This window comes from Leucopleurus acutus (assembly GCF_964270905.1).
Source record: "Leucopleurus acutus genome assembly, chromosome: 1".
NCBI classification, from domain to species: domain Eukaryota; kingdom Metazoa; phylum Chordata; class Mammalia; order Artiodactyla; family Delphinidae; genus Leucopleurus; species Leucopleurus acutus.
In genome coordinates this window covers 51,937,525-53,090,957 of record NC_139142.1, presented here as the reverse complement: position 1 = coordinate 53,090,957, position 1,153,433 = coordinate 51,937,525, and the positions used below count along the sequence as shown (strand labels likewise).

At 35.9% G+C, this 1,153,433-nt stretch overlaps 3 protein-coding genes and 1 pseudogene across 5 annotated transcripts; 1 reads left to right on the top strand and 3 right to left on the bottom strand.

Annotated features, from left to right (window-relative positions):
• Positions 1-41,445: 41,445 nt before the first annotated feature.
• On the top strand, positions 41,446-42,002 carry LOC309958169 (proteasome subunit beta type-6-like; annotated as a pseudogene). Its single transcript has one exon. The product of its transcript is annotated as a proteasome subunit beta type-6-like (transcript).
• Positions 42,003-153,886: 111,884 nt separating this feature from the next.
• RPL10L (ribosomal protein L10 like) lies at positions 153,887-154,612 on the bottom strand (the record flags this gene model as incomplete). Its single annotated transcript, XM_082855770.1, has 1 exon — positions 153,887-154,612. One exon carries the CDS (start codon positions 154,610-154,612, stop codon positions 153,887-153,889), a length of 726 nt encoding a protein of 241 aa, XP_082711896.1.
• Positions 154,613-316,193: 161,581 nt separating this feature from the next.
• Positions 316,194-1,148,118, bottom strand: MDGA2 (MAM domain containing glycosylphosphatidylinositol anchor 2; the record flags this gene model as incomplete). 2 transcript variants are annotated; one of them, XM_082842707.1, is made up of 17 exons in its annotated part: positions 316,194-316,282; positions 318,963-319,068; positions 330,125-330,255; positions 350,009-350,167; positions 350,636-350,791; positions 353,985-354,005; positions 357,796-357,973; positions 402,099-402,247; positions 426,693-426,962; positions 518,860-519,153; positions 551,664-551,993; positions 588,470-588,739; positions 617,714-617,846; positions 628,634-628,830; positions 704,232-704,406; positions 791,501-791,640; positions 1,147,839-1,148,118. In XM_082842707.1, 17 exons carry the CDS (start codon positions 1,148,116-1,148,118, stop codon positions 316,194-316,196), a joined length of 3,078 nt encoding a protein of 1,025 aa, XP_082698833.1. The 2 variants fall into 2 exon arrangements, with proteins under 2 accessions (XP_082698833.1, XP_082698834.1); XM_082842708.1 differs by lacking the exon at positions 353,985-354,005 and having other exon boundaries at positions 1,147,839-1,147,911.
• On the bottom strand, positions 535,866-536,384 carry LOC309960317 (adenosine 5'-monophosphoramidase HINT1-like; the record flags this gene model as incomplete). The annotated part of the gene is made up of 1 exon (XM_082837004.1): positions 535,866-536,384. One exon carries the CDS (start codon positions 536,382-536,384, stop codon positions 535,866-535,868), a length of 519 nt encoding a protein of 172 aa, XP_082693130.1.
• Positions 1,148,119-1,153,433: the final 5,315 nt, after the last annotated feature.

Sequence of the window (1,153,433 nt, the reverse complement as noted above, 5' to 3'; positions counted from 1 at the left end):
AAAAACAGTCTTGTCATTGGGGAATATGCAGAATACTTGACACTAGGCCTCTGGATTTGGAGGATTAGACACTTAAGGAGTCATCTGGAAAGGCAGTTACCTAGAATATGGCGACTGGGGAGTCATGAGATTTTGTACTATTTCTGTCATTGGAAAGAAGCCCCAGTCCCATCTGAAGTTGATTTTATATGCAGTTCCTCTCACTGAGAAGAGGGGAGTCTTTAGTCACTGTTTTCTTAATGCTTAGGCTGGCTTCATTTTCATTTTGGGGTAATTCTACTAATTGGACCAGACTGCTCCTCTGCAATCCCTTTCCCAGTAGTAGCAAGGTCTTTCTCATTCTCACAATTTATTTTACTAATCAGATAGAATATTTTATGATGTTTGAGGACATTCTAGATCTTTAAACAAACAAAAAATGTTTTTTGAGGGGATTCTTTCCCCTTAAGATTAGAAAATAATTTTTATCTATTTCTACAAAAGCATTTTAAAGGCAGAGCAATTATTTTCTGCATGCTTTGTTGTTTTAATTGGGAAAGTCTAAAATACTACCTAAGGACAGAAAATTTTCTTCTTCATATCATCTTCCTTGTATGACCAATGGGTGGTATTCTTGGGTTAAATATATTTCTAAATAATCAGTGAGTGATCTTAATTATTAAACAGCAGTTCATAGGAGAAACAAAGCAGTAAAGACATATATTAATCTTGTTTTTTCAGGGAAGATGAGATCTGAGTGATACAAAAATAGCATATATAACAATTTTTCTAAAAGAAATATATATATAAAGACAGAAAAGATATATAGCAGCAGTTTTAGCAGCAGGGTTTTTTTCCAGATAAGGGTATTACAAGTTTTATTTATCCCCCATCTCTGTATTTATGCATATATTATTTTAAAAATTGAGATGTGTGTGCATATAAACATGCACACGAGAAATTTTTTTATCTGAAGGCACTTATAATCTAGTAAGGGAGATTTAACATGTACATAGATATCCATCCATGGTAACTGAAGAAAAATAAGAGTGTCAGAGGATTACAGATGAAGTACCATGGGTGATTAACTTGGGAAGATAATATATTAGGTTTTTTTCTTGGCTTCTAGATTTTGCACGGAAAGTATTTTCTCTCCTCCAAGCAAAACACATTGCTTTCTATTTTTCAATTAGATATGTCAGCAGTAATTTTTAGACATGACAATCTCTGAATACCCCTACTAATTGTCTCATACAATTAAATTGAACGAGTTGAGTTTTAAAAAATCAGAAACCCATAATAAATAATTTCAGTTGATGAGTGTATAGAAACTCATTGAGATCACCATAAAATACCAAATAATAGTTGGTACTATAGTTTCCATTCATTTTTTAACTTTCCTTGCCATTTTAGACTGCTGATTTTATATTCCTATTTGGGGTTAGGCTATTCATCTATTAAGCATTCTTTGATATCTTCTGCATCCTGGTATAATTTCCCTTTTTCAAAGAACAAAACCACCCACTTAATTTCTTGATATACATCTTTCAATATTATAGTTACTATCCAAAGTGTGTTATCAAATTCCTCTAGCTGTATATTGAGACATGAATTCCAGAGTTAAATAAGTTTGGCAAACACTTTATAATTTATCTGCATTTGTAAATCCAAAAAAAATTTAAATCTATACTATTTGAAAAAAATCAGATCAATGTAATATGTGAAATAGTTTAGCTACAAAAATTTTTGTATTGTGCAAATTCTCAAACTGCCTTATTATGGTATAAGTTTTTTATTTTAAAAAATGGGGATTTCCATTAGTGGGTAGAATTTCTAAAATTTGAGATAAAAGAAATCTCTATTTGAGTTACACATAGTAGGCAGAAAAATCTTTGAAAATGGCCTGTGGATGGCAGTGTTTTGGTGTTCCAGAAGATAACTATCTCAAGTTGTTTTCCTTCTATGATTCATGTTTATATCTTGCCTCTGAATCATATATAAAAACAACCAGCTGAGTGTATGTTGTCAGCTGGTAAGCACTTTTTAATGAACCAGACCTCACTTTTGTTTGAACATGCATCAATGTTTATGATTTTATTTCAGAACATCACCAGAATAAGGAGCATTTTGGCCAAGAGAAAATTAAATCAGCCAGTGATGAGCACTTATGAACAAGAACAGGCATCTCTAATGGTTCTGTAGCTTATTTTATCTGTTGCTCTATTTCTCCTCTGTGTAGTGTGTTGTGAAGTGTATGATTTATTCATAGAAGATACTGTCACTGTCGAAGGATTGTAGTCTAAACCACTGAAGAGTCTTGACAAAACCCATTAAAGGAAGGGAATAATCATCAAAATATCAAGTATTTACAGACCATGTTTTATTTTTTCCCTTGAATAAATCCTACTGATCATTAAATCTGAACCATATGAAAATGCCAATGTGCAACTATTTTTAAACTACAAATATTGGGAACTTTATATGATTCAAGGTAATTTATCAGGTTTCAGTCTGGTCAGTGCTGATGGTTCTTAGTGTTTTCATTTCGGTATGAGAAACCATAATAAGAGAAATATTCTCTGAGCAGCAGTCACAAATTAATGTAACCATAAGACAAATGAGTTAGTTATAAAAGTAAAACTGAGGTTTATTTAAGGGATCTTAATAGGACATAAATCACAAAGACAACATGTCTTTTATACTACTGGGGGCAGTTGTCTAAACATGGCTAGTGTTAATCTCTTGTTGATTTACACAGAGTTTCAATTCCACAAAATATGTGAAACTAGTTTATTTTCTGAGGTTTCTGTGACAAAATACCATGTAATCTGTGGCTTTAAATAATAAAAATTTATTCTCTCACATTTCTGGAGTCTAGGAGTCTGAAATCCAGAAGGGTCAGATCTTGCTTTTTTTTCCTTGCTTTTTCCAGCTTCTGGTGGTTGACAGCTTCCCTGACTTGAGGCAAATCTCCAATCTCTGCCACTGTTTTCACATTGCCTTCTCTTCTGTGTCTGTTTTCTATGTCTCTTATAAGGACACTTGTCATTGGATTTAGGAGCCACCAGCATAATATAGGATGATATCCTCACCTCAGATCCTTACCCTAATTACATCTGCAAAGGTGCTTTTTACGAACAAGTTACCGTTAACAGGTTACTCTAGGGGATTGGGACATGGATATATGTTTTGTGGGGGCTACTATTCATTCCACTACAATAGTTTTGGATTTCTTTTGAAGAACTCAAATTATTCTTAAGGAAAAAAAAAAGATTATGGTACAGTTTTGTTTTAGTTTGCTTCTATTTAAAATTCACCATCAAGTAATTTGAGGTCTAATAAAGTTCTTTATTCACACTCACTCTCCAAGAAAAAAGTAAGAAAACTTGCAGAAGCATACTCAGACTTGGAATAAGCAAGACAATTAAAAAGATCTTTCATCTCTATGATGTGATCAGTTGGTCCATGAAGTCTTTGGTTCCCATTGGGATAAGGAGCTTGAGCCAGAATGTAAATCTTTATTAAGAAAGTCTTGCTGGAAAGAAAATGTCAGCTGAACGAAGATAGTCATCTTAGAAATATAAGTGATTTACATTCTGGTGTAAGCTCTATACCTTGTAGCAGACTGGTAATGGTTCACAGAGAGGAACAATGTGTACCATTGTTCTAGAGGGTTTTCTAATAAGGCCACCTTGTAGTTTTCCAGTTCTATAAGAGAATGTATTCTTGTTTGAGTAACAGTGATAAAGGTCTAAATCTTGTATGTAGTGCCATTTAACTTTTGAGGTTAATTTGTAAAAAACCTCTAAGCTGTGATTTTTTTTTTTTTTTTTTTTTTTACTTTTTGAAAAAGTAACTACCCTAAGGTCTTGGTTCTGTTATAAAAAGGTCATCGGTTTTATTTCTAACTTGATATTTTAAATTCAGGATTCTTTTCTCCCATCGGATTCATCAGTCCCATGTCCTTAAATGCTATCTTGTCTTTCTGCTGATTCTTAAATAATAAGTGATTAAAAATTTGACATGTGATCATGCTTTTTACAGTCCCATTAAGATGAACGCAATAATCTAAACTATCTGGAAATATGTGGATATAAGTTCCCCCTTTCCAGTTAATAGAAGTATTTTCATTATCAGATTTCTTAGGAGAGGATTAGTATTTCACATATCGGTAAGAATTACCTCATTCATTTATTCAAGAAGCATTTCTTGACATTGTGGATACTGAGCTTCATTAGGCATGTTTTACTTTTAAGGACTAACAGACTGGTAAGGGATATGAAGAAATATACTTATGGTTATAAAAATAAAATTTGATGCTGGATAATGACAAATCCCATGAGAGAACATAGGAGGAATTCCTAATTCAAGGTGAAGGATCCAAAATTTCCTAGAGGAGATGGCTCTTCAGGTAGGTATGAAAGGGCAATTAGGAATTCATCCACTGCTGAATTCTCCTTGGCCACAATCTATCACTCTAAAGCAATGGTGATTTTGTTTGATTAAAAAAAAAGTAGCTTTGACACTTTATTCTTTTCTCCCCAGATCTGGGATGGTCTTTGGAACAGACAGAACAGCCTGGTTACCTTAAGAAGCTAAAGATCTGGAAGGATGTAGCAGAAGGTATTTAAGGGTAAGTGGAAGGATGTCTATCTAGGCAAGGCTTTACTTCTTTTATAATGTATCTTGTCATATGGAGACTATTATTCCCAGAATATTTTTGAAAAAAAACTCAAGTGGTGCATTTCAGACTGACGAAAGTAGCTTATAAACCAAGGGACACCAAAACTAATTGTGATTACTGCACCTTCTTGCCTTATGCATCCCCCTCCAAGACACTGCCGAAGCCTTGTAAGGTGGTATTCTCCCTTACCACAGTAAGTAGTAAACTCTAGGCAGCTTTGTCATATTAACAGGTTGTATTGATGATATTTGGAGAGCAACCATTTGACAAGATTCAATGCCAAAGGCATGTCTGACAATCATGATTTAGCAAATTCGTAAGCAACATGGCTTGGGCCTTGATTCAGAGATAGAATAGGACTCTTTTTTTGATTTCTAAAGTCTGGATTTTTGATTCAGTGGGATGGTGGGCTTCCCTCCAGGATAAATTTTGTGAAAGTACAAAGCAAGCTGTGAAACTAGACTGAACTCTTTTTGTCATTGATGTTGTTATTGGCATAATGATTTACTGATTAAAAGGGGATTGTTGTTCAGGCAGCTGGATTGGCAACTCAGTATGTGGTTTGCTTATAAGCCTGTGAACACTGAGAAATTTCTGTTCCTACTAGTTAAGGATTTTATCTTTTCCTAATCATTAAAGACATGTTTACATTAGCATATGGAGTGAAATACAAAGGCTCCATTTTAAATAAATGAAACAATTTGTCACTGCATGTGACAAGACTTCTTCCCTGTGACAATGAATACTTGTATAGGAGAGGAAACTGGGAAGAACTGGGAATTGAAGTACAAAGAAGGAAGCTGACTCTCACCATACTAAAGACAGATGTTTTGCTTTTAAGTGTAAATCTACCATTTATTATGTTCCCTGGTGAAATAAAAGTATTGTTCATTGTTTATTAACTATGACCTTGAAAATCACAAAGGAATGTACACAAAGGAAAAAACATGAATTAGTGTTAACAACAAAAGATTTTCTTTTAAGTTATCTAAAATAAAAGGAATCATCAAGGCTTTGTAAAAATGAACTTTGACTCCTTTTCTAATTATCAAGTAGAAATTTCCATAACTAATTATTTGCCTTACAAAGTTAAGTTTCCAAATCCATATTGTACTTGAAATAAAGTTCATTAAATGACATGATTTTACTGCTGAATTACTTCTTAGACTTATGGAAAGGAAATGTTTACAATTATTTCCATACATAAATAATATAAAGTGGGAATAATCATATTCTGAAGAAATCTGGTAAAACCAGATTTGGTAAATAATGGTAGAACATCTGGTAAATCTGGTAAAAAATAGTAGAACAACTGCCTTATTTTATATTGTGCAGCACCTTACAAACCAACACTGTGTAAGACTGAAATGTTCAATTATTGTTTATAAAATAACTATCAATAGGATTTGAACAAGGAAAAAATTTACCATGAGAATTATGGATTAGGGATTAATTATGAGGATAAGACCTTACATAATTATGGAAGAGACTAGAGAAGGAAGAGTGTGAAAGGGAGATTTGGAAGATCAGGGAAAGGTCACTAATCAGCACTACTAAATAACTGACATAGGCACAAAGTCAGGAATTTCAGGGGATTCTGGGAAGCCAGTAATGTCCAGCTACCAAATGAAATGGAAACATAAGAGAAGTGAAGGAAGAAGGCTAGGGCAAATTATCCAGATTGCATAACTCCTACTTTTTAAGGTCTCCAGCCAGACATCTGATGGTGGGCTTTAATTGCGGTTGATCAGCGAGGCTTGCAGAGAGAAGACTAAAACAAGATTGAGCCTGCTTTTTTCTGTCTGTCACAGCGTCTAATCCAATGACCTTCAAAGTGTAATAGCAGCTTCTTCACTTCTGCTTTCCAATTCTCAAGCAATTTCTTATTTTTGCCAACTCTAATCTAGAACATATAGGACATGGAATTCTGAAAAACAGTTGTAGTTTAACTAAATTGACAGCGTACAAACTGCCACAGAGTTAAATATAAATTATAAATATTTTCAAGTAATGGTTAAGAAAAATAATAGTGGTAATTAAGTATGTAGAAATTCATCTTGTACTGACCACATTTCTGCTTTTGCAGTTATAGAAAGTCTAAGTTTATACATGAGAGAAATGTGCATGATGTTAATAAATTTAAATTGCAAAGCCTTTGGACTAAATTTAAAGAAAATCTATTATAGGAAAATATAGAGAAAGTTACTCTGAGGTCTAAAAGAACAAGCTCATTGATTATCTGAAACTTACTGATACAGCAAATTACAGAATTAATAGAAAATAGTTTATTTGCTATATTCTAAATTAGCAAAATTATTACAGAAATTACTCTAAAAACCATCTTAGGCAAACTAACCCACAAGGTTATTCTGCATGGCAACTAATTAGAGTAAAATGAAGACTACATTTATGCAATTCACATCTTCCTATACATGGAAAGACCTCTTATACGTGGATTCACTAGAACCCCAGAATTAGGAAAACTCTTGGATGATTTTCTTGTTATGTGAGTATCAGTGGTGGTGGGGGGGAAATTAAGCAGAAAAATAATGCGGGGAGATAAGATTTTTGAATCGTGTTTCATTTAAAATTTTCCCCAACAATTTAAAAAATTTCAGTCCTACAAAACTTTACAGTAAACACCCATACAGTCTACTTAGAATGACAAATTGTTAAAAATGGGCATATTTGGTTTGTCTATGGATAGATGGAGAGAGGGATGGATGGATGAATGGATAGATACTATTTAGATAATATAGATAAATAGATGGTATGGCGAGTTTAAAACAGTGACAGAAGTTTGCAGCTTCTCATTGCAAGAGATGAGGTTGGTCTCCCAACCCGTGAATGTGGGATGGTCTTGTGTCTTGCTTTGACCAATAGAATTCAGTATAAGTGATATCGTGTGAGTTCTGAACCTAAGCTTTGAAGTTTCCTCTCTCCCCTGGTAGAATTCTACTACCATATAAACATGCTCTAGCCATCCTTCAGAGAGGCCAAGTAGAGGAGAATCAAGGTGCTCCAGCCAACAGGCTGACAACCACCAGGCATGTGAATAAGATGATCATAGATCATCTGTTCCCAGAGGAAGTGCCAGGTGACTACATCATGAGTGAGCCCAGGGAAAATGAGCAAAGTTATCCATCTGAATCTTGTTCCAGTTGCCAATCAGAAATTTGTACGTTAATAAGTTATTGTTATATTAAGCCAAGGCATTGAGTTTGGGATGGTTTGTTCACAGAAGAGGCTAACTGATACAGATAGACAGATGGATGCTTTATTTTAAGCCATTTGGTAGTGAGTAGCAGGCCTAATAATAAATATTTCACTCTTAAATACTTCAGCATGTTAACTCTCAAGAAGAAAAATTTCTCCTATAGAATTCCAGTGTGATCATCACACTCAAGAAATTTAACTTTGAACAATATTATCTAACATACATTTTAAAGGTTTCCTAGTCCAATAATGTTCTTCACATTACCTTTCTTTTTTAATCCAGTATAATCAAGGATTAAAAAATTAATTTAGTAGTCACGCCTCATAGTCTCCTTTAGTCTAAAAGTATGCCCTTATTTGCATGACACTGACATTTTTTTTTTTCTTAAGGTATGCAGGCCTCTCAGTGTTGTGGCCTCTCCCATTGCGGAGCACAGGCTCCAGACGCGCAGGCTCAGTGGCCATGGCTCCTGGGCCCAGCCGCTCCGCGGCATGTGGGATCTTCCTGGACTGGGGCACGAACCCGTGTCCCCTACATCGGCAGGCAGACTCTCAACCACTGCGCCACCAGGGAAGTCCGACACTGACATTTTTTAAAGAGTCCTGGCCAGTTGTTTCAGTTTCTGCAGAATGTTCCTCAATATAGTTTTGTTAAATTATTTATGATTAGATTCAAGTAAAACATTTTTGATAGAATATACAGTACATAGACGACCACATCTACTTCTCTGTGTATCACATTAAAAAACATGATTTCAAAAGAAAATTTTAGTTTTTACTGAAATTACTGCAAAATTAGTTATGTTAATTTTGATCACTTGATTTAAGTGGTGTCTTATTTTATTCTTTTTTATGTACTTTTTATTAAATTAATTTTTAATTTAACCAATTGTGTCAATAAATATCTGAACAGCTATTGTATAGGAGAGAGCAACTATAGAGGATGTTTAGATATTTGATAGGAATCCCTGATATTGTTCTGATAATCTGTTTTCATTTTTATTTTTCACGGTTTTCTTGACATTTTTAGAGTTTTTTAATTTGGAATTTCAGATCAAATTTTATAATTCCAAAAAAATAGGTATTTTTCTTGGGATTACATCAAATTGTACAAATTAATTTAGGGAAAACTGGCATTTATGTTTGCATATTGAATAATTCAACCTTGCCAAAATAGAGATCTGGCCTTTACCCTTAGCGCCCAGGAGTTTCTCTAAGCTCTTGTAATGTCCTACTTGGTAAAAATATCTTTGTTTAGCTGAGGGCTTTTGGCCACACTAGATAATCTAACAATGCGATTTAGGATGGAGGCTTTGGGTTACATGATATTAGCTCAATCTCTGGCGGGGCTAGAGATTGAGGTCAGCCATGTGGACAGCCAATCAGCTCTACATGACCAAGCATCAAAAATCATTATGGAGACCAAAACTCAGGTGAATTTCCTTGGTTGGCAATACTGCATGCCTATTGTAACACATTGTTTCCAGAAGAGCTGATGTTCCTGACTTCACTGGGAGAGGACAGCTAGAAGCTCTGCATTTGGAATTTTTGTGGAGTCTGTCCCATCATCTCTTCCCTTGGCTGGTTTTCATATGTGTCCTTTCACTGTAACAAATGATAACTGTCAGTATAACAGCTGTCAGTGGTACTGTGAGTCCTGCCAGTGAATTATCAAAGCAGATAGTGGTCTTGGGGACCCCTAACCTTGCATTTGGTGTCAGAAGTGAGGATGGTTTGAGGAACCTTGATCTCTTCATTTCTTATCTGAGTGAGGGTGGTATTGTGGACTATTTCCTAAACTCAAAATACAACACATTTTATCCAAAAGATGTATTTGCAGTTGTTTGAGGCTAGTTTTGCATCACTTGGATTTTAGGTTTTCCTTGTATATGTTTTGTACAATTTTTACTAATTTTATTGTTAAGTGTTTTAATTTTTTTTGGAGTGTTGGTTGTGCCTTGAGTTAGTCTTATAATTATCATATATTTTTCAAGTACACTATTCATTATTGTAGAAATAGATTAGTTTTAATTTTTTTTCTATATCTCTAATTTTATCTCTTCTCTAATTGTGTCAGAATATTATATAGACACATATAAAGTATACATTCCAGTTTTAGAGTTTTTTAAAAATCAAAAATGAGAGTTGTATTTTGTATGTTTCTCCTTATATCAATCAAAATGATGAATTATATTTATGGATATCCTAATATTGAATTACCTTTACGCTATTGCATTCCTAGAGTAAAATCTCATATGGCCTTGCTCTATGAATTTCTCAACGTGCTTCTGCAGTCTATGTACTAATACTTGATTAAGGATTTTTGCACTGATATTTCTAAGTGAGATTGGCTAGTGGTTTTCTTTCTATTTTTCTGTTTCATTTTTGATATATTCATCAAGTGTAGGTATTAATGCTATATGTGCTTAGTTATATAAATTTGAGGTTTTTCTTCATTTTCTAAGTTCCGAAACAAATTATATGACATTGGGACTAATTGGTGTTTGAAGGTTTAGTCATGAAAACACCTAGGCTTGGTGAAGAGTGTGTATGATGTTGTTTATTCTGTTTCTCCTCTGGAAGTTTACCTTTCTAAGCTTTCTACTGGGGTCAGTTTTTAGTAAATTGTATTTCGAATCGCTTTTCTGTTTTATTTAACTTGTGCTACACTGAGTTGTGAAAATACCGAATTAAAAAAATTCTGCTTTACTTGGAGTACTTTCATTCTCATTAATGCTTTGTTCAAATATTTGTCGTTTAACATGTGAATTTTCACTTTAGAGCCTACCAGAGCTTATATGTGGGTGATGTGGGTGTTTCTGTCTAAACTCCCATCCTCATTCAATTTCTAGCATTTATCATCTGTGCTGTGCTTATTAAGACAGAAGTGCTGGAAATCTGCTGAGGTTCCATGGTAGCCTCAGACTTACACATTTTTCACTTCTGACTTGGGGATGTCCATTTCTTTCTTTACTAGTTCAGTCATGTATTTTTAAAATTTTTAAATGATATATTCTATTGGACATTTTTCAGTAAGAAGGATTTTAATATCTAAATCTGCCATTAAAAACCATAACATTTTTCCATTCAGTTTAAATAAAATCAATTAATGTTGATTGCCTTTTCCACTTTTAAATTAGTTGTTGTAGCACTAGCATGTCCACATCTGTTTTACTTATACTTTCATATTGAAAATACATCTTAAAATGTCTAAGTTCATGGAAATATTTTGAAAAATCAATCAGTACAGAGGTTTTACATCTGAAAACTTGTTCTATCTTGATGTGTATAGTTCTATTGAACATCAGAAATCACTATGTGCATACAACTTCTTCAACAAAGCCATAAAAATCATACTGTTACACAATTTCTACACTAAGTCATCTCATTTAGAACATGCTCCAGCCATAGTTCTTAACAAATACGCAATGTGTGCCTTTCCAAGTTCCTTCCATAGAACATGTATAAATATTTTATTTTCATGAAAGTCAGTAACTTTTATAGATTCTCTCTATGGTACAGAAAGTTTTAAAAAGTTTTTGATGATTCAAAAAAAAAGTAATTCCTGTCATTTTAGGTAGTACAAATGCTAAGTAACGATTCACAAATGGTAAGACCAATTCTAGTTCAAATATTGTTTGTGCTTTACATAATGAGTAGAAGGAAAATTCTGAAACCTGATTGGGGTGTTGTTTCTCATAAATATTAGTCCTTGAAAATGATACAATGCTAAAACCTTCATTTAAAAAGTAAAATATTTTATTACCTTTTCTTGAACTCTACACAGAATATTTCAATGAAAAGAGGAGGTTAACATATGATCCAGCAATTCCACTCCTGGGCATATAGCCAGACAAAACTATAATCCAAAAAGATACACACACCTCTGTGTTCATAGCAGTACTATTCACAGTAGCCAAGACATGGAAACAACCTAAATGTCCATCGACAGATGAAAGGATAGAAAAGATGTGGTACATATATACGATGGAATACTACTCAGCCATAAAAAAGAATGAAATAATGCCATTTGCATCAAGATGAATGGAACTAGAGACTATCATACTAAATGAAGTAAGTTAGAAAGAGAAAGACAAATACCATATTATACCATATATATCACTTATATGTGGAATCTAAAATATAACACAAATGAACCTATCTACAAAACAGAAACTGACTCAAGGACCTAGAGAACAGACTTGTGGTTGCCAAGGGGGAGGGAGGGTGAAGGAGGGATAGATTGGGAGTTTGGAGTTAGCAGGTGCAAACTATTATATATAGAATGGATAAACAACAAAGTCCTACTATATAGAACAGGGAACTATATTCAATATCCTGAGACAAACCATAGTGAAAAATTTTATAAAAAAGAAAGTGTATAACTAAATCAGTTTTCTGTACAGCAGAAATTAACATTGTAAATCAACTATACTTCAATTAAAAAAAATTAAGATTTTAAAAAGAGGAGGTTAATTTAATATTAGAGAAATTTAAATTACAAGTAAATCTTAGGAGAATCTTCCACTGAATGCTTATTACTTTATGTACTGACATAGGCATTTGTCTTTTGATTCTTTATAATTTAGCCACTTTACTTTCTATAAAACTTTGGGATGAGGTCTATATATATATTTTAACTCCCAAGAACCACTAATGCAATGTATTTTCACAGCAGGTTGTCTGGAAAATGGTCAGTGACAAATTTCTAAACTATGTTTATTCCAAAGATAATCTCAGTAATAGATAGTAAACTAAAGTGTTTTTGAAATGTACAGCTCTAAAATAGTTTATAAATTTAAGCATTTAGAAAAATAATGTTTATCTAAGAAATCAGAAAATAGAGAATATGAAAATTATATAAAATCCACTATAATTCTATCACCCAAGAAAGACTGAATGTTTTGCTCCAGTTGCTTTTAATTTTTAATATCTAAATGTGTAATTTTTTGTAAATTATAATCATACTGAATATATTTTTGATCTCTAAACTTTTTTCTTTTTATATTGTATTAGAATTTTCTCATAACAATAAAATTTAATTTTTAAAAACCCTGTTTTAATGACTTTTTCCAAATGGTTTACCACTCATTTATTTAACCAATAAAATTATTTTATTTTGAGAAATTTCAGTTGTCTACAATTTAGTGTTATAAAAAATGCCACAATGGATATATACGAACATTTGCCTAAATAATTAATTTTTTAAGTTGAATTACTGAATCAGAAAGGTATTTTTTAGAAAGAGTATGTGAATTTAATGTCCCACTAAAAGAATGATATCTTCCTAAGTATATAGTATTATTATTTTACATTTTTTATTCAGTAGATAAAAATGACATATTTCTTTGGTTTTCACTTGAATTTCCTTTAGTACAAAAAAAGTGAGCAATTTCATAGGCTTAGTGCAATTTATAATATTTCTTTTTAGTATCAGAGTTTTAAGAGGTTAACCTTTTTCAACAATTGAGGTAAAATTTACATAGAGATATGCACAAAATATTGAGTTTTAATAAATGCACATATTCAAATAAACACGAACACAATCAAGGTATAAAAAATTTCCCTGATGCCAGAAAATTCTCATGTCCCCTTTCCAAAGACCACTATTTTGATTTCTAGCTCAACATATTAGTTTTCCCTGTCCTTGATCTTCATATAAATGAATTCATAATATATCTATTACTTGTGTCTGGCCATTCTAACAAGTGTGAAGTAATATCTCATTGTGGTTTTTTCTTTTCTGTTTTTTTTTTTTTACGGTATGCAGGCCTCTCACTGTTGTGGCCTCTCCCATTGCGGAGCACAGGCTCCAGATGCATAGGCTCAGCGGCCATGGCTCATAGGCCCAGCCGCTCCACGGCATGTGGGATCTTCCCGGACCGGGGCACGAACCCGTGTCCCCTGCATCGGCAGGTGGACTCTCAACCACTGCGCCACCAGGGAAGCCCCTCATTGTGGTTTTGATTTGCATTTCCCTGACGATCAGTGATACTGAGCATCTTTTCATGTACCTATTTGCCATTTATATGTCTTCTTTGAAAAAATGTCTATTCAAATTCTCTGCCCATTTTAAAATTTGTTTTTCTGCTTTTGACTTTTATGAGTTCTTTATATATTTTGGATATTAACCCCTTCTCAGATATATGATTTGCACATATTCTCTCTTATTCCATATGTTGTCTTTTTAAGCCAAAAGTCTTGAAAAAGAAAAGCAAAGCTGGAGGCATCACACTTCCTGATTTCAAACTATATTATAAAGCAAATCCAAGAGTGTGATACTGGCAGAAAAACAGAAACATAGACCAATGGAACAGAATAGAGAGCACAGAAATAAAACCACATAGATACAATCAATTAATTTATGACAGTAGGGTCAAGAATATACAATGGAGAAAGGGCAATTTCTTCAATAAATGGTGTTAGGAAAACTGGACAGCCACATGTGCCTATTTAGTATTCCAGACTAATCAATTAAATTTAATATAACAGTCTCACTAGAGAGGGAAATAACATAATCAGAGCTGTAGTTTAGAAAAAGACTCACATTGAGACTGTGCAGAAGATGGACACAAGGGCAGGAGAACAGAGAAGACCAGAAAATGAAGGCAAGGATATTAGACACAAGGTTTTTTAAAAATTGTTATTATATAAAATGGTATAATGAGATTCTGAACTAGAGAAATAGAAATAAGATTAGAAAAGGGATTTCAGAGATATTTGAACAACAGAAGGAATGGGAAATACTGAAAGATAGCAAGGAAAGACTTCTAAAAGTAAAATAAGTCAAAGATGATGTTTCAAATTAGATTGATTGTTCTGATGTTAATGTTTTGACAAACACCAGGAAAACAGGAGATGATAATTTTAAAGTGGGGAGAAGAAAAATGAGATCACATTTGAACTGAAAGTTGTGTTCATATTGCCTTTGGATGTGGCTGACTGGAAGCATGAAATAGTATATTTTAATTTTGTGCAGCTATTGAAGTAATTGGCCAATCTCCAAAATTATACAATCTCAGTACAGAAATCTCCAAAATAGAAGCAAATTGGACAGCCTAAGAATTTTAAGAATAATGAAATTACATCTCACTGATGTATTCTCTGGTCATTTTCTTATTTGGGGATAAATATTTCTAATCTACTTAGTGCTGACTCCACTATTATTTTTTTCCACTAGCATCTTCTGTTTTCTGTCTTGGCCAGCCCTTTTGCTCACCCCAATTCCCCAGTGCATTCAGTGAATAAGGCTCTCAAGTTAACCTGTCAAATTCAATTAATTGCTGCAAGCTGTCCATGGTGACACTTGCTGTAATTAATTGAGAAAACCAGCATAAAGGCACACTTCAGAGTACTTTGTAATTGACTGTGAAGTCTCATGAGATCTGTTGCTCAATTCCAAGTGTATGGAGTTTTGGGTGGGATTTGGGTTGTGCCATGGAAACCATTTATGAACTTATTATAGGCTACGTCTAAAATTCTATATACCATAAGATTTGCTCTCAAGAGACATGGTTTGAGAAACCTGATAGTTTTCTGTGTCCATAGGATGTTTTAACTTCTTTCTCTCCTAATTGATCCCAACATATATTTCAGATTTTTCCTTTCTCCTTACTCCCAGCTATCTATAAAAGAAAATTATTTCAACCTTCTGTTATGACCAGAAAATTGAACAGTTTTAGTCTAGATGATAATGATATAAAGATTTAATAACAATATATTTTTTAAATACTAAAACTTGTACTGCTAGGGTCCCATGACCCAGGGACAACTTCCCCGGCAGAACACATGACGCGCCTCAGGCTGGTGCAACATCACGCCGACCTTTGCAGCCGCAGGTTCACCCCTCATCCGTACCCCCCTCCCCCTCTCCCCTGCCTGAGTGAGCCAGAGCCCCCGAATCAGCTGCTTCTTTAACCCCGTCCTGTCTGAGCAACGAACAGACGCCCTCAGGTGACCTACATGCAGAGGTGGGTCCAAATCCAAAGCAGAACCCCCGGAGCTTAGCGAATAAAGAAGAGACAGGGAAATTTCTCCCAGCAGCCTCAGGAGCAGCAGATTAAATCTCCACAATCAACATGATGTACCCAACATCTGTGGAATACCTGAATAGACAATGAATCATCCCAAATTGAGGAGGTGGACTTTGAGAGCAACGAGATATATATATATATTTTTTTTTTTTTTTGCTTTTTCTCTTTTTGTGAGTGTGTATGTGTATGCTTCTGTGTGTGATTTTGTCTCTATAGCTCTGCTTTTACCATTTGTCCTAGGGTTCTTTCTGTCCTTTGTTTTTAATTAAAAGACTTTTTTTCATAATATATTTTTAATAACTTTATTTTATTTTATCTTCTATTTTTTCTCCCTTTTATTCTGAGCTGTGTAGAGGACAGGCTCTTGGTGCTCCAACCAGGCATCAGGGCTGTGCCACTGAGGTGGGAGAGCCAAGTTCAGGACACTGGTACACAAGAGACCTCCCAACTCCACATAATATCAAATGGCGAAAATCTCCCAGAGATCTCCATCTCAATGCCAAAACCCAGTTCCACTCAACGACCAGCAAGCTACAGTGCTGGACACCATATGCCAAACAACTAGCAAGACAGGAACACAAACCCATCCATTACCACAGAGGCTGCCTAAATTAATAATAAGGCCACAGACACACCAACCAGACACACCACCAGACGTGGACCTGCCCAACAGAAAGACAACATCCAGCCTCATCCACCAGAAGACAGGCACTAGTCCCCTCCAGCAGGAAGCTGACACAACCCACTGAACCAACTTTAGCCACTGGGGACAGACACCAAAAATAACGGGAACCTGCAAAACAGGAAAAAATAACCTGCAGTCTGCGAAGAGGACACCCCAAACAGAGTAAGTTAAGAAAAATTAGAAGACAGAGAAACACACAGCAGATGAAGGAGCAAGGCAAAAACCCACAAGCCTAACAACTGAAGAGGAAATAGGCAGTCTCCCTTAAAAAGAAATCAGAATGATGATTGTAAAGATGACTCAAAATCTTGGAAATAGAATGGAAAAAATACAAGAAACGTTTAACAAGGGCCTAGAAGAAATAAAGAGCAAACAAACAGTGATGAACAACACAATAAATGAAATTTAAAATTCTCTAGAAAGGATCAATAGCAGAATAACTGAGGCAGAAGAACGGATAAGTGACCAGAAAAATAAAATGGTGGAAATAAATACTGCAGAGCAGAATACAGAAAAAACAATGAAAAGGATTGAGGACAGTATCAGAGACCTCTGGGACAACATTAAATGCACCAACATTCAAATTATAGGGGTCCCAAAAGAAGAAGAGAAAAAGAAAGGGACTGAGAAAATATTTGAAGAGATTATAGTTGAAAACTACCCTAATATGAGGAAGGAAATAGTTAATCAGGTCCAGGAAGCACAGAGAGTCCCATACAGGATAAATCCAAGGAGAAACAAACCATGACACATATTAATCAAATTATCAAAAATTAAATACAAAGAAAACATATTAAAAGCAGTAAGGGAAAAACAACACATAAGGGAATCCACATAACGTTACCAGCTGATCTTTCAGCAGAAACTCTGCAAGCCAGAAGGGAGTGGCAGCACATATTTAAAGTGATGAAGGAGAAAAACCTACCACCAAGATTACTCTACCCAGCAAGGATCTCATTCTGATTTGACAGAGAAATTAAGAACTTTACAGACAAACAAAAGCTATGAGAATTCAGCACCACCAAACCAGCTTTACAACAAATGCTAAAGGAAATTCTCTAGGCAGGAAACACAAGAGAAGGAAAAGACCTACAATAATAAACCCAAAACAATTAAGAAAATGGAAATAGGAATATACATATCGATAATTACCTTAAATGTAAATGGATTAAATGCTCCAACCAAAAGACAAAGATTGGCTGAAAAGATACAAAAACAAGACCCATATATATGCTGTCTGCAAGAGACCCACTTCAGACGTAGGGACACATACAGACTGAAAGGGAGGGGATGGAAAAAGATATTCCATGCAAATGGAAATCAAAAGAAAGCTGGAGTAGCAATTCTCATATCAGACAAAATAGACTTTAAACAAAGACTATTACAAGAGACAAAGAAGGACACTACATAATGATCAAGGGATAGATCCAAGAAGAAGATATAACAATTGTAAATATTTATGCACCCAATATAGGAGCACCTCAATACATAAGGCAAATACTAACAGCCATAAAAGGGGAAATCGACAGTAACACATTCATAGTAGGGGACTTTAACACCCTACTTTCACCAATGGACAGATCATCCAAAATGAAAATAAATAAGGAAACACAAGCTTTAAATGATACATTAAACAAGATGGACTTAATTGATATTTATAGGACATTCCATTCAAAAGCAACAGAATACACATTCTTCTCAAGTGCTTAAGGAACATTCTCCAGGATAGATCATATCTTGGGTCACAAATCAAGCCTCGGTAAATTTAAGAAAATTGAAATTGTATCAAGTATCTTTTCTGACCACAATGCTATGAGACTGGATATCAATTACAGGAAAAAATCTGTAAGAAATACAAACACATGGAGGCTAAACAACACACTACTTAATAACCAAGAGATCACCAAAGAAATAAAAGAGGAAATCAAAAAATACCTAGAAAAAATTACAATGAAAACATGACAACCCCAAACCTATAGGATGCAGCACAAGCAGTTCTAAGAGGGAAGTTTATAGCAATACAATCCTACCTTAAGAAACAAGAAACATCTCAAATAAACAACCTAAACTTATACCTAAAGCAATTAGAAAAAGAAGAACAAAAAAACTCTAATTTACTGGAAGGAAAGAAATCATAAAGATCAGATCAGAAATAAATGAAAAAGAAATGAAGGAAATGATAGCAAAGATCAATAAAACTAAAAGCCAGTTCTTTGAGAAGATAAGCAAAATTGATAAACCATTACCCAGACTTACCAAGAAAAAAAAGAAATGAAAAAGGAGAAATAACGACTGACACTGCAGAAATACAAAGGATCATGAGAGATTACTACAAGCAACTCTATGCCAATAAAATGGACAATCTGGAAGAAATGGACAAATTCTTAGAAATGCACAACCTTCCAAGACTGAACCAGGAAGAAACAGAAAATATGAACAGACCAATCACAAGCACTGAAATTGAATCTGTGATTAAAAATCTTCCAACAAACAAAAGCCCAGGACTAGATGGCGTCACAGGCAAATTCTATCAAACATTTAGAGAAGAGCTAACACCTTTCCTTCTCAAACTTTCCAAAACATAGCAGAGTGAGGAACACTCCCAAACTCATTCTACAAGGCCACCATAACTCTGATACCAAAACCAGAAAAAGATGTCACAAAGAATGAAAATTAGAGGCCGATATCACTGATGACCACAGATGCAAAAATCCTCAACAAAATACTACCAAACAGAATCCAACAGCACATTAAAATGATCATACACCATGATCAAGTGGGGTTTATCCCAGGAATGCAAGGATTCTTCAATATACACAAATCAATCAACGTGATACACCACAGTAACAAATTGAAGGAGAAAAACCATATGATCATCTCAATAGATGCAGAGAAAGCTTTCAACAAAATTCAACACCGATTTATAATAAAAACCCTCCAGAAAGTAGGCATAGAAGGAATTTACTTCAACATAATAAAGGCCATATACAAAAAACCCACAGCCAACATCATTCTCAGTGGTGAAAAACTGAAAGCATTTCCTCTAAGATCAGGAACAAGACAAGGTTGTCCACTCTCACCACTATTCAACATAGTTTTTGAAGTTTTAGCCACAGCAATCAGAGAAGAAAAAGAAATAAAAGGAATACAAATCAGAAAAGAAGAAGTAAAACTGTCACTCTTTGCAGATGACATGATACTATACACAGAGAATCCTAAAGATGCTACCAGAAAACTACTAGAGCTAATCAATGAATTTGTTAAAGTAGTAGGATACAAAATTAATACACAGAAATCTCTCTCATTCCTATTCACTAGTGATGAAAAATCTGTAAGTGAAATTAAGAAAACACTCCCATTTACCACTGCAACAAAAAGAATAAAATATCCAGGAAAAAACCTACCTAAGGAGACAAAGACCTGTATGCAGAAAATTATAAGACACTGATGAAAGAAATTAAAGATGATACAAATAGATGGAGAGATATACCATGTTCTTGGATTGGAAGAATCAACATTGTGAAAATGACTCTACTACCCAAAGCAATCTACAGATTCAATGCAATCCCTATCAAACTACCACTGGCATTTTTCACAGAGCTAGAACAAAAAATTTCACCATTTGTATGGAAACACAAAAGACCCTGAATAGCCAAAGCAATCTTGAGAAAGAAAAACGGAGCTGGAGGAATCAGCTGAATTCAGACTATACTACAAAGCTACAGTAATCAAGAAAGTATGGTACTGGCACAGAAACTAATAGAGATCAACAGAACAGGATAGAAAGCCCAGAGATAAACCCATTCACATATGGTCACCTTCTCTTTGATAAAGGAGGTAAGAATATACAATGGAGAAAAGACAGCCTCTTCAATAAGTGGTGCTAGGAAAACTGGAGAGGTACATGTAAGAGAATGAAATTAGAACACTCCCTAACACCATACACAAAAATAAACTCAAAATGGATTAAAGACCTAAATGTAAGGCCAGACACCATCAAATTCTTAGAGGAAAACATAGGCAGAACACTCTATGACATAAATCACAGCAAGATCCTTTTTGACCCACCTCGTAAAGAAATGGAAATAAAAACAAAAATAAACAAATAGGACCTAATTAAAAGCTTTTGCACAGCAACGGAAACCATATACAAGACGAAAACACAACCCTCAGAATGGGACAAAATATTTGCAAATGAAGCAACTGACAAAGGATTAATCTCCAAAATTTACTAGCAGCTCATGCAGCTCAATATCAAAAAAAAAAAAAACCCAGTCCAAAAATGGGCAGAAGAGCTAAAGAGACATTTCTCCAAAGAAGATATACAGATTGCCAACACACACATGAAAGAATGCTCAACATCATTAATCATTAGAGAAATGCAAATCAAAACTACAATAAGGTATCATCTCACACCTGTTAGAATGGCCATCATCAAAAAATCTACAAACAATAAATGCTGGAGAGGGTGTGGAGATAAGGGAACCCTCTTGCACTGTTGGTGGGAATATAAATTGATACAGCCACTGTGGAGAACAGTATGGAGGTTCCTTAAAAAACTAAAAATGGAACTACCATACAACCGAGCAATCCCACTACTGGGCATATACCTTGAGAAAACTGTAATTCAAAAAGCGTCATGTACCACAATGTTCATTGCAGCTCTAGTTACACTAGCCAGGTCGTGGAAGCATCCTAAGTGTCCATCAACAGATGAATGGATAAAGAAGATGTGGCACATATATACAATGGAATATTACTCAGCCATAAAAAGAAATGAAACTGAGTTATTTGTAGTGAGGTGGATGGACCTAGGGACTGTCATTCAGAGTGAAGTAAGTCAGAAAGAGAAAAACAAATACCATATGCTAACACAAATATATGGAATCTTAAAAAAAAAAAAGTCATGTTGAACCTAGGGGCAAGACGGGAATAAAGATGCAGACCTACTAGAGAATGGACTTGAGGATAATGGGAGGGGGAAGCATAAGCTGGGACAAAGTGAGAGAGTGGCATGGACATATATACACTACCAAATATAAAATAGATAGCTAGTGGGAAACAGCTGCATAGTACCGGGAGATCAGCTCAGTACTTTGTGACCACGTAGAGGGGTGGGATAAGAAGGGTGGGAGGGAGGGAGGGAGATGCAAGAGGGAAGCAATATGGGGACATATGTATATGTATACCTGTTTCACTTTGTTATAGAGCAGAAACTAACACAGCATTTTAAAGCAATTATACTCTAATAAAGATGTTTAAAGAAAATAAAAATAGTAAAACTTGTAAACTACTTTCTTCTGTGCCCACAATATTAGATAATCTTCTGTTTTCATAGTGCTCAGATCCATTAACTCAACCTATCAAAACAGGTTGTATTTGAATATGCAGCAGTAGGCTACAACATCATTAATATAGGATAACATGCTATTTTAAAACTATTCAGCCATCTAGTTTTTGTCCATGTTAATAAAATTCCTTAGCCTTCTTCTCTGGGTGCCAGAATAATTCCAAGGTAACTAAGGCTTAAATTAATCACCACTAGATGGTAGCCTTGTCAGGGATCAGTGATCCATATAGCGATTCCTTGGGTGGTTGTGATAAGAAAATGAGAAAATGCATGTATTATAATTACCACAAATCCAGCACAGAATGAGTGCAGAGTAAATAACAGTCATTATTTTTAATTTTAAATGAATGCCTAATGAACATTTACTGCATATTAGCCATGGCATCAGATAATCTTAAAACTGGTTTAATGGAGAGGACTGGGGTTGGCGGCGTGAACACAACCTGCAGGGGGTTACTGCACCACGGCTGGCCGGGAGGGAGTCCGGGGAAAAGTCTGGACCTGTTGAAGAGGCAAGAGGCTTTTCCTTCCCTCTTTGTTTCCTGGTGCGCGAGGATAGGGGATTAAGAACGCTGCTTGAAGGAACTCCAGAGACGAGTGCGAGCTATGGCTAAAAGCGCGGACACCAGAGACAGGCATGAGACGCTAAAGCTGCTGCTGCCGCCACCAAGAAGCCCATGTGCGAGCACAGGTCACTATCCACACCCCACTTCCGGGGAACCTGTGCAGCCCGCCACTGCCAGGGTCCCGGGATCCAGGGACAACTCCCCCGGGAGAACACACGGCACGCCTCAGGCTGCTGCAACGTCACGCTAGCCTCTGCTGCCGCAGGCTCGCCCTGCACTCCTTACCCATCCCTCCCCGCAGCCTGAGTGAGCCAGAGCCCCTGAATCAGCGGCTCCTTTAACCTCGTCCTGTCTGAGCGAAGAACAGATGCCCTCCAGCGACCTACACGCAGGGGCGGGGCCAAATCCAAAGCTGAGCCCCTGGGAGCTGTGAGAACAAAGAAGAGAAAGGGAAATCTCTCCCAGCAGCCTCAGAAGCAGCGGATTAAAGCTCCACAATCAACTTGATGTACCCTGCATCTGTGGAATACATGAATAGACAACGAATCATCCCAAATTAAGGAGGTGGACTTTGAGAGCAAGATTTATGATTTTTTCCCCTTTCCCTCTTTTTGTGAGTGTGTATGTGTATGCTTCTGTGTGAGATTTTGTCTGTATAACTTTGCTTCCACCATTTGTCCTAGGGTTCTATCCATCCGGTTTTTTTTTTCTCTTAATAATTATTTTTTATTTTAATAACTTTATTATATTTTATCTTACTTTATTTTACTTTACTTTATCTTCTTTCTTTTTTTCCTTCCTTCCCTCCTTCCTTCTTTCCTTCCTCCCTACCTCTCTCCTTTCTTTCTTTCTTTCTACATCTACTAATTCTTTCTTTCTACTTTTTCTCCCTTTTATTCTGAGCCATGTGGATGAAAGGCTCTTAGTGCTGCACTCAGGAGTCAGTGCTGTGCCTCTGAGGTGGGAGAGCCAACTTCAGGACACTGGTCCACAAGAGACCTCCCGGCTCCACATAATATCAAATGGTGAAAATCTCCCAGAGATCTCCATCTCAACACCAGCACCCAGCTTCACTCAACGACCAGCAAGCTACAGTGCTGGACATCCTATGCCAAACAACTAGCAAGACAGGAACACAACCCCACCCATTATCAGAGAGGTTGCCTAAAATAATAATAAGTCCACAGACACCCCAAAACACACCACCAGACATTGACCTGCGCACCAGAAAGACAAGATCCAGCCTCATCCACCAGAACACAGGCACTAGTCCCCTCCACCAGGAAGCCTACACAACCCACTGAACCAAACTTAGCCACTGCAGACAAACACCAAAAACAATGGGAACTATGAACCTGCAGCCTGCAAAAAGTAGACCCCCAAACACAGTAAGATAAGCAAAATAAGAAGACAGAAATAAACACAGCAGATGAAGGAGCAAGATAAAAACCCACCAGACCTAACAAATGAAGATGAAATAGGCAGTCTACCTGAAAAACAATTCAGAATAATGATAGTAAAGATGATCCAAAATCTTGGAAATAAAATAGACAAAAGGCAAGAAACATTTAACAAGGACCTAGAAGAACTAAAGATGAAACAAACAAAGATGAACAACACAATAAATGAAATGAAAAATACTCTAGAAAGGATCAATAGCAGAATAACTGAGGCAGAAGAACGGATAAGTGACCTGGAAGATAAAATAGTGGAAATTACTACTGCAGAGCAGAATAAAGAAAAAAGAATGAAAAGAACTGAGGACAGTCTCAGAGACCTCTGGGACAACATTAAATGCACCAACATTCGAATTTTAGGGGTTCCAGAAGAAGAGAAAAAGGAAGGGACTCAGAAAATATTTGAAGAGAGTATAGTTAAAAACTTCCCTAATATGGGAAAGGAAATAGTTAATCAAGTCCAGGAAGCACAGTGAGTCCCATACAGGATAAATCTAAGGAGAAATACACCAAGACACATATTAATCAAACTGTCAAAAATTAAATACAAAGAAAACATATTAAAAGCAGCAAGGGAAAAACAACAAATAACACACAAGGGAATCCCCATATGGTTGACAGCTGATCTTTCAGCAGAAACTCTGCAAGCCAGAGGGGAGTGGCAGGACATATTTAAAGTGATGAAGGAGAAAAACATGCAACCAAGATTACTCTACCCAGCAAAGATCTCATTCAGATTTGATGGAGAAATTAAAACCTTTACAGACAAGCAAAAGCTGAGAGACTTCAGCACCACCAAACCAGCTCTACAGCAACTTCTAAAGGAACTTCTCTAGGCAAGAAACACAGAGAAGGAAAAGACCTACAATAATGAACCCAAAACAATTAAGAAAATGGGAATAGGAACATACATATCGATAATTACCTTAAATGTAATGGACTAAATGCTCCCACCAAAAGACACAGATTGGCTGAATGGATACAAAAACAAGACCCATATATTTCCTGTCTACAAGAGACCCACTTCAGACCTAGACACACATACAGACTGAAAGTAAGGGGATGGAAAAAGATATTTCATGCAAATGGAAATGAAAAGAAAGCTGGAATAGGCATTCTCATATCAGACAAAATAGACTTTAAAATAAAGACTATTAGAAGAGACAAAGAAGGACACTACATAATGATCAAGGGATCGATCCAAGAAGAAGATATAACAATTGTAAATATTTATGCACCCAACATAGAAGCACCTCAATACATAAGGCAAATACTATCAGCCATAAAAGGGGAAATCGACAGTAACACATTCATAGTAGGGGACTTTAATACCCCATTTTCACCAATGGACAGGTCATCCAAAATGAAAATAAATAAGGAAACACAAGCTTTAAATGATACATTAAACAAGATGGACTTAATTGATATTTATAGGACATTCCATCCAAAAACACGATGACCCAAAATCTATGGGATGCAGCAAAAGCAGTTCTAAGAGAGAACTGTATAGCAATACAATCATACCTTATGAAACAGGAAACATCTCGAATAAACAACCTAACCTTGCACCTAAAGCAATTAGAGAAAGAAGAACAAAAAAGCCCAATATAGCAGTAGGAAAGAAATCATAAAAATCAGATAAGAAATAAATGAAAAAGAAATGAAGGAAATGATAGCAAAGATCAATAAAACTAAAAGCTGGTTCTTTGAGAAGATAAACAAAATTGATAAACCATTAACCAGACTCATCAAGAAAAAAAGGGAGAAGATGAAATCAACAGAACTAGAAATAAAAAAGAAGTAACAACTGACACTGCAAAAATACAAAAGATCATGAGAGATTACTACAAGCAACTCTATGCCAATAAAATGGACAACCTGGAAGAAATGGACAAATTCTTAGAAATGCACAACTACCAAGACTTAATCAGGAAGAAATAGAAAATATGAACAGACCAATCACAAGCACTGAAATTGAAACTGTGATTAAAAATCTTCCAACAAACAAAAGCCCAGGACCAGATGGCTTCACAGGCGAATTCTGTCAAACATTTAGAGAAGAGCTAACACCTACCCTTCTCAAACTCTTCCAACATATAGCAGAGGGAGGAACACTCCCCAACTCATTCTACGAGGCCACCATCACCCTGATAACAAAACCAGACAAGGATGTCACAAAGAAAGAAAACTACAGGCCAATATCACTGATGAACAGAGATGCAAAAATCCTCAACAAAATACTACCAAACAGAATCCAACAGCACATTAAACGGATCATACACCATAATCAAGTGGGGTTTATTCCAGGAATGCAAGGATTCTTCAATATATGCAAATCAATCAACGTGATACATCATAGTAACAAATTGAAGAATAAAAACCATATGATCATCTCAATAGATGCAGAGAAAGCGTTTGACAAAATTCAAAACCGATTTATGATAAAAACCCTGCAAAAAGTAGGCATAGAGGGAACTTTTCTCAACATAATAAAGGCCATATATGACAAACCAACAGCCAACATCATCCTCAATGGTGAAAAACTGAAAGCATTTCCAGTAAGATCAGGAACAAGACAAGGTTGCCCACTCTCACCACTCTTATTCAACATAGTTTTGGAAGTTATAGCCACAGCAATCAGAGAAGAAAAGGAACTAAAAGGAATCCAAATCGGAAAAGAAGAAGTAAAGGTGTCACTGTTTGCAGATGACATGATACTATACATAGAGAATCCTAAAGATGCTACCAGAAAACTACTAGAGCTAATCAATGAATTTGGTAAAGTAGCAGGATACAAAATTAATGCACAGAAATCTCTGGCATTCCTGTACACTAATGATGAAAAATCTGAAAGTGAAATCAAGAAAACACCCCCATTTACCATTGCAACAAAAAGAATAAAATATCTAGGAATAAACCTACCTAAGGAGACAAAAGACCTGTATGCAGAAAATTATAAGACACTGATGAAAGAAATTAAAGATGATACAAATAGATGGAGAGATATACCATGTTCTTGGATTGGAAGAATCAACATTGTGAAAATGACTCTACTACCCAAAGCAATCTACAGATTCAATGCAATCCCTATGAAACTACCACTGGCATTTTTCACAGAACTAGAACAAAAAATTTCACAATTTGTATGGAAACACAAAAGACCCCGAATAGCCAAAGCAATCTTGAGAACGAAAAACAGAGCTGGAGAAATCAGGCTCCCTGACTTCAGACTATACTACAAAGCTACAGTAATCAAGACAGTATGGTACTGGCACTAAAACAGAAAGATAGATCAATGGAACAGGATAGAAAGCCCAGAGATAAACCCACGCACATATGGTCACCTTATCTTTGATAAAGGAGGCAGGAATGTACAGTGAAGAAAGGACAGCCTCTTCAATAAATGATGCTGGAAAACTGGACAGGTACATGTAAAAGTATGAGATCAGATCACTCCCTAACACCATACACAAAAAGAAGCTCAAAATAGATTAAAGACCTAAATGTAAGGCCAGAAACTATCAAACTCTTAGAGGAAAACATAGGCAGAACACTCTATGACATAAATCACAGCAAGATCCTTTTTGACCCACCTCCTAGAGAAATGGAAATAAAAACAAAAATTAACAAATGGAACCTAATGAAACTTCAAAGCTTTTGCAGAGCAAAGGAAACAATAAAGAAGACCAAATGACAGCCCTCAGAATGGGAGAAAATATTTGCAAATGAAGCAACTGACAAAGGATTAATTCCAAAATGTATAAGCAGCTCATGCAGCTTAATAACAAATAAACAACCCAATCCAAAAATGGGCAGAAGACCTAAATAGACATTTCTCCAAAGAAGATATACAGACTGCCAACAAACACATGAAAGAATGCTCAACATCATTAATCATTAGAGAAATGCAAATCAAAACTACAATGAGATATCACCTCACACCTGTCAGAATGGCCATCATCAAAAAATCTAGAAACAATAAATGCTGGAGAAGGTGTGGAGATAAGGGAACCCTCTTGCACTGTTGGTAGGAATGTAAATTGATACAGCCACTGTGGAGAACAGTCCCTTAAAAAACTACAAATAGAACTACCATATGACCCAGCAATCCCACTACTGGGCATATACCCCGAGAATACCATAATTCAAAAAGAGTCATGTACCAAAATGTTCATTGCGGCTCTATTTACAATAGCCCAGAGATGGAAACAACCTAAGTGTCCATCATCGAATGAATGGATAAAGAAGATGTGGCACATATATACAATGGAATATTACTCAGCCATAAAAAGAAACGAAATTGAGCTATTTGTAATGAGGTGGATAGACTTAGAGTCTGTCATACAGAGTGAAGTAAGTCAGAAAGAGAGAGACAAATACCGTATGCTAACACACATATATGGAATTTAAGGAAAAAAATGTCATGAAGAACCTAGGGGTAAGATAGGAATAGAGACACAGACCTACTAGAGAATGGACATTAGGATATGGGGAGGGGGAAGGGTACACTGTGACAAAGCGAGAGAGTGCCATGGACATATATACACTACCAAACATAAGGTAGATAGCTAGTGGGAAGCAGCCGTATAGCACAGGGATATCAGCTCGGTGCTTTGTGACCGCCTGGAGGGGTGGCATAGGGAGGGTGGGAGGGAGGGAGACCCAAGAGGGAAGAGATATGGGAACATATGTATATATATAACTGATTCATTTTGTTGTAAAGCAGAAATTAACACATCATTGTAAAGCAATTATACTCCAATATATGTAAAAAATAAAACTGGTTTAATAATCAACTATTTAAAATTTTTCAATTTTGTATTTTTACTGAACTTTGATTATGTGGTCAATTATATAGCTACACATTTAATGTTATATATTTTAGAAAAAATATTTTAATAATTATTTGGTGTTAGTTATAAGCAGAGATTCTGTTAATGCAATAAATACTCCTTAAGATGTTTAAATATATTTTTAATTTTTTTTACTTTAACATCTTTCTACCATTTTCTGATTGTTAAAGCTCCACATAAAGCTTTTCTTCAGATTTACTCAGTACATCCTTTTCACACTCTCATGGTATCAGTGATCATATTCTCCTATACTGTAATGTTTCATGCAAAGTGAACCAAAAATAAGACAAAGGAAAACAAACAAAACCTCATGGAATACGAACTTCTTTCCACACTCTGCAGAGGATACAAAAATGGATGATCCTTTTCTTATACATCAAAATAAGTTTTAAGTATGTCCCTTCCATTTTAATACTCCGACCTTACGAATTCCAAATGTGTAAATGTAGATGTACATCTGTAAAGACATTAAAAATTTATGGCATCCACTAGATATGAAAGGTAAGAAATAACAATAGAATGCGAAGTATTCTGTTTCAAGTATTTTCAAATTAATACTTTATTTTTAAAAATTAAAATTATGTATCTATATTGTAAAAATATCAAACACGAAATATTATACACAATAAGAAAATTCTTCCTTGCTCATCCCATTGTATACCATAGAGGAAGCCACTCTTTTGTTCTTTGTTTCCTCTCTTAGTGTATGATCACACACACACAAAAACATATGTCTTTGAAATATTTTGATGTGAATAAATCAAATTATTTTTAATAGCTTCATAATACATATGTGCCATAATTTATTTTTTCTATTTTCTTAAAATAGATATGTATAATTTTTAATATAGCACATAAATATGTGTATATAAGTGGGTATATTTATGTATACGTCTATATATTTGTGCACATGTTCAAGTATTGATGAAATAGTAACTTTTCAGAAGTGAATTTTGCTAATGCATTTTGCTCAGGTTTTTTGGAAGGTTCTTTTTTTATTTGTTGGTAAGATATATTTATATATTGTTATTATGAATAATTTTTGTAATTGCACATTGCAAATTTTTATGCCAGTTTGCCACTAGGCTTTTTAATTCTGTCATAAGTTCTTTCTTTTTTCTTTTTTTTTTTTTTACAGTATGTGGGCCTCTCACTGTTGTGGCCTCTCCCGTTGCAGAGCACAGGCTCCGCACACGCAGGCTCAGTGGCCATGGCTCACGGGCCCAGCTGCTCCGCAGCATGTGGGATCCTCCCGGACCGGGGCACGAACCTGTGTCCCCTGCATTGGCAGGCGGACTCTCAACCACTGCACCACCAGGGAAGCCCCATAAGTTCTTTCTTAAGATGAATAATTTTACGTTATAAAATCTCATATGTATACATACATATAGTGTCTTTTTAGGAAAACTTTCCACATTCCAACATTACAAAATAAAACCATTTGTTTCCTTCTAGAATATTTATGCTCTATTATGTGTACTTCAATTCATCAGAAGCTTGCTGTTATGTAAAGTTTTGAATAGTTGTTTAGCTTTTGTTTTTTTCCAAATACATGATCAAATGTCCAAACTCTCTTTATTATTAAATAGTCCATCTTTCTCCAGCTAAACTTAAAAGCCAAATTTACGTAATAGTAAACTCATTTATATGCCTATGCATGTCTTTCTGACCCAACTTCTCTTCTATTTATTTATGCCTCTAATATTGAACCAATCAATGCTAACTCTTTTTAATAATGTTGTTTAAAATTTTTTTTACGATAGCTATTTAACAGAACAGATTTTTGGATAAAACTGAGAATCAGTTCATCAATTTTCTTAGAATTATTAATCCCTATGATAGTATAACAATTAAAATATTACATATCAGAATCTAATATTTAAATATAAAGCCAATGATCATAGGAAAATGTACAGCCTTAAACACTTAATCATATATATGTACATATTCACATATGTATAGAACAAATTAAATCTTCAAATTAAAAAACTTGGGAAAATTATAAAGAAAATATAAATAATAAAGATAAAATCAGAAATTAATGAAGAAAAGAGTAATCAAGTTAGTCAATATTTTAAAAATATACATAAATTAGACAAATGTTCAGCTCAGTTAATAAAAAAGATAAAGCATAAATATACAAAGTGTACAAAATGTATATTTGCTGCAATTTTTTAGTAGAAAAGAAATCTCATATATGCCTGGCTTACTAAGTTTTTTTAAATCAAGAAGACTTTTTGGATTTTGTAGAATAATTTTTCTGTTTATGAAGTGCATTATACTGATAGATTTATGATGGTGAATTACTTTTTAAAAAAAATAAATTTATTTATTTATATATTTTTGGCTGCATTGGGTCTTCATTGCTGTGCATGGGCCCTCTCCAGCTGTGGCGAGTGGGGACCACTACTTGCTGCGGTGCACGGGCCTCTCACTGCAGTGGCCTGTCCCGTTGCGGAACACGGGCTCTAGGTGCACAGGCTTCAGCAGTGGCGGCACGCAGGCTCAGCAGCTGTGGCCCACGGGCTCCAGAGCGCAGGCTCAGCAGTTGTAGCGCACAAGACTAGCCACTCCGCAGCATGTGGGATCTTCGCGGACCAGGGCTCAAACCTGTTTCCGTCGCATCGGCAGGCAGAATCTCAACCACTGCGCCACCAGGGAAGTCCCGTGAATTACTTTTATATTAAAAGGATAAGTACTACTTTATCCTGATATATTATTTTTGGCACTCTACTTGATTTTGTCTGAAAATATTTTATCTGGAGTTTTTAGATTTAAATTTATAAGTTAAAAAAATTACAAATTTTTTGCATACTTTTCCAATTATTGCATAAAAGTTGTACTATTCTTTAAAAACCAGTTGGACATCTTTCCCACTTTATCTTTGAAATATTTTGTGTAAGTTATGAATTAACTGTCCTTGAAGATATGATTAACATGCCAATAAAAAGTCTTTCTGGTGTCCTTTATGAAATTTTTGACAAGTTCAGCTTCTCTAATGGTTATATTTCATTTAAGTGTGCTGTACCTTTGTGAGTCAAATTTGGTAATTTAAAATTTCCTGGAAAACTATCAATTACATTTAGCTTTTCTAATTTATTGGCATACAGTTTATTCTAGTTATTGTTTTACATATATTTCCATTTTATCAGTTTTGTTTTCTTTTTCATTCTTAATTTATTTATCTGTGCTTTCTCCTTTTTAATTCCCTGTGACTATTATTGCTAGACATTTGTAATTTATTCTTCAAAGAACAAGCATAAAAATTAATTTCTTTTGTCTTTTTGCATCTGTGTTTTAATATCTGCTTTTATCAACATTATTTGCTTTTTTGAATTTTCTTTTAATCTGCTCTACAGTACTTTAAAAATTTTTGGAGTTGTTTGCTGTTTTCAAAATTCTTTTGTGATATATTTTTTGCAATATATTTACCTATAGTTTTCATGAGTTTGACGAAGTTTTTTCCTAAAAATTATTTTAATTAATTTTAATGTGGTTATACTAGATAGATTTTTATTTATATTTTCCTGACATTGCTTCTTTACAGACTTCATGGCCTATTTTTATTTATAGGAGTGTCTGTTACAAATATTAATAATTTTGTTAGTATACAGTACAATCAATAAAGTTAGTAAGGTGGAAGATGACTAGTCAAAATTGAGTGATGAACAGGGAAGGGGTAGTATTGTCTTAGTGGAGCAACCTGAGATATTTTTTTAGATACTTCATAAGTTATTGCATAAAAACCATATTTAGAGTTTGATCTTAAAAAATAAAAGACTTCTACAACAAAAAAGAATGTAAAGTCTTAGATGCTCCTGAGACTCCTTACACACTCACAGTTTTCTACGATTCTTTAAATTTTAGAAATCACAGAGTTGAAAGGTATTATGGAATCATAAAAAATTACTGGGCCACTGTCTGACCACTCTCCTAATTTTTATCAAAAGTGTTATATCAGAAGGAAGAGCACTGTGAAACATATCCAGTGGGAAAACAAAGCCAAGAAGAAAAGTATCACTATTTCCAAGAACAATATAGCTAGAACATGCAATATTCAAACACAAGAAAAAAATTGATTTAACTAAATGTCTCATTCATTGCCCAAATGTTTAGATACAGTCACTGTAAACACAGGACTAATGTGTTGCTTGATAGCATTCACCAAAGAATTTACGCATATAGCCTAAAGATTAGAGACCAGATATTCTACATTCAGAAAGAAAAAAGAGATGAGTTTTATCTGCAGTAGAAAACATTTATTACATTGTATAAAATATCCTCACTTAGATCATTTTAAGATGTTTAAATGAGTTACAGGGAGAATACATAATAGAAAATTTGAGAAAAATAAAAATTATAGTTTAATATGAAACATCACTGCTTGCATATCTCTCTTCAGGATAGAATTCAAAATGCCATGTTTATAGAAACATTCTTTTTTTTTAGTCTTACAAAAGAATTCTAAATACTCAATATAATCCTTTTTCTCAGTACGAATAAAATACAAATATTTTATGAATGAAGGCGCATAAAATTATTTCTCTTTATGCTATTAAAAATCAAGACTCAGGGGCTTCCCTGGTGGCGCAGTGGTTGAGTGTCCACCTGCTGATGCAGGGGACACAGGTTCGTGCCCGGGTCCGGGAAGATCCCACATGCCGCGGAGTCTGTATCCGTGAGCCATGGCCGCTGAGCCTGCGCGTCCGGAGCCTGTGCTCCGCAACGGGAGAGGCCACAACAGTGAGAGGCCCGCGTACCGCAAAAAAAAAAAAAAATCAAGACTCTCCCTATACAATAGTTTTTAGGTGACAAAAGTGGATTTTCTACCTTTGTATTTCTATGATGTATGCATCCATTTCACAGGACTCTTTTTTTTATAGAAGCGTTTATTGTGAGGACCGCAGGAGACCAGCACAGTTATTTACAGGGATTTTGAGTATCTATAGTTAAGCTAGTATTAGATGAAATGAACCCATTCTTGAATAAACCACTTTGTTCTTCAGTTAAGGAAAGGAGAATTTAAGAGTGAAATCTGTAATATTACAGTTCAAAGATGCTCATAAGTTGTTCTAATTTATGTTTTTGCCATGGTGCTGAACATTATTGTAACCTTATTGTTGAATGTGTTTGCATTACATGAAAGGTCATTCTTGTTAGACAGGTGGATAAGTCATTCTTGCATTGTCATTGTATCAATGTTAGTCATAAGTTTAGTCAGCAATCTGCCATCCACTCTGTCCCAAGCACAATGCTAGGTGTGTGATCATTCCTGCATTCTCTTTCTCTATCTCAAAAATGCATGTGCTTTCCAGTTTTATCATGTTCTATACCTTGTCTTGTTTTGTTGTCAGGTGCTTTGCAAGAAAATTGAAGATTTGGATAGTGTTTGGGCTTCAGATCTGGGAGAGAATCAAAATTATATGTGGAACCTAGAAAAATGGTACAGATGAACTTGTTTGGAGGGCAGAAATAGAGACAGAGGTGTAGAGAACAAACATATGGACACCAAGTGGGGAAAGTGGTGGAGGAGGGTGGTAGTGGGATGAATTGGGAGATTGGGATTGACATGTATACACTAATATGTATAAAATGGATAAGTAATAAGAACATGCTGTATAAAAAAATAAATAAAATTCAAAAAAAATTAAATGAGGTTGGGGCTTTGAGTTAAGAATATTCTGTTTGCTTGATCAAAATCAAGTACTTTCTTTGGCTTTCAATTAATTCCAACAGAAGTAACCTCAAATATCTCACAGTTGCTTTCCTGTAATCATTCTTTTTTAAAAAATTTAATTAATTTATTTATTTTTGGCTGTGTTGGGTCTTCGTTGCTGCGCGTGGGCTTTCTCTAGTCGCAGTGAGCGGGGGCTACTCTTCCTTGCGGTGCGCAGGCTTTTCATTGCAGTGGCTTCTCTTATTGCGGAGCACAGGCTCTAGGGGCGCAGGCTCAGTAGTTGTGGAGCATGGGCTTAGTTGCTCCGCGGCATGTGGAATCTTCCTGGACCAGGGCTCGAACCCATGTCTCCTGCATTGGCAGGCAGATTCTTAACCACTGTGCCACCAGGGAACCCCTGTAATCATTTTTTTTTTTTTTTTTTTGCGGTACGCGGGCCTCTCACTGTTGTGGCCTCTCCCGTTGTGGAGCACAGGCTCCGGACGCGCAGGCTCAGCGGCCATGGCTCACGAGCCCAGCCACTCTGCGACATGTGGGATCTTCCCGGACCGGGGCACGAACCCATGTCCGCTGCATCAGCAGGCGGACTCTCAACCACTGCGCCACCAGGGAAGCCCCCTGTAATCATTCTTATGTGCTCTTTATTTTTTGTATCAGTAATATTATAATTGGTGGTAAGCTACTGTGATGATTTCCCTAAACATACATCAGATAATACAAAGAATATTAGGAAGTTGACTATTTCTTTGAAGTACAAAATAATTTCATTGAATTATTCACAATAAAGGAGCTAGTCATCAAATATACATTATTCATGGCCAAGCATCGCTCTTAAATAGTAAAGGAGGGAATTAAAATATACTTAATACTTCTGCAAATACTTTTTACATTAAAACGTAAGATAGAAATGAAAATCATTTGTATGGGTATCCTCATTTAACTTCCAAATTAGTGATCAGCCCTTAGCTCTTCAAATAATTTAGGATTGAATTGCAATCGTTACAAAGCCTTTATTTCTTTATATTTTTTACTTGAATTCTACCCTATGAAAGAGTGGTCAGCAGCTTGGATTTTAAAGAAGCCAAAACCATTATGGAAAGAGCAAGCATAGATGGATACTTACTGGGTAAAGAGGGACATTTAGACATGCTGATATTGGAGAATGTAAACTGAGCAATTTACTGCTTTCAGCAGTTTTCCTTTTATATATGCCTTCACCAGCTTGAAATTTTATATAAAAACAGGATTGTTCTAGACAAGGTTAATTGTGTCTGCATTAAGAAAATAGGAACATTTTTAAATGAGAAGAGAGTGACATAAAATACTATAATAAGGATTATAAAATAGAAGGAAAAGCAAGATTTGAAATCAGGTTGACTTACAAAGCAATAACAACACATACTTATGAAGCTAGAATGATAGCAATTATTTTCAGAGAGAGAATAACCTCTGTTTCTGGAGGTGAAAATTATTATGTATTTACATATTAGTTTAGTTTGACCTCTAAGAGTCTGTTTTTATATAGCTGACTTTGTAAATTCACTCAGGTTCATGTATTCTTCATTTACCATATGTTCATAATTATGCTTAAACTTAAGTTAATTGGAACTCCAGGGTCAATACAGGGTCAGATGAAAATCGTGCTAATGAAGATGATTACTTCAGCAGAGCCCAGTTTATAAACTGTTTATTCTTTTCTGAATCAGGAGGTATTATGGCAGAGTTCCAGTCAGCGAAACGAGGGCATTGTAATAATAAAACATCTTGTATCTTACTATACATTCCAAAGTTTGCCTCTAAAGGGGCCAAATTATTTCCTCAGAAGGCAATTTCTACATGCAAGGAGGCAATATGAGTTCAAACTTCAGTCTTTGATCACATTCACCTTGCTTAGAAGAAATCTATTTAAAGGCTATGTTTCCATATGTAGTGGCATAGTAAAATATGTTGACTATTATTTGTAAACCAATCATAATTCATATGATCACATAATCATAGTTAGAAAAGAAAATGAAAGAAGAGCTAAAATAATTTTGTTCAAAAGTCTCAAAGTTTTATTTATTCAAACTCAAATCCTAATATAAGCCCAAACATATGATTATTCATCATGGTAAATTTCACCATGACCACTTCACCTCTATGATTTTTGCTGTACAACATCCAACAGCCATTGAACATAGATGTATGAGAATGTCAGAGTATTTTTGCATTGATTACTTTATCTAACCACTCCATTTTGTAGAGGATGTTTGAATACCAGAAGGACTGATTTTCCTAGTATCACACAAGTAGCTGTGAAAATGTGATTAGAATCTACATCTTTTGATTTCCAGATTAAGATTTATTCCTCTAGATCACACTGCATCTTGCTACTATTTTACTTAGTCTGTTTGTAGATGATTTAACATGTGGATTTTTCTGGAGTAATGCAAATAGGCAATTCTTAAAAAAAAAAAAAGAAAAGGAGTTCCTGGTTTTGGGGCTGCTTAAGTCTGTGACAGATAGCTGATAGCATAAAAGGCTTGTATGGGTAATATTGCTCATGATGAAACACTTGCTTGAAAGATCATTTGATTGTGTGTTGTTATTTCAGTTTAGAACTAAAAATGTTGTTTGAAAATAATTCATGATCCACAAAAAGTACACATAGTGTATAATACACCCAGGATTTATATTTAGTTATATAACTCATGTATAAACACTCACATTCCTAGAAACTTCAAAAGCAAAATTGCAAATAAATGTATAGAATTCCTCTTTGTGCCTGAAAATTTTAAAATATATATTGACCATATATCCAAAAGCTGGCCTGGTAACATTATTCAATTTTCTTTTCAATTAGAAGCACAGCAGCACCAAAAACATAGCAAAGAAAGTACATCCCCACCAAGCCAGCAGATATAACTTTTCCACTAGTTCTGTGATATTTTAGAAATACTTCTCCACATCCAGCTGAATTTTTTTCCCTGTATTTTCATACAGTTGCTATTTGTAGCTAAAATAAGGGCACAAAAGGGCAGATACTACTACTCTATTACCCCATCAAATATGAATTGCCATACTAGTCACATCAGACTAGAAAGAAATGTGAAAATAGAAAGCTGAATATAAATTATCTGGATGAATTTCTAATTTATGAATATATTTCCTTATGACTATACAAAAGGAGAAACTGCAGACAAAAAGCACAATGAAATCTGAAAATTTCCTGGGCTCAGGGATTTAAAAAAAAGCTAATATTGATTAAATTGATAGTTTTTCTTATTTGGAAAAGATCAATATATCTGCTATAGTCTGAATATTTATGTCTTATTTGGAAAAGATCAATATATCTGCTATAGTCTGAATATTTATGTCCCCCCTCAGATTCCTATGTTAACCTGATGGTCAATGTGATGGACTTTGGGAAGTGAAGCACAGAGCCCTCATATATGAGATTAGTGCCCTTATAAAAGAGGCTCCAGAGTGATCCCTAGCCTCTTCCGACTTATTAGGATATAATGAGAAGTCTGTAACTTGGAAGAGGGTCCTCACCTGACCATGCTGGCACCCTAATTTTGGACTTCCAGCCTCTAGAACTGAGAGAAATAAATGTTTGTGGTTTATAAGCCTCCCAGTCTGTGGTATTTTGTTATAGCATTAAATGGATTAAGACAGTCTCTTTAAAGTAGAGATTTCCTGCATGAAAATTGTCCCAATTCTGTTTAGTTAAATGCAGTATTCTTCAGGCCCTAGATGTGGAAAACTATTACTTTTACTACCTATAAAGTCCATTGAGTTCACAGCTCATGGTTTCCCAGGGCTTGTACTACTTCCTCACACAGTACATTTTCAACATCCTCACTCCAAGGTGATCAATCATTGCTTAAAACTTGCGAAGGTAAAAAGGGTGGTTATTATTTTACTATATTCCACTTAGATATCTGTGATTCTTGTAGGATCTATCCATATTCACAGATAGTTTGAAATTCAAAGATATCTGAACAGTGATGCCTAGAGTCAAGTCTTTTTGATAATGATAATTCTTTATAAATTATGTTATTATATATTATGTAATATTATAACATGTATTATAAAATTATATATAAAATTATATCTATTGAAAATTTAAAAGTGCAACACTATAAATCAAATGAGATAGAGCAATTGCAGTTGTTAGCAAGGAAAAACACGGTCAAGCACAAATCTATAATTGAAGATGAGCACAATGATTTGAAGCAAATCTATAAAGCATCACATAGTAATATACTGAATCTCTAGGCTAGATATTTATTCTTCCTCTTTTTAATGTCATCTCTCTTTATTCAGTTTTCTTTTTATTCTTTCCCATTCACTAGAACAAGTTCCTTATTCTGTTTCTTCAGAATTTCACATTGTGCCTTCAGAATTTCACATTGTGCCTGGTACCTGGTCATAAATCTTTGCTCATGAATAAAAATATCCAGATGAAACTGGATCTAGTGGGCATAAATGAGTAAAGTATAATGAGACAGTTCAACAAATGGCCTGGTTGGTTGTAAGACTATCTCTAATGAATATTTTTGAGAATAACTTTTCTGGATAGCAGCAGTAATAAGTTACAATGAAAAAGTACCCTGTCGATAATCCCCCCATAAAATATAAAATAGTAGGACATTAGGTAGAGCCTGAGTGAGATAAGATTTTATTAATATACAAGCATTGAATCAATGAAGAGACAAATCATGCTTGTGAATGGAAGCCCTGAGAGTATAAAGATCTTTGTTCTTCTAATATTTATTTACTTAACTTGATTTCAATAATAATCTCAAAATGTCATTTTTTCTTATTCAAAAGCTAAGGTGCTTCTAAAATTGTTCTTAAATAAGAAAGCAAAAATAGCTACAAATAGTTTGAAACAGAGGAGTAAAAATAAAATTTCCCTACCATATATTAAAACATATTTAACCAATACTGTAGTTAAAAGACAGTTGAACTATAGTATAAGAATAAACAGGAAGATTTAACACAAATAGAAAAAGATAAGCAGAAACAACATTATTATCAGCATTTTGGTGTTAGAGTAAATCATATTTCTAAGAACTTGGAAATTAGCTTACTCTCAAAGAGGTGAATTGTGAAATTAGCACATAACTGTGCATATAAAATCACCATAAAGAAGCCATACAATTGTGTATATTGTAAAGCATCAGTTGACTAATGACAAAAAAATAAATAAATAAAGCAGGTTTTTTTTTTTTTGGCTGTGCCACCGGCTTGTGAGATCTTAGTTCCCCGACCAGGTATTGAACCCAGGCCCCGGCAGTGAAAGTGCTACCACCGGGCCACCAGGAATTACCAACCCAGCCATTTTCGATTGTTATTCTGAGCTGTCTGCCTTATTGAAATAAAAGCACTGATCCTGGACACATGAGTGTGTGGTCATTGTGGCAGTTACACTTCTCGCTGTAAATGAATTCATTGACATCTGGCTTTGTGTATCAGTCTTGTGTAAGTTTGGTTTAGATGTATCACTCCTAGGAGAAAAATCTATTTTTGATGTGTTGACAAATCAGCACTTGGACTACGTCAGGCAGAAAGTCAGACCCTGGAGTACAGTAAATTCATCGTGGAATTGCCTTTCTAATAAAAGCTGTAGGAGGCAGCCTGATGGCTTCCTCTTGATGATCTCTGACTTGAATGCTGGGAGCACATGGTTTTCTTTTGGGCTTTCTCATTTGATATTTAATCAAGTTAGGAAATATCATAATTGGTGAAATTTTGTTTTATTCAATAAAATTACTGAGAAATTAGCAAGAAAGACTCATTTCTCTCGCATTCACAAAACTCAGTTCCAATTGTACAGAAGTACTGTGAAAAAAATGAACAGATTAAAAAGCTAGACAAAAATGTAGGTGAATATATGCCTTATCTCTGGATGGGAATAACATTCTGTGTATCAAAGTGATAAAATATAGCATAAAAAGCAAGATTAATAGATTTGACCTAAAACATTAAAAATTTTGTGTGAATATAAAAAATTAAAACTGCAAGTCGAAAATAAAATTATTAACTATGGTAATAAATAAAGCAATCAGATAATACCTATAGTCTATGAGGGTACTCTAAAGAAGATGTCAAAGCCCACAAATAATGGAAATGGCATATCTGGAGATAATTCACAAAAGAGGAAATACATATGATTGATAAATTCATGAAAATGTAGTCATTCTGACAGTAAAAGAAATGCAGATTAACACAGAAATGAACAAATTTTTAAACTATCAAATTAGCAATAAACAATATTAATATTTAAAGTTTTAATGAGACAGGTAAACTCTCATACTCGTTGAAAAGTAAAATAATTTAAGCTTTTTGGAAAGCAATTTGTTGATATTTATACAAGTCTACTGATTTATACTGTAAAAGGGAAAGAAAAGTAAATTCCTTGTCCTACAGGGAAGAAAACGTTTCTATCTCAGGCTATCTAGGGTACTCATTCAAGTAGATTCAAATTTTAAAGAGCAATTCTAAATAGGCAAATTGGTACTGCTTATATTTCAGTGGTATTGGGGCCTCTGAAGTTATTTCCAAGCTACTTTCAGAACAGGTTTGAAGACAAATCTTATCTCTTTTTCTTTCTCCCCCCTTCACTCCCCCCCCCCCCATAGTGGTGATGGTGAGGAAACAGAGAGATAAGAAACTAGTTCTCTAAGGTGGAACACACACACACACACACACACACACTGTAGTTTGGATTCTTTGGTCTACTGGTCCACTTTTCCTTCCTTCTCTAATGATCAGTTCATTACAGCAGGTGGCACCTTCTCATAGATAAATGTCAGACATGATTTTAAGAAGAGAAATTATTTTTAAATATTTGGAATATTAACATACAGTATTATAATTCTTCCTTGGAGACTTTTTGGAAGTGCTAGAGTTGTGGTGCTTTAAGACAGTTGCTTTGTGGCCGTACGGGAGGAGAAGATGGCGGACACTTTAGTAGCTGCTCGGGGAGCACGGCCAGCACCAGCCTAGGGGCCTGAGGCCATTACCCGCAACTGGGAAAACCGGAAAGTCTCAACAGGGACCACTCTCATGGCCGTGCAATTTGACTGGGGCGTGGTTCTAGGAGCCGACTCCAGAACAACCACTGAGTCATACATCGCCAATCGAGTGACTGACAAGCTGACCCCTATTCATGACCGTATTTTTTGCTGCCGCTCAGGCTCAGCAGCTGATAGCCAGGCAGTAGCGCTTGGTTTCCACAGCACTGAGCTGAATGAGCCTCCGCTGGTACACACGTCAGCCAGCCTCTTTAAGGAGATGAGTTACCGATACCCAGAAGACCTGACAGCAGGAATCATCATTACGGGCTGGGACCCCCAAGAAGGTGGGCAGCTCTCGCTTTGGCCATGGAGCGGGACGGCTCCAGCGGAGGGGTGATCCGCCTGGCAGCCACTGTAGAATCAGGGGTAGAGCGGAAGGTACTTTTGGGATACCAGATTCCCAAATTCACCATTGCCACTTTACCACCTCCCTGAATCCTAGGATTCTAAGATACAACAAGAGACACCCCATACTGATGGCAAAATTCAATAAACAGTTCGTCAGTGAGAAAAAAAAAAAATGCCTGTGGGGGATGTGAAAGAAGGAAGCAGATCTGACTTCAGTAATTGATGAAGTAATCAGCAGCTTTTGTGCCCCGTGAAACATGTTCATGGTTAAAACAAGCTCTCTCATATCTAGTGTTGTACTTGAGCCTCTCTGTGTGCTCTGTGGTACAGGAAGAACATACATCTGCAGAAGAAACATTCCTGCCAGAATGTGCATTCTTCATTCCTCAAGGATTTCAATGTCTCCCAAAAGATGAAATATTATATTTAAAGGATTAAGATATAATTATTGTATTCTTTTAAAAAATAAAAGATTCCTTTTGAATCTAGGTTCTACCACCTAATGAACTGTGAGCTTATGCAAATTAATTTCTCTTGCACATGTTCCTCATCTGTAAAATGATGATAATATTCCATTTGGTTGTAATGACAAGAGGTGATGTCCTATGATGTCTAATTTAGATGGTAAATAGATGTTTTATTATTACTGTTATTGTTATTATCATCATTATTACCTGTTTATGAAAGAACAGTGGGAGATTAGAAGATAGAACCCGATGCCTCCCATAAAGTAGCTAATAATCATTGGGGGACCTGATGTAGCAAGGAGCATAGACAAGCTGAGGTAACATATAACTAAGCATAGACTAAGAAATGAACTAACCAGCCTCAAGTTTCCAAATCATAACATTTTAAATAAAATCATAACATTTTAAATAAAATCATTTCCAACTGTAATATTTCTCTAGAAGGAAGCACTATTTTGTGTTCAAAGGACTATTTGAGTTTGGATTAGACTTTAAGGGTGGATTTTCCTAAAATAGGCAATACATAATATCTTTTAATATGCTTACTGTTTCTAAGTAAATGTCCATAACCGTGAACAATTATAAAACTGCGTTAGCCCATTTGGTTATATAGATTTTTTCTGATTATAAAAGCAATATATATTTTTCTTTTTTATTGAACTAGTTGCTTTACAATATTATATTAGTTTCAGGTGTACAGCATAGTGATTCAGCATTTTTGCAGGTTATACTCCATTATAGGTTATTACAAGATAATGGCTATTATTTCCTGTGCTATACAGTGTATCATTGTTTATCTATTTTAAACATAGTAGTTTGTATCTGTTAACCTCATACCCCTAATTTGTCCCTTTCCCCTTCACTCTTCCCTTTGGTAACTACAAGTTTGTTTTCTATGTCTACGAGTCTGTTTCTGTTTTGCATATACATTCATTTGTATTATTGATTTTTTTAGATTCCACATATGTGATATTATACAGTATTTGTCTTTCTCTGACTTATTTCACTAAGCATAATATTCTCTAGGTCCATCCATGTTGCTTCAAATGGCAGAATTTCAGTCTTTTTAATGGCTAAGTAATATTCTATTGTACATATATATACCACATGTTCTAATCCAATTGTCTTTTGATGGGCACTTGGGCTGCTTCTGCGTCTCGGCTATTGTAAATAAAGCTGCTATGAACATTGGTGTTTTATAGTTTTTTCCAATTAGTGTTTTAGTTTTTTCCAGATATATGCCAGGAGTGGAATTGCCAGATCATAAGCAATATGTATTTCTTGTAAACATTTTTGGAAACACCAAATAATTTCTGTTAAAAAGAATAATAAAGGGAATAAAATGTAATCCAAATTCCATCTTCCAGATATATCATTGTTAATATTTGATATGCTTTCTTCAAATATTTTTCATTAGGCACATACTACAAAAATTTTAATATATAATTACTTTGATAAATATTAGTGTCTACCTTATAATTTTAAAATCTATTGAAATGCACAGAGATATATTGGGTAGGGAGCAATATAAAGATGATGTAAAATATTATACTCATGTATACACCTTGGTAGCCATTAAGATGTAAACATATAATACATAGTTCTAAGGGACAGAAGTGAGTAGTAGAAAATAAATTTATATTGAGTTTGGGCAGATGTATCAGGGGTTAATCAACAAAAGAGAATCCACACCAGATAATTTCAAAGATGGGGAGCTAGTTACAAGGTGAAGAAAGACCTGAAAGGGTAAATAGAGGACAGTGATCCAACCCAGAAATTAGTCATGGATTAAGCCACTACTTCCCCGGACTGCAAGGAAAATGGGGTAAGCAGAGCCTAGAAATGAACATCACTGGGGAACTAGCTGTAGCAAGGCATGGGCAGCAATGAAAAATATTTTTAAGTTTATTTAATATTTAATTAGTAGTTATATCTTTGAGCTCTTACTGTGTGTCAGTTTATTCCAAGAGTTCAACATGTTTTGAATTGTTCCATCCTCGAAATAGCACAAAGATAAAGTTAAATTTATTGTCTCCATTTTAAAGCTAAGAAAATTGAGTTACCAACAGTTTTTGCTCAAATTTACACAGATCTTAAGTGGCAGAGCTGGGATTCAAATCCAAGCTATCTTGTTTAATGTATTGATTATCTACTTCATTACAATGAAGTTGTGGACATTTATCTAACTGCAGTTAATTTAGCATTTGTTTTTGACCAAAACATTTAGTAAAATTTAAACTGTCACCTAGTTGACTGTAGGAAAAACTAGTAAATCACCATTTTAAAACCTGCATAGATTCACAAAAATAACCTAATATCCTTTAGTTGCTTTATTCTGGACAATTTCTATAAGGCCAAGGGTTACCAGTGCAGAGCCTTCTTCCATGTGGGTGAATGGAAGTGTGCTCAGAGTGAATTTCTGGAATTCTTCCTCACTGAATGCTCCTCATGGTTCATGGAGGAACTGTGACCTGAAGAAAAGGAGTAACTGTGATTGCCAACCACGGATAAATCTTTCCCCTCTGTGGATGGACACAAAGCTGGACCTTGTTTGCCAGCAGATGGTGAGCTAGTAAGTTGGGTAACAAGGGGAAAGACACTTCTCCCCCCGTGAACCTCCAGTATCTCTTCTCTACAATGATGTCATTATACTTGTTCTTAAAATCCCGTCCAGTAAGAAAAAATTTAAGCACCTGTTTCTATGAATAGCCTCTGACTGAATCTCTGACTTTCCTAGTCAGAGACTTAAAACAATCCCTTTGCACTTGAAGATTATTAAATTCAATAAAATGCTTGCTATGAATTCTGAAAATGTTGTCAGTGTACTATTCACTTATTTTCAAATTTTTCTCCTGACTCAAATAGAAAATACCACCCTTCTGACTTTTGTCTTTTGCTGTGAGAGGGGGAAAAATAGTAATGGGAATGAAGAAAGAGAGATGAAACATTTTGGGATGGGGGGAGAGAGAGAGAGAGAGAAATTTGTAGCATTACCGAACAAAGGTAAAAGCTAACTATGAGAGAGCAAGGTTGAGATGGATTTCATTTTCCATCCAGATTAGGAATTTCATTTACTCAAAATGTTTTTTGAAGCAATCAGGTATTTAGTCGGGCCAAATAAAGAAAACTTATGTCTTCTTCAAAGAATGAATTAGGTTCTGATTAATGAATAGTAAAGAGCAAGATATTTTATTTTTATACTAAATTTCATGACATTGAAACTTTTTTTTTTAACATCTTTATTGGGGTATAATTGCTTTACAATGGTGTGTTAGTTTCTGCTTTATAACAAAGTGAATCAGTCATACATAAACATATCATTGAAACTCTTGATAGAAAAATCAATCATGTGAAATATCTCCTGTCTTCAGAAATAGAATGATTAAAAGTTCTTCTGAAGAGAAAAACATTAGATTTTTAATAATTGAAAACAATTTTTTAAGACAATTTGTCTTCCTTTACAATTGTTTGCTGAATAAAGGCTTAGAATAAAAATAGCATTGCATATTAAAATTATCTTTCCTGAAAAGAATCTTTTCAGGAAAGGATCAAGGGAAGGGTACAAAAGGGCAGTATATGAGGGTTTTGAAAATGGTATATTGACAAATAGCACAGTTGTTTGATAGAGAAAATGTGTAGTTACTGTTTTGTTTTTTACTCTAATTTTTTTGTTGGAAAATATGGAGAGGTAGACATGTCTGAAGTGATTGCAATACAACTTGAAGATAATTTGATAATCTTAAGGAGAAAGAGCTAAGGCAGTAAAAGTAATAGACCTGATAAAATGTATAAGAAAAATTACTGTCCCAGAAAAGGATAGATGACGGAAGATTAAAAAGGTAGGCAGGAAAGCAATTCCAGTGGTTTCAAGATCAATTGTTTTTAAATACATTCATATTTTCAGAAAAGGGAAATGACTTCATAAATCTTTCCGTAACTGTATCTTCTGATGCTTCTGTTAAATAGTAATCAAATTTCGCCATTCCTGCCTAATAGCAATAGAGTGATGCCCAACTACTAAACTGTAACACCAAACTGTAAACTTTAAAATTTCAGAGGATAGGATATTTAATTAAATTACATAACGTCAACATTTAGGGATGATCATTACAAATATTTTGTAAACAGGACCAAATTTTAATTAAAATATCAAATTATGTTTATTATGTTACTTGAATTTGTTGATTTGAAAATATTTTACCCTCTAAAATAATTTTATATCCATAATTGATTATATAATTAAATTTTATAGTTTCTAAGTTCTAAATGAGATGCAGGTTAGATGTGGCAATATACGAACTTCAGCATTTTAAGAATTTAGTACATCTTCATGAAGTTTTAATTGTGCTGGGCATCTATTCTGGAAGCATTTTCTGTGAAAAACAACATTTTATTTCTCAAAAAATGCTGTTTTAAATATATAGAAAAGACAAGATTACTCAAGTAAAATGATTTTCTTTAAATTCTTGTTGATAGTGGAAATATAAATAATAGTCTTACCCATAAAATGAGCCTAACGATATTTCCTACATCTGTAGAGACTACAAATAAAGTATCTTATATAAAGTACCTGGCATAGTACTTGTTACAGCATAATTTTGATTGGTTGATGAATATATTGATTAATATTGGTGTGAGGCTTCCCTGGTGGTGCAGTGGTTGAGAATCTGCCTGCTAATGTAGGGGACACGGGTTCGAGCCCTGGTCTGGAAGGATCCCACATGCCGCGGGGCAACTAGGCCCGTGAGCCACAACTACTGAGCCTGCGCGTCTGGAGCCTGTGCTCTGCAACAAGAGAGGCCGCGATAGTGGGAGGCCCGCGCACCGTGATGAAGAGTGGCCCCCACTTGCCACAACTAGAGAAAGCCCTCACAGAGAAATGAAGACCGAACACAGCCAAAATAAATAAATTAATTAATAAACTCCTACCCCCAACATCTCCTTTAAAAAAAAAAAAGTATTGGTGTGAGTGTATCTATATCTATCTATCCACACACAGAATTTACTTATATAATGTAAATATACAAATATGTATACATGTACACATATACGTTACTTAAATTTAAACCTGTGAAAAGGCACTGAATATTTGTGTTGCATATATGTTTTCTCTGTAGATTTTCTATGTAGAAAAATATGTAGGTTCTAAATATTATAGGCTGCACCCAAATATCAGAGGCTGCACCCATTCAACTCTTACTTTCTCTGACCCTAGTGCCTGGCATAGAGTACATGTTCTATCAGTATTTATGGATTAATTTTTTTTAATGGATGCCATGTTTGAAGAGGCATGCTTCTTTTAGCTATCTCAGTATCCTCCATATACACTTAATGCTAGAGTATCTCATTGTCTTTGCCTCTGTCTTTTCTTTGCCTCCGTTTTTCCTTTGACCCCATCAATATATGTACCATCCATTAAAATCCCACCCATCATCTTTCTGCAGGTGTGACTTCTCTTTCTGAGGTTGTGTTAAGCCTCTTTGTGGCTGTGTCTTCTTTTTCTATAAACATGGCACCTATAAGCTGCCATACTCTTTGTCATTGCTTATTGCATTAGTTCCCCTTTGAATAATTATTTAACCCCTGGCATAATTATCTCTAATTTCTAAATAGAATTTGAAGTTCTTTAAGAGAAAATACCGGGACCTGTATTTCTTTGCCCATTTATTTTAATTCTTCCAATAGATGCTCAATAAATATTTAGTGTCTTGGGAAGTTTCCTAAAAGAAAATTTTTCATCAATAATATCAATTGAGTTTGGTGAAATTTTCACTCATATATTACTTGTGAGAGGTCAGTTTCAAGAATATCCATATTTTAGTTAAGTAAATATGGTTAATAGGTAGGCCTCTCTGAAAACTGCCTCTCTTCATCCAAATATCTCTGACGAGTCTCTCCATATGTTTCTGTGGAAAAGAATACATAATCCTAGCATTTAACTGTATCCCCCTCTACTCTAAAATTTCTTTGAAAGTAAGAACAGGGGATTTTTTCTTGTTCAGCCAACCCCTCATAGCACTCACTGAATATTTGTTTAATGGACTTTAAATTATATAATTTTGATACTTAGTTTTTAAAATTTTCCTTTATTACATTAAGAACAAGAAATATTTTAAGATCATATGGCATTATTCATGGTGATTATCAAAATAAATAATTATTTTTGATAAGCAGACTATTTTGTAACCTCATTATTCCTTATTTCATGTAGTAGAAATCATCTGAATGTATATAATTATTTTTAATTTTAGGGATATATTCTACTCTAAACCCAACTTGCTATGCTTTACTATGATTAATATATGAAAGATGATGAAAATTTTCTCTTAAATAGTAGAAAGGATTTTATGCCAATGTAAAATTTGCACCCACTAAGAGAGGACAAACGGATACCTCACATGTTGCATCACTTTCTGCCAGCAGAAAGATCAATTTCAACATGTTTATCTAAAGACAGTATCTATGTAACTATTTGAGCATTTTATTGCATATATCTTTAATAAAAGTGAGCAACACTAATGATAAGTAGTACATCTCATAATCTGAATGCAAGTTAAGCAAAAATAGAAATCTGTGCTTTTCAAAATCTTTAGCCCCAGTGCTTCAAATTAAATATATGTGTTCATTCATGAAGGAAAAGAAATGAATTATAGAACATGCGAAATACTAGAAAAATATTAGCAATAATTGGGTATAAAATTAGGTTTAATTGGGAGTTTGTAATATTTTTAAGCTGTCTAGAAACTCTCTTTATAGCTTCCAAATCTGTTGTTCAATGTTAACTCATCTTTCAAGAAAAATTTGAGAATCCATTATTGTTGAAACTGACTATAAAAATTCAGAAAATTCATTATTTCTTTGTCTAGCCTAGAGTTGGGCCTCAGTAAATGTTAGTGGAATAAACAACAGAATAAATGTTTACTATGTAAATAAATTAATGAGAAAATAAAATTAACAAGTGAAAGCAAGTGAAAGGGAGCAGAGTCATTGAAAAGCTATGAGATATAGAGTCAGTATATAACCTCCCCTATGAAGCTGTCCTCAATTCTCCTAGAAAACATGAAGAGTTTACTCTTCTTCATATATAGGAACATACATGCACCCCATTTTAGCATATGTTAGCTTGAATTATAATTGTCTGCATGTCTTTTTTCCTTCGTAAGACTTGGCATATTTTGTGAAAAGAGCCAACACTGTATTCCTGCATGTATCCTTCTTACCTAAAATGGTAGCACATATTTAATAGATGTTAAAAAATTTTATTGAAATAGAGATTGAGAGAGACAGGAGTAAAAGACATAGGAAGGAAAGATTTGAGAAACTCATAAATGGTAATATTTTCACGTTTGCTGTGAAGTATGAGACAAAGGTTAGAGAACAAAAACAGCTCATATTACATCATAAAAGTATGTCCTATAAGTGTTGCTACTATTTCCTCCACCCTTGTCTGTGTAAATACTGGCTTTGTAAGTAGTTCAATGGGGGAATGCAAGAATAGCTGGTGTGCAGTCAGAATGGCCATCAGCAAAAAATCTAGAAACAATAAATGCCGGAGAGGGTGTGGAGAAAAGGGAACCCTCTTGCAGTGTTGGTAGGAATGTAAATTGATACAGCCACTGTGCAGAACAGTATGGAGGTTCCTTAAAAAACTACAAATAGAACTACCATACGACCCAGCAATCCCACTATTAGGCATATACCCTGAGAAAACCATAATTCAAAAAGAGTCATGTACCAAAATGTTCATTGCCATTCTATTTACAATAGCCCGGAGATGGAAACAACCTAAGTGTCCATCATCAGATGAATGGATAAAGAAGATGTGGCACATATATACAATGGAATATTACTCAGCCATAAAAAGAAACGAAATTGAGCTATTTGTAATGAGGTGGATAGACCTAGAGTCTGTCATACAGAGTGAGGTAAGTCAGAAAGAGACAAATACCGTATGCTAACACATATATATGGAATTTAAGAAAAAAAAATGTCATGAAGAACCTAGAGGTAAGACAGTAATAAAGACACAGGCCTACTATAGAATGGACTTGAGGATAGGGGGAGGGGGAAGGGTAAGCTGTGACAAAGCGAGAGAGAGACATGGACATATGTACACTACCAAACATAAGGTAGATAGCTAGTGGGAAGCAGCCGCATAGCACAGGGAGATCAGCTCAGTGCTTTGTGACCACCTGGAGGGGTGGGATAGGGAGGGTGGGAGGGAGGGAGACGCAAGAGGGAAGAGATATGGGAACATATGTATATGTATAACTGATTCACTTTGTTATAAAGCAGAAGCTAACACACCATTGTAAAGCAATTATACTCCAATAAAGATGTTAAAAACAAAAGAATAGCTGGTGTGGTTTGTGGGCAGAGAAAAATGTTAGGCAATTAATTTGTAGCTTTGACTGGATGAATGATGTACTCTAATCTTGGTAACTGATTATTGCAAAATAATCATTATGCTATGGTGTGCTAAAATATTTTTTTGAAACTAATTGTTGTGAACTTTTTATCTACACCCAATGAGCTTCCTATGAATTATAAAAAGGCTAAGCGGGGGAAATTGTTTAGCAAATTAATCTATACTGCATAGAATGTAAACTGCTAAAAAGCACAACCTTTCTGCTAAAGATTTTAGGTCACCACATTCCATATTTTGATCTCCATGACATTCAGATAACTGGTTGAAATGCTAAAAATTCAGTCAATGCTGAAGTTGTTTATACCTGTCTTATGCCAAACATCTAGTTTGACATTTTGGACTGAATTGTCTGAATTCATCATTTGTCTTGACATCAGGTAGATACACTGATACTGACATACACACACACACACACACACACACATACACACACCTACACACATTTAAACAGAGGCAGTTTTTATGCTTTGTAATAGTTTTTACTCATTGTAGGAAAATATAAAACTCCATGTCACTGTGAATATGACTAGTTCATGGCATGAGGTGGTCTCCTTAGGTTGCAGGCAGAAAATAATTTTTTAACTTTCTGTTAATTTCAATTCCTGGACATAGAATGAAATATTAGGTAGATTCCCTGCTTTTTCATTATTTTTAGAAATTGCCAACTCCACTAGTTGCTGTTAGTTGCAGAAACAGCTTCTTTTAGATAATCAAATCCCCATCCAGTGCATTAATGAAAATTCCAAATTCACATCTTTTGTGAAATGCCTGCTTGCCTCAGAATCTGGAGCCTCTCCTGACAAGGGGCACGGCTGCCTCTGTCTGGCTCTGACTTCTCTCCCTCCAACTTGTATTGTTTCTGACTCCTTCAGAGTCAGGGCAGAATAACAGGTGAACAGGTCAAGCTCTTAATTAGCTGGATCAATTGCAATCTGGGATCTGGTTTTCTGTGTTAACAGGTGGACAATTCCTGGCTCTATGTTTCATGGGTGCTCCTGGGATTTCTCAGAGATTATCGTCAGGCGACTAATGTGATCTCCGATGTGGACCTGCCCCCTCTCTGTGTGGCTGCTCAGCCCTCTCCTCAGCCCTTCTGGCAGTGCTCCTTTCATCGTGTTCCCTTAGTACCTAGTAGTCTTGTTGGTGATGTCCCTTATAAGGTGACTGAAGACAGACTCACTTTGACAGGGTGCACGTTTGGACCCTGGGGACCATTAGCCTTTGCCTAGTCTTCAGTGGAAGTGCAGCACTCCCTGAGGATAACACTACGCTTTTGTTCCTTACCAGACACGAGAAGCTTCAGCCATATTATCTTGCCTCTTGACTTGCAAAGTGTGTGTCAAATGGCACACACTTTATTTCTCAAATTCTAGGATCGCTCATCTGAGTGGTCCTGTTGAAGTCCCTCTCACTGGACACAATGAGAAGCCATCTCCATGTGCAGAGCTCAATAACAAGCCTCTCAAAATATTACCTCTTTCTCCCAGCCTCCTAAACACCAGCCTCTTTCATAAGCCATAGCTGGGTGATAGGCTGGATTTAGCAGAACTGGCTTTGGACCACACTCTTTGTGAATCCTGCAAAGGAAGTGCAGCAACTCTTAAGGATGCAAGGTATGTAAAAACAATTGAATTTCTCTTTTTAGAATCTGGAGTCTCTTTCAAAATGCTGAACAAAGAGGAAAACTTGCTTTTAATATCCAATTACATAAAGAATAACAAAAAATCACTGCAAATGTTACCTGTTTTTCACTTTCTCCCCATTAATAAACAATAAAATTGAGTTCATACTACAGAGTTATATATCATTAATTGTTACTTAAGAGATCATGATTATCTCCCCATGTTACTAAATATTTATCCAAAATGGAATTGTTTAAAAGTTGAAGAGTATTATTGGATTGGGTGTCTGGAGAAACAGATAACTAGTCTTTCTGTTTTATAGATTTCTGGGCTGTATGGAGCCATGTCTTAACCAGTTAAAGAGGAAACTGAGCCCTCTGGTGACTGAAAGGATCTCTGGATTGGCTCATTTGGAGAGGAAATGAGTGTTTTTTAAGTGTAGATGGATGTGAAGTAATAGAAAATAAAAATGTGTATATGCATTGGTCTCTGTCCCTAATTCCTGGCACAGAGATCCTAAGAACCTTGTAATTTCCTAAGTGATATGAACACTAGGAATATCTCTTATTCTAATATTTGTCCTTGATCCTGTTCCTGACATAGGGATCCTAAAACCCTTTTAAATTCCTAAGTGATAAGAGCACTAGGAACATCTTTGCTTCTAATGAGACAACTCTGGGTGGGCTCGTGGATGGGGGCTGGTCACCAGAAAGACCAAGCAATGATTAGAAGCTTGAAATGTTCAACCCACCACCTGTCCTCCAGAGAGGGGAGAAGGGCTGGAAATAGAGTTAATAATTGATCATGCCTACATGAGGAAGCCTCTGTAAAACCCCAATACTATGGGGTTCAGAGAGCTTCCAGGTTGGCGAACATCCACACTGGGAAAGTCATGCACCCCACCTCCATGGGGACTGAAGCTCCTATGCTCAGGACCCTCCCAGACCTTGTACTATGTACCTCTTCATCTGGCTGTTCATCTGTATTCTTTATTAAATCCTTTAATAAACTGGTAAACAAGTGTTTCCTTGAGTTCTGTGAGCAGCTCTAGCAAATTAATCAAACCCAAGAAGGAAGTCATTAGTACCTCCCAGCTATATTAGCCAGTTGGTCAGAAGCCCAGGTGATAATTGGATCTGATGCTATTTCCAGGTAGATAGTGTCAGACTTGAGTTGAATTGTAAGTTGAGTTGAGTTGTAAGACACCCAACTGGTGTCAGAAGCATGCTTGTTGGTGTGTGGAAAAACCTGGTCACACATTTGGTGACCAGAAGTGAAGTGTTTTGTGTGAGTTGTGAAGAAGACTCAGGAAGAAATGCAGAGTAGGGAAGTACTGGGTTTTTCTCTATGCAAGTGGAAAACTGGGTAGGTTTTTCCTTTATACTGCGAGAATGAAATGGAAGTGTGGACTGTTTCCCTTTTCTTCTGACAAAAACAAAGTAACATTTTCTAGCCCCTTTCTCAGGTAGTATAGCCATGGACTATACCTACCTGAGAAGGGGGTTAGAAAAGGGAGGGCAGGGTGACAGAATGTGAGCAGCCTGTCTTATAAAAACCTCCTGAACAGTGCTACTCTCCATTCCTCCATTCAGAGCCACATTGGAAGCCTTGTGTTGAAGACAGTAGAGCAGCTCTTAGCTCAGGAGTCCATTGCAGATTCCTCTTCCTGTCCCCTATTCTGGCCTTGCCTTACAACTAATTATACTGCTTGTGTGTGAGAAATAAACTTCCATTGTGCTGAGATTAGGGGCATTTCCATCCTATTCCTATTTCTATGTGCTGATATTCATGTTATCACTTCGGTCTTAGATGTTAATATTTTATAGTCGAAAATAATCCAACCCTGAATCAACAGACCTCCAAACAAAGAAAACAATACTTTCCCATCAACACTGTTTTGCATTGCTTCTTAGTAACCATTGTTTCCTTCAATTCTTATAAACAAATAGAAGTATATTAGGATATTTTCGCATTTGGGTTACCAGTCACTGCAGTTAAGAGCATATTGTAACAATATGATGCTAAAATAACTGGCCAGGTTAAAAATTTTTAATGTGGGTTTTTTTTTAATCAAAGTAACATAAATAGTGTAAGAGATTTATATGTGTTAAAAACCAAAGATTGTGTAAAATGTAATTTTGGAATAATGATTTTTTTAATTTGGATGAGACACTTAACCATATGTATGTTAGCAAGATTTGAAGATCTCAGACCAATCTCTGATGATTATTTTTGAAAGTAAATTGGTTTTTAAAACCATAAAATTCACAAAAGAAAGAGAATTTATTTTTTATGTCCAAACTATTAGAAGTTGTATTTGAATCCAAATTTAGTCCAGTAGATTGCTAGTCAATTAATTTAACAAATCCTTCTCCTGCGAGTGATGGATGAGCTCTTGGATTAACAAAGAGATTCTACACTACCTAGTGACTGACTGCACCAATTAACTTATGTCCCTTGGTAGGGGGTTAATTTTTGACATGCAGAGATTAAACAAGAAGTGAATTTATTTTTACCAGTAATTCAAAGCTAAATCAAACACCAACAATTGAGGGTTTTTTGTTTGTTTTTGCAGTACGCGGGCCTCTCACTGTTGTGGCCTCTCCCGTTGTGGAGCACAGGCTCCAGACACGCAGGCTCAGCGGCCATGGCTCACAGGCCCAGCCGCTCCGCGGCATGTGGGATCCTCCCGGACCGGGGCACGAACCCGTGTCCTCTGCATCGGCAGGCGGACTCTCAACCACTGCGTCACCAGGGAAGCCCAACAACAATTCAGTTTTTAAAAAATTATTTTTGTCTTACTGATTAAAACAAACATATCAGGACAAATTTTCCACATAAACCACAAGAATTATCTTCTGGAAGGAGCATGCAAAACACCTTTTACTATGTAATGCAAGAAAAAAAAAGTCAGATAAGGGAATTCTCCTTAGAAACTTTGTGATATCTGCCACTCCCACATCGCTTTTTGAAGGATTTCTTAAATATAAAATGCTTTTGTACTTTACACTGTGGCTTTGCCAATGCTCAATGGTCTGGGCAGCCAAATGCACAATGACAGGTGAACAAAGAGATCCTAAATTACCTAGTGACTGATTGAACTAATTAAATGGGGGCAGGGGTTAAATTTTGACCTAGAGATTTAACAGGAAGTGAATTAATGCAGACTCAAAGAAACATACACAGAAGGGGCAGAAAATCGAAGGTTTGAAACCTCAGAAACCTAGGTAAGCAAAAACCGCAAAGTGGAACAATAGAAGAGAGAGTAGAGGGGCACTGAAAGAAGGAGCAGACATAAATGCAGAAACAGAAGTAATTGAATCACTTGTCTTGGGAACTATAGAGCTCTCGGCATTGGACACCCGCTGGTGAAGTGAGGTATGTAATGCAACTTAAATAGAATTATTCAACTTCATTATACATGAAGCTATGCAGCCATTGAGACTTTCTATAGTTCTTTCTTACTTCTCTGAGTGGCTTTAAACCAATCTTCTATTAACTGAAATAACGAGAACATATCTCTTACTGGAAACAGCTGACAATCCTCGTGCAAATGGCAAAAATGTTTTTTTGAGTGGTCAGTTTTGATTTCTAAAGGAAGATTTTAATTACATTCTTCTTTAATTCTTGATGATAATAAGTCAGAATATTTTCACTGTTTATTATTATTACTACTCCATCTTGTGAAAAAATGTATTTTTCTTGCAGATGAGTTAAGAGATACAAAGGGGTAGAGTACTTTGCCCAAATCCTCATGACAATTAAGTAGAGAAGAGGGGTGCATGCACAAATATGAGGGCACAGGATTATTTACAAAAATGAGAATATATGCCACAAGTTGTTCTAAATTACTGTTTTTATCAATAATGTTATATGAGTATCCTTCAAGTGAGTACACAGATTTTCTCCTCTATCTTGTTAACTGCTGAAGAGTATTCCATATCATTAAAGCATTAGGATTTATTTAACCATTTTACTGAAGGCATGTTTATTATTTCCAGTTTTTTACTCTTGAAAATGTACTAGGATGTTGAGTGGGACTTTTCTTATTATTTTGATACAAATCTGAAGACAAAGAAGAGCTAAGTAAGTCATACTCTGTAGAAAACTACAAAAATCTGGAACCAGACTCTCTCTTAAGATAATTTAGAACCGGCTCAATCCTTCCTGAGAATGAGTACTAAAAAGAAGAATGAAAGAATCATTGGATTTGTGTGTTGTCAGCTTAAAAAAGATTACTATAGCATCTGGGAGGGACAAAATGCTGGAGTAGAAGGACCCTGAGCTCACCTCCTCTCACAAGCACACCAAAATCACAACTAACTGCTGAATAATCATTGATACAAAAGACTGCAACCTACCATAAAACATATTCTAAGTCCAAAGACACAAAGAAGAAACCACAACAAGATGGGGGGGCACTTGCAGTATAATCAAATCCCATACCACCCAGGTGGGTGACCCACAAACTGGAGAACAATTATATTGCAGATGCTCTCCCACACCAGTGGGAGTTCTGAGCCCCATGTCAGTCTCCCCAGCCTAGGGATCTGGCATCAGGAGGAGGAGCCCCCAGAGTATTTGGCTTTGAAGGCCAGTGGGGCTTGATTGCAGGAGCTCCACAGAACTGGGGGAAACAGAGACTCCACTCTTGGAGGATGCACACAAAGTCTTATGTGCACCAGGACCCAGAGCAAAAGCAGTGACTTCAGAGGAGCCTGGGCCAGACCTACCTGCTGGTCTTGGAGGGTCTCCTCAGGAGACAGGGGGCAGCTGTAGCTCACCCTGGGGATGTGGACACCAGTGGTGGTGGCAGACATATCAGAGTGTCATCTATACTCTGAACTCTCATTGAAGGCATACATCTTGCCTGCACCAAGACCTGGCCCCACCCAACAGCCTGTAGGCTCCAAACAACCAACAGGGTGGGGACACAGCCCCACCCATCAGCAGACAGGCTGCCTAAAGACTTGTTGAGCCCACAGCCACCTCTAGACAGTTCCCTTAAAACACGGTCCTGCCCCCCAGAGGGCCAAGACCCAGTTCCACCCACCAGTGGGTAGGCACTGGTCCCTCCCACCAGGAAGCCTGCACAAGCCTGCAGACCAGCCTCACCCACCAGGGGGCAGACACCAGAAGCAAGAAAACTACGATCCTGCAGCCTGGGGAACTGAGTCTGTAAACTCAGGTCAGAACCTACCCTGGGAAGAGCTGGCCCCTGGCCCTTGAGTGACAAGAGGGGAGTGCACTGCTGGGACACATAGGACATCCCCTACAGAGGGCCACTTATCCAAGGTTGAGAAATGTAACTAACCTACCACAGATGTAAAAATACAAATAAAAATTTAAACAAAATGAGGTGGCAAAGGAATATGCTCCAGATGAAGGAGCAAGATAGAACCCCCAAAGAACATCTAAGTGAGGTGGAGATAGGCAATCAACTCAAGAAAGAGTTCAGAGTAATGACTGGAAAGATGATCCAAGAGCTTGGGAAAAGAACAGATGCAGACAGTGAGAAGTTACAAGAAGTTTTTAACAGAGTTAGAAAATATAACAAACCAAACAGAGGTGACGAATACAATAACTGAAATGAAAAATACACTAGAAGGACTCAATAGCAGAATAAATGAGGCAGAAGAATAAATCAGTGAGCTAGAAAACAGAGTAGTGGAAATCACTGCCATAGAACAGAATAAAGAAAAAAGAATGAAATGAGGACAGTTTAAGAGATCTCGGGGACAACATCAAACACACCAACATTCATTTTATAGGGTCCCAGAAAGAGGAGAGAGAGAGAGAGAGAAAGGGCCTGTGGAAATATTTGAAGAGATAATAGTTGAAAACTTCCCTAACGTTGGAAAGACAGGAAACTGCCACCCAAGTCCAGGAAGTGCAGAGAGTCCCATACAGGATTAACCCAAGGAGGAACATGCTGAGACGCATAGTAATCAAACTGACAAAAATTAAAGAGAAAATATTAAAAGCAACAAGGGAAAACCAACAAATAACATACAAGGGAATACCCATAAGGCTATCAGCAGATTTTTCAGCAGAAACTCTGCAGGCCAGAAGAGAGTGGCACTTGGTATATTTAAAGTCATGAAAGGAAGAAAACCTACAACCAAGATTACTCTATCCAGCAAGGCTCTCATTCACATTTGATGAAGAAATCAAAAGCTTTACAGGTAAGCAAAAGCTAAAAGATACTACTCAGCCATAAAAAAGAATGAAATAATGCCATTTGCAGAAACATGGATGCAACTGGAGATTATCATACTAAGTGAAGTCAGACAGAAAAAAACACCATATGATATCACTTATATGTGGAATCTAAAATGTGACACAAATGAACCTATCTATGAAACAGAAACCAACTCAAGGATATAGAGTACAGACTTAAGTTATGGTTGCCAAGGGGGAGGAAGGGAAGGGGAGGGATTGACTGAGAGTTTGGAGTTAGCAGAGGTAACCTTTTATATACAGAATGGATAAACAACAAGGTCCTACCGTACAGCACAGAGAACTATATTCAATATCCTACAATAAAGCATAATGGAAAAGAATATTTAAAAAATGTATACATATGTATAACTGAATCACTTTGCTGCACAGCAGAAATAAACATAACATTGTAAATCAACTATACTTAAATAAAAAAATGATAAAATAAAAAACAATTAAAAAGTTAAAAAAAATTTTAATTAAAAAAAAGCTAAAAGAATTCAGCACCACCAAACCAGCTTTACAACAAATGCTAAAGGAACTTCTCTAGGCAGAAAAGGCCACAACTAGAAACAAAAATATTACAAAATGGGAAAGCTCACTGGTAAAGGCAAACAGTAAAGGTAGGAAATCATCCACACACAAATATGATATCAAAACCAGTAATTGTGAGAGGAGAGTACAAATGCAGGATATTTAAAATAAATTTATTTATTTTAAATTAAGAGATCAGCAACTTAAAACAATCATGTATATGTACAGACTGCTATACCAAAACCTCATGGTAACCGCAAACCAAAAATCTGTAATAGATATACACACAAAAAGAAGAAGGAATCCAAACACAACACTAACGACAGTCATCAAATCACAAGAGAACACAAAAGGAAAAAAAAAGTCCTCCAATATACCTAGCTAAGCACTTGCACTTTAAGCCTGCATGCTTCCTTCTACTCAGATCCTGAACAAGGTATTATGCTAGCTACCCAACCCTCCAACCAATCCGGTCAGAATTCAAAGAACCTGGAGCATCCCTGAGGTCCATAGGCTCATGTAAGAATATGATTCCCTCTATAATAAACATAATAGTAGCTACCAGTTAATTAAGCATCTAGTATTTGAGTCCTTTATTAGACCCTGGACATGCATTTTCATTTGCCAAGGAAGACCATCTAAGGTTAAAGTTACTCAAGGTCACAAATCCAGCTTGGATTCTAGAACCCATGTTCATTCTATGGCACTGCTTATGAATAATGTGGCAAGTTTAATGTGGCAATTTCCTCCTTTTGGGGATGTAGCCCTATCCTGAATGTAGGCAGTCTTGACTGGGGCTTTGACACTCTATATATGTCTTATTATCCCCCTCCCTGCAATGGTTGGACCTGACTTGTGGATTCAGTCACTGGCTGGAGTCCTGCTCCTTCAGGGATGGGTTTATGGCAACAAGGCCATTCGCTGGTCACTGTCCAGACCAGTACTGCTGGCCCCACCCACCACAGAAGCTCTGGGGTAGGGTTAGTTCACCCAGCCAGTTCTACTTTCAGCATCTTCTCCATAATAAATGTTGATGGAAGATGTTTGGATATCACCTACTGTGGACCAGCATTACATTAAGCACCTAAAATCTATTGTTGAACTTGAGTATACTCATCCACCCTGGGCCCTCAGGCTGCCTGTCATCCGAGGCCACATCAGATCATGGCCAAAAGCACGAAGAAATATTCCCTTGGTATGTTGACACAGTTAAAAAGACCTTGTGCAAAAGATATACCAAGAAATGACAAATGTGATACGTACATACACAGAGAGACTCTGTGTTCCTGCAGAATTGTGGGTTGTTGGTCATAGTTCAAGTCCTCAGCGGGAACTCAACCAACACGTTTGTAAAATTACATCAGAGGCGATAGGAAGTTGGAGAAAGTAGTGATGGGTTAGGTTGAGAGTCACAATTAATCTCAGGTGGGAACAATTCACTCTTTAGGCGCTATACCATACATCAGTTCTTTACAATGTGCATGAAAATCACCTGGGGCTCTTGTTATGCCATGGATTCTAACTCAGTACATCTGAGGTGGGGCCTGAGGCTCTGCACTTCTAACCACCACCCCTAACATAATGAAATCCACTGATCCTCAGACTACACTTTGCATAGCAAACCCATAGACCTCCTTGACACAGGTTTAAAAGGAAAAAATATAACTGACTTACTTGGACATAAGTCATGCATGTAGGTGGCATTAGAACCTTCCAGCCAAGGTGCATGACCTTACCAGAAAAGTAATTCATAAAGGAAAAAGACCAAGCCAGCACTGAGTCTCTGAGCGTGAGGGAGAGGCAGCCTTGGTTTGAGGGGTCTGGAAACACATATAGAAATCAAGAGAGGGAAAGAATGGGCAGCAGTCATAGAAATAGCAATAAGTTGTTCAACTGAATAAATAATCCATGTTTGAAAAGCCGAGAAGAAGGTTTCCTGGCTTATTTGAAGTCAGACCTGGGAACAGCAGACCCAGGACACTAGACTCACCGGCACAGAAAAGGCAAATTTCAAAGTCTAAACAACAAGAAATGCAAAGAAATCAGCGCAGGCAAATCAACACCACCAAGGTAAACATAGGGTCACAAATGTCCAGAAGGCAACCAGGTAGATTCCCAGATGTGGGAAGTGAACTTACATGCTCATCTCCAGCTTTGAGAAGGAACTGAAGAAGGGAAATCAAAGTGTCCTGGTCCCAGATGAAATAGCACGTCCAACAAGGAATCCAGGAAGGGATGAAGTACGGGAGCTGGAAAACTCAGCAAAGGCTCAGCTCTGCTACCCACGTCAGATCCGCCGTAAAGTTACGTCCTACTGAACCAATGAAAGGCCCGCACTCCTTCTTACCTGGTTGGGCAGAATCAACAAGCGTGAGTTAAGTGGCTCTAGCTGTAAAAATTGGCAAACAGTGTGAGGCGCAAGGCATGATGGTAAAGCTGAGTCTCAAAGTGAGGTCCCAGATCAGCAGTATCAGCATCACCTGGGAACCTGTTAGGAAATGTACATCTTCAGCCCTGCTCCAAACCTACTGATAAGAAACTCTGGGGGTGGCGCCCTGCAGCCTGTGGTCCAGCAAGCCCTCCAGGTGATTCTGATGCAGGCTCACTGCAGCAGAGTCTAGTGAAAGCATGGTGGAGAGAAAAGGCCAGGTGTGGCAAAGGACAGTCATTATAAGTAGGCTTGATAATGGCGCTTTTAAAGAGCTAGTGAAGACTAAAGCTTGTTTACAGGAAGAAGAAAACCCAGTAGAGATAAAATAATAATAAAATATGCTCAGTGATCAACAACAACAGCAACAGAACAAAGTGGATGAATGTAAATAGTAGTAAAAAATACAAGTGAAAGCTTAATAACAGGCATTAACAGTCTGCCTCATAAGCTTTTTCTTTCCCACCCACGTAAATCTGTCTACTGGTAAAGACACCATTAGGAATTTTCAATAACCCATATGTCTCTTTCAAATGTATTTCTCCAGCATGGTAAAGGAGGCCACCTTAGGCAGGTAGCTCTTTGGCCAGGGTCGTCATGTAATATAAACATATTTAACAGAGAATCCAGAAAATTTGTTAAAAATCCTGAACCTAAAACATGTCTTCAGAAAGTCACACAGTACAATAAAAATGGAGATAGCAATGTGTTTAAAAAAAAAAGGACTATAACTTTCCCTTCTGTACATACTCCCCAGCTAAATGAGAAAAAGTCTAAGAGAAGATAGATACCTGATGAAGAGGTATCAGATATCTAAAGATATCTGATGAAGAGGAACGCAGCATCTAGCTTCCAGCTGTAAATGTTCAGACCCTCGGCCAGCAGCAACTCCCCAACCCCTTGTTAACCACGGCAGTGAGAGCAGTTTGCTCTGATTAACTTAGACCTGTCAACAGTGCCTGGATTTAGAGGATGTCAGTGACCATCCAAGAAAAAAAGTAACAGACAAAGAATGGTGATTAAATCCCTAATAAAATAAAAATATTTTGTCCATTTTTCATCTTTCTCAATACCCTGCCCTGCAGAGGAGAGGAGATGCTCTTAAAATCGGATTTGAGACACTGGCATTCAGTGTAATGGTATCACCCTTCATTTAGACCAAGCCTCCCACTGATAACAACTATAAACTCTGGAAAAAATACAAAAACAACTACCTGAGTATTCAAATGAGATTGTTTAGTGGAGTCAAAACTTGGAGAAGTCACAAGAATGGAGCAAGATTCCTATTTTTCTTGTAGTCATCCCCTGCAAGCAGAACATGGAACAGGATGTAAGAGTCAGGTAAAACTCTGCTGGAAACACCACTTACTCTCTGGCTATAGCAGAAGGAAAAGGATGCTGGACAGTCATGGCCAGCTGCCAGAAAGTGAGGGGATTCTCACAGGAGAGAAAGAGAATGAGATGATTCTGTGTATGAACACCATCTCAGTTTTATCCATGACCTGTGCATGTGTGGACTAGCCTCAAAGAACTGCAGCAGGGCTTCCCTGGTGGCGCAGTGGTTGAGAGTCCACCTGCCGAGGTGGGGGGCGCGGGTTTGTTCCCCGGTCCGGGAGGGTCCCACGTGCCGCGGAGCATCCGGGCCCGTGGGCCATGGCCAATGAGCCTGTGCGTCCCGAGCCTGTGCTCCGCGACGGGAGGAGCCGCAGCAGTGAGAGGCCCACGTACAGCAAGAAAAAAAAAAAAAAAAAAAAAAAGAACTGCAGCAAAGGCTTAAATAATACAGTGATGATTTGAGCCACCACCCGAAGAGGTTGAGACCGAGCTAACAGTCTGACTCTAAAGAGAGAAAGTACTAGCTAAAATAAAAGCATCAACATAGAGGCATATAAAAGATCCCAGAGTGAACACAATGTAATAGTCACAATGCCATAATCCAAAATTATCAATATTTTAAAAAAGTAAATTGTGACCGATTCTAGACAGGAAAGAAATGAAAACATACCTCATGACAGAAATTTGAAAACAAGCATTCATAGCCACTTTTTTTTTGTAATAGCAAAAAACTGGAAATAGCTCAAACAATTATCAACAAATGAATGTATACCATAGAATGAAATACTTAAAAATACTAACTATGCCAAGTGTAGGTAAGGATGTAGAGCAACTATAAATCTCATACTACTGATAGGAATGTAAAATGGTACAGCCACCTAGGAAAACAGTTTAAAAGTTACATAAAAATTTAAACATACACTTATTCAGTCCAGCCATTCTACTCCCATTTCTACTATCCAGGAGAAATGAAAATATGTTATCTCTACAAATATTTGTAAGCAATTGTTCACAGCCACATCATTTGTAAAAGCTCAAAAAGAAAATAGCCCAAACATGAAACCACAAATAAATGAATTAAAATGTTTTCTATAGACTGAAATATTACTCATCAATTAATAGAAACAAATTACCAACACATGGGACAATGTGGATGAATCACAAAATAGTTATTTTAAATGAAATAAGCCAGGTGAAAAAAAAAGCATATTATATGATTTAATTTACATAAAATTCTAGAAAATGCACATTGATGCATGTGACAGAAAATAAATCAGTAGTTGGCTGGGGACAGGAGTGGTGGGAAGACTGGATTTAAAAGGAGAACAAGGAATGATTTGGGCATGAAGGAAATGTTAAGTATATTGATTGTGGTAATTTCACAAGTGTATTGCATATTCCACAATTTATCAAAGTGTGACTTTTAAGCATATAGTTTATTATACATAAAATATAGCTCAACAAAGTAACACAAAAATTCAAATTTGAGACCAACTTTAAACTGACATTGAGTTGGAGGCTCTGAACATGTCTTGGTTGTAATGAAAGGAACTGCTACTCAGTTGGGAAAGAAAATTCTGTACAGTGTGGTTGGAAGCAGTAGATAGAGAAAAATAATACTGTATGATGTTTATAGCCCACAAAGTTCAGACTGCTACATGCCATAAATGACTATATAGTGCATTGAAGATCATTACTTATCTTATATATTGATAAATACTGACAAACAGTCTGCCCAAACAGTTGAAATAATTTAATAATGCAGTGGAAAATGTATGAGAATGCTCATTTCCCCTTCCATGTCATCACTTGACACTAAATAGTTGTAATCTTTCTAAGGTAGTGAGGTGATCAATAAAAATCTTAAATAAGTTGAAAGGCGGGGGGCCTAAAGGGATGGAGGAATCCAAAATTTGAAAGAAAATGAAAGCAAAAAAATTTTTTTTTTTTTGCGGTACACGGGCCTCTCACTGTTGTGGCCTCTCCCGTTGCGGAGCACAGGCTCCGGATGCGCAGGCTCAGCGGCCCTGGCTCACGGGCCCAGCCGCTCTGTGGCATGTGGGATCTTCCCGGACCAGGGCACGAACCTGTGTCCCCTGTGTCCGGCAGGCGGACTCTCAACCACTGTGCCACCAGGGAAGCCCCCACCAAAAAAACTTTTTTTAAAGAAAAACCTTTCCAAAGAGGCAATGTAAAAAATGTCAGATGCTGCAAAAAGGTTGAAGTGTCTATTTTATTTAACAATGAAGTAAATTGTTAAAGTTGAAGTGAGAGCAATATCATCTTGTCATGATGAGAGTAGAAAGCCAATCTTCATGGTTGAGGGTTAAATGAAGGAAGAGTGCAGATAGTATGACTAGTTTGTGGGTTTTTTTTAATATTTATTATTTTAAAATTTTATTTTATTTATTTATTTATTTTTGGCTGCACTGGGTTTTTGTTGCTGCGCGCGAGCTTTCTCTAGTTGCAGTGAGCAGGGGTTACTCTTCATTGTGGTGTGCAGACTTCTCATTGCAGTGGTTTCTCTTGTTGTGGAGCACGGGCTCTAGGTGCATGGGCTTCAGTAGTTGTGGCACATGGGCTCAGTAGTTGGGCCTCGCAGGCTCTAGAGCACAGTCTCAGCAGTTGTGGCACATGGAGTTAGTTGCTCCATGGCATGTGGGATCTTCCCGGACCAGGGCTCGAACCCATGTCCCCTGCAGTGGCAGGTGGATTCTTAACCACTGCGCCACCAGGGAAGCCCCTAGTTTGTGTTTTTTTAGTTTTTAAGAATTTTTCTGTGAAGAGAGGGCATAGTATAAATGTTACTTTTTGTTTATTTAAGTGTTTTGAAGTTATTCTACTTAGCAAATGAGAGATACTTGAACATTATTGAGAACACCAATAGCAAGATCATTATTATTAGAGGAAATAAGGGAAATTCAATACAGTGAGATTCCAAGTGAATGAGATTTGATATTATTGTTTGTCTAATGTCATGATGGTATCCATCTGCCATTGTAATATGGGAGAAGGAGAAAAGCATGGACGTAGATGTACGAAGTATTTGTAAATCTGGAATTCTGAAGCTCCTAACTAATGAATCTTTTCTCTGAGAATTGTGAGGCCACAGCAGGAGCTGAGAGTGTGTAGAGCTATTGTGGGCTTTGAATTAAGGAAAATGAAGAATGTTGGAAAAAGCCATTGTTGAGAATGGGAGGAAAAAACTATCTGATTTGGGAAGTATGGAAATTCAGCTGGATGTTGCTAGAGGCTTCAATAATCAGATCGGATGTCCCCAGGCCAGATATCTATACAAAGAAATAACCGGAGGGTTTCTTTACTTAGCATGTTTAAGGACAGCATAGGATTTATTTAGTATGTTTGAATCAGCATTAAGAAATACAAAATGTTTAAATGTAATATAATGGCAAATTTACTACATTTATTACTCAGTGTTCATTCATCCCAAAATATTTTCTAATTTTCTATTTTTTATTAATTCTAACATATTTCTCCTTTCATCCATTGATTATTTCAGAGTGGGCTGTTTAAATTCCATATATTTGTGAATTTCCCAAATTTCCAGCTGATTTGTCTCTCTCTCCCTATTTTTCTAACATTGCTCTGGAGCATAAATTGTTTTACGATCTGACCCCAGATGGCAGTTCTTTGCTATATCATTCCCTGGTAATGGTTCTCTCTTGTAAACTAGCTGGTTACAATTGAGCTTTTTGAGCTCAAGTAGCTACCAGCCTCCTCTTAATAGCTTATCATCTCCATTGTGTGTGAGAGTGCCCTTAGGTTTTAATTTCCCCCATGCTCTTCTCTAAATAAAGTCAAATCCTCTGGGGTGAGATTCAGTGCATTCTGTTCCTATGGCATCATTCCCCTTGAGCAAAATTTCTGATTCACTGCCCCAAAGTTAGGGGCAGGACAGTGGCCTGTCTCATGAAGTGACATCCTACATCATGAGCAGGGTGCTGAGTGGGAGCAGTATCCCCTGCCTGGTCTTCCCAGCTTGCCTCTCCTGTGTGGAACCTTCACATTATGAGAAGTTGGGGTGAGGGATATTGGGACCTCATTTTTCTTGGTCTGCGGTGCCTGTGGTAGAGTCTCTGCCTTATGAATGAGCACCGGGTGGGAGAATGGAACCTGAGACATCTTGGCCAAACCCACCTGCAATTGAGCCTCTGAGAAACAGAGCATAGGAAGATGAGAAATTCTGGCAACCAGCTTTTCCTGGTGAGATACTAGTGTTTGACAGGGACCTGAGGAAAGAAGGAGACTTGTCTTCTTGTCACCTCTCCGAAAATGGAGACTCTATCATGCTGAGCTGGGGAGCAGAGGGAGAAGGTCATGGCTCAAGTCTGATGGACTGGCTGTTTTTACAGAGATTTAGTAGATTTTTGTGATTAAATGTTTTTCATTTGCTCTATTCCTTTGTGACAATTTTCAGAGATTTCTGAATGGTTGTTTCTGTTGTTTTAATTTTTAAGTAATTTTCACCAGTTAATGGTTTCTTCACTGGGAAGAAGATTTGCAAATCTATACTGCTGTCATTCTGAAGTAAACCTTTCTAGAGATATTTGTTTTGAGGGTTAAAACTAGAAAGTACTTTATTTTGTATGATTGGCTTGCCTAAGATAATTAGAATGACATCATCTTTCGTTTACATTTCTGCCATGTATGCTTGGAAATATAGTAAATTTAATGTCTAAATATAAAAATATTTCTTGTTCTTATAGTATATTTAATGTGGTTAAATTATCCTTTTATGAGTTAGATTTATTTTCTATTGCTAGTTTGACAATTACTGAAAATCGTTTTTTTTTTTAGGGCATGCATCAATTCTAGCTATCTGTGGAAGTCTCGTTGGCATGAAAGAAAATATTTTCTGGTATTAATTCCAAAAATATATATGCTTTTTTCTATGATTTAGATTTTCTTTCATGTCTCAGTTTAACAGAACTATTGTGCTAAAGCCTTTCAGAGGCATATCAAAATTATTTTTTATGTATCACATCATTCTAATTCTGAGGAAGGGAAGCTACATTTTTTGGCAGTCAGTTTCCAGAAGAATATAACTCAGTGATTTCTAGGATAAATGTTCATTACTTTATTTCTTTTTCTGTAAAATGGAGATAATTGTTCAGTGTTGTTTTGAGGATTAAGTTAACACATACAAAATACATAAGAGGAGTGGCTGGCATATAGTATGCACTCAATAAATGTCACTTTTTGCTTTGATTATTGTTGTTATTGTTACTCTTTGGAACTAAGATAACTTGGCAGTGAAACACAGGTTTTCCAATAAAACATTTTTGTCAGTAGGAATTTTGATTTTAAAACATGAGGAGAACTTCCTTTTCTTTTCACTCTAAACATTAGTAAGTTTTCTGAGAGAACAGAGATGTAAAATTAGCATTGGCTCATATTCATTCCTTCACAAAGAACAGTTTTTGATACCCTTACCCTCTGATTTAAAAGCTCACTTAAATTCAAAGGAACGTAGTTTCTTTTTGAATACCACTTCGTCCATGTTTCTAATCTGTTTTCTATACTGGTCTCTTTGAGATTAAACAATCTTAAATCAAAAGCCTTATTTATTTGAGCTTATAGAATAGGCTGAAATTATTTAAGAATTACAGGCTTCTTTTGTACTTAGCATCTGGAACAAATTTTGAGAAGAAGAACTCATGAGTACAAAGGGACAACACAAACATCAAATATGTTAGTAAATTTTACTTATACTTAACTTTGATACTGAATTCCCAACAGTTTACCTTATACAGAATATAATATTGGTATTTTTTTGTTTCTAAAGAAATGATATGAGATCAAGATAATTCATTTAAACTGTGAGTATAATCATATTGAAATTATTATTTGCATATCTGACATTAATTGAAATCTTTATTATTCTTTAGGTAGTTTAATGAGATGTTGGAAAAGAAATCTTCCACTAAAGTCAAATAAAAATAATAATCCACTTAAATTCTGATTTGTTTTTATTGTGTCACAGTACACTGTAAAGATTCTCCCTGGTCCTAATATTTAAAATCTTTTACTCTTTTCTACTTTTCCTGCCCATTCTGTCGTCCCATTCTGAGTTAAGTACAGAAATGTTTGAGTAAAAAATCACTCCTTCAACCCTGTTCTCACTTTTTATTTTTCATATCTTTTTGTTTCATTTTCTGTGGAATCAAATCAGTTTTCCATTATCCTTTTAAGAAGGTGACATTTAAATTTTTTTTTCTTGAACATCTAACTCTTTACCAAATCATTTCTGTTCCTTGTAGAATATTGAAGATGCCTGTTCTCAGTGGACTGCAATCTGATCGCTTAAGATTATGGTCTTAAGATACTAGTTTATTTTCAGGGGTAAGTTATTGCATATTTCATTGTACATTTATTATTTTTTTCCAAAAAAGAGAATATATATATTGACCTAAAAGAAATTTTGTCTAAAAGAAAACCTGCCTGTGTCCTAGATTTTAGTATTTCAGAGGAATTACCTTCCAGTTAATTTTTGTAATCCTTTTTAAATAGTAGGCCTCTTCACTAGTTTATGAACTGATTTTTACTGTTCTGGGAGGTACAGAGCTTACAACAAATGTAAATTGGTTATTTCATTAATGTTTTGGGCAGAGAGAGAGAGATTGTCTCTGAAGGATACAGTATGTATAACTCCATTCTGGAATAAGCTATCTATTTCCTCACACACTAGCACTGGTCTGCAGACCCCATTTTGAGTAGCACTGCTGTCCCTTTAAACCCATGCAATGAAGAAAAAGTTTATATTGGCAATATCTATAGAAGAACAAAATTACTCACTTTCACCAAAGAATGAAGGATGCTTACGGGAAGTTAGAGAAATCCAAGTTTCATATGCATGCATTAAATATTGGTCTATTACTTCTTTTCTCAGGCATGTTTTGGCATTCTTAAAATGATAAAATAGTTTTATTCTATCAGCTATAAATGTTTTGATTATAAACTGTGCTTTTCTTTCAAAGTAAACATGACTTCACGTTTTAGAAATTATATCAGTCAGGGTACTGCTGGGAAATTAGAAATATGCTACCTATTTCAAACAAAGGGGATATGAAACAGGAAATTGGTTACAAAGTGTCTGAAACACACTGGTATAGGGAAAGGGAGATGTGCCAGCAAAACAGAAAGGATTATATATGTTACCCTGAATTCAGAAAGCTGCTAATGTCACTGGACTAGAATCCATGACCCAGCAGGGCTGAAACTGGTAGAGATACCATAGATAGCAGAGCTGGAAACAAGAAGCAAAGTTCAACTACTGATTGGACTCATGGAATTCTCAGTCACAGTGTCTCATCTGTCCTGTAGCAACATCAGCAACTACCAGCGTCTACTGCTACTGTCTGAGTTACAAGCTTCTCCATTCTTCCAGCTTTCAAATTACCTGCCAGGGCCTTACATTGACAGAACATCAGAAAGCAAGCTGAAGGGAGTCTGGGAAATGCAGCTTGCAGACTCCCAGCTGTAACAGTTCAGAGTCAAGTATAAAAGGATGAGTGTAGAACTAGTACAATACATATAACCAGCTCAGTCCACCCCTTAGTCTACTTTTATCCATGCATATGCTTCTACACAATTTGAAATCATATAATATATAATCCATGCCTATATTTAACCTTTACATATAATACAAGAATATAAATGTCACTCTCCACCTCACAGGTTACAAACTATTCTTGGTAAAAACAAATATTCTACCTTCCCAAAAGGGAGATAAACTAAGATCCATCATTAATTTTATCCACCTCTTGGTAATCTTATTCCCTCCTACAGTTCTGTCATCAATTCACTGGGGTATTCATTAACATAAATAATAATTATACTGGGTAGTGAAACTTCACCACCACACCAGCTCTTTATAGGAAAGGAAAGGAGAGGAGAAGAGGGGAGGGGAGAGGAAAAATAGTTATATAACAATGAAGAAATCAGATATGCAGATCTATTAAAATCCTTATATCTGTAACTGGTCATAAGACTGCCTCAGTAGTTATACACAATTGTCTTCTTCCACCACCGGTCCTGCATTTATTGATTACTCAGTCTACCATTCTGGACATGGAAGTAAAAGGGTTACCCCAAAGAATCTCCTGAGTTCTCCACATACCTTTGCAATTCAATTTTTCCTGTATAGTGTTTATGAGTCACCCCAGTCAGTATAGTATTCCCAGACTTTGACTGTTAGTTTCAGTGTCAAAAGAATCTCAAATCACCAGATGTCATCTCAACTTACATTTCAGGGGAACCGTTGATTCGTCTGCTGGTGGAAGTATTCCTCTCCTAGAACTGAAATATTAAAGCAATAGAGCTCTGTACTGGAAAATGGAAATTCTGTAGGATGAAAAGCAAAAATTCTGTAAATGGATTATTATTATTGTAATAGTGAGAGGATTGACTATAAGTTTCCCTGTTGATTCTGGAACATGATATTCTGGCTATTGGAGAAATGACGATAAGTTTCCCTGTTGATTCTTGAATATGATATTCTGGCTATTGGAGAAATTGTTTGACAATTCAAAGCAAATATTGCACCTTCTAAAACTGCATCCCAACTTCACAGGGCCTTGCCTCCTAACTGGCACTTTAACTAAAGCTTCATTAGGTCATTCCATGATTTTATCATGCCAGCTGCTTCTGAGTGATGGGATGCATAGTAAGACCAGTGAATTCAGTGAGTGTGAGTTCTTGAATGGAAGCAGTGTTGTGTGGAATGGTGCTGATAAGTAGGGCATTCCTTAACTCCATGGAGAGTGGCCCTAATAGAAGGTTTGTGAGGAGAAAGTGACAAATCCATATGCAAAATACATTTCTATGAATCCATTCATAATGAAAGTGACAGTGTAACCAAGCAGCTATTGAGTGACTGACTGGTCTGTTCAGGATATAGTGCCATATCAGAGTCTCAGCATTGGCCTTTGATGTTGGCAAGATAGCACTCAGTGATTGTAGAAACAAGATGAATATTGATTAGGGGAAGTAAAGGGCTCTCCTTACACTAATGCATTGAAAAATTCATTGTTGAGAAGTAGCAGCATCCTTGAGAAGCTCTGCTATCCTCTTAGGCAGTAAAAGAAAATGGGAGACGATGCTGCCACTGAAGTTATGGATGCAGGAGTGGCAGAAGCCAAGGTGGGGCGTGGAGGTGGATCTTTACAGGAATAAGCACCAGCTTCTAAGTCAGCTGCCTCAGATGAAGTGATTCCAGGATGTGGTTCATCATTATCATAATGGTCCCAATGAAGCATGCCAACCTGTATTCATCATCTCTTGCAATGTGATGTTGCTAATGCTTCCAACAGGTTTGACAATTTTATTTTTCATCCCCTTAAAATTGGACTGGCATCATGTCTCTTTTTGACAAATATAATGCAGCATATTTGGTCTCGTGTTAGTTCTACATCCTAAGCCTTAAGAAGCCTTTCAACTCTGTTCCAGCTTTCCTGGGATACTGAGACCACCATGCTAACCCCATCTAGGATGAGAAACACATGGAGAAGAACCTCAATTCCCTAAATGGCAGCCAGTGTCAACTTCCAGACACGTGAACGAGATAATCTGGATGCTCTAGTTTCGAGTCATCAAATGCTTGCAGCTGCATGAGTGATTCCTGTCAAGACTAATACAGATTGTTATCCCACTAAATCATGACAATAAATAAATCATAGTAATTTTAAATTACTGATTTGAGGGATTGTTTGTTATGTAGCAAAAGATAACTGAAGTGCAAGGAAAATCTATTCTCAAGAGAGGCAAGAGTCTGCTTTTGCTGGCAAGAGAGTCATAGGAGGGATTTAGTATTCCAAGATACTCAGTCACCAGAATCCACCCAAATATTTATATTTCTACTTGCAGGGTTCCACTGCTTTCCAGGTAATGCACTAATTTTCACCAAAGACACCTAGCAAGAATGTGTGTTACACAAATGTTTTAATGCTGAAATCTTCAAAGTTAACTTTGGCGTTTCATTTTCCAGCTATATGTTAGCCCAATGTCTACATATGATATGAGATTAGAAGCTATTTGGTGTTTTGACTGTGCCTTGAGCTTAACATTAAAGCCCTAAGGTTGATACTTCTTTCTGTAAGATTACAATGCAAGTAAAAATGTCCAGCCCACCCCATAGTGTTAAAACCATTATTGTCCATTTGATTTTCATGTTCAGCAGACACTTGGTCTCCCAAAGCCTTGCATCTGGTGGCAACCAGATATTAGAAACCTACTAACACCTCTAGATGAGGATACAGGAACCTAAACCATCTGTAACACAGCTGGAGCCACTGCCACTGGACATGCCAGAACTGCTGAAGGACGGCAGCCTTGAGGTCACACTGTACCCCTACTGCTATGGTGAGTCTATACTACAAGAGACCAAAAGCAGAATGTGTCTTCCTTTTTCTGACCCTCTCTTCACCCAGAAGTCCTTCCCGTTGCTATTAGATAATAAGAAGCCACTTGGCAAGTCTGGAAGTCTTCCAGCCTCAGAAGTGTAGGATCAGAATGTAGAAGTGATCTGAGATAACAAATTACCAGAAGGGAAATATTTTCCACTGAAGAGATTGCTTTGAGTTTCATCAAGATGATTCTTCCTTGGGCTTCCCTGGTGGTGCAGTGGTTGAGAGTCTGCCTGCCGATACACGGGACATGGGTTCGTGCCCTGGTCCGGGAAGATCCCACGTGCCACGGAGCGGCTGGGCCCGTGAGCCATGGCCGCTGAGCCTGCGCGTCCAGAGCCTGTGCTCCGCAACGGGAGAGGCCACAAGAGTGAGAGGCCCGTGTACCGCAAAAAAAAAAAAAAAAAAAAAGTAAAAACATACAGGTGAAAATTATTTTAATAATATATTTTATTTAATTCAGTATGTCTAAAATACTATCTTTTTAACATGTAATCAATATAAATATGATTAATGGTACCTTTAACAGACCTTTGCCTACCAAGACTTCACAATCCACAGTTTTGGACTAGCCACATTTCAAATGCCCAATAGCTGCTGTAGGTAGTGGCTACCATATTGAAGAGTGCAGATCTAGATAATAGGTTTTTTCTCTAGACTAATGGAGTGATATACTTTCTTACTTTGTTTTCCATTTTCTATCTTCTTATATTATCCTTTATTGCTAATGCCTATAAAGTACTTTTTATTTGTAAAAAAGTTTTTAAGGTCTTCCTTGGTGGCGCAGTGGTTGAGAGTCTGCCTGCCGATGCAGGGGACACGGGTTCATGCCCTGGTCCGGGAAGATCCCACATGCCGCGGAGCGGCTGGGCCTGTGAGCCATGGCCACTGGGCCTGCGCGTCCGGAGCCTGTGCTCCGCAACGGGAGAGGCCACAACAGTGAGAGGCCCGCGTACCGCAAAAAAAAAAAAGAAAAAAAAGTTTTTAACTATAAAAAATACTAGCAAATAAATAGGCTACAAATAATACAAGTATTAAATGTTAAAATTATTATATTGAGAAACATAATAATTAAAAATACCAAGTTATTAAAACTGTAATAAGGATTTTTAATAAATTAAAAACATGAATTAGAAGTCAAAGCTTTCTAAAACAGTTAAAAATGATGTAGAGCAAGAATTGCAAGATCAAGTATAAGCTTTGAAATCACATACTTGAATCTTAATTTCAACACTTCTAGCTCTGTTACCTTTGAAGAGCTAACTTTTCTTCTTCTCAGATTCTTCATCTGTAATCTGGAAATAAAAGTGCCAGTTTTAACAATGTTGTTATGATGATTGATTGAAATATTGAATGCAAATCATGTAATCATTCTTTACGGAGAATTTCAATTTTTTTGAAAGAATTGAACTTTGAATTAGTAACAGAGAGTAATATATACATGGAAAAACTAAAAACTCATTTTTGCATTCTTGGTAGAGAGATGGACTGGTTAAAATATTATGATATAGAGCTAAATATATGACCCGACATAAAGATTATTGCCACAAACCATCATTTATATATATTTTAATGTATCATATATATATATATAAATGAATGGATATATATAAATATAAAGGATATATATATAAATGAATGCTTATAGCAACAATTTATATATATACATACATATATTTACATATATACACATATGCATACATTTATGTATATATTACACATACACACATGCACACACACACACACACACACACACACACCTGTAAATGTATGGCTATCTTATTGGATAGTGCACGTATATACACTCTGATGTGGAATCCTGACTTTGTCCACTTTACTTGCTCTATGCCCTTGGACAAATTATTTATGTACTTACCAGTTAAAAAAAGAAAAGACAATAGTACCTACTCCACACAGTTGTCATGAAAACTAAATGAATTATGATATTTAAGGAGCTTAGAACAGTGCCTGGCATATGTTAATCATTATATAAGAGTTTGATATTACCAGTGAATAGTTTTTAGCAGGGAAGTGATACATACCATTTTTTTGTTTTTTTGTTTGTTTGTTTTGTTTGTTTTTGCGGTACGCGGGCCTCTCACTGTTGGTGGCCTCTCCCGTTGCGGAGCACAGGCTCCGGGCACGCAGGCTCAGCAGCCATGGCTCACGGGGCTAGCCGCTCCGCGGCATGTGGGATCTTCCCGGACCGGGGCATGAACCCGTGTCCCCTGCATCGGCAGGCGGTCTCTCAACCACTGTGCCACCAGGGAAGCCCTGAGCAAGTGTTTGAGATTTCTGTGGATTGTTAAGTGGAGATGTCTTGAGAGATACGTTTTTAATCCTCTGGCATATCATCGATGATTGAAGTCTTGAGAGTTAATGAAATGACACTGGAAGGGTAAATAAAGAACTTAGAGGAACTAAGAACCCCATAAAATAATAAGATGAACTTATACTGTATAGTTTATAAAACATCTTCATATACTTTATCTCATCGAACTCTTACACTCACCTTGTAAGCACAAGGTTGGATTTCTTGTTGGATTTCTCATTGTTCAAATGAGATAAATGGGACTCAGAGCTTAGGCGTCTTGCCAGTAGCAGCTCCAAAATTTCTGCAGAGGAGTGAATTAGGAGAGGAACTCTAGTTAGAAAATGAGAATGGAAGCTGGAGCTAACGGTTATAATGATGAAAATACCAAAGATTGAGAAGTGGTAGAGATCATACAGGATATAATAAGATACCTTCACCACCATCTTCCTTTGCACAGCTACTGGCTATTTATAAATAAGTTATAAACTGAGGGGGTATTTGTTAAAAAAAGTATGATTTCATGAAACAACTTATTTCAATAAGCATTGGCATTCATGCTCCAAGCAATGTATTAAATTTTTCAAGAAGATTAACATAGTGAAGTAATGAATCACTCTGTATAGTTATGAGGAGACAATCTGAAATATATTTTATTATCCAATTATGAACTATGAAGAATGATCACATATTTATACTCATCTTTTAGAAATAAAATGAAGTCCAAACAAAACATTAAAAACTTGTTAAGGGTAGGTTCAACCCCATTTTAAGAAAACCTCAAGACTAAAATCCAACTTACCTCTTATGAAGGAAAATTACAAAAGGGTCACTTTGAATTGTAACGTATCACTAACCTTGTCATAAATTTCATGAAGCTCAACTGACAGGAACCATTACAGATTGAAGTTATTTTAGATAAGGTTGCCTGGGAAACAGCCCGTGGCAAACATATATACTAAGGTTTTAGTGGGAGGTACAGTCTAGAGCAGCGAGATCTAGGGGGAAAAGGGAAATCAAGTAGGGAAGGATGGAAAGCAAATACAAGATGGTGCTGGCCAGAGCTTCACAAAAAATGCAGCTTTTTCCATACAGGTCATATGGAAACCACTGTGCCGTAGAACAGTCCATCAGAGAAAGGAAGGAAGAAAAATATATCTGTCAGTTCCTTCTCATCTCCATATTTTACCCCAAGAGGCGTCCATCTTATCCCCCAACTACATTTGCAGTGTGTGTTACCTGGTACTTTTGGGCATCTACTGCAGAAGACAGATTTCATGCCCCATGTTGGGACAATTCATCATAACTCAGAAGTAGTAAGGGAGACCGTTGGCTTCTCTGAGTCCCTTATGGTTAGACTTGCTGCAGATGCCCAGCCATCACTTGAAGTGTGGCTGAGAGCCAGCAGTGATAGGAGCTAAGGCAGTAGGGGCAGTAACCAGCAAGTCTCAGGAAGTTGCCAAGGCCCAGGGAGCTGATGGATTCAGCAAATCTGGAGTAGGTTAACTGGGTCTGATAAATGAAATTAAACAGAAATTAATTTAAATAATTACAGATGTAGCAATTTAACAAATATCTTGCTCACTTGCTATGTGTCACATATGATGTTGGAGTCTAGCAAAATCAAAGATTAATAAACCAACTCTTGACCTCAAGACCAGCAATCCCACTACTGGGCATATACCCAGAGTAAACCACAATTCAAAAAGACACATGCACCCCAATGTTCATTGCAGCACTATTTACAATAGCCAGGTCATGGAAGCAACCTAAATGCCCATCAACAGACGAATGGATAAAGAAAATGTGGTACATATATACAATGGAACATTACTCAGCTATAAAAAGGAATTAACTGGGTCATTTGTTGAGACGTGGATGGATCTAGAGACTGTTACACAGAGTGAAGTAAGTCAGAAAGAGAAAAACAAATATCATATATTAATACATGTATGTGGAACCTAGAAAAATGGTACATATGAACCGGTTTGCAGGGCAGAAATTGAGACACAGATGTAGAGAACAAAGGTATGGACACCAACGAGGGAAAGCCACGGGGTGGTGGTGGTGGTGTGATGAATTGGGCAATTGGGATTGACATTTACACACTGATGTGTGTAAAATGGATGACTAATAAGAACCTGCTGTATAAAAACAAAAAAATAGAGAAAACCTATTTATTAGGTTTATAGACATGTGTGCAATTAAAAAAAAACACTACTGTTACCTTGAAAAAATTAAATTAAATTAAATTAAAAAACTGACAAGACTAATCTAGTAATTATATTTGAGGAGAGTTAGATAAAACCAGGGATGAATATAGGCAGAATTTCTCTGGTACAGATAGTGTTTATTCTTAGGTACTGGGTGCACAAATATGTTTGCTTTTTTAAAAATCAGTTTTACTAAATCGTTGAGCTGTACATTTTTCTTTGTGTTTCATACTCCAGTTATTTACTTTAAAAATTATTATATTTGTGTGGTAGTTAGGAATACAGTTTCTGGAATCAAATGTCCCGTTCCACATTTTACTTATAAGTTGTGTGATCTTTGGCAAATCATTTATTCTTCTCCTTTTTAGTTCCCCATATTAAGTATCACTCACTATTCAGACTTATTGAGAGAAGAAAAATGTACTTTCGTACATGTAAAATACTAAGAACCAGAAAGTACACGAATAAATTTAGATATTGTTATTATAAAATATGCTTATTGTGCAATATGTGCATATTTATATTTTTGATGAATATTATATATATGTGTATATAATCTCCTTGGCAATTTCTCCTCTTTTGTTCATCCTAATAACTTGCAGTCTTATCTTTTAGTACTTTATTTCTCTCTTGCAGTTATGTACATAAAGATATAATACTAAAATGTAGTTTATGACAGTGCTATGAGGAAGACATTGCAATAGCCCACTTTATTTCCTTTTTCAGGCATAACACTAAATTCCATGTAACAGCCTAAAGGATAATTTGTGTCATTTTTAATTCATATAACTGGAGGATTAAGCCATATCATCACTGTAAAATCCATCTTTACTACTTGTAAACAATTCACTGGATTGTTATCCTAAGGCAAACCCAAATGCTGTTAGCATATTATATATTATTTATGAGTATTGTGGAGATTGGGTCATTGGCATTAGATTAGAAGAAAATAAAATACCAGTGTCAAGCCTCAGAACAATGAATTGATCCTGGTAGTTGAGGAGCACGGCAGAGCAAAAAGAGGAGAGTGTGATGATGCATTTTCTCCAGAATCCTGGAGACTACATAATGCGCAGGAATTCAAGTTAATTTTACATAGAGTGGCCATATAATGTTTTTGACTAAACCAAGATTTTCCAGAGGATAAAGCGAGGTGTTATTAATAATTTTGCTGGAACATCCCAGAGTTAGCTAGGATTCCAGTAGGCAAACTGGAAGTAGAGTCATCTTAGTTACAAGGTTTCCTTTGAAGGGAAATTTAGTCATTAAGTGGTGCGTGTAGTGGGAAGGGGTGAGCTGGAGAGTGGATTAGTGGTTGTCTAAACAAAACTGCAAGGTCTAAGCTCTAAAGGGAGTTGAAATCTGAAGGCGCCCCCAGATAAGGCAACACAGATGTTTCCTACAGTTGCTCACTCTCTCAGTTTATACATAGTTGAGCTGCAAGTGCCATCTCACTCCATGTAGCCTTTTAATGAGTCCATGACTCTTTTTGCCTTTAAAAAGATAAAATGGAAAGTATAATTGAAGCAACAGGCTCCCATACTCAGGGTTAAGTAAATATTGCTATGACATGGAAATATTAAGGTCAGAAATTTTGGTATTGACATACAGTTCTCCTACCCAATTATCTATGACCATAACTCCCAAAGCACCCACTCCTCCCCAAAGAAGCTTTCCCTCATCCCAGGCCCAATGTAGACACTTCTCTGTTTCCCAGGGCACCCTTTGCACACTTCTCTCACAACACTTTTCACAAGCTCTCTCAGTTGTTGATTAAATTGTATGTCTCTCTGATTTTTCTTTAAGGCTTTTGATAGTACAGACCATGTCATTTTTACCTCTGTATTCAAACACCCTGTCTACTGCCCAATGGTCAATAGCCATTGAAGCTTTTTAAAATACATGACTAATGTTTGAATAAAACTTTGTATTTTACAAAACACTTTCACACCCATTTATTCTATTCAAGAATTCCTTAAACAGAGTACATGCCTAATGAACATATTCAAGTTGACATTTTTTGTTATCTAGTCATAATAATGCAAAAGCTCTGCTAAGCTTATATTTCAATAAATCTGTACTATGTATTAAAGAGAAATTGTAAAAGTTGATTTGTTTACTGGCTATTATTCTATTTTCATTAGTCAGAGGAAGAAGTCATTCAGGCTTCCACATGTCTGGTAGAATGGCCCTCTCAGCAGCAATGATTAAGAGATTTGTTCGGCATATTCAAGGAACATTGCAAAGTAACAGTGAAAGAACACCAAAATCTAGGATACTGCATTGTTGATCATAATATACATGATGTTTCAGCTTATTCCATAAACATCAAAATTCATTGCTGACCACTGATAAACACGTTTATCCTTGTCTGAGAACTTTACAAGAGCTTCTTTAATTCTATTGTCTTATTTGATGTACTCTTGCCAACATCATCCCAGTGGGAACTGTTGTCTTCATGCTTCCAGTTTTTCCTTTGGAATATTAGTTTCCCTTTGTGCACTCATTTGAAACTAGCCTTTCAAAATTTTAGATTTCTCCCTACACATATTATTCCAATGAACCATTTATGAGGATGATTAGACATACATATTTTAACTCATTTACCCTAGGAATCCTAATTTAGTTATGAAATTTCATTTTCTACTTAATTTCTAGTTTTTTATTTTTACATTACATAGGAAAATCTTAAAAGCTATAACAGAGAAGTGATTTATCCATACATAGTTTTAGGATTGTCTTCAATATATGTTGTTTGATGCTCAACTTTTCATTTATAATGTTAATTATATATGCCTCTGTTATAGCCCAGATAAAAACTGATATTTATGATCGATAATAACTGAATACATCTATTTGATTCTGCTTATACTATGACTAAAAGTAGTTGGTGGGCCAGAAACATTAAATTCAATAATTTGTGTGTCAATATAAGAAAATATAGTCAAAGCCAAGTTCTTAAAAATAAAACTTGGAAATTAATATACAATGTCATTTAATTATGGTTTTACTAAATATTGAAGATCACCTTTGAAAAATTGTTCATTGACTTTTACAATATAATTATGAAAATTTAAATGTTATTTTATATGAGCACTGGTTTGCATTCTTTCCTTAATTGTCACAATTTTGTAACATTGTACAATATATCTTCACTTTTTCATCTTACTTTTCCAATTAAAAAAACTTCTCTTCTGCAGTTGTTCATATATTATCTGGAATACATTTTTATCCACTCCTTGACTTTATGCCAGAACTTTGGTTGATCAGTTGAAGCTGAAGCTATTAAAGAATCCCACAGAGATCAGTGAGTGTGGGTGGCCAGTACATATTGCAGCTTCCCTTTCTGTACTCAAAACTAATGGTTTCTGAATCTTCTAGACATAGTCATCAAGCAATCTCGTTTTGTGCTTCCTGTTATGGCTCCAGAGCTGTAGGTTTCAGACTAACATGGAGACCTCCTCTGACTCTCCTTCCGTTGAATGGACCATCATATGAACTTCAACATGTTCAATAATATAGCCACTGGATAAAGTAGAAAGTGTTTCCTTGCAGACAAGCTTAGAGTCTAACTATGTATCTAGACCATTGATACCTTTTAATATAAAATATCTAGTGTACTCAAAGTAAATGTTATATATATAAAGCATATTGAAATTATTTCTTCAGTTTGCTTACTATTAGGCTAATTTTACATACAAGAATGAATATATTTTGTTATTTTGTTTTCTAATCAGGCATTTACACAAATATAGTTAAACATGTGGATTTTTCTCTTCAAGCTAGTGAAAACCTAGCAAGATATTTAGAGAAACAAAGCAGTGTAGCAAAAATTGACAGAAAATAGACAAGACTAATCAGGCAGCTGTACTAGATATTTTTAAAGCTCACTGAGTTAATCAGTTCCATTTTACAATATCAAGTTGCAAAAGACACACTGGTCCATTGAACTTGCCCTAACTGAAATGATACCCAGGGAGCACTTTAACAGGAATCAGCAAGAGAAACAGCCTTCGTCACTGAGCTGCTGAAGTTTCACTCTAAGGCCTCTAAGGCAAGGCTTACTTTCACAGAATTAAGATTTTTTTTTTAAGTGTGCAGAACTGTGTGAAGAGAATTAGCCTAGGCTCATATGATTCCTATTGATAGCCTTAGATCTAAATGGGATTATTCCAGTTTTAACTTCAGCTCTAAAAAGGAATTATGTTAATAATTTTTCCTGATATTTCAAGTTATGAGTCATTCAACTTTCTATTTCAGACTTGGGTCACCCAAATCCGCTGATCTTTGTCATATTTTCTTAATTTTCAGTTATAAGATCTATATCTTCCATTTTAATTTTTGCTTACAATTAATAAATATTTTTCAATGATGATTATTTTTCATGGGACTTTGTCAGACATTTTTACTTTACATTTAAATATTTCTTTAATATAAAAAACCTGAGGAAGAAAATCTTAAGTGGAAATCTACTGTCCTATGAAGGAATCTACTTAGGATGATTGTTTCTTACTAAACTTGTAGAACTAAGCAGAGAGTAAGACCAATGACCTATGTCTTTTCACATACATGTGTGGGGCATAAAGAGTAGTAGAAAACAGTTAAGTCGATGGTTAGGTTGATAAGTAAGTAGGTAGTTAGGAAGATATTCTACTAGTTATAGTATCACTTTCTGTAGCAGACTTTTTTTTCTTTTTTTATTGAGGTATAATTGACATACAACATTATATTAGTTTCAGGTGTACAACACAATGATTCGATATTTGTATATACTGTGAAACGATCACCACAATAAATCTAGTTAGCATCCATCACCACACATACTTACAGAATGTTTTTTCTGGTGAGGAGAACTTTAAGATTTACTCTGTTAGCAACTTTCAAATATGCAGAACAGCACAGGTATACCTGGGTAATATTGCAGGTTTGATTCCAGACCACCTCAATAAAGCTGATATTGCAATAAAGCGAGTCACACAAGTTTTTTCATTTCCCAGTGCATATAAAATTATGTTTGCATATACTGTAGCCTATTAAGTGGGCAATAGCATTATGTCTAAAAAATACACACTTTATGTACAAGATATTTTATTGCTAAAAAATGCTAACCATCACCTGAGACTTCAGTGAGTCATAATCTTTGCTGATGGAGGCTTTTGCCTCAATGTTGATGGCTATTACTGATTGTTCCTGAAGTTGGGGTGACGGTGGAAATTTATTAAAATAAGACAGTAACAAAGTTTGCCACATTGATTGACTCTTCCTTTCACAAATAATTTCTTTGTAGCATGCCATGCTGTTTGATAGCATTTTACCCACAAAAGAACATCTTTCAAAAGCTGTAATCAATCTTCTCAAACCCTGCCACTGTTTTATCAACTAAGTTTGTATAATATTCTAAATCCTTTATTGTCATTTCAACAATCTTCACAGCATTTCACCAGGAGTAGATTACATCTCAAGAAACCACTTTCTTTTCTTTTCTATCAGCAGCAATTTCTCATCCATTTAAGTTTTATCATGAGATTGTAGCAATTCAGTCACATCTTCAGGCTCCACTTCTAATTCTATTTCTCTTGCTATTTCCAGCATATCTGTGGTTACTAAATCCACTGAAGCCTTGAACTCCTCAAAGTTACCATGAGGGTTGGAATTAACTCTCTCCAAATTTCCATTAATGTTGATATTTTTACTTGTTCCCATGAATCATAAATGTTCTCAATGGCATCTAATAGAGTGACTCCTCTCCAGAAGGTTTTCAATTTACTTTGCCCAGATCCATCAGAGTAATCACTATCTGTGGCAACTATAGCCTTACAAAATGTATTTCATAAATAATAAGACTTGAAAGTCAGAATGACTCTTTAAACCATGGGCTGCAGAATGGATATGTTAGCAGGCATCAAAACAACATTAATCTAATACATCTCCATCAGAGCTCTTGGGTGACCAGGTACATTGCCAATGAGCAGTAATATTTTGAAAAGAATCTTTTTTTTTTTATTCTGAGCAGTAGGTCTCAAGAGTGGGCTTAAAATATTCAGAAAACCTTGTTGAAAACAAATGTGCTGTTATCCAGGATTTGTTGTTCCATTTATATAACACAGAGTAGATGTAGCGTAATTCATAAGGTTCCTAGAATTTTGGGAATGGTTAGTGAGCATGGACCTCAACTTCAAGTCACCAGCTGCATTAGACAATCAACCTGTTCTTTAAAGCTTTGAAGCCAGGCATTGACTTCTCCTCTTTAACTATATCAGCACTTGCTGCTTCACCTTGCACTTTTATGTTACGGAGGTGGTTTCTTTCCTTAAACCTCATGAGCCAACCTCTGCTAGCTTCAAATTTTTCTTATGAATCATCACCTCTCTCAGCCTTCCTGGAGTTGAAGAGAGTTAGGACCTTGCTCTGGGGTTTTGACTTAAGGTAATGCTGTGGGTGATTTGATCTTCTATCCAGACCACTAAAAGTTTCTCCATATCAGCAATAAGGCAGTTTCACTTTCTGATCATTCTGTGTTCACTGGAGTAGCACTTTTGTTTCCTGCAAGAACTTTTCCTTTGCATTCACAACTTGGCTAACTGTTTGGTGCAACAGGCTAGCTTTTGGCCTGCCTTAGCTTTCAATATGCCTTCCTCACTACGTGTAATTGTTTCTAGCTTTTGATTTAAAGTGAGAGACATGTGACTCTTCTTTTCACATGAACATTTAGAGGCCATTGTAGGCTTATTAATTGGACTAATTTCAATATTGTTGTGTCGTGTCTCAAGGAATAGGACGGCCCAAGGAAAGGGAGAAAGATGAGAGAACCACCGGTTGATAGAGCAGTCAGAACACACAAAACATTTATTGATTAAGTTCTCCATCTTATACAAGCATGGTTTGTGGTGCCCCAAAACAATTACAAAAGTAACATCAAAGTTCACGGATCACAGATCACCATAAGAAATATAATAATAATGAACAAGTTTGAAATATTACAAAAATTACCAAAATGTGACACAAAGTGAGCAAATGCTGTTGGAAAAAATGGCACCCATAGACTTGTTTGACACAGAGTTGCCACAAATCTTCAATTTGTAAAAAACACGGTATCTGCAAAGTGCAATAAAGTGCAGCACAATAAAATAAGGTATGTCTCTATTATAAACTATAGTTACCATGATGTACATTATATCCCCATGACTTATTTATTTTATGACTGGAGGTTTGTACCTTTTGACATCCTTCACCCCTTATCCCACCCTCCGCCCCCCATCTCTGGCAACTCCCAATCTGTTCTCTGTATCTATGAACTTGTTTTTTTCTTTTTCAAGATTACACATACAAGTGATATCATATGATACTTGTCTTCCTCTTTCTGACTTACTTCACTTAGCATATTGCCATCAAGGTCCATCCATTTTGTTGCAAATGGCAAAATTTTGCTCTTTTTTTTTTTTTTTTTGCGGTACGCAGGCATCTCACCGTTGTGGTCTCTCCCGTTGTGGAGCACAGGCTCTGGACGCACAGACTCAGCGGCCATGGCTCACGGTCCCAGCCACTCCACGGCATGTGGGATCTTCCCGGACCGGGACACGAACCCGTGTCCCCTGCATCGGCAGGCGGACTCTCAGCCACTGCACCACCAGGGAAGCCCTTACCTTAATGTTTTAAATAATTACAAAGTGATTAAAATAATAATAAATAATTATTATAATCTAATTTTTATAGCTCACCAAACTTCCTTGTGATATTGTTTGGATTTTTTTCCCCTTTTAGGAGGAAACTTTGTATTATTATTTACTATGAATACAAAATAACTATTAAAATAACCCCACAAATCTTATCATGGAAATATGTTTAAGAAGGATTACTACTTTACTATATCCTTCTGTTCAAAAAGAACCCATTTTAACTTCCAAGGAGAGAAAAATAGTTTAAAAAGAGAGGCTCTGTGCATCTTTTCTATACCCTTGCCCCCCCCACTTATAAAGACCCCAGAGTAAGACACAGCAGTTCAGTGCATTCCCTGTCAAAGCAAGGAATTGCTCAGGTTCTCACTCTCATTCCATTGTAGTGTAATAGTAAAGTGGATTCTAGACTTCCCACCACAATGTCAACATATACTTCTACTAAAGCTTTGTACATCATTTGTTTTGGAGTCAAAGTTTCTAATGAAATTGAGAGTTTTTGGTACTCAGCTCTTATTGCCAGTTGCATGAACGTGAAGCAAGCAGAACCTAAAAATTCCTAATTCATTTTTCCCTGCCATTAACCACCTCCACCCCTTTTATTTCAAGCTAGTTATTTCCATGTGCAATCATTGTGTTAAACTCAGCTCCATTAGACAAAGTTGTGATGTACATAGACAATGGAGTATTATTCAGCCATGAGAAAGAGGGAAATCCTGCAGTTTGCCACAACTTGAATGAAATTCGGGGGCATTTTGCTAAGTGGAGTAAGTCAGACAGAGAAAGACAAATACTGCATGATTCCACTCATATGTGGGATCTAAAAAGAACAAATTTAGAGAAACAGAGTTATTGCCAGGTGTTGAAAGGTGGGGGACATGAAGAGAGATTGGACGAAGGGTACACACTTCCAGGAATAAGATTAACAAATTTGGGGATCTATCGTACGATGTGGTCAAAACTAAGCTGGTGATATTGGATTTCCTCAGGTTACACTAAAACTAAAGGGCTGGTGAAAAGTAGGGGACAAACACTCATTCTTTTCAGTGCTAGTTCATTACAGTTTTGTCTTCATTACAATTTTGTCTGTTTTCTCTATGTGTACAAATTTGCTTATAGATTTTTTGATATGTAGCTCCTAGAGCTTTTACCAAAGAAAATTTGCACCAGACAAGTTAAAATGGCAAGGAAGACTTTATTCAACGCTGTTGTAGCAGGAGAGAGAGATTGACCTCAGTTCTGCTGAAACAAAAGGTGTTAAAATTTATTTTTAGGCACTGGGGTGAGCTGGTGGACATTAGGGGGAAGGTTGGTCAAGGCAGTGAGGCCATCTGTGTTTGTTAATTGGTGCTTGTGAGAGTTAGGCCCTTATTCTCCCACAGAAACTGGAAGATAGGAGCATTATCTTAATGGTTAAATTTCAAACCAGTGACTCCCAGGTCCATGAAAAAGACATTCCTGGGTTATAAAACTGGCAAAAGGCTATGAGAAGATTTATTTCTCAAAGGAGCAGAGAAAAAATTAAAAGTTTTCTAAAGTAAATGCTCTAAGAAAAGAGAGGTCAGGAGCCTGTAGTCAGGAAGAAGCCTGTCTAATGTTTAGTTAATCTGAGGGCAACATTAAGGCTGTCTATTGGGTACTAAAATATAAAAGTGGTATATTCAGTCTGGAATGGAGGCAATCACCAGCATGTTTTTACATGTAGTCTTGTAATTGTGAAGTCCCTAAATCCATTGGCTGTTTAGGTGACTCATATAAATCTATCAAGTTAAACAGCTTGTATAAATCTCTCATGTAAAATGACTATGGTGATTGGCTTTTAGGACACAAAGGTAAGAAATTTCCTTTGCTTCCACATTTGATCCCTTTAGCTATTTTTTGATACTTCTATTTTTGAGTAAGCTTAATGTTTAATAGTCATATATTTTATATAGTCATCCAAAACTTTGGAAAAATATTGAAATGGGTAAGGCTAAAGTGATAGTGCATAAGTTATCAATTTAGGCCACAGCTGAGTAACAACTATTTACATAATTATATTAGCATTCAGGCCATAAGTCTCCACTTGTTCATAAGTATTTCATAAATATTTTCCCAAAATCCAGATGTATAATGTTCACACTGTCTCCCAAATCCTAACAAAGAAGGGAATCAGAATGGTGTGACTAGTTTCGGAGTGTTTTCTCCTGTTGTTGATGATTAGTCCAATATTTTCTTAATTATCTTTATGCATGAAACTTAACCTTTAAAAGTTTCATGTATGTTTTCAGCATATTTTGTGAGCTCCATATGATTTTCTTCATGGTAATGTTTCCTTTATGTTACTCTTTATTTTTATAATTTCATGATTATCCATTTTTCTCTCATCTTTCCAATGAGTTTGTATAGACATTTTTTGGTCGGAATGTAATAATTCTTTTCTAAAAACAATTTTATAAGATAAAGCACTTTTGTTGTTTTATTATCACAAGATTAAATCCTCCCAAATCCTGGATGCATACATATGTCTCATATTTCTCTTGTATCATAGAGGTGGCCCTAACCCTCAGTAACTTGTAAAATAATTGATTCCTTATATGATGAATTTGCAACATTAATGTCTCTCATGAATACTTTGAAAGAATTATTTAGCTCTTCAGCAATTCTAATGCCCTTGACTTTGTAGGGTACACTTTCCAGTCCTCAGTGGGCCTTTTTCTTTTCTTTTAGAAGAAAGTTATAATATTCTGTTGAGATAATGAACTTAAGTTTTGACTTTTAATAAAAAAAGAAGTACATTTTTACCATAAGATTAATTTAATGATCACTAAATCTCGAGAATTTTTGAAGAAGTTTTTACTTATTAAAAAAAAGATATAACTATTGAGACTATGTTTGGAGATATTGTTAATGACTGTTTAGATAGATTTTTTTAGTTTTAATCTATGAAACGAAATGAAATAAAATTTAAATATGCTCCTTTTTCTACAGTTCATGAATCTAAAGTAAGTATGGAATAAATGATTGATCATGCTCTGACCCTTCTTACAAAAATTTAGAAACTTATCAGAAAGAGAAAAATTCAGTGTGAATTTTTATTATTTGTTAATAATAAAAATAGTTAAAAGGTTCTGTCATTTAACATATGAGTAATGATCATAATTATGATAAAAAACTGATTTATTTTTCATAGTTATTAAAATTCCATTGGTAGTATAGTAATTACTTAGCATAATTAGAGAACTTTCAGAACTAAAGGTACATTGAAAATCAAAGATTTAGTCCTTTGTAATTGGGAAAGTCACACAGATTCTTGAGTTATAATAAGGTTATAAGTGTATAGAAAATAATGAGTCCATGTATTTAACATCTGTGCTATGGAATAGTCATTATTAAATTAAAGTTCTAAGATGTGTGGTAAATTATATGGTTGAGGCACAAATTTGGATTTAATTGCTTTGAGCCTAATGTATTGAATCCTTCTTGTCCTTCTCATTGTGAATATGCCTAGATTACTCGTCAGTATTTGCATCTCAATATGGTTCTGATGCTCTCTGTTGAATATATGATACTCTTGTGACCGTGAAAGAAGAAATCATCTGTATCAGTTTCCTAGGGCTGTCCTAACAAATTGCCACAAACTGGGTAGCTTAAAACAGAAATTTATTCTCTCAACTCCAGAAGATAAGTTTGAAACCGAGGTTTTCTCAGGGCTGGTTCTGTCTGAAGGCTGTAGGTAAGAATATTTTCTTGTATCTTCCTAGCTTCTGGTGATTGCCAACAATCCTTGACATCCCTTAGCTCTTAGCTGTGTCTCTCCAATCTCTGCCTCCATCTTCACATGGCCGTCTTTCCTCTATGTGTGTCTGAGTCTTTGCATGGATTTGTGATAAGGAAACCTGTCATTGGATATAGGGCCCACCCTAATTCAGTTTGATCTCATCTTAATTTGATTACATCTGCAAAGACCCTATTTCCAAATAAGGTCACATTCACAGGTACTGGAGGGTTAGGACTTCAATATATCTTTTTTGTGGGGGGGTGCATAATTCAACTCACAACAGCATTAAAGTTTGTTCCTATGAAAATTAACCAGCTAAGTAATTCAACTACTGTGATGTGGCTTAAAAAAAAAGTGATGATTCTTAGCCATAAAATGGAGGCTTTGAATAGAGTGTGCAACATTAATCCATCTTTCACCAAAGGAAAGAACAGAATCTTTGTTTTCCAGAGTGCAACAGCTATAATGTCCCCTTTGTGGTCACAGGCCTAAAACTATTTTGCAACCAGACTTTGGTTGCAGTTGTATCACCCTGGTATGTGATGGCAAATATACATTTATATTTATGTGAGTTATCTGGCTTGCTTTTCTAGATAATCTCAAATTAATCAGACCATTGTGAAGTTGTCTTGTACTGACTGTCATCTCTTTAAAACTGTCACTCTGGAAATCATTCTTACATTTTTATGAATGACAAGTGATTCCAATTATTGCAAAATAGGTATGCTAAGAATTGTGCATAATCATTGTCATATTTATTATATATTTTTATACAGCATGCAGCCACTCTCAAATGAAAGATTAGATCAATTACTTTATTGTAATAGTCTTAAGGATCAGGAAGGATGGATTTTTTAATGTTTTTCTTGATACCTCCTATGAGATCTAAAAAAGGAATTATGCTGAACAGAAAAACATACTTTGCAAATAAACTACTATTTGATTAATCAGTTTATTGAAAATTCTGTATATAAACTCTGTAACCTCTAGATCAATGTTACTCAAACTGTGTTCCTCAGAACACCTCCATTGGAGTCATTTGGGGTACTTATTAAAAATTCAGATTACCAGACTATATCCCAGCTCTATATAATCAGAATCTAGATGCAATGTCCAAAATTTTTCATTTTAAATAAACTCTTCTGATGTTTTTATGTACCCTTATGTTTTAAAATAACTATTTTAATATAATTTATGCTTGTCTAGGAAGGTGATGTCAAATTTCTAAGTCATTGTTTTTTGGAAGCAGAGGTAATGGAGAAAGCCAGAGCTAATATATCTGGGTTGAAGGAATCTAACCTACCTAGAAACTAGTTCCTCAAAGATAGCCAAACAGTTCAATATAGCACTATTCAACATATACACTGTTCTACAGGCACAGTGGTTTCAGGTATAATTCAGTTCTTACATGTTTCTGTGAGAAGTCTAATCTTCAAAGTCAGACATGGCAGTGGCAGATTCAATGAAAGATGCTAACATTCTGAGTCAGCCAGGCTTACTCAGGAATGGAATGGAAGATTAATCTATTTACTGTAAGAATCATTTAGTGGTTAGGGAATGTGGGGAGCAGGATCAGATCCTTCTAGATTAAGGATTTTTTCAGAAGTGGGTAGAATCTCAGGACTCTAGGTTCTTTTCTTACTCGGGACTTAGCACACCATATTTGTAAACCATGGCAGAAGTCCTGTTGTTCAAAGTCAAGTGGAAGTCTAGGTCTTAGACATGTAATTCTGTGTTGATTAGAAGCCAGGCATGAGACAGTGAGGTGAAGAAACCTAATGTAGGTCCTGATATTAATCCACTCAGAAATCTTGGCAAGTCTGGTATTTGTGTTCATTGTAGACCAGCCAGATTTTAAAAAAAAGAGAGAGAGAAAGATGAAGCGGGGCTTGGCAACATTTTCTAAAATATCTGAAACATGATTCTTTCGAGCAAGTCTTCATTGTGGAACCTAATCCCTTCATCAGAAATTTTAATTAAATTTTGAGCCCACTTGTATGTTTCATAAGATTAAATGAGAACACCCCTGAATTCTTACGGTCCCCACACATAGGTCTATGGAGAAAACCTTTCTTACCTGATGTTCACAGTTTTTCATACATTTTCATTATGACATTTTTCAAGGGCTTTAAATCCAAAGTAAGGGGCTCTTTTGACCAGTGATATAGGAAGGAGAACTTATGTGATGTGTTTGGGGAACTCTGAATAGAATAAGGTTGCTAGGTGTATTTGACTATTTGGAGTCTTCTTTGGGTGAAAAGAGGGATGTATAGAACAAAAGATCTTCAAATTGAAGACCTTGTTTATTTGCCAATTTTACATTATTGTCTATGTTACCTCAAAGAAATCACTTAAACTTTTATTTTCCTCATCTTAATTTCCTTATCTAAATAGGAATAAATTACCTTACAGCATTATTTTTTTTCAGAGATGTCTTGCATTTGTTTATTATCTCATACTTTTCAAAGATCATTAACATATCTTATTTAATCTTAAAATATTCTTATGAAGTAATAATACTATCTGAAGTTTAGAGATTAAACAACCAAGATTTAGAGTGCTCTGTGAATAATGAAGTACTAGAGAAATGTTTGGATTCTTTTCAGCCCGTGACAGTGGGGAATAGATGTATACACCTCTCTACAGGAGCACTGCCATGGCCCATGAGCAGAGTTAATCAAGCAGAAACACGTGGTGGAAAACTGGGCATATTGGACTAGGGTGTAGAACTAGATAGAGATCTGGAAAACATCTGGACTAAAGTAGATTGTACTTTGGTAATTTAATTATAAAATAAAGATTTTGAATTAGCATTAATATGCAAGTGTAAAACACACATCGAATCATATACAACTTTTAAAATATTTGTTACATTTTTTTAAAAGCATCACATGGAGAAAAGGTGATTTTTAATATGGAATCAAAGGTAGTATCTCTGGTCTATATTTTAACCTGGCATAAGGAAAAAAACACAGACACAAAAGTGCAAAATATAGGCATTTTAATTCATAAAATGATAGGACCATCATAGTTTGTAGATTGCATTTGAGGTGAAGAGTCCTGATCATCTGTGCATTTTTGGGAAGCAGGGCATTTCAGAACAAGCTATCTGGGAAAAGAAAGGACAAAAAGAAGTAGGCAGAACATAAAGTGATGGCTGATAAACATATGGCTCTGATAGTGACTCTACACGTGAATAAATGAATTTCTGCCCACTTGACTTGTGGTCCACATAGGTTGTTTTCATTCAAAGGTGCAATAATTCATTCATTCATTTACTCACTTATTCAATTCACCTGTTGAAAGATTACCAAGTATAAGAAATTATGTTAGATGCTGAAGATAAAAGTAAATCAAGCATACCATTTATCTTCAACTTGCTTTAAATCTAGTAGAAAAATAATTTTACAATTTGTATTATTTATTTGTTAATAACAGCTGATATTTGTTGAACATTTACCAGGTTAAAGACTTTACATGAATCATTCAAAAACTCTGGGCTGAAAAATATAAAGTTTTACCTTAATTAATGTCTGCAGTTACTAAGGGCTATAAATGGCAGGAATTCAAAACTAATATTTACTTTTATATAAGTTTATGCATGTAATGAGGAAATCATTATTTCAAATCATAAGTTGAAGTAGAAAAAATGAAAACAGCTGACTTAGAATTGGAAGATTTAAAGATCCTTATTTTAAAGATAGGGAAATAGAAGCTGAGAATTAGCAAATAAGAACTTTGGGTTTAATTACAGTATTTGGGATTAAATGGTGGTTTTTACCTTGAAATTCCTTTATATTACTCTATGATTATTGTCTTTGTACACATTAGGTGGCCAGAGTAATTTTAAAACAAACAAACAAAAAAGCAAATGTTCAAAGCTCGTTTGTTTAAAATCCTTAGGTAGACTTCCGTGGTTCTTAAAAGAATACTCAGCATTTTTAATTGGCCTATACTGCCTGCAAGGCCTTGTCCCCTCTCTAATTACTGGCTTCCTGTGTCTCAGCCACGCTGGCTGCTTCTCAGTCTCCCAGAACTGTAATGCTACCTCTGTCCTTAGGGTCTCTGCACATACTGTTCCCTCTGCTTGGATTTCCCCTCAACTTGCCTTATTATCCTCAATGCCTTCTTCAAATCTCAGCTCAAGCATCATTTCCTCAGATTCCTTCCATGACCCTTTAGACTTGGTGAACTACTTCAGGAGTAATGGCCAATAGCTTTCCAAAATATTCTTTATAATCACATATTTATTTGGAGGATTAAACTCTTTACATGTGAATTCTTTCTGATTGCATAGTTATTCGGGGGGTTATTTGGTCTATTTCTCTCCTGTCTTGCCCCAGGTTCCCCCGGAGCAGAACTGAGAGAAAAGCTGTGTACAAGTATTTTAATCGGGTGTGGATCCTAGGGAGTAAGAGTGAGAGACAAAACTGAAGGAAAGAAGGAAGGCAGCCCACTAAAGATTACAGCTGTAAAGATTACACATGCTGAAGGGATCCCCATGGGGTCTCATTCCCTGGGGAGGGAATTTAGGCATGGAAAGTGGAGGCCTGGGCTAGTAGGTCCAAGATGAAGCACGTTGACACCTGTTCAAAGCTGTATCACAGTAATGGTATGTATAAGAGGTGAAGCTGAGGGGATTAGAAGTGAGGTACAGGAGTTATACCCTTCCAGGACATAAGAGCAAGATCTATGACCATCTTCCAGTCATTATGGCTTTTTATATGGATAAAACAATTGTGAGTTATTGGCCTGTTCTGTAAGAGCTGAATTTGACATGGGCAAAATTTCCAAGAGAAACTGATGTTCATATAACCTAATTGTCAGTGGTCTTCTGTCTTGGTACTATTATATGCAGTCTACAGCTTCTGATTTTTTTTCTTTTTTTTTAGAAAATACTGAGTTAGTTTTGTAAGAATCAGAAAAAGTATATTGTTTTCCAGATATAGTTTTCAGTTGCTGTGCCTTTCAGAAAACATCATCTGCTTTCTAAGAAATTTCTAGAAGAAAAGTATATTTTATTTATCTTGAATGGAGCAAAATTGAAGTATTCAAAAGGGAGCACTTTCCCAAAAAGGCCTCATCCATATCAGAAATTTCCCTTATTTTTCTTTTTCCCACAAAAAATGGGTGAAAAGGTATGATTTATGGGCTTTTAAAATAATAATCTTGTATACTCCTTATAATTTGCTTTAGAATTAATATCACAAGGTTTTTAATTTTTTTTACTAAATTTTTATTGAATTGGTAAAAGTATCTGCTTACATTATAATAGTAAGTGGAAAGTTACCTTAAGTAGAAGCCCTCCTTGCCCTGTATTGAGAAGTCGGAGTGAGCTTTAGTATGTATACCTGGAAAGCAAAGCACTAAGGAAAGTCTTTGTGAGCAGCCAGGGAACTAATTAAATAACAGTTCAAATCAGCTGTAGCCACTGAGAATATTAAACCCAACATAAAAAAAAGTAAAAAGGATATTTTAGCAAAATTAGTCTCCATTAACCAGTATTTGTTGGCATTTTCTTACATGAATACTGTGAAGTATTAGTCAACATCTACTTAGTTGGGTTTGGGATTGATTAAAAACTTCCCTTATTGTTTACTTGGATTCTTATCGTCTGCCTCAATTTTTATTGAGGATAGATTATAAGGATTTCTCTCTCTTTTTAATTTTATCATGAGTGGCACCATTTATGCATCATAAGATGGCATTTTGCAGTGCTTAACATTTTAAAAAATATCCACAGACCTTATTTCACACACACACACACACACACACACACACACACACACACACACACACATGTTTTAACCTCAAGAAGAAATTTCTAATGTAATATTTTTGAGTAATATGGTTTTAAAATATACTGGCTCTAATACATGAATTTAAAATAAAATAACTTATCATTTCAGAAAAAGTAGCTCATAGTTAACAAAAACTCACCATTTGAGATGTCTTCATAATACTTTTAACTTAGAACTAAATTATCTGAAGCTTGATAATGGTATTTTGTTTTAGATTTCATCAATAACCAGAGTTCTTATGACCAGACCTGTAAAATGAGACATATTTTCTATCTGTGATTTGTGTATGTAGGTATTTATCTGTTTATATAAGAGATGGCCAATACCCCTTGTCTATATGTGCTTAACCTGCCAAGACTGGACATTGTGCATACAAGTGTGCATACAACCCAGATAACTTCAGAATAATTCACAAGCACAACAGGACTTGATGCTCACAGACCATTTTAATTTAAAATTGTCTAGAAAATGTTTTTGTAATATATAAGGGATATGTGATATTAATTGATATCATTGGAACTGTGTAGAATTTTAAATTTGGACATGTGTTATCAATCAGGGAAGCAGAAACCACTCAAAGTCTTAAAAAATAGAAGAGTTTTAGTGAAGATAAATGGTTACACTGAAGACGGAAGAACTCAGAGGCCAAACAACTCCAAAATTACAAGCAGTAGGACCTGCTACCCTTGCCAGTGTTTGAGGGACAAAGAGAGCAGATGGTATTTCTAGAGTTCAGAACTCTGGACCATTTGACAGGGTCAAAGAAGCGATGCTAGATATGCCACAGGAAATGGTGGGATACCTTAGTCTCTCCCCTACTCCTGTCCTTCCACTTTCTACTAGAGCCTCCTACCGGTGAAGTTACTTAGAATCCACAAGGCAGTTCCTTGTGAACAGTGTAGGGTGTTGGTGGAGAACAAATCTGAAAGCAAACAGGTAGTCTATTTAGGCAATATGTACATGAAAACAAAGCTGATGCATATAGCAAAGGCGAAAAATGTAATAAAGATCATAACATTTGGCTCATATAAATCATATTATGGTATGAATTCTCTAAAGTGTTGTAGAAGCATCATAAGCATGAAAGGGATCAGTGAAGACAAGTTATATTATAAGCTGCTGCTTTTCTCTATAATTGTACTGACATTAGAAAGTAAACATTACAAAATTTCTGGGGTGGACCAAATAATCATAATTAGTCTGTAAAACGATGAAATTTCTCAAATAATGATAAATCATTATTATAACTAATTCTGATATATTCTGAGATGACCTGGCCTTACTTTCTTGAGAGTTGTGATCAAAGTAGGAAGATGTTGCTGTTCTACTAGCCTATCAAACAAACACACTTCAGAGCAATACCCAATTAGTCCAGAAAATATTACTGAGCATCTAATACATGCTTGAAACCATGTTATAATTCAATATAAAGATATGAATAAAAAACAGCTGCTTCCCTTCAGAAGTTCACTATCTAATTGGGGAGATGAATATTAAAAGTTAGTTTCAATATAACTAAATGTTACTGTAATAAAGGTAAGAGATATATAAATACAAAACCTTCCTTCACAAGGTAAGGATTTACTATATACTTCTTTGTTAAGGGCTTTTTCAACACTTACATGCAACTGATAGTAGTTATTAGTACTACCAATTAGATACTTTTGACTCAGTTTACCAGTTAAATTTATTTGCTTGAAGGATATTAAAGACATTTTTCAGTTGTTTGACCAAATCACAAATTCTCTGTGACATAAAAGAAGATAGTCAATATTAAAAAAATATCTGAATTATTATACTAGCATGAGATCTTTAGAGGTAATAAATAAATAATATATAAGTGAATAAATGCATGCTTGAATGAATGAAGACATCTATCTAAGAAAAGCGGTTTTTTCCTATGTATTAAAATGAGATGAAAGAAATGGAAGAACCGTGATAGTGTAAGAGTTGGGATTTGATTTCAGGAAGACGTGGGTGACTAAGTCCACATTCCATTTCCACCTGTAAACCTCCATGCAATCACACACTGTCAGTTTCACTACCTATAAAAAGAAGATAACATTTATAAATTCTGACAATTAATGGAACATCATTCAACTTTTCTCATAGATTCTAAAAGTTTCTGTAGGAATTTAAAGGCTTTTTACTAAACAATTCAGTTTTAATGATTCTTTCTCAGTCTTCCTCAACTGACAGTGAACATATACATGATGGCAGTGAGCATGACTGCTACGGAGATGATCAGTGGATGTGAGATAAGATCCTAGACTCACTTTTTCTCATATCTGTACATTATTGCCAGTGTTGCTCACTAACCTGAAAGCATCAGCTGGGATCAAAGAGACAAATTAATTTCCCAGTTTTAATATCTAAGCAATTGTTTAATATTTCACATTTCTTTAGTTGAAAATAAACTTAGTTTATTTTTATTATGCATTTTTCCTATTGTCTTAGCTATATTCTTGGAAAAGTGAATATTCTTGTTTAAAATATTGACATATTTGAAGTCTACATCAATAACTTAGAGACACAATTTTGATTAAGATTTATAAAATACTTTGAAGTAAAACTACAACTTTCATTTGGGTAAATTCAAGGTTTACAAAAAATTATTTATATTATCCTCTATTAGCTACCTATGTAAAAGCAGCATTTTCACTATGGAATAAATGAAATGACACATCATTCACCTAGTAATTGTAGGGGAATTTTAATGTATACAGAAAGTCCTTTTAAAAAGTCTACACCAGGCTTCCCTAGTGGCGCAGTGGTTGAGAGTCCACCTGCCGATGCAGGGGACGTGGGTTCGTGTCCCGGGCCAGGAAGATCCCACATGCCACGGAGCGGTTGGGCCCGTAAGTCAAGGCCGCTGAGCCTGCACGTCCAGAGCCTGTGCTCTGCAACGGGAGAGGCCACAACAGTGAGAGGCTCTCGTACCGCAAAAAACAAACAAACAAACAAAAAACCGAAAATGTCTACACCATGTGCACCATGCCCATAGACTCATTTCATCTCCTCTATTTATATACATGTAAGAATAGTGCTAATCAACTCTAAAAGATTTTCCAGAAATAATGTAATCTATCATTAAAGATGACTTTTAAGCCAGTTGTAATGATGCTGATTAAGTCTAAAAGAACTTCCAGGAGCAGATCAGGACCTGATTTACCTATAAACTATTGTTTGTGCTATTGTCATTTTTCTTACACTACTTACTCAGTAGTGGGAAATAATTAGCTTTTGACTGAAAACTGTTCTGGCCTCATCTAACAAATCTTAAAAGCAAGAGCCAAAAGAATGAAACTGTTACCAACTAATTGCATCATAGACTAAAGCTCAAGAATATTTATAGGAATATAAAATATCCAGAACCCAACAAGGTAAAACTTTTTATGCCTGACATTCAATCAAAAATTAACAGACATAAAAAAAAGCAGGCACATATGACCTATAAAGAGGAGGCAAAACAATCAACTGAAACTGACCCAGAACAGACATATGTTAAAATTAGCAACCAGGGTATTAAATCAGTTATTCTGTTATCAATATGTTCAAAAAATTAAGTAGAGGCATGGAAGATATAAAAAGACCCAAATTAGACTTCTATAAATGAAAACTGTAATGTCTCAGATAAAAGAAAATACACTAGATGTGATTGACAGTAAATCAGATATTGCAAAGAACTTGAAGGCATAGCAATAGCAACTATCTAAAATGGAAGACAGAGAGAAAAGAAAATCTAAAAAGATACACAGAGCATCAGTGAACTGTGGAACAACTTCAAGGGGCCTAACATGCTTATATTTGGAGTCCTTTAAGGATAGGAAAGAGATGGAGGAAGAGGGGTATAGAGAAATGTTTGAAGAAATAATGGCTGGCAATTTCCCAAATTTGATAAAAATATATATATATAAACCCACAGATACAAGAAGCTTAACAAACCCCAATTGCAATAAACATGAAGAAAACTACATTGAAGCACTAGTCAAAACCAGAGATAAAGAGTAAATCTTAAAAGCAACTAGGGATTAACAGCATGTTACATCCAGGAACAATAATAAAGAAACAGCAAAATTATTGTTACACTATATGGAAGCAAAAACACAAAATCTTTTTTAAGTACTGAAAGGAAAAAATGTCAAGGTAGAATTCTGTACCCAGTACTATGCATTGAGTTGTGCCCCTATCCCCACAAGTTAATCTGTTGAAGCCCTAACCCCCAGTGTGATGGCATTTGGAGATGGGGGCCTTTGGTAGATAATTAGGTTTCAATGAGGTCATGGGGGTGGGGTCCTCATGATGAGATTAGCACCCTTATAAGAAGAAGCACCAGGAATCTCCCCCTCTCTCTCCCTCCCTTCTCTCTGCCTCCCTCCCTCCCTTCTCTCTCTCTCTCTGTCTCTCTCTCTCGCTCAGCCATATGAAGATATAGCAAAAAGGTAGCAACCCAAGGAGAGAGGCTTCACCAGAAACCAACAATGCTATCCCCTTGGTCTTAGGTTTTCAGTCTCCAGAACTGTGAGAAAATAAATTTCTGTTGTTAAGCCACCAATCCATGTTATTTTACTATGACAGCACGCGATGACCAAGACAGCCACTGAAAATATGTTTCAAAAATAAATGCAATATAAAGATTTATTTTGATATACAAAAGTAGATAGAACCTATCACCGTCAGATTCCTACTACAAGAAATGTTAAAGGAAATCCTTCGGAGAGATTGAATAAAAAGCAAGACCCACCTGTATGAGTCTTTGGGAAATGCACTTAAAATATTTTAAAAAAAAAGATTAAAAGTAAAAGAATAATATATACACTACTATGTATAAAATAGATAACTAATGAGAACCTACTGTATAGCACAGGGAAATCTACTCGATGCTCTCTGGTGACCTAAAAGAGAAGGAAATCCAAAAAAGAGGGGATATATGTGTAAGTTTGGATGATTTACTTTGGTGTACAGCAGAAACTGACACAGCAGTGTAAAGCAACTATCCTCCAATAAAAAAAGTAAAAGGACAGCAAAGAATATACTGTGCAAATACTAAACAAAATAAAATTGGAGTGGCTATATTAATTTCAAACAAAGTAGTTTTAGGAACAAAAAACCCTAAGATAAATAATGAATTCAATTTCATAATGATAAAGGGATCACTTTAAGAAGATATAACAATCCTAAACAATGATGCACCCCAAAATGCATCAAGCAAGACTTGAGAGATCTGAAAGTAGAAATAGTGAAATCTATACATTTTAGGCAGATTTCGACATTTCTTTTTCAATAACTGACAGAATAGACAGGAAATCATTTAAGTATACCAATTTGATCTAATTGACATTTATAGAAGACTCTGCCCTAAGACAGCAGAACATACATTTCTATAGTGTACATTCCTATGTGCAAATGGGATATTTAGGATATTTACCAAGATAGACAATATTCTGAGACACTAAAAAATATGAAACCTCAACCACAAAGGGGCACAATGAAATGTGGGGGGATGAGGGATATGTTCATTACCTTGACTGTATGAGGGTATACATATGTCAACATTTATCAGATTGTTTATGTGTGGGTTATTGTCAATTTTTTTGTCAATCGTATCTCAATAAATTTGTTTTGCAAAGATGATTTTTAAATCAGTTTTTAATGATGTAAAAAAACTCTCAGGAGTAATGGCAAGACCTAGTTGTTCTACAGTGTTGTGTTACTTGTCATTTTTCTTATACTACTTATAATTTCTTGGACATTTGTTTGCACTATCATCATGCAGGAAGTGTTCTAAAGAATAATTCAAGTTAATTTAGAAAATACATAATAGCATAATTATATGGAATTAAGGTTAACACTGAAACAGAACAATATTGACTTACCATGTTCAAATACCATTCACTGTTTCTCATCCCTTATAACAGATCATATTTTTAACTTCCTTCTCAAGATTGTGATAATAGTTTCTCTCACCAATTTCAACCTTGGTATTTGTCTCTTCCTTCCCTTATCCACATGTCTTATTTGCAGCCAAGTACTATAGATTCTACAGTGGGACTGTTCATGAGACACATATCCTCCTTTTTTTTATTCTTGATGCCATGATCCTGGGAAAATATGCTCATTATTGAAATAGTCTAAGTCGTTTAGATTATTGTAAGAGTCTAAGTTGCCTCCAGGTTACTTTATTACTGAGAGTATTTCACATCATCATCTGTCTTTGTATTGTTAAACTTTACTTCTCCACTGCATCCCAATTTAAGGAAACAGTCTTTAGTCTGACATTCAAAGTCTTCCATAACTCTGCCCCCCAACCTATCTTTCAAAACCTCATTCTACTCACATGTGTCTGAGACTCCAGAATAACTGAAGTACTCACAATTTCCTATACATTTTTATATTTTTATATCTGATATTCTCTGCTCATCATTTTTGTCCCATATCTCTTTCTGTTGAGATTTTTGTCTCTAATGTGCATTTCATGTTTTCATAATTCCCTCTTCCACTAGTGATATCTCCTTCTTATGAAGGGCCATTAATTTGTCACTAGTGTATTACAGATTATGCTTGCATTATAGTTTATTGCAATTGTTTTATAGCCCTTCTTTTGCATCCTTCAGATCAAGGATTTCTTTCATGTTTATTCCTGTATTCACCAAACTAAATGGCACAGAGCAATGCACAAGAGATAGCTAAAATTATTGTTGAGTTGATTTCAAAGATTGTCATTTGAGTGATTATTAAGCACTGAAGGTATGTGTCTCCCTAAAATTCATGTGTTGAGATCCTAGCCCCCAATGTGATGGTATTAGGAGGTGGAGTTCTTTGGAAAGTAATTAGATCATGAGGGAGAACCCTTATGGAGATTAATTCCCTTATCAAAGAGACCCTAGGGAGCTCTCTCACTCTTTCCACCATGTGAGAGTACAGCAAGAAATTAGCAGTTTGCAACACGGAAGAAGGTTCCTACCAGATGTAGACTGGTAGGTAGACTGCTGGTAGACCGATCTTAGGCTTCCAGTCTCCAGAACTGTGAGAAAGAAATTTCTGTTATTTATGAGCCACTCAGTCTATGGTAATTTGTTTTAGCAGCCTGAACTAAGTCAGTGATGAATCAAAAAACGTGCTACCCCAAAATTTTGCTCACATTACCTTTTCTTTAAGTATCTCTTTTATGTAGTAATATCTCATGAATTTTGTAATCAAGCATCTGGCTTACTGTTCTGGCCCTACACTTACAGGAGGCATAATGTTGCTTAGATAAACTTGACTTCTTTCTACCTCTGTTTACAGATTATGCCTTCAAATAGCTCTGCTGAGAAATAGAAGAAAAATAAGATCTTAAGATGTAGTTAGAAGCCAAAGATGCTTGCAATACTGAGTATAGAGATTCCTGGTGTATTTATATGATTATGAGTATCCAAACCACAAAATCTCATTACTTCATGCCAGCACAATATAAAGTTTAAGCATCACACATTTTGAAGAACAGTTTCTGTGTAAATAATAGATCAGTTGATCACAGCATTTTCCAGAGGCAGTGAATCATCAGAGAGAAGTACATAATAAATTATTTTTGAAGTTGCTAATATTGTCCAGAGAATAACTAAATCCTCCAGAAAAATACCTTCAGCAAACAACTCACTAAATCAATTTGTCATACAAAGAATTGCAGCTGTATACAATATCTATGTTTGGAATCTGTAGAAGAAACCTCTTGCATTAAGTAACATCCACAAAGTCCCAGTTTTACTCTTAGAAGAATTTCCATGTAGAAGAGAGCATTTGATCAAAGAGTTCCTCTCTCTCCATGAGTTTCTCTTTTCCTTTGAAATATCTACCGTACAGGTCAAGAATGTTGAATGTTTCTTCTTTAGATTTCTTGTCCATGTGTGAGAACAGATTGTCTTCCCTTAGTATAATTAGCATAATTTAAATTTAAAAAACTGGAAACACTATACTGTTCTTAAGATTAAGAATAAAATAAAAAACACTAAAATCCTGAGAAGAAACAACAAAAAGCTATAAAAATGGCCCTTAAACATATGAGGATATTTAAAATTCAATTAAAATAAAAGTAATTCAAATGAAAACTATTCTAAGATGTCATTTTTCACATATCAGAAAACTAAAAATTCAAAATCTAGAAAACATACTCTGTTTCTTAAATTGTGGGGAAGCAAGCACCCTTTTATCATTGGACCCCCAGAAAATTCACTGTGATGAAGGACCCTGATTTTTTATTTTATCTGTGACCATCTAATTTGCCTGTGTTTCACTAAGGCACCTAAAATACTTGTTAGTTGCTTCTCATGAGACTCTATCAAAATAATGTTACCAAGGTAGTGGGCCAGCATAATTTCATATGGAGTGCCAAAACTAGTGATATCACTGTTCTACATATTTTTTTCTAGCCATCATCTAAAAATTATTACCTATTCTAACCCCTTTTTTGTGTATAATTTTGGCCTTTTGAATTCCTTTTTTATTCAATCGCCATCATTAATCTTTCTTGATCCTAGAGTGACGTTTGCTTCATACAGTCACTATTTCCATGATACCTTAGTGTTTTGTTGTGTTTGTTTTATTTGCCTTTTCAATTTCTAGTTAGCATTCTCACAGGGTTAATTTTTCTTTATATTAAATTCAAAATATTTGATGTGTTTTTTGACTCCTGTGTAGACACTGAAATAATATAGTCATGAATTATAACACATTAAATTCCTTAAAAAAATCAATCCATAAAGCCAAAGTACTCCTAAGAAAAGGAGGCCTATATATTTCAAAGAAAGTACTTAAAATTACAGGTCTTCTAAAGTAAATGCTCTAAGAGGAGTGGGGTTCAGGGATCAGTCTGTTTTCCTAATTTCAATAAGGAAAATTAAGACTCTTCTTTTTAGTTTTTATTTGTCCTTAAAATAGCTAACAGGTTTTGCTAATAGATTAGATGTAGAAAATGAGAGAAGGGAGACAGGAAAGTTTTAAGCCTGAGCAACTGAAGAAAAGATTTAATTAGATGGGGAAAACTTCAAGAGAAATAGAGTACAGGAGGGGATGTCAAGATTTGGAGTTTTGGTGTATTAAGTTGAAGATAGCTTTTGTACCTCCTAATTGATATGCTCAGCAGGCAGATAGCTATATAAGTTTGGAATTTAAAGGAGAGGTCTGGGTTAGAGGTGTAATTTTTTTGAGTCTTCACTGTACAGATGGCATTTAAAGCAATGGGACTAGAGCCAATCAACCACTTTATCTGTATTCATTAGAGATCCAAAGAGAAGAGATTCAAAGTCTGAGCCCTGAAACATGACAAAGGAAATGAATGGGGAGATAAGGAGGAATCAGTAAAGGAGTTTGTGAAGAAGTGGTCACTGAAGTAAAACAAAACCCACATGAAAGTGTGTGTTCTGTATAAGCAGTGAAGGAAATATTTCAGGGAGCAGATTGATCATCTGTGTCAAAGGCTGCTGAAGTCAAGCCAGATGAAGACCAGGAAATACCCACTGGATTTAACAATGGGGAAGACATTGAGACATCCAAAACAACATTTTCTGTGAGTTGTGAGGATGAAAGCCTGGCTGGTATAAGTTTAAGAGCAAAGGGGCAGGAAGGGAGTCCTCTATTATGAGCTCCTTCTGGAAAACCAAACGATTAATTCCAACCAGTACTGCTCCCAATTAGACCAACTGAAAGCAGCACTTGACGAAAAGCTTCCAGAATTAGTCAACAGAAAACACATGATCTTCCATCAGGATAATGCGAGACCGCATGTTTCTTTGATGACCAGGCAAAAGCTGTTACAGCCTGGCTGGGAAGTTCTGACTCATCCGCAGTATTCACCAGACATTGCACCTTCGGATTTTGCATTTATTTCGGCCTTTACAAAATTCTCTTAATGCAAAAAATTTCCCTGGAAGGCTGTAAAGGGCACCTGGAACAGTTCTCTGCTCAAAAAGATAAAAAGTTTTGGGAAGATGGAATTATGAAGTTGCCTGAAAAATAGCAGAAGGTAGTGGAACAAAAGGGTGAATACGTTGTTCAATAAAGTTCTTGGTGGAAGTGGAAAAAAAAAGAGAGAGAAGGGGCAGAAAAGTTTAAGACAGTGAATATAGACCACTCTTTCCAACGGAATTGGTATACATAAGAGCATAGATGTGAAACTGCAGTTGAATAGAAAATAGAATGAAATAGATATTTTTTTAAGATGGAAGAAATTTCAGGATATGTGTATGCTGATGGAAACAATCCATAAGAAAGAAACTGCTGAATGATGTCCTTGACTATATGAGAGGGTACAAGTAGAGGAGATGGTCTTCGATAAGGACAACAGTAGTACAGCCATGGTAAAAGAAGGAAAGGACACAGATGCTGGTTATTCAGTAATGATGATGGTGGAAATTTAGAATATCCTCCTCTGATTACCCTATATTCTCACAAAAGTTGGAAGATGATCAGAATGGAATGGGGGAAGTGTGAGTAGTTTAAAGAGCAGAAGGTGTGGGCTTCCCTGGTGGTGCAGTGGTTGAGAGTCCACCTGTCGATGCAGGGGACACAGGTTCGTGCCCCGGTCCGGGAAGATGCCACATGCCGCGGAGCAGTTAGGCCTGTGAGCCATGGCTGCTGAGCCTGCGCGTCTGGAGCCGGTGCTCCACAACGGGAGAGGCCACGACAGTGAGAGGCCCACGTACCGCAAAAAAAAAAAAAAAAAAAAAAAAACAAAAAAGTTAGTAAAGAGCAGAAGTTGTGTAGTTGTCTATGAGAATGGAAAAATATTGGACCAGCACAGTAGAGTGTATTTGCTGGGCAGCCTTAAGAACCTCTTTGAGGTTATTGCCCTTGAATTTAAAGTAAAAGCAATCAGCCTGGCTATATGTGTGTGTGTGTGTGTGTGTGTGTGTGTGTGTGTGTAGGTACAAACAAAGGCTTGAGTTTTGCCAAGTAAATGTGGCAAAGTGAGAATAAGACAAGAGACTTAAGAGTATACGTAAGAGAACTATTATAGTAATTGGCCATGGAATTTAAGATGGATTAGGAGGGTAGTGAAAAGGTGATAAAATCAATGGGTTGTAGTTATTGATGACTGTAACATCAGAGGGTGAAAATTTTAATATAACTATAGACACTTGAGAATGCTTCATTAAGGAACTCAGCAGGATAAACCACATAACTAATATATGTAGTCGGTACATGGAACACCATAGAGGGTCAAGAAATTATTCCATGAACAGTTAACATTTTAATTTTTCTAAATTTCAAGAAAAAAATCACAAAATATACTTATTACAGTTTACCAGTTCATGCTTCAGTGTTTGTAATTGAATAATGCATTCTATGGCCATTAACAGTTAAATCTAATATAATGTATATTATACTGGATAATATATATAACAGTTAATCTAAAACTTATACATGTCAACTGAGACAGTCATAGCAATATTTTATTACAGTATTTAAAATATTCATGTGAATAATTCAGAGAGCTTTTTCATGATAATCTGGTTTATATTTATGTCAATATTATTTTCTGAATCCACAGAGAGCAAAGGCCTTTAAACTTTATAACCAAAGTTACCTTCATGAATTTGAATTTGCCAAATTTGCTATAGTAACAATCTGTCAGTAAAAAGATTCCCTTCTCTCATATTAAATAAACATAGAAGGAAAAATTCCTCTTTGGAACTAAATTTCTGGCATGCCTAAGAATGGAATAATAGCATATTGGAAGACTCCTGTTATTTAGAATACTTGTTTGGGTTTGTAGATCAGAAATGAAAACGATGACTCAAAACAATAGAGATAAGCTGGTTTAAAATTCTTCATAAATCGTGGTGTACTTCTGTAAACATTAGGGAAACATGTCTCAGGGAAGTGTTGGTATTCTTGCTTAAACAAATGATAAGTCTATGTACTAGAGATTTAATGGGCTTTGACTTTGTCTTGGATATTGACTTTTTTGTTATGAAAGGAAAATAAATCTTTTTCTGAAGATAGTTAAAATTGAAATACTTAAATATGTCATTGTTTTCTGTGGAATAGGATTAATATATAGACTTGCAAGAGTGTAGTGGAACTATACCAAGAAACTAATCTGATGTGTATAATTTTCAATAACAATAACAGATGAACAACAGTAAAAAAAAAAACACTTGAAATATGGTGGCAGATTGGTGGGTGATGTCAGAGGGAGATATGGGACAGACTTGCATTGTTGTCTGGGTGCTGGCCAAATAGAGAATTGAACAGCCTATTGGAAAGCCAGGTTTGGAGTGTCCTTCAAAACCATGAAGGAGGGCTTCCCTGGTGGCGCAGTGGTTGAGAGTCTGCCTGTCAATGCAGGGGACACGGGTGCATGCCCTGGTCTGGGAAGATCCCACATGCCGCGGAGCGGCTAGGCCCGTGAGCCATGGCCGCTGAGCCTGCGCGTCTGGAGCCTGTGCTCCGCAACGGGAGAGGCCACAACAGTGAGAGGCCCGCGTACCGCAAAACAAAAACAAAAACAAAAACAAAAAACCATGAAGGAGACTACAGACGAACCCACCCAAGGGCTTTGCTCTCAGGAATAGATTCTATTGAGTGTAAAGCAGGAAGCTGTCATAACTGTAGTGTTATCACCTGACTGTGTCTTTCAAACATAGATTAAAGTTAAGATTAAAGTTCCCCAATACTTTTTTATTTTATTCAAGTAAAATAAAAAGTATTTGAGTATTCAGATAAGTGTCTAAAATAAAATAATTTGTTGGAAGTTATTTTTGTTAATTGTGTGATGGTAGAGTAATATACTTTCATTTTTCTTTTAACACCTTTATCGGAGTATAATTGCTTTACAATGTTGTGTTAATTTCTGCTATATAACAAAATGAATCAGCTATACATATACTTATATACCAATATCCCCTCCCTCTTGCATCCTCTTGCGTCTCCCTCCCAGCCTCCCTATCCCACCCCTCTAGGTGGTCACAAAACACCGAGCTGATCTCACTGTGCTATGCGGCTGCTTCCCACTAGCTATCTATTTTACATTTGATAGTGTATATATGTCAGTGCCACTTTCTCACTTCATCCCAGCTTCCCCTTCCCCTCCCCGTGTCCTCAAGTCCATTCTCTACATGTGCATCTTGATTCTTGTCCTGCCCCTCTATTCTTTTTATGGCTGAGTAATATTCCATTGTATATATGTGCCACATCTTCTTTATCCATTCGTCTGTTGATGGACACTTAGGTTGCTTCCATGTCCTGGATAATGTAAATAGAGCTGCAATGAACATGAAAAGGTACATGACTCTTTTTGAATAATGGTTTTCTCAAGGTATATGCCCAGTAGTGGGATTGCTGGGTCATATGGTAGTTCTATTTTTAGTTTTTTAAGGAACCTCCATACTGTTCTCCATAGTGGCTGTATCAATTTACATTCCCACCAACGGCGCAGGAGGGTTCCCCTTCCTCCACACCCTCTCTAGCATTTGTTGTTTGTAGATTTTCTGATGAAGACCATTCTGACTGGTGTGAGGTGGTACCTCATTGTAGTTTTGATTTGCATTTCTCTAATGATTAGTGATGTTGAGCAGCTTTTCATGTGTTTGTTGGAAATCTGTATATCTTCTTTGGAGAAATGTCTATCTAGAACTTCTGCCCATTTTTGGATTGGGTTGTTTATTTTTTTGATATTGAGCTGCATGAGCTGCTTGTAAATTTTGGAGATTAATCCTTTGTCAGTTGTTTTGTTTGCAAATATTTTCTCCCATTCTGAGGGTTGTCTTTTCATCCTGTTTATGGTTTCTTTGCTGTGCAAAAGCTTTTAAGTTTCATTAGGTCCCATTTGTTTATTTTTGTTTTTATTTCCATTTCTCTAGGAGGTGGGTCAAAAAGCATCTTGCTGTGATTTACGTCATAGAGTGTTCTGCCTATGTTTTCCTCTAAGAGTTTTATAGTATCCAGTCTTACATTTAGGTCTTTAATCCATTTTGAGTTTTTGTGTACGATGTTAGATAGTTTTCTAATTTCATTCTTTTACATGTAGATATTCAGTTTTCCCAGCACCACTTATTGAAGAGGCTGTCTTTTCTCCATCGTATATTCTTGCCTCCTTCATCAAAGATAAGGTGACCATATGTGTGTGGGTTTATCTCTAGGCTTTCTAGCCTGTTCCATTGATTTATATTTCTGCTTTTGTGCCAGTACCATACTGTCTTGATTACTGTAGCTTTGTAGTGTACTCTGAAGTCAGGGAGCCTGATTCCTCCGGCTCCGTTTTTCTTTCTCAATATTGCTTTGGCTATTCAGGGTCTTTTGTGTTTCCATACAAATGGTGAAATTTTTTGTTCTAGTTTTGTGAAAAATGCCATTGGTAGTTTGATAGAGATTGCATTGAATCTGTAGATTGCTTTGGGTAGTATAGTCATTTTCACAATGTTGATTCTTCCAATCCAAGAACATGGTATATCTCTCCATCTGTTTGTGTATCTTTAATTTCTTTCACCAGTGTCTTATAATTTTCTGCATACAGGTCTTTTGTCTCCTTAGGTAGGTTTATTCCTAGGTATTTTATTCTTTTTGTTTCAATGGTAAATGGGAGTGTTTCCTTAATTTCTCTTTCAGATTTTTCATCATTAGTGTATAGGAATGAAAGAGATTTCTATGCATGAATTTTGTATCCTGCTACTTTACTAAATTCATAGATTAGGTCTAGTAGTTTTCTGGTACAGTCTTTAGGATTCTCTATGTATAGTATCATATCATCTGCAAACAGTGACAGCTATACTTCTTCTTTTCCGACTAGGATTACTTTTATTTGTTTTTCTTTACCGATTGCTGTGGCTAAAACTTCCAAAACTATGTTGAATAATAGTGGTGAGAGGTGGCAACCTTGTCTTGTTCCTGATCTTAGTGGAAATGGTTTCAGTTTTACACCATTGACAACAATGTTGGCTGTGGGTTTGTCATATATGGCCTTTATTATTTTGAGGTAAGTTCCCTCTATGCCTACTTTCTGAAGGGTTTTCATCACAAATGGGTGTTGAATTTTATTGAAAGCTTTTTCTGCATCTATTGAGATTATCATATAGTTTTATTTTCAATTTGTTAATATGGTGTATCACATTGATTGATTTGTATATATTGAAGAATCCTTGCATTCCTGGGAGAAACTCTACTTGATCATGGTTTATGATCGTTTTAATGTGCTGTTGGATTCTGTTTGCTAGTATTTTGTTGAGGATTTTTGCCTGTATGTTCATCAGTGATATTGGTCTGTAGTTTTCTCTTTTTGTGACACCTTTTCTGGTTTTGGTATCAGGATAATGGTGGCCTCGTAGAATGAGTTTGGGAGTGTTCCTCCCTCTGCTATATTTTGGAGGAGTTTGGGAAGAACAGGTGTTAGCTCTTCTCTAAATGTTTGATAGAATTCTCCTGTGAAGCCACCTGGTCCTGGGCTTTTGTTTGTTGGAAGATTTTTAATCACAGTTTCAATATCAGTGCTTGTGATTGGTCTGGTTATATTTTCTATTGCTTCCTGGTTCAGTCTTGGAAGGTTGTGCATTTTTATGAAATTGTCCATTTCCTCTCGGTTGTCCATTTTATTGGCATATAGGTGCTTAGAGTAATCTCTCATGGTCTTTATTTTGTGCAGTGTCAGTTGTTACTTCTCTTTTTCATTTTATTTCTTTTAGTTTGAGTCCTCTCCCTTTTTTTCTTCATGAGTCTGGCCAATGGTTTATCAATTTTGTTTATTTTCTCAAAGAACCAGCTTTTAGTTTTATCGATCTTTGCTATCATTTCCTTCATTTCTTTTTCATTTATTTCTGATCTGATTTTTATGATTTCTTTCCTTCTGCTAACTTTGGGGTTTTTTTTTGTTCTTCTTTCTCTAATTGCTTTAGGTGTAAGGTTAGGTTGTTTATTTGAGATGTTTCTGGTTTCTTGAGGAAGGATTTTATTACTATAAACTTCCCTCTTAGAATTGCTTTTGCTGCATCCCATAGGATTTGGGTCATCGTGTTTTCATTGTCATTTGCTTCTAGGTAGTTTTTGATTTCCTCTTTGATTTCTTCAGTGATCTCTTGGTTATTTAACAGTGTAGTGTTTAGTTTCCATGTGTTTGTATTTTTTACAGTTTTTTTCTTGTAATTGATATCTAGTCTCATAGCACTGTTGTCAGAAAAGATACTTGATACAATTTCAATTTTCTTAAATTTACCAAGGCTTGATCTGTGACCAAAGATATGATCTATCCTGGAGAATGTTCCATGAGCACTTGAGAAGAAAGTGTTGTTTTTGGATGGAATGTCCTATAAATATCAGTTATGTCCATCTTATTTAATGTATTATTTAAAGCTTGTGTTTCCTTATTTATTTTCATTTTGGATGATCTGTCCATTTGTGAAAGTGGGGTATTAAAGTCCCCTACTATGATTGTGTTACTGTCAACTTCCCGTTTTATGGCTGTTAGCATTTGCCTTATGTATTGAAGTGCTCCTATGTTTGATCCATAAATATTTACAATTGGTATATTTTCTTCTTGGATTGATCCCTTGATCATTATGTAGTGTCCTTCTTTGTCTCTTGTAATAGTCTTTATATTAAAGTCTATTTTGTCTGATATGAGATTCCTGCTCCAGCTTTCTTTTGATTTTCAGTTGCATGGAATATCTTATTCAATCCCCTCACTTTCAGTGTGTATGTGTCCCTCGGTCTGAAGTGGGTCTCTTGTAGACAGCATATATATGGGTCTTGTTTTTGTATCCAGTCAGCCAGTCTATGTCTTTTGGTTGGAGCATTTAGTCCATTTACATTTAAGGTAATTATTGATATGTATGTTACTATTACCATTTTATTCATTGCTTTGGGTGTGTTTTTGTAGGCCTTTTCCTTCTCTTGTGTTTCCTGCCCAGAGAAGTTCCTTTAACATTTGTTGTAAAGCTGGTTTCATGGTGCTGAATTCTCTTAATTTTTGTTTCTCTGTAAAGCTTTTATTTTCTCCGTCAAATCTGAATGAGATCCTTGCTGGGTAGAGTAATCTTGGTTGTAGGCTTTTACCTTTCATCATTTTAAATATGTCCCACCACTCCCTTCTGGCTTGCAGAGTTTTTGCTGAAAGATCAGTTGTTAACCTTATGGGGATCCCCTTTTATGTTATTTGTTGCTTATCCCTTGCTGCTTTTAATATTTTTTCTTTGTATTTAAATTTTTTTTTTTTGTGGTACGTGGGCCTCTCACTGTTGTGGCCTCTCCCATTGTGGAGCACAGGCTCCAGATACGCAGGCTCAGCAGCCATGGCTCATGGGCCTAGCCGCTCCACAGCATGTGGGATCTTCCCAGACTGGGGCATGAACCCGTGTCCCCTGCATTGGCAGGTGGACTCTCAACAACTGCCCCACCAGGGAAGCCCTGTATTTAATTTTTGATAGTTTGATTAATATTTGTCTTGGTGTGTTTCTCCTTGGATTTATCCTGTATGGGACTCTCTGTGCTTCCTGGACTTTATTAACTATTTCCTTTCCCACATTAGGGAAGTTTTCAACTATAATCCTTAAAATATTTTCTCAGACCCTTTCTTTTTCTCTTCTTCTTCTGGGACTCCTATAATTCGAATGTTAATGCTTTTAATGTTGTCCCAGACATCTCTGAGACTGTCCTCAATTCTTTTCATTCTTTATTCTTTATTTTGCTCTGCAGTAGTTATTTTCACTATTTTATCTTCCAGGTCTGTTAACCATTCTTCTGCCTCTGTTATTCTGCTATTGATTCCTTCTAGAGAATTTTTCATTGCATTTATTGTGCTGTTCATCATTGTTTGTTTGCTCTTTATTTCTTCTAGGTCCTTGTTACACGTTTCTTGTAATTTCTCCATTCTATTTCCAGGATTTTGTATCATCATTACTATAATTACTCTGAAATCTTTTTCAGGTAGACTGCCTATTTCCTCTTCATTTGCTTGGTCTGGTGGGTTTTTACTTTGCTCCTTTTTCTGCTGTGTATTTTTCTGTCTTCTCATTTTGCTTTACTTACTGTGTTTGGGGTCTCCTTTTTGCAGGCTGCAGGTTCCTACTTCCCTTTGTTTTTGGTGTCTGCCCCCAGTGAGTGAGTTTGGTTCAGTGGGCTGTGTAGTCTTCCTGGTGGAGGGTACTAGTGCCTGTGTTCTGGTGGATGAGGCTGGATCTTGTCTTTCTGGTGGGTGGGACCACATCTGGTGGTGTGTTTTGGGGTGTCTGTGAAATTATTATGATTTTAGGCAGTCTCTCTGCTAGTGGGTGGGGTCATATTCCTGTCTTGCTAGTCCTTTGGCATGGGGTGTCCAGCACTGGAGCTTGCTGGTCATTGAGTGGAGCTTGCTGGTCACTGAGTGGAGCTGGGTCTTAGCATTGAGATGGAGATATCTGGGAGAGCTTTCGCCATTTGATATAACATGGGGCCAGGATGTCTCTGGTGGACCAATGTCCTGAACTTGACTCTCCCACCTCAGAGGCTCAGGCCTGACACTGGCTGGAGCACAAAGACCCTGTCAGCCACACAGCTCAAAAGACAAGGGAGAAAAAAAGAGAGAAAGAATAAATAAAATTAAAAAGTTATTAAAATAAAAAATATTAATAAAAATAATAAATAATTTAAAAAGTAATTTATAAAAGGAAGAGAGCAACCAAACCAATACAGAAATCTGCCAATGATAACAAGTGCTAAAAACTATACTAAGATAAACATAAAAATCAGAAGTTAGTCAGTCGCATACAGCAAACCCCATGTCTACAGTTGCTCACATAGTCTACCGCCTCAATTTTGTTATGATTCATGGTCTATTCAGGTATTCTACAGGTGCAGGTACATCAAGTTGATTGTGGTGCTTACTCCACTGTTCCTGAGGCTCCATGTAGAGATTTCCCTTTCTCTTCTTTGTTCACACGGCTCCTTGGGTTCAGCTTTGGATTTGGCACCACCTCTGCATGTAGGTCACCCTCTGGTGTCTGTTCTTTGCCCAGACATGAGGGGGTTAAAGGAGTGGCTGATTAGGCTCACTCATGCCGGGCGAAGGGAGGGGTACAGGATGTGGGGCAATCCTGCGGTGGCTGATTGGCAACAGCCAATCTGTTGGCTGGCAACAGCCTGACGCATGCTGTGTATTTTCCTGGGGAAGTTGTCCCTGGACCACAGGACCCTGGCAGCGTCGGGCTGCACAGGCTCCCATGAGGGGATGTGTGGATAGTGACCTGAGATTGCACACAAGATTCTTGGTGGCTGCAGCAGCAGCCTAAGCATTTCATGCCCTTCTCTGGTGTCTGCTCTGATAGCCGTGGCTTGTGCCTGTCTCTGGAGCTCATTTAGGCAGTGCTCTGAATCCCCTCTCCTCGCACACCCTGAAACAATGTTCTCTTGCCTGTTAGGCAGGTCCAGACTTTTTCCCGGACTCCCTCCCAGCTAGCTGTGGCGCACTAGCCCCCTTCAGGCTGTGTTCACGTAGCCAACCCCAGTCGTCTCCCTGGGATCTGACCTCCGAAGCCAGATCCTCAGCTCCCAGCCCCCACCTGCCCCGGTGGGTGAGCAGACAAGCCTCTCAGGCTTGTGAGTGCTGGTCGGCACCAATCCTCGGTGCGGGAATCTCTCTGCTTTGCCCTCTGCACCCCTATTGCTGTGCTGTCCTCCGTGGCTCCAAAGCTTCCCCCCTGCCACCCCCAGTCTCTGCCAATGAAAGGACCTAGTATGTGGAAACTTTTCCTCCTTCACAGCTCCCTCCCAGAGGTTCAGGTCCTGTCCCTATTCTTTTGTCTCTGTTTTTTCTTTTTTCTTTTGCCCTACCCAGGTACATGGAGAGTTTCTTGCCTTTTGGGAAGGCTGAGGTCTTCTACCAGCGTTCAGTAGGTGTTATGTAAGAGTTGTTCCACATGTTGATGTATTTGTGGGGAGGAAGGTGATCTCCATGTCTTACTCCTCTGCCATCTTGAAGGTCCTCTAGAGTAATATACTTTTAAAATGTCGTAAGTAGGCTTAAAAAAGTCATCTCTACAAAAATAAAATTAATTTTTTCTCATAAAACAAACATTTATTGTCAGTCCAATATGTATAAGGCAAGATCTGTAAGGCCCAATGATAAAATTCTCAAATCTGGCATATTCATCAAAAATATGCTTTTGTACACACCTATTACCTAAGGAGACTTTCTTAATCATAAAGAAATAAAAGGAATGTGTTAAACATTAGCATAGTGTTTATAGGAATAGGTGTCTATTCCTATGACTTTAGGTGGTGACGGTTCCCAAATTTATATCCACAGGACAGACATTGCCTATGAAACTGAGACAATCTATGTGACATTCCCACTCGAATGTCTAATTAGGATCACAGATTCAATGTTTCCAAAATAAACTGTGGTTTCATTTACCAGAACATGTTATTCTTGCCTGCCTTTATGTTTCAGTGAATGGTCCTAGGTGCTTGTTTCCTCCCTTCCCTCACTTTCTATAACCAACAGATAACCATGACCTCCTCTGACATTCATCTCTAATTCATTCAAATATTTCCCACCCTCCTGCTTCCATATGATCAAAAACATCCATCATCTTTTCTTGGACTATTGGGCATATTTTCCACTTTTTCCTCCACCCTTCAACCTTTGAAACCCCATAGGGCAGCCAGACTGACCTTAGTTAAATGTAAATCTAACCCTGTCACTCCTTGCTTAACCCTTCAGTGATCTCCAATTACACATTGAATAAAATCCAACATTTTGCTGTGGCTGCAAGTTTCTGGATTACTTGGTCTCTGCCCATTTATTTCTCTAACTTTAGCTCCTTTTACTCCCCTCTAAAGCACTGATATCCATTCTATTTATTACTAGTGAATTTTCCTTGAATATGTCACCACTTTTACAGTCTCTGAGCCTTTGCATTTGATTCCTCTAAATTCCTGACTCAGGATATATGCCCTATAATGGCCTTTCTCAGTTATTTGTTATGGAATTTACATCAATATATAATTATCTCCTCCATTTTTTCTTTATCTGTTTATTGTATGTCTCCCTTTTAGATTGCAGGATCCAAGAAGGCAGGAACTTGGCTGTCTTGTTTACTACTACTACCACCAGCAGATGGAAAATAATGTTTTTTATTAGAATAGTACAACATTCCAAATATTCCCATTACTCCTGATTCTCTCTCATTCCCTATTGACTTAACAGAAAATTCATATTTATACCAGCTACATGCTGCTTACAATATTTTTACTGATTGTATTATGTAGAATTTTTTTTATTTAACATAACATTTTATATAGTTGTTTCAGTATCAGCTTAGTTCAGTTCCATTTAACCAATGTGTTGCATACCTACCATGTATCAGACTTTGTGTTAGGTCTAGTAACACAGAGATTAATACAATAACTGAAATGTTAGTAGTGCTTATATTTTTAGAGGAATCATGAATCATTTTTCTTTTGTTCAACTTTTCTGCATTTATTCTTCATAATTTATGAGGTTTTTTCATTCTAGTTATTTCTTTTTATGATTAAAATATTCGTGTGTTTAATGATTATTAAAAATGGTACATGCTTATCACAAAAATTAAAACAATCAGATGTGTATATAAAAGAACATCAAAAGTTCTTCCATGTGTTCTGCATCAACCAGAAATAACATTATTTTGGTTTTATACCTTCAAATTCAATCATACTATGCCTACTGCTATATAATCAGTATTAAAATCAACAGTATGTCATGGATATCTTTCCATGCCTGTACATGTAGTTATAATCTGACCTTAGTAAAAGTTATGTAGTATTCTGTTAGTAATTATTTACTTCATTTACTATTTAATCTATCCACTATTGATAAAATTTTGCAAAAATAAAAAACAAAAGCAAGTTTGAACACTCATCAAATTATGTTGGATGAATTCATATCTTTGATTATCTCTTTTTAAAAATCTTTTCTTTATGTTTCTCTCTTTATGCAATATGAATCACTTTAAAAAAATATAATTTTAACCTGTGCACATTTGTTGTAATTACATATTTGTTTGGTATTATTTCATATATCATTTCCAATGTTTTGTATTTGTTTTGCTTTCTTGCTTCATATTTTCTCCTCTTCTAATTTTTTTCCTGAATTGACAATTTTTTCCTATAACTTTTTCCTATCTCTTTCAGTTTTTCTGTATTGCTCTGGCTTTGAACTATTGTACCAGAGTTTTTCACAATAGCCTGTACTGGATTACTTAAGTTAGTAACATCTTGAGCCACACAAGAATACATAAACTATTAAAATTATTTTCTGCATTCTGTATTGTCTCTCTTTCTCTGGGGACCACAACCTCTATACTAGCTAAGTTTAATTTTTCTCTTTTGAATCTCCATTTTTCTTCATGAGCCTGCTGATTTTTCATTATCTGCTTCTATTTGCAAATGATAATCTATATCAGTAGTTTTCAAAATACACTGTGCTTCATAATCATGTCCTGAGATTTTTTTTTCTAAAAATACGTATGCCTGGACACAACTGGTATATCTTAAGTAAGAATCAGAAAACCCAGAGAGGCCTGTGATCCAGTATATTTTGAGAAAGCTGCTCAGGGCATTATCATGCATACCTCTGACTAAGGAAAACTAGGTCACATTGACTTCCTGATAGCTTCTTTGGACTCTCTCAGCAATTGTATAAATCACTATCTCATTGATTTTCCTTTGTGGGTCTCAAGACTATCTCATCTATCTTCAGGGAGACTTGTTTAGTATTAAAGCTCAATTCTTTCAATGTCTTTTCCTTAAGAAGTGTAACTGGAAATAAAATGCTGCAGCCAGGCTCTCTGGTGGCCAGGTTCTGAGGAATTTCCTAATGTCATTCAGTTTTCTCTCTACTGATTACACCCCCACCTGCTTGCACCTTGTAGCCTCTGCTTTGGTTTCTTAGTGATTGCATTCAGCAAGAGATATAGTTATCAGGGGAAATAGGGCTCTACTAAAAGTGGTCACGTTAGTGACTTCACTTGTGGGTGTTTTAACAATATGAAATTAGTTAGAGGTTCTACCTCCTCTCATTTTCATACTAACAGTATCAGAATCCTGTAATATCTAATTCCTTGCTTTGTTTTTTGAGTGAATCAGCAAAATCTGAGGATGAGTAGCCCATGAGGTATATTTGCTGAGCTCACCCAATATTCTTCAGTTTGTGCTCTCCCAATTTTCACACAGCTCTCCGCCCAAAACCCTACTCTCAACAACTTCTCCCCTTAGCTTGGGATATACTGGGGAGAAATTATTTACATATTTCTCTGGGAGTCAATCCTTTTCTGACATGACATCTTTGGTATTTCAGTATTAGTGGTCTTTTCCTTCACCTTGACTCCTTCTGCTTCATATATTACAGAAATTGTACAGAACTTTCTGAAAGCCCTGGTCCTGATTTCAGAAGCAGAACAGAATTTTAAAAGAATTAAAAAAATTTTTTTCATCATTTCATGAGACTAGGGGAGCGAAGAGGGTACAAATTGCCATTTTGAATACCAAAAAAGGAACACGTATTATTTCTATGTCTCAGTTCTAGAATTTTGTATTTGGTTCTGTTGTATAATTTCTATATCTCTGCTATTTCATATGTTGTCATTCTTTGTGAGCATATCTTTCCTTGTTACAAGAACTGCTTTAAAATCCTTATCTGTTAATCCCAACATTTTGCTCCATTGATTGTTTCTCTTCAGAATAGATCATGTTTTCTAGTTCCTTTGTAATTCAAGTAATATTGGATATTATCTTGAACCTTAGTGAGTATTGTGTGTATGTGTTTTCTCTTGTAAGCAGGCAGCTAACTTGGCTGAATTCAGTCTATAAAACTCGATCTCCCCTGGGGTAGGTAGAAGCTCAAATTCCAGGGTATTTCTTTTAGTCTTAGCTAGGTGTTTGGTATGGTAGGCAGAATAATGGCTTCCCAAAATACCCATGTTTAAATCCTTGGAACCTGTGGATATGATAACTTACATTAAAAAGGAGAAGTTCAAGAGGTGAATTAATTAAGGATCTTGGGATGGGAATCGTTCGGGGGTATCCAGGTGTGCCCAGTCTAATCACCTGCAGCCTTAAAGCAGAGAATCTTTCCCAGCTGAGATCAGAGTCAGAGAGAGATGTGACTATCGAAAAATGGTCAGAGAGATGTGGTATTGCTGACTGTGAAGATGGAGAAAGAGGGCCAAAAGCCAAGGAATGTGCACAGCCTCTAGGAGGTAGAACAGGCAAGAAAGTAGATTCTCCTCCAGAACCTTGCCAACACCTTGATTTTAGCCCAGTGAGACAGACACTTTTCAAACCTGTAACATCTGTGACTGTAAGACAATGTTTGTGCTGTTTTAAACCACTCATCGTTTGGTGATTTGTATAAGAAGGACTTCGAAGCTAATAAATATGGTTAGCCAGATATTGAGGTAGAGTTTATACACAGAATTTGGTGCTCCTCTCTGGCTATCGCCTTTTGTTTTCTCCCTTACACTCAGTAGATATGTTTTTTTCAAATCCTGTCCTCTGGTTCTTTAAGCCAATAAGACCACAGGTTTTTTCATTGGAGTTTTAGATAATCCATATGGTATAGACTGAGAACTAACTTCAGAATAAAAGTTATAAAACGAGGGTACTCGGTCTTCCCTGGTGGCGCAGTGGTTGAGAGTCCGCCTGCCGATGCAGGGGACACGAGTTCGTGCCCCGTCCGGGAAGATCCCACATGCCGCGGAGCGGCTGGGCCCGTGAGCCATGGCCGCTGAGCCTGCGCGTCCGGAGCCTGTGCTCCGCAACGGGAGGGGCCACAACAGTGAGAGGCCCGCGTACCGCAAAAATAAAAATAAAAAAAATAATAATAAAAATAAAAATAGGGTACTCAATTTCTTTCATACCCTTTATCCAAGAGTAAATTCTTCTCAGTATCTACTTTTTTGGGGTTTTACTTTCTAATGTCTTCAAGTAGTTGCTTTTTAAAATTTATCCAGTGTTTATAGCTGTTATCTAAGGAAGGATTGATCTGTTAGAAGCTTACTAGGCCATTCTAGAAGTGAGCCTACCTTGTATTACCCATATAATTGAAAAAAATTAATTGCATATAAAAAATAACAAATGTATAGTCACTTCTTTTGAAGGGCTTTCATTGTTCACATGGGTATCATTTCATGTTATGTAGAATATAAATAGTTTGCTTAGCCATGTCCTATTATCGGCCATTTGAGTACTTTTTAAAAATTTACAGTGATAAATATCACTTCTAAGAATGTTTCAATAAAACAAGGGACAGAGTAGGAAAGTGGGGGATAAATTCCTTGGAGTACACTCCCCAAGTAACACTTTACTGGTGAAATACATGAGTGACTGTATAGTTCACATTACAAATAACAAATTTGCTCTTCTAAAATACTCAGGCAATTTACTATCAACATATAAGTGTATCCATTCTCTCACAACACTGAATTATATATAATTTACTTTTATTATTTTAATTGGTGAGTAATGGTGTCTGTACTTGACCTGTATTGCTTTGAGCTGTCCAGTGTACTCATTGTTCTGGTAATAGTCAGATGTTTTGCAGAATCAATCACCTACTCTAAGTACACGTGGTTTTCCCTAAACATTAAACATTGACCTAAAGACTAAAAGTGACAGCAATTGATTCATCCTGATGGATGCACACTCTGGTAAGATTGTGTTTAATTTGGACATCCAGATCCCCAGAGCAGCATTACACTCTGTCTTTCCTGAACCTGTGTCAGTAGCTTTTCCTTTGACTATACAAGTATTTCTTTGAATATACAAGTAACAATCCTTTATTTACTTAAATTTGTCAGTAGCTTTCTATTGTTTGAAAGAAAATTACCTAATTTTATACAGAGATTTATTTATCTATTTATTTATGATTGCTAATGAGGATAGCAGTTTACTTTATACTTTGAACTTACCATTTTATTTACTCAATTCAACTATTTTGTGCACCTAGTGTGACACAACATTCTGTTAATTCTTTGAGGATGAAGATACCAATATGATATAAATTCTGAGTCAGGAAGCTTACAAAATATTTGTATAATCCAGTATGCAAATATCTAACAATAACCAGTACATTCCAACTGAACATTTCTTTTTCTGATTTTTAAATATAATTTCACAATTACACTAACATATTTGGATACATTTTTTACATTTGGATAATGGCAATTCTCTGTTATGTTTGTAACATATTTTCATTTTCTTGCTTTCCTTTTAACATTTATTTCCATTATGTTTTATTGTATGTCTTTTGTACTAGAATATTATAATGTATAACCATCCTTCTTATGATTTAATAAAAATATATGTATCTTCATTTACCTGCTATAAAATTTTTTGATTAAACGTAAAAACATTTATTTATTCAATATATGACATAGGGTATGAGATCTATTCCACATTGTCTTCATTATTATGTTTAATTGTATTAATTAATCTTATTTTCACCTCACAACCATTATATTCAAAAGTTTTTAATGACTCCTCATTAATTTCTACTTTTGACTTAAGCTCCTCTGCCAAAGGACTCTCAAAACATATCTCCATACACATTTTAGGGTTATCACTTTTTGATTTCTTTGAAAATACCATTGAAATTTTTATAGTGATCACATTGAATCTATAGATGGTTTTGGGTAGTATGGACATTTTAACAATACCAGTTCTTCTCATCCATGAACATAGGGTATCTTTACATTTGCTTGTGTCTTCTTCAATTTCTTTCATCAGAGTTTGGTAGTTTTTATTGTACAGATTTTTCATTTCTTTGGTTAAATTTATGACTAATTAATTTATTATTTTTGATGCTATTGTATATAGGATCATTTTCTTTATTTCTTTTTCAGATATTTCATTATTACTGTATAGAAACACAAATGATTTCTGTATGTTGATTTCATATCCTGCAACTTCACTGAATTCATTGATTAGTTCCAACAGTTTCCTGGTTGAGTCTTTCAGATTTTCTATACATAACATCATATCCTCTGCAAATAATGACGATTTTATTTCTTCTTTTCTGACTTGGATGCATTTTATTTCTTTGTCTTGTCTAATTGCTTTAGTTATGTCTTCCAGTATTATGTTAATTAAGAGTTGTGAGAGTGAGCACTCTTGTCTTGTTCCTGATGTTAGAGAAAATGCTTTCAGCTTTTCACTGTTGAGTATAATGTTAGCCGTGGGCTTATGATATACAGCATTCATTATGTTGAGGAATGTTCCCTCTATATTCAGTTTGTTGAGAATTTTTATTATGAACTGATTTGTATTTTATCAAATGTTCTTTCTGCATCTATTGAGATGACTATATTATTTTTATGATTTATTTATTCTATTAGTTCTATTCATTCATTCTATTAATGTGGTGTATCACACTTATTGATTTGTGTATACTGAACCATCCTTGCATCCCACAGATAAATCCCACTTGGTCACAGTGTATGAACCTTTTAATATGTTCTTGAACTTATTTCTGCTCTAATCTTTGTTATTTCCTTTCTTCTGCTAACTTTGGGCTTAGTTTGTACTTATTTTTCTAGTTCTTTGTGGTATAAGCTTAGGTTGTTTATTTAAGATCTTTCTATTTTCTTAATATATGCGTGATAAGGGTACTCTTGTACACCATTGGTAGGAATGTAAGTTGGTTTACCCACTATGAAAACAATGTGGAGGTTCCTTAAAAAATTAAAAAACAATTGCCAGGGCTTCCCTGGTGGCACAGTGGTTGAGAGTCCACCTGCCGATGCAGGGGACATGGGTTCGTGCCCCGGTCCGGGAAGATCCCACATGCTGCAGAGCGGCTGGGCCCGTGAGCCATGGCTGCTGAGCCTGCACCTCCGGAGCCTATGCTCCGCAGCGGGAGGGACCACAACAGTGAGAGGCCCGCATACCGCAAAAAAAAAAAAAAAAAAAAAAAAATTGCCATACGATCCAGCAATCCCACTTCTGGGTATATATCCAAAGAAAATGAAACAGGATATTTGAAAGTTATGTGCTTTCTCGTGTTTCCTGCAGCATTATTCACAATATCCAAGATATGGAAAGACCCTAAGTGTCTGTCTAGGGATGAATAGATAAAAATGATGTGGCACATTTATACAATGGAATGTATTCTGCCATGAGAAAGAAGGAAATCCTGCCATTTGCAGCAACATAGGTGGGCCTTGAGGTCATTAGGGTTAGTGAGATAAACTAGAGAGAGAAAGACAAATGTTGTATGATATCACTTACTTATATGTGAAATCTAAAAAAGCTGAACTCGTAAAAACAAAGAGTAGAATGGTGGTTACCAGACCAGGGGAGTGGGGGAATTGGGGCGCTGTTAAAGGGCACAAACTTGCAACTGGAAGATGAAAAAGTTCTAGATATTTAATTCACAGCATAATGATTATAATCACTAATACTGTCTTACTTCAGAGTTGCCAAGAGATTAGACCTTAAATGTTCTCACCACAAGAAAGAAATGATAATTAAGTGATGCAATAGAGGTGTTAGCTAAAGCTATAGTGATAATCATACTGCAATATATAAATGTATCAAATCAACATGTTGTACACCTTAAACTTACACAGTGTTACATGTTAATTATATCTCATTAAAAATAAAACAACAACAAAAACCAATGTTTCCCAAGATTATCATTACAACATTTTCTCCTAGTGGTACTATTGCACATATTCTGAACTATGTTAAATTTTACTGATCATTACTCTTTTCTTTTCTAAGGAATTTGAACAAACGTAGTCTTGAAAGTTCCAGAACTGCTGAAATTTTTAACCAACATACAGATATTCTTCAAATATTTCTGTGGGTTGCCTTGCAGACTTTTGCTAGAGAAAGCCCTAGCACAGAAACGAAGACCCAACACAGCAAAAATAAATAAATTAATATCCTTCTTAAAAAAAAAAAATAGCCCCACCATCCCTGGAGTCTGCCCATATTGAGAAAAATGTCATGGAAATGAGCTAATACATGGAATACACAATAGCAATGGAAATATTCCCTCCCTGAGCAGGAGACTGGGGCACTTTTTAAATAAATAAACCCCAACTTATATCAACATTTCATTAGATTCACATCTAGAAGAGCCCAGATTCTCTTTAAAAATGATAAGTATTTATATATAAAGGGGTATCCTAAACAGGAATAGAGAGATTTACTTCATCTATGTTATACTTAGAACAAGTGTAATCTTCAGTCTGTAAATTCTGCAGAAATAACCTAATTTGATCCCCCCAGAATGGTAGACTATTAGTCAAGACACAGCTTCCCTTTCTCAGGTACATTTCAGTATTGCAAGAAATTGAGGAAGATAATTTTAAACATTCATCAGAAACTCCCAGTTACAAAGTCTGGGATGTATACAGACTGTAGCAAAGGCATAAGCCACTTCATTTAAACCCTGTTTCTATGCCATGTGTTAGTTGTGGTGTAGGAGCTGGGAGATCGGGTTATTGAATATACCTCCATGTTTTTCTTTCTCTGATCTAGGTTCTGAACAGTGATACGTGAAGTCTGGACATGGGCCAACTTTATTCTCACCAGAGAAGTTGGGAACAAGGGAGATATATAGGAACCTGAGTGAACAATCTCATGGAACAGAGCAGGACCTTGGTACAGGGATTCAAATACATCAGAAAACACACAGATAGAGGGATTTACAACCAGCAAACAATCACTCAAGTGAGAGAACAGATTAATCTCATTTTAGAGATATCAACTCTCAAAAAGATTTACCACACATACATCTGAGTAAGTTACTGGAAGATATGTAGCATATAATAAGAGTAAATCAAGAGAGAGAAAAGGATAGAACTTAGGAAATAGTGAATCTTTGCCAGAAATCTAGTGAATAAAAAGTCCCAGAGCTCAGTGTGATATAGAATAATTAAGATGTTCTTGATCACCATTATCATTAGCACATAATGGCAAACACTTATTGTCTACTTACTATATTAAAGACACTGTTTTATATATGTTAATTCATTAAATACACACACATTCCTGTAAAGTGAGTACTGTTGAGGGTAAGGAACTTGTCCTAAGAAAACAACTAGTAAATTGGGGAGCCAGGCTACCAACCCAGGCAGTCTGGTGCCAGAAACCTTACTCTTACCAGCTGTGCTCCAGGGCCCCTACGTCAATATCATCCAGTAGCTGGCATATTATTTAAATTCATCATAAGTCACCTGGGGTAAATAAGTACCCCCAAGTAAAAGAAATAATAAATAAAATTAACTTATCTGAATTAGGATTAAAACTGTATATAATGTAACTCTGATTTGGCTAGTCAGGGAAAAGAATAAATGGTCATTATCTTGAAATAATTTGCTTATCTAACTACACAAACAAATTATCCATGGTGGGCGGGAGGGGGCGGTGCCGGTGGGGGGCGGATTTTTTTTCTCATTGCAGGATCAAGCCTCCTTTGCCATACTTGTTTCTCCAGAATTTAAAGCTTCAATATTATGCAGTTTTCAGGTCCAGTCTGTGGGACTGCATTATAAATTTTTTGAGTTTATTTTTTACTACCCAACCACTAAATTAACTCATTTGTGTGCGTTCAAGAAGACACCTACCTTATGATCTATATAATGATAAATTTATATAATGTCTATAATAAAATATTACCTATAAATGAAACAATTATTTTTTCATAGATTCAGTATAAAGCTATAACTAATATGACATGTGAGTTTTATATTGTGGTGCTTTATTTTTAAAGTTATTATCATGAAGGAAACAGTTGATTTTTAATAATTTATTTATAATCTAAATTCTTTAGCAAATAAAGTGGCTTGTGCAAATTCTCAAAATATAAATTAGTACTAAATAAGAATGAGTAGCTAAGGAAATTGGGATAAGGGTAAAAATGAAAGTAGAAAAAAGTTTTAAGTGTAATGCATCACAGAAGTCTTTGTGTAAGAACTCTCTTAAGTGTTGATCACAGAAACACAGCTCAAGCTAAGCTGATCATAAATGAAAGTTATTATGAACACTAGAGTATGTCAGAGATTAAAGCAAACCAGCATTATGAGGCATCAGGATAAGGGCAGCTCTGAAATCCTCAGCTAACAGATCATGGGCCAAAAATACTTTAAGGACTACCTTGTCACTCATAGTTGTTTCTTTTATTATTGATATTCTTTTTCTACTGCAATAGTTTTTCTCATATGTTAGCAGAATGGCTTTAGCTGGCCAATGGTCTACATCCTCAAAAATCCACAACCAGAAAGCAAAGGAGATTTCCCTACGAGCTAAATTAAAACAAAATAGGGGGCTTCCCCGGTGGCGCAGTGGTTGAGAGTCCGCCTGCCGATGCAGGGGACACGGGTTCGTGCCCCAGTCTGGGAAGATCCCACATGCCGCGGAGCGGCTGGGCCCGTGGGCCATGGCCGCTGAGACTGCGCGTCCAGAGCCTGTGCTCCGCAAGGGGAAAGGCCACAACAGTGAGAGGCCCGCGTACCGCAAAAAAAAAAAAAAAAAAAAAAAATAGGGAAAGACTCAGATTCAAGTTGGGTCATATACCTAATCATAAAGCCATAACTGTGACTGTGCGGGTAAAATACTCATGTTGGCTACTTTGGGTCAGATGCTTTGGCAATTTCTTTCAGCCATTTCCTATGCCTGTGTCCAATTCCCTTGATTTCATCTGTGATAGCAGTAGACAGTTCCATGCAAGTTTAGACTTATTTTGGAACTATCCCTCCTTGAGTAAAATCCAGATTTTATTTTCTGCTTTCATTCTCAGGACCTTCCATGAAGTCATAGGAGCCATACACATATGCAGCCTCATAAGACAGGAGAGTTAATATCCCAGAGAACAGTCCTCCATCAACAAAGAATGCAAACTGATGAGTAAATGCTCTAGCATTTACTAAGGGAAGGGATTACGAGGGGAAGGGATATTCTGCTTTGTTTATTTCTGTAGCTGGAAGACCTCCAAGGGGGCTTGACAGGTAGAAGGGTCACAGCTTATATTTGTTGAATGAACTAAAGGAGATGGATGAAAGAAGATGACAGTTACAGTTCAGTCCGTATCATTGAATTAGTGAGCTATTAGGGAAGAGATGAGATTCTTCTAAGTGGAATCTGGAACATGAGTGAGTTGGGTAATCAATGGAAAACAATGTGAGCAGAGCAATGCCCTGTCCCCCAGTGGTGTATATTATAAACTTTTATTGTTTCTAGAATAGAGTTATAAATGTGACTAAGTTTTTCAGGGACACAGACACACACAATATACAGTGTTGATGTGAAAAAAAAAATAAGAGCCGTATGAAAAAAGCACAATTAATTTTGGCTTGAAAATGGAGAAAATGTTTTTCTGAGATCAATAAAAAGAATATTATGTAGTATAATGAAGAACAGCCTCAAAAATATAATTACAGTAAACACAGCAATATTTATTTATTTATGATTTTATGTACATCAAGAATGCAATGTTTGCAAGTGATTTAATTTTTGAAAGTTTTTTGATGAATTTTTAAAAAAATGTGTCCCTTATATTTCATCTGAATTAAAAATTGATCATTGATAGAAAGACTTCAGGGAGAAAACCCAGTGGCTAATGACAATTGAATGTACTGAAGAAACTATTACAACTTTCAAAAATTGTAATTTAAAAATAAATCTTCTTTTATAATATCTTCACATTCCCTACATCAAAATGCTACAATCAACCCATTGGATCATTATGAAAACTGGATTAAAATCCATCCATCTTTTTTATTACAATTCAGCAGTATTTCTCAAATCAAGCAAAATTTAATAAATTTTTGCAGGACTTAATAAAAGAACAGAAGATTTATACATCTAATAAAAAGTTCATTCAATTCCAGTGATTTTATTTAATTTGTCTCCATATGTCTTCTTATCACCTATTAGGTATCACTTTGTTTCTCAAAATACAAAGGATAAAAATCACTCCTAAAATAATTTTTATAGAAAAAATATACAGATTTCTCAAGTATTCCATATGTCTGTCCTTTTAAAATGTGGTGGGTTCAAGTAGTTTACACAATCAGAAAGCATCAGGCAAAGGTCTTTTTCGCTGCTGAACTTCAGATCAATTTTGTGATTTTAATAGTCTTTTCTTCAAAACTCACAAAGGGTTTTCTCTAAAAGGTTTCAGAGAATGAAGAAATGGTTAAAATTAAACATTTCAAAATGTATTTGAAATTCATTTTTGTAGCTAAACTATGGAATTCAAGCCTTAGTTCTTTCTGTTTTTAGTAGCAAAGAGGCTACTTTGCTGATGAACATTTCATAGCATGTCAGATTATGTTGTAATCCTTCTTTTCTTAGGCAGAAATAAGTGTAGTTCTCATTTGAAAGCTCTTTTGAGTATTTATAGCTCATCAATTAAGAAATCCAATTAAAAAAGAATCTGTAGGGCTTCCCTGGTGGCGCAGTGGTTGAGAGTCCGCCTGCCAAGGCAGGGGACACGGGTTCGTGCCCCGGTCTGGGAGGATCCCTCGTGCCGCGGAGCGGCTGGGCCCGTGAGCCATTGCCGCTGAGCCTGCGCGTCCGGAGCCTGTGCTCCGCAACGGGGGAGGCTGCAACAGTGAGAGGCCCGCGTACCGCAAAAAAAAAAAAAAAAAAAAAAAGAATCTGTAAGTTCAACCATTTGCAGGTATTACTGCAATGTGCCTACTCTGAATATAAGCATCTGAGGATTTGAATAATAGGGATGGCTTTGTTTCATGAAGATAATATTAGATGACAGTGGTAATATGAATTTCTCCCAACAAAGTATGCTCTTCCTTTGAGGACCAGAAGAGAGGTTTTAAAAGTGATAAGGGACACAAAATGAAAAGTCAGTACTTGCGTAAGCTTTCTTGAGTCATATGAGTATGTACTCCAGCACTTACTAAGAGCTCACTGCAACAACTACCTCAGCACCATATTGGAAAACCTTTATTCTACTCCCTTTTCCCATTTAGCTAGTTATGTGACCTTGAGCAAACTATTTGACTTTTGGGAGCCTCACTTTTCTTTCTTATAAAATACCAAGAACTTTCGCCAAGAAGATTGTTCACGTTTAATAGTATCATTTGTTTCAAAAGTATAGCTCATGTGATGTTTTCCTACCAGTACTTAATCTCTACAATATATTAAATGTACAGTATTGTTAATATGAATGCTTTCCACATATTCCATGCTCAAATTATCATAGGACAGTTGGAGCTTGTCAAAATATAAATATTTGCAATAAACCTTTGTAACTCATCAATAAAACAATTGGAACATACATACTTTAATAAATTATTGAGTATTTTCATCCTATTTGTTAATATCTACATATTATGATAATACCAACATAGCAAAAGAAAATCTAAGCAAATCTAAATACCAAGATTGCAAAAGAAAATCTAAAATAGTTGGGCCACATGATACCTTATTTCCTGATAATAATTGAGTTTCCTTTGAATTGAATGTAGCTTATTTGATTTAGATATATTTTTTCACTTGCTAGTAAAAGAATCTTTTGAGGGAATATGTAATTTCTCTAATATTTACAGCTGGCCTTTTCTAAAGACAAGTTTAAGTCAGAGTTTATATATCAACTTCACGATAACTGCTCCCTTTCTCTTATCACTGCATTATTCTTCACAGCTCATAAAGAGGGCCCAGCTCTAGGGTAAGACTGCAATATTTAGATTTGTTTATATCAGTTGCACTAATAAAATCTTCTAGCATACGTAAAAGCATTTATATCACTATATCACTGTGCTCAGATGATCAGTCACTGTAAAGAGAAAAAGTGTAAGGAATAAGCAAAAAAAAAATTACACATCTTTTAAACTCATTTTGAGATGCCAGTATGATAGGAAATAAATGAAAGTCAAAGAAACAGATGAACAAACAGATTGAAAAGAATTTTAAGAAAAATATGCCAGTAGTGTTTACTAGTCTTTACACATGTCTAGTCTTCAACCAGTGTAAATTAACCTAATTTTATCCATTAGTCTTTCTTTTTTTTGAGGAGAGGTTTGGTATCAAAACCATTCCTCCTGCAATGGAAGTGTGGAGTCTTAAACACTGGACCACCAGGGAAGTTCCCATTAGTCTTTCAACTTAATATCTTTTTATGGCCAAATTCTTTCTTTGCTTTAAGTGTTGTATCATATTAAAATGAACAGATTATATAATTACCTTAGTTCCATCCAGCAGAAATCATTTCTCTGGGATTTTTTTTTTTTTAACAGAGGTGTACAAAACAAACTCCTGCCTTTACAGAATGTACATTCTAGGTGAAAAAATAGGTAATATCAACCTGACCAAGACAGCCCTAATGTTTCCCTTAGCTTAACTAAGCTTTAGACAGGCTTCTTTCTGCCTCTAGATCCCTGATTTTGTCATTCAGACCCTTACAGAATCCAGATGACCTAATGAGGTCCCTCTCCTCCCTTTGCTTACAACATTTACTTAGAAAACTTGTAAATTCTTTCTCTTCCTTTTTGAGATGTAAATCTTTTAAAAGCCCTTTGCCAGTTTTACAACCAGGGATTTCAAGGACCTGGGAGCCAACACTTTGAAGGGTAGATCATTCCCCTATCTCCCTGTGTCAGAGAGAGTAGGAGCCTAAGTTGTAAAACTACCTCCTGTTATGAAGATACAAGAAAATTTACCTTTCCTTGGAGTAAAGTCAATTAGCAAACACATCCTTTCCAGCCCAGTCCTTAAAAACTCTCCATCCTTATGCTTCAGCAGAATTGAATTCCGACTGCGCTTTGGTCTCTCTCCCCTATTGCAATACCTTGAATTAAAGTCTTTCTTACCTATTTAACTTTGCTCAGTGGAAATTTTGCTCTGAGAAACCTAAGTATGTACTGTGGAGGGGGGGAGAAATAAAGTGGGATCTTTATTATAATAAAGGAGACTTTCAGACAGAGAAAACAGTCAATTCAAAAGCCCTTAAGTGTTGATGAGGAATTGCAAGGTGGCCAGTGAGTCATAGCGAAGTGACAAAGTTGAGGAATACAGTAAGAACTCACAGAGGCCACATAGCTAACGACATAGGGCCTTGTAGACCATTTTAAGGACTTCTGCTTTTATCCCAAGCTAGAGAAAAAGGGAGCCACTGGAAGATTTTGAGCAGGAGCAGGTAATGTTCTAACATGTCTTTAAAGATTCATTGCTATTGGAAATAAACATTCAGAGACAAGGGAAGAAGCAAAGTAAGGACAGCAGTTAGACGTTTATTGCAATCATTTAGGAAAGAGAGGGGGAGAGAGAGAGACTCTTGAACCAAAGTAGAGTGGAGGTGATGAGAAGCGGTTGGATTCTGGATGTATTGGGTTGGCCAAAAAGTTCGTTTGGGTTTTGCAGTAACATCTTATGGAAAACCCAAATGAACTTTTTGACCAACCCAATATTTTGAATATATTTTTCAGGTAGAGTTAACAGCATCTTAACGTTGGATTATGGGAATACGACAAATGTCAAGGATAGGCTGAAGTATTGTTGTTCTGTTTTGTTTTTGTGTGTTTGGTTGGTTGGTTTTGATATTTTATTTTTGTGCATTTTGTGATTACCAATTGTTTATTAAATATCCATTACTTTGACAAAAATAGAAAAGAAAACATCTAGTTGAATACTCAGTTCTTTTACCTAAGATGGGCAAAAATATTTCTCATTTTTCAACTGGGAATCCTAAGAATATATAGATACATAATTTAACTTATATAAAGTACGTTACATATCCACTGGAATATCTTTATTATTGGTAATACTACTGGACCACAATAGCATTCATGCAAGCATAATATAAGGTGATAGTCTTCAATCAGGGGACAAAGAATATAAGATTAATGTTAATTAACATTTATATATCATTTGCTTTATGACAGGTGTTCTACTAGATGTTTTGTATATTGTATCAGTTGGCATCCCATCATTCTGGTTGAAGTCATATTATCTCAATGGTAGCAACTCTCACCATTATCCACAGCCTACAGAGAACAACCACCTCAAAGCTTTTTAAGAATTCTGATGCCGTCTCATTTCCTACTGTTTTACTGAAGGAAAATTTTCTGTTTTCCCTCAGAGAATATAGTACAGAGGGAATATGCAGAATGCATATGATAAAATCCATTTCTACATTCTCATTTTCTTAAGATTTTGGATTATTTCCTTTATATTATGCCAGGGAAGTTTTGGCATGTTAACCTTTTTATATTAATATTAGACCCCTTTGACTCTGGGCTTCAGTCAAACGTTCAAGCAAACTGCTCAAACTAATACATTTAATCCAAAATTTCTGTTCATGTGTCCTTAAATCTATAAATTGGATGAATCGAATGTATGTTCATTCCTGCTTGACCTAACATTCCCACATGTATTCTTCAGGATTCTGCATATAAAAAATTACAAAGTTCTACAATTCTTCTGAAGTGTATTTCCTTCCAAATTAGACTTTGCACTTGTCTTTGCTGGAACATTCTGGGATCCAAAGCTAGTTATGCATCTAAAGGCAATGAAAGATAATGGGGATATATCTTAGGGAAAATGTCTTACCCTTGCAGGACAACTACTTTAGATTCAGTTATTATAAGGATCTTCAAGCAAAGGAAGATTGGTATCTACATTCAGGTGAGAAAGGGCTGGGATGCTTCTGTGGGAACGGGAGGGTCAGGAAGGCTTAGCAATTCAAGAGTATCAGTTTTATTCTAGTACAACTATATATTACTATTCTGGGTCTCAGGATTCCATTACTCCTAATCAATGCCCCAATATGCATAAAAGAGACTTAACATTTAATTTTTGCAAAATGTACATTAAAATATAGGTCTGACTTTTAACTATTTACTGTGGCTACAAAAAATTAGAGATTAATTTAAGGCTGTCATAGAATTCTGGTTCTCTGACATGACATTAAAAGAGTTTAAACTCCTCAGTTTCTCATTTTCTTTTTTAAAATTCTCTAGTATAGTTAGAGACATCCATCAAAACTCCCAGTCATTACCATCAGAATTCCTACCATAATAGTTGAGTTCAGGGACTACTTGCTTTTCCAAAGACTTGATTCTAATAGATATCCCAAACTAGTTGTGGTGATAATTTAATTTCTGCGATGACACTGCATATAAGAGATTACCAGAATCCTATTTTCCATTGGCAAAGAACTCAGCCAAAACTGACCTTTGTTTCAAGGTCAAAGGCATAAGCAAATCAATATTAGCCCTGGAATATTCTTGGTACCACATACTATAGTATTTAACATCCAGTTAGGAAAGCAAAGCCCACTAGGTATCTCAAAAATAGGAGATTTCATGTATAGAATTGGTTATAAAAGTGTTAGGAAGCTTTTGCTGAAAGAGCAAAAGGGATGCTGAATTCATGTAGAGTACTGCATGAAACATCTACCACCACAAGAACACAAAAGAAGCCACATGACCAGAACCTGGAACTCAGTGTGTCCTACAGGGATGGTGCTTAGCCCTCTAGGGAAAACTGCGCAGCTGATGCTCAGACATTGGAGAAGCAGATTTGACCCATCAGATGCTTGTTTTGAGGCTGTGTCAGACTCTGGGAGAAAAGGCATGAGCAATGCTGCACTCTGATTAACAAAGGGGTACGATGAAAGATAAGACTGCTATAAGCTGCCTGATGAAATGATACTGGAAGGTAGTGTCTTCCTTAGAAGTAGTGCCATCGGGATTGACATATATGCACTACTATGCATAAAATAGATAACGAATAAGAACGCACTGTATAGCACAGGGCACTCTACTTAGTGCTCTCTGGTGACCTAAATGGGAAGGAAATCCAAAAAATAGGAGATATATGTATATGTATAGCTGATTCACTTTGCTGTGCAGCAGAAACTAACACAATGCTGTAAAGCAACTATACTCCAATAAAAATTAATAAAAAATAATAAAATAAAATATCAATAAAAAGAAAAAAAGTAGTGCCATCTTTCCACTTTCCAATCTCCTTGTGAACCTTCCATTGGTAGAACCTAAGGAGTCATGTGTGTATGTTTGGTCTTCTTTTGGTGTGAAAGTTCAAGAAATGTACTTTGCAGAGTTCTTGTATCAGCGTCACAGAACAGAAGATAGAATAGTAAGCTTGGAGCAGAAAAACAATAGGTAAATTACCAGAACTCACATATTAACTCATTTTACCAACACAATATGACAGCATTCTATCATGATCTCTTTTTTATAGGTAAGGACACTAAGGCAAAGGGAAATTAAGATACCTACTCAACTGTACATAGTTGGTAAATAGTGTTGATATTTGATACCAAACATTGTATGTTGGAATGGAAATACCAAAATAATGTTAAAATGCATACAATTTTTGGCTCATGGTTGAAAAATAATTTGATCTAGTTAGATGAGTCCTCCAAACCCTAGGCGTAATACATGCTGCATCTTGGTTATAATTGCTTTAAATATTTCAATATGGCTGATAATCTGACAAACAGTTGATGATGCATTTGGCATTACCATATTAGTGCAGAGTAATACAGAAACTGATACATGCTCAAAGTCAATTTAAATGTCTGTGCCTGAGTTAATAATATTGTACCAACATCAATATCCTGGTTATAAAAATGTTACTATGGTTATGTAAGATACCACATTGGGGAAGCTGATTGGAGGGTATATGAGAACTCTGTATTATTTTTACAATTTCTTGGAAGTCTTACACTTTCAAATAAGAGGTTATGTTTTAAAAATCAATTCAAAATCTTAAACAGTGGTTAAAAATGGATTCTAGGGCTTCCCTGGTGGCGGGGTGGTTGGGAGTCCGCCTGCCGATGCAGGGAACGCAGGTTCGTGCCCCGGTCCGGGAGGATCCTGCATGCCGCGGAGCGGCTGGGCCTGTGGGCCGTGGCCGCTGGGCCTGCGCGTCCGGAGCCTGTGCTCCGCGGCGGGAAAGGCCACAGCGGTGAGAGTCCCGCATACCGCAAAAAAAAAAAACCAAAACCAAAACAAAACAACAAGAACAACAACAAAAAATGGATTCTAAAGTTACTATGTCATAGTATGAGATTATATTAAATATGTATGTATAAATGAAAAATTGTAATATTAAAATTATTTAACTATTAAACTAGGTGAAAACACAATAGTAGCTACCCTTGAACATTTAATATTCAAAACCCATTATAAGTTTTACCAAAATTTATAAATCTTACAACAATCCTGACTGTTATTGCTACCCCATTTCACTGATGAGGAAACGGGGGTTCAAAAAGTTTTCTAGCTGAAAGTGTACAGCTGGCAAATATCAAAGACAAAGCCTATTCCATTTCCATTACAAACAATTGGCTCTCATAGAATTTTAACGTCCTTTGATTGGAAAGGTCATCTTGTCTAGCTCACCACTCAGAAACATTGTCCAATGTGACTCTCTGTACTGTTTCACCTTGCTCATCTAAAAAACAAAAGTGAAATATTCCACAACATTCATCTTGTTCCTTGTAATGAATTTATGTGTTATAGTTGAGTTGCAGATTAATAACTGGAATGAACCAAAAATGAACACTTGCTTAACAAGGCTGGGATCTCAGGAGTTCTTGGAGCATGTATTTGTAGCCTATCCTCTCCCATAACTATAAATAAATAAAACCTCTAGGAGAAATATATACCTTATGCTCAGTACTATAATTTCTATGCTTAAGTATTTATCCAAATGTCCTCATAAAGAATGCCACTTTAATTGACCTGAAATCAATGATATTATTAAACTGCTCATCTGACAAATTAACTACTACTAGCATCATATGCATATTTGCTTCACAAATATATATTATCTCTCTTGTTATCTGTGTAGAGATAGAAACTTATTTATAGGTTATCTAAAAAGTCTAGTAATAATTTAATACCAAAGCAAATTATTTAGATGATAGCACTGAATTTAGGGCTTTGATCAATTTTTCAGGGGATTTTTTCAATGACTAAAAGGTTCATCCATTAAAACAAAATCAATGAATGGTTAAAGGAGATGTGGCACATATATACAATGGAATATTACTCAACCATAAAAAGAAACAAAATTGAGTTATTTGTAGTGAGGTGGATGGACCTAGACCTCTGTCATACAGAGTGAAGTAAGTCAGAAAGAGAAAAACAAATACCGTATGCTAACACATATATATAGAATCTAGGGGGGAAAAATGGTTCTGAAGAACCTAGGGGCAGGAGAGGAATAAAGATACAGACATGGAGAATGGACTTGAGGACACAGGGAGGGGGAAGGGTAAGCTGGGACGAAGTGAGAGAGTGACATGGACATATATACACTACCAAATGTAAAATAGATGGCTAGTGGGAAGCAGCCGCATAGCACAGGGAGATCAGCTCAGTGTTTTGTGACCACCTAGAGGGCTGGGATAAGGAGGGTGGGAGGGAGATGCAAGACAGAGGAGATATGGGGATATATGTATATGTATAGCTGATTCATTTTGTTATAAAGCAGAAACTAACACACCATTGTAAAGCAATTATACTCCAATAAAGATGTTAAAAAATCAAATTCCATATAAATCAGTTTCTTATCTCACATTTCCCTACTTATTATGTTTAATTTCAAAATTACAAGGCAGGAGGAAAATTCTCTAAAATTTTATTGTCACCCAATTGAAAATAATGTACTAGGTAATACCTCATGGTAGTATGCTCAGAAATGTTACATACTCACCCACCATACCCATTGCATCACTTATGTTGGATTACACTTGCATATTTGATAATATGATAACTATTACATATCTGTAATGGTTTTTGTAGTTTCCAGGAGTGATTGATATATGAGGGTACTAAGAGACTTAATATCCCTTCAGAAAATCATGATTTGAACTCACACAGCAATTCACAGTTAGAGGCAAGGAAACCGAAGCTTAGGAAAGATGAACAGTAAGTATTAAGCTAAAGAAAACAAACATTGTGAGATAGTGTGTGGGAGGTGTGTTTAAATACGAGAAATACTTGAGCTTGTTCATATGCCAAAGACAAGTTGGAGTAGAGTTTGAAGACACAGGGAGGAGGAGTGGTAAGAAATTAGACAGACCTGAATATGACTTCTATACTTACTTATCTAATTTTCCTAAGCTTTAGTTTCTTTGTCTCTAAAGTGAGAATATTAACTTCACCACCGAAATAGGATTCTTTTGAATATTAATTGAGATATTATATGTAAAGTGTTTAGCATAGTATGTATTCAACAAACTACTAATCCTTTCTATTAATTTCTTTCTTTACTGGCATAGAGGTTAAGAATATAGGCTCTGGATTCAGACTGCCTGGATCAAATTCCTGGTCTTCCATTTAGTAGCTTTATGATCTTTGGGAAAACTACTTAAATTTTCTATGCCTTAATTTCCTCATGTGTAAACAAACTACATCTCTGAGGATTAAATAAATTAAAGCATGTAAATTACTTGAAAGGGTTTGTTATATGTTAACGAATATAATAAAATTTTGTCATCTTTTTCTTCTTCCCTTACTATTACAGTAAGTCCCCTACATATGAACCTTCAAGTTGCGAACTTTCAAAGATGTGAACGTGCATTCGCATGTCCAATCACGTAAGTTAGTCCATGTGTCTGGCATACATTGTCACGTGCGTGCATCCTCTACAAGTGGTTGTGCTTTTGTGTACTTTACTGTACAGTAGTGTATAGAGTACAGTAGAACAGTATCTTTATTTCAAGCCCAGGTTGTCCGGAAGCAAGTGTAAAAGCAGTAGTGTTGTAGTTGGTATTGCTACCAGCCCCTGTATGCCAGCTGTTGTACTTTTCAAGGTACTGTACTATAAGATTAAAAATGTTTTCTTTATTTTTTGTGTTTGTTTGTTTTTCATGTATTATTTGTGTGAAACATATTATAAACCTATTAACAGTACAGTACTACCTGTATATAGCTGATTGTGTTAGTCAGGTACCTAGGCTAACTTTGTTGGACTTAGGGACAAATTGGACTTCCGAATGCCCTCTTGGAACATAACTCATTTGTATGTGGGGGATATATTTATCTCTGACTGTTCCTCCTACATTATGACATCTTAGTTCTATACTCACTTTCTTTCCTACATGCAATATTGGTATTAGTCAAAGACTCTGTTATTAGCCCTTTCTTTTTCCTCACTCTGAACATTATCACTGAGCAATCCCATCTGTGCTTGAGGCCTCACTTAACACACATAAACACTACTAGTCCACTTTTCTCTCTTTCTGGTCCCACCATAAATGTCAGAGTCTCAGAGATGCCTTTTCATATTTCCCAAATGAAGTGGGCCTCATAATTCTGCCAGAATTTTTACAACTTATAATGATTTTTTAAAATTTGTAGTCCTTTTCTCAAATTATATGGTCACTATCCTGTCTTTATCATTAGCATATAAGCTCTACAGGGTTCCAAGTCTGTTCAAATCACTGGTGTATCACAGTCTTTCAGCATTCCAGGCACACTTCTGACATTCAGTTATGTTTGTTAACTGATCGTTGAACAGAATCTTGAGTTCTATAACTGAATATCTACAACCATTTGCAAATATCAACCTGAATGTACCAGAGACCTAAAAAGCATAAATCCAGAAATCAAGTATTACATACCTTTTTTGATCTTTATATGTACCTACAGACTCATTGCTTGTGCAATTATTTGGGTGCAATAAATTTCTTCTGCAATGTCTCCAAGTAATTCTCTTGAAGGCATAGCCTAAATAATAATTTTAGAGTAAATTCCTCATTGTGCTATTGAATGTGTGATTGCTGCTGGTTATTTTTACTTTATATGTAGCTTGGTGCATTGAAATAATTTCCCTTTGCTTTGCTGTGAATAATTCCTTTATAAACATTAATATATTACTCATAGAAGGCAGGGACAGTATATATTTAGCATATTTTTGAGTGTGTACCAAGGAACTATACAAAAGGAGATTCATTTATTTTTGACAAACCTATGACAATAATAAAATTGAAATTTCTGTTTGGAGCAGCGTCATGAGCTCTTATATCTCCCTGGCTTCTCTGCTAAGATCATGGCTCATTCCCAGGTCATCTGTCTGTAAGGTAAGTCCTCGAGTCATCTATCAATGGAACTGGGGCTTCAACTTCTGAAACATTAGCTATGAGCTGAATGGCTCCCCATCTTTCTTTACAACCTCGAAATATGCCCAAAATGGAAGTTGAAGAAGAGATTCCATTGTCTCACTTGAAATATCCTTATGCTGTGTCTGCCCTTTGTTGTAGAATTTGCTTTAACATTACCTTATGGACATTTATAATTTTACTTACTCTAACTTTGTAGATTTTATTAAAGACATATCCCTTTCTAAGAGCCCATATGGCTCTTCCAAAGAGAAAATTCATTTTTATTATCATCATTGTCATCTTTGTCAAAAGGTAAAGGAGTTTCCTTTGAATGGTTCCCCGCTCTGCATTCAAAAATATGTAAAATGTATACTTCCCCTGCCATATAAGAGTAATGTGTTATTTTTAATAGAGGAGTTATTCCTAGTATAGCAAGGAATTTCAATACTCCAAGCTACATATGAGGCAAAAATCAGTAATATCAATGATTCATCAGTCACCCAACGGGAAGTTTGTTTCATTAAAATATCTATTATTTATATTGTAATCACAAGAAATTTTCTTCCACCCAAATAATTGAACAAACAAACGTCAAACTGAGGAAAAGGTGTTCAATCATGATGACAGTTACTTTTAGAAACACAAAACAGAAGGAGCATAAAATAAATAAAATCTTCATTTTTTTGGAAGATAAGTTTTTCTCAGAGTCACAAAATTCAAACAACACATTCTCAGCAAAGTGGTGTGACTCTAGAAATTAGACTGTGAGCATCATAGTAGGAAATGGCTTTGTATTATTTCCACAGTTTCACAGTTAGTCTTGGATACTTTCACTTAAAAATGTATATATTGATTTGGATGACCATATTTTATTTATTTCTTCATGGTACTCTTTGTACCCAATATTTGTCGTATCACTTCAACGTCTTTTAGTCTGACACACATTTTAATCTAAGTTAACAAGAAATTCAAGTTAATTCATTTAGTACATATTCTTTCAAATTTTGGAATTAGGAAGAGATAAGCCTTAAAGTTTTCATATTTATGTTGATTGCTTTTAAATTTTCTCACAAAAACCCAGAGCTGTGTTCCTTCACTCAGCCTGGTCTGTCTCAGGACTCTCCTTCCTGCCAAGATCAGCATGTTGTTTGGATGCTATTAGCTTGCAAAGCTAAGGCATTTGGGATTTACTGGAAAATAAAAATAGGTTTGAACTTGTTCATATTCACCTGCTGCTCTCAAGATGAAAACACCCAGGAAAGCAATTTGGAACTGCATAAGACTTTTTTTTAATTTAAGGAAATTATTATATTTAATGAAAGTATGTCAGCTCAGTTTTGCACAAGAGGAGAGAACCACTAAGCTCTAGATGATCATGTCCTGGTAGAAGCCTAAAATCTTTTTTTTTCTATTTTTCACCCACCAATCATGTACAAGTTTAATTAAAAATAAAGCAACAACATGAACAATATGTCATTTTAATTTTTATCTGTCCTGAGACTTTACAAAATGTTGGTTGATGGTTCTATCTAGGGAGTATACCCCATTTCTAGTTCTGTGAACACATATCTGCCTCAGAGTGATATGGTATGTGATGTGAGGAGATGAAAATGTATACAGCATGGTTAGAGGGACACCCCAACACAAAATGTGAAAACCAACCACCAGCAGTGTCTAAATCACTGATTATTAGAATTATTCTTAATTGACTTTTATTTTTGATTGACACTGGGAGTCCATGTAAAACATGAACCTTCTATTCAGCAAGTTCTGGGCTCAAGTCCGGGTTCTGCTTCTTCTGCACTGTGTGGCACTAGGCAAGAGACTTCTCTGACATTGGGTGTCTGAATCTGTAAAACGCAGACGATAACACTGGTTCATAGGACTACTGTGAAGATTAGCTGAGATGATTGAGATGAGAAGTATCTGACACAGAATAGGTGTAGAATAGATGTTCTTTTCTGTTGCTTTTCTCACCGATGTTTGCAGATTTTTAAAAAAATAATTTAATTATTTTTGGCTGCATTGGGTGTTCATTGCTGCACGCGGGCTTTCTCTAGCTGTGGCAAGCGGGGGCTACTCTTCATTGCGGTGTGCAGGCTTCTCATTGTGGTGGCTTCTCTTGTTGTGGAGCACAGGGTCTAGGCACGTGGGCTTCAGTAGTTGCAGCACACAGGCTCAGCGGCTGTGGCTCGCAGGCTCTAGAGCACAGGCACAGTAGTTGTGGTGCACGGACTTAGTTGCTCCGTGGCATGTGGGATCCTCCCAGACCAGGGTTCAAACCCGTGTCCCCTGCACCGGCAGGCGGATTCTTAACCACTGCGTCACCAGAGAAGCCCTGCAGATTTAAAAAAAAAAAAAAATTTTTATTTCTTTAATGTTGTATCTACCTATCTATCTATCTATTTATTTATTTATGGCATTGGGTCTTCATTGCTATGCATGGGCTTTCTCTAGTTGCGGCGAGCGGGAGCTACTCTTCGTTGCAGTGCACAGGCTTCTCATTGTGGTGGCTTCTCTTGCTGTGGAGCACGGGTTCTAGGCACATGGACTTCAATAGTTGTGGCGCAAGGGCTCAGTAGTTGTGGCTCACGGGCTCTGGAGTGCAGGCTCAGTAGTTGCGGCGCATGGGCTTAGTTGCTCTGCGGCATGTGGGATCTTCCTGGACCAGGGCTCGAACCCATGCCATGTCCCCTGCATTGGCAGGTGGATTCTTAACCACTGCGCCACCAGGGAAGCCCCTGATGTTTGAATATGCATTCAACAACTACTTTTTTTTAGAAAAGTCCCATGATTTCCTCTATTTTATATCTTAATAACAATAGTTTTTACCAAACCCAGGAAACTTTAGCAGAAAGATGGGTCTAGGGGGTAGCTATTGAGGCACTGGAGTAGTGGAATTACAGCGATTACAACAGAAACCTCATCTACTTGGTGTTTCCCTCTAGGGTTGTTTGTGTCCTCCTTGTGAAACCCTTCTCGCACATGGACTTAGAACAAATGCATGTCATCCCAAAGACTCCTTCTACGTTTCCACTCTTTCCCCTACATTTAAGATCAAACTACGAGAGTAGCTTTTCCTAGTGAATGAAATGGATAATGGGGAATATATTGTGACATTGTATGTTGTCTAAAAGTTTTATGCTTCATGTTTACAAATTTGTCTTAAATTATTAGTCAATGACACCAAATATTGGGATGGCCGAAAAGTTCGTTTGGTTTTAAGTAAAAATAAAAGACACATTCTTCATTTTCACCAAGAACTTATTCATTAACCGAACGAACTTTTTGGCCAAACCAATATTTTTCTGGCTTTATCTTTCCCTGGTACTCTGCCATATATCTGCAGAAGTACACCTTTGAGAAGAAAGAAAACAAAGCAGGCAAATGAAAAATGTAATTTTTTTTCACAAGACTGGCTTTAAACCCCATCTGTCTCTCTCTGTCTCTCTGTCCTCCCCTCCCTTCTTCCTTCTCCTTCCCTGCACGCAAATGTCTATGCCTGTGTGTGTGTTTGTGTCTGTGTGTGCTTGTGTGTGTCTCCATGTAAAAACTGAAACTGACAAAGAGGAGCTGGAAATTGTTCATGGGGTAAAAACTGACAAGATTCTGCTGCTTACTTTTGAGCAAAGAAACAAATATCGAATGCCTCAAGTATACTTTTGTAATTCTGAATATCATTTTCTACTTTCAGGAGAAAAAACTCTGCAAGTTAAAAACTTTGTCTTCTTTTGTACAAAATTGTAAACATTTAAAAAGCAAAATACAGTGCAAGGATATCAGGAATGACTCACCCCTTGAGTCTCCTTAATTGATCTCTCCAAAGAATTCACAATCTCAGTTATGTAAAATGTAGAGGTTAGAAAATATTACCTCTTTACATTTTAATATTTTGATTAGTTTTCCCAGCATTATACTGTCTAAACCAGTGCTCTCAAACAAAACAAAACAAAACAACAAGAAAAACTAGCCTCTGAAGACTTTCTTCAAACAAAATCTTTAGAGAAACCAAATACAGAAAAGGCATTAACTGGAGTTTCTCTGATTGAAAAAGGAGAGGGTTTGGTTGAGTTTCACCCCCATGCCCTTGTGCCCGCACCACCTGAAGTCATTTCTGTACACCCAGATGACCTCCAGGACTTCAAAGCACAGGCCAACATAAAGCAGACTCACTCATAAGTAGGAAGCCTACTTATTTTGATAGTTTTCCACACACAAGAGAGATTTTGTCTTAGTCCTTCTCATATGCCAATGCCAAGACTGGTTTTCAGAGTCTGTGTTCTAACATGGCCAATGATAGCACTCTAGTAAAAGTGTCTTCTGCCTACACTCAGGCTCCACTGGTTTGAAACAGCTCCAGTTCGGATTTTGTATTCCAGCCATGCATATAACACAGCTGTAACAGAGCTGTTTTTGTTGCTGGGCCTATTGATCTTTGGATCTCTAGTAATCAATATCTATCTGTTGGGAGTTATTCTATTCAAGGCGTTGCCCCCTCTTGTTCTCCCTTTCATGGCTAGATCTTGATGAGATAGATATTTTCCAAACAGTACTATCCTGCTTAACCACAAGAAAGTATTTTGCTCTATGCAGAGGACTGCATAAAAGACATGAAATTAAAATATGAGAAAATTCAACCCCAAACCTATTGCAGATGTTTCTTCTCAATCACATGCATTCCAAGCAAAAATACATGAGGTCTTTAATTTAAGTATTTCAATTTGCCACATCACTTGGCATGTACAGTTGGGTTGAGAAATGCTCAAAGATTTTTCAGATTTTCTTCTGATCTTTAAGAGAAAATCTCATATCATTTCATAATTTGAAGGGAGTTCCAACACATCTGTGATTTTCTAAGTAAACCTCTATTAAAGTTTAAAACATATTCATCTCCTTTCAAGAAAATTCCTGTACTTACTACCTTACATAAAGTTTATGTAAAGTATACACAAATTATATTAAAATACTATGCAGGGTATTCTCCCACAGGAATTTGAAATTACATTATTACTAGGAACCACACAACCATATTTATATACAGGTAACTAAAATATTAAATTGAAACAATCAATGTCTAAGAGTGAGGACTACATCTTTCAGCCATTCAAACTTGGACACGTTGAGTCGATTTCTCTTTCTCTTACTCTTCATGCATACATTCAATTCTCAATCAATTCTGCATTCTTTAAAAGTCAATTCTTTCCTTTTTAAAAATAATATTGTTCCTATTATCTTTTGAACTCTTGTATCAACTTATCATTAATCTCCTTCCACATATAATTTATCATCACCTCTATAGCTAACAATTTTTTAATGCAAAACTATGATCAGTCATACCCTGAGTCAAAAATTTTCTTAGTTTTTTATGGCCAACAGAATAAAATATGTAACACATAACAGTCTAGTCCTAATCACCTCATCTTATCATGTCTGCATAATTATAATAAACTCTTCACTAACATTTACACACCTAAGCACTGTACTTTATCCACTTAGGTCCTGACAACTTAGGTCCTGGCCATATATCTTTCATTTGGAATGCTCTTCCTTTCATCTCCAACACCAAAATTTAACCCATCCTTTAAGATCTAACTCACATTTAACTTCATGCTTTAAGATTTCCCTCTTTATCTCAGCAAGAAACAACAACAAACTATTCTCTGCACTTTATTTGAAATATAGAATTTGTCAGATTATGTCATGTATTCACTATCTTCATATATGTCTTAATTTGCCATAGTTAGCTATAAATTCCTGAAGCATAGGAAACATGCTTCATTTATGCTTGCATTTTTGCTCAGTACAGTTCCTAATAGGCACCCATGGAATGTTTGTTGAGTTGAATTATTTAATGACACATGAAATGTCCTAAATAACACAGTACCTGTAATAGTTTCTTCTCACCCATGTTAACTTCACTTAAAGGTGAGTTACCTCTCTCATTATACCTTAGAGAATCTTTCTTGGGTCTACTCTCTGTTTTCTCCCTGAACTCATTCATTCTATCTAATGAAATCTACTTCACATCCTTTACTTCAGGTACCCACCCCCAAACCTCTTTGAACTTGTTTGTATTTTCCTTTTATTCCCAAAATTTCCATGGGAGCTTCATCTGTTATTCAAAAAGCTCTCTTTGGTCCTTCTTTGCCATCCCTTTCTCATCCCTTCACACACACACACACACACACACACAAATAAAACCACACACTACTATAGGACTTGGAAGTTAAGACTAGTCCATTTTATACTTCTGTTATTGTGGTATTGTAAAGCAAAACCTCTCAGTTTTTCTCCTTCCTACATAGGGAAAAACTTGGTTCTTCCCTACTGCACATTTCGTTATCCTGTGTGTCTTCTTTATCGTCACAGAGAAGAACACTTCACTTCTGACACTTCTAGTCATCAAATGTGTGGAAATTTTCCCCCTTACCAACAAGTAATTCTTGGACACCAGTTGGGTGTGCTACAATTTAACTCAATTCTGATACCCAGAAATAGCATCAGATCCCACCAGTTGAAGGCTCAATCCCATAACACTAAGGCTGTCCTTACACCACACTCAGACACACAGACACAGACACACACACACACACACACACACACACACACACACTTCCTTCAAATGCCAGTCGCAAGCCCAAGTTATCATCTGTGTTTTTGACTAGTTGGTTGTAAATCAGAGATTCCTTCGACTTTATTCTCAGATTTGATTAACTTGTTAGAGCAGCTCACAGAACTCAAGGGAACACTTATGTTTACCAGTTTTTTAAAGGATATAATTTAGGATACAGATGAACAGCCAGATGAAGAGATACATGGAGCAAAGCCTGGGAGGGTGCTGAGGACAACAATTTCTGTCCCCATGGAGTTGGAGAGGTGTCACTGTCCTAGCATGTGGATGTGTTCAATAATCTGAAAGCCCTCTAAACCCCATTCTATTGGGATTTTGTGCAGGCTACCTCAAGTGGGCATAATCAGTTATTAATTCCATTTCCAGCCCCACTCCCTTCTTTGGAGGATGGGTGATGGACTGAAAATTCCAAGCTTTAAATCATGGCTTGGTCCTCCTGGCAATCAGCCACCATCCAGGAGCCATTAAGGAGCTGACCCAAAGTCACCTCATTAGAACAAAACATGCTCCTAGTGCTCTTATCATTTAGAAATTTACAAAGGTTTAAGAACCCTGTGTGGACTGGATCAAAGACCAAATATTAGAAAAAGAGATGCTCCACTTTTATCAATTAGGAATGTATAAATGTCCTAGGAGCTCTGTGCCAGGAAAGACTATTATCTCACAGATACTGACTATCCTATTTTCCTGGCTGGATATTTAACATATAAAACTTAGTGTTCTTAGTAGCTAGTAATAAGATTCAGGAGAAATGTGTACTGATTATTAATTTAACTTAGAAGGAAAGCAAGAAATAAAAATAAATTCCAAGAAAAACAAGCAAGTTTGAGTAGGAGAGTAGTAATCAAAAGAAAGTGTTGTTCCATATTCAATCACCGAGCATTACTCTTTTTTCCGTATTGGAATCTTTATCTATTTTGCTCACGTTTTGCCTCTGTGATCTTTAATATTTCCTTGCTTGGTTACAAGTAGACTTTACTTTTTCTCTTTCTTTTCAGGATGTGAATATTTCTCAAAAAAAAGGAAAGAAAAAACACACTTAGTCTTGTTCAAGTGAAGGTTTGAAGGATATCAACTCTGCTTAAACTGATGCTTTGCATCCTTCATAGTCTGGTTCTTTCCTAGAAAAAAGAAAAAGAGGGGACTTCCCTAGTGGTGCAGTAGTTAAGACTCTGTGCTCCCAATGCAGGGGCATGGGTTCGATCTCTGGCCAGGGAACTAGATCCCACATGCATGCCACAACTAAGGAGCCCACATGCTGCAACTAAGGAGCCCGCCTGCCGCAACTAAGTCCCAGCGCGACTAAATAAAATAAATAAATAAATGTTAAAAAAGAAAAGAAAAGAAAAAGAGGTAGAAGAAACGGTAGGGAGGTTATAAATCAAGTGTACAGCAAAGAAATCAGCAAATTGAAGAACAAATCCCAAGATTATGTACAAAGTGAGTTTCTGAACATTAGATAAAACAATCTTCAAAAGTAATTTTGATAATCTTCACACCAAGAGAAAGGACATTTTGCATTACTTGTTATTTTTATCATTCTTACTTCTACTCCTAGAGTTGACCAGATTAGTAGATGGATATCTTTATTAATGTGTAAGAGGAAATGGCCATATGGTTCCATTGAGCCATGTAAATGACTAGACGACATTTTCAGTAGTAATTATATCTTGACTGAACATTTGTGTCCTAAAGTCAAAAGTACCATCTGAACAAAAGAGGCATAAAAATTGCAGGATAAAATTAGGGTAGTAATTTGTGGAGTCTGAGGTCCGCATGTAAATGAGAAAGCAGAGAAACCAGAAGACATAACTGGTAGGAGACAAGTACAAAGGTCAAGGGGTTGAAGCAAATCATAACTGACCAAGAAACATTCAGAAAAGAGAAGAGATAGAGGTAGAGGTAGAGACAAATACATAGAAAGATCAGTGCTTAATTGAAGCCATGTTCAAAACAGAGGGTATTTAAGGTGGAATGGAGTGAAAAATCAAAGAAAAGACTAAAGCAAAGCCAGGAAGCAATAAATCAAAGCAAAATTTAATTTTATCCTTGAAGTGTGGGGAATAGGAAAAGACAAAAAAGATGGAAGCATAAAGGTGGAGTGGAAAAATGATATCCAGTGGAAGAGGAAAAAAAATACAAATGACAGATTATTTCCACTTGTAGTAAGATGGTAGAGAAAACAAATAAATATGGATTAGTTATGTATCTCACGAAATGAAGTGAGGGATATCATTTCTATTAACCACTTTTTGACATTCAGGAAAATCTGAGAAGGCAAGCAACAGGTAGTATTAGAATATTAAAGAAACAGAAAGAAAATAAACATAACTCCTGGTTAGCTTTTATTACATGGGAACAAGAGAAATAAAATGAAAACAATTCCACTCAATAAGAGAAAAGTATAACGGAAGAACAAGAAGATGACCAAACTCTGAAACCTCAAGACTAGAAACAGATATTTGGGAAATTGTTGATTTTCAAGAAATATTTGTATAATTTTGTTTTTTTATGAGATATTTAACACATATCACCACAGAGAAGCAAAGCAAAAGCAACAATATCAAGATAGGAAAGGGGATTGTTACCAAAAGAATGGGTAAAGAGGGAAAAGTCCAATGGAATAGTAAATATTTAATACAGAAAACCACCTAAAGAGGAGAATAAAGGACTTAAACAGGTGAAAGAAATAGGCTTAAAAAATGCAACAGGACACAAGTGTCTTATGTACTGATTGTGCAGTGCAAAGAAAAAGTATATATAATGTACACATAATTTGGTTACATCTGGTTTACAATGCTCCATCTCAAAAACTCCATGAATGGTAGAAGTCTGAAAATGTTCTTCCTTTGGGATATTTTAATGAGGCATAGTAAAGTAGAGACTGAGGTTTGCAATCACATCTGATTTGACCCTGCCACACAGATTTGAGCTGAGGGTGGTTGGCACAGCACACATAAATGGAAAGAAAAAAAGAGGATGTGGCAAAGAAAATTAGGTACATGTAAGCTCAGAGAGAAAGACAGAAGATAACACTTCAGTAGTCGGCAATTTTGTATCCCAGCCACTAAGTATTGGCTAGAATCTTCCACTGAAATTCGAACCTGCGTCACTTTCTTCACTGCAAGCAAAGCCATTCATCAGTTCTTTCATGCTGGTTCAATTAAATCCTATAGTGCTCGGAGGCAATGTAGCATCAGCTCTGGTGAAGAATTTCAATTTCCTAAACAGGCCTGTAAATATGCTACTGTGGATAAATTGGCCATCAGGGTGATAGAGAGTAGCAAATGAAAATGTGTGATTACAGCTAGTTATAGTGTGCTAGAAAGCTGCTGAGCCATTACTGTGAGCAAGGCAGTGTTTTTTCCTCCTCTGCTTATCTAGCGGTTTTGCTCTTTCCATATTAACTATCTCTAGGCAAATACTCTTTGTCTGATTGATATTATTGTAATTGACATTATTGTAATCAGTTAGGTGTAAGCTTAACCAGGTCTTCTATAAATAAATTTTAATTCTTTCTTATTATATGGTAACATTTATTGTACTGCAATTCTTATTCTCTTCTCAAGTGTCAAAACATAATGCTTGATTTGTTAAACATTACAAATTTTTAGGCAAATGATTTGCATTTTTGTAAATTTTGCATTTTGTAAAGGCTTTTGTTCCAGAAGAAGTGATTCTTTCTTTTTTCCTCTTTTAGTTGATTGGCATGTGATTAAATTGGATAGAATATGCAACTACTGAATTTGCTAGAGTACTGACTTACTGACAATCTCAAATATACAAGTGTGTTTATGCATATATATCCTCACACACAGAGACAGAGAGAGAGAGGTTTCCAAATCAGAACCTAGCATGAAAACTTATTGTAATTATGTATGAGTTAGTTGCATTGGTGAGGTTAAGTCCAAAATGAAAGACAATGTCTAGGCTAGCATTCTTTATGATCTTATGATTGGAGTCTATGCATTTTTATGGCTTTAATTTGTGCAGTCCATTATTACATTTTAATATACCTCTTAAAATGCATGATGATAAATAAAAAAACTTTCTCTAACTTTATCATAACTTTTCATGGTTCATTAAATCTATAATAATATACACCAATATGCTCCTGTAACTTATAAGTTGGAAATAGTAAATTTTTAAATCTTTTACACTGCTTTAAAATAATTACTTTTTAATATTCCATACAAATAATTATTTACATAATTAAAATTATATCTAAATGCTTTGGAAAATATATTAACCAGAAGTAAAAGGTTAAAATAGGGCCAAATTGCACAAGCTGCAATAGTTATTTCATAGAAATTTTATATATCTTCAGTAGAACAGCAGAATTAACCTACCAGGGAATACTGAGTATGATGGCTATCAAACATTTTCACACTTGTATTCAAATACTTCATCACTGTTGAGCTTACACAGAAAAAATAGATACAATGTATACTTTAAATATGAATTTTTAAAATAACATCAAAAGATTTTGAGATTCTGCAATTAGAAGTAGATATATTTTAGATTTCACTTCATGGCCAGAGTAATTATATTAATAAGCATAGCTAATACACAGTGAACTCCTTTAAACTTCTAATCATTTAATAATAAATAATGATAATAAGCAACATTCATTTAGGGTATACTATGTACCAGAAACTATGTTAAATGCATATTCTCATAACTGTCACAATAATCTTCATTTTAATTTTAGACAACTAACTAAGCCTCCAAAAATTTCAATAAATTGCTCAAGGTGAAAGGAAAAGTAGAAGGCAGAGCCAGAATCCAAACAAAAGGCTATGTATTCCAAAACATTTTACTTTTTCAATAGCTTCACCAAACTAATTTTCAAATTTTTCCCGATTTTAATGATCATTTCCATATCAGCTAGAGTTTGCTTAGGGTATACTAAGAGTAATATGGAATAAGAAATGTCTTTTGGGAATTAAACTTTGCAGAATAATGAGAAGAGCTGGGAAAATAATTCTGAAGAGGATAGTGGGTGATTAGATAAAAGTCACCAACCAGGGACTGTAAAGAAGCCTACTGGACGCTATTGACTCTCTCCTTGCAATGGGCCTGAAATCCTCACAAATCAGAAAGACAGGCAATTGGGGGAAAAAATATCTAAATGCAAAGTGAAGAGAAATATGGGTAACCTTGATCCCACAGGCAAATGAAGTCCATGAGTACAAACTGAACCCCACAAGGACAATCTGGAATCCAAGTGTGTCAGTGCATCAAACTCCAACAGGGTGACTAAACACAAGTCTGTGCCCTTCAGCACAGCTGCACACATGCTTGGCCTGAGTCTCAAAGAAAATAAAGGGAGAAATCTAGCAGGGGCTATAGGAACTGAATTATGATATTTAAGGAGCTTAGAACAGTGCCTGGCATATGTTAATCACTATATAAGAGTTTGATATTACTAGTGAATAGTTTTTAGCAGGGAAGTGATACATACCATTTTTTTGTTTTTTTGTTTGTTTGTTTTGGTTTTTTTTGCGGTACGCGGGCCTCTCACTGCTGTGGCCTCTCCTGTTGCGGAGCACAGGCTCCGGATGCGCAGGCTCAGTGGCCATGGCTCACGGGCCCAGCCGCTCCGCGGCATGTGGGATCTTCCTGGACCGGGGCACGAACCCGTGTCTCCTGCATCGGCAGGCTGACTCTCAACCACTACGCCAACAGGGAAGCCCCTGGTGTATATTTTTATAAAAATTAAGGATTCCAGACTAAATGCGCTTAGAATAATTCCATATTTGGGGGGGGGTAAGAAATGGTGGATTATGCAATGATGATTGGTGGAATGTGCTTTTCAAAACTAAGCTGATATGGTACATGGTCCATTTTCTAACTGATCCGTCAGTATTTTCCATAAAACCTGAAGAACTCCATCAACTAAATCAAAGAGATTTATCTGGCAATATTTGCTTGAATTTAGTTAACTGTAATTGTATTTTTATTTTGAATGAGCAGATAGTTCTGTTTCATTGCAGTAGTGCATGAAATTCTGAATACATATGTTCCCAAATTAAATTTTCCATTTAGAATAGAAATTTAGAAATAATGAAGAGCTTTGCAATATATAATTTAATTATATTTCAGTTCAACTGTCTTATCAATTTTTTAACAACTAGAATGACCAGAAAAAAGGAAAATGCTGAAAAAATGAAATCATGGCTTCAAGGACATGTTAGCAGGACTTTTGTTAAGAAAAACAAGTGAGAGTGTTCTTCTATTAACATTAAAGGAAATAAAATTTATATATAATAGTTTATAATAGAAAACTGTAGGGAAAACTCAAATAATAAACCTTGATGACAGCTTCCTATTAGTTGTTTAATGTAATAATTTTTAATCTTTCATTTCCTTTTCATCCACCTATCTATATGCATAAACAATCATAGTTACCAATCTCTTAGGGCAAGGACATTCATGGGCTTATGCTTGGCTGCCTCCCTGTATTTAGTGAGTGAGTACAGAGTTCCAAGTTTGAAGGTTAAGATGTTTGAAAAGTTTGAGACCAAAGATAAGGATGAATAACGAAGACGGAAAATATTTTCAAAGCTGCATCACAGTTGTATTAAGACATGACCAAGGAACTGTTTTGTTGTGTTTTGTTTGGCATTTTGATTTTTTTGAAGTTGAGGGTTTTTTTTTGAAAAACGGTTCGGTAAAAAGTAAACAGGATTGGACAGGAGTCAGAAGATCTGGCTCAAGTACACCCTCATTTGCAAATTGCATAGGACTTAATTTCCTAGAAAGCTTCAAGAGTTTTAGAGTATCAAGTAAAACATGTCAAAGAAAGTGCTACTGAAATTGAAAAGCCCTTTCTATACATTCATATATTATTTAGTACCTGTTATCCTTCTTGTTTAGATATAATAAATATTATTGCTTAAAACAGCAATTTAGCTTAAAATACACAAGTAGGAGGCATAGTAAGGCCCTGAAAGAAGTATCAAGTCAGATGCAAAATTTTAAGATTGACCTAGAAATTTTTTAAGTAAATGAAAATAATTTTAAAAGCATATGTTTCAATACTGTTTATTTAGTATTCCTTTTGTTCCTTATTTAATATGTTGACTCTGAAAATGAGTAGCTAAAGAAAACTGAGGGCACTGTTTGCAGGATTGAGATTTAGAAGACTAAATAACAAATAACTAAACAACTAAATAACCAGAATTTTAGAATGCAGTAGAGACCCAGAAACTTTAGCTTATGTAATTTCTAAAATAAAACAATGCATAAAAACACCTGTATGATCAACATAACTCTAATGTAGGGCAAACACCTACAACTGCAAACTCTCTCTAGGATTCTTTTAGAGGACAGACAGCAGATTTAGTGTCATTTTCTCTTTTCTGTTGGTTCTACTGGGACTCAGATCAAGAAATATGTACTTGGTTGTCAAACTATGACCTTTCTGTGATGAAGAAAAGATTGGATTGTCGTCTCTTGAGTGTAAGATAATGTAAGGCTTGTCTGGGGAAACCTTTGGCAGTGATCCCCAATTGTCCTAAGGCTGATAATTGGAGGTGACAGGTAATTCTAAAAACAATGTGCAGAAATGTATAAGGGAAACGTAAGCAACAAGTTTAAGAATAGACTTTTTAGTTTCAAAGAGATTGTAATTGAAATATGACTAATGCCTACCATTATTTTCATCCCAATTGTTTATTTTCTATAAAAAATAAGAATTTTTTCTGTAAATCTCAGATTCTTCTCTATTTTTTATTCAAGGCAATGACAGCTATATAACTTATGACTTCTCTACAAACAAAACTTTTGACATATTTTCCTAGATTCTCTAAGTTAAAAGTGTGGGTTAGAATTGCAACAGCTTTCTGTATAAATGGCATACAAATTGTTTCACTCTCACTTGAAATGAAATTATCATTTGTCATTAAAACTCTTTCTGGTAATGTTAACACAAAATATTATTTCTCTATTAGTCTATATTCTAAAAATTGGATATTTTTAAACTATAAAAAAATTAAGAAATAATTCTTTTTTTACCATAAGTAAAATTTATTGGTGAGCAAAAGTCAGACCAGCATGGTCAAAATTGCCAGTGCTGTCAAAAGACCTCACGAGTGCAGAGCTCGCCACTTATCCAGAGGGCCACGGCTGGGGATGTATTTGACTCCACAACCATCCGGGATGAGGCACTTCTTAGCCACTTTGTCTTCAAATTCATCAGCATCAAACTTGGTAAAGTCCCATTTCTTGGAGATATGAATCTTCTGGCGCCCAGGGAACTTGAACTTGGCCCTGCATAAGGCTTCAATCACATGTTCCTTGTTCTGAAGCTTGGTGCGGATGGACATGATGACTTGACCAACGTGGACTCTGGCCACTGTACCCTGGGGTTTTCCAAAGGCACCTCGCATACCTGTCTGGAGTCTGTCAGCCCCAGCACAGGACAACACCTTGTTGATGCGGATAACATGTAATGGATGGAGTCGCACTCGGATGTGAAAGCCATCTTTGCCACAACTTTTCACCATGTACTTGTTGGCACAAATTCGGGCGGCCTCCAGGGATTCAGAAGAGAGCTGCTCATACTCATCAGACACTATGTGTCCACAGAGTGGGAACTCATCCACTTTTGCCTTCTTCCGACCCAGGTCAAAGATACGGATCTTGGCATCAGGGACACCTCGGCAAAAGCGAGACTTTGGATACGGCTTATTCTTGCAATACCGGTAACAATGAGCGGGGCGTCGGCCCATGGCGACAACAGGTATCTCTGAGGCACGTCGAAGAGAAAAGAAGCGGTTGCTTCCACACCTGCGCATGCGCCTCATATACATTGCCCATCTTCCCGCGCAGGAACCATAGAGGACTTGAGGACACTCTTTCACAACGTCCCCATCATAGATGCAGTGACACTCTACGCATGCGTTTGGGGGATTTGGAACATGCGCAGGATGGAAAGGCGGTTGCGTATATTGGCCTGCGGGCATCCAAGTAGAGAATTGGACCTTGCTGCAGCATCGCAGTATCTCGTTTCCTTCCGGCTTTCCCTCTCTGGCATAGAACTTCTGCCCTAAGGTTTGTCTTAACTATAAAAGATGTATTTTCCTATAATTTGAATGAGTAATGTCTCTCCAGCTAGTCGTACTTTGTGTCTGGTTTGTCTAAATAATCCATTTGCCGGAGCTTATATCTCCTGTCAGCATTTGTGGATCAGTTGCTATTTCTCAAAGGGTATGTGGTCACCTTCCATGGGTAAAGTGGTTTCTTGGCTCACTGGTAAGGCTCAGGAAGAAATGAGAGTAGAGGGGAGACGGGGATAGAAGATATCTGTTGTACATGTTGCTTGATAATTGCTTTAGAAACATGAAACTTTGCTTGTTTTATTTATTCGGCCATATGGAATGATTTTATTGTTAAAATGGCATCCACATAATTGGAATACCAACTGAATTTTTTAACTTTAGGCTATTTGCATTTTCAAATGTTACAGCTTCTGGGAGCTGTATAAAAGAGTAACTATTGGGAATTCCCTGGCAGTCTAGTGGTTAGGACTTGGCGCTTTCACTACGGGGCCTGCCCTCTATCCCTGGTCTGGGAACTAAGATCCCACTAGCCGCGAGGTGGGGAAAAAAAAAAAAGTAACTATTTATACTTTATTAATCTTTTACACATTACTGAGAATGAGCTTAATAGTTTTTTTCTTCTGATATTAGATTTTGTGAAAATATTATGATCAGGATCAGAGTGTGAGGAAGGAGCGAAATGAAAGAGAGAAAGAGAATTTACAAATCGTATATAATCCCTACTTGGATTTTTCTAGCGTTTTTGATTCCTTGGTGCTGTTTCACAAATCCATGACATAATGGAACAAAATCCTTCCAATGTGAGTATATTCTGTTGCTAATGCTTTCTCTTAAACAGGGAAACATAAGTTGTGACAAAATAACTCCTGCTCTTAAAATGAGTGAGGTTTTATAAAATACCCATATTAGAGTAGAATATTAAAACTCCTTGCGTAGTGAACTTTACCACATTATATAGAAGCTTGCTTACTTCCCCTTCCTTCCTTCATTTCTGCCTTTCTGTTTTCCTCAAATAGTTCCTGTTTACTATATAATCTGTATATGGAGATAAAACAACAAGTAACATTATGCTGCCCTCACTGAGTTTACAAGTCTAGAGGAGAAGTTATATATTATTCAAATAACATGTCATTGTATTACAAAATACAAAATGTGGCAAAAAGGAAAAGCAAGGTGAGGTCTGAAGGCCTGGGATGAAACCCTGATCTAGACTGAGGATTGGACAGGGAAAACTTTATCAGGAAAGAGCTTTCACATAGTGACAGTGGCACATGGGGCCTGGCATATGCAAAGGCCCTGAAGCAGGCACGAAGATGGACCATTTAAGGAAGGAACCAGAGTAAGGCCAGTGTGCCTATGAGTGGCACAGGGGGTGAGTGGCATAATGTGAGTCCAGTGGGATTGGGGGCGCTTTTCATATCACAGTGGGCCGTTTTATCAAGTTAGTGGTCCTGCTCTTTTATTTGAACACACTAAAGAGATTTACATAGGTTATATCACTCGATATATACAATATGGTCAGTAGACTGGAAGGGGCCAAAAAATGGTTGCAGGGAGGTCAGAAAGGAAGGCTTTGCAACACTGAACAAGAGAAATTAGTGTAACTTGAACATGCTTTTAATATGTTTTACTTTAAAAACATGTTTGTATCTTTTTCTACTACTACATGCCCAGAATATATCATAGTTCTGGGAGAGATGAGTGTGTGAGGTAAAAGGAAGATACCCAACCACAGTTCATGTGCTATCACGCACTCACCACCACCTGTCCAGGCCATGCTTTGTGTTTCCAAAACCCTAGAAATCTCTGACCAGCAGATGTTTTGTTGCTATCTGGACCTCCTTGCATAATCCTCTTTCCTTAATCCAAAAGATGACCTATCACAGTTTGCCTGTAACTGTACCAGTTTTAGCATTGAAGTCCTGCAACCCCCAGAACCCCTCAGTCCCAGGCAAAATGAGGGGGTTGATCACCCTACCACACTTAAGCATTGGGCCCCTCACAGTTGTAGGCTAGAGTCAGAGGGTGAGAAGAGAAGGGGAGAGCCAGGCTGGGGTTCTCTGTTTATGCTCCTTTCCCTAGTCCCACAAATATTAGAGGGGAGCCTGTGGAAAATGTGTGAGCCCCACCATTCTATTTAAATGTTAAAAGAAAAGCATTCCCCTCAATTCCAAAATTTTGAGTGTTCCCCTATCTCCCAGCTCCTGCCACCCACAATGTGCTTCATGCTAAGCAAACCTTGCAACAAAGTTTAAAACTTGTCTGCTTTGAAGTAACGTGAAATATAGTCAAGAAGATCATACATGGGAAAAAATTTAGATCTTATTTACAAAATGTATTACTTTGATAATTGCAATAAAAGTTTAGCAAAGGGAGACACTAGTGTCATATAAAATAGAGATGGCTTAAGGAATGAGTAGGACATATGAAAGTGAAGGTAAGGAATAAAGTAATAAAGGGGCATGGCAACTACATAAGACTGGTAAGATGTAGGAGAACAAGAACTATGTCTCTTCAGGTCATTGGTTTTGTTCCCTGTTTTTGACCAATTGTGTAACTCATAGCACAATATTTGAATGAGTACACAACACTACTGAGGGGCAATAGTGTGTTGGTAAATGTTTAACAACCTGCTCCTTGGGCAGTGGGGTGGGGGGACTTGTTGACTTCTCTGGTGTAGATACTCCATCATCAATTTCAGCCACTAGTGTGATATTAATGAACATGAAGATGGGGCGAGATGTACACAATCAGCTCTTGTGAGCCAGTGTTAGCTGGCTCTAGCACTTTACCATTTTGCTGTGTATACCCAAGAAAAAATTTTAAAAAAAAATTTGACTAAAGCTTACAATCATAACCTAGAATAATACATTTTGGCATGGGTAGGAAGAGATCATTTTTTTGGAGCCCTTAAAAAGCAGTCAGGTGAACATGTTTAGAGTTGATGATTAAGCTTTGACTGTGAAGCACTTTCCTCTGTAGTTTCACACTCCTGTTCCACAACCCCTGTGTAAGAAGTCTGCACTATTCTGTACTGATTGATTATGTATTCATCAAGGCAGCCTTTAAATACTTAGAGTTAGCACGTATAAGAAATACAATCAAATTCCCAGTATCCTCTGCCTTCATGCAAAGCCTGGAAAAGAACAGTTCTGTGTATCAATTCAATGCAGCACTTTCTTTCCTTCTTTGATATCACATTTCAAACATTTTACAAAGAGCTAAACCTGATTTTGTTCTCAAAGAAAAATATGCACTGGAGTCTAATATATTGATTGATGTGCACCCTGGATGCTCTCTCCTGCTGCTGGGACCACCTGCATTGTTGATCACAGAGTCATTAAGTAGCATTCCGTCACTTGATGCTTGACAATATACTGTGATTCAGAGATCATGTTCCCACTTGGGCTCTCAATGAAGTGTGAAGCCTCCACTGATGATGAACAGTCATTTTCATCTGTGTTTTTTAGTAACTTCACCCTGGGAGCTGTAATCTAAATATTTTTGAGAGTCTAGATGAGCAACTTGACTATATTTTCCTAGAGGTGAGTAGTGAATGTAAAAGAGTGATGGTTATGGCTGGCCTTTTCTTTAAAGTTAGCCAATTTTGTCTATTGTCATGGCTAAGGGGTGGTCCTGCTGCCTGTCTCTCAAGCAGCTGGTTCACAATGGTCCTCTTAACTATTTGACAAATGCACATTTTCTGAATAGAAATATAGTCAGATAATTTTAACTGTTTAGTCCCAGGAGCCTAATGCATTTTATATTTTGACTGATATTTTATACATTTTGATTTTTCTCCTTTTCAGAATCTGTTTTTTATTTTGGATCTAGGAACTGAGTATATATACTTAACCTTTGTGCTTTGGTTGTATAGGATGAGTTCTCCAATGAGTGATTTTTTTTTTTTTACATTGTTCCAGAAAATTGAAAAAAAAATAGGTGAGGATTAAATCAGGAAGAAGTAGTGCCTAAATATGCTCATTAGAATTTGATTGATTTTAGTTTGCTAATTTTTACTTTACTTGTTCATGTTTCATACTTGTACAAAATTTATAAGCCATTAATCAGTTTTATGTGATAAGTAATTAATGTGTAGTTTTATAATTGTAAATAATGCTCTAACAGATATAATTTATAATTATAATAAATAATATAGATGTTATAGTAAAGCATAATAATAAAAATGTTATACTAAAGATGACTTGAATCAACACAAAGAATCTACTTATATATTTAAAAGTCCTTCTCTTTTAATGCTACCAAAGCAAAACTTGGGTCTGCTTGCCCGTGCACAGTAAAGCCAATCTACTGACACCACGTTGTGGTGAAGGAAAGTTCAGTGTTTATTGTAAGGCACCATACAAGGAGTCTGGGACTGCTAATGCTCAAAAATCCGAAACTCCCTGATGGGTTTTAGCAAAGCATTTTTAGGGCAAGGTGAGGGAGGGGAGTCCCAGGGCACTGTGATCAGCTTTTACACAGTTCTCTGATTGATTGTTGGTGAGGTAACAGGGTGGTGTCACAAGGGTTAACATTATCAATCCTTCGATTTCAGTAGGCCTAGGGACCTTGTGCTCATGGTCATCAAGTAGTTAATGTCTTTCACTTGGTGGGGGTTTTAGCATCTGTAAAACAACTCAGGAAATGTGCATCAGACACTACTATCTATGTACTTCAGAGAGGAGCTAAAGCAGAGGATATGGGGGAGGGTTCTGTCCTGGGAAGGCCCCACAGGGTCCTGCTCTGTTACATTAAAAGGCCTTAGTTCAGTCTGAAAATTTCAGAAACACTGGTCTGGGGTCAGGATGTTGTGTATGAAGCTTGTCCTCCCACATATTGAGTGCATGTCCTTTAGATCCAAGTCCCTGTTCCTTTATTTAAAAGGCAAAATGTTGAGAGCAATGTTATTTTTCCCCTGCTGCCCAAGTTGCTTGCCAATAGTATGAAGTTTTGTGTGGTTTACTAGGTTTACAGACATGCATGAAGCAAATATTTAGTTAAGTACTGAGGTTTCATAATCATTTCTATCATAACATGAGCCCAATATTATTTCAGGTTAAATGAATCTTGTATGTGTGATGGATGACCTCTTCATCCACTGAACAGAACTTTTTCTTTATGAAAGTGAAAAAGCATCCTTAGTAATTAGATGTAAGCATTCTTTAATTATAAAATAAGTATTCCAGTTGATAAAGTACTGACTTTGGAAGGCTTTTTAAAAAGCTTTGCCTCACCTGTCAAATATTTTAATCCATTCACATTTTGGGTTTTCTCTATGGAAATTGTGAAATTTTTTGTTTTAGTTCTGTGAAACATGCCATTGGTAGTTAGATAGGGATTGTATTGAATCTGTAGATTGCTTTGGGTAATATAGTCATTTTCACAATGTTGATTCTTCCAATCCAAGAACATGGTATATCTCTCCATCTGTTTGTATATCTTTAATTTCTTTCACCAGTGTCTTATACAGGTCTTTTGTCTCCTTAGGTAGGTTTATTCCTGGGTATTTTATTCTTTTTGTTGCAGTGGTGAATGGGAGTGTTTCCTTAATTTCTCTTTCAAGTTTTTCATCAATAGTGTATAGGAATGCAAGAGGTTTCTGTGCATGAATTGTTGTATCCTGCTACCTTACCAAATTCATTGATTAGCTCTAGTAGTTTTCTGGTAGCATCTTTAGGATTCTCTATTATAGTATCATGTCATCTGCAAACAGCGACAGCTTTACTTCTTTTCTGATTTGGATTCCTTTTATTTCTTTTTCTTCTCTGATTGCTGTGGGTAAAACTTTCAAAACTGTGTTGAATAATAGTGGTGAGAGGGGACAACCTTGTCTTGTTCCTGATCTTAGAGGAAATGGTTGTTGAGTGGAGCTGGGTCTTAGCGTTGAGATGGAGATCTCTGGGAGAGCTTTCGCTGTTTGATATTACGTGGAGCCGGGAGGTCTCTAATGGACCAATATCCTGAAATCGGCTTTCCTACCTCAGAGGTAGAGGTCTGATACCACACCAGAGCACCAAGACCCTGTCTGCCACACGGCTCAGTTGAAAAGGGAGAAAAGAGAGATAGAGAGAGAGAGTGAGAGAGAGACAGAGAAAGAAAGAAAGAAAGAAAGGAAGGAAGGAAGGAAGGAAGGAAGATAGGAAGGAAGTAAGGAAGGAGAGGAAGGAAGGAAGGATGAAAAAAGAAAATAAAAAGCAATGAAATTATTAAAGTAAAAAATTTTTTAATTAATAAAAATAAAAAAATTTAAAAGTAATTTAAAAAAAGAAAGAAGAGAGCACCCAAACCAAAAAACAAATCCACCAATGATAACAAGCGCTAAAAAGCATACTGAAAAGAAAAAGGACGGACAGAACCCTACAAAAAATGGTAAAAGCTAAGTTATATAGACAAAATCACAGAAAGAAGCATACGCATATACACTCACAGAAAAAGAAAAAGGAAAAAAATATATATATATATTAAGAAAAAGGAGGAAGAGAGCAACCAAATCAAGAAACAAATCTACCAATGATAATAAACTCTAAATACTAAGCTAAGATAAACATAAACCAGGAACAAATTAGATGCAGCAAACAAACCCCAAGTCTACAGTTGCTCCCAAAGTCCACCGCCTCAATTTTGGGATGATTCTTTGTCTATTCAGGTATTCCACAGATGCAGGGTACATCAAGTTGATTGTGGAGATTTAATCCGCTGCTCCTGAGGCTGCTGGGAGAGATTTCCCTTTCTCTTCTTTGTTCGCACAGCTCCAGGGGTCCAGCTTTGGATTGGCCCTGCCTTTGCATGTACGTCACCTAAGGGCATTTGTTCTTCACTCAAACAGGTTGGGGTTAAAGGAGCAGCTGATTCGGGGGCTCTGGCTCACTCAAGCTGGGGGTAGGGAGCGGTACGGAATTCGGGGAGAGCCTGCGGCAGCAGAGGTCAGCAGGACATTGCACCAGCCTGAGGTGCGCCGTGCATTCTCCCGGGGAAGTTGTCCCTGGATCACGGGACCCTGGCAGTGGCGGGCTGCACAGGCTCCTGGGAGGGGCGGTGTGGAGAGTGACCTGTGCTCGCACACAGGCTTCTTGGTGGCTGCAACAGCAGCCTTAGCGTTTCATGCCCGTCTCTGGGGTCCGCGCTGATTGCTGCGGCTCATGCCCGTCTTTGGAGCTGGTTTAGGTGGTGCTCTGAATCCCCTCTCCTCGCGCACCCCGAAACAATAGTCTCTTGCCTCTTAGTCATTTCCAGACTTTTCCCCGGACTCCCTCCCGGCTAGCTGTGGCGCACTAGCCCCCTTCAGGCTGTGTTCACGCAGCCAACCCCAGTCCTCTCCCTGGGATCTGACCTCTGAAACCCAAGCCTCAGCTCCCAGCCCCCAACCATCCCGGAGGGTGAGCCGACAAGCCTCTTGGGCTGGTGAGTGCTGGTTGGCACCGATCCTCTGTGCTGGAATCTCTCCGCTTTGCCCTCTGCACCCCTGTTGCTGCTCTCTTCTCCGTGGCTCCGAAGCTTCCCCCTCACTGTCTCTGCCGGTGAAGGGGCTTCCTAGTGTGTGGAAACTTTTCCTCCTTCACAGCTTCCTTCCCGAGGTGCAGGTCCCGTCCCTATTCTTTTGTCTCTGTTTTTTCTTTTTTCTTTTGTTCTACCCAGGTATATGTGGAGTTTCTTGCCTTTTGGGAAGTCTGAGGTCTTCTGCCAGCATTTAGGATGTGTTCTGTAGGAGTTGTTCCACATGTAGATGTATTTCTGATGTATTTGTGGGGAGGAAGGTGATCTCCGTGTCTTACTCGTCCGCCATCTTGAAGGTCTCCACATGCATTTTAATAATAAAAAACTTATGTTTTAACAAATTCATTTGAATAGGTCATTTTAACATAATTAAATTACCACGTTGTTTCTGGAGAGTTAGTAAGTTTTGAGGATCATTTTGTTGAAATTCACCATAATACCGTAACATAATTTATGTATATAAGAGTAAAGCTAGACTCAGGGATGACATTTATTTCTTTACTCTATAAAAATATTTTCGCATACATCACTTCCCCAACATAATTATTTTGGAAGGCATAGAAAAACAAGTTAACCTGATTTTCAAAATGAAGAAATGATACTCAGAAACATTAAGTACTCACCAAAAAATAAAATTTGCTAAGTAGGTAGATCTAGAAGAAAACTCAACTCATTTGTGAGCACTTTTCGTGAAATTTTTTCTTCTTTAAAATTTGCCATTGGAGGTCAGCAAAACTGTAGCAGACTATCACTTAGCATCTGAAAGTTAAGCTGGCTTTAGGATGAATTATAAATCAATTGTGGGGCACATCCAGGGTCTGTGGGGTCTGAAACTGATACAATTCTGACGGTCCTCTTTAAGAAAAAGAATGTAAATTACTAATATAAAATTAAAGATAAAGCAGAGATTTAGAATGAGAAAATTAAATTGAAAATTATATATAGCTATTAAACAAAACTTAAAGCACAACATTTTAAAAATAGTATATTTTCATTAATTGCCTGATCCACCTTTAAAACCTTTCTTCCTTATATTTTCTGGCTACGTGCTCTTTGATCTTTTCTCCATTTGACCATTGTTTTCTAACATTTTTATGAATAATAAAAACTCAATTCATTCTCCTTCAGTAGGATTGTTGACGTTTGTATTGATAACATATAAAAGTTTCTTTCAACCTCATAACTAATATCATTAATGCTATGTACAGCTTTAGAACTGTTGTCAAATTGAGAGAAACCTTTCTCTTTCACATATGAACTGTAATATTTCAAAGAACTTCAGTTTTCTTTGGGTCATGACCACTCTCAAATTTTAATGGACAAACCTGTGAACCAATTTACAGTTGATATATTCCTTGCAATACAGTGTTGGGAAGGCTGGAAACAACTAATCCCATCTCTCCTCCGAAGAGCCGATTGTGTGCATCTCCTTCCAACTTTGGGCTCAGTGATATCATATTGGTAGGTTTAATTGGCTGTGGTGGGGGTATTTACACTGTTGGCAAAAACTACAAATCAGCCCTTTTGTTTATTTTTTTTTTCCAGAGAGCTAGTTATTAAACAGGTACCAGCACACTATTGTTAATACCTTCTCCCAAGTTATATGTTTCCTTCACTGGGATTAGCACTTCATGTTAGGTCAGTTGGAAATTGAAATCTTTTTCTCATAAGTTCAGACAATTTATTATTCTCCATTGATTGCATTAGGAAACAATCCAAGGGCCTATTTGTAACTTCAATTACAATTTTTTAAAATTAATTAAAGCTATTGATCGGATCTGAAATTTGTTTTGGCAACAATTTAATTCTTGATTACAGAAATCTTTCTATTGATATTACTTATCTTTATTACATCTTTTATAGTCCATCAATTTTTACCAATTTTTGTCAGTTATTTAATAAGTAAACTTGAAAGTAATGCAAAATGAAGAGTCTATGGTTTTCACTCGTACCAAGCGAGATGTCCCAAAATGTCTTTCCAAATTGCAGCAAAAATGGTGTATTTTCAGCTGTGTCTGTTGTTTAAATAAATGCCTCTTTGACTATATGTCTTCATATCACAATGCTAGATGAGTCAGCATACAGAGTAATCAGAATACTCTTAGAAGCAATTTCAACACCAGAACCACTAACAACAACTTATCTATATGTTGATGTGACTGCCAACCACATAAATGTACCTATTAAGCCCATACTAAATGCATCCTCTAATAACTTCCTTTTAGCCAGACCCCCAGATTGCAAAAGCCATTCCAATGCTGTTTGGCCTCAGGGAAAGTGTGAAGGAAGGGAAGCGGGAATGCAGAAGAGACTGCAATTTTTTTTCTTTGGTTGTTTCAATGTATTCCTGTTAATGAGAATAGAAATATTAACCAATATTCATTTTAACATCAGGCAAAAGATATGAATGGACATTTCACCAAAGAAGATATATGGGTAGCAAATAAACACATAAAAAATACTCGAAATTATGAGTCATATGAGAAATTCAAGGTAAAAACCACAATGAGATTCTACTCCTACATGCCTATTAGAATGGCAAACGTTAAAAACACTTACCATAGCGGGCTTCCCTAGTGGCGCAGTGGTTAAGAGTCTGCCTGCACGGATTCGTGCCCCGGTCCAGGAAGATCCCACATGCTGCGGAGCAGCTGGGCCCGTGAGCCATGGCCGCTGAGCCTGCGCGTCCGGAGCCTGTGGTCCGCAGCGGGAGAGGCCACAACAGTGAGAGGCCCGCGTACTGCAAAAAAAAAAAAAAAAAAAAAAATAGCAGTTGCTGGTGAACACATGGAAGAACTCTTAACTCTTATTCACGTGGAACTTTTATTCAGTGCTGGGTGAAACGTATAGTAGAGCCACTTTAGAACACAATTTGGCAGTTTGTAAAAATTTTAAATATTCACCTTCCCTGTGACGAGGCATTGCACTCCTACATATTAACACAAGAGAAATAAAATCATAGACTGAATAGAATTCTAAGTCTGCTTCATGCCCATTGAATTCAGGTGTCTAAAGGCATTTTCATCTTGTACCATCTCTGTCTCCTTGAGTCCAATGTGGTGGTGTTTCTAGTGATATAATTCCTTTAAATATTTTTTAGGGTTCTGTGAAACCTAGGCATAGATAAAGATTTCTACCAAACATTCAAAGAAGACTTATTGTGGACTTCCCTGGTTGTCCAGTGGTTAAGACTCTGCGCTTCCATTGCAGGGGGCACAGGTTTGATCCCTGATCGGGGAACTAAGATACCACATGCCATGTGGCCAAAAAAAAAATAGTGCATTTCCCCAAAGAAGACTTAATGTCAGTTTCTTACACACTATTCCAAAAAGTAGAAGGGGTAGAAATACCAGCTCGTTTTGAGGCCAGTATTAACCTTGATACCAAAATCAGACATAGAAATCACAAGGAATGAAACCTACAGATCAATATTCATTATAAATATAGATGTAAAATCCTCAACAAAACCTTAACAAACTAAATCCAGGAAATATAACAATTATTATATGCTATAACCAAATATATTATTATATGCTATAATCAAATGAGATTTGTCCCAAGAATGCAAAATTGGTTTAATTCAATACAACATATATTAATAAAATAAAAGATAAAAACCACTTGATGGTCCCAATAAACATAGAAAAAACATTTGATGAAATCCAATGCCCTTTCATAACAAAAACATTAAACAAATGAGGAGTCAAAGGGGGACTTCCTCAACCTGAAAAAGGGTGTGTATGAAACTCTGTAGGTAACATCATACCTAACAGAGAAAGAATAAATCATTCCCCCAAAGATCAAGAACAAGACAAAGATGTTTTTCTTTCACACTTCTACTCAACATTGTGGTGGAGATTCTATCCAGAGCAATAGGCAAAAATAAAATAAAACAAAGTCACACATTGGAAAAGAAGAAGGAAAACTATCTTTATTTGCAGATGTTATCTTCTTTATAGAAAATCATCAGGAATTCAAAAGAAGAGAAAATAGTAGAACTAATACATGTATTTAGTAAGTTTGCAAGATACAAGATCAATATATAAAAATTAATTGTGTTTCTTTACACTAGCATTGAAAACCCCCAAATTAAGAAAAATATTACATTATCATTAAACATTCCATAGCAGTAAAAAGAAAAAAAAATAGGAAGATGGCGGAAGAGTAAGACGCGGAGATCACCTTCCTCCCCACAGATACACCAGAAATACATCTACACGTGGAACAGCTCCTACAGAACACCTACTGAAGGCTGGCAGAAGACCTCAGACCTCCCAAAAGGCAAGAAACTCCCCACATACCTGGGTAGGGCAAAAGAAAAAACAGAGACAAAAGAATAGGGACGGCACCTGCACCAGTGGGAGGGAGCTGTGAAGGAGGAAAAGTTTCCACACACTAGGAAGCCCCTGCGGGAGGCGGAGGGGGGAGCTTCGAAGCCGCGGAGGAGAGCACAGCGACAGGGGTGCGGAGGGCAAAGCGGGGAGATTCCCGCACAGAGGATCGGTGCCGACCGGCACTCACCAGCCCGAGAGGCTTGTCTGCTCACCCGCCGGGGCGGGCGGGGCTGCGAGCTGAGGCTCTGAGGCTCGGGTTTCGGTTTCGGACGGAGCGCAGGGAGAGGACTGGGGTTGGCGGCTTGAACATAGCCTGAAGGGGTAGTGCACCACAGCTAGCCGGGAGGGAGTCCGGGGAAAAGTCTGCACCTACCGAAGAGGCAGGAGACTTTTCCTTCCCTCTTTGTTTCCTGGGGCTTGAGGAGAGGGGTTTAAGAACGCTGCTTAAAGGAACTCCAGAGACGGGCGCGAGCCGCGGCTGAAAGCGTGGAATCCAGAGACGGGCGCGAGCCGCGGCTGAAAGCGCGGAATCCAGAGACGGGCGCAAACCGCGGCTAAAAGCGCGGACCTCAGAGGCGGGCGGGAGACGTTAAGGCTGCTGCTGCCGCCACCAAGGGGCCTGTGTGCGAGCACAGGTCACTCTCCACACTCCTCTTCCGCGGAGCCTGTGCAGCCCGCCACTGCCAGGTTCCCGGGATCCAGGGACAACTTCCCCGGGAGAACGCACAGCGCGCCTCAGGCTGGTGCAAAGTCACGCCGGCCTTTGCCACCGCAGGCCCGCCCCGCACTCCGTGCCCCTCCCTCCCCGCCGGCCTGAGTGCGCCAGAGCCCCCGAATAAGCGGCTCTTTTAACCCCATCCTGTCTGAGCAAAAAACAGACGCCCTCCAGCGACTTACACGCAGTGGCAGGGCCAAATCCAAAGCTGAGCCCTGGAAGCTGCAAGAACAAAGAAGAGAAAGGGAAATCTCTCCCAGCAGCCTCAGAAGCAGCAGATTAAAGCTCCACAATCAACTTGATATACCCTGCATCTGTGGAATACCTGAATAGACAACCAATCATCCCAAATTAAGGAAGTGGACTTTAGGAGCAAGATCTATGATTTTTTCCCTTTTCCTCTTTTTGTGAATGTGTATGTGTATGCTTCTGTGTGAGATCTTGTCTGTATAGTCTTGCTTCCACTATTTGTCCTAGGGTTCTATCTGTCCATGTTTGTTTTTTTTTAATTTTTTTTCTTAATAATTAATTTTAATAACGTTATTATACTTTACCTTCTTTCTTTCTTTCTTTCTTTCTTTCTTTCTTTCTTTCTTTCTTTCTTTCTTTCTTTCTTTCTTTCTTTCTTTCCTTCCTTCCTTCCCTCCTTTAGACAACGAATCATCCCAAATTGAGGAGGTGGTCTCTGACAGCAAGATTTAGGATTTTTCCCCATTTACCTCTTTTAGTGAGGGTGTATGTGTATGCTTCTGTGTAAGATTTTGTCAGTACAGCTTTGCTTCCAACATTTGTCCTAAGGTTCTATCCGTCCCTTTTTTCTTTTCTTTTTTTTTTCTTTTTCTAAAGAAGAATTTTTTAATTCAATAACTTTATTACACTTTATTTTATTTTTACTGTATCTTCTTTCTTTCTGTCTTTTTTCCTTCTTTCCCTCCTTCCTTCCTTCCTCCCTCCCTCCCTCCCTCCTTTCTTTCCTTCTTGCCTTCTTTCCTTCTTTGCTTCTTTCTTTCTTTCTTCCTTCCTTCCTACCCTCCTTTCCTTCTTTCTTTCCTCATACTTCTACTAATTCCCTCTGCTTTTTCTCCCTTTTATCCTGAGCCGTGTGGATGAAAAGCTCTTGGTGCTCCAGCCAGGAGGCAGTGCTCTGCCTCTGAGGTAGGAGAGCCAACTTCAGGACACTGGTCAACAAGAGACCTCCCAGCTCCACATAATATCAAACGACGAAAATCTCCCAGAGACCTCCATCTTAACACCAGCACCCAGCTTCACTCAACGACCAGCAAGCCACAGTGCTGGAAAACCTATGCCAAACAACTAGCAAAACAGGAACACAACCCCACCCATTAGCAGAGAGGCTGCCTAAAATCATAATAAGGCCACAGACACCCCAAAACACACCACCAGACGTGAACCTGCCCACTAGAGAGACAAGATCCAGCCTCATCCACCACAACACAGGCACTAGTCCCCTTCACCAGGAAGCCTACACAACCCACTGAACCAACCTTAGCCACTGGAGACAGACATCAAAAACAGGAGGAACTACGAACCTGCAGCCTGCAAAAAGGAGACCCCAAACACAGTAAGATAACCAAACTGAGAAGACAGAAAAACACACAGCAGATAAAGGAGCAAGATCAAAATGCACCAGACCTAACAAATGAAGAGGAAATAGGCAGTCTACCTGAAAAAGAATTCAGAATAATGATAGTAAGGTTGATCCGAAATCTTGGAGATAGAATGGACAATAGAATGGACAAAATGCAAGAATCAGTTAACAAAGACCTAGAAGAACTAAAGATGAAACAAGCAACGATGAACAACACAATAAATGAAATTAAAAGTACTCTAGATGGGATCAATAGCAGAATAACTGAGGCAGAAGAACGGATAAGTGACCTGGAAGATAAAATAGTGGAAATAACTACTGCAGAGCAGAATAAAGAAAAAAGAATGAAAAGAACTCAGGACAGTCTCAGAGACCTCTGGGACAACATTAAATGCACCAACATTCGAATTATAGGGGTTCCAGAAGAAGAAGAGAAAAAGAAATGGACTGAGAAAATATTTCAAGAGATTATAGTTGAAAACTTCCCTAATATGGGAAAGGAAATAGTTAATCAAGTCCAGGAAGCACAGAGAGTCCCATACAGGATAAATACAAGGAGAAATACGCCAAGACACATATTAATCAAACTGTCAAAAATTAAATACAAAGAAAGCATATTAAAAGCAGCAAGGGAAAAACAACAAATAACACATAAGGGAATCCCCATAAGGTTAACAGCTGATCTCTCAGCAGAAACCCTACAAGCCAGAAGGGAGTGGCAGGACATACTGAAAGTGATGAAGGAGAAAAACCTGCAGCCAAGACTACTCTACCCAGCAAGGATCTCATTCAGATTTGATGGAGAAATTAAAACCTTTACAGACAAGCAAAAGCTGAGAGAGTTCAGCACCACCAAACCAGCTTTACAACAAATGCTAAAGGATCTTCCCTAGGCAAGAAACACAAGAGAAGGAAAAGACCTATAATAACGAACCCAAAACAATTTAGAAAATGGGAATAGGAACATACATATCGATAATTACCTTAAATGTAAATGGACTAAATGCTCCCACCAAAAGACACAGATTAGCTGAATGGATACAAAAACAAGACCCTTATATATGCTGTCTACAAGAGACCCACTTCAGACCTAGAGACACATACAGACTGAAAGTAAGGGGATGGAAAAAGATATTCCATGCAAACGGAAACCAAAAGAAAGCTGGAGTAGCAATTCTCATATCAGACAAAATAGACTTTAAAATAAGGACTATTAAAAGAGACAAAGAAGGACACTACATAATGATCAAGGGATCGATCCAAGAAGAAGATATAACAATTGTAAATATTTATGCACCCAACATAGGAGCACCTCAATACATAAGGCAAATACTAACAGCCATAAAAGGGGAAATCGACAGTAACATATTCATAGTAGGGGACTTAAACACCCACTTTCATCCATGGACAGATCATCCAAAATGAAAATAAATAAGGAAACACAAGCTTTAAATGATACATTAAACAAGATGGACTTAATTGTTATTTATAGGACACTCCATCCAAAAACAACAGAATACACATTTTTCTCAAGTGCTCATGGAACATTCTCCAGAATAGATCATATCTTAGGTCACAAATCAAGCCTTGGTAAATTTAAGAAAATTGAAATTGTATCAAGTATCTTTTCTGACCACAACGCCATGAGACTAGATATCAATTACAGGAAAAGATCTGTAAAAAATACAAACACATGGAGGCTAAACAATACACTAGTTAATAATGAAGTGATCACTGAAGAAATCAAAGAGGAAATCAAAAAATACCTAGAAACAAATGACAGTGGAGACACAACGACCCAAAACCTGTGGGATGCAGCAAAAGCAGTTCTAAGGGGGAAGTTTATAGCAATACAAGCCCACCTTAAGAAGCAGGAAACATCTCGAATAAACAACCTAACCTTGCACCTCAAGCAATTAGAGAAAGAAGAACAAAAAAACCCCCAAAGCTAGCAGAAGGAAAGAAATCATAAAAATCAGATCAGAAATAAATGAAAAAGAAATGAAGGAAACAATAGCAAAGATCAATAAAACTAAAAGCTGGTTCTTTGAGAAGATAAACAAAATAGATAAACCACTAGCCAGACTCATCAAGAAAAAAAGGGAGAAGACTCAAACCAATAGAATTAGAAATGAAAAAGGAGAGGTAACAACTGACACTGCAGAAATAATAGAGATCATGAGAGATTACTACAAGCAACTTTATGCCAATAAAATGGACAATCTGGAAGAAATGGACAAATTCTTAGAAATGCACAACCTGCCAAGACTGAATCAGGAAGAAATAGAAAATATGAACAGACCAATCACAAGCACTGAATTTGAAACTGTGATTAAAAATCTTCCAACAAAGAAAAGCCCAGGACCAGATGGCTTCACAGGCGAATTCTATCAAACATTTAGAGAAGAGCTAACACCTATCCTTCTCAAACTCTTCCAAAATATAGCAGAGGGAGGAACACTCCCAAACTCATTCTACGAGGCCACCATCACCTTGATACCAAAACCAGACAAGGATGTCACAAAGAAAGAAAACTACAAGCCAATATCACTGATGAATATAGATGCAAAAGTCCTCAACAAAATACTAGCAAACAGAATCCAACAGCACATTAAAAGGATCATACACCATGATCAAGTGGGGTTTATTCCAGGAATGCAAGGATTCTTCAATATACGCAAATCTATCAATGTGATAAACCATATTAACAAACTGAAGGAGAAAAACCATATGATCATAGTAATAGATGCAGAGAAAGCTTTTGACAAAGTTCAACACCCATTTATGATAAAAACCCTGCAGAAAGTAGGCATAGAGGGAACTTTCCTCAACATAATAAAGGCCATATATGACAAGCCCACAGCAAACATCATCCTCAATGGTGAAAAACTGAAAGCATTTCCACTAAGATCAGGAACAAGACAAGGCTGCCCACTCTCACCACTCTTATTCAACATAGTTTTGGAAGTTTTAGCCACAGCAATCAGAGAAGAAAAAGAAATAAAAGGAATCCAAATCAGAAAAGAAGAAGTAAAGCTGTCACTGTTTGCAGATGACATGATCCTATACATAGAGAACCCTAAAGATGCTACCAGAAAACTACTAGAGCTAATCAATGAATTTGGTAAAGTGGCAGGATACAAAATTAATGCACAGAAATCTCTGGCATTCCTATATACTAATGATGAAAAATCTGAAAGTGAAATCAAGAAAACACTCCCATTTACCATTGCAACAAAAAGAATAAAATATCTAGGAATAAACCTACCTAAGGAGACAAAAGACCTGTATGCAGAAAATTATAAGACACTGATGAAAGAAATTAAAGATGATACAAATAGATGGAGAGATATACCATGTTCTTGGATTGGAAGAATCAACATTGTGAAAATGACTCTACTACCCAAAGCAATCTATAGATTCAATGCAATCCCTATCAAACTACCACTGGCATTTTTCACAGAACTAGAACAAAAATTTTTGCAATTTGTATGGAAACACAAAAGACCCCGAATAGCCAAAGCAATCTTGAGAACGAAAAACAGAGCTGGAGGAATCAGGCTCCCTGACTTCAGACTATACTACAAAGCTACAGTTATCAAGACGGTATGGTACTGGCACAAAAACAGAAAGATAGATCAATGGAACAGGATAGAAAGCCCAGAGATAAACCCATGCACATATGGACACCTTATCTTTGATAAAGGTGGCAGTAATGTACAATGGAGAAAGGACAGCCTCTTCAATAAGTGGTGCTGGGAAAACTGGACAGGTACATGTAAAAGTATGAGATTAGATCACTCCCTAACACCATACACAAAAATAAGCTCAAAATGGATTAAAGACCTAAATGTAAGGCCAGAAACTGTCAAACTCTTAGAGGAAAACATAGGCAGAACACTCTATGACATAAATCACAGCAAGATCCTTTCTGACCCCCCTCCTAGAGTAATGGAAATAAAAACAAAAATAAACAAATGGGACCTAATGAAACTTCAAAGCTTTTGCACAGCAAAGGAAACCATAAACAAGACCAAAAGACAACCCTCAGAATGGGAGAAAATATTTGCAAATGAAGCAACTGACAAAGGATTAATCTCCAAAATTTACAAGCAGCTCATGCAGCTCAATAACAAGAAAACAAACAACCCAATCCAAAAATGGGAAGAAGACCTAAATAGACATGTCTCCAAAGAAGATATACAGACTGCCAACAAACACATGAAAGAATGCTCAACATCATTAATCATTAGAGAAATGCAAATCAAAACTACAATGAGATAACATCTCACACCAGTCAGAATGGCCATCATCAAAAAATCTAGAAACAATAAATGCTGGAGAGGGTGTGGAGAAAAGGGAACACTCTTGCACTGCTGGTGGGAATGTGAATTGGTTCAGCCACTATGGAGAACAGTATGGAGGTTCCTTAAAAAACTACAAATAGAACTACCATATGACCCAGCAATCCCACTACTGGGCATATACCCTGAGAAAACCGAAATTCAAAAAGAGTCATGTACCAAAATGTTCATTGGAGCTCTATTTACAATAGCCCGGAGATGGAAACAACCTAAGTGCCCATCATCGGATGAATGGATAAAGAAATTGTGGCACATATATACAATGGAATATTACTCAGCCATAAAAAGAAATGAAATTGACCTATTTGTAATGAGGTGGATAGACCTAGAGTCTGTCATACAGAGTGAAGTAAGTCAGAAAGAAAAAGACAAATACCGTATGCTAACACATATATATGGAATTTAAGAAGAAAAAAAAATGTCATGAAGAACCTAGGGGTAAGGCAGGAATAAAGACGCAGACCTCCTAGAGAACGGACTTGAGGTTATGGGGAGGGGGAAGGGTGAGCTGTGACAGGGCGAGAGAGAGTCATGGACATATACACACTAACAAACGTAGTAAGGTAGATAGCTAGTGGGAAGCAGCCGCATGGCACAGGGATATTGGCTCGGTGCCTTGTGACAGCCTGGAGGGGTGGGATAGGGAGGGTGGGAGGGAGGGAGACGCAAGAGGGAAGAGATATGGGAACATATGTGTATGTATAACTGATTCACTTTGTTATAAAGCAGAAACTAACACACCATTGTAAAGCAATTGTACCCCAATAAAGATGTTAAAAAAAAAAAAGAAAAAAATAGGAACAAATTTAACAAAAAAAGTTGAAGGCTTGTATACTGAAAATTACAAAACATTTTTGAAAAAATTAAAGATCTAAATAAACAGGAAGACACCCATGTACTTGGATTAGAAGACTTAATATTGTTAAGATGGCAGTACTCCCCAAGTTGATCTAAAAAAACAGTGCTATTGGGCTTCCCTGGTGGTGCAGTGGTTGAGAGTCCACCTGCCGATGCAGGGGACACGGGTTCGTGCCCCGGTCCGGGAAGATCCCACATGCCGCGGAGCGGCTAGGCCCGTGAGCCATGGCCGCTGAGTCTGCGCGCCTGTGCTCTGCAACGGGAGAGGCCATAACAGTGAGAGGACCACATACTGAAAACAAACAAACAAACAAACAGCAAACAAACAAAAAACTAATGCTATTGCTAGCAAAATCCTGGCTGATTTTTTTGCAGAAAATGTTAAGCTTATCCTAAAATTCATATAGAAATGCAAGAGATTCAAACTAGCCATTACAGTCTAGAAAAAGATAAAAAGTTGTAGGACTCACATTTCCCAATTTCATAACTTACTGTAAAGCTATAGTAATCAAAATAATGTGGTATAAACATAAGGATAAACATATAGATAAATAGAATATAATTGAGAACCCCCCCCCAAAAGCCCTTATATTTATGGGCTACTGAATTATGACAGAAGTGTCAAGAAAATTTAATGAGGGCATAAACAGTCTTTTCAACAAATGGTTCTAGGACAACATGCAAAAGAATAAAGTTGGACGCCTCAAACCACATTAAAAAATTAACTCAAAATGGATTATAGATCTAAATGTGAGACCTAAAAATATAAGACACTTAGCAAAGGAGTAAAACATCAGGTTTTTTTAATGTGGTAACAAAAGCATAAGTGATAAGGAAAAACTGGATACATTGGACTTCATCCATTTTTAAAAGTTTATGCTTCAGGATATCTTCATTAAAGCGAAAAGACAACCTATAGAATAGGAGAAACTATTTTTTAACATATATCTATTCACACTGATTAGCATATGCTTGCTAATTTTATGTAATATTTAACTATAGTGTGCCCTCAAAAAAATTTTTTAATGACTTAAGCCGAATTGTAGCATAATTGGAATGTGTCAAAATGTACATTGGAACAATTCTAACAATTGCTTTTATGCAGGTTGAAATAATTTATGAGATGTACAGAGTGTCCTCATTAATAACATATTGCAATATGAGCTAGCCTGGATACTTTGCCTCTCCTTTCTGCTTTGATATATTTAATACAAATAAAATACATATATTTAAAAAAAGAAAAAAGTATTTTGAAAAACTCTGTATGATGCATATTGTGTTCAGGCTCAATTCTTCCTAGAAATAAACGCTAATAGTAAAATGTGGATCGAATTAAGTCTAAGAATAATGTTTTAGAGAAGTATAAAATATTAAGGAAATACACTATTAATGACCTATTTAGGTTAGTGTGCAGTAATACTCTTAAGCAACTCTTACTAATTTGCTAATGCAGCTCTTACTAACTTTGAAAAAAATCCAACCAAGCATTTCAGGACCTGTTTTGGGGTTTTTTTTTTGTTTTTATTTTGGTCTTTTTTTTTAGTTTTTTAGTTTTTTTTTTGGTTTTTTTTGATGTGGACCATTTTTAAATTCTTTATTGAATTTGTTACAATATTGCTTCTGTTTTACGTTTTGGTTTTTCGGCAGTGAGGCATGTGGGATCTTAACTCCCCAACCAGGGATCGAACCCTCACCCCCTACATTGGAAGGCGAAGTCCTAACCACTGGACTGCCAGGGAAGTCCCAGGACCTGTTTTGTTTTGTTTTCCACAAAACATCATTATTAGAAGATACAATTCTTGATATTCTAGATGTTGCAGCATTTAGATTTTGTACAAATTCCGTCACTGATGTAATCAACCAACATATTTAATTATTATAAAACAGTTAATTGGTTTCTTCAGATGAACAGCATAAATATTTAGAGTTAAAATCTATATGGGCATAAATATTGTAGGGTAACTTTTCATTCTCATCATTGATCCTATGTTGCAGTCCCAACTTATCTTTACTGTGTGATGGATAGTTTCACCCTCTTAAAAAATAGAATTTCACTGTCTAGCACATCAAGATTCACACATTCTCTCCTAATTATAACAGTGGCAGTACCTCACTCAAATCGGTGGCACAGTGAATCAAATTCTTTCTCTTGAATACAGCTGCATGTATCTGGAAGCCCCCAACTTGTTAAATCTCAATGCTTGGAATGGCATTTCTTTCTCTATTTCTTAAACAAAGTCTCCAATTTTAATTAAGATTTAAACTAAGGTAAAACATTGATTGTGAATTGCATGCTTTTTATCTAATTTAGTTAGCCAACAGAATAGTTCTGAAAATTTCTGAAAGAGCAGAAGACCAGTGTTACAAAATTAATACTGTAGATGTGTTCTCACAACAGAAGTATTTTCATAACATTTGTTTGCAAATACATTTTTTAAATTTCAGTTGACTTTGGATCAAATTAAAATCAGTAAAAGTTTTTTATATAGAATTAAAATGATCCAGTCGGTTAATCAGTAAAGATCTGTTGAGTGCCAAGTGTTCAGTTCTTCTCTACTCTGTGCCAGACGTGTGAGAGAACATGATGAGAATAGATGTGGGAAATCTAATTTGGAAGATAAAAAGTGTGCACATGACAGATAACTAAAAACTCAAATCACACCACGATGATTACAATATAGTTGGTACCATGTAGTATGCACAATTAGAGCTATAAAAAATTGGATGGAAGTAATAGTTTCTTAAGATTAGACGATGAAAAGTCTCTTAGAGAAGAGTTTCCTGTCACGAATCCAAATGAGTCCTCCTTTGTTTATTCAAAGAAGACACTTCTGAGTAGTATCTGACAGATAACTTATTTTTAAATCTTCTGTATTTCCAGAGTCTCCTTCCTTTTTTCTTTCCCTACCATTGGCAGTACCCTACAACCTGCTGGAATGAATGAGACCCTCTTTTATGCTAGAAGTGCTGTAGACAAAAGTCTTGATATAATCACCAGTGAGGCACAAAAATTAGATGTGCAGCATACTGAATACTGAACAATGGTTCAGGCGCACACATGTACTCATTTTTATCCATTTAGTTTTTGGAGCCTTAGGTTGGGGGCATTCAACAAGGCCCAGCTCTGATAGGAAGAAAAGTGGAAGTCAGCTTTTCTTGTAGTTTATTTGCTCTCAGAGAGCAAGTATATGTCTCTTATGACATATATTTTCTACAGTTTCTGGAACTACCTTAGCTAGATAAATATTACTTTCTTTGTTTGACAGGCATGAAGGTCTGCAGCCCATGCTAATATTTTTTCATTTCAGCACATCTCCTCTTGATGGAGGATTGTAAACTTCTTCTACTTGTTGCCCTTGGTCCTGCCCCACATAACTTACGCCTTCAAGAAGTTTGGCATTATGCTCAACTCAGGTCTTTCTGAGGGGGAATAGATTGGATAAATATCACACTAAATTATTATTATTTGTTATTTTGTCACATCAGTGTGTTATTAACAACTCATAGTGATTTTAGTGATCATTATTAATATCTGCTAAATACATCCTGTATACCCTAATCAAGCATAGAAGGAATGATTCGTGTTTTATTTAAGGCTAACAAGGTTCTCTGTGTCATTTAGGCTCATGTCACTCAGATTAGGTGAAAGGGGTAAGGGAACAAGGTTGCCTGAACTTAGTGCTGGGCAACTAAGAAATGTATCAGTAAGACGTAAAATCAAATCAGGAGAAAATTCATTTTTAACCTTGTTAGTAGGATAAGTTTTACTGACTGGGGCAATTCAATTGGGCATTTGGGAAATAGGAGAGGAGCACAAGGCTTGCAACAGGCAAGTGACAAAAGAGAGAAGCATATCAGAGTTAAGATGCTAGGTTCTCAGGTAAGTGATAAGGAAGTAGTCAAAATAAGACACAATATAGAGTAAAAGAGACCTTAATCCAGACAAAGGAGGGTGCTATGTAAAAGCAAGAGTAATATTCTGGGCTGAGGAACTTGTTTAAAATCTGTGATATAGTGTGAGTTCAAAATATATTTCATTTTTTAATACTGCTCTTAAAAAGTGTTTTTAATTAATTAGTATATTTTCCATTTAAATTAGGTACAAAAGTAGGCAAGACTAACCCATCAGTTTAGAAGTCAGGATAACAGTTACCCTTGACAGGGAAAGTTAGTGATTGACAGGCATAAGGGGTACTTCTGGAGGCTGGTAACGTTCTGTTTTCTTGATCTGTGTGTACTTACAGGGCTGTGCTTAGTTGGTGTAAATTCATTTTTATATTTACTAGATGTGTACTTTTATGTGAATATTATATTTCAATAAAAAGGTTTTTTTTTTCAAATTAAGAAATCAGTAGGTTTAAAAGGAAGGTCACCTCTGTACTGCATCTGCCTTAAGTGAATTGTCTTGTAGGCTGCTCTCAAGCCTGGAGAGATGAGCCAGTGCAGCAGGATGGTTTCTGCCTCTCGGTTCTCGAGCCCACAACTGTGCTTCATGCACCTGTTCAGCATTAAACACTAATATGGAGAAAGCATCACCATTCTGTGTTGAGGGTGAGGTAGACAAATGAGAAATACAGTAATGACTTTGATGCTTCTCCACTCATAGTACTCAGGTAGGATATCCTTAAATACTAGGTCATTTTTCTCAAAGTAGATCTGGCTAGCAGTGTATATTTGTAACCCCAAATGGACCAGAAAGTAACTGTATTTTGCTTCCAGGTTGTTATCGTTATGGCTGTTGTTTTTAATCATGGACACCCTGAGAGGTCATGTTGGGTCTCAGCAGCTACATTCTGTAACCCAGATCTGAGTTTTGTTAGTGCTCCCTCCTCCCTTTGTCCTCCCTCTGCCCCCCCAACCCCGCCCACCGTGAGCTCTTGACCTTTACATTACAGTGAAGTTGTCATAGACCCTGACTTCCACGTGCTATTATATTGAGAGTAAAGTCTTTATTTTCTGTTGGATTTTTCATTCAGGTCAGATGAGATATGGTGTGATAATTCATTTTATGTGTCAACTTGACTGGGGCACAGAGTGCCAAGATATTTGGTCAAACATTATTCTGGGTGTGTCTGTGAGGATGTTTTTGGTTGAGATTAACATTTGAATCAATAGACTGAGTAAAAGCAGGATTGCCCTCCCTAATGTGGGTGACCCTTACCCAATCAGCCGATGGCCTGAATAGAAAAAAAATAAAAGGCCAAACCTCCTAAGAATAGAAAAAAAAGAGCTCCTCCTCCCTGGTTGTGTGAGCTAGAACACCAGTCTTTCCCTGCCTTCAGAATAGACCTGAAACATTGGCTCTTCTGGTGTCTCAGGACTGCCAGCTTTTAGACTGGAACTTACATCATCAGCTCTTCTGGTTCTCGGGCCTTTGGGCTCAGACTGGAACTACACCATTAGCCATCCTGGGTCTCCAGCTTGCCAACTTCAGATCTTGGGACTTCTCAGCCTGTGTGTGATAAGTGTGATGTAGAGGGACAAGGTTATGATAGCTAAAAGAAGGCAGAACAAAATCAGAATATTATCCTAGCCAGATTGTGTTAACTAATATTGATTGTTTCTTATGCATAATACCTATTTAGAACACAATTATCTAAGCTGTTTTACAAAGGGAATATAAACAACAATATATTTAATAGAGGAAAGATCTCCCACACACAGGTTGACATTTGTGTCAAATTTATGTCTTTTATTTCAAGCCAGTTTAGATAATCATACACAGAATTTTAAGAAAAACATTATTCTCCAGTGGACATGCTAGAGAAGGAGGAGGAATGTGGTATCTCTGGCTAACGGCAGAGGGGTGATAGGTCGTCCCCATTAAAGGAAGGTAGAATGACAGGTGGAGTGGCATATTTGAGAAACTCTCCTTTTTAGTTAGAGCCAAGAGCAGGGTCAGGAAAAGGACTCTGCAGGTTATCTAGACCTTACTACTAGGCAGAGTGAGACTTTTTCTTAGTGGTGTTAGTTATCTATTTCTGATAAAGTCAAGTACTTCCACCCTGGAGTGGGCAGTATTTATTCTGTCATTCAGCTGTTGTAGAGTGAGAATGGCTTCAAAGAGTTGTTATTCAGGAGAAAGAGAAGTCAATTAAAAAAATTAACTTACATGCAGAAGCTTCAGATACTGAACTTAGAGAACTAAAATGAAAAAAAAAATTGAAAAGATAGGAGAGGCACCTATTTGAGTTAAGTTATATAATGGAACCCTGACTTTTTAATTTAGGGCTTATTTTGCACAGAAACTGTGTTAGCTGACGGAAATGGATGCATATATATATATATATATACACACACACACATATATATATATATGAAGTGGTATATTACCTTGTTGGACTGTAGAACTTTTAAACTATGTGTTAATTAACTCAGTTGATGCTTTAAGATAACTGCCTGACTATAGTACCTAACCCAGCTACAAAAGCCAGAGAAGAGCCACAAGTAGGAACTAATCTCTCTCTAAGGGCACTTAACCAGGTCTACTTAATTTTAGTGAAAGGGTTAGGGTTAGGGGTTAGGGTAAGGGTTAGGGTTACTTAATTTTAGTGATATTAAAGGTCACACCAGTTTAATAGAACTTATGACTTTTTAAATGAATAGTAATCAAGTATTTTGACAGAAAACTTCCTCATTGTCACAGGATATTTTGGATTCTGCAACCCAGATTAATAAAATAGTTCCTAGGGTGTATAGCATAGTTACTAAACATACTTCCAGCTAAGTATAGTGTTACAGTGCTGCTTCTTAATTCAGAGGCTTTCTACCTAGACTTGTCAAGAAAACAGATTCTCTTTAAACTAGCTGAATGCTCTTAAAGCTTAGGAGTATGTTAGAGTTTAAACTTTTTTAAGTGGATAACTATTATTTGGATGCTATTCACAGAAATTTCAGTGACCAGTGGCCTATTATTACACTTGGAAATTAGAAATGTTTCTGCATCATACCCATGAATAAAATCTGAAAGCAAAATTTTGATGAATGACTAGGAAAACACAAACATTCTGCATTGAGTTTTACATTTATAAAAATTTAAAAAGTGTTCTTGTTTAAAAAGCACATGACTGAAAACAACAAATGTATTTTGGGGATCATCGACCTGAGGATGACATGACATCTGTGCTTCAGCAACATGGGAAAGCCTGGGCACTTTGAACTAAAACTTTTGAAGGCACTTCAGGGTTCAGCAAGAGACACCAGCTGGCAAAACCAAACACTAATGTTTTCCTTGGAAAAGTCCATTTAGAGAAAGAATGGCAGTACCTTTTCAAATTATAGAGGAAAACACTGTGCCAGAACTACGGACTTAAGTTCTTTGAATTTTATGGAACTCATCAATGGAGACACCAGAGTTTCTTCAGGGTTTGTACAGAAGGCAAACCTCACATCTTCATAGACAATGTGGTAAAAGAATAAATGGTTGATTGGCTCTTCAACATAATGAATAGTACAGATTTATAAGGGAAAAGCAAGCAAACCTTAGAAAAGTTGATAAAGCATAGCAATGGAAAGATGTGTGTAAGCAGGCATTTTAATTGTTCTGTTGATGGGAGTTTAAAGTGGCACACCTTTTAGGATGGATAATCAGGAAATATTAGTATTTATCATGTGCAAAATCTTACTCCACTATTCTGTTCTAACTTTAAGGGTTTATTCTAAAGAAATAATAAACAAGTTGGTATATTGGTAAAATAGAAATAAAAATAGAAAATTTAAATGTCCTACAGTAAGAAATAGGAAATAAATAGTATAGTAATATACTGTTATAAAGCTGTTATAGTGAGAAGGGTTAAAGTTATGTTTAAAAGGATAAGATTGCACTGACACTAAAGCAATTGAATTAGACTATAAAATAAACAAGAAAGGTAAGAAAAATTTGGATAATTGTATAGGCATAGAATCCATGGACACTGTCCAACTGATTTCTCCAAGCACCTGAGGGATTTCTCTGGCCTCAGGAATATGCACAGCAAGCCTGAAGTGCCAGGAAGCTCACACCCTTGTGGGCAGCCCACAGCCAATAATGCCTGAGATTTTGTGAATAAATACTCTCAGTTTCTCACTCACTGGGTAGGGCAACTCCATGTCACATTCACTGCAGTTTTCCTGAGATTCCCAGCAGGATTGAGCCTCTGTCTCCCACAGGGATAACTTATCCATTAATTCCCCCCAGTGGGCTTTCTTCCAGTCTGCATATCCCTTCTCCTCTATGGGTACTCCTGGGTTTACCTCCCAAATAAAACAATTTCTTCTCCAATTTTATTCAGAGTCTGCTTATAGGAGGCCCCAACCTAAAGCAATACTTTTGTGTGTGTTGTATGGCTTGTGTGTATGTGTGTGTGTACATGTATAAGGCAATAGAAATGGACACCAAAATGTTAACAGTGCTTCTCTGCGCAGTATGGTTAGAAGTGATATTTATACTTGTCTGTGTTATATGATTTATTTTTGAGGATGTGTTATTTGTAGAAGGAAGATTTGTGGACCCAAAAGGCAGTGCACTGGGCCTCCTGGGTACACTGAGTCCTAGGCTGAGGAAAGATACACTTCAGATGGGGAAGAGAGGATGTTTGCAGTTCATATACTGCCTTCTTCCAGAAGCATTGCCCTTTCTATTCTGGAACTTGGCAGGATATAGACTGAAGGTGAATTCCTCAGTGGACCAGCAGTGAGCAACTGGAGCAGGCAAAAAATAAAGGAAATGATGGGGATCTGTTATAAAAGGAAGAGAAACCCAAGCCTCCTGGCTTTCCAATAGCATGTCAGTTTAGTCCACAATGAGAATAATTTATTCATTTCTTTTCTTGCTAGAAGACCCCTTCTGTCATCTTGACTGCTGTTTTTCATAATTGCTTTTAAACAGAACTAACCCATTTAAAATAACTGAGGTCTATTAAAATAATGTAAAAGAATATGTGTATCAATGTCTTCATACCATGGTGAAGGCATATTCATTAGAGCAGCATAAGTTCACATAAGGAATGTCAACATTGAATATATATTTTGAAAAGAATACAAATGTTAAAGAATAGAACTACAGATTACTTAGTCCCCATTAATTTTTTTTTATTTTGAAAGACTGATTTATTAACATATTATTTGCTTGTAAAATTCTCTACTTACTCCCTAATAATTAGGAGTAGTTTTTGTTATAAAAATTAGACATCTTGGGCTTCCCTGGTGGCTCAGTGGTTGAGAGTCCGCCTGCCGATGCAGGGCACACAGGTTCGTGTCCCGGTCCGGGAGGATCCCACATGCCGCAGAGTGGCTGGGCCCGTAAGCCATGGCCGCTGAGCCTTTGCGTCCGGAGCCTGTGCCCCGCAACGGGAGAGGCCACAACAGTGAGAGGCCCACGTACCCCCCCACACACACACAAAAATTAGACATCTTGCTCAAAATTTGATTTCACTCATTAAATTAATGAACTAAAAGATAAATTAAAAAACATACATTTCAACTGTGTTATTCATTAATGTCATGGATTGGTGATTTTACCTTATTAAGCATTAATATGCTGTTCACTCCATTTAATTCTAAGTTGAACAAAAATTTAGCAGGATTTTTATTTACTAAAATTGTATATAGTTCTACTATTTACTTTATTCTACTCTAAAACTAGGAAATAGCAGGAAAACACAGGTTAGTTGTAAGCCACACTTTCAAATGCATTAAATCTATACTATAAACATACTAGATCAACTAGACAGTTTTTGAACATTTTTGTAGAAAAATATAACTATACATTTTGGTATTTTGATTATGGAACAGAAGAAAAAGATTAACTGCCAAATAAAATTTATCACCTTCGCCACTGTGATACTTGCACTATATTCTATTTGGTCAAGTGATATTTAAAGTTATATCTATAGCACTACTGAATAATTGTATGGGGCAAAATTGTGTTTAAGAAACATAAGTCATAAAATAATGCTTAGGAATTCTCTGTCATGTGTAGATTCATATTATTTGCTGAAAGTCCAAATCGTTATCACAAAGATTTAGTCTAAACTTTAGCATTAAGCACAAACTGATTTTGGAGCACTTCCACTTTGTGTATCAAGAAAGTGAAAATACAAAATAGAATCAATGAATCTCCTTGTGCACAATAGAGATTAGGCAGGGTTTATTATTAAGAATAAATTATTATAGTGTAAACATGGGATTTTATGTACTGGTTTATATGTGAAATTTGATCTGGTGTTTCACTAATGGAACTAAAAGGCAAAAAGTCTGAAGCAAATATTTTAAAATATATGCTACAAGACATTTCCTATATAGGGCATTTTTATACAAAGTTTTTTCAAACTAATATTTGATAAAATTTTAAATATTTTATTTTAGCGGAACTCTCAAAGACAAATGTTCAGAGCAAAGTAAAAAATACACTATTGAATTGACCTACTCAATGTCATTTTTGTCAATAGGTACAAGTTGAAATATTCTTAAAATAAGCATATAGAGCATAAAGGTAAAGCTTAGCTTGGGGAAATATTAACTGCCAATCAAGTCCTTTTATTAAAGTATTCATTGTAGAACAATTTGTAGAATAATGTGGTAAGGTCTACTTTCCGATGTTGTGAATGGAGCTATGCATTCAATTAAAAGTTAAAATTTCCTATCTGGTACAAAAAAAATCTTCTTTAGTACAAAAATATTCTCAGGACAAAGATAATAAACTGATTTTTTGTGTGTTTTATGGATATCAGTAATATTTTAACAGTCCAGAGCCTTTTCCCTTTTGACATTTCATTATACTTACATGACTGAATTTTAATGTTAAGAGATAAATGATTAAAAATTCAATGAAAGTAGTATATTATTTTAAAACACATTTTTGCCTCATAAATGAAGCTCTAATTACTTGCATTTCCATGTCTGACTAAAATGGAACAAATAAAATAACCATCTATTTTATTGTTTGTTATTAATTGTGGTTGTTTTATTTACTTATTATTTGTTGGGTATTTTGCTAAGCACTTAACATACATTAATTCATGCAATCATCAACCATGTTAAAGAGATTAGTTTATTGTTCCAATTTAATAGATAAGATTATTGAAGCTAAGTGCTCATCTAAGTTCACACAGCTTTTAAGTGGCAAAGCTGGGATTTCCATAGGTTTAATTCAGAACCTAGGCTTGGATTACTTAGTATAACCATGAAATTCTCCTCTTGCTTCTTTGTAAAGATCATACTACTTTCTCTATTCTTATGTTCAAAACTCTTTACAAGAATTTAATATTTTATAAAAAATTTTGTATTTCTACACTTTTTTCTATATCCTTTGAAAGGCTATCATACAAAAACACCACCCAAAAACTGTCAGTAATGTACATCTTGTACTCATGCTCTCTTCCTCAATTTCTTAGATTAGGAGAGAGTAATTTTAGAATAAGGTTCTATTTTGTATGGGCAGTGATCAGGCCCATCATTGTAGAGTGGTAAAAAACATCTGTCCTGCAATTAGATTGGTGTCACATCCTTGTTCATTTACTGACCATCTGCCATTGGGAGAGTTAATTATCTGCTCTTTGCCTCTGATTCCTTTTTTTTTTTTTTTAATGAATGTATTTATTTTTAGCTGCATTATGTCTTCGTTGCTGTGCACGGGCATTCTCTAGGTGCAGAGAGCGGGGGCTACTCTTCATTGCAGTGCGAGGGCTTCTCATTGTGGTGGCATCTCATTGCGGAACATGGGCTGTAGGCACACGGGCTCAGTAGTTGTGGCTCACGGGCTCTAGAGCACAAGCTCAGTAGTTGTGGCACACAGGCTTAGTTGCTCTGTGGCATGTAGGATCTTCCTGGACCAGGGCTCGAACCCATGTCCTCTGCATTGGCAGGTGGATTCTTAACCACTGTGCCGCCAGTGAAGTCCCTCCTTATTTGTAAAATGCAGTTGTGGTGATGATTAATGTATGTACACTGTTTCAAATGGTAACTAGTAATTTTAGGTATTATAATGAAGGTAGTGATAGGTAATAAAATGTGTAAGGTGCTCATGTCCTTCCTCTATACCATGGGTCCCTATTCCTATTTATTTTTTACTTTATTTCCTCTTCCTTATAAATCTTGGTGACCTTTTTTTTGAAAGATATTTCACTTTTTATTGCATTAAATGTACAAGCTTCCTTGATACAAGGAAAAAAAAAACTTGGTAACTTGCAGCAAGTTTATATTATTTCTGTTCTTTTGGCCCAGTGCACAAAGTATAAATTCAGTTACTTTCTAATCAATCACTACAAGTATGTGGGTTTGGCCTTGCATACTGGTTGGTTAATAGCTCTAATGATGTTCCCAGTGGTAGGATGGCTTTTTTAGCGCAAGTTTCAATCTTCACTAATATTCCTGTGCAACATTTTCTTTTATCATTTTGTCATTTTCCTGATGAATTTTTGTACACTGAGGTATTTGTAAAATCTATCAACTGTCAATTTTAGTATTACATTTTCATTACAAAAGGTAAACTTTCTAAATGTTTCATTTCTAGCTTACAAATGATCACTTCTTTCCCTTTCATGAGAATCATTTCCTTCTCGTTATAAAACAGCTTATAAAATCCAAATTCATCCTAAATTTCTTCATCTGCAAAGATACACAGTAAGATATATCTCGGGTATTTTCAAGTAACTCTATATTCCTCTATTATTCCAGTGAATTAGTAATAATAAAATCATCTTTTGAGACTTAAAGGAAATGCCTTTAATGTTCCTAGAATCAAACTAAGAGGATACATCTCTAGGAAAATTCTAATTAATCTATTTCTTCCTGTAGCATCGTATTGTAAACATCTAAAATTTCAGAATTAACTTTTTGAGCAATTAATTTAAATAATTAAAGAATAATAGTAATTTTAAAATTCAGATCCATTTTCAGTAAGATATATTTTGGTAGTTTATGATTAAGTATACTCCCATAAGTAAACTTATTGTGTGTCCCATTAAATTTAATGTTTCAAAGGAGCTTGATTTTTTTCTCTATCAAGTCTAGTGACATGTTCCTAGAAAAATAAAATTGACTATTGAAGATAAAAGAGCAAGGCAAACATGTTCTGGACCCTGCTCAAAATTACTTTCTGAAGGTTATTATGGAGGACTAATAAGCTAGAGCAGGTAATAAGTAACAGGAGGAAATTACAGCCCATATATGTAGAAAACCACAAAGAATATGGAAATAGCATTTTCATTAAATGTAGACTTATCTAATAATCTAATTTGGCCTTAACGTTTTGAGGCTTCCAAAGCCTTTGAAAACCTGATGATAGCTCCCCCCAGAAAAATGTACATCCTAAAGTCTATCCAAGTAAGAACCAAAGGTAAAGAACAATCTTAGTTCTGTCAACACAACAAGTAGTGGTAAAGTTTACCCCCACTATCTTCAGTGGTACATTCCTACTTTTCTTTAGACAAATTGAGATTTTCTTAGATCTGTTACTTTTCTATTTTTTCATGTCCATATTCCAATAACCAACAGCAATCTCCTCTCAGTCCAATTTTCTCATCCCTATCAACTTATTCTAGAGGACCTAAGTCCCTTGATCCCTCCACATTTTCACATTTAGTCCCCTTTTTGAGCAAGCCCCCTTCTGCAGAGCCCAATACTATTAACCACTTAATATTCTCTCTCCACTAACTCTCAGCAAGTCTCTTCTTCTTGATTTCATCATATTTACTTGAAAACAGCTCACTTTAAATCTATCTCAGGATCTGTCTGGATTGCTTCTTCTCCAGGCTGAATAGTGTTGCTAGCAAAAATGTATCTGCAAAATAGGTAGTTTATTGTCACTACAAATTAATGATAGCACCAATTATCCTCTGAAATTCTTTTACTCGCTTTTGATCAATTCACTCTCCTACTCTTGTCACCAGTTCTTTCAAACACATGCCACTTTCCTTAAGCCTTCTAACCAACTCTTACCCTTATTGACCCATTGGCAGGTAACTCTTCTATTTCAAAGAAGAAAGGTCTATCATACTGTAACTACCTAATGATCTAAATTCCAAATTGCCACCAGAATGATCTTTCAAAGAAGGAGAAAAATACAACTGTTTCCATATTCTAAAAGATGGTGGCAGCAAGAAAATGGGGACCACTGTGGTACAATTGCAAGAAATTGAATTCTTCTAACAATTAGAATAAATGATTTAGTAAAAGATATCCAGGTTGAGATATCCAGTAGTAAGTTGGATATTTAGATTCCATAGCCTTTGGTTGTTATCCAGGTTGAAGCTCAACAGAGAAATTTTATTCAATACATAAGTCAGATTACCATAGATTAGACCTTTAGATCAGAGTTTGATGAGATTGTCAAGAGAGTGGAATATGAAAGATACTGGAGGACATTCTACTTCTAAGAGATAAAAGGAAGGACGTGGTCCATGAGAGGCACTGATGGTCAGTATCCTGGTCTAATCCATAGGAAGTGACATTATCAAAGGAAAAAGATTTTGATGGTGTACATTCAACTTACCTTCTGTCCAGTGGGGCAGACTGCAAGATACTCTTAACTCTTGTTTGATCTTTTGTTAGGGTACAGAGTTTGTTTTGACCTAAGTTATTAAAATTTTAACTGACAGCATAGTGGGTATTTGTCATGATTTTAGTTATCAGGCATCTGAACATCTTCCTTGTTTTGATTAGGTGAATATATAATTTATTATCCAAATTAGGACAATTTTAAGAGAAAAAAATATGAGCTATTGATAATTACACCAGGCCAGGACATAGTCAAATTGTATTATGCAGTAACTCTAATTTTGAGTGAATTACTATGAAAATAAATAATTTAATGTAAAACAGGTTAGACTGGGACCATTTCTCTTTAAGGTTTTTACATCCTGGAGAAGAACTTAAGATCTCGTCTCAGAAATAAAGCTTTAATGAAATCTGCCAACCGTGTCCTTTTTCATGAACTTCCAGGATTCATTTTAGAGTTTTGGCAACTTCTAACAACTCCTGGAAACACAGAGAGTGCATTCTGCCCCTCCATGTTAGGGTTTGAACTCCCACCAGCAAGAAACCTATCTCCTTACTGCAAAACAACAGCAAAACAATAGCAATCACCAAAGAGCTTGTTTAGTTTTTTCAAAGGCCTGGCTACTCTCCTAGAATAATAGTTAATCCATTTATTCCCTCCTTTGCATTCAGTCTCTTCCTCTATCTCTTCAAGTCAGCAATCATGGATAATTTTTTTCCCTACAACGGAAACAAAATAAAACATATATGAAGCCCTCAACTGTCATTGTCTCATTTCTTATAATGAATGCTTTCATCCATTGTGGCAGCCACTCTGGTTGCCCATCCAATAGGCACACCACCTGCTTATTCTTCCTCACTGGGAAGACATTAATTTCGTTTGGGTAATCTTCTGACATGCAGTCAAGGTCTCAGAAGATATGGTTATAGCCCTTACTTACCTTGAGGCCCTGGAGTGAATGATGAATGGTCTAAGCCAATCATAAAAGTCTTATTACTCCAGCTATTGATTGGTTTAAGTACAGATATGTGTCACAATCATAAGCAATGAGATGAGATAGAAATCTTACTTCTTAGAAAGTTTTTCCTTGCTAGACAAAAGACATAGATGAGAAAAGTAAATAAAAAGCCCAGTACAACATCAGATGATGTTGTTTCACATGTGATGCCTGGAATTGTGGAAATCATCATGCATTAATAAAGTGAGACATCACTGGCATCACTGGCTGAGTATGGCAAGAAAGAAAGATGAGAAAGTGCTGGGACACCGTTGAGCCCTGAATTAACTTTCCCTGGAATGACCTTTCCTCTGGACTTCATTATGTAAAAACAAAGGGCTATTATTTAACCTACTTTTACTTGGGTCTTCAGTTACGACTGAAAGAAACCTATGTGACACATGCAAATTTCTTATACAGGTAGTTTTGAAAATATATCTGTCTACTTAAAATAAATATTACAATGTTGTAAACTTATAGTAAACATTAGAATAAAACAAACCACATCCATTCATCTGATTACTATATGAAATAGGAGTCATCTGTATGTACAGCAAATTATTCAGTTGCTCATTTCCCTTACCAGAAAATCAGATTCTTCTTTGAAAATAATTATAGATTTGGTTAATAATTCAAACTATCAAAAATATTGGTCATATTTGTCTAAGTGTTTACTTTTTCAAGGAAGTTGTGACTACATTGTCAGCTACTTTCCCTGATAATTACTTTCGTTTTCTTTTATACAAAAGTTGCCTTTATTTTGGGGCTACAAGTTTTATCATACACAGAACCAGAAGGCCTCCATCATTATCATTTTCTGTTTATTTATGTCTGGAAGAATCACCTTTTTTAAAAAAATTTTGTTTTATTTAAGTAAGCATCTATCCCCTAGACAAGGATGTTATCTTAGAAACTCTCTGAGCAGTGATAGGACATCCTTCTATCTAAACACTGTTCTTATTATACATCTCAGTGCATGCTCTCATTACACATCACAGTTTTCATAAGCAAATGCCAGTGTTACATGCAGCTCAGCTGTCTGGTGAGTCACTTAACCACACAAGAGAGTTATATTCCATTCTCTTGTGAGAACTATCACCAACCCACAGTAACTTAACACTTCACTGAGAGAGTAAACGCTTACGTAGGACTGACAAAACACTACCAAAAAATTTACACTTTGAAATAGTTGAATATTTTACCCTTTGTTTGAACTGGGCATAAACTTCTTGCTGATGTAGTTATTGCTAAGGTTTTGGTGAGGATGTTATTCACTGAAATATAAAGCATTCTTTTTATAGAAAACCATGGGGATAATGTCACTTGGGTTTTGGTATCAGGAATTTTTATGCTTATCTTAAACAAATGATTCACTTTAACCTATAAAAAATTACGTGGTTCCTTCTTTGTGTAGTTTGCTAGTAACCTCAGAGGTAATAATATAGCCCAAACCTAGCAAAAGTCATGGACCATGCAATGTATGTGTAATTAATCTCACTCTGTTTCCCATTTTTATTGTTTTTTCTTGTTTTTAACCACATTTCTTTTGCTGAAATTTCCTCACTAATTTATCATGTCTCACACCTCCACCCTACTCTCATATTCAATCTGTCATTAAATTGTGAAGGTTTTTACATTTAAATCTCTCTTAAACTATTTCATTTCCAGTAAATCATCTTAGGACAGGTTCCTAGCATCTCTTTTTAAAGCTGTGAGAGTTATCCATGTTCCCTCTGGGTCCTGTCTAATCCATTCTGCTCACTGCAGGCTAATAATCTTTTCAAAATAAAAATTTAATTGTGTGCTTCTGCACCATAACTTCTGTCAAAGCAAAATGAAACACACAGAAATCTTCAAATTTTTCTTATTGCCCTGTAAAAAAACACCAAATCCTTCAGGATTACAAGGCCAAAGGGAAACTATTTCCAGCCTCTCTTCATTACTAGCTAAGATCCTGAAAGAGAAACTTCCAACCTCTTAGAAGATGAGAAGGTGGTTTCTACCCTTCCTTCAATCTCCTTCCCTGCTCTTCACCAAGGACATATTTTTCTGGTTGGGGTGATGGGAAAAGAGACTGGGAATACATATTTCATATCTTCTGCACTCTTTCTTCATCCCACAAATAAATGTAAGTCTCCCCTCAACGGGAATCTGTCGACTGAAAAAAATGAACAACCTAAAAGTTGAGAATTATGTTTTATTCGGCAGACAAAACTGAGGACATAAGCCTGGGACACAGCATCTCAGATAACTCTGAGAGGCTGCTCTGAAGAGGTAAGGGAGGAGCCAGGATATGTAGGAGTTTCTGCAACAAAGAACAGGGAGTCAGACCATCAAAAGATTACTGTCAATTGAAGAAAACCAGATATCTCAAGTTAAGGAATTTAGCACTTTTCTATGTATGGGAAGTTGCAAAAATCAGGGCTTATTGAAATCGTTCCTTTAATATACACCTCAGCTATCTGGGGACAGTAGTATCCTGTGCTTTCTCATCCTGAGTCTCCTCAGGGTGCACCATGGCGGGGGCAGGTGGCTTCAGTGGCTGACTGCTAGATGGTAGGCATTCTGCATCCATACTGTGTTCTCTCGGGGTGGCTGTCATGTGATGGCTTGATGGCTACAACATCCTTAGTTTACTGAAATGGCAGGCAACATTTATTTTTCACTGATAAATCCAAAGGTTTTGATAGGCGAGAGTAGTATATTAGTTTCTCAAGGCTGCTGTAACAAAGTACCACAATATGTGTAGCTCAAAACAACAGAAATGTATTGCCTCAAAGTTCTGGAGGTTAGAAGTCTGGAATCAAGGTGTTGGCAAAGCGATGCTCCTGTAGAGGAGAATTTTTCCTTGCTTCTTTCTAACTTCTGTTAATGGTCATTGATCCTTGGAGTTCTGTGGTTTGCAGCTACATCTTTGTCTCTATAGTCACATGATATTATCTCTGTGTCTCTGTTTCTGCATATGGCATTTTCTTCTCTGTGTCTCTGTTTTGTTTTTTTTTAATAAGGATTCCAGTCATATTGGATTAGGGCCCACCCTACTCCTGTATGACCTCATTTTAACAAACTCCATCTGCAATAATCCTATTTCCAAATAGATTCATATTCTGAGGTACCAGGGTTAGGACTTCAGCAGATCTTTTCAGATAGCACAATTTAACTTGTAACAAGTAGAAAGTTGGGTCAAATACAGAGAATACAAGCTGTATTCTCTAATTGCTCATTTAGCAACAAAGTGAAGGTTTAATATACTTGTGTGCACGTTTCTAAATTGTTTTAGCATTTTTGAATAAAGGAGTATGATGAGCATATTGGCAGGAACCTCAAAAGAATCCCAAAAGTTGTGTTTGGTGTTAGCCACTGCAGAAGGGTCCCATAAAATGGTATATCTTTCTCTCTAATCTGCCTGCAGTATTCTTTAATTCCTCAAATGCATTTTGTTTCTCCCTTGCAATCCTTCCCTCAACTCCCTACTCATCTTCTCCAGCAGCACAAGGCCTATATCAGTGATCAGGATACTGTTCCTATCTCTCTTCACCTACTTATTACTTTTTTTTTTTTTTTTTTGCGGTACACGGGCCTCTCACTGTTGTGGCCTCTCCCGTTGCGGGGCACAGGCTCCGGACGCGCAGGCTCAGCGGCCATGGCTCACAGTCCCAGCCACTCCGCGGCATGTGGGATCTTCCTGGACCGGGGCTCGAACCCGTGTCCCCTGCATCAGCAGGCAGACTCTCAACCACTGCGCCACCAGGGAAGCCCTCTCTTCACCTACTTAAATCCTACTCTTTTACAAATCTTCAGCTTAAGTATTTCTTCTGAAATAAAGTCAGTAACCTATGAGTCTGGTCAGATTCCTTTCTTACATACTCTCACACACAAGTTACCTTGCCTTAAGAACCATTATATCTATGTGATTAGATATTAATTAGAATGATTAACTTTTTTTTAAACATCTTTATTGGAGTATAATTGCTTTACAATGGTGTGTTAGTTTCTGCTTTATAACAAAGTGAGTCAACTATACATATACCTATATCCCTATATCTCCTCCCTCTTGAGTCTCCCTCCCACCCTCCCCATCCCAACCCCTCTAGGTGGTCACAAAGCACTGAGCTGATCTCCCTGTGAACACTACAGGCTAGAGAGAGAACAAAAGTTAGTTAATCTACCAAATGTAAAATAGATTAACTTTTGTTCTCTCTCTAGCCTGCAGTGTTCATAAGGAATCCATTTGATTCTGTTCACTATATTAGCCCCAATGAACTAGCAAAATACCTAGAATAAGATAGGCCCCAAATAAATATTTGTTGAGTATGTAAATTACTTCTTTTGAAATATTTTAAGTGAATTTTTTAAATCCACCTTAAACGCATTTTGGAATTAGATGGAGAAGAAACAACAAAAGAAAGAATGAAAGGGTGAGAAAATGAGCCAAAAAAAGAGAAGAAGATGAAAAGGGAAAGAAGGAAGGGAGGGAGGGAAAGAGGGAGAAAGAAAAGAAAGAAGGAAAAAAAGGAAAGAGCATTTCCAAGTTGATAGTGAGCCATGGCTCAATTGCTATTTCAAAATAATTTTTTTAAGTTGCTTATGTATGTTGTGTTTTTACACTTTAAATGTTTTTTCATGTGTTTGCTTTTATCGTCTGCATGCAGCTGTGAATTCCAGAATTAACACATAACTCTTGATATTTCTAAAGGTGTCAAATTTGTCCTTGGAAAGTGCTTTCTGAGATTTTTCAGGATGTGGGTATGTGAGTTTTTAAGTGTTCCTAAGACTCAGTATGTAATTCTGTACATGTAAGAAGAGGACAATTGTTATGGCTGGTATAATTTTAGATATGCTTATTGGATGTGAACATAATATATCAAATTAGAAAGTTACAGAGTTAGATAAATGATTCAGTATCCAAGAAGATAAATGTGAGAGTTTTATTGAACAATTTGATTTAAATACAATTCACATTAAAAGTGCATGCATGACAAATAACCACCCAATGCTTTTTGATTATTCAGTATATTTGCAAGTATTATTGTATCCTCCTTGACCACCCTTCAAGCTAAAACACACCTTGTCATTGTTTGTGATGGAGATGAAGGAAGACTGAGATGATGCATACTCTGTATTTTGCATGTAATTCTGTGGAAATATTTTCATTTTATTCTAAATGGAGTTTTATATGATTGTTACTCCTACTTTGGATTTTAAAATATTAGCCAATCATTTTATTCTCCTATACAGATTCTTCAGTGTCTTCCCATTGCATAATCAAATCGAGATTCCCTTCCTAGGGCAGCAAAGAAAGATCTGTATTATCTTGTCTTTTCCTACCTCTTCTGCTCCAACTGGAATCACTTACCCATTTAGTATGGCTTTTGTTCTGTTCCTCAAACTACCTAGCTCACTTCTGCCACAGGCCCTTGCTATTTCCTTGGATAGGTTCCTCTCCCTGGAAAGTTCTTTCACAGGCTCTTCATATAGCTTCTCTCTCTCCTCAGCTCTTCGTCATACTTAACCTTCACAGAGCAGTCTCCCCTGACTAGTTTTGTTACCGAATGCAAGTTCGTGTGCCTGACCCACGGTGAGGCCAAACAAACTGAAACATTGGAGTTTACAGCAGAGAAAGGTTTATTGCAGGGACAAGCAGAGGAGAACAGCTATTGGACAAGAAAGGGAATAACGTTTTTGCTAGAGAGGTTAATCATAAACTCTGCAGAGGAACTTGGCTTTAGGAGGACTTAGGTTCAGTCTGTTTAATACTCTTGGCTCCTAGGTCCCCAATAACATAGACTCCTATTCATTGCTTTCCCAAGACTTAAAACAATCTGAAATTATCTTGTTTATAGATTTTATTTGTTGATTTTTCACCTTACTGAAGTAGAATATGATCTCTATAAGGGCAAAGCTTTATCTGCTTTGCTCACCATTATAATTCCATGTAGTGATTAAAAATACGCCCACAAAATTGTCACATTGCTTCCAAAAGTGGAGCTAATTCCCTTTTGAGTGTGAACTGGATTTAATAACTTGGTTCTAACAATTTTTTTTAAAGTGGAAATGATTGTGTGTGACGTATTAGTTCAGATCATAAAAGGAACTGAAGCTTCCTGCTTTCTGTCTCTCTGTCTCTGACTGTCTCTCTCATTCTTTCTTTCTGTCTCTCTCATAGCCCACTTTGAGGTAATGAGTTGCCATGTCATGAGAATACTCAGTCTGCCTGTGGAGAGAGGCACAGGTGGTGAGGACCTGAGGCCTCTTGGCAAAGCCACATAGGTGAGCCATCTTGGAAATCATTTGTCCAGTCCAAACATGAGGGAGCCTGAGCCAGGATCACTCAGCTAGGCCAGTCCCACTTCCCGACCCCACAGAAACTGTGGAAGATTGAGTGTTTGTTGTTTTAAGGCAACAAGATTTTGTTTAACATTTATGCAATATATCACTAATATACTCTATAAAATATTTTGTTAACTTGACAAGCTTCATTAACATATTTGAATGAACTGATTATCAAGCATTAATGGAATAAAATATCCAACCATGAAGAATAGTTCTACAGCTAATTGATGTTTCCAACTTGAGTGAAAGATGAGTTTCTGCTCAGCAATTCTCACTTTGCCATTCATTATTCAACTGCCTCAGCTTCTACCCCTTTTACATTAAGGCAATGAATATGCCTTCTAATTAACAAAAAAGCCGTGTGTGTGACACTTTTGGTACTATTTTCTTTCTTATTTAAAATGAATGGTTACCGAATTTTTCAAGCTTGCTTTAGAGAAAGATCTTTCTCTTACAAGTTTACCCTGTGTCTACCCAGGTGACCGCATTTCCCCTCCTTTCTCTAGGGTCTAATATCATTCATTCATTCATCCATTTACACCTAGAAACTGAGTTTCTGCTATACTCAGGCTCTAACTTAGGTGCTTGAGTAATAGAGACAAGTATTACAGTGTGGGGATATACCCAAACACCAGTTACAGCATAGTGTGATAAGAGCTGTAATAAGGCTATCAAACAAGTTTTATGATGCAGCTGAAGTCGTGGAGGGTGAGGTAGCAGCACAAGAATGATTTCATAGAGGCAGGCTTTAAAATAGTAGGAGAAAAATGACAGGCAGGTTAGCTGAAGAAAGGCACATCTTGTGCAAAAATACAGAGGCCTGGAGCCAGCCATAGAGGATCTACACTTTGTCATTACAAGATCCTATTTCTTCAATCTAGCAGGCTCTGACTCTCTCCACCTGGCAAATTCCTTTACATCTATCACATCAAATGTTACCTCTTGAGTAAAGGAATCTATGATTCCTTCAGGCAGATCTTGTGCACTTTATTGTTTACTGTTCAAAAAACTTACTTCATTCTCTTGTGACTTATCTGCTAACATGTATGCCTTTTTGACTGGGAGGTAATTCTGAGCAGAGGGCATTTTTTTCCCCACTATAATAGTGCCTATTTCATCCCCTGGCACAGAGCAGGAGATCAATAATTACTTACTGAATGAGTGAACATCTACTCACAGGGAACTGTGGAATTGAAGTTCCCAGATTAAGCCTCCAAAAATGAGTCTCTGATACATGAACATAATTGAAAGAAAGTGTCAGGAAGATTTCACGTATTTGGATAATTGTATCCAAAGTTCATTTTGCATACACAGAACTATTAAGAATTTTTAAATAGAGAAATGATATTCAAAATTCAACTGTGTCCAGATACAGAAAATACATGTTTTCTAGATAAAGAAAATAGATGTTATACCCATAATTAAAGTCGATGCAGTTGGCATGAAGTTAGCAAGGAAGTATATTTATTTATTCTATCTTTAAAAATATAGGTGCCATTTGAATTAGTCTTAATGCCTCTCTTGAATAAAAGAAAAATTATAAAACCATTCATCAATATTAACAACTGAATTCTATTTGGCCCTATTTTAACTGTGTTATCATGCTACTCAAAAATTTTAGAGGCTTTTATGTTCTTCCAAAACATTAGTTAGTGCTTTTGAATGAAGATGTATTATTTTAACCATGAATTTAATGTTTTATGTTTTATCTGAACAGCAAATTACCTGGGAGATCAAGATAGTTTAACCTATTTGATTGTTCTCAGTTATTCAAGGTTCCTCAGTAATGTGGAGAAGTTATAATATTTTGATGGAATTCCCTCTACTTTCAGATCAATTCTGATCTCCTAGGGGTCTATCCAGGGAGGAAATGAAATAAGCAAGGACAAAGAGCCACAGGTTGAACAATATATGATCAAAGTTGAAAAAATAAACTTTCAGGACATAGACAACATCTCTTTTTTTATATCACATTAATTATTTAAATAAAACAGAAAGGAGACCCAGTTCACTCATTTATTTCTAACCTGGATGCTTTGTAGAGACCTCAGTCACAGACTGTACATTTGGATAGCACCAGCCATACATATTCCAATTATGTAATAGGTGCACTTTAGGCCACTTTGCAATCATTTTGTAACTAAAAACATACTCACTGGAATTTAGTCACCCATATAAAATCTAAATAATTATATTTCGTATCTAAAATATGAGTCCCTATCTGTCTTAATTTTTGTCTAACTTATCTATAAAAATTCTCCATAAACCTCACAATTTTTATCTTGAAACAAAGTCTTGCATCTCAGCCTTTTACTGCTGAGTATTTCTTTTCTAAATGTTAATTTACACACCAAACTAAAAGCAAGTTCCATATCATAATACATTTTCAGTATATTTACTTTAAAGGTACTAGAAAAAAATAATGATTGGGAATTTTAGTAACTTCTCTGGTACTTCAGCAGCAGAGAAACTATTTAACAAAATTTGAATTATGTAGGTCTTTGAAAATAATTTTCTCCTTGAAAATATAAAGACATTTATGCACATCAGAGAGTAATACGTGACTAAAGACAGAAAATTACTTTTGCAAGAAAATTCAACAACATGGGAGCATGGATTTTTATTAAGAAAATAGTTTTTTACTAAGAAATAGTATATTATATTCTGTATAATAAAACATAATCATCCTCCAAATTTTAAATCTAAAGTGGCAAATTAAATAAAAAATTGTAATTGAATAGTTAGCCCAAAAAACTCTAATTCAGACAAATTGAGTTTTTAAAGTGGAAATTAAAAGTAGAAAAATGTGTAAGGTTAGTCAGTAAACATAAATTTTGATTAAAAGTCTGAATTAAAATTGCATTTCTCGGACTTCCCTGGTGGCGCAGTGGTTAAGAATCCACCTGCCAGTGCAGGGGACATAGATTCGAGCCCTGGTCCGGGAAGATCCCACATGCCTCGGAGAAACTAAGCCCGTGGGCCACAACTACTGAGCCTGCGCTTTAGAGCCTGTGAGCCACAACTACTGAGCCTGCGTGCCACAACTACTGAAGCTTGTGCGCCTACAACCTGTGCTCTGTAACAAGAGAGGCCACCACGATGAGAAGCCCACGCACCGCGACAAAGAGTAGCCCCCGCTCACTGCAACTAGAAAAAGCCCGTGTGCAGCAATGAAGACCCAACACAGCCACATAAATAAATAAAATAAATAAATAAATTGATAAAAAAATAAAATAAAATTGCATTTCTCCATAGGAACTGTAATGAAACTCGTTGTGAGACAATGATTTTTTTTTGGATTGTTTTATAATGATCAATATAATTGTTCCCTTACAGTAAATGTAATAATAATAAAGTACTGATGACCTAGTGATATTAGAATTTTTGCTTAGAGATATTTTTCAGTTGTTGAATAATATCTTTTGTGATGTATTTTTAATATAGGGATAAAATACAAAGCAATGCAAATTATAATGAGTTTATAAGTATCCATTTATCAGAAATTTCACAGCAAAAATTTCCAAATTAAAAGGATTTCCCCCTTCTTCTGTTGATATTTTAATAAAGTAGAGGTGATGCCATCTGTGAATTGAGGGTACATAGGCATTCAGGAGAGTGATTTCCTAGCTTTTGATTCTATAGGAATTTTGATATATTCTGTACATATTTGGAACTCAATTTTTTAAAGTACCAATCATACACAGGGAATCATAGTAATAATTTATTTTGTACTGGCTTATAACTCAGTAATTTAAACAGAAAAGTAATTAAATTATAATTTTCAATATTCAAATCTATTTATAATATGATGGTCAGATATGCACCTACTCTGAAATTATAACAAGAAAAAATAAGTGCATGTTAAAGTTAAGGGACTTTTGTTAAATATAAAAAAAGGATTTTGGGGGGGGGTTTGTTGTCTTACAGCATGTCTTATTAAGGATGGGAGTAGATTATCAAATTTTAACAATCACATTTCTAAAGTTAAGTTACTACAGATAGCTACATGGATAAGATATGGTTTATTTAAATATAGATCTGTTCTAAAATTAAGGGAGTATAATTCTGCAATGACTCAGGTGATGTTATAAGTGATAGTAATGCTGATATTCATGAAAGAATTTCCATACTATATAAAAACAGTTTAGTTATATTCTGTATCAAGTTTTCTCAAATATAAAGTGCATGACTAATCAAAAAAGTTAATCCAAAAATCAGGCTGATACAGAGTTAATTTCAGAACTAGAAAGATGAGAGACCTAGTTGTTGGGAGTAGTTTATCAATGATTAGAAAAATTATCCTTCAGTATGATTTAGGATGCTTTTAACTGCAAACAACAGAGATTCATTAAAATCGGCTTAGACACAGGGATTTATTATTTTTCATAACAAGGAATCTGGAAGAAGCTCAGTTAAAGCATTCAGTAGAACAGTGATTTTTGTCAAACCAGGTGATGCCTATCATTTCATCCTACCTGCCACAGTGAATGGACTTTTCCTCTTCAATTGGCTCCTTCATAGACGGCTTCCATAATTCCAAACATCACCTTATCACAATGTCCAGAGTTAGAAAGGAATTGTCTTATATTGAATCCCTTTTAAGTGCAAGGAAAACCTACAAGAAGCTCTCTAACAGTCCTACCTTAATAGTTTGTTGGCCAGAATTATGTGACATAACATAACTAAACCAGTGATTTAACAATGGGAGTGAGACAACCAATGATTTTAAAAATGAACGTGAGATAAGCATGATTAGTGATTAATCAAGGCTCGTTTTCTAAGGCTGAAGAAGAGTTCCTTCCCTGAGCTCATGGCAGAGCAAGGAAGAATGGGCATGGGTAAAGTAACTGATAAATTTTAAAGGAATCCTTGAAAGTGCAGGAATCATGGAACAACCATAAGAACAAAAATAATTCAATGTTTGTTTTTTTTTCCTCCATACATTTCGTTTGAGATTCATAGTAATCCTCTGGGACTAGGAGAAAAAGAAAATATTATGGGCTGTCCACACAGAATAAGTGCTTACATTATAACACTCAATTGTGAACCTCTCTACATGAGCCCAAGTTTTTAAATTTTTTTGTTTCCTTTTCTATTATTCTGATGATGATCATTATTACAATTGTTGAATAATAATTAGTATTGAGGCTGCAAAGAACAACGAGCTTTATTTGAGGTCCTAGGAATTGCAATTCAGGAAACACAGATTTGGGTAAAACTGAAAGAGTGTTCCAGGGAAGAGAAACAGTCAGGGACCTACTAAGGCAAAAGCAACAAGGTTGTTAAAGTCGTTTTGCAAGAATAACAATTGACTCTGTTGCAAAAAGGAAATATTTGCCCTTGAGGGACAGGCTGTCACGATTTATTTAGTGACGAAGGCTCAGATTGCATCTGGACTGAGATGTGCATAAGTCCCACTTCCTTAATGACCTGCAGGCTTCATTTTAGCGAGCTCTCTCTTAGCAATATCGACTCCATTGTGATTTTCCTTTCACTCAATCCTAAATGTAGTCAAATAGCAATCAGATGTAATGCTCTGAGTCTTGAAAAAGCACACACAAAAAGCCTACTTAATTTTGATTTTTTTCTTGATATTTCTAAAGATATATCCTTTATCTCTTTCAGTGGTCCATTGTTTTAAATAAAGTGTAAGTATAATTTTAAAAAGCCTTATTTTAATAGTCTCAATGGAAATCCATTTTATGCTTTAGCTGATTAAACCAGAAAATTAGCTGCATTTTTTGTTTACTGTATTATACCAACATTATGTTCTCTCAAATTTAAACTCCCATAGAACATGTTTTATTTATTGTTTTATCCCCATCATCAATTTTAGAAGATACTAGTTTGCTGAATTAAAGTGAGCTATAAAAACCAGTAATGCACCATTTTCTGGTAGTAGCTATTCCAAAATCCCAATGGAGGTATGTTTGGCCAATTAAACCCCATTTGAGTGAGAGCAAATAGCACATTGTCCAACATCCTTCTAGTTCACACTTAGAAAATCCTCTTAAATGTCTGGGAAAATAGCAGTGATGTGTTTTCAAATATTCTGTATTGACTCAGTGAACAGACTGTGGTAATGTTATCAGTTGCTGCCTTGGTTATACCCAATTCAAAAGCCAGTTTTTGGGTCTGTCATGAAGCCTATATTTCATTTGAACATCAGGCTGGAATATACATGCAATAACTTGTGGGGGGGCTGTGTTTTTGGTTTTAAATGCTGCAGAGTGGAAGAGCATATTTGGGTTGATACAGAACCCATAGCTCACTATGGAACAATCACAGGTGGCTATACATGATCCAGAAACACAGGAGGTTATTCCCAAGGGAACAGGCAGCCTGGTGGACTGGATGAAAGCCATACAAAGTATGTTTATCCTGAGATGGAGAACTTCCCAAATCCCCCTATAAATGCCAAATAAAACACCCCAGATGAAGCAGCAGATATGCTTCCTATGCAAGCCAAGTGGGATTGGCTTTATGATGATCGACGACTGGATGTTCACCTGTGAAAATGCCCATTACCCAAGCGTCGGAAGGGAAAAATTTTCCTTTACCCTTCTAGGTTCTTCTGGTTAGTCTAAGAATGAAATTGATGTAAGACAAATCAATAAGAGAAAGTCAAACGAAAGTTTAATAACATGCATACATGGTAGAGACTCAGGGAAACTGAGTAATTCACCAAAATGACTAAAATCTTCACCTTAAATATCATCTTCAGCTGAAGACAAAAGAGGATGTTGAGGGTGGTGTTTGGGACTTGAAAGGAAAGGAAGGCAATTCACACAGTGATGGAAAAGGAAATGTTTGGTAATGGGTTATGAATAGGATCATGAAATTGGGAATGTTTAAGCAGATATGATGTAAAAAAGTTGCATCTCTTTTACCTGATTGTATTTTGGGAATGGACACTGTGTCTGAGTGAGGAACATGTCCCTTACCTAGTACTGTAAAACAGAAGGCATGTAAATCTGCCCTTCAAGCAATATTAATCAGACCTTCTAAATGGGAACCAGTAAGATTGCTTGAGTCTGAACAATGTACAATAGAAGCTGGACTCCTGGTAGAGACAAATACTCTGTGCAATAGCCCTGTGTGGAGCAGAGACAGGCTTATGTTAAGAGCCTGTGAGCACCTCCCAGTGACAACTACTGGTACTTTGAACCAGAGAATTTCCATTTGAGGAGTATTTACTACATTGCTATTGGATATTAATTGAAGCTCCCCCAGTGACTGAAGGGCATAAAGTGATCTTGATGTCAGAATTTCACTCTGCTGCGGATGGCAGTGCTGGAAGAGTTTCATAATAAAATGGAAATGATTTATATAGGATCCTTATGCCTGGAGAATGCAAGGAGAGTACTCACAAGCAGGGAGACTCTTTTCCACTAGGACTGACTTTGGAGCTGCCTGAGGAGCTGCTGGAACTGATTGCCATGTGAACAGTGCCCCGTGAACAGCTCCCGACTGCACATCAATGAGCTGGTTTATGGATGGCTATTCCAAAATGAGTGGACAAGATCCTCTTTGAAAGCCTGCCACTCTGATCAAAGAAGGTAAAAACAGATCAGCAGGGTGTGCTGAACTTCATTCAGTTTTCCTAGCAGTAATGAGAGTTGAACAGGGGTAAAAGCCCCTATGTTTGGGTTTTTACTGACTCATGGGAAGTAGCCAGTAGCCTGGCCATCTACCTGATCAGGCAGAAGGGCAATGGAAGCCTGACCTAATAAAGATATTCCCATATGGGGCGTGGCCCTGTGGAAATCACTACATAATCTGAGGGGTGCATTAAAGAAGGACATGTAGATACCCATCAGAAGAAATCCCTTCCAGATTTGAAAGGTGACTGGAATTGACAAGAAGATGTCCCCAGGTGCTCCTTTGAGTAAACTGGAAAATTATACATAAACTAATATTTTAATGTAAGTCTTGCTTAGGAGTTTGGATTTAAATTGTACAATGAAACTATAAAAAAACAATAAACAGTTTTATTTAGGAGAAAGGTATAATCAGATTTGTGTTTTAGAAAATCACTCATTCTCAGATGGATCATGGATGGACCAAAAACGTGAAGAACTACAGGAAAATGTATGCTGAGAGAGCAGAAAAGAGACACTAGATAACAGTCTGCAGAGTACTGGGCAACCAAGGTTAGATGAAATATATAGCTGTTATTAAAAGCAAAATCTAGCCCTAAATTTTTATTTCAGTGTATATCTCATGGCTTTCCAGTCAATACTCCATGTTATTTTAACCAATTGGCCTTTCCTATTAGCTTTGCTTACCCTGTTCATTAACCTGAACCGAGCTTCTCCCTCATTTCCATTAGTCCAAATTGTACTCATTCTTCAAGGCCTAGGTCAAAACACCACTCCTCCATGGAGCTTTTATGATTTCCTGAAGTAGAATCACTGCTCCTTTCTTGTCTATCAACTGATTAATTTATCTGTATCAAAAATGAACTTCAAGGAGAGAACAGAAAAAAAAGGTGTTAAATACCTCAGGAAAAGTAGGTGAAATGCCATGGAATTAAAGGAAGGCATAAATTTCTCCTGCCAGATAAGTTCTGGGTCACTGTGGAGACAAGGGGAAAGACAGTAGGAAGCAATAAAGATCATAGGTCTACAATCTTAAGTAGGATCTGAACATACAGCATTGGGAGAAGGCAATTTCTGGCGGCAGAGAGGGCATAAGCAAAGATGCGTGTTTAGAGAATAAAATTAGCTCAGTTGGCTGGAATATAAGTAAAGTAGACAAAGCAAACACTGAAAGGATATGAAAGACCAGGATCACAGGGAACCCTGAATACAGGCCAGGGTAAGGAGATTGGTGTTCAGTTATTGAGCAGTCAAATCTTAGAACTGTTATGTGCCTCAGACATCCTCTTCCCTGTTCATATCTAATACCACCTCAGATAACCAGCCTCCCAGATTCCCAAGTCACTGGTTCCCTTGTGTGCCACAGAACCTTAAATTTTGACACACAACCAGGCCTGCCCTTTCCTTTTAGCACCAAGCCTTCCAGAAAGACCTCAGTTTTAAATATTGCTGCCAAGATGCAAACCACGCAGTGGTGGCACAGCCTAAGTCCAGTGCCTCTGAAGCTATTTGTAAAAAGTTTTTGGACATATCAGTGTTACATTCAAATGATGGTGTATTGATCAAAGGATTTTTTATTTCCCCATCATGGCATTTCCCCCATCACATACAAATTCTGATAATACCGGATAGTTCCTGCATGTAAAAATGACAAAGTTGGTCAGCTATTTTTATTCTTTCAGTTTGATTTTAGGTTTCTCTTGTGAAAGTTATACCTGAATAAACAGAGAAACAATGGTACTCCTTAAACAAAGGCATAAATTTTAACCTATTTGCACCTGCCTTCCCAGCCTCAAGATGATTTTCCTTACTGGATGGGTACTTGTATCAATATTATTCTTAATAATAATAATAATATCAAGGACTTATTAAGCACATATGCTGTGCAAAGCTCTCTACATTATCTCACTTAGTCTTCCCAGCAGCAGTTTTCTCATTTTGTACATGAGGATATTTATAGATAAATTAATTCCTTAAAGTCACACAGTAGTAAATGAAGGAACTGGTTTTTGAACGTAGGCCCATCTGATACCAAAGCCTGAGCTCCAAACACCGAACTCAGATCGTAGGTTACTGCCTCTCACTAGACCATGTGTCCTCCATTTCTTAAAGGAGATTCTTTTTGATTTCTCATATGATTTTGAAGGAGATGTAGAACAGACATTTAGCTTCTCCAGTAAAAAATGAATAAAATAAAATGCATGCCATTGTTGTCAACATGATGATGTGTTGCCATATCCTTTTCACCTTTTATGTTTGTTTGTTTTCCTGGAAATTATTAAAATATTAGGAATAAAATTGCATGCAGAAAATGGCATTTTTCTTCTGGCTGTAAGGGATGCCATAGCTTAGGTTTTATCATTAGCATTTTTGAATAAGCAATTCCACCATATCCAAAGGGAGTTTTTACCTCTTCTAAGGGTACATATCATATGACTGAATCAAACTCTACAGGAAAAAGGAAATAATTTCTATGTTTTAAGTTTTCCTCCTTCTTACTTTAAGCAGTTGTTGTCTTTGGTTGCTTTTATAGGACTCATATAGCAGTTGCATATTAATCTTTCAAGGAATGGTAAAGTCGTAAACTCCAAATATTGGAAAATGCATGCCAGTTTGATACTTTCAAAATAATGATTGAAATTATCTCTGTCATTTTACCTTGAGCAATAAAGAAAATATAAAAATTTGTTTTATTTCTTCATTGCCATGTCATTTTAACATTTATCAGATGAAGATTATTCTGCTTTTGTTTAGTTTCCAGAAAACAACTTGTTTTTGTAAAACAATTTAGTTTCTTTAAAGAAGGTAAAATATTTACTTATATGTAAAGATTATGACACAAATATTGATTTTTCTATTCTAGGTCATTTTTATCATAATACAATTCATTATCTCAGAGGTATCATTTACTGGTACTAACACTTGGGAGAGCATTGATTATTAGAAAAATAAACTGCCTTCTGGAAAGTTATGTTCTTGTGAAGAAAGTGCACAGTGGGCGTTTATATAACAGATGCTTTTATTTGTACAATTTTTTTAAATATGTGCATTGAATTTTAGACTTCCATGTAACTTATGGACTTTTAAATCCATTAAATTCATTTTTCATATGAAAAAAGATGGACTCTTACTAGGTTGTGTTAAGGTCACTCAATTGGCTAATAGCTGAGTAGGAACCAAAAATCCTTATTAGTCTTGCATTTTTCCTGTAATGCTCTGTGTTGTCTAAAAACATTACGGATAAAACTGAAAAATATGTTTTCAAGTGAGTAAATTTTCAAGTAAACAAAAACTTAACTTTGATATTGAGATTCCCAAGGAGGCCAGGTCTAGAACTCTCACCAGCCATTTGTCTTCATTAGTACTTCACTTCTGATTCTAAGGAGCTAAATCATACTGTGCAAGTTTCTCTAGCTAAGTTGTTTCTCATTTTTTTCATCTGTGAATATGTAAGAGGTTGGATAAAGTGAACTCCATGGTATCATCTAGTTCTAAAGTAAATCAGTTCTGTGATTAATCAGCCATTCTCTTTATAGTTTGAATTCTCCACTAAATTAAACTTCATATGCCTCACATATCTCTTCTCTACAATTTTACCATGGCTACCTTAGAGTTAGCCTTTAAAAACTTTTGTATAAATTATCTTCCTGACGTTATTCTCCCTATTCCAATCCATATCTTCTGTCTTCATTGTATACCAGCTCTCTGTGATACTCTCTGTGAATCAATAACGTATTTTAAAAGGGGTGAGGATTAAAGTTTTTATAAGATTAACATTTATATTTTCCTAAAAAGGTTATTAAAAATTACTATCTATTATCATGGTCTTGTCAATAAATAATAAGGTCAGCAACTTAAAGTAGGAAACAACTCATAAACGAAGGAAGTCTAGTCTTTCACAAGACTTTTTTGTGGTGATTTTTTTTCACATTCCTCTAGAACTGGAAAGCGCCTGGACAACTGCAAATGTGGTCTTATTATTAGTAACAAATAGTGAAAATTAAATCCTACTGCAACAAAGTTTAAGGTTTTAAAAATTTTCTCCTCCTGCTTGCTGTTATGTTCCTTGGAAAGTAGACCATTATTAAGGCTTAAAAACATTTTCACCTAGATAGTTTTGGTAGAGTGTTGCTTTTTGAAATAGATTTTGACCTATAATACTTTAAAATGTTGTTAAGAAAAAAATGTGTTAATAAAGCTCTTGAAAATAGTCCTTTCAAGAAAATTATATACCCTTTTACACGTGGCATAAAATTACCTGATTTCATCTGGAAAGTGATAAGTGATACTTGAATTAATGTGAAATCCAATTGTAAAGCAAGAGTTGATTCTGGTATCTCTCCTAGTACGTAGAGAGGGTGTGTGTCTATGAATGGCATCTACTGTGTACAAATTACAGCAATGTTCCAGTACTCTGTGCTTTTCTGATGTGAAAACTTTACATGAAATCCTAGTAATAATTTTTCAACTGATCCTGTTCCTTTTCAGTATCGTATTTTTAATTCATCATGAGTTGAGAAGTAAACCTGAATATAGTCATCAGTCTTAGCAAATACATCAGTGGGTTGTTTATGCATTTATCAGGAGCAATAATTATTTACAAGCAATTATTCCTAAATTTGCATTTATAAAAATGAAGTAACTTAGTAACATTAATGCATGGACATAAGCCAACTGTCAAAACAGCATATATAATTACACTGATACAAGACTACATATGGAAATTATAGTTCACTGTCTAAAAGACCCTTCTTAACAGTGATGGAAATGCTGATATTAAGAAACTAATCCCTTAGATAAGTTCACTGATATCTAGTATATTATTGTAAATAGTAGAACTTGTATGGATTATTAGCTAATTTATACCCATTTCTTCAAATGATAAATGAGTAGCAATACTCTATAGCTATCTGAAGTAAGTATGTTCTGCTACCCACAATACTCATTTTCAATAATGGAAAATCACCTCCATTAAAATTTATTGATTAACTGAAATTAAATTTAAAACATTCAGAACTTAAAAGTCAATATTTTTTAAACGACAGTAGGGAGAATTTTACATTGTTTTTATTTTTTTGTTGTTGTTAAGAGAATTTTTTCACATGACTTAAAAATTTTAGCCTTTTTCTCAGAGGAAATTAACATTTATATGTATTTTCTAATCAGACTTAAATTTGTGATTATGAAAGATGAAACTCAGGATTCCTATGCCAGAGCCCAGTGTCACCCTATTGATCAGAAAAAAGATTTTGTAAGAACATTATTTTCACACTTAATTATCTTCTGAGACGTGTATCTGGATAAAATCTTATTTTATATTTTATTATAGTATATACCTTAAACATTAAAACTGATTTAATTTGGTTTATTATAACATAAAATATTAAATTTTATAAGAGCCAATTACCAATTAAAACTGAAATGAGAAAGATAGTTATATGAAGCATTTGTAGCAAATGAACCAACACAAATACTCCTTAAACTTAGGTATAACCATTTAACAAAGTTTCCTGGCCATCATCTCTGTCATGTCTCTGTCTATTTTTATTGGTTGGCTATAGGTCACATTATCTGTTTCTTTTAAAGAGTGTTGAACTTTGTTTTGCAGGTAGTTACTTGTGGATAAGCTTGTTTGGATGGGTCAAAATTGCTTTTACTTTAGGTCTAATTCATGCCTTCTCCTAATGCATGATATACTTGGGTTTTTACAGATTACCCGAAGTATCCAGCGTAACTCTTTTTGGTGAATATCTGAACTGTTCCTAGGCTGTAAGCTCAGACAATTGTTTAATTTATAGCTTCCTGACAATTGTTATTTTCTTGGCCTCGTGGAATTTTCCCCTATTTATGTATGGATTAGTATTTAATGGAAGACTCAAAAGGGGTCTCTTGCAAATTTCTGACGCTTTTTCTCAGTATAGTTCCCTGTCTCATACTCTGCCTTGCAAATTCTGGCTTCCTTTGCCTCCCTAAACTCTGATCTATATCTTCACCTCATCAAGACTTCCAGGCTCTTTGGATCCTCCTTCCCTACCAGAATAAGATATTTCATCTCCCTCCCTATCAGGATAAGATATTTCATCTTGGTAGTATTTCTCTTATGTGTTCCCTTCTCTCATGGATCATAGTTGTACACTGACTGTTGTCCAATATGCAAAACCTGTTTTTTCATGTTTCTTTACTTCTATAATTGTTTGCGGTGAGAGAAAAAGTATAGCCCCCCCTTGCTCCTTAATAAGTGAAAGAAGGAAACCATTTTTGTAATTGCATATAAGAAATCTAAATTTTTGTCAGGCATATTGGAGATTTGACATCTTTGTTTTGAAAATATGAAATCTTACTCGTTTTTTCCTCCACACCTAATACTGTCTGACATCCATACCAGTAAAGGTGTCCTTAATCTTTATTTCAAACACAGGATTATCCTTTCAGATACATGAACTAGTATATGAAATCAGTTGTTTGAATCCCACATTGTGGAACTTATGCGTTGGGGCTTAAGAAATTTTAAGATTTGATTTTACCAAAGTACATGTTGTTCAAAGAAGAAAATCTCTAAGACACTGTTGACTGTTTGAATTTCAATAGAAATGATATTAAAGAGCTTTCAGCATGAATTGGAAATTTTAAGAAATTTTAAGATTTGATTTTACCAAAGTACATGTTGTTCAAAGAAGAAAATCTCTAAGACGCTGTTGACTGTTTGAATTTCAATAGAAATGATATTAAAGAGCTTTCAGCATGAATTGGAACTGGATAACCACACTGTGACATTGCAGAATAAATTGATTTACTGGGTGGCAGGCACACTTTCTATTTGACGTTGGAAAATGTTAGTGTCACTGATGCCAAGGTATTCTTCCTTGCCAAAATTAGCCAACATACCAAATGTTTCATAAAGAAGTGCCTGGATCAATTTAACACAAGTTAAGCCAACAGTACAACAGTGGATACTTTTCTTCTCCTTTACTTTTATAGATTGGTATTCATTCAATTACTAGAATAACAGTAATAAATTATTTCAGAGTGAAATTTAAAACAAGGTAAGAATATGCTAAATTTTTTCTATTCCATTTGCTGGTTAGGATTTAGAATTGAAATTTTATCACTTAACAGTTTTTCTTTACACTCATAATGGCTGTCTTTTCATTCTACAGACTTAGAAAAGTTGTTTAGACTGAGAGTCCTATGCTCACAACTTATCACAGTGCCCCTTCTTGTCAGACTTTAAATAGCTTAAGTAGTTAAGAAATGCATGTTACATACACACTGTGGTGGCGGAGAATAGCTAATTGTTCATCAATCCAGTTTCTATTTTCTTTTGAACACACATATGGACAAATAGCCCAGCTTACTTTGCAGTTAGCTGTATCTAGGTGGTCTCTGAACACTGGAATGTGGGAGCAGGTAGTGTATTTCCTGGTTGACTCATGATTACCTCCCTTCTCTCTCCTCCCACCCTTATTTTGCTGGCTCTAGAGAACTCCAAAAATATAAAAGGGGACAGCTTTATAGTAGGAAAGAAGTCTCTGAGTGGAGCACTGCTCACACCCCCTCCTACTGATTAGACTTCATATGATCAAGAAATAAACTTCTGTTGTGTTAAGTCACTGAGATTTTCTAGTTATCTTGTACTACCTTGATTAATAGAGATTTATAAATTCAAGCCATAAAGAAACTGCTGTAGGGCTTCCCTGGTGGCACAGTGGTTGAGAGTCCGCTTGCCGATGCAGGGGACATGGGTTCGTGCCCTGGTCCGGGAAGATCCCACATGCCGCGGAGCGGCTGGGCCCGTGAGCCATGGCCGCTGGGCCTGTGCATCCGGAGCCTGTGCTCCGCAACGGGAGAGGCCACAACAGTGAGAGGCCCGCGTACCGCAAAAAAAAAAAAAAAAAAAAAAACTGCTGTAGATTGTAAAGAGGGAGACCCACATTAGGCAGTGCCAGACATTTAGTTGGCTAAACCTAGCATACTGACCCTGTAACTCTAGGGACAGTGGTTGGAAATACTCAAGGAGTATCATGTGTGGCTTTTACTTTCTACTTTTAGCAATACATTTCATGAAAGGGATAAGCTTAGGTAAAAATTACCTGTTTTCAGAGAACAAAGATATTAGTAAGAGTTGAGAGAACATGGGCCTTGCAGGCTTGGAGAAGCCAGCTGCCACTGGGAACCTAAGTAGTAAAAATATAAGATGAAAAAAGGTTTCAGCCGCAATGTTACAGTAAGACTTTTCAACAGAACAAAGAGATTCTGCAACAAAGCAAAGATCAGCTTACGGGTATTACATTTCCCTCAAGTACTACTCCAGATGACCTCAAATTAACTCATTAAGTTGAAAGAGAAGATGTCTAAGTAAGGAATCAAAGAAAGAAAGCAAAGACAATTATGCCAAGGAAAAAGTGGGTGAAAAATACCACAGACTAGGTAGCTTGTAAATGATAAAAATGTATTTCTCATAGTTCAGAAGCCTGGAATTCCAAGATCAGGGTACCAGCATTTTGTTGGGTGAAGGGCCTTCTGAGTTGCAGAATTCTTGTATTGTAACATGGTGGAAGGGGCTAGGGAGCTCTGTGAGGTCTCTTTTTCCCCCAAATGAACTATTACATTTTATCTTTTTTCTTTTCCATTGTGGTTTATTACAGGATATTGAATATAGTTCCCTGTGCTATGCAATAGTACCTTGTTGTTTATCCATCCTATATATAATAGTTTGCATCTGCTAATCCCAAACTCCCAATCCATCCCTCCCCTGCATTGCCTTCCCCTTGGCAACCACAAGTCTGTTCTCTATGTCTGTGAGTCTGTTTCTGTTTCATAGTTAAGTTCATTTGTGTCTTATTTTAGATTCCACATATAAGTGATATCATATGGTATTTGTCTTTCTCTTTCTGACTTTGCTTAGGATGATAATCTTTAGGTCCATCCATGTAGCTGCAAATGGCATTACTTCATTCTTTTTATGGCTGAGTAATATCCATTTTGTGTGTGTATATATATATGTACACCGTATCTTCTTTATTGCAGGGTCTCTTTTATAATAGCACTAATCCTATTCATGAGGACTCCACGCTTATGACCTAAGCACCTCCCAAAGGTTCTACCTCCTAGTATCATCACATTGGGCATTAGGACGTCAACATATTAAGTTTAGGGAGACATAATCATTTAGACCATAGTATTCTGCCCTTGGACCCTCAAAATTCATGTACTTCTCACATGCAGAATACATTCATTCCATCCCAACAACCCCAAATGTCTTAATTCATTCCACCACCAACTTAAAAGTCTTAGTCCAATGTCTCATCTAATCACCTAAATCAAATATGGGTAGATGATTCATCCTGAGGCAAATTGTTCTCCAGCTGTGAATCTGTGAAATCCAACATGTTATGTGCTTCCAAAATACAATGCATAGGATAAACACTGCCATTCCAAAGGGGAGAAATACGAAAGAAGAAAAGGGTAGGAGGTCCCAAGCAAGTCCAAAACCTTAAAACCGAGTGGGGTGGGGTATCCCACCTTCCAGACACACTGGGACAGGTATTTGTTAGAGCAGCACTCCCACTTCTCAGTACCAATTATCGATCTTAACCCATTCGGGCTGCTACAACAGAAGTCCACAGAATGGGTAGCTTATAAACAACAGAAATGTATTTCTCATGGCTCTGGAGGCTGGAAGTCTGAGATCAGGGTGAGGGCCCTATTCCAGCTTGCGGACTTCTTATTGTATCTCCACATGGCAGAAGGTGCTAGGGAGTTCTCTGGGGTTTCTTTCACAAGAGCACTAATCTCATTATTAGGACTCTACCCTCATGACTTAAGCACTTTCCAAAGGCTCTACCTCCTAATACCATCACATTGGGTATTAAGATTTCAACATATGGATTAGGAGTAACACAAACATTCGGACCATAGCACACAAACCCAGATAAGACATCTTGGATTGTTTGAAATACACTATAACTCTCAATCCCCCAAAATCATTTAAATAGGAAACCATCTGTGAATCCTGGGGTACTCTCAGGGAGCTATGTTCCCCAATACTGACTTCTTATGTGTCCATGGAAGATAATGGGCCAGGAAGAGCCTCCCGAAGATAGATTTGGAGTATAATCAAGGAACATGCACTAGTCCCAGGGAAGGGGACCTGTCAAATGCCTGCCCAGCAGAATATCAGAATTGATGGGGAACAGTGACTATTTTCCTTTTCCCCTTCATCTCCTTTCCAAGTGCAAGTTTTTATTTCAACTTTCCTATTCCTGTTCCACCATTCCATATCAGGCACTGGGGAGAGGGACAACATATCTTTTAGTTAATAAATCATTAGGCCTTAAAGAAGTACATCCAGATCTCACGGCCAGATAGAATAGCATATCTTCCAGGGATAGATCCTGGACTTTTGCTTGATACAGTGACTGGATGGGGCTTGGGATTGTTTTACTTGGGGAAGAAGTGAATTTCGTGTCTGTTTGTGTGGGAGGAGAAATGAACAGATAATTGGTGATCCCAAGGGCAGACTGTGATAGAGAACAGCTGGTCATTCAAGTTGTTCACCAAACCTGGCTCCTCTTCCTTCTGGTACAGAGGCATGCTCCTTTTCCTGTCTTCTCTGTGAATTTTGTGTCACCATAAACTAAATTATAAACATGGAAAATAGATAGAACTGACATATATCACTGCTCCAACCACTAGGCAAATAGAGAAGACTGTGAGGGTGTGTGAAAGGGCTGACTCACAAGGGGGAAGGAACCTGGGTCCTAGATGACTGTGAAGGACAGCTTTCTTCTACCACCACCCAGACTCCCCCCAGAATCTCCCCCAATACCTCCCCACACACACTCTGATTAGACTTTACGAGAGAACAAATTGAATTTTCATTGTGTTACAACTCTGAGATTTCAGGGTTAACAGATTGCAGCACTTAGTGTTACTTTAATTAATACACATTAGCATATACACATCCTTATAATCACATGCAAAGCAATATAGGGAATAGGAGCAAATATGGTGATTTAAGTGCTTTTGCCTGATATTTGATGCCTCTGATTGCAGAATAAAACTTAACCAGGTAGAGAAGTGAATTTATATACCTAATATTAACATCTAAATTTATTGAGTGTTCTATATGCTAGTCACTCATTTATTCAACACTATTAAAATGAGGATTACTATTTGTGCTGTGCTAGGCCCTGTGGTGGAGATATGAACAACATAGACAAAAGCCTGCTTTTATGAGGTCTATGTTTTATCTAGACATCATACAAGATGAAGTAGTTGTTATTACTCTGTATACTACAAATGATTAAATGATAGCCACGAGGCTAAATAATTTACCCAGACTCACACAATTACAAAATGGTTAAACCCACATCTCTTTGACTCTGAAGCTCTTGGTAATTTTAGATATCTGAACATTTCAAATTAAATTAAATACTGCTCTTTACTTATCTAAAATTTGCCTCACTTATTATTTGGATGTGATCACATGGTCCATTGTATAGTTCCAGTCTTTAACTTTACTCCACTGTAATATTTGGTACAAATATTTCTCATGTGAACTTGATCCATTTCAGTCACAAAGTATAATTCAGGCCACAGAAATCTTTTAAGAATTGAGAATATGTTTTGACTTACTAATCACCAATACAATTTTATATATTATGGATTATCCAGATAATTTCTTCATTTTCCCTTTCTGCTTAATGTATGATGAAAGTCTAGAACTGATTGCTAAGTTAAAGCACAACGAGGCATAAACATACACATTGATAATCACTGGTAAATTCTTGCCTTTCACTGTTTACATATTACATACTTTGAAATTGATTCTTTGTATTACTATAAAACTCTTTTGTGAATATTGTCTCATAGAGTAAGGAACTGGTTAAATAACATATGGCAAAAAATTCAAACTATAAATTAGAAAATAAAATCTTAATCGATTTTCCATTGTCATTCAAGTATGAATACGAGCAAATTAAAGGAATTTTATAGACTTTGGCTCCATAACAGACTGTTGGCGAATGAAGTTTCCTCTTGCCTTTCAGCTCCTTTCGGAAAGCTGTTAGATTTTGTACCCTTATGTCAGATTTGACAAATGGTGCACTGAATGAAGCACTCAGACTACAAATGAGAAATTATTACTCCAGGAGCAACTTGATGAGTTTTCAGAACATCACACAACACTTTCTGTCTGTCTCTTCAGAGAAAGTAATTAGTGAAAAGCTTGCTGGAATTATAATAATCTGTTATTGTAATTATTTTAAAGATAAAATCTTGGTGATTTTACTTTCAGTTTGATTGCAGTTATTTTTCAATTAACAGATTGGAATGATGAACCCTAGAGTTTCAGTACTACTCTTTATATTTCTTACCACAAATTGAAAATATTCCTGGTAAAATGGTCCTCTAAAAACAGAAAAGAAAATGCCACCTAAGGGGACATTTAAATAATCTTGGTTATTTTAAAAGTTTTGTTTCCAGTTTAATGTTACATAAACAAAATTACATACACAAATAACATGTGTGTATTCTAAAGGTCATCTTAATTTGTATTTTATTAACCCACAGAAGGAATATCTGCTTTCTAAAAATATTATTTTGGAACAATATTCAACTTGGTAGATTTAAGTAAATTATTTATCATCCATTCTGTTTTAGTTTCCTATTGCTATTGTAACAAATTACCACAAATTTAATACTTAAAACAACACATATTTATAATTTTATAGTTCTGGAGGTCAGAAGTCTGAAATAGGTCACAGGGCTGTGTTTCTTCAGGGGAGAAACCATTTCCTTAGCTTTTCTAGTTTCTAGAGGCTGCCTGCACTTTTTGGCTTGTGGCCCTGAGTAACTCTGGCCTCTGCTTCGATTTTCATACTGCCTTCTCTCTTTTGTCATTATACTGGGCCTGCCCAGATAATCCAGAATAATCTGTTCATTTCAAGATGCTTAACTTACTCGCATCTAAAATGTCCCTTTTGCAAAGGAAGGTAACATTTCATGAGTTCCAAGGATCAGGATGTGAACATCTTTGGGGAATGTTATGCAACCTACCATACCTTTGTTTTCTGACATCTATTAAGCATCAGTTTTTCTAAATGCACTGATGTTTTAGGTGATACAAAGTTGAAAAGGAGCTGGATTTTATATTAGGAAGTTTATGGAATAGAAAGGAGAGATAATTCAGACCTTATTAAGCATTATTACAGGTACAGGAGAAATATCATGGAAGTTCAAAAGAATTGCCTTGCACTTGTCATCTCACAACCAGAGTGTTTACACCTTAGTCCTAGGAATCACATTCAGTTATAAAGAGTAGCATATTCAGCTAAAAGAAATTAGAATTCTTATAGAAATAAAAAAAAATCAAATGAGGCAAAAATGAAAGGAACTAAGAATATTTAATTCATAAAGGGAGCTATGGTAACCATATTTAAACGTTTGAGGAAATGTCATTTGGAAGTTGCAGTAAATTGTTCTCTTTAATTTCAATGACAATTAGAACCAATACATGTAAATTATAGGAAGTCATACTGTCTTAGTCCATTTAGGCTGCTATAACAAAATACCACAGACTGGGTAGTTTATAAACAACAGAAATTTATTTCTCACAGTGCTGGAGGGTCCAGGTACCAGCATGGTTGGGTGAGGGCCCTCTTCCAGAGCACAGACTTCTTGTTGTATCCCCTCATGGTGGAAGGGAGCTCTGTGGGGTTTCTTTGATAAGAACAGTAATCCCATTCAAAAAGGCACATATATACAATGGAATATTACTCAGCCACATAAAGAAACGAAATTGAGTTATTTGTAGTGAGGTGGATGGGCCTAGAGTCTGTCATACAGAGTGAAGTAAGTCAGAAAGAGAAAGACAGATACCGTATGCTAACACATATATATGGAATCTAAGAAAAAAAAAGGTCATGAAGAACCTAGGGGCAAGATGGGAATAAAGACACAGACCTACTAGAGAATGGACTTGAGGACAGGGAGAGGGGGAAGGGTAATCTGTGAGAAAGTGAGAGAGTGGCATGGACATATATACACTACCAAACGTAAAATAGATAGCTAGTGGGAAGCAGCCGCATAGCAGAGGGAGATCAGCTCCGTGCTTTGTGACCACCTAGAGGGGTGGGATAGGGAGGGTGGGAGGGAGGGAGATGCAAGAGGGAAGAGATATGGGAACATATGTATATGTATAACTGATTCACTTTGTTATAAAGCAGAAACTAACACACCATTGTAAAGCAATTATACTCCAATAAAGATGTTAAAAAAAAAAAAAGAAAGAAAGAAAAAGGCTCCACCTTCGTGACCTAGACACCTCTCCAAAACGTCACATCCTAATACCATCAAATTGGGCATTAGGATTTCAACATATGACTTTTGGGGGGACACAAACATTCAGATCTCAGCACATACTTTAACTCAAAATAAGAAATTACTTTCTAAAACCATCCAAAAGACAAATGGACTTCTTCAAGAAGAAGGAAATTATTTTGAAAAGAAACAGGATAACTATTTGGTCATATTATCATAAGGAAGCTTTGAACGTCAGAAATTTGTTTGAACTAGATGACCCTGGGTTGTTATTTTGTAAGATCTTCAGCTGTGTGATTAAAAAAAATCTTAGAGGAAGTTAGTTGTGTGATTCATATGGAAGGACAAGTAGGATATAGAAATCTTTAACTTAGGAGAGGATACATCAAATTGAATGAAAAGCATGAGCCAAAACAGAGCCAGGAAGGTGAGTTTGCTCTATAAATTCTCCTGTCAGAGCACCCAGCTTGAGGTGAAGGTGCGTGCACTGTAGTGTTCAGGCATGTCCGAGGATGTGTGAAGAATTACTGGGCTAAGTCAGCTAAGCGTCTATTGTTTATTCACCTGAGAGACCAAGAAATCTCCTAGAGAGGGAATAAAAATATGGATTCTCTGAGGTAACTAAGACAATTAGAAAAACAGACATAAATGATTCCTTCAGCTACTCCTCTTAGGTTTGTTTCACAATAATCTAAGGGGCTCTACTGTTCCTATAGAGGTTTGAGGAGGAGAAATTTCCTTTCCCCTTGTTCTACATTTCTGTGTGAGGAACATAAATTAATGACATATTTGGCCTTTCTTTACCTTTCACCTCATCCTGTCTAGGCATTCATAGGATATAGGTGAAGGGGGTGGGGTAGGGGAGTGGAGGAGAATGAATTCTATTAGTGAAGTAGATGAACAGTTAAACAAAGAAAGGAAGCCCAGCCTCGTCTTTCCATCCCCTTCTATTTGTAATCTATCTCCTTTAAAAGTCAGATATTCAGTTCTGTCCTTCACACCAAATGTTTCACAAAGACAGTCCCTACAAGAGGAGGCCCATGGTCTACTGGCACTGCTGTTGTCAGGCTGAGTAGTTCTTAATTCTGGGGTTCAGTACTAAGAAGCTTCTTGTTTCCATGCGTCTAAAAGCCAGTTTCTTCAGTATCAGCTTTATCAGTAATAAAAATATATTTTGAGCTCCCATACGGCTTCTCAGTTGCTTCCACATTTAAGATAGGAAGAAGAGCTATTTATTAGGCCCTTTCAAATACCAGTAGTGATGAGGTTAGAGAAATATTGATTTGTAACTGTTAAATGTAATGCTTTGGGCAACTTGTAAGGTGTTAATAACACTGCTTAGATTATCTTTCTCATTTTGTTCTTATCTGAATCAAAAGGATACAGTTCTTGCTGCCTCCCTCGATGTTTTGGAATTATTGAGACTTTTAAAGTATTTTTAGAGCTTACACATAAAAAATATACACAGAATATTTTACCAAACGTTAATCCAGTAAACAACCCAATGTCTTCAACGGTAGATAAATAGCAGTGGAAAGGAACAAACCATAGTTACATTCAAATAACCTGGATGACTCTCAAAAATGTTAATGAAGCAAGGCGCTGAAAATAAACCTAGTATGATTCAGTTTATAAAAAATATATATACAAAAAGGCAAAACTAAACTATATTTTCTAGAGATGTATACAAAGATATTAAAACTACAAAGACAAGCAAGGAAATTGTAACATTCAGAATAACAATTCCAGGGGCAAATGAGGACATTGCAACTGGGGAGGGGCACATGGTGGGTATCTAGGGTTCTGGCAATGTTCTATTTCTTGACTTAGGTGGTGGTTACATGAAGGTATGTCTTCTTTCGACACTCTCCTCACAATTCAGACCCGTATATTCTTATTCTCTCCTTCACTTAACTTTTATCCTCCTTAAATTCTACCAGCTTACTATTCAGCTATACCTATTGGAAATTATAATTTTCTCCTTTCTTTTTTGAGGAAGATAAGTTCACATCCACAGCCTCTTCCCCTTTTGCCAACAAACCCCATGTCTTCTTTAGTGGTAGAGTACACATTGAGGAGCAGAAACAAAAATGTCTTAACAATTTTAGTTTTATTTTTTTCCCCACCTTTCCCTCCCCCTTTTCCATCCTTTTCTTGCTATCTATCATCCTGTGTGCCTTTCTTTCAACTCTGGTTCATTTATTCCAGGAATTTCCTCCCAGAGTCCTGAGTACCATTTAAAACTAAATCTATATATATATATATATATATATATATATTTTTTTTTTTTTTTTTTTTTTTTTGTGGTACGCGGGCCTCTCACTGCTGTGGCCTCCCCCGTTGCGGACCACAGGCTCCGGACGCGCAGGCCCAGCGGCCATGGCCCACGGGCCCAGCCGCTCCGCAGCATGCGGGATCCTCCCGGACCGGGGCACGAACCCGCGTCCCCTGCATCGGCAGGCGGACTCTCAACCACTGCGCCACCAGGGAAGCCCCTAAATCTATATTTTTTAATAATGGAAATAGCTTTTCTTAGGGTTTATGCAGTTTAACTACAAGAAAAAGATAAAATGAATTTATAAGCACATAAGACTAAAATCATATTCTCTGTAACATAAGAAGTAAACAAACCAAAAATCTCAGTACCTAGAAGACAGCTAGGAAAAGCAAAGATGAAAATAAAATCCTACAACATTTTTTTTTCTTTTTACACAGTTTTAAGAACATGTTAACATGGCATATGCATCTGATTATACTCTTTTGTATTAACATCAATATTAAATGAGTACTTATGGCAAATAGACAAGTTATACTAGTTTTTATGACTCATCTTCTGGATTTGGATGCCAAGGAGAAAGAAGCTGTAAGAGGTTTTTCTCAATGAGTCTTGACTAGGTGAGTAGGTGAGAAGTCCTAGAGAAGATTGTAAATGTGAGTGAGTGTGCGTGCATGTGTTTGGAAGAGACTGAAAATGAAGGAAGACACAGCCTTCCTTCATTTGCTGACAGTGAACAAATCTCTATATCCAGTCTAGATTTCTCTTCTTAGGTTCATATCTATGTACTCAATTACTTACTTACTGATTTTCTTCATGTGACTATCTAAGACATTCAAAACCAAAAAATTCAAAATTAAAGTTAGACCTGAAACCTGTTTCTCTTTTATGTTTCTCATCATTTCTCATATGAATGTACAGCAATATTCTCTCTGGTCTAAGTCTCTAATTTTAGTCATTCAATTCATTCCTCATCTTGCCACCAGAATGATCCTCCCTCCACCTTCTTCCTTTCTTCATAGTGAATGTGGAATTTATTACACAGCAGGACCAGATTCCTGCATATCAGCAAGAATGCTATCTTCAAAGGGTCAGATACAGTGTGGGGTCCTCCCCACATTACCTGTTTATGCAGTTTTGAGAGGCTCCACAGCATCCAGTCTGGGTTCCACACTAAGGAAGAGACCTTCTCCACTGTCACTGATGGCAAGATCAGAGGGTCTCACCAACATCAAGGTCCAATGCACTTCAGCCAGGAGCAGGTCTGACAGATCACATTTGTTTGGTTTTAGAAAATAACTTTGCAACTCGTTTTGTTAACTGTAACCTGCAAGACTTAAGAGTCACCAAACAAACTAGTTCTGGAAATATAAACCAGTAGGTCAATGTCACCATCAAGGAAATACCACACAGAATAGACTTGGGGAGTTCACCCTTGGAGGTACTGGAAAGAACAGGAACCTGAGCAATGAACTGGTATGTCATTCCTTCACACAACAACCACCTGAGTGTTCTGGCTGACAGTAACAAACATGTCTCCAAATATGGGTCCAAGAAAAACTCCACCATCATATACCACCCAAGTGGTTACATCAGGTTTCACTCCCGATTAGATTTTTATCGCAGATCCTGATGAAATTGGGCAAATCCCCAACCTGGAGAGGGTCCACACATGTTTGTAGACCCTCCGTCACAGTGAAGTCATGGACATTGAGGTATCTGGATGTGGAGTCATAAGCATTTTTCTGTAAGAGCTTGGGAAGATGACTAGCTGAAATGTGCAGAGGAACATTTTTAATCAATATCACTATCTCATAGCAATTAGAGAGAACAGTCATATCAGACAAAACCATCTCAACTGTCAACTCAGAATGTGAAATCTAGACACCCTGGTAATGCTTGAAAGTCTAATTAAATATTGGATTTTCCCTAGAAAAATTCAGCTGGCTCTGTGAAGAGAGAAAAGTTGGCTGCTTTTCCCAGGGATTGGGGAATATGAACCACATATTTAATTATTTAATTTTTCTAAATATTTGAGAAGTGACTTACTGCCTTACAAATAAATTTTATCTTTCCTAAAATGTCCAATAAATCCCTAAACATTCTCACTTATGCTTATCACTCCAGGATCATCTACCTCATCCTTCCTACCTCCACCACGCTCTAGCTATACTAACATGTAATTTGTCCAACTCTCCATGATCTCTAGCCTCCAGAATTTTAAAAGTTCCCTCCACCTCCACCTCCTTCATCTGGTCAGTTACTACTCACCCTTAAAATTTCACATGTCATGTCCTCTGAAGAGCTTTTCCTGACTCCTAAATTTAGATTAAATCAATCACTGCATTTGGTATTGTGACATTATGGACAATGTTGAAATTTACATGAACTGTATAATCACAGAATGCAGAGATGGGTGAGAAATCCCCCAGCTCTTTACATTCAGAGAAATGTCTATCTGCAAAGAATACACCCTGCCATATTCTGAGATAAGTCCTACCGCCACCCTTCTTCAATTATTTCCTTGTTTACTTGCCTCTGTTAAAACTTCACACCCTCTTCCTTTTCTTTGTTTGTCAGTCATGAACAATCTCCCTACTGCAACAGCCTCAATATAGTCATCTTACTTATCTGGTGCATCTTCAATATTAAGTACTTTCTCTGTAATATATAGGACTTGATTTTTTACTAGACCAGTATATGAAAAAAGAAACTGTATCTGTCCTTTTCTCTATCTTTTTCTCTGTAGTCTCTCTGGGACCTAGTGTAGTACACATCATGATCATCACTCTTATTTAGTATTCTATGAGCTTTACCTTTATTAACTTATTAAATCTTCACAACCATACCCTGATCTAGATACCAACATAATTCCCACTTTATAGATGGGGAAAATGAGACATGATGGAGGCAGACTGACTCCCACAAGGTCATACAAGTGATAAGTGAAGAGCACCTCTTCAACACTAAGATAACTCCTCTTTCTGAGTTACAATATAGGGTCTTGAATCTTCTCAAGTCTCCACGTTAAAAATAAATTTTAAAAGTAGCATCTAGTTAGCAAAACTAAAATAAAATTATCTTATATATAAAATAAGATAAAGCAGATAATTAATTATGGGCTATTTTAATTCTACCAAAATCTGTGTCCTTAAGAATTAGAATTCTTGGTGTGGAATAAAGGAGGTACAAATATGATGAAGAAACTAGGTAAAAACCTGTAGCCTTGGATTTGAGTTGGAAATATTAGTATGAATTCACAGGTATTTTATCTTTATACATATATGTTATTCACGCATATATTTTTACACATAACTTAAAGGTCTAGAAACATGACTGGCCCAGTATTCCAAGCACCCAGATTGCAGTCTTAAAATATAACTTCCTATAAAAGAAACAAAGGCTTCTTGGGATAATGCTAATATCTGGCCTGGAGCAGGAATTGTATAATAGGGGGTAGGAATTTTACAAGATCTGACAAACAAGATCTCAAGGAAGTTACAGAAGATCACTATGCTTATGTTAATAGGACTCTGAAGCCAACTTGAAGAGGCTCCTAATGGTCAAAGATGGGACAATTTGCAGTTCAGTTGGTATATGAAGTACAATGGATTGATATCTATCAAATATAATTTTCAGTTCATATTGATATTTAAAACCCTTAAATAGGTTAACTTCTGTGGATGACAGAAAACCAATTTACTATCTTAAAAACTGTGTAAATAAAATGAAGGAATCAACCACATTTTAAATCTTTCCTTATAAAATTATTCCAGATAATAAGTGAAAATAATATGAAAGGATTAGAATATCAAAGTCTTACAAGCCCCAGTGAATTAATGGATCTGGGCAATGAACATTAAAGACTGGTAACATTACAAAAAGAGAGAAGTCAGACATTATGTGTACAATGATAGAAAAGCATAACAGTTTATATTGTTGCAAAAGGGAATGATTATGAGTCTAATGAAGCCTCCAAATCCTGTTGCCAACTTAGGGAAAATACAGAGGACCAACAAACATGCAGAGCTACACCATGAGTATGACATCAGCAAAGCCCAGATTTTGAGAAACTCTATAGGTTAATGTCCTGGGCTCTTTAATAGGTAAAATTAAATGAAAGGGAAAGTTCGTGGGGGCCTACAAAAAGAGATTTAAAGAACATATCAAGTTAAATGGAAAACCATGGGAAAGACTAAACTATAGTGTCTAGAGATACATATTTTTGTGATAGACTATTAAAAAATTCAGAGAAGGGATTGCTGTCGAAGTTCAGAGGGAAACAAGGAGCTGTGTGTGAGACAGGGATCAAGGAGGGAGTTCTGGAGCAGCTGACAACATTCTATTTTATGTTCTCAGTGATGTTTACAAGGATGTTTACCTTATGCTACTTCACAAAGCCATGTGGTTTCTAAGCATGTTTTTTCAATTTGGCTTTATTTTAAAATACACTTTTTAAAAGTATCAAAAATAAGAGCTCCTAATGGTCAAATCAGGAACAAAATAATGGTAGTGTTGAATTATAACCCCAAATATAAAATAAATATCTGTGAGCCCATGCTGACAAAAATCAATGATTGGGCAAATTAATAAGTGAGGGAGACAGGATTATCCATTTTACAGAATTCCAAATAATGTATGTAGATACTATCCCTAATAGAAAGGGGAGCTTAATTCCCCTTTCTTTGATTTTGAGCTGGACTCAATTCTAACCAAAACTTAAGGAAAAGGAAAAGTGGTAACTTTATGTGGAGAAACCTGGCAGACACCACCTTAACCAAGTGACCAAGATTGGCATCATCAGTAATTATGTTTTGTGTTATTTACCCTTTATAGAATGCTTTGATGAGGTCACTTCATCTTTGTGGTATTCATCCCTCAAATCCATAATTTTGGTCTGGTCATTAAAAAATACATTGGACAAACCCACATGGAGGGATATTCTACAAATCACCTGACCAATAGTATTCAAAATGACAAGTTCATAAAAGACAAAAGAAAAAACAATGGTAGTGGAAACAGTAAAAATTGGAGTTGCCTAACGAAACCTATGGCTAAATGCAATGTGGTCTCCTACATTGGATCCTGGAATAAAGGACATTAGTAGGAAAACAGATGAAATCTAAATAAAGACAGAAGTTTAGTTAATAGTATTGTAACAATATTTATTCCTTAGATTTGATAAATATATAATGGTCATGTAAAATGTTAATGTAAGTGAAGCTGGGAGAAGGGTATACAGGACTCTACTATCTTTGTAATTTCTGTAAATTTAAAATTGTTCAAAATAAAATGTTAAATAATGTTTTGATAACCAAAAAAATGAATGAAAAGAGCTTTTGGTTCAAAATAAAAATTCATTAAAAAAATCTTTATCCTTCACTTATGACATCTATTAATTTATTCAGTCATTCAACGAAGTTTTAAGATTTTATTATGTACATGTCAAACATATTTCAATTCTTCCTTTTTAATTCCCCCTATGAATTTTTTCACTCAGTTCTTTAAAATCTCCATTTTGTTATTTCTCTCTGTTACTGCTTCTTAATACTTCTTATATCTATTTCAGCTCAGAAACTTTTCACCACACATTTAAACTCCTTCAGTAATGTTCTTACTTGTTTAGTCATTAACAACCTCTCCCCGCACACTGATATTATCAAGTCTCAACACTGTTGCTATAATAAATGTTTTGATGAAGTCACTCATCCAAATACACACACACACACGCACACACACATGCACACACACGTATATACACAACAAACACAACTGTTTTTAACTCAACCTTTATAGGCTAAATAAAGTATGGGCCCCTCACTGGGGCTTTAAAGACCACAAAATCTGGATCTGAAATACCTTTTAATCTTATGCACTATTATTTAGATTTCCTGGCCTGTACCCAGGGCAGTCCATTCTTCCTATCTTCTGCATATAGCTTGTGTTTTTTTAGCAACATTTCACCAACTGCTTAATATTTTTACCTTAAAAATATAAAGTTGTCCACTCTTTTGATACAAAGTTGCATGACTTTAAAAATGTGAACAGTGGAGAAAAGTTTGTAATGCTTGTAAAAGCCTAGAGAAGGAAATAAAATCAAATCAAGTTAAATACACATATGAATGTATTATATTACTGTTTGAAGTTCTTGAGGTCCCCCAAATATTCATTATTTTGGTGGTTTATTTAATGCTAAAATGCTTTGGGGTCAACAGAGTGGTTTGCAAATAAGTAGTGAGATATATAGTACTTTATAAATTAAAATTATGGAATAACTACCCAATTTGTATATTTCTCGCAATTATGGTGACTTACAGTATTTAATAACACAGCACAATATTACACATTTATTTACAAGATTTCTGTGTGGATATGCAAATTGATGTTTTAAAAAGTCACATTTAAGAGCACTTAATATTTTTTAAATGTCATTTTATAATAGCAAATATATTGATACTAAATTCAGTATAAATCATTATGAGATCAATTAGCTAAAAATATGTATAAAATGATATCAAATTGCTCCTAAAAGTTAAACAAATTTTAGTCCCAATAAGCTATAACAGTGTTCTAAATAACATATGGGGGATTTTAGTATCCCAGAGATGCAGGTTTAATATTTTATTAATGAGTTTGCAGAACACAATTTTATATTCCTAATGTGTATATACTCAAATATAGCTATTTGTTAAACCAGTAGTTTTTTTATAAGTGAAAGAATGCTGAACATACTTAAAAGTATGTTTTGTTTTGTTTTATGAAGTTTAGATAAACATTGTAAATATCTTGTACAAGGCATGGCCACAAATGTAAAACTAAATTTTTGCATTGAAAAAATAATTTTTTTAAGGTACTCGAAAGAAAAGCCATAGTGACCAAAATGATCTTGTTAAAACAAGTCAGCTTGATGCTAGAATGAGTATAACCAAAGTATCATCTAGCAATAGCAGAGGCTGACGATGAGATTAAAATTGGAAATATCAAATTTGGCCTCTTGTTTATGATGAATAGTTTTAGAAATTATGTGGAGAATAATTCATCCAAACTCTAGAGAAATTTAGGCAACATCAATTTGATGCCTCAAACAACATCTGCCATTATTTTCACTTTTTCTATTAACATGACCAGTTACTGAATATGACAGATTCCTAAAACTGGATGCCTAAGATGAGGCATAGACAATTTCCTACTTCCTGGAATAGTTAATAATATTATTTGTAGTTCACACACATGCACACTGTGTGATACAGCTTACTAAGCATAATAGTTTAGGAAGTAAATGAGAAAAAGGATACCTTGTAGTTCTTTATTTTCTAAAACCATGTATCACACATTCAATTTAAAACCTAGTAGAATATTCCTTACTTCATTTGATATAATCAGACCCTGTACCTGAAAGTCATAAATACTACTAATGCATTGTTAGTATCTGAGATATTACATAATATAAATATTTAATTTATGTATATGCTTGAGTAATACAAGAGAATAACAAATAAGAACTAATATATTTCTAAGTGTAAGATCTCAAAATTATATGAGTGGTTTAAGTTAGTTCATATTAATAAGAGAAATAGAAACAAAGCATTTATAAAAATTTATTTAGATATGAGATGATTGGTTATACAGTTAATTTTTCAGTGGCTTCTATGGCACAAAAAATTAACTGATTTATATTCTTTTGAAATAAATGGTAAGGCATGCTGAAAAGGCTATAATCTTACTAAAAGAGACCCGTTGAATATTAAATTCAAACTCTGTGCCAATGTTCCTTGAAGATGAACATCAAACACTTAGAAACATAAATTACATATTATTTATGGTTATAAACAGCATCACTAGTGCCACTTTTCCATTTCCATCTCTTAAATCATATTACTTCTTAACTGATGATTCTGCTCTCATGATTTAGCATACTCATCTATTTTATGATTCATTCTTTCATGGAGATGTAATGAGAAAAAACTTCTAAAAGATATAGATAGAAGATGGATAGATAGATATTTGATATTTTCTTTATCCATCTATCCTGTGGACACTTAGCTTGTTTCCATACCTTGGCTAATGTGAATAAAGCTGCAGTGAACATGGGGGTGCAGCTATCTCTTAGAGATACTGATTTCATTTCCTTCAAATACATACCCAGTAGTACGATTGTAGCTTCGAACGGTAGTTCTATTTTTAATTTTTTGAAGAAACACCATACTGTTTGCTACACTGTTGGCGGGAGTATAAAATGCCAATTTATCTTGAGTTAAACTGTTCATACGTATTCTGGGCTCTCTGTTTCACTGGTTTGCTTCTGCATCAAATCCAGTATTGTTTTTTCTAATGTAGTTCTTCCAATGTGCTCTCATTCTATTCATTCTATCATATTACCTACCCCCACTGCATTGTAACTTTGTATTTTCCTACTCCCTTATAATCATTTTAGATTTTAAGCTCTGTGGGGCTAGGAGCTGTGTCTATAGTGTGTACTCTGCCCATGCTTGAGGCAGATTAGTCATAAAAATGTACTCATCAAACATTGATACCTGAGAGGGAAAGACTCTTTAAGTCTTCCTTTCAAAATTTTATAAGGTATTTTGCATATTTTCCCTCAAATTTCTGAATAATTTGTTAAGCACTCCTCCCAACTCATTGCAATTTTGCCTGGGATGATATTAAATATATGGATTCATTTGAGAAGAATATATGACTTTTGATATTGATTCAATATTGAATTTATGAGTTTCCATTTATAAAAGTGGGATGCATTTTTACGAGATTTGTTTTAGGCTTCGCACTAAAATTTAGCATTTTTCTTTCTTGTGAAGTATATCATGTGCTACTTATTATTTTATAAATGAAAGAGTTTTTTGTTAAATTTCTCAACTAGTCATTGCTGGTATAATAAATTCTTATTAATTTGAACAGTTTTGTACTTTATTTTCATGGGTTTTACAGGTACATAATTGTATCTTAAGTACATTTTAAGAATTTGATCATTTTTCTGATATTGACTACTCTGATTTCTTTTTATTGTGTCACTGATAGGCTAATATTTCCAGAACCATATTAAATACCATCAGTGAGCATTATTTTCTGTTGTCTTAACTTTTACAGAAATGACTCTAAAGTTTCAACATGAAGTTTAAAGTTGACCGTTTGCTTCAGATAACTTTTTTTGTTATGCTAAAACTGTTTTTTATTGTATTCTTAGTTTACAAAGAGATTTTCCCAAATGCTGACAGTTTGAACCGAAGGACTCACTGCTTATTATAGGTATTTGAGGCTACTGTGGAAGTTGACATAGTCCTTTCAATGAAAATGTCTCTCTATCCTCCTACAGTGAGGAAGGACAAAGTGGAAAGATAGTAGAAGGTCAGTGTTGTGTCTCTTTCTTCAAGGGAAGCAATCAGTGCACTGCCAGAACACTGATGCTCTGGTACATAGTTTACAAAGTGGAGTCTATTTTTTTCTCCATTAGAGGAAAACATATATTTGTTAAATCAATCAATCAATCACTTAATGAATACTTAGTGCCTAGGATGCTTCAAAGACTAGGCAAATGTTAGCTATATACAGACTAGTTATAAAACTAGAGTCACCTCAGAAGCCTGTATTAACGTGCTAGTTTTCTTATTTGTAAAGAAATAATAATTAAATAACGCTTATTTTCTTAAAGGGACTCATTAAATGTGGCCTTTTAATGACTGTTGTTTGGGCTATAAAGTGTTCTTAAAATAAGTAAATTTCCTGTGGGATGTCCATATTATTACTTATTTATAAAAATTAGAAGACACATAGGATATATGTTCTCACATAGCAACATGTGGCTTTAGTTGCCAAAGTCCCCACCACTCCCTATTGTCCTATTCCCATTCCGTTTACCATTCATATCTTTAAAGGCATGTTATGTTGTGAGTTTTATAAGTCCTTATAAAAGTGGATTGTTTACTAAGAATTTTTGAGCCAGGGAGGATGCTACTAGTTATTTGGAGATGATTTTGCCTAGGTAGATAAATATCAATCTTCTTGTACAATGTTTTTAAAACTATAATTACTTTTAAATATACATTCTGAATTCCAGTCTTGTTCCTAATAAATGGTCAGCAAAAACAATTTTTAATATCCCTGGTAAATGACTGCTCAGAGCCAAGTAGAAAATAATTTCTTTCAATTCTACAGAGTTTTGTAGTTAAAAACCATTTTCCTGTACATCTTTCTCTAACTGAACAGACAATGTGTCTGGCCCATTTTTTAATATTTTATAATGCTTGGCATGATGCCTTACACGGAGTAGATATTCAATAAATATTTGTTACGCAGTATATAAAAGAATGACCCATTCCATGGTTTGTAGTAGCAGAAAAAATATTTTGGGGTTAGATAGTCAGCTTCAATTATTTCCAAAAGCACTTATCAACATGTGTCACTTTCTCATCATTACCAGAAGAACAAAGTAACTTTTACAAATTGTTGAAAAAAGATTGAATGTACATATATGATTCGCTGAAAAATACATATATTTTTCAATTATTGAACTGGGATTTTTCATTGTAAAAATACATTAAGGAAAAAAATACGATGCTAGAAATTGCTTGTAAAAGAGTTATGTAGGCACCTGATACTTAGGACCAATTGGCCAGTTAAGTGTTTTCAAATGTCAGCTTTCAATCACTTGTAAAGCCAATTATATCCAAAATAAAGATACCAACTCCAGGCTGATAGAACTAGATCATTTTATTGAGGGATTAAAGGCTGATTTGAGCAAAAACTTCAAGAAAAAGTGAGGGAAGGAATATTTGAATAGAAGTCCCAGAATGAATCATTTTAGCCCTATCTTTAACTTTCCTACTTAAGAATGGATTGCTATATAAATACCTTTGCTTCTTTAAGTTCTTTATTTTACTATGAATATCCCAACTGCTTGAAAGCAAATTCCATGAAAAAATAGACCAGGCAGGTGTTGTTCCTCCCTTTGGCACAGACTAATTCCTGCAAATTCAGTCAGTTATGCTAAGGTTCTCTTCCAATTGTTCTTAATCTTGGCTGTAAAGTAGAATCACCTGGGGAGATTAATTTAAAAATTACATATCTGGCTCCCATCCATGGAGATTCAGATTTGATTGATCTGAGGTGCATCCTGGGCATTTTCTTTTCCTAACTATTCCTCTTTACTTTAGCCCACAGCAGTTTGAGAACCACTTGTCTAACCGATGATTCATAATATCCCATTAACACCTCAGAATATCTTATCTTCTCTCACTTTCAGGTGAAAAAAAAAGATGTTTTCTTTGCTTCAGATTCCATGGAATAAAATATATAAAAACACAGTTTTACAGAAAGAATCGTCCAGGTAAATGTTGTTTTAAACCTAATGCAATGTCTGATTCTGTCTATATTTTCTTGACTATTTTTTTCAACCTCTTCTTGAGAGACAGAGGAAGAGAGAGAGAGAGATCTTTGCATCCTGCCATTTCCAAATACCCATGGTTATATATCCTGAATATATCTATAGTCTCCGTTCTCATATATTATTTGAAGCTATAATTTTTTTCCCACTCAAAACAACCACATCAACAAAAGGCAAATGTTCTTTTCTTTCTTGCTCTAAGCATTACACTGCTGAACTTTCAACAGCTTGTGTCACAATTGCCACTATATCTAACCTTGAATATGCTTTTTACAAGCTTCTATTGAATTGAAAAAGCACTTGAATCACTTTGAGACTATTTCTCACTGAGAAACAGGAGTCCTTGAATGATTACAGAGAATAAAAATTCTTCAATATATCAGAGACATTTTATCCTCATAACTAGTATCCCTCATGAGAGCATTGATAGCATGATAGCACCCCCATGACCAATTTTCAGAATTTGAATATGATTGAACACAATGTGAACTATACCTCTGTGTCAAGATGGCAGAGCCCTCTTTTAATTTTGAAACTCACTTTTACCAGGCAGAATGGATTCTGATAATACTATTCAAACCAAAGTGAGACATCGTTCTCTAAGTGAGACCCACAACCAGAAACATAAGCATCATCAGAGAACTTGTTAGAAGCCCAAATTCTCAGGCCCTAACACACACTTACTGAACCAGAATCTCTGGGAGCAAGCCTAGAAATCTGTGTTTTAATAAGCACCTCCCAGGTGATTCTGATACATGTTAAAATTTTATTAAGCACTATTCTAAAGGGAAGATGGCCCCCTTATACCTAGAATAAACTAACTTCAACCCATGTCAGAGTAAGGGAAGAGACAAGCAGATATTCTTTTATACTCTGATACCTTCAGGGAGTTGTGAATTCTAAAAAGGAAACATTTACCCAACTTAAAAAATAAATAAGACAGTGATTAAAGGGTCAAATCGCAGGTTGCTACAATTCAAGGGATGTTTAATGGTGTTACATAGAAAATAACATGGCATTCATGCTTCTGTACCATGGGAGGATTCTGTAGAGGTTGGACCCAATGTGGAATTTAATCTTTCTCTCAAAAGGAATTGAGATATAATGCAGCTCCGTCTGAACACACAAGAAGCTGGCCAGGGGCACAAACATGTCTCAGAGAGACAGAGAACAGAACCCCCAAATGCTAGCCTACTACACAACATTTCCAGGAAATAAGTCACTGAGAGAAGCCATTTTCAGAGTGCCTGGGAAGAGAAAGCTACCTCCTGCATGAATTCTGTGAAACTAAAGGCAACTAAAGGTTCTGTGAAACTAAACTAAAGTGAAGCTCAAGAGATGCAGTCAACAAAGGCCTTGTGTTTATACCCATTCCTCTGCCAAAAGAAAAAAAATCTCTAATGGCTCCTTTTTTGTGTCTGGTTATAGAAAAATCTTATTCTGAAATTTGAGTTTGATAAAAGGACTATTTCCCGCAAACAGGATGGAATGAGATAACATGATTAGTCATGCCTGTCCACTGAAAGGAAGGAACAGAAGACATTGTTCAACGGTGAGTGTAGATCTCCATATGTGGTAGACTACACACGTGCAGTTATTCAAAGGCTTATATGAAGAAGGCTGGTATGGATAGCAGCTGCTTCTACTACCTGGAGAGATTCAGGGCAGTTTGAGAATACAAAGTTTCCAACCTCATTCATGCCTCCAGAGCATGTTCCCAATCAAACATGTATCATAAGGCCCTGCTCTTTACTTCTAGTTCCCCTACCTTAGCTTAAAATCCTGGGAGAGTTGAGCATTTAATTAGTGCTGCAACTCTGCAACTCTCACAGTCAAGGCATGGGTGAAGTCTTCAGTCATATATGCCCTATTGCAATAGGAGATGGGTACTTCTTTAAAGCTACTTTTCAGTTTTCTGATTTTCCGTTTGTGTTCTGTGTTGGGTATTTACAACTTTTAATATCTCTTTCTCCCTCTGTATGTTCTTAGGGCCATCAGAGAAAGATATAATATGTGCAGTCATGTTTGTCACCATAGTGACTAACTGCCATAGCTACTTTACCTCTCAATACTTTTGCCTCTATCTGTATGCCATCTTATGCACCACCAGTGATAATCTGAGTAATAATGAGCTCACAAACAGACCATTACCCATCTGAAAGGAGGCTATCAATGTGCTTCTTAAAGAACCCTCCAAAATCTTCTTCTGTATCAGTCAGGGCCCTGGCAGAAATCCTGTGGACTTGATGCAGTATTCATAAATTTCAAGAACTCACTCTCCTCCTACCATTCAGTCTTCTGCTGTGCCTCCCAATTGCCAAACCCAAGTGGAAATCAGGTAGTAGAGAGCCAGTTGATGTGGTTCATCAATGCCTCCGAGACACAAAGTGGAGGATAAATCTGGAGAAGAAAGTGGAAGACATCTAGTATACCTACTATCTAAGCACTGAACACAGTATTTGACTTTCAATTTTCTTTCTTGATAAGAAAATCTACCAATATTTCTTATAAAATGTTTAATATAGATGCTGACATCTGCTTTTTCGTATTCATCCAAGTGCAGAAAACAATATAGCAAGCCTGAGACTGCTATCCTTAGAAAGGCCCGCTTGTCCGTTTGGCCCTTGGCTGTAGTCCGGAAACTTGGCTGGGAAAAATTCTCACAGTGATATAAAACTTTGCTTAATGGTAAGAGTGGTTCATCATGCCTAACCTGTATAATGAGGTTTATGCTGAGCATCTGCTTTCCTTTGAAAGTGTGGAATTTCAGTGTTTATAGTCAATCATGTGACCAACCCGAATAAAATTCCTGGACTGCTAGGGTCAAAAGAGTTTCCCTTAAAAAAAAAAAAGAGCTTCCCTTATAGACCATTTCACATGTGCTGTTACAATTGACTACTGGAGGAATTAAGCTCATCCTGTGTGACTCCACTGGAAAAAGACTCTTATAAGGTTGTGCGTGGTTTCCTCTGGACTTCACCCCATGCACCTTTTCCCTTTGAATGCTTTCACTGTGATAAATCATAGCCATGAGTACCACTCCATGCCAAGTCCTGTGAGTCCTCTGAGTGAATCACTGAACTTGGAGGTGGTCTTGCAGATCCCCAACATAATACCATACACTAGTGTTATAAAATCATAGGTAGAATTTTTACTCATTCATTCAAACATTTTTGACTGCCCTCCGTAACATAGCCATTTGGTGTGTCTAGAAAATAATCTTAAAAATTAAACAATTTTCAAAACCTATAGTTTAGCTATTATAATGAAGTTAAAAGTTATTTTCAAGTAGACATAAAACTTCCTTGTTTTATTTTGCCATTATCCTACATTGCTGTCCCAAATAAACAATGTAAAACAGAAAATTCAAGTGTTTGAATAAGATGCCACTGTCTACCAATAGCATTACTTCTCAGAATGACACAGAGCATGAGATTTGGGGCATAGCATTTATCTTTTATAGAAATTTCTCCAAGTACTGAAACAAATATTAGGAAACAAGTGTATATGCTTTAGGATCAAAGTAATAATGGTGATCTTTTTGGTGCTAAATCTAAACCTACTCAGGCTTATGATTAACAAACTTGAGAGGTAACTTTATGTGTCAATATACATAAGATCTTTGACCAAATGTATACTTACGTTTTAAAAGCTAAACTTGGGCTTCCCTGGTGGCACAGTGGTTGAGAGTCCCCCTGCTGATACTGGGGACACGGGTTTGTGCCCCGGCCCGGGAAAATCCCACATGCCGCGGAGCGGCTGGGCCCGTGAGCCATGGCCGCTGAGCCTGCGCGTCTGCGGCCTGTGCTCCGCAACAGGAGAGGCCACAACAGTGAGAGGCTCGCATACCACACACACAAAAAAAAGTTGAACTCAACTTTTTTTTCTTATTCATGATTTCCAAATGTTCTACTTAACCTTTTCTTCCTGCACCTTATTTTAAAATCTTTACGCATTAAACACTTTTAAATAACAACTTTAGGTTTTAAGGTCTATGCTTTGTTTTAATCTCAGCAACAGCTGTCTAACATAATAGAAATTTGAGAACTCCCAATGCTTTTTAATCAACATTTTCTTGCATATTTTAGAAGTCTATAATTGAGAGTTTTCTACCTCTTGTAACAACAATATGGGCAAAAGGTGTTTTTAAAGTAGGAGAATAAAAATACAAAAATGAACTAAATTAACTGAGATCTCTTAAGACTAAAAGTAGCCTTACAATTGTTTTTCTATACTATAAATCTGACCACTAAATAGTTTTATTTATAGAGCAGAGACAGATGTTTAAATACATTAAAAGCTATCTATTTTAACATGGTGTCACATTTGGGGATTGGATATATTTCTTTTGAACTGACCAAGAATGTCAGTGGTATATTGTGTTAGATCCGTTGTTGACCTTCAAGAAGATGTGAACTTTATGAAGAAAAAAAGCCCATGTAGTCATAGTAAAGCGTAGTGACTAATGGCCGTTTTCTTTATAAATAGTGATTCTAGAGATGGAAAGAAAAAAATTCGTTTAAAAATATTTGAATCACACACACACAAAAAAACCCCAAAACACCCAAACTCAGTAATGGAACCTATATGAGAGAAATGTATATATAATTTTAGAGGTGGAAAATTTTTTCCTCTACCCTTCTGGGTTCTTCTGGGTGATCTAATAATTAAATTGGCATGAGACAGATTAACAGGAGAAAAACACATTTAATTAAGTACATATGGGGGTCCCATAGAATATGAAACCCGTAGGCAGTCAGGCAATTGAGCCTTACATGTCATTCAGAGCTAAGAAGGAGATAGGGATCTAGTACTGCAAAGGAGAGGAAGATAGAAAGAAAAAATGTTTGGTAAATAAATGATTGCCATGCCATGCAGAGACAATGGAAGACCGAGAGAAATTTGAAACAGGCCCTGCTGAGCTCCCCCACGCCTCCACCTCTGCCCCTCCCCAGTTTACCACATCTAGCCCACACTCTTTGCAGTTCTCTGGCGATAACTCTCTTCCTGGACCAGGTCCTCTATCTAAATCTTTTAGGCAGTTAAGGGGGATGTAAAGGCTCTACCTGAGTCTTTTAGGCCTCAATCATCGTCAGCTCAGAATAGTCTGCATGCCAGTGTGACACATTCTGAGGAGACTTATTCTGAATCCCATCAATATATACATATTTCCACCAATAAGATTACAGAGAGAATCTTTCATCATTTATTCCTTTTATCTTTAAAAATAATACATGTTTGGAAAACAAAAACAATATTTGTGGAAGAAATTACTTTTTCACTGTGGAGTAAGAACAGTGATATTTTAAAATGAAAACATTCGGGGGAAAAAAAGGGATGTTAAGGTTATGGCAGTTTGTTCATATACAGTCTACCGTTTTTTAATGCTATCTTTTCTCCTGAAATTTCATTTAAAGCGAAATGGCAGAAACTTGCTTTTTAAAAAAATTCTATTTATTTAGTGTCAGTTAAGAAAAAAAAATCTCATATGAGAATAGTAGAGAGTTTTCATGCAGAGGATATCAATAAATATTTCACTTTCCACATGGCGAACAACCCAATGGATTAGGTCTAGCTGTGGCCACAGGACTTTTCTAGCTGGAAGCAGATGGTTAGTTGTAACCAGAACATACATAAAATAGCTGCCCTCTCTAAAACCTCAGCAGTAATCTCATTTTATTTTCAGACTAGTTTTTATAAGCAATGTGTATCTAAAATATAGAGTAACACATATATTATAAAACTAAAAGAAAAATTCCTTCCTTTTTATCTGGGAGAGAAGAGGTCATGTGTTACACTGTAGCTGTCTTTTGGTGAGAATATCACAACTTAATTTGATGATTTGGCTTATGCATTAAAATATCAAAACAAACCAACAACAACAACATAATTATTCCAACTCAAACATCTGAGGAAGTCTATTGGTAAAATTTATGCTTGAGGCATATTCTTTTGAAATCAGAATGAATATATTCATAAGAAAACAAATGCGAAACTAACTACCTTGGTATAGAAATGGCTATCTGGTTGGTTTTTGGGTAAAAACTGGAATGTATGTAACTAAATTAGGCCAAAAATTTTTTATTATAGTTTACCTAGTGAATCATTTTACTCTTAAAATAGATGCAATCAAATTTTAGATTTATCACAGCTTTTCTTGGATTACTTCTTTCGTAATGTAGAATTCAATGAGTCACTTGCTTAGGTGGAGAGAAAATCAGTACTACAAATACACTTATTTTTTTCCATAGAAATTCCCAATAGAAATTATTCTATGATCCAATACATTTCTTAGTGAAGAAATATATTCTATTAGTGAAATAGAAGTATGTACTCAATATTGCTTAGTCATTTTATCCCATAGTACTTAATTATATTGCAACCCGGTTTTAACAGTGTAAATCATTTTCTTTCCTCTTTATATAGCATAATTTTAAGTAATCATGCATTGCAATTCTTAGGTAGACTTCCAATTGGGATTAAAAATATCAAGGTATAGTTTGCTCTCTGAATCTGAAAACTATAAAAATCAACACATACAGAAGTATACTCAAGATCTGCAGCATTATTATATTCTAAGAGACAAACTTGAAATTGATTCTTAATGAGAGTGTTTTGTCACTTCTGTTGAATCTGGGGGTTTCTGAAAACATTGTAACCAATAGAACTGTTGACCACATAAATTAGGTAATTGTTATTTTCACAAAGCAAAGGACTACTAATCTTCATAAGAAAAATCTAGTTAGTTAGAGGTGTTATTATTTCTCCAGCAAAATTCGAGGTAGAAAACACCTTATCCAACTTACAAAGATTTTTATCCTTTTGGTAAATTTAACCAGAGAGATTAATAATGATGATGATGATTATTAATAATTAATTAATTATTTATTAATAATTAATTAATTAATAATAATAATAATAATTAATAATGATGATGATGATGATGATTAATAATGATCTAATTAATGATAGATAACCTATCATTAAAACCTTGGTTATAATTCTTCATGATACTCATGCTTGGCAAACAACTGTGGGTCATAACTTTATCTCCTTTATAAAGACCCATAAGAGTGAAGGAGTAATCTGACAACGTTGTTTAAAGTTTTTATACATTTGACAGTTATACTCACCAGGGTAAACTAACATATTTTTAGAATGAAAATCAGTCTTTCAGGATTTAATTTAGCATGTCTGTTGTCACAAAGCCCAGTTACTTCAAAATGAATTAATAAAATCAATATGAATGTTTAAAGACTAGATATTAGATGTGTAAGGATCACATGAAAGTACTAAAATCTTGTTATATCATGTCTGAAATACCAAAATGACTTTCTATTTGATAACTTTTGATGCATTCATTCTTTCAGCAACTATAGAGCTATGTTCCACACGGTAGTCTAGACACTAAAAACACAAAAGCAGACTAGCAGATATGAACACAACCACAGTTAGTGAAGTGTTTGATAATAGGTATTTGTTTTAATTGGGACATAGCTGACATATAACATTATGTAAGTTTACATTGTGTAAGTTTAAGGTGTATAATGTTTTGATTTGATACACTTATATATTGCAAAATGATTACCACCATAGCATTACATAACAGTTCTATCACATCACGTAATTATTGTTTCTTTTTTGTGGTGAGAACAAGTAAGATCTAGTCTCTTAGCAACTTTGTAGTTTATAATACAGTATTTTTTACTATAATCATTATGCTGTACATTAGATCTCCACGACTTATTTATCTACTAGTTGCGATTTTGTACCCTTGAATCTGTCCCCAATTTTCCCACCCACCAACCCCTGGTAGCCACCATTCTAGTCTCTGTTTCCAGAAGTTTGTTTTTTTAGACTCTACATATAAGCGATATCATACATGTCTTTTTTGTCTCATCTCACTTAGCATAATGCCATCAAGGTCATTTCATGTTGTTGCAAATGGCAGGATTTCTTTCTTTCTCATGGCTGAATAATATTCATATTTATATATCTACCACATCTTTATCCATTCATCTGTTGACAGATACTTAGGTTGTTTCCATATCTTAGCTATTTTGGATAAACATGGGAGTGCAGATATCTCTTTGACATACTTTTTTTTCATTTCCTTTGTACATATACCCAGAAGTGTGATTGCTGGATTATATGGTAGTTCTACTTTTAATTTTTTGAGGAACCTCCATGCTGTTTTCCACAGTGGCTGTACCAATTTATATTTCACCATCAATGAACAGGAGTTCCCTTTTCTACACATCCTTGCCAACACTGGTTATCTCTTGTCTTCTTGATGACAGCCATTTTAACAGGTATGAGGTGATATTATGGTTTTGATTTGCATTCTCTTGATAAGTAATTAATGACATTGAGCATCTCTTCCAGTACGTGTTGGCTATTTCTATGTCTTCTTGGCAAAAATGTCTATTTAGTTCCTCTGCCCATTTTTTAATTGGATTATTTGTATTTTGGTATTGAGTTGTATGAATTCTTTTCTATTTTGGATGTTAACCCTTTATCATATATATGGTTTGCAAATATTTTCTCCCATTCCATAGGTTATCTTTTCATTTTGTTGATGGTTTCTTTTGCTGTGCAGAAAAGCAAAGCTTTCATTTTATGTAGTCCCACTTGTTGATTTTTGCTTTTGTTGCTTGTGCTCTGTGTCACATCCAAAAAAATTATTGCCAAGACAAATCTTAAGGAGCTTCTTCCTATGTTCACTTCTAAGTGTTTTATGATATCAGGTCTTATGTTTAAGTTTTTAATTCATTTCTAGTTAATTTTTGTGAGTAGTGTAAGATAGGGATCCAATTTCATTTTGCTACCTGTGGTTATCTAGTTTTCCTAACACCATTTGTTGAAGAGGTTATCCTTTTCCCATTGCGAGTTCTTGACTCCCTTGTCAAAAAAGAATCATAAATAGTATTAACAAAAAACAGTGAAATTAAAAGAAAAAAAGTGATTCATTCTTCCTGAGAGTGAGAAGTTTAGTAGATAGGAATCAGAGAAAACTTTTTAGAAAATGTTATATTTTATCTGAGTCTTTAAAGATGAAGAAGGAATTATTGTATAAAATGACACATGTTGCATAATGTTATAATTAAATTTTGGCTAAAGCAAAAATAGGTGGCCAGAAAAGGCCATTAGGTGACTGTACCTCCATCCAAGGTATGATAAGTCAAAATTAAATGAAAGCTATGGAAGTGAATTCCAGAAAAGTGGGCTGTGAGTCTTACCCTTAACTTCCATGTCTCAAAGAAGAGTGGGTGTTTGTTTGTTTTTTTTTGACATCTCTGAAATCAAGAATTATCTTAAAATCAATAGCACATCATACTTTTTTTGCAGCCTGTCTTCATTAGCAGAATGTAAATGACTAGAGAATCTTACAGCTTCTCAGATTCAATGATATATGGTAATGCAGGACTTGTAAAGAGAACAGTTAGGCAGATCTGCCTGGTTGCAACCACCCTACCCCATTCCCTCCACTCCCAGCTACTCAGAGGAGAGTGTCAGTTTTCTTTTCACCTCTTTTGAGAGAGGGACTTTATTTATTTATTTGGCCACATGGCATGCAGGATCTTAGTTCCCTGCTTCCCGACCAGGGATTGGCCCCATACCCCCTGCAGTGGAAGCACTGTGTCTTAACCACTGGACTGCCAGGGAAGTCCTGAGAGAGGGACTTTAAAGAGACCATTGAATAGCCTGCTATGCTTTCTTTGAGCTTAGCAGACTCATAGAACGAAGGTCTGATTCCAACTTAAAGGGAGATAGGCAGACTTTATAGCTGCTTTGAGAACAAACCAAGTGTAGTCTGCATCTCCAGAGTGTTTCCTATGAACACAAATTGTGCCATATGCTAGCACTGGGTCATTTCAAGTCTCATCAAAGGGGCTGCTGGGGGTGGGCTGGGGGCATGGTGTACTCAGGGAATGACTAGTAATCTAGTGTGCCAGAGTAGAGGCCAAATGAAAGGTGGAAGGAGAAGTTAAATAGGCCGGTTGAACCTAAACTGCAAAAATCCTCAAATTTCACATTTAAGAATTGGGTATGGACTCTTCAGGCATTAGGGAACCAGCCTAGTGAGCAAGGAATAACATGATCTGATCTGTGAAAACAGAGATAGGAGAAATGTGAATTTGAAGGCAGGGAACCAAGCAATGATTGTTTAAAAACCATTTGAATATTCAAAGCAAGAAATGATGAGGATCTAGAATACAACTAATGTTATGAGAAGGATCTTATCAACCTATTGGAGGTAGAATCAGATAGGAGTTGGACTTAAGTTCATATATGTTTGGGGATTCTCAGCATACATGGTGTAGTTAAATAAACATAAGTTCATAGGATAAGGAAGAACATGTAGTGTGAGGAAAGGATGTAGGATAGGCTTTGAGAGTTGAGAATAGAAAGAATGGAATAGAATAGAATAGAATAGAGAATATTTATTGTGTTAGAGAAGAAAAGGAATCAAAAGCAACACAAGAGTGAGAAAAATTGGAGGAAATAGTAAGGAAACGAGAGAGAAGGGTTATATTAGTCCTTCTCTTTAGATCCATAATTTGTCTTATTACCCCACCAGTTATTTGTAATTAAGATAACAATAATACTTATAATCACTATACCTTTATGATAACTAGAATTGTACTCAATGAAAATACACACACACACATATATATGTACTGCAAATATGTTATTCATCAATTCTATATAGACAGTCAATTGTATTGACTTTGTATTTAGCATGATATTTCTAGCAGCCTAGGATATGTTAGACTCAGTCTATAGGTAGACTCAGTCTATTTATTTGGCAGTTTCATTCCTAAGGATCTGCACTGGAGGGCTTTTGCTGATTGTTTTCAATCCCTAAAAGTCAGTGTTTTCAATCCCTAAAAGTCAGAAGCAGATATATTTTGTAAAACGAGACAGTACTTTCCCCTTGGTTTCAGCAATCATCTGTGATTGTCTCTCACTTTTCTCCCATTCCCCTTATTTTGGAAGTACACTCTATCCACCATCCACAGGAGTGAAAAAATAACTTGTTATTCCATTCCTCTGGAGACAGCACAGGGTATTGTCAAAGAATAATCAGAATCTTATCTTGAGATACACCATGCATGTAGACATGAAAACGCATGTGTGTGTACGCATACACACAGAAAAAATGTTTTCTACGGATATTGACTAATGTTATTTAACAGCAATAATAGCAGTCATTTTCCCTGGCTAAATGAAAGAAAGAATGAGTCTAGAATCCTAGATGACCTTGTATACTTTTGCAGGTTGTGTACTTCACAACTTTATGGATGAACATTCACATCATAGCCCATGTGAACTGTATCTTCTAGAACTAGGCAGTGCACATCCTAGGGGGCCACATGGACTTGCTAATGTATCCAGGGAAGAAGAACCACAGAGACTGAAAGCAAACTAGATAATCTTGTTTCAACTGGCTCCAACTGTGCTGAAAAGTTGCTCCATCTTCGGACTTCCCAATAATATATATCTTCACATTCCTGTGTCTTATTAGCTTAAGCTAATTTGGGCTAGTGCTACAGCAATGGAAAGAGTTCCAAATCTTTGCTTCATCAGAAAAAAATTTATTCAGAACATGTATTTACCAAATATTTATTGAATAATTATTATGTGTAAGACTGTGTTCCTCATGCTGGTTATAGAGCAGTAAACAAATATTCAAAACCATTGACCTCACAGAGGTCATTTTAGTGGATGTAGTTTTCCCAATGCATCAAAACAAAGAAATAGCAAAAAAGTTTTGGGGATAGCTTCCTAACTGGAGACTAGAAGCTGGGAATTCAAACATTGTCTAGATTGATATTAAACAAATGGAAACATGGTACTGAGTCAAAATATTTTAGATATCAAGAGATAATGTAAAATTATGAAAATAAAATTCTTTGGGAAAGTTAGGAGATAATCTGTTTTAGACAAGGTTCTACCAGTATGTGCTTTCATTTAAGGTGGGGTTCTTCTTGTCAATCTTAAAATATCCATTTTAAATGGAATGGTTTTGCAAAACTCAGTGACATATATTTTTTGAACTACAATGATATCAAGAATTCTTTCATTTTCCAATTCAAATTTATACCCTTATTTTGCTACAATGCATATTCTTATCATCTTGGTGACACAGAAATATGTGTGTCTATCAGCCATAGGATATGGTTTTAAATAATGTTTCAATGATATCTGAATACCCAAATGTTTAAATTTGAAATAAATAATAAATACTCTAATGAAAAAAGTGTTTTTTTGAGACATGCAGTCCATATGCTTAACACTTGCTGAAATTTTTAACATAGCTGTCACCTTGTCAGAAATATAAAATTGCTTAAGAATGCAGCTCATTGATTATGTATCTTATTGTATAAATGTTTCCACTGTCTCCTGAGAAGTATAAGAAAATTTAACCAGTAATAAAAACAGCAATGCATCACCAAGAAAATCTGTGAGTTTTCCTGTTAATTTTCATGTGCTAATGTGCTGTTAATTTACCATTTCATATCATTTTTTAAACTTCAGATGATTTTATTAAGCAGCAAAAGTACTACTTTTTTCTTTCATTCTTTTTTTTTTTTTGGTCAGGCACAAAATTTATCATATATATGTGAATTTCTAAGAGTCATGCCCATGTCATTAGTATTTTGCTTTAATAATGATTTTAAATACATTATATTATTGTACATGCACTATAGATGAGAATATTTCTAAGTTTCATTCTCTAAGAAACATAGTCAGGTAAGTATATTTTGTATGAATGAAAGATATCTACCTAGAATTATATAATCATTGAGCTGTAAATTTATACACAGTGCATTTGAGCCACTCATTTTTACAGATGAAGCTACTGTCTTAGCTTGAAATAAACTACTGATAATCTGAACTAAAGTTCAAGTCTCATTCAACCTTAGTAACTTTTATATGACTACAGGTGAGAAATAAATTCTTATCCTAGAAGAAACTGCTATGCATTTGTAGTAGCTATGGCATTGAAGTGTAGCAGGATGAGGGAAGGAATTCTGGCAAGGGCATAATTCAAATGTGATTGATGACTGCAGAGTTGTTGCCAGTCTTATACTACATCATAATGCTTTTAGGCTAGAAATTTTATCTCTTACCATCGATATATATGAGATATTAACCTATGTTATTTATTCTATGGTCAAGGGTCACTAAGTAATGCTACAAACATTTATCTTATCCTAGAGAAACTGATCAGTTAATCTTGAAGCCTCAACTGGCAGACTTCATTCATTCATTTATTCATTCATTCAGAAACATATCAGGAAACTGGATGCCAGGTATACAGAAATGACTAAGACATGTCCTCATCTCAAGTAGCTTATTGTCTAGAAGAAAGGATAGATGTAAACAAATAACTGAAAACTAGTACATAGAGTATCATTAAGAAAATTAAGTTGGCACACCTCAAAAGGAGGAGGTCATGTATAAGGCTAGCTGCCAAGGTGACATGCTTTCTTTTATCTTGTCCAGCAGAGGGGGCTGCCAGTAGCAGCAACATTTCTTCATCCATACTGGTGGAAATGACAGCATTGCTCTTCCTGAAGATAGTGCCTTTGGGAAAAGAAAGACCTTTTCTCCTCACAGAACAAGTGGGAGTCTCTGATCTACTGCTTACTCAGTACTAGGTAATGCATTGTCACCTCAGACAATAGATCTTCAGTATATGAATTGGGGGGGACACAAACTCAGACCACAGGATTCTGCCCCTGGCCCCCCAAATTCATGTCCTTCTCATGTCATCAACTCAAAAATCTAGGTCAAGGGGGGCAGAGTCAAGATGGCAGACCAGGAGGATGCGGAGTTTGCGTCTCTGCACGACTAGGGCACCTACAAAGTACTGGCGGGGGACCACAGACACCTAAGGGGATGGAAGGAACCCCCAGCAACCGGGTAGGAAGTTGGGGGAATTGAAGGGGGAGGAAAAGTGGAGGCGGAACAGCACCAGAGCCCTGGAGGAGAGGCTGGGGGAGAGGAAGGGTTCCCACGCCCATAGCGGGGAAGGGGGGAATCGTTGGGAGGGCGGAGGACCAGAAGGGAGTGTGGCCAGCGTTTTGCCTGCCCATTTGGGCCCCAGGGAGCCTGCTGAAATCCCGGGCTTGATCCTCTGCCCACTGAGGCCCCTTCCAGCTGCATGGGTCCTGAGGGAGTGGGAGGGAGAGGAGGCAGAGCAAAAGTAAAGGCCAGACAGACAGGACAAGTGCCCCTGGGGGGCAGCTGGGGGAGGGGAGGAGTTCCCACACCCAGTGGGAGGCCTACCCACGGTTAGGGGTTCAGCAGCAACAGGGGAGATGCTTGGGAGAGTGGAGGAACAGAAGGGAGCATGGCCAGCACTTCTCCTACCAGTTGGGCACCGGGGAACCTGTTGGGCTCCCGGGCCTAATCCTCCACCCACAGAGGCTCCCTCCGGCCATGCAGAGCCTAAGCCCCATGCATACACCCGCAGCCAGGGCCCTACCTCTACACAGGGCACTCCAAAACAAGACCCCCTCTGAGACCCCCTCCAACCCCACTGGGCATAAACCCCACCCACATACCCTCACCCTGGGGCCTTATCTCCAAACTCCAGAACTCTACACTCGGAGGCTCCCCTCAGTCTGTGCTGCCTCTCCCCACCACAGGTCCTAAGCCTAGGCCCTGCCCCATGCTTAAAAGTCATCCGGACCTAGGCCCTGCCTCCAACCCTAAACCCCACCCCAGCCTAAGTTCCACCCCCACCTAACCTCCACCCCACAGAGCTAAGACCTTTTCCAGCCTTTTTTTTTCTTTTAGGTTGCAGTTCTGTTTTACCTAGTTGTTGTTAATTCATTTATGCTTTTATTTTTTCTAATAAATTTGTTATTATTTTAATTTTATTTTATTCTTTATACTTTGTTATTGTTCTGCTCCTTTTGGCTTGTTCCCTTTTTTAAATTCTTTTTTCTGTTGTGGTTCTGTTTTACCTTGTTGTAGTTGTTTCAATTATATTTTTATTTTAACTAATATATTTTTTATCTTTCTACTTGTATTTTATTTTTTATTCTTTGTTATTGTACTGCTCCTTTTTTCTTCTTTTCTTTTGCCATACCATGTGGCTTGTGGAATCTTTGTTCCCAGGCAGGGGGTTGGGCCTGAGCTCCTGTTGTGGGAGCGCCAAGTGCAAACCACTGGACTAACAGAGAACCTCAGACCCCAGGGAATGTTAATCGGAGTGAGGCCTTCTGGAGGTCCTCACCTCAGCACCAAGACCCAGAACTACCAAACTGCCTGCAAACTCCAGTGCTGGACACCTCAGGCCAAACAACCAGTAAGACAGAAATACAGTCCCACCCATCAAAAAAAATGAGATGACAAAAAAGTATGTTACAGAAGAAGGAGCAAGGTAAAAACCTGCAAGACCAAATAAATGAAGAGGAAATAGGCAACCTACCTTAAAAAGAATTCAGAGTAATGATAGTAAAGATGATCCAAAGTCTCAGAATGGAGGCACTGATAGAGAAAATACAAGAAATGTTTAACAAAGACCTAGAAGACCTAAAGAACAAACAAACAGTGATGAACCACAAATAACTGAAAAGAAAAATACACTAGTAAGAATCAATAGTAGAAAAACTGAGGCAGAAGAGTGAATAAGTGAGCTGGAAGATAGAATGGTGGAAATAACTGTCGAGGAGTAGAATGAAGAAAAAGAATGAAAAGAATTGAGGACAGTCTCAGAAACCTCTGGGACAACATTAAATGCATCAACATTCTAATTAAAGGGATCCCAGAAAAAGAAGAGAAAGAGAAAAGGTCTGAGAAAATATTTGAAGAGATTATAGTCAAAAACTTCCCTAACATGGGAAAGGAAATAGCCACCCAAGTCCAGGAAGCAGAGAGAGTCCCATACAGGATAAACCCTGGGAGAAACACACCAAGATACATATTAATCAAACTAACAAAAATGAAATTCAAAGAAAAATTATAAAAATCAGCAATGGAAAATCAACAAATAACATACAATGGAATCCCCATAAGGTTATCAGCTGATTTCTCAGCAGAAACTCTGCAAGCCAAAAGAGAGTGGCAGGATATATTTAAACTCATGAAGGGGAAAAACCTACAACCAAGATTACTCTACCCAAAAAGGATCTCATTCAGATTCAATGGAGAAATCAAAACCTTCTCAGACAAGCAAAAGCTAAGAGAATTTAGCACCACCAGACCAGCTTTACAAAAAATGCTAAAGGAACTTCTCTAAGTGGGAAACACAAGAGAAGAAAAAGACCCGCAAAAACAAACCCAAATCAATTAAGAAAGTGGTAATAGGAATATGCGTATCGATAATCACCTTGAATGTAAGTGGATTAAATGCTCCAACCAAAAGACACAGACTGGCTGAATGGATACAAAAATAAGATCCATATATATGCTGCCTACATGATACCCATTTCAGACCTAGGGACACATACAGACTGAAAGTGAGGGGATGGAAAATGATATTCCATGCAAATGGAAAACACAAGAAAGCTGGAGTAGCAATACTCATATCAGATAAAATAGACTTTAAAGACTGTTACAAGAGTTAAGGAAGGACACTACATAATGATCAAGGGATCAATCCAAGAAGAAATCATAACAATTGTAAATATTTATGCACCCAGCATAGGAGCACCTCAATACATAAGGCAGATGCAAACAGCCATAAAAGGAAAAATAGGCAGTAACACAATAAAAGTGGGGGACTTTAACACTCCACTTACACCAATAGACAGATCATCCAGATAGAAAATAAATAAGGAAACACAAGCTTTAAATGACACAATAGACCAGATAGACTTAATTGATATCTATAGGACTTTCCACCTGAAAGTGGAAGAATACACTTTCTTCTTCAGTGTACACAGAATGTTCTCCAGAACAGGTCACAAATCAAACCTTGGAAAATTTAAGGAAATTGAAATCGTATCAAGCATCTTTTCCAACCACAATGCTATGAGATTAGAAATCAATTACAGGAATAAAACTGTAAAAAAGATAAATACATGGAGGCTAAATAGTGCATTGCTAAGTAACCAAGAGATCATTGAAGATACCAAAGAATAAATTTAAAAATACCTAGAAACAAAAGACAATGAAAACACGATGATCCAAAACCTCTGGGACACAGCAAAAGCAGTTCTAAGAGGGAAGTTTATAGCAATTCAAGCTCACATCAAGAAACAAGAAAAATCTCAATCTAACCTTACACCTAAAGCAACTAGAAAAAGAAGAACAAAGAAAACCCAAAGTTAGTAGAAGGAAAGAAATCATAAAGATCAGAGCAGAAATAAATAGAAATAGAATCAAAGAAAACAATAACAAAGATCAATAAAACTAAAAGTTGGTTCTTTGAGAAGATAAACAAAATTGATAAGCCTTTAATCAGACTCATCAAGAAAAAAAGGGAGAGGACTCAAATTAATAAAATTAGAAATAAAAAAGGAGAGATTACAAATGACACCACAGAAATTCAAAGGATCATAAGAGACTACTCCAAGCAACTATATGCCAATAAAATGGACAACCTGGAAGAAATGGACAAATTCTTGGAAAGGTACAACTTTCCAAGACTGGAAAAGGAAGAATTAGAAAATATAAACAGACCAATCACAAGTAATGAAATGGAAACTATAATTAAAAATCTTCCAGCAAGTAAAAGTCCAGGATCAGATGGCCTCACAGGCGAATTCTATCAAACATTTAGCAAAGATTTAATACCTATCCTTCTCAAATTCTTCCAAAAGATTACAGAGGAAGGAACACTCCCAAACTCGTTCTACAAGGGCACCATCACACTGATACCAAAACCAGACAAAGATATCACAAAAAAAGAAAATTACAGACCAATATCACTGATGAACATAGACGCAAAAATCCTCAACAAAATACTAGCAAACAGGGCCTTCCCTGTTGGTGCAGTGGTTGAGAGTCTGCCTGACAATGCAGGGGACACAGGTTCGTGCCCCAGTCTGGAAAGATCCCACATGCTGCGGAGTGGCTGGGCCTGTGAGCCATGGCCACTGAGCCTGCATGTACGGAGCCTGTGCTCTGCAATGGGAGAGGCCACAACAGTGAGAGGCCTGCGTACCACACACACACACACACAAATACTAGCAAACAGAATCCAACAACACATTGTAAAGATCATACAATGTGATCAGGTGGGATTTATCCCAGAGATGCAAGGATTCTTCAATATACACAAATCAATCAATGTGATACACCATATTAACAAATTAAAGAATAAAAACCATACGATCATCTCAATAGATGCAGAAAGAGCTTTTGACAAAATTCAACACCGATTTAAGATAAAAACTCTTCAGAAAGTGGGCATAGAGGGAACCTACCTCAACATAATAAAGGCCATATACAACAAACCCACAGCAAACATCATTCTCAATGGTAAGAAACTGAAAGCATTTCCTGTAAGATCAGGAACAAGACAAGGATGTCCACTCTTGCCACTATTATTCAACATAGTGTTGGAAGTCCTAGCCATGGCAATCAGAGAAGAAAAAGAAATAAAAGGAATAAAATTGGAAAAGAAGAAGTAAAAGTGTCACTGTTTGCAGATGACATGATACTATACAGAGAAAATCCTAAAGATGCCACCAGAAAACTACTAAAACTAATCAATGAATTTGGTAAGGTTGCAGATATGAAATTAATGCACAGAAATCTCTTGCATTCCTATACACTAACAACACAAGAACAGGAAGAGAAATTAAGGAAACACTCCTATTTACCATCACAACAAAAAGAATAAAATACCTAGGAATTAACCTACCTAAGGAGGCAAAAGATCTGTACTCAGAAAACTATAAAACACTGATGAAAGAAATCAGAGATGACACAAACAGATGGAGAAATATACCATGCTCCTTGGAAGAATCAATATTGTGAAAATGACTATACTACCCAAAGCAATCTACAGGTTCAGTGCCACACCTATCAAATTGCCAATGTCATTTTTCACAGAATTAGAACAAAAAATTATACAATTTGTCTGTAAGCACAAAAGACTCCAGATGGCCAAAGCAATCTTGAGAAAGAAAAACAGAGCTGGAGGAATCAGGCTCCCCAACTTCAGACTATACTACAAAGCTACAGTAATCAAGACAGTATGATACTGGCACAAAAACAGAAATATAGATCAATGGTACAGGATAGAAAGGCCAGAGGTAAACCCACGTATCTGTGGTCACCTAATCTATGACAAAGGAGGTAAGAATATACAATGGGGACAAGACAGCATCTTCAATAAATGGTGCTGGGAAAACTGGACAACTACATGTAAAAGAATGAAATTAGAACACTACCTAATGCCGTACACAAAAATAAACTCAAAATGGATTAAAGACCTAAATCTAAGACCGGACACTATAAAATTCTTAGAGGAAAACATATGAAAAACACTCTATTACATAAATCACAGCAAGATCTTTTATGACCCATCTCCTAGAGTATTGAAAATAAAAACAAAATAAGAGTATAGGACCTAATTAAACTTAAAAGTTTTGCACAACAAAGAAAACCATAAACAAGATATAAAAACAACCCACAGAATGGGAGATAATATTTGCAAATGAAGTAATGAACAAAGGATTAATCTCCAAAATATGCAAACAGCTCATGTAGCTCAGTATCAAAAACCAAACAACCCAATTAAAAAATGGGCAGAAGGACTTCCCTGGTGGCGCAGTGGTTGGGAGTCCGCCTGCCGATGCAGGGGACACGGGTGCGTGCCCCGGTCCGGGAAGATCCCACATGCCGCGGAGCGGCTGGGCCCGTGAGCCATGGCCGCTGAGCCTGCGCGTCCGGAGCCTGTGCTCCGCGACGGGAGAGGCCACAGCGGTGAGAGGCCCCTGTACCGCAAAAAAAAAAAAAAAAAAAAAAAAAAAACAAAAAACGGGCAGAAGGCCTAAATAGACATTTCTCCAAAGAAGATATACAGATTGCCAACAAAAACATGAAAGGATGCTCAACATCACTAAAAAGGAGACAAGAATATACAATGGGGAAAAGACAGCCTCTTCAATAAGTGGTGCTGGGAAAACTGGACAGCTACATGTAAAAGAATGAAATTAGAACACTCCCTAACACCATACACAAAAATAAACTCAAAATGGATTAAATATAAGGTCAGACACTATCAAATTCTTAGAGGAAAACATAGGCAGAACACTCTATGACATAAATCACAGCAAGATCCTTTTTGACCCACCTCCTAAAGAAGTGGAAATAAAACCAAAAATAAACAAATGGGACCTAATGAAACTTCAAAGCTTTTGCACAGCAAAGGAAACCATAAACAAGACGAAAAGACAACCCACAGAATGAGAGAAAATATTTGCAAATGAAGCAACCGACAAAGGATTAATCTCCAAATTTACAAGCAGCTCATGCAGCTCAATATCAAAAAAACAAACAACCCAATCCAAAACTGGGCAGAAGACCTAAACAGACATTTCAGCAAGGAAGACACACAGATGGCCAAGAGGCACATGAAAAGATGATCAACAGCACTAATTATCAGAGAAATTCAAATCAAAACTACAATGAGGTATCACCTCACACTGGTCAGAACAGCCATCATCAGAAACTCTACAAACAATAAATGCTGGAGAGGGTGCGGAGAAAAGGGAACCCTCTTGCACTGTTGGTGGGAATGTAAATTGATGCAGCCACTGTGGAGAACAGTATGGAGGTTCCCTAAAAAACTAAAAATAGGACTACCATATGACCCAGCAATCACACTACAGTGCATATACCCTGAGAAAACCAGAATTCAGAGACACATGTTCCCCAATGTTCATTGCAGCACTATTTACAATAGCTAGGACATGGAAACAACCAAAATGTCCATCAACAGATGAATGGATAAAGAAGATATGGTACATATATATAATGGAATATACAACAACATTGTAAAGCAATTATACTCCAATTAAAAAAAAATCTAGGTTGAATGTCTCATCTAAATATCATCTAAATCAGATACAGATGAGACTCTAGTTGTGAACCTATGAAATAAAACATGTCATGTGCTTCCAAAACATAATGGTGGGACAGGCATAGGATAGATATTTTCATTCCAAAAGGGATAAATAGAAAAGAAAAAAGGAGTAACAGGTCCAAGGTATGTTCAACAACTTATGGGGCAAACAGCACTAAACCCCAAGGCTTGAGAACAGTCTTTATTAGCTGTATGTCCCATCTTCCAGACCCACCCATCTGCATTCACACCTTCTGGACACACTGAGGCAAGGGTTGGGCCCCCAAAGCTCTAGGTGCCCCACCTGCATGGCTTTGCTGGGCACAGCCCATGCTTCGTCTTCCCAGCTAGAATTGCATTCTGTTGCATTCAGGTGGGACTACCTGTATGGGTTGCAGGAAAGGCCCCGCTCCCACGGTTCTGCTGGATATTGCCCTGGTGAGAACTCTATGGTGGCCGCCCCTGGAGTGGTCTTCTGCCCAGGTTGCATGCCCATGGCTCCAGGTTGCCCCATCCTTAAAAATCCAGGTGGAGGCAGCTAGGCTGCTGGTGCTTTGCTGGATGCCACAGAAGCTTCCCCAGAGCCCACTGGGATGGTCCAGGAGCCCGGCACTGGAATTCGGATTGGAGCCCACAGAGTGAGGTGGCCAGGCTCTGTAGGCCCTTGCACTCTCTGCCTGTGATGGGAAGGGCAGCTCTGAAGGTCTCCAGAATGCCTTTGGGGTCATTTTTCCATTTTCTGGATGAATAGCTCCTAGCTTCTTGTTGAAATGGCTAATCCATACAAATATTCATATCAGATTTGGCCGCACTCTTCACGTTCTCTCCCAAACAAGCTTTTTCATTTCTTTCAATATGGGTAGTAGGAGAATTTTTCAAAATTTAAAGTTCTGCTTCCTTTTTAATTAATAATTCTGTCTTTATTTCTCTCTTCTCAAATCTTACTATAACATCAGGAGGAAGGAAGGAAGGAGGAAATGGCCTGCCCCTTCAACACTTTGCTTAGATATTTCCTCAGCCAAATATCCAATTTCATTGTTCAGAAGTTCTTTCTACAAAATGCTTGAACGTGAACACAGTGCAGTCAAGCTCTTTGCCACTTTATACCAAGAATCGCCTTTCCTCCCATTTCCAACAATATAATTCCCATTTCTGTCTGAGACTTCATCAGAATGGCCTTTACCCTCCATATTTCTACCAACATTCTGTTCACAACAACTTAGGTATTCTCTAAGATTAAGGCTTTCACTACAGCTCTCCTCTTCTCCTTCTGAGCCTACAACAAAATGCTTTTAATGATCTGTTCACAGCAATGTAGGCTGTTTTCTAGCATGCACCGCCAAACTCTTCCAACCTCTACCTATTACCCAGTTCCCAAACTGCTTTCACATTTTTGTTACTGCAGCACCAATTTTCTCTCTTAGTCGATTTGGGCTGCTATACCAAAATACCTCGGACTAGGTGGCTTAAAAACAGAAATTTAGGGCTTCCCTGGTGGCGCAGTGGTTGAGAGTCCGCCTGCCGATGCAGGGGACACGGGTTTGTGCCCCGGTCCGGGAGGATCCCACATGCCGCGGAGCGGCTGGGCCCGTGAGCCACAGCCGCTGAGCCTGCGCGCCCGGAGCCTGTGCTCCGCGACGGGAGAGGCCACAGCAGTGAGAGGCCCGCGTACCGCAGAAAAAAAACAAAACAAAACAAAAAAACAGAAATTTATTTCTTATAGTCTGGAGACTGGAAGTCTAAGATCCAGGTGCCAGTATGGTCAGATGACAACCCTCTTCCCAGCTGCATATTTGTTCGTATCCTCACATGGTAGAAAGGAGGAGCTAGCTCTCTGGGGTCTCTTTTATAAGGGTACAATCCCATTCATTCTGTATGAACTAATGATCTCCCATTGGCCCTACTTCCTAATGCCATCATTAGGTGTTTAGCCTTAAGTTTTCCAAATAATTGTGGGGCACACAAACATTCAGAACAGAGCAAGACTTGTCGTATCTTGCCCTTGAAGAAAATAATACAAGTTTCAAATCAGCCAAAATGGTCACAAATTGATAAAAGCAGATGGTAACATAACCTGGAACATTCTAGTATTTTTTAAAAAGTGATCTTACATAATTCAACCATTCTATATATTATTGTGCATCCACCATATACCACCAAAAGGAGGAAAAGAGTGAGTGAAAGCAGAAATGGTACCTGCCCTCACAGGTCATACAACCTGTTCTACGAATGAACCAAAGATGGTCACTGCGTTTTGGCCCTTAATTTGTTTATTTCTTCAAAGCAGGCTGAGGCCCATTAGCTCAAAAGTCCACTGACTCCAAATGCATATTTTTACACATTAAAGGAAAACTGTTTCTCTACACACACAACACATCTGGCACCAAATGTGTGTGGGTTTTTTTCATACTAACAACCAATTCTCCAAGTTTCCTGACACCAAATGGGTATCCTACAATTTAATTCTGACAGTAATTACCCAGAGTTAACACCAACCCCACAGGTTAAGGACTTAGTTGGACAAGCTTGCTCCCACTTCAGATGCAAGTTACAAGTCTCAGGTTGTCATCTGTATTTCTGACCAACCAGTTATGAATTGAGAGTTTCCATATTCCATTCCTCAGGCTCAATAATTTGTTATAACAGCTCACAGAACTCAGGGAAACACATCCCTTTTGTTTACTGGTTTATTGTAGCGGATATTATAAAGAATACAAATGAACAGCCAGGTGAAGAGGTACATAAGGCAAGGTCCAGAAGGGTCTCAATTTCTGTAGCTTCTGTCCCCATGGAGTTAGGGTATGTGCCCTCCTCATATTGTATTTCTGCTGAACATGTGTGTTAGTTTTATAAATGCGTTAAAACTTAAAAGTGCCATATTTGCATGGTATGAGAAGTTGTAGTTTAAGAAGTGTCCATGGGGATTGTACACATTTTCTCTTATCACTACAAGTTAACGCCCTATCTGGCATCTACTAAATGATTCTTATTTAGCATAGATCAAATGGAATACAGAATAGAAATTATATTTTCATTCCTTTAGGAAATAAAACCACTTTCAGTTTAAAATGTCACTCTTTTCTAGGATGTCAGCCAAAATCATCAAAAAACACTGTTAGTATTGTATTTATATCCCTTGGGATTTTATTACCATCTATCTAACCAGTGTAGAAAAGACTAATGGATTTTCTGAGATTTATATACAGAGTCAACTACTTTAAAAGCTACAGTACAATTTTAACTATTTTTATGCTACAGTGTCTCTTTTGAATATGTGTCACGTCTCTTGGGGAAAAAAAGACTTCAAATGTAAGTATTCACATAAAATAAGATTATTGATTCATTCAGCAGCCAATGTACTACCTCATAATTGCATTACATGAAAACCATTGTGTTAAATATTTTAACATGTTCATGCTGATCTAAAACTATCAGAATGCACCTTGAAAAAATGACCAATCTGGAATCAATGGCAGGAATTGAAAACTTTGTTATATTTGTAATACTTTTGGAAAGCCCTGATCATTTCAATTGCTACATGAGGATGAAGAGGTTCAATAATTATCTAAATAATTCTACACAATAAAAGTTTGCTCAGGAAAATACAGAAAATTTAGGTGGATTTAAATGTACATGATTTTCCCCTTTAAATTGGAGTTAGATCCCCCTATTTTGTGTGCAAAGAAACAAAATCATGTCAGATACATATCAGTTATTAATCTGTTAGAAACTCCCGCTTTCAGCATTCCTGCTCTTTGCAAGCCTGTATGGGCCTTTGCAATGAATGAGCTACTTTATCATTCTGATTCCCTACATTTTTAAAAACTGGTAGTAATTATGTTTAAATATAACCACTATCTCAAATATTTTCCTTCATACAACAGAAACAATTCCAGACAGCACCATGTTATTTCAAGTCCCAATGAAAAATTTCCTTCAACTTTGCTATACACCTGGGTTCCAAATCAGTTCTGAAACCAATAGATTAGACTCGGGTACAGATAAGAAAATATAGGGGACAGTGGTGATAACTTACTTACCATTGTGTTATTTCTAGATATTCTTTGGATGACATATTTTTACTAAATAACTTGATGGGTGCTAATTGATAAAACCATTAAGAATTGGAGATCTACAGGAATAAAGACACAGACCTACTGGAGAACGGACTTGAGGATATGGGGAGGGGGAAGGCTGAGCTGTGACAAAGCGAGAGAGAGGCATGGACATATATACACTACCAAACGTAAGGTAGATAGCTAGTGGGAAGCAGCCGCATAGCAGAGGGAGATAAGTACGGTGCTTTGTGACCGCCTGGAGGGGTGGGATAGGAAGAGTGGGAGGGAGGAAGATGCAAGAGGAAAGAGATATGGGAACATATGTATATGTATAACTGATTCACTTTGTTATAAAGCAGAAACTAACACATCATTGTAAAGCAATTATACCCCAATAAAGATGTTAAAAAAAAAAAGAATTGGAGATCTGTCAATGTTATCCACTAATGCATTCATAAATACACAAATAATAAATGAAACAAACATAATTTCTTTTTTAAATAGATCTTTATTGGAGTATAATTGCTTCACAATACTGTGTTAGTTTCTCTTGTACAGCAAAGTGAATCAGCCATATGCATATATATATCCCCATATTCCCTCCCTCTTGAGCCTCCCTCCCACCCTCCCTAGCCCACCTCTCTAGGTCATCGCAAAGCACTGAGCTGATCTCCCTGTGCTATGCTGCTGCTTCCCACTAGCTATTTTACATTCAGTAGTGTATATATGTTGATGCTACTCTCACTTCGCCCCAGCTTCCCCCTCCCCACTCCATGTCTTCAAGTCCATTCTCTATGTCTTTATTCCTATGCTGCCACTAGGTTCATCACTACTTTTTTTAAATTTAGATTTCATATATATGTGCTAGCATATGGTATTTGTTTTTCTCTTTCTGACTTATTTCACTCTGTATGACAGAGTCTAGGTCCATCCACTCACTACAAATAACTCAATTTTGTTTCTTTTTATGGCTAATATTCCATTATATATATGTGCCACATCTTCTTTATCCATTCACCTGTCAATGGACATTTAGGTTGGTTCCATGTCCTGGCTACTGTAAATAGTGCTGTAACGAACACTGGGGTACATATGTCTTTTTGAATTATGGTTTTCTCAGGATATATGCTGAGTAGTGGGATTGCTGGGTCATATGGTAGTTATATTTTTAGTTTTTTAAGGAACCTCCATACTGTTCTCCATAGTGGTTGTATCAGTTTGCACTCCCACCAACAGTGCAGGAGGGTTCTCTTTTCACCACACCCTTTCCAGCATTTGTTGTTTCTAGATTTTTTGATAATGGCCATTCTGACCCATGTGAGGTGATACCTCGTTGTAGTTTTGATTTGCATTTCTCTAATAATTAGTGATGTTGAGCATCTTTTCATGTGCCTCTTGGCCATCTGTATGTCTTCTTTGGTGAAATGTCTTTTTTAATTGAATTTTTGGTTTTTTGATATTGAGCTCCATGAGCTGTTTGTATATTTTGGAGTGGCAGGCTATACTTAAAGTGATGAAAGAGAAAAATCTACAACCAAGATTACTCTACACAGCAAGGATCTCATTCAGATTCAATGGAGAAATCAAAAGCTTTTCTGACAAGCAAAAGATAAGAGAACTCAGCACCACCAAACCAGCTTTACAACAAATGCTAAAGAAACTTCTCTAGGTGGGAAACACAAGAGAAGAAAAAGACCCACAAAGACAAACCCAAAACAGTTAAGAAAATGGTAATAAGAACATACATATCGATGATCACCTTGAATGTAAATGGATTAAATGCCCCAACCAAAAGACACAGACTGGCCGAATGGATACAAAAACAAAACCCAGATATCTGCTGTCCACAAGAGACCCACTTCAGACCTAGGGACACATACAGACTGGAAGTAAAGGGATGGAAGAAGATATTCCATGCAATTGGAAATCAAAAGAAAACTGGAGTAGCGATACTCGTATCAGATAAAATAGGCTTTAAAATAAAGACTGTTACAAGAGATAAGGAAGGACACTACATAATGATCAAGGGATCAATCCAAGAAGAAAACATCACAATTATAAATATTTATGCACCCAGCATAGGAGGACCTCAGTAGATAAGGCAAATGCTAACAACCATAAAAGGGGAAATTTACAGTAACACAATAATAGTAGGGGACTTTAACATCCCACTTACACTAGTGGACAGATCATCCAAACAGAAAATAAATAAGGAAACACAAGATTTAAATGACACAGTAGATCAGATAGATTTAATTGATATTTATGAAACATAATTTCTTAAAACATTTTTTCCTAACATACAAAAATTAATGAAAGAAATATGCTAATATTTTATATATGTGTTACTTATCCAAACTGAATCTACACGTTCACTTCAAAACACTTGGGGGAAAAGAAAGGTCAAGTTATCTGAAGAGTCAGTATCAAGCAACATTAAAGCCTATTTATTGGTTTGACCAGTTTTTATACTCAGAGCCAGACTTCCAAATTCTTTAAGAGTTCAAACCGATGAGAAGGTCTTTGAATCACACTGCAATAGCTTTTCAAAACAAAACACAACTAAGTAAATATAGCACCTCATCTTTTTCTCAACTCCCTTAAAAAAATATATACTTATTCAAACTCCAAAAATATTTCAGGTTCTTTGTATCAAATTCAAACAAGGCTGAAATGCATAAAAAGAAAAATGAAAAAAATGCCACTTAATTCTGCTTTCAGGTGAACCAGTATTACATTATTTGCTAGCGAACTTTTAGGACCTAATCTAAATATTCTAAATTAAGTCCATTGAGATATCTTACTGCAACCTCACAGCCCCAATTTGAGATACTTGGGAGTAGAAATATTAATGGATATTAATCAATGAGATCTGAGTTCTCATAGTAACTTTAAGATTAAAAAGTTGTAAAATATTGTACTTTAATTGTCTTAAGATACTTATGGCCTTGAACCAGGTGATCTTTAAATTCTCCTTCAAATCTAAACTATTGATTCCATAGTAATTCCACAGTAATCCTTATTTCTATAGGGATTACACTGAATCTATAAATCACTTTGGATAATACGGATATTTTAAAATATTTTTTCCAATCTCTGAACACAGAATATCTTTGATTTTTGTGTGTCTTCAATTTCTTTCATCAATATCATATAGTTTTCAGTGTACAGATTTTCCACCTCCTTGGTTAAATTTATTCCTAAGTATTTTATTCTTTTTTTTTTTTTTTTTTGCGGTACGTGGGCCTCTCACTGCTGTGGCCTCTCCCGTTGCGGAGCAACAGGCTCTGGACACACAGGCTCAGCATCCATGGCTCACGGGCCCAGCTGCTCTGCAGCATGTGGGATCCTCCCAGACCGGGGCACGAACCCATGTCCTCTGCATCGGCAGGCGGACTCCCAACCACTGCGCCACCAGGGAAGCCCTATTTTATTCTTTTTAATGATATTGTAAATGGGATTGTTCTTTTAATTTCTCTTTCTCATAGTTCATTATTAGTATATAGAAATGCAACTACATTTTCTACATTGATTTTATATCTTACAACTTTTCTGAATTTGTTGATTAGTTCTAACATTTTTTTGGTGGAGTATTGAGGGTTTTCAATATATAAGATTAGGTTTGCAAATAGAGAAAATTTTACTGCCTCCTTTCTGATATGTATGCTTTTTATTTCTTTTTCTTGCCTAATTCTTGCCTAATTTCTTGCTCCTGATCTTAGAAGAAAAGATTCAGCTTTTTGCTTTTAAGTATGATGTTAGCTGTGGGCTTGTCATATATTATCTTTATTATGTTGAGGTACATTCTCTCTATACCTAATTTTCCTAATGAAAGGATGTTGAATTTTGTCAAATGCTTTTTCTGTATTTGCTGAAATGATCATATGATTTTTATATTGATACTTTATTCTGTTAATGTTGTATATCACATTTATTGATTTGAGTATGTTGAACCATTCTTGCTTCTCAACAATAAATCCCACTTGATCATGGTTGTTAGATCCTTTTAATGTATTGAATTCAGTTTGCAAATATTGTGTTGAAATTTGCATCTATTTTCATCAAGCACATTGGTCTATAATTTTCTTTTCTTACAGATGATCATTACTTCATGAATGACACTTTGATTACAATTAGGAAGATAGAAAAGTATTGAGACATTATTCCTTCCCTCTAAGATTTTATAACCTGTAGGTAAATCAAAATATGCTATTAGTAAAATATCATTAAAAATTATGTGTTCTGATACAATATCACTTTCATAAATAACACAGAGTATTAGCTCAATTAATTCACAAAAAGCACTTGAAAAAAATCTCACACCAATTCGTGATAAAAATTCTTAGTAAACGAGCCTGCCGCAGGCTCGTCCTGCATTCTGTACCCCTCCCTCCCCCCGGCCTGAGTGAGCCAGAGCCCCCGTATCAGCTGCTACTTTAACCCTGTCTTGTCTGAGCAAAGAACAGTCACCCTCAGGTGACCTACACACAGAGTCAGGGCCAAATCCAAAGCTGAACCCCAGAAGCTGTACGAACAAAGAAGAGAAAGGAAATTTCTCCCAGCAGCCTCAGGAGCAGTGGATTAAATCTCCACAATCAACTTGATGTACCCTACATCTCTGGAATACCTGAATAGACAATGAATCATCCCAACATTGAGGCAGTGGACTTTGGGAGCAACTGTAGACTTGGGGTTTGCTTTCTGCATCTAATTTGTTTCTGGTTTTATGTTTATCTTAGTTTGGTATTTAGAGTTTATTATCATTGGTAGATTTGTTTATTGATTTGGTTGCTCTCTTTTATTTTTTTCTCTTTTGTATATATATAGATGTTTTCCTTTTTCTCTTTTTGTGAGTGTGCATGTGTATGCTTCTCTGTGAGACTTTGTCTGTATAGCTTTGCTTTTACCATTTGTCCTAGGGTTCTGTCTGCCCCCTTTTTTTTTGTTAGTATAGTTTTTAGTGCAAGTTATCATTGGTGGATATGTTTTATGGTTTGGTTGATCTTTCTTTCTTTCCTTCTTTTTTTATTATTAATTTTTTTATTTTTAATAATTAAAAAATTTATTTTAATAACTTTATTTATTTCTTTCTTTTTTTCTCCCTTTTCTTCTGAGCCATGTGTCTGACATGGTCTTGGTGCTCTGGCCGGGTGTCAGGTTTGTGCCTCTGAGGTGGGAGAGCCAAGCTCAGGACATTGGTCTACAGAGACCTCCTGGCTCCTCATAATGTCAAACGGAAAAAGTTCTCTCAGAGAGCTAGATCTCAAGGCTAAGGCACAGCTCCATTCAACAACCACCAAGCTACAGTGCTGGATACCCTAGATCAAACAACTAGCAAGACAGAAAGGCAAACCCACCCATTAGCAGAGAGGCTGCCTAAAATCATAATAAGGTCACAGACACCTAAAAACACACTGGACACGGTCCTGCCCACCAGAAAGACAAGATCCAGCCTCATCCACCAGAACAAAGGAACAAGTCCCCTCCACCAGGAAGCCGACACAACCCACTGCACCAACCTTAACCACTGGGAGCAGACACCAGAAACAATGGAAACTACGAACCTGCAATCCGCAAAAAGGGGACCCCCAAACACAGTACGTTAAGCAAAATGAGAAGACAGACAAACACACAGTGGATGAAGGAGCAAGGTAAAAACCCACCACACCAAACAAGTGAAGAGGAAATAGGCAGTCTACCTGAAAAAGAATTCAGTGTAATGATAGTAAAGGTGTTCCAAAATCTTAGAAATAGAATGAAGAAAATACAAGAAATGTTTAACAAGGGCCTAGAAGAACTAAAGAGCAAACAAACAATGATGAACATCAAAATAAATGAAATTAAAAATTCTCTAGAAGGAATCAATAGCAGAATAACTGAGGCAGAAGAACAGATAAGTGACCTGAAAGGTAAAATCATAGAAATAATTACCACAGAGCAGAATAAAGAAAAATGAATGGAAAGAATTGAGGACAGTCACAGAGATGTCTGGGACCACTTTAAACACCCCAACATTCGAATTGTAGGGGTCCCAGGAGAAGAAGAGAAAAAGAAAGGGACTGAGAAAATATTTGAAGAGATTATAGTTGAAAACTTCCTTAACATGGGAAAGGAAATAGTCAATCAAGTACAGGAAGTGCACAGAGTCCCATACAGGATAAATCCAGGGAGAAACACACCAAGTCATATTAATCAAAGTATCAAAAATTAAATACAAAGAAAACATATTAAAAGCAGAAAGGGAAAAACAACAAATGACATACAAGGGAATCCCCATAAGGTTAACAGCTGAGAAGGGAAGCCAGAAGGGAGTGGCAGGACATATTTAAAGTGATGAAAGGGAAAAACCTACAACCAAGATTACTCTACCAAGCAAGGATCTCATTCAGATTGGATGGAGAATTAAAACCTTTACAGACAAGCAAAAGCTAGGAGAACTCAGCACAACCAAGCCAGCTTTACAACAAATTCTAAAGGAACTTATCTAGGCAGGAAACACAAAAGAAGGAAAAGACCTACAATAACAAACTCAAAATAATTAAGAAAATGGTAACAGGAAAATACATATCGATAATTACCTTAAAAGTAAATGGATTAAATGCTCCAACTAAAATACATAGACAGGCTGAACGGATACAGAAAGAAGACCTGTATACAAGCTGTCTACAAGAGACCCACTTCAGACCTAGCTACACATACAGACTGAAAGTGAGGAGAGATGGAAAAAGATATTCCATGCAAATGGAAATCAAAAGAAAGCTGGAGTAGCAATTCTCATATCATACAAAATAGACTTTAAAATAAAGACTATTACAAGAGACAATGAAGGACACTACATAATGATCAAGGGATCTATCCAAGAAGAACATATAACAATTGTAAATATTTACACACCCAACGTAGGAGCACCTCAATACATAAGGCAAATGCTAACAGCCATAAAAGGGGAAATCGACGGTAACACAATCATAGTAGGGGACGTTATCACCCCACTTTCACTAATGCACAGATCATCCAAAATGAAAATAAATAAGGAAACACGAGCTTTAAATGATACATTAAACAAGATGGACTTAATTGAAATTTATAAGACACTCCATCCAAAAACAACAGAATACAATTTCTTCTCAAGTGCTCATGGAACATTCTCCAGGATAGAGCATATCTTGGGTCACAAATCAAGCCTTGCTAAATTTAAGAAAATTGAAATCATATCAAGTATCTTTTTGGACCACAACGCTATGAGACTAGATATCAATTACAAGAAAAAATCTGTAAAAAATACAAATACATGGATACTAAATAATACACTAAACAATACACTACTTAATAACCAAGAGATCACCAAAGAAATCAAAGAGGAAATCAAAAAATACGTAGAAACAAATGACAATGAAACCAGGACGACTCAAAACCTATGGGATGCAGCAAAAGCAGTTCTATATAGCAATACAATCCTACCTTAAGAAACAAGAAACTTCTCAAACAACCTAACCTGACACTTAAAGCAATTAGAGAAAGAGGTATAAAAAAACCTCTAGAGTTAGGAGAAGGAAAGAAATCATGAAGATCAGATCAGAAATAAATGAAAAACAAATGAAGGAAACAATAGCAAAGGTCAATAAAACTAAAATCTGGTTCTTTGAGAAGATAAACAAAATTGATAAACCATTCGCCAGACTCATCAAGAAAAAAGGGAGGAGACTCAATAGAATTAAAAATGAGAAAGGAGAAGTAACAACTGACATTGGAGAAACACAGGGGATCATGAGAGATTACTACAAGCAACTCTATGCCAATAAAATGGACAATCTGGAAGAAATGGACAAATTCTTAGAAAAGCACAAACTTCCAACACTGAACCAGGAAGAAATAGAAAATATTAATAGACCAATCACAAGCACTGAATTTGAAACTGTGATTAAAAATCTTCCAATAAACAAAAGCCCAGGACCAGATGGCTTCACAGGCAAATTCTATCAAACATTTAGATAAGAGTTAATGCCTATCCTTCTCAAACTCTTCCAAAATATAGCAGAAGGAGGAACACTCCCAAACTCATTCTACAAGGCCATCATCATCCTGATGCCAAAACCAGACAAAGATGTTACAAAGAACAAAAACTACAGGCCAATATCACTGATGAACATAGAGGCAAACATCCTCAACAAAATACTAGCCAACAGAATCCAACAGCACATTAAAAGGATCATACACCATGATCAAGTGGGGTTTATCCCAGGAATGCAAGGATTCCTCAATATACGCAAATAAATCAATGTGATAACCATATTAACAAATTGAAGGATAAAAACCATATGATCATCTCAATAGATGCAGAGAAAGCTTTTGACAAAATTCAACACCGATTTATGATAAAAACCCTCCAGAAAGCAGGCATAGAGGGAACTTACCTCAATATAATAAAGGCCATATATGACAAACCCACAGCCAACACTGTTCTCAGCAGTGAAAAACTGAAATTATTTCCTCTAAGATCAGGAACAAGACAAGGTTGTCCTCTCTCACCACCACTATTCAACATAGTTTTGGAAGTTTCAGCCACAGCAATCAGAGAAGAAAAAGAAATAAAAGGAATCCAAATCAGAAAAGAAGAAGTAAAGGTGTCACTGTTTGCAGATGACATGATACTATACATAGAGAATCCTAAAGACTGTTCCAGAAAACTACTAGAGCTAATCAATGAATTTGGTAAAGTAGCAGGATACAAAATTAATGCACAGAAATCTCTTGCATACCTGTACACTAATGATGAAAATTCTGAAAGAGAAATTAAGGAAACACTTCCACTTACCAATGCATCAAAAAGAATAAAATACCTAGGAATGAATGTACTTAAGGAGCAAAAGACCTGTATGCAGAAAGCTATAAGATACTTATGAAAGAAATTAAAGATGACACAAACAGATGGAGAGATATACCATGTTCTTGGATTGGAAGAATCATCATTGTGAAAATGACTATACTACACAAAGCAATGTACAGATTGAGTGCAATCCCTATCAAACTACCAATGGTTTTTTTCTCCAAACCAGAAAAAATTTCACAATTTGTATGGAAACACAAAAGATCCTGAATAGCCAAAGCAATCTTAAAGAAAAAGGGAGCTGGAGGAATCAGGCTCCTGGACTTGTACTACAAAGCTACAGTAATCAAGACAGTATGGTACTGGCACAAAAACATAATTATAAATCAATGGAACAGGATAGAAAGCCCAGAGATAAACCCACGCACATATGGTCACCTTATTTTTGATAAAAGAGGCAAGAATATACAATGGAGAAGAGATAGCCTCTTCAATAAGTGGTGCTGGGAAAACTGGACAGCTACATGTAAAAGAATGAAATTAGAACACTCCCTAACACCATACACAAGAATAAACTCAAAATGGATTAAAGACCTAAATGTAAGGCCAGACACTATCAAACTCTTAGAGGAAAACATAGGCAGAACACTCTATGACATAAATCACAGCAAGATCCTTTTTGATTCACCTCCTAGAGAAATGGAAATAAAAACAAAAATAAACAAATGGGAGCTAATGAAACTTAAAAGCTTTTGCACAACAAGGGAAACCATAAAGAAGACCAAAATACAACCCTCAGAATGGGAGAAAATATTTGCAAATGAAGCAACTGACAAAGGATTAATCTCTAAAATATACAAGCAGCTCATGAAGCTCAATATCAAAAAAACAAACAACCCAATCAAAAAATGGTCAGAAGACCTTAATAGATATTTCTCCAAAGAACATATACAGATTTCCAACAAACACATGAAAGGATGCTCAATATCACTAATCATTGGAGGAATGCAAGTCAAAACTACAATGAGGTATCATCTCACACCAATCAGAATGGCCATCATCAAAATATCTACAAATAATAAATGCTAGAGAGGGTGTGGAGAAAAAGGAACCCTCTTTTACTGTTGGTGGGAATGTAAACTGATACAGCCACTATAGAGAACAGTATGGAGGTTCCTTAAAATACCAATAATAGGACTACCATATGACCCAGCAATCCCACTACTGGGCATATACCCTGAGAAAACCATAATTCAAAAAGAGTCATGTACCACAGTGCTCATTGCAGCTCTATTTACAGTAGCCAGGACATGGAAGCCACCAAAGTGTCCATCAACAGATGAATGGATAAAGAAGATGTGGCACATATATACAATGGAATATTACTCAGCTGTATAAAGAAACGAAATTGAGTTATTTTGTAGTGAGGTGGCTTGACCTCACTATCTATCTATCATTCAGAGTGAAGTAAGTCAGAAACAGAAAATCAAATACCGTATGCTAAAACATATGTATGGAATCTACAAAAAAAAAAGGTTCTGAAAAACCTAGGGGCAGTACAGGAATAAAGATGCAGACGTAGAGAATGGACTGAGGACACAGGGAGGGGGAAGGGTACGCTGGGAGGAGGTGAGAGTGTGGCATGGACATATATACACTACCAATGTAAAATAGATAGCTAGTGTGGAGCAGCCGCATAACACAAGGAGATAAGTTCGGTGCTTTGTGACCACCTAGAGGGGTGAGATAGCGAGGGTGGGAGGGAGACGCAAGAGGGATGTAATATGGGGATATATGTATAGCTGATTCACTTTGTTAGAAAGCAGAAACTAACACACCAGTGTAAAGCAATTATACTCCAATAAAGATGTTTAAGAAAAAGAATTAAGAAATAATATATATTGTCAAAATAGCAATTCTCCCCCAATTTATCTCTACATTCTTGAAATTCCTATAAAAACTCTAGCAGAAATTAAAAATGGACAATAAGCCCTAAATGCAATAGCTAAAATATAAGATTTCCCGAAGAAAACATAGGAGGAAGTCTCCATTACTTTGGGTTTGGAAAAGAGTTCTTACATACGACAAAAAAAGCACAACCCATAAGAGAGAAAAAATTACAAATTGGACTTCACCAGTTTTCAAATTGCACTTGAAAATTTAAATTGCATTACAAAAATGCTTGAGAGAATTTTTCTGCAAATTATGTGAGGACAAACAACCATTAAAATGTAGGCAAATATCAGAAAATATATTCCACCAAAGAAGACGTGTGAATGGCTAATAAGCCTGTATAAAGATACTTAACACTAAGGAAATACAAATTAAAATCTCAATAAGATACCACTGTACATCCAGTAGAATGGTTATAATCAAAACAGCAGGAATACCAAGTGATGGCAAGAACATATAGAAACTGGAACTGTCATATGTTGCTGAGGGATGTAAAATGTTACAGCCACTTTAAAATAATTGTCAGATTCTTATGAAGTTAAGCATAAATAGAGCATACAATTCAGCAGTTCCACTCCTGGGAATGTACCTGAGAGAAATGAAAACACATTTCCATACAAAGAGATGTATGTGGATTTCATAGACACATTATTCATAATAGCCAAATGTTCACAACTGGCAAGTGGATAAAGAAAATGTGGTATGTCCATAACATGGAACATTATTCAGCGTGGTGTTTCCTTTGTTTCCCACTTCTGGAAAACCTATCATTGGATAGCTGGCCTCCTAGATGGGTCTCTAATTGCCTTTTCTTTTCAATGTTTAATTTTTTGTGGTTTTTTTTAAATTTTATTTGGAAGAAATTTTATTGACTTTCTCTTACCTTTCTATGGTCTGTTTTCTGACTTTTATGCATTTAACTCTCAAAGGCTGATTCCTAGTCTTTGAATGTTTTCTTTTCTCATAGCAAGCATTATTTTATCTCCCTAAAAATACTGATGATAGTATTGAGATTTTTGTCTGCTTCTTTCATTGTTGTTTGTCTCTTCTCATTTTCTTTAAGCTGTCTTCTGTATTGGTGCTTTCTTTTAATATCTGTATATTACTTGACTTTTATATTTAGAGTGAGATTCTGAAAAAGATCGAAATAGATGAGTGTGTGTGTGAGAGTGTCTGTGTGTGTGTGTGTGTGTGTGTGTGTGAGAGAGAGAGAGAGAGAGAGAGAGAGAGAGAGAGAGAGAGAGAGAGAGAGAGAGAGAGAGGATGTCAACATCCAGTATATATTGCCTTTCATTTGCTACACTTATTTGCAGCAAAGTACCTCAACATCTCATGCTGCTGAGTCTCAGCCTCAATTTCTCCTGTAGACGTGGGAGATTGGTGGTTTCCCTCTGCTCAGAGCTGCAGACAAACTGGAAGTTTAACTGTTTCTTATAATGTTTTAAACCATCATCCATTTTTAGGTCCATGCTCACACCCACTTACTTTCACTCCTTATGCAACAATTTCTGAGTCAAAGTTTCTATGGGATGAGGCAGCTGGCTATTCATTGGCTTCTTCTCTGTAAGAGAAGCTGGCTATTCATTGACCCTTCACTGTTCTTTTACTCTGCTGTGTCAATCGTTATGTCTTCCCGCTGCTTTCCATTTTCCAAAAAATATGTTGAAATCTCTTGTTCTTGTCTACTATTCTGTTCTCTTTGTGGTTGTAGATTAATAACTTTAAAAGAAATTATCCTTTTGCTGTTCCTGTAATGATTTTTAGAAGGAACAGAGATATGCCCGTGGATTTAAATCTACGGGCATAAGATAACTGTAACAGAAGACTGCTAGTGAGACCAATGACTAAAATTCAAGGAACATACTCCACAGCTTGTAAGAAGAATTATAATATTAGCATTATCATAAAGACACTAATCTTTCAGTGTTAAATTTGAAAAATACTGCAGCACTTTATTAACTTTAAAAATAAGAAACAAATATCTGGAAATGCAATAAAATGTCCAATGTGATGAACAAGTATCCTGTCCACCAACAGCAATCTCTGTGGTGGTTTTACATGTTCTGTTTGCATCCTTATTTTAAAAAAATAGTGAACCAACATTTGAAAATAATAATATTACAAAGAAATACATTGTTTCTGCTCTCTTGAAATATCAAAAGGTCTGGCAAATTCCTGTTAATGGTTAGCTGAGTCTGAGAATTACTTGCCCCTCTTATTTGCTCTTCCATCATAACGCATGTGTTGATACCAGCAAGCTGAAATAGAGCAACCCCAGAGCGTAGGTCAGTGAGGATATAAGGAACAATGTCTTGGCTCACAGGAACATGGTGGAAAATAATGTCCTTGCACTCATGCTTGGATAATGAGAGGGAAAGGGCAAGAAACTTTTAACTGAATATTTAATGAAAATTGACTAAATTATAAACTTCAAATTGCTGAGCTTACTTAAAGTCCAAAATTCAGTTTTCTTTCAATTGGCAGAAATAGGGCCTCATGAGCAAAGGGAGCTCAGTTATAGACAAATTAAGAAAGTTACACCTGCTCTCCTCAGATTTGTATTGTAAACTTTATACTCACTTAATTATATACAATTATAATCATATTATACTCATATTTGCTTCATTTATAAAGATTTTTCAAAGTAGCATTGTTTGCTTGCTTTCCTTTTATTTATTTCAGTCTTTATTTTTCAAATTAGTTTGCCCGTATGGGCTCAACTTCATATTCTGAAATCCTGTTTGAAAAAAAGCCAGCTTGGACAATAAGATTTCAGTAAAAATGCTTTTCCCCCATATAACAGTGAATACATTTTAGGACAAAGAGTACTGTGTTAGTGGTTTTGTATCCTAGATCTACTAGGTTACAGATAGATTAGGCAAGTTACTTTAAGTGTGTTGATGCCTCTCTGTCCCCATACATAGATTTTGTAGTGACTATTCCAACTTTTATAAATGTATAGTGATGCACACAGGTTATAATTATGTAAAGTCACTTTAAAATGATAAAGTAACATATAAGATATTATGATACGAATAATTATTGTTATTTTGAAATAATCCCCAAAAGTTTTCAACAAGACTAACTCCTTAAATTCATTCTTTCAAGATTTTGTCATTGAAGATAGTGAGGTTATTTGAAATTAGAATGCAAGATATAACTAGTGTTTATTTTCTTACTATTGAATTAGTCCATAGATATATAGATATAGACATAGATATTGCTATACATTGTTATATAAATTGGCTTGCTCAATATTCCATTCTAGAGTGGAGACCCTGTTAGCTGGATAACTAAAAAATTACATTTCCTCCATGCCCTTTTACAGTTGCGGTCCTAGCCTGAAAATTAGGTGCATCTGTGAGAGATTTTGATATAGAACTGAGTCAGATGGGGGAAAAAAGTAGATTATAGGGCAAATTTCCAAGTGAGGTGGTGATGTTCTGGAACCAGAGGCTATAGCAATGATTTCCTTTTCAGCAATTAGCTTCCCATTCATCAGCTTTTGTAACTTCCTCAATTGTGGCAGAGGCAAAGTGGTTCTTACTGCTGGTAGTGATTCTTGGGGGCTTAGTCTAGAGACTTCTCCAGGTCTTTAAACGATGGTTTAAGCACCTATTTTTCCATACTACATACTTTTTGATAAAACTAGCTAGACTGGATTTGTTGATTTTGTTGACTTGTTAAAAATTCAAAGGTCTTGTTGTATTTTGATATCTTTTTCCCATTGTTTAACTTTTCAGGATAGGCCCATGTTATCCCAAATTTCTCTCATAGGAAGATGACTTGAGGCTTTATATCAATGCACAATAGAGTGACACTTTTCATCTCACAAAAAGAAAGAAATGAAACATTGGATAGGTTATTTCAGGCCCTCCAAGGAAATTTGACTGTATTTGATGGCTATTCTCTTTTAAATACTATATATGTATTTTTATTTATTTATTTATTTATTTATTTTGCGGTATGCGGGCCTCTCACTGTTGTGGCCTCTCGCGTCGCGGAGCACAGGCTCCAGACGCGCAGGCTCAGCGGCCATGGCTCACGGGCCTAGCCGCTTTGCGGCATGTGGAATTCTCCCGGACCGGGGCACGAACCTGTGTCCCCTGCATCGGCAGGCGGACTCCCAACCACTGCGCCACCAGGGAAGCCCTGTTTTAATTTTTTTAAGACTATATGTGTTTTTAAATGCTATATGTGTTTTCCATAGAGCTTTACAACTATTTTTAGATATAGTGAATAAGAATATTAAACATCATCCTTAAAGATCTAGGATTAATACTGAGTAGTATTCTCTGAATATAACTGAGAATTCATGGTCATGATTGCAGGTAGACAAAAAATCTAAATAAAAATTATTTACTTTTAAAAATATAATAATTTTGTTGGCAAACAAGAAGCAAGTTATGTAGAAACCATCTCCACTATTAATAAATAAAATCAAAGAGAAAAAGACTAAAGAATGCTCCCCAAAACGTTTGAGTGACATATGAAAATATGAAATTATTTTAAAAATCAGTTTCACATGAAAAGTTTGGGTAACTGAATCTAATAAGCAAAAAAAAAAAAGAGTTCTATACTCTGATTATTATATAATAATAAATATTATTTTCTAAATATTACTGATTTTATAAATATTACGGATGTTCTATTTTATAAATTGTTCTATTTTATAAATATTACTGATTTGGTTAGTAGATGGCCCCCATGACCACCACCTCCTGGCATTTACACCCTAGGATAATCCTCTCCTCTTAAGTGTAGGTAGAACTCAAGTCTGACAATTTGCAAGTTACTAAAGACTGCAAATAAACACATGAATAAGGAAACAGATTCTTCTCTAGTCAAGCATCAGATGATACTGTGGCCCAGGCTGACATCTTTGACTTCAGTCTTGCAGACAAACTAACTAAACAGGGCCCAGAAATTGTGAACTAACAAGTATGTGTTGGTTTAAACCATGACATTTATGGTTATATTGTTACACATCAACAGATAACTAATCCAGTTATTTTGATATAATTATAATCATACTGTACCCATAGAACTGAACCCTTTTTTGTATTCTGTTAATAATTAGAGAATGAAACATGGCATATAAACCACATAAGTAATGAATAAAAATTGTTTTCATCCTGTAACACTTAACAGTATATTGTTGTAAACAACTGCTTCTAACCAATCCAAAATTACATTCAAAAATAATTTGTTAGAAAGTTTATTATACAATAATACTGGTTTCTAAGATGCAGTTTCCTACAGATAATCTCCCGAAGAGAAATTCCATTTGACCAATAATGTTCAATAAGTATATATTAAATATGCATTTACTCCTGAATGACTTTCGTTGTTTGTTTGTTAATGGGATATATGACACAGAGTCACAATTCTTGTGTGAGTTCATCAAATTTTAACCACATGGTGTTATTTGTTCATATGAAGCCATTAATTAATTCACATTAAAATTATTTTAAAAATTAAACATATAACAAAAATAATAACAATAAATTCCATGAACAAATCACCTAGCTTCAGCAATTAACTCATGACAGTCTGATTTATTGCATATCCTGATCTATTTCCTCAGACTTCATACCATTGCACCTGTAAATATTTTAATATGTATTTCTAAATTCTAAAAAAATGACATAATTTTAATAACTTTCTCACAGCTACCAAGGTTAATAATTTCATCAAATATCCTGCTAGTGTTCAAATTTCCAAATATCTCACAAATGTCATCTTATTTACAGTGTGCTCATTTGAATCTTGATCAATATAAAGCACACAGAATCTTTCTTTAATCTATAATTTCCCCCATCTCTTTCTTTTTTTCTTGCAAATTATTTGATAACGAAACCCAGTTTTTGTCCAGGGTTTTTTTCACAGTGTGTATTCTGTTGATTGCATCCCCTGTGGCATTATTCAATAGATTTCCCTGTCTCTATATTTTCTATAAATTGGTGTTTTGGCAAGATTACTTCACAGGCAGTGTTTGTGCTCTTCTATCAAGTAGCACATGATGTCATGTTGAATCAAATTTGTGTTTTTACTTGAATAAAGTGAAAAATGTAATTAATATTCAGTTATTTGAAAGCTTCCTAACTTTGGGGAATGGAGGATGAGTTATTTTCCACATCTTTAATTGCCTAAGAAACCTTGCAAAGGCTACCTTTTCAAAGGAATTGTCATTCCTTTAAGCACAGTAGCATGAGAAAAACAAACAGCATGTTGCATTTATGTAAACTAATTTCAATTTGTAGTTTCAAGCAAAATTACAGTCAGTAACTCTCTTTTCAAGTGTACTGAAATTATGTAGTATTTTATTTCAGAATAATCAGTGTATTATAAATGAGCCCATAGAATTTTACAGAGATGCACACGTGAGAATAGTGTTTCATTCCAACTAGAATTTTAATGCCAATTTTCATTAGCAGAACTCCAAAGGAGTAAAACTTCATGCAAAAATTTGAATGCCTCTTCAAGTTTTATTTTTAATTACCTTTAACACAGAAGGAAAAAAATGCACTATTGTTACAGAGTTTCTAAAATGCTGGACAAATAGTGGAATGTTTTTAATAATATATATTTCCTTTAAAATTACCACTTGAGCTTGCTAAGTAGTTTAATGTATGTAATGGAGTATGATGCATTTGCTAGTAGTACTCACTATTGCTTAGTTTGAAAAGGGGAATTCATAACAGATTTCTTCTTAGAATGTTACCGTGAACACATTTTAAACGAAAAACAGATTTCCACTGATATTTCCGTAACGGAGTTTCACAGAAAACAAGTTTTCACTGAAACAGGGAAAAAAATACTTGTTCTATAAATTTTGTATCTTAAAATAGATGGGAAAGTTTTGGAGTTTTTATTATAATTACACCATTTTTATAGCATATTATCCATAGTTATATATTTGTTTTGTCCATCTGTAAATCTTAGAGAATTTAAAAGGTATTGCACTGCAGAGTTTGAAAGAAAAAAACAAACTTGATAAGTGTTGTCACATCAGACAACGTTTATTAGACAGAAACACATCTGTCTCCCACTTAAACACCAAGAGATAACAAAGACCCAGACAGGTAGATTAACAAACAGAACTGCTACTCGGTAAATGTATCCTATAATGTACTTCCTTCACGTTTTGCTAGAAGATTATTCTTAGTACTTCCCTCACCTTTGCAACTTAAAATTGCAACCCTACCACCGTTCCATCTCCCATCAGAATTCTTTATTCTTCTTATTCTTTTTTTTTTTTTCTGGAGAGCTTATAACCGTATAAGCTACTATATAATTTATTTATTTAACATCTTTAATCTCCATCTTCTCCCACTAAAGTGTCAGCTCCTGTGGACAGGGAATTTTTCCTTTTTTTCCTTTTTTTTTTTTTTTTTTTTTTTTCCGGTACGCGGGCCTCTCACTGTTGTGGCCTCTCCCGTTGCGGAGCACAGGCTCCGGATGCGCAGGCCTAGCGGCCATGGCTCACGGGCCCAGCCGCTCCGCGGCATGTGGGATCCTCCCGGACCGGGACACGAACCGTGTCCCCTGCATCGGCTGGTGGACTCTGAACCACTGCGCCACCAGGGAAGCCCCAAAGAAACCTTTAAAGCCAGCATTTTCTCACCCAGATATTAATTTAAGAAATATTTTCTTTTCCTGCCTGTTTCTTGGACTATTTCGTTTCAGATAAATACATTCTATTACTCTAGATACATGTATACATGTCAAAACATAAGATAAATATACAATATTTTTCTGATGTTTCAATGAGAATCATATACAAACACTTCACAAAGTAAAGAATTTAATAGAAACAATTGCATCAACATGAATAATGCAATTCAATTAAAAAGTAACATGCCACCTTTATAATCATCTTGAATTTTTTTTAAAGAAACTGGATTTAATTTAAACTTGAAAATTTATTCACAGATATTACCATCTCTCTGAATAATAAGTGCTATGAGATTCAAAGCCCTTAGCCTGTTAATGAAATATTATTCCTGTTCTCGAAAGCTCATTCTGTATTTCAAATAATAAGAAAAAAATAACTTCTTGTTCTCAGATCATTTTTAGCAAACTGTTTCTCATTCCCTTCTAACTATGTGTATCAGACATTTTATTTTTCTACTTTTATCTGTCCTCAGAGATTTTTCACACACACACACACACAAATCTCTACATTGTTCCCAACAGGGAACCCTGGGCTTTCTAACTCCTATCCTTCCAGCCATCAGCCAGGCTGTTTTCCCCACTATCTCTTTTTTCTTCTTGCCTGATACCCACATTCTTAGCTACTTTCCATTTCTTTATACATGCAACTACCTATTTTCAACCCCTTGGGGTTTTTCTTTCATCCCCAAAAGTCTGATAAGAGGGCTTCCCTGGTGGCGCAGTGGTTGGGAGTCCGCCTGCCGATGCGGGGGACGCAGGTTCGTGCCCCGGTCGGGGACAATCCCACGTGCCGCGGAGCGGCTGGGCCCGTGGCCCGTGGCCGCTGGGCCTGCGCGTCCGGAGCCTGTGCTCCGCGGCGGGAGGGGCCACAGCACTGAGAGGCCCGCGAAAAGTCTGATAAGGATACTCAGGTTCTGAGCTTCACCCTCTGCTATTCCAGACCAACTTCATCCTTTGTTGTTGTACCCCTGCTAATGTTTCTTTTCATAAAATGCCACCTCCTGTCTTTTGCCTATCCCATTTTTGTAGATTCAATTAAGCTCTATCTTTTGCATGAAATCGTGCCTGAAAATACAAATGCTGACTATCCTCTGATTTCCAAGCTCCTTATAATTAATGCAAAAGGATAAGTCCTTATATCTTTCTATACTGTTTATGCTGAAATTTCAAAATTTCAGTTGTTCTAACGACAATCTTTGCTCCCACAGCAGTTTTCCATGATGACAGTAGAGTTACATTATGAGAACTCATATTAGAAAAAGTTAAGAGGAAGGTATTTGACCACGCTACTGTTCTCCATCTTGGTTTGGCTCACTCTTCTGGTTTGATTTTGCTGCAGAGTAGGTACAGATAAATCACCCTATGAAACTTGCTAGGTCACCAATCAGCCAACATAGCATTCACCTGCAGCCAGCAATTCTGTCAACCATAAACTTGACTAAAAAGAGCAATCACTTTTTCTTGTGAAATATTTTGAGCTTTCCCTTAATAATATTCACCTTGCTTTTATTTAGAGTTACAACCTTTGAGAAGGATGTCCCCCCTTATGTATATGAGTTGATACAGTATAATTTTCAAAAAGATAAAAGCATGACTCTAAAAATTAATGCATTTCAAATATTTTGTTTCCTTAATTATTGAGGGAACCATATGAATTCAAATTAAAATTTGACATATATATGTCCCATATATACTTATATATATATGTATTCTCTACTGGACATGATATGTCTGCATTATTATATGCAATAAGCTTTTGCATTGCCATCACTTTCCCACAACCTAAGTTGTTTTACCCCCCAGAAATGAAATACACTAGTGATAAATAATGAAAGAATATAATACTGTATGTCAATTATACTTCAATTTTAAACAGTGAAAGATTCACAGTCTTATTGTCAGATAATCACCAGAAAGGTCTGCAATACAACACCTAACACTCCATTGTCAGAAGACCAGGCCATCGCCTTTGCCCGTTTTCTGACAGAGTAAGTTGAGTCTTCAGCCTTTTAAGAGTTTCTGAGCTACTCTTTGATAGTTATTAAGCATGTATCAAGTTCTAGTAGCAACAGGTACTGAAGTTGCAAAGAGTTTTTAAAAAGAGAGAGAGAAGGAGGTAAAGTTCTGGTTCATAAGCAGCTCACAGTCAGAGTAGAATGAGACACAAGGCAGTATGACAAGTAAAAGATAAATGTGTGAGTAAGTAAAAAAAACTGTTCAACTTTTCATTGGGGGTGTTATTTTAAAACGTTAAGAAATAGATTCACTGAAGTTAAAAAAAAGAATGATTCTATTTCAAGAGAAACATCAAGCATCATGTAACAAAAGTAGGGAAGGCAGTACTCAGACAACTGAAATTTCAGAAAACCTGCAAGGAGCAAAAACAAATATGAAATCCGTGTTTCAATACACAGCAAGTGACTCTCAGACTTATGATTGCCTTCCTCAAGTCTTCCTACTTCTAGACTATAAATTCTGTGCCCATTTGAGGTCTCTGGCTTCTGCACCTGTTTTGTACCTTTTACGATCTTTCACTAGAGCATGTTTGTGGGTATCTTAAAGCCTTGGCACCATTTCTTCCTCGGTTTCTTGTGTGTTTCCTGCATCATCCCTTTTCCTTCTTTATTGTTTTTACAAAATTATTATTCTTTAATCTGTGTTTGCTTATCTGTGGGGGAAAAGGTTATGCTTATTCTAGGAATTTGCCCTAATATAAGTAAAATTCTTACATAGGTACTTTTGTTTGTTTTTTAGCTTCAAGAAGAGCAATCAAGCAATTTAAAATATTTTATCTTTTCAGGGCCCAGCATTTTCTCTAGCTTGCTTTCTTCACTTCTTCAAGTCAGAAACAAAAACAAAAGAAAAGGAGAATAGCTTCAGGTTTTATATCTTTTGCTCTGTGTAAAATTTATACAAGCCTCTAATATTACCTTTTTCTTCTGTAATATTAATTTACATTATCACAATCACTTGTAGTCATTTTTTCCAGTCTCTTACTCTGTTTTTATTTTCAATATATTTGTTATTAAAACAGGAGATTTAATTTAGAAGAGGATTATAGGAAAGAATGAAGTTTCTTTGCAAGTGCAAAGGCTTAACCTGAGCTATCTTTGATGAAAAAACATTAAGGAGATAATTTATTGGTATGCATAAGAGCATTAAGGGAAATACATCGGAGAGCATGACTTCCGATTAAAATGCATTCAGGGATCTCTCTCCAACTCTTATTTCTACATTCTCTGTATTCTGGCTTTATTCTCTCTAACTGTATTTCTCAAAATAACTTAGAAAAGCATTTACTTTTCTAACTCTAGGATTATGTACTCACAACTTTATGATCAGTGATAAAAGATCTCTTTTCTCCCAGACACCACTGAACAAAAACCATGGAAATAAGCTTCTTTCTCTGGCTTTAGTTACAAGTTTATATTCTGGACTACTTTGTTTATTCAAATGATCTTATGAATTTATTCCTTTATTCTATTAATGTGGTGAATAGAATTAATTGATTTCCAAATGTTAAACCAACATACATTCCTGGAATAAACCACATTAGGTTAGTTTTCCAGTTATCTATTGCATAGCCAACTGTCCTAAACTTAGGGTTGCTGTAATAGCAAAAATTATTTATTTGTATTTGACAGTGCAGGTGGATGTTTTTTGCTCACAGCCTTTCATAGGGTTGCAGTCGAGCTGGAGTCCCCTCAGTCTTCCTCATCAACATGTAATGTGGTTGATGCTAGCTTTAGGGTGTAACTTTACCAGAGGCTGCAAACTGGAATACCTACTGGAAATTTCTGCATATGGTCTGGGCTTCCCCACTCTAATGACTGGATTCCAAGGACACTAGTCTTGAGAGAACTGAACAGGAGCTGCTTTGCTCTTTACAACCTGGGAGACTAGAAAAATGGTACAGATGAACCTATTTGCAATGCAGAAATAGAGGCACAGAGGTAGAGAACAGAAGTATGGACACCAAGGGGGAAAGAGGGGGTGGGGTGAATTGGGAGATTGGGATTGACATATATCCACTACTATGCATAAAACAGATAACTAATGAGAACCTGCTGTATAGCACAGGGAACTCTACGCCGTGCTCTGTGGTGACCTAAATGGGAAGGAAATCCAAAAAAGAGGGGATATGTGTATACATATAGCTAATTCACTTTGATGAACAGCAGAAACTAACACAACATTGTAAAGCAACTATACCCCAAGGAAATAAAAAAAATCTGGCATAAAGCATCAACTGTACTGCCTGCCTCCTATACATTAAAAGCAAGTAACTAAGTCAGCCCATATTCAAGGGAAAAGTAAGTAGCCTTGTGAGACAGTGAAAATATTTGTGGGTATGTTTAAAAACCATCACAGTCATGATTATCCTTTTTATTGAATCTAAAACTAGAGGCAATTTGCTAATATTTTGTTTAGGATTTTTGCATCTGTGGTTGTGAAAAATACTGCTTAGTAATTTTATTTCTTGTAATTTCTTTGTGTGGGGTTGGACAGTGTTCCCTCTTCTTTTATTCTGTGCAAGAGTATGTGTCAGTTTGGTATTATTTCTTGATAATGTTTAGTAAGATTTAGCAATGAAGACTTCTGTGCTTGGGGTTTAGTTTCTGAGAAAGTTTTTAATCATAAAATCCTTTTTTTTTTTCTTTTCGGTACGCTGGCCTCTCACTGTTGTGGCCTCTCCCGTTGCGGAGCACAGGCTCCAGACGCACAGGCTCAGCGGCCATGGCTCACGGGCCCAGCCGCTCCGTGGCATGTGGGATCTTCCCGGACCGGGGCACGCACCCGTGTCCCCTGCATCGGCAGGCGGACTCTCAACCACTTCGCCACCAGGGGAGCCCCATAAAATCCTTTTTTTAAAACAAAATGCTGTTCAGATTTTTCCACCTTTTGTCTGCTTTGTTATCTTTTTCTTTCTAGATATGTTTACATCTCATATAACTTGTCAAATTTATTGACATAGACTTTCATTGACTTGTTAGTTTTCTAATGTTCATAAAATGTGCGGACGTGTCCTCTCATTTCTGATTTAGTAAGAGTGTTTTCTCTCTTTTTTCCATGATCTTAATTTTTCAATTTTATTTAACTCTTCAAAAATTCAACTTTGTTTCAGTTCTCTAGTTTCTTTTTTCTATTCCTTTGATTTATTCACACATGTATATTATTCTATTCCTTCTACTTATTTTGGGGTTTTTTTTTTCTTCTTTTTCTAGAGTCTTAGGATTTGGTTTATTAGTTATAACTATTTTTTGAAAATATTGTTTTAATAACCACAATATGTATCATTAATATCTCATAACCCCCCTTGAATTAATATAACACTTTAAATATAATGTAAGAACTTTACAGTAATATACTTCCTTTTACCCCCTCTTACACTTTGTGCTATTATTGTAACATTTTTTCTCTGTGTTATAAACTAAATAAGATATTGTTAAGATTTTGCTTTAAACCATCATTTGTAAAAATTATCAAGCAAGAAAAATCCTATTGGCTCTACCTTCAAAATAGAATCTTGAGAGATGGATGTATGGATACCTGTGTGCTTAAGCACATACGATAAAATGTTACTGATAGAATATGGATAGTAAGTATACAGGTGGTTACCGTATAATTCTTTCAATTTTGTCCCACATTTGAAAATTTTTTTAAACAATGTTTTTAAGAAAAGTCTTTTTTATTTAAATTTATTTATTTGTTTATTTTTGGTTTCGTTGGGTCTTTGTTGCTGTGTGTGGGCTTCCTCTACTTATAGTGAGCGGAGGCTACTCTTTGTTGTGGTGAGCGGGCTTCTCACTGAGGTGGTTTCTCTTGTTGCGGAGCATGGGCTCTAGGCACATGGGCTTCAGTAGTTGTGGCACATCGGCTCAATAGTTGTGAGTCGCGGGCTCTAGAGTGCAGGCTCAGTAGTTGTGGCACTCGGGCTTAGCTGCTCCGCAGCATGTGGGATCTTCCCGGACCAGGGCTCGAACCCATGTCCCCTGCATTGGCAGGTGGATTCTTAACCACTGCACCACCAGGGAAGCCCAAGAAAAGTCTTTTTAAGTAAACAAATATTGAAAGAATTTACCACAAGTAGATCTACACTATAAGAAAAGTTAAAGGAATTTTCTTGGGTGATGGATTTTGCATGGCCCTAGGATTATGAGTTTTCTGCCTCTCTTCCAGTGGCTTATATTTTGCTTCATGGGAGAGAAGGGTCTGGGAAACCATGTGGAGTCCCTCTTCTGACTCTTGCTTTGCTGCTGGTCTTTCTTAAAAACACCTGGTGATGACCAATGGAAGAGATCTTGACAGTCTATATGAAATACAGTTTCAGGGGACTCATAGTTATCTAAACTGTCTTGCTATCTTCTATTTACTCTTTAAGAATGTTTTAAAATTTTAGCTGGTTTTTTTCTTACCTGCTTTTATGATATCCACTTTTTCTTCTAGTGCTTTGTTCAAAGTAAAACAGTTCCTGTGTTTCATCTCTTCCCAGGGAAACTTGTCACTCTTTGGAATTCAGAATACTTATTGCTGTGTGACCTCATATCTCTAATGAACTTAAAATAGATAACACAATTTTGCATATTGTTCAGCTCTTTTCTCATTGTTAGTGAAATAATGACATTTTCTTGGGGTTTTCAACATCCTAAACAGAAATGGAATAATCAGCTTCACTACTGATAGATATTTTTGCTGGATACAGAATTTTATGTTGAGAGATCTTTTTGTTTTCTCTTTCAACATCTGACAGATATCTTTTCATATTTATCTGGATTTTATCATTGCTGATGATAAAAAAAATTGAGTTTTTGTCCATTTTTATTTATAATGTCTCTTCTTTGGCTGATTTAAAGATTTTTTCCTTTATTTTGATTTTCAACATTTGAGTATTAAGTATCTAGGTGTAATTTTGGGGAGGTTTATCATGTTTGAAGTTTTCTGAGATCCTTGGATTTATGAGTTAAAAGTTTTGTAAAAATTTATATCAGTATATTATTTCTTCAAATATATTTTCCACCTCAATTTTTATCTTCTTTAATGTTCTTCCCTTCCATTAAAGATCTCTTAGACTCTTTAATATAATCTCTTGTTTCCCTAAGCCTTGGTCCTATACATATTGTCAACTGAAAAAATATTGCACAACCTAAAAGTTGAGAATTATATTTTATCCAGCAGACATTCTGAGGACTTCAAGCTTGGGAGACAACCTCCCAGATAGCTCTAAGGGACTGCTCTGAAGAAGTAAGGGAGGAGCCAGGGTATGTAGGAGTTTTTGCAGCAAACATCAGGAAGAACATCAAAAGATTATTGTTAATTAAAGAAACCAGACATCTCAAGTTAACGAACTTAGCTCTTCTATGTAAGGGAAGATACAAAAATCTGGGCTCATTGAAAACATTCATTTGATATGTACCTCAGCTATCTGGGGCCAGTATCCTGTGTTTTCCCATCCTGAGTCTCCTCAGGGTGCACCATTGGGGGATGGCTGCAGTGGCTGATGGCTTGCTGGCAGGCCTCCTGCTTCCATCCTGAGTTCTCTCATGGCTCACCATTGGGGGTGGGGGTAGGAGCTGTAATGTGATGGTTTGGTGGCTGCAACATCCTTTATTTACTGATATGGCAGGCAATAGTTTTTGTTCTCATTGTATATAAGCAAACAATGAATCATGAAAAAAATAAATTAAACATGAAACCTAAGTAAGTTTAGGATAATTTAACATGACTAAGTAAATTTCTACACACAGACTCTCTCTGTTTTAATTATGATATTTTTTACTTATCTTTTCTTCTGCAGTGCCTAATCTGTTTTTAAGCACATTCAATACATTTTTCATTTCATATATAGTATTTTTCATTGAATGATTTTCATTTTCTTCTTTTTTATATTCTTTCATTTTCCATCTTTTTACTTATTATATCCATTGTTTCCTTTATATCACTGACCTCATTTACAGTTGTGGTTTTAAATTCCTTGTCGACTAATTTCAAACTATATTATAACTCTGAATCTATTCTTTTGTTTCTTTTCTTTCTGTTTTCTCTTTTTTTTTTTTTTTTTGAGGAGGGGTTGGGAGGTTCTCTTGGTTATGGGTCACATTTTCCTGTATCTTCACATTTTCTGTGATTTTTAAATTATATGCTAGACATTGTAATCCTATGTTGCTTAGGGTCTGGAATTAATTTCTTTCCTTTAAAGGATGCTAACTTTCTTTCTGGAAGGCTGTTAATAAAATGATAATTAGAATGACTGTCTCAAAACTCTGTTTCAGGCTTTCTAGGGACATTCAAGCCATTTTCCAGTGTTATAGTAGCCTTATTTCCAAAGTATAGTTTTAATTTGTAGTTACTTCAAGCTGAATCTTCTTTCAAAAACCCTTTTGTTTTTCTTTCTTTAGCTCTAACTTACTGCTAAGAGAAAAAATATTCCTTCATGTTTTGTTAAGACATGGTGTCATAGAGTCAGCAGGTTTGGTCTGTGCTGAGTTCCATTTGTCCTATTGTGCATGAATGACAATTTGGATAGAAGGATAGTGAAGAACACTAATGTAGTGCTCACTTTCATCAGCACTTTCTCATGAGCAATACAGAGAGGACCACTTTACAAACCATTATTATTTTTGGAATAGCTCCCAGTATGGAAGAGAATAATTCCATCATTTCATCTTCTGAGAAATCATTGTTTTTTTGGTCATTTTCCTCAATTTTGTATTAAAATTAAATTTTTTACTTTCATAGCATCTAAATTTATGGGCTTCCCTGGTGGCGCAGTGGTTGAGAGTCCGCCTTCCGATGCAGGGGACACGGGTTCGTGCCCCAGTCCAGGAAGATCCCACATGCCGTGGAGCAGCTGGGCCCGTGAGCCATGGCCGCTGAGCCTGTGCATCCAGAGCCTGTGCTCCACAACGGGAGAGGCCACAGCAGTGAGAGGCCCGCGTACCGCAAAAAAAAAAAAAAAAAAAAAAAAATTATGACTTCAATTTATTCAAACGTGTGAAGTCAGCTAAATAAACCAGTGCTGACAGTTTTAATTCATTTCCACAGCAATCAATATGCTCCAAAAGGAAATAATTTATAAAAACAACTCAGAAAGCAATTCATAGGGATTAGTTAGTACTACATGACTGAAAGATATTTTGAGCTTGTCCTACACAAAGATAAAATCAAATTTGCTACTTGGAATTAATAAAAGAGAAACTAGAGGCTTGATCTTATAAATATAGGGCCAGATGCATGTTTTTCTTTCTTTCCTTTTTTTTAAGTGGGGCTGGGCCTTATAGTTGATGTGTCTATAAAATATGAAAACAATTATATTTTTCTTTTAGAATGTATGTTAGCAAATTACTGCTTGATTGAATGTTTTCACTAAAAATTAAAGCTTTGTTTGGTATACTTTACTAAAAATTCCAAATAAAATTATATACATATATCTATATGAGAAGTAAAGAAATATATATCTTATTATGTGACAACAAATTATGTTAATAGGCAAACATATGTTAACCATTTTTTAAATAATTTATTTATTTTATTTATTTTTGGCTGTGTTGAGTCTTCGTTGGTGTGCGTAGGCCTTCCCTAGTTGCGGAGAGTGGGGGCTACTCTTTGTTGCAGTGTGCATGCTTATTGTGGTGGCTTCTCTTGTTGCAGAGCACGGGCTCTAGGCTCACGGGCTTCAGTAGTTGTGGCACGCAGGCTCAGTAGTCACGGCACATGGGCTTAGTTGCTCTGCGGCATGTGGGATCTTCCTGGATCAGGGCTTGAACCCATGTCTCCTGCATTGGCAGGCAGATTCTTAACTGCATCACCAGGGAAGCCCATGTTAACCATCTTTATTAGCAATAGGATTTATTTGGCTATTAAGACTGACCCATATATAATTGCTAAAACATTTACAAAATAAAATTTTGAAATTCAAGATACATTCTATGAAATAGTCTTCTGAGGATATCTACTTCTGGCCAACGATGACAGAATTTACCCTTTTTCTTCAAACGAGTGAAACATTGGCAGAATATAGGAAATAATGTTTCTCAAGACATTGGACATCAGGCAACCAAGGACAGTGATTCTTGGGAGATGGGAGTCAAATAAGCTGAACACTAGGGTAACCCTAGCTTACTACCTGTAGAAATATTTCAGGCCAAAGAGCAACTGGTGAGGCCAAGGGAAACATCAACAGACTAAATGAGTTGTCGAGATAGAGCTCTGTGTTCAGGAAGGAAAAGAAAGTAAAGTGCTTAGGGCAGAATAATAGAAAGAAGAGAGCTATTCATGGGATGAGCTCTGGTCATTTGCAGACAGTATCCCTCCAGAATTCAGCTAAGTAATAATTAGCATTTACATGTGAGGGAACTTGAGGCAAGGGAAGGAACTCTTGAAAGAATTAGAGGAACAATCCCCAGTGCTCCCACAGGGTGAGTCTAAGTGCCTATTCCCACCAGCCATCATTAGCCCAGGGTGTTGAGTAAAGTGCTCAGAAGTATCTTGTCTCAGGAGTTGTGCAAATTGTCCCCGTAATTCCATTGCTCTGGTCCCATACAATACAGGTTAAAACTTAATCTGCAAGTTTCAAAATGTTTCCAAGTGTCTTAACTAAATCCAGGCAAAGAACAGAGGAAAATTCACAATACCTGGAGTTCAATAAGACATTACTAGGCATGAAAAGAAGCAAGAAAATACTACACATAATTAAGAAAAATATTGATCAAATGTACTGATTCTGAAATGGCAAATGAATAAAATGATGATCAATTGAATAGAAAAGGACATTAGCTTAATGTCTCTCACTCTATCCCATATATTCAAGAATATAGAGGACGATTGAACATATTAAGTAGAAATATAGAGGAATCAAAAAGACAATTTAATTTCTAGAAATGAAACTACAATGTCTGAGATGAAATTACACTTGATAGGATCAATAGAAGATTAAATATTACAGAAAAAAAAGAGTAATGAATTTAAAGGTATAGCGATAGAAGCTATCCAAAATAAAACATACAGAAAAAAAATGATAGGAAAACAAATGAACAAATTATCATTTAGCTAAGGGACAATTTCAAGCGCCAAATATGTATGTAATTGAAGTAATTGAAATTCCCAAAGGAGGAGTGATTTTAAAATATGCCCATAAATTCTTTGCTATTCCTCCTATAAGAGATGTAGCCTAATCTCCATCCACTTGAACGTGGGATGGACATGCTTCTAATGGATAGAATTAAATGGCAACAATGGAATGTCTCTGGAGATCAGTTCATAAAGGTCCTGTAGCTTCCTGTTCAGTCACTCTCTCAGGGAAGTTAACTGCTGCAAGAGAACTGCTGTGGAGAGAAACTAAAGCCTTCTGCCAACAAGAATCAAGAAACTGAGGCCTCCTGTCATCAATCAGAGGAGAGAGTCATCCTTGAAGCAAATTCTTTAACCCAGCCAAGCTTTCAGGTGACAGCAGCCCTAGCCAGCAAATGACTATAATCACATGAAACATCCTGATTCAAAACAATAAGCATCGTCTGAATTCCTGTCCCACAGAAACTATAATATAATATTTATTGTTTTAAGCTACTTGATTTTAGTAGTAATATGGTATGACTAATACATATTTTGGTACCTGAAAGCGAGGAGCTAGCATAAAATAATCCTATAAGGTAGGAGTGGCTTTAAAGCTGGGCAGTGGGAAGAAACTAGGAAAATTTGAGAGTGTTTGGAAAAGCTGGAAAAGCCTAGAAGAAGTTGTTTGTAGACGTACCATTTGAGGAGGCCATGGGTAAAGGCTTAAAGGAAAGAGAAAAATTCTACCGAAAATCAGAGGAAAGTGGATACTTGTAATTTAATGGGAAAGAACAATATGCAAATGGAAAATATACCTAATGATCTAGCTAAGGATATTTCCAGCCTAAGTGATGCAGGCAGCCTGGGTGATACCGTGCTGCTTAGAGTAAAATGTGAGAAGAAAGAGGTAAAATTCTGAAAATTCTCAGACTTTCCAAAAGACAATATATATGTATATATATATTTGTTTTTTTCTCATTTGATAAATATATTCCCACAGAATGTTTTCCATTTTTTACACAGTACTTATATTAAGGCTGGAACATAGTAAATCTTCAATAAACACATTGAATAAAAATTATGATTTGCATTAATATTAATACAACTATATTTAATATAATTATATATGATTGACAATAATACAATTATAATAAAATTATTAATTTTTACATCATATTCTGTGGTGTTATGATCTGTTTTTTATCATAACACTTCTGAACCAAATATGTGGACTTCTTCCACACCTACAGCCAACTCTCCAACTCCTAGTCACCAAACTGGGTGTCCTACAATTCAGTTCAATTCTGGCACCAACTACAAGGAGTTATTGTCCAGACTCTACAAGTTTAAGGATTCAGTCCCAAAAGACTATCCATAGAATTGAGTTCCAAGGCATATACTCTTTTGTCTAATTTGGCTGCAAGTTCCCACTCACAGTCCCCAACCCTTTTAGATTTGATAATTGGATAGAATGGCTTCAGAACTCAGGGAAACACTTTACTTACTATCACTGGTTTATTATAAAGGGTACAAATGAAGAGGTACATAGAGTGATATCTGGAAGAGTCCCAAACACAGGAGCTTCTGTCTCCATGGAGTTGGGGTGCACTACCCTTCCGGTGTATGGAAGCGTTCACTACCTCTGTAGTGCTCTGAACCCCTTTGGTTAGGGACTTTTTTATGGGGATTGCATTATATAGGCATGATTGATTAAATCGATGAACACTGGTGATTGCCTCAATCTCTAGCCTTTTTCCCCCCCCTGGTGGTTGGGGATGAGACTGAACTTCCAAGCTTTTAATCAAGGCTTGATCTTTCTGATAAACAGGGTCCATCCTGAAACTGTCTAGGAGTTCCCCAGCCAAGAGTCATCTTATTAGCACACCAAAAACACTGTTGTCTTTCAAGAGATTACAGAGGTTTTGTGCCAGGGACAAAGATCAAACATGCATTTTTTATTGTACCTCAGGCATGGATAAAAAAATGTGGTTAAAGTTGTTTATTATATATGATAATTACTAGGAAAGAAGTTTTTATTATATTATAGTGTCATAAATCAGAAAAAGTTTGAATATTTTGCTTGTCTTTACAGATTGAAGTCCTATCAATTTTTGGAGGCAACAAAAAAAGAAAAAATCCAGTGTTTCCTAAAACAGAGCTGACTCAATTCCTCAAATGTGTGTTGACTATTTATTCATACATATGGAACAGGTGAACTTCCAAAATTAATCTAAAGTGGTATTTTAAAATACATATGACTTTTGTTTGCTTAGTTTAACTTTTTTTTGCTAGTTTGAGTCTTTTGGAAGAGTTTCTTTTTTTCCATTTTCCAGATAACTAATAATTAATTAGATATTTATTATTAATAATAAAATTACTATTAGTAGTGAGATAATTTACATTTGCATATTGTTGTAAAGTGATAAGTGGTACGGACTGTTGCATACTTTGTTGTGATATTTTAAAGTTGCAAATGCTAGATTGTTAAAATATTCTTACGTGTCCTGTTTTCTCATTGGAAATCTGAAATGTTGAAATGTATCAGATAATTTAAGATTAGATAGTTCTAGCTTGGGAGATGTTAAAGGGACATCAGTGTTCAAGAAAGTTGTCTCATTCTTCAGTCACTGGGGAAAAGATAACAAACAACAAAACAAAACAAAACTTAGGTTCTAACTAGGCATCTGTGAAATTCCATTCTTCTTGTCTGCTATTTCAGAGGATTGAGAAGAAAACAGACAAAAGAAATGACTTTACAAATGCCTAGTAATGATAATATTTCTTTCCAAGCAAGGTGTTGAAATGTTAATAGCTTTTAAAAGAAAGGCATATCCAATTGACCCTTGAACATGGGTCTGAACTCTGTGGGTCCACTTATAAGCAGATTTTTTTCAATAAATATACTAGAAAAATTTTTGGAGATTTGTGACAGTTTGAAAAAACTCACAAACAGTGTAGCCTAGGAATATCAAAAAATTAAGAAAAGCCTAAGGATGTCATGAATGCATAAAATATATGTAGATCCTAGTCTATTTTATCATTTCCTACCATAAAATACGCACAAATCTATTATAAAAAGTTAAAATTTATCAAAACTTATGCACACACTTATAGACCGTACATGGCACCATTCACAGCTGTGAGAAATGTAAGCAAATATAGAGATGCTGTATGAAATCATAACTGCATAAAATTAACTGTAATACAAATGTACTACTGTAATAATTTTCAGCCACCTCCTGTTGCTATTGAAGTGAGCTCAAGTGATACCTGTATCTGCTTAAAACATCATGTGATCATAATCATCTCTGTCTGAGCAGTTGGTCTAAATTGCATATTGCAGTAAAAATGATCTCTCATGGTTCTTGTGTATTTTTCATTGTGTTTAGTGCACACAAACACACATGAATAACACCAGAGGACCCGTACAAAGTGCCACTAGTGATGCTGGAAGTGCTTGCAAGAAGCCAAGTCGTGGCATTACAAGAAGAAGTTGAATTGCTTGATACGTACTGTAGATTGAGGTCTGCATAATATGATTTGAGAAAAAGCAAAGTTGTTATATAACAAATTAAAGCAAAAGGAAGGTGAAGGACCTAAAGCTAGAGAATTTAATGCCAGCAAATGATGGTTTGATAATTTTAGAAAGAGGTTTGGCTTAAAAAATGTCAAGATAACAGGAGAAGCAGCTTCTGCTGACTAAGAGGCAGCAGGTGAGTTCCCAGAGGCCATTAAGAAAATCATTGAGGAGAAAGGATATCTGCCTGAACAGGTTTTTAATGCAGATGAAAGTTCTGGAAGAAAATGCCACAAGGGAAGAGAAGCAAGCACCAGGATTTAAGGCAGGATGGAATACTAACTCTACTCTTTTGTGCAAATGCGGTTGGGTTTGTGATCAGGACTGACCTTATATAATATAAAGCTATTAACCCTTGAGACTTGAAAGAAAAAGATAGACACCCGCTGCCAGTCTTTTAGACAACAGAAATGCTTTGTCTGGATTAGTTCCATCAGTGCTTTGTCCCTGAAGTCTGGAAGTACCTTGACAGTAAGGGACTGCCTTTTCAAGTTCTTTTGATATTGATGATGCCCCTGGCCACCCAGAACCCCATAAGTTCAATCCCAAAAGCTTTGGAGGGTCTACCTGCACCCAAACACAATGTCTCTAATTCAGCCTCTAGATCAGGGGGTCATGAAGGACCTGTAAGGCCCATTACATGCAGTACTTTATTGAAAGGGTTGTCAACTCTATCGAAGAGAACCCCATTAGAAAGAATATTATGAAAGTCTGGCACCCTTGAAGAAACCATTGTTATAGAAAGCTTCATGAAGCCATCAAGCCCAAAACAATAAATTCCTGCTGGAGAAAACTGTGTTCAGATGTTGTGCATGACTTGATAGGATTTACAACAAATTTAATCCAGGAAATCATGAAAGAGATTGTGAATATTGGCAAAAAAAAAAAAAAAAGGTGGGGGGATGAAGGGTTTGAAGATATAGATCTTGGAGAAATTCAAGAGCTAATAGACATCACATCAGAGGAATGAACAGAAGATGGCTTGATGGAGATGAACACTTCCAAACCAGGGCCAGACGATGAGTAAGAAGACATAGATGAAGTAGTGCCAAAAACCGAATTGACATGCAACAGTCTAGCAGAATAGTTCCCATTATTCAGGAATGCTTTTGACTTCTTTTGCAACGTGGACACTTCTATGATATGGGCACGGAAACTAAAGCAAAAGGTGGGAGGGTTTGTACTCTATAGAAATGGTTTTACAAAAATGAAAAAGCAAAACATCAGACAGAAATTACAGTGTATTTCTATAAAGTTACATCAACTGTGCCTGCCTTCTTGCCTTCCACCTCTTCTGCCTCTGCTACCCTTAAAACATCATGGCTATCCCCCCACTTCCTCCTCCTCCTCAGCCGACTCAACATGAAGATGACGAGGGTGAAGACTTTTATGATGATCCACTTCCACTTAATGCATAGTAAATAATCATCATGTTGTACAGTTAATCAACTTATCTGTTGTGTGTGTCTTGGTGTGAAAAATCTAGTAACTATGGTAAGAACTGTATGGTATGAGACGTTTTTGTGTCATCATTATTACCTAAGCATTCATTGGGTAGAACATCGTATGCAAGACTTGTATAAGTGCATAGCCTATCATTACATAAGCATAAGGTGAGGATATTTAACATAAAATTAATGTGTTGGTTTTCTTACTGTTTTATAACACTGTTAGAAAACATTGAAGAATTACAATACCATACAGTAGGCCTCTCTCAAAATTGGAGAACTGGGGCTTCCCTGGTGGCGCAGTGGTTGAGAGTCTGCCTGCCCATGCAAGGGACACGGGTTCGTGACCCGGTCTGGGAAGATTCCACATGCTGCGGAGCGGCTGGGCCCGTGAGCCATGGCCGCTGAGCCTGTGCGTCCGGAGCCTGTGCTCCGCAATGGGAGAGGCCACAGCAGTGAGAGGCCCGTGTACCGCAAAAAATAATAATAATAATAAACAGACAATGTAAACTTATGGTATTAATACACTGCAGTACTGTAAATGCATTTTCTCTTCCTTGTGATTTTCTTAATAACATTTTCTTTTCTCCAGCTTACCTTAGTGTAAGAATATAGTACATAATAAATATAATATACAAAATATGTGTTAATTATTTATGTTATTGGTAAGGTGGTCAACAGTAGTTACATTTATTACAATTTTTAGTTACATTTTGGGGGAGTCAAAAGTTATACATGGATTTTTGACTGCACAGGGGGTTGGCACCCCTAACCCTTATGTTGTTCAAGGGTCAATTGGGGAGCAGTTTACATTTCCAGTTTTCTATTGTTTAGTACATTCTGTAGTCCTTTCTAAAGAACTTGGTTTGATAACATTATCAAATATAATTTGAGATGGTTCAGAGTAGAAGATAGATTCTACTAGGATATAGTACAGTAGTTAAACATAATTAAAGGGTGTCCCTATCATGTTTAGTGGTCTGGAGGAAACGTCACAGTCACCGCTGTGCAGATAAAAATAGACACACAGAGAACAGTCGAGCCACTGTCATGCACATCTTTGAAGGCCTGCTGCCCAGATGCTTACCAAAGCCTTGGATCCAGAAAGAATTCTAGTCCCAGCCACATAAAATTCCTCTTACATGGATGTGACATTCAGTGTCTCTCATACCCATGTGTGTCCTTAATAATAGTCTTCATTACCAGAAATATCCTGTATGGGTCTTTATTTCCTGTGATCAATTTTATTTAGCAAAAACATAAGGAAATTTCCTAGACTATGAAATGAAGTATTTATAAAATCTACTTCAAAAGAATTTTGGATCACACTTAATATATGATGAACTTATAAAACTATAACTGAGGAATATTCATGCAAGAGACTTTATTAAATATATTCATTGATATTCATAAATTATAACCACATTTCAAAATAGATTTGCATAAAATAGCTAGTTGCAAGAATCTGTATCAATAATTCTTAGGATAAACTTATTTTCAGTTAGAAAGGCAAACTCAGGGGAGATTATATGTGGTGTTCTCTTTGAAGCCTGAGTTGAAATATGATATTAAATAAACCAAGTTAATCCAAATGCTTTTAAATATTCAATGCATATACTATATACTCTTGCATTCTGTGTATCCTTACATAAGTTAACATTAGGTTTATAAGGTCAGATGTATTTTTTGCTTGTTAATTGAATGACCTTGAATGTTTAGCTCTCTATTCATGAGTGGCTTCTTTTTCTTTTTCTGTTTCTTTTGAGGAGCTTCACATTCCACTGTTTATCAATATAGTTCTACCTTGGAATCTTTATTTTTCTAAAAAGCCTGACTTCGTTGACTATAATTTGTCACATCAGACTTAATGAATTTAATATTCTAAAAATATGCCTTTTAAAATCTCTGATTTTTCAAGAAAATGCAATTCCCAAATTGCTTATGTTATATTTTTGTCTTTTTTGTTTCTCAGCGATCATTTTTAACTCCCCTAATTCTGCTCTTCTTAAATATAAAGATGATCCAAATGGAAGTAAAGTGACTGAGCGCATATCTTTGTGGGGTGCATTAGACCTTTCTGGCCACTTGAGTCTATTTAGTAAATTGCTACTCCAGTGCATTAAGTGGAACTCCAATAGCTTAAAATCATTAATGCACTTAATAATTTGGCATTGGTAATTGCCAGTGATGGTGGTACATTTGCTTTCAGATTCTCACAGTAATAATTATGACAAAAGAATTTGTGCCCAAAGTATTACATGGTTAGCTGTTAGAATTATATAGACCCTCTTAAATTTATGATAAACCCCTTTGTCATCCAATACTAAATAAAAGATATTTCACAAGATGTGGCCAAAGATTTTGTTTCTTCTCAAAATGCAAAGTTTATTTCTCCCTGCAATAAGAAAAACCACATACATATACTCTAGTACTTCAGTGCTTTACTTTCATTCTCTTCTCATATTTAACCAAATTACCATTTTAAAAACATCCTGTAGTCTCCTCCAGCAATGGCACAGTAAAGAATTTAACAATTTTGGTTGGCAAGGGGCTAATGAGTTATTATTCAATCCACAACGTCCAAGTAGGTATCAAATTTTTTAATAGAAAAACAATAGTTAGTTTTTTACCTACACTGAAGGCATAATCACATAATTCTAATTTTCTATGTTGTACTAAATGAGTGCTCTATTATCATAGGCAACCACTGGTGCCAAGTAATTAGTTTCAGTCAATAGACTGGCTTTATGGCTCATTTGAGGCCACCCATTATCTCTCAATACAGTGTGACTCACCTTTGTCAATGTAACAATCCGAGAAAAATCATCTTTAAGATACACACTACCGGGCTTCCCTGGTGGCGCAGTGGTTGAGAGTCCGCCTGCCGATGCAGGGGACACGGGTTCGTGCCCCAGTCTGGGAGAATCCCCTATGCCGCGGAGCGGCTGGGCCCGTGAGCCATGGACGCTGAGCCTGCGCGTCCGGAGCCTGTGCTCCGCAACGGGAGAGGCCACAACAGTGATAGGCCCGCGTACCGCAAAGGAAAAAAAAAATCAGTAATACAAAACAGGTGAGAAGAACAAGTTGGTAGAATCTACTGACTGATTAGATTCTGGGAATACAATGAGGCAAAGAGTTGAAATTTATCCAAAATTTTGAATGTTTTACTTGGAGATATAGATTGGAGAAAAGTTTAAATATAAAGGCAAGATATATATATTTAGAAGTCAAATAATCAAAGTTATGACCCTTCTTTCTCACATCCTTGTAACTCTGAGAGAGAGGCAAGATTTAAAAAAAAAAAAAAGAAACTGATCAAACTAAATAAATAATATGGTCTAATTTATATTTGAAGATGTCAATAAAATCTTCAAATGATGGCTTTTAAATCACAGTTCACAATCCAAATTTTAATGGAATGCTATTTCTTCTGTATAATAAAAATCAGACTCATGAGAGCAAGGGACTAAGAGAGCTGGAACTTTACACATTTAAGAGGACGCAGGTAGAAGCCTTTGTTACCTATCAAATAAAGTTGTAAGAATCTGGAATAGCCTTACCTGACTCCTCCAGCTAGGCATCTTTCAGGTATCAACAGAGAAGAGTTATACATTAAGAAATACAAAAGTCTTCAGAAGTTCACCTACGTTCCTAGGATGGACCCTATACATTTAGACCACTGTTTTTCCAGAATTATTATATGTCATTTACTTTTGTGAACCAGAACTCAGTAAAGTCAAAATCAATAAAAATGATCAGGAAGATGAACTAAGAAGGAGTCTGAGCTGGTTGTCAGGTTGTAAGTCTGTGGAAGAGAATGATGGAAAAGTGGAAATAGAGTTATGTGTTGTTGTTCTTCTATTTCTTTACTGCAGTCACACCTTTTGAAGGTAGGAAAGCCTGTCAGTAATGATGAGTCCTTGCTGATGGCTTCTTTTTGTATATGCCCTACCACAAACTAGCACCAAAAATGATATCAAAGAGAAGTAGCAAAAGAAAGTATATATTATACTAATGTCAAGCCAGTTCTAGGACTCAAGGTTCATTTCTAATTTATACAAATGAAAAGAATATATAAGACTAATTCAATACATATAGTGCTCTTTTTAATTTGTTAATTTTTTCTATCAAAATATTACATCCTTAAATCCATTCTCTTAAAGGCAATTGCACAATAATATAATAAAGGCAGAGATATCTAAAACTGATGAAGTTTCAAATAATCATTTCAAAATTTAAAAATCAAAAGTGAAAAAAATTGAAGTAAAATTACATTTTGAAATAGAGTTTTAACTTAGACAGAGATTCCTGATGATATACCCACACCTATGATTCTTTTTTTTCCTACATCTGAAGAAACTCAACTTTTCAGCCATCCAAGCTGTAATAGGTCACCTAGAATTTTGGAAAGATAGAAGATTTGAAGGTAAGAGACTTGATTTTGTGCTTTTGCTCAACTGATTTGTAGTTACACTATATTAGCTTCTTTAAGCTTTAGATCTTTACCTATGATACTACTACCATCATAGTAGTTAACAAATACTAGGTGATAAGTATGTGAACACACTGTTCTGAGAAATGTACATGTCTTAATTCATTTAATTCTCATATTAGTCTGTGAGACACATACTATAATTATCCCCATTTTACAGATGGGGGAATTGAGGCATATAGAAGAGTAAATAAATAGGATCAATAGCTAGTAAATAGTGGAGCTAAGACTCATAGCCAGGCTATTTGACCTTACTTAACATAACAAGTTTATTTTAAATAGTGCATAGTAGTAATACTTAATTCATAGTGTTATCCTGCATATCAAATAAGGTAAAGTATGCAAAATATTCATTGCTTGCAAGATGTTCCTTTAATACATGTTCTTATTTATCAAAAATATTTGTTAAATTACCCTCTGCACAAAAGATTGTCCTGAATGAAGTCTAATTTTAAACATGATTACTATATTTAAAGGTTTACACATATTTGCATACAGATTGTAAAAAGTATCACATACTTAAATATATATTTCATTTCTACCCATATGCCAAATTGTGATATGTGTCCTGCTGAGTATAGGACAGTTTAAGGTCATTAGACACCCAGCTGTCACTTGGTATACAATACGTAGTTAAGGCAAATAATTGAGATATATTTGCAGGTAACCAATGCAGGTTTGTCACGATCCAGACATTCTAAATGTAAGCTAACAATATAAATATTAAATTCAATGTTTAAACTATTTTCATAAGTAAGCAGTAATTTGATTTTTATCTTTCAGATTTTCTTCTTTCTGAATGTATTTGACACATTGGAAGCTTTAGATGGCTTAAATGTAACTCTCAATTTTCTATGGCCAAAAAGTGAGAGCTTATCTAAAAATGGCCATTTTCATCTATCCTCTAAAAAAAAAATTTGTGACATGGCAGAAGGAAGATATGTACAATAATCATGGGTGCACATATGATTTTCAATATCAAGATTTTATATTTGAAATATGAATTTTAATATCAAGATTTTATATTTTCTATTTAATAAAAATACTAGCTTTAATCATTTGAGAGCTTTTTAGTTTCTAATAAGTTCTAGATAATGTGTAGTTCTTGGTTTTCATTATTTTCTGCCTCATCTCCCCATTATGGGTAAAAGAGAAAAGATGAATTTTCAGGTAATTTTTATTGTTTGGTAATTTGATAATGAATGCTTTTTTCTCTTTAGTGCTTTATCATGAATTGTTATCAATTTACTTCCTAAATTATTCTCCAACTTATTAAGGGCAAATGATATCACAACATCATACAATTCCAACACTTCTTTCTCTCATGCTGTTTTTTTTTTTCCATAGCACTGTCACTGTTTAACACATAATGCAATTTAATTATTTTATTGTTGTTATGTTCCTTGCTGTTTGTGTTGGCAGTGGTGATGCTTGTATTTCTACTTCCACTAGAATATAAGCTCTATAAGAGTAGGTATTTTTGTTTGTTTACATTGTTGTGTTATTAGTACATGGACCAGTGTCAAGCTCATAGGAATCACTCATTTGTGTTGTTAAGTGAATGGATGGATAGATGGGTAGAGGGACAGATGCGTGCATGCATCCATCAACTTAAATATGCCTCTCACATTAGTTGTAAATAGAAACATTTTATTACAAGTTAGTAATTGATTAAATAAAAGTTAAACAACTTTGACTATAATGTCACTATGAGAGTTGTCACTCACAAAGTTACTGAATCTGACAGCAGTTTTTACAGTTTGGGGACAGAATAGAGTTGAAGTAAAATATAGGTTGTCCTCCTAATCCCATGATTTTATTTCTAGGTTACTCTTCCTTTATAGTTACAGCTTAGTTCTGAAAGGTTTGATTGCAATAGCTAATCAGATAGGTATCACTTTACTTAAGGATAAGGAAAGTCAGGCTAGTAATAGCTTCTTCAGAAACAGGCATATTTAACCGAAGACTCTTTCAATATAGCTTCTTTCTCAATTGACTGCACAGCATCATAGATTTCATTAAGCTCCTGGTAAGTATATTACTTTTTTTAAAAATGAATTTAAGTTGCAGTTCAGAGCTAACCTCACAAAAAGATAGTTTGCTTATGTTACATCTTCAGAATTTTTAATACATTTGTTTTATAAGTTTTACTAATAAATATGCAAAATATCAGGGCTAAGAGAAGAGAGGACTTTTTGAGCAAGTGACCTTCACAGAGCCTCTCAGCATCCTTTCTTTAGATTTGTGATCTGAAGATTCCTTCCTTCCACTTGTGATCACCCCATTTTGGCTACTACAACAGCTTCACATGATAAAGCATGCTGGGTTAATGAGCTAAGTCCTCTGAGACTTTCTAAGAATGATCTGTGGAAATAGTGTTACCCTATTTTCAATATGATCCTTATAAGTTTTGTCATGCAAAACAAGAGTGGAATCAACATGCAGAAACACTAAGGTGGGGTATATTTAAAGTATATTTACTGAAGATTGAATAGAGTTTCTGCAAGGCACACACATAAATCTTTTACTCAAGGTTTATTACTGTCTGTTTTCCACCCAGAAGATTGAGACTAGATTACCTTAAAAATAAAAAAGCAAAAGCCCATTTAAATTGATGATATTAACAAGAATAAGCAGTGTTTTCCATCTTATTCACAATGCATTCCTGGTTCTTAGCACCTTGCCTGGCTCATAATAGCAAGTTACATAGATCTGTTAAAATAATGCATACTTGAAGGAATGAATCCAGAAGTGAAAAGGAAGGAGAACAGTTATAAATGCAACGACATTGAGTTATAAAGCCTACACTCTACTATAGGCAATCCACCTGCCTTCCCCTCAACACTATAGAATGAATCAAATCACAATTATAAAGAAAATGAATCCAAAGGTTAAAAAAAAATTCTTAGACATTTGACAAACCAAATTGTACTATTCAAACTATTTTAAAAGACTGAAATGTTTCCCTTGTCAGCAAACAACTTCTAGAATAGAACTTTCCCTTCTAACCAAAGAGATTACATTTCATATAAAGCATTGATCTTATCCTATCAAGTTTCAAAATCAATACTTTTCTAATCTAAAAGATAGAAAATAAATTCGTTTAAAAAACTAGTTGTAGCAATATTAGGAAATCTTTTATAAAGAAGCATGACATTCTTCTTAGTCATTATAAATATAAACATTATAAACAATCTCCACTACCTCATAAAACTTACCTCTATCAATTTCAACACATAATTCACATTGTAGAAATACCTTTTGATATTTATAGCCGGATGGAAGTAGTCATAGTACTTCTCAACAAAATCTTTTTTGGAGAAATTAGAAAAATAAATTTTCTTTCCAGCTAAATCATGCCATTGCTCTGGCAACATCAGTTCACTTGTATGCATTTAAACCTTAGTCACACCAGGCTCTCAGTGTGAGTGTGTCAGAAAAAAATCTTTTGTGTACTTTTTAGTATCAGAACATTTCATGTTACCGCCAAGGCATTTTCAATTCTTCTTTTGAGCTTGCATTCAATGCTAAGGATGAATGAAGATGACTATTGAAGTTTAAACACCATATCTTCCTTGTATAATTTCCAATGTGACTCTAGGTCCAAATTGCAAAGTGTCACAAAGAATCTGAATCTGGTTTATTCATGTTCAGGCAGCTGTATACAAACAACACTAGAATAATTGAACTGGTTGCAGTTATATGAGCCTTATTTTATGCTGATATGCTACAGATAATTTCCAACTAAAATAAACATGATTATATTTTGATGAGAATGTAAATCTTTCTCCATTTGTCTCCTTTGAGGTACTATATGATATAGGGATTAATGATTTATTATTAAGAGATGAGTACAGCCTCTGAGAGAGTCACTAAAACCCTTCTTCTAAAATCACAAAAAGATTGGGAAAGATAATTATGTGACTAGAATTTTCAGTCAGATGTTATATATGTATACATGCTGATATACACATATATACACAACCAATTGTGTGTGCATGTATACATAACTGTGAATAACTGATACATTCTAATTATTGGCATTCTATTTATATTAAAGTTTTTCCAATATTCCTATCATCTTTCAGAATATCCAGCAGAATATATTCTACATATATTATAACCTTAAATAAAACAGAACTTAAACCATTACATTCCATTTATATATTAATTCACTTTACATCTGCAAACAAATCATACTGAGATTAGGAGACAGTATGTTATGGTGACAAATGTCAAAAGACCCTGATTTTAGTTCTGGCTTTGTTATCAGTCATGCTACTTTAAGTAGATTAGTTATAAAATCCCTGCGCTATGGTTTCCTTGTCTATAGACTGAGCATGCTATTATTTGTTCTATCTCACAGAACGTTTGGGAACATCACATTAATGTTTTGTTAGAAAAATTGAAGACAATTAAATCCTATAAACATAAATAATATTATTAAATTCTGTAATAAAACAAATGATACAGAAGGAACAATAAATTATTATATACATTCTGATGTACAAATTTCAGCCATTTCTTGAATATTTTCTCTCTCTCTCTCTCTCTCTCTATATATATATATATACATATATATATACATTTTTGTTAGTTTGTTTTCCTACATATTTAGTTTAATTCAACAAATATATATTAATTGAGCACTTAGTATATGCCAATTCGTGAAACTGGCATTGCAGGGAACATAAAATGAATAAAAAATAATTCCTGCTCTTAAGGAGCTTACAGTTTCTATTAAGGAAATAAGACAAGGGCCCAAAAGTTATAATATAAAGCAAAATATCTATTCCATAAAAGAGATGCCAAAAGATGTTATAAATTTCGAGAAGGGTATCAGGTAAAAAAGTAGCATTTGACATGAATGTTCAAGAATGGGTAGGACTTTCCCCTCCCCCCACCTCCCCACTCCCAACTCCCAAGACCATAAGCTAGAAGTCACTTCAGTCAAGTGGAATAGTAAGATAAAACTCAAAGAATTTAGAAAGGGTGAATATGTTCTAGGAAAGGTATGTTTTCTGGAAAAATTTCAGTGTATAGTGATCTGGCAAGATGTATCAGAAACATTTAAGAAAATTTGTGGGTATACACTTAGGCATTTGTACCTTAGTCAGTATATAAAAGGTAGACACTAAGAATTCCTGAGAAGGGGACCAATATGTTGAGACTCCACATTCTTGTAAAGCAGTGGGACTCTATTTAGGAAGACCAATTTGACACAGTTATGATGATGAATTTAGGAACAGGGGACATAAGGGCAATGACGTGAGTTAGGATGCTCTTACACTGTCTGGACAGTCATTTTTGGTGAAAAGCAGAATGGAATTTAAAAAGAGTTCAAGATGACAGAAATGAGGAAGCACTGCTGATTAAATTTAGGATACAAGGGAAATGGAGGCAAAGGTGATTCTACAGGTTTTGAGCATAGTTAAACATAGTTCACTGGAAAATGGTAGCATTTGACCACCACTGGTGGTCAAATTAATGAGACAGAGAATTCAGAAGAAGAATTTGAGAATTCAGGAGAAGAATTTGTTTTTTACGGATCAAAATGCTTTTAGGGATTACTGATTTGGACTATAGAGAGTAGAATTCAGCATAAATCTTGAATCTATACAAAAGATGCAGGCCTGGAGAGTAAGGTTAATTTGAACATCATCCATTGAAGGGTTTTTCTGGTAGTGGATGGGATGGGACCAACAAAAACAAATTTAGACCATTGGAAAATATTTACAGTTAAAGATGGAAGAAGGAATATGTGACATGCAGGCAATAGATAGTATCCAAACCAATCAGGAAAAGCCAGCAAATACTATAACATATACCAATGTTGGTAATTTTTAAAAGTTGGTTATTTCAAAAAAGTGTGGTGAACATTTATCAAAAATAATTTATCAAAAAGTAACTAAACAGAATGAATTAGGGGGTAAGTCTTTGGACTTGGCTTCTGGAAGATCAAAGTCATGGCAGGGGGGAAATATAGTCATTCATTATTGCTTTACAAAGTATTTGATATCCTATTCTGAATTTTAAAAAGGTGGTAAGCAAAATAAGCATGTTTCCTCTGGCTTCACAGAGCTCACAGTAAAGTAAGGGAATTCATAATAATACACAAATATTCAATTAAACATTTGAGAAATGTTTTAAGACAAGATAGTGGGAATATATAATAGAAGAAACTGATTTGGTCTAAACGATGAAGAAAGGATTCCCAGAAGAACTCTTGTATAAGCTGAGATGAAGAACAAACTGGGCAAAGGGGAAAGAGGGCTTAGAGTATCTGAAACATAGGAAAAGCAGGAAAAAGGCCCTGAGTATGGAAGCAGCATTGGTGAAACTGAAGAAAATCTGTGTCTACAGCAACATGAGCAAGCATGAGAATGGTAGGTTAATCATTCATTCCTTCATCTTAATTTGATGAGTGCCAGTGATAGACTGCATAATATGATCGGTACTGGGAAGCACCAGTACCCAGTTTAAGATGAGGTTAGATTGGTGAAAAGAAGCCAGATCATGCAGGCTTTCTTATGCTGCTTTAAGGAATTCAGTTTTTATTTGGCAAGAAATGGGAATCCATTCAAAGGTTTCAAGAAGGAGAGTGAACTTATATTTGTATTATATTTTAAGATGTATATATACCTAAGCTACAAGGTGAAGAATGAGTGAGGGTGCCAGTGTAAGATGCAGAAATCTACGATGAGAGGCTAATGCAGTATCCTAGCGGGAGTTCATAGTAACTTTGTCTGGGGCAGAGACAGCAGAAATGGTGGCAAGAAGACAGATTCAAAATATATTTAGGAGGCAAAATCAAGACATGCTGATGGATTGGATATAGGGATGAAGAATAAGGAGGCATCAAGGATGATTCCCAGGTTTCTGGCTCACATTACAATGACTGTTAGTGCTATACTAGGCATGAGGAATACTGGAGAAGTGGTGGCTATTAATACACCGAGAAAAAACAAGGTTTTGAAATTTTTATTCTATTGTGATAATGAAAACCATCAATTTAGCCACACAATCATAGTCCCATTTCTGACCAATAAAAAGTACTGGTTTGACTGAGACTATCAGCGAGCATCCACAGAGTTCATCTATGCACAGCTAATTAGGATGGGGTTTTTGAATATACAGGACTGGCCCCATTAGCACGTGCCCCAAACAACAGAGCTAACCAGGCCAGAAAGGTAAAAAGAAATGCACTCTTTGTGACGAATATTACTTTCATGTACAGTGTACTATTTTCCAGAACAAATAAATACAGTTGAGAGACTATAACTGAGATCAACAAATAATTAGTGTACAGGAGGGAAGCGATAAAGTAGAAAAATAGTCTTGAGGAACATGTATATTATATTCTAAAACAGGAATTTTGCATATTTCTTCTGGCATGCAAACTGTTTATTGTTATTCATAATTAATGCACATTATTGTTTTCATTGACTTACAAACAAGATTTTCACTTTTTTTCAATTAACATTTCCCAATTTAAACTTTGAATTAAGTCTGCTGCATTAAGCAGAGCATATTTTGACTCTACAATGTTACCCAATTTCCTCTGCCAGCGTGCAGCAACATTCAATGATATTTTGCCCTTGTAATTATTCTGTTTTCACTATGCCAGCACATCCCTAAGACCTCACTAGGTGGACATGGTGTTTCTCCTTATTGTCTTATGCCTCCATGTAGAATGTCTAAAGCTATATTTTCTAGGCCACCTAAATCTAGAAAAGATCCACTTTTGAACAAGGAAAATAAACCCCAAAATCTTTCCCTACACGGAGCCATTTTCTTCCTTTCCTCTCCCTAGGATTTTTTGTTATGTTTTTTGAGACTATAAAATTAACATACGTTTAATGTCCAAAAAATTAAGAATCCAGGAATGAAATAGAAAATCAAAGTTTGCTAAACAAAACCTACCAGACAGGAAGAACGTTACAAGTTTGAGGCATATGTATTTTTATAAATATATCAGACTACATGTAATGTTATGTATGTTTTTAACCCAACAATATATAGTAAACATATTTATGTGTTATATGAAGTTCAAGCCCATTTTTAAAAAGAGATGCCTGCTTCTCTCTCCTATAGATAATTGTCTTAGTTTGGTTGTCTCAGAAGCAGTCTTCAAGACAAGGTTTCAGTGCAATATTTTTTCTGGAAGATGATTCAAGGAAATTCTAATAGGGATATGAGGAAGTGATAAAGGGAAGGAAAGGCAACCAAAAAAAAATATCTCTTAATCCAAGGACCACCGTGGATAATGAACTTGGTCCCATGGGGAACTCTGGGAGTCCGTAGAATGGGCATTTTGGAGTTATTCTCCCTCAGGGCTAGAAAGCTAGGGCATTATGCTTGCGTGAGGACTGCTGGTGCTGAGTGATGGAAGGGCTGGTTGTGGTGATGTTAATTCCTGGCACTTTTGAACTATAGTGCACGTGTAGGCACTGAAGAAATCTCTCACAAAATTGGCAGTCTTCAGGCTGTACTGCTGTGTGAAAGCTGGAGTCCATATGGGAGTGCACAACCATGTTTTATTTAATCATTCCCTGACTGATGGACATTTATATTGTTTCTAGTTTTCTCACTATTATAAGTGGCCACAATACGTAATACATGATTATTTGCATGGCTGTCTGATTTTCATTACACAGTTTCTATAAGTGAAATTAAGGAAGAATTTGAAAAAAATAAAAGCAGTAATCTTTTGGTATGTTTTGAGATGAAGAGATGCAACTTTCTTCTCTTTATATGGTTGTATTATCATATCATATAACTTTAAATGTAACATTCAAAATTTTGATTTAATATCTAAAATACCTAAATTTGTTAACCTCATTTATTGCTCTGTTTAAACATCTTCCATCATTGCTATGAGAAAATATTATATATTTAAACTAAAATAAATGTACCTAACATTAAAACAGGACTTAAAATGTGTCCAGTTTTCCATCTTGGGATAAAGACACCATTGTTTTTAAAAGAACAACAGAGAGAAAATATTTAGTATCTAGGGCTAGGCAAAGAGTTCTTAGATGACACCACAAGCATAATCCAAAAAAGGAAAAAATAAATTAGACCTCATCAAAACTAAAAACTTTTGCTCTGCAAAATACCATGTGAAGAGGATGACAAGACAAGGTATAAATTGGGAGGAACTACTTAAAAACCACATTCCCCACAAATGACTTACATGTAGAATATAAAAAGAGCTCTCAAAACTCAACAATTAAAATAAAATCTAATTAGAAAAAAGACAAAGGACGTAGTTAAACATTTCACAGAAGAGGATATTCAGATGGCAAATGAAACGGTGTTCAACTTCATTAGCTGTTAAGAAAATGCAAAACCTCAATGTGATATCATGACACCCCCATCAGAATATTGAAGTAAAAAACGTGGTGACAACACCAAATTTGGTGAGAATGCATAGAAATCGGATTACTCATACATTATCAGTGGGAATGGAAAATGGTGCACCCACTCTGGAAAACAATTTGGTAATTTCTTATAAAACTAAACATACAATTACCATACCAGCCAGCAGTTGCACTCCTGAACATTTTTCTTGGGAATGGAAACTTATGTTCACAAAACAATGTGTACATGAATGTTCATAGCAGCTTTATTTGTAATAACTGAACACTGGAAACAACCCAGATGCCCTTCAATGGGTGAATGGTTACACAAACTGGTACATTCATACTATGCAATACTACTCTGCAATATAAAGGCACAAGCTAATGATACATGCCACAACATGGATAATTCTCCAGGGAATTATGCTGAATGCAAAAAGCCAATCCTCCCAATTTATATAGTGTTTGATAGCATTTATATAACATTCTTGAAAGGACAAAATTGTAGAAATGAAGAACAGATTAGTTGTTGCCATGATTATGGGATGGGTTGGAGGAGGGGAGGCAGAAGGGAAGTGGATGTGGTTATAAAATGGCAACACTACAGGGGTTCCTGTGGTGACTGAACTGTGCACCATGTATGTGGTGGTGAATACATGAACCTACAGATGTGATAAAAATACACAGAACTAGGGACTTCCCTGGTGGCGCAGTGGTTAAGAATCCGCCTGCCAATGCAGGGGACACAGGTTTGAGCCCTGATCCAGGAAGATCCTACATGCCACGGAGCAACTAAACCCGTGTGCCACAACTACTGAGCCTGAGCTCTAAGAGCCCATGAGCCACAACTACTGCAGTCCGCGTGCCTAGAGCCTGTGCTCCGCAACAAAGAGAAACCACCGCAATGAGAAGCCCGCGCACTGCAAGGAAGAGTAGCCCTCGCTCGCCGCAACTAGAGAAAGCCTGCGCACAGCAATGAAGACCCAATACAGCCAAAAAATAAATTAATTAATTAATTTAAAAAAATACACAGAACTAAATACACACACACACACCCATACACATACATGATGTTATCACTCGGGAAACATGATCTTTTACAACTACAATGAATCTATAATTATCTCAAAATAAAAGTTTATTTTAAAAATTGAGCAGCATTTCTGTCTAGAAAATCAACACATATGTAAATATCAATGGTAACTTTTGAAGAATGTGAAACTTGTTCTTATTTACTAACAATTGTCTACTTTTTCTAACAATTTTTTATATCCTAAAATAAGCATGATTATTCAAAAAACCATTTACATTATAAAGTAATGCCATAGGGCCTATGTCATTTGGAGGGCTAATATACTTCATGCCAGATAAATAAGAACATTCAAATACTATAGAAAATTTTTCCTTGTCCGTCTTCAAGATGTCCATCTTCAAGAAAACAAGGAAAAGGAAATAAGGATTAGCCATGAAAAGAAGTTTTAAAGAATTTATTTTGAAAGATCTTACTTTGTTAAGTCAATATCTAACAAAACAAAACAAAACACTTTTCTCTTTACCAAATACTTGAGATGCATTGCCTCATTTACTCATCATGGCATTGAGGCGAGTACTGTTATTACTATCCCAATTTTGCAGATGAGCAAGATATTATGTGGTGCTTGTTATAGACCAGCAATGTTCTACATGTTTTACACATATTAGCTCATTAATTAGATAACCCCACTCTATAGATAAGGGAACTGAGGGAGATTACATAATGAAGAACCTGGCAGTCTGACTCCAGACCGCTCTATGGTGTCTCCGAGAGCACTAAGGCTCAAGGCTTTTAAAACATCTGCTCAAGGTCACACAGCTATTAGTGGTAAAAATCAGGGTTTGAACTTATATTCTTTCCACTACACCAATCTTTATCAAATTGTGGCTCTTTTAATCACAAATGTCAGAATTATTTAAGTGGCTTGTTAAAAAACCCCTGTCTTCTCCCTCTAGCTCAAAACATCTGGTGCCAACACTCTGGAATCTATATTTTCAACAACCATTCTAGAAGCTTTTGATTCCCATTAAAGACAGAGTCCAACTGCATTATAATACACAAAGCAGGTTTCTGTAAGTTTCAAATGAAATATCTAGTACATTAAAAATGATGTCATATTTCATTAATCTTAAGATTCAATTTTTTCACAGTTTGACATCTCTGAAATAGGACTGCCTGTTATAACTTATGGTGTCTTACAATCACAGTAAAAATGTGGTTCTTTTTCTTCTTAGTGGTACACAAAATAATGTTGTTTTAGACTTCATATATTGTGGAGGCTCCCTGGATAATAAAAAGCAAAAGACATTGCTTATTAAACACTGTTCTTTTCAGTCCTGGGTCACTGTGAACAGGTGCCCATATACATGCTGTGAGAGGCAAGGTGATGGAAAGAGGACAGGATGACATCCATCATACCTCAATTCACACCCACCACGGGGAAGTCACCAAACATTTTGGGTTAGAACAGATGAAACAATGTGTGTGAAAACACTTGGAAAATGATAAATCATATTAATGACATGTATGTATGAATGTGTGCATATGCATGGGCTCGAAGTAAGATTACTAGAGAGAGTGAAAACAATTTGAAAATGCTCATTTTCAAACTTGGCATATGTGGAAGGTAACAGATGTCATGATTCTCAACTTTCTCTTCTTCCTTCTCTAAGAATAGCATGCATATCAGTAAAAACTGTTCACTGTGTTCTAGGAAATTAAGTGTCTTATGTAGTTTATGTCATTTGAGCCTCCTTGCAATCCTATGAAATACTATATTATTACCGATGATATTATCCCTATTTTACAGGGGAGGAAACTGAGTTGTTAGGGACATTGAATAAGTTAACTAAAACTAAAATTGTATAATGAAAAAGTGGTGCAGAAAGAGTATGAACAGAGGCAGTCTGAAACAGGAACTTGCCTGCTGAAGTACATCTCAAAGGAAAATTTACAGAGAAGTAACCTACGTACTGTGAGTCCACATAACCAGGAAGGAAAAAGTGGACAGAGAAGCCATGTTGTAACCATAGTCACTGCAAAGGAAAGAAGAAAAAGCAGGAGGAGCATGTGGTGAATATTTGTATATATATTTATACAAATAAATTTACTTTTCAAACTTACTCGATCTAAACATTTTATTTTCATTTTTTAGATTATGACCCTCAACAGAATGCATCTAGTTATGTAATTTTCCTTTTCTCTCCTTTCTACTAGTGTGAACAATCTAGTTTGATCAGTTTCATTTTTAAATGCATCATCCACATCTATTCACACTGTCCCCTCTCTGTGACTTCATTGTTTATGTTTCTGTCCTAGAAGCTCTCTCACTCTGTTCTTTGAGCCTTTGCCTGTGTCTGACAGCCTGACATTCCTCTCATTCTATCTCTATTTTATATACTGGATATGTAATCTGGACCTGTCCTCAGGAAAACTGTGAAATGAATGTAGTCTTTGAAATCCTGTACCTCTTGTCTCTGCATGCATCTCCTTCGTGTTCCTTAGCCCCTTCCAGTAGGTCCAGGGTTTACTCAGTCAATTTTGCTAGATATATGAAGACTGTGAGCTGATAAAATGTTACCTCCAAATATTAGGGACTAATATGTTTTCCTGATGGGAATATTTATAGTTTGAAAGAAGACTAAATGGAGAAAGCAACACCAGGCATGAAGGAATGGACTGCTGAGTGAGGAATCTCACTCCTGGTGTGGGATGTTGATTCAGAATGGATACCCCTCCAGTGCCCTCAGATACTCCTGCACTGTAAAGGCCTTTTGAGCACACATAAAATCCCACTTTTGTATATGATATTGTCAAAAACTAAATGAAAAATAAAAGATGCATGTTTGTTTCATTAAAAAATTATAACAGTGTACTACTTATTTTTGTAAATTAACTATTAATTATTGTCTATTTGTCACATACTAGCACTGTACCATCTTTTATTTTGGGCTCATTAGCCTGCTGAATTGTGTCAATTTTGGAAATTGAGACATATAATTCAAAGCTGAAACAAAATAAAATAATACAATTATAGTCGTCTCTGTTCAACACTGTTACCAATTTTGAAAATAAATTTCTTTCTCATTATTTTGTCCCACGTGTACAAGTCTAGTTTTTGCACTTAAAATATTACCCAGAACTAAATAAATATCTTCTTTTTTTATAATTGTGTTTTATAATTCAAATTATTATACAACCCTTTAAAATATTTGCATATTAAAATATACTTCGTTTCATGTTTAGTGGATGACTGGATCCCAAAACATATATACTACAACAAACTCTACAAAGGAGCTAAGACTGAATTTAGCTCACGTGATCTCCCTAATGTAAAATTAAGCATAATATTCTATAATTAATACATTTTGGTCAAAAGAAGAGATTTTATGTCATATTATTCTCACGTATAAGGATGGCATCTAACACAAAACAGAATGCAGAATTAGCCTCCTTTTCCTTAGTTTAACCATATAATGATTTTGTTTGCAGAAACATTAACAACGTTTGCCCTTTTATTAAGAAATACAATCATTTTCTGTTAAACTAAGAAGTGCCAGAAAATTGTGTTGGAAATGCTTAAACTGATGTTTCATTTTCCTCGACTCCTCATTTTTCTCAGCACATAGATGTTTTCTGTCCGTGAAATGTCATTGATTTTATAACTTAAAGGTGATATTACTGCTTATTTCCTACATTCATTGAATAAGTTCCATTCTAAATGCAGGTCTAAATCATGGATTAATTCAGTAATCATTAATTCAATAATCTCTATAGAACCTATGTAAGTTGGAAGCTCTTAAATTTGTGAAAAGACATAGTCCTTGCCATGGAGGAGGTTACAACTTCAGCTGGGAAGCAGATATGCAGACTACTAAATAATAATTTAATGGAATAGAAGTACTATAGGAATCAAATATGGACAAAGTCCTTAATTTGACTATTAAACAAAACAGCTTATGAAGAATAAACAGTACTTTAATATGCACTTAGGGAGCAGTTAGGGAGTTGATTTCTAAAGATGGTTACTAGGTCTGTTAATGTTAATTGCATCTGTATTTCCAAAATTTCATGGATATATTTAGAGATATAATAACAAAGATGAAGAAAAAACTAAGCTAAATAGGCAGTAGGGAAACAATAGTAAGCAAGTTTTAGGATTCCATTTATACTTTGGTTCAGTCAAATCGTTGTCAAGCAGTATTATTTATTTCCCTCAGAAGGCCCACATTTAGCCTACAGTGCCGCTGTGAAATATGTGATTAAAACTTTCATCCTGGAAAACAGCAGTACTGTTAATCTGCAGTCAGTTATTCACATACTATACAGAAGCCCACAGTTACCAAATTGAACCATCATTCTTAAATCACAGTTCATTCAGGAAGATTTTAGTGCCTACTTGTTTAACACAATCTTATAAATGATCCCTCACAAAGGATGTGAAAACCAACACATATCTTTAACGGGCTAATTGTGCTCCACTGCAGTGTTAAGTCTATAAAAGCTTTTTAATAGTGAGAGAAATGATGGCATTTTCATCTTAATTTGAAAATATAATTGCTATTCTAAATATTTTTTTGTTTCTAACTTCAGTGCTTATTGACAGCAGAAATTTCCCCAAAACGCTAACAGAGTATTTAACATTATTTCATTTATTGAAAGAAAATCCAAGGGAAAATAACATACAGCTATCTGCAGAAGGAAAATATCAAAAGGAAAAGTAAGTTAAATCTAAACTTTGAGATCTAAAATGTAACTAATATTCGATATGAATTTAACACAATGTATATTTGATTAAACGTATACATTTAAATATACTGATGTCTCAAGAAATAAAAATGATATCCTGGAAATCCAGGACAACAATTAAAAGCCATATGAAAACAAACTGAAACTAATATGCTAATCCCCATTTCATAAAATTTCCCATAATTTTATTGAAAAATAAGAATACATTTTAGCTCATCTTATGGAAAATTAGTACAATTGAAATTAAATTCACTCAGCTGTAAATATTCCTTTAAGAAAACTATTTCAGTTTCTACCCAGAGTTTAACCCCTGCCCTATTCAAATTTTGAATTCCAATTCCTTAATTCCAATATACTCAATGTAGGTTCATGGTAATGAAATCACCAATCATAATTTATTAAGCTTTATATTAATAATGTCAATAAAGTAGTCCATATACAAATATATGGAATATTTATCTCTCCCTAACTTTCACTTCTGTTTCCAAACAGACATAAACTTATGATAGATGGATTCTGAACTGGCATATTTCACATTAAAATGTCAAGTTTTTAAGTCTTACTTTTTCTATGTAATAACATATATATTTACTTATAAATATTATGGATACTCAGCAGAGAACTTTTTATACCAGATTTGAAAAGAAGTTCTGATCATTCTGTGGTAGCTTTTCTAAGTAGAAGTAGAAAATGTCAGAGACATTGCTTTTTAAAAATAAGCACTAAGAAAACTAAGTAAGCTAGTTAACCACAAAGGGAACATTGTCGGAAAGGAAATAGCTTGGGATTGAACCCTATGATTTTATTGTTTTCACAGAAAATGCAATAACTCCTCATTGACATCAACTACCCAGTTGCAAGAAGAGTATACCTTCTGCTTTGTTGAGATGCAGACGAAGCAATTAGTAAGAAGTCGTCATCACCCAAGAGGAAAATGAATTCGGAATAAAATTTTTCCAGTTTAAATGTCTGTTGAGAGGCTCTTATCTTTGAAAGGCACATTTAAAAAAAAGTTTTTTGATAAAGAACATGCATTCAATAGAATCCTTTGAAGGCATTCTATCAAACTCAGGTTATGTAGTCTATCAGTATCTCAAATCACTAATCAAAACAAACAAAAATAGATCATGAAAAACACCACAGCCAGTTTCATACAGTCTTAAGGATAGAACTAAATTAATTTTGTTCTTCAAATTACACATTTTGACAGATACGTTTATTATAAAGTCTTTAAAATAAAAATTCATGTTTGGTGAAAAGTTAGTATAGCTGTCATTCATATTTTGTCATATTTTAAAATATAAAAGTAAAGAATGGCATTATTTTTTACCATTTGTAACATGATGTAACTGACCAGCTGGTTTGTAATTCTCATTATTATAATTATCACAATTCATTGCTATGTCAAAGTTGATGCTGTGATGTAGGTGAAATGAAGTACCATTAGTTTAGCCTATTACATGACATTGTGATGCACCATGCATTTTTCAAATCTCTTAAAGAAAATTTAATGGCAGGCCAAACTTCTAACCTACTAAGTGCTATGAATCACATAAAACCAGAAAACATTTTAATCCAGGGATACATGGCATACTGTAATTCATAATAGAACTAAAAAAGAGGTAGCAGGAAAAAAAGAAAAAGAAAGCAGGGCTAGGTATGTATATAATGCATGTAAGAGAAGACTCAGATTTTTAAAAAGCACAAAATAAAAGTTATGTTATTTTTAAATAATGTGTATTCAATGAGTATTTAATATAATCCTACAAATACAAAGGGGTTATTATTACTACTGAAAAGTAATAACATTGGGCATGATTTGACACTTCTGGTAACATTGGTGAATTTCAGTACCTAAGATGCCATGTTTTTAGGATGCACTATTATTTTATATATCACTACACAGAAATGCTGCTAATTATAATTAAAATAGTCTGATTGCAGAGATGTTAAAATGTGGAGAAACAATCATCTCTGAACTGATGAAAAAAAGTAATGCTTCTAATTAATTGGGATCAACTACTGGCAGTAGGAGATTACACGATATAATCTTTCTCCCAGGAAATTAAAAGCTCCATTGCCTAATGCCTTCCTATGAAAGAACAACAACAACAAAATACTGCCATCAATTACACTTAAAATATGCTATCAAAAAGGAAAAGGAGGAATACATTGGAGATTTCAACTCATATACAAAAAAGTATTAGGAAATGGAAGGCAGTTGGTAAACATGTAAGCGCTTTAAAGTTGTCATTATTATAACTAATATTAAAGAAGGGAATACTTAATTTACATTTCACATATGCTGACCGTTAAAAAATTTTTGCATTTTTACCCATTGCCTTTCAATTACAGCAACCAAACATTTGCTCTGGAGTGAAAAACATTGATTCTAAGTTTGTTCTTTATATAAGTGATCCAGAACCCATTTAAGTTATATATTTTAACTTATTACCATATCAATAAAGTTGATTGCTTTGCAGTTCTTCTGATTTACCCCTTTGTTCTTGGTACTCATCTGCAATTTCTCAAACATTTAATCAAAATTACTTTTTGAAGTACCAGCCGGTTCTCATGAACTTCTGAAGCCTTGTGTATTCTTACTGTGTGAAAGGTTATGGAAAGACTTTAGTATTTTATGAATGTTTAGTAGTAGAACTGAATCTTTTGCTTACAGCAGTTTCTTTGTGCAGGGTTACTTAGGAGAAAAGACTTGATTATTTTCCTGGAAAGGACACATGTATATCCAAATATTCTGAATGTAGATTTTTTTTTGTTTTTTGCAAAAGCCTCACTCAAAGATCAGGGAAAGAAGGCGGCAATGAGTTAAGCCTCTCTTTTGATCTAGAACATTTTCATTGATATTATCAGAAATGAGTACGCAGAAAATCAGTTTCAAAATATGATCCGCTAATATGGGATAGTGGAGAGAAGTGGTTAGTTGCCACATAAAATGGAAGTCAAGGTGAAGGGAGATTTAGTAAATATTAAGCTAAGTGCCTTGAATATTTTTACTTTAATCTCTTTGGTTTGATAAAATAGATGGGTGACTATAATTTTGAAATTCTTTCAATATGCCTGATTTGTTCCAGTATGTTATAAAATTCATTTCTTTATTCTGCTTAATTTAAAGAACATGGCTTAGCTCAATTCTACCATTACCTGGATATTCAGACTGGTTCCCTCTTTAACTATGAAAATACACATTAAATTCCAAGTTCATATTTGTTTCATATTTTACTTTCAAAAGTTTGACTTTTTTTTACAACTATTACAAATAAGGGAGAGTGCATCAGAGATTTCCTATCAAAATTTCTTCCTGCAGACATTAAAGTATACGAAGCACTGAAGATTTATCCCATGGAGACATAACCAATAAATTGTATAACTAGTCTCATTTTGGTGATAAGTGAACATCGTTCAACAAACACACATACTGCTTTTCATACCTTACCTGGAAAGAGGCTTTATTGAACATAGCTGTAAAATTATCTTTTAAGTTGGATTACTGAATTTGCACAAACATTTCTACAGAATTATTTTTTTAAAAAAAATCAAGCTTTGTCATTTTTCCACTACATTTTGTTGTGCTTTTTATATTAATATTTGCAAATGTTATAATTTAATACTTATATCCCAATTACTTGCATAATCAGTTTTTTTTTAATCCTGGGGTGTTGAAAGAACATATAATAATAATAGTATTCTTCTTTAGACAAAAGTCTTTTTAAATGAAGTTAAAAGCTGAGATAATTTAAGGAAAAAGATCTTCAAATTTTCATAACCAACAGGTTTAAGTGAAATTTACAATGCATTGGAAAACTGGCTGGTTAAAGGTATGATTTGTCCTCAGGTAGCTCAAAATCATTTTTACAGGTTTTTGTTTTTTTGTAAAAGTGTTTTTTAATCTTGGTAAAATAATAAAATAATATTTCACAATTTTCACAGAGTCTGACTAAAGGGCAGAGGCATATTACCCTCAGTGTCTAGAATAAAGCCAGATTTTTTCAGGCCCAGTTCCACTGTAGAGTTTGTATGTACTGCAATCACAAACATTTTCTTGTTCCCTCTAAAGCTAGGGCCAATTTCATTTCAAATGGAGGTTAGAGTAAAAAATCACTCCTGTTTTACCACCTTCTGCGCTAAGTATTATCTTAACAACCTTTTGCTCTGGTTGACCCATTTAATAACCTGGAAGAAAAAAGTGTTGCTCCCATGTCTGGTCTCAATGGAAGTTATTTTCTAATGGACAATAAGCCGAAAGGCCATGGCTGTCTAGGAGGTCAAACAACAAATATCTTGTCTGCATGGGCTTACGCAGCAGCTTCGGTCCTTTCTTCTTCAGAAGCGGCTTTGTTGTCTTGCCTGTAATTTGCACATTTAGGCTCCGTAGTTTGTTTATAAAACAGTTTTACACAAACCACTCTTAGCAGTGCAAACTTCTGAGTTGAAAATTATTCAGGCTTGTTTCATTGAAGGCACTTGGTTTCCATGGCAATTTATAAAAGATGATGGTTTGGTTTCTTCGTTGGAACAGATGACTTAGTTTGGGTGTTCAAGTGGCCGCAAGCAAACTCCGATAAGCCTGTGTAATATGTAAGCCCAGGTTTACCATCCTGGATAGTAGTGCATGCAAAAAGAGACAGCATACAGTTATCTAGCTTAGCCATGGGAGGAAAACAATAATAATAAAGGTGGGATGGGGATAAGGTGGGGAGGAAGAAGAATGTTGTAAATAATTCTGAGTTCAGGTTATTTTCAAGGAATGGTAACAACCAAAGGTAAAAGGGCCTACATTTATTTAATGCTCTATGCAAAACCTTCTCAAAAGGAAAATAAATGCCAGCTCTTCACGTACCCTGTTTACAGTGAGGTTTTTGTTGGCAGGCCATTAGGTTTCCATGGTAACAAGCAAACTATTCATTTGAAACAAAACCAGCCATGACTTTGTGCTTTGACAAGGATTTCTATAGCTGTTTTTTTTTTTTTTTTTTCCCGAGTTCAACCAGATGACCAGATGACGCTGTAATCTTTTTAGCCACAAAAGCACCTGAAGGTCTCTTCTCTACTCAGGTCAAGATTTTCTTTTATTTGTAGTGTGGAATAAGTTATATTTCCATGATGTCTTTTTATCCCCAGTGCTTAAAAAATTTGTTTTTATTATTTTATTTTGAGTCAGTAGTCAGTGGAGGAATCTTTGGTAGTTTGTTTTTTCAATGTCCATTTACAAAGACTCTTTCTTCATGCCAGTGCCTGGTGAATCTTTTATAGCCTCTGCCAGGGTAAGGTCACCTTCGAGGACTTAAGATAGAGATGAGGACGATAACCGGAAAAAGCCATATATGTACTAAAATTCCAACAGCACCATCAACGGAATCTAAAGACAAGGGAAGTAAATGCCAAGAGATCATTAAAAAGGAGAGTAAGTATTCCATGTAGCTACCAATACAACTTCGGTGAACAAATAAAACAATTTTAGTATATGGAAGATATTTTTGGAAAACACTTGTTTTTTGGTTTGTTTTTTTTATTTATAAGCTTCACTTCCAAGACAAGTGAAAAGGAAAATAACTTGAATATACGGTGAGGCATTTGATAAAATTAAAATATTTTCAGATTTTAAATTGATATGCTATGCTACAAAAACCTGTTCAGAAGATATTTATGTGAGTCTATGGCTGAGTTCAACCTTAGAGTTCTGCTAGCCACATGAAGGCATGCACACATAGAAAATTCTCAAAAATCTAAAAGTTCAGCTTCATTTTTTTTTTTAAGCTTTCAGAAATGTTTAAGCTTAAAGACCACTGAAAGAAAAACTACCCTTTATGAAAACCTGGTAGGGATTGTTATGGGTAGAGAAATTAACTACTGCAAACAGTGGATTATACATATCAGGATCAGTCTATTATCTATAAATTGGGTAAATAATTTTCTCCTTAGTGTAATTTTTAAAAGTGCTATGAAGGCCATTCTAACTAAAAAATCTCTTTCACCGGTCTGCCTTGAGATTCCTACTGTAGCTGGTATTTCGAGTAAAATTCATGTACAGATGATACCTCTTAGAATGTATAGCTTACCTAGGAGGACTAACATAGGCAAATCCAATAATTCATTAACCTACCTTAAGTTACAAAATGGCTCTCACCTAGGAGTGAGCTGGGTTTTGAAAATAAAAGACAAACAATCTCAGCTTTTGAGAGTGTGGCCATAGTACTACATTTACTACCGGAGAGGGGTTGGAAGCCTGAGCAGTTTAGGAAGAGGCCTTTGGCCTCCAAGCTGGTTTGTACTTAGAATTTAACATTAATTTAATATTCCACAAACACTATTCATCAAAATGAACTTAATAAGTTATAGTTAAAGAGATACAAACGTAGCAGAGTATTTTCTCATACCAAAGAAAATATTTTTGTTCAATTAGAATTGTTTCCTCTGATTTACAGAGGCTAAATAAAAATACCTCCAATAAGTATAGATATATCTTACTTGAAATAGTCACACTTTTTCCTGGATTTAGTAGTTTAAGAGAAGAAAACTGATTATGAAAATGTTCTATTGTATAACAATAAAGTGCCTATGGGTTTTCATAGTCATTTCACTGTGGCTACATTTCTGCTTTCTCCTTTTTGGGGAGTAAATTATGTTCTCTTGCTTTCCTCATTTGGAAAGTTTAATTCTATTTATACTAATTTTCAGTGATTTAATTATCAAAATGTAAGATTTCTTTATCAGATGGTAACTATCTTCAGTTAATATAGTGTATGTTACTATCACTGATTCATGTTGTGAAATTCAAAAGAAATCCCTTTTTCCTCTGAGAAGAATGCTTGCTTTTCTGTGCATTTGACAAACCTACTTCATTTGGATATAGCTGCTGGTTTTCTAAAGAAAAATTAGCCAGACACAGGGAGAAACTTTTACTAAAATTGTTACTTGAAATGCTAAGTGTAATGACAAGAAGGTGAAAACTATGAGCAAAATGGCTCATTGTTATGTACAATCTTAGTTTTTGTCTCCTAACAATGTTTAAAAATGTCAGTTGGTATGAGCAATCACTGGGTAGTTGTACAAATTTGACTTTCAACATCCAGACTGATATAATTTCTCACTAACTATACTCAATTAACAAAGACCCTGATTTGCTATAGACTTACACAAAGTGGATTTTCATGCTCTTTTTGTAAGTGCTAAATAATTGAGTTATTTGTATGTATTTAGTTTGATTGATACCCCTTTAAATGACCACAAAATTAAAGATTCTAGGTGGCTCTATGAAAATCCTTCAACTAAGAGGAATTTTTCATAAGTATAATTTTAGATTTCTCACCTTCACATGAATAATACAATGAGGATTTTAAGAAACAGCCCAACACATAATTCTGATGCTTTTTTGCATTATTTATAATTTTTTATTTATAGCTCTTTTACTAAAAATGGATTTTGGTGAAAAACATACAATTTGAAGATATCATTATACCATAATGTTCAAACCAGAATAAAAAGTGAAACCAAATTACTAAACAAGATTGTGATGCAGGTATAAGGAGATTAATTATACCAGCAAAGAATTAGGCTGCTCCATTACTTAATATATATACTAAGGCACTTCACAATATTGAATCTGTTAAAATGGTTGGCAAAAGTTAGACCTACAAAATACATTCATAAACTCGGAGGAATAAAAACAGCCATGGCTATATAAATGTGTGCTGAGTATATAGATTAGCCAAATATTTCAATAAAAGTGAAAAAAATCCTCTGAATTAATAATATAAATTAAGAATATTTTAAAATCTTAATTAAAAACCAAAGTGTGCTTGCCTTACATAGACCTAAATCAAAATTACTTTTATTTTAGGTCAAATAACTGAGTTCAAATGCCTACCATCAGATTTAATACTTTGATTTTAAAATATAATTAAAATTTTAGGGTCTCATGCATAGGAAATTTTTAAATAAACTAAAAATAAATTAGTTTTAACAATTAGACCTCATTAGTTTAATTGTCATTACGTTACTTTAACATCACACCAACTGATCCAAGAAGAGACACTTACTCTTAGTCGTTAAGTCTTGTTTTGCACATTCTCCTTCTGCAATTGATACATCATCAATGGCAATGTCACCTTCTATGCCAGGACCTCGAATACCTTCAAAAATGAGCTACAAATATGAATAAAACAAACCTAAATGCAGGGCTTTGATTTGCAGATGAATTTTTATTGAGAAATTGAGGAGACAAACCTAAAATTGACAACAATCCTGGCATCATTTATTATTGATGGTCTTCAGAATTCTTACTTGCAAAAAACATAAACTTTCTCAACAAAACCAATAGGATTTTCCTTGTATAGCATAGTTTTCCATATGACAAGCTCTGTGTCAATTTTAAAACAAAACTAAACTTAATTGAATAACAGAATAAAAGCAGCTACTATTACAAATCGTATCACTTTTTGTTTTCAGAGGTAAAGAAAAGTTTTTCTCTGAAATATTTCTCTGAAATAGATTCCCTCCAATGTTTTCTAAACATATCCCATAACACTGGTTTTCTAGAAATATTTTATGGATGAATGAGTTCCGGGTTCACTGCGACAGTATTATGTTTAATGAAGCACAGAGCAAGGGTTTACCATCTCTGTAAAACTGTTTGATCTCTTGCAAATACAGTGAATAAATTCATCATATTCCCCATATGCTTTGTTTCTAAACCCTTGAAGATATTTATGGGTTTACTTATGTTGAGTGTTTAGCAGCAGACCTTTGAATTTCCAGTATCTAGAACAGTGGTTGGCACTGAGGTAAGACATTAGTGTTGAAAGAATAGATGAATGAAATAAGTCTCCATTTATTACTAAATTCTAGATACAAGGTCAATATAAGGACAATTAGCAAGTTGTTTTTTTTTTTTTTTAAAGAAGATGTTGGGGGTAGGAGTTTATTCATTAATTTATTTATTTTTGCTGTGTTGGGTCTTCGTTTCTGTGCGAGGGCTTTCTCCAGTTGTGGCAAGCAGGGGCCACTCTGCATCGTGGTGTGCGGGCCTCTCACTATCGCGGCCTCTCTTGTTGCAGAGCACAGGCTCCAGACGCGCAAGCTCAGTAGTTGTGGCTCACGGGCCTAGTTGCTCCGCGGCATGTGGGATCCTCCCAGACCAGGGCTCGAACCCGTGTCCCCTAAATTATCAGGCAGATTCTCAACCACTGCGCCACCAAGGAAGCCCCAATTAGCAAATTTTTATTTGATTTTTATAGATATAAGAGTCTTCTAAAATTTTGTCTTATCTCACAATTACTCCTTGCTTCCAGTAAAACTTTGTAATTCTTTTGATACTAAAAAATAACCTATGCATGTAGTGATTATATTCCCAGAAAAATTTCTACATACCAAAATGAAATACCTACTTTGTTTTTTCCGAAGAAAAATTAGCCTAATAACTGTTTTCAACATCAAACTAATGTGTGCATTTTAATACAATTTCTAGTCTATTTCATTGCAACAAATTGGAGTAAAAGTCTGTTTTTATCAATGCCAAATTTTTTGTTTTTCAAAGTATCTTAATATGACTCCTTAAAGGCAAATTTGTGATGAATTTAAGAGAACTTACACTATTTTTGTGAAGGCTACCATTGTTCTCTGATATGCTGTCATAATTTTATCAATCGAAATCTCTAAGTAGGAGAGTAGAGGCATTAGTTACCACCTTTTGTATTGAGTCCTTTCCCCCACTTAAATATGGTCTATAATTTTCATGATAGGAAAAAATTTGATAAGAGAAAAAGATTTGGGAAGTTTTTATTATTATATTATTATTATATTTAATTTGTGTAGAGAGGGTTTCCTGCTTACCTATGTTGAGATAAGTATGTTAATAAAGAGTGTCCAAAAACATTTCTTTGAAAGGCATCCAATTTGTCTTGTCACTGAAGCCAAAATAAAATGGCAAACCAGAGTTAAAACAGTTAGAACTAAATTGGCAGTATATGAATTCTCCATCCTCAGATGGAATCAGGAATGAAGCATTAATTTGGCTGCCTGGAAATGATAACTTGCATTTGACTTAGGGTGGTGTTTTGGAAGGTATCTGGGTAGTGGCTACACAGCCCTCAGAGGACTATTTAAATTGCAAGAGAGAAGATTAAAAAAAAAAAATGAATGATATAAAAATTCAAGAGCACTGAATTTGGAAAAGAAGTCATTTTAATGGCTGCAGAATAGTCCATGTCATGGATGCAACAAAATTTATTTAACCAGCATGTATTGTTATTGTTAGACATAAAATTATTTTCAGTTATTCTGAACAAGGCTGAGATGAACAAGGCTGAATTTCATATGATTATTACACACAATTATTATATGGTTCTTTAGGGTCATTATAAATTGCCCCTATCAGCAGTCTATCTGTGAGAAGACATCGCCTTTTTCCTAACCATGGGTTTTTAAGTATTTGGGTATTATTTTCCTTTTTTTGACATGTGCTGCTTACCTGGTAGAGAATCAATGTTAAGAGTAAATCAATAGTATTCCCACCCCCTTCTTAGTTTCAGTCATGTGATGCTGAGTCTTCTCCCCTGAAGATAACAACATGAATGGAATGTTATCTTGGAGAAAGTCAGAACTCAAAGATTCATGCTATAAGAGTCTGATTCCACAAAATCAAATATTTTCCACCATGCCCCCAAGACTAATACTTTACTTAATGAAAGTGGAGGGCTGTCATCACAAATTTTTCTTTTACGCAGTTCTTTTAAAGGACTGAATGGAAGAAAATGTAGATTTCTCCTTCCCAGTCAAGTTTAATTCTGGAGGGAAGCAGGAATAAGAATGTATTAGTCAGAAAAATTTGGTATGGTGAAGAGGAAACCTCTTCAAGCACCAAGAGTTTTAATTTTAAGAGGTGGAGTAGAAAGAGAAAGGGAGTAAACACTGTTTGTAGAACAGAATACAGGGTTTGTAATGTGGCCATGGCAAAGATAGAGGATTGCATTCCAGTATGATTTGTGTGCGAAGTGAGATGTTGGTGAAAAGGCTAATACGGGTAGGTTAGAATGTTCTGCACCTGCTCACACTTGAAATCTAAAGAGATGAAGCTGAAGTCATAATCCTTGCATTGGGAAGGATGCTGGAGGAACACGCTTGAGAGACATGGATTTTTCCATCTTAGGTATGTAGAGGTGAGTAGACAATAAAATTATCCACAGTTTTTCTTATTTAAAGTACACAATTATTTTCACTTAATAAGTTGCTGTTACCTGGAGATAAGTGTCAATATAAAATAATGGCATTATTTTAAAAATCAAAATTAAAATGTCTAAATCATCAAAATCATTCCTGAACTTTTCAAAGCTTCTTTCCCTGGAATGATCTTGCCATTGCTCAAAGCATTTCAAAACTTCTGTTACTGACTTTAAAGTATTAAACATTCCTACTTTTCCTATTAATTTTCTTTTTCTTTCCTTCTTTCTGCCTCGCTGTGCAGCTTGATCAAAAACCCAAGGTTGAACCTAGGCTTGTGCTAAAAACAAAAGTCTTGAAGCAGCGAGGTTGTGAAGGATGCTGCCACCCTTCTTTTGTGGTCAGATTGAGAGGGAGTGTTGGGGAGACTTTGGTGGTAAACATCAGAGAGTAGATTGACTGATGGAATTTAATATGTGTGCTGCCTGCCTACTGGCAATATGTTGACCGCAAATGTGTAGTTGGCTGAACAGCAGAAATACAAATCAACAAAAGTTGAATTGTCTTATGTACAGAGGGCTGCCTCTATCTAGAACATTCTTTTATATGAATACTTCATCCCTCAGTGATCCTGATGAAGTGTTACAGTAATAAAAGCTGACTGATTTGTAAATTTATTATTTACACTTATCTGCATAACTATAGATAATACAGTTTGTCTCTGAATAAAGCAATTTGATTACTTTCCAAGCATAGCAGTGTTTTAGTTATTGTGTGGACATAAATCAGAGAATTAGTAGTAGTAATTACTGGGATGATAAAAATAACTTTTGACAATCAAATTCTTGGCACAGTTATATAATTGGTACTTTTAATATATATTTGAAATCTTGTGATGATAGGGAATCCAATCCAATAGGCTAGAGAAATACCGTAGTCTTCCTCAGGGTCCTATTTGAACATGAAGAAAGAAAAAGGTACCGCGTAGTTGTTGGCTTGCTTCCTTTTAATTTCCACAGAAGCTTTGTTATTGGGAAGATATAGATTGTTTTTTAACTCATTTGACTCTTACAAAGAAATATTTATTGCATTGTTCTGTTTATGCTCTGAACTGCAACTAGAATTATTATAACACGATTTTATAGATTCTAATAGACTTATAAACGGCTTTGAGATGAAGACCTAGAGGGATATTTTCTCCTTATATTGTTTTTGACTATGAGATAGATAACAGAAATAAAATGCATAGGTATTAAATTTAAATAATGTACCTTGGCCAAACTTTCAAGTGCTTTTAAAAATAAATCCTTGGTGACAAACATCTTTTTTCTCAAATACAAAGATGAGAAACTATAACAGTCCATTATAATATGATGTATCTCAACTTGGAAGATGTGATCTGTATGCAATGAAAAAAGTCTGAATTACATTCACTCAGAGAAGAAATGCTCTCTAGTTTTATAGATTAAATATGTCATATTTTAATGAAGTACCGTCATGATTCTGACTACTATTACATTACAAGGATAAGACTATGTTATTTTCCTCTTCAATACTTCTGAAATGCATTTGGCTTAATTGCCTTGAAGACCGAATTAATGGCATCTAGATTCTCAGGGAGAAAATGTTGACGTTTAGGTCTCCTAAAGAGTGTTCAAATTGTGCAAAACCTGTTCTTCACACATAATCACACTGATCTTATTTAAAATGGTTTCCCTTAACTAAAACAAGTTTAAAATTGTAACGTTTTCACAGTGTGTGCCTGCAATTCAGCAAATTTAATATGCAAGAAATACTGCATGATCAGAAAATTAATTCCTGGTGAGTAAATGCAAGTGGGAGTTTAAAAAATGTATGTGAATTTCTGTATTAGAATTACACTACACAAAATTATTTCAATTCATCAATTGACAGTTTCTTACATTTATTTATAATGCTTTAAAGCATGTAGATATAGATGTCAATATATAGGGAGATACAGATGATGCTGTAAAAGTTTATGTTCAAATATAATTTCTCAGAAAGGGAGGAAGAGCTACATGTAGCACTAATGAGTAAAGGTAATTGGGGAGTCAAAGACTACAACGCACTTCTGATGATGACTCAACATTAATAGTGCCTCTGCAAATGTTTTCTTTCTGATAAGAGACATCGCTTCTGATCATTACTGCTAAGGCAAAGCCAAAGTCTTGGAATGCAGTTTGAAAACTGACAGTGTACATCACTTGGAAAAACTTTCGGATGTGAATAAATTTGAAAATAGTTATTAACATTAATAATTTTACCTTTATTTTATTACTGGTTCAGCAAATAATTAAACTATCCTTTATTTTTATTTTTATTTTTTCCCTCTTACCTGCAAAGAGCAGAACTATCCTTAACCAGTACAGAAGAGATTTGAAGAGAGGTAACATAATAAACCAGGTGAGTAGCCTAAGCTTTTTCTCTGGAGAAACTATATAAATATTAACACTGAGTTTAACTTCACAAGACTCTGCCAGTCCAACTTGCTGGATAAATGTCAGTTGGTTGTTAAAGCTTCTAATCTGAAATAATAACATGAGATTTTGACTGTTGGCAAAAACAAAAAGAACTAGATCTCATTGTGAATTGCAATTAGAAAATGTTTTCAATAGTTACTTCAGGAGCCATCATCATGTCTATAATTGCTCCGGAATTTGGCTTAGAATGTCAGATATGTATCTATGTGAGCATGTAATGTCTACTAAGGAGGATGATATTTTCTGGATTATTATTATTCATAGAAATATATAAAGGCAGCATGATATAATGAGAGCATTATAATCTCTTTTCCAATCCATATTTAATGTTAAGGATTTGTGTGATTTAAGATAAATTGTCTCAAAACATACTTTCAAATCTTTAAATGAGGATATAAGAAGATCTCCAGAATTCTTTTCGCCTATACCTAAAAAAATGTAAAGACAGTATTATAATGTCTCTATACTTTTCCCTCACAAAACATTTGGAATGTACTGTGAAAGAAGTAAAGCATTTAAAAGGATAGTTAAATATTTTCCTTGGTGTAGGATAACAAATAAAAGTGACATTCTAAGACTAACACCATATTAATTTTACTTTTTTGGAAATTTTTTCCCTAATCCTTCTGAATCCAGCTAAATATATTTTCCTCACAAGTACGATCATGCTAAATTAATTCTAGAAAAAGAGCCCCAAAAGAAATTTCAGTAGGAGAAAACTTCTATTTGCCTGAAAAAGTACTACACAATAATTTGATTTTCAGCTAAGCAAACTAATTGGACGCACTGAGACAAAGAACTTTGCAAGTGGTTGTTTTTTTAAAGGGTTTATGGATCAAACTAATTTGAAGGCATACAACTCCAAACAAAACATAAAATGTGTCAATGTAACAGAGTCTCAAAATCACTTATATTTCATTTAAAATTCTGAGAGGTAAGAGATAACCTTTCCACTTGAATTAAAGACATCCTAGAATGCCACAAATCTACATTTGAATAACGTTAAAACTTCTCACAACTTAATCTGTACAGTAATATATTCCATACTTTTCTTTGCCATGCTTTTCTGGTAGGCATCATATACCAAAGCAAGATTTTTGAAAAGTTTGATAGTTTATAACTGACTTTTTTGTTTGTTTGTTGTTTTTTTTTTTTTTTTGCGGTACGCGGGCCTCTCACTGTTGTGGCCTCTCCCGTTGCGGAGCACAGGCTCCGGACGCGCAAGCTCAGCGGCCATGGCTCACGGGCCCACCCGTTCCGCGGCATGTGGGATCCTCCTGGACCGGGGCACGAACCCGTGTCCCCTGTATCGGCAGGCGGACTCTCAACCACTGCGCCACCAGGGAAGCCCTATAAATGACTTTTGAAGAAAAATATACTTTGTCTGAAAAAAGTTGAAAACAACAATAAACTTGAAAACAAAATTAAATTTAAAAAATGGGGTAGGATGGTGCAGTTGCATTTCCTTGAACAATCAAGATTTATGAAATGAAAGTCCTTAGCCAATGGACCTAGAACTATCTCAGAGAAATAAGGACCTAGAGATCCAATATAAAAATATGGTTTTATTTATCTTCATTTCCCATTGGTAATTTAAATAGTTTAGAAATTCATTGATTCAAAATCTTCATTTTTGGATTGGCTTCCAGCCAGGATAGAGTAACAGAAACCAGATTTATCTTCCCAACTGAAACAACCAAATAACCGGACAAAGTATATGAAAGAATGGTATTCAGGACACTAGCCATCAGGTAATGAAGAACAGTGAACCCCTGAGTGATAGAAATCAAACAAGGTTTACCTTATGACTGCCCTATACAGAATTTATAGACTATGGTGAAAGCAGAACAAAGGTAGAGCCTGGTAGAAAATCTGGGTTGAGGAGATAGAGCTGAGAGTCCAAGGAATCCAAGGCGGCTAGAGTATGCAGGGTAGAATACAGGCCAAGAAAGAATTGCAGAGAAAGAGACATCTGCAGAGGGTACCCCTCAAGTTTTCAGCAAAGTCCTGATCAGGCCTTGAATGTGAGGAAACTGCCTAAGACATGGGAAAGACCCAGGGGGATGCATTTAATGTAACAGTGCCCAGCTAACACAGAACTTGGGAAACCTCCTAATTCATGAGGCATTGGGTAGAGTACTCAGAAGACTTTTGCCTCAGTATTGAGAAATAATCAGCCTGATATCAAACACTGTTCTAGTCTCATGTAACAAATCTTAAAAGCAGGAACAAAAATTATCAAGCTGTTTCCAAGTAACTAAACTACATCACAAATAAGCTCAAGAATAAAGAATCACAAAAATACCCAGCAACTATGAAGGTAAAATTTACAATGTCTGACACCCAGTCAGACTACCAGACATGTAAAGGAGCAGGAAAATAATGACTTGTAAAGATGAGAAAACATCAGTTAATCAAAACCAACCGAGAAATGGCACAGATGATATTGTTAGCAGACAATGACATTAGACAGTTATTATAATTGGATTTAATAGGTTCAAAACATTAACTTAAGACATGAAATGTATTTTTAAAAAAGACTCAAATTGAACTTACAGAGATGGAAAGTATAATGGCTGAGATGAAAAATACACTGAGTAGGACTGAAAGCACATTAGACATTGCAAAGGAAATGATTAGTGAATGTGAAGACAGTAGGTTATTCTATAAATTGTGAATAGTGAAATAATTTTAGATAAGATGGTGGTTTTCCCAATTTCCTTACTACCTTATGCAAATTTCTTAAGAGTGGGCACTCTCTGTAATGACCAGTCTACTGGACTTGACCTCCTTTCCAATTTGAGAATCACAGTCTTTAAATTCTGCGAGCACCAAACTTTCCTGGATCTCCTTCCTTATAACTCTAAAAAACACTACTTAGGATCAAGCTCCTCTTCCACAGTTCATGTTAATGATTGGTTAGTGTTCTGTGTGGTTCCACTGTCTTTAATCACTGTTCACATATGTACACTTTTCCTTGGAAATATCAACCACTCCCAGAGTTTTAGGCAGCACATACAGCCTAATGACCTACAAAAATGTTTGTCCCCAAAGCTTCAGAAAAACATATGCAATAACCTTCTGCACACCATTTTTTTTTTTTTTTTTTTTTGCGGTCCGCGGGCCTCTCACTACTGTGGCCTCTCCTGCTGTGGAGCACAGGCCCTGAACGCGCAGGCGCAGCGGCCATGGCTCGCACGCGGGATCCTCCCAGACCGGGGCACAAACCCGCGTCCCCTAAACCGGCAGGCGGACCCCCAACCACTGCGCCACCAGGGAAGCCCTACCTTCTGCACATCTTTAAGAGGATATTCCACAGGCATTTTATATTAACATGTCCAAAACAGAAGTAACCATAATCATCCCTGAAGCTTGTCTCTTTTCCTCGTTTTGTTATTTAAGGTAATGGATAAAGTAACAGACATTACTCAAGACACCCCAGTTAGAAGCTTCTTGGTCATTCATGGCTACTTCCCAAATTCCCAACATAAAAATGTTCTGCTAGTTTTTATACCTAAGTATATCTTGAAACCATCCTCTTTTCTTCATACCACTTCCCTAGTTTGTCCTTTCAATATCCTTTATGTGGATTTTACGACAGTGTTCTAACTGGTTTGCTGGCCCGATTTTATCTCCTTGAATCATCTTCCATACAACAACCTAAGTGATGCACCATGTCATCCCCTGAGTAAAATCTTTCCATAACTCCCCAGTGTCTATGCTCTTGAGGTTCCTTAACCTCATGTCACATCAGTCTTTGATTTATTTTTGTGTACCAAATTCCAGATAAATGTCTCTCTGTTTCTCTGACAAATCCTGTGATGTATGACCTCCATGTCTTGGTTTACTCTGAACTCTGCTGCAATATTAATATTAGACCTTTTTCTACTTTGCAATCCCTCTCTTCAGGTTTCACCCCATATAACAGGCTTCTCTTGACTCTCCTCCATACTCTTCTCGTTGATTAGGTGTGCTCATAGAAACTTGTGCATATTTCTATTACTGCAATTATTACAGTATGTGATGTATGTGTTTAGATGTGTATTTCCACCAATCTGAGGTAAACAATCACTATGAAATCTTCATGGCTAGCAATGTGCCTGGCACACAGTAGTAGCTCAATAAGTATTTATTGTACTGTTGTCTGTGACAATAAATGATTGTCTTGAAGGTACTCAATAAATATTTACTAAATTGATGTCTATGGCAATAAAAGATTATCCTGAAGGAAACATTAATATAACTAGTCCCTTAAATACTTACTTTATATGTATTTGATTTAATAGTTTTGTGTTGGTAAGGCAGTGACATAGGAAGCAAAAACGTCTAGAAGAACATCATTTTTTTTAGAAAGAAAGGTTCTTTGATGCCTATAGAGGTATGTACATTTTAATATTAAGGTTACTTTTATCAGTAATGCTTTGGAGTTCTGTCGTCCCAGTTTAATTTGGTTTAATGATATGTTGCTTTACATTCAACTTTTTTATTCTCTCTTCTTATTCTTTTTTATTCTCTATTCAACTTATTTTATTCATTTTTTACTCAACTATTTTATTCTTCATAGAAACAAAATAATTACTAGGATCTATGAATTGAGTTGCTTTTATGTGTTTGTAGATAATCAGCTAGGATTTACTCCATTATTCTTTACCAGAGTGAAAAACTGAGTGCATTTTTATCATCCTGGTTAGTTTTAGAAGTGTAATTTCTAAATCAGTCATTAGAATTTTTTTATAGATTAAGTTACAAGAAGACAGCATTCCACCAATTGAAAATTGGCATAATTGAAGCTCTCTGAATTTCTATACCCTTACTAAATGCCATAAAATGCAATTAAGAAATCCCCAGTAGAAAAACATACTCAGCCTGAGTATATAAAATACATATATAAAGTTACTAAAATCACTAAAACTACATATTTTCTCCACTAAAATAGTTTATGAAAAATTTTTTCTAGCCATGATGACCATTGCTATAATCATTAAAATTTTTATTGTATATTTGCAGCTAATTCTCTTAATCCTATCTAAGCCTGTCTTCTTTTCTATATAAAAACAAATAAGAGTAACTTGTTTAAAGTTCTCTAACTTTGATAATCAAAGTAATAAATTACTAAAATGACATTACCTCAAAGAGATTTTGCTAACGTATACAAAATTCCATCAAGTAAAATTCAAACAGATTATTTGAGAATTGATCATCCAGCTTCCTTTATTATAAGAATGTATGTTGTTTGTCTTCAAGGAAAAAAATACACACATATGATTTTATAGAAACAAATTACATTTTTTCCAGGCAAATCACTTGAATTCGGATAGACAATTATTCAAACATATTACTTGATAGATGTTAATTAATAAGAGAAAAGGACATTTTCTCTTTATAAAACAACTTTTAGAACTAAAGGGAAACGTAATCATGTTATTTTTGTGATGCTCATGTCAGAATTTTTGCATACTCATTCTAATTTTGCTCAAGATCTGCCTTTAACATTATGCTCAAGTGCAAAAATATATCTGCAGACATGATTGTTCTTTTCTTACCTGAAATGAAGTAATTGGATATATATTAACATGTGCCTCATTCCACCGTTGTCCTTTATTCCCACTTGAAGACCACAGTGGATTCTCTATCGTTGTCTGCCCTTTCAAACGTAGATAAACATTTAAAACACCTAAAAATAACAATGAAATTTTATTTTGTATATTTGCTTTGGCTTCATGTTTGTTTCTTCTTGACTGAACACTTGTAAATTATTAAAAATGAAATTTCACAGAACACTCCAGTGTCTCCTCTTCTCTTCCCCTCTCATTTCCAACCTTGTTCTTAGGACGCTTGGCATGTGTGGCAGGTCTCCAGAAATGATCACATCTTAATCCCTAGAACTTGTGAACGTTATCTTATATGGCAAAAGAGACTTAACAGATGTGATTAAATTAAGAATTTTGAGATGGGAAGATTATTCCAAATAACCTGAGTGGGTCCTAAATATTATGGTTATCTCTAGTATATTCCAAGGAGTGGGATTGCTGGGTCATATGGTAGTTCTATTTTTAGATTCTTAAGGAACCTCCATACTGATTTCCATAGTGGCTATATCAAGTTACATTCCCACCAACAGTGCATGAGGGTTCCCTCGGAAGACTGAGGCAAAAGTCTTCTGAGTACTCAACCCTCAGAATGGGAGAAAGTATTTGCAAATGAAGCAACTGACAAAGGATTAATCTCCAAAATTTACAAGCAGCTCATGCAGCTCAATAACAAAAAAACAAACAGCCCAATCCAAAAATGGGCAGAAGATCTCCCATTCTGAGGGTTGTCTTTTCATCTCATTTATGGTTTCCTTTGCTGTGCAAAAGCTTTTAAGTTTCATTAGGTCCCATTTGTTTATTTTTGTTTTTATTTCCATTTCTCCAGGAGGTGAGTCAAAAAGGATCTTGCTGTGATTTATGTCATAGAGCGTTCTGCCTATGTTTTCCTCTAAGAGTTTTATAGTGTTTGGCCTTACATTTAGGTCTTTAATCTATTTTGAGTTTATTTTTGTGTATGGTATTAGGGACTGTTCTAATTTCATTCTTTTACATGTAGCTGTCCAGTTTTCCCAGCACCACTTATTGAAGAGGCTGTCTTTTTGTATATTCTTGCCTCCTTTATTAAAAATAAGGTGACCATATGTGTGTGGGTTTATCTCTGGGCTTTCTATCCTGTACCATTGATCTATATTTCTGTTTTTGTGCCAATGTCATACTATCTTGATTACTGTAGCTTTGTAGTATAGTATAAAGTCAGGGAGCCTGATTCCTCAAGCTTTATTTTTCTTTCTCAAGACTGCTTTGGCTAGTTGGGGTCTTTTGTGTTTCCATATAAATTGTAAAATTTTTTGTTCTAGTTCTGTGAAAAATGCCAGTGGTAGTTTGATAGGGATTGCATTGAATCTATAGATTGCTTTGGGTAGTACAGTCATTTTCACAATATTGATTCTTCCAATCCAAGAACATGGTATATTTCTCCATTTGTTCGTGTCGTCTTTGATTTCTTTCATCAGTGTCTTATAGTTTTCCATGTACAGGTCTTTTACCTCCTCTAGGTAGGTTTATTCCTAGATATTTTATTCGTTTTGTTGCAATGGTAAATGGGACTGTTTCCTTAATTTCTTTTTCTGATCTTTCATTGTTAGTATAGGAATGAAAGAGATTTTTGTGCATTAATTTCATATCCTGCAACCTTACCAAATTCACTGATTAGTTTTAGTAGTTTTCTGGTAGCATCTTTGGGATTCTCTATGTATAGTATCATGTCATCTGCAAACAGTGACAGTTTTACTTCTTCTTTTCCAATTTGGATTCCTTTTATTTCTTTTTCTTCTCTAATTGCCATGCCTAAGACTTCCAAAACTATACTGAATAATAGTGGCGAGAGGTGACACCCTTGTCTTCTTCCTGATCTTAGAGGAAATGCTTTCTGTTTTTCACCATTGAGAATGTTTGCTGTGCATTTGTCATTTATGTTTTTGTTTATGCGAATATTGCACATAAATACTGAAAAGCAGAAAAGACAATATCAAAATCATTGATCAATGATCAATCAGAGGTAGCCTCCTTAGTATTTTGCTGTATGTTGCTTCAGTTTTTTTTAAATGTATATCTACATATGTAATATTGTATGGTGTAAAGTAGTTTATTCTTCAGATTTTTAGAGCAATTTTGTCTAATTCTTTATACATAAGACCACGTGTATTCATATTATACACAAATGTATAAATATGAATATCCAATTTTTAAACAACAAAAAAATCTGCATTCTTCACATAATAGCTGTCATTTTCTAGCTGGATGACCTTGTCTTGATCTCTTAATCTCTCTGCCTCAATTTCCTCATCAGGTAAGTGATGATGATAATAGTAACTAGCATAAGTTTTTTGGGGAAAATTAAAATGAGTTAATGTATGTAAACCATAAATTATGTCTCAAACATTATCTTCACTATATTTTATTATCTATCAAGATTCAAATAATATTTCTCTATTTCTCTCTCAGTGCAATAGATTACATTAGTACATTTCATGATGTTGAACTACGACTATATTACAGGAATAATTTTACTTGGTATAGGACTACTATTTTCTTATTATGGTTGATTTAATTTGCTAGTATTATATTTAGAAATAATGCATATATATTGTATTTAGAAATAATGCATGTATATATAACTTTATCCAGCTTTGTTTTCTTATCTTTCCACTTTGCAAGATCACTTTTTGCTTCAGAATCTATTACCATCTATCTCTTTCCCCTTCAGTGTAAGACATAAAATCAGTACCTCCTTGGTACTAATTTATTTTCCATAGTGTAGATTCTGTTCTGTTTCTAATGTCATCTTTATCCAGCTGTATTGTTTATGATGTTACATTCTTCTCTGATCTCATCAAGCTCCCCTTTATTTTAGTCTTTTATCCAGTTCCTTCTTTTCTTGGTCCACTGTTTTAACATTCTTATCCTTTTTTGTCTCATAAAGTTCATATTCCAATTTTATTGAAAATCTAAAACATATACTGTACAAATTTGCCTTCCCCTGAACTGTCAGTAATTCTTCTTCAACAATATGTGCTTCTTTTACTGTGTGCATGTTAGCCTCTTTTTATACTGTGGAATCTTTAATCGAGCCTGATTTTCTCTCTCTCTCTCTCTATTTTCTTTCTCTTTATTCATCTTAAATAGTACTTAGTAATCTTGTGGCATTTTCCCCAAAACTACTAATGGGGCTTCTTTTATATTCACAGGATGGGTGTGGATTTTGTTAGCTCCTCCTCTAAGATCTAAATCTGGAGGCCAGGTGAATGTGAGGTTTCACTACTAGATAAAGATTTAACAATCTGAGAATAGTGGAAAAGTATTTGTACCTTGAGCCTTTTAAGAGTTGAATTTTCTGGGGTTTTGCCTCTGTGCTCAGTGAGCCATTGTGGCAGGGAGTAGCTTTCTGAATCCATCTTTCTATTTTCTATTTTGGACACTCAGAGGGGCTCAGTTTTTCTTGCTTGCTGGTGTTGGTCTCTTGTACTTCAGAAAGGCAATTTTGTGCCAGAAGGAAAAGTCATCACAGCACATATTTCTGTGTGATGTCATTACATTATATTTTAAAACATTAATCCACAATAGGGAGGGGTCCCAAGGAAATCAAGCTCAAATAAAAATAAATTGTGAAGGCAGGGGGGAAGATGGCGGAAGAGTAAGACACGCAGATCACCTTCCTCCCCACAGATACATCAGAAATACATCTACACGAGGAACAACTCCTATAGAACACCCACGGAACACTGGCAGAAGACCTCAGACCTCCCAAAAGGCAAGAAACTCCCCACGTACCTGGGTAGGGCAAAAGAAAAAAGAAAAAACAGACACAAAAGAATAGGGACGGGACCTGCACCAGTGGGAGAGAGCTGTGAAGGAGGAAAGGTTTCCACACACTAGAAGCCCCTTCACGGGCAGAGACTGCTGGTGGCAGAGGGGGAAGCTTCGGAGCTGCAGAGAAGAACACAGCAACAGGGGTGCGGAGGGCAAAGCGGAGAGATTCCTGTACAGAGGATCGGTGCCGACCAGCACTCACCAGCCCGAGAGGCTTGTCTGCTCACCCGCTGGGGTAAGGGGGTGCTGTGAGCTGAGGCTCAGGCTTCTGTCGGATGGCAGGGAGAGGACTGGCAGCGTGAACACAGCCTGCAGGGGGTTAGTACACCACGGCTAGCCGGGAGGGAGTCCAGGAAAAGGTCTGGACCTGCCGAAGAGGCAAGAGACTTTTTCTTCCCTCTTGGTTTCCTGGTGTGCGAGGAGAGGGGATTAAGAGCGCTGCTTAAAGGAGCTCCAGAGACGGGCGCAAGGTGCTGCTAAAAGCGCAGACCCCAGAGCAGGGCATGAGACGCTAAGGCTGCTGCTGCCGCCACCAAGAATCCTGTGTGCGAGCACAGGTCACTATCCACATCGCCCCTCCCGGGAGCCTGTGCAGCCCGCCACTGCCAGGGTCCCGGGATACAGGGACAACTTCCCAGTGAGAACGCAAGGCGCGCTTCAGGCTGGTGCAATGCCCTGCTGGCTTCTGCCGCCACAGGCTCGCCCCGCACTCCACGCCCCTCCCTCCCCCCGGCCTGAGTGAGCCAGAGTCCCCGAAGCAGCTGCTCCTTTAACCCCGTCCTGTCTAAGCGAAGAACAGACGCCCTCCGGCCACCTACATGCAGAGGCGGGGCCAAATCCAAAGCTGAACCCCAGGAGCTGTGCGAACAAAGAAGAGAAAGGGAAATCTCTCCCCGCAGCCTCAGGAGCAGCGGATTAAATCTCCACAATCAACTTGATGTACCCTGCATAGGTGGAATACCTGAATAGACAACGAATCATCCCAAATTGAGGAGGTGGACTTTGAGAGCAAGATATATTATTTTTTCCCCTTTTCCTCTTTTTGTAAGTGTGTATGTGTATGCTTCTGTGTGAGAATTTCTCTGTATAGCTTTGCTTTCACCATTTGTCCTCAGGTTCTGTCTGTCCATTTTTTTTTCTTAATAATTACTTTTTATTTTAATAACTTTATTTTATTTTATCTTACTTTTATTTTATCTTCTTCCTTCCTTCCTCCCTCCCTTCCTTCCTTCCTCTTTTTCTCCCTTTTATTCTGAGCCCTGTGTATGAAAGGCTCTTGGTGCTGCAGCCAGGAGTCAGTGCTGTGCCTCTGACGTGGGAGAGCCAACTTCAGGACACTGGTCCACAAGAGACCTCCCAGCTCCACATAATAACAAATGGTGAAAATCTCCTAGAGATCTCCATCTGAACACCAACACCCAGCTTCACTCAACGACCTGCAAGCTACAGTGCTGGACACCCTATGGCAAACAACTAGCAAGACAGGAACAAAACCACATCCATTAGCAGAGAGGCTGCCTAAAATCACTATAAGGCCACAGACACCCCAAAACACACCACCAGACGTTGACCTGCTCACCAGAAAGACAAGATCCAACCTCATCCACCAGAACACAGGCACTAGTCCCCTCCACCAGGAAGCCTACACAAGCCACTGAACCAACTTTAGCCACTGGGGACAGACACCAAAAACAACGGAAACTATGAACCTGCAGCCTGCAAAAAGGAGACCCCAAACACAGTAAGATAAGCAAAATGAGAAGACAGAAAAACACACAGCAGATGAAGGAGCAGGATAAAAACCCACCAGACCTAACAAATGAAGAGGAAATAGGCAGTCTACCTGAAAAAGAATTCAGAAAATGATAGTAAAGATGATCCAAAATCGTGGAAATAGAATAGAGAAAAATGCAAGAAACATTTAACAAGGACCTAGAAGAACTAAAGAGGAAACAAGCAATGATGAACAACACAATAAATGAACTTAAAAATATTCTAGAAGGGATCAATAGCAGAATAACTGAGGCAGAAGAACAGATAAGTGACCTGGAAGATGAAATAGTGGAAATAAATAATGCAGAGCAGAATAAAGAAAAAAGAATGAAAAGAACTGAGGACAGTCTCAGAGACCTCTGGGACAACATTAAACATACCAACATTCGAATTATAGGGGTCCCAGAAGAAGAAGAGAAACAGAAAGGGACTGAGAAAATACTTGAAGAGATTATAGTTGAAAATTTCCCTAATATGGGAAAGGAAACACTTAATCAAGTCCAGGAAGCACAGAGAGTCCCATACAGGATAAATCCAAGGAGAAACATGCCAAAACACATATTAATCAAACTATCAAAAATTAAATACAAAGAAAACATATTAAAAGCAGCAAGGGAAAAACAACAAATAACACATAAGGGAATCCCCATAAGGTTAACAGCTGATCTTTCAGCAGAAACTCTGCAAGCCAGAAGGGAGTGGCAGGACATATTTAAAGTGATGAAGGAGAAAAACCTACAACCAAGATTAGTCTACCCAGCGAGGATCTCATTAAGATTTGATGGAGAAATTAAATCCTTTACAGACATGCAAAAGCTGAGGGAGTTCAGCACCACCAAATAAGCTTTACAACAAATGCTAAAGGAACTTCTCTAGGCAAGAAACACAAAAGAAGGAAAAGACCTACAATATCAAACCCAAAACAATTAAGAAAATGGGAATAGGAACATACATATTGATAATTACCTTAAATGTAAATGGATTAAATGCTCCCACCAAAAGACACAGATTGGCTGAATGGATACAAAAACAAGACCCATATATATGCTGTTTACAAGAGACCCACTTCAAACCTAGGGACACATACAAACTGAAAGTGAGGGGATGGAAAAAGATATTCCATGCAAATGGAAATCAAAAGAAAGCTGGCATAAAAATTCTCATATGAGACAAAATAGACTTTAAAATAAAGACTATTACAAGAGACAAAGAAGGACACTACATAATGATCAAGGGATAGATCCAAGAAGAAGATATAACAATTGTAAATATTTATGCACCCAACATAGGAGCACCTCAATACATAAGGCAAATACTAACAGCCATAAAAGGGGAAATCAACAGTAACACATTCAGAGTAGGGGACTTTAACACCCCACTTTCACCAATGGACAGATCATCCAAAATGAAAGTAAATAAGGAAACACAAGTTTTAAATGATACATTAAACAAGATGGATTTAATTGATATTTATAGGACATTCCATCCAAAAACAACAGAATACACATATTTCTCAAGTGCTCATGGAACATTCTCCAGGGTAGATCATATGTTGGGTCACAAATCAAGCCTCTGTAAATTTAAGAAAATTGAAATTGTATCAAGTATCTTTTCCGACAACAACGCTATGAGACTAGATATCAATTACAGGAAAAGAGCTGTAAAAATACAAACACATGGAGGCTAAACAATACACTACTTAATAACAAAGTGATCACTGAAGAAATCAAAGAGGAAATCAAAAAATACCTAGAAACAAATGCCAATGAAAAAACGACAACCCAAAACCTATGGGATGCAGCAAAAGCATTTCTAAGAGGGAAGTTTATAGCAATACAATCCTACCTTAAGAAACAGGAAACATCTCGAATAAACAACCTAATCTTGCACCTAAAGCAATTAGAGAAAGAAGAACAAAACCCCCCCAAAGTTAGCAGAAGGAAAGAAATCATAAAGATCAGATCAGAAATAAATGAAAAAGAAATGAAGGAAACAATAGCAAAGATCAATAAAACTAAAAGCTGGTTCTTTGAGAAGATAAACAAAATTGATAAACTATTAGCCAGACTCATCAAGAAAAAAAGGGAGAAGACTCAAATCAATAGAATGAGAAATGAAAAAGGAGAAGTAACAACTGACACTGCAGAAATACAAGAGATCATGAGAGATTACTACAAGCAACTCTATGCCAATAAAATAGACAACCTGGAAGAAATGACAAATCCTTAGAAATGCACAACCTGCCAAGGCTGAGTAAGGAAGAAATAGAAAATATGAACAGACGAATCACAAGCACTGAAATTGAAACTGTGATTAAAAATCTTCCAACAAACAAAAGCCCAGGACCAGATGGCTTCACAGGCAAATTCTATCAAACATTCTATCAAACATAGAGAAGAGCTAACACCAATACCTCTCAAACTCTTCCAAAATATAGCAGAGGGAGGAACACTCCCAAACTCATCTATGAGGCCACTAACACCCTGATACCAAAACCAGACAAAGATACTACACAAAAAGAAAATTACAGGCCAATACCACTGATGAACATAGATGCAAAAATCCTCAACAAAATACTAGCAAACAGAATCCAACAGCACATTAAAAGCGTCATACACCATGATCAAGTGGGGTTTATTCCAGGAATGCAAGGATTCTGCAATATATGCAAATCAATCAACGTGATACACCATATTAACAAATTGAAGGAGAAAAACCATATGATCATCTCAATAGATGCAGAGAAAGCTTACAACAAAATTCACCACCCATTTATGATAAAAACCCTGCAGAAAGTAGGCATAGAGGGAACTTTCCTCAACATAATAAAGGCCATATATGACAAGCCCACAGCAACATCGTCCTCAATGGTGAAAAACTGAAAGCATTTCCACTAAGATGAGGAACAAGACAAGGTTGCCCACTATCCTCACTGTTATTCAACATAGTTTTGGAAGTTTTAGGCACAGCAATCAGAAAAGAAAAGGAAATAAAAGGAATCAAAATTGGAAAAGAAGAAGTAAAGCTGTCACTGTTTGCAGATGACATGATACTATACATAGAGAATCCTAAAGATGCTACCAGAAAACTACTAGAGCTAATCAATGAATTTGGTAAAGTTGCAGGATACAAAATTAATGCACAGAAATCTCTGGCATTCCTATACACTAATGATGAAAAATCTGAAAGTGAAATTAAGAAAACGCTCCCATTTACCATTGCAATTATACTCCAATAAAGATGTAAAAAATATAAATAAATAAATAATTAAATTGCATGAAACATTAAATAAAGTGATAGTACCTTTTTGAACCTGTTGTCATTGGATGAACAAAGCATTATGTAGCATATACCTTTCAGAAATTATTTGAAGAAATAGCCTGTGTGCGAATTAATTAGGAAAGGACTGCTTGCCTATTCCATGGCCTACCTCTACTACAGCTTCTAGCTGTATCAGTGGTAACTGATTGAGTTGAGCTGTAATAATTTCTACTGATTTCTATTTAAACTGTATTGCTTTTTCAGAAAGGAAAGTAACAGTTATTTTCATTTTTATTTTACTTTATTTTTTGTATTTCTTAAATATATCCCCTTAGCTTCTTAACCTAGTAGAAGTCCTTCAATAGCTTGCACGTAAAAAAATGAAGCCTGCTCCCTCTAAGCTACCAATGCAGTTCAAGTTGTTCCATACATTAAAAAATTATCAATGGATACTTAAGTAAATGTGAGGTGCTAATGTAAACAGATGGCAGTGAATGAATTACCATTTTATATGGAAGTCTTATTTCTCTTGGGTAGCATGGCCTGTTATTTTGATTAAAGTGACAAGAATCAATCCTGTCATCAAATCAGTACATGGAAATTTCTTTTAAATGTTAATAAAATGATTATACCCTTTTTAGACTTATTCATTTTAATTAGGCTAACAAAGCAGTGTTTACTATATGTCTTTCAGAATTTACTTAAAGTAATAAATGCATACTTTTGAAATAAAACACATATTAATATATATGACTTACCATTACTATATCAATAATGATAGATTACTGTATCTATATTGAATGTATTTTATCTCAGAGAATATGCTTTGCTGTGATCATGTTTACTTTTTCTTAAATAACATTTTCTTTTTACATATATAATTTCAAAGTTGAATTATTACTATTTATATTTATTGAATGTGTACTATGTGAAAAATATTTTTCTTAGGTCTAAAGAGGCCAGGTCTAAATTATCCCAGATTTTGAATTGGTTTTTGAATAGATTATATAGCTAGATTTTACTTAAAAAGGCAAGTATTACTTTTTTTATAACAAAAATACACTAGAAATATAACTGAAATAAGTTCTTTCAAATATATTATAATTTAAGTGTCTTATTCTTATGTACATAATATTAATTATATTCCATTTTCCAAATCAATGAATAGAAATTATTGATTCACTGGTCTATTTTAGAGCTGATAACAAAAATGCTATTAACAGACAAATGATTTTGGAACATTTTTTAAAGCATGTTTACAGCTTTTAAGGTATAAAAGAGAATTCAGTACCAAAATTTACTTAAACTTATGTCCAGGTCGTCTTGGTCAACAAAATTAGAATTTGCAAAACAGAATAAAGCTATTCAAGAGAAGTTAGATTCAGCAAAGCTGATTCAGCGCATTATTATAGTATTACAGTAAGAAAATTCCAAAGAGAATATGATGGATTGTGTTAATACCCTTTAAAACTAACTTTAAATCCTCAGAGGCAGTGTATTTATGCTTTGGTAAGCACCAGATATCAATAGGTATGAATTTAATCATCCCCAAGGATTTCCAAATGTTATGTAGTGCCATGACACAAGTTTGAAGTTGGTAAGCAAAACTTAACTATCTTTTTCTTCTGGGTTTCCTAATTCTTATCTTTTGGTCACCAGTCTTTAAGAGTTAGGTGCCAGAGTTAGAGATAACTTTGTTCATCTCATGCTTAGGGATTACAGTCAGAAAGGCTAAATGAACTAAATGCCGTATTATCTCATGAGCAGTGACCTAAGGTTTGGGGTTATTCATGGTGTTATTCAATAACACACTTCTTATTTTACTATTATTTCATATAAATTGCAGTATAAAATATAAGTTGCTTAAATATTATTTATAATTACTGTTACCAAGTTCTCTTCTTTCTTTAAGTCCTTAGCATAAACTTACTTTTAATTATTTTACTATAAATATGTGTTTTATATGTTTTAGATAAATAATTTAAATATATGTCCTAAAATGTATATACTTCTTTTTTTAATAGATACTTGAAATTACCAAGTTCATATAAATTAATCTGTAATTTGCTTTACTCCAAAGCCTGGGGAATCACTTGAATATAAATCACATTTTTATTCTAATCATTAATACAGGCTCATTAATTTGAGTTTCAAGATGTGCCAAAATCACCTAGCTCCAGGGAAGAGCTGTCTATTGATAGGTAATTGGTAACATCATTTGTATTATACACACAGACAAAATGGGAAATTATAAAATCATTATTTTCTGCTTGAATAGAAACAGCTGCAGCATTCATTGTTATTATTTTTTAAAATATATAATTGCAATGATAACTTAAATAAAAAGTGTCAGTTCACTTTCTCCAGTCATTACCATGCCTTCTTGTATCCAGTTGAATCTCTACATTAGTGTCCAATAAATTTACTAAAACATAGCTTTCATCAGGCTTTCTATTTCTCTGATATATGCAGAGACCTTATATAGAGCTTGTCATTATTTGTTTCTAAAGCCAAGCAGGACCCTGTGGGGCCCTCCCAGGTACAAATCCTTTCCAAGCCCTCCATTTCTTGCTTATAGGAACAAGGCTTCAGTTTCCTAGACCTTTCAGGACTACCGAAGGGCAAATTCAAACAGTTGCTAACCAGAAAAGTGAAGGAATGCAGAAACAAAGGAGGAACAGTCAAGAAACAATAGTGCAGTGATGGGGCAGGGTCCTGGTTCCTCCTGAAGAAGTATACACAACAACATCTTCGAATTCTTCTGCACGAACTAAGGCCCCCACCTAGGTGGAGGATGGTAACATATGGCTGAGCACAAGATTCCTGGAGCACTGCCCTGTTACCTCAGCACCAACCAATCAGAAGAAAGTCTCATACCCTGCATCGCTCACCCCAAAGTTTGCTTATAAAAACGCTTCCCCAAAAACCATCAGGGAGTTTGGGCTTTGTAGCTTGACCTGTGTGTTCTCCTTGCTTGGCTTTTGCAATAAACCTTTCCCTGATACAAACTCTGACACTTGGGTTTGTTTGGCCTCACTGTGCATAGGACACACTAACTTGCATTCATCAACACTTACCTCTTTTAGAGGATGGTTTACATTTCTTTTCTTCCTTAGAAACTTTATTTTAACTCTGCTGTTCTAGGTGTTCTCTCCTTGTTCACCCATGGCATGGGCCTATCATGCATTTTTGGTGTATATTACTTTTTGGCTTTTATTCAGTAATTTATTACCCTAAATAAATTATAAACTATTTGATGGATAAGAACCTTTTATCTTAATTCTCTTTTATCCTTTATAGTTCCCTAAACACCACTAGGCATATAGCATGTGCAATTCATCCTATTGAACAGAAATGAGTGAATCTAAGACCTAAGGGTAAAAGTACTCATCATAATAAACCTACACTTCCAATGAAGTTAGTTTAAATAGGTTGGTACACTGGATAAGAAACAAAAGCATTTAACTTATTTGCTTACCATTAATTTGATTGATGAAATAATACTGTTTATTAATTACACTGAAAATGAGATGTATATTTGAAACACAAGACTTTCTCAGTCACATTATTAATTTTGTTTAAACATCCTAGCTTCTACTATACCTTGTCTGAGGCAATGTAGGGGATCAGAATTTGCCACCCTAAAATATGTCTCTTTGGCATATTAATTGTTTTAAGCTTGTTATTTTCTGAGAAACAGCAGAAGTGGGAAAGACTCTGAAAACCAAGTAGGAGTTGCCCCTTTGTAAGAAACATGTACATTTATAAGGGAAATCTCCATTTGTAAGTGTGTCTCCCTCTTATACCTGGACACATGTATACATGAGGACAACCAGGTCTCTAGAAACTCAAGAGAGAAGGCAATGACTTAAATCTGCATCACAATCACCCAGTTACTGCACTTTTCCTGGTAACCTCCCATAGCTGACTCTCCCTACCCTCAACATCCTCTTTTATCTTTAGCTGAGGAGGGTAGTCAAGGTGAGGACTTTGGCCATTTTGACGAGTTACTCAGTTTTTCTGGGTCTCTCCCATGTATACACATTACTAAACTTTGTTTGATTTTCTCCTGTTAATTTATCTCATGTCAATTTAATTCTTAGACCAGCCAGAACCCAGATAAGTAGAGGAAAACTTCTTCCTCAACAGGACCATCATCAATGAATAATTAAATAGGAAGAAAATAAATTTAGGGACAGTTGGTTGTTCATAACCAGAGACTTAAAAGGTAAATGTACTACATATTACATATGGTCTTATTAGAGAGTCTGTGACAAGGATCTGCAATAATATTTTGATTATACGTGGTAATAAATCATGGTTAAAGTCTATCTACCACCCCCTTAAAAAATACATCTTAATTTAACAAAGCAGTTTACTGAATGAATGTCTTCTTTCTATTGCATTGTTTTCACACTGATGACATTGGCATTATCAGTATTAACTACAAACAAGACTTCACTGAAAGCATTATATAATTCTTAACAGAAAGAGTGGCTTAATATCAATTATTAACTAACAGCCCACTGTAGGTAGCTATTCTCTAATATTTAAATGTAGAATACTAAATAACTTTATCTATTCTCTCAGCCACCAGGGAATTGTCTTTTACAAGGACCTTAATTCTGAGAAATTATCGAGATGTAAGTATCTCAAAATTACATATTTATTTTGCTGAGATTCTTCTACAGTCAATGTAATTAAGACTCTAAAATAATGGCACCATAATATTTTTTTTTTTCAGGCTCAAATCGACTCTCACACGGTATTTAACGCCAAGGGGAAAAATATGTGAGTAGATTTTCTGTTTTACAAATATATCTGAGATATAAGCAAAAATGTTGATTTAAAAAAATACTAATCAGAAGAAATATGATCTTTGACTAAAATAAGAATAAAAATCAGACTCCTAAAATCATGCAAAAGATTGTCACCTTTGCTTTCTCTACACCTTGTATAAAAACATTTAAGTCCCCTTTTAAAAATCTTTGAATGTCAGCACTGAGAAAGCTTTAATCCAGCTCTTGCTAAAGGATAACCTGAGATATCTTATTAAGAGAAACTTAATTGAGGTTAATTTCAGATTCATTAAATTTTATTTCTACATTTTGTTAGATCATCATAAGGTAACATGGATCATAATATTTCAGCTGAAAACCCAAATTTTATTCTTTAATGTTATTATGGCCTTTCAGTATATACAATTTTTATTTGTACATGTTTCATGTATTTTCTAAAAATACTACATGAAGATATTGCTAAGAGTATAGCAATATCTATATAGTATAGCAATATCTATATTGGTTATAGATACTGAGTACTTTTACAAAATACTAAGTACTTTCATAAAGATAAATTTCCCTTTAATTAATTAAGAAATATGTGACACTTTTGTTTTCCTCTACACTTTAGCTGCCAGATAACTTAAATTCAAATTCAAGTTAAGTCAGTGATTAACTTCTATTTTTTTTCCAACCTATCCTATAAGGTCTTGGTGAAACTACCTTCTGGTTTCAATCTAAACTCATACTTTCATTTCCCTCATGTTGTCATTCTTCTAGCACACTCAGAAACTAAAGTATCTATTTTTGGATGATTTTTTAAAAATCTATTGAGCATTTGTTTTTTCAGAGGATCAAATATAAATAAATCATGCTATTGCTCTCAAGGAGCTTACAGTCTAACAGGGGTCAGGGTGACAAACATTATGATAAAGATGTGCACCAGGTGTTAGGAGAACTGAAGGAGCAGGGAGGATGGGGAGGAATTTGAGCAGATGTCTTTGAGTTGGATTTTGAAGGAAGAATATGAGTAACCTAGATGATTAAAGAGGTGAAAAAGTACTACTTCTACCATATGTTTTAAAAAATATTCATTTACTTAACAAATATTTATGGATGGTCAAATAAACATTTACATTTGCAGGGTACCATGTGATGAGAAGAATCATTGTTTCTACTCTTCCAAAGTATACAGTTCAAGTAGGACAAAAAACAGAGTCTGTAAAGAAGCCCCAGATACAACATAGATTGATTTGGAGAACTTCAGGTATAACTGGAATAAACCATGGAGCTGCCCCAAGGAGATGCCAGAAAAGCATATATCCTTGAGGTCCTTACGCTACTAGTTTTAGAGAATGATCTTTACCCCCAGAAACTAGGGGTCAAAGAGACAGCAAGGAAGGCAGTTAGCAGACTAATTCAGTACAATACACAAGAAAGGATGGAGAGTCGAACTGAGCATTATATCCTAAAATACATTTCAAAACGCTGAGGATTGATGTCCTGAATGCCAACCTCTCCAGCTCTCTCTATATCCCTGATCAGTATCGATTTCCTTTTACCACTTTCCTAAAATGGTTTACTCTTTGAAAATGAAACCTTTGCATTTATTTTAAACAGAAAATAGAAACTGTTAAGAAGACAAATTTCACATCTGTTTGCTGTTCTTGCATCTAAGAATGAATCAAAAGCCACATTCTTAATTGTTTTCATCCCATCTCAGTAGAAGAGACATTAGTATCCTCTTCAAGGCTAATCCCCCACCAGACCTCTAAATTCTCATCTCTTCAAGAAACTTGCTTCCCTCTGATTTGTGTATCTCTAAACTTACCCTTTCTTTTAACTCTTTTTTCTCTTATTTAAGTCCTTTTACAATCCCACGTCTCTCTACTTCATCACTTCTTCCTTACCCTCAAGATTTATGACAATAGATGTCATTAATGAACTCCTTTTCCTTGCTTCCCATTTGTTCCACAGTGAAATTAGCTTTCTAGAGGCACAACTGTATTTGAACCATTGTTATCAAGTTCAATGAATGTATTCATAAGTGTCTTTTGTATTTTTATATTTAATTTCCTGGTATGTTATGATGCTTATATTTCAAATTCTTATTTCTAGAAATAAATGAAGTACCTATTTTACTGATTTTTAATAAGCTCTTGTCATATCCAGTGACCTCATATGAGGTTCAATTTCTTTGTAAGAAAATTAGAAATTTAGCTGATTAATCAATCAAAATGCCTCCTAATGGTCATAGGATTGCTGAAATAGTCTTATATTATTGTCAATAGCCAGATCACATACATTGTATTATATCATGTACATATAAATCAACAGTTAAAGGGTGACACATTAGAGCTTTCATTTATTTTTTATTAAGTCAATTTTGATGGAAACTTAACAAGAAATTGTACCACTGTGGCAGATAACCTCTAAGATGCTACCCAATGATTTCAACCTCCTCGGATTAACATTCTTGTGTCATTTCCTCCCCCTGAATGTGAGTTGGAATGATCAATCAGTTATAATAAATAGAATAAGTTATGGGATATCACTCCAGTCATCAAGTTATTAAAAATTATTGGGCATGTATTTGCTCTCTCTTCATAGATCGCTTGCTCTGGAGGAGGCCTGCTGCCATGAGACAGTCCTATAGAGACATCACATGGCAAAAAACTGAGAAAAGTCTCTGGCCAACAGCCAGCAAGAAATCAGAATCCTTAGTCCAACACCTGTGAGGGAGTGAGACCTGCCAAAAACCTAGTGAGTGGGCTTAGAAGGGTATTGTCCCCAAATGAGGTCTTCAAATTAGACAGCAGTCCTACCTGATAGCTTTTCTGCAACCTCATGAGAGACCTAGAACTACAGACACTCAGATAAGCCATACCCATACTCGTGACCCACAGAAAATATGAGATCATAAATGATTTAAAGTACAAAATGTTTTTAGTTTTAAAGTACAAAATGTGGGAGAAATTTATCATGCAGCAATAGATAAGTAATATAACATATCTGACTTTATTTCAAAGAGGAACCTCTTTTCTAAATAATGAATAACTGATCACCCTTTTTTGTATTATTAAAAAAATTGTGACTCTTCTCAGTGATATATTGTCCGTTAGTCCCAGTTAAAAGAGCAATGATTATTTATGGTTGACCAGGAAGTAATAACTGTAAGTAGGCTATTAGAAATCCAGGACAAATCATTTTTGAATCTGGATTTCCAAAAGAAGGAATAAAACTAAGACTGTAATTTGTAAAAACCAGTGACTATAAATGCACCCCAGTTTAACAGATGAATGAGTGTCTTAGAATAATATTTGCAAAGAGGAGGGGTTTTAGATACAGGCAGCAACTCTCTAATGAGGTAGTTCACCTGGCCATCACTAATTAGTCATGTCTGGAACAGATATTTTTGCCTAGATTTTAGTAAGCAGCATGATTGTGTCCTGCTGAGAGGGGACCCAAGTGACAGACCTAATACCTGCAACCTTCAACCATCTGAGGAAGCAGAGAAATGGCACAGGTATCAAAGTGGTAAATATTTGAGAACATGGAAGAAATGGAGAACTGCCTTCTCTTTGAAATAAGCAGAACAAAACTAGCAGAACAAGTAGGCATTCACTGACAATAAAGAGCATAAGAATAACAACTGTGAAGTTAAAAGTATATTGAAATTATCTTGGGATTCAGCATAAATATGCAGAAAGTTTGAGAGGGAGCTCTAAGGTAGCCAGCCTCAAAAATAAGGTAAATACATAGTTTACTCATTAAAGTAATTCAATATATTGATCTTGGAATTATTTATTTAAAAACCATTTTAAATATGCCTGTTCCAAGGTAAATCAGGAGAAAAAAAAGTCCATGAAATATATTCGAAATAGAGAGTAAGTAAAATCATACCTCATCAACTAAAGGGAAGAATTAGAGTTGAGCTAATTCTCTTTGTAATGAGAGTAATCTCATAATAAGTAAGATGGTTTGGCAATTGTGTGGAGATTTATTTCCTTCATAGTTTAGGCCGTAGTGAACCCATGACTATTCTCACAGCTTTCTAATTGCTTTTCCAGTCCATATTCTGTTTCTCAATAATTTTACCCATACTTATAAGATTTATTTTTCCAAATCATATATCGCACTATGCTTGCTGTCTGCACAAAATCCGTAATAATTCCGCCCTGACTACTAAATAGCTAAGCTTTCACAACATTGCAAAGGTCTCCCTGCAGAGTGGCGAAGCAGGCAACCTACGTGTCCAGCTTCCCAGGTTAGTATTTTGGCTTCACTACTTATCAGTTATGATATGATGGGCATGGTAATTAAAATTCTCTATATTTTAGTTTCCTTATCTATAAAAAACAGGATAACAATTTTAATGAGTGCAAATATTTATTGTGAACATTAAGAGAAATAATCCATCACGTGTTAGGAATAGTGGCCTGGTCCATTATGATTACTTCATAAATATTAGCTATTACTTTATTATTGATAATATTGCTGCTCTTTGAAATTCAAAGTAACCTAAGATTATGTGTGTCTACCATCTGATAGAAGATTTTATATATGTTATCTCATTTAACTTGAACTACATATTTCTGAATTAGAAATTATTATTCCTATTTTACAGATGAGGAGAGCAAGATCTAGACATTTTAAGTGACTTCTGTAAATTCTTACAGTGACTGACTGCTACAACCTAATTCCCACCCAGGTTTCCTAACTTCATGTTGAGGGCATTTTTTGCTGCATAAGAGTTTTCCTTTCTGGGCTTGTCACCTACTGCTCCACTGTGAAGAATATTGAGTAATAATGTTGCCTATGAATTTGAACACCAGCATAACCAGTTACTTGTAATTCATACAAACTCACTGAGGTTCAGTTTTCTCGACTGTGAAAGATGGATAATGATGCTCATTTTTATAAATTTATTAAAAGGATTACTTCACTTAAATAAGTATAGTAGCTGGTATATATCATGTGCACAATTTTGTTACTTTATATGAAAATATTTACACTTTTATTTTGTTAAATTTATCTTAAGACCATATTATCCTCATATCTTGCATTTTACTTCCTCATTACCAGTGCTTTAATCTTCCCTATGCTTATCTCTGTCTATTGAAAATGTACACTTCTTTCATAGAGAAACATTTCCCTTTGTCCCAAAGCATTGCCTTATCCTCCAAATAGACAGAGATCCACAATCCCTTGCCAATCTCTGTGGAGCTAGATATGCTTCACCATTCAGAATTTTGTCTTACTTTAGAAAGTTAAAAGAGGGTATGTCTTGTATATTATGTAACATCCCCAGGAAAGAACTGAAACAGAATCCCATAATTAAACATAGTAATATTTTTGCTGTAAATAGTACATATGTTCACACTCATTTGGATAAATAAAGACTATACATATGTTCATATCAGTTCAGGCCAGATATTCTAACACATGTAGATCAGGTTAGCATGTGTTGGCAGATAATCACGTTTAAAACAATTTTGTGTTCAGTTGTTTCGATTTTAGAATTGCACATAAAAAATTGTAGATCTGCATGAATTCCTTCCACCCACTGCCCTTACCAGGTTTGTTAGGTTCCTTCTCGAGGTTATGTGGTATTCTGTCTAGTATGATTGCGTATTTACTCATCTTAGCCTTTGTTATTCTTAAGGTCTCTAAGGGCAGGAAGTGTGTCTTCATATTTGTATGTTTTTCAGGATCAAGGATGTTCTTAAATCCTACTAGGTGTGTTAGGCATACTTTATAAACAAGAAACTATCACCAATATTCCAAAAGTGTAGATAGTGCTAAAAGCACTTGTCTTCCGAGTATGGCAATGCTTCTTTTCACTGTCATTAATATACACTGAGGCATTATTCAAGCAAATTTCTTTGGAAAGAAACAGAGTAAATTATACTGGTATTAATTTCCAAGAAGATCTCATAAAGAACTTAACCTATTGATGGTCTTCCTGAATTAAGATTCTAGAGGAGGTAGGTAATGCACCCAAATTTCAAATTTTAATATAAATTTGGGAAATTAGGACATGATGGGGGAACATTCTTAGCATCTTATTTTGCAATTTGCTGGTAAGCCGTTTAAAAGTCAATGATGATACTCTTTGACTAAAATTGATTTCATGCTATGTGTTTGTGAACCTTTTTCTTCTGAGTTACGATTTACTTTTGAATAAACATAGTAATTCTTTCCATCTCACCTATATGTTGTCCATACATGTGATAAAAGAAGCTGAGACAATATGCAGTGTTCGTGGGTCCATAAGGGTTTTTGGGAGCTATGCTGAAAACAGGGCTGAGAAGTCGAGCCTTTTCTCCTTCCAATCTGGGTCTAGATGTCTCAATGTACATATAAAAACCTTAAAAAAGACAAAATAAAATGTTTAAGCAAATTATTATTAGGCAACATGAAATTTTAAATCACTGAGAAGTTTTAGAGTTTTCATACAAAGTAAAGATTGATAGGAGAGTCTGCATCTCATTTATAAAATGTATATATACAAACATAATATAAAGAATAATCTATATAAAGATAAAATTGTTTAAAATGTATAAAAACTTGAGACAAAATTGGAATTTTAGACTTGAATTATCAAAAAAAAAATTCCTAAACTCTATATATGTCAGTGAGTTCTGAGTGAAAATTAATGATTACAGACTTTGGAAGTATCTGAATTATTTGTATGGTACATAAAAATTTCATGTTTTATTCCAAAATCTTCAAATCTATTGCTAAACATTATCTTGCATTTCATATTAACAGCATTTCTAAAAAGTCCAAGGCTGGAGTATGATTGTTATGAACACAACATTTCATACCCTCATACCTTCTTTGGAGCCACTACGATCAGCGTTAGGTCCAGTGTTTGGAGTATATTTTGTATTTCTTGTTGCAGTACTTTGCTTTGTCCAGTCAAAATTGTCTGTATCATCTTGGGTAAACAAACAAATGTTACCATCTTCAAATCCACAGTGAAATTCTCCTGTTGACAAATTTTAATTAAAATAATTAAGATAAATTAAATGAATACAAATATTGCAATATTCTTATAAGAAAAAATTAAAACATTATACAGCAATAATAATGCAAGATTGCAATAATGGCACCATAGCCAAAATAATGCACAAGATGATGACTAAACTTAAAACTATTTCAATTTTAATGAAAATGAAAAATAATCTTGATATGTAAAGCAGTCTCTTATTTAATAATTTGAACCCAAACCATTTTCCTCTGAAATATCCAGATAACTGAAATTAAAGAATACAATCCATGCTTGTATTATGGCTGAAGAATTTCCCCAACTTTCATTGTTCAAGTATAGGTACAATCCAAACAAAACTGTCAATTAGAAAAAGATCTTTATTAATTTACCCAACAGCACTTTAAAGCTGTATACCTTGAGGTTACAATTTTTCACTCCATGTCTCGAGATGCTTTCACGTATACCCATTTGCACAAATGGAAGTTTACTTAGGGGAAGATAATGGCAAATTATTTTTAAAAGTAGTTATCTTTCATGTTTTATTTGAGTATAGATTTGCCAGGTGCTTGAAATTCACTAGAAATAAAGTAATGAAGAGAACTTTATGAAGACCCTGTGGAAGGACTGGGATTTCTTGGATGCCAGCCACATGCTGAGTTAAGGCCCAACAACAAGTTCACTGAGAGCTTTCCTTAAGTGTCCCTGAAATGAGGGTGGTAGTAATATTTCTAGGTATCAAAAGGTTTTCTTACTGGGATGGACCCTGCTTGAAACAGGGGGGTAAATAATGGAGTTTATAATCTCCACCAGATACAAAATTAAAATTATCCTTAACTGAAAAAAAAACCCCACGTAGTTTATATTATTTCATTTAAACTTATAAGAACTCTATGAAAATACAGAAATGCTAACTCATGAGGCTCATGTAGGAGAAAGCTTTGGCTATTTCCAGCTAGTAAATAATGAAGTCAAAACTGAATACAGATTCCCTGCAATTCATAAAAATATAAACATCTAAATAATAAAAACTCCCATTTTTTTCCCCCTGCAATGGGTTACATTTATCAGATATTCCTGGGAGTGGAGCCCTTGAAGTTGGGATCATGCCTTTGAATTAATCTGTGTGTTTCTATACACTAACAATGAACTATCAGAAAGGGGAATTAAGAAAATGATCTCATTTTCAGTAGCATCAAAAAGAATGAAATACTTAGGAATAAACTTAGCTAAAGAGATGAAAGACTTGTACATTGAAAACTATGAAACATTGATGAAAGAAATTAAAGAAGACAAAAATAAATGGAAAGATGTCTCATGTTCTTGGATTGGAAGAATTAATATTGTTAAAATTTCTATACTACCCAAAGTGATCTATATATTCAATGCAATCCCTATGACAATGCCAGTAGCGTGTTTTTTTTTTTAATAGAAATAGAAAATATTCCTAAAATTCTTATTGAACCACAAAAGATCCCAAATTGCCAACACAATTAGGAGGAGGAAGAACAATGCTGGAAACATCACACTTACTGATTTTAAAATATATTGTAAAGCTACAGTAATCAAAAGAGTATAGTAGTTTTATACTATTGGTGGCAATGTAAATTGGTACAGCTATTATGGAAAACAGTATGAAGGTTCCTAAAAAAACCTAAATACAGAACTACCATATTATCCAGCAATACCTCTTAAGAATATATAACCAAAGGAAATGAAATGAGTACCTCAAAGAGATATGTACATTCACATGTTCACTGCAGTATTATTTGCAATATATGAGAAATAGAAACAACCTAAGTGTCCATTAATGGACTGTATTTACTTTTAATCTTCTCATGACCACTGTTTTTAAACATTTCTACTGGAAGTGCAGTCAGAGTACTTACCTTCAAAAGAATTATAATCAATATAGTAACTAATTAGCAATAGTACCCTGGGTAGAAGCCAGGGAGAACCTGATTTATGCCATTAATTCATCTTGAAACTGTCATGTATTTGTTCTTTTAGCAAATGATCATTGAAGACCTGCTAAATATGAGATGCTGTGATAGACACAAAGATAGTGAGATGTAGAGAGAAATTAGAAACAGATTTAGTTCTTAAGTATCTTACAGTCTACTGGAGGATATGAGAAAATCAAAAATAGCTTCCACATAGATGAAGATAAATTGTTATGGAAAATCAAAATGAGGGAATAATTAATGGAGGAAGAAGTATTTGTGCTAAACATTATAAGAAAAATGAACCTCAAAGAGTTGGTAATAATATCCACATTAAAGGGTCATTGTGATGACTAAATGAACTTTTATGCACTGAAACAAGATGTGAACAATAAAGATCTATAAAAATATTCAGTATTAGTATTTGGACATGCAAAAGTGGAGTAAAAGAGGATCTTTGGTAAGAAATACAGCAAGAACAGGGGTTACAGAATTTGGTCTTTGTTATATAATCAGTTAAAGGCCATTGCAGAAAAGAGAATACAGTAAAATGAGAAAAAAGATTTGGACATTTTCTTCACTAAGTATAGGAAATTGAGAATGTTGAATGGATATGTGTAAGAGTATAAAGGTGGCTATTCTCTTTTGTTAGACAAGAACAATATATTGCTAGACACAAAATAGAAGACAAAAAATCAATTCTTAATTTTAAAATGAAATATTATCAAGAGGATGGTGCTCAGATTATCTTCTTCTTCATAGAAGATTGGGATATACAATAATGATCCATGAAAATTCTTGCTTAAACCATTCAAATACTAACTTTCTAAGTAAATATAATATTTCATGAGTGGAATGTAGAAATCAAAGAATGAAAATTAAAGAAACAAATAATAGCAATACAAATAATACGCAATGCCACAAAAGAAACAACAGTTTATTATTTGTAGTTTACACAAATAACATTTGTTAACTGTGTAAACTACAGTTACACAAATAACAAATGTTAAGCATGTTGGGGAAATGGCTCCATATTTAGGAAAAGTCAATTATCAACATTAAATTATTTGTCTTTACACCCATATCTTTTGAAATTTAAAATTTACAATTATGTCAGTTTTACTGTTTCCAAGCCATTCTATTTTAAACCAAATATGAACAGTTGCTAAATAAACTTTGTATGTTTATGCATTTTCTATTTTTCTTAATTGTCAAATACAGTGCCATTTTTAAAGTGAAAATATACTTACTCAAATGAGGATTAACAGGAGCTACAAGAAAAGCAAAAAATAATGTTAGCGTGGCTTGAATGTCTTTTATAAATCAAAGTCTAATCAGTGTCTCATAGTGCCTAACCAAAACTTAATGATCTTGCCCACTGTGGCCATGGAGAATTATATCTGCAATCTATTTTGTTCTAGAGGATTGAATAGAATCTACTTTGTAGCTCAGCAGTAACAGCCTCAAAGTACCCAAAAGATCAATGCTAAATAGCTGTGGGATTTGTTCATTTTCCAAGGAATGGAGTTGCTGATCTTTTACATCTTAACCAGTGCTAAACAAAACCGAGAAATCAAAACTGAGGCTGACAACCTATAATCTAGATGTTTAACAATGAATGCAATTATCCAACAGAGATTACACTTTAGTTTTTTCTTGCTGTTATCTACTTCTGGTGAAACTAAAGCAATCCTCATACCATGTCATTATGTGTGTCCCAAAACAAATAGCTGCTATGATGCTGCTTTAATTACATTTACACACACACACACACACACACACACACACACACGCACACAACACACACAGTCTTCAAATGCTAAGCAATGCATTTGTATTTTTGTGTACCAGAATAAATACTTATCTCAAAAAACTAATTGTGTTTGCAATATAAGTGCCAATTGACTTCTACCTGAAGAGGAATGAATACTTTAAATATTACTGAAACAGCAACAAAAATATGTCTAACCTAAGAGACAAAATGGTAGCTGTATATATCGATTAGGCATTTATCACTCTGAGAGAAAATTCCATTCTGGATAAAAGAAAGCATTACTGCAGTCTCCCAAGATTACAATAGACAGTTAATCTAACCTCCAGAAGGTTGTCTACTTTGTTGTTAATTCCTAGTATTTGCCATTAACCACTTTTGTTAAACTTGGACATACTAGTAAAGTATGATAGTCAAAAATACACACACATGCATGAAATAAGTTCATATATAACTGCTAAATTTAGTACACTGAGATCAATTTTAACAAAGTGATTAGTTTCTCAATAAATTACTTTTTACTATTTCTACATTGAGAAGACAGACTATTCCCATTATTTTAGTTGTTCTAATTGTTCATTCCCCATTGTAAATTATGAAATGAATAACACAGAGAAGGGACTATACATTTATTAGTTTCACTGAAGGGGAGAAAAAAAATTCCCTTTCTTGCAAAGTATCGGTATATTTTAATTTGAAAATTAATTGTTAAAAATTAAAATTATTTCATAATTAGAATAATATGAAGTAACAATTTTTATATATTGTCTTTGAAAGAAGTAAGCATCTTTAAATTATAATTTAGTTCTAAGAAATGTCACAGCTACATGTAACCTGTGACCAGACTGAATTTTGAGATTTCTCCTACAATATTTTAGTCACCAAATTCACTATAAATATCGCAATTAACCTTGTGAAAATTTGCCATTCTAAATTTGAAATATTGCAGTGAGTCTATTTTTCTTTTTTCAAAGTAGCATGTCAAATTTCTTATAGATGCCTATATATATTATATGCTTATATACACTAAAGTATACTTTACCCAAGTCCATAGTATATAGAAGTTATTTTTAATTAAAATGTTTAAGATTTTAATAAGCATGCCTAAGATATAAAGATAATTAAAGAAAGTTGGAACTAAACATAATATCTATTTTCCAGATTTATTTTTCATTTCATTTGTTACCTCAGAGTTTTCAATAAGAACTACTGAGTTTATGAAGATTTTTTTCTATATCTCTGTAAGACAAGTTCTAATAATTTCTAAACTTAGCAAATAAGTAAAGATTTCTGTCATGGAGGAGTGAGCCCTAGTTTTAGTCAGAGTTAGTCATTTCATAGTTGTTTAACTCTACAGGACACGAACTTTCTGGGTCTTAATATCTTCATCTTTTAAAGGAATGGATAGTAATGCATGGTTTCCAATGCCCCTCCATATTACATAGTTTACAGTTTTACAACTTAGGGGCAGGGAGCATAAATACTAGTTAGGAGGAGATAATTCATATTTTATAAAAACATATGACACTAAAAATTTAGAAAAATATACTGGGATGTTATCTAGTTGTCTGCTCGATGGAATCATGAAGGTGATTACAGAATAACAATTGCTCTTCTGCAATAATAGTTATATCACTAACAAGAAAATGTACATTTTTAAAAGAATCATATTCAAGAAAATATACACAGTGATTCTAATGCTTTTACATTCCTTGATCTTGTATGAATATTCCACTATACATTATATATTTCAACTTTTTAATGAAAATTGAATATATAATGCCCAATGTGTACTCTGACTGATGAGAGTGAAGAAAAGTGACTTCACAACTCTAATGAGTTTTTAATAATTTCACTTTATTTTTTTACTTCTGACAGTATTCACTGTTACCCTCTTAAGTAGGAAAAAATACTTAATGCTAAACAGAATGGAGAACCTCAGCTGCAAAAAACCTTAACAATCAATAATAAAAAGAATAATATTACACTAAAGTAATGAAACACATATGAAATATTTTGCCAGTGACTTAATCAAACTTGAGAAATACATTGATGATTTTAGAGCTAGTCTTTGAATATTATAAATTTCAACCGAAAAGATGTACATAAATTTCAACTGATAAAATATTAATCTGTCAGGTATATGTTAAAAATATCATATCTAATCACCATGATTTCTATTTGAACTATTAGAAAGTTTCTGACCAACTTTGTTTCACAGGTTTATACTATTTTCTACTTTTAAGTAGGACATTTAAATAGTAAAGAAATATTAAATGCATATTGTTTATAAATGCAAACTATCACTAACATATACACATTAACATTAGTGATCTAAAAGAAAAAAATGACCAAAAAAAAATCAACTAAGATGTCATTCAATAGGTGAATGGATAAACGAACTGTGGTACATCTACACAATGGGATATTATTCAACAATAGAAAGAAATGAGCTACCTAGCCACAAAAAGATACGGAAAAACTTTAAATGTGTATTGCTAAGTACAATAAACCAGTTTCTAAAGATTATATGTTGTATGATTCCAAATACCCAGCGTTCTGGAAAAGGCAAAACTATAGATATAAGATCTGTGGTTGTCAGGGTTGGAGGAGGGATGGAAGGATAAATAGGTGGAGCACAGAGGAATTTTAGAGCAGTGAAAATATTCTGTATGATACTGTAATGGTGGATAAATAACATTACACAGTTGTTAAAATTCATATAAATGTACAACACAAATAATGACCCCCCAATGTAAACTACTGACTTTAATAATGTATCAATATTTGTTAATCAGTTGTAAGAAATGTGCCACATTAATGTAGGATGTTAATAATACGGGAAACTGTGACGGGGGATAAGGCATATATGGGAACACCCTGCACTTCCTACTCAATTTTCTGTAAACTTAAAACTGCTCTAAAAAATGAAAAAAACTTAAAATTCAATCACATTTCCTAATTTCTTAATGATATTAATTTTAAAATCATCAAGAATTTGAAAAAAAACGTATACATACTGCTTCATAACTATGCGATAGAAAATAAAAAGACATTGTGATATTATCAGCTAGGTTCAATGTTAATTAAACATTTTTCTATATCTCTATTTATAACCAAATATTACAATTTATGATGATTAAGTATTGTGGGATTTTTTTTTTTACTTGGCTAATGACCCGGAAAGTCAATATGTTAAGTTTTATTTTGTGGCTAAATTTGGTAGATAGTTACAACCTTCTAGAGAGTTTAGTATGCAAATAAATACTTTTAAATGAAAAGCTACTTACCACTATATTTGATGACACGAATTGTTGAATCTCCTTCTCCAAATTTGGTGAGAGGAGTCAGTCGGACTTCATAAGCCTCTGGTTTAATTAGCTCAGTCAAGTTATATGTAATTAATTCTCCCTTTTGAATATTCCCATTTATTTTAATCTCCTGTTCCCACCATCGCTGCTGTCCAGCCTGAAATTAAAAGAATTATATAATAACGTTCCTGGTATTTTTAACTGTGTGCTGGTCATGTGGCTAAAAATACTACTGCTGGGGATTCTTTGGGGCCTAGGACAAAGTTATATTCCGTTAGAGATGTACCTTTGTTTCTGATATGCTCCTAGGGGCATCAATAGTATGGTTCACTTTCACTTTGAATATGAAGCCCTTTGGTGTCACAGATTAAAGTGGAGATGATCCCTTGCTTTGGGCAGGCCTTGGGTTTTCAATCCTGTCTGCCTCACCACTGCCAAACTATAAGAAAGTTCAAGTTTGTCTGGGTTGGTTAATAGCTGAGGACAAAAGCAATTTGGGTGGGAAATCCCATTTATTACTTTGATTTTCCATTGTCCCTTAGATTTTTACCTAAGTGTGTGTGTGTGTGTGTGTGTGAGTGTGTGCGCGCCTGCACTATATATATATATATATATACATACATACATACACACACTATATATGTTAATGTGTATATATATATATACACATAGTCATATATTTATATATTTGCTTGTTTTCTGAGGGTGGGTTAATCCTAATTATATAGCTTAGCCTGCTATATTTCTGGAAATGAAAATCTCAAGTATGTGCTATTAGCACAGCATTAGACAAATGACAAATAAAATAATGAAATGGAACAGAAAGCCCATATATAGATTTGTGGGGTTGTTCACATAGAAGACATGAAAATATAAACCACTCAATTGGTTATGTATATTAAAAAAAACATAAATGTAATCCCTATCACATATCTTATAACAAAAAGAAAAAAAAAAAGAAAAGGCAGTCTCAGGAGGATCAAATACTTAAATTTAAAAGGCAAAATTTAAATCATTTAGAAAAAACACAGAAGAATGTCGTTATGACCTCAGGTAAGGTGTTACTTTCTTAGGATAGAAAAGCACAATTAGTAAAGGAAAAGATTGATAAATTAGCCAATCTTAAATTTGAAATTAATATTAAATTTAAAATTTTAGCATAAAAATTTCTTCTCATCAGTGCTCCTCATTAAACAGGTAAAATAAAGGCAGAGGCTTGAAAAAAGATATTTAGAACAAATACAGTTAATCAGAATATATTAAAAACTCCTATAACTAAATAAGAAAAAGAATTCAATAGCAAAATGAGCCTAATAGGAACAGGTATTTTGTAAATGAGCAAGCCCAAAAAACTAATTAGAGAAAAGTCTCAGCCTCACGGTGAATCAAGGAAGTGAAAATTAAAGCCACAATATTATTTCCCAGATAAAAGCTTATAAAGATAACAACATTAAGGTTTGTTGCAAATATAAAACAATGAGAATCTTTATACCTGTCAAGAACCTGGAGCAGCAGAGGGTGGATGGGTAAGATTTTAGTCTACTTACAAGCTAACAAGTTAGCCTGCAACAGTATCATGGGCACAAGCAGAAGAATCCAGACTACTGAGTCAGAGAAAAGGATTCAAGACACAGCAGACAGTACAAGCTTTACTTTCAAACTGGTTCCCTTTGCCTCCCAATTCCCACAGGGTGATGCAGAAGTGTCCAATTGGATTTTGCACATGCCTTCTGTTTGTATCACAACTGTAGGACCCTGAGCTTAAGAGACCTTACTGTTTTATAACTGACAGTACCCAAGCCTGTCTAACCATTGCCCAAGAGGGAGACATTATATTTATTATACTAGATATTAAATGGGCTTTACCTCTGTTCCAGGGGGAGGTCTCTATATTCTAAGGATGTTTGCTATGCAAATAACCTCGAAAAGATAGGCTGGAGTAAAAAAGACAGTGCCTCTGCACATATGTTATGCAAAAAAGCAAGAGACCTACAGAAAACTGTCTTCTAAAAATATAGTCTTTATGAGTATGTAAATTGGTGTAAGTATAGAGAGCACTTGGCAATAAAAACAATATTACGATGAGAACAGATAAACTCGTGTACACAGGAAACAGGAATATTCATGGCATAGAAAACACAGAAAATGATCTAAACATGAGTAAGAGATAGAATTATCAAATTGTATACTCTTCATAAAATATAATTTAAAATATAGCATAAAAAATGAACCTAAGCCAAAATACATCACCATGGATGGATTTCACAAAATATTGAGCGAAAATTAATTTTAAAGCAGACATATTATAAAATTTAAGTTCAAAATATGCATTTTGATAAGGGATGCATAGATATGTATTAAAGTATAAAGAAATGCAGAAAATAGTAAATGCTATGTTTAACATACTGGTCACATGGATTAGAAGAGCGTCAAGAGGAGAAGATGCAATTGTGAGGAGATAACAAAGGACTTAACTCTGGTGATTTTTAGTTTTTAGATTGGTAGCAGGTATATAAAAATACTTATATTATTTTTGGCTATGCCTAAAATATTTCTCTTTGTTTTTCAAAGAGAGAATTGAAGAATAAGAGACAGGCAACCGTGAGTTTTCTTAAAACTCTTTCTCCCTTGAATGTTAAGATTGCACTCTTGTATTGATTGCTTCCTCCATCTACATCTGTGGCAACTCATCTGCTTGCTGGGCTGCTTTTCCTTTTCCTGAGTTCTAAGTGTTGATAGTCTCTGGAGTTTTATATTTGGTGTTTTTAATACACTGTGTTAGTGGTTCTCACTTTTAGGCAAGAATGAAAGTCACAGGACAATCTTGTTAAAACCCAAAATTCCAAGTCTTAACCACCAGTATTTCTTCTTCAATGAAGTCTACAGATATAATTTTTCAGTGAGCTTAGAAATACATTTTTTTTTAAAAAAAAGCACCTCCTCCTTTACAGGGTAATTTGGAAGCAGGTGACCCAGGGTCTGTATTTGTTGAGGCACAGCTCAGCCTTGCTAGTTCCACAGCATTAATACTAGTGGTTTCTTCTATACCTCTACACTGATTACTCCTGCTACATCTATTAGTCCTTACTATGTGCCAGTCAGGCACCATGTTAACTGTATTATATCTACTATATTTAATCTACCACAACCCTTAGTAGGTAGGAACTAATACTAGCCCTATTATACAAACTGAGGAAACTGAGGAAGAAGCAAGTTACTGTATCTCTCCTAAGGTTGTCTAGAGAGTAGCAGCTGCAAAATTTGGTTACACCCAAAATGACTCTATCTGGCATCATTTCCTCCTTTGCTTCCCCAGAATTAATTGCTCCCTTGTTTTAAGCAGTGTCTTTATATATTTAGTTATAATACACTTAAAAGTACTTTTTTGGCACATAGATTATAAATCAGGAACAATTTCTTATTAATTTTTTTACCTATAGTGTCTGATCATTAACTAGGTAAAGATGTGACAAGATTAAATTCCAGCACACAGTGTATATTTAACTGACCCAATGAGTGCAGCAGAAAATCTAACTTAGTGATAACTGCATACAGTCACTGAATTTACAAACACTAGTGAAAATGGACCTAAAACCTAAATTGACAGAAAGTACTTTACTCATGCATAGCTGATACCAGACACTACAAAGTTTCTATCCGTTTTGGAGACTAAAAATTCTATAAAATAATATAATACAAATGTCAACTCTTTCAATGTCTTTAGATTTTTAAATTATTATATATGAACTAAAGGCAAAGTACTGTTATTTCAGAAGACAAAAGTAGTTTAAACCCACAGGAATATATACATAATAATTTGACATTATACTATTATCTAAAGACATACAAGTTTAATCAAGGTATACTTTTCTGGATGTTAAATATAAGTTTAATACCACTCAATATTTATAGTACATCCCAAGGAGAGACTGGTACTCTGTTGTTATAATGAGATGCTTTACTCAAGTAATTTTAGTTGGCATGTACATTGATGTTGTTACTTATTACAAACTCTGGAGTAGATAACTTCATATGTGTATTAAAAAAGCAATAACTTTGATTCTAAATATTTAATTTAAAGCTATAATGAAAGTATATACTTCAGTAGTTGAGGAATAAGCAATTAAACACTTCATATTGTATCTCAGTGAGCTGTGCAAATGTAAAAATGGAAAACTAAATGCAATGTTTGCAAATACACAAAAGAAAATACAATATTAGTCCACTGTTTGGAGAAAGTGGACCTAAAACATAACTACAGATGATAGTTCCAGAACATACCTGGTAAGCATGGTGATATGAAAACAATGTGTAAAGTATTTCTTATCATCTCTATTTGTAAAAAATTTCCATGTAACTTTTTCTGTTCCTAGGAGATATGTTCCTTTCATATAATTTAGAAGACTATTTTCACTATTTGAAGAAGAAATGAGCCATAATTTTTCTGAATGCTAAGATCTGTAACTTGAAACACAGTATCTGGAAATCTGACTTCTAGAAAGTGAGGCTCAGAACAGTTTTACAGCATGACATGGAGGAGGATTAGAAAGCTATATTCAATAGCAATTGGAGAAAGTATGGATTTTATAAGCACCAATGTGCTTCTCTTAAAAATCGGATATTCTTTATTCTTCTAAAACTGAATTCTACTTACCCCATTTCTGCTGATGAAATACTAATTCTTGCCAATCTAGGTTAAACTTAATACGTTTAAGATTTGAACTTGATAAAGTTAACCCAATCACTTTGTGTACTGGGTACCACCTAGGGAAGTACTTAGGTGGGGCAGGGGCAGAGGAAGCCCATTCCCCAGCCTAAGTGCTCCTGGGGATAACTGTTGCTTGGTTTATCCTGTTTCCTACTGATATTCTCTTGGATTTAGTCAACTTCATCGGGTCTTTCTTGTCCTGTACTAGCATCTTTTGCATTGTTTTTGGAACTGCCTTGGCCAATGGTCAATATTTCTATTCAATCTGCATCTTTCTCAGGCAAATCACAGGTTCTTTTGGTCTAAAAGCTCCATCTCTGCCCTTTTTTAGAGGTTTGAAGAATCCTGTTTCTCCTGTAACACAGTGAAGCAAGACTTGCCAGGCCCCAGTCCCTGAAAATCAGACTCAATCTATGATTCAAGGGCCCCCTCAGGCAGGACCCAGAGCTTCAAGGTAAGTTCTGTAGTCTTTCTGATCTACCGGTGGGGAAGTGGGCCATTTCTTTCCTACTCAAGTGGATGGTAGGTACCTTTCTCAAGGAATTTCTAGGACTTACTCTACTGTTCTTCTTTCACTTTTACTAAAATATCCCCTGATACCTGGAGACTCTGTGTATTTGCATTGGAATATCTTTCTGTATTTTTATTCTGAAACTCAAAACCTTTTCTCCCTTAACGACCTCCTGCCCACTTCTATGAACCTTTGTTTGATTTAAAGTCTAGGCTTTCAAGGCTATCGTTTGTCCTTAGGTTTTATAAAGTCTGTTCAAAGCTCATTTGTTATCTTTTTAATTCTGTACCAGTGTGTGTGGGTTTGTATTCATATTCTTGGACCATAAACCTCAGCTTCCTGTGTTGTGATTTTAAATAATGAGAAAGTAGCTGATAAAAGAGAATTACAAGGATAAAAATATGCATTTGTTAATATTTCAAATTCCCAACTGTCCTTTGTAATCAACATTTTAACTTACATAGTATATGAATGTCAATCTGCATTTAGCTTTGAATGTCTTGATTGTCATTCCCTATAGTTTTTCTAATTTATGTTCCTTATCATAATAGTTACCTGATTAAAAAACAGAGCAAAAGAATACAACAACCCTCAGGTAAAGACAGCATCGAGTGGGTCCACAGATTCAGTGAATCTCTCAGTCTTTCATGCAGTTTTGATGTTTTCCATCCCTGCCTACCTTGGTGGGCCACTGCTGTCTGGAGGGATGAAAAGTGGATATGCAGGCAGAGTCTCTGGTAAACATCACTGGTATATAAATGAAAGACCTTGCAAATACATTTCAAGGATTTAAAAAGTGAGAACTAAACATTAGGCACATAGAACAGTCTTCCGTGACAACCAAATGAAATATGCTTGCTCAGTGATCATAGAAATGGAAGAAATACAAGAAGTAGAAGAAAATTAAGAGCATAGAACTTCCTAAATATATTGTGTGCCGTGGCTTAAAGTTAAAAATGCAGTTCCAGAAAAACAAAGACAAATATTAGAACAGAACTTTGGATGAAACGAGGTCCTTTAGTACCCTAAAAAAATTAATGTTTCTGCAGTAGCTAAACATTTAGTAAAGACTAGCATTTTATATAGTCTTAAATGTTCAGTTTGTATTTTTTAATGTGACTTAACTTTACATTCCCAATGGGATTGTTTAAAATATATTGGAAGAGTTACATGAGAATATTTTAAATAGTTTTATAGTTAATGTTTATTGAGTGACTACTATTGGGTTGGCCAAAAAGTGCCTTCATTTTTTAGTAAAAATAAAAGACACATTTTTCATTTTCACCTAGAACTTTACTGAACTATGTATTCACCCTTTTGTTCCACTACCTTCCTCGATTTTTCAGGCAACTTCATAATTCCATCTTCCTAAAACTTTTTATCTTTTTGAGCAAAGAACTGTTCCAGATGCCTTTTACAGTCTTCCAGGGAATTGAAATTTTTTCCATTAAGAGAATTTTGTAAAGACTGAAATAAATGGAAAGCCGAAGGTGCAATGTCTGGTGAATACAGTGGATGAATCAGAACTTTCCAACCAAGCTGTAACAGTTTTTGCCTGGCCATCAAAGAAATGTGCGGTTTTGCGTTATCCTGATGGAAGATTATGTGTTTTCTGTTGACTAATTCTGGATACTTTTCATCAAGTGCTGCTTTCAGTTGGCCTAATTGGGCCAACTGGTTGGAATTAATCATTTGGTTTTCCAGAAGAAGCTCATAATAGAGGACTCCCTTCGAATCCCACCATATACACAGTATCACCTTCTTTGAATGAACACTGGCCTTTGGTGTGGTTGGTGGTGGTTCATTTCGCTTGCGTCACTCTCTCTTCCATTCCACATGATTGTACAGTATTCACTTTTCATCGCAGATCACAATTTGTTTTAAAAATGGAACGTTTTTGTTACATTTAAGTAGAGACTTGCAGGCGGAAATACGGTCAAGAAGGTTTTTTTCGCTTAACTTATGTGGGACCCAAACACCAAAGCAATTAACGTAACCAAGCTGGTGTGAAATGGAGCAGGACCCTGTGGTCCTTCCCCACCATGTCCTCTGCCTGCCTTTTTTTTTTTTTTTAACATCTTTATTGGAGTATAATTGCTTTACAATGATGTGTTAGTTTCTGCTTTATAACAAAGTGAATCAGTTATACATATACATATGTTCCCATATCTCTTCCCTCTTGCATCTCCCTCCCTCGCACCCTCTCTATCCCACCCATCCAGGCGGTCACAAAGCACCGAGCTGATCTCCCTGTGCTATGCGGCTGCTTCCCACTAGCTATCTACCTTACGTTTGGTAGTGTATATATGTCGATGCCTCTCTCTCACTTTCTCACAGCTTACCCTTCCCCCTCTCCCTGTCCTCAAGTCCATTCTCTAGTAGGTCTGTGTCTTTATTCCCATCTTGCCCCTAGGTTCTTCATGACCATTTTTAAAAATATATTCCATATATATGTTAGCATACAGTATTTGTTTTTCTCTTTCTGACTTACTTCACTCTGTATGACAGACTCTAGGTCCACCCACCTCACTACAAATAACTCAATTTTGTTTCTTTTTATGGCCGAGTAATATTCCATTGTATATATGTGCCACATCTTCTTTATCCATTCAGCTGTCGATGGACACTTAGGTTGCTTCCATGTCCTGGCTATTGTAAATAGAGCTGCAATGAACATTGTGGTACATGACTCTTTTTGAATTATGGTTTTCTCAGGGTATATGCCCAGTAGTGGGATTGCTGGGTCGTATGGTAGTTCTATTTTTAGTTTTTTAAGGAACCTCCATATTGTTCTCCATAGTGGCTGTATCAATTTACATTCCCACCAATGCAAGAGGGTTCCCTTTTCTCCACACTCTCTCCAGCATTTGTTTGTAGATTTTTTGATGATGGCCATTCTGACCGGTGTGAGATGATATCTCATTGTAGTTTTGATTTGCATTTCTCTAATGATTAATGACGTTGAGCATTCTTTCATGTGTTTGTTGGCAATCTGTATGTCTTCTTTGGAGAAATGTCTATTTAGGTCTTCTGCCCATTTTTGGATTGGGTCGTTTGATTTTTTGATATCAAGCTGCATGAGCTGCTTGTAAATTTTGGAGATTAATCCTTTGTCAGTTGCTTCATTTGCAAATATTTTCTCCCATTCTGAGGGTTGTATTTTCATCTCTGCCTGCTTTTTGTCTGTGGAAAAACTTTAGCCAAAGAATAAGTTTAATCAGAGAAGTGAGAATATGCAGACAAAAGGAAAACAGTCAAAGGAGACCGAATAATAATAGTTTAGTCATTAAGCATAATCAAGGACCTTTAGTTCCTCCTCAAGGACTATAGATAATATTCTGAGCCTTATCCTGTGAGCTGTCCTACAGATACTGAAACCCCCACCACGTGGAAGAAGTTAACTACATGATGACCAGACTGTAGCCATGACATAAGCTGCCACAATTCCAAGAATTGGCCTCAAGGAAATGGGAATAAACTGACCCTGGAACTGAAGATTAACTGTACTTAAAACAATCAAGATGATGCTGGTCAGACCACGGATGACCAATTTCAAGATGACTGTCAGAGCTGACTGTGCTGTTTCTGCATGTAGCACCAACCCTCTGTCTATAAAAGCTCTTGCCCACTGACTGTCAGTGGGTGGAGTCAGCCTTTGGACAGGTATCCACCCTCCCCACTGGCTGCCAGCATCCAAAATAAAACAAACTTTCCTTTCTACCACCCTGGCCTCTTTATTGGCTCTTGAACGGTGAGCAGCCGGAGCCCACTTTTGGTTGCAGGTGCAAATGATTTTCAATGCTTGATTTGGATATTTTGAGTATGTCAGCTATCTCTTGTATGTAGGTATAACAATTGATTGTTCTCAATTAATGTCTTGATTTGATCGTTATCAACTTCAAGTGGTCTTGAAGACAATGCCGTGGAGCATTGTCCAGAGAGAAATCTCCAGCACGTAACTTCGCAAACCATTTTTGACACGTTTGACCAGTCACAGCACCTTCTCCATACACTGCACAAATCTTTTTTTGCGTTTCAGTTGCGTTTTTACCTTTCTTGAAATAATAAGGCATAATATGCTGAAAATGTTGCTTTTATCTTCCATCTTCAATATTAAAATGGCTACACAAAAATTCACCAATTTTTATAAGTCTTTTTTAAAATGCACTCTGATATGACAGCTGTCACAATACAGTCTAACAAAATTGTTTCGAATGAAGTTAAAGACAACTAAGAGCTACTAGAGCCATCTTTTAGAAAAAAACTGAAGGACCTTTTTGGCCAATTCAATATATACTAGGATGTTCTAAGTATTTTAGTTATTATTTAATTTAAGCACAAACAATTCAATGTGGTAGAATAGGTGGTATTTCCACCTATTCTATTATAATGTGTACAATTGTTTCCAAAGATAAAAACATCTGATAAAAGTAAAATAATAAAAGTAAAGAGAAAAAGAGTAAATATGGTACCTCAGAAGACATACAGAACAAACTGAGTGTTCAAATGAATTTTGCTAATATTCTTTTCCTGCCCCTTGCATGAACATTTTAGATCCTTTGTAACATACATGGCATTTGAAAGGTAGCTGCTAACACTTAGCTTACAGAATGCTCCAGGAAACTCTTTTTCTTTTAACTCTGTAGAACACGTTTATCTTGTTATATAAGTATGAGATTAATTTTTTTCCTGTTTTATGAAGTTACTTAATAATAACCTTAATGGTAATTGTAGGCATAATTGTAAACTATATTGAAAAATATAGTTTAAACTCAAAATTTGGTAGAATTTAAAAGATCTAGTATTTAGCAGAGCATAAGGAAATCTTTTGATTTGATACTAAAATGATCTTTTTCTCAGTTTATAAAGAATAGTTTATTTTTGTCTAAAGGTTAGAATATAAAATTCTAATAACTACAATTCATCACCCCAAGCACTCCCTGATTATGGACATTTTTGATAACAATTCATTTCATACTATGATTATAATAAAACATTTTAAGATTTAAAAATAAAACAAGGGCTTCCCTGGTGGCGCAGTGGCTGAGAGTGTGCCTGCCGATGCAGGGGACACTGGTTCGTGCCCCGGTCTGGGAAGATCCCACATGCCGTGGAGCGGCTGGGCCCGTGAGCCATGGCCGCTGAGCCTGGGCGTCCGGAGTCTGTGCTCCGCAACGGGAGAGGCCACAACAGTGAGAGGCCCGCGTACCGGAAAAAAAAAAAATAAAAAAAAATAATAATAAATAAATAAAACAAAATTTGAACATATGAAAAAGCTCCTATCTAAACTTAAACGTGTTAATGTGTAGTAGAAGTGAATATGGGTGGTTCTAGCTCAGAAAAACTGTCATTTTGGTCATGGTCAGGCTAGCATATCTCTCTCTACCTGTGGGGATATGGTCCCATTATGAGAAACATGAATTCTAAAGATACAAATGACAACTCTGTTAAAAATGAAGTATAAGTTTCTTTTAAGGAATATAAAATAACACTCATTTTTAAATATAAAAATGTAGATAGAGTACATTCATATTTCAATGCTACATTTAAATTTCTAGGAACAAATTTGACAACTCCAGTGTTCTTTACATAGGAATTAAGAAATTAATCAAAAAGACTGAGCTTACTGAAAGATTCTCTTTAAGTATATATTCTCTTTGAGCATAAATGGTAGTAAATCAGGATCCCTTCAATCCATTGTGACAGCAGGGAACAGGCTGCATAAATGATGACTCCTGTATAGTATGCCTTTTAATTCAACCACCAGACACAAGAAAGGCTGATCCTTTAAAAGTATGTTTGGCTCATCTTCCACAGTTTATGGAACTGCAGTTTGGGATGACAGCTGGTAATACTCAACTAAATTATTTAAGTATTTTTGTCTACTAAGAGAAGTAAAAAATAATAGCTACCAACTTTCTGAGGTTGCCAAGCTTTGTACTCAGGATTTTATATACTATTTTTCATTTACTTTTTATAAAACTCCAATGAGGTTAGAATTATTATATTTATTTCTCCAGTCAAGGAACCTGAGACTTAAAGAACTGATAAACTTTTCTAGGTCCCATGGTTGATAAGAAGCAAGAGATGACATAGGAACCCAATATTGTCCAATTTCAAGGCTACCCTCTTAATCACTATTCTTTATTTCCTATTATTTATATTAAATGTGTTGCCTTCACAAGTTTTTCAAACCTATGTGCACTTTATTCACATCCCCTTAGAAAAGTGATAAAGAATTTTTACACTAGGGAAGGCCTAATTATGTGGAACTGAATTACACAGCAGTGGGTGATAGACTAAGCTAATGGATCTATCTTTTGGATGAGGGTCAGTCATACAAAAAGCTTTTGACTCTGTGAGTCCTGACAGTTTAAGAGAATTCAGATTCTGCTTTTGAAGTTTACTCTGGGACTCCAGTGAATGTATGCTCTGGTTGTGTTACGTTCTGTGCTCATAACTGTTACATAAATCATTAAATGACATGGTATTTTATATTGCCTCAGGAAAGAACTCGTCTGTGTTACTGGTATATCCCCTCAACCATGTATTTATTACTCTCATCTGTTAAAACAACAACACTGAAACCATTCAAGAGACCATGTAAAACAGTAAAAATAATCATTCTTTAGCAGGTAGTGATAAATCACTATAGAAGAAAAACTGGTTTCCTATCAAGTTTGGAAATAACAGTCTAATTATTTTCTTGCCATGCTTGGATCAGCAGGTGAAAAGACACCTCAGCCTAAAGATTAATTCATTACAGATTTCAACCTTAATAAATTGGAATTAAGCAGTTCAGGCTGCATCATTTTTCATAAGTTAGTTTTTTCAGGATGTTAAATAGATCAGTTTTTAGGGTTTTGATTTTGGCATTTCATCTTGGTATTTCTCTGATATAAAGGGGATCATAATCACATCTTTCCTTTTATGAACAACCCAGTGTACTGCTTTACATCTCTAAGATATTTTACTACAGCTATGTTCTGGATTTATTACTAATAGCTTTGTATTTTTATACTACAAATGCCACCTGACCCCTCCATGTCTCATCAATAACTTCCTCTAATCTTTTTTTTTTTGCGGTACGCGGGCCTCTCACTGTTGTGGCCTCTCCCGTTGCGGAGCACAGGCTCCGGACGCGCAGGCTCACGAGCCCAGCCGCTCCGCGGCATGTGGGATCTTCCCGGACCGGGGCACGAACCGGTGTCCCCTGCATCGGCAGGCGGACTCTCAACCACTGCGCCACCAGGGAAGCCCTCCTCTAATCTTTTAATTGAACTCTTTACTACTAGTGAATTTTCATTCCTACCCAACTTATATATTGCCACCAAAGTAAGTTAATCTTATTTTCCTGCTCCAATTACCTGAGTGTAATGCTTTTGTAGTATTATTTATAATAATAGCTAACATTACTGAACACTCACTAGGTACTTTGATGAATTATTCAGTTAAACTTAGTTGAAATCTACAATATCACCATGAATATTTTCTGTGTTTCATTAGAATATGTTGATACCACTTAAATAGTTATCCATTTGGGCAATCAATTTGACACTCATAGGGAGAAGCCTCAGGTTAATATATTTTCATAACTTTATATAATAGAAACTAATCATATAACAATTTAAATGTATTGATATACTGATACTATCAATTATTGACAATGATAAAAAGTCTTAATCATCCAACTGCTTTCAAATTATAGGCTTAGAAGAAAAAAACAACACTTATCCAACTGTGTAAATAGAGATTAGAATCTCTTACTGCATTTGGGGAAGAAAATCAACGACATTCTCTTTTCATAATAAACACTGTACAGAAACATTGACTGATATATTTATTCATTTATTAAAAAATCACCTAACTAGATTGGCATTAAAAAACAAAAAAAAGGAGAAACCATGCAGAGTAAGCTCTTTTTACATCTGCTAAACTGAAAATGGAAGGGTGAGAGAACAAGATAATGGGAAAGTTATATAAAACATATTCAAACACGTTTCAAAGATAATTTCAAACTCTGTGTACATTTTTTTACAGTCTTAGGAAATTTAGATTTAAAAGTTTCCTGAGATATAAAGCCTTTATTTTTTAGTGAGTTTACGGCCAATAAGATACAATAACTTTTCTTAGTAAATAAATAGAGCACTGCCACTAAAGCTACTGCTTCCTAACTCATTCCCAGTCCCCTTGCTCTTTAGCAAGAAAACCCAATTTTTAGCTGTGCTACATTTCTGAGTCTCCCTTTAAACAAGATGTGGTCATGTGATTTAATTCTGGTCAATGAGAGGTGAGTAGAGTTGCTGCATGGTGATTCTGGGAAGGCTGGGGCAGACAGTCTAATCAGCCAGTAAGGGTTTTTATTCGTTTTTCGTTTTTTAAGGATTTTATTTTTTTAATGCTTTGCCTTTACTTTTGATTCTGGCCTGTGATTAATTTGTGATGGCTCAAGTTCTAGCAGCTATCTTAGATCCTCAAGTAACCTGGGCATGAAAGACATGCCTACCGACAGTGAAAAAGAAAGCTATAACCTTTGGTCTCTGACGATACTATGGAGCACATGTCAACTCTGGATTGCTGATGTCTGAAGTGATTCTATGTGAAAGAGAAATAAACATCTATCTCATTTAAGCCCTTATTATTTTGCTCTTTTCAATTATATGAAACTATACACAATCTTTTTTTTTTTTTTTTTTTTTGCGGTACGTGGGCCTCTCACTGCTGTGGCCTCTCCCATTGCGGAGCATAGGCTCCGGACGCGCAGGCTCAGCGGCCATGGCTCACGGGCCTAGCCGCTCCACGGCATGTGGGATCCTCCCGGATTGGGGCATGAACCCGCGTACCCTGCATCGGCAGGCGGACTCTCAACCACTGTGGCACCAGGGAAGCCCCCCACAATCCTAATTATTATAGATACTAATAATTAGTTTCTTTTCCTATATATTTTTACAAAAAACAGACTGTTGAGTTTACTCAATGTAAAATTGTAAAATAAATTTTTCCAGACATTTTTAACATATCGGATTATGGTTGCATTAATGTTGTCTTCTATCAAAGACTCACTTTGCAAAATTGAAATATAAGATATCAAGGAAAAAATAATAGTATGCTTGTTTCATTTAGCTGTTGCATAACAATGCTGTTTTACAAATAACCAGAAAATCTTAATGGCATAAAACAATAAGCATCTGTTTCTTGCTTGTGCATCTGCAGGTTGGTTCAGTTTCGGCTTATTTAAGCTACACCTGATTCTACTTGTCACTAGTCATGGAGCAAATTCAAGTCAATTCTATGTCTCTTATTCTTCTTGGACCACGAAGCTACCATTTGTCTCATTGATGAGGTCAGATGGTCCTTGCGGGTGAGCAGAAATCATGCAAGGCCTCTTAATGCCTAGGCTTACAACTAACATTTGTCTAACATTTCTGTACATACTCCATAATGACAAAAGGAAATCACATGCCCAAGCTCAATATCTGTGGGTACAGGATACATTCTTTCCATGAAGATCAGAATTGGGGAGAAATAAATTTTAGATGAACAACAATCTAATATTCTATAATGTGGTATTAGAACTTTGAGTGTATCACACATTTCCAACAGCAAAGTTTTCTTATTAAAGGGAAAATTTTAAATATATAAGTTCTTGGAGCTTTAAGCTCCAAGATGTATCATACTGTCATATAATTGCATTTTCATAGTCATTTTCATATATGACAATTAAAAGCAATATTTTTAGAAGCTAACATTTACCTTATCTAAAAAATGTCATCAACTACAGATGCTTAGCTAGTTATAGCTCTTTTCTATAACACGAAAGTAATTCCAGTTTTAGGGAAGATGTAATTACTGAAATCATTCTACAAATTTTCATTAGTAAATACTGAAACAGTTATATATCAACAGCCTTTTGTTTAAAAAAATGATATATGTGAGCCCCTTCCCCCAAAATGGCAAAAAATAAATTGATAATTGAAGCAATCAATGTCTTATTATAGAATAACTAAATGTTTTTCAGAAAACTCATAATGTGATATCTATATATATCCATATGTGAAACCCATATTTAGGTCATTACTCTTTATTAATATATTTACATGTATTATTAAGCATATAATCTAACATCACTCTAATGAAGTATGCCTATGCTTAAATATTATTATTATTATTATTTTTTTTTTGCGGTACGCAGGGCTCTCACTGTTGTGGCCTCTCGCGTTGCGGAGCAGAGGCTCCGGGCGCACAGGCTCAGCGGCCACGGCTCACGGGCCCAGCCGCTCCGCGGCATGTGGGATCTTCCCGGACCGGGGCACGAATCCGTGTCCCCTGCATCGGCAGGCGGACTCTCAACCACTGCGCCACCAGGGAAGCCCTTAAATATTATTTTAACTTGATATTATCCTCATACCTATATCCTGTATTCCTGTCATTTTCCAGAAAAATGTCTTAATCATCCAAGTATTCTTAGAATATTGCTTTTGAAAATGATCAGAGAAGCAAGCAACGTTATGCAAAGGTATATACTACAGTCATTTGCATTTTCAATAACAAAAGTCAATTATACCTTATTTTAATGGAAAATGTTGCACAATATCATTGGTTGATTAATTCATTCAAAGCCATATACTGACAGCCTATTACTTAAACAAATTAAACAGAATCTTTGTTCTTCATAGAGCTTAAAAATCTAACCTAGTAACTGCCTCTGAGATACTGTGAGAATTAAAAGACTTAATACATGTAAAACACTCAAAACAATGTGTAACACAAAGCAAGCATTACATAAGTGTTAGCTAATATAACATTAATTACATCTGCTAGTCCTAAGACTAGTATTATTATTTCTGATAGGCAATTAGTATGTAAGTAAAAAGAGTGCAGTTAGAAAGAGATTAACTTAATTATCACTCAAAAATATATAATCATAAGCTGGGAATTATAACATGATTAACATGGGGATCTGACCTAGTTTGGGGGATTATAATCATTTTTACCCATTTTCTTTAATTAGAAAATTTAGGACTTCCTTGGTGGTTCAGTGGTTAAGAATCTGCCTGCCAATGCAGGGGACACGGGTTTGAGCCCTGGTCCGGGAAGATGCCACAGAGCGACTAAGCCTGTGTGCCATAACTACTGAGCCTGCATGCCACAACTACTGAAGCCCAAGTGTCTAGAGCCCATGCTCTGCAACAAAGAGAAGTCACCACAATGAGAAGACCACGTACTGCAATGAAGAGTAGCCCCCGCTCGCCCCAACTAGAAAAAAGCCCGTGCTCAGCAACGAAGGCCCAACGAAGTCAAAAAATAAATTTTTTAAAAAAGGAAAATTTATTGAAATAAATTACAGCTAGATTCTAATTTTAAAGTAAATAAATGAATCCATAAAATTTTTAGAAGTAAACGTTTGTGATTTTGTTTAGATCTTTGAGTGTGCTAGGCTTTTCCAAGAAGACTTAAAATTCAGAAACCGTAAGATGGAAAAATTCAATTGTATAAAAATTTTTAAAAATATGCACAATAAAAATAACATAAATGAAGGATAAGTGCATGAAAAAATATTTCCAAACTTTATGACAGAATTCTTAATATATACAGAAGAGCTTGTATAATCAAAAATAAAAATATTAGCAATTAAAAATAAACTGGATAACTATGGAAAACAATTTGAAGGAGGCAAGAGTATTCAGCATGAGGCTCCGGTAATTTCTCTGGCAAGAAATTGGATTTGGTGATGGTGGTAGAGATGGATAAATGTGAAAAGCTTTGAGGATATTCAAGAAAAAAAAATGGCAGAAATTGGTGATGAACTGGAGAGGAGGAATGAACAGAAGTGTCAAGAATTATTTCCAGTTTATGTCTGGCTTGAACAATGGGATGGATGATAGGACTATTCAGTGTCATGGGGACACTGGAGGAAGACTGGGCTTGAAATAGAATAAGTTAGCAGTTAGACATGTTTACGTTTGAGAGGCAATGAGGCATCCAAGTACAGATTTATCAAGTGGGTAGGTCTAGGGAGGTAGCACTAAAACTTTGAGGACATAATTCATGGACATGGTCTTTGGTACTTGACAAATAATGTAAGTTAATGGCAATCACATATTGTTCAGTGGCTCCTTTAAAGAAAAAGAAAATGAAAGTTTGAAAAGAAAAGTTAAAAGCAAATACTTCAGGAAGGAAATAATATATTAAGGTCAGTCAAGTAATTAAGACAAAGGGTGTCAATCACTTTAATTAGACAGATAACATCAACAAAAATATTGGAAAACAATATAAATTTTAGCACAGATTAAGTAAAGGTAGTATTTAATAGTCAGTGAAGTTCTCAATAAAAAGGAAATTAACAGGATTTTTGCTCCTCTCCAGACCTAACCCTGGAGACACCATGAAAGCAACAGGGAGATTAATGAACCTGGGGAGAGGGGTAAATTGCAACCCTAATGGGAAAAGGCCATGTCACAAAGAGGAGACAGGTTGGCACATAATTTTTTTCTCACCCGCCCCACATCATTGTTATGAGTTGCTCTTTGCTCAGGCTTTTCCTGCTGAGAAGCCAAAATTTAATCATACCAGATAAAAGGCTGGGAAGTGGATATATTAGTTGTAGGCAGATTAATAACCTGAGTATTTTCTTTCCTCCTGACTCTTCTTTCCTGGAGAAAAGTGGGAGCAAAGAAATTTTTCCTGGAGGAAATGACTACAAGACACAGCATTTCCAGCACAGGAGAAAAAGAAGTTTCCCTGAGAGGCAAATGAGTGTCTGTACAACTAGAGAATTCTCATTAAACTCTATGGAATATATGAATATCAATTTCTTGCTTTTGATAATATACTGTGTGTGGGATTTTGGCTTGGAAATGGGCTGGAGGAGGGGTTCATGGAAATTCCCTGTACAATTCTTTGTAACCTCTCATGAATCTATAATTATTTCAAAATAAAAGTTTTTAAAAAATTTTAAATGACTTCATGATGAAAAGTCATTTAAAGCACTAAAAGATATACATAATGGTGAGGAAAAGACATACACACAAACACACTTTAACTTGTTATAGTAAAATTTAAGAATATATAAAAAAGAAAATATTAGAAGCTGGAAAATCAGATTGACAATATGCTTCTCAATAGCATCAGTGCATAAAAAAAGACAATGGAGCAATATTTTCAAACTGTAAAGGAAAGAAAATCAAACCTAGTACTAATGTCCAGCTAAATTATCACACGTATACTCATTCATTTATTCAGCAAATACTTACTGCACTGCAGCTATGTGCCAAACACAATGAATAACACAATGAATTAAACAGACCCAAATATCTTATTCCATGCCTCTATGCCATTGTAGATGTTGTTTCACCAACCTGTGATTGTCTCTAGTTTTCCCAACCAGTTTGGAAAGCCATGCTTATACCTTTCCTTTCCCTACTGTCCTAGGCTCATTGCTAGAGCTTAAAAATGGTGAGCCGAGCAGGTGGCCAAGGCTGGAGCTTTCTCTGGACCATCTTGGCATGGCAATCTTAACTAAAGAACTATGGCTAACCCTGGGAGTAAACCTAAAAAGAGATAACTGTGGCTTGTGTTGGGAACTTAATCATTCACCACCATGGACAATGTTGCTTGGGCTTGTGGAGGAGTTTCAGCAGTAACTTCATAAGGCAAATATACAGATGTTACTATGGTCTAAATCCAGAGTCACTGATGAACCTTCTTCTTTCTACTTCCTCTCATTATGGGACACATAAGCACAACTTATTATTTGCTCTCACTTTTCCCTTCCTTGTTTTACAAGAAAGGGTTTTATGTAAACCATATACAAGTGTAGAAATAGTATGCTTTCAGTTAAATAAATATTTCTATTTTTTAAATTAGTTCATTTATTCAACAGTGTAACCAAGATCTCGATCTTGAAAAAGTTTTAACATTTGAATTGTTCTTACTATTTTTTGTACTTCTCATTATCCACATAAATGATAATTAGTAGATTTTTTTAATATACCATCATTAATATACTAAAAAAGATTTAATGAGTGCCTTCTATATGTCAGGCATTTAACCAGACTAAGAGATATACAGTATTCCATTATCCACATACTAGGAATTCATAGTAAAAAAAATTAACAACAATAATGATAATAATCATAATATAAGAAAAATACCCAGCTTTCTCAAAACTAGCATTTCAGTTGTGGGAAACAACACTAAACAATAATAAAAATTAAATACATAATATGTCAGAGAGTAATAAGTGTAATGAGACAAATCAGGAAGGTTGGATAATGAACAAAGGATCTCACAAAAATTATGGTGAAAAGAAAAATTCCACATTATTAAAATACAATTCCTTAGGCCCTAATCTGGATTTTGCAATATTAGAGTATACTTATGACTCCATATGAACCTTCCCAGACTTGTGGGGATATGAAGTGCTTTTTTATGGTTATTCTTCTATTTCAACTGGGACTTTATATTGTATTTGTCCTTTTATATCTTTATTTAAAAATGATAGCTATAATGTGGCTTGCGTATTACTAAAATTTTATTATAAAAACACAAGGACACTACCTAACAAGATTCATTAAACAGATTTAGAAGAGAAAAGGCATATAATTGAGTTGAAATGTCTTAAAAGCAAAAGGGTCCAGGATGATTAAGGATGGAATATGTAAGTCTGGTTACTTGGTTTTTATTTCTATTTTCATAACTATTAGCTGTTTATATTTGGGCCCATCAAGAAATCTGAGAGCTGCAGTTTCCTCAGTAGTAATATAAGGTGGTCTTTAAAATCTACTGTAGCACTGAAATTGATGAATATTTGAACATTATGTAATATCCAATTCTGCAGATGAGATGCACTATTAACACTATATCATAATCCACTATTTTTCCTTTCTACTAATAAATAATAATGAGCTGGCTGAATATTTGCTATAAGTGCTTGAAGATTATTAGACTGTGTGACCAAAAAAACTAACCATCTGAACTATGGAAGCATTTTAATTTTAAAACAATTTTTTTTTTTTTGCGGTACGTGGGTCTCTCACTGTTGTGGCCTCTCCCGTTGCGGAGCACAGGCTCTGGACGCGTAGGCTCAGCGGCCATGGCTCACGGGCCTAGCCGCTCTGCCGCATGTGGGATCTTTCACAGACTGAGGCACGAACCCGTGTCCCCTGCATCGGCAGGTGGACTCTCAACCACTGTGCAACCAGGGAAGCCCTTTAAAACAATTTTGAAGCTATGAAAAAGGTTAAAATGCAGAAACATACAGAGAATATATAAACAATTAACCATGTTGTATTTATTAATAAAATGAGCTCAATATTTTGCTTAGATGTCTTTTAAAAAGAGATAAAATTTTACAGATTAATGGAACCCCACAATCTACCTCTTTCCTGATACATTTCCTTTTCCCTCATCGCAGGGAGGGACTATACATAGGATGTGCTTTTTGATCTTTTCCTAAATATGGTTTCATACTTTTTCAACGTATATTTGAATACATAGAAGTTATGTTGCTTGAAAAAGAAAAAACTGTCTTCTTCTAAAATACCAACTTTTTTGCTATGTTAAAAATAATTTTTATACAACTGAGTTTTTTTTTTTTTCTCTAAGCAATTGCACCTAAGTGGGCCTGGCATCTTGTTGATGTAGAATGTGTATAATACAAGAATTACAACGAGAGTTTCTTCCCACTATTTGTCTATCTTTATTGCTTCATACATGGGCATAATATCCTCATGCTATCAACTAATAATGACTAAGAATCTGCTTTATGTTGAAGGTAGCATTTTAAAGTGGAGAAAACACGCATATTCTGAAGATTTATACTATTATGTATGGCAATACTTCATTTGCTGCGTTCTCTAAGGCACTGAGAATCCACAGATTTAGTTAACTACAGAGATTAATCAGTGCTTCTCTTTTCAGTATAACCTAATTTCCCATTTTTAATAGATTTCACCAGAAAATAAAATTATGTTTTTTTTTAATGTCAAGAAATATATTCATTTAATGTTAGTGTTAGGGGAGAGTTAGCCTAGTGTAGCATTTATAGATCAAATTGATGGTTCATTATGTGCTTTGACTTTTTACTATCTCAAAACAGTAAATTTTATTTTGATGCTTCAAAAGTTTTATTTTCTAATCTTGACCCAAAATGTCCAATTCTATAGTTGACTTGGGGGAACTTTATTATGTTTCCAGTCCAAGAAAGTATTTTCCTTCTTCACTTCCATTATAGAGCCACTGTGTCAGATAGCCAATATAATTTACTTACTTTCCAAGGAGATCTAGTTGAACTTATTGTTAGTTTAATATGTATGCCTGTCACGTTATTTGTACTATATGGCATAATGAAATGCTCTTCCCACTCTACCACTAAAAGTTCCTACTCTATCTTCTGTTGTGGTTTTGCTAATTAAGCATTATTTAATTATTTATTATGATAGCTCGGTTTACAAGGAACAGTTTTTTGAAGTTGAAATGATATTAAATACCTTTGTATATAGCAATTTTTTGACTACTGTTGTTTTGCATTCATCTAATTAGAACTGTCAATCTAGAACACATTATAAAATAATTTTATATTAACTAAAAATAATAAGATTTTAGACGATTTTGAGTCAATTAGAATCACTTTGTAAACAAAGGTGGTTTCAAAATATACAATTGTTAAAAAAAGAAAAACTTACAAAAAGCTTTATAAAAAGAAAAATTTATAAGAGGTTTGAAATTTTCTTTGAAATATTTTGTTACATATCACAGCATTGCTATTATTAACACTGACAATAATAAAATTGATAATTTTAAACATTATAATCCATAAAATAATATACAGACATCCAGAGCATGTCAGTGAGGCAGACTAAGTACTTTTCTGAGCCTAATACAATTCTCAGATGAGCTACCCAAAATAGAATTATTACTGAGTGTTCAAACATATTAAGAATAGTTGAGAAAATTCATACCTGAGCTATTTATTTTTATCAAATCTTTTTTGATGTCTCTAATATGCAAGTTAATATGGTTCAGTGTTCACATTAGCAAGTTTTCTTTTAAAGAATTAGGGGTCCACAAATAATGAATAGCATATATCATTCTTAAAAAATCCATAAACTCATAAGATGAAACTTGACTAAAACATGCACTCAAGTGAGTTCTCTTTCAATACATCCAACTTCAGAGTCTCAACATCATTGCTTTTTAGACAATTCACACTTCGTTCTTGGAAGTCTATATCCTAGTCTCTTAAGTGGTACTACCAGGGTAGACTATGTAGGATCACTGGAAGTAAATGTGAATTTCTGCAGCTGCGAGAAGCCATGGAGAAGTCACAGCTCTTAATGGAACATGTGGGGACAACCCTATGCAAAACAGATAATCAGAAAAAAATTTCAATCTCCCAGAAGACTCTTCTCTATGCCTAGATGATTATCTTTCATCTCATTTCATTCTCACAAGACCATTATCTATTAAGTTATTCTGCGATAAGTTGCTAACTAGATGAAAAGTCCAGGATTTCATCTTATCTGGAGTACTCACTTCACACAAGAAGACAAATAAAGATAGAAAAGATGTCAGACGTTCAAAGCAATTCCCAGTGGTGCAGTCTCAAGATTGGGAAAGCTATTTTTGAGCATGTGGGACTTCTTGAAATCTCTGTCAAAATACTAAGTAGTAACCTTTGCATGAACACATATAAAACCATGTCTCATTTTCTCACTTGGCAAAAGTACTCATTATCTTTCAAATTCCATTTTACACTTTTATTTATATTCTTTTGAGATTGCATGCAAACTATCTCATATGTAATTACTGATACCAGTTTGCGTCATTATGCATAGGCACACTAAACCACACACAAACTGGAAACAGAAGCAAATGTAAGGAAATCAAAGCAGAGGCGTGCACAATACTTCTGAAACATTACAATTTATCAAGTTATTATCTGGTTATACAAAATAGTACTAAAATATAGTAAACTACAACTACTTTATTGCCAGTTGCTTTTTTCTAATTTATTTTATCCAAGTATAGTTGATTTACAGTGTTGTGTTAATTCTGCTGTATAGCAAAGCGATTCAGTTATACATATACATGTATCTATTCTTTCTCAAATTCTTTGCCCCTTAGGTTGTTACAGAATATTGAGCAGAGTTCCCTGTGCAACACAGTAGGTGCTTGTTGGTTATCTATTTTAAATACAGCAGCGTGTACATGTCAGCCAGTTGCTTTTAACAGCAATATGACTGATCAGCTAGTGACAGACAAAAATGAAGCACTCATAAGCATGAAGTTTGATTTATTGCTAGAACTCATTGCCCTTTATAACTGTCTGACAATGGGTTAATTTATCCTCTATAATGCAGCTCCACAAAGTGAAGGAATTTTTTTTGGGGCGGGGGTCACTGTAACGTTCCCACAGTCTAGACTAGTATTTGTTGAATTGATGTATAAGCATTATTGAGTCAGTTACTCAGTAGAAAGATGTATCTTACTTTCAGGATCAGCAAGAAAGGCATTTTGCCCATCCTAACAAAATGTTGTGCCACTACTTACATTTACTGACAGAGAGCTAATAAAAAATCAAGGCCAACACCAAAATTAATTATCAACTGTCTCTCATTGAGCAATCACAATTAAAACAAAGTTTCATTCTTTGCTTGTCTTAATTTCTAGCAAATCAGCTGTGGACTGCATTTTCATCTCCCACATAATCAGTGTCCTATCAGTCCTCTCATCCTAACACTATGAAAATATCTGCTAATCACATTTCTAATTAGCAAAATGCCTTATTCTCTTCTGCTGACCTTTTTATTATTATAAAAATCAGATTCACACTAAAATTTTTTATTTGAACTTCCAATATTTCTTTCTTTTTTTCTTTAACATCTTTATTGGAGTGTAATTGCTTTACAATGGTGTGTTACTTTCTGCTTTATAACAAAGTGAATCAGATATACATATACATTTATCCCCATATCTCCTCCCTCTTGCATCTCCCTCCCACCCTCCCTATCCCACCCCCTAGGTGGTCACAAAGCACAGAGCTGATCTCCCTGCGCTATATGGCTGCTTTCCACTAGCTATCTATTTTACATTTGGTAGTATATATAAGTCCATGTCACTCTCTCACTTCATCCCAGCTTACCCTTACCCCTCCCCGTGTTCTCAGGTCCATTGTCTGCATCTGTGTCTTTATTCCTGTCCTGCTCCTAGGTTCTTCAGAACAATGTTTTTTTTTAGATTCCATATATATGTGTTAGCATACGGTATTTGTTTTTCTCTTTCTGACTTATTTCATTCTGTACCAGAGACTCTAGGTCCATCCACCTCACTACAAATAACTCAATTTCATTTCTTTTTATGGCTGAGTAATATTCCATTGTTTATATGTGCCACATCTTCTTTACCCATTCAGCTGTCAATGGACACTTATGTTGCTTCCATGTCCTGGCTATTGTAAATAGAGCTGCAATGAACATTGTGGTACATGACTCTTTTTGAATTATGGTTTTCTCAGGGTATATGCCCAGTAGTGGGATTGCTGGGTCGTATGGTAGTTCTGCTTTTAGTTTTTAAGGAACCTCCATACTGTTCTCCATAGTGGCTGTATCAATTTACATTCCCACCAACAGTGCAAGAGGGTTCCCTTTTCTCTACACCCTCCCCAGCATTTAGTGCTTGTAGATTTTTTGATGATGGCCATTCTGACTGGTATGAGGTGATACCACACTGTAGTTTTGATTTGCATTTCTCTAATGATTAGTGATGCTGAGCATTCTTTCATGTGTTTGTTGGCTATCTGTATATCTTCTTTGGAAAAATGTCTATTTAGGTCTTATGCCCATTTTTGGATTGGTTGTTTTTTTGTTATTGAGCTGCATGAGCTGCTTGTAAATTTTGGAGATTAATCCATTGTCAGTTGCTTCATTTGCACATATATTCTCCCATTCTGAGGGTTGTCTTTTGGTCTTGTTTATGGTTTCCTTTGTTGTGCAAAAGCTTTTAAGTTTCATTAGGTCCCATTTGTTTATTTTTGTTTGTATTTCCATTTCTCTAGGACATGGGTCAAAAAAGATCTTGCTGTGATTTATGTCATAGAGTGTTCTTCCTATGTTTTCCTATAAGAGTTTTATAGTGCCTGGCCTTATATTTAAGTCTTTAATCCATTTTGAGTTTATTTTTGTGTATGGTGTTAGGGAGTGTTCTAATTTCATTCTTTTACATGTAGCTGTCCAGTTCCCCAGCACCACTTATTGAAGAGGTTGTCTTTTCTCCATTGTATATTCTTGCCTCCTTTATCAAAGATTAGGTGACCATATGTCCCTGGGTTTATCTCTGGGCTTTCTATCCTGTTCCATTGATTTACATTTCTGTTTTTGTGTCAGTACCATACTGCCTGTATTATTGTAGCTTTGTAATATAGTCTGAAGTCCAAAAGCTTGATTCCTCCAGCTCCGTTTTTCTTTCTCAAGATTGCTTTGGCTATTCAGGGTCTTTTGTATTTCCATACAAATTGTGAAATTTTTTGTTCTAGTTCTGTGAAAAATGCCATTGGTACTTTGATAGGGATTGCATTAAATCTGTAGATTGCTTTGAGTAGTATAGTCATTTTCACAGTGTTGATCCTTCCAATCCAAGAACATGGTATATCACTTCATCTGTCTGTATCATCTTTAATTTCTTTCATCAGTGTCATAGTTTTCTGCATACAGGTCTTTTGTCTCCTTAAGTAGGTTTATTCCTAGGTATTTTATTCTTTTTGTTGCAATGGTAAATGGGAGTGTTTCCTTAATTTCTCTTTCATATTTTTCATCATTAGTGTATAGGAATGCCAGACATTTCTGTGCATTAATTTTGTATCCTGCAACTTTACCAAATTCATTGATTAGCTTTAGTAGTTTTCTGGTAGAGTCTTTACAATTCTCTATGTATAGTATCATGTCATCTGCAAACAGTGACAGCTTTACTTCTTCTTTTCTGATTTGGATTCCTTTTATTTCTTTTTCTTCTCTGATTGTTGGGGCTAAAACTTCCAAAATATGTTGATTAGTAGTGGTGAGAGTGGGCAACCTTGTCTTGTTCCCTATCTTAGTGTAAATGGTTTCAGTTTTTCACCATTGAGAACGATGGTGGCTGTGGCTTTGCGTATATGGCCTTTATTATGTTGAGATAAGTTCCCTCTATGCCTACCTTCTGGAGCATTTTTATCATAAATGGGTGTTGAATTTTTTTTTTTTTTTTTTTTTGTGGTACGTTGGCCTCTCACTGTTGTGGCCTTTCCCATTGTGGAGCACAGGCTCCGGATGCGCAGGCTCAGTGGCCAAGGGTCATGGGCCCAGTTGATCCACGGCATGTGGGATCCTCCCGGACCGGAGCACGAACCTGTGTCCCCTGCATTGGCAGGCGGACTCTCAACCACTGCGCCACCAGGGAAGCCCAGGTGTTGAATTTTGTCAAAAGATTTTTCTGCATCTATTGAGATGATCTTATGGTTTTTATCCTTCAGTTTGTTAATATGGTGTATCACATTGATTTATGTATATTGAAGAAACCTTGCAACCCTGGGATAAATCCCACTTGTTCATGGTGTATGATCCTTTTAATGTGCTGTTGGATTCTCTTTGCTAGTATTTTGTTGAGGATTTTTGCATCTATGTTCATCAGGGATATTGGCCTGTAGTTTTCTTTCTTTGTGACATCCTTGTCTGGTTTTGGTATCAGGGTGATGATGGCCTTGTAGAATGAGTTTGGGAGTGTTCCTCCCTCTGCTATATTTTGGAAGAGTCTGAGAAGAATCGGTGTTAGCTCTTCTCTAAAGGTTTGATAGAATTTGCCTGTAAAGCCATCTGGTTCTGGGCTTTGGTGTTTTGGAATATTTTTAATCACAGTTTCAATTTCAGTGCTTGTGATTGGTCTGTTTATATTTTCTATTTCTTCCTGGGTCAGTTTCGGAAAGCTGTGCTTTTCTAAGAATTTGTCCATTTCTTCCAGGTTGTCCATTTTATTGGCATATAGTTGCTTGTAGTAATCTTTCATGATACTTTGTGTTTCTGCAATGTCAGTTGTTACTTCTCTTTTTTCATTTCTAATTGCATTGATTTGAGTCTTCTCCTTTTCTTGATGAATCTGGCTAATGGTTTACCAATTTTTTACCAATTTTTACCAATTTTATCTTCTCAAAGATAAATCTCAATCTTCTCAAATAAATCTTCATTTTATTGATCTTTGCTGCTGTTTCCTTTCTTTCTTTTTCATTTATTTTTTATCTGGTCTTTATGATTTCTTTCCTTCTGCTAACTTTGGTTTTTTCTTTTTTCTCTAATTGCTTTAGCTATAAGGTTAGGTTGTTCGTTTGAGATGTTTCTTGTTTCTTGAGGTAGGAATGTATTGCTATAAACTTCCCTCTTAGAACTGCTTTTGCTGCATCCTATAGGTTTTGTGTCATCGTGTTTTCATTGTCATTTGTTTCTAGGTATTTTTTGACTTCCTCTTTGATTTCTTCAGTGATATCTTGGTCATTAAGTAGTGTATTGTTTAGCTTCCATGTGTTTGTATTTGTTATAGAATTTTTCCTGTAATTGATATGTAGTCTCAGAGCATTGTGGTCGGAAAAGATAAGTGATATTTCAATTTTCTTAAATTTACCAAAGCTTGATTTGTGACCCAAGATATGACCTATCCTGGAGAATGTTCCATGAGCACTTGAGAAGGAAGTGTATTCTGTTGTTTTTGGATGGAATGTCCTATAAATATCAATTAAGTCCATCTTGTTTAATGTATCATTTAAAGCTTGTGTTTCTTTATTTATGTTCATTTTGGATGATCTGTCCAATGGTGAAAGTGGGGTGTTAAAGTCCCCTACTATGATTGTGTTATTGTTGATTTTCCCTTTTATGGCTGTTAGCATTTGCCTTATGTATTGAGTCCACTATTTCTTGTAATAGAACTACTCTATTTTTCCAATAAACATTTGAATATATAATGCCTGCAAAACTAAATATAAAAAATATACAGTTTACATATGCATTTATTTTCCTCTGATATACATATGTGTTGCTTTTATCTCTATGCCCAATAATTTTCTGGCTCATATTTCTTTTTTTAAAATATTACTTAATTAATTATTTTTGGCTGAGTTGGGTCTTTGTTGTGCATGGGCTTTCTCTAGTTGCAGCAAGCAGGGGCTACTCTTCGTTTTTGTGTACGGGCTTCTAACTGAGGTGGCTCTTCTTGTTGCAGAGCACGGGCTCTAGGTGTGCAGGCTTCAGTAGGTGTGGCACACAGGCTCAGCAACTGTGGCTCGCAGGCTCTAGAGTGCAGGCTCAGTAGTTGTGGTGCATGGGCTTAGTTGCTCCACTGAATGTGGGATCTTCCCAGACCAGGGACTGAACCTGTGTCCCCTGCATTGGAAGATGGATTCTTAACCACTGCACCACCAGGGAAGCCCCTGGCTCATATTTCTTGACTTCATTCATGTTTCTACTCAACATCCACTCCTAAGACAGGTGTCCCTGACCACACTATTTCATATAGCATCAATTTCATTCTTTACTCCATGATCTTGCTACATTTTATTCCCAAAACATATTTTTACTATCCAAAATCATAATAGCTGTTTATTTGCAGACAGGATTTCTTCCTAAATCAAAAGGAAAGTTTCATAAGGTTAAGGAGTTTTTCCTGAGTATATTGTTAGGGATGTTTCTGTCTTCTCATTAGCTCAGAGTGGGAGGCACATCTCTGACCTCAGCTGTGGTCCCAATTGAAAGGCAACAGGAAGCGTTTCAGAAAACATCCTTGATATAATGTCCTACAAACAACCCCCACACATATCATCATACCACTGTTAGCAATAAAACCAGATACTAATAAAGCCACACATATCATCTAACCATTTATTGGTGATAAAACCAAAATGATCCTTAACATTTCTATTCCTGGTGCTTATTATAAAATATAAGGTAAAAATTCAGAGTACATAAACCTCATCCAGAATTTCAGAAACTAAAGATTACCAAAATATATTCCATTTGCCATGGATAGAGCTGTCTTGAAGGGGGGAATAGCTAAGATTCTAGTTCTTGATTTCTTGGTATCATGTGTGCTGCCTTCGGCAGCTCTTTCCTTCTCAATTTTATCTTTTGTCACCTGTCTCTTAGCATCTTGATAATCTAACCCTGGATCTTTTTTTTTTTTTTTTTTTTTTTTTGGTGGCGGAGCTATTTAGGCTCATTTTATACCAATTAAATAACTGTGATTTTTGGAATACCAAATACAAACTAATTATTTAAAGAAGTAAGGAAATACAGTTATGATTAAAGCATTAGGAGTCTCAACCCTTTTGAAAGTAGGACTTCTTGTCCCCACAGTAATGCCTCTTATAACCTCATTATGTTCCTCTTAGTTGTCAATTTGTTCCTATGCAGGTGATCTGTCTTGCAAATTGTCAACGGGTTTTTACACACTGACCAGTCAAAATATGTTCTCAAAATATATAGATTTAAACTGTATTACAACTCAGATTTATTCTCTTATTCCTGAACATAATTAAGGATTATGAATGTAGTCACTGAATTTTGGGGTCATTTACTTTATTTCATTTAGTTTTTAAGAATAACTAAAATGTCAACTGAATGCAGGAGAAGTTTATTATTTTTTATTTTAGCTAATGTACTTGATTATTCAAAATTTTATTCCTTCTTTCCCCCAGACTGAACTATAAGTCCACTTCTTATGAACATGGTTTGATAACTGCCTCAAAATGATGAACATGTGGAAAAAGTAGATAAGCCTCTGTTACTTCTCAAGTTTTCATGAGATTCTCTGAGCACAGAATGAATTTTAAAGATACCAGTTTTCCTTTATCTCTACTTTATGTGTTGCATAGCATTAATCATTTCTGATAATATTCTATTCATTTATTTTATTATTATTTTATCTTATTTTATTTTTATTTTTTGGTCTGCTCTCTACCAGAATACAAGGTCCATGAGATCATGGCCTCTTTCTGTCTCGTTTACTTCATATTCCATGTACATATAACAGTATGTAACATTTAATTACAAAATAAGAATTAACATTAAGGCTTTGATGAATTACTTAAAGGAGCATGTGTCAGATTTTAGTGTTCTTTTACATAGATCATATGTATACAAGGGCATTTATTTCATTCTTTATTTATTGACTCAGGCACTCAAACCACACAAGCCCCTTTGAGTTCTTTACACTTTCATTGAAATAAATGGCACAACTTCATAAATAAATCTTTACTTTTTTTTAGTATTTTTATAAGTAAACCTAAGAAGTAGATCTTTCTGAGGTTATATTTTCAGTATAAAGTCAAATGGCATTATTAATATATTCAATCAAATACTGCTGGCCAGAAAGGCAGATCTGGGTGGTAATTTGAGCTCTTCATAAATGTCTGGTTCTTTTATTCCTTGCAGTACATAAGGATAACACTTGTTTGCCCTGTTTAACCTCAGATCATGTCATAGGGCTTACTTTGTACAAGGAAATATGAACAGAAGTGACATGTGCTCCTTCCAGGAGGAGGATTTTAAAAGCTGGTGCATGTTTCAACATGGTCCCTTCCAAAAAACAATTGATATTGTAACGATTGTTTTGTATCAATATACAGTAGTACTTAACCTAGTACACCAATATTTGTGGGACACTCGGACACTTAAGGAAAGGATAATACAAAAAATATAGAGGAGACAGTGTAAAGGAAAAAAATTATATGTTAAGTGAAACTATTCTTACCAAAGATTCTTCTAGAGTTTGTTTGTTACATTTAGGACCTTTCATTGCAGCACCTTATAAAAAAATATATGTTTGAATTAGATTCCTAAGAAAAGAAGCTGCTAATTAAATATAAGAAGACTTCCTATGAATTTTTTATTGTGTCATTTTCTTAAGACATGGATCTTTGAGAATAAATTTCAGCTTAGTGTCTTTAGAACATTAAAAAATGTTGCATAGATATATTGATACATTAAAGGTACTTTACATTATAACATGAAGCTTCCTTCACATTTTATGTTTTAAAATTTCATCATTTTAGAAATACAGAAAAATGGAACAGGATAGAAAGCCCAGAGATAAACCCACGCACATATGGTCACCTTATGTTTGATAAAGAAGACAAGAATATACAGTGGAGAAAAGACAGCCTCTTCAATAAGTGGTGCTGGAAAAACTGGACAGGTACATGTAAAAGTATGAGATTAGATCACTCCCTAACACCATACACAAAAATAAGCTCAAAATGGATTAAAGACCTAAATGTAAGGCCAGAAACTATCAAACTCTTAGAGGAAAACATAGGCAGAACACTCTATGACATAAATCACAGCAAGATCCTTTTTGACCCACCTCCTAGAGAAATGGAAATAAAAACAAAAATAAACAAATGGGACCTAATGAAACTTAAAACTTTTGCACAGCAAAGGAAACCATAAACAAGACCAAAAGACAACCCTCAGAATGGGAGAAAATATTTGCAAATGAAGCAACTGACAAAAGGATTAATCTCCAAAATTTACAAGCAGCTCATGCAGCTCAATAACAAAAAAACAAACAACCCAATCCAAAAATGGGCAGAAGACCTAAATAGACATTTCTCCAAAGAAGACATACAGATTGCCAACAAACACATGAAAGAATGCTCAACATCATTAATCATTAGAGAAATGCAAGTCAAAACTACAATGAGATATCATCTCACACCTGTCAGAATGGCCATCATCAAAAAATCTAGAAACAATAAATGCTGGAGAGGGTGTGGAGAAAAGGGAACCCTCTTGCACTTTTGGTGGGAATGTAAACTGATACAGCCACTATGGAGAACAGTATGGAAGTTCCTTAAAAAACTAAAAATAAAACTACAGTATGACCCAGCAATCCCACTACTGGGCATATACCCTGAGAAAACCATAATTCAAAGAGTCATGTACCAAAATGTTCATTTCAGCTCTATTTACAATAGTCAGGACATGGAAGCAACCTAAGTGTCCATCAGCAGATGAATGGATAAAGAAGATGTGACACATATATACAATGGAATATTACTCAGCCATAAAAAGAAACAAAATTGAGTTATTTGTAGTGAGGTGGATGGACCTAGAGTCTGTCATACAGAGTGAAGTAAGTCAGAAAGAGAAAAACAAATACCGTATGCTAACACATATATATGGAATCTAAGGGGAAAAAAAAAGGTCATGAAGAACCTAGGGGTAAGACAGGAATAAAGACACAGACCTACTAGAGAATGGACTTTAGGATATGGGGAGGGGGAAGGGTAAGCTCTGAGAAAGTGAGAGAGTGGCATGGACATATATACACTACCAAACGTAAAATACATAGCTAGTGGGAAGCAGCTGCATAGCACAGGGAGATCAGCTCAGTGCTTTGTGACCACCTAGAGGGGTGGTATAGGGAGGGTGGGAGGGAGGGAGACGCAAGAGGGAAGAGATATGGGAACATATGTATATGTATAACTGATTCACTTTGTTATAAAGCAGAAACTAACACAACATTGTAAAGCAATTATACTCCAATAAAGATGTTAAAAAAAAAAAGGCTGTAACAAGCAATGAACTAAAAAAAAAAAATTTCATCATTTTACATTTCTTTGAAAACATTCCATTATATATGTGCCTAATATTCATTTCAGTAAAAATTCATTTTTCTCTCAATATAAACAATAACATTCAAGAATATTTTATTAACATATAAAAATGAGAAAGCCAATATTAACATTTTCGACATAAGATCTTGTAAAGCCAACAAGCACTTAAGCAGTGAACAGTTTCTTCATCTCTGCTTTCTTGCTCCCTTTATTCCCCAACCTACACTTAATCATCAAATCCTTTTGATTTTGCCACATAAATTTCTCTCCAATTACCAGTGTAGCAGCACTGATTCAGGTCATTATATTTCACTTGAAATAAAACAACAGCTTTTACTCTACGCTGTCCCTTATTTTGTACAACGATAGTGATTATTTGACTCCTCTGTTTTGTCTCTTTATGTGTCTTCCCACTTCTCTCAAGGTAAAGTCCAATTTCTTTGGACTAGTTCAATGGCCCTTCATGATCTCAGTCCCTCGTATCTCCACTTTGATCTCTTCCTTCTCTCCTGAACTATGATTCAAGAGAGGTCCAGATATACTGCATTATTTTCAGTTCTCCAAATGTTATCAAGCTGGCTTTGTATCCAGGCACTTGTTAATTTCATCCAAGTCCCTTGATCTGGGTAACTTCTCTTCACCCCTCTGGTATCAGTTTGCTAGCACTTCTTCCATCAGCATTCCTCACTTCCCGAAGTCATCTTAGGTTCCCCTCCAATGTTTTCCCATAATACCTTATATCCACACTTATTATAATACTTATCAAACTATATTGTAGTTTGATATTATGAAATAATTCTTTTTTCTTATTAATGACTTATTTATAAAATTGACACGAAATATAGAATACAGATTTAAGTATTGTTTTAAAATAAAGCCTAGTCCCATTTTGTCTCATCTCATTTATTTAAGGCAAAGCAAATCCCTATTCTTGTGTTGGCATTTTTAATTTATAAACTTATTTTATTTGTCTGGAGAGGGAGCAGCAAGAGGTGAGTAGACATTACAGCCCTTCATGACAGAGCCTTGTGCCGCCTATCCAATCTCATCTCCAAAATAACCCCACCTCTCTTTATATTCTAACAATTCATAGAATTACATCTAGTTTTATAGCAGTAAAGTATAAAAGTTAAGAAAGGAGCTTTTAGAATTAAACAAAAAAGGTTAATAAGCTAGCTCCCCAGTGACCTCTCTCTGTAGAGCATGGTTATACAGCTTAAATTCTGTAAGATTATTTCTGCATCTAAACAACAGTGATAATACCAATTTTACAGAATTTTTGTTATTTAATATTATACTTGAATATTTTCCTAATTTACATTTTTTTGAAACCAATTATTTTTCATTTATCATTAAAATTTTTTAAGATATTAATATCATATCATAATTGAACAATTTATAAAATTAAATTTTAAAGTTAAAAGTTTATAGAGATTTAAAATTTTAATTTTAATTTATAAAATTAAAAGTTGAGGAAAAGATATCCAGAAACAGAAAAGCCTTGTATAAAATATATACATGCATTGCTGGTGGAAAAGCAGATATATTCCCAAATATAGAAGAGATTAAAGGAATAAAAATATAATATTCAAATATGTTGACATAAGTTTATAAATATAGAAGTGTATAATTTAATTAAATTATGAATGGCAACTGAAGTTAATACAAAAAGAGACAGAAAATTTCAACAGAAAATTACTACGAGAGAAATTAGGAAAAAAGGTAGAGTCTATCAGAAGAAGGAGGAGGAGGAGGAGGGGGAGAAAGAGGAAACAGAAGAAAAATATAAAGATAAAGGCGCATGGCTCAGATGGTATTCAGCTGAATTACACTTGCCAGACTCTAAGCCAGATGACTGAGTTCAAATCCAGCTTAGTCTTTCATTTAATTCTATGATCTTGGATGAGTTACTTAACCCCATGGTTTCTTTAGCCTTAAGATAGAAATAACAATAGTATCTACCTCACTGTGTTGTTTTAAGAGTTAAACATGATGATATATGTCAAGCACCTAGAATAGTGTCAGACTTTATGGTATTGAGAGATATATATATATACACACACACACATATCAAGGACAGGTCAGCTATTAAAAATAGCTAACGCCTATGATATTCAAACTATTACCTTCAAATTTCTACTCAACTTCTTGCTTCCATCTTTTCAGAAATGGTTTCCTTAATTTGAAGTACACTAAAGCAACTTAAGCACTTTGTGATATTTTGCATTTCTTGTTTGAACTTTTTAAAACAGAATAGAAACTTGGAAAAGCCAGCAATCTATAATCAAGCTATCATACAGCACTAGTTATTGTATGTAACTTTATTAACATTTTATTGAAATCTGTTATGTTCAACATTTATTATTCAAAGGTAAATATTGTTCCAGCTAATTTAGTTAAAATATTTTAACTGCTGAAAAATAGTCAGGTTTTTGGTATAGAAATAGTGTAAAAATAAGTATGACTCCATATTTTAAAACAACTTAAGAAACTTAAAGAAATACAACTGAAAATGATAAAGCTAAACAAATAGTAATTTATATTTAGAAATGAAAAGAAGTAATAGGAAATAGTTATCAATTCAAGACAACTCTGACATTCAGTCTTGAAATCTGAGGGAATGTTCACTGAGGAGTTGTGTTTTAAGGTAGTCATGCTCCTTTGAAAAGCATTGAATTAGCCACCAGAATTACCAAAGGCCAGTTTTAGTTTACACATACCACAATTAAGTAACTTTTAATATCTCATTAATAGGTTTCTTATTAAAAAAAAGCCCTTAGAAATATATACAAATGTAAGCCTAAGGAGCTGTGTATATCTTGCCCAGAAGAACTAAAGAAAATATGTGCAGTTGGGTTATTTCTCAGTCCATGGTATAAATCTTGAAACTCAACAGTGGACTGAGAACAATATTTTAATAATCACTCGTTTTGGAAATGCATCAATCCAGGCATAACTAGAGGATGCACCTCCAGTTGGAACTTAATGGTTACCTATTATAACAGGTAAATTTCAAATCCATTCATTCCACAAATGGTATTGAGCACCATATGCCAAGCTCTGTTCTTAAATCAGTATTTATGATACTGTTTTTCATATTGAGATCATATAGGAATGTTAGTATAAGGAAAAGCCAAAAGATGAAAATGGAATCTCATCTTAGTCTCTTTATTATAGTCTGAAAATATAAAACAGTGGTTCTCAAAGTGTGGCCCCAAACCAACATCACACAGGAAGTTGTTAAAAATACAAATTCTTGGGCCACACCCCAGACCCACTATACCAGACTCTGGGGGTCGGTCACAGCAACTGTTTTAACAAGCCCTATGGATGATTCTGATGCTCACTCAAATTTGAGAACCACTGATATAAGACAAAGAAAACTGTGTTGTTTATTAACTGATACAGTACATAAATAGATTATAAATCCATATACAAATTTGTACTCAAACAAGCAACTTGCATGGTGTTAAAACCTAAAAAAAGAAAATGACTGTTAATCCCAACTCCATTTTTCATTTCAAGCTTTGATCATTTTTTTCCTGAAAAGTAGCTGAAAGAGTGACTATTTTCGGGCTTCCCTGATGATGCAGTGGTTAAGAGTCCGCCTGCCGATGCAGGGGACATGGGTTCGTGCCCCAGTCTGGGAAGATCCCACATGCCCATGAGCCATGGCCGCTGAGCCTGCGCATCCGGAGCCTGTGCTCCGCAACGGGAGAGGCCACAACAGTGAGAGGCCCGCGTACCACCAAAAAACCCCCCAAAACAAAAAACTTGGGGGACTTCCCTGGTGGTGCAGTGGTTAAGAATCTGCCTGCCAACGCAGGGGACACGGGTTCGAGCCCTGGTCTGGGAAGATCCCACATTCCATGGAGCAACTAAGCCTGTGCGCCACAACTACTGAGCCTGCGCTCTAGAGCCCGCGAGCCACAGCTACTGAAGCCTGCGCGCCTAAGGCCCGTGCTCCACATCAAGAGAAGCCACTGCAATGAGAAGCCCGTGCACCGCAACAAAGAGTAGACCCCGCTCGCCGCAACTAGAGAAAGCCCACAGCAACGAAGACCCAACGCAGCCAAAAAACAAACAAAATAAGTGACTGTTTTCCATTGAACTCTACACTCCCAGTCACTTAAGACACTGAATATATATATTGGTCTGCTGGGTAGTTTCTTTGACTGGATAAAGTCTTGGAATCCATAATACCATGTATTTATAGGTTTATAGGTTGTAAAAGAAACAATTTAGACATTTAAAAATTGTTCTTTCATCCAAGGAAATATATCAGTCAGTCTTCTCTTCTTTATAAAATATTGATTCAAGTGGACAGCCGGGATAGGCTTAGGTAAATTTAATTAAATTTGTAATCAGTTGACCTTGGAATATTAAACCTATATACAATCTTTTTTTTCTTCCTATTTCCCTCTTAAAAAAGCAACACTGATTTGTCAGTATCTGGTATTTTAAAAATTTAGGGCTTTTTAATCTTTAAAAATTTTGTTTACAAGTACAAAAACCACCACACACACACACACACACACACACACACACTCACATATTCTTGCCTTAGTTTCCATGGCATTGGCAGATTTTTCTACCTCTCAGTTCTTTCTTTTTCACTGGACCTTCTATCATTACTGTCTTCATACAGTACATTTACGTCTACATTTCTGGTAGCTTTGGTTCTCATGTCTAATCCTTCTGACCTATAAATTTACACATTCAAGGGGAAGTGTTCACTCAAATTCTAGTAACATGTTTCTAACTATGGTAACTTTTGCCTGATGTTCCTCTAGCAACTCAAATTTAACAAGACCAATTTGAAGACATGAGTATATTTGCAAACTTTGATTCAATATCTTATTTCTGGCAATAATTTAATACTTTTTCACTCCAAAAGTCTCTTTGAGGTTGCTCATTTTCCACTACATTCAGGGTCAATAAAAAGGAAAATTCTAATTAATTTTCCTTAGCAGTATTGCTACACAAAATGAAATCTGTACCAAAGGCCACAGACTCAGAAAAACTCCTCAGAAAGTACTTGGAATTTTCCAAGACAAAATACCATTATTTCACAAAGCCTTCTATATCAAAGGTCTGTAGGTCATCCAGGTTTTTAAATTTACTGTGCTTATTCCTCCTAGCAGATACATTGTGATGTTAGTATTTATAGGAATAAAGGGAATATGTGCAGTGCCCTTCACTTGGAATATTGAGACGATGTCATTTTTTACCAACTGGCTTATGGCTTATTTCTTTTTTTCTTTTTTTTTTTTTTTGCGATACGCGGGCCTCTCACTGTTGTGGCCTCTCCCGTTGCGGAGCACAGGCTCCGGACGCGCAGGCTCAGCGGCCATGGCTCACGGGCCCAGCCGCTCCGCGGTATGTGGGATCTTCCCGAACCGGGGCACGAAAACGTGTCCCCTGCATCGGCAGGCGGACTCTCAACCACTGCGCCACCAGGGAAGCCCCTGGCTTATTTCTTTTCTGGAGCCAAAAAGACCATTTACAAAATGGCTTCTCCACATTTCTCTATATCCCTTACTCTCTTCTTCATCTATATATTTGATAATTTCTTGAGCATTCACTAAAGAAATTGAAGTAAACAGCAGAGAACATAAGGTCACTATACTCTTAAAAACTGTTTCTCAAAATTAAATCAATATTCAAGTTCTGTCCATTTCAAAATTTTCTTAATTCATTTTTTCTTTCTCTCCCCCTTCACTACTCTAATTTAAATCTTATTAAAACTTACTTCAAACATGCCTAACTGTGGTCTTGCCTCTATTGTAATATCATTCAATGTACTATGTATGATATCAGATTAATATATCTATAGAAGATGTCATTTTACTCATGACTTAAGACTATAAAATCAATTCAGATGATCTGTCAATTCGCCACAGATTTCCCTGGACTTGGCATTAAATGCTCTTTGTTAAATGGTTCCACCAAACACCTCTCTCAATAAAATCTGTCCAATGGCCTTAAGTCAATTACGTACATTATTTTAATGTACCTAATTCTAATATTATTGTTATATTCTAATATTATATTATCTAATAATATAATTATTATTATTCATAATAATAGAATATTCTATTCTATTCACTTCTATCTTATTCTACCATTTTCCTTCAGCATCTCTAGACTGTGCCCTAGAAACTAATACTTCATACAAGATGCTAAAGCATAAAAAGCCATCTCTTCAAATTTTTCTGCTTCTTCGATCAATGCATTAAATTAGGTATTAGCTGTATTAATAACCATAGTTACAATGCATATGGTCATCTATGTATACAATAAATTTATAAAATTTTAATTACTATGATCTATTAAAACATTAGCCCTTTAATAAACAATAATAAGCAATGAATTATTTAATAAAATAAAAAGTATGCTTTAAATGGAAGGAGAAATAAACTCTAGCTCAATCATTATAGTAGCACGTATGAAGACCAAAATAAAATTTATAATAAATTCATCCAGTAATCAATTTTACCAAAAAGTGTATTTATGATTAGTGATTTCTTAATTAGTCATTATTAACAATAACTATTTATGAAGATAAACCTATAGAAACTAACAAGTCTCTACTTTGCTTGCTGATCATGTCACTTAACCACTCTGTCACAGTACTAACTGCTCCCATTCATGTTACTATGGAATTTTGGACATGCTCCTATTATAGCACTTTTGTTAACAGGACATGGAGGACAATACTTTTTTAAAATCCTGGTATTCACTAGATGATTAATTTACTAAAAGTTTTGTTGACTGACTGGGTAAGCATGTGGGTATGATAATTCTAAGCATTTTAATATATCAAGATTTAAGAAGACAGGAACATGGTGAATTAAAATATTTTATTCAATAAAATATCCCACTTTCCAAAGATGACAGTCAAAAAGTCACATTCATTGTGCATGTCTTAGGCGGAGTATAAAAAGGAAACTGTATAAAAGTCTAAAATCCTTTATTATCAGAACCTATAGTGTGTATGTTAAATGGAGTCAAATGATGTTTGTGTTGTTTGGTATATTCAGATAAGTTAGAAATAGTTTTGCTTGTTTCTTAATTCCTTAAATACTAAGGAAAGCAGACATTCAAATCACCTTTTTCTCTTTCCTGTTAAGCAACAAATGAAGCAAACAATTGGGAGGCTAGTAGCTGTCTAAGGAGATTAAACAATTGCTTAGCTGAGCCTAAAAAGTACAACTTAAGGACATTAAGATTTTGAGAAAACTTTTTTCCACACTAATTTTTTAACTTCACATGAAATATCTGTTCTCTTTTTAAGTTTTTTAAAGCATTGATTCCAGAATTCCAGTGCTTTTTTATAGATCGACTGCAGCAACTTTTAAGAAAAGTGTATAAGCCAATACTCAAACTCTGAGACAATTTTCCTCATTATATTTAAATAAAGACCCTACAGTTTAACCAAAAGGGTCAGCTAATTTTACCAGAAAGGTGGGGGAATGCTGGGTTCAGTTTACCAACCCCATCCAGCCAGGGATTTAATAATATACTAGTGATTTTATAATCTTACTTAATTTGAGTAAGTAATAAAGTTTCTAACAGTTTGTGGATTAAAAACAAAGTCTGGGCTTCCCTGGTGGCGCAGTGATTGAGAGTCCACCTGCTGATGCAGGGGACACGGGTTCGTGCCCCGGTCCGGGAAGATCCCACATGCCGCGGAGCGGCTGGGCCCGTGAGCCATGGCCGCTGAGCCTGCGCGTCCGGTGCCTGTGCTCCGCAACGGGAGAGGCCACAACAGTGAGAGGCCCGCGTATCACAAAAAAACCCCACAACCCCCCCCCCCCCAAAAACACAAAGTCGGACGCTTTACAACTGAATTTGCCATGAGTCTTAAAGGATCAAATTTGCTTCTCAGACTTCATCGAATCAGAAGTGTGTTGTACACTTTAGGTCATGTTTGATATTAAAAGTGGAAGTACTTTTCATTAGATAATCTAGATAATTTATGGATAGAAGAAATTAGATATATAGGCTCAAAATAAAAATATAGGGTAAAATAACGATTTTAAAATCATAGAATATGTAACATAAATGATCATCAGATCAGAATTCAAGAGTGATTATTTTAAATGCTGGTGTCTGATTATGTGTTAAAACAATGTTGATAACCAAATGTACATACCTGAGGAAGAAGTAATCTAAATTTTCTAAGATAATATAACCTTATTTTACTTAATGGCTTTGTGTCCTATTATTAAACAGGGGATATTCTTAAAGAATTATATCAATTTCATTGTATCTAAAATGCATCTGCCCTATCATCCTCAATTTTGGTATGCAAGGGGATCTTCAAAAGATATGATGTCTATTGAGGCCCTTTTGCATGTTAAGATGTTTCATGTAAGGGTTAAGTGTAGAGAATATGGGAGTGGGGAAAAGAGTAGTGTTTATACGTGGTCTTTCTGTTCCTACACCATATCTACGAACATTTCCTTTCCATTCATATTGGCAGAACAGCAGAAGGCCATTACTCTTTATTGAGACACCCACAAAAGATATATTAAAGTTTCTCTTCCATGGCAAGATGTAGTATCTTAGTAAAATTATCAATAAATAGAGTATTACAAAAAAAGCACTCCAGGAAAAAATAATACTTGTTTCTAAATATAAAAGAAAATTCTAGTAAAATAAATAATGCTAAGGCAAGTAAAGAATTAGCTTCAGAAATTGTGTAAGAGAAAGGATTGTTTTCTGGACCATGGTTTATAACACTAGAAATATGTTTTCTTCTAGTGCATAGCATGAATCTCAGAAACTTGGGAAGAATAGTGTTAGCAGCAGACATCAATCTGATCAGGAAGGCTTTAAAATAAGACTCAAAGTGGAAGAGAAAAATGTGAATCAGTAAAATGGATATTGTGGAGGACAGCAGGTTTCAAATAAAAATAAGACATAGTGAAAAAAAAGTCTAGAAATTATTTTGTGAAAATCATGGCTTGGAATAATACTTAGGCCCAGGTTATACAGTGTACTAAATAAAACTGAAATAAAAATGGTAGACATGTTAAGCTCTTAAGATGCACTTAAAAAAACTGTTACACAACCCAGGCAGATGAGTGCAAGAATTGCCACAGATGTTTGTGCAGAGTGCCTTGCACAAGGGAACCTGGCCTGTGGGATAAATGGGGGATGTATTCCATTCCACACTTTGATTGCCTGACAGTTATCATTATCTTCAACTTCCCAAGTAGGAGCCTAGGTTTGGTATGTTCAGAAACCTGTTCAAGGTTATATAGCTAAAAATGATAAGGCTAGATCGGCTAGAATCAGAAGCCAGATGTGTCAGGAATTCATGATTTTCGCAAAACACAGTAAGGGGAAATTTATACACATATATGCATGCATATATAATGTATTGTAAAGTAGCAGAGTAGGGGGAAATTACCTAACTAATTTGTTCACAAGGATGAACACAGACCGGGAAATGTGTGTCACTGCATATCAGGGAGTTATATACTAGTTTTATGATCAGGAAACATAAAGACAGGAATTTAGCGTTCATATCAGGAAAGGAAAATCTAAGAAGAGAAACTGTCATTGGAAAATAGCATAGCAATCCTAGCCAAAAAAATTATAGAAGGTAGTGTATTAATAACTAGTACAAGATATGGATGAGAAGGAAGGGCTTTAATTAGGTGGATCCCTCTTAGGAGGAAGTCTAATTCTCCTAAAATCGCTCCAGTTGAGAGGGAGGACAGGGATAGTAATCATTCTGTTAAACTTGACTCATGGAGAAGGTGACATGCATACATAATGGAGACTTTGTGAACAAAGGTTTAGAAGACTGTTAGCATAAAAGAAAGGAATGATGAGTAGGGTTGGGTAAATTAATTCCGCAGATTAAAACAGGCAGCCCTTCAGCATACAGGAAGCAAAGGGCAGTTACCCAGACACTCCAAAAAAATATAGCTGAGGAAGAAGGTGAGAAACTAAAGATGAAATTCTGACTCTATTGTTGCAAAAAAACCTATAACCAGAAAAAAGGAAAAGACACCTAAATAAAATGACTCAATTTTACAAATAGCAATTTGGTATTAGGTTCTTAGTTTTTTGAAAACATAGGGTAATAAAAGATGAATGTGAATGACCAAATCATGTAGTAAGGACTTGGAAATGAATGTGAGGTATCTAAAGTCAAGAATGTGCTAAGATGCTCCAAATATAAAAGATCTAAAAATATTAGCTGTGCTGAGAAAAGAAAAAGAAAGGGATAAGCCCATAAACTGAGGGAGACTGCTGCTCTTGCTTTTTTCTATCTTCTCTATCAAGAAAAATTATCATTGAATTAGAATGAGTACAACAAACAATTCTGATATGGATTTGGGATTTACTCAGATTTACTTAGGGACCAAAGTAAATGAGAGTAATAGAGAAAGTTTCCAAATGATCCACTCCTGTCTACCATGCCTGTGACCTGTGAATACTTAGACAAGAAGGATAAGAATGTTCAACTTACAATGTATCTTAATTTTAATGATGTATCTTACATAGTCTTTTATTATAACTTTGTTAACAAGATTTAAAAAAACATTGGTTTTATGATAGTAACACTGAGTGGATTGCTGATGGTCGACCAATCTTTCTCCAGGCAAATTCTGTCCTTTCTACTATCCAAACTCAAAATGCTATTGTGTGATTTAGTTAAGGAAGTGGAAAACACATTTTACAAATCTATGATAATACAAAGATGTGAAAGAGAGCTAATAGCCTATGTGGTAATCAAATAAATCTTCAAAAATGTTTTGTTAGGCTGAAATAGTCACTCCAGATAACCTACTGTGTAACAGGAAATAATGTAAAGACCTATATTTAAATTTCAAAAATATCATTTATACCAACGAAGGATAACTGAGTTTAACAGTGGTTCATTTGAAAAAGCTATGATATTTTTACACAATCTATAATCTTCAGCTACCTTAGGAAAACATCATATTTCATTGTTTCTTCTCATTTTACCAAAACATTTCTATTCTACAGACACATTAAATTAGCTTTTAAAAATCCTATATATAGTTTGAACCTCTTAGAATAAAAATATGTAGAATTTCTAGCTTAGGAAACAAGACAAAGAATTATGCAGTACAGGTAAGTGTGAGAACATCTTAGTTTCTTTCACAGAAATTATACCATGTAATTTCTATAGCACATGTAATGATGAAGGATTTCAGAAAGCTCACTTTAATATGTCTCCTGTCATAGTGAAAAATGCATAAATTAATTTCAAAGATTTGTAAGTAATTTGGAACAGTTCTGGGTAAGGTAATATTATCTTTGATATAGAAAAATATATTCTGGAATTCATGCAAATTGATTAAAACTTTATAGCAACACATCATAGTAACAAGGTCTTCACAAAGGATCACACACACACAAAAGAAGACAATTAAATTCCTCACCTGCCTAATACCCAACCGGTATGCAACGATCCGATCTACTGCATCAGGATTCATTTGAGTCCACTGTAGACTGTAGGAGTAAACACGGTGTCTGTTCTGCCACACAGGATTGTAGGTATCGTAATAGAATTCTGGAGCATAGGCCTTTCCTAAAAACAGAAAAAGTCCTTAAATTTAAATGACTTGTTACAGTTAAACATACTTACTTATTCTTTATGCCCTTTTATTACTTTCTACTTCGTGTTCCATAAGTAATTCTTGTATTTAAAAAGTCATGTGATTAAAATCTAATCAATTTCTGGAGAATTTGAGAAGAGATGTAAGAAGATTTCCTGGTTGGTTGTATAAGCAGTGTAAGAGGAAGAGAAGAATCAAGGATGACTGCAAGTTTTTTGGTCTAAGCAACCAGAAGAATGAAGTTTCCATCAACTGATATGTAAAGTTATGGGAGGATCAAATTTGGGGGGAGAAGATCAGGAAATTATTTTTGAACAATTTGAATGATCTAAATGGAGCCATTAAGTGGGATACACTTGACTAGAATTCAGGAGAGGCCAGGGTTGGAGACATAATCTTGCTAACTACAGGCATATAGATAAGAGTTTAAATTTAAGCCATGAGACTGATGAGATCACCAAGGGAGTGTGTGTGGATAAAGGCTAAGGTCTGACCACTGGGGCAATCCAAGGTTAAGAGATATGGGAGGAGATAACAAACCCCACAAAGGCCTGAGACAGAACAACCAGTGAACAGGAGGAAAATTAAAAATGTGGCATCCTAGAAATCAAAAGAAGTACATCAGTGAGATAGGGGTATGGGATTAAGAGACACAAACTACTATATAAAATAAGCAACAAGGATATACTGTACAGCACAGGGAAATATACCATCATTTTATACTAACTTTAAATGGAATATAATCTATAAAAATATTGAATCATTATGCTGTACACCTGAGGCTAATATAGTATTGTAAATCAACTATACTTCCAGAAAAAATAAATAAATAATAAAAAAGAAGTATGTCAGCAAGTAAATGATCAACTCTGTCAAAAAAAAATCAGTGAAGATGACAATCTGTGTTTATATTATCCATGTCTTTGGTCACTAAACTGAAATTAACCAAACAAAAACTTAACAACACAAGAACTTTGGTCAATAACAAAAAAGGCTTTTATTTAGATTTTAAGGATATGTGAGGTATACATAGTATATGTAACATACATAAACCATCTCAGTTTTTGTCTTTTAATTGCCAAATAGAAAAATTCACAGACCATGGGAATTATATGTCCAACTTTTTAAAATATTTATTTATTTATTTATTTATTTTTGGCTGCATTGGATCTTCATGGTTGCGTGCGGGCTTTCTCTAGTTGAGGTGAGCAGGGGCTACTATTCATGGTGGTGTGCGGGCTTCTCATTGTGGTGGCCTCACTTGTTGCCGATCATAGGCTCTAGGTGTGCAGGCTTCAGTAGTTGTGGTGCGTTGGCTCAGTAGTTGTGGCGCACGAGCTTAGTTGCTCCCAAGCATGTGGGATCTTCCTGGACCAGGAAATTGATCCTGTGTCCCCTGCACTGGCAGGCAGATTCTTAACCACTGTGCCACCAGGAAAGTATCCCAACTTTTTGATATTCTGAAATATAGATTTTTTTCACACTATCTACTTTTTACCAATAATACATTTATTTATTAAATCAGTATTTAGTTAGAGCCTATTGAATGCCAAGTAGTGTTCTAGGCAATGAACAAGGAGGTATGGCCTCTGTCTTCCTGGAAATTGCTTACATTTTCTCCAACTTTTCAAATAGCTTTGCAATTTTTACTGGATCATGATTTAATAAGTTGTACATTATTCAACAGATTTTTTTTTTGAAATTAGATTAAATATTAAATGTCCTCCTGGGGTTTTCCTCCTGGGTTCCTATATGCAGGAATATATCTTACCTGGTTTTTTCTTTTTCTCCATCATTAGTCATCTATCATCTAGGGATTGCAGAAGAGATGATTCATAAGAATTTATTACATATAGTTAAAGTATGAATGTTGAACACTAAGAATGAAAGTGATGGTCTCTATTTCCCTGGTGAGGTTCACCAGGAAAAAAACGTCAGATGAACTGAATTTAATTTTTGACAAATTTACTAGTAAAATTAAATACATTGAATTACATATCTGAATTTTAGTAACATTTGGAAAAGTCTCCTATATCAACACTGCATGCATTAAAAAATGTTCTACGAATATTCATTCAGTTTTATTGAAAATGGATTATCAACTCTATACAAACAATCTTGCATAGAAGGAGGTCTCTGGAAAAGAGTCATCACATTCATTTTATTTCTTCTATATGCTGTAGGATATTTTTATTATTACTAACTAAATGATAGCACAAATTCATGTTCACAACACTTAGCAAAATCTAGATGAGAGGAACACAATATACTGAATGAATGAATAAATATCCAAAACATCACTGACAACCTGTATTTGAGACCAAATTTCCCAAACTGTTATTGAGGAGGTACATTTAGTAGTAGCCTAGATAAAGAGCCAGGGGTTTTGATTAAAAATAAGCATCCAAGGGGTTTCCCTGGTGGCGCAGTGGTTGAGAGTCCGCCTGCCGATGCAGGGGACGCGGGTTCGTGTCCCGGTCCGGGAAGATCCAACATGCCGCGGAGCGGCTGGGCCCATGAGCCATGACCGCTGAGCCTGCGCGTCCAGAGCCTGTGCTCCGCAACGGGAGAGGCCACAACAGTGAGAGGCCCGCGTACCAGCATCCAAAACCTATAAATGAAGTAATGAGCTTTTTAAGTGAGAAATGTCAACTTAGAGTGTTTTCATTAGACATTAGTGTCTAGATTGAATTGAGGAGATAAAGAGTCTCAATGGTTGGTTTTTCATTTTGCTTATTGTTTTGTTTTGAGGGGCACAGGAAGAAGAGGGGCTTGCTTTTGTTTTTTAGCCAAGAGGGAAATACAAGGGGTATTAGATTTAGTTCTAAGTATCACGTTTTTCATAAAATGAATGATACATTCAAAGAGAAATGAGAAGAGAATAAAGTCTATTTAGCATGGAAAAGGAAAAAAAATCTCTCAAAAACTGGCAAATGAAGTTTTCTGAGAGTTGAAACTCCATCACAGGCTAAATTTTAACAGATCTATGAAATAAGATGAATGCCAGTGAGTGGGTATTAAAGGATACATATTTTGACTTAGAAATGTTCTAGCAATCCTCTCTGAATACGGATGATTTTCCCTTCACTAGAGGTATTTAGTCAATACCTAACTGCCATTTAGCAGGGTCGATATGGGTGAGTGACTGTCCACAAAATGGCCATTAAGGTAAGGCACAGTCTCAAATCTCTAGGGTGCTATGAAACATTTGCCTACTGTTTCTTGTATTATTTCAATTGTTTTAAGCACCCTTATTTATAAATTCCATTTAATGTTTCTGTTATCTGTATTCTAATCCTGCTTTTTGTTGACTGCCAGAAGGGTAAACTAGCTGCATGTCATAAATGCAAATTGTCATAATACTAGAACTGATTGTTTATCTAAATAAATACTTTTCAGGTTATTGAAGCAGTTTGACATTGAAGTTAAAAAAAATTCTCATGACATTGTGAAAACATCAATTTGTTTATCAAAATCTATTTTCAGGGTTGTGAAAAATTAAGCTACAATTTAACCCTCATTTGAATATTCTAAATAGATCCAATTTTACTATAAAATTCTATCTTCATCTTTATTTTTAATTAGAGATTGTTACGAAGGCTTTTCAATGTATTTTTGAAAATACTTAAGTTTATTTGCATTGACATTACGCATTACATATGAGTGACATCATATGTAATATTTTTTCATGAAATATTAGATTGGAAAAGGAAATAGAGATGACCAGTTCCAGTGTCTCATATGACAGATAAATTTTGGGACAGAATAGATATGGTGATGATATATGGATGTTGATATAGTTTTAATTTAGTTGAATAATTGTTACCACCTTAGAATTAAAGATGAGAAAAGCTTTTTTAGCTGGTGCATAAATAATATTGATTAGCAACAAATAATTACTGATAAGAAATGATTTTGTGTACTTATAGTTAAATATAAATATGCTTGCTACGTCTCAGAGCATACTTTGTACTAAACCTCTTTTGGATAAACTTTGCTTTCTGACTTTGTTTGAGAAATCTATCTTAAAAGTAAAAAAAAAAAAACCCACAAATTTGTTCTCTGGTTTCAGAGCCAATCATATTTAATATTTATACACTTGTTTTGTAAGAAGCACATAGTATACATAGTAATACAAAGGAAATGCCCTTATAATAATCTTAGGCTGTAACAACGAAACATGACATCTGCTGGTTCAACAGGGAAAGAATTCATAATTTTTCTTCTTTTTTATCCTTCAGGCATTTTTTTTGTCCTTCTAGCAAGCACACCAAAAATATTTTTCATTCTCTTTTATAGTCTACTTTTATTTTTATGCAACATTGTTCGAGTTTAAATCATTTAAAACTAACTGAGCTAGAACTATATTCATTATCTAAATTAGCAGATAATTTTTAGATATGTATGATTATCTACAGATTTTGGATTTTAAAATATTCTTAAAATATATATAGAGAAAAATTTAATTGTTCAAATTTTTAAAAATTTATATAAAAGTACATTTATTCTATTTTGCAAATAGCTTCTCAAAAGTGAGTAAATTGAGTTTTCAAAATATTATTTTATGCATAAACCTCAAAGTAAAAGATATATTAAGAATATATGACATGTCACTTTCCTAGTCTAAAAATGTTAGATTAAAGTATAACAAAAATCTTTCTTACATGCATTCCTAAGCTTGCAAGCAGAAAAGGAATTGTTTCTTAGGGGTCAAAAAACAAAGAACTGAAAATCAGACACTGAACAGGAGCTTAGGGAGAAAAGGAGTGTTGCTGGTGTTTGTATCCTTGGGAGCTGGAATTTTAAGGCAATAGGAGATGAGGTTAATGGGCCAATTAAGATGAGATGTTAGAAATGAGGTACCACATAACAGCAAGATCAGTAAAAACAGCAATCTTAGTACTGTATAAATGAGTCAGTAAACTTTTCTCTATATTGCGTTTTGCTTGCCTGAATTCTAGTGACTCAGCTTGCCAGTGACTGAAAGTTCCTAAAACTCTAGTTTTATCCTCACACATTTTGACTCCTTAAACTGAAATGCTTTCTTGGTGTAATTTCTACCTGCTTATCAATTCTTACCTTTTGGTACCCAAATCACAACTATCCTTCCTTTAATTACTCTTTCTTCAATGATAAATATTTATACTACCATACTTAACATTTAATTAGGAAAACACATTGTAATACTACACCAATATATAAGTACTCCTGAAAATATTTTCTGTATGATCATTTTTATTTTTCTAATTAGAGGCCCTTTCCCAGATTTAGACATAATGTAATTGGGGCCAATAGAGTGGACTGAACAATGTAAAGCAACTACCACCTTGTTGTTTTAGAATAATATTGATGTTTCAATTTTCACACATATACATTTTTTTAAAAAAATCAAAATTGTGGTATAATAGATAATATCTCTAAATAAAGCTAGTTTTAATTTAATTATAGCCATTAAATAAATTTACTGCTACTGACCAAGAACAAGCTTCCCTAGGCATGCCTATGTTTTTAATATTAATCCATCAATATGATATTTAGGATGATTTTTGCAAAGAGAAAATAAAATGGGATAATTACTGTAAAATTGATATAGCATTTACATGTTTTTATTTCTGATTGTAGTTTAAAAAATTATTTTGAGAGCTTTGATAATGATATGTTAACATAAATATTGATATGCCAGGGAAGAAAAAGTTAAGAAACTCTGTAATTTGCTCCCTTTCTCCTCAAGGATGCCTAAGGTAATTGTGACTCTACCAGACCACCTTCTAAACCAGGCTTCAGCAAACTTTTTGTGTAAAGGGTCAGATAGTAAGTATTCTAAGGCTTTAAATTGTGATCATAAGATATCTGTCACAACTATTCAACTATGATATTATAGATACTACTAATTCATGTAGTTCAAGATGATATAATTTGAGAGGTAATATAATACAAATTCAAAATTCTTCTACTTATCCAATGAGTTGACATGTTAATAATATTCCAAATTTTATGATTTTCAGAATTGGCCAGGTCTCTCCAATTGTACGTACTCACAGCTGAAAATCTATATCTTTCATAAGTATTCAAACAACCCAAGGAATTAAAAAAAGTGCCCCAAATGAAAAGACTTAGAAGTTCAATATTCTCACATGTAGTAGCTACCTGTTGACAAAGACTTTAATAACTTTTAAGAGAATTTAGTTTATCTCTCACAGACATTTGATTAAAACAACCAATTATAGTTTGCAGATGTATACAAGCAATACTTAAAAAAAATTCTCTAGAGCAAATTGAAATAGATTTACTATATCATTAGTGTATTCACCCCCCAAAATGGTCAACTACTATATCATAGCCTTTTGGTATTCAATGTGTTATTCTCTGATATATCAACATCATTAAACAAAAAAAAATTGTAAATAAAAATATTTAGAGATTTAATGAAGTATTTAAAACATCACAAATTTTAAAACCTTTAAAAGAAAATGTTGACTAAAATGAAGCACTCATTTCTCATGCTTAAATTATTCTATATAAGACCCTGTTTAATGACAAATAAAAAATAGGATTCAGAATTATTCATAAAATCCTTATTATTACATCTTGCATCATTTTGATACAGTGGTGGCTGTTAATATGCTGTACTAACTCCATGCACTGCCCAAATTATAATATTTGCCGCCTTTCTATGGTTATGTTAAATTATCTTTTATTTAATAGATTATAAACACTTTGATGGCAGATACCTCATTTTTTATATACTGTCCCCTCAGTTGAGGATATGAAGAAAAACAATTGAACTCAAAAAATATCTCTCCTAAAATTTTTCATGTAAATGGTCATTTGCATCTGTATTTTTTGGGGTGGAGTTCCTATTTATTTTTTTAAAACTTCAATGAAGCACTATTTCAACACAATTGAGTCACCTCTGACCCCTTTTTGGCATCAGCCTAGAACAAAATATTTATGCAAAGTAGTTACTGGCTTACGCACCAAATATATATGGTTGTCTTGGGTAATATAAAATAAATGCATGCACTTACCAGATAACATTTTAACTTAAATGAATAACCCTTTTACTCTAAAACCCTGAATGTACTTTGCCAAAAATGATGTTAAATATGAATAATATGAGGTTTTTTTTTCCAAAATAGGCTTAGATTAGGATCTGGTCCAAAAAATTTAAAAGATGATTTGGATTTGATGAAACAATTAGCTTTCACATTAGGCATGTAAATAGGAAACTGCTAAGGGTTTAGAGAAAGTTTAGAAATAAAAATTATAAATTCATTGATATTTTACTTGGAAATATCTAAGTAAGTGTTATGTGTATTAAAAACCACATGTTCTAAAGAAAAATAATCTGGAGAGCTCCTCTGGGAATAAAGATGGTTGACTTGAGAGAAAGAAGAAAAGACAGCTCTTAAATTCTGTACTTCAATTATCCCCTTGTACAAAATAGAGTTGGCCCAAGGGCCTTTGCTCACTACTATTCTGTCAAGTATTTGAGACACCTACCAGAATTGTATGTCTAGGATTGCTGTTAAAAGTTATTCTATTATAATTTACCACTACAACCATGGACTCATGAAGCAAGAAAAATCTTGAGAGATGGAAACTGTATCTCAAATTTATATAGGAATTTACAGTTAAAAAGTACTTCCACAAATATTAACTTCTTTTAGTCTTCACAGAAGTTGGAGGGGCAAAAGTGCAGAGGGATATTACTTGGCTTGAACTGCAAATCTGGAAAGTTAATGTGAATATCATAATTAATGAAATAATGCAGACTACTGTCCTTGAATGGTCTGCAGATCATCCCTCAAAAAGATCCAAATGAATATTTTGTGAGAAGGAAGAGAGGTTACACCATTTACCTAAATAGGCAAAGGAAGTTGGCTTTCAGACTGAGAGCGTCTGATCATCCCTACCTTCCTCGATGTATTTTATTTCAGGAACGTTAGGATAAAATGAAATTATTAGAAATCTCTCTTTTCAGAAATATTGCAGCACATACTCCCAAGGCAGAAGAATACAAAACTATTTTGCTTCATTTTATATTTTAGAAAAACATTTCATTAATACACGGCACAGGTCAATTGTCAGTGGGTGAGGCAAGCATACTTGGTGAGGGAAGACAAGGTTGGAGTAGCTATCTGGAGTACCACATTTGGCTATGTCACAATCATGGCTCTAGGCTGATTTTGTGATGCTCTTTTGCTATCCTTTCAAGAGTTATGCCATTTCTTTCATATATCACAACTATGCTTGTTAATGAGCCAACTCTATAATATGTATGTATGTGCTGGCATGGGAAGCACAGACAATTGAGGTTGCAGAAGAAATTCTATAGATCATTAAATTTCACAAAACAGAAGCAGATTCAGAAACAGAAAATGATTAGATATACATGGTGTCCAGTTCCTGGGCTAAGCACAAATCTATTTTGTAGCAAGTGCACTGTTTTATAAAAATAGTGAGTACATCCCTGTTCTCTGACCATTTCCCCTCGCCTGTCCTATACATCCCATGCCTAAGAAATGCTGCTAGAAAATCAAATCACTGAAGTAACTGGCAACCATTTATTCATAAACTCAATTGCTAATTCTTATATGGCCCAGAAATGCTATATGCATTCCCCTCAAATATACATGGATACTTATGAGTCAAGATATGGAATAACCAAAATCTCTGCTTATTTACTAGGGCCCACAGTTTTATAAGACTTCAAAACTTTTCCTTTCCTTTTTCTAGGAATCCTCAAAAGATGTCTCACATATAATTCAAAAGCCAGTCACTTTAGGCTTTCCTGCCCTTTCTTTCTTATTCCAGCTTCCATCAAAGGGACAGTCAGAGAAATTCTCCCTTGAGGTTGTGTACAGTGTGGGGAAATTTTATGTAAATCTGAATTATGTAACAGAAACAGTATATGAAAAACATACCAGTGTTCAAATTTGAAATAGAATATGCCCAAACAAGGGAAAAACCCCACAGACAATGCAATATTAGAGTTTCAATTTATTTTTGTTCAATTTGGATTTTTCTTTTCATATAGCATGTATATGTCTATAGATATACAACTTCTCATAAAATTCTCATGAAATGCTTTCCTCTGGGGTCTTCCTCTTTGTAAGCCTGCTTGCAGTGTTTTGCCTGTACACAGAAAATATTCTAATTGTGACATTAGGAGAAAGCTTAATCTAGGGAATAAAACAGTTCTTTTTGGTTTAAAGAAGAATTGATGCTTGATCTCTCCTAGACAAAAATAAGATTATTAAAGGCACTTATGTGGTTAATTTTTGTTATTTGCCCGGCACCATGCTAACCACTTGCATACATTGTGTTTCTTAATATTCACAATCTCCTGCAGGATGAGAATATTCTTACCATTTTCCTTTTGTGAAAGATGAAAGTGAAGATTAGCGATCTTAAACAAATTGCCCTATAGTAAGCAACTGTGGAGTAACAAAGCTGCATTCTGAATCCACATCGGAAGCCCTTTTTATTCTAACACCCAACGTCTTTGGATAGGGTCGCTCTCTACCGCGCGTGACTGGCTAAAGGGGTGAAAAGGGCTGAAATCCAGGCTCTGTTTCTGTTGCAACCACTTGTGCCCTGGTATGGGAGTTACAACTGCTTGAAGAAAGGGGCACCTTTTTCCTAATTCGCACACAAAGACTGTACAGGCTGGTGGATTTCCTGATAAGATGCTACTCCCAGTAATCTAACAAGGATCCCTACTTCCCTACTCTGCCCATTGTGAGTATGGAAACTTAAACTACAATTTACCCTTGGGACTCAACCAGATTTGCCATATTATATCCTTATCTGAAAGTATTATCAAGTCAGGAATTTATAAAGATAAGGATTGACTAAATCTCTAGAATGAGAACTACATGTACTTGTTAAGCATTTAACTCAGAAATAATGAATATATAATAAGCTGCAAATAATTCAGTCTTTCCTAAAGCTTTACGTTCCCTAAAAACTGAAAAGTTCCAAAGTGTCTAAAAGCCTTGGGTTCCTTTGAAGGACCTCTGGTTGGGGGGTGTGCATGGAGGGGGAATGGCTGGATGAACTGACCCAGCAGCGCTCAGGCCGAGAGGACTGACTGTTCAATGGTGTACTTAGGAAGCACATTAACTTCCTGGCAAGCACCGCTGCCACACATGTGGGTGGTCCACTGCTGAATATGAATGCATGGAATATCATTGAGGCAGGGAGTAAGAGGTGTTCAAGTGAGTTGGAGAGGAGCCCAGAAGGTATGCTGTTTATCTTCTAGGGACATTTATTTTCTCCAAAACATATAACTTGAATTAATAAAGTGGATTTAGATGTGAATAAAGGAAAGTCATTGAAACTGAATAACTGTGACTCTCTAAGAATAACCAAAAGATCTGTGAATATGACTCCTAGAGCAAGAAAAAGATTAAAGCACAAATAACTGTTCTTATAGTATTGCTAAGAAGCACTGGTCTGGATCTGATTGCAAAGCAAGTATCTGCCTGCAGTTAGATGCTGAGGCTACTAGCAACTGTCATTTTGATCAGTGCTTTAGAAATAGACAAAGTTCATTAGAACGATGAAAGAAAGTGATTTCTTAAGTAATGCTTACATAAGTAATGCAAAATTATAAAACTTTGGTTATATCCTCTGGTCTGAAATTCAAAAAGAATTTATAAAAAGAAAACCTCTATCAACTTTCTCAACTTACTGCTATGTCACAAAATATCCCTTGAGAAAAGACAACATATCAGGTTGTGGGCAATTATCTGTGGAATGTCTCACCTGACCATCTTAAGTCTGGTTTCTGGCATGTCTTTGGAACAAGTTTTGCACTGTTCTCATCCATTAATCATCCCTTCAGGGTGATGGACAAAGGCCAAGTGCTTAAATAGACACTTGGAGGTTTGGGATACGGCTTTGATTCCACTGAACTAAAAAGTCCTTTGATTCTTTCACAGATTGATTTTATTACCACCCAATATCTACTGAAAAAATCCAACTGTACTAAGTGCTAAACAGACTCTTAAGAAAAGAAATACTAAACATATAACATTCACATACATATGTGTGGACTTCTACATTTGGGTTTCTTTGCTTTATTCTTTTCTGATGTCAGAGAATATTATAAAAATTCTTTTCTCTCAGGAGAAACTGTGATTTCGAACCATTTCTTATCCTCTAAAAACTGGATCTAATGCTTGCCCAAAATAATATAAGGAAGCTGTGAGCAATACCGTGGAATACCGTGTCCTACCCTGTTATGCTGATATCTCTGTCTTCCCTTTATTCTACCCAGCAGTGATGGTCTTGCTTACAAAATGGTAATTCTCCAAAACCTGATTCATATCCTTCTGATTTCACTTGTATACGTGACCTTTGTTACCAATATATTGGGTCATTCAATATTCTTAATGTAACAGTCACTATCTCTTAAAGTAAGAGATACAGCTGGGCAAAGTGGTTATCTTGGGGAGGGGAACTACTGTGAAGATAACCAGTTTACTGTCTCCTCCTAAAGGAAAGTAATTCAGAGGTTAGGGGAGGAAAAAGGAACAAACGATTCTCGAGGAACAACCAAATGTTTAAAAAATTAACACAATATGGATTAGAAAAAGTATATACATGACAATAGTAAATCGAACAATGCCATTCATATTATGAAACACCTCGTATTCCCAACCCTATCTTATTTGGCAAATATCATCCACTTTTCAATAATACTTGAGGTATAATTTACATACAATAAAATGAACACATTTTAAGTGCAGATTTCACTGAGTCTAGAAAAATATATATTACTATGTAATCACCAATCAAGATATAGGAGATTTCCATCACTGCAGAAAGTTACCTGCTACTCCTTTGTAATCAATCAACTCCACCTTCAGCCCCAGCCAAAGAATATAATTTCTATTACTAAAGATTAGCTTTGCATGTTCAGGAAATTCATATAAATGGAATCATAAAGTATGTACTTTCTGTGGCTAGTTGTGTTTATTCAATATAATTGTTTTTGAAATCCATCCATTCATGTATTGTATCAGTAGTTCTCTCCACTTCTATGACTGAGTAAAATTCCACTGCATGAGTAGATTAGATCACAAGTTGTTTATTCAGCCACCTGTTGATGAATATTTGGGTTGTTTCTAGTCAGACACTATTACAAATAAAGCTGCTATTAAAGTTTGTGTATAAATCTCTGTATAGACATACACATTTTCATTTCTGTTGAATAATCATCTAGGAGTGGAATTGCTGGATCACTTGGTAAGTAAATATTTAAGTTTTTGAGAGACTTACAAGCCATTTTCAAAACAGAAATCCCATTCTACACTCCCAGCAAGAATGTGTGATAATTTCAGTGACTATATATCCTCACCTACATTTGCTGTTGTCAGCCTTTTTAACTTTTGTCATTATAATGTGTGTGTAGTTCTAACTTGTTGTGTTTTAAATTTCATTTCTCTGATAACAAATGATGACTACCAGTTTTAATACAAATACTGGTCAATTGTATGCTATTTTGTGCAATGTATATTCAAGTCTCTTGCCAATTTTATTTGGACCATTTGTCTTACTATTGAATTTTAAGAATTATATACTCTGGATACAAACACTTTGTCACAAACATGTATTTCAAATTCTTTTTCCAGCCTGTGGCTTGCTTTTTCCTTTTTCCCTTTTTTTTTTGTTTCTTTAGACCAATAATTTTTTTAAAAAAATTTTATTGGAATATAGTTGATTTACAATGTTGTATTAGTTTCAGGTGTACAGCAAAGTGAATCAGTGATACACATACATATATCCACTCTGTTTAAGATTCTTTTCCTACATAGGTCATTGAAGAGTATTGAGTAGAGTTCCCTGTGCTATACAGTAGTACATATATACAGTAGAATATTACTCAGCCATACAAAAGGACAAAATAATGCTATTTGCAGCAACATGGATGGACCTAGAGATTGTCATACTGAGTGAAGTAAGTCAGACAGAGAAAGACAAATGTCATATGATATTGCTTATATGTGGAAGCTTTTTCCTTTTTTAATGAGGTCTTTTGAGGAGCAGGAAGACTGCAGTTTTAATTATGCTTGTATTATTATTATTTGTATTAGTTTTAAATGACTGGTGATTTTGGGGGTTTACTTTCTATTCCAAATTTGCCTAGATTTTCTCCTGAGTTTTCTCCTAGAATTTTACAGTTTTAGTTTTTTATATTTACATCTACAATCAATTTTAAATTAATCTTGTGCGTAATGTGAGGTATTATTTAAGGTTTATTTTTTTAATATGAATATCCAGTTGTTCTAGCACAATTTATTCAGAAGACTATCATTTCTTAATGGATTATGCTGGTGACTTTGAAAAACTCATTTGACCATATGTGTATCATCTCTGTGACCTTAGAGGTCTATTCCTGGATCTTTTATCCTGTTTCAATGAACCATGTGTTTATATTTATACAAAAACCACACTATCTTGATTACTGTGACTTTACAGTAAGACTTGGAACAGGGTAGTGTGAGTCCTCCAACTTTGTTCTTTTTCCCCTTGCACATAGGTCTAGCTATTGTTAAGCCTTAGCTTTCCAAATAAAATCTAGAGTCAGCTCTTCAATTTCTATAGAAACAAAACCAAAAACAACCATGCTGGTATTTTGTTGGGATTGCAGTGAATCTGTAGATCAATTCGGAGACAATAAGTACGAAACCAATATTAATTCTTCCAAAATATGAACTTGGTATATTTCTCTATTTATTTCGGTTCATAACCCTCAGCAATTTTTTAATATTTTTCAGTGTATGTCTTGTGCATATTTTATTAAATTTATTTACACTTTGATCTGGAAATGGTATTTTTTACCCTTCAGTTTCAAATTTTTGTAGCTATTATACAGAAATATGATTGATTTTACATACTAATTTCATACCCTATGCTCTTGCTAAATTATCTTAATTCAAGTATATTTTCTCATAGATACTTTAGCATTGTCTTCAAAAACAACGACACAATCTGTGACTAGAAATAACTTTGTTTCTTCCTTTCTGATTTTTATGCATGTTATTTACTTTCCTTGTGTTATTGTAGTGGTAAGGACCTGCAGTACAATATTTGTGACTAATGAGAGTGGGTATTTTTGTTTTGTTCCCAATTTTAGAAGGAAAATGTTTGATCAGCATATTATCTTGGTGAGTATTCCATGTGCACATGTAACAATATGTAGTTTACAACTTTGGGTATGATAATCTACAAATATCAATTAATTTAGTTTGCTTGTAGTATGGTCCAGATCTTCTAAAACATTATGATTTTCTGGGTACATATTCTATAAATTATTCATAGATGGATGTTAAAACCTTTAGTGTAATTATGAGTAGATTATTCCTCCTGGCACTTTATTTATGAATTTTGAAGCTCTATTATTAGGCGCACACATATTTATATCTGTATAACCTTCCCTGTAAATTACTCTTTTACTATTATTAAACGTTCCTCTTTAACTCTTAAAATTTTCTGTCTTGAAGTCTATTTTGTCTAGCAATAATATAGTCACGTCAGCTTTCTTATGTGCTCTTTGCATGTTATGTATTGCTCCATCCTGTCCTTTCAGCTTCTTTGTGTCTTTGTATTTAACATCTGTTTCTTGTAGATAGCAGTGTCTATCTTGTAGATAGCTTGCTTTTTGTTGTTTTTCTAAAATTCCAGTCCAGGGCTTCCCTGGTGGCGCAGTGGTTGAGAGTCTGCCTGCCAATGCAGGGGACACGGGTTCGTGCCCCGGTCTAGGAAGAACCCACATGCAGCGGAGCGGCTAGGCCCATGAACCATGGCCGCTGAGCCTGCGCGTCCGGAGCCTGTGCTCCGCAACGGGAGAGGACCACAACAGCGAGAGGCCCGCGTACCGGGGAAAAAAAAAAAAAAAAAAAAAATCCAGTCCAGTGATTTCTGACAACTGAAGTGTTAAGTTCATTTACATTTCATGTCATTATTAATATAATTGGGTTAAAGTCTTATCATCTTGCTCATTGTTTTCATTGTCCCTTCAGTGTTTTTGTTGTTGTTGTTCACTTGTTATCTTTTCCTCTGATATTTCGAGTAAATTCAAATGTATTTTAGTTTCTTCAATGCACCACTGTTTTTTTTGATATTTATTTAAACATCTTTATTGGAGTATACTTGCTTTACAGTGGTGTGTTAGTTTCTGCTTTATAACAAAGTGAATCAGCTATACAAATATAGATATCCCCAGATCTCTTCCCTCTTGTGTCTTCCTCTCTCCCACCCTCCATATCCCACCCCTCTAGGTGGTCACAAAGCACTGAGCTGATCTCCCTGTGCTATGTGGCTGCTTCCCACTAGCTATCTATTTTACATTTGGTAGTATATATAAGTCCATGCCACTCTCTCACTTTGTCCCAGCTTACCTTTCCCTCTCCCCATGTCCTCAAGTCCATTCTCTAGTAGGTCTGTGTCATTATTCCCATCCTGCCCCTAGGTTCTTCATAACCAGTTTTTTTTTTTTAGATTCCATATACATGTGTTAGGATACGGTATTTGTTTTTCTCTTTCTGACTTACTTCACTGTGTATGACAGACTCTAGGTCCATCCACCTCACTACAAATAACTCAATTTTGTTTCTTTTTATGGCTGAGTAATATTCCATTGTATATATGTGCCACATCTTCTTTACCCATTCATCTGTCAATGGACACTTAGGTTGCTTCCATGTCCTGGCGATTGTAAATAGTGCTGCCATCATCCAAAAATCCACAAACAATAAATGCTGGAGAGGGTGTGGAGAAGAGGGAATCCTCTTGCACTGTTGGTGGGAATGTAAATTGATACAGCCACTATGGAGAACAGTATGGAGGTTCCTTAAAAAACTAAAAATAGAACTACCATACAACCCAGCAATCCCACTACTGGGCATATACCCTGAGAAAACCATAATTCAAAAAGAGTCATGTACCACAATGTTCACTGCAGCAATGCACCATTTTTTAAAAAAACTTTTTAGAAGTTTCTGTATGGCAAAAACTATGCAACTTTAACTTATTCTATTTAGAGTCAATATTGTATCACTTAATATATCACACTTCACATTTCATGCTTCTCTGAGGTCCCTATTTGCTTCTCAGTTCCTACTTCACAAATGTTATAAATTTAGAAAAATACAACTCAAATTAATCCTATCATTTGTGTTATTGCTGTAACATTTTGGTTCGTGATATGTTATAAACCCTAACTTATAATGTTATTATTTTTGCTTCAAACCAAGGATTGAGAGACTTTTCCTCAAAGGGCTAGATGTAAATATTGGGTTGGCCCAAAAGTTCGTTTGGGTTTTTCAGTAACATCTTATGGAAAAATCTGAATGAACTTTTGGGCCAACCCAATATTTTAGGTTTATGAGCCATATGGTTGCTGTTACAACTACTCACCTCTCCTGTTGTAGCATGAATGGAGCCATAGACAATACATAAGCAGGTGAAGAAAGCTATGTTGCAATTAACCTTTATCTATAAAAACTGTTGGCTGGTCCCCAAGCTGTAATTTGCTGATCATTGTTTGTACAGCTGTTTATTAGGGAAATTATAAAAAAATTTATCTTTATCCACCTATTTACTGGATCTGATCATCTTCATTCCATTTTTTCCCCATGTTTATTGAGGTATAATTGGTATACAAAAAAAGTGAATATAATTAATATAATACAATTTGGTAAATTTAGACATACGTATACCTCCTGTTACTATCACCACAATCTAGATAATAAATATATCCATCACCTCCAAAAGTTTCCTTGTGTTCATGTGTGGGTGTGTATGTTAAGAGCCCAGAAATAAACTCACTCATATATGGTCAACTGATCTTCTTCAAAGGTACCGAGAATATACAACGGAGAAAAGATAGTCTCTTTAAAAAAATGTTGAAAAAACTAGACATCCACATTTAAGACAATGAAATTCGACACGTGTCTTTTACCATACACAAAATTTAACTCATAATGGGTTAAAGATTTGAATATAAGATCTGAAAACATAAAACTCACAGAAGAAAACATAGGAGAAAAGATTCTTTATTTCTATATGTAGATCCTGGTTTCCACTGAAAACTTTTCCCTTTAATATGAAGAATATGTTTTGGCATATTTTGTAGTACAGTTTTACTGACTACTAATTCTCCAGCTTTCATTTTCCAGAAAAATATATTTGTTTGACCCTATTTTAAAGCACATTTTCACTGGAAATAAAATTATTAACTGACAGTATTTTAAAGATGTTTAAAGATTTAAAGATGTGTCATGGTCTTCTAGCTCACATTGCTTCTAATGAGAAGGTAACTGTCATGCATATCATCACAATATCATTTTTATTCTGGCTGCTTTGAAAACTTTCTGTCTTTGGTTTTCTGCAATTGGATTATGATGTGCCTAGGTGTGGTTTTATTTGTATTTTTTCTTGGTTTGTGTTCCATGATATGATTGGGTCTGTGGGTTTGAAAAACTTTTTTTTTATTTTTTGGTCCCATTCTCATTCTTTTCTAGAACGTCTGGAAATTCAATTGCAATTATTTTAGGCCATTTTTCATTATCCTCCAGGTCCTTAGGTCTCTTTTCTTTAGTCTTCAATCTTTTTTCTATCTAGCAGATTGTCTCAGCTCTTTCAATTTGTCTTCAATTTCACTGACCCTTCTACCTTTTCCAATATGTTGTTCATTCCATTTAGGTAATTTTTTCATTCCAGTTATTATACCGTTTTAGTTATAGTTATTTGCATTTGGTTACTTTTTAAAGGATTTTTTCCCGCTGCTGAAATTTCTTATGCATTTGCTCATAAATACTGCATTTATCTTTAAATCTTTGAACATATTTTCCTTTAATACTTTGAAATTATTATAATAGCTAGGCTGTGCTATATCCAACATCTGGGCCATCTCAGGGTTAGTTTCTAAAAGACCACTGTTATTCTCTCTTTTTTTTAGTTTATTTTTTTAATTTATGTTATTTATTTTTGCCTGCATTAGGTATTTTTTGCTGCACATGGGCTTTCTCTAGTTGCAGTGAGCAGGGGCTACTCTTCGTTGCGGTGCATGCGCTTCTCATTTCGGTGGCTTCTCTTGTTGCGGAACATGGGCTCTAGGCTTATGGGCTTCAGTAGTTGTGGCACACGAGCTCAGTAATTGTGGCTCTCGGGCTCTAGAGCGCATGCTCAGTAGTTGTGGCGCATGGGCTTAGCTGCTCTGCAGCACGTGGGATCTTCCCAGACCAGGGCTTGAACCCATGTCCCCTGCATTGGCAGGAGGATTCTTAACCACTGCACCACCAGGGAAGTCCCATGACCACTGTTATTCTTGACTAAGGGTAACACTTTCCTATTTTCCTTGCATGTCAGGTAATTTTTATTATTTATTGAGCATTGTTAGTAATTATCACTACATTATTACATTGTAATGTATAATACATATTATATAATATATTATAGATAACTGGACTATGCTCTCTTCCTCTAAAGAGTGTCGATGTTTATTCTAGTAGGTAATTCAGCTACCTGCTAATCACTCAAATTTTTGTATTCTGCCTTTTTACATTTTATCAGGGTGAGATGTATGGAGAACATAGAGACTTGCTCTTACAAATTGGTGGAACTCTACTTCCAAATTCTACCTCCCCATGAATCTTATCGGGGCTTGGTGTTAGCCTTTGTTTGGGAGAATCTAGAATAAGTCTTTATTTTCAAGCAAGGCCCTGACTCCTAAGGCTTAATCATTCTGATATCTCAGCAGGATGTTCGGAATTTTAAGAAGGTATATCCTACTTTGCTAAGTTGAAAATTCTAGCTTTCTCCATCACTGCTTGAACTCTACTGTCACTTTTCTGCTCTGAACCTGATATAGAAGAGTGTGCTAAGCCTCAACAGTTTCACCTTATCTATGCATCCCAATCTTCAGGTAAGGACTAGGATGGAATCAACACAAACTCCTATAAGCCTTCCTCTAATCAGCCCTTTCTGTTCCATCTCTAAAATATTGTATAAATTAGATTCAATATTAAAGTAAATATTTTGGTAAAAGTTTTGCTAAGTGATAGTATTAATTTCCTTAATTAATATTTACATTTTTATTTCTACTTTTTTAGGTTCAGCATGGACTCATCTACATTTTATCTAGCTTAATTATCCAAAAATTCCTTTAAAACCACTAATAAAAGAGTTACTGAGGTGTGTCAAAAAGAGCTTGAATTTACAGTCAGAAGATACACATTTTACTTTTGGTTTCCTTAGCCTCTATTAGCTTACCTTTCATACAAGGGTGATATTGCTTCTTTTACACACATAGCAGAATTGTTTGAATGAAAAGAATACAAGTGGAATCACTTCGTACACCATAGAATACATCAAGAGTTGTTAGGACATATATAATGCATTTTCTGCTCTATAGTTTTAACATAACTGTAATTCATAATGCTGGCTGAAACACTGGGATCCATTAGTCTACCTGTTATCATCATAAGTAAAATTCTAATAAATTTAACAGAATTTTGGCTCTGAAAAATATTTGACATTGAAATTTTTTGCCTTTTAGAGTTATCACAGGGAATTTTTTTTTTTTTTTTGCGGTACGCAGGCCTCTCACTGTTGTGGCCTCTCCCGTTGCGGAGCACAGGCTCCAGACGCGCAGGCTCAGCGGCCATAGCTCACGGGCCTAGCCACTCCGCGGCATGTGGGATCTTCCCAGACTGGGGCACGAACCCGTGTCCCCTGCATCGGCAGGCGGACTCCCAACCACTGTGCCACCAGGGAAGCCCTATCACAGGGAATTTTATTAGATATTTTTCCATTAGTTCATTTGCTCTTACTTCTGATAGTTCTAATGATTTTTCTATAGTGTTATGCTGTTCATGTTTAGACATTCATAACAAACAAGTATCCAGCTGAATAGCACAAACGTATGCATTACCAGAGAATAAAATACATTTTCTATCTGGTTACTACATAACTCAATCTGACTTTAGAAAACAAGAATAAAACATTGTGATTTGGAGTCAAATTTGACTTGGTTGTTATTTCATCCTTTTCATTCTTTAGAACTAAGTAATGCTAGAGTAATCCAACAGCCTGTCTTAGGCATATCACAGTTCTCAGTCATCCTCAATTTCTTTACATTCATTGAGTGATAGCATGTACTCCCTTTCATAAAAATGTCTCACTCTTGCTTTATTTGTTCTCTAGGATCTGTCTAATTTTGGTTATGTGTCTGATCTGCTGGTGCTGAGTATGGAGAAAAGAGTAGTTCTAAAATGTCAATCTGAATGTTGTAATATATCAAAAGAAAAGTAGAGGATGCACAATCCCAGTACAAATACTTCCAAATTAGAGGTGAAAGCAACAGTCACAGGCAAATTTTTGTTTGTAAAACCCTATTTGCCATGTTTATTGAAAGGGATTAAACTATGAGGAATTTCTTTAACTACTGCCATAGATAAAACAGTTTCATATGTAGGTTGTATTTAAAAGTACTCCTAGCAGCAGGTAATGTTGATACATGTGGCAGACTGAACCTAAGGTGACTCCAGTGATTTCTACCTCTGTTATTAATGTCTTTGTGTATAATTCTGTCTATAATTCTGTGTATAAAATGTGTATAATTAATTATTTATAAATTATTTATAAATTATTTATAAAATGTGTATAATTAATTATTAATGTCTTTGTGTATAATTCTGTGTATAAAATGTCTTTGTGTATAATTAATGTCTTTGTGTATAATTCTCTCCCATGGAGGGTGGGAAAAAACTGTGATGAGATGTTCCTTCAGTAATTAGGTTATGTTATATAAGATTCCATCTTAACAGACTAGAGCTAGAGATTCTTCCTCATGGCTTGATGAATTAAGCAGCCACGTTGGAAAAGCACATATGACAAGGAATTACAGGTGATCTCTAGGACCTGCAGAAATATTCTAAGACATGAGAGTGGCCTTCAGCCCAAAACCAGCAAAATGCTAGGGCCCTCTATCATGCAACCATAAGGACATTAAATCTTTCACTAACCTTACACGATCCAGGATAAGCTCCTTCTCTCAAAATCCTTAACTTAATCATGTATTGCCACATGGAGTGATATTCACAGGGTTTGGGGATTAGGACATGGATTTACCTTCTTGGGGGATACTATTCAGCCCACTACATATTTTCAACTTGAACTACTCTTTCACCCTCATTCTTTTCCCATTAAAAAATAATTTTCAGTAAGATTACTTCCATTTAATCATTCACTCTTGGCCATCCCTCTATCTAGTCCATCATCCCAGATTTACTGGTTTTCTTTTCTGGATCAAGCTGTGTGCTAGGATCTAACCTAGCATGTTATTCACTCATATCTGTAATGCAATAAATGTGCCTAGATGTTTTGAAGTCTTTAAAAACATTTTTTCCAAATGTTAATTTGGAGCATTTAAACCTGTGATAAAGTGAAATCCATGCCCAGTTGAGTGATCTGCTAAACAGTACAAAACTATTTATTAATATAGAAATACTTATGTCTATGTATTTATACATATATACTTGGAATTGCACATTTACAAGTGGACTTATTATAATAAATTAATATGTCACATTTATTTATAGAATTTGTAAAAATTCTCCCACAGAAAAATATGATAAATGGTGTTCGGGTTTCTGCCATAGTTCACAAAGGCTTAAAACACAAAAAAACTAGGCTTAATTTCACTATAACAATACTAGTAAATAAAATAAATGAAAATACACAGTATTTTGTAGTATTATAGCTAATATTCTCTAATATGGACAGTGCACAACAAGCTAGGTTGGTCACTCTTCCCAATACCTTTGCTTACTATCTTCTTTTCCTTTCCAGGAAAATATTCTCACAGCCCCTCTGACTTCTTGGTAAACACAACCCCAGTCTCCTACCCCTAAACACCCACACACGTTGCAAACTCATGACATAAATGAAGAAAACACGTCCGAACTTTTGAGCTTTCCCGGGAGCTAGAATACATATAGACTTGAGGGCTGCCATTGCTTTTTAGTTCAATTCTGTACGTTTTGATGTGCAATCAGATCAAGTCCACTTTCAGGACATTTAGGACAAGCAAGTGGAAGAGTTTAAATTCTTAAATTTGGTACAATAGTTATAACTTTGAAAATTTAAATGTTTCTTAGTTAATTTGGGCCTCAAGGGAAAAGAATTGTCTTCAAAGATCTGCTTTGTGGGTAAAGAACATATGCATAATAAATATATGAATCCTTGCATATATTATATTCTCTAGTTCTCTTCTGCATAGCTTTAAAGAGTTTTGAATTATGGGAAATTGATAAGGATTACTACTAATTCTGGTATGTTTTAGTAGAAAAGTAAATAGCCTTTCAAAGCTTCTTCCAGATGTCTGATTCTATGGAATCATTGATTTCCTTATATATTTTCCTGAATTATACTGTATTTGGAATTCAACCATTTCTTTTTCTCTTCTTCAAAACTTTATTAGGGGCTTCCCTGGTGGCGCAGTGGTTGAGAATCCGCCTGCCGATGCAGGGGACACGGGTTCGTGCCCCCGTCCGGGAGGATCCCACGGGCCGCGGAGCGGGTGGGCCCGTGAGCCATGGCCGCTGGGCCTGCGCGTCCGGAGCCTGTGCTCCACGACGGGAGAGGTCACAACAGTGAGAGGCCCGCGTACCACAAAAAAAAACTTTATTAGATTTTATGTGGAGATCTTGAAACAATGAGGTTGATGTGGAGATCGAAAAATGCACACTGGAAACAAATTAATGCACGGGGCTGTTTCCTCTCCCCCTATGGGGCAACCACAACAGGTTTATTCCTTCCTGCAACTACTGAAATCTACTTACTGCACCCCATGGATCTGGAATGGGAGAATGGAGCTAGTGTTTATTCTGGTCTCAGCTTGTCTTCTAGTTCAAAAAATAGGATTTGGATCATATAATAGAGAACAAATGAAAATCTTGCAGAGGCAGCATGGTCTAAACCAGTCAAAGTTAGAAAACAGTGTCACCAGAGAAAATCAGAATGTGTATAAAGCCAAAAAGATTGAAGAAAGGGGTTTAGTTAATTTTATGGAGTATTTTTATTTTGGAGGGTTAATGAAAGAAAGTAAAGTGCTCCATTTGTACCAATATGTGAAAAACAATTGCCTTTGAAGGATTCTTATTGCTTGGGATAATAACATATAAATAAGGAATGAAAGTATATCATGACATTTAAATTACCCCATAGAGTAATAGAGTACATTCTCTTACCCTTGTAAATATTCCTAGGAAGAAAAATTAAATCACCATGTAAGTAATTGTCCTAGGGATTTTTTATTTCATTTTAATAGTTCATTTTAAGTATCAAAGTAGAAAAACCTTAAGTTCAACTGAATGTTAATAAAAGGGATTGCAAAACCAAGAGGTGGCAAGATCCAGCAGAGAGGATGTCTTCATATTCTTTGGTTAGTCAGTTGTATTTTATCCACCTAATATCCCATTTCAGGAAGCAAAAATGTCTCAAGGCAACCCATATTAGAGAGTTCTCTTATGAGTAAGAACTTATTAATAAGAATTTATATTACCAATGAACAAGATTTAATTAATTCTGAAACATTTTAATCATGATTTTTATGATTGCTTTCCAGATAACATACAATGTCCAGTTTCTTCTTTTAGTAGCATAAACACTATAACCGTTTCAACTAATTTTATCTAGAACAAAATAATAATGAAAAGGAGTATATCCTTTTAATGTATGCCTAAACCCTAGCTCAAAAATTACACAGATTTACTTTAGATTACCAAAATAATTTAAATAAACATGTATAATTTAATACAGATTTAATATTTCCTTAAATACATTAAAAGATAATGATATCAAAAATGATAATTCTCTCTAATTCATTATATACCAGATACAACTATATTGATTTCCCTTTGAATATCTGTGGTCCTATGGTAAGCCAGGGACAAAATGAAGATTCACCATACATTAAGAGGTAATAAATAAATAAACAAGAAAAAGAAAGAAATCACTCTCTACTATTAAAACCAGAACAGGTATTGGATTGCAAGGGATTTTAAACTTGCAAAAGAAAACATGTATTAATATTTGCAATTTGATCTAAATAAAGCTAGTTAAGGTTTGTCACTTTATTACTGAAACACTCAGTATAACCAACCTCATCACCAACTCTATTTGAATTCACATAAACTTCTAATTTTATAGGCACATTAACTATCTTAACTACTAAAATAGACTTTCCTTGAAAATAAATGAGTAGAAGCTCTAAATATGAACAGTCAAGCTGTTCATGGTATGCTCCATGGATCTGCAAAATGCTTTCATTCTTATATTGACATAAGCCTAAACTCCCAAGATCTAAAAAAAAAAAATGCAAAATATTCAGCATCTTACCTGTAACAAGAAAGCTGCATCTCCCTGCTCCAGCTTCATTTATGATGCTACAATTATAAACCCCATAGTTTTCGTTGGAAAGACTCTTCACTGGGTACTCTGTGTATTCTTGAGAGTCAAATTGACCCGTCCGTAATAATTTGCTTCCCAAGCGCCACTCATAGGTCAGCACCCGTATTGGATAGGCTCTCAGGACCCTGCAGCTCATAGTGACACTGCGGTCTTGTCCTTGCCGGATTTCCAGAAATGCTGGTTCCACAGCAGGAGGATCTGTAGAAAAGAGATATTAAAACAGATAAAATATGTGGTTTGCAATAAGCCAGGGGCTACTCTTACTGTGAGAAGCTATTTTCAAGAATACATCTAGCAACAGGGAAGGAATATTAAGAGGTGGATGGAGAACATATTTAGACCTGGGAATTTCAGCTTGGGTAGGGAAACGTGATTCCCGAGTGTGAGCAATGAATAAGACTCATTGCTTTAAAAAAGCATTTACAGGTGAAACTAAGCAGAGTTTATTTTTTCCTTCTAGTTGCTTCCCAGAAAAAAATGTCATAAGTATGTTTGGTTTATACTGTTAGCAAGCAAATGATGTTCTGGGTATAAAAGCAGAGTATCCACACTAGCATGAAATTCTGAAGCAGACGAAGCCATTGGTTCAAGTCAGCGAATTCTAATTATCCCACATGAGGCTCAGTCCTTGGGCTTCTGGATACCAATTATTTAATAAAATGGGTAACACAAGTATATAAATTTATTTTCTAAATTATTCAGTCAGAAAGAATTTGACTGCAACTCATAATATTCATGCGTAAACCTTAAACAAACTTTGCAAATTATACCACAGGTGGATATGGATTTCAACCCACTGCAATGGCTCATTTATTTGGCTTAATTGTGAGTTTTTTTCCCATACAATCAAAACTTGCTACATTAGGTACCTAATCTTTTTGTTTTTGATGGGAAGACTTCCAAAAGGTGTTACACATTTCTCTCATTAGGGTATGCAAAATATAGGCCTTTTCTTAATGATGACTCCCAACTGTCATAATAAATAACAATTATTTCCTGGGCTCTAATGACATGGTTCATTTGATCAAGGAAATTGTGTGGGACCACTCAGAATTTTTTGTGCTCAGGATTGCTCTGGGCAACAATATCACATCCTTGACTAGATGTGTATGGCACCCTCTTGAGTTGTGCAGTATAAAAGCTGTACAACTCCACCTGGAAGCCCTTCCTTCAGGATGCTAAAAGGTTTTAGGACTACCACACCAAACGTGCCATCTGATATTCTTTACATGTCATTCCATCTACTTTTTATAATATTGCTCTCCTTTCTCATAGCCAACATATTGACTGACCCTTCTTGCTTCTTTCAACAAATATGTTTAAGCTACCATAAGAATTTTAATTTTATTCATAAATTCAATTTTTGAGCCCTCCTTATATAAGTGCTAAGAATAGAAAAAGAAATGAACAAGAAAAAAAAAATCCTATCTGCATGTAGTTTATGCTCTAATGCAATAGACAGACATTTAAATAGCTAATTTAAAAAACTGAAGTACAAAAAACAATTCTAGGGTAGAAAGTGAAGAAGTGAATAACACTATGAGGATTGACCAGGCAAGGAATGTGATACTTGAATTGTATCTCCCAGGATATATAGGAAATGGTCAGGTGGGTGAATAGTAAGAGAGGACATCCCAGGTAGAGGGGTAAGTAGGTGCAAAGGTAAGGAGGAGACAGGGAGAACAGGGTGTTTAGGGAAGTATAAGTGAATAGTATAACTGATGCATAAAAGGTGCACGAAGGCTTGGGAAGAAATAAAGATGAAAAGAAAAGCAGAGGCTCTATCAAGGATCCTTGAATGTCATGTTATGGAGTTTGAATTTTATCCTGTTGGTACTGAGGGTCTTTAAAAAATTTTTAAATAAAGCCTTTATATGATTAAACCAATCTTTTAGAAGGCATACTGTGGCAGATAGGAGGAGCATGAACCTCAAAGAGAAGAAACTCAAAGAGAAGGCCTGAACTAAGGCAATGTCATGGGACCATAAATGATGCCTTAGACAAGAGGGGGATGAGTGATGAAGACAGGGAAGAAAGGAGGGGTAGTTTGGAGTTTGGTGGACATGTTGAATTTGTGCACCCAAGTACTTCTTTATTTCCAAACATATGGTTATGTTTTATTTTTTCTTTGTTCTGATTTTGTGCTTAACTGAATCATATTCAGAGAAAACAATTCATATATATTAAATCAACTGAAATTTGTTAAAACTTGTTTTATCTCCCAGAATATGATCGATTTTTATCCTGTTTGTGCTTTCAAAGAAGGAGTAGTCTGTAGTTTGGGGATGTGATGTGGATCTATTGGGTTAAGTCTGATAACTGTGGTGTCCATATCATTTATATAGTTGTTAGGGTTTTTTTTTTTTTTTTTGCCCCATTTATTCTACTTGGATTAACGTACAAGAAAGTGTTGAACTCTTCTAAAAGGGTAGTAGCTTTTAAAAATTTTCTTCTTGTAGTCCTGTCTCCTTTTTGCTCTACATATCTTGAGGCAATGCTATTCATTACATACAAATTTAAATCGCCTTTATGTTATTGATGATTTGAAACTTTTATCTTTGTGAATTATCTCCTTTATCTCTATTTATGTTTTAATATTTAAAACTCTATTTTGTCTCATTGTAATATAGTTACCTTGGTTTTCATTTAGTTAATATTTACATGTTATGTCTTTTCCATCCTTTTATACTTTCAGTAACCTTATATTTTACTAGCACCTCTTTTAAACAGCACATTGTTCTATTGTTCTATTTTTTCAAAAAAGTCAGACAATCTTTTTCTTTTACCCAGAGTACTTAGCACTTTAATCATTTAAGTTTAATATACTGATATATTTGGGTACAAGTGTTTCCTGTTATTTTATTCTTTCTGTTTGTTTTGTGATCTTTCTTTCCTTGTTTTCTTTGTATTAATGGATTATATCATTATTCTAAGCCTTTTCCTGCTACTAGTTGGGAACTTAACTGCTCTGTTTCTATTATTTTATTGATTGTCTTAAAGCATGCAACATGCCTACTTAAGTTATCCCAAAACATCAATTAATACCTTTACCATCCTCTTAGACAAAATAATCTTAGAACACTTTGTTCCTTTTATTCCTGTTCTGACATATGTCATCGAGTCATGAACTTTAATTCCCTCATTTTTTAAAAATTTATTGGACATTATCATACTTTATACTTGCACTATTTTTTAAATTACCCAGATATATGTTAGCTTATTTGCCCTTAATTCCTTCTTTCATCACAGACCTACCAAATCTGTGAACACTTTCCTTTCACCTAAAGTATATCATATTGAATTATATTTAGTACACTTTATGATGTTGATTTTCAAAAAATATATATTTTACCTCATTCTTTTTTTTTTTAACATCTTCAGTGGAGTATAATTGCTTTACAATGGTGTGTTAGTTTCTGCTTTATAACAAAGTGAATCAGTTATACATATACATATGTCCCCATATCTCTTCCCTCTTGCGTCTCCCTCCCTCCCACCCTCCCTATCCCACCCCTCTAGGTGGGCACATAGCACCGAACTGATCTCCCTGTGCTATGTGGCTGCTTCCCACTAGCTATCTATTTTACGTTTGGTAGTGTATATATGTCCATGCCACTAACTTTGTCCCAGCTTACCCTTCCCCCTCCCCGTGTCCTCAAGTCCATTCCCTAGTAGGTCTGTGCGTTACTCCCGTCTTGCCCATAGGTTCTTCATGACCATTTTTCTTTTTTTTTAGATTCCATATATATGGGTTAGCATATGGTATTTCTTTTTCCCTTTCTGACTGACTTCACCCAGTATGACAGACTCTAGGTCCATCCACCTCACTACAAATAACTCAACTTCGTTCCTTTTTATGGCCGAGTAATATTCCATTGTATGTTATGTGCCACATCTTTATCCATTCATCTGTTGATGGACACTTCGGTTGCTTCCATGTCCTGGCTATTGTAAATAGAACTGCAATGAACATTGTGGTACATGACTCTTTTTGAATTTCGGTTTTCTCAGGGTATATGCCCAGTAGTGGGATTGCTGGGTTGTATGGTAGTTCTAATTTTAGTTTTTTAAGGAACCTCCATACTGTTCTCCATAGTGGCTGTATCAATTTACATTCCCACCAGCAGTGCAAGAGTGTTCCCTTTTCTCCACACCCTCTCCAGCATTTATTGTTTGTAGATTTTTTGATAATGGCCAATCTGACCGGTGTGAGGTGATACCTCATTGTAGTTTTGATTTGCATTTCTCTAATGATTAGTGATGTTGAACATTCTTTCATGTGTTTGTTGGCAATCTGTATGTCTTCTTTGGAGAAATGTCTATTTAGGTCTTCTGCCCATTTTTGGATTGGGTTGTTTGTTTTTTTGTTATTGAGCTGCATGAGCTGCTTGTAAATTTTGGAGATTAATCCTTTGTCAGTTCCTTCATTTGCACATATTTTCTCCCATTCTGAGGGTTCTCTTTTCGTCTTGTTTAAGGTTTCCTTTGCTGTGCAGAAGCTTTTGAGTTTAGTTAGGTCCCATTTGTTTATTTTTGTTTTTATTTCCATTCCTCTAGGAGGTGGGTCAAAAAGGATCTTGCTGTGATTTATGTCATAGAGCATTCTACCTATGTTTTCCTCTAAGAGTTTTATAGCGTATGGCCTTACATTTAGGTCTTTAATCCATTTTGAGTTTATTTTTGTGTATGGTGTTAGGGAGTGTTCTAATTTCATTCTTTTATATGTAGCTGTGAAGTTTTCCCAGCACCACTTATTGAAGAGGCTGTATTTTCTCCACTGTATATTCTTGCCTCCTTTATCAAAGACAAGGTGACCATATGTGCATGGGTTTCTCTCTGGGCTTTTAACCTCATTCTTAAAAGATATTTTCCTTGTACACAGGATTATAGGTTAGCGGTTATTTTCTCTCAGCACAACAGGATATAATTCCATTGTCTTCAGATGGCCATTATTGCTGTAAAAAAGTAAGCTCAAAGTCTCATTCTTTGAAGTGAACATCTTTTTTTCCTCCAGCTACTTTCAGAATCTTTTTGCTTTGATGTTCTACAGCTTCAATATAATGTTTCTAGGTATAGATTTCTTTTTACTTATAGTTTGGAATTTGCTGGGCTTCTTAAATCTCTTGATTAAACTTTGGTGTCTGTCATCTAGGAAATTTTTGGAAAATTCTCATCATTAGCTCTTCAAATAAACCTGTATTGTTCTCTTTCTATTCTCAATTGAGAATCCTTTTTATTCTGTTTTCCATGTCTTTTAATCTCTCTTCCAACCATTTCTTGAGGTTTTTGCATGAATAAATTCTCTGAGCTAATTCTTCTTTATCTCTGCTTAATGTGCATTGTGTTATTTACAATAATGTAGTTTTCATTTCTAAATGTGTGTAGTCCTTTGGTATACCTTTTATACCACTGTTTTAATACTTTCCCATTACCTGCAAAGGTAGTAACACTTGTCTTTAAACAAAGTAATTGTTTTATACCATCTGATATTTCCAATTATAGTATTTTGTTTTTTTTTCAGTATGTGGGCCTCTCACTCTTGTGGCCTCTCCCGTTGTGGAGCACAGGCTCCGGACGTGCAGGCTCAGCGGCCATGGCTCATGGGCCCAGCCGCTCTGCGGCACGAGGGATCTTCCTGGACCGGGCCACAAACCCGTGTCCCCTGCATTGGCAGGCGGACTCTCAACCACTGTGCCACCAGGGAAGCCCCCAATTATAGTATTGACAGGGCTTTTCTGTTGGTTTTCTCTCAGGGTACCTTGTTCCTGTGTATTCTTGGTTAATTTTAACTCTGTGCTACTCATTGTCCTTTAAAAAATATTTATGAGGATACTTCATGCCTCAGATGATGGCTTCCTCCTCTAGAGATTTGTGTACATAGGCAACTCTTCGCATCAATGTCTAGGATCACATTAATCCAAGTTCATTGCTTGAGGTTTTATTTTAATCATGTGGGTCACATGAATTTGAGTTCAAAATCCATATATATAAGAGCTGGTTTGTGATTATAACTTCAAGAATGGTTCCTATGTCATCTCCATCCTTCTCACGTTAAAGGCAAGGCTCTTTGCATTCCCTTGAGAGTAGGAATGTGTAGACTGGGTTTACTTCTGCTCTACTCTTACCCTGGGGGTACAGTCCTTTGAGTTCCAACTTCTATTGGTAGACACTTTCCCAGGGAACACCCTAGGTTTGGAGTTCTGCATCCCTTGCCCAGAGATGCCATCAAAAACTGAAGCTCAAATTTGCCCATGTCAGCAAATGCTCCTGAGGGCAAAAGTAGGCTCACTGTACTATTTTTGTATAAATTTGGCCTGGAATTTTTAAATAAATATTTTAATGCTTTCATAATATTTTAAGAATATTTTCTAGCATTTTCAGTTGTTTGCATTGAAAGGGTTTTGTGGAATATTTTATCTATTTTATGCCCAGAAATGCATGTCTCTGATTGCCAAGCAGAAATATGGATCTAAAGCTCAGAATGGAAGGCTGACTGCAGGCTATAGTTCTGTTGAGATATCTCAGAGAAAGTATAAACAAAGCCATATAAAATGTCAAATTTGAATTTACTATTGAATATAATCACTTACGGGGCTGGAGGAAAATAAAAGCTCCTAAAGGAAAATAAACATAAATTAGCAGAGAGATATGTGGATCCAGAAAGTTGTGTTACAAAAATTGAAGGAGTTGTATGCTTCAAAGAACAGGAAGTAATACAATGTGCCAAATGTTAGCAAGGCAGAAGTTAATACTTAAAATATCTACTGTTTTTGACAAGTTTAATATTATTAATGATTATAGTGAAAGCATTTTCTGTGAAGTATTTATAACCTGGGTTACAGATTTTTGGCATATGAAAGATGGTTAAATAGTAGAGATCAGTAATGAAAACTATTTGTTCAACAATATTGTCTGTGATTAGAAAAGATGGTTATTTCTATTGATTCTACCTTCAAAATATATTGGGAGTTTATACATTTCTCTCAGTCTCCACTATCACCACTATTACCTCTCACATGGACTACTACAAATGTCCTGTGATAGCCTTCTAGAAGGCCAACATGCTTCCTCTTTTGAACTTCTCTCAACCTTCTGAGACTGGCCAGACGTCCTTTTACCAGAGAATCAGCCCTTTTATTCTCCTGTTTAGAATACTTTATTGACTCACCCCTGCGTGTTAACCAGGCCTACAAGGTCCTGAAAGTTCTGGCTCTAGTCGTATATCCAACTATGCTCATCTTGAACATTATGTTTCAGAAACATAGGTTTTCTTCCAGCTTCTGCATGATAAACCCTTTCCGGACAATGGACCTCTGATTTTGTTTTGTCTTTCCTTTACTTTATCCACGGCTCTGTAACTCTCATCTTTTAGATTTTACCTTCAGAAAGCCCACCCTTGACTACCAGTAAGTGAAGTATCTCTCCTACTGTTAATAATATAATGTTAGTTACCATTGTATTTGTCTCCTGTGTAAGTTCCATTATAAAGAAACTTACAACTTCCTAGCCATTGAATCATCCTCTGTATCCATCAAGTACCTAGTATTATAATTAGTGACAAATCATTATTGATTGAATAAATGAATGCTGAAATGAATGAATGAATAATGTAAAAGAGCAAAGATGTCCATAGTATCTTCAATATTCTCTGCATCAAGACCTGGATTCTATGTTCATTTTGTTAAATATGGATGGGCTCTGTGATTACTTTGACCAATAGCATATAGCAGAAATGATGCTGTGCTGATTTCTGGGCCCAGGCCACAGAAGACAGGGAATTTCACTTCCTATTTTTTTAAATACTCACTCTGAGAGTCCTGACCCATGTAATAAGTCCAACTACTTTGCTAAAGAGATGAGGTGAAGGGGCCCTGCGATTACATAAGGGAGAGGGCAGAGTTAAGCCCAGCCTTCCAGCCATCCCCAGGTTTCAGGGGATGCGAAGCTATCTTGGACCTTCCAGACCAGACCAGCCACCCACAAAGTACCACCAAGTGATCCAGAATACCACAATCCATATGAAGCAAAAGAATAGCCTCCTCAAGTTATTGATTCACTAGAGATTAGATAACTAGATTTAGTAAGATGTGATATTTTTTGAGCTCCTAGGTAATAGAGCAGTTTTTAACACAGTAGCAGATAACTTACACGGATGCTTTTTAGCCTTGAAAATCCAGCAGTTTGATATTCTATGTGAAGACTTAACAGAATGAGGCATAAGGACAAGGGGACAGGGTAGTTGAGGAGACACAGTGTAAGCAACAGACCATGGGATCCAAACTGGCTCTGGAAAGGAATTAGCTCAGAAGGAAACTAATGGAGGAAGATAATCAATGGGTTGGATTACTAGGACAACTAGAAAACTTGAAAAGCAAATACACTGGAAACAACGGAGTCAGGAAGCAAAAACCTTGTAGTCAATAAATAGAATTTTGTCGCAATTTAATACTTCAGTGATAGAGAAATTTAGAGTGATTACAAGATCAGAGATATGGCCATTGAAACAAAATGCTAAAGTGGAGTAGAGATTAATGATACTAGAGTCAAATGAAAATAAATTAAGAGAATATACAATTACTTTCAAATTATATTTGCATTTGTCTAGCAAAACAAAGTATTTGCAACTACTTATCTTCCTTCTTATTAATTTCTTTTTGAATGGCAAAGAATATAAATGTAATTAATTATACCTAACAGGGATATATCTTAAAATACATATTTACTTTTTCTATGAATGATTTTCTATGAGAATTCTTTGAATGTATCTCACCTATTAGGTTATTTCAAGTAACGGATTTTTTAGACCCTCATTATATATGAATGTGTCATTCATCCAAACCTAGAAGATTTAGCCCTGTAAAGACATCTGACAGTGCTGGGTTAAAACTTTTCAAGCACAGTGTGTTTTCATACATTCAATAGAATCTGAATTGGAAAGCATCCCTAAATGAAGGTAATCGTTACTGCAATTTAAAATACTGCCCAAACTACTTGGATTCCAAGGTGGTTCCTTAACCTCAAAAAACCAAGAGAATGTAAAACTGAGAATATTCATTATAGTTCAATCAGGTCTGCCTATGGAAAACTTCTGTGATAATAAGGTTTACTTTAAGCTCACTGGCTATTAATGAGCTCAGCATCTCATTCTTTGGAATATCCAGTGAGGATAACCTGTGCAGTTATGATTAAATGGTGCAGTATGAAGTCTTTGAATATGATGAAAGAAAGCTTCAGGTGTCAAAAAAGTTAAAGTTCACTATTCTGACAGAACCAGTTTTTCATGGTGTAAGAGTTAATCAGTACGTTCTATTATGAAATAATCTTAAGAAACTAAAATAAATAAAATATCGTGAGAAAAATGTCCACTTAGATATGAAATGCTTAAAAGTCGGAGTGCTTAGGAGAATAAATAGGTGCCTGAGTTTTGTTCAATTAAATAAAATGATTCTAAAAATACATCATTACATTTTACTGAATGGATTCACTTACGTTAAAAATCTCTGGTTGAAAAATTTGTCAAAATATCTCCCTACAAATATACTGGAGGATGATGGCAATAAAAATAATAATTATATTTGTTGATACTGAATATTTACTAAGTGCTAGGTATTGTGTTAAAATCTTCACATAGTTTATCTTTTTTTTTTTACATCTTTATTGGAGTATAATTGCTTTACAATGGTTTAGTTTCTGCTTTATAACAAAGTGAATCAGTTATACATATACATATGTTCCCATATCTCTTCCCTCTTGTGTCTCCCTCCCTCCCACCCTCCCTATCCCACCCCTCCAGGCGGTCACAAAGCACTGAGCTGATCTCCTTGTGCTATGCGGCTGCTTCCCACTAGCTATCTACCTTATGTTTGGTAGTGTATATATGTCCATGCCACTAACTTTGTCCCAGCTTACCCTTCCCCCTCCCCGTGTCCTCAAGTCCATTCCCTAGTAGGTCTGTGCGTTACTCCCGTCTTGCCCATAGGTTCTTCATGACCATTTTTCTTTTTTTTTAGATTCCATATATATGGGTTAGCATATGGTATTTCTTTTTCCCTTTCTGACTGACTTCACCCAGTATGACAGACTCTAGGTCCATCCACCTCACTACAAATAACTCAACTTCGTTCCTTTTTATGGCCGAGTAATATTCCATTGTATGTTATGTGCCACATCTTTATCCATTCATCTGTTGATGGACACTTCGGTTGCTTCCATGTCCTGGCTATTGTAAATAGAACTGCAATGAACATTGTGGTACATGACTCTTTTTGAATTTCGGTTTTCTCAGGGTATATGCCCAGTAGTGGGATTGCTGGGTTGTATGGTAGTTCTAATTTTAGTTTTTTAAGGAACCTCCATACTGTTCTCCATAGTGGCTGTATCAATTTACATTCCCACCAGCAGTGCAAGAGTGTTCCCTTTTCTCCACACCCTCTCCAGCATTTATTGTTTGTAGATTTTTTGATAATGGCCAATCTGACCGGTGTGAGGTGATACCTCATTGTAGTTTTGATTTGCATTTCTCTAATGATTAGTGATGTTGAACATTCTTTCATGTGTTTGTTGGCAATCTGTATGTCTTCTTTGGAGAAATGTCTATTTAGGTCTTCTGCCCATTTTTGGATTGGGTTGTTTGTTTTTTTGTTATTGAGCTGCATGAGCTGCTTGTAAATTTTGGAGATTAATCCTTTGTCAGTTCCTTCATTTGCACATATTTTCTCCCATTCTGAGGGTTCTCTTTTCGTCTTGTTTAAGGTTTCCTTTGCTGTGCAGAAGCTTTTGAGTTTAGTTAGGTCCCATTTGTTTATTTTTGTTTTTATTTCCATTCCTCTAGGAGGTGGGTCAAAAAGGATCTTGCTGTGATTTATGTCATAGAGCATTCTACCTATGTTTTCCTCTAAGAGTTTTATAGCGTATGGCCTTACATTTAGGTCTTTAATCCATTTTGAGTTTATTTTTGTGTATGGTGTTAGGGAGTGTTCTAATTTCATTCTTTTATATGTAGCTGTGAAGTTTTCCCAGCACCACTTATTGAAGAGGCTGTATTTTCTCCACTGTATATTCTTGCCTCCTTTATCAAAGACAAGGTGACCATATGTGCATGGGTTTCTCTCTGGGCTTTTAACCTCATTCTTAAAAGATATTTTCCTTGTACACAGGATTATAGGTTAGCGGTTATTTTCTCTCAGCACAACAGGATATAATTCCATTGTCTTCAGATGGCCATTATTGCTGTAAAAAAGTAAGCTCAAAGTCTCATTCTTTGAAGTGAACATCTTTTTTTCCTCCAGCTACTTTCAGAATCTTTTTGCTTTGATGTTCTACAGCTTCAATATAATGTTTCTAGGTATAGATTTCTTTTTACTTATAGTTTGGAATTTGCTGGGCTTCTTAAATCTCTTGATTAAACTTTGGTGTCTGTCATCTAGGAAATTTTTGGAAAATTCTCATCATTAGCTCTTCAAATAAACCTGTATTGTTCTCTTTCTATTCTCAATTGAGAATCCTTTTTATTCTGTTTTCCATGTCTTTTAATCTCTCTTCCAACCATTTCTTGAGGTTTTTGCATGAATAAATTCTCTGAGCTAATTCTTCTTTATCTCTGCTTAATGTGCATTGTGTTATTTACAATAATGTAGTTTTCATTTCTAAATGTGTGTAGTCCTTTGGTATACCTTTTATACCACTGTTTTAATACTTTCCCATTACCTGCAAAGGTAGTAACACTTGTCTTTAAACAAAGTAATTGTTTTATACCATCTGATATTTCCAATTATAGTATTTTGTTTTTTTTTCAGTATGTGGGCCTCTCACTCTTGTGGCCTCTCCCGTTGTGGAGCACAGGCTCCGGACGTGCAGGCTCAGCGGCCATGGCTCATGGGCCCAGCCGCTCTGCGGCACGAGGGATCTTCCTGGACCGGGCCACAAACCCGTGTCCCCTGCATTGGCAGGCGGACTCTCAACCACTGTGCCACCAGGGAAGCCCCCAATTATAGTATTGACAGGGCTTTTCTGTTGGTTTTCTCTCAGGGTACCTTGTTCCTGTGTATTCTTGGTTAATTTTAACTCTGTGCTACTCATTGTCCTTTAAAAAATATTTATGAGGATACTTCATGCCTCAGATGATGGCTTCCTCCTCTAGAGATTTGTGTACATAGGCAACTCTTCGCATCAATGTCTAGGATCACATTAATCCAAGTTCATTGCTTGAGGTTTTATTTTAATCATGTGGGTCACATGAATTTGAGTTCAAAATCCATATATATAAGAGCTGGTTTGTGATTATAACTTCAAGAATGGTTCCTATGTCATCTCCATCCTTCTCACGTTAAAGGCAAGGCTCTTTGCATTCCCTTGAGAGTAGGAATGTGTAGACTGGGTTTACTTCTGCTCTACTCTTACCCTGGGGGTACAGTCCTTTGAGTTCCAACTTCTATTGGTAGACACTTTCCCAGGGAACACCCTAGGTTTGGAGTTCTGCATCCCTTGCCCAGAGATGCCATCAAAAACTGAAGCTCAAATTTGCCCATGTCAGCAAATGCTCCTGAGGGCAAAAGTAGGCTCACTGTACTATTTTTGTATAAATTTGGCCTGGAATTTTTAAATAAATATTTTAATGCTTTCATAATATTTTAAGAATATTTTCTAGCATTTTCAGTTGTTTGCATTGAAAGGGTTTTGTGGAATATTTTATCTATTTTATGCCCAGAAATGCATGTCTCTGATTGCCAAGCAGAAATATGGATCTAAAGCTCAGAATGGAAGGCTGACTGCAGGCTATAGTTCTGTTGAGATATCTCAGAGAAAGTATAAACAAAGCCATATAAAATGTCAAATTTGAATTTACTATTGAATATAATCACTTACGGGGCTGGAGGAAAATAAAAGCTCCTAAAGGAAAATAAACATAAATTAGCAGAGAGATATGTGGATCCAGAAAGTTGTGTTACAAAAATTGAAGGAGTTGTATGCTTCAAAGAACAGGAAGTAATACAATGTGCCAAATGTTAGCAAGGCAGAAGTTAATACTTAAAATATCTACTGTTTTTGACAAGTTTAATATTATTAATGATTATAGTGAAAGCATTTTCTGTGAAGTATTTATAACCTGGGTTACAGATTTTTGGCATATGAAAGATGGTTAAATAGTAGAGATCAGTAATGAAAACTATTTGTTCAACAATATTGTCTGTGATTAGAAAAGATGGTTATTTCTATTGATTCTACCTTCAAAATATATTGGGAGTTTATACATTTCTCTCAGTCTCCACTATCACCACTATTACCTCTCACATGGACTACTACAAATGTCCTGTGATAGCCTTCTAGAAGGCCAACATGCTTCCTCTTTTGAACTTCTCTCAACCTTCTGAGACTGGCCAGACGTCCTTTTACCAGAGAATCAGCCCTTTTATTCTCCTGTTTAGAATACTTTATTGACTCACCCCTGCGTGTTAACCAGGCCTACAAGGTCCTGAAAGTTCTGGCTCTAGTCGTATATCCAACTATGCTCATCTTGAACATTATGTTTCAGAAACATAGGTTTTCTTCCAGCTTCTGCATGATAAACCCTTTCCGGACAATGGACCTCTGATTTTGTTTTGTCTTTCCTTTACTTTATCCACGGCTCTGTAACTCTCATCTTTTAGATTTTACCTTCAGAAAGCCCACCCTTGACTACCAGTAAGTGAAGTATCTCTCCTACTGTTAATAATATAATGTTAGTTACCATTGTATTTGTCTCCTGTGTAAGTTCCATTATAAAGAAACTTACAACTTCCTAGCCATTGAATCATCCTCTGTATCCATCAAGTACCTAGTATTATAATTAGTGACAAATCATTATTGATTGAATAAATGAATGCTGAAATGAATGAATGAATAATGTAAAAGAGCAAAGATGTCCATAGTATCTTCAATATTCTCTGCATCAAGACCTGGATTCTATGTTCATTTTGTTAAATATGGATGGGCTCTGTGATTACTTTGACCAATAGCATATAGCAGAAATGATGCTGTGCTGATTTCTGGGCCCAGGCCACAGAAGACAGGGAATTTCACTTCCTATTTTTTTAAATACTCACTCTGAGAGTCCTGACCCATGTAATAAGTCCAACTACTTTGCTAAAGAGATGAGGTGAAGGGGCCCTGCGATTACATAAGGGAGAGGGCAGAGTTAAGCCCAGCCTTCCAGCCATCCCCAGGTTTCAGGGGATGCGAAGCTATCTTGGACCTTCCAGACCAGACCAGCCACCCACAAAGTACCACCAAGTGATCCAGAATACCACAATCCATATGAAGCAAAAGAATAGCCTCCTCAAGTTATTGATTCACTAGAGATTAGATAACTAGATTTAGTAAGATGTGATATTTTTTGAGCTCCTAGGTAATAGAGCAGTTTTTAACACAGTAGCAGATAACTTACACGGATGCTTTTTAGCCTTGAAAATCCAGCAGTTTGATATTCTATGTGAAGACTTAACAGAATGAGGCATAAGGACAAGGGGACAGGGTAGTTGAGGAGACACAGTGTAAGCAACAGACCATGGGATCCAAACTGGCTCTGGAAAGGAATTAGCTCAGAAGGAAACTAATGGAGGAAGATAATCAATGGGTTGGATTACTAGGACAACTAGAAAACTTGAAAAGCAAATACACTGGAAACAACGGAGTCAGGAAGCAAAAACCTTGTAGTCAATAAATAGAATTTTGTCGCAATTTAATACTTCAGTGATAGAGAAATTTAGAGTGATTACAAGATCAGAGATATGGCCATTGAAACAAAATGCTAAAGTGGAGTAGAGATTAATGATACTAGAGTCAAATGAAAATAAATTAAGAGAATATACAATTACTTTCAAATTATATTTGCATTTGTCTAGCAAAACAAAGTATTTGCAACTACTTATCTTCCTTCTTATTAATTTCTTTTTGAATGGCAAAGAATATAAATGTAATTAATTATACCTAACAGGGATATATCTTAAAATACATATTTACTTTTTCTATGAATGATTTTCTATGAGAATTCTTTGAATGTATCTCACCTATTAGGTTATTTCAAGTAACGGATTTTTTAGACCCTCATTATATATGAATGTGTCATTCATCCAAACCTAGAAGATTTAGCCCTGTAAAGACATCTGACAGTGCTGGGTTAAAACTTTTCAAGCACAGTGTGTTTTCATACATTCAATAGAATCTGAATTGGAAAGCATCCCTAAATGAAGGTAATCGTTACTGCAATTTAAAATACTGCCCAAACTACTTGGATTCCAAGGTGGTTCCTTAACCTCAAAAAACCAAGAGAATGTAAAACTGAGAATATTCATTATAGTTCAATCAGGTCTGCCTATGGAAAACTTCTGTGATAATAAGGTTTACTTTAAGCTCACTGGCTATTAATGAGCTCAGCATCTCATTCTTTGGAATATCCAGTGAGGATAACCTGTGCAGTTATGATTAAATGGTGCAGTATGAAGTCTTTGAATATGATGAAAGAAAGCTTCAGGTGTCAAAAAAGTTAAAGTTCACTATTCTGACAGAACCAGTTTTTCATGGTGTAAGAGTTAATCAGTACGTTCTATTATGAAATAATCTTAAGAAACTAAAATAAATAAAATATCGTGAGAAAAATGTCCACTTAGATATGAAATGCTTAAAAGTCGGAGTGCTTAGGAGAATAAATAGGTGCCTGAGTTTTGTTCAATTAAATAAAATGATTCTAAAAATACATCATTACATTTTACTGAATGGATTCACTTACGTTAAAAATCTCTGGTTGAAAAATTTGTCAAAATATCTCCCTACAAATATACTGGAGGATGATGGCAATAAAAATAATAATTATATTTGTTGATACTGAATATTTACTAAGTGCTAGGTATTGTGTTAAAATCTTCACATAGTTTATCTTTTTTTTTTTACATCTTTATTGGAGTATAATTGCTTTACAATGGTTTAGTTTCTGCTTTATAACAAAGTGAATCAGTTATACATATACATATGTTCCCATATCTCTTCCCTCTTGTGTCTCCCTCCCTCCCACCCTCCCTATCCCACCCCTCCAGGCGGTCACAAAGCACTGAGCTGATCTCCTTGTGCTATGCGGCTGCTTCCCACTAGCTATCTACCTTATGTTTGGTAGTGTATATATGTCCATGCCTCTCTCTCGCTTTGTCACAGCTTACCCTTCCCCCTCCCCATATCTTCAAGTCCATTCTCTAGTAGGTCTGTGTCTTTATTCCTGTCTTTATCTTTTTAATAATAAATTAAATAAATAAATAAATAAATAAAAGTTTATCTTTTTATAATAATAAGTCATTTTATAGAAGACACTGAGGCACAAAGCAGTTAAGGAAAGATAAACAACTAAAAAGTAGCAGAATAAGGATTCAAACAAGGTAATCTGATTCAGAATATACACTCTTAGCAACAACCTATGCTTCATTCTTTCCAATTACAAATATTACCAATGTTTCATGATTTCACTCTTTTCCTCAGAGGATTTTGAAAATTTTGCCCTATTAAAGTTATCAACTGAAGTAGATGTTGGCCTATTCACACCAGCATTTAGAATTCACAAACTTTCATGAGTCAAAATGGGAAACACGTTTTGTGGAAAGCAAAGAAGTACTGCAACAAAATTGGTATGTTAAAGAAAAATATTAACGATGGATTTCAAACCAGACTCAAATTGCAGTTTATATAGCAATGTACTTCATGTAAATGAATTTCTGTATTATCCATGTATTAATATACATGATGAGTGCCTGTAGATTAGCTATCTGGAGGCAAACGTGTAATCTTTTAAAGTTATTAAGGATTTTGATAGGAATTAAGTAAAAAGTGTACAAAATTAATTAAGATTTTAGTATTTTCTGTTCTTGTACCTACTGGTTCCAAGTGTTACGAATGGGAAATGGTTCTAATCACATACAAATGTCTAACTTATCTGGAAAGAGTAATGAATGAAAACACCAGACTATAGAGAAATGTGATTAATGTTTGTTTCTCAATAAGGGGATCAGGGGCAAGTTCATGAGTTCTTTTAACATCGTGTATGAATAAAAATTTGCCTCTATTTCTTAAAAGCAATAGCCAGATTCTAATGACAACCAGGACTGTGAGCAAATCAATACCTCTGATTTAAAATATATATATATTTGAATAAGTAAAAACCTTCCAAAGCTATCTTAAAGAATATTAATAAAACCCAGTTTTAAGTCTTTAAGGGAGTGTGAGACTATAGATGAAAAATTAGTTACAGTTTAAAAGAGGAGAATGCTCACCTGTTTGGAGAATTTCAGGATAAGAATGATCTTAATTATTGAACCCTTAGAGGGGACTGATAAACATGCACACAATAGGGTCATTTCTTTTCAAGTCAAATGCCTGCCTAATGTGACACTTGTCTGCTCTTTTTTTGTTTAAGATCTAGGAAAATTGTGCCCTTAAAAATAAAAAAAGTCTAGTACTGAGATGAGAAAGTCGAGGAGTTGGAGTGTTAAGTCAGCAAATTAAATCCTTCCTTTGTCCAATAAAAATAGTGAAATTATTACCTTTAGTGTATGACAACCTCTATCTCTGTTTCTGTGTGTGCGTGTCTTTCTCTCAGATCTTTCCATGGTCTTATAATTATATCTATCTCAGTGGTAAAGAAACTGAACTTCAAAGAGATGAGTGAGAGTAACCTGTTTATGGCCATCGAGGGACACTAAACATATTTGAACCTAGGCTAATTTATCTTCAAGATGTTAGCCATTTAGATTTGACCATGTGATATCTTGAAGCATTTTGTTACCATACAGATATAGGTTCAAAATATCCCTATTTTATTCGTATCAATCAAGCACATAAATACTCAGAAAATTCTTAGATACTGTTAGGTACACGATGATATATTAAGAGATTAAACAAAAATGAATAAAAAGGCTCCTATTAACATATCATTTACAGTATCAGTGTAAAGATAACATCTTAACAGATGTGAGTATACACAATTTAATACAAACAATATATGAATTCTTAGAAGGCAATAATTAATTAATTGCTGTAGTATGATAGGAAATACATATATATATATAAATTATATGTTATATATATATGATCTGTGTTTTTCATTCCTGGAACAGATCTCCTAAATCTCTTGGAACTTTTAGTCCCACCCCCTGACTTTCAGGGAGGAGAGAGAGGCTGGAGGTTGAAAAATGAGTTCAAACGCCAATGCCAGTGATTTAATCAATTTTGCCTATGTAATGAAACCTCCATAAAAACACCTCAGTGATGGGGTTTGGGGAGCTTCCAGGTTGGTGAACACACTGAAGTGCTGGGAGGGTGGTGCACTTGAGGAAGGTATGAAATCTTGACACGGCATCCCTCCTCCACCCCATACCTAGCCCTATGCATCTCTTTTATTTAGCTGTTTCTGAGTTGTATCCTTTATAATAAACTGGTAAACTCAAGAAAAAGTGTTTTCCTAAGTTCTATGAGTCATTTTAGCAAATTACCAAACTTGGTAGGGGAGGAACTACCAAGTCATGGGAACCCCCAACTTTATAGTTGGTTTGTTAGAAGTATAGATGGCAACTGGGAATTGTGACTGATGTCTGAAGTGGAGGTGGTCTCGTGGCACTGAGCTCTTTAACTTGTAGGATCTGCACTGACGCCAGGCAGTTACTGTCAGAAGTGAATTGAATTTTGGACATCCAGATGATGTCAGAGAATCAGAGAACTGGTGTTGGAAGACACACCACTTACTTGGTGTCAGAACGAACAATATAATTGCTAATCAAGTCTTAAAATAAGCCTAATTTATTCAATAGGGAAAGATACGAAAAAGGATGGCCTTGGAAAAAGATACTGAGAAGTTTGTAGGGTCTGGCTAATGTATCTAGAAGAGACAGGGATTGAAATAGCTAACATTTTTAGGATTAATATACTCTGTATAACTGTGCTAGCACATTTTACATATTTATTACCTCATTCAATTCTACAACAACCTTGTAAAGTGTGTATCTCCATTTTACACATAAAGAAACAAAATCTGAGAAGTTACATTCTCAAGCATCCCACACAGCCCAGGTGACAGACTTCAGACCTAAAACAACATGCCTTCAAAGTCCATGTTCTTTCCAGCACAACAGATTGAGGAAGTAGCGCCAAAAGCAAATTGTAAATTAGTCCCTAACATAATGTTAGTCTAACTTGGAAACTGGCAATTTTGGGAAATGTAGTTTAAAAATAAAATAGTCTATAGCATTTGTAAATAATTAGCAGGAAAGCAACCCCAAAGATCTGGTGATACACTTTACAAAATTAGTATTCACCTCTCTCCACAAACATTCTGAGATTGTTAATAATTGTTACTTTATATCTCTAATACTATTCTCAACAGGACAAAATTTTGGAGTTACAGTGTAGAATTATTGCTATGTGACTGAAAATATTGGTACATTTGTATTGTTCGAGTTAGGCACATGATGGATAATGTATAGAACCACTGCAATTTCTTCCTCATAACAAAAATGATAGTATTCTCAGTACTCTTAATCTGTTTATAGAAGCTTTGCTTTGTATGATTATTAGATACTATTTATTACTTAGTTATACTGTTCCTAGGTCTAAAAGAAAGTGAAGAATAAAACAACTCTAAATAATTCAAGGTGTTTATAATAAAACAATTGATTTAATTATTTAAATTTTTCTAGGCTATTAATATGAATAAAATTGTTTTAATTAGCACCTCTCCATTATAGGCAGTATCCATAGAGAGAATCTAGATGGAACTTAAAATGTTTTGCTTCTAACTCACTCAACTAGATTCTTGATATATATATAAATAGATCTAGAAACATCATTACTCACTATGATGATAAAGGTATCCTGAACCAGTACAGAAATATATTTCCATTTTGAGTTTATTTTTATGTATGGTATAAGGTCCCAGTTTCATTGTTTTGCATGGGGCTGTCCAATTTTCCCAACACCATTATTAAAAAGACTATCCTTTCTCCATTGCATATTCTTGGTGCCCTTATCAAAGATTAGTTGACCATATTAGCTTGGGTTTATTTCTGGACTCTCTATTCTGTTCCACTGGACTACTGAAACTGAGTCCCCTGCCTCTTTTTTGTAGAAAAACTTCAGTCACCTAGGCCTTTCCCAAGTTCCAAAGAGCAAATTCAATCAAAGAAGTCATATTTTAAATCAGAAAAAAAATGGTTTTTAAAAGAAAATACAGAAACAAAGGAAAGCAGTCAAGCAAGACAAAATAATAACAGTTTATCCATAAAACAAAGACATTTAGTTCCTCCTCAAGGGCTATAGATAATATCCTGAGCTGTATCTTTGAGCTGTTTTGAAGATACAAAAACCTCCACCAGGTAAAATAAGTTAACTGCATGCTGACCACCAGCAAGTAGACTGCAGACTGGTTGGAGCCAGATAACTGATACCTGAGATTCCTAAAATACCACCCTGTTACCTCACCAACAACCAATTAGAGAATTGTACATGAGCTTATCAGGAACCCAGCAACTCTCCCTCACACATGTCTTTAAAAACCCTTCCCTAAAAGCTATTGGGGAGTTCGGGTCTTTTGAGCCCTGGCTACCCACTCTCTTTGCTTGGTGCTCTGCAGTAAACACTGTACTTTCCTTCACTACAACCCAGTGTCAGTAGATTGGCTTTGACACATGTCCAGTGAGTAGTCCAGTTTGGTTTGGTAACACTATGTGTCTGTTTTTATGTCAATACCATATCTTTTTGATTACTATAGCTTTGTAATATAGTTTGAAATCAGGAAGCATAATGACCTCAGCTTTGTTCTTCTTTCTCAAGATTGCTTTGGCTATTTGGAGTCTTTTTGGTTCCATAAAATTTTAGGACTGTTTTAACTATTTCTGTAAAAAATGCCACTGAAATTTTGATCAGGATTTCATTAAATCTGTAGATTGTTTTGGGCAATACAGATAGTTTAATGATATTTGTTCTTCAGATCCATGAGCAAGAAATGTCTTTCTGTTTATTTGTGTCTTCTTTGATTTCTTTCATCAATGTCTCATAGTTTTCAGTATATACATCTTTCAACTCCTTGGATAAATTTATTCCCAAGTATTTTATTCTTTTTAATGCTATTGTAAATTGGATTGTTCTCTTAATTTCTTTTTTTTTTCTGATAGTTCATCGTTAGTGTATAGAAACACAACTATTTTTATATATTGATTTTGTGTCCCACAACTTTACTTGATAGAAGAAAAATCAACCCAAAATGGATTAAAGACTTAAACATAAGATCTGAAACCATAAAACTCTTAGAAGAAAACTTAGGGGGTAAGCTCCTTGACCTGGTTTTGGCAATGCTATTTTTGCATTTGACACAAAAGCAAAGACACCAAAAGCAACGATAAACAAGTGGAATTACATCAAACTAAAAAACTTCTGCACAGCAAAAAAACAATGAATAAAAAACCCCCAAACAAACAGAAAATACCACCAACAAACTGAAAAGGCAATCCGTGGAATGAGAGAAAATATTCGCAAACCACATATCTGATAAGAGGTTAATATTCAAAACATATGAGCTATATTATTCAGCCATGAGAAAAAAGGGAAACCCTGCCATTTTCAACAACATGGGTGGATCTTGAGGGCATTATGCTAAGGGAAATAAGTCAGAAAGAGAAAGACAAATATTGCATGGAATCACTTACAGATGGAGTATACCTATATCTATACCTGTATCTATAATTTAAAAGGTCAAACTCATAAAAACAGAGCAGAAAAGTAGTTGCCAGGGCCTGGGGTACAGAGGAAATAAGGAGAAGTTGGTAAAAGCGTACAAACTTTCAGCTATAAGATGAATAAGGTCTGAGGAACTAATATTTAACATCGTGGCTATAGTAGATGATGCTGTACTGTATAATTGAAATTTCCTAAGAAAGAACGACTTAAATGTTTTCACACACACACACACACACACACACACACACACACACACACACACACACATACACACAAAGAAGGCAAATATCTGAAATGTTGGATGTGTTAATTCTCGATGGGGAGAATCTTTTCACAAGGTATACATATATCAAATCATCATGTTACACCTTAAATATCATAACTTTATTTGTCAATGATACCCAAATAAAGTTGAAAAAATATATTTCCTGTCCTTTGTTCCTGTTCCATTCTCACTGTCTTATTTACATTTTTCTTGTTGTTTAAATGGTTATAATGGTCAACTTTGTGCAAGGTGGTGCAATTAAGTTGTTATATATTATATGCTTGGGAAAAAAGGTTGCTAATAGTTATACAATTTTTTTAAATGTATGAGCAATATGTCTTACTAACAAAAAAATGAGACATTCCAAAAACAAAAAAAAACAGTCTCTTGTAGTTATTTAGTTTACATACATGCACATGGGTATGTGTAAGAGATATTTTAGTGGAGTAGTATGACAAAATTGCAAAATATTAAACTTGTTACACTAGTGATCAAGAGTTATGATTATAATCACTGATTTGACAGGAACACCTCTGTTTTGAGCATTCATCACAGCAAATCTCTGAAGCTTTCTCCTAAAGATTCATAAATGACAAAAATTTATATCTGTTCATGAGTTTGCAGAGTTTCAGACTTGATCTTTTGTTTAAAAATCTAATGAGGGTGAAACAGTATAAATGAATACAATTCATACATAATTAAATCACCCATAGGGTCAGTAGCATCATGATTTCACATTCAGTCATCTGTCTAAAGAATTCACTAAATCTTTACTAAGTAATGACTTACAGAAACAAACTAAACAACAAAAAAAAATTGAGGAGTTGCGTTTTAAGCAGCTCATCTTGTCAAAACCTTATGTTTCTCTTCTAAATTTCCTCAATCTATAAAAACTTCTTTTTCTCTCTTCCATCAATATTTTACACATTAGCTTCTGCTACTCTATTCTCCACATTCTTCTTATTGTGACCAAATGTCCCCAAAATATAACATTTTCATTATGTATGGCTTCCCTGGGAAGCAGCATTCTTCACCCTTTCCATTGCTTTGCTCAGGAGAATCAGTGCAACTGCTTCACTGTCCCCAATACTACCTCAAGTTTTAGTTAATAAAATTCTCTTGCTTGTGTGTTCTTTCTTGAACACACAAGAAAAAAATGTTGAGTCAGAAGAGAACACTATATTGGATTGTTTACCTGATTTTTAAATTAAACATACAGCTCTTTTAGTCAAAAAGGCAAATACAAAAAAGAAAATTCTACTGTAATATCACTCTTTAAAAGTGGGCACAAGCCTAACTAGACTACAATAATGTATCCAAAGAAAGAGTCTTTGTGTTTTTTTCTAATATTAGGCAATGAAACAAGACTGAGTATTTAAAATAGCTATTTCTACTTCAAAATTATTTACATATGTGCCTACATTTGAAATGGTAGATGGTTACTTTGAAATAGTCTTACTTTTTTATTAAAAAAATTGTAACTATGTGTGGTGATGGATGTTAACTAGACTTATTATGGTGATCATCTCACAATATATACAAATATCTAATCATTATGCTGTATACCTGAAACTAATAAAATGTTATATGTCATTTATAGATCAATTAAAAAAATATATAAAATAATGCCAAGGAACTCCTGGCAACATAGATTTTGTAATAATTTCAATGTAAAAGGAATTTTTAATATAAGTAATATAATACCTATTCTTTCTGGGTAACTTTTTATGCTTTAGTTCTTTGTTAATTTTGGGGAAGTGTACATTTAACATGGACATTATAGAAATCTTCAACTAACTAGATCCTTCCTTTGTTTTATGAGAAAAAAGGGCAACACAAAAAGAAAGAAAATGTATTCACAATATTATTATTTAAGGTCAATTATCTAGTATTGCACAATTTAATGTATAGTCTAACGTCCAGGTCTGGTTCAAAAACTGTTACATGCCTGTGACAAGATAAGGAGGTTGTACCAAAATGTAAACTAATTACATCACAGCACACTATTAAAGTCAGCTGATGATCTGAATGGGAAATTTAGGAGGTTGGTAAGAGCAGTTATGCAATATATTTTTATTGATGAAATCAGCTAAAAAAATCCAGTCCCTTTAAAGCCTCTTAGAGCTTACTTGTGTGTCCATATAACTCAACAAGCTGGTATCAAAGCTAAAATAAAGGCTTAGATGAAAGCTGGAACACTGACTTGTTAGCAACAAAGTCAAACGATATCTGAGATGGAGTCTTTAGTGAAGAAGAAGAAGAACCAGAAGAAACTAAATCTTCAAAACCTCAACCTTTTCTACCCTTTGTATTCATCAATGCAAGGAATATTTCAGAATCATAAGCAGTAAGGATCATTTCAAAAAAACTGGCCTTTTACTTAACTGTAAGTCAACCAAGAAGTTCAATTAAGCAGAATAACCTTCTCAGAAAATGAAATTTCAATAGCCTGAATTTGTGCTCATGTTTGAGTTTACAACACAAGTAAATGAAAAACAACATACTAGATTTTACAGTAAATTTTGAATTTGGTCTATAGACTATGAGGTCGTGTAACTGTCCTTGAGTGTTGGAAATTGATACATGCTATAAAATTCCAGTTTAAAAATTAGTTCAATTTAAAATAAAACTGAAAATAAATAGAATTGACTCATTAACCTATCACCTTAGAATAGGTTTAGGACTTAAACTGTGGTAATCATCTAGTTCACCCTTTTATATCATGAAAGATGAATCTATAACACAGAAGAATCTGCATTTAGAAGATGCAGTAGCTTACCAATGATCATAGAACCAATTCTTGAAAATCTGGGACAAGAAATGTTACATTTTATATTGTTTTAAGTTTAGGAAGTGACAACTTAATTGTTTCATGAAAAAGGTTTCCCAAGAAAATTTAGTTTCTGATGGAATTAAAGAGGAATTGAGAGGTCTATAAAAATGTGGTTTTGACATAGAAAATTCAATTTTGAATAAGTTAAAAAAGGATTGTTGAATATTGTGGTTCCAATATGCAAATAAGATATAGGAATAAAAAACAAGAATTTATAGGTGTGACTCAGGGATTCCTCTAGCAAATACAATTCCTATTGGAGATGTTTAGAAAAAAAGATAAGACATTGGAAACAGGAATGTGAAGTAAGCAAAAGGCAAAGTAAGAGAACAAGTTTTATGAAAATGTATTTTGGCAAAGATAAAGGTAACAGGAAAATTAAGATATTCAGTAGAGTAGACATCCTGCATTTTTAAGGAAGGAAAGGTATGTGGCACAGTAAAGAGAGACTAATATTTTCCTTGAGTATGGAAAAAGGAGAATAGGGTCTATTAAGAATACCAATATACCACCACTGTGGAAATTGAACAAAGATTACATCAAAGTTTTTTTTCACCCACGAATACAGAACAGTCACTTAATTGGCTCCTCTGGAACTAATGGTTCCATTTGGTGTGTCTTTATAATTTGAATCAGAGAGTAAGAAAAGCAGCTTAACATTTAGTTAGAGGGCCAGGCAGAAGTTTGCTTTATGTATATAATCTGCAATACATGTAAACAAATTTACAAATAATCCTTTGAAAATATAAGCAAGCTTGGTCCCCAAAAGTCTCTACAATGGCAGATGCTGGCAAATAACTTCACAGTTAGGAAGTAAATATACTTTTCTTACTCATCTGCTCTTTAAGATTATATGCATCATTACTGAAGATAATGTGTAGCTAGTTCGAGATTGATTGTAATTTTAATAAATTTAGGTCTTAGAATATGCACAAACTATTGCTTTATATCTTTCAAACTTCATAATTCCCTTGGAATTTAGGATAGAAGACGAGAGAAATTCAATCCAAATTATGCTACTAAGGACAAGGGGACCAAATTCTCAATTCTGTGTTATATAAGTTATATTTAATAAAGTAGAATATTAGGATTAACATGACCACATGCCATGCTTATCATCAAGCTCAAAAAGAGTAAAAATTAACTCTAGAACTTTTATATTAGAAAAGAATGTCAATTTTCAAATTCCATCCTCAGAAATCCTTTTTATGGCTTACTTTTAGTAGTCAGCTTAGAGTCCAAGACCCTCACTTTTTTCTTTAAGGATGATGTAAAGTAGCTTTGAAAACGTTAAATGAAAATGTTTGAAATGAGAATGAGTTAAATTTTTAATACTTTCTTCCTTTCACATGGATAGACAAATATTAATAATAAAAAACAGAGAGACTGCTCATTTTCTATGTTCAAAGTAAAAAATCATAATTAGAAAATCCATTTATTTTATCTCAGCCCATACTTCTACATCAAAATATGAAATGGTTATTTGATAATAGCCCCAATTAGGTAAAACATGAAACCATGTAGATCTGCCAAAAATATATTTTAAATGTTGCATTTTATATATAGAAGCCTGTTATATATAGCAATGTTTGCTCTAAGTCAAAGGAATATATTTAAGAAAATAGATTCCTCCTTTGACAAATGAAATATTAATTCATTCATCTTTTACAAATCGTGTATCTAGATACTACGGATCACTGACACAATAGTAAACTTAGTAGGTGTAGAAGTTTTCAGAAGTAAAGAGGGGAACTCAGCAAAAGTATTATCCTTGAAAATCTCACTATGAAATTGTGAAGCCTAATCTTATGTCAATCATAGTAGATGATGTGTTGCTTTAGTCTTGGCAGCAAGCAGCTATAAAAAATGAACTCCGTCACCAAAAATATTACAAAGTAGAAGTTGTATGGTTTTTTAGTTTTTGCTCCTGGCTTATGATTTCCTTCAAAGTATTTTTTTTTTTGTATTTAGTGGATGCTTTAGTTATCTTATTTTCTTTAAAAGTTAAAGACTCTTCATGTACTATTTATTTATACATAAGATATTTTCAACAAAAACAACAAATAAAACAAAGCAAGAAAACAAAACTGAAAACCAAAACCGAAATGATTATAATAACAGTGGCTGCAAAATTGTATCATCAAATATAGTGATCACATTGTTTTATTTTACTTGTTTGACTTACAACAAAGATAAACAGTCTGATGAAGAGACTGTTAGGAACCACTCATATGGAGAAAATATTTCAATTAACATATTATGCTAATTTAGGTAACAAAAATGGCTTCTCCATTTATCATAATTTAACAAAAACATTTAGCATACATGCTAGTAGTCAAGAAGTACATTAAATACGTTTGTGTAGAAATGAGGGATGTAGGTAGTGATTTAGATAGCCATGTGTTATGCTATTTACATTAATTATAGGGCCCTATATTGGAGCTTTCAGGATATACTTCAAAACAGCCAACAACTATGAAAAAAAACCCCACCTATCATTTCATTATGTTTCACTTAGTGGTAATGACAGACGAAGCAAAGCACTTTTTAATCTGCTGTAAATTCTTGTATATCATGTAACTATAAATCTGAAATTGCAGCTTCTGGGAGTCATTGTTGGTAACAGAGGAAGAAATGCTTTCATTACCTCTGTCAAAACATAGTTGCTACATTTGCAAACATTGGGAAAATATTACAGAAGCCCTATTAAAAAGTGCTATATCTTTCCTGAAGAGTGATTCAGAGATGCAAGATGATATCTGTATCTCCATTCACACATTTTAGGATGTATTTTGGAAACTATACATTTATATTAAATATTGAGTTTGCAAATTAGGCCCTTTTCCTAGACTTTCTCTATATAGATGCATTGGCTGAAACATAAACACAGTTGGGTTAGTATTCGGCTTCATAAAAATGTCTATGTTTAAAATTTTAAAAAGTTCTGACCATCCCTGATTTTAAAGTATCTTTATTATTTTTCCTTGGAAAATAGTACACACTTAAGTCAGTAAATAAATATACTGAGATGAGGAATCATGTGAAACACCACGCAAGACATTTTTCTACCTTTAAGAAACTCTGAGTCTGAACTAGTAGATAAGAAATAAAAATTATAAGTTACATATACTTCATAATACTACCAAATGCAAATCAGTTTGTCAAGCACTGTGAGAAATCAATTATATTTCAATAAAAGTTGAAAAAACACAGAGAAGAGTTTTGACTAATTCTCTTCTTCATCCAACAAAATGAGACCTCATAATACCTACTGCGTGCTCAATGAAATTAGTTTGAATATTAATTTATTATTAATGTAGAATTAATAAATCACTAATATTAGTATAAATATGACTATAAGTATAATACTAACAATATAGATATATTATTCTAATAAGGATACACGAAAATATTTTGCATGGTTCTAATGAATGTCTTAACTTAGATCCTTGACTTCTAAACTTCCAGACATAGCTACTAGCATTTACATCCTGAGCCTTATTTCTTTTACCAAAACAACAAACTATATCCAGTACTTAATTTTCCTGGTATTTCAAAAGAGTACCTGACATGCATTTCTGATTCGTCAAACTGTAGTAGAGAAATTAATCAGGAATTGTAGTCTCTAGGGAAGTTAATGATCCTATATCCATTTTTAATGTATAAGTATTTTTTATTTTTAATGAATTTTTATAAATAATTTTATATGGTATCCTTAAGATCCTTTGCTCACCTTTATCTAACTATAATCTTCCAAAAATAACTTTGGCCTGGGTTTTGGATTATCCTACAAGGAAAGGACTCAATGAAGGTTTGTAGATGCAACATGAGATATACCTTCTACTACTTTTTCTCCCTTTTCCACATGTATTCTATTCTTTAAGAATGTTGAGTAAAAGTTTATTTATTATACAAATATGCAAAATATAATCAATAAAATCATAAAATTCCATCATAGAAAATAAATGATTCCTGCTCACACATCTATAATCAGCAGATCAGTGCCACTATGTCCAAATCAGGACAATGATTTCCAGTGGATACTTGTATCCAGTCATCTCTATCACATTTGTCAAGAATATTTACACAGTCCATCCATTCACCAGTTAAAATCTTATACAGCTGATTTACGACACTATGGTTTCTCCTTAACTATTGAACTGGACCTGCTCTGGCAGCCATATCAAAATACTGTAATAGAGAAATGGTTGCAATTGCCAACATGCAAAAGAACTAGAAGTTATTTTCATGTTCTAATTTTCTGTTAACAAAAATCCAACATGTATATACAACTGAAGTTTCTGTTTTGCTCTTTCATCTCCAATATCCAAGTCACCAGGAAAACTTTAGCAATAAACTTAGTAACAGTCATCCTAAATTATAGTTAGTACTGAAATCTCTAAGTAGGCATTTGCTGAATTTCCCTCCCCAATTTTATTTTAAATAGGAATTGTTCTTCAATATTCAGTAATGTATTTTCTTTCTTTTTTCATTCATTTTCTCCTTTAGGGCCTTCTGAAGGTTATTACAAAGAAATAAGGGAAGAATAAAGTACAAAGAGCTATAGACAAGGAGCCAGAAGTCCCTTCCTGTTACTGAAGCTGATGGTCTAGGTGACTGGGACCCAGCCACATACTTTTGATCAGATTCAATGTTCTAGTCTTTATTTTGTGAATTTTAAGTATAGACTCATCTTTGTCGATGAGTTCTCATGAAGACTGAATGAAACAGATGTGAAAGTGGTTAAAAAGAAGTAATAAAAAATAAAAGTATATACATACTCTACAGATGAGCACATATGGGAGATGCATACTCAGAAACATTTTATAGATAGAAACACTCAATGAAAAACTACAGAGATCACTGGTTGGAAGCATTAGAGCCAATATTTAGATATTTTCTGACCTTAGATATTGTTGACATAATAAATGTTCAACAAATGATGACCATTGTTACTGTGCAAAATTAGTATTTACCACATTCTCTTCCTTGTTTAGTAATAGTTATCATTCAATATTAACCCAAAAAGGCTATTATTAGTTTATCTTTAAATTGCAGGGAAACAGAGAAAGACAAATATCATATGGTATCGCTTATATGTGGAATCTAAAAATTAGGGTACAAATGAACTTATCTGCAAAACAGAAATAGGGTTACAGAAGTAGAAAATAAACTTATGGTTATCCATGGGTAAGCAGGAAGGGATAAATTGGAAGATTGGGATTGACATATACACACTACTATATATAAAACAGATAACTAATAAGGACCTACTGCATAGCACAGGGAACTCTACTCCATGCTCTGTAACGGCCTATATGAGAAAATAATCTAAAAAAGAGTGGATATATGTATATTTATAACAGATTCACTTTGCTGTGCATCTGAAACTAACACAACATTGTAAATCAACTATACTCCAATAAAACATTTTAGAAATTTAAAAAATAATAAATAAATTGCAGTGAGCATCTACCTCAGGTCCATGTGTATAGTAGTAGTTCAATAAAAGTTTAATTTTTCCTGTTAATTCAGTTGTATTATTCAAATTTAGCTGTTTTAATAAAGAATAAATTTTTATTTGAAAACTAAAAAAAATTAAAAATGTAACATAATACAGTGGCAGGCAATAATTTATTTATTAACATTATTTTCTACTAATTTATTTGATTTGTTTGAGAAAGCCAGTATAGTTTCTTGAAAACAAGTGTTTCTCCTAGAGAAAACGTTGACAAAAATTGAACTGACCCTAGAGGAGTATGCATTTATATGTAATTATACATGTAAGTATTTAGATGCCACGGGATGCTAAATTGATAAGTCAGTACCTTGCTTTATCCTATTAAAGTTCCTGCTAATGTTTCATTTCTTTGTAATTCTGGTGATTTATAGTATGGTTAGGACAGATAACGTTTTAGAGAAAGGTCAGTTTTCTTGAAGGCACACTTATCCCCTCCCTGATGTTCTGCTACTCAAAATAGCATGCACTGGCAACAACACTATGCGCTTACAAAGAAAATCAGACCACAGTGGGAAAATCCACTCTCAATGTCAAGCAGTGAAATATGGCATCTCTCCTACAACTAAGCAAACATTTATGTGAATGTTTTACCCTGGAGCTAACAAAGAGTTGGCCAACAGTGGATCTGGGGTGGTATCATAGATTGATCATGAAATAACAGAGTCAAGGAACACCTTCATAAATCCTACATTATTTCAATAATCAGGTATTCAAGTGAAAAGGGAGACATTTGACAGAAGAATCACAGATCTCATCAACTTATCCTACAGCATCAACACTGGTGTCATCCACCTTATCAAATCACCATTAGCTATCTGCAACTGAGACATTTTTCCAGGAAAAAAATAATTAAGCTTTCTCGGGTTTTACTGATTGCTCCATAAATGTGATTCACCAAAAGGTAACATTCTGAGTAATAACTTTGCCTACTTAAAAGCATCACTGTATTTTATTAGTTTGACAGCCTGAGGAACCCTTCCTGGAATATCAGGTTCCAAGTGAGTATTAGAACACTGCAGTGCTCACAAACCACTGTTTTTACCTTATGGTGCTAGCACTTGGCACAGACACAAGATAACAGATGGCACAGAGATATCAATTGTTTTCCATTCAAGAGCAGTGTCATACACAGAACTCAATTATGCACAAATGGATACAGAAGCCCTTTGTACAAAAAGTTTTATCAGCTACCTCTACATCTGTGCCTTTATTATTTGTACCAACAAAACCTCTTCAGGGATTCTTTCTGAGGTAAGCTACTCCCTTTAATTATAAAACCCTGGGGTGCTTTGCTCAACACTAATGACCACATAAAATGGAAGAACAATATTGAAGGCTGACAACCTGAGTATCTGCCAACACTGATCCCAGAATATCCCAACCACCTTCCCTGAAAATACTGATGTGAGATTTTCTTTCTGATTCTCATCTACAGGCTGATTAAATTCGGGTTTAACTTTGTGGGATACTATTGAGGAAACAGGCTATTAAGGAAATATCCAAAAGAGAAACTTCCTAAGAAAATTAAAGGTTTAACAGAAATCATCAACCCAAAAGGCACAGCTAACTGTTTACCATGCTTAGTTTTCTTACCAACACACTGGTACATTGTTTGTCCCTAAGCATCGGCAGTGAGCTATATTTGATTGCCTAGGACTGACTTAATTATTGAAGTCAGTAGAACTAACTTGTTCTACACTTCTTAGCATAGCCTGTCAAGAGTGTCTGATTTTCTATCAGAAATTACTTAGAAACATTGGTTAAGAATGCATATTGATTTTCAGGACCATTCTGGGGGAAGAACTTTATGACTCTTAAATGCAACTTCTCCCATTTACCCAAAGTGGCCTTGGTTTGATTTCAAGCTATTACAGTGATGCTTACAACTCTGTCCCAGTCTGTCTGTCATCTATCTATCTACCTACCTATGTATCTACCTATGTATCTACCTACCTATCTACCTATCTATTTATCTAGTCTGTCATCTATCTTTTAGTAATTCATGATAGTAAAACACTAAGATAACTGACAGAATCTGCATTTCCCTCAACTTATTTTAAGAAATTTATTCACAGAAACATTATCTGAACTATAATTCTCAAAATGACAGTTCTCTCAAGTAAATGATTAAAGTACTAATATGATCAAAGTGAATTGTGGATAAAAGCCTGGCTGAGCAAACAGGGCTGAACTTCTCATTGCTAATATGTTAGTCCATGTGATGAGTCACCCTCCTCATTAATACTGAGACAATGTCACAAAATATTTTTGTGATCTGCCCTGCCAAGAGAACTTGACATTAAAATGTCCAAGGAAAAAAATGTCATTATCCACCACTTATTCATAATATCCACAAGACCTATTCCTTCTCAGGAACCATGGAGCAGTTTAAGAGATTCTCTTTTCTATGCAGATGGGCATAAGGCCTATGTTCTGAGTGTTCTAGCGCACAGAAGCAACATGATACTCACCATATTGATAAATTGAGAAGAAACTTACCTTGATGAGGCGAAAACAGAAAATCACCTTAAGGAGCAACACTAGTGTATATAAAAATTTTTCTTTAATTAATCTCCTAAATATGCATAAGATTCACAAAAATACTAGAATACTGCTTTGATAATCAAGGCAAATGAATGCTAGTGACATTTACCAAGTTCCTACTACATGCTAGGTGTTTTAACCTGGATTAAATGAAGTCAAAATATAGTATAGACCATTAGGGCCACAAAAAAGGACTTCTTTACTGATAAATTATTATGTCTTATAAGGTAAGGGAAATATGTATGGAAAAGGATGCTGATATAGAATACTCTGGGGTGTGTGTGTGTGTGTGTGTGTGTGTAATAATTTACTGTAGAAGTATGCTACAGTTATTTAGGGTGGAGATTATAGTATGTGATGGTGATAGGAAATATAAATAATAGTGCTGAAATGAATATCATTAACATAATATTATTTTATATATTATTAAAAAGTCATAGAGAGTAGAATCCATCATTGAAAAAGAACAAAGTAGAGACCAGAGTAGAGAGAAACTGGAAAGTTTTAATTCTGATGTTATGTGGGAGCTGAGGGTAAGTCATGGAGATGGAGATCGATAAGAGAAGAAGCCTAAGATGAAGGTTTCCACTTTAAAAGTAGAAATCTGACTGAATCTGTTCAATAAACCATTTCATAACATTCCAATCAGCTCTCTGGAAAAGTCTATCCAAGAATACATTTCATAGCCCTTCAGAGAAAAGCAAAATATCGTCAACACAACATTATAGCCAATAAGAAGATAATTATCAAGAGTTAAAAATACAAAAGTGAAGAGGTTATGATAACCACAAAGACAAATTATATTTTTCCAAAACTAATTTTGAAAGGAAAAATAGAATATTCAAAGTTCTAAAATAGGCATTATAGCATAAATTGGCATCAAAGGGATATAAGCATTCAAAGGATGCAAGTTGAGTATCCCAATACCTCCAATCAATAAGCTCATTCATTTGAACACTCCCATTCTCCTGTCTTTGGCATCACTTACTCTAAACACTGGTTTTCTCTTTCCTCTCCCTTCCTCTGAACATAATCATGAAAACAGAAGGACAGGGAGGAATACGCAGAAGGACCATCTAAAGAGGTCGCTCTCAGTAAAAACTGTGGTCCTAAATGATATTTACTAACTCTCTTCAAGAAAGAGTACATTTCAGATTTTTAGGACATATTCTCACTACTATTATAGTGAAGATAGCTTTTTAAGATGGTACTAGTTAGCAATGACATATAGGAATAAGGGAGAAGGGTTGTCTTTTGTCCTCCTTCCATAGGGTTGATTATTGTGTCCTCAGATTCACAATGGGAGAATTGTGCTGAGTATTCCATAAATTATAAAGAATAGGAATAAAAAAGTAGGGTCAAATAAAAAAATACACAGAATAATTGAGGATTTATATATACCTTATGGAGTGTCTAGGAAGGAGGAGTTGATGGAAAAAATCAAGTAAATTAGCATAATTCTGAGTCCACAACTCAGACAGCTTCTGCCACAAAGTCAAATTTGGACATAAACAACTTAATAGAAACTGAGACACCAGGGAAGCAAAGGTTAGATTCTGACTTGTTGGCTGACAGAAAGGCTGCTGATGCTGTGTGTGGTGATAGCAGTATCTCAGCTCTCAAAAGACCCAGTGTAGCAGTTTGATACCAGGATAAGAATATTATGGACAGGAAGAAGCTAAAGAGTGGCAGAAGCACTCATAGAAAAGTAAATGCTAATAAAGAGAATGAACAGGTACAGCCTTTATATATGCTAGCAAGGATGCCATATGTAAGCTGGAAAGAGGGATGTACGGAGCAGAGCTTTAAGAAAGAAATCTCAGGAAGATCTGATTTACCTGTCTCTTCTCAGTAGAATTGAAATTCATGTTCTATGATTTTGCCAGTGGGAATGAGACGCATTGCAAAACAGATCCCTTTAGAAGAGTGATTTTCACTCTTCTAAACTGTTTCTCTACCATGACACCTGGATAATGTGTTGTCAGGCACAATACGATCCCATGTATTCTCAGATTAGGGGCAAGGATTGCTAAAACACTAAAATGATATATTCAATTCCTAGAATGCTAGCATTACTTCCACCCTTCATTTTAAAGAAAACATATCCAAGGCATAACCTGAGCTTTGCTCTAATTTCTTTTAATTTATATTTAAAAAGCAAGTCACAAATTTTAGTTCCTTATACTAATAGGGAATTACTCATCACATGCACCTATAATTCTCTGCCCAGTTCACTTTTCTTTGTATCTGTGCAGTAAATTCTCCAAATTCCAATGTCATCACAAACGTCTGTGTTATGTGTCTTCTGTGTTCTGTTTGCCCTAATTTCACTAGCAGCTCTTAGTGGTCTTTTACATCTGTATGGGTTAGAAATATTTACAGGAAAGTGATGGGGAAATGGAACTTCCCTAAAATATTGGGACAGTGAAATAAAAGCACACATGTAAAGACAATAAAATAGACATGTCTGGAGAAAATTCTTACTGGAAAATGAACTAAAGGTAAATAAAAAACAAGGTGGCAAGCTTATACTTTTTAATCTTGGCAGCTGACAGTACATGAGTAACCTTTTTCAAAATCGCCTGAATTACATAATATTAGTACTATGAGGGGAGGGACTAAATATAATATCAGCTTAAACAGCCTATTGGCAAGAGCTACACAAAACACATCCAGTTAACTCCTGAGTGACTGTACCAATGGGAGAGCAAAAGATAGAGATAATATAAATAATGGATTGCTTTTTCTTTCAAGATAGGTTCCATTTAGATTGCATTTTATCAGAGATAGAACTACATACAAGCATCTATACATGCTTTATATGATTAGCTATGTAGGACCACAACAGCTGGCAGAGGAGAAAGGTGGCAGGAATCACAAAGAGTGACTCATCACGCGGATTATGAATATTTCATAAAATCACAGAATTCTCAGCATCGGAAGAAACATTAAAAGTCAGAAGTTCAACAGCCCATTTGTGCCCGAATTCCTGCTACTGCTTTCTACCATTCAGTTTATTCATCCTATGAAACTAAAATTACAGCATCAAATTTAATATATATGACAAAATATTTGCCTTGTCATATCTTATGCAGGGCAGACTATTATAAAGGATCAGTCTTTTATATAACATAGGGTAGTTAAGAGCACTCAGGTTTGAATCCAGACTTTATCACTTGCTAGACATATGACCTTGAAATATGTGAACTAAATATCTCTTAGGCTTCAGTTTTCACATCTGTAAAATGAAAATGATAATAGTGCTTAACTTACAGGTTTGTTCTATAGATTAAATAAGATAATATATATGAAGCATTTAATGTAGTTCCTTGCTCCCAGTCTGATAGCTACTGTAAAGGCTCTGTAGTGCACTAGTACTGTGAGACTAGTTTATTAGAACATAAGCTCCATGAGAGTAGGGACTTGTTCAGGTTTGTTTACTATGGTGATTCACATAGTCATCAAACATCTCCTGAATAAATTAAAAGATACAAAGTTTTAAAGTAAAATTAGTTTGGAAAATGCTGCAGGTTCTATTCTTCTCTTGGGAATCCACGATATACTTTAACAAATAAAAGGTGTTGAGAAGTACTATAAACAGGTACAGGTAACAAAACCTGCTGACATTTATTAAGCAGTTTCCAAAAATGTTAACTACTCCTTTTATTTTTGAGTTTCTGCTAACGTTTAGAGTTGTATGCAATGTACATTGGAAAATGGTGTCTTTGAAATATTGTATTTAAAAAAAAATAAGATCAAAGATTTAAAATAATTTCTAGTAAGGATACTAGATATGGATATGTAATAAAATATAAATTTTATTTGTAAAATATATCAAATTTTACATTGTTATATATAGTAATATGCTTAATAATTTAAGTGCTAGAAAAGGTATAAAAATCAAGCTTCTAGTTATTGACTTCTCTTCATATATGGAATCAATTATGCACATGCATAAGACAGAGCCAGGAAATACAGGAGCAAGCGGTTGTTGATCACTTCCGTAAAGGATTATGGGATAATGGCTGTAAGTGTCAGAGTACACACTGAATTAGGCTTTATGTTCAGTGGCTTTTTTCTGGCTACTATCTGGCCCTTCAATATGGAATAAGTAGTGTTAATATATTTAACTTGTCTTATTGGGGTCATATAGCCAGATACTTTTTATTATAATGAATGTACTTCCTGTTCTGTGCTTTAATATTTCTATTTAAAGTTCTGTGGAAATGTCATACACATAAAAGAAACTTCAGGATACAGAATAATAAGGAAGACATCCTCTTCTTTAGAAAGGTCATTTCCTGAGGATTATTTAAATCCTTCATGAAATATAAAGAAAATCTTATAGGTTTCAGAAAGAAAAGAAACAGTATCCTCATCTCAGTACTTAGAACACAATTATTTTCTTAAGTATTGAGTTGTCCAGACTATTGATCACACAGAACACTTGTCAAACAGCAAAACTAGCCATCACTCAATAATTTACCTTAATAGTTCCTAATGCCTCCTTTCTTTTTTAATTTATGTCCTAAGATTTGAAGCAGGAAAGTTTAGTCATTGATGGCTTTAATATTTAAATTATTTGGCAATTTTATATCCACTAAATGAAAATACAATACTTTTCATGAAAAAACTAATGATGCCTGTGAGGACATTTCCAAACATATAACTTCTATCAACAGTTAATCAGTTTTTATCCTCTCAGGCTTGAATGTTTCTAAGAGAATATTTATCCACTGAAACTAAAAGGCAGTTATTTCCCACTATCACTCCAAGAAGAAAGAAATAGTTAATGCAACTCTGTTTCATAATAAATTCCTAAAATTAAAAGTAAACTTTCTAATATCTTTGTTCATTCAAAATCCTGGAACTTTGCTAGATCACGATCCATCATACCATAGAGTTTAGTATAAGACTCTCTTGGATCCCATTCAAAGGTTGAAATACAAAAAGAGCCTTGTTGTATGTTGGCTTTTTGTCATGGACTCAGAAAAACGCATAATTGTGTGATCTCAATAGGAGGAAAATAATTGCTTCAACTCTTATTCCATGATTTGGTGAGAACAGCTAGTTTTAACTATAATCTTTTTGTCAAAGAGTAGAACTAACAGTTGCTGTCAGCAGTTGAGGTATACACCTTGACAACAAAACTACTTCCAGTAACAATGATTAAGAAATTCTTGCACAGTTCAAATCCTTGGTATGGGCATAAGCAAAGAAAGGAAAGGAGAATAGTTTAATGGTAACTCTAACTTGAAATTTCATATTTGGAAGTAATTCGAGTTAAAATATCTACTGTGAAGCTAAATCCGTACTTTTATTCAAAAGAAATAGATAAATGATAGACAAATTCTACAAAAATTAAGCAATTAGCTTTGAATTTTAAATAATATTTTAAAAATCTTACAGTTGTTTTCTTCCTATGAGGGGATAACTGCTTACAATTCCATGTTTGTTATAATTAAGTGCTACAGAACAATTTACTAAAAATTTTTATACTACAGTAGCTTGTGACAAAAATTAATGCTCAAATTTATTACACACTACAAATGTTACAGTGTAGTTATTTTCATTTGTACAAGTTTTCACTCTAGAAGAGAATATTCTGGCATATCATTCTTATCATTTACTGATACATTTTTCATGGTAGCTAGACAGACACCTGAGTTTTCCAGCAATCATATACTTATTTGTACTTTGCTAAAAGCTTCTATGTAATAAGCATACCTATGTAAATTGTGCCACTTCTGATGTGTCAGAGGAATTAAATTTTGATCTCAGCTCTAAGAAATGAATTATGAGACAAAAATAGTTTCCAGAATTGTCCCGATGATTCCTGAGCCATGCATGAAGTTGATTAATGACACAGCAATATGCCTTGACTAACCTAATCACTTACATATTTAATAATGACAAGAGAAAATGAGTGATATGAAAATGTTTTCAACCAAATGTCCCAAAATTGTATACCTCTTTCCCCCCAAACTGAATTACTATACCTTGAGCTTTACTTGTCACTTTAGTTATTTAGTGTGGAAATACATATATAATATATGTATCTATCTATACATACACACACACACAATTTCTCATACACTAGAAAAGAGTCACCCCTGATGAAAAAGATGTTAACAGGTTATTAGGAAAAAATAAAAAAATTATTTTCCTGGCAATATGATGACGTGAAGCAGTTTTTAATAAAATAGCAGTTTATTAAGCATATTTTTCAAATTGTATCCCAGTTAACCATAAATTGATATAAATTATTCAAAAAAACCCTAAAAACTATTTATTCCCTCTATCAACATTTTATTTCCAGAAGGTTCCTTCACTACCTAGCTAGGTTCTCATCCTAAAATACTTCATACTGAATCATCAATTCCAAATCCTGTGCATTTAAATCACTGTTAATAAATAGTATTTATAATGAATTTCACACAATTATCACTTTTTTTCCTATGTTGTTCTTTGATACCAGGGTCCATTTGACTATCTCTATTTTACTCATTCAAGCTTTTTATCTTTCTGCTTTAAGAAGCTGTGTAGTAAAAGTAAAGAATTTAGCCTTGCCCAAAGAGTGGTCTGACTTTCACTCTCAGTTTCTGGGACATATCTATATCATAACTGACAGAGATGTCTTTGTTCAGGGCGGCAGCTGGCCACACCAGACAGTCTTGGGTTTGTCACACCAGAAAGGCCATGTAATTTAGGGTGGGAGCTTTGGATCATGCAGTATTAGGTGACCTGGAGACTGAGTTCAACCATGTGGGCAATCAATCAATCAATCATGCTTGGTACATAAAATCTGTAAACACTGAAGCTTGGATAAATTTCACTGGTTGGCAATACTCCGTGCATATTGTCACGTCAGTGCTGGGAGGGTAAAACATACTGGCTTCTTGGGGAAGTCAGAGGAAGCTTCACATTTGGAACCCTCTGTCTTCCTATTTAATCTGTCTCCTTTGCTTGTAGTAAACTGTTACTTTGAATACATAGCTTTCAATGAATTCTATGAATCCTTCTAGCAAACTATGGAATCTATGGGTGGTTTAGGAGACCACTTGAACTAATCCTTGTAGTCGGTGTCAGAAGTAAGGGCAGTCTGCCGAGAACTGTGTCCTCAAACTTTGCAGTTTGGTTAACTCCCAGGCAGAAGTGTTTAGATGACACCTTAACTAAAAGGCAAACACACACACACACACACACACACACACATCCCACTGGAAAACACCACACAGAAACTCAGTCTCAACGTAAAAATGAACATCATAACAAACTACAGATCAACAAATATATTTCAGTAACGTACTGTCAGTGCCATGTGTGTTTGATCTCAAGCCTCTTACACTATAAATAGATTTTGATAGCTAATTCAAGTGTTCATGCAAAACAATCTTAAATATAAGAGCAAAACCCTTAAATATAAAGCCTCTATAATGGAAAGTATTAAGGCATCAATTTCAAAGGAAAGGAAATAATACATAGCAGGTGTAGAAAATGCAATTAAATGTAACTCCTTATAATCTTTTCATGTTTTTAAAACACAAAGGATAGTTTCTTTAATCAGTTCTCTGAAGACATCATTTTCAGACCTTGCCTCATTACAATATTATTCTTGTAGATGCATCCACATTTGTCAACACCAACATTAAAATGAAGTATTTGTAATTCTTAATTCCAAATTTAGCTCATATAGTGCAGAATAAAACAATATTTCTGAAACCTGATCACAGTAGAATGATATTTCTCTAATCAGAAAGAGAAAGTATACCATTAAATGGTTATGAATGTCATTTTATGAAAAGTGTGAGACAGCATTAAAACAGATGAATTAAAATTGGAATTTTAAAGTAAAGTAAAACAAAAAAAATTCTATTTACTCTGTTTCCATTGATATTCTCTTGCATTATCATCTACTGCAGTGACTTTGAACAAATCAGTGTCCATTACAACCACTGGTGAGTTTTTGGTTCCCAGATCCTAACCCAAGATATTCTGAATTGGCAGATTGGGTAGGATCCCGAGTTTCTATATTTTAACAAGCTCTATAAATGATTCTCTTGAATATGAAAATTGAAGGACTACTTTACTGATCAACTAAATAAAGTTTCTTGAAGACTGGACCTAGCACATTGCTTTGCACTAAATAAATGTTTATGGAATTTAATTGTATTCTAGGAGTTAAAATTTTCAGCATTGTACCATTTAATTAACTATGATTGTTTACATAATTTTTGTGATTTTTGTCAGGTAATATATGTGTTTAAATTATTTCTATGACAATTGCTTTGTTTGACAGTATCTTTTGCTGAATTCATTATCAGAAAAAGCTCTCGCTAGTTGTTCTGAATGTTTTAAAGTTTCTTTTGACAATATTTAAATTAGAGGTTTATTCAGCAGAAACATCTTTAATATAATTGTATGAATGTGAAAATTTATTTCTTCAAATATTTTAAAATAATGCAAGGATAAGTATAACAAAACTGTCATAAAATGGTTTTAATGTAACAATGAGTTTATATTTATTTGATTAATATAAAACTATCCCTTATATTATTCATATGATAGGATAATAAGAATTTGAAATAAGAATTTGAGATTAGAACAAGTTAAAGAGCAATTTTCTTGAATTCTAACATGTTTCTTATAAAAGTAAAGTGTTTAACATGGTTGGAAAAAACTGGAAATGCCATTTCATTTTTTCACATTAAAAGACTGGTCTACAGCCAATATCTATTCACTTTTAAACCAGTGGTCAGTGTCTTAACCATATGCACCATTAGTCATAGGAGTAGGAAAATAGAATATGTGGATAATTTTGTTAAGTATTTAAGTGGTATCCTGAGAGTGAGAGAGAGTAGTAGTATTTTTATAGGTTTTAGGAAAAGCTTTTTATTCTCTAAGTTTTGCCATTACTTTCAAAAATCACCAAATTTCTGCTCATAGAAAATTATTTCATTAGTGAATTATTGTTTTAAATCTCTGTGGGCTCAACATTATTCAAATTCAAAATGCAAAGGGAATTTAAAATATTTGTTTTGCTCACAAGTATTACTTGTGGAATTCCATAATAATGGGAAGGAATTAGGGTGGAAAAGTTCTACATGTGACAAGTATCAATATCATAAAAAAATCAATCTTGCTGTGAATACTCCAAATTCAAAGATCTATGAATGCAAACATTTTGTGTATATCTCTTCTTTATCAGGAGAATGATGGTTTTGTTATTTGAAGATTATTAATAATCTATATTAAATATCATCAGAAAAAATAAGAACCAAGAGTGAGAAATTTAGACAAAGAGAAATGAACGGCAAAGAAGGAAAAGAGTTGTTTTAAAAGAGCTTTTGGGAAAAAAAGGGAAATGAAGTGAAGCATCATGAGGCTTAGAAAACAACTTCTCTGTTTCGATGAGAAGTGAGGAAACTAAGCCATTTGTAAGAAGAGTGAAACTCATGAAGCTATCTTGGGAGACCTGGGGTTATATAAACATATGTATTGGAGAAAAGTTTACAAATATATTGCTCAACAAGTTTAATAAAGCTGAGTAGGCTAAATATGGTTACTTAAACTCTGTTCAATCTTAAAACTGCAAGACCAAGCTCTTCTTCATTTCTGAACCCAATAAGACCCTAAGGTGGAAACTATTAACAGCAAGTCATAAAATGAGAAAACCTCATGAAAGATCAGATACTCATTCAAAATTCCTTTAAAAATAGGTATCCTCTGAAAAATAAAAATAATTAAAATAATTTTGCAAAGTTCCCAGAAAAGTTTGAAATTTATCAATTGTGAATAATAAATGGGCACTAATTATACGCTACCCATGACTACTAATTAAATATGTCTGTAATATCATTTATATGATTTTAACTAGTGGATTGATTTTTTATTACTTCAAGGCTTTTAAAACAGACAAAAGGTTTAATGCCTTCATTCATAACCCTGACCTCCCTTGTCCTATTTTTCCCATGCACTTTTAAGTTTGTTCAACTATAAATTGTTCTACCATGAAAAATTACAGGAATCTAACCCTCCCAGTAGGAAACAGTCTACTGTTTATTAAGTTATCTGTCAGTAAAATAATAAAGTCGAATAGAAATGCAGAATGGATTGTAGAAGATGAAAAATACTATCTCAGGCATAAGCTAATTATCATTACTCTTTTCATTCCCCAACTCAAACTCTTGAATTTTTTCTCAAATTAAAAAAATGGCAACCTGAAATATGATTTAAGTATAAATTGCAGAATCAGAGGGACAAAATCCTATTATTATCTCAGCAAAAATACATATATATATATATATAGCTGCAAAGCAGTCCAACTATTTTGCACTATAGTGCTAATAAACGTAATAGCCAATATCTTCAATATAAAAATTTTTTTGATATTTGAAATCATAAGCATTAGTGGAACACCACTACTTACCGGTAGTTATAACAAGTGGTTTGATTTAAAAAAAAATCGTTAAGGTCAAGTGTTTAAAAGTTTTTTCAGGGCTTCCCTGGTGGCACAGTGGTTGGGGGTCTGCCTGCCGATGCAGGGGACGTGGGTTCGTGCCCCAGTCCGGGAGGATCCCACGTGCCGCGGAGCGGCTGGGCCCGTGAGCCATGGCCGCTGGGCCTGCGCGTCCGCAGCCTATGCTCCGCGACGGGAGAGGCCACAGCAGTGAGAGGCCCGCGTACCGCAAAAAAATAAAATAAAATAAAATAAAATAAAATAAAAAGGTTTTTCAAAATTACATATTTGCCATAAATAGCACAAATAGGCGTAAAATTACTTGATTCTAAAGCTGGTGCAACATCTCAAAAAGTATGTTTTTTCAGTATAACTGAAGTCTAAAAAATGTGTTTTTTTGCTTTTACACTTTGTAATCTATTGATAGACATATTTACAACAAGGTAAACTTGTACTCATAAGAATGACTGAATAACAATAAATCCAACATTAAATATTTAAAATATTGACTATGTAAGAAAGGATAAGGATGTGAAGGAAATAAGGGAAACCATATATTTCCTCTTCTACCAGCTTGGAAACCACAAAAATGGCAATATCTCTCATTCTCTCTCTCCTTATTCATCTCCTCCTACTTCTGAAATTTTGAATTACCATGACGTATATTTAAACTCATGAAGACACAGCCTCGCAGGGCACAAATACCTAACAAATTAGGACATGCTAGATCATCTACACTATCTACCTGCACACATTTCTAGGTAGTTGAGTTTCATAAGGATGATACATGCTCATCAGATACAATGAATAGGATTTAATTATGGTGACATTTAAAGTGAAACACCTGGGTGGAAACTCTAGCATTGCCCTTTGTTAGCAGCACAAATTTTACAGGTCATTTATTCTCTACAACTTTTAGTTTTACTGCTTAAAAATAACTACAATTATATGTATAAGAATAGAAAATAGGGCTTCCCTGGTGGCGCAGTGGTTGAGAGTCCGCCTGCCGATGCAGGGGACATGGGTTTGTGCCCTGGTCCGGGAAGATCCCACATGCTGCGGAGCAGCTGGGCCCGTGAGCTATGGCCGCTGAGCCTGCGCGTCCAGAGCCTGTGCTCCGCAACGCGATAGGCCACAACGGTGAGAGGCCCGAACAGGGCGCCTCAGGCTGGTGCAACGTCACGCCGGCTACTGCCGCCGCAGGCTCGCCGTGCACTCCGTACCCCTCCCTCCTCCCGGCCTGAGTGATCCAGAGCCCCATAATCAGCTGCTCCTTTAACACCGTCCTGTATGAGCGAAGAACAGACGCCCTCAGGTGACCTACACGAAGAGGCGGGGCCAATACAAAGCTGAGCCCCGGGATCTGTGAGAACAAAGAAGAGAAAGGGAAATCTCTTCCAGCAGCCTCAGAAGCAGTGGCTTAAAGCTCCACAATCAACTTGAAGTACCCTGCATCTGTGGAATACATGAATAGACAACGAATCATACCAAATTAAGGAGGTGGACTTTGAGAGCAAGGTTTATGATGTTTTCCCCTTTTCCTCTTTTTGTGAGTGTGTATGTGTATGCTTCTGTGTGAGATTTTGTCTGTATAGCTTTGCTTCCACCATTTGTCCTAGGGTTCTATCCGTCCGTTTTCTTTTTTGTTTTTTTCTTTATAATTATTTTGTATTTTAATAACTTTATTTTATCTTACTTTATTTTATCTTTTTCTTTCTTTCTTTCTTTCCTTCCTTCCCTCCTTCCTTCCTCCCTCCCTCCCTTCTTCCTTCCTTCCTTTCTTTCTTTCTTTCATTCATTCATTCTACTTTTTCTCCCTTTTATTCTGAGCCGTGTGGATGAAAGGCTCTTGGTGCTGCAGCCAGGAGTCACTGTCATGCCTCTGAGGTGGGAGAGCCAACTTCAGGACACTGGTCCACAAGAGACCTCCCAGCTCCACATAATATCAAACGGTGAAAATCTCCCAGAGATCTCCATCTCAACACCAGCACCCAGCTTCACTCAACGACCAGGAAGTTACAGTGCTGGACACCCTATGCCAAAAAATTAGCAGGACAGGAACACAACCACACCCATTGGCAGAGAGGCTACCTAAAATCATAATAAGTCCACAGACACCCCAAAACACACCACCAGAAATGGAACTTCCCACCAGAAAGACAAGACCCAGCCTCATCCACCAGAACACAAGCACTAGTCCCCTCCAACAGGAAGCCTACACAACCTACTGAGCCAACTTTAGCAACTGGGGACAGACACCAAAAACACTGGGAACTACGAACCTGCAGTCTGCAAAAAGGAGACCCCAAACACAGTAAGATAAGCAAAATGAGAAGACATAAAAACACACAGCAGATGAAGGAGCAAGATAAAAACCCACCAGACCTAACAAATGAAGAGGAAATAGGCAGTCTACCTGAAAAAGAATTCAGAATAATGATAGGAAAGATGATCCAAAATCTTGGAAATAGAATAGACAAAATGCAAGAAACATTTAACAAGGACCTAGAAGAACTAAAGAGGAAACAAGCAATGATGAACAACACAATAAATGAAATTAAAAATACTCCAGATAGGATCAATAGCAGAATAACTGAGGCAGAAGAACAGATAAGTGATCTGGAAGATAAAATAGTGGAAATAACTACTGCAGAGCAGAATAAAGAAAAAGGAATGAAAAGAACTGAGGACAGTCTCAGAGACCTCTGGGACAACATTAAATGCATCAACATTCGAATTATAGGGTTTTCAGAAGAAGAAGAGAAAAAGAAATGGACTGAGAAAATATTTGAAGAGATTATAGTTGAAAACTTCCCTAATATGGGAAAGGAAATAGTTAATCAAGTCCAGGAAGCACAGAGAGTCCCATACAGGAAAAATGCAAGGAGAAATACGCCAAGACACATATTAATCAAACTGTCAAAAATTAAATACAAAGAAAACATATTAAAAGCAGCAAGGGAAAAACAACAAATAACACACAAGGAAATCCCCATAAGGTTAAAAGCTGATCTTTCAGCAGAAACTCTGCAAGCCAGAAGGGACTGGATTTAAAGTGATGAAGGAGAAAAACCTACAACCAAGATTACTCTACCCAGCAAGGATCTCATTCAGATTTGACAGAGAAATTAAAACCTTTACAGAAAAGCAAAAGCTGAGAGAGTTCAGCACCACCAAACCAGCTTTACAACAAATGCTAAAGGAACTTCTCTAGGCAAGAAAAACAAGAGAAGGAAAAGACCTACAATAACGAACCCAAAACAATTAAGAAAATGGGAATAGAAACATACATATTGATAAATAACTTAAATGTAAATGGACTAAATGCTCCCACCAAAATACACAGATTGGCTGAATGGATACAAAAACAAGACCCATGTATATACTGTCTACAAGAGACCCACTTCAGACCTAGAGACACATACAGACTGAAATTAAGGGGATGGAAAAAGATATTCCTTGCAAATGGAAACCAAAAGAAAGCTGGAGTAGCAATTCTCATATCAGACAAAATAGACTTTAAAATAAAGACTGTTAGAAGAGACAAAGAAGGACACTACATAATGATCAAGGGATCGATCCAACAAGAAGATATAACAATTGTGAATATTTATGCACCCAACATAGGAGCACCTCAATACATAAGGCATATACTAACAGCCATAAAAGGGGAAATCGACAGTAACACATTCATAGTAGGGGACTTTAACACCCCACTTTCACCAATGAACAGATCATCCAAAATGAAAATAAATAAGGAAACACAAGCTTTAAATGATAAACAAGATGGACTTAATTGATATTTATAGCACATTCCATCCTAAAACAACAGAATACACATTTCTCTCAAGTGCTCATGGAATATTATCCAGGATAGACCATATCTTGGGTCACAAATGAAGCCTTGGTAAATTTAAGAAAATTGAAATTGTATCAGGTAACTTTTCCGACCACAACACTATGAGACGAGATATCAATTACAGGAAAAGATCTGTAAAAAATACAAACACATGGAGGCTAAACAATACACTACTTAATAACGAAGTGATCACTGAAGAAATAAAAGAGGAAATAAAAAAAATACCTAGAAACAAATGACAATCGAGACATGATGACCCAAAATCTATGGGATGCAGCAAAAGCAGTTCTAAGAGGGAACTTTATAGCAATACGATCCTACCTTAAGAAACAGGAAATATCACGAATAAACAACCTAACCTTGCACCTAAAGCAATTAGAGAAAGAAGAACAGAAAAACCCCAAAGTTAGCAGAGGGAAAGAAACCATAAAAATCAGATCAGAAATAAATGAAAAAGAAATGAAGGAAACAATAGCAAAGATTAATAAAACTAATAGCTGGTTCTTTGAGAAGATAACCAAAATTGATAAACTATTAGCCAGACTCAACAGGAAAAAAAGGGAGAAGACTCAAATCAATAGAATTAGAAATGAAAAAGGAGAAATAACAACTGACACTGCAGAAATACAAAAGATCATGAGAGATTACTACAAGCAACTCTATGCCAAAAAAATGGACAACCTGGAAGAAATGGACAAATTCTTAGAAATGCACAACTGCTGAGACTGAATCGGGAAGAAATAGAAAATATAAACAGACCAATCACAAAACACTGAAATTGAAACTGTGATTAAAAATCTTCCAACAAACAAAAGCCCAGGACGAGATGGCTTCACAGGCGAATTCTATCAAACATTTAGACAAGAGCTAACACCTATCCTTCTGAAACTCTTCCAAAATATAGCAGAGGGAGGAACACTCCCAAACTCATTCTACGAGGCCACCATCACCTTGATACCAAAAATGACAAGGATGTCACAAAGAAAGAAAACTACAGGCCAATACCACTGATGAACAAAGATGCAAAACTCCTCAACAAAATACTAGCAAACAGAATCCAACAGCACATTAAAAGGATCATAGACCATAATCAAGTGGGTTTTTTTTCAGGAATGCAAGGATTCTTCAATATATGCAAATCAATCAACGTGATACACCATATTAACAAACTGAAGGAGAAAAACCATATGATCATCTCAATAGATGCAGAGAAAGCTTTTGACAAAATTCAACACCCATTCACGATAAAAACCCTGCAAAAAGTAGGCATAGAGGGAACTTTCCTCAACATAAAAAAGGCCATATATGACAAACCCACAGCCAACATCATCCTCAATGATGAAAAACTGAAAGCATTTCCACTAAGATGAGGAACAAGACAAGGTTGCCCACTCTCACCACTCTTATTCAACATAGTTTTGGAAGTTTTAGCCACGGCAATCAGAGAAGAAAAGGAAATAAAAGGAATCCAAATTGGAAAAGAAGAAGTAAAGCTGTCTCTGTTTGCAGATGACATGATATGATACATAGAGAATCCTAAAGATGCTACCAGAAAACTACTAGAGCTAATCAATGAATTTGGTAAAGTAGCAGAATACAAAATTAATGCACAGAAATGTGTGGCATTCCTATACACTAATGATGAAAAATCGGAAAGTGAAATTAAGAAAACGCTCCCATTTACCATTGCAACAAAAAGAATAAAATATCTAGGAATAAACCTACCTAAGGAGACAAAAGATCTGTATGCAGAAAATTATAAGACACTGATGAAAGAAATTAAAGATGATACAAATAGATGGAGAGATATACCATGTTTTTGGATTGGAAGAAACAACACTGTGAAAATGACTCTACTATTCCAAAGCAGTCTACAGATTCAATGCAATCCCTATCAAACTACCACTGGCATTTTACACAGAACTAGAACAAAAAATTTCACAATTTGTATGGAAACACAAAAGACACCGAATAGCTAAAGCCATCTTGAGAAAGAAAAACGGAGCTGGAGGAATCAGGCTTCCTGACTTCAGACTATACTACAAAGCTACAGTAATCAAGACAGTATGGTACTGGCACAAAAAACGAAAGACAGATCTATGGAACAGGATAGAAAGCCCAGAGATAAACCCACGCACATATGGTCACCTTATATTTGATAAAGGAGGCAGTAATGTAAATTGGAGAAAGGACATCCTCTTCAATAAGTGATGCTGGGAGAACTGGACAGGTACATGTAAAAGTATGAGATTAGATCACTCCCTAACACCATACACAAAAATAAGCTCAAAATGGATTAAAGACCTAAATGTAAGGCCAGAAACTATCAAACTCTTAGAGGAAAACGTAGGCAGAACACTCTATGACATAAATCACAGCAAGATCCTTTTTGACCCACCTCCTAGAGGAATGGAAATAAAAACAAAAATAAACAAATGGGAGCTAATGAAGCTTCAAAGCTTTTGCACAGCAAAGGAAACCATAAACAAGACCAAAAGAGAACCCTCAGAATGGGAGAAAATATTTGCAAATGAAGCAACTGACAAAGCATTAATCTCCAAAATTTATAAGCAGCTCATGCAGCTCAATAACATAAAATCAAAGAACCCAATCCAAATATGGGCAGAAGACATAAATAGACATTTCTCCAAAGAAGATATACAGACTGCCAACAAACACATGAAAGAATGCTCAACATCATTAATCATTAGAGAAATGCAAATCAAAACTACAATGAGATATTATCTCACACCAGTCAGAATGGCCATCATCAAAAAATCTAGAAACAATAAATGCTGGAGAGGGTGTGGAGAAAAGAGAACACTCTTGCACTGCTGGTGGGAATGTGAATTGGTACAGCCACTATGGTGAACAGTATGGAATTTCCTTAAAAAACTATAAATAGAACTACCATATGACCCAGGAATCCCACTACTGGGCATATACCCTGAGAAAACCATAATTCAAAAAGAGTCCTGTACCAAAATGTTCATTGCAGCTCTATTTACAATAGCCCTGAGATGGAAACAACCTAAATGTCCATCATTGGATGAATGGATAAAGAAGATGTGGCACATATATACAATGGAATATTACTCAGCCATAAAAAGAAACGAAATTGAGCTATTTGTAATGAGGTGGATGGACCGAGAGTCTTCATACAGAGTGAAGTAAGTCAGAAAGAGAAAGAGAAATACCATATGCTAACACATATATATGGAATCTAAGTAAAAAAAAAAAGGTCATGAAGAACCTAGCGGTAAGATGGGAATAAAGACACAGACCTACTAGAGAATGGACTTGAGGATATGGGGAGGGGGAAGGGTAAGCTGTGACAAAGCGAGAGAGTGGCATGGACATATATACACTACCAAACCTAAAACAGATGATAGCTAGTGGGAAGCAGCCGCATAGCACAGGGAGATCAGTACAGTTCTTTGTGACCACCTAGATGGGTGGGATAGGGAAGGTGGGAGGGAGGGAGACGCAGAGCGAAGAGATATGGGAACATATGTATATGTATAACTGATTCACTTTGTTATAAAGCAGAAACTAACACACCATTGTAAAGCAATTATACTCTAATAAAGATGTATAAAGAAAAACAAAACTAAAAATAGAACTACCATACGACCCAGCAATCCCACTACTGGGCATATACCCTGAGAAAACCATAATTCAAAAAGAGTCATGTATGAAAATGTTCATTGCAGCTCTATTTACAATAGCCAGGACATGGACACAACCTAAGTGTCCATCATCTGATGAATGGATAAAGAAGATGTGTCACATATATACAATGGAATATTACTCAGCCATAAAAAGAAATGAAATTGAGATATTTGTAGTGAGGTGCATGGACCTAGAGTCTGTCATACAATGTGAAGTAAGTCAGAAAGAGAAAAACAAATACCATATGCTAACACATATATATGGAATCTAAGGCAAAAAAAAAAAGGTCATGAAGAACCTAGGAGTAAGACGGGAATAAAGACAGAGACCTACTAGGGAATGGACTTGAGGGTATGGGGAGGCGGAAGGGTAAGCTGTGACAAAGTGAGAGAGTGCCATGGACATGTATACACTACCAAACCTAAAACAGATGATAGCTAGTGGGAAGCAGCCGCGTATCACAGGGAGATCAGCTCGGTGGTTTGTGACCACCTAGGGGGGTGGGATAGGGATGGTGGGAGGGAGGGAGATGGAAGAGGGAAGAGATATGGGAACATATGTATAACTGATTCACTTTGTTATAAAGCAGAAACTAAGACACCACTGTAAAGCAATTACACTCCAATAAAGATGTTAAAAAAATAATAAGATGCAAGGTCACTACATGAATTGTTTGACATCATGCAGTTGGTAGCTGCAGATCAGGGAAGTGAACTGAATTTCTTAGATTCCTAATTTCATGGTTCTTTAACATCCCCAAGAATGCTGCACGTTGGATATCTGACTCTTCATGGATAATCTTCCTTCAAGTATACACAGAGGGAAGAAAATAACAACATTTAAATCCTAAACAATCCTTTTATTATTAAACTAAATATGGTTTGATTCTAAACTAAGCACACTACACTTTATTTCAATGTGACATCTAAAGAAAATAAGTTAGTTTCTCAAAGTAGTTTAAGTGAGAACAAAGTATCATCTTATCAGCCCAGCTGTTCAAGGTGTGGACAGAACATAAAATACTCAGATTTCAAACACTAGCATACGGGAGGAGACAGTGGATATATACTCTAAACGTCAATCACTCTATATCAGCATAAATTGCTTATTCTGAGCTGTCAAATCCAGAACAAGATGGAAAAAATTTCAAGCCAGTTATGCAACTATAATAGGAGTACAAAATCTCAATCGAACACTTAAAAATGAAAGTAATGTGATACGTAAACATGGACAAAATTCTCAGCTGAGTAAGAAAGCATAATCTCAGGAAGAGAAAAAATTTATATGTGCTCTATGAAATAAGATTGCTTATTAAGAAATTGAATTCTGAAAAATCAGTGTTTTTAGATGAGAAGCTGAACAACAAAACAGGATGAAAAGAGAAACTGTACCTACAGACACAAAATGAGACCCAAAACAACCAGTAAAGAAATTAATAAAATCAGAAACAAGAGGGAACAAAATATATGTGGCTTAAAGTTGAGTTACTAACATAGTGGACAGAAATAACTAAGGTACATGTATATAGAAAAAGAAAGAGACTTTACAAATTAGAAAGTAAGTAATAAATAGGGAGGTCAAACACAATCCAATATAAAAATAAAGCATTCCTGAAGTAATAATCTGAACAAATGAAATTGAAGATTACCCAAACTAAAAGATTTTGTTTCTTAATGTAAAGAACCCACCATATTCCAAGAAAAAAAAAAGTTATGTAGAATGCTCAATCACCGGTACATGTCCCAGTTAGGTTATTGAACTTCAAGGATAAAGATGTAGTTCTTTAGCAAACCAGGAAGACTGAATACAGCTCCTGAGGGACATGTTGGCGGCAACAGTGCTGGTAAATATATTCCAGACATCTTCACAGTAACAATCAATGGAATAATATCTATATATGGAGAAATATATCCAGTCAAAATGTCATTAAACTATAAAAGCAAGAGTAAAAGATTCCCAAATATATATGTTTTAAATCAAGATATATAATACCTGTTATCTCTATATTGTGGGGTGGTGGCAACTGATGAGAAAATTCAGTCAACTTACGAATCAAAATGAAGACACTGGGAACAGAGAAGCTAAGGAAAAAGGATTGGTGGTGGGCACAGAGTTGATGTGATACAAACATATAAAAATAATGATTATATTTCAGAATGTAAAATACATAGACTTTCATAATGTAAAAATAATAATGCTGGGCTTCCCTGGTGGCGCAGTGGTTGAGAGTCTGCCTGCCGATGCAGGGGACATGGGTTTGTGCCCTGGTCCGGGAGGATCCCGCATGCTGTGGAGCGGCTAGGCTCGTGAGCCACGGCGCTGAGCCTGCGTGTCTGGAGCCCGTGCTCCGCAATGGGAGAGGCCACAACAGTGAGAGGCCCGCGTACCGCAAAAAAAAAAAAAAATAATAATAATAATAATGCTTATAAAAATGAGGTTAATGAAAGGAGATTTTAAATTAAGAAGGCTTAAATTCCTGAATATGTCTTAAGTTTTTATATATTGTTAAAAAATACAGGTCTCCAGCCTTTTAATTTTTCTTACCATTAATTGCACTAATTAATTTCTTTTCTTTTTTTCTTTTTTTTTTTTTGCGGTACGTGGGCCTCTCACTGCTGTGGCCTGTCCTGTTGCAGAGCACAGGCTCTGGATGCGCAGGCTCAGCGGCCGTGGCTCACGGGCCCAGCCGCTCTGCGGCACGTGGGATCTTCCCAGACCGGGGCACGAACCCGTGTCCCCTGCATCGGCAGGTGGACTCTCAACCACTGCGCCACCAGGGAAGCCCAATTTCTTTTTTTTAAACAGAGAGATCTTTTATGAGAAAAAAAATCTATTGTGGTCAAGAAAACCAATTCATTAACTTTTATTTTTACATTAAAATTTTTAATTTAATCAAATTTTAATTTAATATATTTGATGTAGCATATTTAGTAAGACCTTTTTTGAAATGAATACATGTATTATTTCAGTTAACCTATCTTACCAATTTTATTGAGGTTTAACTGATAAAATATAAGCTGCACATATTTAAAGTGTATTATTTGATATATGTTAATATATATTTTGACAAACCTGTAAAATCATCACCAGAACCACAATAGAGAACATGTCCATCACCCTATGTTTCTCCACACTGCTTGGTGATTCCTTCCTCCCAGTGCTCCTCATCCCCAGGTGATCTGCTCTCTCTCAATATATATTAGTTTGTATTTTCTAGAACTCAGTGTAAATGAAATCAAGCATCATGCATTCTTTTCTCTGTCTGGCTTCTCTCACTAAGGATAATTATTTTGACATTCAAACATGTTATTGTTAGCCTATAGTTCATTCCTTTTACGGAATACCACAGTGTTTCTCTATTCACCTATTTGTGGACATTTGCCTTGTTTCTAGTTCTGGGCTACAATAACCAAAGGTGCTGCGAATGTGTATATTAGTCTTTGAATAGACTAAAGGCTTCATTTCTCATTGGTAAACGTCTAGGAGTGGAATGATGGGATCATAATGATATGTGAATTTTAAATGCTTAAAAAATCCACCAAACTGTTAGCCACAGATGTTGTACCCTTTTACATCCCCAATAGCATAGTATGAGAGTTCCGTCTCCTATTTACATTTGCCAGCACTTGGTGTGGTCAGTCATTTTAATAGTAGCCACTGATAACAAGTGTGTAGTGGTATATCATTGTGGTTTTAATTTGTATTTCCCTGGTGAGTAATAATGTTGAGTAAACTTTCATGTGATTATTTGCCATCCATATATCTTCTCTGGTGAAGTGTCTACTCAAATCTTGCTCACATTTTATTAGGTTGTTTTCTCATTGTTGAGTTGAGAATTCTTCACACACCCTGGATTTGCAAATACTTTCTTCCAGTCTGTGGCTTGTCTTTTCATTCTCTTAACACTGTCTTTTTTTTTTTTTTTGCGGTATGCGGGCCTCTCACTGCTGTGGCCTCTCCCCCCGCGGAGCAAAGGCCCTGGAAGCACAGGCCCAGCGGCCACGGCCCATGGGTCCAGCCGCTCCGTGGCACGTGGGATCCCCCCAGACCGGGGCACGAACCCATGTCCCCCGCACCGGCAGACGGACCCCCAACCACTGTGCCACCAGGGAAGCCCCTTAACAGTGTCTTTTAAAGAAGAGAAGTGTATTTTTTTTTAAATATAATGTCCAATTTATCTTTTATTAATGGATTGTGTTTTGGTTGCTGAATCTAATAAATCATAAAACTATAAAACTTGTAGAAGAAAATCTTTGTAACCATTGATTAGGCAAAAATTTCTTAAATATAACACCCAAAACACAACTCATAAAAAAAGAAAGAATAAATAGACATTATCAAAATTTTTTTAAAAATCTGCTGAAAGACATAAAAGAATGACAAGTCAAAGACTGAGACAAAACATTTGCAAGTCATATATTTGATAAAAGATGTGTATCCAGAATATGTAAAGAATTTTCAAAACCCAATAACAAGGGCTTCCCTGGTGGCGCAGTGGTTGAGAGTCCGCCTGTTGAGGCAGGGGACATAGGTTCGTGCCCCGGTCCGGGAAGATCCCACATGCCGCAGAGCAGCTGGGCCTGTGGGCCATGGCCGCTGAGCCTGCGCTCCGCAACGGGAGAGGCCACAACAGTGAGAGGCCCGCGTACCGCAAAAACAAAACAAAACAAAAAAAACCCCCAATAATAAGAAAATGACTTAATAAGAACTTCATAAGATTTGAATAAACACTTCACCAAAAAAGATATATGCATAGCAAGCAATCATATGAAATGATACTAAACATTATTACTCATAAGGAAAATAAAAATGCAAATTCATGATAAATTTTGTGTTATTTTTTGTTTGTGGAGCAAAGGATGCATTGAAGTTCATTTCTTAGGTAATGGAAATCCACTTATTATGATACATTTTATTGAAAAAATTATTCTTTCTCCACTAAATTGCCTTTACACATTTGCCAATAATGAGTTGTCCCATATATATGTGGATTTATCTATATTCTGTTCCACTAATCTATTAGTCTATTTTTACATGAATACCTGTCGTTACAATAAGCCTTGAGATCAGGTAGTGTTAAGTCATCCAATTTTGTTCTTCCTTTTCAAAGTTGTTCTGCCTACTGTAGTTCCTTCGTATTTCCATATAAACTTTAGAATCAGCTTGTTGTTTACCAAAAATAAATCTAGAATTTCAAATGACCTTACTTGAATCTATAGATCCAATTGGTGACAACTGAAATCTTAGCAATGTTTAATCTCATAATTCATGAACACATTTCTCTTTCCATTTGTTTAGATCTTTAATTTCTCTCAGCAATATTTTATACTTTTGCTGTGTAGTTCCTTCTCTTCTTTTGTGAAATTTTCGTCTATATCATACAGTAGCATCACATTTTAAAATGCTATTGTAAATGGGATTCTTTTCTAATTTCATCTTCTGTGTATTTGTTGATCATACATAGAGTTACAATTAATTTTGTATATTGACATTTTATCCTGCAACCTTGCTAAACTCAATTATTCTAGTACAATTAGTGGACTCCGTTAGATTCTTTACATAGACAATCACATCATCTGTGAATAAAGCCGTTAGATTTCTTTCTTTCCAACATAGATGCCATTTACTTCTTTGCCTTGCCTTGTTGTATTAGCTAGAATCACCAGTATGATACTGAACAGATCTGCAAGAAAAGACATCCTTGCCTCTTTCTTAAGAAAGAAATCGCACAGTTTTTTCCAATTAATTATGACATTTTTCCCATTAAGTATGACATTAACTCAGTTTTATTTTACCAGGATTAGGAAGTTCCCTTCTATTGTTACTTTTTTTTTTTAGGAAAAGTTGTTGGATTTCAACAAATACTTTTTCTGCATTTATTGAAAGAAGCATATGATTTTTCTTCTTTAATTTGTTAAGATGGTAAATATATTGATTGATTTTTGAGTGTGAAACTAACTTTGCCTTCTCAGGATAAGCCACACATCGTCATAATGTAATATGATTTTTATATATTGCTGGATTCAATTACTAAAATTTTTTTTAGAATGTGTGTTCATGTTCACAAGGGATATCAGCCTGTAGTTTTTAATTTCTTGTACTATTATAGTCTGTTTTTTGTGGGGTTTTTTTATTTTTACATTTTTTTTCTTTTTTCCCTCAGTTTTTAATTTTTTTATTGGAGTATAATTGCTTTACAATGTTGTGTAAGTTTCAGCTGTACAATGAAGTGAAACAACTATATGTATACCTATATCCCCTTCCTCTTCGACCTCCCTCCAACCGTCCCCCTATCCCACCCATCTAGGTTGTCACAGAGCACTGAGCTGAGCTCCCCAGGTTTCTACTAGCTATCTATTTTACAGATGGTAGTGTATTTATGTTAAATCTAATCTCCCAATTCGTCCCACCCTCCTATTCCCCCACTGTGTCCACATGTCTGTTCTCTATGTCTATATCTCTATTCCTGCCCTGCAAATGAGATAGTTGATCTGTACGATTTTTCTAGATTCCACATATGTGCATTAATATATAATATGTTTTTCTCTTTCTGGCTTACTTCACTCTGTATGACAGACTCTAGGTCCATCCACATCTCTACAAATGACCCAATTTTGTTCCTTTTTATGGCTGAGTAACATTCCATTGTATATATGTACCACATCTTCTTTATCCATTCATCAGTTGTTTGACATTTAGGTTGTTTTCATGTCCTGGCTATTCTAAATAGTGTTGCAATGAACACTGGTGTACATGTGTCCTTTTGAATTATGGTTTTCTCAGGGTATATGCCCAGTAGTGGGATTGCTGGGTCATATGGTAGTTCTATTTTTAGCTTTTTAAGGAAGCTCCATACCGTTCTCCATAGTGGCTGTATCAATTTACATTCCCACCAACAGTGCAAGAGGGTTCCCTTTTCTCCACACCCTCTCCAGCAAACAAAATCTAACAACATATTAAAAGGATCATACACCATGGTCAAATGGGATTTATCCCAGGAATGCAAGAATTCTTCAATATATGCAAATAAATCAATGTGATACACCATATTAAAAAATTAAGGAATAAAAACCATAAGATCATCTCAATAGATGCAGAAAAAGCTTTTGACAAAATTCAACACTCACTTATGATAAAAACTCTCCAGAAAATGGGTATCCAGGGAACCTACCTCAACATAATAAAGGCCATATGTGGCCTTTCTCAATGGTGAAAAACATCACCACAGCAAACATCATTCTCAATGGTGAAAAACTGAAAGCGTTTTCATTAAGATCAGGAAAAAGACAAGGATGTCCACTCTCACCACTCTTATTCAACACAGTTTTGGAAGTCCTAGCCATGGCAATGAGAGAAGAAAAAGAAATAAAAGGAATCCAAACTGAAAAAGAAGATGAAAAACTGTCACTGTTTGCAGATGACATGATACAATACATAGAAAATCCTGAAGATGCTACCAGAAAACTACTAGAGCTCATCAATGAATTCAGTAAGGGTGCAGGATACAAATAAATACACTGAAATCTCTTGCATTCCTATATACTAACAACAAACAATCAGGAAGGGAAATTAAGGAAACAATCTCATTTACCACCACAATAAAAAGAATAAACTTACCTAAGGAGGCAAAAGATTTGTACTCAGAAAACTATAAAAAACTGATGAAAGAAATTAAAGATGACATAAACAGATGGAGAAATATACCATGTTCTTGGACTGGAAGAATCAATATTGTGAAAATGACTACACTACCCAAAGCAATCTACAGATTCAATGCAATCCCTATCAAACTACCAATGGCATTCTTCACAGAATCAGAACAAAATATTTCACAATTTTTATGGAAACACAAAAGACCCTGAATAGCCAAAGCAATCAAAACAGAACTGAAGGAATCAGGCTCCCTGACTTCAAACTATACTACAAAGCTACAGTAATCAAGACAGTATGGTGCTGGCACAAAAACAGAAATATAGATCAATGAGACAGGATAGAAAGCCCAGAGATAAACCCGTGCACATATGGTCACCTAATTTATGACAAAGGAGGCAAGAACATACAATGGAGAAAACACAGCCTCTTCAGTAAGTGGTGCTGGGAAAACCTGACAGCTACATGTAAAAGAATGAAATTAGAACACTACCTAACATCATACACAAAAATAAACTCAAAATGGATTAAAGATCTAAATGTAAGACCAGATACTATAAAACTCTTAGAGGAAAACAGGAAAAACACTCTTTGACATAAACCATAGCAAGATCTTTTTTGACCCACCTCCTAGAGTAATGAAAAGAAAAAGAAAAAGGCAAATGGGACCTAATGAAACTTAAAAGTTTTTGTACAGCAAAGGAAACCATAAACAAGATGAAAAGACAACCCTCAGAGTGGGAGAAAATATTTGCAAATGAAGCAATGGACAAAGGATTAATCTCAAAAAATATATAAACAGCTCATGGAGCTCAATATCAAAAACAAAAAAAAACCTAGTTAAAAATGGGCAGAAGACCTAAATAGACATTTCAAAGAAGACATACAAATAGCTAAGAGGCACATGAAAAGGTGCTCAACATCACTACTTATTAGAGAAATGCAAATCAAAACTACAGTGAGGTATCACCTCACACCGGTCAGAATGTCCATCATCAAAAAATCTACAAACAGGGGTTCCCTGGTGGCGCAGTGGTTGGGAGTCCACCTGCCGATGCAGGGGGCACGGGTTCATGCCCTGGTCCGGGAGGATCCCGTGTGCCATGGAGCGGCTGGGCCTGTGGGCCATGGCCACTGGGCCTGCGCGTCCAGAGCCTGTGCTCTGCAGCGGGTGAGGCCACACTGGTGAGAGGCCCGCGTACCGCAAAAAAAAAAAAAAATCTACAAACAATAAATATAGTCTGTTTTCTGTATCAGAGTAATACTGGTATTGTACAATGACTTGGAAATAATTCCTTTACTTTTAAGTTTTCTGAAAGAACTTGTGTATAACATGATCTAATTTTTTACTGAGGTTTAGTTGATTTACAATATTATATTAGTTTCAGATGTACAAGTTAGTGATTCAAAATTTTTATAGATTATACTCCATTTAAAGTTCTATAAAATATTGGCTATATTCCCTGTGCTGTACAATGTATCCTTGTAGCTTATTTAATTTATACATAGTAGTTTGTACCTCTTAATTATCTACCCCTATCATGCCCCTCCCCACTTCCCTCTCCCACTGATAACCACTAGTTTGTTCTCTATATCTGTTTCTGTTTTGTTATATTCATTTGTTTGTTTTATATCTTAGATTCCATATATAACTGAAAACATACAGCATTTGTCTTTCTCTGCCTTACTTATTTAACCAAGCATAATACCCTCCAGGTCTTTCCATGCTGTTGCAAATGGCAAAATTTTATCCTTTTTATGACTGAGTAGTATTCCATTGTGTATGTGTGTGTGTATATGTGTGTGTATATATACAATATATGTATGTGTGTGTATATATATATGTATATATACACACACACACACACACACACACAGACATATATACACCACATCTTCTTTATCCATTCATCAGTGGATAGATACAGGTTGCTTTCATATCTTGACAATTGTAAATAATGCTGCTATGAACACTAGGGTGTGTTTATCTTTTCTAATTAGTATTTTTGTTTTCTTTGGATATATATCCACAAGTGGACTTGCTGGACTATATGGTATTAGTTCTATTTTTAGTTTTTGAGAAACCTTCATACTGTTTTCCACAGTGGTTGCACCAATTTAGATTCCCACCAACAGTATACAAAGGTTCCTTGTTCTCCACATCCTCACCAGTATTTGTTTTTTGTGGTCTTTTTGATGATAGCCATTCTGACAGATGTGAGGTGATAGTTCATTGTGGTTTTGATCTGCATATCTCTGATGATTAGAAATACTGAGCAACTTTTCATGTGCCTGTTGGCCATCTGTATGTCTTTTTTGGAAAAATGTCTATTCAGGTCTTCTGCTCATTTTTTAATTGGGTTGTTTAAGTTATATGAGCTGTTTATATATTTTGGACATTATCCCTTATGTGTCTTACAGAAATCTGTTGCATTTCTATATACTAACAACAAATTAACAGAAAGAGAAATTAAAATAATATTTACCATCACATCAAAAATAATAAAACACCTAGGAATAAATCTAACTAAGGAAATAAAAGACCTGTACTAGGAAAACTATTAGACAGTGATGAAAGAAATTGAAAACAACACAAACAGATGGAAAGATACATCATGTTTATGGATTGGAAGAATTAATATTGTTAAAATAATCACAGTACCCAAGGCATCCCACAGATTCAATGCAATCCCTATCAAAATATCAATGGCATTTTTCACAGAACTAGAACAAATATCTCTAAAATTAGTATGGAAACACAAAAGACCCTGAATTGTCAAAGCAATCTTGAGAGAAAAGAACAAAGCTGGAGGTAACATGCTCCCTGACTTAAGAATATACTACAAAGCTAAGTAATCAAAACAGGATGGTACTGGCGCAAAAACAGACACATAGATCAATGGAACAGAATAGAGAGCCCAGAAATATACCCACACCTTATGGTCAATTAATCTATGACAAAGGAGGCAAGAATACTCAATGGGGAAAAGACAGTCTCTTCAGTAAGGGGTTCTGGGAAAACTGGAGAGCTACAGGTAAAAGAATGAAATTCTCTAAAACCATATACAAAAATAAACTCAATGTGGATTAAAAACCTAAATATAAGACCAAAACCCATAAAACTCCTAGAAGAGAACATAGGCAGAACACTGACAAATCTAGCAACATTTTTTTGGACTCGTCTCCTAAGGCAAAGGAAACAAAAGCAAAAATAAACAAGTGGGACTTAATTAAACTTAAAAGTTTTTGTGGGGTTTCCCTGGTGGCCCAGTGGTTGAGAGTCTGCCTGCCAATGCAGGGGACACGGGTTTGTGCCCTGGTCCAGGAAGATCCCACATGCCATGGAGTGGCTGGGCCTGTGAGCCATGGCGGCTGAGCCTGCGCGTCCGGAACCTGTGCTCCGCAACGGGAGAGGCCACAACAGTGAGAGGCCCACGTACTGCCAAAAAAAAAAAGTTTTTGCACAGGAAAAACCACAAAAGAAACCACTGAGAAAACAAAAAGACTACCTACTGAAAGGGAGAAAATATTTGCAAATATGATCTAATTTTGATTTAAATATTTATGAACATATATTTATCTCTTTTCATCTCTCAATACATATCAATCTAAAGATATTGATACTAATTGATGGGTATTAGGAATTCAGGTGATTTGTTTCTATTTTTCATATGTTTATGCATTGATTGTGTTTTATAAACGCTATGAGGGACTTAAAATATCTATAAAATTATATTCTGTAATTAAATAAATGGATATTGTCAGCACTTTACATTGATTACTAGGGAACCATGTTTTTCAACATGTTTTCTGAGAATCACCGAATTATTCTGAGTCCTTTAAAATGGTCATCAGTAAGTATGATTGTTTCTGGGGATTGACAGTAAATTCAAAATTTTCACTTATGTTTACCAAGTTGAAATGTAGATTAGTAACTGTTTTCAAAAAATATTATTTTATTAATAACCATTATATTCCTAAGGGTTGAGCATGCAATGCAAGGACTATTCTGGTCAGTAAACCTCAGGTTTGTTTCAGCTATCAGGAGACAATTCATTCCAAGCCAAGTTATTTTCAAGATTTTTAATAAATTTACAATAACTAAACATGAAATAATCTCTAATCCCCATTTTACAAAAAATAGAATGATAGTGTAAGAATGGTTTATTATAATATTGATATATAAAATATAATGATATATGTGCTTAAAATATAGAATATCATTAAATACACAGAGTGACCATCACTTCAGTTTGAATATAAAATGTGAATTTGTGAGTACTCAATCAACTGTTTATCATATGAGAAAATTTAAATAATATTTTCTAAAAAAAGACTTTTTCCTTTAGAAAAGGAAAATGAAATGTTTTTATTATTCCATTGTCAGGGAAGCTGATGATGTCTAATATTTTGCTCCTTCCCAGAAATGACTTGCTTGGGGTATCACCTAATGATGACCTGGGAATGGAACTTTTTATTTTCTGTTTTTTTTTTTATTTTATATTTTTGCGGTACGCGGGCCTCTCACTGTTGTGGCCTCTCCCGTTGCGGAGCACAGGCTCCAGACGCGCAGGCTCAGCGGCCATGGCTCATGGGCCTAGCCGCTCTGTGGCATGTGGGATCTTCCCGGACCGGGGAAGGAACCCGTGTCCCCTGCATCGGCAGGTGGACTCTCAACCACTGCACCACCAGGGAAGCCCTTTCTGTTATTTTTTTAAGCTAGAAGACTGCCATCTAAAATTTGCCATTTTTTTCTTTCTTTAAAAAGGGAGATGCAAACTCATCTTTAAGCAGAGTTCCTATGTCTGAAAATAATCACCTGGGTGGCTCCTTTCAGCTATGTAGATGTAAAGGAGGAAAGTATGCATTATTCTGGGAGAATAGCCTAACAGACTGTTATTTGGCCTGGAGCAGGCTGGAGACTTAGATAAGCTTTCTGGGGGGTAATTTAGGCAATGTTCTTTCTCAATGCAACCATTTTTCTTCAAATTTATATAGATACAAGAAATTTTCAGGAAGGAACATTATCTATACAAAGTTCAGCATTTTGGATAACTGATAGTTTATTAAAGAAAACAGGATGAAAAATCAGTGAGGAGTTCCTATAGGATTTGTATCATATGAAAGTAGAAATTCTGGTCTTGTGAGTGAAACTCAACTCCTGAGTCAAGACATTTATAAAGAGGATGGAGTAATGCACAGAGGTGTCTGATGATGCAGAGCAACATATATTCATCAAGCAGAATTATACACATCTAACACAGATGCCTTAGGAAAAAATTCCAGTCAAAATTATTGCTGCCCTATAATTTTTCTGATGAACTGTAATTAATTAATCAAAGGTTGAGATTTTATGTTGTATTTCTTCTATGTTATGATGTATTTGCTATAGGATTTGATGAGTCTGGTGAGTGAAGGTGAGAGAAATTAATTTGGTAGTTGGAAAGAGCTTACCATATACTTACACATAAACATAAAGGCTATTTTAGTCAACATTAGAATTACATGGTATCCTGTTAGTTGTGAGGGCACTGTGGGCCACTTACTAGAGATATTTACAGTGAACAACACAGCTACTCTGAGAATTAAGGAACTTTACATAGACTGTTCAGAATGTTACCATCTTGACGGCAGAAAGTCTGTTTCTCCTCTATGGTTAGAAAATGAAAGAAGACAAGTAGGGAAATGTAATACAGTTTAAAAGCACTGATATTTTTCAATGATCTCTAGATCTTTACTCTTGTTCCCCAATCATGCTGATTGGGTAGAACTTTTACTGATATATATATATATATATATATATATATATATGTACTAGATTGTTTTGTCTATTGTGTAAATCATGTTCATTTTCATGCTGTGGGTTGATTTCTCTGCTGGAATTAAGTTTAGGTGAAGCAAATTTTTAAAATATTCAATTATATTCATTTCCAGTTATGATTTAGGGAAATAAAATAAGCACAGGGTGAATTTTACCATGATGAAAATTATTTTGGAAAACATCCAATTTCCAAATGTGTTTTATTTGGGACCTTTATTTGTGTCTACAATTCAAATTTCAAGTTTATTTATTATAAAATGGCAAATGTGAAACAAGTACTGGATAATCACACCTTTAAATATTCCATAATGTATATATGTACTGAAGTATCATTCTATATGTACTTTATTAGGGCAGGATGTAAGTTTTGGACATATGTGCATTAGAGGAACAAAAACAATTCAGAGGTCCTCTGGATAAAAATGAAGAAGGATTATGAAAAAAACAAAAACATAAAGTTTAAATAAATATTTCAAAGCTAAAGGTAGATCAAAAGATTCCTAACAGACAGTGTTGGAGAAATTAGCTAATGTCTAATTGTTATTGTTCTTGTAGTTGGCTCATGCAAGCAGCTAAACAGTGATAACTACCATCTGTATCTGGAATGTGGAAGTAAGTCTTTGAATACAAATATTCCCTGGGCCACTTTGCTAATCAGTCTCCAATTCCTAGGACTGATCTGAGTGTACTATTTCTATCATATCCTTTGAGTTCTACAGTTAAAAAGCATGGTGTATTTTATGTTTCTGCCCAGCACAGACTTAAATACTTAAATATTTTACAGAATTTGGCAGTAATGAAGTGAAAAATAACACTGGACTACAAATTCTGGCCCCAGATCTGCCACTAATCCAGTGTATGAGTTAGTTAAGTCACTTAACCTCTTAAGTTACAATGTCATTATCTATAAAATATCTTCTCTGGAAGTAAAGATGAAATAAAATGTTTTAAAGGAGTTTTTAAACATTAAAACATTGCATAATTATAATTGTACAGCATTCTATCAGATCTCACAGTCCCTTCAATAAAGTGTCTTTATTCTTTTTGTAATAATATTCCTGTTATTTAAAAATATCTAAGATCCTTATTAAGAATTCATTCAAATGTTTATTTCTCCCTGAGCACATCTTAGCTGTTTAATCATTAAATGTTATTCAGCAAATGAAGCTAATGTCTATTTCTTTCTATTTTTAACCTAATAACATGGAACTACATGAAAATATTTCCATTACCCAACACAAAATTAAACTTCCTAGCAAATATCACCAGGTTAACTGTGTTTAATCAGGCAATACAATTTAATGCAATATTTATTTCATAGAACAATAAAATAGTAGAGTATGGCACTCAAACAGTCCTACAAATTAGTTTGCATTACCCACATTAACCAAGTTGACACATAACAATTTTTTTTACTTATGTATAAGAATATTCTTTTTCTGGAATAAGCACGGGGGAATATTGTACTATGGAAATATTCAAATACAATGATTAGATGTCCTAATGAAGCTGGCTATTTTAATGTACTGTGGTTTTTCTTAAGGTCACTATCTGAGGGAAAAAATCGTAAATACAGGTGACTTCAATTTGACTACTCTTTAAACGTGTGCCTTATGGATCAGATCACCTGACCCTTTTCTACCTCCTTTGATAATTATGGGATCTTGACATGTTAACTGGCCTCTCTGGCCCTCTGCTTCCCAATCTTTAAAACCTGATCAATATCCACTTTTCTTTAGCACATAGCAAATGTTTTAAGTTCTGTCAGAAATACACAGTTAAAGAAAAAAAAATCAGACTTACAGTGACTAGGACTTCAGAATTATTTTGCTATGATCAATGTGATATAATGAGTGAGCATTATTTGTACATTAAATTGTGATTCCATCTTTCATGGTAAGATAGTGCATTTAATTTCCCCTGTTGGACATACTTACTAAATCCTATTAAGTGTAGGTAAGAATTTTGAACTCAGTCTCTCAGGGAAAGAGGACAGCAGTAGTAAGAGACAGTCAACTCTGCAGCCAGCCACAAGAGGGAGCATACCATGACTCCATCCCCTCACACCTCTCTAGCCAAAGCTGTGCCTTTTTTTGTCTTCAATTTTCACTCTAGCAATACTGACTTCCTCTTGTCACCCATAAACAACATGCTATTTCTAGCCCTCTGAGCCTTTGTTCATGCTGGTTTCTGTGCTCCGTACACTCTTCCCAACCAACTAAGTCCTGATCATCCTTCAAATCCTAGCTTAGACATCACCGTAAGAAAGATTTCTGATTCCCCCTTCTACTAGACAACACTGAATCTCCATTTATTGATGTTCTCCATTGACTATCAAGTCCCTGAAGAATCTTTCCCTTTATGACTAGCACAGAAATGATCCATGGCTATTCTGAGTAGTCAGCCACACTGGAAATTCTTAAGGATAGGAATTAGACCTTAATAACCCTTGTACTCTCAGTACTTAGTCCAATTGCTGACATGCAGATGCTCAATATATGCTCTTTGAACTAATCTGAAAAAATAGTTTAGAGATAATCAGAGAAGCTTTTGAGATCTTCTTAAAAAGAAATGTAAATTAGATATAAAAAAAATCAAAATTTCCAGGACATTAAAGCTGAATGTATACACTTTGAGGTTGAATATCGAGGCACTTATTTGTTTAAAATAAGGGTAGAATTCACCTTTCTGACATATCTCAATAAATAAATCAATTTTTAAAATATCTGCATATTATGGAACTGATTACCTCAATTCATATCTTCAAAACCCCGTTTTGCCTCCTACAGTACTTGTAATATTAGCTGGGGATGAGCAGTCAATGATTCTAGTCATTTAATATAAAGACTGCATAGAAATGTCTTCACTTAATTCACTCAGTGCTTAGAATGTCCAACTTCCTTTTGTTAACCAACTAAATATTGTGTTAATTAAGCGTGGTGTCTTGAAATGAACATTACATGTATCTGTGGTCTGCCTTAAGAATGTACATACCACTTCTAGGGGAGTGAAATTTACCACCACAAAATCTCTCTTTTTGACATGAGGATTAATACAGGCTGATTATTTTTTTGGAAAAAGAAGGTTCAGGAAGGTTTTCTTGTTACCTCTCCCTTAACTGTTTAAAAGAATTTAGGTAAAAGGCCTGTTCTGGGAATAGAGCTATCAGATGGAAGAGATGTATAGGACAATGTATGCTATGGCGAAAGGGCAGGGAGCTGCCATGCCCCTTCCAGGTGAGCCATTCTCCCAGCACCTCCACAGATTCACCAACATGAAAGTGCTCTGAACCCCATCCTTTTGGGTTTTTCTGGAAGCTTCATTATATGGGTATGATTGATTAAATCATTGACCATTGGTGACTAAACCTCCATCTCCAGCTTCTCTCCCCTCCCCAGAGGTCTGCGGTGGGACTGAAAGTTCTAATACTGTATAACAATTATAACAACCTACATTGTGAGCTCTGAAGAAGAGCAAGGAGTATAAACATGTATATAACTCTTATTTTTGTTAAGGAAAACAAGAAAAAAATAAAACCAAACATAGATAATAACAATTACTAGTTGTTTCTTTTTTTTTTTTTGCAGTACGTGGGCCTCTCACTGTTGTGGCCTCTCCCATTGTGGAGCACAGGCTCTGGACATGCAGGCCCAGCGGCCATGGCTCACGGGCCCAGCCACTCCGCAGCATGTGGAAGGAATCTTCCCAGACCAGGGCACGAACCCGTGTCCCCTGCATCGGCAGGCGGACTCTCAACCACTGCGCCACCAGGGAAGCCCCAATTACTAGTTTTAATTATGACAATTTAATCCGGTGAGTAATTACAATTAATTATTTATAGAATCCAAAGTATATTATTAATAATACCTAAAATATTATTTTCTCAAATAATCATCATTCTATAACTTCCTTACATCTGTTAGATTTTCAAGGTTTACATAGCACACTAGGCTAGATAATTTCTCTGTTATTCAAAATTTATTCTTTACATTTCACTTTGCATAGTGAACATAGATTTATCAGTTTACATGAAATTAGAAAATAAACATACTGGAGATGTCAGTATATGTATTTCAATGACTACCCTGAATATATTTTAAAATTTCCATTGGGAAAAGGAAAAGAGCCTGAAACTCTCATTACTACTCCATTAATTTGGAATCTGCAATGATGCACCTTGGAGCTGGGAAAACTGTCTTACCAAACAAATTCATAGTGAATATAGCTAACATGAGTACTTTTTAAATGTAGCTTTATCATTATTTTTTTGTAAATATGAACGTATGAATCTAAATTTCTGATATATTTGTTAATGCATCTAGGATAAGTTCAAAATTAATAGGAAATTATTTAAATTTTACATAACTCACAGAAAAATGCTTCTAAAACACTTGCTTAAAATATTTTCATATCTCTCATTCTTCGTAGTTTTTATTATTTTCTTCCATATTCTATCCTTTTTTCTATTTTCTTTTTTTACAAAATGTTTCCATGTTGCAAAGTACCAGCATTTTATGTCTTACCACCTTTCTTATTTAGGAAAATGAGATATTATGTACCTATTTATGTCTCTATTTCTCCTGGTTTCCATTTGTGTTTATCTAGTCTGATTCACTTTTATCAAGGTACTTTATCCTTGAAATTGACTTTTCAAGCTTATCAAGGAAAACATTTTCCTGATTTCATGTTCCCTTGCTGCCCATAGAGACAGGTTTTATTTTAGACTGCATTAGGAAAACCTAGTTCCATTAAAAGCCACCACCCAAAGGGTCAAAAAGAATTAATCTAGGTTCATATAAAGAAATAAAATTCAAATCTAGTTTTTATTTTTTGCAAAGTTTTTGAGTGATAAATATAAAATACTCCATTAATCAATATTTTAAATCAAGTAGGAAAATATATAATAAGAAGTAAAATGCATTCTAATTCTATATTATGTCCAGCTGTGAAAGAGATACAAACACGAAAAGAGAGAACTGAAAAGACCAGAGAAAGAAATGTGACAGAGTCTCAGGATTTAACCAAACCCTAAATTGAGAGCTCTAGCATACATGCAATCTTCAACATTTAGGGGGAAAAAAGTGTAAAAGGATTTCAATCTAAAATGGAATCAGAGGATATGAAATGGTGAATCTTGACAAAAGAAGGGACAAGAAAACCCTAACATGATTTCTTAAGAAAATAGTTTTAAAATTCCACATAAAGCTGAAAAATATAATTATTAATTTTTTTTCTTTTATTTTCACTTATTAGAGAGACAAACCCTACTTTCATGTTCTGATATGTGGGAAATACATGTTCTCAAATTTTAAGGGAAAGATTCTACATAAATGGATTAACACTATCATCTTGTGTTCCTTTAAATTTCAATATTTATTGTTCATAATGATCTTTAAGACAAAATGCATGAAGTAGGACGTATATTCTGTCAAGCTGTTCGAGAGGACCCCCAAGCAAAATGTGGACATTTGCTTTGGTATTATTCCTTTTTGTCACTTTGTTGAATTTTCATTTCAATTCTTGTGGTATTGATTACTCTCTGTTCTTTTCCCAGTGTACACTACCTGCTCTATCTTTGATATGTGCTCTGCAGATACAGACTCACACACACACACACACACACACACACACACACACACACACGCACGCACACATATGCAAACACACCAGTACACACAGAAACATATAGTCACACACCACACAGAGAAGGAAAGTAAAAAATGTACTGCTTTAAAGCCCCAAATGACTATAACTCTGTGGAAATGTCTTTTTTTTTTTTCTGGGGTAATTGGCTCTCTTTTCTTTTTTAAAGAAATATCTTTACTAGTCTAAACAGAACAGTCTAAATAGGAGGGCACCACCATGAAAAAAACTAAATTTCTATACATTATAAGTAAGATATATATGAATTATGCCTTTTATTAGTGGCTCACAGGTAGGAAGTAAAGATGTCACCTAGGAGGGAATTAAGGAAACACCAACCAGAGAGTGACTGCTTACAGAGGGAAATGCTGATGATGATTATCTGGGAACTCTGATAATTCATTCTACTCTGTCCCCCAGTCCTGGAAAGCTTCAGTAATCTGTTCTGCCTCTCAACGTTAGATTAATACTGTTTGAGGGAAATTAGGAAGAGGGATTATGTCCAATAAATTAAATTATGTGAGGGGAAAATTATGATTTGCTAAGGGAGGGATGATGGTGAGGGGAATGCTGAGAACACAGGAGGAATTCAGAGTGAGAGATTCACAGAATTAAGAACCCCCAAAATTCTTAGAAATATTAGGGAGGCAGGCTAGGAAACATCCCATAATTAATTGTAGGGCTCAAATCATTTTATAAAGTTTATGTTGAGAGAATAAAAATGCAGTGAGAGAATTGAAATAAAACTTTTATACATTCATATTTATATCTATCAATATTGGTGAATTCAAATGTAAAAATATATACTGAACATACAGCTGTCAGGACAAAGCATAATTAGCTAAAACCACCCCCTCTTCTGTGCTCATATGGTACCTGTTATATAACTTACATTAAACGTTTTTGTCTGGTTCTACATTACATTATTATCTTAGTTGGCATACAGACTACTTTTCTTTCTTATTTGAAAACTGTCCTTAGTCTAGCACAAAAATTCATAGGTTATCAGTAAATATTTATTGACTGAATTGGATTAAAGCTTCCCCATTTGAATACTGATTAAAGTGAAAACAAGGAAAAGAGAAACAGTTTCATTACCTTGGAAAAGAATGAAGCATTTAGTAATAAACATATATAAGCCAGGGCTCAAAACAATGCCAATGTTTGAGTTTATAATGTAGGAAGAACAGTCATTGTTTTGAGCAAAACACAGGAAAAAGGAAGTATACAAAACAGTCATGGTGAGGCATAAAAGATACACTACAAGTAAATGTTCTTCTGTAATTTGGCTTTATTTTTTTTATGTCAGTTCATTGTTTGTTATTGTTATCTTTTAATTTTTGCTTTAACAATGTATAAAGGATTTGGAACAATGAATATTTTATATGGAGAAATAAAGTCAAATTATTTATTTGGCAAAAGAGATGAAACACTTCCAAAAACTAGCATCTTATCTACACTGAATTTATGTAGCATTACTATTGCTAAAAGGGAGAGAACATACACTTCTATTCCTATTAGTTTTAGTAGATTCAGGTGAATACAGAATCTTTATTTGAATTTTATAGACATATTAACCCCAACTTTTCGGGCCCACATTCAACATTAGCTGAAAATTCAAGGCACTGATATTTTGATATCAAGTATCAACAAACAGTATGCATATTCAGATAATCAAATCTATTTTTTTTTATTTAGGAGAATCTATCTAACAATCACATGAATAAACATATCAGTGTTAAGTAATTCTGTAGATGAACTAATTAAAATATGAAATATTAAATTACTGGAGCCTATAGTTGAGGGTTATAAGATCAAATATGATTCTTAAGAAACACTGGTTTATTTAGTCATCAATGTGAAAACCCAAGAATTATGGCCAAGCTACAAATTGGGACCATGTGTATTCCATAACATGGGATGGCTTGGTGCTCATCTTCAGGAGTATGAAGAAAGGAAAAGATCAAGAATTTTTCATGTAGAATTCTAGAGAAAACCAGTCTGATTATTTAAAACAGAGAGTGGCAAGATATGTTCCATCTTCAAACAAGGAGCAATAGGCTCAAATTATAATCACCTAAAAGTAAATATGTATGTATGTATGTGTGTGTATATACATATGGGGAGGGGAGAGAAGATGACAAGGGGTGGGGGAGGAAAAGACAGACAAACAGACAGACTTTCTGAAGGTAAGACTCTTCCAAAGCTACCTAAGAAAATAATCATGTTTTCCCAAGACTATTGGAGGAAACTTAACATGCCTCTTGTAGTGTTGTCACATGATTTATTACATGCTACTTTGGGTGTAGCCCAAGGTCAAAATGACTATTTCAATTAAAATATTTTTCAAATACAGACAAATACAATGTGTATGCTGAAGAAATATGTTTTTTCTTTTTCTTTTTCTTAACCCAAATGAAGTCATATATTTAAAATACTGGAAGCAGAACTTCTTGTTAACAGATTGTTCTATTAAAAAAGACTTGGGAACTTCTTAAAAAAAATACACTTGCTAAAGCCAACAGGTAATCTAATTTTAAAATCAGGCACTTGACATAAAATCACTTTTGAGAGAGAAGTACTAATTTTCAAGTTACCATACCTTTTCATTGCTTTGTAAAATTTATCTTCTTTACAGATAAGCGGCAAAGGATATCTACGTAGAAACAGACATACACACAAAAATAAAATGATTTAATTTGATTTACCAAGTATTCTGGTGTTATTTTTTTCAAGAAGGAACCAGACAGTAGATCCAAAGTCTGTAAACATAAGTAATTGTAAAATAACACATATTTGTATGCATGATGTTTGGACTAGTATATGCATCCAGTACCGTACCTAGTGACCATTGTTATTATAAAATGAAGTTAATCATAATTTATAAAAAAAAGGGGAAAGGTTCAGGTAAAATTCACAAAGCAACTTCTTTAATAAACTTTTTAAATTTTAATTTATCAGACACTGAAATCTTGTAATTATATGTACCAAGAATGCTTTTTAAGTAAGATTTCAAACACACTGTACTCTCTAGATGCAAGAGATGCAAAACGGCCAAGCACATATAATTATAGGTGCCTCTAGTCTCCAAGTTATCTTTTTTTAAAATTTTTTACTCTCGTTTTTCACTTAGAATAGACATCCGAATTATTTTAACCCTGGGTATTTATGCGATGAAATGTTTTAATCCCTGTATCTTTTTAATTCAAGTATGTAGTTTCTAGGAGATTCCTGAAATGGTTACTAGAATATGTGTTTTCTGTGATATATGCATTAATTGTAATGGTTTGTTGGTAACAATTTGAAACTTCAAGAATACTACTGTAATGGTTTGTTGGTAACAATTTGAAACTTCAAGAATACTAAGAGATCATCTTACTAAGTTCTTCATTTGCATAAAGAAACTGGTGGTAGAGACTGAGACAATTAAAAGTCACACAATTAAAAATGTCACTGCTAGAATTAGAACCCAGTGCCAGATTTAGAATCTATGCTACAATTTATAGTCTCCTATTTCTCCCCTATTCCAGAGTGTACCCATATTCATAGTTATGGTAAAAACTATGTGTAGTGTTATATTTTCATTAACAAAACTGTAACTGAAAAACATGGCCAAAGTGTCAGGAGTACGTATTTCAAATATTCATTAACTAATGCATTTACTGATCTAGGCTCTTTTGGAAGAAGTAATTACGATTCATAAAGGGAAGAGCTTATACTCTAATGAGAAAGAGACAGAAAAAAAGGGAGAGAGAACAGAGATATGCATGTATAGATATGATAGATACAGATAAAATCTATATCTATAACTATATTTATACCTGTATCAATTAGTAGTTGGAAGGTTGACATTACTAAGAACAAAAAAAGGGTCAGATTTACAGGATAAAAAGATTACACATAGCTGGAGGTTTTGGAGGATACCATTAGAGAAAAGTCATTTGACTGTTGCTTTGAAGGTGGTAAAGAGTGAGCTCATAGAGGTGACTCTAAGGATATTTATGACAGAGGAAATGAAATTACAAAAAGCACCAAGTTTAAAAGTGCACAGGATAATGAACTGTTCACCTTGACTGGAATATGGTATATGATCTCAGAGAAGGGTGAAGGATCTTGTTTTCCAGTTTAGGAGTCTGAACATTGAATCACAGGTAGTGAGTAGTCATATAGAGTCTTTGAACAGAGAGAGAACAATCAATGCTTGCATTCATGCCTTTTCATGAATTTGGCTTGGTTATCCAAGCCAAGTAAATCATGTCCCATTGGAGTTAATCCTTGATGAGAGGTAAAAGAGGGCAAGTTTGTTTGTTTGTTTGTTTGTTTCAGGTGTAGCTGGAAATAATGAGAACCACTAAATAAAGCAAACAGAGAATGGAGCTAATGGTTGAGAAGAAGGCAACATTTAAGCTCCTGAAACCCACTATACTTTCTTGCCCATAAAAGACAAGAATTTTCAGTCACTTTCATCTGACAGTGTTCCTGCTCAGAAAGAAACATTCATCAATGTTTACAAGCAATTACATTCAGCAATAATTTACAAGAAACATCAATGTTCTGAGAGGAAAGGGAAGATCAGAGGTGGGGAAAAATAGTAGGAATTTCTTGCAGGAGATAAAAGGGCCTCCCTTTGAAAATGACAGTTCGACTAGAGAGGCAGGAATGAATTCAGAGAATGTTTTGAGAAGTAACAGCTAATATTTAGGAAGTACTATCTATGTGTCAAACACTGGGCTAAAGACGTCTCAGGCATCATCTAATTTAATCCTCGGATAAATCTATGATACAATGAAAATAAATCTCCATTATGACAGATATAAAAAACAAATATTGAGAGAAATTATGGTTAAAGCAGCCAAGCTGGAATTTAAACCACATGTCTAATTTCAGAATCCAATATTCTAATTTTTAAATGCATATGAGGAAAAAGGGAAGATAGAATAGTGACTCTAATATTGGTAACAGAGAGGAGAGAGATCCTTTAAGGTGGGACTGGGAATTCAAGAGGAGAAAAATAATTAAGGGGAATAATTATAAAGTTTAATTTCAGTCACATTAGATTTTAGAATTCATCAGGAAACTAAGTGGGAATTTCACAGAAGCTGGCTGAATGTCTCACATAAATGTGGGGAAGATCTGCAAAATAGATGGCTTAAGTGATGGCTTAAGTCATTATATTGCCAAGTGAGAAAGTGCAGAGTAAGAGAACAATAGGAACAAAGCCTGATTTGGAGAAAGGAAGGATAAACAGCAATAAAGACACGACTGGAAGGTAAAAACAAAACTAGCACGTATGGCATCATAAAAGACAAAGAAGAAGAATGCATTAACAGTAATGAGTGTTCACTCCATAAACATGCCCTCTTCATGGAGCCAACATTGAGTTAGATAGATATGCATCATATGTATTTATCTCTCTCTACATATTTGCATAATATGCATCTATATCTATTTATACGTGTGATTGATTGATACATTTGTACCTTAGGGTTTGAAGTCAGCACTTAAAGCAAAAACTTCATATACTCAGATTACTTATGTTTTTAACTGAATAAAAAAGTATTATATTTATCATCTTATATTGTACACAAAGCAGTTAATGTTTAAGAACATATATTTTGAACACTAGGATCACCAGGGAAAATACTGACACTGACAAGCAGAAAGAAACTAAGAACAATTGAAGAAATGTCAGATTACTTCTGCCATTTCATCCATACATTTCAATGCAAATAATTTAAATGCTAAGAAATTGTGTCTCATTTTTCTTAAATATTTTTCAACTTCCTGCTTAATTTTGAACTTTTTCTTCCCCTTATTAATTTTGTATGTTTAAATCCCTCTTAAATTTAAGAAAGGTACTCAAGCTACCTAATTTTCTTCTCAAGAAAAACAATAATTTTAATTCACTGAGAAACAATATTAAGAACAAAGTCCATGTATACACTAATTTTCAAGAACATTATTTGACGTTTTTCTCTTTGGAAATAGTTTGTAATTAAGAAGAAAGTAATTTCCACATTTAAAATAAGTCTAATAAGTGTGAAATCAATGGAGAATTTCTTTCAAATTCACAGTGCACGGTCAGCCTAAGTTTCAAAGTTTCCTTTTGAAGAACTTTTGCTTTTGCCTACTAGAATCTTTAGGGCTTCAAGGAAATACGCGTTTGCCAGAAGAAAGGAATTCAAAAGATGATCAAAATGATCCATGAATAAAATACAGCTACTTCCTCCCAAACCCAGATACAAAGCTGTAAGACCAGCAAAGAGAGAACATAAGCACAGCAGTACACAGAAAATGAGTCAAAAAGCAAGTTAAGAGAAAAAAAGTAAGGTATATTAGAAACATACTTGCATAATATACATAACTGTAATTATTACAACCAAATGAAGAAAAATACTAGAGAAAGAATTACTAAGAAAATTTAACATGGCAGATGAAGAGAGTAGATGAATTTGAAAAAATGAAAAAAAAAATTCCCTCCTGCATGAGAATCTGACCTTTTAAAGTTCTAGCTGTGCTCTCCGTGAAAAGGGAAGAATGTCAGCTATGATTTTAGGCAACATTTCTGTATTAAATTGATTCTGGATCGAGAGGAATGTTAATATTGGATAGGAAGACATTAACTTCAAGCTTAGTGTAGTTAGTGACTCATGTAGCTTCAGGGACTCTGGAAGTTATACCTGTAGGTTTGTTACAAGAGACATAGAGACGTTGGTTCCTGTGGGGAAGAGGATTTTGCCAGAGTTCCAATCCCCAAATTACATAGATCTTGTCTCCTTATATATGAGCCATCATCTAGGCGGAGGTTCCCAACTTGGGATAATTTTGCCCATCAGAAACTCTTAGCAACGTCTGGAGATATTTTTTATTGTCATGACACGAGGGAGGGGCGTGCTACTGGCATCTCAAGATTAGAGGCCTGGGACACCTCCAAAGATCCTAACATTAACAAGATAGCCCCCACACAAAACAGAAAATTCCATTTTGGGCAGAATAATTCCCTGTTGGGAGTTCTAAGCGTTTGAGACATTTAGCAGTGGTATCCCTCCTTCCCCAATTATGACAATCAAAAATGTTTTCAGAATTTTCAAGTGTTCCCAGAAGTAGGGATGGGAGGACATGCTGGCAAGCTGTGGTTCTTGTCTTATATCTGCAAAGTGAATTTGATTCCATATGTGTCTACAGTAACCCCATGAGTTTGAATACAGTTGAACCAAGAAGACCCTCTGGTAGGTTATATAATAGAGGAGTTCACTACTAGGTTAAAAGTTATTAACATAATATAATATAACCCCAAATAATATAATATATGCAAAAATCTTTGGCTGGTATTAAATATTAAAATATGATATTGGATCAAACAATTGATAATAAATAAAGATAAAATTGCTAACAACAACATGTAAGCTAAAATTCTATATGAACAATGTTTGTAAATGGATTAAACTTTGGTAACTGTGTCTCTCTTGCTGGAGAGACAAGAAGTCATGTCTTCCTTTCACAATACTGGCCTTTGATTTCTCACTTCCTGATGATTTTATCATGCACTGACTGACTGCCTTTTTGCCATTCAATTTCTTACATTGTTACCTAACTTCTGAAGTGCTTGTGCTTTTTTTCCTAACTGGAGACTCATGTCTTTTGCATACCTTATGTTTTCCTCTGCACGAAACATTTCATAGAGGGGTATATTTATAAAATAAATTGATCAAGTCATAAGCACATTCATGGGATATATTATTGTAAACCTCTGTGTGTGATTTATTTTAATGGTTTATTATTATTACCTTTTTATTTTCATGGGAGAAAAGCAGTGTGTAGACAATTTATAGACAATAAATTCTGTATTTGGGAAGAATACATTTATTTTCGGATGAGAGATAAATCCTTTTATAACTAAGAAAGATTAAAAAGGCACACGTTTTTGTAGTTACACATATATATTTACAAATGTGTTCATGTTCACCTCTCTTAGAGAATATATTTCCATAAAGTGAGGAAGGGGGAAGGAGAGGAGACCCAGGGAAAGAGGCAATGTAAACCTTCTTCATTCAAAATACATTTAATCTAATCACATATCTGAAGGCTTTCAAGGGAGAAAATGATCTTTTCAGTATCATGGAAATACTACAATCATCTTAAATTCATTTCTGCACAACAGGGGTGGGCAGAAGTACTTAGCTGACAACCTCAATAAACAAAAACTTGTCTGAGTTAAGTTGTCAATACTTTTAATCATTCTGTTTAAGCTGGCTGGTCCCTATCTCACTTCTTTGCATAGATGCTGAAAATAAAACTATCAATGAAAGGGTTTTTTTCTAAATATTAAACTATGGTTGTATCTACATTAAGATAGAAGCAGAGATGGAACCAGGGGAAAAATTATGCATGTATTTTCTTTACAAGATGCATATACTTAACTGATCCTCTTTCCAGGTAATCTGTGATCCATGGTTCAGTAAAGACATCTTGTCTGTGCTCTACATTGAGAAGCTCTTTAGAATGGGAGAGTTTCTATTGTCTTTGACAATTTCCTTAGATTAAATACCCTGCTGTATTCTCTGAAAGAGTGAGAAACAGGGAGAAAGGGGATAGACCAGGAAGGCAGGAGCAGTTCAGCTAAAGTATATTCATCATAAAGACTCTGCAAAATATCATGTTCACTTGGGAAGTTCAAATTTCAAATATTCAAGAGGAACATAAAAATAAAAAGTTTAAACAAATCTGTTTTCAATGCAGCTCCATTATAATTTCTCATTAAATCTGCTGGGAAATGAGGTGAAGTATATTTATATGACATATTGACTTGAAATAAAAATTTTAGAGTTTATTTTATACAGTTTAAATTATACACCATCGTATACAGCTATTGTTTCTTCTTTTTAAAGAAAAGATCTTAACTACCTTGGGGTTGGGAAGGTAGGATGGGAGAAAATAGCACAGATATTAATGTTTTCAAAATATTAACACTGCCTCAAGGTTCAGTTGATTAATGTTTCTAATAACTGCTGCAAACATCAGAAGAACAAATATGCCCACTTAATTCAAATAAAGGAACAGTGTGTAATAAATGCTGAATTCTATTTAATAATCATAAATGTTAAAATATGAAAAATGAATGCTTAAAATATTAAGTATTTTCTTAGTAAACGTAAAAGCTTTCCCCAACCTACATTCAGTTGAGAAGATAAAATTTAAAATTTCTTATTAGCAGAGGTTTAGCTTTAAACTTTTCCCAAGTACAGAGGCCCTGGAAATGGATCAGTTAATCAAGAATCTACCAATTTTACAACTGCTGTGGTGCTAGAAATGTAAGAGCTTCTTAGGCCCACAAAGCGTTTAAGTTATAGTAAGAATGGATCAACAGTCTTTAGAAAAAGAAAAAAAAAAGAAAATAGTAAACAGTAAAATGGGGTATAGGAGCAATAATTTACAAGAAAATGGATTCTTTACATTAAAATATACCAGAAATGATATATTAAAATGATAATCATAATTTCCACTTTGTGCTGCATGGTGAGCAATGTTCTAGTTGCTTTGCAAAATTATTTCAAATAAATGTTAATTGAAAATGGAAAACATTTTTCTTTTCTTGGAAATAGAAAACTAAAGCTCAGAGAAATTAAGATATTGGACAAGGGCCACATATATAGTATTAAATTAACAAACTAATTCTATAAGCAATAGTAAAGAGAGTTTTGATGAAGGCCAACAGTGAAATAATAACCAATGATTTTGAAAGAAGTTTATCATCTAATATGTATGTTCAAAATGAAGTTTTGCTTTGAAGTTCTAACTTGTGCAGACTAAATGCCAGGGTTCACAGGGCTATCAAGGAGGGCCCTCTTCTCAGTCAACAAGGGGCTTCCTAAAGAGGGAGGACCGAGGCAAGACTTAAATGGTGAAAAAGAATTGAAGAGTTGGTGGGAACAGGAGAAGGGAGGAATAGGAATCTACTACAGAGGCAACACCAAATTACCATGTCTATGAGGCTAAGAAGAGATGGGCTGAATTAATACAAAAAAAAAAAAAGGAACACATCTGAATAAGTAGAGCATTCTAGGCTATGCTAGAAGGCATTTTATTGTTCTTTTAAGTTAAACTTCTTATCCATTCACTTATAAATTCCTTTGGATAGCCTTTAACATCTTCCTGTGTGAATATGGCAAACTGCTTCCTTGTTTCCTCTTTAATCAATATTTACCTCTTATATTATTAGCTTATATTAGTCTCTTATATTAGCTTTAGATCAATCTCTAGTCAATACTTGTAGAGCAATTTTTCTTTTGAAAAAATCCAAAAAGTAGTTATACTTGCTCAACACAGTCATTCTGTATATCTCAACACTACAGAAAATTACTCAGTAATTCATCTAACAATAGTAAGCATATCTGTTACATTACATTCAATCTATCTTTCATTTTCTTTTTCTTTATAAGGTCCATCGTGTTCTGCTTTGGTTGAATATTCATTTTGACTGAAAGTAATAATCATACACACTTCACTAAATTACTTGAGAAAAACAATAAGCGATAAAGCTCTGATCTCCGGCTCCCTCCTCTTTACAAAATTCGGTCTTGCTTTGGAAATAGGTGAGGAACATGGGGTCTTTCAATAGCTCTGATTATTTTCTTTCATAATTTTTCTTCATTTGGTAAATAGAAATTGTAAGTAAAGGGTGCATGAAATCTCATTTGAAGGCAGCTGAAAGATGGTTACTTAATACATTTTAACATTATGGTCAGTTTTTGGTTTTTAGTGGGTATTTTATAACAGAAATATCTTATCTTTACTTGTAGGTACAATAAATGTGTCTATAGATAATAAAGCTTTTAATATAAAACTAACATCCAATACAGTATTTATCTTCTTCACCTGATTTCCAAGGAAATGTACTTCAAAACACACTCACTTCTCTAAAAGATTTTACTAGTGCTTTGAGATAAAATCATTTAAAGTATAGCTTTTATTAAAAATAAAATGTTACAGTTTATGAAATTAAAATCACAGTATGTAATATGTATACATCTATAACACAAATATAAGAGCAATAATTTCTTTTAGGAAGACAATAGGCATATCTTAGTTTCCTCATTTAATATTTGAATATATTCTTCCAATGGCATTTTTACTTAATCAGTATTCAAATGATCAGTACTCTACTGATGAATTTAAAAATAACTTTTACTACTGCTATTTTGTTTAGGAAATTGTTCTAGTTTTGTTCAATAAGCTCTATACATACTATAATTTTTAAATGATATTAATCAATTAACCTATCCAACATTTTTATTTTCAATGATTCTATCCTAATACTGCTTCTCATAAATATAAGCAAGAAAGTTAAAAGAACTGTTATACATTTTCAAAAACATGTAAATGAAATTAAATTAAATAGTGGCTGAATATTTAAAGGTCTGTTAACAACTCTACAATATACATTGCAATTTCATCTAGCATTTAAAAAAATTTAGATGAATTTTAAACCACTATTTTTCAAAATCTTATATTTGCAACTTCCTATTCTGGTCTATATCATTTGTAGTAATTGGCAATCGTAGAAATTAAAAATATTATAAAATAAACCTTCAGCTTTCAAGGAACGAGCAATGTGCACAAAAATTTAATAATTTAAACCATTTCATTACGGTGATTAAGCTACCCTTAATAAGATATAAAATTCTGTAAAATACCTCTAGGCTTCTATCACTTGTTAAATCTTTATCCACACATTTTAAGAAGAAAATTAATTGGAGATAGTAAATAATTGAAAAAGTTTTAATAAAAGAATTGCTCTATTATTTTAACACATGGGCTAAGAATAAATCTCATTTGAAGACTCAGAACATTAAATTAAATGTACTGTTCAACCTTTTTATGTAATATGAAAGCATTTATACTATTTATATTTAAGTCCTTAAACCTATGCTCATCAAAGGCCTAATACAATTTCTTCTTTGGTCCTTTAATCCTTTTGATTGGTTATTGTTTAATTGGACACAACTAAAACTTAATGAGAAAAAAAATGCCTTAGACACACATTTGTTTTTGTTTCTTATTTATTATGACCATCTCTGTTTCATTCTTTTATATTTCAAAATTGATTAATTATATATAAATATATATCTGTTTATGTATACATATTACGTGTGCACATATATACATATTTTGTCCTAGAATAGACTGTCCTACAATTTACCAGTGTAATAACCATTTTAAGAAAGGAGACCTTAATAAACTAAAGTGTAGAGTTCAAGTGCTGAAAAGTGTCTTGTAAGGGTTAGAATAACTGACATCTTCTCCCTTCATACACTTGGATGTTTTCAGCTATCAAACTATTATGTGAGAGACCTTCAAGATGGCAGAAGAGTAAGACGTGGAGATCACCTTCCTTCCCACAAATACATCAGAAATACATCTACATGCGGGACAACTCCTACAGAACACCTACTGAACGCTGGCAGAAGACCTCAGACTTTCCAAAAGGCAAGAAACTCCTCACGAATCTGGGTAGGGCAAAAGAAAAAGACAAAAGAATAGGGACGAGACCTGCACCACTGGGAGGGAGCTGTGAAGGAGGAAAAGATTCCACACACTAGAAAGCCCCTTCACTGGTGGAGACAGTGGGTGGTGGCGGGTAAGCTTCAGAGCCACAGAGGACAGTGAAGCAACAGGGGTGCAGAGGGTAAAGCGGAGAGATTCCTGCACAGAGGATCGGTGCCGACCAGCATTTATCAGCCCGAGAGGCTTGTCTGCTCACCCCGGCCAGGACAGGTGGGGGCTGGGAGCTGAGGCTCGGGCTTCGGAGGTCAGATCCCATGGAGAGGACTGGGGTTGGCTGCGTGAACACAGCCTGAAGGGGGCTAGTGTGCCACAGCTAGCCGGGAGGCAGTCCAGGAAAAGGTCTGGAACTGCCTAAGAGGCAAGAGAACATTGTTTCAGGGTGCGCTAGGACAGGGGATTCAGAGAGCCACCTAAACCAGCTCCAGAGATAGGCAAAAGCCGCGGCTATCAGCGTGGACCCCAGAGACAGGCATGAAACGCTAAGGCTGCTGCAGCCGCCACCAAGAAGCCCGTGTGCAAGCACAGGTCACTATCCACATCTCCCCTCCCGGGAGCCTGTGCAGCCTGCCACTGCCAGGGTACCGTGATCCAGGGACAACTTCCCTGGGAGAACACCCCAGGCCTCAGGCTATTACAACGTCATGCTGGTCTCTGCCACTGCAGGCTCACCCCACATTCCTCAAAGCTCCCTACCCCCCAGTGGGCTGGAGCTCCCTAATCAGCTGCTCCTTTAACCCTGTCCTGTCTGGGTGCAGAACAGATGCCCTCAGGCGACCTACGCGCAGAGGTGTGGCAAATCCAAAGCTGAACCCCAGGAGCTGTGCAAACAAAGAAGATAAGGGAAATCTCTCCCAGCAGCCTCAGGAGCAGCAGATTAAATCTCCACAATCAACTTGATGTACCCTGTATCTATTGAATACCTGAATAGAAAATGAATCATCCCAAAATTGAGGCGTTGGACTCTGGGAGCAACGATATATGTATTTTTTTACTTTTTCTCTTTTTGTGAGCATGTATGTGTATACTTCTGTGTGTGATTTTGTCTGTATAGCTTTGCTTTTACCATTTATCCTAGGGTTCTGTCCATTATTTTCATTATTATTTTTTTAAGTATAGTTTTTAGCGCTTGTTATCCTTGGTGGATTTGTTTTTTGGTTTGGTTGCTCTCTTCTTTCTTTCTTTCTCTTTCTCACTTTTCTTCAAAGCCATGTGGCTGACAGGGTATTATTGGTGCTTTGGCCAGGTGTCAGGCCTGTGCCTCTGAGGTGGGAGATCTGAGTTCAGGACATTGGTCCACCAGAGACCTCCCGGCTCCACGTAATATCAAAAAGCAAAAGCTCTCAAAGAGATCTCCATCTCAATGCTAAGACCCAGCTCCACTCAACGACCAGCAAGCTACAGTGCTGGACACTCCATGCCAAACAACTAGCAAGACAGAAACACAACCCCACCCATTAGCAGAGAGGCTGCCTAAAATCATAATAAGGTCACAGAAACACCAAAAAACACAACACCGGATGTGGTCCTTCACACCAGAAAGAAAAGATCCAACCTCATCATCCAGAACACAGGCAACCTCCACCAGTAAGCCTACACAACCCACTGAACCAAGCTTAGCGACTGGGGGCAGACACCAAAAACAATGGGAGCTACGAACCTGCAGCCTGCGAAAAGGAGACCCCAAACACAGTAAGTTAAGCAAAATGAGAAGACAGAGAAACACACAGCAGATGAAGGAGCAAGGTAAAAACCCACCAGACCAAACAAAAGAAGAGGAAATAAGCAATCTATCTGAAAAAGAATTCAGACTAATGATAGTAAAGATGATCCAAAATCTTGGAAATAGAATGGAGAATATACAAGAAACATTTAACAAGGACCTAGAAGAACTGAAGAGCAAACAAACAATGATGAACAGCACAATAAATGAAATTAAAATTTTTCTGGAAGAAATCAATAGCAGAATAACTGAAGCAAAAGAACGGATAAGTGACCTGGAAGATAAAATAGTGGAAATAACTACTGCAGAGCAGAATAAAAAGAATGAAAAGAATTGAGGACAGTCTCAAAGGCATCTGGGGCAATATTAAACACACCAACATTCAAATTATAGGGGCCCCAGAAGAAGAAGAGAAAAAGAAAGGGACTGAGAAAATATTTGAAGAGATTATAGTTGAAAACTTCCCTAATATGGGAAAGGAAACAGTTAATCAAGTCCAGGAAGCACAGAGAGTCCCATACAGGATAAATCCAAGGAAAACATGACAAGACACATATTAATCAAACTATCAAAAATTAAACACAAAGAAAAAATATTAAAAGCAGCAAGGGAAAAATAACAAATAACATACATACGAATCCCCATAAAGTTAACAGCTGTTCGTTCAGCACAAACTCTGAAAGCCAGAAGGGAGTGGCAGGACATATTTAAAGTGATGAAAGGGAAAAACCTACAACCAAGATTACTCTACCCAGCAAGGATCTCATTCAGATTTGACACAGAAATTAAAACCTTTACAGACAAGCAAAAGCTAAGAGAATTCACCACCATAAAACCAGCTTTACAACAAATGCTAAAGAAACTTCTCTAGGTAGGAAACACAAGAGAAGGAAAAGACCTACAATAGCAAACCCAAAACAATTAAGAAAATGGTAATAGGAACATACATATTGATAATTACCTTAAATGTGAATGGATTAAATGCTCCAACCAAATACACAGACTGGCTGAATGGATACAAAAACAAGACCTATATATATGCTGTCTGCAAGAGACCCACCTCAGACCTAGGGACACATACAGACTGAAAGTGAGGGGATGGAAAAAGATATTCCATGCAAATGGATATCAAAAGAGAGCTGGAGTAGCAATTCTCATATCAGACAAAACAGAGTTTAAAATAAAGACTATTACAAAGAGACAAAGAAGGAAAGTATCTAATGATCAAGGGATCAATCCAAGAAGAAGATATAAGAATTGTAAATATTTATGCACCCACATAGGAGCACCTCAATACATAAGGCAAATGCTAACAGCCATAAAAGGGGAAATCGACAGTAACACAATCATATTAGGGGATGTTAACACCCCACTTTCACCATGGACAGGTCATCCAAAATGAAAATAAATAAGGAAACACAAGCTTTAAATGATACATTAAACAAGATGGACTTGGTTGATATTTATAGGACATTCCATCCAAAAACAACAGAATACACTTTCTTCTCAAGTGCTCATGGTACATTCTCCAAGATAGATCCTATCTTGGGTCACAGATCAAGCTTTGGTAAATTTAAGAAAATGGAAATCATATCAAGTATCTTTTCTGACCACCATGCTATGACATTAGATAACAATTGCAGGAAAAAAACTGTAAAAAAGACAAACACATGGAGGCTAAACAATACATTACTTAATAACCAAGAGATCACTGAAGAAATCAAAGAGGAAATCAAAAAATACTTAGAAACAAATGACAATAAAAAAATGAAAACCCAAAACCTATGGGATGCAGCAAAAGCAGTTCTAAGAGGGAAGTTTATAGCAATACAATCCTACCTTAAGAAACAAGAAACATCTCAAATAAACAACCTAACCTTACACCTAAAGCAATTAGACAAAGAAGAACAAAAAACCCCCGAAGTTAGCAGAAGGAAAGAAATCATGATGATCAGATCAGAAATAAATGAAAAAGAAATGAAGGAAACAATAGCAAAGATCAATAAAACCAAAGGCTGGTTCTTTGATAAGATAAAGAAAATTGATAAACCATTAGCTAGACTCGTCAAGAAAAAAAGGGAGAAGACTCAAATCAACAATTAGAAATGAAAAAAGGGAAGTAACAACTGACACTGCAGAAATACAAAGGATCATGAGAGATTACTACAAGCAAGTCTATGCCAATAAAATAGACAACCTGGAAGAAATGGACAAATTCTTAGAAAACCACAACCTTCCAAGACTGAACCAGGAAGAAATAGAAAATATAAACAGACCAATCACAAGCACTGAAATTGAAACTGTGATTAAAAATCTTCCAACAAACAAAAGCCCAGGACCAGATGGCTTCACAGGCGAATTCTGTCAAACATTTAGAGAAGAGCTAACACCTATCCTTCTCAAACTCTTCCAAAAAATTGCAGAGGAAGGAACACTCCCAATCTCATTCTATGAGGCCACCAACACCCTGATACCAAAACCAGACAAAGATACTACAAAAAAAGAAAATTACAGGCCAATATCACTGATGAATATAGATGCAAGAATCCTCAACAAAATACTAGCAAACAGAATCCAACAACATATTAAAAGGATCATACGCCATGATCACGTGGGATTTATCCCAGGGATGCAAGGATTCTTCAATATATGCAAATCAATGTGATACACCATATTAACAAATTGAAGAATAAAAACCATATGATCATCTCAATAGATGCAGAAAAAGCTTTTGACAAAATTCAATACCGATTTATGATAAAAACTCTCCAGAAAGTGGGCATAGAGGGAACCTACCTCAACATAATAAAGGCCACATACAGCAAACCCACAGCAAATATCATTCTCAATGGTGAAAAACAGAAAGCACTGCCTCTAAGATCAGGAACAAGACAAGGATGTCCACTCTCACCGCTGTTATTCAACACAGCTTTGGAAATCCTAGCCGTGGCAATCAGAGAAGAAAAAGAAATAAAAGGAATACAAATTAGAAAAGAAGAAGTAAAACTGTCACTGTCTGCAGATGACGTGATACTATACATAGAGAATACTAAAGATGCCACCAGAAAACTACTAGAGCTAATCAATGCATTTGGTGAAGTTGCAGGACACAAAATTAATGCACAGAAATCTCTTGCATTCCTATACATTAATGATGAAAAAATCTGAAAGAGAAATTAAGGAAACACTCCCATTTACCATAGCAACAAAAAGAATAAAATACCTAGGAATAAACCTTCCTAGGGAGACAAAAGAACTGTATGCAGAAAACTATAAGACACTGATGAAAGAAATTAAAGATGATACAAACAGATGGAGAGATATGCTATGTTCTTGGATTGGAAGAATCAACATTGTGAAAATGACTATACTACCCAAAGCAATCTACACATTCAATGCAATCCCTATCAAAGTATCAATGGCATTTTTCATAGAACTAGAATAAAAATTTCACAATTTGTATGGAAACACAAAAGGCCCCGAATAGGCAAAGCAATCTTGAGAAAGAAAAACGGAGCTGGAGGAATCAGGCTCCCTGATTTCAGACTATACTACAAAGCTACAGTAATCAAGACAGTATGGTACTGGCACAAAAACAGAAATATAGGTCAGATCAATGGAACAGAACAGAAAGCCCAGAGATAAACCCACAGACAAATGGTCACCTTATTTTTGATAAAGGAGGCGAGAATATACAATGGAGAAAAGACAGCCTCTTCAATAAGTGGTGCTGAGGAAATTGCACAGCTACATGTAAAGAATGAAATTAGAACACTCCCTAACACCATACACAAAAATAAACTCAAAATGGATTAAAGAGCTAAATATAAGGCCAGATGCTATAAAACTCTTAGAGGAAAACATAGGCAGAACACTCTATGACATAAATCACAGCAAGAGCCTTTTTGACCCACCTCCTAGAGAAATGGAAATAAAAACAAAAATAAACAAATGGGACCTAATGAAACTTAAAAGCTTTCGCACAGCAACAAGATGCACATAACAAGATGAAAAGACAACCCTCAGAATGGGAGAAAATATTTGCAAATGAAGCAACTGACAAAGGTTTCATCTCCAAAACTTATAAGCAGCTCATGCAGCACAATATCAAAAAAAAAAAAAGTATGCAAAAATGGGCAGAAGACCTACATGTACATTTCTCTAAAGAAGATATACAGATTGCCCACAAACAGGTGAAAGAATGCTCAGCATCACTAATCATTAGAGAAATGCAAATCAAAATACAATGAGATATCATCTCACACCAGTCAGAAGAGCCATCATCAAAAAAATCTAGAAACAATAAATGCTGGAGAGTGTGTGTTGAAAAGGGAACGCTCTTTCACTGTTGGTGGGAATGTAAATTGATACAGCCACTATAGAGAACAGTAAGGAGTTTCCTTAAAAAACTAAGAATAGAACTATCTTGCAACCCAGCAATCCCACTACTGTGCATATACCCTGGGAAAATTATAATTCAAAAAGAGTCATGTATCACAATGTTCATTGCAGCTCTATTTACAATAGCCAGGACATGGAAGCAACCTAAGTGTCCATTGCCAGATGAATGGGTAAAGAAGATGTGGCACATATATACAATGGAATGTTACTCAGCCATAAAATGAAACAAAATTGAATTATATGTAATGAGGTGGATGGACCTAGAGTCTGTCATACAGAGGGAAATAAGTTAGAAAGAGAAAACCAAATACTGTATACTAACACATATATGTGGAATCTAAAAAAAAAAAAAAAGGTTGTGAAGAATCTAGGGGCTGGACTGGAATAAAGACACAGACGTAAAGAATGGACTTGAAGACATGGGGGGGGGAAGGGTAAGCTGTGACGAAGTGAGAGTGTGGCATGGACTTTATTATATACTACCAAATATAAAATAGATAGCTAGTGGGAAGCAGCCTCATAGTATAGGGAGATCAGCTCAGTGCTTTGCGACCACCTAGAGGGGTGGGATAGGGAGGGTGGGAGGGAGACTCAATAGGGAGGAGATCTGGGTGTATATGTATATGTATAGCTGACACTTTGTTATAAAGCAGAAACTAACACACCATTTTAAAGTGATTATACTCCAGGAAAGATTAAAAAAAAAGAAAAACTGTTATGCAACAAGTCCTCAGATACTTCTGAAACCTAAATAATAAGAACTAGTTATGCAAGAAGCAAGATGTATGTGTGTGTGTATATATATATATTCTTATTACATTTGTTATCATAACATATTTACTCAACACATTCTCTGAATAGCTATAATGTAAAATATATTATGCTGGGAATACAAAATATATAAAGCATAGCTTGTTATGCAACGATGTAACTAATTGCTGAGGATGACATAAACACATGCACATATATATGTATATTTTGTGTGCATGTGTGTATGAAAATAACTTAGTATTTTATATTCTATATGAATCCTCACTTGTAGCATGGCTACCCCAGTTAAGCACAAATACCATATTATTTTCATACTTTTAAGAATTCACCATAAAAGTTAAAATATTTATGATTTTAAAAATGTATCAGGATTCCTACATGGCTAGTTTTGCAGGAATAAGGCTTAGGTAGGCTTGCAAGCTGGACCTGCTAGCATGGATTATGTGCCTGGAAAATGAATGCTTGACTCAGAAATATTCTGGAGTTCTTATCAGTTTTTGTACCTGACAAATGCTCAGACACATAACTAGATTCTTCAGAAGAGTTGGGAATACATGAAATTAAGCTTTTTGAAAGACATGATGGCATCCTTATCTGAAACTGTCAAGACTGCTGGCATCCAGCCACCTTTCTGGGTAGGCCAGGGAAGTTGCCTCTGAGACGAAGTGCTGTTAGATTATACCCCCTGCTCTGCAAAGTCACCTTGGGATGCAGATCTTTTTCTCTACATTAAATGAACTCGACTTTGCCTATGTCTGTTGATGGCTTTCAGTCAATTACATCCTTGTGACACTAGAGAAAACTGTGTCTATTTATCTTCATGTGCTATTATAGGATTGAATTTTAAGATCTTGTGCTGAACTTATTATCTATGAAATTTATTAGGAAGAAAAAAAAAAGGAAATTTAGGTTGTCAATAGAATCCTGGAAGTTAGTATATTCTATGGAGATAAGAGATCCTGGTTCTTGAACCTTCAATTTAAAATTCCCTAGAGCCAGTGGGTTTCACAGCTTCCCCAGAGTGTGAGCAGGGTGAAAATGAATTGCCCTGTGGCTTTAGGAACACTGAAGCTTGGTGCATAACTCTGGAGGAAGCACACAATCCTGTGATTACCAATACAAATGAGGTGCTCCAAACTGTATCAATTTCCTCTGTGGTTACCTGAGCGTGTCTCTTATTTTCTGGAGAATTAAGGAGAGGTTTCGTTAAAAAAAAAATTGTTTTTTTCTTTCTGAAACCTGTTTTCACGTGAACCTCCTACCCATGAGCTTATTATCATGAGTATAAAGGCCAGTGAGGAAAAAATGTAATGTTAAACTGTGGAATGGAACTTGCCACCTAAAAGCTGCATTCTTTAGAGATAAAACTAGTAATCAGTTGGATATCAGCCAAGATATTTGACAAATAGAAGTTTGCATATTTATAGGATAAACAGCAGACTGAAATCTGAGTTTCTAAATAACAGGGACAGGGAATGGTTAAGCAGCACCCAGAACACTGCTCCTCTCACCACTCATACTCCTCATACATAAGCCCATGTGTTGTTACCTGCCCCAAACATAATCCTTCCATATCTCAATTATCCTTCCAAATTTAAAGTCAGATCATCTCATCTGCCAGCGTCCTTAAGTCTTATATAAAAATAGACATTTTGGACTAATTGCTATTTTCCAAGTTACAGAAGAACCACAGAAAGAAAACAACATCATTGTTTATTGAAGTGTATAGTTTCATCTACTTCATTCTTTTTCTTGAAGGCTTTGCCACCATGTAGTTAACAAATAATACATCAACTAAACTGTTCAGCAACACTCCTGGAGTTTGAACAGATTGTGTTTAGTTTGCTTCTTCTCTTTAACAATATCCACACTACCTGCTATCCAAAATACCAGGGCATCATCCTCTAATAACCCAACACCAGTGACATTGTTAAACTTCTTAATATCATGAATTTAGGTATTTTTAATACTAAAAGCAAATACAAAGCGCAGTATGTCTGCATTTTTTTTTTTGTTAGAACTCTAACAGTGATTTCATTGAAAATAGTTAAAAATCTATCATATTCAGCTCTCACAGTTAAACAATTATCTGTGGAGAAAGTCAAGCAAAACTTTAGCTCCTAATATCTGCCTGAATTATCTATATATTAATAGATAATTATGTAATCTACTCTTACAACTTCAGATTGCACACAGCATTGCAATGATTATGTCTCCACAATTTAAGCAAAGGGATGCCTTGAAATAGGTGGATAATTTGGGCAAAGGGCACGCAATTGCTGAAGCAGAAACATAAACTATGAAAACAAAAGAGTATTATAATCTGAATTAGCAATTACTTCCAATCTCCATTTTGCTTCATTGCACATGGCCAGTATTTAACCATTAGGCTTGTTGATTCTTTGGCATTAACCAATGACATAACACCATCATAATCATCACACACATACTAATACAATTCTTTTCCATTAGTGTGTATTAGTTCAAATAATAGGCAGATTTAGGGAAATTATAGTTTAAATTGGGTAGCAATAATGTAGAAATATTGTTTACTAATCCAATTCCAAAAATCACCTCATTTTCTTCCCTTGTCCCCCCAGTCTCGAAATACATAGAAAAAAATGTACTTACACTGCACGATGAGCTGCACCAAGGCTTCTCTTGGTTTCACATTAAATCCATTGTACTGGCTGGTCTGACATCGGTACATTCCTGACATTTCCCTAGATACATTCACAATCCTCAGTGTTCCATCATAACTCTCCATTTGCATTGACCCATCAGGCATTGCAACTTCTTTATCCGCTCTAGACCAAAGGATGATGGGTTTAGGTTTTCCAGTTACTTGACACTGCAGTTCTATTGTGTCTCCTTCTCTGGTGACCAAAGGTGATTTTTCCTGTGGAACAGTCAGATTGGGTGGAACTTGAAATGGGAAAAAGAAAATTTTTCAAGGTTAGTATGTACTGGTAAAGCATATTCAAACACAGAAAATCATAAGGAAACAACTTCTGCTGGTTGAAGATGTGTGACAATTCAGATGACAAAAATTACAGAGACCTTGGGGATGGGTGGCACTTACCCTCACTTAAAATAATTCTAAATTGTTTTCGTAGAACTTTCCCAAATGAGGTCTTCAAACATTAGCAAAATAAAGCATTACATTGGAATGCGAACGGTCAACATAAGAACAATCTACTCAATGACTTGTCATTATCAGCCATTAACTGGGTCTTTAAGATCTGCATTTCACAGAAGAGTGATCCTACTTGCTGAGGTAAGATTTAGCTTTTCAGGCTTCTGCTTCCTATGCTGTTATCTCTTATCCAAGGATGGTATAAGAAAGGGATAAGAGACATTATAGACTTAGCAGGCACAGTGAATGCAATAGGAAAGAGAAAAAGAAGAACCTCTGATATAAAACCAGAAGTTCTAAATTTGGTTTAGAAACTGTTGCCAAACTGCTAAGGTTTAGGATTCGTTCTCTCCCTCGAGGAAATGAAATGGAACAACTGACTACAATGCCATACTCTGACAATCCAGTGTATTGTTCTTTTTGACTTTTAATATTTTTTGACATTTTAATTTCAAATGACTTCACTTTAAGATTTTGAGATCACTGTACATAGTTTGTCATGATGCTGCCACTATTTCTGTAAAATTAATTTTAAGTGAGTTTTCAAAAATATATTTCAATAATCTAAGAATTTAATTTTCTCAAGTAAAGCTAATTTCTGATTTTACTGAAGATATTTATGAGAAAATTAGATTGATTTTACAGGAACTTACCTTACTGTGCTGGAATATATTTATGTTAGGGTTTGGTGAAAAATGAACTAATAAGAGGCAAGTACTACTCAATGAGTTTTCCTACAAACCGTATCACCTGTTCCACTGGAAGACTTTTACTTCTCATACAAATGTGTATGAATTCAAAAGTATTTATGCAATAGGACATCTATCAAAAAAGCATGGGCTAAACTAGAAGGGCAGAATAAGAATAACCAGAAATATATGAATAATTCTATCATTGTGATAAATGTCATATGCTTCCCCTCTTTGGAGTTAATACAGAATATGGACAAAAAAGGCAAAGGTTTTATTCTCCCTTCTAGCATTACTGTGCTCCAGTGCCCAGGAACAAAAACAAATATAATTAATTTTTAAAGTATTTTTCAACTAATATTGAAATGTTGTTCCTCTTTATTACACATAGAGAAAAATAAATTTAAGTACAAAGTGATATGAGAATTAGTTATCTTGCTATTTAAATACCTTCATGTCTTTTTCATTTAATTCCTTCATTTACTTCTAATTAAAAAAAAAAGTAAATAATGCTAGCATCTTAGAAATCAGAAAATATGAAACACTAACCACTACCTTCTTGAAGTAGATATATATATATTCTAGGAACTGGCATTAACAAAAAAACATGTTTAAAAATGGCTGCATTTTTAAAACCTCCATGATTAGATAATTTACTCTTGTAAATATAAACAACTAAATAATTTAGTTAAATAATTTGTTCTTTTTGAAGTGAACCACCAGGGAATGATGCAATTCTAAATAAGCATCATCTAGTAACAATAGGATTGAAAGAAGCTGCAATATTTATTCACCCTCCATTAGAAAGGACACAGAATAACAGCAATAACCTCAGCATTTAACATTAATTATGCTCCTATTGTGTGCCAGGAATAGTTAGGGATTTTACATTTTCATTAATTCTCATGACAATCCTAGGATCAAATATTTAATATTAAAATTTAACAAATGAGAACATTGAGAATGAGAGGATAAATACTTTGAACAGAACTCAAATTGAGGCCAATTTATAGCAGGTGGCCAATGCAGAGATATGAACCCTGAAGCAGGCTCCAGTAAAGTATGGTGTCTGGAATGAATAACTTGAGTTAGTACTGGACTCTTGCTCATAATTAGTCTGTTCTTATGGACAAACTGGACCAGTTTTACCTGCCCATCTCTTGGTTACTGTCTCAGGGACAATAAAAAAGAGTCAAGGCAGAAATGCGAGGGAGTAAATAACACATATGTTGCAAATTACCTTATCTATCTGTCTTACATCTTATATGTCTATTTTAAATATCTGTATCTACCTGTATGAGAATAATTCCCGTATACAAGTCAAAACTTCTTATAAGATATATCACTCCAAATAAATATCCAAATTATGATACATTTATGTGAAATAAATGAAAAGAAATTATACATTAAAAGATTATTTAATGGAATGTTATTATTTGAAATCGGAAGATTTCATCTCTTCCAAAAACAAACCACATGACCTTGGCCAAGCTTAAGCACTCTGAGTATGAATTTCTTCAGTTTTGAAACTAAGAATTTATACTTCACCAGCTCCAAGGTTATTAATGTTCTGACTATAGGAACAAACAGTAAAAAGTTAAAGATAGGAGTGGGGCTAATAATAAGTATCTATTTTCTAACTTAATAAGATGAATATTCAAAGATCTCATTACATTAGGCCAGTCTAACAAAAACAGATCCTTGACTAGCTATATTTTTTTAAGTTTATCATGCTAGATAGTTCAAAAACTCCCTTGTTAATGTATGTTATTCATTTGTTAGATAAACTTTTGTCCCGATGTAATCAAAATTATAGAAATGTAAACCTCAGTTTCAATCTAGGTAAGTTACAAGTTGATTTTTTAATAAATTTGCTCATTTTAAAATAAACACCGAAGCCTAATTAAAATAAAGTTTATTTTCCATCTCTTCCATGAGGCTTTTTAAATCTTGATTTCAGAGTTAACCCTTTCTTTGCAACTTTCTTGGACAAGAAGGTCTTAAAACTTGTCATAGTTTTTATAGACTTCTCTCTCTCTCCACATTAAATTTTCCATTCTCTAGAATGCTCTAAATTATTATCATAATTTTTCTGTCAGGAGATTTTGTTTGTTCTCATGAATATCTGTTTTGCATGTTTATAATGTGAACTGTAACTTTACCCCAAGGTTCTTCCAGTCGATGATTGCAGCCTACTACTATTTTCCAAAAGTCTTGCAAATCCCCAAACCTAAGCACTATTTATTTCTTGACTTAGTTGTTAGTTAATTATCAGGACACTTGATCTGCTAATTAAAAACAATAGACTTTTCTTTGTTTCACCATCTTCTAACTCACCACTTCCAATCAGCAGCTTTGGTTTCTCTATCAAAAATATCTCTCATATCAGCCTATTTCTTCTTATGGCTACAGGTAGCTTTCTTAGTATAAGTCATCCTTATCTCTTCTTGTGACAGTGTCCTAAGTGGTCTTTCTGCTGCCAGTTTAATTCTTCCAGGCCTCCTGCTTCTGTGTCATAAACTTTATCAACATAAATAAAATCATGTTCCTGTAACTATGAAAAACTTCAATCCTCAATGAGTGTGCTCATCATAATACTGCTTTAATTAAAAAAAATAATAACTGAAAACAGCCTGACAGATTAACTAAAAAAAATCGTGGTACAGTCACATAATAGATTATGATGCAGCCTTTTTAAATGATGATGTAATAGACCCACATTTATTGACAAAGGTATTTATATTGTTAAGCAAGAAAAACATGCTAGTGAATAGCATGAATAGCTACAACTACTATTAAAAAGTGAGTCAAACATGTTACTGAGAAGTATGTACAGTATCACATTTTTATATAAAAAAAGACATATGCTAATGACTGATAACAGAGAGTTTCTTAAACGGAGAATATACATGATTCATCTTTATACTTGCAGCATCCCACACTCTATTTTACACATGATAGGAACTCAGTGAAAATGTTTATACCAAATGTACAAATTAAGACAGTGAGGCAGTTGAGCACTGATTTATGGAAGAGAACAAGATTTACATGGGGAAAAATGTAGAGGAAAAGAAAGCCCAGAAGGAACTATACCAAAACACTAACAGTGGTTCTCCCTGAGTGTGGGATTATTGGTAATTTTTTTTTTGTATATTGTTCATTTTTCATTCTTCTATAATATGTGCTATGCATATTAGCATATTATAGTCTTCAAGAAGCCCAGAGAAAATTAAAATGTTAATGCAATCTATTATCCAAAGCTCATTTGATGAAAACTCCACTTTTTAATAACAACAAGTATATCACTCTAGACACGGTATTCTAGAAACATAGTCTTAGAAGTGCTCCTCTAGAATCACTCACTCCTACAACACGCATCACTTACAATTTCACTGACTAGTGAACCTCAGTGCCCTTGCAGTTCTTTCCTGTATTTGGCAAGTCAGGCCCTTGTCTTCTAGCACCCCCTACCTGCCCCGTGTGTTGAGATTCAGTTCAAAGTTACCACTTATGTGATGATACTTTGCCTACCCCCAGGCTGAGTTTGTTGCTCACTCTTCTTGACCACATATTATGTTGTATACCCATTTAACCTGTACTCGAAGCTGCACCCTGTATCTTCTTCCATGTCTATATCCCTGACCAGATAGCTCCTCGAAGGCACAGAGTGTCTAACTCTATCTCTAAAGCCTGATGCCCTGCTTTCCTGGATGGCGCAGACCAGGAAGTCATGAAATAATTGAGGAAGGAAGAGGGGAGAGAGGGCAAGAGGGTAAGAAGGGAAAAAGATTAAAATCTGTGAATATAAAAGAAATAAATGTAATAGATAAAAATCATGAACATTTTAAAAAAGTAATAAATAACAATGTAAAGTAATAATTCTATATAATTAGTAATCCATACAACTAGCAGAATCTCCTCTAAAATATATTGTTAGTATAGATTTCAGATGCAGTAGATCTTCAAATTTGTGAAGGTGCGTGAGAGATAAGAGAGTAAAAAAAGGATTCGTATAGTTTTCCTTTTCTTTCTCCTTTCATTTAAGATTTGGATAGGTAAGTTGTAAATTTAAAAACCAAACGAACAGAAAACAAACAAAAGAGCCAATTTGAGGACATGACATTTAATTTTGTCATGATGTTTTTATGCTCTCTCTCTAATCAACCTAATTATTTTTTCTTAAAATATTGTCTCACAATGAAAATGTTAAATTAAGTAGAAAAATTTGAAATGTCTGCAACTTGTGAGATTTATTCATAATGCATTTGCTAGAAAAAAGTCCCTCCTAATAAAAACACAAAGATACATTCTTTGACATATAGTCTATACACTGTCCTTGCTTTGATTTTTCTTACCTGAAATGCTACTGTAGGAGATGCTATAATCGGAGAAACTTAAAAAACATGGTATGGCACCAAAACTTCTCATTCCAAACATAAAAAAAAATAGACAAGTAATATGAACAAACTGGTTCTCTGTCAACTTTTCCACTGTATCACAGACTGTAAAATAAAGTAAGTATAGAAAATAAAAATGCTTCCATTTCTTCATTGGGAAGGAAGGTGAGGAAATTTAATCTTCAGTTTTTACTCAGAAAATGGCTGGCTTATTTTTCCTACTCAAAAGAATACAGGGGAAGGTTAGTTCATCTCAACTACATGAGAAAATATCATGCTGTTTGAAACAAAGACATAAGAATATGCTTATTATGAACTTATTGGTTTAAATAAGTAAATACGCATAGTGCACTTTAATAGTAGATGTTTAAACAAAAGATATACTTCTTTTAATACATTATAATTTTTTATAATAAACTAAGTAATAAGTAGAATTGTCTCCAGAAGGACAACCAGACTCATATTTTCAAGGATCTTAAAATAAGTATGGCACTAATTCAATCATATTTGAATTTAGGGGGAGAAGTAGTTTATAGCACATATGTATGTTCTAGAGTAGAATATATAATCTACATTTAAAGCATAAGCAAATAAGACCAAAAATATTGTTTATGAAAGTGAACCCCAGAAGTCAGAATTCAAGAATTCTCATGCTGACTATGTATATATACACACATGTAAAAAAGTTAAGACTCAAGTAAATAGTGAATTTGTAGACTCAACTAATCCAAATGAACCAAATTTATTGTATTATTTAACCTTCAAAAACAACAGGTGAGGTAAAAAAAATTATTATAGACTTGATGTGAGTTTCATCCTTGGTGATCTACTGATTGAAACTCCAAGCTTAGCTATATCCTTATTGCACACCACATAGTTTTAAAGGAAAGATACCTCTATCACACTTGAGTGCTTTCTCAGTGTCCGAGTCAGCAGTTCTCAATTGTTTTTTCCAACACATTACAGATTAGCTTTGTAAGCATGAGACTTGTACATGGATATAGTCAGATTTCGAGGTTTTGAAAAATCACAAAATAATTTTACACGGAAGCAAAGAACTGAATAGTTTGCAACTGCAACCACGATCAATGGCACATCAGTAATACCTTCTCATAATGGACTATGGGATAAGTAAGATAAGCCTTTGGTTAAGTGAAATTGTCAGCATCTTGTAACTCCACTCAATTCTCTTCCATTCAATTAAGTATCTTCAATGTAAGTGAGAATAATATCAATACTGTAATCTGTATTTTAAAACCTCCATACACTAATAGTGGAACTATTCTAATTCTCATAGCTGATTTGATGAGCACACACTAAGATTTGGAATAACTGCCTTAATACATGGAATTTTTAAGAATAAGTGGTCATTGAGAAATATTCATATGATGATATAAGGTAAATTTGAGAATTCCCTTCAACTTAAAAATAATTCTAATCCAAATCCCCAAAATACTTTTTCAACTAATAAGCTTGACCCATTTTCTTAATAATTATATGTCAATTAAAATGTATAGTAAGATGTGCTTGAAAAATATTCAAGGTGACAAAAGAAATCCAACATGCTAAAGACTCCTCATTTACTAATGGATTTGCTCATATTTGCTTTCTTTTAGAGACCATGACGGGTAACAATATTTGATGAAAGACAGACACTCTCGAGCTCATTTCTCATGAAAGAAATAAAGGTTGCCAATGGATACTTCCTGTTTTGTAAAAACACAGAGACAATATGGTGATTTATATGATATGCAGCACATAGAGTATTTTTGCAATTGTTGTCGTTTTAAAATATGCAGAACTTCCCTGAGCCAAAGGTTAATATAATAATATATTGCATTGCTGCACTTCCTTCTGAATTATCTTCCCCCATATAAATGGATCACTAAAATCTAATTGACAAATGCTTCTTCCTCCTCCTAAAAAAATCTTACCATTTCTGAATTAATCTCTCTTAAAAATCCTATTATTCTACCATTCAAATAGCTTTAGTAGCTCCCCATTTTCTAGAATGTCTAAATCCCATTGCTTATTTTCCATTTTACCTGCCAACCCTTATTAAGCCATAGTGCTTCTGTGAAAAGCTCGCTATTCAATTTTGATAGGTCTCTTGGTCTGTTTAACACTTGGCTCATTTCCTACGCCTTGCCTTCCTTCCTTCACTCCAGGAATGACTTTCCCATCATAATACCCATCCAATGATTTCCCATTCTTCTAAGACCCAACTGAAACTTCCTGTTAAGTCTCCTGATTTCTGTATCTTTTATTCATCCTCCATGTCTCTGAATTATAGTGTATCTGATTTATTCTATCTATGTCACGACAAAATGTCTACTCTTTTACATATGTAGCCAAAACATTCTGAGGTCAGTGCTAGGCTTTATCTAGTTCCTCAGAAAATAGCTCCCACACCATGTGATATTTTAAAGTATTTTAGAGGTGCTTAATAAATTCATGATTAATTGATGGAGCACCAATCAAGGTTACTAAGCAACCAAAATAAGAAAACTATTGATGAATAATCACCTCTTGATTATCAAAGGCTTAATTATAAAGTATATAAATTTCAAGATCATTTTCACACATCAGCTCTATTTTTAGTTTAAAAAAACACAAAAAACATAGGTTTTCATAAAGTTAGCACGTATACTAGATTTTAATTTGGGCATAATAATGAAACAGAGAGGTAAAATATTGGAAGTATTTGGTAGTATTGAGTAATTTGTCCATGCTATGGCTTTCCTCTATCATCAATTTTAAAGAAAGGCTAGTTAGCTCTACAACAGAATGTCCATTTGGACCCATATTCTAAGACTTGTATTACTTACAGTCTTGTGGGTAAATCATATATGAAATAGGCACTTATTTTTCAACATGCCATCGTACCATATGGTAAGCTTACTGTTTTTGTCCATAATATGAATAAGCATAAATACATCTCTTATCATACTCTGTAAATAAAAACTGCCTTTTCTGCACTGACATACACACTTTTTTTCACTGACTCACCTATAATAAATGAGGAGATGCTAATAAAACAGGATTGACAATGTTTTACAAATCTAGCTATAAAGAAGAAAGCATATATTAAAAACAAACATGAGGTTAAAATAGCACGGTGTTTGCATTTTGAAATTCTTAGGGGACATGTGCATGCACACACACACCCATACATACACACATGCACAACGCTTATTTTTTAAAGAGTTATAGAAAATCTTATTACAATGGTATTGTTAGTCATTTGAAACATATGGGGAGATGCAGAATCCTGAAGCGAAGCAACTCTGGAGAGTTTAGTATTAGAAGATGGAGGACATGCAGTGCCATTCAATCAGGAAAACAGGTTTGGCAGGCAACAGTTATGGCTGTTCCAACTTCCCTCTCCCAGCAGGTGTTGCTATGGCACAAGAATAGCCTCCGAGGGATTCAGTGGAACACAAAGTGTAAGATGAAAGAGCGAAAGAGAAAATCATTCTTTGAGTGGCATTCATATTTTCTCTGCTACACAAGCTACAAGGCCAGTTGCAAATAAATACTTGCCGCCTCATAAACAGATAAGTGAAGGGGACCTTAAGCTGGGGTTGCTTAAGGGGTTATGTAGCATTTGCTTAAGTTTAGTTTTCAGGTATCTTGAATTGCTATGATCTTCACATAATTTGGTTTGCTAACTTGAGCTTATAGTAAAATATTTTCTAGAATCATTAATATAAATCTATAGCAACAAGACAATTTTTTACTGACATTTTTGGGAAAAGGTGTGAAAGCATATCTTTTTTCTGAGTTTAACCTCCCTTTCCTGACTTATTGTATGTGTTTCTCACGTACTGCAATACAGAAATGAACTACGGTCACTGACTAATTACGTAAAGTCTCGCATGTGAAAAACTTGTTTTCTTTGAGACAACTAAATAAAAAAAGCAGGACCAAGATAATTCTGCTTGCTAGTGACTCGAATTATGTTAACATTTTAGCAAGCTAGGAATCTGAACTAGACTGAGAAGAACTTGCTTTTTTCTGTAATAAGAAAGGAGATATTATAATAGTCAAAACCTCAAATAAAGTGCTAAGATCTTTAATTACTAAGATATGACCAGGTCATTTGATGAAAAGCTAATCAATCTATAATCATTTCTGGGTAATAGGGGACCAATTCCTCAACTTAACTCTCTGTTAATCAAGTTCCATTTCATGTTTGGTATATATTTTTTTCAATAATGCAGAGTAAAGGTGGAAAACTATAGTCAATTGGGTATAAACAATTAAGAATTTAAACTTGAAAAGTTGAATACCACATTCTATACATATTATTATACAAACTGAAGGTAACAAACAGGAAAGAGTCCTATAGCTTAAAAGTTAGCCCAGAGATTCCCAAATTCCTGGAATTCTGATATTCCATTACACATTTGTGTTCTTGCCTACTCACTCTTGAAAATGGTGCCATGATTTATCCAAATATATTTAAATGCGTGTATAAATGCACTATCCCTTAAATTAACATTATGGGAGTAACAAAAGCAGAACTACATGTACGAAAACTTATGCCCTAGGCTGGAGCTATTACCGATTCATCTTAATACACATTTTTGAGCCCCTCAAATAGGTAAATATGCTTAAGACTGGGAGCAAGAGAGATAAATTAGACCTTTAACTACACTTAAAACTTTCAGTATGCATTATGGAAGCTGATAAATAGGGAGAATTCTCAGTAACTGATAACTGCTCACAATCATTTTTAAATCAGAAGGCCTTTTTTAATTGACATGTATAGTCTGGAAGAGTTGTAAGTGTACAAGATTAGAAATTGGACTTGGACACAGGGCCTAACCACTTACTAGCTGTGCAATCTTGGATTGTCTTAATCTGTTTTCTCATCAGCAAATAAGGCTGAGGAAAAGGAGAATTTAAAGACAAAATGGCATAATGCACATTAGAGCATCCTCTGAAGTGTAAAGTATTTCAAGTTGTGTAATATACTTGTAAAGAGCGAGGCTCAGGTCTGGCAGCCTAGATTCAGATCTTAGCTCTACACCTATTAGCTGCATGACCTCAGGAAAGTTATCTAACCAGTATCTCTCAGTTTAAGTAAAGTGAATATAATATTACCTACTTCAATTTTCTTTTTTTAGAATTAAGCAGTATAATACACATAAAATCTTGAACACAAGGTCTCTCATACAGTAAACACTCAATATATGTTAGTTATTATATTTTCTCCTCAATGCCTTTTATTATGGTGATATCAATGACTGTATTTTATTGTTCTGCATATATTTCTATATTGAGGGAAAATATTTTGTTTTATTCATACCTGTGATGTCTCAAGTACTGAACATGGGTACACATAGGGTCAACAAAATATTGTATAAATTTTATATATATATCATTACCATTGTCAGCTGTCTTGGAAATATGCATTCATTTCAGATGAGGACACTATATGAAGAAGATAATATTTTGGAGAGGACAGGAGTGAACCTTTTTAATCTGAGTAGTCAGAGGCAACCCCCAAAGCCATCCAAGGAAAGAAGGTGCAGATTTCTGCCATTAGATATAATAATTTGAACTGTGTGTTTGGACTGTATTATAAAATGGCACATAATACCCTTTGTCAGTTGCTTCATTTGCAAATATTTTCTCCCATTCTGAGGGTTGTCTTTTGGTCTTGTTTATGGTTTCCTTTGCTGTGCAAAAGCTCTGAAGTTTCATTAGGTCCCATTTGCTTATTTTTGTTTTTATTTCCATTTCTCTAGGAGGTGGGTCAAAAAGGATCTTGCTGTGATTTATGTCATAGAGTGTTCTGCCTATGTTTTCCTCTAAGAGTTTGATAGTGTCTGGTCTTACCTTTAGGTCTTTAATCCATTTTGACCTTATTTTTGTGTATGGTGTTAGGGAGTGTTGTAATCTCATACTTTTACATGTACCTGTCCAGTTTTCCCAGCACCACTTATTGAAGAGGCTGTTCTTGCAACTGTATTTACAATAGCCAGGAGATGGAAGCAACCTAAGGGTCCATCATCGGATGAATGGATAAAGAAGATGTGGCACATATATACAATGGAATATTACTCAGCCATAAAAAGAAAAGAAATTGAGTTATTTGTAGTGAGGTGGATGGACCTAGAGTCTGTCATACACAGTGAAGTAAGTCAGAAGGAGAAAGACAAATACCGTATGCTAACACGTATATATGGAATCTAAGGAAAAAAAAAGTCATGAAGAACCTAGGGGTAAGACGGGAATAAAGACACAGACCTACTGGAGAATGGACTTGAGGATATGGGGAGGGGGAAGGGTAAGCTGTGACAAAGTGAGAGACTGGCATGGACATATATACACTACAAAACGTAAAATAGATAGCTAGTGGGAAGCAGCTGCATAGCACAGGGAGATCAGCTCGGTGGTTTGTGACCACCTAGAGGGGTGGGATAGGGAGGGTGGGAGGGAGGGAGATGCAAGAGGGAAGAGATATGGGAACATATGTATATGTATAACTGATTCACTTTGTTATAAAGCAGAAACTAACACACCATTGTAAAGCAATTATACTCCAATAAAGATGTTAAAAAAAAAATACAGATATCCCAGCGCCCATTCTATTCCTATGAAGTAATGAGGTTTGGACATTCCTCCATATATCTATCTCTCTCTTATGAAGAAGACAAAATGTCATTGTTGTACATTTTCACAAAGGGCAGGGTCTTGCCATGAAAACTGGGAACCAATAAGTAAAAAGGAACTATATGATCATGTTAATTATGTGATTGCTTTCCTGTGGGTGAAGGAATTCTAAATTAAAAGAATAAGCTATAAATTATATATCAAAAGTGCAATGAAAGCACAGCAAAAGAAAGATGCTTTAAAGAAATCCACATTTTATTTTATTTTCTAGAGCAGGGGTCCCCAATCCCTGAGTCGTGGACCGATACTGGTCCGTGGCCTGTTGGGGAACCGGGCTGCACAGCAGGAGGTGAGCGGTGGGCGGGCCAGCAAAGCTTCATCTGCTGCCCCCCATCGCTCACATTACCGCCTGAACCATCTGGCCCCCTCCTCCACGCACCACGCCCAGTCTGTGGAGTAACTGTCTTCCACGAAACCTGTCCCTGGTGCCAAAAATGTTGGTGACTGCTACTCTAGAGCAACTGTTGCTCACAGTGATAAACTCTTCAGTGCCTAATGGCTAGAAAAATCAATTTACTTCTATAATAAAAAGGCCATTTGTCTCCTTGTAGAATCCATCTGACATTGTTTGGCCTTTTATACATGATCACTCTGAACAATGCCTGTGGTTTACAAATTCCCTAATTATATCACTGATTATGTACTACTGAATATGCCTTATCCTGTGGAAATAGACACTATCACCATTTTAATAAACATTTTGACATAAAATGAAGCTGGCTCTTTCATGCTTTGTCAAGAGCAAAGTGAAACAACCAGTGAACACAATGTTCCATCAACAGATTAGGACCACATGTTCTTTAGAGCAAATGAGGTTTAATTAACAGATCCATTAGCAGAGAACTGGTCAGTTAAAACATAGGAGAAGCGCTTTCTTATAACACATGGACACTTTATTAACAAATATTCTACAAATGCATGATTGTATTTTATGATTCATTCTGCCAGTCTGTAGAAGTATAGAATGCTACAGTAAAAATATGGGCCTAATTTTAAAATCACATAAAAACTCATATAACATCATTGATTGGAATGATATATAACTCATTCTAAGCTAATAAGTGTGTCAATAGAGTTTAGTACCATTTTATTAATATAGTTTTACATTCCATTTTATTCCTATGCAAGGATATTTCCGTTTAAATGTCAACTAAATACATTTTGTTTACAAGTATTATTTAGATAGTCTTGGTGAAAGGGGATTACTTATGTTTCATTTATAGTGAACTGTAATTCATACTAAGTGCATTTTAGAGTGCAGACATTTGAACTCCTTGTCATTTTATTATTTCTACTTCATGTATTTAAATTACCAATATATTTCATACTGTGCATAGAACCTTTTTTTAAAGTGCAATGATATGCTTTTAATTTCACATCTTTTTTAATCTCATCATTATTATGGTAGAACATCCCTAAAATTTGGGAAATTCTGATGTATTTACCTGATTTATTTATGTACTCAGAGGAATCTGGCGTCCTCAGTTCTTCCCTTCCCCTGCAAACTATTGTCTTGTCTCCTTATCTAAAGCTTTCAGTTCTGAGCCTAGGCTGTCTCTTAGGCTGACTTTCACCCAACAGGACCACCCAGGCTCCAATTCCTTAGTCAGAGAGGTAAGAAGGCAGACATGCCATGATTTGGGTTTTCTGAAATGTATTCACTCAACAAAACTATTTACATTTCTCAAAGTTTATCCCTGGAGTCTGAAATCTCATTATGTGTGCTTGTTCCATTGAGAAGCTGTGTGTTTTGTGTAAAGAACCTGGGTTTTGCAGTCAGAATTGACCTATGTTTAACACTTTGAAATGCTTCAGCATATGCTAATGCTTTGCTTCTTAAACTGGGTGTGGATATATATGTGTGTAAACTATTTAAGCTTTATGCTTACAATTCATGCATTTTTCTATGTTTTTGTTACGTTGCTATAAAAGTTAACAAAAATACTTCACGATAGACAATGTGATCTGCACTTGCGTGCTGCAAGTTTTAATGTATAGACTAGGGTTACTTTAATATGTAATTCATGCCACTCAGGAGTACACAGCCCTAGATGTGGTTAGGCAGCATTTTAAAGACACAAACTCTGGGTCCACTCCTCTCAGGAAGCTAGAACAAGACAAGTATCATGTTGAGTTGCCCTAGAGAATTTTTAACCTAGCATAAAGCTGAAAGTGGTCTCCTTTGTTGAAATGAATATTGCTCAATCTATGCACCTAGGTTAGAACAGGGTAAGGCCATGCCCCATTTTAGTGAGAGGAATATGAGATGAGCAAATGGGACCTGACATCCTAACACTCTTTGAAGCGGTGTTCTCAGAGTAGGGAAGAGTGTTGTGCCCCACTATCAACCCAACACATAGTCACAGGAACCAACTAGAATATTACCTGAATTCCTTTTAGAATATTTTAATACCTGCCTACAGTGATCTTTTGATGCAAGGCCCTTGTCAAAGGCCATAACCGAATATCAGAATCACCTGCGATAGTAAAGGGACATACCCACTTAACGTAAGATGCTGCAAGCTTATACTGAATTTGGAATCTGAGATTGTAAACTTGAATCGGGTTATGGCTATAGGAAGTGAACAAGTACCTAAGCTTTGGGATCCCATTTTCCTCTCTATAAATGGAAGGCACTAGGTAATCTATAAACGTTCTCAGTATTTAAAAACGATGCCAATAACTGAGACATTTAGAAATCTTTTTAAAATGTTTTACAAAATAGGTATATGGGAACCTGCCCCAATAATCTTTTGTTTTTATTTAAACATAAATATTCAGAATTCATAAATATCCTCAAATTGTGCCATCAAAATCCTAATTGTAATGATTTTCTAAATTTATTTAATCTCTTTGCTAAGCTCACTGATATCACACAATGAAGGATGAAAAATTAAGACTGTAAAAACTAATGAGGCTCTTTTTATATATTAAAATGAATTCATTTGTAAGCAGATTTTCAGGGGAAAGTCCTTTGCACTAATGGTAGTTCTAACTTCTATTTTGGAGCTATTGTAAGAAATAGCTTTAAGACATTCCAAACTGTAAAATGAAACCTAGTCACTACAAACAAATTATATCACTATAATAATTGTTCTATCTAATGCCAGAAATCTAGGATTCTAGATCTTTTGCTATCACATAGACCAAAACGGTGATCAAACTGTTAGTCTATGGATCTAGTCTCTATGGCTACTTCTATTTATTTCTCTGTTTTTCAATTAATAATGGTAGCTTGGTAGTATCATCTAAAAATGATATAAAAATTCCAAATGTTATCATAATCATATCAGTAGTGAATCTAATACCACTCCCCACATCTCTATCTTCTCCTCTAGTCAAGAGACACAGAGTCAGTCCTGGTATTGTAGCTTTAAATAATATACCCTGATTTACATCCATTCTCAACTATGAGTTTGATGGTGACATTTATTCTTCATCAGTTAATGAATATAATTTTCATAATTCTTTAACTTGTGTAAGTTATTGCTAGTTATTATACTATTAAGTGCAAATTATGGAACTAACTAATTGTGTTCAGTCCTCTGGATTAGAAGAATCTCTATTCAGTCATTTAAAATTCAAATAGTTTCCATGTCCCCATTGCTTGCATTTATAAGTGGATGAAGGGTATAGGAAACATAAATTGGGCATTCTTTCCTATTTCTCATTGACCTGCTCTTATCTCAATGTAATCTGGGAATTTCAAAAAGTGTTTAATTCTGCCAAGTGAAGGAAATCCTCAACACATGACACGGTAATTAGACAACAGCTAATTAACCACTGTTAAACTATGGCTTGTAAGGTAAAATCTTGGTTCTGATATTTGGGGAAGAAAGTGCTGGATATTTTAAGATGATAATTGGAGGAAAATCATAAATCCGATGTTATTTTCATAATTAGATAGATTCAGTTTTATGAGAAAATGCAACATAAAAACATAATTAATGTTTATCCAACTACTACAGAAAATAGAGAATTTAATGCAGGCAATCTTTGCATTTATGCTCTCCCCAAAAATAAGCAGTAGAAATATTGATATAATTTATGCTTCTCAAAACAACTTATAACTTCCTGACAAGGCCAACTAAAAATGTTTCCAATATTCTTCTCACTTCTGTAAATGATCTAATTGAAAAGAGAATTAGTGTAATTGTTACTGTCTGTAAATCTCTTTCTCTCATTCTCTCTCTCTTATTTTCTCTCTCCTTCTCACCCACCTTCCCTCCTTCAATTTCCAATCTTTTCACTTGAAGAAATATAAGCGCTCACTTCCACTATCAAATTCCATGCATCAATATTAAAGTACTTGAAACAAATATAATCTTCACATGCTGGTAAAAAGGTATTGAAGGCTCTAAAGATGCTGTAAATACAGGAAGTTTTCCACTGGATATTCCCCTCTTTCATTTGGTTTCCACTGACCACTTTTTTTCCATTTTCTTCATGGTTTCTGCTTTTTCCACCATGTCCTTGGACATTTTGTTTGTTTTTGCTTCATACTCTCTTCTTGGATAAGCTCATCCACTTCTAATTAAGGCAACTACCTGTGAAGTCCATGTTCTACTTCTGACCTTTCTCTCGATTATTAAACCCTACTTTTTTTTGGGGGGGGGGACCATACAACAATCTTTTATTATGTATGGATTTTTTAAATTATTTCTGCAATCTCTCCATACACAGGCAAAAAAATAAAAGTATTGTTTAGCATATTGGAACTTGCAAACTTGATCACTGAATAGAGAAGGGAAAATTATCCCTACAACACGCTTTACCAGGAGGCCAATTCATCTGCCGACCTCCAAGAACATGGAGATGAACACGGTAGACAGACTGTCCCCAATCTGAACCTTCATTCACCACCATTTGATAACCCTTCTTCAGGCCTAGGTCAGCAGCACATTTCTTGCCAACAATCATTAAATGTCCAAGAAGACTTTCACCATTATCTTCTGCTGCAGAAATCAGGGATATATGTTTCTTGGGTATCACCAGAAAATGTGTTGGTGCTTGAGAGGAAATGTCATGGAAAGCGAGACACTGGTCATCCACATAAATGATTCTGGCTGGAATTTCCTTGTGAATGATCTTCCCAAAAATCGTGTCATCACCAGGCCAGGAAGTCTGAGCCTTAGCCCAAACCCTACTTTCTAATTGGTCACCAGAAACTTGAGAATGTCTTACCAACCTTTCAAGTACACCTAATCCCAAACCAATCTGTCCTCTCAAACCTTTCCTTAAGTCCCTCATTCAGACTTAACATTCCTCAGAATGTGGCATTACCATATTCTGAACTGAAGTATAACATTTTAGAATCATAGAAGTGTAACATACTTTGGGAGGACTGGAAGAACTCATCTAAGCAAATGGCTTTCACCTACCTGTTTTTAATACTGTATGCACATGTATGTGTTTGTGAACTTAAGTCAGAATCCCCTGTCCAAATTTAATCGTAGATAGAAGTTCTATATATAAAAGAGAGATATATTTTGTTCTATGTGAAATGGCAAGGGAAATAAAAAAGGGTAAAATTCTCATCTGGTTACTTCCCTTCCCCGCACAGTTCAGTAGACCCTGAGAATAGTTTTTAAAAATCTCTAGTTGCGATTGGAACACCATTTAGAAATCAGTTACCCAGCTGATCCCTTTATTCTACAGACGGAAAGTTTTGGGGTCCAGCCAGACATAAGGTTGCAATGCTATTAAGTGGTAAATTTGGGCCTGGACCCAAGTCCAGGGCTCTGCACACACTAAGCTGCCTGATGTCAATCACGCACTCTCCCAATTGACTTGAGAGCACTGGTCACTGACTTAACTGCCCCTTAACAGAGGTTGTGAGTGTCCCTCAGCACTTCATCTGATTCCTATCAACCTCTTCAGCTGAATAAATAGTCTCCCCCCGCAACCTGACCACCACACACACACTCTAATGGGCAAACTCTTTTTTTCTTATATTCCTTTTTTTCCACTCTATATCCTCAAACTCTTTCTTAAAAGTAACCTAAAGCCGTGGTGGAGAAAAAAGGAACTAAGATGTAAAGAGGTTACCTGACTTCTCAGATGTAGTTTATGAGCGAGTCTCATGCTGCTTCTACCAGCTAAGCCTTCTGTATCTTTCCCTCTCTATCCTGACACATCCATAAAGTAATACATATCTCCATGGCCTTAATTTACTTCCTAATAAAAATTTTCTGCCTCCTCTCTCACATTATCACTAACGGACTCACTGAACACCTCCTCACAATGCAAAGGTAGTCTACAATGTTGGGAAAACAGAGGAAAAGTTTTCTTTGCCCAACTGATTGATTGCGAAGCTTCTGAAATGTCTTCTGAAACTCTCTTCTATTTCTCCACGGTCTTTCCTCTGTCTCTTTTTGGAACACTGCAGATTCACCCAATGAATAGGCCCTCCTGACACCAATCTGATTATGCTGCTACCTTGATAAAATTCCGTGGTCGTTCTTGACTGTGTGAAGGAGATCTAATTAATTCATTTCCTCCTAAAATCTAGTGCCAAATAATCCCCATTCTTAATCCAGCTCAGATACCACCTGCTCTATGGAACTCTTGCTGAATAGATTCAATAATTTCATCTTGTATGCTTCTATATCACTCTGATAGTTTATAAAGCAAATACCTGACTTTATCTGTTAATAAAAATTTTCAAGTGTATGGGATATAAAATCCATGAACTAGACCCTATACATTTTTATTTCTTCCTATAGTCCCTTTCCTATAGTGGTTGTTTAATAAATATTTTGGGAGGTTGAATGTGCACTACGTTTCATGAGTTAATCCCAGAATTGTGGAAGACAGCTCTACCTAATTTCTCTTTACCATATTGGAACACTTGGCATTATTCCGACTTGAATTGTCAGTTAACCCTTGCCTCTCAAATTTAAATTTTCAACCGCAATCTTCCTCCGCTAAGAACAGATTATCTAAGGCTGAGGGCTTGTGAAATAAAGGTCAGATATACCAAATGGAAGGAAAAAAATACCAGTGACGTAAGCTGTAAATACTGTGTTCATCTCTTGTGGTAGGTTTCCTTTTTTTTTTTTTTTTTTGCGGTACGCGGGCCTCTCACTGCTATGGCCTCTCCCGTTGCGGAGCACAGGCTCCGGACGCGCAGGCCCAGTGGCCACGGCCCACGGGCCCAGCCGCTCTGCGGCACGTGTGATCCTCCCGGACCGGGGCACGAACCCGCGTCCCCTGCATCGACAGGCGGACTCAACCACTGCGCCACCAGGGAAGCCCGGTTTCCTATTTTTATTAAGAAAACCTTAGACGTTTTAGGAAGTCTCTGTAAACTGCTCTCATTTGATTTAACATACCTTTATTTTGTGTAATTTTAGCAATTTCTCTCCAAGGTCATTTAGCATATTCTAACGGGGCATTTGGTAAGCCTTCTGGGGGTATCTTTATTCTGAAAATATTCAAGCATGGATTTTTGACTGTTTGAATGATTGATATCAATAGGACACTAGACTTTAGCTCCAAACAGTCTTCATCAATGCTACCTGAGGCTAAATGATAAAAACAATACAAACAATAATATCTGATGTGGACAACTGACATTTTCTCAAACTTAATTTAGTGTGAGTATAACCATTTTTAGAAAACTCTGCTACTTTTCGTTCATAATATATATTTTTTGGCTTTTCATTTGTTTTTTTTTTGAATTTTATTTTTTTATACAGCACGTTCTAATTAGTGATCAATTTTATACACATCAGTGTATACATGTCAATCCCAATCGCCCAATTCATCACACCACCACCCCTCATCCCCCCGCGGCTTCCCCCCCTTGGTGTCCATACATTTGTTCTCTATATCTGTGTCTCAATTTCTGCCCTGCAAACCGGTTCATCTGTACCATTTTTCTAGGTTCCACATATATGCATTAATACACGATATTTGTTTTTCTTTTTCTGACTTACTTCACTCTGTATGACAGGCTACAGATCCATCCCCCTCTCAACAAATGACCCAATTTCGTTCCTTTTTATGGCTGAGTAATATTCCATTGTATATATGTACCACAACTTCTTTATCCATTCGTCTGTCGATGGGCATTTAGGTTGCTTCCATGACCTGGCTGTTGTAAAGAGTGCTGCAATGAACATTGGAGTGCATGTGTCTTTTTGAATTGTGGTTTTCTCTGGGTATATGCCCAGTAGTGGGACTGCTGGATCATATGGTAATTCTATTTTTATTTTTTAAGGAACCTCCATACTGTTCTCCAAAGTGGCTGTATCAGTTTACATTCCCACCAACAGTGCAAGAGGGCTCCCTTTCCTCCACACCCTCTCCAGCATTTGTTGTTTGCAGATTTTCTGATGAAGACCATTCTAACTGGTGTGAGGTGATACCTCATTGTAGCTTTGATTTACATTTCTCTAATAATTAGTGATGTTGAGCAGCTTTTCATGTGCTTCTTGGCCATCTGTATGTCTTCTTTGGAGAAATGTCTATTTAGGTCTTCTGCCCAGTTTTGGACTGGGTTGTTTGTTTTTTTGATATTGAGATGCATGAGCTGCTTGTATATTTTGGAGATTAAATCTTTGTCACTTGCTTCATTTGCAAATATTTCCTCCCATCCTGAGGGCTGTCTTTTGGTCTTATTTATGGTTTCCATTGCTGTGCAAAAGCTTTTAAGTTTCATTAGGTCCCATTTGTTTGTTTTTATTTCCATTACTCTACGAGGTGGATCGAAAAAGATCTTGCTGTGATTTATGTCAAAGAGTGTTCTGCCTATGTTTTCCTCTAAGAGTTTTATAGTGTCCGGTCTTACATTTAGGTCTCTAATCCATTTTGAGTTTATTTTTGTGTATGGTGTTAGGGAGCGTTCTAATTTCATTCTTTTACATGTAGCTGTCCAGTTTTCCCAGCACCACTTGTTGAAGAGATTGCCTTTTCCCCATTGTATACCCTTGCCTCCTTGGTCATAGATTAGTTGACCATAGGTGTGTGGGTTTACCTCTGGGCTTTCTATCTCGTTCCATTGATCTAGGTTTCTGTTTTTGTGCCAGTACCATATTGTCTTGATTACGGCAGCTTTGTAGTATAGTCTGAAGTCAGGGAGCCTGATTCCTCCAGCTCTGTTTTTTTCCCTCAAGACTGCTTTGGCTATTCGGGGTCTTTTGTGTTGCCATACAAATTTTAAGATTTTTTGTTCTAGTTCTGTAAAAAATGCCATTGGTAATTTGATAGGGATTGCACTGAATCTGTAGATTGCTTTGGGTAGTATAGTCATTTTCACAATATTGATTTCCAATCCAAGAACATGGTATATCTCTCCATCTATTTGTATCATCTTTAATTTCTTTCATCGGTGTCTTATAGTTTTTTGCATACAGGTCTTTTGTCTCTCTAGGAAGGTTTATTCCTAGGTATTTTATTCTTTTTGTTGCCATGGTAAATGGGAGTGTTTCCTTAATTTCTCTTTCAGATTTTTCATCATTAGTGTATAGGAATGCAAGAGATTTCTGTGCATTAATTTTGTATCCCTCTACTTCACCAAATTTACTGATTAGCTCTAGTAGTTTTCTGGTGGCATCTTTAGGATCTCTATGTATAGTATCATGTCATCTGCAAACAGTGACAGTTTTACTTCTTCTTTTCCAATTTGTGCTCCTTTTATTTCTTTTTCTTCTCTGATTGCTGTGGCTAGGACTTCCAAAACTATGTTGAATAACAGCAGTGAGAGTGGACATCCTTGTCTTGTTCCAGATCTTAGAGGAAATGCTTTCCATTTGTCACCATTGAGAATGATGTTTGCTGTGGGTTTGTTGTATATGGACTTTATTATGTTGAGGTAGGTTCCCTCTATGCCCACTTTCTGGAGAGCTTTTAACATAAATGGGTGTTGAATTTTGTCAAAAGCTTTTTCTGCATCTATTGAGATGATCATATGGTTTTTATTCTTCAATTTGTTAATATGGTGTATCACATTGATTGATTTGCATATACTGAAGAATCCTTGCATCCCTGGGATAAATCCCACTTGATCATGGTGTATGATCCTTTTAATATGTTGTTGAATTATGTTTGCTAGTATTTTGTTGAGGATTCTTGCATCTATATTCATCAGTGATATTGGCCTGTAATTTTCTTTTTTTGTAGTGTCTTTGTCTGGTTTTGGTATCAGGGTGATGGTGGCCTCATAGAATGAGTCTTGGAGTGTTCCTTCGTCTGCAATTTTTTTTTTTTTCGGTACGCGGGCCTCTCACTGTTGTGGCCTCTCCCGTTGCAGAGCACAGGTTCCAGATGCACAGGCTTAGCGGCCATGGCTCACAGGCCTAGCCACTCCGCGGCATGTGGGATCTTCCTGGAACAGGACACGAACCCGTGTCCCCTGCATCGGCAGGAGGACTCTCAACCACTGCGCCACTAGGGAAGCCTCCTCCGCAATTTTTTGGAAGAGTTTGAGAAAGGTGGGTGTTAGCTCTTCTCTAAATGTTTGATAGGATTCGCCTGTGAAGATATCTGGTCCTGGACTTCTGTTTGTTGGAAGATTTTTTTTTTTTTTTTTTTTTTTGCGGTACGTGGGCCTCTCACTGCTGTGGCCTCTCCTGCCGCGGAGCACAGGCTCTGGTCGCACAGGCCCAGCGGCCACGACTCATGGGCCCAGCTGCTCCACGGCACGCGGGATCCTCCCAGACCGGGGCACGAACCCATGCCCCCCACATCGGCAGGCGGACTCTCAACCACTGTGCCACCAGGGAAGCCCTGTTGGAAGATTTTTAAGCACAGTTCCAATTTCATTACTTGTGATTGGTCTGTTCATATTTTCTATTTCTTCCTGGTTCAGTCTTGGAAGGTTACACCTTTCTAAGAATTTGTCCATGTCTTCCAGGTTGTCCGTTTTTGGCATAGAGTTGCTGGTAGTAGTTTATTAGGATGCTTTGTATTTCTGCTGTGTCTGTTGTAACTTCTTTTTTCATTTCTAATTTTATTGATTTGAGTCCTCTCCCTCTTTTTCTTGATGAGACTTGCTAATGGTTTATCAGTTTTGTTTATCTTCTCAAAGAACCAGCTTTTAGTTTTATTGATCTCTGCTACTGTTTTCTTTGTTTCTATTTCATTTATTTCTGCCCTGATCTTTATGATTTCTTTCCTTCTGCTAACTTTGGGTTTTGTTTGTTCTTGTTTCTCTAGTTCCTTCAGGTGTAAGGTTAGAGTGTTTGAGATTTTTCTTGTTTCTTGAGGTAGGCTTGTATAGCTATAAAGTTCCCTCTTAGAATTGCTTTTGCTGCATCCCATAGGTTTTGGATTGTCATGTTTGCATTGTCATTTGTTTCTAGGTATATTTTGATTTCCTCTTTGATTTCTTCGGTGATCTCTTGGTTATTTAGTAATGTAGTGTTTAGCCTCCATGTGCTTGTGATTTGTATGTTTTTTCCCCTGTAATTCACTTCTAATCTCATAGCGTTGTGTTCAGGAAAGATGCTTGATATGATTTCAATTTTCTTAAATTTATTGAGGCTTGATTTGTGAGCCAAGATGTGATCTATCCTGGAGAATGTTCTGTGCGCACTTGAGAAGAAAGTGTAATCTGTTTTTGGATGGAATGTCCTATAAATATCAATGAAATCTATCTGGTCTATTGTGTCATTTAAAGCTTGTGTTTCCTTATGTATTTTCATTTTGGATGATCTGTCCGTTGGTGTAAGTGAGGTGTTAAAGTCCCCCACTATTATTGTGTTACTGTCAATTTCCTCTTTTACAGCTGTTAGCAGTTGCCTTATGTATTGAGGTACTCCTATGTTGCATGCATATATATTTATAATTGTTATGTCTTCTTCTTGGATTGATCCCTTGTTCATTATGTAGTGTCCTTCCTTGTCTCTTGTAACATTCTTTATTTTAAAGTCTATTTTATCTGATATGAGTATAGCTACTCCAGCTTTCTTTTGATTTCCATTTACATGGAATATCATTTTCCATCCCCTCACTTTCAGTCTGTATGTGTCCCTAGGTCTGAAATGGATCTCTTGTAGACAGCATATGTATGGGTCTTGTTTTTGTATCCATTCAGCAAGCCTGTGTCTTTTGGTTGGAGCATTTAATCCATTCACGTTTATGGTAATTATCAATATGTATGTTCCTATGACCATTTTCTTATTTGTTTTGGGTTTGTTTTTGTAGGTCCTTTTCTTCTCTTGTGTTTGCCACTTAGAGAAGTTCCTTGAGCATTTGTTGTAGAGCTGGTTTGGTGGTGCTGAATTCTCTTAGCTTTTGCCTGTTTGTAAAGCTTTTGATTTCTCCATCGAATCTGAATGAGATCCTTGCCGGGTAGAGTCATCTTGGTTGTAAGTTCTTCCTTTTCATCACTTTAAGTATATCATGCCACTCCCTTCTGGCTTGTAGAGTTTCTGCTGAGAAATCAGCTGTTAACCTTATGGGAGTTCCCTTGTATGTTATTTGTCATTTTTCCCTTGCTGCTTTTAATAATTTTTCTTTGTCTTTAATTTTTGCCAATTTGATTACTATGTGTCTTGGCATGTTTCTCCTTGGGTTTATCCTGTATGGGACTTGCTGTGCTTCCTGGACTTGGGTGGCTATTTCCTTTCCCATGTCAGGGAAATTTTTGACTATAATCTCTGCAAATATTTTCTCTGGTCCTTTCTCTCTCTCTTCTCCTTCTGGCACCCCTATAATGCAAATGTTGTTGTGTTTAATGTTGTCCCAGAGGTCTTGTAGGCTGTCTTCATTTCTTTTCATTTTTTTTCTTTATTCTGTTCTGCAGCAGTGAATTCCACCATTCTGTCTTCCAGGTCACTTATCCGTTCTTCTGCCTCAGTTATTCTGCTATTGGTTCCTTCTAGTGTAGTTTTCATTTCAGTTATTGTATTGTTCATCTCTGTTTGTTTGTTCTTTAATTCTTCTAGGTCTTTGTTAAACATTTCTTTCATCTTCTCGATCTTTGACTCCATTCTTTTTCCAAGGTCCTGGATCATCTTCACTATCATTATTCTGAATTCTTTTTCTGGAAGGTTGCCTATCTGCACTTCATTTCGATTTTTTCTGGGGTTTTATCTTGTTACTTCATCTGGTACATAGCCCTCTGCCTTTTCATCTGGTTTACCTTTCTGTGAATGTGGTTTTTGTTCCACAGGCTGCAGGAATGTAGTTCTTCTTGCTTCTGCTGTCTGCCCTCCTTCTTTCATTATTTTCAATATATAATCTGAATAAAAACTGTAAAAAAATGGTTCTGAAGAACCTAGGGGCAGGACACAAATAAAGACGCTGATGTAGAGAATGGACTTGAGGACATGGGGGGTGGGAAGGATAAGCTGGGATGAAGTGGGAGAGTGTCACGGACATATATACACTACCAAATGTAAAATGGATAGCTAGTGGGAAGCAGCCACATAGCACAGAGAGATCAGCTTGGTGCTTTGTGACCACCTAGAGGGGTGGGATAGGGAAGGTGGGAGGGAGACATAAGAGGGAGGAGTTATGGGGATATATGTATATGTATAGCTGATTCACTTTGTTATAAAGCAGAAACTAACACACCACTGTAAAGCAATTATACTCCAATAAAGATGTTAAAAAAAACAACAACTGTATTACTCATTCAAACAGTTTCCAGACAAGCCCCCTAACCACTCCCAAGACTTCCAGATTGTTGTGTTTACATGTCTCTTATATAGAAAACCTGCATCAGCCACAGAACAATGTTAAGGCTAACATAAATGAGCAGAAGAAACAATTCCAAATTATTAAATTTTTATAAACATTTAATATAATGAGTAAAACCTATTTTCTAATAGGCAATGTTAAGTATAAAATATTCTTCTTGGTAAATTCTATATACCTAAATATGAATTTTATAACTACGCCTGCCATGCAGGCTGACATTAATACCATCCTTTACTGAAAAAGCACAAATAAATGGAATTAGGTATCTCTACAAGTATGCTGTAAGCCCAATATTTCCTGAGGAATGTTCTGTATACATGGTCAATAAAAACAATATTATGCAGCTCCTTTTTTCTTTGGTAAGTTCATTAAACACAATAGCAATTTAAGGGTCTAAGAGCCACAGTAAAGATATCAGCTAGCCACGTTTAGTTCCAGTTCCAATGCTATCTAGGTGAAGAGGCATTTTCAATGCCTAGGAAAAGAAAGTGGGAAAGGCTGTAGAAGAGATAATTCTATTTTTTTTAGTGGGATAGTTTCCCTACTGACACACTGATTAAAACACTATTCTTTCTGGCCCTTATCAGGGACAGTTATAATACCCCTTCCAATAAACACAAGAGTCAACTGAGAGTGAGGAATTTTCAACACCTAAAGAGTAAATTCAATCTGTATGAAATTAGTCCTGCCTAAGGCCAGTGTGAAAGTCAGCCATCCATTCTGAAATAAGGAAACTGTCTCCATATCCAGGAAGACTCTAAAGTTCGGAGTAAATCTCACTGTTTTAAAATTGTGGTTTTTTTCATTGTTTCCTCAGCCATTCAAAATTTAAATATATGTATATAGAAACAGATAAAAAAATAGGTGAAAGAGTTCACAAACAGAATAGAGACAGTAGCAGAAAATCTTATATGCTAGGAATGAGACGAGCAATTGCAAAGTAATCTCAGGAATCCTTGCAGCATAATTCTAGAACATGGGCACCCTAGCAGAGAACAATATGTTTAACAAGGAGCCCAGTAAAATATAGTTGACCCTAAAACCACATGGGTTTGAACTGTGTGGATTTTCAATAAACATGTACTATAGCACTACATGATCCCAGGCTGGTTGAATATGAGGATGTGGAACCTCGAATATGGAGGGCCTGACTATAATATACTCGGATTTTTCACAGCTCAGGTGTCAGTGCCCCTAACCCCCACACTGTTCAAGGGTCAACTGTATACACATAAATGAGAAATAAGGAATAACTGAGATTTTTGCCTCAATCATTAGAAAATATATTGATGTTTGTACAAACAAATAAGTTATACATGTATTTAACTTAATTTCCTAGTAAGTTCACAGAGTTCAGCTTTGTTATGATTTTATTTCTTAATTAACAGGGTTTCAGAAGTCTAGGTTAGAGGTTAGCACACTATGGCCTATGGGAAAATATGGTCCACCACTTGTTTTTGTAAATAAAGTTTCACTGGAACAAAGCGGTACCCATTCATTTTATTGTCTGTGGCAGCTTTCCTACTATATTAGCAGAGCAGAACAGTTGCAACAGAAACCATATAGCCTGAAAAACTAAAATATTTACTATCAGACTCTTTACAGAAAAAAATTGCTGACCTCTGTTCATCATTAATTTGGATGTGATGGTTGAACCTCACAATTTTGGAGTCAAGAAAGAAAATGAATTTTTCTTTGTCCAGTAACTCAGGAACCAATTACATAACTTTTGACTACATGGAAGCTTCCTCTGAAGCTTCATTGTCAGTTCTTACATGTGTTAGTCTTACTTATGACTTCCTCTTACATAAAACAACCTGTCACCCACTATAGTCATTCTACAAAACTTCAGTTCTGATCAGCAAAATTTCATGAGTTTCTACTCCTCCTTAACTTGAAAAGGGCAAAGAAGCAAATCCAATTAAGAAGACAATCATTTGTCTTTTGCTCTCATGCTCATCAACTATTCTTATTAGTTGTGTACCATAGTCCTCTATTATCAAGAACTTTTATTTCACAGGTGTGAATACTTGTACAGACAATTAACCATCATAATTATAGTAACTAGCCAGGTAGTCAGCAGCAAAGATAAAATTTCCAACTAATTTTCTCAATTTGTTACCTTCTCTGTGTACCTATGCTTATGTTGCTGCCTCCGGTTTAATCCTCTAAATCTTGCTCCATTTTCTGCTATAAAAATGTCCCTGTACTCAAACAGGGGAGAAAAAAAAAATCATCAAATTTGTATTGAGTCTTCTGCTATATGTGCCTACCAGATGTCTCACCATGGAATTCCACAGATCACCAGGCTCACTGTTTATATTTTCTAGGCATGATGCAGATGCTTCAGAGTTTACTATAAACCTACAAGTTTTCAGGTCATGCAAAGGAATACATGCAAGCTGAAGAGCACCAAAGGACTTTATGCATAACAATACTGGAGGAAGCAATGGGATATTTTTCAGCAACCCTCTGAAAATTAAAAATCTACTGTAACAATTATACTTATGTAACCAAATAAGAAACAATATTTTAAGGGTTGATTTTAACTGTTGCCAAAATTTTAGGCTAAAATTTACATGCATTTTCCAGCAAGTATGTGAACGATTTTCATTTTATAAGATTAACTGCAACAATTAATATTTCAGTATATTTAATTTTTTAATTGAGAACTTTACAATTACTACAATGTAAGTTACCTGCAGTCTAGCCACATAAAATATAGCTTCATTAAGGATAATAATAAAATTGAAATAAACCAATAAAACTTGCTTGTATTAATATCAGTTAATATTAATTCTACAGTAAAAAGCAAGAATCCCATAATATTTCTGGGACTTTCTTCATCCTGTATATTTTGCCAAATGTTTTCTCCCTTCACTGTCACTGTCATAATGCTCCTTCTAGCAAGATTTAACTTAAATATTGTTTTTCTGTGGAATTTTCCTGTGCTCACATTGACAAAAACATTCACGAGTCCTACAGAAGTCTGATAAAACTTTAAGTACAGCATCCATTCCACTATACATCGTGCCTTATTTTTAAGTCATCTGACAACTAAGTAATTTGACAACTTAGATTGTAAGCTCCCTAAGGGCAAGGCCCACTGTCTGTCACCATGAGAAATAGAGCCAGATACAGAGCAGTAACAGTAAAAGAACCTGCAAGGGACATGATTTTAACTTGACAGAACAACAAATACTCACAATAAAACAGTTTGCATGTTTGCAGAACCAGGAGGAAAAAAAATGTTTCTAATGTAGAATTAATGTGAAAAGAAGACATAATCTATTATCACATATATCATAGTTTTTATTATTCAGTCAGATGCATGAGGAAAACTCCAAAATGCATGTAGTCTCTCTCTTCAAAGTTCTTTTTTTAAATCAAATCACTGCCTTTTAAAAATATGAATAATTCTGTAAACTAGGATTTACCTTCCTGAGATATTTTATATTTCAATTTTAAAGTCCTCAAAAACGTATCTAGAGATGCAGTTCTGTCATTTAAAGAAACAGTTTTCAAACTTAGGCAGAAGTGCCTTATGGTACCTCATTCTCATCTTAGTAAGTTTCATATATGTCTCTTAAAACACAGTAACAACTAAGATTCAATGTAAGATTCTGTATGAAAAACAAAAGGTTCAGATTTTTTTTTAAGTTTAAAATGTCATCCTAAAATTGCTTACATTTAACATAATCACAATGCTTAACACATAAGAAAATCACTGACCACTTGGTCAATTCTAAATTCCCTAAAATAGTAGTAACTAGCAAAACCCAAAATCTAAAAGGGCCCCACATATTTACTTATGTCTTAACAGTAGCTTCCTTCTTTTTGTCTTTGCTGAATTTGTGGGAATTTCCTCTGAATCCTATATGGTTCATAGAATTAATTAAGATTTTCCTCCATGCTATAGCTTGGTCAAACTCTATCCCCAGTAATATCTCTATATTTCAGATTAAAGCATTGCTTTAAGTGTAGTCTTCTACTCTGTGGGGATAAAAATAATTTTTATTGATACCAGCTGAATCACACAATCTCTGATCTACAGATCTTTATATTGCACTCTGGTATTCAACTCTACTGTAAGCAAAATGAAACATCAAACCCAGTTTCAGCATGAAAATAGAATATGTAATCACATTCGTGACTTATCCTTTGGGTTACACACCATCTTCTGCAGACCCCTCTATCAAAATACAATCCCGTGCACAGGCCAGTCCTGCAAGCATGTCACCTGTGCAGCCATGCTTAGAAGGGTCCCACACTTGCTTTAATGCTCTGATATTGCCATCATGGAATCCTTATCAAGTTCTGAACTAGGGACACATTCTTAAAAATTTTCAATGTATGCCACAAATTATGGAGCCAGTCCTGCCCCTGAGAGTGATAACATATTAAATAATAGTATAAATTGGTCTATGAATGATTTTCTTAAAGTCTGCAGGGAATTACAAGATCAAGAAGAGAGACACCAAATGTCTACCTTGCAGAGGTAATAATAGGAGGAAGAAAGAAACCTAAAAGGAAAGCTACATGCACAAATTAGCTCATTTTTTTGATTTAATTATAATTTATTGAGTATCTTCTAAGTGCCATGTATTGTTCCAGATGCTGATATTACAACAATGAACAATACAGAGAAAGTCCCAGCCTTCATGGAGCTTCCACTCTAGGGAGGAGACAGACCACAACCAGGTCTGTCTGTGGTGGATAGGGAACAAAAAAGGGGAGTGTTTTGGACTTAATATATCTCCTTCATCTCGAGCACTGTCACCTTTGGTAACCAGACAAATAATAATGGTTAAAAAACCTTAATTATTACAACTAAACTTGTATTAATAAGAGGCATTTCTTGAGGATTTTCTGCTTTTCTGATCATCTTTTGGAATTTTCCTTTTAAGATTTTTGGAAATTTCATGAATCAATGCTGGTCATTTACAATACAGTTCCAAATAGGTAACTAACTAATGTATATAAAAATGAATGTTAGGACTCATTTTGTGAATAATTTTATAATGCTCCTTTCTCCTCTCCATTCTCTGCTCCCTCTTTTGTCTAAGTTTAATGGTATATGAACTGCACTCCCATCAGACAAGTCTGTTTAGATAGGAGCACTGATTCTTTACATATAAGTTTTTGTCATCAGTTTCAAAAACGAAACAAGCAAACAAAACCAGGCAAACAACGAAACAAACAAAGCAATGGTCATAATTCAGTGTAGACCATCTGGAAAATTGTCTCTCATAAATAAGGAAAAATGATCATGGATTTTACAAAATTGTTCTTACTCTTATGGGAAACATCATATAAGGGTGTCCCTAGCATGTTGATGGAGGCATTCAATGGACATCTGTTGATTGAATAAATACATAAATGAATGATGACTGACTGAGCATATCAACAGCTTTCCTTAGATATCCTCAAATGAGTCCATCTAGGGATAGCACTAATTTTTAACACAAGTTAGATAAAAAATAGTTATTGTGGTTTTGTTTGTTTGTTACCTAGAAAAGGACATATTTCCAAACACAAGTACCTTTTATCATCCTAGAATGGAATATCCTTTAGAAATAATGCAGAACGGTGAAAAGTAAGCACATTTGGTCAGCCTGAGGTATGGACCATATCCCTTAAGGAGTAAAATCAATCCAGCATGCATTGCAATTTGGAATCATGAAAAGAGACAAAATCTCAGGTCAATCTGTTAACATACAAGAGTCAAAATACTGCCTGACTGGAAAGGAGAAGCCAACCATTTAAATTCCCTCAAAGCTCTGTGATGATTTAGATGGGTGGGATGGGGGTGGGAGGGAAGTCCAAGAGGGAGGGGATATATGTATACATAGAGCTGATTCACTTCATTGTACAGCAGAAACTAACATAACATTGTAAAGCAAATATACTCCAATTAAAAAAAGCAAACAAACAGAGTATGTCTGCTATCTATATTTGTGCTCTATGTTTTCAACACACGTTATTCGCCCTAGGATTATATAAAAGTCCTAAATTAAAATTCAATCTAGTAACAAGCTGGCAAAACAAATAAAGCAACGTTGGAGTTCTCCAGATGCGTACTGATTGCAGTTCATAGAATCACAGGGCTTTAAAACATCCTAAGAATTAAGCTAATATGTCCTCCCATACCAAAATTACCCTGTAATTTTCCTTATCCGTAGACATTCATTTAATTGAGAGAAAACTGATAACATATTTTTGGTTTTAACCTTAATAGAAGAAATTTCACTCCAATCTATTTTTATATTTAGCCATTCTCATTGTGAAGAGATTCTATCATAAGGTTCTTGAAAGAGTCACACCTGATTACAATTTTAACATGTTTATCATTGGTTTTTGTTGGTGGAAAATACATTTCTTATATTCCTTATATTTGAATACTCAAATTATCTCTCGGTATTTTCTTCTATGGACTAAATAGCTTCTGCTTGCTTCACAATTCTGAAAATTGTCCTAATTCTTTAGCCATTTGGTGTTTAACATTATTAATTAACATAATTTTAGGCTTTACAGAGAGTTCCTAGTTAATAATTTAAAAACTGGTACCATTTAACCCAGAAGCCTATACCTATCATAGACAACACTATTAACTTTATTTGCACTATTTCTGTAAAACCTCATGTAAATCTAAATCAAATCTAAGTCTAAGTCAAAACCTAATGTAATTCTAAATCTAATCAAAATCAAAGTCTCTTAACATGATATTTATTGGGCATTCGGAATGTTAGGACTTTGGTTTCAGGAAGCTTTTTGAAAATTAGAATGTTCTTAGCTTGGCTGAAGACTATTTTGTTTTACGTAAAAAAAGAAAATTATTCTCAATGTGAACATCTTTTGAATCATAAATATGCTTCTTACCTGTGCTGCTGGATATATTAACATCAATACTGATATCAGATATTCCTCCTCCCTTCAGAGATGCTACACATGTGTATGTCCCAAAATCCGTGAATTTTAAATCAATGATGTCCAAGTTTGTCGTTCCCGGGGAGACATCTGGATCAGTCTGCGTAATAACCATCCGTTCAGAACTTCTTAATGGACGACCATTTTTAAACCAACTAAATGTTAACTCCTCAGAAGGAACAGCTTCTACTTGGCAAGATATTTTCACCTCACGCCCAATCTGGATGTTGTCATCTTTGTGATAAGGATCTGGTGTGATCCAAAATCGTCCTTTTTTTAATGCTAAAACATAAAAATTTCGTAAGTTATTAGTGTTATTTTCATAATGTTAGGGATGCATTCACTCTAGGTAGTCATCTCTGGGCTGAAATAAAGTAAAACAAAATAAAGTAAAATGTACATATGTTTCTTCAGTTTCCAAGTAGTGTGCATATTAATAAACCTCATTTAGGTAATTTAGAAATAATCTAAATACCTAAGTCACTTAGACACTCTAAAACTGATTTTTATAAATTGGTTAATATTTTCCAATAATACAAAAAATGCTTTAAATCTATATATGATACTTAAACATTGCTGCCATTGAATTTTGAACAAATGATGAAACGTGTTTATATAAAGTCATTAGGTATTAGAGTTAAAAATAATTATATGGATCATTAAGTCCAATTCCTTACCCATGTCATACTTTAATTATGGCACAATTTCCCAAATAACTCAAATATTGCACAAATTTCATATTAAAGAAAATTCTTCTAAGATTATATCTACATGCTGACCAAAACTAGTTTGGTAAAAATTCAGTCAGTTCATATTCATGAGGTATTTTCAATAGTAGTGAAATAACCTGAATTGAAAGAAATACTTTTTTCAAAAAATTTGCTATGATGGCTCTATTCCACCATTCATAGATGTCTCCAGTAGAAACTGTTTGCTGGCTATTTCATGCAGATGGCCAAAAGAACCTCTTGGCAGATGGCTTGGAAAACATGCTGTGTTTGTATCCTAACAGCAGTGCTTTCTGAGTCTAAGGTCAGTGCTGTTCTCACAACCTGTGTCAGTAATGATAACTACCAGAAACTGCTGGGGGAGCATCTATTGGCTTCTTAAGGGCTCCAGTTCTGAACTCTGAATGATACCATGTACTCAATTTGGAATAGAGTTTGTTCCTTTTTATGGCAGTTATACTCATATACCCATCTTTCTCTTTTCCAACATCCTACTCATGCCCCTCTCCTTTAAAATCACCATCCCTATATGATGAAACGTAGCATATGCAGTGAAACATAATTATCATTCACTTTTACAATTAAACCTAGATATATGATGACACTGGCAAAAGTGACGTGAATTTAGAAGACCTGAAGATATTGGAGGCCTTCTAACTGCATTCTGGGTAAAATTTCCTCAATTTAACTTGATTTTCCTCAGTCCAATAAAGGCCAGGAAATACCATGGAAATCTGTAGAACTATTTAAGAATGCACTAGAGATTAATACATTTTTAAATCTTAAAAAAATTATTTTAATTTTCTTTACTTTTCAGTCTCAAATATTTTCATCTGCTTTCTTGTTTGCATCTTAATAAGGAGAGAGAAATGAGTATCAAAAGCAACGTTTATATCATTCTTTTTATTCAAGAAATATTTATAGGGCTCCTGTTCAGGACTAGGCACTAGGCAAGGACCTTATAACATGAGATGAACAAAACAGACATAAACTTGACCCACATGTATGGCAAATTGTGTACTCATAACTTATAGTCCAGTTTATCTACCCAATGCATATGATACCTATGTCTAAAAAAAGATATGAAATGTTTTATAAGTTTGAAGAATTCTGAATCTCAGAGGAGAATCCTCCAAAATATTGTTTAGAAAATGCACAAAGCTTCAGTCTTAATGAAAATACCGAAAGACAAATATCACATTCTTATATTGTTGTTTGTTACATCTTCCAAATGCAACTTATGAAACTTATTTATTCCCAACCATAACTTTATCAGTATATGACTTTAGGATGAAATCAGGAGAAATTATGGCGTTCTATTATGTACAGTCATATATTTATATTTTAATAGGGTGCTGAAATATATGACTTTATATCTAGAAAAGGAAATGTGCTGAAAATGTCCATATCTGGCTACTATATTTAGTATAATATACTGTGCACATATAATTCAAATGCAATTAAATTTCTGTAGCACGTAGCAAATTATAAGATCATAGAATGTCCTTTACTTTTTTTTAACAGACCTAAAAAAACAGTATGTCAAGGAACATTTACTTTTGTTAGCATTCATAACATTTAAATGAAAGTTTCCTTTCATTTGGTAAGAATTTTCCTTATCCTGTTTCTATAGAGAAATAATAAAGCTAAAAAAAGTTAAACAGACGATTCATACTTTTCAAAGATAAAAATTTTGTATGTATATGTGTAATAGTTTCGTATGGGGGTACATTTAGGATAAATTCCACTCCTAAGTTATATGTTGGTTGTCATATACAAATATGACAAAAAACTCTGATGTTTCAGTGATTGAAATTTATTGACTAGGCAGCTTTTGTTTTCTAGCTTTGTTCTCTATACAGTGACATATTAAAGTGATACTGATGTTGACAGAACTGCAAATTCATCAGACAAATTAGATTTAAACTACTAAACAATTCAAAAGCCACTGATAAAAAAACAAGAGATCAATATCTATGTTACATATCATGGACTGTTTTATTCATGAGAAATAACTTTTAAAATCCAAAGTAAAAATATTTTAAATATTATGAATCTAATAATCAATTCAGAAATAAAATTAAATATGATATGTAACTATATTTTTGATAGAAAGCAATATAAGCAAGTGGGCTTTTAAGAACGAACTCATTGCCACAAATATTTGTTGATCTCAGTATCAGACAATTCTATGATTTGGCCAAAGTCAATCATATTAGTCTTTTAAATGACATATTCTGAAAAGGAAAAGAGGGACAAGTCAGTCTAGCAAGTGAGCTAAAGATAGGGAATATCAGAATAAGTAGCATGGATCAATTGGAGAGCCATCTCTTTGAGTTTGTTTTGTTACTCCATAATAAAATACCTGGTTTTGCATACTGAACAGAAATGCTCTAAGGAAAAAAAAAAAGTGTGTGTGTGTGTGTGTGTGTGTGTGTGTGTGTGTGTGTGTGTAGCCATCTGACAGTTAAATTTACTTAATTTTCTAATTTATTTTGGCTGCTCAGAAAACTAAGAGCATAGCTCTGCTAACTAGGCACAGGTGCATTAAGAACTTGAAAGCCAATTCTAGTTTTGCATTTCTATGTGGTCCGATATGGGCAATCTAATTTTTATGGGTCAAGTGCATCATTTATAAAAATAGGAGGTGATTGTATTATGCTCCCTCTGAGACCCATTGTGAGAAATAGCTTATTAACAATAGTGTAGCAGTTTGAAAATATGAAGTGTTTAATATAATCAACGGGGAAGCAGGTTTCTTCGTTTATAATTAAACACTCTTTTCAGTGAACAATTTATCGTAGTTCATGCAATGTTAAAATCATTTCCTCCTACCAGTTGATTTCAAATACTTAAAATCAATCTGCGATTAGTACCAGAGTATAACAGGGGTCCAACAGGCATAACAAGACTCTTACAGAACTAAAGAAATTCTATGGAAAAAGAGAGGAGAAATCCCTTTCCCCAAATGCAATTTCTTAGCCTGAATATAGAAAATCCTGTAACACCAGCCTGAGATAACTTAGATTTAGCTTAATGTATCATAAATTGTGATGGATGAACCTCAGAAGGTACTTGTTTAGTCTGGCAATGCATGTAAAGAACTGGCATCAAGCTGAGCCTCTGTTCTGGATAATCAGCTTAGAAACACTGCAATATAACCCATAGTCTCCTTTCATAATATTGTGAGAACTGAATGCAATTGGCTCACATTCACTTTTGAGGTGTTACTTGCCAGGACATTCTAATTGCACTCACTAAAGTCCCTCTACTTTGAGATTTACAAAGGTGTTCTGCGAATAGAATGAAACTAGTGTATAAACGTAAGGCCACTGCAAAGATCTGGGTAGGGCTTGCTGCGGACCTTTCCCTAGAGAGAAAAGTGGATTTTTGCTTATGAATGACTAAAGTTCTAAGGCATAGTTCAATTATTTAAAATTAGATTACTTCTTGAGTTTATCCTTGAGCTAAAGACCACTGGCTTTGGAGAAGTCTAGGCTCATGGCTTCCAGGAATACAATATGCAGATAAAGACAAAGAGGAGGCTGTGAGATTGTGTCTTTCCTATACCTATAGATTTAAAATGATAAAATGCACTGATTGTTTGTCAGATGTTCCATGAATTATACAACACATAATAGTCTGTATTAAAATAAAATTTGTAGATGGAACAAAAATAACATTAAATTAAATGACATTTTTTAAATGTTTTAATGACAAAGCATCTCTTTGGAGAGAAGAAATATCAGGTGTCAGCTTCTGAAACTCTGTTAAGAATGTATTTCAGAAGGATGATGAGACACAAACTGACCACTGATCACCATTCCAAGTAGATAAATTAGTTAAAAATCTCCAAATATATCACTTCTTACAATCTCGGTAGGATTCTGGTCAACATGAAACACTGGCAAAATGTTGCTAAGAATGAATCTAGAAATAATTAATAGTGTAATCAGACAAATAAAAATTGATTTTCTATTCATGTATTCTGTTAAAGACAATAAAAATATCTGAGTGAAAAAAGTATTTGGTAGTCGTACTGGATGCCAACTGAATAAAGAGCTGGAAATACATTACATCAGCAAAGCAACTTGAGATAGTAAATGATAGTATATAGATATAACCTGTCCTATTATAATTAGATGCTTATCTTTCTCCTCAAGGGGACTGTGAATACCTGGGGAGTGGGCCCATGCCTTACTCTCTTTTTTGTCCCTAATCCTGAACCTGGTTCCTTGTTATAGTTGGTATTCAATGGTTTTCTTTAAAATCAATTAAACTTGACAAAGCATTAACTTTACAGATTCTAATTGTTTCCATTCAGTCTGATATGTCTATGTTAACTCTGTTTCTGTTTGGTAGTCTTATGTTCTGAGATGCATGGGGGGAAACAGGATAGAGAAAAAAGAAAAAAAAAATGATGTCTTCAAGGATTTAAGAGTTTTGTTTTGGGAGCAAAATATATTTGATGAACTAACAGTATTAACATTGGGATATATGTGAGGAAGGGAATTCTGTACAGAAAAACTCAGAAGACATCATTCCATCATACCTACTGACTAGCTAGCTTTGTGTCCCAGTTATATAATGTGCCAGGGACATCAGCTATCAAACAAGATATCAGTTACTCATCCCTGCTTTGTAAAGGAGACTGAATTTCATGCAAAAGGGCTTGTTCGCATGCTTTAGAGCTGTTGATAATTATTTCTAAGGAAATATGGAAGAAGGAAGAAAACTGACACCTAAACATAGTTATATTATCTAAAATAGCATTTGCTAAAACCTGTTTCAGAAAAATGTTAATAGGAATCATGTTAAAAGAAAGCAGAACAAACAGAGTTTGAGGATTGACTATGTAAGTAAAAGTTCGTTTTTCTGCAGAACTTTTCAGAGCTTTGAACATGCTCATATGCACATTGTAACATTCCTAGAGGGGCCAATAATACCTAACAAAAAACCCTGTATTTGTGGAATATCTTTCAGGACTAGTATCTCACAGAATAAAGTAAGAGAATCTATTAGTTGATGAAAATCATTGAAATGACTTTAAAATTAGACTCCATTCTTTTTTTTTTTGAAAGTTGTTTTTTTTTTTAACCAGCCCTATTCAAGTCACTGAACGTTATGCTATTTTTTTAAATTAATTTATTTATTTTTATATTTATTTTTGGCTGTGTTGGGTCTTCGTTTCTGTGCGAGGGCTTTCTCTAGTTGCCGCAAGCATGGGCCACTCTTCATCGCAGCCTCTCTTGTTGTGGAGCACAGGCTCCAGACGCTCAGGCTCAGTAGTTGTGGCTCACGGGCCCAGTTGCTCCGCGGCATGTGGCATCTTCCCAGACCAGGGCTCGAACCCGTGTCCCCTGCATTGGCAGGCAGATTCTCAACCACTGTGCCACCAGAGAAGCCCCTAGACTCCATTCTTGATGTTTTAGTCATTTCCATTATGAGCATCACAAAATGATAGACAAGATACAACTCTCTTGTGAAAATAAAGTTTATAATTAAAAAAACTAAAGGACAGGGAAAATGCCTAATGGCACAATGACTTTATAAAACATACTTCAGAGCCATCTAATAAAGCTATCTGCACTAACAGCAGTGTGGCTCCTTCCTTTCCCAAACAACCAGGATTTCTTAAAACTGAATTAACAGTTTGTTCTTATCTTGGAAATGCACATTTTGAAATATGCAAATAGCATGAAAAAGGAATTAAATGTATTAGCATCTGTATAATTTGCAATTATTGATATAAGCTAGAAAGACTTTAGCTCAGTTGCTTGAGGAAATAATAATAATATTTATTTATATTTTATGTTGTTATAAAAACGTATTTAAAGTATTATTATGAGAAGTATTAAAACTTCTAAAAGATGGATATGAGGAGGAAGTTCTTGTTTTTTCTTATATACTGTTCAGCATTCTTATATTCACTTCCCTTTATCTAACAACATCAATCGCCAACCTATAGTCTGAATGAAAGTTCATTAATAATGCAAGAACCAAAAACTCATTACACCCATTTCCTAAAAGTAGTTTAAAATAGCACCCCTGATAATTTGAATGCAGAATTAAATGCTTAAAGGAAGTTGGGGTTCTGTTTAATTGTGAAGTATCAAGGCTCTATTTATTTTGTGAATTTACTCAAAGCTAATTACTGCAGTTAATCATTCAAAATGTTCAAGCAAAGTATGGTTGAATTTTGTCTTTTAATGTCCTTGCTCAATAGAATAACCGCAGGTAAGTATTTTGAGTAGAAATGAAAGGAAGAAAAAATCTGTTAGGGGGGCATAAATTTTGCTTTTTGATGTAAGCCCTTCTTTGAGAGGTGAAAAAGAAGTAGACTAAATTCATATTATTACTACCATCATTATTATTTTGCCATTCTTATTTCAGCCCTATCTTAAGTAAGGAGTAAATACATATTAGTATAAATTATCAAAGTGTCCATATAATGTCATAAATAGAAACAAACATTTTCATAGTATAGCTACTATGTAAATGGTATTTGACATAGTATGTCTTAACACTAGTTACCTGAATAGGAGAATATTAATCAGTAAATTTACGTATCCTATGTCATTAAAAATCAGTAGGTATTTTGAGCTCACCTTTTCTATCAAATTAAATATATCCCTTCACTATGAGAAGAAGAACGAGTCCAGGATGAGTTATATTTTTTATTAGTTTTTAGACTTAGGACTAGAAACAGCTATAACATGAACTGCAGCTTAGAAAAGCCTGTGCTAAACATAGTTCTTCTGAAGTCTTTTTGAAAATAGTACATCCTTAATATTTATGGAATTGATCATGTAGTAGTGAAAACTGGATGAAAATAATGAGACTAACAAACTAAAAATCGTTCTTTACTTTTTTTGCTTTCCTTATTTTCTGTCTAAAAAGCTGTGGACTTTCTCCTTTCCAAAATGATCCTGCCCATCTGGCAACCTCTCTCCCTGTACCCTGATGACATGCATTCTTTTGGTTATCCACTTTCTTTTGAAGTTTCAATATTTTCTCTTTCATATGTTATTTAATTTCAGAGTAGAAAGTTGTTTAGGTCACATCTAAACTTAGAAGACATTCCTTAACCCTAATAATCCTGCAAATTATTTGCAGCATTTTTCTTAAAAAAAATAGTGAAACACCAATTGCCTCCTTGTGTCATTATGCACTCATTCAATTTGACAGTTCACACCTTGGTTTTCACCGGTGCTATTCTGACACTGAAGTTTCAAAGGTTAGCAAAAACGTCTTACTCAGTTAACACAAAGATATTTTCCAGTTCTTCTCCATGTTTATATCACGTGTATTTTGCACTTCATATCACTTTCCATTACTGATTCTTTCTTCCTTCTTGAAAATTCTTTCTACAGACTTCTATGACTAGGAAAATGTAATATTTAAGGAAATAAATTAGTTTGACTTTGCACATTTGCATCACAATTGTCATGACACACTTCCTAGTTCCTTACTTCATTTGAATTTCATCATTCAAAGAGTAGTTGTAAAGTCAGTCTTTGTTGAGAAAGAAAGGATTTTTATAAATTATTTTGTCATAATTGCAGATCACAGAGTTTTTACTTAATCTTCTACCTTCCAATCTGCTGCGCATGTTTGGGGACATGTGATCATTGTTTGTTTTGTTTCTTGACACACAAAAGATTGCAACATATTCAATTTAAATTAAAATAATTATTTAATCATTTGAATATATTATTTCATTTTTAATATTAAAGAGCAAGGAAAATAACCTAGGTATATTGAAAAACCAAATGAAAAATATCTGTACTCACTAGGAATTTATAAAAATGATCTTAACTATCTTATCATATTTTGAGAGGAGCTCAAGTGTCAATACCAATGACAAAAACCAGCTAAACATTCCCATCAGTGTGACTAAACATTAGACAGGTTTCTTCCTGGCTCTAGGCCCCTGGTCTCCCTTTTCTTAGAGCATTTAACTTTATAAAACTTTCAATTGTAGATTCCTTCTCTGTCCCTTTGAGATGTAAATCTTCTACAAGCCAGAACTGGTTTTCTTAAGGACCCAGGAGTCATCCGTCTAAAATGTACTGGCATACCTCGGAGATACTGCAGGTTCAGTTTCATATCACCACAATAAAGCAAATATTCAAATAAACTGACAAAGTTTTTAGTTTCTCAGTGCATATAAAAGTTATGTTTACACTATACTGTAGTCTATTAAGTGCGCAATTTAGCATTATGTCTAAAAAAAGCAACGTACATACCTTAATTAAAGAATACTTTATTGCTAAAAAATGCTAATCATCATCCCAGCCTTCAGCAAGTCCTAACATTCAGCAAGTCCATGCAATGGTAACGTCACGGATAACCATAACAAATACAACAATAATGAAAAAGTTTGAAATATTAGGAGAATTACAAAAATGTGATACAGAGACACAAAGTGAGGAAATGCTGTTGAAAAAATGGCCCCAATAGACTCGTTTAATGCGGCATTGCCGCAAATCTTCAATTTGTAAAAAAAACCACACAATATCTGTGAAGCAAAATAGAGTGAAGTGCAATAAAATGAGGTATGCCTGTAATCATCAGAAGAGATAGTACTTCTAATCCCAGTTTCTATAGGAAGGTAGGAACCTAAGTTTGAAAAGACCACTTAGCAAGCAAAGATGGCTTAATCACATTCACTAACCTCCCCTAATGTCTTCCAGTACTTTTCCATTAGCTCATCCTAGTATTTAAAAATCCTCCGTCTTTTGTTTCAGCAGAGTTACATTTAATCTCTCTCCTCTAGTGCAAGAGTCGTGACTCCTTTTGCAACAGTCTTGAATACAGTCTTCTTTGCTGTTTTATAAAGTGTCTGATATAATTTTTCTTTTACATCATTATGGTCTTTTACATTATAGAATGTGCATTATTGAAACAGATGAAAACTGAATAACTCTAGGAAATTCACTGCTACAAAGTTTCAAATACTAAAGAAAATAACGCTTACGGTCACAACACACACACACGTTGTAGTATGTTGTTCAAAGATGAAATGTTGCATGAGTACAAGTGTATTTGAGAGTTAAGAAGGTTAATTTAATCCCTTTATAAAGCTATGTTTCCTCCAATGTGGTAAGCCCTATTTAATCTTTAATGCCCTGTGGGTCTAGAATTTCTGATAATAGGCCACAGGACAAGACTCTGGGTTTGTGGGTTAACCAAAAGATGACAGGACTGCTAAAATGCAGTGTGAAGAGACTGACTCTAAAACTAAATACCTTTAATATGTATATTATAAAGAGAAATGTGTAATATTTCCCTTTTACAAAGTACACCCTACCCTTGCTCTAGAAGTCTTTAAAGCAGATTTTAGAAATATATGTTATAGTTTTCCTTTTCTCTTTTTAATGAGAAAATCCTGGCAAATAAGCCGATGAGATAAGGTCAAAATGATGGTGGTATAGAAATGTTTTTATATCCTGTAAAATTGGTAGCTGGGCCATAAATTGGCTCTGATCTTTATAGGAATAAAAAAGAGGGAAATACTAATTTCATGTTTCATAGTATCTGTGAGTTCAAAATATCCCAACTCCTAACAAACAAACAACAGACAAAAAATATTTTTGGTCCAGAGATCTGAGTAGAATTTATCGCCTAAACCTGCATAAATGAGACACACAACAAGCAGCATTTTAACCACATCCTTATGATGATCATAACAATGTAATTTACAGAACTAGTTGTCAATCTGTCCCTCAATTACAGGACTGTTAATTACATCAATTTATACGGGAACAAAGGAGTATGGTCCAGGTGCACAGGTGTTCAGGCTCAATTCAAAGATAAATCGAAAGATAGTGTTTCAGTGAGTATTAAGGAGTAGCGAATACAGGTTTATAGTCTATGAGAATGACCCAGGGAGGTTATCATTGGTGGTCATGGTGGGAGGGTGGTATTGCAGATATTATATATTGAGGGTTATATGGAAATATCTGCTTTAAGTATTAACTGACATAGATGTAAGATTCACATACTCTTAGAAAGGAGAAAAGCCAAACTAGGATGCAAGTTCTGTAAAGAGATGGATAGTGGGATACCTACGGACAGGAACAAGACAAAGGTCCACATGGTACTGAAATCCAATGAAAATACAACTTTAAGACGTAAAACATGCTGAGTACTTTAAGAAAAAAATGGTTTCACAATATATCTCCCAGATCAAATCAACTGTTTGCATTACTTAGAGAATTGTTGGATATAAGCCAGTTCAGTGTTAGGACACATTTACCCAGAAACAATGAGTTCTGTGTTGGAAGAATTGCTCTTAACTCATTCTTCAAGGAAATGATTAGATAGATAATAAGGCTAGTAATATATTAAAGGTAAGCCTACTATTTGAAACTAAAACTATGACATCTGTAGTTTAGAGCATTAGTATTTGAAGTGTGGATCCTAGACCAATAGCAACAGCTGGTCTGTTGGGTGCCCCTCCACAGCAAAACTATACTTCTTGGGGTAGGACCCAGCCATCCATATCTAAAAGGTTCACTGGGTGATTCCGATGTACTCTCAAGTTTGAGGACCACTGTCTTAGAAAACAATTATCCTTGGGTGTTCCCGACAATCCAGTGGTTAGGACTCGGCACTTTCACTGCCAGGGCCCTGGGTTCAATCTCTGGTCAGAGAACTAAGATACTGCAAGACACGTGGTGCACCCAAAGAAAACAATTGTCCATCCATCCTCCAGAAATGCAGAGCCAGAAGAGAAGGAGACAGGCCATCAGCTCATCCAGAGGATTACTGAGTTATTAAAGAGCATGCTAAAAGTGGCCACAGCATATCATTTTTCTTTATAAGGCCCTCAAGAAATTGTTTACCCTGATTATAACATGTGAAATATTATTAGGGAACAGCTCCTGCAAGTATCAATAACAACAGGGTCTAAATTGACCTCACACAGCTTAACATGTAACTACGTCCTTTCCACATAGCCAAAGCCTGAGGAAAGGTTCACAACAGCACTTACTATTTTTAGGTTTCTTCACAAAATGACAAAGATGTTAACAGTGGCCAATATAAAGTACCTTCCTCTTCTTTACCTAAGAAATTGTAACTCTTGAATTGTAACCAAATATCATGTAGGAATATCTAAAAAATGATTATGTTCATAATTTGTGACTGAGAGATTGATAGCCCACCAACTTTCTTCTGAGAGTCAATGGCTTCAAAGAGAGTCAATGTAGCTAACAGTGAAGAGTAAGTATTCTGAGGTCAGACTGTCTAGGTTTCAAAATGATTTCATCTTTTATTAGCTGTGTGACCTTGTGTAATTTACTCAGTCTCCCAAATCTGTAAAATGGAGATGATAATAAAATTAATCCATGAAGCTCTGAGTATGCTGATACCGCCACTGAGTAAGCAAATGGTAGATGTCAGCTGCTTTCTATTCAGTGTCACCTGAGCACTCACAACACATCTATTGCTCTGCTTGTTGCCAAAAAAGTGCAAAGGTGAAAAGGCCAGTGGTGGAGAAAAGCATAGAAATAAATAATATTATATACAGAACAATAAAAGACAAAGATTCATTGTACTAGGTATTATGGAAGGGAACACTTAAAAAAAAAAGTTAGTTACCATGAAGGAGGCAGGGAAAGCCTGAGAATTAGGGAGGAAAGGGAATACAGGGGATTGAAGATGCTGAGAGGTGATTTCAGAAAGATTTTTACTGTACCAATAATTGGGTCTAGTTCAGCTTTCTCAAACTCTAGCAAATCCCCTCATGATTCCACAAATTGTATTTCTCTGTGATTTCAACCATTCACATCTATTCTCCTCCGGTCTCTAAGGATACAAGTTTGGTCCTCCTTTCAGGGCTAATGTCTTAAATTGTGCTTCTGATCTCAGCCCCAGCTCTATATGGAACATCGCACACCTTCAATTTTCTGCTCTCTTTTTCTCTTAGATTCACCTGAGGCCCTTCCCTTATATCTATAAACATGATCAGAATCTCCTCGTTAATTACAACAAAACAAAGCAACAACTAAATAATGCAGAGAACCTGTCTTCAACTTCTTTATCTCATGGGAGTTACTTCTTATTCACTCTCTTTTGTTTTCTCACTGTCAAAACATTAAGATATAAACCACTCACCTTTAATCTCTTCCAATTAGATTTGATTCCCACCAATGGCACAACTTTTAACGGTTGACCGTTTGTTTCTAGCTGTCAGACGGACTCTATTTCCACTTCCTCTGTCCTGAATCTGTGCTCCTCTCTTTTCTCTTCTGTCTACACTATCACTTCACAACTTGCTTTTCCATCCACAGTTTCTGTCTCAGCACAGATGCCACCTTAGTAAAACCCTCTGCACCCACCTCACTAAGTTATACTTGCTTATTTCCAAACACCTGCTAGCTTTCTATGTGATGCAGCACTTCAGAGTCCATGGGCCTCAATTAAAACTTCTTTCATCACCACTTTAAGGAATATCTGTGACTCTCCTTTCTGACACTATTTGCTTTCTGTAAATATAGTCTATTAAAAGAAATACATATTTGAGATCATACTATATGGACCAGGCACCTTTATTTGGAGGTCCACATGAAATTTGGGAACAAATCAATGAGAATTTTATGAAGCTGTTACTCTAAAGATCCTCTCAAAATTTATTCTCCTGAATCCACTCCTTTGACCTAGGTGATGGAGCAATACATTAGCCTCATATGTTTTGTTTCATTACATGATAACAAAATAAAGGATTAATTTGAATTTAGCTGATCTGGAAAATATTTCCTTACCTGAACATCTGGCACAATTCTATTTTCTTTTTTCTTTCCTTTTTAAAAAATAAACATTTTCTTACAGCAAATTTAAAACTCATTTAGTTGGAAACTCAGAGAAAACATTTTGGATTTACAAAAAGGTTTTTCTGTTGAAAATATATCGTCTTAGGGCCACAACTTTAAAAGATTAAGCTTTTTAAAAGCATTTACTCTAAAATATATTACATACGTCCCTGCTTTTTTTAGGAAAAGAGTTGAAACATAGTTTTGCATTTTCTTGAAAATTTGAGGGCTATCATCACCAATTTACTTAACTCATAGTTAGACACTAAGTACTACTAATTATGACAGAATTACTTTTTTCTTTACTAAAGGCTACAGACAGATATGTATTTTTAGTCTGTGTCAGTTGCTTTTTGGTCTCTGTTATCTTCTTTATTGATGACTATCAACTCTTATTTCCACTATCAGCATAGAGTTAGTGCAACAACTTTTATTCCTGTCCTAATTTGTTACTTCATCTCTTTTCCCAAAGATATACATTAGGTTTATCGCATGCAGTTGTGCTCTTTCTTTCCATAGTTATACTTTCTGTTATTTTGGGGTTTTCTTTTGTTGTATCTCAATTCTTAGTTGTGTTCTTTTGAGTTGGTATGGTTGCTGTATATGTGTAATTATCACTTCGCACTCTACATAGTGGGACTTAACATAATTTAGAGGTTGCTGCTTACTTATTTATACCTTGCCATAGTCTAAGAAAGATCTAAGGGACTTACAATATTTATTGTTAATATACTGCATCTTGCAGTAAAAACAACAAGAAACAAGGAATCAATGATTAAATCAAGTTAGGAAAATGAGACAGAGCCAGAGTGAAGTTGATATGAAAAATAAATACAATAAACCTCTATGTAGTTATTCAATCGCGGCAAGACAGAGATTATATACTAAACATTATAGCAGCCAAAATAATGAGGAAAACATAGCCAATTATAAAACTGACAGTATCTTTAGAATAAAAACAAAACAGCTGTACAAGAGAAGTACAACCATTCCTATGCTCCTCAGAAAAAGAGTACAGGATAGAGTAATGAAAAATATCTTTGAACAGTTTCTTACGACAAATAGGGAACAACTTTGGAAGGCTATTTCTTTTTAAAAGATTGCTCAGTATAGGCTTAAAACATCAAACCAAGGGGAATTCAGCAAGGAGGATTCTAATATGTGTGGGTTGAGGCAATACTCTGATATGTCAATTTAGGGACTGATTTTAGAGCACTGAGCCAGTGGGTTCTTAACTAAAAGTAAGCATCAGAATCACAATGTCTGAGTCACATACCCCAGTGATTCCAAGTAAGCTACGTTAGGGTAGAGTTTGGGGATCTGCATTTGTAGGCTACACCACGGATTCTGATTCATGCATCGAGATGAAAACTACTGACCTGAAGGAAGAGCTGAAAAACAGCCTACCTGAACTCCTCCATACATTTGATATTCTTAATCAAGATTCTGAAAGATACTGAGCAGCAATAAATTTGTGGTCATAATCCCTGACAAGTAACCACAGGGCAACCAATCTATACTGACAGTCAACTACAGAGCCAGGTGTTTCAACAATCAGCTAAGCCAAGACAGCCTCCCATAAAAACTGTGGAGCTTAAAACTCACTGCTAGGTAGAAGCTTACCCTAAACTAGCTCGGAGTCTTGATGACATAAACTCCTTAGAATAACAACATATAAAATAAAACATCTTTATCAAATGTTTAAAATATAAATCCAATTTAGATGTTAGCACAGCCCAACCTATATAATAACTGTTTATTCCTTCACAAATTTGAGGGGAAATTATTAAGAGAAAACCTTAGATGACTTCTCTCACATATTTTTCATGATGGAAATAATCTTTTAAAAGTAAATTTTTGAAAAAAATTATGTTGACTACTCAGCATGTCAAATATGTGACATTTGCTTTCCTACTTCTTCATAGGTCTATAGCCATTATCATACATTAATCCTTCCTATCATACATTAGTCCTTCCTATCCAGGCTGCATAACATATCAAAATCATTCAGGACATTGTACTACGGGCAGTCACTAATATTTGATCAGCATTTGGCATGCATAAAGAGGCCTTTCCGAACTTCAGCACAGTAACTTAATCTTGACTTGACATAAATCTTCCTTAATGAAGGACTCTCTATAACTTGTACATTGTTTGGGTGATTTTTTAGCCATTGAAGGAGGGTACTAATTAGGATAATACGTGACGGAAAAATTGTATTGATAATGTGTCACTAATAGATTGAGAGATGCACAAACTACTAATTGCTCCAAAGAACTAAGCCACATTTAATTCTCACCTTGATTATAATGTTTCTGTTTGCTAAATAGAGAAAAATTTAAGCAATAATGAAATTTCATTACCTCAACCTTTTAGAAAGCAGAGAAGCTCAGCATGGAGCTTTTATTAAGTATACCTTTATTCTGAACATTACTTGAGGTAGAAACTGGCACAAAATAATATTGGAATGCAGGCAAATCAAATATGAAAAATATAGATAATTTATGGTAGCAGTATTTTAAATTTGATAATAAAGCTTAGTGATAAGGACAGCCAAATCATCTGTCCCTTAGTTTTACCATAGAAAATATTTACTGAATTCAAATGTCAGTATTAATGCTGATAATAAGTAGTCAGGCAGTGTTGACAAAAAAATGCTGCCAATATACTACATTATTTGGGTCAGTTGTGGTTTTTCTTCTAATTTCTATTTGCAACCCACCTGACTGAATAAAATAGAAAGAAGGAGCTATAGGTAGGTGAAGGTTAACACTCTGTATAATTAAATTAAACAGATACTTACTGCATATCAGTTACATAAGTCAGGCATTGGAGGGACCTGTTATGATTCTAAAACAAAGCTGAATGTGCTAGAAACTAAGAGTAGTAAAAATAATTTATATTGCACTTATGTTTAATTCAGTGATTTCTGATTGAAGAGATGTCTGTTCTATTTACATAGTTACCAGTTTATTTGGGACACAGGATCAGATTAATTTCCTTCCACAAAGGCTTTGAATGAGTTTTACTTCAATGAGAAAACAATTTTTGACTATTGGTTTAAAAATAATTTTTCTATAAATCTTGAGAGATATATGGCTTACTTCTATATTATTTATTTTCTCCCAGCCTTACTGAATATATATCTTTACTTCTCGAACCCCAGTTGCTCCCATAATCTGCTGATATCTGGCTTCTGATCCACCTTTCTAGTGTCACAGTACTCCAGTGGCATCATTTTCAAGTTTCAGTCCTTGTCTACCTTAACTCTTTTGGGCATTTTACACCGAGATGCTGTTGACCCTACCTTCATTTGTGAAATCTGCTTTTCTTTTTTTGCCTCTGGAACAGCGTTAAGTCTCTGCTTCTCATTTTACCTTGCAAATAACTCTTTCTCAATTTTTAAAAATTGTTGTATCCCTTAAATGTAAACATTTCCAAAGGTTCATGTCTAGGTCATGTGTACTATATTGCCTTTAATCTATAGATACTGAAAAAGAAGAATAGAACTTACTGAAAAGACGTAAGTATCAAAACTATAAAAATGAAATATTTCTAAGTCAAGTAATATTTTAAATATTATTTAACAAAAACAAGTTCACTTTTGTTAACAAAAGAATATATTACTCATACATTAATGCAATCTCTAAGCTTACGTATCATTTGTGTATTTGGGCTTTTTCTAAATGGTCAGGAAAATCAGGCAGGAAATTTGGATGCAAAGTGTTTTTGAAGAAAAGACACTAGAGTTTATTTGGCAAGGGAATATCATAGCAAGCTTATTTTTGGAAATGATGTGTTCCTTAAATAAAATGGTTGAATTAGACAAATTGCTATATCGTATTGACTAGTAACTATGAACAGTTCCTAAATTATCACTGGAAAAATACATATCCATTAACATATTATTTTCATTGCACAGTGCCTACAATTAAGACATTTCCAATTAGGGAAGAAAGAACTGTGAATTTATTGCTCAATTTAAATTTTTCATTATTTGCTGATTAAGCCATTTGCCAATTATTGTTTCTGTGCTGATGATCATTATATTGTGAAATTATGCTACTGTTAGCACCTTTACCATGTAAATACATCAAATTGCAAATCCTATCATATTCTATTACATTGTTTGCTCCTCAAAAATGAAGAGGTAACAAAAGCTTCAATTAACTGTAGGAACTTAAAAAGCATCACATTTATGGTGGAAAAATGAACAAACCTAAACTACTTGGTTATTTTCTATTTTACTTGCTCATGATGTTTGAGTTTTCTGTGTTGTATCATCATTGCTCTTCAAATACAAATTTAGTCTCTATTGCTACAAATATGTTACTGTTAAAAGTATACTGAATCAGATTTCTATTTCTGATTTTACTAGGGTCACTTGCAGCCGACAGTCACTCCGATGGAGAAAAATTAGAAAAGCCAATAAAAATTCTTAAAAGTCCTTTTTGAAAGCATCAAACATCAGTTCAGGCAACCTGAATTTGAGGGGTCAAAATCCCAGAGAAGGGAAAAACAAAAAGGTGAGCTAACATACTGCAGCCACTTTTCTTTCAAGTCATTTGCCTGTAACAGGAGGCTGAAGATCCAAGCCAAAATCTCCAGTGAATAGCCCAGGATACTCAGCTGGAAGTTGTGAACAGCCATGCCCTAGGAGTGGGGCAAATAGGAGACATAGCATTATCGACCCAGCCTTGAATCTGCTCAATCTCTGACTGAACTGAGACAATAAAACTACACTCTCTATGCCTAGAAAAAAACTGAAAAGAAAAGAAAGAAATATTCTGAAGAAACATAACATAATCCTGAGCCAATTTTTAATATAGAATAATATGCATTCAATAAGAAAATAAGGCTTGTCAAGAGACAGGACAAGGTAAAACAGAAGAATAACAACAAATCACAGGTGATCAAGACACTGGAGTTCTCAGATAAAAACACTAGAATAGTTATGATTGAAACATTCAACAAAATAAGATAAAACACTGGGGAAAGGGAAATGAAAAGATGGCAAGTTTCACCAAATAACTGGAATCCATAAATCAAACATAAATTTTACAATGGAAAAATACAATAAATGAAATTGAGAATTCAGTAAGAGTGTTTTACTATAGATTAGAAAAAATAAAATACAGCATTGGTGAACTAGAAGATGGGGCAATAAGAATTACTGAAGCACAGATAGAGGAGAAAAAGGAGGAAAAGATAGGAAAGAGCATAAAAGACACATGAAACAGTGAAAAGTCTAACATAAGTATAAATGAAATCAATGAAGAAGAGGAAAAAGAAGTGGAACAAAGAAAACAGACTAAAATCCATAGATTTAAAAATCTCAGAAAAACTCAAATAGGATAAACACAAAGAAAATACCATCAAAGCACATATTAGGAAAACTATTAAAATATCTAAAATTAAAAAAAAAAAAAAAGACTGTTAGAAAGCAGCCATGGGGTGGGTCTGAGGAACTACATAAAGAGACATACTCAAAAACACTACAGATAAATCAAAATGGAAACTTAAAAAATTTAGTTGTATTTAGTGGGACAAAGAGGGAAAAGTACATCTACTCCATATTCCAGGACATAGAAGTTCCTCATGTTCAAATAATCCACAGGAAGACAGATGAAAGAAAACAGAAAAATAAAAAAAACAGAGAACAAACAGAAAACAGAAGATAAGTGGCATACTTAATCTCTAACATTTCAATCACTGCATTCAGTGTAAATGGTATAAAAATACATCAACTAAAACATCAACTAAAACAGAGTGAAATTAAAAAAGAAACCATGACTAAACTATACACTGTCTACAAGAAACTCACTTCAAATATAATGATATAGGTAGATTAAAAGTAAAAAAAAAAAAAAAAAAAAAAACCTTATCATGTAAACGTCAATCAAAGGTAAGAAAGAGGAGCTATATTAATATCAGATAAAATAGACTTCACAGCAAAGAAACTGAAAACTGCCAGATTCAGAGAGGGACATTATATATTGACAATGGGTCAAGACACCAAAAAGACATTGCAGTTCTAAATGTGTATACACTAAAAACAAACAAAAAACAAGCAGCAAGATATGTGAAGCAATCACATCTATCTATCTATCTTAAAGGTGATGGGACTGCTTCCATGTTTTGGCTAATATGAAAAAGATGTTATACAGGATTATACAAGGATTTTTATGTATATAATTTAAATTTCTCTTTGAAAAATACCTAGGAAAAGAATTCCTTGGTCATAAGGTAAATTATGTTTAACTTGTGAAAAACTGCTAGACAGTATTCAAGAAGGATTGACTCCTTTATGCTCCCACTGGCAGTTTATGAGTGCTGGGTGCCCCACATCCCCTACAACTTTTGGTGAAGTAAATCATTTTCATGAATCCATTCTAGTGGGGGTCTTGTGGTACTTAATTGTGGTTTTAATTTGTATTTCCCTGATGAACAATGATGTTGAGCATTTTTCTGTGTGCTTATTAGCCATTCATTTATCAGTGTCTGTATAAATCTTTTCCCTATTTTAAAAAATTGGTTTGTTTATTGTTTTATTACTGAGTTGCAAGAGTTACTGATATAATCAGGATATAAGCTATTTATCATATATATATATATGTGATGAGGGTATTTTCTTCCCATCTCTGGCCTATTTTCTTAATAGTTTCTTTTGATGGACAAAAGTTTTTAATTTTTATAAAATTCAATTTATCCATATTTTATGGCAAGTTTTGTTTTTCATAGATTCATTAAGAATATGTCATCAGAGAATAATTAGAGTTTTACTTCTTCCTTTATAATCCACAGGGTTTTCTTTTTCCTGTCTTATTTCACTGGTGGAAATTGCAGGTGGTATAATGCTGAATAGATGTGGTGAGAAAGGACATCATTCTCTTATTGCCAGTCTTGGGAAGGAAAGCATTCAGTATTTTACTATTATTATCTTAGCTGTAGGTCTTTTGTAGTTGTGTTTTATCAGATTGACTATCCCCTTCTATTTCTAAAAGTGATGTTAAATTTTAACTATTTTTTTCTCTGTATTAATTGAAATATTATTTTTCTTTTAATCTGGTAATGCAGTGATTACATTAATTGCTATTTGAGTGTTAAACCAACACATTTTTTGGATACAGTCCACTTGATAATTTTATATTATCCTCTTTAAATATTAGTGGAATTGATCTGATAGCATTTGTTAGGATTTTTGTGTCTAAGATTATGAAGGATATTGGTATTAAATTTTCATTTCTTGTAATATATTATCATATTCTTTTACTACTAAGGTTATGGTGACTTTGTAATATGAATTGGAGTTTCTGCTTCTCTTTGATTTTATGAATTTTGCTTGTGTGTGTAGGATTGTCACTGTTTATTCCTATAGGTTTGACAGAGTTCACTAGTGAAGTCATCTGAACATGTCTCTTTTGGAAATTTTGAAATGATGAATACAATTTCTTTAATGAATATTAAGGTATTCATCTTCAAATTTTTTTCTTATGTTAGTTTTGATGAATTGTGTTTTTCAATAAATGTGTCCATTTTACTTATTAAATATATGTGCATGATGTTGCTCATAAAACCTCTTCACTGTCCTTTTAAGTTTGTAAATTCTGTAGTAATGATAGTTCTCTCATTCCTGATGTTAGTATTTTGTATTTTATCTATTGCTTTTTTTCATCAGTCCTTTTAGGAATTTATCAACTTTGCTAATGTTATCAAAGAACGCATTTTTGGCTTAAGTATCTCTGTTGTTTTTGTATATTTCATTGACATATGTCTCTTTTATTATTTTCTTTCTCCTGCTTAAGGTCTAATTTCTGTATGTTCCACATGTCCTTGTTCCCCTATTCTTCTTTTCTTGCATTTTTAATCATAATTCCATTATGTTATGGCATTTAGCACTCATTAACAGTTCTTAGCTAGTTATGAAAGAAGAGTATCATTAAAATGCCAGCAGTAAGCATTGTATTTAATGGTATAATACTTAAAACTTTCCCTTTGGGATTGGAAAAAGGAGAAGGATACATGATATTCTACATCTATTAAACATGTAATTTGGACATCTTTGACAATAAAACAAATCAAGAAGCAGATATAAAATATGTAAAAAAAAGTATATCTTTCATTATTTGAAGCCAACATGATCGTGTACATAGAAAATTCAAAAGACTCTAAGACAAATTATTATAATCAATAAGTGAATTTAGCAAGGTTAAGTAATACGAGGTTGGTATACAAAATCATTTGCATTGCCATACATCAGTACAAAATAAATAGGAAATAAAACTTTAAAAATGATACTATTCACAATGCCAAGAAAAAGAACAACAAAATTCTCAACTACTCAGAATGAATCTAACAAAAGATGTTTAAGATCACTCCTTTGAAAAACACAAACTGTAGTGAAAGAAATTAAAGAAGACAAATAAATGGAGGGATAAAAAATGTCAATAATTGGAAGATTTGCAGATTCAATTCAGTCCAAATAAAAATTTCAGTTTTTTTTTTTTTTAGGGGAAAGGGGTGAAGTAGAAATTGATAAACTGCTTATAAAATATATATAGAAACACATGGGGCCAAGACTAACCAAGGTAATCTTGAAAAAGAAAAGAGCCAGAATCCTTGCATTACCAGATTTAATACAATTTTATAGTAATTAAAACATAGTAGTATTAGCATAGGGATAAACAAAGACAAATAGAAAAGAAATGGGTTGAAAAACAGACCCACATGTATTTGATCCTTTGATTTATGACAAAGGTGACAAGGCAGTATAATGAGAAATAATTGTCAAGTCTATAGGTGTTAATGATTTAACCAGATATTCAAATTAAAAAAAAATACCTTTAGTCCTACCTCAAGCCACATACAAAAGTCAATTCCAAATGAATTCCCATCAGATATTTAGGTAACACAATGAAACTTTAGCAGAAAACATAAGAGTATATTTTTTATTATCTAGGGTTAGGAAAAATTTTTAAATAGAAAAAGAAATATTCAATTTCTTAAATAGAATAAAAAAATATTTCTTAAATTCCTTAAAAAATTTTTGATAGTTCAGACTCGATCAAAATGGAGGACTTTATTCATTATAGTATGGCATTAAGATTGTGAGAAGGCAAGCCACAAAGCAGAAGAAAATATTTTTAATAAATATATTCAATAAGTGACATATTAAATATATAAGGAACTCTACGCATAAAGAAGAAAAGATACAACCCAAAAAGGGGGAAACAGGCCAAAGACTTGAAGAGGTGACTGCCAAAACTAATCTAGGATGTTTAAAGTCAGAATAGAGGTCACATTTTAGTGAGGCTGTGAAAGAAGGGCAGAGAGAAGCTTCCTGAGAGCTCTTAATTCTCTGCTTCTCAATCTGGGTGCTGCTGACACAGATGTGTCCACTCTGTAAAAGTTCATTAAGGTATATACTTATAAGGTCTACAATTTCTGTTACACTTTAGTAAGTTAAAATAAAGTCATATCTTACATTATATTTTTTAAGATAGTGCTTTAATATACCCAGATTATATAATCAGCAAGCAGAAGGGTACTGTATGACAATAATGTATTAAAACTAATAATAAATGCACAAGTTCACCAAGTCTAGACTTCCATTATTGTGAGAGGAAAAAATGACTGAACCAGAAACTTTGTATCCTAGTGAACATCATTTATTTCTCTGAGCTCTCACACCAAATAAACTTCTAAATTAATAGGTCAACTGCAATCAGTTACATGCCTCCCTTTTTAGGCTTTCCTATTTCTCTCAGAATAAATTAATAGTCAGTATGAAATGAAATGAAATGTGCCATGCTAGAAACAGTCCTTCAAAATAAGTTTCTATAAAGAAAGTCAGCATTTAATCCATAGTGCAAGAAGAAGCTATAATATGACATTTTATAAGCTCTATAGAACACACACACACACACACACACACACACACACACACACACAGGATAATGAGGAGAAAGTTTAGGAAGACTGATAACAGCAACATAAATATCCATTTTTTCATTCTCCATCATCTTGGTTTCATGTCTTGGACAACCTGACAGGGTATCTTCTAGAGCTACTGGAAACATGGAGATTGAATAGGAACCAAGAGGGCCATACATGACAAAATTGTGTTCATTTGACTGTGTTCATTGACTCCATAGGCTCAGTCGATGACTTGGGGGAGGGAGCGCATCTTAGAAGTCTAAAAAAGAGCTCTTACTATTGGAGTAAATATTACATTTCAAAATTAGGAAGCACGTTGAAAAACTTTAATAAACAAAGTGAGCTTTGTTAGCAAAATGAGTACGGGAGGTTCACAGGAATGAGTCTAAGATATTGACTAGGTGAACAATTGAGATTCACAGAGAGAGACCATTACAACCCAGGAGACAAGAGCTCATAAACATGGACCACAAAAAAGAGGCATTGCTCTAAGTTTCTAATAAGTACTTCCCAAGAAGGGCCAGATGATAGACTTTTCCCAAGATACAGAGAAAGATACATGTCAGGTTAAGAACTACTGACATTTTAAACTCTAAGAAATATGTCAAGAATGATTATAATCTAACATCAATATTGTATCAAAATGTACAGTGTTTTTTGGAATTGTGTGTGTGTGTGCGTGTGTGTGCGTGCATGAGTGTGTAGTTTTATCCATCTTTCAATTTGGCTATAAGGGAAACCTTTACCTAGGCCAGAGTTTCTCAACAGCAGCACTATTTACATTTTGGACCAGGTTATTTTTTGTGTGCAGTCTGTTCAGTGTATCATAGGGTGTTTAGCAGCATCCTTGGCCTCTATCCTTTAGATGCCAGTGACACACCAGCACCCCCAGTCGTGACAGTCAAAAATGTCTCAATACACTGCCAAATGTCCTCTAAAAGGAAACACTGCCCCCAACTGAGGACCACTGACCTAAGCAGATAAATAAAATGCCACCTCTCTCTTCTATCTCTTTTGTTTGCAATGGGTTCCCATCATCTACTCAATGATGGCTGACACTTGAATGTGAATTTTATTATCCCTGTACATGTTAACTAAATAAGGTTATGTGGGGCATAAATCATAGAAAGAACCATGGAAAGACCAATCCTAATGTTTGCATGACTAAAAAAAAACTTCTCTAATTAGAAAAAAGTAACTGATTTTTTTTAGTAAGTTTAAAAAGTATTTTCCTAATTTTTGGATTTTGGAAATTAATTAGTTTTGGAATGAATTTATGGACTTTCCATGGATAAATTTTCTCTTACCAGTCATTCATACTTGATTGATTTTAACAGGTATATTTTCATTAAGATGGATTTGAATGACTGGGTTGATGATTTCCATGCACACACAATTTTCAGATAAATATATTTGCTGAGACAATAAGGTTAAAAAAAAAGAGAAAAGATTCTTTGAATGCTAAAATTAAGAAATCATCTTACAGAGTCTAGATGAGGAATAATTTAAGAATTAGGTTGATGGTCTCTAGAAATTTCCTGAAGCATTTAGAAAAAGCACTGATGTTGGAAGAATACTGGACAGAATTCAAAGGGAAACAGAAAACACAGTAAACAGAAAATTTGGCAGGCTGACTAATTCAATTAAAAATTTTATATGAAATCTTATGCAACTCAAGACTGCAAAATATTAACCTTTAAGCATTATTTCAAAATCACAAAATAAAATGTATAAATTACTTAGTTTCTGAAAATATTTACTATAAAATATGGAAGTTGAACATAGGTTTTTCTTTTAAAGGCTATCAATAGTTTCTAATATTTCAATAAATAAGAAAACAGAGAAAGTTCAAAAAGCTAGTTAATGCCACCATTCTGGACAGCACAGGAAAGTGACACTTCATTTCTAAATATATAAGGACTCTCATTTTTCAAAGACCATCTCAAATGCCACCTTCTTTGGAATTTTCCTCTATCTCCCTAATCAGAATTAATTGTTTCTTCATCTGACCTTCCAACAGCACATTGTCTATGCTTCTATTGTGAAGTTATGACCTTTCTTATGATCTACGGAGGGAGTTGCCCTGATGATTTTCTCCCTGTAAGTGTAAGAACTCCATGGGCTCAGGGATTGTACTCATTCCTTTTCCGTCCCTTACAGCAACTGACACAGATCTAGTGTGGAACAGAAATTTTCTAAATACCTATTGAAAGTACCATTTACATTTACTTTCCTGGTTTAATATCCTAAGGTAAGTAAACAATAATTTTTTAAAAAAGAATTTTGTTTGGAAGTTCAGTGTTTTTTAGTAATCATATCTATACTGCCATGTATTTGTACTCATGTATTTGTGTGAGTAAATTTGTAAGCAAAAATAAAGAGTGATTAAGTCCAGAAAGGAGCATAGGTCAAGGTACGTTTTGATAGTATAGAATCATAGATGGTTAGAGCAAAAGTATCTTAGAAATTATGCACTCCAATTTCTTAGTGTAGAGTAAAGTAAGCAGGGGCCTCTTTACATACTTGTGATCTGGTAGCTAATATAAAGGAAGCCAGAACCATATCATAGATCTCTTTCCCTATACCTTACTGCCTACAGACTGTTTAACCCACACAAACTAAGTGTGGTGAGCCAGTAGGCTTGGGAAATAGGTACCTGCCATAACAGGATAAAAAATCTGAATCAGGAGTTTTCAAATTAGTATCATTGTTTTGGCCCTGTTTTACAACCGTAGGGTATCTAAAAACCAAACAACACCCCCGCCCCCCACCAAAAAACCTATAAAATGCCTTCAAAGAAACTGACAAAAGAAATTTAAAAATAATGTTACTGAATAAGATTCTTCTTTTCTGGATGTTAACAGGTATTGACTTTTAAAGCACTACTACCAAATGGTACATCTCCTTTTGACTAGAGTAAATATGACAGAAATTCCAACTACCAAGCAGGACAACCTAAGTTTTAATAAAATAAAATGTATGACTAAGCTGTATGTATATAGTTATATAAAAGTAATTATAAGATTATACAATATCTATATAAACTTTTTTACTTGAAATTGTATCTTAAAATTCCTCATATGTTATTTCACTGAACAAAGATGTTAGATTTATCTCATTTGAAAGAGAAAAGTGAGTTATCTATATTCAGATGAGAAGTACCGAATTGGTAGTTTTTATATTTTGTACAGCCCTAATTTTTTTGTTTGTTTGTTTTTTTGGTGGTACACGGGCCTCTCACTGTTTTTGGCCTCTCCCGTTGCGGAGCACAGGCTCCGGATGCGCAGGCTCAGCGGCCACGGCTCACGGGCCTAGCCGCTCCGCGGCATGTGGGATCTTCCCGGACTGGGGCACGAACCCGTGTCCCCTGCATCGGCAGCCGGACTCTCAACCACTGCGGCACCAGGGAAGCCCGCCCTGATTAATTTTTAAAAAGATAATAATGAAACAATTTCAGAGCTAAAAAACATAATATACTAAAATTCTCTCTGGTGTTTTGGGGAGATGTAATTACTACAGAATATTAAATTGGGAAAACAGAAATAGAGCACTTAATCTACATGTGTAATTGGGACACCTGCACACAGCAGACAGTTTTGCTCTTGGAGAATGTTAAAGGATTAGTTTTCTACAATTTCAGCTATTATCATTATAGTTTTACTAATGAAAGGTCATGGAAGAAAACTGTTGATGACTGGAAATTTAATTTGATTAATCTAAATGCTTGGGAGGAACTACACCAACCCTGTAGTTGGAAATTCACAAATAATTTACATTTAGAAATTCATTGTAAGCTAAATATGATCAATTCTTCCTGGAAAATTGACAATTAACTCTGACTGACTTTCTGACCAATAGCTTGAAAGTATGTACCTTTCAGCAAAAACAATGAACACACTTTATAGGTCTTGTTTTGTTCCTTGTTTATACTAGTTGTCTTATTTGTGCAGTTATTTTGTACCTTTGTCGTTTGTTATTCAATTGATCTCTTTTTAAAAAAAAGTTTTTTTGATGTGGACCATTGTTAAAGTCTTTATTGAATTTGTTACAATATTACTTCTGTTTTCTGTCTTGGTTTTTTTCTTTTTGGCTGAGAGGCACATGGGATCTTAGCTCCCCAACCAGGGATCGAACCTGCACCCCCTGCATTGGAATCCAAAGTTCCAACCACTGGACCGCCAGGGAAGTCCCTGATCTCTTATGATTAACAGAAATTCTTTAAAATTTTTGTCCAATAATCTGTAAGACTACCAGTAAAAGTAAGAGAGTCATGCTCAATCCTTCAAATGTAATATTATTTAGAAAATCATAAACTACAAAGAGTATGTTGGTTAGAACTTGAAATTAAAGTATGCCCACCATTACTGGAGAAAAAAGTACTGATTAGCAAAAATACAGAATTTCCTCCAATCAAAAATGATTGTATACTTGGGAGGGAAATAGTGTAATTGGGAAGGACTGTATAGTGTTGGGGATTTTTCTTTTAATAAACATAAAAATGTATTCAATTTACAACCCAGAAAGAATCCTTAGTAAGTTTTTGGCAAGGCAAGGGTAGAGGAAATAGAAAAGGACATTAGTCAGTTCAATTTGGAGAGGAGGAGGAGTTATACATTTTTAAAAACTTGGCTAAATTTTGAAAGGCACTATGGTAGCTTGATTAAGACAGTGGCCCTGGAACCATAGTGTGTGGGTTTTGAATCCCAGCTTTGCTGCTTAAATAAAGCTTATATTTGGGGGAAGTTACTTAACTTGCTCCCTCTTCAGGTTTACTATTTTTAAAATAGGAACAATAATATTTTTTACCTTATAAATATCTGGGAATGATTAAAAAGTTCATGTATATGATGTGCCAGGTAGCCCAGTACATGGTAAGTGCTCAAATCAATAATAACTATCACTATTACCTAAACAGAACTGGCATACTCAAAGGTTCGAAATTTTTTTTCAGAATTTTTGAATTACAAGATTTTTTTTGGTAATAAGTCTAAAGATCATTTTGAAATACTAGCAGTACTAATATTTGATATATTTCCATTAAATGAGTTCTGAACAAATATGTTTAATATAAAAATTCAGGTTTTTAAAGATCTCAGTCCTTTCATGTGGATATACTAGAGTTAGGCAAATCAACACTTTTCAGAACAGAGGGTTATGATATTCCTGGAGGTTACAGAATATATATTTTTGTACAGTTAGGAAAGTGTAAATTCATGGCTCACTGAATACATATTGACTTCTTCCATAAAGGTTAAATCTATTTCAATATTGACAAGTGATTTTTCTCCATATTAGTATTCTGAGATCATAGCCAACAAAGATATGCTGGAGAAATTCTAGAATTCAAAGAGGAAATATGTTTAGGACATCACTTTTGCAGAGGCTATGTGTTCAAGATAGGGGCTGATGAAATTAAGGAGGAAAGGGGAAAAAACAGGGGCATAAATGAGCCTTGAGGCAGCATGGGAGTATGATGTGAAGAATATGGCTTGTGGAGTACACTGCGTATTGTGGTGGCTTTAAAACACATCTGCAGATTATCTGACCCTCATCCCTTCAAAAGGTGAAGATACTTGATCTCCTCTTGGAACCAGGCCAACCTTTGGCACTGCTTTGATGAATAGACAATAGCAGTAATGACATTGCATGACTTCAAAGGCTAGAACTCATGCAGCTCTTGGGACCCTGGTTCTGGGAGCCTGTAACAAGTCTGGCTACCTTGAGGCTGCCATGCAGAGAAACCATATAAAGAGGCTATTGAGAATGAATAAGAGAATGAGAAGCAGATAGACAGAGACAGAGAGAGACTAACCTAAGGAGCCCAGCTGTCTGAACTTTTTAGTCCAGGAACCAGAAATTTGATTGGAAAAGCTTTGAAGATGATTCCAGCCCTGCCATCTTCTGAGTGCAATTATATGAGACCCTGGATTTTTTAGCTGAGTCTCTCAACACCCAGATTTGTGAGTAAAATAAATAAATGCTGGGCTTCCCTGGTGGCGCAGTGGTTGAGAGTCCGCCTGCCGATGCAGAGGACACGGGTTCGTGCCCCAGTCCAGGAAGATCCCACATGCCACGGAGTGGCTGGGCCCGTGAGCCATGGCTGCTGAGCCTGTGCGTCTGGAGCCTGTGCTCTGCAACGGGAGAGGCCACAACAGTGAGAGGCCCGCGTACCGCAAAAAAAAAAAATAAATAAATAAATAAATAAATGCTATCATGTTAAGCTACTGTTTTGGGGTGGCTTGTTACACAGCAATGAATGATTAGAACAATGTGACCTTTCACATGAGCTAGTCACATCACACAAATGTTTAATATGATTTAACATGTATATAGAATTTCCATATTTTGCTTGATATCATTTATTATACACAGGGTATCAAAGGATGATAGATGTCCAAAAGAAATATCTAATGTAAGCCAGTAAACTTTTATAAAAAGTGATTCATTCACTCAACATATATTTATTGAGAATCTACTATATGCTGAGTAATTTTTTAGACTCCAGGGATGTCACTGAGAAACACAACAAACTGATAAATTCTTTGTCACTATATACAGTGTCATGAAAGAGACAGGCAATACATTTTTAAAATGTATAAAATAACTCCAGGTAGTTATGTGATAAGAAGAAACAACAGATCGTTCAAGGGATTAGGGGTTGATTATCTAAGATAGGGTAGTCAGGGAAGAGATTTCCCAGAAGACAGTTTTTGAAAATTAACACCCCAGGCTGAAAGAACAGCAAATGTTTAACTCCTGAGTTGTGAAAAAGAACAAGAAGAATAATGTGTCTAAAGCAGAGTGAGTAAAGAGGAAAGTGACATGAGATGACAATGAGAAATGTGAATTCTATTTTAGGTGAGATGGGAAGCCATGGGAGGAATCTGATCAGGGGAATGAGATGATTTCAATCACTCTGGCTCTTGTATGAATGTAACAGAGGTGGCTAGCTGTTGACCAAAATCCATGCCCTCTTATACCTGGCACACAGTGGTGTGATTATGTGCCTAAGGTCTAGCCAACAGAATGTGATTGGAACTAACACACTTCTGGCCCATAAAAAGTCTCCCATGTGTGATCATTCAAGCTCTTTCCCACTTCCAGCTGACAGGGATGGAGGTAATACTCAGAACAACCTTAGCAGCCACAGTTTGAAGATGGCAGAAACATCATCACCCTAGGTGCATAATGACTGCACGGAATAGACTCTCTTACTCCTACACCCGCTCCTGCCCCCCGCCCCGCCCCAACACCAATCATATACAACACCACTGCCAGCATCATCAACTAGGAAACACCCTAACTTTTTCATGAAAAAAAGCTAAAGTAATTTTGTTTTGAGTAATTACATGTATGGGTCTATTTGTTAACTCAGTCAAGTCTACCTTACCTAATACAGTGGCTAAGCAGCCCCTTCTAAAAGAGGGGCTGGACTGGAAAGAAGATTAATGAAAAGACTATTTTAATCAACTAGGGGAAATATACTGATAGTTGACACAAGGGTGGTAACAGTGAACTTGGCAAGATATGGTCAGATTCAGAGTATAGTTTGAAGACAGAACCAAAAGGACTTACTGATGATCACATTTAAGAATATCAGCTAGAAATTTTGAAAATTCTTATAATCCTTCAATACTCTTGTGAAACCAGATAACAGAATAGACTTTTCCTGATTCACTTTTGACTGAGAACAAAATCCACAGAATTCCACAATGAGTGTAAGACAAATCTCCTTCTTATGCAGAATTTTCAAAGAAACTCCATTCTTTGATTCCTGGACTTTATAGAAATTAAGCACATAAAAAGTGGCAGAGACCAAATTTGTTTGGAAGGATACCTTTGGATAAAACTGTGAGATGAAGCTTCTTCCAGGCCCAAGGCAGCAAGAGAGCCTGTCTATTTCATCTCAGTCCTAGTGAGGGGCTTTTCATGGGACCAGCCAAACCTCTAAAATATTTTCCCTGAAATGATGCCTGACATATCTGAGGAAACCAAAACCTGTGTGACAACAGGATAGAGGTGGCTACATTGGAATCTGTGTGCTCTCACAGAATTTATTGGTAAGAGCTTCTGCTTACAGCTGTGAGTCACACACGGAAGGAGAGGTAGTATGGGCTTCTTGTCTTGGGCTCTGTTGAGTTGGCTACCTGGAGGAGACAGAGAAGCTCTCAGCAGAAAGGCGGTAGAGGTAGGGCATGAGATGCTCAGGGAATGTGGCACATCAGTGGTCTTGGGAGAATCCATGACTAGAGAGTTCTCCTTGGTGCACACAGATGTGCATCTCTTCTAGGTAGAGGGATCTCTCAACAGTCCATTAATGTGCCAAGGAAGAAAAAAATATGTTTTATATAGAGAAGACCTTCCTACCCCACCCCAAGCCAGGAAGGTCAGAATCTGGCTATCAGGTCAGGGATGGGGTGGTGGAGAGGAGGGTAGAGAATAGACAAACAAACAGGAAGAAGCCAACCACACCAGCCCCTGTCCCCTTTCCCACTGCAAGTCTCCAGCCCAAAGTGGACCCAAGCGGGGCAGGGGAGAAAATTTTACATTAAATCAGGTTTGGAGTTTCATTACTATTTTGGAACGTGTATCCAAAACACTGAACTAAATGCATGATTGTGACATGAATGCACTGTAGGACTCTCTATTTCTAATAATGAACAAAAGAGTTATGGGGTCTGCCGACTTTTCTTCTGAAGCAGGGGAAGATTAAGCCACTGAATAAAATTTTAAAAGACCACAGGACACTAAGATACAGTAATGTCTTGGTCATGTTATGAACCATGTTTGCTCAAGACAGCGGCTCATTCAATCCATGATGGAAGAGAAAGGTGGGCATTTCTAATTACAGTGACTCACAACAACAGAGAACTTTAGGTGGGAAAGTTTGGAAAGCCCTGACCTCAGGCCACCCCACATGTACCTAGGAAATCAACATAGTTTTCTTATCAAATGTATTAAGCAACTGCTTCTCTCCTGACTTGAGAGAAATGTGGCTCAATCACAGCAACGTCTTAAAGGATCATGAGAAAAGGCACTGCTGCTATATTTATGAATGCCTAACAAAATTTTAAAACATATGAGATTCTTCTTCAGTTTTGGAGCTTGTTATCTACATGGAGGATTATCTACATTATTTAAAGTGTTCTCTTTTTTGTTTTTTAAAGTCAAATGACACTTCAGAAATGTTTCTAGAGTTTTATTCCTGTCTGCATCCTACAATCTTATTTTGTTCATGGATATTCTCAAATGGCAGTGGGAATTCTATGCACAGGATATTGTCGTGCTTGTTCAGAAAACCTGGTCTGTGGATCTTGATCTAATTACAGAAAGGAATGGGGGGAAAATGAACCTAGAGCTCTGTTTTTGCTTTATCCATGACACAGTTAATCTAAGACACTGCAGAGGTCTACAAATTCAGAAGACTTGAAAATAATTTCTTTGATATAATAAGAAGAAAACCGTTTTTCTTTAACTGAATTTCTTGGCCTTTGTGGCAGAAATCAAATGCCACATATTATTGTAGTAGTTTTTCTCCCCACAGTTTAACCTAGGACCCGTTAACCAAGGCTACTTCTATATTCAGTAAGATTACATGCAAACTCAATTTCATGAATTATGTAAATGCCACTGCTGAGAGGTTCTACTGGTAATATAATATGACTATGCAAATGTACACTTCAGATACATTTAAGGCATAAAAAAATTACAAATTGGAGAAGTACATTTTTAAGGCTCTATTTATTTTAGGCCATTCATGTCAAAACTGAAAACTGCCTTTTGTAAGAACACAGATGAAAAGTTCTAGATGAGATGGGGAGGAGCAAATCATTTTGGGAGCATCTATTGCTGTGAACTGTGTTAGTTCCTTATGGAGGGTACCTGAGCAACACCAACATTTTATCCTAGACATTTTGCCAGTTATACCAGGATTCAATATAGTTTCAGATGATCCTACGATCAAACTAGATGTAGAAAACCATAGTCATCAAAGACTGAGATGAAAACTGATTTAGAAGTTGGGTTGGTTCTGATTGTGAAGTTTTAGGAATAATTTAATCAATTGATTTTTATTTTATTTTCCTTTTTATGTATGCTAATGGGTGATATACAGTTTAAAAGAAAACCTAAGTATAAAAAATCTGAAAGACTTCTTTCAATAACATTTGATCTCATAGGAAAACACTGTAGTAGCTCAATTGGCATGATGTTTTATTTTATAATGATACATAAAATAATGGTATATCTTGCAATTACTAAATATTGTATGGCTTACAATTTTGTAGCAGATAGCGCAGTATCCACAGCATCTTTTTTTTTTAATTTTTATAAACAACAGCAATTTATTTATCACAATTCTAGAGCCTGGGAAGTCCAAGATCAAGGTGCCAGCAGGTTCAGTGTCTGGTGAAAACCCACTTCCTTGTTCATAGACTTTTTTTTGGCTATAATTTCAAATGGTGAAAGGAGAAAGGGAGATTTCTCGGGCTTCTTTTTTTAAATACGTGTGGCTTGTGGGATTTTAGCTCCCTGGATTGAACCTGGGTTGGGCCTGTTTTATAAGGATACTAATTCCATTCATGAGGGCTCTACCCTCACAACCTAATCACTTCCCAAAGGTCCAACCTCCTAATACTATCACCTTGGGGATTAGGATATAAACATATGAACTTTGCGGCAGGGGACAGGAACATTCAATCTATACCAAGGTGCTATTGGAATGTGGTGGGTAGAGGCCAGGGATGCATCTAAACATCCTACAAATGCACAGAGCAGTTCCCACAAGAAAGAATTACCATCCTAAAATGTCAGTCGTGCCAAGGTTGAGAAACCCTGGTTCAGATTTATCTTATTGTTTACTTATGATTAGGTTCAGGTTTGACATTTTTTTGGTGAAAACCTACATAGGTGATATTGTGGCTTTTTAGTAAATCTCATCAGGAGGCTCTTCCTGTCAAATTGTCCCTTTTGGTGGTCCCTAAGTCTGATCATTTGGTTAGAGTGGAGACTGCTGAATCTCTCAACTGAAAAGCTACCTTTCCTGCTTTGTAGTTAGTAAGAACTACAAAGGGGTACCTTGTAGTTTGGGGTGATACTTGGAGATCTTGTGAATATTTTATTGCCTCCAAATATTTTACCCAATAATTCAGCATCCATTGATAATCCTTGCTAGAACCAACTATTACACTGGGGATTGCAGAATGGTTGTTTTCTTTTATTCTACCATTCCTTCTATGATTTTTAGCTGGGATCCTTCTGTAAAGAAGAGCTTTTCATTTCTATTTTTCTTTTTCATTTTACTATTAATATGGACTAATGAAATTTTAAGTTAACATATTATAAACCATTATCATCGTTAACGCATTTCAATGCTCAAATTGCCACTAATTTGGCCAACGGGAGTCACTTTAAGCTGTCTCCTATGTCCTTTTGACACTTCCCTTAGTCTTTGAGCTTTCCAAGATGCTTTATTATTTTTATTTTTACTTTTCATAGTTATTGACCACATTCCCCACACTGTACATCTCATACCCATGACTCATTTACTTTGCAACTGGAAGTTTGTACTTCTTAGCCTCTCTCACTTATTTCTTTCCTCCCCCACCCTTTTTTTAGCCTTCTTAGTCTTCTTTGCTTTCTGGCACAAAATACGTCCCAGACTCACCTTCTACTTTCCCAGCCCCTGCCCTGGAATCATCTATTTCTCCAAATGTTACTTTTTTTTTTTTTTTTTCCCAAGGGGGCATAGTGTTTAGAACCAAGAACTGGGTGTCAGATATGTTCATCGCTACTAGAGTATCGTATCACTAGATCTCCGTCCTTCTATATTTGTATCTTCCTTCTTCCACAGTGAGAACCCTGGTTCTCAATAAAAGCAATATATATTTGTGCATTTGTTCTACCCTATAATATATATCCAAAATGGTTTGTGGATTACTCCCCAATAATGTTTTTATTAGCCCGTGGTTTATCCCTTCCTTTTGTGAAAAAATGAATACGGACAGAAGCACTTCCAGAATGGCATAATAAAGGTCTCTGAAAATCTGGTCCTCCATAAAAGCAACAAAAACACAGGCAAAAATGTCAAAAATCAACTTTTTCAGAATTCTGGAAATTAACCAAAGCCTTGATAAAATTCGAGAAGGATTTATTCAAGAAAAACAGCTAAAACTAGGTAAGAACAGAAAGCTTTCTGGCATTTTAACTTACTCTATTCTCCTCCCCTTCTCCTTAGCTTTGCAGTAGACATGAAATTAGTAGCTATGAAATCCACAGTGTCTTGATTTACACTGTAACATCTTACAATATTTTGACTGGAGTATATTTTTGGCCAAGTAGCATATTTCTGATTGTTTGGGTGGTAACAGATAACTGTGGTCACTAAAACCACCACAGTCTATGTTCACAAAATCACAAGCGTTTATCTCAATATACTCAATTATGTTTTGCTTCCATTATAATCCTTCATTAATGATAAATTTTCATTTGTCTACTGGAAGAGTCCTCTTGGGCATATGGATGTCTATTTTAACTTTAGAGGCCTTGGTGACCATCCTCCATCCCCAGCCCAGGACCACACCAGGTAAAGTGAGACATGAAGATGCATATGCTTTCCTTGCACAGTGACTTCACCTTCTCCAAAATGGAAGGTTAGCATCTCTTCCACAGGCAGCACCAGCACACTAGCTAGAACATCACTGCTGTTGACTTAGTGAACCACCTTTTATATAAATTCCTCAAATAAACTTTACCTTTTACTAACTCTGACTTTTCCATGACCTTAGCTAACCTCAGTCTGTTAAAACTCTACCCAGCCTACAAGACCTGATGCAAATGTCATTAGATATTCCCTAATAACCTCAGCCAGAAACTACTATAATTTTTACGTTTATAGCTTTTACTCATGCTTGCCAAACACTGCATCATATGGCTATAAATTGATATATATATATTTTCACTATCTGAGAGTAGAATCCTTGAGTACAAGATAATGTTTTATAGATCTCTATGTAATCCCACAATTTAAAGCTCTGCATGTAATAGGGATTCAATAAATGTTTATTAAACATTAAATTGGTGCATTTGTTAAATCCTTAAACTAATACACAATCTGTATAACAATGCATAATGCCCTATGCCACATTTGGATTTTAATCATTTTTTTTACTAAGAATATATTATAAAACTATTCCATAGTTTCACTAAAAATATGTTATGAAAACTATTCAATGAAAATATAGAAATTTATGCTGTAACATTCTCTATGCAAACTTACCTCTCACAATGATGTTGGTAGACTTTTTTGCAGGGTTTCCGACATTATTATTGGCAATGCAGCTGTAAGTACCAGCATCTTCTGAGGTGATGGCAGGTATGGTTAAAGTTCCTCCAGTCAAAACAGTCTTTTCAGGCAGAGTCCCAAAGGACCTGACCCAAGTGAGAGAGGGTACAGGCTCTCCTCCTGTCGTAACACATACTAATGTTATGGCCTCTCCAGGATTTACAACTATAGGGTCATCCACCAAGAGTTTAATTGAAGGAGATGCTAAAAGACATAAACAAAAGAACATGCACCTATTTAGATCTACTACTAGAGTAACAGTATGCTTTATATTTCCTCAAACAATTAAAATGAAACATTGTTCTCTTGTGCCAAAATCTTACTGTATTAATCAAGTTTAAATCATGTAGAATGGTTACTCATTTTAATTACATGTTATAAACCCATGGAATTGTTTTAAGATCTTACACATGGAGAAGGGAATTAAAAAATTTATGTATTCTTGGATTATTGTTCCAAAATTAGAATGACAAGACAGATTAAAGTTTTAAGACAAAAATCCCTTTCTCTTTTAATGCTGACAATCTCTTTTGTCCTTCCAGGTATAAATATTGCAGCTGTTTAGTCCTTGTATTTTCATGGTGAAGATTGTCATTTATTTAATTTTTGGATCATTCTGAGGTGAAATGATACATATTTTGCAACCTGAACACAACCAAGTAAGATAAAAGATCACTGGAGGTTTTTACTAAGTAGTGGGCCTGGTTTTTCATCTTGAAAGGAATAACAAAATCATGTAATTTAAAGCAGCCCCCATATTTCCTCTCTAACCTCTCTGTTCAGAAAGTTTAGGCAATGAGTTTTCATAACCACTGCTTTAAAACTTAGAAACAAACCACTGTTCAAACACAGTCACCGAACTATGATGGCCACCACTCCAATGTTTGGGTTATAATAATCTCCCCAGTGAAAACAAGTTGTTTGCAACTTTTCAGGTAAAAAAAAAAATTGTAGATAAATATCCATTCAATAAAAAATGCTGTATTACAGACTTTTCATCAAACACTCAAAGTAGAAACTGCACAAAAACTCTGTTCACATACAGAACTTTTTTTTCTGCTTATACCACAGTGCCAGCCTATATAATGCATTCCTAAATAAAAACAGGGGGAATGCATTAGGCCAATGTTTCAGTTCACACATTCAGAAATATTTGATGCAAAAGTTAAAACTGAAATCTATCCATATTGGGAACACAAAGTGTTCAATTGTACTGTGCAATTTTTTTAGATATTAATTTCAGCTTAGAGTTGGAGAGTGCTTTTCTCAGAATAGAAGGTAAACTCCTTGTGTGATTCAATATTGTCTGCCTTGTTTGGATACAATGGAATACTACTCAACCATAAAAAGATGAAAACTTGCCTTTTGGGACATGGATGGACCTTGAGAGTATTATGTAAGTGATGCTAAGTGAGATAAGTCAGAAAGACAAATACCATATGATCTCACTCATACTTGGAATATAAAAAACAAACAAAACCCCAAAATATATGTACAAACCAAATGAAACAAACATGTAGATACAGAGAACAGAGTAGTGGTTACCAGAGGGAAAGGAGCAGGGGGAGGGTGAAATGAGTAAAGGGGATCAACTTTATGGTAACTGATGAAAACTAAATTTTTGACGGTGACCATGCTGTAGGGTACAAAGAAGTAGAAATATAATGTTGTACACATGAAACTTATATAATATTATTAGTCAATGTTGCCTCAATAAAAAATAAATTTGAAAAGACACCAGAGGAGAGCAAGAAGACACCTCCATATTATAATTATGGTTCTGTGGAACAGGTATGGAATGCCTGGAGGACCTTTTTAAACATCATTGTTGCATGCTGGCCCTTCTAACGTCATCTTAAGAGACACAGAAGTTTCCAAAGTATCTTAATTGCCCTTGTGAGATGTTGACTTGAAATTATAAATATCTATGATAAACCTGTTGGGGAATTCACAAAATGAAAATAAGAGGCAAAAGGCATTGCAATTTGGTAGAAAAGAAAGCATCTCAAAGAGTTATTTAATATTGTTAAACTGATAAAAAAGAAACTACTAATTAAATATTTTTAAAAGATATTATACTTAATTATTGACATAGCATTATGAAAAAGTAAAAGAAATCTCTATAGCTTAGTGTGAGGTAAATAATATAATCTTACAAAGCTATTTAGTTAAAATACAATTGTAGACAGTCCAACAGTTATATTAGTAAAACTCATTTGTTTTACATCGTGTTTTAGTAAAATTAAAAGTCCCAAGGCCTAAGGGCCATTAATAGTATATGTTTAGATTATGGAAACACACAATGGTGACATTAAGAAATATTTGTCCCTGAAATTGACTTGTATAAGGATGAGTTGTTTTTCTATTAGATAGACAATATTTAAAGAAAAAGGTTCAAGAGAATTTCAAAGCTCATAAAATATATATAAATAACAAGAGACCACTGTTTTACCTATAGTGCATTGCAGAAGTGTATTCACAATCTTATTAAAAATTCTCTTTTCCAAATCTAAATTGAAAACAGCGTACTGTCCAACTTAGTTTTATTAAAGATGGCATTATTTCTCTGATAATCCCTGATGTTAAAAATATCCCACAAAGACCCCCAAAATGGGCTAATGCTTTCAAGACTTTAAGAATGCTCATACATATTTTAGTAACAAAATTTTACAGCTAAATTCTAAAGAATTCTAAAGAGATAAAGGTGAAATTGTCATTTTGTTCTAGCATCTTACATTTGATTCTGTAAATATCAGCTTTTTTAAACTATGAGGCTATGCTTAAGAACCACAGGGTCATTGGATTCATCAAGCTTAAGTGTAAATCATGCCATAGAGAAAAAAAATTAAAGTAGGAAAAACATAAAAAAAATTTTTTGTGTATTATTAAAAATATTTTAAGAGATTTCATCCTGGGCTAGTTAAGTCCCTTGCTATAAGCTTCCATAGCCCCCTTATTTTCCCTTTCATATCATATCTTATAACATTAGCCAGGCTTCCACTATGGCTCTTCAGACAGAAGCATCATGACTGCGTTCTCTGAAATATGGCCTGATAGTTGAATGGTAAGAGCACAAATTCTGGAGAACAATACCTGGGTTCTTGATTCTGCTATTATTTAATAACTGTGTGCACTTGGGCTAGTTCTTCTACTCCTGAGTGCCTCAGTTTTCCACTGTTGAAATGGAGGAAAATAATTACCTGTCTTACAGAGGTGAGACGATTTAATACGTGTTAAGTGCTTACAATAGTACCTAGTACAAAACATGCACAGAAAAAGCATTTTATTTTGTCATTATTTTCATTACCACCCCCATAGCCTCGTCCTGTGCTTGTACAGTTACTGTGCTTAATAAGTATTGGTAAGGCAAATCAATAAGTGGGCAAATGAATAAATGAATGACTAGTGTAAAAAATGTAGTCACTAAACGATGTAATTTTTATATTTCACTCTGATGCATTTGACAGAGATATTTTAAAACCATTTTGACTTTTGGAGGTCCTACGCCATATCACAAAAAACATATTTAAATATACCCATACATTTTGAGGACACATAAAAAATTTATTAATTTTGTTTTATTGATATATTTTAATTTATAAGTTGAAACTATTGTTTTTCAAGATTAATTTTAGTAGTGCCTTTAAAATCTTATAGGCAGGGAAACCTTCAAGATGGCACAAGAGTAAGACATGGAGATCATCTTCCTCCCCACAAATACATCAGAAATACATCTACATGTGGAACAACTCCTACAGAACACCTACTGAATGCTGGCAAAAGACCTCAGACCTCCCAAAAGGGACGAAGCTCCCCACATACCTGGGTAGGGCAAAAGAAAAAAGAGACAAAAGAAGAGGGACGGGACCTGCACCAGTGGGAGGGAGCTGTGAAGGAGGAAAAGTTTCCACACAGTAGGAAGCCCCTCCACTGGCAGAGACGGCGGGTGGTGGTGGGGAAGCTTTGGAGCCACGGAGGAGAGCACAGCAACAGGGGTGCAAAGGGCAAAGCGGAGAGATGCTTGCACAGAGGATCAGTGCCGACCAGCACTCACAAGCCCGAGAGGCTTGTCTGCTCACCCCGGCCAGGACAGGTGGGGGCTGGGAGCTGAGGCTCGGGTTCTGGAGGTCAGATCCCAGGGAGAGGACTGGGGCTGGCTGCATGAACACAGCCTGAACGGGACTATACGCCACAGCTAGCCGGGAGGGAGTTCGGGAAAATGTCTGGACCTGCCTAAGAGGCAAGGGACCATTGTTTCCAGGTATGCGAGGAGAGGGGATTCAGAGCACAGCCTAAACGAGGTCCAGAGATGGGCGCGAGCGCGGCTATCAGTGCAGACAGCAGAGACAGGCATGAAACGCTAAGGCTGCTGCTGCAGCCACCAAGAAGCCCGTGTGCGAGCACAGGTCACTATCCACACCTCCCCTCCCGGGAGACTGTGCAGGCCGCCACTGCCAGGGTCCTGTGATCCAGGGACAACTTCCCCGGGAGAACACATGGCACACCTCAGGTTGTTGCCACATCACGCCGGCCTGCTGCAGGCTCGACCCGCACTCCGTGCCCCTCCCTCCCCCTGGCCTGAGTGAGCCAGAGCCCCCGAATCAGCTGCTCCTTTAACCCCCTCCTGTCTGGGCGGGAAACAGACGCCCTCAGGAGACCTACGCGCAGAGGCGGGTCCAAATCCAAAGCTGAATCCCAGGAGCTGTGCCAACAAAGAAGAGAAAGGGAAATTTCTCCCAGCAGCCTCAGGAGCAGGGGATTAAATCTCCACAATCAACTTCATGTACCCTGCATCTGTGGAACACGTGACTAGACAACGAATTATCCCAAATTGAGGCAGTGACATTGGGAGCAACAATATATATATTTTCCTTGTTTCTTTTTGTGAGTGTGTATGTGTATGTTTCGGTGTGTGATTTTGTCTGTATAGCTTTGCTGTTACCATTTGTCCTAGGGTTCTGACTGACCTTTTTTTTTACTGCTCGATTTGATTTTTGGTTTGGTTGCTCTCTTCTTTCTTTCTTTTTTTAAAATTACTTTTTAGTTTTAAATAATTATTTTTTATTTTAATAACTTTATTTTATTTATTTTTTTGTTTCTCTGTTTCTTTTTTTCTCCCTTTTATTCTGAGCCGTGTGGATGACAGGGTCTTGGTGCTCTGGCCGGGTGTCAGTCCTGTGCCTCTGAGGTGGGACAGCCGAGTTCAGGACATCGGTCCACCAGAGGCCTCCCAGCTCCACATAATATCAAACAGCGAAAATCTCCCAGAGGTCTCCATCTCAACACCAGCACCCAGCTTCACTCAACGACCAGCAGGCTACAGTGCTGGACACCGTATGCCAAACAACTAGCAAGACAGGAACACAAACCCACCCATTAGCAGAGAGGCTGCCTAAAATCATAATAAGGTCACAGACACAAGAAAACAAACCATTGGACATGGACCTGGCCACCAGAAAGAAAAGATCCAGCCTCATCCACCAGAACACAGGCACTAGTCCCCTCCATCAGGAAACCTACACAACGAAATGAACCAACCTTAGCCACTGGGGGCAGACACCAAAAACAAAAGGAACTATGAAACCACAGCCTGCAAAAAGAAGACCCAAACACAGTAAGTTAAGCAGAATGAGAAGACAGAGAAGCACACAGCACATGAAGGAGCAAGGTAAAAACCCACCAGACCAAACAACTGAAGGGGAACTAGGCAGTCTACCTGAAAAACAATTCAGAGTAATGATAGTAAAGATGATCCAAAATTGTGGAAATAGAATGGAGACAAAACAAGAAACATTTAACAAGGACCTAGAAGAACTAAAGGGCAAACAAACAATGATGAACACACAATAAGCAAAATTAAAAATTCTCTAGAAGAAATCAATAGCAGAATACCTGAGGCAGAAGAACGGATAAGTGACCTGGAAGATAAAATAGTGGAAATAACTACTGCAGAGAGAATAAAGAAAAAAGAATGAAAAGAATTGAGGACAGTCTCAGAGACCCCTGGGGTAACATTAAATGCACCAACATTCGAATTATAGGGGTCCCAGAAGAAGAATAGAAAAAGAAAGGGACTGAGAAAATATTTGAAGAGATTATAGTTGAAAACTTCCCTAATATGGGAAAGGAAATTCTTAATCAAGTCCAGGAAGCGCAGAGAGTCACATACAGGATAAATTCAGGAGAAACACGCCAAGACACATATTAATCAAACTATCAAAAATTAAACACAAAGAAAAAACATTAAAAGCAGCAAGGGAAAAACAACAAATAACATATTAGGGATTCCCCATAAGTTTAACAGCTGATCTTTCAGCAGAAACTCTGCAAGCCAGAAGGGAGTGGTAGGACATAATTAAAGTAATGAAGGAGAAAAATCTACAACCAAGATTACTCTACCCAGCAAGGATCTCAGTCAGATTTGATGGAGAAATTAAAACCTTTACAGACAAGCAAAACCTAAGAGAATTCAGCACCACCAAACCAGCTTTACAACAAATGCTAAAGGGACTTCTCTAGGCAGGAAACACAAGAGAAGGAAAACACCTACAATAACAAACCCAAAACAATTAAGAAAATGGGAATAGGAACATACATATCAATAACTACCTTAAATGTAAATGGATTAAATGCTCCAACCAAAAGACACAGACTGGCTGAATGGATCCAAACACAAGACCTTTATATATGCTGTCTACAAGAGACCCACTTCAGACCTAGGGACACATATAGACTGCAAGTGAGGGGATGGAAAAAGATATTCCATGCAAATGGAAATCAAAAGAAAGTTGGAGTAGCAATTCTCATAAGACAAAAGAGACTTTAAAACAAAGACTATTACAGGAGACAAAGAAGTGCACTACATAATGATCAAGGGATCAATCCAAGGAGAAGATATAACAATTGTAAGTATTTATGCACCCAACTTAGAGTACCTCAATACATAAGGCAAATGCTAACAGCCATAAAAGGGGAAATTGACAGGAACACAATCATAGTAGGGGATGGTAACACCCCACTTTCACTATGGAAAGATCATCCAACTGAAAATAAATAAGGAAACACAAGCTTTAAATGATATATTAAACAAGATGGACTTAAGTGATATTTATAGGACATTCCATCCACAAACAACAGAATACATTTTTTTCTCAAGTGCCCATGGAACATTCTCCAGAATAGATCATATCTTGGGCCACAAATCAAGCCTTGGTAAATTTAAGAAAATTGAAATCATATCAAGTATCTTTCTGATCACAATGATCTGAGACTAGATATCAATTACAGGAAAAAACCTACAAAAAATACAAACACAGGGGGGCTAAACAATACACTAATTAATAACCAGGAGATCACTGAAGAAATCAATGAGGAAATCAAAAAATACCTAGAAACAAATGACAATGAAAACATGATAACCCAAAACCTATGGGATGCAGCAAAAGCAGTTCCAAGAGGGAAGTTTATAGCAATAAAATCTTACCTCAAGAAACAAGAAACATATCAAATAAACAACCTAACTTTACACCTAAAGCAATTAGATAAAGAAGAACAAAAAACCCCCAAAGTTAGCAGAAGGAATGAAATCATAAAGATCAGATCAGAAAGAAATGAAGGAAACAATAGCAAAGATCAATAAAACTAAAAGCTGGTTCTTTGAGAAGATAAACAAAATTGATAATACATTAGCCAGACTCATCAACAAAAAAAAAGGAGGAAGACTCAAATCAATAGAATTAGAAATCAAAAAGGAGAGTTGACAACTGACACTGCAGAAATACAAAGGATCATGAGAGATTACTACAGCAACTGTATGCCAGTAAAATGGACAACTTGGAAGAAATGGACTAATTCTTAGAAAAGCACAAAGTTCCAATACTGAACCAGAAAGAAACAGAAAATACAAACAGACCAATCACAAGCACTGAAATTGAGACTGTGATTAAAAATCTTCCAACAAACTAAAGCCCAGGACCAGATGGCTTCATAGGCAAACTCTTTCAAACATTTATAGAATAGCTAACACCTATCCTTCTGAAACTCTTCCAAAATATAGCAGAGGGAGGAACACCTCCAAACTCATTCTATGAGACCAGAATCACCCTGTTACGAAAACCAGACAAAGATGTCACAAAGAACGAAAACTACAGGCCAATATCCTGATGAACATAGAGGCAAAATCCTCAACAAAATACTAGCAAACAGAATCCAACAGCATATTAAAAGGATTATACATCATGATCAAGTGGGGTTTATTCCCGGAATGCAAAGATTCTTCAGTATATGCAAATTTATCAATGTGATACAGCATATTAACAAATTGAAGGAGAAAAACCATATAATCATCTCAATAGACGCAGAAAAAGCTTTCAACAAAATTCAACACCGATTAATAATAAAAACCCTCCAGAAAGTAGGCACAGAGGGAACTTACCTCAACACAGTAAAGGCCATATATGACAAACCCACAGCAACATCATCCTCAATGTGAAAAACTGAAACCATTTCCACTAAGATCAGGAACAAGACAAGGTTGCCCACTCTCACCACTATTATTCAACATTGTTTTGGAAGTTTTAGCCACAGAAATCAGAGAAGAAAGAGAAATAAAAGGAATCCAAATTGGAAAAGAAGAAGTAAAGCTGTCACTGTTTGCACATGACATGATCCTATACATAGAGAATCCCAAAGATGCTACCAGAAAACTACTAGAGCTAATCAATGAATTTCAAAAAGTGGCAGCATACAAAATTAATGCGCAGAAATCTCTTGCATTCCTATACACTAAAGATGAAAAATCTGAAAGAGAAATTAAGGAAACACTCCCATTTACCATTACAACAAAAAGAATAAAATACCTTGGAATAAACCTACCTAATGAGACAAAAGAACTGTATGCAGAAAACTATAAGACAATGATGAAAGAAATTAAAGATGATACAAATAGATGGAGAGATATACCATGTTTTGGATTGGAAGAATCAACATGGTGAAAATGACTATGCTACTCATAGGAATCTACAGATTCAAAGTAATCCCTATCAAAGTATCACGGACATTTTTCACAGAACTAGAACAAAATATTTCACAATTTGTATGGAAACACAAAAGACCCCGAATAGCCAAAGCAATCTTGAGAACGAAACACGGAGCTGGAGGAATCAGGCTCCCTGACTTCAGACTATACTATAAAACTACAGTAATTAACACAGTATGGTACTGGCACAAAAACAGAAATATAGATCAGTGGAACAGGATAGAATTCCTAGAGAGAAACCCACGCACATATTGTCACCTTATTTTTGATAAAGGAGGCAAGAATAAACAATGGAGAAAAGGCAGCCTCTTCAATAAGTGGTGCTGGGAAAACTGCACAGCTAAATGTAAAAGAATGAAATTAGAACACTCCTGAACACTATACACAAAAATAAACTCAAAATCGATTAAAGACCTAAATGTAATGCCAGACACTCTAAAACTCTTAGAGGAAAACATGGGCAGAACACTCTATGACATAAATCACAGCAAGATCCTTTTTGACCCACCTCCTAGAGAAATGGAAATAAAAACAAAAATAAACAAATGGGACCCAACTAAACTCAAAAGCTTCTGTACAGCAAAGGAAACCATAAACAAGACGAAAAGACAACCCTCAGAATGGGAGAAAATATGTGCAAATGAAGCAACTGACAAAGGATTAATCTCCAAAATTTACAAGCAGCTAGTGCAGCTTAATATCAAAAAAACAAACGACCCAATCCAAAAATGGGCAGAAGACCTAAATAAACGTTTCTCCAATGAAGATATACAGATTGCCAACAAACACATGAAGGAATGCTAAACATCATTTATCATTAGAGAAATGCAAATCAAAACTACAATGAGGTATCACCTCACACCAGTCAGAATGGCCATCATCAAAAAATCTCCAAACACTAAATGCTGGAGAGGGTGTGGGAAAAGGGAACCCTTTTGCACTGTTGGTGGGAATGTAAATTGATTAAAAACCTAAAAGTAGAACTACCATATGACCCAGCAATCCCACCCTTGGGCATATACCCTGAGAAAACCATAATTCAAAAGGAGTCATGTACCACAATGTTCATTGCAGCTCTATTTATTATAGCCAGGACATGGAAACAACCTAAGTGGCCATCAGTAGATGAATGGATAAAGAAGATGTGGCACGTATATACAATGGGATATCACTCAGCCATAAAGAGAAAGGAAATGGAGTTATTTGTAGTGAGGTGGTTGGACCTAGAGTTTGTCATAGAGAGTGAGGTAAATCAGAAAGAGAAAAGCAAAAACTGTATGCTAACAAATACATATGGTATCTTAAAAAAAAAAAAAAAGGTCATGAGGAACCTAGGGGCAGGACAGGACCTACTAAAGAATGGACTTGAGGACACACGGAAGATGAAGTTTAAGCTGGGACAAAGCGAGAGAGTGGCATGGACATCTATACACTACCAAATGTAAAATCGATAGCTAGTGGCAAGCAGCCGCATAGCACAGGGAGATCAGCTCGGTGCTTTGTTATCACTTAGAGGGGTGGGATAGGGAGGGTGGGAGGGAGGGAGACGCAAGAGGGAAGAGATATGGGGATATATGTATATGTATAGCTGACTCACTTTGTTATAAAGCAGAAACTAACACATCATTGTAAAGCAATTATACTCAAATAAAGGTGTTAAAAAAATAGATAAATCAGACACAGAGAGACAAAAAAAAAGCTCATAGGCAAAAGTGAAGTGCAAGTGAATGCTAGTTTCTTATAGTGCTCTTAAACTCTCCAACACCACCTTGAGTCCATGCATTGTTTCTTTTCCTGCACTTATATAGGTAATTAGGAAATTAAGAAAGATTAATCTCATTGCAGTAAATCATGTATGTGGTTGAGTGTTTATTAAATATCTATTGCATGTTTTGGTTGAATTATCCCATCACTACGTAAGAATAAACATGTAAAGCCATCGAGATCATCAGCTTCCTTACAACTATGAGACAAGAGCATTGTTCTAAAACATACTGCAGGATCTAGATAGCCAGTCATTCTTCACAGCAACATATCAGAGACAGATTACTATTTGAAGCTCATTTTAAGTAATAAAGAAATAAAACAGAGAAGTTGAAAAGGGACAAGAGAAACACTGGATGGACAGTATGTTAATTTTTATTTGGGATGTTCATCGAACCAAAGTAAAAAGTAGAAAAAGGTGAAATACATAAAGTAAAAAAGTAAATCTATCAAGTGAAGCATTTATAGTATATTTTATTTATTTATTTATTTATTTTTGCGGTACGCGGGCCTCTCACTGTTGTGGCCTCTCCCGTTGCGGTGCACAGGCTCCGGATGCGCAGGCTCAGCGGCCATGGCTCACGGGCCCAGCCGCTCCGCGGCATGTGGGATCTTCCCAGACTGGAGCACGAACCCATGTCCCCTGCATCGGCAGGCGGACTCTCAACCACTGCGCCACCAGGGAAGCCCTATAGTATATTTTAAAAATCATAGATTATTGTAAACATGTTTTATAGTTATTGCCAAAACATGGCTCAAATTACATAAAAATTATTCCAACTAAGTCTGCTTTTAATATGACACATGCACAGACATACACCACCAGCTGTAAACATTCTCTGTGTATACAGTGCTCATAAAAAAAGTGCCCATCAGACTATCCGAATGAGAATCTTGCCAGCACTCAATGATGGAAGGCATGCGTCACCACAGCAGTTGTCTTGGAGACTTGGCTCCTTTAAGATCGGTATGTCAACATTCTAGCATGCCTGATGTTCTCTGTGGTGGAAATACGAGAGATAGATAGATAGGTCTATAAATTTTTCATCCTGAGAGGGATGTGATGAAGTAGAATGACAGAAAAAGAAAGAGAAAGAAAGGGAAAAGAAGGGAAGGGAAATGAAAGAGAGGAGAGACGAAATAGTCTGTGGTTTTTATTTTCCAAAATCCTAAACCTTCAATAACTACAACACGGAAAGTATATTTTAGGAAATATCTCTGAGGAAGAGAATTCTTCCCATGTTCCCTTCAGTTCCTCCCCTTCTGGCCAACAAAAAGAAAGTTTTCTTGGGCTAAGCAACAGTTACTTCAGTTGGTTTGAGACAGAGAGGACTGGCTTCTTGACTCCCACACCAAATCCTGAACATCTGCACATTCAAGAGCAGAGGGGATGCGTGTGTCCCTTTCTGCTTTGAGGTCACTAAGTATGACTGGCTACACAGACAGGCCATAGTGAGTCTCATAGGAAAGGCTCCATGCCTCAGGGGAACAGCCCCAGCCCCACACAATGGAATGGAAGAAGCAGAGAGATGGGCCAGAACTGAATGTGGCAAGACAATACGAATGAGGGAGATCTTAGATGATACGTGCCTGTCAGAAGATCCAGATCTCATGCCCCACACCTTGGTATAATATAGCACCCCCTAGAATTTAAATAAAATCTGGTGGAAATGGGAACTCCATGTTGACTGAGATACAATTTCTGAAATTATGGCAGAATAGGTAGTTGAAATAAAAATGAAGTTGAATTATAGAATAATAAAGATATATTTCTTTCAAACCTGAGTTTGTAGACTGGGATTCATGACCATTAATTTTAGAGTCAGTTCCTCGTGAGATCTTCTGGGTGTGTAATACAAAGATTTAGTTTGGGGTTAATTAAGAATACATTCTGTAGGAAGAAAATACTATTGTATTGGTGGGTTTGTTTTGGCTACTACCGAACGTAACAGCTAGCTGAAGATAAATATGGTTTAAAAAAATTGAAAACAATGTAGTGCTAATCATCTTTATATTTTTAGAGATTTGGCTCTCCATGGATCTGGGCCTTTTAATTTTTAAAAAGGAATTTAGTTTTTCACCCCCGACGCTTTGATTAAATTGATATGAAATAGTTAACTACGGTAAAAGCTGCCAGTTGCCTTGAGTTAGAGATAATCTGAGACATATGATTCTTTGATTGGAAGGAACTTGAATACTGAGTCACAGAGAAAAATCACAAGGAAGGAAGAACATGAAAAAACAAACAAAACCCCACCCCAAACCAATAAAACAACAATAAATAAAACCCCACCAGAATGAACTCCAATAAAAAAATCCTCAGCTAGGATGGTATTTGTCTTATTCTGAATCCTCCCAAAAGCAGGTCCTAATATAAGAAAATAGTTCATTTGGGTGGAGATCGCAGGAAGAATACTGAAGGAGAAGGGAAGAGACAAAGAAAGGGAGAAAACCCAGTAATGGAGCACTAATGAGCGGCTGTCACTGTGAGAAACCTGACTCCCTGCTGCTGGGGACCCTTTGGAAAACTAGATAGAACACATCTCAGGACTCTCCCTCTGAAAAGTGAGGAGGCTGGCTGGGGTGTTTACCTACCAACTCCTGTCCTTCATTAGTTAAGGATTATTCTATGGGTCTTAACTTACCAGCCTTCTGCATTGGCTGAACACATTGTTGAGTCCAGCGAAAGTTTTCAAACAGAAGGATATTGAATCGAATCTGTCAAAAGAAACTACAATAACCTCCAGAACAGGCTAAGAGGAGAAAACAGGGCACTCACAGTGTCTGCTAGGACACCCTTTCCATGTAAATTCAATGATCAGTAGTTGGCCACATGGAGATAAGGTGAAAAGGCTAAAGAAAGAATAAGGAAGAAATCAGTGGTGAGTAGGGGCATCTTTACCCATCAGGATATAAACACAAAATAAAATAAGTAAGAGCACACCATGAATAAAAGGAAGAGGAAGTAAAAATATATACAATTAACTTTCTGCTTCTTTTCCATGGCCGTACATTTTTTAAACTAAAATATACACATGATAGACAAACCAAGTCCAGCTTCTATATGGAGCAACATGCTATGTTTACAGATTCAAAGAATAGAAAAAAGTTTCTCTTGCAAAAAGAAGTCATTTCGCTAAGATGCAAGAATCACTGTATTTTCATGCATTTCATTGGAATTCATTTTCAACAGATGTTTCATTGAAATACAGGTAGCAATGGACATTTCACATGATAAAAATGAGAGAATATATTAGAAGTTGATTTGAAAATTCAAAATAATCCACGCATATAGCTGAAGTTATTATTCAAATATTATCATTATTGACAAATTGATTGATTCTCATGAAGCCCAGGAATGATATAATATTAGGAAATTCTATTTAAAACAATGTTCCAGGATATGGTGATATTTGAAATAGTATTCATAAATAGTCTCTAATGCAAGAGAGAGCCTTTGCTATAGATACTGAAGCTAACAAGCATTTTTCATTTTTTTAATGTTCAAAGGACAGATAGTTCTGCAAATGATTGAGGAGGCAGAGTAAATATGTTCCTTCATGGAAAATTGCATAAAAGTTTCCTAGAAGAGACCTACTGCATAATGCCATGAGTTCCAAAAATGGCTTCCCTAGATGGGTTTTGTTTGATTGGCACAATATTATTTATTGTTTGTTGTTGTTATCATTATTAGGAATAAATGTCTTTAGGTATTGTTTGGTCTCCCCAGTATAACACATTTCAACATATTCATTTAATAAGTATTTATTGAGCACCTACTATGTATCAAGGCCTGTGATAGGCACTTGGGATATAATGGTAAACAAAACAGCCCAAGAATTCCTGCACTCAGAATCCTACATTCTAATAGGATGAGAACCAGCCTTCTCCCCATGACTCCCATTGTCTTGGGTGACTTCACATATTTACATCACCTCCCTGTTCTCTGAAATCATGTGCATTTATGATCCCTGACCAGAATATTTATGCCATCACAGCATAATGAGTAAAGAAATCTGGGGACTTCCCTGGTGGCCCAGTAGCTAAGACTCCATGCTCCCAGTGCAGGGGGCCCAGGTTTGATCCCCGGTCACACCCAGTGCAGCCAAATAAATAAATAAATATTAAAAAAAAAATTTGCCAAAAGAGATTCTTCAATGAAATCAGACTTTACAAATTATAATGAGTGTTATTTACATTTGAATCTAGTCATTAAACAAGATAAACAGAAAAACTAGAACTGGAACTTGTGTTCCAAGGTGAGCAAAAGATAAAGTCAAAAGCTTATTTCAGTCGATAAGTTATGCCAATAGTTGGGGTACTAGTACTTAATGGCCTAAAAACTCTTCATAAATATTGTTAAAACATGATGAAGAAGAACTTTATTACCACTTACATCTCCCTCCCTTGGCCAACAATCCCTTAATGTTCCTTCCAACAGGTGAAATCTTGGCAAAGCAAGGTCTCATTCAAGTTCACCAGAAACTGAGCATTATCTGCAGCTGCAGCAGAATCCCAGAGGGTCATCACTCATGGAGAGAAAATCCAAGCTAAGTACTTCCAACCAAGAAACTTGCTGTCTGTGGAGTTTTCCTGTTCTTCATGGAAGATACCAGGTTTTCAGGAATAGTGCCAGTTTGCAAAGATGTCCTCCTCACAAAATCAACAAGGCATGAACTTGCTATTCCTGCTGCCTGGGACTCTCTTCCAGTGCTTATTCACCTGGTAAACCACTTTACCACGGTCAAGTGTCAATATCAGTTTTTTACCAAATTCTTAGTTTTTGTACAAGGCAATTGAATTCCTTCCTCTTTTGTATAAGCATAGTGGCTTATTATAGCTTCCCACACACACCTCTCCCCACATACCTTAGCCACCATTAGAACATTTACCTTCGCCTTTCACTGTTCGATATTTAAGAATTGAATTATCTGTGAAAAGGGTGGTGTTTTTCATATTCGTACCAACAGCACGCATAAAAGGATTTGGCAAAGAATTATGTGCTTAATAAAGTCTTATTGAATAAAAGAATATTGAATTTAAAGACTAGAGAACAGAAACTCCACATAAGACCTATTTGTCATAAACTTAACCAAAAAAAAAAAAACATAAAAACTCAGGATTTCATGAACCATTCATTGAAAAATACTAGCTATGAAGACCTTTCTGTTCTCTCATTGTTCAACCCATCTAAACTTAATCATGCTTTATATCACTAACAAGGTGATAGCAAAGAATTTCTCTTTCAAAATTTAGTGCACCACTCACATAAAATAATTACAGCATATTATTTACACTTCTTTGTACTTAATTCTTTGCTCAGTTATAGCACATACATTACTATCAGTAAACCATTTGATTAAACCAAATTATGTCCCCAAAACCAAAACTAAAGGCATATGGCCTTTGTCATAAGAGGACCAGTATGTGGGTAATTCAATATAGAATTAAAAAGATCAGTTAAGATTTAAGGATCTTCTGTAAGAGTGACACAGCAGTAGGAGAACAGATAAAGACATCACCTCCAAGACCATCTGGTGTTGATCTCCCAGCTATACTTCTTGAGGCCTCACTAGAGTAGCAAAGAAAACAAAACAATAATTCTGCTCTGGTCATCAGAGCTGCTGAAATGGAGGCAGCTGGTATTTCTAAAACCAGTATTTGTAACATAGAGGGATGGTGCAAAAAGGTACTCTCTTATTAGTTACTCTCTTACTCTTGTCTTATTGGTCTGATAAAAACTAGGTGTTTTTCTTTTTTTCTTTTTATTACCCATCCTGGTGACACTGTATTATAATGTTATATTTTGAAACTTTTTATGATTCTACGATTTCATTTTACGGTAATATTGCTAAGGTGGTTCATAGCTAATCTTAAAGAGTAATGTTGAACAGATTTAACTCTGCTGGGCCTCTGTTTGCCTCTCCAAGGGAATTCCATTAGTTTCCAAAGGACTGCCCAGGCCAAATGTCTACCTTGATTAGGAAAACACCTTGGCATATAGTCTCCTAATCTTGTCACGTATCTATACTCAGGTTACTCAAATATCTAAATTGGTTCCAAGATATAGCAAAGATTAGAAATCAGATCAGGAGCTTAATTAGCCAGGTCATTGATAGCAACAAAATAAACTGACAGCAAACAAAGGAATAACCTATGTTTTATTTAAAGAAAAACTGTTAATTCAACATATATTTATTAAGTGCCAACTGTGTGTCAGACTCTGTTCTAGGCATTGGAGACAATAGAACAAAACAGACAAAAATCCTGCCCTCAAGGTGTTTGTAATTAGATGGAGACAACTATAGCCCTTAATATGTTCCAGGCACACTTCAGAAAGCTTTTCATATATTTCTCATGTAATTTTATGAGACAGCTACTATTATTACCAATCTGAGAAACAGTTTAGATAACTTTTACTTATTACCAATCTGACAGACTTTAGATAACTTTCCCAAGGTCACGTACATAGTGAATGGTGGAGCTGAGATTCTAATCTAGGCAGTCTGACTTGAGATGGATTTAAAGCATTGTAGATAAACTCCAGAGTGAAATAAAGTTGATAATTTTCAAGCTCTAATTAAATTCCTGATGATGTTTATGTCAGAGAAAGAATTAATGCTGCTGCTCTAGTAGAAAAAAGGGATAACATTAATATCATCTATTATAATAAAAGCCTAGGGAAGGCAAAAATAAACATGGTTTACTAGTCAGGCTTCCAGAAATCTCTACCACTTAGAATAGAAGGCAAAAAGGAGTTGTGAACCCCCTAAGGCATAATTTAAAAGCCTAAATTCTGAAGTGACTGTGGAAAAGGCTCTTAGGCCATTGCTCACAGTGTTTTCACTCCTAACTCATACAAAACTATAATGGGCTCAGTTATTTAAGTTCTCAGACTTCACAAGGTAAGGAGGAAAAATTTAAACAAGGAAAGACTTCCTGAGACAGAACAATGGAGAACAACAGTGGCAGCTGACAATATGCCACTAAGAAAAGAGTAAGAAAAACAAGTGTATTATTACATGTAACAGTAAGCATGGTCATAAACTATTAACCAAGTCTTCATTTATTGACATTTCAACTGCCAACCCCAAAATATCAGATTAGGCAGATACAATTTTAAAAAGCAAGAAAAGAAGTAATATATCCATATATTTAGGTATTTATCATGGGATGGGGGGAAAAGAGAGAGAGACTTTTGCTGGTGCTTCTAAAGTTTGCTATAAAATACTACTTTGCAAAGGACAAAAGTAGTCATATTTTGCTAAATACAATACTGGACCAAAGGTCAAATTAAAGAAATCAAAGCATACAAATCATACATACATTCATACTTAACACATTTAAGCATTATAATGATTATTTACATTGGACTCTACAAGTAGTTTCATAAAATTAAGAATATCATACCTTGATCGCTGAATTGGGTCACAACCCAGACAAGTGCGGTGTCATGAGTACCTCAGCCCTTGCCAAGCATCTGTTACCAACCTCCTACCTGGGATTTCTGCACTAGCCTCCAACTGACATGTGCATCTGAAAACATTGGAATGAGGAGTCTAATTCTAGGAGTTGAGGGGTGCCTCAACAAATTAAGGCCTGCCCTGGGAAACCCGAGAAATGTGTAGACTTTGTTTTATAAAGGGCTAAATATGTTTTCAGGAGGTGTTCTCCTTTCAAGTAAAGATATATTAACTATTATTTACTTTTAGGCTTACATCGATATTCCTTCCCCATGGCTAATGAAATGAAAAAGAAAGAAAGAGAGGCAGAATCAGAGCATAATTTGTGAAAAATAAATATGCCAAAGCAGAGGGATTTGATTCCAAGTTTTGTGTGTGGTTAGGAGCCAATATATTGGACTAAATTACAAAACAATAAAATTGTGGTTTGCACCAGAGAAAACGACAGTTTTAAACTATAGACCTTGTAGTAGGTTTCAGTACAGTATCAGGTTGACATACTGTAAATACTAACTGCTGTTTAAGAATGTTATTACAGATCTAATTCTAACACAAGTAAATTCAAGCCTAACTATTAAACTAGCTACATTTCTTATCTTGGGATTTCAGACATTCAGAGTACATTTAAATGTATTGTTGCCATATTCTAGGACAATGCTGCTATATGATAAGGGAGGTGTTTCTTTTTTGAGTAAGATAATACTGTAGTGTAACATATGTGAAGGAACTAAAAAGCTGCACAAAATGGAATGTTGCTTAAGGAAAGATTAAAAGTCAATAAAACCTTTTTAATACTATTTTAATATGAAAGATAAAACCCTGACTGAATCACCTCCAAATTCAATTCCTCTCTACACATGAGAAACTGCATGCACAAAAAATGTCCTGCCAATATTTTATTTCACAAAGCTACTGAAAATATAACTTTCCTACTCTAGTTCTGATGTTTTCCATATAGATTTTGTTAAACCCACATTTCCCATTCTACATGATTAATATGAACTGATGAAATATCTTTACAGAGGAAACAAATACCATTTGTTTGAAATGTCAAATTATTTTTTGTTTTTCTTCAAGTTTTTAATATTGGTATGTATTGAATTGCCTATTTAACTCTCCAGTGACTTAAGAGTTAAATCCATATTACATATTCTTTGACTGTAGATCTGTATACATATAGTAATGCTTTTCTAAACCTGTATTCATATTTAACATTTTACTTAAACACATAAAACAATGTTTAGTATGCAAACCATTGCATATTCACTGAATTTTCAGGGTCTTTGAAATGTAGTATCATATTTTTGTATAGTCCATAGTGTCCTAAGTCTATATAGACATCACATCTGATTGCTTTTTGCTTATGGCTCCAAAATGAGAAAGACATAAACATTACAATTTTTTCAGATTGAGCTAATTTTAAAGCTGAAAGACAAAATGTAATGAGGCAGGACTTTAGTTATTAAGTATTCATGATCAAAACCAAGAGAATTAGAAAGATATGGTAAGAATAGAAGGAGTTTTGCTTCTTTTCCCCTATTTTGTTCCTCCCAGGCAATTGTCTTAGTGGATTCAATCCCAGGAAATTTATAAGAACCCATACTATACGGCTTGTTTTTCCAATAGCTTTGTTCATTTATTTCCTGTTGTGTCTTTTTCTCTCTTCACTTTGAAAATATATATTTTAATTTGCACTCAATACATAATAATCATTTTGAAGAAATTTCTTATCTACTGTTACCTGTTAAGTCAAACTATATGAAATTGTCAATATTTTACCATTTTAGAACTATAAACTCTTTTCAGTAAAACAAAGCAAACTGGCGTTGCCAGATGCTGCTAGAGGCAGAACACCACGTGGTAATGTTTTATACTTGACTGACTAAAAATTCTGCCTCTTGCTTGGCTGTGCACAGGGTTGCAGTGCCAAATCCAAGTGAAACTTAAAGAGTAGCTTCGTACAATTGTCACATCTATTTATGCCAAAAATTTTATACCTGGTTTCTTGATAATTTCCAGTTTTGTCAAAGCAGGGAAATAGGTACCATTAATAGAACAAAAGGACAAGGTTGCCATCAATAAATTTCTATTACACAGTATGTCTATCAGAAATCAATACTGTTGACTTTACAGCACATTCACTGGATGGTATGTGATTGAAGGATGTAGTCAATAAAATGCTCAAGTAGTACAATATAGCAACTAAAGCAGAGTGACTAAAAGGAGCTGACAGAAAGAAATGCTGTTCAAAACATAAACTAAAAAAAAAAAAACATAAACTAAAACGTATTACTAAACAATTGGGCAAATCTATTTTCTATAGCAACAGAACAGTAGCAAGTAAATCAAGAAGAATATGCTGTTATCAGAAAAAAAAAGTCTCAGAACAGATGTTGCAGAAAATGAAAATTGAGGGAAAAGCCAAAATCTTTGTGATGCTTTGGAAATAACTGCCACAACAGCAAACCAAAAGTACATGCTGCATCTGGACTTATAGTCAAAAGGTTGATGTTAATGCATTTCTGATACTCTGCCTGTCCATTATGATGCAGTCTACCTCTCACCTCTCTCCTTTTAGTCCCTGTAAGAATACATGAGATACCCTACTCCCACTATATGGACTACTACAAGGATTTTCTTAATATATATATATATTTTATTTTTCCGGTACGCGGGCCTCTCACTGTTGCGGCCTCTCCCGTTGCGGAGCACAGGCTCCGGAGGCGCAGGCTCAGCGGCCATGGCTCACGGGCCCAGCCGCTCTGTGGCATGTGGGATCTTCCCGGACCGGGGCATGAACTCGTGTCCTCTGCATCGGCAGGCGGACTCTCAACCACTGCGCCACTAGGGAAGCCCATGGGCTTTCTTAATTTTTAAATTTAATTCGAAGCCATCATGAACCAATGTGGATCTTTTAAATTATGTCTAGTTGTGACTCAAATGACTCTATGAATCTATATTAACAGTGACCACAGGGCTAATCTTAGCCACAACACAGGATGTTAAATCCTATGAGTAGTGTGGCTAAGGTCAGAGGACTCCTTGAAAGCACAAATATTTTAGCATGAAGTTTTAACAATAATACGTGCATTTCATCATATTAGAATGTCAGAGATAAAAGCAGATATTTATGGCTCACCCCTCCCCCCAAAAAAAACTGTTTGCATTTTTCCTGTTCTTTAAACTAGAAAATGTATTCTATAAGTATTCTCTGATGAGATAATAATCAATTCCTATTTTCCTAAAAATTATTTTAAATGTACATTTACCTGGTACTGTTTAGTATACTTGATTTTAAGAAAGGGTAAGAACATAAATTGTATCTATTTCTTCATTATGGAAGTAAGTATATTACAAAAAGGCTTTATAAAAATCTTGCAGACCTAATGTAAACATCTACTCATTACTAATGTACATACTAGTAATGTGATCATTTACATTTAATGACACAATATTTGATATTCACTTATTTCTGTAACCATTGAAACAAATTGGAATTTAACTGTGATTTAATATTTCTGCTGAAAAGTACAGAGTAGTATATTGTATCACTGATACTTTCAATAAATAAAAAAGGACAATCAAAGGGTTAAATGAGATTTTGGAAATCCTCATTAGTTTCTTCACTAAGGTAAATTTTTTTTAATCTAACAATCACAATACCGTAAAACTAAGAGCCCAACATTTGCCAAGCAATTTAAATACAATCTCATTTAATCTTCACAGTATGTGTAATGAGGTAAGGTTCTGTGGGGAAATTTGTACTCTTAAATGTCTTAAGCTGGAGGCAGTACAGTGGCCAGTGATGAATCTTCTCTTGAATGAGATGAAAGCCTCCCTGACAGTGACTTTTTGTAAAAGAAATATTGAGAGCCCAAGATGTACAAAGATTTCTTCAAATGGGTGCATCAGGTCCAGAGGTTTTTGTTTGCTAAATCTTTTTCTTGAATAGATAGTAATGTAAGGCTTACATATAAAAGGACAACAGCACAATGAGGTATTAATCTTGTCAAATTCTGCAAGCCTGAAACTTGCTTGCATGAATCCTGGGGCTCAAGAGTAGTTGTTGTGTACATAGAGGCTGCATCTACTTCTTTGCAGCCATCTCATTTAATCTAAGTTTTTGTTGTTGTTAATGTTAACTTGGTAAATAAAAATGAAATCTGAGAGTAAATATTCTCTTTCTATCAATCGGTGGCCCACCTAGAGCCCATCATCAACATGAATTAGCAAAAAAAGCAGGTTCAAAGAGTTGAAGGACTTGGTCACACCACTGGGGAGAGTCAGGATCTACACCCTGGTTTTTCTTACAAATGCTTCTTTATGTAGAGCTGCTTAAGCCTGCGCATGTACCAGCATTAACAACTGACATTAAGACTATTCTATATGAGGGTAGGCTGCATGGTGGATTAGATCATTAAGTGACCAATTATACTGGATTGCCTGAGATTATAGGATGTGAGACTTTCACTGAGTCCAGGACACACTGGGATGGTTGGGAACCCTAAAGACCATCCCTTGATATAATCTATTCTAGGAGTTTGGGTAAGTAAATTATGGGATTAGCTACATGCACTTATGGATGTTATTGTATCTTCATCATGAGACCCAGTAATGTATAAAATCAAATTTGTCAGTGAATGATCATAAAGATATTCTAAACTACAAGTTCTAAGTGCAAGCTCAAAAAGCATACAAGAAGTCTAAAATGCATTTCTAGTAAGTGAATTGTCTATAATAACAGAATTCTCAGCAGTTTCACTAGAACAATAGAACCTTATCAAGTACTAAGCCAAGGTCTACAAATCTGCGATCAGAAGCAGTTTAAAATTAAAAATTAAGTGTTCTAAGGTGTATAAAAATTCTATTGCTTTATTTTAACATATTCTCACTCAACTCATTGAAAGGAATATCACATGATTTGAACTTCTTTATTCTTACAAATAACTTTTAAATTGTCTAATTATAATTATAGCCTAATAGTGTTTGAAGAATAACTACGTAAAGCTGGGAAAATCTGATCAATAAATTATTCTAGATGTTTGCTAAAACACAGACTATTTGACATGCTCCAAAGTATTTGGTTAAGTTGTGAGACAGCATTTCAATAATTTACACCCTTTTTAATAAATATGATAGCATTGCCTTTCATTTGTTTAACAGTTTTTTTAATCTTCTTTGCTTAGCTATCTACTGTATCTGAGTTATCATGTCTTCTGGGCAAGTTAATAGTTTATGAGGGATATTTTATATAAGAGCTCATAGCCTAAGAATAAACTTGGATATAGTGAACCTGAAAAATTCATTGCTAGGACAATGAAATGCACAGGCCTAGAGAGATCCCAGAAACATGCATACTTCCTGTTACTATGGTAATAGAATTTTGAAAAATCTGGGCTAACTTGTTTCTCTGAAAATAGTATCAGGAAGACCAAAGCTGAAGCCCCATAATAACCATTGCTTCTGTCACCAGATTCACTGTGTATTCATCACCTATATTTTCACATTTATGAAGCTACATTAGTGAGGATAGAGCATATATACGTTCAATTACTGTAGGAAATGACAGAGCACTCAGATGAAGAATCTATTACATATCAACAAAATTGCAAATTTCTTTAATTTTCCTTATGTACCCTTATTAATTTCACAGAATAATATTTTATATTTATGTAAACATTTCTGCCAATCATAGTTTAAACAGACATATGCCAGAATATGTATTCATTTCTATATATTTTTCTGGAAAATATTAATATTTAATTTACTCACTGATGAAAATAATTAAAAAATGATGGAGAACTCATTTTAAGATTAGTCATCAATGGTTGAAGCTATACACCATATCCTAGCAAAAGTCTAAGGTTCTTGTCATCATTTCTCCATGATTACTGATGATACCAATTTTATTCTTTCTTTCCATTATCAAGGTTAACAACCCAATGATGACTACTATTTATTGTATTTGTTGTGTGTTGGAATCTCTTTTAAAAGTTTTCCATTTAATAGCATTTACAGCCTATAAAACCAAATAATATGGATCTCTGTGCTAAGCCTATTATGGGGAGGGGAAAAGTAAGTTTAGAGAAGCTAAATTACATCTCCAATTTGAGAAAAACAAAATTTGAACCTTAGGTTTTTGAATGTCAAAATTCTTGCAAGAGAGTTATAGGAAACATCTCATTCTCTAATGATATGGCCTATCAACAATATTCTAATACTATTTTTTGTATTCTGTTGGTATCTGTAGCTATAAATACTATTGTTTAGAAAATCTGCATTACCTATGATAAAAAAATCTACTAAGGCATTCATATTCCCAATATTTTAGTACATGAAAAGATAAAACATTTTTTCTGCTTCTTTTCCCTTTTCTTCCTCCTGTTTCTTCTGTTTCACATACTAACTTCTCCATCATAAAAAGGAAAATCAGAAAAAAAAATGTGCAGACTCACTGACACATCACTTGTATCCATATTTTGATACTTTGTCCAGTCTTTTAAAATTTTATTATACTATTACAAAAGTGATCTTTGTCCCTCACTAAAGTTTCATTTTACCTTCTTCCTTTACAATTTATTCCTTCCTATTTCCCCAAAGCTAAGAATACAGGACCACACATACTCTCAGTAGAGTTCCCTCTTTAGGTTGAGATTCTACTGAAGAGTAGACTCTTCTCTTTAAATGGCTGATTCATTTTCTTCCTTTGATGTAACATATATTATGAACTTATATCTGAAATTTTAAAAGAAAAGGAATCCTAAATGCAGAGGCCATTTTTAGTCATTTTAAAGTGCTATGAACTGAATTGTGGCCCCCCTCAAATTTGTATGTTGAAGCCCTAACCTTCAATGTGACTGTATTTGAAGACAGGGCCTTTAGGGTGGTTAAGTAAATTTAAGTGAGGTGATAAGGGTGGAACTTTAATCTGCTAGGGCTGGTGTCCTTGTTAGAGTCAGAAGAAACATCAGAGCTCATTACTCTCTCTGTCCAAGAACCACAGAGGAAAGGCCACAATCAGAAGGTGACAGCTACAGGCCAGGAAAGGGAGGCCTCATCAAAAATCAACCCTGACTGCACCTTAATCATGAACTTCTATCTTCCAGACTGTGAGAAAATACATTTCTGTTGTTTAAGCCACTCAGTCTGTGGTATTGTTATGGCAGCCAAGCAGACTAATACAGGAAGTCATTGTATTTACACTAAGTATCTCTCACAAACATAGTCTTTCGTTAAAGCTGTGATTGTTGGTGAAAAAATTACACCTAGAGTCTAATAAATTGTGCTACTGTTTGTCTAGATGCTGTGGAGCTTGCCTAAAGGAAAGAAGTTCAAATATCCACATGGCTAAGAAAGATGCGTGAAGTTAGTACTCAGGTATGATGACAGCAAAGTTTCTACCGCTGTTTCCATTTGCCCTTAAACTGGCTATCTATGACAATGGACATCTATTTTACAAGAGGAGTTGTTTATGTCCATACTATTCTTATTACAGACAATTATTTCTATGAAATTCCTATAACTGAAACATTATTTTATTTTTCATAACACATATAATTTAAATACTTCTAAACATAGAAGAGAACTACCATGAATAGATCACAGCATACAAAAAGTTTTATATCGAGTCTCACAGCAATTGCTGAACATTTACATTAACAAATTCCCTATAGGTTATATAAAATAATAAGAAAAGATAATAGTTGTCTAACAAAGGGAACAAAGATGTTTCCTAACCTCTATCTTTTTCCGCGGTAAAATTTATTGAGACAGATTGGAGGGGAAAAAAGAGAGAAAGAAAGAAAGAAAGGAGAGCAGGAGGAGAAGAAGAAGGAAGAGAGTATCAAGTATCAAAGTACCAAAATATGGAAGAGCAGGAGGAAAAGAAGTGTAGGTTTTCGTATTTCTATAGCCAGTAATACTTTTCAGTGACTTGGTTCCTAGATGTAATGCACATTTATGGAAAGCATCCTAACTGGATAATTTTATAAATGCTAAATTTCAGCAGACTGAATCAAAGGACCTATATAATTAAATAAAATTAGCCCCACCTGCCTCATTTCTTTATCGAATTCATCATAACCTCTCAAGCAGGTACAAAGTTTGTACTTCATCCTAATGTAAATAACATACTTAATTCTTATTTGCCTTTGAAATCATGAGTCATCAACATATAACTGCTTGAAATATATTAAAATAAATTAATTTTTTTAAATCATAATTTGTAGGTGCCCTCATGTTAGAAATACACATAATCTGAGAAATTTCAAATAGTTTACAGTTACCATAATTATGATAATTTAAAATATACCTTTACTTTTAAATTTTCTAAATTTACACATTTTAATAGGTTTATTTTAATAATCTATGAAAAATACAACTATATTAAGAATTTACCAATTAAGAGCAATTATTCATTTTCTTCCAAATGGGAGTAGAAAAACAATCAAAACAACTTTTAGACCCTGCTACAAAATTATGCCAATTGGTCAGGGGGTGTGCATGACCATAAATAAATAAAAATAATATTTTATGTTTTATAAAATTCTGTGAATTGTTCTTGATAAGGTCTAAGATCATTAGATTAGTATGATAAATAATGACATTTATGTAACAGAAGATTTTTCATAGCATGGCAAGTAATCAACAGGGGCCAACAAATGATTGGACACTCCATGACAGATATACAGTTATAAGCTCTACTATAATGTCAATTAAGAGTAAGAAAGTTAAGAAAACATATTATTGGTAAATCTATAGATGACACTAACTTTTAAAATGACACCTAGACATTGTTTTTTTAAGCAGTTCTAGGAAATTGATTTTTATTAACAAAAATTCCTATTCACAAAATGTTATGGGGTCATGGAAAACATGATTGATAACAAAGACATTTGTTTTCCAAAGCAATTATTTACACTTGTTTAAACATGCATTGTATGTCTACTTTAACCACTAAAGAAAAGAATGAATTAAAAAATCAAAATGGAGTAACTGTGGTTCAGGCATGCAGCCAGCTGCAACCTTATGGTCTCAAGGTCTTCCCTTATAACTGTGCAACCATTTCAGACCCCAGCCAATACTTGCTTAACAAGCACCCTTACTTCTTGCCTGCTCCAATTCTAATTCTTGACAAACAACTTACGTAATTTTGCCTTTATAAGCATACCCCATTTTGCAGCCTGGTAGAACACAATTCAGGTGCTTCCTGAATCTGTGTCTCCCGGGCTATAGTCCACATTTTGGCTCAAATAAAACTCTTTTATAGTCCTATTATAGATTGTTTATGGATTATCTCCATTGATACACTGCAATGTCTTTACCCATCCCATAGGGCCTACTTCCATTTAATTTTTAATTTTTCTCTCTGAATCATGTGTATTCTAAAAATACATTAAAGAAACTAAGAAAAATAAAATCAGTTATAATTCACAAAATAGTTCATGCCAAGAAGAATAATGTAATCACACCAAGTTCTTATATTAATATCTGATATTTGTTTCTCAATATCCTATTTGTTCTTTTAAGTGAAATGAAATTATTAACTTTTATAAGTCTTAGGGCCAACAAGGTTTTATAATTCTGTTTTTTCCTGCAACACAGTTTTCATCAAGTCCTTCTCATCTTTCTTGATAAAGTTTCTTTTTGTCTGCCACATTCTTCTTTTAATTTCCTCTAATGACTTTTATCCAGTGCTTAATAGAGGATTTCTCTAGTTTAAGGCAATATACATCTTAGCCAATAGCCCTATGCCTATCATTGCTGACCCATAATAGGAACACAATGAGTTTCTGATGAATAAATGCATGAATAAATGAATGAATAAATAAAAGAATGACCTTTCAAAATTTGAACAACTCAGTGGAACACATGTTGATGAATCAACGTATGAGCACACAAGTTTTCATCTTTGCAGAAAGTTCTAGGTTTAATCTTTCCACCAAATGAGCTGGATGGGGTTGCTAACTACTAGCTCATTATCAGAAGAATGAATAAAGTATGTTCTACATGCTTTATATACATCAACTCATTAATTCCTTCCTATAAGTTTATAAGTTTATGAGGAAACTGAGGCAAAGAAGAGTGAAGTGACTTGCTCAACAAGATCCAAGAGCTAATAAGTGACAGAACTGGGACCCAAACCAAGGAACACCAAAGCCCACACTTTTCAAGGTTTTTGTTAATGGGAAAAATACCTTTAAAACTCTATATTTTAATATAATGATTTAAGAGTAAAAATTCATATTAATTGCCAATGAAAATTTCTCAAAACCTGTTCAAATTCTAAGTTTTAATTGTTTCTTTATATACAACCTTACAAAAGATAGTTCATTCACATGCTCTCTTTGCTCTTTCATTTAGACATTTCTTCTTAATATGTTTGCAATTTATCTGAGGTCTATATTACTAAACACAGGCTAACATAAGTTGCAGTCTTGCTAATGTTTTGACATTTTCTACAAAAATACTTTGTAGAAAAGCACCTATCTGAAATTACCAATTAGCTTTCTTGACATGAAACAGAGTAAAAAAAAGGTTCTTTTACTCAGTTTTGGAATCACAAAACACTTTTAGCAATTTAGAGCACAAATTTTCATATGAAAAATCTAATACTTCTCAGCAATTTCTTTGAACAGAATATAGGCTGGCTTGTGACATTTATGAATACATTATTTAAGGAACTATAATTTTGCTTGCTGTATAAACAAACATATTACATGGGAGCATATTGCAATTAAATTTTACACTGTCCACTTAAAAGGTTTTTAGATACTACAGAATTTTCTGGAAAGAAAACATGCCTTGTTCCTTACATATATTATAGAAATCATTTGGTGTATAAAAAAGTTAAAGAGACTTTTTAAACATTTGTTGTGGATAACAGACATAAAACATTCAGAGGTAGTTACGTACCTGTTTTATTGGAAAGTCTAAATGACACCATCTTATCAGGAATATTACATACATTCCTCACTGAAGCAATGCAGCTATAATTAGCATAGTCCTGAGGTCGAAGATTCTTTAGTTTTAATATCTTTGTTTCACCCTGAAAATGTAGAAAAAGTCATTAGAAAATGTCAATGGTAACCAAAATTAATAAATGAATGAATCATGGCATTGTATTTACAATTATATTATCAGAATATGGCAGATTGTCATTTTTTAAGGAAAATGCCCTAAATTAAAACAAAAAACGACAAAAAAAAAACTATTGCATTTAAAAATCAAACTGTAATGTGCTTGGAGATAAAAACTAACTGACTACAATGAAAATTCATAGTTTTTTTTTTTTTTTTGCAAACTAACTTCCTAAGGGGGGAAATCTATTTCTGGTGGTAGTTATGCAAATTATTACGCAAAGATCAGAACAGTGTACTTAATAATGGAGTTTATTCAACAAACACTGTAACCTATGCAGACTTCAACATGAAATGTTATGGAAAAAAAGGATTCTGAAGAGTCAATAAATGAAACACTGTTGGTAAAACAAAGCTAATGAGGTCAATCTAATGATAGATAATTAAATGTATATACATAAATATTTTGTGTATATGGAGCAATGACATGATAAATCTTAAACTGCATTTAAAAAGTATTCATGAGTGTTTCTATATTATTATTATTCGTGTTACTTTATGTTCAGGAATTCAAGGTTTAAGTCTCCTGGTTAAATCTGCAAAATTGCAGATAGACTCAAATCAGGCAAGTGGTCAAAAATGTCTTACACACTCTTGATGAGCCAAAAAAGACCATGCAAAAACACTGAAATTGTTCAAAAGATAAAAAGAACAAACAACAACAATAAGAAGAGGAAAAAACCTGCCCAATTCAAATAAGGTCTCCTGGGATTTCTTTACCATCTAAAGTTGTTAATGCATCTCTCAAAATAGTTCCTTTCACAAGTAACTTAATTATGGAGATGGTAAAAAGTCTCCCACTGACATCATATTTGGTAGAGCCATTTTTAAAATGTTAATTTTTTCCAGATAACATCTGTACAGAACCATGTATTTCTTTTATTTTACTTAAGTAACATCATTCAAGTCCTAAAAATTGCAATACTTTGATACGCTATTCAGAAGAATCAGAATATTTAGTGATTTAATACATAAAGACATTGCCTGTTCAGTTGCAGAAAAAAAAGCTTGCCCACACATATGCAGGCACACAGTTTTCCAAATGTCAAATGAGTCTCTCCTTCAGTGTGTATGGGTATTTGGCCATAATTCCTTTCATTCATTGTCAAAATTCAGTCTTAAAACAGTCACACCTTTAGCATTTTCCTCAGTGGGATAAATAATAATCTTCTTTTAATTTTTTCTTTAGGAAAGACATTGCCTTTTTTATGTATAAACAGATGCAAATACACCCCACAGGAATATACACAGAGTCAGAGTGTATGGTTCTAGAATTTATATTGGGTTGGCCAAAAAGTTCGAGTTTTTCCATAATATCTTATGGAAAAATCTGAATGAACTTTTTGGCCAACCCAAAATTTTAAAACATGCTCTCAAAGTATTACAGAGTTCTCATTTATATTAACTATATACAATGCATATAAAAGTGTGCTTAGTTACAAAGCATAGTTGAAAGAATGTTATACTAGAACCTGTTGACTCAGATAATTTTTTGAATGAGATAATACATCTTACTCCTCCTACCTCTGTGACTCCTCCTACCTCTGTGACTGTTGTTGCTTAGATTTCTTCACTTTTCTTTCTCCTCTCAACACTTAATTAACTGTTGGTATTCTCTGGAATTCTATTTGTTCTACAGTTAATCACACTTTATAAAATTCCCTTAAATGATTTTATCCTTGCTGATGAATTTATACTACAAGCCTGATGAATTTATTTCTGGCCCCCCTCAAGACTTTATCCCTATTCCAAAATTCTCCCTCAAGTTTTATATGTATATGCCAATTTTTTACCTCAATATGTCCATTCTGATGTCTCATAGGTACCTAAAACTCAACATATGCAAAAATGGACTTCAAGTCTATTCCTCTAAATCTATGCTTTCTTCTTTAGTAACAGGAATATTTGTTGGTTGACAGGATATACTTAAAATTGGTCTTCCCACCCATAATATTCTATAAGAAGTAATGTAGTTATAATATATAATCATAATGACTTTTAAAAATAAAAGGTACAAAAATATAAAATCTATAAAAATTAGACTTCATTTTTCCCACTATGCATTCTGTCCTTTGTGTATGATGCTATATTTCTTGTATCATTCTTATTACTTTGTAATTTCTCTGCCCTTTCTATAGTACTTGCCACATTAATAATCAATTGGAAACTGTCTGATGCTTTCTCTGTAATTTTTCTACAATTAAATATTTTTACTTGTACTACTAGAATACACCGTCAACTCTCTTGCTTCTCCCTATTCTTTGTAAAAAAATAAAAATTGTATCACAGAAAGTCAATCCTTTCAAATTCTTTCAAATGTTATGCCACACTTCCTGTCTATCAAATTTTACGAGATAGTCAGTTTCTTGACTTAAATTAACTGCAACCATAGAGGAGGTGCTCGAAAGTTCTGTTTCTTGATCTTCATGCTACGAAGCGAAATCTGATCTCTGTGAAAAAACGCATCATGCTATACACTTATGTTTCAGGTACTTTTCTATATATGTGAATGAAAAAATGTTTAGACAAAATTAACTATAGTCTTACTCTAAGTACTTCCCAAATGCTGGGAACACAGTGAAAAATACATTGAACTTTACATATTTGAAACAATAAATATCTAAACAAAGACGGAGAATGATTTTTACAAGTATTAAATGCTGTCAAGTAAATCAAACAAGGTATGTGATAGAGACATGGAGATGTGGTGAGCTATTCTGGATAGGGCATTCTGAGAGGTATCTCTAAGGCTTTTGAACTGAAACTTGAATGACTAGAAGGATGTTTGAAACATGAGTTATCACAAATAGTACGATAAAGATAGTAGGAACCAAAACTGAGGAGACCTAACACAGTAGTAAGGTTGCCCTGTTGGAGGGTTAGATAGAAAATCAGTGTGGCTGGAACGTAGAGAAATGAAGACAATTGATTGACATTAAATTTCAGAGCCTGGAAGAGGCCAGACTAGATGGGCTGTGAGAGTAGGTTTTAATTTATTCTAATACTACTTATTTTGTGTTGAATGCCACTTGTCTACCTGATTATTATTTTTTTTCAAAACCTGTCCTCTCTTGTTGGAAAATATTTTAAACATGATTTCCACCCACCATAGCTGTCTACCCATTAAACAACAAATGCCCCTACAGTTATTTTGAATATTTTCATACAGTCATTATTTCAAGGAAGAGTTTTCAAACTAAAAGCTCTTACCCTTGAGACAGTCTCTAAATGTATTTTTCCTACATTCTTTCTATTTTCTGAGTTAATATGTTTTGTCTATACCAGTTGTATTTGTTTATATGTTTATATATGTTTTTGTCATTTACATTATATATTTATATTAATACTGCCTTTTCCATTATATAAGATAAAGCCACTTTAAATTCCATTCCTGCCATTTGTGCTGTGCTTTGCATGCTATCAACTCAGTCAAGATTGCTGACAAGAAAAGAATAGAGCCAACTCACTGTCCTGCACATAATGTTTTCAGTAAACCTTTTTGAGCCACATTGACTCTAATAGTAGTAATAACAATTAAAAAAATCTTTATATTAGGGTAAGCTGAAAGACAGATTTAAGAAGCTGAGCTAGGGCCACCCACAGAAGAACTGAACAGTCAATTATTAGCAAGAGCATGTAAATGGAAAGTAAGCCCCAAGGGACTGATAAAACAATCAAGTACATTTGAACCAACAGCAATGAAGCTATGGCCATTAAAATACAGAGATCATTTTTGTAGTAGATGCATTCTGGAAATATTTTATATACCTAAGTTCTTATGATTAGGAATGCTGCTAGTGTTTATGTTATCCAAAGGTAAAGACTACAAATTGGGTAGTAATTGAGATTTTAAGGCTTAAACAGCCTTACTTTTTTTGTTGTTATTACATCTTTATTGGCGTATAATTGCTTTACAATGGTGTGTTAGTTTCTGCTTTATAACAAAGTGAATCAGTTATACATATCTATATGTTCCCATATCTCTTCCCTCTTGTGTCTCCCTCCCTCCCACCCTCCCTATCCCACCCCTCCAGGCGGTCACAAAGCACCGAGCCGATCTCCCTGTGCTAAGTGGCTGCTTCCCACTAGCTATCTACCTTACGTTTGGTAGTGTATATACGTCCATGCCTCTCTCTCGCTTTGTCACAGCTTACCCTTCCCCCTCCCCATATCTTAAAGTCCATTCTCTAGTAGGTCTGTGTCTTTATTCCTGTCTTACCGCTAGGTTCTTCATGACATATTTTTTTTCTTAAATTCCATAAATATGTGTTAGCATACGGTATTTGTCTTTCTCTTTCTGACTTACTTCACATTGTATGACAGACTCTAGGTCCATCCACCTCATTACAAATAGCTTAATTTCGTTTCTTTTTATGGCTGAGTAATATTCCATTGTATATATGTGCCACATCTTTATTCATTCATCCGATGATGGACACTTAGGTTGTTTCCCTCTCTGGGCTATTGTAAATAGAGCTGCAATGAACATTTTGGTACATGACTCTTTTTGAATTATGGTTTTCTCAGGGTATATGCCCAGTAGTGGGATTGCTGGGTCATATGGTAGTTCTATTTGTAGTTTTTTAAGGAACCTCCATACTGTTCTCCATACTGGTTTAAACAGCCTTACTTTTGAGATGATTCCCACTCTTTAAAAGACCAAAAAATATAGTCCAATAAATATAACGGTTTGTGCACAGCATATCCTAGTTAATTCTTATGCAGATCAGAGCAGCAAAGTAGACACATAAGAAGGACAGACAAAATGGAGGAATAACTTTTACTGTGAATTCTAGGTCCACAATTGCCCAAAGTTCAGCTCTCATTTGACTGGAGAATCGTTTTGGGTGAACTAAGATGATTTACATCTTGCAGTCAGGAAACAAGTTACCAAGGTGTCTGAACTTACGAGACAGTCATCTAGGTTAATATGTAAGATTACTACTCTGTGTAGTATGTCAAAGAGGGAGAGGGGCTAATACAGACAAAATCTGTAAAAGGAAGGTGGAAAATAACAGGCAGAGTAAAGGAAGAATTTGAACCCCACTCAATTAATTCACCACATTCAGGAAATGAGGAAAGTGTTCAGGCTGACTCTCTTCCTCTCAATAAACAACTCCCAAAGCTCAGAATATTTTTAAAAAATATATCATAATGTATATATAACAAAATAGAGAATATATAATACATGTGTGTGCATATATATATGCTATCAAATGGCATGTACATATACATGAGTATATTTATAATGATTTAGACTTTACTACTTATAACTGTTTTATTGCATAGTATTAATTTATTTTGTTGAACATATAAATTTAATATTCTGTGATATTGGAAGTCTTTTTTCATGTGAATTTCCATGATTTATAAAAAGGAATTTTCAGTTGATTATTGTCTAATTGTATCATTAGTCTAATTAGCCTAATTATAACTAATTACATAATTGATGTAAATATGTTCAGTCTTGTAATTAGATGGTGTAATTACAGTATACAAGATGATGTCATGAATATCTTTATAAAAGTTCTTGAGAAATAGCAAGAGTACATATAGTTTGTAAAATTTAAGTACACATTTCTTTAACATTCACAAAATTATTTGAAAATCCTGTATTTAAATTTTTAAAACTACTTTTTAAATAAAATCAATAAAGCGAAGGCATTCTATTCATTAGTCAGTGGCCCTTACCAATGGTGACACTGTCTAGTGAAATAATGCCCATAGCCTGAAGCAGTATTTCTATTTTACTTAGAAAAGGAATTGAAACTTTCTTTTAATATTTACTTTCAGATATCGGTAAAAAGAAAAAAAGAACAAACATTCCAATTTACACTCATTTTTTGTAGCTCTAATGACTAATTTATAATAAACTTCTAAATAAATAACAGTATATGCTAGCTGACATCTTCCATATTAAATGAGTGGAAGTATGAAAAGGATAATTATTCCTCTTAGACATATATGCTTTTTAATTCATATCAGCCTCAGGAACACATACCAATTTCATTCTGGAAACAGGATCTATAAAAAGGCATAATCAAGGTTTTGTATTTCTACAGGATGGTGAAATAAATATTCACTTCAAATTGATATAGATATTAACTTAGTATGAATATGCATGTGGGGTAGATATATCTCATTATCTCTGAAATTCTGTTTTATTTAAAACAAGACATTGTTATTGATTAGAAAAACATAATATCTTTAAAAGAAATTTAATTTTCTAATATTAAAAATAAGCAGACTTATGATCTGTCATTTGAATCCTTCAATGATATAGTCCCAGTATGCCTTCCCAGATTTACAGTCCACTGTTCCCTACATATACCAATTATCATTCCAGCCATCCAGAGACATGGCCAGTCCCTGAAGATTTTGTCTTCCTTCTGTATGTTACACATGCTATTGCTTTCCATCCTGAATGTTCTCTCTATAGAGCTATTGTGTGCCACTATTTTGACAATAATTTTCACTTTGTATCATAATCACTATTTATTTTGACTTCTACCCATGTTTATCAAAGTTAGAGGAGGAGCCTTACCTAGCAGCCTCTATATCTCTAATAGAGAGTTGCCCATATCTTGCACAAAACAGATCTCAGCCATTTTAACTGGATCTTATTTACACTATGAAGCCACAGAGGCGATAGATCTATGAAAATAAATTAAAATATTATTGAAGTACTCCAATACAAACAAAGATAAAATGGAAAGCTTTTTCTTCATAAAGTACACATGACAGTTGATGGGAAACTAGTCCAAGAAATCAATAACACCTAAGAATACATATACATACACACTAACCTGATAAGCAAAAGGAAAAGTAAACACCATTCCTATCTCATTATAAATGGCAAAGCCATTATGAAGGCAAAACAAAACAAAACAAAACAAAATCTATCTTGGGAAGCATTTCAAGGATACAAAACAAAGTTAATTTTAAATCTAAAGCAAATATGGTATGCAGATTTAAGGCAAGAAACAGTGCCAGTGGTATAGAAGGATATTTCTGAATGATAACTTACCAGGAAGATAATACACTCAGATAATCCACTAGGAAGATATAAAAATCCTAATTCTGTATGTGCTAATAATATACCTTCAAAATATATAAAGCAAAAATTTATAAAAATAAAGAAGAAAGGGACAAATCCACAGCCATAGTCATAGACATTAACTAACTCCTCTCAATAGCTTTAAGGACAGCAGACACAAAATTCAGGAAATACATAGAATATCTGAACAACAAAATTAACAAATGTGACCTATCTGAAACCCAACAATTTTGGAATGCACATTTTGTGGGTGCACATGGATCATTCATGGAGGTACATCACAGGCAAGTACACCATGCAAGTCTCAATTTCTAAAGACTGAAATTGTTGAGAGTATGCTTTCTGACCCAGTGAAATTAGACTAGAAATCAATTAAAAATTATAACAAGAAAATCATCAACAGTTTGGAAATTAAATACTTTCAAATTGATTTAACTATAATATCATTCTCATTCACATTTCACTAAGCTTTCTTTAGTGGGTAAAGAGGAATGGAGTTACAGAGAGTGATTCAGGAGTTACTAATAATTTTAACTATTCCTTAGTTACAAATCCAGACATCTCCATGGGAATATTGGCTCAATATATTTATTGAGAATCTTCCATGTGTCAGGCACCATTTGAGCTGTTGAAAAGACAAAGTCACTATAATCATTGAGTTTATGTCCAAATACACAAATAAGATAATTTGATAATTTCAGTGCTGTAGGGAAAAACAAAATAAAAACAAACAAATAACAACAAAAAAAAACTGGGTATTAGAAAAGAGTAACTGTGGAAGGGAAAAGATGTTACCTCAGATAGATCTGTCAGGGAAAGCCTTTCTCAGGTGATGAGTGCTTGGTGTTAAGTAGATCCCTGCCATATTATCTGGTAAATAACATTCTACTTGGAGGAATCGAGAACATTCACACCCTAGACATGTCTAGGGCAGGTGTGACCAGAACAGTGAATAAGGTACAGAAGGTAAGAGAGAACAAGACAGAGCAAGGTCAAACATGGCCTTGTAGGTCACGAAACGTATTTGGATCTATTGTAAACATTGGGAAGCCACTGGAGAGATTAAAGCAGGAAAAATATTTACATTTTAAAATGATCACTCAGATGATTAGAGGTTTCTGTAATAAAACATGACAGCCAGTTAGGAACCTATTGCTATATTCCATGGAGAGATAATAGAAGTCATGTGATATGGTTGGACTTGCGTATATCAGGCCCATGTTCAGTATGTCAACACACGTGGTATGAAGAAAAACCACTGACAACATTTTGTCTGTGAGAAATCCAACATTCTCTGTGGTTATAAGAACTAAACTTTCCATGTGCTGCTGTTTGAGAGTTTTATCAATCCAGCCTACAAAATATGTTTAATGTTAACAAATTAAGTACATATATAACATAAAAGTTTTGAAGTATTGTTTCTACATAATTTTTAGGACAGATATAAATATATAACCATTAGGGAGTGTGGGATTGACATGTAGACACTGCTATATTTAAACCGGACAAGCAACAAGGACCTACTGTATGGGAACTCTGCTCAATCTTATGTAACAACCTAAATGGGAAAAGATTTTGAAAAAGAATAGATACATGTATATGTATAACTGAATCACTTTCTTGCACACCTGAAACTATCACAACATTGTTAATCAACTATATTCCAGTATAAAATAAAAAGTTAAAAATAAATAAATAAATATAGAAAACAAAAAAAAACAAAAAAAAACCCAAATACATAGCCATTTCAGAAGGAAAGATAAACAACATAATCAAGTAACCAAAGGCAGGAAAGACATTTTTAAATAGGAGCTATAACTACATGTTATTGGCAATTATCAGCTACAGCAGGTGAATCCAGAGCACAGAATTTCAAAAAAAGTTTGTTTCTTAAATACTTTTTAGGAGAATTAATTCAGAGGGTACAAGCAGCAGAGTTTTGAGTATAGCAAAAGAAAAAGTGTGTGTTATGCAGCATAGTATAAGCTAATATTCATAACAAAGGAAGTATCAGTATTGAAATGTTCAAATTAAAAAGTTGTTTTTCTCACAAAAGAATGGGGGAAGAAAAAGAAGGAAGAGAAAATAAAAGTTACCTTTAAAAGGTAGAATCAATAGCTACTAGTTTAGAGTTCTTGTAAGACAGATTTTTTAAGAGTTGCTAACACAGAAACGGCAACAAATTCAAAATGAATGAAAAATTTGATTGTGCTTATTTAATAACTTTAAAACAAATTCTTCATTATTTTGAAAGTATAGAAGTTTTTCCCCAATTTGGACAAGGGCCATGTGCTCATTTCTAAGTGATAAGACCCTTCTGCAGGTAAGAAACTGCCTACAGTGATTATGTACCTAGTGAATATGTGTCTAGAACTGCCTTGGTATGGTAAACATCATGTGAAACAGTAAATTATGTTTTCTAACTTTTAACAATGTCTATACTTTAAAAGAAATTGACAATAAAAGAATCAAATAAATGATAGGTGATCATTTATTTGGATTTCTAAACGTTAGAGACATCCAAGCAACTAAGTACTGTTGACAAATTTTTTATTTTGCTAAATAAAAAAAAATGGATTTCAGTAAAAATTAAAGAATGAATTGCCATATTTATTTAATGCCGTATTTAATGACAAAATATGGGATGCTGGGAAATTTACAAACTCAGGATAATCTTATATTATTAGAGAGTTGAGATGTGAAACTTTTAATAAGCTTTAACATTCTGAAGTAGAATATTTACAACATTTTAAATTTGGTTATATACTTCCCTAGTTATGGATATATGATGTTCCAAACTTTAACAATGTAGTCAAATTCCTGTTTACCTTATTACCCATATAATTTTTTTAAAAAAATTCATGGTCACAATTATTTTGAAAATTTTTCCAAGTACATTTTTTTATTTAAAACTTTTTCTTTGTTAGTTAGGTTTGTGTTCCTTTCTGGTCATCAAAAAATCTTTATAATAACAGTATTTAAATATTCCTACAACTTCAATGTCCTCCTCAAGAATTATTAATTCATTAACTATACTTCAATAAAATTAAAAAAATACATTACAGAAGAATGTTCCATATTACATTCACTCTATATAAAATTAATTCAAATTTTCTTTTTATTAAATACGTTTTTAATGACTCAGATATTTTAGCTTTTACATAATTACGGTTCTATACTTAAGTCAAAACTGAACAAGGAAAATTAGACAGACTTTTCCCCTAAAACCAAAACCAAATAAATTTCAAGTAGATTTCTTCATTCTTTTAAAATGTATTTACCATTGCAAATGGGGAAATCAAAATCTCTTCTTTAAGAAATATTTCCCACAAAAAAACAAAGCAGGCAGCAAATGTATAATTACGTTCTTTAGAGTGAAACCTAGGCAAACCTATAGACAAAGAAATATGTTAGGATACATTAAATTGTTTTCAAGAGTTAACATTATCAATTTAACTACCACATGAAAAATAAATTGTTCTTCATTATTTGAGTCCTCTGATCTTTCAAGCACATGTTATTTTTTCAAAGGTCAGACTGGGAGGAATTATCTTTTCAAATTGATATAGTATTGCATGCTGCCTGAATTAGAAAGGTATCCAGCAGAGTGGGGTGGAAATACTATACCTCAGTTCCTACCTGGGTAAAGAAGGGTTCATAAATCTCAACTCCTTTATCAGATCCTTGTAGTAACACCTCCTGGCCACGTCTCCAGCTGTACCGAACAGGTGGATTGGAATTGGCAACACACCGGAGGAACACTGTTCTCTCATAGTAAAACTGTTCTTTAGCTTCACCTATACTTTGATGAACAGTTACTACTGGATCATCCAAATCTATAAAACATAAAAACAGTGTTATGAGTTACATGGGTTTTAAAGTACTATACATATAAAACCTAACCAAAGATGAATTTTCCTAATTGAATGTATTATTTTTTTATTTTTTGCGGTACGCGGGCCTCTCACTGTTGTGGCCTCTCCCGTTGCGGAGCACAGGCTCCGGATGCGCAGGCTCAGCAGCCATGGCTCACGGGCCCAGCCGCTCCGCGGCATGTGGGATCTTCCCGGACCGGGGCACGAACCCGTGTCCCCTGCATCGGCAGGTGGACTCTCAACCACTGCGCCACCAGGGAACCCCCTGAATGTATTATTTTTAACTAGACTCTTTTTCATTGAGTTTATTGAACTCATTTGCAGAGAAATTTCCAGTGATAGAAGGTAAAGCCAAATAATAGTTACTTCTTAAGATCTCTATTTGCTGAAATAGTACAAATGACTACATATTTCCAACACATCATCAACAGCCACATAAAACAGAGGTCCATGAGACAGATCAGAAAACTTAAGAGGTTAGCCAAAATGAAGAACCAGTCATAGAAAAAAAAAATCAAGTAGCTCAACTAGCTCTTAACTTTAACATACTTCTTTTTCCAATTATTTATAACATGTATTTTTAAAATAACTTACGTTTACAAATTATTATAATCTTTGTAGTAAGAAAATATGATCTTGTACTGGGTTAAATTTTTCTTTCATCTCATACTTTATATCCCAGATCATATTTGCTAGTTAAAAAGTGCTAACAGAAGGTACTATTAAAAGGCATTAATATTTCTATTATTGAATATTGGAACTAAATTTTTGCCATTTTACATACATTCTAAAGAAGGAATATTTACTACAGGGTTTAACAAACATTTTCTGGAAAGAAACAATTCATGAATATCTTGGGCTTTGTGGTTCACACAGTCTTTGTCTCAACTACTCAACTCTACCATTGTAGTGTGAAAGCATCCAAAGACAATAGGTAAGTGAATGAAAGATGAGGGTTGCTGAGTTCCAATTAAACTTTATTTACAAATGCAGGTGCCCCAGCCAGATTTGGCTCATGGGCCATACACTGTCTGCCATAGATTGCCAACCCCTATATACCATATCCCAGGTTCTTCTCTTAAGAGAAAAAGAAATTAAGGAGGGTATTTGCTTTAAAACAACTGTTTTGTGTATTTGAAACTTTCTAAAAGAGTAAATCTTAAAAGTTCTTATTACAAGAAAAACAAATTTGTAAGTTTGTATGGTGACTGATGGCAACTAGAGTTATTATGGCGATCATTTTGCAATGTATACAAGTATTGAATCATTATGTTGTATACCTAAAACTAATATACTGTTATATGTCAATTATACCTCAATAAAAAAATACATATCAATATTTTATAAAGATGTGTTAAAATAATAAAAAGGCAACTAAATTAGTGAAGTAATAGCTTCCCTAAGGAATCAAAGTAAAGAACAGAATCCCAAATTTCCCCAGTTTTAAAAAAGCTTTTTTCCAATGTGAATTGCTTGACAGTCCTACTTAGATGTCTAGCTTTGCAACATTCTGAGTTTTCTTTTTTTCCCCCAACATTAGAATCTTTTCACAGCTATCTCAATGGCCTCTAATTTTAGTAGTGACAATTTATAGAACAACTGCTGCTTTTTTGGTAAAGTTGTAGGAACTTTCAGTTTAAATTCATTCTATTAGCTGTGCAGGGATATATACCTGGTTTTAATAAGTTGGAGTACTTAGGGATACCAGCATTATTACCATGAAATGTTTAAAGGTCTTTAAAATCCATCAAATAGTCTCTTATTTGATGATTAGGCTTTTACATATAAATCAAATCCTACAGGAGATTGATTAGCTGAACTCCATCTTAGTGGCTTGAAAAAAAGGTACTCTGAGTCAGTTGTAAACAACTTATTTTCTCTTGTTCAAAACATAATTTCTTTTAGTCACAGTTTCCTTTTTAGAAATATGAGCTGTGTTATATTGTAAAAACAAAATTCTCAAGCCAGAAACTTTCAGAAGAAAACAGATTTGGATGGGAAACATTGTAACAATGGTGACATTCTTTGGGTTCCAAATAGTTATTAATATGATATTTTTCAAACCCATTTATTGATGTATCCCTAGCTCTTTTCATGTTAGGTGGTGGTGTTGATAGGCGCAGTCAGGAATAGACCAAACCCAAACAATCCTTTATACAAGCTCTTCCCTGACTTAGATGAGTTTCGGGTCACTGGCCTTCTGAGGATCTAATCCTGTGACAATGGCTTACTGAACATTGTATTGGCAGAATTATCTGTTAGACTCACCCATGTTTTGGAATTTCCATTTCATAAAACTCCCAAATTATTTTTTTTCACACTTAAAAACAAATATGCCATTAGTGGTTACCTTTCTGTACAGCATAAAATATTTCTGCCTTTTTATTACTATTTTAAAAGATTAAAAACACATTTAAAAGTGAAACAAAAAAGCCAAAAACAAGACTTCTTTTAGACAAGTCAAATAATGGCATGGTTAAAAAATATATTTTAAGTGAGATTATATGTTTGTGTGTGTATGTACACATACATATATACATACATGATATACAGTTTAAGTGATATATAGAAATATATCATTTAAAAGATATGTTTAATATATACTCTATACATTACTGAATATATGCCTTAGGTCAGGTTTCTCGGAAAAGAGGCTGTAAGACAGATGTGTGCAGGAAGTGTATTGGAAAGTACCTTCAAGACTCGTGGGGGAGTGAAGGAAATAGATTTGTTAAGGAGGACAGCTGAACTACAGCGCAATTGCAACTGAGGCCTAGAGAAGTTTTGGAGTCCTGAGGTCCCCTCAGAGCTGTACTGCCTTAAGACAAGGAAGCTAAGCCTTTATACTACAACCCTCTCTCCCATCAACCAGTCCTGGCAAGTGTGCTGCTCCCCACCAGGAGCCTTGACCTTGGGAGGGGCAGCTCTCTTTGGCATACGGCAATTTCTAGAGAAGGAATTAGCTGATAGCCATCAGCTGCTAAAAGTTTCAGTGGCTGGAGGAATAAGTGCTTCAGCCCTGAAGAAGGGATCTGGGGGTGTATTACAGCATCCACTCAGATCCACCTGTGAGGTATGAAAATTCACTCTATCTCAGAAAAGCTATTCCAGGATTTTGGGTAATCACCTTTCCTAGGAAATCTTTCAAAAGAAACTGTGGTGGGATGATAGTTATCATCTCCTTCTACTATTACCATTCTAGATTGCTCTCATCCTGGGCTAGTACATCTTTTGGTATAAGTAGCTTACCTAGTGAGGCTACCAGATCTTTGTCACTGAGGATTTTGAGCCCCTGGTAACTGTGCTCTTCTCAAGCTATTACTGATGCATTTGTCTGTTTACCACCAAAACTGGACAACAGAATAGCAAGAAATGACTCAGTGGATCAACTGGGTATGGAATATATTCTTGCTGCCTCACTATGTAACAACAATCCTACCTTCAAGCTGACTATATGGGCCAGTTACTCCTGCTAGGATGGTGACTCCTCTTTTCTGCTATTTTCTGACACAGGAAGCCTAAGGTAACAGAGTAGCAACCATGTCTTGAAGATTAATGGGACTCTTGCTGTGTCACTTAATAAAAGCTTTTCCCTTTCTGAGAACTAGAACTTCTAAACTGGCAGAGAGACCTGAGTTGTGGGGAGGGAAACACAGATTCTCCAAGTGGATCACTGAATGTGCTGGTAGGAAGTAGGGTCTCTAATTGATTCTTGAACCTATGTATTCTCCAAAAAAAAGAAAAGAAAAGAAAAAAAGAAGAAAGAAAAAGGAAAAGAAAGAAGGAAAGAAAAGAACAAAAGCATCATATAATAATGGTCATTGATTTAGGATGTATCTGCATCACAGAAGATGGCACTCCCTCCTTACTGGATATTATCTCTCCAAGACTCAGCTGCCTCCTCCAAAGGCCATTCTATCACTCTAGTAAGTTAATTTTTTTAGGTGGTATAGAATATGATATGACTAGAGATTACCATGGCAATGCTCCCACTGCTGTATCTTCACTGCTATAAAATGTGCTCTGGTCCCATGAGTGATTAGGTAGAATCATGTATTAAGAATAAAACACTCTAAAAGCCTTTGGATAGGGCTGATGCTAGCTGAGGTCAGCAGAAAAGTCCATATTCAGAATACATGTCAAATTTAATCAAAATGATGCACTGTCACTTTCAGGGTAAAAAAGTTCTAATATGATTAACTTGCTACCAAGGGACTGGCTGGTATTCTTGAAGGATAATGCTTTATAAAGAGGCAACTGTTGGTGTCTGTTGCTGCCAGGTTAGATATTCAGTAGTGGCAGTACACAGACCAACCTTCATGAATATAACCCATATTTCAAACTTATGCATAGCCTCTATCCCTACCATTATAGCTATTCTTTTCACGAGCCTGTTATCCCAGCTATGGGTGGTCAGTGACAGAAGTTGGTTGATATCAACTGTCTGCATTACTCTGTCTATATTGTGTTTTGTGCTGCTTCTGTGGTAGATACTTATTGGTGCTCATTAACATGCAATACAAATATTATCACACTTCATGCCACGCCCATAGGTCCATCCAAATACTTGAACAGATCTCCCCTTTCCACACAAAGTAGTTGGCCAGGTACACCACCCAAGTCGAAGTTCTGTTCACTGGGAAGATTTTCCCCTTATTCCTGTCTATCAAGAACATCACAGAGTGGGGTTTTAGTGAAGCAGCAGTCCAATTTTGGGCTTGCATACATGTACTGGGCTGACTCATTATTAAAGCAGCTTAGCCTTTTTTCTCCACCATTAGCTCAAAAGAGACCCTCTATGTGGCCAAGTATGAACTCAGATAGAGACACTGGTAAAACACTGATAGATGCCGTAGGGGTCTGGGCACTTGCTTGTACATTTTACTTAGGTGCTTTGGCCCTGGTCATGCCTCATGTACCACTTAGATGTACCACTTAGATGTACCACTTAGATGTACCACTTCCATCTTATGATGGACTCCTGATAGGTCTGCCCTATTTTATGACAGAGTGTTGGTAGATATGACAAAACCCAATGCATGATTGGCACTTCAGGTCACGCGGTCTGAAAATTACCAGGTTCAACAATTTAACAAGGAGTCCTGACTTTTTATTATATGACCATATTCAGCCTCCTGATCATCCATCTGACTTCTTTTTTTTTTAATTAATTAATTTTTATTGTAGTTGCTTTACAGTGTTGTGTTAGTTTCTACTGTACCGCAAAGTGAATCAGCTGTACGTATACATATATCCCCTCTTTTTTTGGATTTCCTTCCCATTTAGGTCACCACAGAGCATTGAGTAGAGTTCCCTAAGCTATACAGTAGGTTCTCATTAGTTATCTATTTTATACATAGTATCAATAGTGTATATATGTCAGTCCCAATCTCCCAGTTCATCCCACCCCACTCCCTTTCGCCCCTTCATGTCCATACGTTTGTTCTCTATGTCTGTGTCTCTATTTCTGCTTTGCAAATAAGATCATCTATGCCATGATTTCTTTAATTGTGTATATGGGGCAATACACTTGTTGACTGTCCTTTTATTTTGCCTCAAGGGATGCTGTGTTCTATTAAACATCTCCATAGCTCTCTGTGAGTCTAGAGCACTGGATACATTTGAACTAGCTGCTCATTAAGAGAGCTGTGTCCATCTTGCTTGTGACAACTACGTACTGCCACCTAGCCTCTATTACTTTGAGATCCTACCATCCCATCGTTATCAGGAAGACCAATTCTGCAATAGCATCTCCTGCTATGAACATCTGCCTACAGAGAACAGTCACCTCTGAGAATCAACAATGCCTGTATCTCAGTCGTCAGCATATTTCTATTGCTTTAATAAATGTGGTGTCTTCTAAGCCTTTACACAGAATATACTGAGTTGATGACTTCTGTGGCTCTAACTGGTAAATTCACTAGCATGCTTACATATCTGAGACTTTTGATCCCTTTTTCTACTATCTGCACAGCAGTTGTGGCATGTATACTTATTTTTATGGGGACCACTGCTTTCCTCAAGCTTCTGAGAACCACCCTAACAGCAGCAACTATGTCCTGCTATCCTGGCCAGGGTCTGGATCGTACATCATGGGAGAATGCTCCCATATCAATAAACTCTTATTCTTTTTTTTTTTTTTTTTGCGGTACGCGGGCCTCTCACTGCCGTGGCCTCTCCCATTGCAAAGCACAGGCTCTGGACGCGCAGGCCCAGCGGCCATGGCTGACGGGCCTAGCCGCTCCGCGGCACGTGAGATCTTCCCAGACCAGGGCACGAACCCGTGTCCCCTGCATCGGCAGGCGGACTCTCAACCACTGCGCCTCCAGGGAAGCCCCTAAACTCTTATTCTTTATCTCCATTTGATCTTATTCTCCATCTCCAATCTTACTCAATCTTATTGTCAATCCCACTTGGTCCAGCAGCCTCAGGATCCTACTCCCTACATACTCTCCTGACTCCTACCCATAAATATTGGCTAGGGTCTGCAGCTCATTTGAAGCATAGCATAGGATATTTCCTCCCTTAGAGACAAAGCATTTCTACGGTCAAATCATGTCATCTATTGACCCTATATACTAATCTGGTGGCAAGGAATGGAGGTGAGGGTATATCTTAAGAGGAGTATGTACTACCACAAAAGGAAGAAGATTCTGCATCATATTTAAGAAAGATAGAAGTGATAGCCCCTAATTGGAAGAAACGGTCCACTTCTGTAAGCCCAGAAGGTTTAGGAATATATAGGTTTTCAAGGTTTTTAAGATCACAAACCCAGATATACCCCACCTCCCCAAGTCAGGGTTCTACTTGTTCCTAGCTGGGGTTCAGATCTTGGCTTGGCTGATACGCTGGGACTGAGGAGTCAAGAGTCTCTGGAACTCTGCTATACTTTTAAATAAATTCTAAGCCTTATTATCAGCTTTTATAACCTCTGGCTAAAGAAGATAAGACTTTCTTTATATTCTGCTACAGAGGCTTTCTTATCCTCACACATCACCTTAAACTCATGATTAATCACACTCAGTCTTTTATTCTTTCTCTACACTGTATAAATAGCACTCAGCAGAAACTGATTCCATTGTTCTTATAATTATTACTTTCCACTGAATTCCTCAAAAGCCTGAGATATTGAATTCACAGAGTGTTACCTCCCATTGGTACCTATCCTTGTTCACCATCTGTGAAGGTTTTAACAATTTTACCACTATAGCATTCAAGGACTATCCATAGTCCACCTACCCCCAGCAATGGGGTCCTCATTGTCAGCCAGTTAGTGCACTGATGGGTGATCTAACATTCTATTTTAGACTCTACTTCCTCAGACCATCTAGAATGTTTCCTTGAAAATATGATTCTCTCATGAAGAGATGCATTCAGGAAATTTACTGGGGAGTGCTCGCAGGATCAATTCTTGTGATGGTGTGCAGACAAAAAAAAAAGAAAAAAGGAGGCAGGATTAGGTAGTGAGGGGAATTAAACTGTAATGCATCACTACAAAGTCTCCATGTGATTTAGAAGGAGATCTAGAGTGGAGATCGTCTTTCAGAGTTGTCCTACGAAAGACAATGATCAGTCACTAGATTAGGCCTGGTGAGGAGGAGGCTTGAACTTGGGTTAGGCGGCTCCTTCCAGCTGAAGGTAATTTCATGAGAGGGATTCACTTGAGAGTCAACATCTTCCAAAACTCCCAGGATACAGACAGAATACTTGCTATGCTGTTCCATCTGAGGGCTTTGAAGTTCATTTCTAATTTTCTTCAGTCTTTATTTACAGTTCAGGGACCATAAGATAATTTCCTATATTTATTGAATCATCAATTTTCACACTAAGTGGCTTAGATACTATTACAAAACAACACTGGGATATTTTATGTTATTGCTGACATTTTATCTGCATTTATTTCTTCTTACAAAATAAATTTCTTTCAGTTTTATAGGCTAAGTATGTAAAATTCAAACACCTAGAGATGATATTCACTGGCAAATGCAAAATGTTATTTGAAACAGAGACTGATTTTTATAATTTAATGGAGGCCAAAACTCCTATTTATACGATAATGTAAATCATTGAATATATTATTTGATACCTGAATATCTGCTTTATATATTTTTAAATAACGAAACTAAAATGATTTTCTATAAAATATACCCCTATGTGGATAAGATCTATACCTTAGGCTTGTTGTATTCCTAGAACCTGACATAAAGGGCAAAAGTAGTCAATAATGATATAATAAATTAATATAAAGGAAGATTAATCTGTAACTAATATGTTCAATGGCAATTTTCAACAAGGTTATCTATACATACTACAATAATAAGACTAAGGAAAATTCATTTTTTCCCCATAGCAATAGCTACCTACCCCTTTCTAACTGAAATAATTTTCTGTAAACTTTTTCTTTGGCTGATTAAATATGCCATAAACTGACAAATTAAAGTCATTTATATATATAAAATGATGTAAGCTACCTTTCTTAACCCTAGAAACTTACATGAACTGAACTGGGTAACTGATTAGATATAGGGCTGAGGAAAAGGTGGGAGTTTAGGAAGGACCTGGTTTGGCAGTCAGGTAGACAATGCACTAACTGAAATAGGAAATGTAGCGTGAGACCTATACCTGGCCATGGGAGTGGGTGAAGGAAAATGTGAAAGGGAAAGGAGTTATTTTTATTTGGACCATGCTCAATGTCAAGCACCTGTTGCTCTCTTAACTACAATATTTATAAGCTGGAGCCAGAAATGAGAAGTCTGGGCTACAGATGTGGATCAGGAGACATGAGTATTCTCTGAGGGAATGAAACCACTCAAGAGGAGGGCAGAATGAAAAGAGGAAAGGACCAAGGAGAGAGCCCTGGTCAACATCAAGTGGAGGCAAAAAAGAAGGGAAATACCTGAAAAAGACTGAGGGAAAAGTGATGAGAGAAGTGGAGACAAAACAAATTAGTGGGAAACAAAATGAATTTTAAAAGTAATTCCACGCCCTTGGAGGGGTTGGAGAGCAGAATAAATGGTGAAAAGAAATCAAGGTAAAAACAGAACTGGAAAAGGACTTTACATTTGGCAAGAAATATGTTACTGGTGAGCTTCATCAGAGCTGTGCCAGTGAAGTCATGGAACAAGTAGTCATTTTTCTGCACCTTAAGAGGTAAAAGATGAAAACACGGAATAATGAATGGATATAATCCTTTCAAGAGACTTAGTTCTGACAAGAAAGAGTTAGGGAAGTAGCTGGAGGACAACATGTGATCATAGGGGTCTTGCTTTGTTTTCACTGTTTTCTTTTCCTCTAACTTGAGAGATACATATTTAAATCCAAATAGGGAAGACCAAGGAGTTTATAAGGAAAAAAAATAATAGGAAGCTCTAGGAGAATAGCAGATGCTTGAACTAGCCAATTTTTTTTAACATCTTTATGGAAGTACAATTGCTTTACAATGGTGTGTTAATTTCTGCTTTATAACAAAGTGAATCAGCTATATATATACATATATCCCCATATCTGCTCCCTCTTGCATCTGCCTCCCACCCTCCACATCCCACCCCTCTAGGTGGTCACAAAGCACCGAGATGATATCCCTGTGCTATGTGGCTGCTTCCCACTGGCTATCTATTTTACATTTGGTAGTATATATGTCCATGCCACTCTCTCACTTTGTCCCAGCTTACCCTTCGCCCTCCCCGTGTCCTCAAGTCCATTCTCTACATCTGCGTCTTTATTCCTGTCCTGCCCCTAGGTTCTTCATAACTTTTTTTTTTTTTTTTTAGATTCCAGATATACGAGTTAGCATACAGTATTTGTTTTTCTCTTTCTGACTTACTTCACTCTGTATGACAGACTCCAGGTCCATCCACCTCACTACAAATAACTCAATTTTGTTTCTTTTTATGGCTGAGTAATATTCCATTGTATATATGTGCCACATCTTGTTTATCCATTCACCTGTCGATGGACACCTAGGTTGCTTCCATGTCCTGGCTATTGTAGAGAGAGCTGCAATGTACATTGTGGTAAATGAATGACTTTTTTGAATTATGGTTTTCTCAGGGTATACACCCAGTAGTGGGATTACTGGGTTGTATGGTAGTTCTAATTTTAGTTTTTTGTTTTGTTTTGTTTTGTTTTTTGCAGTACGCAGGCCTCTCACTGTTGTGGCCTCTCCCATTGTGGAGCACAAGCTCTGGATGCGCAGACTCAGTGGCCATGGCTCACAGGCCTAGCCACTCCGTGGCATGAGGGATCTTTCCAAACCGGGGCATGAACCCGTGTCCCCTGCATCAGCAGGTGGACTCAACCACAGTGCCACCAGGGAAGCCATATTTTTAGTTTTGTAAGGAAGCTCCATTCTGTTCTCCACAGTGGCTGTATTAATATACATTCCCACCAACAGTGCAAGAGGGTTCACTTTTCTCCACACCCTCTCCAGCATTTACTGTTTGGAGATTTTTTGATGATGGCCATTCTGACTGGTGTGAGGTGATACCTCATTGTAGTTTTGATTTGCATTTCTCTAATGATTAGTGATGTTGAACATTCTTTAATGTATTTGTTGGCTATCTGTATATCTTGTTGGAAAAATGTCTATTTAGGTCTTCTGTCCATTTTTGGACTGGGTCATTTGTTTTTCTGATATTGAGCTGCATGAGCTTCTTGTAAATTTTGGAGGTTAATCCTTCGTCAGTTGCTTCATTTGCACATATTTTCTCCCATTTTGAGGGTTGTCTTCTCATCTTGTTTATGGTTTCCTTTGCTGTACAAAAGCTTTTAAGTTTCATTAGGTCCCATTTGTTTATTTTTGTTTTTATTTCCATTTCTCTAGGAGGTGGGTCAAAAAGGATCTTACTGTGATTTATGTCATAGAGTGTTCTGCCTATGTTTTCTTCTAAGACTTTTATAGTGTCTGGTCTTACATTTAGGTCTTTATTCTATTTTGAGTTTATTTTTGTGTATGGTGTTAGGGAGTGTTCTAATTTCATTCTCCTACATGTAGCTGTGCAGTTTTCCCAGCACCACTTATTGAAGAGGCTGCCTTTTCTCCATTGTATATTCTTGCCTCCTTTATCAATGAGAAGGTGACTATGTTTGTGTAGGTTTATCTCTGGGCTTTCTATCCTGTTCCATTGATATATATTTCTGTTTTTGTGCCAGTACCATACTGTCTTCATTACTGTAGCTTTGTAGCAGAGTCTGAAGTCAGGGAGCATAATTCCTCCAGCTCTGCTTTTCTTTCTCAAGATTGCTTTGGCTATTCGGGGTCTTTTGAGTTTCCATACAAATTGTGAAATTGTTTGCTCTAGTTCTGTGAAAAAAGCCATTAGTAGTCTGATAGGGATTGCACTGAATCTGTAGATTGCTTTGGGTAGTACAGTCATTTTTCACAATGTTGATTCTTCCAATCCAAGAACATGGTATATCTCTCCATCTGTTGGTATCATCTTTAATTTCTTTCATCAGTGTCTTATAATTTTCTGTATACAGGTCTTTTGTCTCCTTAGGTAGGTTTATTCCTAGATATTTTATTCTTTTTATTGCAATGGTAAATGGGAGTGTTTCATTAATTTCTCTTTCCAATTGTTCGTCATTAGTGTATAGGAATGCAAGAGATTTCTGTGCATTAATTTTGTATCCTGCTACTTTACCAAATTCATTGATTAGCTCTAGTACTTTTCTGGTAGTGTCTTTAGAATTCCCTATATATAGTATCATGTCATCTGCAAACAGTCACAGCTTTACTTCTTCTATTCCGATTTGGATTCCTTTTATTTCTTTTTCTTCTCTGATTGCTGTGGCTAAAATTTCCAAAACAATGTTGAATAACAGTGGGGATAGTGGGCAACCTTGTCTTGTTCCTAGGTGGAAATGGTTTCAGTTTTTCACCATTAAGGACAATGTTGGCTGTGGGTTTGTCATATACGGCCTTTATTATGTTGAGGAAAGTGCTCTCTATGCCTACTTTCTGGAGGGTTTTTATCATAAAGCAGTGTTGGATTTTGTCAAAAGCTTTTTCTGCATCTATTGAGATAATCATATGCTTTTTAACCTTCAGTTTTTTAATATGGTGTATCACATAGATTTATTTTCCTGTATTGAAGAATCCTTGCATTCCTGGTATAAACCCCACTTGATCATGGTGTATGATACTTTTAATGTGCTGTTGGATTCTGCTTGCTAGTATTTTGTTGAGGATTTTTGCATCTAAGTTCATCAGTGATATTGGCCTGTAGTTTTCTTTCTTTGTGACATCTTTGTCTGGTTTTGGTATCAGGGTGATGGTGGCCTCATAGAATGAGTTTGGGAGTGTTCCACCCTCTGCTATATTTCGGAAGAGTTTGAGAAGGACAGTTGTTAGCTCTTCTCTAAATGTTTCATAGAATTCGCCTGTGAAGCCATCTGGTCCTGGGCTTTTGTTTGTTGGAAGATTTTTAATCACAGTCTCAATTTCAGTGCTTGTGATTGGTCTGTTTATATTTTCTATTTCTTCCTTGTTCAGTCTGGGAAGGTTGTGGTTTTCTAATAATGTGTCAATTTCTTCCAGGTTGCCCATTTTATTTGATTATAGTTACTTGTAGTAATCTCTCATGATCCTTTGTATTTCTGCAGTGTCAGTTGTTACTTCTCCTTTTTCATTTCTAATTCTATTGATTTGATTCTTCTCCCTTTTTTTCTTGATGAGTCAGGCTAATGGTTTATCAATTTTATTTATCTTCTCAAGGAACAGCTCTTTGTTTTATTCATCTTTGCTCCCATTTCCTTCATTTCTTTTTCATTTATTTCTGATCTGATCTTCATGATTTCTTTCCTTCTGCTAAATTTAGGGTTTTTTTATTCTTCGTTCTCTAATTGCTTTAGGTGTTAGGTTAGGTTGTTTGAGATGTTTCTTGTTTCTTGAGGTAGGATTGTATTGCTATAAACTTCCCTCTTAGAACTGCTTTTGCTATATCCCATAGGTTTTGGGTTGTCGTTTTTTCATTGTCATTTGTTTCTAGGTGTTTTTTGATTTCCCTTTGATTTCTTCAGTGATCTCTTGGTTATTAAGTAGTGTATTGTTTAGTCTCCATGTATTTGTATTTTTTACAGATTTTTTTCTTGTAATTGATATCTACTCTCATAGTGTTGTGGTCGGAAAAGATACTTGATATGATTTCAATTTTCTTAAGTTTACCAGGGCTGATTTGTGACCCAAGATATGATCTACCCTGGAGAATGTTCCATGAACACTTGAGAAGAAAGTGTATTCTGTTGTTTTTGGATGGAATGTCCTATAAATATCAATTAAGTGCATATTGTTTAATGTATCATTTAAAGCTTCTGTTTCCTTATTTATTTTCATTTTGGATGATCTGTGCATTAGTGAAAGTGGGGTGTTAAAGTCTCCTACTATGATTGTGTTACTGTCAATTTCCCCTTTTATGGCTGTTTGCATCTGCCTTATGTATTGAAGTGCTCCTATGTTGGGTGCATAAATACTTACAATTGTTATATCTTCTTCTTGCATTGATCCCTTGATCATTATGTAGTGTCCTTCTTTGTCTCTTCTAATAGTCTTTATTTTAAAGTCTATTTTGCCTGATATGAGAATTGCTACTCCAGCTTTCTTTTGATTTCTATTTGCATGGAATATCTTTTTCCATCCCCTCACTTTTAGTCTGTATGTGTCCCTAGGTCTGAAGTGGGTCTCTTTTAAACAGCATATATAAGAGTCTTGTTTTTGTACCCATAGAGCCAGTCTATGTCTTTGGTTGGAGCATTTAATCCATTTACATTTAAGGTAGTTATTGATATGTATGTTCTTATTACCATTTTTTAAATTGTGTTGGGTTTGTTATTGTAGGTCTTTTCCTTCTCTTGTGTTTCCTGGCTAGAGAAGTTCATTTAGCATTTGTTGTAAAGATGGTTTGGTGGTGCTGAATTCTCTTAGATTTTGCTTGTCTGTAAAGGTTTTAACTTCTCCGTCGAATGTCAATGAGATCCTTGCTGGGTAGAGCAATCTTGGTTGTACGTTTTTCCTTTTCATCACTTTAAATATGTGTTGCCACTCTATTCTGTCTTGCAAAGTTTCAGCTGTTTACCTTATGGGAATTCCCTCGTATGTTATTTGTTGTTTTTCCCTTGCTGCTTTTAATATTTTTCTTTGTATTTAATTTTTGATAGTTTGATTAATATGTGTCTTGGCGTGTTTCTACTTGGATTTATCCTGTATAGGACTCTCTGCAGTTCTTGGATTTGACTATTTCCTTTACCATATTAGGGAAGTTTTCAACTATAATCTCTTCAAATGTTTTCTCAGTCCCTTTCTTTTTCTCTTCTTCTTCTAGAAGCCCTATAATTCGAATGTTGGTGCATTTAATGTTTTCCCAAGTACTCTGAGACTGTCCTCAATTCTTTTCATTCTTTTTTCTTTATTCCGCTCTGTGTTAGTTATTTCCACTATTTCATCTTCTAGGTCACTTATCTGTACTTCTGCCCCTGTTATTTTGCTATTGATTCCTTCTAGGGAACGTATAATTTCATTTATTTTGTTATCAGTTTGTTTGCTCTTTAGTTCTTCTAGGTGCTTGTTAAACGTTTCTTGTATTTTCTCCATTCTATTTCCCAAGATTTTGGATCCTCTTTACTATCATTACTGTGAATTCATTTTTCAGCTAGACTGCCTATTTCCTCTTCATTTGTTTGGTCTGGTTGGTTTTTACCTTGCTACTTCATGTGCTGTGTATTTCTCTGTCTTCTCATTTTGCTTAACTTACTGTGTTTGGGTCTCCTTTTTTGCAGGCTGCAGGTTCATAGTTCCCATTGTTTCTGGTGTCTCCCCCAGTGGCTAATGTTGGTTCAGTGGGTTGTACAGGCTTCCTGCTGGAGGGGACTAGTGCCTGTGTTCTGGTGGATAAGGCTGGATCTTCTCTTTCTGTTGGGCAGGACCACCTCCGGTGGTGTGTTTTGGGGTGTCTGTGACCTATTTTAAGTAGTCTCTCTGCTAATTGGTGGGTTTGTGTTCCTGTCTTGCCAGTTGTTTGGCCTAGGGTGTCCAGCACTGTAGCTTGCTGGTCGTTGAGTGGAGCTGCGTCTTAGCATTGAGATGGAGATCTCTGGGAGAGATTTCGCCATTTGATATTATGTGGAGCTGGGAGGTCTCTGTTGGACCAATGTCCTGAACTCACCTCTCCCACATCAGAGGCACAGGCCTGATACCTGGCTGGATTACCAAGATTCTTTTGGGAAGTTTGAGGTCTTCTGCCAGTGTTTCAGTAGGTGTTCTGTAGGAGCTGTTCCACATGTAGATGTATTTCTGATGTATCTGTGGGAAGGAAGGCGATCTCCACATCTCACTCCTCTGCCATCTTGAAGCTCCTCCTGAACTAGCTACTTTAATAAATAATCATTTTAATGGTATAATTATGGTATGAATTTTTACAACTCAGCATTATTTAAGATTTCCTTTATCAGTAGTATGGCCCTATTTTAGGGGTTTTCTTCCAAGCTTCCAGTCTTTTAGGCCAGAAAACTTTGAATTATTTTAGTCCTTCCCTATCTTTTTATCTAGGCAAGATAGTTCACCTTAAAAAAAAAAATCCAAAATCAATTCTTATACATTAGATACCTGTTTGAGTAAAGGTTCACTAAGTCATGGAAGCAGTTGTTTAGTCTACTCTGCACTTAAACTGGGATACTCTAGTGACATGAAGAGCAAACTCATCTCCCAGCATGCACTGGCACAATTAATCTATGTGCTTATGGTTAATCAGTTATTCACTTCAGCTGAAGTCGTGGGTGTAGTTACAAGTTAAGGAATCAATTAGTCTCAAAAATAACCACAGCAGAAGCATGTTTTCCACAGGGGTTATTCCACCATTTGGTCCAATTTTTCTTTCTTTAATCTTTGAATTAAACCAAATGAATCTAAAAACCCAGATGGCAAAGACACTCTAAATACTGTACTGGATGTAGTCTTTCCCTCTGGGAAGTTCCAGAAATCTTAAAAATCCTATGCAAAAGAAATCCAAATGTGTTTTCTTAAGGAAAATAACCACTCTATATACTTGGAGGCACTAAATTAGCAAAGTATACTACTTTTCCATTTTATGGGTAAAAATTTATGTTACTATTTTAACTATGGGATGGATTACATAACAATAGATAATGCTGAGTAACTAACTTGAATAAAATTAAGTTGCCTTGAAGTTATACAAGAGAAACTAATTAAATCATTGTTAGACATATCAGTAACCAAGAATAAGGTACTTTATTGTAAACAAAGCTTCTGTGTCAATGATGTGTAGTACTTTCTGCAGATACCAATACAAAAGCACTGTGCTTTTAGATAAATCAATGAGAAATTTTGTGCAAGTTTGAAAACAAGAAATGTTTCATATATTTTCCTGCATAGTGATTTTTAAAAAATGACTAATTTTATTTGATAACCCACAAAAGAAAACAGACACAGTGAGTACTTACAGCCAAATTCTTAACATGGGACATTTATAAGAGTGAAGCTATCTGTAAAATTTAGACTCATTCTTATTTGAAATTTTGTCCTTACTCATGTACTTATACTGGGTAGAATACACCGTATCTTTGATAATTAAAAAAATGTAACCCCATGTTTTAAATGGTGCCAAATTAAACTTAAAAGCTTTTGAACAGCAAAGGAAGTTACTGACAAGACAAAAAGATAACCTGCTAAATGGGAGAAAATATGTGCAAATGCTATGTCCAATATGGGGTTAATATCCAAAATATATTAACAGCTCACATAACAATATCAAAAACCAAACAACCCCATTAAAAAATTGGCAGAAGACCTGAGTAGACATTTTTTCAAAGAAGGCATACAGATGGCCAACAGGCACATGAAAAGTTGCTCAACATTGCTAATTATCAAGGGAAATGCAAATCAAAACCACAATGAGATATCACCTCACACATGTCAGAATGGCTATCATCTAAAAGACCACAAACAAATGTTGATGAGAATATGGAGAAAAGGAAGTCCTTATACACTGTAGATGAGAATGTAAATTGGTACAGCAATTGTGGAAAACAGGATGGAAGTTCCTCAAAAAACTAAAATTAGAGCTACCATGTTATCCAGCAATTCCACTCCTGGGTTTATATCCAAAGAAAAGGAAAGCATTAATTTGAAAAGATACATACGCCCCACTGTATAGCAGCATTATTTACAACAGCCAAGATATGGAAGCAACTTAAGTGTTCATCAACAGATGAATGTAATGAAGTACATTTATCTTTTTTGTATAGCTTTGGTTGGTAACGTATGGTAAAGTATGCCTCATTTTCTCCTCGATTGCACATGAAGTCTTTACTCCATCAAGAAATGAATTTTGAATATCATGCAATTTAGAGGTCTAGCTTTATTTTCTTTCTGATGTAGGTACGGTATCAGCAGCACCATTTAATATTTTATTACTTCACAATGAATTGAACATCAGCTTTATCATATATTAAATTCCCATGTGTAATAGGATCTATGACTTTGTCTGTTCCTGTGCAAAATCATACTAGCATGATACAGTAGTTTTTATCTTCTAAATTCTATTAAGACAACTTTATCCTGTCCCAGCCCCTCACTGCTATTCTATTTCACCTTTCTAGGTTATTCCTAGGCTTCTGTCTTCTAATTAATGTCTATATTATTTTATTTCACTCAAATTTAAAAATTATATAAACACAAAACTCTGGGAATAATTTGGAATTTCATTAAATTCATTTATTAATTTGGAATATTTTACATCTTATGTTAGCTGTACTCACTCAAAAACATGGTATGTCTTCTCAGTAATTCAGAACATATATTACGCTCTTAGATATGAAGTAACACTTTCTTCATTTAGGTTCTATGTCAGTTTTGAAAATTTTTTCTAAATATTTCATAATTTTTGAAATAATGAGTGAAATATTTTTATTGCCATTATTCATTACTAAAATAGGACTATTAATTTTTGTATATTTAACTCATATTCGATTACTTTCATAGTCTTTCAAACATCCAAGAACTTTTTGTTAGTCTTTTGTGTTTTTATACATAAATATGTATTTTATATTGATGTTATATATATATATATATTTAAAATATATTTATATATAAAATTGTTCTTATAATTTATCAGCAAAATTTTATTTTTAAAAAATTTACATCAATAATTTTATTTTCCTTTCTTAGAACATTTGCTAGAAACCTAAGACAATATAAAAACTAATAGTGCAAACAAGCATTCATATCTGGATCCTAATCTTACCTGAAATTATTTTAGTTTTCTCTTTTTGTCATTTAGGATTTCTAAATTGAATATTCTTGATTTAAGTACTTTTTTTTTCCTACTTCTAATTTATTTACAGATTTGTTTTAAAATTAAGATGGCTGCAAAATTGTATTAAATGCTTTTTAAACACCTATTGGTGATGGGTGTATACATTTTCATATAGTGAGAAATCTATTGTATTCCTTGAGTAGGATTTTTTTGGTAATATTTATTGCACGTTTATTCTATTGGTTAATTAATTTGCTAAATTTTACTTAAATTTTTTGTATTCATTGCCATAAAAATTCATGTATAATTCTCCCTTGTGTTCATCATTCTTACATCTGTAGTGAATATCTAATTTAATTTCATGAACATAAGAAAATACCTCTACTTAATAAATATGGCTTTGTGTTCTAAGCATGCTTTTCAACAAGGTGTATTATCTATGCTAACAAAATCATTATTCCTAATATAAGCCTAATGTCTACAGAAAACAAACTTACAATGTATAGCATTATGTAACGCTTTTCTTTTTCTCCATTATTTAGTTACTTCAAGAATTGAGTTTGAAAATATACATTTCTGAACTATGTAGTAAAAGCTTCATAAAAGTACCTTTTATATGACCATACACATTGCATAAATTAACAACAAAATAGAGGGCAGATAGCATTCTTGTTCCCAGAGATATATATTTATAAGCAGTATCAATGAAGAAATGTCTCAATTTACCCATTGTAGATAAAGGGGGCAGTGTATCCAAGTCAAAATTGTGTACTTTTTGGTAAAAAAATTATTTTCAAGTAATAATGAACACCGATGAGATATTATGAACTATTCCCTTAAACATGTTTTTTGTTCCTTAACAGCTATCTAGCAAAATAATAGGAAAACAGGGGAAAGTACAGGGAAGGATGTTAAAAAAAAAACAACAACCCATAATCTAGAGGAAAATTTAATTTGGGTGTATGTCTCTCAGTCCCCAAACCAGATTGAATATCATTTTAAATATTATATTTCTTGCTTATATCATGTGTATTATGACATCATATATTTTTCATAAACATTCACTGTATCCCTCCTACTCTCATTTTCCATGCAGTAGTCTATGTCCTGGGTTTTCAATAGGAGAGAGAGAGAAAGAAAGGAAGACAGAGAGAGAGAGGGAGGGAGGGAAGGAAAGAAAGAAAGAAAGAAAAGAAAGGAAGGAAGAAAGAAAGAAAGAAAGAAAGAAGGAAGGAAAGAAAGAAAGAAAGGAAGGAAGGAAGGAATAGGGAGAGAGAGAGGGAGGGAGGGAGAGAGGGAGGGAGGAAAGAAGAAAGGAAGGAAGGGCGAGAGGGAGAGAGAGAGAGAGAGAGAAAGGAGGAAGGTAGAGACGGAGGAAAGGAAAGGAAGTACAAAGCACTAAATAATTACTTAAATAAATAATTTGTAAAAATCACTGAATTATAAATTATGATAAGGGCTAGGAGGAAGGCATAGGATGCTATGAGAACATGTAAAAGGGGAACACATAAGTCTGTAGCATCAGGGGAGGATTTGGTAAGAGCTGGTTGAGGAGAATTTCAGGCAAAGGGTGGATTATTCAGAGCCCCTGGAATGGGCAGCTTTGTGAATTCCAGAAACTGAAACAAAAGTGGCATGGCTGAAGCAAAGGCAGAGAAATGGAAGGAAACCTGGGGTGAAGCTTGAGAGGTAGGCAGGGCTCAGTGGAACCAGGTCATATAGCATATTAGGCAGTGGAAGCTTTTGAAGAGTTTTAAGAAAGGTGTTACAGAAGCAAATTTGACTTATAAAAGTTGGGAGATGTGTGATGTATTTTATACTACTATGTATAAAATAGGTAACTAATGAGAACCTACCGTATAGCACAGGGAACTCTACTCAATGCTCTGTGGTGACCTAAGTGGGAAGGAAATCCAAAAAAGCGGGGATATATGTATATGTATGGCTGATTCACTTTGCTGTACAGCAGAAATTAACACAACATTGTAAAGCAACTATACTCCAATAAAAATTTTAAAAAAAAAATTTGCTTGAGCTGCAGTGCCAAGAAGATACTGAAAAGCAAGCGACAACAATGAATATGAGGAGACCAGTTCATATGACTGTTACAAGTGTCCAAGAGACTAGAGTGGTGCTAATAGAAATGGAGTAGTTGTTTTCAAATGGTTATATAATAACCCACAGTATTATTGTAAACACAATGAAATTGTAAAATAAGTCACAAATTTTGCGGAAGCAATTACATTGAGTTCACCATGCACAAAGAACATTCTGAAGTTAATTTCATAATATAAATCATCAAATCAAGAGACAGTTGTTTTAACTATATGGTCTAATACAGTTTGACTTTATTCGTTGTGGTGATCAATATAAAAGAAAGGCTCTACAAATGACAAATATGTAAATCCTGACAGTCAAGAGGGCTGAGATGAGGCTAACTAGAAGAATACACAATTTGAAGGAGTCAAAGAATGTCTTGGAAATTGGACTTCTTATATTACGGTTCTCATATTTGGGATCTGTAAAGATTCGGGGAAAAAATAGGTAAATGTCTGGCTCTCATCAAGTACGAGGACTAACATTTGAACTCCATCCCTATATTTTGAGTATTACCCACCTCCCACCAAAAAAGATGAAGATGATAAATACTTTCTTTCCCAGTCTCCTTTTGTAGCCAGAGTGTGGGCACATGACACAAGCTCATCCAACTGGATGCATCCACCATAAACTTTGAATAAGGAGCTATTGACAGAATGGAAGAATCCATTCCAGTGGCATGTGGTGGAGGTAGCAGCAATAATATTGAGTTTTCTGGGAAGCAGGGAGAACTGTGCTAGTGACAGCAGCCAGCATTTAATACATGCCACAGCAGGGCACTTTGGGAAATTCAGGGTACTGTGCCTGCAGAAGTGGTAGCCCTGACCTCACTGGTTTGTGGAGGGATTGGGTGTGTGCTCCCCCATGCTGTTTAGCCTCATTTATCCCTGATTGTTTTCTAAACTTCATTCTGAAGCCTGAAATCCAGTCTACAAAATTTAAGTTCATTCATTCAGTTAGTTTAAATCTGCCAGAGTTGAAGTCTCCTGCTTGTATGCAATGGTTTATTGAATTAGCAGTAAGTACTAATAAATATTAGCATTAGTGGCAGAAGGAATAAATTAACTTTATTCCTTCTGTCACTTGTCATTGGATAGGCTATTTCTTTTCCTGCTATTGGTTAAATTTGGGGCATATTTCACAGCTTTCCCAGTTCCCTGTGGTCAGTCACAGGCACAGTCCCCTTTTCGTAATTAAAATGTCCAGTTCAATAATTTAAAAAAAAAAAACACTTGTAAACCTTCTAATTTAGACTTTCTCCATTGCCTCCAGCTGTATACTAATGTAAACTTGATATCCTGAAAGTCTGAGGGGAACAAATGGAGAGTGAGGGGGCTTTACTTAGTGTCTTTTTCTCCCTTTGCCTATTTTTGTTCTTTGACTCTTCGTTCCTACTCTCACTAGCCGTAGGGGTTAGGCCCTTCAGGACTGTAGAGATGATGACTGAGGAAGGAGAGGTAGGAACTATGGAGCCCTGTCTTTTGTAGATGAAAAAGTCTGCAGATCTTAAGGTAGAACTCTTGAAATCCCTCTCACTTGGCTGGAGGAAGTATTACCATCTTAATCCACCTGACAGTGTTCAATGAAGCACTCTCAACAAAGAATTCCTTGTCTTCTAGCCCCAGGCCCCAATCTAAATTGCTTATAAAACTGAAGCAGTGTGTCTCCAATGGCAGCATAGATGGTCTAGCAGCTTGCTCTGCGAGAGGTATTTGGCAACTTCTAAATTGATCTCAGCCTTCCAGTCTCTACCAAAACTGATATACAAAGAGACTCAAGGCGAAGTATTCTGCTACTCTTGCAACTATGAGCCCTGACACATAGAGCTTTTCTGCCTTCTGATAAGCCTTTTTCCTAAACCTAATCCCTTACTTATTGATAGGTAAGATAAAGACACGCTTTTGTCCTACTTCCTACTTTATTTCATACCTAAGAGTAGCACTGGTGGCTAATTATTAAGACAGTTCAATTTTTGTAGGTCAATATATACTTTCTGAAGTTTTGATTTCTTCAGTTTTATAAGTAGCCCCATTTACTACTTTAATCTTTAATTCATCCTTAGAAACTTTTAAAAAAGATATAATAGCTAATACATATATACTATTTCATCAGTCCAAAAATATGTATTTCTATATAATTATTTTTTCTACCTTCTCAAAAGAAATGCAAGATGTATCTTCCTGCTTTTAACAACATTGGTTATCTCATCCATAATACATGCTTCAGCATCTTTCTGGTATTTGGCAAGGTATTTTTCATAGCACATTGTGTAAGAATGGGTCTTTAGAATAGAATAAAGATACCTCAAAATGAGACACAACCTTAGGTCTAGACTACAAAGCCTAAAGGAACAAAACTGGAAACCGATGATTATTAAAATAAAAAATTAAAATTAAAAAAAAGCAAAAATGTGTATCAGCTCAACGAAAACCTCACCTGAGATAGAGTGTTTTACATATGACTCCAGTGCTGGCCTGATGGTACAAAGAAAATAACTGACTTTGCACCTCCTACTGATTACCAAATGCTCCTCATTCTAATTTAAAAACTAATCAACAGGGACTCCACACAGGCAGACAAGACAATTTGTGTCAGCTAGAATATACCAGGCAGTCTAGCCCAGTATGCAGAGCATAGGATTCTGCTTTCAGCTGCCATCTCCTAATGGTCTGGATTTAGCTCTCTGAAAATTGGAGGAAATTAGCAGTACTGCCAATGTAGACTCTGACTAGTCACCACTGGCATGCTCCACTTGTGAGAATCCACCCACCCTTATGACTGAAGTTGATACCTATTTAAAAAGTAACTACATGAAACTAATTCTAATTAAAGTTGAATAGGAATGAATTTAACTTTCTGGTTACAAGGAGAACTGGGTAATCTCCAAGATCTCTGCTCTAGTCTTTACTAATATTGCAATCTAAGGCAATTTACTTAACCTCTCTCTGCTCCCATGTCTTCTCTTTATATAGGCTCTGCCAAGGGAAGCGCCTCTGAGCCAGCTGATGGTGAAAAGCAAAAAGGACTTTCTGATTGAGTAGAGAGGGAAGAGAGCACTGGAGATTAACCAAGAGGAGAAAATCAGCACTGGTGAGCATTCTTCTCACAAGACAAAGTAGCAAAGGCCAAAGGAGCAGAAAGGAGGCAAGAGTAGCAGAACTGATTTACAATGCCTCACACCATTCCCTTCTTTTATCTGTGAAAATATAAGAAAAGGAAGTCAGGGACTAGTGTTCTGCTGTTGAGAATGATAAAAGAATCTCAGATTTGTGACCACAAGGAATCAAATAATTGATTTTGGTCAGATTTATTGTTTCCGCAGAACTAGAGGCTGTCGATCAAAATGATCGATAAATTAGTAAATTGGGCTGGGATCTCTCCCTACTAAATATTAATTGAAACTATACAAAAAAGTATTTTTAAAGTAACATATTACATAGTTCAGAATATAATGCTACTAAACAGCATGAACTGAGTTCTATAAAAGGAGATAAGTTTAATAAATGTGTGTGAATTTTATAGTCTGATATTAAGCTATCAACCAAGTTCAATTTTAAGGAACTGCCTCAAACTCTAATTAATTCACCTTAAGTTATATCTATACATTAAATCTAAGAAGGTGGAATTTCACAGCAAAGTAATAAAATGCTAATAAAGCTAATGGAAGAAATTCTGCCTTCAAGACACTAATTCAATGAAAGTTACATGTACCTCAGCACAGTTCCCCTTTGATTGAGAACTGATTCACCTAGAGTATATAATTTGTTAAACCTTAGCAACATTTAGACCTGACTGATGTTTATGGATATAAGTTCTATGAGACTTAAACACTAGTCTTTTATTGTCTCATTAGTTATAAAACTAATTGGTCTAATTTTGGCTCATTCAAAGTCACCTTAAAGGAAGATTAATTAATTCATGCTATGTGTTTATTTAGTCAGTCTTTCCTGGGCATTAAAATTCCCCTTCCAGGGAATTCCCTGGTGGTCCAGTGGTTAGGACTCAGTTCGCTCAATGCCGAGGGCCTGGGTTAAAAAAAGAAAAACATTCCCCTTCCAAATGGGCAGAGTAGGGTGATAAGAAACAACTCAAAAGCTACTTTATTTGCATATTTCAAAACAGGCATGCTGAGCATATTGAAATTCAGCTAATGAGTTCAACAATATGACCAAGAATAACATATGACAACTAGTTTCTTTTCAGAATATTTTCTTCCATTGTTTGCTCTTAAAATGCCCACAGATATTTATATAGCTACAATCAAAATGTATCTACAGTTTTTAAAATTTATTCTGCTGCCTTCAACTACCTATAAAATACAAATAAAAAGATTCATATTTATTGGTAACCAACAATTTTTGCTAAGACTTTCCAAATAATAAGCTATTACTTAAATATATGAACAAAAAGTTTGTTACTAAGATATAAACCTATGGATCTAATTAGAAAAAACAGTAAACATAATTTTTAAAAATACTGACATATTTTATATTTACTGATAAAACATAATGTCTTTCTACTTGACAGTTATGATAAAATGGTATTAATTATAATAGTCAAGGTTTTCTATAGTTTATTAAAACCAAAAATTTCCAGTTTTGCCCTTCAACTTTAAGTAGATTCTCTCTTGATTATACAACTTATGAATGATGATTTTTCAGAAAATATTAATCATTATAATGCAAATACATTAAATAAGTCATCCAGAAATTGAAAAATTAAATGTATTGTTACAGAACCTCCCTCCCCCCTTTTCCACATTCACACTGCTCCAGTCAGGACAAAGCAGTACAGTGTATTATTAAATAAATATCAAATGGTAGATAAATAGAATAATAGTTCTATTATCCTGACTTAATTTATGTATATCAGCAACCACCAGAACCAATCCTAGCACTTATACATAAACACAAAGGGCTTCTGAAGGAACAAAAAGATGTCCACGCCCTTTACTGATAGGGCCCAGCACTTTTCTTTGGCCTCCAATCCAAGCTTTTAGATACAATAATAAATTGCTTCCGGGTTTAATTACTAAATTCTCAGTTAACCAAAAGTAAAATAGAAGAAAAATGACAGCAACAGCAATAAGAAATGGTATTTGAAAAGGCTGACAGTTTTCTTTACTTTAATAATACTATGGCCCAAAGCTTAATGAATGTTATGAATCCTTTTCATTTCATATACTAGGGAAAAAATGAAAATAATAAAATATATCAAATAACATCATATTATTTTCATTGAAATAACTGAGGAATTCCTTATGTTTAACTGGAAGAAAAATTAAGCATTTCTCTTATGTTCTTGGCCTGAGGCAAAGGTCAGATTACATGCAAAATGGTACTACTTTTCTAGAATTTTCCTCTATTGTTTCTAATTGACAAATGATACTAAGCAAAGTAGGTGATTTCTTACTGTTCAAAGGGAGATAATTTCATCACTGACAATATCCATTTTAGACAGGTGCTGTAATCATTTCAGAATCTATGTCAAATTTTATGTCAATTTATGATATATATGCATGTATTTTTAAAACATTCTTTACTAATTTTCCATTTGTGAATTGTTTAAGGACAAAGGTTAATAGAAATGCTTGGCAGATTAACTATAACTACACATACTAAAATTTCATCATAACCAATTCTGCTCTATGGCTAACAGTGTAAAAAAAAGATTCTGCTTTGAATGCATCCCAGAGATACATGACTTATAAAACACACGTTGAGGGGAGTAGGTGTTGAAGACTCTGTAATCCAAAAACATAGTCCAGAATAGCTCCATTTTCCTTAACAGAAACTTTTAAAAAGGCATTAAATACTATTAAAATTCATTACAAAACCACTATGGCATTTCAAAGTAACTGCCATATTGTCATTTTATGCTTCAACAAAGAAAATGCACATGTGGCAAGTCTTTGAATTCCAGGCCTTCTTTAGAGCTATTATTTCCTTTCATAAGTAAAGAGCATTCAAAAGTATCTCTGCTTGGTCAAAAGCCACCAGGCTGACTTCGACTTTTTTTCACTGTACATAGTGGATATTTAAACCTGGTACTATGCTAGTAAACCTTTGACTATTCTGTCTTTTATTTGTTTCTAACTTTGGTATCTTAGAGATACTTAAAATATCTTCTTCCTAGTCTATTCTTTAAGAAAATTTTACAAAATGCATTGGTCAGTGAATTCATTTACTCTATAAAAGTGTTCCATGTCTACCATTTGTGTACCAGGCATTAAGCTAGTACAGAAGTATAAAAATAACTAAGAAAATTTATACCTGGGAAGATCTCTCAACTCAGTGAGGCAGAAAATACAGAAAAATAAACATACTCATGTGGAAGGTATATGGGAATGATTGGAGACAGCTATATTATAGATATGTGATTAAACAACCTAGCCAAATTTATATAAGGATCCAGGCAGAAATAGCAAAACATTCTGCCAGAAGAGGGAATATAGAGAAGGACACTTGAGCTGAGGTTGAAAAAGTGAATAGAGGCTAACCTTCTCCTGGAAAAGGAATGAGCAAGCACTTGGAGGTATAAGATAGCATGGTATACTCCAGAAACTGCAAGTTGTTAGAGCAGTACATATGAGTATTCTTTTAAGCAATGAAGGTCTTCAGACACTTTTGGTAGATGATGAAAACAAGTCTATATATTAGAATGTTAAGTTGCTTGATAAGCAATTTTAATTGAGAATCTACTGTGGCTATTTGCTAGGTCATAGAGAAATAATTGTGACCATAGAACAGTGACTGTCCTCGTGAAGATGAATATTAAACAAATAATTATAAGTAAGCAATGATTACAAGTATACAATGTTATGTGGAGGAACCAAATCAACAAGACTCACAAAATTTAAATGTCTAATTTTAAAAAGCAATATTTTCATTTATGGTTTCATTTTATGGCTTATATAGTCACTTAAAACTTTTATTATTCCAAACAAATTACTGGACCATCTCCATACTATTCAGACTCCTAAACCATGTTTATAATACAGATCCACATCAATTCAAGTCCATTTACATATCACTAAAGGCTTGGAGTTTTCTTTATAAAATCAGACATTTTTTATTATATATTCTAATAGACTATTGTTTATATAGAGAATTTTTAATATAAAAAGCAAATAAAGCACAGCACTGTAGGTTCTATGGGAACACAAAGGGAGGGGAAGCATTTTAAATTTACAGTCATGAAAAATATTTAATTGTTAAACATCAATATTTTAAACTCATAAATTCTTCCTATCAAAATATTCTAGTAGCTACACACAAATTCAAGGTAATGAATTATTCGAATTTTATTCTATCTTAACCAGAAGAGCATCTTTTTTAATAATTTAATTTGGATATTTCCTAAATTTGGCAATATCTTCTTACTGACTACCTTGGGAATAAGAGACACACCTTAATCAGTTAAATAAATGTTTTACTATATTCTAATGAATTAGTCCTCTGTTTTTATCCATAATGTGACTGTATTACTCTGTTCTTCATTATTTTAATTTATTTATTTTGCTTTCTATTTAATCATAAATGTATTAAGATAATCTTGACTGGTGAGCTTAATAAGATAACTGTAGCTGTTGTGGCCTCTCCCGTTGCGGAGCACAGGTTCTGGACGCGCAGGCTCAGCGGCCATGGCTCACAAGCCTAGCCGCTCCACAGCATGTGGGATCTTCCCAGACCGGGGCACGAACCCATGTCCCCTGCATTGGCAGGCGGACTCTCAACCACTGCACCACTAGGAAAGCCCTGCTTATCATTTTAGATTCATAAGTAGCAGCCCATTTTAGTTGAGACAATTTAAATTTTCTGTTTTCAATGATTTAATTTTCTTTCCTATTTAATAAGTGAATATCATTTGCCTTTTCTTCCTTTTTCTCTTCCTTTTCTCTCTTATTTTCTATTTTTATACTTTGCTTTGCAAATGACATTACATCCATCATCATATATCATTAAATAGTGTGGATGAAATAAAATCAGGACTAATTCCAGACCCACTTTTTCTATTAATTAAGTGTGACATTGTAAAAGGCATTTAGCCTGTCTGAATTTTAATTTCATCATATTTATACTAAGAAGTTGAAAGTAACTGATTTTTCAGTTCCCTAATATAAACTTCTAACTGTCTACATTTATTTTTTGTTGAACCAATCAGCCACTTTTTCATTCAACATTAATTCAAAACTTAATAATTCAAAATCTTATTCTATGCCAGGAATTGTACCTAGTACATTTTGGGGCCAGGGTGGGGGGCACTCCCCATAATATTTTGATTCTTGTTTAACTGTGACATGAGGATAGTATTGCAGATTATTTTATCTCTTCAAATAGAGCGCTCTTAAAGGATATTTTCTTATGATTAATTTTTTTTGATTGAGGCAGTTTTCATCACACAACTTATCAGAATTTTTACCTCATTTTGATACTGTAACTATTATGGACTAAATTTAGTTTGCCAGAAAATATGTATGTTGAAGCCCTAATTCTCCAATGTGACTATATTTGGAGACAGGACCTTTAAGGAGTTAACTAAGGTTAAATGAAGTCGTTAAGAGTGGGGCCCTAATCCAAATGGACTGGTGTCCTTATAAAAAGAGGAAGAGACATCATGAGTGCATGTGTAGAAGAGAGGCTGTGTTGAGAACAAAGTGAGAAGGCAACCATCTGCAAGCCAAGAAGAGAAGCCTCACCAGAAACCAACACCTTGGTTTAGAATTCCAGCCTCCAGAACTGTGAGATAACAAATTTCTGTTCTTGGAGAGCTGGGAGGAGGCGGCACATAGTGGGGCACTCCGGACAACTGTAGTGAATGAACTTTCTACTCTCATAAAGCTTACTTTCTAGTGCAGAAAGATGGACAATAAATAATATTTTATACACAATAAAAAAAGTAAAATTAATGAGCATAGAAAGTGACTGGCAGATTAGCTCGAGATGGTGGAGTAAAAGGATGTGCACTCACTCTCTCTTGCTAGAGCACCAGAATCACAACTAACTGCTGAACAATCATCAACAGGAAGACACTGGAACTCACCAAAAACTTTGTCCAAAGACAAAGGAGAAGCTGCAATGAGATGGTAGGAGGGGCGCAATCACCAAAAAAACAAATTCCATAACGGCTGGGGGGGGTGACTCACAAACTGGAGAACACTTATACCACAGAAGTCCACGCACTGGAGTGAAGGTTCTGGGCCCCACGTCAGGCTTTCCAACTTGGGGGTCCGGCAACAAGAGGAGGAATTCCTAGAGAATCAGACTTTGAAGGATAGCGGGATTTGATTGCAGGACATTGACAGGACTGGGGAAAATAGAGACTCCACTCTTGGAGGGCACACACAAAGTAGCGGGACCCAGGGCAAGGAGCAGTGACCCCATAGGAGATTGAACCAGACCTACCTGCTAGTGTTGGAAGGTCTCCTGGAGAGGTGGGGGGTGGTTATGGCTCACCGTGGGGACAATGACACTGGCAGCACAAGTTCTGGGAAGTACTCCTTGGTGTGAGCCCTCTTAGAGTACACCATAAGCCCCACCAAACAGCCAGGTAGGCTCCAGTGGTGGGTCACCTCAGGCCAAACCAACCAACAGGGAGGTAACCTAGCCCCACCCATCAGCAGACAAACAGATTAAAGTTTAACTGAGCTCAGCCCACCAGAGCAACACCCAGCTGAGCCACCACCAGTCCCTCCCATAAGGAAGCTTGCACAAGCCTCTTAAATAGCCTCATCCACCAGAGGACAGACAGCAGAAGCAAGAAGAACTACAATTCTGCAGCTTGTGGAAGGAAAACCACATTCACAGAAAGATAGACAAGATAAAAAGGCAGAGGACTTTGTCCCAGAAGAAGGATAAAGATAAAACCCCAGAAAAACAACTAAATGAAGTGGAGATAGGCAACCTTGCAGAAAAAGAATTCAGAATAATGATAGTGAAGATGATCCAGGACCTCAGAAAAAGAATGGAGGCAAAGATCGAGAAGATGCAAAAAATGTTTAACAAACACCTAGAAGAATTAAAGAAAAAACAAACAGAGGTGAACAATACAATAACTGAAACGAAAAATACACTAGAAGGAATCAACAGCAGAATAACTGAGGCAAAAGAACAGGTATGTGACCAAGAAGAGAGAATGGTGGAATTCATTGCCACAGAACAGAATAAAGAAAAAAGAATGAAAAGAAATGAAGACAGGCTAAGAGACCTCTGGGACAACGTTAAACGCAACAACATTCGCATTATAGGGGTCCCAGAAGGAGAAGAGAGAGAGAAAGGACCCAAGAAAATATCTGAAGAGATTATAGTCGAAAATTTCCCTAACATGGGAAAGGAAATAGCCACCTAAGTCCAGGAAGTGCAGAGAGTCCCAGGCAGGATAAACCCAAGGATAAACACACTGAGACATACAGTAATAAAATAGACAAAAATGAAAGAAAAAGAAAAATTATGAAAAGCACCAAGGGAAAAATGACAAATAACATACAAGGGAACTCCTAAAGGGTTAACAGCTGATTTCTCAGCAGAAACTCTACAAGCCAGAAGGCAGTGGCATGTTACATTTAAAGTGATGAAAGGGAGGAGACTACAACCAAGATTACTCTACCCAGCAAGGATCTCATTCAGATTTCACAGAGAAATCAAAAGCTTTACAGACAAGCAAGAGCTAAGAGAATTCAGCATCACCAAACCAGTTCTGCAACAAATGTTAAAGGAAATTCTCTAAGTGGGAAACACAACAGAAGAAAAGGACCTACAAAAACAAACCAATAACAATTAAGCAAATGGTAATAGGAACATACATATTGATAATTACCTTAAACATGAATGGATTAAATGCTCCAACAATAAGACACAGGATCGCAGAATGGATACAAAAACAAGACCCAAATATATGCTGTCAACAAGAGACCCACTTCAGACCTAGGGACACACACACACTGAAAATGAGGGGATGGAAATATATATTCCATTCAAATGGAAATCAAAAGAAAGCTGGAGTAGCAATTCTCATATCAGATAAAATAGACCTTAAAATAAAGAATGCTACAAGAGACAAGGAAGGACACTACATAATGATCAAGGGATCAATCCAAGAAGAAAATATAACGATTATAAACATATATGCCCAACATAGGAGCGATTATAAATATATACTATTTTTAATATATATTTATATATACTATATACAATATAGTATATATATAATATATTATATATATAATATATAATTATATATACACATATATATTATATACATATATAATTATATACATATATAATCATATATATAATTATACATATATACAATCATATATAATAATATATATTTATACATACTATATATGTAATATATATATAATATATATTATATATAATTATAATTATATATATTACATATATACATATATGTATATAATTACATATATACTTACATATAATTATATATTATAAAATTATACATATTATATAATTATATAATATATAATTATATAAATATTATATATATTATATACACATACATAATTGTATATATTATATAATATAACTATATATATAATTATATATATAATTATATATGTGTATATATATTATATATATATACTATATATATAACGATTATAAATATATATACCCAACATAGGAGCACCTAAATACATAAGGCAACTGCTAACATCTATTAAAGAGGAAATTGACAGTAATACAATAAGAGTGGGGGATTTTAATGCCTCTTTTACACCAATGGACAGATCATCCAGACAGAAAATTAATAAGGAAACACAAGCTTTAAATGACACAATAGATGAGATATATTTAATTGATATTTACAGGACATTCCAACCTAAAAGAGCAGATTACACTTTCTTCTCAAGTGCACACGGAACATTCTCCAGGATAGATCACATCTTGGATCTCAAATCAAGCCTCAGTAAAGTTAAGAAAATTGAAACCATATCAAGCATCTTTTCTGACCACAACGTTATGAGATTAGAAATCAATTACAGGGAAAAAACATAAAAAACAAAAACACTTGGAGGCTAATCAATACATTACTAAATAACCAACATATCACTGAAGAAATCAAGGAGGAAATCAAAAAATACCTAGAGAGAAATTACAATGAAAACACGATGATCCAAAACCTATGGGATGCAGCATAAGCAGTTCTAAGAGGGAAGTTTATAGCAATACAAGCCTATCTCAAATAAACAATCTACCCTTACATCTAAAGGAACTAGAGAAAGAAGAAGAAGAAAAACCAAAGTTAGTAGAAGGAAAGAAATCATAAAGATCAGAGCAGATATAAATGAAATAGAAACAAAGAAAACAATAGCAAAGATCAATAAAACTAAAATCTGGTTCTTTGAGAAGATAAACAAAATTGATAAACCTCTAGCCAGACTCATCAAGAAAAAGGAGAGGACTCAAAGCAATAAAAGTAGAAATGAAAAAGGAGAAGTTACAAGAGACACCGCAGAAATACAAAGCATCCTAAGAGACTACTACAAGCAACTCTATGCCAAAAATGGACAACCTGGAAGAAATGGACAAATTCTTAGAAAGGTATAACCTTCAAAGACTGAACCAGGAAGAAGTAGAAAATATGAACAGACCAATCACAAGTAATGAAATTGAAACTGTGATTAAAAATCTTCCAACAAACAAAAGTCCAGCACCAGATGGCTTCACAGGTGAATTCAAACATTTACAGAAGAGCTAACACCCATCCTTTTCAAGCTCTTCCAAAAAATTGGAGAGGAAGGAACACTCCCAAATTTGGTGGCCTCAAATTCTATGAGGCCACCCTCACCTTGATACCAAAACCAGACAAAGATACTACAAAAAAAGAAAATTACAGGCCAATATCACTGATGAATATAGATGCAAAAAATCTTCAACAAAATACTAGCAAACAGAATCCAAGAACACATTAAAAGGATCATACACCACGATCACGTGGGATTCATTTCAGGGATGCAAGGATTCTTCAATATATGCAAATCAATCAATGTGATACACCATACTAACAAATTGAAGGATAAAAACCATATGATCATCTCAACAGATGCAGAAAAAGCTTTTGACAAAATTCAACACCGTTTATGATAAAAACTCTCCAGAAAGTGGGCATAGAGGGAACCTACCTCAACATAATAAAGGCCATATATGACAAACCCACAGAAAACATCATTCTCAGCGGTGAAAACTGAAATTATTTCCTCTAAGATCAGGAACAAGACAAGGGTGTCCACTCTCGCCACTCTTATTCAACATAGTTTTGGAAATACTAGCTATGGCTATCAGAGAAGTAAAAGAAATAAAAGGAATCCAAATTGGAAAAGAAGAAGTAAAACTGTCAGTGTTTGCAGACGACATGATACTATACATAAAGAATCCTAAAGATGCCACCAGAAAACTACTAGAGCTAAGCAATGAATCCGGTAAAGCTGCAGGATACAAAATTAATGCCCGGCAATCTCTTGTATTCCTATACACTAACAATGAAAGATCAGAAAGAGAAATTAAGGAAACAATCCCATTCACCACTGCAACAAAAAGAATAAAAAACCTAGGAATAAAGCTACCTAAAGAGGTCAAAGACCTGTACTCAGAAAACTATAAGACACTGAGGAAAGAAATCAAAGATGACACAGATGGAGAGATATACCATGTTCTTGGATTAGAAGAATCAATATTGTGAAAATGACTATACTAACCAAAGCAATCTACAGGTTGAGTGCAATCCCTATCAAATTATCAGGGGCATTTTTCACAGAATTAGAACAAAAAAATCTTAAAATTTGTATGGAGACACAAAAGACCTCAAATAGCCAAAGCAATGTTGAGAAAGAAAAACGGAGCTGGAGGAATCAGGCTTCCTGACTTCAGACTGTGTAACAAAGCCAGAGTAATCAAGAAAGTATGGTACTGGCACAAAAACAGAAATATAGATCAATGGAACAGGATAGAAAGCGCAGAGATAAACCCAGGCACTTATGGTCACCTTATTTTTGATCAAGGAGGCAAGAATATACAATGGAGAGAAGATAGCCTCTTCCATAAGTGGTGCTGGGAAAACTGGACAGCTACATGTAAAAGAATGAAATTAGAACACACCCAAACACTATACACAAAAATAAAGTCAAAATGGATTAAACACCTAAATGTAAGGCCAGACACTATAAAACCCTTAGAGGAAAAAACATAGGCAGAACACTCTATGACATAAATCACAGCAAGATTCTTTTTGATCTATCTCCTAGAGAAATGGAAATAAAAACAAAAGTAAACAAATGGGACCTAATGAAACTTCAAAGCTTTTGCACAGCAAAGGAAACCATAAACAAGATGAAAAGACAACTCTCAGAATGGGAGAAAATATTTGCAAATGAAGGAACTGACAAAGGATTAATCTCCAAAATATACAAGCAGCTCATGCAGCTCAATATCAAAAAACAAACAACCTAATCCAAAAATGGGCAGAAGATCTAAATAGACATTTCTCCAAAGAAAACATACAGATGGACAAGAAGCACATGAAAACGTGCTCAACGTCAGTAATTATTATAGAAATGCAAATCAAAACGACACTGAGGTATCACCTCACACCAGTTAGAATAGGCATCTTCAGAAAATCTACAAAGAACAATGATGGAGAGGGTGTGGAGAAAATGGAACCCTCTTGCACTGTTGGTGGGAATGGAAATTGATACAGTCACTATGGAGAAGAATATGGAGTGTCCTTAAAAAAGTAAAAATAGAATTACTATATAACCCAGCAATGCCACTGCTGGGCATATACCCAGAGAAAACCATAATTCAAAAAGACACATGCACCCCAATGTTCACTGCAGCTCTATTTACAATAGCCAGGACATGAAAGCAACCTAAATGCCCATTGACAGACGAATGGATAAAGAAGATATGGTACATATAGACAATGGAATATTACTCAGCCATAAAAAGGAACAGAATTGGGTCATTTGTAGAGACGTGGATGGATCTAGAGACTGTCATACAGAGTGAAGTAAGTCAGAAAGAGAAAAACAAACATCGTATATTAATGCATATATGTGGAACTTAGAAAAATGGTACACATGAACTGGTTTGCAGTGCAGAAAAAGAGACACAGATGTAGAGAACAAACGTATGGACACCAAGGGGGGAAAGTGGCGGGGTGGGTGGTGTTGGTGGGATGAATTGGGAGATTGGGGTTGACATATATACACTAATATGTATAAAATAACTAATAAGAATCTGCTGTATAAAAAATAAATAAAATAAAATTCAAAAAAAAATTTTTCTGTTGTTTAAGCCACCCAGTCTGTGGTATTGTGCTGTGGCTGCCCAAGTATGACTTAATTTTAATCTAAATGTTGATAATGTCTAATTCTTTATCTTCAGCTGACATATCTCCTGAACTAAAATCCAGTTTAGCAAAACACTTGCTAGACATATACTTTTTGTTGTTCTCTAAACATCTGTTTTCTATACATGTGTAAAATCGGACTCATCATCTTCCCTTTACATCCTTTTGTGTTTATCCTTCCAGGGAATAGAGTCATCATATACCTAATTTACCCTGGTCAAGATATCTTCATCAACCTTGATTCGACTGCTGAATTTAATAAATCTCTAAGCCAGTAAGGTCCATCCCCAAAGTACATCTTAAATTCTATCATGTCAATCTCTACTGCATCTACCACAGTTTAGGCACACACCATCTCTAGCTTACATTATGAGTATTTCTCCCTCCGGTTTCCCTCCTCCTGCTCCTACATCCGTTCTTCACAGTGCAGTGAAAGAGAGCTTTCTATATTCCAAACTAGACATCTACTTCAATAACTACCAAATGCCAGAAAATAATGTTCATAGGTTTTGGTGAGGATTATAAAGTGGGTCATAATTTGCCCTAGATGACCTCTTTCTGCTACCCTAACTCTTGCTACTCAATTTTTAGATGTGCTCAAGTTATGCTGAAATAACTACAGAGTCTTAAATAGGCAACAATGATTACAGCAAAGATAATAATAATAATAGAGCATATTTATCGATCACTTACTTTGGGCTAATAACTACACAAAACACATATACACATAAACATATCAAACCTCCGAAACCTAATTTTGATATAAATAACATTATCATTGAAATTCACCAGAATTTTAGAAATTAAATGACCTCTACAAAATACCTCAGCATCAGAATTCAAATCCAAGTCTTCCAGAAACCAAAACGTATGAGGCTATGCTGACTCCCATGCATTCTTTTGCCTCTGTGCCTTATATGGTTCCCTCTACCTGGAAATCTCCATCCTCCCCTTTTATAAAAAATTTCTTTTTTTTACATCTTTATTGGAGTCTAATTGCTTTACAGTGTTGTGTTAGTTTCTGCTGTACAACAATGCAAATCAGCTATATGTATACATATATCCCCATATCCCCTCCCTCTTGAGCCTCCCTCCCACCCTCTCTATCCCACCCCTCTAGGTGGTCACAAAGCATTGAGCTGATCTCCCTGTACTATGCAGCAGCTTCCCACTAGCCATCCATTTTACATTTGGTAGTGTACATATGTCAACGCTACTCTTGCACTTTGTCCCAGCTTCTCTTTCCCCACCTGTGTCCTGAAGTCTGTTTTCTATGTCTGCGTCTTTATTCCCGCCCTCCCACTAGGTTCATCAGTATCATTTTCTTAGATTCCATATATATGCATTAGCGTATGGTATTTGTTTTTCTCCTTCTGACTTACTTCACTCTGTATGACAGACCCTAGGTCCATCCACCTCATTACAAATAACTGAATTTTGTTCCTTTTTTATGGCTGAGTAATATTCCATTGTCTAGATGTGTCATATCTTTATCCATTCATCTGTTGATAGACATTTAGGTTGCTTCCATGTCCTGGCTATTGTCAACAGTGCTTCAATGAACACTGTGGTACATGTATATTTTGCAATTATGGTTTTCTCAGGGTATCCATCCTCTTTTTGGATTTCTAATTCTTATTTGATATTTAAGGTGTCAGATATCAATTCTATGAACACACCTACTATGTAATGACCCTTCTCCTCAAATAATGGCTTAAATCTCCCTATTTGATTTAGGGCAAAGACACTATATTTCTCATACATTCATTATATATTATATATAAATTAATTTTAAATGATATGCATATACATACATGTGCATGTATATATGTGTGTGTATCTAAATAAATAGATGGTCTATCTATGTATATACTTATTTTGAATGTGAAACAGAAACATTTATTCGTAGGTATTAAAATTGCTTACTGTTGAAGTTTCACCCACATTTAACATTGTTTATTTTGTTGATTTAAATTCTCTACTTCAATATTCCTTAATTAAAATGTATTAGCGGTCAGTATTTCCTTGAAAGCTAGTCAAGCAGTCTTTATTCATGCATAATTGCTTTGCAGATAATAGTAGGGAAAAAACAATCAAACCGCTGCAAATTAGACCTCTATTGAGATATTTTAGAACATTTTTTGTCCATGTAGTTAATTAGAAATCAACCCATATAATGACAAATTTTACAAATTGATACTGGTATAAATTTGGATTACTTTATTAAATAGTCATGTGGTCCAGATGCAGCTCTCTATTCAGTCTCTCTCTCAGTTTCTCTATCATTTCCTCTTTCCCTCCTTCCAAAGTTGCTGCAATATTTTCAAACAGATAAAACTAGCAAAATTTGCATTTACTAAGGAAGTTTAGCTAACTAATATCAATTTGAGCATTGTAGAATAAATGTCATTCTATCCTCCCCCTCCTTTGAAAATACCATTAATTAGATAATACTCGAGGTAAAAAACATGTTTTATGAAAACTAGAATACATTATTCATTGTTTAATTCTCAGTACTAACAACACTATATATGTAGTTTTAAAAACTACATCCTGTACAGTTTAAATTGTGAGCTGTAGCACAAAGAAGACTGAGCTGCAGAGTTAAAGACACCTAAAACATATGCATTATGAAAGGAACAGAGATACTGATTAATGTTTAACTTAGAAGGTTGAAAATGCATACCAAAAGTTAGGTTTATCTATTAAAATATAAAAATAGAATGTGCAATTTTAAAATACATTAAAAGAATAAGTAAAACTTGAACAGTCAAATAAAATGTATAAACGAAATAAAATAAAGCAAAAAACCCTATAAAATGAAATTAATGAATAACATCCTAGAAATATGCCAAATATGTTAATAATACTAATGTAAGTTGATAATAAAAGATAAGAATTTGCTTTTAAAAAATCTAATGATATGCTCTTTACAGAAGACATACCTAAACACAATGTTAACATAATGTTATAAAATATTTTAATAATAAAGGGTGTATGGGAAAAGACAAATACTAACCAGAATAATATTATGGCAGCATTATTAATATGAATAAAGTAAGGAAAAATCATTGATAGTGATAAAGTGTGTTATTATTTTATAATTATGAATAATTTTTCAGTGAAACAATAAAGATTTATATGCTAGATAGTGTTCTTAAACATTTTACATGTATTATCCTAATCCACAAAACACTCTCTCTCAGGTGTGAAGAAAGGGAACCCTCCTACACTGTTGGTGGGAATGTAAATTGGTACAGCCACTATGGAGAACAGTATGGAAGTTCCTTAAAAAACTAAAAATAGAGTTACCATATGATCCAGCAATCCCACTCTTGGGCATATAACCAAAAAAGATGAAAACTCTAATTTGAAAAGATACATGCATCCAAATGTGCATAGCAGTACTATTTATAATAGCCAAGATATGGAAGCAACCTAAGTGTCCCTTAACAGATGAACAGATAAAGAAGATGTGATACATACATATATATATATATATATATATAAAATGGAATATTACTCAGCCATAAAAATGAATGAAATAATGCCATTTGCAGCAACATAGATGGACCTAGAGATTATCATACTAAGTGAAGTCAGACAGAGAAAGACAAATATCATATGATATCACTTATATGTGGAATCTAAAAAAATGATACAAATGAATTTATTTACAAAACAGAAATGGACTCATAGAAAACAAACTTATGGTTACCAAAGGGGAAGGGGTGGGGGATAAATTGGGAAGTTGGGATTAACAGATACATGCTACTATATATAAAACAGATAAACAAGGAACCTACTGTAGCACAAGGAACTACCATATAGCACAAGGAACTACGTTCAATATCTTGTAATAATCTATAACGGAAAAGAATCTGAAAAAGAATATATATATGTATATATATGTGTGTGTGTATATATGTATATATATACACATATATATATGACTGAATCACTTTGCTGTATACCTGAAACATTGGAAATCAACTCTAGTTCAATTTAAAAAAATCTCTCTCTCTCTCTCTCTATATATATATATATATGTATATTAAAAACCCACAGCTAACATCATATGCAATGGTCAAAAACTGAAGCTTTTCCTCTAAGATCAGGAACAAGGCAAGGATGCATTCTCTCAAAACTTTTATTCAGCATAGTACTGGAAGTCCCAGGCAAAGCAATTAGGCAAGGAAAAGAAATAAAAGATATACAATTCAGAAAGAAAGAGTAAAACTGTTCCTCTTTACAGATTACATGATCATAATATATAGAAAACCCTAAAGACTTATTGAAAAAACTTTTAGAACCAATAACAGAATTCAATGAAGCTACAGGAAACAAAATCAACATACAAAAATCAGTTGCATTTCTATACACTAAAAACAAGCTATCTGAAAAGGAAATTAAAAAAACATTCTCATTCACAGTAGTATCAAGAAGAATAAAATACATAGAAATAAACTAAGTAGACGAAAGACTGTACACTGAAAACTACAAAATATTACTGGAAGAAATTTTAAAAGACACAAAAATATGGAAAAATATCCAATGTTCACAGATTGGAATAATTAATATTGTTAAATATCTATACAACCCCAAATGATATACACATTCAATACAACTCCTATCAATATCTCAATGGCATTTTTTTACAGAAACAGAAAAATAATTCTAAAATTAATGTGGAATCATAAAAGACTATGAATAGCCAAAACAATCTTTAGAAAGAAAAACAAAGCTGGCAGCACCACATTCCTGATTTCAAAAATATATTTCAAAGCTATAGTAATTAAAACAGTATTTTACTGCCATAAAGGCAGACAAATAGATGGATGAAACAAAATAGAGGGACCAGAAATCAATCCATGAACACACAATTAATTGATCAACAAGGGTACCAAGAATACACAACAAGGAAGGGATAGTCTCTTAAACAAATGGTGCTGAGAAAACTGTATAGCCACATGCAAATAAATGAAATTGGATCCTGAACTTAAACCATACAGAAAAATCACTTAAAAATGGATCAAAGCCTTCAATATAAAACCTGAAACTATAAAGATCCTGGAAGAAAACATGGGGAAAATGCTTCTGGATATTGGTCTTGGCAATTATTCCACTGATATGACTCAAAAGCACAGGCAACAAAAGGAAAAATAAACGAGTGTGACTATAACAAACTAAAAATCTGCACTACAGGAAACAAAGAACAAAGTGAAAAAGCAACCTATGAAATGGGAGAAAATATTTGCAAACTATGTATTAGATAAGGAGTGAATTTCCAACATATGTAAGGAACTCATACAACTCAATAGCAAAGAAACTAAACTCTATTAAAAAATGAACTAACAAGTTGAATAGACTTTTGTCCAAAGAAGACATAAAAATGGCCAACAGTTGTAAGCAACTCATATAACTCAATAGCAAAGAAACTAAACTCTATTAAGAAATGGACTAACAAGTTGAATAGACTTTTGTCCAAATACATACAAATGGCCAACAGGTATATGACAAGATGCTCAATAAAACTAATCATCAGGGAAATGCAAATCACAATGAGGTATCGCCTCACACATGTTAGGATGGTTATTATCAAACAACAAAGGAAAACAGTATTCCTGAGGATATAGAGAAATGGAAACCCTTGTAAACTATCGGTGGAAATACCAAATAGTGCAACCACTATGGGAAACAGTATGGAGACTCCTCAAAATATTAAATATAGAACTACCATATGATCCAGCAATCCAACTTCTGGATATTTATCTAAAAGAATTGGAATCAGTATATCAAAGAGATATCAGCCCTCCAAAGTCACGGCAGCCTTATTCACAGCAGCCAACATTATGGATACAAATTTTTACAATTCTGAGTAAAGTTGAAGATGCACTCTCAGACCAAGTAATTCCACTTCTTGATATATACATTGAAAAAATATTACAGATGTGCACACAGAGACATTTACACATATATTCAATTAGTTCCTAGCAGAAACTTAGAGAAAAGTTTTAGTATCACTATCCACTCAGAATATTGTACTATAGTTTAATAAGTGAGCTAAATCTTCATGTATTAACTTAGATAACTCCAAAATAATTCATGTGGAATAAAAAATTAAGTTGCAAAAGAATGCATATCATTTCACAATATTTCTGTAACTACTGAAACACAAAAAATACTACATATGATTTATGCATATAAAAACATGTAACAAATGCAAACAGTCAAAACTTGGATAAGAATGACAAATTTTTGTTTCATATCCTATGCAGTGCTGTGAGTCCAATGCAATACATTTTGATGAAACTGTTTAGTAATTATAGTTAATAGAAAGTTAATTCTAATATTACTAGATATTATAGATATATAGATAACCAATATGGGTAGAGCACAGAGTATTACAGAAATATAATTATTTTCATTAAAAGTAATATATTAACCATTTTCAAATAATTGGAAAATCACACAATCTGTATATCTAACTATAATAAAAGCTAATATTTATATAATGCTTATAGATTACTTTCTGTTTTACAAGCTTTATAAATACTAACCCACTTAATACTAACAGAAATCCTATAGGGTTATGAGGATTACAAGTAAGGGAACAGTCCTGGAGCATTTAGGAAACTTCTCATGATTGCATAACTTTTAAGTGACTGAGATGATTTTCAAATCCAGACATGGATTTGAATAGTATGGTCTAACTCATGCTATTAACCAAATACTCTACTGAATCTCAATGTGCCTTAAACACAAGGTGACTTTTGATTGTTATTGAGACCAACAGTCACTCAATCCTTCTCAAATTACTTAGAATTTGTAAATCAACAGATGGAGCTCAATATTCTCTAAAGAAATATATTTACTGGATCCCTTTGATTCTTCTGGGATGATCATGTATTGTTGATTACATTATTACCACCTTCTTTTGTTAATTTGTTCTCTTGTTTTGCTCGGAGTTTATAATCATTTGTTTTATCTCATTCTGGATGTGGCTCTGTTTCTATGATGAGACAAGGCCAATATTCCCACTTATTTCTGCTGCCAGTAATGAAGAGTTAGAAAGATCCTATTTACGCATGTTATTATTTTCAATGTAAATAGTTAGCCACAGCTGCTGCAATTTTCCCAACTATTAGAGAGAAAAATGAGGTGAGGAGATGAGGGCAAAATACATCATCTATCAACTGTCTAAGCATTCAGAATAATATATGAAAAAAGACCAAGAAAGAATGATTTATTTCCAGGGCAACCAACTTCAAACCGAATGTACCCATATAGATCCTATCAACACCTAACATATACAATGAGCATAATCATAAGACAGGTTTGAAATTAGTCATTTAAAGTTTACACTTGCCTGGGATTTTCAGAAATATTCTGTTTGATTACCTCACATAACCAGTTGGTGACCTGAAGAACAACAGAGTATTAGATAACATAATGCCTTTAGTTATTTAATAAAAAAGTTCTTTATATACATTTTAAACAAGTAACTAAGAATAACATTAAATCACTTAAAAATTAGTTGAGTGAAAATATGTATTTAAGATATTCTATATTTGATTAAAGTCTTGTGAGATGAATTCATGTTAATATGTGATTCCAGTTTATTCATTTTCACTGTGTATAATATTTAGTTTTATAAATATACCACAGTTTTCACCCCCATTCTACTGTTAATGAATATGTAGTCTCCCTTTTTTTTTCCTTGTTCTGCTGTTATGATTAATGCTCTTTCCAGCAACCTTTAACATATATTCTTGGGAGCATATGAATAGATAAAATAAGGGGAGCATTTATATGAGGATTTTAAACAAGTGAAACAATAATATATTGTTAAATAATGCATATATATTATAAAATTATAAAAATGTATATTGAAAAGAACACTGAAGGCAGGCCAGCAATTATCCTTAAGAAAGCAGGGGTACATAGGGGATTTTAGCTACATTGGCCTTGCTGTTACTAAAGTAGGATGTAGATACGTAGTTGTTTGTTCTATTATCTCTACATTTTTTATGTTCCCAAATACTCGATCAAATTACAAAAAGTTAATCCCTTTAGGTGAAAATATAAAGGTAAAATATATTTCCCATTTGAGATTTTGTAAAAATGACTAAGTAAACTGTCATTTTTTTCACTAAAGCCTCTGGTTACTAGTTACCATTTGTGGTTAGCAGCTCCTAAAATGAACCCCGAAGACCCCTCTTTTTGGTATGTATGACCTGTGTAAGCTTCTCCCTTTGAGTGTGGGTCACTTCTAATAAACAGAATATAGCAACGGTTACAGGATTTTACCTCAAAGATTAAATTACAAGGACAGCGGTTTTCTTCTTGGGTGTCCACTCCTGCTCTTTTTCTTGCTTGGTCTATGGGAAACTGGTTATCATGTTGTGAGCTGCCATGTGGCAAAGGACTTTTATCTCTGGGGAAAAGCTGGTGGGGACATGAAGCCTGTCAACTATCGTATGATTTAAGCTTGAAAGTGAATCTTCCCCCAGTCAAACCTTGAGATGGCTACAGTCCTCCTGGCTGACAACCTGATTACAGCCTTGTGACAGATTCTGAGCCCAAAGACCTACCTAAGCCATGATCAAATTCCTGACATACATAAGCTGTGAGATAATAAATGTTTGTTACTTTAAGCCACTAAGTTTGGAGTAATTTATTATGCAATAATAAATAAACACTCTATTCTTGGGAAAGGAAAATAAACTGGACCATGGGAATGTAAAAATATTTCTAGCAGTAAAGTTAAAAAGAATAAAAATGAAGTATTCTTGATATATTCTAAAAGATAATTAGATTAATTTCTAGCATGACAGAGCAAGGAGAGCAACAAATCCTCTCCCAAAGAAGGCAACAAACATTCCAACACTCTGGAAATTGACTTAGGACATACAACCTACTGAGAAACATTTACTCACAAAATTACTGAACTTCAGGTAAGAATAGCACAAATCTGTGGTACCTATGCTTGTGGCTACTCCTCTACCCCAACCAGGCTCTGTCTTCATCGTAGTCTAAGCAAGCCTTAAAATGAGAAGTTCTGCTGCTGCTGCCGCCAAAGACAGCTCACTTGATTGAGATGTTTTCACTTATAGGCAAGTGAACAGGAGAGCCGACAGCTCTGATATCCTGAGTTTGTAACCCTATCCTCCTGTGGCATGCATATTTTCTGTTTGTCTCTGTCTCTGTCTCTCTCTCTCTCTCACACACACATTCACAAATACACACTAAAGCTTAGCAATAATTGATTGTCAGTTGCTGCTACTCTCACTCCCCAAGGTGCAAGAGCAGTTTGAAGCCATCTTGTTGCTCCTTTGTGAAAAATGTTCTTGCCAGAGTGACTTGACAAGAAAGCATGGGAATTATTGCCTCAGAGCCACGGAATATAGTTGACTCAACTACCTCTTTTTAAGACTCACCAAAATCACTAGATATAGGTAAAAAACATTATTCCTGGCAACCACAGCTGCTGATGAGTCAGCTGTCATTTCTATTCTTCCTAGTATAACATGGAGATAGTCTGAACTCATCCACTTTTCCTCTTCCCCATCACCTCTTAAACAAAAATGTCATCATTGATTTGCAAGTTTAATGATGACTGAAAACACGCCTGTGCCATTAGGCAAACAAGCATCATTTAATTTTAAGCCCAAATTTGTTTCCTAAATCATAAAAATAGCTACTGAATTTCAGTTTATATTTAAACCCTGATTCTGAGAGGCACAGCTCAGATACATTGTTTTCAAAGACAACGGATTTAAACCTTCAATCACCATGTCAGGTAGGAGATGGATTTAATAGGTTTGAAATCATATTTGGTGCTCTTTCTCATTGATATGGTGATAATTAACACCTAAAAAGCACCTCAGTGTAGCAATAAAAAGAAATAATGAGGTTGTGCTCTAACACCCTAGTAAAATGTCACTCTTTCGATTACTTCTCCAGAGTTTCACTTGTCTAGCAAGTCCAACTCTTTCTCTCATTTATCTGTAGCTTTCACTATACGGTAGTGGCAACATCTTACAGAAGTGCTCAGGCTTCTGGCTTTACTAAACAAACAGGCCATGATAAATTCGAATCAGTTTGACCTGCCATAACATCCAAAATGAGGCTACAGTTGATCCCGAGCAAACTGAAATGCACAGCATCTTTTTTCTGTTTCCATGTAGCGCCTGGAAATGGCTACTTTGCTGATCTAGGAGTTGGAACCTAATGACCCTTTGCAATGCTGCTGTGGTAAAATAGCATGAATGTGTAACAAGTCTCACTGACTGCAATATACACAGCTTCCCAGGACAGCAAGCAAGGTCAAAATCAATTATGTGGGTGGGAAGTCCTGCCTGTCCTCTGGGCAGAAGTATTAGGCAGTCAAGACATGTACTATATTAACACATCTGCTTTCAACGCGGATGTCCTTTGGAATTTTTCTCATAATCTCTGGTGGAAATATATAAACATCAGCAAATTCAATAAACTGCTTCACAGATCAACTTGAATGTAAGGTCAAAGTTCTCAGACATGACACAATCCTTAAAATATTATCTTTGGTTATGAAAGAAAAATAAATGCATCTCTACAAGACTGCCATATCTGTATGACATTATGTAACATTTAGTCTCATAATGTTCAGAAGATCATGATGGCATATAAACCATGGAGTATTTTTCTTTGCTTTTCCCCCTTAAACAAATGAAATTTATCAACAGAAATCTTTCCAGTGGTGGAAAAAAATGGCTCAGTACAGAACTATCTAAATCAATTTTCTCTTCACATCCACAGTAGAATACAGCTTATGACTTGCTGGAGTAATATAGCAGAAAATCCAATGTAGGAGACTTCTATGTACACTGGAGTTTTCAATCTTACTACACTACCTTGTTTGAAACAATATAGTTAGGGGTGAGTTAGTGTAGTTTTTTCCCCGGTTTTTCAGGAGGCACTCATTCAGGTAACTGTTTCAAAATGCATCAGGTTGAGATCTGCCCTACAATCTGTGATATTAGATTTAGGGAAGGTGGATAGTTTTTCAGCTGAAATGTTAAAAAATGATTTTCAAAAGTTAAAAAAATATTCTTAGTATGAATTTAGCTAGTGTCACATATATATTTATATATACACATGCATTTTATATTTCATATATATTATATATACATTATATATGTGTATGTATTTATATATATACACACACACATATCTATCTGTGTGTGTGTTTATGTGTTTTTATTTCCCAAGGACTAGAAATCTATTTATATTAAGCCTTCAGAAATTAGAAAATAATATGAAAACCCTAGAAACCTGCCATAATATTCTTCCTTTTATGAAAATATTTAAAAGCATCCTTTACAGACCTCCCCTTAAATAAACTAGTACCACTTATTTCAAGAATGAAATAAAACCATTGATTTGTGATCCCTAAAAACAACTGAGAAAATGCTAGAAACTTTACCATCAATTCTTAATTATGGTATCCATTATTAGAAAAGGCTATCTTATGGCCATTTTATCTTTTCAAAAGTTTGGATTCTCACATCTATAGTTAACATCTTCATTTGATTAAGGTGTCAATTAACTGCTTCAATTGCATCCAAAACTCTTTACTAGAAAATGACTCTATGTGCATGAAAACACGAGGTTACCAAACTAAGAATAATACTGCTTTCCAAATTTTCCCACTAATGATTTGTTGGTAATTGTCTACTTGTTTTTACCTCTGCTGCTCAACCTTTGTAATTAATGAACACACCATGGTTAAATGGTAAATCTAAAGCACTGCAGCCAGAAAATACTTAATAATGTCACACACCCATTTTAGCTTTCCTTCTCAAAGCCAAAACACAGTAAAATGGACCCACCTGTGGAGAACACAGTGAGTGTGTAGGAGGCAGAGAAACACAGATGTTAATCAAAGGAGCAGAGTGCCACAGTTTATGTAAATGAAAAGCCATCTCAGATAATGAGTAACTGCCTGTATCTTACTGAGCATATTGGAGAAAGCAACCACCTTAGCTGTGCAATAAATGAGGTCTCTTCATTTAAAATCTGAACTGTGCAAGAAGGCAGACATTGAGAACTTTTTGCAATTAGTAGTTAATAATAATGGGAGGCAGTGACTAATCCAGTGCATAGTGTGAGATAGACTAAGAGAAAATTGTGCCTGTCTTTCTTTGAGTGCATCTTGGTGGCTCCTGCCCTGAAAATGGCATTGTAGTATCTTGTCACTTGTTATTTTTTTAAAAATCACTTTTTTATTCAGGTACCGTTGACATATAACATTATAATAGTTTCAGGTATACAACATTATTCATTACTTGTGTACACTGTGAAATGATCACCACAGTAAGTCTATTTACCATCTGTCACCATACAAAGTTACAATTTTTTTCTTGTGATTAGAACTTTTAAGATTTAATTTCTTAGCAACTTTTAAAAATGCAATACAATATTTTTAAATTAATTTTTATTGGAGTATAGTTGCTTTACAATGTTGTGTTAGTTTCTACTGTACAGCAAAATGAATCAGCTAAACATATACATATATCCCCTCTTTTTTGGATTTCCTTCCCATTTAGGTCACCACAGTGCATTAAGTAAGAGTTCCCTGTGCTATACAGTATATTCTCATTAGTCATCTTTTTTTTTTTTTTTTTTTGTGGTACGCGGGCCTCTCACTCTTGTGTCGCGGACTCTCCCGTTGCGGACCACAGGCTCCGGACGCGCAGGCTCAGCAGCCATGGCTCATGGGCCCAGCCACTCCGCAGCATGTGGGATCCTCCTGGACCAGGGCACGAACCCATGTCCCCTGCATCGGCAGGTGGACTCTCAACCACTGTGCCACCAGAGAATCCCCCTTGCTGCATTTAATCATTTTTCTTTGTATTTAATTTTTGTTAGTTTGATTAATATGTGTCTCTGTATGTTTCTCCTTGGCTTTAGCCTGCATGGGACTCTCTGTGCTTCCTGGACTTGACTATTTCCTTTACCATGTTAGGGAAGTTTTCAACTATAATCTTTTCAAATATTTTCTCAGGCCCTTTCTCTTTCTCTTCTTCTTCTAGGACCCCTATAATTCAAATGTTGGTCTGTTTAATATTGTCCCAGAGGTCTCTCTGACTGTCCTCATTTATTTTCATTCTTTTTTCTTTATTCTGGTCCTCGGCAGTTATTTCCACCATTCTGTCTTCCAGCTCACTTATCTGTTCTTTTGCCTCAGTTATTCTGCTATCGATTCTGTCTAGTGTATTTTTTATTTCAGTTATTGTGTTGTTCATCACTGATTGTTCATTCTTTAGTTCTTCTAGGTCCTTGTTAAACACTTCTTGTATCTTCTCGATCTGTGCCTCCATTCTATTTCCAAGATCTTGGATCATTTTTACTATCATTACTCTGAATTCTTTTTCAGGTAGATTGACTATTTCCTCTTCATTTATTTTGTCTTGTGGGATTTTACCTCATTCCTTCATCTGCAACATATTTCTCTGGCCTCTCATTCTGTCTAACCCACTGCGTTTATGGTCTCCTTTTCACAGGCTGCAGGGTCGTAGTCCCTCTTGATTCTGTTGTCTGCTTCCTGGTGAGTAAGGTTGGTCTAGAGTCCTGTGTAGGTTTCCTGGTGTGAGGGACTGGTGCATGTTTGCTGGCGGGTGGAGCTGAGTCTTTTCCCTCTGAATGGCAGGGGTGCATCAGGTGGTGTGTTTTGGGGTGTCTGTGGGCTTAGTATGACTTTAGGCAGCCTGTCTGCTGATGGGTTGGACTGTGTTCCTCTCTTTTTCTGGTTGTTTGGAGTGAGGTGTCCAGCACTGGAGCCTGCAGGCAGTTTTGTGGGGCCAGGTCCTGGTGTTGATATGCTATGCATACTTCCATGAGCACACACACCAATTAATATTCCCTGGGACTGGGAAGTCTCTGGAGGTCCAGCATCATGGACTTGGTGCTCCCACTCCAGAAGCCCTGGCCTGACCTATGGCCATGGAACCATGAGCCCACAAGCCACACAGTGTGTCCCGAGAAAAAAGAAAGAAAAGAAAGGAAAAGAAAGAAAGAAAACAAACAAAACCCAAGACAAATAGCAAAAACAACAACAAACAGCAGCAACAACAACACAACACACATAGACAGAAAAAAGAAGAGAGAAAAAAAACAAGAGAACAAGGAATTAAAAAATGAGAACAGTCAATAAGGAATAAACTAACAAAAAACAAAAATAAAAAGCAAATGAACAAAAAAAGTGAAGAAAATATAAAATATACCATAAAAGCAATCAAAAGAAGAAAGAAAAAACAAGAAAAACCCACAAAATAACAAAAACTAAACATAGAAATATAAAAATATATATATTTTTTTAATTTTTAAATTAAAATTAAAAATAGAAGATAAAAAATAGTAAAAGCAACAACACCAACAACTGAACAAAATGAAAGAAACAAAAAAATAATGATGGTAATAAGAATACTTTCCTGGGGCCTCCACTGTCAGTGTCCTTGCTCGTCTAGTGAGTGGAGCCAATCCCTGCCTCCCCAGGAAGCCTTCCAATACCTCTAAGTAGATCTCTGGACCTGCTGTGGGCACTGTGGGCCCAGCTCAGACTCTGACCTATCCCGACTCCCCTGTGTACTTGCCCCCAAAGTCCACTGCTGTGAAGGGTAGACCAGTCTCAATTGTGGGAATACTCATTGTCTATTCAGGTATTCCACAGATGCAGGATTTACCAAACTGATTTTGGGGATTTAATGTGAGGCTTGTGTAGCTGCATGGAAAGATTTCCATTCCTCTTCCCTATTTGCACCACCCCTGGGGCTCAGCGTTGGCTTTGACCTCATCTCTTCGTGTGCACCACCCTCAGGCGTCTGTTCCTTGCCCAGGCAAGAGGGAGAGAAAGCAGTGGCTGCTTGGGGCACACTTACTCAGGCTGCGGAGGGGTACGGTGGCCACAAATGGGGGTGTGTGCAAGTTGCCTGCAGTGGTGGGGACCTGCAGGCAGTCACAACAGACTGGCACGCTTGCTCTGGTGGGAGTCCCTCCAACTGCCCACAGAGGGAGGAACTGGCATGTGGGGGCGGTGGTGGCCCTGCCCCCCACGTGCCTCTCAACAATGGCACCTTGCTTTCCAGGGAGACCACACTTCCTCTAGGGCATTCCTGGCCATGCATCCCCTCAATCCTGCCCCCTCTGCTGTATCCAGGCAGCCAACAGCGCTCCTCTCCCTGGATATGTTCTCCCATCCCCACGTTTTAGTACTCAGCCCCAGCCAGCATCAGCGGACTCTCATCCCAGGCAGGGCCACCCAGGGTTGATTCCCAAGTAGGCTTTGGGATGGGTAGCGCTCAGACCTCTGGAGCCCACGAGGGCTGAGGAGACCCTGGCCCGAGGGGCAGGTGGGTCCACTCCAATGGGAGCCTCTCCCAGTGCCCGTGGAGGTTGAAGAAGCCGATGGGTGGGAAAGGGGTTGTAATGGTGGCTCCGCCCCTTGCATACCACTCAACAATGATGCCTTGCTTCTATGGTGTCCCAGGCTTTTTCCACAGACTTTACCGGTTGTGGAGCTCCTTACTCCTGTCCCTTCAGGCTGTATTTTCACAGCCAACAGCTGTCCCCTCCCTGGGTCCATGCTCCAGACCCCACTTTCCGGCACACAGCCCCCCTTTGCAACAGGTGACTCAGGACCTAGGCTGGAATGTGCAGAGCTGCGGTGTAGACCATGCGTGCAGTTTTTACTTTGTCTTGCCTTCCACAGACCATCCGCTGCATTTTCCTTTGATCCCAAGAAGGTCCTTTTCTGTCCCAGCCTGATTTCCCCACTGTGAGGGAGTTTTTCTGAGTGCAGGGACTTTCCTCACCTTCAGCTTCCCGCTAGGGTTGCTGGCCCCTTTTTTGATTCCTGTGTTCTTTTTTTATTCTTTCTTTCATCCTACCCAGTTGTGAGGGGATTTTTCTTGTCCTTTTAGGTGTTCAAAGTCTTCTGCTAATGTTCAGCAGGTGCTCTGTGAGAACTGTTCCATTTGTAGATGTATTCTTGATGTACTCGTGAGGAGCGACAAATTCCACGTCCTCCTAGTCTGCCATCTTGACTCCTCTCCCACAATACAATATTATTGACTGTAGTCACCATGCTGTACATTATATCCCCACGACTTATTTATTTTACAAGTGGAACTTTGTACCTCTTTACCCCCTTCAGCCTAAAATTACTTTAAACATACTATAAAAATAGAAGACAATAGTAAAAAGATGAACTTCTAAATAGTAGACTTCCATTAATTTAGTCTTAGAGTATATTTATCATTTGGTCATTTTAATTAGACTTAGATGCAATAGTTTGCTCATTAACCACTAACAAAAAGAGCAGAATATATTTTTTTAACCCATATCATATTTGTATTTGCATTATACTATACTGTATTCTGGACAACAAAATTATATTTTGTTAATAGAGTTGAAAGAATTGAAAGAATCTCCACACATAACAATGTTTTTAAATATTTGATGTGAAATGCTAATTTAATAGAACAACAACAGATTCAGAAGATCCAGGCTCAAGTTTATTCAGGAGAATGTAGATCATTAATATTCCATTTTTTTTGCTGAATAACCAATAATTTTACAAAAAGTGTTCAAAGTAGCTTTACTTTCTATGTATTATTGCATCATCAGTTTAATCATCAAAAATTTAACCATCAGTTGGTTCTTGATATGAAATTTCAGTTAATTTGTCCGTTTTGATGTATTTTTACCCTTTTATAGTATTCAGACACAGAAGTTCTTGTTCCTTTTAAAAATACTTATCTTGAGATCATTCCTTTGTCTAAGAGGGATTATTAAAGAATTCTTGTTCAACTAGGTCAACTGGCCCCTTGGCCTTCTCTAGGAAGCACAGTTTCAAAATAACACTTGGGTCTGATGAAGTAAAGCAATCAGCTCATAAGAAACCAGAAAACCACAACAAAACTATAGTATTGAACTGAAGATTCAGATAAAGGGATAGCACACAGGTAAAGATGGTTTAAGTTACCCTAGTATTACAATCAGGTAATTAGATGAATCAATCAATCTCTCTCCTTCTCGCCCACCCCCCGCCTTTCAAAACAGCTTTGCAAAGGTTATTACCACTGTTCCTTTTCTAGCATCAGAAAACCTGACTTCAAAGACAATTTATTACCTTCCCATAGCCATTTACTATTAAAATAGAGACAGGACCAAATGCATTGCTCATGTTTCCTTTATATCGTATCACTTTCTTATTTATTTTATGTATTCTGGAATGATTGTGACATGAATGTGTTTGATATAAGACACAAACTCTCACATTTTCTCTCCTGTGCATTAAAGTACAATCCCTGTATTTTAGCACAAACCTTAGTATAATGGTTAAATAAAGGTAGTACATATTATATTTAAAACCAGAGGGGTGGGGCTTCCCTGGTGGTGCAGTGGTTGAGAGTCCGCCTGCCGATGCAGGGGACACGGGTTCATGCCCCAGTCCGGGAATATCCCACATGCCGCAGAGCGGTGGGGTCTGTGAGCCATGGCCGCTGAGCCTGCGCGTCCAGAGCCTGTGCTCCGCAATGGGAGAGGCCACAGCAGTGAGAGGCCCGCGTACCACAAAAACAAAAAACAAAAAACAACCAAACAAACAAAAAAAACCCAGTGGGGTGAAAATTGTCATTCTTTCAACTTCAAATTGTATTCTTTCCATGTACACATTACTTACGTTTTGAGATTAGATGACTGTATTTAATTCTTCAAATTTCCATCAATGTTGGCAATAGTTTTTACATTTATTGAACCACCACAAAAAGCATCCTCTTTTCAACAAAATTGTGGCTTAACAGTCCAAGGATAATAATACTGCAATTTAACTAGGGAACAGAGGAAATATTCTTATGTCCCCTAGAAGCACTTATAATCCTTACATTAATTTAAAATTTCAGTCTCTGAAAACACCTATTATCAAAATGTGAAGACATTAAGGACCAGAATTTGTACTATATCTCACTGTGGGGTGTGCTTAATGAACTGGTTTTATTGGGCCACGTGAAAATGATTAATGCAGACATATCTACAAAGTTTTCCAAAGTTCTTGGATAGAACCTTAAAATATTATTGTAACAATGATTCAAAGTTTGCTTCAGTCCATAACCGACAGTTGGAAGTTAGGAAGACAGCTAAGGAACTTATAAGTAAATTGTATATTCTCTTCAATTTGTGGATATCTAAAATGCCAGAGACCTATAGCAAATAGCTATAGACAGTCATCCAGAAACTATGCCTGGTACAGGAATATAATGAATTAAAAACTGCATTTAAAATAAAGGTAAAATCTACACAAATAGAAAAATCAGGGAGGGTCGGGAGGGAGGGATTGGGAGTTTGGGAGTAGCAGATGTAAACTGTTATATATACAATGGTTAAACAACAAGGTTCTACTGTGTAGCACAGGGAACTATATATATGCAGCTTCTCTTTTCCTATTCATATTGCATCATCTGCTAACCTATCCATTCCATCAACTTCTTAAGGAACTCTTTTATACCTAGTTTACAACCTCTTCCTCCACCATGTTTCCTGCCATCAAACTCAGTGATTTCAATATCCACATCAGTGCTGCATGAGTCCTCACTAACTCTAAATTCCTTATCTACTCTCTACCAAAAGGATGGTAACTTTCATTCCACCTTAGCCACCCTCTAACAAGATTATTACCTGGACTTTGAGATATACAAAAAGGCAGTCTATCCCTGCAATTGTAAACCCAGATTGTTCCTTTTCCTACATGGGGCCCCTATTCTTTCCCTCTGTCTTGCCTGGTGTACCTACAGGCCAAACTAACTGAGCCTTTCATGATGTTTCACAAGCCACCCTCCTCGAAATAAATGGCATTTCCATGCCTCACAAATGCTCCAAATATGCAGAATTTTCTTCAGACCTCTAACACAGCCTCTGCCCACATTCTCATCAAATGACTTACCTTTTATTTTAGTAGACCAAAACTTCATCTTCCCAGCCACTACCAGCCTACTTTATCTGTATCTTTTTCTATTTCCTTCTTGCCTGCCTTGTTATTACAAAGCAATAAAGTTAGACTTTCTTCAAGTTACCTATCTGAGTTTTTTATTCTATTCCCTCCAGAATCTCACTCCCATCAAATACCCCTGCTGTCTTATATCATTTATCTTTCTTTACACTCAATTTCATTCTCTATGAAATGAAAAGTGTGTATATTTAATGAATTGACACGTGATGAACTTGACAGTGTATATTCACACTAAATGCTATGAAATGGTATCTTTGTTATTATTGAGTAGTAATAGTATTAACAGTGATATAACGATTTTATATGCTTAAGTCTCTTGTACCTATGCATAAACAAATAAAATCAATATGATACATCCCACTGCCTCTTCTTTTTTTTTGGGGGGGGGCGTGGTTTTTTGCGGTATGCAGGCCTCTCACTGTTGTGGCCTCTCCCGTTGCGGAGCACAGGCTCCGGACGCGCAGGCTCAGCAGCCATGGCTCACGGGCCCCGCTGCTCTGCAGCATGTGGGATCTTCCCGGACCGGGGCACAAACCTGTGTCCCCTGCATCAGCAGGCGGACTCTCAACCACTGCGCCACCAGGGAAGCCTTCTTCTTTTCATTCCTACAATTTTTCTTCTAGATATCCTTTAATGAGTTCTTACCATGTCAGTCACCATACTAAACCATTATAGTTGTATGAATTAAATGGCAAAATCCTTAAAATGGGCTCAGCACTTTGCCAAGCAAATAGTAGGCACTTGATTAATGTTAGTAAATGCAGTTGTAATAATTAGGTAATAACAGCTATATGGACTAGATATCATTATTGCCCTTTAATAAGGGGTTAAGCAATTTGTCCAAGGTCATAAAGCTAGTAATTGTGGAGATGGTCTCTTGTGATTAGATTAACTCACTGAACAATTCCTACCCTTGGAAGTGGTCCACTAACTTACTGAAGTGCCTCTTTAGAAGCATCAATTCATATTAAGTTTAAAATGGAGACAGTGATGACCACCCTTGAAACTACTCTGTAGTCTTCTATACTGCTAGCATGTCACTTGTTAATCGCAACTAAGAGATGACCTTCCTGAGCTTTGACTTTGTGTCAGCCATGGATCTAGGAACTTTAAATGTCCTAAATAATTTTCTCCTTACAACAACCATATATATCTGGTATAATAATAATGAGCAGAATTAGTAGCATGATGTTCAGAGAGTGAAAGTATATGGATTATATGGTTACACAAATTACAGAATTGACAATGGTAGATCCAGGATTGGAACCCAGCAGCTTTGTTCAATGTCTGTACTCATAAGAATGACACTCTACTGGGCTTCCCTGGTGGCACAGTGGTTGAGAGCCTGCCTGCCAATGCAGGGGACACGGGTTCGTGACCCGGTCCGGGAGGATCCCACATGCCACAGAGCGGCTGGGCCTGTGAGCCATGGCTGAGTCTGCGCGTCTGGAGCCTGTGCTCCGCAACGGGAGAGGCCACAACAGTGAGAGGCCCGAGTACCGCAAAAAAAAAAAAAAAGAAGAATGACACTCTACTGACCGTGGTGCCCAGATTAGTGGCACATAATTGATTCTCAGTGCATTGTTGAACAAATGCTTGCTACAAAATTATTATAACAATAATCAACTAAATACAATGTTAAGAGAAATCTTAACTCTTTTCTTTCCAGTTCTGGTACTTAAAACACTTGAAAAGAGTTATCAATTGTCATGTTTGACTTGAAGGTAAAGGTTTGCTTTATGGTCTTAACATATACCTATACATATTAATAAAAAGTATAAGCAAGTAGAGTCAATCATAGATATTGCCTAGGCACTGTGCAGTTACAGAGTTCTAGATACTCTTTATGTAACTCTAATGAGGTGGAGGAATTTTATAATCTACTATCTCTCACTAATTCCCCCAAGGAGATCATCCTTTTGAAAATACAATTATAAGTGTTCAAGATGAAAGTGCAACTGGAAGGACTGGAGGGACAGCCTATTAGGCTTCAGAAGAAGGCTATATTGTTTTTCATGAGGGAGGAGTTGGTGGCAGATGGGGGTAAGATTATTGTACTGTTCCTGAAAAAAAGAGAAAGGCACCAGGAGAAAGGCACCAGGAAGACATAGAGCATCTGAACACACCAAGAGAACACAAGAAGATCAATAATTCCACCTGGTCCAGGTAAAGTTGTTTGTATTGCTGGGATGCAAATCTGCCTCCATCATAGCTTGCAAGTTTTAATAAAGTTTACTGTGTTCATTGGAGGCTTGGTGGTTGTGGAGTTTTGTGTGAAATCAAATGGACCATGCTTCCTGTTTGGGCAAAATAGGACTGCATGGTGACAGAGACAGAGAAGGGGAAGCCCAGGAGGCAGAAAGCTCTACAAGCTAGGGCAATTTTCAAAAACCTTTAGGTAGAGCTTTGGATTTTGACAGCGTGTGAAAAGGGCATAACTTTGAGGCAGATACCTACTTTTGAAACCGGAGATTGACTAAGGATCTGTAATTTTTTTAAAGGTTCACAAGAGATCAAGATATATAACCCGAGATAAGAAGCACAATGTGGCTTCAGGGCTGTGAGAAAGAAAGAAGCATCTCCAACAACACTTCCTGAGGACACAGTCTAGCTGCAAGGAAGCAGATGAATACACGTGGGGGCATTTTGGCAAGGTTAGAAGGATGGTGAGTTCTGAGAGGTGTCAACAGGAAAAATTAGAGTTGGCACAGTATAATATTTGGAAAAGAAAAGTATGAAGATATACTAAAAAAATCCCACAATTAGAAATGAACTCATACATAATGAACATTTTGAAAAGGCTATACAATCTTTACTGAAAGGCTTACTAATTAATAACTTTTTATGCATATTGAATGGATTCATTCCACCTCATTTTTTTCTAACAAGTGTAGTGAAAATGACCAATTATAGTGATTCATTCCTGTTTTAGCACAACACTGCATGTTTACGTTGCAAGAAGAGACTATATGAAAGACAGAACTGAATGGTTATAAACTTACTATGGTGAGTGAGAAAATTCAGTAGCAACAATCCATTAAAAATGACCTTATAAAATTATTAAATTATGTGGAGGATATGTGTTCTGTGCCAACATGTGCTTCAAATAAAATAAAACAAGTTCAGTGGGAACGGAAATCATGAAATACAAAAGAAAAAATAAATCTTCTAATGTACTAATTGACAAACCATATAATAATCTGTTACCTCATTTCAGGCAGATTTTCCATTCTCTTCCAAACTAGAGCACAGAGACTATATTTTCAGTTCTTCAAAAAAATACACTCTCTCATTCTTTTTTAAGTTCCTATTAGCTGTAACACCTTCTCCACACTTAGTATTGTTTTATAAAGAGTAGAAACTCAAAAATGTGTGCTCACTAAATAAATTAGCTTATTGACAATAGTTTAAAACAGCTCAAGCTCACAGTGTTTTGCTGAGTTGGTGAAAAATAACATGATAAAGAGGAAAACTTACCAGAGTTTCTTTATTACCGATATTATTTCATTCTAAGACAATTTCACCATGATACCAATCACACAGTTAAAAGACTTACTTTCTAATTCCTGCCACCAACATGCTGTGAAGACTCGAACAAGCTATTTAAATTAAGTGACCCAAGTCACAGGTGTAGGAAATGAGGCTTTTCTTGCTTTCTCTCTTCATCCTTCATACTTCTACCAGCAATTCTTTTTTCACATTACAAACTATACACATGGCCTTGCTCAGCAATTCATATATGGCTCCCCACTCCCCACAAGATGATAAACGAACTATTTAAGTTTACATTCCAGGCCACTGCCTAAATATTCAGAAAATATTTGGCCTGTAACCTTTACCCAAATCATTCTCTCCCACCAATGCTCTCCTAAGAATGCCATACATAATTCCATATCCACCCTTGGCCAGTCCCATTCTCCCAATCAGAAATATTCTCCCTTCTCCATCTCAACTGATCTAAGTCTTATCTTTCTTTGTAAGTTTCTTTCAAGCCTTTCCTTTAATCATGCCAATATTTAGTGACTATTTCTTTCCCTGACTTCTGTAATGCATCTTTGTGTTTATGAGCTTACATCTATTCATACTTTCAAAGGAGGCTGTAACTTATTAGTGGGCAGATAGTATGCTTTATACATTTTAATATCCCCAAGGCTAATAGGTACCTAAAAAAATGTTTACTGAAATATCATTATAATTACTCAGAACTGTTCTTAGGGAAAAAAAGGTAAATTTTTGTTTATTGGAGCTTTAATCTCTTCCATGCCCCAGCACACACTCAAAATCTTCATTCTAGATGTTTTGTTTAATTTGAAGCATCTTTCCTATAAAAAATTCAGAATGAAGGAATTTAAAATTTTGGTGGCGATTAAAGATATTTTAGTCCAATTTGTTCATTTAGAAAGAAAAAAAATCATGAAACCCAGGAAAGTTGTCTCTTTATTGAATTCATAATTTACCAAGTCTCACGGCCAGCATTAAGAAAAGATGGAACCATGATTTCTCAATCTTAGCTCAGCATTTCAGCTACTACAGCAAGTATCCTAACTATCTCTTCTGGATCATATTCTCTCTGATGATATGAACTGTGTTGACTTTGTAAAACACCAACACAGAGTCATACAGAATCTGCCACACAGACATCATTTAAGAATTGTTTGTTGAATGAATACTGAATGGGCCACTATATATAATACCACATGAAGTAGGATTTCACTCTCACAAAGCACACTATTCAAAGGCATTTTTTTCCAGATGTCACCCTCTCATTGGAAACGTTGTTTCATACTCACAGAGAAAATAAAGGAAAGAAACTGAGTTTTCCAACTACAGCATACTGTCTTCTCTCAGTGAATTGCCATTAAAATCACAAGCCATTTGCTATCTGTTCCCAATGGACATACGGACGGACACATGCCATCATTTCTTTGCCTGGATCTTGACTGAGGAAATTTATCAGAACCCAATTTTTAAGCAGTAGAAAACCATAAAGAGTTTAAATATTATTACTATTATTTGGCAATGTTATTTATGGCAGGAAATGGGGAATCACAGAATTTAAGTTATATAGGCTATTTCTAAGAATTTGGAGGTCATAAAAGAGGGGCCACATGTCTAAAGAAAGATAAACATTCAGCTACACATTCTGAAAGAGATCAGGTCAAGTAGTTTGATTTTACTTCTAGGTGCATCTCCGAAATTAATCTATCCCTCCACAAACACCCGTTTCTTATACCCTACTGCAAGTTCAGCATTGAGCTGGTCATTTGGACAGGAGTATACTAAATAATGACATAAGGTGATCTTTGCTCTCTAGGAGTTTGCAAGGCCTTTAGAAAAACAAAATATATAGGCATGAATCATTATATAATACCTGTCAACATACAAAATAACTATTGATACAGATTGACCTTGTGCCTTATGTAAAATTAAACAAATTCTTCCACACAATTCTAAAGAACAAGAAGCTCTCAAAAAGGAAAGATTTTCCATAACCCATTTGAAAACAAAATCTGACATGGCCTGAGCTCTTTTGATGACAAAAATTGCCTTCAAATGATTTGAGGCTATTTAATAAAGTTCATTTCTCCCACTTCATGTTTGATATAACTCAGGGTATAGAGAGGGCTGGAGAATATTAATATTTTTCATCATGGAGTCACTGGTGATGTTATAAAAAATACTGTATGTTCATCATAACCTTTCTAAAAATCTTAAAAACTGAATCTTAAAATGGCCTGGAGGATTCACAAAGCATATTGTACATGTAACATAAAGAGGCAGGTAATTCCATGAAATATTTTAGGTATAAAGTTAAAAAAACAAAGTTATAATTCCCAGGAGAAGAGATGAAGAAAGAATTCAAGAAGTCAGCAAGGAAGCTTGAAGGGTAGGCAAGGTTGGGAAATTGGTCAAAACGGAGGAGATGAGGATGCAGAAGACACAACAGGAACACAGTGTGTAGACAGCAGTAAGCCCAGGCCCTTCAGCAGCAAGAGAGGGCCACAGTCAGCTAGAATACAGAGAGCAAGAGAAAGAGGAGAGGCGAGGTGAGGAGGACATCGGTTTGGGAGGATGAAGGATTACATGTCAAATGTAGGGAAAAAAAACAAGCACAAGGAATTTGGAGTTTTATTAGTAAAAAAGTACAGAATGAATGTAGAATTTTTAGTGACAAGTATTATGATGAGCCCTGAATTAAGAGAGATGGATCTGGCAATGATATGCAGATAAATTCAAGAGGAGTACTACAGTTGTAGGAGAGGTCTGCAGGAAGCAGGTGTGGGGTTCCGCTGAGGGACTGGAATAAAACAGTTGGAGGTGGGATTACAAAACGGCATCTGTTACCCTTTCTCTAATTTAGCTCATTCTGAACACTGGAAAATATTTCTAAAAGCCTTTCTTTATGTGTTCACTCCACATTCTGAATATAACTCTTAGGGCTGGACACTTGAAAATGGCTGAAATTGACTTCATTCACAGCCATCTGGATGTCTTGAATACATATATGCCTCATAATTACCTCATAAAAAGACATGAATTTTTATATTCTAAGCCTAGTGTCAAACCCAAGTGACCATGAATTAAAAACAAAAACCAAACAAAACAAACAAAACTGCTGCACTCTAGCAGAGTTCAAATGCTTTCATTTCATTTTCAATTTAAGAGCTTGAAAGTAGGTGTACTTTTCAGATACTTTAATATGTGGTGTTCAGCCATACCAGTATGGGACAGATGCTAAAAACTGTTAATTTCTCCCTGTATCAAGAGAAGAGAGCTAAGTTTTTCAAAATATGAAGTATCAAAACAAGGTCACATGTCATATCCTTGGCCAGGCTGACAAGAACCATTTTCTTTAACTGTCAAAGGAAAAAAAATTTTTTTACATCTTGCCTTAATTTAAATTTGGAGGTAGAAGTCATTTTAATTTTAAAGAGCTTCTTATCTTGTATAAATCTAATTGCTTTTTTTACCCTCTATGAGTATCTTTCCACCTTGTCTTATAAAGCTAGCTAAGAGTTAATATTCCAAATTATTTCATCTGACTCATGGTATAGACAGAGCTGCAGAGCAAAGCTTACTAGGTTTTCTTGGGACTGTTATAAATTTGAGACTGTAATACATTCTGAATAAATTCAGAGAAAGCATTAGTCACATAATAGCCTCAACTGTAATACTTTACTACTCAAACTTTTACTTTAACCTCTCAGTGAGACTCAGAATTTGCTAGATTTAAAAACATGTGAAATAAATCTAATTAAACATCCTCATACATGTTTTTCAGATTCAAATCATTTTATTTGCTACTTTATTTGTACAAATTATATTGCTTCTAACTTTTTTACATGAAATATGTATGCAATATAGATTTGATAGTAGTAGACTTTATCTCAGGGAGAAAACTAGACTCAGAGGGTCCATGAACTGGAAATCAGAACACTGAATACCAATCTTGAGTCTGGTTGACTCAGCAGGAACATCTACCTGTCATTTAACTTTAGGCTAAGGAATCTCACATAGCCAATGGTCTGTTTTCTAAAGGTCCTTTTACTTGGTTTAATCAATGAATTTACCATTTTAAAATGACAGATAAAACTTTTAAATAATTTTTTAGATACGAGAAAGAACCTTTACTGAATTTAGACACAAACATTTTGTTTCAACTTGTTGGTAAAAATAAACATAAAAATATCAACATAGCTGCCCATTAGAATAGTCACCAACTTTTGTGAAAAACATTGCTCCTTTTCAGTAAATGTTTGTTCAAGAATTGATAGTTTTTACCTAACAACCTAGCAATTAAGTGCACGTTGATGTAATAATTATACCTATTTTCTTGAATTCTTTAATATACCTAGTGGAAAGACTTTCTAATTGTTGTCATATTTCATATCACTTTTCCCTTAGTACTTTTAATACACATATACATTTTACTCACCAGTTTATTTTTCAAACATGTTCCTTTCCATGTCTATTTTTCAAATCTCCAATTATAAACTTCTTTAGGGCAAAGGCCTTGTGTTTTTGTTTTATCTCTCACCATATCTTCTAGTTAGAATGTTTTACATATAGTGGGTCCTCAAATAACATTGCAAACTGACTGACTATAACTGGAAGTAGCCTTTGGGGACCTCCAGTCTAGAAGGCTCTGAATGCTTGGGATTTTCAGAATCAGGTTGAATGAGCACAAGGACCTAAAGGCAGTAGGAACAGGTGCAGAGCAACTGAGAGAAAGCTGTTGGTAGCTACTCTGGTTCTGTGCCTGTGGAATCAGGAAAGGATTCCAGTCCGTGCTCTGTGAATAGCTCTTAGGAGGGTGTGTTTGATCAGTAATGAATGAGAAACAATCAGCTTGAGAAAGATAGGGCTAAACTGGTTTCAAAGAAACTCTTCCATTATGTTCTCTGAATAAGAAGCAGTGAACAGGTATGAAACAGGCAATGTTTATGGGGAATTAAGAAGTGCTAAGTCTTCTATAGACCCAGCGATATGCTTCAGAATCTGTTCCACTAAATTTGACAACTGTAAATGAAACTCACCAATAGAAGAGAATAAAAGAGTATTCAAGATTTCTTCTTCTCTAGAGATGAAATAAAAAAATTATACCTTGAAATTGATGCTGGACAAAATCCTGAACTTATTATTAAAAAAGATACCGGGTAATTACATGAAAATTATAATGCAAATTAGATGAGTCAAAATACGTGCTAATCAATATTTTAACACTATGTACAAAATAACTTTTGATAAAGGTTATGAAAATACAAATGAGTCAGATGTGTAGCTGGCTCCTGAAGCTAAAATCAAACTGTTAATATTCTAGAATAATTTATCATCATACTTCCCTTTATCAACATGTGTCTTTTTGAGTTCCCCCAGAAGCAGTCTCTATGATGAAGACTCAAATGCAAAATGGGCATTTGAAAAGTGTTCCCAGAAACACCCATAAGGTATTGGGAAAGTGTGTGTGGGGGGAAAGAGAAAAAAAAAAAAAATATATATATATATATATATATATATATATAAATGATGCATTATTAAACTGGTGACAATTGTGAAGAATTAGAATTTAATTTTCCCGAGGAACTCTGGGAAACAGTGAAACAGTCTCTCTGAGTCACCCCATCCAAGGACCATGGTAGCTGAGGTATTTGTACACCAACTCCCACTAATAATTTTTTCAAAGATATGGGGGTGAGCATTAATTTCTCAAAACTTCTACCTGCTGAGAATATGGGCAGAGTAGACTCTGGAAACCAAAAAAATCTCTAGGAAAAGAATTTTCAGGTACATGCATTTGGACGTCATCCAGTGTACCCAGAAATAAAGAATGAGAAGAAGGTATCAGAGGTCACCAATACATTTTCTATTGCAATAGTTGATCAGGGAAATTCTGTATTTTTGGTACATCATGACTGAGAGAAATCTTTTTTTTTTTTTTACATTCTCCACTTTTACACATGCAGGAACTCTTTATAAATATTATTTCTGTGATTAATCATAGGAGGTTAGAATAAAAATGGTAATCAGATTTCAGTTTTGCTATAGGAACCATCCTTCACAGATGAATATTCTTTTCCTGTTAAAAAATCTATACTAATATTTAGGTTTAGACACTAAATCTTGTTCGTCTAAAACATACTGCAGGTCAAAATGTAAAACTGGATTAACCCAATTTATTAAACTGGTCTGCTTAAGTAAATAGCAACTACTTCATACTTCAGTTGTTGCAACTTTAGACAAATAAAAATTGGATTCTTTTCTGATGAATAGAATTTGAGACATTATAAAAACTAAAAATAAGTCACAGAATGAAGTTGACATATTGGCATTATATTCTTCCATTGAGACACAGTCCTACCCTTGTTTCATGAAAGAATGGGAAAAATGACAAACTAGAAAATGGTTCAGCTGCAGAAGATATTAACGTAGAGTTCCAAGGGAGAGAAGTCTTAGACCAGGAGTATTTCCTACACTGTGGGCAGGGATTGTAAAATTGGAGTCTGAGAAATTAGTAATTTTCCTACTTTATCCATTTAGTACACATAATCAATAAATGGATTTCTTTTCTTTCATGTGGTTGTTTTTGTTAAAGTGTATTTACCTCTGACCCTTAAAATGTGCTAAAAAGAACAAAATGACCAATACTTTTTTGAAGACTCTCTATAATTTCATAAATACACTGTAGAAATGGAGAATAGATGGAAGTAGTAATCAAGAAAATAGTGATTAGAATAAGTATAACAGATATCCCTAAAACCTCAGTGGCTTAAAAAACAACAAAAAATCTTCCTTTCATGAAAATTGCAATGCAATTTCTCCTACTCTTATAGGTCTCCTGGGTAGCTTTCCTCTACATGGTGACTCTGGGGAATTCACTGAAGGTTCAGTAGTTAGGAGTCCACGCTTCCACTGCAGGGGGCATGGGTTCGATCCCTGGTCAGGGAACTAAGATCTCACATGCTCCATGGCATGGCCAAAAATAAATAAATAAATGATGATTTTTGTTATTCACAATCTTTCCATTGTGTGGCTCCAAAAACCAATGGGTCATCAGATACTTTACAGGAGCCTCTGTATGGAGAGATAGATAAATCAAGACACTCTGTACAGAACTGTGTGAGATGTTTCAGACACTCAACCTGAGTATGGCACATGTCACTTCCTCTCACATTCCACTTGCCAAACTTGTCTCATGACCCCACTAGACAAACAGACTGGGAAATAGAGTTCATCTGTGTATTAAGAAAATTAACACTGGTTTGGTAAACATCTGGAAAGTGTCTATCACAGGTCATAACTGATAGCCTAAAATTGGAGGTGTGTTTAGTACAGCATATTAAAGTGGGTTGATCTTGGTCTTGCCCCTAGAATATATTTTAGCAATGAATTTGATGAAATTTAGGAAACAAATAATATTTTAAACAAAATAGAAAAATATAAAATGAATAAATAGGAAATATAATTCTACAACAAAAATATTTAAAAATCTTAAAATATTTACGCACAGATAAAAATAAAACAAAATTAAACAGGAATAAATATAAGATTCTGCCTTCAGGTTATAATATAATCAACTGCAAAAAAATGTTAACAGAATGTAAATTTTCAAATGTCTAGGTGAAAAACATTCTTACCACAAGCCAATTCAAATCAACACAGTAAAAATATTATTGCTTTAATTTTTAAAGAATCCAAAATAAATAATTTTATTAGCAAGAATACAAATTTCTTGATTATAAGGATAATACTTCCAATTTAGACTGTGTGGATCACCTGATAGCTACACTAAATTTTGGGGGGGAAATACTGACAAACTTAAGCAGTTTGTCAAACTCTCTCTAATGGAGAGTCCATTAGAAGGTAAAAATGTTTGGAAACTGTCTCATACAAACAACAATAAATTACATAGGAGTAATGAATCAGTAAAAAAAGGTGCAGGGAGTCAGATTGCCTTTGTTCATATATACAAAATGGTCACGTGAAAGAAAGAGTAGACATATGTTTGCATACTTAAAGTCCTAGGAAAGGCAACATAATTTTTAAAAATCTACAAATGTTGCACAAAATATTGAACAAGAACTTAAAGAATAGTAAAGAACTTGTAAGCTGAAAATATATTACAGAAGCTAAGTACACTTTATCTAAGACTCTGAGGAGAAGAAATTAGATGGGTTTAAAAGGAATGTAATATACATCTTTATCTGCCTATTCATGTCTAAGATTACAGGAATTTAAGCATTCTTAGCATGATGCTAACATGGTCTTTGACCTGGTGGGAGTCTCTATACACTCACTGTAGTTTTCACTAAAGGGTTTTTTTGTGTGTTACTAAGTTCTTTTATTAGTAATGCTAACATTATTCGGGAATTAGATTGGTTATGTGTCCCGTGAGTAAATAACTCTGATAAGCAAGCATGCTTCATCTGCAGATACACAAAATTGCAAAATTCTGTCTTGAAATTTATTAACAGGATAATTACCATGACAGCAACCCATTTTTAATAAACATTGTAATTACCATATCAAGCATCATTAAGACCTTCCAACCCAAGGGAGGAGGGGTGGTGGTGAGAAAATTATGTTTCATGAGATTGATTTAACGCAGTAGTCTTGCTACCAGAATTTCCATTAGTCGTTGTAGACATTTTTCCTAAACTTTGTTGTCCAGAAGTCATGTTGATGGGTCTAATAAAAATAAACTCAAAACAACTCATTGCCAATATTTTTTAACTGTGACGTTTATAATTCTAACACAGGTAAATTGCATCTGAAGAATAAATTGATTACATCATCCTAATCTCCCATTAATTTCTCAGGTGAAGATGTAATAAAAAATCTAACAGACAAGGACAAAAAATTTCACCGCTTGTTCTGAATATAATGAAATGCAACAATCTACCTAAGTGAAATTAAAGTGGGGAGTATGTTTCAGAAATAAGAAGGCTTACAAAATGTTTAATGGATATTGGAAAAGATTTGTCTCATGTGTGAACAGTGTCTGCACAGATGAAAACTTATTAAGCTAACATCTCTGAATCTAATTTCTTTTTGAATTAAGAATAAGTTTTAATCAAACCCTAACCTTTAAAGTTGTATGACCTCTATTACCCTGTGAGCAATACAGTCATGGCTGAGAATAAGTGAAAGAATTATGGAAACACATTCTCAAAAAATTGTTTATATGCCCTCAAGAATCTCAAGGTAACAAATATATTTTAGTACGAGGACTTCAAAATTCTATGAACCTACTTTTTTTTTTTACATATTGTAGAATATACTCTCTTCCTCCAAAGACAGATATTGGAGTTCCTTATGAGTGGCCATTGTTTCGTAGGTCAAATGAAGCAGTATTAGTATTAGGAGAATGCTGATTCTCATCAGTAATTCTGAAGTCCTAAAATTATAATTTCTTCATTTTATATTTCACATAAATAGCAGATAATCATTCATATGGTCTGAAAACATCAGCAGTAAAATCTCAACACAATATGACAGCCCACTTTTCAAATTAAGCTTTCATTCTTCCTCTAAACCCACCATTTGAGTCACTATTCCCCAAACACAGTTCACTTAATCTCTCTTCTGTGTCTTCAAACTACTCACTCATTATGGAATACATTTGGCTTTCCCTTCTGTTTATTTAAACCTACTGTGTAAGAACTCTGAAGAGTCGGGTATTTTCCCTATTTACTAGCTAACAAGTTAGCTTGCCACAGCTTCATGGAAGCTGACAGAAGACATGAGACTCCTGGGTCAGAAGCAAAGGACTTTATCACCCAAGTCTCAGATGAGCCTCATGTCGTCATAGGTTCTCCTCCTTCAATTTCCATAGGAGCAATGTGGGAGCAGTCCAGGTGAATGTTGTACATAGTTTGTGACACAGCTAAGGAATCTGGAGTTTAAGAAACTTCTGATCTTAAAAGGTCCTACTAGCAAACCTACCTAATCTTTGTCCCTGAGGGAGACATTACCTTTATTATCCTGGTCAGGAAGCAAATCTTCCTTCTGCTCTGGAGGCAGATACTGACTCTAATATCTAAGGCTGTTTGCTATACAAACATCCTGGAAAAAGAGAGTTCAGGACAAAAAACTACCAAAAGTTTTCAGATGCATGTCAAATCTCATCCTTCAAACTACAATGTCAATCCTACTTCTTTAATGATAAGAGGCCACAGTACCATCTCACTCTTCCATTTTCTGTGCCATCTGACACATCATTCATATTGTGTGGCATCATTTATGTTATTTACTTTCTTGCTTAACATTTGTGTTCCATTTAAATAAATTATATATTTCATGTTGTCTCTTTAAGTAGTTCAAACTCAATGAAGGTACAAATTATGTATTAAATTCCTTTTTAGCCTCACAAAATTTAATGCAACTATATTTTGAATAGCCTCTCAAATATTTGTGGCATGAAGAAGGGTAAAAATTTACTTTGTAAATGTTTCATCTAAACCATCAGTAAACAAATGGTAGTGAAAGAGTTTTATTCTATCTGTTGGGGGGAAAATTAGTTAGAGTGTGGCAACAATGTTCCCTATGCTATTGTCTGTCCTTTCCTTTTAACATACCTTTTCAGTCAACTTTATTTGGTGATTTGGTGTCAAATATCAAAGAACATCAATTCTTATGGAGAATTAAAGAAAAGTGTAAATATAATTAGAATTGACAACAGTCTTCTGATAAAATCTGGAATGGGATTAGTTTTCACTTCTAGGAGCTTAATAACAAGGACCTCCAAGGCAAAATCTTCAAATCTATATTTTATGAATTAAAAATTACCAAATTATAGATGCACATAGTTTAGAAAGCCAATGATTATACAAAACACAACCTCAAGTATTTCTAATACCCAGAGGCAACCTTTCAAATGCATCTCTTAACCATTCTTGGTTTTGCCTTCATATTTCTAAATGTTTAACTGCTCTTTATAGATTTGTTTTCCATTTTCACGTTGTCTTACTGATTTCTTCCTGTTGAAGAGAAGCCTTTAGTTCTCTTATACTAACTCTCCTCCTTCTCCATATTCCTTATATTTATATACTTATGGTTAAGTCAACTGCTATTGTTATCATTATCCAAGTTTATCTTCAGAGTTGAACCTTGTAATATATTTCAATTAATTTCATTTCATACAACTTTTTCTTTGTGTTCTGTTATTAACACTCACATTTTGTTTCCTCAATCATGTATACACCCATCATTACCATATTATTAAGCTTTCCATGAGAACTGTAAAATCCTTCTCTAAACCATCAGATAGCCCACTAGTTGCATCTCTCTCCTGAAGACATCCTTCATGAAGCCTCTTCTCCCAGACTCAGTCTGTCTTGGTTGCTCTTGACTTCCAAGGCACAGCTATCATCATGGTATTTTGCTTGGTATCATCTTGGGATTCCCTTCTATATTCTCCTATATACAATCTCCTATTTTTTATATCAGTTTTGGTGGAACATACATAAAAGTAGTGTCCTGAGAAAGGGAACGTGGCAGAACTAATCTGGAAATCTTATAGGTCTAAAAATGTCTTCTTTCTTCTTCAATACCTGAAAAAAATATGTCTGGTTATGTAGAAAAATTCTAGTTTGAAAATAGTTTTCCTTCAGAATTTCAAAAGCTTTACTCAATTGTCTTCTAGCTTTCCAATTTCTATTATGCCATTTTGATTCCTAATTCTTTATATGTGATCATTTTGGAAAAAATGAAAATCTCACTGGAAACATTTAAGATCTTCATTTTTATCCTAGTGTTTGAATTGCATGTGGATGTGTTTTGGTGTGGATCTTGCTTACTCTATGTGCTAGACACCTAGTGGGTGCTTTTTAATTAGAAACGTATGTCTAAATATGATAGAAATTTTTATTCATTTTTTAGAAAATAATTTCTTCATCTCTATTTCTCTTTTTGGAATTCTATTCAAACATTAGATTAGCTGGACCATTTCTCTAATCTTTTTATCTTCTCCTTCTTCTTCCATCCCTTTGATTGTTAAATTTTGTTTTATTCTCTGTAAGATTTCATCAACTTTATCTCCATCTCTTTTATTTTTATGTTAACATTTTTAATATTCTAAGAGTTCATTGATGTTCTCTGAAAATTCCTTGTTTCTCTTTTCCTATTCTTGTTATGTGAATGTAACATTTCCCTTTTTTTCTGAGAATACTGATTAAAAATATCAATAATTGTGTTTTATTTTGTAGTTGGGCTCCCTGAAGTATCCTTGTTTCCTGAATTCTTTTCCCCATTTATTTTTCTTGGTTTCTCTCTTTTATTTTTTAGAAGACTGTCTCAAACGTTTGGTTATCTGGTATACTCACATCTAAGACTCAGTTATAAAAGAGCTTATTGGTAGCTCTGTTGATCAACAGTAGGCTTCACTGTGAGTGTATTAGTGAGGTTGTTTCGACAAGGACCCTTTTGTCAGGATCTATAGCCTTTTCTCCAGAGATCATCAATTTTCCTAGATAGGAATTCTCCAATATTCCACCAGAAAGGAATTCTCAGAACCAAGTGTCAAAAGGGATTGTGATGAGTATGTAAACTTTCACTTAATAACCCTGATTTAAGACTATGTTGCCTTTTGTTTTCAATGATTCCATGTTTCTTAGTTCAAAGTTTCTCAGGCTCAACATCTCACAAAAATAAATTTCTAGTCTTCTGCAGGGATTTGACTAGGAAGTTGGTGGGAGAAGGGAGGTAGTTGGGCACTGAATTGTGTGAAATGTGAAAGGAGATCTGAGTATTTAACTCTTCTTATATAGACCTTCAACCACTTCTTCTGATTTTAGACTGAATTATACTCTAAGAGCTAAATGGTGTCTCCAATTCCTGAGTTATTTAAGAATTCTATAACATTTCAGTATGCCTAGTTCTGTCCTCCTACATACTGACAGCTTTGATTCAAGTTTTCTTTAGTATGCTGAGCAGTGGCCATTCCCTGATCTGATTCTTTTCCTTCAAAATTGTTTTCCTGTCATCTCCTCTCCCATTCCCTCTATCACTGTTGATATGTGTTTTGCTGTTGTTACTGTTGTTTTATTCCTTTATTATTGTTTTAGCATAGTTTTAGGGAGAAGATGTGAAGAATGAATATGTTTGAAAACAGCAGGTTTAAGTAGAACTAATCCTACATGTTTTTCTTAAACATATAGCTGTTAGTTTTCAGACCCTCAGAAGCTATTTCCCAGAAAAAGAAGAATTGTAATTGATGAGCTTTTGATCAGAAATATTTGTATAAACGACTAGGTCAGATTTTACAAAAAAATGAGTTATGTGGTTATGAAATCTGCTTGTTTATAAATATACTTTTAAAGGAATTATACTTCATTTTGGAATGCTTTTAGAATTCTTAGGAAACAAAATGATAGGTCATGATAAACTGAGAAACATAGCTATATCTTCTCAAAATAGTAACACAGAGAAAACCAAAAAAATACATTTGGTAGTTGCTTTATAAAACCTACATGGTCCAATTTTTCTACTATAATAAATTTTAGAAAATTATGTGGGAAGAAATTGTTAATTTAAATTAATAAATCTTCCCAAATTGATCAAAATATTAATATAGTGTCACAAATATTTCAAAATATCTATCTAATAAAATCACCTCATTTTATATCAATCAGCATTGCAGCAGGTTCCTCTCCTGAAAATAAATTTCCTTATCAAAATAATGAGAAGTTAGCACTAAATTTTATTTTAGGTAGGTATTAGCTCTTAAGTCTAGAAACTTATGATCAGAACATGGGGTTTAATGAGAGATACACATTTTTACTATTATGAAATCTCTCCAGGATGGCTATAAACTTCATATTTTATGGAAGATTTTAAAAAGACAACCTATAACAAGGGATTCAAGGATAAATTCTAATATCATTTATTAGAATTTTTGTTAAATCTAAGCCATAGTTTGCCTCAGCTTGTTATTGCAAATATAATCCTTACCTGCAGATTATTTTGTATTTTGTATTCTATGCCTATACTCCGCTCCAAGTTCTACCAATGTTGACAAATTAGTTTAGAAAAAGAAATAGAAATCTACAGTATAGTTGATGATTCTAAAACCATGACTTCAAGCATAAAAAAAATAATAATAATTAATCCTATTGTTTTAGCATTTCAAAAAGTAGTTACGGCAACAGCACCTGAAATAAAGTTGCTCACTTGTTTATGGTTTATAAAAATGAATTTCTATTCAATCGACCAGTCCAACATCAAATCAAAATCCAAGTAGCAGATGAATCTTAAGACTATAATCCAATTCTAGATGTCAAGGTTGCCAAGTTTAAACTCAGCACTGATATGCTAGTCATGTTGCTACTGACAATGACAGGACAGGTTTTAAAGTATAAATATTCATGTAGAGAAAACATACTTGAGCCTAAAAACTGTGTTGCTTAAAAACTGTGTTTTTCAATCAAGGTTATATTTGGACAACATGGATTCCCAAAAAGGCCTAATTGTCTCAATTGTAAAGTATTCTTATCAGTCAAAACATGTTTGAAAACTTACTATGTGAAGGAATTTATTTATTTAAACTTTCAAAATAGGCATAACTACTTAAAACGTGTGTCTAGATCCCCATGAGAAAGATCTTCTCTGGGACTTCCCTGGTGGTCCAGTGGTTAAGACTCCACGCTTCAACTTCAGGGGGCGTGGGTTCTATCCCTGGTCAGGGAACTAAGATGCCACATGCTGCACAGCCATGGCCAAAAAAAAAAAAAAATCTTCTCTGGAGCTGAAGGTAAGGTATTCCCAGGAAAATTTATATTATTGAGATGTCACATTTGTTTATACAGTCCATAATTGAATACATGTTATTCTCTCAAATAATATAATTTTAGACAGCTTTCTAATAAATCCTTGTCACCAGAAACTTACTGAAGGTAGTACTTCACTATGGTATGCATCACCATGACATTTAACTTAAACTACATAGAACAAGATGTTTGTCAAGTTTGGGTTGTGTGGGAAAAGTCCCAAAGGAGGCATAGAAGAAGGGAATAGAGTTAGTGCCTTCAAGCATGGCTGCTTGGAAGGTAACACAGGTCTTAAAAGACTAACAGGGCTTGGGAAAACTGGAGGGAGTCGTCCTGTCAGTTCCACCCAAGTGTGCAATGTGAACTAAGATCCTGAGGCACAACTGAGTCTGGACAGCAAGGGATATGAACAAACAGAAAAGAGTGGGTATAATGCAGAATAGTACTGAAAAGGCTTTGCAGTAAGAAGAGAAGCCTCTTTTTAAAAGTCTTCAAAAATGTCATTTTCCTCTTGTATTAGATTTTTAACACAGCAATACCATTTTATTGTTTTTATCAAACTTATTGGAGTGGCAATGCAAGTCACAATCTCTTATTCAAAGCCTTAGGGGAATGTTTTTCAGAATATTTCAGATTTTAGGAAGATAATAAAGTACATATACCATGTATAATATAACACAGCCAGCAGGCTCTGTGGCAACACTGTGTAATCAAATACATTATTTCCAGAGCAAAACATATGATTATTCAGACAAAGTAGGGTAAATAAAGACCAGAAAGTCTTTTCTATTTTTGTATTCAAGTCATTTCAGGTTAGATGTTGCCACCAATAAAATTAAACAAAACACACCCATTCAATCTGCAGAATGTTTTAGATTTTAGAATTGTGTCTAAGGTATTGAAGTTGTGTATTTTAAAACTTCATGACCAAAACTATAACAAAAAACACAGATGCGTACTTTAAAAAGTTATATTATAGAAGTGTTTAATTCATTTAAATTAAATTTAGTGTCATTTAAAATTATATGTGAAAAACACTAAACATAGTATTTTTTTAAAGTATATGTTACTATAAATATTTGATCAGGGGAGGGGTGTCCAGAGGCTATACTGTTGGGAAGCATAGGGGTAAGGCTAACCTGAAGGTCTGTAAGGACAGGGAGAGAGCAGCACATAGGCTACAGATGCCCTAGTTATGCCAGGGGATGCCTAAGGGACTAGGAAATGCTAGAAAGATTGGATATGGGCTTCTTCTCTCTCATCCTTTACAGGAATGGTGCAAGCACCTGAATGTGGAAGGTGAATCATAAATGCAGCCTTGTCACCCACTTCTCAGTCACCTGAATAATTACATGAGATACAGAACAGGATCTGATAAATCACATATAATTCCCATCACTTTCCCAACTATGCAACACGTACCCTGATTGAAAGAAAAGAAAAAAGGAAAGAATGAAAGATGGGTAGAAAAACAGGAACTCCTCACTTGTTACTTATGTCTGAATCACTAAAAAAATCCTTTTATTCTAACACTAGAGAGTTAACCAAAAAAAGGCAAGTTCTTGTAAAAAGACAATGGAACGATAGAAATCTATGCAAAAGACCAAACTGAATGTAGGTCCTTAATTTGTCTTGGTGGGGAAGAAAGTAAGGAGACCAAGAGGACTTTAAATATATTTGCTAACAGCAAAAAGTAGAAAACTGAGACCAAGAACAAAAATAAATCAACAAACAATTCCAGGTGGCACAGCATTGCCCTACGTACTGATTACTTTCAACAGAATTGGATCAAAAACAGACTCTACACTGAGATTTTGGTCTTTCACAAGTCAATTCAAATAGCTTTGCTCATGATGTGCATTTTAAAAAATAAGAATAACAGAAATTACATATAGGTAAAGTTAACAAAACCAATTACAGTAGGTACAGCATGATTTTTTAATACAAATATAATATGCATTTACATATTTATATATAAGAAGTATATATATTCAACACTAACAGTCAGTGGTTGGATTTTCAGTGATATTTATTGCCTTATTAATCTGGTTCTTAAATGTCCTATAATGAATATGTATCATTTAATTATAAAAACTATGAAAATTTCTAATGGAGATTCTTTCTTCTGGAAATATGTTAAATGAGCTATCACAACCATATACACTTGTCATTCTCAACTAAATAGAACTCTGTTTTTTTGAACAAACCCTAGTTTTTCTCAATAGATGTAACAATAAAAAAAAAAAAAAAGACCTTAAGTTGTAAGACAGAAGAAACCTGTAGTAGACTTAATTATAGATTTCTGGGAAATTTACTTACAGTACACATCCACTCTGATTGACTTTATCGCTGGGGACCCCAGGCCATTCTCTGCTTTACAGTAATACCGGCCTCCTTGGTGTCGCTGAATATTTGTAATCCTCAAAGTCTCGTTGAAGACACTTGAGTCTTGGAATCTGTCAGAGGCACTTCCTGCTGTTTTGGTCCACCTGATCTGAGCAAGCATCAACAAAGATTGTTACTTTAGGTTGGTTTTCGCACTGAAAAATTAAATAGCAATTATTCATTTGAAGAGTTGGCTTTCAGAACTGCTACAGTGCCATTTTTGGCAAGTTATTGGAAATTAAGAAGAAAAGTTTATACACGTAATTCAACTATAAAAGTTTAAAATGCAATGTCATCATTGTATAGTGTGTATAATTCTAATTCAGTCGCATAGAGTGCATCCAAGTTTAACCAGTGTGAAGGGCAATATAAATATAATACAAAGGAAGTTAAATATAAGTAGTACACTGAAAATATGGATTAGTTTCTTTTTGTTGAGACTCTAAAATTCTCACTCATATTTTCGAAACCCTGTAAGGCACTTTTTATTTACTTAGTAAAGGTACTACAGGTAGGTTCTCACTTTCTTTCTGGACATGCTTCAGTATTTTAGTCAAAATTTTCTATTTGATTTGGATAATTTAAGCATATTACCATAATAGCTTATTGAAATTACGTATAATTTTATACACCTGGTTGTTAAAAATGGTTTTTTTTTCATGTTTTTGCTTTAATAAGCCCACAAATGACTTGTCTGTTTTGATAATTAGAATTCACTTTACATCAATAATTATTTTCAAAAAATGTGTAAACTTTTCCAAAGAGAACATTTCTATTGAACTGCCAAGCACTTTGAATATCTAAAACATTCCATTATAAACAATACCATTCTTTTAAACACAGCTGTGCACAACAGTTTTAGATTTTACCAGAAATAAAGACTGGCATTCAACTCAAATTTTGTGTATTTTAGCTTATAAAACATGAATAAAAGTCACATGATAGTACTGTAAAGTGATATAAAACAGGATGTAAAAATGATTCAGTTTATTTCTCTCCTTGTCCCTGCTGTATAATATATATTTTATTATTACTATGTTTAGGTTGAAAAACTGCTGATAGAAATCCTCTGGTCAAACACAAATGAAGAAACATAGAAAAATGCAACTAAGGAGTGGGTCATCAAAATTTAAATCGTTGGGCTTCCCTGGTGTCGCAATGATTGAGAGTCCACCTACTGATGCAGGGGACACGGGTTCGTGCCCCGGTCTGGGAAGATCCCACATGCCATGGAGTGGCTGGGCCCGTGAGCCATGGCTGCTGAGCCTGTGCATCCGGAGCCTGTGCTCCACAACGGGAGAGGCCACAACAGCGAGAGGCCCGCGTACGGCAAAAAAAAAAAAAAAAAAAAAAAAAATTTAAATCCTTTAATACTGCCATTATTTATGCTATTTTCATACAATGTTAATTAAAATTTATGATCTAATGACATTAAGTATCTTTAAAAAGTTCTCCAAATCATTACAATATCAGTATAAATATATTCATGCTTGCCCTTAATTGTGAATGAAATGAAAATGTTACCTAGAGATTAATAAAAACTGAGTAATTCATAAAAATAAATTTCAAATGTTTATCCAACACTTTGTGCAGAAAATATACACAAAAATAAATGGAATGGGCTTCCCTGGTGGCGCAGTGGTTGAGAATCTGTCTGCCAATGCAGGGGACACGGGTTAAAGCCCTGGTTTGGGAAGATTCCACATGCCGTGGAGGAACTAGGCCCGTGAGCCACAACTACTGAGCCTGCGCCTCTGGAGCCTGTGCTCCACAACAAGAGAGGCCACGATAGTGAGAGGCCCGCGCACCGCGATGAAGTGTGGCCCCCCACTTGCCACAACCAGAGAAAGCCCTCGCACAGAAACGAAGACCCAACACGGCCAAAAATAAATAAATGGAATGATTCCTGATTTCAAGCAGTTTATAAGCTGATTATTAATATGCTCATAAAAAGATGAAGGGTAACATGGGCACTGGTTTGATAAGTACTATTTCCATGGGGAAATCTAGGATTCTATTTTAATTTAAATTTCAAATTTTATAGGTAACCAAATAAAGAAAATTGAAATAAATAAGCAAATTACATAATTTTGTTCTTGTATAGAGATATGTTCTCTCTAAAGTAATAGATATTTCTAAGATATAACCTAAGATAAAATAAATACCAATTACCAATTAAAGTACGAAGTTTTCTTTGAGTATCACAATATGGTACCAAAATTGATTTTTAAAAATAAATATTTCAGAACACAAAAAGTTCAGGATAAAAAGAGTTATGGAAATGGCCTAGCAGTTTCAGATATTAAAAATATAATATTACGGCTTCCCTGGTGGCGCAGTGGTTGGGGGTCTGCCTGCCAATGCGGGGAACGCGGGTTCATCCCGGAGGATCCCACGTGCCACGGAGCGGCTGGGCCCGTGAGCCATGGCCGCTGGGCCTGCACGTCCGGAGCCTGTGCTCCACAGTGGGAGGGGCCACTGCGGTGGGAGGCCCGCGTACCGCAAAATAAATAAAAAATTTTTAAAAATAATATTAATACAATAATTTAGTTATAGAATACTGTTACAGTATTGGGAATTGTCCAGGAATTGGAGGTGGGAGGAAAGAACAAGAGTGAGTGTGTGTGTGTGAAAGAGAAAAGTAAGTTTGAGAGAAGAAATTATGATATAGACTAGCAGTTATCAAACTTTTTGGTCTTAGAACACCTTTACACTATTAAAAATTATTAAGGACCCCAAATAGCTTTTGTTTATTGGAATTATATCTTTTCATAATCATTGTAGTACAAATTAAAACTGAGACAATGTTAAATTATGTATTAACTCATTTTAAATCATATTAATAAACTGAAGACATTAACATAAGGAACATTTTTAATCACAAAATTATATTTTTCAAAACAAAAATAATTGAGTAAAATGAATGGAATTGCTTTATAGCTTTGCAAATCTCTTTAATATCTGCTTTAGTGGAAAAGAGCTGTCTCGATAATTATATCACCTTCTGCATGCAATCTGTGGCAACATATTGCTTTGTTTGAAATATGTGAAGAAAATCTTGCCTCACACTGATATCTGGTAATAAAGGCAGGAGTGTTTCAACAGCCTTTTCAAATAATTGTGGATAGCCTTCCTTAATACTAAACTAAAACCCCACAAGTGTTAGTTTCCTAACATTTGATGGCAAAGTAGAATCAAAAACCGTATAAATGCCCTTTTGGCACTCTGTGAGACTAAAATCCATTGGTCTATCTTGCACTTTTAATGGATTGTTTACTCATACATGATTTTGTAGCATCATACATTAGTCATCTGGAAAATATGAATTCACTGAGTTATGCAGATCTTCCAGATGTTGTCATATTTCATTATATAATACAAGTAACATATATTAATATCATCAAACAGAAGAGTCTTTAAGTGCTGGGAAGCAGCGATACTTATGCTGGTAGATTTTCCAAACTTCTAATTTTTCTCTTAAAAAGGTAAAATTTATCATTAGTAATAAATATAACTAAGGTATCTTATTTGGGATGGCAAATTCACTTCAATCATTTTTGAGAAAATATTTGCCAAATACCCAAGTCTGAATAACCATTATTTGTATAACAATCATCCTTTTAAGTAAAAACATTATTCTATGAAAATAAGTGATGGAGACCTTCAAGAGGGTGAACAAGTAAGATGTGGAAATCACCTTCCACCCCACAAATACAACAGAAATACATCTACATGTGGAACAACTCCTACAGAACACCTACTGAATGCTGGCAGAAGACCTCAGACTTCCCAAAAGGCAAGAAACTCCCCATGTACCTGGGTAGGGCAAAAGAAAAAAGAACAAACAGAGACAAAAGAATAGGGATGGGACCTGCACCACTGGGAGGGAGCTGTGAAGGAGGAAAGGTTTCCACACACTAGGAAGTCCCTTCACTGGCGGAGACAGGGGGTGGCGGAGGGGGGAAGCTTTGGAGCCACAGAGGAGAGCAGCAACAGGGGTGCAGAGGGCAAAGCAGAGAGATTCCCGCACAGAAGATCAGTGCCGACCAGCACTCACCAGCCCAAAAGGCTTTCTGCTCACCTGCTGGGACAGGTTGGGCCTGGGAGCTGAGGTTCGGGCTTCAGAGGTCAGATCCCAGGGAGAGGACTGGGATTGGCTGTGTGAACACAGCTTGCAGGGGGCTAGCTAGTGCGCTACAGCTAGTTGGGAGGGAGTCCAGGAAAAACTCTGGAACTGCCTGAGGCAAGAGACCATTGTTTCTGCATGTGCGAGAAGAAGTGATTTCTGCTCCGTGTACCCACAGAAGGCAGAGCACTGCCTAAGCGAGCTCCAGAGACAGGCACAAGCTGCAGCAGTCAGCTTGGACCCCAGAGTCGGGCATGAAACACTAACAGTGCCACTGCTGCCACCAAGAATCCTGTGTACAAGCACAGGTCACTACCCACACCCCCTCAGGAGCCTGTTCAGCACGCCACTGCCAGAGTCCTGAGATCTAGAGACAACTTCCTTGGGAGAACACACAGCGTGCCTCAGGCTGCTACAATGTCATGCTGGCCTCTGCCACTACAGGCTCACCCTGCATTCCAATTATGACTACCATACCCCTCACTATCCCTGGCCTGAGTTAGCAAGAGAGCCCTAATTGGTCACTGTTTTAATCCCCTCCTGTCTGGGCAGGGAAGAGATGCCTGAGGGCAGCCTACATGCAGAGGCAGGGCCAAAACCAAAGCTGAACCACAGGAGCTGTGCAAACAAAGAAGAGAAAGGGAAATTTCTCCATGCAAACTCAGGGGCAGTGGATTAAATCCCCACAATCAACTTGATGAACCCTGCATCTGTGGAATACCTGAATAAGACAACGAATATTCCCCAAATTGAGGCAGTGGACTTTGTGAGCAACTGTAGACTTGGGGTTCGCTTTCCACGCCTGATTTGTTTCTGCTTTTCACATTTAGCCTAGTTTAGTTTTTAGTGCTTGTTATGATTGGTGGATTTCCTTATTGGTTTCATTGCTCTCTTTTTTTTTTTTACTTTTTATTTTTTTAATTAAAATTTTTTTTTCCTTTTTTCTCTTTTTGTGAGTGTGTATGTGTATGTTTCTTTGTATGATTTTGACTGTTTGGGTTTACTTTTACTATTTGTCCTAGGGTTCTGACTGTTCATTTACTTGTTTGTTTTTGTTATTTGTTCGTTTTCCGTTTATGAGTGTGTGTATGTTTCTTTGTGTGATTTTCCCTGTTTATTTTTACTTTTACAATTTGTCCTACGGCTCTGACTGTTCATTATTTTGTTTTTTTTTTCCTTTTTTTTCTTCCTTTTCTTCCAAGCCATGAGGCTGGCAGGGTCTTGATGCTCTGGCCAGGTGTCAGGCCTGAGCCTCTGAGGTGGGAGAGCCAAGTCCAGGTCACTGGACCACAAGAGATTTCCTGGTCCCACATAATATCAATCAGCAAGAGCTCTCCCAGAGGTCTCCGTATCTACACTAAGAATTAATTCCACCTAATGGCCAGCAAACTCCAGAGATGGACACCCCATGCCAAACAACTAGCAAGACAGGAACACAACCCCCGCCCCCCCGCATTAGCAGAGAGGCTGCCTAATCTCATACTAAGTTCACAGACACACCAAAATACACCACCGGACGTGGCCCTGCCCACCAGAAGGACAAGATCCAGCCCCACCCACGAAAACACAGGTACCAGTCTCCTCCATCAAGAAGGCTACAAAAGCCACTGAACTAACCTCACCCACTGAGGGCAGAGACCAAAAACAATGGGAACTACAAAACTGCAGGCTGTGAAAAGGAGACCCCAAGCACAGTAGGTTAAACAAAATGAGAAGACAGAGAAATATGCAGCAGATGAAGGAGAAAGGTAAAAACCCACCAGACCAAACAAATGAAGAGGAAATAGGCAGTCTACCTGAAAAAGAATTCAGAGTAACGATGGTAAAGATGATCCAAAATCTTGGAAATAGAATGGAGAAAATATAAGAAAGGTTTAACAAGGACCTAGAAGAACTAAACAGCAAACAAACAATGAAGAACACCACAATAAATGAAATTAAAAATTCTCTAGAAGGAATCAATAGCGGAATAACTGAGGTAGAAGAATGGATAACTGATCTGGAAGATAAAAGAGTGGAAATAACTAACACAGAGAGGAATAAAGAAAAAAGAATGAAAAGAATTGAGGACAGTCTGAGAGCTCTGGGACAACATTAAACATACCAACGTTTGAATTACAGGGGTCCCAGAAAAATAACAGAAAAAGAAAGGGTCTGAGGAAATACTTGAAGAGATTATAGTTGAAAACTTCCCTAACATGGGAAAGGAAATAGTCAATCAAGTCCAAGAGGCACAGAGAGCCCCATACAGGATAAACCCAAAGAGAAACATGTCAAGACACATAATAATCAAACTAGCAAAAATTAAATACAAACAAAAAATATTAAAAGCAGCAAGGGAAAAGCAACAAATAACATACAAGGGAATCCCCATAAGGTTAACAGCTGATCTGTCAGGAGAAACACTGCAAGCCGGAAGAGAGTGGCAGGACATATTTAAAGTGATGAAAGGGAAAAACCTACAATCGAGATTACTCTGGCCAGCAAGGATCTATTCAGATTTGAAGGAGAAATAAAAAGACTTACAAGCAAAAGCTAAGAGAATTCAGCACCACCAAACCAGATTTACAATAAATGCTAAAGGAACTTCTCTAGGCAGCAACCACAAAGAAGAAAAAGACCTAAAAAACAAACCCAAACAATTAAGAAAATGGTAATAGGAACATATTTATTGATAATTACCTTAATTGTAAATGGATTAAATGCTCCAATCAAAAGACACAGACTAGCTGAATGGATATAAAAATGACCTATATATATGCTGTCTACAAGAGACCCACTTCAGACTTAGGGACACATACAGACTGAAAGTAAGGGGATGGAAAAAAATATTCCACGCAAATGGAAATCAAAAGAAAGCAGGAGTAGCAATACTCATATCAGACAAAATAGACTTTAAAATAAAGACTGTTACAAGAGACAAAGAAGGACAGTACATAATGATCAAGGGATCAATCCAAGAAGAAAATATAACAATTATAAATATTTATGCATCCAACATAGGAGCACCTCAATACCCAAGGCAAATTCTAACAACCATAAAAGGGAAAATCGAGTAACACAATAATAGTAGGGGACTTTAACACCCCAATTTCACCACTGGACAGATCATCCAAAATGAAAATAAATAAAGAAACACAAACTTTGAATGACACATTACTCCAGATGGACTTAATTGATATTTATAGGATGCCCCATCCAAAAACAACAGAATACACTTTCTTCTCAAGTGCTCATGGAGTATTTTCCAGGATATATCATACCTTGGGTCACTAATCAAACCTCGGTAAATCTAAGAAAATTGAAGTCGCATCACGTATCTTTTCTGACCACAACGCTATGAGACTTGATATCAATTAAAGGAAAAAAAACTGTATAAAATACAAAAACATGGAGGCTAATCAATACGTTACTAAAGAAGCAAGAGCTCAATGAAGAAATCAAAGAGGAAATCAAAAAATACCTAGAAACAAAGGACAATGAAAACACAACAATCCAAAATATGGGAGTCAGCAAAAGCAGTTCTAAAAGGGAAATTTATACCAATGCAAGGCTACCTCAAGAAACAAGAAAAACCTCAAATAAACAACCTAATCTTACACATAAAGCAATTAGACAAAGAAGAACAAAAAAACCCATAGCGAGCAGAAGGAAAGAAATCATAAAGATGAGGTCAGAAATAAACGAAAAAAAATATGAAGAAAACAATAGCAAACAATAATAAAAGTAAAAGCTGGTTCTTTGATAAGACAAAAAAAAATTGATAAACCATTTGTCAGACTCATCAAGAAAAAAAGGGAGAAGACTCAAATCAACAGAATTAGAAGTAACAACTGACATTGCAGAAATACAAAGGATCATGAGAGATTACAATAAGCAACTATATGCCAGTAAAATGGACAACCTGGAGGAAATGGACAAATTCTTAGAAAAGTACAACCTTCCAAGACCCAGCCAGAAAGCAATAGAAAATATGAGAACAATCACAAGCACTGAAATTGAAACTGTGATTAAAAATCTTCCAACACAAAAAAGCCCAGGGCCAGGTGGCTTCACAGGTGAAATCTATCACACACTTAGAGAAGTGCTAACACCTATCCTTCTCAAACACTTCTAAAATATAGCAGAGGGAGGAAAACTCCCAAACTCATTCTATGAGGCCACTACCACCCTGATACTAAAACCAGACAAAGATGTCACAAAAAAAGATAACTACAGGACATATCACTGATCAACACAAATACAAAAATCCTAAACAAAATACTAGCAAACAGAATCCAACAGCACGTTAAAAGGATCATACATACACCATGATCAAGTGGGGTTTTTCCCACGAATGCAAGGATTCTTCAATATATGCAAATCTATCAATGTGATACACCATATTAACAAACTGAAGGATAAAAGCCATATGATAATCTCAACAGATGCAGAAAAATCTTTCTACAAAATTAAACACCCATTTATGATAAAAACTCTCCAGAAAGTAGGCATAGAGGGAACCTACCTCAACATAATAAAGGCCATATATGACAAACCCACAGCCAACATCTTTCTCAACAGTGGAAAACTGAAACCATTTCTTCTAAGATCAGGAACATCACATGGTTGCCCATTCTCAACACAATTATTCAACATAGTTTTGGACGTTTCAGCCACGGAAATCAGAGAAGAAAAAGAAATAAAAGGAATCCAAATTGGAAAAGAAGAAGTTAAACTGTCACTGTTTGCAGATGACATGATACAATAGAGATGCTACCAGAAAACTACTACAGCTAATCAATGAATTTGGTAAAGTAGCAGGATACAAAATTAATGCACAGAAATCTCTTGCATTCCTAAACACTAACAATGAAATATCTGAAAGAGAAATTAAGGAAAAATTTTCATTTACCAATGAAACAAAAAGAATAAATTACATAGGACTAAACCTACCAAAGGAGACAAAAGACCTGTATGCAGAAAACTATAAGACACTGATGAAAGAAATTAAAGATGATATAAACACACAGAGAGATATACCATGTTCTTGGATTGGAAGAATCAACATTGTGAAAGTGATTATACTATGCAAAGTAATCTACAGATTCAGTGCAATCCCTATCAAACTACCAATGGCATTTTTCACAGAACTAGAACAAAAATTTTCACAACTTGTATGGAAACACAGAAGACCTTGAATACCCAGAGCAATCTTGAGAAAGAAAAACAGAGCTGGAGGAATCAGGCTCCCTGACTTCAGAGTACACTACAAAACTACAGTAATCAAGGCAGCATGGTACTGGCACTAAAACAGAAATATAGGTCAATGGTACAGGATACAAAGGCCAGAAATAAACCCATGCACATATGGTCACCTTATCTTTGATAAAGGAGGCAAGAATATACAATGGAGAGAAGACAGCCTCTTCAGTAAGTGGTACTGGGAAAACTGGACAGCTATGTGTAAAAGAATGAAAGTAGAACAGTTTCTAACACCATACACAAAAATAAGCTCATAATGGATTATAAACCTAAATGTAAGATTGGACACTATAAAACTCTTAAAGGAACACATAGGCATAACACTCTATGACATAAATCATAGCAAGATCCTTTTTGAGCCCCTACTAGAGAAATGGAAATAAAAACAAAAATAAACAAATGGGACCAAATGGAACTTAAAAGCTTTTGCAAAGCAAAGGAAACCATAAATAAGATGAAAAGACAACCCTCAGAATGGGAGAAAATATTTGCAAATGAAGCAACTGACAAAGGATTGATCTCCAAAATTTACAAGCAGCTCATGCAGCTCAATATCAAAAAAACAAACTACCCAAACCAAAAATGGACAGAAGACCTAAAGAGACATTTCTCCAATGAAGATATACAGATTGCCAACAAACGCAAGAAAGGATGTTCACCACCACTAAACATAGAGAAATGCAAATCAAAACTACAATGAGGTATCACCTCACACCAGTCAAAATGGCCATTATTAAAAACTCTCCAAACAATAAATGCTGGAGAGGGTGTGGAGAAAAGGGAACCTTCTTGTACTGCTGGTGGGAATGTAAATTGATACAGCCACTATGGAGAAGAGTATGGAGGTTCCTCAAAACTACAAACAGAACTACCATATGACCCAGCAATCCCACTACTGGGCATATACCCTGAGGAAACCATAATTCAAAAAGAGTCATGTACCACAATGTTCATTGCAGCTCTATTTACAATAGCCAGGACATAGAATCAACCTAAGTGTCCATCGACAGATGAATGTATAAAGAAGATGTGGCATATATATGCAATGGAATATTACTGAGCCATAAAAAGAAATGCAATTGAGTTATTTGTAGTGAAGTGGATGGACCTAGAGTCTGTCATACAGAGCTAAGTCAGAAAGAGAAAAACAAATACCGTATGCCAACACATATATATGGAATCTGAAAAGAAAAATGGTTCTGATGAACCTAGGAGCAGGACAGGAATAAAGACCCAGACCTAGAGAATGGACTTGAGGACACAGGGAGGGGGGAAGGGTAAGCTGGGACAAAGTGCAAGAGTGGCATGGACTTATATATACCACCAAATGTAAAACAGAGTGCTAGTGGGAACAGCCGAATAGCACAGGGAGATCAGCTTGGTGTTTTTTGACCACCTAGAGGAGTGGGATAGGGAGGATTGGAGGGAGACACAAGAGGGAGGAGATATGGGGATATATGTATACGTATAGCTGATTCACTTTATTACAGAGCAGAAACTAGCACACCATTGTAAAGCAATTATACTCTAAAAAAGGTGTTAAAAAAAAATTTGGAACAAGACTTAAACAGACATTTCTCCAAAGAAGACATAGAGATGGCCAAGAGGCCTATGAAGATGGTCAACATCACTAATTATTATAGATATGCAAATCAAAACCGCAGTTTGGTATCACTTCACACCAGTCAGAATGGCCATCATCAAAAAATCTACAAATAATAAATGCCTGAGAGGGTGTGGAGAAAAGGGAACCCTCTTGCAGTGTTGGTGGGAGTGTAAATTGATACAGCCACTATGGAGAACAGTATGGAGGCTCCTTAAGAATCTAAAAATAGAACTACCATATGATCCAGCAATCCCACTAATGGGCATATTCCTTGAGAAAACCATAATTCAAAAAGAGACATGTACCACCATATTCACTGCAGCACTATTTACAATAGCCAGGACATGGAAGCTACCTACATCTCCATTGACAGATGAATGGATAAAGAAGATGTGGCACATATATACAATGGAATATTACTGAGCCATAAAAAGAAATGAAATTGAGTTATTTGTAGTGAGGTGGATGGACCTAGTGTCTGTCACACAGAGTGAAGTAAATCAGAAACAGAAAAACAAATACCATATACTAACACATATATATGGAATCTAAAAAAAAAAAAAACAACTGGTTCTGATGAACCTAGGGGCAGGACAGGAATAAAGACAGAGACCTAGAGAATGGACTTGAGGACATGGGAGGGGGAAGGGTAAACTGGGATGAAGTGAGAGAGTAGCACTGACATATATACACTTTTACCAAATGTAAAACAGATAGCTAGTGGGAAGCAGCTTCATAGCACAGGGAGATAAGCTCTACGCTTTGTGACCACCTAGAGGGGTGGGACAGGGAGGGTGGGAGGGAGGCTCAAGACAGAAGGGATATGGGGATATATGTATACATATAACTGATTTACTTTGTTATACAGCAGCAACTAACACAACATTGTAAAGCAATTATACTCCAATAAAGATGTTATAAAAAAAAGTGGCTAATACACCACAAAACTCAACCATACAAGTCCTTTACCTTGAGACAACCACTGTTCTTTCATAAGCATCAGAAATGTTTTATAGGAATTTTCCATTTTGTCACTTAAAATATTAAAAGTAGAGTAATTTTCAAGATGTTAAAAAATTAGTATTGATTTTTACTGATTTATCAAAAATATTCTTAGTGACATCGGTTTTTTTTTTTTTTTTTGCTGTGAGTACATGGAAGTGAATTAGTGAAGGATACAAAGACTGCTGATACAATTTGATGCCTCAGCTTTGTTCTGTGCTATGGTACCTCCTATTTTATTTTCCACTGCTTTATACCATCTCAGCAAATGCAGCACAGTGAGAAACCACATTTTTCTTCATAAATTCCCTGTAAAGACCACAGGGTCCCCATAGAGATCTACACACCACACAAGAGAATACTGTTAAGAGTACAAAAACATATATATATATCTATATATCTATATATATACATATATATATAGATATATATGTATATATATATAGATATATAGATATATATATATATATATATATATATATGTATATATATATATAATTTAGGATTTCATCCAGGAGGTATTTTAAATGAATGAAGAGGGGAAAGGAAAATTGTGCAGTAAGTGGTGTTGGGGCAACTGACTATATATCCATAACGAAAAAAAAAAAGCTGCCTTTTTTTTGAATTTTCTTTTATTTATTTTTTATACAGCAGGTTCTTATTAGTTATCCTTTTTATACACATCAGTGTATACATGTCAATCGCAATCTCCCATCACACCCCCACCCCCACCCCCCACTGCTTTCCACCCTTGGTGTCCATACGTTTGTTCTCTACATCTGTGTCTCAATTTCTGCCATGCAAACCAGTTCATATGTACCATTTTTCTAGGTTGCACATATATGCGTTAACATGCGATATATGTTTTTCTCTTTCTGACTTCACTGTGCATGACAGTCTCTAGATTCATCTATGTCTCTATAAATGACCCAATTTCGTTCCTTTTTATGGCTGAGTAATATTCCATTGTATATATGTACCACATCTTCTTTATCCATTCGTCTGTCAATGGGCATTTAGTTTTCTTCCATGACCTGGCTATTGTAAATAGTACTGCAATAAACATTGGGGTGCATGTGTCTTTTTGAATTATGGTTTTCTCTGGGTATATGCCCAGCAGTGGGACTGCTGGGTCATATGGTAATTCTATTTTTAGTTTTTAAGGAACCTCCATACTGTTCTCCATAGAGGCTGTATTATCTAGTTAATATAACTAACATCTGCACAAGAATGCAGAAGAATGTATGTATAATACTACAACACTGGAAACAATACAATGTCAAATGATAGGGAAATGGTGATAAACTGATTGACTCTAAAGTTGAATTGAATGCAGTCATTGAAAGAATTAAAATACAAAGTGTATTATTCAGTTAAAAAAAAAAAGAAACCAAAGAGAATATTCTCATCTGTGTAAAAAGAGTAAATGTTTGTGTTCATGTGTGTATTCTTATATGTTAATATGTTTATACATGGAATACACGGAATACACACGAAATTTAACATTGATTAATTCTATGAGTGGGACTGGCAAAAGAATAGTGAAAACATTCTTTTTAAAAACTTCTTGGGCTTCCCTGGTGGCGCAGTGGTTGAGAGTTCGCCTGCCGATGCAGGGGACACGGGTTCGTGCCCCGGTCTGGGAAGATCCCACATGCTGCGGAGCGGCTGGGCCCGTGAGCCATGGCCGCTGAGCCTGCGCGTCTGGAGCCTGTGCTCTGCAACGGGAGAGGCCACAACAGTGAGAGGCCCATGTACCGCAAAAAAAAAAAAAAAACTTCTTAAAAACTTCTTATTTAGGGCTTCCCTGGTGGTGCAGCGGTTTGGAGTCCACCTGCCGACGCAGGGGACACGGGTTCGTGCCCCAGTCTGGGAGGATCCCACATGCTGCGAAGCGGCTGGGCCCGTGAGCCATGGCCACTGAGCCTGCGCGTCTGGAGCCTGTGCTCCACAACGGGAGAGGCCACAGTGGTGAGGGGCCTGCGTACCGCAAAAAAAAAAACAAAAAACAAAAAACAAAAACCCAAAAACTTCTTATTTAAAATTCTTATTTACAGTTTATTTTACTATGAGCAAATATTGTATTTATTATAAGTAAACTTAAAAGAAAAAATACAATTCAGTAGTGAAACATAAGAAATAGAAGAACTAGAAAAGAATAGAAAGAAGCAAAATAATCACTTATGGAAAGGGTTTTTGCCCTCTACTTTTAAAAAATAAATACTAAAAAAAAAGAAAAAAAAAGATAAGCTGAAATGTCAAGACTACTTTGGCCATTGAGGTATAAAAATAAATTTAAAAACTGAAAGAAAATTTAAAAATAAATAATAAATACTGAAAGGAAATATTCCTGAGCTTTGGAAAGACGTAAGTTTACTCACTGAGGGAGTTTATCAAATTATATGTCTAACTGATGAGAAAAGAAACCCCAGACATACTCTGATAGAAGTTGTGACCTCAAAGTCTACAAAGAAAACTGTATTAGGCTTCCAGGCAGAAGGAACAAACTGTTACAACGTGTCAGAACCTGCTCATTCCCTGATGTTGACTCTCTCCTTCCACAGCAACTGAATCCCACATTATTCATCAGGCACAAGCCTGCCCAAAACAAAGACATTTCCCTGCTATCCATTCAGCTATGGTCTTGCAAGTGTGTTTCAAGTAGAAATGTCCTTATAGGGAAGCAGCACTCCGTATTTCAGTCATTTCAGCACATTTCTTCTGGCTCTCGTCTTGGACCATGAGCTGATATGGAATGAAAGTCAAGCACAGAGAAGCAATAAAACAGAAGAATCTAAATCTCTGACACTGAGTTGTACCTCCCTAACCTGAACTGTTTATAGCTTCTGGGCTTCTTTACGGGAAAAAAATAAAATTCTATCTTATGTCATACTTTTGCAAGGGGTATTCTATGACTAACAGCCAAATTTAACTCTAATTGATAAGCCTGGGGTGGTATGGAAGGACAGCTTGTCTTCAGGATGCTCATCTCCAACCCTCAAAGTTTGAAAACAGTAGAACAGCATCTGCATTTACTGAAAAAGGTGGGAGGAGGGCCTATATCCCAATACCCAACAGCCAAGATCTGATTCATCTTAGTGTGAAAAAATATATAAAGTGATATGCAAAACTTCAGTAACCTCAGGGTTCAAGTAACATAACCCTATCTGACAAAAATACTTGAGATAGGGGACTTCCCTGGTGGTGCAGTGGATAAGACTCCATGCTGCCAATGCAGGGGGCCTGGGTTCAATCCCTGGTCAGGGAAGTAGATCCCACGTGCACGCTGTAACTAAGAGTTCACATGCCACAACTAAGGAGCCAAAACTAAGAAGCTGGCAAGCCGCAACTAAGGAGCCCTGGAGCCTCAACTAAGGAGCCCGCCTGCCACAACTAAGGAGCCCACGTGCTACAACTAAGGAGCCCGCCTGCTGCAACTAAGACCCCATGCAACCAAATAAATATTAAAAAAAAATACTTTAGATAATACTCCAACTACCCAACAAATAAACTAGATCTAAGGCCTTGGATTTGGAGAAGATACAGAAAACCAGGTGGTGATGAGCAGTGAATATTAATATACTTGCATTTAAGGGTAAGTATGGTTCACCTGGGTAAAACAGAATTTAATCACTAAATAAAGTTATTAAAACTGAAAGGACATAGAATAAGGCGATTTGTAATATCATTGCAAAACCTAGGAGATTGGAGGAGGGGTAGGACACAAAGAGGAGGTAAAACTCTTAATGGCTCAGTAAAGGAAAGGGAAGGAAAGAAGTAAGTTATCTAAAATCTTCAACTTTGGCACCTTGGAAAGGTGAAGAGTATGTCTCTATAGGAGAAACAGTAGTTATTTTATTTACAAATAACAATAGTATAAAAGTCCGCTTAAAATAACAGAAAAATGGGAGGGAAAATGAGATAAAGGGTAAAGAGTGGAAAGAACAGAAATTTGATAAAATTAGCAAAAATAGAGCAAAGGGAAAAGAGAAATATATAATTTTAAATAAATAAAATTATACGGAGTAAGATGGAAACAGTTGTGTCAGTCATAGACTAAATGGGAATAGATTGAATTTGCCCATTTCAAGAGTCTGTTAGACTGGATTTAAAAGTAATAACAAGTTTACATGCTGTTTACTAAATATATATACATATATAGTTATATAATAATATAACTTATATAGTTATAAAGATATACAATTTATGTTATAGAATTTATATATTATATAGTATATGGGTACAGTAACCACATTTAAAAGTAACAAGTTTATATGCTGTTTATCAAATATATATAACTTATTACATATTATATATATACACACACATATATATAGTATATCATGTATATTAAAACAAGGTGTCAATAAGATTGTAAGCTAAGATTGGAAAAGAGGCATGGACAGAGTGATAACAGGAATATGTAAATAATCAGAAGTGAAAATACAATACAATTAAATTATTGAGAAGAAATTTACCATTTACAACACCAAGAGGGAAAGAAGGTCATTAATTTATGTAATGTTAAAAGTTACAACTGATAGCAAAAGTATATTGTCATGAATTGGTATGCAGTAAAGTACAGAGCAGCTAAAATTATAAAACAAAAAAAATTAGGAACAGAATTTGAGAAACATGCAGCAGTTGCAGTGGGAAATTCCAATACATCTCTGAGAACTAGGCAGTTTTAGACAGTTTTTTTCTATTAAGTTAAAAAGTAAGACAAGGAGGAATCAAAAAATATAACTAATGTCTATGACTAACAAAAATACAGAAAATCTTCCATCCACAGAATACTGGATATTTTTAAGTCCATTTAAACATTTACAAAAATGATCATGTAGTTAGAAGCAAAAAACAACAACCAACACCCTTAAACCCTCAATTAACTAAAAAAGCAAAGACAGTACAGGCTATCTCTGGACTTTAATTCAATATATAGTTATAAATAAATAATCAAAAGATGAAAATACATTGTTCAAAGAGAAAATTAAGAGGACAATTTGCTAACTATCTAAAAGTCAATGAATAGAAAACCATTTCATATATAATCTATGCATACAGTGAAAGGAGTACAAAGAGGAAAATATAAACCCTAAGCATCAATACCTTCTATATTAAGGAATGAATACCTTCTATATTAAGGAATGAATGAATAAATAAATAAATAAAGTACTTATTTAATTCATTTTAATTAAATGTAGGTTGCTGGTCTCTACCCTAAACTATAATCAATACAAGTAGAACCAATCCATCTTCATTTTTAATTTCTTCTGGAGACTACCCTGGGCTAGCCTGGCATATGTATGAAGAATGTCATAGGGAAACAATAAAATAGACAAGAAGTACCATAGGAAGACTTTATGGATAATTCAACTCTGGAACCTAGCAATTAGTTCAGTAGACAATATACATGTATCTATTGAATGAAAATATAGGTCTTGAGTTGAAACTTGAGGTGTTGGCGGATATAATGATGAGGATTAGACTCAGCTGTAAGATAGACATATTAACAGTGATTTATAGCATATAAAAGTTAGATTCTCTCATGTCAAAAAAAAAAAAACCTGGAGTAAGGCAGACCAGTGCGAATTTAATGGCACCGCTCAGGGACTCAGGCTCTTTGGAGGTGCCTTCCCTACCATGTGCTGCTTGAACTCCAGGTCCAAAATAGCAGCTACAAATCTAGTTTTCGCATCCCATTCCTAGCAGAAGGAAAGAAGAAAAGACAAAAAGTGCCCACTAGTTATCTTTTACAGAAGGCTCTAGGATACTGCCTTGGGACATTGGTTCACCTCATATAGTTACAGTCCCACCCCTAGCTACAAGAAAGGCTGGGAAATCTACTCTTTACCATAAACAGCTCCTCCCTCCCAGGAAAAAGAGAAGAGGGGATATTTGGGACAACTGCTAGTCCCACAGTGGGAATAAAATATATCGAATATTCAGATATGCTGCATTATTAAATATGATTGTGTTTAAATCCTGTTACAATATTAAACAACAATTTCCATAAAAAATAACATGAACAAAAAAAGAAAGATACTAGACTTTAGGAGATACTTTTTTTTATTGTAACTATATAATCTAAAAAAACAACTTGGAGATACTCCTAGGTTGCAGATCATAACACTTAGCTTAGAGTGACCCAACTCCCAACAGAAAATTTTCTACTTTGCTTTTTACAAATAATGATATTTCGGAAACATCATTGCTTTTATGTAGTCAAATAAAATCAGTGTTGACTGAGATAACTTAAGAAAATGTTAAAAACCTCAAGTGCAAACCACAGATGGACCTAGCTGAATCCAAAACAGTACATTGCATAGATGTTACAAACTCAATAAGTACTAAGCCCTTGACAATGCTCAGACTTCTAGGTTCTCCCCTTTAATTAATGTCTAGTTAATGAGGATTTGTGAATTAAAGATACTTTCTATCAGTTGCCAAGGAGTTAGGCTTTATATACTCAGGTCAATCTGAGGAGACAAATCTGAGCTTTGTCCCAGCCTTGTTCATATTCTAAAAGAAGATCCCTTATCTGTAAAAGCCAGAGAAAAAGAAAGATAAACATCATCTGATCTGCTATAATTATTGGGGTGATTTGCCACCAGAGCCTTTGGGAGCTAAACAAAGCCAGTCACAGCTCTTGTCGCTTTTGGAGTGACAGCCTGAAAAGGCATAAACACATGATAATGAGTAAACAGTGCTCTTTACAGTTTTGAAAATAAAGGTTATCCTCTTATCCTGCACTAATATCAGGGAAAATTACAGAGAAAATATGTTTTCTTTGAGTTACTTAATACAAAAAATAGAATTGAGTGGCACAGGACTTCAGATCACACAGGTTCCAATTTTTAATAAACTGTGTCAGTCTACCATAAATTACAGCAAAATGTCACACTTGCTTCTAAATATAGTTTTATAAAAAAAATTGTCTGACAAAGCAACAAATTTTTAACCTGAAACTTCTATACTCTATACATGAAACATATTTTTCTAGTATGCCCCCAATATTGGAGACCACTACTACTACTATTACTAATATGACTACTACTAATAATAATATAATTTACAGCTTTAAAAGATTTCTACAAGTTAGAGTTACTATCTGTTAATATGTCCACAGTGTGATAAGGAAGAATTTCTTAGAGTATGCAGTGCAAATAAGAAGCTCAGGGAAGCAATAAAGAAAAGAGAGTCTGAACATCAACCAGGGGTCTTCTCACCAGCCAGAAAACAGAACGGTGAAGGAGAGGGAATCATCATAGTAATTGCATTGGAAACAAAGGGAAAATCGTGAGGTGAGGACCTGGGTATTTCTGAACATGACATATGCCTTAAAGCAGAGAAGACTTTAGGTTTTCTCATCTTTGTTTTGGCTGTGGCTTTTTTCTTTTATTTTTTTATTTTTTTTTTTTTTGCGGTACGCGGGCCTCTCACTGTTGTGGCCTCTCCCGTTGCGGAGCACAGGATCCGGACGCGCAGGCTCAGCGGCCATGGCTCACGGGCCCAGCCGCTCCGCGGCATGTGGGATCTTCCCGGACCGGGGCACGAACCCGTGTGCCCTGCATCGGCAGGCGGACTCTCAACCACTGCGCCACCAGGGAAGCCCTGTGGCTTTTCTTTTGAACTTAAACTTTGAAGACTTTATTCATCTCTTATGAGAATAAGCAGTGAAAGAATCTAAATAAATTTTGTGCTTATCTTTAAGAACGTCAGGCTTCCTACATGTATATGGAGAACTACAATAGGGCCTGCGAGCATTATTTCAAACCAAAGGTGACAGCAGAGGGTACATCTTGGTGCAAATGCTTATAAATACAAAATGTTGGGGGTTACTGTAGGTTGCCTTGTTGAAGGGTTTTCTTTTGTAGCATAACCAAGATATTTATTAATCAAGGACTCCAAACAACCAGTAACAGGATTTTACTTCTTTAAAAGTTCACAAAAAGCTTTTTTATTTTATTGGCTGATTTTAATCCCATGACAGGCTTGAAAGGTAGGAATTTTTTTCTCCCCATTTTACAGCTCCAGTTCTTCCATGACCATGTGACTCTGCCTTTGTACACTGGGCTCCTTCTGACCTGAAAGTTCTCCTTTTTTCCTTCACTTATTACCTAGTTAACTCCCTCTCATCCTCCAGAAGTATACGAGAAAGGCTTCCCTCTCTCATAAAGCTCTATCTCACCCCGTCCTCTTTGTTCCCACAGCACCTTGCAATTCCCTCTGCGAGAGTACTCATCACATGCTATATAAATTAGCTATTTATTCCACCTGATTCTCTCAGAGTCCCTTTGTGCTTCTCATGTGTACCTCTCTAGGATGCCCTCTTTCTCTTGGAAAAAGGTCTCGGGGCTGTGGAGCCACTTTGCTCTCAGAGGCAGAGTCTGGGAAATGCTTGAAAGTTTCCTCTCTACCCAGCAGCTTTTTAGAGGATATGAAAGCCCAGCTCCCTTGCCACCCTTAGCACGGATTCTGAAGCATAATTTATACTCCAGAGCTCCTTTGCAGAATAATGTGGAGGCTAATCTCCTAAAATCACTCTTGCCTGGCTTCTTCCATTTCCTGTTCTGCTTTCTTACTCCATTAGCTGTTTCTCCTAAGAGCATTTCCTTGACAAATGACTTAGATTTGAATTCTCAAGTTCTACTTCTAAAGAACCAGACCTAAGACATAACTTTTTTGCCTTTTAATAAACTATAAGTCACTACAGCAAGGACTGTTCTTGACCTTGGTGTCTCCAGTCCAAAGCACTGAGCCTAGGATATAGTAGCAATTAACAAAATCACTGTTGCTTGAATGGATTCCTAGCAGTATAATTTTGATGACAATGAAACGTAAATTACAGAAAAATCCACTCTACAAGGCACCCACAGTATAATGAGTTTCAGTTAATTGAGGTGTTGATCTTTTAATAAATTATTTCCGCAAATGAAAGCTGAGTCTACTCATCTGCTTTCATTCTGGAATGTACACAGAGGGATTTTTATTTAAATTCTATAATTTTTTATAAATTTATATTAATATATCTAAATATTTTCCCATTCATTTTTTTAAGCATAGGATTATACTTTGAATATGGATGGCTGAAGTTAGAGGAAAGTATCAAATGATACTTCTCTACTGTCACATTTTAAATTGTTATTGAATTAGCAATTAGAAGTATTACACAGGACAAGAATAAAATTTGATAAATGGAAAAGTAAATATATAAAGATAAATTCATTCAAGAGAGCTAGTAATATTGGAGAAAAATAATATAAAAATAAAAACAGAAGGATACGTGATGTGAGTTATGAATTAGTTTATCAGAAAACCAACCAAGTTTTAGAATATAGGCTGCTAAATGAATCAACATTGCAATACAGCTGGTATAAAAATATCAAACACTGTGCTAAATATATTCAAATTTGATTGATATGTAAAGATTTGACTTCATTTTTTATCATAACTGAAATGTTTAAGGATTATAACATTCCATATAGGCTAAAGAAAAATAGGAAAAAATGTAAAAGATGTTCTCCAAGTTTTCCACAAGGTGACTGGAAAGAGATTTGTTTAGCTGCTTCCTCACTCCAGTCCTTCCTGGTCTTTGGTGGTTCCTACTCATCTCCCTGACCCCTGAATGAAGTTTGGTCCTTTCTATCTACACTCATTTCCTTGGTCATCCCCTCAAGTACTTTAAATACCATTTACATGATGATAACTCCTAATTTAGTATTTGTAGTTAAGGCCTCTCCCCTAGTCCCAGTCTTCTGGTACCACCATCTACCCTCCATCTCCAATGTAATACATCCAAAATTGATTAAGATATGAACTCTTGATCTCCCCTCCAAACCAGCTCTCACCATCTTTTCCATTTCCATTTCCAACTTCACCCTTTCACTCATTCAGACCCAAAACTTTGCAGTCACTTTGGTGAAAAGGGAAGGCCAATAAAATACAAAATCATATTATTAACATTAGTGCCCAAAAATACCACATCTGTGCTAGACCTTAAAATGTGTTTTATAACTTGAGAAGTAGTAACACAGTCATCTACTGAATTTTCGTGTTTTTTGGGGGGATGGTCCCCTAGACCACATCTAGGTTTGATGACTCACAGAAGACTTACAGGACTCATGATAATAGTCATACTCATGACTATGATATATTACAGTGAAAGGATACAAAGCAAGATTAACAAAAGGCAAAGATGTTTGAAGGAAAACAGGAACAAGCTTCCAAGAATCCCCTCCCCATTTTGTCACAAAGGAGGCACTTAATTCCCCCAGCATTAAATTATGAAAACACTTATGAAATGTTGTATCAGGGAAGCTTACTAGAGATTCCACTTTTACTGGGGTCTGGTCACAGAGGCACCACCTGCCTTGGATATACCAAAATTCATTCTGCAAAAGTAAAGCAAGTGTTCCATGTCAATCATATGGTTTGCAGAAATAATTCAGGCAAAATAAACCAATCTATTCAGAGGGAGTGGAGTGACCCTTCCTGAAATCCAAATTTCCAGATGCCAATCAAGCAGGCCTTTCTAAGCATGGTATTCTCAGACCTGCTAGGTTTACTCTTTCTGCACATACGTATACCTTGTAGCAGAAGTGTTGTGTGGGCCCTCTGAAGAAGCTCCTTAAAAGAGAAGGGCATGGGGGCTTCCCTGGTGGCGCAGTGGTTGAGAGTCCGCCTGCCAATGCAGGGGACATGGGTTCATGCCCCAGTCCGGGAAGATCCCACATGCTACGGAGCGGCTGGGCCCATGAGCCATGGCCACTGAGCCTGCCTGTCCGGAGCCTGTGCTCCGCAACGGGAGAGGTCACAACAGAGAGAGGCCCACGTACCGCAAAAAAAAAAAAAAAAAAAAAAAGAGAGAGAAGGGCATGGACCCATTTATTTTTTTCCCTTTTCTTCCTTGCTGCCTGAAATTCAACTGTGATAGCTGGGGCTCCAGGACTCATCTTATATTGTGGGTCAACTCCAAGGCAGAAGTCATGTGCTAAGATTGGATCCCTCATGACACTGTGAAGGGATCATACTACTTCAATATTTTTGACATCTAGATTTATTTTCTAGACAGAATCGATACTTATCTTGTTTAAGATACTATTATTTCTGCATTCGGTAATTAGCAGCCAAACACAACTTGTGAAAAAATTAAATAAAAATAAGAAATACATTTTTAACATTTGCAGACCCTACAAACAAAAGATCTGCTCTGTTTTTCCAAATGTAAAATGATCAAAATAATACCCTTGAAGAAGCAACTAGAAGTACTCAAAGAAATAAACTGTATGCATTGGAAATGCTATATTTAAAGCATCTAAAAGAGCTGAGTGCCAGCTCATGAGGGAAAGAATAAACCATTGGTTAAAAAATAAATAAATCATTAAACTGAGCTTTTACAACTTAATCATTGGTATGTCATTTTTGTGAAAGGGGAAGGTTCTGTAATGGCATACGATGTATTCCAAACACATTTTTTTTTTTGACAACTTGAGAATAAATACAGGAGGGTAGTCAAATTTCACTATAGTGTTTCTTCCAGAACTTTAATAAAAGTTTTCCCTGATTTAAATTTAGCACTTTTATACTTAACAATCAATATTTATTTAACCACAAATTTTAACAATTAAGGATATTTAAGTGTTGCTACTGAACAGTGAGCTTTCCATCTTCTTCCCTATGGGTTTCTTTTTTTTTTTTAAATAAACTTATTTATTTTATTATTTATTTTTGCCTCCATTGGGTCTTTGTTGCTCTGCGCGGGCTTTCTCTAGTTGCGGCAAGCAGGGGCTACTCTTCTTTGCAGTGCACGAGCTTCTCATTGCAGTGGCTTCTCTTGTTGAGGAGCATGGGCTCTAGGCAAGGGGCTTCAGTAGTTGTGGCACGAGGGCTCAGTAGTTGTGGCTCACAGGCTCTAGAGAGCAGGCTCAGTAGTTGTGGTGCACGGGCTTAGCTGCTCTGCGGCATGTGGGATCTTCCCACATCAGGGCTCGAACCCGTGTCCCCTGCATTGGCAGGCGGATCCCTAACCACTGTGACACCAGGGAAGTCCCCTATGGATTTCTTATGGGACTTTTTTCACCATCATTCTTAATTTTGTTGAAAGCAAAGCAGTAATTTCTTTAATGATTTTTATAATAGAATATAATCTAGATTAACAGCATTTCAGACACTGCAGAGTATTAGAAATGTAATAAAAAATAACTTGCTCTGCTTCACTCACTCCAAGATAGCATTCTACTAAAGCCGTATTTAAATTTATTCATAAGATAACCTAGTGAACTTTTGCCATTTGAGATACTGAAAAAAACACCAGCACACTTACAGAAAAATGAGAATGTCTTTTGGTATGTAGGCTTGATAGAGATGTTTGTAATTATGGTATTCTAATCTTCTCCTAATAAATAAATTTAGGCAGATTGTGCCAAATAAATAATAAAGTACAATTCTATTCCATGTTTTCTAATAATTCATCTGAAATACCAAAAGAAAGTTATATTAAATTGGCCTAAGAAAATATCTGAGAGTAAATTATCTGTCCCTCTGTACTTTTCTGGGCACCTGAAACTAGACAGAGAAATTAACATCTCCAATTCCTATGGGTACATTTTCAATCTATGGAAAAATCTTTATCACATACTTTTCCCCTAAATATTTGATCAACTTTTAGAAAAACAAGAATAAGAACAATAAGACATTTTATGGGCACCTTGCAACACTCAGAGGTGCAAATGATCTTTACTCACAGCTGTTTACTTGGAAGTTAAACTCGACGCAACACCCAGGTGACTGAAAGCTATCGCAAGAAGACATACAAAACTAAACAGGCATCAAAAATAATATAAATGAAAGAGGACCATTTTAAATGTTCATGCAAATGGCCCAATTTCAGGAGTTACAAATCAGAGAGTATTAATGGTATGTTCATCTCGAACATATTTGAAACACTTCAGCCCACAGATTAGTGTTGTGGTAAAATATTGCAAGAATTTATATTTAACTTGTTTCAATTTTGGATAAAGCTTAGAAAGGGAAGATATGGGAACTAATATTGTGTTAGATTCTATACTATGTACTTTTGCATAATAGTCTTCATATAAATCCTACAAGTAAATGTTATTATTCTTAATTTGCAGATGACTAAATTGAGATTCAGAAAGGTTAACTAACTTTTTCAAGACCATACAATCCCATACAATGACCATACAATCAGTAACTAGTGGTTCCAGGATTTTAACAAGCATCTGTATGACTCTGAATTTCTACTAAAAAAAAAAATCAATAATTTATTAAAGGTTTACTCTGGTAAATGCTTTATTATGATGTCATTTAATCCTCACAATCATATCAATTAGGTACTATAGCCCCATTTTACAGATGAGAAACTGATGCTGAAGACAGCAAAATGAATTGTCCAAGGTCCTACAATGAATATATGGGGAAGCTAGGATGGTTCCACTCTCTCTGAAATCAGTCTGGTTTTAGTCTTACTCTGGTTTTCCTAACAGGAAACTCATTCTAGTGGCTTTAATGCAAGTATATCAAAGAACCTTTCTCTAAGAACAGATGAAAATGGATGGCACCTTAACTCTTAGTAAAGAGAGAACACATCATTCACCTTTACTGACCCACTCTAACATTTCTTGCACATATTTATATTTCTACCAGACTGTTTTTTTCCAATTGAAATGGAAATGAAGAATAAAGCACAAAATTATCCTGTGATTCTCAGGACTGAATATTCCTGGGACAGGAAAGAAATAAGAAAAGGAACTTGAATTTGTATGTTGGGCAACAAAAAAGAGAGAAAAATGAGGAATTTTAAAGTTAAAAGAGAAAGGTCTATAGAAAAGCCTGTCCTAAGACAGAGTGGTTTCCACAAACAACAGGAAATTGATAGAATATAATCTTCAACATGTTGGTAACTTCAAGAATTAAGGATTTAATAGCAAGTTAGAGATTTTGACTTTTGTCCAAAGATAGTGAAGACCAAATTGTTTATGGGGATAGGTGAATGGGAAATAATCCAATATAATTCTCCCCTAGGACCACAAGATACAGCTCATTGGTTGCTTACCATCTCTTCCAACTTTTGACTAGGATGCCTTCTTAGAATTCAGAAGCCAGAAAGCTAAAAACTACATTTACCAGACTCCTTTACACTAAGGTTGCAGACAGAATTTCAGATGACAATTTCAATGACAATTCAGAAATAAATTAAGTGGGAAGAGAGGTATTTTGTGAGGAATCAATCATAACTGAGGTACATTTTTTTTTTTTTAATCTACTGGCTAGGAGAGTTACTTTGTGATTCTAATAGAGAAAACAGTTCGATGGTGGGCAAATGTTGGGGTCTTATTCTGAAGTCATTCCTGTAGAACCAGCCTTAGGGCCTCTTGCAGCCCTTAAAATTAGTTTTTGTAAGGAATTAATTACCTCAATTAATCCATTTATGCTTAAACTAGCTAGAATAGATTCTCTTATCTTCAACTGAACCTTGACTGATACACCCTTTTTCTCCTCACTCACCTGCCCTCAATCAGGTTCACCTTCAAAGCCAGGCCTAAGCAGAGTCATGTCAGCACTACTGTGTCACCTCAGGGGCCTCCATCCTCCAAAAGCATGCTCATCTCCTTGGAATTACCTATGTTAGTATTTTCTGGAGACTACAATATTTATTCCACAAATATAAATGAGCACCATGAAATCCAACTGCCCAGTGGGATTACTATATTGACAGAAACTCTTGGCTGCCTAAGTATTATCAACATGCAAGTTTAAATGATGTTTTTCAATCTTATAATTTTAATGAGAGGAAAAGGAATGATGGAGAATAGGTCAGCACTGGTAACTAAAGAGAGAAGTGGCACCTTCAACAGAGTGTGAACAATCAGGAGTCATATTCTGCTAAACAGAAACATTATTAGGAGCTGCATGAAATATGCACAAGCTACTCTGCATGATTCATAAAGACTTTAGTGTGCCTTCAACTGAAGGTAAGCACTGTTATAAAAGAGCTACATCATCAGTATTTAGAATATCAATGTATTTATATTTCAATAAATTATTTTATGAAGTTTTAAAATAAATGCTTGCTGTTTGATAGTAAATTATGTTACAAGTTCATTTATCCATGTAAAGTTAACAACAATATCTACACAAAAAGTCATGAATATTTAGTTTCATCCTGACCTATGTGAAGATTTATTTCACAATATTTAGAATCAACTGCATATGAAAAACTAAACTATATTTCAGGTAAAAAAATAAATGAAATACTTATTACAAAATGGATATATCACAATGTATGTCAAAGATACAATTATTACAGTAAGTTTGTTCGCCCCCTCCCAACTTAGTTTTCAAGCCAGAAAATGTAAGGAAATATATTTAATTTGTATCAGTGTATTGTCATTAATTTTAAAGAGAAAAGTGAGACTTCGCAGTTTTAGTTCTCAATTTGTTAAGTTTATCTCACAGTTTCAATACTCTTCATGTGATATGAGTTCATCTGAGGTGTAGGATATGAGGTGGGGCATTAAAGCAAGGATGGCAGACAGAGAAAACAAAGGAGGGCCTGTTGGCCACATGGTACAAACAGTGAGAGGCTGCTCTAGAAAATCTTATACGAACCACAGGAAAAGTACATTTTTTTAAAGCACATTAAAAGAGCCATATAATGTTCCTTATCTAAAAGTCAGACTACTGACTTATCAGAATACATGACTTTCAGTTGAGACACACATTAAGAAACTTCTGAGAACATTTCACTCTCACCCCTAGAGGTGAAGGGAATTTAAACCTTTTTAAAATCATGAAGTAGGGCCCCTACCAATGGATTTCACCAACAGCCCCATACTTTGAAGTCAGGTCCTTTAGGAAAATAAGTGAAACAGATGTAACTAGTTCAGCTTATTGCCCCCTGAGCTAATAAAGAGTAACCCCTAAAATGTTTTTTATCTACCTGGTTGGTTCATAATAAAACCAGTATACATAGCACTATAAAATATCTTATATAAATATCTTGGTTTCTTTTTACTAACTTTATTGCATACATTTAGATACCCAAACCAAAATCACATAGCAAGTGACAGAGATACAATAACTCACCTCTCATAATTCTGGCTAATGCCCCAATAATATATATGTGTATAAATACTTATATATGATATAAGTATATATTCAATTTATAAATGTTTGTATTTTATATAAATTCACATTTACATTTATGTTATATATAGGCAATTATACGATTACAATCATAAGTCATCTAGTATAATAGTGAAAAGATACAGAATAACATGAGGTGTAGATACCATTTCTCAACTATTAATTAAGGTTTGGACACATTAGTTTTATCATCAGTGGTTTTCATATACGTATTCCTTAAGTAAAGAAAATTATAAGTATCTAAGATCTCATTATTCCAAATGTACATCTACCAATGCTACTTCTATGCCTGATACCAAGAAGCCCCAAGATTTCAAATATATTCAAATAGTCAATACTTTTTAGCAATGGCACAGGTTGAGCATACAAAACCAAAAGTAGATAAATGTATGTTGAACTTATCAGATGACAGGAGACAACATACATCCTAAGATGCTATCATAACACTTCCTGGAAAGGATATTTGCCTCCTCTAATGAATTTATACATTCACTACTTCAGGTAAGATGCAATCTTGTTATGTCTCACTGTAAAATTAATACAGTTCACATAAAACTTCCAATAAACAGAAAATGCTAGAGTCCATTGAAAGATATTTTCAATAAATATGTATTTTTATTTTACACTGACATTTTTTTGATGAAAGTACTTATTTCATTTTTGTCACTTCAGTAAATTACTGTATATTTACATAGTTAACATAATTGTCTATAATTAAGAAATTAGTGTTCACATGTATAATCATTTGAACATGTAATTATGATATCTAATTATACAATTACAGGATATACTGAAATGATCAAAATCTTCATTATCTTATTGGTTTTAAAAGAGTGAATGATATTTATTAAGTACCTGAAAGAGAAAAGTTTCAAGCATCACTTAACGATACTGTCTTTCAAATTGCTTACTTTCCAAAGCTAACTATTTTTAGATATTAGAGGGCAATAAAGAGAAGACAGTGGCATAAATCTTACGTATCCATATCAGGCCACAGAATATTTTTTTGCATTATTACATAATGCATGTGCCATTATTACATGTGCCAAAATGCCTAACAGTGAAATCTCACCATTCCTTGATTCACTCATTCAATGTATTCATTTATGATGCATTTATTACTTGGAAGTTTTGACCAGGGATAAATTTTTTTTTAATTCCTGGAATGATCATAGAAAAAGAGGTTTTATGTCTTCTGAAAGATGAGTTTTTGTTTTGTTTTGTTTCAGAACTAATAATAGAAAGAATAATATGAACAACTGATAGTAACTCAGTGTAGGCAGAAGAGGATTTTATAAACCTTTCTATTTTCCACAATCTTTGCTAAATGAATAGAATAATAATACCATCTAACTTAATCCAGATCTTTTAAAAAGAGCAGGGCCCAAAGCAAGAATTAGAGTGCTGACAGTTTCTTTGGGAAATGCAAGTCTAGGGATATGAAGAAGGAAAAAAAGTGAGAGGTGTGACTGAGGCAAAGAAAGAGGTAGGGCAATGCAAAGGATATGTTGCTCCTGATGTGCCTGTTTCTGCATGCAGGATTATTCAGAAGATTTTCAAATGGGAAACATACTTTCATTGCAGTTCTATGAGGGATGAAAGAGAATTTATCAGTCTTATCTCCCCGTCTCCTGCTTCCTATTTGTCTAGTTTCATGCGAAGAACTGACTCTCCCACATGGTCCCAGTGGCTACTCAAGAAGCTAGATCTGAACACCCAGAAATGGTCCTGGGAATCAAGGACTTTACCAATGCCAAAGCCTGGGTTCAAGAGTCAAGAAAAAAGAGAGTGAATCAATGTCAGAGAAAATGGGGTTACAGGAGAAGACTCCACTGTGGGAAGACAACAATTTTATTACAAGATAAGTGTTCCAAAGAACAAAGCTGAAGGATACAATTAACTTTAGTAGGAAATGTTTAGGAGCAGATAGTGGTTGAGGAAAGTCATAAATGGATAATATTGATGGAAGTAGATTGAGTCACATACTATTTCTGGGATGAAGGAATGTTAAGTAGGCAAGAAGTTCTTTCCCACAGGTTTATAAAAACACAATGAATACTAACTTGGATAATGATGTTTTCCCAAATGCTTCCCTAGATGCTGGGTAAGGATTGATGATGCAATGATTATTGGCGCCTTACAGGACACGATCAATGATGGTTAAATAAATGAATAACCTCTTCAATGCCTTCAGGGAGGAGATAAAGTTTATGGTGACTTTTTCTACATTAGCAAAGTGTTAAAATGCCCAATAATCAACTTGTTTGAAATATTTAAAACAAGATCACAGGCAATATCAACTTTAAGAAAAAAAAAAATTTAAGAAACTTTTTCCTTTTTTCCTGAGCCAGACCGTAAAATATAAAGGAGAGTCCCCATGAAAATTCACTCTTTAACTTTTATTGCAAAATAAGCCAGGTTGTTAGAAAAACTTACAAGGTACCAACTTAATATTTCTCTTTGACCCACTTCTTAGAAATTTGTTATCGAGTTACCTCTTAATATAACTTACTAGTGCAAACACCCTGAATATGCAGTACGTACAATATTCAGGTTCCTATAAAAATAGCTATTGAGTAGGGCAAGTAGGGCAAGTTTTCCTTTTCCTACAACCTAAATCTAATTTAGACAGACTTATTATTAATTCAGAATGCCAGAGAATCTGGTGCATAAAAAGGAGAGCTTTGCAAAAAAAAAGAAAGAAAGAAAGAAAAAAAGTCACTTATTTCTTGAGCCTGAAAGTAAGGTTGTGCTACCTAAAACACCTTAGTTCCCTGACAAAAATTAAAATCAAATTAAGCAAAATGAATACTAATTTATGACATAATCAACGGACTTGCAACACTTACTACCTACATTTTACACCCAGGTCTCCCAGACCTTGCCTTAAACTCCAAACTCACATGAAACGATGTAGTAGAAATGACTCTGGATGAAGAGTAGGGTTTGCACACATGATTTTATAGGTAAAAATGATGTTTGTCCTTGTTCATTAAAATTTGGGATGAAATGGAAACAAGAATCCAGATAATCTTTCTGGAATGAGTCACAGATTACCACTCTGTAGCACAAAAGTATTAGAAACAAAAGGTTCATTATGCAAATATTTCTGTTGATAAAGGATGCAGGTGTCCTTGAAGTTTACTGTTAAAAAATTAGTATATCAAACTCCTTATCAGTGTATATGGCACCCACCATTCTCCCAGTTCCTCAGATCCAAAATTCTTGAATCATCCTTGACTACTTTCCTTCTCTCACCCTCATATAAAAATCCATCAACAAAAGCTTCACCCAAAATATATCTGATCTACTCTTTTTCACCACCTCCAAACATTAACCCCCTTGCCCATGTCACCATCATCTCTCCCTGAACAAAGCACCAGCTTCCTCTCTCAAACCTTCTAATTTATTCCCCAAGTTGTAGCCAAAGCCATCCTGTTAAAACACAAGTAACATTGTATCATCTTCTACTTAAACCCTCCTTTGGCTTCTCCTTTTAAGTAGGATAGAATCCAACTCCTTTTCATCAGGCCCTCTATCCTTCTTCATCTCTATGAATCATCCCTCAGTCAGTGGCCTCCAGCCATACTGACCTCCCTCCTAATACACCAATATTCTTCCTGCTTCAGGGCCTGTGACTTTGTTGTCCTCCTTTCTCCTAACTTCACTTGAGGCTCTGCTTAAATGTCATTTCACCATTGTAGCTTTCCCTGAGCATATATATATATATAAAATATATATAAAATAGTGGTTTCTGTTATTCTCAATCACCTTTTCTAGTTTAGTTTTCTTCAGGACACTTAATATCAGAAATCAGAATATATGCTTATTTGTTTATGACCTGTTTACCCCTAAAAAATATAAGTTCCATGAGGGCTGGGATTTGGGGGATCTGTATCCCACCACCAAAAGAGTGCCTCACACTTTGTAGGTGCTTATCGCTCACTTCCTAACATATGGCATCCAGCTGCCTTCTTTACAACTCCTTGGGTAGTCATTAGAAAATATTAAGGACCTCATTAACACCCCATGTAATTCTGAGGGAAAACTGAACTTTATTTAAGAGACTCAATTTCTTATATGCTCACAAAACACAGGTTACCCATTCAGCAATAGTAAAAACATCAACATTATTAATTAAAATGTTTGTGCTTTAAGTTAACTATAGACCTCTCCAAATAAATGTGAAAACACTGTGTTCCCAGAAGGACATTTTATTCACAGAATTTTTATGAAAAGACTTTAAAGCTCAGCAGTTTTAGGAAGAAAAAAAGTGAAAACTCAGTAACAGAAAAGGAAATATATTTCAGAAACTTCTCTACACCTAACAATGTAAAAACAAAATAAGACTTAACAAAAACAAAAACCCTGATTTTTTTAGTAAAATATAGCTAATCCAGAGGACCCCAAATAATACAGAGGAATACAGAGGAATATTTTTCAATTAATGGAAAGTAAAATTGAGCTAAGAGGTAGAAAACCCAAAATAGGAAAGAATTTTTAAATTGATGTAAGTAATCTGTGTTCAGCTCTTCAATTATCTGTTTATTCTTCACTGAAGATTCCCATAATCAGCATTTATACAGCAGGGTTGGACTATTCCTGGAATACTATCAAAGAATTATCTTCCACAAATTTGAGTGCTATTGACTATTGCCATCACTTGAAGTTTTACTGAAGGTCTAATATGAGATTTACACTGACTTGGGGAAACAAAGCATATTCTGTGTGATCCTGAAGACCACAATCTATGAGGAAAACCAAATTTATAAGAAAATTGCTGTAAGTGCTCAATTGAGTTATAGACAAATTCTGCCATATAGCATTATTTTCATGGACTAGTACCACTGAGTTGAGGAAAAGTATCATTATTTTAATCATAAATACTTCAGTATAAGCTTCTACCTTAACATGTCTAACGTAAATTACTATACATTATATAAAATGATTTATAAACTTTCTTACAGATAAGCAAATCAGCCTCCTCAAAAAGATGTTTTTACATAGAAAAAGGCAAACAATATGCTTTGATCAATTTAATATGAAACATAAAAGGCTTCTCCCATATAAAAAAGATTCGAGGGGCTTCCCTGGTGGTGCAGTGGTTGGGGGTCTGCCTGCCGATGCAGGGGACACGGGTTCGTGCCCAGGTCCGGGAGGATCCCGCATGCCACGGAGCGGCTGGGCCCGTGAGCCATGGCCGCTGAGCCTGCGCGTCCGGATCCTGTGCTCCGCAACGGGAGAGGCCACAACAATAAGAAGTCCGTGTACCGCAAAAAAAAAAAAAAAAAAAAAGATTCGAGACATTCAATTTTAATTGAGGAGGATTTTTGTTAATTTTTAACATTTCAAGGGAACATGTACCAAAAGGGGCTGTAAGTCAAATGGCTATTTTATTATTACCTTTGCAATAAAATAATAATGTATCTTCCTTAGAAACAATGTCTTCAATGCTTGACAAACAATATCACTATAAATTCAATTACCTGTTTAAAAAGTCACTATTTTAATTAACATTTTATTAGGGGTTTTTTTGTCCTCTGCTTACACATTTGCTATGGCATTCTCACTTTTTGAAACAATAAACTTTATATCAAAATTTTATATCACCTTTTCTATGGTATATGTATATGTTTTACTGAAGTATAGTGGCAATCTTTCTCTCTAAACATTTCACTCCTTGAAACATCTTGGGTATATTCAGTTATTCTAACCTCGTCACTCAAGTATCTGATAAAACAAGGTGATTTTATCAAAAATAATGAGGATAGACACTCTTCTTGGTAAGAAACATTTTTCAAGAGGAATAATATTGTGCTGGCAATGTTCTGTTTCTTGAATTGGGTTGTAGGAGTGATTTCAGTTTTACATATATATATATATAATAACCATCATAATAATAAAGGGTAACTAGATAATTAGAAGGATTTAAGAAGTACAGTGCATCATCAATGTCAAGGAAGGGACCATCAAATGTGCCTGTCTCTATGGATATCCCACACGTGAGAAGGTACAAATTGAAAATGAAAAGGACCATAGTGTGGTAGTAGAGAGAAAAAAAAAGTATTTATAAAGAAATTATGGAAATAATGGACAGAAATGAATTAATGATTATTGCTATAGAGGTAGCAGATGTTTCAGAATATACACAACTGAGAGGTTTTAGATAAAAATACATTACCCAGAAAGGAAGGTGTGGAGGGGGAACAGCAAGCTACATTGCTGCTGCTCTCCCAATCTAACAGTGAGCACTTAGCCTATCCTCTTGAAAGCACCCCTAGGGAGGGTGGTCTCAGTTAATTATTCATACTTATTGCAATTACTTTAATCAGATGCTTTTTTTCATAACATTCAGCTAATTCAGCTGAATTTAGGAAATGTTATACATATAGAGAGTATGAAAGGGCTATGTGTGTATGATTTTGGAAAATGGGTTATGTGGAAGAAGCCTGGCATAGATATATTTGCTGAAATTATTGGGTTTTCAAATTCTACTCACCTAACTCTTATAATTAGATGCCCAAACCAGGAGATGGGGATTCAGATTCACTTGATGCTTCAAGGTTGAGCATTTAAAAAGCTACTTTAATGCTTCCCTAAAACAGGTGTAACTCAACTTGTAGGAATCTTACCATGACTTGAGGGAGGAATAGTGTATTAAGTAATTATAACAAAAGTCAAGTGTTTGCTTTAAAGCTGGACTTACAACAGGCAAAATGTTGAAACCACTAGTAGTCTCACTTAGGTTCCTATCTCTTTTTGATATACATCCACACATCCTCATATTGCCTCAGTCTGTCTTCACAGGGACACTCCCACCCAGCTCCAGAAACATCTTCTCCATTAAAATGTCAATTCCTTTCGGAGTCAAAAGGAAAAAAAAAAGTTTCTTTTTTTAAAGTATTAATACTGATAAATGATGTAGAAGGTCTTAGTTGTTTGTCTTAGCAAGGGGGTTTCCTTTAATTAAACATCATCCTTGAACCAAAGGATAAGGTCCCCTGTGAATTACTTGGGGCCTAAAATATTTGTATGAATTCCTATGGGGAAAGAGTATAACGGATTCCTGTAACTCCTGCATTCTCCAACCTTTTTATCTGATTAATTGTCCTGCTTTCCAGAATATTTCATTGTATCATAAAACTCTAGTATATTACATTCTAAAATTTTTCCATTGGGGTAAAAATAATGCTTAATATCCAAATGAACAAAATGATGTTTACCTACCAAGAATTTTTTTAGGCAAAGGAACAGTAAAACGTTGCTTATCTAGCATGCTAGATTGAGATCCCTTTTATACCCCAAAATTGCTTTGTGATCTTGGTGTAAAAACTAATGAACAGAAATTAAAAGAGGCAGGAGGCCAGAAAAGAGAGCTCTCACTCCCTAGGAAGTTAGTCCAGCTCAACAGGAAGAAGGAGGACTTCTCCTTCTTGCCTGGAGAGAGCTCAGCCAATGAGAGGCCTTTACAACTCAGCCAATGAAAAGTCACTATACTTCAAACTCTCAACTCCTCCAATGGACTCTTTATTTACTATAGCCCTCTCAACTTCCTTTTCCCCACAGTAAAGCAGTTTTCCTCTCCTTTTTGCACGTGGCTCACCATGATTGCAGACCCTGGATTGCAATTCTTTGCTGATCCCAAATAAACCCATTTTTGCTGGAGAAATAACTGGCAGTCACATTCCTCTCCAGTATATTAGAAACAATTATACTCAACTCATAGGTCCATTGTGAAGAAAAAATGAGATAGGTTATGAAAAATGAGGACAGAGAATGTTTTTATTCACTTTAGTATCTTTACTGCTTCCCTGGCAGTAAACCCAGTAAAACCTACTCCAATGTTTTATTCCAGTAACCTATAACAATTGCTAGTATGTCATTTAGAATAATTTTTAATTTAAACTACACCCCCTCTACCACACACACTTGCAATTTTCTATTTTTCAATAATTACATAATTATTGAATAGCTTGATGAAATATTGCCTTGCATAGAGGATATTAAATCCTTGTGGAGCCAAACACTCCAACCATTTCAAGTGGTAACTGGAAGTCATGTCCCAGTGGCATCAGAACATGCATATGTTTTGCCTCTGTCTCTAGTTACACTGTTATTTTTACTCAGTTTCAATTTACTGGTCTACAGAAAATTAGATGACCAAGCAGTTCTTTCTACTTTTATAATTTTATAATTCTACTCATTCCTGTCCTGCTGACTTTCCCTTGATGGCATTTACCACACTTTGATAGTTGCTTCTATCTGAATCTCCCCTAACATCCTGCCTTTGAGGGCAAAAATTTAGCTCTCTCTTTAATTATTTTATCCTCATCAGCTAGCAGAATTCCTGACACATAGCAGGCTTTTAAAAACTACCCGTGGAATTACAGTGAATTAATTTAATGAATGAGCAAATGCCTAACGTATTGAAGTAGAAAAGATAATACAAGCTTAATTTTAATGTGATATATCTTCTATTTGCCCTAAAGCAATGTACTTTCAGTAGAAGTCATGCACCCTACAGAATTAAATAAGACTCTTTGTATGCAATTTTATACTCTTGCAATTTTTTTATTTGTATATCAATCTTTTCTGCTATACCTTCTTAGCTCTTTGAAGGCCTCTCCCTGGCCTCCAGTGTCTACATATTTTTTTGTCACATATATTCTGATACTCAATAAATGTTCATTAAAGGAATAATATTTACACCTTTATAAATATAATTGTCTTAATTCCTTAAAATCATCTTCCTTCTATCCTTTCAATGTGATTCTTGCACCTATGTCAATACTGCTTTTCAAAGCTTCTGTAAAATAGAGTCAAGCCTTCATGGAAAACGTGTTGTCTAGTTTGTAGCACACAGACCAGGCGGCATTTTTCAGTGGCACAACATCTTGATTAAAGGGACAGAAGATGCTATCTAGTGAAAAGGCAATTGAAATGTGGGGTTTTGTGTCTGTATATTTTTATATACACTACCCAAAATAGTCTCTGGTTCCCTTAGTCTCTTGCAAGAAATATTGTATAATGATAAAAACAGAATAAGCATGGTTTCCTCATCACTGAGGTAAGGATAGGGAACGGAGAAAAAAATGACTGCAAGATATGGATAGGTATTTTGCAGCTAACTTTTACATGGAGATTTGCGGTTGGCAGTCTCAAATTTAAAGATATGCTGACAGGTAAACTACTCCCACACTGGTGCCAGGTCTTCTCCTACTCATTATAAAACAATATTTGAATTTCTCACCCGCACTTCCTAAAGAAATTAGTTCTGGGACAAACAGTGGTAAAGGAGATAATACAGAATTCTTATAACTTTTCTTGTGGCATTTCTTCAAATTCCTGAATAAAAGAGCAGAAAACAAAGGCCCTTTTTTTCACAAGTAAAAGGGATTTTTGAAGGATTTTCTTCCTATTATTTTGTTCTTAAAATCTAGTTATGAGGAATCTGCAAGTATTATAAAGGTGTAGAAAATCATCTAATTTCCCCCTATCATTTTACTTAACAAAATTCTATATATAATTTAGCATCAAATGATTTTAAGAAATTTGTCTTTAAAATACAAATGCTACCCAAAACCCTGTGAACTCATTTCGCGCTCACCAGAGGGGATAATTTTCAACTCTTCTAGCATATTTTATGATATTTACTTCCACATATCTAAAAAACATATTTATATTGTCTCTTCTATCTTTCTGATTAGAGCACTCTGTATTGGCTTTCCATTGTAGAAAATGGGGATTTAGTTCTCCATTGCCCACCTCACCTATGCCCACCACAAAGACACACAGATGCACAGACACACAACACACTTCTTATCCCCCCCTATATTCCCAAATATAGTTATACCATTAGTTTTATTTATTTATTTATTTATTTTAAATATCTTTATTGGAGTATAACTGCTTTACAATGGTGTGTTAGTTTCAGCTGTATAACAAAGTGAATCAGCTATACATATACATATATCCCCATATCTCTTCCCTCTTGCATCTCCCTCCCACCCTTTCTATCCCACTCCTCTAGGTGGTCACAAAGCACCGAGCTGATCTCCCTGTGCTATGTGGCTGCTTCCCACTAGCTATCTATTTTACATTTGGTAGTGTATATATGTCCATGCCACTCTCTCACTTCGTCCCAGCTTACCCTTCCCCCTCCCCATGTCCTTAAGTCCATTCTCTACATCTGCCTCTTTATTCCTGTCCTGCCCCTAGGTTCTTCAGAACCACTTTTTTTTTTTTCTTAGATTCCATATATATGTGTTAGCATACGGTGTTTGCTTTTCTCTTTCTGACTTGCTTCACTCTGTATGATAGAGTCTACCGTTAGTTTTAGTTTAATCATTCCTCAATATGTATAGTATCATGACTGTATGAATGTTATTCACTGCTGAACCACAGAGGATACTACGTAATTTTTCCTTTCTTACACCACTTTTGGTTTTCCTTGAAGCAAATAATTGTTTGTCTCATCCCTTTTTAATACAGTTATTATTAATTCACTCTCAACTCTCAATGAAGTGCTTATCTATCTCAGTATATACAAATACATTAACTATTTCATTCACTTCCTCTTGTTAAAGAAGTCCCTGCCAAGAGCTTCTACCTTTCCAGTTTGGATAGGTTGCCATCTCAATTTCTCCAGCAGCTCTAATCTATTCAAATGATAGACCTCCTGGAATAATTCTCTCTTTTTTTTTTTTTTTGTCTCATAATTTCAACTTCATTGTGTTTTACTTTCTGATATTTCTTAATTTCCAAACCTCTTATTGAGATTTCCCTCACAACTCCCTGATCTTTAATTTCCAATAGCTCATTTATGTTTGATAACTATTTTAAATAACAAGCTATTCTTGTTTCATGGATGTAATAATATGTTTTATCACTCTAAGATTACTAATAAATAATTCTAAAGATACCCTCACTCCCTGGTTAGCATCTTTCTTTCCATATGGTTTTCCTTTTTTTTTTTTTTACCTCTATCTTTTGTCTCATGTGTCTTCCATAAATACATAGTGGTCCATAGCTCTCTGCTCACATTAAGAGTAGAATATTAAAAAGTTGATTGGAAATTCTATGCCCATGGATGGGTTTTGTTAACTGTTGTCTTCTTAATATGATGATCTTCTGGGCCATTTGCTTGGGGACCTGTGATATCAGTCGGTATTTTCAGGATTCTCTGACCACCCACGTCAGATTACCTGTACAAGTAGCTTCCATTTGCATACCTGCAGGATGTACACCATGTTTCCAGAGTCCTGGGTGTGAGGTGACAGGAAGCTAGGGCCTGGGCATCTCAACTTTTATCACTCAATGCTCATTTGCTCACCCTGTTATAATTTAGTGCCCCTCTCATTTCCCCAAGCAGAGATCCTCTCATTTGCCCTTTCCAGTATATAAAACCTTCATCTTTTGTCAGCATGTGAGAGGAAGGACCATTCAACCATGCAGAGTCGAGGAGAGAGGATCAGGGTCTAATTGCTTTTCAAACAGATTTTCAGCCAATTCCCCCAATTTTTCAGTCTTGCCATCTCCTCCACTTCTACAGGTACCTGATACTACAAGTTTATAAGGCTTTGATGTTGGAAAGGAAGGATCCTGTGATGTAAATTACATTTTTCCTCTGTTTTAACAATGCTGGCTTAGGATTCAGCTTTATTTTCCCTTTTCTGCTGACCAGCTGCTGTTTTTATTCCAAGGATTTTTTGCTAAAATCTCCTTCTCCATTCTAATTGTCATTTTTACAACTTTAAAACAAAACAGTCCTAAAGCATGTGTTCAATCCATTATTTTTAACTAGGTTTTAAAAGATTATGTTACTCTACATTTACTTTTGCCACTGCTCTGTGTGCAATATTTCAGGTGATTACACAGGTTTACACTTTGTCCACTATAAAGAACTCAAGGTTTTACTAACAGCAAGAGGTATTTTCTCTTTGTGGGGGGTGAGGGAGAAGTCACTCTAAACAACAACAACAAAAGAACCAAATACTAAATATGACATATTGTACAGAATTGCAAACTGCATATTGTAAGAAGGAATCTGAAAAACTGCAGTTCTCCCAAAAAGTACAATCTATCCATAATATGGAAGGAGAAGGGTGGAATAAATGATTTCAAAGTTCCTTCCTAACTCTAAACAACTATGAAAGCAGAGAAAATTTTATATATATCCTGACAAGGAAAAATGTCCAAAATATATTTTAAGTGAAAAAAGCAAGTTGTAAAACTTTAGGTACAGAGTGGTCATATTTTTTGTAAATATATAAAATTTTAAATTTATTCTTATTTCCAATATAAAAGAAAATACTTCTATAAAACATTAAAATAGTTCATTACCTAGTTAAAAGTTTATCAAATATTTTAACATCCTGCCCTTATTTGCAACCATTTGCTTAAAGAGAATAATAATAGCAATCATTTATATTGCCTAACTCCAAGAGTGTTTTTTAAAGAGCTTTATAAACATTAACTCATTTAATACTCAAAAAAACACTACGAAGTAGCTGCCATTATTACTCCTGTTTTGCAGATGATAAAATTGAGGTAAGGAGCGATCAAGTGCCTTGCTCAAGGTCATACAGAGCTAGTGATCAGTGGAGTGGGGCTTAAACCCAGGGCACTTCGGTTCACAGGCCAGGTCTATCCAGGCCCACCTACTACACTGCGCTGCTCCATGCTCTTACCTCCACAGCCCATTCAAAACCCTAACGTGATGATCATGCTCACTGGCAATACGATTTTATATTTACCTTGTGCCCATTTACTTTACAAATATACACTGAGCACCAATTATGTGCAAAGCACTGCTTGATAATCTCTGCTTCCAGTCATTGATGAGTCCAGTTTTTCAGTCCACTCCTCTTAACAGCTAGCCCCAAATTTATCAGTCCTCCTCAAGGTCCTGATCCAGTCATTTCACACCTATTTCTAACACCATCATCATTAGCAGAAAAATAGAGGCATTCAAAGGCCACTCAGAAATATAGAGACAACCTATCTCAACACATTCCAGGAGGCCACCATTTCCCATAATTCCTTCATGCAACTCAAGATGCTCACATGTTAGAACAGAAACGGTATATATACCTACATATCAGGAACTGCTGACAGGTATGGAAAGTTGAGCTAGGTAACTCCTAAATAATTGTAGAATGAGTCACTTACTCAATATCTGTGGCCCTAGAAAGAAAAACACTTTCTCCAGGAACGAGGTCTAATAATATGGTTAGCAAAATGCACAAACAGGACATCTCCCTTTTCTTTTATTTTTTAAATTTCAAGGTGAAGCAGGGTTTCTAAGAGAAACAAAAAGAAAGGCAACAGGAAATAATCAGAAACTCGTGAATTCTGGGGGTAGATGATAAAGAAAAAAAACACTTGAATATACCAAAAAAAAAAAAAACACTTGAATATACCAAAAAAAAAAAGCCAAAGGGCAGGGCCTCAGTCCTGGGTTTGGGAGACAGGACTTCTATCCGATGCCAGACAGCAATACTAGCAGAGGTTACTGCTACTTTGTGGGATCCTTAGTTAACGGATACACAGTACGGATTTTTTGTTGATGCATTTCCTACTAACTAAAAGTACTTTGTATTTCTCATGTTGAGACTGTTCTTCAGGCTATATCTTAACTGGTTTGTTGGTGCCAGGACCATCTTGGTCACAAAGAAAATGAAAGCCTTGCAGGACAAGAGGCTCTCAGTCCCTATACCTTAGACCTGAAGGACAAGGGTAGCTTTTAATCAAAGGAGCCAGATGTAGAGCTCCTCAGGAAGGGAGGGGGGACAGAATTAAACACGTGTATATTCCATAGTGCCTAGTATAGTGTCATATTGATAGAGTCAATATAATTTGTTAAATACAAGAAAGTATAAATAAGTACATGAAAGAATAAATATGTACTATGCAAAGAGTAGGAGAGAAGATACTGATGAATCCTTCTTAAAAAACATGAGAATCATAAGATGGATAATAGCAATAATGAAACGTAATATAAAGAGCATACCCCTTTCCATATCTTACTTAATTTTCACAGAAGAGATAGAGGAAATTTCATGTTAAAAAAAGCTTAGGAAGATAATGAGAGAAGATAATTTTCTCCATGAATGTGCAGAAAAGCATAGCTAGACAGTAGCCACAAGAAAGTGATTCAGACGATAGTATTCAGAGCCAAAAGGAAAATTATATTCAAAAATATATATGACAAATTCCTAATGTCTTGTTAAAGTTATACAGTTCTATAGAAATAAAATGAGCCTTAAAATTGGCAGATGGTTGGCATCAGGCAAACTATAGTGTCTTAGTTTTGTTATTTTTGTTGTGCTTTCCTTTTTGGAAAAATATATAATTCCTGAGCATCAGAATAATTATAAATCTTATTAGTGGCTCTAAAACAAAATAGTTTGTATAAGAGCAACACAGTATTAGGCTTGTCAAAGTAAATAATTTCAATTAACGCTAGTAAAACCATTTCAACACTGCTATGAGAACTTAGGAAAAAATTAGTGTATTTGATGTTAATACCATTGTCTAAAACGCAGAAGTTAAATTTATGTTTCAATTCATCTTTTCTACCAAAATCCTTATGGTCAATCTACCTTCTTCAGAATTTGTTGTTAAGATAAGACAGAGATTAATCATAGGCTACCTTTTTTTTTTAAAGAGAAACAGATTTAGATACTCCTATAAAAAGTAGGACAGAAATGAGCTCAAGAGCTGAAAAAGCTTTTAAAAGTCTGTTCTTTGTATCTTCCTTTATGTAACAAATCTTATTCCTGAAAAATTGATAACGAGAGAACATAATGGGAAGCCTTGCATCTGTAACCTGGTACTTCTATGGCAAGGAAATGGACCTTCACACTGTGGAAGAAGCTCTAAGAGAACACCCACAGTGTATTACGGTGATATCCAGAGGAACTAAGGAATGCTTTAAAAAGTCTTCAGGAAGCAGTTTTAGAGACACAGGGCTATGAAGGAAAATTCTGGGGTAGAAGGGAAATGTCTCCATTACAGTTTTATCTGTTGTATCACAATGCTTTACGTTAGAGTAAACACTGAGTCAATGTATTCCTACCCTTAGACTGTGGCAAAGAATACAACACTAACATGGATCTTTTCATGGGAATGCTTAATTGCTGAAGCCAGAACAATTCTCTGGACTTTTAGGGAGCAGAATACTCAAAGTCTGCAACAGGTGATGTGGGGCAGGCCATGCTGAATTCTGGGAGCAGGATTGCCATTGGTGAATTCTAGATAGCACTGTATTTTTAAGTTTTGTTACTTATTTGTCTTCTTATCTATCATTTATTAAATTAATACACCCTTCACACCATATATGTATATTGCACAAAATAGAATTTAAGATATTGTGGTAATTTTAAAACACAGCCATAAATTCCTTGGTCCTCCTCCCATTGAAAGTTGGGATCTATGTCCTTATCATTTGAATGTGGACAGACTCGTGATTGCTTTGAATAATAGCAAAAGGGCAAAAGTGATGACATGTGACTTCAAGGTGAGGTCATAAAAGGCCATCAGCTCCTACCTTATCTTCTGAAACAACATTCTTGGAGCCCAAGCCACCCTGTAGGATGTACAACTCCCCTGCGGCCATCACACTGTGAGTCCGTATGTAGGGACTGTGGTTTTCCTTACCAGTTGTGCTCAGTCTTTCAGCCATTTCTGACAATGCAACACACATATCAGTGAAGCCTTACCGAATCATCTCGAACAGCCTAACTGCTAACTAAATGCCACCAAGTAACTTTGGTCAAAAATCACACATATACACACGCCAAAAAAAAACCTAAAAAAACCAGAAGAATCATTCACCTGAGCCCTAACAAAATTCCTGACTCACAAAAAAATAAGTTATAATAAAATGATTATGTTAAGCTACTAATTTTGAGGTTGTTTGTTGTATGATAAATAATAGGAACACACAAAAGATACATTAAATGTAGACACATAAAATATTACAGGATAGGACTTCCTTGGTGGTGCAGTGGTTAAGAATTCACCTGCCAATGCAGGGGACATGGTTTCGAGCCCTGGTCTGGGAAGATTCCACATGCTGCAGAGCAACTAAGCCCGTGCACCACAACTACTGAGCCTGTGCTCTAGAGCCCACGAGCCACAACTACTGAGCCTGTGAGCCACAGCTACTGAAACTTGCACGCCTACAGCCCTTGCTCCACAACAAGAGAAGCCACCACAATGAGAAGCCCATGCACTGCAACGAAGAGTAGCCCCCGTTCACCACAACTAGAGAAAGGCTGAGCGCAGCAACGAAGACCCAATGCAGCCAAAAATAAATAAATTTATAAAAATATATATTATAGGATAAAATAACATAACTTAGAAGTAAGACAGGAAAAACAAATGGTCCAGAATATGTCCTACTGAATGCTTTCAGGTCCTCTGTTATGCCGAGCTTGCTCTCTGTACTCTATGCTGTCCCATGAGCTCTTTATTCTGCCTGAAACCACTATGCCACCAAGATCCTTTTGGTAAAATCATTCTTATAATCCTCATCCTTTATGTCTCAGTTTGAATACTATCTCTCAAGAGTGCCTTTCCTGAACCTAAGTTTCCTTACTCTCTTTTGTAGAGAAAACTTTTCAATATTATTAATGGCTGTCAAGATCTCAGAAGGGGCTGTGATTGTTACCCTACTTGTAAACTAACAAGCTTTAGTAGCCTGCCACAGGTAAAAGAATGCTGGCAGAAGACAAGAGCCTCCTGGGTTAGAAACGACTATTCCTGGGTGAGAGACAAAGTAATTTCTTTTACAATATTGCTATTACAGCATTAGCAGTCACCAGAGTGCCAGCACTGGCCCCAGTTCCCTGAGTCTCTATTCAAACAGGGCCCAGGTGAACCCTGCACGTGTGTCACAGGAAGGGAAACTTGAGCTTAGGGAACCCAGATTTTTTATTCTGGATAGTAAGCATGCCTTCCTGTTATTCCAGATGGAGACACTATTTCCATCTTTCAGAAGAGTTCATATATTTGTATAGTTAAGTATAAATATATATATTTATACACCTGGAAAGTTTCCCCTCAGTCTCTTGCCTCATATACCCACTGAGATTATCACACACTTTGCTCTTTCTCATCATTTTGACCTCAGCTAGATATTGCTATCCCTGAAAGCCTTCTTTGACCAGCCCTTCTAGAGCAGTACTGCTGTCCCCTACTCGGTCTCTCTCTATCTCATTGGCCCTGCTTTTTTACTCCACCACACTGGCCACCATTAGATGTTATGCCATTGTTTGTATTTATTCATTATTCATTGTCTCCTCCACTAAGATATAAGCTTCTGTCTTGTTCACTTTTGCATTCCCAAAGGTTAGAACACTCCCATCACATATGTAGGTACTCAATAATATTTATTACATGAGTGGAAGGAATATAGGACTTTGCCAACTCTGACTCACTAGCCCTGAAACGCATATGCCATATCTTGGGCATTGTTCTACTGAAGATGAATAAACTATCACATGAGTCTTACATTGTTATTTTCCGTCAGTAAAATTTAGTATGGTTACTACAAGTAAACATCACTTGTTCATTGTTGCACACCAAGACAGAAAGCACACCAAGATGTCTAGGTTCCTCATGAACCTCTAAGACTTCCACAATTGCGCAGAAATCAGTTTGAAGATGTTTGGAAGTAAAAAATATCACTCAAGACAAAAGGACATCTACTTATTAAGAAAAAAAAAAAAAACTTCAGGCTAAAAACTACAATCAGCATAAAGAAAAAACGACATGGGTTTACTTTTAGCTCTCTTCATTTGTTACTAGAGGTGCTTGACCAAGCACCTTAACCTCTCTTTGAGTTAGTTCCACCTAAAAAATAGGGAAAACAACAGTACCTGACTCCTAGAGCAGAGTGGTTTCCTTTGTTGCTGTTGTTGTTGTTATTATTATTATTTTATTCCATGTTGGTTGAGAGTGAGGGGGCTACTGGAAATAAGAGAAACACCTATAGCCCCCAATCCAGAGCCACGCCTTAGCCCTGTCTCCATTCCCTTCCTTAGGTATTCACCACCATGACTCACATGACCTCATTCTTAATCTAAATAAGTAAGACGGGAAGACGGTGTCATTTTTTACACACTAAGAGGCCCTTTTACACGTAAAGAGGAGAGACTTTGATGAAAAGGAGAGACAAAGTTTAGAAAATCTAGATTTTTAAATATAAGAATCTCATGAAGCATAGAAACGTTGTGAAAAATAAGCTATTCTTATAATAAACAACAAATAAATTGTCAAGCTTATTCAGGCAGGCCACTTTCAGAACAGAATAGGGTTGTGATACATTTAACTCTGGAAGGCATCTATGTTTCCACATAAAATACAACGATAATACACATACACGGATCCCATCTCAAAAAATAACAAGAAAAATATTTAATCACAATTTGTACATTTCTATTAATATGGGTTAGCTAGTTATCATTCATAATCTAGTGGGCTAGTGATAGCACTAAAGATTTAAAATTATTTATGGAAGAAATATGTAGAATTAAGAAAATTTATTCTGTTAACATATTGTGTTTTTCCTGCAAATTGAGACATAACACTATTATTCCATTTTGGTGATAAAACATGAGTGTTAACAGGAGCACTGTTTGGAAGTCACAACCTGAATTCAAAGCTCAATACATATGGAAATGCTAAACATATCTGCATGTTAAAATATAGATAGAGATAGCAAAAAGGTGAGGAGAAGGACAAGGTGAGAGTGATGTCTCAAAGGAAGAAAATAACATTTATGTGTGACACGTTACATACTTTAAGTTTGCAAGAAAGCCAAAAAAAAAAAAAAAACTTTTCTAACAGTAATATCTTATGAAAAACAGAAATGCCTGAAATAGGAAAAATCTAACATATGGTCAATATCTCAGTCAATACTTCTTTGGCAGCTTTCTTTACTTTTTGAAATTGAGAAAATAACTTGCTATTCAAGCTCAGCCAACTGCGAGTAATGTTCGTGAAAATTAAAGTCTCTCCCATTTACAAACAATTGATGGAAAACTCACTTTGGCAATGGTAGGGCTCTGCTGTCCAATGAATATGATGTCTGAGTATCTCGAGGTGGTTTGATTGTGGTGCGTCTTGTTCCCCATTTAGCTTTTTCTTTCTTTTTTTTCCTTTCTTTCTTTTTTTTTTTTTAGGCTGGGTTGAAATTGCTGGGTGATATAGGAAATGCTCAATGCTTTTATTCTTATTTCACTCACACAGTCAGCAACATGCGTTAGACATGTGTTACGGGTCATTCATTACCAAGCTATGGAGATGCAAGGGAGACTAGGACCTGGATTCTGCCTTCATGGAGCATACATTCTCTCAGGAAAGACAAACAGGTGCAGAGGCAATTAATATTATTATTATACAATGGTGCAACTGCTAATAGAGATTGGGAGGAATTAGCAAAGGGGTAAGGTGAAAGAAAAGTGAGAGTAATGTCTCAATAAAAGAAGAAAACAACTGTTTTTTTCTATGGCTTTTTTTAAACCATCTCGACCATTTTTAATTGTACAGTTCAGTAGTGTTAAGCATATTCACATTGCTGTACAAGAGATTTCCAGAACTTTTCCCCTTGCAAAATTGAAACTCCATACCCATTAAGCAGCTTCTAAAAATCTTTCAGCCACTTTCCCTCAGTTCCAATCAGGAGTTTACCAGCAGCTGACACTTACCAAAAGCACGATAATTAGTGAGCTTGTCTCTGTTTTCTCTCTCCTTCTGTCTCACCACATGACTCCCCTGCTACCTTTCTCTGGCTCCCCTTACCATCTAATTTCAGCACGTTTCTCTACTAGAACAGTTCATCTATTTGCTCCCTTCTTTCCAACCAAACCACACACTCAAGTGCTCACCTTACATATCTTAAAAAAGATATGCCAAACAAAAGGTCATTTCTCTGGAAAAAAATATTCTAGCACTTCATTAGTGGATGAAATGATTTTACTTATTTGTGATTTTAAATAGAATATTTTCTTTTCCTCACTAATAATTAGTGTGATCTTACCTCAGGGATCTTGTGCTTGCTGTTTCCTCTTCTGGAAATGTTTGCTTCACTCCTGTACTTCCCTTCAGATATTTGCTCAAATATCAGCTTCTCATTGAGGCTTTCTCAAACAATTTACTGAAACTCGAAATTGTCCCTGACTACCTCCTTGCAGCTCTCCTCATATACTACTCATGTTTTAGTTATATATTTGTCCACTGCCTGTGTCCCCTTATTAGAATATCCATGAGGACAGGGATTTGTGTCATTTCATTCACTGCTGGTTTGTCTGGTACCTAGAACTGTGTCTGGCACATATGTTGCTCACTAAAATTTTTGAAATGGTTGAACCCTAAAGATATTACCAATTATCTAAACTAACTGCATAATTAATCAAACATATAGTGCTTCAAGGGCTCTACCAAGATAGAGCCACTTAGCCTGAGAAGAAGGGAAGGACATGGGAACCTGGGAACCAGAACTAGAACCTTACGTCTTAGAACAATGCTTCCCAAAAAGTGTTAGGTAGAATTGTGGCTTTCACACATTTTTTTGGCCCACATTCCTCCTAAAAGACCTTTGAAAAACCAGGTACCCCTCACATATTTTTAGGTTAATGTTTAAAATTATTCTCATTGGGGCTTCCCTGGTGGCGCGGTGGTTGAGAGTCCGCCTGCACATGCAGGGGACGCGGGTTTGAGCCCCGGTCCGGGAAGATCCCACATGCTGCGGAGCAGCTAAGCCCGTGAGTCATGGCCGCTGAGCCTGCGCATCCGGAGCCTGTGCTCTGCAACAGGGGAGGCCACAACAGTGAGAGGCCCGCGTACCGGAAAAAAAAAAAAAAAATTATTCTCATATTTTTAATTAGTTGCACAGATGCATTGTAGCTACTGAGATTTGAAAATAAAATGATTACATCAGTCTTTTAAATGGATCCATAGGTTATACAACAATTTCATACTCCATATCATCTGTTGAAAAAATATGAAAACATGGTCTTTTTTAATAGTCAGAAATTTTATAGCATTTCTTTTTCTCCCTGAATCACTTTTCATTCCACTTTTTCTACACAGAATTTTACCTTGAGGATATACATTTATGTACTTGAAAGTCACTTACTGATCAATTTTTTATATTATCTGTGGGGGAAATATAAGTATATTTTTTGAGGCTGAGATTGAAGTTCTTCTTTGAGTCATCACTAAAATTCTATTAGTACATAATTGACCTAAACAATAGAAACACGTTACTTTTTTTGAAAAATATTCATTGGAAATGCATCTCTTAATCAGATGGGTGGGTCTATTTCTTCCCCAATTAATTCATATATATTGGATGATCACCATTTATTGCTAGAATGAGGCTGTGCATCATTCTTATTTCTCCTTTTCATTTTCCTAAAACTGAGAAACTTGTTCATATAAATAAGCAGATGAGAATTTTGATTCTTTGGAATTCTTCCAAGCTTTGGGAAGAATATCATTAGTTCTTTGCTACATCATCGAAAATTACTTCCAGTAACTTGTCAGCCGATAACTCCATTAGGTCCATCTTCAGTTTTCTTGAAACCACCGTAGTTGCAGAAGAATCTCTTACCCAAACATAGTTACTCACTTTTTCAACGCCAAGACTTATTTCTATTTGTTTGGTGCCCTGAAGGTTTTTTTCACCCTCCAGAGGTAATGTACCAATAATAAGATCAAGCTTGTGAACTATATATATTTTTTATTTGTAGAAAGGGATAAGAGAGATTATCATGGGTGGGGAAAAGGAATTTAAATCCCACCAACTTTTTATTAAGCACATCAATTTTGGGAAAGTGAACACATGGAGGTTGAAAATATTAAGGTAATCCCCTTAACACTCTCCCTCTACCCACTGACCCTTGTTTGAAAGTTGTTGCTTAAATTTTTTAAAAAATAAGTCCCCATAAATGAGGGTCTTAACACGTTTACAAGGTAAACCTGTTTCAGAAATGCTGCCTTTGTTTTTCCCCTTTGAAGAGATTCACAATATTTATTGTTCTCTGGGGAGGAAACCTGTTTTGCTTATTTAACTCATACTTTCTAAATCATATTTGAACACAGAACCTTTTTCCCTTGTAACATTCATTATTTGGCAACCCACAAAACTAATATTTCATTGGTACATGTTTAACACTAAAACCAGATGCTGCCACTGAGAGGCATGGAGAGATTATCTATCTAACTATCTATCTTTTTTTTTTTTGCGGTGCGCTGGCCTCTCACCGTCGTGGCCTCTCCCGTTGTGGAGCATAGGCTCCGGACGCGCAGGCTCAGCAGCCATGGCTCACGGGCCCAGGCGCTCCGTGGCATGTGGGATCTTCCCGGACCGGGACACGAACTCGTGTGCCCTGCATCAGCAGGCGGACTCTCAACCACTGCGCCAACGGGAAGCCCCTCTTTCTTTCTTTTAATAGAAAACTGGCTTTAGAAAATAAGGGCTTGATGTCACAGGAAAGTGAATTCTGATAACAAAGGAATCTGAGAGCGTAGAGAGGGATCCAGGAGCTGAGCAGGATACTGCATATTCAAAACAGAAAAGGGACTAGTTCAAGAAATATGGGGGAAGGGAGAGGACACAGTGTCACCACCAAATTATTATATAAGAGATTGACAAGACTGTTCAACATCTAGGATACTTCATACATATTCAACAGATAAGCTGCTGCTGCTAATAGACTTCTTTCTTCTGGAAGCTGGGGGTGGGAGCCTAGAAAGAAAATAACTTTCCATCTCCAGAGATCAAGGGAGAAAATTCATTCAGCTTTAAATTGGTGCTATGTGGAAAAATGGAGATTTAAGGGGGAAAAAGGATAAAAAGGATAGCATGGTCCAAAATATAATGCTATGTGGAAAACTGAACTACCTGGAGAGAAAGATTAAAAACTCCAGGTGAGAGTTCTTTAAATTAGTGTTACATGAATTAATATCTGACATAAGGAAGAATTTATATATACATATATGAGAGAGAGAGAGAGAGATTTATTCTGTTTTCTCTTGGAGACTGTCTAGAACTATAATTAAAATTTTTGCATGCTCAATGCAGTGCACATATTTTGGAAAAGAGTGACAAAAGAGAAATGAAAGGGGACAGTCAGGCTTTAAGCAAGAGGTGAAATCTTTGCTGAGCCCCTAGAGAGGAGAAACAGAAGTCACCCAAGACAGACAACAGAAAGAATGTATCTAGGAGTCTTCTCTTAGAGAGCTTCCTTGAATGCACCTTCTCTCATTTCAGTCCTCAGAATGTAATTTTAAAAACAGTTTAGATGCATTAGAGGAATCATTGCAAAGATAAATAAAAGAGAAAAGCAGCACAGAAAATACCCACAGTGAATAAACACAATTTTTAAAAGTAAAACTTTGTCCATATAACCCCTGTAATATTTAGATGGGCATCCTTCTTGGGTTCTCTGAACATACATTTAATGGAATTGGACTGAGTCTGAACAAATCATAACCTTGGGCTAAAAACAGATGCCACTGAATCAACTCCTCAATCAACCTAAATTCTCAAGGTCCCTTTTTATACAAAGTCCATTGTCAGCCCTAGAGTTCCTAAAGAATGCAAATACCAGCAATGATTTAAATGTGAAATCCAAGAGAGAAACTTATATTTAGCTTTAATATCAGTTACTATGACAACCAATGGGCTATTTAAAGTTATTAGCATTCTAGCCCACTGAGTTAATAATACAGATAAAAATGGTATAAAGTTGAGAAAAAGCAAATTACTTCAATGTCATATCACATAGCAATGACAGTGAAAGCCATGTAGGCTTAAGAGAGGGTTCAGAGGGTTTGGAGAAACATAGTTTAAAAGACAAATCTATCAGTAACTGTTAGAATTTGTAGCACATTATTGATGCCTGCTCCCTATCACGTTCTTCAAGATTTTTAAAATTCCAAGTTCAGGATTTAAACAAGACAAAAAAGTTAAATTGGAATGGAGAAATTCCAATTTAGCCAAAATCTTTTACAACTACATGGCCTTGATCTTACTGTTCCCTGTTTCATCTCAAGTACATGGTGAAGAGTAGAATGTAAAGTTAGCTCTGAGATATCCAGACAATTTTAAGAGAGAAAAAGGTGATGCAATAAAGAAGAAAGGATCAAGTTTCATGAACTTCCCTTTGAAAGATTCATCGCTAAAAACAGCAAAGAGCAATATATCATACGATGTTAAAACAGATGGCCTAAGTCACAGTGCTATATCACAGAAGTACGGGTACTAGAACTAAAATAGCCAAAGTAATATTTTTATTTACAAGATGCCAAGTACAGCAGCAAAAATACCTTGAGGAAGAATCTCACTGCGAAAAAAGGTTTTTCCTCCTTACACTTGATGGTATTTTCTGAATTACTCTTGGTCTGTTGCATATGTTTAAGCATCTGGGTGCTTGCCATGCTCAGATGAAAGAAACTAACCTCTCTCCTTGAATGAGGTGCCCTTGTCTTACAAGCCTACCTGTGTGATATAGACAAATGAGAGTAAACTAAACAGGCAACCTAGGAGGAATGTGCTACACTGCACACTCTTGCAGGGAACTTTTTGTGACAAGCAGAGTGAAGAATTCTCTGCTCTTTGAATTAGTTATTAAGAAAAGAATACTCATTAACTCATGACAGTAAATTTTGCTGGAGTGACCTTGAGATTATTAAAGGTGGTGCCAGGAAATGACTTCAAAAATGTGACCATACATGGTAGTGGGTATAAACAGTTACCCACAGACATTTCAACTACAAAAGCACACAACAAGCAGTATGGTACAGTCAAAGACATGTGAAAGTCTCTCCCAAATCAGAAAGAACAGGATGAGATTTATAGATGGATTCACTTGCATGGCCCTATCAATAAATGTTGTTCATTAATGTATGTAGATTCATTCATCTATTAATTATACTGAGAAATCACCTTGGGGAAGTGGCATGATGTAATGGGTAAGAGAATAGACATTAACTCATGACAGTAAATTTTGCTGGAGTGACCTTGAGATTATTAAAGGTGGTGCCAGGAAATGACTTCAAAAATGTGACCATACATGGTAGTGGGTATAAACAGTTACCCACAGACATTTCAACTACAAAAGCACACAACAAGCAGATGGTACAGTCAAAGACATGTGAAAGTCTCTCCCAAATCAGAAAGAACAGGATGAGATTTATAGATGGATTCACTTGCATGGCCCTATCAATAAATGTTGTTCATTAATGTATGTAGATTCATTCATCTATTAATTATACTGAGAAATTACCTTGGGGAAGTGGCATGATGTAATGGGTAAGAGAATAGACTCTGGCGCCAGACAACCTGGTGTGAATCTCAGGTCCTTTATTCTGGACAAATATGTGATTAATCTGGGCTTCACCTGTATTTTTCTCACAAGGCTATTTTAAACATCAAATGAGCTAATGCATTTAAATCTCTTAGAACAGTAAGCAACACACAATCTGCACTATATACTGTTTAATATTCTCATTATATATTATGTACAATATAAAATATATATAAAATAGAAAATAATGAAAATATGCACAAATAAAAATGATGTTTTCCTCCCTTGCCCCATGAATTTGCTTGCATAACCCCACCTACCCCATCAATCTGAAAGACAGAAGTTTTGAATAAAGTGGAGTCAAAAGACAAAGATAGGGGACTTTTCTGGCGGTCCAGTGGTTAAGACTCCACGCTTCTAACGCAGGGATTGTGGGTTCCATCTCTGGTTGGGGAACTAAGATCCCACATGCTGTGCAGCATGGCCAAAAATAAAAAAATAAAGTGTGGCTCCCGAAGGCCCAGCATACACACACAAAGAAAGACAAAGATGTGGAAGTTTTGAATAAAGCAGAGTCAAAAGACAAAGATGGCAGTCCCTGTTCAAGCACTGAGAGGAAAAATAAAACACAAAGGTTTTAATATTTGCCCTGACAGGACTTGGGATCTTGGACTTCACCTCATGGAGACAAACAGAACAGATTTTTGAAACCTAATGTTATTTTATGTTGAACCATAAGCCTAACCCTCTTGATTAAAATTTGGCTTTCCTTACAGCTTTCTAACAAGAAAAGAATATTCTAGTCAAAGAATGAAACCCTTACCAGTTGAATTTCTCCAAATGAATGCATAAATAAATAAACAATCATTCTGCTTGTAAACTTAAAATCATTGTGGGTTTTGTCATCGTGAGTCAGCCTCCCAAGTTCACTGAAAAGTTTGAGCTGTAGGGCCTACCACGCTGTGGGGCAGACCTTGGATAAAGGCATAGTTGCCAGGATAATTCCTCCCTGTATGGCCTTCGCCTGCCTGCCAGCCTGGCTGCATCTTCCTAGTGACATCCCAGCTACTCAGATACTAAGGCTTTAAATTTCTCTAAGTTGAATCATAGAGAACTGGCACTAGATTTTTTAATCTATAGAACCTAGATTTATTTAGGTATTTAGGTATGTGAACCTAGATTTATTTAACAGCTTGAAATTACAAGCTGTTTTTGTTTTTGTTTTCCCTACAGTCTTATGATCTCATCGAGGTAACTGCTAGAAAAAAAGTACTCAGGCACAGTTAAACAGTGGTATAAAGCAATATTTTTCAATCCTCTCTCCCCAAATAATTGATTTCTATTTTCTTGCTAAGAAGTCATCATTCGTATTAGAAAGATATCTGATCTACTACTGGTTTTTAGTATTTCAGTGAGGTCCTCATTAAAAAACTTTTATAGGATGGAATAACTGATGATGCTCTTTATTTTGGAATTATCATGTGGTTATCTTTACAGACAAAGGAGCTAGAAAGCTCCAACAGATTCACAGTACCCATTAGACTCTCTTAGGTCAACTCTCAGACTTCATGTCATTGTAAGTGATCACATCTGCACAGCAAAAACATTCACATTTGCTTTACAGCTGTCTGAAGGTGATTGCCTTGGCAAATATTCTCACAAGCCAATGTTCTGAGTCATTCCTTACAACAATGAATTCATTCACTTTATTCTAATTTTTATGATTTCTCATGTCCAAAATGTGTTTTTTTGGTTTTTTTTTTTCTCTTTCCTAAAGAAAATAACAATTCAATCCTGAGTTCAAAAACCCTGACAAGCACTAACTTGTGACAAAGTCAGCCTGTCTCTGTGGAGTAGCGTGAGTTCTCAAAGCCATATTCCATTTTGTAACAGATTTATCTAAAGTGATGATACTCAAACCACTCTCTATTTCACAAAATTTACTATATTATTACTATTCCTTGAACCCATGAAGAAAATCAAGAAGCAAGCTCTGTAAGTCAAAATGTCCCTGGGGAATAATTTAATAACTTGAGTTGTTTTCAAGGAGCAGAGAGGTCCTGTTTCTGAATATCTCTCTTAAATTCGTACCTCTGGGCTTCATTTCTATCGTGCTCACTAAAAACTCATATGTCTTGCTGGAAATTTCTTCACCAGTTTTTCTGCTCTCAAATCTTTGGCAAATTAATGTCTTTACAGATATCACCATTAAAAGGTAGTGAACAAAAACCAATGAAATAGCCATTGCTAAAATTCATATTTCTTTCCTCCAAGTAGGCAAAAAAAAAAAAAAGAAAAATTGGGGTAAACTACAGCTTTCAACGTTTTTAAAGCATGTTTTTGAACACAGTAAAAATTTGCCTTCTGTGGCAATGCTGAAAGAGAGTACCTTTAAAAATAATACGTCCAATACATTCTCAGCCTTACCAACAATACAGAGCTTAACTAAACTAAGTTTTCTATATTCCAAGTTTTACTGGCTATGGAAGCTCCAAAGAACTTTTAAAAATTTCTTAGTGATTAGTGCTTTTCCTTGTCCTGCCCGTAGTCAATATCTTTCAGGCTAGCTTTAAAAATACTTTAGACCTTCCCTTTAAATTTTTATAATTTTTTTCTTTCTAAAATTGCTGCAAGAGTTTGATCCCTAATTCACACCTTTGTTCAGTGGGGTGCTAGTAAATGTTTAATAACCAACTCACCGAACAAAAACAAACAAAATTACAATACAAAAAGTATCAATACAAAAAGTATTGATTTGTAACATGTGCCAATTACTGTGGCATAAATACTTCCAATGGGGCTGATTTCAAATGACCAGTATAGTGACATTGACTGTAGAGTTAAGAGATGCACAATACAGCATTATATAACATTTCAAACATTTAGATACAAAAGACATAAACAACTTCAAGATCATCAATAATAAGATGCAGTAAAATAATTAGTGATTAGTTTTGATGATTTACTACCTTTAGTTTTAATGTAATTTATTTAATGGTAAGATCATATCATTTAATTTTTAATAATCTCCATGTTTAATGATTATTTTTCACAAATCTTTAAGAGCTGGTTCCAGCACACCACTGCCTGCGTTATAACAGTTGATCAAGATTTAAATTTATATGTATCTTCATGATAGCAAAATCCATATTCTATTTAAATACATTCCACACTTTTTTTTTTTAAATCGGTTGCTAACTTCTCTACTCATGGTAGTTGGAGTATACTACTATCTTCTTTGCTTTTAAGTTCATGGAGGAAAGTCTAAACGTAGTGGCATAAACTTGACATTGCTGTGGAAGGCACTGTTTCATCTTGTTTTATAAATTACATTCTTTTTAAACTTGCTGATTTATGATGTGACAATTTTTTTAACTGGCTGGGCAAATCTCTGAAAACTAGAGAGATCACAAGTTTACTGCGAGGACCAGTGACATTAGTATAATTTTTTCTCACCTCAGAGGCCTTCATGTTAATACTGACCAAACTAATGAGACCAAATTCTTTTTTTTTTTTTTTTTTTGCGGTACGCAGGCCTCTCACTGCTGTGGCCTCTCCTGTTGCAGAGCACAGGCTCTGGACGCACAAGCTCAGCGGCCATGGCTCATGGGACCAGCTGCTCCGCGGCACGCGGGATCCCCCCAGACCGGGGTACAAACCCGCGTCCCCTGCATTGGCAGGCAGACCCTCAACGACTGTGCCACCAAGGAAGCCCCCAAATTCTTAATAACACAGAAGTTCAGTGTTTCGAGCATCTTCCAGGATTTTCAAAAGAAAAGTCACAAATTGCAATGCCTTCTGCACAAGTTATACAGAAATCATAATCTCCACCCTCCAAAAATCTTTACTAATATTTTTACAACTAATGCTGTTAATGGCAAACACTATTGCTAGACACTGGTCTAAGTTGTTACATTTATTACCTCATTTAATCCTTATAATCACATGCAGGAGGTACCTCTGCTATCCCCATTTTATAAGTGAGCAAACAGATAAGGTTTAACTAGACTAAGTAATTAGCCCAAATAATACTAGGGATAAAGCTGGAACATAAACCCAATTCTGGCTAACTCCCAAGACCTTTCTTTACTATGTTTACTAAACCTATGATAACTAGTTCACTTGTACACCATGCACCCAGTGTTCAAACTAGAAACTCTAGACTTTTTTAATGTGTTATCCTTCACCCTTTACACTTACTCAATGACTAAATACTATTGGTTATACTTCTAAAATAGGTCCAAAATTCGTTTATCTCCACTGCCACTACCCCAGTACAGGTCACCATCATCTCTGGCCTGGATATCTACATGAATCTTCTACTTACTCTCCTTTCCTTCCATTTTACCACTACACTCTGCATCCCCATGCTCCATCATTTCTTAGTGTGTAGCTAGAATAGTCTCTAAAACTAAAGTCTGGTTGTATCAATATCGTGATTAAAATATTTCAGTGAGGGCTGAAGTTAAGCACAAAGTCCTTAAAAGGACTTCCTGAAGCTCTTTGCAATTTGCTCCCTGTAATCTCTTCAGGCTCTGGCATTGCAGCTTCCCCTTTTAGAGTGACTGACTTCTGATTCTCTGAAAGTGCCAAGCTCTCACCAACTGGCTTTTGAACAAGTGCTTTCTTCTGTCTGAAGTGCTAATCTTTTGTTCCTACCCTTCTCCAATGCTCCTGGTTTGCTCTGGTTATGTAACTCTCTTAAAAGTCACTTTCTCTGGAAAACTTTTTAGACTCTCAAAGTCTAGGTGAGATATCCTGCCTTCCTGCTATCCACAACTTCTCCATTTAAAGCACTTACCTCACCGCACTGTACTGTAATTGTCCTGTTAATTCTGTGAGCTCAGGAACTATGTCTGTCTTATTTATCTCTGTATGCCCAACCCTGAAAATGGTGGCTTAAATAGTAAAGGCAATCAATAAACATTTGTTGAATGAATTGATGAGTTTATTCTGAGGATTAAAAGGGAATAACGATATAAAGTACTTGGTCACATTGTCCTTTGCAAGAACCTAAATATGCAAGTATAAATGTAAATGGAGGGAAAATGACTCCTCCACTTTCAGCCCCAAAGGTGATCCTTTTTGATGAATACATATCTTTTAATTATAATAATAGCAACATGAATATATATATATATTTTTTAACAAATTACTTCCCAAACCTAGCATCTTTTTTTTTTTTTTTTTTTGGCGGTATGCAGGCCTCTCACTCTTGCGGCCTCTCCCGTTGCGGAGCACAGGCTCCAGATGCGCAGGCTCAGCAGCCATGGCTCACTGGCCTAGCCGCTCCGTGGCATGTGGGATCTTCCCGGACCGGACCGGGGCATGAACCCGTGTCCCCTGCATCGGCAGGAGGACTCTCAACCACTGCGCCACCAGGGAAGCCCCACAACATGAATATATTTTAAGTGAGAAAATATACCTTAAAATTAAGATCACAAAGGGAACTTAATTCTTTGAAAAGGAAATTAAATGATTTACATTTGGTTGAATATTTTCATCTCAGTCCATCATTTCTAATATTACATAAAAATAATTTGATTCACCCATTTGATTTTGTCCATATGAAAATTTAACTGTGATTTTTGTCATTGATTGTTTTTTGTATTCATTGTGCCTACTCATTCCAAATATCTCAGGTTAAATTTGGCAATCAGAAATTTTGTCAGGATAATTTTATTTTCCACTATTTTCTATAGATAATGTTTTTAAGTTATGCATATCTAAACAATATTAGTGTTTTATGGATTATATGCAAAACATGCACACACAATTTTGAAAATCACATAGAAAACAATCTTCCCTCAGTTATGCTTTCTTTTACAAAGTTTATGCTTTTTACAGTTTTTTTTTTTTTCTTGTAGTTGATTTCTAATCTTGTAGCATTGTGGTTGGAAAAGATGCTTGATATGATTTCAATTTTCTTAAATTTACTGAGGCTCACTTTGTGGCCCAGAATGTGATCAATCCTGGAAAATGTTCCATGTACACTTGAGAAGAATGTGTATTCTGCTGCTTTTGGATGGAATGCTTTATAAATATCAATTTAGTCCATCTGATCTAATGTGCCATTTAAGTCCTGTGTTCTCTTATTGATTTTCTGCCTGGATGATTTGTCCATTGATTAAAGTGGGGTGTTAAAGTCCCCCACTATTATTGTGTTACTGTCGGTTTCCCCTTTTATGGCTGTTAGTATCTGCCTTATACATTGAGGTGCTCCTATGTTGGGTGCATATATGTTTACAATTGTTATATCTTCTTCTTGGATTGATCTCTTGAACATTATATAGTGTCCTTCTTTGTCTCTTGTAACAGTCTATTTTTAAGTCTATTTTGTCTGATATGAGTATTGCTACTCCAGCTTTCTTTTGATTTCCATTTGCATGGAATACCTTTTTCTATCCCTTCACTTTCATTCTGTATGTATCCCTAGAGCTGAAGTGGATCTCTTGTAGACAGCATATATACACGTCTTATTTTTGTATCCATTCAGCCAGTCTATGTCTTTTGGTTGGAGCACTTAATCCATTTATGTTTAATTATTGATATGTATGGTCTTACTGCCAGTTTTTAAATTGTTTTGGATTTATTTTTGTAGGTCATTTTTCTTCCCTTCCTCTTTTGTGCTCTTCTCTTGTGATTTGATTACTAACTTTAATGTTGTGCTTGGATTCCTTTTTTCTTTTTTGTGTATGCATCTATTGTAGATTTTCAGTTTGAGGTTACCATGAGGTTTTGATACAGCAGTCTATATATACACAAGATTGTTTTAAATTGCTGGTCTTTTAATTTCAGAAGCATTTCCAATATCCTGCTTTTGTGCTCTCTTCTCACAATTACTGGTTTTGATATAATATTTGTGTACAGATGATTTCCTACCTTTAATGTATGTTTGCCTTTACTGGTGAGCTTTTCAATTCATAATTTTCTTGTTTCTAGTTGTGGCCGTTTCTTTTCCTCTTAGAGAAATTCCTTTAGCATTTGTTGCAAAGCTGGTCTGGTGGTGGTGAATTCTCTTAGCTTTTGCTTGTCTTTAAAGCTTTTGATTTCTCTGTTGAATCTGAATGAGAGCCTTGCTGGGTAGAGTATTCTTTTCCCTTTTATGACATTAAATACATCGTGTCACTCCCTTCTGGCCTGCAGAGTTTCTGCTGAGAAATCAGCTGATAACCTTATGGGAGTTCCCTTGTATGTTATTTGTTGCTTTTCCCCTGTTGCTTTTAACATCTTTTGTCTTTAGTTTTTGTCAGTTTGATTACTATGTGTTTCAGCATGTTCCTCCTTGGGTTTATTCTGCCTGGTACTCTCTGCACTTCCTGGACTTGTGTGACTGTTTCCGTTCGCATGTTAGAGAAGTTTTCAGCTATTATCTCTTCAAATATTTTCTCAGGTCCTTTCTCTCTTCTTCTGGGACCCCTATAATGCAAATGTTGGTGTGTTTAATGTTGTCCAGAGGTCTCTTAGACTGTCTTCATTTCTTTTCATATTTTTTCCTTTATTCTTTTCCACAGCAGTGATTTCCACCATTCTGTTTTCCAGCTCACTTATCCGTTCTTCTGCCTCAGTTATCCTGCTATTGATTCCTTCCAGTGTATTTTTCATTTCAATTATTGTATTGTTCATCTCTGTTTGTTCTTTAGTTCTTCTAGGTCTTTGTTAAACATTTCTCGACCTGTGCCTCCATTCTTTTTCCAAGACTTTGGATCATCTTTACTATCACTACTCTGAATTCTTTGTCAGGTAGATTGCCTATGTTCACTTCACTTGGTTGTTCTTCTGGGGTTTTATCTTGTCCCTTCATCTGGGATATATTCCTCTGCCCTCATTTTGACTAACTTTCTGTGATTGCAGTTTCTGTTCTGCAGGCTGAAGGGTTGTAGTTCTTCTTGCTTCTGCTGTCTGCCCTCTGATGGATGAGGCTGTCTACGAGGCTTATGCAGACTTCCCAGTGGGAGGAAGGAAGCTGCCCACTGGTAGGTGGAGCTGGTCTTATCTCTCTGGTGGGCAGGGCCTTGTCAGGGGTTGTGTTTATTGGGCAGCTGTGTACAGAGGAAGACTAAGCAGCCTATCTACTGATGGGTGGGGCTGTGTTCCCACCCTGTTGGTTGTTTGGCCTGAGGCGTCCCTGCAGGCTGTTGTGTGGGGCCAGGTTTTGGTGAGAAAATGGCGGCCTGCAAGAGAGCTCATGCCAATGAGTACTCTCCTTTCAATTTTCCTTAAACATTATTGTTTAAGGAAAAACATTACTGTTTTTGTGCTTAAGTACTTCCTATAGTATGACCAAGGCTTCCCTTATTCATGTGTCCTCAAAAACATTTTCTCTTTATATATAGGAATGGAATTTTCATCACAGAAGGAATTTTAGAAAACTTAGTAAAAAAGAACAATACTACAAGAATATCTGGAATATCTCAGATATTTAAGTAAGGCAGGACTGCAGAAGTAGAATTCAGAGACATTTCATCCTTAAACATGGGAATGAATGAGAAGGCAAGATGGCAAATGCTTCCAAATCTTCCATCTCTTAAAACATGAACTATTTTTGGTCAAAAGTCTAGACACAATCCTGATCTCTTTGGTGTCAAAACATTAAACGGTTATTTATTCCTTAGAAACAGGGATGCAATTCGGGTTACACAGTTATCTCCACCCTGTGATGATCTGAGAATACTACCATAACTCTACTTCAAACCATACCCAAAACATTCTCAGCACTCATGAAGCATGAATTTTAGGAGTAAATGAGCTATGGCAGGGTTGGCAGAAATCAGTGTTTAGGGATAAAAACTGCATAGGCAAAGGCAATAATAGCAAAATCTTGTTTAAATTAGTAAGTTCTAATTTTAAAAAATGTTAACACTGTTGTGATTACAGGTTTCCCCTGCTTTCCCTGCTTTTTTTTTTTTCTTTTTTTTTCATAAAAGCCATTTCGCTTTTATGAAAGACCTACATTGGTAAGGTAACTATTTTCTTTGTAAAAGTGAAAATCCTCTTTGGATTTCTTTCAATTAATGTAAAACAGGTATGAATATAAGTCTTTCATAAAAGCAAAATGGCATAAGGTGAACTTTCAGAGAGCAAGGGGGTACCTGTATATGGTTTTCACAGAGGACTTTGAAGCAAGGCTCACCCCTGTGAGCAAAAACCTCTTCCTCAATACCTGAGGAGGAGAGAAGTCCTTATAGATCAAGGAAACATCCAATGGGAGGAAAACTTCATGCAATTAAGTAGATGGAATTGGCTGAATGATATATTTAAGGAAAATATGCTCTAACCTTTAAGATCACTGCCTGGTACTGTATAATTGTATTTCATGGGCCCTTGCACAAACATTTTCTTCAGCTAGGCTATTTCATATATTTGTTTTTGTAAGAGAGAAGCTATAGGCCATTTTAAATGATCCGTTATCATCATTAACTGTATTCATTCACACCACTCTTTCAACCATCAACAGAGAAAGTTAACTTCCCAGAGACCAGTTTCCCTATAGAAAAAAATGAAAAGAGTGGACCAGATGGTTTTTACACAATGATTATATAATTTAATTTCTAAATTAGAGGACTCTGTACCTTAATTGAGACAGTTTTGGGGATCATAAAATAAGCAGCAGTAGAAATAGCTTTTTCTAAGCAGCAAGTAGCTTTTGTTATGAAAATTCCTGAGACATTATAAATAATCAGTTTTTGAAAGAAGTCAGATAGTTGCACAATACAGAATATAAATGTTTTATTGATATATGCTTCATTAAAATATCAGTTACATATGTGAGGGACTTTAGAATTAAGAATGAAATGCTCTGGGCTCTTGCTCAGAGCACACTGCTTTTTCAGATTTTAACATAAAATTCTCAAATTTGTGGCTCTTTGTGAGTACCCAGATGAGAAAAATTCAGTACGAGTAAGCAAGTGATATGGTCTTATCTGTATAGGCACTTTTGAGGGGCGGTTTTCACCTATAAGCCTAGATTCTTTCAACACACAACAAAAAGACTGATGAAATGAAGTCTGGAAAAACACCAATATGTTTTCCCCTTGCAACCTATTACAACAGCCAGCGTTTCCCTGTACCTGTGATTATTACATTACGACTTGATTACTAACTATTACTGCCACAGTTGGAAAAGGGAAAGCACAGCATGAAGCCATTTCCATTAAAGGAATATGAAATTCCATAACAAGCTCTGAGGCTGCATGGCTGCTGTGGGTTGAACTCAGAAGTGCATAAGTATCTACTTAAGATGCTGCTTGAAGAAGCACCCTTACATCATTATTTCATTTAGTTTGAACTGTACAATGGATTATTCCATTAAACAATATTAGACACTTAAACACTATATCGAGGTTATTTGTTCTCTAAAAAAAGGCAATGTAATTTTCCTTCTACTCTTTTCAAAGTACCAGAATTTTCTATCCCATGTGTATGCAATCTGGATTTTGCCTAATAGAACAGACTAAGTGGTTACATAAACTAGAGAACTCCAGCCATGTTGAAGTGGTATAACTAAGAAGAGAAGCATTTATATTCATGTTGGTAATATGGGCATATGTCATTTAGGAAATCAGAGAGAAAAGGGTTTCAGCTGCTGTAATTTAACAGGCCTAGAAAATGCAAAATAGTCAAATATATTTAGAGAATATAAATTAATGTTAATGGGGAAAAGGAATCATAGTGTTTTACATCTATTCTTGGTTTATGCGTCACTCAAAAGACAAGGTGGCCTGGAATGAGAAGTGGAATATGATGAAGTCTTTCACAGTGCTTTTAGGACAAAATCTAGGGGTGGAAAAACACTAAACTATTTAAATAGTTCATACAGGGATGATCATCACTTCAAGACAACTACAAATTATTATATATTTATTTTTGCTTGGGACAGATTGCACGTATATGTGTATGTGAATGTGTGTGTCTGTGTGTGTGTGAATATATACTGAATGTAATAGAAATAGCTGGAAGTATATATTACTTAATTTGATTTGCAAAACCATAAAGATTTGTTTATTCATGTGATTTCTTCTAGCATAATCTTATGGAGAAAATCTGTATTTGGCAAGATTAAAGCTGTCTCTAGAAGCTTCCTGGAGGTACAGAGAAATTTACTCTTTCTCTTCTGTCTCACTTGGCTGTTTTCTTTCCTGTGTGGGATTCCTCACTTTGGGCATGAAGGAACATCCTCTGACAGTAGCCAGTGCAAGTTTTGGGATCCTCACTATGAGGGAGAGGAACCTAAAATGGCTCCAAACCTCAGTATCTGCACCACTTACTCTCTCCTTCCCCCAAAGCCTTGACCACTCCCCTTTCAATCATCACTCCACTAATAATTAGCAATAACTTTACCTCTGAATGCCTGCTTTCATTTTATTTTTAATCTTTAAGCACACTTAAAATCACTAATATAATTCTACCCTCCTCCTACCAATTTTAAAAAGAAAGTACCTACAAAAGTGCAGGAAATTATGTGAATAAGTTTCCTGGCTTGCTATCCAAAGGCGTGTGTAGTTTTTTTTGTTTTTTTTTTTTTTAAAGATGGAAATACAGATGAAATTTAAAAGTCTAAACTGTGATTCTAGGCTCTTTTACAAAGGATCACTCTATAGAATAGGATGAGAAATGAGTATAAGTGGAACCCGGGAAAATACAGAGACTGACTGAAAAAGACCCTGGAAGCCTAGAAAGAGGTATCAAAGAGTAGCAGGAATGATAACATCAGAGTTCCCATCCCAAGCCCTGTGGCTGGCTGTGCACCTCTTGATTTTGAATAAATCACTTAAGCTGATGAGACTATTACTCTCTTTATATACAGCAACACCAATAATGTTAGAAAATAGTTCTTAAAAAGTTATTAAAATTAGAAATAACTTTTAATAATTAATAAAATTATGCTTATAAGTGATTTCCCCAAAGCAAATATTAGCTCCTTATTTCCCCTGGATTTCTAAAATAATTTTCCTTCTCCATTAAGGGTGATCAACTCATACAAAAACTGTTTAATCTAACAATATACGGAAAATCATTGTTTGTTAATTTAAGTGTTGATATTTCTCTATTTTGTGCACCCCAGTTTTTATAAGCTAGATAGTCATGAGTAACAATGCTTTGTTTTCCCCTTTTAAACTACTATTTCGTTAAAGCGCACCCAAACTAAAGCCTTGAGAAGTCAAACAAGAATGCTCAGCACTTTTCTTCAGTAAGTATAAATAAGAAATACAGTAAATGTTAAAAAGAAATTTAAGGAAGGGAGAAAAAAGGGAAAGGAAACAGCTAATTAAAAGGTCAATCATTAATATTCATTGAACGCTAATTACAAGCCAGACATTCTGCTAAGTGCTTTACATGGACGGTATCATTTAGATACCACAAAACCCCATGAGGAAGGCAGCACAATTATCCTTATTGCTTAGATGAGGAAACTGAAATGAAAGTTAAAGGTCTATTTGAAGATTCCACTGTGGGTGAACAGCAGAGCTGAGACAGATACCCAGGTATGTGATCCAGAAGAAAAAAGAGAGAGATTGAGATCGAGATGAAGATAAGGAGTGGATGGATACTGTTCACTCTTCACTCACTCCCAAAGTCACATTCAGGTTATAAGCAATCCCCACGCCAACTGTTACTCCACTCTTTTCTCTGTTCTCCAATTAGTGCTTTTAATGAAGAAAAAAAAGGAATAAAACAATTTTACTATAAAATTAACCCTGAATTTTCTGTCTTTTCAAGAACTATTTGCAAAAATTGGCAATTTAAATATTTCTAGTAACAAATTACATGCAATCCATTTCATAGCTGTTTTCATCACCCCAGGGTATTATCACTGAGTTAACCTATTAATACCTTTTTATAAAAAACAGCCTATATAAAACAATATGCATATGAGGTAGCTTCCAGTGTTTGCTAATCAGTTAGCAAAATGCCATTAACTTAGCTTACTTCAAGGTAATTGGTTACTAAAAAAAATGTAATTCCCCAGGTGCAGGAAGATGCATAGACCTACTTTCCACCTAACTAAGGCAGTGATTTTTGCTCTAAGGAGCCTTAAGCAATCTTTGGAGGTAGCCCAGAAGACTACTGTGGCTAGAATCTGGGTCTCTTGACCCTCGTTTTAAATTCCCAATGAGCAGACGAACTTTGTTCTTATATGATTTATATACTGGATTTTGAGTGAGATTTTGGTTGGGAAAAAGAGTTCATTTCACAAAATCTTGAAAATCACTGAGGTAAGGGACTTTCTGTTTTCTTCAAGAATAACTTTTAATGTAAAACCAATTTATAATAGTTACATAAAGCTGTCTTCAAAAATCATATCTAATTATATTTGTGTTATTAATGAAATTAAGATGACAATGAAATCTTTTAGTAAAACCATAAAATAATATTTGAGTAACAAGGTTTTTGGTGGTTCAATCCATGTTTCACTCAAGTATACTGAGGCAAGGAGAAGTCAGAGCAAATTAACAATGTTTGTGCTGCTTTTAGAAAGATAAAATAATCATAAGGTTTTTTAAATTGATAAAGTCAATATTATGAGAAAAAAGTAAAATGAGTCTGATCTGTCTTTCATAAAGTCATGACATTAATGGCCCAGTACATTCTGTCACTTTTTGCATGCAAATTTTGATTATCTGCTCTTGAAACTTGTCTTTATCATCTCCAGTTTCAAAGCAAAACCTGTCCTCCATTAAAAAAAGAGTACAGGGAGATCAGCTCCATGCTTTGTGACCACCTAGAGAAGTGGGATAGGGAGGGTGGGAGGGAGACACAAGAGGGAGGAGATATAGGGATATATGTATATGTATAGCTGATTCACTTTGTTATACAGCAGAAGCTAACACACCACTGTAAAGCAACTATACTCCAATAAAGGTGTTAAAAAAAAAAAAAGAGTATTGCACATGGCATTTTCTAACATTTAGGGAAGGATTACTTACTTACTGTCCATAAGCATTTCAACATTGGTTTCAATATTATAAAATTTCTAAACAGGCTCAAAAGGTTGTATGTATGTAAGCAATAATATAGTTAAGTTTGGTTGGTTTCTTCCTATACATCTATGCTAGACTCTGGCAAAATAGTAACAGTAATAGTGATGAGGGGGAGAAAGAGGAAGATGGGAGAAGGAGCGGGAGGAGAGGGAAGAGAAGAAGGAGAAGGAGAATTATTTTTTTTATCTCTGATCTTGAGGAACTTTTAGTTTAGTGGTAAAGACATCCACATGAGGAATTTTAATGCAATATGTCTGATTATATAAATATATACACCAGCAACACAAAGAAAGGGAAATGAGTTCCAACCGAAGTTTCAGGAAAATTTTTCTAGAAGCCACATTTAAACTCAGGGTTTTAAAAAAAAAAAGTTTTATTGAGATATTATTGAGGCATAATTCACATACCATACTATCCATTCATTTAAAGTTTACAATTCAACGATTAATATATTTGCATGGTTGTACAACCATCACCAAAATCAAATTTTAGATCATTTTGCTCCCCTCTAAAAGAAACTCGGTAGCTATTAGCTGTCACTCATCATCTCCCTCCACCACCCCTACTCTCACTCCCACAAGCCCTAAGCACCCACTTATCTACATGACGTCTCTATGGATTTGCCTATTCTGGACTTTCCATGTAAATAGAAGTATATACTATGTGACCTTTTGTGACTGACTTTTTTACTTAGTATAGTGTTTTCAAAGTTCATCCTGTTGTAGCACGTGCTATTATTTATTTTTATTGCTGAATAACTTTCCATTGTATGAATGTGCTATATTCTATTAATTCATTCATCAATTAATGGATATTTGGGTTGTTTCCACTTTGAGTCTATTATAAGTAATGCTTTAAGAACATTTGTGTGTACAAGTTTTCTGTGAAATTTTTTCTTTTTTTATAAATTTGTTTTTATTATTTATTTTTGGCTGCATTGGGTCTTTGTTGCTGCACGGGCTTTCTCTAGTTGCAGCGAGCGGGGGCTACTCTTCATTGGGGTGCACAGGCTTCTCATTGCAGTGGCTTTTCTTGGTGCGGAGCATGGGCTCTAGGTGCACAGGCTTCAGCAGTTGTGGCACATGGGCTTTAGTGGCATGTGGGATCCTCCCGGACCAGGGATCGAACCTGTGTCTACTGCACTGGCAGGCAGATTCTTAACCACTGCACCACCAGGGAAGTCCCTGTGAACTGGTTTTTATTTCTCAAGTATATACCTAAGAGTGAAATTGCTGGCTCATATGGTAATTCTATGTTTAATTTTTTGAAAAATTGCCAAACCATTTTCCAAGGTGGCTACGCCATTTTACATTCCCACCAGCAATGTAAGAGGGTTCCAATTTCTCCACATCCTCACCAACACTCATTATTATCCTTCTTTTTGTTTATAGCCAATTTAGTGGTGATGATGTGTTATATTGCTGAGGTTTTGATTTGCATTTCCTTAATGACTAAAGATTTGAGCATCTATTTCATGTACTTATTGGCCATTTGTATATCTTCTTTGGAGAAATGTCTATTCAGATTCTTTGCCCATCTTTTAATTGTTTTTTTCATCTTTTTATAATTGAGTCATAAGAGTTACTTATATACTCTGTATACAAGTTCCTTATCAGATATATTATTTGCAAATAGCTTCTCCCTTTCTGTGGGTTGTCACTTCACTTTCTTGGTCTTATTTGCAGCACATATGTTTCTAATTTTGATGTAGTCTAATTTATCCGTTTTATTGTTGTTGTTGCTATTGCTTGTGCTTTTGGTGTCGTATCTAAGAAAACATCTGAGCTTAGGCCTTGAATGAAGAGTAAGAAAGAACCAAAGTAAGAGTGAGAAAAACAAATACCATATGCTAACACATATATATGGAATCTAAAAAAAATGGATCTGAAGAACCTAGGGGCAGAACAGGAATAAAGATGCAGATGTAGACTGCATGGACTTGAGGACACGGGGAGGGGGAAGGGTAAGCTGGGACGAAGTGAGAGAGTGGCATGAACATATATACACTACCAGATGTAAAATAGATAGCTAGTGGGAAGCAGCCACATAGCACAGGGAGATCAGCTCGGTGCTTTGTGACCACCTAGAGGGGTAGGATAGGGAGGGTGGGAGGGAGATGCAAGAGGGAGGAGATATGGGGATATATGTATATGTATAGCTGATTCACTTTGTTATACAGCAGAAACTAACACACCATTGTAAAGCAATTATACTCCAATAAAGATGTTTAAAATAAATAAATAAATAAATAGCCTCATGTGACTACTGGCACAGGAATAAAAAAAAGAACAGCGGAAGCTCATTCTAGGCAAAGGTAATAGAACAAGCAATGGCATGGAAGCATGATGCAGTGTGAAATCCTCCTCTGTTTGTTTAGAACAGGGGAGATTCCCACAGAGCCATACCTAGTAACTTTGGCACACCATCATACCAGTTTTATAATGTACAATGTAGTTCTCAAAAGGGTATTAGTAACGCTATTCTAGGTTAAGCTCAGTTAAAGGAGTGTATGTTCTAAAAGAAGGTCCACATAATGCAAACATTTAAAAAATATCTATATTCTTTTAACTAATTAAATGATTTGTATCCTTTAATTTGAAGGCCCTGAGGCAAAGTTCAGTTTACATATCCTGGTTATTATTCTGGATTCTAAACTATATCTAGGAGACTGTCAAGTATACCTTAAGATTTTTTTTCAAATATTATAATTCTATGAAAAGGTGGTAGAAAAGAAAAAAAATTTTGTTCTTCCTCTAAACCCAATAGCGATTTATTTTTACTGCTCTTACAGATTTGATTAACTCCTCTGAGTCTCAACCTATGATTAGAGTCTAAGCTTCTTGATATTCCTGACCATGTCTAGCTTTGATTTATTGTATCTAACCAATATATATTTATCAGGTCTAGGTCACTGTGTATAGGGTAGAAGGTCCAACTGAAAGCTACGAGGGCTAGGAAAACTCTGAGTTATAACTTACACTGCAGACCTTCCCTTCAGGATCAGGCTGAAGCCACCCTCTAAGGGCCTTTGCCGGATATCACATCATCTTGTGGCATCCTTCTGTTCTGCCCTGCTTCCCCCACTCCTTTACCAGTCTCCCCTATGAACAATTCCTTAACAAATCACTTATACACCAATCCTCATCTCAGGAACTGCTTCCAGGAAACTTGATCTAAGATACTATGACAGAAGATAAACAATGAAAAGGTGTGCAGTGAGGATAAATAATTAACAAGATGGATTTATATTTTTCAAGGAAGCCAGACTTAAGTAACTAATTGTACATTTAGACCATTATCACCTTGCTTTGACTAGCACTGCACTAGTAGGTGCTTCATAAATATGTGTTGGGTGAACAATTATGAATAATTAATTTAACCAACAAATATAGAACACATATACCCATTAACTAACTCCTATGCATTTGATTGGTCAATATTGACCAGAGGCAGATTTCAGAGAAGAAATCTATTTAATTGCAGATAATGGGCTTAATATTAATTAGTGGAAATTGAATATATCAACTAAGGAAAAGTATATGTCACTTGGACCTAATTTGCCAGAACTATGAAATCTGTCTAATTATTAGTAATAAAAAGGACTAGAGAATAACTATTTATAAATCCAATACCCTTTTCTTAAAAGAATATTTTCAAACATTTATCTATCTAGTTACCAAAATAAAAATGCAAGTTAATTCTCATGTATAATTTATTAAATATTATATAATCCATTTTATGATGGATGTAAGAGGAAGTTATTATATTTAAGGTTAAAATTTTTATGAATGTTTTTACTAAGATTTAAAATAACATTTTTACAACAGGACCTAAAGATATCTTTACTCCCATTTTTATTACAGTTTTATTCACAATAGCCAAGACATGGAAGAACCTAAGTGTCTTGTCAATGGATGAATAGATATAGAAGATGTGGCATATATGTGAAATGGAATATTATTCAGCCATGAGAAAGAAGGAAATCCTGCTATTTGCTATATCATGGATGGACCTTGAGGGCAATACACTAAGTGAGATAAGCCAGAAAGAAAAAGACAAAAACTGTATGATATCACTAATATGTGGAATCTCAAAAGCCTGAACTGATAGAAACAGAGAGAATGGCAGTTACCAGAAACTGGGGGTGGCAGAACTGGGGAGATGTTAAAGTGTACAAATATGGAACTAGATGATGAATAAGTTCTGGAGATGTAATGCAAAGCTTAGTGATTATAGTCAACAATACTGTAATATATACTTCAAAGTTGCTAAGAGACTAAATCTTGAGTATTCTCACCACAAAAAAGAAATGAGAATTATGTGACATAATAAAGGTGCTAGCTAACACTATAAATGTAATCATATTGCAATATATAAACTGGTCAAATCAACATACTATAGATCTTAAACTGACACAATGTTATATATCAATTATATCACAATTAAACAATTTTTCTAGGTATTTAGATATTTGGCTTATCTGCTTTAAAACGTTTTCCAGGCTAAAACTCTCACTGTCCAGCTCTGAGTTACAGGACTCTGCAGACTTAATTATTTGTCATCTATGTGCTAGAGCCAATCCAATGTTAATTTTTTTGTTTGTTTTGGCCTCAGCAGGCAGCATGTGGGATCTTAGTTCCCAGTCCAGGGATCAAACCCGTGCCGCTTGCATTGGAAGAAGCATGGAGTCTTAACCACTGGACCACCAGGGAAATCCCAATCCAATGTTACTTTTGATGTTTATCATAATGTTCTGGAAAATTTTAAACCTATACAAAAGTAAACAGAATTGCTTAATTAGCCCATATATACCCTTCACAAGCTTCAACAAACAATAATTTATCATTCATAGTTCCCCTATCCTTCCTCTCATCTTTTTAAAACAATCACTTATTTTAGTTTCCTTGAAGTATCTTAAGCAAATTACAGACATTGTGTCATATCTTCTGTAAATACTTCATATTATCTCTATCGAATAGTCCATTTAAAATACTTAACCATACTACTATTCATTACATCTTGTACTACGAACAAGAATCCCTTAATATAATATAAACCAGGCTGCGTTCAATTGTCCTCGATTGTCCTTAAAGTCCTTTTAAATATTTATTTTCAGTCAGAATCTGGAAAAATCTTATCCATTAGAATGATATGACACTTAGATATTTAAATCTATAACATTTTTCCCCACCCGTATTATGTACTAGGTGATCTGTCCTATACATTTTCCTACAATCCATATTTAGGTGATTGCATCCTGGTGCTATTTAACATTGCTCTCTAACTCCATATTTTCTAGAAATTGCTAGTTAATTCTATAGGCTTCATTATATTTAGGTTCACTTTTAAATTTATTTGGGAACAGAGCAAGAATAATTCATGGGTAGCACTGTGTACTTCCTAGTGCTTATCATCAAGAGGCATAGCATACCTGGTTGTCCCATTGTCAGTTAGGTTAATACTGACAGAGGGTCCAGGTGTTCTTACACTAATCCATCCGCTTTAAATTTCCTCAACATATTTCACCTAATAATTTTAGCAGTCATTGATGATCCCTGCCTAGATCCATTAATTTGGGGGGGAGGTTGAAAAATGGTGATTGTTTAAATTCTGTATTTTTTCAGCATGTATTAGCTGAAGTTCATCTCTAAAGAAGACATTTTCTTACTTAATTTTCTTACTTACTTACTTGTTTGCTTACTCTGAAATACAGCTGTATAGAAAAGCAAGGAATTTTCAAAAAAATGAGTATGTGTCAGAAAATTCTAAATGTGACCATTAAATTTTTGTTGGTTTACTTTTTAATGTTGTGGTTTTGGTTTTGGTTTTGGCTTTCTGGTATCATTATATACTCAGATTTTGATGTCTTTGACGTTAATACAGTCATTTTGAGATTCAAATTGTTTCTTCTTTGACCAGTGGAAACCCTTTCCAGTTGGCTTTTGTGTCCTTTGGAAATGACCCTAAGTCATCTTTGATCCTTTCTTTGTTTTATGGCTGGAATAAAAATCTAGGCTCACCTTGTGTATTTCCTGCCCCTGGACAGGAATCAGCCATCCTTCCAAGGAGACCTAGTCCCATTTACTGCGAAATTTTACTTAGAGATCAAAATCCAGGTGCTATGCGTGCTCTTTGCTATACTGTCTCTAGAAATTTTCATTAGACTGAGCTAGGAAATGCATATATTTTTGAAAAAGAAAATTACAAGTTCATATGGATTTTTCCAACTAAAATTAAAATTACAAAGTTTTCATTTAAATTGAGTGTATACTTACATCTTTTCTATTATTATATTCTTTAACCTATTGTATTAGTTTCCTATTGCTGCTACGATAAAATTACACAAGCTTAGAGGCTAAAAACCACATGAATTTATTATCTTAAGAGCTTTGGTGGAAAAAAGTTTAAAAATGGGTCCCAAACCTGCATCTTTTGGGGTTTCAAGGAGAGAAACTGGTTTTTTTGTTTTTTTATTGTTTTTTTTTGTTTTGGTTTGTTTTCGCTTTTTCCAACTTCCTGCAACTGCCTACATCCTTTGGATTATTGCTACTTTCTTCCATCTTCAAAGCCAGCAGCATATCATCTTCTCTCTTTTACATGGAGCCCCAGGGTAATCTCTCAGCTCAAGATCCTTAACTTAATCACATCTGCAAAGTTCATGTGCCATATCATTCACAGGTTCCAGCGATTAGGATGAGGTCATCTTTAGGGGCCATTATTCGGCCTCAAAGCAACAACAACAGAAATAACAACAATAATGTCATAACTACAAAAAGAAACTATTAAAAACAATTTAGTCTTTCTTTGCAGTTCTCCCTCCCTGCCCCCATTGAGGATATATCCCACTAACATATAACCAAAAGACTATGGTTTAAAATCACTTGAGATCATTCTTCCTTGTATGCTGATTCTATCACCTTGATATTGACTTTAGTTAATTTGTCTTATCTTCAATTTTTAGGAATTTAAAAATAATTTATAATTTTTGGAACTATATAAAAATACATGGTTTCAACATCAAAAATATAGAATAAAATACATTCAAAGATATCTAGTTTAATCTCTGTCCCTTAATCCTTGTTCCTTTCATTCCCTAATGGTAACTGTTTTCATTAGTTTTTTTTCTGCCATTATTTATTTCTAAAAATATCAAAATAGTTGTATAGAGACAGAGATGATAGATAGGGTAGACAGATGATAGATCTCAACCTCTGTAGTATATGATAGATCATTCCTCTGTAGTGTATGAAGAGCTTCCTCATCTCTTTCACAGACACCTAGAGATCCATTGAATAGATGTACCATGTCTTTTTTAACAGTGTGAAATGTGAGGTAAAGATTTAAATGTATTTTCTTTTAGAAAGACAACATTTTGTGCCAAAATGACCTATTAAATGATATATGTTTTTTCTAATGATTTGAAATACTGTATTTTACATTGTTTGTATATATGGTTCTTTTCTAGGGCTTTATAAATTGTTTGTTGGTCTGTCTATTCATGCAACAATACCATGCTATTTTAATTATTTTTTATAATATGTTTTAAAATATGGTAGAGTAAATCCTCCTAATTTAATCCACTCTTTTAAAAATGTTTAGATATTTTTGATTTCTTATTTGTTTCCATAAATTTTAGAATAAGCCTGCCTAATTTTAAAATAGCCTGTTGATTTTTTAAAAAAATTTTATTGGTGTATAGTTGTTTTATCAAAACAATGTTGTGTTAGTTTCAGATGTACAGCAAAGTGAATCAGTTATACATATATCCACTTTTTTTTCTTAAGATTCTTTTCCCATATAGGCCATTATAGAGTATTGAGTAGAGTTCTCCGTGCTATATAGCAGGTCCTTATTAGTTATCTATTTTATATACAGTAGAGTGCATATGTCAGTCCCAATCTCCCAATTTATCCCTCCCCCACCCCTTACCCCTGGTAACCATAAGTTACATAACCATCTGTAACTCTATTTCTGTTCTGTAAAAAAGTTCATTGGTACCCTGTTTTTAGATTCCACATATAAGCAATATCATATATTTGTCTTTCAATGTCTGACTTACTTAACTCAATATGACAATCTCTAGGTCCATCCATGTTGCTGCAAATGGCATTATTTTGTTCTTTTTGTTCTTTTTTTTAATATTCCATTGTATATATGTACCACTTCTTCTTTATCCACCCCTCTGTTGATGGACATTTAGGTTGCTACGATGTCCTGGCTATTGTAAATAGTGCTGCAATGAACATTGGGGTGCATGTCTGTTTTTGAATTATGGTTTTCTCCAGGTATATACCCAGGAGTGGGATTGCTGGGTCATACGGTAGTTTTATTTCTAGTTTTATAAGGAACCTCCATACTGTTGATGTTTTTATTGAGCTCATAATACAAGAGAATAGGTTCTTGAGAGTGCATAAATAAAGTGCGAAATAAAGGGGCCATGAGAAACAAAGGAAATGAGCTCTGTGATTCAAAGAAAAGCAGACATGGTGTCAAAGACATCAGTAGTTTTAGGTAGCAGTATGTGCTTTGTGTAGTATTAGTAATACTGGCAGTAGTGATTTAGCACCTACCTTAGTGCCTAACATTTGTCAGGCACTGTGCTCAAATTCCTTACATACTTTATGAAATTTAATCCTCATAAAAACCTTTTAAGGGACAAAGTCAAAAGTGGAACCTAAATCTCTTTCTCTAAAGCTTGTAGTGAACCACTATGGTCCACTATGTCTAAGGAAGTAAGTCTAAAACAATCTACTAGTATTACCCTATATTAACTATACTCTGAAAGAGAACTGCCTCCAAAGAATCAGTAAGTGTAATCAGTAGGGGGACCTCAGTGACAATAAAAGAATTGTCCCTGCCTGCTAGAGAATGGAAAGTCTGTGGAAATGAAAAACATACATGCAGTACCTCTTACAAGGTAAGTAAATATCTAGGACCCACATATGCCTGGGGTTACATATGAGCATCTTGGGGATTTTCTGGAATGCATCACTATATAAATCCATGAAATGAATGAATGTCAAACTCTAAAATGCATCATAATCATCCAGAAGCCTTATTAAGACATATGTTGCTGTACCCCACCCCTAGAGTTTCTGATTCAGCAAGCCTGGATTGGGACCCAAGAATTTGTGTTTCTGATGATGTTGATCCTGTTGTTTCAGGGACCACAATTTACATCAAATGGGCTATTCCTATAATTGGTAATAATAATAAAAGCCGATCAAAGTAGTGATCAAGTAAAATCATTTTCAGGTTACAAAATGTTGGTAGAGTAGGAGTATGAGGTCAGCAGTCTGGCAGCCACCATCTAGTCTCTATGGCTTAACAATGTGAGTAGCCTTGATTTAGTCACTTAACTTCTCCAGGCTCAGTCTGCACATGTATGAATTGCAGAAGAAAGGATAATATATATTCAAAGTTTCATCAGAGTATTGGAATTCTAATAAAAAATAATAAGGTTCACCTATCCTAAAGAAATTAGAAATATAGGGAACTACAACTGTCCTCAGAGAGAGCAGTTATAATTAATTAAGCACAACAATTCAGAATAGAGAGAATGCAAAGTCAGCACCATATTAACACATCTCTGGGACTTGACTATAATGTGACTGAATGTATTAATGGTAATATATCTAAAGAAAGAATGAGCCAATCAAAACAGAAATTGGTCTGCCTTGGGAACAGAAAAATAAGCTTTTAGGAGGACAAATTGGCAAGTAGTAACTATTTGGGAACTGTCCAAGAGAGAGAAAATCTTTACTATTGGACTCAAGCCTTAAGGTCTCCTATCTCATAATAGATTAGACAGCCTTCAGCTATCCCAATTAAAATTCCTTGCTAACCAACATAATTTTTCCTTGGCTTCTCAACTGGTTTGCCTGTTGAGAGAGTGATCCTGCTATACAAGAGCAATATTCAATTTGCCATTGCATATTAAAATTTTGGCATTTTGATCAAAATTTTGCTTTATCTGCAGCTTACCTACACTGATTTACAGGTGGAACAATCTGCTGTAATCTGCAATTGCATTTCTCATTATAAATGCCTAACCTGATTTCTGCATTGTTTGTATGTGTATCTGTCTTTATGAGTTTGGAAAGTGCCAACTCATCCCTAATCTGCTTTCACTATACTAACAAAACCAGGCTTATGAACCTGCAAAATGAGTATCAGAACCTGAAGTGGCCTTATTTACCAAGGTAAAAGTCCCTCTGTGGATGACTGCCTAGAAAGCCAGCCAGCATTCTCCAGGTGGTACCTCTCTCCACTGCTGTGAGGGATGGTTTTGGTCAGTTTGCTCATAAATCCATTTTTAAACCTTCCTCTACTCTGCTCTGTATCATTGAGCAGAGGCTAAACACTTGTATGTTATACCTATTTCCCAGACTCTCAATGGTTTCAAACAATGGATTGGTACTGGCATAAGACTGAAGGACAGAAGAAAAGGAAAAGCCATGTATTTCTCCCTCTTCTCAGCCACTTCCATTCCCAGCAATTCATTTCCTTCATTAAATTTTCTCAGTTCTAAACTCAGAGGATTTTTTTTTTAAATTTAAGTACTGCTTTTAGTTTCAGGTGTACAGCATGGTGATCCATTGTTTTGTTTTTCAGATTATATTCCATTATAACAAGATACTGGGTATAATTCCCTATGCTTTACAGTAAATCTTTGTTGTTTTTCTAAACTTAAAGTTTCAACTAATCAGAATGGTTTCTGTTTTCCTTGTCCAACCCTAACTGATGACCATGTGACATAAGAGCTCACTAGTAACTGCCACCATCTGTTCAAGAAGTATTAAGTATGTGCCCATGGATACACACACACACACATACCCCACACACAGACTCATAATAAAATTATATAAACCAATAAAAATTTTGGTTTGTATTTTTCTGGTAAATTATACTAAGCAGCTATGTTAAATAGTCACAAGCCAAGTGTGTGACTTATTGTGATTATCAAAGAGCAGAGGGAATCAAAATCTCAAGTAGACAAGTGGTTGTGAGGGCACCTGTAGAGTTAGATTATTCACACATCTAATAAGAAAGTAAATGTAGTTTTCAATTTAATCTATTAACAAATCAAACCAATGGCAATATTCAGACTGATAAACATAATGTTACAGATGTCATCACAATATTGGAGTATTTACAAGTTTTGTTAACTAAAATATTGGCCAAGGGAGTGCACTGGTCTGCAAGCAGGGGCTCCAAACATATGTGAGAAAAAGTACCTATGGATCATCCATCCTATATCATGCATCCAAATTCCCTGTGCTTATGAAGGAACGGGCTTTCTGTTTTGCACCATATGAACAACGTTAAGGCTATACTCCCTCAAAGGCTTCCAGCAAAATTAGCTGGGGCCAGTTGACAATATGAAGTCAAACATGTCTTAGCATACACTTTTTCAAACTCTGTTCTACTTTCTGTTGATGTCAATTTTTTCCCTTTTCTGATGAAAGCCAGGCTTCCATCATTTCTAAATTATTTAGATAGACATAGGGTTAGGACTTTGTAGTTTGGTTTTAAGCAACAAATTCCAAGCAATGAATTACCAGGTTTTTGTCTGCTACTTAAGAATATGTTTCCGTCACTGAGATCCCAAGGTTGCCCTGTTACATCTGTAATGAAAAATGTGTACCATTGTCAAAAGTGGCATGGAGGGTTTAAAGTTAGACTCTTCTCCGACCACAGGTCTTTAATAGCTTCGTATTATTGAGCCCATTTCCCAAGTGTCTTTAAATCCTTGCTGGATAATAAAATAAGAAGACATATTAAGTCCTCTTGGAGACCACCAAGGGAGCAGTTAATGCATCCCTGCAGGCATTGAGGTATGCGGCTTCCACCAGTGCCTACACAGGTGAATCTAAGGTTTCCTTAAATGCTTAATTCTAAGAGGTAAATGACATAGGCACAGGCAAACACAATTTAGTACTTTTAAAAAGGAACAGAATTAATTAAAATATTCAACAGTTAACCCCAAGTGATAATGCCTGCCACATTTACTCCTTTAATAAATGAGATCCTCTATGTGAAAGCTTTTATGTTTATGGTCTCATATAGTTTATCCTCCAAAGCAGGATACTTGTGGGGATTGAGAGACAACGACATCAACAAGTGTACCAGAACAATAGCTATAAACCAGGACTGTCCCAGGCAAATCACGACATATGTTCACTCTGTGATAGAAAATGGGAATGCAAGACCCAGTCCTTTGCTTTCTAGTTTACAGCTCAGTGAGAGAGACAGGAAATGGAAAAACAATACGATTATTCTATTTTATTATTTCTATCATCCTTATCATCGTTATTCAAGATTTTTGTCCTCCCTTGTATGATTTTATTTGATCCTTAAAGAACCTATATTTACTACTACTATTGTCATTTTGTACATGAGGAAAACAACTGAAAGGAAGGTTAAATATATTACCCACATTCACAGGGTTGAAAAAGTAGAGAAGGTGAAATGTGAAACTATGTAGTTTGTATGCAGAGTCTAAATTCTCACTCACTCCCCAAAGCAGGACCCTATGATGTATTATGGTAAGAAATGGCCTGATATTCTGGGATCACATAGAAGGGACATTCAAGCAAGCCTATTTGACCAAGCAAGACTTTATGAAAGAGGTGATTAATAAGCCACTGACTCAGCTGGCCAAGGGAAAGGAGTGCAGACAAGTGGAAGAGACAACAAATATAGTAAATCAGTAGGCAAAGCACTGTAAATTCCTTCAAGATTAACGATGCACAGCAGTCATTACATGTCTAATGTGCTCTTTAAAAGCAGCCCCAGAATATGCCCAGCAAAGGTATAAACTATCTAATTTAAAAGAACAAATAATATATGTTATGAGTTGAACTGTGTGCCCCCAAAGGTATGTTAAAGTCCTAATTCCCAGTACCTCAGAATGTGACCTTATTTGTAAATGGGGCTCTTGCAGCTGTAATTAGCTAAAATGAAGTCATACTGGAGTATGCGGGCCTATAACCCAATATGACTGGTGTCCTTACAGGAAGAAGAAAATGCCATTCAAAAGACACACACACACACACACACACACACACACACAGGTGACGAAAGAGGCACAGATTGGAATGATGTGGCTGAAAGCCAAGGAAAACCAGGGACTGATGGCTACCACCAAAAGCTGGGAAAAGGCAAGGAAGGATTCTACGCAGAATCTCAGAGGGAGTATTATGGCCCTGCTAACACCATGATTTCAGAATTCTAGACTTCCAAACTGTGAGAGAATAATTTCTGTTGTTTAAGCCACCTAGTCTATAGTACTTTATTACAGCAGCCCTAGAAAACTAATACAATGTACAACTATGCAATTCAGGCACTTGTACGATTTTGGAATTAGGGAACTCTTTAGGCTAATATGAGACATTACCTGATGTAGAATTTATATATCTCATGAAATGTGTCTCCATGTATTTTATATAACACACGCAATGCTTTTGCGTTATTTTAGAAAACTCTTTCCAAAATGATTGCTTACAGTCCATCTTCTTGATGGCACTGTGAAGAGTTATTCAAAATGGTAAATTGTTCTGATTATAAATGCAATGCAAAAGATCGCTTAGGGCTTCCCTGGTGGCGCTGTGGTTAAGAGTCCGCCTGCCGAGGCAGGGGACACCGGTTCGTGCCCCGGTCCGGGAAGATGCCACATGCTGCAGAGCAGCTGGGCCCGTGAGCCATGGCCGCTGAGCCTGCATGTCCGGAGCCTGTGCTCCGCAACGGGAGAGGCCCGTGTACTGAAAAAAAAAAAAAAAAAAAAAACCTAAGGAAAAAAACTATATTGTAGGATATCTACCACTTAAAAATCTCCTCATATGTCAAATAATACATATCTGAAAATATGTCAATGGGAGTATTCTTCTAATAATAAAAATACAAAACCAAATCATCAATGTCTATGTAGTTATTCAGAACTTCTACATTAAAAGAATTGCGACTATTTACCGTAAAATGATCCATTTTAACTATGTACAATACAACTAATAGATTCTCAATTATATATTGATAGGCAATACTGATTTCCTTCTATCTTCTGGAAATGCCCTGATAATTTTAAAAAGCTTATTTCATGTCAACTGCTGTAATAAAATAATGGTTATGGTCTCATCACTCTTATATATTTTTCATTGAAATATGTAGATTTCAAAAGGAGACATCTAATTTCTAACTTTCATGTGATCTGTATATTCAATTATTTTGACTCTGTTTTGATATCCATTTTCTGATCACTCTGAAGATCCAATTTTGACCATGAGAGGCAAAGCTGTCAAAACCAAACAAATCCTCAGTCTGTATTTATATTGTAAATCTCCATCACATGACATTCCTTGCAAATGAACTTGCAAACTTTCAATGCTTAGATTTAATTCGAGTAGAAGACATATTTTTCAAGAGATGAGGAGAATAAATGAGGACAATATACTCCACATGCATGCTAATTTAATTAAATTTAATTAAACATCCTACCTTGGCTAGTTTCTTGTGGTTTACCTTTACAAGTCTTCAGGAAAAGTAGAAGTACAATAATTCTTAATCAGAATTAAGCAACATAAGGTCAGCAGCAAGGGAGCAGAAACTAGGATTGATTAGGTGTATAAACACACTCATTAGGTTTGAGTCCAGGAGATATGTACTGTCATATGCTGGAGTTGCCTCAGGAAAGAAAATCTGAGACAAGAGATTACAAGTAGATAGTTTATTTTCAGAATTAATCCCAGGGAAGCCAAGTAGGGGGCTGTGTAAAGTGACATAGAGAAGGAGAAAAACCGATACAACGAAGTGTTATTATGCTAGTCACTGCTGAGAATGACTGGGGCTCCATTCTACTGGGACCCTCTAAGGAGCCATGTAGAATATGTTACAGAATTGCCTGACCAAGGGGGCATGTATCGACTGGATCCTACTCCCTATTGACCAAAGAGCTGCTTTTCAAACAGCAATTAGTACTCTGCTGTAGAAAGTTTAGTTTTGTTCTAGAATCTGAAGTTTTGTGCTGTGACTCTATTCTTAGGACCTAATAAAAGATCCACACAGCATCTGTGTCCAACACCTTGCCTGAGTAGCAAGGTAGTTTGCACTAAAACCTGGACTTGCTGCAGAGCCCTCTCTTCCTCTGAGTCCTACTTGAAAATCATAGCCTTTAAAGTTGCCTGATAAAGTGACTTGTAGTATTTCCAAATGTAGTAATATGCAGCTCCTAAAGTTCAAAAAAGTTTACCATATGCTGGACCTCCTTCTTAGTGGTGGGCATGTGAGGAGCAACAACTTTTTTATAACCTTAGATGGAATGTCCTAGCATGCCCCAGACCATCAGACTCCAAAAATCTTCTCCAATTTGACAGACTACTAATATTCTGGTACTGTATTTCTCATCCTCTGGCATATGTCTGTCTTATATGGCATCCAAAGTACTTGCTACTCCCTGTTCAAAAGGTCAAAATGAAATGATATAATGAACATAATGGACTAGTATAATGTTATGTAGATTATGAAGGTAATAAAATTCCTTGTGCACTATAATGTTACAGAGAGTGACAGAGTTCATCCTGACCCAGGGCAGAGCACACCTTCTTCTTGAGAACTGAAAAGCATTCATTTATCAGATGACTAGCTATATACCAGCCAGTATCAGAGGTGTATCAATTTGTTCCAATGCAGACAATACATCTGGCCCAGATTACAGCTAGCTCAAAATACATTAGTTAAAGCCAGGCATATGATCAAAACCAACTTCAAGGGGAGAGTAAGAAATACTCCACCTACTCTACTGGGTTACCTGCAATTGTGTAGTGATGACAGTAATAGCTGAGAATTATTAACTTTATAGAATAAATTATTATCTTGTATCAATAATGGAATCACAAATATGGTGATGATTGACTAAGTATTTACTTTTTGCTAGGTACTCCACTAAATGATCATCATGTATTATCTCATTAAGTACACTGACTAACATTGTTTTTGCAAGTATCTGGAACTGTATGATAAATGTTTCTTCTAACATCAGGACTGTCCATGGAATTAAACAAATGATAAACTCTGAAATAACTGCAAATGGATTCAGATCTCCTGAGGAACAAAAATGACCCTTTATATTCATGAGGATTTTTATTAAATTAAAAAAAAAACCTTTGGTTAATGCTGATATACTGGGAATAAAATGTATCAGTAGTTTTGGAGTAAAGTGTTGAAGCAAAAGAGGCTTTCCATATTCTATATTAAAAGTAATGGTAACAAAACTATTTGAAGGTGTGACATCAATGATCAGAAAGGCTATAAGAGCTTTCTCCTAAACAGCTATGGTGAGTACATTTCCTCTTGTAACCATGACCTTAATAAAGATGTATGTCACCAGGGGATGAGACTGTGTGTGTGTGGCGGGGGGGGGGGGGGGGGGGACTGTGAAGTTACTCACTGATATAAAATTTGTGATTAATAAATTTTTGCATACTTCTCCTAAACCCTTTCCCATATTCTATCCAAAGATACATTGAAAAAATATTAGTTGTTTCAGTTGGAGAGTCTCTCACATGATGCAGAAAACAGGTCCAGTATGTCAAATATCCTATTGTTTAAATCATTTACAAGAGGACTATATTCATAATTCATTTGTTATTGGTGTGGTAATATTGAGGGAGAAAGAACAGAGGAAGGAGGGAAGAAGGGAGAGAAGGAATGAAAGAAGGAAGGAAGGAGAAAAGAAAAGAAGGAAAATTAAGAGAGTAGGTAGCAAAATCCTGAAATTATGGATATCCAGAAGTAATATTAGGTTGGTAGATTTACTGACAAACCCTTGTCTCCTTTCTTTCTTACCTTCCCACATACTTTTATAATAAGCCCTCCTTAAATGAGGTAGTCTGAACACAGTTCTAGTCCTTGCAAGCTAAAAAAAGCTAATTAACAGAGATGCAAAAGCTCTGCAGTGTATTACAACACAAAAATATTGAAATTTATTGAAATGCATTTAATTTAGACTATAGAAATGCTAAGAACCTTTTTTAAAATTTACTTATTTCAAATATGTTCGACGTTGGAGTCTAAATATAAATTACTTAAAAATAATATAAAGCCAATATATATTTTATTATGCACCAATATAATGCTTACTATGTACCATATATATATGTATATATGTGTATATACATAATATATGTACATATATATTTACACATACATTTAACTTTTGAAAGGAGTCTATGATATAGATAAGATGGTTAGCATCATCGCTATTATATAGATAAGAAAACTGAGGCACAGAGAACAGAGAGGTTAAGGAACTTTCCCAAGGTCACACTAGTAGTCATGATGGATCCTGGATTATATCCAGGCAGTCCCAGTACCATGCTCTTAACCACTGCTATGTACTGACCTTCTTCACTTATTTTATTTTAAAGAAAATTTTAAAGAATCTAGAAAAAAATGCTGCCTTAGAACACTTGTAGAAATGGAAATTTTTATGACTCTCGTTGCCACAGGAATAGGCAACAGATTAAGAAATCTTCTGAAGAGTGAATGAGGAACTTCTCTCTTTCACTGCATTATCATATTTAGATTAGATATAGGAGCAAGAAAGTCATTCCAGCTTCATGGTATCAGCCAAGAAAAATTATCCTCAGGACCAGATGCCAACAGCATGCCCTTTAGTATTTGGACAGGATACAAAGGCCCAGCTGTTCTGTCAGCCTTCCTTATACAGTTTGTTGACAAAGAAGAGGCCCAGTTAATTTTCCAAATATGCAATATAAACTGAAACTGATTCACCTGCAAACACCTGAATTACTTCTAGGAATGAAGAAATAATAATACTGAAATAATAAATTTTTCATAGGCTCATAACACTGAAACGTTTCCAAAAATGGAATTTCTCAGGAAAAATAAATAAGACAATAACCTACTCCTGTTTTTCAGAACTACTTTTGGATTGGCCAGAGCTCAAAGACTGCATCCAGATTGCTGAATCACGAAAGGGAAGATGTATGGAGAAAATAAGAAACGTCTAATATTAAGGGAATGTAAGGATGAAGATAGAGGGAGAGGAACAGCTATGACTTAAAAACAAAGATAAGTTGCATTTTTAAGTCAGAAGCTGCAGAACTTGGTACATTCATTGTGGGAATAATGGGAGCATCAATGAGTCTTCTCTTGTGGCCTCTTTTAGGTTTACTCGGACCTTCCTACTTTGATCCCAACGTTTTTACTCTGGAATTTTTATTCTATGTATATAAATTAAGAAAATCAAATTATAACAACACTAAACTTTCTTTGGGATAATATTCTTGAGTTAGTGTTATCATTTTTTAATTTTAGTAAAATTATTTTCATTGGACTATACTGTTTTCTGCATAAATCTGAAAATAAAAATGCTTTACATATCAGCTTCATCTACATCACATTTTAACAATTATTGCTTCTGTGCTTATATATTTAGTTTTGCAATCATTTTTTCTACTAAGTCTAATTATATGGGGTCAAATTTTCTGCAGCTCAATTTTATTGAGACAATTTTATTCTTTAATAAATTTTCAGTTCTTAGCAAGTGTCATAATTTGCAATTTTAGCCACTATGGATTTTAATATTTTTCAATAATTTAAAATAATTTTTCCTAGATTACTTTTACTGTTTTCCATTTTATCAGCAGCATAAGTTTTATAAAACATATTTCACCATTTCAGTTTATTTATGGTCTTATCAATCTACTGCTTCGTTCTGTGAAGTTCATATGCTTATTTTTATTTGTTCCTCAGGGTCAAAATTGTACAGTCAAAACATCCTTGAGGATTAAAGAGTTAAGGATGACAGGACCAAAAGACAAGATAGAAAAGATGGGAGACTTTATAATCTCCACATTGTTCTTTACTTTCCCGTATACAGTCGTGTTAGCTGGATTTTTTTTTTTCTGTAATACAAATACTTAAAATATGTAACTTTGTCTACCAAATGAGACTTCTTTTCCATCACAGTGTTTGTATTTAATACCAATCCATATTTTGAACCAGTCAGGTTAAATATATGACAATAAGAATTGGCAATTAATGAATAAAAACATCCTGAATATTCTGTATCTGAATTAAATTTTTACATCATAGCCTAACTATACTATCTTATATCTAACTCCTTTCTTCACTCCTACAAGCTTTTTCTTTGCTCATTGTTTGTAATTTTAGTGACCTTTGAAAGTCTCAATTTCTGTTCCTGCTACTAAATTAGCTATGAAAGCTGTAGCTGCTGACTCTTGAGAACCTGAATTCATACAGCACCTACAAACATTTGTTTTTCGAGGTTTTCTATGGATATAATGACTAGGAGTAAGGAAAGTACATGTGACCTCATTCATCACATTCTTAGAACAAATGCTTCCTCCACTGCAATTATGTCATCGTGAAATCATGTTCCACATTCTAAAATAAACTCTTTGCCATATGAATTGTTATCTGACTGAGATATTTTTGTAGTTGTCTTTTTTAACAGCCTCCTTAGAAATGTCTTTTAAATTTCTCACAATACCAAAACAAAAATTTCTTTTTTTTGTCTTATCCACATAAATACTTCAAGCTTGAATGTTCAGCAGTCACTACTCTTATCCTGCATTGCACACATACTTGAATTTCACACACACACGTACACACACAAACACATTTTTAGCTAAATCATCTAAAATGTACACTTTTTGACTTCTAAGAAAAGTGAAAGAGAGTTTTCCACAATATCACGGTTCGGGACTCACCTGTGGACGTGGATGTCCTGTGACCAGACAGGTCAATTCCAGGGTTTCTCCTTCCCGTATAGTGTAGACCCTTTCCGAGTAGCGCTCCTCCTCAATGTTACAGGCCAAGCCTGAATGCACAATACGAACCGTGGGGGGAGCTGTCGAATCAGGAAGAAGAGAGACAAGATACATAAAAAGATAAGCAAACTGTCTTCCCCTGATCATCATGGTTGTTATGGCAATTCTTATTAGACTTTACCACTGTCAGATCCATCAGTCATAACACTTTGAACATCCCCAAGGGATTAAAGATTTTGCAGGACAGAAAAGTTCAAGTTTACCTTGCAGTCACCAACACAGTCTGAAAATGGCAAAGGGGAATAGGGTAATGGGGAAAAATTGGTGATTCAGTAAATCACCATCATTACAAGACCAATGATAAAACTTGATTGTTAAAATGTGATAGTTCCCTTCCTCTCTGAAATCTAAAATTTAATATAGTAAGGGATGTTGTCCAAAAACTAGGTAGTGCAAAAGAAAGACCATCAGAAAGGAAAAAGGAATGTGAATTAAAGACATTGCCATTTTTCTATTAATTTTATAAGTTGTGTGGTGTAACTAGGGAGCTAAAGAATAGGAAGATTTGGTTATCTGGAATTGAACACCAACTTAGTTTTCAATATTTATAGACTCCTGTATTAATATGAGCAAAAGACAATCACTGAATTAAGCCACTGATGAAGGCCATAAATCACTGATGTCTAAGTATAAAATTTTGATTCAAGATAGACTTCTCATGAAACTGTCCAAATTCCATAATATAATTTTCTCCGACTTCAGTGTCACAGGGGCCTATAAAACTTGACTAGCATTCATTGACTTACATATCATTGGAAACCCACTGTATGCAAAAATTCTTTTGGTAATGAGAAATACTTAGATAATAAGATATGCTTCTTGTCATCAAGGAGATTACTGTGACTAGCTTCAAATTGGAGATCATCCCCATTTGTGAATTCAGCATTTTTGTTTGTAATACATTTGGAGTGGAGGCAAAAAGTTTAGAAGAGTAGTTCTTACATTCAGTATGCATAATAAACCCCCCAGGAACTTGTTTAAAACATAGATGTCAGAGGTATACACAGAGACTGCTAGGTCTGCAGAAAACCCCCGGAATCTGCCTTTTTACAGAACATCCCAGGTGATGACAATGACAGTGCTACTCAGACCAGATCATTAGAAATAATTTTATAATGGCTCTTATAAATATTTGTTTATTAAAGAAAATACACCATGGGATAAAATGTCCTTTTCTTTTAATTTTTTTCAAGTAACTAAACACGTTATGCATCCTTCACTGGTTTAAAAAATTAAATCAAACAATTTTTTAAGTTTGTTTAAAAACTTAAACCAAATAATTTTTTGGTCTTACAAAACCAATTTATCAAAAATTTTCTACCATGTCTTCAGACTCTGTCTAGACACTGTAATAATTTGCCTAGTTTTAAGACATTAGAAATCATCTGTAGTGTTTATCTGGGTATTCTGATATATTTCACATAAGGTTTCCTACAAATCATTTCCTATAGTGATCAAATTTAAACTTCAATTTAGACAAGTAATACTAGAAAGCTACTTATTTTAAAACATCTGTCATACAACTGTATATGTATTATGGAGGTGAACAAACTAATGACAATCAATAAACACTTGCAAAATATAAAATTGTTAAGTAAAAAAATAGAGATTCATTACCTTGAAATATATTTCTTTGCCAAATTTAGCCTAACAAGTGATAGCCCACATGTTTATTAATACATCTAATTATATAGTAACATGACATCTTTTCCAGATTTACACTTATTTTTGTTTTAATTTCAAATCAATGAATAGTATTGTTATTTTTAAGACATACTTATTATGCAAATAAGTAACTTCATTTAAAACATTTAAATTATACAGTAAGCACACTGTGTTCATCTACAAGGGTAAATTTTCTGCTATTTTCTTCTGTATTTTAACACATTCTTGGAAAAGGTAATTGCCTATATACTGTAGTCATTATGAACCTACCACCTATCTTATAGGAGGGTGGAATATTCTACCAAATTATAAATGTTAAAGATGTATTTTTCCTAGTATGCATTAAAATATATGATCAGTACTTTAGAATCTCAATGATAAGATGAAAATTTTGGAAGCTTCCTTTAACTCTTTTGGTCTGCAGAAAGTCCAACTGAAAAGGTCTTAAAATTCATCCAGGTGAATTCTCTTATTTCCAAATTAGGGAAGGAAAGCCCAATGACATCAGATGACCTGGCTACAGGCTTGCAGCTAGTGTGGCCTAAATGAGACCAGGACCACTGTTCCTAGGCTCTTTTTACTACCTCATGCTATTAAAACTATGCCTGGCACAGTTAAAGTAGGGTTAAATAACTCCTAAACTAGACCTAGACTACACTAGGGGAATAAAAAAGATTGAGAAACAGTTCATGAAGTTAAAGCACCATAACTAGATCAGCAATATAAACACTATAATTGTTCCAAACGTAACCAGTGTAACATTGTCCCAATTCACCATCCTGTCTCCAGTCCCTATCAAATCCATGAAATCTTACAATTTCCCAAATAATATATTGTAACTTCTTTTTTCATCATGCTGTATTCCTGCCTAAGAATCTATAATGTCTCCCTATGACATTTCACAGAGTTCAAATCACCCCACATGGCATTTAGGTGCCCTGTAAATGGTCCTCATACTGATTATCCAACCCAAAATCCCACTTCTCTGTAACAGCAGCCCAACATCAGTGGGAAGATAAAGAGCACTGAGAATTCAAGTGTCTTTGATCATGATGTTTCCCTATCTAGAATTCCCACACTGATCTTTGGACCAATGTTGCTGAAACCTTCTTGGATTACTTAGCAATGATTCTCTTCTCTTTTTTCCAGAAAATCTGTATTGCCCAGAGATTCTCCTTTTTCTTAACATTCTAACTTGATAGGAAGCACCTTATTACAAGGATGAACATAATTTTCAGCATCTATTCCACATCACATAATTCATAGCACAAAGTAGGTATTTAATAATTAATTTATAATTTTAAGCATATATCACTATAAGGACTTTAACCTATTTTAGCAAAAATATTAGCCATTATGGCACTGAATTTGCCTACTTTAAATATATATGCAATTTTCAGTACTATATCTGAAACAAAACATGTTTTATCCTCTGCCTTGTTAGAGAAAACCTCAATTCATCATCCTGAAATTGGACTAAGGGTTATGATCCCCATTGCCCTGTAGAGTCAGCAATGAATTAAAATGTTAAAATATTACAAGAGACTAATATTCATCCAAATTTGCTTGCAGTAAGCCAAATCCCATTATATAAAATCTTTCTAACACTAATCATATCAACTCCCTTAATTTGAATAAACTGGCTTTGGGTTCAAGAGGTCAGCCTAAAAGGGCAAAAGAGAGACATTCTTTTATCTTGTTAGAGTATATCCAAAGTCAAACCAAATTCTCACTGTATTCTGTTGGAGAAAGAACACAAATTCTTTCTTATTCTCCAATGGCAACAGCAAGAGCACTTTTAAGCCTTTTATATCATATACAGATTTTCAAACATATATTTATTGAGCAACTGCTATAGATCAGGCACGAGGCTATGAGCTGAGGATATGAAGATTAATGCTATGAGCTGTGCCCTCTATGGGTTTATAGCCTATTGGGTCTGTCCAATTTATATATATATTATATATAAAATACAAAAATAATAAAACAATTACAGTTGAGCAGAATAGATATTCTAACAGAAAGAAGTGAAAAGACCATAACAGGACAAAGCAGAAGCTGACTAAATCTGCCTGGTGGATTCCAACAGGTTTCATGAAGCCAGTGACATTTAACTTAGGTTTGGAAAAATGCATGTGGTGACACGAATTCCAGAGAAAGGAAATAGTGTGTTCAAAGGCATGTCTATAAGAGACTGCCTGCAGTGTTTAGGAAATAACTACATGAACATGTGGTCCACATAGTTTATAATATACTCCAAACCTTGACACCAGTGCCACTCTCTCAATTTGCCATGATGTCATGATGTCTCCAGACATAAGAGACTGTATAGCCCTGCGAATGGAAATGATGGGAGAAGCCTACTTGAGAGTTCTTGTTAGACAGGACTTGAGGATTGACTGACGAGGGAGCGAGGGGGCAGGAGTTAAGATGACAGTGAAGTTTATATTTTGGTTAAATAGGTGAAAGATACATTTTTAAATAGAAAATACTCTCTTGATCACTATGGACTCCCCATTATTCACAGTTGGGAGAGACTTAAGATGAGGGGCTCTGAGCCCAAATCACGGAGGGCTTTGTTAGAGTGAGGACTTAGATGTGAAGTGTTTTTGAAGGAGAAGCTTTTTCCATGTTTTCTGAAGGACATGCTGTTATTAGCCAGTAATAAGTTTGGTATTAGGAGTTTTCTCTCTTCTAAGAACCCCAAGCAAGAGCATTGTACTTTGGTAAATCCTTCAAATCCCTGGTCCAACTATTCTTTGGGAATTCAAGTTGCCAGTAAAATCTCACCACTATGCTACACTAGGTCAAGGTAACTTATGTTCTTGGCGCAGGTCACATATCCCCTGGGATAGCTAGTGTGGAGAGAGGGAGCTCACGGAACCTCTGTTAGAAGCCAGTGAAGACATCAGTGAGCCACCCTGCACCATCATCTCTCACACACTCTAGATTCTGTTCAGAGACAGAGACTCAGAGACAGATAGATAGAATGTCTCACACCTTTCTACTCTCAGGTGGCCAGAGATAACAGAACTAACACTACTGCTTACACCATTCTCTTAGCAGGATCAGTTTTGCTTGTAAAGCAAACAAAACAATAATCAAATTTCCTTCTATTTTTCTACTGGTCTAAGTGATTACTTGATTTGATAAAACATTTATCAGTTTTCTATGACATCTTACATTTATCTAATTAACATTGCCAATAATTGGTCTCTTCTGCTTATTTCACAATTCCAATGTAGCACATGTGAATAGTACTTCTAAAGCATGGTGTCTTCCATTCTTCACATTTTCTCTCTTTCCTACCTGAGTTACTAGTTTAAAATACTACATGAGTTGTCTCCTCCCCGCCTTTTTCACAATAATCTCCCAATGCGACTTTTAAATTAAGTATTGTGTATACAGGTATAGTCTATAATTATCCCTCTTCTTGTTGACAACTCTTTTGCCTAATGTCTTTTGCCTTAGGCTCATTATATTACATATTTTAATATCAAAAACTCAGATAGGGAAGGGGAGAATATGAACATTCGTGAGAGTAGGTAAAATTTTAGATTTAGATGCTGATGTTGAGCTGTCCAACAACTGAAAAGTTGTTGCTGCACATAAAATTTAGAGCTTTTAAATGGTAGTCGATGGCTGACAGCAATAGAATAGACAAAATCTCTAAAACAGAGCATGTAGAGGGGGAAATTAAGAGGATAATGATAGAACCACAAGGAATGTGAATTCTTGATAAGAGAATTGGTGTCCATAAGATTATGAATACAGAGAGGCCAAGAAAAGAGACTCAGGTAGAAGGAAAACAAAGAAAATGCAGTGCTTTAAAAGTTACACAAAGAGATGCTCAAGAATGGTGAACTGTCGAAAACTGTCACTTACAACAGAGCTGTCAATTAGGAGGAGCATAGACGAAAGGTCATTGCCAATGATAGTTAGGAGGGCATTGGTGAATTTCAAGTGAGATTTGGCTGTAGAACAATAGCGGCAAAAGATGAAGGAGGTGAGTTTTGAGAAAGAGAAAAGTCTTAGCAGGTCAAACCAAGCTTCAGGCAAAAAGTAAAACTGCTCCTGAGGTTTACCCACACGTAAAAGAAATGATAAGTATAAAACAGTAAGTATAAAACAGAATATTTTAACAATATTTATACCAATATCTCAGGATTGCAAAGACTAATTATTTACATTATAAGAAACAAACCATAATGTTTGTATTTCCAACATAAACTGTAACTTTTACCAATACTACACTATTTTTCTACTATCCTTCAACATTCTTTTAAAATTAATTTTCCCTAAAACCTGACTTTCTTTCTTTTTTCTTATCTTTTTGGTCTTTTACTCTTTTACAAGTTTAACTCTGATAACTTCTGTACCAAATATGCAGAAATCTCTCAAAATGGTCTAATCTCTTCTGTAAAAATAAAAATCAAGGTTAATCCTCACAGAACATAAATATGCTTAATCTCTCCTGTATTAAAGGATGGAGACAAAACAACATTTATCCTCCCATCAACAAGCCTCCTCTTGCCTTTCCTTCACAGCCAATGAATAGAAATAATGGTACCCACTCTATGTCATACTTCCACACCTGCTTTGCAATCCTCAGGCCACAGCAGTCTGGCATCTGCCCTATCATTTGTATTTATAAAAGAATAAGGCAGGAATATAGAAGACCACTTTGCTTAACTGCTAATTATTTGTCATTATTTTGATCTCATACATCTCCTTCAGTCTTAGTTTACCAGACTTCATTTCTATGCAACTATGAGGATCTTTTAAAATTATACACTTGTTCTACACTTCAAAACAATGAAAAAAATCATTACCTCCCACTATTATTCTTACAACCATGAATATAATCATATATCGAAACATGCAGATAGCAGAATGTTCAATTTATATGTCCATTCCAACAATTTCCTCAAAAAATAGTTAAAATCCATCTGTCATTGTCATTTAAATAATCCCAAATAGGACAATATCTTGATACACAAACAATTTACAGATTATTTTTCATCAGCTTTTAGCTCATTTGAGTTGTTTGATTCCATTGGTTATTTTGAATTAACTACAATTTCAGCATCAATGTGAATTTATTTCCCTACCTCTTTCCCCTCATCCCTCATACTTGGTTAATACTGTACTCCTGTCCACTGGAGGGAAATACATTTTTATCTTTAATTTGAGGAGTTATAATATGAAAGTACTAAGATCATATTGATATTCTGGATTTAATCAAAAGAAGATCATATCTACCTCAGTATGGCTTTGGTGAAAGGCTCTAAATATGAAAGATTTTGGATATTTTGTATTATTTCCTCAGCACACGTGGAGCAGCACTGTTATAAATTAATTGAACTGCCCTGAGAGACTCTGCAAAGCCCAAAGTAAGGTAAGAAAATTAAACCCTGAAGCCCCTGGTTCTAGAAAGCAGCTATTAATTTTTCCGAAATAACAGAGGTTGATATGATTTTTTAGGTTAGTGTTAGCCAAGAATTTAAAGCAAAGAGCTTAAATTGCTTAAATTTTTAATTTAAACGTAAGTTATCTGTTATATACAATAGATACTATTTAAGATGGAAGAACGTTTGTCACTGAAGAAAATGACATTAAATAACAATGTAATTGTGTTCATGAAATTTTAAAGTTAAACAAAAATAGTCATAATGCAATTTAAATTTTAAAGTTAAAAACAATGATAAAAGCAATAATGTTTTTGTGTAAAAGAATTACCTTGTAATGTCATCTTTTAACATTCTCGAGTCAAGGTACTAACTTTACAAAAAACTGAATACATAACGGCAAAATATAAATCTGAATTATCTTCCACAAAATGACATATGTGTCCTATGCTTCTTAAATGAAACAATATAAAAATTTTAAATATTACTAAATTAAGGTTTTTACATTAACTTCAGATTTCATCAGAAATATGTTTTTTTTTGTTTTCATCTCAAAACATCACCTATTAATTCCTAAGGCTAAAACTTCAAAGCCCCTAGTATGTTTTATAGATTTAAAAAAATATAAATTTCACTGAATCTAAGGTTCTTAACATTCTTTTCAAATTCAGTATATGAACAACCTCTGACACGCGTGCTGGAGAGGAACCATGTGCCCCAAAGTCTGACATAGACATCTGCATCTCTACGTGGATGTTCCTACCCCAAGCCCTTCACTATGTTCTTCCCAGTATTTTCCAGGAGAAACATATAAAAGCAATATTTGAAAGGTTATCAAATATTTCATTAATCTCATATTTTGCTCACAAAGGACTTGACTGAACTAAGCTGTGTGCTATCACTTAAAGGTAAATATTGTGGTGAACTGTGCTTTCCCCATGTAGGTAGAAATGTGAGATTCTATACACAAGTTCCTTTTTCTATATTGGATCCAATGCCACACCTGAATTGTCTCCATCTTAAGGTTGAATCATGTTTCTATCTAATCAGTAAATTTTAGGAGGAAAAACCCAAAAAAAACTACTCCAGAAATTTTGGCAGCTAGGCCATAGACTGTCATTACAAAAAAAAAAAAAAATCTGACATAAACACAAGGGAGTCGCCTCTTTTATGGTACCATTCTTTATGTGCTTTGAGTCATGATGGAAGCAGAGTAAAGGATGCAGAAAAACTATTATAATGCTACAAGAGGGGTCAGCCTTTAATCCTTAAAACCTTGATTAGGTTTTCCCCCTCTAAATCAAACTTGTGAAATGGTTTCCTCTTACTAATATCTGAAGCTATATATCATGTGGTCAGTGAACCTTCCAAAGTTCTTGGAACCAAATCTTCCTGACTCTCATGAATTATCAGAGCATCTTATGAGATCAGGACTCCTGAACCCACAGGTACTAATTACATCATTTTTAAACTCTCTGGACTGAAATGTATACCTAAATGTACTCACCCTTCTCTAGAATTAAGAGCTTCTCAGCTTTCTTGGAAAGAACTACAAAGCCCCAGCAAATACTAACTAAAATGAAATTAGTGTCATCATTGTGCTCCAACCTTAATCACAAATTGGGTATTTAGAGACAGCTATTATTTCTTCCAGTCTAGCTAACCAACAAAACAAATGAGATTTACTACAGAATATGCCAAAAATGAAAACTTCAATTTGCTTCTCCAAGAGTGGCAATGGCAGGCAGAGGATTTTGAGGATCTGGCCTGCCAATTTCTCCATTGTTTCTCTCCATTGAGAAATCACTGCTGCTGCTTGTGACTAGCCCCAAGAAGGACAAGATCCTCAGCATGTCACAAAAATGCCTTTCAAACCCCAGAATAGAGGAATCAGTGTGATAATGACACACACCAGAGTCCCCTTCAAAACTGGGCAGAAGAGCAATTATCACAAAGCAAGAATGATTCAGACTCCACCAGGCAACACTCATAGATTAAGAACTTAGCAAACACCGGGAACCTGTGCAAAGCTTGTTATTTATGACAAACTCTAGTTCTATCTAAAACCATAAAAAGTATATTTTTAATTTCCATTTGAAAAAATAAGACATCCCCAGTGAAGGTTAGTGAATATTCAAAGTTTAGTTTCATCTACAGTTCTGTCTTATTCTAGAAAAAAATTGTGTTATATATATGTTTTTTTTCATTTTGCCATGCTGCATCCTCATTTTAAAAACGACATTCCTTTGTCTTTAGAATTTAGGGGGAAAGAACAGAATACAAAAAAAGGATTATCAATCATTTATAGTCCCATAGACAAAGAATATTTTTATTAAATTACTTAGTACCATAAGAGTTCAAAGTAAAAACATTTTTCTAAACCACGAAATGTGAAACGGAAGCACTTATTGGTAAATATCATCACTCAACCTCTAATTTTTTATTTAGGCTTGACAATTTCAAAGAAATATACTCAGGAGCTGAGGAACTACCCAAAATTTCTGTTCAAACAATTTAATTTCCATCTGCCTGAGGATGAAGTTTTGAAATTGTCCGTGTAAGTATCTCAGTGGTTCACCTCTGTGGCAATGTGACACGGCATTCCCCAGGAAGGCTCTTAGACCTGCCATCTCCCAGATCCCCTACCATCAGGTCACAGGGGCTGGACCTCCCACTCTCCTGCTCAATCACCTGTGCTCCTTCAGTCTGCCAGCGAGCAAGACTCTGTGCTCAACTTTAAATAATTTCCACATTCTCCTAAATGAACTCATAAATACCCTTTCTAAGAACTGTCATAATTGTTATTAATGTTAGGATTTGTTAATAAAACAAACAATATAAGAAATCTTCAGTGTCACAAAATCTTAAAATCTTCAGAGTAGTAAGTAGCAAAACAAATGGGTGATCCATAATGCTTAACAAAGTATACAGGATTTTTAAATTTTTTACCATTAACCTTTTTCTATTACAAACTTCTAATTAGTAGTAGTTCCTTGATTTTTTTGAGGAAACAAGGAATACATAAAAATATATAACTGTTTGTAGCCATAGCCCGTTACATTAAATACAAAATTGTTATGCTTAAATTCTCACAGCACAGTTCACCTAACTTCAGATGTTATGCTTGAAATTCTTCTAGTGTTCTCTGCAGAACTGATGAGATCATATCTATTAGAGGTTAGATCAAATAAGTTATTCAGATTTTAAGGTGTCCGGGTTGTAACACAGCTGAGTCTGTGCCTTTCAAAATATACTTCCAAAGACAAGTGGCCTATAAACATGTTCAATGTTGTTCAATCTACCTAATTTTTAAAGAAATTTAAACCAAGAGGAGCATCAAGATGGCTGAAGAGTAAGATGGGGAGATCACCTTACTCTGCACAGATACATCAGAAATACATCTACACGTGGACAACTCACAGAACACCCACTGAACGCTGGCAGAAGACCTCAGACCTCCCAAAAGGCAAGAAACTCCCCAAGTACCTGGGTAGGGCAAAAGAAAAAAGAGAAAACAGAGACAAAGAATAGGGACGAGACCTGCACCAGTGGGAGGGAGCTGTGAAGGAGGAAAGGTTTCTAGTTTCCATACACTAGGAAGCCCCTTCGCGGGAGGAGACTGCGGGTGGCGGAGGGGGGAAGCTTGGGAGCCACGGGGAGAGCGCTGCAACAGGGGTGCAGAGGGCAAAGCGGAGAGATTCCCGCACAGAGGATCGGTGCCGACCTGTACTCACCAGCCCGAGAGGCTTGTCTGCTCACCCGCCGCGGTGGGCAGGGGCTAGGAGCTGTGACTCCATCTTCGGTCGGAGCGCAGGGAGAGGACTGGGGTTGGCGGCGTGAACACAGCTTGAAGGGGGCTAGTGCGCCACGGCTAGCCGGGAGTGTGTCCAGGAAAAGGTCTGGAACTGCCAAAGAGGCAAGAGACTTTTTCTTCCCTCTTTGCTTCCTGGTGCACGAGGAGAGGAGATTAAGAGCGCCGCTTAAAGGAGCTCCAGAGACAGGCGTGAGCCGCGGCTATCAGCGCAGACCCCGGAGACAGGCATGAGACGCTAAGGCTGCTACTGCCGCCACCAAGAAGCCTGTGTGCGAGCACAGGTCACTATCCACACCCCCCTTCCAGGAGCTTGTGCAGCCCACCACTGCCAGGGTCCCGTGATCCAGGGACAACCTCCCTGGGAGAATGCACAGCACGCCTCAGGCTGATGCAACATCCCACCAGCTTCTGCCGCCGCAGGTTCGCCCCACGTCCGTACCCTTCCCTCCCCCCGGCCTGAGTGAGCCAGAGCCCCCGAATCAGCTGCTCCTTTAACCCCGTCCTGGCTGAGCCAAGAACAGACGCCCTCAGGCGACCTACACACAGAGGCGGGTCAAAATCCAAAGCTGAACCATGGGAGCTGTGCGAACAAAGAGAGAAAGGAAAATTCTCCCAGCAGCGTCAGGTGCAGCGGATTAAACCTCCACAATCAACTTGATGTACTCTGCATCTGTGGAATACCTGAATAGACAAGGAATCATCCCAAATTGAGGAGGTGGACTTTGGCAGCAAAGATACATTATTTTCTCCCCTTCTGCTCTTTTTGTGAGTGTGTATGTGTATGCTTCTGTGTGTGATTTGGTCTGTATACCTTTGCTTTCACGATTTGTCCTAGGATACTTTCTGTCCTATTTTTTTTACCTTTTAAATTTTTTCCTTAATAATTATTTTTTATTTTAATAACTTGATTTTATTTTACTTTATTTTATTTTATCCTCTTTCTTTCTTTCTATTTTTTCTCCCTTTCATTCTGAGCCATGTGGATGAAACGCTCTTGGTGCTCCAACCAGGAGTCAGTGCTGTGCCTCTGAGGTGGGAGAGCCAACCTCAGGACACTGGTCCACAAGAGAACTCCCAGCTCCACATAATATCAAACAGTGAAAATCTCGCAGAGATCTCCATCTCAACACCAGCACCCAGCTTCACTCAACGACCAGCAAGCTACAGTGCTGAACACCCTATGCCAAACAACTAGCAAGACAGGAACACAGCCCCACCCATTAGCAGAGAGGCTGCCTAAAATCATAATAAGGCCACAGAAACCCCAAAACACACCACCAGCCGTGGACCTGCCCACCAGAAAGACAAGATCCAGCCTCATCCACCAGAACACAGGCACTAGACCCCTCCAACAGGAAGCCTACACAACCCACTGAACCAACCTTAGCCACTAGGGACAGACACCTAAAACAATGGGAACTACGAACCTGCAGCCAGCAAAAAGGAGACCGCAAACACAGTAAGTTAAGCAAAATGAGAAGACAGAAGAACACACAGCAGATGAAGGAGCAAGGTAAAAACCCACCAGACCTAATAAATAAAGAGGAAATAGACAGTCTACCTGAAAAAGAATTCAGAATAGTGATAGTAAAGATGATCCGAAATCTTGGAAATAGAGAAGATACAAGAAACATTTAACAAGGACCTAGAAGCACTAAAGAGCAAACAATGATAAACAACACAATAAATGAAATTAAAAATTCTCCAGAAGAAACAACAGAAGAATAACTGAGGCAGAAGAATGGATAGGTGACCTTGAAGATACAATAGTGGAAATAACTACTGCAGAGCACAATAAAGAAAAAAGAATGAAAAGAATTGAGGACAGTCTCAGAGACCTCTGGGACAATATTAAACGTGCCAACATTCGAATTTTAGGGGTCCCAAAAGAAGAAGAGAAAAAGAAAGGGACTGAGAAAATATTTGAGGAGACTATACTTGAAAACTTCCCTAATATGGGAAACGAAATAGTTAATCAAGTCCAGGAAGCACAGAGAGTCCCATACAGAATAAATCCAAGGATAACCACACCAAGACACATATTAATCAAACTATCAAAAATTAAATACAAAGAAAATATATTAAAAGCAGTAAGGGGGGGCTTCCCTGGTGACGCAGTGGTTGAGAGTCTGCCTGCCGATGCAGGGGACATGGGTTCGTGCCCTGGTCCGGGAAATCCCGCATGCTGCGGAGCGGCTGGCCCCATGAGCCATGGCCGCTGAGCCTGCGCGTCCGGAGCCTGTGCTCCGCAACGGGAGAGGCCACAACAGTGAGAGGCCAGCGTACCGCAAAAAAAAAAAAAAAAAAAAACAGTAAGGGAAAAACAACAAATAACACAAAATGGAATCCCCATAAGGTTAACAGCTGATCTTTCAGCAGAAACTCTGCAAGCCAGAAGGGAGTGGCAGGACATATTTAAAGTGATGAAGGAGAAAAACCTACAACCAACATTACTCTACCCAGCAAGGATCTCACTCAGATTTGATGGAGAAATTAAAACCTTTACAAACAAGCAAGAGCTGAGAGAGTTCAGCACCACCAAACCAGCTTTACAACAAATGCTAAAGGAACTTCTCTAGCCAGGAAACACAAGAGAAGGAAAAGACCTAAAATAGCAAACCAAAACAATTAAGAAAATGGTAATAGGAACATACATATTGAAAATTACCTTAAATGTAAATGGATTAAATGCTCCCACCAAAAGACACAGACTCGCTGAATGGATAGAAAAACAAGACCCGCATATATGCTGTCTCAAGAGACCCACTTCAGACCTAGAGACACATACAGACTGAAAGTGAGGGGATGGAAAAAGATATCCCATGCAAATGGAAATCAAAAGAAAGCTGGCATAGCAATTCTTATATCAGAAAAAATAGATTTTAAAATAAAGACTATTATAAGAGACAAAGAAGGACACTACATAATGATCAAGGGATCAATCCAAGAAGAAGCTATAACAATTGTAAATATTTATACATCCAACATAGGAGCACCTCAATACATAAGGCTAATACTAACAGCCATAAAAAGGGAAATCAACAGTAACATAATCATAGTAGGGGACTTTTAACACCCCATTTTCACCAATGGACAGATCACCCAAAATGAATATAAATAAGGAAACACAAGCTTTAAATGATACATTAAACAAGATGGACTTAATTGATATTTATAGGACATTCCATCCAAAAACAACAGAATACACATTCTTCTCAAGTGCTCACGGAACATTCTCCTGGATAGATCATATCTTGGGTCACATTTCAAGCCTTGGTAAATTTAAGAAAATTGAAATCGTATCAAGTATCTTTTACGACCACAACGCTGTAAGAATAGATATCAATTACAGGAAAAGGTCTGTAAAAAATACAAAAACATGGAGATTAAACACTACAATACTTAATAACCAAGTGATCATTGAAGAAATCAAAGAGGAAATCAAAAAACACCTAGAAACAAATGACAATGGAAACACGATGACCCAAACCTATTGGATGCAGCAAAAGCAGTTCTAAGAGGGAAGTTGATAGCAATAAAATCCTATCTTAAGAAACAGGAAACATCTCAAATAAACAACCTAACCTTGCACCTAAAGCAATTAGAGAAAGAAGAACAATAAGACCCCAAAGTTAACAGAAGGAAAGAAATCATAAAGATCAGATCAGAAATAAATGAAAGAGAAATGAAGGAAACGATAGCAAAGATCAATACAACTAAAAGCTGGTTATTTGAGGAGATAAACAATATTGATAAACCATTAGCCAGACTCATCAAGAAAAAAAGGGAAAGACTCAAATCAATAGAAACAGAAATGAAGAAGGAAAAGTAACAACTGACACTGCAGAAATACAAAGGATCATGAGAGGTTACTACAAACAACTCTATGCCAATAAAATGGACAACCTGGAAGAAACTGACAAATTCTTAGAAATGAGCAACCTGCCGAGACTGAACCAGGAAGAAATATAAAATATGAACACACCAATCACAAGCACTGAAATTGAAACTGTGATTAAAAATTTTCCAACAAACAAAAGCCCAGGACAAGATGACTTCACAGGCGAATTCTATCAAACATTTAGAGAAGAGCTAACACCTATTCTTCTCAAACTCATCGAAAATACAGCAGAGGGAGGAACACTCCCAAACTCATTCTACGAGGCCACCATCACCCTGATACCAAAACCAGAGAAAGATGTCACAAAGAAAGAAAACTACAGGCCAACATCACTGATGAACATAGATGCAAGATTCCTCAACAAAATACTAGCAAACAGCTAGTATAAACAGAATCGAACAGCACATTAAAAGTATCATACACCATGATCAAGTGGGTTTATCCCAGGAATGCAAGGATTCTTCAATATACGCAAATCAATCAATGTGGTACACCATATTAACAAACTGAAGGAGAAAAACCATATGATCTTCTCAATCAATGCAAAGAAAGCTTTCAACAAAAGTCAACACCCATTTATGACGAAAACCCTGCAGAAAGTAGGCATAGAGGGAACTTTCCTCAGCATAATAAAGGCCAAATATGACAAGCCCACAGCCAACATCGTCCTCAATGTGAAAAACTGAAACTATTTCCATTACGATCAGGAACAAGACAAGGTTGCCCACTCTCACCACTATTATTCAACATAGTTTTGGAAGTTTTAGCCACAGCAGTCAGAGGAGAAAAAGAAATAAAAGGAATCCAAATTGGAAAAAAAGAAGTAAAGCTGTGAGTGTTTGCAGATGACATGATACTATACATAGAGAATTGTAAAGATGCTACCAGAAAACTACTAGAGCTAATCAATGAATTTGGCAAAGTAGCAGGATACAAAATTAATGTACAGAAATCTCTTGCATTCTTATACACTAATGATGAAAAATCTGAAAGAGAAATTAACGAAACACTCCCATTTACCATTGCAACAAAAAGAATAAAATATCTAGGAATAAACCTACCTAAGGACCTGTATGCAGAAAATTATAAGACACTAATGAAAGAAATTAAAGATGATACAAATAGATGGAGAGATATACCATGTCCTTGGACTGGAAGAATCAACATTGTGAAAATGACTCTACTACCCAAAGCAATCTACAGATTTAATGCAATCCCTATCAAACTACCACTGGCATTTTTCACAGAATTAGAACAAAAAATTTCACAATTTGTAGGGAAACACAAAAGACCCCGAATAGCCAAAGCAATCTTGAGAACAAGAAATGGAGCTGTAGGAATCAGGCTCCCTGACTTCAGACTATACTACAAAGCTACCGTAATCAAGACAGTATGGTACTGGCACAAAAACAGAAATATAGATCAATGGAACAGGATAGAAAGCCCAGAGATAAACCCACGCACATGTGGTCACCTTATCTTTGATAAAGGAGGCAAGAATATACAGTGGAGAAAAGACAGTCTCTTCAATAAGTGGTGCTGGGAAAACTGGACAGGTCCATGTAAAAGTATGGAATTAGAACACTCCTTAACACCATACACAAAAATAAAGTCAAAATGGATTAAAGATCTAAATGTAAAGCCAGACACTATTAAACTCTTAGAGGAAAACATAGGCAGAACACCCTATGACATAAATCACAGCAAGATCCTTTTTGACCCACCTCCTAGAGAAATGGAAATAAAAACAAAAATAAACAAATGGGACCTAATGAAACTTAAAAGCTTTTGCACAGCAAAGGAAACCATAAACAAAACCAAAAGACAACCCTCAGAATGGGAGAAAATATGTGCAAATGAAGCAACTGACAAAGGATTAATCTCCAAAATTTACAAGCAGCTCATGCAGCTCAATATCAAAACAACAACCCAATTCAAAAATGGGCAGAAGACCTAAACAGACATTTCTCCAAAGAAGATATACAGATTGCCAACAAACACATGAAAGAATTCTCAACATCATTAATCATTAGAGAAATGCAAATCCAAACTACAATGAGATATCATCTCACACTGGTCAGAATGGCCATCATCAAAAAATCTAGAAACAATAAATGTTGGAGCAGGTGTGGAGAAAAGGGAACACTCTTGCACTGTTGGTGGGAATGTAAATTGATACAGCCACTATGGAGAACAGAATGGAGGTTTGTTAAAAAACTAAAAATAGAACTACCATAGGACCCAGCAATCCCACTACTGGGCATATACCCTGAGAAAACCATAATTCAAAAAGAGTCATGTACCAAAATGTTCACTGCAGCTCTATTTACAATAGCCAGGACATGGAAGCAACCTAAGTGTCCATCAACAGATGAATGGATAAAGAAGATGTGGCACATATATACAATGGTATTACTCAGCCATAAAAAGAAACGAAATTGAGTTATTTGTAGTGAGGTGGATGGAACTAGAGTCTGTCATACAGAGTGAAGTCAGAAAGAGAAAAACAAATACCGTATGCTAACACATATATATGGAATCTAAGGGAAAAAAAAGAAAAGGTCATGAAGAATCTAGGGGCAAGACGGTAATAAAGACACAGACTTACTAGAGAATGGACTTGAGGACATGGGGAGGGGGAAGGGTAAGCTGTGACAAAGTGAGAGAGTGGCATGGACATATATACACTACCAAATGTAAAACAGATAGCTAGTGGGAAGCAGCCACATAGCACAGGGAGATCAGCTCGGTGCTTTGTGGCCACCGAGAGGGGTGGCATACAGAGGGTGGGAGGGAGAGACGCAAGAGGGAAGAGATATTGGGACATATGTATATGTATAACTGATTCACTTTGTTATAAAGCAGAAACACACCATTGTAAAGCAATTATACTCCAATAAAGATGTTTAAAAAAAAGAAATTTAAACCATTAAAGTATTTGTTTTTGCCAAAGATATTGATAAAAATAAAAAATAAATAAATGAAACCTAATTCTGGAGTAAGCTTGAGGCAATATATACCTCTATATTTGGTAGATGGGAATCAGCACACTTCTTGCCGTAAGTAGTTTGCCAGTTTAGATTCCAAATGTAAAATATATATAACATTTGGGCTATCTCTTAAAAAAGCTGACTGAGACAAATTGCCAAAAGCTACAGAAGCAAATATTTCCACTACAATACTTATAAGAGAAAACCTGGAAACAATAGCATATATGGAAAACTAATAAGCTATTAAACATGGGTATGTAGCTATAAATGTATTTACATACAAAAATGTTGATGTCATTGATTTTTAAAAATAAAGTTTGAGAAGAACGTGGATCACATAAAGTGCTGTGGTTATAAGCAAGGTCTCTGAATTGAGGTGCCCAGGTTCAAATTCCCACTCTGACATTTACTGTGTGACACTGAGCAAATGATCTTTCTGTGCCTCTGTTTTGGTATCTGTAAAACTGATTAAAAATCAAAGCTCTCTCAAAGGATATAGTGACAGTGTGATAAATAATGCTTATTAGAAGAATGTTCACCTCCTCAAAAGCTGGCAGCAAGTGTAAGCCATAAATATTTTCAAATTCAAATGTAAGGTTTTTACATGTACAAATCAGACATACATATAAGGAGATCTCTATAAAGATGTTCTCTGAAATTTTTTCTAAAAGATAATTTAGAGATAATCACACAAGAGGGAAAACATATGATCATGTATAACCATTAAAGTAATCTTAATTTTTTTTAATGATTGGTAAAAGTATAGAACCAGGGCTTCCCTGGTGGCACCGTGGTTGAGGGTCCGCCTGCCGATGCAGGGGACACGGGTTCGTGCCCCGGTCTGGGAGGATCCCACATGCGGCGGAGCGGTTGGGCCCGTGAGCCATGGCCACTGAGCCTGCGCGTCCGGAGCCTGTGCTCCGCAACGGGAGAGGCCACAACAGTGAGAGGCCTGTGTACCGCAAAAAAAAAAAAGTATAGAACCAACATAAGTATCAAACAATAAAGTATCAGATTAATAACATTCTCCTACAACCAGTATAAAATGATGGACTCTATGCTTATTGACATGGAAAGAAATCCATAATTATTGCTAACATGTGTGTTATGACCCTGTTCATGTACTATGTGCAACTATGTGCCTAGAGACATGTCTAGAAGGATGCTGACCAGAATGCTAACAATCATGGTTCTTGGGGCAGTAAATTTTCTGATATCTTTGTTTTTTCTTAATGTTATCTGTATTTCCAAATCTTTACAGTAAGCACTTTTTCCCCCCAGCACTACTAAAATTATCTTGTAGTTCATCTCTAAGATTTGGAGCCAAACTCTACCTCTCTGACTGTAATATTTTCTCTACTTCCACTTCACAGTTGCACAATTCTCTTAATCTCAATGGATAAAGGAAACACTTGTCTATCTGGACCCATCAGGTTTTTCCCTATAAACTTCAGGCCATTTTTTTTTTAATTGATTTAGAATCCTCTGAATTTTCTTAAATTATGTCTCTGGACTTCAACAATTCTACCCTCTTCTTTGCTCTGCCAGTTTTGTCTGCAGTATAACCACCACCTCTGTTTGCAACTCTGAAGAAGGTTGACTTTTTCACATATTGTGTAATTCTAAGTAACTGTCTTAGCGAAGTCTCAGTAAGCATCCTTGGTATTGAAATCCAGTATCATCACTGAAGTATGACAAGTACTTCTTTTCATCTTCCAAAATGCTAATGTAGACTTCTGCTCTTCCCGCTCCCAAGTTCCTTAGTGAAACTCTTAATAACTTCTTACATTCTCCCAATTTCATTTTAACTTTTTTCAATTTATTTGTATGGGAAATAAGACAATACATGAATATCCAATGAATGATCAAGCTCATTACGGTTCAGGTCACCAGCTTTGTCCAGTTTGCCAGGTCCCCTGCAACAAGTTATCACTCATGTATCATCTTACCAACCCCCACTTTTACTGGCCCACACTCCTAGGGGATCTATCTCCCAAACACCAACATTACGATTTTACAATATCAACATAATTTAAGGCAATAACTAAAACAGTCAAAATTTCAAGCAAAGGAAAATGAATTTTTTTCTTTTAATAGTAATTTTCTCCCACACCTGCTTAATGCTTTTGGTAAATAATGAACAAATGTGTACATATACATGTCTGTATATATACGTGTGTATATATATACACACACATACATGCATATATACGTGTGTGTACAAACATATATTTTTTCCTCTAATTAAAAAGTCTCTAACAAGAAGAGTTGAATCTTTCTAATGTTGCTAATTTAAAGTACTGGGTTTGGAGTTGGATTTCCTGGGTTGGAAACACTAGAATATAATCTACAGTAATCTCAATTTCCTCATGTATAAAGTAGGGATTTAATGACTTTCTACTTCACACTGTTGTAGCGATCATATTAGATAATCATATCTAGGATTTACCATAGCGCCTGGATCATAGCACTGAGCATTCAGTTTTTGCTGGCAGTCTGAAATCTCCATGTAAGGAAGAAACAATGGAGGAATAATATTATTGCCGATTAGTAAAATCATTACAAACTTTCATCCCAATAACTTACATGAAACAAAAAAACTAGAAATGAAAAACATTTGTAAAAAATGACACTATAAACTTTATGTAAACTGCCCACATAATAAAATGATCAAATTTGTCAGCAAATCTAAACTTATCTTTTTAAGGCCAGTTGATTAAGTAAATTAATAAAAGTCATTGTTGGGGGCTTCCCTGGTGGCGCAGTGGTTAAGGTTCCGCCTGCCAGTGCACGGGACACAGGTTTGAGCCCTGGTCCGGGAAGATCCCACATGCCGCGGAGCAACTAAGCCCGTGTGCCACAACTACTGAGCCTGCGCTCTAGAGCCCGCGAGCCACAACTACTGAGCCCGCATGCCACAACTACTGAAGCCCGTGTGCCTAGAGCCCATGCTCTGCAACAAGAGAAGCCACTGCAATAAGAAGCCTGCACACCGCAACGAAGAGTAGCCCCCGCTCGCAGCAACTAGAGAAAGCCCGCACGCAGCAACAAAGACCCAACACTGCCAAAAACAAATAAATAAAATTTAAAAATCATTGCGGGGCTTCCCTGGTGGCGCAGTGGTTGAGAGTCCGCCTGCCGATGCAGGGGACGCGGGTTCGTGCCCCGGTCCGGGAGGGTCCCACGTGCCGTTGGAGCGGCTGGGCCCGTGAGCCATGGCCGCTGAGCCTGCGCGTCCGGAGCCTGTGCTCCGCAGCAGGAGAGGCCACAATAGTGAGAGGCCCGCATACCACAAAAAAAAAAAGAAAAGAAAAAATCATTGCTGAAAATATCAACTGAAGCTGGTGCTTTTCAAAAATTAAACATGGAAAAATAACTTCTTAACAAGGTAAATACTATTTTATTTACTTAATATCACAAACCACTTTTAAATAAATAAAAATAAGGAAACACCTAATGAATAACAAGTATATTTATCAACAGAGAAGCATTTCAGATAGGCTTTTGTCTAATTAATCACTATATTCAGCATTCTTAGAAATAATATTTTAATACTCAGGGCACAAATCATGTAGTATTTGCTTTCCTTCCATAAACTAAAAGGAGCCCAACATTTGTAGAAATTTCAAAGATATATCCAAACGAACAATTATTAAGTGACAATTTCAATACTGAAGTTTCAATACCTAAAGTGAATAATGGAGGAATGACATAAGCCAAAAACGTCATTATGCAGATGAAGCCTCCGTTTTAATTAAGGGCTGAGAACGAGAGACCTGAGGGTCTAATTCCAGAGCTATTTTGACATATATCAAATGTTCCTTAATCTCCAATGAAAGGCCTTTCTGACAAGTTCTCACGTCAGTATGTTCCTATTAGCTACCAGTACCTTTAAGCGGTGTTTTGTCACTGACCTACATTAGTATATCAAATTATGACAGGCAATTAATGGCTTCACACAATGATAATTCAAATTACAGTCTCTAGCCAGAAACTCAGAAGAGCACCAAAACAACAATGAAACATGAATATCTCTGTTTCTACTTTATTTGATAAAAAATTTTTTTTAAAAGAATATAATGGTAAATAGCTATACAGGTTCTCAAAATCTTTTTTACTTAGGATTTTGTACAGAGGTTACATAATTCAATTCTGAAAATAAATAAATTTATTTATTTATAAATAAATTTCTCTTTAAATAACTAGAACAAGAAATTACTAATTCTGAGAAATATAAGGACAAAGACTTTGACATGATATATTTATGCATATATTCATGAAAACCTCAAATCAAAAACATTTGACTTAATGAAATGACATTTGTCTCTAATTTTTTTCTTCATATAATGTATCAGGTTAAAATATGTGACTTTTTATCATTCCTGAGGTAGAGACAACTAACAGTGTGCTGTGGAGATAAGGGCTTTCATACTTTTTGGAAGAGTTTGCCTAAAGCTCTCAATGGTACTTCTCAAGAAAAGTTTCCCATCGTGCTTACCAAAACTGAGGAAATCCTCTCCTAGAATGATCCCATTTTCCCATTGGTCATTTATATTGGGAGGTGGGGCCTTTGGCCCATATCAATTTGGTTATCTTTGAAAAAAGAGTCAAACATGGCAAGACTATTTCCTGTGCTACTCAGGCCTTTTCTCATTCATTTTTATTCTATAGGACACGTACATTAAGTTGTGGCTTGGCCCATCTACCATCTTTCTCATTGCTCACAAATTCATATTGCCAACACAGACCTTGGACAAGCTCTCCAGGCCCATATATCCAGCTATCTACTTGACAGTTTGTCTTGAATATCTTTATATTCCAATATATCCAAAATTGAACTCATGACTCAACACTCTCCTCTCAAAAAAAAAAAAAAAAGTCTTATTTGAGCATTTCCTATGTCACTGAAATGGCAATACTATCAAAAAAGTTTCTTATGGGCTTCCCTGGTGGCGCAGTGGTTGAGAGCCCGCCTGTCGATGCAGGGGACACGGGTTCGTGCCCCGGTCCGGGAAGATCCCACATGCCGCGGAGCGGCTAGGCCCGTGAGCCATAGCCGCTGAGCCTGCGTGTCCGGAGTCTGTGCTCCACAACGGGAGAGGCCACAACAGTGAGCAGCCCGCGTACCGACCAAAAAAAAAAAAAAGTTGCTTATACTAGACACCTAGAACTCACTTCTGCCCTAATTATCAAGTGTTGTTGATTTTACCCTCTTAATCGGCACCCTCCCTGCATTTTCACCACACACACTCCCACCCCAAGCCACCACCATCTCTCCCTGACTACTGCAAAAGCAGCCTGATGGCCCCTTTCCAATTGCATCTCCAGACGGCACACTAGTGATATTTCAAAATGACCATATCGACCTCTTACTTAAGAACCTTCAGTGGCTCCCTAATGCTTTTAAAATAAAATTGCTATTAACAGGACTCTGAAAACCCTGAAAGCTTTCCCACGTGGACATGAAGGAGGAGCTGAGGGATGAGATAGCCAGCCAAACCACAAAACACCAAAGCTTGCCAGCAAACCAGCAGAAGCTAGGGGAGAAGCACAGAACTGACTCTTCCTCAGAGCCCTCCGAAGTGAACCTGCGCCACACAGTGTCAACAGAAGCCGATTAACTAACAGAAATTCTTGAGTTCCTCTTATAGACCAACAAATAAGGGAACAGCCTGTTAAAACCCCTCCACAGGGCTTCCCTGGTGGCGCAGTGGTTGAGGGTCCGCCTACCGATGCAGGGGACGCGGGTTTGTGCCCCGGTCTGGGAAGATCCCACATGCCGCGGAGCGGCTGGGCCCGTGAGCCATGGCCGCTGAGCCTGCGCGTCCGGAGCCTGTGCTCCGCAACGGGAGAGGCCACAGCAGTGAGAGGCCCGCGTACGGCAAAAAAAAAAAAAACCCAAAACAAAACCCTCCACTTGTAAACTATCTTCACTGATTAAGTTCGCTGTAGCTTTTCTGTTTGTTTTTTTCTCTTTAATTGTATACCTTCCCAGCTTCACACAGCCAGTCGGTCCTCAGGACTGGAGTCAGCTCTCATCCGGCGTGAGTCAGCTGCGGCAGGCTGCAACCACCGCCCCCAAAACTGGGCCTGCGCAGGCGTCCTCACACCGGCCTGGTGACGTCAGAAGCCGGAAAACTCCACCCTCCAATCTCGCTCAGCGCCTCCATGTTGAATATGCAGAATCTCCTAACGAGATGCGCCGGAGCAGAACACCGATTATTACCCATTACCTCACCTTCTTCCCTGCTTCCAATCACCTTTCCCCAACCCCTAAGACCACCCTGCTTATTCCATAAATATCCCAACCCCCTCACCTTTGGGAAGGCAATTCTGAAACTTGTTCTCCAGTCCCCTTGCTTGGCTGGCTTGTAAACCGTGAACCTGTGCAACTCAGGGTTTGGCTTGCTGTGCATCGGAAAAACAGACCTGGTTCAGTAACAAAAGGAACCAATCCTGCCAATACCTTGATCTCAAACTTCTAGCCATTTATGTTCTTTAAAGCAACCAGTTTGTGGCACTTTGTTACAGCAGCCCTAGGAAACGAACACACTATTGAACAATTAATGAGAAGGATGGGATGTTTACAGTTTGGCATTTTCCTGTGATAGTATAATGATAGTCACCAAAACAGATATGAGTAGGAATGATAGCATTACATCTACCTATCTTTCCTTGCTTCCTGCCCCCTTCTATTTTCCTCTCTCTCTCTTCTACTCTCCCTTCCTTCCTTTGTTATTTTTTCTCTCTTCCCTCCCTCCCTCCCTTCCTTCCTTCCTTTGGATAACATGATGAATAAGTATGGTCCCTACCTCCAAGAATACCATTAAAAAGGGAGTTTTCTGAGCAAAGAAGTCTATTATTTTGTACTTAAATTCAGTAAGAGAAAAAGGAAATTCAATAAGAGAAAAATCCCCCTCTATTTTTCCTGGAAGGGAATAGCCTGGACTAAAGAGATTTAAGACTGTCTTGAGAATCTGTATTTGCACCGAAGTTAGGAGAAAGCTATCTATCTCTACCATTTACCACGGGCCACTGTAATCCATATAAAGATGAACCAAACTTTATGAGGTAGTGGTCGAAGGGGACACAAGCAAGGACTTCATTGACTGAGGAATGTCAAGGACACCCTATGGAATACTATGGTAAGTGTGGGACCTTCTCAGAAAACATAAAAACATATATGTGACTAGAATGATACATTTGAAAGTGAAAGAAGGCAGAGTAGATTGTGGCTCCTGAGTGATTAGTTGGCTACCCTTTCTTAGCTTGAGAGTGAACACACACACACACACACACACACAGACCAAAGTGACATTCCAGTTAGTTCTGGGTAACCTTATACATTTGCTTTTGAGGTTCTCTCTTGTGTGGCAGGCCTAAGCAAGGTAACTGCAGTAAGGGTAGAGTCTGTTGGTACTTTTACTTATCTTTCAATGAATTGCTTTTTGACACAGCCAGTATTCAATAGAGCATTATTAACATCACATATAAGAATTCCTGAAATTTTACTTATCAAATGGAATGTCTTGACCAAAGGGTATATCCCACTGCTAGCTGCTATATATCGGTAGCCCTAAAGGTTGGTAATTGAATCCCAGCCTCCAGCTGCTAGGCTTGTAAGTGTTCAATGCCAGTTGTCTCCACCTAGGAATGAGGTTACCTTTTCCTATTCTGTGGTTTCTTCTGTGCTACAAACAGATCTAGTAAGAACTATTAAGCTCATTAACAGTCAACCATTACTCGGTGGCACTCAACTTACTGTGGTTTTATCTTAACCAGAGAAAAAAGAAAAATTACAACACTTCATAAGTGACAGTTTCAGCTGTACAAGTCAAAGATGCTTACAAAATGAGATACAATGATATTTATAAGGATGTAATCATACTGCATTACCAAAACAAACTTTCACCATCTTTTTGTCTGAAAAATTGACACACCCTTACTTTCATCTCTCCTATTAATAACTATTGGTCACATATATTAAGAAAGAAACAGCAATTATTTAATAATGCATTCTGCAATAATTTATTTTAATTAGGCCCCTATCAGTTCTGGAAGTGATAGCTTTACAAATGCATACAGCATTCTACTTAGGCAGAAATACCTAGGCTACTTGTTATTAAAATGCTAAAAATGGCTTTTATCCCAAAATATCGAACTTCAAAGGTAATAGTAAACTGAGTGAAGGGAGAGTGACAGAGAGAGAGACAGACAGATTCCAAGATACTCTATATAAAGGAAAGCATTTTCCATTCACAGTGTTCTATGTGGATTGATTCCCTGTCACTGGGGACACTGGTGGACCAGACATGAGCCATATGTCACAGAGCACTGATTTCTAAAACTTACGCAGCTGGAATTGCCATAAACAGCAGAGTAACCAGTTGTAAGGGGAGGGAAGCTAAGGTTTCCCACATGTAACATAATGCTTCCTCTTCCTCAGGTATTTTGCTGACAGGTTTTGAAATGTCAAAATTGAGTTACCCTCTGACAGCAGTTTTGGGAAGTCGGTTTGCAATGTAATTTGTTTAGCCCTTTATTATGTATTATTATTATTATTTTAATATTAGTGCCCTGTATCAAGAAAATAAGAGACTAAAAAATGAAACTTACTGCTAAAAATTTGATGAAATCAAGCAACCTGACAAGGAGATACAGCTTCTGAAGAAACAGAATTCAATCTGATTTTATCCTTCAGGAACAGTGCTAGAATAGAGGCAGGACTTCTAATGAGACAACACCCAGAAAACATGATCTGCATATAAAGAAAGTAACTTCTATGCCATATTCACATCTCAGATTGTATTTATCATCTGTGGGTACTCAGTTTCTCCATTTGGGTTGAGATAGCACAATAATTCTAGGTTCTATGGATCATAGAGTCGAGTGTTATTATTTTTTAAAGTCTGTTTATTTACCTAAAGCATGAATATTTTTTCAGCACCATGAGCCATGATGCAAATACAGGGAACATTTATTAGCACTGGATTAACTCCGGGAATGTATAATCGCCCACCATGATTTCCACACCACCACCCACTCTTCACAAGTATATACATCTTCCTCCCTCTGCAAGCTGATTAGTATTAACAGAAAGCTTGCAGTTGCCACAAATAATAAAGGAGAAAGGGGTCCTAAGTCTGTGACATAGAAGCAGAGGGACAAATTTGGGGGTGGTAAAAGATTTTTCCCCTCCTTTAGAGACTAACTTCATCTACTGTCTCCTGGGGTGAACTTTGTGAGGTGTTAGATAACTCTAGCCCCAGGGGAAAAAAGTCATGCTATACACTGTATATAGTGCCAGATGACAATCTTGACTGACTACATGTAAGGGTTCAAAATAAAGGGCTTGACCACAGTTATTCACTAAATGACTTGTGGCTAGACTTGATTAATAGATGTGATAAAATAAATGGTTCATTTTCTCACATAGGAGACAAAGAAAAAAGACAGAGAAAACAAAGCTGTCTATAACTATAAAAGACTTACTAAACATTCTCAACTGGAATGACATCCTCAAACAGAATTAATTTGCAATGCAGCTTCGAAAGTGGAGGCTGGCAAAATCTAAAGAGGGAAGAAATTAAACTAAAAAGGAATGTGATAAGAATGAAAGCATGAAGTAGCCTGAAAAAAAAGAGATATAGGAAAAACCTAATCTCAAATAATTCCATACAATTCAATTTAGGAAATGTTTAATTGAGTAGATACTCTATACAAATGTTGTATTAAGATTGGTGAGTGATACAAAAGTATATAAAACATTCTCTTTCTCCCAGAAGCCCAAAGTACAATCAGGAGAGTCAGATACTTTATTGTTGCCCATGGACCAGCTATAACAGAATCACTGGGGATGTATGTTAAAAATGCACATTCCATTAATCACTTAGAAAGTATCAAAGTTACCTTCCATCTAGAGAAGGTCAGAATATTTTCTTTCTTCAGTTCAAATTACTCCAGAATCTGGAATTCTCTGTGGACCTTTCTAACCCAGAACTATTGAGTCAAATCATTACTGTATCAAATTATCATGAGAATTCTTTTTCATTTTTTTCTTTTTCGTTTGCTTGAAAAATATGATGGAAATACACAGGAAACAAATTCATTCATATTTTCTTTTCAGCCATGAACCTTTGTCTTCATATTTCAGATTCTAATATAGGATGTTTAAATTGTCTTTTGTAAATTGTTTGGAAATTTAAAGATGTGATGGTTTTTTTCTTGATTTCTGTCAATGGTTATCTTAACTTGGTAAAAGAGGAAAGGATGATAAGTGCTATAAATGTTGTTGCTCAGTATTTTATGAGAGAGAGGGAGAAAGTGAGCAATTAGGCAGCCTTGGGAGTAATTAAATTTAAAACATGTAGGCTACATATATGACAGAGCAAACTTGGCGAAGATGGATGAAGGAAACACAGGCACATGTATCTGGACATAAAGCAGAAGAACAGTGCTCTAATAAAAGTCAGTAACAGGACATGATTACTGTGTTGCAGCACAATTTTGGAAGTAAATGTTGGCAAAAGCAGGAGAGGAAGTAAGAAAGAACTGAAAACTAGAATGTGATAAACGAAACCAGGAAATAGCATAGAAGGTATGTGTATGAGAGGTGACATATTCTAATTTTTTGGTTGGCCATTCAAGATCTGACCTGATTTCTCAACTTATCCTTAACTAAGAAACTGAAATTGAGAATTCAGCAATGTTCAAGTCATGAATCTAGTGTAGTTGGGATGATTGCATCCATCCACTCACCCCAGGGGCAGATATCTCAGTCATGAGAAAGTCATGGCTTCATACCAAGAGAAGGGGTTGGGTGACGGGCAGTGTCAATCCTTTTCTTTTGATGATTTATTATCATAAAATAAGCATCTGCATTGAAACATGCAGACCTCATGAATCAGAAACTTTTGGATCAGGTGACCCAAGAAGCTGTATTAATGACATTCACTATAAAATCTGAAAACTTATTTTCTAATATAAAAACGCTTTGAAAAATACTGTAATAGATCTTCACTTAGCATAACATGGGAAAGTGAGGGAGGGAGAGAGCTTAACTAAAATGGGAGAAGGGAATATGAAGAGTATCTCTTTGAGAAACTGGGATTGATTGAGCTTTGCAGGATGATTGGTACTTTATTGGGTACATATAGGAAAGGAGGATATATATCAGTCATAGGGAATAGTTATAACAAAGGCTCAGAGGCAAAATAAATCAAAACACTCAAGGGTCTTTAAATATCTGATAATGGAGTACAATGAGAAAATAAAGCAATATAACAGGTGAGCTAAACTAATAAGGGCATTGAATTCTAGATTAAGGAGTTAAGACCATATACTTGAAAAAATAAAGAGCCACAGATTTCTGAGGATACATAAGACTAAATCAGATAAAGTTATAGAAAGGCCAATTTAGGTGAAAAGAACTGAAAGAAAGATCCACTAGGCCAATATGGAGGACTTACTGGATATAAAGAGATCAATGTAAGACATAGTCATAGTGGAAGATACCCAGAATACACCTAGAATTCAAAGGAATTTGGGTTTTATTTTGCCATATTTTGAGCATAGTAATGACAGCATCTGACATTAAGATGGCAGCAGTGCAAATCTGAAAAAATAATTAATAGAAATTAATAGGAATTAATAGAAAAATTTGAAGATCTGAACTTTCTGCTAAATTATCTACTTCAGTACTAAAAATCACACACTCCACCAAATCTTATGTCTGCAAGTCATCCCATACACGTTCTCTCTACCATACATGTTCCTTCCACATCCATAAAGATACTACTACTAATATTTAAAGTGTATGTTATATAATGCTTACTATGTGCCAGGAGCTATACTACGTACTTTACATGTATTAATTTAATCCTTACAACAACTCTGAGATAGGTACTGTTGTCCTCATTTTGCAGATGAAGAAACTGACTCAGAAAAGTGAAATAATTTGCCTAGGGTCCCAGAGCCAGTAAGAAGCTAACCATTGTGCTCTAATACCCCCTAGATAACTTCTAAATTATTCCTCTCCAGTACATTTTCCTCTCACTTATCTGGTCAAAGTTACTCTCATCTGTTACCTCAGCTAAATGACAGTCTCTCAATGAATGTTTCTACCTTTAGTATTATCCCTTCTCAAGTCATTTCCATGATGCTGTCACACCCGTTGTCTAAAATGCAAGCCACAGCATTACTCTGCCTTTAGGCGAATAAGATAGTATATACATACATACAGTTGTAGAAACTCTTAATTCCAGAGAGAGAAAAATTCAGGCAAATTGCTTATGGTCGTCTTGGCTTTATAACTAGAGATATTAAGTGCTATTGATCCCTGAAGTAGAATTATCTATTATTCCTTCCTCTCTACAGAGAAATCATTAATTGTATTTCATTGAAGACATTTGTATCAGTCAAGGTCTTGTCAGGAATCAGAGGCCACACTCAAAAAGCATGCCAGGAGAGATATTAATGAAGAGACTGTTTACCAAGGAGTGGGTGGAGTTAAGGAAAACAGCAAGGAAATACACCAGGACCAGTGAGAGAGGGGAGCCATGCCCCCACCTGGGCCCAAAGAGACCAGAAGCCTGAATCTGTCCAGATATATGGACAGGAAGGGCCACCCACGGAGCCACTGCTTAAGCAGAGAACAGAGCCACTGACAAACTGTGGCCCCCTAAGACAGGAAGCTAGTGAAATAACCTCCCCCCGCCAACCTCTTCTATGAACCAGTCAGTCTCCTGTGGTCCCACTGTCCTAGTCAAATCAGAACCTGGATGGCTAGGGAGCCCAGCTGAGGCAGCCCACACAGTCACCCTGTCAAGGAACACAGCAAGGTACACAAGGGTAGAGAGTGAATAAGGAAGCATTAATAGGGGAATATCCAGCACATTTGTCTGTCTTTATATATAACAGTATTGCTCTTGACATGGAATTCTATAAATTAAGGCTTATCTGAATGTATGAAACAAGCATATCATCTGACATTCAGCAACAGGGAGGCTTTCTGGGCTTCCATTTTCTACTGCCTTATTGCTGGAATTGTCTTGCCTCTCATCTACTACAAAATCAAGGATTTTGGCAGGTAGAGACATGTATAAACCCTTACTGCCAACAAATAAATCCTAATGCAGAGCAAGACCAGATTAGTGTACTCATCTTCCAGAAATATGTTTCTTTACTCCTCATGGCTCTTAGAATTGCTTACCATCATAGTTTATTTAAAATGTAAAATGTAAATTACTACACAAAACATAAATATAGCATACACACATATATGCACATACATATATGTGTGGGTGAATATTTTAATGTTTTTTAATATACCTGGCTCTGTGTTATGTATTTCACATAACATTACTCACTTAACATTTACTAACCTTGCATAGTGTGTATCATTCTCATTTAGCATAGAAGAGTCCTGAAGCTAGAAAAGGGTAAGTCAACAACAAAAGTTCACATATTAAGGAAAAGGTGGAAGCTAGGGTTCAAACCACAGGAATCTAGTGCCGCGTTACACTCTTAATCACAAAGTTTTACTGCCTACAAATGCTGATTCACATAGAGTAATGTACATTTGTTTCTGGAAAACAAATAAAAATACTGCTTACCCCATAATAACATTAACAAATTCAGTCTAGAAGCTCTTTCATGATAAAGGAATTGAGGTGATTACTTAAGCATCACTTGAAATATATATAAATTTTTGGTCTGAGCACTCGACAGTAGCAGAGAGGGGCAAATGAAAGCACTGTCTAAAAGGCAATGGATTTAGACATAAATTTCTGAAGAAATATAAAGGGAAAGATTTTCTCCACACAGTGTTCATCACCCACTGTGAAATCTTCTATTTCCACCAACCCAGGGAAACTTTAATGATAAGCTGAGGGCAGTACAAAACAGAAATGTGCAGAGAAGAACACTACATATTCGAGGATCTATTGTTTGTCTTTCAGAACATACAACCAAAATTTATGTTAATATCATGCTGAATTTTAAAGATTTTAAGTAATACAAGCCTAATTTTACAATGTATACATTTTAAGCACTATTGGAAGAGCCCTCCTTATTCACACTATACATCCCCACTGCCTATACTTCTGGAACAAATTGGCAGGCATGAATTCATAGGTCTGTCTGAAAGAACTGTGTCCCTGATGTGTATGTATCCAGGTGTTTTTGATTTTTATTTATTTTTGTTTTTATTCTTCCAGGTATGGGATGTGATAGGTAACAATCATCAAAGAAGAAGCCTTGCCCAAAATATTTTACTGAAGTTAGTTCATGTTATAAATATGAGACAAAAAATAATAAAAACAAATAACTCCAGTGGTTTTGAAATATAAGTAGTGGCTTCTTTTTAGAACCTGCTGCCCATCTGGCCAACTAGGATTGTGGAGAATTCAAGTGTTTTGGAGGGTGCTGCATCCCCAAAGAAATGAGATGAGAATTATGGCAACATTTGTTAACTCTCACATTTTGGATAACCTGAACAGAGCAGGTGTGACAAAATTCTTAATTGAGATTTGGTTTTGATCTTAACTGCTTACTTGATAAACACCATATATGTGTTATCCTATTAAAACAATCCATATTTTAAAATGCTATGTATGTTATAAACTAGGAGAACATTTTTCACATGCTTAAGGGGACACATCAGATATCATCTGGAACAGACCACAAGTTAGAAACAGTAGGGAGAGAGAGGCGGGTTCTGCTGAGAACCAGAAAGAATTGGCCCAGTGAAGTATGAAATACGGTGGGAGAAGGGCCAGCTCTTACTCCATTCCAGTTGATAGCTGCCAGGTGTGAATGTGGTCTCATTGTTCATAAATCTCCTTTGTTTTAAAGACAAAAGGAAAATGTATACATTTTTGTGTGTGTGTGTGTGAAACCTCCCCATTTTAGTGTTGGCAACTGATGCAAAAATCTTTGAGACACTGTGCTGGCAGGCATTCTGTACTCCAAGCCACACACATGTGCAGGTGGGCAACAGCCCACAGGCCAACTACTCTGCCCTCAATTATAGATAAAAGGCATCATTCTTGTGTATGCAACTGTTTTCTCTATCAGTTGTTCTGACAGGATTTTGTTTGCTTTGTTGATTTTTTAAAGTAACTTTCTAGGTTTCAAATTATCATCCAGCAGCAAGCTCCCAAAATGTTTCTGTTTTGTTTTGTTTTCCCTCTGAATTGACAAAGTATTTAACTGGATCAACTCATTTTTCACATATATTTATAGCATAAACAAGGCAAGATTTTGTTGTCATTGGATTCAAGTAGTCTTGGTTTAAGAACTACCTAAAGCCAAAGCAGTACTTGTATGCCACAGGGATTTATTTTCTTAAATATGTCAAGAAAGTAAAAAAAAAAGAGGGAAAGGGAGGGAGGGAGGAAAGAAGGAAGGAAGGAGGGAGGGAAGGAAGGAAGGAAGAAAGGGAAGAAGGGAAGGAGGAGAATAGAAAAGAAAGAAAAGAAAAAGAACATGGGAGAGGGTGTCAGTCGGCTAGGGGAGGCTCAAGTGAACCTTACTAATTCCTGAAACAGAAAAATACCTGCTTCTGTCTGAGTTTTCCAAGGTTGATAGTCTTCAAAAGTTCTCACTTCCCACTAATGAACACAGTACTCTTCTATACGATTCAAGTGTGTTTTATTTTCTTATAGAAACAAAAGTAGAGGTGTTTATGATCACTTAATAAGTTCTTTTTCCTGTATCTTCTGACCTCGAAGAAATTTTGAAAACTCTAAGTAACAAATACTGGGTCAGAAAGCCTCAAAACCTCATAGTAAAAATGCCAAGTGTTGACTATTATAGATTAATTGTTTTTAGTGAATATGTAAAATCTGATACCAAGGGATAGTCAGAAACAAATATAAAATCAAGAATCTCAGAACTCCAGGTAATCTAGCAATCATTTTATAATAATAACACTGAAGCAAAGGAAAATTAAATGATTTACCCAAAGTCACTTCTTTGGAAGTCAGAGTGAGACTTTAAAATTTAGTTCAAAACACTAAATAAGAAGTGAAAAAAAAAATCCTCTATATTTATAAAGAGAGAAAGAAAAAGAATCAAAGATATGAGATACTGAGTTGCAAAAAATTTCATGAACAAATGCTTCAATAATATTCAAACTGACATTGTTCTATTTTATTTTCTTTAAATAGCTGCTGGGAAACCACTTGGGCTAGAAATATTAAGGCACAGCAATTTAAAAGGAAGAATATTAAAATAAATGTATCCATATCTACATGTATATTTCATGAATAGCGATTTTAAATGGGTTCCATTTCTGTCATTTTAATGAGTGAGTTACAGGTCACCTAATAAAAATTTTAATTTATATTAAGTATTTTATAAGTCAATTTGATTTATTTTTACATACCTAGACCTAAAATTGATATACACGGAATTCTTCTTCTTCTATACATTTGTGGTACATTAGTCTATAATAAAATTTCTACTTGAGACATTAGCTGCCATAGTTTGTGCTTTGAATAACTGGGATATACAAAGAAATTCAGAGAAAGGAGGACATATTTTCAAACAGTATTTACATGACATATGTCATAATTCAATACAACATCAAAAGGAATAATCTATAAACATTTGGTAAACTTTAAGTTGGAAAAGCAGAACTCTGATAGTAAAATTAAGTTATGCCTGTGAAAAGAGAGGCTTAAATTTACAGTATGTATTTCTTCATCTATCGCAATGTATAACAAGAATAACCTGTATTCCCAACTCAATTTCAATCATAACATAAGGTAACAGACCACAGTAAATATTGTTATATCATAATGATTCACACTTCTTTGTAGGCACCAGCAAAAATAAAAAATCAAATATTTTATACTTACACCCAAAATCTATGTAAGTGATTTCTCAAAGAACCGCAGAGTATATTTCCTTTCTGACATTTCAAATATGTATGAGTGAAATGAGGAAGCAGTTAAACAGTTTTACTGGATATATTTGCCCATCTAAATCCATATACCTTCAAAAAGTAAAGAAAGATAGAAGGGCAGTTTCTATGAGAGAATTACATATTTCTGGACTATGTAATTTCTCTGTATTTTTACGAAGTTTAGAGCTGTAGGATTTACCACTATTAATGGACTTCAGACTGGGCTGATTTTAGTTTAGCTTTGTTTTGTTTCAGTTTATTTATTTTTAATAGCTTTATTGAGGTATAACAGCTCGATGAGTTTGGACATATGCAAACATCCATGTTACCATCACCACAATCTGGGGAATAAACACATCCAACATCTCCCAGAGATTCCTTGGTTCATTTGTTTCTTTCGTGTATGTAGTAAAACCACTTAACATTTGATCTCCCCTTGTAAAAAATTATGAAGTGTGCAGTACAGCATTGTTAACTATGGTCACTACGCTGTAAGGTAGAACTCTGGGCACATAGTAATAACTGACATTTTATGCACACTGAATAACAACTCTCCATTTCCCGCACACTGCCACATGATCCAGCATTCTCACTTCTGGATATATATCCAAAAGAATTGAGATCAAGATCTCAAAGAAATATTTGTACTCTCGTTTTCATTGCAGCATTATTCTTAATAGCCGAGACATGGAAACAACCCATGAATGGGTATAGAAAATGTGGTATATATTGATACATACAGTGGAATATTATTCAACCTTAAAAAAGGCAATCCTGCCATTTGCAACAACATGGATAAATGTGAAGGACATTATGCTAAGTAAAATAAACCAATCATAGAAGGATAAAACATTGTATGATTCTACTTATAGGAGTTATCTAAAATAGTCAAATTCACAGAAGCCGAGAATACAATAGTAGTTGCCAGGGGCTGGGGATGTGGGGGAAATGAGCCAACTTTGTTTTTTATCAGTATTTAAAAATTCAGTTCCTCTTAACACAAAATAGGTTTACTAATCAGAATGTTTTTTACGATGAAAGTTTTGTGAATTGCAGTACTAATTCATGAAGAATTTCATTAAATATCAATGAAAAAATGTTATGTTAATCTTAAAGATGAACATATATAGCTGCATAAGCATATATAAATTCAAGAAAAGCAACACTGCTTTTAAAATCAGAGAACATATTTTCATGAAAAAATACTCTTCTTGTAAGATGACATAATTCCTCAATCAAATGCTCAGATTAAAACATGCTTTTCTGTATTTAGCCCTGAGCAGTTTGGTGTGAAGCATGAAAGGAAAAGCAACAGAAAAATTACTCTACATGTCATTATGCCAAGTAATAAAAATGTGCTAAAATAAAATTTATACTGTAGAAACTAGTATTCTAATCTATCCATATTCAGTTTAGTTTACAAACATAGACATCTGAAAAAAGCTCTGTTTCACATAAATGCTCCTCTTGACACAAATGCCTTACAAACTCTCCCACTTTCTCCCACCATACCTCATACAAACATATTTCCTCTCACTCAAATCACTTGATATTATTCTGAGTTATTTTAATATTTGACTGGAAAGCTACTGACACTGCTTGATTTTTGTTAATAAATTAGCCTATTGGGACTATTGGAAGGATAAGATTATTAGATTATTTGAATAGGATTAACAGAACAGCTGCCTTATTTTGTATATGCTTTGTATTTAACTAGACCAGTGACACCTTTGCCATTAATGACTGGTAAACTTTCAATTTCTATTGGTGAACTTTCTTTTTTTTAAAATTTTTATTACAGTATAGTTGCTGTACAGTGTTGTGTTAGTTTCTGCTGTACAGCAAAGTGAATCAGCTATACATATACATATATCCCCTCTTTTTTGGATTTCCTTCCCTTTTAGGTCACCACAGAGCACTGAGTAGAGTTCCCTGTGCTATACAGTAGGATCTCATTAGTTATCTATTTTATACATAGTAGTGTATACATGTCAATCCCAATCTCCCAATTTGAACTTTCATTTCTAAATCTCAAACATTTCAAAAGAAGTCCTTTCTTTTTTATAATAATTGACCACAGATATTTGTTTCTAAAAGAAAAATAAACCAATTTTCATTTAGTACCATAGGGATATTTCAGCATAAAGAAATCAAACAATCTGAGGAGACACAAATAATAGAATTACAGGAAATAAAATCCAGGTTTTCTCATGTCTGGCCATAATAAAAATCTTTAAAATGACTTGGACCATGTCTGCAGACATAAAATAACAATATTAAGTTTGACTACAAGACCATTTTGTTCATCCCATAGCTGGCATCAAGTCCCAACTCCTCCACTAACTCTCTGTGTGATCCTGCACAAGTTGGCCATCTTCATTAAGCCTCAGTTTTCTCATCTGTAAAACCGAAGCATAGACAATTCTGAAATCTCCTGTAAGCTCTCAAATTCAGATAATTAGTGATTAATTTGCATTCAGAAATTGGCCAAGTGACCACACTGGCTTTACTCCAATCAGTGTTGGCAACAGCATGTCAGCACTCCCATTAGCAAAACTCTTATATGCTGTTGAGTCCAAACAATATTAAAACAATGATAACAAAAAGAATTTAAATAGCCAACTTGAGTTAATACAAAAAACTATAAGACTGTCAGGAAAAATAACAGCACATGCCTTCCTATGCAGCTGAGAGGGAAGTTTGGTTATCAACAAGTCCTAAGAAAAAGGTGTAAAGTCCTTTAAAAGAATTCAAGACTTAGCGCAAACCAGCTCAACATTAGTGTAAAATATCTTTCAAAAAACATTGCTAGTCTTAGATTTAAAAATCAAAATTAAATGAATAAGCAATTTAAGTAAATAAGGTTTCACAAAGTATCACAACAGTAAAGAATTCATTTTTGTCTAACTATTTTGAATTCAGTTACATGATAATATGTAGTCACAGTACATAACTTTATCCCAAATTACCGCAAATATCAAAAGTCTTCACTTTCATTATCACTTCGTCAAAACTATAAACCAGTGATCTAAGAATTTTTGCTTCAACAATATGAATTTTAGTTTTGGTAACATAACACTTATGGAATTAATTTTTGAAACTTACTGAATTTAATTGTAGTTCTTCTATCAATGCTAGGCCCGAAAACAAAAATAAGTGTTCCTCTCTCATTCCTCCCAGTCTCCACCCTCAACCTTGATGCTCACACATGCACAAATGGAGCAAGTCATTTATTTAACAAAACAAGAATATGATTTCACAAAGTCATTCTAAATCTATTTTAATAAGTAACCTGGTTAATATTAAATCCTATTTTAACCTGACAAATGAGTAAGAAACAAGAGTATCCTGAGCCAACATTTAAAAATATACTTTAGGGAGTTCCCTGGTGGTCCAGTGGTTAGGACTCGGCGCTTTCACTGCCAAGGGCCTGGGTTCAATCCTTGGTTTGGGAACTAAGATCCCACAAGCCATGCCATGTGGCCAAAAATAAATAAATAAATAAATAAATATAAAATATATGTATACACTTTATATTATTAGTTGTGGTAATTTGTATTTGAAGTGACTTCTCAGTTCCAGGTGACAAACAAGCAATATTCCTGGATCCCTATGTATTTTAAGTTATGGTTAAGATATTCCCTTTAGCAAAATGTTGATGCTCAGACGTTGGGGGAATCACAGCTCTCAACTGAGATGATAATAACAAACTAAAAATAAGTCCAGAGTGGAGCTGTGACTCATCACACTCATCACACTCAAAAGCTGATAGCTAGAAAGGTTTGAAATCCTTCAATGACACATTAAAAAAGAAGCAAAAAACTTCCTGGTTTTTTGAGGGAGATCTCTACAGCACAGACTCACTGGAGAAAAGTTTTTAAAAAATTGTCTAGATTTGAGATAGAGTAGACCTGTTTTCCAATCTTAGGTTACATGAATTTAACTCATTTTCATGATGAAACACACATTATACATACATGCATTAAAAAAATCCTTTTTTAAAAAAATATTAATTTATTTATTTATCTTTATTTTTTAAACATCTTTATTGGAGTATAATTACTTTACAATGGTGTGTTAGTTTCTGCTTTATAACAAAGTGAATCAGCTATACATATATCCCCATATCTCCTCCCTCTTACGTCTCCCTCCGACCCTCCCTATCCCACCCCTTTAGGTGGTCACAAAGCACCGAGATGATCTCCCTGTGCTATGCAACTGCTTCCCACTAGCTATCTATTTTACATTTGGTAGTATATATTGGTCCATGTCACTCTCTCACTTCGTTCCAGCTTACCCTTCCCCCTCCCCATGTCCTCAAGTCCATTCTCTACATCTGTGTCATTATTCCTGTCCTGCCCTTAGGTTCTTCATAACCATTTTTTTTGATTCCATATATATGTGTTAGCATACGGTATTTGTTTTTCTCTTTCTGACTTGCTTCACTCTGTATGACAGACTCTAGATCCATCCACCTCACTACAAATAACTCAATTTCGTTTCTTTTTATGGCTGAGTAATATTCCATTGTATATATGTGCCACATCTTCTTTATCCATTCATCTGTCGATGGACACTTAGGTTGCTTCCATGTCCTGGCTATTGTAAATAGAGCTGCAATGAACACTGTGGTACATGAGTCTTTTAGTAGGAAATCTGTATGTTTAAGTGAAGCAAACCTATTTTGTATATCGTCATTTTTAAAATGCAAGGTTCTAGAGTAAGGGAGCATAATTTTAAGTTCAGATTTTATTTACCACTTGTATAATCACAGGAAAGTTACTGTACCTCCCTAAGTGTTAGTTTCCTCACCTGTAGTCGAGGCATAGTGATACCTCATAGGGCTGTTAAGAGGATTAATGAGATAATTACTTCAAACAACATAAAAGAAATAGTGGCTATATTTAAAAATTATTTAAATACATTCAATATCTTTCATCATTTCAAGGTTAAAGACAAATGAGCATTAAGTTATCTGAATTATTTATACTTTGCTGATAATTCTGCAAGTAAAATGCACATCTTACTGGTGTCACCACATTTTAAGTGTCAGAAGGACTCGGGTTATAACATGATTGATAATTCAAGTAGAATCAAATGCAAGAGCCTGTGAGTGCTCAGAAAGTTAGTCTGATGTGGTGGAAGGATCCCTCGGGTGGAGGTCAAGACCAGATGTGTCTTTACATTGATTGGGCAATATCTGTTGAGTAAGCACTTAAAATCTTTGAGACTTGGTTTTCCCACCTAAAATGTTTAGGAGCTGGACTGCATAATTGCTAAGATAGATCTCATCTAGCTTTAAAATAAGTGTTGTTTTTTTTTTAACATTTAGTAGTAAATTATTATTTTGGGGGAGCTTACTATAAAGCAAACAGCATGCCCTTTATGTATTGCCTCATTTAATGTCATTTATTCAAAGCTATTATGAATATGTACTATGTGTTAGCCCCTTACTCTTTACAATGTGGGGTGCATCAATGACAAAGAAGAAAAAAAAATCCCGCTTTCATATCTCCTAATTGTAGTAGCACAGACAGAGATAACAAATAAATAATCATGCTATGCTATTTGGTGGTCAATATTACGGAGAAAAAAATATATAAGGTAATAAGGTGAAAAAAGGATTTCTGAGATTGAGGAGCTGCAGTTTTCAATAGAGTGGTCGTGGAAAACTGTCCCAAAGAGAAGACATGTGAGACAAGTCTTGATGTAGATAAGAGAGACAGCCATTGGGATAAGTAGAGGAAGAGCCTTCCAGGCTACGGAAACAGCAAAGCAAAGACCCGAGGTGAAGACTGTTCATAGCATGGGGCAGACTGAGGGGAGAGGAATGGCAAATGAGGGCAACCATTACAGGGAATCAGATTGTGGAGGACCTTTTTGATAACTGTATTTATGCTGAACAGGGTGGGATGCCATCAGAGTCATTAGATGATTTTAAACTGTGGAGGAATATAATCTGACATATAATACATAGACACACACACACACACACACACACACACACACACACACACACAGGATCACTATGGCTGCTGTATTGAAACTAGACTAAAGGGAGACAAAATTTGAGGCAGGAAGACTAGTTAGGATGCTGTCCATTTAACTCAAGCAAGGGACGACAGTGGATGTATGGACAGTTGAATATAGAGTGTAAGAGAGGAGCAGGACAGTAACAACATTTGCAGGGCTCAGTGAAAAATGAAAAGGTGCGGTTCTTATTGAAAAATTTTAAGAATTTTAATACAGGGAGAGCAAAACACTAAACCAAGCACAGAGCCTTCCTGAGTGTGGAGCCCTATGTGACTGCATACAGGGTTACATTCTCATGAAGCTGGTCCTGGAGAGAATTCAAGGATAACTCCAAGGTTTTTACCTGAGCAATGAAGTGATGAAGCTTTCACTAATACTAATACATAAGAAAAAAATGTGCGGGAGAGGAAGGTTGGGGGCCAGGGAAAAGGTCAGTTATTGTACATATCAACATTCATGAGATGTCTCTTGCATCTCACATAGAGATGCCAAGTAAGTAGCTGGATCTATGGTTTGGGGGTTCAGGGAGAAGTTTGGGCTGAAGATATATATTTAGGTGTAATTCCTGTATCAACTCACATTAGGCCTAGAGTAAACACAGACATTAGAGGGAAGAGGTCAAGGACTGAGTCCTGAGAAAATGAGGAACTACTATAGAAGGCTGAGAAAGAGCGGCAATGAAGAAATACAGACTCATGGGCTCTGGAGGCAGGTGGACCGAGCCAAAGGGAGAAGGGAAAGATTGACTCTATGATATTAAGTGGTTCTCATGGATTGATAAAGTGATGACTAAGAACTTACTTTTACGTTTAACAACACAGAAGTCATCATTGACCTCAGTAGCACAATTTGGTGGAGAGAGTAGTTTTGAGAAAGATTGAAAGGAGAGAAATTAGCATCAGCACGTACACAGCCACCACAAATTTAGCTGAGAAGGGAAGTAGAAAGTGGAGAATGGCAGTAAGGAGAACATGGCAAAAAAGGATATATTTGAGAGGAAGAAATAATTGCATCCTCAGAATAATCCTTTCAAGTTGGCATTATTTTTTCTATTTTGTAAAGTTTAAGTAACTTGCCCTAGACCACAAGACTAGTAAGTTACAATAGTATGTAACCACAAATTATTTTATTTAAATAAGTGTGCCACTTTGAATCACTGCCTTAGATCAATTACTTAGGGTCTTAGCATCTTAGGGTTTAAGAAGAGAGAATTTATATAAACGCACTGGCTTAAAAATGGTAGGGGCTTAAGAGCTCAGCTTAAATGTCACCTCCTCAAAGAAGAGTAGGCCCCCTCAAGATCTCCACCACATCGTATAGTAGATTTCTTTCATAGTACTCAACACAATGTGTAGTTATTTCATTTATTTCTTTATTTTTTGCTTATTTACTCATTTCTTTTTTGTTTCCCAATTGTAAATGAATTCAGGAATTTTTTCAGAATTGCTCTGAATTTCTTCCACAGTACCAGGCACATTGCTCACACTAGTATATGCTCAATAAATATTCGTTAAATAAATAACTACCTTTACTTCATCCACCCCTTTCGTAATCATGCCAATACAGAGAAAAGAAATATACATCTGTCTTCTTGGATATTCTTCTCTTTTACAGAAGCAAAAGTACAAATGTTCATTCTCTTCTAAAATCTGACTCCATTTACAATTCAAACTCTAATACTGGTTATGAATGTGACATTACATTAAATTATGGTGATAATGTTTTCATATAAATTATATTATTCATTCAGCTTCTCATAAAAAATAACCAATGAAATAAAGTAGAAAAATAAAGGTAAAATATGTGAAATGTCAATAGAGAATATGTTAAATTAGGAAATCTAGTTGTTCAAACTAGTTCGTTTTTCTAGACCTTCAATAATGATAATACTTTAATATATTTCACACATATAGCCACAAAAAGTATTATTCACAGATATTACTCTTGAAGCATCTGCTTGAAGAATCGTATTAATTCCAAACAATTCATTTGCTATTCAGCATTCTCTTGCCTGCATTCTCTACCTACAATATTTTCAATTTAAAGAGTCTTCAGTTACAACATGGAGCTAAGATTTAATCCTGATTTTAAATCTAGTAGTTTGGGTGTCACTAACAGATTAAAAAAAAAAAAAAAGTAGGCTCACTTCAGGAGAAAAGAGAAAAGTAAGCACTAGTTTGTCTTTTTGGCCACTTTGGGATCAATGCTGTCACAAATCTGCTTATACATTAAAGCTCCCATCTATCTAATTTGTCAAAAAAACAAAACAAACAAACAAAAACCCAAGCTCTCATGCCAATAAAATGAAAAGAGAAAAGAGATAAGAAAGAAAGAAAGAAAGAAAGAAAGAAAGAAAGAAAGAAAGAAAGAAAGGAAGGAAGGAAGGAAGGAAGGAAGGAAGGAAGGAAGGAAGGAAGGAAGGAAGGAAGAAAGGAAGGAAGGAAGGAAGGAAGGAAGGAAGGAAGGAAAGAAGGAAAGGAAGAAGGTAAAGGATGAGAAAGAGCAGAGGTACTTTTAAATTTCTCAAGGTATGAGTACTGGCAGCTGATAACCCAGTAGTGTTTATTGGGAAAGAAGCTGCAAAAATAAAATTGAGAGAAACTGGAAATAGCTTTGGTGAAGTAGGAGAAAAAGATCATAAAAAGAAGGGAGGGGGAATAAGTTGTTCAGATGATGGCCAGTGTCTAGGTGCCATTAATTTTCTTTTCCCCTTAAGTTCATTATTTATATTAACTTTTCCCCTTAAGTTCATTATTTATATTAAATACTCTAGATTTAGGATTAGACAGTATTCAATTGCACATGATCAAATTTTGTATATTACTGTATGATTATATTATAGGGAATATCAAGAAAAAAACTACATGTCACCACATTCCCCACTTTGTTTGGAATAAGCTACTCTATAAATAATTGTTTTTACAATGCTTCAGTCTCCATGATACGATTTTTTTAATTATTATTACATGTACACTAGAACACTACACTGTAGTTTCTATTACAGTCTGATTTTTCCTTTGAGAGTTGGGTAAATAATTGTATGGTGCAACAGAACAATTTTGTTCTGAAAGTATCTTAAAATAATCTGTATGTTTACTCTTTAAAATAATCTAGCAGGGCTTCCCTGGTGGCGCAGTGGTTGAAAGTCCTCCTGCCAATGCAGGGGACACAGGTTCATGCCCCAGTCCAGGAAGATCCCACATGCCACGGAGCGGCTGGGCCCGTGAGCCATGGCTGCTGAGCCTGTGCATCCGGAGCCTGTGCTCCACAACAGTGAGAGGCCCACGTACAGCAAAAAAAACCCAAACAAACAAAAAAATAAATAAATGAAATAAAATAATCTAGGGGAGACAAGCGTGGTTTTCAATAGCTGTTTTATCCTGATTGTGTATTTGTTCTTTTTAATTAGCATTTCATCAAACTATATCATGAGGATTAGAGTGAGTGAGATTTCATTGCATTTGATATGGTCTGCTTTAAATAGACAGTTTGGATAGGTTTATGGAAATAATTTTACTGTCTAGATAGGATATATTAAATATGTAGCTTCTGAAGAACTCCATTAGGAGTCAGATGGCATCATATAAGGGAACACATTGCTAAAATGACAAAAGGTGCGTCTGAACAGACTATATATCTCACTAGTAACATACATGTAAGTGGGCTATAATATCACCCTACGTGTGTGTGTGTGTGTGTGTGTGTGTGTTCCTGATATTCAATCTTAAGCATAAAAGAAAGATCACATCCTCACTGATTTATGCAAATTTACAGTGAAATTAAATAAGCATAAAATTTTAAGTGCTTCATAACTTATAAAGCTTTCAAGCACGGCAAGAGAGATAGATTTGACATAGTTATAGATTTGACATAGTTATTAGACTTTGGTTTTAAAAGACAATAGTAAAAATCTTGATTATATCCTAAATGGCTTATGCAAATCAATAGGCTCTGATACTAGCACTAGCTATTGTTCAAAAGTCCACTGACTCATTGCTCAGAGAACCAAAATGTGTCCTCTTAGCATTACCAGATTAGTTTTGTTCTACAGTAATGTGGTATACCAAAGCCCCAGTTCTTCGTTTTCTGAAAGCCATAAATATTAGTCTCTGCCTTAAGAAGGCATATTAATAACTTATATTTGTAATTATAACCTAAGGCAGTGTCTGCATAATACCTAAACAAACAACCACTTCTAGGAAAACATTGTTCAAACCAGTTGATGAACAGAAGTGGCCGTTTTAGTCAATCTGTCAAGTCTAGAATCCTGTGGAGGTGTAGCTGTAGGATCATACAACCCTCAAAATTCTACCTCAAAATTCTGAGTTTCTTTGCTTAGAAATAAGAGGTATTTATTGACTCCAATAAGGATATTTCACAGAAGCATTATAATTCAGAAGACACCAGGTTTTTGATCTATAAGATACTATGATTTATTTCCTCAACTCTGAAACATTTACAAATATATAAAGCCCAACAGTCAATATTTCCATTCCTGAAACTTGGTGTGAAGCTACATTAAGGGCATGTATTGTTGTTCATATGATGTACAGTCCTTTCTCACTGGCTCACAAACTTCTAATTTAATTAACAGAGCGCCATTAGCCACTACCTTTACTAGGAGTTGCACATTTTGAGAATTTCTATAAGCCCATTAAGTATTCAGGGAGGAAAAAAATCATGTCTACTTTATTCTGGTTTAAATTAATCACTAGTAATAAACCTGTAACTTTTACAAGGACAGTCCTTTAAAATGGGCTATACAGTAACGTCTTGTCATCATTCAGTCTTCAAAGTGCACCAGTACATAGTCATCTTTAGGGAGTGTAACAGAATGAGGAAACAGGCATAAGTAGTTAAAAAATGAAACACTATTTTTCGTTTAGTTTTATTTAATTTTAGTAATTTTTTACTAGATATTAAATAAAACTATTGAAAGAGATTTCATGTTTCTCATGAAGAGGGAACATGTTATAAAAGTTTGAAAATAGTATACTTTATAGTACATATTAAAATTCTTATAACTGAGAAATCAAAATTTCTAAGACTAATTTACATTTATGTAAGCATATGTGTGTGCGTGTGTATGTGTGTGTATATATATATATATATATATATATATATATAAAGTTTGTATACACATAGGCGTTTCCCCTACTAATGCCAGTATTCTGAATTCGCAACAAATACCATAACTTATATAGTCTCAAAAAATAACAGAATTTATCAAATATGTGTCTTCTAAAAATAAATATACAGGTAACACATTGCTTTGGATTTTAGAATTTTATTAGGAGAAAATAAAGATGTAATAGCAGTGAGGCTAGCTGGCCACTTGGCGAGGCCTTGATTTTGACTGGACATTCTTAGTTTACGGTCTTCAGTTTCACAGGCAATCACTTAATTTTGCACAACCAGAGATCACAGCAGGTTATACTCAATTGGAAGGATTCTGGTTCACCAAACTCTAAAGACATCAGTGCCTAAGTCAATTTATAAATAGATTTCCTACTTGTTAATTTATAATGAGAAATATGAGTACTAAACAAACTAAATACTTATATATACTTGATCAGTATGGTCTTTCCCATCAAGCAAATGACTATGAGGAATAAAAAGTACCCAGAATACTGATTTTAATCATGATTTCAGGACCCAAGGTAATTATGCAGATGACATCAATAGCTAGTACCATCTAGTTATGCCTCCTTATAGAATCCATCTCAATCACAGGGATATACCTTCCAGATGGGTTTCTAATAGTGATGGCACTCTCACTTTTTAACACTAGAACCAAACCAACAATTCATTTCCAATTGCCTTAAAAGAAAAAAACTTTCTTGATCTCCTAGACTTTGTGAACATAGCCTTTACAAGAAAGAGTACCAAGAGGATCAGCAGATCATTTGCTGCCATTCCTTGATGCTATAGCATGGGAGATATCAATTATGGCCCTCTTCTCTGATAAATCTGGACTGAGTCTTACACTCTTTCTCAGAGCAGCAAGCAGCCCACCGCAGTCACCATCAGTTGATTATAATTGTCATTTTAAATGAAATTCATTTGCCATCCCAGAGTTAGAATTAACTTTCAGACATGTTATATATTCAAACATTCAAGATTCAACGCCATGGAATTCTCCCTGCTTGTGATAATGTTGTTTCTGTGATTTCAGACCCATCAGTTACAAAATATTGGTTCAGGTGGGTTGCTTATACAGATGTTTGGTTGATCTCACCTTCTATATTTAATACTCTATAACTTCATTTTCAATGAATTTCTTATCTTCAAATTTTGGAAGCAACTTACTGTTGCTTTCCACATACTAACCACACTTAGTTCCATCTGCTATCATATAATCTTGCACTTTCCCCCACACCGATCTTATTCTAAATTTTCCTCTTAAGATACACTGCAGTTTAGTGATATGCAAAGGAACAAGAGAATTCCACATAATACGATGGACTGGGGAACTATTTTTTAGGAAATACAAGTGACATTAATAGTACTTTCCATAATAAAAATTCTGGGCTTATTGATACAATGGTATATGACCAAATAAACCTTTGTGATAGATGTCCTAGAGTGAAGTGACTAAAGCTGATTTTTTTTCAACACTGATAATCAGAAAATGGAAAAGAAATCATATTAAAAGTATAAGAATATCTGCCCCTTGGTACGTAATTTCTTACTTTGGGGTAAATTTTAAGTTGTTTTGTTGTTGTTGTTATCGTTGTTGTTGTTTTAATGAAAAGAAAACTAATACACTCAGTTCTTCAAGAAAGTTTGAAAATAGGGAAGTTACCCCAATGCAAATAAGGTTAGGTTTGATAATACACGAACATTATCATTATCTAAGGATATACCTGACAATTAGCCTCCTCTTAAGAATCTTAAAAGTTCCTCTTGGTAAACATTGATGTTTCTTTGGGGAAAAGTGTTACTCGCTTCCCTTTCCCTAGAAGTAACTAACTGGCTGTTCTTGAGTAGTTACCTGTGTTATTCTTTGGGCAGCTATTTGAAGATGAACGGCTGAGGTGGAGAGAAGGCGGCAAGACCCTGTGGGAGAGACCGTGACTAGGATCTGGACTGGTTTATTTAGAGATTCATAAACTGGTCTGTGAGTTCCCACATAGAGATTTTATATATATATATATATATATATATATATTTATTTTTTTTTCTCCCCCCCCCGGTACGCGGGCCACTCACTGCTGTGGCCTCTCCCGTTGCGGAGCACAGGCTCCGGACACGCAGGCTCAGCGGCCATGGCTCACGGGCCTAGCTGCTCCGCGGCATGTGGGATCTTCCCAGACCGGGGCACGAACCCGTGTCCCCTGAATCGGCAGGTGGACTCTCAACCACTGCGCCACCAGGGAAGCCCTATTTATATTTTTTAATAGTTAAATGTATGCCCAGCTCAGATGAAATGTATATATATATATATATTTATATAAATATATAAAGTATCTTATTCAATTCCTATATGAAATGAATAATAAGTATTCCCCTTCTACAGATGAGGAAACAGATGCTCATAGCTAGTGAACAGTGAAGCTGAGATTCAAATATTGGTATCTATTACTTCACAGCCCAAATTCATATTCCCTACTGCCTCACATTGATTAATCCAGAAGTAGAGAAATGTATTCCTTTCAGATTATTGTTTTCTTAAACCCGTGGATGAAGTTGGTGGTGGGCTTTCTCTAAGCAGAGAATGCAGTGATCTATTATACTAGGAAGAACTCCATCCTGAGACAGAATATGTGGAGTCTTGTGAAGGTGTCACCAGGGGAAAGGAAGAAATGTTTTTCTCAGGAAGGCCCACAGTTTGAAGACTGAACACTTGACTGAGGGGGTTCTCCTTGGAGGAGGTAACCTGTCCCAGACCTAGGCATGAAATGGCCTATGAGTGGGGTAAACAGAAGCCTATGAGAGACTTCATGAAAAGGGGTCTGGATTTGGGTGGCCTGAGAGGAGTCACAATGGTAGTAATAGGTTCTTCTCCATATTGAACTTCTCTTCTGTTACCCATGGAAAGCTTCCTTAAGGACTTAAAGGTTAGGTTCTACTTTGAAGAAAACCAGAAGGGCTCATTTCATACTTGGGATAGATGAATGAAAACCATGTCTCTTCCTCTGAAGTCAGTGTAGCGGGAGCAAGAGAAAGGAAGCTTTGGTAGAGCCCTGCCTGGAGGAAGCCAGCGCCAGAGCGGGGAAGCAGATAGCATGACTAGGAGGCCGGGCACAGTCCCTAAGGGACTCACACCTGAACAGGGAGGTGACACCCTGGGGAACAGATGCTCAAGACACTGTTGATGGATCCATGAAATAGCCAAGGTTACTGTGAGAAGGACTAATTCCTGATGATCTTTCTGATAAGGTCTCAAGCCATTAAAAAAAGGAACATGGTCTAATTTTTGAGACATATTACTGAATCCTGGGCATTACAACAGGAAGGCAATGTCACCTAAATTATAAGCAGTAATGAGATATGGTGAATCTGTGATGAATTGAGTGTTCCCATAGCTTAAAGGAGGGCACAGCTCAGAGTGAAAAGCCTAACTTTGAACCTAAATTAAATACAACCATTCTTTCCATCAACATCACTAAATTTCACTTATCTGTTTCATCTTGGTACTGCCATTCCCTTTCTTTCCTTCTTTCTATCATTTTCACCCAAATATTTTCATGATGGCTTTCTTTTAGCTTTATCTTGAATTGATATAGCATAATTAACTGCCAAAGAGCGAAAATGTTTTCTCTAACAAAGAAGGCAGATCTCAAGGAACAAAAATGCCATTTTCACTCATTATCTAAATATAATGACATACACGCACAACAGGAAAGTTGTTTCTCTTCCTAAAAAAAGTTTTGCATTTAGGTTATGATAATTTCAAATTGTTTTGCTAATTGATTTGTTACAGGTTTCCCTAGTGCTTTGTGCCTTTTTTTTTCCTCCTATGTATTCAAGCATTGCACAATTACATGGCCTGTGTGCATTTTAAAATGCATTAAAAAAGAAAACAGTTAAGGTAATATGCAATAATTCAGAATAAAGTAGCCCTATGTATCTAAAAATGCAACAAAGTTATTCAGTATTCAATTCAGTAATGAAATTCACCATTTTACAGCTTATTCATTTACCCTAACTCTCAAAAAAATAAGAAAAGAGAGTACACTTCTGCACATCTAGAATTAACTCAACTGTCATTGTCACCCCTCCCGAGTGCAAATAGCTGATCATTGTTTACCACACAATCATGCTCAACTACAATTGTTTCCCTCATTTTCTTTCCAATTTCCTTCTGCCTTCTTTATCCCTGGCATTTAGCAAAAACATGTCTTCAGAGGGATAAGAGATTTCTTTATTTCATAAAGAGGAAAGCATTTTTAGTTTTGGCATGTGTATAAGCCAAATATTGTTCACTATGCCATGTTGTCAGGACAAATGTTTTGCCTCTCATCCTATTGTTAAAGACTGGCCAGGGTGGGGCTTATTGATATTCTTTTGTGTGAAGAACCTTCCCTCAACAATACAAGAACAGTCTTGATGCAATATTTTGCCAGGCAAAACCACAGCCATTTATGAAACTAGTTTATTCTTTCCTTAAACACTAGTTTGCTGTCCCAGAAAGATGACTGAAGAAAGTGAGCTGCTCTCTCTCTCTTCCAATTTTGTGTCTTCAAAGCCTTAGTCAGTACCAGGGAATTTTTTACAAGGTGTATGTTGGTTAATAACAATAAACTATATCTACACTGGTATTTGGGCAGATTCTAAAAAAGGAAATCTGTTGTGATTCTTTACCATTTTTTACAAACTGGCCCTGCGGCTCCTTGAGAGCAGATAATTTCTATGAAATTTCTTAACATTTTCTTCATCATATAAAACATAGAGAATGATTTAATTAATATTTATTAACCTATATAAAAATGTCTTAATTCAGTTTGTCTCTTTTTTTATGTAACTTCAAACCTGGTGGGACACTTTTATTAATAGAGCACTATTTAATGTTTGAGGGGGTCTGTTTAAGCTAGACGACAGCTAAGACACTGCACCGATGACCATAAGTTAAATACAAAAAATACTTTACGAAGAGCCAGCAAAATAGTATAATTTGAAATTTTTATTACCTTACCATAAATTTACAACTTAATATACCACTTTGGAAAAGTGTGTGTGTGTGTGTGTGTGTGTGTGTGTGTGTGTGTATGTGGTAATCAGTATGTCTTAACAATTTATAAAAAAAAGGCGAGACAAAGAAATGAAAGCAGAAAAGTCTTGGCATATTTGATCTTAAAAATTCAACCTACTATTCTGTGAATGAAAAAGAAAACTAAATGCCTACATTTCTTTTTCCTATATTTCTTTCCCTTGGGAATTTACAACATCTTCTAGGAGAGTTCGAAACCAATGAGAAAAGAAGCAAGTTCCATTTAATATTTATTTTTAGCTAGGACTTGGCAAAACCAGATGCCAGGAGTAGTTCTACTGTTCTGAATACTAAATATTCAACAGATGGCTCTTAGATTTCATCCAATCTGGAAATGCCCCAACAGGAAACAAAGATGGTCTTCAGATTGTCCCTTTTCTAATAAAATATACTTCCCACACAAGCTATGAATAGGAAGGTAAGAATTACAAGCTCATTCTATAAAACAATGAGTTTAAGGACTGTACCAATATTCATTATGTAAACAAATATCTCCCCAGAGAGTAGTTTATATATCCGTTTTTAAGTGAAGTGCTGAGAGAATAAAAGATGGAAAAAAATCTCAAAGAAGGTTTGGAATTCCTACTTTTAGTAATTTCTGGGTGACACTCTTAACTACATAGTGCCTTTACAATTTGAAAATGTATGTGCCCCCCCTCCCAAATTCTCAAATGAAGTTTGGTTAAACAATAAAACCATTGAGATCTGGCAATTTCCACAGCATGAGGATTTTTCCACTGTAAGACTACAGATGAATTACAATGAGGCTCAAAGAATAGTCATAAATTAGCTAACCCAAATACTAGATGTTTTATATTCCGTAAAAGTGAAGCATGTGCTGTTTTCTTCTCATTATAAAGACAAATACATTTGCGTATGGTATCTTAGTGAGTTAAGTCAAAGTAACTTTGTTCAAATAGCCAAGCTAACATCAATTAAAGGACAACTAGTAAGTAACATAGCGAACATTCAGTAAATGGTAACTATTATTCTTGTTTTATTGTTAGTACTAATCAGTTAGCCATACTAGCTTGTGCGTTATATAAAACTGTCTAATAGAACTAAGTATGTAAATTTTGTACTTTTAACACTTCCAGATTTCAACCAGTGAGATACAGCAAAAGCAATGTTGAACCAGAAGTCAGGGGCTCTAATTCTATTTTTTTAAAAAACATCCCTTTATTTTTTTATTTTAGGCAAGGCATTGTATTTTTTTTTTTTTTTTGGCATCTCAATACTCATGTATGAAACAACAGTCCCTCTATTCAGAGAATTGTCTTTAGGATTGCATGCTACAGTGTATATAAAACACTTTACAAATTGTATATTAATCCTCCAACTAAAGTAAATGTTCCTTTTAATTGTAGTTTTATTATGGAATGTCACTTATTTTTAGTAATTCATTCAAGAAATATTTAGTAATCATTTATTGTGCCTGGCACCGTTCTAAGTGCTGGGGATTTAATGATGAACAGTATTGACATACTTACCACCCTCACGAAGCTTATAATCCTTAAAGAATATAATTCATAAAAGACAGAAAAACAGGCAATTAATAAAGCTGAAAGAGTTTATATGGTGAACTATACAAAGTAGCAGTTCAACATATCTTGGAATTCAAGAAAGGCCGAGAAGTTGGTGGCTAATCTGAGAACAGAAAGATGAGCCAGTGGAGGGAGAACTGGGTTGAGGAAATGCACCACAAGCAGAGAGAGCAATCCATGAAAAGGCACAGAGTTAGAGCAAGGTTGTATACTTGAAGAACTGAAAGGCTGGTTCTAAAGTATGTAGAGAAAGCAATGAGAAGCGATCAGACGTAAGTAGGAAACCATGTAAACAGAGCTCAGTAGCCACATTAAGCAATTTGGACTTTAAGAGCAACGGATTTTAAGCCTATAAGTGACACAATCAGATGTTCATTTTTAAAAAGGTATTCTGAGAGCAATTGTGGATAATGAGTTAAGCAGTAAGAGTAGAGATCAGAACACTTTTTAGGAGACTGTGGCAATAATTCCAGTAAGTAATAAGGGTAGGATATATTAGAGAAAAAGGGAGAAAAAGTGGTAATGAGAATGGATAAAAGTGATAAATGGAATAGATGTTTAGATGGTAGAATTAAAGACTTTACATTTTATTGACTTGTGACGGGCACAGGCATTAGGAAATGGGGAAATTGGTTGAGTCAAATGGACAAATGATTCCAAGGTGTCTGGCTTAGACTTCTAGGTGGCTCGTGTTGTCAGTCACTGAAATAGAGAACACAAGAGGAAATATGGGTTTTTGGAAGATTGTGTGTTCAGATTTCAACATTTTGAAGTTAAGATGCTTACAGTACCTCAACATGAAGCACAGGACAGAGATCTGGACAGGAATAAAGATTTGGGAATCATCAGCATACAGTGGAAATGAGTCATGGGAGTCTGATAGTTCATTGAAAGAATATGAAGCAGAGGAGAGAGTGTTAAGGACATCCTTATAACATTGAGATGCAAAGAATGGACAGAGTAAAGAGCCCACAAAAATGATTGAGAATGAATGGTCTGACATATAGGTATATAATTGGGAAAGTGCAATATTATACAATCTAATATATAAGGAAATGTTCAACAGCACCAAATCCTAGGAAGAGGTCAAGGAAGGAAACTTCTCCTATTTCCTCTAAGTGTTGGTTTCTTCTTATGTAAAGTAGAGACAAGAAGTTATAAGGATTAATTGAGAGAACATTTATAAAATGCCCACCATAATGCCTGACACATAGTGGTTCAAAAAATAAATGTTACATGTTCTTACATTTATTATAACTTACCTTACCTATCCCACAGGATTATTGTGAGGAATATATGAGATAGTATATGTAAAGCCTCTTTGTAAATTATAAATTACTAAACAGATATTAATGAGCATTTTTAGTAAAGTAACTATATTACTCCCTACATTTTAATATCACTATTTCATCATTAAACTTTAATACATTGTGGTGAATAGTTCCAAGCCCTTTTCAGAAAATGCTTTATTTTACAATGCTTAATGCTTTAGCAAAAAGTCATATACACCATGTGTGATGGACTCAATTGTTTTCCTGCCAAATTCTTATGTTGAAGTTCTAGCCCAAGTACTTTAAAATGTAATCGTAATTGGAGATAAGGTCTTTAAAGAGGTAATTAAGTTAAAATGAAGCCATGGTGGTGGGTCTTAGTCCAATCTGACTGGTACCCTTATAAGAAGAGGAAATTAGGACACAGAAAGAGATAAAAGGGACTTGTGCACACACAGAGACAACCATGTGAAGAGGCAGCAAAAGGGTGGCCACCTGCAAGCCAAGAAGAGAGGCCTCAGAAGAAACCAACCCTGCCAACATCTTGATGGTGGACTTACAGTCTTCAGAACTCTAAGAAAATAAGTTTCTGTTATGTCCTCTGGTCTGTGGTATTTTGTTATGGCAGCCCTAGCAAACTAACCCACCATGCCTAAATGCAGAGGAAGTTGCAGGGTCATTTAAAACTCTTATTGTTGCCTCTGATTTTAGGTAAGAAAAGGTACATTGTAATTCTGTTGTCCCTCATAAATCTCATTCATCATATTCAGATAAACATAACTATTATCCAAAGCCTTCTAATACACTTCAGAATATGGTTTCCTCACTTTTAAAAATAAAAGATTGGACCAATTGAGTCTCTTAGACTGTTTATACAGGCCTCCATTCTTGAATTCTTTGATTTTTTTTTTTTTTTTTTTTTTTTGTGTGTGGTACGCAGGCTTCTCACTGTTGTGGCCTCTCCCGTTGCGGAGCACAGGCTCCGGACGCGCAGGCTCAGCGTCCATGGCTCACGGGCCCAGCCGCTCCGCGCCATGTGGGATCTTCCCGGACCGGGGCACAAACCCGTGTCCCCTGCATCGGCAGGCGGACTCTCAACCACTGCGCCGCCAGGGAAGCCCGAATTCTTTGATTTTGAACTAGAAAATTAGGAGTTTGGCTGAATCACTCATCAGCATATCTAGTCAGTCTATGAGAAGACTTTCACCAGAATACAGGAAATCAGGGGGGAAACAAAAAGGATATTAGAATGTGTTTTTCAAGCTCTCTTCTTATTCTGAGTTACTACACTTCCTTTTAATTTTTTTTTGTTGTTGATAAAATGTGTCCTTTTTTGGAAAGGAGATAGTTGTAGATTTTCGTGTTTTGAGGTAGAATTTCCAACCTCAGATCAGACAGGATACATATATCTGCATATATTTCATTCTACCATTAAATTCAACAGTCCTTAAACTTGAACCAGAGCCTGGCTTGGCCTTCTGTCCCAAACGGCCTTAGATTTATGCATTCTCATTCAAACACATTTGCATCACTAACTGAATCTCATAAAGGGAGTATTGACACCTCCATGGATTTTGAAGTACCCTTAGTTTATTTTCCCTTTCCTTCAAGCAGGACTCCTTTCCACATATGTATCATAGTAAAGTTATAAATCTTTAAAAATAATGAAAATCAAATAATTTTGATGATTTTGAGTGTTGTGTATATATATATATATAGTAACACATTAATTCATTCCACTTTTAATTAATCTAGTGATTATTTAGTGTTTTTTGTCTTTACAAGGTATGGATCAACTATATTTAAGTACATTATAAAAATGAAAATTTAATTATTGATATTCTTGGTTGCATATACTTTTTACTTTTGTTTCTTGTTCTACCTTACATAGATTTCCCCCTCCATTTTATTTTATTTTATAAATGATTTCTCTGAATGTACAATATAAGGTTATAAAATTATTAGGTAAAACTAAATGTCATCAGATTCTAGGTCTTCCCAAATTTTTTGAAGGAATATGTCATCATGTTTAATAAAACTCTTTTCATATTTTGCTATCTCCTATCAGTCTGTTATTTTTCTAGTTATGATACTCAAAACTGAAGCTTTCTCAATGGTTTTGACACTAGGTATTATTTTATTTTACTTATCCTGAATTACTTCAAAATAAACACATCAAAGACTATAGTACTGATGGACTGAACACTATAGTACTGATGGACTGAAAACTGTCAGTAAAATCTCATTCTATAGGAGCACTTAGGACTAATATTGCTTGATAATTTTTATTTTAAATTTATATATACATTCCTGATGTAAAAGCAATTAGTAAACTTTTAAAATTAGTTAATAGCTTGTTCACAGTAGCACAATTTTATATGCTCACAAAACAGTATCTTTTTCTTTCCCTTAGGAAAAGTTCTGTGGAAGGTAAAGATATTAGAATCCGTGTTTATCATCTTGGTAATACAACAGGCTATACAGAATGTCTTCCTCTACTTATATATACCTTATTTTCATATCTTTTATATACACTTTCAGATTTTCAAGTTTATTAAAAATGCTTGAATATCTGGGCTGTATCAAATTTGTATGCTTATACCAAATATTGACGACATATCCAAGTTTCAAACAGCTCCTATTCATTGAATTATAACCTAAAGTCACAAGGCATGGTAAATGAATTGGTAAACATTGAAATTATTTCATAAACAAGGGCTAGAAGAAGAGACAAAGAAGGAGAAGGAGGAGGAAGTAGAGAAGGAAGGAAGGAAGGGAAGGAAGAGGGAAAGAGATCTGAAGCCAAAACATATGTGCTATAGGAGTACTTCTGGAGAACAACTAATTCAATTTAGTATGTGAGTATACATTTTAATACTCAATGCATGTCTAACATGTATATTTTATTTGCTTTGCACCTCTTAAATTTAGACCATATACCTAAAAGTGTTAATATATTTCAAAGCAGTAGCTGCCTGAATAAGAAAGAATTTCTTAGAAATTTTGAGTTGAGGGAAAAAAATGATAGATCACCTATACCAAATCACATGACTATAGATGAAACTCAGCATCTGGGCATTCCCAAATGTTTGATGTTGTCATCTTTATTTCGGATAACCATTGTGGTGATTTTCTTTGACTTTTATTAATTCTAATTCAACAATACATATATAGGCTATCTCTAAATAATAGGTAAATATGTAATTCTTTAACATTGAATCCACTAATCTGCTAATCATGAATCATATTAGATGACAGAGTATAGTTCTTCTGTTGAGTGACAACCAAATGAGGTCCTTCCTTAAAGCAAATGTGACTGATGCTAAGCTGTGTTGCACAAATTTTCACTGGGGAACTGACCCTCCAGAGAAACGTCCTCCTGGTATTCTAAGTTGGATCTTAGAGTTCATTTCTTATATAAACAGTGTGAGGAGACTTGCCTAGTAAAGTCAAAATGGAATTATTAGTAGTTTATAGGTAAAACAGAATTTCATGGTCTCACCTATAATTGAATCACCAAGTATAATACTGCTTTCATAATATAATGTTTATGAATTCTAAGAAGCACCTAAGAAAACTTGAATAAAACCCATCTGTAAGCAGAATAAAGTTCCTTTTGGGAAATTGTAGTTTGATTTCTACACTATATAATGGGATCTCAACTAAACAGGTGCTCAAGCTATTATCATAGAAATCAAATAAAATTCAATTCCATCACTTCCATCCATTTCTCAATAGTATAATCTGAAAGAGTTATGATAGAGCTCATTTTTTTCCTCTGGATTAGAAGGAAAACATGCCTTTCTGAGTACAGCTGGAAAATGTGCCTTTTGGTGTCCCACTCCTATCTTTCCTGTCTGTCCAGGTTTACCCACGGAAGCTGCAGCCAGCAGTATGCACAGCTGTTGAGGCGGAGATAACTTTGCCCGTAATTAATGAGTGACGCTCTTTATCCCATGGAACATAAAGAACTGATCGTGTTGGAATGGGCAGAATCACAACAGCTTTGCTGCTGACAGCAGAGCCCCCTGCCATTCCTCAGCTGCTTGGTGCCATGACCAGTAAGTACCAGGGGCAGAAACTTGGGAAAGGCCAAGAAAGCCCAGGGACACTGCACAGCATTTTTGTTCAAAAAATGATTTCCTCACTTTTATTCTCCTTTTTTCTCCCACATTAAGCAGTATAAGGCAGTTGTTTCAGACAGTGAATGGTAACTCACTCTGTTTCAAAGTACAGATATAGCCAGAATACCTACAGAGCAGACCCAGTGAAGGACATTAAATACGGACTTAACCTTCTCTTTCTTGCATAACATATTGCTTCACTGGACCATTGTAAAGATTTTTCCTTCTCCCTCTGTCTACAAATATTTATAGCTACAGTATGCCACCACATCCTAATTTGATGCCAAGCCAAAGCATATCCATTCTTTTAATCTTTCTTCATAAATCAATACTTCCAACTCTTTCATCATTTTTGTGGTTTTTCTCGGAAGCTCTTTAATTTATCTAAATCTTTCTTAGAATCGAGGTGCCAAGAGCTCAATCACAAAGGCAACCTCAATAACCATGCATGAAGGGGAAAAGAAAAGGAGAGGACAAAATCCCCAGCTCCAAACCACTCTTATAAGTCATACTTTCAGTGACTGCAATTCTCACAATAGGACCTATTTGCCCTACACCACTAGAAGCATTCAAGGGTTCTTTCATGTAGCTCAAACTTCCCCCATTGAGGGCTTTAGGGCTTTGGGTATTGAAGAGAAGTCAGGAAAACTATTAGAAGAATACTGGATCGGAGAGTCCCAAGCACCAATCCCTCTTACATAAGAGTATATTTTCTGCAGGAAGGGGAGACAGAACTTTAAAATGTGAATGCCCAAGGATATCTGGTTCTGATTTCATTAGTCTGCAAAACATTCAGGAACAAAGGAGTCTGTTCTAGAGTTTCTCTGAAGAGAGTGATTGCTTCTAACCCTTCTGGGATCAGCTGGGATGTACCCATTCCCCATGATCTCTTTTAGTGAAGGCTAAAATAACAGCAAAATAGGGGTTCCTTCCTAATTTTTCTTGTCATCCTAGTTACTTTTACCAGGAAGTTATGTTATAGTAAGTGTCGTATTTATCAGCCAATAAAATGGTCAGTATAACATGTTGATCTGTTACAAAGACTATATATTTTTTAAGTACGTATTATTTAATTTTTGCCTTCTAGTTCATTTATCATTAATCAGTATAGGTTGAGTTCTTCAATTTTATCATCATCATCATTATTATTATTTATTTGCCTTTGCTCAAGTGACTATGTTACTTCATCAGAAGCTTTTAAAAATGTTATATATACTTAATTTCATAACAGTACTTACATCTAAGCACATTTGAATACCTTAAACATTATATGTGATACTGTGTTTTTACCAACATTTAAACAAAATGCATTCATTTCAGTTTGACTTTGGTTCATTAGTTTTACTTCTAACAGAAGAAAAAAAAGAAAGAAAAGCTGATTTGTCTGTAAAAGTAAGAACTAATGAACAGAAACTTTATACAGTTAGAACTGTTATAAATAGATGTGTTCCAAAGCCTAATCATCTGTCATCAAATGAAAGACTGACAGTTGTGAATAAGAACTGAGTTGGAGTTTATTAGCTAATTATTGTTAACATGTACAGAGGAATACAAATAAAACTGAGCTATCTAAATTCTTCTTTACTTTATAGTAAGCAGTTAAAACACAGTGGTATTAATTCACCCATTAACTCTTATGAGTAATTTCACAGTGTTTTGTGTCTTTGCAATAACACCCATCTATGTTTGTTTCAGAGTAAGATAAAACCCTAGAGTTTTCAAAATCATTTAAATCTTTCCTGGTGATACGTATCTCTAAGAATGTCTGTCTTAAAGCCCAGTATTATTGTATTCAGTATTACCCAATTTGCAACCCATTTAATCTAAATAATAAATCACCTGCATTTTACTCCCATTTAATTTAGGTACACAGATGTCAATTACCGAAGCAATTTTTTTTTCTTTTTTTTTTGCGGTACGCGGGCCTCTCACCGCTGGGGCCCCTCCCGTTGCGGAGCACAGGCTCCAGACGCGCAGGCTCAGCGGCCATGGCTCACAGGCCCAGCCGCTCCGCGGCACGTGGGATCCTCCCGGACCGGGCACGAACCCGCGTCCCCTGCATCGGCAGGAGGACTCCCAACCACTGTGCCACCAGGGAAGCCCTGAAGCACTTATTTTTATCTTACTTTTCTGAATAGTAGTAGTTACTACCCAACATACAGTCCTAAAATATCTTAAATCTTATCAACATTCAGAAGGGGCATAAAAGTGTTCTAAGTTTCTCACTTTGAAAAAACAGACTTGTTTTCTGAATTAAGTTTAAGACACAAAACAAAATAAAAAATCTTCATGAAATCCACCATTTTCTAGTAAATAACAGAAGACAGATACTAGATATATTTTAATGTAATATGGTTTCTGACCTGATAATTCTGAGTGCTGATAAGGTTGATTGTATTTGATGCTTCTCTTTGGCTGTACCATAAAAAAGTAAGAAATCAATTAAGAGGTCAGGTAACCAAGATGCTCATAAAGGAATAAAGTGTAGTAAACTCTTCTTTTCACCATCTAGGAAATACTTTTAAATTAAAGCTATAATTACTTTCTATTTTCATATGGAATTAATTTGATTCTAGTACTACCAAAGATACTCTTTCCCAGGTAACCAAATGTCAGTTGTCTAGTTGTCGGCCAATATGTTCCCAAAGTAAAACTACAGAATGATAGACCATTAGCTACCAGACTATTATGGGGAAACTATTTTAAAAATTGTTACTCTTTTTCTTCCACAGTTTGCTAAAAACAAATCTAATTGAAACAAGAGCAACAATTACAAGCATGTGCATCCTAATCTTCTAATCCCTTTTTGAAATTCAGTTTTCTCGGCTTTAGTTAATTCTCTTACTTGGCCAATTTTCCTTTGGGCATTTCTCCAAACTTGACTTAGGTGACTCTAAATAAGTCTGTCAATTACTGAGGCAATGTTCTTATTATCTGGGAAAGTAAATATGTATCTTTGCAAAGGCAAACTGTTCTCGAAACATAAAATTTATTATTTTTCCCCTAAAAGTACCAAAGTAAATTACCCTATGTTATCCACACTCCTTAAAAAAAAGGAAGATATGCCACAGTAAGCTGGAACTGAAATGAATAAATGATGCTATAGACAGAGTAAACACTAACTTTAACAAGATCCATTCGCAAATTAAATATTTCTTCAATCGAGGTTAGACAGTGATACAAAGAAAATAGAATTGAATAATCATGCAGTTTAATATAATTGGATCTTTGTTTTGTAAGTGCATGGCTGAAAGACAAAGAAAGAGATTTAAAATTTTCTTCATTAGATCTGTGTTCTCAATGATATACTTGTGGAAAGAAACATAAAATACCGCTGGTCAATGGCAATTTCATGTCACTTTCTATTTAGTATCTCATTTTCATAAATAGTAACTATAATAACACCATCTATTCTAAAGAATACCATTATATTTTTTATTTATTCAAGGTTCACACTGTCCTTAATGTAAAAAATTAAGTTCAGACTTAAGCGAATTAAAGTTTTATTATAAAGTGCATAGAGAGGTCATATAATAATACACTTTAAAAAAAGTCATTATCCTGCCTGCTAACTTTAATAAATTAAGGCTAAATTTATATCTCAAAAAGTTGGCAAGTGATTCCATTTTATGCCATACATGCACTCAAATATATTATTTGAATTTTATATAATGTTTATTCCCTTTTTTCTAGGTTATAAACATAGTATGTACCCAATGTAAGACAATTCTGAACAAATGAACAAAAATTATAAAAATGAAAGCAAAAATCAACCCATAATAACATTATTCAGAGATAATAACTACTATACAATTCAGTGTTTTATGTTAAGATATGTGATAGATAGATAAACATGCTGGGCATGTAGTTTTTCATTATAGTTTTTTTCTCATGTACCATTATACATAAAATATTTCCAATGATAGTAAAAGTTCTCTGATAACTTCATTTTAAACAACTGCATACTTACTTATTATATCAATTATTTAATTTTTCTCCCAATTTTGTACATATTTGTAATCTTACAATCAAAAACTAGTGCTGCGTTGTAAATCTTTGTATATAAGTTTTAATCCATCTCTCTGAAAATTCCCTTAAATAGATTCTGGAGGGGGAAGTACACGGTCAAAGGTAAGAATGTTTTTTGAAACAAGATTGAAACATAATAACAAATAATTGAAACAATAATAAATTTTATGTTTCAACAAGATTGAAACAATTTCTGAATTGCTTCCTACAACCGGCAGTAACTTGTCTCATTCGATCTTTTTTCTTTTTTAAATAAATTTATTTATTTATTTATTCAGTATTGGCCGCATTGGGTCTTCGTTGCTGCATGCGGGCTTTCTCTAGTTGCGGTGAGCAGGGGCTACTCTTCGTTGCGGTGCGCAGTCTTATTGTGGTGGCTTCTCTTGTTGCAGAGCAAAGGCTCTAGGCACGCGGGCTTCAGTAGCTGTGGCACGTGGACTCAGTAGTTGTGGCTCATGGGTTCTAGAGCACAGGCTCAGTAGTTGTGGCACACGGGCTTAGTTGCGCCATGGAATGTGGGATCTTCCCGGACCAGGGCTCGAACCTGGGTCCCCTGCACCAGCAGGTGGGTTCTTAACCACTGTGCCACCAGGGAAGTCCTCATTCCCTCTTTATACTAATGTTTGAGAACTCAGGATTTTCACCTCCCTCCCGCCCCACAAAAAAGGTGTCACAGGATGGATAAAAAATGGTGCTCACTAGGGTTTTATTTTGACTTTCACCTGATTAAAAACAAGATATGGTATTTTTTTCATAAATATAGTTGTCATTTGTATTTCTTTTAAATATTTTAATCATTTTGCCTAGCTTTTAGATGAATCATTTAGAAAGGCTGAATATTTTCATCATGGTTTGTACACTCATTTTATATTAAAAATATTATCTCATTTATATATTAGTAGGAAATATTTCAACCAACTAGCCACTTAGTTTTTAATTGGTTTATGATAATTTTGTGTATACAGGCTTCTAGACATTTAGGTAATCATATAAGTAAAATTTTTCCTGTATGTTGTTTTTAGTTTTAATGCTTAAAAGATTATTTCTCATTCCATTTTGTGGTCATTTTAAAAAAAGAAAAACTCTAACCATTCTGACATTTTATTTTGAAAAAAGAAGTAATGTATGAGGCTTATTCCTTTTCTGTTGTTTTTTCCCTATATGGTAATCTTTTTCTCAACATCATTCAAGGAATAATGAATTCAATCATTCAATAATCGACTCAACAGTTATTTACAAAGATACCATGAGTTTAGTATTGTTGTGGGTGATGGGATCCAGGGGTGAAACAGAGCCTTTGCTCTCATGGAATTTACATTCCCAGGAAAGAGAAAATAACAAATAATTATATAATATAATGGCATGTGTTGACAAATGTTTGAAGATAAAATCAAAAGCATAGGGCTGGGCTTCCCTGGTGGCGCAGTGGTTGAGAGTCCACCTACCAATGCAGGGGTCACGGGTTTGTGCCCCGGTCCAGGAAGATCCCACATACCACAGAGCGGCTGGGACCGTGAGCCATGGCCGCTGAGCCTGCGCGTCTGGAGCCTGTGCTCCGCAACGGGAGAGGCCACAACAGTGAGAGGTACGCGTACCGGAAAAAAAAAAAAAAAATTAAAAGCAGAGTTAGAACATAGAGAAGGCTGAATATGTGTGCATGGAGGGGAGATATTTAAGATAGGTGACAAAACGCTTCTCCTAGGAAAAGGGAGTTGATCAGTGATCTGATTTTGAATGAATATTTTGTAGGTCTGTTTATTGTTTGTGTATGTATAAATGTGAGTAAAGTTTTGTGTTTGGACATCTAGAAAGAAATTGATGCACAAGTTATAATATTCTATGTTAAATATTCTCCTCAAGGGACTTCCCTCGTGGCGCAGTGGTTGGGAATCCGCCTGCCAATGCAGGGGACATGGGTTCAAGCCCTGGTCCAGCAGGATCCTACATGCCGCAGAGCAACTAAGCCCGTGTACCACAGCTGCTGAGGCTGTGCTCTAGAGCCCATGAGCCACAACTACTGAGCCCATGTGCCACAACTACTGAAGCCTGCGCACCTGGAGCCCGTGCTCTGCAACAAGGGGGGGCCACCACAATGAGAGGCCCGTGCACTGCAATGGAGAGTGGCCCCCCCCTCGCCGCAACTAGAGGAAGCCCGCATGCAGCAATGAAGGCCCAATGCAGCCAAAAATAAATAAATAAATCTATTTTTAAAAATATATTCTCCTCAAATTAATTGAAAGATTATGCTATTCACCTAAATAGTTTTCTTTATATCATATGTTATTCAAACTGATTAGCCATTGAAATACTCACTGTGTTGCTAAATTCATAAAAGTCCATCAATAATTTTGTAAATTATTAGTGTCACATGTCCTACCCCAACATCTTCCAAGCATATAGCACCTACTCATTTCTGCTTTTCCCTTTTGCTCAGGTAATACCCACTTTTAAACACAAATCAAACACTTGCTTTAAGTTTCTAATGACTTTCAAACCTCAAGTGGTACATTCTTTTCTGTATTTCCATTTTACTAAGTTGATCTTACACTACCTAATAAACATTTATAAAAATTTGTCTCCTCTTTCTCTAGTTAATACCTTCTTGAGTGTACATTTTATATCTCCAACTTTATAAAAAACTCATCAAGAGTTGCATATATATCTCACATCTAGTAGATAGCACAAAAGGAATTGTAAAATACCTCGAATTGAAAAAGTCTGTAAAAGAAACCAGAATAAAATAGAGGATGAAAAAGGAGTCACATAAAATGATTTTACAATTTGAAATAAACTTGAAAAGTAGGAGATACTTTTATTCTTCTCTCAAACTAAATTATAAGCCAAAATTCAGTGGTACGATATGGGATTTTTTTTTTTCATAGGCAGTCTAGTTTAAAAGATTTTATTATTAGAGTAACAATTATGACCTTTTAAAAACTATGTATGAGCCATTTTCAAATACTGAACTTTCTAATTCAATGAAAGAAAGAGCTACTAAATTTTAGTATAAAATTGTAAAACCTAAAGTCACTACATAAAGTCTCAAATATACACCCAAGTTACCTACTGGAAGTATCAATCTCTCTTAGTCCTGTAAATTAATGTACTGACTCTCTCCAGCCATAAATTGTATTCAAGATAGGATTTAATATATTTTCTCATAAAATATTAACATTATAGATAGTAATTAATCATCTTTATCCCCAGGAACATTTTAATATTCTGAATAGAACCAAGAGAAGCACAGAATCAGATAAATAGCTCGAGGATAATAATGCAAAAAAGTTGTTTCCTAGATGATAATATTCCTGCAATTCCCTCATCCCAAAAATACTAATCAAGAGGTTTCATATAAATTAAATATTTTCCATAGCCTAATTGTTTTCCAACTGTAAGAATAATGGATTCTCATTTTCATTGAAAGGGTACCAGAAAATAATATACACCAAGATAATTTCTAGTTCTACAACTTGATATTTTATATTACGGCATCATATAAATCAGTATTTCTCCTTTTTGGATAAAAATATCTATTAGTATTATTTTACATTGTATATCTAATAGCATTTTAAGTAGCCTGTGTTTTTTGAATTAAACATTTATAATATATACTGCGATTTTTCATTATTCATTTTGAAACATAATATAAAGACAAAATATATATAATTTCATTTTGTAAAGTATTCTGAGATTTTATAAAGCATTCAATATTTAGAAAGGAACTGTGAAGAAAATGTTGGATATTATATATTAACTGCAGTTAATTACTGAATACCTTAAAAACATTATGTTCTTTTGCTTGAACATAATACCAGTTGAAATAAATTTAATAAAAAAGAAGAAACTTTCCTAAGCAACTAAAATGACTGAAAGAAAAAAAGAATAGACATATATGAATACATTAAAAAAATTTATATGGTAAAAGACAACAAAAACAAATTCAAAAAACAAATGATAAAATATTTGCAACACAAATGATAAGCAGATATTAATATCCCTAACATAGAGAGCTCCAATAAGTTGTAAGAAGAAAGCAAACAAACTTGATGGAAAAAGGGCAAAGGAAAATAATTAGCAGTTCACAGAAGAGGAAATTTAAATTGCTAATCAACATATGAAAAGATGTCCCCTCTTATGTGCAGTCAGAGAAATTCAAATTGTATCAACAACGAAATAGACACATATAATTGGCAAATTTAAAAAGATTGACTATATCCAGTGTTGGTGGAGAGTCTGTGAAACAGTTACTCTCACGAACTGTTACTTTGGAGTGTGAATTGCTATATATGTTTTTGAAAATAAATTTAACAATATATATTAAAATTAAGGATGACTATTGACTTAGCAACTCTGTTTTATGGAAGCAAGCCTATAGAAGTTAACATATTATTTATAAAAAGCATATGTACAAGAATGATTACTGTAGCTTTCTTTAGAGCTGTGACAAATTAAGAGGCAAAGCAACTAAATTTGAATACTCAATGAGGGAAATGTTTATATAAATACTGTTATACCAGTTTTGTGGAACATTGTGTCATCATTTAGAAGAATGAGTTAGAGCTACATCTTCTGGCCTAGAAGAATACTCATGGTATATTTTTAAATGAGAAAAACAATTTGCATTGCAGAGAAATGCAAACACCAGTATTATGCCATTTTAAAAAGTCATACAACAAACCCTCATATGTGTGTATATATAATTTTGTATTTGTATAAGTTTGTATGTAGATTTTATGTTTGTTAGCATGTGAGAACAGTAATGGGATATGGAATGACATACATTAGGCTATTACCTTTGGTTATTTGGAGGGTTTGATGAAAAGAAGAAAGGATGGGGGAGATTATTAATTGCTTTTTCTTTTTATATATATCAGCACTAATTCATTTCATTAATTTGGAAAAATATTGTGACATTTAAAATGATTAATACTGGTAAGAGATAAAGTGTATAAATCAAGTCCTAGGATATCAGTTCAAAAATATCTGTGATCCTAGGTAATATATTCAAGAGAATATGTAAACAAACATTTATGGCATCATTATTTATAACACCCAAAATGTAGAAACAATCAGATATCCATCAACTTGATGACTGGATAAATAAAATGGAACATATCCATACAATGGAATATTAATTAATAGTAAAAAGAAATTAAGTATTGATACATGCTACACCATGGCTGAACCTTAAAAACATGATGCTAAGTAAAAGAAGCTAGTCACGGGCTTCCCTGGTGGCGCAGTGGTTAAGAGTCTGCCTGCCAATGCAGGGGACACGGGCTCGTGCCCTGGTACGTGAAGATCCCACATGCCGCGGAGCGGCTAGGCCCGTGAGCCATGGACGCTGAGCCTGCGCGTCCGGAGCCTGCGCTCCACCACGGGAGAGGCCACAACAGTGGGAGGCCCGCGTACCGCAAAAAAAAAAGCTAGTCACAAAAAAAACATAGTGTACCATACCTATATATGAGGTGTCTAGAAGAGGCATCTATAGAGACAGGAAGTAGATTAGTGGTTGGCTAGGGCTGAGGGGACTGACAAGAGGAGGCTGATGAATGTCTGATAGCAGGTAGAGGGTTTCTTTTGATGGGAACAAAAATATTCTAAAATTAGATTGTGCTGATGGTTGCACAACCCTGTGAATATACTGAAAAACATTCAACTGCATACTTTAAGTGGATGAGTTGTATGGTATCTGAATGATAGCTCAAAAAGCCTGAAAAAAAAAAAAGCTAGGATGACATTTTCTGGAGCATGCAAAATGTCTCCTAAAAAATTAATTTATAAGTGTTATGCTCATTAAATTAAATACCTTATAATCTAGCAACAAACAAGAATAAGGTATTCCATATCAGTGAAACTTTCTGTTGGTTGAAAATTTCCACTTAAAATGTCAACACTATCTTTTCAACTTTAGGTATTTTGGTTAGAAAAAAATTCTAAACTTTGTTATAAACCTACTTGACTTTTTCAGCAGTGTCCAATAAAAATATGGCATACCTTTCTTGCAAATTGTATATCAATAATATGAATGTCATATTTAATATTATGATATAATATAGTTTAAATATCATATTAACATAAATAAGGATTAAAACAGAAGTTCCCGTAAGATTTCTCACTAATTTTCTTTGACAGTAAATCTCATTAAATATACAACTAAATAAGAGTAAAAGAATAAATCTCATTTAAGAGAAAGCATGAATTCCCATGAATAATGTACCTGACCTAAAATGCTTACATATTGTGAGATCAGTTTTGACTCTTCAGATGCCTTTTTCCTCAATTTTTAGTTCTCCTCTCTGTTCTGTATAAATGTTTGTCAGACATAAGGAAAATGTGATATAATACTCTAATTTTCAGTCTGGGCAGGGCTCCTGATCATCTCTGATAAATGTTTAAGATTTTCAAACCTATTCTTACTCCATGGGGAATTACAATTACTTCGTGAATATCTATTTTCAGATTACGGTTTTCCAAACATGGTTTTTTGGCAATGAATTCAGCCACTTACATTTTCAAATTAAACATCAAAATAGTTTCTAAGTCGGTGACAGATCAATTTAGGGGTGTTATATAAGAGCAAGGAAAAGTTGCAGGTGCTGGAAAAAACACAGACTGGATTTGCTTCTATGGTTTTCTGCACATTTCCTCCTCAACCTGGTGAAAGTTATTATTTAGAATTAGAAATATGTGATCCCAGGGAGATCAGCTTGGTGCTTTGTGACCACCTAGAGGGGTGGGATAGGGAGGGTGGGAGGGAAACGCAAGAGGGAGGGGATATGGGGGTATATGTATACATATAGCTGATTCAGTTTGTTATGCAGCAGAAACTAACACAACACTGTAAAGCAATTATACTCCAATAAAGATGTTAAAAAAAAAAAAAAAAGAAATATGTGAACCTTTCTGTTCCAGTCTGGTATTTGTAATGGTATGTCTTCCAAAATGTATACCCATACCTATATATTATTAGATGTCAAGTGGATTAAATATAAAACTTATTACCCACCCAAGTGTTCCCCCTCCCAGCCATAGTCATCTTCAAGTCAGTTTTCTTTTAACCTGACCTCATCCTCATAACTAATCATTTATCAACATTACAAAGTTTTTTTGTTTGTTTGTTTTCCAGTGTTTTAATGCTAAGAGATTGAATTTTGAAGTCAAACAGAGTTTATCTTGAATTTTGGCTTAACTGTTTTCTAAGATTTTACTTGATCACTTTCTTAACATTTCTAAATCTATTTCCTCACTGACAAAGTGGAGAAGATAGTATCTATTTTGTAGTTCTGCAAGGGGGTTAAACTAGTCATCATTAATAAAAAAAAAGTCTAATATAGTGCCTTCTTTTTAAAAAATGAGTCAATAATAGTTAATTCTTTTTAAAATTTCTTTAGTCCTGCAATTTCCATCTTAATCACACCCCTTATCACTTCAATTGATCTTTTTACCACATACTACAGCCTGTTTTACCTTTCTAAAATATACTTCAGGTCTTCAATGCCAGATTATGGTATTCATTTGCCAAATAAACTCGAAATGCTTTAACTTGACCTTTAAGAGCCTTCTTAATCTGGCTTCATCTTCCTTCTATTTCAGTAAAACTGAGGTATATTTGAAATAACATGTTTTCCCTAAATCTGCCTTTTTCCTAATGTCAGTCTTTTTTTTAAGAAAAAACAAGATTAACTTTTAATTTATTTTTCTCTGCTTCCCTGATAATACACATTTTATAATTTTCCTTTCCATTAAACGATATAATGACATTTTACTTGTCCCAATCCTTACAATTATCCAGATCTAAATTTTTACCTACTTTGTAAAACTTTTCCTAATTATTCTAACTAGAAGTCATGTCTCTCCTCTTCTTTAACCTCTAAAATGACAGTTTTTAGAGTTTAGGAGGTAATTAATTTTGTATATTTATTAAATGTTCTGATGTTATTTCCTAGGGTTGCTCTTCATTTTTGTGTGTCTTATGTGTGCTTTTCAGGAAAAAGCACAACACACAGACACAAAAAGTACCTGGTGCTCAGTGGGTAGTCTATGACCATTTGGAAAACTTGGCTTGCTCCTATTTAGTCAGTTTCCTTTCAGGTCAATCAGCCAACTGAGTTCTATCCATCTTTACAAAAACACATGTTTCTGAATCATCAGGAAAATAAAATTCCATTGTATTCACTTTATAAAACAGAAAAGATTTCTGTCAAATATTTTCAAAACAATGAAAAGGCATTTTGCAGAATTTCACTTAAACAGAAAATGCTATTTATTCCAATGCTTCAATCTCAAAGCATGTTCATCAATTTTATTTCATGCTAATTGAATTTGAATTAGTTTGGGGGTTTGATCATTTATTTTTGAAAACCTACATGCATAGTGTCGAGTTACTGCAAAAAAGAAAAAAGTGCAACTGATGCTGGAGCTCACCTCCTATAAATGAGCCAAATGTTTTACACATACTCGTTCCACACTTGTTTTCCTGGTAAATATCATCATCATCTGTACTGACATGTCAACTGTACATAAAGGCCCATATATCTAACAAAAAGGAAAAATAAAAATTACAGCTGTGTAACCCAACTATTGTTGGTCAAACTCAGACCTAGATTTGTTCTTTTTCAATTAAAAAAAATTATAAACATAGATTTCTCACAAGCACAAACTTGTTTTCTACAATTTCCATTTACTGCTAATTTCCAAAATACTATTTTCTCTGACTTTATTTATTTATTTTCTCCTCAATAGGGAATATTAAAATTTGGGAAATACTTGCTGATTTCCTTTGACCCCTCTGTTTTTGTGCAATTGCTCTTGCATGAGATGTCTATGTTGGCATGTCATACATATCACAGCTTTCCAGCAAAACCATGTTACGAGTTCCAGAGCAAGAGTTTATTGAGCAGTCACTTTGCACGGGGACTGACTTAGGCACTATAGAAGGGTGCAGAAAATATAAAAATGCATAGTCTTGAGGCACTTTCCAATTCAGTTAGAGAGAGCAAAAAAACAAACATGAACCTTCCTAAAGATTAATTTTAATCAGTTAAAAAAAATCAGCATGTTACAAGTATAGAGTATCAATAAGAATTGATCAAAAAAAAAAAATCTCTCCTTGACCAAACTTTAGTCAGGTTCCTCTGAATTCTCCTTTCAACTAGACCCTGACTTTTGAGCTTTCACGTTCTTCTCTGCATTGTCCAATATTAGCAAGAATCCTGCTAAGTCAGTCTGACCACAATCCCCCACCTTGGTATCTGCTCATTCTAGATATCTAATCAAGTCCCTCATCCCTCACAGTCCCCCAGGTGATGTTTATCCCTCTGGCCTCCTTTCAGCAAGAATCCTGTTAGGTCATTTAGTCAGAATTCCCCCTTACCAGTGATATGATATATCCTCTTAGCAATTTTCCATCCACTGACTCCCACTTTGCAACTTGGCTATCAATTCCGACCTTTCCTCATTGTGTCTTGAGTTGAGTCCAATCTCTGTCCTCACAAAACCCCATGTAGTAGGCCCCTGAATAAAGTCTGCCTTACTGTCTTCAATAAGTGTCATGAATAATTTTTCTTTAAGAGTATTGGTGAAATACAAAATAAAGAGATGGATAATTTAAAGAAAAGGTTAATTTATTTGGATTTAATGAGGCAAATATTAGAGTCATGAGCCTTGGAAGTAATAAAATGAGTTAACTTGACAAAAAAAAAAGCTATGGATTTCTGTGGAGGGAAGAGAGGCATGGCTATTTATTGTCTATAAAAAGGCACAGAGGAGAAATATGGAAACTGAAATTCAGGGCATCACACACTGGTAGAGTTGAAGCAGAGGTTTCAGAAGCTGAAGAAATAGATACTACATTAATTGATGGTGCATACTGAATGCTTCTCTAATAAGGTCCATGTATTAACTCATCACTGTATGCAATCTGTGATTACTAAAGGAAACAGTAAAGTTCTAAGCGGAAAGTGATTGAAGCCTATCACAGTGTTCTGAACACAGATTCATAAGAATTTCTCATGCATATAAGCCACTCTAATTAGGAATATTTCATCAGCTGATTGTGATCATGCCTGAGACAAAATGTTGCTATTTATGGACGGTCCAGTCCTTAGAGGCAGCCTGGCATAAAGCCTCTATGTATGGTGTTCCATGGACAGACACATGCAGCGTAATGGTGTTCTATTTGCTTAGTGACTAGTTAATCCTATCAAATATTCTCTCAGACGTTTGAATATTAGATACATATCCAGTGATTTACAAAGTACTCTAAAATAGAAGCTTATAATCATATAGATATAACAGAAAAGTCCAGGAGGCAGTGAAGAAAGTAGAGATTTCATACTTGGCAGCACTGATAGAGGTAGAGGGACTGAGTCAAGAAAATGGGACACTATGAGAGCTGCTGCTGAGCCGTGAGAGGGACTCCAGAACCCAGACAACTCCAAAGTTCAACTCTGAAGTGCTCCAAAGTTAGGCTGTACCAAGGCTGAGAAAGTTCCCTAAACTTGCTTAATTAATTTAATGTAAGCTCATCATGATCTTAAACTTAATAATCTTAAAACCTGGAAAAAATCAAATGTACAAACTCTGTTTTTCTTCAAAATAAACTTTCTAGGATCATTTCTCATAGAATTATTACACTGTATTATTCTTCCTTTCCTTCTCTGTTCTGTGGTACATGACTTTCCTTGGTACATGAACTACTACTAGGTTTACATTATTTAGATCCCCTCCTCACTAATCTAGAATATTTCATATTTTTGTGTTCTGCAGTAATGGCTGAAAGGGCAACTTTACCACATACTGCCATCAAAATCACTGCTCCTGATTGCTGGGGTGGATGCCACAGTGCTTTCACACAGCTCTCAGTGGCTGCATCCCACCTGATATACCCACTTACAGACTCTCCAGTAGAGAAGAAAATATTGCAAAACAAATTGAAAGTCACTGAACAAATGGGGGTGTTAAGCCCAGTGGAGTGACCCAGATGAACAGAACACTGCAGAGGTAATCAGGAAACTATGCAACCTGGGATCACAAGGAGAGCTGAGCCCATAACAAGGGAGGAACCGTACAATGAGTACTTCTGATGCTTTCAGCTATTTCAAATGTGTCTTGCTAGGGTTTCCTAAAAGAGAGCAAACACTGCTCTTGATGTGAACAGACATGATTTAAAGCCCCAGCCGTGCCATTAGCTGCTTGCCTGATCTTGGGCAAAGCAACTGAACATTCTGTAGAGCCCTGGTGGGAGAGAATACTGACCCACCTCATGTATATAGTGCACATGTAATAATATGTGTGAAACAATTCGAAGTATAAAATTATACTTTTTATTTCTAAGAATTTTTTTAATAAACTGCATGTTAAAGCCTAAAGATTTTAACTATATAGATATAAATATCTCTGATGCCCCTGGTAGTTTCTGGATCCAAACAAAATTAATTAAGAATGGTCACATTTATCAAGATTAAGAATTGACATTCATTTCCTTAAGACACAGTAAAATATTTTAGTAAAAATTAAAAAGGAATTTCTAAATAAGTGATGTATAATTTATTACTGAGAGATGTTAGCTCACGTGCATTTTGTGTGTGAAAGTACTTATTAGATGAAAAATTCAAATACAATCAGAAATATTTTTAAGAATGGTGCATATATAGGCCATTGTTTCAAAGATGGAGTCATAATATGGTTATTTAAGAGATGGGCACTGATCATTAAAAAGCTAATTTTGCCTTCTAGTGGTTTATATAGTTCAAAAGCAAGGCAAGTGACCATCAGAGACTCCTTCTTCCACCCTCCCTCCTCACTCACCCATTAGCAATGCCCTCACTGTCTCTCTCTATGTGCCCTGAGCAGAGAAGTTACATATTTGCTCTCTGTTGAAGAAGGGGTGGATAGCTTTTATGTGACCACAATGAACAAATTATCCCTTAAGGTGTCCCAAAGAGTCAGTGATGATAGCAACTGAGGCAGCTGCTTACTCATCCCCAAGGCTGGAAGCATTAAATGCATGAAAGAGGAAAAAATAATAAATACAGATTATCATTCAGAACAGTATAATGAAATAAAGGTATCCATATCATATCCATCAGAGTCATTTCTTTTTTAATTTTAAAAGTACATAATTCATTTTTAATCTTCTCAATGATTCTGATTTCACAGGAACTGATTATGGTGGATTCTAGCAAAGGAAAAAAATGCAACCATTGATTGATAATACATAGTTAACAAAGTGATAATCATCACCATTAGTTTCACAGTAAAATGGCCACCATTCCTCAAAGATGTGAACGTGGCAATCATTTCAGAAAAAACAGCAACAAAGGTGACAATTACAAGGTGAAAGAGTCCTTAGGAAATGACAATATAAAATGCTAGCCTTGATGAAAAGTACTGATTAGCTACAGAAGCAGAGTGAAAACACAAAGAGAAAAGAGACAAATGGAAGGACAAGTACCAAACTATCAATACCTGTTGAGGTTACCTTTTGATAATTTGTCAAACCAAATAAAAAAACAAGCCACTTCCACAACTATGCATCTGTTTCATTCAGAAATTACATATGAGCTGTGGAATGACTCCTTGTAAAGGAGTGGTTGTGAGCATGGATTCACAAGGAAGACTGCCTGGCTTTAAATCCTGTTCCACCATTTACTAGCTGTATGATCTTGGAAGCTTGCTTTCCTCATCTGAAAAATGGGGGCATTAATACCTACTTCACTGGATTTTTAATGAGGAGTAAATGAAAGACAGTACATATGGCATGTGTACTGTGTGCAACAACAAAACAAATATGACCAGACTCTACTCATCCCCAAGAGTGAGTGCTGTTCTTCAAAGTCATCTTCAAAGGGCATGACTATGGCACCTGTAATGACAGTAGTTTCTGATACTATTCTTAGAATACATTTTTAGGAGTTCGTTACTCTACAAACTCAGGAAATATAAGGGCTTCTCTAACAGTTACTTCAAAATTTTGTAAGCAGAACTGATTCTGCAGTCAGCTTCCTTTTTTCAATTCATGAACAGATACTTTGAGACAAGGACAAGCAGAGTAAAGTGGGTTGCTTCAGTCTTGCCGTTGTTTTCCCCGCCCCCTGCTACATGTGGAGGGAAGATTGGAGGTTGGAGATGGAAGCTACAGATGTTTGACTCTATTGTGCGTGGATCTTTATGGTCAATACATCAGAATAGCTCCTGTTTCTATCTCTCATCACTGTCTGCTAGGTACCTCTTATTCTCACCAACCGTTCTCTCTGTTACTTTCTCCTACTCTTGACGTAAATAATTTCAGCCAGAGAAAATTTTAGAAGTTGCTCTAAATTGTGCATTTTAGTAAATCAATCAAAGTGTTCAATTGTTTCAAACCCTTTTGCAACAGAGAACACTTCTTTGTTCAAATGTCATCGTGTGGGCATAATTTTGTTTAACATATTTTCACTTTAAATATCTTTGTGTCAGGATAAACACATCCTGTACTCTTATCTGGTATACTCTAGGCCCTCTGTAGAATGGATGTGAAAACTTTAAAAGTCATAGATTTCACTACCTTTCTAGATTCAGGGTATGTTTATATGTAAGCAGATCCCTTGTCTTTTTCCAAACCAGTGTTTATTTAGGGCTGGCTCAGACACAGTACAGGCTCCAATATCAGGGAAAATGATAATATGTGGATGGAAATGCCTTTTAGTCAGTGAATCACAGTTTTGAACATTCACCGAATTCACTCTGCTTATTTCCCCTATTCTCAATATCTGGTTATTAAGAGACCACAAACTTGAGAATAAGTGACAGTAAACCCTCTTTCCATATTTTCCTATCTCTCATCCTGAGAACTCATCACTAGATGCTTTGAGGAGTCTATTGTTGTTGTTCTTACTTGTTTTGGGTTTTTGTTACCTTTCTTATGTTAGGTATTCCCAGAATGCTAGCTGAAATTATACTGGACATGGAGGTATAAGTAATAAGAAGTAGTGGTGCAAATGGTTCCTTAGAATTTTTTTCCCTTAATCTAGTCTGAAATTAAATACTGTCCACCATTTTCCATGCTAAGGGTAGCAAATTAAATTGAATCCTCAAATAATTTCTTACTGGCACTAGATCAAGTGTTTCAACTGTGTTCCAAATCCTCCTAAAAATGTGTAAAATGTATAGGTTTGTAATTTGACTTCTCTCTTTGAAGTTTTATCAGTAATGAAAGAATTGAGGTTATACAGACCAGCAGATAAGTAAGCATTACGAAGGGGGTGGGGACACCAACAGACTAACAGTTTATTGGAGAACTCCAGGATACATGAGAATGAAGACTTATGGAAAGTGAAGGTAAGCAGACAACTTTCAAACATGTGTCTCCTGTAACAACAACAAAAAAATCCCATTACTCCCTATTGCTTTCCTTTCACAGACAAGCATCTGAAACCACTGATCTCTACTTGCTGCCTTCATTTTTCACATCCATTCAATATTTTGAACCCCTTGAAACCTGGTTTCTGACCAAATCAATCTCCTGATTCTACTCTCTCAAAGGTCACTAACAGCCTTTTCATTGCCACGTGCAATGGCCCTTTTCTCCAATCTCATTTTTCTTCATCTTTCTGTTGCATTTAACACATATTCCCCACTTCCTTGAAATGCTTTTCCCCCCTCTCTTTTTTTGTGGCCTTACAAATCTTGATTCTCTATTGACTTTTTGACAAATCTTCTTTTTTAGTTGTAAGATTTGTGTCCTCTTTTCCCTATAACTATTCACGTTTCTCAAGGCCAGTCCTAGATCCTTTATCCTCTGGCTCTGCATGCCCTCATTCTTATTGCATATTTTGTTTCTCTGCATGATGTCAACCCTCTTCTCTATGCTCCTGACTCTTAAATCTATTGAATGGTCAGGCTTTATCAAATCACAGGAAGTATCCTGCTCTTCATCCTTTACCCCTTCTCTAGCCCAGAAAACCATCAGCCAATGATTCATTCTTGCCAAAGATCGTCTCCTGCTCTTGACAGAGACCACTTAAGAGGCTGCTTAATCCTGACCTGGATTTTCTCCTTTAGGGACAAAACTCTGTATATGGGTTACTGATCCTAGTAGCCTGAAATCCATTATTTTCACACACTGACTGACCTGATTCATTGAGTCCAATTATATCTTCGAGGCTTTTTTTGTCTGCTTGGAACCCTTACTTAGACCCTGTTTTGTTTTGACACTCAGAAGAGCCCTAATTCCTGTTATTGGACAGGACGTGGGTGCAGTGTTAAGAGGCCCTCCACAGAGAGGAGATAAAGGAAGGATTTGTACCACCTTGTTCCTTAATGATCTTTGTTACTTGTCTCTCCCATGTGAGACACTGTCAGTTTCAACAGCCTTTCAATAAGATCGTCTTCTGTAAATGAAACTCACCCTTCTTAGAAGGACCCACCCCATTTAACACACTATTTTCGTTCTCATCTACCAACACTCCCTCCTGTTTGTTTGCATTCTCACCTCTTCCATCTCCACCTGAACAATGTCTCCTGCCTACCTTACTTCTTTTCTAAGAGATGCTTAGTGGCAGCCATCCAACCTGGTTGCCCTATGACCTTGCTTGACCAAGTCAAACTCTTTTTCTTAGGCTACTGAAATCAGGAGTCTGAGATGCCAGTCAGCATTTGCTAGGCACTTAAACTGAGGATACAAAAGCTTAGGATTTTGGAGTGTGAGTTGTAATCTTCCCTTATGTGCAGAAAAGTAAACAAAGCTGATTCCAGGAATAAAGGGAGTGATGCAGGTGTTCATAGAAAAACCCAAGTGAGGGAAATAGTTGAGCCCAGATTAAAAGGCAGAGACAGAACAAGACCATTGTGGTTCTCATCTCTTAAGACCTAAGAGTAACTCCTGATCATACCACGACCAAGTCTGCTCCTCTCAGTACAGGCTGCTTTCTGTCTAAGCTGGCTGAGTGGATTTCGATTAGTTACAACCATGGGTCTCAACCAAGACACTGACTATCATTCAAACTAAAGGTCACATTTCACCTTCTGTGTGAAGTCTTCTAAGATTATTCCTTATTGATTTCTAAGTCTCAGAAATCCCATTGAAAAAGAGGCTTTGAGTCACAAAAGCCTGTACTAATGATGCATTGTCTTTGTCTGTTAGTCACATTTCACTGACAAGATCGTAAGTGCTTTGGTTTTTATTTCCCAATACATACGACATGCTACTAGCAAATAGTTGTGTTTCATAATACCTTTTACTAGCACTGTATACATATTGATCTATGAAGTGGAAACATAAGTGTCATATAAATTTTGCATAGAGAAAACATATGTGTAAACATATAAGCATGCTGACTCCTAAAATAGAGTAGGCATTATGCAAATAAATTTTTTAAAGTTCCCAAACTAACATATAATGACTAGAAAAGTATCAGTAATAGCATTGTTTATGTTTTGTAGGCTGAACTTACTAATTTTTGTTATTTAAAATGGTACATGGAAATACTTATGTCAACCAATAGAGATTCTTTTTTTTTTTTTTTTTTTTTGGTCATGCTGTAATGCAGTCTTTAAAAGACTGCTGTCTTGAAACGTTACAGAAATATTGAATCACTATGTTGTGCACCAGGAACTAACAGTGTTGTAGGTCAATTGTACTTCAAAAGCAAACCAATGAAGTCATGGAAAAAGAGATCAGATTTGTGGTTTGGGGGAAAGGAGAACTGGATGAAGGCAGTCAAAAGGTACCAATTTCTATTTATAAGATAAACAGTACTAGGGGTGTAATGTACAACATGACAAATATAAGTAATACTGCTGTATGTTATATATAAAAGTTGAGAGAGTAAATCCTAAAAGTTCTCATCATAAGGAAAAAAAATTGTTTTTCCTTTTTCTTTTGTATCTATATGAAATGATGGATTTTCGCTAAACTTATTGTGGTAATAATTTCATGATGTATGTGTTGACTGAAAAAAATGCACAACATAAAAGTTGAGAGTTATGTTTTATTTGGTGGACAAAACTGAGGTCCTAAGCCCGGGACACTGCATCTCAGATAACTCTGAAAGACTGCTCTGAGGAGGCAAGAAGGGGGGAGCCAGAATGTATAGGAGTTTTTGCAACAGAAACCAGGTAGTTGAAACACCAAAAGATTACTGATCATTAAAGAAAACCAGATATCTCAAGTTAAGGAATTTAGCCCTTTTCTATGTATGGGAAGATACAAGAGTCTGAGCTCACTGATACCATTCCTTTGTTATGCACCTCAGCTATCTGGGGTCAGTATCCTGTGCTTCTCATCCTGAGTTCCCTTAGGGTGCACCATCTGGTTGACTGTAACGTGATGACTTGATGGCTACAACCTCCTTCATTTACTGATACAGCAGGCAATATTTTTCATTCACATATGTAAGTCAAATCAGTATGCTGCACACCTTAAATTTACATAGTGCTGTATGTCAATTGTAGCTCAATAAAACTGGAAGGGGGAAATAAAGAAATGTAAAACTATTTAAAAGTAAAATATAAAGGTTAAAAAAATTGTTATCTAGGGATGTGTTCAGACAATGGGATAAAATGAAAAATAAAATGCCGTGTGAACTATTACAAAGGACTTGACAATTTTCCTTTAGAGGGAAAAAAAAAAAAAAGCCTTAAGAGAGCAAAGCAGTCTTACTCACCCCCTGCAGCTGTAGAAATGAACAGGCCAAGCTCTGCCCTACTTTACAGTCCTTGGGCCTCAGGATAAAAAAAGGGGGGAATTTCTCAGAGAGCTGTGAATAAAACTGTTGCCACAGTCAAGTACTTCAAAATGCCTAAGGATAGAGAATTCCAACATAATTCTCTCAAATGCAAACAACTTTCAAGAATTAAGCCAACTGACTTTAAAAGGATACTAAGAGAGCTGCCATTTTACCATTAAGTAATCAATTTCCTGACTCTTACAGAGAAAACAATGTAGGCTGGCTCCTTCAGTGTGCTCCTCCAAAAATGAGGACACTCTGAGACTGGAAGACTGGTCTCTTTGAGCTGGAAATAGTATTGAGTTGGCCAAAAAGTTCATTTGGGTTTTTCCATAAGATGTTATTGAAAAACCTGAATGAGCTTTTTGGCCAGCCCAATATTTTCTCTAGACCCTCTCCATTGTCCCTCCTCTTTTTGAAAAATCCTTGAATTTCAGTGTTTCAGGTAGTTGATCAACTAACTACTCTCAGTCTAAAACTTACTAAAGGCACATACAAGTTAAAAATGAGAAGCTTAATTCTCCCTGTTGAAAATAAGGGAGAGACTTCTCCCCGCTCTTTTTTCTTAGAGCAATTTCTTGAGAAAACTTGTATTTTAAGTTCTTTCCCTCTCTTTGAAATGTATGTAATTCTTTTTTTTAATTGAAGTATAGTTGATTTACAATGTTGTATAACTGAATCACTTTGCTGAATATAACTCTTTTTGAAAGCTAAATAAGCTTTTGCCATCTTCACAATACAGCCATGTCTCTCAAGGACCAGAGAATCAACCCTTTGAAATGTGATTATCAAGGAAATGGGACTCTATCTCCTAGTCTCTGTGGGTGGGTATGTGGGTAAGAGTTTAACTTTGGTGGGTGCCTGGCACCAAAGCTACCTTCTGTCAGAAAAACAAATGTATTTTTCCTTTGGATAAAGCCAACTAGCTAACACAGAAGGTCACCCCAATTACCGAGTGAATTTAGGATGAACTATGTGCAGCAAATCGTGTTGTCAAGTCCTCTTACCTGAGGACTAATTATCGTTTATCTTGAGAACATGTATGTGATGGCTATATGAAAGGATGAGATGTCTTTCTGTCTTTGCAATCTCTTAGCAGGTTACCTGTGATGCAAATCATTTTCTGGTATAACCCTTATTTAATACTAAAACTGTTTTCTTACCCTTCTACCTTTGTGATGTTACAGTAATTAATCAAAGAGGCCATTAGATTGAGGTGACTTTAATGCCTTGGTAGCAACCAAAACCAAAGCCAGAGTCAAAGCACTGGAGTCCAGGAAAATGAAACTTAAGAACTACCAATCCCAAACAGCCAAGGAGGCTTTTCCAAGTAAAGCAAGCTTAGGCAAGAGCTAATCAAATAACATTCTTGCTTTGCTTCCTTATCTTCTCTATAAAAACCTCTCCCCTAGCTCCTGTTAGTGGAGTGTCCCAAAGACTTTCAGTGGGCTACTGCCTGACTCATATGGATGTATGCGCAAATAAGCTCTAGAAAATTTAATGTGCCTCAGTTCATCTTTGAACAGTTCAGAGGTTGTCTGGGTTAGGTGAAGATTTTGTTTTTAATTATATTGCCCCAATACCAGCTCTTGACTTTTGGGACACCAATTTCTCCTGTATTTTCTCCTGCTTCTCTAAGCAGATACCTTAGGGTGTCCCAGAGAAAGAGAGCTAGGCATGGCTTTCTTATCAGAAGAGAAGCCATTTTTGGTCTAAGTCATTTTATGATCTAAGCCTGGCCAGGATGTTTGTCCTTGAACAGGTCTCAGCAATTAATGATCTTAAGGGAACAAAACAGTGCAGAAACATTGCCTGTTATCAGACAAGGGAAGTAACAATACAAAGATAGTATATCAGTTGTAAAGACTCCTAGTTCCAGTTTCAGTGGTAGAGATTAGCCAGAAGCCTCAACCATCAGATCAACTGGAACCTAAGGGAGGATAATGTTGATCTTTTCTGACCCCTGTGACTTCAATCAACTAAAGCTTGGACTCTGTGACTGCCCAAGCCACTTCATGAATATGCATGTACCCTTAGCTTAAAACTTCCCCAGTTTTGCTGCTCAGAGAGACACTGCTTTGGGAAAGATTCCTAGTGTTCTCCTTATTTGTGGCAAGTAATAATAAATCCTTCCTTCTCTTGATATTTGGCTTGGTTGTGTCTTTTGGCTTGACACCCAACAAGAGGTGAACCCAGTTTTCGGGTAAGACTCTCTGTCTGCCTTCTTGGTGCCCTTGGTTGAATTTTCTTTCCTGACATTGACCAGATTTTTCAAGGTCTGGTCCCCTTCTACCGTTCCAAACTGAGTCCTTGCCAGTCCTAGCTCTACCAACCCCAGCCCAGCCAACCCTTGCACATTGTACAACCTAACAATATTACTAGAGACACACCATGTTTGTTTTGATTCTATGCCTTTAAGGTGCTGTTCTTTCTGGCTGGAGTCACCTCCTCCTCTGGTTTGACCTCCTCTGTTAAGCTTTTCCTGACCAGACTCTGGAAACAGTTATTTCCTTTGCTGCAAAATCTGCTCTGATTTCATGTTACCCAATCTTCTGATTGTAACTGCATAAAGTGTAGATTTGAGGAAGGGAGAAAATGTACTAGTCTGCTCCAGAATTCCTGTTCATGTGACAGTGATTTCTCACTATTAAATTGACTGGCATTGTTTTGCTACAGTTTTTATGAATCAGTTTCTGGGATTAGGTGAGTGTGATACTGTTTTAAGAAAAGGGGTGATCCATTCAGAGAATTTCTGAATTTTTGAGGCTGTGAAGGTCAGACCCAAGGTAATGGTGGCCTTTGGGACTCTGTGGATGCCATGTAGTTGGGCTTCCCTGGTTATATGCCAACCTCACCTCACTATCTGTTTAAATTGCACTTGTTCTAGCCACAAGTTTGCATATAAATATAATCTACTAATCAAGACAAGTCATTTCTCTGATCTTGGTTTTGTCAATTATAAAATGTCAGGTTGACCTTGGTTATTTCTAAAAGTCCTACAGTAAAGTACATGAATCTGAAAATGTTTTCCTAATCTGCAGTGTCAATATCAGAAAATGCTAGGAACCCTCAAGTATCTATAATTAGTGTCAGACATTCAATTTTCTCCTTGGTGGGCTGTTGTGGTCTATAAACCCCATCAACAAAGCATCTCAAAAATCTCATATAAGCAGCTGAGAAGCGTTAAATAAAAGTTATTTTTCCATTAAATTTTTTTCCAAGCAAAGTTTCTGCATCTATTTTCATCATTAAAAAATTAAAGTTTATTTCCTTATTTTTTATTAATACTTCTCTTTTTGTTAGAAGGCTAGAAGGTTTAACAAGATAGCTTGGGGGATGTTTGTGTGCAAATTGCCAATAAGAAAGTGACCTGAAACTAAGTTCCCTTTGATCTTATCAGATTTGCAGAATGCCAGTCTTTTAACCCTGGGATCTCCTGAGGAGAGCACCAAATAGAAGGTATGTGAAAATGAGTGAATGAATGATGGATAAGTAAATAAGTAAGTAAATAAACAAATACATACATACATACATAATTAGTTGAGGGTAAGGTTGAAGAGAGGAAAAGACTATTAATTATTAAAGTCAAAGGCAAAGGAAAAGTGAAGCTTAGAAATCATTAAATGTTATCATTTGATTAGGCAAATGTTCCAACATTAAAGTGATGGGAAATTATAGTCATAGTACGTTATAATTCAAGACCTAATTTTTGCTGATAGCTCATGCTGACCCACATCAGCATTATAATACAGATTCATGCAAAAAGGCCTTTGAGTACAGGCCAAATTTCAGCAAAAATTTTGTTCATTCCACAAATATCTTTGAGTGGAAGATATAATGATGAACAAAACAAATATAGACCCAGACTTCAAGAAGCAAGTGGATTTATAGGCAAAAAGTCCAGAGTGGTCTTACTGCGCTTCACAAAACCAAGCAACGCCTCTTGGCAGGCAGGAAGGGCCAGAGAAAATGTCTGTGAGCATCTCCTGGGAACAGAGGAAGAGAAGCTGAGCATGGTGACTTGGCTCAGCCTATATTTCCACTTCAACTTGCTGTGCAGAGGTAGATTTACTTCTTGACAAACAAAAAAATATGCATATTTAAGAAAAAATATCTGATGAATAAGATTTCTGAATTTGAACAAAAAGCACACAAGTCTGTTACTACCTGAATGAAATAAAGATCACATTTAGGGAAATGAAAAAGGAGGAGGGTGGGAATAATATGAGTTTAGGGGTCTCATTACTCTTATTTCTTCACCAGCCAAGGAAATTCTGTTGGGGAATATCAGATCAGCCCAGTGTTTTCTCAGAAGCCTTTATGGCTAACAGAGAAGTTAGTCTTCCAAAGTCTTAAAAACTAAAGTGTTTGCTAGATGAACCTTAAATTGCTGCAAGCTAAATAGACCAGATAATAAAAAAGAATTGCAGCAGGATGTACAAATAGCTAGCTGTGTCAAAATCGTTGTTCTCAAAGATTGACAGGCTTGAGAAAAAAAGAAACTTTAGAGTTGCTTCAATTGCAAAATCTAAAGCATTCACTCCTTTTATATCCTTGAGAATCTGTATAATGTGTTACAGCAATGTAACGTCAAATTAATACTGTTGAAAACTCCAGACCAGGTCCCTACTTATTTTATTTTTTCAGAATTTACTTTGTTTTTTTTTAAGTTTTAATAAATTGTGTTTCTTTGATTTTTTTAAATGAAATATAATTACATATTTAATACATGAGTGTATTTGCTATTTAAAATTTAAAACTCATCAGCTAAAAGCTATTTCTTTTAAACTGTGGATGAATGAGGAGGAAGAAAAAGGTGGATTTATAATCAGCAGAAGCAAATTTCCCATGAAGCTTAATCTTAAGGCCCGTTATTTGTACAAGGCCATATCTCTAGTTTTTGATTTGTTATTTTATATGCTATTTCCATGGGAACTTTTCCCCCTCCACCTCAAAATTGTACAAGCTTTGGGAGCCAATATAATCTGAGTGTGATATCCATAATTAACATTCTACCTCTGTAAGATCCTCAGCTACTTGTCCGTCTTTCAGTAGTGAGAATATCCTGTGATTTATGCTTGAACAGGAAGTGAGAAAATGTGTTTGCAAACTGACTACGTAGTCATACCCATTTACCAAGGTCTGAAGTTTTTCTTGGGAAATGAGACATTCAGTGCTAAAACCAGGCCAGTTGGTCACTAGAACTTTGGGTTGGACAGTGGTTTAGGAAACAGAAGGAGAAAAATGAAGCCTGCTTAATCATGTTCCCCAAAGACAACATTGCTGCTAACCTACCTTTTTCTGGCCCTCTCTTTCCCCATTAAAATGAAAATGCAAACTCATAACTTTCACCATAAAGATAACTAACATCACAAGAAAACTAAAACTTTACATGTAGCAAACACACTATATATTTGGAAGCATGTGACATTACTTTTTCTGATTGCTTTTGTACCTATTCATTCATTTGAACTTTTAAATAATCCATCAAGGTAGAAACAATATATTTTACTTGTTTTTAAAATTTAGGAAACTAGGCTACTAAGGTTTTGAGTCATCAACTGAAGGAAAATAGTTAGAGACTGAACCAGAATCAAAGCTTCTTGAATTAGCACAACGGATCAGCAATGGGTCATCTGAAACACCCTGGAAAATGTCCCAGACACCAGATATTTACCAACCAAAACCCATCTTAATCTAAACTGTGCTAGCAATTTAACCAAATCAGAAAGCATATCATATAGAAGCAGTTATTTGACTATAATTTAAAAACACTGTCTTAATCCCAAACCAGAGAAGCTACTACATTGCCATTTGAGTGTATACATCTGGCATAGAATGTAAAGAGTACACAATATTTCCCTTCATATATTCCAACATGCATGCTTTTCTATTTGTAGTTAGTGGTTCTCTTTAAAATTATAACAGTTTAATTTGAGAATTTCACAACCACATAACTATTTTCTTCACATGATGAAAATGTAAAATGGCCAATTAGAACAAAAATATATTAAGATCATGAATTATGCTCAAAACCACAATTGATAAAAAGTTTTTAAATGAAACATTACTAATTATAAATGCAAAGTTATGCATGAATGACTTTAAAAATAACACTTAACTTTGAGCTACAGGTAACTGAGACCCTGTGGTTTCAAGAGAAACTACTGCTCCTCCCTTAACTCCCTAGAAAGAATTTAAATTGGGGATTCTTCCCAGCAAAAGAGATGTTACCAGAGATAAATTTTATCTGAGTGGCCCCAGCTAAATGGCAAGGCAAATGTCTAAACATCAAACATCTGCTCTTCTTATGGACCTGTCCTGGAATGACCCTCTTCTCCTTGGAAACACCAACCCCCTATCCCATTTCTTAACTCAGGATGACATAGATACCTCATTCTATCTTTCTGTCTTTGGACTTCTCACATATGTAGGGTCTCTGACCTCTCACGTATGTGGGATTCTGGTACATACAAAATTAAATTTTATTTTCTCCTGTTAATCTGTCTCATGTCAATTTAATTCTTAGATCAGCCAGAAAAACCTACAAGGGCAGAGGGAAATTTTCTTCCTCCCCAACATATCAGAATGTTTAAACGTATATAAAGTTAGAAAATAAATAAGAGACTTCTTCTTTTAACTAGGAGGTAACTCGCAATATCTGCCACTAGTTGCCATATTTACTTTTGTGTGTAGTAAGCGGGGAGAAGAAAACTAAACAAAAAGTCTGAGTACTTTCTGACTAGTAATGTAATTTACATATTTCATAAGTGTTGGGCTGGGTGAAATTGAGGTGAAGTAGTAAGCTGTGTGTTAATATTCATAAGGGAATACACAAATCAATTTCCAATAACACACATGGCCTATAACTTTAAGTGAATAAACACATTTTCCTAACAAGCATATTTTCAAAGTTAAGGAACTATTAAGGGTTTCTTTTTTCCTGTTAGTATTTTATTTAATGCAGATGGCTTTCACTATTGTAGTCATACTTGTACTCATAGAAACATATAGGTACTCTGAGACCAAAATAAGACCTAAAGAATTATAATGGGAGAATCACCTAGATGATTTTCAAGACTCAAAATAAAATAGAATGTAGGTAAATCTACATGATTTCTTTTCTCTATAGAACTATAGATAGATATCTCTATAAATAGATAGATACTCTCTCCATATAAATATGCATTATATATGTACATATATATAAATACATACAAACATAGACAGATACTTTTATATAAATTCATGGAAACATACACATGTATAACTGAGTACTAAATGCAACAAGATAGCACTGGGGGCTGGTTGAAGAGACCCAGATTAAGAGAGCTGCAATATAGAAAATGTAGAGTTCCTATTGTCAATTATGCATATCTGTCTCAATTATGTAGATGCTTCAACAATTAGCAATATCTAGTAACTAACACTAATATAGCACTTACTATATACCAGGCATTGTTCTAAGCACTTTCATATATTCTCATTTTACCCTTACAGCACGCCTTTGAGAACAGGACTATTATTATCCTCATACAGAAGAGCACCTGAGGCACCATAAATTTTAATGACATGACTGAGGTCGTTTGTAACTGTCTGATCCAGGAATCAAAGCCATTAGTCGTTTTGCTCCAGAGTCCATGACCTCCACCATAATGCCCTTTAATTAACTGTCTAGGCCCAAATTTTCCATGATAAAAACCTATGGCTTACTATTTACAATAGCCAGGACATGGAACCAACCTAAATGTCCATCGACAGATGAATGGATAAAGAAGATGTGGCACATATATACAATGGAATATTACTCAGCCCTAAAAAGAAACGAAATTGAGTTATTTGTAGTGAGGTGGATGGACCTAGAGTCTGTCATACAGAGTGAAGTAAGTCAGAAAGAGAAAAACAAATGCCGTATGCTAACGCATATATATGGAATCTAAAAAAAAAAAAAAAAGATACCGATGAACCTAGTTGCAGGGCAGGAATAAAGAGGTAGACATAGAGAATGGACTTGAGGTGGAGGGGGAAGCTGGGGCAAAGTGATAGTAGTGTTGACACTTATACACTACTGAATGTAAATAGTTGGCTGGTGGGAAGCAGCAGCATAGCACAGGGAGATTGGCTCCGTGCTTTATGATAAACTAGAGGGGTGGGATAGGGAGGGTGGGAGGGAGGCTCAGGAGGGAGGGGATATGGGGACATGTGTATGTATATGGCTGATTTGCTTTGTTGTGCAACAGAAACTAACACAGTATTGTGAAGCAATTATACTCCGATAAAGATCTATTTAAAAAAACCTATGGCTTAAATATAGTCTATCCAGTTTACTTATAACTCAGAAACTCTTGAAATTTAGAAATCAAGATTATTTTTAGAGGTACAATTTCACATGCATTAGTTCTCTCAACAGTCTTGTAAGAGGCAGCATTGAGCCAGGCAGACCTGACTCCAAGTCCAACTCCACTAACTCTTGCCTGTGAAAGTTTAGGAAAATGGCTTAACCTTCTCCAGCTTCATTTTACTATATTATGCTATACAGGAAAAATGCATTCTTTAAAGGGCTGCTATTAAGGTAGTAGCAACTGTATGTACATTTTATGGCACATTAACAAGTACTTTATCAATGATAACTATTATTAAACTATCATTATTATTCCCATTAAAGTTGAGAAAATTGATGTTCAAAGACTGTAAAATGGAGCTGGAGGAATCAGACTCCCTGACTTCAGACTATACCACAAAGCTATAGTAATCAAGACAATATGGTACTGGCACAAAACCGAAATATAGATCAATGGAACAGGATAGACAGCCCAGAGATAAACCCACGCACCTATGGTCAACTAATCTGTGACAAAGGAGGCAAAAATATACAATGGAGAAAAGGTCATCTCTTCAATAAGTGGTGCTGGGAAAACTGGACAGCTACACGTAAAAGAATGAAATTAGAACACTCCCTAACACCATACACAAAAATAAACTCAAAATGGATTAAAGATCTAAAAGTAAAGTCAGACACTATAAAACTCATAGAGGAAAACATAGGAAGAACACTCTTTGACATAAATCACAGCAAGATCTTTTTTGACCCATCTCCTAGAGTAATAGAAATTAAAAAAACATAAACAAATGGGACTTAATGAAACTTAAAAGCTTTTGCACAGCAAAGGAAACTATAAACAAGATGAAAAGACAACCCTCAGAATGGGAGAAAATATTTGCAAACGAATCAACAAAGGACTAATCTCCAAAATCTATAAACAGCTCATGCAGCTCAATATTAAAAAACCAAACAACCCAATCAAAAAATGGGCAGAAGACCTAAATAGACATTTCTCCAAAGAAAACATACAGATGGCCAAGAGGCACGTGAAAAGCTGCTCAACATCACTAATTATTAGAGAAATGCAAATCAAAATACAATGAGGTATCACCTCACACCCCTTAGAATGGGCATCATCTAGAATGGTGATCAAATGGGCATCATCAGAAAAGCAAATGCTGTAGAGGGTGTGGAGAAAACGGAGCACTCTTGCACTGTTGGTGGGAATGCAAATTGATACAGCCACTATGGAGAACAGTATGCAGGTTCCTTAAAAAACTAAAAATAGAACTACCATACAACCCAGCAATTCCACTACCGCACATGTACCCTGAGAAAACCATAATTCAAACAGAGTCATGTACCAAAATGTTCATTGCAGCTCTATTTACAATAGCCAGGACATGGAAGCAACCTAAGTGTCCATCAACAGATGAATGGATAAAGAAGATGTGGCACATATATACAATGGAATATTACTCAGCCATAAAAAGGAACAAAATTGGGTCATTTGTAGAGATGTGGATGGACCTAGAATCTGTCATACAGAGTGAAGTAAGTCAGAAAGAGAAAAACAAATACCGTATGCTAACATATATATGGAATCTAAAAAAAAAAAAATAAGGTTCTGATGAACCTATGGGCAGGACAGGAATAAAGACACAGGCGTAGAGAATGGACTTGAGGACACAGGGAGGGAGAAGGGTAAGCTGGGACAAAGTGAGAGAGTGGCATGGACATATATACACTACCAAACGTAAAATAGATAGCTAGTGGGAAGCAGCCGCATAGCACCGGGAGATCAGCTCGGTGCTTTGTGACCACCTAGAGGGGTGGGATACGGAGGGTGGGAGGGAGGGAGATGCAAGAGGGAAGAGATATGCGAACATATGTATATGTATAACTGATTCACTTTGTTATACAGCAGAAACTAATACAACATCGTAAAGCAATTATACTCCAATAAAGACGTTTAAAAAAAAAAGGACACGACAAAGGAAGGAGAAGAGGGACAGGAAGAGGAGCGGATCTAACATAGGGTTTATCGTACACAGTCGCATGGGGATAAGAATAAAAAGCACCAACAGAAGATTGCAAAGTGGGGAAAGCAGGTAAAGAAACTTGGGGTTGGGAAAATCTATTTGCATAGTAGGAAGAGGGAGAATAAGGAATAATAACTAGTCCAATATTTGCTTCTTTTTTCTCAAAATAAGTAGCCACTTCTCCATTATCTTAGAAGTAGAGATTTATTTCCATCTGTTTTCTTTTCTTTTTTTCTTTTTTTCCCCCGCTGTGCTCTACAGCATGTGGGATCTTAGTTCCCCAACCAGGGATCAAACCCCTGCTCCCAGCAGTGGAAGTACAGAGTCCTAACCACTGGACCGCCAGGGAATTCCCTATTTCCATCTGTTTTGAGACCTCAGAAAACTGTTCATATGATTAGACAAGATTCTTTGACTCTTTGAATATCATGGTTGATTAGGGTGTCCAGCTGTAGGGAAAATGCCTTTCTCTCCCACAGGGCACACCTAACACATTAACAGGTGCCAGAGCAGATTGATGAAGCATGTAACATATAGAGAAATGCCCAGCAAAGACAGGATGTTCAGTAACTGTTTCTTTACTTCCACGAAGAGTTTATAAAAAGTTCAGGAAACAAAAAACCCCTGATTTAAAAGGAAAACAATACTACATAACAATATATGGTAACTGTCAAATCTGGGATATAAAAATAGCAAGCTTGGGCCACCCTGGTGGCACAGTGGTTCAGAATCCACCTGCCAATGCAGGGGACACGGGTTCGAGCCCTGGTCCGGGAAGATCCCACGGAGCATCCTTAGTTGCAGAGCAACTAAGCCCGCGTGCCACAACTACTGAGCCTGCTCTCTAGAGTCCGCAAGCCACAACTACTGAAGCCCATGTGCCTAGAGCCCATGCTCTGCAACAAGAAAAGCCACCGCAATGAGAAGCCCACGCACCACACTGAAGAGTAGCCCCCGCTCACTGCAACTAGAGAAAGCCCGCATGTAGCAACAAAGACCCAACGCAGCCAAAAATAAATAAATAAAATAAATTTTTTAAAAAATAGCAAGCTTTAGGATTTCAGAGGAAAGGAAAATCACCATGGGTCAGCTGATGTGGTCAAAGAAGGCATCTGTAAAGAGGTGGGTCTGGTCATCAGCCAAGTCTCTTACTGTGGTACTGAGAATATATAATTAAGCAGCGACACCTAAAATGCTGACCAATGGCACAAGAATAGCATGTATCTCCAATTTACTTCCTTTTTTTCCTGACAGTGTTTTGCCAATTCAGATGCATAATGTTCTGGTAAAAATAATCTTGTTGACAGAACAATCATATACAGAAAAAAAAATTCAAAGTCTAGAGCAGTTGAAATGCATGCTTATCACGAAAAATCTTTTGAAACACTCATATTCCTATACTATATTTTGTTTCTGTTTCCTTCATAATTTAATGTTAAAATCTTTATTTTCCAACATAGCTTGTGGTCCCAAGATACCAGAGGCATATCATTTAATGTGAATTCTCCTGCAAACTCACCCAACTTTATACTCAACTACTCAATGTTCTCTTCTTGTCATGACTATAATTTTTAAAAATTATTTTCTGGAACTTATCTTTCCTATCTCCCTATATTTGTACATTTATATCTGGCTCTGACTGAAAATCTACCAGTGACATTTAGCCAATGATAATATGAAGCGCTTTGTAGAAATTATATTGGTAACACCTACAATGAACAAAACATTGGAAGAAAAACAACACATCATTTTTAAAATCGTGGATAGCAAGGCAAATATTTTTCCCTCCATGTTTCCAGTACTGTTCTAGGTGTTTTCCTTGCCTAATAGTAGACCCTCAATAAAAACATGTTAAATAAATGAAGTACTGAATACAATAACAAAAGAACTGCTCATTTTTTTGTTTCATCTATTTAGTTAATCATTAATTCTTATATACATTTATTCCAGTAGGCACTACTGGATGAAAAGACAGAATGGAAGCCTTTGAAACAGTAAAAGAGGGAATGGAAGATGACACGAATATGTATAATTAAAACAGACATGGAAAGCTTAGGGTGCTGTAAGATAAGATTCCGAGCCATAAGATGTATGGGAGTTAAAAGGAGGGAGAGAGCAAAGTAAGTTTTCTTCTGCTTGCCAGAGAAAAGCACTAATGCAGCCTAATAATTATATACAACTGGTCTGACTAAACTTAGCATTAGGTTAGTCGCCAACATGCTTGAATTTTTACCAATAAATTCCTCTACAATTTGGCTATGTTTACATGTCAACATTGAATGATTAAATGTAATCAGGCTGTGAATTTGGGTCCTGATCATGTTTGGTACCAGGCAACCTGTCAGCACATGACAGGCCAGGCCATAACCCACAGCTGTTATGTGGCCAGCGCTATGCACTCAATCAGAACAATTCACTCAGAAGTCGTGTCCGTCTTCCCTAGCCACGTCTCCAGCACAATCACCTGAGAGCCCTTTTTCTGGAAACCCGTGACAGCCAACGTCAGGTCTGGCTGGGCCACTGATTGCATATCTTTTGCTGATTTAATTAAGTGATAAATTATGATGTCTGCTGAGAGGTAAAGTTCCTTTATTGTGAACCCAACTTAATGCAGTAGATCTCCAAGGAGTAAGAGGTGAGAGACAGTAAGTAAGCAAAATTCGAATACCTCGTAACAAGTGAAGACCTGACTTTAGGACATGGCCTAAAGGTATGAAAAATCAGTGGCCATCAAATTCCATTTTGTGGTCCAAAGTTGTCACAAACAGGTAGAGTTTATCGTATCCATTTCATATGGGCTAGGAGACGTACTTAAGACTTTTTCATAGTTTGTTTCTCATTCAGCAAATAACATTTTACTTCTGTGCCCGTATTCATAGATCTGCCATAGGTAGTCAATGCATCTTTAAAAGGCATTAAAGACAGTGTTCCAGACTTCAAGTAGCTTCCAGTATATTTGGAAGGATAGAAGAAAGTTAAATCCAAACTAAGGGTATTGTTGTCACTATGTTTCCACAAATCTGATTTAGGTTTTCACAAACCCAAAAATAAATGACTGATTTATGCTAGAACAAAACCCTACAGACAAAAAAAAAAAAAAAAAAAAAAGCCACCTTAACAGACCCTTTTTATTTGCTACAAACAGAGGAGTAAACCTGTCCTCGGGTGCCACATTTCCATCTCACCAAAGAGTACATTATCCCTCTAATACAATTCTATAAATGATACAGAAGTTTTCTTTCTAGCCTACAAAGCATGTTTATTCTGTAATGTTGCTGGAAAAATACAGGAACAGGAAGTGGCAGAAGAGAATGTGAAAAAAGGAAAAACAAACAGAAGGATAAGAAAGAATATGAATTTACTTCAGCAATAGTATTTTGCATTTGTATAACATTACATAGTTTACAAAATATTATGTGCACACATTTCATGTTTCTTAAAAACAGTGTGTCATAGGGAAATTACAAATTAGTAGATTGGAATACAAATAACGTTTCAAAAGTGTCCATTAAGAATGATAGCTAGGGGCTTCCCTGGTGGCGCAGTGGTTGAGAGTCCGCCTGCCGATGCAGGGGACACGGGTTTGTGCCCCGGTCAGGGAAGATCCCACAAGCCGCAGAGCGGCTGGGCCCGTGAGCCATGGCCGCTAAGCCTACGTGTCCGGAGCCTGTGCTCCGCAATGGGAGAGGCCACAACAGTGAGAGGCCAGCGTACTGCAAAAAACAAAAACAAAAACAAAAAACGAATGATAGCTAATTTTGAAATTCTCTTCTGTCTCATTAACACAGAATTTCTATTCCTGTGGGTGAACATTCTTCACCTTTTCATCTCGTTAGCTATTGGGCACCATTACTTAACTCCTTTCCCTATATAACTTTTCCCTCTTGACCTGCTTTTTCTCCCTCAACATAAAATACTTCTTGAACTTTTTCTCAGGTTAAAAACAACAGCTGTTCTCTCAACACTGTCTCTCCCCAGATACTATGCCAGGCTCCCTTCTTAGCTTTTCGAGATTCATCTCCAGTCACCATCCTCCATCGCCAACACATTCAACTTCGTTCCATCCTTCTCAGTTCTACAAGAGCACTCTTTCTAAGCCCAAAGACGCCCTAACTGCAAATTCAGTTCTACAAGAGCACTCTTTCTAAGCCCAAAGACGCCCTAACTGCATTTTCATTTCTTATCCAAGCTGGTATCTCTGCTTCCTTTAACACCGGCTTCCTCCTCCCTAAAGCTCTTTCTCATTTGCTGTTACAGAACCTGGAAACCACTCTCTTCACCTTTCCCCTCTGGGCATTCCTTATCAGTCTCTTTTGCAAACTCTCTTTTCTCTGCTGTCTAGACGAATGTTACCTGATCACATTCACGGTCAATATTGCAGTCTTCCCGGAGTTTTCCCTCTCCCTTTCGCCACTGCAATGAACCGAACACCAAGGACTACCCGTTCGACCAACGAACCTCTCAAATTTCCAATCTGCCCTCTCCATTTCCACTGCCAACGCCTTAACTCAGCTCCTTGCTCTCTATCACGTGGACCACTATACATTTGCTAACAGTACATTCTACTTTCTCTCAACCATCTCTACCACTATGAACACCACCCCCGACAGCAACCACTCATTCATTCTCTATGCAGATCCAAATAAAATGATTACTTTCCAACTTCATTTGGCAATCGAGATGCAACTTTTCAAAATAGCAAGCACATTTTTAAGCTATTATGGGATTGTTGGCTTATTTAACTTTCTTATAAATTTTTATGAAAATGATTATGACATATATCTTTTAAGAATTTTAAGCAAACTTTATTTTACTCCACAATGAGTCTTAGATTATCTGTTTGTATAATAAAGCCTCTACCCAAGACAGCAATAATGAAAAAAACTGCAGCCCAGTTTCTGTACACATTATTCCTAATTTTGAAATCTGAAGCAATGAATGGTGTTTATAGTGATCATTAATTAATCAGTGCTTTCTAAGCAATATCTCACAAAACATTTTTTTCTTATATATTTCTTCTCTGATCCATACATGTATTCTTATATTTATATAGAAATGATTAATAACAAGCGTACCTCGATGCAGCTTTATCAAAATACAAAGTAATTAATTAAACTGCCTTTTAAATAAAGGAAATGCAATGTGTCCTTCATCTTACAGTTCTTAACTGAATTCCTAAATAAAATTTAAGTCATAGCCTCATCTTGTGTTTTCCGCTTGGCTCTCTCTCCTGATGAATATGAACTCTGATGCATTACTGCTAGAGTGTAATATTCCATCTTATCTATAAATTCCACAAAGTCTTAAGCCATAAAAAAGATGATTACATGCTGTTTTTTTTAATGTCTGAGAATTAATCATTTATTTCCCTTTCCTGACATGTCTTTTATGCTTTGCATGTTTTTCAAAGATAAGGGGAGTAGTAATGTTAAGCAGTATTACTATCCTCACCAGTGGAGAAAATGAAACTATCAATCCCCAAACAAAGCTACACACTTGACTTTGAAGGTGCAACAGTTTGTCCAGTATCAGAGTCTTTTCCAAACACCTTTTCTTGAATTATGAACTGCAAAATCACTTTGACAGTTACAGATTCTATTTTTAGAGTCTGTGCCTTTTGTCACATAATTTTGCATAAACTTCCAAGCACTTGGAGCATGAAGACAATAAGAGGGAGATTTAAAGTGCTCGAATTGCTAGAGTATAAATGACATATGAGGCAATCACATAATTCAATCAACAGATTTAACTTCACTAAGAATCTTTCCAAAAAGTTATCTATGTTCATGCATGACTCGGCATTATTCATAGCACCTGTAGAGACAATGTTTGAATAAAAGAGAAACAATTAAGAACGTGAAACTTCAAAATGTACAACTAACATTTTTCTATAAAGTATAAATTTCCAAGCCTGGGTAATGGTCCATAGACACTGAAATTCATTGAGTTGATCCTCATTGTGAGAATTAACGTATATAAAAAAGTTATATTCTCACACTGCAAGTTTGTGATTCATTATGGAGAAATATGAAAATAATTTTCAATAAACCTAATACATTTTACACTGTTAAGTCAGACATCTGTTCTTGGGAAATAATCAGAAACTCATATATAAATTAAGTAGTTCATTGTTGCATCTTTAAAAAGAGCAAAGCAGGGCTTCCGGGAAGATGGCGGAAGAGTAAGACGCGGAGATCACCCTTCCTCCCTACAGATACACCAGAAATACTTCTATACGTGGAACAACTCCTACACAGCAGCTACTGAACGCTGACAGAAGACCTCAGACCTCCCAAAAAGGCAAGAAACCCCCCGCCACGTACCTGGGTAGGGCAAAAGAAAAAAGAATAAACAGAGACAAAAGAATAGGGATGGGACCTGCATCAGTGGGAGGGAGCTGTGAAGGGGGAAAGGTTTCCACACACTAGGAAGCCCCTTTGTGGGCAGAGACTGCGGGTGGCGGAGGGGGAAGGCTTCGGAGCCACGGAGGAGAGCACAGCAACAGGGGTGAGGAGGGCAAAGCGGAGATATTCCTGCACAGAGGATCAGGGCCGACCAGCACTCACCAGCACGAGAGGCTTGTCTACTCACCCGCCGGGGCAGGCGGGGGCTGGGAGCTGAGGCTCGGGCTTCGGCTGGAGCGCAGGGAGAGGACTGCGGTTGGCGGCGTGAACACAGCCTGCAGGGGGTTAGTGCACCACAGCTAGCCTGGAGGGAGTCCAGGGAAAAGACTGGACCTGCCGAAGAGGCAAGAGACTTTTTCTTCCCTCTTTGTTTCCTGGTGCGCAAGGAGAGGGGATTAAGAGCGCTGCTTAAAGGAGCTCCAGAGATGGGCGCGAGCCACGGCTAAATGCGCAGACCCCAGAGATGGGCATCAGACGCTAAGCCTGCTGCTGCCACCACCAAGAAGCCTGTGTGTGAGCACAGGTTACTGTCCACACCCCTCTTCCGGGGAGCCTGTCCTGCCCGCCACTGCCAGGGTCCCAGGATCCAGGGACAACTTCCCCGGGAGAACGCACGGCGCGCCTCAGGCTGGTGCAACGTCACGCTGGCCTCTGGCGCCGCAGGCTCCCCCCGCACTCCGTACCCATCCATTCCCCCGGCCTGAGTGAGCCAGAGCCCCCGAATCAGCAGCACCTTTAACCCCGTCCTGTCTGAGCGAAGAACAGACGGTCTCCGGCGACCTACACACAGAGGCAGGGCCAAATCCAAAGCAGAGCCCCTGGGAGCTGTGAGAACAAAGAAGAGAAAGGGAAATCTCTCCCAGCAGCCTCAGAAGCAGCGGATTAAAGCTCCACAATCAACTTGATGTCTGTGGAATACATGAAAGACAAAGAATCATCCCAAATTGAGAAGGTGGACTTTGAGCGCAAGATTTATGCTGTATAGCTTTGCTTCCCCATTTGTCCTAGGGTTCTATCCGTCCTTTTTTTTTTTCTTAATAATATTTTTTTTATTTTAATAACTTTATTATATTTTATCTTACTTTATCTTCTTTGTTTTTATCCTTCCTTTCTTTCATTCTTTCTTTCTTTCTACTTCTACTAATTCTTTCTTTCTACTTTTTCTCCCTTTTATTCTAAGCCGTGTCATGTAAGGCTTTTGGTGCTGCAGCCAGGAGTCAGTGCTGTGCCTCTGAGGTGGGAGAACCAACTTCAGGACACTGGTCTACAAGAGACCCCAGCTCCACATAATATCAAACAGTGAAAATCTCGCAGAGATCTCCATCTCAACACCAGCACCCAGCTTCACTCAACGACCAGCAAGCTACAGTGCTGGACATCGTATGTGAAACAACTAGCAAGACAGGAACACAACCCCACCCATTAGCAGACAGGCTGCCTAAAATCATAGTCCACAGACACCCCAAAACACACCACCAGACGTGGACTTGCCCACCAGAAAGACAAGATCCAGCCTCATCCACCAGAACACAGGCACTAGTCCCCTCCGTCAGGAAGCCTACACAACCCACTGAACCAACCTTAGCCACTGGGGACAGACACCAAAAACAACAGGAACTACGAGCCTGCAGCCTGCAAAAAGGAGACCCCAAACAGAGTAAGATAAGCAAAATGAGAAGACAGAAAAACACACAGCAGATGAAGGAGCAAGATAAAAACCCACCAGACCTAACAAATGAAGAGGAAATAGGCAGTCTACCTGAAAAAGAATTCAGAATAATGATAGTAAAGATGATCCAAAATCTTGGAAATAAAATAAACAAAATGCAAGAAACATTTAACAAGGACCTAGAAGAACTAAAGATGAAACAAACAACGATGAACAACACAATAAATGAAATTAAAAATACTCTAGATGGGAAAATAGCAGAATAACTGAGGCAGAAGAACAGATAAGTGACCTGGAAGATAAAATAGTGGAAATAACTACTGCAGAGCAGAATAAAGAAAAAAGAATGAAAAGAACTGAGGACAGTCTCAGAGACCTCTGGGACAATATTAAATGCCCCAGCATTGGAATGATAGGGGTTCCAGAAGAAGAAGAGAAAAAGAAAGGAACTGAAAAGATATTTGAAGAGATTATAGTTGAAAACTTCCCTAATATGGGAAAGGAAATAGTTAATCAAGTTCAGGAAGCACAGAGAGTCCCATACAGGAAAAATCCAAGGAGAAATACGCCACAACACATATTAATCAAACTGACAAAAATTAAATACAAAGAAAACATATTAAAAGCAGCAAGGGAAAAACAACAAATAACACACAAGGGAATCCCCATAGGGTTAACAGCTGATCTTTCAGCAGAAACTCTGCAAGCCAGAAGGGTGTGGCAGGACATATTTAAAGTGATGAAGGAGAAAAACCTGCAACCAAGATTACTCTACACAGCAAGGATCTCATTCAGATTTGATGGAGAAATTAAAACCTTTACAGACAAGCAAAAGCTGAGAGAGTTCAGCACCACCAAACCAGCTTTACAACAACTGCTAAAGGAACTTCTCTAGGCAAGAAGCACAAGAGAAGGAAAAGACCTACAATAAGAAACCCAAAACAATTAAGAAAATGGGAATAGGAACATACATATCGATAATTACATTAAATGTAAATGGACTAAATGCTCCCACCAAAAGACACAGATTGGCTGAATGTATACAAAAACAAGATCTGTATATTTTGTGTCTACAAGAGACCCACTTCAGACCTAGAGACATATACAGACTGAAAGTAAGGGGATAGAAAAAGATATTTCATGCAAATGGAAACCAAAAGAAAGCTGGAGTAGCAATACTCATATCAGACAAAATAGACTTTAAAATAGACTGTTAGAAGAGACAAAGAAGGACACTACATAATGATCAAGGGATCGATCCAAGAAGAAGATATAACAATTGTAAATATTTATGCACCCAACATAGGAGCACCTCAATACATAAAGCAAATAGTAACAGCCATAAAAGGGGAAATTGACAGTAACACATTCATAGTAGGGGACTTTAACACCCCACTTTCATCAATGGACAGATCATCCAAAATGAAAATAAATAAAGAAACACAAGATTTAAATGATAAATTAAACAAGATGGACTTAATTGATATTTATAGGACATTCCATCCAAAAACAACAGAATACACATTCTTCTCAAGTGCTCATGGAACAGTCTCCACGATAGATCATATCTTGGGTCAGAAGTCAAGCCTTGGTAAATTTAAGAAAATTGAAATTGTTCCAAGTATGTATTCCGACCACAATGCTATGAGACTAGATATCAATTACAGGAAAATATCTGTAAGAAATACAAACACATGGAGACTAAACAATACACTACTTAATAACGAAGTGATCACTGAAGAAATCAAAGAGGAAATTTAAAAATACGTAGAAACAAATGACAATGGAGACACGACGACCCAAAATCTATGGGATGCAGCAAAAGCAGTTCTAAGAGGGTAGTTTATAGCACTACAATCGTACCTTAAGAAACAGGAAACATCTCGAATAAACAATCTAAACTTGCACCTAAAGAAATCAGAGAAAGAAGAACAAAAAACCCCCCAAAGTTAGCAGAAGGAAAGAAATCATAAAAATCAAATCAGAAATACATGAAAAAGAAACGAAGGAAATGATAGCAAAGATCAATAAAACTAAAAGCTGGCTCTTTGAGAAGATAAACAAAATTGATAAACCATTAGCCAGACTCATCAAGAAAAAAAGGGAGAAAACTCAAATCAATAGAACTAGAAAGGAAAAAGGAGAAGTAACAAATGAAACTGTAGAAATACAAAAGATCATGAGATATTACTACACGCAACTATATGCCAATAAAATGGACAACCTGGAAGAAATGGACAAATTCTTAGAAATGCACAACCTGCCAAGACTGAATCAGGAAGAAATAGAAAATATGAACAGACCAATCACAAGCACTGAAATTGAAACGGTGATTAAAAATCTTCCAAGAAACAAAAGCCCAGGACCAGATGGCTTCACAGGCGAATTCTATCAAACATTTAGAGAAGAGCTAACACCTATCCTTCTCAAACTCTTCCAAAATATAGCAGAGGGAGGAACACTCCCAAACTCATTCTACGAGGCCACCATCACCTTGATACCAAAACCAGACAACGATGTCACAAGGAAAGAAAACTACAGGCCAATATCACTGATGAACATAGATGCAAAAATCCTCAACAAAATACTAGCAAACAGAATCCAACAGCACATTAAAAGGATCATACACCATGATCAAGTGGGGTTTATTCCAGGAATGCAAGGATTCTTCAATATATGCAAAACAATCAATGTGGTAAACCATATTAACAAATTGAAGGAGAAAAACTATTTGATCATCTCAATAGATGCAGAGAAAGCATTCGAGAAAATTCCACACCAATTTATGATAAAAACCCTGCAGAAAGTAGGCATATAGGGAACTTTCATCAACATAATAAAGGCCATATATGACAAACCCACAGCCAACATCGTCCTCAATGGTGACAAACTGAAAGCATTTCAATTAAGATCAGGAAGAAGACAAGGTTGTGCCCTCTCACCACTCGTATTCAACATAGTTTTGGAAGTTTTAACCAGAGCAATCAGAGAAGAAAAGGAAATAAAAGAATTCAAATCAGAAAAGAAGAAGTAAAGTTGTCACTCTTTGCAGATCACATGATAATATACATAGATAATCCTAAAGATGCTACGAGAAAGCTACTACATCTAATCAATGAATTTGGTAATGTAGCAGGATACAAAATTAATGCAAAGAAATATCTGGTATTCCTATACACTAATGATGAAAAATCTGAAAGTGAAATCAAGAAAACTCTCCCATTTACCATTGCAACAAAAAGAATAACATATCTAGGAATAAACCTACCTAAGGAGACAAAAGACCTGTATGCAGAAAATTATAAGACACTGATGAAAGAAATTAAAGATGATACAAATAGATGGAGAGATATACCATGTTCTTGGATTGGAAGAATCAACATTGTGAAAATGACTCTACTACCCAAAGTAATCTATAGATTCAATGCAATCCCTATCAAACTACCACTGGCATTTTTCACAGAACTAGAACAAAATATTTCGCAATTTGTATGGAAACACAAAAGACCCCGAATAGCCAAAGCAATCTTGAGAACGAAAAAAGGAGCTGGAGGAATCAGGCTCCCTGACTTCAGACTATACTACAAAGCTAGAGTAATCAAGACAGTATGGTACTGGCACAAAAACAGAAAGATAGATCAATGAAACAGGATAGAAAGCCCAGAGATAAACCCACGCACATATGGACACCTTATCTTTGATAAAGGAGGCAGGAATGTACAGTGGAGAAAGGACAGCCTCTTCAATAAATGGTGCTGGGAAAACTGGACAGGTACATGTAAAAGTATGAGATTAGATCTCTCCCTAACACCATACACAAAAATAAGCTCAAAATGGATTAAAGACCTAAATGTAAGGCCAGAAACTATCAAACTCTTAGAGGAAAACATAGACAGAACACTCTATGACATAAATCACAGCAAGATCCTTTCTGACCCACCTCCTAGAGTAATGGAAATAAAAACAAAAATAAACAAATGGGACCTAATGAAACTTCAAAGCTTTTTCACAGCAAAGGAAACCATAAACAAGACCAAAAGACAACCCTCAGAATGGGAGAAAATATTTGCAAATGAAGCAACTGACAAAGGATTAATCTCCAAAATTTACAAACAGCTCATGCAGGTCAATAACAAAAAAACAAACAACCCAATACAAAAATAGGCAGAAGATCTAAATAGACATTTCTCCAAAGAAGATATACAGACTGCCAACAAACACATGAAAGAATGCTCAACTTCATTAATCATTAGAGAAATGCAAATCAAAACTACAATGAGATATCACCTCACACCAGTCAGAATGGCCATCTTCAAAAAATCTAGAAACAATAAATGCTGGAGAGGATGTGGAGAAAAGGGAACACTCTTGCACTGCTGGTGGGAATGTGAATTGGTTCAGCCACTATGGAGAACAGTATGGCGGTTCCTTAAAAAACTACAAATAGAACTACCATATGACCCAGCAATCCCATTACTGGGCATATACCCTGAGAAAACCAAAATTCAAAAAGAGGCATGTACCAAAATGTTCATTGCAGCTCTATTTACAATAGCCCGGAGACAGAAACAACCTAAGTGCCCATCATCGGATGAATGGATAAAGAAGATGTGGCACATATATACAATGGAATATTACTCAGCCATAAAAAGAAACGAAATTGAGTTATCTGTAGTGAGGTGGATGGACCTAGAGTCTGTCATACAGAGTGAAGTAAGTCAGAAAGATGAAAGACAAATACCGTATGCTAACACATATATATGGAATTTAAGAAAAAAAAAATGTCATGAAGAACCTAGGGGTAAGACAGGAATAAAGATGCAGACCTACTGGAGAATGGACTTGAGGATATGGGGAGGGGGAAGGGTGAGCCTTGACAGGGCGAGAGAGAGTCATGGACATATACACACTAACAAACGTAGTAAGGTAGATAGCTAGTGGGAAGCAGCCGCATGGCACAGGGATATTGGCTCGGTGCTTTGTGACAGCCTGGAGGGGTGGGATAGGGAGGGTGGGAGGGAGGGAGATGCAGGAGGGAAGACATATGGGAACATATGTATATGTATAACTGATTCACTTTGTTATAAAGCAGAAACTAACACACCATTGTAAAGCAATTATACCCCAATAAAGATGTTAAAAAAATAATAAAAAAAAAGAAATATCTGGTATTCCTATACACTAATGATGAAAAATCTGAAAGTGAAATCAAGAAAACTCTCCCATTTACCATTGCAACAAAAAGAATAACATATCTAGGAATAAACCTACCTAAGGAGACAAAAGACCTGTATGCAGAAAATTATAAGACACTGATGAAAGAAATTAAAGATGATACAAATAGATGGAGAGATATACCATGTTCTTGGATTGGAAGAATCAACATTGTGAAAATGACTCTACTACCCAAAGCAATCTACAGATTCAATGCAATCCCTATCAAACTACCACTGATATTTTTCACTGAACTAGAACAAAAAATTTCACAATTTGTATGGAAACACAAAAGACCCCAAATAGCCAAAGCAATCTTGAGAACGAAAAAAGGAGCTGGAGGAATCAGGCTCCCTGACTTCAGACTATACTACAAAGCTAGAGTAATCAAGACAGTATGGTACTGGCACAAAAACAGAAAGATAGATCAATGGAATAGGATAGAAAGCCCAGAGATAAACCCACGCACATATGGACACCTTATCTTTGATAAAGGAGGCAGGAATGTACAGTGGAGAAAGGACAGCCTCTTCAATAAGTGGTGCTGGGAAAACTGGACAGGTACGTGTAAAAGTATGAGATTAGATCTCTCCCTAACACCATACACACAAATAAGCTCAAAATGGATTAAAGACCTAAATGTAAGGCCAGAAACTATCAAACTCTTAGAGGAAAACATAGACAGAACACTCTATGACATAAATCACAGCAAGATCCTTTTTGACCCACCTCCTAGAGTAATGGAAATAAAAACAAAAATAAACAAATGGGACCTAATGAAACTTCAAAGCTTTTTCACAGCAAAGGAAACCATAAACAAGACCAAAAGACAACCTTCAGAATGGGAGAAAATATTTGCAAATGAAGCAACTGACAAAGGATTAATCTCCAAGATTTATAAGCAGCTCATGCAGCTCAATAACAAAAAAACAAACAACCCAATCCAAAAATGGGCAGAAGACCTAAAGAGACATTTCTCCAAAGAACATATACAGACTGCCAACGAACACATGAAAGAATGCTCAACTTCATTAATCATTAGAGAAATGCAAATCAAAACTACAATGAGATATCACCTCACACCAGTCAGAATGGCCATCATCAAAAAATCTAGAAACAATAAATGCTGGAGAGGGTGTGGAGAAAAGGGAACGCTCTTGCACTGTTGGTGGGAATGTAAATTGATACAGCCACTGTGGAGAACAGTATGGAGGTTCCTTAAAAAACTACAAGTAGAACTACCATATGACCCAGCAATCCCACTACTGGGCATATACCCTGAGAAAACCATAATTCAAAAAGAGGCATGTACCAAAATGTTCATTGTAGCTCTATTTACAATAGCCCGGAGATGGAAACAACCTAAGTGTCCATCATCGGACGAATGGATAAAGAAGATGTGGCACATATATACAATGGAATATTACTCAGCCATAAAAAGAAGTGAAATTGAACTATTTGTAATGAGGTGGATAGACCTAGAGTGTGTCATACAGAGTGAAGTAAGTCAGAAAGAGAAAGACAAATACCATATGCTAACACATACATATGGAATTTAAGAAAAAAAAATGTCATGAAGAACCTAGGTGTAAGACAGGAATAAAGACACAGACCTACTAGAGAATGGACTTGAGGACATGGGAAGGGGGAAGGGTAAGCTGTGACAAAGCGAGAGAGAGGCATGGACATATATACACTACCAAACGTAAGGTAGATAGCTAGTGGGAAGCAGCCGCATAGCACAGGGAGATCAGCTCCGTGCTTTGTGACCACCTGGATGGGTGGGATAGGGAGGGTGGGAGGGAGGGAGACGCAAGAGGGAAGAGATATGGGAACATATGTATATGTATAACTGATTCACGTTGTTATAAAGCAGAAACTAACACACCATTGTAAAGCAATTATACTCCAATAAAGATTTAAAAAAAAAAAAAGCAAAGCAATGAAAACAATACAAAATTTTAAAAATACAAGGACAAATACAGTGCAAATAATTGACAATATGGTAACTGTGTACTTAATTGTGGTGCTGATTAAGGATGGCTTATTAGGTGACCAATAAAAGAGCAGTAAGTATGGAAACAAAAAAATAAAAGTCTGAGGAGCAGAATTTACCTGGGAAAATTTGGAACAAAGAGAAAACATGACATATTCTAGTCTTCATGTCCAGTTACATTTATATTTTCTCTTCTTCCATGCATCAAAGAAAACAGATAAGATGTAGCTATGAAAGATTTCTCATAATAACTGGGGTGTTTCTTCTTCATTTCTGTCTGTTCTTTGCACTTAGTGAACATTAACAAAACAGGCTGTGTTTATTCTGTGATTGTTTATTCATATGTGTTGCCTTTTTCTTCAACTGGAATTTTTGTGAGTTCTTCATAGATTACCATGAAATCTTTAAATGTTAAATCCCAAAAGCAGTTTTCACCCCTGAAAATATGGTTTACAGCTGGTCCTTTGGCTTTTAGTAGATTTTCATATATTGTATATTCTTAGAAATAGTTATGGGAATGCATTTATGTAATCAGATTCTAACAAAATATGTATACAAAGTAGGGTTAGATTCTCAGATTCTAACTTAAAATATGTATACAAAGTAGAGTTAGATTCTCTGTATGCTAATTAAAATTTGCTTTTCACCATTAATCTGATTCACTACTAATCAACTGCACAATTATTTAGTATCATGGTGAAAATGAGATCATGCATTCAATAATATTTACTGAGCAGGTATGAGCAGAAAGGCCTCCTTCCAGGCATTTCAAATGCATCAGTAAACAAAATAGATGGGGATTCTTATCTGCATGAGTTTTTGCTTAATTCTAGGAAGGAGAGACAGACAACAAACAACATGTGTGAGGCAGACCAGTGGCTCCTCAGAGATGTCCGTACCCTAATCCCTAGAACCTGCAAATAAGTTACTCTACATGGCAAAAAGGACTTTGCAGATAAAATTAGGGTTGTGGGCCTTATAATAAGGAGTTTATCTTGATTTTTCTGGAGAACCCATCTAATTAAATAAGCCTGTAAAAAAGAACTGTTTCTGGTTGTAAGTGGAAGAGAGATGACGCAGAAAGGGAAGTCAGAGATATTCCACATCTTAGAAGTATTTTATGAGCAATCGCTGGCTCTGAGACATAGGGAACCACATGTAAGAAATGGAGAAAGGATTCTAGGATCTAAGGGTGGCCCCAGTTGACAGCCAGCAAGGTCAATGAGACCTCAGTTCCATCAGCACATGGAATTGAATTGTGCCAAGACCCTGAATGAGCTTGGAAGTCTATTCTTCCCAAAGCCTCCTGAGAAAAGCCCAGGTGATGAACACTTTGATTTCAGCCTTGTGAAATCCAGAGCAGAGAAACCAGCAAGTCAATCTGGACTTTTGACATACAAAATGGTGAGATAATAAATTTGTCTTGTATGAAGCAAGCCGCTACGTCTGTGGTAATCTGTCCTGACAACAATAGAAAGCTAATACAAAATTCATAATAAATAAGTAAATTAGATAATCTATTAGAATGTATTAAATAATCTAGGAAAAATTAAGATTAATGCAAGGTCAGAGAAATCAGGAATGCTTTTATGAGGAGACTGGACAGATGGAGCATTAAATAGGTGGCCAGGTTGGTCCTCATCAAGAAGGTGAGATTTGAACAAAGGAGGTAAGAATGTTGGCCAAGTTGATGTAATGAGAGAAGTCTCTTCTGACAGAGGTACCTGCTGGTGGAAAGACTCTAATGCAGACCTGGTGTCTCTGAGGAACAGCAAGGAGCCTTGTGTAGCTGGAGCGGAGTGAGTTGGGGCTGGACAGGGTAGGTGGAGACGAGGTCAGAACATTTGCCATCTCAGCCCTTGGAAACTTGAGCTTGTACTCTGAGCAAAATAGAAATCCACTGAAAGGTTTTGAGTGGATCAGTGACATGATCTAATTTAAAAATTTCTAGACCAATCTCGCTGCTGTATTGGGAACAGGCTGTTAGGGGAGCAGGAAAAGAAGCCAAGAATTTGTTCACAGGTCCACAATTTGTTCATTTATCCACACAAATGATTGTAATTGTTTAAATTAAGGTAGAGGAAATAAAGATGATGAGAAGGGATCCTTTTCTGGAAACATTTTTTTTTAATTTACATATAAGAGTTAAGGGGTTCTTTTTCTAGGAAGCTTCTGTGACACACCTAGATAGCTTTACTTAATTATCATAACACTTCATGCTATTTTCATAGCACTTATCACACTACACTGATCTGAAATGAGCTGTTTACTCTTTCTCTCCTGCTAGACTTCAAGCTGGACCCTTAGAAAGGCAACTGCATATTTTCAGGTGAGCCTAATAACAAGCTATATGCTGCCAGCCCTATTTCTAACCTGTACTGCAGGTACAATCCAGGCTTCTAAGAAGAGTTATCTTTTATGACATACTAGAAGTACTCCAGGCCACTTCTCTCAGAAGCTATATATCATTTCAAACAACTTAGATGACACCTAGATGTGAAAATCAGATTCATATTATTTTAATTTGTTTTTCAGTAAAAAGAAAAACCACAGGAATAGTATAATCATCACTAGAAAGACAGTCCAAATGGAATATTGTTTCCTGGATTTTAATTCACTGTTTTTCCATCCTTGGATTGGAGCATTCTAAAGAAAAAGCCTAGAACAATCCAATAAAAGTTGGCAGTGGCAGAATATTTACATGTCACTGAGGAGTAAGCTGCAAAAAACTTCCAAAGCCATGAAGTATGTGTAACAACTGATTTCTGGTCAATAATAAGCAGCATAGTCATTACAGACTATAAGTTTGATTCTGTTTAATAAACTACCTTTTTTTTTCTGCCCTGCCCATATTCTAACAAGAACAAAAGCCAACTAATATTTGCTGTCTTCAAACAGGAGACTTGTCAGGATGTGAGCAAGGACCATTTTGCACTCTAACCACTGGTTAGAAGACATACCTATAAATTAATCTCCAGCACTAACAGCTTTAACAATTTAGTACCCAGAGAAGCATAATTAATCCAGAGTAAGCCTTGGTTTGCTATAGCTTACTTAAGAGGAAGATGAAAGATTTAAAAAAAGAAAGAAAAATGGTGAGAACGTTATCACTACTTTCCAGTCTTCGCAAATTTTATGAGCAGAAGTGTTAAAGGTCATTCAAAGAAACCAAGAGATTATTTGTCCTTCTCTTTCAATTCTATTGTACTAATTTGATAATGGAATTTACTGGTTTTCCTTTTGTTTTTATATATTTGAGGTTCACTTCCTCACTCTTTTAAACGTTTATCTTTGTAACAACCTTATAAGAAGTGATTTCAGACAGCAAATGATGTACCAACTATAATTATTTGCACAAGAGATATTTGATCACAGTTTATGTGGGAGGAAAGACGAATCTCTTCTGGGAGTGGGAGTAATCAGAAAAGGGACATTTGTGAGTTGCAAAGAGAAAGATAAGATAATATTAATTAATCTCCATATAATTATGATAGAAATACATAGAAGTTTCTTTCTTCCCCCCATGAGAGAGGAGTTCACAATTAGACAGAAAAAGTTAAAAATACCTGCAAGCCTTGAAAGTGCACTACAGAATACAATGCTGTTGGGAAAAAGGAAATTATGGCATGCAAAAGAGTGGTTTGTGTAGTTGGATTGGAACATTCTAGAATGTTTTGGAACTAAGGCCATTTTCTTCTGAGTCCAGGTAGGGAGATTGTAGTCAAATCTCATATGCCTTAAAATGATTAAGTATAAGTTTATCCAAACTTTTGATCTCCATCACTTAAATTTCATTACATCTCTGGAACCTTAACAGTCAGTATTGGGAAAAAAAAAAAAAAAAACTTAAACTGAAAAACTCATATAAGGCCAGAGGATAGGAAACTAAAGCATGAGGAAATGAAAAATGTTAATTGGTAGTAGGCTCACGAAGGATTAGGTAAAAAAAATGTCAGCAGTAATCTATGTGGAAAGCAGGAAGATCACAGCCATCTGCTCTATTGGTTTGTCAAATTCATGCATTCTGCCTATAGGTTGCCTATGCAGTGCTATGTTCCAGGCACTGTTACATGTATTAACTCCTCCTCACAATGACCCTAAGAAGTAGGTACTCTTATTAGGGATATTACCATTTTACAGATTATAGAAACTCAAAGCTAAGTTAAGAAGCTTACCTAAAGTCCCAATGCAGTCCAGTTCCCATTTTGTTTGGTAATATTTTCTGGAAGGAAGAAGGAAAATGCAACCATCAAAGTGCTCACAACTGTTTTCAGTTTGTTTGATATAAAGTGTCTGTGAGTCTCCATGGGAAAGAAGGATGAATAATGTGAGGCAGTGAAAAGCATGAGACAGAAAGTTCTACAGACAACTACTTAGAAGAAAAACAAAATAGAAATGAAAATATTTCAAGTGGCAAAAATACTTTTAAAATGTTGTAGATGGCTGATAATGTCTAATGCAGTAAAATAAATTATTTTGACAGTAGATTTGCTGAGAAAGAGACAGGCTGGAATGAAAAGGGTCCTCTAGGCTGTCACCAATTCCAGACTCCTGAATTTCCCTGGGAAAGAGGCCCTGAGGTTTACAGATACTACTGATGTACACACACAAACCAAACCACACATTGCTCATACAATTTCAAGGTGAGCTTTGGGGAAAAGGCCTTTTGAGATAAACAGTTTTGCATTCATCTGTTGGAGTAGGTAATCGAGAGGACTTGACCACTGGTTGACCTGTGAACTGGACCAGGGAAATCAGAGGCTCCTCAGCCCCTCCCTTGCCCTTGGAATGCACACTCTATTGTTCCCACAGTGGGAGCTGTTGCAAGGACACAGCCTTGAGAGAGTAATGTGTTCCTGAGACCATCTAGGCTGTGTACAGCGACTAAACCCATTAAAGCCTCTATATAAACTTTTAAGATTCTGCAGGACAGGTGTGGATATCTACCGGTCTTGTGGCTGCCAAAGACAAGCTTGTAAGTAAGTTTCCTGGCTCATTAAACCTGCAACCTACCAATCTGGAGTGCTCTGCCTCTTCCTTCAGTCTATCCTTACCCTCTGAATATGGGAGCCAGTTTGCAAACCAACCTCATCCTTTATCACAAGACATGTGGTCTTTGAAAGCTGAATATATTACAAATAACGGACTCTCTCAGAGATTCATTAATGTGCTTTTTAAAACTATCAACATCCCATCAAAATTTCTTTTGATTTTCTTCAAAACCGTTTGTTAGTCCAGAAAATTTTATAGTGTCAAAACCTTTTTATTTCATGTGAATAATAGTATTCTACGAGGCTGATTGAGACTTTGAACTATATTTCAGTGTTTCAGGCCGATATTAAACTTGGCCTATCAATATTAAACATCTATGCAATGGCAAAAGTTTTCACTAGACTGCAAAATATTTGACTGGAAGTGAACATTAGACATCAAGAAAAGCACATTCTTAAATTCCCGGTACGCAGGCTAGAACCTGTGCCTGCCTAATTTTTGAGGTTGTGAGCATGTCCTTTAACAAAATTAAGCTCATAAAATGTTTATTAAGCCCCTACTTTGTTTTATGTATTGCATTAAATGACTGTCTAAGGATGGAAAAGACTTCATTTCTGCTTCTAAGGGGAAGGGTAGTGGTAACAATGGAAGTTACATGAAAAAGGGAAATGAAAAAATAACTAAAGGCATTGCCTATGTCCTCAATGATTCTATGAGAGAAGGATTACAAAATGTCTACAAAATAATTGGAGGGAGTAAACCACTTACAAGGAAAACACAAACACAAGGTAACAGATTCGCCAGCCTGCTTGATGATCTATTCATCACAAGCAATAATAAACCAAAATGCCCTGTTCTATATGCAAAGAAACAAAAGTTGCAAAAGGACATTAAGCAAGCAAGAGAATAGAGTGGAGAGTTAGTGAAACAGTTGTGACAATGGCAAGTTTAGATATGTGTTGGGAACAGAGAGAAGGGAAGCTTTAGTTCTGTCATCAGTGTCGTCCACAATAAACAGTGCTATGTCACAGACATTTTTAAGTTCCAAGGAAGGAGAGAAAAGGAATAGATGCATGCTCTCTAGGACTTGAAAGTCTTTTCAGAAGATGACATTTATAAAATGATAAGTAGTATTTCTTAAGGCCAAAAGAAAATGATAAATTTTCCTACAGGAATTAAGTGAAGTGTGAAATTTCAGTGGAATAAGGTAGTGTGGAAAGACTTTGCATGCCATGGAGTTACAGACCTTGGGTACTATTAATCTCCTTATCCTTAATCAAATTTCTTCACTTCCATAAGTTCCATGTACATGGTAGTCAAGACCACTGACTAGAAACAAACAGCATCCGTTACAAGTTTTGTGTCCTTGGCCATATAGCATCATTTCTAAGACTAAGTATCCTCAACATAGTATGAGAATGATAAAATGCACACTTCACTAGTTTTCATAGATTAGTTTTTAGATTAGTTTTTAGAATTAAATTATATAAGTCATTAAAAAGCCCTAGTATATATCAATGTGTTTAATAAACGTTAGCTACTAATGGCAAGAATTAATACTCTTTGCTAAATTACAAATCAGTGCTTAGAAATAAATTTCTTTATATATATATATATATATATATATATACACACAGACATAAGGAAATGGAAATAAATAGATCCAGATTAAACACTTGCTGATTCATTAATTCAAGTAAAAAATAAACAAAAGCATTGCTAGAACTCTACAAAAATGCTAACGCACACTGTACCTGTGGATATAAAACCTGCATAGCTTGGGGTTTTCAAAATTACTTTCTTTGATTCATATTTCATTGTATACATCACTACTATGTTGAACATTTGACCATTATTAAGATTTATGAAGTTCTGTCCTGATTTAAATTCATACCATGTAACCAAGAGCCCAACAAAAATTTAGATGCAACAAAACAGATATTGAAAAAGAGATGAAAGCAAGTCAAAAGAGCAATAATTAAGATTAATGCAATCGTCATTTTTACTAACATTGTAAAGATTCAAATTTAATTCTATGACAAATAAAAAAACATAAAAGAAGAATCCATTTTTGTTCAGAGAATCTTTAGTTAAAATGTAAATGTTTGTGTATATTTACCTATAAATTTGGGTATTTTTATTAGGGTCACTTGTTTAGTTCACTCATTCCCTTTAAAACAAATGAACTAATGTCACTATTCTGACATGACGAAACCCACTTTGAAAAGTCTTTACTTAATAAACCCAAGTGGATCCAAGAGCAGAGCAATCTTCACACCAATAACTCTTTAAGTGTATGGATGATTTTGGTTGTTAACAAACAAAGAAGAAGCCTGGATTAATCAATAGAGTAGTTTTCTGAGTAACAAACTCAAAGATCTATCATTGCCTCATAATCATGGAGAGCAAACACCCTCATACATATGATAATTTAACCAATTTTAGGCATTCTACCTTGTTGAAAATGTGTTCTATATACATATTATATAGAATTTAGGTATCAACATTTATATATACGTTCATACTCAACAGAGTAAGTTAAAGTATTTTATTCTTCAAGATTTATTTTCCAGTTTTATTCTAATATAGAAAGGCTCTTCTTTCATTGCAAATGTGCCAATCCTACTAACCCCATAAGAATTACTGTATAAATCTTAACAGAATACACTCAAGGCATTGTACAAAATGGACTTTCCTTCACAAATTGTAAAGTCCCAAAAGTACTGTGCACAAATAAAGTAAGCAGTCACCACCATGGTTGAATTTGAAGGAAATAAGAGGATTTCCAGGTTGAAAGGTTCATTTAGTCAAAATATCTTCATAGCCAGTTTATCAGACTACCTAAAATTTCACCAGTAGAGATTTACTCCTTTGTAATTATGTAACCCAGCTTCTGACTCATTAAAAGTAAAACAAACATGGCTTTAGTAAGAAAAACATATGCAGACATCACTTATTAACATCTTACTGCAATTTGCTTTCTTACCTCACTTTCCAAGCATTATATCTAACTGGTATGAAGGAATAGAACCTAGGTCTGAGAGAACAGGAAGAATATTAGATCTGAAATGCTGTCAAGGAAATCAGCTCATTGGGGAGGGTTTATTTGTCCAAAAAACATTATGCTACTATAATCTAAGTACTCAGTGAATTCTGGGGACAGAAACTGGAATAATATTCAGTTCCTGCCCTATAGAGAGATTGTAGATTAAAGAAGGATTAAAGAGATGTTAAAGGAAAATTAAATTAAAGAGGGATTCAGACACATAGGTAAATAGTTCCAGTTTATTTTTAAGAAGTGCCACTGTGAGCAAGTCATTCACTTATATATAGGTACATCAGTTATTCATCTGCCAGTGTTGGAATTGGTTTTTATGCTGATACTTAGATGTTAAGAAAAACTATTGGGATTGACAAAGGGATATCAGCAAGGGAAAGAGTATTCCTGGCTTAAGTGGTATTAAATGCAAAGGTACAGGGAAATAAATACACTGCCCCCATGTTATCAATATTGCTCAAATGAGAGAATAATTTAGCAAAAGGGGGCTTTCTCTTGGTCCTATGAAGGATTTAGATATTGAAAGGCCAAATAAGAAGTCAAAGTCCATGCCTCAAACAAAGTAAGATAGTCAAGATCCTTAAACATGTTTCTAGTAATCATAAGAAAAAATGTATAAAATATTTCTTAAAGTAATCTTCTTTTAAATAACATACCTGAGCACAGAAGAATGAATTTGATTAACTGGACTTAGGACTCTTGTATTCTTATTCCTATCAGTCAAGACCCTTCCTGACATATTCCTTACACAGCTCATTTCTATATGCTTAGTATAATTTTAGCATCAAGTAAATTTAGTTAATTTTTTAAAAATCATGTAAATAAAATATACCATATCTCTCAATATATACAAGAAAGATCAAGACTATTATTCAGTAAAATGCACTGAATATTCAAATTTAAATTGATAGTTATAGAATTGGTTTGATAATTGAATAAGGGATAAGAAATATTTTTCTGTAAGGATCATTTTTGAGGGACAAAGAGGACCTTTCTCTGGGATTAGGCATACTTACTAAAAGCTGAGACATTTTTAAGGCTATACATGCAGCATTCATATATGAAGAAGGATAATCCAAAGTTATACAAAGGTAATAAGACATAAGTGAATAAACACTAGAAATAAGAAATTATTAAAAGGGTGATGGGCTCTGAATATAAGAAAGATTACTGGGCAAATTATATGAGTGGGGTTTGAATGTAAGAAAGAACAAAACAGATACTGGATATATGATCAAATAATCCAAACTCTGCCCATATATATGCATATACTTGTATGTAACATATATAGTAACAATTTATAACCAATTTTTAAAAATTACTTTCAGAATAATTATTTTAAATTGAAAGTCACATGAGCAATTCAAGTTTGATAATTGACAAGGCATCAATTCACATGAATCTTTTCAGAAATAAATCTGGTAATGTAACATGGCCATGTAACCAGATAAAGATGGATGATAAAGAGTTCAAATGTAAAGGAAAGAAACAGACTGGGTCTAAGAAAGTTCCTAGTATTCTACGTTATTTTAAGCATGACAGTATCTATTGTGATTCCAATAAATTCTACATTTGGGAAAAATTACACAATGAATTAATATGAAGGGTGATTTAGATCTTTAACCTTAAGGATAGTAAAAGAAAAAAGCAGGGGAGGAGAGGAGATAGGAAAGAAGGGAATCAGAAAGGAGTCATCCAAATATATGTAGGCATTTTCTTCTTGGTGTTGTAAAACACAGGCACTAAAATTTAAAGCAGATGAGAAGGTAAACATTTGGCCAGATGGGCTCAGTGGTATGCAAATCTCTGACCATTTTAAGAATCCTATTTTCATTGTAATTTTTTCTTCATGAAGCCATAAGTACTACAGATTTTGAGAAATGAAAAGACCCTTATTTTTTATATCAGGCACTAATTTTATAAGGACTTCTATTTTCCTTAGCTATAAAAGCAAAGTCTGTATATTTGTAAAGTCTGTATATTTGCAAAGTCTGTATATTTGTAAACATATACATATATATTTTATAGCCATGATAGCACAAGCTCTATTTCTTCCATGAGAAAGAAGAAACATGTATGGTGCATCTTCTCTGGAGACCATTTTGATTACTGTCGTTTTACATCCACTTATGTGCAAGGAAAACATAGCTACTAAAAAATAAAACTAACTGAGAAGTGTGGTAAAGCAAATAGACTGCAGAGTGGAGAACAAGATAGGAAGGGAGCCCCTATGTTTTTCCTAGAGAGAACTCACATTATAGCAAAATGTTACATTTTACATGGACATTCAATAACCCTTAATGCAATCTGTTAAAAAAAGAAAGGACAGATCCAAAATGGACTCACCTGTGCTAAGCCCTACATAAGCAAATTAAGACTTAATACCCAACCTAATTTCAATTACAACCTCCCCCAGGAATACAGTCTTAACCAGTCAGTCTAAAATTTTCTGGTCAGCACAAATGAGGTAATCTGCTACATAGATTGCCTAAACCTAAAAAAATCTGCTCTTTTCCCCTTTTGCCTATAAAAACCTTCCATGTTGTACAGCTCCTTGGAGCTCCTCTCTACTTGCTAGATAGGATGCTGCCCCATTCATGACTTGCTCAAAAGCCAATCATATCTTCAAATTTACTTGGTTGAAATTTTGTTACTTAACAAATCTGAGCATCTATCTTTGAAACTGTATACAAGCTCCTGTGTCCCTGTCTTTTGAAATAAAAGGCTTTTGCTTTAGTCTTCTAGGCCTACCCCAAGTCTCAAAAGGCTGGCTCAAGAGTTAATGATAAGGAAATGTGAAGATGGAGAAACAAAGAATAGCTGTTGGGTTGGGAAACTGGTAACAATTTATACTATAAATCAGCCACATAGTAGAGTCACTGAACTCCCAGTTCCCTGAATGGTATAGATAAAGATTTGACACATATTTCTAAATCGTTTTTACAGGAAGCAGATCCCCGTCAGATTAAAACTGCTGACCACAAGCACATAAAACCCAGACCAGTTGAAACCAAAAGGTTAATGATGCTTGAAAGTTCACCTTGATGCCAATCAATCTGAGAACTGAGCACAAGCTGATCAGGTACCCTGCGGCCCCCTCCCTCAAACTGCCTTTAAAATCCTTTCCCTGAAATCCATCGGGGAGTTCAGTTCTTTTGAGCATGAGCTGCCCATTCTCCTTGCTTGGTGCCCTGCAGTAAACCCTGTACTTTTCTTCACCACAACCTGGTGTCAGGAGATTGGCTTTACTATGTGCAGGTGAGTGGACCCAAGTCCAGGTTCAGTAACACCTTCTGTGTCAGTTTGATGCATTGTTATAGATCTGGAGAACTTCATTCTGGGTCTTCCCCTCTGTAATATTTACATTTTAAAATTCTGTTATTCAAAAAGTATGAAGAAATTAAAAGCTGTGACTTCTGAGTTTAAAGAGTCAGAAACAAAACAAAACAGAACTTCAAACTGTGGAGAAAAAGTCTGCCTTCCCTGGTTAATGGATAGTCAAACAAAACAATTTTGAACACTATGGTTCATGTTTTCAGAAAAAGATGGACAGTAGCACATATTTCATTAACTTCTATCCCTTAACATGTGGTCAAGCTGAACAATAAGAAAATAAAAGCACAACTTGGGCAGCAAACTCCTTGGGTTTCTTGTTTTTCAGGACAGAAGGAGTACAGTCATATTTTACTCATACTTACAGAAAATATTTGCTTTATATAATGGTACATTAGTAGAGTTGTAAGTATCCCTGATATTTTATTGAACTACTAGTTCATATATATCAAATATATATTAATTTATATTTGTGAGGAAAAATGCCAAATTTTAAGAGAAATATCTCTCTCATGATGTCTAAAATGGTTTACTTACTATTAACAGAAAAGTCTTAATAGAATGAGACAAGTCTTCCATTGTAAAACCAGATTATATTCCCTAAATGTCTTTAAGTTTTTCAAATATTTAAGAGTGTGCCTTTTGTTTTGGTGTTAAACTGCCAATTGTGTCAACTTTTAAATTCATTTTTCCAAGTTAAAATTTTTTAAATTAAAATAAGTTAAAATTCATTTTTCCAAGTTTAAACACATTTTTCCATGTACTTGATAATTTTGGAGGTGTGTTGACTGTAATAAAAAAGATTTGTATTTGACAACTTTAACAATGTTCTCTGAAGTGGTAGTGTCACTAAACAGAATATTAATCTCTTCCTAAAACCTAAAATTTGCCCTCTATGTGCACAGACATTCACCCTCTCTCTTCTGTTTACTAACTTGCATTTTCTGATTTTTATCTCTAAACTCATAAATTTTCTGCTCTCTCCTTCAGTAAAGCATTCTCAGCACTCTACGATAGCAATAAATTAAGTATCTGAGTTCATTTGTGAGCAAAATCTCTATAGACTAAAAGGGAAATCTGAGTACTTACGCTGACCTTCCAGTTACCTTTCTTCCTGGTGATGCCTGGGTTTTCTTTTGGTTTTGATTAGCAAGGCCAATCTGGCAGACTTTTCTTGTTTCCTAGCCACCCCCACTTCCCACTTCCAGATTCCAGGTTAACAAAAGTAAAATGAAGTGAACCAACCTGTCTCCCAAAGAATTAGAGAACTGCCAGGATACTTCTGAAGTTCATATTAAGAATTTTTAAAAACAAGGGTCAAGTGGAAAAGAAGCTTAAATAAAAGACATAATTTATTCAATACATTGAGTGGAGTTTTGTTTCCCTCATTCAAATATTAGGTCTGAAATTTTCTAACTTTTTACATTATAATTTCTATAATGTGTTCTTTATTTTTTTCTGTCCCTCTCTCTCTACACCATTCGTTTTCCTAGGTATCCAGTCAGTTGGCTACAACACAAAGTTAAAAAAGAAACCACATTTGGCTAAAGTTTTGCATGAAAAATAAATTTGAACCTTTTTTTCAAACATCAACAATAGGAAAGCCAAAATGCATGTCTCTTCTATACATCAGGCCGTTTACAAGGACTATGTTAGAATTGACACAAGGAAAGGAACTAGAAGGCTGAAATAGCATCAGCCCATTCAACATATATATAGTGATATATCCATTCCCCATATACCTTTGTGCTATAAACCATATGTTAAACTTCTAACTGAAAAATCAATTGATAAGCTATGAACTCAAAAAGGCCAGAGTTTCAGGGAGCTACAAATAATCTCAGTTCTATAAATTGCAGTGTTCATAATCTGTTTTTGAAACAAATTAAAGGGCAATGCTGATAGTTCCAATAGCGTAAAACATCTACAAATGACAAATTATTGGACAGTATTTAAGCAACTGTTTCAAGACAGTCTGTACCTGAGTGCTATTGTGAAAGGTGAACTCTAGTTAAAATTGAAAATATCAGAGAAAAATGGAGTCTTTGGCAGGAATAACAAAGGTCATCTATTTGATAACTGATAGGCTGTTCTTCAATGATTACTTCCTAAACTACAGGATCTTAATAGTAATCTCCTAACTAAAGGACTAGATTTTTGCCAGTGAAGTGGCTTTTTATGCCATGATTCCTCTTCAGATACCAAGGGCATTCTGTTTCTTTTAAGAAATATGTTTGCCTTACATTGTCTTTATTTAGTAATGGTACAAAATTAATTTGAAACTAATAATTATGGATATGTATGCTAATTTCAGGTATGCCCACCATGATTATCAAACACATGCAAAACTTCAGCAATGCCTGATATTTGTTTCATTGACTGTATCTCAGGCTATGCTCTGTGAAGCTTCAACACATTCCTGAATTAGCACATGAATTTGTTTCCTGCACAACTAGATGAGATACTTAAATACCAGAGAATGTTCGGTCTGCCTTGAATAACAAAAAGATGATTTCATTTTTCTCAGTGTGCTTACAATTGAAGTCTACAGCTTTATTCCATTTTCGTGGAATAACAATGTAAATGGCAGCATCAGCCCCACAGCACTTCAGTTCCCTGACATCCTGAATCCAGAATTTCTAATTTCCTTTAGTGAGGAGCTTTCCAAATGTCTCTTCAGTCCTGAGTTAGGTTTTATAAAGCTTTAGGGAATATCTCCATTAAGATATCAAGCTACTTACTTCAAAACTGGCAATAGACATGTGGATTATTTTACAGGGTATAAACATTTTTCAAAGTGATTCTAAATTATTTTAGTTTTCTTGTCTACTCTATTTTCCTATGAGTTTAGTTTGGGGAATCAAAGAATAATCTCTTCAAAAAATGTAATCAGGTGGAATGTCACTCGCTTTCTTAATCAGTGTTTAGTGTTTCCAGAAGACAGTCCTGACCAAGAAACCAAGTAGCACGAAAAGGGGCCTCTGTTTCCCAGAAGGGCAACTCTGCTTGTTCTAAGGTTCTTATGGCTAATAGTGTCAAAATGGTTTTAAACAAAAACTTTGTAGTGTGGTTGTGACCACTTTATAATTACCTGAATTAAAATTTCTCCTCAGGGACTTCCCTGGTGGTCCAGTGGGAAGGAATCCGCCTTCCAATGCATGGGACGCGGGTTCGATCCCTGGTCGGGGAACTAAGATCCCACATGTCGTGGGGCAACTAAGCCCACGTGCCACAACTCGTGAGCCCGAGTGCCACAAACTACAGAACCCACACACCACAACTACAGAGCCCACACACCACAACTAGGGAAGAAAACCCACATGCCACAACTAGAGAGAAGCCCACGCGCTTCAGTGAAGAACCCACGTGCGGCAACTAAAACATCCCGCCCTGCGTGCTGCAACGAAGACCCGATGCAGCCAAAACTAAAAATAAATACATAAAATAAATATTTTTAAAAAATTTCTCCTCAAACACCTTTGATCTACAACTCCTTATGCTCTGTTTACACCCTACCGTTTTTCTTTTGAAAAGACAATTATATCTATAATTACTGGTTTACAGAAGGAAGTACACGTCTTCCTCACGTGACCATGAGGGCAGCTCCCTGAGAGCAGGAAGAACAGGCCATTCCTCTTCATCTCTGTGTCCCAGTGTCTGGCACAGCTTCTGGTACATGGTAGGTACTCAATAAATATTGAGGAAATGGATGAATGAAATTATATTAATACCTGGGTCCTGACCTGCAAACAACCTCTGTGATAATCATTTATCTTCAAAAATTTTATCTGCATTTACCTAGTTCTTCAAAAAATAAAATAAGTGTAATAGTTTTAAACTAGAGCTTCTAAAATGTCTTCCTTCAAAATCCGTTACTGAGAATGTGATTTATTTAAACTACGTTGCATGTATTAGTGATATCAAGACTGAGAGGGCTTTTTTTTTAAAAAAAATATTTATTTATTTATTTTTGGCTGTGTTGGGTCTTGGTTTCTGTGCGAGGGCTTTCTCTAGTTGCGGCGAGCGGGGGCCACTCTTCATCACGGTGCGCGGGCCTCTCACTGTCACGGCCTCCCTTGTTGCGGAGCACAAGCTCCAGACGTGCAGGCTCAGTAGTTGGGCTCTCGGGCCCAGTTGCTCTGCGGCATGTGGGATTCTCCCAGACCAGGGCTTGACCCCGTGTCTCCTGCATTGGCAGGCAGATTCTCAACCACTGCGCCACCAGGGAAGCCCCTGAGAGGGCAGTTTTCAAAGTATTAACATTTAGCATTTTCTTACTCTTCAAGTTCTTTATCTGATACAGCACTTCTTGCTTCAAAAGGACAATAGAGAGTAGTAGGAGTTTGTAAGGGCTTTTGTTCATATAAGTGAGAATAGAAATGTATTTAGACTGAGATCCTATCATTCTTTTGGCATACATTTTCAGCTAAAAACACCATGGAGAAATCCCTTCCACCTATAATGGCATTAGGAGAGGAGCCAGAAAGTACATATAAAATAACATGAATAGGACTTCCCTGGTGGCGCAGTGGTTGAGAGTCCGCCTGCCGATGCAGGGGACACGGGTTCGTGCCCCAGTCCGGAAGATCCCACATGCCACGGAGCGGCTGGGCCCGTGAGCCATGGCCGCTGAGCCTGCGCGTCCGGAGCCTGCACTCCGCAACGGGAGAGGCCACAACAGTGAGAGGCCCGCGTACCACAAAAATAAATAAATAACATGAATATACAGATTCTTATTCCAGGGACTTATTAATCTAATTTGGCAGATACATGTGAGACAACATAATATGAGACATTTCAACTGCTGGACGAAATTTGAGCAGAACTGTGACTTCACATAAAAGCATGAGATTTCCTCAATCATCACAAATGGAAGTTAATTCAAGAATATCTAACTCTGAAGATGAAATAGACTTTTATATTGTCATAGAATTTTAAATAATTTTTTAAACCACAAAACCATGAAGTAAAAATGTCTATATGAAACCCAATTATCCTGCAAAATCTTTTTTAAAAAGTCAGAGATAGGCATGTGCACAAACACCCATAGACTGGCCAAATTATTCAGTGTATATAGACTTAACGGACATTCTCTTTCAAGAGCTGATTGTTTTCACTGAATAAAAAAGTTGATACAAATAATGTACCACCTACATTCATATCTCCCTTACTTTGTTCCTTGAAGTAGTAATTAATGCCTCAGGGCGTTAACAAGGGTATTTGAAATAGAGTTTAGTCACACATGTTGTAGAAAGCTGCATTAGGCAAATTTAAAGAGGTTTCTTTACTGCAGGACTTTTCAGAGGCTTTAGTTTGCTGATGTGTATCATAAACTGCCATTTTTAAAACAATCGAATGTAGAAAAATCCAATTTTTCAGTAACTAATTCTCTGCTTATTTTTAACTTCCCTAGTTTCATTGTTCACCATAAAGCTTCAAAAATGTAGGCAGTAAAGTATAACTTATTTCTGTAATAAAATGATATTATTACTCCAGAAATCCTCAACTGTGCAGAGAAAAAATTGCACCCCAAGCAACATTTGAAATATGATCAAATTTCTTCAGGAGATAATTAGTGGTAAAGCCATGACATGAACCTACCTCCAGTGTTATGCATTTCTCATTATAACACTATCAAAAACATAATATTTAATGAGTTTTTTCTATGTGCTAGGCACCAAGATTAACATTTTATATATACCACCACATAAAATTCTCATAATACTCATGTGATATGGGTATCATAACTCCATGTTTACTCAGGACCTTTGACTGAGAAGATAAATGTAAATGCCCTTAAGCAATTTTTATCATCAAACTTATACAACTGCACCTGACACTTCCCTCCTACTCTTTAAACCAGATGATGAAAATTTACATTTTGTACTTTCTGCTCAATTTTGCTGTGAACCTAAAATTTACTCTAAAAAAATAAAGTCTGTTAACAACAACTTACATTGTGAATCAGTACCCAAGGCTGAGTGAGTTGCCACTGCCTACAGTGGAATTTTTAATCTCTGATTAACTGTTCAATGATTATCTATTCCCACCAGACATTCTTAGCGTGCGTGTGTGTGTGTGTGTGTGTGTGTGTGTGTATGTATACGTATGTATATATATATATACATATATATACACACACATATATTTATAGTTACATATCAAAACAAATAACATAAAAACAATAATAGCAGAAAATGCTTGATGAGTTCCTACTCTATGAATAATTTTAAGTCCTCCACATGTGTGTACTCATTCAACCTTCAAAACAACAGTATGAGATAAATAACCCTTTACAGCTGATGAAAGTGAAACAGAATTAACTTGTCCGAGGTCAAACAGCTAGAATAGTGGTGCCAGGACTTGAATTTAGATAATCTCACACTTGATCATTTTGTTTGCTGTCAACATTTGAATAAATGGGATGGCATCATTTGAAAAAGTAAGACTTTAAACTTCAATGAAGAAGTGCTTATTTAATATAGCATCTTATATGTTTAAACAGAAGCGACTTTTGAATTCCTCTAGTATGGGTAGGTTGGAGAAGGATTTTTTAATTGTGATTCCATCTAATAACGATACTCCTGTTTCTTTTTTCCCCATGGAGAATAAATTTTCCTTATTTAGATATTTAAAATTTCTAACCCCAATAAAAATGTTTCTTCTCACTCTAATTACTTAAATATGCACTTTCTTTGATCTAACATAAGGAACACAGATCATGGCAAAGGGATCATATGTAAGATGAAGACAAATCTGGTCATAGAAAGCTACCTGGCTAAGGACAGGGATGTAAGTTGAATCACCTGTCTTCACCATCTCAGTAAGTGGCAATGTTATCTACTCATTTGCTCAGGTTAAAAAAAAAAAATTATCTTCAATTCCTTTCTTAGTTTATGATTGCTGATCAGTTAATCACCATGTTTTAATGACTTTTCTTCCAAATATATTCTGAGTCACACCTCTATCTCTGAATTATCTCCTAAATTACTACAACAATCTCCTAACTACTTCAGTGTACAATGGTCTTTTCAAATATATCAAATATGCAAAATATATTTATTTTACAAATAGATCATGTCATTGCCTTGCCTAAAACTATTCTCAATACTTCTAGAATCAAATACGCACTCTTTAGCAGAGTCAACAAGACACTAGAGGATCTTTACCCTCCCTACCTCTCTGACTTCAACTTTACTCTCCTACTTATTCCCTACATTCTAGATACACTGTCCTTCTCACTTTTCCACCTCAAGGACTTTGCACTTGCTTTTCCCTCTAGAATGCTCTTTACTGTCATTATTATCCAATCCTCATTTTCAATCAATCTTCAGACCTCAAACTATCTAATGCAGTGATATTACTGTTTTCATTTCTCCCTTATCTGGTCATTGTAGGACATTATTTTATTTTCTTCCTAGAATGCACTGCTATGTGAAATTACTTGTTAATGCTCCATCTTTCCAACCAGATATAAATATTATTTCTCTTGTCCACTGATCTATCTTCAATACGAAGAATGGTTCCTAGGACACTGATGATCTCAAAAATTCTTACAATGAATGAATAAATACATCATATTATGGATAATAAATGAAGCTGGCATTAATCACATTGCAAGGAAGAGCAAGTCTGCATAAACTAACTTATAAAGACTGTACCTAAAGTGAATTTTGAGCATTTGATAATTCACAGTGCAGAGATGCTGTTGATGATGTACGCTTTATAATGGGTTTAAGACTATCCCAGAACAGAATGAGATAAGAATGCCATAGAAAAGACTTGCTGAACATGAATAAAATAAAGAAGAAACCCAGAGAATGCAAGCCATATATTTGCAAAGAATGATTATAATTTCCTTAGTGAGGAAGAATTGGGACTGAATGTCAAAACTCTCTATATTATTTTTATGTTATGTATATACGTGTATGTATAGGGATATATATATATGTATATGCATATATCTATCCTTATATTTTATGGTTACTTGATTTCCTCAATTTTATTGTAAAAAAACATATGGATGGTCCTATTCTCAGTCTGTGGTTTGAATTATGCTGAACAAAGCCTTTATTATTTTGTATAAATCATCATTCTATGTAGCATTTTATAAAAATGTTATCAAGAATTTAGCATATATATTATATATGTATATATGTTGTGTGTTTATACACACACACACACACACATATAGTGAGCATGAGAGAGAGAGAACAATAGGGAAAATCTCCATTTATAATATATATAGAACAGCTCCACATATATAAAGCTCTCTATATAGAACAGGGGAAGGCTAGGCTTAGTGAAGGCTGTCCCAGCAGGGTCTATTATTTGGGTTTGACTGATGATACTTAAGTATCGGAATATAAAACATGTATGTATGAGAGTTTTGGAAGCAGATTCTTGAAAACTATATTCTTTTTAAGGTGACATTGTTTCATTTTGCAATAGCAGTACCCTCTCACTATTAAGAATCAAATATAAACTTGATTCGTAAAATTAGTCTTTTATATAGGCTCACGAGGATTTCCTCATTTTGTAGTAGGACTGAATAACTTATTATGAAAACTTCTGTATTTCTCTAATGTAAGGAGAAATTAACTTCATTGAAACCTTGAAACAATTCATAACAACATTTTCAGTGAAACACAATCAAACTTTAGGATTTCACATTCATCTTTTTAACTGTGAGAAGGACTGAATGATACTGATATGGTATTCTCCAGATTAATTATTCTTCCTCATAAGTAATACAGACAACAAAGTGAGAGAACAAATGCTCTTTAATTTTTTTCCCCTCGGTTTCCAATTATGTACTGAGTTTGAAGTGGCACACAGAATAGAATGATATATTTTCAGTGCAGTTCATCCCCAGAAAAGTTACTCTGTGAACTTAACATCAAATTAAAATAGCGATTCAAAAAAAGGAAAGAAAAATCTGGCAAGATCAATAAATGTGCTTTAGTGAAATCAAGGAATAATTTATCTTTCTTAGGAGTTTGGCTCCAGTTTATTTCTTTCTTAGGTGCAGCTAATCCATAGATCTAGACTCACATCATGATAAATTTTAATCTTGGCATGTTCCAGCAATAGATCTCTTAATAATGAGAAGCACATCTCTCACAGAGCCTGCCCTGAATCAAATGTTTAGCAGAACCGTGTGAAGCTCCCCCTAACTCATCGCTCACTGGCACTTTCTAAGAGAGAAAGAATTGCTAGACAATTGAAACAAATTCACCACTTGAGGAAGTACATGACATCACATTAAGTCCCAGGAAAGAGAAAAATGGTTCTGCTTTTCTAACTCCATCTCTTGGCTCCAAGCACCTAGCTTAGTGACAAATATTCAATTGCAATTAAGTCTTGCTTCCCCTAAGAATGTTGAAAAAAAAGGAGAGGACTTCAGAGAGTGAGGAGACTTCTTGTGTTTGTAACTTACGTTTAGATGAATAATAACCAAATGACATAGAGAACGTGATCCAAAGACTTCTTTTTCCTTATTACCTTGATGAAATTGGTGAGTGCTAAAAGAGTATTTAATGTTGAAAACATAGTATCTACAAACCCTAACATCTAAAAAATCGTAATAATCCTTCCTCTCCCTTTACCTACCACCCCTCAGGTCTCTTTTGCTGCTCCATAACCAAAAATTCTATTTTCCTTAAATCTTTCTCTGTATTCCCATCAATTTCAGGCTTTTTTGGAGGGAGGGGAGGTGTAATAGTTTTGTTTTTTTTGTTTTTGTTTTTTTGCCTTCAGAGAACACATGTGAAACATTTTTTAAAATCAAAAAAATAGGCAATGATTTTTTGACCATTTTATTATATTGACAATGGTGGCATGACAGCAGCTTATGGGAAGTTTATATCTATTAAAACTAAACTGAGTTACTTTCAATACTGCCATCAAAAAGTAATCAAATTCAGCAACATTCTTATTTAAATTATTATACAATTTTAAGAGCACTTGACGTTCACCAGCCATAGCCTTTTATCACTTCGGTGTATTTACTTCCAGACATTTTTTCTATGGTTACAAAAATAACTCACAAAACTCAAAATAGGTAGAGAATTCCAAAGCCTGCTATTCATCTCCAAGCAGTATATTATGAATGTCCTTCCTCCTCTGTAAATATGAATCTTTATCATACTTTAAAAGTTACATGAAGCAAATACTATAATTTAGTCAATCCCCTATTGTTGGACATCTAGATTGTTCACATTATTTTGTTTTAGTAGATAGATAGATAGGTAGATACACATGCTTACATAGTGGCTCAGAATAGTGTAACAAACTTGCGCTAAAATGAACTTTTTTCCCCTTAAACTCTCTGGGAAAGTGGGCTTTTAAATTACACTTCAGTGAAAGATATTTTAAAACTCTTCAACATCCCTGTACAGAAAATAATTTTACTTCCTGTTCCTGGAAGTATCTAGCCTCTATGGTCTGCCTGTGTGTGTTTAGTATTTCCTTTAATCCTAGACATTTGTTTTTAACATCTTTATTGGAGTAAAATTGCATTACAATGCTGTGTTTGTTTCTGCTTTATAACAAAGTTAATCAGTTATACATATACATATATCCCCATATCTCTTCCCTCTCGTGTCTCCTGCCCTCCCACCCTCCCTATCCCACCCTTCCAGGTGGTCACAAAGCACCGAGCTGATCTCCCTGTGATATGCGGCTGCTTCCTACTAGCTGTCTATTTTACATTTGGTAGTGTATATATGTCCATGCCACTCTCTCACTTTGTCCCAGCTTACCCTTCCCCCTCCATGTATCCTCAACTCCATTCTCTAGTAGGTCTGTGTCTTTATTCCCGTCTGGCTCCTGGGTTCTTCATGACCATATTTTTTCTTTGATTTTTAGATTCCATATATATATATGTTAGCATACAGTATTTGTTTTTCTCTTTCTGACATACTTCATTCTGTATGACAGACTCTAGGTCCATCTACCTCACTACAAATAACTCAATTTCATTTCTTTTTATGGCTGAGTAATATTCCATTGTATATATGTGCCACATCTTCTTTATCCATTCATCTGTTGATGGACACTTAGGTTGCTTCTATGCCCTGGCTATTTTAAATAGAGATGCAATGAACATTGTGCTACATGACTCTTTTTGAATTATGGTTTTCTCAGTGTATATGCCCAGTAGTGGGATTGCTGGGTCATATGGTAGTTCTATGTTTAGTTTTTAAAGGAACCTCCATACTGTTCTCCATACTGGCTGTATCAATTTACATTCCCACAAGCAAGAGGGTTCCCTTTTCTCCAAACCCTCTCCAGCACTTATTGTTTGTAGATTTTTTGATGATGGCCATTCTGACTGGTGTGAGATGATATCTCATTGTAGTTTTGATTTGCATTTCTCTAATGATTCATAATGTTGAGAATTCTTTCATGTGTTTGTTGGCAATCTGTATATCTTCTTTGGAGAAATGTCTATTTAGGTCTTCTGCCCATTTTTGGATTGGGTTGTTTGTTTGTTTGATATTGAGCTGCATGAGCTGCTTATAAATTTTGGAGATTAATCCTTTGACAGTTGCTTCATTTGCACATATTTTCTCCCATTCTGACGGTTGTCTTTTCGTCTTGTTTATGGTTTCCTTTGCTGTGAAAAAGCTTTGAAGTTTCATTAGGACCCATTTGTTTATTTTTGTTTTTATTTCCATTTCTCTAGGAGGTGGGTCAAAAAGGATCTTGCTGTGATTTATGTCACATAGTGTTCTGCCTATGTTTTTCTCTAAGAGTTTGATAGTGTCTGGGCTTACATTTAGGTCTTTGATTCATTTTGAGTTTATTTTTGTGTATGGTGTTAGGGAGGGATCTAATTTCATTCTTTTAATGTAGCTGTCCAGTTTTCCCAGAACCACTTATTGAAGAGGCTGTCTTTTCTCCACTGTACATTCTTGCCTCCTTTATCAAAGATAAGGTAACCATATGTGGGTGGGTTTATCTCTGGGCTTTCTATCCTGTTCCATTGATCTATCTTTCTGTTTCTGTGGCAGTACCATACTGTCTTGATTACTGTAGTTTTGTAGTATAGTCTGAAGTCTGGGACCCTGATTCCTCCAGCTCCGTTTTTCTTTCTCAAGATTGCTTTGGATATTCGGGGTCTTCTGTATTTCCATACAAATTGTGAAATTATTGTTTGAGTTCTGTGAAAAATGCCAGTGGTAGTTTGATAGGGATTGCACTGAATCTGTAGATTGCTTCGTGTAGTACAGTCATTTTCACTATGTTGATTCTTCCAATCCAAGGACATGGTCTATCTCTCCATCTGTTTGTATTATCTTTAATTTCTTTCATCAGTGTCTTATAATTTTCTGCATACAGGTCTTTTGTCTCCTTAGGTAGGTTTATTCCTAGATATTTTACTCTTTTTGTTGCAATGGTAAATGGGAGTGTTTTCTTAATTTCACTTTCCGATTTTCATCATTAGTGTATAGGAATGCAAGAGATTTCTGTGCATTATTTTTGTATCCTGCTACTTTACCAAATTCATTGATTAGCTCTAGTAGTTTTCTGGTAGCATCTTTAGGATTATATATGTATAGTATCATGCCATCTGCAAACAGTGACAGCTTTACTTCTTTTCTGATTTGGATTCCTTTTATTTCTTTTTCTTCTCTGCTTGCTTTGGCTAAAATTTCCAAAACTATGTTGAATAATAGTGGTGAGAGGGGGCAACCTTGTCTTGTTCCTGATCTTAGTGGAAATGGTTTCAGTTTTTCACCATTAAGGACGATGTTGGCTGTGGGTTTGTCATCTATGGCCTTTAATATGTTGAGGTCAGTTCCCTCTATGCCTACTTTCTGGAGGGTTTTCATCATAATTACATATCAACTTTTGTCAAAAGCTTTCTCTGTATCTGTTGAGATGATCATATGGTTTCTCTCCTTCAATTTGTTAATATGCTGTATCACATTGATTGATTTGTGTATATTGAAGAATGCTTGCATTCCTGGGATAAAACTCACCTGATCATGGTTTACGATCCTTTTAATGTGCTGTCGGATTCTGTTTGCTAGTATTTTGTTGAGGATTTTTGCATCTATGTTCACCAGTGATATTGGCAAGTGGCTTTCTTTCTTTGTGACATCTTTCTCTGCTTTTGGTATCAGCGTGATGGTGGCCTCATAAAATGAGTTTGGGAGTGCTCCTCCCTCTGCTATATTTTGGAAGAGTTTGAGAAGGACAGGTGTTAGCTCTTCTCTAAATGTTTGATAGAATTCGCCTCTGAAGCCATCTGGTCCTAGGCTTTTGTTTGTTGGAAGATTTTTAATCACAGTTTCAATTTCACCACATGTGATTGGTCTGTTCACATTTTCTATTTCTTCCTGATTCAGTCTCGGAAGGTTGTGCTTTTCTAAGAATGTGTCCACTTCTTCCAGGTTGTCCATTTTATTGGCATATAGTTGCTTGTAGTAATCTCTCATGATCCTTTGTATTTCTGCAGTGTCAGTTGTTACTTCTCCTTTTTCATTTCTAATTCTATTGATTTGAGTTTTCTTTTTTTTCTTGATGAGTCTGGCTAATGGTTTATCAATTTTGTTTATCTTCTCAAAGAACCAGCTTTTAGTTTTATTGATCTTTGCTATCATTTCCTTCATTTCTTTTTCATTTATTTCTGATCTGATTTTTATGATTTCTTCCTTCTGCTAACTTTGGGGTTTTTTGTTCTTTTTTTCTCTAATTGCTTTAGGTGCAAGGTTAGGTTGTTTATTTGAGATGTTTCTTGTTTCTTGAAGTAGGATTGTATTGCTGTAAACTTCACTCTCAGAACTGCTTTTGCTGCATCCCATAGGTTTTGGGTCGTCGTGTTTTCATCGTCATTTGTTTCTAGGTATTTTTTGGTTTCCTATTTGATTTCTTCAGTGATCTCTTGGTTATTTAGTAGTGTATGGTTTAGCCTCCATGTGTTTGTGTCTTTTTACAGATATTTTCCTGTAATTGATATCTAGTCTGGTGGCATTGTGGTTGTAAAAGATACTTGATACAATTCCAATTTTCTTAAATTTACCAAGGCTTGATTTGAGACCCAAGATATGACCTATCCTGGAGAATGTTCCATGAGAACTTGAGAAGAAAGTGTATTCTGTTGTTTTTGGATAGAATATCCTATAAATATCAATTAAGTCCATCTTGTTTAATGTATCATTTAAAGCTTGTGTTTCCTTATTTATTTTCATTTTGGATGATCTGTCCATTGGTGAAAGTGGGGTGTTAAAGTCCCCTACTATGATTGTGTTACTGTCAATTTCCCCTTTTATGGCTGTTAGTATTTGCCTTATGTATTGAGGTGCTCCTATGTTGGATGCATAAATATTTACAATTGTTATATCTTCTTCTTGGATTGATCCCTTGATCATTATGTAGTGTCCTTCATTGTCTCAAGTAATAGTCTTTGTTTTAAAGTCTATTTTGTCTGATATCAGAATTGCTATTCCAGCTTTCTTTTGATTTCCATTTGCATGGAAAATCTTTTCCATCCCATCACTTTCAGTCTGTATGTGTCCCTAGGTCTGAAGTGGGTCTCTTGTAGACAGCATATCTACAGGTCTTGTTTTTGTATCCATTCAGCCAGTCTATATCTTTTGATTGGAACATTTAATCCATTTGCATTTAAGGTAATTATTAATATGTATGTTACTATGATCATTTTCTTAATTGTTTTGTGTTTGTTATTGTAGGTCTTTTCCTTCTCTTGTGTTTCCTGATTAGAGAAGTTCCTTTAGCATTTGTTGTAAAGCTGGTTTGGTGGTGCTGAATTCTCTTAGCTTTTGCTTCTCTGTACAGATTTTAATTTCTCCATCAAATCTGAATGAGATCCTTGCTGGGTAGAGGAATCTGGGTTGTAGGTTTTTCCTCTTCATCACTTTAAATATGTCCTGCCACACCCTTCTGGCTTGCAGAGTTTCTGCTGAAAGTTCAGCTGTTAACCTTATGGGAACTCCCTTGTGTGTTATTTGTTGTTTTTCCCTTGCTGCTTTCAATATTTTTTCTTTTTATTTAATTTTTGATAGTTTGATTAATATGTGTCTTGGCGTGTTTCTCCGTGAATTTATCCTGTATGTGCCTCTCTGCACTTCCTGGACTTGATTAACTATCTCCTTTCCCATATTAGGGAAGTTTTCAACTATAATGTCTTCAAATATTTTCTCAGTCCCTTTCTTTTTCTCTTCTTCTTCTGGGACCCCTATAATTCGAATGTTGGTGCATTTAATGTTGTCCCAGAGGTGTCTGAGACCGTCCTCAATTCTTTTCATTCTTTTTTCTTTATTCTTCTCTGCCGTAGTTATTTCCACTATTTTATCTTCCAGGTCACTTATCCGTTTTCTGCCTCAGTTATTCTGCTATTGATCCCTTCTAGAGAGTTTTTAATTTCATTTATTGTGTTGTTCATCACTGTTTTCTCTTTATTTTTTCTAGGTCCTTGTTAAATGTTTCTTGTATTTTCCATTCTATTTCCATGATTTTCGATCATCTTTACTATCATTCTGAATTCTTTTTCAGGTAGACTGCCTATTTCCTCTTCATCTGTTAGGTCTGGTGGCTTTTTACCTAGCTTCTTCATGTGCTGTGTGTTTCTGTGTCTTCTCATTTTGCTGACCTTACTGTGTTTGGGGTCTTCTTTTCACAACCTGCAGTTTCGTAGTTCCCACTGTTTTCGGTGTCTGCCCCCAGTTGCTAAGGTTGGTTCAGTGGGTTGTGTAGGCTTCCTGGTGGAGGGGATGAATGCCTGTGTTCTGGTGGATCAGGCTGGATCTTGTCTTTTTGGTGGGCAGGTCCACAGCTGGTGGTGTGTTTTGGTGTGTCTGCGGCCTTGTTATGATTTTAGATACCCTTTCTGCTAATGGGTGGGGTTGTGTTCCTGTCCTGCTAGTTGTTTGGCATAGGGTGTCCAGCATTTAGCTTGCGGGTCATTGAGTGGATCTGGGTCTTGGTGTTGAGATGGACATCTCTGGGAGATTTTCGCCATTTGGCATTACATGGAGCTGGGAGGTCTCTCATGGACCAGTGTCCTGTAGTTGGCTCTCCCACCTCAGAGGCACAGCCCTGATGCCTGGCTGGATCACCAAGAGCCTGTAATCCACACGGCTCAGAATAAAAGGGAGATAAAAAAGAAAGAAAGAAAGAAGAAGATAAAATAATATTATTAAAATAAAAAGTAATTATTAAAAAAATTTTTTTAAGTAATTAAAGAAAGAAAGAAGAGAGCAACCAAACCAAAAGAGAAATTCACCAATGATAAGAAGCGCTAAAAAACTATACTAAAAACACCCTCAAAAACAAAAATTGGACAGACAGAACCCTAGGACAAATGGTAAAAGCATAGTTATACAGACAAAATCACACACAGATGTGTACACATACACACTCACAAAAAGAGAAAAAGGGAAAAAAAAAAATATATCGTTGCTTCCAAGTCCACCTCGTCAATTTGGGATGATTCGATGTCTATTCAGGTATTCCACAGATGCAGGGTACATCAAGTTGATTGTGGAGATTTAATCCACTGCTTCTGTGGCTGCTGGGAGAGATTTCCCTTTCTCTTCTTTGTTCACACAGCTCCTGCTTTCACCTTTGGATTTGGCCCCACCTCTGTGTGTAGGTCACCTGAGGGTGTCTGTTCTTCGCCCAGACAGGACGGGGTTAAAGGAGCAGCTGATTCGGGGGCTCTGGCTCACTCAGGCTGGGGGGAGGGAGGGGTACGGAATGCGGGGCAAGCCTGCAGTGGCAGAGGCCGGTATGACATTGCACCAGCCTCAGGCGTGCCGTGCGTTCTCCTGGGGAAGTTGTCCCTAGATCCCGGGACCCTGGCAGTGGCGGGCTGCAAAGGTTCCCAGGAGTGGAGGTGTGGAGACTGACCTGTGCTTGCACACAGGCTTCTTGGTGGCGGCAGCAGCAGCCTTAGTGTCTCATGCCCATCTCTGTGGTCCGCGCTGATAGCCTTGGCTCGCGCCCATCTCTGTAGCTCCTTTAAACCGCGCTCTTAATCCCCTCTCCTCGCGCACCAGGAAACAAAGAGGGAAGAAAACGTCTCTTGCCTCTTCTGCAGCTCCAGACTTTTTCACGGACTCCCTCCCGGCTAGCTGTGGCTTGCTAGTCCCCTTCAGGCTGTGTTCACGCAGCCAACCCCAGTCCTCTCCCTGGGATCCTACCTCCTAAGTCCGAGCCTCAGCTCCCAGCCCCGCCCGCCCCGGCGGGGGAGCAGACAAGCCTTTCGGGCTGGTGAGTGCTGGTCGGCACCAATTCTTTGTGCGGGAATCTCTCTGCTTTGACCTCCGCACCCCTGTTGCTGCAATCTCCTCCCTGGCTCTGAAGCTTCCCCCCTGCCCACCCCCGTCTCTGCCAGTGAAGGGGCTTCCTAGTGTGTGGAAACCTTTCCTCCTTCACGGCTCCCTCGCACTGGTGCAGGTCCTGTCCGTATTCTTTTGTCTCTGTTTATTCTTTTTTCTTTTGCCCTACCCAGGTACGTGGGGAATTTCTTGCCTTTTGGGATGTCTGAGGCCTTCTGCCAGTGTTCAGTAGGTGTTCTATAGGAGCAGTTCCACATGTAGATGTATTTGTGATGTAGTTGTGGGGAGGAAGGTGATCTCCACGTCTTAGTCTTCTGCCATCTTGAAGCTACTCCACTCCTAGACATTTTAATGACATGATATTGACTATTCTTAATGGTTTCCATTAGTACGTGTCTCAGGATTTGATGGTGATGGATACTATTATTTTGTACTTTTAGGTGACTTTTTCCTACATTTATTTCCTACTGATATTAAGTGCAGGCTTATTTATCTGGTTTCATTTTATTGTCTAGATGGATATGTACATTATTACTAAAATCCAGTTTTGCCAGGTCATACTAAAAATTGATATCCCCAAGTCTGAAGTTTGTAATGCAAATGTCAATATTGGTACAGCTTCTCCCAGTAGGGCATTAACATTGAACCATATTTTTCAAGGACAAGGATTTTGCAAATTTACGGAAATACACAAGGGATTAAGAGATTTATCAGATAAGCTAAATCTAAATTGCCTGATAACTTTAAATGAGAATTTCTGTTTGAAGATCTACCTTGGGAGCTGCTGCAATTCCCATCACACTTGGACTACTTCTTTGCCAGATTCTCCTAACTATCTTTATTCTCATACCCTACCTCTCTCTCCACACTCTAGGTTGCCTTCTCCTGCAACTTTCCAACACAAGATATCTTTTCATCATGTTTCCTTTAAAATTACAAAAATTAAAACTATGAGATTATTAGTTGTTGTTTGCTTTGGATTATTGATAACTAGATGATGGGAAGACAGGTGGAGGATGTGAGCTTTTGTATTAGTCTGTAAAATCATAAAGTTAATGAAATTAACTTATGGAAACAGAAACATGAAGAGACCAGTTACCCAAGTCACAAGGATACGTACTGCTCCTCTAAGAACCTCTAGCTGTAAGACCCTCTACACTGCATTGACTATACAATTTTATAAAGTCCGTGTAACATTTAGAGTTTCACCATTTGCTAGAGTAATAATCGGAATCACCTCCATCATAATCATACATGTTTAGGAGTGATGTACTTCTAATGTACATATTAGATTAAGTGGTAATAAAGTCCTGACACACATGGGAAGATGTGGAGTATTAGAAAGAGCACTGAACTCAAGAAACTTTTGTTCAAATGCCCACCTATGTCCTTTACTTACTCGGTCATCTTTGGAGTAGTGAATAATCTCTCTGAACTTCAGTTATACTCGCTCAAAAATTAAATAAGAATTTAAATAATTGATTAAAGGAGATAAATTGTGTGTTAGTTCTTGTATGTACACACACATATACACACATATCTTTTGGTTTAACAATCTCTGTCATCGGAAAAATTCAGTAGGGAATAACGTATTGAGCTCTACCACATGATTCTTTAAAAACTAAGTAAGTAAGAAAATAAAGCATCTTAATGCATAAGAAAACATTCTTAACTTTCGGTTTCCATCTCATCACCATACTGAAGTCGAACAACAGAGAGAGAGAGAGAGAGAGAGAGAGAGAGAGAGGAGATACACACACATACAACGGAGATTGAGAAAAAGAGAAAGCAAGCACTGAGTTCAAGTGTGAGCTCTGACAATTAATCAGTAGCTACTGACAATTAATCAGTAGCTCTGTGATCCTGAGTAAATCACTTAAAAGTTTTGAGCTTCATTTTCCTCACCTGTCAAATAAGTTGCTCTGGACTAAATGAAATCAACAATGCATGTAAAGGACCTAGAAGAGTATATTTTACATGTATACAAGTACTCAGCAAACATTAGTTTCCCAGTCATTACTGATAGGTATTGGGTGTACATAAATTAGTGTGGAAAAGGGAGAAAAATGACTCACAGAAACAAATTACTTAGGGATTTAAAGACTCTTGATTTTTTCCCATATTTTTCTAATCAACAATAAGTAGAAAAATGATTAATTTCAAATTTAGTTCATGGTTCTACGGATGGGGGTAAAATTTATTTAATACATAAAGACAGACAAATTATGTGTTATATATGTAGGAATAATTTGAAAGAAAAAAGTAGATAAAACAAGGATTTAGTGTCTAAACACTGGAAAAGAAACTGCCTAGTCGTAAAAATATCCTCTCCACACCTGAAAGAGAGAACAACTAGCTATTTATGGGTGGTAAGGAGAAGACAAGATAATCCCAAATTATAGGTAAAATAAATCTGTATGTGTAATTTGTCTATCTATCGATGGCAGACACACAGATAAGTATCTCAAGAGTAACGTCTGAGTGTGGGTTACATAAATTCTGATTTGGTCACTCTGGGCCCCAATACTTCAAGACCCAGTAAGGCGGAGAATACAATACTTTTATTGAAATTCATCTTGCAATATAAAATTTTATTTTATGTGGACAATGCAGTGAGTTACTATACTTAGCTCTAGTGGGAGTGTCACTCATGAGGAAGAGCAGCTGCACCTTCCTAAAAATATGAGTCCCTTAATTTTTAGCTAAGCCAAGATTTCCATTGTGTTTTACCAGACATTTCTTGAACGCATTTCTGAGATGCAAGTATTTCTGTCTGCTGTGAATTTTTTCCAAATTTCCCTTCATCTTTTGAATGTGGAATTATGCACACTTCATCTCATTAGACCCACATATTAGTAAGAGTTTGGGCTCTGAAATGTGGACCAGGGCAGCATGACTTAGCACAACCTGGGAATCAGCTGTCTTGAACCTCAGTTGTTTTCACTCACAACACCCTTTACTCACAGTTTAATAACTTGGCTTGCATTTTCTATGACCTGTGAAGTATAGTTACGGTTGCCTTCAAAATAACTAACTTGTTTTATAAAACTTTCTAAGGTCACCATAAATTGCCATTTGCATTCATGGTAATGCTGGGAAATATTTAAAGGCTTATTAAAAAATAGTTGTCCTGAACACAGGAGATAGGAACAAGTCTTAGGGGCTTGAGAGTGGGCTTGGAGTAGAGGAGCCCATCCTGGTCCTCAGACCAAGGCTTTCTTGTACTGAGAAGCACACGGCTTTATGACCCTGTTGCCAATGCAGTGATGGAGGACCACATTCCCTCGTGACCAAGTCACCGAAAAAGCCTCCCTGGACTTCCTGATTTTGGACTCACCCCTCTCAAATTCACGCCTTATGAATGTGGCAGAACATGACCTATCGAACAGTATTTACATAATTCAGTTTCTTCTAGAAAATCTACAGTGTTCCCGCCTGACCTCTCTGAATCCTTCAGCCTTATTCTAGGGCTCTTTTCCTTCTTCTCTCTCTTCCTAAAGCTGGTCACTTCTTGTCACAGAACCTATCCTTGCCAGATAAGGCCTTCTCAAGCTCCACTCTGCATTCTGTGCACCCAGGATTTCAGTAATTAAGGCCAGAGATCATAGTTTTCTTCAAACTGGGCCAGCTCACAGAAAACTCATCCATGAATACATCTCTAATACCCCAAGACTTTTCTTTTCACTACTTGAGAGGTTGCTCTTCTCACAGAGATAAATGGAAACTGATATGAGATTCAGGTTTCAAAAAACTGCTGAAGTTTTTAGTCCTGGATGAATACTTCAGGCATTCTAATGGAATGGGGATTAGAAATAGGTTTAACATTAAGGGATATATGTTTCATGCTTGTGTATAAACTGAATTTCATACATGTTACATTTATAGTAGTCCAGAAAGCAAAGCAAATGGCATTTCCTTCTAAATATAGTATATATAATGTTATTTATATTACTTATTACTATATAATACTATGTATAATACTGCACATCATTTATACATAAAATATATATCGAATTATGTAAATGTATATATAATATCTATAAAGAGGGGACCCCAAGTGGAGTTCATAGAGTGGAAAAAAAGAAAGAAAGAAAAATGGACACATTCACCTACTACAGTGTTCCATACTTTCCAGGTCAACCCAACATATTTCCCTATAATGCCCCAGGTTTCCAGGGAAACCATAGAAAGTGTCCTCTAGCCAGTTGGTTTCATGGGGAAAGCACTAGCTCAGATCCGAGTTCTTGACACAAGCTCACTGCATCTGCACCTGCAGGAAGGAGAATGGGATCTACTCTGGGTTTTGTGTGCTCCTCTGTGGTCATCATAGTCGCACACAGACCCCCACCAGGCACTTCTTCTGCATAATGTTGATTATAGAATGTAATATTGCTTGATTTGTGTCTTTACCACTCCCATGGAAAGCTGCTTAAGATTGGGCAGATTACTTAGTCATTTTTCTATCTTCAGGGCCTAGAAGTGTGCCTTTTTCAGTTCTTCTAAACTTACCTCTATGAGAAATAACCTCAGATGAATTACTCTTCATTCCAAAGCAGTTATATAGAAACATGACCATACTGAATAATGGTAACTATATGGGCTATTGGCCCTGGAATCTTAAAGCAAGATATTTAACCCCGTTGGGCTTCAAATATCTCAATTGGGGTGAGAGGATTAAATGTGATAAGGTATCTAACCTTAGCCTATTCCAGAGCATATGGCAAATCTCAATAAACATTAGATGTTGCTTGTATTCTATTTCATAGTTTTGACAGGCTTCCAGTTGTTCAAACCGTATATAGTGTAGGTTGCCACTCCAGAAAAATGGCAAGTTGCTAGAAGACAATGATTATGCCTCCATTTCTTTAGCAATTACAGTATTTCCTTATGACTTGTACTCAAATCCACCCACAGTTTGCACATAGAATGGGTTCTCCAAATTTCAAATGGCATACTGGGTAAAGTAGAGGCAACAAGTGACAGGAAGTTACTGTGTGAAACAAATCAGTCTTCAAATGCGATGAGGAAACTGGGGCCATTCTTGTACTTTACGAATAAGATCAGAATTTCTTTTGCAGCTGATCTTTTAAATTAAACAAACAAGCACAGCTGGAAAAACACATGCAAATTTTCGTATTTCAGTCCAGCAATATGCAAGCACATCCACAGTAGGAGTAATTTGCTGAAGAAGCCTCATTAATGAGTTCTAGCACTGGTTTATTCTGAGAAGTCATGCTATACTCTAATAAAGGCAACGTCTTCCTGAGTGCTACATAAGGTCGTGTCTATGTGCAGTCTTTCCCCATAAAATACCAGTCCTTTTAGTCAAGAACCTTCTCCCATTACAAACAGCTTGTCAAATACACGTGGGGGCTCTGTATTTCTCAGCACCTCATTCCGAAGTATCTCTAGACTGAATTATTACATTCTGTTCGACATTAGGATGTGTTTCAGCAACACCAGTGGACAGACTGGATATAACTAATCCATTTATTAATTGTACTCTGTTGTTAGCTATTTGTGCATTGATTTAACTTCTTACTACATTTGCAAACTTAAAGTCTAAAAGTAGAATAATCTAAAGGGAAAACGTTTTAGCTCATCTCCAAGACACAAGGAAGCTAACATTTTGCAGTGATGCAACTGGAGGATAGCCAAGAGTATACTAAGAGCAAATGTCTCTCTCCAGAAAGAATGGTTGGTACAAATGTCCATCAAGCTTTAGATTCACCTTGCAACTCTGAAAGAAATACCACTGAATATACCTGATAGGGGATACTGTTCCAACCTCATAGCCCAACACATTACATTTCTACAAAGGATTTCAAATATTCCTACTCAGGCTCTAAATACCTTCCACTCCTCATATATGTAAGCCAGTACAGCACTTCACTTCTCTAGCTCCATTGCCATTTTCAAGAGACAAGAGCCAAAAATATGCTACAGCTCTAGCCCTGCAGCTGCAACTCCCAAGCTGGAAGGAGGAAATGTTAGCAATGCAAAAAGCAAAAGAAGAACCAGACCAATTGGTACTGCTATTGCCTGATTCATTAGCATGGGCCAGGGGTTATTTTCCAGTGTAGAAAAAAGCTGGCACAAATGCTTGGCAATGTGCTCCAAGCTCTATCAGGGAAAGGAATTGATCATTTGGATAAGTAAAAAAGAAAAAAACGTCTCTCGCTGCCTCACTGTGTCTCTTATGTGTGGTGCTACTGTACTGCTTCAGGAACAAGCATAGTGTGTCTATTTTTAGGGGCAAATGTGCCTACTCTATCCTCGCCAACTAAATCTTTCTACATGACTAATTTGCAAGTTGAATTATCTTGGTAAACAGGCTGACTCACTAGCAAATAATCTGTAGAATTTAACTATGCATTAGGCTTCTGTAGTGAATTAGGTCTTTCTGTCTTGTTCAGGATACTGAAATGAACTGCAGTAGTGCTCTGGTTAATAAGGAAGGAAGAAAAATTATTCCAAAGGCAAGACATGTCTCTCTTTAGAAGAGTTTGGTATAATGGAGATAAATATAGCAGGCTATATTGAGAGACACGGCAGTGACTTAAGTCAAATAAGGAAAGGAACCACAGTTCAGAGAGATAGGTACATAGCTGCTGTGCGTATACATAAGATATATTTTATGTATGCGTGTGTATCCTCTACATATTTATACAATAATTATACTTACATAATCATTTATTACAAGATGTGCACAGCAATCAGCACCGAGCAGTTGTTCAAGAAACGTTTGTGAAATGGATGAATTAAAATGCTGGGTTAACGTCCCCGCACTGTCAAATGGTCCTGCCCTTCTGCTGCTCCACCCACTCTATGCCTGTGATGATTCAGCTTTAGAAAGACATATCTGTGCCTCATAGGTACAGAAAATTTTTTTCTTGTTTTTTTGTTTTGTTTTCACGTGGTTTAAAAAGATCACCAGGGCTTCCCTGGTGGCGCAGTGGTTAAGAGTCCGCCTGCCGATGCAGGGGACGTGGGTTCGTGCCCTGGGAAGATCCCACATGCCACGGAGCGGCTGGGCCCGTGAGCCATGGCCGCTGAGCCTGCGCGTCCGGAGCCTGTGCTCCGCAACGGGAGAGGCCACAACAGTGAGAGGCCCGCGTACCGCAAAAAAAAAAAAAAAAAGAAAAAGATCACCAAATCATTTGTAATTATAGGGATAAGGACTGACATTTAGAAAAAAATACATATCTTGTCCAAGTATTATTTTTTAGGCATGGTACGGATTAAAATTTTATATATTTAAGTACCTAAGAGTGGGCAGGATGGCAGTACACCAAGATAATGTACACGGGATGAGGGAAAGGGGGTTGGAAGTATTTTATCGGTGACATTATTCAGAATTGCTGGTGATAATAAAAAGCAGACTGACTTGTAGCCAGTTTTATTTTACTTTTGTTTGTAAACCCTCAACAGACATTGCACCGTCTTATTGCCTGCACTTGGAGTGCACTGCCCCTATCAGCTCTCCCTCTTGGGCCAGGATTCTCAGCAGAAACCAATATGGAGTGCAGGCTGGGATTGCAGCTATGCCACTGCTCCCCCGACACCCATGCTGATGTACCGATCCCTTCACCAGCACGTGCACTGGCTCTGAAGTGCCCTCACTCCCAGCAGCAAGCACCTGTGGATCCCTAGAGGAGGGCTGCCCCCGAGCCTCTGGACTCGGCTTTGCCTGCATCCAGGAAGAGATGAACCCTTGGGGGCAGATCTTAATGAGGACATGTAGATATCATGCCCGGAGAGGACAGCTTGAAATGTGATCTTCATCATCACCAGAGCCCCCTGCGAGACTGAATCCAATGTACTTTCCACGACACGTTTTATCTCCATCCTTACTTGTCCTGTCCTGTGCCATTTCCTCACTCCTGGGAGTACCTTCTAATAAACCGTTGTCTCATGAAACCTTGTCTTGGGGTCCGCTCTGGGGAGAGAGAGGGCAACCTTAGGCCCCAGTGACTGGTTAACCTAGGACTGGCAGAATTGTGAATCACTGGACAATTTTATATACCCTCTCTTTAGAGAAGAGTGAAAAAAAACCTCTATTCTAGTTTGTATCTTGGTAGCTCCAATTTCATAAAAGAAAAGCTAATATAAACCCCATGCTTACTTACTCAGCATGATTTTACCCTTTCTGTAGGCTTCAAGAGGTTCCCTGGGAAGAGAAGTGTCAAAAAATAAAAAATAAAATGACCTTCGTCTCAATCTAAGGGTGCCCTTTGCCTTCCTCATTATGCATACATGAGGGAAAGATGCGGTTGTTTTCTTTGGAATCCAAGGCATTATTACATAGAAATTTTTTCACTTCTCCTATCTCACTCCCTTATCCCTTCCCAAAGTAGAATTAAATGCAAGGTCACAGCTAAGGACTGAATACATGGCAAGCTCTGATTCCATCTGGGGACTGCATATTCACAATCTAAAACATTCTCTACCTTTGGTATCACGGTGTAATTGGAAAGACAGATCTGTGCACAGAGACTGTACAGCAGGGAAGAAAACACTTGCCTCAAAGAGAACTATAAATAAAGGTTTATGGGAGCTGAAAGGTAAAGCGAATGAACTTTGAACTGGGTGGCCAGGCAAAGCAGCATGGCCAAGATGTCTCTTGAGGAGATCCTTAATATGAGAGATTTGGTCAAGTAGAGTCCAGGAGAAGACCTTCCAAGGTGACAACAACATGAGAGGTTATGATGTGCAGAGACTAGGGCAGCAGGTTGGGAAGGGAAATATGGAGAGCAGAGAAATAATGAGCACGTGATGCAGGTAGCACTGTTTAAAATATTTAAGCAAGATTGGAATAGGACTAGGGGGTGTAGCAGGGATGCACTGAAGACCCAATGGCTATTTCATTATGACTGAAATTCCACTGACCTTAGGTCATTAAAAATTCAAATTTGCAAAGAAGTGTAATTTTAGGCTAGCTGTCATTTTCTGCCGTGGCCTCTCCCATTGCGGAGCACAGGCTCCGGACGCACAGGCTCAGCCCAGCCGCGCCGTAGCATGTGGGATCCTCCCAGACCGGGGCACAAACCCGCGTCCCCTGCATCGGCAGGCGGACTCTCAACCACTGCGCCACCAGGGAAGCCCCTAGCTGTCATTTTTATATTGAAGTGAATGATTTCTAAAATAATTTGATTCACAGCTGGCTTTGATAGAGGAGAGGTAAGATGAAGTGACTACTTCCTTAGGGGAGGAGGAGGAGAACCTAAAGCACACTTTGCCCCCTTAACACATTGCAAGTTTCACCCAGGCTTTTGCAATAGCCACAAACTAACTGGATAACAAAACAAAACATATGACTAAAGCACTGTTTCTCACAATGAAGGAAAGAGGAATAGTAAACATCAGTACTTTATATTAACAATTTTTTTGGACTGAAAATTCTTGGATATAACAGATTAATTAATCAGATATAAATTATGGCAATTTTAATTTTGAGATCTGATGAGAAATTATAACTAGAAACAATACCACAGTAGTTGGGGAGCGAATCCAGACTCAAGGAACATAAAGTTGCATAAACCACACAAAATCACTCGATAATGTAAATTTCTTAAAAAGCCAAATAAGTGATTGAAGCAAGGCATTTTTGGGCCATATTGAAGGACTTGTTGGGAAAATTAAGGGGTAATCTAATTTCAACTACCAAGATGAGTTCATAAATAAATATTTTGTTAACAAACGTATATTGAACACCTATAATATAAGTACTAGGAATGCCCAGAAACACTCCCTTTTCTCATGGAACTTACAGTTTTGTGAAAATCAGGTTAATGATAGGTACAACAAATGACAACTAGCAGAGTAGCAAAATAAATAATTGGTAGGTAAACTATATAGATATATATAGGTTATAATGCCAATAGATAGAATAGTGTTAAAAGAAACACAAACCAGTACCTAAAGTTTGAATGAAACTTATCAATCAGACACAACATCATGAGTACAAAGCTGAGAATGACTAGAAAACAGCTGCTACAATATATCCTGGAAAAGAATCACTGTGTCAGGGTTTTCCTGGTGGTGCAGTGGTTGAGAGTCCGCCTGCCGATGCAGGGGACACGGGTTCGTGCCCCGGTCTGGGAAGATCCCACGTGCCTCGGAGCGGCTGGGCCCGTGAGCCATAGCCGCTGAGCCTGCGCATCCGGAGCCTGTGCTCCACAACGGGAGAGGCCACAACAGTGAGAGGCCCGTGTACCGCAAAAAAGAAAAAAAAAAAAAAAAGAATCACTGTGTCAGATGCACACATTCTGTGCAACAAAACAAATATTTTCCTATTTGATTTCAGAAAATAGATAAACCAAATATATTGATTCAAAGTTTTACTTAGGAGGAAAAACTCAGAATAGTGCAGAAAAGATAAACAGGACTGTGGTGTAGAAATTGTTCCACACTCACTATTCATCGTGTGATTTATCATAGGTTGGCATCAATCTGTAATAATCATATTGATAATAAAGGTAATGGATAACATAATTTGAGTTCTTACTCTGTAACAAGCAGTCTGTTAAGGGATTCATAAGCATTTTTTCACTTTCGCCTATATTCATTGAAATTATGCTTATTCTGGTTCTGTTTCATGCCAGGCACTGTCCCAGATACTACAGACATACCGTGAATAAACAGCAAAAGTTCCTGTCCTTCTGGGGCTTACTTTCTAGTGGTGGAGACACAGCAATAAATACATACAGAGGAAGAATGTAATCTAATTCCAGCACTAAAGTGAAATCAACAGGATAAGAGGATAATGAGTCCATTGTTAGCTAAGCTGGCCTCTCTGATGACTTGGAGAGAGACCTAAATGAGTCAGGCAGGTGGCTGTCTGGAGGCTCAGCTTCCCTGGCAGGGGGAATGGGCAGGGGACAGCCAGAAGTGAGAGGCACACCTGACCTGGCGGCTGCTGCACAGGGGTGGTGTGAGCAAAAACAGTGGCCAGTTTTTTAAGGAACCTCCATACTGCTCTTCATAGTGGCCGTATCCATTTACATTCCCACCAACAGTGCAAGAGGGTTTCCTTTTCTCCACACCCTCTCCAGCATTTACTGTTTGTAGATTTTTTCTTTCTTTCTTTTCTTTTTTTTTTTGCAGTACACGGGCCTCTCACTGTTGTGGCCTCTCCTGTTGTGGAGCACAGGCTCCGGACGCACAGGCTCAGCGGCGATGGCTCACGGGCCCAGCCGCTCCGTGGCATGTGGGATCCTCCCGGACTGGGGCACAAACCTGTGTCCCCTGCAACGGCAGGCGGACTCTCAACCACTGTACCACCAGGGAAGCCCTGTTTGTAGATTTTTTGATGATGGCCATTCTGACTGGTGTGAGGTGATACCTCATTGCAGTTTTGATTTGCATTTCTCTAATGATTAATGTTGTTGAGCATTCTTTCATGTGTTTGTTAGCAATCTGTATATCTTCTTTGGAGAAGTGTCTATTTAGGTCTTCTGCCCATTTTTGGATTGGGTTGAGTCATGTACTACAAGGTTCACTGAAGCTCTATTTACAATAGCCAGGATGTGGAAACAACCTAAGTGTCCATCAACAGATGAATGGATAAAGAAGATGTGGCACATATATACAATGGAATATTACTCAGCCATAAAAAGAAACGAAATTGAGTTATTTGTAGTGAGGTAGATGGACCTAGAGTCTGTCATACAGAGTGAAGTCAGACAGAAATAGAAAAACAAATACCGTATGCTAACACATATATATGGAATCTGAAAAAAAAAAAAAGGTTATGAAGAACCTAGGGGCATGACAGGAATAAAGACACAGATGTAGAGAATGGACTTGAGGACATGGGGAGCGAGAAGGGTAAGCTGGGACGAAGTGAGAGAGTGGCATGGACTTACATACACTACCAAATGTAAAATCGATAGCTAGTGGGAAGCAGCTGCATAGCACAGGGAGATCAGCTCGGTGCTTTGTGACCACCTAGAGGGTGGGATAGGGAGGGAGGGACAGAGGGAGATGCAAGAGGGAGGAGATATTGGGATATATGTATATGTATAACTGATTCACTTTGTTATAAAACAGAAACTAACACACCATTGTAAAGCAATTATACTCCAATAAAGATGTTTAAAAAAAAAAAAAAAAAAAGAGTGGCCAGGAGATCAGTGGTGAAGGCAAGAGCTGCACATTAACATATTTATCCTCACAATGATTCTACACAGGAGGTATTATCATATCCCTCATTTTCCACTTGGGCAAACAAAAGTTTAAAGACACTAAAAAAGTGGGGCCTAGTGACTGCCACGCAGAACATGTGTCCTAACCCTCCTCTCACCACTTCCCAGAAGAGACCATGTTTGTGTATAAAATACTAGGAGATGTCTATCCTCAAAATGGATTAAGAAATGATCATTATGTTAACAGGCTCATAAAATGAAAATAATTACATTTCTGTATATCTGGTTGTCTCTCTATATATGTAAGCCACATAAATATTCATTGTTCTGAATTTCGCTATTTTGTGGTTTGGTAATTCTACAGAAACCATCAACTGTACAATGAGGTTTCAATGAAGAATAAATCCAAGGTCAAAACTGAGATGCCAGTAAGGTACCCGCAGCAAGGGAAGACACCTTTCACATACTGGGGCTGCCCCTAAAGAGGGGATCTTTAAGGCAGGAATGAGACCCTGAGGGTTGGAATGCAGGCATCCACATGGTGAGAGAGAGAAACCAAACCAAACAAAACAAAACAAAACTTTAATTTCTCAGTTTGCATTCTTACCCATTCTTTCTCAACCACTGAGATGACAAGAAATAATAAGACACACACAAAAAAAAAATCCAGAGGGGACGGCCATAAGAAAGAGAGAAATTAAGGAAATGAAGAAGATATTGGGGAGTCAGGAAAAGGGGAGGGGAGAGAGAGCAAAATCACTGCACACCAACTTCATTGGCTGCCACGTGGTTCCTTTGTAAATGGTCTGGGGCTATGATAAGTGCGAAAAGAAAAAGCAAATCAATGAGTCAGAAATGGAATTCAATTTCTTGATACCATAGTAGTAGAGGGTATGATGGCTGACAAAGAGAAAAGAAAGGAACACAATAGAGCAAAATATAATTTATTTCCATAACTCTTTTAAGGACACAGAAAGCAATCTGGGTCAATAATTTGTTCATGTGAAGTGCATAGCTTTGTATTTTTAGGCTACAAAGTCACTGTTATTTTTTTCAAGAAACTCTCACAAGCCTATCCCCTCAACCTCTTAGAGCTTGTCTCTATGCGCCAACAGAAGGGGAAGGGATTATTTATGGCTTAAAAAATCTTCTTTAGCAGTAATAAATAAAAATAATTGTCCACAATTTTATACTCGCTGCCTTAAAAAAAAAAAAAAAATTTGTACCAAAGAGTTAGCCCAGTGTGGAATTTTTAAGAAAAATGGCTTGCCAACAGAGGAATTTTACACGAAGATATATATGAGCACTTCGTTTGCTGTAACAAAGCAAAAACACCTTAGTAAGCATGTGTGAGCAGATTATACAAGAAATCTGAGTGGAAGTTTATGCAGTCAGTGGCTATTAGCAAAAACATAATGTGTTTGTGATCCAGAATTTACACTGGTTCCCCAAGGCTTAAACCATGAAAAGAAAGCTGCTTAAATGGACATATTACTGGCTTCCTCTCCTTTTGCGGGGTGGCTTATTGTGAAAGAAGAAGAAACAGAAACATTTTGGTTGGTGTTTCTTCTAAATGATAATTATTTGTAAAAGGAAAAGTAGGGAGTATAGTTGGGTGATGGGGAAAAAAAGAGAAAGATAACATTTTCACTTCATAAAGACTTGAAGGACTGAGGTGAAGTTTATATAACGTTCAAAAAGATAGTTTCTCCCCACTTGTCAATGAGATCATCCATTCTCCTCTTTTGCATCTCCTTAGCTTTGTCCCAGTATTAAGTTAAATTAAAAAGCCTGAGCCAGGGTATGCAGGTGTACAAAAGAAAAAGTAGAGAAATCAGTGGTGGGAGGTCAGATTGAAGGGCAGCCACTTTCCAAAGCCAAATTTGAATACATCATGCTAATATCCATCATGTTCACTTTATGCCCCTCTACTGTATACCTAAGTGGGGCAGACTGGAATTCTGTTCTCATACTGTGAATGAATTTCATGCATCTTTGTAGTGACTTTCATCTTTATATTGAATGGGCTGAACTCCATAGCATGTAATCAGAAAACAATTTATTTTTTTCCCACACTGTTCTCTTAAACTAGATCTATGGACTCATTCTTCTCTAACTCATGGATGAAATATTCTCCTATTACTTCCAAATAATAAAATATTTTATGTTGCGCTCACATACTAAATATTTCCATTTTAGCAATAAGAATGTCCAGTCCAGGGAACTCCTAACTTCATAGAATTTAATGCTTTTCTCCATTCCCTACCTCAGCTAATCTTGGTATGGCTCAGCCTGGGAAATTTTTTGGTGAAGACAAGAGGAAAGGTCAGAATCTTTTCTCATTTCTATTCCCATTGCCTGTCTCTATCCCCTGGCCCTAATTTTGGAATCCATTTAAGAGAATTAGATCAGGGAAGGAAGACCAAGGGAAGGGAAAGGAAAGGCCTACCTTGATTGCCTCAGATGCCATCTGCTGTAGGTCTCCCTCATCTGGTAGTTTCTCAGTATAAATCCTTTTTCTTTTTGGATGCTTCTGTGGGTTACATGGGAATTCCTCAAATGCCTGGAGCTGTGGCAATGCTCTTCTCCAGCTGGCCATTTCTAAGGTCAGTCCTCAGTACTCTACCAGGGCATATGGCAGCCCACTGCACAGAGACTGTGCTTCTAGCAGCACTCCTAGAAAAAGTCCCTTTAAATTCACTCTGGGCTGGCTCCCCTCCCTTGTAATTCATTATGGTTCATGGGAAATGAGGCGTTTTGTTCCCACCATCAGTAGAAGTGATTTTGTTCCCAACATGTAACCTCTTTGGTAGACAGTCAAGCCAGCAGCTCCAGCCAAAGCCTACTGCCTCTAAATTGCTCCGAGAGAAACAAATATCAGAGCTTTGAACTCTTCTCAACTACAGGTGACCTATGACAAAAATCTATGAATGACATCTTAAAAATTCTCTCATTTGACTTGAGGTGAGAAGGAAGCATTTCCCCAATTCTTTCCAGAGGAGTCTTAAGTCTATTTGATTCTTGAACTTCTTAACGTACCTTGGAAGTAGATGAACAGCTAAGACTCACTAAACTGGTATCTTGCCACTGCATTTGCGAGTCCTAAGACAGTGGTCCACCACCCTTCTTTATAATGTGGACGGTACCGAGCACTTACTTTGTTCTTTGCATTTGGAACCCCAGCCCTGTATGTGTCTGAAAGAGTTTATTTCCATTTAAACACTCTATTACACTCATAAAAGTATATTTCATATTTTAAATTCAGTTTGTATACGGTCTTAAGCAGGAATAAATGAGGGCTTTGTTACAGAAGCATAGTCAGACTCATCCCTATTATAAATTAATTTACGACAGGCTTTTAACTTCTTTTTGTACCTCACAGTCTCTTCATATAGTAGGGATCAATGAGAACTGGCCATGGTGGGAGTGTTTCTTTAAAGGAGCATAAATTTGTTTAGAAATAGAAGTGAATTTAGAAGTCATCTTTCTAAATAGAAATAGAAGTGAATTTTTGTTTAGAAATAGAAGTGAATTTAGAAGCTTACTTCTTCAATAATATAGACTTAGCTTAGAAAGTTAAACACAGTTGAAAGGTCACTAACATTATTTTGTAATTAACAATCACAAAAGATAACAAGGAAGATGGAAAAAAAAATTAAGTTTCAGGATTTCTAAATATACACAACTCTGAAAAGCAAAAATAAAACTACCTAGGTGGACACTGACAAACTCCATAAGATTGTGTCTCTAAGCATGAGTTTTCTTATGCAAAAAAAAAAAAAAAAAAAAAAAATTGGTGGCTTAAAAATAATTTTTAAAAACTATTTACTTAGTCTAAATAGGACTTCTGAAATTCAAATCGTTTTGTATTTTTTTTTACAGTCCTTATTGACAGACAACTTATGTGTTCTTAATTCATATCTTCTTGTGAAGATTTTCTGAGAATAAACAGCTCTTTGTACTTTTGAAGTTCACTCCCACCTTACTAAGATATAAGCTTTCTAATATTTGGCAGCAAACATTAGATCCCCAACGTGTTTAAACACAGCTGTATGGATCTGTCACTTTTCTGGTTTTACTTTCTCTGAGCAAAGTCCTTTGAAACACACGTTAACTTCCCCTAAGCCAAGGCAGTCGGAGAAAAGGTGCATCTTACAGATCACTTAAAGGAGCATCATGTCTTTCCAGCATGAAGTAAGTTGCGGAGGGGAGCTGCTGGGTCAGAAACTGGGAAATATTTTCCAGCAGTGCTATATTCATGTTGCCATTAAAGCAACTGAAGAGAACCTCCAGAACAAATGTAAAGGTAAAATTTTAAAAAAAATCAATGTCAAATAATGCTATCTGGTTTTTTATCACCTGTCATTTGAGATTATTCTTATTTCATCTACCAGAATTTATTAATACATTTTTGTCTTAGAATTAAGACACTGTAATCTTAACCTAAACTCAAGGAGCAGTTACTTATAGCCTTTATGACAATGGAAGAAATGTTGCATGAGTGAATATGAATAAGGACTGCTTATTTTCAAGCTGAAGGGAAGCACAACGGTTGCAAAAACATTGTAAATAATTTAAATTTTTTCAGGTAGTTGCTATTGGAATTCATGATAAAGGTTAATGGAATAGAGAACGGAAAGTCTTGCTTTTCAAATGAACTTACAAATTCAAATTCAAAATTCTTAGTTAGTTGGGGCACTACTGAATTAACATTTGGATATGGCAGGTACTCTCAAGTTCTTTTGCTCTCCAACTCATCAGAGGGATGTGAGAGAGACACATGTCTGTTAGTAACTACAGCTTACCACAATGGGATGCTAAAATGGCAGCCACTCTAGAAAAAGTACCTCGGGAGACTCTTCACCACATCTCTCCACTGTGACACCCCTCCAAATCCCCCTCCATAATCACTGGAATAAGGCTTACTATCTGTAAATTCTAAAGACTTACTAAAACAGCATACTTTGTAACCTTTCGCTTAAATTCACCAACCCAGTGAGGAAGATCTCTGATTTGGACAAGTCCATCAGGAATCTTTTAAAATATCCAAAGGGGGTCATTGTGATAAAGAGAGAAAGTTTAGTGGTTTTGTGGGAGGAATATAGTGATCATATGAATCTGAACTGGGGCAAATATTGCTTTTTGGTCTTTTTATTTTCTGGTCACCTGTTCATTTCCATCATATGTACCTGGCATTAAAATGGAGTCTGAGAACATGTCCACATGGATTTCCCTTATTTAGAAGGCTAGAGAGATAGCAAGGTATAGTTCAGGGAAAAGGCAAAATGGAACTTCCTGTCAAACCTCCTTCTAATCTTAACCTAAACTAAAGGAACCTTTGAAGTTAACATATATGTCAACCAGTGTACCAGGATGGAGAAATGGATACAGATAATGGACCAAAAATCTAGAGTAATAAAGACAATTTTAGTCACAGATTTCTCTGTGCATCTATCTTTTGTTAACTACATAGAATTGACTGTGGCTACATTACATGGCTAGCTGTTCCATGTAATGAGATTTTGGTCCTGGCCAATAGATTTTATTTATCCTCCCCTACATAACTGAAAACTCAGTAACATATCACAATAAAATATTTGCCATTTTCACACCAACAGGAAACTAGAGAAATGGAAATATACAGAGATAGCAGAAGACCTTGGAAAGACTCATCAATGTTTGGAGAATGATGAGACACGTCAAGGGGTATATCATGTATAAGTTTCACAATACATGGAGATACAATTTCTTTGTGATTGAAGAATATTTGAAGAATGCCGATGCAGAAAAATATTAGATTTGCTCAATAACGTATGCATTTGGGAACCAACGGCTTCAAGAAGACATGTTTTTTAGTTGCTAAAAAAAAAAAAGAAAACTTTTTGATAGGATTCTTTACAAATAGGAAAAGCAGTCTTGAGTGGCAATAAGTATGCTATCATGTGTGGTATTCGTGCATAGAAAGGTTAAAAGTTTCTCAGTGTTTCTCCACACACACACATACACACACACCCCCCCCACAGATGGAAGATACCTGTATAGATTAGACAGCTCGTAAATTATGTAGAATTTCCACCATACTATCTGTGCTCTTCTTCCAAAAAAAGATAATTGTTGCTACAAAGCACCAGCCCAACCAAGGGTGTTTTTCCCAGGCCCACTGCATCTAGATGGGGCCACATAACCAATTCTCTCTAATGGAATGTTTGCAGAAGTGACATATGTCAGTTCTAAGATGAAATGGCAGAAATCAGTATATCTTCACCATGCTCTTATTTCTTGTCTTCTGGCTAAAAGGCAAAAATGTGGTAAAAAACATCAATGTTGTAGGGGATGGCAGGGACATAAGATTAAAGGCATCTAAGTCCATGAATCACAGTGTGGAAGGCCACCAACTTTACAAGCACATTACAGTAACTGTTACATTAGTGAGAAATATAGTTCTCTTACGTTATGTCACTAACATTCTAGGGTTAATTTGTTCTAACAGTCTACTTCGAGTAATAAAAATTATGATAATGTCCCTTTCTCTAATAAAGTTTAAAGCATTTCACACATTCTTGCTCTATAATAATATTATAATATTATTACAATTTATTGGGCATTCTATTACTAGGTACATTGATGGTAATGGAAGAAATGTCAAAAGAGTAACTTTAAGTAAAAGCTACCTATGCTCTTCAAGTATGATCAACTGTTGACTGGGCCTGAGTTTAGCTTTTAATTATTCCAATAATTAATGTCTTAAATCCCCTTGTTTTTGTCCTCTCATTTTAAAATATAAAAATCGTCCTTACAAAGGGATGCTATAGAGTTTCAACTTATTCTGAGGTCTTTTGTCTCCGACAAATTCAAGACCTGAGTTACAGAATTCTGAAAAAGAATAAATTTGTATAAGGTACAACATTTGGGGGTAGTTTTGTTACTGAGCAAAAGATAACTCCCTCACATGGTAAATACTAAGTAAATCTTGAGTTTTCTAGATGTCTTTTACTAATTTCTCACTATGCTTACTATTCTCTTCCCTCCTAATTGGGACTCGCTCTAATTCTAACCCTCATCTACGGGTCAATCTGAAAAGCACAAGGTTTGATATCCCAAAAGAGTAAAGATCTTCAGAATATTGGCTAACTAAATTTTAGAACAGTCGTTTTGATAAAAGTTGCTTTAGTCATAGACCGACAGTATATTTTCAATACTCTGGTAACCACTAAATAACTGACTAATACCTAGCCAATTTATGAAAGGCGCTAAAGAGCTGGAAAGAGTTGGAAATGTCTGACAAGATCCGCCTTTGGGTGAGCGTTGACACCCATCAGGTGCAGTGAATTCCATGAATTGGTGTTATTAGCTAATGGTTCAATAAAGGCTATCTCTGCTTCTGCAAGTCTTTTAATCTCACAGAAAATTCCAGCCACATAGATGAACACTTAAAAAGATAAGGTAACAGATGTTCAATGCCATGCTAAAATGACTGCATACAGTACTTGAAAATCTTTGATTTGTCATAGGGTAGCCTACATACTCCCTCTGCTACTAGAATTGTGAAATAGGCCCCGATAGAGAGGTTTAGCTTAATAAATATAGCTGCTTTGTTCTTCAGCTGGCTGATCCACATGATTGATCAAAGCTTCTATTTCATCCAGGGAGGTGGGAGAGTGTGGTAGGCAGCAGACTCTGTAATTTCTGATGTCTGACAGAGCAAATGAAATTCATGTGAGACTTCCTTTCCCCTCCAAACTGCATCAACATTTATTTATGATGAAGGGGAAGGTGGGTGAAAAAAAGCAATATTGTTTACCATAAATCATGAAGTTTTACATTCTGCTTTTTAGAAAGAGGAATGACTGGTCTGTGGTATATTTACAACCTCAAAATTTCTTTAATACTTTAAATATATAAAATGTAGAATCAAAACTATCTAAAAGCTAACTCAATAATAACTTAATGTCCTTAAAGGATCAATGAAAATTATTATTCATTCTTCCATTGTAGTTGTTTTTAACTCTGTGTATAGATTTCACACCCAGTAAGAACAAGCTTTTACATATGTACCGGATTCTCTGAGCTACGTAATCATTTCTCAATTTCAGTAGTGGTATCTACATGAAAAGATTCCAACTGAGAGGCTCGCTACTAGGCATCTATTATGATGCTTGAAATTAAAGGACCTGAAAGTGTGCTGAATGACTGCCTGAAGTAGCGAATGATAAAAAATATCTTTCAGGATCTTCTCAGATTTGGAATTCAGTCTTCTGAGTAAGATAATTTCAAACTCCTCCAAGCAAAGATGACTTCAAAAGATAAAATGTGAAGAATCAGGAGACATTAACACCTGGCAATGGAGAATGTTGGGAAGATAGTACTGACAAGTGAACACTAATAAGGACAATGGAAAAGAGGACATAATAATGTGACTGAAAAAGCATACATAAATCTTTTCTTTCAGCTTTGTTTAGTACTCTAAAAAGATGAGGAAAACACTATCATGTAACAACTTTTAAAAACATGAACATTAGGTTATACAGAGCATGGACATTATGTTAAAACAAGAATGATGAAGCAAGTTATAACACTCCTGTGTATAAAATAATGAACCAAAAAATGAATATAAGGTGTTTTTGAATATATACTCTCTATCACTTGAGAATGCATAGAAGTAGAAGTACCCTAAAGAGGGATACATTATACAGATTAATCTAAAAGGATGTGAGGAAATATTGAATAATATGGGTTACTAAAGAACTTTGATGCACAAAGTTAGAATCCCGAATATAAGCCACAGAAACATAGCAGTTAAATATTAGAATATGAGTGAGAATGGGCTGTGGAAAATAAAATGCGAAATTGCTTAAATGAATTTGTATCAAATGTTGTTAACTCAAAGGAAGATGAGGGGAGAAGGAGAAGCCTTTTATAAGGCTTTAGAGGGGAGGACATTTTAGAGTATTAAGAGATCATGGAAAAATCTTTAAGGGCAGATTATAACATTTATACTAAAATAGATAATCGAGTCAGTGTTAGCAAGAAAGCTCTGGAGATTTTTAAAGAGTCAGAGAGATGTAAAACCATAGGGTGAGGGATGAATCAGAAAACAAATGGAAAGTTAGAATGCCTCTATGTGAAAGATAAACACAAATGATTAAAGGCAGTAACCTCTTTTAAAAAAGAAATATGATGTCTGAAAATTTCAAGGGCATTCTTTCCCTAATGTTTTACAGAAGAGCAATAGAAATATGGTGACTCTCAGTTTGTGAATGTGTTCTGGTTAAAAAGAGCAGTAGGCCTTACTGAGCAAGTATACTTACACAAAGCACTTAAAACATACTAAAAAATGTCATGCTATCTGTAGACTCCGGATAAAAATATGTTCTAGATTACTCAGTATAATGAGATATTTAGAACCAAAGCTGACATACTGCAACAATTGGCTGAATCCAACAGTTGGAGTGTTGAACGAAAGAATATTCTAATAAAGCACATGTGAATTAACAGTGAGGTGTATAGTCAAAAGGACTGGATTACTTAGTGGAGTTAGGCAAATCTTACTAACAGTAACTGTCTTAACATGATATTATCAGTCTGGAGTAGAAAGATATAGTATTTCTTGTTCGTATGTGGTTTCCCAGAGGAGGAAATATTAATCATATATTAGCAATCAGCATGTATTTTAGAAGGCATGCTTTCTGCAAATATTTGATGAAATGCAGTAAGGACTACACTAATGCAAACTCATTCCCTTCCATATTAAAATACAATTGAGAATTAATAAATGAAGACAAGTAATTCCAATTCAAGGTGCTATGTGATAAATGGTTTTGGAACGGTGTAAACAATAATTTAGGAAAAAAAAATGGAGAGGGAGGAGATAATATATGCTTTCCAAAGAAGACTGAGATAGCTTCTTACAGTATTCCTTGGTATTACTTATTTGATTTTCTGCACTGTTAACTCTACAGTTCATTGCCTCATATTTGCCGTTAGTTATGCTGCTTTATTTTTGTTTTATTGCTACTTAAAAAAATTAGCTTACTTCCTTATTTTATATTAGCTTGAATCAGTCTATATTTTTAAATATACTTTTGATCTTTTATTATGGCTTCCTAGTCTCAGGTTGTATGGTCATTTTTTGCTTTATTTTGTTTTTTATTTAATTTTTACTGCTTTTTTTTAAGGACAATAGTAGATATTTTCTAAAATCATTCACTGTTATTACAGTAAATTATTTTCACAAGTGCATTCTTCTTCCAAGTGGTTAAGAAGATGTTACCTATTTTTATGCAGCTAATTTTTAAAATTTTCTATCTTTCCCATAAGACCCTACCCCCCTCCAATTTTGCTACCTTGCTCTGATATCCTGAGTTAATGACATATTCAGAAAAGTCTTCTGACAGAAGAAGGGTATGTGTGAATTAATCTTTGCATTCCCACTGTCCTCTGGAACTGAAAGAATATTCCACTTTTTGGCAGAGTTGATATGCAGAGCTTCCAGTTCAATTTTCAACAATGGCCAGAAATGTATCTAGTATGGTTTTGTGGGATGAGGTTTATTTTCTTCTACCCTCCAACTGTTCTTTGACCAGGAGAAGTGTTTATGTCCTAATAAATCTGAGGCAGTCTATATTCTTTGACCAGAAAAATCTCTAAATTGTCATGGCTTAGCCTCTTTCTACTGTTATGCAGAACGTTACGTGCTGGAAAATTACTTCAACAAGGCTATGCGATGCCATCAATCCCTCTTCTATATTCTCTTCTCGATACCTTTGAATTGTTGACTTACTGATGAGGGGTAAAAGGGAAATGACTCTGACTTTCTCAAGAAGAAAACCTACAGAAAGCTGGCCGAGGGTGGGAGTTAGGAATGCGAGACAATGGCCTGGTTTTCTCCACAGTACAGGTCATGTATCTCCAAGAATAAATGTGATTGGGCTGTGCCATTTTACAGGGTAAAGAATTCCTCCTAGATTGTGGCATTGTTTCATGGTTAGTTTCATTTTTTTCTTCAGAATTTTGTTATACATCTATCTAACTATCTATCTATAATATCTATCTAACCTGTCTACCTTCCTCTCCTTTTTTCCCATATTTTTTTCTTTTCTGCTTTCTGTGTTTTATGTGTGTGTGTGTGTGTGTGTGTGTGTGTGTGTGTGTGTTTCAATAGTAGAAAGTTGTTAGAAAGGGTATATCAAACCCTTAAAGTGAAATGATGTACTGAAAAAAAAATCCAAGAAATCTAAATGTATATTGTTTCATAATTTTGTAAGTCTCAAATGCTATTGCTCTTTTCAAAAATTTTATGAGAATTAATTAATACCAAAAGGAACTAATATAACTCTTATGGTAACTATTTCTGCCAAGGTGTGTTAAAGATGCTAAGAAGCAGAAATATTTTCAGAGTGGTAGGAAGGTAGGAAAAGGAGAAAAGTATGTTCATAATTTCCAAGCCAGGTAATTTACTATTGTATGATCTAGAGTAGATATTTAAATATAGAAGTAGCTGTGTACATTAATTTGAATCTCTTATTTTAAACTTCAAAATTACAAAATAAAATATTTTCACTTGATCTGATTCTGACCTTTTATGGAAAAAAAAGGTAATACCATTTTCTTCATTCTCACCCATAGTCAGTATTAAAATTGACTCCTAAGAGATATTTAATACTCTGTTTTAGATATGCCTAACACAGAACATGTTTTGAGGGCATCTCGTTTCTGTTTTGGGTGTTATAACCTTTGATTCCGTAAGTGATCCTAAGTCATATGCCATAAATATCGTTTCTGCTCTGCCTGAAAATATGAATACAACAGAAAGAAAAAGAATAATTTGGAGCTATGAAATGATTTTGAAATAGTTTGAAAATAAAATAGGAACAATGGAACTGTGTTAAAACTAAAAGGATATATGTAAAAAAACAAGCACTGTACTGCAACTTTTACAATTTGTTGTATTTTTGTCTATTTCTAGGAGACTAATACATTAGAGTTGTTCACTGAGATAAAAGACAAAGAAAGGAGAGAGGAAAGAATTACTCTAAAAGAGGAGAGAGTTATAAATTCATGCCACATTCATAATGAAAGACAAAAAAGAAAGTTGTGCTTCGGTAGTGGAAGACAGTAAACAAAATTTTATCCAGCAGTCATATTTGGGTAATCTAGGACTCACAGTACAGTTCATCCAAGGGTGTGTCCTCTTTGGAAGAGGAGGTATTACATAATGGCATTCCACAGTGCTCTGAAAACAGAACCCAGGAGGCCTGTGGTCCTATGTAGGGACAGTCAAATAGACTAGGACAAAGGATAAAATAAGTATTCCTGATCCATATCTGCTCACCTCGGAACATGTCCCAAGCTAACTACAGAGGTCCACAAGTCCCATTAACATTAATGATAACATTAATTATCAATATTTAAGTAAGAAAGATGTACTATGTTCACTCCACACAGCTTCACATTTTACAAAGGAAATGCCTCTGAGTTGATTTAAAAAACAAACAAAAAAGGAAAACCCTGCAATCTCGCTTTCCAAATCTGAGGGAATATACTTTGGTCATGCAAGTGTAAAGCTGCTTATCAGTTATGACTCTGTGTTTTAAGAACTCTCCCCGCTCAGATGGCTACAGTGCCCCACCTACCAACTAAGAGGATGGTAGGAGGAGGCTAACTATGGCGTCTAAGCAGAATAACCCCAGAGTTTCTTAATTATTCCATGAAAGAGTCAAAATTAAGTAGTTTCATAGTTGCCAGCAGCTCAAGTTAAAAAATATACACCCTGTGAGATGGAAGCACAAAACCAGCAGGGTCCAAGGCAGTTGCACCAGGAAGAACATTTGGTCAAACTTCTGACTCAAAGTAGAAATAAGAAAGAGAATTGTAAAGATCTTAGAACAGAGGGAATTCAGACCTGGAAATAACAACAAAGAGCGTGTCTTAGTTTTATAAACAGAATAGCACTGTCCAAAAAAGTAGAAGCAATTTAAATTTTCTGTGGTACATTTATTTCTCAGGAAAGTGGCTTCCAACTGTGAGCATTCGCTCCTTCACAGACTCTGTGCTCAGCAGCTCAAATGTATTCCATCACACAAATACCTGTAATGATTGCAGACTACAGACTGAACCACAATAAGGCATCAAAAAAGAGAAGAAAGAAAAGACCAAAGATAGATACTCAATGAAAAAGATTTGAGCAACACATGATCTTGGTTTTCTTATTTTCATGTGAAGTGAACGATACTAGTGAAGTTCAAAGCTGTTCGCTTTTCCCAGAAACCCAATTTCAAATTATTTCAAAGAGGAACACTTTGAAAGGACCGAAACAAAAAGAATAAAAGAAACTCATAGTTGAGGAATGTGCTTTCAGTAACAGTCCCTAAACTGAAATCTGTGGAAGCCCTACGTATTTAATTGAGGACAGTAAATTGTTCTAATTAGAAATATCTTGTAAGCAATGAAGACAGTTCACCAGCTAACAGCCCTCTTAGGTCTTTGCCATTATAAGGAACTTAATAAACTCTAATCATTTTGCCACCTTTAAATCCAGCTCACAAGAGATGTTCCCAATAAAACTAGTGACTGTGGTAGGTGATGGCCACAGGGATTGGTAACTAGGAATAAAGGGAGCAGACAAGAAGGATAACTATGAAGATTCAGATGTTTTCCAAACTTCCTGGATGTTAAGAATTGCCTGAGGTAATTTAAAAAATATACAATAAAATTCTGCCAGAATACAAGTTATGGTTAAAAATACGAATTCCTGTTAAAATTACAACTTCAATCTGAGAGCCACTGGCTCCTAATCCCCCAAGAAGGAACAAGAAGCTGTATGCTCAGGGCCCCAGGGGATTATTATCAACATGGTAATTTTGGAAATAAGTCATACCAATAATGGAGCATTTTTTAAATAGAAATAAAGGACTAAAGTAAGTTAATTATGCCTAGATAATTTCAATACTAAACAATTATTTTGGCTTCTTCCCTTCCCACCTCTCATATTAAAATGATTGAACATATTAGCAACATATCAACATCAGATGCTCAGAGAACATAGAGCAAGGTTTTAAAACTGGACTTTACCAGCAAAATTGAAGCATTTATGTATAGTTGTGGTTTACTAACATAAACTTTGAAGAAGTTCATGAGTTTAGAAAAGAAATCTTGTGTGTGTGTGTGTGTGTGTGTGTGTGTGTGTGTGTGTGTGTATCAAAGAAGTTAAACTCTAAGTCATGGAAAAGAACAGGAATATTCAGTTCAGAACAGAATATTCAGGAATCCTACAATTCCTGAAAAGGTAAATATAGAACTGAAAAAAAATAAATATTATCATAGATAATAATTTTCAGCAAATTTGAATCTGAAACTGAATTTCTATTAAAATTGCTTTCATAATTCCTTATCCCATTTCACTGAAAAAAAAAATCCTTTGAGAATTATTTATGTACAAACTCCTGAAAAAAAATCACATGAATGCTTGCCTCCCAAGCATGTGACATAATAGTAGATACTGTATGGACTATAAGTCTTAGCTCCTGTTTGTAGGATGTTTATAACTTAGGTGGAAAAAGATGGGGCACAGCTAACCCAAAACTAAAATTACAGTAACAGTCCATAACATATAGGAGTCCAAATACCTGTATGTGATACAATTTATAAATATTATATATTTATAAACTGAGCCTAACTAATCAGCTAAATCTTCACATAGAGATTGAGGTGAACCTCGAAATATAGGGAAATTCATTTTAGCAAGAAGACAAAAAGGGGATACTCGGAAGTAAGAGCTCTTAATCTCCAAGCAAACTTCTGGAGACATATGAATAGTATTGTTAAATAACAGCTATACTTTTACGATCACCCGTTATATGCAACGCATTGTGCAAAGTACTTTTCATCTCATTTAATCCTCATATTATTGTTTTGACTCATTTCTGTAAGGCCAACTGGCCAGAGGCAGGGGAACACAATCAGATTCACAGGTTGCATCAGACCGAAACTCTCCGGATCACCCAGTTCCAGAAAGTGACCTGGAGACTTTCCGGACCACCCAGTTCCAGGAACTGACCTGGGGACTTTGCACCCGGCCCAGCCTTCCCGCCTTTCGAGGGGCGGGACTAACGGTCCCCCAGGATACCCGAAAAGACCACCAAATAAGGAATACCCTACGCCCTCCCAGATTCACCACACCCCTTTCCCTTCTTCCCCTATAAAATCTTGCCCCATCCTCGCCCGGGTGCGACTTCTCTGGCCCCTTTCTCTCGGACCAGTGAACCTCGCCCGGGAGCGCTCCCTAATAAAGCTCACTTGAAGCTTTCTTCTGTTTCGCGGTGCCGTTTGTTAAGAGCCGACCTTACAATTTCCTGTAATAGAACGGAAATTATAGGGTTTTTCTGATCATTCTTTATTTAATGGCATCCCTTTAGTCTATCATGATTATAACTTAAAGTATAATGCTGTACTTGATAGTTCAATTTAATGGCCAAACATTTGTTGAGAGGACTGCTTAGGACAGATCACCAATGTATGTACGTAACCTAAGAATTTTATAACATTAGTCACAAGTTCTCCCTAGAACAATTACTGCAAGATAAACTGGGTAGTTTAGTTTTAAAGGTCATTTCTAATTTACTATGAACATACACACACACACACACACACACACACACACACACACAGCCTTTGTTGCTTTGCCTGTGCCAGCAGACAGGAACCACAGCTGACCAGACCACAGATGGACCAGAGGTGGATATGAGATCCAAGAGAAAACAACTCATAGGCTAGGAAAAACATCAATCCAATTCTCTTTCTTGCAAGTATTTGAACTAAGTGCTACAGTAAGTCTTGTTAGATAACTCAGACTGAGATTTACATAGTCATTTGGGACTAGCAGAGATAGAAGGATGGAGAGAGATGGGACACAGATAAGCAGATGAAAGAGAGAGAGAGAGAGAGAGAGAGAACTGGTATTATCCTTGAGAGGTAGAGAGAGAAGTCTGCTTTTTTTGCTTTTCCAATTTCAGTTTCAGTCTCTGCAACAAGGCTGTGCCTCATTTACAGGACTTGGATGTCAACGAGATGTCACCTTTCAACTAACGTTAGAACAGGTATGTTCCTGTTATATGAATAACAAGGGTATCTTTCAAGAGAAATGATATTTCAAAGTGAAGTCTTCAAACTCTTCCTTTGAAATATGTGTGTATACATACACATACACATGATACATTTGATATATTAATGATATATTTCTAATACCATATATTAACACCATATTATAACATAAAATTATATATATACAATATACATTCTTTCATTCAATAGATATCTTTAATTTCACTTCCTGAAGCTTGTGCTTTCCTGTGCAGAACATAAGTAATAGAGGGAACTGCAGAAAAGGGAAAGGGGCAGTTGAATCACTTCTAGAAGGAACAAGGCCAAGTGTTTGGAACAAACCACCAACTCAGAGACTGTGAACTGCAGCAATTATGACTGAAGAAGGATAGTGAAGGTGTCACTAAGGAGGTAACTCTATTCTTCAAAATGGCACCAAGATCGTAAATTACTACTTTCTCAACAAAAAGCCACAAAGATTTATGATAAATGCCTGCCAAAACGGTTAAAAGGAGAAGCCAAAACAAGGCTGGCAGTTAGAGAGGGGAAAAAACGGCAGAGTTTACAGAAAGGTTTCCTTTATCCTCCTCAAAGACTAAGCATTATTATGTATCCATGGCTGACTATATGGGTAGCTGAGTGATCAAAATAATGGCATACAAAGTACATGTGCTGCAGGAATGCAAAAGAAACACAATCAAATTTCATGCAGTAGGAAATCTGGGAGTGGAGAGACATGAATCTTGCAGCATGACATGCAATAAAGGTTCTGGATAAGGGCTCTGGGGAAAGAGACTGTCACCTTTCGTCCTCCTCCCTCCATTAATATGCCCTACAATGGCATGAATGAGGGCATCATTTAAAGGTTTTGATAGCTTGGCATAATTTTTAATATTCTGAAGCAGTTGAAGAGGCAACAAAATGTAGTGGGTAAATGGACAGCCCCTCAGAGCCACACTGCTTGGGGATGCCTTCTCACCCTCCCATTTACCCCTCTTTGACCTTGAGGAAGGCATTTAGATCCTTGTGCCTCAGTTTTCTTATCTGTAAAATGAGGGATAAATGAGGTTGTGCTGATGACTAAATGAGTGTTTGTGTATGTATTTAAAACAGAGCCTAACTCATATTAAACACCATATATATAATTTAATATTATTTAATATTTTAACCTTGTTAACTGGTTATAACAACTCATATAGAATAAACTTTAACTCCATACTTAAAACATGGCTAAAGTAAAAACTCTATTAATATAGTGTCTGTCATAAAATAAAATGTTTATATTAAGATGGAGCAGAAAGTGAGAAGCACTGGAAATCAGGCTAAGGAAACTGGACCTGATCCTGTAATAACGGAGAGCCACGGAGGGTAGAAGCTTACAGAGGTGGCGGAGTGAAAGCTACGCTGGTTTTGCATTGCTATCAGGTCGGCACAGGAGAAAAGAGCTGAGGGGTGAGGCCAATCAGAACAGTGTTGCAAAAGCCCAATAATCCAAGCATTTCTGCGTGGGTGACAGTGACAAAAGCAGTCTTGGGATGGCTTCAAACCAACTTCATGAGACGTTTAAATTTTCTGAGGTCTTGCCTATCCATAATCTTCAAAAGATGTCTCAAAGAAAGAAAAGAGATGAGTAGATTTATTCTTTATGGGAATTGCAAACTGAATATATCAGTAATTATGGCAGCTCCAAAGCTGATGGACGCTCGTGTTGATTTTGTTGACCTTCATCTTATTTCTAAGTTGAAAAGCTGGACGACAATTATTGGCCCCCATACAATAGGAAACTCTTAATCACAGCTGAGTGGAGTAAGTAGTTTTTCTTTCTAAAGCCTCTTCAAGGAAAGAGTTGTGTGGATAGTAACTCTGATTGTGATGAGGGTGGGCAGCTGAAGCCAAAATTAATCCAATTCTAAATGATGAATAAATCAGCTGAAACAAAAGTGGACTGGAGTCCTTATCCATGCCCAGTAGAGCTTCACCTGACCTCATAAATTGAACTTCTCATGGTGTTTTTCCTTTAACTAAGGAGTTAAAGAAGCATTGAAATTTAGCTTAAACCAACAGGGAAATTTTTTTAAAGTATATTTTAGTTAAATTTGGCACCTCTTTTGGATATAAATGCCAGGTGCATTGCTTTTCAAATGACTTTAGCTCACTGCAAAGTGTCTAAGCATATAGGGAATCTTGACAATTTACTATGCAAATAATAATCACTTAAAATTGCCTTTGAAATGTCAAATCTGCTCCACACTGAGGACTGGAAATTTGAAAAAAGATTTTCTTTCACGTTTTACATCCAGAGGAAGGCTCTGGAAACAAATATGATTCTATTTTATTTGATTGCTATATATATAACATACTCCAGAGAAATATAAAAGTCACATAACAATGACCTACATGATGTCATGATATACTCAAAAATTGCTATCTCAACAGACTTATTTAACATTAATTTGGATTAGAATTGGAAAGAAATTAATATCTTCTTTTTATATTAGAAGGGCAACCTAAAGTTAATGTCTATAAAGGTAGATAGAGTTTTCCCTCCTACTCTCCTTATCTCCCTTCTGTATGAAAGAAATTAAAACAGCCAGTGACACTACACCCAGGCTCACTAAGGTTCAGCTCTATCACAGTGTCAGCTAGCAGAGTTTATGAAGCTTCCCATGGGATTGGTTTCTCTAGTTTAATGGGATTTCCACTGAATGGTTACCCACCAGGTCTATCAAGATTAAGAGCGAAAAATTCTCCCAGGAGTAGCTATTTCCAGTGCCAAATTGGCAGCAATTAATGAAAGCATGGAATCAAGGTTGATTTTATATTCAGCTGAGAAGACAGCATTTTCCCCTAAAATTTGTAACAGAAAGTTTTAGGAAGTAAATTTCTATGTTATGATTTACCATCAATGGTGGATTTGTTTACACGTCTCATCTCAAGGTTGTGGGGGAGTGGTAAGGGAAAATTATTGTTCTTCTCCACTTGGGGTGGTACTGGGGAGGAGGTTCTAAATCACTCTTACCACTGTTTTAGTATCCCAAAATATTATGGATTGATAGTGCAAAAAATTGGTAAGTTTGTTTTTTCTTTTTTATCTTGCCACGTAAAAGCTAGATGGCTCTCAGAATAGAAACCAAAAGGGAAGGGGAGAGATTCTTGAGCATTCTTCTATTTCCTGTGACTAATGGCATTAATGGAAGGTTTTTTGTTTTGTTTTGGTTTTGTTCTTTTAGTAACAGACTCTGGTTGTTGTCACATTATCATTTTAACACAGTCTGTGCTCAATCACTTAGTAGTGAGAACGTTATAAAATTATCTTGACATTTAAAAATATATCCCCTTATTTCTACTCTACATTAAACTAGTTAAACATATTTTAAAATCAACTAAAGCAAAATGAAGAGGAAAATTATTGTATGAACAAGTCTAAGAAATATAATTCAGCAAAATGCTTATTTATTTAAAAAACATGGCAGCCTTTTTCCCATTTCTAGAACTAAACTTCTCTAGCAAAATGCTTTCTCCTTTTCATTTAGAAACACTTAATCTTGGTTAAATTGATGTATTCAAATAAAATAACTAACATTAGATAATTTGCTCAGTTAATGTTCACATAATTCCAAATTTTAAAATTGCCTCAATCTTTTTAGTGGCATATTTACTCTTTGGGAATTAATTTAGTAATAAACTCTATGAATGCAGAAAATATTAAAGGCTTGACAAGTACAATAATTCTTGGATTCCATGAGAGTTCCAATTTTGTATTAGAATAATAGTTTACTAAATTAGAAGATGGTAGCTGAAAAATCATTTACATCTCTTTCCAAGTAACTTTTAGTCTGTTACAAGACCAGGCTTCCACAAATAAAATGTTTATGGTGTTATTATATTTCCAGTGAATAGTGAATGAAATGCTTTTTATTCAAGGTAATGTAGTAAGTTATATTGGGGAACAGGAAATAAAAAACGCTATTGTTTTTCCTTTAAGTTTGTAAAAGTAACATATCAAAACTAATGATAATCCAGAAAAGGAAAAAATATATAATCCCATTATTCTAACACAATGATTCTATTATAATTTATTCAGCTTTGAGCTATGCCTATATGTATACTTTAGCTGTAAAATATGTAGCCATAGTAATAGCATATGTATAATTTTAGTTTTCAGTTTTTTTCACTTAACATTTATCTCATATGCTTTTCCATATTTTAATGCCATTAGTAATGGTTGCACATTATTCCATCAAACAGCTACCCTATAACTTTTAAACTAAAATATCTAAGATTTTTAAAAAGTGGAATGATGACTTAAAGCAACTGAAATTCCTTGATAATTTGTAACTCTATGTAACAATATCATTCACATTTTTGTGTCTGTCAGTTGCTCAGATTTTCATCCTTTTTTCTTTCTTTCTTTTTTTTTTTTGTGCAATACGCGGGCCTCTCACTGTTGTGGCCTCTCCCGTTGCGGAGCACAGGCTCCGCAGGCGCAGGCCCAGCAGCCATGGCTCACGGGCCCAGCCGCTCCGTGGCATGTGGGATCTTCCCGGACCGGGGCACGAACCCGTGTCCCCTGCATCGGCAGGCGGACTCTCAACCACTGCACCACCAGGGAAGCCCCATCCTTTTTTCTTGATGCTTATACTATGGCCTGCTTAATTTTAGGGATAGTAAAATCATAAAGCTTAAACGAATTATGTCTGCCAGAAAATATAAGGTACAGCTAAATTTTAGAACATAGAACACTTAATTCTTATGGTATATGTGTCATTTCTGCCATACAGTTATCAAGTGCTTACTTTGTGAGACTTACTATACTAGTCACTGGATGACAAAATACTTTGTAAGACAAAACCCTTCTCAATACACATAAGTAATTTATTCCCCCAAAGTAAGGCAGTGGACTGTTAGTTCTGCAGGCATGATGAGGCAGGCTAGGTTCAGTTAATGCCAGTGGTTGTTAAGGACGGGACAGTTAGAGCGGCTTTAGTACATTAGCAGGTCATGGCCTAGAAATGGTGGCAGGAAAGGGTCAGGCAAGGTTTGAGGAACCTGATCATCCGGGAGGAGTATAGAGAGAAGAGCTGGAGGGAGGTTCTCCTTATCTCATCAGCTGGGCAACTTTAAAAGCCTGTGTCTCCATTTCCTCAGCTGGAAATAATTTTAATAATACCTAATTTTTTGAATGGTTATGAGATTCAGTGAAGTTGCACCTGAGGGGTGCTTACTGGCATCTCTGTGCTAGATTTAAAGGAAAAAAACCCTCAAAACTGTTCATTTTGGTTGCTGATAGTATTCTTCAGTCAATTTATGAGCCAAGTCTAGGGTAACCGAACATGAGAAGCTGGCAGGTTCATTAAGGGAAGTGTGAGGAGAAGCATATGCACAGCCCAAGGGAAGAAAGGCCACTTGTAACAAAGGACACCTGGAAGCAAGGTGTAATGACAAAGCAGTTAGAAATAAGGAAAGTCACTGATCAGAACAAGTAACAAATCACAGGGCAAAGGCCCAATCAGCCCTGCCAGTTGGCAGCCCTGTGCTTCCAATTCCCTTCATTTTGAGTTAAGGCACCAGAGGTCTCTCTCCACCAAGTCATGGAGGAAGACAGGTTCCAACCATCAGCCATGGATATAACAACTCTCTCTTGTTTTATAAACAATATTTTGTTTTAATGTCGGATTTAGGCCTTACAAATGCCCAAAGAAAACATCAATGTACTCCAAAACAATTTTTGAGAGAGCAAGGACTTTAATATTTTAAAATAAAGTTCTCTGAAGCCAAAGGTAGAAATCAAAAAGAAAAACACCAACAGACTTGACTACATTGATATTAACCTCTTTTAAATGTGAAAAAGCATCATGAAGAAAGTTAAAAGGCAAAGGACAAACTGCAGGGGGATTTGTAATATAGGGTCAGAGGGTTAATATCATTATAGGTAAAAAGACTTGCAAAGCAAATTTCTAAAATGAATACTCCATGATGGGGTTGGATATGTGTTTCAGGAAGCTCATTTTGAGAAGAGTGTGAATAAGGGGAGAAGGAAGGCAAGGCTGGAGGCATGAAAGCTACTGTGATAGTCCACAGGAGAAAGGAATGAGGACCTGAACTAAAAGAAGTGGCCTCAGGGTAGAAAAGAGAGGAAGGCAGAGCTTCAGGAGCCATTGGGGAGATCAAATTTACAGTGACTAATTAAACATATGAGGAAACTTTCCACCTGGGGCAGGAATGAGGGCAAAGGATGAACCTAGAACAGGTATGTTATCAGAAAATTTAAATTTTATTCCCTGCTTATGGAGGCTTTGTATACTTGCTCTCTACCTGAAATGTCTTTTCTTCCATTAACAAGAAAAAGCTCATCATTAAAATTCAGTCCAACATCAAAAAATAAAATAAAATAAAAATTCCAATAGAAAAATGGACAAGCTTCAAGGACAAAATTAATTTTTTAAAACTTTGGCTAAAAAGCATAGACATAGTGTTTAATCTGAGTAATGAATATCCATGAATATAAAAACTTGCAAATTGTCAAAAGTATAAAAATATGCACATGTATATAAAATCTAGTGTTGGACATGGGGAAAGAGGTTATCATTCTTGCTAGGAGTATAAAATGTTAAAAAATTACCTGGAGCACAATTTGCCAAAATATAACAAAGCTCTTGAAAATAACTATAAAACTTAATCTTGAATATCCTAAACAATAAAATAAAGATATTCATGAAGGTTTAAATATAAAGGTAATATACTTAGAACATTTTGTACTAGAAAAATTTTAAGATATTATTAATGATTACTGATAAGGGATTACTTAATAAAACAGCATATATATTAACTGAATCTAATCTTATAAACAGTTATTGATTTATAAAGATATAAACATATTCTCAGGTGAAGAAAAGAAATTAGAAAACATACACAGTAGGACTTGATTTTTTTATGGGTAAATTCTATATCGTGCCTAGAAGAGATCTGAAGAACATAGAGTTTATCACTTAACATGAGACTATATATTTTTAAATTACCTTCTTTTCCCTAATTAATGTTTTATAACTTTTCAATAACAAATGTGGACATCTGCATATAGTTTTGTAATGGGGAAAATCTGATAGAAGGTGTAATAACATGACCTTTGGACACAGTCAAATCAGATATGGAGAGCCAGTTCTGCCAACAATCAGTCTTTTTAACACTCTGTTTTTTAAGTCTAATAATGGCATCCACATTACCAAGTCACACATATTAAATTAAATAATACATGTAAAGTGCTTGATACAATGACTGCCATGAGGTGAGTACTCAAATATTTGTTCAGTCTTTTGACATTTGATTTGAAAGCACTTTAAGCTTCTGCATGTTAGGAAACATGTTTTTAATTTGAATACCCCTGGAACCTATAATATTATCAAGTACAAAATGAAATTTTGTGAAAATTGTGCAATGGAAGGAAGAATGAAGGCATAATATGGAAAGCGTGCTCCTACTATAATTAATATCTCAACCAGAGTCCATACCTGATTCTTTTGATTTTTCAGGTCCTTAACCAAGTTTTCATTTATGACCCTAACTCTGACTTTTTGTTCCACAGGGCTTTTGTCTTTACCTGATTTAAATAATTATTGGCTCTCAACTTTGATTTCTACCTTGGACTTTATTTTTGTACACCGATTTTTATATGATAGTTGACTAATGTTCTTCCACTATAGCAACTTTTGCTTTTCTGTACAAATCCTTTGTCTGAGATATGAGAATGATATTCATTCATTTATAAGTAAAGAGAGAGCAATCCTCATAGATTCTATGTGTAAGAGGATCTTGCCTGGTTCTATCAAAAACCATCCATGGTTATTCATTTCAAATATAGAGTATGTACATGTCAGTCTCAAACTCCCTAACTATCCCTCCCCATCACCCGTCCCCCTTGGTAACCATAAGTTTGTTCCCTGTATAGCACAGGGAACTCTGCTCAATATTCTGTAACAACATAATTGGGAAAAGAATTTGAAAAAGAATAGCTACATGTATATGTATAACTGAATCACTTTGTTGTACACCTGAAGCTAATACAACATTGTTAATCAACTGTACTCCACTATAAAATAAAAAGTTAAAAAAAAAGAAACCATCCATGATATTCCACAGATACTCACACATACATGTAGTGCCAAGAACCCTGACAGATCATCCAGACAATCTCTTTCTTTTAAACAGGACAAAACTTCGTCCCTGAAGGTCAAGGCATTATCTGTCCATGGTTAAATAGCTAAACAGTAAGAGGACTGAGTTCAGGCCTCCGTATTCCCAGGCCACTGCCCTTCCCACGACATCCTGTGGCTTTTAAGTTACTTAAAAATAAACCCAATGCTGCTGAAACAGATTGCTTTTGTTTTTAAAAAGGACAACGTTTCTGGTATTTTAGTTCACGATGCCTAAGGCAAAACTCAACCCTACATATTTTTTCTGAAGAAAATATAACTCAGTTCAGCTTAAATAGTTGCAGTTGACTGGGTAGAAATTTTGTTTTCCATCTGCTAAATCAACCAAACTTCAGGGCTGAACTTTCTATCTTTCAAAACACAGACATATTGCATGTATTCTAGATGGACACATTGGTGGCCAAAACAAAGATAGTTATGCAGTATCAAATAATGCTTTCAGTGGTACTTTTGCTGAAATGCAATTATATTTACAAATATCATTTTACATATGTTTTCATATCCAAGGACAGTACCTCTCTAGCAGCAATGAATTCAAATGACCCTTCTCTGATAGAGAATGCATTGAGAAAAATCTCTCGTGAGTTAGGAATTCAGTGGAGGATATTCTACCAGTGGATGACAGAGCATGCTAAATGGATGAGGAAAAGACACGGCTTTGAATTGGAGATATTTTGACATCTTAAAGCCTTTGAAATGGCAGCTAATTTCCAGAGAATGTCACCTTTGGCTCTTTATAGGCAAGTCAGATTTGGCTGTAGTTCCCTGTACTTGGCGGCTCCATCAAAAGGAAATATCCCTCATGCTCACTTTAAAACAATTATTTTTTAGAGTAACAGTCATAGCCTCTTTATTGTAACGATCTGATAAACATGATAATTTTTTCTCAATTAAACTGAATTTGCAAGGTGCACTGCATACAGGCATAATAATTATCCTAATTATGAGTCAAATAGATGAATATTAGATGTTGATATAAACTCAGAAATACTTCAAAATCGATTAACAGCTTCCCTATTGAGATATAGAGTAGAATGACGATTCAAACGATAACATGCAATGCTAAACATAATTCTTTATTTTTCAAATGAGGTTTGCATCGATTCAAAAATCTAGGTCCTACAGTAGGGTAAGGTACACATTGACAACACTTTTCAGGCTGTTGTCTACAGACTCAAAGTTGCAAACCGTGCAATCTATTGAAGGATCTCCTGCCACCTCTTGGCATCTAATTTTCATTACAGGCTTATTCCCTACAAGCAATTATTGTCCTGTACATAGGACATAAAAAGTTAATGATGTAAACATTCCCTTTGGTGAAATGTGCTTCTAAATAACTGCCAGTAAACATTCACTCAATCTCACAAGGAAAAATATTCACATGGTACAAGAAACAAGTGATTCCAGATAGTAATTATTCATAACATGTCCTATATTCCTTCTCCCAGTGATGTACCACACCCCCAGCTAACCACACAAAAATCTGAGTCATCTTTTCACCATTAGTTTATAGCTTCCAGTTCCTACAATCTCTCTCAAATCAAATCACATCTGCTCCATCTGTACTTGTCAATTGTTCAGGTTCACATCTTATCTTCCAAAGGTTATGCAATAACATCCTTTCTGTTCTCTCTCCCTCCAGGTTCATCTCTTTCAAACTGCTTATGCTAAACTAGGCATAAATATTTTTAAAACATGGCTCCTTTACATAAAAAAGCATAAAATTTTAATCATTTAGAAATTATCTCATACCTAATGCCCTTCCCTCGTTAATATTTACTTAAAGGCTTCTAATGGACAGCTCTTTAAAACTCAGCCATACTTTAGCACATATAAAATTAATGCATAAATACACATACAAAATAAAACATTTCCAAAGAGAAGGACCTAACATATTAGGGTTTACAGTTGAGCTAAGAACTGCACGAATTGAACTAAAATCGTTTCTAGTGGTATTTAAGCTTAAATATTGGGTGACTATTTTAATATGTCAAATGAATTTTTCCCATCACACATCTTTTAAATCTAAGAAACAATTCTAAGAAAATGATGCCTTTAATTTATCTATGATAAAATGATATTTGACAATAGCACTAACATTTAGTTCCTAATTTCTTTTATTACTTGGTAAAAATGGTTATAGGAATTAACATTTCTAGTAACAAGTAATAATAATCCAAGATTTTTTATCAGAAGAATATAGTTTGGATGGTTAGTATGACATTTATATTATGAAAAAGAAAAATACTGTTTTCTCATCTTTTTTTCAAAATGATAAAGATGCAGTTAAGGTTTTAACTATCATTCACAGAACAGGAAGGAATAGATAAACTTAGTCCTCCAGCACTAAACCTTAACAACCACTGTGGCTTCTGAAACCTAGTATTGAAGACAAACTAGGAAAGGGAAGACTGTGCGGGTTTTTTGCTCAAATAGGAATCTTTAAGAAGAATGAGATGTTGTAAATTCTCCTGTAGTAATTAGGACAACGTGGTATTGTAAAAATTCTCATACTATAGGATGATTATATGATTCATTTTTACACTGATAGGGAGAAGCACCCTAGAGAATTGTTCCAACAGTAATAATTATCTTGCTATTATCATGGTAATCTCATATTGTTTGAGAAAACAAATGGATAAAGAAGGGGGGAAAAACACTGAGATATTAGAAGTCTTTATATAAGAACATTCTAACACTTGAGAACTACTAATATCCCTAAAAGGTACATAAGTAGTGGCACTGCCATTGCAAATATAAGTTAAGGAGGTCCAATTCTTTGCTTAAGCTAATGTGATACTAGGAAAAGATATTAGCCTTATTCCTCCCACTCTTTTACTCCCTTTGCCACATAGAAAGTGGTAAGTGTAGGAGGAGATCTGTCTTGGCAAAGAGCCAGTACTATTTCCAGTGTGCAGAAAACAGTTTCCACTTAGAAACTTTAAAATCAACATGTAACTGAATAGACTATCAGATTTTTTTGGACAACATTTACATGATGCACCAGTTTACAGGATATGGTTGCCCATGATGCAAAATAAGGTTTATAGATGCAAGGTATTTTGTCCACCCTATTAATAGCCAATAGGAAGGAGTTCTAACAGACACTAATATCCTGAACTTTGAGGGTAATGTTTCCTCTGTGCCTTGAGTGTAAAATATCTCTGTTTCAAAAATACCCAGTCTTTACCCACAGAGAAAAATAATCAAATTATTTCAATGTCATATAATCACTTAAGTCCATTTTATTATCAGATAAAGCACATAAAAGAGAAGTGATGTTTTGCTTAGTTTCTCCATCTTAGGTAGAAGGCCTTCAAAGACAGAGAAACATTTATGGCTTTGAAATTATATTTGACTTAGTAATTTCTCAATAAAAATATCACATCAGGGTTCTTTCTCCAATGCTGAAAATTAAAACACCACAGAGAAAAAAATTCAGAGCTTTCACTTGAATTAGCATGGATTATTTCTGAAAAACAAAGAGAATATATATAATGTGTACTGTGTATGAGGAACTATATATACTGTTAGAAATGAATGGTTAAAAACATATAATGACGTTGTTACCCCACACTTTCATAATGCTAAAGATATACAAGGACTATAATATAGGAGTAGGCCTTATTTGACATATTTTTAGTAACATATTGCAGTGAATTAACAGACTCTGTAGGTTGAACTTAGATTTTCCAGTTAGAATTTATCATGGGGTTACGATAGTGAGTGTAGTGTAGCTCCACAGGTAGCTCTTAGAGGCATTATAATTTCTAGGTGAAGAGCAAAAAAGGGAAGCTGTAGCTCTGGAAGATTTGACTCCAGGTATGGAAGAAAATTATACTGTCTCAGGAATAACACTCGTCTAAGAAGAGGGGGACAGAGGGAAGTTTCCCTAAGATAAAAAAGGCTCTGAAGAATTACAGTTTCTGCTATGGGACTTTTACAAAACAGCATTTTGAATGATACAGGACACCAAACAATTCCTTACCAATACTTTTCATTTTCATATTGGGAGTGGTATGGTATATTGGAAGGAAAACTGGACTGGAAATTAGTCCCAGGTCTTAATAAAAGTATAACATCGAACATACTGGCTATCTCTTTCAGTGGACCTCAGCTTCCTCATTTGGCACAGAGAGCACTGGACTACAGTTCACTCCAACTCTGAAAAATTTAAACATCTCTAATTTTTAAATGTAAAATAATGCTAATTTGTTTTATAAAACTTAATTTGAATCTAAGTTTCTAGATTGTGAAACAAGAAAACTATATCATATCATGATATCCTCTTCATTCTCCTTTTATTAATTCATTCTTTCACTCAGCAGGTATTGACTACCTGCTAATGATCATTCTAACTTCTATATTGATAGGCTACAGGAAGCGAAGTGGTATTGGGAAACCGATTAGGAGGCTATAGTAATACTCTGGGATGTTATTAGCAGAGGTCATGAGAAAGCAGTCAGACTTTAGATATATTCTGAAGGTACAGCCAAGAAGGTTTGCTGAAGAATGGGATGTGGGATAATGAAAAAAAGAGAGTATTACTGCAATTTCTCTTTCTGCAATCCCAACTCTTCCTATTTTAAAGACACTTATTTTTCTTTTCGAAATTTACAATACAATGACTATTATTTTACAATATTGAACTGGTACTTCATGGAATACTTTCAAGTTTTCAAAACTAAAAAATATTCACATTTTATAAAGTGTTTCATTTATATTTCTTTCAGATCATGGCAATTATAACTATGGGAACACCATTTTGAGTGCTTTTATTGACCCCATCTTTCCCTTTCCACAATTCTAAAACGCCTCTCAAGTGTTTTTTTTTAAATGTACTAACATATTACTGCTATTCCCTATTACATTTACTTTCAATGACCACATATTCTATATGTTCCATGTTGTTCTCCCTCCTCCCTTATACCTATTGGCCTGCCTTTGTCAATCTTTTAATCAGAAACACTGATGAGCAAGAGTCTTCCTCAAACAGACACACACAATCACCATAATTATGATCACTGCAGCTGCTTTTTCCATTTCTTGTCACTCTTCCTGCCCCATCATTCTCATGTCCAAAGCTGACCTCTAATGTTGAGAGGTTCCAATTTTAAGAATCATTCTCATTATCTGAGGGCTCACATTTCAAACATTTACCCCAGAGAACTGCTCTAAATCTTGTCTCACACAGCATAGAGGTCCACCATGTATGTACAGAGAAGTACAGATGGTTATAGACAAAGCTGAGAGCTCATGAGTGCATCACAGCCGTCAAAATAACAGTGGCTTTCCATCTGTTAACATATTCACATTTACCTCATTTTCTCACAAGTACTTCTCTTTACTTTCCACTCATACTGGCAAATCTCAGCAGGCCGTGAGTGGTTGGCATCTATTTTCATGCTTTAGTAGTTCTTGAGTCTCCGTTTTCTAAACAGTGTGATATTATAAAGACAAGTGCCAAAAGCATATTCTAGCCCCCTAGAAGCATTTGAGTATTCCCACTCCTCAGCAATGTTTAGTTTCACTGCTCAGTATTGGTGACAAAGGTACCTTTCCTGTCCACTGGTGTCATAGCCCTTGAGATATAAATTTTCTCTAACCAGCAGTTTTCAAAACAAATTTTGTCTAATTATTATTATTATTATTTTTTGCGGTACGTGGGCCTCTCACTGTTGTGGCCTCTCCCGTTGCGGAGCACAGGCTCCGGACGCGCAGGCTCAGCGGCCATGGCTCACGGGCCCAGCCGCTCCGCGGCATGTGGGATCTTCCCGGAACGGGGCACGAACCCATGTCCCCTGCATCGGCAGGCAGACTCTCAACCACTGCGCCACCAGGGAAGCCCAAGTCTAATTATTTTAATAAAAGAAATTCAAGGAGAATTGAGGGGGAGAAAACTCCAAATGAAGACTATATGGCTACATAGATTTACTGCTTTACAATAGTTTTTGAGTTATCTATTGCTTTTAACAAAATTTCAGCTTTGCTAAAAAACAAGCTGAAATATCAAGCCATATCATAATTATTATACAGAAATTATGGACCAGGAATTATAAATAAATAAATATTTATATATTTCCAAAGAATTTATTTTCAAAAACATAATGAATGTTGGTTTTAAGTTTTCATATTTCATACAATTTATACAGTTTCATACAATTATAGGGGAATATTTCATATGGTTGCAAAGTAAAGTACAACATTTAAGTCTATCAAATAGAGCAGCTTCCCCCACTCCCAGCTGCACCGCTTAGCAGGTGGAATCTTAGTTCCCCGATCAGGGATTGAACCCGTGTGCCCTGCAGTGGAAGTGCAGAGTCTTAACCACTGGACCACCAGGGAAGTCCCAAACAGAGCAGCTTTTAATGGTACCTGGTTAATTAGAAAAAAACATAATTCATATATTAATGCTTTATGACAGATTTGTCCAAAACTTGCAGAGATGTTTGTTCATTTTAAGGAGGGTTTGATAACAAAGTTTTCTTCAAATTGCCAATAGATGCAACACTAACCGTTAATTTTGTTCTCCTGCTTGGTGTTAACATTATGGAGCTTTCCACAGTCCAAAAGAGCCCTTCAAATTGACATGTGGGTGTCAAATTAGCACTGAATTTTTTTTCCTTTATTACTCTTATGTGTAAATGTGTTTGAGAAGGTTTATGCATTCATCATCAATTCACAACATTAGAAACACAAAAGTCTTTACACTTACAATATGCTATGAAAAATAACTGCTCAGTTTGAATGATTGCTAATTTCTTCTCACTCATCTCTTCCTAAGCCAAACCTTGAGAAAGCTAACAGTACCACAGACCCTATTCAAAATAAAGAATGTAAGTGCCTTATGCAACACTGCCTTATTCAATCTCCCTGACAGATGTTCATGTACAGCAACAGATCCCAAAACAAATACAGTAGATCACATTCAGTCAGATACAAGGCAAGACCATCTAGGTCTCACTTTAAGGCGATTTAGCATTTTTCCATAACAAGGGATATGGGCAGTACATTATCAAAACTTACACCTTCAGTAGGTTACTAAATATTTCTGAGCCTTAGTTTCTTCATCCATGAAACAAAATTATAAAACATAATCGACAGAGTTGTATGGGTTTACAATGAATGAAATAAGATAAGTGAAAGAGTGTAGTATGGCGAAGGCTCAGTAAATGAGAACTTTTATTATCCCTTCATGGCTGTTCATATTCACATGTTTCTAGCACTTTGGCTCCATTATTATGTCTTCTAAATACCCTCTTCACAGAATAGAAGAATGGAAAAGAATATCAGATAATTATTTGAGCCCAATATTGCTTACTGTCACTTTTAAAATTTATTTGGTAGCTTATTTCTAAATTTGGAAGCTGTACCATAAATAGAAAATGTAACCCTTCACTTGCTGTTTCATAAATTCTGGATTGATTGATAATTAACCTTTCTTCCTAGCATTTCCAAGATTTCCTCTTTCACTCAGTTTTGGCAATACCTCAAAAATGTCCATTATAAAAGTCTAATTTGCACTATATTTTGAAAACTGAATTACATTTTAAATGATCACTTATTTTCATATATCACGCAAGGACTTTCTTATCCATGGAGCATTGTCACAACAAGAAAGTAAAATTATTGGTGAGTTAGGAATGTCTGTTTGAATCAGGCTGTCTTCTATCACCTTGTAGGAATAATTTAATTCTATAGAGCCCTGGGGGCTCTCTGGGCTGTCTCCCTGCTCCAGGCCACTCATTCTCTACCCTGGTTACATCTTTGTGCATTCTAAGTATAAATGGATATTTTAGAGAATCCAGTCACCCTATGAGCTGTCTCGTCAGTCAGGTGTATGGGCTGACATGTGAGATTTCAAACCAAGACAGAGTGTACTTAGGCCAGAGAAGGAATAGAACCCTTTAAACTTCAAAACTTCAGTAAGTAAATCTCTCTACAAAGCCAACTTTTGCAAAGCAAGAGAAATAAGCTGACTAGTTCCCCCTCCCAATGAAGCAACTGGCCTGTGCATTTTGTTCATAGATCAAATTCAAGGAAATCATTATGCTCTTAATATTTTGCCTCCTATAGTTCTACTACTTTACATGTGTGCTTTGTGACTGATTTAAAGACTTTCTAACAATGCATCATGAAAAAACATGCCACTCCTTTTATAAGGTTAAAGCAATTAACATAAAAGAGTTTTAAGGCATATATATTAGTGAATTAAAACTATGAAAAAGAATGCGAAAAATGAACACAGAAAAGGAAAGAGATGAGGGAGAAGCACATAACTAAAAGTAGGTCATGGTCAAGGTGCCAGTTTTCATTTTCAGTAAGGTTAGTGAGTGATTATTAGAGATTTATAAGCAAATAAGAAAGTTAGTCAACAATAAATAAATGCATGGAACAGTACTGAAAGTACATAATTAATAAAGGATGATTATGAATCCACTTCTGCACAACACAAGTTGACTAGGAAAACTAAAGAAAAAAATTGCCATGAGAAACACACATCATAATCAGTTGAAATGGACAACTGACTGTAGTATCTCCTCTTAGCTAATAAGAGGTGTCCCTCATATAAAGCATAGAACAAAGTTATGATCTGGTAAGTGACCACACAATCTAATTAGGAAATGTGGTTCTTGGTAATTATTCTGATGTAGGTTTAGCTAAAATTATATCTAGAGATACAGACTATTGAAGTTCCTTGTTATGCTATAATGATTTTGAGGACTGATGGGATTTAAAACTACAAATGGTTAAAGAGAAACTAGCATTTCCGTGACAGCTAAAAAAATTTAGGACTATAACCTTAACAAGAACTAGCATTTAGAAAACTAAATCACATTTTTAAATGTTTTTCTTTCCAAATTTATAAATGGAGTTCATTAAATAATGTTTTAATATTGAATTCATTATAATTTTTTCTTGGTGTATCTTTAAGGATTCATCTATTTACTAAATTGAACAAGCCTTTCAGTTTATGCTTCATCCTTGAACATCTTACCGAAAGAACTGACAGCTAATTAACTGGTGACAAGAACAGACAAGACATTTGCTAAATGCTACTTTTTTGGTTAACATTTTAACTCTCTGCTCCCATCTATTTGGTGAAGGTAACAGTGGTCTATGAAATGCCTAAACCATCAGAGCAAGAGAGGTAAACAACACTGATAATCCAAACAGCATTTTACATATATAAAATTTGCATAAGATAATTGTTAAATTTTCAAGTTTTTTAATGTCATTTATACACTAAAAATTCTGTAAGCATTCAGGACAGCTACCATCTCCTCCTTATAAAGGGAAAACTGAGGCAGCAAATGGAATACTGCCGAAGTCATATAAATGCTCAATGAAAGAGCTGGGTAGCACTTGGTACTCTCCACATCTTATCAAGTTTCAATATGTCTCCAGCTCTCTTTTTCTCCATGGGATGGGTTTTTCTTTCTTACATAGCTCAAGCTAATCCTCAGCATTCCTTTACAACTCAGTGGGTTACTTTCTGAAAACCATGCAACTTTCAAGATCAGAAATTACTCAGCAGTTTTCACACTCTTACACTCTTTTGTGGCAGGCTGTTTTCTAAAGGGATTCTAACAAAGAATGACTATGTGCACCTACTTTTAATTTGGAAAATGAAAATGTGACAGTGATGGCTGCTTTAATGAGAGATGATATTGTCAACACCAGGATAAAATCTATTCCCCAAACAAAGGCCTACAACAATGAGACTAGTGAGCCTTTTTGCTCATAAACTGTGTAGAAATTGCCACTCTTGGGGTTAGCGCATATGAAATGTTTTTGAATTTTAGTTTTCTGTTGGTTGCTGTTATTTAAACAAAATCACTTTCCTACTTGGAGAAAAGTTGAACCCTACTGACTACCCTAACGATAGTGAGCATATATAGAGGAATCATCTTCAGTAATTTGAAAACATTTCATTTAAAGCAAATACTATTAGAAGCTAAAGAAATGAAAAAGTTGTGAAAAATAATTTTATTCTGAATACATTTCAAGAAAATAAGCTGTTCTCCGATAACTGGTGATGGACAGCATCATATAATACATCTTTTTTTAAAATTATTTTTATTTTTTTTATTTTTTTATTTTTTTTTTGCGGTACGTGGGCCTCTCACTTTTGTGGCCTCTTCCTTTGCGGAGCACAGGCTCCGGACATGCAGGCTCAGCGGCCATGGCTCACGGGCCCAGCCGCTCCGCACCATGTGGGATCTTCCCGGACCGGGGCACGAACCCGTGTCCCCTGCATCGGCAGGCGGACTCTCAACCACTGTGCCACCAGGGAAGCCCCATATAATACATCTTTGAGGACTAAATGAAGACTCATTTTGAAACCAAATCAGATAGTGTAGTTTGTCTCCTCTACGCAAATCACATTAACTTAACAATTGCCGAATCTCACTTTCACAATGTTATGCATATTTGTGGGAATGAAAAAGAGATGCTAAAAAAGCTATATTAGAAGCAACACTGAAAGTATTAAATTGTAGAATTTTAAGCAAAGGGAAATATGGAATAAGAATTTACAAAGGAGAAAACCTTGAAAATCTAAAAACATGAATGAAGTGATAAGGAAGAATATTAGATTAGATGTAATAAGCAAAATGATCACTTTGTTATGGTGGGCTCAGGAGAATCCCCTCCAAGGGTCCTATGATCAGGCCCTGTTCTGACAGAATGGTTCCCCTTCTTATAGGAATTAGATGGTTAGGACCAGTGCAGGTATCACTTCTAAAGACAAGCTGTATATATGCACTATGTGAGAAAAATGTTTCACAGGATCTGTGACAAGAATCCTGTTAAAAGTCCTTTCATTTCAGAAACTATTCATTACTTGTGTTTTATTTGTCTGTTGAAGAAGTAGGAGAACTGGCCCTTGGTATTCTGACAATAGGTAGATTTATAGATACATGGGTAGCTAAACAAATGTAATCACTTTCTAAAGATAAGTTGATCTTTAGAAAATAATTATAGCAGGATGTTGAGTGGAATTCTTTCTGTTATCTGAGAATTATAGCTAAGGTCCATTGCTGAAAATGAAATTCATTAACTAGCCTGCATTCTGAAGAGATGTGCAAGAACTCAAAGAGTCAGGACCAAATGCCACACAGAGTTTACTGAGTAAGGCACAGCCGGCCCTACTACCACCAAACACCAACCCATCAACTGCTCCCCAGAGTTTCTTTGAAGGTCTTGTGAGGAATGCAGAATTCACAGTGAGAAAGATGCCCTTTCCCCTCTGGCAAGAAAGGTAGAGAGGAACTCTCCCCTACATGAAGCTAAGTGCAAAAGGGCACCAATGTATCAATCATGAAGAATAAGGATGCTTACAGGATGGAGAGACTAGCACTTCATCTCCCAGAATCTCTACATAAGCAAGAGACTTGCTGATTAGCCTAAATAAGCAGACCTAATGATGACTAATAGGGTGACCAGAATTGGGGTCTAAAAAGCTGTAGTTGTTTTTGTTTTAAGTTGATCTGGTAACCTGGATGTATAGCCATGGTTAACAGTGATTCCTGGGAGAACCCCAGGAATACTACTAGGATGATAAATATCTGTTGGACAATTATTATTTTATGTGTATACCTTAGTTGCTATGTAACAAGTCTGATTTAAAGAGAATGATATTAAAGCTATTATTAATTTTCAAAGTATACAGTAGTCTCTCTTAAAAAAATTCTCTAACAAAAGTTACCACATCTGACCAGAGAATCATGGTAGTATTTTCAAACATTCCTGGCAATATCCATTTTTCAATAAACAAATAAATTGTTCTTCTATTTATGTCAATGACATCGTTTAGAAGCTGGGTTTGACCAGCAAGTATGTATGTTTGTCTACAAAGTCTCCAGCAATCTGTGATCATTCAGGAACATTTGTTCTCTTTGAACCAGGAACCACAAATATAAATTCCTCTTTCCTTCCAATGCTTCCTCATGCCAAGAACCCCCAAGTGAGTCCAAGTAATTTCATGCTTATTTCTTTCATTTAATCTTTAATTTCCCAGTATTAATATATTAATAATGTTGATTTTATTGTAATGAACCCAAGATGCCAATCAAATTTGCTATGGTTTCTGGTTTCGAAGCCAGAACAGAGATGACCAGAAGGAGATCATATCTTCATTCACTCATCTATTTAAAAGATTGTATAAAATCTCTATCTATGCAATATTGTTATTTGTAAGAAATATATATTTGGTCTTTGTCCACGGTTCCTGGCTCACAATTTCTAAAACCCTTGGAATTTCCTGAGCAATAAGAACAATGAGAACTTTTTTTCTTAGAATATTTGGTCTCTGGTCTTAAGTTCTTGAAATAGCTTCAGAGTCATAAAGATGAAGTGGGTGTCTTGTTATTCATAACAAGACCTTTTCCATCATAACCAGGTTTATATTAATGAGGTAACTTTAGGAAAGCATCTAAAGATGGGTGTTGGTTGCCAGGGGAACAAAACATGAACAGAAGGGTGAGACTGAGAGTGCCTGATTTCCAGGTAGGAGAGAGGGGCTGGAGATTGAATCAATCACCAATGGGCAATGATTTAATCAATTATGCCTATGTAATAAAACCTCCATAAAACCCCAAAGGGACATGGTTTGGAGAGCTTCCAGGTTGGTGAACACATGGAGATTCAGAGAGAATGGCACATCCAGAGGGAGCATGGAAACTCTGCATCCCACCCCCCGCCACGTCCTTTTCCCTTATGCATATCTTCCATCTTGCTGTTCCTGAGTTACACTCTTTTATGATAAACCAGTAATGCAATAAGAAAATGTTCCTTTGAGTTTTGTGAGCCACTCTATCAAATTAATTGAACTCAAGGAGGTCATGGGAATCTCTGATTTATAGCCAGTAGGTCAGAAGTACAGGTAACAACCTGGACTTTCAAATGGCATCTGACGTGGGTGGCAGTCTTGTAGGACTGACACATTAACTTCTGGGTTCAAGCTTGGTTCTTCAGACAATATAAACATTAATCAGACAGAGATATGCTATCAATGAGCTTACAATATGAGTAGTCATGATAGATATGTCCAAAATTATGATTCAGGACAGAAATGGTAAAAGAGATTCAAAGAAAATTTTTGGTACTTCGATGGAAGGAAAGATCATTTATGGCTGGCTGGGTTCAGTCATTCAAAAAAGGTTAGCTTCTAAGTGATTTGTCATCCCTATAGTTAAGTTAAAATACGGTCAATTTCAGATCATGTTGTCTGAGCTTATTTTTAATAAGAATTGAGTATAACCTTTTCTATAAGTAAATTTATTGAAAACATACAGGAAACTTAAAAAAAATTCTGAACCACATCCAAGACCCTACTGAATCATATTAGCAATAATAAAATTATTATCTTCATGATACTAGACGTAAGCAATGCAAACAGTCTTTTAGTTCATGATTCAAGGTGAGTCAGCTATATCTTACAAGAATCAAACCCAAAACTTGACTTACTTTACAAGAATCTAGAGAAACTGTGTTTCACTTTCTCATGTTCTCCAAAACTGCAGACATTTACCTTTTAATTGCTTTTTATATTCTTCATGCAAATTTTGAAACTACTGTATCACTTTTAATATTTTATCACCAGAATCAAGGTAATATAGTGATAGTTCTCATAAATGTGACTTAGTTACATTTGTTAATTCGACATTTTAAACTATCTATGAAATATTTAATATAAATACCTCCATGTTTTCAGGTAATGGGAAACCAAATATAGAAGACTTATGACATTCAATTATTTCTCCATCTCAGAAAGATTTTAATAGATATATAAAATATTTTTACATTAAAATGTGTCTGGAACTCTGATATATTAAAATCATCTAAAATCGATTTTAAATATCTGCTTATTTAATTATATATCTCAAAAAGTAACTCTCAAATATTTTTAACATGCCACCTTGGAATATTTTCCTATCCCATAGATTATTAATAACAACACTTAAGTTATTGGTTCTTTTTGTTATTACCAATACATATGATATATCCAATGGAACTCATAATTTAAAAATTTTAAATATAATCTGCAAGGCTCTGGAAAGAAGGCACCAAGTAGCCATTCAAGAGAAAGGTATAGATACAGATCACTGTGTACCATACGTAATTGAGTTTTATATAAATCTGTGAAATGGGTGTTACATAAACTTAGTTTTCCTGAAACTCACTCCATAATGACCATAGTCTGGTGACTATCTTACTGTTTTGAAACTGTAGCTGATGGCCAAAGCTACATTCCCTCAGAGGATCCACAACAAAACCTTTAGAAAAACATTTGGCAATATTGCTATGTTAAACTAGATACCATGTTGTTTTGCCTTTATCTATAAATCCTCCACAGATAATTGCCTGGCAAATCAAATCAACCAAGTCTGGAGTCAGACAATCCTATTTTCAAATTATGTATCCCCTATTTACCATCTTCATAGTTTTGAGAAATTTTATCTACTTCTCATAGCCTCATTGTTTAAATCTCCAAAATGGAAAAAGAACTACTATTCCTACTATCATGGAATGGCATTTGTGATGATTAAATGATTAATGTAGTTTTTTTTTTTTTTTTTTTTTTTTTTTTTTGCGGTACGCGGGCCTCTCACTGTTGTGGCCTCTCCCCTTGCGGAGCACAGGCTCCGGACGCGCAGGCTCGGCGGCCATGGCTCACGGGCCCAGCCACTCCGCGGCATGTGGGATCTTCCCGGACCAGGGCACGAACCCGTGTCTCCTGCATCGGCAGGCGGACTCTCAACCACTGCGCCACCAGGGAAGCCCCTAACGTAGATTTTTAATAGTCTTACAGTACATGTAAGGAGGATGGTGATCATTCAATAGAAAGACAGAAAATATCATTGTTTCAGATCCCCATTTCTGGATGCTTTACAAAGAGGGTAGATAGATTTTCATTCTCAGTGGCAGTGTATGTAAATGTCCATTTTGTTGTCCTTGCATAATCATTGGGTTACTTCATTTCTTAAGCATTTGTTAATTTGGTGATTGAAAACTTACTTTACTGTAATTTTACCTTTATTCTCTTTGAAAATCAGTGCTTACATATTTTTTCAAAGTTTATTTGATATTTGCATTTTTTTGTAAATCGTCTCTTCACATACGTGGTACATTTACTAATTAGGATTCTTTTTGTATTTATTTACTAAATGTGTTCATAATTTGTTTGCCATTATTTTATAACTCGACCAAAAATTTTTTAACCAAATGAATAAATGAATGAATGCCTGAGAGGAATTTTTAGTATCACAAATAGAACAAATATATCCTTAGAACTTATTTAGTTTTTACATAACTTTAATTTTGGAAAAATGGAGATAGAAAATTTATGTAAGTAATTTTAAAAGGAAGACTGGGGCTTCCCTGGTGGCGCAGTGGTTGAGAGTCCGCCTGTTGATGCAGGGGACGAGGATTCGTGCCCCGGTCGGGGAGGATCCCACATGCCGCGGAGCGGCTGGGCCCATGAGCCATGGCCGCTGAACCTGTGCGTCTGGAGCCTGTGCTCCGCAACGGGAGAGGCCACAACAGTGAGAGGCCCGCGTACCGCAAAAAAAAAAAAAAAAAAAAAAAAGAAAAGGAAGACTGATTTGCATTTTAGTTAGAAATTAAATACACTGGCATATCGTCTTTAATTAATTATATAATCTCTGTAACATGGAAGGCTTGAAATTTGCATCATTTTTTTCACAGGTCACTTTTGTCTCATAAATTTAACAACCCTAAAAATTGTTCATTAAAAACAAGATTTGACTAATCTTGAGATTCTCAATATCAAGTCTTTCAATACAGAGATTCAGTTAAACAAGTCACTCACTATCATTCATCGACTTGGCGAGGGATTTTGGATAATTCATTGCATTTACCTGTGCTTCAATTTAATAACGGGTTTAAAAATGACTTTATATTCTATGAATAGGGTATACTCCAATTAAAACAACAGGATATTAAAATTCTAATTTCAAAATAAAGATATTAGTGTAAAATTACTAGTGTTGTTAGAATATTTTTCCTTTTATAATTACTTAATCAGAACATTCTCTTCAAATTGTGATTATCTAAGAAGTATCTGTTACCATTAATTTCTGATGTATGCAAATTTGGAAGCACTATAAAAAGTTACAAGGTCAGAGTGTACTGAAACAAGATAAATCACAACTGCTGACAAATATGTCTGGAGTTGGTGTAAATTAATAGAAAAATACAATGTAATTCACAGTAATTCATTTTGTATATTACTGTTCTGGTAAATATTACTTTAATTAAGAATCAGTTATAATGTTCTCTTTTGGGTGCTCTTTCCAAAATTTAAGTAATTATTCAACAAGCTTCACTTGGGAGAAACAAAACAGCAGAAGGAGCACAGAGGAAAACAGGACCACTGACCAGGAAACCTGATTAAAGTAGTTGACCCTTGAACAATGCAGGTTTGAACTGCTCAGGTCGATTTATACGCGGGTATTTTTCAATAGCAAATACTACAGTGCTACAGGGTCCATGGTTGGTTGAATGCAAGGATGCAAAGGAACCACGGATATGGAGGGCTGACTATAAATTATATTCAGATTAATTCTCTGAGTTGTTTAAGAGTCAACTATAACTGTAAATCTCTGACTTTTCTATCAATATCCAGATACCAGCATCTCCTATATGTACCTCGCTTTGCTACATGTAATTCTCTTCATTTCCATGCAGTATTCTGAAGCGGTTACTCCCTCTTATCAATGCTAATTATATGTGCTGCTAACTTGTTAACTGAGATAATATTCCTACAATAAAATGCTGAGCAAAGGACAAATTCTTTTTACCATGAAGCTGTTACTGGAACAATATAGACATAGAAAACCTTGATTTCCAAAGTTACACTGGTGCTATTATGAAGGAATGCTCATCCTTATACTCTAGTGTTAGTAAACATGTGTGCTTACAATGCCTTTCCCACCATGGTAGGTACAAGAGAAACGGGACTTCATAAAAGGAACATAACAAAAGTTCTCTTCAGGAATTCACTCACAAAAGATCTATTTAAGATACACCCTTAAGTCAGGATAAAACAATGGCATTATTTAAATTATTATTAAATACACTGGAATTAGTATTTCCACAGTAGCAAAGCATATGAAATAAAGACACCCAATGCTTGGCAATATAAAAATATCAAGAAACAAACATGTCAAGACTTGAATTGAAAGATGGGAAAATGTAGTCATAACAGGAAGGATTTCAGCAGATTTTGGCATACAAACATCCTGTGTATCAGTACTTATTTTGGTCTGAAAACTTAAAAAAAAGAAGAAAGTTTTCTTAATCATTGTCAGGGCACAAGCATTCTTAGTTTATGAAACCATAGTTTATGAATCATGTAGCAGGGAAGTAGTCGTCCATGATTTTAATACTCAACAATTTGGCACATTTCCTCTTCTGTAGGACTCCTTTTCATTGTATCATGTGCTAATTGTTCATATTTCTCCAGCACAGCTAATAACTAGTCCATTTGTAAAACCAAAGGTGTGTGTTCATTATTTAGGCATATTTCTTCCTTATCTTTCCAGCTGGAGCTGATCCATAATATAATGGAACAAAGTTGCATAAAATGAACCTGGCTCTCTTCCCACTGATTGGTCTTTGCTAGATTGAGATATCTTAGGTCCATTGCAAATGTGAGAGTACTGGAAGTATCAAGGGGAGCTTTGTCTGTTATATGTAGGTCTTGCATATCTATTTCTTACTGTTGGAAAAATCACTGAAAAATTATTTTCATTACATTGGCAAATATAGTCTTCCCTTCTCCTACTTACACAGAATTATAACTATTCAATCAGATTAATGCCCTTCTACCTATAGCCACAATATACATAAACTCTATTCTTCTAGAACAAAAGAGTGTTTTACAAATTGTAAGCAGGTAATTAATCTATTTTAATGTGAACTGCTAGAATTTTAACAGTGCAGTTCTTCTACAGCTCACTACCACCATCAGCATATACATCTATAGCTTCCAGCAGCAGAGATGACTGTAAACTGGCTATTCCAAAAATAATGAGAGGAATAAAAGGTACAACAGGAGCAGAACCTACACTTATCTTTTGATGAGTTTTTCTACTTACTAAATCAGGACAAGCCAGGCTCTGCCTTTGGAGAAAAGACAGTTCATAGGCACTGCAAATTCCATGCTTGAGGATTTACAAATAGATTTTCTTTTTCAATCAGATCTAATTTAGTCTAGTAAAACTGTGCATTCTCTAGTTTTGTGTCCTAGCATTTATCTTCGCCCAGATAACCCCTGGGAAATATGTGCCTATATTTAACTTGAAGATGAAAGAAAATATGAAATTTAGTGGTTGACATTGTTGGAAACTATATCAACACTAAAAGTGTTTAAGGTTTTTTTTTTTTTCTTATCTGCTTGTCTACTTCTACCGAAAAATCATCTGCAGATCTTCAGAAAATACACACGAAAACATGTGCAATCCCCACACATGAGTCTGAGACTCATACCATTTTGAATTTAGGGCAAAACTATGTTGCACAAATTCCTCATATATTCTTAGTGACTGAACTCCTTGGTTTTTCTAAAAGTTTTCACAAAAGTTAAATTAATCCTGTGACTGAAGGAACATTTAATGGCCTAAATCAGGAGATCGGGGAAGATGGCAGAAGAGTAAGACACGGAGATCACCTTCCTCCCCACAGATACACCAGAAATACATCTACCCGTGGAACAACTCCTAAAGAACACCTACTGAATGCAGGCAGAAGACCTCAGACCTCCCAAAAGGCAAGAAAGTCCCCACATACCTGGGTAGGGCAAAAGAAAAAAAGAATAAACAGAGACAAAAGGATAGGGACAGGACCTGCACCAGTGGGAGGGAGCTGTGAAGGAGGAAAGGTTTCCACACACTAGGAAGCCCCTCCACTGGCGGAGACTGTGGGTGGCAGAGGGGGAAAGCTTCGGAGCCGTGGAGGAGAGCACAGCAACAGGGGTGCGGAGGGCAAAGCGCAGATATTCCCACACAGAGGATCGGTGCCGACCTGCACTTGCCAGCCGGAGAGGCTTGTCTGCTCACCCACCAGGGCAGGCGGGGCTGGGAGCTGAGGCTCGGGCTTCGGTTGGAGCGCAGGGAGAGGACTGGGGTTGGCGGCGTGAACACAGCCTGCAGAGGGTTAGTGCACCACATCTAGCCAGGGGAGAGGCCGGGGAAAAGTCTGGACCTGCCGAAGAGCCAAGAGACTTTTTCTTCCCTCTTTGTTTCCTGGTGCGCGAGGAGAGGGGATTAAGAGCGCTGCTTAAAGGAGCTCCAGAGACGGGCGCGAGCCGCGGCTAACAGCGCGGACCCCAGAGACGGGCATGAGATGCTAAGGCTGCCGCTGCCGCCACCAAGAAGCCTGTGTGTGAGCACAGGTCACTATCCACACCCCGCTTCCAGGAGCCTGTGCAACCCGCCACTGCCAAGGACCCAGGATCCAGGGACAACTTCCCCGGGAGAAAGCATGGCGCGCCTCAGGCTGGTGCAACGTCACACTGGCCTCTGCCACCGCAGGCTCGCCCCACACTCCGTACCCCTCCCTCCCCTTGGCCTGAGTGAGCCAGAGTCCCCAAAGCAGCTGCTCCTTTAAAGAGACCCCAAACACAGTAAGATAAGCAAAATGAGAAGACAGAAAAACACACAGCAGATGAAGGAGCAAGATAAAAATCCACCAGACCTAACAAATGAAGAGGAAATAGGCAGTCTACCTGAAAAAGAATTCAGAATAATGATAGGAAAGATGATCCAAAATCTTGGAAATAGAATAGACAAAACTCAAGAAACATTTAACAAGGACCTAGAAGGACTAAAGATGAAACAAGCAATGATGAACAACACAATAAATGAAATTAAAAATACTCTAGATGGGATCAATAGCAGAATAACTGAGGCAGAAGAACAGATAAGTGAACTGGAAGATAAAATAGTGGAAATAACTACTGCAGAGCAAAATAAAGAAAAAAGAATGAAAAGAACTGAGGACAGTCTCAGAGACCTCTGGGACAACATTAAACGCACCAACATTCGAATTATAGGGGTTCCAGAAGAAGAAGAGAGAAAGAAAGGGACTGAGAAAATATTTGAGAGATTATACTTGAAAACTTCCCTAATATGGGAAAGGAAATAGTTAATCAAGTCCTGGAAGCACAGAGACTCCCATACAGGATAAATCCAAGGTGAAACATGCCAAGACACATATTAATCAAACTGTCAAAAATTAAATACAAAGAAAACATATTAAAAGCAGCAAGGGAAAAACAACAAATAACACACAAGGGAATCCCCATAAGGTTAACAGCTGATCTTTCAGCAGAAACTCTGCAAGCCAGAAAGGACTGGCAGGCCATATTTAAAGTGATGAAGGAGAAAAACCTGCAACCAAGATTACTCTACACAGCAAGGATCTCATTCAGATTTGATGGAGAAATTAAAACCTTTACAGAAAGCAAAAGCTGAGAGAGTTCAGCACCACCAAACCAGCTTTACAACAACTGCTAAAGGAACTTCTCTAGGCAAGAAGAATAAGAGAAGGAAAAGACCTACAATAACGAACCCAAAACAATTAAGAAAATGGGAATAGGAACATACATATTGATAATTACCTTAAATGTAAATGGATTAAATGCTCCCACCAAAAGACACAGATTGGCTGAAAGGATACAAAAACAAGACCCGTATATATGCTGTTTAAAAGAGACCCACTCCAGACCTAGAGACACATACAGACTGAAAGTAAGGGGATGGAAAAAGATATTCCATGCAAATGGAAACCAAAAGAAAGCTGGAGTAGCAATTCTCATATCAGACAAAATAGACTTTAAAATAGACTATTAGAAGAGACAAAGAAGGACACTGCATAATGATCAAGGGATCGATCCAAGAAGAAGATATAACAATTGTAAATATTTATTCACCGAACATAGGAGCATCTCAATACATAAGGCAAATACTAACAGCCATAAAAGGGGAACACGACAGTAACACATTCATAGTAGGGGACTTTAACACCCCACTTTCTCCAATGGACAGATCATCCAAAATGAAAATAAACAAGGAAACACAAGCTTTAAATTATACATTAAACAAGATGGACTTAATTGATATTTATAGGACATTCCATCCAAAAACAACAGAATACACATTTTTCTCAAGTGCTCATGGAACATTCTCCAGGATAGATCATATCTTGGGTCCCAAATCAAGCCTTGGTAAATTTAAGAAAATTAAAATTGTATCAAGTATCTTTTCTGACCACAACGTTATGAGACTAGATATCAATTACAGGAAAAGTTCTGTAAAAAATACAAACACATGGAGGCTAAACAATACACTACTTAATAACGAAGTGATCACTGAAGAAATCAAAGAGGAAATAAAAAAATACCTAGAAACAAATGACAATGGAGACATGACGACCCAAAACCTTTGGGATGCAGCAAAAGCAGTTCTAAGACGGAAGTCTACAGCAATAAAATCCTACCTTAAGAAACAGGATACATCTCGAATAAACAACCTACCTTGCACCTAAAGCAATTAGAGAAAGAAGAACAAAAAAACCCCAAAGTTAGCAGAAGGAAAGAAATCATAAAAATCAGATCAGAAATAAATGAAAAAGAAATGAAGGAAACGATAGCAAAGATCAATAAAACTAAAAGCTGGATCTTTGAGAAGATAAACAAAATTGATAAACCATTAGCCAGACTCATCAAGAAGAAAAGGGAGAAGACTCAAATCAATAGAATTAGAAATGAAAAAGGAGAAGTAACAACTGACATTGCAGAAATAGAAAAGATCATGAGAGATTACTACATGCAACTCTATGCCAATACAATGGACAACCTGGAAGAAATGGACAAATTCTTAGAAAAGCACAACCTTCTGAGACCGAACCAGGGAGAAATAGAAAATATAAACAGACCAATCACAAGCACTGAAATTGAAACTGTGATTAAAAGTCTTCCATCAAACAAAAGCCCAGAACCAGACGGCTTCACAGGCGAATTCTATCAAACTTTTAGAGAATAGCTAACACCTATCCTTCTCAAACTCTTCCAAAATATAGCAGAGGGAGGAACATTCTCAAACTCATTCTACGAGGCCACCATCACCTTGATACCAAAACCATATAAGGATGTCACAAAGAAAGAAAACTACAGGCCAATATCACTGATGAACATAGATGCAAAAATCTTCAACAAAATACTAGCAAACAGAATCAAACAGAACATTAAAAGGATCATACACCATGATTAAGTGGGGTTTATTCCAAGAATGCAAGGATTCTTCAATACACGCTAATCAATCAACGTGATACACCATATTAACAAATTGAAGGAGAAAAACTATATGATCATCTCAATAGATGCAGAGAAAGCTTTTGACAAAATTCAACACCCATTTGTGATAAAAACCCTTCAGAAAGTAGGCACAGAAGGAAATTTCCTCAACATAATAAAGGCCATATATGACAAACCCACAGCCAACATCGTCCTCAATGGTGAAAAACTGAAACCATTTCCACTAAGCTCAGGAACAAGACAAGGTTGCCCACTCTCACCACTCTTATTCAACATAGTTTTGGAAATTTTAGCCACAGCAATCAGAGAAGAAAAGGAAATAAAAGGAATCCAAGTTGGAAAAGAAGAAGTAAAGCTTTCACTGTTTGCAGATGACATGATACTATACATAGAGAATCGTAAAGATGCTACCAGAAACTACTAGAGCTAATCAATGAATTTGGTAAAGTAGCAGGATACAAAATTAATGCACAGAAATCTCTGGCATTCCTATACACTAATGATGAAAAATCTGAAAGTGAAATCAAGAAAACACTCCCATTTACCATTGCAACAAAAAGAATAGAATATCTAGGAATAAACCTACCTAGGGAGACAAAAGAACTGTATGCAGAAAATTATAAGACACTGATGAAAGAAATTAAAGATGATACAAATAGATGGAGAGATATATCATGTTCTTGGATTGGAAGAATCAACATTGTGAAAATCACTCTACTACCCAAAGCAATCTACAGAGTCAGTGCAATCCCTATCAAACTACCAATGGCATTTTTCACAGAACTAGATCAAAAATTTTCACAATTTGTATGGAAACACAAAAGACCCCAAATAGCCAAAGCAATCCTGAGAAGGAAAAACAGAGCTGGAGGAATCAGGCTCCCTGACTTCAGACTATACTACAAAGCTACAGTAATCAAGACAGTATGGTACTGGCACAAAAACAGAAAGACAGATCAATGGAACAGGATAGAAAGCCCTGAGATAAACCCACGCACATATGGTCATCTCATCTTTGATAAAGGAGGCAGGAATGTAAAGTGGAGAAAGGAAAGCCTTTTCAATAAGTGGTGCTGGGAAAACTGGACAGCTACATGTAAAAGTATGAGATTGGATCACTCCCTAACACCATACGCAAAAATGAGTTCAAAATGGATTAAAGACCTAAATGTAAGGTCAGAAACTATCAAACTCTTAGAGGAAAACAGTCAGAACACTCTATGACATAAATCACAGCAAGATCCTTTTTGACCCACCTCCTAGAGAAATGGAAATAAAAACAAAAATAAACAAATGGGACCTAATGAAACTTAAAAGCTTTTGCACAGCAAAGGAAACCATAAACGAGACCAAAAGACAACCGTCACAATGGGAGAAAATATTTGCAAATGAAGCAACTGACAAAGGATTAATCTCCAAAATTTATAAGCTGCTCATGCAGCTCAATAACAACAACAACAAAAAATCCCAAAAATGGGCAGAAGACCTAAATAGACATTTCTCCAAAGAACATATACAGACTGCCAACAAACACATGAAAGAATGCTCAACATCATTAATCATTAGAGAAATGCAAATCAAAACTACAATGAGATATCACCTCACACCAGTCAGAATGGCCATCATCAAAAAATCTAGAAACAATAAATGCTGGAGAGGGTGTGGAGAAAAGGGAACACTCTTGCACTGCTGGTGGGAATGTGAATTGGTATAGCCACTATGGAGAACAGTATGGAGGTTCCTTAAAAAACTAAAAATAGAACTACCATATGACCCAGCAATCCCACTACTGGGCATATACCCTGAGAAAACCATAATTCAAAAAGAGTCATGTACCAAAATGTTCATTGCAGCTCTATTTACAATAGCCTGGAGATGGAAACAACCTAAGTGTCCATCAGCAGATGAATGGATAAAGAAGTTATAGCACATATATACAAGGGAATATTACTCAGCCTTAGAAAGAAATGAAATTGAGCTATTTGTAATGAGGTGGATGGACCTAGAGTCTGTCATACAGAGTGAAGTAATCAGAAAGAGTAAGACAAATACCGTATGCTAACACATATATATGGAATTTAAGAAAAAAATAAAAATGGCATGAAGAACCTAGGGGTAAGACAGCAATAAAGACACAGACCTACTAGAGAATGGACTTGAGGATATGGGGAGCGGGAAGGGTAAGCTGTGACAAAGTGAGAGAGTGGCATGGACATACATACACTACCAAATGTAAAATAGATGGCTAGTGAGAAGCAGCCGCATAGCACAGGGAGATCGGCTGGGTGCTTTGTGACCACCTAGAGGGGTGGGATAGGGAGGGTGGGAGAGAGGGAGACACAAGAGGGAAGAGATATGGGAACATATGTATATGTATAACTGATTCACTTTGTTATAAAGCAGAAACTAACACACCATTGTAAACCAATTATACTCCAATAAATATGTTAAAAAAAAAAAAAAGGCCTAAATCAGTAACAGGAATTTCTTCCCAACTGAGATTATTTTGTATACATAATATATATGTAATATATATAAGTATATGTATCTATATATAGTATTACAATTGTAACTAGGTGTCTTTGCTACTCTATTGTTGAGGTAAGAAAATTAAGACTAAAAGAGATCAGAACTGGTAGCTGAGAATATATACTGACTTAGACATTTGATCCAGAATATATGAAATAAGACTTCATTAAAAATCAAAATTCAACATCTGCTACGAAGTTTGTGTTATCCAAATACTAGTTCCCATTAAAGGAACCAGACCTTCTTGGAGAAATAGCTGATTTCCAGATGAGGGGAGGATATATAAAAGATGAGCCAGGGACATGTGCTGAGAAGGATGGAAGTTGCCAGAGTCAAGCCAGAGGGATTCTACTGGTCAAAGATAGACTAATTTCATCATCAAAAGGGATCATAACTACAATTGATCAAAACACATCAAATATTTAAAAATCCATATATTCAAATGGCACTAATAAACGTTACTAGAACCAACGAAGTGTACTCAAGTTTATTAGAACCAGCTTATTATAATGAAAGTTGGTAAATAAAAGGAAAATATCAAGAATTTATCATGTTTTCCTGCATAATAGAGAATTCTTTATTGAAGATTCCAGCTAAAAATATGAAAGGTGTACTTAGAATTAGAAAATTGCTATTTTGTAATCCTAATAAATAACAGATCTAGGTAATGATCATCAGTGAATTTTTCTAAATTAAATATTGATGGGGAATTTATAATGCAGAAATAAAGATAACAACCCCTGAAACCACTGATGAATTTTAGAATCACTAAAAGTGGGCTTCATGATATAATATCAAAAAATCTGAACTTGAACATGATAGATCCTCTGGATATAACTACCAGTTTACATGTAATAGGTGATAGCAGAATAAGTTACAGACACCATGAGAAATGAGTCAATCAAATCCAAAATGGGTAACATTCTACTGGACAAATGAATCACTTTATTGGTAAATCAATGACATTTACAAAAAAAGAGCTCAGATAGCGTCCATTATAATATTAAAAATACATCACAAATAAGTGTAATGTTTGGACATGGTTTGGCTCTTGATTTGAACAGATCAACTCTACAAAGATATTTTAGAGTTAATGATGGGAAACCTGAATAGGAACTGGGTATTAGATACTATTAAGGATTTTGCTAGTATAAATTACCATTGCTAGTATAAATTACCATGGTTGAATTTTGTCCCCCAAAAATGACATGTTAGGGCCCTAATCCCCAATACAGCAGAATGTGAACTTAGTTGGAGAAAGTCTTTACAGAGGTAATCAAGTTAAAATTAGGTCACTAGTGTGGGCCCTAATCCAATATGACTGACTGTCATAAAGGGGAAAATTTGGACACTGAGACTCACACACATAGAATGTGATGTAAAGAGACACAGGGAGAGGATGACCATCTCCAAGCCAGAAGAGATTTCAGACTTCTAGTTTCCAGAACTGTGAGACAATACATTTCTGTTTTCTTAAGTCACCCAGTCTGTGGTTCTCTGTTACAGCAGCCCTAGCAAATTAATACACCATATACATTTTTTTATTAGTTGGAAATACATTGTGAAGTATTTGCACGTGAAATGGCATGATGTGTGAGATTTCCACTAAAATTATCTAGCAAAACTGTATGTTGAGAGAAGACATGAAATAAGATTAGAAAATTATTCATAATTATTAAAGAGGAGTTATGGGTACATAGGGTTAATCATATTATATTGCTTTATTTGGTGTGATTAAAAAGGTCCATAAGAAAGATTTTCTTAGAATAAAATAAAAGTATAAAATCAATGTTTGAGATTAAACATGAACATACAGGTGAAATTAAGGCTGGCTTCCAGAACTACGTTTGGACTTGTGTATAGAACCAAAGTGCAAAACCAAGAAATCTAGCTGGAGAAATGCCATTCATTAGTTTGATGATGATGATTTATACCCAAATTCATGCCTTTTATAGTATTGATAAGCTCACTCTAACAACTCACTTTTTAAAAAGGTTTTTACAAATACTGTGCAAAAATTTTACTATTTTATAAATCCAGTATAAAATATTAAATATCAAAGACACTCTTCTAAATATATGCTATTATATTAAGAACATTCCTGGGTGCTTCAGGGGGAAAAAAACAAAAAACATAAGCCCCTTTTAAAGTACAGAGATTCAAATTCATCCTGCAAAGTGACACTTAGCCGCCTGACATTCCTCCACATTTTAGCATGGGCTACAGTGAGAAGAGGTTGATTGTTTACTCCTTTTTAAATATATGAAATATAAAGCTGTTTTAAAATTTACTGATAATCAATATAGTAGACAGGTGGGTTCTATGTCTAAAATTAGTTTCAGGAAAAACTAATGGGTCAAAGAGAAAAATATGCTTTAGATATCTTTTTTTTTTTTTTTTGCGGTATGCGGGCCTCTCACTGTTGTGGCCTCTCCTGCTGTGCAGCACAGGCTCCAGACGCGCAGGCTCAGCGGCCATGGCTCACGGGCCCAGCCGCTCCTCGGCACGTGGGATCTTCCCGGACCGGGGCACGAACCCGTGTCCCCTGCATTGGCAGGCGGACTCTCAACCACTGCGCTACCAGGGAAACCCTAGATGCATTTTTTTAAAGCCACATTTATGCAGCTTAGTAAAAAGCAGCCCTAGTTAAGAAATATGATTAGCAAAATTAATTGTCACCACTCTCCCACTACACTATGCTCTACTATCTCAAACCTATCCTAGATTCTTATACCTTTATTTTGTTCCTCTCTGGCTGCTAATACCAATACACACTTTCCAGAAAATGGCTGAGTGGTGCTGACATTTAATGCCCTATTTACCTTCTTCTTTTTCACTACCTGTGACTCTCTTTTGGAATGTGGTTGGCCTGCATCCAGTTTTTGAATATTTAGTTCTAGGTTTTGTTTCCAAATAAGGGTTTTCATCCTTTAGAGAGCCTAGCACGAAAAAAAAAAAAAAAAAAAAGATGTTAAAATGTGTAACCCTAATATCTTCATAATAACTTAGTGTACAAGGCAACTTTATGATGCTCTTTCATACAGCTGAGTGACATAATATCTAATGATTACTCTATAATAAAATTAATATCAAATACATCTGAGGTTAAAAGTTAAGGAAGGCTAAGGATCAAATTACTCTTTAAAAAAATGTAAACAAACTCTTGCAAGACTGGTGTTTTAACTGGCTAATGATTCATTTTTTCACATTTTCATTTTGAAAATTCTTTTTTTAATAGTTCCTAAATTACACTTTGGACATGGAAATTATTTTTGAGTACTGAATTATAGGCTAGGAAACTGCTACTGCTCACTGGTTCTGATAATATTCACAGCAAAAATGGGGATATACATATAAATATCTCCAGTGCCCCTCTCCTCTCTCTTCCATCATATTGTATCATATCATATCACATTATATTTCATATCATGTTATAATATGATGAGGTGGAGAGTAAGGATAGCATCTGTTTTCTTCATGGTTTATCTACAGACCTAGAATAATGCCTGTTGTGTCATTAAGCACACAATAAGTGTGTGTTGAATGAATAAACTCATATATAAGTGAATTATCTAGGTTATTATAATCCATATTAGTAAAAAAAAAAGTGCTAGGAATTTTTGCCAGGAATTTTTGCCATTATTTGCAAAGTGCAGACTAATCCTGCCCTTATCTTCAATTAAACTCCAAATTTCAAATTGCATTGCAGTCTCTTGTGATATTAATACAAAATTAATAAAGGAATATAATTCAAATTCAGAGTCATTTATCCATTGAATAATTCTTAATCCCTGCCAAGACCTTCATTTATTCTATATACTTCCACTATGTGTCTTGTTTACTTATTTTTCATTCTTTTGAACCCAAGTTTAGAAAAACAATAACCACATTACTCATGCACTCATTGAATGAATATTGAGTAGAAATGATACACAAAGCACTCTCTTCTCAGTGAAGTGAGAGAAAATTATTAATAGGTCAAAGGTACTATTATCTTTGAACAAGTAGCTTTCAGGAGAGATAGGCACGTGCATGAATAACTAATAAAATAAGAGAGTACAGACAGATGTACCACAATGTTCATTGCAGCACTATTTACAATAGCCAGGACATGGAAACAACCTAAATGTCCAATGACAGATGAATGGCACATATATACAATGGAATATTACTCAGCCATAAAAAGAAACGAAATTGAGTTATTTGTAGTGAGGTGGATGGACCTAGAGTCTGTCATACAGAGTGAAGTAAGTCAGAAAGAGAAAAACAAATACCATATGCTAACGCATATATATGGAATCTAAAAAAACCAAAATGGTACTGATGAACCTAGTGGCTGGGCAGGAATAAAGACGTAGACATAGAGAATGGACTTGAGGACACATAACAGGGGGAAGGGGAAAGCTGGGGTGAAGTGAGAGTAGCATCGACATATATACACTACCAAATGTAAAATAGATAGCTAATGGGAAGCAGCAGCACAGCACAGGGAGATCAGCTTGGTGCTTTGTGACAACCTAGAGGGGTGGGATAAGAAGGGTGGGAGGGAGGCTCAAGAGGGAGGGGATATGGGAATATATGTATGCATATGGCTGATTCACTTTGTTGTACAACAGAAACTAACACAGTATTGTGAAGCAATTACACTCCAATAAAGATCTACTTAAAAAAAAAAAAGAGGCAAGGTTGGTGAAAAAAAAAAAAGAGAGAGTACATACAAAAAACTATTGGAGTTCAGTAGACTGACTACCTTTGGCTGGAGTGATCAACATATTCTCTATGGGGGAAAGTAGTATTTCAACATAAGGTGTTTGGGAAAATGGAGTCTGGATGTCAGAAAAGACATCCAAATAGACTGACCAGGAAGAGCAAAGGCGCAGAATGGGAGCTGATGCATAAGATATAGAATAAAGACATATGAAAAATAGAACTGATGAAGGACACAGCTAATTGTCCTCTCAAAAATCTATTTTTCCCTTGGCCACCCATCTAGAAACTATATTTCTCAACCTCGCTTACAGCCAGATGTATCCATGTGACCAACTTCTTGTCTTGGCATACGAATGCAAATCTCTTTTTTCTGCTTTAGATGAAATCGCTTGCCCTGAATTTTCTTTGTTTCTCTCACTTTCCCATTCTCATGGGCTAAATGTTTCTGGCATTTGAATAGGGTTCAAGAACACTTGTGAAGAAAATACTCTAAAATATGGGGCCATGAGAAGAATGGTTGGTTCCTAGATGATTTCCTGGAGCAGAGCCAGTCTAGACGTTTAACATTCAGACTTTATGTTATGTCTTTGAACGCCAGGATGAGTTTAAACTTTTTTCTGTTTTTATGGTCTTTATTAGGTGAAGGGAGAAGAGAAAAGAAGATAGCTAACTTTATTTTTTTCACACTTACCATGGTGCTTTTCCAAGTTATTTCATTATAATTTGATGAGAAGAATTTATTGGAAGTTGTGCATTGAATGGATTGAAGTAAGGATAGATGACAAGATCAAATCAGTTAATATCATATATGAGAATGTAAAAGAGGGAACAGAAAGGTAAATTGTAGAAAATATAGAACTGCAGTTGTAATAGAAGATTATCTAGCTGTGATATTAGCCTAGGAGATAATGGAGATTGGGCTTCTTTCAAATTAGGTAACACAGAATAAGGAAAAGGATTTTTTTTTCTTTTTTTTTTTTTTTTTTGCGGTACGCGGGCCTTTCACTGCTGTGGCCTTTCCCGTTGCAGAGCGCAGGCTTCGGACGCGCAGGCTCAGCAGCCATGGCTCACGGGCTAGCCGCTCCAAAGCATGAGGGATCTTCCCGGACCGGGGCACGAACCTGCGTCCCCTGCATCGGCAGGCGGACTCTCAACCACTGCGCCACCAAGGAAGCCCTAAATGAGGGAATTATGAATACAGTTTATGAAAAAATATATATTCAATGATGAGTTAAAAATTTAGAAGAACTAACAAGAAAGCAGGACTGAAACTTCAGTTTAGAAACCATTTGCTCAAAGATAAGTTGAGAAAATAAACTCAGTATAACACCAAATGTAAAGAGTGTACAAAACAGGCCAGATCTGAAAAGGGAAGAGGACAGGATTTCACAGATCCATATTTGATCCTAAATAAGACAGAGCTGATAAACCTTTCATTTTAAGTTCCTTTCAAGTAGATATAACATGTTAGCTATAGATTATCAGACAGAAGAAGAAAGGTTTTGAACAGTGATTTCAACTTTTCCCTAGTGATAAAGGTAATGTATTATTCTCTTAATGTTTTTCTTTATACCTAAAGGATTCTTTCCAGATAATACTCGCATTTTCAGAACTGTCTAAATAATTCATACAAAATTTTTCTTGCTGCCGAGATTATGTCAGTAACTGAATAAAATTAAATTTTGGCTTAAGATCTCTAAGTTTATTGCCTAGGTTGCTCTTTACTCCACTCCAATAGAGAATCTGAGAAATGAAGCAGTGACTGAAACAGTGATTGCAAGTCCAGTGCAGCCCAACTCATCCCCATGCTTGAATCTCTCTACACTTCTCTTGACAAGTCCTATGTCTATCTAAATATCACCACATACTTCCTGACATCAGTGAAAGAGAATCCAAGTTTTCAATGGCTCTATTTGTTCAGAAGTCTTCCTGATATAGTAGTATAATCATTTCAACCCTCTATAGAAGACTTCCAATATAAAGATAATTCCTTTTCAACATGACTACAATTCAAATCTTCAAAAACTGTTATGTCTCCTGTAAGTCTTCTTTCCAAACTAACCACTTCCAGTTCCATAAGTCATCTCTGATATAGCTGTTTGCACTACCTTCACCATACTGATCATTTACCATTCTGGGAATTCATATGCCCATATTCTGCAGATATCTAGAAGGGATCACAAAATTAAAGAGAATTTGATCAGTGCAGAATAGTCAGGAACTGCAGTCTTATCTATAATGATAAAACCATTATGCTAAAACTAGTTCAATGTTTTGCTATCTTCAAAACTTATTATGGGCCCTTCTTGTACAACTGTAAGTAATAGCAATACAACAAAGTTAGTCATTTAAAATTATCATGTCTTTAAAAAATATGCTATTTGTATGTGTGCAGCTAAATTTTTATTTAAGTAAAAGATTTTATATTAATTCTTATTCAATTTCACCTTGAATGATTCATTCTATTCTTCTAACCTGCTGAGAAAATAAGTACATCCCAATCCTATACCCAGGTTATTCATCACTGCTTTGTGTTTGGGTTTTATCATTATGCTATGCATCTCCCTTTCAAAGTAATACACAAAAATTTTTAAAAGGACAAAATTGAAAACTGAACCCAGTAGAATGCCACTAGAGGCCTCCTTCTAGGGTGATGTATTGATACATTCATTAATAAGATTTCATGTATAGTCATACAATCCATTTATGAGATTAACTTAATGTATTTTATCATCTAGACATTATTTCTCCAAATTAGTCAAAATTATTTAAAAAGTCATTTTTTTATGTAACCTGTCTAAATATAAATAATATATCATATGTACTATTACTGAAAAAAGGACTTCAGCTTTTCTGGTCTAGTTAGAACAGAAATACAAAGAAACAGACAAAACAATGACAACAACATGGGAAACTGAGGTCCTGTTGCATTTCTTATTCCTAGTGCCTATATGCTGCTCCAGGTGTTGAATTTCTTTGTAAGTACTTTTAATCATCCAATTAATAAGTCATAGTAATCAATGCTGGTATCTAACATAAGTATTATTATTGTTGGACTATACTTTTTGTTCTTTTTAAATATAAATACATTGTAGGCATTTGCAATGGTTTACTAATGCCCCTAAAAATACCTGAGTAATATAGAGTTAACTAGTACCAACCAAGTATTTTCTAATTTGTCAATTGCCTCAATTCTCTTCCCACCAGTAATTTTTCACATTTTTTTATTATGCATGAGAAATAGAATTTTCTAAAAAAGGATGATATTGATCTTCCCCATATTTCCATTCATTGTTGGTATAAAAACTAAGTCTCTAAGCAAGAGTGAGGCAAGGAAGTTTATTTTGTTGTTGTTTCATTGTTTGTTTTGGGTGGTTATTTATATATGGATTTGAGATCTGGTGGATGGTTTAGAGACTGTGACTTGCACAATATAGGTGGGAATAAGACAAACGCACACACATACAAGTAATAGTCTGGGCAAAATGTGACACAGCTTCCTACAAGCCTACAGGGGAGGAGTTGAGATGGTTGCAGATATATATAGGTTTCTATGAGAAAAGTTGAGTTACTGAGGGCTAGACAAAAAAAATGAGAAAGTAAAAAAGTAGTTGCCATTTGTACAGGAGGGCTGAGGAAAATAGAAATGTCTAGATGAGACAGAATTTAGTCGACATTGAATAACTGGGTAGACTGTCATACATAAAAGACAGAATGTTAGAAGAGACTTTGCTGGCATGGGGTGGGGTGGGGCTGGGTGTGAATATACACAGTAAAACCCTTGGAATATTTATTCTGGAACTAAAAAGAACGAGTTAAAGATATCAGTTTAGGAATTATAAATACAGTGGTGATCCACAAGAGTGAATCGGCTCATTCAAGGAGAGTAGTGTGAAAGCACAGGAGAGGGAAGTTCAGGGAGCCCCTTTATGTCAAGAGTGGGCGAGGCAATAAATTATGGGAGAGAGGTACACAGAGAGAGAGACAGAGAGGAAGAGCTCCCCTTGTTTATTAACTTGTTGCTCTAAATAAGACCCCCCCAAAAGTCCTTTTTGTTAGCAATTTTATAAACCTCATCTTAGTTTTGGTCTTCAGCCTTCCTGATATTAGCTTGAGATTTCTGTGCCATTTCATTTATTTTCACTTTCTAATTCAATGTCTCTTTTAAAAATATGACACAATCAGCACAGCCTCAAATAACCATGTTTCCTTAAGTTATTCCTCCTCCCCCTTTTCTTTGTGAGATAAAAGACTGATGTCACCAAGGAATGTAAGGACAAATGGGAAGCCTTCCAATGACTTCCCCTTGGTACTGCAGTAAAATCTAAACTCCTTGCGGTTGTCCCATAAGTCCTTACAGGAGCTGGCTCGTGCCTCTCTGGCTTCATCACATTTAACCTTCCATCAAATATGCCTTCTTTCTGTCCTGGCATCCTCCATATACTCCTGCCTGAGGGACGTTGCACTTGCCATTTACTCAGTCTGGAACGTGAGTTCTTTGTTCCCATAGTTTGAATCTCAGCTCACATGTTACCTTCTTGGCACAGACTTCCCTAACTAGCTTAGCTAAAGCGGATGTCTCTATTCCACTGCCCAGTCTTAATTCCTTTATACAGATATCATTATCTACACTTCTCTAATTTTTATTGGTTTGATTTGCGTCTACCAATCCACCTACATACATTAACTCCATGAAGGTAAGGGCTATGTTTCATTTACTAGTGTGTCTTCAGATTTTGGAGTAATACCAAGCAGAAAGAAGGTCCTCAGTACACAAATCTCATTAAAATGAATTAGTGACTGAATGAAGACAATTTATACTGTGCCCAAAGGAAATCTCATTACTGGTAGAAAAAGAATTGAATTTTGAAAGACTTTACCATAAAGTGAACACTAATTATGTTTACAGAAAAATATAACCATTTACAATATAGAAATCATCTATTAAATGGCTAAATATTTTTAAAATTTCTTTAATGTGCAAATAATTAACATGTAAGAGTGTTGTTGGGGTTTTTTTTGCCCTTTTTTGATGGTTTCAACTCTAATGGGCCTAAACATGCCACATATTTTCCTGAGAATAAAAATGTTCCCGCCAACTTATTTCTTAAAATTGTTGGGTATTGCACACATGGAAAAGAAAGAGGAAAGGTAGGAAATTACACAGACCACAATCACACTTTTAAACCAGAAATAAAATGCAACTGATGGAGCAGCCAGTTCAAGCTGGAAGTCTATCTTCATTGTACTGAGTATGCAGGAAGAGCATGAAGACAGTGAAAAAGGAATGATGACCAAGTCTGCAGAAATAGACATAATCAGGTCTCTCCTCAAAGAAATAGATTATTTTTAGGATGAACACCTGCAGGCCTACATACCCCAAATGTTCTAGCCATGTTGAACACATAAGCACAACAACCCACAAATAATAAAACTGGCTCAGTTAAGTGAAGTCCTTGCCAAGGGTCATAGGGCTGGTATGCGATACTGTTTCCTGGGACATCATGAGCTACTGAAAACTGCCCAGGGAACACAGCATATCAATTGTTTTAACACTTTATTTTCTTTCTAAATTCAGTAACACACTTGGACACATAAAAATATTAAAGTATAAAAAATATTTTCTGTTTAATCTGATTTTGACCTCCAACAATGAGTCAAAATTGAATGCCAGATGAAAAAAAAAAAAAAAAAGGCTGACTTGTAAATTTACCCACTGTAAAATTGGTCTTCTGATTTTTCTGCATTAGAAAAGTCATTAAAATGTTTGGCTCATTAAAATATATAGCATTTAAAATATATAGTCATTAAAATATATAGTAATTCACTGGATATAAACATTTAATATGATCTCAATCTAAATATAGCTCAAAATTGCTCATAAAGATTCAAAGAGATCCTAAAATTATAGGACTATAAAACCATAAATCAGATTCTTCACTTTACTTACTGAAATGGTATCAACCTTTCAAGTGCCAAAGATTTGAATGACTTATGAAGAGATGCCTTGTTCTATTGACATCATAAATCTATCATAGTCCGTGCCAAGGTCCGTACTTAACAGTACTTCAACTGTGAAATGCTCATTTAAATCCACAGTTCAATGATTTTCTTAAGAGATGACAGCATAATGTTGAAATTATTGATGTCAGTCTCTAATACAGCAGATTCCCTATAGAGCCACTCAAAATACATAGCTTTCTCTCACTGTAAGGGTATCAGCCATCTTTGAGTTGGATGAAAGAATGCGAAGAAAATATGTCCCATGTTATCATAGTTATGTAACATATCCTCCTTTCTAAATTGCACAATTCAGAGCTGAACTTTGAAATTCTGCTATGCTTCTACACAATGCCATAAAAATTTGACTAAATGGCATTCAAGAAAAATTTTAATAATATTATATATTCCCAAAGTTAATTATCATATAATTTATTTCATGTACATTTTAGTAAGAATTGTTCTATCTTGTTCTATTGTATCCAGTCAGTCAATGTTTATAATATATGAATTTCCTTCAAACACATCTAAAACAATGCAAGAATTTTACAAAAACAATATTTCTTAGAAAGCTGTGTTACTTAAGATCGCGATGAGAGAATGTGCTGGCTAATTGAAAATAGGAAATTTAACAAATTATATAAGAGAAGTATTCACTTAAATTCTTCAGATACATATTGAGGACTTTCTACATGCCCATTCAGCAACGAACAAAACAGTATTATTACAGTTTATGTGCTAATGGAGCTTACAATGAAAGGTATTTTCTAAAACAATTACTATAATAAACTCACGGGATAATTTAATATTTTTGTTCTAGGGTTCCTTATATAAAAAATGTTAGACCATTAAATCCATTCCTACTTAGTATATTTAGTGATCTTTCTTCTACCCACATAGAGAAATACAGCGATAATTTGGGGGTCTAAAAAATGAATGGGTAAATAAGCATTTCATTCAGTAATCGAAAGCAGAATCAATTGCAATGTAAACACTGCCTAGCATGTGAGTTCTAATGCATATTGTGCCTAAGGCTAGTAACCATACATAAGTAAGTGATTGCTGCAGAATGTCTGAAATTCAAAGAACTGAAAAGCACATTAGGTTAGCATCCCATATGTCCTGAGTTACAAACTCATTGACCTCCATTTCTAATGCTGTCAAAATTAATATGAAATGATTTGTCCAAATTAAGACAGTCACTAACTCATAAACCAACTAACATTCATTTATTTTGTACCTTCCCTCTTTGTTAAGCACCTTTGGATTATACTGGATTATATTGAGATAATGTGTAATATGTGAAATACAGTAAATACTCAACAAATCTTGTTGATTTCTCGAATAGTCTATTAGGCTAAAACACCATGAAGAATGTAGTGACACAGAAGAAGGTACAACTCAGAAGCTAACAGCAAAGCAACCACCAGCCCACTTAACAGGGAGCTCTGATTTTTAGCTAGGGCACCTTAACAGACTTTTTACTAAATTCCACATTGTTTGTTTTGTTTTTCAGAAAGGTGGAGTAGTACTTGTAATTATTTGCCCCAGGTTAAGAGAAAACTGCACCTAACACATGTTTTTTTTCCCTTCAGACAATGTTCCTCTTTCTTCAAAGTCTAAAAAGAGAGATTGGTAATGCTTCCAAGTTCCTGAGAAGCGTGATATGTACAAGCCATCCTTCATTTGTGAGTTCCTCATGGGCTTAGGAGGCAAGTAAAATTAGATCAAGAAGTCCTCCTAGGCTAAAATTAACTTCTGAAATTCTTTCTTTCTTCTGAGTCTTCCAGGATGATTGGAGAAGGAGGAACCTATAGGTGCCTCTAATCTTTGTTTTACAGATGAGAACACTGGAAACTCTTGAGATTTTTCCAGAAGACCACAAACCTATTAACATCAGTCCTGGGTCCTGAAGAATACCTTGTAATTTTATCATCAGTATACTTCTGTCAGATCCCATGCCTTGCATTACATTTTATACAGGTGGTACTTAATTTATACTTGTATAAGGTAAATTCTGCCTTATAATTGAATGACCACCCATGAATAACAGTCCCGACTAAAAGATCCTTTCCTCCCTCCTCTTATGTCATCTTTCCTCTTCATTTCTTTTTCTGCTACTTTCAGATACCGCTTAGCAGCCAAAACTCTTGATTACAAGGGGGTCACAACAATGTTAAAAATTCTCCCCAAGTTATTTCTTTTTTCTCACCTCTCTAGTTATTATGATACCGGCAAGAGACCAGCAGTCCATTTCATCTCCTGTGATGAATTTCTCTAGATAATCTAAGCATAGCTGTCTCTGAAATAAAGATTAACTATACTTTATCTCTTCATATATGCAAAGTTCTACCTTTGTATCTGTGCCCATTTTGTATTTTCCTATAAAGTCGACTGAATAAACAGAAGGTTAGTTGAAGAACAGAGAGCAGAAAAAGTGGTTCTGCCAGTCAGAATTAGAAAGTGATTGTGAATTAGCTTGAGCAGGAAAGGAATTTATTTCAGGATTTAGGGTGGCTCATAACTTGTATAGAAAAAGAGAATTAGGCCTGGATGAGGGGCTAGGCCATTGATTATACAGAACGGTGATGCCACAGGCATGGATATTTAGGATGCCGGCCCTGGCATCATCCCAGTAATTTTCAGCAGTGCTGTCGAAATCTCAATTTGGTTACCACCACGGTGAATAACCTGTGAACACCCTGCACACACAAAGATGTAAAGTTCACATCTGATGGGCCAAGTTTGGGTCACGTGATGACATATCTGCAGGCCAAGAACAGGGAGATGAAATATCTTCTGTTTATATGTGCATAGGGATCAGTGGGGCATTGCTTCCTGACTCTTGGAATCCCCCCCAACACTGATAACAGAATGAATATTCAGTGGTTGAATGCCAAACATCAACAAGTACTTGAGACAGAGACCAGAGAGGAATCTCTCATTTGAAGGGGTTAATTTCAAGCCTTAGATTATTATGCTTCAGCTGCATGAAGAAATAAATAAGCCATGGTGGGCAAGTCTGGAAACATGAGTGAATCATCAAGTTCCACAATATTTTTTAGGAGAAAAGTATACAAAGTCTGAAAGGCAGTGTATGCAGTGATTAACAGCACAGACTGCACAGGTATAAATACTGTTTCAGCCACTTATTAACTGTGTGACCCTGGACACAGGGTCAATATCCACATGTTCATTCTGAGTTCTGAACCACCAATTAAATTTTAGAACCACAACCAGTTACTAAGCTGATTTGCCTGAATTCCACTGTTAGGAACCTAAATCAAAGAGAATTTTCTGAAATGCAGATAGAGACCCTTCATTTCTAGAGATAATGGAAAATAAGCACAGCTCAATCATTAACCCCAATTCAAAAGACTCAGTACCTTTTTCTATGCATTGACTGCATTTATGCAAAGCTTTTTTATAGGTGATGCTTATGGCCACAGTGGACCCCCATTTGCATTTTCAATTCTTCAAACCTATTACTAATCCTCCCTCTGCATTACACTTTGCCAAGTAAAACCATTAGTGCATAGGACATTAAAAACAAATCAATGCTTCTTTTTATAAAGGAAGTGGTCTTTTATGCATAGACCTGGAGCAGACATTTGTTGATTGCCTCCTCAATATCTAATCTCTACTAATCTCTCTTCAACAGAACCCAGACTTTCCTCCAGCTAATCCACATCACTTCATTCCCTGCCTCTTGAGCCTCAGGTACAGAAAGCCACATTGCTTAAACCAGATAGCAAATTCCATACTCTGGGCTGCAGACTTTGGTTCAGAGATGATCAAGCCAATGAACCATAAGGAGGTATTTACTGGGGCTGCCAGGAGAGCAGTTCCCCCTCTTTTTTAGGGGAGGTACCAGAACAGATGCCTTCTCTTTCTCCAGACTTTCATGCTGTGAAGTTATGAGGCTTGACCCCTCTGTGGCCATCATGTGGAAAGCCGACCTAAATATTATGCCTACACACAGCGTGTGCACAGCTAGAGAATTACAGAGAAAAAAGCCAAAATCTGGATGACATCATGAACATTTAGTTCAAACTGTGCCTCAAGTCAGTAAAATCTCTTATTTTGTAGATATATAAGTCAAATTATTTTTTATGCCAATTTGGGTTAGGTTTTCTACCGTGTGCAAGTGAAAGATTCCTAATTCAGAAGCAAACTAGAAAATGATCAGAAAATATATTCTTACACATAAGAACAAAAATAATGGATATTATATTTACCAAAAAATTGCCTACTGCAATACATTCAGCAGAGAAACAATCAGAAGTTGTTTCAGAAGGAATCACAGATTGAGACTCAGAGTAGTTGTGATAGTAACAAATCGTTTACAAACATCAACAAATGTTTTCATATATGACTATTTATCCTCCTTTTGGACTGAAAATATCAGTCAGATAAAAGGCATCTTAGGTTGAATTTCTTTTCACAAGTACATGAGAAAAAAAAAAATCATGCCTGCCAAAAATGCTTCCACCTGACTTTTACAGTTTAACTCTGACTGCAGGTGGGAGTCGTTCAATGACTAAAATGGAGAGAAGTCTAGTTTAAAACACCCTAGAGCTCTGAAGGGAAATTATGATGTCAAAATACATCCTCCAGCAAAAGTTAATGCAGAGACACTAGTGTGCCATTGTACACTCCTCCCAAGGGTATAAAAAGAGAGAAGAAAACAGGATATTTAGAGCAAAATACATACAAAGTAGGTTATACCTTTCAAAAATATTAACTTTTCTTAACTCTTTCATTTTAAACAAGCAATATGCAAATCAGAGAGAATCAAAAACTCACATTATGTTAAATTTATATTATATGCACTACATTAGATGATTCAGTATAAAATTAGCCCATTCCAGAAAGATAGAGGTAATGAACTCTAATTTAGATTCTGCTGTGGAATCAGCTCAATGAACTTGAGCAGTACATAGACACCTTTTGACTGTCAGTTATTTCACACATTTGTACATAAGGGTATTGAAGACATTATATCATTCAGACATGAAGAATAACACACTTGAATGCATGAAAATTACAAAAATGCCTAATAACCTGATTATGTGAGTTCATTGATCCCTATTTGCTAAACTATTAGCCCTCAACCAGAAAACTGGAAATTTTTGGTATAAAGAAAAGATGTCCTCAACGTACTGCATGTCTTAGTTTCCTCACTTTTTTCTTTTCAGTTATTATTATTTTTTAAATCCAACAGTATAAAAAATTAAGGTGATGAATGCCCACGATGAGGAGATAGAACGTGTGTGTGTGTGTGTGTGTGTGTGTGTGTGTGTGTGTGTGGCGGGGGGGTGTTTGGTGGGTGTCAGGGGGCGTTACATAGTTGAACTAAGGAGATACTTTGGAAGTGGCTGGACCAGTAAAGAGTAAGGAGATACTGTATCTGATATAAGTGAGTATGCACATGCATATTATCAATTTGGGTTAAGACATAATTCTTCCATAGCAACTGACTAAATGATGCTTCAGAATTCTAGAGGCAGAAAATTCTACCCATGAAAACATACTAAATTTTTTGGGGTAGGGAGTGAGCAGGTGGTGGTGAGGTCAATAGACTTCACAGATATCGAGGTAGAAGAGATTTGATAAATTTCCCTTGAATAAAAAGAAAACAATCATATAATTTTTAACATATTTACATATAATAATACATAATTTCTGGAGGAAATATATGCTAAAATTATATATATGCATAGATATATGTTTATATATATATATAAAAATTGGCACAAACTATTATAGGACACTAGGTGTTTAGCACAAAACAAAATGCTATTTAGGCTTTCTATTACTGATGGACACATCACACACTATAACGGATAATTTGCAGCAGTGTACTTGCCAAGAAAATGTACTGTTATTTTACACCTGCTTCATGCTTTAATTTTCTATTTGATATTCTGTTACATTAGGTATCCCTATAGAGAAGCTTTTTTTTTTTTAAAAAAAAGGAAAGCTGAGGACTAACATGTGAAACTCACTTACAGGAATTTGACAAATGCCTACCCAAGAGCCCTAAGCCATCTATGGCGGCAGTCTGCTTTATATAAGGTCCGGTGACACTGGGAGCTGCCACACATATATTCAGTAGACGCACAGAACCAGGTAAGTGCTAGGTCATCATCATTTTTACAGCTTTCACTTTCTAACTGTTGCCTATTTTGGCAGCCACATGTCCTCTTTTTATTAAAAACAAAAAGTTATTAAACCTAAATGTTTTCGTGCTATTTTGCTTCCTATTTTAGCAATACTAGTGAGTATCTTTATGAAATATTCATCTTTATGTAGAATACTCGAAAACATAGAAAATAAGTAGTATTGTTTTAAGATCCCTATCGATTAAAAATATTTTGTTCAATTTTATGTTTAGTTCTTAACCTACTTTATATATATATATATATATATATATATTTATTTATTTATTTATTTTTGCGGTACGCGGGCCTCTCACTGTTGTGGTCTCTCTGGTTGCGGAGCACAGGCTCCGGACGCGCCGGCTCAGCGGCCATGGCTCACGGGCCCAGCCGCTCCGCAGCATGTGGGATCTTCCTGGACCGGGGCACGAACCCATGTCCCCTACATCAGCAGGCAGACTCTCAACCACTACACCACCAGGGAAGCCCCCTTACTTTATATTTTACTCACAGCTATGTTCTTATTTAAGAAGCTGATTTAGTTTTTTGATTCAGTCTTCCCAGGTTTTCTTCAGATGGAAGGTCGAAATACTTTTCGCCATCTGTTTTTGAGGTTTCATTTATTTTCTTTTCTCATGAAATTTTTTTAAAAATTGCAACTTTATGTACAATGTGTGACTTTAAAAATACTCCTCATTTGGGCAATTAAATTGCAACTCCATTTTAAGGGAAAGAATTTGAACTTACATGTAATGCTTAAGCGAAATGGTTGATTGTTTTCTTTGAAAAATGGGCTATAAAAGAAAGCACAAAAATGGCAAAAATGTTCTCCCAAGATTTTATTTTATTTTATTTTGTCAGAAGAGAAATGGAAGTATTCTATCCCCCATTACTCTTCCTGATTACTTTCCAAGTCCTTTTGTCTCAATGTTTTTCTAAGTCATCCTGTCAGCTGGAAACAAATCATGAGTTTATACTGTACACAGCCATTCTTACCTTTGAGTATCCAAGCAAGTACAGTTTATGAGACAGTGATTTCCAACTCAGTAAGAACTTTCCCCCCTCTTTTCTGGAATTAAAAGAGAAACAAGAGTCTAACAAACTTTCCTCCTCTCTCCAATATTTATCTCAGGTAAATTAGTGCACTGAGTTGGAAGGCCATTACTCTTCTTGAGACTCTTCTCCTCTCTCTCCATGAAGCCAGATACTAACTCAGCTGAACTCACTGCTTGAGAACAAGGAGAACCATACTGGAACTAACTCACATTTTTAAAAATTCACTTCTGATTTGGCAAAGGCTAGCTCCATGCCTATGCATTTGGTTTGTTAGATAGGCTACTTCCAGATCTCAGGTACTCTGAAGTGTAGACCTCTAAGCCATGTTCTCTGTGAAGCACCACACCATTAAGTCACCCTACTTCACTTATTCTTGGTAGTAACTAAGAGCTTTCTAAGGATTTGCATTCATCGCGGACTATTCTCTTTTTAATGGTATTTGCCTTTCCTTTTTTTAAGCCACCATACGTTTTGAACTCAATGAATTTGCTCTTTCAGAAACTAGCTAAACACAATGCACTCAAGGGTATCTGAAAATAGGAATAACAACAACAAAAACACTGTCTAAAATCTTAAAACACTGAAAATGATTGTCCAAATCACAGTGGCTGCTATTAGCACACTAGAAGCAACTCACGGGATTAATTTCCCAGAAGAGGCTGATATCAGTGCTAAGTAAAGCTACATATTATGAACCCATGTGAACTTTCTAATGCAAAAACCTATAATATGGACATTAAAGTGTAAGTAGTTTGCTAGCCGTGAGAAATTATATTAGCCATTTTTTTGTCTATGGCAGATCACAAGTAAGTGTAGTCAGAAAATAGATACAGAACACAGAACAGGAGAAAACTGACATTTTATTAACAACTCCATTAGAATACATGAGCTCACAGCCAAGCAAAAATCAAGAATCAGTAAGTGTTTTAAATTAAGCACCTGACATGTTGGAAATGAATGTACACTTCAGAACACTACAGGAATCAGTGACCACTCCTTGAAATATGATTCCCAACTATTGGATTCATTACTTGAAAGTCTCAAATAAATTTCTCTCAAGTTAAAAGATGAATCCAAATTACAACTAATTATTGACCATTCCTAAAGTATAGGAATTGTGTCATCCAAAATTAAGGGAAAATAATTTGTAAAATAATTTTAATACAGAATGAATTTTAACTCACATCAGGGTTTTATTTCTTTTCTAATGCTTATTGAAGAGCATTGACACTTTGTCATTGATTTAAACTCAAGGGTGGCAAAACCTGTCATGGATATAGCAATTAACAAAGATAACTTCCACTTTGTAGACACACACATACACAGAAACTAAAATTGATCTTCCACCTCCCTCAAATCCAGTCTCAATCTTTTCATGAAAACACTTGCTCCCTCCTTCCAGGGTTATCTTAATCATCGGTTCAATGACTGTCATTCTTTTTTTTTTTGCGGTACGCAGGCCTCTCACTGTTGTGGCCTCTCCCTTTGCGGAGCACAGGCTCCGGATGCGCAGGCTCAGCGGCCATGGCTCACAGGTCCAGCCACTCCGCGGCATGTGGGATCTTCCCGAACCGGGGCACAAACCCGTGTCTCCTGCATCAGCAGGCGGACTCGCAACCACTGCGCCACCAGGGAAGCCCGACTGTCATTCTTAATATTCAGTTATTGAATAAGGCAATAAAAACTGAATTTGTGGAATTTTTTCTTGATGCTCTTACATGTTTTCTTTTCAGCCTTACTCAGTGTACTCTGTAAAGTTCCCTGACTCATAATTCATGCATCTAAGGGCAGTTATAACAAGAGCATCCACCAGGTACAGTGCTAAGTTCTTTACATCTTGATCTTTCCACTACCCTTTATCTTACAAAAAGAAAAAAAGAACCCCCCCTCCAAAAAAAGAGAAAACTATACAGCAGCTGTAATTAGTCTCACTTTATAGACGAAAAAACTAAAGCTCAGAGAGTTTAATAATTTAACTAAAGGACCAAGGACAGTAATGAAGGGAGCTCAAGTTTGAAATGGGATTTTGCAACCTCCAAAATGCTAGAACCACTCTTCAGAATGCCTTCATGTTTTAAAAGATTGGGACTTTATCTCTCTATGCGTGTTTACACTTCCTTTTTGGATAAATAAACCTCTCCTCCTACTTCTTAATATCTTAGCCCCTCAATGAATCTTCAATGGGAACATACTTTCCCTTTCTATTCCCCTCTTATTTTAAATACTCCATTGAACTAAAACACATGAACTAATATAAACCCGTGGTCAGAAGCCTTTGCATTTCAGTTTCTTTCTATAGGCAAGCCAATTATTTTCTCTTGAAGTATAAATGTCTGCCTTTGATGTGTTACATAGGTTAATAAAAACAATGTAATGTTGTATTCCAATATTTGAATATCCAAAATACATTAATATATTTGTGTGTATATATATACACTTAATTAAATATAATTAGAAATGCTATATTCAATTGGGTATGTTCACTAAAGAAATTATCTTCTATTTCTGCTTTAAATAACTTTATAGATGCAGTTTTGAGCAGTGTCATTGCCATTGGATCAGGGAGAATATTTAAAATTGTAATGTTTGAACAGTCCAGAAGAAATGAATGAGGTAATAAATAACTAATGAGACAGTATTTTTAAATTTCAAATTTATCAACTGGAAGGAATGAGATCTACAATAATACCACAGGTTATTTCCTCCAATTGGAATGAAATTGATTAAATAATTCTAGTGCTAAATTAATTTAAAAGTAACTATTATGTTCAGAAATTTAACCCCAGCTTATATTTCCAAAACCCATTATTCTTATATAGTACTTCCATAATGAGGTTATATTCATTAAGATGCCAGAATTTCAATTTCTCAAAGAGACTGACACTTGCAGGCAATCTTCATAATTTCAGAGGCAATTCTATCTATTTTGATTTAATATTGATTAGCATCTTTGGAAATAATGTGTAGTGAATTGCTGAGCTAATCAAGGTAAATGGAGCCCTGCATTAAACATTCAAGAATGTTATTCAATCACAAAATAACCCACATTTTCAAGCTCCAGATCAACAAATTAAAGCTGCCCTGTGAAAAACAATTTCATTGGCTCATCGGTATTGTTGTATGCATTCACAGAGTTATCAAACACTAACGACATGCTCCTGATATAAGAAACAGCCTGTCCGCCCTATTAAGCAAAGGCCAAAGAGGACCAAAAATATAATGAAAATACAATCAAGTCCATTTATCTTGCTCATTCAGTTTTGAATGACAAAGCACTCCCTTGTATACAATTTTATTAACGGGAAACCTACACTAATCAGAACCAACAAAATAATTTGGGATGTTCAGATTCTCTGGACCTAATTCACAGGAAACTTGAAGGGATGACTACAGGGAAAGACCATTCAGGGAGATGGAAAGGCAAGTGCACCTGCGCTCTGCTCTGACCTCCAGACACCCTGCCCCACAGAGATTCCAGGCTTCTGTGCCTGCCTGTACGTGGGCTTACAGCTCGACTATGCATAGGTTCATTAAGCCTTCAGCACAGGATCCCAATGAAAGGACATCTCCATTTTTTTTTTTTTTTTTTTCCCGGTACACGGGCCTCTCACTGTTGTGGCCTCTCTTGTTGCGGAGCACAGGCTCCGGACGCGCAGGCTCAGCGGCCATGGCTCACGGGCCCAGCCGCTCCTTGGCATGTGGGATCTTCCCGGACCGGGGCACGAACCCGCGTCCCCTGCATCGGCAGGTGGACTCTCAACCACTGCGCCACCAGGGAAGCCCTCCATTTTTATTTTGCTACCCATCATATGAGAAGCTGCTTTCGCCTTAGTTTGTGACTGTAACAAAATATCCCTATTTCTTTCTTCAGCAGCTTACAAGTTGAAAGGTGTATCAAATGGGAACACAATGTCACAGTTGAAACATTTATTTTCCCCAGAAAACAACCTTCTGGCAGTGGGACTGACAATATTTTTCTGTGATGCTTGAGGGCAAATCAAGGACAGATTAAAAAAAGACCTGAGATATGTGGTATTTCCTTCCTTTTTTCCCTCCAGTTAAAAAGGTGCTTTTAAAATGTAAAACCTCTTTTATACTATGAATATAGTTTTAAAAATAGAATTTGGTATGAAAAGTATGTTTTTGAAGATATGTGTCATTATCATTATAGACTACAGTGTAAGCCAACCCCTCAGCCTGGGTTATTAAAATGATGGGATCAAAGATTCTCAATCCCTTTAGATTTAAGTAGGAGAAAATGTTTGAGGTAGAAAATAATTGCAGAGGATTTTGACTTAATGGCACAGAAAATGCATTTAAAAATTACTATTAATAACATCTTTCTCCTACCACCACAAAAGACTTATTTGATCACTTCATGATAGAGAATTGGAATCATTACATTAACAACCAATACAGAAACTAGGGTTCGTTGAAGAAATACAAGATTGTTTAACAATATTGAGGTACTAAGCATGCCTTTTAGAGCCTTGAAGCAACAGTATGCTAAGATCACCTGGTTGTCCTGAAAAGGGTTATATTTATAGCAGTTGTGTTCAGTTTGACAAACAGTGTGTAATCCCCTCTGTAAAAAGGAATAAAATACCCATCTAGTGGAGATGAATTATTCTTTTATACTATTCAGCTCCATTTTAATAATATATGTCCTATCTTCCCTTGTATTAAGTTATAGTGACCTGAATAAGATATAAACTCTCCAGAATAGGCTTTTCTCAAGTACACGATCCAGATGATGCCAGAAACTGTGTCTTATGTCTCCTGGTAGCTCCTCTGCCTGTGATGGGGCCTTACATGAAGTGGGTACTCATTAACATTTGCTGAGTTAAGGATTAAATGGACAGCTTCTTAAATCAGTGGTGGTCATGAAAATACAACAATCATTCACTGGAATGCGCATTATAGAATTATTTAATCTTGGAGTTGCAAGGAGTCTTACAGGAGAGCTCATTAAACTCACATTCAGTTTAAAAATACCTTCTACCTCTTGGAAACCTGGTCATCGAAATCTCAGTTTTTTAAAATTTCCAATGTTCCGGAGTTCACTGTGTCATTTTCATTCAGGCATATTTATTAAACTTTCCTATGCTGAGTCACAAATTGCTTCCTTTCAACTTGTATCTTAGCTCTGTCCCCTGGATAACACAGAACAAGTAAGTTGCCTTTTTATCCTGACAACACTTCAAAATTTTTAAGACTACTATAATTGTCTCACTCACTCTTTTCTGGTTCAACATTCCCACTTCTTTTACCTTTTTATTATTTCCTGGTCTCCAGGTCCAGTCTCTAGGTGTTTTATGATCTCTGGACACTTGCCACTGGATATGCTCTAGTTCATCAGTCACCTTCTATACATGTGGAACTCAAAAATGAACAAAATTAAAATGTAGTTTCACTGCTTTTAAGATTTTCTCTTCCTCTTTTGTTTGCAGTAGTTTGCAAGGCACCTAGGTGTGGTTTGTCATTGTATTTTCCTCCTTGGAGTATGAAGATTTGGGGATCTGTGGCTTAATTGCCAGTTTTTGAAAATTTTCACTGATTCTGTCCCATTCTCTTGCACCTCGCTTTCTAGAACTCTAAATTATATATATATGTTAGGCATATGTCACTTTTTTTATACTCTTCCTCATTTTCCAGGCTTCTCCCTCTCTGAGCTTTAATCTAGATATTTTTCAGTCATTTTATCTCCCAGTTCACTAATCCTCTCTTGCAACATGTCAAATCTGTGATTAACCTATCCACTGGATCCTTAATTTTCAGTCACTGCATTTTTTCAGATTCCAGTTCTCTGGGAAAATTCTCCATTTTTTCTTCTATTTTCTTGAAAATATTAATCATAGTTATTTAGAGGTTCCTATCTGATAACTCCAATATCTAAAACATCCCCTGGGTCTCTGTCTATAAAATTTTGTTTTTATTTTTAGTTATCTGAACTTGCTTTTGTGCATGCTAGGTAATTTTAAATGACTACTAGACATAATATATAAAATATTGTTGCAAAGGCTCTGGTTGATGTTATTCCAAACCAAATTCTGGAAGGCAGGTAGAATACTGGCATATTCAGTTAAGCGTGGGCTTTGGATTTTGTTAGGGCTGGTCTTTTTTCCAGTTTGCCCTTATTCCTAGGTTATAGTACCTCTGGGATCAAGACTGAAAGCCTGTGAAATTGACAAGGGCCACTCTACTTTCCTGGGCCCTGAACTCTAACTTCTCTCTCACTAGGACCACCAGGCTGTTGATATCTTTGCTAAGCTCTTTGGTCTCCTGGGAACAGGTTTCTACTTGATTTCTAGGAGTTTCACCCTGCACATGTATAGTTTAAGAACTGGAAAATGCTTTCAGAGGAAATCACATATATTATTTCTGGTTCAGTTCTTAGAGGTTTTTTCCTCATGTCTTGATCTACTTGGTAGCCCTGAATACTAAATTTTCTCCCTCCAGCCCAGCAAGTCTGTTGCAAGCTCCTGGCTGACACTTTCCCTTGGTCTCTCTTCCCTCTGCTGAAAATTGACAGGTTCTGTAACAGAAAACTAGAATGATTTGTTGAGACCACCATGGTGGTCCCTTTTCTCCAGGGTGTTGGCCCAAGTCCTGTCTGCTTTGGATTTTCACCCATGTCATCAAGATTTGAATATGTGATTTTAATTGTGCAGGGTGCAGTGAGGTTATCATAGTTCAAAAATGTTTGTTGAATATTTACTAAATCCTAAGCACAGTGCTAAACAATCTACAAAGATAATTAAGATATGATCCCCACCCTTAACTTCACTTAACACAGAGAGTAAAGTTAAGTGTGTAAGGTAATAGTGGGTGTGTTGAAGAAAGCATTTATTCTTGAGCAAATTCGCTGTTCATTTGTTTGTTTCTAATAAGAAATATTTTTTTTTAACTTTTGATTAAAACAGTAATTCTCATTCACTGTAAAAAAAAATCAGAAAAGGAATAAAACTATGAATAAACTAGAAACTACCTCTTGATTCCCATCAGCAGACAGTCACTGTTTTATTCTCTATCCATCATGACTTTTATAGATAGATGCACAGAAAGAAAACAAGGAGGGATGGAAGGAAGAGAGAAAGGAAAGGTAGGAGGTAGGTGAAAACAAAAATATTGCCAGCCATACTAGTAAACAAAGGACTTTGCAGCCATCAAGCCATCACATTACAGCCACCCAGATGGTGACCCCTGAGGGAACTCAGGATGGAGACAAATGGGCTGCCCACTGCCAAGTCCATCTACCAGGCAGCCGCTGCAGCCACCCCCAACGGTGCACCCTTAGGAAACTCAGGATGAGAAAAGACAGGATACTGGCCCCAGATAGCTGAGGTACATATCAAAGGTATGATTTCAGTGAGCCCAGACTCTTGCATCTTCCCATACATACGAAAGCGCTAAATTCCTTAACTTGAGATATCTGGTTTTCTTTTAACAGTAATCTTTTGATGTTCCGACTATGTGGTCTTTTACTGCAAAAACTCCTATGTATCCTAGCTCCCCTTTCTCCCACCGTGCCTCTTTGGAGCAGTTTCTCCGTGTTATCTGAGATGCTGTGTCCAGGCTTGAAGTCCTCAGAAAAGTCTGCCGAATAAAACATAACTCTCAACTTTTAGGGTGTGCATTTTTTTCAGTTGACATAGGAAAGAAAGAAAAAGGCAGCCATCAGCATATAGGATGTGTAAAAAATACTAACAGTGGAAAGGATTATCCTTGAAGCCTTTGCCCATGAGACACTCAGTGGACTGAAAACTGAGGTAAGAACCTTGGAAAGAGCTAAAGTATAAAAGCTGGAGAGAAGTGAGATTGGGGTAGTTAGAAAAGAGGAAACTGTGAAGACTCTCCATGAGCAAGAGAACAGTTTCAAAAAAGACGACGTGAGCAGAAGGTTCAAATGTACCAAAGATTCTTACAAACACCCACCTCATTGGACCCTCATAATACCAGCATGGGTGGCTTAAATGGAAATATTTTGAGTAAAGCAGTCGTGGCAAAGCCAGGTTTCACAGAGGTAAGAGGAAGTGAGAATGGAGAAATGGAAGACATCAGTGACCAATTATTCTCCTTGATCTTTGCTGAGGACAGAAAGAAAAGTGATACAGCAGTGGGTAAGTTATTTAGTTTTAACTCAAGAGATAAAGATGTGGCACATATATACAATGGAATACTACTCATAAAAAGAAACAAAATTGAGTTATTTGTAATAAGGTGGATGGACCTAGAGTCTGTCAAACAGAGTGAAGTAAGTCAGAAAGAGAAAAACAAATACCATATGCTAACACATATATATGGAATCTAAGGGGAAAAAAAAGGTAATGAAGAACCTAGGGGCGAGACGGTAATAAAGACACAGACCCACTAGAGAATGGACTTGAGGATATGGGGAGGGGGAAGGGTAAGCTGGGACAAAGTGAGAGAGTGGCATGGACATATATACACTACCAAATGTAAAACAGATAGCTAGTGGGAAGCAGCCACATAGCACAGGGAGATCAGCTCGGTGCTTTGTGACCACCTAGAGGGGTGGGATAGGGAGGGTGGGAGGGAGGGAGATGCAAGAGGGAAGAGATATGGGAACATATGTATATGTATAACTGATTCACTTTGTTATAAAGCAGAAACTAACACACCATTGTAAAGCAATTATACTCCAATAAAGATGTTAAAAAAAAAAAAAGAGACTTAGGTATGTTTAGCAACTAAAGGCAAGAAACAATCAGAAGGCAGAAACTGAAAATGCAGGCAGGAGAACATGAAGTTAACAAAATAAGATCCCTTCCTTGGATGTTATGATATATAGCATATGATTATCCCGGACATTTTTTTGTACCCACGTTTCAGAGCAGGTGCACATTAAACTCAAGGCCAAATAGAACCAACACATCTTTTTTACAAGAACTGCTGCCAAGCCAGGCCTTTTCTTATCTGTTTGTGTCCAAGTGGGCTAGTGTTCCTTCTCCTGTGCCCAGACACAGCACTGCTAAATTCCATCTCTGCCCTCCAAAGCTTTCATTCAATAAATATTTAATCAGTGCTCACTGCGGGCACAGCAGGAAGCTTAGCAAGCCGAATATTGCAGTGAACAAAACAGACACTGTTCCTGCCCACTAGAGCTTATACTCTAGCTGTTTACAGAACAATATATACTCCCATCAAACAACCATATTGTTACGGGTCTCAAATATGGAAGTTCTTCAGTCAGTGGCTGTGGAAACTTGTGGCAACTTCCCATCTTCCAACTGAAGACAGAAATCATGGTCTCTTCTATAATTGTCTGAGGGTAGGTTTCCAGCGGATTTTCAGGTAATAAGACTAGAAAATAATCATTCACTGAAATGATAGATACATTATGCCAACAAAATTCGGTATAACAAATGTTTAAAAGTTACATTTAACCAGGTTATTTTTTTAATGATCTGTGTAATAGAAATGACGGTTAAGACTGATTTTCTTTCAGATGGATTAGCTTTTAGACTGAATTGACTAAATCAAATAATTTTTTATAATTTTACTTAGCCTAAAATAAATGGTCTTTTTGCATCGAATTGGGAAGTTCATGAATAAGGATTATCAATAGATTTTATTTTGTAAGACAATCCATCTACTATACAGAGAAAATTATCTATCTGAACATCCACTCTTGGGTAGAGACTATCTGTATTCCATGAAACGGTTTCATAAAGCTTTCTGGACAAGGCGCAGACATCATTACCTCCTAGAGTATCAGTGAGAAAGATTTTAAGGACTTTTTCATAACAAACTACATCTGCAATACAGCTCTTTACCGTATTAGCGAGCCCCTTTTCGTATAAGCATCCTGAAAAAACTACAAATCAGAGATGCACATTAGCTCCATTGTTTCTTGGAGTATCTACCATGAACATTTATTATTTGCATATTTATAGAGAATATTTCACTAAGTAATAAAAAAGAAAAAAAGCTGTATTTTTGTAAAGGAAAAATGGAGAATTCTTCTCCCGTTTTTCATCATTTCCACACTCTTAGTGACCTTTTACAGAGAGCTCTGTTCCAGCATTCTGAACTCCTGACCTGAATTTCTGAATTCTTTTCTTTCACAAAAAACACTGAGAATGGTCAGCTAGAACTCTACTTGGAGAGAGAATCTTTTTCGGTAGGTAAGTCTACGTGTTTGACTAAATGTTGTTTTGCCTGTCACAGCTGGAGACTTTTCTATTTTGGAAATCCTGTCATTCAAAGCAATTGTACAGATGCACAGAAGGAGTTGCAGGCTGTGTACGGCTATGACATTTACACAACTGCAAGCATTCTCCACACAGGAATCATATTTTCTTTAGTTTGAATTTTTGCTACTTGGAAACATGAGGGAGCAGCACTCAAAAGGATAGGTAGGGCTTCCCTGGTGGCGCAGTGGTTGAGAGTCCGCCTGCCGATGCAGGGGACACGGGTTCGTGCCCCGGTCCGGGAAGATCCCACATGCCGCGGAGCGGCTGGGCCCGTAAGCCATGGCCGCTAAGCCTGCGTGTCCGGAGCCTGTGCTCCACAACGGGAGAGGCCACAACAGTGAGAGGCCCACATACCGCAAAAAAAAAAAAAAAAAGGATAGGTAAAATAAAACAAAGAATAATTTTCTTCTAGCATTCACCTTAAAGGTTTCCTTATCTGAATTATAAGTTAATTAAACCCATGTAATCTACATTCCATTAGGTTTCTAGGCTAAAGTTAATTTTCCAAAGGAGGTTAAAATTTGCCTAGAAAATTAACACTGAGTTCCAGGGTAGAAGATGTAACATTGGGAGTTTGGTACCTCTATTTCAGCAGAACTTCAAATATGATCACTCTCAAAATGAGGATACAAGGTGTATGATCACAAAATGTGCACATGTCACATTGTCCTGCAAAAGCCAGTACTAACAAAGTCCCATATTAAAAGGGAAAGGAAAGTGTTTGAACTATTTTAGACAGCCATCAGATAAATACAATATTATTAGGTGTGCAACAACTTATCTGAGCCTCAGTCCCTTGCTTATAAAATGTGGATAATAATAACACCAACTTCACAGAAAGTCTTTACAGCAGTGCTGCGGATTTCAGTGTGCTTCCCTCTTCTACCTTCTACAGGAGGAGTTACATCTTAGCCTTCATACCGTGGCCACTAAATCAGCATCATGTCCTTCCCTCATGGTAGCAGCATGGCTGCATCAGCTCCAGTTCTCCAATCCTCACAACACACTCTCCAGGGCAGAAGACAACATCCCGTCTGACAGCTTCCACACAAATACTGGGGTTACTTCTCTCTTGGTCTGATTTAGGTCAGATGTACACCCCTAAAAGAATCACTGAGATCAGAGACGGCTCTACTGAGTCAGAGGAAGCTTCAAGTCTTCCCATAACACAAGGCTTACAATGGGGGCAGATGAATCCTTCAAAGGAAAATCAGGGTACCGGGTGGAGAGATGGGGAAATAGATGCTGGGAAGGAAAGTAAAAACGTCCGAAACTAGGACCATCAGGTGACAAACTCTAAGCACAGATCGTCTTCCTTCCTGTCCTTTCTCCTCAGTCCCACAATATCCAGCACTGCAGAAAATCCAAAAGTTGATTATTAATACATGTGTTGGGATTTATTGATTGATCAATAATAATTCCAACCTGACATACATGTTTGGATCAAATGGTTTAATGCATCTATCTAAGGCCCGGTTAAATGCTCGGAGGAATAAAGTAATCGAAGGGTATGTGTCCATCCATCCATTTTTTTCCACCTCTACAAACATAGGGAGGATGCTCAAAACACAACTGCATATCTAGAATATAATTTTAAAAAGCATATACTGGGCTTCCCTGGTGGTGCAGTGGTTGAGAGTCCGCCTGCCGATGCAGGGGACACGGGTTCGTGCCCCGGTCCGGGAGGATCCCACATGCCGCCGAGCGGCTGGGCCCGTGAGCCATGGCCGCTGAGCCTGTGCGTCCGGAGCCTGTGCTCCGCAACGGGAGAGGCCACGGCAGTGAGAGGCCCGTGTACCGAAAAAAAAAAAAAAAAAAAAAGCATATACTACCATACCTATGTTCTAATTTGCATATCTGAGAATTATGACCTCATTATGCTGCCTATGCCCTGATATCTTCTACCTATCACCTGAATGTATTATTAATGAATATATATGTCCTTAGTAGACTGTACACTTATTTAGAAGAATAAATCACTTGTTGTTTTATTCGCTCCAGAATTCAGCAAAAGACATGATACATAGTAGGTCCCAAATATCTATTTTTAAATAGCATTAATTATTATTCTATTCCTTGATTAATAAAGACAGAAAGCAAATAAGTATAATTTGACATTCCTTTAGTCATGGTAAATACAACTGAAGTGGTCAAATTCATCACTGGGAGAAATTCCTTATATTTCATAGGAGGTCCTAGTTTAAGCAGCCTAAACCTTTTCACCATAGTATTCAAATGGGTCTGGATATGCCTAGGGAGCTTCATGTTAGATAAAACTTCTGGGGAAAAAAATCTTATGGATGAGATGTGAGGCTCAATAGACATTCAAGGGCAGTGAGCTAGTACTAAAGAGGTAAGAGTGCTTTAAGGTGAGGAAGACATCTGTCACTCTGATTGATCTGTGGTCCAGTCTTCAGGTCCTCATACATAAATCCCAGGGTGGAGGTACAGTGAGTGGGAGGCTGGTGGCTTCAATAAAAAAGCAAGTAGCAAGGAAAAGTGCTGGCTTTGAATCTGACAGCTTTGGCACCAGCAAATCTAGTAGCTTCATGGGCACAGGTTGTTTTGATAAGAACACTGAATCAGGTCTGGGAGAATATATTAGGCACCAATAGCAGGAAAGGTCGAAAAAGTCAGACAGCAGGTGATAGATGAGAGGACCACAGTGAAGCATATAATGTAGAGCTTCCCCAGGAACTCCCAAACTACCTGGAGAGAAACTAAAGGGCCTGAATGTCTCACAGATCTGTTTGGACAGAACTCAAAGAACACAATACTACTGTGCTTCTTGCAGCCTTTTGTGAAAGCCACTCAGGTAGAGCCTAAGGAAACATAAACTGTGTCTCAAAATTAGAAACTGAATTGTGAAAAGTTATGTGCCAGATAACCACATTCATATGACAACACGTTTTCATTTTTGTTTCTTCACAATCTATCTGTCATCATTAGGATTGCCAGATGTTGAACATTGATTCACGCCATATTTTTGTTCCTATCTAGCAAAATGAAAAAATTAAAAAGCAGTAATATAAAGTCCATTTATGTCACTTACACAATTTCTTTCAGGTAATAGGATGCTCTGCCACTGGACCTTCTTATTCCTGAAGACTTGACAACTAGTGTATTGTTGAGTGTATGTGTGTGTATTTTTAAAATTTTTCTGTATAATATGAAGTTGATTTTTTGAAATCTTTCTGCCTGGGAGAGACTATCCCTCCTTTTTTTTTTTTTTTTTTGCGTTACGCAGGCCTCTCACTGTTGTGGCCTCTCCCATTGCGGAGCACAGGCTCCGGACGCGCAGGCTCAGCGGCCATGGCTCACAGGCCTAGCCGCTCCGCGGCATGTGGGATCCTCCCAGACCGGGGAACTAACCCGTGTCCCCTGCATCGGCAGGCGGACTCTCAACCACTGCGCCACCAGGGAAGCCCTGCCCCTCCTTTGGTGGATATTTCTTAGAGACAGCAAAGGGCCCAGCCAAGAGCAGACCTTTGATATGCAAACACATCTCCTCTATGGGGCCTGTTCTCTCCAGGAGGCAGTATTCCTTTGTCTTAATCACCCCAGGGCCAGTACCAACAACCAGAGAACAGCTGTATAGCCCAAAGCCCACCAAAATTATTCAAACTAGCCAATCCTAAACTGTGTACCCTGCCCTGACTTGCCTTTCCTAGGGAAACCCCAAACAAGGCCATTGGCCTAAGCACTCCCCTGCTCCCGTCTTCTGACTCCTGACCATCCTGGTGTTCTTCCACATGGCCTTGAACTATGTGTTCTTCCTCCCATATCTAAGACCTGTGAGTATAACACACTTAGATTTTTCCTGAGCCTCTTCTCAGTCTCCTCTTGTAGCCACACCTGACTGACCAACTCAATAAAAGAGTACACAAAAACTAATAATAAAGATAAAACTTCTATATCTAAAACGGATGCTTATTTGCTTCTAGTGGTTCTAATAATAGAAACAGAAAATCCTATTTATGGCAGATTCTTTGTTCTGGTAGGAGCCATTTTGTTTTCCTCTCTTGGGCATGCAGATGTAAGTCAGGAACTTATTAGTTTCTAAAGGTTAACTCCTGACTTTGGAAAGTTAAGTCAAGTGCAAACAGTTTAACTGGAATGGAGTAATGTCCTGTCTTACATTAGCAGGCAGGGGAAAGGGCTGTTTTGAAAGATTTTGTAAGGGAGTTGGCGGTCATTGTGAGGAGTTTGCAGTTATCACCCAGACAATAGGAAAGGGTTTAGTCAGCTCTGGGTTACAAAGGAGGTAGAAGCAGTGGCTCTGAGTTGAGGAGTGGATTTCAGTAAAATAGTGACAGACAAAATAATAGAGGGAGGGGCTTCCCTGGTGGCGCAGTGGTTGAGAGTCCGCCTGCCGATGCAGGGGACATGGGTTCATGCCCTGGTCCGGGAAGATCCCACATGCCTCCGAGAGGCTGGGCCCGTAAGCCATGGCCGCTAAGCCTGCATGTCCGGAGCCTGTGCTCCGCAATGGGAGAGGCCACAACAGTGAAAGGCCCGTGTACTGCAAAAAAAATTTAAAAATAGTAATAATAATAGAGGGAGATTATGGGTCTTAGGAATGGTTATGTCCTATATAAATAACTCACAGACAAAAAAAGAGGACAAGTAAACATGAAATAGATGTCGACTGAAATGTTTCATATTCTTTAGCTTCCAAAACAATAGTTCTAAAGTCAATGCATATACACAATAAAAGCTACGGTGTCAGTCAAAATTTTAGCCACAAAAATAATGCATAACAAACCACTCCCAAGCTCTGTTAACATCCCATTGATCCAAGCATATAACTTGGCTAAACCCAAATCAGGAAATGGATTTCTAACTCTAGTTGGAAGAACTACAAAGACACAAGACAAAGGGCGAGGGCTTGGACATAGGGCACGGTGAAGAATTAGGGGCCATACTTTAACCTACCACAAAAACAGTTAAGCAAATAAAAATTACCAAATAAAATACATACAAATGCATTATTAAAACAAATTTAAATGTCTCCATAGACTGAAACTTTGTGTTCCCCCAAATTCGTATGTTGAAACCTAATCCCCAATGTCATGGTATTTGAAGGTGATTAGGTGATGAGGGTCATGAATGGGATTAGTGCCCTTATGAAAGAGACCCTAGAGAGCTTCCTTGCCCCTTCCACCGTGTGAGGAAACAGCAAAAGACAGCTGTCTATGAACCAGGAAGCAGGTCCTCACCAGACACCAAATCTGCTGGGGCCTTGATCTTGGACTTCCTAGCCTACAGAACTATGAGAAATAAGTTTCTGTTGTGTCCCATTCACACAATCTATGGTATTTTGTCATAGCAGCCTGAATGAACTAAGACATATGTTTCCCCTCCAGCAGTTGGTCCAATATTTATAGAGCACATCTATAGCCTTGGGCATTGTGTGTACAGATGTGATGTCAACATTAGCACACACGAAAAAGTAATAATTGTCTTATGTCTATTGGGAAGTATGAAAGTTCTTGTGAGCTTTATATTGCTAAAGCAGATGGGAGTTTCCAAGTGTTCTGTTACTCAGACTGAGAGTTCACAAGTACTCCATTAACTAGTTGATCACACTAGTCAATAATCATACCAGTTGAAACAGTGGTGAAGAATAAACACCAGAATATATCCATACCATTGTAAGACATAATCGAGAGTACGTAATAATGTGAAAAATTTCCAGCAAGACAATCTAGAATTACTAATAACTTCTTTGTAAGAAGTAAAAGGCTTTTATTTACACCACCAACGATATTGACAGCTCAGCATGAATATTCCGTATAGCTTGGCCATCAAGGCATTTCAGTGATCTAATTCCCCTAAATATATGATCTTGCCCCAAAGTTAGTCATATAACAAAAGAAGCAGACACCTTCTGTGTCTATTCGAAAGTTAAGTATGGCACTAACTCTAAGCACGTAGTTAAAGCTTATAGACCACTCCAAGGAAGAATGGCAGACTAAATTGGTCAACCCACAAAGAAAAGACTTTGAAAAGAGGTCAAGTGACTGTAGAAGAATTTAAGGAAGAATTTAAGAACTGTAGAATCTAGAAATGAAAGTTCCTTCAAATGTGCAGCTGTAACAAATTGCAACAGCTGTTGATATGGAAGAGGGATGCTACAGTGCAATTCAAGAATTCCTCTGAAGAGGAAACCTGGAGCCTACTATTATCCACTGATACCTTCTCACTGTAAAAACTTAAAAATAAGCAAAAGCTTGTTACAGTACTAAAATGTGTCACATTACTGTTTAAATTCATCAGAGACAGATGGCTAATTTGACTGAACCAACATTTGTTTACAGTGGAACAGATCCATTGATCCTGTGCCAAAGAAGTGTGGTTTAAACTTTCCCCTATTTCAGCTACCATATTAATTCCAGGGTTCACTGAGTCTCAAAAGAACAGGATTAAGATTTCAACGTACTCCTGAAGGATAAAACAATTCGATGAGTTCATACCAATAAATATTTCGGAACCAAACGAGAAAACATAATGAATAATAAACATGTACAGCACAGGTGGGCAGTTTTATATCCTAATGTATTATTTATCTGATAGGAAAAAAATACTGTTAATGAAAAGCACTGTTACCAGCACTGATGTTTAAGACCATACAGATTCAGATAAATAGATCCTCTGTGTTTTTCTATTTGCAATTTAAATTACAATGTTGGTGGGTTTAAGTCCTAATTATTTAAAAGAGGCAGTACTTAAACAAAGGTATGCTGTTTTGAATCTGTGCTAACACATTTTAACCATATGTAAATGTATGCCCTGGATATACATGGCTTATTGATGAAATAAAATTATTGGGTGCTTTTCCTGCCCTAATGTTTTATTAAAGTTTGACTGTTTGTGATTAGCATGGCATTTCCAATTTGTAAATTAATTATTTTCCTCTAATTAGCAGAATCTGGCCAGCAAATTATTCCATGAGTGTTGAGTAGCATCTAAGAAGTTGACTTCATTATTCGACTACCAGGTGATTCAGTAAATTATTGTTCAAGAACAGTAAGTGGTAGGTCAAACTGTCTAAGTCTTGTAATGAGACTAAGTGGTCTCAGAAATTAACTTATGGAGATTTAGTGTTATACATAAAGATAACAATGCAATATCTATAGACTGGAGTCCTTAACTGAAAGGTTGCTCACACTGAAAACATCTCTACCTCTCCATGACTGATATACTTGACCCTTCTATTACTTCTCTATCACCCCCATCAGAAGTCTTATCACATCATGATGTGACTCTGCGTGTGTGAGTGTGTGTTTCTTCCCCACCCCTCTCCACCCATGTTCTCTCCCTCCCTCCCTCCCTGTCTCCCCCGACCCCTCCCTCCACATAGGACTCTAAGTTACTCGAAAGGTAGAAATTCCCTGTCTATACTATGTGGTTATCCTAGGAACTACCCAGAAGATATCTGGTGCCAGCACTTAACTGTTGCTCAACAAATATATATAGTGAATAAAATCACTGTAAGGGGCTTCCCTGGTGGCGCAGTGGTTGAGAGTCCGCCTGCCAATGCAGGGGACACAGGTTCGTGCTCCAGTCCGGGAGGATCCCACATGCCAAGGAGCGGCTGGGCCCATGAGCCATGGCCGCTGAGCCTGCACGTCCGGAGCCTGTGCTCCGCAAGGGGAGAGGCCACAACAGTGAGAGGCCCGCGTACTGCAAAGCAAGTGACACAGTTGCTTTGCATGTAAAAATTGCTCAATAAATATGCATGTCCCTGAATTAAGCCATATCTTTCTATTCCTTATTAAGTTCACTTTGCTAGTCAAGAGTGCTTCGCACCTCTGTCAGTTGCCTCTCTTACCCCACCTGTCATGCTAGTCTCACTCTTGAGTTCTCTGATAACTGCAAGTCAAGTAATGCTTTGGTTGACTTTTTCAACTTGATGCGTCCCTGAGAATACTGAAAAAATAAACATGCGTCTGTAAGTTTCAGAATTAATATTTTGCTCTACCACCTGTATCATTCAGGGTCCAATCAGGTCAGAAACCATACCATGATTTGAACAGGCAAAAGTTAATACCAAGAATTATGATATAGAGTAAATACAAATTAAATGATATTTAAATTATTAAATAACAAAGAGTTATTAAGTATAAGTTCAATATAAAGATGTAATGAGAGCTCAAGAGAAAACTCTAGAGCTGAGGGAGAGTACCTGAGGAAGGTACAGCTTGGACAGGTGAGGAGACCTCTCTAAGTCTGGAATTAGGTCTAATTGGAGAAGTTTGCTGAGTTGTCCAGGCCAGAGCTGGTCTACAGTTGCTAGGCAAGCAGGAAATATCTTTTGGGGTGCAGGCTGGTCAAGGCTGGCAAGTGGGCATACTGAAGGAGTCAGGGTATTAGAGCCTGCTCCCCAGCAGAGCAGCAAGAGAACTACTATATACAGTATCCCACGGGGAGAGCTACAGCAAGCTGGTGCATCAGACTGCATGCTCTGGGTGTAGGGTTGAAGCAGGGTACCACTGTATGTTCCTACACCAGCATTCTTGCACTGAAAGCAAGAAGCAAAACAGATTCACACCAGAACCAGTAAGGGAAACACTCTTCCTTCTGCTATGTTGCTTAAGCACCCTCTACTGACAAAGCTTAATTTTGCGTTTACTGCAAAGGAAAAATGCTTAAAGGATCTAACTCCACTATAGCTGAGCAGGTAATGAAGGGTGGATTTGAAGCTGAGAGGCAATGAATGAATAACTGGAACATTACTCAACAATCAAAAGAGGCTCAGGATTAGCATCTAACCACTCTGATTCTCTTATCTATTGTTCCAACCTGCATCCTTTCTTCCAAGCAATCTATTGCAATGGAGTATCTAGGTAAAGAGCACAGGGTACCATTACTTTTATTTCAGAGAATTGGGGAATATTTGTAGCTCAGAGCAAGTTTGGCATAAACGCAACTCCTTTAGGGCCTAATATTTATGGACATACAGTTCATATTCAGATGAAAGTTGGACTGCTAACAATTTATAAGGCATTTCAGATCCAAACCCTTGTTACCGCTCTTATTGGTTCACTCAGTGCAACCCCCCCCCCGCCCCGCCCCCCCACTGGCCTCTTTAATGTCTTTAACACTAGCAAATCCATTCAGGCATCTGTCCTTGATTTTTTTTCTCTGCCTGGAACACTCTTCCCTCAGAGTCACAGGGATTGTTTTCTTTAGGTTCTTACACAAATGTCACCTTCTCAATAAGACTTTCCCTAACTACTCTGTCTAAAATAGTAACCCAGTGATACTTCCTGTCCCCTTTCCAGCTTTATTTTCTCCTTGGCACTTATCACCAACACACTATATATTTTAGCTGATTATACTAGCTACTGCTGCCATCTACGTTAGAATAGAATCTCCATGGAGGAACTTTTGTGGTTTCTTCACTGCACTATATTTTAGGTCCTAGATCAGCACCCGACGCATGCCTGGTAATTAATAAATACATGTGGAATGACTTTTATTCTATAACGTAAGATCAGATCATTACTCACTCTTTCAAAATTTAAAAATTCAAATGCCTACATATGCCAAGCAAGGAATGTAAGTGTCTGAAGCAGGCTGCGGTGAGTCCCTGGATGAAGGGAGGAATGCATGTCCTGTCTGAAGGGAGTTAGCTGTTCATCATCTCTACTGAAAATTGTGGCCACACAGGAATAAGACTAAGCCTTGCCAATTTAAGACTTTTCAAAAGTGGCAGGAAATAAAGACTTTTGGGTATAATCTCCTAGTTTGTAAATGTAGGTAATGATTCAATTTAAGAACCAAAAAAACCCAAAAATAAAACCAAAACACTTTTGCTAAACAAACAAAATATGTCTGGAGGCAGAAGGCAGCCACGGTAGCCAGGAATCACATGATTTTCCCTCACTGCTATACTATGGAAATTCCATGTTTAATGTCTAAATTCATATTTCTGGTACTTATGCTCAGCCCTAATGTTTCAGTCATCTCTCTTATCAAGTAAACTTTGCCCCCATAAAGACATCTCTTCCCTCTGTCCTCTTTATTTCCTTTATTCTTTCAGTCTTTTCTGCCTACACATAGTAAATTTTCAGAAGGACCATCTGTTTTGGAATTTTTTAAAAAAAGAATTGAATTTATAGCTCTAGCTCTTGATATTTATGAGAACTTGGATCAATTTCTACAACTCCAACTCCTAATTTTCTCATAGTATTTGAGTTTCCTTTGAAAACACACCACTTTTTCTGACATTTTTCTATCACTTTCCAATACCCTGGGCTGTCCCCCAGGCCTCTGGCTGCGCTTCCCCTGAGCAGCCTGAATCCATCTCTGCTTAACAGGGAGACTCACACAAGGCTTGTCTTCTAAAAGAAGCCAAATTCCAGCACTATAACCTCCTTTCAGCATAGAATATTTTTATTTACTGAGCTATTCTCTCAATGTGTTATTATCTACTTTCCTTGGTCAAGCGAGAGAGAGAGAGAGAGAGAGAGAGAGAGAGAGAGAGAGAGAGAGAGAGGGAGAGAGGGAGAGAGAGAGAGGAGGGGAGGAGAAGGAGGAAAAGAAAGAGGAAGACTAAGAAAGGAATAATTATTTTGTTACCAAGTATCTCTTGGAGGCAAAAGAATGGATTCCATAGTCTTAAAGCACTACTTGTGTGTTCCATGGTTCTGTGACTACATGGTCATAGTAAATAATTGAGAGGACAGCGTATTTTATAGACAAAATATTTATTTCCAACAAAGTACTTATTTCCCCCTGATAGTTCATGAAAAGGATAATCTCTTTTTATGATGCCCTTAACAGACATTTAAAAACTCATGTTTATTTCTGAAAAGATGTGTGGGTAGCAAACTCTCCATCGGTTTTGTAAAAACCTCTAGGAAGCACATTTGATTAGTCTTCTAGCACACAAGGGAAGTCAGAGATTGACTACAACTAGCCTAGCTGATGTTCTTTCAACTTTCCTTTAACCTTGGCAATATTTCATGTTCTTACCAGTAAATTCAGAGTCAACACTTACTTTAGCCTTTAGACTACAGTATAGTTTAAAGAGGGATAGCGTTTAAAAATCATTCCTAGGTCAAGGACATAATACCATCATTTAGGTAAAACAGTAAATTTGTATTGGTAAAAAAATTTAAGAAAAACTATCTATCCACAAGTCAACTGTAATAAAAACAAATCAATTCGATTAAAAATTTTGACACTAACTTTCTAAAATGTAGTAAAAATTCTAATTTATTTCTCTTATATTTTGTATTATCAACTAATTTCTAAATCTCGATAACTGGTTAATGCAAAGATGTGGTAGACTTTGTGTTGAATTAGAAAATAGATCTATGAATGTGTTTCATTTCTCAGGTTATAAAAAGTAATGCATACACACTTTTAACAAGAATAGAGAGTAGAAAAACATAAGATGTAGAAAATAATATAATTAATAATTTCAATTATGAAAGTGTAACAAATCACCTCAGGCACACATCTCACGGTGTCGTGGGTAATTACTATTAACCCTTAATGCCTAAAGACAGTCAAGCAGAGAGTAAGCACGAACCCTGAAACAAGGGGAAGTTGGTTACACTGTTAATACTCTAATTTAAAGGAGTTAAGGACATAGGCATGGTCCAAAACAGTGAATGGAATATAACTTCTGAGCAGGTGACATTATCAGTTTTCCAGCTTTTCCCCACGGTTAATAAGTTAATGACCCTTATTCTTCCCACTTCAAATGAATTTACTCATACGATTCAAAAATATCTTGAGTTTTCTCATGCACATTCCTAGAGTTACTGTCATAAATCATCTAATCTAGCCATCAGACTCCAAAAAACTCTATAACTCATCAAGGGAGATGTGTTTGAAAGATGCTGTGTAAGATATCAAGCACTAAAATATAATTCAGCAAAGTGAATACAGCCCAGCACTAGTCCAGTGAGATTTTCTAAGGAAAAAAAGGGGGAGGGTAGCCTATGAACCCTCTCTGCATGTATCTCAAAGTACATTAATATATAAAGGCTCTGAGGACACTTGTGGCAAACAAACCTGATTAATTTCCTTTAACCCAGTATCTTTTCATTATATTTACCAGTGAAACATTTGGCCAAACTTCTCTACTACTCCACACTAATATCTTGAAAGTTTGCGATTATTTCATATAAAGTTCTAATAGCAAACATATTCAAAAGAACTAAAGATAATGTCCAGATATTTGAAATATAAAGATTAGAAAGTATGTCATAGACTAAATGCTAGGGTTAATATCACCAGTGAGAAAATAACAGTTATCAAAAATTTAATTGTGTTCAGGATTAAACAATTATAAGACTAAGTGTTTAAACACTTTTGATTTTTACAAAACCATTAGCAGGTTAGAGAGGCCTTTAACTTGCTTTCCAGATATAAAATGTACAATTTGTATATTTCAAACTTGTAGTCATGGACTAACAACTGTGATAAAATACGTGCTTCCTAACCTGCACATGCTTTTTAAATTGCCCAAAAGAACAATGTGAAACAATTACATTGATTCTAATTAGCAAAGCTAATCAGACCAGTTCTCACAGCCAATCTGACTGGAGAATACAAAGATTATCTAAGGGGATCAAACCTGTAGAGAGAAATAAAGATACCATGAGAGTCACAACACAGGACCAGTATGAAAGAACTGGTCTTATAACTACTTTGTGTTACCAGAGATATGCAGGTTAAGGCTGGATTTATTTTTAAAGGTAAACCAACCTTTTCTAAATTTGATCTAATTCACCAAAAGAACAGTACTAAGAAAAGTGGGTATAAAATAATGATCTATATGATCTGTACCAACTAAAATTGATTTTTTTTTTCAGAAAAGAATCATTTTTACTATTCATCTATGCAACACCAGGTTCAGTATTGAAATGAAAACTCCTAGCCTCATACTGGTATTGTAAAAATCTGTCAAATTCTATGACAAATGAGTTTCATATCAATGAATTAATTCTGTCACTGTTGGCTGTGTTTAATAATATTTGTGCAAATAAAAGGACAAAATAGAAAGTCTGATGCCACTAAAAGCTGATGGCTAAGCCCGAAATGTATTTAAGTGTCCATATTTAATGGCTGGAAAGCAGTTTAAACTGCGTACCATAAAACCCATCAACACACACTTTCATTTAAAAAAGAAATCTCCATTTTGTGGTCAGATAGACTCCATATTTGGTTTGAAAACATCTCATGTTTTTATAGATTAGAAAAGATTAGAACAGGGGCAGGGATCATGTGCTAGATACACTTTATTTTTCAAAAAGGAGTATGTTCATGATTTGATATACATTGTAAACAAGAATGAAAACCATAGATTAAAGGTCTATCCATACACACCAAAAGCCAAGGAAAACTATGCAGGGTGCTACTTATGATGTATTATTTACACAGGTGAATTTCTGCCAACAAAGCTTTCTACCTTTAAATACATTTCAAATCTGCAGTGTCAATCAATGACATTTAACAACTCTGTCACAGTCACAGTTAAAGGGAAAAAGACAACCTGCTTGGATCCTTACACTGATTATTTAATAATGATAATATGAAAACCCAGCAGCAGTCTCAAATACAGCAGTGTGTTACAAACAGAAATAAAGAAGAGAGTGGGAAGGATTCAAAAGCCATGTCCATCAAGCGCATTGTGAACAATTTAAGAATCATGTGTTTACTGAGATGTTTGAGAATAAGGTAGCCCAGTTTATGAACCAGCTGTGTTCACCGAAGTATGTGATCTGTGCTAGGTACTTTGAAGGAATATTCAGATATTTAAAACTCAATCCTTGCCTTTAAATAACTGGTATGATGGTGAAATGGAGAGCATTCTGGATTTAAAAGAATAACAAAACTATTACTCCAAATGGTATATTTGTACCATGAAATAAATGCAAACAGAATTTTATGATTATTCACAAGAGGGGAGGTTACAGATAGTGGGGGGAAATATTTTACATAGGAGGTTCCTTTTAATATGAACTTGGAAAACATGGTTCAGGCAAAATGATAGAGCTTTAACAGGGACGACAATCTGGCAAAGACAAGAAATGCAAACTAACAAGGCACAGTCTGAGAGCACCATGTAACTGGGTATGATGGGAAGAGTCCTGGCAGAAAGCACTCGAGGTCAGCTGGTCACAATCAGGAAGCACAGAACATGCAATTATTCATCAATTAATAATGTGGACCAATTTTATGTAATATTTGCTTCTGAATATATGTTTCCAAGAGTAATAGGAATATATCTGCACTCATTTATGTGAGGTTGTGTCTTTGTGTGTGTAGGTTTATATATAAACCTACACACATCTCAGTTGACTCACAGAATCTACTTAAGTCATAATATTATTGGAGCAGGCGGCAATGTCCATTGACTATGAAGAGAACCGTCGCATTTCTATGGGAAGACAAATTCAAAGCCCTTAGTTGGGATGTCAAGCATTTATTCCACACATGTGAAGAACTTTTCCTCTGTCTCCATTAGAAATGGAAACTCATAAAAGCCACAAAGGGAAGCCCCTTTGGTTTTGACAAGGGGTCTGGATATCCCAGAAGAGTAGCGGGGGAGGAGATCTCCAGAACTGGGGCTGTGTGTCTGGGGCTTCAGATTACTTTAAAACCTCAAAAGTGTTTCTTGGTTCCTCCAGTTCCTGGGTTAGCCTCTTTCTTTTCTTCAGTGAACCTCCATAAAGCCAAGGCCTTTAACGCTGTTCACTTTGAGACCTAGTGCCTAGAACAGTATCTGGTTTATTTTAGGCTCACAATAAACTGAATGAATTAATGTTAAATTCTCACTTTTATTTCAAAAAAGATTACCCTCTGTAACTCAAAAAGGAACTGCACCACTTATTTCCACAAATTCTCTTCAAGGTATATTTTCCTGAAGCATATACTTAGGCCCTAGAGTTTTTAATGAAGGTGTCGCACACAAATTACTTAAAGGGATTCTAGAAGAAAACAGCTCCATTTTAGTCCTAACCTATTTTTTCTTTATAAGATAGTGAAAGCTAAATAATAGATAAATTTTGTAGTGGGCTTTTGTACATTAGAGAATGAATTAAGACTCAGCTACATCTTAGAGAAAAACGGGGTTCAGTATATTTTAGGCATTTCAGTATAGAAGACGGGCAGGACTGCAATAAAAGACAGTAGTTAACATGGACAGAACTGCAGTCAGCAACTGCTGCATTAATTACAGGTTGTGAAACCTCTGAACACTGGCCCTTTGCCTTTTCATCCTTGTACCTACACTTTGTATCACTTTGTTGATGCCCCAAAGAAGCAAAGACTGAATGAGGAGACTCTAGGAATTTGCTCTCCTCTACTACCTCATCTTTCCTCTTTTCTTTTCCCAGGTGCTCTCCAGGCCAAATCCTCCAGGATTTGGCCTGGAGAGAATACAAAGAGGGGAGAGTAGGAGTTGGGAATCAGCGATGCCAAGGAAGTGGGATGGTAGGAGATGAACTGGCTGTAGCTGATACAGAAATAGTGTTTTCACAACTACTTGACATTCCCAGGTTTATCCACGTAAAAGCATGAAAGCTGGTTATTGCTTTATGAAATTCTTTCAAAGTTCAAAATAGGTTAAATACAGAGGTTCTACAGAGGTTAAATACAGAGGTTAAATCGAAGAAGTCTTCGATTTAAAATCTGGCCCTGTGCTTCCTCCTGGCATGCCCGTGAGCAAGTTAGTTAAATTCTGTAAGTATCAGTTGAGTATTTGTAAATGGATATAAATTATATCCCTTACTTTACCTATGGTTATTATTAAATATGATAAATCCAAAATATTTAGCACTGAAGAGAGAAGGCAATAACCACCGAGTATCACATGCTGTTGCTATTACTGCCCATTAATACAAATATACAATCACACTGCGGTTTAAAATGAGAAAACACATTAACTTAGTGCTTTTTAAATGAAGATTTACGTCTGAGAATTAAGTTACCTTACATGTTATAATACCTTGCATATGGCTTATTTTAAATAAAAACATGTTTATATATTCATTTAAGAATGATGATAAGGGGCTTCCCTGGTGGTACAGTGGTTGAGAATCTGCCTGCTAATGCAAGGGACACGGGTTCGAGCCCTGGTCTGGGAGGCTCCCACGTGCCGCGGAGCAACTAGGCCCGTGAGCCACAACTACTGAGCCTGCGCGTCTGGAGCCTGTGCTCCGCAACAAGAGAGGCCGCCATAGTGAGAGGCCCGCGCACCGCGATGAAGAGTGCCCCCCACTTGCCACAACTAGAGAAAGCCCTTGCATAGAAACGAAGACCCAACACAGCCAAAAATAAATTAATTAATTAATAAACTCCTACCCCCAACATCTTCTTAAAAAAAAAAAAAAAAAGAATGATGGTAAGAAAACTAGTCAAATAATCAGATGGACCAGTAATCTTTGTTCGAGTTTGGTTATAAACCACATCTTTAGTTCCAAGTTCAGAAATTTTTATTTGTCATAGAGCAAATGTGAGCAGAGCAAAAGCACTGGGATTAAAAACAAACAAGCAAACAAAACAAAACCTCAATTCAATTTATTTGTGGTACATATGTGGATGGTATCAATAGCTCTAAAGATCTAAAAGAATGGTTATTCTTTGCAGAAAATTGTTTCATCACCATTCTGAATACATACAATAAAAACTGTTAATAGTAGTATATATTTTCTAAAGCTAAATTTCATATTCATAATCTTAGTAGTAATACAAAAAGAATTTATACCTTACTGTTAACCATAATTGCCAAATAAATTTATTTAAATTAAGTACACACACACATTCATAGTCCTTTAAATGGGATAATAACATATTGCAAACAATGTAACCTCATCTAAATGAATAATGTCTTCAGTCTCAAAGAAGCAAGGTGATTTTTAAACAATTTTTTTTTAATTAATTAATTTATTTATTATTTACTTTTGGCTGAATTGGGTCTTTGTTGCTACAGGCAGGCTTTCGCTAGTTGCGGCGAGCAGGGGCCACTCTTCACCGCAGTGCATGGGCTTCTCATTGAGGTGGCTTCTCTGTGTGGAGCACGGGCCCCAGGCACGCGGGCTTCAGTAGTTGAAGCACACAGGCTCAGTAGTTGTGGCTCATGGGCTCTAGAGTGCAGGCTCAGTAGTTGTGGTGCATGGGCTTAGTTTCTCTGGAGCATGTGGGATCCTCCTGGGCGAGGGATCGAATCCATGTCCCCTGCATTGGCTAACCACCTAACCACCGTGCCACCAGGGAAGTCCCTAAACAAGTTTTAAACAAGATTATTTTATACTTTAAAATTGTGTCAAACGTAATTCTTTGCAGAAGCTAAATGTAAAGATACTGCTATAATCAGTGGTGTCCTTTAAAAATCTACTATTGCTACAGCCATGGTAATAATGAGATTAATTTTCATGTGCAGAATGAGAGATCAGTCTTGCTACATTTGAGTCCACCTTTCCATAATATTTCTTAAAAACATGTCTGAACTTGCTCATCTATCTGAGTAATGTAAGCATTAACTATGTGTCTGTTATACCACACAGGGAAAAAATGGAAGCATGTGAATAACCTCCAACAATTTTAATGCCATAAAATCTAGATATACTTTTCCTAAAAGAATACATTTTTAACCTATTTTTAATGCATTTACTTTGGGGATGTTGGTAAAGTTGAGAGGAAAGAGGAATGAGAGATGTTTTGTCTAAATGAAAGAAAAGAAAAAATTGCAGTGTACTATAATGATTATGAATGAAGGCCTGCTTGTCTGGATTCAAATCTCAGTTCAGCCACTTACTAGCTGCACACCTCTGCATGCTCCTTTACCTCTCTGGTCCTTCCCATCTCATTTGATAATAGAGTGGCTGTAATGACTTCCTGAGTTCACAAGGAAAGAAAAACACTTAGAATATTTTCTAGCATTAACTCTCCTCACCTATTTTTGGGTGATGTTTTTATTTTAACTTATGATGATGTTTTTATTTTAAACTTATCTTTCTAGATTTGGGGAACCATTTTTGATAATTATTCATTACCATTGGACACAGGCAAACAAAAACTACACCACACCTGGAAATCTCTACATACAAACAAAAGATACTAGTTGAGATGTACTATTTATAAGTTTGCCATGACAATCTAAAATTAGTTAATAAACCCATAATGCTGAATATTTGTCAATTTTTAAAAACTTATGTTTTGGGTGATGTTTTTATTTTAACTTATGATGATGTTTTTATTTTAAACTTATCTTTCTAGATTTGGGGAACCATTTTTGATAATTATTCATTACCATTGGACACAGGCAAACAAAAACTACACCACACCTGGAAATCTCTACATGCAAACAAAAGATACTAGTTGAGATGTACTATTTATAAGTTTGCCATGACAATCTAAAATTAATTAATAAACCCATAATGCTGAATATTTGTCAATTTTTAAAGTAGATGCTAATCATTCCTTTAAACATAAAATTTGATTTACATATTGATATATTTTTCCACATCTTCTCCAACCTAAGGAGGTAGGCATTGCACTATCTGAAGCCTTTCGTTTACGACTTCTATATTGCCTTTTAAGACAGATTTTTCTTAAAGAGATTTTTTTTTTTACCAACTTATTTGATTTTGAAACAACATTAGCTTTCCAGTTTTAACATATAAATAGATAGAAAGACAGGCAGACATACAGTCAGGGCTTCTATTCAGCAGGATCTTACTATAGCATTGTATTTCCACATTGCATGAATATATTTTTAAACGAATGATCTTGATTCCTTAGGTATTCTTTGTAGCCTTATGATAGGTAAATGTAGGCTTTTATTAGTACTTTTGATACACTGAAAAGAAGGCTAAGAACCTTTCAATAATATTTTCTTGAATTTCTAGGAGCTTAAGGTTTCTAGATACTAGGGAACAAAACCTATAAAAGTCAAATTCTCTAATAAGATAAAAATATTCAAAACATTTTATGCTACAACTGACAAAAAAATAACAGCTTCGGATATGAGTTTTAGAGGCAACAATCAAATTGTTGAAGCAGATGCATCAAGTTCACATATTTTAAATATTGTGACAATTTTTTAACCATTCAACAAAGGCTGAAAAACTACTATGGGGCTGAACAAATGAGAAAACCATGAACACTTTAGCCAGGCACAGGCCAACTCTCATGATTGAGAGGGTCAAGGCTGAAAATATGCAGTTTTGATATTTTCTAATCACAGAATCAGCACAGACCTAACTCAGATCTGGCTTGGGTTAGAATGTCATGCAAACTTTGGAGGAGGAAAAGCACTTATGTACATAAATTGGATAATTATATAGTTTTAATTTGATAATACCAGCAATCAATTCGAAGCAATATATCTGTATTTAAAGAAAGCTGTATTTTTTCACATGAAATAAAATGATCAAACTATGCTCCCTCACTTATATTTTTTCTCTCTCAGTTTCTTCCCTTCATTCCAGTTCTCACAGGACTTATCTATGATTCTTTTACTCCTTTAAAGTTTACTGCCCTCTCTCTCCTTCTGTTTACCTGAATTTTAAAACGTTATGGATTTTGTCAAATACTTTCATGTATTTATTGAAATGATCATGTAATTTTTTGTTGTTTACTAATATTGATTGATTTTCAGATGTTGAATCAACCTTAAACTCCTGTGATAAATCCCATTTGTCATGCTGTATAATCTTTCATAAATGCTTCTTGATTTGGTTTGCCAGCATTTTGTTGATTTTTTTCATCTATACTCATAAGAGATATTGGCCTTTAATTTTATTGTGATGTCTATCCAGTTTTGGCTTCAGGTAACACTGACCTCAGAAAGTAAGTTGGAAAGTATTTCCTACTCTTTTTGTGTGTGTGTGTGTGTGGTGGGGGGGATAGGGAAAGAATTTGTGAAGGAATATTATTAATTCTCATTTAGAAGTTTGGTAGATCACCAATGAAGCTATGTGTACCTAGGCCTTCTTTTGTTGGAATTTTAAAAATTCTTACCAAAAGCAAAAATCTATTTACTTGTTATATATAATATATATGTTATATATTATATATATATATATATATATATATATATATATATATATATATATATATATATTCAGGTTTTTCTATTTCTTCTAAAGTCAGTTTCAGTAGTTTGTATCTTTATAGGGATTTTTTCGATTTCATCTAGGTTATCTACTTCTTTGGGCATCTAGTTTTATCATTTTGGTAGGCAGAATAACAGCCCTCCAAAGATGCCCACGAACCTGTGAACCTGTGAATATTTTACCTTGAATGGCAAAGGGAAATTAAGGTAGCAGAAGAAATAAAAGTTGCTAACCAGCTGACCTTAAAATAGGGAGAGGATTCTGGATTATCCAGGAGGGCCCAATGTAATCACTAGGGTCCTTAAGCATGGAATAGGAAGGCAAAAGAAGAGGTCAGACTGATGTGAAATGAGAATATGTCCATCACAGGAAGAGGAGAAGGAAGAGGGCCACAAAGAAATGTGGGCACCCTATAGAAGCTAGAAAGAGCAAGGAAACCGGTACTCCCCTAAAGCCTCCAGAAAGGAATGCAGCCTGGCTGATACCTTGCTTTTAACCCAGTGAGAGTCATTTCAGACTTTGGAACTAAAGAACTATAAAATAATAAGTCTGTGTTGTTTTGGGCACTATATTTGTGATAAAGACAGTAGCCAAAGATATACGATGCAATAGTATTTCCTGATAAACCTTTTAATTTCTACAAAGTCAATAGTGATGTCCGTTTTTTCATTCCTTGCTTTAGTAATTTGAGTCTCCTCTTGTTTTCCTTGGTCATTCTAGCTATAGGTTTGGCAATTTTGGATCTTTTAAAAGAAGCAATTTTTAGTTTTGTTGATGTTCTCTAGTGTTTTTCCATTCCCTGATTCATTTGTTTCCATTCTAACCTTTATTTTTTCCTTCCTTCTGATTGCTCTCCATTTAGTCTGCCCTTTTTTTTTTTCTGGTTTCTTTCTTAGGTAAAAGGTTATTGATTTAAGGATATCTTCTTTTTTAATATAGTTATTTACAGCTATAAGTACTGCTTTAGCAGCATCAAGTACATTTTGGTATGTGGTGTCTTCATTCATCTCAGTATTTTCCAATTTCCTTTGTGGTTTATTTTTTGATTTTTAATTTTGATTGTGATCTGTAATCAATTTACATTCAATGTAATTAACAATAAGATTGAGCTTATGTCTATCATTATGCTTTTTGTTTTTATACACCTTATGTCATTTTCTTCCTCAATTCTTCCATTATTCTCTACTTTTGTGCTAACTAGATATTATCTAGTGTACAATTTTAATTCCTTTGATGTTCTTTATATTTTTTGAATGATTTTCTCAGTAGTTGCCTTGGGGTATGTAATTAACATCTTAATTTAAAACCATCTAGTTAGGACTAATACCAACTCAATTTCAAAGTATGAAAAAATTTTGCTCCAATATAGCTCTGTTTGCCCCTCCCCTGCTTTGTGCTAAAACTGTCATACAAGTTACAACTTCATACATTATAAACCCATCAACAAAGTTTTAAAACTATTGCTTTACACTTTTGTCTTTTAAGTCAAATAGGAGAATAGTTACAAACAAAAACATGTTCTTCCTGTCTTTTTTATGCATGTATGCAGTTATTGTTTTTCTGTGCTCTTTATTTCTACATGTGGATTTGGGTTAGGACTTTGTACTTTATTTTGCAGAGCATGTCTACTGTTGACAAATTCTCTCAATTTGTTTTTCTGGGGATATCTTAATTTCTCCTTAATTTTAAAGGATAGTTTGGCTGGATATAGAATTCTTGGTTGACAATTTTTTTCTTTCAGTACTTTGAATATGTCATTCCACTCTCTTCTGGCCTCCATGCTTCCTAATCAAGGCAGCTGAAAGTCTTACTGGGAATCCCTTGCATGTATTATGAGGTGCTTTCTCTTGGTACATTTAAGATTCCCTCTTTGTCTTTGTCTTTTGACAGTATAACTATAATGTGTGTCGGTATGGAATTCTTTGAGTTTATCCTACTTGGAATTGGTATGTAGATTAACATTTTTCATCAAATTTGGGGAGTTTTAGCCATCACTTCTTCAAACATTCTTCCTGGCCCTTTCTCCTCTCCTTATAGGATTCCTATTATGTACATCTTAGAACACTTGATGGTGTCTCACAGGTTTCTGAGGCTCTGCTCATTTTTCTTTCTTCTTTCTATTCTTCAGACTGGATAATCTCAATTTATCTATCTTTGAATTTACACTTCTTCTGCCAGCTCAAATCTGCTGTTGAGCCCCACTAGTGAATTTTTTTTTAAATAAATTTATTTATTTATTGGCTGCATTCAGTCTTCATTGCTGCATGTGGGCTTTCTCTAGTTGTGGTGAGCAGGGGCTACTCTTTGTTGCGGTGCACGGGCTTCTCATTGTAGTGGCTTCTCTTGTTGTGAAGCACAGGCCTTAGAGCATGCAGGCTCAGTAGTTGTGGCTCACGGGCTCTAGAATGTAGGCTCAGTAGTTGTGGTGCATTGGCTTATTTGCTCTGCAGCATGTGGGATCTCCCCGGACCAGGGATCGAACCCTTGTCCCCTGCATTGGCAGGCGGATTCTTAACCACTGCGCCACCAGGGAAGCCCCCCACTAGTGAATTTTTCATTTTAGTTTTTACATAATAGTTTTAGCTTGGTGAATATATTAATATATTATTAATAGCTGGTTTAAAGGGTTTTTATTGGGGGGGTGGGGAGGGGGGAGTTCATCATCTGAGCTTCCTCAGGGATGGTTTCTTTTGAATTTTTTAAACTTGTATATGGGCCATACTTTTTGTTGTTGATACTACAATTTAATAAATCAGATCCCCATCCTGACAGTTTTTTTGTTGCTGTTTAATGAATCTTCTAGAATACTTCTAGAAAGTCTGTAATCTTTGTCATGTGTAGTCATTGAAGTTTCTGCTTAGTTTAGTGAGCAGCCAATGATTGGACAGAGATTTGCTTAAGTGCATTGAACCAGTAAGTTTATAAACATTTGAAAAGGAGCTCTGCGTGTGTGTGTATGTTTGGAGACATGGCTGTAAAACCCCAGCATTTTTTTTTATACATCTTTATTGAAGTATAATTGCTTCACAATGCTGTGTTAGTTTCTGTTGTACAACAAAGTGAATTAGCCATATGCACTCTGTCTGAGCCTTCACTTCCTGTTTGTGCGAAGCTTTCAGCCAGAGGTAAGAAAATAAAACCTTCTGAATTACTTCCTGGGCATGCACACAGCTGTGCTTATGGCTGTGGGCTTCTGGATCTCCAGGAATATGGCAGAGAGTTTCACATCCCCCATGGACTTCTTATTTCTCAGGTTTTCTTTTTAAGATTTGGTCAGCCTCTTGTTTTTCCCAACTGGTATCACCATTTCAATTGTTAACAACTGCAGCTGAATTTTTTCAACCAAGTCCTTGGTCCTCACTAAATGACCTCTTGACTCAGGTCAAGTTAAGATAGGCCCTACTAATAGGCTTTTCCAGAGATCTGCCAGACAGGTCAAATAGTGACAATTCAGTGGGGATGAAACTTTTTTTAAGTTTTTTTCTTTTTTTCTTTTTGAGCAGTTTTAGGTTCACAGTAAAATGGAGATGAAGGTACAGAGATTTCTCCTCTACTCATTGTCCCTGCATATGCATACCCTCCCATATTATCAACATCCCCCACAAAAGTAGTATATTTGTTAACATTAGTGATCCAACATTGATACATATAATCACAAAAAATCTGAAGTTTACCTTAGGATTCATTCTTGGTGTTGTACATCCTATGGGTTTGGACAAATGTATGATGAGAAGTATCCATAATTATAGTATAATAAAGAGTATTTTCACTGTCCTAAAAATCTTCTGTGTTCCATCAATTCATCCCTCTCCTTATCCCCAAAGCCTAGAAAACACTGATATTTTTAATGTCTCCATAGTTTTGCCTTTTCCAGAATGTTATTTGGTTGGAATCATAAATTATATATCTTTTTCAGATTGGCTTTCCACGGCTTGATAACTGATTTCTTTTTATGATTGAATAATATTCCACTGTCTTGGAAAATGTACTACTGTTTATTTATCCATACACCTACTGAAGGACATCTTAGTGCTTCCATATCTTGGCAATTATGAATGAAGCTGCTATAAACATCCATGTACAGTTTTTTCTGTGGACATATTTCTTCAACTCCTTTGAGTAAATACCAAGGAGGATGACTGCTGGATCACATGGTAAGAGTATGTTTACTTTTGTAGGAAACCACCAAACTATCTTCCAAAATGGCTGTACCATTTTTCATTCCCACCAGTAATATATGAGAGTTTCCACTGCACCACATCCCAACAGTATGTGGCGTTGTCAGTCTTCTAGATTTTGGTCATTCTATTAAGTATGTAGATTGGTTAAGGGATGAAGCTTTTCAAGGGGCTCTAAAACTGTCTTACCCTTCCAGTGGTTGATAGGCTATGGGTTCTTATAGATACCATGTTTGGCTGATGATTTTCATAGGTACTGTGAAGGTAGGGAAAGGGAGATAAATATAGAGAAGGTAAAAAACAAAGTGCCACTAAGCTCTTTGTTCTTATGATATTCAAAGGTCTTTCTTGAATAAATACTCCTTGGATTGCTGCAACTCTGAATGATTTCCAGAGTTCTGAAAAAGTTCAGGTTGACAGGTCTTACCAGTATCCCCTCTGCTCCCCCCCCCACACCCCACAACCATCTCTCTCTCTTTCTCTAATGGAACAGCTAACTTTGTGGAAGTCCTTATTTGTTCTTCCAGAAGTGCTTTTCTCATTATGACATCTTAATATCTACAGTCAATGGTTTTCTTTAGTCCTCATTACTCTTGACTGCCAGACTTTTCCTTTGGGTCTCATTTCTTTATACTTAAAGCATCAGTGATTCCACCTCTTCCCTGCCTTTGGCTACTGTTACGGACTGAATTGTCTCCTCCCATCAAATTTATATGTTGAATCCCTAACTCCCAATGTGGCTGGAGAGAGGGCCTGTAAGGGTATAATCAAGGTTAAATGAGTATGTAAGAGTGGGGCTCTGATCCAATAGGATTAGTGTCCTTATAAGAAGGAACACCAGAGAGCTCTCTCTCCACCCATACGTACTGAGGAAAGGCCATGTGAGCACGTGGTGAGAAGGCAGCCATCTACAAGCTAGGAAGAGAGCTCTCACCAGAAACTGACAGTATTGGCACCCTGATCTCAGACTTCCATCCTCCAGAACTGTGAGAAAATAAGCCACCATGTCCATGGTATGTTTTTATGGCAACCCAAACTGATGAATTTATATTCATAGTCTATCCCCCAAATCTATTTCTCAACTCTTAAACCCACTTGTAAATTATCAGCATGTATTTTTAACTTATTGCTTGGTATCACTTTCTTGATGCCCTTCTGGCCTCATAATCTCGACATATTCCAACTAGAACTCATAACTGTAAATCAGCAACTCTCCCTGCCTTTCTAAATTTTATTGATTCCCACTTCCAGCTACCCATACCCATACCCTAGCAGAGTTGACTGTATAAAATGTTTTCTAAAGCCATTTAGTGATCATTTCTAAACAAGGGATTAAAGGCTAGATAGCATTTTCTTTTCTTTACTTGTGACTTCTTAGTGAATATAAAAAGTCCCATGTTAATGGATGTGGCTATAAGATACAGTATCGTGTGTTTGGCAAGCCAGCTCGATATGTTAATACTTCCATCACCTTCTTCAGAATCAATAATATCAAGCATATAAAGGCTATGCTCTATAAATAGAAAATTGCTATCATAGCCACTGATATTGTAAGACATTAAACCTCTATCCATAGTACCTGCAAACAACCCACCAGTAAAACTGAAAATTTGGTGAAGAAAAAGCAAAATTACGGTCATCCTTAGATGTTACATAAGTCAAAACATGATTCATTGACTGATTTTTTTTCACTTTTTAATTCACTATTTAATTCACAAATAAATATGACCAAATTTCTCCCTTACCATAGTCTTCATGAGACTGTGTCTTTGTAAACAGTCATTGTCCTCGCATTTAGCAGCAAGGCAGAATTCCCGGAATTATGTGAGCATTGCCAGAAGGGACAATGGTTTTTCTCTGTTACAAGTTATATCCAATTCTGCCTAGGGTGATCTCATTTTTGATAACCAGATAACATATCAAGAAAACACTCCCTCATTGAATTTAAAGTCCAGAGATTGGCCCAAGGTGCACACTGAGAGAATGGGAGAGTGTCTCTCAGAACCCTTACCCTTTCCAAGCCCACTCTTGGCCATCCAGCTACATGGGTCCCTATGAAGCACAAGGAGGAAAACCAACCCAGTTTTTTCAAAGCACAGAGTCTCACCCATTTTTGCTTTTGGAGTGCTTTCATCATCTAAAGTATTTGTTGAAATGAGAAACATGTATGTTTAATATTAATTTATTAAATATATTTTAAATTTTAAGTAAAGATGCAAATCAAAAGAAGTTTATGAAGAAATTAAGCACAATATGATATCTTCCAAACTAAACTAAAACCATAATTATTAGTTATTTAATATAATTCAGAGGAGACCATTTGTTTTTGGTTCAAAAATATTTCAAAATATACATACCTTTAAATTCTGCCTGCAGACAGCTTAGGTGGTGGTTTTCCTTTTGCCTTTTATCACAGACCAGCCTTTAACCTATTAGAATGATGTCTGATTACCAGCTCAGAAATCACTGAGCCTGCTCTTTGCCTGGGGATAAACATTTTTGCTTTCTATGCTTTTCTGTTTATCAAAACATCTCTACTGCATGCAGCTGCAGTTCAGGATAAATACTGTGATGTTCTCAAGTCTTCACAACCCACCTAAGTATGTACATATTGCTCCTCTGAGTCTCCATGCAATACTTTAATGGCATTTTATTTAAATAAAGAGTGTCTTTGGCATCTTACTGTAATGATCCCAACACTTCCTCCAAATCTGATCTCGCATTAATCTCCAATGAAGGGTTTCTGCATGATTAGATGTTTTCTATATTTTACAATCTAGTGTCTCCCAAGAATTAAGACACAAAATAGAAAGCAATAGAAATAGACTCAAAGCCAAGTATCCCAAGACCTTAGTATTACAACATGTTCATAACTATTTCTTGACAGACTGGAAAGCAAAACAAACAAGATTAAAAGAAGTTGTAAGCATATTTCTAAAAATGTCTACTACTGTCTTCTTTTTTATGAAATACTCATGAGGTAAAAAATCAATTCCCGTATACGTATAGCTGATCCACTTTGTTATACAGCAGAAACTAACATAGCAATGTAAAGCAATTATACTCCAATAAAGATGTTAAAAAATGAAATTTAAAAATTAAAAAAAATCAATTCCCATTTGATTTTCCCAATATACTCTATCTTTATTGAAGAAATTATTGTATGTGTAAGAGGAAAGGGAGAAGCAGCAGTAGAAATAACAACAACAATAGTAATTACAAAAGGACTGAAGTTATTTTTCTGTTTTTCGATAGGAAGGTATACTTCATTTTTGAAAGAGTTATTGTCATTTGGAGTTTATTTTTAAATTAGTGTAAAAATAATATTTTAAGACTTCAACTCTCCTAGTTCTCTTTCCTCCTCCCTCACCATTCCAGCTTAGTGCTTCTGTCTCATTTCAGTGACCCTATATATTACAGTGCTTCTGTGATCCTACTGGATAAGCACTCACTCCACCAGAGATCTTATCTAAATCCAGATTCTTAAATACCATCCCAACTGACTACTCCCAAAAGTATTTCTCCAGCTGGGACCTCTCCCCCGAAATTCGGACTTGACTATCCAACTGTCTACTCATCCATTCAACCTGGATATTAAGTAGGCACTTCCAAATCAATGTCTAAAACTGGGTTCATGATATATCTCAACCAGAAAAACTTCCCCACAGTCTCACCAGCCTCAGTAAATTGCAACCACATCCCTCCTATTGTTCAGACCAAATACAACAAATTTATTGGAGTAAACCCTTATTCCTTTCTTTGTCTCATACCACAGTATCCATTCCTTCAGCAACTCCTATATGTTATGTCAAAATATATGCAGAATCTGATCACATCTCATAATTTCTAACCCTTCTACACTGGTCCATGCCACCATCACTCCCCACCACAAAACCATGCTATTGCAATAGCCTTATAATTGGTCTTTATCTTTATATCCTTTTAAAAAATAAGAGAAAGAAAAATAAATCAGATCATATCCACCAATGGCTTATTTTTTTTACTCAGAGTAACAGTCAAATTCTTTACAATGGCTTACAAAACATGATACAATCTCTTACCACTTCAACCTTGCCATTTTCTCCTTTCTGTACCTCAAACACACTAAGCAAGCTCTTGCCTCAGGATCTTTGCACTTACTTTCCTTCCATTCGTGGATTTCTCCTCCCTCAGATATCTGCTGGCAGGCTGCTGGTTGGCTGGCTCCCTCAAACAATTCAGATCTTTGCTCAAATACTACCCTCTCAGTGAGACCTTGCCTTACACCATATTTTAAAATGCAGCCCTAACCTCTCCCCCAGCACTCTTCATGCCACTTCGTTGCTTTATTTTGTCTATACATTTAACATTTGATATACTACACTTTTTTTCTGTTTTCATTATCATTACCTAACTCTCCCCACTACAATGTAATCTCCATCATGGCAAAGGATTTTTTTCACCGCTTCCTAGTAACAAGAAATGTAGTGACACAGAGTAAATGCCTAATAAATATTTTTAAACTATGGTGATGAGGCATGCATGGGATGTCTGAAAGTCAACTAGTGTATTACCGTCAGCCACTTGGAACCCTGCTAGGTATTCAATAATTTGTATCATTATGTGATATAAATAAATAACATGTAAAATGTTTGATACCTTTATTATTTTTTAAATTTTTAAATAGCTCCTTTTTTGAAATAATTATGTGATCACTACAAAAGTTTTGGAAAATACCAAAAGGTAAAAAGAAACTGTCACCTCTGTCTCAATATTATCAATATTTTGGAATATTTCTGATTTTTTCCTATGCACACACATATACATACAAGTAGCTATATACATATACATGTATATATACATATGCATATACACATATAGCAATACTATAAGATGCAATTTATAATAAAGAAAAATATACTTAATTTTAAATACTTTATCAAGTCATTAACCATTTGTCAAAAACATTTCAATAGTGTCATTATAGTCCATTGAATGCACATGGACATAAATTTATTTAGGCAATCCCATATTATTGAAATTTAAGTTATCTGAAGGACCAGTTCAAGTCCAATATCTCCCACACAATTTTGCTGTCTCATTCCACATTGATCTGCACTCACCCAGAATCATTCATCAAAGACTTCACAGAATTGTAACTTACTTGTTTATAATATATAAGGATATATGTTTTCTTATACTTTATTGCATCTCTAGAACTTCCTGTTGTTTTCTATATATTAAGTGTTCAATAAATATTTGTTTACTAATCATGAAGAAAATATGCAAATACCCTATACTGTCCTAATAGTAAAGTCACAGATAAAATGAAGTCAAGCATTCTATTTATTTTCAGGTGTGGGGTATGGCAATTCTATGCACTTTAGTCCAAACTTGCTGTTTTAACGCTTCCCCTATTTTTTTTCTTCTGTTATCATTTAAGAAATCCATTTTCTTTCAATGAGTGTTCAGTTGCTGAAATCACTCTCCATTATGAAGGGTTATTTGATTCCCTGGATGCCTGTGTCCTGAGTTTCAGAGTGGGAGTTCCATCACAGGTGTTATTGATTTGGGCTGATTTTCTTTCTCTGAGCTACACTACATTTGCCATCTGACTGCCTGATAATGAATCTATTGCACACCTAGTAGTTTATTTTATTTCACAGGAAAACAGAGATATGGATGGAAATTTTGTTGCTAGGAAAAAATAATTTTGAAGACTATTTTTTGAAATGTATGTTGTTTGTTTTTGAGTATGTTTATATATAAGAACAGAAACAGAAGCTCAGAGGAATGCAAAAAACAAAAACCATGAAAAATCATCTTGTCTTCATAAACCACCCCAGCAGCATTAGAACTAAACTATCCCAGACAGATGAAGATGTGCACATACAAGTACACTGGATGGCTGAAAAATTAATAATGATTCTTTCGGAAAGTTTCCAAGGAGCAGGCCAAATTTACTATCAGTACTTTTTAATAAATCTCCGTTCCCCAATTGTATTCATGATAAATAATTTTTAAGATAATAAGTGCTTTAACATGAGCTGATCCAATCTTCTGATTTTTAAAGATGAAGATATTAGTTTCCCTTTTCACCTAAGAGTCAGTGGTTGAAATTGGACTCTTTCTATCCAAACCCACTACCTCAGCATACTTTGGTTATATTCAAATGCAGAATCTTAGAAGTTCATATTTGTAAGCGGTCTTAGCAATCACTTCCTTTAGTTCCTTTCTTTCACTGATGTGGAAACTGAGGGCAAAAGTTATTTGCCACAAGCTGCTATGGCACTATCTATTTCACCTCTCTTCTTTTTTTTCATATTTCTCTTTTCTAATTTTCCCTGGTAGAATTGTAGAATAAGGCCAAATCGATACAAATAAATAAGTTCAACTCAGCCAAAAACAACACTCTGAATGCTGAGTTACATCCTATAAATGTTACAGAAAGCAGATTATTAGAACAGGGCTGTTGCCTCTGTCAGAGTACAGGGTGGTAACAAGAGATAGGCTTAATACTTTGTACGTTCTCACCGACTGACTGAGAGAAAAAAAAAAGGGATCGCCAATGCTTTCTCTGGCTTCAACTGGCAAACTGAAGGTAAATCTCTCTCTAATATTTTAAACCAAAGTCATACAGCTAGCTGGCACTAGCACTAGAATTAGAACCCAGAAACCCTGACTTTCCATTGTTTTTCATTCCTCAGCACTGCAACATTATTAGTCATTGGGACCGCATGCTCATGAAAACTGGGGTGTGGGATTGTGAAGAGTTTGTGAGTTGTGTGTAAGAGAGACTAACAAAATCAGGCACAAAATGGAACTAAGAATATATACTCCTAAATCTAGGAAGGACACAGCATCTTTATTCTGACCAATATACGTGCTAGGGCCACTTGACATTTTATCCTCCAGAGGAAGACTCATAAGTAGGAGTATAAGTAAGAATCCATCATAGTGATGTTTAAGAGGTTTTGTAAAATTACTATTTCTACATTTCAAGAGACACTTTTTCTATAAAAGAAAACAGAGCAATAGTGAGCCTGTGAAAATGAGAATCACTGAGAATGCAAGTAAAATTCACAAAAATTTGAGGATGGACAAATTTTAGTATTTAACTGATTATAAACATCCTAATAAGATTAGGGACATTTCAGATATTGGTTTGTCACCTTATCTCTGGGGAAAATTTACACTAAGTGTATAATTCGTTTAAAAAAAAAAAGGCCAATTGATTTGGTTTTAACATCCCTCGTTTGAAGTGTTAGGTAGGTCTATAAAACTTCCTGATAGTCCAGGCTCACAAATCAATTGTGAGAAAACCCCCCTACACACAGGCCTTAAGGACTAGAGAACAACAACAAAAAAGAACCAGAGAAGGAGAGATGACATTCCCAGTACCTGGGCAGGCTCAGGTGGGACAGGGAGGGAGGGAGGGCAGATACAATGCTAGGAAGCTTGGAGTCACTGTTCAAAATTTCAAAATTCTTCACCAATCTTACATTGTGTCCAACTAAATCCATCTATTAATTTATTCATTCATTCAACAAACTTTTACTACATACCTATCATGTGCCATGTTCTATGTTAGGCACTATGGCTATAATGTTGAACAAATGATCTGTTTGTTAGGAAGCAGTATAATTACCCTGGGTCAGTTCTATAACTGGAGTGTGTGTGTGTGTGTGTGTGTGTGTGTGTGTGTGTGCGTGCGTGCACTTGTGAGTAATTGATTTGTAATTTTTAACACATTTTGATTTGGCTTCCCTTTGTTAGCTTGTATATGCAAAACTCACCTCTCCACGTTGTCATATACAAAAGTTACAAACAAAGCTGTAAGTCAAATAAATTGATTTTTGGGTTTCCCACATTTTTCATTAAAATTTTTTCACTTATATAATTCAGATATGTCTGAATGATCACATTTCTAAAAAAGATGAGCTGTCATGAATTTTTAAAAAATAGAATCCTGTGGGATAGTTGACAGTGAAGATGAAGGCAAGTGGGGAGCAATGTCAGAAAGAAGGCTGATAATATATAAGACCATGATTCCAGCACCCTTAGAAAACAAGATTTATCACTGGATGAAGATTCTGACTATTCCCATCTATGCCTATAGATAAAAGTATAATGCTTTCTAAAAAATAATATTATTTCTCAAAGAACTTCCAATCCTGATTTTAAAAAAATCTGTGGTAGGGGTGGGCAGGGGTAAGAAAAAATATAAATCCATTTTGATATCCTCAAATTTTAGGTGTAGACTGGTATAATGCCAATTTTGATTTTAACCCAGCATCTGGAGGAAGTTATATTTTCAGTAGAAAAGTAATGTTTACTGAAAATGACTGACTCACCATGCAGTTTTCTGGGGGAGTACATTATTTATACCTAAACGAAATGAAGAACAACTGTCAAGATTCCAAAAATAATGAGTAAACATCTCTGGATCTCAGGAATAAATGATGTGAATTGACAAAAGAAAGCAGCCCCTTAAGTAGTGAATTTTATAAATAGCCTCTGCCTTCAGGGAGAACATATATAGGCACATTTTCTTTGTCCGTTTTAATGAGTTTTCTGACTCTATTATAATAAGTGTTGCCTGCCGGGCAATGATAATATGCTTGCACTTTTAAAAGTGTATATAAATTTAACTCTTTCCCTTAGGGCAGGTAGGGAATATACATTATATAAAGACTGTTGTAATAAAACCTAGGGTGAATTTGTGCTGATAAATGATCCTTTTTAATAATAGAACTTCTCAAAGAATCCTGATTAAAGATTTTCCTGCATGGAGATATTTTATCCTTCTTAAGGGAGTAAAATAGACAGCTATAATCTGTAATTTTTACTTCATTTTCTTAAAAATTATATATGCCAGGGACTTCCCTGGCAGTCCAGTGGTTAAGCCTTTGCCTTCCAATGCAGGGGGTACAGGTTCGATCCCTGGTCAGGGAGCTAAGATCCCACATGCCTCATGGCCAAAAAAACACCAAAAACACAAAACAGAAGCAATATTGTAACAAATTCAATAAAGACTTTAAAAATGGTCCACATCAAAAAAAAATTATATATACCTATATAGATATATATGTTTATATATGTGTGAGTGTGTATGTGTGTGTGTGTGTATAGGTATATTACATATATGGTCTTGCAAAAGAGTTTTGCATGAAGTTGTTCAAGTTTTTATGCAGATGTCTCAAATGAAGCACTTGAAAAATATTAATGAATAAAATAATAGATAAAAGGTTAAAAAAGTATTATTTAAAAACATAATTCAAACATCCATCATATACAAGTATTTGCAATGTATTATTATAGAACCTGTCCCAAACAAGATCTATAATAGAATGAGATGGTGAGATTTACCTATGACTAGCTAAAATGAGGTCCTTATCAACTAAGGGACAAAGACATCATACATTATTATGGAGATGCCAAATGGTGAGATATAAACTCTAGCAACCACTCAACATTTGCTTGCCCAAGCAGCAGGACTCTTCATCTAGAAGCTAAATCTCATCCACTCTCTGAGCCCATTCCACCCACTACAGGGAGTGTCCTCTATGGACAAAACACCGATGAGTAAGGTGAAATTAAGTCTTGTTCTATAAGATCCAGTGCTCACACGGTACTAGCATCAATGGGCGGGTTGAGTGTCTCATACCATTTTGAGGCCATTTGCCTACAGCTTCTGAGTCCACTTCCCTAATGCAAGAGCAGCTCACTTAACTTGACATTATGTCTGGTTGGCTTTTTTACTTTGGTTTGGCTTTTGTGTATGCATATGCAGATACATAGATATAGATTATGAATATATATAATATAATATATATTATATATGTTATAGATAGATAGATAGATAGATAGAGTAAACAAACAAAATCTTGTCCTTTGTGTTGGTAGGGTATATTTTATTTGTTTTACTCCTAGGCCTGGCTGGAATGCTCCTTTAATTGTCAGATTCTCTAAAACCTCCTGTCCCTCTGCTTGTTGGCATGCTCCCAGCAACTGGATACTATTTGTGGACTTTCCTGGCTACTCCCATACCAGTTCCCCCAAACAATGAGCCAGTCTTACAGTTCTCCTCAGCTCACCCCCATGTTTCCACAGGATCCTAGTGTCCTTGTTTTCTTCACTGGCTGGTACTGCTGGGGCCCTAACAGTATGGATTATGCTCCAGCCTGCCTGAGTTATGACACGGAAAGGTCATTAAAGTTAAAAGTTTTAAAATCACATGTGGATTTTATGGGCCTCATGCTGTCTATATAGACTAAAGTCATCAACCAACTGCTGTTCCAGGGAATTCTGTTCCTGTATTACAAGTCAGAGTGTTAGGGCTGCTCAGCTTCCCTTACTGCCGTCCACTTAAAGCATTCACCATCAGTCATTTTTTTAAATTTTAAAATAAAATGTAAAACTGAATGAATCATTCCAATTTAACAAAATGCAGTTATTTGTGAATTCCTTTTTGTGACAACCACATCTAAATATAAATATGACAGTAGGGGATATGGATTAATAACCAATTTTTAGCCAAAGAAGTCACCACCAAAAAAAAGAACATTTTCTCTGCATGGTAAAGAAAGACTTCAAAATATGTCTTTAGAAAAGGTAGCTAGGTGACTCAGACCACTCAAAGTCTATTTATATGGTCATTTATTCCAATTCCCATATCACAGAAATTGTCCCCAAAATGATTCAAATTCTTTTCTCTGGGGAGAATAAAAATGAAGCAGGTTTAGATAATTGCTGTTAAGAAGTCTTTGTAGACTGGTAAAATTATCTTTCTATCAATGGTATAGTATATAATAGGGGAAGCCTGGCATATTTGAAATTATTGCTGGAGTTAAAAATTTTTTTAATGCAGAATTTTCATGTGATCAATTTTAGATGGCATTTCCTTTGCTGGTTATAAAATTATACTTTTTTTTAACTTAGTGCTTATGAACTAAGCCACTATTTGGAGATTATTACTTCCTTTTGGTATATAAGTTTCTTCTATCACATTTACTAAGCATGAAACTTCGGCCATTCTAGTTATAAACTTGGCTGATTACTGAAATAAATAATAAAATCCAATTTTGCGTTCCTTTTGTTGTTGATGCCTTTATTTGCTTTACAAAATAACTCTTTCTCATAATTAGACATCCTATAGAAAAACTAGGATTGATATCAGAGTAACACTGATACTGGATTTTTTTAAAAATGCACACATACAGAGTTTAGGACCAAAATCTAATCGTTGTTTTCTTCCTTTCAATCCACAGTTTTGTTCAGATATCTACCCCATCACTGCCTCTAGAGGATGGATCTTGATTACTCTGAGCTATCCAGTGGATGGCATTAATGTGGCAACTGCTGTTAGTCTGGCCCAGTCAGATAAACGAGATGATTTATCCATAGTTGGGGGATAAGTTCTCTGTCTCTCACTAAATATGAACCAAAAAACACACAGTCCTAGGTCACGATTTCAGCCATCTTGCAATCACCAGGAAAAAGAGCCTGAGGAAAAGACATACACCAAAGATGGCAGAGCAAAGAAGTAGAAAGGCCCCCACGATATGGTTCAATCAACAATTCTTGAGCACTGACAAATTCTGGAGATAAGAAATACCCTATTGCTTAGGCTACCTTTGTCAGAATTTCCATTACTTACAGTTCATAGCATCCTAACTGATTAAATATAGTTTAAGAAAAATCCAGTTGAAATTCAAACTTAAGTACATTTCAGATATTGATCCCTCTCTTGAGGTCCAGCATCCACTGATGTGCAAGTAATAACGTCTAATGTCTTGTTTTCAAAAGATCAGTTCTAAGAAAAGATTCATCTTAAGCATGGGAAACTAAAAGTGCTTTTAAAGATTTTTGGTTATACTCACAAAGCAAGAACTTTAATGAAGTGCTGAATAAACTGTTTAGGCAAAACAAACCACGTTACTAATGATGACGGAAAAATGTTTAAAATGAAATTAAGTTTAACTCTGTACATGATCCAACTTAATGAAAAAAGGAACAGTTTTATCCACATATATTATTAGAAAGTATCCAGTTGTAAGTTGCTTTAAAAAATTAATCCTAAAAAACCTGTCTTCTTTCTCAAGTATGCCCCAGAATTAATGGAAAAATTAAAATAAAATGAGGAAGCTTTTTTTATGTGAAGGAAATGATAGATACCAACACCTACAACACAACAACACAGATTTGGGAGTTAGACACATTTTCACACTAGGAAAGTTCCTTAACCTCTCATACTTAGCATACTTGAGTGTAAAACAGAGATAATAAAATCCCTTTAATGGAGCTGTTGGAAGATTAAATGACGTCTCACACTGTAAGGGACAAAAATGTCTTTTTCTGTATTTCCATTTCAAATTCTCAACTGAAGTCATATCTTCTCTTAAAAATGTACAGCACACATCAACACACACACACACATACTTGCACAGTACATTCTTATGCACACACATATGTACTTTTCTTATGTGTCCAATTTAAAAAAGCAAATGGAGGGGCTTCCCTGGTGGCGCAGTGGTTGAGGGTCCGCCTGCCGATGCAGGGGACACGGGTTCATGACCCGGTCCGGGAGGATCCCACATGCCGCGGAGCGGCTGGGCCCGTGGGCCATGGCCGCTGAGCCTGCGTGTCCGGAGCCTGTGCTCTGCAACGGGAGAGGCCACAGCAGTGAGAGGCTCGCGTACCGCAAAAAAATAAATAAATAAAAAAGCAAATGGAGCAATAATACAGGATTTGATTTTTGGCCTCCAGTATTTATTCTCATTATTCCCTCTGAATAGCACATCTCTTGTCCTACTTTAGGAAGAAGTTTCAAAAAGAATCCTAGGCTACCCCATCCCATCCCTTGCTTCTCCAAATTCCTGCACTGCCTCTGATACTCAAGATTCATTGCTTTGCTAGTTTTCTTCTCTGCAAAATACAAGGTACGTGTATAGACAATGACCATTAACAATAATTCTGACCTCTATATGTCATTTGTATTACTTTACAAAAATCACTCATATATTTCTAACATCCTCATATAAACTTTAGGCTATATAAATCATGAGCCACATTTTGTGCGTTGAAATCCTCAAAATTCCTAGCCATATAATACCTTACTTGATTTAGAAATATTTGTGATCATGTTATTAACTATAACAATCCCTTAAATATGGTTCAAGTTTTGGTTGGACAATTTTTTTAAATTCTGACCTGGTTAAAACCTTAGACTTGGTCACTAAAGAGGTTCACCAGATGAACTGGTAGCATTCCTCAGTTAATACTCAGTTTTTTGGTGAGTTGCCTTAGAAAGGACCAAATCACAAGTCAATCCTTCAGATGGAAATTCCACAGAAACCTAGAAGAGGCAGCATAGAATCTCTTTAAGTCTCTTGGTTGGGAGATCTTACCACCTCCACACTCAAGATAGCCAGCCCAACTCCTGGGAAAATGACAAGCTGGGGTTGGGGATACAAACTACAGAAGCAGAAAAGTTGTGTTTTTTTTCTCTCAGTGTAAATTAACCAGCCAATATATAAATAGAACTAAAAATTCTGGCCTTGGTAGCATCATTCAGCAATATAAACCAACCAGACCAGCAAACTCATTTAAATTTCATATAAGAAATAAATTTCCTCAACTTTGATTAGCATTTTGATACAAATGCTCTTTACCTCCTGATTCTTTTCTTCAGTCCAAATCAATAAAGGCAGAAATTATCCTAAGAATCAATTTAATTAATTTGCCATGGTTTTGTGTTTCCTTGAACAGATCCCTTAAAACAATCACCAATCCCTCTGCAACTGATTATTTCTCTAATTTAGCACTTAATTCTGTAACTGAATATATCCATTAAGGAATTTGCTTCTCTGCCTACTTTATATCTCTGGAAACATTAATAGACATCAATTCCATCAAATTATGAATGAAAATATGAAATAATATGAGATTTGATTAAGATAACAACACTGAAGAAATAAGTATTATTCTTTTGGGGAGTGTTTTCTAAGCAGTTAAGCATGAACTGTTGGATAGAGAATCCAGCATAATAGACATAGACTATTTCTAGCCCTGGAAAAGTAGCATGTTATTAATCACATTATAATCCTTGGATAATTCAGGCAGATATATTATTATACTTCTCATTGCTAGAGCCCCGAGGGCTTGCCACCTTACCGGATAGCACATTTTTTAACAAACCCAACATTCGGCTTACATGTGTCTTCATTTAACCATTAGAATATAGTAGAAAACACAACTTTCTCATGCTCAGTTTCTTTATCTGTGAAATGGGGGAAAAGTAATAATTACCTAATGTTCTTGGGTATTCTGTGGTTTAACTAATTAGAGGTTGTACAGCCTGATAAAGCACTAAGTGGTATTAAATATCTATATAGCATGCATTTACTGGCCAACTTGTGTGCCAGCTGCTTAAACACAGCTGCTCTTAATAAGCAGTAGAAAATCAGCTAAAATCAGCTAAAAGCAATCAGAAGAGCTGATTGGAGGAAAGGACATGGAAGGAGTGTTTTACAAGTCATGAATTTGTTAACATTGTTTTTAAAATTAAAAATTGATTTCACTGTAGAATGTTGCTGTCTTTAAAAATCCCAGAAAGGTAAAACTGTATAGGGCAAAGCTTTGAAACTGATAGGAAGAAAATACTCTGAATTCCATGGACTGTACCAAAAGGGCTTTTGAACCCAAACTGACATTGTTTGCCTTTATTTTCACTGTTCTCTTTTCTCTTTGTTCTGCTGCTGATAAAACTCATATGATGTATACATGTACAAGCATAGACACTAGCTTATCAATGGCAAGTTCTTATGGAGGAGAATATGGGTTCTGTGTACTGTGTATCTTTAGCAAGCTAGAGTCAGACCAAGGAGAGAGTGGATTAAACACAAGCAGATGGATTAAACACAAGCAGGGACTCATGGACAGTTGTTCTCCCTGAAGATTGGCATCTGTGGCCTTACCCACATCATAAGCCTAAATTATGATGCTTCTCTTCCCTAACCCTTTATATTCTCACTCCCAGGTTCCTTGCTAAGATCCCCATGTTCAAATCCTATGCATAAGCCAGCAGTGTCAGTGCCTCTCTGCTCCCCTGGGCTCTTGTCCTTGGCTCAGCAACAGACTTTGCTCTGTCTCTGACCTTTTGGCCTACTTCATCCACCCCAAAGCCCAACTCTGTATTTCTGACTCCATTTTGATGACCAGATTACAATTTACAATTATTCTTTTTATTAAACAATTTACTCTGATTTTCTTAAGCATGAATTATAACCCAATTCTAGTTACTCTAGCCATGACAGCTCAACTGTAATATCTAAATTCTCCCCTTAAAATAAGGAAAGTTCTTTGCCTTCATTTCTAGTACTGCTACTATTACTCCTACTCCTAACATAAATAATTGCTAACATTTATTGAGTGCTTACTGTGGATCAAATACTTTTAAATAGTTTACATATACAAAATACTGAAGCTGGACATCAATTCCCTAAGGTAGTTGCTATTGATAGCTCCTTTTACAGATGAAGAAACTGAGACACTGAAGAGTAAACAGCCTGCCCACAGTCATGCAGCCAGTAAGTGGAGCTGAAATTGAACCCAGCAAGTCTGGCCGCAGCGTCTGTGCATTTCACCACTCCATTCCTGCTGCTATGTGGTACTGGGCTACCCACACCCTCTTTCCTAGAATGGCAGCTGGGACTGGAGGGTAGTGCAGCTGGAAGTAGATGTATGCCATGCCACTGTAGGACAGAGGTGAGTGAGTGTATGTGTGTCTTTATGCATAAGACTAACAGTATTCTATTGTTAGAACACCCATAGCTATTTATTTCAGTAAGAGTGGCTTCTGAGTTTACCATTCCAAGTTATTTTTGAAGTAAGCAGATTAAGATCATTTCTAATCATTGTGTCCACTGTACCAAATGCAGTCAATATACTAACTTTGCACCATGAAAAGCAATACCCTTTTGACATGATTTTAATCATCATAATGGATTGCTTTCGAATAAGATAGCAAAAAACAATATCCTGGTCCTAATATCTAAATATTCAAAGGAATGAGAGCTCAACATTAATTTTATCAAAAGCAAAAGCATTATTTTTGGCAAGTAACTAAAGCCATTTGGTCTGTATTAAACACTACATAGACTCACAGAGAAAGTATACCATGCCACTTGGAACTACTGATCAACTGGCTGAACATGGTGACCATCAATATAGGGCTTAAAATAGTTCCAGGCAAAAATGAGTTCTATCATGCCAACATCACAGGTCATCATCAGAAAATAAAACCTTGGAGGGAATTTCCTGGCAGTCCAGTGGTTAGGAGTCGGCACTTTCACTGCTGGGGCCCAGGTTCAATCCTGGTCGGGGAACTAAGATACCCGCAAGCCATGCAGCGCGGCCAAAGATGAAAAAAGAAAGAAAAGAAAACTTTGGGTGTTCTGCCCTCCATTACCAGTCAAGGACAAGAAGTGATGTTTAGAGAAAATACGTATATCTCATCCTTTCCTCAGTATTTTACATTTTATTAGAGATCAAAATCAGCTACTATACAAGGATATGCTTTTGAATTACATTAGTTTTAACATTCACAGAATCAACTTTACTGAAAGACATTTTAATATTGTGCCCCCTACAGTTTTTCTGAGGGTGATAAAATATATATGAAATTTAATGTAGAATATTATGTAAACTATAATTTAGGGCTCTTTCTATTATATAAATTCATATCCAGCACATAAAAACCAACATGATACATTTTGGGATTCAATGCTAAAAAAAAAATCTGTGTTTCCTCTGAAAAACTGGTATATATATTCTGGTTCAGTATTATAAGCTACATAATTACACCATGTTTTTTTCCTGAACCTCAACTCCGGCTTTCTGGAAGCTGAGAGCCAAATTTGAGTGTCAATCACAGAGAGATTTTCTGTACCCTTATAATATAGAATATTTATATTTGAAACAGATTTTCTAATTCAATTTCTATTTTACTATTTCATTACCGATTCCTATTTTTTAACCAGTCTCAAAGCTTTCATGAAACAAGTGTACTGTAAACATAAATAAATAAATGTAAAAATCAGCTTACCCTAAAAATAATTTATCTCTCTAGAGTACAGATCAATATTTTCAAAACTGCTGTTACAATACATCCTTAATGTGGATAACTGGTATGATGTTAAGAACAGCTAAAAATAAAGGAATTCCTTCTTCTTTGTAACTTTGGCTCTTCATCTCCCTATTTATGTCTTACCACAAAATCAAGTTATGCTTGGTGGTACAAATATTATTTCAATCAGTATAAAAATCAAACAGCCATATTTCCCATGTGTCAATCACCAGAGTAAACGTGGCAATATTGGAAAACAATAAGGAGGAGCAAATGTGAGAACAGAACCTTGCATAAATATACGAGTTGGATATTGTGGGGGAAACTAAAATGTTAGTATTGACAACAACAAGAGTATTAATAACTTACTCTGAACCAAATACTCATTTAACTTTAAATAACCTCTTATAGCCAACTCCAAAAAATGCAAGATATGTTTGCTAGCTCTGGTCTCTCCATCAGTATGTTTCCACTTTTATTTCAGCTTTGTAGTCTTAAATAAAAGGGTTATTCGTGTCACAGAGATTCTGTCCCACAGGAGCTCCATCCATGGCAAGTCTATGGAGGTTGGGAAACATTATTAAATTCAGTGGGAAAAGGGAAATAAGATTTAATAAGGTCAGGAAGAAATCCCAGCACACTAACTTAACTTGAGGATGATATTTCCCAGTCTTCAGTTGTTTCAAATCATAATTGTTTTTCCTTTCCTTATAAATTAAATTCCACAAATGCACTCCCAAATGCCACTGCAAGGTCAGTGTTTTTGTAAACTTGTGATTAGCTTCTCTGGAGTACACACCATAAAAATGCCAACACAAACCCATGACCTGCTATTCCTTTTCCAAATAAAAATAGAAGGAAAAAAAGCCCTGAAACATTTGTAGTAGTAACCTAGTTATAGCTCTATTTTCATTCCCACTTATTTGAACTTTATCTCAGAGTAACATATGCCCATAGAGCTGCTATATCCAGCCAAGCAGCTTCAAGTAATGACAAGATGGTTCACTGTAAAGACATCGTACTAGAAAGTGTATGTGCGTGTTTAAAAAGACCAAAAAGACTATCTTATAGGATACAAAACTGAGAATCAAAACCTGATCAAAGCTCATTTCTCTTTACCAAGTGGACCGTTGTACAACCTTGGACTAGTCAAATAATTACTTACACATTTTCTCATTTTCTCTGTTTAGTCATTAGTAAAAGATGGCAGACAACTTAACATAATTTTCTGTGTTCCCCAATCTCAGAGATTAACCTATGCAGTAAGCAATATATTTCTGTTTCTCTACTTTTTCACACTATGGAGTAGTGTACAGTATGCCCACTATGTGTGGAGCATGTAGAACAGTATTGGAATTTTGGCTCAGAAACTTACCAGCACCGCAATCTTGAACATATAACATTTTTGAGCCTAAATTTCATGAACTATTAAAAAATGGATAACAATATGTATTTTACAAATTTTAGTGAAAATTATCATAAGAACAGATGTAGAATCTTCATCTACATGCCTGGCATGTTATAGTTCCTTAAGAAGACTCAGTTTTCTTCAATCACTTCCCCTTATCTCAAGATGCACTGTTCTCATTGCACCAGGTTTATTCTCACAGATGCATTTAAGTTCAAACTATGAAATATTTTTTGTGTTTTTACCACAGGTCCTATGTGAACTGGGAAACAATCCCAGCCTTCAGAAAGCTTACAACCTAATTACAAAGAAGAAAAATAGGCCAGAACATATAATCAAGCATCAAATGAAATTTGGGGGATTCTCAAATGTAGAACAAATGTCTTGGTCTTTGAAATTCTACTTTCTCACCTAACCAGAGTATTATTGAAGAAAAATTGGAAAGTTACTCATGCTATTGTGACTATTCCTGGGAAGGAATAAGTTAAATGAGACAAGAGATGGGAAGTGTAGAGTAGAAATAACCCATTTTAGCAAAATGGCTTCATAATGTCCCCAAAGCATGGTGAATTTCCACCTTACTCTGGAAATTATCAAAATCTGAGTTCAGATCCCCAACCAAGCAATGATAGTAATATATGACCAAGGTAGGGAAGAATTAAGCTTAGCTAATTTTGATAATTTACTTTCTTTTTTATAATTGAAGGACAGCATAATGATTTTCCTTTTAATCCATCTATAATCATTATTTATCAATTAATATGCTGTTGTTTTCACTCAGCATCATAAATAGTTTTCTAAATTTCCATGGTGTTCACAATTATCCTTGTTAGGGGACACACCTGAACTTATTAGAGCATTTTATATGTTATGCATTTAGCTTGTTTCCATTTTGGGGCTACAATGAACTTCTTCCTTGGGTTGAAAGATTTTCTTAGGACAAATTTCTGGAAGTACAATATTAGGTCAAAGTATATGAATAGTTTACCCTCAACACAACAGGAAAAATAACCATCACCATTTTCCATATTCATCCAATTTTTAAAATACAAATATATTTTTATATATATTTTAAACTTTGTAAATAATTTACAGATGTGTAAAGCGATAGTGAAAAACTTTATTATAATTTGTCATAAGATTTTGAACATATTCTCTTTTTTTAAAGAGAATTTTGGTATACAAATATTATAAAAGATAAACTTTTATCAAAATGGGATGCATCAGGTTTTTGTAGTAAAGTATTACATGACTAAGTCCTTCCACTTGAATGACTAATGAAGTGAAATGCTATATTTATTTTCATCCATAAAAATGTATTATTCATCCACTTATTCTTGATTTTGGGAAAATTCATCTAGAATATCATAATCTGAAGACTCATGGTCTGAGATTTCATTTACATAATAAATTTCATCAACATCATGAAAGTCTAGAATGCTACTGTCTCTTTTCATTCATCTTCTGATTCATTTAATAATTGTGAAACATCTTCCTTTATTTTATTTCTTTTTTAAGTCTTTTTTAGAATAGTTAGGAATAAAAGATGAAAAATGAACTAATTCATATGATAATAAAATAGCAAAATGTTTTAAGATATGGGAAAAATAATATCACTAAAATCCCATAATATGACTTAGATTTATAAAGGGGCCCAATGGACCCTTATGATAATTAGAAGATAGGGTGAGTTTTATTCTAATTAAATAAACAAGTAAATGTTCTCTTTGTCCTTTGGAAGACCTCTAAGAAACAAAAGTCATGATATATCAATCTTTACAAAGACTTAGAATTGCTCTCAGAAAACACGAAAATCTGAAATTGGATCCAATGGGCCCTGATGGTACATAGTGGGTAGACAGTTTTTTCTGCATGTCCATTTTCTAGTTAAAACAGTTTTTAGAAAAAGAGACAGAAATCACTAAAAACTATGAGGGACCTATTACTATATACAAGGCATTATACTATTATTTAACTGACCAAGTAGGTCCAAGAGGGAGGAATTATAATTATAATTCCCATATTACAGATGAGGAAGCAGATCCAGAGAGACTGCTTTTCTCTGTTAAATTCACATCACAATTAAATGGCAGAGTAAGTATTTGAACCCAGCTATATTTATATTTATTCTATTTATGTGTATTTTACTCTCCAAAGCTCAAGCTTTTACATGTGAATTAGTTTTCATAAAATGTAATCATATAAATATGCTTCCACTCAACCCACTGTTATAAACCATATGAGGAGACAATATGAGATTATAGAAGAGGGATGTAGAGAAGAACCATTCACCTGCAATAATCTCTGAAAGAGTAGAATATATGTGGTTTCTACATATTTGAGAACACAAAGAAACAAATGCTAGCATATCCCTTGAAAGTCATTTTTTTTTTCTTTGAAACAATATGGATTGATATTTTCCTGAGGTTTTAAATCAGAACAAGGCACTAGTTTTCTTACCTCACAGTTTGCAATTATGAGAAATAATGCTACTGCTATATAACATGCTGCCTATTGCCTCTTAGTCAACTTGGTGACAGTGCCACTCTCCACAGGCCACACATCAAAGGGGCACATCAACAGTGGTTGCCTGACTTCGCAGATATCCCCGACTCATATTGTTTTAGAATAGAAAAATGATTGCTAATAAATGTAAAGCCATGAGGACTCAATCACTGAGTAAAGCAAGATTTTAATCATCTGAAATCAAGAAGCACATACAAGTTATCACAGTGCCTTACATTTCTTCAGCAATTTTCTTTTAAAAGTCTTTATCCCTTAATTCATCCTTCCAGCTAATGAAAGCCCTAAACCTTTATCTTCACAGACATATAGGAAAAAAAATTCTCTCTACAGCCTATCCTATGTTACTCTCTTCATTGAGGCCTACTTCCTGACTGGAGGAAAGCAACATTTTTAGGAAAGCAGTTCTCAACAGGATGAGGTGGTGGTGGTGCAGGGGGAGTGTACGATGTGGAGGTGGTATTTCCACACCACCTCTGCCCGCTAATTTCCCTCTGCCCTAAAGTTTCCAATAACTCAGCCCCTGGTTGAAGACTACTGTTTTGATTATTTGAGGATATGAGAATTGGGGATTGTGAACAATCAGGTTTTTATGGTAATATGTTCAAATACAGTCTCTTAAAAAGAAATCAGAAAATCTATGGGATGCACTTAGCTGATAAACATGGGAAGCACACAGAACGTTCCACCATATGAAATACATACAGGACACAGTCCCACTCACGATTCTCACTCTGTGGGGGAAGATCACTTTCTCACCTCACTGAGTTTGGGCTCGTTCACATGACTTGTGTTGATCATTGGAATCTGAGCAGAAGTGACAGTTTGCCTATTCAAAACATAGGTTACAGTTAGTATAAAATTTGTCTGCTCTTTTGCTCCTCCATGGGAAAAGTATTCCCAGCAGTTGCTGGCCCCAAAATGAAAACAGGTGGAGTGACTTGAACCTAAGATGGAAAATAAATGTTTGCTATTAAAAGTCTCTGAACATTGTTAGTTAGGGCTGATTATTGTATAAACCTGACTAATGTACATTGTGTTTTAATAATTCCTTTCCATATTCATTCCCCTCATTCTGCCTAGAGCTGCATTCATTACTCTAGGCAAAACAATGGCAGTTAAGCACACAAGCTCTGAAATACCGTAGACCTTCAGTAAGCTAACTTCTGCAAACACAGTCAATTGTGAAACTGGCATAACAACAGTATCTAGTTCATAATGTTACTGTGAAGATTAAATAAGATAAGAGACTTAAAGTCCATAGTACTATGCTGGGGATAGAGCAATCATTCACTAAATGTTAGCTATGGTTTTACTATTTTTTTTATTACTTATGTCTTAATTATTGACACAGTATCATGCCACAAGCTGCCATCGAAGGTCTAGGTAGGAAATGGGAAGTGAAAGTAGACGGAAGGAAGAAGGAAGGAAGTGGCCTTCCAAAGGCCACTCTTCGATGTGAGTGTAGTGAAAATGGACCTCAACACTCCAAGATTTTTCATAAAAAATACAACAACAAAATGGGAATCATAATAAATTCATGTTTTAAAAATGTGATGCTGAGAATAAATGACTTTTACATGTGGCTGAATAGGAACTCTTTCACACTAAAATTATTTTAAATCATTTTGATGGAAATATTTCTAAATTACATGCTAAACCTCCTTTCCTCTGTATATGCATTTCAAGTTTTAAGCATTTTCCATAACTCTATATTTGTTTTCTTTTTTTTTAAATAAATTTATTCATTTATTTATTTTTGGCTGTGTTGGGTCTTCGTTGCTGCACGCAGGCTTTCTCTAGTTGCGGAGGGAGGGTTACTCTTCATTATGGTGTGCGGGCTTCTCATTGAGGTTCTTCTCTTGTTGCGGAGCTCAGCTCTAGGCACGCAGGCTTCAGTAGTTGTGGCACATGGTCTCAGTAGTTGTGGCTCACGGGCTCTAGAGCGCAGGCTCAGTAGTTGTGGCACACGGGCCTAGTTGTTCCGCGGCATGTGGGACCTTCCCGGACCAGGGCTCGAACCTGTGTCCCCTGCATTGGCAGGCAGATTCTTAACCACTGAGCCGCCAGGGAAATCCCCCTATTTTTGTTTTCTTATTTATTTTTTGTAATTATCACACTGTATTTTTAATATAAATTTGAGGTACCAGTACTGATTATAGGATAAACACTACAACTTACATTCCTAAATACAATATACATAGCATCTTCTCCTTTACTTAGTTTAAATAAAAGTAGAGTGCAGCAAGGATAGTTGCTTGGCTTTTGCTAGATGACCATTGTTCTGCCCCAAACAGATTAGCAAATCAAAGGATGAACCAGTTTTCTTTGAAGTTATTTTATGCTCTTAATAAAATCATATTTTGTTTATCAGTAACCTTTGATATTATAGCATTATTCAAAACATTTTCTCTTAATTCAGAATTAGTCACCACTTCAACTGCTTTGTCATGTTCAATTCAGTCTCTCACTTTCACAAACTTCTAACTATGGCAAGTGAGCAAATATGCATCTGATTGCATGCCAGAGCACTCTATTTAATGGGAAAATAACACCATCTTGTGAAAACTTCAGATATTCATCTTCAAGACTATCCATCCAAGTTGTGGTTTTTATTCATTACTCATTAACGCACTAAACCTTTATCAAGAACCCACAATGCATTGTTTCGGGCACCAGAGTGAAAGAAGTAAGCAAGATAGCCTCACAGAGCTTAAGGGGAAACAGATAATGTGCAAGTAAATAAATGAATAAATGTAGTGTGATGCAGAGACTTAAGACAGGATGATGTGAGACCGGGCAGCCAGATTAAGTTGGATGGCTGGGGAAAACATCTCTCTTAGGAGGTCGGATTTATGGTGAGCTCCAAATGACAAGAAGCAGCTATCCAGTGAAACTAGAGAGAGTTTTACAATTCGTGGCTTAAATGTGAATTAGAGCCTTTGATCCATCTTGACAATTCTCTTTAAAACTATATAATTGATTCTTAATTTATTTTCAGAGACTTTAGGGTACCAGACTTTGGGGTCTTGAATAACCAATATTTTATTGAAATATACATATATACATACATGTGTAAATATATATACATACCTGTGTAAATATATACATATGTATGTATATCAAATACATGTATTGAGCTCTCTCTACCTTGAAAAATTGATGAAAATTTTAGGTCTCAGCAACAAAATCATCTGCCTCTAACTCTCAGGGGGATGGAGAAATGATGGAGATTTAAAATATACCTATTTATTAATCACTACCTCTTCTTTATTTAAATCCCTGTATTTGGATCTTGGATTAAAATAATATAAAACTGCATCTATCTTCAAGCCAAAATATGATCCCCAGGTAATATGTGATTACTTTCTAAGATAAATTCCTTATTAGCTGTCTTTAGAAGTTGAAATGATTACCTTATGTATAAACAGCCCTTTCTCTAAAGAGCTTAGTTGTCCATTCAGACTTCTTTTTTAATTACTTTAAGCCCACATAATCCTCAACACATCTTATTGATGTAGAGGGAAGATAACCTTATCCCTACTATGCTAATTAGTATACTGAGGCACTGGGCAATTAAATTACTAATTTTTGATTACCCTGTAGTCTGTATTTTCATGGTTTCAAAGTGTCTGGATAAAACGTAATCATCTTAGCTAGTTATCTTCCTGATGACAAGAGGCTGGCTATTTGAGAAACATATAGGTGTTTATTTTAAAAATAAATTCATCCATTTTTTAAAATAAAACTTTCCACTTTTTTTTAATACACCGATTCCATGATATTTGCTCATCTCTCATTCACTGAAGAAGCGTTTATTGTGCCCCTTCTATTTTTCAGAGACAGTGCTAGGCATTGAGCACACAAATGTAAAGGAATCAAATGTGGCCTCTTCTGGCAATGATATTTTAATGTCATTTTATAAAATATAAAACCTGATCACACCTGTGAATAATCATCTAATTATTATAGCTTAACCTTTAATCTGGGCACATGAGGGTTCTTCAATCAATACTTGTTAACTGCGTTGCTTGGCATGAGGCAACCCAGCACTGGAGGCTACAGGCTCCCTGGTGGGGCTAAGGGAGGACTCTGTGAGGGTTCATGCCAAGGAGCGCTTCCCAAAACTTCTGCTGCCGGTGCCCTTGTCCCCATGGTCAGCCACAGCTGTCCCCCATCTCTGCAGGAGACCCTCCAACACTAGCAGCCGTGTGGATGACAAGCTCTTGATGCTCTGGCCGGGTGTCAGGCCTGTGCCTCGGAGGTGGGAGAGCCGAGTTCAGGACACTGGTCCACAAGAGAACTCCCAGCTCCACATAATATCAAACGGCGAAAATCTCTCAGAGATTTCCATCTCAACACCAGAACCCAGCTCCACTCAATGACCAGCAAGCTACAGTGCTACACGTCCTAGGCCAAACAACTAGCAAAACAGGAACACAACCCCACCCACTAGCAGAAAGGCCGCCTAAAATCATAATAAGGTGACAGATACCCCAAAACACACCAATGGACGCGGACCCGCCCACCAGAAAGACAAGATCCAGCCTCATCCACCATAACACAGGCACTATTCCCCTCCACCAGGAAGCCTACACAACCCACTGAACCAACCTTAGCCACTGGGGACAGACACAAAAAACAACAGGAACTACGAACCTTCAGCCTGCAAAAAGGAGACCCCAAACACAGTAAGATAAGCAAAATGAAAAGACAGAAAAACACACAGCAGATGAACGAGCAAGGTAAAAACCCACCAGACCTAACAAATGAAGAGGAAATAGACAGTCTAACGGAAAAAGAATTCAGAGTAATGATAGTAAAGATGATCCAAAATCTTGGAAATTGAATGGAGAAAATATAGGAAAGGTTTAACAAGAAACTAGAAGAACTAAAGAGCAAACAAACACTGATGAATAACACAATAAATGAATTTAAAAATTCTTTAGAAGGAATCAACAGCAGAATAACTGAGACAGAAGAATGGATAACTAACGTGGAAGATAAAATAGTGGAAATAACGAAGGCAGAGCAGAATAAAGAAGAAAGAATGAAAATAACTGAGGACAGTCTCAGAGACTTCTGGGACAACATTAAATGCACCAACATTCGAATTATAGGGGTCCCAGAAGAAGAAGAGACAAAGAAAGGGACTGAGAAAATATTTGAAGAGATTATAGTTGAAAACTTCCCTAATATGGAAAAGGGAAGAGTTAATCAAGTCCAGGAAGCACAGAGAGTCCTATACAGCATAAATCCAAGAATAAAAACGCCAAGACACATATTAATCAAACTGTCAAAAATTAAATACAAAGAAAAAATATTAAAAGCAGCAAGTGAAAAACAACAAATAACATACAAGGGAATCCCCATAAGGTTAACAGCTGAACTTTCAGCAGAAACTCTGCAAGCCAGAAGGGAGTGGCAGGACATACTTAAAGTGATGTAAGGGAAAAACCTACAACCAAGATTACTCTACACAGCAAGGATCTCATTCAGATTCAACAGAGAAATTAAAACCTTTACAGACAAGCAAAAGCTAAGAGAATTCAGCACCACCAAACCAGCTTTACAACAAATGCTACAGGAACTTCTGTAGGCAGGAAATACAAGAGAAGGAAAACACCTACAATAACGAACCCAAAACAATTAAGAAAATGGCAATAGGAATATACATATCGATAATTACCTTAAATGTAAGTGGATTAAATGCTCCAACCAAAAACATAGACTGGATGAATGGATACAAAAACAAGACCCGCATATATGCTGTCTACAAGAGACCCATTTCAGACCTAGGGACACACACAGACGAAAAGTGAGGGGATGGAAAAAGATATTCCATGCAAATGGAAATCAAAAGAAAGCCGGAGTAGCAGTTCTAATATCAGACAAAATGGACTTTAAAATAAATACTATTAGAAAAGACAAAGAAGGACACTACATAATGATCAAGGGATCAATCCAAGAAGAAGATATAACAATTGTAAATATTTATGGACCCAACATAGGAGCACCTGAATACATAAGGCAAATGCTAACAGGCATAAAAGGGGAAATCGATAGTAACCCAAACATAGTAGGGAACTTTAACACCCCACTTTCTCCAATGGACAGATCATCCAAAATGAAAATAATTAAGGAAACACAAGCTTTAAATGATACATTAAACAAGATGGACTTAATTGATATTTATAGGACATTCCATCCAAAAACAACAGAATACACTTCTTCTCAAGTGCTCATGCAACATTCTCCAGGATAGATCATATCTTGGGTCACAAATGAAGCCTTGGTAAATTTAAGAAAATTGAAATCGTATCAAGTATCTTTTCTGGCCACAACGCTATGAGAATAGTTATCAATTACAGGAAAAAATCTATAAAAAATACAAACACATGGAGGCTAAACAATACACTGCTTAATAACCAAGAGATCACTGAAGAAATCAAAGAGGAAATCAAAAAATACCTAGAAAGAAATGACAATGAAAACACGATGGCCCAAAACCTATGGGATGCAGCAAAAGCAATTCTAAGAGGGAAGTTTATAGCAATACAATCCTACCTTAAGAAACAAGAAACATCTCAAATAAACGACCTAACCTTACACCTAAAGCAATTAGAGAAAGAAGAACAAAAACAAAGTTAGCAGAAGGAAAGAAATCATAAAGATCAGATTAGAAATAAATGAAAAAGAAATGAAGGAAATGATAGCAAAAATCAATAAAACTAAAAGCTGTTTCTTTGAGAGGATAAACAAAATTGATAAACTATTGGCCAGATTCATCAAGAAAAAAAGGGAGAAGACTCAAATTAATAGAATTAGAAATGAAAAAGGAGAAGTAAGAACTGACACTGCAGAAATACAAAGGATCATGAGAGATTACTACAAGCAAATCTATGCCAATAAAATGGAAAACCTGGAAGAAGTGGACAAATTCTTAAAAAAGCACAACCTTCTGAGACTGAACCAGGAAGAAATAGAAAATATAAACAGACTAATCACAAGCACTGAAATTGAAACTGTGATTAAAAATCTTCCAAAATACAAAAGCCCAGGACCAGATGGCTTCAGAGGTAAATTCTATCAAACATTTAGAGAAGAGCTAACACCTATCCTTCTCAAACTCTTCCAAAATACAGCAGAGGGAGGAACACTCCCAAACTCATTCTACGAGGCCACCATCACCCTGATACCAAAACCAGACAAAGATGTCACAAAGAAAGAAAACTACAGGCCAATATCACTGATGAACATAGATGCAAAAAGCCTCAACAAAATACTAGCAAACAGAATCCAAAAGCACATTAAAAGGATCATGCACCATGATCAAGTGGGGTTTATCCCAGGAATGCAAGGATTCTACAATATACGTTAATCAATCATTGTGATACACCATATTAACAAATTGAAGAATAAAAGCCATATGATCATCTCAGTAGATGCAGAAAAAGCTTTCGACAAAATTCAACACCTATTTATGATAAAAACCCTCCAGAAAGCAGGCATAGAGGGAACTTACCTCAACATAATAAAGGCCGTATATGACAAACCCACAGCCAACATTGTTCTCAATGGTGAAAAACTGAAACCATTTCCACTAAGATCAGGAACAAGGCAAGGTTGTCCACTGTCACCACTATTATTCAACATTGTTTTGGAAGTTTTAGCCAAAGCAAGCAGAGAAGAAAAAGAAATAAAAGGAATCCAAATCGGAAAAGAAGTAAAGCTGTCACTGTTTGCAGATGACATGATACTATACATAGAGAATCCTAAAGATGCTACCAGAAAACTAATAGAGCTAATCAATGAATTTGATAAAGTAGCGGGATACAAAATTGATGCACAGAAATCTCTTACATTCCTCTACACTAATGATGAAAAATCTGAACGAGAAATGAAGGAAACACTCCCATTTACCATTGCAACAGAAAGATAAAATACGTAGGAATAAACCTACCTAAGGAGACAAAAGAACTGTATGCAGAAAACTATAAGACACTGATGAAAGAAATTAAAGATGATACAAACCGATGGAGAGATATACCAAGTTCCAGGATTGGAAGAATCAACATTGTAAAAATGACTCTACTACCCAAAGCAATCTACATATTCAATGCAATCCCTATCAAACAACCAAAGGCATTTTTCACAGAACTCGAACAAAAAATTTCACAATTTTTATGGAAACACAAAAGACCCTGAATAGCAAAAGCAATCTTGAGAAAGAAACATGGAGCTGGAGGAATCAGGCTCCCGGACTTCAGACTATACTACAAAGCTACAGTAATCCAGACAGTATGGTACGAGCACAAAAACAGAAATATAGATCAATGGAACCTGTTCCAGAGATCCAGAGATAAACCCACGCATATATGGTCACCTTATTTTTGATAAAGGAGGCAAGAATATACAATGGAGAAAAGACAGCCTCTTCAATAAGTATAAGTAATGCTGGGAAAACTGGACAGCCACATGTAAAAAAAAGAAATTAGAACACTCCTAGCACCATACAGAAAAATATACTCAAAATTGATTAAAGACCTAAATGTAAGACTAGACACTATAAAATTCCTAGAGAAAAATATAGGCAGAACAGTCTATGACATAAATCATAGCAAGATCCTTTTTGACCCACCCCTTAGAGAAATGGAAATAAAAACAAAAATAAACAAATGGGACCTAATGAAACTTCAAAGCTTTTGCACAGCAAAGGAAACCATAAACAAGACAAAAAGACAACCCTCAGAATGGGAGAAAATATTTGCAAATGAAGCAACTGTCAAAGGATTAACCTCCAAAATATACAAGCAGCTCATGTAGCTCAATATCAAAAGAACAAACAACCCAATCCAAAAATGCGCAGAAGACCTAAATAGATATTTCTCCAAAGAAGATATACAGATTGCCAACAAACACATGGAATAATGCTCAACATCATTAATCATTAGAGAAATGCAAATCAAAACTACAATGAGGTATCACCTCACACCAGTCAGAATGGCCATCATCAAAAAATCTACAAACAATAAATGCTGGAGAGGGTATGGACAAAAGGGAACTCTCTTGCACTGTTGGTGGGAATGTAAATTGTTACAGCCACTATGGAGAACAGTATGGAGGTTCTTTAAAAAACTAAAAATAGAATTACCATATGACCCAGCAATCCCACTACTGGGCATATACCCTGAGAAAACCAAAATTCAAAGAGTCATGTAACACAATGTTCACTGCAGCACTCTTTACAATAGCCAGGACATGGAAGCAACCTAAGTGTCTATCGACAGTTGAATGGATCAAGATGTGGCACATATATACAATGGAATATTACTCAGCCATAAAAAGAAATGAAATTGAGTAGTGAGGTGGATGGACCTAGAGTTTGTCATACAGAGTGAAGTAAATCAGAAAGAGCAAAACAAATAACGTATGCTAACACATATATATGGAATCTAAAAAAAAATTGGTCATGAAGAAACTAGGGGCAGGATGGGAATAAAGACGCAGACCTACTAGAGAATGGACTTGAGGACACATGGAGGGGGAAGGGTAAGCTGGGACGAAGTGAGAGAGTGGCATGGATATATATACACTACCAAATGTAAAATCGATAGCTAGTGGGAAGCAGCCACATAGCACAGGGAGATCAGCTCGGTGCTTTGTGACCACCTAGAGGGGTGGGATAGGGAGGGTGGGAGGCAGGGAGATGCAAGAGGGAAGATATATGGGGATATATGTATATGTTTAGCTGATTCACTTTGTTATAAAGCAGAAACTAACACACCATTGTAAATCAATTATACTCCAATAAAGATGTTTAAGAAAAAAATACCTGCTAACTGATATTTTGCTATGTAGATATAATCTTAATATCAAAACCATAAATAAGATATAGCTTTACTTACAAGTGTTATGTGGAGGAAAGCGCTGTTCTATCGTTACAGTCCAGACAACTAAAAATCACATTTACGAAACAGAAGTATGCATTTAAATGTCTTAACATGTCTCTTACCATCCATCCCCTCCTCTCCATCCCCTCTGCTACAACCTTGGTTTAGAAACTTAGTGACTCCTGTCTGGATTATCATGAAGTCTCCTAAAGGCCTTCCTGATCTCTCTTCTTGCCTATGTTAAAGTCACTTTTTATTTTTAAGTCTATCTTCTTATGAAAGTCTATCTTTCATCTTTAAGTCTATCTTTGTGAATCCAATTTTTAAATGGTTCCTTCTTTTCTACTGGATAGAGTTCAGATGAGAATCCCATAGAAGTTCTTCCATGAAATTAATCATTGCCTACGTCCCATCAATATCTCACAACTCAGCCAAGCTGACTCCTCACACTTCCCGCAACCTGCATTCTGTTTCATGGTTTCAAGTCTTTCCCTCGTGCTCCCTCTCCTTGGAATGCCTTCCTCTTCACCCCGAATAGCACTCATGTATCCATTCTACAAAGCTTTTTCTGAATCTTATTTCCCTACTCTTGTAAAAACATATTTATTCCTTCATGCCCCCTTATAACAGTTCATTAAGACTTAAATCATAATGCCCAGATTCCAATATACTTTCAAAAATGTATATGTACATAAGGGTGTCTCTTCTTGGTTAACATAATCTATTGAAGTTTAGAATCTTTTTTTCCAAATGGGTAATTTGGCATTCAATGAAAATTGAGGAATAAATGACTATTTGAAAGACAACATATAGGTACTGTAGGAAACAAAACTACGTATGGCATGTGGTAGCTGCCTTTTCTCCAAGTCTCCAGATGTAGGTCAGCCAACATTCTCTCTAAAGCATTAGCACCACTCAGCTTCCAGAACAATGTTAAGTTATGAAAGAACTTATTCTTTCCGTTTAAGATCCTGCTTCCACCACCACTAACAACTATCTGAACCTGAGCAAATTACCTATCTCTAAACCTCAGACTTTTTATCAATAAAATGGAGACGATAACAATACACATCTCATAAAGCTACTGTAAGGATTAAATGAGAATATATACACAGTGCGTAGAACAGAGTCTGACATACAGTAAGTGCTCAGGAAAGATAGCTATTTGATAGGACTTTTTTACAGCTGATAGAGCCAAGATAAGCCAACTGACACCAAAAAAAGGTGACTGATCGTTTCCCGTAACTAGGAAGTATAGAGTGTCTAATAGGTTGCTGTAAATCATTAATTCCCTTTCACTTTCAGAATCAATTTCTCTCTGCCAACTTCTCTTTCCTCCTTCCCTCTTTATTACATCCCTATGTACATTGTTTCAATTCTTTTCCACTGTATACGGCCAACATCAGTCCCACAGCTCCAGGCTTGCATCATTCAACTTTGGCAAACCACTTAGCAAAACAAGAGACAAGAAACATTCTCTCTTAGCCTCAGTTTGTACACTCTCTGGGACGTTTCATTGGTCAGTGTTATAGACTGTGTCCCACCAAAACTCATATATTGAAACCTAATCCCCAATATTATGGTGTTTGGAGATGGAGCTTTTGGGATGTGGTAAGTCATGAGAGTGGAATCCTCATGAATGAGATTAGCACCCTTAACAAAAGAGACCCCAGAAAGCTCCTTTGCCCTTTCTGCCATGTTAGGACACAGCAAAAAGATGGCCATTTATGAATCAGGAAGCAAGCTCTCATCAGACACCAAATCTGCAGGTTCTCATCACCTTGGACTTTCCAGCCTCTCAACGATGTGAAATAAACTTTAGTTTCTTATAAGCCACCCCGGTTTATGGTATTATATTATAGCAGGCTGAAGGGACTATGACAGTCAGCCTAGAACCAGTTGCTGGAGGTGGGAAGAGAGGCTTATTGGACTGGTAGAACCTAGGTCACATGTTCACTCCCGAGTTCTGGAGGGTGAGGTCTGTTACTGGACAGATGAAAACCATAGCTATAATATTATCCATCTTAATATTTCCATCTTCTACTTGATCTTGGCTAAATTTAAATTTGTTTTGATTTTTCCTTTTAACTGACTGCTACCTAAAGAAGTCGTGAGCAGCATTAACCACTGGCGTCGGACTGTACTTAGTACTACGTACTTTTGCTACAACCCCGACCAAGGACACAATGTCTTCCCGCTCTACCCCGACCACCTATGTTACTCCATGAGATTTAGTTTATTATTCTTATTGCTCCCTAATATCTTAACTCATAGTCCCAGGTTCAGTGGTGTCTAAAATGTTTTTCCAGGTACCCACCCAAATATAAGGATTTGAGTATAACAATTTTTTGTAAGATAATCCTCAGAAGCATCAGTATGAAATAGGAAAGCAAGGCAAGGGATGGAAGCAAACCAGTATGGCATGCATTAAAAAAAGTTATTTCTGCAGGCATCAGGGACTTAACTCCACTGGGCACCTCTGGAAGATCATCTGAGACACTTCTCAGAATTGTGCCTCCCAAGGAATGAGGAATTTGGAATATTTATCCTCCAATGTCCATTTGTTAGTGGTGGAGGACAGCTCCAGGGTATATCCTTCCTCAAGCGCTTCCTGACATCCCCTATGAGGGCTGAAAGAAAGCTCTTCAAGGCGAAAGTCACAGAGGTTTTCTGGAGTACATCAATGTAGGAATGGTGAATGCTGAAGGGACTTGGGCTGGGCATCCCACAGTCTTCTATAAGTGGCCTCCCATGTACTTTCTAGGATTGAAGCCTGCTTTGTCCTTTCTTTTTTTAATTAAACTATAGCCGATTTACAATATTGTGTTAGTTTCAGATATACAGCAAAGTGATTCAGATATATATATATACATATATAGGTATATTTTTTTCAGATCCTTTCCCATTATAATCCAATAACCCTTTCTTAATGAATGTCCTATCCCTGATGCCTACTCACATTCCAACTTCCTGGACAGTCATTGTCAACACTACACTGTCTTTCTTTTGGAGTTCAGTACCTGAATCCTGACTATAAATAGCTATAATTCTTGGATTCCTTACTTTTGGCCACAGAGCTGAATCTAGGCTATACATTGCTATACATTGCTATAGTAGTAATGGCATCTAGCTAACTCTGCTGGCTTGACTGTGTGTCATTCTATTCTCTTCAACTGCCTATCCTATCTGATACTGCACCTCACAAAAATATAGTCCTTTTTTTCAGGGAGTTCACAGACTACAAGAGAATATAAGAGGAGGAAGCAAATTACTTTATGTTCCAATTTAGATATCTTCTATAAAGAAGCCTTCCATAACACTTCGAGTCATGCCAGGGTGGCCTTCCTAGGCTCTGGCAGCACCTTGCACTTTTCCTTTCAAAGCACTTACTGCCTTTTCTAATTTTATTTTTCAAATTTTTAATAACAGTTGTATTGAGATATAATTCACACACCATAAATCTCACCTTTTATTGTTTACAATTCAGTAGTTTTCAGTATATTCACAGAGTTCTGTGTCCACCACCATTAACTGTATAACATTTTCATCATTTCCAAAAAAACCCCATATGCAGTAACAGTCACTTTCTATTTCCCCAGAACACTCCTCCCACCTGGCACCACTAATCTACTTTCTCTTTCTATGGATTTGTCTATTTTGGACTGTCTTGTAAATGGAATCATGAAATATGTGTCCTTTTGTGTCTGGCTTCTTTCATTTAGAAGGTTTGAAAGGTTCATCTATGTTGAGCACGTATCATTACTTCATTTCTTTTTATTACTGAATAATATTCCATTGTATACATATGCCACATCTTATTTATTCTTTCACAAGTTGGTAGGCATTTGAGTTGTTTCTATTTTTACAGTATTATAAATAATGCTACTGTGAACATTAATATACAAGCTTTTGTGTAAAAGTATGTTCCAAATTCTCTTGGGGATATATCAAAAATGGAATTCGTGGATCATAAGATAATTCTGTGCTTAACATTTTGAGGAACCAACAACTATTTTCCAAAATAGCTGACTCATTTTACATTTCCACCAACAATGTATGAGGGTCCCAATATCTTACATCCTTGCCAACACTTGTTATTGTCCATCTTTTTTATTACAGCCATCATAGTGGTTGTGAAGTGTTATCTCCTTGTGGTTTTCCTTTGCATTTCCTTAATGACTAACAATGTTGTGAATCTTATCATATGCTTGTTGACCATCTTTATACATTCTCTGGAGAAATGTTTATTCAAATCCTTTGCTCATTTTGTAATTGGGTTATTTGTCTTTTTTTGTTGTTGAATGTAAGAGTTCTTCATATTTTCTGGATATAACTCACCAGATATGTGATTTGCAAATATTTTCTCCCATTTGGAAGTTGTCTTTTCACTTATTTGGTGTTGTCCTTTAAAGCACAAAAGATTTAATTTTAATAAAGTCCAATTTATCTTTGTGTTAGGTTTCTACTGCTGCTGTAACAACCACAAACTTAATGGCCTAAACCAACACAAAGTTATTATATTGCAGTTCTGGGCAATATAATAGTCTAAAATGGGTATCACTGGGTGAAAATCAAAATGTTGGCACAGTTGCACTACTTCTGGAGGTTCTAGGGGAGAATCTGTTTCCTTGCCTATTCCAGTTTCTTAAAACTGCATACTCGTGATCTTGCATCATTCCAAACTCTGCTTCTGTCTTCACATTTCCTCCTCTGACTTTCCTGTGTCCTTTTTCCCCTTAAAAAACCCTTGTGATTATATTGGACCCACCCAGATAACCCAGGATAATCTCTCCAGGTTGAGATCCTTAACTTAATCACATCCACAAAATCCCTTTTGCCAGGTAAGGTAACCACAAGTTTGGGGGATTTGAATGCAGACATCTTTCTGGAGATGTTATTCTACCTACCACAATTTATTTTTATTTTTTTGCCACTTGTGCTTTTGGTGTCATTTGTAAGAAATCATTGACTAACCCAAGATCACAAAGATTTAGGCCTACGTTCTTTTAAAGAGTTTTATAGTTATAGCTCTTACATTTAAGCCTATAATTCATTTGGCATTAATTTTTGTATATGGTATGAAAAAAAGGTTCAACATCATTCTTTCACATATGGATATCCAGTTGTACAAATACCATAAGTTCAAAAGACTATTCTTTTCCCACAGAATTGTCTTAGCATCTTTGTCAAAAATCAATTTAACAAAATACAAGTGTTTATTACCAGACTCTATTACACTGATTTATGCCAATAGGTCATACCACATTGCCTTGATTACTGTAGTTTTGTAGTGAGTTTTGATAGCAGTTGGTTTGAGTTCTCCAACTTTGTTCAAAGATCGTTTTTGCTATTCTGAGTCTTTTGAATTTCCATATGAGTTTTTGAATCAGCTTGTCTATTTCTGCAAAGAGGTGGTGTGGATTTTGGTATGGATTTTATTGAATCTGTAGATCAGTTTGGGGAATATTATCACGATAACAATAGTAAATCTTCTAATCCATGGACATAAGACATTTTCCCATCTATTTAGGTCTTTAATTTATTTCAGTAATGCTTTATAGTTTTCAGTATACAAGTCTTGCACTTCTTTTGTTATATTTATTCCTAGGTACTTTATTCTTCTTGATGGTATTCTAAGTGGTACTGCTTTCTTATTTTCATTTTCAAATTGTTCATTGACAATGTATAGAAATGCAGTTACTTTTCGCATGTTGATCTTGTATCTTACAACCTTGCTGAATTCATTTATTAGTTCTAACAGTTTTTATATATTGATTCCTTAGGGGTTTCTATAAAAAAATTATGTCATTTGCAAATAGAAACTGTTTTATTTATTCATGTCCAATCTGGATGCCTTTTATTTATTTTTCTTGCATAATTGCTCTGTCTAGACCCTAATGTTGAATAGAGAGGTAAGAGAAGATATCATTCTTTATTTTAATACTATCTTAAATTATCTGTCTTCCCCATTACAATATAAGCTCAGCAGTGGCTTAGTTCATGGTACAGTAAATAGCTGATGTTCAGTATAAATATTTTAAATGAAAAGCAGAATATGAAAATTGTCAAAAGAAAGATGCAAATAACTAAAGTTTCAGGAGATGTAGTTATCATTTTTTAGGAGGTATAAAAGAATACAAACTGGATCTTAAAGGATGAGTTGGATTTTGACAAGGTAAGATACCTTCTAGGCAGAAGGAAAGTGTAAGCAAAGGCATTTAGGGAGAAAGACATAGGGTATGATTATGAACCCTAGGTATAACTGAATATTTTACAGAGAAAATGATGGTATGTCCTCATTATTGTGAATTTAGTTATTAAAATGCCAAGAAGATAATACGGACCAGTTAAACCAAGAAATTTTCATATGCAGTATGTATCTTAGGATAATTATAGTAATAATGCACCAAACGGTATTTTGTAATATGTTCACTGACCACCCATAAGACAAGGAAATTTTTCTATTAGTTTAACCAAGTAATATTTTTGAAATCTGATGATTAATCAACAAATAATGATGAAATGTTAGGAAAAAGTGTCAATCACAGGCTAATTTTGGAACAGGAGAGGCCATTTCATCTTTATATTAGAACTCTGATATGTCATAAGAAATGACTCTCCCCTGTGGAATCTTATTAAATTTAGTACCAGTTTTACAAAAGAAAATTTTTGTCTCTGTTGCCTCATGGCAAAGGAAAATTGCTAATCTCTGATGTGAAGATTCCCAGGTTTGACTGCTGAGATTGGACATCTGCCATTCATGCTCTCACACTTACTTGTTAAGGTTTGGCACCAATTCAAACAATATGAAAACTCAGTGTCATGTAAAGACAGCAGTTTAGTTAAGACTCTGCTTGATTATTTGTGTTTTGCTACTCCAAATAGTTTCTTGTGGGGAGATTTTATCAGTGACATGCATGTTTTAAATGATATTTAAAATGTAATTAAACTAAAAACACTAGTGAAATTATATAAGTGCCAGAAGTTTTTTAGAATGAAACTTATACATGTTTCAAAATAAAAAAGTATGAAATAAAATTTTATTTTTCAAAATAAAAACTATAAAATAAAAAAATTTGAAAAGTAAATTATTCAAAAATCAATCAGTTTCCCTCTTTCCCTCAGTAAGGAATTCAGATTCATTGTGGCTTGAGAAATACAGTCCTTGTACAAAGTAAAATTAACTCCTAAATTAAGGCTTGCTCCCTTTCAGGGAATTCATGGTTTTGTCTAGGATAAACATTAGAATAAGTGGTCATACTTTTAAAGAGCTAGTTTGTTGGGACTTTGGTAAGGACGTGGATATGGATATCCTGCTCTATCTTACTTTATTCTCTCCCATACCTCTATAATAATTTATTGGCTTTGATGACTGATTTACTCTAATTTTTATCTTAAAGTGTTAGAAAGTAAAATGTCTTGAGAGCTTGTAAATAAATTCAACATTCCAATAAGAGGATAGGTTCTTCTACAGATCCCTCTGAAGGACCCATAAAGTTGTTTCAATCAAAAAACATAAATTAATGGAAACATTAAGGTTCAGGTTGAGTAAAAGTAGGTTTCTGTCATTGTTTTGAAATAGACTTTTAGGTTCAGTGTCCCTCAGGGCTTGAGGGGGAAGTGAAGCCTCCTAAGTGGTCTTTGTATTCTCAGGAGTCAGATGCAGTTGTGCTCCTTACTTAAACAAGGACTTGGTCCTGGTTCTTAACTGCAAGTGTAGTAGAGACAGAGCCACTCCCCACTAGGCTCTGTGCTCGCCGTGAAGTTCCATGTATGCTTTTTATTTTTTCAACCAGTATTTACTGAATACTACTGTGTACCTAGCACTGTGCTAGATGCTGAGAATACAGTGGGGCAAGGAAGGCTCTCTGTTCTCAAGTCGCTTAGAAGCACAATGGATAAGAGAGATTATATGGTATACATCACATTTACCTGTCTCAACAATTTCCTCCATATCCTCCAACCTTTTGGCCTTTGTTGGTGCTCTCCCCCTTCATCTGAGAATGCCTCCTCTCTCCTCACAATTAAAACATTACCCAAATTCAAGGTCTAGCTAAATACCTAGTCTCTTTCACAAATCCCACTTCAACACATATACATGCTCTTCTAGAGCAAGGCCCTTCAGCTTCTCTCACACTCTGAAAGTGCCTAACAATAAATTATGCATACTGTAGAGCCCTGATGATTTTGCACATAACCAACAAGAAGAAATAACTGGGACATTCAAAAGAAGATCCTTTAGACATTTTCAACCATGTTTCTTTGTAAATCCCTAGCACTGAAGGAACACATAAAAACTAATGTACTCGAAGAAATTTTAAAAAAAGGAGCAACCCACACAAACTCATCCTACTATGTTTTCACTTGAATCCAAGTGAAGAATTCACTCAAGGGCATGACAGCCTAATAGAGTGAGAGGCATTAATTATACTCTCTGAAGGAGCCATCCTCAGCCATGCATCTCAAATGTTCACCACCTGAAGTGAGTCACCAAGGCAGTGCCAACACTAGGCAGAAGCATGTAGGCATATAGTGATCCCTGTCAACTCAGTTTTTCCTCTATGATTTGGTAGTTTTCAAAGCCCTAACAAGGAAATTGACAGTCTGCATGAGGTATAATGCCTTTTCTATAAGAACAAGTCTGACTTTATAAGACTCCCCTGCTGAACAAAATAATTCAAATATTAAAAAGTATATCCTATATGATTCCATTTATAGGAAATTCTAAAACAACAACAAAAATCCAACCTAACCAGTTGTTGCCCAAGGCTAAGGTAGGGGAACTGGCTGCAAAGGAAAACCAGACAATTTGGGAAGGTAGGTAATTAAAGTATTCTATATGTTGATTATAGGAGTATTTACAAAAGTGCACATACGTTGTCAATACTCATTGACCTGTACACTTCAGATGGGTGAATTTTATTGTATGTTAATTGTAACTCAATAAAATTTGTTTAAAAGTTAAAAAAAGAAACAAACACAAAAGGTCTCCAGTGTTGTACTAATAATTCTGGAGTCAAGAAGTAGAACTTGATGAGAATTTTTTTAAATTATGCAATTGATTCATTCTAAGAACTGAAACCTAAAAACATGTGGACTTAGCTCTTCATCACCTTTCAAAAGCACTTCTGACTCATTCTTCAAAGTCATTTTTTTGCGGCTTATTTTCTTATTTATATTTTTCTTTGATGTTTCATATGTTCAGGTCCATGGTAAAATTATTAAGCAGTTTGCTTCTGACCACCCAACCAGCTCCACTTTCAGCATCACTTTACCTACTCTGTCTCCTCCCAGGAAACACATTCTGTCCTCTGGTTTCTCTTTGTCTCATATCCCTACCAAAAATTATTATCAATATAATCAACAGCTAATGCTTCCTGAACACAGTATTTCCCAGACATTCTGCTACTTGGATTCATTTATTTAACCTTCAAAATATCCCTCTGAAGTCAGTATTTTGTTATAGCCATTTTCACAGATAAAGAAACTAGTCCTGTAGAGATGAGGCAATTTTCCCAACTTCTAAAAATTAGTAGGTTACAGAGTCTTGATTCAACTCTCAATCAAGAGCCTGCATCCATAACCAATATGCTTTGGTGCCTAAGGCCATTCTATAAAAGCCCCACTCTGCATTAATTGGTAGCTACATCAAATAAAGCATTCCTGCTAATGTGTTAGTGAGTCACTGTCTTACCACACTGAGGCCACACATCCAAAATCCCATCAAGGTCTTCTTCCCATAGAAGACTGAAATATTCTGTGAGAGATGGGTGTGCTGGAGTAATCAAGAGACCTTTCATTAAGAATCTGAGGTCATGAAAATTTTCCCTTCAAGGTTAAATTTAATAGGTAGTCATTTAAGAAAAAGCTAAAGGAATCATCAAAATAAACAAATTCTCTATGACTATTTCTTACAGATTGACTAAAATTGTCTGTTTCCACAATCAAGAAATGACATCTCTGTAGCAGTCTGTCCATTTTTTAAAGAAAATATTTTAATTTTTTGCCGTAAAATTCAATAGGGAAAATAGCCTAGAGGAAACTTTCTCTCTTTTTCTAGCAAATTCACCAACACTCTTTTCCAACGATGAACTAGAAATAATAATGTCAGTAAAATATTCCAACTATAATATAACTAGCCCATGGGAGATCTTGGAATTTATTATGATCCTTCACCTTGTATTTTTACATCTCAGAAATTGAAAATTTTGAAAAATAACTTTATGTTTCCCTTTCAAAGAGATATTTTATAAATGTAAAAGTGACAAGTTAGTAGTCACTTGAATCAAAATGACCTTTGCTCAACACCCTTCTCCCTAATCATAATTACTATAACAACTTTAAAGCACTTTCACGTGTATTTGTTTGGGTTCAACAGCTGCTACAATGGCTTCCTCTTTAAAAATATAGTAGATTACAGTCAAAAAGAAAGTTACATATATGGAAGATTTATTTATTTTTTTTTTTTTTTTGCGGTACGCGGGCCTCTCACTGTTGTGGCCTCTCCCGTCGCGGAGCACAGGCTCCGGACGCGCAGGCTCAGCGGCCATGGCTCACCGGCCCAGCCGCTCCGCGGCATGTGGGATCTTCCCAGACCGGTCCCGTGTCCCCTGCATCGGTAGGCGGACTCTCAACCACTGCGCCACCAGGGAAGCCCCTGGAAGATTTATTTAAAAGAAAAAAAACCACAGAGTCTGGACTTGCCACCTCCAGATATAATACTTTAAGCCCTGGGAAAGGACAGATATTGATTTATTAGGACATCAAAGGTATAAAGCTTATCAAGTAATGTATCTATAAGATATAGATGCAAAGTATGCTTTAGCATATATTTTGTAAAAGAAAGCTTTGATAAGCACATGAAAAGGCATTCAACATCATTAGTCATTAGGGAAATGTAAATCAAAACTATAATGAGATATCACTTCACATCTACTAGGAAGCCTACAATAAAATAAATAAATAGTGCTGACAAGGATGTTGAGAAATTGCAATTCTCATACATTGTTGGTAGGAACGTAAAATGGTGCAGCCCCTGTGGAAAACAGTTTATGGTTTCTCACAAGGTTAAACATAGAAACACTATATGATCCAGAAATTCCACCCCTAGGTATACATCCGAAATAATTGAAAGTAGGAACTCAAACAGATACTTGTACACCAAATTTCATAGCAGAGTTATTCACAATAGCCAAAAGGTGGTAACAACCTGTGTCAATCAACAGATGAATGGATAAACCAAATGTGATACACACATACAGCAGAATATTTTTCAGCCACAAAAAGGAATGAAATTTTGATACATGCTATAGTATAGATGGATCTTGAAAACATGCTTAGTAAAATAAGCCAGACACAGAAGTGCAAATATTGTATGAGTCCACTTATAAGAAGCACCTAGAATAGACAAATTCATAGAGACAAAAAGTAGAAACAGAAAGGGGAGTTATTATTTAATGGGTACAGAATTTAAGTTGGACATGATAATTTTTGAGTATACATAGCGGTGATGGTCACAAAGCATTATGAATGGATGTAATGCCATTGAATTTGTACACTTACAAATGGTTAAAATGATATATAGTATGCTATGTATATTTTACCACAATAACAATAATTTAAAAGAAAGTTGCAATTATCTCTAGACCCTTCCCCCACAAATGTAGTTCAGAGCATTTCTCCACAGAAACAATTAACTAGGAGAATTAACTGCTGCTAGATACAGTATAAGAAGGGGTTATATTTAATATCTAGACAGAATATAGTTTAGTCGAAGGAATCATGAAACTGGGATGCGACACCAATAGTGTGCCATCCTCTATTTGTTTCCCATCAGTTTATTTCACCTCCTAAACTAGATAATAAGATCACTTGGGGAAGACGTCATGTCTGTCCTCCTCTAGTATGCTTCACAATATCATTACGCACAAGAAGGATATTCCATAATTGAGCCAATGACTTTTAACTTAAAAGGAATCTGTCAAGTCAATTCCATCTGAAACATAAAGAGACAAAATCTGTTAGCAGGAAAGACTGAAGTCAGTTGGAAACTAAGAAGTGCTGGTGTTTTCCATTTCATTCAAATGGCAGCAAATCAAATTACAATAATTACTGATGTCTACTTAGGCACACAAAGAAAAGGCAATACACGGAACTCAAATCGCTGACACACAGCTGAGTATTTTGCTGCACTCAATATTTCTTTCAAGAAGTAGCAGAAGGTGGCATGTGCTTAGCGTAGGAGTCATGAGTTTTCCATTTAACTCCATCAATCAGTTTAACCCCATACAAAAGACTAGGCTTTGAAGAAGTAACTGATCTTGTTTGCCTCAATTTCCCCATCTGGAAAGCACAATGCCTCCTTCATATACTTTACAAGCTTGTGTTCTAAAATTACATTAATTTACAACTGAAACGAAATTTTAAAAATAAGTTGGCTCCCACCCTCTTTCTTCACAGATAAATCAGGTGAGGAGAGGGTTAATCATATTCTCAAAATCACCTAGTTGGTTAAGGATAGAGTCAGTGCTGGGCATCAGGTCTGCCGAAGAGTTATTCTGTGTCATTATTACCTCACCCCACTGTGTTTTGAAATGAATCATAAATCTGTTCGAAATGTAAAAAATATACATAAATGAAAGTAAAGATTTAATACAGATTTAGGTGGATAACCTATTTATGTTCTGGATATCCTCAGTAATAGCTCTATCAAAGAAGGAAAATAAGAAATGATTTAGTTTCTAGTTTATACCATACAGAGTAAAGAACTGTAATTCAAATTTACAAGGACATGAGATATATCTGATTTGCAGCTGTATAGGCTACATGGCTATGGTTAAGTTTTCTCCTCTCTGTTACTCTACATGGTTGTCCCAGGAGGACAGTTTAATACTTTACCTAAATCTTATTGAATTAATGACTACATGGCTGCTTTTGGATGTAACAGAATTGTGTGCATACCTTCTCAAGGGCTCTCAGTAGTCTTGATTCCTTAAAGTGTCAGGCTTTGGGGACAAAAGAAATGCACCAAAACCCACCGGTGGGGATGCTTATGGTCCATAGTCACAGCCTCAGTCACCCTTGTCCTAGTAAACTACATCAAAGATGTGTGTCTGCATGTCAGATCATGAAGAAAAGCTGCAAAGAGCTCACTTTAATTGGTGTAAATTCATCACTGTTGCTAAAAGGCAGCTTTAGGTGTCTTTTTGACCGCTGAATAAAAGCCATTTTCAAACACTGCAAAGTCATGTTAGCCGGTAAGTTTTCCCTGACTAAAGGGACAACTTTAACAAGAAATTTTAATTTGGTGACGCCAGAATTATACGCTGTTATTACTAGCACCTTGTTACAACATGCAGAGAGATGTGTCCCAAAATGTCTACCATCTATAATATTGTATGGCTATAAAGAGTAATAATCCCAAGTCTGTTGTCACAAGATTTCCAAAGATAGTACAAGCTGACAGAATATTTGGTATCAACACAAACAGAAATACTAGGCATTTAATTGAACAAATATTTTTGAGCACCAACTAGGTTGTAGGTTGAGGAACTCCTTTTACTCTGCAGAATAAATGCTAGTTGATACCATCAGCTAGATCTGAGGAGTCAGACAGAGGGCATGAAGAAAAACTGAAGGTCTGTAAGAGCTGCAGAGAGTAACTAGGAGAAACTGTTTGGAACAGCCTTGGTTACAGAGCAAGATCCAGGACCCATCTGAGGTGAAAGGCCATGTGTCTATTGTGATAGAAATCAACACTTGTGACTTTCTCCAGCAGTCCTCTGCATCCTGGATATAGAATCAAAAAAAAAAGTGTATTGATCCAAAGCAGTTATTTTTTTTGGAAGATTATAAAAGGTTAGGGAGCAAGAATTTTAAGGTATGGCCCTTAAATTACAAAGGATGACCACATATAAACCTATATTCTATTACTAGTCTGGGACAAAATTGCTCTATTCATTTTCTTTTCCACTATTTAATACTGAAACTAAATGGTTTTATAAAAAAATTCTTCCTTTTAAATAAAAAAGACAGGACTCTGTCCGAATTACATGCATAGTTGAGATAAAATTCAAATTTTGCTCTTAAAAATATGGGTAAAAGGGTTTTTGTTCCAGTTTCAGTGGCATCTGAGACAAGCCCAAGGGTCATGATCCAGCCACATCAGTGAATAGCACTTGGATGTGTTAGCCCAGTGTATATGTAGCTCTGGGAATGAAAGCATGCTTGTGTGTATCTGGGCCGGTACTAATAGATATTCTTCAATAAAACTTGAACTCGCTTTAACTGCAAAGAAGTCTCATGAATCCATACAGATACAAAACTTATATTCTCTCTTTTAGCTTTGGAGTTCTGGTTTAGGCTTATTTTCCTGGAGTCACTATCCACTGTTTTAGATATGACCACTGTAGGAAATTCACTCATTTAGAAAGAACAGAAATGCCACAATTGATGCTGCATATTTAATCTAAAATAAGTTCCTGTCAGGACTGCGGAAACCTATTACTGTTTTAAATCTAAACAAATTATTTTTTAAATAAGCAGCACGTGTTTTGCTTCTATCTTGTACTGTTTTTAAATCTAAACAGAAATTATTTTTTAAATAAGCAGCACGTGTTTTGCTTCTATCTTGTACCAGCAACTTAATGTGTTTATGAAATGACCATGTTAAACAACTAACCAAGTACCCGACGGGCACAATCACAAAGGTATACTATGAGTACCAGTTATTCTAAATCCAAAGAGACAGCGGAGACCGAGAGGCCCAGCACAGAGTGAGCGCGGAAAAGCACTAATTAGCGCCTGATTTTAGATCAGACAGTGCCAAGAGGGATGAGCAGCATGAACTTTGATCAGATGAATCACTCATTAAACAAGCAGAATAATTCCACTTTATTTTTCGAGGGTGTTTACGGAGCTCTGAAGCTCTGTAAAATACAAAGAATTACAACCTCTAAAAGCAGCAGGAAAAAGAGACCACCTATATTTCCTCTCTTACTAGGTTGAAATTTGCATATGTTTAGTTTCCCACTAGGTCTCTATGGAAAACTATTTCCAGTAAAGAAGATTTTAAACAGGAATTTCTTTGGGGAGGGGCGGGGAGTGACAAAGCACCTGAATTTTTTGCTTGAGGCTTCCAAAAGCAGGAAAATTTAACTATCAGTTTGTCCGCAGTATGCAAACTTCATGCAAGATAGAGCTTGGGGAAAAAACTAACTCAACACCCATGCTTCCCTTATATAGGGCTCAGGGGCTGTGAAACATGTTGTACGAGATAGAAGTGGCCCCAGAACTCAGAAGGTTAGGTTCAATGCTGCATATTTTTGAACTTTGTTCTGATATATATCACTGGAGTCCAAGTGAGGTATTTAGTCTGAAAGTTTAAGGTTATCAATTAAAAAGGAAAAAACATGGGCCATAAGTCATACATTAAATAGAGCCTACCCAGGACTTTCATTCATTTATTGCCCACACAAAGCCACAGGACCCTGCTTATCCTTACAAGTTCATCTGGTCAATTTAGGGGTTTAGATTAATGAGTCTATATAAAATCTACCCCAACAAGAATTAGGATCATAGCTCTCTAAGCAACAACACAGTCTGTCTGCCAAAACACGGAGACATGCAATATTTTTACTTTTTCCATCTGCAATGATTTAAATAAAGGGATTCTAATTTTTTTTGTCTCACCGCTAATTGATTTTGCTTTTACAGTCCTTTCCCAGCCATTAATGAAACTAACCAATTTCACTGGAATGCTTTATTAAACTAATACATCACTGTGTACTAGTTCCACATAGTGATGTGTTAGTCCAAAGCATGAGTACATCCTCAAATTATATACAGTAGACATGAAATCACCACTGCTCAAAGAAGCACTTCTTCAAAAAGGGGTGTTATTTGATGTCACACTGAAAATGCTCCTGTGTCAGGTTGCTCCTCTGAAGGAACAAGAGATCTATATTCTGCAAGATGCTGATTAGCAAATGCTTTGATTTTGTCCGAAGACTAAGCTAAAATTAGATGTGGATTTATCTCCTGTTCTCCCACTCATCTCTCACAGTCTCTCTCTGCCCACTTCCTTTCTCTTTTCCCTTCTCTGCTCCATGCCCATTGTCTCCAAACCTTTGGAAAACTTTGCTGAACATACATGTAATTGATTGATAGTCCTTGAGCCAAACTGGAGTAAAATGTGAAAGGAATACTTGTACTTTGATACTTCAGATGTCACTTTTCTCACTTCTTTGTACCTCATTTGTTCCTTTTTTCTCCCTACCCACCACCACTCTCACCTCTGCTCCTCCTTCCTCCTGAATCTGGATCTCACTCTAGCTCTCTCAGATTAAAAATAGCCATACTTTCGGGCTTCCCTGGTGGCGCAGTGGTTGAGAGTCCGCCTGCCGATGCAGGGGACACGGGTTCGTGCCCCGGTCCGGGAGGATCCCACATGCCGCGGAGCGGCTGGGCCCGTGAGCCATGGCCGCTGAGCCTGTGCGTCCGGAGCCTGTGCTCCTCAACGGGAGAGGCCACAGCAGTGAGAGGCCCGCGTACCGCAAAAAAAAAAAAAAAAAAAAAAGCCACACTTTCTTTGCAGCTCCTTCCATCAGGAAGGGGGCCTATTTCTCCACCCTTTGAATCTGGGTGGGCTTTGTGAATTTCATGGAAATGCTATCCTACAATTTCCAAGAAGGCCTCATTCTCACCCTCTTACAACCTTGAGATCATCATACTCTGGAAAAGCCTAGTCTGGCTTCCTCGAGGCTGAAAGGCCACATGAAGAGAGAGGTGCAGCTGTCCCAGGTGACCCACCTGCTGAAGCATCTCCGTGACAGTGTACAGGCAAGACCAGCAGAAGAAAAAGCCACAAAATCACTAGGAATAATAAATTGTGTTTAAGCTACCAAATTGGGGAGTGGTTTGTTATAGAGGAATACACAACAAATACATTATGCTTTCAGTTCCTCTTTTTTTCCTATTTTCTTCTGTACAATTTAAGATATCTTGTGCTACCAATGCTATTGACATTTGTCTAGTAACAAGCGTTTCCTTGGGTTCATATTTTTGTATTTGGTAAAGAATTTTTTAATAAGTAACAGCAGTTAGCTATAAACCCATCAATTCATTTAACCTCAAGGAGAGATAATGAAGGCAATCATTACTTTCCTACTTACAGATTAGAAGCAAAATAGTTAAGTGGCAATACATACGTGTTTGTGTCTGTGCGCATGTGCACACACACAAACATTTTTTGATTACAGCTATAAGGAAGTCCTAACTACAAGAGGAGCGTATAGACCCACAGGGATGGATGAGTCAGCTGGGGGATGGATGAGTCAGCTGGTAGATGGAAGGAAATTGCAAACTGCTGTATATCATATTTTTCTATAAGACATTATAGATGGAACAACATCATTTACAAGAACAGAGAAAATCACATCAAATCAGCCCAGCAAATATTCAAGGGAACAAAATTATGATAATATCCAATGTTCCCGCAGTCCTATACATAAGCTTACAATGGTTACAATGAGAGAAATGAAACTCAGAATTCCCCAAAATAACTTTAACATGAATTCTGAGGCAGGTTTGTGAAATTCCTTCTCACGAGTTGAAGTATTCCGCGCAAAAACAAAAACAGATTTTAGAGTAGTTTCCCACAATCGCTATTGCTATTTGATTATACGGTACAAGTGTATTTCATAATGTAATACCCTAAGTAATCTAGCTCCTTCCCTATCTCTCCTCATTTCCTTCAATTCTCCTCTTTATTGTGGTCTTAGTTTTGCTCAAGTATGCTCAGCCCATGCACACGGCTGTCTCCTGACCAACATCCAAGTCTCTTCCTTCGTGTTGCTGTCTCAATCACTATACCATATGGTCCTCCCCCCAGGTAATGTTTTACATATAATCAGGTTATAAAATTTTACATATCACACATCACTAACTGAAATTATTTTATGTTTCTGTTATTTTATTTTTTATTTTCTTCAACTAAAGTATACAGTCTGTGAGTTTAGTTACCTTCCTTTTCTTGCTCACGACTACGTCCTTAGCACCTAGAATATGTGAACATAATGTGTGAGTGGGCAAATGAACTACATAGATAGGAAGTACAGAGCTGACTGCCTCGCCAGGCGAAAAGTCATCCCATGTAACTTCTTCCCGCCACATCACACAATTTGGAATCACTTCCCTTTTCTATCAAAACCAGGACTCAGAAAAGAAAGGTAAATTTTGATATGGCCATGAAACTCTTTTTAAATGGTATCTACTGAAAGGAACCTAATTTAATCCAAGAGCTAAATATATATTCTATATGTTCAAAATGTACTTTGGTCATCACCATGTCAGGGCATGAGACACCCGCCACACTCCATTAGTAGAGGTAATTGAGACCTAACTGTGTAGAGCTAGCCCGGAATCACGGCCTCCAGCTCCGACCTTACATCTGAGGCTAAATACTAAAGGTACAAGTTTGCCTTGTGTCAGCAGATCCACCCACACCACTTTGAAAAGGCACCACCATTTCCTACAGCACACAGTACGCTTATAAAGATGTATGATATGATTCGTTTCCCACTGGGAAGAAACGGTTTGTAGGACAAAAAGAGCTGCTGTGAGTGAGTCAGAAAGCATGCATCTTGCGCAAAGCTGAAATGCCTCTCTCCATGAACCACAAAGAATTGGTTTTGGGTTTTTTTTGTGTTTTTTTTTTTAAATAATTCACCAGTTTTCCTTACCACTTAAACTTTAGAGTTTTATCAATAGTTTAATGAATATTAAGGAAGAATGTCACGTGTTAGAAAAGGTTATAACACTAGGAAGCTTGAGTTAAAAAAAAACGCATACACTAGTATAACCAAATTGTCCTAAATTTTAATTGGCCCAGTATTTGTAGAATAATTGAATTTCAAAATTTTTTGTTATTGTTTGCTAAAGATTATTTGGGTAATAGCAAGAGTCAAATTATTTTTAAAGTTAAGATTTCCTGTAAGAAATACATGCCCAAGAAAATAAACACGTATTTCTATATTATAATGCACATTTCAGTAGAAAACAAATTGCCTGACATTCGTCTCCAGATACATGTTGCCTCTGAATTTGTGTAGATTTACTCTCCTATAATAGAGATTAGAGCAGGAAAATGGAGAAAATAAAGCACATGAAGGTAGGTATTTTATCTTCATCTTTATCTTTAAAAGATAGGTATTTCAGTGTCGCTTATGGAACAAGGGGACGTCACAACTAATGATATACGAACTTTGTTCACCATTTATTTTTTACTGTCAGTTTTACTGCAGCTAAGTGGGAAAAGCATAAGTTATTTTACTTGCTGTATATCAATGGAACTACTTAGCTCAGGCAAAATGAAAATTTTAACATACTCTTCTGTGCCCTTAATTTGAAGTCTAACATTTTTAGCCAGGAAATGGTTCAGATCATTGTATGGTGGGGCAGCGAGGGTCAGTGGTGGCAGTGTTGGTCAATAACAAGTAATCAAGGACCCAAATGGAGATGGCCTAAAGGGCAAGGATTCTTGCAAGTGACAGCCTGGGGAGGATGTAAACACACACAGACACAGAAGGAAGGGCCCTACATTCAGACTAAGTGGTCTTGACTACACCATGTAGGCCAGAAGGGATATGGGATTTGTATTTTAGAAAACTGGTTAATAAGCAAACTTAATTCAGTACCTTCAAATAAGTAGTCAATAGCTATTCAATTACTTAAAACAGGTTAATGTTCTTGTGTATATAGGAAACAGCCTAATCCAGCCCCATGGGAAAATTGCGTTTATAATGTGATTAGATCAAGTACTAAAGAGAGACTCTGTACTGCAACACTGCCATGTGGTTGTCGTTGTTGTTGTTGTTTTCCTGATGTACTTACTGCGCTGACTGCTTTTCCCCAATGGGGGAAAAATATAAAAAACTTGCCAAAAATCACCATGAGTTTCTTTTGCAATCCTATGACCACACAACTGGTAATGGTTTGATATATTCAATGTAAGCCCAATAAAATAAATATTTTAATGTCCATTTAGTAATATCTATACCCCATGGTGGGGAAAGCATCACTAAACCGAGCACAGCCGTATCACCTCTCGTGGACACTGTCTCAGGAATAGGTGATAGGTGCTAGCAGTTCCTAGTGAGTTGGGGTATATTATAGCTCATTCCTGAAGACCTCCCCACTTTCTTCTGACTAGAACTGTGAGAAATTAATCAGCTTAATTATATAGTATGATCCTCCGGCAGCAGTAAGACAAGTGATACAACAACTTTTGTTTAGATCCCACCAAACCATACATTCTTACAAAAAGTATTCACTGAGGGCATATAATATTCCAGAGGAAAGTCTAGGCACTGTAGACAGTGAATAGAACATACAAAAAATATGGGCTCTCACGGAGCTGAGATGAGTGGGGCGGGGTTGGTGCAGAGAGAAACAAATAAATAGGCTAATGTATAATATATCCGATGTTGATAAATAAAACAAGGTAAGAAGTATAGGGAATGTTAGATTGCTGGGAGTGGACGAGCTTGCACTTTTATAGAGGGGTCAGGAAAGACCTTGGCATGCAGACTTGAAGAGATGAATAAGTAAGCAATGGGGCTACTAAGAAAAAATTCCAAAGGGAAGAGCAATTACAAAGGCTGTGAAGTGGGTGAAAGAATGTCCATATATGAAGAACGATGGTCAGGAAGTCCTGTGACTAGAGCAGTGGGGGACCAGGGTTGTGAGAGGTAAGTTCAGAGAGGCAACAGAGCCCTGATCAGTTAGCATCCGGTAGGCCACTGTACGGATGTCGGGCTTTCCTCCTGAGTGAGGTGGGAAGTCATGGAAAGTTCTCAGCAGGAGAAAGATGTCAAACATAATTTCTAAAAGAATAACTCTGGCAGCTGTATTGAAAGTAGGCCAAGGCGCACAAGGGCAGAGGCGGGAGACTCGTTGGGAGCTGCTAGTCTGTGACCCGGTTGATAGGTGATGACGTTATGACTCGAACGAGGGAGGGCAGTAGCAGTGAAAGCGGCTGAATTCTGAATATACATCAACGTAGAGCTATGCTGACAGTTTGTTGATTGGTTTGGGAAGAGAGAGAAAAGTCCAGGTTTCTACTTTGAGCAACTGGAAGCCATTTACCAAGACGGAAAGGAATCCTAGAAGAGGAGGTCCAATCAGGAAAAATCAGGCATTCAGTTCTGATGTTAATTTTGAGATGTCCCAAATCTCAGGTGCTTGGAAAGCCAATTGCCAGACAAACCAAGCACAGCAAAACCGAGAGACATAGCAAGATATTGGCGGCATAGTGCACAATGATCAAGCATATTATTGCCCAGCAACCCAACACAGCACATAAAAAAGGCTAGGTCTCAGCAATTCTGGGGAGCAAAGCAGGGACCCACCTGTGTGAGCAGTACTTGTGCAGTAAGGAGAGGTGCACTATAGCCCATTACTTCCCAAGAGTGGAGGGATGTGTTTAGCAAGACACAGATAGCACAGAACTATAATATAAACAATTATTTGGGGATTCTGAGTGTAGCATTTAGCGGGGAAAACTGGCTATCTTATTTGGAAATATTTTCCAAGTTTCCAAATAAATACTTTATCCAAGAAATATGTTTCCCCTAATCTGCATCCCAATACTATTTTTCTACTGCACTCACCACATTCTCTTTTATATTTAAAATATATGTTTATGTACCTGTTTCCTGTGTTTTATCAAATGCCAGTCTCTGGAATGGAGTGTGACGTCTAGTAGGTGCAGGACAAAGACTTACTGCGTAGAATTCATGTAAGTAATTTAGGAGGTTACACACCCTTATTGGAAAGACCAGCAATGTAAGAGAACTATTTGTTATATTACTATACTTTAAAATGAAACCATTTATAAATATAAGCTTTAAAACAATAACAACAAAATAGGCTCTATAAATTTCTTAAGCTGCTCAAAGTTCTAGATGCCTAAGGTTATAACTACTGGCATGTGAATTTTAACTTTCATTAACACTGAAAGTGAATTGGCTTTAAGTCTTATACAGCACTTATCGTCTAATATTTTTCACTGTTGGCTATGCAAAGCTACTTGGATGTGCTCCTATTTGAAAACCCTTAAAACTTCTCCAAGTAATTTGCCACTGTTTGTGCTCTTTAAGTACTAGCTGTATTGGGGGTTTTTTCCCCCCAAAATAAAGTGCTAAAATAGCATTTCTAGCTCAGGAAACACGTTATACACATAAAGTGAACATACTCTATTTCCACAGGTAAAAAAGTACAAAGTAAAATTCATACCCAGTTTAAAATAAGTGGCTGGTTCACGACTTGTTAGGCAAGTATGTTCTTGAAATCTAAGTCTGACCATACTAAAAGTGGACCAAGTTTGTCTGTAGGATTTCCCCTTCCTGGGCCTCACTGACACCCCTCTCTCAGCGTCCTTTGGAGACCTACTGACACCATGTTTTCTTTCCCCTATTACTTAGTTTTGAAAACTGAAGTTGGGGAAGAATTTCAGACAACAGTTCACATTGAGTTTTAAGCATCTTCCATATGCCAGTTACCGTGATAATTGTTATAGTTTTCTCATTTCTTTTTCACACCAACTCTGAAATAACTACTGTTACCTTATTTTCCTGAAGAGAAAATTGAGGAACTTAGAGTATAAATAACTTGCCTATGGCCACTCAGCCAACTACCAGCAAGGTTTAGTCCCGGCTTTGTCTGACCCTAATAGCCCTGTTTTTCATTAGATGGCAAACTGCCCAGAGCATCTCCCAAGAAAATAATTTTTGCATGTTAACCCATTAGTGAAGTCTTAAACCAAAGAAATATGCAAGCTGCATGGTGTAATTTCAGACATTCACCAGGAGATGGGAACGCATATTTTGAGGGAGAGGTTCTGAATTCACACTCTGCAGACGTTACCTAATTTGTTATATCTGCATGTATAACACACACACACACATACACCAAAAAACAAATTGTGAACTTGCTACAATATTATTTATCATGAAAGAGGGATTCACTTTATACCGTGAGGGTCAATGTAAACCAAACAGCTTAGGATATGGACTTATATGCTTTCTGCACATACGTTTATATATAGCTCTCCTGATTTCCTCTGTGAATAATACACATCTGTCATGTCAACATTCACCACACAAGATGACCATATCATTTCCTTTACTATGAAAAAATCTCAATCTCACATAATAGTTAACTTCCCACATCACACTAAAAACGAAACTTCATGTACTTATTGGGATATTTTACTTGTACTTTTATATGAAATATTTTTAATTTCTTTCATAAGATATGAACACATTTAAAACATATATATTAGAATTATATATATATATATATATATATTTGGAGCTATATTTGGAGTTGTGTTAAATATAGCTTCTATAACCCTATTTGAGGAATTGAGAATGAATTTGTGCCATTCTGAAAGAAATTCATATACATTATTTTAAAGTATATAAACTTGCTTATATAGTATAAAGTATGTAATGAGGTATCACCTCACACCAGTCAGAATGGCCATCATTAAAAAGTCTACAAATAAAATGCTGGAGAGGGTGTGGAGAAAAAGGAACCCTCCTACACTGTTGGCAGGAATGTAAATTGGTACAGCTACTATGGAGAACAGTATGGATGTTCCTTACAAAACTAAAAATAAAGTTATCATATGATCCTGCAATCCCACTCCTGTGCATATATCTGGAGAAAACTCTAATTCAAAAATGTACATCCACCCCAATGTTCATAGCACCACTATCTACAATAGCCAAGACATGGAAACAACCTAATTGTCCATCAACAGATGAATGGATAAAGAAGATGTGGTATATATATACAATGGAATATTACTCAGCCATAAAAAAGAATGAAATAATGCCATTTGCAGAAACATGGATGGACCTAGAGATTACCATATTAAGTGAAGTCAGAGAAAGACAAATATCATATAATATCACTTACATGTGCAATCTAAAAAAATGACACATTTACAAAACAGAAATAGACTCACAGACATAAAAAACAAACTTACGGTTACCAAAGGGAATAGAGGGGTGGGGGGAGAGATAAATTAGGAGTTTGGGGTTAACATATATACACTACTATATGTAAAATAGGTAAAATACAAGGACCTACTGTATAACACAAGGAACTACACTCGAAATCTTGTAATAACCTATAATGGAAAAAAATCTGGAAAAGAAAAAATATATATATGTGTATGTATAAGCAAATCACTTTGCTGTACACTTGAAACTAACACAACATTGTAAATTAACTATATTTCAATTTAAAATGTAGATAAAGTTGTTTATATACTATAAAGTATGCAAGGTTTATAAAGTATATAAACAAAGTTGATAAACTCTGACCTATAAAAACCTCTTTTCCCCGTAAGAAACCTTGGTTAAATTTGTCCAGAAGCAAGTTATTCACTTTTTAAACCAATGTTTTCCCTCAGATACATTCCACTCAATTTTATAGAGCAGAAAGCCTACTTAAGGCAACTACTGGCCTTGTTGTATGTATTCATGTTATTTATGTTCATATCCATTATGCTAACCAATGGAGCAATTATAGATTAATTCTAATATAACATTCTTTAATGAATCCATATTAATTAGAAGGTTCACCATTAAGTGATTCTCAGAAATGGCTACAGGTGAAAAACTGTCAAGTTTCCTAGTTTAGAACCCTCCAGTAGAGCAAGGTCTAAAATGGTACCTGATCAGATTAAATCTCTAGTGGTTCATCATTTTAACTGTGTAAAGTAAGAAGGGGTAAATAAGAAGGGTAGTATTTTTTTAATGTACCTCAAACATCAACTAGTTCATTCAGAACATTCAAAAGATAAGACCCATGTCTCTAAGGCTTAATAGTGACATAGTTCTTCTGTGTCCCTCCTTCTATAAAATGGTGTCAATAATAGTACTTGCTGTAAGTGGAGTTTAGATTTTTTTAACAGATTCTATCTATTAAGGATTTAGCTCTACATCTGGTATGCAGTAGGTATTCCATAAGTTTTTTTGTTGTCATATTATTATTATTTGGCAGCTACAAAGTGGATTCTCCAGCTGGTGGGCTGATTAAAAATGTATTTATTAAACACTCATTTGGAAAAATGATTATTTAAGCTAAAAAAATCTTATAGCAAGGTTAATTCTGTCTTCCTGGTTTGTTGTTGTTTTGTTTTATTTTTTCGATTCTCTTTCATAAATCTATGGCCATCAGAAAGATACGGGCATGTATTTTATTTCTCTTGACCTCCTCAGGAATAGATGCTGAATTAATATAAAATGATACTATTCAGAATATAAAAATAACATTTGATTTAGTGGTGCTTTTAATTCCCACCAAAATAACTACTTCAACCATTCTATAATAATGTATGTTTATTAAAAATTAATGGAGCATTTGAAATTCATGAACGTTTTAAGGATAATTCCAGTTATCCAGATCCATGGCTATACTGAGCATTAAGGGACTGCCCAAGATAACCCTAAAGTGTATGACTCTAGCCTGAGCCAACAGACAGGACATTCATAGCATAGTAGCCTGCAGTAGTCAGAGGATGAAATGTGGGTTGTGTGCAAAACTACGCTAAGCAAAATCATAACTGGGTCTTCCAATATCCAGGCCAGTTCTCAGTGGGGGATATTTATAGGGGTTGACGTGGAGTGAGGTCAGTTGGAGAGAGGAAAGAAGGAGAAGGAGAAATGCACTTTGAAAAAGCTATTCTAGGGATTCTAGTGGACAATCTCAAACCCTCAGCCACCTTCCTCCCAGTGCAGGTGAGAACTATTAGATTTTCAAAGGAGTCTAATCAATATCACACTCCTCCCCAACCTGAGTTCTGAACTAGGAAATAAAACCAAATCTCACCTTGACAATTGACAAAACTGAAACTGTAAAATGTGGCTGATATCTGTGAGCAAACGGGCATCCTGATACTGACCCCAGAACTGAGTGGACTAATAACCAGCTCCACAGTGACTGCACTCAACCATCTGAGCCTCAGCCTCTTGTTCAGGGTTCCTGGCACTACCCCAAGTGGGACCGAAAACGTTGAAGAACAGACCTTGTTTCTCCTTCTAATCTCACCAAGCAGAAAAGTCACTGCACCTCCCCTGCGAGGAGTGACAGAGAGTGAGGAGGCGGAATCAAGATCACTAAAACCTCAGCATAAGATCAATAAGCACTATAAGGTTATATCTTATAACTAAAATATATTTGACTCCAGTTTTGAAGCAGACAGTAAAATATGATGGAGGATTACTGTCAAATTTGACAGAAGAATCAAAGTGAGTATCTGTACACTGTCTGATCGGCTGCTAAAATTCCCAGATTACTTTGTTTCTGGCAGTAAACTCTGAATTAGCCAGTTAGAGAGTTTAATAGTGTCTGTTTATGCCATTTATGCTACTCTTGTATAATTTATGAGATAAGAGGTGATTTATTGTTGTTCTAGATATTGGACTAACATGAAAAAAACCTAGATTTTATAATGCTGTTAAACTCTTGCTTCCTCTTTCTACACCTGCCAGTGCAGTTTTGAGGGAAGCACTTCTTTAGCGCAGAAGTCTTTTGCTTGAGGCATGTTTGAGTTTCCAAACACCATCTCTATGCTTCTCCTGCTAATTACTGGGTCTGCTTTAAGTATAACATAACAGGCCAAGCAGTGACTTGTTACTTTGGAGGTTGTCACATAAACAGGATAACTGAAACCCTGCTGTAATTTCTAAAATTTTCACCTAAGTCACCATAATATAAAACACAGCAATTTTTAAGATAATGGACTGCCAATGTAAGTTTATTTCCACATTTGTATGAGCATATATATGGAATGTTCACAAGACATATTTGTCCAGAAACATTAATAATGTGACCTGATCTGTCATCTAAAGCTACACTATCCACTAGGTAGCCACTAATTACATGCAACTATTTACATTAAAATTAAACAAAATTAAAACGTCACTTCATCAGTTGCACTAGCCTCATTTCAAGTGCCCAAAAGCCAAATGTTGTTAGCAACTACCCCATTGGACAGCACAAATAAAGAACATATCCATCATCAGAGTCAGTTCTATTGGACAGCACTAATTTTAGAGCATCACTGTTGGAATAACCTCATTGTTAAATGACAGACTTTGAGTTAAATTTATATGCCTCCAAATGATCTATTCATTTTATGTAGTGAAGAGTAGATATAATCCGGTAAGCTAGATGAATAATAAAGCATTTCTAAGATTATTTAAGTTTTATCAGTTCTTTTTAAATAAGGTAATGGTGAACTTGCATGCTATTATTAATAATCACTACAATCTTAAAAAATTATTTATGTACTAAATCTACCAGCTCACTGCAGTTCTTAGACTTCATAAAACATCAAGACTACATATATATATATTATATTTTATTTATAAGTATATACTGAAGTTATAAATATATATTTATATAAATATTTAGTGTCTTTTGACACTCTCCAAGACAGTTTCTTTTTGGCTGATTTGTAAACATGTAAATGTTACTGGGTTGCTTGGTGCAAAGTAACTTGTAGTTATTGTTTGTTTCTTAGGTTAGATGTATATTATTTATATATTTGCATACAATATACTACATGAACACCAAATATTATACAGAGACAAAAGGTGAGATAGAGACAGCTTGAAGAAGCGCAATGCAATTGGAGGGTGCGGGTAATTTCATATTCATTGTACGCCAATGAGTGGATTAGTACAAGATTTTTATCAAAACAATGCCAGCATTTGGAAAGAGCCCAAAGAACATTAAATGTAAAAAGTTTCTAATATAGGCTGAATCTTACATTTGAATTTAACTAAGAATTCAGAAGTTTTTAATTTCTTACTAAACCTGATCAGTCTTCAATAGGGGTGAAAATGGCTAAACCCAGAGCAATTATGACAAAACATACTAATTATTATTGTTACAGCCAAAAGGAAGACAAGGACAAACACATACGTAAACACACATAACTGTACTAGGTGGAGATGTTTCTTCCAATCAGTGAAAATGCTCCACTCATATATATTATCACAGTAATTCTTAAATATCATTCTGATGCCTGGAAAGCAGTGGGGACCATTTTTGTTTCCTCTTGCAGATGCAAACTTCAAAATGCAAGATAAGTAAATTCCACAAAAGTCAGTAGTATTCCCAGCTCAGGACCTCTATTTGTGCTGTTCTATTCCTTTTTTTTGCCAAATGTCCATCAGAATCCTGCTCTCTATCAAACCGCCTACCCATCCACCCATGGATGCATGGATATCTATCAGGATGTTTTCACCAATCATTCCCTCCCTGAAAGTGACACATCCTTTCTTAAGACTCTCTAAAACTCTCCATCTGTACCTTTCTTGCTGCACTACATACTATGTTAAAAGTTCTAAGTCTGTTGAAAGTAAGCCCTCTAGCTAGGACAATATTCTAACTACTTTGGATTTCTTCTTTTCATTTGCTTTGCTACAATTACTATTCCAGTACTTTTACACCGCCACAGAATTAAAAAGAGGCCTTAAACTCAGATCATGAACAAAGTTAGCTTAAGTTTAAAAACAAAAGTCACGCAAAAAAAGGCAAAATAATACAGCTTTGAATTCGGGTAGGCTTGGGTTGAAATTGCAGTACCACAACTTAGTAGGCTGTAGAGCTTTCCAAACTTACTACTGATGGCACTCATAAAAAGGACCACATCTGTAAGGTACACTAAAAGGAACAAAAAAATCCTTTCATGGTGGTCAGGTGGGACCCATTCACAGGCTCTAGCTTCCCTAGGCCCCTCTTTGCAGGTCCAAAGGCTCAAAGAATCAAGATCTTGGCACACAGCCCTGGAATGGAAATCTCTGGGTTATACTGCTTTTGATACATTAACATAATAGCATTTCTGAGCCTCAGTTTCTTAATTTTAAATATATGTAGCAATACTTTCGCTGATGGGAAAGTATGTAAGTAAAACATCTAGCATTATGTTAGCCACTAAGAAGATATTCATAAATAGTACCTAATAACTTTAGTGCCTAATAATGATATTCAAAATATAAGTCACATGAATGAAAACAGTACCCTTCATGGAATAGTGTCAGGTGCATTGTCAATACCACGAAGTAGGCTGCTAATAGAGGACTAACTGATTGATTTTTTTTAATGAGTAAGCAGAGCTTTAAGTACATTAAAGCTGGTATCAATAATTTCATAGGTAAATCAAAGGCTTCTCTAAAACCACACATCAAATAAAGGGTGGAAGTCGCCATGAATCAGGACTGTGTATTCAGTCAGAACAAGTAGGCGGAGGTGGATAAAGAGAGCAGTGAAACACCACTCTAGCTTTCTGTTGGCAGAGATGGAATCTCAGAACGAAAGAGCCCAGAAGGCTCTCAAGAGACCACGCAGCACAACTCACCGATGAACAGGTACTTCCCTGTACTCACAGGTTGAGCATAACAAGCTCCAGTGCCCTTTTCAAGCCTGGTACTGACATTTAAAACGGCTGTTGATTTTATGTTTTGTTTCCTTTGACAAATACAGTCATCTGATTGGACACTTTCCCCCACACAGTCAATATTTGAACAGGTTTTCAACACTGATCTTAAACGCGATTGCAATCTAACTTATTATTTTGTTAGCCACAGCTGCTCCACTCTCAACAGTGGGGCATGATTGACCCACACATTGATCCGCTGCTGTCCTCATCACAGCACACAGCCATCTACTTGACTCTGCTGGCCCAGACCTGCCTTCCTATCTTAGCTACACAAGAGACCCCGAGAAAAGGTTCACAGGAAGCTCCAGACTGGATACACATACAATCCTTGGCATAATGCTGATATTTGAGATCTAGTTAAATGCTGAAGAATGAGATGAATTTAGATCGAATAGGGCATATATCAAGAAAACTAAGGCACCAAATAAATGCCAACTTCTAGAAATAAATGAATCAAGAAGCTATATCAATACAATTGTTTATCAAGCCATTACTCACTGTTTCTGATACAAGGGATAAATACTAATAACTGAGTTTTTGAATCAGAACAATAAGTAGCACTTAAGATACTGCAGCCTATTCGAGGACATGTGGAATAAAATGATACATAGTGGACTACACAGTGATGTCCTCTTTGAGGAGAGTCCTCTTTGAGGAGAGTCCTTTGTCTCCCTTTGAGGAGAGTCCTCTTTCAGGAGAGAATGGAACAATTAAAGGCAATGTCTTTCAGTCTTTTGGAACAGCAAATGTGAACTTCCCCTGGAAGTACATGATTGGATATTTGTGTTCACTCTGACTGAGTTAGGCTGGCTGAGGCACTATCATTCTAATCAAGACAATGTGAAGCACATACAGGCAGAATTGCCCACTATTTGTCACCTGAAGCCTAATTACAAATGTAATCACTGAGCATCCCCAATGCTGAAAATTAGTTTCAGCATTTACCTCTAAAATACTTTAATGTAACAAATAGTTGAAGATTACTTAAATAGAGCAAATCCTTTGCAATTCCAGGCACCCTCCTACTACTTGACCAATGCAATGATCTTTATATCTGAGTACATACATTTTGCATCACTGACCACTCTCATTAACTCCCAACCCCTTTTCCCATTACTCATACCCCTGCATTATTAGAACTTTATTTTCCTTTTTTTTTTCCCAAAGTATTAGAACTTTATTTTCCTTTTTTTTCAAAGTCCCTACTCCTTTCACAAATCCCTAAACTCTTCACTGAATGCATTAAAGATCTAGTTCTTAGGGATTTTTATTCTCTCTTCTTCCTTCCATCTTACATTTCAGAATACTCACCCAACCAAAGGAACTCCTGCCCACTCATTATTAGTCACAAATTCTTGCCTCTTTTTTTTTTCTTTTTTCGGTACATAGTCCTCTCACTGTTGTGGCCTCTCCCGTTGCGGAGCACAGGCTCCGGACACGCAGGCTCAGCGGCCATGGCTCACAGGCCTAGCCGCTCCACGGCATGTGGGACCTTCCTGGACCGGGGCACAAACCCGTGTCCCCTGCATCGGCAGGCAGACTCTCAACCACTGCGCCACCAGGGAAGCCCTTCCTGCCTCATAATACAACACGACATAGGTTTATAGTGATAACTAAATGAGAGAATGTGAATGGCGCTGGTGACACAGGAGATATTCAATACATGTGAGCTACTGTCAAGTCAGCATCGTTCCACAAGTATCTACTTCATTTTCTCACATTTTTCAAAGAACAGAACTATGTGTTTTCTAAATAGTAATTCTTGATATGCCTAAAAGAGTAACAGGTACCTAATAAGTATTAAATAAAGTCAAAGGAAAAAGTAACAAACAGGTAACCTAAAGAAAGCCATAGTAGGGCCAAGAATAAGATTTGGAGGGAGGAGGGGAGAAAGAATGATGTCATCACTCTTTTTATTCAATAAATATTTATTGAAGAATTAACTGTGAGTCAGACACAGTGATACACATTAAGGAGGCAACTGTGAATGAGGCCATTTTGCCTTCACTGAGATGGGGAAATAATGAAAAGTAAGTAGCAATTATATGTCCTCCCATTTGGAAAAGCACAGTGACTTTGAAACACATAGAAGGGGTCAAGGAAGTTTTCTTCAGGTGAAAACAGAAAAATCTATGTGTTGTCACTGAAAGGGGTGCAGGGAGTAAAGCTGATCTTTAGGAAGTTATATAAGGACCGATGTTGCCATTACAGACAATGAGTGAGGAAGCTGACCAGAGATTGGGATAGTTTTCTAGGCACTATTGCTGGCTTACTGGAAAGCATAGCAGTAGAGTGGCACTGATCATCAGAGTGGGGTGATATTTTACGGTGGCACTCAGACTGGTTATGCTCACAGGGAAGTAGGCAGGTGGTTTGTGTCAGAGTAGCTTCTGACGGCAGATGGTTGCACTGAAGCCAACAAGGAACTGGAATTGTGAATACTGGCAAGGATGTGGCTGCTGCTATGGAATATGATGTCTAAGTCAGGAAAATAAAGGATGGTGGGTGCTTCCACTGATAGATGTGGCAAAAGCAGAGGTTTTCAAAGAACTGGAGGTCTCAATGAAGCCAAAGCATGGATTTTTTTAAAAAAAATTTAGGCTCCATACAGTATCTGATGGAGTTGCTGTCTACAAGTATCATCAGGATATAGTAAACACTTCTCTCTGTAAACCACCCAACACAGGCATAACTTATGTGATCTAAGACTCTGTTATTACTTGATTTTCAAGCACTTCCCTTAGTTCAAATGTTTCCCGTTCATTGAAAACACCACATTTGATTGACATTACAACGTATGGTAATGGGAAACCAGTATTAATATCTTCGTTTTATAACTGGAAAAAATTGAGGTTTGGGCAAATTTTAAAACTTGCCTAAGGTTCCAAGGTGAGTTTCTGATGGATTATAATAAAACCCAGCTTATTACTCCTTTGATATGTGTCTCTTAAGAAATTTATGGAGAAAACTCAGAAGCAGAAGTAGACTACCCATATGGCAAACTCCCAGTATATACTGAAATCACCCATCATCTCAGACAAGTTCTTTTGTGTGATTCCCAAACCACAGGCCAATGGCTGGCTCCTTCTGGTCATTCTGGGAGAATTATCTTTAGGAAGTTATTAATCAGCCTTATCCTCCTCCTTTTTGAGGCACTGCTTTTGCTTTAATGTCTACCTTTATGACATAAATATTGTTTTTATCTGATCACTGTAAACTTTAAAGGATGTGTCTTCAACCAAGTAAGGTTGAAGTCCTTATTCCTTTAGTTTGGGGATCTTTTTATTCACCCTTGAGGAAACAAAAAACAAAAAACATTATACATCTTATTCAATTATAAGGATCTAAATAGAACCAAAGGGTTGGTTCCAGGACCTGAAAAATAAATGAATATTCTTATATCCAATCAGCTGAAAACAGCTCCAGGCTATGAAATAGATGGTAAACAATTTTCCTATGTGCTTCTAATTTTAAATTAAAATCGAGGTCACATTGAACTGGTGGAAGTCAAAACCAATTCAGTTCCTTTGATTTCAAACTAGGAAATATACACTTCTGCTTATCTTCTTTATACCAAATAAATGCTTTTCAGATGAAACAAAGACTGTATCACATAAAAATAAGGGGATAGTATGTTTGGCACCATATAAAACTATTTTCAAATGCAGGATAAGTCGATTCTGTACAGATTGGTTTTACCTTTGCCTGTATAGACATTTCTGTTAGAATCACAATTAAATGGAACCCTCATTTATTTCTGGTTTGACTGTGACCTTGACATGTGAAATTAAACAAATCACGCAAATTCTCATTTTTTTAGGTTTCCTTGTCTATGGAGTGAGTGAATTTATTTGCCTTGACGAACGCCTAGGTCCTAAAAATTAGATGATTTGCTCAAGATTTTGTTGCAAGTGACAGCTAAAAACTTCAAGCCACATCTCCTGAAATCTATGGATCCTTTTTCAACAACAGGTTATAGTATAGTTGTTTCTGCATAGTTTTTTATTCATCTTGGAATGGTTTATTTTAGAGCACTACAGTAGTCTCTGTTAAAATCTGGTCAAACTTCTTATATCTTTAGCAAGAGTAGAGACAAAAAACACAGATGCTCCTAAATAATGTATAAGCAAAAAAAATAAAATTCATTTAACTTCAGAATGCAAGATTCTCTGTTGCACTAAATGACTTGTATAACAGTGTTTTACGTAGTCTCATATTAAAACTTAGATTGTACCTCCTAATCACATACCAGTGCTAATATTTATAATATTCCCCTAAGAGCAATGTTACACAAAATTTATATTGTGTTTTCAGGTCTTAAACAGAATAACTGTGGTTTGCAACTATCAAAACTGCTCAATGACTTTTGGCTATTAAATAAAATTGGTCATGAAAAGAGACATAAATACACTCATGCTTAATATTTCTAGGTTCTGTTCCTTCCTCTTCAGTTTCAATATCTTAAAATAAGCCACCTTCGCTTATTATCTGGATTACTGAAATGTCTCTCTAACCTTTTCCCTAGTTCTAACCCTATCACTCTCCAATCTTTACTCCACATGACCATCAGAGTTATCTTTCTAATATGCTCATTAGACTGTCATTTTTCTGCTTTATAGCTTTCACTAGTTCTTCACAGTTTTCAGAATAAAAGGAAAATTCCTACCTTAACCTCTAAGTTCATAAGACTTAGCTTCTGCCTTTTCTTTAACCCCAGGCTCCTCTGCTATCTTTATCAAGCTAATTACAGGGACTCAGGACTGGAGACAGAGTTTCAAATCTCTGTAAATTCCAATATCCTGTTCCCTTACCTAGGATCCTTTCCTGCCCTTCGCTGGTACAGCTGACCTCACTGAGACTTAAAGCTTCACTCAAGCATTACTTTACCCTTGAATCTGATTAGATGCTCTCCTGTGTGTCCTCACCACATCCTCTGAACTGTCACATCCTATCAGTCAGTAATCCATGTTTAAATCTATTTTCTGCATAGCAGCTAGGGTGTTACTTTAAAAAAAAATGTAAACCTAATCTTATTTAAAAACAGTCCAGACTTGCCCCCTGAATTCTGGACAACAGCCTCCAACGGTGCTACCTGACTTGCCCAGCCCAAGCCTAAATCCTTATCTACCTGGCAACATTTTTCTTCCTGCCCATTATGCCCCCTGCCATAGTTTGGGGGCAGGGGGAGAAAACCTGAACTCCTTCCCTGTTTTAGTATCTACTCTTCCCTTGTCTCAAGTGCCTCTCTCCCCACTTGTGCCCTTGCTCATCTCCAGGTCTCATCTTATATGACACTTCCTCAGAGAGTCATCCCCCCACCCATTTTCAGGAAAACTCACATCTCATCCCCTCTCATAGCACATTTTACTTTTCTTTCACAGCATTTATCAAACGTATAATTATGTACTTATTTACATGACCATTTGTTTAAGGTCTGTCTCTACATCCTCTGTAGGTTCCATGAGGTCTGAGACTATTTGGGGTTTGTTCATCACTCCAGACTCAGTGCCTGGCCCAGTGACTGGTACAGAGTAGGGCTCAGGAATATCTGTTGAATGAGTTCAAAGCCTCTTTTACTAAGCATCCTTGTTCTTGAGGAATGATTTTATTTGACTTTGTAACACCAAATAATTGTATAGTGCAGAACTGACCATAGTGGGTTCTCACTAAATATTAGATCAATGAATGGGCAGTTTTCAAAGATGAATCAAAAATTATGCTGAACAGCATTAACCTTTCTTTGATTATCCAGACATACTGAAGGATCCCCTTTGAGAAGTGAAGACATCCCCCCAGATGGTAGGAGTGTTGCAGGAAGATTACCATCCCTAGTAATCTAGTCACTAGTCACTAGTGAGTGACCCTAGTCAGCTCACTTTGGAGACTGCCTCAGTTGAAGAAAACCAATATGTTTCAGGTCTCACCTACTTGCAGAGGCATTCTCCATCTGGGTGTCCAAAGGTCCAGCCCCTTCACTCCAACCTGGGACAATGCTGAAGAGCCATCCCACTTCCAGAGCTCTCCTTGCGGTCCACAGAGGCTGGCCAGGGACTGGATCATTTTCAACTTCTCCCTTTACCCACTCCTGCTTTTTTCCCTTCACTTCTATAGATGTTAATCCCAAGAGCCATCCCTAATGAACATTCTGACTGCCATATTCCATCTCAGGGTCTGCTTCACAGCAAACCCTTTCTGTGACAAGAAGAAAAATTAGTGTTTTATGTGGATAAAAATGATAGATAAAGAACTTATGACACATTGATGTTGTGGAGATGTATATATTATTATTAAAGGATTTTTTAAAGCTATTAGAAGGATACCATATGTTTCTTTCAATAGCATTTATATAATAGCAATTCTAGTTAATTTGAGCTGAGTGGCTATTTATAGATATATTGCTATTATTGTCCAGCTTTCTTTTTTTTAATATTAAGCATTATGGTCTGTACTTGCTTGAAGAGAACAAGTACATTGTTGAAGATATTTCTGTGTCAAGGGAGGAAATGATGGAGGGTAAATATGCCATATTTTGTGAAACACCACAATGATCTGTTTATTTTTCCAGAAAATGAGAGCCCATCCTTATAAGCATTGGTTCAGACAGTAAATGCTGTAGGATAAAGATATAACTAGTTTCAGAGTAAGAAGGGAGGCCTTATACAGAAGGAAAAATATATAAATGTTTGTTATTAGAATAAAGGAATTATCCAGTGGACTTTGGCGGCTGTTTTTCAGCATACTAGCTAAAATTTAACACTTATTACCTTCTCTCTTGTACCTTAACTATGCATATTGTGTAGCTAAGTGTTCTCAGTTAAACACCTACCCTTTTCTAAAGGCATATACATTCTCCTACCTCTGTAGCTTATTAGAAAATGTCTACTAGGAAAGAACAGGTTTCTTTTGAGGCATCTGAGCCTCTCAAACTTTATTATGAACACAAATCACCCAAAGAATCTTATTAAAATGTACATTCAAATTTAGGGGTCTGGGATGAGACCTGAGAGTCTGCATTTCTAACAAGTACCCAGGTGATGCTGATGCTTCCGATCTATGGACCATACTCTGAGGAACAAGGGTATAAAAACAACAAAAGAACATGTAATTAGGGCTTATAGACTGTGATCTAGATTTAAGCCAATATCTCTGATATATTGCTCAGTGGGGGGGCGGAAAGGATATATGCCATTTTTGAAGGAAAAAAAATTACACACACACAAGTATATATGAAAAAAAGTCACTTAGCCACTTCATTATACTTTATAAAATGAGTACACCAAAAGCCTAGTCGACCTTAATGAGTAGCTGTGAGGAGCAAGTGAAAATCATTTCTGTAATGTAAACCTCAAAGTATTATATGTTTTGTAATTATGAATTATGAATTGTAATTATGTAATTCAACATAGTATATAATAAACAGTTTCAGTAGGTTATTTTCATACTGCAAAAACCACATTTTCAGGATGGAAATTTCTATACATATCTAGGCTGTGTGTGTATATCATACACACACAAATGAAAGCTTTTATGTCAAATTTTATGTGATACAATGCTTGATAATACAAGCTGATTCACATACTATTCTTGTTTCATGTCTCTTTAATAAAAATCTTATGTTTTCTGTGCTTATGGAATTATCTAAACAACACAGAGACTTTCTTTCTGTAAGGAGATTTATACTTTCAGGTGTCTGAATATTAAAAACAAAGCCAAACATTAAAACAACCCACAAGTGCATTGTACAAGTCTGAAAATGAATTATTGTGATAATGCTGAAGGAAAAAGGGATGTCCAGAACATCTATTCCCTCCATTCCAATGAAGTCAGTACAACTACCCTAATGTCCTGAGTCCGCAGCACAGCCAGATATTAGAAATGAAACACATTTCTAAGATTCCTTATATTGGGGTACAAGGAAGAACAGAACTGATATTTACTGAGAATTTACCCTGTTCCAGGGACTTTGCTAGTTGCTTTATCTGTTTTCTTATCTATTTCTAAAGGCAAACTAGATCAGGTAGGTCCTATTATCCCCATTCTACAAATGAAACAAATGTTCCTGGTCACAGAGCAAGGCAGCTCCTATCTTCCTTTGTAAAGATATGTAAATCCTTTTAATAGCTGTCAACCACATTTACACAATGGAAACATCTGAAGAGCTTTTAAAAAGACTAATTCTTGGATCCTACCCCTTAGAGATTCTAACTTAAAAAGCCAGATGTTTGGTCTTCGTATACAGAGTGTAAAAGTTCCTTAGGTGATTCTAATGTGCACCAAAGCTGAGAGCCACCGTTCTGGAGCATCTGAATACGTCTGTCCTCATCTACTCCCCCTCAGTCTAAACAGATGACCTCATTTCTTATTTCACAAGGAAAGTAGAAGCTGTCAAATAGGCACTTCCTCAACTTGTCACCACCATAACCTAGATACTTAGCTCTAACAAATATTCTCTTTTCCCCCAATTTTCACTTTTCCCCCAATTTACACCAGAGATTATTCATTCTAATTCCTCCCCCCCACCCACGCACACCCTTAATGCCAATTCTTTCCCCCTAAGTGCTGGACAGCACCTTCTTCTCCCACCCCCACCTCCAACTCCTTTCCTGGAACCTTCTTGAATATATAGTCATTTCAGCTTGTCCCTCCTTGTCAACTCATTCCTAACTTAAAATGCTCATGGTTCTCCTATCTTTTATTTATTTATTTATTTAATTTTATTTATTTTTGCTGTACACGGGCCTCTCACTGCTGTGGCCTCTCCCGTTGCAGAGCACAGGCTCCGGACGTGCAGGCTCAGCGGCCATGGCTCACGGGCCCAGCCGCTCCGCGGCATGTGGGATCTTCCCGGACCGGGGCACAAACCCGTGTCCCCTGCATCGGCAGGCAAACTCTCAACCACTGCGCCACCAGGGAAGCCCTGGTTCTCCTATCTTTTAAAACAAAGCCCCCAAACCCTCTTTGTCATCACAAACCATTTTAGCCTGTTCTGTCTATACCCATCACAGCCAAATTTCTTCACCAAGTTAACCGTAAGGGACGGTGACATTTTCTCCCCTTCCTGTCCCGTCTTATTTCTACCCCAACATTCAATAAGATCCATTCTACCCAAATCACAAATGTCACTTTTCATCCAATACCTCACACCTCTTGCCAGCATTTGACCCTTAATTTTTTCCTTTTTCAACTGATTTCTTTCCTTCTCTGCAACACTGCACTTTTCTGGGCTTTCCTCCTATGATATGGAAGGTCCTTCTCAGTCACTCTGCAGGCTTCTTGTCTCATATATTTGTGTTCCTCCTTGTATTCAATACTTCGCGCACCTTGCATAGTACATAGACAAGAATCCCACTTGAACACCATTAGGGAAGTACATCACCAATCTTGATGCCCTGTTTTAATCTCTCTTGAACTGTGGATTTATATACCGTATTATAAATTAGACATCTCCAAGCTATGGAAACTTAGTATGTCTAAAAATGAACTCAGAGGGACTTCCCTGGTGGTGCAGTGGTTGGGAGTCCACCTGCCAATGCAGGGGACACAGGTTTGATCCCTGGTCCAGGAAGATCCCACATGCTGCGGAGCAACTAAGCCCATGTGCCACAACAATTGAGCCCACGCTCTAGAGCCCGCAAGCCACAACTACTGAGCCCATGTGCCACAACTACTGAAGCACACGTGTCTAGAGCCTGTGCTTCGCAACAAGAGAAGCCCCTGCAATGAGAAGCCCGCGTGCCACAACAAAGAGTAGCCCACGCTCGCCCCAACTAGAGAAAGCCCACAAGCAGCAACAAAGAACCAATGTGGCCAAAAATAAATTAATAAATACATTTATTAAAAAAAAAATGAACTCAGAATCTTCCACACAAACTTTCTTATCATGCTTTCTTTCCCTTGGCAATGAAGGGTGCCATGATTCAGCCCCATCCCAGACACATAAATGCATTCCTGAAGCCTGTCTTCCCCTACATAAACATTAAACCAATCATTAAGTCCTCTTAATTCTCAAAGATATCATCTTGACATCATCCTCTATTGCCACTTCCCTAGTCTGGCGACCATTCTCTACTACCTAGATGACTACTCCTAAGTGTCCCCTCTGTTTCTAATTTTGTTCCCTCTACTGTATCATCTGCACATGGCCATTATGGGCATCACTGTAAAAGGCAAATTGGATCATGTCACTTTCCTTGAGGAAACTCTTCAATGGCCCCATATTTCCCTCAGAATAAAATTTAAACTTACAGATTTAGCTTAAAAGATCCTTCATAGTGGCTTCCCTGGTGGCGCAGTGGTTGAGGGTCCGCCTGCTGATGCAGGGGACACGGGTTCGTGCCCCGGTCCGGGAGGATCCCACATGCCGCGGAGCGGCTGGGCCCGTGAGCCATGGCCGCTGAGCCTGCGCGTCCGGAGCCTGTGCTCCGCAACGGAAGAGACCACACCAGTGAGAGGCCCACGTACCGCAAAAAAAAAAAAAAAGGGTCCTTTATAAACTGATCACTTCTTTCCTTGTTAGCTTCATCTCATGTGATTTTTCTCCTTCACCTTCGAAGAACCGCCTATAATGAACTTCTTAAAGTCCCTCCAATTTGTCATGTGCCTTTTCTGGCTTCCACAGCTTGGCACAGGCTCTTTGCTTAGAACTGTTTTCCCCTTCTTCCCTGCCCCAGACTTCCTCCCCTTCTGGATAACACTTCACTCATCTTTCAGGTGTTAGTTCAACAGTAGGTGCTCATACCTCAGGCTCAAGCTGTGTTTGAATAGGGACTCTAGCATTTCTTAATGGGTGAACCTAAGACAGTTGTTTAACCTCCCTAATTCACAGTCAACTCATCTTTAAAATAAGGATAATAGAAATATTCATGTCATAGAACACATAAAATATACATGAAATAATACTTGTAAAGTGGTTGGCACACTACCTGGCACATATTAATTGTCAATAAATATTATTATTCACATGCTCCTGGGAAGGCTCCACTGACCCCAGAAATGTTTTTGGTCAGTAACCTAAGTGCTCTCACCACGCCCTCTACTGCTCCTGTCATTGTCCCCATTATATAGAATGACCAAGTGTTTTACCTTTTTCTTTAGCTCCCACTATACAGAAGCTCTTTAAGGGTCAGGACCACATCCATTTTACTTAATATTGAACTCCTGACATCGGGCACAGAGACAAGCCTATAATAGCACCAGTTAAATATTAGTTCCGTAAATGAGCAGGGGCTTCAGAATTAAAAAGAAACCATTCCAATTGCATAGGCTGTGCACTTCTCAAAGCATCATGCTGCTTCCTGAAGCAATGAGGCAGTCAGTGTGTGTATGTGTATATGTGTGTGTGTGCGTGTGTGTATTAATTAAACCATTCAGGAATAATCTTTAAATTTTATGTTTAATTTGAGATGCTAGTTTATGCTGTACATATTTTAGTAAGTGTAAAGTATAAATAATTATATAAATTTTGACAAAATGTTAAATGGGCATATAAAAAACATCAAAATTTTAATTTGAAGAATTATGATATATTCTGAAAAACAGGTGTCATATCAATAATTTCAACAGTAAAGTATACAGCGTACTTTGCTTCTTTTACAAATGCCATGTGAAAGATGCAGAATTCTACTGATGCTGCTATAAAGACACTATAAATTTCAGTTTGTAATCCACCTTAAACATAAGGCAGATCTTTGTCCCTGGATTTATTTCTTACCCAAATCACCTTCAAAAGTATATCCTGTAGGTTAGATATAAGATGCCTGAGCTAGGGGCTTCCCTGGTGGCGCAGTGGTTGAGAGTCCGCCTGCCGATGCAGAGGACACAGGTTCGTGCCCCGGTCCGGGAGGATCCCACATGTCGCAGAGCGGCTGGGCCCATGAGCCATGGCCGCTGAGCCTGCGCATCTGGAGCCTGTGCTCCACAACGGGAGAGGCCACAACAGTCAGAGGCCCGTGTACCACAAAAAAAAATAATAATAAAAAATAAAACTATGACCATATCATAAGCATTTTTATGTTGCTACATAATATCAAATAAAACCATATTTTATATATACTGACTTCAATTACATGGAAGTGATACAGGCATACCTTACTTTATCGCTCTTCACAGGTATTGTGTTTTTTGTAAATTGAAGGTCTGGGGCAACCCTGTGCTGTCAGATGATGGTCAGTAATTTTTAGCAATAAAGTATGTTTTAATTAAGTCATGCACATTGGTTTTTTTAAGACATAATGCTACTGCATGCTTAATATAGACTACAGTATAGTGTAGGCGTAACTTTTATATGCACTGGGAAACCAAAAAATTTGTGTGGCTCGCTTTATTGCCATATTTGCTTTATTGCAGTGGTCTGGGAGTGAACCCACTATATCTCCAAGTTTTGCCTGCATATTCATGTTGAGGAATAGATGTGAATATGGCTAAGCAATAATTTATGAGCTGTATAATTGTAAAGTCACTTTTTAATAAATTCTGTGAAATATGTATATTTGTTATAATATCTGTCCATTTTTAGAGTTCCGCAAAAGTAAAAAATCAATCCTATAAGTTTATTAGTATTACCATTCTGGAAAAAAAATTCGCTTATGAGTCTGGTCTTCAATAGAAAAGAAGGGCTTTTATAAACCATGCTTTGGACTATACTCTGTAAAATAAAATGATTACTTCTGTGTCTCATGTCCATACCACAGGACTTGAATTAGAAAGACAGATTTCAATACCAGTTAATTTGACTTTGTGAGTTACTCAGCCACAGTTTACACAGCATGGAAACCATTTTTATTTTTTGATTTGTAACAAATGAAGAATATGCAGGATGCTAGTTAAAAGGCACAATGTTCTTAGATTCTCTCATGTAAATCATTATTATGTATCAGTCCTTTAACTGAATCCTTTTAAAAGAGACCATTAATGTGAAAGAACTGAATTTAAGAACAGGCTCTGAAACCATATCATAGCGCCTCACATACTAAGCTATGTGACTTCAGGCAAGTTGTTTAACATCTCTGTGCTTCAAACTTCTTATCTAATTATTATGTGTAATAATTAAGTATGCCTACTTAATAGAGTGGTTGTGAGCATTAAATATATTTACAGATGGAAAGTACTTAAAATAGGAAGAGACACATAGAAAACAGCATATAAATGTTAGTATAATCATCACTCAACTTTAATCAGAGCTAGGTTTTACACATTTTTTTTCTTATTAAAAGCTCTCTTCAAAATACATTGAAAGAAATAAACTTCATTTTGCTTTCCTGGAGAAAGTCCTAAAATTCTTTATCTTAAAGTTGACCTTAGGTAGGTCACTTATTTCTCTGAGCATTAGGCTCCCACTAACAAAATGGGATGAATACCTACATTATAAGCTCTAGACAGGATTACGCGAGACATATAACAGGAATCAGTGTGATACAATCAATGTGTTCTCTCCTAAATTTTATATGGACTGGCACAGTATCTGACACAGAACAGATGGGTTACAAATAATAATAATTTTTTAAAGTAGGTATACTTGTGCAAAAAATAGTTTCTCAAGGGGACATGAATTTAAAAAATAACCTCAACAGGTCAAATGTCATGAGATGTCATTATTCCTTACTTATCAGATGTATTATAATGCCAGAGTGCAAACACCTTCCTACAAGAATATAAAAATTATCAATGTGTGGATAGACTGGACTATGGTCATTATCTTAATTAAATCTATCTTCACAGAAAACAATTAATCCCCAAACTTCAACGGTCCTTGAAATCAGAAGTGTTAATTTTGCTAATCTTGCAACTCAAACTTTCAGGAACAATAAGGCCCTTGAGTGCTGATTTTCTGTCAAGAAAAACAACCATGCCTGGTTGTTACCTTCCAGAGAGCATAGGTTTCATCCAAAGCAGTGTATGAGGTATCCAAGAAAATGGTTGTAAGGTATTAATTTAGAAATGGTAAAAACAGACACACTTTATGCGAGACATAATCTAAGGGAATGAAGGACAGACACTGAACCCACTGACAAAAAATATAGACCCTAGCAAATCTTCATTCAAAAAGTCACCTACTTTAAAATTCTCAGAGAGCAACTAAGAGGAAGTAGGATAAATGGGAAAATTTTTCAAAAAGCTGCTGAAGGAACAAGGCTTGTCAGTAAAGGACAATAATTTCTTATAACAGGGATATCTTATTATTACATCTGATTTTTTCACGGTAACACAGTACTTTCAAGCACTTTGTTCCCCCCAGACTCAAAAATTCCTTAAACAAAGATATCCTCCTAAAAGCATAACTTGAATTTAAGCAAAAAGATAACATGGAATATTAATCTTACCATTAAAAGCAACAACTTCTAAGAATAACTGGAAAGAAAACATGAAACCACAACACAGTCTAACCTGCCTTCACTGAATACAAATGAAGGAGAAAGCTTTTGTTGGTTTTTAGGTTTGAATCAATCATTAGAGGAAAATCTACTAAAATTATTGCAGGGCTAGAGATAGCTACATCAATTGAAGATAGCTAGTATCCAGAAACGAGCAGTAGTAAATGAATGTATACATGTGTAAACCCAACAACTTTCAGGAATTAAAAAGTGTTTAACTATTGCTAAGCCTCATGAGATGTGTTGTACATGCATTTTTCTCATTTTAATGTACAAGTTTATGAAATCCGGTATTATATCATCATTTTACACATGAAGAAGCAAGATCTCATAAAACATCCATATGGATGTGTGTACAGAGTTGAATGCCTTGCCCAAGATCACTCAGCTGGCTAGGGATACAAACAAGATTCAAATCCAAGTAGAATAAATCCAGAACTTCTAACTCTATCCACTATGAGAATATGTCTGTGTTTAAGATGCCCATAGTTAAAAATTTGGTATCAAAATTTTTAATTTTATGGATAAACCATTTAGCATTGGGCAGTAAATTATTTAAAGTAACTAACTGGCATAAATGTCAATAAAAGAAAGTGAATTTGAGGGAAAGATCAAAATATTCTGAGAGAAAATTAACTCTTTTTGACGGTTTAGTCCCCTCTAGAATAACATAGCCAAATAGCCACTTAAAACAACTAATACAAGTTATAATTTTAAATTATTTTCTAAGAATAATAACCCTATAAAGACTTTAAGGAAAGAATTTTCAAGGTTAAAAAATTCCCAAGAAAGGTCACATCACTCCTACCTCTAAGAAATAAAAATTCTGTAGATTATAAATATGTATAGTGCTGCACAAAAATGTCCTCATGTAGTATATTATATGAAATATATACCAGTATGGAGTCACCATAGAAAATGCTATCCAAATTTTCACTGCAAGATAGTTTTAAATAGGGCAAAATGTCAGATTTCAGATGGGATATATGTAATCCTAAACTCTAGCTGGTCTCGTATATCTTTGTTCTTCCTGAATGAACTATCATGCTAATTGCATAGTTCTGTTCCCACACTGCCCTTGGCGAGGCAAACAGCAACAAGCTTAGATTAAATGTCTTTGCGGTTACCCAAGGAGATGAAATGACACAACTCTGATTCTTTTGCTTACTGTCTCCTTTGTCATCGTCATTCTCAATCAAATCCTGCCAGACTTTGAGCATGTGATTATGGTCTTCAAAGCTACAACAGAGTCAAAGAAGCTGGGCTAATGATGCCTAACACAAAGAATTTAGATGAAGCAACTGACATCCAGAGGCAGAAATACTCAATAGTGAAGAAATTAGTGCCAATAAATCTAGGCACCTCCACAAAATATGCCCGAGTGTATGGATGTGTGTGCAGACACATAATTTCTAGATAGGAATGTAAAATCCATTTTGTAGTTAAAATAAATTTAATTTGAGCGATAGGAGTGAGGGGCTGAGAAGGTTCACAGGAAAATGATAAATTAGAAATCCGGTTCTGCTATGAAAGAAATTAGCAAAAAACAGTAGCTAGAGTGATTCTTAGCACCTTATACAAAACTTTCCCTCTGTGCTTCCTTGAAGATGAAATTGAGACTGAGGGAAACATTCATCAAATGCCTACCTACAATCCCCAATACTAGGTAAAGGAGTAGGAACTGCAGAACTCCCAAGTTTTACCCTCAGATTTAGTCAGTCTAATTCTGCACAATTACTCAAGCTGAAATTCCCAAGGAGGTTCTGATCTCCATTCTTTCCTACCCACAGCCAGTTCAGTAGCCAATCCTGTTAGCCCCTGCTTTCAAAACAGAAAGTCAAATCATGAATCTTCACACCATCTCCTATTCTGGTCCAAACCACGTCATCTTTCTCCTCAGCTATGGAAAATGCCTTCTGATGGGCCTCTCTCAGATGACTTCAAACCTCTCTAGTCTATCATACACCCAGCAACCAGAGTGATCCCTTTAAAAACTATAATAGATAATCTCACATCTCTATTCAGGCCCCATGGTTTCCACTGCATTCAGTCAGAATATATTCTAATGTATTTAATAGTCTTTGTTACGTTTAATGCATTTAATGATGTTCAGGGCTTACATGATTGGTCCCTGGTTATCCCTCTGGTCTTACCTTTTATTATTGATACTTTCTCTAGTTCTGTGCAGTTCCATGGTAGTCCATGAACACATGAGGCACACTCCTATATCAGGGTCTTGGCACTCGGAGTTCCCTCAGCCTGGAATGCTCTGTCCTAGCTTCCCCATGTAATTTAGGCTTCTGATGAAATGTCACCACCTGAAGTCTTCCCTAGTTACTGTACTTTAAATAGGAACCTCCTGCCATTGTTCCCTACCTTCTCATCTTAATTTATAATCTTTGTAGCACTGTTACCAGCTGATATAATCTATATATGTAAATGTATGTGTATAGATAGACACATACAGATATAAATTTGTTGTCTATTTTGCTCCACTAGACTGTAGGCACCATGAGAACTATTCATGTCTTTTGAGGATGTCACCCAATTAAAAATTTGATGAACAAGCATACTATTAAGCACTACTGCTGCCATCTCCATGCATCATCCCCTCAATGTATTTTATTATCTGATCTACTCTGGCCAAGACATGGATAAATCCCTTCTCTCACATCCACCTCCTTTCCCTTTGAATACAACTAAGATAGTAATACATTTGTTTAAAGATTTTATCTAAATAATTAACCCTCTCTCCTTTTACGATCATTCATGGGCTCCAGTCTACTTTGTATTTTCATCCTGAACCACTGCAAAGTTGAATTCTACTCAACTATACTGTGACTCTTCTCATTAGGGTCATATATAACACCTCTTTAATTCTGAATAAAAATGTCATTTTGTTTTATCTTCTATTTAAAACTTTTATTGTAGTTCACATTGTATACTGTTTTATTTTTCCATGCCTTTCCTGGTTCAATACCTACCATCCTACCATTGCTGCTTCTCGGTCTCATTCAAGGACCTCTCCACCACCATCAATCTATTAAGATATTAGTGTTCCCTAAGACTCCATGGTGTGTCTTTTCTCAGTAGAAACACTTCCTGGATGACCTCAGATATCTACACAGCTTTGACTCCCAAACACCCTTATTGGCTCTTGCATTCTGAGTTCCTTGAGAAAAAGGACCATATCCTACTCATTACTGAATCACTAGCTTTAAGCACAGTATGTGGCACAGAATGGATGGTAAGTAAATATATGCTAAATGAATGATGACCCCAAGTCATGCACAACGCTAAGCCAGACCTCTCCCCAGATTTCCAGAGCCAATGCTCTACCTACTAACAGGGTATGTTCACTTGACTCTGAGGTTCTTCGAATATGTAAGACAAAACATGTTCAAAAATAAGTCAAATATTTCCCCACTTCTTCTTCCCTCTTCCTTAAGTTTAACTTTAAATTGTTCCCTTTTTCTATATTCTACATCTTGAGAAATGAAATTCACACAAGCCAAGGATTTGAGACTCACTTCTCCATGTATATCCAGCTTTTAGCTTCTATTGGCTCCTTCTTTTAATTGCCTCTTCAGTAAATCCTCCCTCATTTAACACTGACACAAATATGTCAGTGCATGTCATTCCTTAACAGGTTTGCTGCAATGACTAAGTGTCCTCCTTGCCTCCAGTTATATCCTAGTAGCCTTCCACATGGCTGCCTTTATGTCGCTGTGGTTGCTATTGCTTTTTAAGGTAAAACTATCTCATATTACTTGCTGAAAGTCTGTGGAGGGATTCCTATATCCTTCTAGAGTACTTAAAAATCCATATTTTTTTAGCATATCATATAAAGCCCCAAACGATATGGGCTCCACCTCTTCTTTAGCCTCTTCCATGTCTATTTCTTGCTCTCATCTACCCGCATCCATCTATTTTCCAGTAGTTTTCCCACTCATAGTCTCCAAGGGCTGACTTATTGCACATGCCAGTCTTTCCACCTGAAATACACTCTCCCTCACTCAATGCTACTGATAGCTTTATGAAGACTCCCTCACACATCATTTCTTCTAAGAAGTCTTCCTTTCTTGAGCTATCAAGTTCTCTGTGCATTTCTCTTATTGTACATATCACATAAGATCACAGCCTGCCCAGCAGAGGCCGGAGCACTACCTCTCTGGTTTACAACTACATGTAGAGAGCTTAGTATGATCCATACCTAGAAAGTACATGTCAAACACTTCTTGAAGAAACAAGTGTGCAGTTACTTCTTTACTATTCTTTCTCTCCTACTCAAGTAACTCCTCAATGGCAAGAAGAAATATTCATCTCATTATTCCCGGTGAATTAAACATAGCAGATAGGTATTCAACTTTTTTGTTTTATTCATTCAACTAAGAAACTGCAAAAATATATGCATGCACCTACACATATGTATCCATCCAATGTAAATTAAATATATCAAATATTGATATACCTGGAGTCAAGCCAAGAAGTTCATATTATAATCAGGGATACAGATCCCTACCTTGATGCCTATATTACCATGCCTGGTCTAAAGAATAAAACATGCCCCTTTGCCAAGTATATGCAAGTCTGATTCCAAAGCAAAATCAATTGTTTTCTCACTTACATTATCAACTCTGCTCACGCTGGGGAGCTGTAATCCCTGATTCAATGAATGCTTCTAGAAATGGCTCACCATTCTACTTACTGGATTCTAAATGCAAATGTAACTGTAAAAGTTAGACTAATGAAAACACTAGAACGAGGGGCCAAGTATCAGAGAAAAAGGGAAGTGAGAGAGAAACTCCAGCAGAGGAAAGTGATACCAAAAAGAAGTAGTATTCGAATAGAGAGCTGAATGATGACTAAGAGTTCAAAAGTCCAGACCACGATCAATAAGAAATCAACAGACAGATTGATAAGCAGTGGCAATCCTCTAACAAGCTATTTGTCATTGGAAGGATTTAATCCTCTTACAAAACAATTTTGGCTCAATACTGTGATAACCCTCCAAGCTAAAATGCAATCATCAGAAAGTTTTACTGGAATACTTCATTCCTAGGTAACAACTTAAGCTAAGGTTCTCAGGTACTTTACACAAAATGCCACTTTAGATGTATATAAATTCACTTACCAGTCCATTAGTCTATACAACTTATTTCAGAGAGAGAAGGAGAAGCAACAACAGGAGAGGAGAGGAGAGAACAGAACAGAATTAATACGATCTGTAGATGAGAACTCAAGGGTTAAGGAGTGGGGTAGGGTGCCATAGTATTTCGTTACCTCATTCCAGTTGTGACAGGAAAGTAGGAAAAAGTGTGCACTGGGCTAAAATTAGGAGAGGGGAGGCTCCTCTCCCAAGAGAAACTTGTTCTCACAGAATTGGACTACTTTATGAACAGAGAATGGACTCTGGAGACTTACTGCCCAGATTCGAATTCTGGGTCTGCCACTTATTATCTCAGTGACCTTGGGCAGTTTGCTAATTTCTCCCTACTCAGTCCCCTCACCAGTAAAGTGGGGATTATTGTGGTACTTATCTCATTGGATTGTTACAAGAATTAAATAAATCGATATTCTCAAGGCACTTAGAACAGAGTCTGGTACATAATAAGCACTATATAACTGTGTGTGCTAAATAAACATGTATGCATTTTAACATAACAAAATGAGCTCAAAAACATGACTTTCCAACAGATGAAAACAGACAAGGACCTATATCCAGCAGCCATTCCAAAGGAGGACTTGGACAGAGCTTTAGCTCTCACTCATTCTCCATCAGACATATATGAATCAAAAATTAACATTTTCTCAACCTCACACACATTGCTAGGCAAACACAGCTTCACCTCCTTCTTCCCAAACAAACCGTGTCCCTAAACCCACTCGTATAGAAACCCTGGAGCCCTTAAGGCCACAACTCCTAAATATCTACATTAAAATATAAACATTGTGAATTCTGTACTCCAACCTCTGTTAACTGAAAAAAGTTAACTTTGAAAATCTAACTTCCGGAAGATTTCTATGTGGGGTGAATTATGTGCATATTCTTCAGGATTACTGCTTAACAACATTTTAAAAATACAATAATGATTTGTTTTGTTGTGAGTTCAGACTGTTGAAACAGATTGACTGGGTTCAAACCCCAGCTGATATTTACTAGTTATGGAACTCAGATTTAACCTGTTTTTGAGTCATTTCCTCATATATAAAATGAGGATAACAACAATGCATGTATGTGCATATATACATACATACACACACACACACACACACACACACACGTATATATGCAAAGCACCTGGACTATTACCTGGCAAATAGTAAGCACTATGTAAGCTTTTGCTTTATCATTATTATTGTTATTCTGGATAAAGCACAATGACTATACTCTTTCCCTATGTTGATGAGAAATCAAATTCTACTCTTAAAGAAATAGCCAAATAAATAATGGATTCTGTGAATGTTCATTTATTTTAAATTATGTTCATGAAGGAAAGGAAAAAAAGGAAAATATTTTAAAGTACTACATTATGCAATTGTAATAAAATGTCTATCAAAAATTAGGGCTTCCCTGGTGGCGCAGTGGTTGAGAGTCCGCCTGCCGATGCAGGGGACACGGGTTCATGCCCCGGTCCGGGAAGATCCCACATGCCGCGGAGCGGCTGGGCTCGTGAGTCATGGCCGCTGAGCCTGCGCGTCCGGAGCCTGTGCTCTGCAACGGGAGAGGCCACAACAGTGAGAGGCCTGCGTACCGCAAAAAAAAAAAAAAAGTCTATCAAAAGTTGAAAAGATAGTTAATGAGCAGAATGTTTTAGCATCTCTGGTACTTCTTGTCAATCATTATAAAAATGATGTAGAAATCACTAACACTCACCATTTTTGGAGATGCATATGCAAATCACTGGTTTCTCTAAGCCCATCAGGTTTGCTGTAGGGAGGCTAATGATGTTAAATATGAAATGGCAATTTCTTCCCAATAATTCCTCAAAACTCATCTCTCAGAAGTAGTTTAACATGCAAGGAAATAGCATCCTAGTTACTGAAATAAAACCTTGCATCTTTTTATCACCAATCATTCAAAATATGGGAAAGCAAGCAGGTACCAACTGTTAACATACCTGGTGGAACCTCTTAATCTCTCCTTAAAAGCTTTGTTGTGTTCATAAAAATATCAAGAAGTCATAATTTGACTGGCAGTTTCTTTATATAATAATAAGAATCTTTTTTCACTAGAATAACAAAAATGTTCTTACTTTTCCATTTTCTCTGCAAAGATAAACTTGGGGATAACCAGTGCTAAAATAAAAATACAATGGTTTAGATTATTCTCCACTCCTCTTTATTTAAATAGAAAAAATGTTTTGTGAGGGAAACTGATTAAATAAGTCTTTTTTTTTTAAATGCAGTAACTGCTAAAAGCTCATTACCAAGCACTCTCCTTGTTGCGTATAATTTACATAGTTAAAAGGAGGAAATGAGCCATTAAAGGTTCATTCAGTGGATCAGAGTGTAAAGCAGGTGAGCTTTCTCATGGCTAATTTTAAGTTACTTTATTAGAGCATATATACACATGCAGCAAGAATTACAAAGGTATGTTTTTTATATGAAAACAATAATTTAATCTATATTGTAGAATCTGACTGTGGTAGGCAGAATAACAGGCCCCCAAAGATGTCCACATCCTAACCCTTGATACCTGTGATTAAGTTACCTTACATAGCAAATGGCACTTTGCATATGTGATTACTTTAAAGATCTTGAGATGTGAAGATTATCCTGGATTACCTTCTGATGGAAGGGTCCAATGGAATCACAAGGGTTCTCATAAGATTTAGGTAGGAATGCCAGACTAAGAGAAAGATTTGAAAATGCTACTAAGCTTGCTTTGAAAATGGAGGAAGGGCCATGGGCCAAAGAACGTAGGCAGCCTCCTGAAGCTGGAAGAAGCAAGGGAAGAGATACTCCTCTAGAACCTCCAGAATGAATGCTGCCCTGCAGAACCATTGATTTTAGCCCCGTTAAGACCCATTTCACATTTCTGGCCTCCAGAACTGTAGGATAACAAATTTGAGCTGCTTTAAGCCACTAAGTTTATAGTAATTTGTTATAGCAGTAATACGAAATAAACGCACTGCTTTTACAAAACTAATATAACCTCTACTATATCACTCTTGAAGGGAACTATCTTTTGCCTCTTTTCTATCTGCAAGAGTTTCTGAATGATCATCTTTATTTTTCTCCTGCAAGTGAAAATTCTAAACAGAAAAGAATTGCTTTCAAGGACTTAATTCAAGTTAGACATGTCTGTTTTATTATTACACAATTTTTCAGTTCTCATAAACCTAGTACCAGAACTAATAAAAGGTCTATAACTGATCAAAAGAAGATCTAATCAAAATGCAACCATTAATTGTTTCAAGACAGATTAATATTCAACATAAAAGAAGAAAACTTTCCTCAGTTTTATCACCTTCAACACAAAAACTTCTATTTCTGAAATATGCCCAATGCAAATATCAAGATATAAATACACAAAATATAACAATAGTTGTTTTTTTTCCCCACATGCTAAAGATATGTCTAGGATAGATTACCAAACTAGTTTTCTTAAAACATGTGTTCACTTCTTTCTAGATTTTCAGTTTAAATTTTTACTCTGAGCCTGGAAGGAGTAGCAAAGTGATCGACAATGATGCTTCAGAGTCATTCTGCTTGGGTTTGAGTCCTTAGTCTGCCACCTACTAGCTAGGTGAACTTAATATGTTATTTAACCCTCCAAGCTTGGTATTCTAGTCAGTAAATGAGAATAACAATAATGCATTCTTTGTCATGGTGTGAAAATGACAATACATATAAGTACCTGCCCTACCATGGGTGCAATTTCAATTATTATGTTATTATTAGGCGTTGTTTTATGCCATTCCAACCTTAGCACAAAATCTGCCACATGCTCAACAAACATTAGGTGATAGTTTGGTTTTAGGGGTGAATTTGCATCACAGAGAAGTTTTACATAAGATAAAATTGCTCATGAATCTGAAATTTGAAGCTTACATTTAGTAGGTCCTTAAATACACATTCTCTAGCATGTATACAGCTGACAAACAATGATTGAATTCTCTGCTTCCATCGTACCAAGTTTAACAACTATTTAGGCATACTCCACCACTACACTGATATACAGGAATATCTATGAGATGGTTTACTAATAAAAAATATTGCCCTCTCACAGGAAGTTTGGCTGTCTATAGCAAATATTGCTTGGATTAATCGCTAGCTCTAGTATCACATATGGTGTTCTAATATCTCAAAGGAATTTATGTACATTTTATCCATTTGCCAAAATGCATGCCATTCATAAGTTGGAAAGATTTAAAATACTCTAAAATTTTAATTGTTCAAGTATTTTGAATCTGTACATACACTCTGAAGCCTCACCTTATGAAATATGCTTCAAAGTTTTCTTATTATTTTCAGTGTATTATATTGGAGCAGTAACATATACAGCCTGTTTCAACTGAATTATTTATTGCACTGTATGCATCTCTGTAATGTCACCTTTGGGAAGACTTTTCCCTATAACACTATATAATAACATCAGGTACAAGCTAATATGGCAAAAGAAAAATCACAGTTCCTTTAAAATGTAATTCAACTTCCACCATTTGGCTTAGAGACTGATAATCATAAGATTTCTTATCCTGAATGAGTAAAACCTAATTGGAAAAACAAATCTTAACCTTTTAGAAAGACGGCATAAAATATGATCTCCTTTTGTGGACAAAAGTAGTCATATTACTTACTTTGACACTTAGTTTATACTATTCCATGCAGTAGGGTAATATTGAGGTGGAACCACAAAATAACACAGATATTTGGTGTCCCAAACATATATGCTGTATAACTGTTTTAAAAGCTCTAGAACATTAAAAATGAAATATAATAAAACATGAAGTCAGCTATATGCGTTATAGTGCCTTTGTTATCATTTTATTTTCTCTTCAACTATAAAGTAATCATGATTAAAACACTTTTTTAAAAGCTCACAAAACAACAATAAACTATGCCTACCACTTAAATTGTGTTCTCAAATATCCATTCAAATACCCACAACTTCAAACTATGTTTCATGCAAAACCTCCAATTCTCTGCCCAGGTCATGATGTGCTATTTTATATTGTTAAGGGACATGCATACAGATTGTGGGGTTAGACACTTCTGGCTTCTAATCTGGGCTTTGGCGCTTATTAGCTACATAATTTTTCACAAATTATACAATCTGTCTGAGACTCAGCTTCTTCCACTGAATTCAGACACTATTAAAGGAGTATTTTGAGAATTTATGAAATAAAGTTTCTAACACAAGGTTCATTCTCAGTAAATGATGGTATCATGGGTATGATTATGAATTTCCTTGTCTTGTCAATGGGAGTATATGTTACCTGAGGACAAAGACCATTCTCAAAATTGTTTGAATATTTTCCTGAACGTCTAGAAAGTACCATGCTATGTACATAATGTCTAATAATGATTTGCTCAATGAACAATTGTAACCAAAGATAAATAGAGAGCAATTAAGTACTAAACCAGAAGGCATTGAAATACAAGTGCAAGAAAACCTCAGCTTCATAGAATGTGATGTGAGTGCGCTGGTGTAGTCAGGGAAGGATCAATGGCAGACAAGGCACCAGAAATGGGAAGTGAAAGCATTTCTAGATAGAACAAGACTAAATAAATAAAATCACACAATGTTCTACTTCTATGACAAACTTAAAGAGCTCATTTATGAATATATCCATTCATGCCCCAGCCCCAATAAAATAACTGTTGTGTCAGGCAAACTGCAAAGTGCTCCATGTATAAATGGTGAATAAGTTAGAGCAGTCCTTGCTCTTCTGGGTCATCCAATTTAGTGGGGAAGATACATGTCAAACAAATTATTTCACAGGTAAATACAGAATAATAAATCATGATAAGCACTCAAATATAAAATGTATGAAGCTATGAGAGGTTTAACAGTGGACTTAAAGTTAAGTCAACGGAGTGATCATGGTGGGCTGCTCTATTTTTAATCTGTGAATTGAAAAATCTTAGGCAGAAATGACTGGTAAAGGGTAAGGGGAATGTGACAGTTAATTTTACATGTAAACTTGACTGGGTCACGGGGTGCCCAGACATTTGGTCAAACAGTATTCTATGTGGTTTTATGAAGATGTTTTTGGATGAATTTATAACATTTAAATTGATAAACTGAGTAAAGCCGATGGCCCTCCCTAATGTTGGTGGGCCTTGTCTGATCAGTTGAAGGCCTAAATAAACCAAAAGGCTGACCTTCCCCAAATAAGAAGGAACTCCTCCTGCTTGGCTGCCTTTGAAGTGGGAGACAGGGTTTTTTCCCTGCTTTCAAACTCAAAATGAAACACTGGCTGTTCCTGGGTTGAGGGTCTCAAGCCTGATGGCCTTTTGACTAGAACTATAAACCATCTGTTCTCCTATGACTCCAGCTTGCTGACTACAGATCTTGGAACTTGTCGGCCTCCATAATCACATGAGCCAATTTCTTATAATAAATCTCTGACCATATATATCTATATCGATAGATAATAGATAGATAGATAATCTCCTGTTGGTTCTGTTTCTCCAGAGAACCCTGACTAATACTAGGGAGAAAATTTCAGAGCAAGGGATAAGCATGTACAATGACTCTAAAGCAGGAAAAAGCTTAGCAGATTTATGGGATGAAATAAAAACAACTGTGTCTCCACCATGTTTAAAGAAAGCAGCAATTCAAAATGAAGCTACAGAGGTGGGCAGGGACCACTTCTTAGATTTGTAAGCATGGCATGAGAGTTCAAATTTATCTTCAGAGGAATGGGAACGATTCCTGAATGACTTTTAAAGTAGAGGAGTGACATAATCTGACTTTTTTCAAAAATCACGCAGGCTTGACGTATGGATGTCTGTACAGAGGTGTATGAAGTAGGTTGTTCGAAAAGGTTGGGGGAAGAAGAGTTAAGAACCAACTGCATCTATAGAGACAAACTATAAAAATGACATGGACCAGGGTGGTGGCAGCAGTACATTTGAGACCTGTTTGGGGCCTGGTTAAGTGGCATAAAGGAGATGGTGGTGTTAAGTATGACTTCCAGGAGGATGATATGAATAATTGTGTAGACCAGAGTGACCTTTAACGAAAAGGGGAAAGCTGAGGAGAAAGATTTAGGCAAAGATCAAGAGTCCAGCTTTTGACATATTAATTTTGATGCTTTTGAGGAATCAAAGTAGAAATGTGAAAGAGGCAGTTACCTGTGTTGCTCTGGAGCTCAGAACAAAGATCTGGTATGGAGTATAAGTCCGCAAGTCATCAGAGGGAGATGGTTTGGAAAACGTCTTAAGGCAAGAAGGTGCAAAGTGAGGAGAAAAAGAGCGACAAGAACAGAATTCTGAGAATCTCTAATATCTCATAACTAAGAGGAGGAGGAATTAGCAAAGGATACAGGTAAGCATTATCTATGAAACAGATTTCTTTGTTAGAAAATATTATTATTTTCCTTTACTATGAAGTACTATTGGAACATCTCAAATTGTTTGGAATAAGGAAGGTTATTTACAGCAAACTTAAATATGGCCAATATTCCTGTCATCTATTATTTCTGAGAATAAAAGTTCTATATAGACATAATAAATTATTCACAGAGAAACCTGAACTTTCATTATATATACATAACAACCAATAGAAGTATCAAATGATACACATATGTTCTTAAATTCTGCATAAACAAGACTAACTCCAATGATGGAAAACTCACAAGGTAATTTTCCTTTATCTGAAAAGATCAATTTATTCAACATCTATAATAGGTATACATTTTAAAATAGAATTAGGCTGTAATTTACAAATGTAAAACTTATGAAGATGCCATTAAAATTGCTTCAGGTTTATATAATTACTTCTTGAGGGAAAATGAGTCCTGTAAAATATCGGCAAAACAGGAAAATGGAGGTTGGGTAAGAAAACAGTATCTTATAATTCTTTAATAGTTTTTAAAATTGCAAAGATCTTTTCAATATCATACACATACATACACACACACACATATTTCTCCAATAACTGATAACTGATAGTGGAACAAAATATATATCACTTTTAATTTTTTCAAAAAAGTAAAAATGAGTAAGGACTATAACTCACACTCTGAAATCAGGATCTCAAAATCCCTAAAGAGTTGGCACATACGGCCAAAATACCACAGAGGTAGTTGGAATTCTGAGCCAGATACGGCTTTCTGACACATCATCTAATCTCCATTTTCATTCCCCTAACTTCCAACAACCAATTCACGGCACACTGGTAGGTATGGCAGATCCTTATTATCCAGTGAGAATCTAAGATGGACAAGAAAAAAATTTCAACATAAGAAAAACTGAAATTGCTACAGTTAAGGTCCTTTAAAATAAAAGATTCATTTTCTATAGAACACAAGTAACAAAAGAAACACAAGACAGTGGTAACAAATTTCCCCAGAGAAAAGAATTCATTCATCAAAGAAATGTTGGGGAAGCAACAGTTCTTTGCTGAGATTTGCTGAGATCTGTGATGAGGATTGCTTGAGCTTTTCATAATTTTACCTCTAGCTTACCTAGGTGAACTGAAATGATGATATACTAGAGGAAGGTGTATGCAATGCCTCAGGTATTAAGAGGTTCGGGTAAGTAGCAACTACAAGGAGTGCAGAATTAGATGGTTATTGCTGGGGACTACCCATGCACTTGAGGAAAAACAGTGGAAGGCTGGCATCAATTTATTACTGTGGTTGGCAGAATACTGCCCCCTCGTCAAAGATTTCCACATAGGTTGCAAGGCAAAAAGGAATGAAGGCTGCAAATGAAATTAAGGTTGCTATCAGCTACCTTAAAATAGAAAGAACATCCTGGATTTTCAGGGTGCGTCCATTGTAATCAGAGGTAGATGTGACTATGGAAAAAGGGCACAGAGAGATGCAACACTGCCAGCTTTGCAGATGGAAAAATGGGCTATGGGCCAAAATATAAGGGCAGCTTGTAGAAGCCAGGAAGGAACAGGAAATGGATTCTCCCTTAGAGCCTCTAGAAATTAACACAGCCCTGCTGACCCCCTGATTTTACCCCACTGAGACCCATGTCAGGCTTCTGACCTACAGATCTGTAAGAGAACTTTTATTGCTTTAAACCACCAAGTTTATGGTAATTTGTTAAAACAGCAATAGAAAACTAATACAATTATCAATTTAAGATCAAGTGTGAAAGCCAGAGAGTTTTCTTGTCGGTAAATGGAAACAATCTCATCTCCTTACAAATAGAAGGTAAAAAAAATTCTTGAGGGTCAGGTCCAGAATTTAATTATGTTAGGGGCTCTAGATACAGATGAATTCAACTAAAAAGTCGGCTACTTCAAAATAAAGGGCCGAGTTGGGAAGCTGTGGACCCTGGAGATTTAGGAAATGAACATCGGGTTTGACACATGCACCAATCTTGATATCAGGTTCCCTGGACTATGTATGCCTCGAGAAGTGGCACGTTCCTCCCCATTAGAGACTAGTGCTTCCTACTGCTTCCTTGATTGAAGACAAGTCAAGTGACAGTTCTCCGCAAGAGGACATGAGCCTCACTGAGGATTTGCCACCGTGTCCTCTCCTGCCTAGGTCCACAACTAGGAATAAGTCACAGCTGGCTAGGAAAGCGCTGCGCCTGCAGAGGGATGAAAGGGACAATGGCCCACAAGAGCCACAGGACCTTGCCAACATTGCCAGCAGAGCTGTAGAGTAACTTAGGGGCTGAGTATGAAGATGCTTGAGTCTACAGGGAATGGGACATAAAGTTGGATCACTGAGAGTTCATTGATGCAGAGACCTCTGTCCAGCAAGACAAAACTTTTCTCCCTTAGAAACTAACCCTAAAGCCCACACTGGTAGCCAGTCAAACAGCCAGGGTTAAATTAAAACATAACCCAGCCATGGAGGTATTAGAATTGCCAAGGAAGAAAGAACACTATGCCCTGAAGGAAGTGGATTTAGCCAATAAGTACTAGCAGGAGCTGGAAGAATATGCAGGGAAACAGATTTTGAAGGTGCTGGATTAAGATGGGAAAGAATAGAAAGCTGGATAAGGGAGAGTTTTTTGACATGGGAGTACCTTCCTGTGATAAAGGATTTATTAACACCCTAGTGAGGACCCCAGGAAATAGTGCAATAATACTAGTAAAACAGGCTTGCAAACCTGGCTTGCAAGTGACATCCCTTACTAGGTGAAATAGAAATACCGAAACAGAAACATGGCATGTAATGGAAAAGTAGATCAAAAGACAGAGTGTGTTTTATTCCTAGTAAGGGGGATAGGTATGTGCTATTGTAGTCAGTTTATTTATTGATCCCTGAATTAGTTGGCAAGAGCGGCCATAACAAAAGAGCTGCCACAACCACAGATCGGGTGGCTTAAACAACAAAAAGTTATTTTCTCACAGTTCTGGAGGCTGGAGGTCCAAGTTCAAGGTGCTGACAGGACTGTTCTCTCCAGAGGCCTCTCTCCTTGGTTTGCAGGTGTCAACTTTCTTGCTGTGTTCATACCTCTGTGTGAGTGTTTTCTTGGTATCTCTTTCTTTTCTTACAAGGACAGTAGTCCTCTTGGAGTCCCACTCTTACGACCTCATTTGTCTTTAATTACCTTTTTAAAGCCCTAATCTCCAAATACAGTAACATTGAAGGTTAGGGCTTTAACACAGGAATTTGGGGGACATAATTTAGTCCATAACAATCCTCTTGGAAACCAAATGTATAATTGGTCAGACGTAGAAATACAATGCCTGACAATGGAGTATTTTTAAATGTTACCAAGACTACTAGTTATTTGGGGAAAGGGGTTTCATTATCTCTGGGCTGTCCAAAAAATTGAGCTAACCAGACCAAACACTATACTCTTATCACAGAGTGACTAAACAAAGAATATTTCTAAAAGGTTAAGAGAGTGGGAAAGCTTGAGTACATATACTATTTAAAGCCAGAGAAATCAGCAACTGACTATGTCTGCACCAGTGAGAGGGGTCTTGACATTGCTGAGGTCAGGACTGACAGTAGGCGATGTCATTACAGACTTGGATTCCCTGACAGCAGTGAGAATGATAGGATCTCTAAATAATACAGGCCAGTTTGAAGCACTTAAGTCTCAGTAGCAATGTTGGCACAATTAATCATAAAAAGCAGCAGAGTGGCAGCCAGGGTGAGGGGAGTCACTAAAATGTCTATTATCCCAACCCTAAACCAAGATAGCAAATCACAGACAATATTGTTTATCGGTAGGAATGGAAGATACTAGTGCCACTCTTAAAACCCTGAAGGAGACATTATGTCCTAATTTTATTCACTAGTCTGCTCAATACAACAACCAAATGGATGATGGAAGATGAGAGTGGACTACCAGATATTCAACCAAGTAGAAGCATCAATCACAGGTGTGTGGCTAGTTGTGGTATCTTTGCTAGAGCAGATTGATACAACTTTAAGTAACAGTAATTGATAACTGGTCTAGCAAATGCATTCTTGTCCATCTCTATCAAGAAGAACCAGAAGCAGTTCTCACTCACATGGGGCAAACAGCAGTATACATCTACCATCCTGACCCAAGATTATAAGGTTTTCATCCTTTGCCATAATATAGTCCATAAGGATATGAACTTACTGGACATTATGTGAAACATTACATTGGTCTATTATATCAATCACATCCTATTAAGTGGGCCAGATAAGCAAAAATTGGCAAGTACTTTAGAAGCCTTGGAAAAACACATGTGCTCAGAGAATGCAAAATTAACATATTAACCAATGAAAGTTTTAGGGCTCTAAGACCTGAGTAATGCGAGGACAACTCTTCATAAGGAAAGGACAAAATATTGCATCTCACATCGTTCAACAATAAGAAGGAAGCAAAATCTCTAACAGGCCTCTTTAAATTCAGGAGGGAACACATCCTATGCTAGGAATACTGATCTGGTCCATTTACCATGTGTGACAGAAGGATGCTGGGTTGGAATGGGGCATAGGGAAGTCAAAGGCTTTGCAGAAGGTACAGGTTTCACTGAAGAAATCCTGAAGTTTGGGCCATATGATCCCACAAACTCCACGATATTAGAAGTATCTCTGGTGGGAGAAAATACCATATAGAATTTATGGCAAGCCACAGTAAGAGAATTACAGCATAAACACCTAAGGATTTTAAGAAAGCCCATGTCATTTGCAAGAGAGAATTAAAAATCATTTGAAAATAGATTATAAGGTACTACTGAGCCTTGTTGAGGAAGCGTGCCTGACCACAGGCTATCGAGAGACCATGTAGCCAAATATGTCCATTATAAGCTGGATTCTGTCAGCCAAGTCATGCAAGGTCAAGCAGGCCCAGAACTAATCCATTATTAGATAAAAATGGTATATCTGGGACTGAGCACAAGTAGACAGAGAACGCACAAGTGAGCTACATGCAGAGGAGGTGGTCCGGACCCCTACATCTACCCTGCATAATGAGCACTGGCTCCCTATCATCAACTCCCACCTGTGACTGCGTGGGAAGTCCCTTATAATCACCAAGTCCAATAATGGTCTAGAGATTGGTTTGGCTTGATATGTGGTACATACTAAAAAGGAACTGCACCCCACTAGGGGGTGTCTTCAAAGTGGTGAGGGGAAATCTACCCTCAGAACACGGACAGAACTTCAGGGATCATACACTCTGTGTGGAAAGAGAAGTAGATGAGGTAAGAATATATACTTACTTACTTGTTTATTTATTGGCAGTGAATAGCTTGGCTGGTTGGTTGGCTGGATGCCTGGAGTGGGCACAAAGTAGACAGATCTTTGTCTACCATGTTATTGCCCCCAAGAGAGCATCCACCATGAAAGAGTCATGTTGCAGACTGTACTTTCTAAAGAAGGCTGCAAAAATTTCTCTAATCACACAAATCCTTCCTCCAATGTGAACTTGGCACTATTCCCATCAACCAGTGGGATCTATAGTCCCTTCCTTTCAACCTGGGTGAACATTTGTCTCTGCCTCAAACAAGAGTATATAGAATTGATGCACGTGGCTGCCCAAGCAAGATCCCAGGAGACTACTTCTATCCTCTTGGGATACATGCTCTTAGAATCCAGCCACCATGCTGTGATGAAGCCCAAATGATGCGACAGCCCACATGGAGACACCCCATATAGGCATTCTACCTGCCAACCAGATGAGGTCTCAGCTGTCAGCCAGAATAAAGATGCCTCCAGATGATTCTAGTTCCTAGATGTCGAGTCACCCTCTGCCTTCAAGTTTTCCCAGGTAAGGGTCCAGAAACTATGGGGCAAAAATAAGCCATTCTGACTGTCCCTTGTATGAATTCCTGGCCCACAGACTCCATGAACATAATAAAGTGGCTGTTCTCTACCACTAAGTTTGGATGGCTTTTCACAGAGCAATAGTAATTAGAGTAAAGCAATAAACAGCCAGATAGACATAAAGACTTGACCAGTTGACATCAGTCAGCTTGCCATCAGCCACCTCAGTGTTGTTCACTAGGTGCAAGAAGAAAGCAGCCACAGTGAAAAGTATGGACACTATGCAAATATTGAGTAGCAAAGGCTCCCATTCACAGAGGCTCATCAGCTACCACTGATGCTAAATGTCCAACCTACCAGTAAGAGAGACCCTGACATACACCATGCCTCAAGGAAACTAGCCACCTGTTCAGTGGTAATTGACTACATTGGACTCCGTTCAGACGTGAAGGAGCAGAGAGTCATCTTGACTAGAATTGACACATATTCTGGATATGGGTTTCTATTTACTGCCTACAAGGCCTCAGCAAGCACCTCAATCCAAGGGCTTTCAGAATATGTAATCCACCCAAATGGGATCCCTCATAACACTGCACTGAACACAGGGATCCTCTGAAGAGAAAAGAAAGTACAGCGATGACTATGTGATCATACAATCCACTGGTGATATCACATCATGTGCCACTCAAAAGCTGCTGATCTGATACGATGATAGAAGAAAGAGCATCTAATAGAGCAACTTGGGGAGAACACCCTGAGTGGATCAGGTACCCACCCCCAGGATGTAGTATAACCCTAAATGAATGATCATCATGTGGACCTGTGTCCCTAGCAAGTAAAACACACAGGTCCAAGAGTCCCTTTACCTTCACTCCTAGTAACCCACACGGAGTATCTGTGCTTCCAATCCCCATAATTATAGACCCTGTGTGGCTAAGATTCCCGGTTTTCAGAGAGGTAACACATCCCCCAGGGAAAAGAGCAAGCGTCTCAAACTCCTGTGACAGTTGCCACCCAGCCACTGTGGGCTCCTTGTGCAGAAGACAAGCAGGCAAGAAAAAGTCACCTTTCAGGCAGGGACAATTAACCCTGATTGTTAAGAGAAGGCAAGACTGCTATGAACTCAATGTGAGGAGGGAAGAAGACATCAGGCACCCAGGTGACCCACTTAAGTATCTGTTGGTGCTCCCTCCTGATTCTGGAAGCAAACTGACAAATGCAGCAGCTGTGGAAGCAGCCTGAAAAGGGCAAAGAGACCAGGATCCCAAGCCCTTCAGGGTCGCTTACACCAATCAGCCCATTAGAGTTGCTAGCTGGGGGTAAGGGAGATCTAGAAAAGGTGGTTAAAAAAGGGATGATGGGGCTTCCCTGGTGGCGCAGTGGTTGAGAGTCCGCCTGCCGATGCAGGGGACACGGGTTCGTGCCCCGGTCCGGGAAGATCCCACATGCCGCGGAGCGGCTGGATCCGTGAGCCATGGCCGCTGGGCCTGCGCATCCGGAGCCTGTGCTCCGCAAAGGGAGGCCACAAAAGTGAGAGGCCCGCGTACCGCAAAAAAAAAAAAAAAAAGGGATGATGAGTATCAGAGTTCAGGAGCAGCAGCAGGGGCTGAAGTTTATCCCGCAGACTTTCTTCTTGTTTGTATCCCTAAGACAAGAGGCCTGCTCTCAGAGGACCAGTTCCCAGAAGGGATGAACTTTCATAAGCAAGCCAACATGAACACCACAGGGGTGATGTCTAGAAGGTGTGATGCAGTGTCCAGAACCCCTTCTGCATGAAGGCACTCATTCCCCCAACGCCCAAGAGTGTTACCTTCTGATTGCTCACAGTTGAGTTTCTCCCAGGATTTGCCTTCAACCCAAGAGAAGCTGAGATACGTTGCCCCCTCCCCAGGGGCAGCCCACACCCAGTGACTGGTGGAAAAGGGGATGAAAAGGATCTTTATCTGGGACATCTCTGAAGGTCTACCCCAACTTCACAGTACCCCATTTGCTCAGCTTAGGACTCTGCTGTAACTGAATCGCAGCTCAACTTCTCCCCCTGCTGAATTCGGCTCCCTCCCTCTCTTCCAAGAGCACTCCCTCCAAAACCACCTGCATGTTAATCTGCCTCTCAGTCTCTGACAAGCAGACACCTCATCCTGCCTTGATCCATCCTACTAATTCCCATGACCTGGGCCCAACTATTTTCCTGTAATAGCAATAAATTGATTCCAGCTGATTCTGCCTATTTGGGGGCCAATACTCTGACCAGACTAACTCACCTGTTCCTCCACATGCAACTTCAAATCCAATCCCCCCAGAACAGTACACAATAGTATACTGGAAGTTTGCTTTACTGGTTTTCATTTACTTGCTTTATCAAACACTTTCAATTTGTAGAAATGCTGAGTTTTTCATTAATAATGAGAAAACCTCTGCAATGTCATAATGATTGTTGGGAGGATGACAGCTATGTACAATGAATGAGAAGCAGTCAATAGTTAAGCCACCAGAAAAGATTCTTAGAACAATTTTTAAATAATCTTTAAAAATATCTAGACTTTACCTTTTGTCACAACTAAAGATATTTAAATAGCATTTTCAAGTTCATAAGAATCTCTGTTCCAGCTTTTTTTAGACATTTAATTGAATTAATATTAATTGTTAATATTTATAATATCCAATTAAATGATAAACCATAACATAGATGCATCTTAGGTATCTAATTTTATACCTAATCATTAAGACACTATCCACCTTCATCCAAAATAGATCATTGCATCCAAGGTATCATAAAATACAAAAATTAGGAGTAAAGAAAGACATAAAAACAGGGTGCACTATTTTTTGTAAGTATTCCCAGATATATCATTAAATATGTGAGGTAGGAAAAACATACAATCTATGATTAAACTCTTTTGAACTTTGATTTGACTCATCTCTTACTCTATTCCTTTACAAAGGCTTGCAATTTAATTTGAGATTCTTAGGTTGCAAAATACATGATGGCCCACTCCATTTAACAACATTATCACAATTTTCAGTGTGCAGAAAGTCAGAGACCACTAGTTTCAACTATCTGGCTTGAATATGAAGAAGCACTCTTCAGAGAAAAATTCACAAAATCGATGTTTCTCCATATTCTTAAAGAGGTCTGACTTTAAAACACAACAATCACAGCACCCAGTTATACTAAGAATTAATGAATTCCACATTGTGAATTGTGAATGTATAGTGAATTTCAGGGCACTGCTCTTGCAGCCAGACTGAATTAAGAGTTAAAGTTCTAAAGGCTCAACTGCCTCTGAAAATTTGGGGGGTGGTTATCAGTTAAAGAAAACATCAGCTGTTTAGAAATGCATGGCATCACAGCTGAATATAATACCTTTCCTGTTCTCGCTTGAAATGGTTTCCTATCGAAGCAGTTTCTGTATCAATCACACAATAGCCAGAATGGTACAGGGTTATACTATATCACACAATAACTACATTCAAAAAGCATAGGAAAAAAACTACTTTTATAGCCGCAAATGCTGTAGCTAAAAGCCTAAAACAAATCACTAAACTGCACTAATTTGTAAGCTTTGAGGTTTGAGGAACTCCCTGGCAGCTAAGAGAAGGGGCAGAGCTTGCAATCAACTCTCCTCTTGAGCACAACAAGATTTTCAAGAATAGAAACCCACTGATACGCTGATAGAGTCTCCTCAATTAACTCTGCAAAAAGTGCCCAAGCCATACCCAGAGGGAACTCAAGGCAAAAATCAGGCCACATATCACACTTAACTATCAATCTTACCAAGGCCAGTGATTGTTAATCAGCCTGGGGGAAAATAAAGTAGTACAGTTGACAGTTTATTTTTTTTATGAGCACATGCTTCCTATTTTACATGGAGGAATATAACTACTTCTGCAGAATAGCTAGTTGAGCCATGTCTTCAGTTTTACAGGTCAATAATTATGAATATGCTTAAAATATCCTACTAGTCCAAAAATAAATTATACCAGAGAGAGTCCTCAGTATGGGCATTTTGCTTCTAAAAAGAAAAAAAAAAAACAACAAAAATTATAAATCATATCTTCTTTTTCCAAGTAAGAAAATTATGATACAAAGTGCTGACATTAGCTACCTATTTCTATTTCTCAGGCAAAAAGCTAGAATTTATCACCTAATCTGCATTTCAAATATAGACTGAGACGTCACATACATGGCACAAGATGATCCAGGTAACTTGCATGGCTTCATCATAGTGGGTATAAACACACATATATGAACATAATTTAATAATACATATAAGAATATATACAAATATTTATTTTCATATACACTTCATATGTGATTTCAAATTCAGCCACCGGTAACTATATGTTAGTTATTTAAACTGTACGAGTTTCAGATTTCTCATCTACTTCATTCAAAGATTAGAGTATGACATAATGTATAAAAAACTCCTAGTAGAAGGTGTGACATATAGGAGGCACTTGAAAAACGGCAATTATTCTATGAAAAAACTACAATATCCTATGTTTATTTTTCAATGACAGATAGAAAAAGAGAGCAGATAACCCAAGTTAATTGAATTTGGTTTACAGATATATTTTAGAATCCATACTTGAAGACAGATATGCCTTATGCTCTAAATTCCCACTTAAAAAAGAGGAAAGACCAGTATAAAGACCTGACTAATAGAGCAGGAGGGATGGACTTTTGAGTATGCAAGTGACACTGGGCTTCAAGTGTATACATCACTATAGTTCAGGTAAAATAAACTTCACATGTATTGCTCTTATGCAGCTAAGAAACATTTCTGTCAATTGCAAAGATATAGAAGGAAAAAAGTAATGTGAGTTTCTGAAGGTAGTGTTGGAAATTGGTGAACAATACAAACATGAATTATCACAAAAGATATCTAAAAAACAAAATGAATGTTAGATGAGAGACTGTATGCCCTGCTGTCAACACTGAATCAGAGTCAGCTTTGCAAGGGAAGCAAGAAAGCCATCCAATTCCTCGTCTAAAGTTCAGCCATGAGACCCACTCCATGAATACACAGATACACCCACATACCCACACACTCATAGACAGTTAATATATATGAATATATATTTTAGAGTATATACATATATACTATATGTACAAGTATATATGTGTAGCTTATGTGTAGAAAGATACACTTTTCTGAAACTGGAGAGGTGATTAAACTTAAAAGGTTTACACCTTCTCTGAAACTGGAGAGGTGATTAAACTTAAAAGGTTTCAAAGTACTTCTTCGCATCAGTAAGCTTAGAGAATTAAGGCATTAACGAGTGAGTTGTCAATGATGACAGAAAAGTTAAAACTTAAATGCCTTTTGAAATATCAACTAAAATCATACAATGATAATAGAGTTCAACAGTAAATTATAAAATCACAGGAAGCAGGAAGGCGGCCACTTTTAACCCCAGCTGCTGCAACTAGAGGAATGTTTGTTAGTGAGATACAGAAAATCATCAGAGGATAAGTGGCCTCTGAGTAAAAAGGCTGTGGCCCACTGAGAATTATTCTTGTCTTAGGTAAAGAGGGGCAAGTTTCTAAACCCCAATCTTAGCAATATTACAGGATCAGAATAGAAGAGAGCTGCACCTCCTTAGGCAATTACACTTAGATGAAGCTACACATGACAAAGTAAGAACAAAATTAGCCCAAGATTGAGGTTTGATTAATTGTGAACTTAGACTGAAAACTTTAATATTAATACAGCAGCTCTGTACAAAGAAAGGGTACAGGTAATATAGTCCAGTGTGAAACATGAACCAAATGAAAAATGTAAGTAAATAAAAGAATGAGGCAAGAATCACAATAATGGTGTAGAATAAGCCATGAAAAAGAATGAACAAGTTCAGAACCAGGATAAAAACAATAAGTATACAACTTCTTGATAATGACTTCACTAATTCTGAAATACTACCAGGATAAGACTGACAACTCAAAAACTACACGTCAGTTAAATCTGTGCATGTCACAGAGTCTACTGTGTGTATATGCTTAAGGTGACATGCTTAGCAAAGCCAATATTTTTCATCCCTCATAGTGGGGAAAATTATTCTCAACTAATAATTTTGTTGCCTGTTTAAAGTCTCAAGTAAAGATGACCTTTTGGTTTGGTTACAGAAGTACCTGACCAATATTCCCAACCAATAACTAGCTAATATTCTGACACTCAGAAAACTAGCCTAATGAATTTCTTCCATGTAGTTAGTTATATGAATGGGTATTATTGAGGTGAATTACCTTTCACCCTCAAAAAATAGAAAATAAGTGTTTACCAAGGATAATTAAAATCCATTATATATAAAAAGGCTTTCTTATGTATGTAGCTGCTACAGTGTAATGGTGAATAAGGTCCCAGACTTTTCAGTTAATTCTATAGATTTTTTAAAATAATTAGGCGACTAGGTAGGAAACAGTCATTTTGGTCACTTTGGGACCAAATACACAATAAACTTGTGATAGCCCCACTTAATTTACTCTCATTTTCTCTGGTTTCTCTGGTTTTATTTTTAAATTATCAATGACTTGTAGTCTCTTACAAATATATCCCTATTTGTATCATTTTTAGATTAGTCTCGAAATGGCAGGACATTGAGACTATTCTCGTCCTTGATACAAAAGCAAGATTTATACATATATTTGAACACACACATATATAAATATACTCATGGTCATAAGGTTTAGGTGACACTAATTGTCTCTAGAGCTCTTAAATGAGTGGGGATACCAGCTCCCCACCCCCACCATTAAGGAGCAAAAGGAAAACTCCAGGGTTATATGGATTGAGAGGAGACTAGCCTGAGGAGCAATACCAACCACATGTGCATACAAGATGCAATATCAAATGGCATTTTCATGCACATATTAATATTACATATACTGTTTAAAAATATACCACTTGAGTTATTTTCTGATAGACTGACAGATGGGAATTATTTTTTCCAGAAAAAAATTACTTTCTCCCTGTTACTTCCAAGCCCCTTAACTCTGTTCTGAGAATGAAATGGCACTCCTACTAGGAGGTCCAATTGTTGGACCACCTGAGTATACTTTTTTAAGAAGATAAAGGACACTTGCTATGCAGTCTCCCTCTACTCCAGATATAAAAATGCAACCAGACTTTTTTATTCTTGCTGTTATTTACATTTTCTCTGTATAACAGCCCACTTTCCTAAGAGTTTATTAGATATGGAAACTGAGGGATAAAGAGATTAAGATTTTTTTTTTGCTGCCTTGCACAAGAATAAAAATAAATGAATAATGAAACCACATACCTCTTTTCATAAAGGTAACGTATTCATCTCAGTGGCTGTACATTTGTAAAGAACAACATGATTCTAGACCCACAGTCCACTGCTTCTAAGTAGCAGGCACTCTTAAAAAGCCTTTGAAAAGTCTTTGACCTTAACTCCAAAAGGCGCTGCTATGTAAGTTCAAAGCTTCCCAAGTTTGCGTAGAATTGGGGAGGGCTCAGTATCCTACAGGAACTTTAGAGACAACTGTCTTAACTCCTGATGAGCAGGTCAGGTGGCTCCACATTGCACACACACAAACCTAGGAACTTGGTAGACATAAATATCTGAGCAAGTTCCAGAGTATCACACAGTCAAATTTATTTCACAGACTTACAGACTTTGGGGGAGAGGGAGTTACCACAGGTTAAGGATGGATACATCTTTCTAGTTGGGACAAACTTTGGAGAAATTGCTTAGGTTTAATACTAGACACGTACTGCAGGGTTATTTTCCTTTCTGCCCTATTATTCCTGCAGATGGGATCTGTGCTTTAGCACTGGCCTATCCTTCCTCTTTATCTATATTACATCAACCTACTTTCAAGTCTCAAACCATGACGTACCAGCTTTTTCAAGTTTCCTCCAACCATGGCAGCTATCAATGCTCTCTCATCTTGCACCAATATTTGTATATTTCTCATAGCCTTATTTTGTTTGTTTTTCCATTTGGCTTTATCTTCTTAATTAACTAGTAAACTCTTTTTGAGTTCACAGCTCTTACTACTTAATTACATGTTTAATCCATAGAAGTTATACCTTAATTTGCTGACTGAAGTTACCAGAACTTACCCACCATCTGACCAGAATCTGTGTACAATTCCTACTGAAAATTTCTGAAAAGTTGCATATCTTCCTCAGAGTTTTATATCCTTCTCAGGAGACTCGTGGGAGCCTCCCCCTCTTCAGTAGGAAGTGGACCCAAGGCAAGGCCTGGACCAAATTCATAGCTCCACTCAGAAATAACAAAGAGAATGCCTCAATGTTTAACCTGTGCCTATCTCTCCTTAAGTACAATCAATTGGCAGGTAGGATAATCTGGTCCACTGGGACCATAGGCTCTGTTTAAGAATTCCTCGTCTATCTTTCCCTTTCAGGAGAACAGAAAAATCTCCCTGAAGTTGTCATTCAGTCAAATGGCAGACATTGTTTTTTCTTCCTCTGTTTGACACACATGAACAAAGTTCTATTTATTTCAGAAATAAAATAGTTTGCTGTTTTGCTATTACTTAAAGGACAATATATTCTTTGAATGGCCTTTCCAGGCCAGCATTTGATTTCCTACTCACCTCATTGAGATTTCACTGCCCCTTGTGCTGTCCTTTAAGACTGTGGGAGGTCTAGCTATGAACCAACCCTTCCTCTTTCAGACACATATGTTTCCCTTTCTACAGAATCATTCCATTATTTTTATCCCTCCCATTCTTATTCCAACAAAACAGGACAAGAAATATGCTGCTTGCGGATATGGTAACATGTCACATATTTGACCCCACCTGCCAACCACACAATAGTCCTTGGTATAGTTTTGACAGGGAATAGCAAGAAACTGATGTCTCCTATTTTTATGTAAAGTTATAGAGGTAGCATACTAAAAGACAGAAAGAAAAGTTACGTCATAATTCCTAATACCTTTGCTCCTACCATAATATGTCTTTAATTGGTAAATTTATAGTAAATGTGTAATAGCCAAAAAAAATGTTCCTAACATTTGAAATCCTTTTCTATGACTGTGAACTCCTGGGAAAAGTATGATTTAGATTATGAAATGGAAATCATCTTTCTTACTGAATTCAATCAATTACATCAACAGGAAAGGAAATAAGTGTTTTAAAACACAAGACAGAAATAGTATCTTAGAAATAGTATCTTGGCATTAGTATCTTGGAAAAGTAGTAAGAAACCAATATAAGAGAGCTTAATTGGGATTAGTTCAAGGTCATATAAGTTAAGTAAAAAATGGAATTGTACTGGTATAAAATGGGAAATAACTAAGTGCATGATCCAATAATGGAGATGAGGGATTTTAGCAAGGTGACAAAAAAATATCCATCCAGTAAATAAGTCTGGATTGTGGAAAAAAGAGTTGTGAAAGAAATCTCACGAATAGGATAGGACCACCATCAGAGTAGCATAATATAAAGCCATTGTGTCATAAATTAGTGAGATGATTTAATGCCATCGTAAAGTCTCTTCTGACTTTATGATTTTACAGGGCCAAAAGTTTATTAATTAGATTTGAAAATAAAAATAGGATACAGTGGCCTATAAATGAAATCATTTATTCATTCTGCTCTAAGTAATATTTTTACATTGACAGTCACTGAAGCAAAGAAATGAAATTTCATTTTGAGGGACTATTCAGTTAATGGCAATTACAGTGAAGCTAAAAACGTTCACCCTATTCATACTTGAAATGAATTCAATATAATACTTTGCTTGTCCTTCCAAAATAGCCAAAAGGGAAAGTAAGATCTTCCCCCAATTCAACTGGGAGCTGATAGCACATTCCTTTAGTTCACTGCAGCTGCCAAGAGCTCAGTTCCAGGACTAGGCGGGTATAACTGACTGTTTGCCTTTGACTTTGTGGGTTTTGAGTCTTGGGCCCAACTCTTCCCAAAGCATGAGGACCAGGCCAGAGAACATGAGTGATGAATTACCTCAATAGGTGGAAAGCAACCCAAGATCACGGTTCCTAACACTGTGTTAAGACATAAACTGAACCCACAGGCTCATGCTATTAGTTGCATCCCATGAGCCCTACCCCAATCACATTACAACAGTACATTTTAAAAGAATACAGAGCACATTTTTTCCGGAAAACCTGTTTCTCAAAATAGGTTTAAGGTGGTTTGCCTTACAAAACAAACACTAAAATAATTTTACAATATCAATAAGAAGAGCTGGTATCAGAGACAATAAAATTAAGCCAAGATAATGAAGATCATGAAAAATGCCTTTCTTGAATTTCTTTTATGACATCTATTCACCCTCACTGATTTGTTCTCTAGAAAATGATTCCTTAGGCTTAATGTTCAACCTGCTCAATCTAAAGTACTTAATAGCCCACTTAGGGACTTCCCAGGGACAAACAGGACATGAGCAAGTAACACTGTATAAAATAATCTGCTCATTTGTCATGCAAATTCTCAGTTACACAACCAGTAAGGACAACCTTGAATGTGCAACAATAATTTCAAGATACAAAGGACAGCCCACTTTTCCTGTGATGGTGACCAAAGTGGTGATGATCCAGGGTACGTGTGTGTGTGCGTGTTCTCGTGTGCACATAGGGACAGTGGGGTAAGGAGTGGGAAGAGAGAAGGTTAAAGCTAATTGCATATGACAGAGCTTCAGATTTACCTTTTTTTAGCAACACTCATTAAAGTCATCTCCCACAGGCTGACACCCTAAATATGTGTTCAGTCAAAAGCAGAATCTGATCACAGGGTTTCTCCAAACTCAAACAGGACAAAAATCACAATTCAATGCACCTTGGGATAATTTTGCTGTGAGGATGGAAACATCCTGGGACTGGATGTAATGGTCAACTGACCTCCCAGAGCACTCTTATCCCTTTGGGTCAATCTGTACATTTAGATTCAACCCACTGACAGTCTGAAAGATCTTCCAGATCCTTCCTGTCTACCTTATCCCCTGGTTCTCAATTCCACCAAGTCTTTTCTGTCATCTACTGCCTGGGGTGTCATTCTTAAAATTTATGAGACTAATTGATATTACCTGAATTGAGAGAATACAGCTTGCTAATTTGTCATACAGATGTGTTGATAAACTTATTCTATTTATTGCTTCTAGCACATCCTGCAAGCTATTTATGGGCAGTACATTAATTATTTTAGGACACCAAGTCATTGGTAGATTTGGCTCCCATTACAAACTATTTAGACATAGACTTTTATTTTGTTTTTCAATTGCAGTGGGGATTTGTCCTGTGCTAATGCAGTTATAATCTTTTATTAGCCTCCTTGGAAATTAAGGGTATAATAGGTCAGAAGTAAAAATACAGTGTGTCAATGGAGCAGTTTTTTCCTTTTTAAGCAAGACAGCTGTGAAGTTTACAGGAGATATGATTCTCAAAATTATGTAATTATCAACAGGTTCTCTAAAAAACACAGTTAAACATCCACAGAATAACTTACAAAGAAAACTTTCAAAACTAGGAAAATACTTTGGATCACTCAGCTCTAAGTAGAGCTGGGGTTTACATTGTGACCCTTGATGCTATGTTTAATCAGTTATCCTAAATGTAATGCAATGGGTTTAGTGCAACAAAATTAACAATGCCAAAAATGGATACCAGTTCACTGTTCTTTAATGACTTCTTGGTTTTCAGTGACGTTTAATATAGTAAAAAGAAAATTAAAATAAAACTTTAAACTTCCAAGATTATTTTGAGGAAAAAGCTTGAATACCAAAAATTTTTTTAAATTCAAAACGGGAGAATATAAAAACTTAAGAAAATTGATTTTAAAAACTACACAGGGAATTCCCTGGTGGTCCAGTGGTTAGGACTCCACGCTTTCACTGCCATGGACCCGGGTTCAATCCCTGGTTGGGGAACTAAGATCCCACAAGCCTCATGGCATGGCCAAAAAAAAAATTATTAAAAAATAAAAAAATAAAAACTACACAAATATAGATATCTGCAGGGAAAAATGCCATTTTTAAAAAGTGTTTTTTAATATCAGAATCATTGGTGGAGGGTAGACAGGCAGATATAAATCAAAAGATAATCTCCCTTACCCAAATGCCACATATACACAAATCTCAGCTACTGTGCAGTAAGTCTGCTAAGCAGTATTCCCAGATAAATGACAGTAAGTCCCTAGGTCTATAGCAGAAACTTTTATACTTAAGTAGTGCACACGGTACCAAGCTGATCAAACACAATAGGAAGAAGACTACAGTAACTCAAGACAATATAATCTATATATTAAAACAAATAGTCTAAAGTACTTAAAAACATCTGAATTTCATGCTCAGAATTTTCCAGGCTAGCAGTAGAAGAATGAAGGGCTGACTAGCTATTTCAAGGAAGAAAGGTTACAACGATATATTTCTAAATCATGTAATTAGTTTTAGGCTACAGTGAAGTGATTTTGCCTGAATTACCGATAAAATAATGTTATTTTCTCTTGAACTTAGCTACTAGAAAACAATATTAAGAAATAATACTTTGTGTGTAGCACGAATGGTTTTACATCTGGCAAACACAGGCAAATAAAGGGTGACAGGGATACAGACTTACGCTAGCAAAGTTCCTATCTAGGTCTTTGAAGTCTCTGTTTATAACTGCACTGCTTTTTTAAAAGTAATCATCTTCCAGACTCCTCATGTAAAATGTTCAAAACACACTCTATAATCTTACACTAACTCTTATGTCTACGTCCTTCTTACAGTTAATCAATATTTTACAGCTAAATAAAAATAAAATCTTCTCTTCCCCATAAATGCTTCCACACACACACACAAAACTAAAACTACTTCAGGTTAAGAAAGGTCATGGTTTACAAAGTCAAAGGAATGAAATGTGAAGTTTTATCAGTGGTTCTCAGACTTTAGCATGCATCCTAATCATCACCTGAGGTGAAAAACACAGAATGTGGATCCCAAACTCTGAATTTCTGATTTAGAAATCCTGGGAGGGGTCAGAGAATTTGCATTCCTAACAAGTTCCCAGGTGATGCTCATACTGAAGGTTGCGGATTCCCACTTTGAGAATCTAACTTCTGTGATTTGTAAGACATATTTGAAAAGTAACATATAAATATATTTTTTCACTCACCTGATAGCTATGACATTTATAATGACTAGAGATGCTGACTAATTTTCAAACAAAGCCAATTCTACTCCTAGCTAAGTGACTAATAACCACATCAATAGTAAAAGAAAAAAAAAAAAAGACCACCACCTTCACAACATCAGCTCAGTAGCAGAAATGCCTTCCCCCTTATTGTTAAGCAGCAAGGTCCAGGACTGTTTTGATGCAATTGTTCTCTACTTGTCTCCACTCCTAAATCTTACACTTTCCCACCGCCCAGCATGAGACTTGCCAGGACAAACAATCTGAATGACAAACAGTGACAGAAAAATGGAACCCTTTCTAATCCAGACAGTTCCAGAACATCCCCTAGCCCCCACCCCGATTTTTCTCACTTCTCATTATCTCCTACACACACACATTTAAAAAACAAAACAAAAACAAAAACTCTTTTTATTTGAGCTAATCTGAACCAATGGGAGAGAAATAAAGACTTGGACAAGCAGAGTTCAGACTCACACGAGAAGGTTCCATCTTATCTGCAGCATTCCTCCATCCCTAGAATCCCAGCCACTCTCAGCTGCGGGACACCAGACTCCAGCAGGAGTCAAAAGAGCACTAAATGAATTCCTGCTCTGCTCAAGGCCTCACCTCCTGCCATCAGCCAAGCGGTTTAAGCCAGGAGGTTCAAGACCTCAGCATCTCTCCTACACACACCAGCAGTAGCGGTACCAGCACCACCACCACCACCACCACCACCAAGAAAGCTCTCTTTCATTTGGGAAAGAGGGAGTGAGGAGAGAGGGGAAATTAAGATGCTTAGAGGTGGGAGAAAGTGAAGATCTCTTGGCCAGAGCCAAGGAGGGAAGTAGGAAGACAGGCAAGGGGAGTGGCCGATGAGGCGAAGCAGAGCCCAGTGCTCGCCGCTCCTGACACTCTCCCCACCACCCCCCAGCACCGCTCAGCCCTGGACAAGACACCGCGGAGAGAGTAAAGGCGGACCTCCCGCCTCGGTTCCCAAACACCTGCTCACTGCGCACTCCACGTTCCCAGAGAGTTTGAGGACTCAAGGTCCCCCTGCATCCGCGCCCACTCCCAAGTCACTTCTAGGGTCTGCGCTTCCACGAACACTCATGCCCTTTGCCCGGGGCAGCCGGTGCCTAGCACTGCAGCGCTGGGGTCCCAACCCCGAGGGAGACCAAAGGCGGGCTGCCAAATTTCCAGCACACAGTTTCTCTGGATGTCGGCCCTAGCCTGGGAGCTGTGGGTGAGTCTCGGCCTGCTGTCCCCTCAAGGGCTGTTCTCTTAACCTTCCTACCATACCTCGAGAACACAAAAGTTATTTTTCCTTTGTAGCACCGCCTGCTTATCCCAGGAGAAGACTCACACTTGAGCCAGAGGGTGTGTGTGTGTGTGTGTGTATCTTTCAGTCCCGAAAACCAAGGGTGCCAACTTTTGACAGGCGAAGGAACCTGGATTGGCTCTTGAGGACTTAAAAACATCCGAATTAACACGTTCACCCTTCTCTCCGTCCTAACCCTCCCAGCCCTGCGTTTTCCGGAGAACTGAGATTATGTTCCTGTTGCAGTGAGCTAGTGTCCTGCCCCGGAGCCGAGACGCGCAGACTTGGCCGTCCGTTCATTCATGCATTTGCTCATCCATTCACATAAACATGTCCCTTAATTGTGTCTGGCACCGAGAATCTTGCATGCTATTTTCCCCTCCCCAAGTCAGTGCTTATGGCAACGGTTGGTGCAGAACGCAACTCGACTGTCAACCCACTTCCTGAGCTGGAAAGTCAAGTCAAGCAGGCATTCAACTCTCCCCACGCCCCCACCCCCAAAAAAAAGGAAAAGGAAAAGAGAAGGCTGAGACACGGGGCGGAGAGGAATGGGGAGCTCACTGGGGTCACATTCGAAGCTTCCCTTTGGAGGAAACCGCGGCACCGACACCAAGGCATGCAAGGAGCCAAATCATTATTAAATCAAAGACTGCTAGAGCTCGGGCCCCCAAAGAGGATAAATCAAGTGCAAAGCCACTTATTCGCACGAGTGCTGGGCTGCCGGCTCGACCCAACTCCGAGCCCGAGCCGAGGCGCTGGGAGAGCGGCTCGCAGCCCGATTCGCAGCGCGCTCTCCGCCTCCTTATCTCTCCCAATAACGTGATGAAGTGGAAATCAAAAGCCACGCCGGGAGGGGCCCCGGAACGGCGCGAGTCGTGCATTTTCGCTCACCAGCCTATCTTCCCTAAGAATGCAAGGTCACAATAGCGTCGCGATTCCACTCACCGTACACTCCTTGGCCAGAGATCCCCTCCAGGAGGACTGTCAGCAGCCACACGAGACCGTACACTAAATCCATCTTCACGTGAACATGAACATATCCAGCCCAGGGGGGACGCAGCGGGACCTTCTGGAGGCCGGCGGCCAGCCGGGCGCGCTCCGCTCGCTCCCCAGCCGAGCCGAGGTGCCCGGGAACCGCTCGCGGAAGGGGGAAGCGCAGTCCGTCTGTCTTTCCCCGGCGGCGGCCGTGAGCGGAGCGCAGGAGCCCCGCACACCCCACACTCATACACACACACACACACACACACACACACACACACACACACACTCCCACAACACAATACCCTGACACAGACTCACACGCACGCCTCACTCACACTGGGCGCCTGGGAAAATCGCAGACGCCGGGGAGGAGCAGGGGGCGTGATGGGAAGCGGAGCCGTGAGGCGAAGTGTTCTTCAGGGGAGCGGACTGGAGTCTTCGCAGCTGCTGCTGCTGCGGCGGCGGCGGCGGCGGCGGCGGCGGCGCGCTGGGCCGGCGGCGGGTGCTGGCGAGGGGCCGGGTGTGCCGAGCGGTGCGAGCCTGACGCGGGCAGCCAGGGAGCAGGAAGTGGCCTCTGACTCGGGGCACCGAGCAGGGGCTTCCTCGCTTGGGTTCGCCTTTACAAAGTAACTCGCGAAGGTCCCCGGAGGAGCGTCAAGCGGCGGCAGCGGCCCGCCCGCCCGCAGTCCGGAGCCCCCAGCCCTGCTGTCTTGCCTTCCCCCATTCCATCAGTTGCCATTGCAACGCCAATCCTGTTACACGATACAGGCTCGCATCGCCGAGCGGGGAGAGGAGGAAGAGGAGGAGGAGGAAGAGGAGGAGTGGGGCGAGGGGGACGGGGGTGGGGAGGAAGGGAAGGGAGGAGGGGTAAGAAGGAGGAGAGGGACGGACAGGGCGCAGAGTGTGAGTCTGGAGCTTTCTCGGGCACCAGCCTCAGCCGCCGCCGCCGCGGCCACCTCCACCGTTCTCCAAAATAGCCTTTAGCGCCACGCCAGCGAAGAGGGGGCTCAGGCCGGCCGCACCAATTCCGGGAGCCGAAAGCAGAGTCCAGGCACCGTCACTTGCAGGAGACGGAGAATGCCAAACAGAGAGCGGATCGCACACACGTCTACGCGCGCCCACCGGCACCGCGCGCGTCCTCTTCGCTTCCGCGCTGCCCCCGCCAGGTGGAGGGGTGGGGGCGGCCGGGACAGGCGGGAGTTTAGAGGAGGGCGCCGCAGAAGGGGTTCCCCGCCTGGGCTAACGTAGTGCTGGCATCCGGAGATGAACGCGGGAGCGGCCGCCTGAGAAGGACACCGGCTGCGTGGCCGCCGTTCGGGCCCCAGCTGCGGCGGAGGTGCCCGGGCCGGGCGGCGAAGCGCTGAGGGCTAGACGCCGGCCGGAATCCCTGGGTGTGCGCGGGGGTGCGCGCAGCGGAGGCGGAAAAGAGGAGGAGGGCGAAGCCGAGAGTGGGGCTGCGGGGCTGCCGAGCTGCCGGGCTGCCGGAGAGGAAGGCTGTGTGTGGTCACGTTGTGCGCTACGTGCTGAGAGCGCGAGCTTCTAGCCGCAGCCGGGCGACGTCAAAGCCGGGTGCGCGGCTCAGTCGCCTGCCTCCGCGCCTCCTCCTCACTCTGCCTTCCTGTGTCAGACGTGGAACCCATCAGTGTGGACAGTGCAGAGGGGCTCCGCGAGGCCGACGGCATCCGGCCTCCAGCCTTCAGCCTTCCCCGCGAGCCCCCCGTCCCCCCAACCTCCCGGAGCTGCGCGTCCTCGGACACCGGTTATCGTTTCCGATGCCGCTGTTGGCGTTTGCACGCGGAAGGGCCAGTTACCTCCTTATATCCCGGGTAATTACAGGACACACCATCCCCTCCCCGCCGCCCGGGGTCTCCCAGGATCCGTTCCGCTTGACTAGAGGGCAGAACCGGCCACAGCACTTGGAAACAGCATCGTTTCTTCCCCATTTCTGTCCTTTTAAATGGAAATATGGTCATCACAGCAGGGAAGGCTCTAGGGGCAAAACACTAAGGGTTCAGAGCTTAGTATATTTAATATGCAATGTCTCCTACTAAAGTTAACCGCTTTGAAAATCTTTTCTCTTTTGTGACAGAGGCTCTCGAGGAGCTTAAGAAATTCATAGTTACAAAAGGATTAGAAAATGCAAAGCATCTATAATTTACATTGGAACTAGTGTAGAAATAGTCCTCCGAAGATTTATAGGAGAAAACTGGTAATACAAGTAGCGGTTTCTGATTTGTCTCTGTAGTCACAAAAATTAGGGCTTCCTGCGCTCAATCCACTTTGTCGAATATGTTCTTCACTCTTCAAACAACATATGGATAGGGAAGTGATTAAAATAGCTAAAAACGTGCATTTATACATGTGTTAAAAAAAGTAATTGCTATGGAAAATCTGGAACATAGTATTCATTTATCTGCTCCTATAATAGACTGGTATAACACACTGCAGGTCCCTTTCCCTCTGTTACGGCTAGGAGGGGCAGGAGGGGGTGGTGTTACCTCCGAGCACTAGGAAATGAATAGCCCCCATTGTTTCCACCAAGGTCCTCTTCCTCACTTAAGTGAATTATGCATATTATTTTTACAGGGTGTGATCTACTGCTTACGCTCTGGGTTTACAAGGTAAGAGGACCAATGTTGAGAAGGTTGCCTCAGGGCAAAGGATGCCTCAGCGTTGAGGACCGCTTCTTTATGAAATGCCACTTTCACATAGTAGATGGAATTAAGTATCCCTGTAGAAGCAAAACTCAATGTGTGGCATTTCTGAAGGAGAATGAGTGAAGTTCACTCACTGGTCAGCTGTGAGGGGAATTATGTTTCAGGAAATTAGTCTTTTAAAAGGAGATAATTCCTGCATACAGCAGCACAGCAGCTTCAAGGAGCAGTAAAGTGCAACTCCTCTCTCAGATGGCAGCTCAGAATGTGTCTTGTCCATGAGGCACTTCCAGATTTTGACCACTCATGTTCTGAGATACTACTTCACCTGTATATTTGTACTGTCCTTTTTTTGACTTTTATTTATGGAAGCATAGGCTCTTTGAGTGATTTCAGGACTCTACACTGAAATATTTTATTATCCTAAAAAGTCAGTGTATCACTTTAACAACGTAACCCAGACTAAGTCAGTATCTCTAAGAGGGATTACTGTGCTTAACCTGCCACATTAGGACTTAAGCTTCAGGAGCTCAGGGCCTTTCTTTTCCATGTAGTGCACACCTCTGCCTAGGTAAGGACCAAACACCCATGGAGCCCTCAGCATTCCTGAATAAAATATTTGGAGCTTGTAGAGAACTTAGAGAACCCAGTCATTTTACAATTTACTTCAGTTGAGGAAACCACCAGGTATATCTGCTCTGGGCCAGGTCTTGTCCTGGATATTGAACATTCAAAGATATACAGGACAGAATCCCTTCCTTTAAGAAAGACACAGTCTAGTGGACAGGGTGTGTTGGTCAACACATGCACCACTACTTCTATTGACACTATAAGTGCTATATAAGGAAAGTCCCATGGTGGCAGATTTTACATGGAACCATTAATTAGGTTATATGACAGTAAGAATAAAAATTGCACTGGATTTCATATGTTTTTTCCTTCCAATGAAAATGATAGATTACTTCTACAAACAATTGGCCAATTCAGTCAACCAAGGTTTTTTGTTTTGTTTGTTTGTTTTCTTAAAATTCAACATTTTTTAGGCTGCCCTGACCACATAGGCATGATGTATCCAGCCACACCTTAGCACTAACTATTGAAGGCCTGCAGGTGGTGAGCCTGAGCTGAGTCTTAAGGACAGGCAGGGAGGTGGTTTATCAGAGAGAAGGGGAGATGCTCCAGAAGGCAGGTCCAAAGGCTGTAATAAAATCAGGACCAGGATGATCTGTGTGGCCCAATTAGTGCACTTTCTTAAGGGGGAAGGGTAAGTAACTTTAAGGATTGCCAGCTTCTTGGATTTTGCATAGTGAATATGGAAATTGTACAGAACTCAAAGGAATCCTCCATTGCATTACTGCCAGGGCCCGCTCAAGAGTATTACTGTGTCGCTAACAGAAGCATCAATGCACACTTTATCATTTGTGATGACAAGGCCAGGAAAATTTAGGGGCTCTCCTCTGACAGCCTTAATTACCTTAATAACCCCTTAGAGTTTTATTGACTGTAGTTTCATTTTAAATTTCTATCTCTGTCCTGCAGTATAAGCAGGATGTTCCAACCTAGGTAGCATGAGAGAGGCAATGTCATGGAGAGCGTCACAGCTTGGCACAAAATCCACCCAACGTAGTGGGACAGAAGTGAGAAAAACTAGTAACTCTGGAGATACAGCTGAGTAGGCAAAATCAGACTATCAGTGGCAAATGCATCCTTTCTTTCAGAGCTAGCCTACTCCCCCAGAGCAAATACCAGGTCTTCTATACTATTTACTACGGCTACTCCCTTATGGCCCTTTAAATCACACTGACTCCCATATATACTCTTCCCTTTCTGGTTTATACAACCAAACAAGAATGTAAAAATCATCAGTGGTTTATAGTAATCTCTGGGGAATTGTGCACCCTGACCTGTTGATCCATACTTCCTTGTGCTTGCTCTGTTCTTCATGGTCACAGGTTCCTGGCTCATATCACAGCTTACTAGGAATATAACCCACCCTGAATCATACCGCAGTTGGCTACAGGTCTGTATCCCTGGCCTACCCCTTTAATCTTGAGACTAAATATACTTCTGATATTTCAAAATCAGTTAAGGCAAGCTCATTGTTCTATGACCCAGACATGTACCTGAGACCACGAACCATCACCCCCTCGACCTCTGACCAGATCTCTTTAAAGCTAACCTAGATTACAATAAAGTTTGACTAACCTAAATTGGAACCACTTCTGTAGGGCACAGAATCTTCTATCCTGGTAAATTTTCTCTAACCAAATGCCTGTTCACCTGGTTTTATTTCCTCCCACTTAGTAATAGCTTCCAGCATGCAAGCTTGGAAGTCTAAGCAGCATCACATAGAATTGGCTGTTTCAGATGACAGATATGATTTCCTATCAGAGACACAGAGCATTGGAGGTTCCAGGTGCTGGTAATTTCCAGGAGGTAGGGTGGGAGCAATTGTTTATAAGAAGCAAAACCCAGACACTGGTGTTAAATATGAGACAAGGATTTCATTTGGGGAAACAGTGTTGTCCCTTGACAGGGCTTTGGTGAGAACAGAAAGGGCAATGAGAATGGTAACTGCTAATATTAGAAATAAGGAAGCACATCAAATCCCCTTTGTAAGGACTGAGAGGAGTCAAGGAGAGATGTATAGCTTGAGGAAGCAACAAAGTACCCAAAGAATAATCCCTGGAAGTAGCAAATACAGGGTCCAAATAAAAAAGGAGGTGTCCAGGAGATGCTGAATATATGGATACTGTTTTGAGAGGATGCCAAGGTAATTTGTTACCAGATGATGGGGCTAAGGTCTCAGATATGTTGTGGCTGCCAATGAAGAGTATCTGACAAACAGAGGAAAGTAGAGGCAGAACGTATGAGCCAAGGGCCTTGATATTCTTGATACTCTATC